This window comes from Ranitomeya variabilis, chromosome 8 (genome assembly GCF_051348905.1).
Source record: "Ranitomeya variabilis isolate aRanVar5 chromosome 8, aRanVar5.hap1, whole genome shotgun sequence".
Taxonomy (NCBI): domain Eukaryota; kingdom Metazoa; phylum Chordata; class Amphibia; order Anura; family Dendrobatidae; genus Ranitomeya; species Ranitomeya variabilis.
Window position 1 is genome coordinate 89,934,585 of NC_135239.1, and position 1,138,813 is coordinate 91,073,397.

The 1,138,813-nt window shown below is 45.7% G+C and overlaps 3 protein-coding genes across 15 annotated transcripts in view; all 3 read right to left on the bottom strand.

Annotated features, from left to right (window-relative positions):
• Window positions 1-60,408: 60,408 nt before the first annotated feature.
• LOC143788318 (complement factor H-related protein 3-like) lies at window positions 60,409-309,993 on the bottom strand. 11 transcript variants are annotated; one of them, XM_077277879.1, is made up of 15 exons: window positions 309,669-309,976; window positions 309,419-309,448; window positions 252,564-252,746; window positions 182,675-182,780; window positions 177,564-177,640; window positions 169,649-169,834; window positions 159,688-159,879; window positions 152,756-152,935; window positions 142,902-143,081; window positions 117,845-117,961; window positions 117,710-117,748; window positions 117,053-117,232; window positions 94,669-94,848; window positions 79,708-79,948; window positions 60,409-60,658 (listed from the first exon to the last, which is right to left on the bottom strand). In XM_077277879.1, exons 1-15 carry the CDS (start codon window positions 309,739-309,741, stop codon window positions 60,652-60,654), a joined length of 1,971 nt encoding a protein of 656 aa, XP_077133994.1. In that variant the 5' UTR covers window positions 309,742-309,976; the 3' UTR covers window positions 60,409-60,651. The 11 variants fall into 11 exon arrangements, with proteins under 11 accessions (XP_077133994.1, XP_077133996.1, XP_077133997.1 ...); XM_077277881.1 differs by having other exon boundaries at window positions 309,419-309,445; window positions 309,669-309,883; XM_077277882.1 differs by lacking the exon at window positions 309,419-309,448 and having other exon boundaries at window positions 309,669-309,993.
• A 90,507-nt stretch (window positions 309,994-400,500) lies between these two features.
• On the bottom strand, window positions 400,501-974,839 carry LOC143787637 (coagulation factor XIII B chain-like). Its single transcript, XM_077276562.1, has 12 exons — window positions 974,694-974,839; window positions 923,024-923,206; window positions 864,500-864,700; window positions 786,027-786,209; window positions 775,315-775,491; window positions 738,464-738,601; window positions 668,531-668,590; window positions 603,469-603,648; window positions 551,146-551,328; window positions 488,675-488,872; window positions 474,033-474,212; window positions 400,501-400,773 (listed from the first exon to the last, which is right to left on the bottom strand). The coding sequence occupies exons 1-12, from the start codon at window positions 974,767-974,769 to the stop codon at window positions 400,766-400,768; spliced, it is 1,767 nt and encodes a 588-aa protein (XP_077132677.1). The 5' UTR covers window positions 974,770-974,839; the 3' UTR covers window positions 400,501-400,765.
• A 131,583-nt stretch (window positions 974,840-1,106,422) lies between these two features.
• The window catches only part of LOC143787636 (complement factor H-related protein 4-like), a 533,302-nt gene continuing 500,911 nt past the window's right edge, over window positions 1,106,423-1,138,813 (bottom strand). For 2 of the 3 annotated variants that reach the window (XM_077276561.1, XM_077276560.1), the window contains 4 exons: window positions 1,135,096-1,135,263; window positions 1,134,818-1,135,012; window positions 1,108,653-1,108,841; window positions 1,106,423-1,106,541 (listed from right to left, as the gene is read on the bottom strand). In XM_077276561.1, coding sequence (XP_077132676.1) covers window positions 1,106,528-1,106,541; window positions 1,108,653-1,108,841; window positions 1,134,818-1,135,012; window positions 1,135,096-1,135,263 — 566 coding nt within the window. In that variant the 3' untranslated portion in view covers window positions 1,106,423-1,106,527. Of the gene's footprint in view, window positions 1,106,545-1,108,652; window positions 1,108,842-1,134,817; window positions 1,135,013-1,135,095; window positions 1,135,264-1,138,813 lie in introns of all 3 variants that reach the window. The other variant, XM_077276559.1, reaches the window with a different exon arrangement.

The following is a 1,138,813-nucleotide window of genomic DNA, read 5'->3' on the forward strand; positions in this document are numbered from 1 at the left end:
GAAGTGCTGGCTGCACAGAGCCAAACACCTCGCCAATGTGTCAGTGGGGTCCAGCACCGCCAGCTGTTCCCCTGCTGTGTAGCCGGCAACGTGTCCTGCAAAAGCCACGCAGACACAACAGACCCAAAGCTGCCGCCAGTGCAGGCTTCGGCCTACACTCCCCTCCCCCTGCTCCTCCTCCTCCTGCTCCTCCTCCTGCTGTCCCTGGGCTCTAACACACCGCCAGTTGGGGCCCAGATGTGCTAGCTGCACAGAGAAAAACACCAGCCAATGTGTCAGTGGGGTCCAGCACCGCCAGCTGTTCCCCTGCTGTGCAGCCGGCAACGTGTCCTGCAAAAGCCACGCAGACACAAGAACTGAAATTGAAGGGAACCTGTCCCCCCTCCCCCAGGCGTTTTTACGTTATCCAGCCACCTTGTACAGCGGTAATGCTGCATGTGTGCAAGGTGGCTCAGAAACGTATTCTCCTCGCACATGTGGAACTGAAAACACGTCTGAAATGTGTCCTCTGTGTGACCATTTAACCGTCCCGGTGGTGTGACTTTCCTTTGTAATGACACGCTGCAACCCCCTTGGTAGCGCTGCCCGTCTTCTGGCATCATTGTTTGGCTGCCTGCGCCTCTGCGGCCGCCCTGACCCACACAACGCCCCTCGGTGTCTTATTTATTGGGACTGCGAGGGTGTGATTCATGGGCAGGATCAGTGCATCAGTTCGCCTGTCCCTCCTCTCCTTCCGCCTTCTTCGGACTGTGCGGCTTCATGGCCGTGGCATGCGATAAGGGATCAGATGACGCCGCACAGTCTGAAGCGGGTGTAAGGACCCGAGTGTGAGAGGCCAACATATGTGCTGCGCCAGGCCCTGAATCCCAGCCCCGCAGTGTTTTAACAATGTTAAGACACTGCGGGGCTGGGATTCATGGGCATCGCGAACCGCACCGGCCGACATTACATGATGCCAGAAGATGGGCAGCGCTAACGGCGCTAGGCCAGGGGATAACACGACAGCGCAGACTCCTGTACAGCAAATAACAACGCTCGGGAGGCTGCACCCAGCACCAAGGTGGGATTCTTGACATCTGTGCTGCGTCTCATTACAAAGGGAACTCGCGCCTCCAACACAGTTTGACTGTATAAAGGGCTAAATGTTATACGTGTTTCATTCAGCGTGTGCAAGGAGAAAAATTAAAAGAGCAACCTTTGACTTGTGCAGCACTACTGCTGCATAAGCTGTGGCTCTTCTACTTTGTAACCCCTGAGGGGGGGTTAAAGGTGACTTTTGAAATCGGTTCAATTAGGCTTCGGCCTACACTCTGCTCCACCTGCAGAGCCCGGGCTCCAACAACGCTAGTTGCTGTCCGGAAGTGCTGGCTGCACAGAGCCAAACACCTCGCCAATGTGTCAGTGGGGTCCAGCACCGCCAGCTGTTCCCCTGCTGTGTAGCCGGCAACGTGTCCTGCAAAAGCCACGCAGACACAACAGACCCAAAGCTGCCGCCAGTGCAGGCTTCGGCCTACACTCCCCTCCCCCTGCTCCTCCTCCTCCTGCTCCTCCTCCTGCTGTCCCTGGGCTCTAACACACCGCCAGTTGGGGCCCAGATGTGCTAGCTGCACAGAGAAAAACACCTCGCCAATGTGTCAGTGGGGTCCAGCACCGCCAGCTGTTCCCCTGCTGTGCAGCCGGCATCGTGTCCTGCAAAAGCCACGCAGACACAAGAACTGAAATTGAAGGGAACCTGTCCCCCCTCCCCCAGGCGTTTTTACGTTATCCAGCCACCTTGTACAGCGGTAATGCTGCATGTGTGCAAGGTGGCTCAGAAACGTATTCTCCTCGCACATGTGGAACTGAAAACACGTCTGAAATGTGTCCTCTGTGTGACCATTTAACCGTCCCGGTGGTGTGACTTTCCTTTGTAATGACACGCTGCAACCCCCTTGGTAGCGCTGCCCGTCTTCTGGCATCATTGTTTGGCTGCCTGCGCCTCTGCGGCCGCCCTGACCCACACAACGCCCCTCGGTGTCTTATTTATTGGGACTGCGAGGGTGTGATTCATGGGCAGGATCAGTGCATCAGTTCGCCTGTCCCTCCTCTCCTTCCGCCTTCTTCGGACTGTGCGGCTTCATGGCCGTGGCATGCGATAAGGGATCAGATGACGCCGCACAGTCTGAAGCGGGGGTAAGGACCCGAGTGTGAGAGGCCAACATATGTGCTGCGCCAGGCCCTGAATCCCAGCCCCGCAGTGTTTTAACAATGTTAAGACACTGCGGGGCTGGGATTCATGGGCATCGCGAACCGCACCGGCCGACATTACATGATGCCAGAAGATGGGCAGCGCTAATGGCGCTAGGCCAGGGGATAACACGACAGCGCAGACTCCTGTACAGCAAATAACAACGCTCGGGAGGCTGCACCCAGCACCAAGGTGGGATTCTTGACATCTGTGCTGCGTCTCATTACAAAGGGAACTCGCGCCTCCAACACAGTTTGACTGTATAAAGGGCTAAATGTTATACGTGTTTCATTCAGCGTGTGCAAGGAGAAAAATTAAAAGAGCAACCTTTGACTTGTGCAGCACTACTGCTGCATAAGCTGTGGCTCTTCTACTTTGTAACCCCTGAGGGGGGGTTAAAGGTGACTTTTGAAATCGGTTCAATTAGGCTTCGGCCTACACTCTGCTCCACCTGCAGAGCCCGGGCTCCAACAACGCTAGTTGCTGTCCGGAAGTGCTGGCTGCACAGAGCCAAACACCTCGCCAATGTGTCAGTGGGGTCCAGCACCGCCAGCTGTTCCCCTGCTGTGTAGCCGGCAACGTGTCCTGCAAAAGCCACGCAGACACAACAGACCCAAAGCTGCCGCCAGTGCAGGCTTCGGCCTACACTCCCCTCCCCCTGCTCCTCCTCCTCCTGCTCCTCCTCCTGCTGTCCCTGGGCTCTAACACACCGCCAGTTGGGGCCCAGATGTGCTAGCTGCACAGAGAAAAACACCTCGCCAATGTGTCAGTGGGGTCCAGCACCGCCAGCTGTTCCCCTGCTGTGCAGCCGGCATCGTGTCCTGCAAAAGCCACGCAGACACAAGAACTGAAATTGAAGGGAACCTGTCCCCCCTCCCCCAGGCGTTTTTACGTTATCCAGCCACCTTGTACAGCGGTAATGCTGCATGTGTGCAAGGTGGCTCAGAAACGTATTCTCCTCGCACATGTGGAACTGAAAACACGTCTGAAATGTGTCCTCTGTGTGACCATTTAACCGTCCCGGTGGTGTGACTTTCCTTTGTAATGACACGCTGCAACCCCCTTGGTAGCGCTGCCCGTCTTCTGGCATCATTGTTTGGCTGCCTGCGCCTCTGCGGCCGCCCTGACCCACACAACGCCCCTCGGTGTCTTATTTATTGGGACTGCGAGGGTGTGATTCATGGGCAGGATCAGTGCATCAGTTCGCCTGTCCCTCCTCTCCTTCCGCCTTCTTCGGACTGTGCGGCTTCATGGCCGTGGCATGCGATAAGGGATCAGATGACGCCGCACAGTCTGAAGCGGGTGTAAGGACCCGAGTGTGAGAGGCCAACATATGTGCTGCGCCAGGCCCTGAATCCCAGCCCCGCAGTGTTTTAACAATGTTAAGACACTGCGGGGCTGGGATTCATGGGCATCGCGAACCGCACCGGCCAACATTACATGATGCCAGAAGATGGGCAGCGCTAACGGCGCTAGGCCAGGGGATAACACGACAGCGCAGACTCCTGTACAGCAAATAACAACGCTCGGGAGGCTGCATCCAGCACCAAGGTGGGATTCTTGACATCTGTGCTGCGTCTCATTACAAAGGGAACTCGCGCCTCCAACACAGTTTGACTGTATAAAGGGCTAAATGTTATACGTGTTTCATTCAGCGTGTGCAAGGAGAAAAATTAAAAGAGCAACCTTTGACTTGTGCAGCACTACTGCTGCATAAGCTGTGGCTCTTCTACTTTCTAACCCCTGAGGGGGGGTTAAAGGTGACCTTTGAAATCGGTTCAAGTAGGCTTCGGCCTACACTCTGCTCCCCCTGCAGAGCCCGGGCTCCAACACCGATCGTTGCTGTCCGGAAGTGCTGGCTGCACAGAGCCAAACACCTCGCCAATGTGTCAGTGGGGTCCAGCACCGCCAGCTGTTCCCCTGCTGTGTAGCCGGCAACGTGTCCTGCAAAAGCCACGCAGACACAACAGACCCAAAGCTGCCGCCAGTGCAGGCTTCGGCCTACACTCCCCTCCCCCTGCTCCTCCTCCTCCTGCTCCTCCTCCTGCTGACCCTGGGCTCTAACAAACCGCCAGTTGGGGCCCAGATGTGCTAGCTGCACAGAGAAAAACACCTCGCCAATGTGTCAGTGGGGTCCAGCACCGCCAGCTGTTCCCCTGCTGTGCAGCCGGCATCGTGTCCTGCAAAAGCCACGCAGACACTTGCTCTTGTACCTTCTGCTCCCCATCCTGGTTCCAGTACCGTCAGCTGGTTCCGGGCAGAGCCTTTGGCTTAGGTGCCTCCCTTTGGTATCCGAGTTCCACCAACGTCAGGTGGTCCTTGGTAGTGCTTCAGGCACGGGTACCTCCTGCTTAGTAACCGGGTTCCAGTAACGTCAGCTGGTCCTCGGTAGTTCCATTGGCTCTTGGACCTTCGGCTACCCATCCGGGTTCCAGCACCGTCAGCTGGTTCTCGGCAGTGTCTTTTGCTCTTGTACCTTCTGCTCCCCATCCTGGTTCCAGTACCGTCAGCTGGTTCCGGGCAGAGCCTTTGGCTTAGGTGCCTCCCTCTGGGTATCCGAGTTCCACCAACGTCAGGTGGTCCTTGGTAGTGCTTTCAGCACAGGTACCTCCTGCTTAGTAACCGGGTTCCAGTAACGTCAGCTGGTCCTCGGTAGTTCCATTGGCTCTTGGACCTTCGGGTAGCCATCCGAGTTCCAGTTCCATCAGCTGGTTCTCGGCATTTTCTCAGCCTTCTTGTACCTTCTGCTACATTTCCAAGTTCAAGAGACTAAACACAATGACCCAGAAGACCACCCCTAAGATGACGACGACACCAGAGACGACAACCACCGTGATGACGACGACCCTGGAGACGATGACCCCGAAGACCACCCCGATGACGACGACCCCGGAGACGACGACCCTGAAGACCACCCCGATGACGACGACCCCGGAGACGACGACCCTGGAGACGACGACGACCTGGAAGACCGAGAAGCAGAAGAACAAGAGGCTGCAGAACAAAGAGCAGAAGGACATTAAGCATAACACAAAATATCAGAGCAAAAAATATTATGTAAATTATAAGCAGAAGAAGACTAAGCAGTGTATGGGGGTGAGTCCGTTCCTCCTCGTGGTGCCCCTGGATAAAGCCTGATGCTGCAGGCCAAACTGAACGCGGACAAATGTAACTGTTTTGTGACAGGCAGAACGGAAGGTGTAATCTTCAAACTTTTATAGATAACAACTACGGGAATGCCTGTCACAAATAAGAATATGATGAAGAAGTTGAATATGATGAAGATAATAGTAAAATAAAAAGAATATGAACAATGTAACCCAAAAAATAATAGGTAGAAGATGAAGAAGAAGATGAATAAGGTGAAGAAGTTGATGTCAAAGAAGCTGATGATGAGGATAATTAAGAAGAAAGCGTGGGAGAAGTAAAAAAGAAGGTGAAGGGCGTGGAAGTAGTGAAACATCAATATCTGACATAAAAAAAAAAAAAAAAACATAGTCAAATTCTTTCTAACGCCGAACTTCATAAAAAAAAATAAAAAATCCTGCTATTCTATTACATTGGGCTAAACCTCTGTCCCTTTAATATCTCCGCCACGTCCCCCAATACATCCTACAATATTCTTAGTTGTTTTCCTTCATGTAGAATGAACCTACAAGTGTATAAAGGGTTTATTTTAATTCCGATATTTTCGTCCCATTGACTTGCATTGGGATCGGGTATCGGTATCGGATTGGATTCCGATACTGTGACGGTATCGGCCGATACTTTCCGATACCGATACTTTCCGATATCGGAAAGTATCGCTCAACACTAATTCTGACGTCAGAATCCTTGTCGTTCAGCTCTAGACACAATTCTATCACACTGCATAGGCTCAGGACTCCGCTCGGAAGACAATGCCATAGTGTGCACAACTCTGTGCTCGCGCAAGCGCCGATCAATCTGAATGGCTAGAGACATAGAATCACTCAGACCAGCAGGCGTGGGGAACCCCACCATAACATCTTTAACGGATTCAGAAAGACCCTTTCTGAAGATTGCCGCCAAGGCATCTGCAGCGCCCCAGAGTCCTGGTCGTTGCAGTAATGTCGCTCTGCCACTAAGGGGAGTGATGTTACGTCTGACTGCACTAAAGGAGTTCACCTGACCAGGTAACACACACACTACACTTCACACTCCGGCCACCAGGGGGAGTGGTTCTATCTAGTAGGCCACTCCTCACACTCTGGTAAAACTGGGGGTTGGACAGGAAGAGAGGGAGAAATAACTGGGAAGAGCTAGAGAGAGGACCTGTCAGGGATGGGATCCTGACAGAGCCCTAAGAAAGGACAAGAAGCGAGGTTTATTGTGCTGAGTGAGAAAACGGGAATACAGCAAAGAGGCGATAGGACCAGAAGGAGTCGTGCTGTAAGATCGAGGCAACATCCTTCTGAGGCGCAACCAGTCGGTGTCCGGAATGCCGAGAAAGTAAGAGACTTTAAGCATACTTCAAACCACGGCAGGACAGCCAATTATAGGTTGGCTGTCTCACTTAAACACCTAAGCAGACAACGGAGGCAGCTGTGGGAGAGGGGCGACTCTAGAGTCCCGGAAGAACTCCAGGCCTACCCCGTCATACGGGTGCGTCCTAACCATATCATCTGGGGGACGGAGAGAACGAACATCAGAGACAGACAGAATCAGTTGTGAGGACTATCCTGGGGTGCTCAGCAAGGAAGGACTACAACACACACAGGCGCTAGAAGGTAGACACTGATTCCCACCTGCAAAGGGAACTCCGGATGTGCCGTTGGACCGGCCGGTCTCAGCCAGCCCTGTTAACAGTGCTCTGGATTGGGTATCTCCAAACCTTCAGTAAAAAGGTAAAGAGACTGCAACCTGGTGTCCTCGTTATTAACTGCGACCGGCACTTCACCGCACTATAACATCATCACCATACCTCCACCTTCATTGTACGCCCCTCGGCAGGGTCACGGACCGGGTCTAGCCACCATAACAACCCCAGAACAGAGACTCAGAGGCCCGGTACCGGGTACCCCTCGGCCCTGCGGCAGTGGGGGCGCTACACATCCTCATTCCATTTAGTCAGTACAGACCATTTTCTAAACTTCTGGCAATATGATTCTGCCGCTTCTTGACCCTGAGACAGGGCCAACAAGGTCTTCTCAGCATGATCCACTGAATTGGGTTCGTCATACAATAACCCAAGCACCTGAAAAAAGGTGTCTACATTAAGCAACGCCGGATTCCCAGGTTCCAGGGCAAATGCCCAATCCTGGGGGTCACCACACAGCAGAGATATAACAATTTTAACCTGCTGGATGGGATCACCAGAGAAACGGGGTTTCAGAGCAAAATACAGTTTACAGTTATTTTTAAAGCTCAGAAATTTGGACCTATCCTCAAAAAACAAATCAGGAGTTGGAATTCTAGGCTCTAAAACCGGAGTCTGAACGATATAATCGGAAATACCCTGTACTCTAGCAGCAAGTTGATCCACACAAGAAGCCAATCCCTGAATATCCATACCAGCGCCGAACTCCTGAGCCACCCAGAGGTAAAGAGGGAAGAAAAAAAAAAAAACACAACAGACTACAGAAAAAAAAATGGCTCAGCACTTTCCTTCCCTTCTTCTGAGATGCGGTTAACTCATTGTGGGCCAGTTGCACTGTTATGATCTGGTGGCCTAAGAGCAGCATGAGACGTACTCTGGAGAAGGTGGTACCCGTACTGACCGCAGACCCTGAACTTAACACCGCAACTAGAAGTAGCCGTGGAATGTACCTAGCACTCCCTGGACATCTCGACACAGCCGGAGGACTAATTACCCCTAGAGATAGAAAAGGGAAAACTATCTTGCCTCAGAGAAAATTCCCAAAGTACAGACAGCCCCCCCACAAATATTGACTGTGAGAGGAAAAAAAACATACACAGACTGAAATCAGAATTTAGCAAAGGAGGCCACTTCTAGCTAAATAGAAAGGATAGGACAGAGTACTATGAGGTCAGTATTAAAACACTAGAAAATATCCACCACAGAAAATACAAAAACTCCACAGCTAACTAAAGATATGGAGGGTATATCTGCATCTCCAGAGATACCAGCTTGGCTAAACAAATCCTTATACAGACCAAGCTGGACAAGACAAAAACATGGAAAAGAACTGAACAATAAGGCCACAGCATGTGGACAGCAAAAATCAAGGCCAGAACTTATCTTTGTTGAAAAGAACTGCAAAGCAGGAGAGACCAGGCAGAGATGTGAATCCTCCAGGAACAATGGACAACTGGCACTGACTAAAGGGTGAAGCAAGACTAAATAGCCCAGTCACAATTGCAAAAAGTGAACACACCTGATAAATGCTGAGATTCAGAGACAGCAGCGCTACCACTTACAACCACCGGAGGGAGCCCAAGAGCAGAATTCACAACAGGATCCACCAGGGTTTCAATCTGAATCAGGCATTTTGGAGCTATAGATGGAAACCTTGATCTAAGTACTCAGGCTAGAGCACAAGATAAATGTGAAACAAGCCTTAACCCCTTCCTGAGTTAAGATGGCTGCTGTTTTCGCATCCCTGCATATCGCCCTGGTGGTTTGTACCGCCCCCCTGTGTTAGTGATCACTGTGATTGGTTGTTCAATTTTGACCAGCCAGTCACAGCAATGTGTCAATGAAGTTGTTTAAAAAAACATATGACATGGTGTGATCGGTGCTGTCTGAGACAACAACAATCACAGCAGTCACTATGGGTGGGGTGATCGTGATGTCACTTCACCTGATTAACCCCTTTTAGCACTGAGTGGCTGAACAATAATTCTTGAACAATCAGCACTAGTGTTGAGCATTCCGATACCGCAAGTATCGGGTATCGGCCGATACTTGCGGTATCGGAATTCCGATACCGAGTTCCGATATTTTTGTGATATCGGAAATCGGAATCGGAAGTTCCCAGTGTATGGTTCCCAGGGTCTGGAGTAGAGGAGACTCTCCTTCAGGCCCTGGGATCCATATTCATTTAAAAAATAAAGAATTAAAATAAAAAATATGGATATACTCACCCGTTCGGCGGCCCCTGGACCTTACCGCTGTTAACCGGCAGCCTCCGTTCCTAAGAATGAGGAGTTTAGGACCTGCGATGACGTCGCGGCTTGTGATTGGTCGCGTGAGCGGTCACATGAGCGGTCACGCGACCAATCACAAGCCGCGACGTCAGCCGCGACGTCATCTAAGGTCCTAAACTCCTCATTCTTAGGAATGGAGGCTGCCGGTTAACAGCGGTAAGGTCCAGGGGCCGCCGGACGGGTGAGTATATCCATATTTTTTATTGTAATTCTTTATTTTTTACATGAATATGGATCCCAGGGCCTGAAGGAGAGTTTCCTCTCCTTCAGACCCTGGGAACCATCCAGGATACCTTCCGATACTTGAGTCCCATTGACTTGTACTGGTAGCGGGTATCGGTATCGGCGATATCCGATATTTTTCGGGTATCGGCCGATACTATCCGATACCGATACTTTCAAGTATCGGAAGGTATCGCTCAACACTAATCAGCACCAAATTTGTTAATCTAAAGAGCGATCTCTTCTCTGCATGCCATCCTTACCTCAGAGTTGACAGTTTGGTTGTGAGAGCCCCCTTTTTACCCTGATAAATAGATTTATTGGTGGCCAGGTCTATCCGCTTGTGATCTGTACCACCTGGTGCTCCGATCTGTGCCTCCTGATGCTGTAATCTGCCTCCTGATCCTGTGCTGCTATATCCTCCTAAGTTGTGGGCTGTGTGCTGGCTGCTGTTTGACTGATCTGAGATTTTTTTTTTTTATTTAGAAAAAAACAGTAGTTGGTACAGTGTAGTTTCACAGATAGTGAGGTAGTGTATTAGAGTGGCGGTCAGTGATGTCCGATTTTCTTTTAGAAAAAAAAATGGATAGTACAGTGTAGCATTATAGGTAGGGAGACAGCGCAAAAAAAAGAAAATGTTTGCACAGAGTAAATTTTTAAGTAGTGCATTAGGGAAGAGTACATTGCATTGTTAGTGACATCCGTTTTTCTTTTGCAAAAAAAATAGAACAGTTAGCGCCGTGTAACTTTATAGGTAGAGCTTTAGTGTAGTGAATGTCACTAATTTCTTTTTTAATACATACTTTTTTTTTACATCTACTGATCTTTCTTGACCCTGGTATTGTCGACGGGGTAGTCTTCTAGGAAAAAGACCCACCCCCACCCACACCTCTTCTCCCACCGTGACCCCCATCTATCATTCCTATAAACAATAAAGACAAGACATCATTAATTCTTTGGAATGATATAGGCCACAGAAGCCTTTTTATTAAACATAAACAATAAATACATAAATACAAAGCAATCAAAACATTTTTAAAGGCTAGAAGGAGTCCTCGGAGCCCCAAGAATCTGGTGATTGACAACCCATACCGTGAACGTACATAACACCAACTTTACTCCCAGCCGTTCAAAACCCTGGCTCGGGAGCACCAAAAACCCACCCAAGGGTTCCCTGTTCACGGTAAAAAATCCCAGGAGATCCGGCCACCCCTGCCGGAACTCCCCAACCACCATTCACCAGATTCAAAAGACACCAACACCAAAACAGAGGAGCCATAAGCCAAAATGGATCCCCAAACCAATTTATTACCAACTCCCAGGACTCCCCCCAGCCGCCACAACGAGAGGCCCTTTGAACACCTCAAAGGCCCGAGACCCCACCACTCCGAAAAAATATAGCCCGTTCAATGCCCTCCTGAATAGCGAGGGCCCAAAAATCCATGCCCACCGAATTCAAATGGACCCCATCGGCCAACCAAAAGGCCCCTTCCCCTTTCTCCAGCTCGAAATGCCGAACCGCCACACCTCCATTCCTGACCACAAAACCCGATACCGCCCGATTAACCTTTATCCGGGCTTTATTCAACTTGTCCAAAGACCTCATGTTCCTCCACCGCTTGCGCGGCACAATATCTGACCAAATAATGGTCAAACCGGGGTACAATACCCACAAACGCAGACAATCCTGCTTGATATCCTTTATCAAGTCCCTAAATGGTCGGGCACCCAAGTCATTACCCCCGACGTGCAATACTAAAACATCCGGAGCCCTGTCCAGCCGAACACTATTGTTAATTTCTTTTAAAACCCTATGCCACGTCAATCCCCTAAAACCCAACCAACGGATTACCGCCACCTCGCGACCGAAACCCAGTTGCCGCCCGTCGTTCCGCACGTCAGCCCGCTGCGCTCCCCAATGGACGTATGAATGGCCGAAAATCCACACCAACAACGGCGAGGAACCTGAAAAACACAAAACGAAAATCAAAACAACACGACCAAAACAACAGCCATCCAGTCACCCACTGTGCAAAAACGCACCTCCATTTACGGGCGCACGTAGCTCCGATATCTATCAGAGCGCCACCTACCAATGCGCTGAATTATCGGAACCCCAAGGCCCCCCAACGCCGCTTCCGTCGCCGCCCCAATCCTGAAAGAGTGAGGAGCGAAACCACCTACCTCCAGGCCCAGCAACCCAATTGCCTTTCTTAAAATTGCCGTAAATTGATACCGGGACAACACGGAACCGTCCATGTGGCATAACAACGACCGATCACGACTAGGCCGCAATTCCCAAAAATTTGCTAAACAGGCAACAGGGCACATAACCGAGCCTGGAACAGCACCTAACACAATCCTGCTACCCCTACCTTCCTGATCGGACTTAGACCGCCGCAGCCACAACTCGACCGACCCTGCCGATAAAAACACATCGCGAGCCAATAAACCTCCCATAACATTCTTACTAGGTGAAACCAACTCGCCAACCCGGAATGCCCCAAAAAAGGCTAAAGAAAAAGCTAGCCGAAATAAACGCAATTCAAAACCCGACACACAAACCGAAGGCAAAACCCCGCCCAACCTTTCCAACAAGCTGAAAGACACGGGACGTCTAGCATCAATACACCGCGGCCACCGCCGAAAACCCTTTACCGCTTGTTTTACCAGAAAAACCTTAGTTAAATCCGATTGACCACATAATTTAAAACCAAATGCCAAACCCGACATAACACGAGACACCTTAGCAGGGGACCAGCCCTCTGCAGCTCCACGACTCAACCAAGACAACAACACCCCAGTCTGCTCCTGCTCGCTTGGCCCACAAACGACAGCCCTCAACAACTCTACCCACTCCAGCCAAATATCCTTATAAGCCTCCCATGTTCTGGGAGCCAACGACGACTTGATCAATGCCTCCGCGTCTCGAACACCACAAGCCAAAGTTCTGCAGGGCATTCCAACCCCACGGCCTCCGCATCTGGAACCAGTGACCGAAAACGTTCGAACTGTGAACGAGAGAGAGAGTCGGCAATGGAATTATGAGCCCCAGGAACATGTGTCGCCGTTACGTGCGCGTTCAATTTCAAACACGATAAAACCAGCTGTCTCAACACACGCACCACAGGGGGCGACGAAGCCGACAAATTATTTATCGCACAAACCACCCCCATGTTGTCACAATAAAAATGAACGCGCCTGTTCCGAAAAACCTGTTGCCACAAATGCACCGCCACCAAAATAGGAAAAATTTCCAAAAGTGCAATATTCCGAACCAAACCAGCAGAAATCCACGAAGCAGGCCACTGTGCTGCGCACCATTGCCCCTGAAAATACGCACCGAAACCTGACCCCCCGGCCGCATCAGTAAACAACTCCAACGACTCATTGTCAACCACTCCCTCCTGAAACAACGACCAGCCATTGTAGCTCTGCAAAAAACTACTCCACACCGTCAGATCATCCTTATGGTCAGCCGACAACCGCACAAAATGATGAGGAGCACGAACTCCTGCCGTAGCCATAGCCAACCGCCTAGAAAATACTCTGCCCATAGGCATAACTCGACAGGCGAAATTCAGCTTTCCAAGGAGCGACTGCAACTCCCTCAATGACAACTTCCGCAAACGACAAGCCCGCAGCACCTCCTCACGCAAAGCCACAACTTTGTCAATGGGCAACCTGAACTCCCACTGAATGGTATCAATGACAATACCAAGAAAAGACAAGCACGTACTCGGGCCCTCTGTTTTACCCGGAGCAGACGGCACTCCAAAACGATGCGCCACGAGTTCTATTGCTCTCAAAATCTTCCTACAACAGTCAGACCCAGCCGGGCCGACGCACAAAAAATCATCCAAATAATGAATGACAGAATCACAACCCGAAACGTCACGAACCACCCACTCCAGAAAGGAACTAAACGCCTCAAACAACGCACAAGAAAGCGAACACCCCATGGGTAAACACCTATCAACAAAAAAGCGGTCCTCCCAAAAACAACCAAGCAGCCGAACGCTATCTGGATGAACCGGCAATAAACGAAAAGCGGATTCAATATCTGTCTTAGCTAGCAGAGCCCCTCTTCCAGCTTTTCGAACCCATTCTACCGCCAAATCGAAAGACGCGTAAACCACCGAGCAAAGCCCGGGGTCAATACCGTCATTAACCGACATACCTCTAGGATACGACAGATGCTGAATCAAACGAAATTTTCCTTCCTCTTTTTTAGGCACAACTCCTAAAGGGGAAACCACCAAATCCCCAAAAGGCGGTAACTCAAACGGGCCCGCCATCCGCCCCAAAGCAACCTCCTTTCGCAACTTCTCCGAAACCACATCAGCATGCAACAAAGCCGACCGCAAATTCTTCCTAACACAAGGGACCTCAAACGAAGGGGCCGGAATTACAAAACCTTCTTGAAAACCTGACAACAGTAACACCGCTTTTTCCCTATCTGGATATCTACTTAGATAAGGGACCATCTTTTCCCACATCACCGGTGTCACCCCCATGGGTATTACCGGCTCCTGACTTTCCTCTACCCTTCTTGAAACATTTCGCCACCCCGTGTGTGGAGCTGCTACAGTGGGAACACAAGTGTTTAAACTTACAGTTGACCCCGAATCTACACTGGCCTTCATTAAACTGCCAGCAAACACCCAACTTTTGAGCCCCTGCCTGGCTAGCGGAACCAGAGGACCCTGAGGCACCGGACTGAAAACCCTGGCCGGACCCACCGGCCCCTCCTTGAAAGGGATGGCCGAACTTGTACTGCGCCATCACCCGCAACCAAAGCCCAATATCTTTTTGGTCCCAGCGAAGTGCCGGCCGAACCGCTTTTCTCTGTCTGAACTGCTCGTCATACCTGAGCCACGCCTGACCACCATACACCCTATAAGCTTCATGGATAGAATCCAAGTAACAGAACAGACCTGAGCGATTCTCGGGTGCCTTCTCTTCAATCACACTAGCCAAAATGGCAAAGGCCTGCAGCCAGTTAGCAAACGTCTGAGGAATCAAGCGCCACCGCCGCTTTTCCTCATCTTCCTTCTTACCCTCATCTTTCTTTTTCTTATCTAAATTAAATTTCTCTAACGGAAGTAACGAAAATATTTCAACATACTCGTCCTTCGCAATCTTTTCCTTAACTTCCTTCTTAAGATGCGCCCCTAGGGGGCCCTCAAAACACACATAAACTTCGCCGTGAGCCCTGTCATCTAAATGCACCCTACACTCTTTTTCCTTCTCCGTCTGCACTGAAACCGATATCGGCGCGGGCGCCACCACTGGAGCCCCAACCGCCCCAAAAGCCCCCACCTGCGGGCTCGACCAAGCCCCTAAATGTCTCTGAGCGGACATACTCTGCTCTAACCTAGATAACAAACCATGCACGCTACCCAAAAGCTCACGAACCCCCGCAGAACCGGCATCGCCTGCCACCCTCTCGACACTACCAACCCCCTGACTACCCGTAAAAGCTGGCGATGCCAAATTAGGAGTACACAGACCCGACACAGACATATACTCACCGGGCTGCAAGGGATCTGTAGTCCCCCCAGCCGAAGTGCTGGCATCCAAACGTCCACGGCTCGCCGCGTCCACGAACGGTCCGCCCGAATCCGACCGCTGATGAGATCCCAGGGGGTGTGCAGGGGTGCCCTGTCCAGGTACAGGCACCACAGATAAAGGTGCCAGACTCTGTCTGCCAGAGTAGAATGGTGCCTGCGTGGATGAACTGGCAGCACACCAGCTCACATCTGCTCCAGCGCCTGCCGCCAACGCCAGCGCACCGTCCTGCCGACCTGATGCAGGAGAGGTCCCCGCCACTGAAGAAGGAGCCAGCCCGGATCCGTCCTGCCATGGGCCGCCCGCCCTGATGTCGCCGACCGAAGCCGCCACACTCCCAGATGAGGCCGAGGCAGGCCGCGCGGCTGGAGCCTCACCGCTGTGGCCTCCCGTTCCGACAGGCCCCGCACGCTGTCCGGCGCGCCGAAGCCCCGCCCCCGCTGCACTGCGGGGTGCAGGCCTGCCAACCGCCGCTGAGCCCCGACCGGCAGATGGATTCCTCCCAGGCCGGGACCGAGCCACCGCTGAACTTACCGGTGCCCGGCCTGGAGGGTCCCGCGAGGGGCTCCTGCGCCTTCTGGGGGCTCGAGGACCGGAGTCTGGGGAAAGGCGCTCGGGGGGCCGCGTCCTCCGAGAACGCCGCTCCAGCGGCGCTGCAGCGCCGGACGGCCCCGCACCGTCCGACATGATGCGGGCCACCTGCGCCTGTAACCAGCCAGGGGGATGCGATGCTGCAGCCGCCCTGAGGGCCTCAAGGATCGAATCCACGCCAGACATCACAGGTATGTCTGCTCTCGATCCAAAAGTGCGGGAAGTGACTAATCCCACCCCCCAAACTCCCATAAACCCTCAGGCCAAAAGACCTTCCCTCCCCTCTCGTTAACCCCTTACCTACCCCACTCCCCCCCATTGTCATGCAGGCCTTCGCCTACGCCGTGGGGGGAGGGGGTACGGCTTGCTCCGGCCTTTCCTTTTCATTTTTTTTCTAAGTGTTTCTTCTAAATTTAATCTTTTTACCTTTTTCTCTACTTTTATAATAAATAGTATAATTTACACCCCCACACACAATAAAAGGGTAAAAGCACCACTCACAGACACACACCTAGTGTTTTGAAGATTAAAATAAAAATGACCCATTTGTCAAGAAGATGCTATTCATCAGAGGAGGCATATGCTTTCCATGACTTTCCATGACTCTGACAATCTATTCAGCCAGTGAGGAAGATCCCACATTCCTTTATTCCTCTTCCACCTCCTCCTCATCTAGTGAGGAGGGACCCACAGCAAGGTGCCTTAGGACGCAGGCAAGCCCTACAGCAATCAATCCAATATGGACTCCATCCCCTGAAAATTATCAGCCTGTAATTATAAATTTCATGGGCAGCTCAGGAATCCAATTTGATGTTACAGGCCTCACTGAAATTTATTTTTTCAACTTCTTTTTCAGAGAGGAAATAATAAATCTTATGGTGGCCCAGACAAATTTATATGCCAATCAGATTTTCACCCAAAATCCCATTCATCATTTGCCAAATGGAACCAGCGGAAATTATGAAATTTTGGGGCATTGTGCTGCATATGGGCATAGTAAAAAAAAGAAAACAGTTTCGTCAACACTGGAGTAAAGATATACTCTACAGTTCACCGGTATCCTGTATGGCCATGACAAGGATACGACTTGAAGTGTGTAACAACTTTGCTGGCATCACGGCATGGCCTCTCATCTTTCACTCTATCTTACCCACTGCTCCAGGCCATGATGTGGTTTCTGTTTTATGCTAGCTCCATAGTCTGTGTCTCTGCTCTCTGCATGCTTCCTGGCTGTGTGCATAGGGGGGCGGCGCCTGAAGTCTCTGGATCTTATAGGAATCAGGTGCATCTGTTTAATCTGTTCCTGACCAATTGCCAGGAGACCTCCAGTATTTAGTGCAGCTCCACCCAGTGGACTGGGCCTGTGCAATGTGTTAGCTCAGTTTGTGTTTTGCTTCTGAGTTTGCCAGGCCTTGCTCTGTGTTACTCCCTCTCTGGAGGCTTTACTCTGTATTCTTGCCTTGATCTTGTTATCCGCCCTCCAGGAGGCAGAATATCCTGGACCCTGTGTCTTTGTCCTTGTGTCTTGTCTTGTTCCATTTCCTTGTCTGAACTTAATCTTATCTCGTTCTCCTTCTGTCTTGGTCTCGGTCTTCGGTCTCGGTCTGTGGCTTCCTTCCCTGCTGTGTCTTTCCTCATGTTCTCAGTCTGCTTACACTCAGCACTGTTGCGGCTCTGCCTGCTCTGTACCTTTGTGGCTTTACCTCTGCTCCACACTCCTGCGATTCTGCTCCTTTCTACTCTGCTTATTTTCTGCTGCAGTTATCTTTTGCTGCAGTTCCTCTCTGCATTCCTTGCGGTTCTGCTCTCCTTTGCTGCTATAGAAACCTCTTGCTGCAGCTCCTCTCCATATTCCTTGTGGCTCCGCTCTGCTTAGCTTCTGCAGCTGCAGTAATCTCTTGCTGCAGCTCCTCTCCATATTCCTTGTGGCTCCGTTCTGCTTAGCTTCTGCAGCTGCAGTAATCTCTTGCTGCAGCTTCTCTCCACATACTTTGTGGCTCCGCTCTGCTTAGCTTCTGCAGAAATCTCTTGCTGCAGCTCCTCTCCGCATTCCTTGCGGTTCGGCTCTGCTTAGCTTTTGTTGCTACGCTAACTCTTGCTGCTCTACCATTCTTATCCGCAGCCTTGCAGTTCTCTTCCTGTGTGAACAGGTTCCTACCTGATCCTTCACACTCCATTCCTTCCTGCTTGTTTCTGTACTTGCATCTTCTGTGTGAACAGGTCCCAACCTGTTCCTTCATTCTCCTTTCCTTCTAGCTTGTTTCCTTTCCTGCACCTCCTGTGTGAACAGGTCCCAGCCTGTTCCTCCATACTACATATCCGTACCTGCACCTCCAGTGTGAACAGGTCCCTACCTGTTCCTTCATACACCACATCAACCAGCCCTGTGTTCTCTACCGTGTCTCTGCCAGCCCTGTGTTCTCTGCCGTGCCTGCCAGCCCTGTGTTCTCTGCCGTGTCTCTGTCAGCCCTGTGTCTCAGCCATGCCAGCCTACTCGTCTGAGTTTCAGCCGTGCTCTTCTGCCAGTCCTGCCTGATGCCCGCACCAATCCTGGTGTTCCTGTCTCCCAAGTGGGATCAGCAGCCACAGCCAGACACCACGCTGGAGTAGCACCTGGCAGCTGCCTGCCGCACAAGCCTGACCTCACCATCAGAGGCTGTCATAGTCACGCCCCTTCCAGGGTAGTCTGGTTTGTGGCCCAGTGGGGCCACAAACCCCCCGAGCTCACGCCCATCTGTCAGGGCATGAGCGTGACAAAGTGATCCAAAAATGTTTGCATTAGGCTGGGTTCACACTTGCAAGTTCAATGCAAGAAACTCACGCGAGTCTCTCGCATCAAGTCCCGGCAATACCGCCGGCACTCAGGATCGGAATTTGCAGCTGCATGTATTTCTATGCAGCCGCATGTGGCCAGTAGTTAATCACTTCAGTTGAAAATTTGCTGAGGCCTACAACCCACAAAGGGGCATCTATATAGATGAATCTCTGGTTCATTTCAAAGGGAGGCTAAAATTCCGACAATACCTGCCCAGTAAGAGGGCCAAGTATGGAACAAAACTGTACAAGCTGTGTGAGAGTACCTCAGGGTACACCCATAGATTAAGGGTTTACGAGGAGAAGGACATCAAGATTGACCTCCCTGAGTCTCCTGTCCTGGGAGTGAGTGGGAAAATTGTGTGGAAATTGCTGCACCCACTGCTGGATAAAGGTTATCACCTCTACATTGATAACTTTTACACCAGCATCCCTCTCTTCAAGACTCTCTTTGTCAGAGGTACAGATGCATGCGGCACTTTGCAGTAAAATCAGAGGGGCCTCACTAAGCCACTAATTGAGCGACTACTGAGAAAGGGTGACAGCAGAGCCCACTGCAGTGACAACATGCTGTTGTTCAAGTATAAGGTCAAGAGAATTGTCCTTATCTTGACCACCATACACTGTGTCAACAGCTTCCTTGTCACTGTCCGAGGTACCACAACACAGGTCCCAATGCCAGATTGTATCTTGGATTACTGTATTTTTCTGACTATAAGACGCACTTTTTCCCCAAAAAAATTGTGTGGAAAGTGGGGGGTGCATCTTTTAGTGCGAATGCAGGCTTACCAGTTGGTTGCGGCAGTGGTGTGGTGTGGCGGCAGCAGAGGTGCAGCGATACTGAGGCACGGTGGGTGGTACGGCGCACACCTGAGCAGGGTGACTTCCTCAGGTGGGGTGACACTGTGGGTGTCCATGGAGAGCAGAGCCGGGTGAATCACGGGTTTCTCGGTGGTGGCTGCCATCTTCCTGAGGCCGCGCATGCGCAGATTAAGTTCTCTGCTTCCCGGGGCTTCAGGAAAATGGCCACGGGAGGCCACACATGCGCAGATTGAGATTGCGGTGGCCATTTTCCTGAAGCCGAGTTCGCAGATTGAGATCTCAGCTTCAGGAAAATGGCTGCCGCGATCTCAATCTGCACACGAGCGGCCTCCCGTGGCCATTTTCCTGAAGCCCCGGGAAACGCGTGATTAACCCGGCACTGCTGCTCGCCTTGGACACCGGGCCGCGGCGTCACCTCACTTGAGGAAGGGACCCTGCTCAGGTGCACACTGTACCGCCCACCGTGCCTCAGCATCACCACACCTCTGCCGCCGCCACACCACTGCCGCAACCCCCTGTGGGCATCAGGCCACGGCGTCGCCCACCTTAGCAGGAAGGGACCCTGCTAAGGTGCACTCCCCACAGCCCACACCGAACATCAACACCACTGACACCGGATCGGATTCATCCTAAGGGACCATGCCTCCTGTGACCCTGCTGTACCACCGCCAGCCCTCAGGTAAGATACCTTAAATTCAGACAATAAGACAGACCCCCATCTTATAAAAATCTTTTTTCTGCTATTTTCACCCCAAAATTTGGGGTGCGTCTTTTGGTCCGGTGCGTCTTATAGTCCAAAAAATATGGTATAATAATGAGATGTGGGTTGTAGATCTCTCAGATCAGCTCCTCAAACCATACAGTGCCATGCGAAAAGCTAAAGATTGTAACAAAATATTGGCCATGCATATTGTAAAAATGGCATTGTACAATGATTTTGTGCTGTTTCGATCTGCAGGCAATATGGGGACCTTCCTTCAGTTACAGGAGGTAGTCATCAAGGCTCTAATGTTTGGCACTCAGGAAGGTAAGCATCCCAATACTTCTGAAACTGATAGTGCCCATATTGTACTAGGTCAACATTTTCCAGCAGAGGTTCCCCAAACAGCGAAAAAGTGAAGAACACAAAAAAGCTAAAAAGAAGAACACAAAAGAACACAATAGAAGAGTATGCTCCAAGAGGGGAATCTGAAAAGACACAATTTACCATTGTGAAACCTGCCCTGACAAACCTGGCCTTTGCATTAAGAATTGCATCAAAGAGTACCAACATGTCCACAAATTCATAAAATTTGTTTTTACCCTGTTGGCAGAACACACTTTTATAATCTGATGTACTCATAACAAGTTACATGATGTACTTATAACAACTTACACATACCACCATGTTATAAATTTATACACCAACATTATTATCATTACTATAATTATGGGATCACTTGTTGGAGATTTCCACTGTTTAGGCACATCAGAAGCATTCCAAGCGTGACATGGCACGCGCAAACTATTCCATCAAAGTCTGCGATCCAAACGGTCACTTATTTCCTTCCGAGACTTGACGTGCACCCAAACAGTAGTTTTCCCCTACATATGGGCATCGGCATACTCAGGAGAAATTGCACAACAAATTTTGGGGTTTATTTTTCCTGTTACCCTTGTGAACATAAAAAGATTGGGGCTAAAACATTTTTATGGAAAAAAAATTGATTTTTTAAATTTCCACAGCTCAACATTCTTAATTTCTGTGAAGCACTTGGAGGTTCAAGGTGCTCAACACATATGTTGATAAATTCTGTGGGGGGAGTCTAGCTTTCAGCTGTTTAGGCATATCAGGGGCTCTTCAAATGCGACATGGTGTACTCAGTCCACTCCATCAAAGTCTACGCTCCAAACCGTCACACACCTTCCCTTCCAAGCCCTGCCATGAGCCTAGACAGTAGATTTCTCCAACATGTGGGATATCTGTTTACTCAGGAGAAGTTGCACAACACATTTTGGGGTCATTTTCTACCTGTTTCCCTTGTTAAAATAAAAAAATTGGGCTAAAACACATTTTTTGTGGAAAAACATTGAATTTGCGCTCACCACACATCTTGATAAATTATATGAGAGGGACCAGTTTCCAAAATAGGATCACTTGTGGGGGGTTTCCATTGTTTAGGCACATCAGGGGCTCTCCAAATGTGGCATGGCGTCTGTTCTTGATTCCAGACAATTTCAAGCTGAAAAAGTCAATTGGTGCTCCCTCCCTTCCGGGCCCTGCCGTGCACCAAAACAGTGGTTTTTACCCACATGTGGGATATTGCCGTACTCAGGAGAAATTGCACAAACAAGTTTAGGGTCCATTTTTTTCTGTTTTACTTGTGAAAATAAAAAAATTGGGTTTATAATATAATTTTTGTGAAAAAATTGATTTTTTTTATTTTCACGTCTTAATATTATACATTTTTTATGAAGCAACTGGGAATTCAACGTGCTCACTACACATCTAGATAAGTTCCTTGAGGCATCTAGTTTCCAAAATGAGGTTAATTTTTGGCTGTTTCCACTGTTTAGTCACATCACAAGCTCTCCAAACGCGACATTGAGTTCACAATCAAATTGCAGTCAATTTTGTGTTCAAAAAGTCAAATGGTGCTTCTTTCCTTCAGAGGCCTACCATTAGCCCAAACAGTGGTTTTCTCCCACATATTGGATATCAGCATACTCAAAAGAAATTGCAAAACTAATATTGAGATCGATTTTCTTCTGTTACCCTTGTGAAAATAAAAAAATGAGTCTAAATTAAAGTTTTTGTTAAAAAAGTTAAATGTTCATTTTTTTCCTTCCACATCACTTCAGTTGCTGTGAAGCACCTTAAGGGTTAATAAACTTTTTGAATGTGGTTTTGTGCACCTTGAGTGGTGCAGTTTTTAGAATGGTGTCACTTTTGGGTATTTTCTGTCACATAGGCCCCATCAAAGTCACTTTAAATGTGATGTGGTCTAAAAAAATCGGTTCTGTAAATTTTGCTGTGAAAATGACAAATATTGTGGTCTAGCTCTCTTAATTAAGGGCATAAAAGTTACGTTTGAAAATTGCTAAATTTGCATAATTTTCTAAATTTTCACCAAATTTCCAATTTTTTCACAAATACAGTGCTGTGCAAATTAATTGGGACAAAGCATTTTTTAAGTAAACTCGTAAGTTGGTTACCAGTCAGTGATTCAAACCAGTTTTAATATATAATAAGTAAATCTTGGTCAACTAGCCAGTGGAAAAAGGTAATTTTCAGAATTAGGATGTAACAGTGCATTATAACATTTTATTTTTTTGCTTTGTCCCAATTAATTTGCACAGCACTTCAAAAATCATAAAGAGGAAATGTTACCATTATCATGAAGTATGATATGTCACGAGAAAACATTCTGAGAATCAGTGGATCCGTGGAAGCGTTCAAGAGTTATTACCTCATTAATTGATGGTGGTCAGTAGGGTTGAGCGAAACGGGTCGGCCATTTTCAGAAGTCGCCGACTTTTGGCAAAGTCGGGTTTCATGAAACCCGACCCGACCCCTGTGTGGGGTCGGCCATGAGGTCGGCGATCTTCTGAATCTGGTATCGGAATTCCGATACCGAGTTCCGATATGTTTGCGATATCAGGAATCGGTATCGGAATCCATATTTAAGTGTAAAATAAAGAATCAAAATAAAAAATATTGATATACTCACCCTCGGACGCGCCCTGGTACTAACTGGCAGCCTTCCTTCCTAAGAATGAGCGCGTGAATGACCTGCGGTGACGTCGCGGCTTGTGATTGGTCGCGTGAGCGGTCACATGGGCTGTCGCGACCAATCACAAGCCACGACGTCATCTAAGGCCCTTCACGCGCTCATTCTTAGGAAGGAAGGCTGCCGGAAAGAAGCAGGGCGCGTCCGAGGGTGAGTATATACCTAATAGGAATATACTCACCCTCGGACGCGCCCTGCTTCTTTCCGGCAGCCTTCCTTCCTAAGAATGAGCGCGTGAAGGGCCTTAGATGACGTCGCGGCTTGTGATTGGTCGTGACCGCCCATGTGACCGCTCACGCGACCAATCACAAGCCGCGACGTCACCGCAGGTCATTCACGCGCTCATTCTTAGGAAGGAAGGCTGCCAGTTAGTACCAGGGCGCGTCCGAGGGTGAGTATATCAATATTTTTTATTTTGATTCTTTATTTTACACTTAAATATGGATCCCAGGGCCTGAAGGAGAGTTTCCTCTCCTTCAGACCCTGGGAACCATAGTATCTCATTGTACTGCATTGGGTTTCGTGTTTCGGCCGACCCCGACCCCGACTTTTTTATAGGATCGGCCGATTTCACCTGACCCGACTTTTGAGAAAGTCGGGTTTCGTGAAACCCGACCCGATCCTATAAAAATAAAAGTCGCTCAACCCTAGTGGTCAGATGTAAAAAAAAATTGGCCTTGTCAGGAAGGTGAGAACAGGCTTCGGGAGGTAGGGGTTAAAAGTAGTGATGAGCAAGTGTGTTCATCACTACTTGTTACTCGCTCGAGAATCAGTATGCCCAGGATACTTATGCGGCGAGTATTTTTTTTAATGTTTGAGTGGGAGCTTTTTAGACAGCCAGTGAACATGCAGGGATTACCTGCCAATCACTGTAATGCTGTAGCCATTTTGAATGTGGAATTACTGTGATTGGCTGGCTGCTTAGTATCATCAGGTCTATGTAGGACCCGTGATGCTATGCTCGTTACACTGTACTCCGGGGACAAGTAGAACATGGAGAGGTGCTGATGAAAGAGAGACATAATTATAGCTGCATAATAGCCAGGGATTCAGCCACAATTATATGTCTTTTAAGTACAACAACAGCCCTTCTTAGAGCTAATTATAAGTAGTATAATTATAGTAATACTGCTGTTAGCAGCTCTTTTGGAGAGATTGTGCTGAAGCGATAGTGTAGGCCAGGATAGAGTGAATTAAACATCCTTTATGCAGCAGTCTACAACTCATAACAAAACCCCTTCTCAGGGCTAATAATATTATTTTCGCTCTTAATCCTGCAAGTTGCTTTGAGCAGGGAAAATTTTTACTGCGGCAGTTGTGCATCAAAAGCATTCAGCAAGACGTGGTTGGATCTCAATAGCATAGCTATATTGCTCTTGCAGTGTAACCAGTCCATCTGAGGTATGCAAATTTTTCTGCAATAGTAAAACTGCAATTTTTCTTAGCAGTGAAATTTTATACAGCATTTATCATGTTATAATTGTGCCTCAAAATGCCCCCAAAAATATTTTGATTACAAAAAGCATTGATATATTGAAACTGCAGTATTATATGTCCATTTAAAGTAGACACATATTGCTGGCATTCTAATACTGTAATTTTTTCAGCAGTCAAATTTTATATGGCATTTATTGTGCTAGAGTTGCGCCTCGAAGCACCAAAAAACATTGTTTTGTTATAAATAGCATTGCTCTATTGATACAGCAGCCTTATTGGTCGATCTGAAGTGTGCAAATTTTGCTGGCATTGTAATAATGCAATGTTTTTCAGCAGTTATATTTTATGCTGCATTTATCATGCTAGAGATATGTCTCAGAACACAAGAAAAATTTAGTTTGGTGACAAATAGAAATGAGCGAACTTGTTCGAAAAACGTTCGCCAATCTCAAATTTGGTATGAATGTTGCACATTCGGCTTCGTGTTCGGATTCCGGAGCATTTTCCTCAAAATTGGCAAAATTTGGCTAAAGTTCAGTAAATAATCAAGGTTCCACTAATGATTTTGTTAGGAATTTGGCAAGGATAGTGGCGCTGTATGATAAGCGGGGGGGGGGGGGGGGGGTTTGATGAGAGGAGGGGATGGGGAGAGATCAGAGGAGTGGTGGACGGTTATTCTTTTTTTTTTTAATTAACTTAGGGTACCGTCACACAGTGCAATTTTGATCGCTACGACGGTACGATTCGTGACGTTCTAGCGATATCGTTACGATATCGCAGTGTCTGACACGCAGCAGCGATCAGGGATCCTGCTGAGAATCGTACGTCGTAGCAGATCGTTTGGAACTTTCTTTCGTCGCTTGATCACCCGCTGACATCGCTGGATCGTTGTGTGTGACAGCGATCCAGCGATGCGTTCGCTGGTAACCAGGGTAAACATCGGGTAACTAAGCGCAGGGCCGCGCTTAGTAACCCGATGTTTACCGTGGTTACCAGCGTAAAAGTAAAAAAAAAAAAACCGTACATGCTCACCATCTGATGTCCGTCCAGTCCCTTGCCGTCCGCTTCCCGCTCTGACTGTCTGCCGGCCGGAAAGTGAGAGCAGATCACAGCGGTGACGTCACCGCTGCACTCTGCTCTCACTGTACGGCCGGATCTGTCAGAGCAGGAAGCGGACGGCAAGGGACCGGACGGACATCAGATGGTGAGCATGTACGGTTTTTTTTTTTTTACTTTTACGCTGGTAACCACGGTAAACATCGGGTTACTAAGTGCGGCCCTGCGCTTAGTTACCCGATGTTTACACTGGTTACCCGGGGACTTCGTCATCGCTCCAGCGCCGTGATTGCAACGTGTGACCGCAGTCTACGACGCTGGAGCGATAATCATACGATCGCTGCGACGTCACGGATCGTGCCGTCGTAGCGATCAAAATTGCACTGTGTGACGGTACCCTTAATGTGTAGAGATTCCGGCATCCTATCAGGGAGCAGAAAACATCAGCAGTCCACATTTCAGCATATAAATCCTTTGTGCTAATTGTGTGGTCCAGACACCAGTCAACATTTCAGAATCTAAATCCTTTGTGCTAATTGCATGTTGCAAACACATGTCCACATTTTAACAACTAAATCCTTTGTGGTATTTGTGTGGTCCACATACCAGTCCACATTTCAGCATCCATATCCTTTGTGCTAATTGTGTGTTCCAGACACCCTTCCACATTTCAGCATCTAAATCCTTTGGGCTAATTGTGTGTTCCAGTCAGCAGTCCACATTTCAGAAACTAAATCCATTGTTCTACTTGTAAAGGCAAGGAAAACAATGCAGGCAACCACATGCACACCCTCTGCTCATGATGTCCTAATGATATAAAATAGAGAGTGAATGGTGCCTGACCATGGAATAATATGGGACACACCAAATGCTAAACAGCAAAATCTACCAAAAAATGATGCAAATAAGTCCACCATATAATAAGAAAAATCTTTATTGAGTATAGAAATTAATAACACTACAAGGAATATAAAAGTGGCAGTGGTTAGAGAGGCCACAAACAGTGTATGTGAACATGGAGACAGAAAATGCACCCCACAACAAAGAGCTAGGTATAATGTCCTGGGAATAAAGGGCACACAGAAAATTCTATGCGCTACATGGTGATAACCATGAAGTATAGTAAAGCAGAGTCCCCAGGTAAAAATAACGAGATGGTAAGTAATATTAGGACCAGTGCATAATACCCAAAGAGCATATCATACCGGCAAGATGATGCAGGGAGCGCGTCTGCTCCAAAGTAACCCCGACGCGCGTTTTGGAGATGTCCTTCCTCAGGGGGAGATTTTTCTTATTATATGGTGGACTTATTTGCATCATTCTTTGGTAGATTTTATTGTTCTACTTGTGTAGTCCACACACCAGTCCACATTTCAACATCTAAATCTTTTGTGCTAAGTAGAGATTAGCAAATATTTCAATGTTTAGTTCAGATTTGCAATATTCGCCGATTAATTCATCAAATATTCACCTAACATAACCGAACGTCATTCATGTCAATTGGAGGCAAAAACAAATGCAAGAACAACACCTTATAACAGCTCCAAATGCTACTAAAACACATAAAATGAGGGACATACACCAGGAAAGTGACCTCAATTCACCCACAGTACAAATTTTAGCATGGCACTGCAGCAATCAGCCATCCATGAGGTATCAGTGTCTGGACAGCATTTACAGCTTTCAATTGAACATTATAGCAACATGAGGTGAGCGAGGGATCGGTGTAGGCCTCCTTTGCTGGGAAGCCTGATACCACATGCAACCCCTCTACCTGCTTTCATGCTGAGCCACACTCAGGTGGCACAAATATCAGTCTTGTAGACTATCATTGTCCGAAAAATTTAAAGATAGTAACATGGGTAGTTGAATCGAAGGAAGTGGAGGCCTGACAGTCTTGGAGGCCTACTACTACAGGAAACACACATGAAGGAGACCCAACCAGGAGTGTTAACATCTCCAAAAATTATTGGCAGACACCACCAAAGTGTCATCAATTTCACTACAGTAGAAATAGTATAATAGGGACCGACAGATCTTTCCATACACCTAATTCAGCAGATGGACACCCTACAAGGAGTGTTCACATTTAAAGAAATGAGGGCCTTACACCACAGAAGTGGCATCAATTTCACCATAGTATGAATAGTATAATAGGGACCGATAGGTCTTCCACTACACCCAATCTAGCAGATCGACACCCACCAGGAATGCTCACATTTAAACAAACGAGGGCCTTACACCACAGAAGTGGCATCAATTTCACCACAGTAGAAATAGTATAATAGGGACCGACATGTCTTTCAGTACGCCCAATCCAGCAGATGGACACCCAATCAGGAGTGTTCACATTTAAACAAATGAGGGCCTTATACCACAGAAGTGGCATCAATTTTACCACAGTATAAATAGTATAATAGGGACCTACAGATCTTTCACTACACTCAATCCAGCAGATGGACACCCAACCTGGAATGTTCACATTTCCAAAAATTATTGGCAGACACCACCAAAGTAGCATCAATTTCACCACAGTAGAAATAGTATAACAGGGACCGATAGGTCTTTCACTACACCCAATCCAGCAGATGGACACCCTACAAGGAGTGTTCACATTTAAAGAAATGAGGGCCTTACACCACAGAAGTGACATCAATTTCACCACAGTAGAAATAGTATAATAGGGACTTGACAGGTCTTCCACTACACCCAATCCAGCAGATGGACAGCCAAGCTGAAGTCTTCACATTTTAAAACACCACTGTTGCTGCTACAGCTGCTAATGTTTTGGCACTGACGAATTTACGTGCCGGAGGTTGGAAGTCTACAGCTGCGATGCGAACTATGTGCTTCACTGCTGTCTTGGGAAAAAGCTTTATCAAGGTTGTGTAAAAGCATGTTTCGATACTCCAGCATTCGCGGGTCCATTTCCAGGGTGGAAAGCATCTGAAAGAAGAAAATGTCCAGCTTCACCGAATCCGTGAAAAAAGTTTTCTTTATTCACAAACTTAAACATGGAGGATACAAACTTCAGCACAAACCATATGGGTAAGAATCTCAACGCGTTTCTGGAGACTAAGCTCCCTTAATCATGACATGTTTAAGTTTATGAATAAAGAAAACTTTTTTTCATGGATTCGGTGAAGCTGGACATTTTCTTCTTTTGGATTCTATACGCCTGGACACAGCGGGTCCGTGCTCCCGAAACTTGTCTTATGCATCACGGGTGAACTGGTTTATATTCCTTCTTTCAATGGAAAGCATCTGGCACAATTTGGTTTTATAGCGTGGATCTAACAGAGTGACAACCCAGTAGTCAGCAGTATTCCTAATCATAACTATTAAGGGATCATGTTGCAGGAAGAAGACATTCATATGTAGAGCTCTATAGGTACCGTCACACTAAACGATATCGCTAGCGATCCGTGACGTTGCAGCATCCTGGCTAGCGATATCGTTGAGTGTGACAGGCAGCAGCGATCAGGATCCTGCTGTGATATCGCTGGTCGTTGGTTAAAGTTCAGAACTTTATTTGGTCGTCAGATCGCCGTGTATCGTTGTGTTTGACAGCAAAAGCAACGATACCAGCGATGTTTTACAATGGTAACCAGGGTAAATATCGGGTTACTAAGCGCAGGGCCGCGCTTAGTAACCCGATGTTTACCCTGGTTACCAGTGTTAAATGTAAAAAAACAAACAGTACATACTCACCTTCACGTCCCCCGCCGTACGCTTCCTGCACTGAGTGAGCGCCGGCCGTAAAGTGAAAGCACAGCAGAGCAGTGACGTCACCGCTCTGCTGTTAGGGCCAGCGCTCAGTCAGTGCAGGAAGCGGACGTCGGGGGACGCGAAGGTGAGTATGTAGTGTTTGTTTTTTTACATTTTACACTGGTAACCAGGGTAAACATCGGGTTACTAAGCGCGGCCCTGCGCTTAGCAAACCGGTGTTTACCCTGGTTACCCAGGGACCTTGGCATCGTTGGTCGCTGGAGAGCGGTCTGTGTGACAGCTCTCCAGCGACCAAACAGCGACGCTGCAGCGATCGGCATCCTTGTCTGTATCGCTGCAGCGTCGCTTAGTGTGACGGTACCTTATCATGAGGTCCAAACCCATGCTGTGTTTCTGGCTGGGTAACAATGAGGCTCATTTCCTCCATCCCCTCCTGCCAACCACAAACAACAGAGAAGGGAGGATTATCCTCTTCATCTGACAGTTGCTCGCCCATCACCTCTTCCACCTCCATTTGTTCCTCGGATCTTGCACCTTCAAAATCAAACAGCGCTCCATACTAATATGATGGGAGATAAGAGAGGAAGAAGAAAAATAGGGGGTTATCATGACTAAGGGTGCTATGTCACCAGAAACGCGTAGATAGTGTTTTTAATTATATTGTGCTGTTGTTTTATCCTCTATTTTTTGATATGAAGTGAATAAAGTAACAAGACTTTGCTTTTTCACCACCTCGTCGAGCTGGATTTTTTTCTATTTCCGGTTATCCTCATGCAGGATTTTTTCTTCCTCTCTTAACTCCAATGATAGGGTGCTCACCCTCCGCGACTACGTTCGCCTGCTCCCTCGTGCTGCCTCACGTAAGCTCCACCAGACATCCAGGCATCTTGAATTTCACCCTGGACTTGTTGCAGAAAACAGGATTCACATAACAAGACATAGAACCCAGTCTTCCCAGACCAGTTCTGATGAAGGTCCGGATGTGGACCAAAAACGTTTAATGTTAATTCTGGATGCAATAATTGGAACTTTTTGTTTTTGCCACAATTCTCTCTGAGTGCCAAGTTTTTTCTATAATTTCTGTGTCAAGCGCCAGTGAGTTTTACTACTTTTCACCTTCAATATCAGTTTGTCTGTTATCACCAGCCCCTGTCTATCGCAGTAATCCACCCTCCCTTGTCACCTGCCTGAGTGATGACAGTCTGGAACTTAGAAACAATTTTATCCCTTCCGCTTACTCCTCTGCTTCCTCTTCATCTTCTGGGACCACCATCTCCTCCCACAGGCTATTCAAAGTCTGCTCTAGCATATAGATAACTGGAATAATGATGCTGATGATGCGTCATCAGCACTAACCATCTTAGTAGCCATTTTGAAACCGTGCGGAAGGGTGCAGAGGTCCTCAATCTGTGCCCAATCTGTAAACGTGACATGTGCTACGTCTGTAGTGCGTTGACCCAGGGTATATGACATGACATACTGCATCGGGGCCACAGTCGCTGCAACATGTGCAGAGTGGAATTCCACCGTGTAGGCACATCGCATATCAACCTGTTACCTGGCATGGACAAAGATCTTTGTATCGATGCAAGTCGATGACCTGAGAGGTGTGAAAGGTGGAAATGAGTACACAACTTACCTGCTTACTGGAGCAGCTCACCCAGGCCAGGATAGTGGCAGAGAAAGCACTATACTACCAGGTTGAGGATGTAAATCATGAAAGGCACATGTGTGAGCTTGCATCGCCACAGGGCCGCCACCAGGTTCTTACCATTATCAAACATGGCCTTCACTGGATACAGGTTCAGCGAAGGCACCGTTAATCAAACTCTGCCTGGAGAGCTGCCCACAACTCTTAAGCTGTATGACTGCCATTGCCAAGGCATATCAATTTTAATACTGCCTGATTGCGGTGAGCCCTGGCTGCGCAGTACAGAGGTGGTGGGGATTCACTCTGCACTGTTGGAACGTGTGTCTCATTAAGGCAAATGTTGATGGCACAGGTGGAGATAGAGGAGGAGGCAGAAGCAGTGGAGGAAGTGTTAAATGTAGAGTTTTGTCCTGCAAGCCTTGGGATTTCAAGACTTGTGGAGCAGCGCCTGCCCCCACAGCCACCAGAGTCACCCAGTGCCCAGTCAGCTAAATGTAACGTCCTTGGCCATGCTTACTCATTCAAGTGTCTGTTGTGAAATGCACCCTGACAGACAGAGATTTAGTCAAGGAATGGGTGATTTTGTCTGTGACATGCTGGTGTAGTGCAGGCACAGCTTTCTTTGAAAAGTAATGGTGACTGGCAATTGGTAATGGCAGACTGTGATGGCCATCAGCTTTTGGAAACCGTCTGTTTCTACCAGGCGGAAAGGCAGCATTTCCGTGGCCAACAGATTGGAAATGGTAGAGTTCAACATCTTAGCTTTGTCATGCGTAGAAGGAAACGATCTTTTACGTGACCACAACTACGGAACCGTGAGCTGGCTGCAGTGCTAAGAGAGGGCGGAGTACGGTGAATCGAAAAAACTGCTGGACCGTGAGAAATATGCAGGCGGAATTGCTATAGTGGATTGAGAAAGTTGTGGTGTGCTCGTCTGGTCTCAGTCAGCTTGACTGGAGAAGGTTAAGAACCCGAGGTTCTGCTGTCGAAGACCTGTGTCTCAATAGGTGGCACGGTAACAGAGGAGGAGGAAGAAGCAGCAGATGCGATTGATGGGGTGGCTGATGGTTGTTGAGGTCTGCTGGTTTTCATTTTTGTGCAGTGGGATTCCCACAGTAACGCATGTTGATTGCGCATGTGAAGGTTCATACATGTAGTAGTCAAATTATTGCACTTTTTACCTCAACTCAGCTTTTTTTGCAAAGTTGGCAGATGACGTGAGTAGGCCCTGCTGTGAGATCGCTGGTCATGTCGGAATGGTCTGGACTTTTTTTTGGTCGTTGAGGTCCCGCTGACATCGCTGAATCGGTGTGTGTGACACGGATTCAGCGATGTCTTCGCTGGTAACCAGGGTAAACATCGGGTTACTAAGCGCAGGGCCACGCTTAGTAACCCGATGTTTACCCTGGTTACCATCGTAAATGTAAAAAAAAACAAACAGTACATACTCACCTTTCGGTGTCCGTCAGGTCCCATGCCGTCTGCTTCCTGCACTGACTGACTGCCGTACAGTGAGAGCAGAGCGCAGCGGTGACGTCACCGCTGTGCTGTGCTTTCAGTTTACAGCCGGCAGTCAGTCAGTGCGGGAAGCAGACGGCAAGGGACCTGACGGACACCGAAAGGTGAGTATGTACTGTTTGCTTTTTTTGGTAACCAGGGTAAACATCGGGTTACTAAGCTCGGCCCTGCGCTTAGTAACCCGATGTTTACCCTGGTTACCCGGGGACCTCGGCATCGTTGGTCGCTGGAGAGCGGTCTGTGTGACAGCTCCCCAGCGACCACACAACGACTTACCAACAATCACGGCCAGGTCGTATCGCTGGTCATGATCGTTGGTAAATCGTTTTGTGAGACGGTACCTTAACACCTCATCATCATCATCCTCTGTGTTATCACATTCCTTGCCCTTGGAGACACTCTCCTCCTCTTCCTGCCCTGACTGCACAGTACAGTCCATGTGAGCCTCAGATATCTGAGTCTTATCAGGATCACCTCCCCCAAGGGGTTAACGTCTGATGACGAGGGGCAGGATGCTGTTCGGACCTAACTTCGTTCTGCCCCAGATCCAAGTTAAAAAAAAATTGGGCATCGGTGCAGATTTCCTCCTCTTGACTCTGTGAAGCTTTTCAGTACATTTCTGATGAATTTAGAATAGAATGCGTGAACAGCTCTTCAGACTCACCCATCTGTGGTTCTGTACATTCAGTTGTACCATGGGAGAGTTGGGATGCGGGGGAAGCAAGGGTAATATGTGTGCCACATTTGTGGACTGTACTGGGTGTGATGCTGAGGTGGAAGAAGAGGATGAGAGGCCACTTGAAGCTGTGCTTGCCATCCACTCAAGTACATGCTCTTTCTGGGCCTCATCAACAAGGTGTACCGCTGTGCGTCTGCCAAAGAAACAAAGTGGTGTAGCCTGTCCAGTAACAGAAGTTGTCAGTTGTCTTTGCATAGGATGTGACGTTGGTTCACTAATGCTTTCACAAATATTACCACCTACCCCACATACACCTTGAACACCAAGCCTAATTCCCCTTCCACCACAGCCTCGCTTTTTCCCAGTCATGTTGCTCAGATAATGTGGTAGGAGCACAGTATTAGCAACAAAAAATTGGATTTTAAACTCTGCACCACCTCTAGATACTGCAAAATATTGTAAAGTCAGTTCCCCTACTGTATGACACTAGAGACAGAAGAGTTTTTTGTGGTCTCTGGCTCAGGCCTCTATAACACACTAGATGTTACTAATTATTTTAATGTCAGGTCCCCTACTGTATGACACTAGGAACAGAATAATTTTTTGTGGCCTCTGGATCAGGCCTCCATAACACACTAGATGCTGCAAACTAATTTAAAGTTAGGTCCCCTACTGTATGATGTTAGGAACTCAAGAATGTTTGGGTATCCTCTGGATCAGGCCTCTACAGCTTAATTTCAACCCAACAAAATGACAAAGTGTGAGACGACGGGCTGTCTAACTTTTTGCAACTGAAAAATTATAATTTTTTTATAATGTTTTATAATGTACCATTAGGTCTGCAGACAGTTTCAGATCACCACAGCGCTAAATGACATAGTGGGATACAGCAGGCTGTTTCACATTTAGCTAGTGAAAAAATATTATTTAGAATGCTATACTGGTGCATGGAGCACAATAGAAGTAGTGCACAACACACTTGTAGGACATGTGCCCTGCTGGCTTTGTCTGTGGACCTCAGTAATGGCAGAAAAAGCAATGCTGGAAGGTAAATTTAACACCCACTCTGGACACTAGCTAGCTACACTATCTGACTGATATACAACCACCTAGCTAACTAGCTAAAATCTTGCTGCTAACAGTGCCAGCGTCAGTAGCAGCCTCTATGCGCTGTTACAGTGTCAAAATGGCGCTTAAACAAGATGTCCACTCTTTATATGGAGAGGGACATGTGATTTCAGCAGCCAATGACACAAACCGTTGTGTCAGGACATTGTGGGTGTTTCCAGCACCCTGATTGGCTAGCCGTAATATGCACACATGAAGTTAGGGGGAAAAAAATCCTGTTTACAAGAACGCCGCTCCTCTGAGCTCTGCAAACCCCCTCCCCTCATCAAACACGTGTCAAATGCTCATGATACACCACCGTTATCGTTGCTAAAGTGCTGAAAATACTTTTGTGGCAACGCAAATATTTTCCTGCACTTTTTACCGAATGTTACAGATTTTTTCCGATTTTATAAAATTTTGCTTGTATTTCAGATCACATATCCGAATGTGCCATATTTGTGCCGAATTAATGTTTGGCAATCATTTTCTGAACAAATTTGCTCATTACTAGTGCTAAGTATGTTGTCCAGACACCAGTTCACATTTCAGAATCTAAATCATTTGTGCTAATTGTTGCAGATACTAGTCCATATTTCAGCAACTAAATCCTTTGTGGTAATTGTGTGCTCCAGCTAGCAGTCCAAATTTCAGCATCTAAATCCTTTCTGCTAATTGTGTGGTCTAGCCAGCAGGCCACATTTCAGGATCTAAATCATTTGTGCCAATTGTGTGTTCCAGCCAGCAGTCCACATTTCAGCATCTAAATCCTTTGTGCTAATTGTGTGGTCCAGACACCAGTCCACTTTTCAACATCTAAGGGTACCGTCTCACAGTGGCACTTTGATCGCTACGACGGCACGATCCGTGACGTTCCAGCGATATACATACGATCTCGCTGTGTCTGACACGCAGCAGCGATCAGGGACTCCGCTGAGAATCGTACGTCGTAGCAGATCGTTTGAAACTTTCTTTCGTCGCTGGATCTCCCGCTGTCATCGCTGGATCAGCGTGTGTGACGCTGATCCAGCGATGTGTTCGCTTGTAACCAGGGTAAACATCGGGTTACTAAGCGCAGGGCCGCGCTTAGTAACCCGATGTTTACCCTGGTTACCATTGTAAATGTAAAAAAACCCAAAACACTACATACTCACCTTCTGATGTCTGTCACGTCCCCGGGCGTCTGCTTCCCGCACTGACTGTGAGCGCCGGCCGTAAAGTAAAAGCAGAGCACAGCGGTGACGTCACCGCTGTGCTGTGCTTTACGGCCGGCACTGACACAGTCAGTGCGGGAAGCCGCCAGCGGGGGACATGACAGACATCAGAATGTGAGTATGTAGTGTTTTTTTTTTTTACATTTACAATGGTAACCATCAGGTTACTAAGCGCGGCCCTGCACTTAGTAACCCGATGTTTACCCTGTGTTACCCGGGGACTTCGGCATCGTTGGTCGCTGGAGAGCTGTCTGTGTGACAGCTCTCCAGCGACCACACAACGACTTACCAACGATCACGGCTAGGTCGTATCGCTGGTCGTGATCGTTGGTAAATCGTTTAGTGCAACGGTACCCTAAATCCTTTGTGCTAATTATGTGGTCCAGACACCAGTACACATTTCAGCATCTAAATCCTTTATGCTAATTGTGTGGTGCAGACACCAGTCCACATTTCAGCATCTAAACTCTTTATGCTAATTGTGCTGTCCAGCCAGCAGTCCACATTTCAGCATCTAAATCCTTTATGCTAATTGGGTTGTTCAGCCAGCAGTCCACATTTCAGCATCTACATCCTTTGTGTTAATTGTGTGTTCCATAAACCAGTCCACATTTTAGCATTTAAATCCTTTTGTGCTAATTGTGTGGCCCAGACACCAGTCCACATTTCAGCATATAAATCTTTTGTGCTAATTATTTGGTCCAGCCACACTATCTCAGCAGATAAATACTGATTGTTAATTTAGTGACAGGGGACTGACAGGTCGGGGCCTAGGGTTGTGAAACAGCTGGATAAAAGAGGGGAAGGGAACATCCAACATAAGTCGGGAAAAAAGTTCATGGTGCAAGGGGGAATATGCTTGGTGTTCAAGGTGTCTGTGGCAAAGGTGGGGTAGGTGGTAATGTTACTGAAAGCTGTACTGAACAAACCTCGTCATATCCAAACACTCGGCTTGTCGTGTGCAAAGACAACTGATAACTTCTCTCTTACTGGATGGGCTACTCGACTCCCTTTCTTTGGCAGCTGCACAGCGGCACACCTTGTAGATGATGGCTAGAAAGAAAATGTGCTCCAATAGATAGCAAGTGCTGCTTCAAGTGGCCTTTTCTCCTTTTCCTCCATCTTAACATAACACCCAGTACAGTCCTCTGAGGTGACACCCCAATTACCCTTGTTTCCCCCCTCATTACAACTCTCCAACCGTCCAACTGACTTTGGGGAACTGCATATGGGTGAGTCTGCAGAGCTGTTCACACATTCTATTCCATGGGAATCAAAGATCTGCTGCAAAAATTCACACTCAAGAGCAGGAAAGCAACTGCACCGATGGCCAAAATTTTTTTTACTTGGGTGCGGGGCTGGATGAAGTAGATTCCGAACACAATCCAGATCCTTTACACCAGACATTAACCTCCAGAGGTGGAGGTGATCCTGATGAGACTCAGATATCTGAGGCACACGAGGACAAGTAATGTGCTGTTAGGGCAGGAAGAAGAGGAGGGTGACTTTCAGGGCGAGGAGTGGGAGAACAGAGAGGATAACAATGAGATTGTAGATCCCACTTGGTGTTAACCCAGAGGTACACAGCTGCATAGCTCAGCAGAGTAGGTGGAGGGGAAGGAAGATGAGGAGGTTATGTTGCAGCTTTCCACACAGACACAGAGTGATGCAACCATGACAAGCACTGCATCCTCAGCCACAACTCTGGATGTGGGTCAGCAGTTCACAGGGGAAGCAAGGGTTGCCTAGCCTGGGCCTTTTTTGAGACCACAAAGAATAACCTAACTCACGTTTCTGTCAACTTTGTAAACAAATGAAGTTGCAGATGCAAAAATTCCAAAATTTGACTACTACATGCATGAAACGGCACATGCGTGACCAACATGCGTAAGTCTTAAATTCTAACTTTACTAAAATGCATGATAGCAGGCCAACCACCGGCCACTACATCAACTGCATTTGCTGCTTCTTCCTCCTCCGTCACCATGGCAAGTATTCTCACACAGATCTCCAGCTGCAGGACTTTGTTTACCCACTACAGTCGAGGTTAGTGAGAGCCAGTCAGTTGTTATGGAAGTGGATATGCTTGCTGTTTTTGACAGATCTCAGACACCGAGCACACCATATCTTTCTCAATCCACCATAACATCTCTGCCTGAACCTCACTCACAGTCCAGCAGTTTGTTTTGCTCACTCTGCTACACCCTCTCTCAACACAGCAGTCAGCCTTCTGTCCTGCAGTTGTGGTCAAGTAAAAGATTGTTTCCTCCTACACATGCCACAGCTAAGAGCATTTGCCCCAGAAATGCTGCCTTTGCACCTGGTGAATACAGATGGTATCAAAAAGCTGATGGCTGTCACATCCCCCAATAACAGTTGCCTAGTCGCCATTACTTCTCTAAGAAAGATATGCCTGCTCTACACCAGTAAGTCACAGACAACATTACCTGTTCCTTGAAAAAATCTATTTCTAACAGTTACATCTTGCTGACTGATCACTGGGTGACTCTTGTGGCTGTGAGGATGGGCGAGCAAGGGGCTGTTCCACAAGTCTTGGAATCCCTAAGGTTTGAAGGAAAAATATCTGTATCTAAAACTTCATCCACTGCTTCTGCCTACTTCACCTCCTCTAGGGCCTCCACCTGCGTCCACAACTGGGGCAACCTCACACATGTGCCTTTCATGGCTCATGTCCTCAACCTTTTGGTACAGCAATTTCCTTGTCACTATCTCAACCTGAATGCACTGCTGCAGAAAGCACGGTCACTGTGTACTTACTTCCGCTGTTTGCACCCCACGGGTCATCAACTTGACCTACAGAGGTCTTTCTGTCTGCCAGTTAACCGGTTGATATGCGGGGTGCCAATGAGTCGCCGTGGGGTACCGGGTCTGGTGTTCACAGTGGGATGTCACAGTGGCTACCCGGTCCGTGGCCCTGGGCGCCCATGTAAAAGGGGAAAATTGAATAAAGTTTATGTTCGTGATGCCACCTGTGGTATTCTGTCAGTAGGGACCGACGCTGCTTTAAGGGGTCCTCTGGGGTGATGTCATGGCAGCTAGATGGTATACCTTCCCACAAATGAAGTATATCCCCAGGGCTCCCAGTGTATAGACGGAAGATGATGGTGAAGGGTGCAGGATAGAACGAGGACACAGGTGTCACGGGGAGACTAGGTGAGCGGGAGCTAATAACCCGGGCCCCTGCAATTTCCCTCAGACTAGGGAAATCCTGACTGACCCTCTACCTGAAGTTTACACTGATGGTGTGCATGTCCAGGCCTCGAACCTCACCCTGTCTCCTGTTTCAACCCTAGGCTGAAACCTCCGCCCACCACCCAGTGAAGAGGTAATACACCAATACCCACAGAAAGCACAGACAAGGATAAAGGAAAATATACACCACGCCGCAGTCACTCAGGAATACACTATAAATGTGCAGGGCAAAATAAACACAAATATAAGAAGGAGTAAATAAGACAAAGGAAAATACACCACCAGCAACGATTCTCCAACAACCAGCTCTCCACTCCAGACCGAGATAACAACGCACAAGACAGAAGCTATAATCGGCGACGCCCAATGATCAGGAGAACTATTTAAAGGCAATGGGCATGGCCCAGCTTCCAATCCGAGGATCAGGTAAATTAACCCCGGAACAGCTAGATAAAATCTAGCCGACGCCAATGAGCAAATAGTGGTCAAAAGCGGAATTACCGCTGTCTGTCGAATGACCTGGTCTGAACAGCGCCCGACATGACAGTACCCCGCCTTCTACGAGGGACCCCAGGGCCCTCACGGCTTATAGGACCCAGCTTGTCTGGATGATGATGATGAAAAAATCTGACCAGCCGATCCACATGAATGTCCGAGGCTTGTACCCAGGACCTCTCCTCAGGCCCATAACCATGCCAGTGTACCAAGTACTGTAAAGTGCGACGCACTACACGAGAGTCAACCACCTTGGAGACTTCAAACTCAAAATTACCATCCACCAAGACTGGAGGTGGCATAGGCGCCGCGTCCACAGAACCCACCACCTTCTTTAGAAGAGACCTGTGGAACACGTTGTGTATCTTATACACCGTAGGGAGCTCCAATCGGTACTCTACTGAGTTAATGACGGCGGTGACCTTAAATGGACCAATAAACCATGGACCCAATTTAAGGGATGGTATTTTGAGTCTTATGTTTTTTTGTGGATAACCACACCCAGTCATCCACACTCAGGTCTGGACCTGGCACACGCCTACTGTCAGCCACACGTTTGTACCTAGCACCCACACTCAACAGGCGCTGTTTAACTCTCCTCCAGACTGATGACAATTGTGCTCCTAACTGGTCCTCCTCCGGAACGCCGGAAGAGCCCCTCTGACTCAAAGTACAAAATTGAGGATGTAGCCCATAAACACAAAAAAACGGAGACTCCCCAGACGACTCCTGGCGGTGATTATTGATGGCAAACTCAGCCAAAGGGAGAAAGGTAGACCACTCCTCCTGGTTGTCAGAGACAAAGCAGCGTAAGTACTGTTCCAAATTTTGGTTCATACGCTCAGTCTGACCATTTGACTGAGGATGAAACGCCGAAGAATGAGACAATTTGATCCCCAGTTGTGAGCAAAATGCTTTCCAAAATTTTGCCACAAACTGAGACCCCCTATCAGACACAATGTCAGACGGAACCCCATGAAGTCTGACCACCTCCTGCACAAATACCTGAGCCAGAGTCTTAGCGTTAGCCAATGAAGGCAAAGACACAAAGTGCGACATTTTAGAAAACCGATCAACAATCACCAAGATGACTGTGTTCCCAGCTGATGAGGGCAAATCAGTGATGAAATCCATGGAGGTTTCCGTCCATGGCTTACTAGGTACCTCAAGAGGAAGTAGTGTGCCAACAGGATGGGAGCGGGGCGTCTTAGCCCTAGCACACGTGGTACAAGCTGACACGTATGAGACCACGTCCTGTCGGATCTTGGGCCACCAAAACCGACGTGACACCAACTCCAAGGTACCTCTAACCCCTGGGTGGCCAGCCAGGACAGCATCATGATGCTCCGCCAAAACCTTTAAGCGAAGATGAAGCAGTAAAAAAGATTTGTTGATGGGAAGCTCAGATGGTACCTCCTCCTGAGCCTCGGCAATCTCAGCCTCAACCTCGGTAGTGAGAGCCGAAACCACAACACCCTTTTGGAGGATGGGTACTGGATCCTCCTGAGGTTCTCCCCCCGGAAAACACCTGGACAGAGCATCCGCCTTAGTGTTTTTAGACCCCAGTCTGTAAGTGACAGCAAAATTGAACCGTGTGAAAAACAATGCCCAGCGAGCCTGCCTGGGGGACAGACGCTTGGCTGACTCCAAATACAGCAGATTCTTATGATCGGTAGTGTTGAGCGATACCGTCCGATACTTGAAAGTATCGGTATCGGAAAGTATCGGCCGATACCGGCAAAGTATCGGATCCAATCCGATACCGATACCCGATACCAATACAAGTCAATGGGACTCAAGTATCGGACAGTATTCCTGATGGTTCCCAGGGTCTGAAGGAGAGGAAACTCTCCTTCAGGCCCTGGGATCCATATTAATGTGTAAAATAAAGAATTAAAATAAAAAATATTGCTATACTCACCTCTCCGACGCAGCCTGGACCTCACCGAGGGAACCGGCAGCGTTGTTTGCTTAAAATGCGCGCATTACCTGCCTCCCGCGACATCACGGCTTCTGATTGGTCGCGTGCCGCCCATGTGGCCGCGACGCGACCAATCACAGCAAGCCGTGACGTAATTTTGAGGTCCTGGAAGCCTAATTCTAGGCATTCAGGATTTTAAAATTACGTTCCGGCTTGTGATTGGTCGCGTCGCGGTCACATGGGCGACGCGACCAATCACAAGCCGTGACGTCACGGGAGGCAGGACACGCGCGCATTTTAAAATTACGTCACGGCTTGTGATTGGTTGCGTGCCGCCCATGTGGCCGCGACGCGACAAATCACAGCAAGCCGTGACGTAATTTCAGGTCCTGAATGCAGAAATAGGCATACAGGACCTGAAATTACGTCACGGCTTGCTGTGATTGGTCGCGTCGCGGCCACATGGGCGGCACGCAACCAATCACAAGCCGTGACGTAATTTTAAAATGCGCGCGTTTCCTGCCTCCTGTGACGTCACGGCTTGTGATTGGTCGCGTCGCCCATGTGACCGCGACGCGACCAATCACAAGCCGGAACGTAATTTTAAAATCCTGAATGCCTAGAATTAAGCTTCCAGGACCTCAAAATTACGTCACGGCTTGCTGTGATTGGTCGCGTCGCGGCCACATGGGCGGCACGCGACCAATCAGAAGCCGTGACGTCGCGGGAGGCAGGAAACGCGCGCATTTTAAGCAAACAACGCTGCCGGTTCCCTCGGTGAGGTCCAGGCTGTGTCGGAGAGGTGAGTATAGCAATATTTTTTATTTTAATTCTTTATTTTACACTTTAATGTTGTATTTTACACATTAATGTTGTTTCGATACCGATACCCGATACCACAAAAGTATCGGATCTCGGTATCGGAATTCCGATACCCGCAAGTATCGGCCGATACCCGATACTTGCGGTATCGGAATGCTCAACACTAGTGATCGGTAATAACAGTTACGTGATGTACCGACCCCTCCAAGAAGTGTCGCCATTCCTCAAAGGCCAACTTAATTGCCAACAACTCCCTGTTGCCGATATCGTAGTTACGTTCGGCGGACGACAGTTTCTTGGAGAAATAGGCGCACGGACGCAAACCACTCAAAGATGAGCCTTGAGATAGTACCGCCCCCACCCCAACCTCAGACGCATCGACTTCCACAACAAAGGGTTTTGATACGTCTGGCTGCACAAGAATGGGGGCTGAAACAAAACTGTTCTTCAGAAATTCAAATGCGCGCACAGCAGCCTCAGGCCAAACGGAGAAATTGGTACCCTTTTTAGTCATGTCAGTTAGCAGTTTAGCAATGATGGAAAAATCCTTGATAAATTTCCTATAGTAGTTAGAAAACCCAAGGAACCGCTGAAGTGCTTTCAGGTTATCAGGACGTTCCCAATGCAGCACCGCTTCCACCTTAACGGCGTCCATTTTAAAACCAGAAGCAGACACAATATAACTCAAGAAAGGCAACTCTTGAACAGAAAATACACATTTCTCAAGTTTAGCATACAGCTTATTCTCTCTGAGAAGCTGTAACACCTGCCTGACATGATCTAAATGAGCATCACGGTCGCAAGAATATATGAGAATGTCATCTAGGTACACGATAACGAATTTCCCCAAAACATGCGAGAACACATCATTGATGAAATGTTGGAACACTGCAGGTGCGTTAGTCAACCCAAATGGCATCACCAAATTTTCAAAATGACCCTCAGGGGTATTAAAAGCCGTCTTCCACTCATCACCTTGATGGACTCTTATGAGGTTGTACGCCCCCCTGAGGTCAAGCTTGGTAAACCACTTAGCACCTGCCACCTGGTTGAACAAATCTGGTATCAGTGGCATAGGGTATGGATCACGAACCGTAATCTGGTTTAACTCCCTGAAATCCAAACATGGGCGTAATCCGCCATCTTTCTTCTTCACGAAGAAGAACCCTGCTGCCACCGGCGAGGATGACGGCCTGATGTGCCCTTTTCTCAAGCTTTCAGCAATGTAAATCTTTTAACGCTTGTCTCTCCGGACCGGAGATGTTAAACATCCTTGCTTTAGGCAATTTGGCCCCTGGTTTAAACCTGATAGAACAGTCATAGGGACGATGTGGTGGCAACTCTGAACAACCCTTCTCAGAGAACACATCCACAAAATCCAGAAGTGACTCCGGAACGCTTGAAGTCACCGCAGCCACACATGTGGCCAGGCAATTCTCCTGGCAGAACTCGCTCCACTGAATTATGTCCTGAGTTTTCCAGTCAATTACCGGATTGTGCATAGACAACCAAGGAAAACCCAAAACCACCTGAGCAGGAAGATTCCTGAGCACCTTACATGTAACCCGCTCGGAATGTAGAACTCCAATGTGGAGTTTCACCTCAGCCACAAATTCAGTAATCTCCCCCTGAGAGAGAGGAGCAGCATTGATGGTGACCACGCAGACAGGATGAGACAGTTTTTCAATCCTAAAACCTGCTGTGCGCACAAACTCCTCATCAATGAGATTTGTGGCTGAACCACTATCCACAAAAACAGTAATTGGCAGCTCACTGCCAGCGATAAAAACCTTAGCAGGGAGCATTCATTGAGAAACCACCATGGAGGATATACATAAGCTCAGATTGGTCTCCTCCACACCCTCTGAGTTTAGAAGTTTTCCGCCATTGCGTTTTTCTTAGACAGCAGAGGACAGATGTTAATAAAATGACCAGTTTTACCACAGTAAAAACAGACTCCCTGCTTCCTGAGCTCAGGGGCTCAACGCTTCACATGTGACCCCCTGCGATTTGCATTGGCTCCATGGGCTCACCTGCAGCAACCTCACGTGAACCTAAACCCTCTCCCATAGGCGGTGTCTCATGCTCCTCCTGACGCAAACGGCGATCAATGCGGACAACCAGACTCATAGCGGAATCTAGAGAAGCAGGAGTCTCGTACATCAGAAGGGCTTTTTAACCCTTCCAGAAATCCCATGTATAAACTGATTCCGCAATGCTGGATCATTCCATTGTGTATCGATCGCCCAGCGACGAAATTCAGAACAGTAATCCTCTGCAACTCGCTCCCCCTGGCGAATAGTGCGTATCTTAGATTCTGCTAGAGCCATTCTGTCAGGTTCATCGTAGATTTTTCCAAGAGAGGAAAAAAAACTCCACAGATTGAAATGCAGCAGAATCAGATGGCAAAGAAAACGCCCATGCTTGGGGATCCCCGTTTAACAATGACAACACCAGGCCCACTGTTGTGAATTCCGTTCTCGGACTCCCTCCTGTGGTCATGAATGGCACTTTGGTGAGTTCTGTCCTTGGACTCCCTCTGGTGGCTTTGAGTGGAACTGCTGGTCCTTGAGGTTGGCTCTCAGCTGCCCTCGTTTATTGCTATGCTGGCTTCCCTATTTAACTCCACTCAGATCGTTACTTCATGCCAGCTGTCAATGTCTCAGTACTGGTTCAGATCTCTCTTGGATTTCTCTGATGACCTGTCTACTCCAGCAGAAGCTAAGTCCCTGCTAGTTCATTTGTTGTTCATTGTTTTCTGAACATATTTCTTAGTACATGCTAAGTTCTAGTCCAGCTTGCTATCATGATATTTCCTTGCTAGCTGGAAGCTCTGGGGGTGCAGAGTTGCACCTCCACACCGTGAGTCGGTGTGGAGGTCTTTTTGCACACTCTGCGTGGTTTTTGTAGTTTTTTGTGCTGACCGCATAGTTTCCTTTCCTATCCTCTGACTATTTAGTGAAGTCTGGCCTCCTTTGCTAAAACCTGTTTCATTCCTGTGTTTGTGACTTTCCTCTTAACTCACAGTCAATATTTGTGGGGGGCTGTCTTTTCCTTTGGGGTATTTCTCTGAGGCAAGGTAAGGCTTCTATTTCTATCTTTAGGGGTAGTTAGCTCTTAGGCTGTGAAGAGGCGTCTAGGGAGAGTTAGGTACGCTCCATGGCTATTTCTAGTGTGTGTGATAGGAGTAGGGTTTGCGGTCAGCAGAGTTCCCACTTCCCCAGAGCTTGTCCCGATTTCTAGTTTAACCATCAGGTCATTCCGAGTGCACCTAACCACCAGGTCCATAACAGTACAGCTGGCCCACAAAGTGTTAATGCATCGCAAAAGAGGGATAAGAGAAGTTCTGAACCCATTTTTTTTTCTTTGCAGTGTGTTTTGTCTCTCTTTTCCCCTTAACCTCTGGGTGGTTCAGGACTCAGGTGTAGATATGGATATTCAAGGTCTGTCCTCTTGTGTGGATCAACTCACTGCAAGGGTACAAAGCATTCAAGATTATGTAGTTCAGAATCCGATGTTAGAGCCTAGAATTCCAATTCCTGATTTGTTTTCTGGGGATAGATCTAAGTTTCTGAATTTCAAAAATAATTGTAGACTGTTTCTTGCTTTGAAACCCCGCTCCTCTGGTGACCCCATTCAGCAAGTAAAAATTATTATTTCTTTATTACGTGGCGACCCTCAAGACTGGGCATTCTCCCTTGCGCCAGGAGATCCTGCATTGCTTAATGTAGATGCGTTTTTTCTAGCGCTTGGATTGCTTTATGATGAACCTAATTCAGTGGATCAGGCAGAGAAAATCTTGCTGGCTTTGTGTCAGGGTCAGGATGAAGCATAGGTATATTGCCAGAAGTTTAGAAAATGGTCTGTGCTTACTCAATGGAATGAGTGTGCTCTGGCAGCAATTTTTAGAAAGGGTCTTTCTGAAGCCCTTAAGGATGTTATGGTGGGGTTCCCCACGCCTGCTGGTCTGAATGAATCAATGTCCTTGGCCATTCAAATTGATCGGCGTTTGCACGAGCGCAAAGTTGTGCACCATTTGGCGGTGTCCTCTGTGCAGAGGCCTGAGCTTATGCAATCTGATAGGACTTTGACCAGAACTGAACGGCAAGAACACAGATGTCAGAATGAGCTGTGTTTTTACTGTGGTGACTTCACTCATGCTATCTCTGATTGTCCTGAGCGCACTACGCGGTTCGCTAGGTCTGTCACCATTGGTACTGTACAGCCTAAATTTATTTTGTCTGTTACTCTGATTTGCTCTTTGTCGTCCTACTCTGTTATGGCATTTGTGGATTCGGGCGCTGCCCTGAATTTGATGGACTTGGAGTTTGCCAGGCGCTGTGGTTTTTCCTTGGAGCCTTTGCAGTATCCTATTCCATTAAGGGGAATTGATGCTACGCCTTTGGCCAAGAATAAACCTCAGTACTGGACTCAGTTGACCATGTGCATGGCTCCTGCACATCAGGAAGATATTCGCTTTTTGGTGTTGCATAATTTGCATGATGTGGTCGTGTTGGGTTTGCCATGGCTACAGGTTCATAATCCAGTATTGGATTGGAAATCAATGTCTGTGTCTAGTTGGGGTTGTCAAGGGGTACATGGCAATGTTCCGTTGATGTCAATTTCTTCTTCCACTCCTTCTGAAGTCCCTGAGTTTTTGTCGGATTACCGGGATGTATTTGATGAACCCAAATCCAGTGTCCTACCTCCTCAAAGGGATTGTGATTGTGCTATTAATTTGATTCCTGGTAGTAAGTTTCCTAAGGGCCGACTTTTCAATTTATCTGTGCCAGAACACGCTGCTATGCGGAGTTATATAAAGGAGTCCTTGGAGAAAGGGCATATTCGCCCGTCTTCGTCACCGTTGGGAGCAGGGTTCTTTTTTGTGGCCAAGAAGGATGGTTCTCTGAGACCTTGTATAGATTACCGCCTTCTCAATAAAATCACGGTCAAATTTCAGTACCCTTTGCCCCTGCTGTCTGATTTGTTTGCTCGGATTAAGGGGGCTAGTTGGTTCACCAAGATAGATCTTCGAGGGGCGTATAATCTTGTGCGTATTAAACAGGGCGATGAATGGAAAACAGCATTTAATATGCCCGAGGGCCATTTTGAGTACCTGGTGATGCCATTCGGGCTTTCTAATGCTCCATCTGTGTTTCAGTCCTTTATGCATGACATCTTCCGAAAGTATCTGGATAGATTCATGATTGTATATTTGGATGATATTTTGGTCTTTTCGGATGATTGGGAGTCTCATGTGAAGCAGGTCAGAATGGTATTCCAGGTCCTTCGTGCTAATTCCTTGTTTGTGAAGGGGTCTAAATGTCTCTTCGGAGTTCAGAAGGTTTCCTTTTTGGGCTTCATTTTTTTCCCCTTCTACTATCGAGATGGATACTGTTAAAGTTCAGGCCATTTATGATTGGACTCAACCTACATCTGTGAAGAGCCTTCAGAAATTCCTGGGCTTTGCTAATTTTTACCGTCACTTCATCGCTAATTTTTCTAGTGTGGTTAAACCTTTGACTGATTTGACAAAGAAAGGTGCTGATGTGGTGAATTGGTCCTCTGCGGCCGTTGAGGCTTTTCAGGAGCTGAAACGTCGTTTTTCTTCGGCCACTGTGCTGCGTCAGCCAGATGTTTCGCTCCCTTTTCAGGTCGAGGTGGATGCTTCTGAGATTGGAGCAGGGGCTGTTTTGTCTCAAAGAGGTTCTGATGGCTCTGTGATGAAGCCATGTGCTTTCTTTTCTAGAAAGTTTTCGCCTGCTGAGCGTAATTATGATGTTGGCAATCGGGAGTTGCTGGCTATGAAGTGGGCATTCGAGGAGTGGCGACATTGGCTTGAGGGAGCCAAGCACCACGTGGTCGTCTTGACGGATCACAAGAATCTGACTTATCTCGAGTCTGCCAAGCGGTTGAATCCTAGACAGGCTCGATGGTCGCTGTTTTTCTCCCGTTTCAATTTTGTGGTCTCATACCTTCCTGGTTCTAAGAATGTGAAGGCTGATGCCCTTTCTAGGAGTTTTGTGCCTGATTCTCCGGGAGTCCCTGAGCCAGCTGGTATTCTCAAAGAGGGGGTAATTCTGTCTGCCATCTCCCCTGATTTGCGGCGGGTGCGGCAGGAGTTTCAGGCTGATAGACCTGACCGCTGTCCAGCGGATAGACTGTTTGTCCCTGATAGATGGACTAGTAGAGTTATTTCTGAGGTTCATTGTTCGGTGTTGGCTGGTCATCCTGGGATTTTTGGTACCAGAGATTTGGTGGCTAGGTCCTTTTGGTGGCCTTCCTTGTCACGGGATGTGCGTTCTTTTGTGCAGTCCTGTGGGACTTGTGCTCGGGCCAAGCCCTACTGTGTTATGACCCCAGTGGACAGGGTCTCAGAGGAATGTGTAAGTCTGCAAGATACAAAAATCCAGCTCATAGGGCTGTGGTAACTGGGTTGACCAAATAGCTACTCCTAACGCCAACACTAGAAGTAGCCGGGGATCATGCCTACGGTGATTGCTAGATGACTCGCGCCAGCCGGAGAATCTAACTACCCCTAGGAGAAGAAAACAAAGACCTCTCTTGCCTCCAGAGAAAGGGACCCCAAAGCAAGATACAAGCCCCCCACAAATAATAACGGTGAGGTAAGAGGAAATGACAAACACAGAAATGAACCAGGTTCAGTAAAGAGAGGCCAGCTTACTAATAGCAGAATAAAGCAAGATAACTTATCTGGTCAACAAAAACCCTATAAAAATCCACGCTGGAGATTCAAGAACCCCCGAACCGTCTAACGGTCCGGGGGGAGAACACCAGCCCCCTAGAGCTTCCAGCAAAGGTCAGGATACAGATAGGAACAAGCTGGACAAAAATACCAAACAAAACAAAAGCAAAAAGCAAAGAAGCAGACTTAGCTTGAAAAACAGGAACCAGGATCAGAGGACAAGAGCACAACAGATTAGCTCTGATATCAACGATGCCAGGCATAGAACTGAAGGTCCAGGGAGCTTATATAGCAACGCCCCTGAACTAACGGCCCAGGTGAGGATATAGGAAAAGACAGACGCTCCAGAGTCAAATCACTAATGACCACTAGAGGGAGCAAAAAGCAAAATCACAACAGTACCCCCCCCTTAGTGAGGGGTCACCGAACCCTCACCACGACCACCAGGGCGATCAGGATGAGCGGCGTGAAAGGCACGAACTAAATCGGCCGCATGAACATCAGAGGCGACCACCCAGGAATTATCTTCCTGACCATAGCCCTTCCACTTGACCAGGTACTGAAGCCTCCGCCTGGAGAGACGAGAATCCAAGATCTTCTCCACCACGTACTCCAACTCGCCCTCAACCAACACCGGAGCAGGAGGCTCAGCAGAAGGAACCACAGGCACAACGTACCGCCGCAACAAGGACCTATGAAACACGTTGTGGATAGCAAACGACACAGGTAGATCCAGGCGAAAGGATACAGGATTAAGAATTTCCAATATCTTGTAAGGACCAATAAAACGAGGTTTAAATTTGGGAGAGGAAACCTTCATAGGAACAAAGCGGGAAGAAAGCCACACCAAATCCCCAACACGTAGTCGGGGACCCACACCGCGGCGGCGGTTGGCAAAGCGCTGAGCCCTCTCCTGTGACAACTTCAAGTTGTCCACCACAAGATTACAGATCCGCTGCAACCTATCCACCACAGAATCCACCCCAGGGCAGTCAGAAGGTTCCACATGACCCGAAGAAAAACGAGGGTGGAAACCAGAGTTGCAGAAAAACGGCGAAACCAAGGTGGCGGAACTAGCCCGATTATTAAGGGCAAACTCAGCTAACGGCAAGAAGGTCACCCAATCGTCCTGATCAGCAGAGACAAAACACCTCAAATAAGCCTCCAAAGTCTGATTAGTTCGCTCCGTCTGTCCATTAGTCTGAGGATGGAAAGCAGACGAAAACGACAAGTCAATGCCCATCCTACTACAAAAGGATCGCCAGAATCTGGAAACGAACTGGGATCCTCTGTCTGACACAATATTCTCAGGGATGCCGTGCAAACGAACCACGTTCTGGAAAAACACAGGAACCAGATCGGAAGAGGAAGGCAGTTTAGGCAAAGGAACCAAATGGACCATCTTGGAGAAGCGATCACATATCACCCAGACAACAGACATGCCCTGAGACACCGGAAGATCAGAAATGAAATCCATGGAGATATGTGTCCAAGGTCTCTTAGGGACAGGCAAGGGCAAGAGCAACCCGCTGGCACGAGAACAGCAAGGCTTAGCTCGAGCACAAGTCCCACAGGACTGTACAAATGACCGCACATCCCTAGACAAGGAAGGCCACCAAAAGGATCTGGCCACCAGATCTCTGGTGCCAAAAATTCCTGGGTGACCTGCCAACACCGAGGAATGAACCTCGGAAATGACTCTGCTGGTCCACTTATCAGGCACAAACAGTCTGTCAGGTGGACAAGAATCAGGCCTATCAGCCTGAAATCTCTGCAACACACGTCGCAGATCAGGAGAAATAGCTGACAAGATAATACCATCCTTAAGAATACCAACAGGTTCAGCGACTCCAGGAGCATCAGGCACAAAGCTCCTGGAAAGAGCATCGGCCTTCACATTCTTTGAACCTGGTAAATACGAGACAACAAAGTCAAATCGGGAGAAAAACAATGACCAGCGGCCCTGTCTAGGATTCAGGCGTTTAGCAGACTCGAGATACATCAGATTTTTGTGATCAGTCAAGACCACCACACGATGCTTAGCACCCTCGAGCCAATGACGCCACTCCTCAAATGCCCATTTCATGGCCAACAACTCCCGATTGCCCACATCATAATTTCGCTCCGCAGGCGAAAACTTCCTAGAGAAAAAGGCGCAAGGTCTCATAACAGAGCAACCAGGGCCTCTCTGCGACAAAACGGCCCCTGCTCCAATCTCTGAAGCATCCACCTCAACTTGAAAGGGAAGCGAGACATCAGGCTGGCACAAAACAGGCGCCGAAGTAAACCGACATTTCAACTCCTGGAAAGCCTCCACGGCAGCAGGAGCCCAATTAACCACATCGGAGCCCTTCTTGGTCATATCCGTCAAAGGTTTCACAATGCTAGAAAAGTTAGCGATAAAACGACGGTAGAAGTTAGCGAAACCCAAGAACTTCTGAAGACTCTTAACTGACGAGGGCTGAGTCCAATCAAGAATAGCTCGGACCTTGACTGGGTCCATCTCCACAGCAGAAGGGGAAAAAATGAACCCCAAAAAGGGAACCTTCTGTACACCAAAAAGACACTTTGAGCCCTTGACAAACAAAGAATTTTCACGCAAAATTTTAAAGACCATCCTGACCTGCTCCACATGCGAGTCCCAATTGTCAGAAAAAACCAGAATATCATCCAGATAAACGATCAGAAATTTATCCAGATAGTTCCGGAAAATGTCATGCATAAAGGACTGAAAAACTGAAGGGGCATTAGAGAGCCCAAAAGGCATCACCAAGTACTCAAAATGACCTTCGGGCATATTGAATGCGGTTTTCCATTCATCCCCTTGCTTAATGCACACAAGGTTGTACGCACCACGAAGGTCTATCTTGGTAAACCACTTGGCACCTTTAATCCGGGCAAACAAGTCTGACAACAGCGGCAAAGGATACTGAAATTTGACAGTGATCTTATTTAAAAGCCGATAGTCAATACAAGGCCTCAAAGATCCGTCCTTTTTAGCCACAAAAAAGAATCCCGCACCAAGAGGGGAAGAAGACGGACGGATGTGTCCTTTCTCCAGAGACTCCTTGATATATGAACGCATAGCGGTATGTTCAGGTATCGACAGATTAAACAGTCTTCCCTTAGGAAATTTACTGCCTGGAATCAAATCTATTACACAGTCACATTCCCTATGAGGAGGCAGAGCACTGGACCTGGACTCGCTAAAGACATCCTGATAATCAGACAAGTACTCCGGAACTTCCGAAGGCGTAGAAGAAGCAATAGACACAGGCAGGGAATCCTCATGAATACCACGACAGCCCCAACTAGACACTGACATAGCCTTCCAGTCCAAGACTGGATTATGGGTCTGTAACCATGGCAGCCCCAAAACAACCAAATCATGCATTTTATGTAGAACGAGAAAACGTATCACCTCGCGGTGTTCAGGAGTCATGCACATGGTAACCTGTGTCCAATACTGCGGCTTATTTTCTGCCAATGGCGTAGCATCAATACCCCTAAGAGGGATAGGATTTTCTAATGGTTCAAGAATAAAACCACAGCGCTTAGCAAATGAGAGATCCATAAGACTCAGGGCAGCACCTGAATCTACAAACGCCATGACAGGATAAGATGACAGTGAGCAAATCAAAGTTACAGACAGAATAAACTTAGGATGCAAATTACCAACGGTGACAGGACTAACAACCTTAGATATACGTTTAGAGCATGCTGAGATAACATGTGTAGAATCACCACAGTAGTAGCACAAGCCATTCCGGCGTCTATGAATTTTCCGCTCATTTCTAGTCAGGATTCTATCACATTGCATTAATTCAGGTGTCCGTTCAGACAACACCATGAGGGAATTTGCGGTTTTTCTATCACATTGCATCACATCAGGTGTCTGTTCAGACAACAACATGAGGGAATTTGCGGTTTTGCGCTCCCGCAACCGCCGGTCAATTTGAATAGCCAGGGACATGGTATCATTCAGACCTGTGGGAATGGGAAAACCCACCATAACATTCTTAATGGCCTCAGAAAGGCCATTTCTAAAATTAGCGGCCAGTGCACACTCGTTCCAATGTGTCAGCACGGACCATTTCCGAAATTTTTGGCAATACACCTCTGCCTCGTCCTGGCCCTGAGACATAGCCAGCAAGGCTTTCTCTGCCTGAATCTCAAGATTGGGTTCCTCATAAAGTAAACCGAGCGCCAGAAAAAACGCATCAATATCAGCCAATGCCGGATCTCCTGGCGCCAACGAAAAAGCCCAATCCTGAGGGTCACCCCGTAAGAATGAAATAACAATTTTTACTTGTTGAGCAGAGTCTCCAGACGAACAAGGTTTCAGGGACAAAAATAATTTACAATTATTCCTGAAATTCCTAAACTTAAATCGGTCTCCTGAAAACAGTTCAGGAATCGGAATCTTGGGTTCAGACCTAGGATTTCTGGTAACATAATCTTGTATACCCTGCACACGAGCGGCAAGCTGGTCCACACTTGTAATCAAGGTCTGGACATTCATGTCTGCAGCAAGCTTAAGCCACTCTGAGGTAAAGGGGAAAAGAAAAAAAAAAATGAGATAGGGAAAAAAAAAAACTCAAAATTTTCTTTCTTATAATCCCACTTCTGCAATGCATTAAACATTTAATACTGGCCTGGCATACTGTTGTGACCCCAGTGGACAGGGTCTCAGAGGAACGTGTAAGTCTGCAAGATACAAAAATCCAGCTCATAGGGCTGTGGTAACTGGGTTGACCAAATAGCTACTCCTAACGCCAACACTAGAAGTAGCCGGGGATCATGCCTACGGTGATCGCTAGATGACTCGCGCCAGCCGGAGAATCTAACTACCCCTAGGAGAAGAAAACAAAGACCTCTCTTGCCTCCAGAGAAAGGGACCCCAAAGCAAGATACAAGCCCCCCACAAATAATAACGGTGAGGTAAGAGGAAATGACAAACACAGAAATGAACCAGGTTCAGCAAAGAGAGGCCAGCTTACTAATAGCAGAATAAAGCAAGATAACTTATCTGGTCAACAAAAACCCTATAAAAATCCACGCTGGAGATTCAAGAACCCCCGAACCGTCTAACGGTCCGGGGGGAGAACACCAGCCCCCTAGAGCTTCCAGCAAAGGTCAGGATACAGATAGGAACAAGCTGGACAAAAATACCAAACAAAACAAAAGCAAAAAGCAAAGAAGCAGACTTAGCTTGAAAAACAGGAACCAGGATCAGAGGACAAGAGCACAACAGATTAGCTCTGATATCAACGATGCCAGGCATAGAACTGAAGGTCCAGGGAGCTTATATAGCAACGCCCCTGAACTAACGGCCCAGGTGAGGATATAGGAAAAGACAGACGCTCCAGAGTCAAATCACTAATGACCACTAGAGGGAGCAAAAAGCAAAATCACAACATACTGTTCTCGTGACAGTGGGTTACTTCTGCCCTTGCCGGTCCCGAAAAGGCCCTGGATGCATGTTTCCATGGATTTTATTTCAGATCTTCCTGTCTCTCAAAGGATGTCTGTCATCTGGTTGGTTTGTGATCGCTTTTCTAAGATTGTCCATTTGGTACCCTTGCCTAAATTACCTTCCTCCTCTGATTTGGTTCCACTATTTTTTCAGCATGTGGTTCGTTTGCATGGCATTCCGGAGAACATTGTGACTGACAGAGGTTCCCAGTTTGTCTCTAGGTTTTGGCGGTCCTTTTGTGCTAAGATGGGCATTGATTTGTCTTTTTCTTTGGCTTTCCATCCTCAGACAAATGGCCAAACCGAATGAACCAATCAGACTTTGGAAACCTATCTGAGATGCTTTGTTTCTGCTGATCAGGATGATTGGGTGACCTTCTTGCCATTGGCTGAGTTCGCCCTTAATAATCGGGCTAGTTCGGCTACTTTGGTTTCTCCTTTTTTTTGCAATTCTGGTTTTCATCCTCGTTTTTCTTCAGGGCAGGTTGAGCCTTCTGACTGTCCTGGTGTGGATTCTGTGGTGGACAGGTTGCAGCAAATTTGGACTCACGTAGTGGACAATTTGACGTTGTCCCAGGAGAAGGCTCAACGATTCGCTAGCCGCCGTCGCTGTGTTGGTCCCCGACTTCGTGTTGGGGATTTGGTTTGGTTGTCTTCTCGTTATGTTCCTATGAAGGTTTCTTCTCCTAAGTTTAAGCCTCGTTTCATTGGTCCTTATAAGATTTCTGAAATTGTCAATCCTGTATCATTTCGTTTGGTCCTTCCTGCTTCTTTTGCCATCCATAATGTGTTCCATAGGTCGTTGTTGCGGAGATATGTGGCGCCTATGGTTCCCTCCGTTGATCCTCCTGCGCTGGTGTTGGTCAAAGGGGAGTTGGAGTATGTGGTAGAGAAGATTTTGGATTCTCGTATTTCAAGACGGAAGCTTCAGTACCTGGTTAAATGTAAGGTTTATGGTCAGGAGGATAATTCCTGGGTTGTTGCCTCCGATGTCCATGCTGATGATTTAGTTCGTGCCTTTCATTTGGCTCGTCCTGATCGGCCTGGGGGCCCTGGTGAGGGTTCGGTGACCCCTCCTCAAGGGGGGGTACTGTTGTGAATTCCGTTCTCGGACTCCCTCCTGTGGTCATGAATGGTACTTTGGTGAGTTCTGTCCTTGGACTACCTCTGGTGGCTTTGAGTGGAACTGCTGGTCCTTGAGGTTGGCTCTCAGCTGCCCTCGTTTATTGCTATGCTGGCTTCCCTATTTAACTCCACTCAGATCGTTACTTCATGCCAGCTGTCAATGTCTCAGTACTGGTTCAGATCTCTCTTGGATTTCTCTGATGACCTGTCTACTCCAGCAGAAGCTAAGTCCCTGCTAGTTCATTTGTTGTTCATTGTTTTCTGAACATATTTCTTAGTACATGCTAAGTTCTAGTCCAGCTTGCTATCATGATATTTCCTTGCTAGCTGGAAGCTCTGGGGGTGCAGAGTTGCACCTCCACACCGTGAGTCGGTGTGGAGGTCTTTTTGCACACTCTGCGTGGTTTTTGTAGTTTTTTGTGCTGACCGCATAGTTTCCTTTCCTATCCTCTGACTATTTAGTGAAGTGTGGCCTCCTTTGCTAAAACCTGTTTCATTCCTGTGTTTGTGACTTTCCTCTTAACTCACAGTCGATATTTGTGGGGGGCTGCCTTTTCCTTTGGGGAATTTCTCTGAGGCAAGGTAAGGCTTCTATTTCTATCTTTAGGGGTAGTTAGCTCTTAGGCTGTGAAGAGGCATCTAGGGAGAGTTAGGTATGCTCCACGGCTATTTCTAGTGTGTGTGATAGGAGTAGGGTTTGCGGTCAGCAGAGTTCCCACTTCCCCAGAGCTTGTCCCGATTTCTAGTTTAACCATCAGGTCATTCCGAGTGCACCTAACCACCAGGTCCATAACAGCCCACACGCTGAGCCTCATTACCCGAGGAGATCGGGCGCATGCTGAAATATAATTTGCAAGCTTCACGAAAAGAAACAAATTTACTGCGTTCCCCAGCAAATTTTTCAGGCAAAGGAAATTTAGGCTCAGCAACTCTTCCTGTCGCTCCAGCTTGCACATTAGATACTGCTAGTCCCTGTTGCTGCACTGCCCCCCTCAACTCAGTGACCTGTAGGAACAGCGCCCTCAACTGGCGGGTTATGGAAGTCATGGGATCCATGACAAAACACACAAAAAAAGAAACCCCTTTTTTTTTTTGCTGGGCCGATTATAATGTCACGGGGAGACTAGGTGAGTGGGAGCTAATAACCCGGGCCCCTGCAATTTCCTTCAGACTAGGGAAATCCTGACTGACCCGCTACCTGAAGTTTACACTGATGGTGTGCATGTCCAGACCTCGAACCTCACCCTGTCTCCTGTTTCAACCCTAGGCTGAAACCTCCGCCCACCACCCAGTGAAGAGGTAATACACCAATAACCACCGAAAGCACAGACAAGGATAAAGGAAAATATACACCACGCCGCAGTCACTCAGAAATACACTATAAATGTGCAGGGCAAAATAAACACAAATATAGGAAGGAGTAAATAAGACAAAGGAAAATACACCACCAGCAACGAATCTTTAACAACCAGCTCTCCACTCCAGACCGAGATAACAACGCACAAGACAGAAGCTATAATCGGCGACGCCCAATGATCAGGAGAACTATTTAAAGGCAATGGGCATGGCCCAGCTTCCAATCCGAGGATCAGGTAAATTAACCCCGGAACAGCTAGATAAAATCTAGCCGACGCCAATGAGCAAATAGTGGTCAAAAGCGGAATTACCGCTGTCTGTCGAACGACCTGGTCTGAACAGCATCCGACATGACAACAGGTTTGCAGTCTCTTTACCTGGTTTACTGAAGACTTCAGGCAGCCACAGTCCAGGGTGCCAGATCACAGGGCAGGCAGGGTCCGGCCAGCTTGGAAGCAAATCCAGAGTCTCCTTTACCAGGTGGAGTTAAAAGCCTTCCTCTAGCGCGGTGGTGTTGTAGTCCCTTAAAGCCTATGGCTTCAGATAAGGTCCTCACAGTTCTTCTCTCTGTCCCCCATATAGGATAGGACAATACCTGCATGATAGGTAACTCGAGCCTTTTTACAGGGACTCTAGCATGTCCCGGGCTCTATGTATTACTGTGTCTCAGGTGTGTGTGGCGGACAGGTAACTTCCAGTTCAGCTGTCCTGCCGGTCTCTGCTGTAAGTCGTAGAGTCCTTTACGACCTCGGTGGTTCGGCTACCGGTAATCTGTGCTTCAGAAGGAGGCAGCCTGCTCGTAGCTGGTCTCCCCTGATGTTACTCTCCTGTGCTTCGCTCTCCTTCACGCTCACTGAACAATGTCTTTTCCTTCTGTATGTCTCTTTCCAGGGGCTGTAGTACTTCAGACTACACAGCCCCTTATATGTTCTTCCTGCCTCAGACTGCTCCAGTCTGCTTCCTAGCACTATCTGTCTAACTTTTCCTCCAAGATCACAATATATATGCATATGCAGGGGAGTCATCTAGAAATAGGAACAAAAGCTCCCCTTTGTGGCCTGGAGTGTGAACATGTTGTGTGCATTGTGATTTCTTGATGAGAGTTATCCTTCATCGCTTGCAAACGTAGCTTCACTCTCCCCGTGAGGAAAGCAATTCTACTGTGATGACCAGGACCCTGGGGTGCCACACAAAAAAAATGGAATTCCACTTTTGACATGTTTCAGCGATTGTGGCAGCAACGATGAGCCCTAGTGCAGTATGTCATTTTGCATAGTCTGGGCCAAAGCAGTACTGATATGGTACAAACCATGCTTGCTGTGTGGGCAAAGATGAAGTACCTCTGAACTCTTCTGCACAGTTTTGAAACGGCTATTAAGATGTTACCGCTAATGATGCCGTCATTAGCATCACTATTTCGGTCATCTATATGCTGGAGCACACTTTAACTGGTCTGCTGGAGGCGGTGGTGGTTCCAGAGGAAGAAGAGGAGAATGCAGAACGGATAAAAATATCTCTATGTTCAGGGCTGTCGTCGCACAAGTGGGTTTCATGTGAGAGTGGAGTACAGCGATGGAGGGGGATCATGGTATGGTGCCAGACAAACTGTTAGTAAAGTTGCAGGAGCCGAGGAACAAATAGAGGAGGACAAGGAGGAAGAAGTGAATGGCACTCAACAGTCAGGAGATAAAGAAAATAATTATCCACTTTCTGTTATCCATGGTTAGCGGGAGGTGACGGAGGAAGGAAGCTTGAGTGTTATCTGCCACCAACACACCATGGACTTTGACTTCATGGAAGCATCCGACACATGAGCGCCTTATTGCTGCCCTATCTGCAGCATTATGCCCGTATTGTTAGGATTAGAAATAATGCTGCCTACTGGGTTGTCACTCTGTTAGATCCATGGTACAAGTGTAAATTTTCCCAGATGCTTCCCTCCTCGAAAGGGATGTGCACATGCTGGAGTATCAAAATATGCTTGTAGACAATCTTAAGATTGGTTTTGCCCAAGACAGCACTGAGGCACACAGTGGCTTTTAAAACGTCATGCTATTAACTGCGCAAGGGCAGTATGTAAGATAGGAGGCAGGTCACTGAAGGTTCAGTGACCTACCAATTTAGCCAAAATGATGATGAGGCCAGAGCACAAAAAAAACAGTCCACAGGCATGCCCCAAAGCACGAGCATCTCATTAACTCAAAACTGAAAACACAGAATGATTTCTTCAATGCAGGTATCATTTTAATCAGTGTAACAGTGGCAACCTGACAATGCCTGTAGTTTGCTTAGCAAAATCTTGATGACAGGTTCGCTTTAAGTAAGAATGCTGTGTTGAAATCTGAAGAAACAGTCCATGTATTTTAGCTATATTTTATAGAAACAATTGCTGAAAAAATTTAGTTGAGCATGAAGAGAAGTATACTCTAGGTTAGTGGTCCCCAAACTTTCTGACCTTCAGAGCCACATTCAGCTCTGTAAGAGGGTCGCGAGCCACATCCAGCTACTGCCTCCTCACAGTAGTGTCAACCAAAGCCCCCATTACAGGTATGATGATAACCCAAGCTTTTCCACACAAGTCACCCCTAAGCAGTATACCAAGATCCAGGTGTTTCAACCACACCCCACCACATTCAGTGTTCTCCCATCACGCCCTCCCAACACAGTCACATCCAGCTTCAAGCACCTCCTCTGACCGCTTCTATCATCCTATCTCTAGGGTACCATGCTTAAATTATCTCTAAACACCCAAGACCAGTAGAAGTGTACCCAAATCTGCTCTTTTCTGTAGGGCTACTCACAAAGTTCACCATTTTGAGATGTGCTCTTCATACCAGTTTACTAAATCCGGAGCTTATGCACTAAGCTGGCAGACTGCCGTGAACCACAATTCATGGGACCACGAGCCACATGTAGCTCCCGAGCTACCGGTTGGGGACCCCTGCTCTGGGTGGTACTTCTGTCCAACTCCACTTTAGTAAGAAATCTATCCCTATATGTAAATACGAAGAGACCTGTTAATCAAGCCTAGTCAGGCAAAAAAACCCGAAAAGCTACTTAGTGATCACCCCTTGGTCTGTCAAATTTAAAGCTAAGGTCTCTCTAAAAAGAGAGGGAAACATAGCTTCTTGAATTAAGGAAACTTGTCTCCATTTCATGCGGTCCATGGTTTGGACAGCATAAAATGACTGACATATTCCCGTTATTTCCTATTGTTTTAGCGATACAACTCTTCATGCAGGTCTATGCATCTCCATGGACTAGAATACAAACAAGCTCTACTGTATGTACTCCAAACCCATCATCATACTCTCTTCTATCTTTCTTAAAATTTGTTTGTTGTCAAATGAACCTTATCGGTGAAAAAAGTACCTCTTCTTAATTCTGTTTAACCTTGTGGATACTCAGCATACTATAGAAGAAAAGAAAATTATGGTACGCCATTTCAGGTAAACTTTGTTGGAAAATTACAGCAGTGTGTTGTATGTATACACTGTATTATAGGTACAGTATATACCCTGATTTAACTACAAGAAGTTAATATGTTCATATACATGATGTTTCATTGATTCACCATCAATTAAACTTACCTAAGTAACTGAAACATTCCACAGGGCACCAAAATCTATATAATTGAGATTGTGCTGTACAAGATAATTTTTTTTTACTATTATTGCGTTTTTTAGTGCTCTACCAAAAAGAAAAACAGTGTCTGTAATTTTCCATTTATTTTCTAAAAAAAAAACAACAACTCACAAATATAAAGAATGCTGTAACTGCTTTTATTGTGTAATAGCTGACAGGCATAAAGCAATGATCCAAAAGTATGTCTTATATATTTGTTTCTTTTTTTATGACAGACTCATTAATTTACTGTATGTTATTTATATTTACGATATTTAGGCTTTTCTGCAGCAAATTTCCTCTTTAAGCATTAGCAGTAACATTATGTAATCTCATAATTCATGAATTTTAGGATACAGATCCTTAAGTGGTCTGGGTTCAGTTTCTGAAAGACAAAATAAGACATTACAAACATTCATTACTAGATTTGCACAAAGATTATATTAAAATCATGTGAAAAATTAAGACACACTATGTCATGGAAATACTTGAAGATCGTGATCAACAAGGTAAAATATCCAGTGGGATGCCTAAGTATCACAGGCCTCTATTAGAAGAATTGACAACCATTCAGAAACTCCTGGACAGTGGCGTAAAACCTTCCAGAACCAGCGATTTGCCAGTTTTGTAATTCTTTTCCTTGAAGCACCTTTTTCAGCATCTTACCAGACATCTTTGCGATGGCTTTGTTTCCTGGATGTTTTTTTTGTTCCTTATATGAAATATAGTGGTGGGATGGCTTATAAAAGCGGGAGCCCCCAGAAGAATGGACTTTCCACTTATTTTAACCACTTTGTCACAAACACTGCCCTTCACTGCACAAATGACTTGGATGTGACTTTAAGGGGACTCTGCTTCTTAACTCACTCCTCCACTTACCTATTGCAATAGACTGACAATGAGCTAAGCGCACCCAGCAGCCAATTCCCCCCTCCACACCACACTTCTTACTGCTAACACTCATTGTATTGATAGGCCAGGGAGACCCCTGCGCTGGGTTATACACTAGTACACACATACAGCCAAGTCTTGCAAGTGCCTGAAAGGCACTTTTTTGCACTCTGATATACACATGGTAACACAACCACGCTATACTCTCCCTCTTCAGGTTTGTGGGTACATTTAGAGAAGCAAAGAACAAGCTTATTAAATTTTAGGTTTAATATATTGTGAGGCAGTGACAGGTGTTATATGCCAAGGTCGCTACGTGTCCCCCAGGATGCGCATAGAAAAATATTGAGGCCGCTGGAGTGAATTGCAGTCACAGATATAGCTGTGATTGCAGTACCAAATAAAAGTAAGTTTAGTCTTGGACAACCTATTTGCGCAAAGGAGATTTAAGAAAACCCTGCAAACTACAGGATGGCAGTTGGGCAGGTCTCTCCTTCCAGGTTGGTTCTTACAAGTGGCCCATGGCCACAGATTCCATTTTAAAACCCGGCAGCAAAGGGTTGGGTGTGTCACTCTTGGGTTTGCAAACTTCAGAGCAGGTGGCTCTGCAAGTCTCAGCCTGTGTGAAGTAACATGGAGTAAAGCGAGGCCAAAAGGCCTGGCACCCCTCAGGGTGACACAGTGGTGCAGTTGCCCATGCAACCGGTCTCAGATACGATCTGTCTTGATTCACGGCTGCGATCCAGAGGTTGCTGCTTGTTTTCCATTTGTGAGTACATTGGACAGTAAATATGCAAATTGTCTCTTCTGAGAAAAAGAGGACTTAACTCTATAGCGCCACCTGTTGGAAGTAGCGATCCAACAAGTCACAAGCAACCCTTTAACGAGTCGTGCAATATGACTTAGGATAAAAGCCAAATCAGTATCTCAATTCGCAGACACGGTGTTTCGGGCTGTTGGCCCTCGGACAGTAAAGAGACTTTGTTTTGAACTTTCCTGTGGTCACAGTCTGTCTGTCACTGCACCAACCCTCTTGCACTATAATGTGAAAAGAAGTACAGTGCTTACGTAGGTAACAAAAAGACAAAATAATACATACACACAAGGTAAAAAGAGTATAAGACAAAAAGGGATAAATAAATTAAGCTCTTACAGATTAGATCCATGGACAATTCTTTGCAGAAGATTCACCACAGAAATTGGGGCAGATCTTCAATACACAATGTCTCTTCAGGAGTTTTTTTGTGGGTTTAGATATTACAAAGAGTTTCTTTCACACCCCTCCTCCCGGACATGTGAGATGACGATGGCTAATTTTATGTATGGAAAGGTGATCCATGATTCTTATTTATTTGAGGAATAATATGACCATCACATTTCGCCATCCTAGACTCACCAAACATGATTAAGATATATCCATAATTCCGGTTGATGTTACATTCTGTGGTTTCCAAGAGCCAAATTATGGTGCTTGAACCCATAGAAATGATTATGCCCCCGTACGCAGATATATCCATGGATTGTTTGGACATCAGATTATTGTTATACATGAAACCACTTATCTCTGTAATTGCAAACAAAAGTTTCTGTACCAAATATTAATTTATGTTTTTCTATTGTATCAAATACTTATTTCATGCAATAAAATGACATTTTATTACGTAAAAATTATACAATGTGATTTTCTGTGTTTTAGTTTTATATTCTGTCTCTCACAGTTGAAGTGTACCTACGATAAAAATGACGTCCCTCTCCATTCTTTGTAGGTGGGAAACCTGCAAAATCAGCAGTGTATCAAATAGTTATTTTCTCCACTGTAGATATGGCAGGAGAAATATGGCATTTTCATGTCTGTCATTAATGTCCCTAGTATGGAGACATCCAGTCTGTCTTAGGAGCAATAATATTCACCTTTGATATAACACCTGTTTGCTAACAAGGAAGTCCACAGTTAGGGTATGTTTCCATGTTCAGGAAACGCTGCGTGTTTGACTCTGCGTAGAGCCGCAGCATCAAACAAGCAGCGTCCAGATGTTACAGCATAGTGGAGGGGATTTTATGAAATCCCGTCTCCACTATATGTGGTAACACGCAACCGGCGGCCCTGCGATTCCGGACATGCGGCGCTTCTTTTTAGATCGCAGCATGTCCGTTTAACCTTGCGGCGCCGCTGCGCCGCCGCAAGGTAAAACACAGGGCCCTATGTGTGGGGTGCAATGATTCCGGATGTGTGCAATGAACACATCTGGCATCATCGCGTCTCCAGAAGGGGGCAGAGCTTTGGGCGGAGCGGGTTTGCCGCTCAGTCCAAACCGCCGGCCATCCTGAACGTGGACACATACCCAAAGGGTATGTGCACATGTCAGGATTTCTTGCAGAAATTTCCTGAAGAAAACCGGAAATTTTCTGCAAGAAATCCGCATTTTTTTTTTTGCGTGTTTTTTCGCGCTTTTTTTAGCATTTTGCAAGCGTAATTAGCTTGCAGAATGCTAAAGTTTTCAAAGCGATCTGTAGCATCACTTGGAAAACTGACTGACAGGTTGGTCACACTTGTCAAACATAGTGTTTGACAAGTGTGACCAACTTTTTACTATAGATGCTGCTTATGCAGCATCAATAGTAAAAAGATATCATGTTAAAAATAATAATAAAAAAAAAAAATGGTTATACTCACCTGCAGACAGCCGATCTCCTCAGCGGCGTCCGTTCCTATAGATGGTGTGTGTGTGTAGGACCTTCCATGACGTCGCGGTCACGTGAGCGGTCACATGAGCGGTCACGCGACCAATCACAAGACCGCGACGTCATCGCAGGTCCTTCACACACACCATCTATAGGAACGGAAGCGGCAGCATGCACCGGAGAGGCGCGAAGACTCCGGGGGCCATCGAAGGTGAGTATATGACTATTTTTTATTTTATTTCTTTTTTTTTAACCAACTATATGGTGCCCAGTCCGTGGAGGAGAGTCTCCTCTCCTCCACCCTGGGTACCAACCGCACATAATCTGCTTACTTCACGCATGGTGTGCACAGCCCCTTGCGGGAAGTAATCAGATCAATGCATTCCTAGGTGTGCGGAATCCCCGCAATTCCGCAAATTTAATGAACATGTTGCTTTTTTTTCCGCGATGCGATTTTTTCGCGGAAAAAAATGCAACATTTGCACAAGAAATGCGGAATACACTGTAAATAACAGGAGGCATATGTAAGCGTTTTTTTCACGTTTTTATCACGTTTTATAGCGAAAAAACGCGAAAAAAACGCGAAAAATACTGAACGTGTGCACATGGCCTAACAGTTTGCTGGTCCAGAAACTTTCAGCTGCTCCATAATTAATTAATTTACACACAGAGGAGAATGCTTCAGTAATTTTGATTATTTTAATCTATAACTCAATCTACAACATGCTTCTGAACATGCGTTTAACCTCTGCATGTGTACCAACTCAAGTTAAGCTGAATTTTTGTGTTTTTTTTCTCTGTATTGTTGCATTCTGTGCAAGCCAGGGTGTGGCCTCCCTGTTTCTGAGCTTGAGATTATATATAAGGCTTCCACAGTCTAGTGTTTCACTGGTTGGGCCCAGTCCTTTTGTCTGCCCTTATTCACACTGAGGTCAACATTGACACATAGTAAGGTTTTAATATTAGACAGTGTAGGACTGTCCCGATCAGAGTTACCTTGATGAGGTGGGATGGCTTTTGTGCTATTTTTTGATCAAAAAACAGTATTACTAAACAACTCTGTGTTATTTAAATGCACTTTTGCTTTTTTACTTCGCTATATCAGGGTTTTTGCTTACTTTTTTTCTCTTGTAGGTTTTAACATGCTTCTGAAGCCTGAATGGTTAAAAGACATCACATAAGACAGAACATATTCACAGCAAGTCCTTTTGACAGTCGTGTGCATATGTTCATTGTTTTTACTGTTTTTTTACTCCTTTACAAGCATGATCCTGGCTGAATCAGCCTAAAAAAGATGTTGTATTCACATACTCTAACAGCATTTGTCTTCTCATATGTGCCAATCCAGGGGTGTAACTGCAATTCCAGCACCTACTATAGTTAAACCCCTCCAAAAACTATGTGGTTCTTGTATATGTGGAAATGTAAATAATAGAATAAAACATTATAAAAACCTAAAAGAGATCTAATTGCAGTTGACTGGTAGATAATGTATGCAAGAGGGATTTGTTGCTTGCACAACTGATATTAAATCTCCCACTTTTTGATAAGATTTAAGCCTTGTTCAAAAGCACATATTTTCAGTTATTGTTTGTGCTACCCATATGCTACTGTAACAATTCAATCTTCATACTGTACAGAAAATAATATTAATTTTATTTATATAGCTCCAACATATTCCTCAGCGCATAACAAATTATAGAGGGGATTTGTACAGACAATAGACATTACAGCATAACAAAAATCACAGTTCAAAATAGATACCAAGAGGAGTGAGGGCCCTGCTCGCAAGCTTACAAACTATGAGGAAGAGGGGAGACACAAAAGGTGGATGGTAACAATTGCTTTCGTTGTTCGGACCAGCCATAGTGTAAGGATCGAGTGTTCATGTAAAGCTGCATGAACCAGTTAACAGCCTAAGTATGTAGCAGTACAGACACAGAGGGCTATTAACTGCATAAATTGTATGAGAACATGATGCAAGGAACCTGATTTTGGTTTAACTTATATGAATGGACCACACAGGGATAATTAGGTTAATGCATTGAGGCGGTAGGCCAGTCTGAACAAATGCATTTTTAGGGCACGCTTGAAACTGTGGGGATTGGGCATTAATCGTATTAACCTGGGTAGTGCATTCCAAAGAGTGGGCGAAGCACGTGAAAAGTCTTGGAGACGGGAGTGGGAATTTCTGATTATTGAGGATGCTAACCTCAGGTCATTAGCAGAACGGAGAGCACGGGTAGGGTGGTAGGCTAGGCTGAGGCCAGGGAGGAGATGTAGGGTGGTGCTGAGACATGGAGCACTTTGTGAATGAGGGTAATAGTTTTGTACTGGATTCTGGAGCGGAAGGGTAGCCAGCGTAATGACTGGCACAGGGTGGAGGCAGCGGTGTAATGGTTGGTGAGGAATATAATCCTGGCAGCAGCATTCAGGACAGATTGGAGCAGGGAGAGTTTGGTAAGAAGGAGGCCGTTTAGGAGAGAGTTACAATAGTCCAGACAAGAATGAATGAGTGAAACAGCAAAAGTTTTTGCAGAGTCGAAAGTAAGAAAAGGGCGAATTCTAGAAATGTTTTTGAGATGCAGATAAGAAGAGCGAGCCAATGATCGGATGTGGGGGGTGAAGGAAAGCTCGGAATCAAGTATGACCCCAAGGCAGCGAGCATGTTGCTTGGGAGTAATGATGGAACCACACACGGAGATGGCAATGTCAGGCAAAGATAGGTTAGTAGAGGGAGAGAACAAGAGGAGTTCAGTTTTTGACAGGTTCAGTTTCAGATAGAGGGAGGACATGATGTTAGAGACAGCGGTAAGACAATCACTGGTGTTTTCTAAATAGGCAGGCGTGAGATCATCATCTACTGATTGTTTGTCCAATAGGGGCAGTATACAAAGAGAAGAGGAGGGGGCCTAGGACTGATCCTTGAGGAACCCCAACATTAAGGGGAAGGTGAGAGGAGGAGGAACCAGCAAAAGATATAGTGAAGGAGCGATCAGAGAGAAAGGAGGATAACCAGGAGAGAGCGGTGTCCTTGAGGCTGATGGAGTGGAGCATAGTGAGGAGGAGCTGATGATCCACAGTATCGAATGCTGCGGAGAGATCCAAGAGAATTAGCATGGAGTAGAGACCAATACATTTAGCTGTTAGTAAATCATTAGAGACTTTAGTTAGGGCAGTTTCAGTAGAGTGTAAAGAGCGGAAACCAGATTGAAGAGGGTCGAGAAGAGAGTTATCTGAGAGATAGCGTATAAGACGGGAGTGGACCAGGCATTCCTGGAATTCAGAGATGAAGGGAAGATTAGAGACAGGTTTATAGTTACGGCACAGTTTTGGTCGACGGATTTTTAAGTAGTGGATGTATGATGGCATGCTTAAATGAGGAGGGAAAGATACTGGAAGAGAGAGAATGGTTGAATATTTTTGTTAAATGAGAGGTGACAGCTGGGGAAAGGGACTGTAGGAGATGTGACGGAATGGAGTCACTGGTGCAAGTGGTTGGGCGAGAAGATGCAAGGAGCCTGATTACTTCTTCTTTTGTAACTGGTTTAAAGTTAGAGAGTGAACTAGATGCAGTGGAGGAGGGAGGACAGTGCATGATATGAAGGGATTGGGAGATAATTTCCTGTCGGATGTGGTCAATTTTTTCTTTGAAGTAATTGGCCAGATCGTCAGCATGGAGATATCTGGTTGGGGCCGGCACTCTTGGGTTGAGTAGGGACTGGAAAGTGTCAAAGAAACGTTTAGGGTTATTGGACAGGGAGGTGATGAGGGTGTTAAAATAGGTTTGTTTGGAGAGGTGAAGGATAGAGTTGTATGTTTTAAGCATGAACTTATAATGGATGAAATCTTCGGGTAGATTAGATTTTCTCCGCAGGTTTTTGGCGCACCTGGAGCACCGCTGCAGGAAACGTGTTTGCAGCATGTGCCGCGGTTGTCGCCGTCTGTGCTGAGTTATTCTACGTTTAGGAGGTGCAATTTCATCCAGGGCACTTTGCAGGGTTTCATTGTAATGCTTCAGTGCAGAATCAGGACATGAGATGGTGGAGATAGGGGCCAATGAGGACTGCAAGATGGAATGAAGTTCTACTGGTGAAAAACTGTTGTGTTTGCCAAAAATGGATTCTAGAACTGTTGTAGAGTTATTTTATCTATGACCTGTCTATCCTCAGCACATTGGAGAATTGTCGAATGTGGGTTAGAGAGAAAGTTGAGTTGCTGACCGTATGTTAGGACTAGCGGAATGCACCAAATAATTAGAAAGATAGAGTAAGGTGCGTTCACAGCCCAGAGTCGACCGTGCAGAGATGGAACCTGCTGCTAAGTAATGACGGACTATATGGCGGTACAATATGGATTCACACATGGGTTAACTTCACCCAGTATGAAGAAAGTGAACCCTGTTGCATCACAGGTACTGCACAAAGAGCGCAAGCAAGGAGTCACAGAACTCTACCCCTAGACTCGGGATTAGAGTACAACTAGAACTCTTGCGCTTGACACCGCAACTGGGGTGTCAGCGTAACCAAAATAATAATTTAGATGCACAGGAGTGCATGCGGTGCCGCTCTGGCAGATGCAACTAACCACCAGGCTTGGGTAAGGAAAGCGCTGAGAAAGCGCACGGCTTCGCACTGGCGGTCACAGCAATTTGACACTGTTTTGTGTGTCACGTGCTGATAGCAAAGTCGGGCGCTAGATAGCAATCATCCACCTTACGCGAGCAATCATACACAAGGGAGAATTAATGAACGATTTTCACACGTCAACACACACACGTTTACAAGTGTACACTAGCGCACGGCCAAGCGGCCATGCGAACCTTTTATAGCCGCAGTGCTACAAGACCTTCCAGATGGACCAATAGGAGCCGCACCAGGACCTGAGCATGTGACCCCCAACCTCCAATGGGAGGTCGTCCCGTGGGCATGCTCAGTAAGGGAAAAGCAGGACTTAGTCCCAGAAAGACCTGCTCGCTGCTGAACATTGCTGGCTACAAGGACAGAGCCTGGAAGTGCAGTAGTAACCAGTCATCCAGTATCAGCCTGAGCTAGATGCTGGGACCGACGTCTCCGCTGAGCAGACTCCACTGTGGCTGGAGAAGAATGGGAAACCGTAGCGGAGATGGTTCGAGATTCCCCTTTTGCACAGGTGGGAACTTGACACCTAACACTGTATTAAGCATTTATGTTTCTACTTTAAATTTTCAAAAAAAGTTTTAATATGAAAAATTGCCTGATCTGCTTGTATGGGCTTTGATATAGCCCTTGCACTAGTTTTAATACATATTTCCCACATTCCTTCACAACTTTTAGTTTTGGCCTAGAAAGTTTAGTATTGCCCTGGTGATATGTCTGTACAGCAAAGAGTTTCTGCTGGCAAACCTTCCAAATAGATCAGCTTTGTCCAACTTCTTTCTAATACTAGACTATAGGCTATTTTCCAATTACATGACTACATTTTTTGGTTATTAGAGACTAGTGATGAGCGAGTGTACTCGTTGCTCGGGTGACCTCCGAGTATTTATGACTGCTCGGAGATTTAGTTTTCATCAAGGCAGCTGAATGATTTACAGCTATTAGCCAGGCTGAGTACATGTGGGGGTTGCCTGGTTGCTAGGGAATCCCCACATGTAATCAAGCAGGCTAGTAGCTGTAAGGCTATGTGCACACAATGCGGATTTTGTGGAGATCCGCACTGTGATTTACAGTACAATGTAAATCAAAGGGGAAAAAAAGCTGTGCAGATGGTGCGGAAAAATCCACGCGGAAACGCTGCGGATTTAAACAAAGTGCATGTCACTTCTTTTGTGCAGATCTGCAGCGTTTCTGCACCCTTCCATTATAGAAATCCGCAGTGGTAAAAGCCGCAGAAAATCTGCTCAAAATCCACATCAATTCTGCATAAAAACCGCAGAAAATCCGCAGAAAATCTGCACCTGTGGTTTCTGCCAGGAGATGCGGATTTTGTGCAGAAAATTCTGCACCCCATTCCGCAACGTGTGGACATAGCTAAATCATTTAGCTGCCGCAATGTACCGTAAACTAAATCTCTGAGCAGTCATAAATACTCAGAGGTGACCCGAGCGTGCCCGGGAAAACCCGAGCAACGAGTATACTCGCTCATCACTATTAGAGACTTGTTTTAAAAGGTCTGTGCAATTATTTTATGATCCTTTACAGACTCATATAATTCTATATCTTTTTTTCTAAAGCACCAGAGAGTTCTTTGAATCTCAGCACAACGATGCAACAACATAAGGAGCAGAGCAATCTAAATGTGTGAGGCTCAAAAACATGGTTCCTCACAGATCCTCTCTGATCATGTTCTAATCATTTGAAAAAATATTAACAAGTAATGTTTTCTAATTTGTGAGCTGTTTAAAAAAATGTATGCTACCCAAGATAGAAATGGTCCCTTTTTACAGACACACAACAAAAACATTTGTGTTAATAGACCTTAACCAAAGAGGTCTGAATACTATTATAAGAGCTTCTATGTACACTATCTGGCCAAAAGTATGTGGACATCTGACCATGAAAACTCTACGAGTATGTTGGAAATCACATTTTGAAGTGTCTCTGGAGCAATTTGTCTTCTTTCATTTAAAACAGCATTTGTGAGGTCCAGCATTGGTGTTGGATGAGAAGATCTAGCATGTAATTAGTAATACAATTGATTGTAAAAATGTTTGATAGGTCAAGTTCCTTCACAACAAACTTGGCATACCATGTCTTTATAGACCTTGATTTGTGCTCAGAGGCACAATTATGTCAAAACAAAAATGACTTTCCCCAGAATGTTATACAAATATACAGTTTGGAACACTCTCCTCGTATCAGACCATTCTTATATGGACATGGATTCTGGCTGTGGTTCTGTGGATCCACAATGCTGCTGCTATTCACCCATTCCCCCTGCAGACTTTGCAGGTGGGTTCTGCTTCTATTTCTCTATACACATTTATACTGCATGTATGATTCCTCCCCTGACCTTACAATGGGTTCTCTATTCTATGTCTACAGTGCAGCTGAAAATTGACTCCCCCCTTCATCCTGCAGACTTTGCCATAAATGCTCCCCACCTCTCAAATATAGCTTGCATCCATGTAAAATCTGCTATTCCCTACACCCTGCTGGTAGCCGAAACACTATGGTACCATAATGTGGGGTGGCATTTGTGTGTGAGAGGAGCATCATCCACGCAGCACCACGCTACATGAAAGTGGGGTTCCTGGCTAGGTGTGTGTGCTAATATTACCTAGGCAATAAAAAATCTGCACACCGCATACTGCCGTTGGACTTGGCAGGAATAGACCAAATGGTATGGAGATAAAGAATAAACCACGTTGAAACCTCTACAATTTTTGGAATTCTTCTTGCGGCAGCGTGGGGATGATCCTTTTTTTTTTCCTACCTAAGTGTGTGTTGACAAGAAGTCAATACATTAGATGGCAAGCAAAACACTTCATAAATGCTTTTTCTGCATTATTAGAAATAAATTAGTTGTCACAAGTCAACATATACTCATACTGATGAAGGGAATTTCTATGCTGTCTGAACTACTTAAAGAAAAATATTTGCCATTGGGGCCCAACTTATTGGTACATATGTGCAAAAATTAGAAGCAACAAATTAGATTGAATTAAAATTAATACATTTTATTTTTACATGATTAAAATAATAACACAAGTGAAAATCAGGAAAAGGTGCTAGGAAATGGGAGGCTGGAAAAAAACTCTCAATAAATATATATATATAAGTAGCAGTGAGGATATCAATTAATAATCAATCACAAAATAACACTTAATAGTCAGAATCAGGCAAATGTATGCCTGATTCTGGTTGCCAATAGTAACAAAGGATCTTTTTGATATAGAAAGTTTGTATAAAATTGTGATATATACTTTAAGCACAGGCACTTCAGACTCTGACTATTAAGTGTTATTTTGTGATTGAATATTGACATCCTCTCTGCTACTTACGGTATATATTTATTGAGTATTTTTTCCAGCCTCCCCTTTTTCCTAGCACCTTTTTCTGATTTTCACTTGTGTTATTATTTTAATCATGTACAAATATGATTTATTAATTTTAATTCAATCTAATTTGTCACTTCTAAGTTTTGCACATATGTACCTTTAAGTTGGGTCCCTGTGGCAAATATTTTTTCTTTTAATAATTCTTCCACATTATGCAGAGACAAGAACTTTACAGTTACATGTGGAGGTACAATACTCCCATTACATATTACAACAATCCGGCAAACCATTATAGGAAGTTCCATCTTTCTCTATGAGGACCGCACAGGTCAAGGTGTAACGCAACGGTCCCTCACAGCTAGTCTGAAATTTCAGTTAATTTGTGATTACCCCATCGGTACGGTTCCTCACTAGTACTCTCAAAGTCCATTTGATGAGGGCCACAAGCTCCTTGCTGTGCCACTGTATTTTCAGTGCTCCATAGGAGAACTGATTTCTCAGTATGTGACACCTTAGCTTTCTCTCCAGAGTAGATAATGATTTGCTTAAATCTCATTTATCTAAGATAAGGAATCCTTATTTCATCTCCCTTCCCTTTAACTGGGCATACTGACTTTATGCTTCCCCATGGCCAAAGTTCTGTACAGTTAAAGTAAGTCTCCTAGGCGGAACTAAGGATCTCATCCTTCTGCACACCTGAGCAATATTCCGTTTAGTAGATTAGGCCATCTGTGCAAGGCTCCCTACCTGAAATCCAGAATGCTACAGCCACTAGAGCCTTTTTTTCCTTCAGAGCATACTATCTGACACATCGTGGTTTTCCCTCTTCTCACACAACAACGTGACTTTGCACATCTGCAATCAGCTAGACCTTAGGTCTGTTACTTCTCAAGTACTGACTATCTGCTAACAAAGAGGAAATTGCAACACTGTGTACCCATGTGACTCCTCCCATCCCAGGCTGGGGCTGATTCCCAACTGTTAACCCTGTCTGCTGCTAACTCACTGTTTTGGCAGAAAACAAACAAACAATGTTTCAAAGCATCAAAATGCATTATATAACCATCAAATCATACAGGGGAAGTTTGGGCAGTTTTTCCACTCCTTTACAATACCATGAGATATGGGGAAAAAAGAGCAGAGAAAGCAGCTGGTAAGCCAAAAGTAGCATATTGTTGGATTTGTGTAAGAAGAGGTTATATGAATATTTTGCAGTCTCTGCAACAGAAAAGTAGAAGGACATTTTTCTTAAATATTGGATGTCGCCTACTCCAGGGAGGAGCCAATTATATTAATGGTGACTGACAACTAACTGCAAATTCCCATGGCAAGAATAGTGTAGGACATTTTTCTTAAATATTACACAGAAAATGCTTGATTTTGCACATTTAAATCAAATAAATAATAAAATCTATATCCATGCAAATGTGGACATAACCTTTAATATTACTTCTGACTGAAAGGACTGAAAAATATGGGTTAAGCACAAAACATTAAAAACCATCTCAATACTATTACTACTATATAAAATTGTAAATTATTCACAATACAATCTCATAGGTAGCATTCTCTGTGCATCAGCAAAACCCAGATTTTTAGGTCAGTTTGCACCATATCATCTTTTGCTGACAACTTTATCTTTCAAAAGGTTGAAAAGAAAACAAGAGAATTTGGAATCTTAAGGTACCGTCACACTAAGCGACGCTGCAGCGATACAGACAACGATGCCGATCGCTGCAGCGTCGCTGTTTGGTCGCTGGAGAGCTGTCACACAGACCGCTCTCCAGCGACCAACGATGCCGAGGTCCCCGGGTAACCAGGGTAAACATCGGGTTGCTAAGCGCAGGGCCGCGCTTAGTAACCCGATGTTTATCCTGGTTACCAGTGTAAAATGTAAAAAAACAAACAGTACATACTCACCTTCACGTCCCTCGCCGTCCGCTTCCTGCACTGACTAAGTGCCGGCCCTAACAGCAGAGCGGTGACGTCACCGCTGTGCTGTACTTTCACTTACGGCCGGTTCTCAGTCAGTGCAGGAAGCGGACACCGGGGGACGTGTGACAGACATCAGAGGGTGAGTATGTACTGTTTGTTTTTTTACATTTTACACTGGTAACCAGGGTAAACATCGGGTTACTAAGCTCGGCCCTGCGCTTAGTAACCCAATATTTACCCTGGTTACCATTGTAAAACATCGCTGGTATCGTTGCTTTTGCTGTCAAACACAACGATACACGGCGATCTGACGACCAAATAAAGTTCTGAACTTTAATCAACGACCAGCGATATCACAGCAGGATCCTGATCGCTGCTGCGTGTCAAACACAACGATATCGCTATCCAGGACGCTGCAACGTCACGGATCGCTAGCGATATCATTTAGTGTGACAGTACCTTTAGACCTAAAGGTACCTTCACACTAAACGACTTTACAACGATAATGATAACGATCCGTGACGTTGCAGCGTCCTGGATATCGATATCGTTGTGTTTGACACGCAGCAGCGATCTGGATCCTGCTGTGATATCGCTGGTCATTGCTGAAAGTCCAGAACTTTATTTGGTCGTCAGATCGGCGTGTATCGTCGTGTTTGACAGCAAAAGCAACGATGCCAGCAATGTTTTACAATGGTAACAAGGGTAAATATCGGGTTACTAAGCGCAGGGCCGCGCTTAGTAACCCGATATTTACCCTGGTTACCATTGTAAAAGTAAAAAAAAAAACACTACATACTCACCCTCTGATGTCTGTCACGTCCCCCGGCGTCCGCGCTGCTGCTCAGAGCTTCCTGCACTGAATGTGTCAGTGCCGGCCGTAAAGCAAAGCACAGCGGTGATGTCACCGCTGTGCTTTCCGGCTGGCGCTTACACAGTGCAGAGAAGCACAGCGCTGGGGAACAGACACCGGAATGTAAGTATGTAGTGTTTGTTTTTTTTTACGTTTACGCTGGTAACCAGGGTAAACATCGGGTTACTAAGCGCGGCCCTGTGCTTAGTAACCCGATGTTTACCCTGGTTACCCAGGGACTTCGGCATCGTTGGTCGCTGGAGAGCTGTCTGTGTGACAGCTCTCCAGCATCCACACAGCGACGCTGCAGCGATCGGCATCGTTGTCAATATCACTGCAGCGTTGCTTAATGTGACGGTACCTTAATTCTTACCAACAGGGAGGGAATGGTTGAGGAAGTAAAGGTGGCTGGGAATTTAGGAGGCAGCAATCATGTTATCCTTGAATTTTGGATTACAAGAGGAGGAAAACCATCGAGGACTTGGACTTTAGAAAGGCATATTTTTAAGGACTAAGAAAGAGGATAGGAAAGGTCCAATGGCTGGATGTTCTAAAGGACAGAAATGTCAAAGAAGGATGGGAGATTTTACTAAATGAAATTCTTGCCGCACAATCGGTAACAATCCTGAAAAGAAGGAAGAAATGGAAGCATTTAAAGAGACCAGGATGGATGAACATAGAACATAATCACTTGTTAAAAAGTAAAAAAGAAATGTATATTAAATGAAAAGAGGAGGCATATGTAAAGAAGAATATAATGCTGTTTGCAAGGAATGCAGGGCAAATGTTAGAAGAGCTAAAACCAGTAATGAAGTAAAGCTTGCAAGGGAGACCAAAGGCAGCAAAAAAGGATTCTGGGGGTATGTCAAAAGCAAAAGAAAACTCAAAGATGCTATAGGATTTTTACAAGATGAATAGGGTGAAGGGGTCAAAAATGATGTTGAGAAGGCTGAACTTTTAAATTTCTAATTTCCATCTGTGTTCTCTAAGAAAGCAAATGAAACATCAATCGAGCTTCATGGTGCCATAGAAGGAATAAAAGAATCCACACTATCTATAAATAGAGAGATGGTAAGTAAACACTTAGGTAATTTAAATGAATTTAAATCTCCTGGTCCAGATGAATTACATCCTAGGGCACTGAAAGAGTTAGCAGAGAAAATTGAAGAACCACTAACCAGAATCCTTGAAAAATCCTGGAAAACAGGGGAAGCCCCAGAAGATTGGAGAAGGACGATGACTCTTGAGGTCCCTTCCAACTCTAACATCCTATGTTTCTATGATTACAAGATTCTATAGTGAAACATGAAACGTCTCTGCAGAGAACACGTCTTCACTGTTCTAGAGTCCTGTGGTGACATGGGTTACATCACTCCAGCTGATAATTGGCATGTGAATCTTTGGCTTTAGGGAAATTGTATGACTCTGCACATAATTTTATGTTTGCAAATAGCCTCTTCAAAGAGGACAATGACTTAAACTCTAGTGCCACCTATTGGAAGTAGCAATCTTAAAAGTTAATATCAAACCTTAAACAATCTTTTCCACATGAGTTAGAATAAGAATCAAAATCAAACACTCCATTTACAGATACGTATTGAGGGGTGTTTGCCCCTCATCAGTTCAAAGCCTGGGAAGTCTGATTTGACTGAATGAGGCCTCTGAAAGGTGATCTAGGAAGAGGACATGAACTCTAGTGATAGTAGTTTCTTCACAAGGAGAAACGTTACCCCCTTTTACCCACTAGTACAAAACAAGTTCCATATGAGTCCCTATAGGACAATGAAGAGATCCTACAAATAACTATTAAGATATTTATTTTTATCAGTAGCTATTTTAGCTATACACTTCTGCTACCCACCTATGCTGCAGTGTTTAGCCCTCTCTATATTTTGTCTGGTGTAATCTATTATGGCTACTCTTGCTTTTTTATTCCTGTTTTTAAATTATTCTTTAATAAAATTGTGGATTTTATTTTGATTTTTATTTGCGGGATCTCTTCATTGTCCTATAGGGACTCATATGGGACTTGTTTTGTACTAGTGGGTAAAAGGGTAACGTTTCTACTTGTGAAGAGCACCATGATGAAGTAAAGAGAATTATAGGCCATGCAATGTTCCTTAGGGGAATTTAAATATGCAAATAACCTCTTCAAAGAGTAAAAGGACAGGAATTCTTGTGATACCTATTGGATGTAGAAATCCTAAAAGCTAATATCAACCCTTTTACCCGCCTTGCCACATGACTTAGGATAAGAAACCAAGTACATAATATTATGGGAGAATTACATAGCATCAGAGGAATCTCTGCAAATATAGCAACATCTAGTGCTGCAACCCGGTATGGTGGGAATCAGAACATGAATATCTCTCTCCCCATGGCCAACCACACTAATCAAGTTGCACAACAGATGAATGTGGTGTGGAATGCTGGACTTGCAGTAGAAAGGGACACATCTCCGGGAACTGTCTGATGCGAGAAAGAAGATCAAGGAACACATCATAGGGCTCTGCACCCATGAAAGGGGGAATTAAGACTCCAAAGGCATCATCTATTAAATACCCACTACCTCGGCCGAGTTCAATATGTAAAGGATCCACTGCTTAATGGACACTGGGTCCCAAGTAACAACTATGTAAATGGATTACTTCTGGGGCCATTTCATAGATGTTGCCTGCTCCGGGTTGAAGCCAAGAATATGACTAATAGCTGCCAACCAACTGTCAATTCTCATGGCAAGAATAGTGTGGATTACCATACGTGTGTGCAGAAAGGATCTAGGAAACAAGAGAATCGTATTAGGAAAAGGCCCAGACAGGGGATGACCCATTGTGACCGTGAAGATGAATGACACATCACATGGACAATAAGATTTGCAAAATGTATGAATAGCAGCAACAAGATAAGGTATATTAGATAAAAAATAAAGTGCCTATATACAAAATTGCAATCATACAGCCTGATAGTATACATAAATAGTTAATATCTGGATGCTGTATAGATAAAGCAATAGAGGATAATAAATATGTGCAGGTGTATAGAGGAAGGTAAGGGCAGAGGGATAAAGTGCCTGTGCTGAAAAGTGGCAGAGGGTGATTAGCTGTCGGTATTAGAACCACTTATAAGAAGGGCATGATTCAAAAATCAAAATACATAAATTCTGAATAGGTGGTGAATAAATCCTCACATAAGTACCTGTTGCATGTGCAGATTGTCCCTTGGATGCGCTCTCCCTGACACGCGTTTTGGCAGCTACCTCCATATACAATATACAAAAAAAAGTTGCACTCTCAGTAAAGCCTACATATATGGGTTGGACAGAACCAAATGTGATTAGATGTAATTAAAAACCACATGTGTTTTTTAATTACATCTAATCACATTTGGTCCCAGCCAACCCATATATGTAGGCATTACTGAGAGAGGTGTCCACATTCACCCACGCATTCAGACATTAGCCTTAGGTAAGTGTTCACATTGGACAGGGAGGTCAGGGACCCATCAGATTCACGAGGCCACCTTGACGATGGTAGATGGACTCACACTATTTGGCCAAATTTTGTGCAAAGCGTTTCATAAATATTTTTCCTAATGTTCAAAAGCCATTTTGCTATTCATATCTCATGTATTTCATATTGTCATGCTTTGGCACGATAGAGTGCAACCTTTTTTTGTATACCTGATGATTGGATCATCCCATAATGGCTACAATTACTGCCTGGTAATGACTGATCACTTCACCAAAATGGTGTTGTAAAAATGAGAAATTGCTGGTCAACTTTTAACCCTTATAACTCCCTAAGGCTAGGTTCACATTGCGTTAGTGGGTGATCGCTAATGGACAGCGTTGCACGGCGAAAATGTCGCAATTAACGCCGTGCAACGGGTCCGTTAGCGCACCCATTGACAGCAATGTAAATTTTGCCTGCAGCGCATCACTAGCGCGTGCCTTTTTCGGCTCGCGCTAGTGATGTGCCGTTCTTCTGTGACGCGCCTCGGACGCTGCTTGCAGCGTCCGCGGCGCGCCCGAGGTCCGTTCCCCGCTCTCGCAGATCGGGGATCTGCGAGAGCGGGGACGTTAACGCGACCCCTGAACGCGGCCCCTAAATAAACATTGCGTTAGCGCAATCCGCTAGCGCTAGCGCTAAACGGATTGCCCTAACGCAATGTGAACCTAGCCTAACAAATAAAAATTTTGCTTCCAAAATTGTGCTGATGTAAAGTAGACATGTGGGAAATGTTACTTATTAAGTATTTTATGTGACATAACTCTGTGATTTAAGGGCATAAAAATTCAAAGTTAGAAAATTGCAAAAATTTCTAAATTATCGCCAAATTTCCAGTTTTTTCACAAATAAACACAGGTAATATCAACGAAGTTTTACACCTGACATGAAGTACAATATGTCACGAGAAAACAGTGTAAAAATCACTTGGATCCGTTGAAGCGTTCCAGAGTTGTAACCTCATAAAGGGACAGTGGTCAGAATTGTAAAAATTGGCGCGGTCATTAACGTGCAAACCACCCTTGGGGGTAAAGAAAGGTGTTAATCTGTGTGTTGCATCCCATTACCTGTTCACATGAGCCCCAAGGCATAACATTTTATTTATAGTGGGTGTGGTTGAAATACCTGAATTTTATAAATAGAATAGATGTCCACATACTGTTCACTAAGGTAACGTTCAGATTAGCGTTCTGCGCCGCAGCGTCGGGGGCGCCGCAGCGTCGCCGCATGTGTCATGCGCCCCTATATTTAACATGGGGGCGCATGGACATGCGTTACACTTGCGTTTTACGACGCATGCGTCACTGCGGCGCACGCGTCATGGCGCAGAGGACGCAGCAAGTTGCATTTTTGGTGCGTCCAAAATCAAGCAAAAAAAGGACGCATGCGTCGCAAAACGCAGCGTTGTGCATGCGTTGTGCATGCGTTGTTCCTGCGTTGTGCGTTGCGTCGCCGACGCTGCGGGGCACAACGCAAATGTGAACGTAGCCTAAATTACACATGTAATGCAGATCTCACAGAGGAGAAGAATTAAAATAGATTTCTTGTAACTGAATTATGTTACATTGTAATAAGATTGAACTTACACTTTAATGCATCTAGGATATGAAAGTGTTCCTTTGTTGCACATGCTGATTAACTCCATCTTGTTATATATCATATAACCAGGGAGACATGCAAACTTAATTATTTGATTGTGTTTAACATAACATTTCTTAGCATAGTTCTCGTTTTCATCACTCCTGATGCAATGATTGCTATTCCCATTTTTCCAGATTAATGTAATATGATTTTCAAGCATATGTGTCTCGCTTGTAGTACATGGCTCTAAAAGACAGAAAGAAAATAACAGTTAGAAAAATAAATATATTAGCATTCTTTGTAACAATATGATAGTCTTTGTAAAATAAGTTATATAATTCTCTGTATCATTTCCTCACGGTTGTTTCATATTTTTCTTTAAATGGATAATAATCTGCTCCTGTCACAGTGATAGCCATGGCTGCTAGGCCATGACAAGACACTCCGATAACTATTCAGCAATTCTAACCAGACGAAAGCACATTCCACATCAAAGTGTGATTTACAGTAACTGCTTGTCCTAACAATTCTGCAATATATATTGCACAACTTGGTCCTTTACTGCACTGTGTATAATAGGCTCCTGAGATTAATCATTTGATACACTAGAAAGTGGCCCAATGGCTCCAAAAGGTGACTCAATCGCAATGAGAAGGAGCTATCTGTTGGGCAATCATTGTCTCACTGCATGTCCCAAAAGGAATATAGCACTTAAGTACTCCTGTATTCATCCTCAGAATTTCTACTGAACTAAATTGTACCCTATTTTTCACGCAAATATACAACAAGACCTGAAATACAGTATGCTACGGAACCCCCCAGCACCCAGAAAATGTTGTGCAGTTATATGTATGTATAATAGGTTCCATGTGAGATGCATGTCCCTAATGCATCAGCCCACAGGCTGCGCCCCTGGGCAGAGGGGACAAGATAACCCCCTTCTGACCTCCCCCACCTTTGTAATTCCCACAGTAAATATCGGCAGGCTCCGGCCACCTGCGGCTATTGTAATGTATGTCTAGCCTGCCGCTTGCTGTCTCTCCCTGGGACCTAGATCTTCACCCAAGTGTACCTGGTCCCATGTTTTAGACTGAGTCCTTTCCCCTAAGACATCAGGCAAGGGAAGTCCGGCTAAATCCTCTGCCTCAGGTGCACAGATGGCCACTACCTCTTCAGGGCGCTCCCGGTAGGGCTTCAGCATATTCACGTGGAACATGCGGATAACCCTGGGGTCGTCACCATCGGCGACATTATAGGTGGTGTTGGCTATTTTTCCCACTACCTGGTAGGGCCCCTGCCATGCAGCTTGGAACTTGTTCTGCCTAGAGGGCTCTAACACCAGGACCTTCTGTCCTATTTCCAAGGTGTGTTCTCTGGCCCTCTGATCGTACCATACGCGCTGGTGCTGCTGGGCCACCTGCATGTTCCCACGTACAGCCTGGGTCAGCTCCTGTAGGCGATCCCGGAATTCCAGCACATAGGGTACAATAGGTACCCCTTCTATGATGCCCTCCCCTTCCCAGTGTTCTAGCACTGAGTCTAGGGGTCCCCTTACCCGCCTCCCGTATACCAGTTCGAACGGGGAGAACCCCGTGGATTCTTGGGTCACCTCCCAATAGGCAAACAGGAGGTGTGGCAAGAATTTCTCCCAGTCCCTGTAGGTCCTGGTAAAAGTCCCAATGAGTTGTTTTAACGTCCCATTAGAGCGTTCACACAACCCACTGGTTTGCGGGTGGTATGGGGCACTTCTAATGGACTTTACGCCGTACAGCTTCCACAGTTTGTTGGTCACCTCTGCTGTAAACTGGGTACCCTGGTCCGAGATAATCTCCCGGGGAAATCCAACCTCGCCAGGTAACCTGGACCCCAGAGTGTGAGGAAGCCTTCCACCAGCTAAAGGACGCACTCACCAATACCCCTGTATTGGCCGCACCTGATCCAACTAAACGTTTCCTTGTTCACACAGACGCTTCTTTGTTTGGATTGGGGGCAGTACTGAGTCAAGTTGGGCCAGACGGCCAAGAACACCCGGTAGCTTACCTGAGTCGGAAACTACTGCCCCGTGAAGTAAGCTGTGCGGCCATCAAGAAGGAGTGCCTGGCAGTAGTATGGGCACTCAAAAAGTTGCAACCATATTTGTATGGATGACAGTTTTCCCTCCTAATGGACCATAATCCCCTAGTCTGGCTTAATCGGGTCTCCGGAGACAACGCCAGATTACTGCGGTGGAGTTTAGCCCTACAACCTCTGGACTTCACCATCCACTACAGACCCGGCAAACAAAACGGTAACGCCGATGGACTAAGTCGACAAACGGAACTTGTACCAACCCCATAAACTTCGGTCATCCCCAAACTGATCCGTTAAGGATCAGACTGTGTATGCCGATCGCGTCGCTGAAAAGGAGAGCCGTGTTACGGAACCCCCCAGCACCCAGAAAATGTTGTGCAGTTATATGTATGTATAATAGGTTCCATGTGAGATGCATGTCCCTAATGCATCAGCCCACAGGCTGCGCCCCTGGGCAGAGGGGACGAGATACCCCCCTTCTGACCTCCCCTCCTTTGTAATTCCCACAGTAAATATCGTCAGGCTCCGGCCACCTGCGGCTATTGTAATGTATGTCTGGCCTGCCGCTTTTCAATTGGCCCCTCCCTCTGTATCTGTGTGATATATTCTGTGTCCTGTGAGTAAAGTGTTGTCACACTATCTATCTATCTATCTATCTATCTATCTATCTATCTATCTATTTATCTATCCCATATCTATCTATCTATCTATCTATCTATCTATCTATCCCATATCTATCTATCTATCTATCTATCTATCTATCTATCTATCTATCTATCTATCTATCCCATATCTATCTATCTATCTATCTATCTATCTATCTATCTATCTATCTATCTATCTATCTATCTATCTATATATCTATCTATCCCATATCTATCTATCATCTATCTATCTGTCTATCTCATATCTATCTATCTATCTATCTATCTATCTATCTATCTATCTATCTATCCCATATCTATCTATCTATCTATCTATCTATCTATCTATCTATCTATCTATCTATCTATCTATCTATCTATCTATCTATCTATCTATCAAAACAGGCTCAGCACCAGAGAAGTATGAGTGCATAGCCTCCCTGGCAGGAACCAAACCATCCAATAAAAAGCAAAAACTCAAGGCAGAACTCCCCAAAAATGATGGCATATATAGCCTATAGTGGAAGTGTGAACTTTTCTCAAGCAGTGATAGAGAACAAATGCCATATATTTAAAAGCGAAGTGATTGAGAGAATATGATAATGTAAAAATGCATGCAAAAGGCAGGTGCAAAATTGACATACAGTTATACAAATATACATCAGAGGATGACTATGAGCATATACAGTATAAGATGTTGTTTATTAATACCAACAATAACATCACACAGTGTTCATAGAATGTGCAACAGTGCTTAATTGTTCAGGTAAAACCCAAGTGTAGTAATAATTTAATATGGAACAAACCCGCTGTGTTCGGCATCCTAAATAGTTTACTGCACATGTCTGAGCATAAGGTCAGGTGTACGATGTATTCTCGTGCATGCGCAGTTACACTGAGATGGTGCGGATGACTTCATGTGTCACCACACATGTGCGAGAATACATCGTGCACCGGACCTTATGCTCTGACATGCGCAGTAAACTAATGAGGATGCCGAATATGGCGGTTTTAAACTATGTTTGCTTCTACTGTATGTGGCATAGGGTGAGTGATCTGTTCTATATTATATTACTGTTACCTATACCTGGGTTTTTTGCTGTGATCATATGCTTTATAATTTGCGATTGCGTAGTCGCACATACAGTATATGCTAAGTATCTCCATTTTTTCTTATCATCTTGAGCAGTATTTCTATTCATATTTCATCTATTTCATATTTACATGCTTTAGCACTATAGAGTACAACTTTATTTGTTTGTTAACATGTAAATTATATTATGATATAATACTCCTATATATACCGTACTTCCTTGTACTGTCATTTCACTGCTTAAAAATGGTCCACTTTATCCTTTGTAATATTGGAGTGTTGCCTGATTTTATACATTTTTAAAAAAGTGGATATTTTGCTTGGGAGGCCTTGCCCCACCACCTACAGTATGTGTTAATTGTTGGGCGTCGAGTTCCCACCTCTGCACAGGAGGAATCTCGAACCATCTCCGCTGCGGTCTCCCTTTCTTCTCCTGCCGCAGTGGAGCTTACTCAGTGGAGACGTCAGTCCCAGCGTCTAGCTCAGGCTGATACTGGATGACTGGTTACTATTGCCCTTCCAGGCTCTGTCTTTGTAGCCAGCAATGATCAGCAGCGAACAGGTCTTTCTGGGACTAAGTCCTGCTTTTCCCATACTGAGCATGCCCACAGGGCGACCTTCCAATGGAGGTCGTGAGTCACATGTTCAGGTCCTGTTGCGGCTCCTATTGGTCCATCTGGAAGGTCTTGTAGCACTGCCGCTATAAAAGGTTTGCATGGCCGCTCAGCCATGTGCTAGTGTATTCTTGAAATCATGTGTGTGTTGATGAGTGAAAGTCATTCATTAATTATCACCTCCCTCGTGTTTCACTGCTCACATAAGGTGGATGTCTGCTATCTAGCGCCCGGCTGAGCTATCAGCAATAAACACACAAAACAGCGTCTAGTTGCCGTGACCGCCAGTGTGGCGCCGTGTGCTATTAGAGTGCTTTCCAATCCCAAGTCTGGGTGGTTAGTGGTGTCCGCCAGAGCGGCAATGCTCGCAGTCTTGTGCATTTAAGTTATTTTGCAGTTACTCTGACACCCCAGTTGCGGTGTCGAGCGCAAGTGGTCTGTACGTACTCTAATTCTGTGTCTTGGGATAGAGTCCTGAGACCCTTTGCTTGCGCTCTTGGTGCGGTACCGCGGCCCTGTGACGCAACAGGGTTTACTTCCTTCACACAGGGTGAAGTTTACCTGTGCGTGTATCCACATTGTGCCGCCATATAGTCCGTCATTATTCAGCAGCAGGTTCCATCTCTGCACGGTGGACCCCAGGCTGCGAACGCACCTCATACCATCTATCTAATTATTTTGTGCGTTCCGCTAGCCCTAACAGTTAATAGCGTGCTGAATTCGCCAGATTGCACAGGGAAATTTAATATGCGGGTAAGTTATTCTCTGCAAATTTAATGTCCCTTAATATTCTATGGGATTTCTTCTGTTACAATATTGTAATAAACTTAATAAATATATAAAAAAATCATTATATTCCCATCATTGCTCACCTCTCCTGTCCTTCCACTGCTCACCACCACCAGTCCAATCCCCAACCGCTTATTATGGAATCTTTGTATCTACTACAATGTGTCAGGACTTCAGGGTGTCATAGCACCCAAGAGGGTTCTGGTCTTGAGTGCGGTAGGTCATTGGCATTCTGACATCACAACATATGCCATGACCTCTTACGAGAGTGTGCAGAACCCTCTCAGGCACCATGACCCCTGGAAGTTCACAATGTGGAAGAAGATTCCATAGTGAGCGGTAGGGGAATCCAAAGATGACTGGAAGACCAGACAGGTGGTGGTCAGTGGCAGAAAGGCCGTAGAGGTCAGAGGTGAGATGAGAATAACAATTTTTAATTTTTTTAAACCTTGGTATGGCTCATTGTGGTTATGAAAAATGGTGGCTGGTGGACATTTTGATGAATTCACTTGGAAGTGAATTACAAAAAATATGCATTTTGATGGATGTGGATTTTTGTAAAGTTCCAGAAGAATTCACTTTCACTCACATTTATTAAATAATGTTAAACCCATAAGTTAGCTGGGTAAACAAAGGAAAACCTCAGAACTAGCACACACCTCCCCTCAAAATCCCCCAAATCCCCCAAATTGAGGCACCTACCTCAAAAATGCTATGATTCAAATATCATATATACAAGAAATGATGCCAATACTGCAGCTTGGTATGCAAAAAATAAAGATCTTTTACAGCTCCATTGATAGAACAGTAAAAAAGCTATGGGGTCTTAAAAAATGGTGACACAAACAAATTTTTTTTTTTTTTTACAAAGTTCTGAATTTCATTTAACCAAAAACATATAACAAAAATATAAAATATAACAAACAATTCAACTTTGGAATCACTGTAATTACTATGACTTGAAGATAATCATAATTCCAAATAATTTTTACCACATAACGAGCATCACAAAAACAAATCCCTATTTAGCAATGCCAAAAGTATGCATTTTGGATTTTTTTTTTCCAACATTTCACATCACTTGAATTTTTTCCCCATTTCAGTACATAGTAAAGTGAATGGTGTCATTCAAAATTACAACTTAACACATAAAACAACATGGTGATTTAAAAATAAAAAAGTGCTATCTCTTGGGGAAAAAGCAAATGGAGGAAATAACAAAAATGCAAAAAATGGCTATATTCTTAAAGAGTTAAATATTTAGAGTTCAGAATAGGCTAACAGTGGGAAAGATATTTTTAACCATAGATAGCAACAGCGTTGCATATGCAGCACCCCAGAGTCCTGGTTGTTGCAGTGCTGTGGCTCCGCCACTACGGGGAGCTATGGTGCGTCTGATTGCACTAGGGAGTTTCTCTGATCAGGTACACTCACACCACACTTCACACTCCGGCCACCAGGGGGGGTGGTCCTATCTAGTAGGCCACTCCTCACAACTCTGGTAAAACTGGGGGTTGGACAGAAAGTGAGGAAGAAGTAGCTGGGAAGAGCTAGTGAGAGGACCTGTCAGGGATGGGATCCTGGCAGACTCCTCAGAGCAGAACTAACCAGTAAACAACGGGAATACAGAAAAGGAGAAATACCAGAAGGGGTCTTGCTGTTAGACCGAGGCAACATCCTTCTGAGGCGCAAACAGTCGGTGGCCGGAACGCCGAGCAAGTAAGAGACTTTAAGTACATTGCAAACCACGGCAGGGCAGCTAACTACAGGTTGGCTGTCTCACTTAACACCTAAGCAGACAACGGAGGCAGCTGTGGGAGAGGGGCGACTCTAGGGTCCCGGAAGAACTCCAGGCCTACCCCGTCATACGGGTGCGTCCTACCATATCAACTGGAGGACGGAGAAGGAACAGTAGAGACAGAAAGAAACAGTTGTGAGGACTATCCCGGGAGCTCAGCAGGGAAGAACTACAACACACAGCGCTAGAAGGTAGATACTGATTCCCACCTGTAAAGAGAGCTCCTGATGTGTCGTTGGACCGGCCGGTCTCTGAAAACCCAGTTAACAGCGCTCTGGACTGAGGTCTCCCACATCTTCAGTAAAGAGGTAAAGAGACTGCAACCTGGTGTCCTCGTTATTTACCGCGACCTGCACCCCACAACTGCACCGCTATACCACCGTTAACAGCACCTATTTGCAACGGACGTCCCCCACTGACAGACAGGGCCACGGACCGGGTCTAGCCACCGTGACAACCCCAGGACTGAGACCCCAGAGGCCCGGCTCCGGGTACCCCTCGGCCCTGCGGCGGTGTGGGGGCGCTCCACAACTTGGCGTCACGAACAGGATCTACTTAAGCCTGAAGAATCAGGTCATGTGTGCCTAGAGACTGTGATTTGTCGTGCTTGAACTGTACTTTATTGAGAGAACTGTGTGCTACTGCTTGCCGCGGAAAGTTACCGCCAAAATTCGCCATTGCCGCGTGCGGAGGGAGGAGCCTTAGCTACGTGGGCGGAATCGGCCAAAAGAAGCGCGGAACGAAAAGCGCGGTGAGACGCCAATCCCGGAAGAGGAACTCCGACCTCCAGCAGGTTAGTGGGAGGAAGGGACGGCCATGTCCGAGTCGGGAGGAGAGGAGGTGGCGGTCGCAGCCGCGGACGCAGGGGCAGCTCCGGTCCCCGCAGCGGGCGAAGCCGCGGCCCTAATACCGCCACTGGCTGCCGCAGAGCCCGCTGCCCCCATCAGCCAGTCGGACACCGCCGCTAACGCAAAAGCCATAATGCCCTTCTCCATGCCCTACCTGCCCGGAGCGACCTGGCTCCCACGATACTCTGGGGAGGCGCATACATTCACTGACTTTAAAGAAGGGCTCTGCAGCCTACTCGAGTTCTATCCCCTAACCGAGCCTCAGAAGGTCCATATGATAACCGGCCAACTCTTTGGGGCGGCTCTGAGAGAAGTGAAATCCTGGCCCGCTGAGGATAAAGGAACTGCACAACAGATTTTTGCCAAGCTTAAAGCCACCTTTGATACTCGCACTGCCACAGAGATTAAACTGACTTTCTATGGATGCAAACAGAGGTCGCAGGATAGCTTACGGGACTATGCCCTTAATCTCCAGGAAGCGATGCGGGCCATTAAGCAGAGTGACCCCGGCAGCATGCAGGATGAGGATAAAATCCTGAAGGAGCGGTTCATCGAGGGGCTCCTGTGCAGTCACCAGCGGGGCCAATTGCACTTCCTGGCCATGCAAAATCCAGACTTGACTTTTGCGCAGTTTAAAGATAAAGCTATCCAGGCATTGCAGGAGCGGCAGCCCAGCCGCGCAGTGCCACCCAGGCGCCCCGCTCTCACCTACCACCAGGAGGTGGCATCGGATACCCCAGTTGCCGCGGAGGCCGACGCCCAGAGCTTCGAGGACGACTCCCCTGCAGGACTCCGTCTCCAGATGCAAGAGCTAACCAAGAGCGTTGCTGCCCTGGCCCGGACGGTGCAGTCCCTACAGGAGGCCCCCAAATAGAAGATCCAGTTGGCTTCCAGCCCGGAGGATGTCCCTTGGATGCGACGGAGGAGGACTCCGCCGACCAGGAGCCGGCCCGACGATCGCTTCCACCAGGATGGACGACCCATCTGCCGCCGCTGTCATCAGGTGGGCCATCTTGCAAGGTACTGTCCTTTAAACGAGCAACCCCTGGGGCAAAGGGCCAACCCCCAGGAGTAGGACGGTCAGGCCCGCAGCATTGGAGAACCAAGTATATTGGAGGACGACCAGTTCTCCCTGTAGTGATTGATGGAATCCCCTTGAATGCTTTGCTGGACACCGGTTCTCAGGTGACGACTATACCTTACGTGCTCTACAAACGGTATTGGGAGGACGCTGATATTACTCGTGGCCCTGACGATGATTTCACCATAATCGCCAGTAATGGTCAGCCGTTGCCACAAGTGGGGTATAAGGAGGTCACCATCAAAGTGGGGCGGGTGGAATTGAAAGCCCAAGGGATTGTGATTGTAGATATTGATCGTCGAGAATGTAATCCCATGATGACTCTTGGTACTAATGTTATAGAAAATTGTCTTGCAGAAGTGATTGTTTTGTTGCAACAGGTGGCAGAAAACGCTGGCCACAGTGAGCAACGTGCCCTGCAGAAGGAAATCAGAGCTCTGATGCAGAGACAGCAGGTAGAGCTGACTGGTGGTGAGATTGGTCGTGTCACTGTAAGTGATTCAAACCCCATCGCGATACCTCCCAAGAGTGAAATGTTAATATGGTGTCGAGCAGCCATAGGCCTCAGGGGTAAGGACTACCAGGCCTTGGTGGAACCTGTATATTCAGACAATAGGCCTACTGTTCTGACAGCCCGGGGGGTGGTTGACGTCCGACAGGGGAGAGTGCCCGTACGTGTCCTCAATTGTGGGGAGGAAGAGGTCCACCTAACCAAGTATACCACGCTCGCCAAATTGTTCACTGTCAATAATAGTGTAATACAGACACCTGAACCCTTGGTCCCGTCAAACGTGGCGGAGAACAAAGGTTCTGCAGAGCACTCGAAAGACTGGTGTCGGGAACTGCATGTGGGCACTGACTCCACCCCGTCTCATCAAATACAGGGGGCTTACAGGGTGGTACACGAGTACGAGCAGGTATTCAGCAAACACCCCTCAGATTTTGGGCAGGTGAAAGGGATCCAACATCACATCCCCACGGGAGATCATCGACCCATAAAAGAGAGATATCGCCCTGTACCCCCAGCTCATTACCAGTGTGCCAAGGACATGTTGCGGGAAATGAAGGAGGCTGGGGTGGTGAGAGACAGCTGTAGCCCCTGGGCAGCTCCGTTAGTCCTCGTTAAAAAGAAAGATGGTACAATGAGGATGTGTGTTGATTACAGGCAGTTGAATCGCATTACACATAAGGACGCATACCCACTGCCCAGGATAGAGGAATCTCTGGCTGCTTTAAAATCTGCTAACTACTTCTCTACCTTAGATCTCACCAGTGGGTACTGGCAGGTTCCTGTAGCGGAGGCAGACAAGGAGAAGACGGCCTTCACGACACCAATGGGTCTCTGCGAGTTCAACTACATGCCCTTCGGACTGTGCAATGCTCCAGGAACGTTCCAGAGGATGATGGAGTGCTGCCTAGGACACATGAACTTTGAAACTGTGCTGCTGTATTTGGATGATGTCATTGTCTTCTCTAAGACCTACGAAGACCATCTGAAGCACCTGGCCGAGGTGTTCGAAGCCCTGTCCAAATTCGGCTTAAAGGTGAAACCGTCCAAGTGTCATCTGCTCAAACCTAAAGTGCAGTACCTGGGCCATGTGGTGAGCGCTGAAGGAGTGGCCCCGGACCCCGACAAGGTCACAGTGATCAAGGACTGGCCAAAGCCTAGTGACCTCCACGAAGTCCGGCAGTTCCTCGGGTTGGTAGGTTACTATCGGAGATTCATTAAGGATTTCACCAAGAAGGCCGCACCCTTGCAAAATCTGCTGGTGGGCCAACCAAAGAAGACCAAGGGGAGGAAAACCACCTTTGATTGGAACGAAGAGCTGGAGGAATCCTTCACCTGTTTGAAGTCGGCACTGACGGGAGAAGAGATACTGGCTTACCCCGAATACGATCAACCGTTTGTGCTGTACACAGATGCCAGTAATGTGGGATTAGGAGCCGTGCTGTCCCAGGTTCAGAACGGCAAAGAAAGGGTGATCGCTTACGCCAGCAGGAAACTCCGTCCCACGGAAAGGAACCCTGACAACTATAGTTCCTTTAAGCTGGAATTCCTGGCCCTCGTCTGGGCAGTGACAGAGAGGTTTAAGCACTACCTGGCCTCCGCGAAATTCACCGTCTTCACGGACAACAATCCGCTAACGCATCTGGGTACTGCCAAACTCGGGGCTTTGGAACAGCGGTGGATGGCCCGGCTGTCCAACTATGATTTCACCATCAAATATCGGGCAGGACACCAGAATGCCAATGCCGATGCTCTGTCCCGAATGCCCAATCTACCAGAAGTGGGAGAAGACCCGGAGGCACTTGAAGAGGTGGAGCTGCCTGCCTTCCATCGCCCCAAAGCCACTCAGAACTCTCACCATGTGAAGAACAGGCACAAGAACCAACCGGATGCCACGCTGAATCCCCTGCCCCACCACGGATAGGCAGAAACCCAGGATAGTGACCCCGCGGTCCGTCAGGTGAAGGAACTCTTGACGCAGGCTGGGTTGCACCCTGGCCCAGATGATCCACAAGAAACTCAACAGCTGTGGAAGGGGAGAAGCAAACTGTTTATCCATGATGGCAAGTTGTGCAGGAGGAGCATCGACCCACGTACTCATGAATTGGTGTGGCAGATAGTGGTGCCGAGGCGAGATGCGCCCATGGTTCTGGGAGCCTACCATGATGGAGCCGGACACTTCGGATGGAGGAAGCTGGAGAAGCTGCTCCGAGGGAGGTTCTATTGGATTGGCATGAAGAGAACCATTGAGAAGTGGTGTCGAGAGTGTGGTCCGTGTAGTCTGCGAAGGAAGGACCGTGACAGTCAATGGGCTCCCCTGCGGCCTATCATCACCAAACGGCCGCTCGAACTGGTCGCGCTGGATCATGTGAAGCTGACGCCTAGCTGGTCGGGCTATATCTACGCCCTTACCATCGTGGACCACTACTCCAGGTTTTTGGTGGTTGTGCCTGTCAAGGATCTAACAGCTAGGACTGCCGCCAGGGCCTTCCAGCAGCACTTTTGTAGACCCCATGGCTACCCAGAGAAAGTACTGACCGATCAGGGGCCTGCATTCGAAGCGGAAGTGTTCCAAGAATTCTGCCAGTTGTACGGGTGTAAGAAGATCAGAACTACACCGTACCACCCCCAAACCAACGGGATGTGCGAGAAGATGAACCAGGTAGTAATCGATTTATTGAAGACCTTGCCTGTGGAGGAACGGAACCTGTGGCCGACAAAGTTGCCTGACCTGGTGGATATGTACAACCACATCCCAGTAAGTTCCACCAACTGTACTCCAGCGTACCTGATGCGAGGAAGGTCTAGTCAGTTACCCGTTGATCTGGACATGGGGGTCCTAGTACCCGAAGATACCTCGCCGGAGGCAGATTGGGATACAGAAAGGCAGCGAAGATACCGCGAAGTACAGGAGTGTGTGGAGAGAAGTCTCGCCCAGGCTAGGCAGAAACAAGAAAGGGACTACAATCAACACGCTCCTGCGATTCCCCTGTCACCTGGTGAGCAAGTGCTTAAACGAAAGAGGAGGTTACACAAGCTTGATGACCAATGGGAAGCGGAACCGTATACCATCTTGCCATCCGACTTCGACAACACTAAGGTCTGTCTCATCAGCAAGGACAGAGGGGAGACCTCGACAGCGGTATCCAGGGATCACCTTAAGGTCTGCCCCGATAAGTTGAAAGAGAGGGGCACGGCCCCAGAAATCTCCCCGCCGGTGGAAAAGGAGAAGATGTTCCATACTGTCCTTGGTGACTTTCCCCAGTCCTGGACTCAGATAAATCAGGCCATCGCGGTACCTGTTCTAACGTTTCCACAGCCGGACCCACCAGAAACAATGGTGGTACCAGATCATCCGGTCCCGCAACCTCAACAAGCCTTGCCTGAAGAAGCCATGCCAACCGTTGAACCGGCAAATCCTCCCTCTGCTATCAGTGAGCCTGCCGTACCCACTGTTGATAGCAGCAGCTCTGAGAGCCCCAACCTGCCAGTGCTACCCAGACTCACTAGAAGTGTAGTTAGAAAACAGCGCACTACACCAGCGGTAGCAAGCATAGCGGGCCCTGTTAGACCAATAGCAACCCCTGCGCTGCGAAGGTCCACACGCAGCACTCAAAATCAAACTCCCCTCCGCTACAAAACTTGGAGGTATTGATAGGGCTGCTATGTAATTGAAAATGTTTGTATGCATATCCTTTTGTTACAGGTTTTTAAATGGACACTAGAGTAATGGACGGTGAATTGCTCAAAAACTTCCACAAGGGGGGCCCCTTTGTTTACCCGGGGTCCCCGCTGTTTCAACCACTGAACTGAGAGTCATAAACTGTGCATGACCAAACTTTCGCAACGTTCAAGAATCCTCACCTCCCGTAAAGGGAAGCTCTGTTATGTTCAATTGTTATGCTATTTCAAAAATTTGTGTGTTTTCTGTTAACATGTATTATTGTTCTTGTTTTCCCAGTCCCGGAGTACTGGATTTAACCGGGGGGGAGTGCAGCACCCCAGAGTCCTGGTTGTTGCAGTGCTGTGGCTCCGCCACTACGGGGAGCTATGGTGCGTCTGATTGCACTAGGGAGTTTCTCTGATCAGGTACACTCACACCACACTTCACACTCCGGCCACCAGGGGGGGTGGTCCTATCTAGTAGGCCACTCCTCACAACTCTGGTAAAACTGGGGGTTGGACAGAAAGTGAGGAAGAAGTAGCTGGGAAGAGCTAGTGAGAGGACCTGTCAGGGATGGGATCCTGGCAGACTCCTCAGAGCAGAACTAACCAGTAAACAACGGGAATACAGAAAAGGAGAAATACCAGAAGGGGTCTTGCTGTTAGACCGAGGCAACATCCTTCTGAGGCGCAAACAGTCGGTGGCCGGAACGCCGAGCAAGTAAGAGACTTTAAGTACATTGCAAACCACGGCAGGGCAGCTAACTACAGGTTGGCTGTCTCACTTAACACCTAAGCAGACAACGGAGGCAGCTGTGGGAGAGGGGCGACTCTAGGGTCCCGGAAGAACTCCAGGCCTACCCCGTCATACGGGTGCGTCCTACCATATCAACTGGAGGACGGAGAAGGAACAGTAGAGACAGAAAGAAACAGTTGTGAGGACTATCCCGGGAGCTCAGCAGGGAAGAACTACAACACACAGCGCTAGAAGGTAGATACTGATTCCCACCTGTAAAGAGAGCTCCTGATGTGTCGTTGGACCGGCCGGTCTCTGAAAACCCAGTTAACAGCGCTCTGGACTGAGGTCTCCCACATCTTCAGTAAAGAGGTAAAGAGACTGCAACCTGGTGTCCTCGTTATTTACCGCGACCTGCACCCCACAACTGCACCGCTATACCACCGTTAACAGCACCTATTTGCAACGGACGTCCCTCACTGACAGACAGGGCCACGGACCGGGTCTAGCCACCGTGACAACCCCAGGACTGAGACCCCAGAGGCCCGGCTCCGGGTACCCCTCGGCCCTGCGGCGGTGTGGGGGCGCTCCACACATATACTGTATATTACCAAGTGTATATGGGAATAATATAACATTGTACCAATATAATTTCACATTTGCCCAAGTGTCAAGATCCTAACAATGCATCGCTAAAGTTATACTTGCATGGTCCCTGCTATTCTAGAGATATATAGGCACATTTCATACATCCTTCCATACAGTATGGCTGCTTGCTTATGTCTCAAGCAGGGGCTGATTGGGATCCTGTAGTAGAAATGAATCTCTGTAATCGCGTACAACCACTGTTTAAGACCGGAACAGGCTTCTATGGAGGAGGAGACAGGCATATGAACACCTCCACCCATCTCTAGAACAGTATAATCTCGGTGGTGGATTGAGTAACATCTTTAGCTTTTTGCTTTTAACTATACATAACAAAACAGAAAGAAGGAATTTCACAATAATATTTGTACTTTTATTTTACAATATAAAATACTGATTACAGTAAATTACTCTATAAAACCACTTACTTACCATGAATACTATCAGTATACAAAACAAATTACTATATGCACATACCAAGACAAACAGGTGGCTCGCCCCAGTTTCCATCTTGACATTTGATCATTTTATGACCATTAACTATAAAATACTTCTGACACTTGTATGTCAATGATGAACCTGTATCATAAGTGTCTTTTATAGTTGCTGTAATTTCTCCATTTAGAATTTGTGGAGGCCTGCCACATGGTTTCTTTGCTGAAAGAAATAGAAAACATGATATTAGCCAGATTTAAGAAAAAGCATCACTAATAGTGATGAGCGAGTGTGCTCGTTGCTCGGGTTTCCCCGAGCACCCTCGGGTGACCTTCGAGTATTTATGACTGCTTGGAGATTTAGTTTTCATCGCCGCAGCTGAATGATTTACAGCTACTAGTGAGTCGCCCCACGGGCTAGGGGTACTCGGTACCCGGTCCTGCGGTTCACAGGGGGATGTCACGGTGGCTGACCCGGTCCGTGGCCCAGGGTGGCGATTTAAAAGGGAAAGGTCTTTAAAGGGATAGAGTTTATGTTCGTGACACCACCTGTGGTATTCAGTCAGGGTGACCAATGCTGCTTTAAGGGGTCCGCTGGGGTGATGTTATGGCAGCTAGATGGTATACCTTCCCACAGGTTAAGTATGTCCCCAGGGCTTCCCAGTGTGTAGATGGTGGTATGGTGAATGGAGCAGTGATGAATGAGGACACAAGGTGGCAGTCTCTTTACCTTTACTGAAGACTTCAGCATCCACAGTCCAGAGCACCAGATCACAGGGCAGGCAGAGTCCGGCCGGGTTGGAGGCAAGTCCAGAGTCCCCTTGTCCAGGTGGAAATCAGTAGCCTTTCCTTGCGCTGCAGTGGTGTAGTCCCTTACTGCCCATGGCTTCACATAAGGGTCTCACAGATGTGGTGTTTTATTCTCTCTGTCCCCCATGTAGGATAGGACAAAACCCGTATGACTGGTGACTTGAGCCTGTTTATAGGGTCTCTCAGATAACCCGGCTCTGTAGGTGTCACCGTGCCTCCTGGGTGTAGGTGCGGATAGGTAACCTGCAATTAGCTGTCCTGCCGGTTTCTGAAATAAGGTGTAGAGGTCCTTACTCCCTCGGTGTTCCGGCTACTGGGATTTTGCACCTCAGAAGGAGGCAGCCTGAGCGGGGCTGGTCCCCTTCTGGTATCCTTTGCTTCGACCTCCTTCACGCTCACTGCAATACAATTCTGCCTTTCAAAGTCTCTTTCTGGGAGCTGCAGCTCTGAGGGCATGCACAGCTCCTTTGTCCCTCTGTCCTCCTCAGACTCTGATCTGGAACTAACAGAACTCCAGTCTGGAGCTCTGTCAGGAACTGACTAACTTTCCCTTCAGACTACCAGTTATATACATATGGGGAGTGACCTAATAAATAGGAGCAGAACCTCCCCCTGGTGGCCTGGAGTGTGAAATGTGTTGCATGTTTGTGATACCTGGATGCAGTTATCCTTTCTTGCCTCCAAATGAAGCATCTCTCCCCGGGAGGAAAGCAATACCACTGCGACGACCAGGACCCTGGGGCACCGCACTAGCCTGCTTGATTACATGTGGGTATTACCTAGCAACCAGGCAACCCCCACATGTACTCAGCCTGGCTAGTAGCTGTAAATCATTCAGATGCCGAGATGAAAACTAAATCTCTGAGCAGTCCTCGGGAAAACCCGAGCAGTCGGGAAAACCCGAGCAACGAGTACACTCGCTCATCATTAATCACTAGTGTTTACATACTTGCAGTGACATGCCGACTGATTTTTCATCCACTTCTCTTACTGTGTTAGCGTTCCACGAATTGAAGCACAAAGAGAAGTTACTTGATATGTGACCACAAGTATGCAAATCTCATGTGAGTAGTCAAAAACTTTCACAACATATGAAACCATATCCACCAACCCCAGATCCTTCAGTCGGAATCTGAAAACCCATCTCTTGAGGAAAGTTTACAGCCTGCAGCCATTCTGCTGCCTCACCATCACCCAAGCTACCGCCTCACCACCACCAGAGCTGCTGCACCCATGACTTTCTGTCTCTTCCCCATTATCCCATAGAATGTAAGTCCGCTAGGACAGGGTCCTCTCCATTCTGTACCAGTCTGTCATCGTAAATTTGTTTGCTGTAAATGATATCTATAACTTTGTATGTAACCCTTTCTCATGTACAGCACCATGGAATTAATGGTGCTATATAAATAAATAATAATAATAATATATATTACATGCTGTTAGGATGTGGCACGATATAGTCACTTTCAAAGTTACTGTCTGATCCTTAAACCACTTTAATTAAATTGTAAAGTTTCCTATTTTCGGAGTGTGGTGCACACAAACTGTCCTGTCTAGCTTGAAAAGAGACTCAACAAATCACTATCAACTTGTCAATCAAGGGTAACAGGGTGCAGAGAAGCCACAGAGGACTTGTCTCTAGGACTAGTCATCCACGTGTCCTGGACCCAAGTCGGCATTTAAAAGTATGATTCCTCTGAAATGATGCAGCATTTCAGAATCAAATATTCAGGGCTGAAATGACGGAGTAAATACATGACTATTACTCTAAGTTTTTAAAGCAGTATGAAATAGCTGACAGGTACACTATAAAAATAAAAAGTGTAATTTATACGTACGTATTTATTTAGTTAACCTCTTCACATAAAACAGTGTATTGGTACTTGGATGATCAGAGCTGAGCTCTCTTCTTTCATGTCTGATGATTGCATCTGTGTCTGACTACTAAGCTTCGATCGTTGCCACTAACCATTCAGATGCTGAAATTAAACTCTGACAATTCACCCCACCATGACCTTTAATGTGTTTAGACATCATGGTTGGGTAGTGGTTCCTGACCTTTGACATATAGGTATGTCATGGGGATTGTACACGGCACAAGAGCTGTGCCTGCACCGCCACCGGTTGTTTAACCACCTAAATGATGCAATATCTATAGCAATATTCACAAGGCTAGGTGAAGGAGGGGGCTATTTCTTCTCCCTTCTGATCGGAAACATCATGATGGTGGCCTGTTAGGCCATGCCAGGAGCATAGTCTAAGAATGTTGGTGTTAGGGGTCGAGTTCCCGACTCTGCACAGGGGGAATCTTGGGCCATCTCCGCTGCAGTCTCCCATTCTTCTCCTGCCGCAGTGGAGCCTGCTCAGCGGAGACGTCGGTCCCAGCGTCCCGCTCAGTCTGACTCTGTACAAAGAGTTACTGCTGCCTTTCCTGCTTCTGCCATTGAAGTCAGTGCTGGGCAGCGGCGAGCAGATGCTTCTGGGACTAAGTCCTGCTTTTCTCGTTCTGAGCATGCCCAGAGTAAGATCTCTCAGTGGAGATCGAGCGTCACATGATCAGATACTGCAGCTAAGGCCATGGTCCTTCAGGAAGGTCCGGTAGGTGCTCACGCTCTGTGGCAGCCTCTCATTGGTCCTTCTAGGAAGGTCCTGTACGTGCTGCAACTATTTAAGGTTCGCATGGCCACACGGCCATGTGCTAGTATTGTTCTTTGTTATGTGCTTTGCGCCAGTGTGGTCACGTGAGAGTGTGTTCAGGGACCCGGCTGAAATAAGCCCCTAGAATGCTGGCACATCCGGCGAGGAGTTTGTGTTTGTATGTATTCAGGGACCTGGCTGAAATAAGCCCCTAGAATGCTGGCACCTCCGGCGAGGAGTTTTGTGTGCATGCGTGACCACTGACTGCTCTCTGTTTGGGCAGTTAGCCTGTGCCTCTGTGAAGTCTAACAGGGCACAGTGCTCTGCTTTCATGGCTACTTGGTGAATTAACTGAGTTGGTCCATACCGCCATATAGTGCCACCGTTTGCTAGCAGCAGGTACTCCTGCATGGTGGACCGCGGGCTGCGAACGCACCAATATCAATAAAAACATCTCTATTTACTCGGTGCGTTCTGCTAGCCCTAACAGAATACTAGTGCCAGGGTCTCGCTAGTAAATGGCAGACATTCAGCAATCCTTGCGGTATATCCAGCAGCTGGAGGGTAGGTTGGCGGCTCTCGAGAGCTCAACCTCAGCTGTGGATGTTACCGCAGTTGTTGTACAGGCTGCTAGCGTGGCTGCAGCAACCTTGTCCACTGCCACTCCTGTTCCGACATTAACTCGCCTCCCGCTGCCAGAAAAATTTTCTGGAGATAGCAAATCTTGTAGGGGATTCGTGAGTCAGTGCTCTATTCACCTCGAGCTCCTGGCTGCACGTTTTCCCACTGAGCGGGCTAAGGTGGGATTTATTCTGTCTCTCTTGTCAGACAGGGCGTTGGAATGGGCTACGCCACTGTGGGAGCGTGGCGATCGTGTGGTGCAGAGTGCTCCGCTGTTCCTGAGCACTCTGAAACAGGTCTTTCTAGGACCTCAAGTCATCCATGACACGGCGCTCCAACTGCTGGCATTAACTCAGGGTGAGTCCTTGGTCAGCCATTTTGCCGTCCGCTTTCGTACTTTAGCTTCTGAGCTGGAGTGGTCGGATAAAGCCCTTATTCCCATATTTTGGAGGGGCCTGGATGATCACGTTAAGGACGCTCTGGCCACTAGGGAGATTCCTGCCACACTGGAGGAGTTAATAACTGTCTCTACTCGAATTGACCTCCGTTTTAACGAGCGGAGGTTAGAGCGAGCCCAGTGTAGGCAGAGGTTTCGGCTGGCTTCCACCTTCGCCAAACCTCTGGAATCTCTGGTCCTGGTTCCTGAGTCACATGAGGCCATGGAAGTGTCAAGAGTGGGATCTAAGTCCCGGACCGCTTGTGCACTCAAGGTCTGTCATGTTTGCCAGCAGTCAGGACATCTTGCCACCAGATGTCCCCAGCGGTCGAGGAAACATCAGCGTCTAGTGGTAGTAGGTGGAGGTACACTAGACACGGCAACGTTTGCCTCCAAATTGTCCTTTAAGGGGACAATTATTATAGGCTCATCCTCCCACTCGGTAGAGCTCTGCATGGATTCTGGGGTGGAGGGCAATTTTATGTCTTCTGCCTTCGCCCAACGTCACGCAATACCGCTGGTTATGCTAGCTCAACCAGTAACGGCACGAGTGGTCAATGGGTTGACACTGCCCTCACAGATAACACACCAGACCATCCCTCTTACTCTGTCCATGTCGCCATCCCATCAGGAGATTATATCTCTGCTCGTCATTCCTGAGGGAATTGAGGTCCTGTTGGGAATACCTTGGCTACGGTACCACTCGCCTCATATCGAGTGGTCCTCAGGCAGAATTCTGGGATGGGGTGAATCTTGTCAGTGTAGGTGTCAGAGGGAGTGCGTTCAGGTTGCGACTACAGAGGTACCGCAGATCTATCCTCTCTCCCCAAGCAATATTGGTCTTATGCAGACATGTTCTCCAAAAAGGCGGCGGAGACCCTTCCGCCCTATCGCCCCTATGACTGTCCTATTGATCTCTTGCCTGGTGCTGAGCCTCCCCGGGGTCGAGTTTATCCGTTATCTCTCCCGGGAATGGAGGCAATGTCTCAGTACATTCAAGAGAATCTGGCAAGAGGGTTCATCAGGACGTCAGTGTCACCTGCTGGGGCTGGGTTCTTCTTCGTGCAGAAGAATGGGGAACTGCGTTCATGTATAGACTACAGGGGTCTTAACGCCATCACCGTTAAGAATAAGTATCCTTTGCCCTTGATATCTGAGCTCTTCGATAGGCTTCGGGGAGCAAGGGTGTTTACTAAACTAGATCTGCGGGGTGCTTATAACCTGATTCGCATCCGTGAGGGGGACGAATGGAAGATGGCTTTTAACACCAGGGATGGGCACTATGAATATCTGGTGATGCCCTTCGGGCTCTGTAATGCCCCAGCCGTTTTCCAAGACTTTGTGAACGACATCTTCCGGGATATGCTCACTACCTCGGTCGTAGTCTATCTGGATGATATTCTCATCTACTCTCCAGATATTGACTCCCACCGGAGAGATGTTTGCAAAGTCTTCGACCTCCTACGGGCAAACTCCCTCTATGCCAAGTTGGAGAAGTGTATGTTCGAGCAGGAGTCCTTACCTTTCCTAGGCTATATCATCTCTGCCCAGGGATTGGCTATGGATCCTGCCAAACTACAGGCTGTGATGGACTGGCAGGAACCCCATTCTCTTAAAGCGGTGCAGCGCTTTATGGGGTTCATTAATTATTATCGCCAGTTCATTCCGCACCTCTCAACTTTGGTAGCCCCCTTGGTTGCCCTCACCAAGAAGGGGGCAAATCCCAAATTGTGGTCTGAGGAGGTCTCCAAGGCCTTTAACTCCATAAAGTCACACTTCGCTAGTGCTCCCGTCCTACATCGCCCCGATGTAGATAAGCCATTTATCATGGAGGTGGATGCCTCATCTGTTGGTGCTGGAGCAGTCCTCTTCCAAAAGGATGCTTAAGGTCGGAAGCATCCTTGCTTCTTCTTTTCTAAGACCTTCTCTGTTATGGTTCTCAATGGCAAGAGAACATAGCCCAGCAAACATAAGAACTAGCTCTTGGAAGGATGGAAACTAAACTGACCATGAACTAAACCTGCCGCACAACTAACAGTAGCCGGGTAGCGTAGCCTGCGTTTTATCCCTAGACGCCCAGCGCCGGCCGGAGGACTAACTAATCCTGGCAGAGGAAAATATAGTCCTGGCTCACCTCTAGAGAAATTTCCCCGAAAGGCAGACAGAGGCCCCCACAAATATTGGCGGTGATTTTAGATGAAATGACAAACGTAGTATGAAAATAGGTTTAGCAAAATTGAGGTCCGCTTACTAGATAGCAGGAAGACAGAAAGGGCACTTTCATGGTCAGCTGAAAACCCTATCAAGACACCATCCTGAAATTACTTTAAGACTCTAGTATTAACTCATAACATCAGAGTGGCAATTTCAGATCACAAGAGCTTTCCAGACACAGAAACGAAACTACAGCTGTGAACTGGAACAAAATGCAAAAACAAACAAGGACTAAAGTCCAACTTAGCTGGGAGTTGTCTAGCAGCAGGAACATGCACAGAAAGGCTTCTGATTACAATGTTGACCGGCATGGAAGTGACAGAGGAGCAAGGCTAAATAGCGACTCCCACATCCTGATGGAAACAGGTGAACAGAGAGGATGATGCACACCAGTTCAATTCCACCAGTGGCCACCGGGGGAGCCCAAAATCCAATTTCACAACAGTACCCCCCCCTCAAGGAGGGGGCACCGAACCCTCACCAGAACCACCAGGGCGATCAGGATGAGCCCTATGAAAGGCACGGACCAAATCGGAGGCATGAACATCAGAGGCAGTCACCCAAGAATTATCCTCCTGACCGTATCCCTTCCATTTGACCAGATACTGGAGTTTCCGTCTGGAAACACGGGAGTCCAAGATTTTTTCCACAACGTACTCCAACTCGCCCTCAACCAACACCGGAGCAGGAGGCTCAACGGAAGGCACAACCGGTACCTCATACCTGCGCAATAATGACCGATGAAAAACATTATGAATAGAAAAAGATGCAGGGAGGTCCAAACGGAAGGACACAGGGTTAAGAATCTCCAATATCCTGTACGGGCCGATGAACCGAGGCTTAAACTTGGGAGAAGAAACCCTCATAGGGACAAAACGAGAAGACAACCACACCAAGTCCCCAACACAAAGCCGAGGACCAACCCGACGCCGGCGGTTGGCAAAAAGCTGAGTCTTCTCCTGGGACAACTTCAAATTGTCCACTACCTGCCCCCAAATCTGATGCAACCTCTCCACCACAGCATCCACTCCAGGACAATCCGAAGATTCCACCTGACCAGAAGAAAATCGAGGATGAAACCCCGAATTACAGAAAAAGGGAGACACCAAGGTGGCAGAGCTGGCCCGATTATTGAGGGCAAACTCCGCTAAAGGCAAAAAAGCAACCCAATCATCCTGATCTGCAGACACAAAACACCTCAAATATGTCTCCAAGGTCTGATTCGTCCGCTCGGTCTGGCCATTAGTCTGAGGATGGAAAGCAGACGAGAAAGACAAATCTATGCCCATCCTAGCACAGAATGCTCGCCAAAATCTAGACACGAATTGGGTACCTCTGTCAGAAACGATATTCTCCGGAATACCATGCAAACGGACCACATTTTGAAAAAACAGAGGAACCAACTCGGAAGAAGAAGGCAACTTAGGCAGGGGAACCAAATGGACCATCTTAGAGAAACGATCACACACCACCCAGATGACAGACATCTTCTGAGAAACAGGAAGATCCGAAATAAAATCCATCGAGATGTGCGTCCAGGGCCTCTTCGGGATAGGCAAGGGCAACAACAATCCACTAGCCCGAGAACAACAAGGCTTGGCCCGAGCACAAACGTCACAAGACTGCACGAAGCCTCGCACATCTCGAGACAGGGAAGGCCACCAGAAGGACCTTGCCACCAAATCCCTGGTACCAAAGATTCCAGGATGACCTGCCAACGCAGAAGAATGAACTTCAGAAATGACTTTACTGGTCCAATCATCAGGAACAAACAGTCTACCAGGTGGGCAACGATCAGGTCTATCCGCCTGAAACTCCTGCAAGGCCCGCCGCAGGTCTGGAGAAACGGCAGACAATACCACTCCATCCTTAAGGATACCTGTAGGTTCAGAATTACCAGGGGAGTCAGGCTCAAAACTCCTAGAAAGGGCATCCGCCTTAACATTCTTAGAACCCGGCAGGTAGGACACCACAAAATTAAACCGAGAGAAAAACAACGACCAGCGCGCCTGTCTAGGATTCAGGCGTCTGGCGGACTCAAGATAAATTAGATTTTTGTGGTCAGTCAATACCACCACCTGATGTCTAGCCCCCTCAAGCCAATGACACCACTCCTCAAAAGCCCACTTCATGGCCAAAAGCTCCCGATTCCCAACATCATAATTCCGCTCGGCGGGCGAAAATTTACGCGAGAAAAAAGCACAAGGTCTCATCACGGAGCAATCGGAACTTCTCTGCGACAAAACCGCCCCAGCTCCGATTTCAGAAGCGTCGACCTCAACCTGAAAAGGAAGAGCAACATCAGGCTGACGCAACACAGGGGCGGAAGAAAAGCGGCGCTTAAGCTCCCGAAAGGCCTCCACAGCAGCAGGGGACCAATCAGCAACATCAGCACCCTTCTTAGTCAAATCAGTCAATGGTTTAACAACATCAGAAAAACCAGCAATAAATCGACGATAAAAGTTAGCAAAGCCCAAAAATTTCTGAAGACTCTTAAGAGAAGAGGGTTGCGTCCAATCACAAATAGCCTGAACCTTGACAGGATCCATCTCGATGGAAGAGGGGGAAAAAATATATCCCAAAAAGGAAATCTTTTGAACCCCAAAAACGCACTTAGAACCCTTCACACACAAGGAATTAGACCGCAAAACCTGAAAAACCCTCCTGACCTGCTGGACATGAGAGTCCCAGTCATCCGAAAAAATCAAAATATCATCCAGATACACAATCATAAATTTATCCAAATAATCACGGAAAATGTCATGCATAAAGGACTGAAAGACTGAAGGGGCATTTGAAAGACCAAAAGGCATCACCAAATACTCAAAGTGGCCCTCGGGCGTATTAAATGCGGTTTTCCACTCATCCCCCTGCTTAATTCGCACCAAATTATACGCCCCACGGAGATCTATCTTAGAGAACCACTTGGCCCCCTTTATGCGAGCAAACAAATCAGTCAGCAGTGGCAACAGATATTGATATTTAACCGTGATTTTATTCAAAAGCCGATAATCAATGCACGGCCTCAAAGAGCCATCTTTCTTAGCCACAAAGAAAAAACCGGCTCCTAAGGGAGATGACAAAGGACGAATATGTCCCTTTTCCAAGGACTCCTTTATATATTCTCGCATAGCAGCATGTTCAGGCACAGACAGATTAAATAAACGACCCTTAGGGTATTTACTACCCGGAATCAAATCTATGGCACAATCGCACTCCCGGTGCGGAGGTAATGAACCAAGCTTAGGTTCTTCAAAAACGTCACGATATTCAGTCAAGAATTCAGGAATCTCAGAGGGAATAGATGATGAAATGGAAACCACAGGTACGTCCCCATGCGTCCCCTTACATCCCCAGCTTAACACAGACATAGCTTTCCAGTTAAGGACTGGGTTATGAGATTGCAGCCATGGCAATCCAAGCACCAACACATCATGTAGGTTATACAGCACAAGAAAGCGAATAATCTCCTGGTGATCCGGATTAATCCGCATCGTTACTTGTGTCCAGTATTGTGGTTTATTGCTAGCCAATGGGGTGGAGTCAATCCCCTTCAGGGGTATAGGAGTTTCAAGAGGCTCCAAATCATACCCACAGCGTTTGGCAAAGGACCAATCCATAAGACTCAAAGCGGCGCCAGAGTCGACATAGGCATCCGCGGTAATAGATGATAAAGAACAAATCAGGGTCACAGATAGAATAAACTTAGACTGTAAAGTGCCAATTGAAACAGACTTATCAAGCTTCTTAGTACGCTTAGAGCATGCTGATATAACATGAGTTGAATCACCGCAATAGAAGCACAACCCATTTTTTCGTCTAAAATTCTGCCGTTCACTTCTGGACAGAATTCTATCACATTGCATATTCTCTGGCGTCTTCTCAGTAGACACCGCCAAATGGTGCACAGGTTTGCGCTCCCGCAGACGCCTATCGATCTGGATAGCCATTGTCATGGACTCATTCAGACCCGCAGGCACAGGGAACCCCACCATAACATCCTTAATGGCATCAGAGAGACCCTCTCTGAAATTCACCGCCAGGGCGCACTCATTCCACTGAGTAAGCACAGCCCATTTACGGAATTTCTGGCAGTATATTTCAGCTTCGTCTTGCCCCTGAGATAGGGACATCAAGGCCTTTTCCGCCTGAAGTTCTAACTGAGGTTCCTCATAAAGCAACCCCAAGGCCAGAAAAAACGCATCCACATTGAACAACGCAGGATCCCCTGGAGCCAATGCAAAAGCCCAATCCTGAGGGTCGCCCCGGAGCAAGGAAATCACAATCCTGACCTGCTGAGCAGGATCTCCAGCAGAGCGAGATTTCAGGGACAAAAACAACTTGCAATTATTTTTGAAATTTTGAAAGCAAGATCTATTCCCCGAGAAACATTCAGGCAAAGGAATTCTAGGTTCAGATATAGGAACATGAACAACAAAATCTTGTAAATTTTGAACTTTCGTGGTGAGATTATTCAAACCTGCAGCTAAACTCTGAATATCCATTTTAAACAGGTGAGCACAGAGCCATTCCAGGATTAGAAGGAGAGAGAGAGAGAAAGGCTGCAATATAGGCAGACTTGCAAGAGATTCAATTACAAGCACACTCAGAACTGAAGGGAGAAAAAAAAAAAAATCTTCAGCAGACTTCTCTTTTCTCTCCTTTCTCTGTCAATTAATTTAACCCTTTGTGGCCGGTCAAACTGTTATGGTTCTCAATGGCAAGAGAACATAGCCCAGCAAACATAAGAACTAGCTCTTGGAAGGATGGAAACTAAACTGACCATGAACTAAACCTGCCGCACAACTAACAGTAGCCGGGTAGCGTAGCCTGCGTTTTATCCCTAGACGCCCAGCGCCGGCCGGAGGACTAACTAATCCTGGCAGAGGAAAATATAGTCCTGGCTCACCTCTAGAGAAATTTCCCCGAAAGGCAGACAGAGGCCCCCACAAATATTGGCGGTGATTTTAGATGAAATGACAAACGTAGTATGAAAATAGGTTTAGCAAAATTGAGGTCCGCTTACTAGATAGCAGGAAGACAGAAAGGGCACTTTCATGGTCAGCTGAAAACCCTATCAAGACACCATCCTGAAATTACTTTAAGACTCTAGTATTAACTCATAACATCAGAGTGGCAATTTCAGATCACAAGAGCTTTCCAGACACAGAAACGAAACTACAGCTGTGAACTGGAACAAAATGCAAAAACAAACAAGGACTAAAGTCCAACTTAGCTGGGAGTTGTCTAGCAGCAGGAACATGCACAGAAAGGCTTCTGATTACAATGTTGACCGGCATGGAAGTGACAGAGGAGCAAGGCTAAATAGCGACTCCCACATCCTGATGGAAACAGGTGAACAGAGAGGATGATGCACACCAGTTCAATTCCACCAGTGGCCACCGGGGGAGCCCAAAATCCAATTTCACAACACTTCTCACCAGCAGAGAGGAATTATTCCATCGGGGACAGGGAGTTGCTAGCCATGAAGTTGGCGTCCTCGGAGTGGAGACATCTCTTGGAAGGAGCTAGTTTTCCCTTCCAAGTCTTCACAGATCATAAAAATTTGGTGTACCTGCAGACAGCCCAGCGGTTAAATTCTCGCCAGGCCAGATGGTCTTTGTTCTTCTCCCGGTTTCATTTCACCCTCCATTTTCTTTCTGGGGAGAAGAACATTTGTGCCGACGCTCTCTCTCGCTCCGTTTTGTCATCTGTGGAGGAGGAAGAGAAGCCTCGGCTTATTGTCCCCACTGAAAGCCTGAAAACTGTGGCCCCGGTTTCGCTAGAGTCTGTGCCTCCGGGCAAGACTTTTGTACCATCCGGTTTGCGACCGGAGGTTCTCTCTTGGGCACACTCGTCCAGGGTTGGTGGACATTTTGGTTCCAAAAGGACATCGGAGTTACTGGCGAGGACATACTGGTGGCCGCATATGGCTCGTGATGTCGCAGACTTTGTTCGGGCGTGTGTCTCTTGCGCCAAGAACAAGTCCCCTCGGCAACGGCCAGCTGGGTTTCTTTACCCTCTGCCGGTGGCGGACAGGCCCTGGGATATGGTCAGGATGGACTTTGTGGTGGGCTTACCCAAGTCTCGTAGTTGCACCATTATCTGGGTGATCACCGACCATTTTTCCAAAATGGTTCATTTGGTGCCTCTTCCACTGCTACCTTCTGCATGGGCTCTGGCAGCCTTGTTCATCAAGCATATCTTTCGCTTACACGGTATGCCGGACAAGATTGTCAGTGACCGGGGTCCCCAGTTTGCGTCTTGATTCTGGAGGGAGCTTTGTCGTCTACTCAGTATTGATTTAAATCTCTCCTCGGCTTATCATCCCAAGACGAATGTGTTGGTTGAGAGAGCCAATCAGATTCTGGTCACTTATTTATGACATTTTGTTTCTGCCATGCAGGATGACTGGGCATCCTTGTTACCATGGGCAGAGTTTGCCCTTAACAACGCTGTAGCCGACTCCACCGGTCAGACTCCTTTCCTCCTTAATTATGGCCAGCATCCGTGGGTTCCTGTGCCTATGCCCGTGTCCTCTGCTGACGCCAGGGTGGCAGACTGGGCAGTGGAGGCACGAGACACTTGGGACCGCACTCAGGATGCCATCCGGGCCTCCAAGGAGAGAATGAGGTCCTCTGCTGATGCACATCGGCGCCCTGCCCCGACCTTTGCTCCTGGCGACTTAGTGTGGCTCTCCGCTCGTAACATCAGGCTGCGTGTTGAGTCCACTAAGTTTGCTCCTCGCTACTTGGGTCCCTTCAAGGTCCTCGAACAGGTTAATCCTGTGGTCTACCGTCTAGCCCTTCCTCTACGCCTAGGTATCAGCGACACCTTTCATATGTCCCTCCTTAAGCCCGTATACATGTCCCGGTTTTCTGAGTCATCTGCCGGGACATCGGGTTCATCTACGGACGATTACGAGGTGAATGCTATTTTGGGGTGCAAAGTGGTTCGTGGCAAAAAATATTATTTGGTGGACTGGAAGGGTTACGGTTCTGAGGATAGGTCCTGGGAGCCTGCTGAGCACATTCGGGCTCCGCAGCTCATTGCTGCCTTCAAGCGTAGCGAGGCCCAAGGAGGGGGGCCCTATGAGGTGGGGTAATGTTAGGGGTCGAGTTCCCACCTCTGCACAGGGGGAATCTCGGGCCATCTCCGCTGCGGTCTCCCATTCTTCTCCTGCCACAGTGGAGCCTGCTCAGTGGTGACGTCGCTCCCAGCGTCTCACTCAGTCTGACTCTGTACAAAGAGTTACTGCTGCCTTTCCTGCTTCTGCCATTGAAGTCAGTGCTGGGCAGCGGCGAGCAGACACTTCTGGGACTAAGTCCTGCTTTTCTCGTTCTGAGCATGCCCAGAGTAAGATCTCTCAGTGGAGATCGAGAGTCACATGATCAGATACTGCAGCTAAGGCCATTGGTCCTTCAGGAAAGTCCTGTAGGTGCTCACACTCTGTGGCAGCCTCTCATTGGTCCTTCTAGGAAGGTCCTGTATGTGCTGCAACTATTTAAGGTTCGCATGGCCACACGGCCATGTGCTAGTATTGTTCTTTGTTATGTACTTTGCGCCAGTGTGGTCACGTGAGAGTGTGTTCAGGGACCCGGCTGAAATAAGCCCCTAGAATGCTGGCACCTCCGGCGAGGAGTTTGTGTTTGTATGTATTCAGGGACCTGGCTGAAATAAGCCCCTAGAATACTGGCACCTCCGGAGAGGAGTTTTGTGTGCATGCGTGACCACTGACTGCTCTCTGTTTGGGCAGTTAGCCTGTGCCTCTGTGAAGTCTAACAGGGCACAGTGCTTTGCTTTCACGGCTACTCAGTGAATTAACTGAGTTAGTCCATACCGCCATATAGTGCCACCGTTTGCTAGCAGCAGGTACTCCTGCATGGTGGAAGAAGAAAATCACGTAATCACTTGTGCATGAGAAGCAAACCAATTATTGACTTGCTGGTGATATGTTCATTCTGCCTCCCACAGAGCTCAGAAAGGCTCAACTCACATTTATCCTGTGCTCTACACTGAGTACTTACATAAGAAGTTTGTGTAAATCTCTGAAATACATGATTCTGACAAAACCCTAGGCGTAAGATTACCTATAATGAGGTTGATGGAGACAATGTGGATGCCCTCTAGCCTATGATGTCTGTCTTTTTAAGTGTGAATGAAACCACCACAGTTTTGTGCACTCCTGAAAAGAAGGACACCACTTAACAGAGATCAGACAGAGTCCAGAATATCTCTGCTGCCTCATTATAGTGAATGAATGATTTAGATGGAAACTCTGAGGTAAGAGCTCAGCATAAAGGACAGGATAACTGTAATCCAAAATGTTATGTAAAATGTTTCCAATAAAAGCATCAATTCAATCAACAAAAAAAGTAAGTCTCCACTCAGGTCAGTGATCTATCAATGGAACTGTAGGGGATTTCCATGTTGCTGGTAGCACAAAAGCCCTGGAAGAGCGCTTTGGCTCCACGACCCCTAAAAGAAATCCAGCTAATTCTGCGCTCCCAAATCCAAATGTACCCCATCCTTCTTAGCCTGATAGTATACCACATTTAGCATCCACGTTTGGCATTTCTGTAGTAATGAGAGCCCATTTAATTTATTGCATCCATGCCTCCTGATGATTGAGCTGGGCACAATGTATGATCACTACAATCAGGGCCGGCTCCAGGTTTCTGAGGGCCCCGGGCGAAAGAGTCTCAGTGGGCCCCCCCCTTTAACACATACCACGATTCATAATGCACAGATACAGGAGAGAAATATAGCACAGCCACGTGACATATAACAGCCAACGTAGTATATAGCACAGCCCACGTGGTATATAGCACAGCCACATAGTGTATAACAGCCCACGTAGTATATAGCACAGCCATGTAGTGTATAACAGCCCACATAGCATATAACACAGCCCACATAGTATATAACACAGCCCACATAGTATATAGCACAGCCACGTAGTATATAGCACAGCCCACGTAGTGTATAACAGTCCACGTAGTATATAGCACAGCCCATGTAGTGTATAACAGCCCACATAGTATATAGCACAGCCCATGTAGTGTATAGCAGCCCACATAGCATACAACACAGCCCACATAGTGTATAGCACAGCCCACGTAGTGTATAGCACAGCCACGTAGTGTATAGCACAGCCCACGGAGTATATAGCACAGCCCACATAGTATATAGCACAGCCCACGTAGTTTATTGCCCAGCCCACGTAGTATATAGCACAGCCCACATAGTATATAGCACAGCCAGTCATGTAGTATATAGTCTATAGGTCCCACCCACACCCAGCATCACTCAGATGCCATACTGTAGGTCTGTGTTGGCCCCGTAAAGTCACACCTTGTCCTCCCAGGCTGCATCCCCCTGCATTGCTTTGATTTGGGACCAGCCTGGAACTTGGAAGGAAGACTCACTGCTTTCACCGTCACTAACGCCGTCGCCCCCATTGTACAGGGACGGCCCGGGTGCACCGTTCACTCACTGCTGGCTGCTCGTGCTCGTCGTCATCTTCCTGCTTGGTGCCGGTCCTGGCTGGACGGTGGACGATCGCTGAGCACCTGAGCTCACCTGGAAGTGACGACACAGACGACCGCCGGCCCGGAAGTGACTCTTCATATCCATGGTGACGGTGTGGTGAGTATTCCAGCACCTGCGCAGCGAAACTCAGTCACAGAGAGAGCTCTGTGCCACGCCTGCTGCCAGGGATGGCTCCGCCTCTGAGTCCTGGCTGGGAGATGGAGATCACGGAGCTGATCTTGTAAATACACACACAGCACAGCCGGATGTATTCCGGCTGCGGGGGCCCCACAGGAGCGCATCAGTGTAGTATCGTCCGTGTCTGTACTGTAGTGTTACTACCTGAAATGGGCCCCCCGGGCTCGCCAGGGCCCCGGCACTTGCCCGGGTATGCCGGGTGCTGACGCCGGCCCTGACTACAATGTACGAGCACTACAATAGCAGTTTGCAATTTTCACTCAGCATCATGCACTGCTGCTTTTTCTGGAACAAACCGATTGAGTCAAAATTGTCACTACACCTGTAGATAAATTTATAAAGGAGTGTAATTTCCAAAATGGGGTCACTTGAGAGGGAATTTTGCTCTTCTGAAACTTGGGGCTCTGTATATGGAATCCATAAACAATTCTATGAAAATTTGATCTCTGAGAGTTGAATAGAGCTTTTTCACTTCTGAGTCGTGTCATGTGGCTAAGGAGTACTGTACAGCAACATATGGGGTCTTGTCAGGTTCAGCAGAAATTGTGGGAAAAATTTTGGTGCCATTTTTACCATTTTCCTATGTGAAAATGTAAAATCAATGGCTGAAACAACATATTTGTGGTAAAATTGTAATTATTTTTTCTTCACTGTCCAACGGTATAAAATTATGTGACACACCCATAGTGTCAATAGGATCACTGCACTCTTAGATTAATTTATTTAGGTGGGGAATTCTGCTGTTCTGGCACCTCAGGGACTCTTCCAGAGGGTCATGGCACCCGTAAACCATAACAGCAAAATCTGCACTCTAATATGGCGCTCCTTTCCTTCTGAGCTTTCCACTAGTGTTGAGCGATACCTTCCGATATGCAAAGGTATCGGTATCGGATTGGATCGGCCGATATCCAAAAAATATCGGATATCGCCGATACCGATACCCGATACCAATGCATATCAATGGGACACAAAATATCGGAATGGTTCCCAGGGTCTGAAGGAGAGGAAACTCTCCTTCAGGCCCTGGGATCCATATTCATGTATAAAATAAAGAATAAAAATAAAAAATATTGATATACTCACCCCTCCGACGGCCCCGGTTCTCACTGGTCCAACCGTCTGCCTCCGTTCCTAAGAACGCAGAGTGAAGGACCTTCGATGACGTCGCGGCTTGTGATTGGTCGTGTGACCGCTCACGTGACCAATCACAAGCCGCGACATCATCGAAGGTCCTTCACTCCCTGCATTCTTAGGAACGGAGGCACCGCTAAGAGCCAGGGGCCGTCCGAGGGTGAGTATATCAATATTTTTTATTTTTATTATTTATTTATTTATTTATTTTTTACATGAATATGGATCCCAGGGCCTGAAGGAGAGTCTCCTCTCCTCCAGACCCTGGGAACCATACGCACCGCACACTTCCGATTCCGATTTCCGATATCGCAAAAATACCGGAACTCGGTATCGGAATTCCGATACAGCAAATATCGGCCGATACCCGATATTTGCAGTATCGGAATGTTCAACACTACTTTCCACTATTCCTAAAAAATAGTTCCTGACTACATGCAGGATATTCGTGCACTCAGGATAAATTGCACAACAATTATGCAGTCTATTTTTTCCTATGAGCCTTTATAAAAATTAAAATCTTGGGCTAAAACAAAATTTTAATGGCAAAAATGTAATTATTCTTTCTTCACTGTCCAAGGGTATAAAATTCTGTGAGGCACATGTGGTGTCAGTATGCTCACTGTACTCCTATATGAATTAATTGTGAGATGTAGCTTGTAAAATGTGGTCACTTATGGAGGGGTTCTGCTGTTCTGGCACCTCAGAGGATCTGTTAATGTGACATGGCGCCCTCAAATAATTCAAGTAAAATCTGCATTACAATATCGTGCTTCTTCCCTTCTGAGCTTTGCATTGTGCCTCAAAAGTAGTTTTTGATGACACATGTGGTATTGGCGTGTTCAGGAGAAATTATGTAACAAATTGTATGGTCCATTTTCTTCTCAACTCACTTTTAAATGTGAAAACTTGGGTCCAAAGCAACATTTTTGTCAAAAATTTTTTATTTTTCCTTTGACTCAGCCCATAGTTATTCTGTGAATCACTGGAGAGTTAAAAATGCTCACTGCACTCCTAGATGAATTCCTCAAGAGATGCAGTTTCCAAAATGTTGTCACTTGAAGGGGTTTCTGTTGTTTTCGTATGTCAGGGAGTCTTCAATTGTGACATGGTATCTGCAATTAATTCTGACCAATATTGTGCTACAGAATTCAATCAGAGGTCCTTTCCTTCCGAGCACTGCCATGTACCCAAACAGTAGTTTTTCACCACATATGGACTATCATGTATTCAGGAGAAATTGCACAAAAACTATATTTTCTATTTTCTCCTATTACACTTGTGAAAAGGAAAAATTTGGGGCAGAAGTAATATTTTTATATATATACTGTATATATATATATATATATATATATATATATATATATATATATACACTCACCGGCCACTTTATTAGGTACACCATGCTAGTAACGGGTTGGACCCCCTTTTGCCTTCAGAACTGCCTCAATTCTTCGTGGCATAGATTCAACAAGGTGCTGGAAGCATTCCTCAGAGATTTTGGTCCATATTGACATGATGGCATCACACAGTTGCCGCAGATTTGTCGGCTGCACATCCCAAAGATGCTCCATACAAGGCAGGATGGATCCATGCTTTCATGTTGTTTACACCAAATTCTGACCCTACCATCCGAATGTCGCAGCAGAAATCGAGACTCATCAGACCAAGCAACGTTTTTCCAATCTTCTACTGTCCAATTTCGATGAGCTTGTACAAATTGTAGCCTCAGTTTCCTGTTCTTAGCTGAAACGAGTGGTACCCGGTGTGGTCTTCTGCTGCTGTAGCCCATCTGCCTCAAAGTTCGACGCACTGTGCGTTCAGAGATGCTCTTAGGCCTACCTTGGTTGTAACGGGTGGCGATTTGAGTCACTGTTGCCTTTCTATCAGCTCGAACCAGTCTGCCCATTCTCCTCTGACCTCTGGCATCAACAAGGCATTTCCGCCCACAGAACTGCCGCTCACTGGATTTTTTTTCTTTTTCGGACCATTCTCTGTAAACCCTAGAGATGGTTGTGCGTGAAAATCCCAGTAGATCAGCAGTTTCTGAAATACTCAGACCAGCCCTTCTGGCACCAACAACCATGCCACGTTCAAAGGCACTCAAATCACCTTTCTTCCCCATACTGATGCTCGGTTTGAACTGCAGGAGATTGTCTTGACCATGTCTACATGCCTAAATGCACTGAGTTGCTGCCATGTGATTGGCTGATTAGAAATTAAGTGTTAACAAGAAGTTGGACAGGTGTACCTAATAAAGTGGCCGGTGAGTGTATATATATATATATATATATATATATATATATATATATATATATATATATATATATATATATATATATATATATAAATATTTTATTATTTTCATGCCTTAGCATTATAAAATGAAGCACCTGTGGGTTTAAGGTGTTCATCACACCTTTCGATAAGTTCCATTAGGGGTGTAGTTTCCAAAATGGGGTCTTGTGGCATTTGCCATTGTTTAAGCCCATTATGGGCTCTGCAAATGCGACATGAAGTCCGCCATCAATCCCAGTCAAATGGTACTCCTTCCCTTCAAATTCTTCCCGTGTGCCCAAACATTAGATTTCCAGTACATATTGGGTATCGGCGTACTCAGGAGAAATTGCACAACAAATATTATGGTCCATTTTCTCCTATTACCCTTGTGAAAATGAAAAATTAGCAGCTGAAGTAATATTTTGGTATTAAAAAAATCTATTTTATCATTTTCATGCCTTAAGTTATATAATTAAACACCTGTGGGTTCTTCACACTTTTTGATAAGTTCCTTTCGGGGTGTAGTTTATGTTATAACTATCTGGTTCAAGGGCATGAAAATTCAAAGTTTAAAAAAATTGCAAAAGATTGTCAAATTTTCAATGTTTTCATAAATAGGCACAGCTCATATCATGCAAAATTTACCTCCAACATGAAGTATAATGTGTCACAAAAAAAACAAAAAACAGAATCACCCTGTTACAGAGTTCTAACCATATAAAGTGACTCTGGTCAAAATAGAAAAACTTGGCCTAGTTTGGAAGGTGAAAACAGGCTGGGGATTGAAGGGGTAAACCATGTCAATGCCATTGCGAGTGCACATCTATTCCCATTTGCGCCCTCGCACACAATCGCAGTGCACAAATGGGTTACCATGGTAGTCAAGGGTCTGCCAGGCATTGCTGCCATCTTGGTACTTCGGTGAGGCTCAGCCACACATGATTTACAGTAAATAGACTTCACAAGTTCAAGTGTTTGTATGGGGCTAAGAAATACATTTTAAAGTAAAAAAAGGATTTTGAATTCTTAAAAAAAATATATAAAAATTTGCCCCTTTTCCTCTATTTTAAAAAAGCATAATAATAATAATAATAATAATAATAATAAAATACATATGGTATTAACACATTCACAAAAGACAGACCTATCAAAATACAAAATTAAGTTACCCTTACTGTAAATGCCATAAAGAGAAAAAAGCTCTGAATGCCAGAATTGTATATTTTTGGTCACCACACCTCTCTAAAAAATATAATCAAATCATCATATGTATCCCAAAATACTATAAATGAAAATGTCAGCTTGCCACCCAATAAACAAGACCTTACATGGTTCCATTCATGGTAAAAATAAAATTGACACAAGTCTTAAAAAATGGCGACACAAAGCTAAAACGTTTTTGCAAAGTTCTAAAAAATGTTTATCACTAAAATAATTAAAAAAGAATGTATGTCAGTTTGTTATCACCCTATGTTTACTGACCTGGAGAATCATGATAAAAAGTCATTTTTACCATACAATTAACATGATAAAAACAAAACCCAAAATGACAATGATGGAATTGTTTTTTTTTTAACCACTTCCCCCCCATTTGGAATTATTTTTCCCCATTTTTCAGAAAATTTTATGGTAAAATGATTGGTCTTATTATTCAAAACTACAAATCATATCACAAAAAAAGAATTCTAATATCGGGTATGTTGATGGAAAAAAAAGAGGAGTTATGACTATTGGAGAAAAAAAGAGGAAAAGAGTGAAAATGCAAAAAAAGAGATCGTCTGCATTTTTAAGAGTTTAAATATTCAGAGTTTAGAATGGACTGGAAGCAGGAAAGATATTTTTAACTATTAGCAATAACATTATGACATATATTGCGTATTAACAAGACTACAGTATATTGAAAAACGGGGTTCATTATTAATACAATCATTTGGCTCTGATATGGTTTTTCAGGTTGTCATGTTTGGTATTAAAGGTTTTTTTCAATATATTTATCATAATGCAATTCATAACAGATGAACAGAACTTTGTATTTCTAATTAACATTGCCTCCTGTGAAGTATTGTCCAATATAATTTCACATTTGTCCAAGGTTCAAGATCCTAGCAATGCATCATTATACTTGCCCTGTTCCCTGCCATTCCAGAGATCTATGGACACATTTCATACAGCCTTATGTCTCAAGCAGTGGTCATTTGGGATCCTGTAGAAGAAATGACCTTCTGTAAGTGTGTATTAAGACCTAAAGGCTTGTATGGTGGTGGAGCCAGGCATATGAACACTTCAATGCATCTCTGGAACAGCAGGAATCAGCATTGTATAACCTCTGTGGTGGGTTGGGTAACATTTTCAGCTTTTAGCTATATTAACTATACATTTGACCTAAATTAACATTTACTGTGCATTGAATATCCCTATTTCTTTGGACAATAAATTAAAATGTAAAAGAAATGAATTGTGCAATGATGTTTACACTTTTTTTACAATATCAAGTACCGATTAGAGTTAGTTACTCTATAATACCATTTACTTCCCATAAACGTTATCAGTCTACACTTGATGCACATACCAAGACAAACAGGTGATTTGTCCCATATTCCATCTTGACATTGGATTTTTTTTCTCTCCTGAATTGTAAAGTACTTCTGACACTTGTATGTCACGAATGAACCTGATTTGTAGCTGTCATTCACAGCTGTTGAGACATCTCCATGCTGTATTTGTGGAGGCCTGCCACATGGTCTCTTTTCTGAAAAAAATGAAAGACAGAAAATAATCAGATTTTAGAAAAAAAATATAAGTAGCCCTCAACCATATGTAAAGCTAATGGCAAAATCATAGTAGGCTCTACTCAAAACAAAAAAATGTTCCTGGAACTGCTGGTACAGAATGTAAAATCAGCAAACCCTATATATTTATATGCAAGTATAGCATGCTGCTTTTCTAAAATTACATGTTCTTTGATAAGTCAGAGACCTCTGGTTTTAGGGGAAATTGGATAAAGCACTTCATTTATTTCCAGAATTTCCACCTGTCCAACCAGCTCTTTCTAGCTGTTAATGAGATTGTTTGATTTCAATTCTAGTGCCTCCCCTTATTATACAGATCTTATTGGAATATCATAAATGCTTTTGGTCAAAATATTCCACCAAGTAGGAAACTAATGGATCAATGTAAAAATTGTTATATTGTTTTCTAACAAGTCTGACGATTGAGTCATACACACCTGTTTTTTGGGGAACTTGCTTCTGCTGGTCCAGGAACTCTAATATAATATTAATAAAAAAAAACATTAAAAAGATAAGGTCTGCATGACTGCATATTTATATGGAGGGACGGGGGATAAGGAAAGACAGCTCACTATTTGCGGTCTCTTCATGAGAATGGATACCACGCACGGAGCCGCCCTGGCTTAGAGGTGCAGATGCCGAAAATGAAGAAAAGTTGATTCTCCGGCGTGGAAAGGTAAAAGCTTCGTCTTTAATAATGAATTCAAAAAATAGGCACAATGAGGATAACATGAAGATCCCAATGGACTACCAATCAACGCGTTTCGACAATGAAGTCTTAATCATGGTTTGTATAAGGTATCCATCTTTGGACTTAAATATCCATTAGAAAGCAGACAGGTGTGAAACAAGTGTTAATTATTGACCAACTCACAAGGCGAAACAATTAAGCCCTGTAGTAGCACTGCAAAAACATACATGAAAAAGACAAAAATAGAAGAAAATCCCATGAAAAAACAGACCTACACTGCAAATAATATCTAAGCAGATAAATACCAAAAAAGCAGGGAACTAACGCAAAAAATAAACAGGTGAATTAAACAGATTAATTATATTGGAGTGTAGCTAGGGTTTTGGTTCGGGGGGCGAAGCTTCTGAGTGGGCCCCTCACCAGGTAACCTTGATTACAACTCAGTGACACACCATAATAGTGGAGGAGAACCTCAGCAGATGACAGTGATGTTACTGAAAATAATCTCTATACAAAGACCAACATGGATATTATCACCATATGGTCAGTGGTAGATACCAGTCCTACAGAACATATAAGTGATTACTGCACAGTTACAGATAGTGACATACTGCTGACGTTCTTTCTGATGGAATCGTTCACTTTTCCCATCTTTTCCATCTGGCCCAGACCAACATGAGAACTTCTCCAGCCAGGACTCGGTTGCACAGAATGCAACAAAGACATATTTCACTTCTCATATTCCAGCCCCATCACCATCTATTCCCAACCTGCAGAAACTCCTCATCTTGCTGATATCCCAATACTGAGCCACAGCTGCCTTATGTTTCCCTATTACTGCACCTGCTGTGTGGTTCTCTGTGCCCTGTAAATTCTAATGCAACCCTCTAGAATATAGTAATGCCGGGTGCAAGAGCCCTAGAAAACAGTGCCCATGTTTTGCCACCTAGAAAATAATAATGCCCTGTGTGCCCCTTTGATAGTCACAGTAACCGGAGTTCCCCTATAACAATAAGTGCTCACTTTACATTTAATAATGTCCCTAGTCTCCCCCTGTAAAGCTCCCCTATACACAGTATAATGACCTCTCACTGTATAGTACCCCCCACACAGTATACTGACCCCTAAGTAGCCCCCAAACTGTTTGATGGCTCCAACACAGTATGATGACCCTCTCACTGTAATTTCCACACTGTATGATGGCCCTCTAGATAGCCTCCATATAGTATAATGCACAGATAGCCCTCAATATAGTATAATGCACTCCCCATAAGCCTCCATATAGTATAATGCACTCCCTATAGGCCTCCACATAGTATAATGCACCAGATAGTCATCAATATACACTGCTCAAAACAATAAAGGGAACACTTAAACAATAGAATATAACTCAAAGTAAATCAAACTTCTGTGAAATCAAACTGTCCACTTAGGAAGCAACACTGTTTGACAATCAATTTCATATGCTGTTGTGTAAATGGAATAGACAACAGATGGAAATTATTGGCAATTATCAAGACACTCTATAAAGAAGTAGTTCTTCAGGTGGGGGCCACAGACCACATCTCAGTACCGATGTTTTCTGGCTGATGTTTTGGTCACTTTTGAATGTTGGTTGTTCTTTCACACTTGTGGTAGTATGACACAGACTCTACAACCCACACAAGTGGCTCAGGTAGTGCAGCCCATCCAGGATGGCACATCAATTCGAGCTGTGGCAAGAAGGCTTCCTGTGTCAGTCAGCGCAGTGTCCAGAGGCTCGAGGTGTACCAGGAGACGGGCCAGTACACCAGAAGATGTGGAGGGGGCCATTGGAGGGCAGCAACCCAGCAGCAGGACCGCTACCTCATCCTTTGTGCAAGGAGGACCAGGAGGAGCACTGCCAGAGCCTTGCAAAATGACCTCCAGCAGGCGACAAATGTGCATGTGTCTGCACAAACAGTTAGAAACCAACTCCATGAGGATGGTATGAGTGCCCGATGTCCAAAGATGGGGGTTGTGCTCACAGCCCAACACCGTGCAGGACGCTTGGCATTTGCCACAGAACACAGGATTGGCAAATTCGCCACTGGCGCCCTGTGCTCTTCAAAGTTGAAAACAGGTTCACACTGAGCACATGTGACAGATATGACAGAGTCTGGAGATGCCATGGAGAGCGATCTGCTGCCTGCAACATCCTTCAGCATGACCGGTTTGGCAGTGGGTCAGTAATGGTGTGGGGTGGTATTTCTTTGGAGGGCCACACAGCCCTCCATGTGCTCGCCAGAGGTAGCCTGACTGCCATTAGGTACCGAGATGAGATTCTCAGACCCCTTGTGAGACCATATGCTGATGTGATTGGCCCTGTGTTCCTCCTAATGCAGGACAATGCCAGACCTCATGTGGCTGGAATATGTCAGCAGTTCCTGCAAGATGAAGCTATGGACTTGCCTGCCCGTTCCCCAGACCTGAATCCGATTGAACACATCTGGGACATCATGTCTCGCACCATCCCCCAAAGTCATGTTTCACAACAGACTATCCAGGAGTTGGCGGATGCTTTCGTCCAGGTCTGGGAGGAGATCCCTCAGGAGACCATCCGCTGCCTCATCAGGAGCATGCCCAGGCATTGTAGGGAGATCATACAGGCACATGGAGGCCACACACACTACTGACTATCATTTCCCTGTCTTGCGGCATTTCCACTGAAGTTGGATCAGCCTGTAACTTCATTTTCCACTTTGATTTTGAGCATAATTTCAACTCCAGACCTCCGTGGGATATTAGTTGTGATTTACGCTGATCATTTTTAGGTTCTATTATTCTCAACACAGTCCACTATGTAATGAATCGAGATTTACAACTGGAATATTTCATTCAGTGATATCTAGGATGTGGGCTTTTAGTGTTCTCTTCATTTTTTTGAGCAGTGTATTATAATGCACTCCCCATAGGCCTTCATATAGTATAATGCACCCCCATAAGCTTACTCTATATTGTCTAATGCACCCCCATAGGCAGACTCTATAGCATAAGGCAACCCCCATAGACAGACTCTATAGCACAAGGCAGCACCCATAGGCAGACTCTGTAGTATAAGGAAGCCCACATAGGCAGACTCTGTAGTATAAGGCAGCTCCCCACAGGCAGACCCTGTAGTATAAGCCAGCATCCCATAGGCAGACTCTTTAGTATCAGGAAGCTCCCCCATAGGCAGACCCTGTAGTATAAGGCAGCCCCAATAGGCAAACTCTGTAGTATGAGGCAGCCCCCATAGGCAGACTCTGTAGTATAAGGAATACCCCCATAGGCAGACTCTGTATTATCAGGCAGCCTCCTCATAGGCAGACTCTGTAGCATAAGGCAGGCCCCATAGGCAGAGTCTGCAATAAGGCAGCCCTCCCTACAGGCAGACCCTGTAATAAGGCAGCCCCCATAGGCAGACTGTAGTATAAGACAGCCCCCCATAGGCAGATTCTGTAATAAGGCAGCCCCCCACAGGCAGACTCTGTAGTATCTGTAGTATAAGGCAGCCCCTTCATAGGCAGACTGTGTAGTATAAGGCAGCCCCCCATAGGCAGACTCTGTAATAAGGTAGCCCCCCAAAGGCAGACTCTGCAATAAGGCAGCCCCCATAGGCAGACTCTGTAACAAGGCAGCCTCCCCCACAGACAGACTCTGTAATAAGGCAGCCCCCCTTAGGCAGACTCTGCTGTATAAGGCAGCCCCCTCATAGGCAGACTCTGTAATAAAGCAGCCCCCTTACAGGCAGACTATTTAGTATAAGGCAACCCCCATAGGCAGACTCTGTAATATAAGGCAGTCCCCCATAGGCAGACTCTGTAATAAGGCAGCCCCCCATAGGCAGACTGTAATAAGGCAGCCCCCCACATGCAGACTGTGTAGTATCTGTAGAATAAGGCAGCCCCCCATAGGTAGACTCTGTTGTATAAGGCAGCCCCCCATAGGCAGACTTTGTAATAAGGTAGCCCTCATAGGCAGACTCTGTAGTATAAGGCAGCCCCCCATAGGCAGACTGTAGCATAAGGCAGCCCCCATAGGCAGACTCTGTAGTATAAGGCAGTCCCCCATAGGCAGACTCTGTAACAAGGCATGCCTCATAGGCAGACTTTGTAATAAGGTGGCCCCCCACAGGCAGACTCTGTAGTATAAGGCAGCCCCTATAAAAAAAATAAATACTCACCTCTTTTCTTCCAGGTTCCTCCGCTGCTCCGAGCGCCTGCTATCAGTGTCAGCGTCGGTTATGTCAGATGCTGACTGTAATGATGGGAGAGGGAGCTCCCTCTCTATCAATGCGGTCTGGTGTATCGTATGTAGCCGATACAGCTGAATTAGTTGTGAAAGGCGGGGGCTCAGGATCCCCCTCCTGCTCAGGGGCCCATAGAGGATGGGCGGCAGTGCAGGGAGATTGATTCTCCCTGCTCTGCCGTAGAATGTAACTATATCGGTGCACTGTGTGCACGCCGATACAGTTACAGTAGCGTAGCTCCGGGTGGGCTCCCTCATAGCACAGGGCCCAGGGCAATGACCCCCTCTGCCCCCCCAGTAGCTATTCTGCTGATTGGAGAATAAGGTCTTGCCACACATTCAGACCCTGCAGAATCCTTGTCTGCAATTTGAAAATCCAATACTACTCTCTATTTAATATTTTTCTTCTCATATCTCCACCTCTGAACGGCTCAAAGACCTTTTCTATTCCTATAACTGTGAGGGAACTGGTATTACCTGTATGTACAGTGGGTACGGAAAGTATTCATACCCCTTTAAATTTTTCACTCTTTGTTCAATTGCAGCCATTTGGTAAATTCAAAAAAGTTCGTTTTTTTCTCATTAATGTACAACTCTGTACCCCATCTTGACTGAAAAAAACAGAAATGTAGTATTTTTGCAAATTTATAAAAAAAAACTGAAATATCACATAGTCATACGTATTCAGACCCTTTGCTCAGTATTGAGTAGAAGCACCCTTTTGAGCTAGTACAGCCATGAGTCTTCTTGGGAATGATGCAACAAGTTTTTCACACTTGGATTTGGGGATCCTCTGCCATTCTTCCTTGCAGATCCTCCCCAGTTCTGTCAGGTTGGATGGTGAACGTTGGTGGACAGCCATTTTCAGGTCTCTCCAGAGATGCTCAATTGGGTTTAGGGTTCAGGGCTCTGGCTGGGCCAGTCAAGAATGGTCACAGAGTTGTTCTGAAGCCACTCCTTTGTTATTTTAGGTGTGTGCTTAGGATCAATGTCTTGTTGGAAGGTGAACCTTCAGCCATGTCTGAGGCCCAGAGCACTCTGGAAGAGGTTTTCATTCAGGATATCTCTGGACTTGGCCGCATTCATGTTTCCTTCAATGACAACCAGTCATCCTGTCCCTGCAGCTGAAAAACACCCCCATAGCATTATGCTGCCACCACCATGTTTCACTGTTGGGATTGTTTTGGGCAGGTGATGAGCAATGCCTGGTTTTCTCCACAAATACCACTTAGAATTATCACCCAAAAGGTTTATCTTCATCTCATCAGACCAGGGAATTTAATTTCTCATAGTGTGGGAGTCCTTCATGTGTTTTTTAGCAAACTGTATGCGGGCTTTCATATGTCTTGCACTGAGGAGTGGCTTCCGTCAGGCCACTCTGCCATAAAGGCCAGACTGGTGGAGGGCTGCAGTGATAGTGGACTTTGTGGAACTTTCCTCCATCTCTGGAGCTCAGCCACAGTGATCTTGGGGTTCTTCTTTACCTCTCTCACCAAGGCTCTTCTCCCACAATTGCTCAGTTTGGCTGGATGGCCAGGTCTAGGAAGACTACTGGTGGTCCCAAACTTCTTCCATTTAAGGATTATGGAGGCCACTGTGCTTTTTGGAACCTTGAGTACTGCAAGAAATTCTGTTGTAACCTTGGCCAGATCTGTACCTTGCCATAATTATGTCTCTGAGCTCCTTGGCCAGTTCCTTTAACCTCGCAATTCTCATTTGGTCTGACATGCACTGTGTGCTGTGAGGTCTTATAGACAGATGTGTGCCTTTCCAAATCAAGTCCCATCAGTTTAATTATATACAGCTGGCCTCCAATGAAGGAGTAGAACCATCTCAAGGAGGATCACAAGGAAATGGACAGCACGTGACTTAAATATGAGTGTCTGAGCAAAGGATCTGAATACTTATGACCATGTGATATTTCAGTTTTTCTATTTTATTAAATTTGCAACAATTTCTGAATTTCTGGGGTTTTTTCAGTCAAGATGGGGTACAGAGTGTACAGTAATGTGAAAAAAGGCTTTTGAATTTACAAAATGGCTACAATGAAGCAAAGAGTGAAAAATTTAAAGAGGTCTGAAAACTTTCCGTACCCACTGTACATACAGTGGGGGAAATAATTATTTGACCCCGTGCTGATTTTGTAAGTTTGCCCACTGACAGAAACATGAACTGTCTAAAATTTTAAGGGTAGGTTAATTTTAACATTGAGAGATAGAATATTAAAAATCAAATCCAGAAAATCACATTGTATAAATTATATAAATTTACTTGCATTTTGCAGTGAGAAATAAGTATTTGATCCCCTATCAACCATTAAGATTTCTGGCTCCTTAGACCCCAGTCCAGAGCCTCTCACCTAGCCAAATCAGTTCTCATGCTTCGCACTGACGAGGGCCAACAGCCCAAAACACCGTGTCTGCGAATTGAGATACTGATTTGGCTTTTATCCTAAGTCATATTGCACGACTCGTTAGAGGGTTGATTGTGACTTGTAGGATTGCTACTTCCAACAGGTGGCGCTATAGAGTTAAGTCCTCTTTTTCTCAGAAGAGGAAATTTGCATATTTAATTTCCCAGAGGAGCATTGTATGGCAAATAAGCCTCCTTACCTTGACAAACCAGAGATGGTATGTCACTCTCCATAAAGAGAAACGATACCCCTTCAACCTGGCTCCTACAGAACAGTTAGATGCTCTCTAATCAACTCGTTACCTGCATTAAAGACAGCTGTCTTACATATTCTCCTTTATAAAAGACTCCTATCCACAGACTCAATCAATCAGTCAGACTCTAACCTCTACAACATGGGCAAGACCAAAGAGTTTTATAAGGATGTCAGGGACAAAATCATAGAACTGCACAAAAATGGACGAAATACAAAATGTCAATCGACATCCATCGTTCTGGGGCACCATGCAAAATCTCACCTTATGGGGTATCCTTGATCATGATGAAGGTAAGAGATCAGCTTAAAACTACACTGGGGGAACTTGTTAATGATCTCAAGGCAGCTGGGACCACAGTAACCAAGAAAACCATTGCTAACACATTAAACCGTAAAGCTTTAAAATCCTGCAGTGCCCGCAAGGTCCCCCTGCTCAAGAAGGCACATGTGCAGGACCATCTGAAGTTTGCCAATGAACACCTGGACAATTCTATGAGTGATTGGGAGAAGATGCTGTGGTCAGATGAGAGAAAAATTGAAGTTTTTGGCATTAACTAAACTCGCCGTGTTTGGAGGAAGAGAAATGCTGCCTATGACCCAAAGAGCAACATCCTCACTGTCAAGCATGGAGGTGGAAACATTATGTTTTGGGGGTGTTTCTCTGTTAAGTGCACAGGACTACTTCACTGCATCAATGGGAGAATGGATGCAGCCATGTACAGTAAAATCCTGAGCGACAACCTCCTTCCTTCCTCCAGGATATTAAAAATGGGTTGCGGCTGGGTCTTCCAGCAAGATAATGACCCAAAACATATAGCCAAGGCAACAAAGGTGTGGCTCAAAAAGAAGCACATTAAGGTCACGAAGTGGACTAGCCAGTCCTCAGACCTTAATCCCATAGAAAACTTATGGAGGGAGTTGAAGCTTCGAGTTGCCAAGCGACAGCCTCAAAATCTTAATGATTTAGAGATGTTCTGCAAAGAGGAGTGGATCAAAATTTCTACTGACCTGTGCGCAAACCTCATCATCAACTACAAAAAACGTCTGACTGCTGTGCTTGCCAACAAGGGTTTTGCCACCATGTCTTGTTTGCCCAAGGGATCAAATACTTATTCTCACTGCAAACTGCAAATAAATTTGCATAATTTATACAATGTGATTTTCTGGATTTTATTTTTGATATTCTATCTCTCAATGTAACAATTAACATACCCTTAAATTTATAGACTGTTCATGTCTTTGTCAGTGGGCAAACTTACAAAATCAGCAAGAGATCAAATACTTATTTCCTCTACTGTATTTACAATGTTTGGAAACAGCAGATATGTTATGTGTAGTGAAACTGCTGGCATCTGAAAGATGTCTCCTGATCCACTTTTTCAGTTGCCGCATAGTGCAACCCACATATCGTAAATTGCACAAGGTGCATTCTATAAGGTAAATTACACCTTCTGTGTTGCAATTAATGTAACTTTTAATAGGATAGATAGGTCCTGAGGATTTGGAAGAAAAGGTTGTAGTCTTATTTATGTAAACACAGGTTTTAAATGGGTGTGAACCACATTTATATGATCCTTTGACATCAGCAGCCCCTGAAAACTGGGGACAGAAGTGATTGGGAACTAGGACTGGACAGGTGAAAGATTATTGGATTGATTTTTGTGTTGATGCTCCTCATTGGTATTGAGCTATTAGGATACACCTTATTACATTGTCTACTCCCAGTATAGTGATTGAAATCCTGGCACGGTATAAGCCAGGTGTTTGACTTTTGGATCCCTATACAAGCATGCTTTAAAAAGGGGTAGATCTACCTTTGCAGATGCTATTGCCTTTATTATATCCATGATTGGAGGGATATAATGCCTGATTACTCCTGATAGGGACTGCATGTTCCATTCCTCTAATGAATCAAGGTGTTGAGGAAACGCATCGGGAGGCACACAGGGTCAGTCCAGGGCTGGCTAGTTGACAGGCCTAGCTGTGGACTGCCTTTGTAAGGGCTGGAGTCTCGGGGCGCCATGATCAGCCTAATAACAGTAACTGACAGGGATAGTACTGGGACCCCCTCTGGAGACTGCACAGGAAGAAGTAGGAATACAATATCCGATGAGACTGTTCCCCATTTTTCTGCAATTTCCATTGTATATGTGGCAAAAAGCCAGTTGCTGTATCTGCATGCTATGTTAGGCAAGTTCTAGTTTAGCCCCTTTTGACTAAAGTCATAAATATTTTCTTCTAAACAGTGATTTGGGCCCTTTGCTTGTATTCAGTACATGATTTTTCATATGGTGTGACAAATGTCATAAATATTTATTTCCAAACAGGGAGTTGAACAATCTGTTATATGTTAATTGTATTGTGTGTTGGTATCACTGTTTGGTGTTTGCACATAATTTTATAGAGGTGTTGAACCTCTTTTTTAGGAAATGACTAGTAAAAGTTAAGTTTTAAAACAGCACTCTTGCTAATTTTTCCCTTTTCTTTGTAGGCCTCATTCCATTTTTGGCAAACAGTAGAATGATGTGCTTTACCAAAAATGCTCTATTTTGGTCTCATCTGTCCACAAAACGCTTTCTTAGAAGGATTTTGGGGACTCGTGTACATTTTGACAGACTAGCTTTTTTGTCTCTGTGTCAGCAATGGGGTTCTCTTGGGTCTCCTACCAGAGCGGTTCATTTAATTCAAATGTTGATGGATAGTTTGAGCTGACACTGAGGCACCCTGAGCCTGCAGAACAGCTTGAATTTCTTTGGATCTTGATTGGGTGTTCTTATACACCATCAAGACTATCCTGCGTTGCAACCTTTCCTCAATTTTTGTCTGCTGTCCATGTTGGGTGAAATTAGCTATAGCGCCATGAGTTGTAAACTTCTTGATTATTGTCACAGTTTCACCTTTCGCTGTGGCCTAGAGATGTTGTGAGTGACAGCTTAGCCACCCTATGGGATATGGAGTGTGCTGGACTTTCACTATTGTGAGTTACATTCCAGTAGTCCAATTTGATGGTGGGTTGTGCTGTGGTGTGCTGTCAGCATTTTGATTGACAGCCCTGTTGCCTAATCTGACCTAGCCTGCGGTCTTTCCTCCCTGTGCCTCCCATTTTTAATTATTTGCTAGTTATTTAGCTGGCTAGCTATGCGCAGACCATTGCCAGCTGTAGCTTTCTTTTGTTTGGTGTGTGCTTTACTGTGTCTAAATCCCTGATCTTGTTGCCGGACCTAGGATTTGACGTGACTATTCTTGTGTATTATCCCTATTGCTCTTGACACTCTGACCTCAAATATGTGACCCCGAACTTGTCCTCTGACCATCCGATCATCTTATCCCTTTATCTTGTACCCTCCTTGACGATTTCTTTGTCTTGCTCATCTGCTGCACTACAAGCCCTTCTGGTATCTGACCACGGAACTCCTGACTATCCCGTCTCACGGCCTGTTCATGAGTAGTGACTCTGCATCACAATTATGTTGCGAACTGTGGACAAATGAACATCAAGATCTCTGGAGATGGACTTGTAACCTTGAGATTGTGGATACTTTTCAACAATTTTGGTTCTCAAGTCCTCAGACAGTTCTCTTCTATTGATGAGTGAGTATACTCGTTGCTCGGGTTCTCCCGAGCACGCTCAGGTGGTCTCCAAGTATTTGTGGCTGCTCGGAGATTTAGTTTTCATTGCTGCAGCTGAATGATTTATGGCTACTAGACAGCTTGATTACATGTGGGGATTCCCTAGCAACCCCCACATGTACTCAGGCTGGCTAGTAGCTGTAAATCATGCAGTGTGTCAACAAAAACTAAATCTCCGAGCAGTCACAAATACTCGGAGACCACCCGAGCATGCTCGGGAAAACCAAAGCAACGAGAATACTCGCTCATCACTATTCCCTTCTCCTCTTTCTGTTCTCCATGCTTAGTGTGGCACACATGGACACAAAATGCAAAGATTGAGCCAACTACTCCCCCTTTTATTTGGTTTCAGGTGTCATTTTTATCTTTTTTTGTCCACACCTGTTACGTGCCATAGGTGAGTTTGAATGACTATCACATGCTTGAAACAAAGTTCATTGCCCACAGCACTTTTTAGGGGTTTTGAAATTATATCCAGTTTGCCCTTTTTCTCTGCTTTTTTTGGTTTCTTCCAATACACACAAAGGAAATAAACGCGTGTATAACAAAACATGTACAATTGCAATAATTTTCTGGGAGAAACCCAGAATGAATGGAAACAAAGCACTGGAGAGTTCCGACCTGGCCAACAATGAGTGTGGATCTAAATCCCATTGAACACCTGTGGAGAGAGCTTAAAATTGCTGTTGGGAGAAGGAACTCTTAAAATAAGAGAGATTTGAAGCAGTTTGCAAAAGAAGAGTGGTCCAAAATATCAGTTGAGAGGTCTAAGATGCTTGTTGATGCTATGAGAAGCGATTGATAGCAGTTATTTATTCCAATGGGTGTGGAAACAAATATTAAATTGATTGTGTCAACAATGTTTGTCTGGTCTGTTTTGGGGGTTTTGTATGAAATTATGTCTAATATGCCTTTTTTTCTATTTTTTTTGTATTTTTTTTGTATTGTTCCAGTACACAAAGAAAATAAACATGTGTATATAACAAAACATGTCTAATTGCAATCATTTTCTTGAATAAGCACTTCATTTTCTGGAACAATTTCAAGTGCGCCAACACTTTCAGCCATGACTGTAACAATGTGACATATACTGTATTTTAACCCCTTAACGACCGCCGATACGCCTTTTAACGGCGGCAGTTAAGGGTACTTAAACCACAGCGCCGTTAATTAATGGCGCAGTGGAAAAAGTGAATAGCGCCCCCCCCAGAGTTGGATTTTCTCTGGGGTCTCGGTTGCCGGGGGTAGCCCAGACCCCAGAGAACATGATTCGGGGCTTATTTACTGACCTCCGGGTTGCGATCACCGGTAATTAACCGTTTACCGGCGGTCGCAAAACCCCCCCAAAAAAAGCCATTTCCCATTTAATTTCTCTGTCCTCCGATGTGATCGCACATCAGAGGACAGAGAAATGGGGTCCCCGATCGCCCCCTGATACTCACCTGTCTCCCCCGGTGCTCCTCGTGGCTCCCGATGGGCGACGCCATCTTGTTCCGGCCAAAAAATGGCAGGTGCATGTACAGTGCGCCCGCCGGCCGGCACCCTGAAGATCTTTGGGGTCTCGGCTGCCGGGGGTAGTGTTGTGTATCCGCTTTTTGGGCTCCCCTGGTGGTTGCTGGTGGTACTGGTGACTTGTTTGCACTTTGCTTCTTCTGTTCACCTGCTTCCATCAGTGTTTGGGAGTTTCCTATTTAGCCTTGCTCTCCAGTCATTTCCTTGCCGGTCATCATTGTAACCAGAGCCTTCGGTTGCATGTTCCTGCTACTAGTCTGCTGATCAGCTAAGTGGACTTTGTCCTTTTGTTTTGTACCTTTTGTCCAGTTTGCAGTTTTTGTAATTCTCTGTAGCTGGAAGCTCTTGCGGGCTGAAATTGCCACTCCTGTGTCATGAGTTGACACAGGAGTCTTAAAGTAATTTCAGGATGGTTTTTGAAAGGGTTTTCAGTTGACCGTGAAGTCCTCTTTTGTATCCTTCTGCTATCTAGTGAGTGGACCTCTCTTTGCTAAATCTACTTTCATACTGTGTATGTCTTTTCCTCTTAATTCACCGTTATTACATGTGAGGGGCTGCTATCATCTTTTGGGGTATTTCCCTAGAGGTAAGCCAGGTCTGTTTCTTCCTCTACCAGGCGTAGTTAGTCCTCCGGCTGGCGCGTGGCATATAGGAAGCCGTAGGTATGCTCCCTGGCTACTGTTAGTTGTGTGGTAGATTTAGCTCACGGTCAACTCGAGTTTCCATCACCCGAGAGCTCGTTCGTTACTTATGTGTTTTTTACGTTTCCTTGCCATTGGGAACCATGACAGTATGACCGGCCCACAAAGTGTTAATTGTTTGGGCTGAAGCAGGAGAAAAAGAAGTGTTGAAGGGAAATTTTTTTTTTTTTTTTCTTTCCCTCAGAGTTTTGCTGCCTAGCCCTTAATTGCTGTCTAGCTGCTTCTTACCTCCTCTTAACCCTTGAATGGCTCTGACCTTAGCTGTTTAACATGGATGTCCAGAGTTTGGCTGCAGGTTTAAATAATCTTGCTACGAAGGTTCAAAATTTGCAAGATTTTGTTATACATGCTCCTATTTCTGAACCTAAAATCCCTACACCAGAGGTGTTTTCCGGAGATAGATCTCGGTTTTTGAATTTCAAATATAATTGTAAATTATTCCTTTCTCTCAGACCTCACTCCTCAGGAGATTCTGTCCAGCAGGTTAAGATTGTAATCTCTTTGCTGCGTGGTGACCCTCAAAATTGGGCATTTTCATTGGCACCAGGGGATCCTGCGTTGCTCAATGTGGATGCGTTTTTCCTGGCTTTAGGGTTGCTTTATGAGGAACCTAATTTGGAGATTCAAGCTGAAAAAGCTTTGATAGCCCTATCTCAAGGGCAAGATGAAGCGGAGATATACTGCCAAAAATTTCGTAGGTGGTCTGTGCTTACTCAGTGGAATGAGTGCGCCTTAGCGGCAAATTTCAGAGAGGGCCTTTCTGATGCCGTTAAAGATGTTATGGTCGGGTTCCCTGCGCCTACAGGTCTGAATGAGTCCATGACAATGGCAATTCAGATTGATCGGCGTTTGCGGGAGCGCAAACCCGTGCACCATTTGGCGGTATCTTCTGAAGAGACGCCAGAGAAAATGCAATGTGACAGAGTTATGTCCAGAAGCGAGCGGCAGAATTATAGGCGTAAAAATGGGTTATGCTTCTATTGTGGTGATTCTGCTCATGTTATATCGGCATGCTCTAAGCGTACTAGGAAGGTTGACAAGTCCATTTCAATTGGCACTTTACAGTCCAAATTTATTTTGTCTGTAACCTTGATTTGTTCATTATCAGTTATTACCGTGGATGCCTATGTGGACTCGGGCGCCGCTCTGAGTCTTATGGACTGGTCCTTTGCCAGGCGCTGTGGGTTTGATTTAGAGCCTCTGGAAGTCCCTATACCTCTGAAGGGTATTGATTCTACACCTTTGGCTTGTAATAAACCACAGTTCTGGACGCAAGTGACTATGCGTATGACTCCAGACCATCAGGAGGTGATTCGCTTCTTTGTGTTGTACAATTTACATGATGTTTTGGTGCTTGGATTACCATGGTTACAGTCTCATAACCCAGTCCTTGACTGGAAGGCTATGTCTGTGTTAAGCTGGGGATGTCGGGGGGCTCATGGGGACACTCCTATGGTGTCCATTTCGTCATCTATTCCATCTGAGATTCCGGCATTTTTGTCTGATTATCGTGATATTTTTGAAGAGCCTAAGATTGGTTCACTCCCTCCTCACAGGGATTGTGATTGCGCCATAGATCTGATTCCTGGCAGTAAATTTCCAAAGGGTCGTTTGTTTAACCTATCTGTACCTGAACATGCTGCTATGCGCGAGTATATTAAGGAGTCCCTGGAAAAGGGACATATTCGTCCTTCTTCATCACCTTTAGGAGCCGGTTTTTTCTTTGTCTCTAAAAAGGATGGCTCTCTGAGGCCTTGTATTGATTATCGTCTCCTGAATAAAATTACAGTCAAATATCAGTATCCGTTGCCTTTGCTGACTGATTTGTTTGCTCGCATACGGGGGGCTAAGTGGTTCTCTAAGATTGATCTTCGTGGGGCGTATAATTTGGTGCGAATTAGGCAGGGGGATGAGTGGAAGACCGCATTTAATACGCCTGAGGGCCATTTTGAGTATTTGGTAATGCCTTTCGGCCTTTCTAATGCACCTTCTGTCTTTCAGTCCTTAATGCATGATATTTTCCGGGAATATTTGGATAAATTTATGATTGTGTACTTGGATGATATTTTGATTTTTTCTGATGACTGGGAGTCTCATGTTCAGCAGGTCAGGAGGGTTTTTCAGGTTTTGCGGGAGAATTCTTTGTGTGTAAAGGGTTCAAAGTGTGTTTTTGGGGTTCAAAAAATTTCATTTTTGGGGTATATTTTTTCCCCTTCTTCTATTGAGATGGACCCTGTCAAGGTTCGGGCTATTTACGACTGGACGCAGCCTACTTCTCTGAAGAGTCTCCAGAAATTCTTGGGCTTTGCTAATTTTTATCGTCGATTTATAGCTGGTTTTTCTGGCGTTGCTAAACCTCTCACGGATTTGACTAAAAAGGGTGCTGATGTTGCCAATTGGTCCCCTGCTGCCGTGGAGGCCTTTCGGGAGCTTAAGCGCCACTTTTTGTCTGCCCCTGTGTTGCGCCAGCCTGATGTTTCTCTTCCCTTTCAGGTTGAGGTTGATGCTTCCGAGATCGGAGCGGGGGCGGTTTTGTCGCAGAAAAGTTCCGACTGCTCAGTGATGAGACCTTGTGCGTTCTTTTCGCGAAAATTTTCGGCCGCCGAGCGAAACTATGATGTTGGTAATTGGGAGCTTTTGGCCATGAAGTGGGCATTTGAGGAGTGGCGTCATTGGCTTGAGGGTGCCAGACATCAGGTGGTAGTTTTGACTGATCACAAGAATTTAATTTATTTGGAGTCTGCCAGGCGCCTGAATCCTAGACAGGCACGTTGGTCGTTGTTCTTTTCCCGGTTTAATTTTGTGTTCTCGTACTTACCGGGTTCTAGGAATGTGAAAGCAGATGCTCTTTCTAGGAGTTTTGAGCCTGACTCTCCTGGGAATTCTGAACCTGCTGGTGTCCTTAAGGATGGAGTGGTTTTGTCTGCTGTCTCTCCAGATTTGCGACGTGCTTTGCAAGAATTTCAGGCGGATAGACCTGATCGTTGTCTGTCTGGTAGACTGTTTGTTCCTGACGAGTGGACCACTAGAGTCATCTCGGAAGTTCATTCTTCTACTCTGGCAGGTCATCCGGGAATTTTTGGCACCAGAGAATTGGTGGCTAGATCCTTCTGGTGGCCTTCCCTGTCTCGAGATGTGCGTGTTTTTGTGCAGTCTTGCGATGTGTGTGCTCGGGCCAAGCCTTGTTGTTCTAGGGCTAGTGGGTTGTTGTTGCCCTTGCCGATTCCGAAGAGGCCTTGGACGCACATCTCTATGGACTTTATCTCGGATCTCCCTGTTTCTCAGAAGATGTCTGTCATCTGGGTGGTGTGTGACCGTTTTTCTAAAATGGTTCATTTGGTGCCATTGCCTAAGTTGCCTTCCTCATCTGAGTTGGTCCCTCTGTTTTTTCAAAATGTGGTTCGCTTGCATGGTATTCCGGAAAACATCGTTTCTGACAGGGGTACCCAGTTCGTGTCTAGATTTTGGCGGGCAGTCTGTGCCAGGTTGGGCATTGATTTGTCCTTTTCGTCTGCATTCCATCCTCAGACCAATGGTCAGACGGAGCGAACTAATCAAACTTTGGAGACTTATTTGAGGTGTTTTGTGTCTGCGGATCAGGATGATTGGGTTGCCTTTCTGCCGTTGGCGGAGTTTGCTCTTAATAATCGGGCTAGTTCTGCCACTTTGGTTTCTCCTTTCTTTTGCAATTCAGGGTTTCATCCGCGTTTTTCATCTGGTCAGGTTGAATCTTCGGATTGTCCTGGAGTGGATGCGGTGGTGGATCGGTTGCATCGGATTTGGGGACAAGTGGTGGATAATTTGGAATTGTCCCAGGAGAGGACTCAGCAGTGTGCTAACCGTCGTCGTCGTGTTGGTCCCCACCTTCGCGTTGGGGACTTGGTGTGGTTGTCTTCCCGTTTTGTCCCTATGAGAGTTTCTTCTCCCAAATTTAAGCCTCGGTTCATCGGTCCTTATAGGATTTTGGAGATTCTTAACCCTGTTTCCTTTCGTTTGGACCTCCCGGCATCTTTCGCTATCCATAATGTGTTCCATCGGTCGTTGTTGCGGAGATATGAGGTACCGGTGGTTCCTTCTACTGAACCTCCTGCTCCTGTGCTGGTGGAGGGTGAATTGGAGTACGTCGTGGAGAAGATCTTGGACTCCCGTATTTCCAGGCGGAGACTTCAATATCTGGTTAAATGGAAAGGCTATGGTCAGGAAGATAATTCTTGGGTAACTGCCTCTGATGTTCATGCCTCGGATTTGGTTAGTGCCTTTCATAGGGCTCATCCAGATCGCCCTGGCGGTTCTTGTGAGGGTTCGGTGCCCCCTCCTTAAGGGGAGGGTACTGTTGTGTATCCGCTTTTTGGGCTCCCCTGGTGGTTGCTGGTGGTACTGGTGACTTGTTTGCACTTTGCTTCTTCTGTTCACCTGCTTCCATCAGTGTTTGGGAGTTTCCTATTTAGCCTTGCTCTCCAGTCATTTCCTTGCCGGTCATCATTGTAACCAGAGCCTTCGGTTGCATGTTCCTGCTACTAGTCTGCTGATCAGCTAAGTGGACTTTGTCCTTTTGTTTTGTACCTTTTGTCCAGTTTGCAGTTTTTGTAATTCTCTGTAGCTGGAAGCTCTTGCGGGCTGAAATTGCCACTCCTGTGTCATGAGTTGACACAGGAGTCTTAAAGTAATTTCAGGATGGTTTTTGAAAGGGTTTTCAGTTGACCGTGAAGTCCTCTTTTGTATCCTTCTGCTATCTAGTGAGTGGACCTCTCTTTGCTAAATCTACTTTCATACTGTGTATGTCTTTTCCTCTTAATTCACCGTTATTACATGTGAGGGGCTGCTATCATCTTTTGGGGTATTTCCCTAGAGGTAAGCCAGGTCTGTTTCTTCCTCTACCAGGCGTAGTTAGTCCTCCGGCTGGCGCGTGGCATATAGGAAGCCGTAGGTATGCTCCCTGGCTACTGTTAGTTGTGTGGTAGATTTAGCTCACGGTCAACTCGAGTTTCCATCACCCGAGAGCTCGTTCGTTACTTATGTGTTTTTTACGTTTCCTTGCCATTGGGAACCATGACAGGGTAGCCCCCAAAGAACATGATTGGGGTCGGTTTTTACCGGCGGCCGCAAAAAAAAAAAAAGCAATGTGTCATTCTCTGTCCTCTGATGTGATCGCACATCAGAGGACAGAGAAATCGGGGGATTCGGGGACCCTATTATACTTACCGGTGTCCCTGAGTTCTCCTGCGTCCCCTCCTGCCCGCCGGCTTCTTCATTTGGAAGGAAAATGGCGGGCGCATGCGCAGTGCACCCGCCATGATCTGCTGGCCAGCAGCTAGAGGAGTTGGGGCTAAATTTAGGGTTAGAGTTAAGATTAGGGTTGGGGCTAAATTTAGGGATAAGGTTGGGGCTAAATTTAGGGTTAGGGCTAGGGTTAGGGCTAGGGTTAGGCTTCTTTCACACTTGCGTCGGTACGGGGCCGTCGCAATGCATCGGCCCGACATACCGACGCACGTTGTGAAAATTATGCACAACAGTTTTTTAATGCATCCACTGCCCAGTCTATGTAATGGGGGGAGGGGGCGGAGTTACAGCCGCGCATGCGTGGTCGGAAATGGCAGACATGATGTACAAAAAAGATACATTGAACGTTTTTTGTGACGACGGTCCGCCAAAACACAATGGATTCAGTGCACGACAGACGCAACGTGTGGCCATCCGTCGCGATCCATCGGCAATACAAGTCTGTGGCCAAAAAACGCGGGCACATTTGCATGATCCGTTTTTTGCCCAAAACGACGGATTGCGACGGATGCCACACAACGCAAGTGTGAAAGTAGCCTTAGGGCTGGGGTTAGGGTTGGGGCTAAAGTTAGGGCTAGGGATAGAGTTGGGCTAGGGTTAGGGCTAGGGTTGGGGCTAAAGTTAGGGCTAGGGTTAGGGTTGGGGCTAAACTTAGGCTTAGGGCTAGGGTTAGGGCTAAAGTTAGGGCTAGGGTTTGGGCTAAAGTTAGGTCTAGGGTTGAAGCTAAAGTTAGGGTTAGAGTTGGGATTAGGGTTAGGGTTTGGATTAGGGTTGGTATTAGGGTTAGGGTTGGCATTAGGTTTACGTTTGGGATTAGGGTTAGGTTTGGGATAAGGGTTAAGGTTAGGGTTGGGATTAAGGTTAGGGGTGTATTGGGATTAGGGTTAGGTTTGAGGTTAGGGTTGAGATTAGGATTAGGGGTGTGTTGGATATAGGGTTTTGATTAGGGTTATGGTTAGGGTTGAGATTAGGGTTGTTTTGGGGTTAGGGTTGTGATTATCATTAGGGTTGTGATTAGGATTATGGATCGGGCTGGGATTAGGGTTAGGGGTGTGTTGGGGTTAGGGTTTGAGTTAGAATTGAGGTATTTCCACTGTTTAGGTACATCAGGGAGTCTCCAAACACGAAAGCCAATTTTGCGCTCAAAAAGTCAAATGGTGCTCCCTCCCTTCTGAGCTCTGCCATGCGCCCAAACAGTGGTTTACCCCCACATATGGGGCATCAGCGTACTCGGGATAAATTGTACAGCAACTTTTGAGGTCCAATTTCTTCTGTTACCCTTTTGAAAATGAAAACTTGGGGGCTAAAAAAATCTTTTTTTGTGGAAAAAATAATATTTTTTATTTTCACAACTCTGCATTATAAACTTCTGTGAAGCACTTGGGCATTCAAAGTTCTCACCATTCAAAGTTCTCACCACACATCTAGATAAGTTCCTTGGGGGGTCTAGTTTCCAAAATAGGGTCACTTGGGGGGTTTCTACTGTTTAGGCACATCAGGGGCTCTGCAAACGCAACATAATGCCTGCAGACAATTCTATCAAAGTCTGCATTCCAAAACGGCGCTTCTTCCCTTCCGAGCTCTGCCATGCACCCAAACAGTGGTCCCCCCACATATGGGGTATCAGCCTACTCAGCATAATTTGCAAAATACATTTGGGGGTCCAATTTCTCCTGTTACACTTGTGAAAGTAAAAATTTGGGGGTGAAAAGATAATTTTTGTGGAAAAAATATGATTTTTGGATTTTCATGGCTCTACATTATAAACTTCTGTGAAGCAGTTGGGGGTACATAGTGCTCACAACACATCTAGATAAGCTCTTTTGGGGTCTAGTTTACAAAATGGGGTCACTTGTGGGGGGTTTCTACTGCTTAGGTACATCAGGAGCTCTGCAAATTCAACATGACGCCCGCAGACCATCCCATCAAAGTCTGCATTCCAAGCGGTGCTCATTTCCTTCCGAGCCCCGATGGGTGCCCAAACAGTGCCCCCCCACACATGGGGTATCAGCATACTCAGTACAAACTGATCAACAGATTTTTTGGGGTCCAATGTCTCCTGCTACCCTTGAGAAATTAACAAATTGCAGGCTAAAAAATCATTTTTGAGGGAAAAAATAGGATTTTTTATTTTCACGGCTCTACTTTATATATTTCTGTGAAGCACTTGGGGGTTTAAAGTGCTCACCACACATCTAGATACATTTCTTAAGGGGTCTAGTTTCCAAAATGGGGTCACTTGTGGGGAGTTTCTACTGTTTAGGCTTATCAGGGGCTCTCCAAACGCGACATGGCGTCTGATCTCAATTTCAGCCAATTCTTCTTCTCTTCCAAGCTCTGCGGTGTGCCCAAACAGAGGTTTACCCCCACATATGGGGTATCAATGTACTCAGGAGAAATTGCACAACAACTTTTTTGGTCTCATTTCTCCTGTTACCCTTGTGAAAATAAAAATTTGGGGGCCAAAACATCATTTTTGTAGAAAAAATGCGATTTTTTTATTTTCACGGCTCTACGTTATAAACTTCCATGAAGTACCTGGGGGTTTAAAGTGCTCACCACACATCAAGATAAGTTCCTTAAGGGGTCTAGTTTCCAAAATGGTGTCACTTGTGGGAGGTTTCCACTGTTTAGGCACATCAGGGGCTCTACAAACGCGACATGGCGTCCGATCTCAATTCCAGCCAATTCTACATTGAAAAATTAAAACGGCACTCCTTCTCTTCCAAGCTCTGCGGTGCGCCCAAACAGTGGGTTAGCCCCACATATGGGGTATCGACGTACTCAGGAGAAATTGCTCAACAACTTTTGTGGTCTAATTTCTCCTGTTACCCTTGTGAAAATAAGAATTTGTGGGCGAAAAGATCATTTTTGTGTAAACAAATGCGATTTTGTATTTTCATGGCTCTACGTTATAAACGTCTGTGAAGCACTTCGGGGTTCAAAGTGCTCACCACACATCTAGATAAGTTCCTTAAGGGGTCTAGTTTCCAAAATGGTGTCACTTGTGGAGCGTTTCCACTGTTTAGGCACATCAGGGGCTCTCTAAACGTGACATGGCATCCGATCTCAATTCCAGACAATTCTGCATTGAAAATGTCAAACGGCGCTCCTTCTCTTCCAAGCTCTACAGTGCGCCCAAACAGTGGTTTACCCCCACATATGGGGTATCGGCGTATTCAGGAGAAATTGCACAGCAATATTTATGGTTAAATTTCTGTTTTTACACTTGTGAAAATTTAAAAAAATGGTTCTGAATAAAATATTTGCAAAAAAAAGTTAAATGTTCATTTTTTCCTTCCACATTGTTTCAGTTCCTGTGAAGCACGTAAAGGGTTAATAAACTTATTGAATGTGGTTTTGAGCACCGTGAGGGGTGCAGTTTTTAGAATGGTGTCACACTTGGTTATTTTCTATCATATAGACCCCTCAAAATGACTTCAAATGTGATGTGGTCCCTTAAAAAAAAATGGTGTTGTAAAAATGAGAAATTGCATGTCAACTTTTAACCCTTATAACTCCCTAACAAAAAAAATGTGTTTCCAAAATTGTGCTGATGTAAAGTAGACATGTCGGAAATGTTACTTATTAACTATTTTTTGTGACATATCTCTCTGATTTAAGGGCATAAAAATAAAGCGTTCCAGAGTTATAACCTCATAAAGTGACAGTGGTCAGAATTGTAAAAATTGGCTCGGTCATTAAGTACCAAATTGGCTCTGTCACTAAGGGGTTAAGGAACTGGTTAAGGGAAGAAGGAAAGCGCAATATGGTGTTATCCAAATTAAGGTAGTGATAAGAGGCAGTTTTGCTCACCTGCTGGGGTTGTGTGAGACACAACAATTAAACGGTATTAAACAGGGTTCAAGCTGCTGTAGCTCCGCTGATTGGCATATCCAACACAGTAATGCAAGTAGTTTGGAGATAGCGGTTGTTCTAATCTAGGAGTGAGAATCAGGCAAAAATATTCGAAGTACAGTATACGCTACGCATTTTAAAATATTCAAATTTTCTTTGTCTCTGTGGTTTTTCTGAAGAAGCAGTTGGAAAACTCTGAAACGCATAGAGAATAAACCACAACCACACTACCAATATTTTTGGCTGATTCTGACTCCTTGATCAGATACACACGAGCAGCGCAGGGTTACAACTAACACATCTGTAGGTTACTCTCATTGCTTCAGTTTCCATCACATAGGCAGACAGGGTTGCATTGTTGTTGCAATACAGCTGAGCTCAGACAACTGCAAACAATGTGTTTGCAAGAAGACAATTTTTATTTCTCCTGTTCTGTGTTAGTTATGTGTCTCATATTGGTAACTTCCACTTTAATTTAAAATAAGCTCTGGAGACAAAGTTATCTTCTATGTAACATCCTCCCCATAGCCTGAAAGAGGTCATCTACATATAAGAGAAAAGTGGATTTCTCTGGAACAAGACATCAGATCACAGATATCAATGCATGATTTTATTCAGCTTCTTATGACCTACAGTATATGCCCATATAGATAGCTTAGGAAGATTGATCCGTCTGACAGATGCCCTTTAACTGACTCTGAAAAGTCAAACATTGTTACAATTCTTAAAGATGGCTGCAGCATTCTTAAAATTCCTAAGATATTGGGGCATAATCATGGAACCACCAAAAGTTTTATTGCAAAGTCAACAGGGTGGCAACAACCATGTTGAGAAAAAAAAACACACATTAACTGCCAAAAAATTGAGAAGAATGAAATGGGAGGAACCAAGGAACCAATACCCTCCAGTGCTGTCATAATAAAAAACTGCAACCTTCCTGGAGGACCCAAAAGTACAACGTGCTCAGTGATAAGAGATATGGTCAATGTAAGGGAGGCTGAATCCCGATAACCGCTGAACTAGACACAGAGATTGAAATGTTAAGCCTGGGCCAAGAAATACAGTATGGGAAAACTGATTTTTCGAAGACTTTACGGACTGATGAGATAAAAATGACTATTGACAGACCAGATGGATGAGTCCAGTTCTGCATCAGTAACAAGCTTAGACCCCCACTTTGAATCAGGCACCGGCAAGGTGGAGGTAAGGTACTGCTGTAGTCTGGTTATTTAAAATAAGCTAGTTGGAGTTTTCTGGGTTGAACTGGAGCTAAAAATCAACTCTCAAAGTAACAGACAGTCTTTATAAGACTCTTTCTTCAAGTAGAAGTAAAAAGTCTGCATCTTTCAAAAAGTTATGATTATTATGCAGAACAATGCTCCATCTCATGAATCATAGTCTCCTGTGCTTGGCTGCCAGGAAAGGTCTTAAAGATGAAAGAATAATTGTGGGCCCTTCTTCAACAGAAAATTTACCGTGAAGGTAAACATTACACCTCTCTACTTTGCCTGCCAGGCTGTGGTTGGTTGCCCAAAAAGTTGATCATCAATTAAGAAACTGACAGACTTCACGGTGAAAGGCTTATGACTGTTATTGAATGGCATCTATATTGGTGACTGATATTTTTTAAAAATGTATTTTTGTACATTTTGAGTTGTTTGGTTATTATTCTGTCTGTAACAGATAAAAATAATTAAAGGGCCACTGTCACCCCCCTCCAGCTGTTATAAACTAAAAGAGCCACCTTGTGCAGCAGTAATGCTGCATTCTAACAAGGTGGCTCTTTTAGTTTTAGGTTCAAGTATACCCAAAATAAAGCGTTTTGATACTTAGCCACAATACCTGTCTCTAGCCAGGGAGGCGGGTCCTCACTCCTCAGCTTGAAACGCTACTCTGCCGTCACTCCAATCTTCAGGGGCTTTCGGCGCCACCCCCTCAGCGCTGTTTACGTTTCAAAACCGGCGCCTGCGCTGTGTACTACTGTGCTGCGCAGGCGCAGTAAGCTCTGGCCGTCTGACGTCCCAACCAGGCTTGCAGACTGCGCAGCACAGTAGTACACAGCGCAGGCGCCGGTTTTGAAGCGTAAACAGCGCTGAGGGGGTGGCGCCAAAAGCCCCTGAAGATTGGAGTGACGGCAGAGTAGCGGTTGAAGCTGGGGAGTGAGGACCCGCCTCCCTGGCTAAAGACAGGTATTGTGGCTAAGTATCAAAACGCTTTATTTTGGGTATACTTGAACCTAAAACTAAAAGAGCCACCTTGTTAGAATGCAGCATTACTGCTGCACAAGGTGGCTCTTTTAGTTTATAACGGCTGGAGGGGGTGACAGTGGCCCTTTAAGATGAAAATGTTTACATTTTCATTTATTTTCAGAATAATTCATAATAATTCTGCAAGCTAATAATTGCCCTATAATTATGCTCGCATAGATATTATCCTAAGAGAGAGAAAACCTCATTTTTGCATTGTTAAATATGTAGGTTTGTTAACCTTTTGGATTCACCGATAGAACTTTACTTGTTCAATAATAAAATTAATCATCAAAAATACAAATTGCCTCATAATTGTGCACAAAGTGTAGATCTGCAGGTGAATAGTTCCATTTAGGATATAATTGGCATATTCTATCCACTTTGTATTTTTATGTAGCATTGCTTGCTAATAAATACGTACAAATATTATTTCCCATATGTCCGAGTGTCAAGATCCTAGCAACACAAAAAGTTATACCAACCTGGTTCGATACATCTCATGAACAATTGGTACCATGGTTGAATAACCTCATTGGTGGGTTGGGTAACATTTTCAGCTTTTTGCTTTAGTTATTTTAACTATGCATAAAATTTTAACTAAATAATTGTTTACGCTGAAAATCCCCATTGCTTAAAAAGTAAATTGAAAGAGAAAAATAATAAATTGTGGAGGTGCACAATGTTATTTATCCTTTTTGATAAAATATCAAATACTAATTAGCATAAATTACTTGTTTTACCACTTACCATGAATGCTATCAGTATAGAAAACAAATCACTGCATGTACATACCAAGACAAGCAGGTGGTTTGCCCCATTTTCCATCTTGACATTGGATCATTTCTTGGCCGTAAACGGCAAAGTACGGTTGACACTTGTATGTCACTGATGAACCAGAATCATAAGTGTTATTCACAGGTTCTGTGATGTGTCCATAGAGTATTTGTGGAGGTCTGCCACATGGTTTCATTGCTGAAATAAATGGAAAGCATAACATTTGCTAGATTTAAGAACAAAATGGAAGTAGATGCCAGTTAAACAGGAGTAGAATCAAGCTGTCATTTAACAATTTTTGCCAGTCTTGGGCCACATTTTCAGGCTGTTGGTGGTCCCCTCCATCCCTCTAACCCCGAATGCTTTTGTAAATTGCTGAAAGCAGCTTGAATTTTTTTGCCACAAAACAGATATATGCAAACAATGCAAATCACTTAATAATTCTCAATGTTCTATTAACTTTCAGATCTTTGATAGGTCTCGTAGTAGACCATGGACTGAGCAGATTACTGTTGACTTATCACAGCACAGTGACATATTTATATACAAGACATAATTACTACTATAATAATCTATAATATACTACATGTAAGAAAAGATATAACATAATTAGAGCATCTCTAATTCATTTTTATCTTCATCCACTTACCTAATAGAGTATATTTTTAAGCCTAATACTATGAAGACTTGCACTCAGCCAGCTTTTATCTTTTGAGCCAGTGTAATGCACTTTTGGTAGAAATGTGTTTCTTTCAATACACTGTAGCTTTATGATAGATATTGTGATAAATTGGTTAATTATCCAGTGTAAAGCTGGATTAATTGGGATGATTTAGTTATTAAGAAATCATCGACATGTTATAAAAGTTCAGATTGGGATGGTTGCTTGAATCATATGACAAAAACAGCATTTATATCAATAACACACAGCGGGCATATAGATAAAGCCCAAAGAAGGGTACACAAGTGCTTCTCACAAAATTAGAATATCATCAAAAAGTTAATTTATTTCAGTTCTTCAATACAAAAAGTGAAACTCATATATTATATAGCGTCAATACAAACAGAGCGATCTATTTCAAGTGTTTATTTCTGTTAATGTTGATGATTATAGCTTGCAGCCAATGAAAACCCAAAAGTCATTATCTCAGTAAATTAGAATGCTTTATAACATCAGCTTGAAAAATGATTTTAAAATCCAAAATGTTGGCCTACTGAAATGTATGTTCAGTAAATGCACTCAATACTTGGTCTGGGCTAGTTTGGTATCAATTACTGCATCAATGCGGCATGGCATAGAGGCGATCAGGCGATCACTGCTGAGGTGTTATGGAAGCCCAGGTTGCTTGATAGCAGCCTTCAGCTCATCTTCATTGTTGGGTCTTGTGTCTCTCATCTTCCTCTTGACAATACCTCGCACCTCCGTCTCCAAAACTTCTCTCGTGCTGCGCCACCTCTCTGGAATGCACTTCCCCAGATAATCAGACTGATACCTAGCCCCAACCTATTCAAGTGCGCCTTGAAAACTGGTATGGGCTGGTATCATCAAAGATGAACTTGTGGGACCTTTTCGGGTTGAGGATGGAGTGAAGCTCCGGTCTGGACCAAGGGAACCCAGTAGATGTAGTGTATATGGACTTTTCAAAAGCTTTTGATACGGTGCCACACAAAAGGTTGATACATAAAATGAGAATAATGGGGATAGGGGAAAATATGTGCAAGTGGGTTGAGAGTTGGCTCAGGGATAGGAAACAAAGGGTGGTTATTAATGGAGCACACTCGGACTGGGTCCGGTTAGTAGTGGGGTACCACAGGGGTCAGTATTGGGCCCTCTTCTTTTTAACATATTTATTAATGACCTTGTAGGGGGCATTCAGAGTAGAATTTCAATATTTGCAGATGACACTAAACTCTGCAGGGTAATCAATACAGGGGAGGACAATTTTATATTACAGACTGATTTATGTAAACTAGAAGCTTGGGCTGATAAATGGCAAATGAGCTTTAATGGGGATAAATGTAAGGTCATGCACTTGGGTAGAAGTAATAAGATGTATAACTATGTGCTTAATTCTAAAACTCTGGGCAAAACCGTCAATGAAAAAGACCTGGGTGTATGGGTGGATGACAAACTCATATTCAGTGGCCAGTGTCAGGCAGCTGCTACAAAGGCAAATAAAATAATGGGATGCATTAAAAGAGGCATAGATGCTCATGAGGAGAACATAATTTTACCTCTATACAAGTCACTAGTGCGACCACACTTAGAATACTGTGCACAGTTCTGGTCTCCGGTGTATAAGAAAGACATAGCTGAACTGGAGCGGGTGCAGAGAAGAGCAACCAAGGTTATTAGAGGACTGGGGGGTCTGCAATACCAAGATAGGTTATTACACTTGGGGCTATTTAGTTTGGAAAAACGAAGACTAAGGGGTGATCTTATGTTAATGTATAAATATATGAGGGGACAGTACAAAGACCTTTCTGCTGATCTTTTTAATCATAGATCGGTGACAGGGACAAGGGGGCATCCTCTACGTCTGGAGGAAAAAAGGTTTAAGCATAATAACAGACGCGGATTCTTTACTGTAAGAGCAGTGAGACTATGGAACTCTCTGCCGTATGATGTTGTAATGAGTGACTCATTGCTTCAATTTAAGAGGGGACTGGATACCTTTCTGGAAAAGTATAATATTACAGGGTATATATATTAGATTCCTTGATAAGGCGTTGATCCAGGGAACTAGTCTGATTGCCGTATGTGGGGTCGGGAAGGAATTTTCTTCCCCATGATGGAGCTTACTCTTACCACAGGGTTTTTTTTTGCCTTCCCCTGGATCAACATGTTAGGGCATGTTAGGCTATGGGTTGAACTAGATGGACTTAAAGTCTTCCTTCAACCTTAATAACTATGTAACTATGTAAGCTCAACTCCGAGACCTACTGCCAGTTTCTGGAAGACAACTTCTTCAAGCAGTGTTACAGGAAGAAATCTGTATCATTCAAGAAAAACATGATTTTCATGCAGAACAATGCTCCATCACATGCCTCCAACTACTCCACAGCGTGGCTGGCCAGTAAAGGTCTCACAGAAGAAAAAATAATGACATGGCCCCCTTGTTCACCTGATCTGAACCCCATAGAGAACCTGTGGTCCCTCATAAAATGTGAGATCTACAGGGAGGGAAAACAGTCCACCTCTCGGAACAGTGTCTGGGAGGCTGTGGTGGCTGCTGCACGCAATGTTGATCGTAAACAGATCAAGCAACTGACAGAATCTATGGATGGAAGGCTGTTAAGTGTCATCATAAAGAAAGGTGGCTATATTGGTCACTAATTTTTTGGGGTTTTGTTTTCACATGTGTGAGGCAGTGACCCCTGTTACAGCTAGGGGGCACTGTATGTGCACTCCAGAATGTGCATGGAGGCGTAGTGAGGCCATGAGGGCATACTACAGACTCAGGTGTGGCTGTAATTAGAATAGTGAAGCAGTGACTGATTAAAAAGCCCTGCAGTAGTGGGGGAGGTGTGTCAGTGTGTTCTTAGAAGCAGACAGGGCAGTTGTCTGCAGAGCTCTCTCTGTGTGGAGCTACACAGAGGCTAAAGGAACCAGAGAGACTGACACCCTGCGTCTTGGGCTGTCTTACATGTACCCGGCTGCACTCTAGAGGATAAAGAGTGGAGTGCGCTTAGTGAGTACAGAGACTTGTTACCGGCGTGCGGTCACCCAGGGAAACTGGACAGAGGGAAGTTTGGCCTGTGTATTGACTGCGTCATATAGCCATGCATTATTAATGGACTGTATGAAGAAGCCGTATACTATATTGACTGTGTGAAGTAACACAATAAAAGAACGTTTTGTTTGAACTTGTTTGGGTCACTGCCATTTCACTATGTATGGTCATACCGCTGCATCACACGTCAGAAATGTTTATTTCTAAATTTTGTTACATTGGTTTACCTGGTGAAAATAAACAAGTGAGATGGGAATATATTTGGTTTTTATTAAGTTGCCTAATAATTCTGCACAGTAATAGTTACCTGCACAACAGATATCCTCCTAAGATAGCTAAATCTAAAAAAAAACAACACTCCAACTTCCAAAAATATTAGGCTTTGATATTTATGAGTCTTTTGGGTTGATTGAGAACATAGTTGTTGATCGATAATAAAAATAATCCTCTAAAATACAACTTGCCTAATAATTCTGCACACAGTGTATGAAAATCCCTATTTATTATAATTGCCAGACCTGAAATAACAAGCACTTTTCACCTATTGTGTCCCCCCCATTTCCTTGTAGATTGTAAACTTGCGAGCAGGGACCTCACTCCTAATGTCACTGTTTAAATTGACTTAACTTGTACTGAATTTATTGTCTGTACATGTCCTCACTTAATTTGAAAGTGCTCCGGAATATGTTGGTGCTATATAAATAAAAATTCTTCTTCTTATTATTATTATTACCCCATAGACAGGGCCGTATATAGAGTTTCTGCTGCCCTAGGCACTTTTAGTGCTGCCTCCCCCATTGGTGAGTATGAGTAAGAGCTCATTTCCACTTGCGAGAAATGCGTCGGTGTGTCGCATGTGGAAACCAAGCTGTGGCGCCGGCACTTTGGAGCGGAGCGTGCAGCTCCATGTGTTCTTATGCGGCCGCACGCTCCGCTCTGGAGTGCCGGCGCCACAGCTTGGTTTCCACATGCGACACACGGACGCGTTTCTCGCAAGTGGAAATGAGCCCTAAGGCTGGAGTTACACTAACGAGGAACACGGGCGAGTGCTATGTGAGAAAAAAAAAAATCGCATCACACTCGGACCAGTATAAATCTATGGGGCAGCTCCAATCATCGTTTTTTTTCTCAGCTGTATTATCAGCGCGAGTGATTTCACTCGTATATCAGCCGAGACTTGCCAATGCAAGTCAATGGGTGCAAAGAAAAAAATCCTACAGCACTCGCACCATGCGAGTGCTGTCCGATTTTTATGCACCAGCGTCCTTTGAAAAGCCGGTAATTCATGTCCGGTGTACAGTAAAATCATACGGCCGCATTCATTCCCTATGGGACTTGTGGACATGTGCGGCAGTTGCAGCAACGGAAAAAAAACACTGCTAGCAGTGTTTTTTTGTCTCACCGCAAGTGCCGCACATGTTGGCAAGTAGCCATCACTACCTCTCCCTAGTGAATCAACCACAGGGCATGCTGGAATTTGCAGTCCCTACAGTATCAACCACAGGGCATGCTGGGATTTGCAGTCCCTACAGTATCAACCACAGGGCATGCTGGGATTTGCAGTCCCTACAGTATCAACCAAAGGGCATGCTGGGATTTGCAGTCCCTACAGTATCAACCACAGGGCATGCTGGGATTTGCAGTCCCTACAGTATCAACCACAGGGCTTGCTGGGATTTGCAGTCTCTACAGTACCAACCACAGGGCATACTGGGATTTGCAGTCCTACATCTCCATAATTAGAATGACAGGACATGTAACCTAAACCTGTAGTTATTCTGCAGCTACAGAATAAAAGTCAGGGCGTGAGGGTACAAGTCCCCCTTACACAAAGACTGGGAATGCTGGAATTTATGGTTGTACAGCAGCTCCAGAATAATAAAAACAAGCCTTGCTGGAAGGTGTACATGGGGCAGAGTGGACACATACTGCAGAGGCCCCCTAACAGTGATCAGGACATGGTTAATGTCCTGCCTCAGTGATGTTCCTCTCAGCACCTCCCCGGCTCCCCCCTCTGTTCACATCCTCATGTCAGCAGCAGGGCACAGGCAGCAGCAGAGGGAATCACAGCGTGAGGCTCAGTGTGATGCTCCTTCCCTCCCCGCAGACCGCAGCATCAACAAGAACAGGTGAGGACAGGGCCCATGTCAGCATAATCTTGTGCAGTCTGTAGCTGAGCGGGCCGGCCTCTGCTGCTAGCACTGAAGCTGCCGGATATGCTGGGACTAGCACTTCCACACCAAGCACCACACAACTGACCTGGACACAACACACCTCACACAATCCTCCCCCGCAGCTGCTCAGGCAGGAACTGAACTTGGCGCCACAGCGAGGAGGGGGCGGGGCCTGCAGTGTGACGTGTTCCTCTTCCTACTCCCGGCCTCCACTGCAGCATATGTGATAGCGCAGCAGAGGATCCGATAGCACCGCAGCAGCCAGAAGAGGGAGGAGAAGAGGGAGATAGGGAGGGCGGTTGGGCGCTACCCCGCACTATTGTTAAAAAAAAAAAAAAACTTTGCTCAGGCGCCACCCCCCAGCATCCTCCCACCCCTAGGCACATGCCCTCAAGTGCCTAGTGGCAAATACGGCCCTGCCCATAGATTCTCTATGGGGTTAAGGTCAGATGAGTTTGCTGGCCAATCAAGCACAGTGATACTGTTGTTTGTAAACCAGGTATTGTACTTTTGGCAGTGTGGACAGGTGCCAAGTCCTGCTGGAGAATGAAATTTCCATCTCCAAAAAGCTGGTTGGCAGAGGGAAGCATGAAGTGTTCTAAAATATCCTGGTAGACGGCTGCACTGACTTTGGTCTTGATAAAACACAGTGGACCTACACCAAAGAAAATGTAGCAATCCAATTCCTTACCAAATACAATAAAAATACCAAATATAACAGGAATATAAAAATTAAAAATAGATAATATACTTTAAAAATACATATATAAAGATATATAAGACTATATATATATATAAATAGCAAAGGTGGGACGGACACAAAAAGGAAAAAAAGTTATCGGAGGAAATCATCAGCAAAAATGATCAATTAATGGAACCATGGCGCGCACAACAGTGCATTCAAGAACATATGTTAGAATATATATGTGTATGGACATGTGCAAAAAGACAAGCAGGAAACAATATATGTGCAAACATGCAAAAAAAGTGCACAAGTGTAAGTAAAGTATGTACTAAATCTAGTATAAGGTGAAAAATAGAAAAAACAATGGTCCAATCGGGAAACACACAAATATAGGGGATATGGTATATGTGCATGTGTCCCCAAAACACCAAAGGTGAGCACCAAAGGTTCAATATAGAACAATAATGTATAATATATACCTTCAAGGGTCCGTTCCTCCAAGTACTGCGCACCACAGCAGATGACATAGCTCCCCAAACCATTACTGACTGTGGAAATTTCACACTAGAGCTCAAGCAGCTTGGATTGTGGCCTCTCCACTCTTCCTCCAGACTCTGGGACCTTCATTTCCAAATGAAATACAACATTTACTTTTGTCTGAAAACAACACCTTGGACCACTGAGCAACAGTCCAGTTCTTTTTCTCCTTGGCCCAGGTAAGACGCTTATGGCATTGTTTAGTGGTCATGAGTTGCTGGCACAAGGAATGCGACACTTGTAGCCCATGTCCTGGATACGTCTGTGTGTGGTGTATCTTTAATCAATGACTCCAGCAGCAGTCCACTCCTTGTGAATCTCCCCCAACATTTTGAATGGCCTTTTCTTAACAATTCTTTCAAGGCTGCGGTTATCCCGGTTGCTTGTGCACCTATATCTCCCACACTTTTTCCTTCCACTCACCTTTCCATTAATTTGCTTGGATACAGCACTCTGTGAACAGCCAGCTCCTTTAGAAATTACGTTTTGTTGCTTAACCTCCTTGTGGAGTGTATCAATGACTGACTTCTGGACATACAGTATGTCAAGTCAGCAGTCTTCCTTATGATTGTGGAGCCTACTGAAAAAGACTAAGTGACCTTTTTAAGCATTTAGGAAGCCTTTGCAGGTGTTTTTTGTTAATTCTAATTTATTGAGATAATGACTTTTGGGTTTCAATTTGCTGTAAGCCATAATCCTCAACATTAACAGAAATAAATACTTGAAATAGATCACTCTGTTTGTAATAACTATATATAATATATAAGTTTCACTTTTTTGTATTGAAGAATTGAAATAAATTAACATTTGATGATATTCTAATTTTGTGAGAAGCACCTGTATATAATCTGCCCATGAAAAAATGTTGTTTAAAATGTCTAAAATATAAAGTACAAACTACATCCACTATCAGTTATTTAAGCGAAGTGCCATCCCATGCAAAAATACCTGGATACACACAGGAGTTAATTCAGCTGATACAGTCCAATAAAGTTTAGGGAAATAGAAGGTAATAACTTACATAATCTATTAGAAACATTTTTTCATGTAGACTACTCAGCTGCCCAACAGATATAAGATAAATAAATCACTAAAGTACTTACATATTATAATGCTGGTGGCCGCACGTCCCTCCACCCCAATGCGTGTTTCACCTTTCTTTCTTAGGGGGCGTGTTGGGGAGGGGGAAAGTCCTAAACTTATAATCCAATAATGTTCGGGGACAGAGGTCATAGTGACCCGGCAGCAGGAAAACACCTGCATGCATTGTACATTGTATCCAACCAAGGTGGAAACGGTGTTCTCATTTGCGGACGATGGAACACACATGTTGTGTCGTCACCACAACAAAGTTATGCAGCTATGCATGCGTAATAACCATATACCATTGCATAACCACAAGGCTGGGGCACCATGTAAAAAAAAATTTAAAAAAGGGAAATACTAACCCACTGAGCTATATAATTTAGTTAATAAAAGTGGACTGGTTACATAGTATCCTAAGTCCATAAGAAAAACTAACTAGATGAGCAAATATTGTATTGTGGAGATGTTAGAGTGGCCACAAAAAATGACATTAACCTACTCAGAGATGATGCTGGGCAAGAGAGGCTAACTTCTGATAATTTGCAATATAATATATGTTCCACTTATTTTTGAAATCTGGAGATGCAAACTGAGTCTGCAGGGCATTATGTGGAAGCGAGTACAGCCGAATAGGAAAGCTGATCTCTCACTGACCACCAGTCTACAAGGTACGATAATCCTATAGGTGTCACAATTGCAGGGCATTGTAAGGAAGTGACCATGGATATACAAAATGGCATTAACCCGCTTAGCAATAGTGCTTGGAAAGTTTTATTTGCATTGTGTGACTCGTTAATTGAATCTCAAAGTGTTCAAATTAAGATAGAAGTGCAAATTTCAGGAAAATCGACTTGAACTTGAGGTTCTACAAATTGATCCCCTCATATCTAATAGACGTAAGCAAATATGACTGTAGTACATGACATCAATGGAAATTGTAAAGATATATATATTTCTGAAAACGCCAAATAGTAGCACACAGTAGTGAACATAGCAGGAAGCGCAACAAAGTCGAAATACTGCCATTTGCATGCAGCACATTAGATTATGCTGTGCCAGAACAAAAGAGCAAACCAAACTCGGCACTGTGGATCAAAGCCCAGTAAGGCATAGAAGGTAAATGTAAGGCGCATTGTGTACAAAATAGCAACTATTGGTGAATTATCCCTAAGAATATCTAAAATATGCTTGATTGTGGGAAACTCTAAAAGTGTATCAAATATGATACAAAGCGACAATGTGCCTGAAAGTGCTGGTAAGAAACCTCATAATAAAAAGTGAGGTGAAATCCATACCATTAATAAAGTAAAGATAGCAATAGTAAAAATAAAAAGAATATGAACGTCCACAAAAAATAGTTTTAAGGCTGCATTTCCGAGCACCTCTACCAGTAGGTAAGCTCAAAGAGAGTATTCTTCAGCTTGATCCTGCTTTCCTGGAAAATGATCAATAGATGTTCTGCATAGAGGACATCCTATTCTTGATCCCACCATCCATCCCATCGATGAAGCTAGCACAAGAATCAGAAATGAAAAAGGATAGAAGAAAATCCCCAATGCTTTGCTTACAACATCAAATACAACTGACAATAAATTACTTGTTGATGCTAATTCCGATAAACAATATCAGTATAAAAAAATCACTGCATGCACATACCAAGACAAACAGGAGGTTCGTCCCATTTTCCATCTTGACATTGGATCACTGTTTGACCCTGAGCTTTAAAGAACTGCTGACACTTGTATGTCACTAATGAACCTGAATCGTATGTGGCATTCACAGATTCTGTGATTTGGCCATTTTGTAAATGTGGAGGTCTGCCACACGTTTTTTTTTCTGAAAGAAATGGAGCACATAAAATTAACCAGATTGCACAACAAAATGTTACTAGATCTCAGGTAAACAGGCATAGAATGAAGCTGTAATTTAATATGTTATACCAGTTCTGGAGTACATTTTGTCTGACTGTGCGTGATCCCTTCCCTCCCTCTAAGATCTTGAATATTTTTGTAAAGTGCTGAAAACAGTTTGAAAATAAAAAATGTTGCAAATCTTTGCAAAAACAGATATATGCAAAACTAGCAGTTTAATTCCTGCCAAAAAACACCTCACCTAATAAATCTCCCTCTACTTTCTATAAACTTGCAGATCTATGACAGGTTTAGTATTAGATGATGGACAGTAGTGTAAAATCTGTGCCAATTCCTGTCTCTTTAACTCCTTTGTTTCCTGCTCCTTTGTTGCTACAGATGCATAACAGCATCGGTCCTGTTTCATTCCTAGGACTTGTGGTGCCACTTGATCAGGGAGTTATGGGATTAATTGTCTGGTTTTTTATTACTCTTTTCTGAGAGCTATGGGCTGTGCTGTCTGCTATCTCTGGTTCTCTGACTACCACCTCCAGTCAATTAGTTTTGCTATGTGTCTTGTGCTCTAGCCCTTGCTTTTGTTATTTTCTTGAGTCCTACTGCATTCTGACCATGAATTTTGACCAACCTCTTACATTATGATTATGTTTATGATGTGACCTCCTAAATCTGACCTGGCTACCTGACTATCCTTCTTGTCAGCTTGTGCCATTGAACAGCTACTGTTTTTGTGGCCATTGCCCAGGGACCCCTGTTTAAGTTCAACCCCTGGGCTTTGGGAAACAGAGTAGTTGCACCAAGCCTGTTCGTCATTGCCTTTTTTGGAGCAACCAGGTGACTACAAAGAGTGCCGCCTGACAGATTGACTGGACAGACAAAATGAGGATCCCCTCCAAACGGTGGTGGATCAAATGCAAGACCTGGCTCATTTAGTCAAGGTGTTGCAGGGCAAATTTGCCATCATTATAGATGGGCAGACCCCTGGATGTTTGGGTCTGGCGGGTTCAGCTGAACTGTTAAAAATACTTTGTGTTCGGATACCGGAAGAGTACCTGGACCCTATTCCATGTGCATGACAGCGTGACAAACACTGCTTCTGATCGGCGGTAAAATCATTAATGATTAAAATCATCAAATGACAGCCTGAGCATGCAGCTGTGACTAGAGGTAAAAAGTTTGCCTCCGGTCACTGGCGTCGCCTAATGGGACTACTGCTCCCAACAGCCTACGCCTGCTGCCACTAATGACAGCGAGAGCAGGCAGCAGCTGATGAGAGAATTCATTACCTACCGCTTGCGCTATGAATAAGTAACTAAAAACAAAACAGTGTGGTATCCCCTGTATTTTTGATAACCAGCCAGGCAAAACTGACAGCTGGGGCTTCAACCCTCAGCTGTCAGCATTAGCAAGGCTGGTTATCAACAATAAAACACACTTTAACTTTTTTATAAATAAGAAACACAGTTTTACTCACCTAACACTCATTCCATTGAAGCCAACGTCTCCTGTAATAAAACAAAAATAAAAAACAACCATATCCCTCATCCATCTGTAGTTCTGTTCCACGCCATTATTAATGTCTGGGGATGAACAGTTTTCAACCTGGACTGTGCCAAGATGCGACTGACAGGCTGAGAACCACTGATGAATGAGCTGCTGCGAGCGCAGCATCAGTCACCAGCGGTGACATCATCAAGGTTACCACAGGGCCTTGAGGCTGCATTCCCAGCAAGGCCAAAAAACTGTGGTGACTTCGGTGAGATCACTACTCGCACAGTGAGGAAAAAATCTCATGGTGCAGCTGCGAGTTCACCGAGGGAAATTTCTTGCGGTGAACTCACATTGCACATTGTGACCTTTTCTCATTGTGCTAGCGGTGATCACCGTAGTTCATGGCCTGCTCACTTCAGCTCCATCTTATTTGCTTCTAAGCATGAACGGTAGCATGATGCCACTGTTCAGGCTGAAGAGCACATGTCAAGCAAATGGATTATGGTGTGGGATGCTATGGATTACAGCCATTGCACCATCCAGCCATTCATCCATCCCTCATCTATCCATCCCTCCAGCCTTCCCCTCATCCATCGATCCCTCCATCCCTCATCCAGCCATCCCTCTATCCATCCATTCCTCATCCATCCAGCCATACCTCCATACATTCCTCCATGCATCCCTCATCCGCCCATCCATCCATCCCCATCTATTCATCCATCTCTCATTCATCCAATCCTCATTCATCCTTTCATCCATCCATCCATCCAGCCAGCCAGCCCTCCATCCCATGCAGCTTCAGTGACCGGTGGTAAACTTGATGACGTCACTGTTGGTCACTTATGCTGCACTCGCAGCAGCTCATTCTCCCAGTGGTTCTCAGCCTGGATATAAATCCCACTTGCCACCACTGCAGGGCAAGTGGTAAGAGCAGGGCAAAGCACCAAAATTGGTGCATCAAATAGTTGTACCATTTCTGGGTGGCTTCGGGCTGCTATTTTTTGGCTGGGGAGCCAGTATCCAAGCCAGCCCAAAACAACCCCAGTCAGAGAATCTCCAGTGCCGAGATGGGTCCCAGGATGCCCACCTGGTTGCACAGTTATTGCCCTTTGATTCTGCAAACTTATTACTTCCGGTTTGCCATATCTTGCAAAATCTGTGGGGGTTAAGGCATTCATTGATTGTCATTCTGAAGCCAATTTTGTTTATGCCTAAATGGCAAAGAATCTTAATTTACCTTTACAAAAATTACACTTTCCTGTGAAAGTCAATGCTATAGATAATACACCTCTCAGAGGTTTTCAATGACAAACAATGACATAGATTCAAAATGTAATGTACTAACAAGCAGGTGACATACTTAAACCCACCCTATGTGAGAGATGTCAATACGAACAGGTTTTGCGCAAGCTATTCCATTTCCCAGAGTCATGGGGTTGCCCTAAAGTTTACCCTTTGGGCTCATTCCCACTTGCAATCAAATCAGACAAATACAATCCGATAAAAAATTGGACTAAATTCGGACCAATTTTAGTCTGTGATTGTGTCTTCATCTGTGGGTTTTTTTGTTTTTTTTTTAGCTCGGAACGGATCACGATCGGACAGGAAAAAAGTCGCAGAATGCTGCGATTGTAATCAGAATTCAGATCACATGCCACAATAGAAGCCTATGGGTGTCTATCTATGTTTTGAAGAATATTTCCTTATTTCCTTTGAAAATGATGTGTAAATAATTTCTCTAGGTAAATGCTAATGTTAAAATTGCATTACAGTCCGATAACAATCACACCGCATTCGGATGTAAATCGGATGACACTCATCCGACTCCCTGCATCAAAATCGGACAGATTTTAAAATTGCTAGTGTGTCTCTAGCCTTTAACCCCTATACAGGGATTATGACTTAAACAGGGATCCCTGAGGGCCACAGAGTCAGCTGCTGTTCAGTGGCCGCTTGACAATTGCAGCCTTTACTATTCCATCATATCAGACATCGGCCCTGATGGAACATTGATGAGATGCAGCTTACAAGTGGCCATTCATTTTCTGCAGCCGGCATGCAATTCAACAAGTCTCATAATTGTCCAGGAATAGTGACGCCAACATTGCTGGAACAGCACAAATGCGGTGAGTACATGCGTATAGATCATTTTTATTTTATGATTCAGCTGGTGTTATCTGACAGTGGAGAACCCCTTTAACACTCTATATAATTTTAAGCAGTGTGTCAGCCCTTAACTCATTGTCTTGACAATGTTTCTGCAGGTAGCTTTTCACAGCAAAAAATAAAAATAAAAAGAACTGGCAGTTATGACAGTTTTGAGAAGCATTATCAGAAATACTGTTTTGTGAATGTAACTTCTTTTTGTGAACCAGCAGCATAAAGCAGGCGGGAATTCAGACTGTCGATCACAGTGGATTAGTGGAACAGAGTGCCCAATGTATCCCACATGTTATGGGAAAGTAAATCAGAGCAGTAACGGAAAGGCAGGTTCCTGTCTATGTATATGAACCCTTCATGGAGAAAAAAGCAAGTGATTGAGCATTAAAAGCCACAAATAGAGCTGAACAGTAGGCTGCAACAGCACTCAAAATATTTGAGAAGGACGCGAAGCACCTGTAACGCCGCTGGGTTTATACCTTGTTTCTTTGGCGTTACTTTTGCATGTCTCTGCTTTAACCCTTGCTCCTCTCCCCCTAACTTGCAGGGATACTGTAGTCTGTTATCTGTATGGATGCGGCTCAGTTCCCTGTGCTGCTGCGTAGCTGTCTGTACATGTGCTGTGATGTCTTTGCTCTGCTACATGACCACCCGCATGTGCGGTCCCTGGCTGTCGCTGTAGAAGCTATCCGAGGCTTGCAAGGTCCTCTGCAGCTGGTGCACGACTTTCCATGTGTGTTCAGGCTAGCAGTCACTGCCAGGTGCCCTAAGCCACAGTTCCTGTGCTGTCTGTGCTGTAATGGTTTCTGTTTGTGCTTACGGTGCGCGCGGCCACACCTACCCTGCTTTTATTAGGGTTTGAGTGTGCACCTGTGTTGCTTCCTCAGCCTATTGCTGAGGGGCAGCTCCTATATAAACTCCTTTTTTCCTGTTGGGCATTGCCAGAGCATTGCATTGCGTTTCTGTGTCTTGCCTTAGGAGTTAGGTATCCAGCTCCCGTTCTGTCTGCAGTATGTTCTGGGAGAGCTGATACCTGTCTTCCGCCTGTTCTGGGGGCAGAGTACACAGATCCGCCTATCCTGGAGGCTGCATATCCAGATCTGTTTGTGTTTTGTTTTTCTGCCTAATCTGGGGACAGAGTACCCAGACCCGCCTATCCTGGAGTCTGCAAATCCAGATCCATTTGTGTTTTGTTTTTCTGCCTAATCTGGGGGCAGAGTACCCAGACCAGCCCATCCTGGAGGCTGCATATCCAGTACCTGACCCTGTCTGAACTGTGTCCTCTGTTATGTTCCTGAAGTCCATTTGTGTCTGACACCCTGTACCGAGTGACTGAACTTCCTGGGTTCATCTTTTAAAGATGGAGTCTGGTGTTTATGCTGAGCCCTTACAGTGCTGTTATCAGCCTGTTATGCATTCTAACCCCATCTGGCCCAGGTCCAGTCCGGCGGTGCTTGCACCATCATGCTTGAGTTCCTTCCTAGGTCCAATGCACGGAGCCTGACGGCTGTAGCTAGGAACCTGATGGCCACCGCTACCTGATCCTGTGCGATCTGAGTCTCAGCTGATGACCTGGGCTGCCTCGACAGTGTCCCAGATGTCTATCTGTATTCCTGATGTCCTGATGCCCTGCCTATGTCCTGATGTCCCGATGTCCTTCCTGTGTCCGATGTCCTGATGCCCTGGGCTGCCTCGCCAGTGTCCCAGGCGATGACCTGGGCTGCCACACCAGTGTCCCAGATGTCTATCCATATTCCTGATGTCCTGATGCCCTGCCTATGTCCTGATGTCCCGATGTCCTTCCTGTGTCCGATGTCCTGATGTCCTGGGCTGCCATGCCAGTGTCCAAGCTGATGACCTGGGCTGCCACGCCAGTGTCCCGGATGTCTATCCTGATGCCCAGTCTGTGTCCTGATGTCCTGCCTGTGACCCGATGTTCCCCAGGGTCCACCCTGTGATGACATCTGTCCTGGGTCGGTGTCTGATGTTCTCCTGCTGAGCCTGTGCTACGCCTGAGGCCTGAGAGAGGATGTCCTAGTAAGCCCGTGCCAGATGACCCTGGACTGCATCAACCCGTGATGACCCCTGCCATCGTCTGACGTCTGTCCGAGGTCAGTTTCTGATGTTCTCCTGCTGAACCTGTGCTGCGCCTGAGAGGCCATCCTAGCATGCCCGTGCCAGATAACCCTGGACTTTATCAACCCGTGATGTCCTCCTGCCTTCGTCTGTTATCCTGAGACGTGTACCCTACTCTGATGTGTGGAATTGGGATCCTGACATTATGTTTTGGTATGTACTGTGTTTTCATTTAAGTAAACTTTGTTTCTTCATACCTGAAGTTGTGCGGTGTAATCTAGTTCTGCATATTGCCATCTTGTTCACATGCTCTGCTGCCACAGACCCTGCTCGCTGCCCTTCCCTAGTCAGGGTAGGTCCAAGTTACTCTATGTGGTCCAGTGGGTCCACATCGTGTTCCCATTTGGGACGATCGCCCACGTCGACATGGTTAGGCGACGTGGGGGCATCGGCTCGGCCGTGTTTACGGTCGCAGCCATAACAGCACCTAAAAAATTAAGCCCATGTTCTTATGTAAGTGTTAATTGAAAAGACAAGTACTCTTTAATACTAACTGCAAATTTGGACCAGAAGCAAATCCTAATTATCTGGACTCTTGTGCACAATATTAAACAAACTAACCTGAAGGACAAAATAGTTGTTTTAATAAGAAAATTCAGTACTAATCAGTACTGATTAGTGATGAGCGAGTGTACTCGTTGCTCGGGTTTTCCCGAGCACACTCGGGAGGTCTCCGAGTATTTGTGACTGCTTGGAGATTTAATTTTTGTTGATGCAGCTGCATGAGGAATCCCCACATGTTATCAAGCTGTCTAGTAACCGCAAATCATGCAGCTGCCGCGACGAAAACTAAATCTCCGAGCACTAACAAATCCTCTGAGACCATCCGAGCGTGCTCGGGAAAACCCAAGCAACGGGAATACTCGCTCATCACTAGTACTGATGCATGATTTATGCATCTCATTCATCTTAGTAGAAATAATTTGTAATTACCTATCTTTTGGCAGGTTGGATATTCCAGAACACCGTTGTTACACTGTATCGTTAGATTTGCTGGATCCAATATATTATATCCATAATTACATTGAAAGTGAACGTCCTCATTGTCTTTAACATGCAGTCCTCGATTATTCTTTAGATGAATATTATTTTTTCCCATTTCAGTCTCCTGTATGATGCATGATTCTGTGGCAAAATATAAAAAAATAACAGCAACATGCAAGTCAGGAAAAGTGTACCAGCAGGCAGAGTCTAATCTGGTTTCACGTGCAGAAATTTTCTTTTGCCATGTTCATGACTTTTTTTTTTTAAAGGGGTTGGAGGTGTGGGATGGGGTTGGGGTGGTTGGGGTGGTTGTGGGTGGTTGTGGGGTGGTTGTGGGGTTGGGGTGTGGGTGTGGGTGTGTGTAAAATTTCTGTGACCACTCTGCATTTAAGATGTAACGTACTATGTACAAAGCAGTTAGACCAGTGGCATTTTTTTCTGCTGTTTTTTTGTTTTCCATAGGCTTCTCTATAGATTCGAAATGACTATACCTTTTTTATCTTTTGCAAATGCAGTTCTTAAAGGAAACCTGCCATGTGAAAAAATGCTACTAAGATGGAGATATGGGGTCAATTTGCATTTTAATAGCATCCTAAAGCTGTGCGGCCACCACACAAAGTCTGGCTATCGGTAAGAAATTAACTTTATTCCTCCCAGCAGCCTCAAGCTTTCAGTCATAGAAGTGTGGTCGGTGCGTCTTCAGTTAACACTTGCCGACGCTGTTTGACAGCTGGCTCAGCAGTGCATCAGTACAGGGCTGGCTGTCAGTCAGTGCCAGGGCATGGTTAATGCTGCCGCTTACTACTGTATGTACTGAGCAGTGACTTGTAATGACCAGAGGTCTGAAGAAGATCCAGTGAGTCACAAACAGAGACGGAAGCAGAAATGACACTGTCTGTACTAAAATAGCAGTTGGAGTGAGATTTCATATTGTAGAAAACAGAATGAAATTACCTTATTAATTACACTCACTCAGCCAGAGCTGAAATCAATATGCCAAACTCAAAGTTCCCGATTTAAGTGTATTACACTGAGGTTTAGAAGAAATGTACCTATCCAAAAGGTCAAACAAGGTACTATATTAAAAACAGGTATACATCTACTAATGAAGTGGTCCTATGGTAACCCCAGTAATGGCAGACTGAGTAAAAACTGATCAAAATCCGCAATAACAATATATAAATATAGCATACAGTACGTTCTTTAATACTTTAATACTTGAAACCAGGTATTTATTGTTATGGTACCGTTAACCTGAGTTGGGTCCCCACTCAGGCATATGATTTGCATCGACTGCAGCCAGTCCCAAAAATCTTCGGTGCCTAAACAACTACAGCAAAACAAGGATCCACATCTCATTGGCCGATGCCGAGCCCACAAACCATGGACTTACAGTTCTGTAGCCTCAGGGTACGGTCCGGGATAGCACTTCAATGGGGCTTGTCAGGATCCCTCTCAATATGGATGGTACAGGATACCGTCTCTCCTCCAGCAGTCACTCACAATTTACCACAGGAACAGACTGTCTGTCACTTCTCAGATACTGGCCACCTGGTCCATTCCAAACAAGGTCACCAGCCAGCACAGCATAGACCCCACAGAGCTCCAGGGTCACATAGCTCTCAAATGTTCCCCACTTGTCTCCAAGCAGAGACACAGGTTCACCAGGTGAAAAGATTAGCAACCCTCACAAAACGCTGGCAGAGAACAGTCCTCTTAAAGTTCAGTCTCCAGACTTCTCTCCAGCATCCCCTTCCTGCATCCTCACACAGCAGTATCTCTCCTGCCCCTCCCTTCACCTTCCTTTAGCTTCTCTACCCCACAGACTTTCCCGGGCAGCTCCTGCTCTCAGCTCAGATGTGCCTAAGTAGCAGGGTTCTAATGCTCCCCAGGTGCTATTACAGTTCACACTTTTACAGACTGAAGCTGCGTTTGCCACACCTCTATGATTCAAAGCCCAAGACTGGCAGGAAGAAAACAGTTCATTTTCTCCCATTAGCCTGGTTTCAGCTGCCCCCTTTTGAGCTAGGCATCTCATCTATGTAGCTTTGCATGGGCAGGTGTTTGAACATTTAGGCTAGGTTCACATTGCGTTAACAGCAGCCCGTTCAACACATGCATTAAACGGGCTGCGTTAACGCAAGTGCCGACATGCCATCGCTCTAGCGCAGATAGACCTAGCAGATGCTTTATCTGCGCTAGCGGTGACGGACCCGGAAATGACGGCACATCGCTAGCACACACCCATTTTGGGTGTGCACTAGCGATGCGCCGAAATAGATTAATGGCAGCGTTAATGGACTGCGTTACACCGCGTTATGCTGTGGTGTAACGTAGTCTGTCTAACGGACTGCCCTAACGTAATGTGAACCCCGCCTTAAGCTTTGGTCCTGCTGTGCCCTCCCCTATATTAAGGCTGACACAAGGTGAGGTTTCAATATTAGAGATAAGTACATTCTGAATAGGTACACCTTGTTGTGGTGGGATGACTTTTATGCTTTTTTGATCAAAATAATAATTATCGTATGTTATTTCCATGAACTATTACTATTTATCTCCTCACTTTAGGGTATATGCTCATTTTGCTTGTATCTTAGGTTTTAGCTTTCATTGTGGTGGCCACACGGCTTCAGAATGCTGATAACCGGCAGATCAACCCCATATCCACAAGATAACAGCTTTTTTTTACTTGACAGGTTCCATTTAAAAGTCTATCCTCTTTTAAAGGGAACATGTCCCTCCCCCTCCCCCAGGGCCTATTAAGGTAATAGAGCCACCTTCAGCAGCACTAAGGCTGCATTCTGTAAAGGTGGCTCTTGCGTTTTTGCTCCCTAATAAGGCTGAAATATTGACTTTTATAAATTGCGCGCCATACCTATATTGAGTCCGGGGGTACGTTTTTTCCCCCTAACTCAACCACCTCCCAGCCGTCAATCATCCCCTCAGTGTACCGGGCCCTGCCTCCTCTGTGTTTCCTCACGTCACCGGCGCCCGTGCTTTCATTTTTCGGCCATGCACTGTGCGCGCTGCCCTGGAACTCACATCAGCTGATGTACTGATATTGCGCCTGCGTGTAGCGGAGGACCCAGATCCCATTCCACAGTGTGTTATGATTTATTCACACTGCAGTGCTGGGAATCTGGCTCTGTGCGCAGGCGCAATCTACTTACATCACTTGATGTGAGTTCCAGGGCAGTGCGCACGGCGCATGTCCGAGAAATAATTGCAGAGCGCAGGCGCCCAAGACAGAGCACAAGACAGAGAGGAGGCGGTGCCCGGTGGGATGATGGACGGCTGCGTGGCGGCTGAGTCAGGTGGAGAAAACGTACCCCCCGGACTCAATACAGGTATGGCGTGCAATTTATAAAAGTGAATATTTCAGCGTTATTAGAGATCAAAAACATAAGAGCCACCTTCACAGAATGCAGCCTTAGTGCTGCAGAAGGTGACCCTTTTACCTTACTAGGCCCTGGGGGGTGACAGGTTCCCTTTAAAGAGTTTGAGCCAATTTTGGAAGTTATCGCCTGCTCAGAGGATATAGAATAATTTCCTGATCCCTGAAGGTTTGATTACTGGTACAAACAGTGATATTGAGAACAGTCACAACATGGAAGTAATACAGAAATTAACTGAAAAGTATAGAAGTAACCACAGTAAGCCGATAGTCCAGCGATAATATACACTGATATTAATGTGGGATCATAATTCATTTAATAAAGTTACGGTAAATAGCACCTGTCACCAGGTCAAAAGTAAGCCTTGATTTGCTCCTAATTTATTCTCACTGCTCCCCTGAGTATTCCATCCACTAGTTCCAGAGCTTTGAGCCTTTTTATTTAGTGCTGTCTTTAGACTACTCTGAATTATTACCCTGTGTACCACACCCACATATAAAGACCCTTAAAAATAGCATAAAATAAAAAAAATCAATATCTTTATAACGGTATAGTGGATTTAAAAACAAGAAAACAACAAAAAAACAGAATACTCAGGGGAGCAATGACATTAAAATAAATACAAAAACTGGCCACTTTTGATTTGTTGATGTGTACTCTTTAAAGTTCATTCTCTATGATGGATAACAAGGATGTTTGCCAACATTTCCAAATTATGCTATGAAAATCTCTGCCTAAGGGCTCATACTCACCTGCGGTGAAACTCGGATGAGTCTCGCATGTTAATAGCCGGCGCTGCTGCCGGCACTCAGGAGTGGAGCGTACATCTGCATGTATTGTTATGAGGCCGAATGCTTCGATCTGCGTGCCGGGCGCAGTGCCGGGTATTAACATGCAAGACTCATCCGAGTTTCTCGCAGGTGAGTATGAGCCCTTAGGCAGAGATTTTCATAGCATAATTTGGAAATGTTGGTGAACATCCTTGTTATCCAACATAGAGAACACATCAGCAAATCAAAAGTAGCCAGTTTTTGTTTTTATTTTAATGCCATCCTAGACTCATCCTAGTTTCTCGCAGGTGAGTATGAGCCCTAAGGCTGAGTTCACACGTTGCAGAATTTCAGCGGAAATTTCCGCGGCAATTCTGCGCCTCCTGCCGCGGGTATATCGCATGCAGAATTAGCATGCATATACCCGCAGAAAACTAGCGTTTTGCAAGCATACAGTAATTAGCTTGCAGAATGCCAGAGTTTTCCAAGCGATCTGTAGCATCGCTTGGAAAACTGACTGACAGGTTGGTCACACTTGTCAAACATAGTGTTTGACAAGTGTGACCAACTTTTTACTATAGATGCTGCCTATGCCGCATCTATAGTAAAAGACAGAATGTTAAAAAATAATAAAAAAAATAAAAAACATGGTTATTGTTATGACCCCAATGGCGAGGGTCTCAGAGGAACGTGGAAGTCTGCAGAATACAAAAATCCAGCTCATAGGGCAGTGGTAACTGGGTTGACCATATATCTACTCCTAACGCCAACACTAGAAGTAGCCGGGGATCATTCCTACGTTGATTCTAGATGACACGCGCCAGCCGGAGAATCTAGCTACCCCTAGTAGAGGAAAACAAAGACCTTTCTTGCCTCCAGAGAAGGGGACCCCAAAGCTGGATAGAAGCCCCCCACAAATAATGACGGTGAGGTAAGAGGAAATGACAAACACAGAAATGAACCAGGTTAAGCACAGAGAGGCCCGCTTACTGATAGCAGAATAAAGAAAGGTAACTTATATGGTCAACAAAAACCCTATCAAAATCCACACTGGAAATTCAAGAACCCCCGAACCGTCTAACGGTCCGGGGGGAGAACACCAGCCCCCCTAGAGCTTCCAGCAAAGGTCAGGATATAGATTAGGAACAAGCTGGACAAAAAATACAAAACCAAAACAAATAGCAAAAAGCAAAAGGCAGACTTAGCTGATATAACTGGAACCAGGATCAGTAGACAAGAGCACAGCAGACTAGCTCTGATAACTACGTTGCCAGGCATTGAACTGAAGGTCCAGGGAGCTTATATAGCAACACCCCTAACTAACGACCCAGGTGCGGATAAAAGGAATGACAGAAAAACCAGAGTCAAAAAACTAGTAACCACTAGAGGGAGCAAAAAGCAAATTCACAACAGTACCCCCCCCTTAGTGAGGGGTCACCGAACCCTCACCACGACCACCAGGGCGATCAGGATGAGCGGCATGAAAGGCACGAACTAAATCGGCCGCATGAACATCAGAGGCGACCACCCAGGAATTATCCTCCTGACCATAGCCCTTCCACTTGACCAGGTACTGAAGCCTCCGCCTGGAGAGGCGAGAATCCAAGATCTTCTCCACCACGTACTCCAACTCGCCCTCAACCAACACCGGAGCAGGAGGCTCAGCAGAAGGAACTACAGGCACAATGTACCGCCGCAACAAGGACCTATGAAATACATTGTGAATAGCAAACGACACAGGAAGATCCAGACGAAAAGATACAGGATTAAGGATTTCCAATATCTTGTAAGGCCCAATAAAACGAGGTTTAAATTTGGGAGAGGAGACCTTCATAGGAACAAAGCGGGAAGAAAGCCATACCAAATCCCCAACGCGTAGTCGGGGACCCACACCGCGGCGGCGGTTGGCAAAGCGCTGAGCCTTCTCCTGTGACAACTTCAAGTTGTCCACCACATGATTCCAGATCTGCTGCAACCTATCCACCACGGAATCTACCCCAGGACAGTCAGAAGGCTCCACATGACCCGAAGAAAAGCGAGGATGGAAACCAGAGTTGCAGAAAAAAGGCGAAACCAAGGTGGCGGAACTAGCCCGATTATTAAGGGCAAACTCAGCCAACGGCAAGAATGTCACCCAATCGTCCTGATCAGCAGAGACAAAACACCTCAAATAAGCCTCCAAAGTCTGATTGGTTCGCTCCGTCTGTCCATTAGTCTGAGGATGGAAAGCAGACGAAAACGACAAATCAATGCCCATCCTACTACAAAAGGATCGCCAGAACCTGGAAACGAACTGGGATCCTCTGTCTGACACAATATTCTCAGGGATGCCGTGCAAACGAACCACGTTCTGGAAAAACACAGGAACCAGATCGGAAGAGGAAGGCAGCTTAGGCAAAGGAACCAAATGGACCATCTTGGAGAAGCGATCACATATCACCCAGATAACGGACATGCCCTGAGATAGCGGAAGATCAGAAATGAAATCCATGGAGATATGTGTCCAAGGTCTCTTCGGGACAGGCAAGGGCAAGAGCAAACCGCTGGCACGAGAACAGCAAGGCTTAGCTCGAGCACAAGTCCCACAGGACTGTACAAATGACCGCACATCCCTAGACAAGGAAGGCCACCAAAAGGATCTGGCCACCAGATCTCTGGTGCCAAAAATGCCCGGGTGACCTGCCAACACCGAGGAATGAACCTCGGAAATGACTCTGCTGGTCCACTTATCCGGGACAAACAGTCTGTCAGGTGGACAAGACTCAGGCCTATCAGCCTGAAATCTCTGCAACACACGTCGCAGATCCGGAGAAATAGCTGACAAGATAACTCCATCTTTAAGAATACCAACAGGATCAGCGACTCCAGGAGCATCATAAAGTAAACCGAGCGCCAGAAAAAACGCATCAAGATCAGCCAATGCCGGATCTCCTGGCGCCAGCGAAAAAGCCCAATCCTGAGGGTCGCCCCGTAAGAACGAAATAACAATTTTTACTTGCTGAGCAGAATCTCCAGATGAACAGGGTCTCAGGGACAAAAACAATTTACAATTATTCACGAAATTCCTAAACTTAAACCTGTCTCCGGAAAACAGTTCAGGAATCGGTATTTTAGGTTCTGACCTAGGATTTCTGATAACATAGTCTTGTATGCCCTGCACACGAGTAGCCAGCTGGTCCACACTTGTAATCAAGGTCTGGACATTCATGTCTGCAGCAAGCATAGCCACTCTGAGGTAAAGGGGAAGAAGAAAAAAAAAAAAAAAACTCAGAATCTTCTTTCTTATAATCCCTCTTCTGCAATGCATTAAACATTTAATACTGGCCTGGCAAACTGTTATGACCCCAATGGCGAGGGTCTCAGAGGAACGTGGAAGTCTGCAGAATACAAAAATCCAGCTCATAGGGCAGTGGTAACTGGGTTGACCATATATCTACTCCTAACGCCAACACTAGAAGTAGCCGGGGATCATTCCTACGTTGATTCTAGATGACACGCGCCAGCCGGAGAATCTAGCTACCCCTAGTAGAGGAAAACAAAGACCTTTCTTGCCTCCAGAGAAGGGGACCCCAAAGCTGGATAGAAGCCCCCCACAAATAATGACGGTGAGGTAAGAGGAAATGACAAACACAGAAATGAACCAGGTTAAGCACAGAGAGGCCCGCTTACTGATAGCAGAATAAAGAAAGGTAACTTATATGGTCAACAAAAACCCTATCAAAATCCACACTGGAAATTCAAGAACCCCCGAACCGTCTAACGGTCCGGGGGGAGAACACCAGCCCCCCTAGAGCTTCCAGCAAAGGTCAGGATATAGATTAGGAACAAGCTGGACAAAAAATACAAAACCAAAACAAATAGCAAAAAGCAAAAGGCAGACTTAGCTGATATAACTGGAACCAGGATCAGTAGACAAGAGCACAGCAGACTAGCTCTGATAACTACGTTGCCAGGCATTGAACTGAAGGTCCAGGGAGCTTATATAGCAACACCCCTAACTAACGACCCAGGTGCGGATAAAAGGAATGACAGAAAAACCAGAGTCAAAAAACTAGTAACCACTAGAGGGAGCAAAAAGCAAATTCACAACAGGTTATACTCACCTGCAGACCTCAGCGGCGTCCGTTCCTATAGCTGGAGTGCAGTGAAGGGCATGCGATGACGTCACTGTCTTGTGATTGGTCACGTGACCGGTCACATGCGGTCTCGCGACCAATCACAAGACCGTGACGTCATCGCAGGTCCTTCACCGCCCAGCAGCTATAGGAACCAAGGCGGCAGCGTGCAGCGGAGAGGCCGTAAGACTGCGGGGGACATCGAGGGTGAGTATATCGCTATTTTTTATTTTAATTCTTTTATTTTTTACCAATTATATGGTGCCCAGTGCGTGGAGGAGAGTCTCCTCTCCTCCACCCTGGGTACCAACCGCACATGATCTGCTTACTTCCCGCATGGTGTGCACAGCCCCGTGCGGGAAGTAAGCAGATCAATGCACTCCTATGGGTGCAGAATCGCCGCGATTCCGCAATTTTAATGAACATGCTGCATTTTTTTCTGGAATGCAATTCCGCTCAGGAAAAAAATGCAGCATGTGCACAAAAAATGTGGATTGCATTCTGTTACATAGGATGCTTAATGGTAGCGGTTTTTTCGCGGTTTTATAGCGTTTTTATAGCGAAAAACCGCGAAAAAAACGCGAAAAATATGCTACGTGTGCACACAGCCTAAGGGTCACACAAGTGTAGATTCTTTCATGCGAGAGAATTGGCTGATTATGTTAATGACTAGTGATGAGCGAATATACTCGCTGCTCGAGATCTCCTGAGCACGCTCGGGGGTCCTCCGAGTATTTTTTAGTGCTCAGAAATTTAGTTTTTCTTGCCGCAGCTGAATGATTTACAGCTGTTAGCCAGTATAAGTACATGTGGGGATTCCCTAGCAACCAGGCAACCCCCACATGTACTTATGCTGGCTAACAGCTGTAAATCATTCAGCTGCAGCAATAAAAACTAAATCTCCGAGCACTAAAAAATACTCGGAGGACCAACGAGCATGCTCGGGAAATCTCGAGTAGTGAGTATATTCGCTCATCACTATTAATGATACTTGGATGAGACTCTGCCAGAGTTTAAGCCGAGTGCCATGTTAGTGTGATCACATCCGAGTCTTGTCCGATGTTTTCCAAGCATAGACTGCTCACAGCATGCTGAATGAGCATGAGAAAAATCGCAGATCTCCACTGCCCCATAATATAACATTGGTCAGAGTGCTATAAGATAAAACATCGGCTAGCATTCGGCCGTGTCATACGCTCGTGTGAGTGAGCCCTCAGGCTTCATACACACGTTTGTGTTAAAACACACGCATGAGAAAATGGTACTGGTGTAATTAGTGTTTTGGATCCGTGTGTCACTACTATTTTTCACAGATGGATAAACAAATTACTGAGCTCCTCCTATACTTTGCGATGTTAAACAAACAGCACATGGATGGCACCTGGACTGTACAGTGACGCCAACCGTGTGCTGTACGTGCTTTCCAGGACCCGTAGACTTGTATTGACCCTTGTCATTCATGCTACTGGCAAAAATCGGACATGAGATTTACATGGACCCGCATGAACAGGTGAACAGCTCCATATATTATAATGGATACATGTTTTATCCATGAAAAAAAAGGATAAAACATGTACATGCAACACGGACGTCTGAATGAGGCCTAAGACATTGTGAAAGATTACATCACCTTTACAGGTTGGAGGATCCACATTCCATGTTCCATGTTCAGTACAATAAATTTGAGCTGGTCCACTGAGAGTATGCTTCGGATTTTTGCATTTCAAGTTTATAACATGGCCCATAGAAAATTCATCATCTGCCACAGAAGTAATGACTCTCACACTGTCATCCATCACTGGTGGACATAGACGAGCTGTAATAAAATTAGAAGTAACACGATCAATTAAGTGTTTGTTCAATTTGGCTTTCGCTTGAGAAAAGGAAAAAAAAACTGCAGTGTGTGGACAAGACCATGATCTTGTTAATTTATAATAATAATAATTTTATTGATATAGCGCCAACATATTCCGCAGCACTTGATATTGATAAAGGTCCTATCGGTGAGATGTCCAGCAACCAGGCATTTACTACCATCCTGTATATAGATGACAAAAGCTATTTATGAGAAAAACTCTCAGGTTAGCTATTTGCATCTTCATGCTGTCTGGAGAAATTAAAGGTTTAACACTAGCTATCTGGCTGCAAAAACTGTGCCCAGCGGACACTTCTGCCACCATCTGGCACTTATTAATCCCTTGTGTATGCAGCTAATTTTTACTTTTGTGCTGGAAAAATGTTTAGAATTGAGAGTCCTCAGTGGTTGAACCCTTTTAATGGCTAACTGAAAAGATGTAAATAGTAAAAGGGAACAGCACACTGGTATAACTTATCTCTGGGTGCAGAGCCTCCAGGCAACTCGTCCACTGGTCGTCCACATTCAATATAGATCAAAAAAAAAGCTCAATAGAGCTGAAACGTCGCACTGACATGTGGATTTGAATAAATCCTGCACCTTTTTGAAAAATGGAGTGCTGCCTCTTTTTTTGATCTAACTGAAAAGATGGTAACAAATTGCAAGCTTTCGAGACTACACAGGTCTCTTCATCAGGCATAGACTAATACAAATTCTGAAGAATCACATTTATGCACACATAGCACAGAAAAAAAACAAAAACATGGATAAGACAGGTGGCATGAAGCAGAATTACAATGAGTGATAAACAGTTATGTCCATAAATGTTGGGCCAGTTCTTACATAAGGAATGTTTTATTGTCCTCTGATTGGGGTCTCTGTTGTGATGACCCCTCATAGTCTGAGGGGCAAGTTCCTTAGTTGATGTAAAATTTTACTTTTTTTGTTTGTTTGTTTTTTTCTGTGCTATGTTGTGCATAAATATGTGATTCTTCAGAATTTGTATTAGGGCTTGTTTCTATTTGCGAGAAATACGTCCGTGTCTCGCATGTGGAAACCAAGCTCTGGTGCCGGCACTTGGGAGCGGAGCGTGCGGCCGCATAGCAACACATGGAGCTGCACGCTCCGCTCTGGAGTGCCGGCGCCAGAGCTTGGTTTCCACATGGGAGACACGGACGTGTTTCTCGCAAATGGAAACAAGCCCTTAGTCTATGCCTGATGAAGAGACCTGGTAGTCTCGAAAGCTTGCAATTTGTTACCATCTTTTCAGTTAGCCATTAAAAGATATCAACCACTGAGGACTCTCAATTCTAAACATTTTTCTATCTACTGGCTAACACGGTAGAAGATATATATCTTTCCTGTTGTTTTGTGCTTTCATTTTTGCTCCTCTTTTTCTGAAAACATAACTTTTTGATTTTCTGATTCATCATGGTGACTGATTACATCAGTATTCTGGAGTAGAAAAAAAACTTTAAACGTTGCAAAATATTTGGGCAAAAGGAAGTTGTGCAAAAATATGTAATCTTTTGGCATTTTTACTCAAGATTTGGGAAACTCTGGAGCTTGGGAGAAGCCAAGGTGGGACAGGGCATGATAACGCTTGTTTCACAAATTAATTCATAGTGGGGTTCCTTACAGTGTTACCCCAGTCCCTGACATTTCTGGAAAGGTTTACGTTGGCAGATGCTACTCCTTAATCAACTCGTTACCTGCATTAAAGACAGCTGTCTTACATAGTCACCTTTATAAAAGACTCCTGTCCACAGACTCAGTTAGACGCTAACCGCTACAACATGGGAACAACACCAGGTAATGTCATTATTGCAACAAATATTTGCACTGGGTTGTGCAAAACATATCCCAAAACAGTGGAACAACCAACTCCATATAGATAATAGAAAAAGGAGTATATCGGATAACAAAAAAAGTATTTATTGATATTAAATATATAGTAAAAAGATAAAAAATAGTAATCAAAAGAAAAAAATATGGTGCACAAAGATGATGTTATAAGACCACCGGTGCAAGAGACCCACTGCACAGTAGCGGAAAGCATAAATTCAATGAGATAAATAGTATAATTACTTATGACGTAATAGTCTGAAAGAGTACTTGTAATTTAAATAGCGCTTACCGGTAAAGACAAAGGGTGGGTGGCACCGGGCTGGATCGAAAAGTAACCCAACGTACGTTTCGCTTCTTTAATGCATAGGTTTATCAAGGGGATGAGATAAATTATACTATTTATCTCATTGAATTTATGCTTTCCGCTACTGTGCAGTGGGTCTCTGGCACCAGTGGTCTTATAACATCATCTTTGTGCACCATATTTTTTTCTTTTGTTTACTATTTTGCATCTTTTTACTATATATTTAATATTAATAAATGCTTTTTTTGTAAACCGATATACTCCTTTGCCTCTACAACATGGGCAAGTCAAAAGAGCTTTATAAGGATGTCAGGGACAAGATCAAAGACCTGGACAAAGCTGGAATGGGCTACAAAACCATAAGTAAGATGCTGGATGAGAATGTGACAACTGTTGGTGCAATAGTAAGAAAATGGAAGAAAAACAAAATGACTGTCAATCGAAATCAATGTTGGGCACCATGCAAAATCTCACCTCACGGAGTATCCTTGATCATGAGGACGATGAGAGATCAGCCTAAAACTGCACAGGGGGAACTTGTTAATGATCTCAAGGCAGCTGGGACCACAGTCACCAAGAGAATATATTGCGCTGTAAAGGTTTAAAATCCTGCAGTGCCTGCAAGACTCAAGAAGGCACATGCGCAGGCCCATCTGAAATTTGCCAATGAACATATGGATGATTCTGTGAGTGATTGGGAAAAGGTGCTTTGGTCAGATGAGACAAAAATTGAGGTCTTTGGCATTAACTCAACTCGCCATTTTGGAGGAAGAGATAAGCTGCCTATGACCCAAAGAATGCCGTCCTCACTGTCAAGGATGGAGGTGGACTCATTATTTTTGGGGCTATTTCTCTGCTAAGGGCACAGGACTAGTTCACCCCATCAATGGGAGAATAGATGGAGCCAGGTGCTGCAAAATCCTGAGTTACAACCTCCTTCACACCACCAGGACTATAAAAATGGGTCGTGGCTAGGTCTTCCAGCAAGACAATGACCCAAAACATAAACCCAAGCAACAAAGGAGTGGTTCAAAAAGATGCACATTAAGGTCATGGAATCGCCTAACCAGTCTTCAGACCTTAATCCCATAGAAAACTTATGGAGCGAGTTGAAGCTCCAAGTTGCCAAGTGACAGCCTCAAAATCTTAATGATTTAGAGATGATCTGCAAAGAGGAGTGGACCACAATTCCTCCTGATGTGTGCGCAAACCTCATCATCAACTACAACAAATGTCTGACTGCTGTGCTTGCCAACAAGGGATTTGCCACCAAGTTTTAAGTCTTGCTTGCCAGAGGGATCAAATATTTATTTCAAACTGCAAAATGCAAATAAATTTATATACCGTATTTTCCGGCGTATAAGACGACTGGGCATATAAGACAACCCCCCAACTTTTCCAGTTAAAATATAAAATCTTAAAAGTCGGGGGTCTTCTTATATGCCATGTGTCGTCTTATAGGGCCGGTGAATAATGTGCCTTTTGGGGGGGAGTGGGTGTCTCACAGGAAAGTGTGAGTGGAGTATCCCCCTATTACCTCATTGTAGCAGTGTGGGGTCTCTGTGCTGGTGAGCGGCAGCGGCTGCTCCTCTGTGCCACGTGGGTGCTGTGCTGTGGAGCGGCTCCTCTTCGTGCAGCATCGGGCCTCTGTGCTGTGGGGCGGCGGCGTATCTTAGTGCAGAGTCGGGGCTCCTCCAGCATCTCCTCAAAGCCCGGAGGCACCGGCAGCTCCATTGCTGCGATGCGGTGGCCTCCGGGAAAATGGCTGCTGGGGAAGGCGCATGCTCAGATTCAGATCTCGTCTCCCGAGATATCGGGACGAGATCTGAATCTGACCATGCGCCGCAATCGCAATGGAGCTGCCGGTGCCTCCGGGCTTTGAGGAGATGCCAGAGGAGCCCCGACTCTGCACTAAGATACGCCACCGCCGCCCCACAGCACAGAGCCCTGACGCTGCACAAAGAGGAGCCGCCGCTGCTCACCAGCACAGAAACCCCACGCTGCCACAATGAGGTAATAGGGGGATACTCCACTCACACTTTCCTGTGAGACACCCCCTCTCTGTCATCGAGACCACTCCCCCCCCACCCACCATATACACACGGTCTGCACCCGGCGTACAAGATGACACCCGGCGTATAAGACGACCCCCGACTTTTAAGAAGATTCTCAGGGGTTAAAAAGTCATCTTATACACCGGAAAATACGGTAATTTATACAATGTGATTTTCGGGATTTTATTTTTGATATTCTATCTCTCAATGTTAAAATTAAACTACTCTTAAAATGTATAGACTGTTCATGTCTTTGTCAGTGGGAAAGCTTATAAAATCAGCAAGGGGTCAAATACTTATTCCCCCCACTGTATACATAGTGCAGAGACATATCTTTTATTAAAACCCGATGCCTGCTTTTTTTGCTGCGTTTTTGAGCATACACATGGTTTCCTATAGGTGAAAAAACGCTACAAAAACTGTGAAAATACGTGGAAAGAAGTGACATGCTGCAATTTGCTAAAACGCAGCAGTTTTCCAAATCAGTGAGAAAAAAAACAAAGTGTGTGCATGGGATTTCTGAAATCTCATAACCTTTGCTAGTACTGTACAATGCAGCCTAAATTTTGCATAAAAACACATTAAAAATGCAACATGTGAACATAGCTTTACACTATATGTTAACATGGTCAAACTGTCCTAGCAAAGTGGATGTAATTTAATGAAAACTCTGCCCACTGTGCATCTAAAGACGCTGTTGAATTGTGCAGGTTTGATGCAATTTTTCTCAATAAACTTTGTAAAATACACATGTAAAATATATTGTTCAATGTTTAAACATAAAATCAAAGCTTTTCTGTACTATTAAAAACACTGCTTAAATACTGCACCATGAACACATTATATAATGGAGGGAAGCGATAAAAACAAAGCAAATCCTCAATAATCAGAGAGTATTATTATGCATCATGTGGTGTGGACACCCGCATAAAACATGCAGATTATTGATGAGCGAATCACTGCATGTTCGGGTCCAGGAGGTTCGAACCAACAGTTAAGCAAAGTTTGGTTTGATTACCAGAACAGCACTTGGTCCCCATTCAGATGAATCGGGTGCCCAAAACATCCATTGTTCACCACGCTGTCATCTGCATGACAGTGTGGCAAAACACTGGCTCTGATCAGCGGTAAGAATATTACTGCCCGTTAGAGATATGCGGTTCCCACGCTGTCACATGACAGCGTGAGCCAACAGCTGTGACCGGAAGTGAAAAATTGTCCTCCGGTCACAGATACCTGCTGATATCATGGGTTCCCCTCTATTTTTGGTAACCAGCATGGCAAAACTGACAGCTGTGGGCTGCAACCCTCAGCTGTGAGCTTTATTATGGTTGGTTATTAGGAATAGAGGGGTCCCCTTGCCATGTTTTAAATGATTCAAGTAATTTAATATTTTTATTTATATAAATAATTTAAAAAATGGCATGGGTCCCTCCCATTTTTGACAACCAGTCAAGCTAAAGCAGACAGCTGAGTCCTGTTATTCTCGGACTGGTAAGGGGCCATGGGTAAAGGATAAGAATAGCACCTGCAGCCACCCCAGAAAGGATGCAACTATTATATGCTCCAATTCTGCCATTTTGCCTGGCTTTTCCCACTTGCCCCGGTGCTGTGGCAAATGGGTAATATTTGTGGGGTTGATGAAGTCACATGTTTTATGGCCCGAGACATCAAACCCAGAGGTTAGTAATCAAGAGACGTCTATAAGACGCCCCCATTATTAAACCCTTAGTTAGATTGTTAAAAAAAAGACACAGCAAGTTTTCCCACCTACAAAGAATGGAGATGTCTGTATTTTTTATCGTAGGTGTACTTCAACTGTGAAAGACAGAATCTAAAAATAGAAAGCAGAAATCACATTCTATGATTTTTACATAATTAAATTGCATTTTATTGCATGAAATAAGTAATTGATCACCTACCAACCAGCAAAAATTCTGGCTTTCACAGACCTGTTAGGTTTTCGTTAAGAAGCCCTCCTATTCTGCACTCATTACCTGTATTAATTGTGCCTGTTGAACTCGTTACTTATATAAAAGACACCTGTCCACACAGTCAACTAATCACATTCCAGCCTCTCCACAATGGCCAAGACCAATAGGCTGTCTAAGGACACCAGAGGCAAAATTGCAGACTTGCACAAAGCTGGGATGGGCTACAGAATAATAGGCAAGCAGCTTGGTGAGTAGGCAACAACTGTAGCTACAATTATTAGAAAATGAAAGAAACAGAAGATGACTGTTAATCTTTTTCGGTCTGGATCTTCATGCATAATCTCGTCTTGTGTGGTAAGAATGATTCTGAGAAAGGTCAGGAATCAGAAGAGAACTACATGGAAGGACCTAGTCAATGTCCTGAAGAGAGCTAGGACCACAGTCTCAAATATTACCATCCGTAATACACTACGTCATCCTGGATTAAAATCCTGCAGGACATGCCAGGTCCCCCTGCTCATGCCAGCATATGTTGAGGCCCATTTTAAGTTCGCCAATGACCATCTGGATGATCTAGAGGAGGCATGGGAGAAGGTCATGTGGTCAGATGAGACCAGAATAGAACTTTTGGTATCAATTCCATTCGCCGTGTTTAGAAGAAGAAGGATGAGTACAATCCCAAGAACACCATCACAATCATGAAACATGGTGGGGGAAACATCATACTTTGGGGATGTTTTTATGCAAGTGAGATAGGACTTCTGCACCTTATTGAAGGGAGGATGAATGTGGTCATGTATTGTGAGATTTTCGCCAATGACCTCCTTTCCTCAGTAAGAGCATTGGAAATGGGTCATAGCTGGGTCTTCCAGCATGACAATGACCCGAAACACAGCCAGAGTAACTAAGGAGTGGCTCTGTAAGAAGCATTTCAAGGTCCTGGAGTGGCCTAGTGAGTCTCCAGACCTAAACCCAATAGAAAATCTTTGGAGGGAGCTGAAACTCAATGTTGCCCAGCAGCAGCCCTGTAACCTGAAATATCTGGAGAAAAAGAGTATGGAGGAGTGGGGCAAAATCCCTGCTGCAGTGTGTGCAAGCTTGGTCAAGAACTACAGGAAACGTCTGACCTCTGTAATTGCAAACACAGGTTTCTATTCCAAATATTAAGTACTGTTTTTATATTCCATCAAATACTTAATTCTTGCAATAAAATGCAAATTAAATATGTAAAAATCATACAATAATATTTTTCTGGATTTTTTTTTAAGATTCCGTTTCTCACAGTTGAAGTGTACCTACGATAATAATTACAGACCCCTCCATTTTTTGTAGGTGTGAAAACTTGCAAAATCGGCAGTGTATCATATACTTATTTTCCCCACTGTATGTCACGGAGGTGCAGGGAGTTAAAACTATTAAAATATTACATACTAAAAGGAAAATAAATAAATGGAAATCTCTAACAGTAGGATCAGAGTAGTTGATAGTTTGTGCATCGAGGGATGTAAATCTTCATAGAAATGTACAGTACATTGATTGTTAGCAGTTACCTTCACAATGAGGAAGAAAATTTGTCCATCCATCTGCGGCACATATACGGGTATTATGTTTGCTCACCATCTGATACCTGGTTAAAAAACATATATTGAATTGAAGTAAACATTGTGTACATGAATATTTTGTTCTGTGTTATGTGTCTACCCCTTAACATAAATTCCACAGAGAACAAATTCATAAAGAACTGATTACACTAATTTTGTTGGTCTAAATTTAAAGGAGTTTTCCGCCTTGTCTTTTATTGATCAATCAGATGTAGTAAAGTTTACCATGGCAAATAAAGCACTATATTAATATTGATAAGTTGTCACCGAAGGTTATCTCAAGAGTATTAAGAGGGCCTAACATTGCATAAACCATCAATTGAAGTCGTTTTGTGTCAAAATACATTTTTTTCTGGCGTTTCAAAGCTGTGTTATCTGCCATAAAGGGTTGCCCACTACTTGGATAATCTCTTCTCAAATACTGTATTACCCCATGGAAAATAAAAACAGCCTGTGCTCACTGTAGTGCTATGGCCAGCGCTCCTGCATGGTGTCCCCTTCCCCCTCCATGCAGGGACACTGGTATACTCATCACCCTGGCCCCACATCGTGGGTCCACGGTGTGTTCTGCTTCTTGCTGTAATGCGCTGTACTGAACCTGAATCCCTGGTCCTTGTGCAACTAGTGACTGAACGATGTCCTATGGTCCTGGTGCGACTATTGCCTGAATGTTATCCCCTGGTCCTGGTGTGGCCAGTCCTGTTCCCGAAGTCCATTGTTCCCGGTGCGGCCAGTGTGTGAACATTATCCCCTGGTCTTGGTGCAGCCAGTCCCATACTAGAAGTCTCCTGGTCTATGTCTGGTCATGCCTGAATGATATCCTCTGGTTCCGGTGTGGCCAGTACCTGAACGATGTCCCCTGGTCCCTGCGTGGCCACTCCTGTTCCAGAAGTCCCTTGGTCCTAGTGCGGCCAGTGCCTGAACGATGTCCCCTGGTATGGCCAGTCCTGAATCTGATGTCCACTGGTCCCGTTTTGGCCATTGTCCTGTTCACAAAGTCCCCTGGTCCCAGTGCGGTCAGTGCCTGAACATCGGCCCCCAGTCCATTTGCGGCCATTGCTTGACCCAGTATCCCAGACCAGTGAGTCTGAACATAGCCTTAGTTCGTGTCAGTGAACCTGACCTCTGGAGTCAGTAACTGCTGTGGCGGGATCTGTCCATGAGTGGTACCTGGCGGCTACCTGCAGCCCAGTCTGTCTCCAGTACCAGGATCTCCAGTGAACAACAAGTATTCACTAAGCTATGCCTCTTCATGATTAAGAGCATCCTGGACGCCGGAAACGGGTCAGTTTTTTTAAAATGTTTGTCTTTTTTATGACTTGCTAAATAAAATTCTTGTTTTATTGAGCTGCTGGAAGCACCACTCTCCCTCTTTTTTCCTTCTAGTAATTAGGAAGGTATTATCTGAGAAGTGGACAACATCTTTAAGGTAAACTTAACTACATCTATATGGCCTAACTGTCTTTCAAAATATTAAAAAGCACACACATACCAATTGATTGCCCACATCTTCTATTTACCTCTGCTTGATTAACTCTGTCAGTCTTTTCTCCTGGTATTGTTGGTGCATGAACACTGCAGCCAATCAGTATCAGCAGCGGTGCAAAATCAGTCGCCTCTACAGCTACTGACTGACGATATGAAAAGTTGACCTGGCCAGCAGCACGGAGAAGGCAAGGGGGGATTGAGGGGTGAGTATATACTGTTCATATTAGCCATATGATAAAAGAAATGTAACAGCAGCCAGGATAACTATAATGTCAAATTTTTACAGGATTTCTGAAGCCCTGCCATGTAATTTGATCAATCTGTCTAGATTAAGGTCACTTCTGTATTTCATTTAGATATGATTGTCTGCTGAGGCAATATTCTTAGAAACGGCAGGATAAGAAGCAAGAATTAAAGTTATAGATCGTAGCATCATGTATCAGAAACCCATAAAATAGTACTGAATAGCAGAATGCAACTTATCCTCTTTAAAGTAATAAGTTACTCTTACACCTAAGTGGGGCCCTCAATTTCATGGTCCCATGGTAGCTGCTATGGCTGTAACAGCTATAGTTAGGCCAAGGGGTAAGAAACATGCCACTCTCGAAACACGTCTGGTTCCACACATCTGTCCCCTGTGTTCCCCCACTTTCCTCATCATAGACATAGTTCCACTACCATTTTTGCAATGTACCATTGTTTTTAACAAAATGGAATAAAGCTACTCTATGTTTTACCTGCAAGCTGGCATCCTTTGAGATGGATTAAAACCTCTCTCTTCCACCCTGCTGATCGCTTGCAGCAGCGCTGATCACTTCGGGACAGACTGACGCCGCAGGCAGGTGAGCCTTTTTTTGTTTTTTTTTCGTTTTTCTGTTCTAGGTGATTAGGTGGTTGAATCGCTTCGAAATGTAATTATCTTTAAGTCTCACATAATATTTTATTTTATCTTTATATTGCTATAGTTTATATATTTTTACATCTATATATTGTATATTTTATATCACTGTTTGTTTTTTTTTAATTATTTTTCAATTATTTGTTGTTGTTTTTTTTTCATTTTAGATTTTGGTTTCAATTGCTGCATTTCTAACAGCTGACCGCTGGTATACAAAGGGTTAATCGACATCATTGAATGCTGCCATCCTATTGGTCACTACCCCTATTTAATGTGTCACTTCCTACACTGTCTGTAAATCCACCTGAGGAACGTAGCGGTCCGCTGCTGTGGTATAATGAAAGGTTTGTTTACCACTAATCCATTGCAGTGTGCTCTATAGCCATAGCGCTCCTTAAATTGACCATATACATATTTTTTTACAAAAAATGTTGATATTCCCCTTGAGGGATTGTGGCTGGAGCTGCTTGGGGCCATAGAGAGCAACACCAGGCAACAGGTCCTGAAATGATGTCACATCCTGTGAAGTGGCATCACGTGACTGGATCTTGTGCCCATGTGACCAGACCAAGAAGCACAGCACAGGAGCAGTCCTGGAGCAATAGAGCAGGAGTGCACGGAGACGTCCGCAACCGGAGTTGTGCAGGGGTGCACAACCCTTCCAGGTGAGAGCCTAATCCCCCACCTTTCATTGAAATATCCCCATTAAACCACCTGGTGCTTCTCATGCTGCGCTCTTCTATGTTTATTGTGTTACTATTGTAAGGGCTTGCTCCATCTAGAACACCGTCGAGTGCTATCTGATGTTTTATTGCATAGACCAATATCATACCATGGGACAGTGCAGATCTGTGATTGGCATGAGAAAACTATCTCAGCATGCCGCGACTGCATTTGATAATTGGATCATGTGCACTCATACAAGTTTATGAGTCCGTGGGAAACATCGGACTGCACTCACATGTTAACCAAGTGCAATTTGAGTACCACAGACACAGACAATGGAGAAAATGGAGAAATTAAGTTCTCCATCTTCTCCACAACTGTGCTGTGATTCTCTCATGTACGAGAATGCAATAAAATAAAAGTCAGGTGTTAATTTTATATTTTTTATCGTATTTAATTTGTACAGTAAACACTGAAAGCAGGAAAAAAAGGAACGTGCATTAGGTGAGTATAACTGTTTGTTATTTTTAAATAAAAAAATAAAGCTGTGTGTCTTTTTATTTGAAATAAAAAACTTTATTCTGGCTGTGTGCTTATTTACAATATGACTATGGAGTTAGTAATGAGGGCGTTTTATAGACGCTTCTCAATTACTAACTTGTGGGCTTGATGTCACCTGACAATGCAAGGGTGACATGAACCTCACAAATATTACCCCAATTGCCACCGAAACAGGTCAAGTGGGAGGAGCCGGGCAAAGTGCTAGAATTGACTCATCTAATAGATGCACCTTTTCTGGGGCAGCTGCGGGCTGCTATTTTTAGGCTGGGGGGCCAATATCCATGGCCCCCTACTAGCCTGAGAATACCAACTCCCAGCTGTCTGTTTTAGCAAGGCTGGTTGTCAAAAATGGGAGGACTCCATGCTGTTTTTTTAAATTATTTATTTAAATAATGTAAAAAAAGGCTTGGTAACTCTCAGTTTTGCCTGGGTGGTTATCAAAAATACAGGAGAACCCAAGTAATTTTTTAAAATTTCTTTATTTATATTGCAAGTCCTGGCTGATGAATACTCCCTTCAGCCAGCCCCTCTTCTTGCTTTTATCAGCGACAGCAGGTGTAGGCTGATTTGCGTAGTACTCCCATCAAACAATGCCTCTGTGACCAGAGGTAAACTTTTTACCTCTGGTCACAGCTCCAGACTCACGCTGTCATCTGACAGCATGGGGGTCGCAGCGCTCTGACTGCCGGTCAGGGCCTTAGGCTAGGTTCACATTGCGTTAGGGCAATCCGTCAAGCGCATAGCGCTAGCGGATTGTGCTAACGCAATGTTTCTTTAGGGTTCGCATTCATCGTTCCCGCTAGCGCAGATCCCCGATCTGCGCTAGCGAGGACCGGACCTCGGACGCTGCTTGCAGCGTCCGAGGTCCGTCACAAAAGAACGGCACATCGCTAGCACATGCCGAAAATGGCATGCGCTAGCGATGCGCTACAGAGACAAATCATATTGCTGTCAATGGGTGCGCTAACAGACCCGTTGCACGGCGTTAATTGCGACAATTTCGCCATGCAACGCAGTCCGTTAGCGTTAACCCATTAACGCAATGTGAACCTAGCCTTAGGTGTTTCTGGTGCTGTAATGCAGATGACAGTGTGGGAAACACCCAATGTTCAGGATGCCAAACTCGAACAGTAACATGAACTTCCTGGAGAAATCCTTGTTTGGGGTCTGTACCCGAGCAGTAGGTGTTTAGGATGGACCCGAACTTCAATGTTTGGGTTCAACCATCTCTAATGTCTACAAAAGAAATTTAAAAAGAAAGGAAACAGAAGAAAATTTTAAGTATCAAAAACAATTAACGGCTGCGGCAGGAAGGGATTAAACTTCTTCAATGGCATTTGTACTTAAAAATATTTTCTCTTCCGAAAGCGGTGAAGCCCTAGCCTTGTGTACTTGGGAAAACCAATCACATTGCTCTCCAAAGCATAGAGGAAGATTGTATACACACCCTTCATCACAAGAGTATTCCACCTCAGCTCCAAATACAAATTCATATCCATTTTTCAGTTCAAATGTGCCAAAGGAGATGTCTCCGGGATGACCGCATGATTTCTCTGTGTAAAGCAGAAAAATGAAGCAATAGGGTTATTTGTGACATAGACAACACTTTTTTTCTGTGCAATGCTTACTTATATTTTGTAGTAAAATGCTTAATCCTTTCTCTGGATTTTTGAGCAGTCTCTAATTTCCTGGTGTTTTCTAATATATTTTTGAAAGGCTGCAGCCAGATAAATGTTGAAAAGCAATACTGAAATATAAAAAGTTCTATAAAAAATATTTTTTGGTGGTATTTTTCTTCTTGTTTTTAGTGTATTTCACTTTAGTTTGTTTCTTTTCAAAACATAGCCTGCTCTAGATAGGGCCTTTTTAAAAGACATTTTCTCATACATTTTTCTACAGGATTTGAAATATGCCTGAACAAAATGCATGTTAAAAATCTATGACAAAACTGCCTGAGAATTAAAAAACACCAGGTTAATAGTTTTTTCTTATAAGCCAAATAAAAAATAATCCTCAAAAAGGTATGTAAGGAGGAGGCCTATGCAGCCTATGGTGAAGCTGAATGTTATCATCCCACTAAGCTTCAAGGGGTAACATTTCTTCTTTTGGAAAGTAACCAGCCTAGCCTGGCACGTCAGAGTAAAGAGACTTATAACTATAAGCCACGCAATTCTCCTCTGGGAAATTAAATATGCAAATTGCATCATCTGAGAGGAAGAGGACTTGAATTCTATTGCCACCAATTCGATGTACTAATAATAAAAGTCAATATTGAGTCTTTAACGTGCCGTGTCATATGACTTAGGATAAAAGCCAGAACAGTGTGTCTGCAAATTGAGATTCTGGTTTGGCTTTTATCTTAAGTCATATGGCAAGGCTCGTTAAAGATTCGATATTGACTTTTAGATCACTTCTTCCAATAGGTGGCAATAGAGTTCTAGTCCTTTACATCCCTTTGAGTGAAACATGTCTTTTGCCTGAATGCACAGAGATAAGCATTAAGGGGACGCTCACTCTGCTGTATATTCTCTCATGCGAGAGAATTGGGACGATTATGCTAATGGCCCTCAGATCAAACTCTGTCAGAGTTTGATCCGAGTGTCATCAGTGTGATCCAATTCTCTTGCATTAAAAAATCGCACCACTGGTGCGGAGAAGAGGGAGAATCTTAATTTTTACATGTCCTCTATTGACTCTATGCGGAGTACATCGGACTGCATTCCGAAAACATATAAGTGCAGTCCAATGGATCACTCGCACCCATAAACTTTAATGGGTGAATGTGATCCGATTATATGATGCTCTCTCAGAATGCTGTATTTATCATGCCGAATTGGCATGTTTTTACAAATATGCCTCGTTCTTGCATTTACAAAGCGAACAGTTTTTGCTACATATTCGGAGGAGTCACTGTTAGGACTGGCGGAATGCACCAAATAATAATATTAGAGAATATGAGGTGCGTTTGCAGTCCAGGGTCCACCGTGCAGAGATGACACCTGCTGCTGAGAAATGGCGGATGGACGCTTGCTCACACGTGGGTTAGACCTCACCCAGTATGAATGGTAGCTAACTCTGTTGCTTCACAGAGTCGCCATAAATACGCTGTGCCCTGTTAGCAGCCACAGGGTGCAGCTGGAAGACACTAGTGGGATCCCTATGAATCACCCCCACTAAACTGGTGACTGGACTCGCTCTAACCCTCGGTGGCTTTTGAGCCCACGACTGAGGACGCCCCAAGTCAGATGCTGAGTCCAAGCGGGAATTCCCACCCTACACTGACCGGCTGTCAGGAAAGCACACTGATTGCGCACGGTGCCGTACAGGGGGCACTGCGAATAGACACAGAAATGTGTCCTAAGTGTGCAGGTAGCACTGTCGGGCGCTAGGTAGCTTCCACCATTCGTGAGCAGTCATCAACACAAGCAATGGGAATGATTAAGGAGCTTTCATCCATCGACAGACATTCATCTACACACACATGTTATCAAGTTTATACTAGCACATGGCCGTGCAGCCATGCGAACCTTTTATAGCTGTAGCTCCAAAGGACCTTCCTTATGGTCCAATAGAAGCTGCTACAGGACCTGAACATGTGACCCCCGACCTCCAATGAGAGGTCGTCCTGTGGGCATGCTCAGTATGGGAAAAGCAGGACTTAGTCCCTGAAACACCTGCTCGCTGCTGATTAGTACTGGCTACAAAGGCAGAGCCTGGAAAGGCAGCAGTAACCAAGTGCACAGTATCAGCCTGAGCCAGATGCTGGGACCGACGTCTCCGCTGGGCAGGTTCCACTGCGGCTGGAGGAGAATGGGAGACCGCAGCAGACATGGTTCGAGATTCCCCCTGTGCAGCGGCGGGAACTCGACTCCTAACAGTCACAGTACCAAAGGCAAAACTTCACTTCCATGATAAGGAAAGCCTCTGACCTGTATTTTGGCTGCAGAATAGCAGATCAGGACAAGAGTCCCATCTTATCCAGTGGTTGCATTGGAAGAGGAAATATCTGAATTTTCCAGGCCCAATGATCTACAAAGAGCAAACTGATCACACTATTGCTATTTTTGCATGATGCCCCCATTAGGAATGGTGTTTCAAGGCAAAAGAAGTGGACTTTACAGTATCCAAACATCCTTTCTGCATTATGCCCAGTACCACATACAAAAGAACTGATGGATTCAAAAGAACCAGAAAACTTTTCAATGGAATCAAGTGAGGAAAAAGAGGGAGCTTAGCGTGCCACAAAGAATCTTCTTTTCAGGATCCAGACTATTTCAGCGATGTTAACTGACCCACACCTTATAACACAAAAGTGAACTGAATGAATCTTGATAATGATTTTGATCTGCCCAAGAGTACAGCTGAGCTCTTAAGTTCCAGGCTACAGTAGTGTAATCTCCATGCTCGGATTTTTTTTTGTTCCACAACTGTGATAAAGATCTTGACCTATACATTTTCATGGAGTGTGACCTTGTGGCATGCAACAACATCCAGTTTAATGGAGGCTCTGAAGATAAGTCATAATCCAGAGAAAAAGAGGCTCTTCATCAATTCGAATAAAACAAGCCTAAAGACTGTCTTGCTTCATAATGGCAATGCACTAACTTCAATTCCAGTTGGTTATGCAGTCCACATGAATGAAACCTATGACAACATAAACAACTGTTGGGGTACCTGAACTATGACCAACATTTGTTCACCCCTGTGGTGACTTAAAGGTGGTTGCCCTCTTACTTGGTCTCCAGGGTAGATAAACAAACTACTGCTGCTTTCTGTATGAATGAGATAGTCATGCCAGAGAATATCACTGCAATAAAAGATATTCACTACAGCCAGGCAGCAAAAATGTCCTACATCCAGCACTTGTTGACCAATATAAGATTTTACTACCACTATTGCATACAAGTTGGGCCTTATCAACAATTTTGTATAGGTGTGAGTGTGGAGAGGAGTCCTGTCTCCCACAAGAAAATGTTGAGGCAAGTAACATAGTTATTAAGGTTGAAGGAAGACTTTAAGTCCATCTAGTTCAACCCATAGCCTAACCTAACATGCCCTAACATGTTGATCCAGAGGAAGGCAAAAAAACTCCATGTGGCAAAGAGTAAGCTCCACACTGGGGAAAAAAATTCCTTCCCGACTCCACATACGGCAATTAGACTAGTTCCCTGGATCAACACCCTAACAAGGAATGTAGTATATATAGCCTGTAGCATTATACTTTTCAAGAAAGGCATTCAGTCCCCTCTTAAATATAAGTAATAAATCACTCATTACAACATCATACGGCAGAGAGTTCCATAGTCTCACTACTCTTACAGTAAAGAATCTGCATCTGTTATTTTGCTTAAACCTCCTTTCCTCCAGACGTAGAGGTTGCCCCCTTGTCTCTGTCTCAGGTCTATGATTAACCCCTTCCCGACCTTTGACGCCACGTAGGCGTCATGAAAACCCGTGCCAATCCGACCCATGACGCCTATGTGGCGTCATGGAAAGATCGCATCCCTGCAGATCGGGTGAAAGGGTTAACTCCATTTTCACCAGATCTGCAGTGACAGGGGGAGTGGTACTTCAGCCCAGGGGGGGGGTGGCTTCACCCCCCCGTGGCTACGATCGCTCTGATTGGCTGTTGAAAGTGAAAAAGCCAATCAGAGCGATTTGTAATATTTCACCTATGAAAATGGTGAAATATTACAATCCAGCCATGGCCGATGCTGCAATAGCATCTGCCATGGCTGGAGACCCCGATCTGCCCCCCCCACCCCACCGATCGCCCCCCCAGTCGTCCTTTCTGCCCCGATCTCCTGTCCGCTCCCCTCCTCCCTCCTGTCCGCTCCCCCGGTCCTCTTGTCCGCTCCCCCGGTCCTCCGATCCCCCCCCGTGTTCCGATCCCACCCCCCCATACTTACCTAGCTTCCATGTCCCTCCCGGTGTCCGGCCGTCTTCTCCATGGGCGCCGCCATCTTGGAAAATGGCGGGCGCATGCGCAGTGCGCCCGCCGAATCTGCCAGCCGGCAGATTCATTACAAGTACATTTTGATCGCTGTAGTAGGTTCTCTCACAGCGATCAAAATAAAAAAATAATAAATAAACCCCCCCCCCCTTTATCACCCCCATAGGTAGGGACAATAATAAAATAAAGAAAATATTTTTTTTTCTTTTTCCACTAGGGTTAGGGTTAGAACTAGGGTTAGAACTAGGGGTAGGGTTAGGGGTAGGGTTAGGGTTATGGATAGGGTTAGGGTTAGGGTTATGGCATGTGCACACAGAGCGGATCGGCCGCGGATCCGCAGCGGATCAGCCACGGATCCGCAGCGGATCGGCAGCGGATCGGCCGCGGATCCGCAGCGGATCGGCAGCGGATCCGCAGCGGATTGGCCGCGGATCCGCAGCGGATTGGCAGCGGATCCGCAGCGGATTGGCCGCGGATCCGCAGCGGATTGGCCGCGGATCCGCAGCGGATGGGCCGCGGATCCGCAGTGGATTGGCCGCGGATCCACAGCGGATTGGCCGCTGCGAATTCGAAGCAGTTTTCCATCAGGTTTACAGTACCATGTACACCTAAGGAAAACCAAATCCACTGTGCCCATGGTGCGGAAAATTCAGTGCAGAAACGCTGCGTTGTATTTTCCGCAGCATGTCAATTCTTTGTGCGGATTCCGCAGCGTTTTACACCTGTTCCTCAATAGGAATCCGCAGGTAAAATCCGCACAAAAAAACACTGGAAATCTGCTGTAAATCCGCAGGTAAAACGCAGTGCCTTTTACCTGCAGATTTTTCAAAAATCGTGCGGAAAAATCTCACACGAATCCGCAACGTGGGCACATAGCCTTAGGGTTAGGGTTGGAATTAGAGTTAGGGTTGGAATTAGGGCTAGGGTTTGAAATAGGGTTAAGATTAGGCTTGTGGTTAGGGTTACGGATAGGGTTAGGGGTGTGTAGGGGTTACAGTTGTGGTTAGGGTTGGGATTAGGGTTACGGTTGGGATTAGGGTTAGGATTAGGGTTAGGGTTGGATGTAGGGTTACGGGTGTGTTGCGGTTAGGGTTGTGGTTAGGGGTGTGTTGGGGTTAGGGTTGTGATTAGGGTTATGGCTACAGTTGGGATTAGGATTAGGGGTGTGTTGGGGTTAGTGTTGAAGTTAGAATTGAGGGGATTCCACTGTTTGGGCACATCAGGGGTCTCCAAACGCAACATGGCGCCACCATTGATTCCAGCCAATCTTGCGTTCAAAAAGTCAAATGGTGCTCCCGCCCTTCCAAGCCCCGACGTGCGCCCAAACAGTGGTTTACCCCCACATTTGGGGTACCAGCGTACTCAGGACAAACTGGGCAACAACTGTTGGGGTCCAATTTCTCCTGTTACCCTTGTAAAAATAAAAAATTACTTGCTAAAACATAATTTTTGAGGAAAGAACAATTATTTTTTATTTTCACGGCTCTGCGTTATAAACTTCTGTGAAGCACTTGGGGGTTGAAAGTGCTCACCACACATCTAGATAAGTTCCTTCGGGGGTCTAGTTTCCAAAATGGGGTCACTTGTGGGGTGTTTCTACTGTTTAGGCACAGCAGGGGCTCTGCAAATGCAATGTGACGCCCGCAGACCATTCCATCAAAGTCTGCATTTCAAATGTCACTACTTCCCTTCCGAGCCCTGATGTGTGCCCAAACAGTGGTTTACCCCCACATATGGGGTACCAGCACACTCACAACAAACTGCGCAACAAATATTGGGGTCCAAATTCTCCTGTTACCCTTGTGAAAATAAAAAATTGCTTGCTAAAACATCTTTTTTGAGGAAAGAAAAATGATTTTTTATTTTCACGGCTCTGCGTTGTAAACTTCTGTGAAGCATTTGGGGGTTGAACGTGCTCACCACACATCTAGATAAGTTCCATGGGGGGTCTAGTTTCCAAAATGGGGTCAATTGTGGGGGGTTTCTACTGTTTAGGCATATCAGGGGCTCTGCAAACGTAACATGATGCCCGCAGACCATTCCATCAAAGTCTGCATTCCAAAACGTCACTACTTCCCTTCCGAGCCCCGGCATGTGCCCAAACAGTGGTTTACCCCCACATATGGGGTATCAGCGTACTCAGGAGAAACTGGACAACAACTTTTGGGGTCCAATTTCTCCTGTTACTCTTGCAAAAATAAAAAATTCTGGGCTAAAAAAATATTTTTGAGGAAAGGAAACGCATTTATTATTTTCACGGCTCTGCGTTATAAACTTCTGTGAAGCACTTGGGGGTTCAAAGTGCTCACCACACATGTAGATAAGTTCCCTTGGGGGTCTAGTTTCCAAAATGGAGTCACTTGTTGGGAGTTCCTACTGTTTAGGCACATCAGGGGCTCTGCAAACGCAACCTTATGCCCGCAGAGCATTCCATCAAAGTCTGCATTTCAAAACGTCACTACTTCCCTTCCGAACCCCGACGTGTGCCAAAACAGTGGTTTACCCCCACATATGGGGTATCAGCGTACTCAGGAGAAACTGGACAACAACTTTTGGGGTCCAATTTCTCCTGTTACCCTTTGAAAATAAGAAATTGTGGGCTAAAAAATCATTTTTGAGAAAAGAAAAATTATTTTTTATTTTCATGGCTCTGCGTTATAAACTTCTGTGAAGCACTTGGGGGTTCAAAGTGCTCACCACACATCTAGATTAGTTCCTTGGGAGGTCTAGTTTCCAAAATGGGGTCACTTGTGCGGGAGCTCCAATGTTTAGGCACACAGGGGCTCTCCAAACGCGACATGGTGTCCGCTAATGATTGGAGCTAATTTTCCATTCAAAAAGCCAAATGGCATGCCTTCCCTTCCGAGCCCTGCCGTGTGCCCAAACAGTGGTTTACCCCCACATATGGGGAATCATCGTACTCAGGAGAAACTGGTCAACAACATTTGGGGTCCAATTTCTCCTATTACCCGTAAGAAAATAAAAAATTCTGGGCTAAAAATCATTTTTGAGGAAAGAAAAATTATTTTTTTATTTTCACGGCTCTGCGTTATAAACTTCTGTGAAGCACCTGGGGGTTATAAGTGCTCACTATGCATCTAGATAAGTTCCTTGGGGGGTCTAGTTTCCAAAATGGGGTCACTTGTAGGGGAGCTCCAATGTTTAGGCACACATGGGCTCTCCAAACGTGACATGGTGTCCGCTAACGATTGGAGCTAATTTTCCATTCAAAAAGTCAAATGGCACGCCTCCCCTTCCGAGCCTTGCCGTGCACCCAAACAGTGGTTTACCCCCACATATGAGGTATCGGCATACTCAGGAGAAATTGCCCAACAAATTTTAGGATCCATTTTATCCTGTTGCCCATGTGAAAATGAAAGAATTGAGGCTAAAAGAAATTTTGTGTGAAAAAAAGTACTTTTTCATTTTTGCGGATCAATTTGTGAAGCACCTGGGGGTTTAAAGTGCTCACTATGCCTCTAGATGAGTTCCTTGGGGGGTCTAGTTTCCAAAATGGGGTCACTTGTGGAGGAGCTCCAATGTTTAGGCACACAGGGGCTTTCCAAACGCGACATGGTGTCCGCTAACGATGGAGATAATTTTTCATTCAAAAAGTCAAATGGCGCTCCTTCCCTTCCGAGCCTTACCATGTGCCCAAACAGTGGTTTACCCCCACATGTGAGGTATTGGTGTACTCAGGAGAAATTGCCCAACAAAATTTAGGATCCATTTTATCCTGTTGCCCATGTGAAAATGAAAAAATTGAGGCTAAAATAATTTTTTTGTGAAAAAAAAGTACTTTTTCATTTTTACGGATCAATTTGTGAAGCACCTGGGGGTTTAAAGTGCTCACTATGCTTCTAGATAAGTTCCTTGGGGGGTCTAGTTTCCAAAATGTGGTCACTTGTGGGGGAGCTCCAATGTTTAGGCACACGGGGGCTCTCCAAACGCGACATGGTGTCCGCTAAAGATTGGAGCCAATTTTTCATTTAAAAAGTCAAATGGCGCTCCTTCCCTTCCGAGCCCTGCCGTGCGCCCAAACAGTGGTTTACCCCCACATATGAGGTATCAGCGTACTCAGGACAAATTGGACAACAACGTCCGTGGTCCAGTTTCTCCTTTTACCGCTGGGAAAATAAAAAAATATTTGCTAAAAGATCATTTTTGTGACTAAAAAGTTAAATGTTCATTTTTTACTTCCATGTTGCTTCTGCTGCTGTGAAACACCTGAAGGGTTAATAAACTTCTTGAATGTGGTTTTGAGCACCTTGAGGGGTGCAGTTTTTAGAATGGTGTCACTTTTGGGTATTTTCCGCCATATAGAACCCTCAAAATGACTTCAAATGTGAGGTGGTCCCTAAAAAAAATGGTTTTGTAAATTTTGTTGTAAAAATGAGAAATCACTGGTCAAATTTTAACCCTTATAACTTCCTAGCAAAAAAAAAAATTGTTTCCAAAATTGTGCTGATGTAAAGTAGACATGTGGGAAACGTTATTTATTAACTATTTTGTGTCACATAACTCTCTGGTTTAACAGAATAAAAATTCAAAATGTGAAAATTGCGAAATTTTCAAAATTTTCGCCAAATTTCCGTTTTTTTCACAAATAAACTCAGAAATTATCGACCTAAATTTACTACTAACATGAAGCCCAATATGTCACGAAAAAAACAATCTCAGAATCGCTAGGATCCGTTGAAGCGTTCCTGAGTTATTACCTCATAAAGGGACACTGGTCAGAATTGCAAAAAACGGCAAGGTCATTAAGGCCAAAATAGGCTGGGTCATGAAGGGGTTAAAAAGATCATCAGAATGGTCTTTGTACTGTCCCCTCATATATTTATACATTAACATAAGATCACCCCTTAGCCTTCGTTTTTCCAAACTAAATAGCCCCAAGTGTAATAACCTGTCTTGGTATTGCAGACCCCCCAGTCCTCTAATAACCTTGGTCGCTCTTCTCTGCACCCGCTCCAGTTCAGCTATGTCTTTCTTATACACCGGAAACCAGAACTGTACACAGTATTCTAAGTGTGGTCAAACTAGTGACTTGTATAGAGGTAAAATTATGTTCTCCTCATGAGCATCTATGCCTCTTTTAATGCATCCCATTATTTTATTTGCCTTTGTAGCAGCTGCCTGACACTGGCCACTAAATGTGAGTTTGTCATCCACCCATACTCCCAGGTCTTTTTCATTGACGGTTTTGCCCAGAGTTTTAGAATTAGGCCGGAGACACACTGGTGCGAGATACGGCCGCTGGTTAAAAGCAAGCTGTGGCACCTGCACTCCGGAGCGGAGCGTGCAGCTGCATAGCAATACATGGAGCTGCACAGCTCCGCTCTGCAGTGCCGGCGCCACAGCTTGCTTTTAACCAGCGAGACTCGGCCGTATCTCGCACCAGTGTGTCTCCGGCCTAAAGCACATAGTTATACATCTTATTACGTCTACCTAAGTGCATGACCTTACATTTATCCCCATTAAAGCTCATTTGCCATTTATCAGCCAAAGCTTCTAGCTTACATAAATTATCCTGTAATATAAAATTGTCCTCCTCTGTATTGATTACCCTGCGGAGTTTAGTGTCATCTGCAAATATTGAAATTCCACTCAGTATGCCCCCTACAAGATCATTAATAAATATGTTAAAAAGAAGAGGGCCCAATACTGACCCATGTGGTACCCCACTGCTAACCACAACCCAGTCCGAGTGTGCTCCATTAATAACCACCCTTTGTTTCCTATCCCTGAGCCAGCTCTTAACCCACTTACAAATATTTTCCCCTATCCCCATTATTCTCATTTTATGTATCAACCTTTTGTGCGGCAATGTATAAAAAGCTTTTGAAAAGTCCATATACACTACGTCCACTGAGTTCCCTTGGTCCAGTCTGGAACTTACCTCTTCATAGAAATTGATCAGATTAGTCTGACAGGAACGGTCTTTAGTAAACCCATGTTGGTATTGGGTCATGAGGTTATTCCTCTTCAGATACTCCACCATAGCATCCCTTAGAATGCCCTCCAGGGTTTTACCCACAGTAGAGGTTAAGCTTACTGGCCTATAATTTCCGAGTTCAGTTTTTGTCCCCTTTTTGAATATTGGCAGCACATTTGCTATACGCCAGTCCTGTGGTACAGACCCTGTTATTATGGACTCTTTAAAGATTAAAAATAATGATCTATCAATGACTGTACTTAATTCCTGCAGTACTCGGGGGTGTATCCCATCCGGGCCCGGGGTGTAGGGGATGTGAAAGTAAAAAAATTACAAAAACCAAAGTTCAAAATTAGTCCTGAACTCAGTTGGTAACTACAGTATGTTCGATTAAGGTCCAGACCACACATAGTCCTGTGGCCCAATTGTCCTTCAACAGGTAAAATAGAGTGCCTCAAAACTTCTTACAGAGTCTCTGTAGGCTCATAGGCTTGGTTGTTGCAATCACATAAATTTCAACTTATTTACATTATTAATACATTGACATTTTAGTCCCATACCGGGATGAGATCTGACCTCTGGTACTACGGGTGAATCTACGTAGTACAGGTATTGATAGTGACCTGACCGAATTCATTGTGCTTGCTACCACTGGTGTAGTGCACTCTCTATTGGCTACACTATGGGGGACTCTTCGTAGCACAGGTATACCTGATTTTCTAGGATTACCCCTACTCACTGTGGGCATGACAGATTAACTGCTGGCAGGGGGTGGATTCTTTTGCTCAGCTGCTAGTGTGGCATCTGCTGCTGGAGCCTGCTGGCCATCAGATGGGTCTTGGGTCACATCTCTTTCTGGCACTACTAGCTGGGGAAAGGTCAAAACGGGCATGACTATGGCCTGGTTCACTCTTGTCCAATTTAGAGGGAACTCGCCGAGTACTGTGCTGATCTTTTCTTCCACTTCTTCCTTTGGCTGAGGAATGTCTTGATCTTCAATCCTCTCTTTTAGTTGGTTTGGGCATGGTTTTAAACGATCCCTCCACACTACCGCTGAGGTTTCTCCTCCATCTTTACTGATGAGGCACAACTTGGTGTTATCAAAGTCTGAAGGTAAAATGGTGAATGGCTGAACCTCCCACTGATCATCTAGTTTGTGCATCCTCCTCTTTCTTTTGAGAACTTGTTCTTCCAGTACTAAAGGAGTAGCCAGAGCTTGTTGGTTGTAGCTCTTTTCCTGTCTGTCTTGCCTGGGACAAACTTTTCTCTACACATTCTTGCACTTTGTAGTATTGCTGCTGCCGCTCTGTATCCAAGCCTGCATCTGGTGATGTCGTTGCAGGTGTTAGGACTCCTATGTTCGAGTCAATGGGTAACTTGCAAGGTCTCACTCTCATCAGGTAGGCAGGTGTACAGTTGGTGGAGTTCATTGGGATATGGTTGTATAGACCTACCAGATCCGGCAACTTCTCTGGCCACAAGTTTCTCTCTTCCAGGGGCAAGATCTTCAACAGGTCAATTACCACAAGCAATAAGGAGAACTCAAGAGTTTTTTTGCGTATAAAAATAAATATATATTTTATTACATATAATGTTAACAAATATTCATTATAATAATAATACTAAAGACAATACACTCACCGGCCACTTTATTAGGTACACCTGTCCAACTTCTTGTTAACACTTAATTTCTAATCAGCCAATCACATGGCGGCAACTCAGTGCATTTAGGCATGTAGACATGGTCAAGACAATCTCCTGCAGTTCAAACCGAGCATCAGTATGGGGAAGAAAGGTGATTTGAGTGCCTTTGAACGTGGCATGGTTGTTGGTGCCAGAAGGGCTGGTCTGAGTATTTCAGAAACTGCTGATCTACTGGGATTTTCACGCACAACCATCTCTAGGGTTTACAGAGAATGGTCCGAAAAAGAAAAAAAATCCAGTGAGCGGCAGTTCTGTGGGCGGAAATGCCTTGTTGATGCCAGAGGTCAGAGGAGAATGGGCAGACTGGTTCGAGCTGATAGAAAGGCAACAGTGACTCAAATCGCCACCCATTACAACCAAGGTAGGCCTAAGAGCATCTCTGAACGCACAGTGCGTCGAACTTTGAGGCAGATGGGCTACAGCAGCAGAAGACCACACCGGGTTTCACTCCTTTCAGCTAAGAACAGGAAACTGAGGCTACAATTTGTACAAGCTCATCGAAATTGGACAGTAGAAGATTGGAAAAACGTTGCTTGGTCTGATGAGTCTCGATTTCTGCTGCGACATTCAGATGGTAGGGTCAGAATTTGGCGTAAACAACATGAAAGCATGGATCCATCCTGCCTTGTATGGAGCATCTTTGGGATGTGCAGCCGACAAATCTGCGGCAACTGTGTGATGCCATCATGTCAATATGGACCAAAATCTCTGAGGAATGCTTCCAGCACCTTGTTGAATCTATGCCACGAAGAATTGAGGCAGTTCTGAAGGCAAAAGGGGGTCCAACCCGTTACTAGCATGGTGTACCTAATAAAGTGGCCGGTGAGTGTATGTCAGTATGAAAACAAATTGATCCAACTTAGGTGATAGCGCAAGCGCGATCACTAACAGAGAACTGACAGAGTGCAAGAACGGGTCCAAATAATTACTAGCTACCAAATAGGTGTGTACTAACTAACACAGAGCATTGCAATCTTGTGTTAGCTTAGGCGTGACACATATTTAAATACAATGGTCCAAGTCGCGCTGACTTAAGGTACCTTCACACGAAACGACTTTGTAACGATATCGCTAGCGATCCGTGACGTTGCAGCGTCCTGGCTAGCGATATCGTTTAGTTTGACACGCAGCAGCGATCAGGATCCTGCTGTGATGTCGCTGGTCGCTGAATAAAGTTCAGAACTTTATTTGGTCGTCCGATCGCCGTGTATCGTTGTGTTTGACAGCAAAAGCAACGATACCAGCGATATTTTACACTGGTAACCAGGGTAAACATCGGGTTACTAAGTGCAGGGCCGCGCTTAGTAACCCGATGTTTACCCTGGTTACCAGTGTAAAATGTAAAAAAACCAAACAGTACATACTTACATTCGCATCCCCCGGCGTCTGCTTCCCACACTGACTGAGCGCCGCAAAGTGAAAGTGAAAGCACAGCACAGCGGTGACGTCACCGCTGTGCCCTGCTACTGCCGGCGCTCAGTCAGTCAGTCAGTGCAGGAAGCGGACGCCGGGGGACGCGTAGGTGAGCATGTACTGTTTGTTTTTTTTACATTTTACGCTGGTAACCAGGGTAAACATCGGGTTACTAAGCGCGGCCCTGCGCTTAGCAACCTGATGTTTACCCTGGTTACCCGGGGACCTCGGCATAGTTGGTCGCTGGAGAGAGGTCTGTGTGACAGCTCTCCAGCGATCAAACAGCGACGCTGCAGCGATCGGCATCGTTGTCGCTATCGCTGCAGCGTCGTTTCGTGTGAAGGTACCTTTAGTAGCAGCGCTAATCTTATGATAATTAGGCGTCACACCTAACATTTGCTAAGGAACCGCACATAACAAGTAAAGCAGTAAAAAGGTTAATTACCCATATTATGAAGATGTCAGCTCTGCGAGTGATCGCTCTCCCCGACGCGCGTTTCGCGTGACAAAATCTCGCTTCCTCAAGGGGGCGCGTCGGGGAGAGCGATCACTCGCAGAGCTGACATCTTCATAATATGGGTAATTAACCTTTTTACTGCTTTACTTGTTATGTGCGGTTCCTTAGCAAATGTTAGGTGTGACGCCTAATTATCATAAGATTAGCGCTGCTACTAAGTCAGCGTGACTTGGACCATTGTATTTAAATATGTGTCACGCCTAAGCTAACACAAGATTGCATTGCTCTGTGTTAGTTAGTACACACCTATTTGGTAGCTAGTAATTATTTGGACCCGTTCTTGCACTCTGTCAGTTCTCTGTTAGTGATCGCGCTTGCGCTATCACCTAAGTTGGATCAATTTGTTTTCATACTGACATATTGTCTTTAGTATTATTATTATAATGAATATTTGTTAACATTATATGTAATAAAATATATATTTATTTTTATACGCAAAAAAACTCTTGAGTTCTCCTTATTGCTTATGATTATTTCTGAGTTTAGTGTATCTATGTGAATTTATATTGCTGGTTCCTTTATAAGGTCAATTACCACGTGGTTCATTTTCTCGCACATGCCATTTGTCTGCGGATGGTACAGCTTCGTCCTGATCTTCTTGCAGCCATACAGGTTACAGAACTCCTGAAACACTTCTACCTCAAAGGCTAGGCCTTGGTTGGTGAGCATTTGTTCAGGGTAACCGCACGGTCGACAAAAATGTTCTTGGAATGCTTTGGCTGCAGTCTTTGCTGTTTGGTCTTTGACAGGCACGACTACCAGGAACTTTGAGTAATGGTCCATAAAGGTCAAAACATAGGTGTAGCAAGTCCTACTCAGAGTCAACTTCACGTGATCCAAAGCTACCAATTCAAGCGGCTGCTTCGTGATGATCGTCTGTAGTGGGGCTCACTGGTTGTTACGGTCTTTCCTGCGCAGGTTGCATTGGCCACATTCTCAGCACCACCTCTCAATGGCTTTCCTCATGCCAATCCAGTAGAAACTCTCACAAAGTAGGACCTCCAGCTTCTTGAACCTGAAGTATCCTGCTCCATTGTTGTACGCCTCTAAGACCATTGGTGCATCCCACTTCAGGACTACCACGTGCCAGACCAGTTTGTATTTGCGTAAGTTGATGTTCCTCCGACACAGTTTACCCTCATAGATGAACAGCTTGCCCTTCTTCTTCCACAACTATTGCTTTTCCTGTGAAACATCTGAGCCAGGGTGTGAGTCAGCTTGTGTCAGCAACTCCTTTACTAAGCAGACTGCCAGGTCACTATCCTGCATCTCTGCCCATCCATGGTGGAGCAACGGGTTAAACATGGCCTCTTGCATGACATAGCGCTTGTTCCTCATGTAATGGGAGCACTGGGCCGCCTCAGGGCGGTGGAAGGCTGGTAACTTGATTTCTTCTAGCTCTTCTGGGTCCTCTTCCTCGTCTGGTAGATTGGGCATCCAGGACAGCGCATCAGCATTAGCGTTCTTATGCCCCGCTCAGTACTTGATGGTAATCTTGTAGTTAGACAGCCGGGCCATCCATTGCAGTTCCAATGCACCTAGCCTTGCAGTTTCCAAATGAGTCAGCGAATTATTGTCCTTGAAGATGGTAAACTTCGCTGAGGCCAGGTAGTGTTTGAATCGCTCGGTCACAGCCTAGACTATGGTGAAAAACACCAATTGAATGAACTATAGTTGTTGGGGTTCCTTTCAGTGGGATGAAGCTTCCTGTTGGCGTAGGCAATAATTTTCTCTCTGAACTTGTGACAGCACTGCTCCCAATCCCACATTGCTGGCATGAGTGTAAAGTATGAATGGTTGGTCATAATCAGGATACTGTAGGCCTGGACTTCATCTCCCATGAAAGCCAACTTCAACCGGGTGAAGGATTCTTCTAGCCTGCTGTTCCACTCAAACAGAGGATTCTTATTCTTGGCCTTCTTGGATTGGCCCACTAGAAGGGTCCTGCAGGGGTGTGGCTATCTTGGTGAAGCCCCTGATGAATCTCCGGTAGTAGCCTACCAACCCGAGGAACTGCCATACTTCATGAAAGGTGTTGGGTTTTGGCCATTCCCTGATAATGGTGACTTTCTCAGGGTCGGATGCCATGCCTTCTGCACTTACTACATGGCATAGGTACTGTACCTTGGGCTTCAACAGGTGGCACTTGGACAGCTTCACTTTCAGGCCAAAGTTGGACAGGGCTTCGAACACCTCAGCCAGGTGCTTCAAGTGTTCTTCATAGGTTTTGGAGAAGACAATGATGCCATCCAGGTACAACAGAACGGTTTCAAAGTTCTTGTGCCCGAGGTAACACTCTATCATCCTCTGGAACGTCCCCGGTGCATTACAAAGCCCAAATGGCATGTAGTTGAACTCGCTTAAGCCCATGGGTGTTGTGAAGGAGGTCTTCTCTTTATCTGCCTTTGCCACAGGATCCTGCCAATACCCACTGGTGAGATCTAAGGTGGAGAAATAGTTAGCGGATTTCAGTGCAGCTAATGATTCCTCAATTCTGGGTAATGGGTAGGCATCCTTATGTGTAACGCGGTTAATCTGCCTGTAGTCAACACACATCCTCATTGTACCATCTTTCTTTCTAACAAGGACCAATGTAGCTGCCCAGGGGCTACAACTGTCTCTGATCACCCCAGCTTCCTTCATCTCCTGTAACATACCCTTGGCACATTGGTAGGGAGCTGGAGGTACAGGCCGGTACCTCTCTTTAATGGGCAGGTGATCTCCAGTGGGGATATGGTGTTGGACCCCTTTTACCTGCCCAAAGTCTAGAGGGTGTCTGCTAAAGACCAGCTCATATTCTTGGACCACTCGATAAGCCCCATGCTTTTGGTGCAAAGGGGTGGAGTCAGTGCCTACTTGTAACTTCTGGCACCAATCCTCCAACTGCCCCTCAGAGCCATTGTATTCTACCTGGTCAGGAGGAAGCAAGGGTTCTACTGCCTGTATTGCATTGTTATTTACAGTGAACAGCTTAGCAAGGGTAGTATATCGTGGGAAAATGGACCTTTCTCCCCACAATTCAGGATACGTATCGGTACCCTCCCCTTGCGGACATCGACTACCCCTCTGGCTGTTAGGACAGTAGGCCTACTATCAGAGTACACGAGTTCTATCAGAGCCTGGAAGTCTTGACCCCTGAGGCCTATTGCTGCTCGACACCAGATTAACATTTCACTCCTAAGGGGTATTGCAATGGGGATTGGATCGATCACTCTGACACTGCCGACTTCTCCACCAGAAAACTCTACTACATATCTCTGCATCAGTACTTTGATCACCTTTTGCAGGACTCGCTGCTGACTGGAACTGGTAGTCTCACTTACCTGTTGCAACAAGACAATAATTTCTCCAAGACAATGCTCTATTACATTGGTGCCTAAATTGATCATAGGATGGTATTCTCATTTGTCAATATCAACTATAATCAAACCTTGTGACTTCAATTCTACTCTGTCAATCTTGATGGTCACCTCTATATACCCCACTTGTAGCAAAAGCAGACTATTGCTGGGGACTATGGTCAGATCACTATCTGGGCCGCGTGTAATATCAGAGTCAGCCCAGTACCATTTCTAAAGAATATAAAGAATATATGGCATAGTCATCATATGGGAGCCGGTGTCCAGTAAAGCGTTCATTGTGATACCATCAATCACAACTGGGAGGACCGGTCGTCCTCCGACGAACTTGTCTCGCCAGCTTTGTGGGCCTGGTCGTCTTACTCCTGGGGGTTGGCCCCAGAGGTTGCTCATTTAAATTGCAGAATATTGCAATGTGTCCCGCCTTGCTGCAGCGGTGACAAATGGGTCGTCCGTCCTGGTGGTAACGATCGTTGTCTCTCCCTCTGGTCGGTGGGATTCTCTTCTGCCGCCACATGGGACGTCATCTGGACTGGAGGCCAGCTGGATCTATTCCTGTGGGGACACATGTATGGACCACATGGTTCTGGATAGTGCAGCCACACTTTTGATCAGCTCCTGGACCTGGAGACGTAGGTATGCAAAGGAGTAGTGATGATCGGTACTCGCCCGAGTATCACTATGCTCGGTGTACTCGGCGAGCACCGAGTATTACTGGGATTATTCGACGGGAGCTCGGGTCTCCGCCCTGAAATTCTGGCGCTCTTTGGAGCCCCGGTGACAGTGCAGGGATTGTCAGCCATGCACTGTAATGCCGCAGCCATCTTTGTTGTGCTATTACAGGGATTGGCTGGCCGCACAGCTTCATCAGGTCTATAAGAGACCTGGCGCCACCCTGCTCACCGCATTCTGCTCTGGACTTAGCGAGTGTAGGGAGAGCTGCTGCTGAGATAGGGTCAGAATCCTCCTTTTAATAGTAAGTGTAGGTCTGCAACTGTTCAGTCCACAACTCCTGAGAAACCAACAGTCATTTTTAGGGCTAATTCGGGTGTCCAGAGATTGCAGCGCTAGGTAGACAGGGGAGTCTAGATGCACATATTCACATCAGTGCAAGGCCTGCAGGCACTGTGAGTACATAGCTCTCACTAAATACATATAAAGGCTCCATTACTGTCTGCTGCTGCTTATGTAATATATACCTAGCTGCAGTTTTCTGTGGGTTTTTTTTCTTCACCTTATACCTGCTCCTTTTAATCTAAAGCAATCCATAGCCCCCTTATTTCAACATTTATCTGCTTGGTTACGCTGCCTACTACAGCCAGGTTATTGTAATTGAAGAATGTGCAAATCTACCTTTTTTTTTTTTTGTCCCAGGCACCAGATGCGAGTGCGCCAAAAAATCTTTTTTTTTTGTGTCATAGCCAACTTGTTGACACAATTTAGTTGTGCCCCCAAAAATCAAGGCCACATTTACATCAGTCTGTTATCTGTGGCTGTGGCCTGGTGTATCTGTGGTAGAAAAGTCGTAGTTTCGCAGGCATACGTATCATAGTTCTGTGTGCTAGCCTTGTTCTTCTGTTTGTTTGTTTTTTTTTTCAAAAATTCACCAAAAAAAAAAATAAAAAAAAAATTCTACAATCTGTTATGTGTGGCTGCGGCCTGGTGTATCTGTGGTGGAAAAATCATAGTTTCGCAGGCATAAGTTTCATAGTTCTGTCTCCTAGCCTTGTTGTACTCATTTTTAATTTTTTTGCAAATTTCACATACAACCGAAAAAAAAATTATACAGTCTGTTATCTGTGGCTGTGGCCTGGTGTATGTGTGGTGGAAAAATCATATCTTTGAAAGCATACTGATCAGAAATCATTTTGCTCCAAATAAATACATTTGTGTTGAGCTTTTGAAATGGTTCAGTAGTCCATTTAAAATGGGCAAGGCAAGGGGCAAGAGACGGGTAAGTGGATGTGATGCTGAAGGTGCATCTAGAGGATGAGGCCATGGCCAAGCTGAAAGTGGGCCACAACAAAGACCCACATCTTCTCGCTCGACCTTCCTGTCCCAGTTTCTAGGGGATCTCAGCACACCACTATTGAAGCCAGAGCAGTGTGAAATGTTTGTTGGTTGGATAGCGGATAATGCTTCCAGTCTCTTAGCCACCACCATGTCTTTCACACGGTCAAGTCTGAGTAGCCATGAGTGTGGACCGGATAATGTTTACCCTGATACTCATTCCTCCCACCATACTGAGTGCCCTGAGACAACTAATCCCACATTTGGACACTCCGAAGAGCTGTTCAGTTTTCCCTTTCAAGATTCTGGACTCTCGGCTGGTCAACTTGAAGTGGGGCCAGATGAGATCGCATGTAGCGATTCCCAAAGCTTTGACCAGCCACGGTCACACGAAGGCGATGGTGGGAAAGTGTCACAAGAGGTGGACGATAATGAGACACAATTGCCAGAAAGTCAGGAGGAGGAGCAGGGTGCGGATGTGGAAGACGAAGTGGTGGATGACATAATGAGTGAGCCAACCTGTCAGGAGGACATGCAGAGCGAGGACAGCATCACACATGGGGAAGGAGGCATATCATCCCAACAGGCAGGAAGAAGCAGTGTGGTGGCCACAGACAGAAGGCATGTATCCGTATCCCGTAACATCAACATGAGGGAAGTTGCCATTCAAACTGTTAGATGTTCCCAAGTCTGGTTATTTTTTACAGACTCTGACGATAACCCCAAACAGGCCTTTTACAGTACCTGCCATGCCTGCATCAGCAGGGGTAGCAAAACTACCAGCCTGACCACCACCAGTATGATCAGGCACATGGCAGCAAAGCCCCCGACTTTGTGGGCCGAGCCCCAGGCTCCAGGAACACTGCCTGCAGGTGACACCACTGCTTCTTCCACTGATTTGCATAGAAGCCAATCCCCAGTCCACCGTGCATGTGAAGATGCCTCTAGCCCTGCACCTGTTGTTGCCCACAGTCAAGCAGCACCATCATCAAGCCCGTCCACGTCCTTGTCCCAGCACAGCCTTCAGTTGTCTATACCTCAGTAATTGGAACGCAAGCAGAAATACCCAGCCAACGCCCCACAGGCCACAGTGCTAAATTGTAACATTTCTTTTCTGCTTGCGCTCAAAATGTTGCCTTTTAGGCTCGTTGAGACAGAAGCTTTCTGCAACCTGATGGTGGCGGCTGTCCCAAGGTACTTGGTCCCAAGTCGCCACTATTTCTCCTTGTGCCATACCGGTATTACACCAGCATGTGTCCCACAACATTACCCATGCCCTCAACAATGCTGTTACTGGGAAAGTCCACCTAACCACGGACACGTGGACAAGTGCTTGTGGGCAGGGACGGTAGTTCTCACTGACAGCTCACTAGGTTAACATAGTGGAAGCCAGACCTAGTCGGACCTTGAGATGGAACACATCCTCCCCACGCCGAGGATTGCGGGCCCTACATCAATCAGGGTTGCCCCACACAGTCTACAACTTCTGCACCACCATCTCCTTCTCCTCCTTCAGTCTCCTTCTCTGAAATCAACACATCAGTCAGAAACTGGAAGCACTGCAGCACTGCCTCAGCTAAGCGGCAACAGGCTGTGATGAAGCTAATCTGCATAGGTGACAAACCGCACAATGCAGAAGAGTTGTGGACAGCGCTGAAAGAGCAGTCAGATATTTGGATGACACCGCTGAACCTACAGCCAGGCATGATCATGTGTGACAATGGCCGGAACCTGGTGGCTGCTCTGAGGCAAGGTCAGCTCACACATGTACCTTGCCTGGCCCATGTGCTTAACCTCGTGTTTCAATATTTTCTGAAAAGCTACACGGAGCTGCCAGATCTGCTAGTGAAAGTATGCCATCCGTCTGCCCATTTTAGAAAGTCAGCTACAGCTTCAGCTGCCCTTGCGAAGCTTCAGCAGCGTTTGCAGCTTCCGGCTCACCGACTGGTGAGTGATGTCCCACTCATTGGTACTCTGCGCTGCATATGTTGGAAACGATTTGTGAGCAGAAGAGGGCAGTTGTTGACTACCAACATCAACAAGACCCTCGATATTCAGTTCAGACTCCAAACATAAGACCTCAGGATTGGACATGGATGTCAGACATATGTACCATACTACAAAACTTTGAGGACTGCACCAAGGTGGTGAGCGGCGATGATGCCAAAATTAGAGTCACCGTCCCGCTTCTCAGCATTCTGAAAACCTCTCTGCTCACATTTAAAGAGGATGCCTTGCAGCCAGAGCACGAGGACATGGAACAAGGAACCATACAGGGGGATTACACTCAGCCCAGCCTCATGTCTTCTCATCTTGGATTGGTTGGCAGTGAGGAGGAGAAAGAACAGGAGCTACTTTCATGCGCTATAGACTGTACTACAAGCACAGCTGTCATACCTTCTGTTCAGCAAGGATGGCCTGAGGACAGGGAGGAGGAGGATGAGAATGATGAGGAGGAGGACAGCATGGTCAGACATCCTGTGGAGGACACAGAAGTCTTGCCTGTTAGCAGTCTGACACGTATGGCTGACTTTATGTTGTGCTGGGTTTCATGTGATTATCGCATTATTACAATTTTTGGTGACACTCATTACTGGTTGGTACCAATTCTAGACCCACGCTACAAAGGGAACTTTCAATCTCTTCTGCCAGAAGCAAATAGGTGTACTAAAATGGTGCAGTACCAGAGGGCCCTTGTAGCGGAATTACTAAAAAAATTCCCATCTGAGAACGCTGGCACCAGACGTCAGAGTTTGTTGTACAACCAAGGAGTCCAAGCGAGAGAGACAGAAGTACAATCCAGCACAGGCAGGGGAACAATGGCAAAGTTTGGGACAGTTTTATTAGACCCTCCCATCGTGCCGGCACAGAGGCAAGTGGTGTTGTCACAAAAAGTGCAATGTTTGGAAAGATGCTGCGGGAGTACCTTGCTGATCATGCAAACTTCCTCCGTGAATCCTCTATGCCTTTTAGTTATTGGGTATCCAAGCTGGACACGTGGCATGAACTGGCTATCTATGCCTTGGAGGTCCTTTCCTGCCCTGCTGCTAGCGTTCTGTCAGAGCGGGTTTTCAGTGCCACTGGTGGAATTATAACTGATAAGCGCCTCCAACTGTCAGCTGAAAATGCTGACAGGCTGATTCTTAAATAAACAAGGGCTGGATTGGGCAAGACTTCTGTACACCACCGAATTAAAACAGTGAAACATAACCTCAAATACATTGTCTTTTTTGTGGAGGTGTATTCTCATGCACCTCTTCACAACCATACATGGGTATACGCTTCCTGATTTTGTCTATTTGGTGTTATCCTCCTCGTTATCCTCATGCTCATCATCCACAACCATTAGAACACCAGATGTGAACGAATTTCGTGATGCAAAAGTCACAACATTTTTGAGCAAGGGTGTTTTTTTTAAGATGCCCATTACTAATTTGAAACCAAAACAAATTTTACTCCCCCAGGGGAAAATGTTTGTCAGCCCATGCACTTAGTGTGTGAGCATTACAAGTCTAGGAGACCCGCTCCTTTAAATTGGTCCTAGTTTTTAATGAGGCCTTCCTCCACGTCTCATCATTCTCCGCCACTAGAACACCAGGGTTAATGTGTTCCGTGCTGCTACAACCAGTCAATTTTTTGGCAAGAGTGTCTATGATTCCAATAAAATATTTTTAAAAAATGTCTTATCCCAAGTAAAAAGCCATCAGATCTCCAGGCTTAATACATTGACTCCAAATGGACTTAATGAGAGTCATGGTTTCGGGTCTTTTCTTTAAGTTATTATGGGTCTTCTTTGGCTTCCTTATGACCATATGGGCCTTTTTGTTATGTTTCGCTTTTTGTCTCCCTCCCTCGTGTTGTATTATGTATGGTTTTTGTTGTTCTATTTAACTTGTGTGATTTTAACAATGTTTATCTTTTCAGATTTACATATACATTTATCTGCTTGGAATTTTCGGTATGACCTGCTTGATGTCTCGACTGTGGACCAGGAGGATTCTTTTGGAAGAAATCTGGAGTTTGGGATTGTCTAAAACCTTAATGAACACTATAATTAATAAGTTGGATTACTTTATTAATTCATGTACTATTCTTTTTTTAGTCACTTTTATCAGTTTGGGATTTTATGGACATTATAAATAATTTTTTGGATATTTATATATTAGGGGTTTTTCTGTAGTATAATCTTTCATTGTTTTCATTTTTATGAACATTTTCACTGGTTATTAAACCATAATTAAGTGCACATATATATGTTTATATTGTACTAGATGGTGGCCCGATTCTAACGCATCGGGTATTCTAGAATATGTATGTAGTTTATTTATGAAGATTTCAGAATAATGCAATGAATACACAGGATTTGGCCGGCCGGGTACGACCAATTAGTGAAGCGTGGATCAAATCCCGCACGAAATCGCGGCCGGACTGTGTCTGTCGCTGATTTTTCGTGGCCGGCCGGGCGCGACCAATTAGTGAAGCGAAGGCCAGCTCCAGGTTTTTGAGGGCCCCGGGTGAAAGAGTCTGACAGCCCGTGAGGCATATAGCACAGCCACGTAGTATATAGCACAGCCACGTAGTATATAGCACAGCCAGGTAGTATATAGCACAGCCACATAGTATATTGTACAGCCACGTAGTATATAGCACAGCCACGTATTATATTGCACAGCCACGTAGTATATTGCACCACCACGTAGTATATAGCACAGCCCACGCAGTATATAACACAGCCCGTGTAGTATATAGCACAGCCCACATAGTATATAGCACAGCCCACGCAGTATATAACAGTCCACGTAGTATATAGCACAGCCCATGCAGTATATAACACAGCCCACATAGTATATAGCACAGCCACGTAGTATATAGCACAGCCACGTAGTATATTGCACAGCCACATAGTACATAGCACAGCCCATGTAGTATATAGCACAGCGACGTAGTAAATAACACAGCCCACACAGTATATAACACAGCCCACACAGTATATAACACAGACCATGCAGTATATAACACAGCCCACGTAGTATATAACACAGCCCATGTAGTATATAGCAATGTGGGCACCATGTCTGTCATGATCTCTGCAGGCAGAGATCATAGCAAGCCTATAGAGGGACAAGCTCTCGGAAGATGGAACTATACTGACCATGAACTAAGCCTGCCGCGCAACTAGAAATAGCCAGGTAGCATTTCCTATTTATCGCTAGATGCCCAGCTCTGGCCTAAGACCTAAATAGCTAGCAGAGGGAAATATAAGACCTGGCTCACCTCTAGAGAAATATTCCAAAGAAGACAGTAGCCCCCCACATATAATGACGGTGAGTTCAGATGAAACAACAAACGCAGCAGGAAAATAGTCTTAGCAAATTTGAGGTCCGCTTACTAGATAGCAGAAGACAGATAGTATACTTTCATGGTCAGCAGAAAAATACTAACAAAACACCATCCAGAGATTACCTTAAACTCTGGCATTAACTCATAATGCCAGAGTAGCAATCCCTGATCAACGAGAGCTTTCCAGACACAGTAACAAAACTTCAGCTGTGAACTGGAACAAATAGGCAAAACAACACATGGACAAAAGTCCAACTTATCTAGTAGTTGTCTAGAAGCAGGAACAAGCACTGAGAGGCATCAGATAACATTGTTGACCGGCAAGAAACCACCAGAGAAATGAGCTTAAATAGCGACACCCACTACTGATGGAATCAGGTGAAACAGGAAAGAGGATGACAAGTCCAATTCCACAAGCGGCCACCGGGGGAGCCCAGAATCCAAATTCACAACACATGTCCCTGTTAAAAAAAGAATTAAAAGCAGTAATGTTGCTCTGCCACTAAGGGGAGTGATGTTACGTCTGATTGCACTAAAGGAGTTCACCTGACCAGGTATCACAGTCACACATTACACTTCACACTTTGGCCACCGGGGGAGCAAAGGGTTCTATTTATTAGGCCACTCCTCACACTCTGGTAAAACTGGGGGTTGGATAGGAAGTTAGAGAGAAGCTGACTGGGTTTTGCCCAGGTAACATCTAGTGAGAGGAGAGCGTTACTTGGGAAGATTCAGGGTGGTCCCTGTCAGGGGTGGGATCCTGATAGAGGCCTAGCAAAAGGACAGATTGTTACGGAGCCGCGCCTGCACTTCATTGCGGCGGCATCCTAAGAAAGGACACGAAGCGAGGTATATTGTGGAAAAGTGAGAAACGAGATCACAGCACAAAGGAGAAAGAACCAGAAGGAGTCGTGCCCCGAGATCGGCAACATCCTTCTGAGGCGCGTAGCCGGTGGCCGGAACGCCGAGGAAGTATTAGGCTCTACGCATTACTTCAAACCAACGGCAGGGCAGTTGACTTTAGGTTGGCTGCCTCACCTTCATCACCTAATGAAGACAACAGAGGCAATTGTGGGAGAGGGGCGTCTCTAGGGTCCCTATAAAATAACTCCAGGCCTACCCCGTCATACGGGTGCGTCCTATCCATATCATCTGGGGGACGGAGAGACAGAACAGAAACATACACGACAGTTGTGAGGACTATCCCGTGGTGCTCAGCAGGGAAGTACTACAACACCCAGGCGCTAGTAGGTAGGCTACTGATTTCCACCTGCAAAGGGAACTCTGGATGTGCCTTCGGACCGGCCGGTCTCAGCCAGCCCAGTTAGCAGTGCTCTGGATTGCGGATGCTGAAGCCTTCAGTAAAGAGGTAAAGAGACTGCAACTCTGTGTCCTCGTCATTTACTGCGACCTACACCTGCACCTACATCTTTAATTGAGTGCCCCTTAGCAGGGCCACGGACCGGGTCAGGCCACCGTGACATCCCCAGAACCGAGAGAGACCAGGTACCGAGTACCCGCTGCCCTGCGTCCGGGGGCCGCTCCATTTGCATTGCTACAAAAGTATTTTCAGCACTTTAGCAATGATAATGGTGGTGTATCATGAGCATTTGACACATGTTTGATGAGGGGAAGGGGTTTGCAGAGCTCAGAGACGTGGAGTTCTTGTAAACAGTTTTTTTTTTCTTTAACTTTATGTGTTATGTGTACACATTGCAAGTAGCCAATCAGGGCACAGGAAACACCAACAATGTCCTGATACTACGGTTTGTATCATTGGCCACTGAAATCACATGTCACTCTCCATATAAAGAGCGGATATTTTGTTTTAGCCCCTATTGAGGAAGCATTATGCAAAACGGCGCTGTCGGGGTGAGAGGATGTGGCAGCTGGAACCCTTGCACTTAGAACTTTAGAGGTATTTTATCACCTTTTGCTTTCATCATTTAAACGATTGTACACCAACATGACCGTGGCAAAACTTTTATCACAAGATATACATGGGCCCTTTGAAGTCATGTGGTTTTTCTATGTATTTGTTTATACCCCTTCCCGCCGCGGCCCTTTTTCGTTTTTCGCTCCCCTCCTTCCCAGAGCCATAACTTTTTTATTTTTCCGTCAATATGGTCATGTGAGGGCTTATTTTTTGCGGGATGAGTTGTACTTTTGAACAACTCCATTGGTTTTACCATGTCTTGTACTAGAAAATGCGCAATTTTCCGATACCCGTAGCGTCTCCATTTTTCGTGATCTGGGGTCGGGTGAGGGCTTATTTTTTGCGTGCCGAGCTGATGCGCGTGCCGGAAGCGCCGGTTAAATGCCGCTGTCAGCGTTTGACAGCGGCACTTAACAGGTTAATAGTGGCTATTGCGCGCACATGTCAGCTGTACAAAACAGCTAACATCTCGCGACTTTGATGTGGGCTCACCGCCGGAGCCCACATCAAAGCAGGGGATCCGACATGCGCCGTACTAGTACGGGGCATGTCGGGAAGGGGTTATTGGTATCCATTTTATACCTTGTTCAATTTAATATGAATATTTAATGTTTGCACTATGCACTTTATGGTTTATTCATTTATGAATTGATATGAGTATTTTTTTGGATACATATATACCACTTTTTATTGAAGGTTGCTATTTCTCTTTTGAGTATCATATCAGTATGCCCTATTCTACATTTAGGTGGTTCCATGCATTCGTCCTTTTTCAATTCCTATTGCTTGATTCATGCATTTAATTTTGCATTTTATGTTTAATATATGTAACAAAGATTTATTTTTAAACTTTATATTTTGCAATTTATCGTCTATCCTCAAATTGGTCATTGAGGATGTATATAGAAAGATCTTGTTTTAGCTCCATTTTGCCCCTGTAACAGCAGAGAGAGGCTGCTAATGAGACTCTTGCACTTTTAACAAGATTTTAGCTAGTTAGTTAGGTGGTTGTATATCAGTCAGATAGTGTAGTTAGCTAGTGTCCAGTGTGGCTATTAAATTTAACTTCCAGCATTTTTTACTTGGGTCCACAGAAAAAAGCCAGCAGGGCACATGTCCTACAAGTGTGTTGTGCACTGCTTCTATTGTGTTCCATGCACGAGTATAGCATTCTGAATCTTATTTTTGCACTAGCTAAATGTGAAAAAGCCTGCTGTATCCCACATTTACATTTTGTGGTGGTGATATGAACCTGTCTGCAGACCTAACACGCATTAAAATATTAATTTTTTCCTGTTGATAAACGTGATGCAGTCCGCTATATCCGTGTTTTTCATTTAGTGGCATTGAAATAGTTCTGTGTGCAGAGCTGTTGCACATTAAAATTAATTTATTATATTTTTTTTCAAACGTGATACAGCAGCCGAGACCTGAGTTTGAAATTGTTTTGAGTCTTTCTTCTAGAATATGTTCATCTTTGGCATCCAATTTCTCACTGTTAGGGCTGGCGGAACACACTGAGTAAATATAGAGATGTTATTTGGTGCGTTCACAGCCCGGGGTCCACGGTGCAGGAAAAGAACCTGCTGCTGGCAAACAGCGGCACTATATGGCGGTAGAAGCAATCTCTGTTGCTTCACAGAGTCGCTATAAAGAAAGGACTGTGACCTGTTAAAGGGACTCTGTCACCTGAATTTGGAGGGAACAATTTTCAGCCATAGGGGCGGGGTTTTCGGGTGTTTGATTCACCCTTTCCTTACCCGCTGGCTGCATGCTGGCTGCAATACTGGAATGAAGTTCATTCTCTGTCCTCCATAGTACACGCCTGCGTAAGGCAAGATTGCCTTGTGCAGGCATGTACTACGGAGGACAGAGAATGAACTTCAATCCAATATTGCAGCCAGCATGCAGCCAGCGGGTAAGGAAAGGGTGAATCAAACACCCGAAAACCCCGCCCCTATGGCTGATAATTGTTCCCTCCAAATTCAGGTGACAGAGTCCCTTTAAACTCCACAGGAATACACAGTGACTGCAGAGCAGATAGCAGCTTGTGGTCACGCAACCAAGGAGGCAAACATACAATCTCCTCACCGGAGGAGCCGGTATACTAGGTGGCTTATTTCAGCCGGGGCTCTGAATCAACACAAGCGTGACCACATTGGTGCAAAACTCATAACATGCATTGATTCTAGCGCATGGCCATGCGGCCATGCGAACCTTATATAGCTGCAGCAAGTACAAGACCTTCCTAGAAGGACCAATGAGAGGCTGCCACAGAGCCTGAGCACCTTCAGGACCTTCCTGGAGAACCAATGGGCTTTGCTGCAGTATCCAAGCATGTGACCCTCGATCTCCAATGAGAGATTTTACCCTCGGCATGCTCAGAAGGAGAAAAGCAGGACTTAGTCCCAAAAGCATCTGCTCGCCGCTTCCCAGCACTGGCTTCAATGGCAGAAGCTGGAAAAGCAGCAATAACCCTTTGCACAGAGTCAGACTGAGCGAGACGCTGGGACCGACATCTCCGCTGAGCAGGCTCCACTGCGGCAGGAGAAGAATGGGAGACCACAGCGGAGATGGCCCGAGATTCCCCCTGTGCAGAGGCGGGAACTCAACCCTTAACATTACCCCCCTCCTTGAGCCTCGCTACGCTCGAAGGCAGCAATGAGTGTCATGAATCCCCAATGGCTAGGGATAGCACAGGACAAGCAAGGTACAAATAAATAACGGACGAGCTCTAGGGTGATGGAACCTGGGCTGACCGCTGCCCTACGCCTGACAAACGCAACTAGAGATAGCCAGGGAGCGTGCCTACGTTGGTTCTAGACGCCACGCACCAGCCTAAGAGCTAACTAGTACTGCAGAGAAAATAAAGACCTCACTTGCCTCCAGAGGGATGAACCCCAAAAGGTATAGTTGCCCCCCACATGTATTGACGGTGAAATGAGAGGAAGGCACACACATAGAGATGATATATATAGGTTTAGCAAATTGAGGCCCGCTGTAAACTAGAAAGCAGAACGATACAAAAGGGGTCTGAGCGGTCAGCAAAAAACCCTAATCAAAAAACCATCCTGAGATTACAAGAACCCATGTGCCAACTCATGGCACATGGGGAGAACCTCAGTCCACTAGAGCTACCAGCTAGCATAGAGACATAATAAGCAAGCTGGACAAAAAACCAAACAACTGAAAATCAGCACTTAGCTTATCCTGAAAGATCTGGGAGCAGGTAGGCAGGAACCAAACAGAGCACATCTGAATACATTGATAGCCGGCAAGGGAATGACAGAAAGGCCAGGTAAAATAGGAAACACCCAGCCTCTGATGGACAGGTGGAAACCAAAGGCCGCAACCCACCAAAGTCACCCAGTACCAGCAGTAACCACCAGAGGGAGCCCACAAACAGAATCCACAACAAATGAGCTGCGGAGCCTGAATGTGCTCAGCAGGCTCCCAGGACCTGTCCTCATGACCATAACCCTTCCAGTCCACCAAATAAAATTTTTTGCCACGTACCACCTTGCACTCCAAAATAGTGTTCACCTCGTAATCATCCGTAGATGAACCCGATGTCCCGGCAGATGACTTGGAAAACCGAGACATGTATACAGGTTTCATGAGGGACACATGAAAGGTGTCGGTGATACCCAGGCGTGGTGGAAGGGCTAAACGGTAGACCACAGGATTAATATGTTCGAGGACCTTGAAAGGGCCCAAGTAGCGAGGTGCAAATTTAGTGGACTCAACGCGCAGCCTGATGTTATGGGCGGAGAGCCACACCAAGTCGCCAGGAGCAAAGGTCGGAGCGGGGCGTCGATGTGCATCGGCGGAGGACCTGATTCTCTCCTTGGAGGCCCGAATGGCATCCTGAGTGCAGTCCCAAATATCCCGTGCCTCCACAGCCCAATCTGCCACCCTGGAGTCAGCGGAAGACACGGGCATAGGCACAGGTACCCGCAGATGCTGACCATAGTTAAGGAGGAATGGGGTTTGTCCAGTGGAGTCGGCTATGGCGTTGTTCAGCGCAAACCCCACCCACGGTAGCAGGGAAACCCAGTCATCCTGCCTGGCTGAGACAAAATGTCGCAGATATGTGACCAAGGTCTGGTTGTCCCTCTCTACCAACCCATTCGTCTCAGGATGATATGCGGAAGAGAGATTCAACTCAATGCTGAGAAGACAACAAAGCTCTCTCCAGAACCGAGATGCAAACTGGGGACCCCAGTCACTGGCAATTTTGTCCGGCATACCGTGTAGGCGGAAGATGTGTTTTATGAACAACGCTGCCAAGGCCCGTGCAGAAGGTAGCCGTGGAAGCGGCACCAAATGCACCATTTTAGAAAAATGATCGGTGATAACCCAAATGATGGTACAGCCACGAGACTTGGGCACACCCACCACAAAGTCCATCCCGACCATCTCCCAGGGCCTGTCTGCCACTGGCAAGGGATAGAGTAACCCAGCTGGCCGTTGTCGAGGAGACTTATTTTTGGCGCAGGAGACACACGCCCAAATATAATCTCCGACGTCACGGACCATATGTGGCCACCAGTACGTCCTCGTCAGCAGCTCAGATGTCCTCTTTGTCCCAAAGTGTCCACCCACCCTGGACGAATGAGCCCAAGAGAGAACCTCCGGTCGCAAATTAATGGGTACAAAAGTCTTGCCCGGAGTTACAGACTCTAGCAAAACCGGAGCTATGGTTCTCAAACTCTCAGAAGGGACAATAAGCCGAGGCTCCCCTTCCTCCTCCTCAGATGAAACAACGGAGTGAGAGAGGGCGTCAGCACGAATGTTCTTCTCCCCAGCGAGATAATGGAGGGTGAGGTGGAACCGGGAGAAGAACAAGGACCATCTGGCCTGAAGAGAATTTAGCCGCTGGGCTGTTTGTAAATAAACCAAATTTTTGTGGTCCGTGAAGACCTGGAAGGGAAAGCAAGCCCCCTCCAAAAGATGTCTCCACTCCGAGAAGGCTAACTTCATTGCTAGCAACTCCCTGTCCCCGATAGAATAATTCCTCTCCGCTGGTGTGAAGGTCTTGGAGAAGAAGAAGCAAGGATGCTTCAGACCTTGAGCATCCTTTTGGAAGAGGACTGCTCATGCACCAACGGATGAGGCATCCACCTCTATTATAAACGGCTTATCAACATAGGAACGATGTAGGATTGGAGCGCTAGCAAAATGAGACTTAATAGAAGAAAAAGCCTTGGAGACCTCTTCAGACCACAATTTGGGATTTGCTCCCTTTTTTGGTGAGGGCTACCAGGGGAGCTACCAAAGTTGAGAAGTGGGGAATGAACTGACGATAGTAATTTATGAACCCCATAAAGCGCTGCACTGCTTTAAGAGAATGGGGTTCTTTCCAGTCCATCACAGCCTGTAGTTTGGCATGATCCATAGCCAATCCTTGTCTGGATGATGATATAGCCAAGGAAAGGTAAAGACTCCTGCTCAAACATACACTTCTCCAACTTTGCATAGAGGGAGTTTGCCCATAAGAGGTCGAAGACTCTGCCAACATCTCTCCGGTGGGAGTCAATATCTGGAGAGAAGATGAGAATATCATCCAGATAGACTACGACCGAGGTGGAGAGCATATCCCGGAAGATATCATTGACAAAGTCTTGGAAAAAGGCTGGGGCATTACAGAGCCCGAAGGGCATCACCAGATACTCATAGTGCCCATCCCTGGTATTAAATGCCGTCTTCCATTCATCCCCCTCACGGATGCGAATCAGGTTATAAGCACCCCGCAGATCTAATTTGGTAAATACCCTTGCTCCCCGTAGCCTATCAAAGAGCTCGGAAATCAGGGGCAACGGGTATTTATTCTTAACGGTGATGGCGTTAAGACCCCTGTAATCTATGCAAGTACGTAATTCTCCGTTCTTCTTCTGCACGAAGAAGAACCCCACCCCTGCAGGTGACACCGACTTCCTAATGAACCCTCTTGCCAAATTCTCCTGGATGTATTGGGACATAGCCTCCGTTTCCGGGAGAGAGAGGGGATAGACCCATCCCGAGGAGGTTCTGCTCCAGGCAAGAGATCAATAGGACAGTCATAGGGACGGTGAGGCGGAAGGGTCTCCGCAGCCTTTTTGGAGAAGACGTCTGCATAGGACCAATAGCACTTGGGAAGGGAAGAGAGATCTGCGTGTATCTCAGTAGAGGAAACCTGAACGCACTCCCTCACACATCTGCCCTTACATGAATCACTCCAACCCAATATCCTCTCAGAGGTCCACTCAATATGTGGGGAGTGGAAACGGAGCCAGGGTATTCCCAGCAGAATCTCATCCATTCCCTCGGGAAGAACAAGAAGGGAAATAATCTCCTGGTGGGAAGGGGACATAGATAACCTGAAAGGGACAGTCTGGTGTGTGATTTGTGAGGGAAGTGTCGACCCATTCACTACTCTAACAGTCACTGGTTTGGCAAGCATCACCAGGGGTATTGTATGGCGCAGAGCAAAAGCAGAGGACATGAAATTCCCCTCTGCTCCAGAGTCCACAAAGAGCTCGACTGTTAGAGAGGATGAGCCTAACATGATTGTCCCTTTGAAGGGCAGCTTGGAGGAAAACGCCGCTGTGTCTAGTGAACCTCCTCCAATGGTTACTAGACGCGATCGTTTACCCGACCGCCGTGGACATTTATTTGCATAATGTCCTTGTTGTTGGCAATTTCTACAAACCATGGGTACTCGAGTGGTCCGAGACTTAGGTCCCGCTCGAGAAACCTCCATGACCTCATGGGAGTCGGACGCAAGAATGGAAGATTCTAGAGGTCTGGCGAAGGTGGGAGCCAGCTGAAACCTCTGCCTACACTGGGTCCGCTCTAACCTCCGCTCGTTAAAACGGAGGTCGATGCGGGTAGATATAGTAATGAGCTCCTCCAGTGTGGCCGGAATCTCCCTAATGGCCAAGGCATCCTTCACATGGTCTGCCAGTCCTTTCCAGAACAACGGAATAATGACTTTATCCAGCCACTCCAGCTCAGAGACCAGAGTCCGGAATTGGACGGCGAACTGGCTGACCATGGACGAACCCTGTGCTATTGCCAACAATTGGAGCACGGTATCGTGGGTGACACGAGGTCCCAAAAAGACCTGTTTCAGAGCGTCCAGGAAGAGAGGAGCACTCTGCACCACACGATCATTAAGCTCCCATAGCGGCGTTGCCCACTCCAACGCCCTGCCCGACAAAAGGGATAAAATAAATCCCACTTTCGCCCGTTCCATAGGAAAATGTGCAGCCAGGAGCTCAAGATGTATGGAGCACTGACTCACGAATCCCCGACATAGCTTACTGTCACCAGCAAACTTGTCTGGAAGTAGGAGTCAGGATAAAGTCAGAGCAGGGGTGGCAGAGGACAAACTGGCTGCAGCTACACTGGCAGCCTGAGCAGCGACTGAGGTAACATCCACAGCTGAGGTTGTGCGCTCAAGAGCCGCCAACCTACCCTCCAGCTGCTGGATGTACCGCTGTAGACGCTGATCGTCCGCCATTTACCAGCCAGACCCTGGCGCTAGTATACTCTTAGGGCTGGTGGAACACACTGAGTAAATATAGAGATGTTATTTGGTGCGTTCACAGCCCGGGGTCCACCGTGCAGGAAAAGAACCTGCTGCTGGCAAACGGTGGCACTATATGGCAGTAGAAGCGATCTCTGTTGCTTCACAGAGTCACTATAAAGAAAGGACTGTAACCTGTTAAACTCCACAGGAATACACAGTAACTGCAGAGCAGATAGCAGCTTGTGGTCACGCAGTCAAGGAGGCAAATATACAATCTCCTCACCGGAGGAGCCGGTATTCTAGGTGGCTTATTTCAGCCGGGGGCCTGAAACCATACACACAATCTCCTCACCGGAGGTGCCGGTATTCTAAGTTGCTTATTTCAGCCGGGTCCCTGAATCCACACAAGCGTGACCACATTGGCGCAAAACTCATAACATGCATTGATACTAGCGCATGGCCATGCGGCCATGCGAACCTTCTATATCTGCAGCAAGTACAAGACCTTCCTAGAAGGATCAATGAGAGGCTGCCACAGAGCCTGAGCACCTTCAGGACCTTCCTGGAGAACCAATGGGCTTTGCTGCAGTATCCAAGCATGTGACCCTCGATCTCCAATGAGAGATCTTACCCTGGGCATGCTGAGAAGGAGAAAAGCAGGACTTAGTCCCAAAAGCGTCTGCTCGCCACTGGCTTCAATGGCAGAAGCTGGAAAAGCAGCAGTAACCCTTTGCACAGAGTCAGACTGAGCGAGACACTGGGACTGACGTCTCCGCTGAGCAGGCTCCACTGTGGCAGGAGAAGAATGGGAGACCGCAGCGGAGATGGCCCGAGATTCCCCCTGTGCAGAGGCGGGAACTCGACCCTTAACACTCACTGCCATCTTTTATGCCTAGCTTGAGACCTGTATTTGTTACACCTATTTTCTGACGAGCATCAAACACTCTCCGGTAATTGATGTTGGGTAAATGAGTAGTCATTGTAAGCTGGATCCTGGATCTCGTACCTCCCATAGCCACCCTGTTTTTGATCCTGTTGTCCAATCGAAATCCCGCCGGCATCATGGCCCTTTTCCTGATCAGTTCATGTAACGACACGTCGGCCAAATTTCTGAGGCAACACTGCACCATACCAATTATTTAAAGCAGGAACACATGAGCCATGCGCACGGTGAACAGACCTGTAGGGACACGTCCACACCACCAAGAAACTTGAAAACACAAAAAGAGCACAGTAAAACAAAAAAATACTCTGATGTAAAAAAAATCACAGTGAACAGCAAGTGCTAGTAAAAAGATGGGAAAAACACATTGTATTTGGTTGACACATTTTTTGCAAAAAATATATATTAAGCAGCTCTACCAAACGTCAAGGTATACCCATATTAAAGCAGTCCTAACTAATGTATGTAATCCCTATCTGATGTATTTAAAAACCTGGTCAGTTGATGTGGTGGACAGTGGTTGGTGAGGCCTGCTAGTCTGAATTTTAGCAGTGACATTTCCAGATGAATGCATGTTGATCCCGCATGTGCCAGTTCATATATGTAGTACTGAAATTATTATTATTTTTTTTTTATCTACTAGGTCTTTTTTAAAAAGTTTACAACTAAATTTTTTTTTTTAGAATTTTGTCGGTCTGAAAAAAGGACCCAAGCTAGGCAACTGCAAAACTGCGAATGCTGTTGTCCACTGCCAGAGTTGGGGCTCAGGATGCATTGGTTGTCTTGGTTGCATAACTCTGTGTCTACATAACCTCCTCTTCTTCTTCCTCCTCCTCCTCATCTGCTGAACTACTCAGCTGCATGCCTCTGGGTTTACACCAAGTGTGATCTACTACCTCATCATCATTCTGTCTGTTCTTTCATTCCTCACCCTGAGAGTCATCCTCCTCCTCTTACAGCCTTGACAGCATGGTACAGTTCACGGGTGCCTCAAGTATCTAAATCTCGTCATGAATGGATCACTTTTACCCAACGGAGTTAACATCTGTTGACGAGGGTTTGACTCTGTGAATCTTTAGAGTACACTTCCTGTGCCCATTGCATACAATGTGTGAAAAATCTGCAGACTCAGGCATTGTCACGGGAGACCTAGGTAGGAAAGAGCTAATAACCCGGGCCCCTGTGATTTCCCTCAGACTAGGGAAACCCTGACTGACCCTCTCCCAGAGTTTACACTGATGGTGCGCATGTCTGGGCCTCCACCCTCGCCCTATCTCCTGTTTCAACCCTAGGCTGAAACCACCACCCACCACCCAGTGAAGAGACCACACTCCAATACCCACAGTTAGCACAGACAAGGATAACGGAAAAATAAGCACTACGCCGCAGTCACTCAGGAATACACTATAAGTGCAAAGGGCAAAACAAATACAAATATGGGAAGGAGAAAATAAGACAAAGGGAAATACACCACCAGCAACGATACTCCATCTAGTAGCTCACCACTCCAGACCAAGATAACCACGCACAAGACAGAAGCTATAATCGGCGACACCCAATGTTCAGGAGAACTATTTAAAGGCAGTGGGCTTGGTCCAGCTTCCAATCCGAGCACCAGGTAAATTAACCCCGGACCAGCTAGATAAAATCTAGCCGATGCCAATGAGCGCATAGTGCAGAATTACCGCTGTCTGTCAAACGACCTGGTCTGAACAGCATCCGACATGACAGTACCCCGCCGTCTACGAGGGACCCCAGGGCCCTCACGGCTTATAGGACCCGGCTTGTCCGGATGGCGGCGGTGAAAAAACCTGACCAGCCGATCCGCATGAACGTCCGAGGCTGGTACCCAGGACCTCTCCTCAGGCCCATAACCACGCCAGTGTACCAAGTACTGTAAAGTGCGGCGCACTACATGAGAGTCAACCACCTTGGAGACTTCAAATTCCAAATTGCCATCCACCAAGACTGGAGAAGGCATTGGTGTCGCATCCACAAGACCCACCACCTTCTTTAACAACGATCTGTGGAACACGTTGTGTATTTTATACACCGTAGGAAGCTCCAACCGGTACGCTACTGGGTTAATGACAGCGGCGACCCTAAATGGACCAATAAACCGTGGACCCAATTTAAGGGATGGTATTTTGAGTCTTATGTTTTTTGTGGATAACCACACCCAGTCATCCACACTTAGGTCCGGACCTGGCACACGCCTACTGTCAGCCACACGTTTGTACCTAGCACCCACACTCAACAGGCGCTGTTTAACTCTCCTCCAGACTGATGATAATTGTGCTCCTAACTGGTCTTCCTCTGGGATGCCGGAAGAGCCCCCCTGACTCAAAGTACAAAATTGAGGATGAAGCCCGTAAACACAAAAAAACGGAGACTCCCCAGACGACTCCTGGCGGTGATTATTGATGGCAAACTCAGCCAAAGGAAGAAACTTCGACCACTCCTCCTGGTTATCCAAAACAAAGCAGCGTAACTACCATTAAGTACCTGACCATTTGACTGAGGATGAAACGCCGAAGAATGAGACAACTTGATCCACAGCCGTGAACAAAATGCTTTCCAAAATTTTGCCACAAACTGAGACCCCCTATCAGAAACAATGTCAGATGGAACCCCATGAAGTCTGACCACCTCCTGCACAAATACCTGAGCCAGAGTCTTAGCGTTAGGCAACGAAGGCAAAGACACAAAGTGCAACATTTTTGAGAACTGATCAACAATCACCAAGATGACCGTGTACCCAGCTGAGGAGGGCAAGTCAGTGATAAAATCCATGGAGATTTCCGTCCATGGCTTACTAGGTACCTCGAGAGGAAGTAGTGTGCCAACAGGATGGGAGCGGGGCGTCTTAGTCCTAGCGCACGTGGTGCAAGCTGACACGTATGAGACCACGTCCTGTTGGATCTTGGGCCACCAAAACCGACGTGACACCAACTCCAAGGTACCCCTAACCCCTGGATGGCCAGCCAGGACAGCATCATGATGCTCCGCCAAAACCTTTAAGCGGAGATGAAGCGGTACAAACGTTTTGTTGATGAGAAGCTCAGATGGTACCTCCTCCTGGGCCTCGGCAATCTCAGCCTCAACCTCGGTAGTGAGAGCCGAAACCACAACACCCTTTTGGAGGATGGGTACTGGATCTTCCCAAGGATCTCCCCCAGGAAAACACCTGGACAAAGCATCCACCTTAGTGTTTTTAGAACCAGGTCTGTAAGTGACAACAAAGTTGAACCGCGTGAAAAACAATGCCCAGCGAGCCTGCCTGGGAGACAGACGCTTGGCAGACTCCAAATAAAGCAAATTCTTATGGTCGGTAATAACAGTAACCTGATGAACCGACCCCTCCAAGAAGTGTCGCCATTCCTCAAAGGCCAATTTGATTGCCAACAACTCTCTGTTGCCGATATCATAGTTACTTTCGGCGGGCGACAGTTTCTTGGAAAAATAGGCGCATGGACGCAAACCGCTCAAGGATGAGCCTTGTGACAGCACCGCCCCCACACCAACCTCAGACGCATCGACTTCTACAACAAAAGGTTTCGATACATCTGGCTGCACAAGAATGGGAGCCGAAACAAACCTGTTCTTAAGAGATTCAAATGCGCACACAGCAGCCTCAGGCCAAATGGAGAAATTGGTACCCTTTTTAGTCATGTCAGTTAGCGGTTTAGCAATGATAGAAAAATCCTTGATGAACTTCCTATAGTAGTTAGAAAACCCAAGGAACCGCTGAAGTGCTTTTAGGTTATCAGGCCGCTCCCAATGCAACACCGCTTGCACCTTAGCGGCGTCCATTTTAAAACAAGAAGCAGACACAATATAGCCCAAGAAAGGTAACTCCTGTACCGAAAATACACATTTCTCCAGTTTTGCATATAGCTTATTCTCTCTGAGAAGCTGTAACACCTGCCTGACATGATCTAAATGAGTATCACGGTCGCAAGAATATATGAGGATGTCATCTAGGTACACAATAACGAATTTCCCCAAAACATGCGAGAACACATAATTTATGAAATGTTGAAACACTGCAGGTGCATTTGTCAACCCAAATGGCATCACCAAATTTTCAAAATGACCCTCAGGGGTATTAAAAGCCGATTTCCACTCATCACCTTGACGGACTCTTATAAGGTTGTACGCCCCCCTGAGGACAAGCTTGGTAAACCACTTAGCACCTGCCACCTGGTTGAACAAATCCGGAATCAATGGCATAGGGTATGGATCACGAACCGTAATCTGGTTTAACTCCCTGAAATCCAGACACGGCCATAGTCCACCATCATTCTTCTTAACGAAGAAGAACCCTGCTGCCACTGGTGAGGATGAAAGCCTGATGTGCCCTTTGCTCAAACTTTCAGCAATGTAATCCTTTAGCACTTGTCTCTCCGGACTGGAGATGTTAAACATCCTTGCTTTAGGCAATTTGGCCCCTGGTTTAAACCTGAAAGTACAGTCATAGGAGCGATGTGGTGGCAACTCTGAACAACCCTTCTCAGAGAACACATCCACAAAATCCAGAAGTGACTCAGGAATGCTTGAAGTCACAGCAGAAACACATGTGGCCAAGCAATTCTCCTGACAGAAATCACTCCACTGAATTATGTCCTGAGTTTTCCAGTCAATAACCGGGTTGTGTGTAGACAACCATGGAAAACCCAGAACCAATTGTGCCGGAAGACTCTTGAGCACCTTACATGTAACCTGCTCGAAATGAAGAACCCCAATATGGAGTTTAACCTCAGCCACAAACTCAGTAATCTCCCTGTTGTGAATTTGCTTTTTGGCTCCCTCTAGTGGTTACTAGTGATTTGACTCTGGGTATGTCAGTCATCCCTTGTATGCTCACCTGGGCCGTTAGTTCAGGGGTGTTGCTATATAAGCTCCCTGGACCTTCAGTTCAATGCCTGGCAACGTTGTAATCAGAGCTAATCTGTTGTGCTCTTGTCTACTGATCCTGGTTCCTGCTAGATTAAGCTAAGTCTGCTTTCTTGCTTTTTGCTATTTGTTTTTGTTTGCATTTTTGTCCAGCTTGTACATTATCTGTATCCTAACCTTGCTGGAAGCTCTAGGGAGGCTGAAGTTCTCCCCCCGGGCCGTTAGACGGTTCGGGGGTTCTTGAATTTCCAGTGTGGATTTTTGATAGGGTTTTTGTTGACCATATAAGTTATCTTACTACATTCTGCTATTAGTAAGTGGGCCTCTCTTTGCTAAACCTAGTTCATCTCTGTGTTTGTCATTTCCTCTTACCTCACCGTTATTATTTGTGGGGGGCTTGTATCCAACTTTTGGGGTCTATTCTCTGGAGGCAAGAGAGGTCTTTGTTTTCCTCTTCTAGGGGTAGTTAGTCCTCCGGCTGGCGCGAGACATCTAGCGACCAACGTAGGCATGTTCCCCGGCTACTTCTAGTGTTGGCGTTAGGAGTAGATATATGGGCAACCCAGTTACCACTGCCCTATGAGCTGGATTTTTGTACTTCGCAGACTTACTTGTTCCTCTGAGACCCTCGCCATTGGGGTCATAACAGTTTGCCAGGCCAGTATTAAATGTTAAATGCATTGCAGAAGCGGGATTATAAGAAAGAAAATTCTGAGTTTTTTTTTCCTTTTTCTCATTTTTTTTTTTTCTTTTCCCCTTTACCTCTGAGTGGCTTGTGTTTGCTGCAGACATGAATGTCCAGACCTTGATTACAGGTGTGGACCAGCTTACTGCTCGTGTGCAGGGCATACAAGATTATGTTTTCAGAAATCCTATGTCAGAACCTAAGATACCGATTCCTGAACTGTTTTCCGGAGACCGATTTAAATTTAGAAATTTCAGGAATAATTGTAAATTGTTTTTGTCCCTGAGACCCTGTTCATCTGGAGACTCCGCTCAGCAAGTGAAAATTGTTATTTCTTTTTTACGGGGCGACCCTCAGGATTGGGCCTTCTCGCTGGCGCCAGGAGATCCGGCATTGGCTGATATTGATGCGTTTTTTCTGGCGCTCGGTTTGCTTTATGAGGAACCCAATCTTGAGATTCAGGCAGAAAAAGCCTTGCTGGCTATGTCTCAGGGCCAGGACGAGGCTGAAGTGTATTGCCAAAAATTTCGGAAATGGTCCGTGCTGACCCAGTGGAACGAGTGTGCATTGGCTGCAAATTTCAGAAATGGCCTTTCTGAAGCCATTAAGAATGTGATGGTGGGTTTTCCCATTCCCACAGGTCTGAATGATTCCATGGCCCTGGCAATTCAAATCGACCGGCGGTTGCGGGAGCGCAAAACCGCAAATTCCCTCATGGTGTTGTCTGAACAGGCACCTGATTTAATGCAATGTGATAGAATTCTGACTAGAAATGAGCGGAAAATTCATAGACGCCAGAATGGCTTGTGTTACTACTGTGGTGATTCTACACATGTTATCTCAGCATGCTCTAAACGTCTTACTAGGGTTGTTAGTCCTGTCGCCATTGGTAATTTGCAACCTAAATTTATTCTATCTGTAACTTTGATTTGCTCACTGTCATCGTATCCTGTCATGGCGTTTGTAGACTCAGGTGCTGCCCTGAGTCTGATGGATCTGTCATTTGCCAAGCGCTGCGGTTTTGTTCTGGAGCCATTAGAAAATCCTATCCCTCTTAGGGGTATTGATGCTACGCCTTTGGCAAAAAATAAACCGCAGTTTTGGACACAGGTTACCATGTGCATGACTCCCGAACATCGGGAGGTGATACGTTTTCTTGTTCTGCATAAGATGCATGATTTGGTTGTTTTGGGTTTGCCATGGTTACAGACCCATAATCCAGTCTTGGACTGGAAGGCAATGTCGGTGTCAAGTTGGGGCTGCCATGGAATTCATGGAGATTCCCTGCCCTTGTCTATTGCTTCTTCTACGCCTTCGGAAGTTCCGGCGTATTTGTCTGATTATCAGGATGTCTTCAGCGAGTCTAAGTCCAGTGCACTGCCTCCTCATAGGGAATGTGACTGTGCAATAGATTTGATTCCTGGCAGTAAGTTTCCTAAGGGGAGACTGTTTAATTTGTCGGTACCTGAACATACCGCGATGCGTTCATATATCAAAGAGTCTCTTGAGAAGGGGCATATCCGTCCTTCTTCTTCCCCTCTTGGTGTGGGATTCTTTTTTGTGGCCAAAAAGGACGGATCTTTGAGGCCTTGTATTGACTATCGGCTTTTAAACAAGATCACTGTCAAATTTCAGTATCCTTTGCCGCTGTTGTCAGACTTGTTTGCCCGGATTAAAGGTGCCAGGTGGTTCACCAAGATAGACCTTCGTGGTGCGTACAACCTTGTGCGCATTAAGCAAGGCGATGAATGGAAAACCGCATTCAATACGCCCGAAGGTCATTTTGAGTACTTGGTGATGCCATTTGGGCTCTCTAATGCACCTTCAGTTTTTCAGTCCTTCATGCATGACATTTTCCGGAATTATCTGGATAAATTTTTGATTGTTTATCTGGATGATATTCTGGTTTTTTCTGATGATTGGGACTCGCATGTGGAGCAGGTCAGGATGGTTTTTAAGATTTTGCGTGAAAATTCTTTGTTTGTTAAAGGCTCAAAGTGTCTCTTTGGTGTACAGAGGGTTCCCTTTTTGTGGTTCATTTTTTCCCCTTCTGCTGTGGAGATGGACCCAGTCAAGGTCCGAGCTATTCATGATTGGACTCAACCCTCGTCAGTTAAGAGTCTTCAGAAGTTCTTGGGTTTTGCTAACTTCTACCGTCGTTTTATCGCAAATTTTTCTAGCGTTGTTAAACCATTGACGGATATGACCAAGAAAGGCTCTGATGTAGCTAACTGGGCTCCTGCTGCCGTGGAGGCTTTCCAGGAGTTGAAACGCCGGTTTATTTCGGCGCCTGTTTTGTGCCAACCTGACATCTCACTTCCCTTTCAGGTGGAGGTGGATGCTTCGGAGATTGGGGCAGGGGCCGTTTTGTCGCAGAGAGGCCCTGGTTGCTCTACTATGAGACCTTGTGCCTTTTTCTCCAGGAAGTTTTCGCCGGCAGAGCGAAATTATGATGTGGGCAATCGGGAGTTGTTGGCCATGAAATGGGCATTTGAGGAGTGGCGTCATTGGCTCGAGGGTACTAAGCATCGTGTGGTGGTCTTGACTGATCACAAAAATCTGATGTATCTCGAGTCTGCTAAACGCCTGAATCCTAGACAGGCCCGCTGGTCATTGTTTTTCTCCCGTTTTGACTTTGTGGTCTCGTATTTACCAGGTTCTAAGAATGTGAAGGCCGATGCTCTGTCTAGGAGCTTTGTGCCTGATGCTCCTGGAGTCGCTGAACCTGTGGGTATTCTTAAGGAAGGAGTTATCTTGTCAGCTATTTCTCCTGATCTGTGGCGTGTGTTGCAGAGATTTCAGGCTGGTAGGCCTGACTCTTGTCCATCTGACAGATTGTTTGTGCCTGCTAAATGGACCAGCAGAGTCATTTCCGAGGTTCATTCCTCAGTGTTGGCAGGGCACCCGGGAATTTTTGGCACCAGAGATCTGGTGGCCAGGTCCTTTTGGTGGCCTTCCTTGTCAAGGGATGTGCGGTCATTTGTGCAGTCCTGTGGAACTTGTGCTCGAGCTAAGCCTTGCTGTTCTCGTGCCAGCGGGTTGCTCTTGCCCTTGCCTGTCCCGAAGAGACCTTGGACACACATCTCTATGGATTTAATTTCTGATCTTCCGGTGTCTCAGGGCATGTCTGTCATCTGGGTGATATGTGATCGTTTCTCCAAGATGGTCCATTTGGTTCCTTTGCCTAAGCTGCCCTCCTCTTCTGATCTGGTTCCTGTGTTCTTCCAGAACGTGGTTCGTTTGCACGGCATTCCTGAGAATATTGTGTCGGACAGAGGATCCCAGTTTGTTTCCAGGTTCTGGCGATCCTTTTGTGGTAGGATGGGCATTGATTTGTCGTTTTCGTCCGCTTTTCATCCCCAGACTAACGGACAAACGGAGCGAACTAATCAGACTCTGGAGGCTTATTTGAGGTGTTTTGTCTCTTCTGATCAGGATGATTGGGTGACCTTCTTGCCGTTGGCTGAATTTGCCCTTAATAATCGGGCTAGTTCCGCCACCTTGGTTTCGCCATTTTTCTGCAACTCTGGTTTCCATCCTCGTTTTTCCTCGGGACATGTGGAGCCTTCTGACTGTCCTGGGGTGGATTCTGTGGTGGATAGGTTGCAGCGGATCTGGAGTCATGTGGTGGACAACTTGAAGTTGTCACAGGAGAAGGCTCAGCATTTTGCCAACCGCCGCCGCGGTGTGGGTCCCCGACTTCGTGTTGGGGATTTGGTATGGCTGTCTTCTCGATTTGTTCCTATGAAGGTCTCCTCTCCCAAATTTAAGCCTCGCTTCATTGGTCCTTACAAGATATTGGAAATCCTTAATCCTGTATCCTTTCGCCTGGATCTTCCGGTGTCGTTTGCCATTCACAACGTATTTCATAGGTCCTTGTTGCGGCGGTACATTGTGCCTGTGGTCCCTTCTGCGGAGCCTCCTGCTCCGGTGTTGGTTGAGGGCGAGTTGGAGTACGTGGTGGAGAAGATCTTAGATTCTCGTCTCTCCAGGCGGAGGCTTCAGTACCTGGTCAAGTGGAAGGGCTATGGTCAGGAGGATAATTCCTGGGTGGTCGCCTCTGATGTGCATGCGGCCGATTTAGTTCGTGCCTTTCACGCCGCTCATCCTGATTGCCCTGGTGGTCTTGGTGAGGGTTCGGTGACCCCTCACTAAGGGGGGGGTACTGTTGTGAATTTGCTTTTTGGCTCCCTCTAGTGGTTACTAGTAGTGTTGAGCATTCCGATGCTGCAAGTATCGGGTATCGGCCGATACTTGCTGTATCGGAATTCCGATACCGGGATTCCGATACTCTTGTGGTATCGGGTATCGGGTATCGGAACAACATTAATGTTAAAATGTGTAAAATAGAGAATTAAAATAAAAAATATCGCTATACTCACCTGTCCGACGCAGCCGGGACCTCAGCGCAGGAACCGGCAGCGTTGTTTGTTTAAAATTCCCGCTTTTACATGGTTACGCGAAGTCCCGGCTTGTGATTGGTCAGGGCGGCCATGTTGCCGGGCCGCGGACCAATCACAGCAAGCCGTGACGAAAATACGTCACGGCTTGCTGTGATTGGTCCGCGTCCCGGCAACATGGCCGCCATTAACCAATCACAAGCCGTGACGTCACGGGAGGCTGGAAACGCGCTCATTTTAAAAAGGGCGCGTGTCCAGCCTCCCGTGACGTCACGGCTTGTGATTGGTTGCGTCGCGGTCAACCAATCACAAGCCGGGAGGCTGGACACGCGCCCATTTCAAAATGAGCGCGTCCAGCCTCCCGGCTTGTGATTGGTTGATCGCGGCGCAACCAATCACAAGCCGTGACGTCACGGGAGGCTGGACACGCGCCCATTTCAAAATGAGCGCGTCCAGCCTCCCGGCTTGTGATTGGTTGATCGCGGCGCAACCAATCACAAGCCGTGACGTCACGGGAGGCTGGACACGCGCCCATTTTAAAATGAGCGCGTGTCCAGCCTCCCGTGACGTCACGGCTTGTGATTGGTCAGGGCGGCCATATTGCCGGGACGCGGACCAATCACAGCAAGCCGTGACGTAATTTCGTCACGGCTTGCTGTGATTGGTCCGCGTCCCGGCAACATGGCCGACCTGACCAATCACAAGCCGGGAATTCACGTAACCAAGTAATAGCGCGAATTTTAAACTAACAACGCTGCCGGTTCCCTCGCTGAAGTCCCGGCTGCGTCGGACAGGTGAGTATAGCGATATTTTTTATTTTAATTCTTTCTTTTACACATTTATATGGTTCCCAGGGCCTGAAGGAGAGTTTCCTCTCCTTCAGACCCTGGGAACCATCAGGAATACCGTCCGATACTTGAGTCCCATTGACTTGTATTGGTATCGGGTATCGGTATCGGATTGGATTCCGATACTGTGACGGTATCGGCCGATACTTTCCGATACCGATACTTTCCGATATCGGAAAGTATCGCTCAACACTAGTTACTAGTGATTTGACTCTGGGTATGTCAGTCATCCCTTGTATGCTCACCTGGGCCGTTAGTTCAGGGGTGTTGCTATATAAGCTCCCTGGACCTTCAGTTCAATGCCTGGCAACGTTGTAATCAGAGCTAATCTGTTGTGCTCTTGTCTACTGATCCTGGTTCCTGCTAGATTAAGCTAAGTCTGCTTTCTTGCTTTTTGCTATTTGTTTTTGTTTGCATTTTTGTCCAGCTTGTACATTATCTGTATCCTAACCTTGCTGGAAGCTCTAGGGAGGCTGCAGTTCTCCCCCCGGGCCGTTAGACGGTTCGGGGGTTCTTGAATTTCCAGTGTGGATTTTTGATAGGGTTTTTGTTGACCATATAAGTTATCTTACTACATTCTGCTATTAGTAAGTGGGCCTCTCTTTGCTAAACCTAGTTCATCTCTGTGTTTGTCATTTCCTCTTACCTCACCGTTATTATTTGTGGGGGGCTTGTATCCAACTTTTGGGGTCTATTCTCTGGAGGCAAGAGAGGTCTTTGTTTTCCTCTTCTAGGGGTAGTTAGTCCTCCGGCTGGCGCGAGACATCTAGCGACCAACGTAGGCATGTTCCCCGGCTACTTCTAGTGTTGGCGTTAGGAGTAGATATATGGTCAACCCAGTTACCACTGCCCTATGAGCTGGATTTTTGTACTTCGCAGACTTACTTGTTCCTCTGAGACCCTCGCCATTGGGGTCATAACATCTCCCCCTGTGGGAGAGGAGCAGAATTGATGGTGACCACGCGGTTAGGATGAGGCAGTTTTTCGATCCTAAAACCAGCAGTGCGCGCAAACTCCTCATCAATGAGATTTGTGGCAGAACCACTATCCACAAAAACAGTGATTGGCAGCTCTCTGCCAGTGACAACAACTTTGGCAGGGAGCATGCACTGAGAAACCATCATGGAGGATATACATAAGCTCAGATTGGACTCCTCCACACCCTCTGAGCTTAGAAGTTTTCCGCCGTTGCGTTTTTCTTTGACAGCAGAGGACAGATATTAATAAAATGACCAGTTTTACCTCAGTAAAAACAGGCTCCCTGCTTCCTGAGTACAGGGGCTCGATGCTTAACATGTGATACCCCTGCGATTTGCATAGGTTCCGTGGGCTCACCTGCAGCAACCTCACGTGAACCTAAACCTTCTCCCACAGGCGGCGTCTCATGATCCCCCTGACGCAAACAGCGATTAATGCGGACAACAAGACTCATAGCGGAATCTAGTGAAGCAGGAGTCTCGTACATCAGGAGGGCTTTTTTAACCCTATCAGAAACTCCATGAATAAAGTGACTCCACAGCGCGGGATCATTCCACTGTGTGTCGACCGCCCAGCGGCGAAATTCAGAACAGTAATCCTCTGCAACACACTCCCCCTGGCGAATAGTGCATATCTTAGATTCTGTTAGAGCCATTCTGTCCGGATCATCGTAAATGTGTCCTAGAGCAGAAAAAAAACTCTCCACGGAGTTAAATGTAGTAGAATCAGACGGCAAAGAAAACGCCCATGCTTGGGGATCCCCGCTTAATAATGACAACACCAGGCCCACACGCTGAGTCTCATTACCTGAGGAGATCGGTCGCATACGGAAATACAGTTTGCAAGCTTCACGAAAAGAAACAAATTTACTGCGTTCCCCAGCAAACTTTTCAGGCAAAGGAAACTTAGGCTCAGCAACTTTACCTGTAACTCCGGCTTGCACATTAGGTACTGCTAGTCCCTGTTGCTGCACTGCCCCCCTCAACTCAGTGACCTGTAGGGACAGCGCCTCCAACTGGCGGGTTATGGAAATCATGGGATCCATGGAAATAATGTTGGCCGATTATAATGTCACGGGAGACCTAGGTAGGAAAGAGCTAATAACCCGGGCCCCTGCGATTTCCCTCAGACTAGGGAAACCCTGACTGACCCTCTCCCAGAATTTACACTGATGGTGTGCATGTCTGGGCCTCCACCCTCGCCCTATCTCCTGTTTCAACCCTAGGCTGAAACCACCACCCACCACCCAGTGAAGAGACCACACTCCAATACCCACAGTTAGCACAGACAAGGATAACGGAAAAATAAGCACCACGCCGCAGTCACTCAGGAATACACTATAAGTGCAAAGGGCAAAACAAATACAAATATGGGAAGGAGAAAATAAGACAAAGGGAAATACACCACCAGCAACGATACTCCAACTACTAGCTCACCACTCCAGACCGAGATAACCACGCACAAGACAGAAGCTATAATCGGCGACGCCCAATGTTCAGGAGAACTATTTAAAGGCAGTGGGCATGGCCCAGCTTCCAATCCGAGCACCAGGTAAATTAACCCCGGACCAGCTAGATAAAATCTAGCCGACGCCAATGAGCGCATAGTGGACAAAAGCGGAATTACCGCTGTCTGTCGAACGACCTGGTTTGAACAGCGTCTGACATGACAGGCATCTGTGGTTCCCAACAGTCAATTGGGAGCTTGGAGAGTTGAGATGTGGGGGAGGGGTAAGGGTAATTGGGGTGACACCACTGAGGACTGTACTGTGTGTGATGTTAAGGTGGAGGAAAAGGAGCAGAGGCAACTTGGTGGAGCGCTTGCTATCTACTGGAGCACATGTTCATTATTTGGCCCTCATCCACAAATCATACCGCTGTACAGCTGCCAAAGAAAGGGAGCGGAGTTTCCCGTCCAGTAACTGAAGTTGTAAAAATCCTGTGCAATTGCTCACTGAAGCAAAACAAGCTGATTTCTCATTGTCCACAGAGAAAAAAAAAAAAAAAAGGGGGTATACCCGCACTGCTGCCTACGCGATCACCTATTTGCGTGCTGTGAAATGCTGTACCAGTGTCTTCACCTCCTACTGAATTGCATGGGCACTAGGGGTGCATAACCAAAAAAGTGCATGACATCCAAAGAAGAAAAAAAGTAGTTAGCACTCACCAAGCCCGTTGCTGTAAAAGTCTTTATTAGGACATGGACAGGGAGAACATGATGTCCAGAGGATGACAGCTGTTTCGCGCTACATGCGGGATCTGTGGAAGCGCATGTAGCGCGAAACAGCTGTCATCCTCTGGACATCATGTTCTCCCTGTCCATGTCCTAATAAAGACTTTTACAGCAACGGGCTTGGTGAGCGCTAACTACTTTTTTTCTTTTTTTTCTTCAAACTGATTTCTCATCCTTCATATCAAACCTGTCTCACAAACCTAAGCAGCTATTCAGTACTTTCAATTCTCTCGTGTCCACCAGTACCCCCTCCCTCTCCTGTCATCTGAACTGGAGACATTGCCTTACCACATGTGAACTTGACACTATAACATCCCACCTCATTACAAACGTTACCACAGTTTTCATCACAAGCCTAAACCACCTCTTCAACCTGTCACTAATAACTGATGTCTTCCATCGTGATTGAAACATACCTCAATCACACCCATCCTCAAAAAGCCCACCCTTGACCCATCCTCTGTGTCTAGTTATTGCCCCATATAATTTCTCCCCTATGCCTCTAAACCACTGGAACAACACATCCATTTTGAACTGTCCTCCCACCTCTCCTCGTGCTCCCTCTTTGACCGCTTACAATCTGGCTTCAGACCTCACCATTCCACTGAAACTGCCCTGACTAAAGTCACCAATGACCTACTAACCGCCAAATGAAAGCGATGTGAGTTTGTCCTCCTTCTCCTGGACCTGGCATCGGCTTTTGACACAGTGGATCATTCCCTCTTACTACAGACTTTCTGATCTGTTGACATTACAGACTTTTCCCTTTGTTGGAGCTCCTCGTACTTTACAGACAGGACAATTAGTGTCTCCCATTCACACACCACCTCCTCATCTTGCCGCCCTATGTGTCAGAGTCCACCAATGTTCAGTTGTAGGACCAGGAACTATGCTTAGAGGGCGCGCGCGCTTCCTCCCTCTTAAACGGACCGCCTGCATCAACCTAAGGTATTCATAGCCTATAGGTGGGTGACACCTTCTACTTAAGGCTTCTCCTCCAATATTCAATTGCCTGAGCTATGTTCTTAGTCTGCCTTGCATGCTTGGAAGTTGTCAGGTTCCCCAGTTCCGTCTGTTTGATTGTCTACCCTGTACCTATCTGCCCTTACCTGTCTGTGCCCGTCTGCTCATACCTGTCTGTGCTCTTCTGTCCATCAGCCAGTCCAGATCGCACCTGCCAGTGCCCATCTGTCTAACACCCGGTCTGGCCCAGACCTGCCAGTGCTTTTCTATTCCACGGCCGGTCCCATCTGCTCCTGTGATTCCAGAGTTCCAACAGTGCCTGCCTGCATTTTTCATCCCTCCTTCAGGCCGTAACAGCTTACCTGCTGTAGGGGGTCAGCTGCCACCTCCTGTAGGCAAGCCATACAGTAGCACCTTGTGCCACCTCTTTGTCCCTTTTTGTCCCTCCGTTTCAGTCTTTGCCTTCTGCCACTTGTCCAAGTAGTGATTTGGTAGGCCACCTAGTTATGCCCCTTCCAGGCTTTCAGATGGATACGAAACAGTGATTCCACCACCTCGCCCATTACAGTCTCCATCTGCTGGGTTAGCTGTAGTGGAATAGGTGTTGGTCCCCGCTATACTAGTTCTACTCTTTTGCAATTGATGATACTTTGTTGGTGTCTGACACTAATTTTTGTAAATGTGTAGGCTCCTGTTTGGGTTTCCTTCATCCTTCATGTATGTTGCCTTTAGCAGTAGGCCTCCAAGACCATCATGCCTCCACTTCCTTGGAAACTGATATTTGTGCCACCTGAGTGTGGCTGAGTATGAAAGCAGGTTGAGCTGTTGCATGTAGCACAGGAGGCCTACACCTATCCCTCACCCACCACATCTTACTGTGACATTCAATTGAAAGCTGTAAATGCTGGCCCGGGCCCCGATACCTCATGCCTGGCTGGTTGCTGCAGTGCCATGCTACAATTAGTACTGTGAGGGTATTGAGATCACTTTCCTGGTGTCTGTCCCTCATTTGATGTGTTTTGGCAGCATTTGGGGCCGTTCTAAGGTATTATGCATGCTTTTGCCTCTCATTGATATGAATGGCATTCGGTTATGTTTGGCGAATATTCAACAAATCATTCACACCTGAATGTCCTTAGCTGGGGATATATTCAGACCCATGAGTCTGATCAAGACATTAGTCTGATGCATGTACAGTATCTTTCAAATTCCATCTTTACAATAACAGATTTCTAATTACTATACTTTACCATACTTTGAATTAGACTTGAATTCTAGAATGCATTTAGCCACTCATCACTGCTACAATATTATCATCATCATCTGTACGATCTAATCGAGCTGTTCTCCTCTTCCCACAGGAATGCACTGACTTTCCCTAACTCTCCCTGGATCCTGAATGTCTCTGTATATTGCATTGATTTTCTATGGTATGCACTGACTTTCCCCAACTCTCCCTGGATACTGAATGTTTTGATATACAGTATTCCATTGATTTTCTATGGTTTCTCTGGCATCTGAGTGTCTATGTGCAGCGCATATAATCTTTTCCTGGTATGCTTTCTTACCTATCATCTTGTTTCCATGACCTGTTTCATGTCTCTCATTATGTTATTCTGGCATATCTTTGAGTGGTCACTCCAACCCCTCCCTCTCTTTATGACCTTTGCTTAACTCTCTACATCTGGTCTGTCCATACCCACCCACCTCCTCATTCACATCTGATTGCCTGTTATGACCCCAGTGGACAGGGTCTCAGAGGAACGTGTAAGTCTGCAAGATACAAAAATCCAGCTCATAGGGCTGTGGTAACTGGGTTGACCAAATAGCTACTCCTAACGCCAACACTAGAAGTAGCCGGGGATCATGCCTACGGTGATCGCTAGATGACTCGCGCCAGCCGGAGAATCTAACTACCCCTAGGAGAAGAAAACAAAGACCTCTCTTGCCTCCAGAGAAAGGGACCCCAAAGCAAGATACAAGCCCCCCACAAATAATAACGGTGAGGTAAGAGGAAATGACAAACACAGAAATGAACCAGGTTCAGCAAAGAGAGGCCAGCTTACTAATAGCAGAATATAGCAAGATAACTTATCTGGTCAACAAAAACCCTATAAAAATCCACGCTGGAGATTCAAGAACCCCCGAACCGTCTAACGGTCCGGGGGGAGAACACCAGCCCCCTAGAGCTTCCAGCAAAGGTCAGGATACAGATAGGAACAAGCTGGACAAAAATACCAAACAAAACAAAAGCAAAAAGCAAAGAAGCAGACTTAGCTTGAAAAACAGGAACCAGGATCAGAGGACAAGAGCACAACAGATTAGCTCTGATTTCAACGATGCCAGGCATTGAACTGAAGGTCCAGGGAGCTTATATAGCAACGCCCCTGAACTAACGGCCCAGGTGAGGATATAGGAAAAGACAGACGCTCCAGAGTCAAATCACTAATGACCACTAGAGGGAGCAAAAAGCAAAATCACAACAGTACCCCCCCCCTTAGTGAGGGGTCACCGAACCCTCACCACGACCACCAGGGCGATCAGGATGAGCGGCGTGGAAGGCACGAACTAAATCGGCTGCATGAACATCAGAGGCGACCACCCAGGAATTATCTTCCTGACCATAGCCCTTCCACTTGACCAGGTACTGAAGCCTCCGCCTGGAGAGACGAGAATCCAATATCTTCTCCACCACGTACTCCAACTCGCCCTCAACCAACACCGGAGCAGGAGGCTCAGCAGAAGGAACCACAGGCACAACGTACCGCCGCAACAAGGACCTATGAAACACGTTGTGGATAGCAAACGACACAGGTAGATCCAGGCGAAAGGATACAGGATTAAGAATTTCCAATATCTTGTAAGGACCAATAAAACGAGGTTTAAATTTGGGAGAGGAAACCTTCATAGGAACAAAGCGGGAAGAAAGCCACACCAAATCCCCAACACGTAGTCGGGGACCCACACCGCGGCGGCGGTTGGCAAAGCGCTGAGCCCTCTCCTGTGACAACTTCAAGTTGTCCACCACAAGATTCCAGATCCGCTGCAACCTATCCACCACAGAATCCACCCCAGGGCAGTCAGAAGGTTCCACATGACCCGAAGAAAAACGAGGGTGGAAACCAGAGTTGCAGAAAAACGGCGAAACCAAGGTGGCGGAACTAGCCCGATTATTAAGGGCAAACTCAGCTAACGGCAAGAAGGTCACCCAATCGTCCTGATCAGCAGAGACAAAACACCTCAAATAAGCCTCCAAAGTCTGATTAGTTCGCTCCGTCTGTCCATTAGTCTGAGGATGGAAAGCAGACGAAAACGACAAGTCAATGCCCATCCTACTACAAAAGGATCGCCAGAATCTGGAAACGAACTGGGATCCTCTGTCTGACACAATATTCTCAGGGATGCCGTACAAACGAACCACGTTCTGGAAAAACACAGGAACCAGATCGGAAGAGGAAGGCAGTTTAGGCAAAGGAACCAAATGGACCATCTTGGAGAAGCGATCACATATCACCCAGATAACAGACATGCCCTGAGACACCGGAAGATCAGAAATGAAATCCATGGAGATATGTGTCCAAGGTCTCTTAGGGACAGGCAAGGGCAAGAGCAACCCGCTGGCACGAGAACAGCAAGGCTTAGCTCGAGCACAAGTCCCACAGGACTGTACAAATGACCGCACATCCCTAGACAAGGAAGGCCACCAAAAGGATCTGGCCACCAGATCTCTGGTGCCAAAAATTCCTGGGTGACCTGCCAACACCGAGGAATGAACCTCGGAAATGACTCTGCTGGTCCACTTATCAGGCACAAACAGTCTGTCAGGTGGACAAGAATCAGGCCTATCAGCCTGAAATCTCTGCAACACACGTCGCAGATCAGGAGAAATAGCTGACAAGATAATACCATCCTTAAGAATACCAACAGGTTCAGCGACTCCAGGAGCATCAGGCACAAAGCTCCTGGAAAGAGCATCGGCCTTCACATTCTTTGAACCTGGTAAATACGAGACAACAAAGTCAAAACGGGAGAAAAACAATGACCAGCGGGCCTGTCTAGGATTCAGGCGTTTAGCAGACTCGAGATACATCAGATTTTTGTGATCAGTCAAGACCACCACACGATGCTTAGCACCCTCGAGCCAATGACGCCACTCCTCAAATGCCCATTTCATGGCCAACAACTCCCGATTGCCCACATCATAATTTCGCTCCGCAGGCGAAAACTTCCTAGAAAAAAAAGGCGCAAGGTCTCATAACAGAGCAACCAGGGCCTCTCTGCGACAAAACGGCCCCTGCTCCAATCTCTGAAGCATCCACCTCAACTTGAAAGGGAAGCGAGACATCAGGCTGGCACAAAACAGGCGCCGAAGTAAACCGACGTTTCAACTCCTGGAAAGCCTCCACGGCAGCAGGAGCCCAATTAACCACATCGGAGCCCTTCTTGGTCATATCCGTCAAAGGTTTCACAATGCTAGAAAAGTTAGCGATAAAACGACGGTAGAAGTTAGCGAAACCCAAGAACTTCTGAAGACTCTTAACTGACGAGGGCTGAGTCCAATCAAGAATAGCTCGGACCTTGACTGGGTCCATCTCCACAGCAGAAGGGGAAAAAATGAACCCCAAAAAGGGAACCTTCTGTACACCAAAAAGACACTTTGAGCCCTTGACAAACAAAGAATTTTCACGCAAAATTTTAAAGACCATCCTGACCTGCTCCACATGCGAGTCCCAATTATCAGAAAAAACCAGAATATCATCCAGATAAACGATCAGAAATTTATCCAGATAGTTCCGGAAAATGTCATGCATAAAGGACTGAAAAACTGAAGGGGCATTAGAGAGCCCAAAAGGCATCACCAAGTACTCAAAATGACCTTCGGGCGTATTGAATGCGGTTTTCCATTCATCCCCTTGCTTAATGCGCACAAGGTTGTACGCACCACGAAGGTCTATCTTGGTAAACCACTTGGCACCTTTAATCCGGGCAAACAAGTCAGACAACAGCGGCAAAGGATACTGAAATTTGACAGTGATCTTATTTAAAAGCCGATAGTCAATACAAGGCCTCAAAGATCCGTCCTTTTTAGCCACAAAAAAGAATCCCGCACCAAGAGGGGAAGAAGACGGACGGATGTGTCCTTTCTCCAGAGACTCCTTGATATATGAACGCATAGCGGTATGTTCAGGTATCGACAGATTAAACAGTCTTCCCTTAGGAAATTTACTGCCTGGAATCAAATCTATTGCACAGTCACATTCCCTATGAGGAGGCAATGCACTGGACCTGGACTCGCTAAAGACATCCTGATAATCAGACAAGTACTCCGGAACTTCCGAAGGCGTAGAAGAAGCAATAGACACAGGCAGGGAATCCTCATGAATACCACGACAGCCCCAACTAGACACTGACATAGCCTTCCAGTCAAGGACTGGATTATGGGTCTGTAACCATGGCAGCCCCTAATCATGCATTTTATGTAGAACGAGAAAACGTATCACCTCGCGGTGTTCAGGAGTCATGCACATGGTAACCTGTGTCCAATACTGCGGCTTATTTTCTGCCAATGGCGTAGCATCAATACCCCTAAGAGGGATAGGATTTTCTAATGGTTCAAGAATAAAACCACAGCGCTTAGCAAATGAGAGATCCATAAGACTCAGGGCAGCACCTGAATCTACAAACGCCATGACAGGATAAGATGACAGTGAGCAAATCAAAGTTACAGACAGAATAAACTTAGGATGCAAATTACCAACGGTGACAGGACTAACAACCTTAGATATACGTTTAGAGCATGCTGAGATAACATGTGTAGAATCACCACAGTAGTAGCACAAGCCATTCCGGCGTCTATGAATTTTCCTCTCATTTCTAGTCAGGATTCTATCACATTGCATCAAATCAGGTGTCCGTTCAGACAACACCATGAGGGAATTTGCGGTTTTTCTATCACATTGCATCACATCAGGTGTCTGTTCAGACAACAACATGAGGGAATTTGCGGTCTTGCGCTCCCGCAACCGCCGGTCAATTTGAATAGCCAGGGACATGGTATCATTCAGACCTGTGGGAATGGGAAAACCCACCATAACATTCTTAATGGCCTCAGAAAGGCCATTTCTAAAATTAGCGGCCAGTGCACACTCGTTCCAATGTGTCAGCACGGACCATTTCCGAAATTTTTGGCAATACACCTCAGCCTCGTCCTGGCCCTGAGACATAGCCAGCAAGGCTTTCTCTGCCTGAATCTCAAGATTGGGTTCCTCATAAAGTAAACCGAGCGCCAGAAAAAACGCATCAATATCAGCCAATGCCGGATCTCCTGGCGCCAACGAAAAAGCCCAATCCTGAGGGTCACCCCGTAAGAATGAAATAACAATTTTTACTTGTTGAGCAGAGTCTCCAGATGAACAAGGTTTCAGGGACAAAAATAATTTACAATTATTCCTGAAATTCCTAAACTTAAATCGGTCTCCTGAAAACAGTTCAGGAATCGGAATCTTGGGTTCAGACCTAGGATTTCTGGTAACATAATCTTGTATACCCTGCACACGAGCGGCAAGCTGGTCCACACTTGTAATCAAGGTCTGGACATTCATGTCTGCAGCAAGCTTAAGCCACTCTGAGGTAAAGGGGAAAAGAAAAATAAAAAATGAGAGAGGGAAAAAAAAAACTCAAAATTTTCTTTCTTATAATCCCACTTCTGCAATGCATTAAACATTTAATACTGGCCTGGCATACTGTTATGACCCCAGTGGACAGGGTCTCAGAGGAACGTGTAAGTCTGCAAGATACAAAAATCCAGCTCATAGGGCTGTGGTAACTGGGTTGACCAAATAGCTACTCCTAACGCCAACACTAGAAGTAGCCGGGGATCATGCCTACGGTGATCGCTAGATGACTCGCGCCAGCCGGAGAATCTAACTACCCCTAGGAGAAGAAAACAAAGACCTCTCTTGCCTCCAGAGAAAGGGACCCCAAAGCAAGATACAAGCCCCCCACAAATAATAACGGTGAGGTAAGAGGAAATGACAAACACAGAAATGAACCAGGTTCAGCAAAGAGAGGCCAGCTTACTAATAGCAGAATATAGCAAGATAACTTATCTGGTCAACAAAAACCCTATAAAAATCCACGCTGGAGATTCAAGAACCCCCGAACCGTCTAACGGTCCGGGGGGAGAACACCAGCCCCCTAGAGCTTCCAGCAAAGGTCAGGATACAGATAGGAACAAGCTGGACAAAAATACCAAACAAAACAAAAGCAAAAAGCAAAGAAGCAGACTTAGCTTGAAAAACAGGAACCAGGATCAGAGGACAAGAGCACAACAGATTAGCTCTGATTTCAACGATGCCAGGCATTGAACTGAAGGTCCAGGGAGCTTATATAGCAACGCCCCTGAACTAACGGCCCAGGTGAGGATATAGGAAAAGACAGACGCTCCAGAGTCAAATCACTAATGACCACTAGAGGGAGCAAAAAGCAAAATCACAACAATTGCCCTTAGCTGGGGATATATTCAGATCCAGGAGTCTGATCCAGACTTTAGTCTGATCCATGTATCTTTAAAATTCCATATTTCAAATTACAGATTTCTAATTACTATGCTTTATTATACTTTGAATTAGACTGGAATTTGACTGTAAGGTAACGGAATATGAAACAACTACCATGTTTCGGTTTCTTTTCTCTTTCACACCTATACTACTCTATTTTTCCTTACCTCCTGTTATCCCCCAGCTAGTAATGAATTAGTAATTTCACCCTCCATCCTCCCCAGCCATCTCACCTCCTCTTCACAGCTTTTCCTCCACATACAATCCTCTTCCTCCAGACACACACGGCCCCATCATGTCCTATCTTGCCCCCACCTTCTAACGCTCTGTCTGCTACTCCTCATCGCTGGTGATGTAACCCCAAATCCTGGCCCTCCTCAACTTATAACCACACTCATTTCTAACCCCCTGCCACGATCCTCTACACATTTTCCCAACCATGATAACCTCATATCCATTCATCCAGCCCCCACTACCCCAGTCCCCCTACCTGGAGTACTATGGAACGCACGCTCCATCACTAACAAACTCTCCTTCCTCAGCATCACTGAAACCTGGCTCACCCCCTCTGACTCAGCCTCTCCAGCTGCACTTTCCTATGGCAGATTACACCTCTCTCACACCCATCACCCCAGAAACAAACGTGGTGGAGAAGTTGGCTTTCTCCTGTCCACCACCTGCTCCTTTACTCCAAACCCACTACCACCCTCTGCTACTCTTCCCTCATTTGATGTGCACTCAGTCTGCATCTATTCCCCCTCCAACCCCCAGCTGGCTGTCATCTACTGCCCCCCAGAACTAGCCATTTCCACCTTTCTCGACCACTTCAACACCTGGCTACTTCATTTCCTCTCTGCTGACATTCCCACTATCATCATGGGTGACTTCAATATCCCCATTGACACTTCCACCTCAGCTGCCTCAAAACTTTTATTGTTTACTGTCTCCTTCAGCCTCACTCAATGGTCTTCTGGGGCCACTCACAAAGATGGTCACACACTAGACCTTATCTTTACCCGATTCTGTTCCCTTACTAATCTCACTAACTCACCACTCCCCCTATCTGACCACAACCTACACAACTTTCCCTCTCCTCTCATAGTGCGCAACCCCCACTCCACAAACTCACTCACCCTCGCAGAAGTCTCAAACACCTCAATGTACAATCACTCTCTGAGTCCCTTCTCCCTCTTACAGACATAGCTTCCCTTCATGATACAGATGCTTCTGTCACTTTTTATATAACACCACAATAACAGCAACACTCGATTCGGCTGCCCACCTCATGCGTAGCAAAACTCGTACAATCAACAGACAGCCCTTGCTGACCAGCCTGACCAAAGAACTGAGACAGGCTTCCAGGGTCGCTGAGAGGACATGGAAAAAATCCCACTCTACAGAGCACTTCATCATACAAGCAGTCCCTCGCCAGCTTCAAGTCCACACTCACTGCCGCAAAACAAACTTATTTCTCATATCTCATATCCTCCCTGTCTCACAACCCTAAACAGATTTTCAACACTTTCAATTCTCTACTCCATCCCCCAGCACCTCCTCCCTCCCCCCTCATTTCTGCGGAAGACTTTGTCTCTTTCTTTAAACAGAAGATCGATATGATCAGATAAAGCTTTGGCCCGCAGCGCCCAATGCCCCTCTTAGCTGCTCAACCCTGTTCCTCCAAAACAAGCTTCTCCACCATGACAGAAGATCAGCTCTCCACTCTCCTGTCTAGATCACATCTCACCACTTGCACGCTTGATCTGCTCCCGTCCCACCTCATCCCTAACCTCACCACAGTCTTCATTCCAACCCTTACACACCTCTTCAACCTCTCACTCACAACTGGTGTCTTCCCCTCATCCTTCAAACATGCCAAGATCACACCCATCCTCAAAAAGCCCTCCCTTGACCCATCCTCTATGTTTAGCTATCGCCCGATATCTATTCTCCCTTATGCCTCAAAACTACTGGAACAGCATGTCCATCTTGAACTGTCCTCCCACCTCTCCTCCTGCTCCCTCTTTGACCGGTTACAATCTGGCATCCGACCCCATCACTCAACTGAAACTGCCCTAACTAAAATCATCAATGACCTACTAACTGCCAAGAGCAAGTGACACTACTCTGTCCTCCTTCTCCTGGACCCGTCTTCTGCTTTTGACACTGTGGCCCATTCCCTCCTGCTACAGATTCTATCATCTCTTAGCATCACAGACCTGGCCCTATCCTGGATCTTGTCATATCTAACAGACCAAACTTTCAGTGTCTCCTTCTCCCACATCACCTCCTCACCTCACCCCTTGTCTGTCGGTGTCCCTCAAGGCTCAGTTCTGGGATCCCTACTCTTTTCTATCTACACCTTTGGTCTGGGACAGCTCATAGAATCCCATGGTTTGCAGTATCATCTCTACGCCGATGACATGCAGAACTACCTATCCAGACCTGACATCACCTCCTTACTCACCAAAATCCCACACTGTCTGTCTGGTATCTCGGCCTTCTTTTCTGCTTGCTTTCTAAAACTGAACATGGAGAAAACAGAATTCATCATCTTTCCCCATCTCACTCTACCCCTCCACCAGACCTATCCATCAATGTCAATGGCTGCTCATTTTCCCCAGTCCCGCATGCTCGGTGCCTCGGGGTGATCCTCGACTCTGCCATCTCTTTCAAGTCACATATCCAAGCCGTTGCCTCCACCTGCCATCCCAAACTCAAAAATATTTCCCAGATCCGCGCATTCCTCGACAACAAAACCACCAAAACAGTAGTGCACGCCCTTATCAACTCCTGCCTTGACTACTGCAACCTCCTACTCTCTGGCCTCCCCTCCAGCACTCTGGCACCACTCCAATCCATCCTACACTCTGCTGGCTGACAAATCTACCTGTCTCCCCGCTATTTCCCAGCATCTCCCCTATGCCAAGCCCTTCACTGGCTTTCTATCATCCAGAGGCTACAATTCAAAACCCTTACAATGACATACAAAGACATCCACAACCAGTCTCCTCCATACATCTACAACATGGTCTCCTGGTACTTACCTACACGCAACCTTCGATCCTCACAAGATCTCCTTCTCTACTCCCCTCTTATCTCTTCTTCACACTTCTCCCATGCTTCCCCCATACTCTGGAACTCTCTACCCAACACATCAGACACTCGCCTACCATAGAAACCTTCAAAAAGAACCTGAAGACTCACCTCTTCTGACAAGCCTACAGCCTGCAGTGATCTCAACCGCACGACCAGCTCTACTCTCTCCTAGTGTATGCTCACACATTCCCTGCAGACTGTGAGCCCTCACGGGCAGGGTCCTCCCTCCTTCTGTACCTGTTAGTGCCTTGTCTTTCGCTCATGCTTATTGTATTTGTCTATATTTGCCCCCTTTTCACATGTAAAGTGCCATGGAATAAATAGCGCTATAAAAATGTATAATAATAATAATAATAATAATAATAATAATAAATAACAATATGAATGACATTCGGTTATGTTTGGTGAATATTTGAAAAAGTAATTGGTGAATATTGCAAATTCGGCAATCGTAATCCAAACCAAACATTGAAATATTTGCTCATCTCTACTCACGATCAGTGCCTAGATATGGTCAAAATGTCACAGCTACAGTCATGTGACGTCAATAATTGGCTGCAGTGGTCATGTGACATATTACTTGCATGAATCCCGAGATCACTGGCTGCAGTGGTTATATGACAGTTGCCCATAAACAAAGACCAAGAGAACTGCTGGAGGACCAGTGCTGTTTTTGGGAGAAAGAATAAGTCATAAGTGTTTTATTTGATTTTTTTTAGAACACCTGCAGGGGTTTGTAAAAAAAAAAATGAAAGTTGGATAACCACTTTAAAAATGGGACCAGTAAAGAAAATAGAGGATGAGTATTAATTAAATGGATTCTGAGTGGGTCACAGTTAACAGTGGGGTATGGCAGAGCTCACAGGAGTACAATTTTAATATATAAATATGATAGTAAGGTCTGTAAAGTAAGTGGCATGGAGGGAGATAATATAATAATACAGAGGGATTTGGAGAAGTTGAAGGCTTTGGCTGAAAAATGACAATTTAAGTTAAAAGTTAGTAAATGTAAGGTTGTGCACTTTGGCAGAGGTAACAAACTGTACAAATAAGTGTTTAATAGTGACTTGGTAAACAACTTAAATTTAGTAACCAGTGCTGAGCTGTGGCTGCCAAGGAAAATAAAATCATGCAATTCAAAAGAGGTACAGAGCATAATGGTTCCTGCTTTCCTGCTGGTAAAGGTTAAACAGCAAACGCCCATGCCTTATTTAGCTCTGTATAGCTATTACAGCTAAATGAGTCTACATTGGAACATGCAAGAACCTCCAGCATGAGTTGCAGCTGGTGCAATTTGTCCCAGTTGAAGATCAGCCCCCTGCATGAGAGTATTGTCACTTGAGAGAGGGTGAATATTAGGAGAAGGAACATCTCAGAGGAGACCAGAAAAGGCTTCTTCCTATCAGTTAGGAGAGTGCATTTGGAGGTGTTTTTAAAGCTTATTGCAGGAGTCACCGATGGGTAATAGTTGTGAATACTATAGTAAAAGTTAGGGCTCATGCATACAATGGATTTTCTTGTCCGAGTGCTATCTGTGGTTTTCAAGGATAGCAGTCATATCTATGATATCCTATGGGGTTGTACACATATCTGATTTTTTTTCTTTGACCGAGCGGTAGGCGATTAAATTGGAGACGTCTGTTTTTAATGCGAGTATTGGATCAAAATTGACAATGCAAGTCTATGGGTGTGGTAAAAAAATTAGACCGCACTCAGATGACATCCGAGTGCGGTTAAATTTTCACGGACTGGTAAAATGGAGAAGGTGTAGAAACTTTGATGTAACACTGATTAAAATCTGATCAAAATAATCAGACCGTTTTTCTCGGATGTGGAGAAATTGATAATGTGAACCTTCCCTTACTGTCAAATTACTTTGTAGTGAACTGTTCAACAACATAAAAGATATGGCATTGGCAACATAAAAATGTAACCAGTGGCGTGATTGAAGTGGTACTGATGCACCTGGAAGAGTGACGTCAGAGGCGGACACAGACAGGCCCCTGTGCAAGAACAGTATATGGGCCGTTTGCAGTCCAATAATGTATCTCTGCCGTTTGCTGCTTTTGGAGGTGAAAGCGGGCCTCCTTACCTCAAGGACCCCTGTGCGAATGCATAGGTTGCACCAAGGGTATGTCCACCTCTGGTGACGTCTCACTTCCAGTGTAAATACAGATCACATAGCATCCTTTGCTGTATCCAGGTAAGTGTCAATAGATGAATGTAAGTTGTTATTTTTTAACCCCTTAGTGACAGAGCCAATTTTGTACTTAATGACAGGGCCAATTTTTACAATTCTGAACACTGGCACTTTGTGAGGTTATAGTTCTGGAACGCTTCAATATATCCCACTGATTCTGAGACTTCTTGTCATATTTTACCTCATGTTAGTGGTAAAATTTCATCAATATGACTTGCGTTTATTTATGGAAAAACGGAAATTTTGCAAATATTGAAAATTTAGCAATTTTCAAACTTTAAATATTTGTGCCCCTAAATCATAAAGTCATATTGCACAAAATAGTTACTAAATAACATTTCCCACATGCCTACTTTACATCAGCACAATTTTGGAAACATATTTTTTTTGTTGGGACGTTATAAGGGTTAAAAGTTAACCAGCGATTTCTCATTTTGAAACAAAATTAACAAAACCATTTATTTTTAGGGACCACCACACATTTGAAGTGAGTTTGGCAGGTCAATATGACAGAAAATACCCAAAAAGTGATACCATTCTAAAACTGCATCCCTTATGGTGCTCAAAACCACATTCAAGAAGTTTATTAACCCTTCAGGTGTTTCACGAGAACTAAAGCAATGTGGAAGGAAAAAAAATGAACATTTTTACTTTTATCACGAAAAATTTACTTTAGACCCAAACTTTAATATTTTCACAAGGGTAAGAAGAGAAAATTGACCACTAAGTTTGTTGTGCAATTTATCCTAAGTATACTGATACCCAGTATGTGGGGGAAAGCCACTGTTTGGGCACATGGCAGGGCTCAGAAAGGAGGGAGCACCGTTTGACTTTTTGAACCCAAAATTGACTGGAATAATTGGTGGGGGCCATGTCATGTTTGGAGACCCCCTGATGTACCTAAACAGTGGAAAACCCCCAGTTCTAAATTCAACCCTAACACAGCCCTACTCCTGACCCTAGTCCCCACCCTAAACCCAATACAACCGTAATCCCAACACAACCCTAACCCCCACAACACAACCGTAGCCCCACACTACAACCGTAACCCCAACACAACACAACCCTAGCCGCAACCATAACCCTAGCCCCAACCTAACCCTAATGGAAAAATTGAAATAAATACATTTTTTAAATTTTATTATTTTTACCTATCTAAGGGGTGACAAAGGGAGGTTTTATTTACTTTTTTATTTTGATCACTGTGATAGGGTCTATCACAGTGATCAAAATGAACCAATGAAAAATCTCCTATTGTTGCCGGGTGCCCACCGGCAGATCTCAGAGGGCGCACTGCTCATGTGCCCACCATTTTCTTCCTGGAAGAAGATGCCGAGGGCCGGGGGACAGAGTTGGAGGGCCCTGGGACACCGGAGGTACCGGGGATGGCACAGGGGACCCCATTTTCTCTCCACTGGAATTCTAGATCATATCAGAGGAGAGAGGAATAAATGGGAAATCAGACTTTTTTCCAGTTGCCATTATTCAGCAAATAACAGCGACCACAAAGCTGGAGACAGTAAAAACTGATCCGAATCATGTTCTGTCGGAGATTTTCCAATGCTGGGGGTGCTATACCCTTATTTCTCACTGCCGTTAAAAAGCAGCACTGAGAAATAGGCACCCGTAACTGCCGCAGTTAAAAGGCGTATCGGCGGTCATTAAGAGGTTAATATACAAAGCATTGGTAAAATTTTCATATTGGCAGGACAACCTCTTAAAGGTTCTACTCTCAAATACTCGTTATACCACATTGTGAACTGTATACCTGCACTTTATTGAACAAGGGACCAATGTATGTGCAAAGTGCAAGAGTGAACAGCAAACAATGTCGAAAGCATGCACACTGCAGTCTATGTATGTGGAAATGGGTAATTTTAATAGTTTTAAAGGTTGAAGGTACAGTAACTATAAGTTCATCAAGTTCAACCTAGTGCATTGCATATTGATCCAGAAGAAGTTAAAAAGCCCATGGGGTGTATTCTAATAACCTGATATTAAAGGAAAAAAATACTTCCAGGCTCCACATATGCCACTTAGAATAGTTCCATGGATCAGTGTCCTAACACTGTTATGTATTAGTCACAGCCACTCCTAGAGGCACTGCGAATTGTATAAAAATGGGTAGTGCCATCTATTGAATAATGTCAGGAAGGTCATGCTGTGGATAGAGAAGGCATCCCTTAAAATGTAACAAAACTTTCATATAATTTTTGATATGTTGTTATTCCTGTAAAGTACTTGTGAAGAAACTGAATTATATTTTAATTACCCAGACGACTATTTTTAGCAAACCAAGAAGAATATGCTGTTATCTATACTTTTGCTTGTGTAAGTCTGTAATAGTGACTTGTAAGCTGATATTTCATATAACTTAATGTGCGCTTATCTTTGATGACTAGAGATGGTTGCTGATATGCTAATTATGCATTGTATTATGGAGCCGCATTGTTGACTTTGAAAGCAGAGAGGGAAAAACTATGCAAATAGATTAAATAATCAAGTAATTCTATTTGACCTCATCACTATTGTTTCCCTTATCTGGGGGCTGGACTGAAGAACACTGGGTAAATCTAAAAACAGGTTACATGCCTCTGAAAGAAGAGACTCTGAGACAGAGAGATGGGGGAGAGAACGCCAGAGATTCTGCCAAGACATATACATCCAAAGGACCAGAGACAGGACAGCAGCCAATATCATGGCACTATCACGAGGGACACGGAGCTATCATTCTACAGGAAACAACCTAGAGGTTTTCGGCTCCAGTTGGTAGAATACAGATCTGCTCCATTCACCATCACTGGACCTTGGATTTGTTTGGAGAAAGCCAGGATTTGGATCTGCTAGTCGCCTGGCTCCATGGAGATATTCAGATAAGCCAGGTTGTGACTCTGTTGTCAACTGGCCTTGTACCTTGTATGGACTCAATGGACTGTCATCTTCTATGCTTGTCCTTTCCTTATCTCTGAGTGTGTACCACAGGTGGGGTTAACCAACCCAGGGAGCTCTGACATAACATCTGCCATTATCCCAGCAGGTCAATGGAAGGGTGAGACTCTGTAATGTGCACCATCTGGAGTACTATGCTGGGAATGTTCTATGTGTTAACTGCCTGTTTTATAGTTCAATAAAGTATTACCACACTGTTTTACCATCACCCTGTGCTGTCTGAGTAGTGTTATGCCCACGTTAAAGGGAGAGTGGGTGTTTGGCGGGGCGATCCCTGGTCCATGCATTTTCAGTTAGCAGATCCTGGGGCACTCGCCGACCCCCCTGTGTCTTCACAGTACTGTTGATCACTGGAGGTCAAGAACTCACAGATGGCCTCAATAGAAAGTCTGTGGGTTTATACTCACGTTTGAGCATAATCAGTGTGCTGCTACCCATTGGTTTAATGAATAGATGGAGGTCTCAGGACGAAAACCCCCCAATCAGTAATATTACACAGGATACAGCGTATAAAAAAATAGTTAAAAGTTTAGTTACACTTAGGTACATTTTTATAACCATCAACGATCTTGGATATGAACTGACCATTAGGTCTGACCACACTGGAAAGGACTCAACAACTGTTTTATAATAAAAAAGACTATGCCCATTTGGGGTGAGAAGAACTATTATGCTCACATACTTCTTAGAAGGAATGAGAAAATTAGCTATTTAAATAAAGTTTTTGTGTGAAATATATTTCTAAATGTTTGGGGCATTGTTTTTTCCACAATCCAACCTATATTAAAAAAGTGAATTATTGCAAATTTCAAGGAAAGGGAGAGAATGTTACCATATGTGGTATAAACAGATACAAATATAATAATGGGGTGCAACACCTAGTATGGATAATAACCATGAACTGGAGAGAAGAAAGACCAACCAAAAAATGGTGTGCACATCCACATAATAGCTAAAAATAGAAATCTGTATTTAGACACCTGAGACACAGCAAACGTTAAAACCACTTAAAAAACATGTATAAGAACATGGCAACTAAATCACACCCCTGAAGATGGAATAGTGTGGAAGATAATAAACAATGAACCAGAAGGACTAAGCAATGAAAAGCACATATGATCTAAATGAGCCGCAAGATATCCATAGTATAACATGCAAAGCAAAACAGATATATTCAGAAAATAGGGCATCTTCGGGAGTGTGGTTTATTGACCATGTTGTTATACATGGTTCTTAAGTGGTTTTAACGTTTGCTGTGTCTCAGGTGTCTAAATTAAGATTTCTATTTTTAGCTATTATTATGTGGATGTGCACATCATTTTTGGTTGGTATTTCTTCTCTCCAGTTCTTGCAAATTTCCCACATGCCACTGGGGCCTTCAGAGCCTGCTACTTCCTGTTTTTTTTAAGTTGGAAATCCACATGCATTTTAGCAGCAATAGTCTAACTCAAGCTTTATTTAGTCCTGAAGCATCCCTTCTGAAGGGAGAAGGATCAGGGTCAGCTGTGATATCATCTATTGTGAATGGTAGATCTGGTGTTCTCTGCTGGGTATAAAGATGTTATCTGTGATTGTAATGCTGCCTCTGATGATAAGGAGCCTGCTGAAAACGGTTCCTAACTGAACAGGAAGTATGAATATAAAATAACCCCAATGGCCAGGGTAAAAATTATTAATTTTTTTTTGTTTAATACAGATTGTGACATGAAAAAAAAACACTGCAAAAAATTAAAAACAAAAAAATACATTTAACACAAAAAACTGAATTAAACAATAGATTGTTTTCTTTAGACACAATCCCTTAAGAGTAATTATGATCGCAAAGTGTGTTCTGTCTCTGTAATAATAAAGCAATAATCAATTCTTGTTTGCATGAATGAACCATGTTTATGTCCCTCTTCTAGCCTCCCATTATATTTCCAGTGAAAGCAGCCATAGAGAGCTTAGATTTGTTCTTCAGGTGAATATTTAGTTCATATAGTAACTCAGTCTCACGACCGTATAAATTGGAAAGAGATCAGAAGATGGTGCACGGACTGGCCAGTGGCTGTTTCAACCTGAGCGTGACATCTTCATGTATTTCTTTGCCGCTGTCACCCTCGGGTCATGAGAGCTGCTGGTCATTCTGTGGACTGCATTCTGATTTTTGTCCAATTTATACAGCCCTCTGACTCTTCCTTTATAGATTCAGATATAAAAGTGAAACCGCTCCATGTATATTTTGAAGCCTGGCTTCAGCCTGCAGAAGAGCAATAGGCAGCATAAATGAATAAAATTCACTGTGCAAATGAAATCAATGAATGCTGTCTCTATCTGCTAAATGCAGTCTTTGCACCTCTGGTGGAGGAACCAAGGAGACTGGCACAGATTAGAAAGATGTGATTAAGGCGCAAACTTGAAAAATCTGTGTTGTAAGGAGGTAGTTGAAGAATGCAGTCACTCATGATGCCTAGTTGCCCAAAAATGGTTAGGGCATATTCTGTGCTGCAGTTTTTTCTTTTTACTTGTTGCCTAAAAAATACCATTTTTGCAAATTTGACCAAATTATATTTTTTATGTTTGAGGGTTTTAGACATTCTGCATGTCTAATGTCCAGGAAATCCATACAGTACTCGAGTGTCATACAATGCCAGTAACATGGTATTTAATTCTGTATTTAAAGCAAGGACTTTATAACAGGCCAGTGCATCATTACTGAAGGATGTTTTACTTCTTGAGCTGCCAACCATCCTCAGAATGAGGCCCCTTTAGTTTTTGTCTGCAGTACCCCTATCCACTCGCAGTACAAGGAACTTCAACCCTCACCTCTGGTGATGTTTTAGGGGGCACAAGGAGGTGTCCTTAAATGTGAATGTTTGCCTTCTTTGTAATGCTATTGTAAATAATTCATGTTGTGCATATTTATGGTACCTGTTGCGTAAAATTCTATGTATGATTACTGTTATAGTTGTAGGGAAAGCGTAGTACCCTAGTTTGTCCACTAGTTCAGGGTGGAGAGTATGTTTAACCTGTATATAGTTAAAGTAGGAGGAGCTAATGGCCGTTAACCTGGGGAACATCAGGGATTTGAATCAGTTGGGCAGGAGCACCCTGATAGGGCTGTTAACTCCATAACGTTAAAGATAAGAGCCCAGTCATACTGTGTTCAGGGTTAGGGCCACATTGGGGAGAAACACCAGGAGAAGTGCTGAGAGTGCATAATAAGTGTGTCTGCAGTTGCCAGAAGAAGACTAAGCAGTACGGGCAGGTCACTCAGAATGTGGCGGCTTACTACGTGGGTGGATGTTCTCGAGACCGGGGAAAAACGGTTTAGAGGTTCCCCTACTGGAGCAGGACTGAGCAGAGATGATGCTAAGAGACCGGAGAGCATGGTCTGTCCCAGAAGTGAGCTTAGTGGCAGAGAAGGAATGATTGGGACAGAGGAGAAATTATCCAAAGTTAACCTGATGCTGATGCTGGAGAGAATACGTATGTGCTGTGTACCAGAAGCAGTAAAGTTAATAGTTCAAGCATTGAAATGGATTGTGACTATGTTTATTCTTCATCGTCTGAAGAGTTTGTGCAGTGCAGTGCAGGAAGTCCTGAGGGTGAGCTGGAGAACGTGACAGGTAATGGAATGGAGACCTGTGATTTGTATGTGACGAAAGGCCAGGGTGTTCTAGAGATTTTTACCTCAGCCACGACTATCGCCTTGGTGTTCCCTCACACTGTCAATACTTAGTTAACTTTGTACAACATTCATGGAAGTGTTGAATGGAGTGTAGTTGCAGAATTGTCCTGTAAATGTACTGCCAAAAATTACTTTACTAATGGGAGTAAACAATAATAAATAATAGTAAACACTAATGGGAGTAATACACAATCCCATATGTTTGGTGAACCGTTAGCTCTGTGTTGTACTTACTTCTACACAGCCCTTTAGATAACGCTTGCCATTTTCCTTCCATACAGACCCTTCTAATTCGTCCCAATAGAGAATATCCAGGGTGGCAACTGTAAGCTGCTGTGCTGCCTGGTGGGAACTTTTCCACATCCCAATCACCCTCTAACAAGGCATTTTCTATTTTTGGTGGTTTTCCACATTGAGCTAGAAAAAAAGAAAAGGAAAAATCTGTGAAATTAGGATCCAGCATTGGATATTTTAGATGATTTTGGTACCATACTTTCTATACCTTCCTAAGGCTACTTTCACATTAGCGTCGTTCGACGCACGTTGCAATGCGTCGTTATGTACAAAAAACGCATCCTGCAAAGTTGCCCGCAGGATGCATTTTTTCTCCATAGATTTTCATTAGCGACGCATTGCGACGGAGTGCCACACGTCGCAACCATCGTGCGACGGTTGCGTCGTGTTTTGGCGGACCGTCGGCACAAAAAAGTTACATGTAACGTTTTTTTGCGCGTCGTGTCCACCATTTTCGACCGCGCATGCGCGGCCGAAACTCCGCCCCCTCCTCCCCGGACATTACTTTTAGAACGCATGTTGGGCCGACGCATAGCGACGGCCCCGTGCCGACGCTAGTGTGAAAGAAGCCTTAGCAATGAGCACCATATTCTTTGACAATTATTTATTCATAACAGAATTTTCAGAGATTAATATTGATGGACTTTTCTTAGGATAAGCCATAAATATCAGAATGATGATTTTTTGGGGGGAGTGGGAGTATGGAAAAAAAAAACATCTGCAATTTTTAAGTTTTTATAATATTGCACATTGCAGAATAAGTGATATTAAATTTATTCTTCAGGTCCTGGCCATGTTTTCACTGAAAGCAATATCTTTTTTACTCATTTATAGATCATTTTGTATGAGAGCTTATTCTTTTGCCAAAATGACCTTTAGTTTACATTGATGTCACTGAAAGTCTGTAATAGAAGAAATAATTTTTGCTCCCTTTTTTATATAATATTTAACATTTTGCTCATCTTTTTTTTCTGAATATTTATTCCTATTAGGAAACTTGACCAGGAAGACTTTGGCTTGCCAGGTTGGAGCATTGGTATTGTTCTTAGGAGAGTTATGGGCAAATAGTTTGAAAGTATGGAGGGCTTAGATCAGATATGCTGTGGAATTGAAATCACAAGAAATGTCACCGCAATTAACCTTAACCTCTGTGTAGCATAGATGTCCTGACCAAGCTTTGTTTTTACTAACCAACACTACAAAAGTATCCGGCCAGAGTGGGAGACATCTTCAAAGGACACTAGTACACCGAAGTCCCTGTTTCACTGATGTTTAGGGTCTTAATGAAATACCTTGGCTTGAATGACCCTCAAAATACAATCCCTTTCTATGAGTTTATACTTGTAGAGTACATTAAAGGGGTTGTCCAGTCAATTGATAAGTCTGCAGTCATACTGTGTGACTGCAGATTTAGGAGTCCCCACAGCGCACGCACTGTGCACTGCGGTGATTTGCCGGTTTCTCAGCTGGGACAAGAGTTTATATATGCATTATGTTCAAACTTAGGCTACTTTCACAATAGCGTCGTTTGCAATATGTCGCAATGCGTCGTTTAGGAGAAAAAACGCATCCTGCAAAGTTGTCTGCAGGATGCGTTTTTTCCCCATAGACTAACATTAGCGACGCATTGCGACATATGGCCACACATCGCAACCATCGTGCAACGGTTACGTCGTGTTTTGGCGGACCGTCGGCACAAAAAAAGTTACATGTAACGCTTTTTTGTGCGTCGAGTCTGCCATTTTCGACCGCGCATGCGCGGCCGAAACTCCGCCCCCTCCTCCCCGGACCTTACAATGGGGCAGCAGAAGGGTCGTAAGACTGCTTCCGCTGCCCACGTCGGGCATTATTTTCACAACGTGTGTTGGCACGTCAGGCCAACGCATAGCGGCGGCCCCGTGCCGACGCTAGTGTTAAAGCAGCCTTATACTTTTTTAACCTGCGATTATTTTTTTTCTTCTCTACTCCTAGTTTAGCAGAATTTGGCTGACAGACAGTCTTCAATTGCTAAGTGGTTTCAAATGCTTTATTACTCATGGATAGTGTTGAGCATTCCGATACCGCAAGTATCGGGTATCGGCCGATATCTGCGGTATCGGAATTCCGATACCGAGATCCGATACTTTTGTGATATCGGGAATCAGTATCGGGATCGATATTAATGTGTAAAATAAAGAATAAAAATAAAAAATATTGATATACTCACCTCTCCGACGCAGCCTGGACCTTACCGATGTAACCGGCAGCTTCTGTTCCTAAGAATGAGCGCTTGAAAGACCTTAGATGACGTCGCGGCTTGTGATTGGTCGCGTGAGCGGTCACGTGACCGACACGCGACCAATCACAAGCCGCGATGTCATCTAAGGTCTTTCAAGCGCTCATTCTTAGGAACGGAAGCTGCCGGTTACATCGGTAAGGTCCAGGCTGCGTCGGAGAGGTGAGTATATCAATATTTTTTATTTTTATTCTTTATTTTACACATTAATATGGATCCCAGGGCCTGAAGGAGAGTTTCCTCTCCTTCAGACCCTGGGAACCATACAGGATACCTTCCGATACTTGGTGTCCCATTGACTTGTATTGGTATCGGGTATCGGTATCGGCGATATCCGATACTTTTCGGGTATCGGCCGATACTATCCGATACCGATACTTTCAAGTATCGGACGGTATCGCTCAACACTACTCATGGAGTGTCAATTTCAAACCTCTCTCCAAAATAGATCATTTGCTTTGTTACAAAATTAGAATATCATCAAAAGTTACAGTAATTTATTTCAGTTCTTTAATACAAAAAGTGAAACTCATATATTATATAGAGTCATTACAAACAGAGTGATCTATTCCAAGTGTATATTGCTGTTAATGTTAATGATTATGGCTTACAGCCAATTAAAACCCCAAAGGCATTATCTCAGTAAATTAGAATACTTTATAACACCAGCTTGAAAAAATATTTTAAAATCCAAAATGTTAAATTATTTTAAAATCCAAAATGTTGGCCTACTGAAATATACAGTGGTTATGGAAAGTATTCATACCCATTTAATTTTTTCACTCTTTGTTTCATTGCAGCCATTTGGCAAATTCCAAAAAGTTATTTTTTTCTCATTAATGTACACTCTGCACCTCATCGTGACTGAAAAAAAACAGTAATGTAGTAATTTTTGCAAATTTATTAAAAAAGAAAAGCTGAAATATCACATGGTCTTAAGTATTCAAACCCTTTGCTCAGTATTGAGTAGAAGCACCCTTTTGAGCTAATACAGCCATGAGTCTTCTTGGGAATGATGCAACAAGTTTTGGGATCGTCTGCCATTCTTCCTTGCAGGTCCTCTCCAGTTCTGTCAGGTTTGATAGTGAATGATGGTGGACAGCCATTTTCAGGTCTCTCCAGAGATGTTCAATTGGGTTTAGGTCAGAGCTCTGGCTCTGGCTGGGACAGTCAAGAATGGTCACAGAGTTGTTCTGAAGACATTCCTGTGTTATTTTAGCTGTGTGCTTGGGGTCATTGTCTTGTTGGAAGGTGATCCTTCGGCCAAGTCTGAGGCCCAGAACACTCTGGAAGAGGTTTTCATCCAGGATATCTCTGGAGTTGGCCACATTCACGCTTCCTTCAATGACAACCAGTCATTCTCTCCCTGCAGCTGAAAAACACCCCCATAGCATGATGCTGCCGCCACCATGTTTCACTTTTGGGATTGTATTGAGCAGATGATGAGCAGTGCCTTGTTTTCTCCACACAAACTGCTTAGAATTATGTCCAAAAAGGTCTATCTTCATCTTACCAGACCAGAGATCTTATTTCTCATTGTCTGGGAGACCTTCATGTATTTTTAGCAAACTCTATGCAGGCTTTCATATGTCTTGCACAGAAGAGAAGCTTCCGTCGGGCCACTCTGCCATAATGGCCTGACTGGTGGAGGGCTGCAGTGATAGTTGACTTTGTGGAACTTTCTCCCATCTCCCTACTGCATCTGTGTAGCTCAGCCACAGTGATCTTGGGGTTCTTCTTCACCTCTCTCATCTCACCAATGCTCTTCTCCCATGATTGCTCAGTTTGGCTGGACGGCCAGGTCTAGGAAGACTTCTGTTGGTCCCAAACTTCTTCTGTTTATGGATTATGTAGGCCTCTGTTCTCTTAGAAACCTTGAGTACTGCAGAAATTTTTTTGTAACCTTGGCCAGATCTGTGCCTTGCCACAATTCTGTCTCTGAGCTCCTTGGCCAGTTCCTTTGACCTCATGATTTCATTTGGTCTGACATGCACTGTGAGCTGTGAGGTCTTATGTAGACAGGTGTGTGCCTTTCCAAATCAAGTCCTATCAGTTTAATTAAACACATCTGGACGCCAATGAAGGAGTAGAACCATTTCAAGGAGTATCACAAGGAAATGGACAGCATGTGACTTAAATATGAGGGTCTGAGCAAAGAGTCCAAATACTTATGACCATGTGATATTTCAGATTTTTTTTTAATTAAATTTGCAAAAAGTACGACATTTCTGTTTTTTTCAGTCAAGATGGGTTGCAGAGTGTACATTAATGAGAAAAAATATGAAGTTTTTAAAAAACTAAATGGCTGCAATGAAACAAAGAGAGAAAAATTTAAAAGGGCATGTTAGGGATCGAGTTCCCGCCTCTGCACAGGGGGAATCTCTGGCCATCTCCGCTGCGGTCTCCCATTCTTCTCCTGCCGCAGGGGAGTCTGCTGAGCGGAGACGTCAGTCCCAGCGTCTCGCTCAGTTTGACTTTGTGCAAAGGGTTACTGCTGCCTTTCCAGCTTCTGCTATTGTAGCCAGTACTGGGCAGCAGCGAGCAGATGTTTTTGGGACTAAATCCTGCTTTTCCCCTTCTGAGCATGCCCAGGGTAAGATCTGTCATTGGAGAACAAGGGTCACATGCTTAGATACTGCAGCTAATCCCATTGATCCTCTAGGAAGTGTTATGATCCTAGTGGCAAGGATCGCAGGTAGGACTAGCTAAGTAACTGAACAGACTACTAGCTCTGGGGAAGTGGTAACTAGATTGACCGCAACCTGATCCTATCCGCAAACAACTATAGGCAGCCGTGGAACGTTACCTAAAAAATCCTAGACGTCTCGTCACGGCCTGAGAAACTGACTATTCCTGGAGAGAAAGTAAGTCCTCACTTGCCTCAGTGGAAGACCCCAAAGATATAGAATAGCCCCCCACAAATATTAACGGTGAGTTAAGGGGAAAGCACAAACGCAGAGATGAAATCAGATTTAGCAAATGAGGCCCGCTAATACTAGATAGCAGAAAATAGGAAGAAAACTGTGCGGTCAATAAAAAACCCTATTCAAAATATCCACGCAGAGATTGCTCGAGCCCCCGCACCAACTAACGGTGCGGGGGAAGCAACTCCGTACCCCAGAGCTTACCAACAAAAAGAAATCACATGTTAGCAAGCTGGACTAGACTCATCATACACAGAAATCATATTGAGCATAAAAAAGAAGAAGGAGTACCAGATCACCAATAAAGATTAAAATATGATATTTATTTTGAATAAATCTAAAAGCATGCAATACAAAATAGTATAAAATATATGTATTTAGACAAGTACATAAAATTGTGAAGGACACAAACAAGAACCAACCACATTACATAGTGTGCACGGAAACCTATGTATCTGGTAGTGCATATAGCAACATATACCACTAATCAGAGGGAAAGATCCAAAAGATCACATGGATCACCACAAATGTGGTCCAATACTAAGTATCCCAAGCCAAGTGTATTATGTGCCAATCATGTAAATAAGTATCTCACCCAGATGGATCCGTATATGTGGTCGGACGTAGCCCCAATGCGCATTTCGCGTAAGCTTCTTCAGGGGACCGTCACCATCTGGGTGAGATACTTATTTACATGATTGGCACATAATACACTTGGCTTGGGATACTTAGTATTGGACCACATTTGTGGTGATCCATGTGATCTTTTGGATCTTTCCCTCTGATTAGTGGTATATGTTGCTATATGCACTACCAGATACATAGGTTTCCGTGCACACTATGTAATGTGGTTGGTTCTTGTTTGTGTCCTTCACAATTTTATGTACTTGTCTAAATACATATATTTTATACTATTTTGTATTGCATGCTTTTAGATTTATTCAAAATAAATATCATATTTTAATCTTTATTATTATTTATTATTATTATATATTATTATTATTCCGTGCACACTATGTAATGTGGTTGGTTCTTGTTTGTGTCCTTCACAATTTTATGTACTTGTCTAAATACATATATTTTATACTATTTTGTATTGCATGCTTTTAGATTTATTCAAAATAAATATCATATTTTAATCTTTATTGGTGATCTGGTACTCCTTCTTCTTTTTTATGCTCAATATCTTTGTTGGAGTATGTTTTATGCCTGTTTTTGACAGTGTTGGTTTTCTATTAAAATTTCTGGGTATTTTTTATCCACAGAAATCATATTGCAGGCAGATGAGCAAAAAATATTCAAACAGAACTTAGCTTATCCTGAAGAGGCAGAAAACGAGATAATCAGGAGCAATCAGAAAGCACTGAATACATTGACAGCCGGCAACAAGTGGAAGTGAAGCAGAGCTAAATAGGAGCCTCCCTGGTGAATAACGAGGCAGCTGATCCAGCAGACCCGCAGGATAATAAACCAAACCACCAGGGGGAGCCAAAAAACCAAAGTCACACAATACCATCTGTGACCACAAGAGGGAGCCTGAAAACGGAGTTCACAACAGTACCCCCCCCTTGAGGAGGGGTCACCGAACCCTCATCAAAACCCCCAGGGCAATCAGGGTGAGCCACATGGAAGGCACAAACCAAATCGGCCGCATGAACATCAGAGGCGACAACCCACGAATTATCCTCCTGACCATAGCCTTTCCACTTAACCAAATACTGAAGCCTCCGTCTAGAAATACGAGAATCCAAGATCTTCTCCACCATGTATTCCAATTCTCCCTCAACCAGCACAGGGGCAGGAGGCTCAACCGAAGGAACCACAGGCACCACATACCTCCGCAACAACGACGATGGAACACATTATGAATAGCAAACGATGCCGGGAGGTCCAAACTAAATGACACAGGGTTAAGGACTTCCAAAATCTTATAAGGACCGATAAACCGAGGCTTAAACTTAGGAGAGGAGACCTTCATAGGAACAAAGCGAGAAGACAACCACACCAAATCCCCAACGCGAAGTCGGGGACCCACACAGCGACGGCGGTTGGCAAAGCGCTGAGCCTTCTCTTGTGACAGCTTCAAATTGTCCACCACATGATTCCAAATCTGATGCAACCTATCCACCACAACATCCACTCCAGGACAGTCAGAAGACTCCACCTGACCCGAGGAAAACCGAGGATGAAACCCTGAATTACAAAAAAAAGGCGAAACCAAAGTAGCAGAACTAGCCCGATTATTAAGGGCAAACTCGGCCAATGGCAAAAAAGTCACCCAGTCATCCTGATCAGCAGAAACAAAACATCTTAAATAGGTTTCCAAAGTCTGATTAGTGCGCTCGGTTTGGCCATTCGTCTGAGGATGGAAGGCCGACAAAGACAAATTAATGCCCATCTTAGCACAAAAGGTCCGCCAAAATCTAGACACAAACTGGGATCCTCTGTCGGAAACAATATTTTCAGGGATCCCGTGCAACGAACCACATTTTGAAAAAACAGAGGAACCAACTCGGAGGAGGAAGGCAACTTAGGCAAGGGTTCCAAATGGACCATTTTAGAAAAACGATCACACACCACCCAAATGACCGACATTCTCTGAGAGACAGGGAGATCTGAAATAAAATCCATGGAAATGTGCGTCCAAGGCCTCTTCGGGACAGGCAAAGGCAACAACAAGCCACTGGCACGAGAACAGCAAGGCTTAGCCCGAGCACAAATTCCACAAGACTGCACAAAGGAACGCACATCCCGCGACAAGGAAGGCCACCAGAAGGACCTAGCCACCAAATCTCTGGTACCAAAAATCCCAGGATGGCCTGCCAACACCGAAGAATGAACCTCGGAAATAACTCTGCTGGTCCATCTATCCAGGATAAACAGTCTCTCCGGTGGACAACGGTCAGGTCTATCCGCCTGAAACTCCTGCAGCACTCGTCGCAAATCTGGGGAGATGGCAGACAAAATCACCCCTTCTCTGAGGATACCAGCTGGCTCTGAATCACCAGGAGAGTCAGGCACAAAACTCCTAGAAAGAGCATCAGCCTTCACATTCTTCGAACCAGGCAGGTATGAGACCACAAAATCAAAACGAGAGAAAAACAATGACCAACGAGCCTGTCTAGGATTCAGCCGCTTGGCCGACTCGAGATAAATCAAATTCTTGTGATCAGTCAAGACCACCACACGATGCTTAACTCCCTCGAGCCAATGTCGCCACTCCTCAAATGCCCACTTCATAGCCAACAACTCCCGATTACCAACATCATAATTCCGCTCGGCAGGCGAAAACTTTCTTGAAAAGAAAGCACATGGCTTCATCACAGAGCCATCAGAGCTTCTCTGTGACAAAATAGCCCCCGCTCCAATCTCAGAAGCATCAACCTCGACCTGGAAAGGAAGGGAGACGTCTGGCTGACATAAGACCGGAGCCGAAGAAAACCGGCGCTTCAGCTCCCGAAAGGCCTCCATAGCCGCAGGAGACCAATTAGTAACATCAGAACCCTTCTTGGTCAAATCCGTCTATGGCTTAACAACACCAGAAAAATTAGCGATGAAGCGACAGTAAAAATTAGCAAAACCCAAGAACTTCTGAAGACTCTTAACAGATGTAGGCTGAGTCCAGTCATGAATAGCCTGAACCTTGACTGGCTCCATCTCAATAGCAGAAGGAGAAAAAATGAAACCCAAAAAAGAGACCTTCTGGACTCCAAAAAGACATTTTGAGCCCTTCACAAATAAAGCATTGGAACGCAGGACCTGAAACACCATCCTGACCTGCTTAACATGGGACTCCCAATCACCCGAAAAAACCAGAATATCATCCAGATACACAATCATAAATTTATCCAGATATTCGCGGAAGATGTCGTGCATAAAGGACTGAAAGACAGAAGGAGCGTTAGAAAGTCCAAAAGGCATCACCAAGTACTCAAAATGGCCTTCGGGCGTATTAAATGCAGTTTTCCATTCATCACCCTGCTTAATACGCACAAGGTTATACGCACCACGAAGATCTATCTTGGTGAACCAACTAGACCCCTTAATGCGAGCAAACAGATCAGATAACAATGGCAAAGGATACTGAAATTTGACTGTGATTTTGTTTAGAAGGCGATAATCAATACAAGGTCTCAAGGAACCATCCTTCTTAGCCACAAAAAAGAACCCCGCACCAAGAGGGGAGGAGGAGGGGCGAATAAGTCCTTTCTCCAAAGACTCATTTATATAACTCCGCATAGCAGCATGCTCCGGCACTGACAAATTGAAAAGTTGTCCCTTAGGAAACTTACTACCAGGAATCAAATTTATAGCACAATCACAATCCCTATGAGGAGGTAGAGAACTGAGTTTGGGCTCATCAAATACATCCTGGTAATCTGACAAAAACGCAGGGACCTCAGAAGGAGTGGATGAAGCAATTGACACCACAGGAGCGTCGCCATGAATTCCCTGACAACCCCAACTTGACACAGACATTGCTTTCCAATCCAGGACTGGATTATGAGTCTGCAACCATGGCAGGCCCAACACGACAACATCATGCAAATTATGCAATGCAAGAAAGCTAATCACCTCCTGATGAACAGGAGTCATGCACATGGTCACTTGTGTCCAGTACTGAGGTTTATTCGTAGCCAATGGTGTAGCATCAATTCCCCTTGGTGGAATAGGGAATTTTAAAGGCTCCAAAACAAAACCACAGCGCCTGGCAAATGACAAATCCATCAGACTCAGGGCAGCACCTGAATCCAGAAAAGCCATTACCGGGTAAGATGACAGGGAACAAATCAGGGTAACAGACAAAATGAACTTAGGCTGTAAAGTACCGATGGTGACAGATTTATCAATCTTTTTTGTGCGCTTAGAGCATGCTGAGATAACATGAGCTGAGTCACCACAGTAAAAGCACAACCCATTTTGCCGTCTATAATTTTGCCGTTCACTTCTGGTCAGAATTCTATCACATTGCATAGACTCAGGTGTCTGTTCAGAAGACACCGCCAAATGGTGCGCAGGTTTGCGCTCCCGCAAACGCCGATCAATCTGAATGGCCAGAGTCATTGACTCATTCAGACCTGCAGGCGTAGGGAACCCCACCATGACATTCTTAATGGCTTCAGAAAGACCTTTTCTGAAATTTGCAGCCAGGGCACACTCATTCCATTGAGTAAGCACCGACCATTTCCGAAATTTCTGGCAGTACACCTCTGCATCATCTTGCCCCTGAGAGAGGGCCAACAATGCTTTTTCAGCCTGGTTCTCAAGATTAGGTTCCTCATAGAGCAATCCAAGGGCCAGAAAAAACGCATCCACACTGAGCAACGCAGGATCCCCTGGAGCCAATGCGAAAGCCCAATCTTGAGGATTGCCACGCAAGAAAGAAATAATAATCTTAACTTGCTGAACAGAATCCCCAGAGGAACGAGGTTTCAAAGAAAGAAACAACTTGCAATTGTTCTTAAAATTCAGGAACCTAGATCTATCTCCAGAAAACAACTCCGGAATAGGTATTCTAGGCTCTGACATAGGACTGTGCACAACAAAATCCTGAATACTTTGTACCCTTGCAGCAAGATGATCTACACTGGAGGCTAAACTCTGGATATCCATATCAGCAGCTGAACTCACAGCCACACCAAGATTAAGAGGAGGAGAGAAGCCAGACACACAGCAGCTAGACACACGGCAGCAAAAAAAAAAAAAAAATATCTCCAAGCTTCTTTTCTCCTGCTTCTGCCATGCAATTAACACTTTATAGGCCGGCTGTACTGTTATGATCCTAGTGGCAAGGATCGCAGGTAGGACTAGCTAAGTAACTGAACAGACTACTAGCTCTGGGGAAGTGGTAACTAGATTGACCGCAACCTGATCCTATCCGCAAACAACTATAGGCAGCCGTGGAACGTTACCTAAAAAATCCTAGACGTCTCGTCACAGCCTGAGAAACTGACTATTCCTGGAGAGAAAGTAAGTCCTCACTTGCCTCAGTGGAAGACCCCAAAGATATAGAATAGCCCCCCACAAATATTAACGGTGAGTTAAGGGGAAAGCACAAACGCAGAGATGAAATCAGATTTAGCAAATGAGGCCCGCTAATACTAGATAGCAGAAAATAGGAAGGAAACTGTGCGGTCAATAAAAAACCCTATTCAAAATATCCACGCAGAGATTGCTTGAGCCCCCGTACCAACTAACGGTGCGGGGGAAGCAACTCCGTACCCCAGAGCTTACCAGCAAAAAGAAATCACATGTTAGCAAGCTGGACTAGACTCATCATACACAGAAATCATATTGCAGGCAGATGAGCAAAAAATATTCAAACAGAACTTAGCTTATCCTGAAGAGGCAGAAAACGAGATAATCAGGAGCAATCAGAAAGCACTGAATACATTGACAGCCGGCAACAAGTGGAAGTGAAGCAGAGCTAAATAGGAGCCTCCCTGGTGAATAACGAGGCAGCTGATCCAGCAGACCCGCAGGATAATAAACCAAACCACCAGGGGGAGCCAAAAAACCAAAGTCACACAATACCATCTGTGACCACAAGAGGGAGCCTGAAAACGGAGTTCACAACAGGGAAGGTCCTGAAGGTGCTCAACATCTGTGGCAGCCTTCCATTGGTCCTTCTGGGAAGGTCCTGTACTTGCTGCAGCTATAAAAGGTTCACATGACCGCTCGGCCATGCGCTAGTATCAATCTAAGTTATGTGCTTTGCGCCAGTGTGGTTATGTGTGATTGTATTCAGGAACCCGGCTGAAATAAGCCCCTAGAATACCGGCACCTCCTTTGAGGAGATTGTGTGATTGTATTCAGGGACCCAGCTGAAATAAGCCCCTAGAATACCGGCACCTCCGGTGAGGAGATTGTGTGATTGTATTCAGGGACCCGACTGAAATAAGCCCCTAGAATACCGGCACCTCTGGTGAGGAGATTGTATGTTTGCATGATCACTGACTGCTATCAGTTCGGCAGTTAGCTTGTGCTCCTGTGAGTCTAACAGGGCGCAGTGCTTTCCTTTCACGGCTACTCTGTGAAGTAACAGAGCTAGCCTATACTGCATATAGTGCCACCATTCACTAGCAGCAGGTTCCTGCTGCACGGTGGACCCCGGGCTGCGAACACACCAATAATAATAAACATCTATATTTACTCGGTGCGTTCCGCTAGCCCTAACGGAACACTAGCGCCAGGGTCTGGCTAGTAAATGGTGGACGATCAGCGTCTACAGCGGTAAATCCAGCAGGTGGAGGGTAGGTTGGCAGCTCTAGAATGCACAACCTCAGCTGTGGATGTTACCGCAGTCGCTGTTCAGGCCGCGAGTGTAGCTGCAGCCAGTTTGTCCTCTGCCACCCTTGCTCTGACTTTTTTCGGTCTCCCGCTTCCAGACAAGTTTGCTGGTGACAGTAAGCTATGTCGGGGATTCATGAGTCAGTGCTCCATACATCTAGAGCTCCTGGCTGCACGTTTTCCTACGGAACGGGCGAAAGTGGGATTTATTTTATCCCTTTTGTCGGGCAGGGCGCTGGAGTGAGCAACGCCTCTGTGGGAGCGTGATGATCGTGTGGTGCAGAGTGCTCCTCTCTTCCTGGACGCTCTGAAACAGGTCTTTTTAGGACCTCGTTTCACCCATGATACCGCGCTCCAATTGTTGGCAATTACACAGGGTTCGTCCATGGTCAGCCAGTTCACCATCCAATACGGGACTCAGGCCTCTGAGCTGGAGTGGCCAGATAAAGTCATTATTCCGGTGTTCTGGAATGGACTGGCAGACCATGTGAAGGACGCCTTGGCCACCAGGGAGATTCCCACCACACTGGAGGAGCTAATTTCAATATCTACCCGCATCGACCTCCGTTTTAACGAGCGGAGGTTAGAGCGGCCTCATTGTAGGCAGAGGTTGCGGCTGGCTCCCACCTTCGCCAGACCTCTAGAACCTTCCGTTCAGGCATCCGACTCCCATGAGGCCATGGAGGTATCTCGAGCGGGACCAAAGTCTCGGACTGCTCGAGTACCCTTGGTTTGGAAAAAATTGCCAACAGCTAGGTCATTATGCCAATTATGCCACTGCGGTCGGGAAAATGATCGCGTCTAGTAACCATTGGAGGAGGTTTACTAGACACAGCGGCATTTTCCTCCAAGCTGTCCTTTAAAGGGACAATCACGTTAGGCTCATCCACTCTAACAGTCGAGATTTGTGTGGACTCTGGAGCAGAGGGGAATTTCATGTCCTCTGCTTTTGCTCTGCGCCATGCAATACCTCTGTTGATGCTCGCCAAACCGGTGACTGTTAGAGTAGTGAATGGGTTGACACTTCCCTCACAAATCACACACCAGACTGTCCCTTTCACGTTATCCATGTCCCCTTCCCACCAGGAGATTATTTCCCTTCTTGTCCTTCCCGAGGGAATGGACAAGATTCTGCTGGGAATACTCTGGCTCCGTTTCCATTCCCCACATTTTGAGTGGACCTCTGGGAGGATAATGGGTTGGAGTGAATCATGTTAGGGCAGATGTGTGAGGGAGTGCGTTCAGGTTTCCACTACCGAGATACCCGCAGATCTTTCTTCCCTTCCCAAGTAATATTGATCCTATGCAGCTGTGTTCTCCAAAAAGGCTGCGGAGACCCTTCCGCCTCACCACCCCTATGACTGTCCTATTGATCTCATGCCTGGAGCAGAACCTCCTCTTGGACGGGTCTATCCCCTCTCTCTCCCGGAAACGGAGGCTATGTCGCAATATATCCAGGAGAATTTGGCAAGAGGGTTCATTAAGAAGTCAGTGTCACCTGCAGGGGCGGGGTTCTTCTTCGTGCAGAAGAAGAAAGGAGAATTAGGTCCATGCATAGATTACAGGGGTCTTAACGCCATCACTGTTAAGAATAAGTACCTGTTGCCCCTGATTTCTGAGCTCTTCGATATGCTACGGGGAGCAATGGTATTTACCAAATTAGATCTGCGGGGTGCTTATAACCTGATTCGCATCCGTGAGGGGGACGAATGGAAGATGGCTTTTAATACCAGGGATGGGCACTATGAGTATCTGGTGATGCCCTTCAGGCTCTGTAATGCCCCAGCCATTTTCCAAGACTTTGTTAACGATATCTTCCGGGATATGCTCTCCACCTTGGTCGCAGTCTATCTGGATGATATTCTCATCTTCTTTCCAGATATTGACTCCCACCGGAGAGATGTTGGCAGAGTCTTCGACCTCTTACGGGCAAATTCCCTCTATGCAAAGTTGGAGAAGTGTATGTTTGAGCAGGAGTCTTCACCTTTCCTGGGCTATATCATCTCCACTCAGGGATTGGCTATGGATCCTGCCAAACTACAGGCTGTGATGGACTGGCAAGAATCCCATTCTCTTAAAGTGGTGCAGCGCTTTATGGGGTTCATTAATTACTATCGCCAGTTCATTCCCCACTTCTCAACGTTGGTTGCTCCCTTGGTAGCCCTCACCAAGAAGGGAGCATATCCCAAATTGTGGTCTGAGGGGGTCTCCAAGGCTTTCTCTTCTATTAAGTCTCATTTTTCTAGCACTCCCATCCTACATCGTCCCGATGTTGATAAGCCGTTTATAATGGAGGTGAATGCCTCATCCATTGGTGCTGGAGCAGTCCTCTTCCAAAAGGATGCTCAAGGTCGGAAGCATCCTTGCTTCTTCTTCTTCAAGACCTTCACACCAGCGGAGAGGAATTATTCCATCAGAGACAGGGAGTTGCTAGCAATGAAGTTGGCTTTTTCGGAGTGGAGACATATTTTGGAGGGGGCTCGCTTTCCCTTCCAAGTCTTCACTCACCACAAAAATTTGGTATATTTACAAACAGACCAGCGGCTAAATTCTCGTCAGGCCAGATGGTCCTTGTTCTTCTCCAGGTTCCACTTCACCCTCCATTATCTCGCTGGGGAGAGGAACATTCGTGCTGATTCCCTCTCTTGCTCCGTTGTGTGTTCTGAGGAGGAGGAAGGGGAGCCTTGGCTTATTGTCCCTTCTGAGAGCCTGAGAACCGTAGCTCCGGTTTCCTAGAGTCAGTGCCTCCGGGCAATACTTTTGTACCTATTAACTTGCGACCGGAGGTTCTCTCTTGGGCTCATTTGTCCAGGGTGGGTGGACATTTTGGGACAAAGAGGACATCTGAGCTGCTGGCGAGGACGTACTGGTGGCCGCATATGGTCCGTGACGTCAGAGATTATATTCGGGCGTGTGTCTCCTGTGCCAAAAATAAGTCTCCTCGACAACGGCCAGCTGGGTTACTTTATCACTTGTCGGTGGCAGACAGGTCCTGGGAGATGGTCGGGATGGACTTTGTGGTGGGCTTGCACAAGTCTCGTGGCTGTACCATCATTTGGGTTATCACCGATCATTTTTCTAAAATGGTGCATTTGGTGCTGCTTCCACGGCTACCTTCGGCACGGGCCTTGGCAGCATTGTTTATAAAACACATCTTTTGCATACACCGTATGCCGGACAAAATTGTCAGTGACCGGGATTCCCAGTTTGCGTCTCGGTTCTGGAGAGAGCTTTGTCGTCTTCTCAGCATTGAGTTGAATCTCTCTTCTGCATATCATCCCGAGACGAATGGTTTGGTAGAGAGGGCCAACCAGACCTTGGTCACATATCTGCGACATTTTGTCTCAGCCAGGAAGGATGACTTGGCTTCCTTGCTATCGTGGGCGGAGTTTGTGCTGAACAACACCATAGCCGACTCCACTGGAAAGACCCCATTCCTCCTTAACTATGGTCAGCATCCACAGATACCTGTGCCTATGCCCGTGTCTTCCACTGACTCCAGGGTGGCAGACTGGGCTGTGGAGGCACGGGGCATTTGGGACTGCACTCAGGATGGCATTCGGGCCTCCAAGGAGAGAATGAGGTCCTCCGCCGATGCACATCGGCGCCCCTCTCCGACCTTTGCTCCTTGCGACTTAGTGTGGCTCTCCGCCCATAACATCAGGCTGCGAGTTGAGTCCACTAAGTTTGCATGTCACTATTTGGGCCCTTTCAAGGTCCTCAAACAGGTTAACCCTGTGGTCTGACATTTAGCCCTTCTGCCAAGCCTGGGTATCACCGGCACCTTTCATGTGTCCCTCTTGAAACCCGTTTACATGACTGTTGTGAATTTGGATTCTGGGCTCCCCCGGTGGCTACTGGTGGAATTGAACTGTGTCTTCATCTTCTCTGTTCACCTGTTCCCATCAAGATGTGGGAGTCGCTATATAACCTTGCTGCTCTGTTAGTTGCTTGCCGGTCAACAATGTTATCAGAAGCCTCTCTGTGCTTGTTCCTGCTCCTAGACAACTACTAGATAAGTTGGACTCTTGTCCATGTTTGTTTTTGCATTTTTGTTCCAGTTCACAGCTGTAGTTTCGTTACTGTGTCTGGAAAGCTCTTGTGAACAGGAATTGCCACTCTGGTGTTATGAGTTAATGCCAGAGTTTTAAAGTAATTTCTGGATGGTGTTTTGATAGGGTTTTCAGCTGACCATGAAAGTGTCCTTTCTGTCTTCTGCTATGTAGTAAGTGGACCTCAAATTTGCTAAACCTATTTTCATACTACGTTTGTTATTTCATCTTAATTCACCGCCAATACATGTGGGGGGCCTCTGTCTCCTTTCGGGGTATTTCTCTAGAGGTGAGCTAGGACTAATATTTTCCTCTGCTAGCATTATTTAGTCCTCCGGCTGGTGCTGGGCATCTAGAATCAACGTAGGCATGCTACCCGGCCACTGCTAGTTGTGTGTTAGGATTAGTTCATGGTCAGCTCAGTTCCCATCTTCCAAGAGCTAGTTCCTATATATGCTGATGCTATGTTCTCTTGCCATTGAGAACATGACAGTTTGACCGGCCCACTAAAGGGTTAAAATCCTTGGCTGAGAAAGGAGAGAAATAGGAAGTCTGCTGAGATTTTTTTTTTTTTTCCTCTCCTTCTAATCTTTGAATGGCTCTGTGTCCACCTGTTTGTAATGGATCTTCAGAGTGTAACTGCAGGTTTGAATAATCTCGCCACGAAGGTACAAAATTTGCAAGACTTTGTTTGTCATGCACCTGTATCTGAGCCGAGAATTCCTTTGCCGGAATTTTTCTCGGGGAATAGATCTGGGTTTCAGAATTTTCGAAATAATTGCAAATTATTTTTGTCCCTGAAATTTCGCTCTGCCGGAGATCCTGCACAGCAGGTCAGGATTGTGATTTCCTTGCTCCGGGGCGACCCTCAAGACTGGGCTTTCTCATTGACACCAGGGGATCCTGCGTTGCTCAATGTGGATGCGTTTTTTCTGGCCTTGGGGTTGCTTTATGACGAACCTCATTTGGAGCTTCAGGCAGAAAAAACTTTGATGTCCCTATCTCAGGGGCAAGATGAAGCGGAAATTTACTGCCAAAGATTCCGTAAATGGTCTGTGCTTACTCAGTGGAATGAGTGCGCCCTGGCGGCGACTTTCAGAGAGGGTCTCTCTGATGCCATTAAGGATGTTATGGTGGGGTTCCCTGTGCCTGCGGGTCTGAATGAGTCCATGACAATGGCTATTCAGATCGATAGGCGTTTGCGGGAGCGCAAACCAGTGCACCATCTGGCGGTGTCCACTGAGAAGTCGCCAGAGAGTATGCAGTGTGATAGAATTCTGTCCCGAAGCGAGCGGCAGAATTTTAGACGGAAAAATGGGTTGTGTTTCTATTGTGGTGATTCTACTCATGTTATATCAGCATGCTCTAAGCGCACTAAAAAGCTTGATAAATCTGTTTCCATTTGCACCTTACCGTCTAAGTTTATTCTATCTGTGACCCTGATTTGCTCTTTGTCATCTATTACCACGGACGCCTATGTCGACTCTGGCGCCGCTTTGAGTCTTATGGATTGGTCCTTTGCCAAACGCTGTGGGTATGATTTAGAGCCTTTGGAGACTCCTATTCCTCTGAAGGGGATTGACTCCACCCCATTGGCTAATAATAAACCACAATACTGGACACAAGTAACTATGCATATTAATCCGGATCACCAGGAGATTATTCGCTTTCTGGTGCTGTATAATCTACATGATGATTTGGTGCTAGGATTGCCTTGGCTGCAATCTCACAACCCAGTCCTCGACTGGAGAGCTATGTCTGTGTTGAGCTGGGGATGTAAGGGGGCTCATGGGGATGTACCTGTGGTTTCCATTTCATCATCTATTCCCTCTGAAATTCCTGAGTTCCTGTCTGACTATCGTGACGTCTTTGAAGAATCCAAGCTTGGTTCGTTACCTCCGCACCGAGAGTGCGATTGTGCCATAGATTTAATCCCGGGTAGTAAATACCCAAAGGGTCGTTTGTTTAATCTGTCTGTGCCTGAACATGCTGCTATGCGAGAATATATAAAGGAGTCCTTGGAAAAGGGACATATTCGTCCATCGTCATCTCCCTTAGGAGCCGGTTTTTTCTTTGTGTCAAAAAAAGACGGCTCTTTGAGACCATGTATCGATTATCGGCTTTTGAACAAAATCACTGTTAAATATCAATACCCATTGCCGTTGCTGACTGATTTGTTTGCTCGCATAAAGGGGGCCAAGTGGTTCTCTAAGATTGACCTTCGTGGGGCGTATAATTTGGTGCGAATCAGGCAGGGGGATGAGTGGAAGACCGCATTTAATACGCCCGAGGGCCACTTTGAGTATTTAGTGATGCCTTTTGGTCTTTCTAATGCTCCGTCAGTTTTCCAGTCCTTTATGCATGATATTTTTCGCGATTATTTGGATAAATTTATGATTGTGTATCTGGATGATATTCTGATTTTTTCGGATGACTGGGACTCTCATGTCCAGCAAGTCAGGAGGGTTTTCCAGGTTTTGCGGTCTAATTCTTTGTGTGTGAAGGGTTCTAAGTGTGTTTTTGGGGTACAGAGGATTTCCTTTTTGGGATATATTTTTTCTCCCTCTTCCATTGAAATGGATCCTGTCAAGGTTCAAGCTATTTGTGATTGGACGCAGCCCTCTTCTCTTAAGAGTCTTCAGAAATTTTTGGGCTTTGCTAACTTTTATCGTCGATTTATTGCTGGTTTTTCGGATATTGCTAAGCCATTGACCGATTTGACTAAGAAGGGTGCTGATGTTGCTGATTGGTCTCCTGACGCTGTGGAGGCCTTTCGGGAGCTTAAGCGCCGTTTTTCCTCTGCCCCTGTGTTGCGTCAGCCTGATGTTGCTCTACCTTTTCAGGTTGAGGTCGACGCTTCTGAGATCGGAGCTGGGGCAGTGTTGTCGCAGAAAAGTTCTGACTGCTCCGTGATGAGGCCTTGTGCCTTCTTTTCCCGTAAATTTTCGCCCGCTGAGCGGAATTATGATGTTGGGAATCGGGAGCTTTTGGCCATGAAGTGGGCTTTTGAGGAGTGGCGCCATTGGCTTGAGGGGGCCAGACATCAGGTAGTGGTATTGACTGACCACAAAAATTTGATTTATCTTGAGACTGCCAGGCGCCTGAATCCTAGACAGGTGCGCTGGTCATTATTTTTCTCTCGGTTTAATTTTGTGGTGTCATACCTACCAGGTTCTAAGAATGTTAAGGCGGATGCCCTTTCTAGGAGTTTTGAGCCTGACTCGCCTGGTAACTCTGAGCCCACAGGTATCCTTAAGGATGGAGTGGTATTGTCAGCCGTTTCTCCAGACCTGCGGCGGGCCTTGCAGGAGTTTCAGGCGGATAGACCGGATCGTTGCCCACCTGATAAACTGTTTGTTCCTGATGATTGGACCAGTAGAGTCATCTCTGAGGTTCATTCTTCTGCGTTGGCAGGTCATCCTGGCATTTTTGGTACCAGGGATTTGGTGGCAAGGTCCTTCTGGTGGCCTTCCCTGTCACGAGATGTGCGAGGCTTTGTGCAGTCTTGTGACGTTTGTGCTCGGGCCAAGCCTTGTTGTTCTCGGGCTAGTGGATTATTGTTGCCCTTGCCTATTCCTAAGAGGCCTTGGACGCACATCTCGATGGATTTTATTTCAGATCTGCCTGTTTCTCAGAAGATGTCTGTCATCTGGGTGGTGTGTGACCGTTTCTCTAAGATGGTCCATTTGGTTCCTCTGCCCAAGTTGCCTTCTTCTTCCGAGTTGGTTCCTCTGTTTTTTCAAAATGTTGTTCGTTTGCATGGTATTCCTGAGAATATCATTTCTGACAGAGGGACCCAATTCGTGTCTAGATTTTGGCGGGCATTCTGTGCTAGGATGGGCATAGATTTATCTTTTTCGTCCGCTTTCCATCCTCAGACGAATGGCCAGACCGAGCGGACTAATCAGACCCTGGAGACATATCTGAGGTGTTTTGTGTCTGCTGACCAGGATGATTGGGTTGCTTTTTTGCCATTGGCAGAGTTCGCTCTCAATAATCGGGCCAGCTCTGCCACTTTGGTGTCCCCGTTTTTCTGTAATTCGGGGTTTCATCCTCGATTTTCCTCTGGTCAGGTGGAATCTTCGGATTGTCCTGGAGTGGATGCTGTGGTGGAGAGATTGCATCAGATCTGGGAGCAGGTGGTGGACAATTTGAGGTTGTCCCAGGAGAAGACTCAGCTTTTTGCCAACCGCCACCGTCGTGTTGGTCCTCGGCTTTGTGTTGGGGACTTGGTGTGGTTGTCTTCTCGTTTTGTCCCTATGAGGGTCTCTTCTCCTAAGTTTAAGCCTCGGTTCATCGGCCCGTATAAGATATTGGAGATTCTTAACCCTGTTTCCTTCCGTTTGGACCTCCCTGCATCCTTTTCTATTCATAACGTTTTTCATCGGTCATTATTGCGCAGGTATGAGGTACCGGTTGTGCCTTCCGTTGAGCCTCCTGCTCCGGTGTTGGTTGAGGGTGAGTTGGAGTACGTTGTGGAGAAAATCTTAGACTCTCGTGTTTCCAGACGGAGACTCCAGTATCTGGTCAAGTGGAAGGGATACGGCCAGGAGGATAATTCTTGGGTGAATGCATCTGATGTTCATGCCTCTGATTTGGTTCGTGCCTTTCATAGGGCCCATCCTGATCGCCCTGGTGGTTCTGGTGAGGGTTCGGTGCCCCCTCCTTGAGGGGGGGGTACTGTTGTGAATTTGGATTCTGGGCTCCCCCGGTGGCTACTGGTGGAATTGAACTGTGTCTTCATCTTCTCTGTTCACCTGTTCCCATCAAGATGTGGGAGTCGCTATATAACCTTGCTGCTCTGTTAGTTGCTTGCCGGTCAACAATGTTATCAGAAGCCTCTCTGTGCTTGTTCCTGCTCCTAGACAACTACTAGATAAGTTGGACTCTTGTCCATGTTTGTTTTTGCATTTTTGTTCCAGTTCACAGCTGTAGTTTCGTTACTGTGTCTGGAAAGCTCTTGTGAACAGGAATTGCCACTCTGGTGTTATGAGTTAATGCCAGAGTTTTAAAGTAATTTCTGGATGGTGTTTTGATAGGGTTTTCAGCTGACCATGAAAGTGTCCTTTCTGTCTTCTGCTATGTAGTAAGTGGACCTCAAATTTGCTAAACCTATTTTCATACTACGTTTGTTATTTCATCTTAATTCACCGCCAATACATGTGGGGGGCCTCTGTCTCCTTTCGGGGTATTTCTCTAGAGGTGAGCTAGGACTAATATTTTCCTCTGCTAGCATTATTTAGTCCTCCGGCTGGTGCTGGGCATCTAGAATCAACGTAGGCATGCTACCCGGCCACTGCTAGTTGTGTGTTAGGATTAGTTCATGGTCAGCTCAGTTCCCATCTTCCAAGAGCTAGTTCCTATATATGCTGATGCTATGTTCTCTTGCCATTGAGAACATGACACATGTCCCAGTTTTCCGAGTCATCTGCCGGGACATCGGGTCGTTTACGGACGATTACGAGGTTACTGCTATTTTGGGGTGCAAGGTGGTACATGTCAAAACATTTTATTTGGTGGACTGGAAGGGTAATGGTCCTGAGGACAGGTTCTGGGAGCCTGCTGAGCATATTCAGGCTCTGCAGCTCATTGCTGCCTTCGAGCGCAGTGAGGTCCAAGGAGACGGGCCCTAGGGGGGGGGTAATGTTAGGGGTCGAGTTCCCGCCTCTGCACAGGGGGAATCTCGGGCCATCTCCACTGCGGTCTCCCATTCTTCTCCTGCTGCAGTGGAGTCTGCTCAGTGGAGACGTCAGTCCCAGCGTCTTGCTCAGTCTGACTTTGTGCAAAGGGTTACTGCTGCCTTTCCAGCTTCTGCCATTGTAGCCAGTACTGGGCAGCGGTGAGCAGACGTTTTTGGGACTAAGTCCTGCTTTTCCCCTTCTGAGCATTCCCAGGGTAAGATCTTTCATTGGAGATCAAGGGTCACATGCTTAGATACTGCAGCTAATCCCATTGATCCTCTAGGAAGGTCCTGAAGGTGTTCAACCTCTGTGGCAGCCTTCCATTGGTCTTTCTGGGAAGGTCCTGTACTTGCTGCAGCTATAAAAGGTTCACATGACCGCACGTCCATGCTCTAATATCAATCCAAGTTATGTGCTTTGCACCAGTGTGGTTATGTGTGATTGTATTCAGGGACCCGGCTGAAACAAGCCCCTAGAATACTGGCACCTCCGGTGAGGAGATTGTGTTATTGTATTCAGGGACCCAGCTGAAATAAGCCCCTAGAATACTGGCACCTCCGGTGAGGAGATTGTGTTATTGTATTCAGGGACCTGGCTGAAATAAGCACCTAGAATACCGGCACCTCCGGGGAGGAGATTGTATGTTTGCATGACCACTGACTGCTATCAGTTCAGCAGTTAGCTTGTGCTCCTGTGAGTCTAACAGTGCGCAGTGCTTTCCTTTCATGGCTACTCTGTGAAGTAACAGAGCTAGCCTACACCGCCATATAGTGCCACCATTCACTAGCAGCAGGTTCCTCCTGCACGGTGGACCCCAGGCTGCGTACGCACCAATAATAATAAACATCTATATTTACTCGGTGCGTTCCGCTAGCCCTAACGGGGCATGAATACTTTCCGTACCCACTGTTTGTTCAGTAAATTCATGCAATAGTTGGTCCGTGCTCCTTTTCCATCAATTACTGCATTAATGCAACGTGGAATGGAGGTGATGAGCCTGTGGCACTGCTGACGTGTTATGGAAGCCCAGGTTGCTTTGATAGCAGCCTTCAGCTCATCTGCATTGTTTGATCTGGTGTCTCTTATTTTCCTCTTGACAATATCCCATAGATTCTCTATGGTATTAAGGTTAGGCGAGTTTGCTGCCAATCAACAACAGTGATACTGTTGTTTTTAAACCAGGTATTGGTACTTTTGGCAGTGTGGACAAGTGCAAGTCCTGCTGGAGAATGAATTTTCCATCTCCAAAAAACTTGTTGGCAGAGGGAAGCATGAAGTGCTCTGAAATTTCCTGGTATATGGCTGTGCAGACTTTGGTGTTGATAAAGAAGAGTTGACCTACACCAGCAGATGACATGGCTCCCCAAACAAACACTGATTGTGGAAACTTCACACTAGACCTTAAGCAGCTTGGATTCTGTGCCTCTCCACTCTTCCTCCAGACTCTGGGACCTTGATTTCCAAGTGAAATGCAAAAATAACGTTCATCTGAAAACAACACTTTGGACCACTGATCAACAGTCCAGTTCTTTTTCTCTTTGGCCCAGGTAAGATGCTTCTGGCTTTGTCTATTGGCTATGAGTGGCTTGACGCAAGGAATGCGACACCTGTAGCCTTTATCCTGGATACGTCTGTGTGTGGTGGCTCTTGAAACAATGACTCCAGCAGCAGTCCACTCCTTGTGAATCTCCCTCAAATTTTTGAATTGCCTTTTCTTAACAATCCTTTCAAGGTTGCGTTTATACTGGTTGCTTGTGAACCTTTTTCTACCACACTTTTTCCTTCCACTCAACTTTCCATTGATATGATTGGATTCAGCATTCTGTGAACAACCAGCTTCATTAGCAATGATCGTTTGTGGCTCACCCTCCTTGTGGTGTGTGTCAGTGACTGCCTTCTTGACCTGTCAAGTCAGCAGTCTTCCCCACGATTGTGGAGCCTACTGAAACAGACTAAGCGACCATTTTAAATGCTTAGGAAGCCTTTGCAGGGTTTTTTGTTAATTATTCTAGCTTAAAGAGATAATGACTTCTGGGTTTTCATTTGCTGTAAGCTATAATCCTTGACATTAACCCTTTTGCCCCAATGCCTGTTTTCACAATCCAGACAAGGCCAATTGTTACAATTTTGACCACTGTCACTTTATGACGACATAACTCTGGAACGCTGCAACGGATCCCAGTGATTCTGAGAATGTTTTGTAGTGACATATTGTTCTTTATGGTTTTCATAACATTTCTTTGATATGACTTATTTACTTGTGAAAAACACAGAAATTTGTCAAAAAATTTGAAAATTCCACAATTTTCAAAATTTTAATTTTTAAGCCCTTAAATCAGAGAGTCATATCGCGCAAAATAGTTAATAAGTAACTTTTACCACGTGTACTTTACATCAGTACAATTTTGGAAACATAATTTTTATGTTAGGAAGTTATAAGGGTTAAAAGTTGACCAGCGTTTTCTCATTTTTATAACAAAATTTGGAAAACCATTTCTTTTAGTAACCACCTGACATTTGAAGAGACTTTGAGGGGCCTACTGTATATGACTGAAAATACGCAAAAGTTACATCATTCTAAAAACTGCACCCCTCAAGGTACTCAAAACCTCTTGCAGTAATTTTATTAACCCTTCAGATGCTTCACATGAATTTTTGGAATGTGGAAGAAAAAATATAGGAAAGATGTATATCTTGGTACTGTGTTAGCCAGTGGATAGAAAAATATTTAGAATTTAGAGTCCTCAGTGGTTGATATTGATGATATTTTAATCATCTGGACGGAGTCTGAGCCACAGCTAAAGACGTTCCATGAACAGTTTAATTAATTTCATCCCACCATCAACTTAACACTCAACTACTCCAGCACTGAAATTAACTTTTTGGAGGTGTTAAGGGGAGCTGCATGGAAATTACAACCTTTACTGCAAAAAGATGCCAGCTTACAATCCATTTTTCCAGACCCTCCACTACTGTGTTTTAGGCAGCCCTTAAATCTAAGAAGTATCATTGTCAGAAGCTCCCTGTCCTCTCCAACAGCAGCAGGAACCTTTCCTTGCAACCAGAAAAATTTTAAAACCTTTCCATTTATAATGACCACGGACAAGACAAAGATCCCCAATTCACATCAGGACTACAAGATCCCAGGTACTTTCAGCTGCATCACATCTAATGTGGTGTACCTAATTATTTGAACTAAATGTCCAACTGGGGGTCTATATGTAGGGGAGCCAGGGCAAAAACTGAGAACAAGTATTAACTCTCATCGCCACACAATAAGAGAAAGAAGAATAGATCTACCTGTGGCAATACATTTTTGTCTCCCTGATCACAGCATCATGGACATGACATTACTTGTATTAAAGTGTAATTTCAAATCTCAGAGAGACAGAAGAATATGGGAATATAAACTGATGACGACCTTAAACACACTCAGTGCAGGAATGAATGTGGCGCATGGATTCATGTCTTTTTACATCAGGAATTTGCTCCTCAGACCGTGTGGGGGCATCATAACACAGAACCAGACCCCAATCAGAGTACAATAAAACATTTACACTCCTTATCTATGAACTGTTCCAATATTTATGGACACAACTGTGTATCACGCTCCCATAATGGTAGTTCTGCTTCATGTCACCTGTCTTATCTATGGCATTATTTCTGGGCTGTGTTGTGCATAAATATGTGATTCTTAAGAATTTCTATTAGTCTATTACTGATGAAGGGACTAGAGACTAGTCTCGAAAGCTTGCAATTTGTTACCATCTTTTCAGTTAGCAACCACTGAGGACTCTCAATTCTGAAGAAAAAAAATAAACAGTTACTTTTCTTTCACAAAAATTTTTCTTTAGATCTAATTTTTTTTACTTTTGCAAGGGTAAAAGTAGAAAATGGACCTTTCATTTTGTTGTGCAATTTATCCTGAGCATGCTGACACCCCATATGTGGAGGAGGAAAACAACAGTTTGGGCACACAGCAGGGCTTGGAAAGAAAGGAGCGCCATTTGACTTTTTGAATGCAAAATTTCATGGAATAATTGACGGACACCATCTTGTATTTGAAGAACCCCTGATGTGCCTAAACAGTGGAAACTCCCCACAAATGACCCCATTTTGGAGACTAGACCCCTCTGGGACCTTATCTAGATGTGAATTGAGCACCCTGAATCCCCAGGTGCTTCAGAGAAGTTTATAACATTTAGCCGTAAAAATAAAAAAAATCACATTTTTCCCTCAAAAATCTTTTTTAGCTACAAATTTTGTATTTTCGCAAGGGCAAAAGGAGAAAATGGACTCCAAAGTTTGTTGTGCAATTCCTCCTGAGTTTACCAAAACCTCATATTTGGTCACAAACTTCTTTTGAGGCACATCGCAAAGCTCAGAAGGGAAGTAGCGCCATATTACTGTGCTGACTTTGCTGCACTTGTTTGAGGGTGCCATGTTACATTGGCAGAACCCCTGAGGTGCCAGAACAGCAGAACCCGCATAAGGGAACCCATTTTGGAAATTATACCCCTTTGGAAATTTATCTACAGATGTAGTGACAATTTTGACTCCATGGGTGTTTTCCAGAAGCAAGCAGCAGTGGATGTTGCAGATTGAAAATTGCAAACTGCCATTGTAGTGACCAGTACGTTTCAGTCATCAGTACATTATGCCAAGCTCATGCTTCTGGAGACACGCACCTGTAAATTAGGCAGGCTCTCATCAGTACAGAAATGCCAAACATTTGGGTGCTAAATGTGGTTTAGGCAAACTGGAGCTCAGAAGGGAGGGGGGGCATTTGGATTTGGGAGTGGAGAATTTGCTGAATTTCTTTTGAGGGTCGAGGAGTAGTGTTGAGCATTCCGATGCTGCAAGTATCGGGTATCGGCCGATACTTGCTGTATCGGAATTCCGATACCGGGATTCCGATACTCTTGTGGTATCGGGTATCGGAACAACATTTTATTTTAATTCTCTCTTTTACACATTTTAACATTGTTAAAATGTGTAAAAGAGAGAATTAAAATAAAAAATATCGCTATACTCACCTGTCCGACGCAGCCGGGACCTCAGCGCAGGAACCGGCAGCGTTGTTTGTTTAAAATTCCCGCTTTTACATGGTTACGCGAACTCCCGGCTTGTGATTGGTCAGGGCGCCCATGTTGCCGGGCCGCGGACCAATCACAGCAAGCCGTGACGAAAATACGTCACGGCTTGCTGTGATTGGTCCGCGTCCCGGCAACATGGCCGCCATTAACCAATCACAAGCCGTGACGTCACGGGAGGCTGGACTTGCGCGCTTTTGAAAAAGCGCGCGTGTCCAGCCTCCAGTGACGTCCCGGCTTATGATTGGTTGCGCCGCGATCAACCAATCACAAGCCGGGAGGCTGGACACGCGCGCAATTTTAAAATGCGCGCTTGTCCTGCCTCCCGTGACGTCACGGCTTGTGATTGGTTAATGGCGGCCATGTTGCCGGGCCGCGGACCAATCACAGCAAGCCGTGACGTATTTTCGTCACGGCTTGCTGTGATTGGTCCGCGTCCCGGCAACATGGCGCCGTGACCAATCATAAGCCGGGACGTCACTGGAGGCTGGACACGCGCGCTTTTTCAAAAGCGCGCAAGTCCAGCCTCCCGTGACGTCACGGCTTGTGATTGGTTAATGGCGGCCATGTTGCCGGGACGCGGACCAATCACAGCAAGCCGTGACGTATTTTCGTCACGGCTTGCTGTGATTGGTCCGCGGCCCGGCAACATGGGCGCCCTGACCAATCACAAGCCGGGAGTTCGCGTAACCATGTAAAAGCGGGAATTTTAAACAAACAACGCTGCCGGTTCCTGCGCTGAGGTCCCGGCTGCGTCGGAGAGGTAAAGTATAGCGATATTTTTTATTTTAATTCTTTCTTTTACACATTTATATGGTTCCCAGGGCCTGAAGGAGAGTTTCCTCTCCTTCAGACCCTGAGAACCATCAGGAATACCTCCGATACTTGAGTCCCATTGACTTGTATTGGTATCGGGTATCGGTATCGGATTGGATCCGATACTTTGCCGGTATCGGCCGATACTTTCCGATACCGATACTTTCAAGTATCGGACGGTATCGCTCAACACTATCGAGGAGCCATTTCGCTTTTCCAGAGCCTTCGTGCTACCAGCAACGTGGAAGCCCCCTATGTTTCCATTAACAGATGACAGATCTGAGTGAGGGCTTGCTTTTTTTGTGGATTGAGTTGAAGCTTTTATTGGGGAAATTTTGCATAATGTTTGGCATCACATTTATCTGGCACTCTACGCTGAGCACTTTGGGGTTTCCATCTAAATATCCGAGTGATGTGACCATTTAAACCCCCGATGGATCCATTCACTATAATGAGGCCGTAGAGTTACTCTGGACTCCGTCTGTCCTTTTCAGAAGTGCACAAAACTGTGGCAAACAGCACTTTTATGCAATCCTGAAAAGACGGACCCCACCGGATCACAGGTCCTATGGCGTCCACAGTGCCTCCATCTGCCTCATTATAGGGAATCGCTTTCTATTCTGATTTTTGCGAGACAGGATGTACAAAAAACAGCAATTCAGGAATTGCTTTTGTTTTTTCTCATACCATTCTGCGAGTGGTAAAATTGGTAAGACCGCTTTATTCTTCAGGTCAATACGATTACAGCAATACCTCAACAATTTTTTTAATGTTTTGGCGCTTTTACACAATAAAAACTATTTAAAAAAAAAAAATTATTATTTTTGCACTGCTTTATTATGAGCATTATAACTTTTTTATTTTTCTGCTGATGGAGCTGTATAGTGGCTTGTTTTTTGCAGAACGTTTTCAGCACTACTCTTTTTATTTACCGTATTTTTTGGCATATAAGACGCACTTTTTCCCCCCCAAAAAAGGGGGGAAAATGGGGGGTGCGTCTTATATGCGCAATGCAGGCTTACCGTGGACCGTGGCGGCAGAGGTGCGGCGGCAGAGGTGCGGTGGCAGAGGTGCGGCGGCAGAGGTGTGGGGGTGGAGATGAGGAGGCGCAGTGAGCGGGGTCCCTTTCCCCGGTGAGTTGATGCTGCAGCCCCGGTAATGCACAGAGCCGGGTGAATCCTGTTGTTATCGGTGCGCGCGGCCATCTTCCTGAGGCCGCGCGTTCGCAGATGGAGCTCTAGTGCCCGGGGCTTTAGGAAAATGGCCGCGAGATGCCGCGCGTGCGCAGATGGGGATCGCGGCGGCCATTTTCCTGAAGCCCCGGGCACTAGAGCTCCATCTGCGAACGCGCGGCCTCAGGAAGATGGCCGCGCCCACCGATATCAACAGGATTCACCCGGCTCTGTGCATTACCGGGGCTGCAGCATCAACTCACCGGGGAAAGGGACCCCGCTCACTGCGCCTCCTCATCTCCACCGCCACGGTCCACGGTAAGCATTACCGGCTGCTGCATCACCTCACCGGGACTTTGGACTCTGTATCCTGTATCCTTTTGCTTCCCAGGATGGGTGCAGCAAGGTTCAGGAAGGATCTCGTGGGCACATGGACTGGAGATGATGGAGGTAGTGGTGTACATTGTGAAGCGAGTATTCCACAGGCGCTCATATGTCTGAGTCCTTGCCGCTTCCCGGCGCTCAGACATCTGAGCTCCTGTGGAATACTCGCTTCACAATGTACACCACTACCTCCATCATCTCCAGTCCATGTGCCCACGAGATCCTTCCATCACCTCACCGGGGAAAGGGACCCCTCTCACGCCATACCTCTCACTGTGCTTCCTCATCCCAGCACCTCTGTCGGTAACCACTGCTGCCACCCTCCCATGGACACCAGGCCGTGGCGTCGCCCACCTAAGCAGGAAGGGACCCTGCTCAGGTGCACGCCGTACCGCATCACCCCACCTCTGCCGCCACCATGCCTCCTGTGACCCTGCTCTGCCACCACCAGCCCTCAGGTAAGATACTGTAAATTCGGACAATAAGACGGACCCCCATCTTATAAAAAATCTTTTTTTCTGCAATTTTCACCCCAAATTTGGGGTGCGTCTTATGGTCCGGTGCGTCTTATATGCCGCGAAATACGGTACATCCTTTTTTATTGCGTATTATTCCACTTTTTGTTCGGCGGTATGATGATAAAGCTTTGTTTTTTGCCATGTTTTTTATTTTTTTATGGTGTTCAGTGAAGGGGTTAACTAAGTGAGACAGTTTAATAGAGTGGGTCGTAACGGACGTGGCAATACCAAATATGTGTACTTTTATTGTTTTGTTTTTTTATTTATATATTGATGACATTGATGATTCACGTGAAATTTTGTACCCTTTTTGGCTGTTTTTTTGCATATTGTTTTCACCATACTAACTCGTTTTACCTTTAATCTTTTAATATTCTATCAATATAAATCTTCCTGTAATTTTATGGCATATAGATTCCCGTCTATTTTTTGATTTTTGTTCAGTTTAAAGGAGTTGTCCTGTCCAAATTGATAAGTCTGCAGTGACTCTGTGTGACAGCAGATTTATGAATTCCCCCAAGTGCACACACTGTTTCTGAGTCAGAATCTGAGGGTATGTAGGAGTTATACCCCCACCCAGAGCCTGTTCAATGGGCGTGGACTCGCTCCATACGCTTGTATTGAGCATGATCGCGCCCCGTCTAGTGACAAGGTAATCCAGTGTGTTTTGTTTGAAAGAAAGCATATAAATGATCTATTTTGGTGAGAGACTTGGCGTTGACCCTCCATGAATAATAAAGCATTTGAAACCACTTAGCAATTGTAGACAGTCTGTCAGCTAAATTCTGCTAAACTATGAGTAGAGACAAAAAAACAACATCCGTTAAAAGGACATAAGTTTGAACAGGGATGTTTATGTAGTCCTGAAATCTGCTGATAGTCGCTCAAGTGATGAAAACTAGATCACCGCAAATGACTTTTACTATAGTATTAACAGTCTGTTTCATTTAAAGCTTTATAGGCATTTTGTTTTTCATTGTAATATACACTACGTTGTATTTATTATACTGTATGGCCCCATATATTGTTTCATAATGCAATGTCTAAGTCATACTTGAGCAAATTAAAACTTTATTGCACAACTTATTGCACAATTTATTATTGCACAACTACACGTTTCCATCATAATCCACAAAAAAGAGTATTCCAGTAGAGCCTCGAAATAGGGAATTTTGATTTTAAACACATGTGCATAGCCCTACTCAGTGACATTTGATACACATTACAGAGCAACTACACCAAAAATCTAAAATAATTGGGGCTGTTATATAAAAACCATCTGGAAAAACTGTCTTTTATTCTACCAGTGTAGAACAACAAATGGCGGTTTGTAGAAGGAGCGCTAGCGGCTGTCCCAGTGAGGAGGAAATAAGTGCGCAGGTCCCTGCGGCTCCAGCCGGATACCCCACAACGGGGGAGAAAAACTTACAACAGAAACAGAATAGCCGGTCTCAGGAGCGCAAAAGGAGTACACAGACACCAGTTAGGGTAAAACCTGTCATGTTCCCAATGGCAGGGAATTAAACACATAACACGGGCAAAAACAGGACGAGCTCTAGGGTGATGGAACCTGAGCTGACCGCGATCCTGAACCTCAACACTCAACTAACAGCAGCCGGGGAACGTTCCTGGGGGGACTCTAGACGTCTCGCGCCAGCCGGAGATCTAGCTACCCCTATCAGAAGAATCACAGACCTATCTTGCCTCCAGAGAAATATTCCCACAGAAATAGCAGCCCCCCACATATAATGACGGTGAAATGAGAGGAAGGCACAAACGTAGTTATGAAAACAGATTCAGCAAAATGAGGCCCGCTTAAGCTAGATAGCAGAGGATACAAAAGGTGAACTGCGCGGTCAGCTTAATACCCTTCAAAATACCATCCTGAAATTACTTGAACTCATGTGCCAACTCATGGTACATGAGTAGTAATTTCAGCCCACTAGAGCAACCAGCAGCAGAGAATTACATATCTGCAAGCTGGACTAAAAACATGAAAGCAAACATGAAACAGGGAAATCCAGACTTAGCTTGTCTTGAAGGCCTAGGAGCAGGTAGCAAAGGTAACAGAGACACACTGATACATTGATAGCCGGCAAGGGAATGACAGGAAAGCCAGGTTAAATAGGAAACACCCAGCCTCTGATGGACAGGTGGAAACCAGAGACCGCAACCCACCAAAGTCACCCAGTACCAATTGTAACCACCAGAGGGAGCCCAAAAACAGAATCCACAACAGTACCCCCCCCTTGAGGAGGGGTCACCGAACCCTCACGAGAACCCCCAGGGCGATCAGGATGAGCTCTATGGAAGGCGCGGACCAAATCAATCGCATGAACATCAGAGGCGACCACCCAGGAATTATCCTCCTGACCATAACCCTTCCACTTAACCAAATACTGGAGTTTACGTCTGGAAACACGAGAATCCAAGATCTTCTCAACAACATACTCCAATTCTCCCTCCACCAGCACCGGAGCAGGAGGCTCAACCGAAGGAACAACGGGCACCTCATACCTCCGCAATAACGACCGATGGAACACATTATGAATAGCAAACGATGCTGGGAGATCCAAACGAAAAGATACAGGGTTAAGAATCTCCAAGATCTTATAAGGACCGATGAACCGAGGCTTGAACTTAGGAGAAGAGACCTTCATAGGGACAAAACGAGAAGACAACCACACCAAGTCCCCAACAAGAAGTCGGGGACCCACGCGGCGACGGCGATTAGCAAACTGCTGAGTCTTCTCCTGAGACAACTTCAAATTATCCACCACCTGATTCCATATCTGATGTAGCCTGTCCACCACCACGTCCACTCCAGGACAATCCGAAGGCTCCACCTGACCAGAGGAAAAATGAGGATGAAACCCCGAATTACAAAAGAAAGGAGAAACAAAAGTAGCAGAACTAGCCCGATTATTAAGGGCAAATTCGGCCAGTGGCAAAAAGGCAACCCAGTCATCTTGATCAGCAGAAACAAAACACCTTAAATAAGTTTCCAAGGTCTGATTAGTTCGCTCCGTCTGGCCATTCGTCTGAGGATGGAATGCAGACGAGAAAGACAAATCAATGCCCATCTTAGCACAAAACGTCCGCCAAAATCTAGACACAAACTGGGATCCCCTGTCAGAAACGATATTCTCCGGAATCCCATGCAAACGAACCACGTTCTGAAAAAATAAAGGGACCAACTCAGAGGAGGAAGGCAACTTAGGCAAGGGTACCAAATGAACCATCTTAGAAAAGCGGTCACACACAACCCAGATAACGGACATTTTCTGTGAGACAGGGAGATCTGAAATAAAATCCATGGAAATGTGCGTCCAAGGCCTCTTCGGGATAGGCAAGGATAACAACAACCCACTGGCCTGAGAACAGCAAGGCTTAGCCCGAGCACACACTTCACAAGACTGCACAAAGGTGCGCACATCCCTTGACAAGGAAGGCCACCAAAAAGACCTGGCCACCAAGTCTCTAGTACCAAATATTCCAGGATGACCAGCCAACACAGAAGAATGGACCTCGGAGATGACTCTACTGGTCCAATCATCCGGAACAAACAGTCTTTCTGGTGGACAACGATCAGGCTTATCCGCCTGAAACTCCTGCAATGCACGTCGCAAGTCTGGGGAGACGGCGGACAATATTACCCCATCCCTAAGGATACCAGTAGGCCCAGAGTCTCCAGGAGAGTCGGGCACAAAACTCCTGGAAAGAGCATCAGCCTTCACATTCTTCGAACCTGGCAGGTATGAAACCACAAAATTGAAACGAGAAAAAAACAACGACCAACGAGCCTGTCTAGGATTCAGACGCCTGGCAGACTCAAGGTAAATCAGATTTTTGTGATCAGTCAAGACCACCACACGATGTCTAGCACCCTCAAGCCAATGACGCCACTCCTCAAATGCCCACTTCATGGCCAAAAGCTCCCGATTACCCACATCATAATTGCGCTCGGCGGGTGAGAATTTTCTAGAAAAGAACGCACATGGCTTAATCACCGAGCCATCGGAACTTCTCTGTGACAAAACCGCCCCCGCTCCAATCTCGGAAGCATCAACCTCAACCTGAAAAGGAAGTGAAACATCCGGTTGACATAACACAGGAGCAGAAGAAAACCGGCGCTTAAGTTCCTGAAAGGCCTCCACAGCCGTAGGAGACCAATTAGCAACATCAGCACCCTTTTTAGTCAAATCAGTCAAAGGTTTAACAACACTGGAAAAATTAGTAATGAACCGACGATAAAAATTAGCAAAACCCAAGAACTTCTGAAGACTCTTAACAGATGTAGGTTGTGTCCAGTCACAAATCGCCTGAACCTTGACGGGATCCATCTCAATAGTAGAAGGAGAAAAAATGTACCCCAAAAAAGAAATCTTCTGGACTCCGAAGAGACATTTTGAGCCCTTCACAAACAGAGAATTGGCCCGCAGGACTTGAAACACCTTCCTGACCTGTAGAACATGAGACTCCCAGTCATCAGAAAACACCAAAATATCATCCAAATACACAATCATAAACTTATCCAGATATTCACGGAAAATATTGTGCATAAAGGACTGAAAGACTGAAGGAGCATTAGAAAGTCCAAAAGGCATTACCAAATACTCAAAATGGCCCTCAGGCGTATTAAATGCGGTTTTCCACTCATCACCCTGCTTTATCCGCACAAGATTATATGCACCGCGAAGATCTATCTTAGTGAACCACCTAGCCCCCTTAATGCGAGCAAACAAATCAGTCAATAATGGCAATGGATACTGATATTTGACTGTAATCTTATTCAGAAGGCGATAATCTATACAAGGCCTCAGGGAACCATCTTTTTTTGCCACGAAAAAAAAACCTGCTCCCAGAGGGGACGAAGATGGACGAATATGTCCCTTTTCCAAGGACTACTTAATATAATTCCGCATAGCAGTATGCTCTGGCACTGACAGATTAAATAAACGACCCTTAGGGAACTTACTGCCAGGAATTAATTCTATAGCACAGTCACAATCCCTATGAGGAGGGAGCGAATTGAGCTTAGGCTCCTCAAAAACATCCCGATAGTCAGACAAAAACGCAGGGACCTCAGAAGGAGTAGATGAAGCGATTGAAATCAGAGGTGCATCATCATGAACCCCCTGACATCCCCAGCTTAACACAGACATTGTTTTCCAATCCAGGACTGGATTATGAGTTTGTAACCATGGCAGACCAAGCACTAGTACATCATGTAAATTATACAGTACAAGGAAGCGAATCACCTCCTGATGAACGGGAGTCATGCGCATGGTCACTTGTGTCCAGTACTGCGGTTTATTCATAGCCAATGGTGTAGAGTCAATTCCCTTCAAAGGAATAGGAACTTCCAGAGGCTCCAGACTAAAACCGCAGCGTTTGGCAAATGACCAATCCATAAGACTCAGGGCAGCGCCCGAATCCACATAGGCATCGACGGAAATGGATGACAGTGAACAAATCAGAGTTACAGACAAAATGAACTTAGACTGCAGAGTACTAATGGCAAAAGATTTATCAACCTTTTTTGTGCGTTTAGAGCATGCTGATATAACATGAGCTGAATCACCACAATAAAAACACAATCCATTTTTCCGCCTATAATTTTGCCGTTCACTTCTGGACTGAATTCTATCACATTGCATAGTCTCAGGTGCCTGTTCAGAAGACACCGCCAACTGGTGCACAGGTTTGCGCTCCCGTAAACGCCGATCAATCTGAATGGCCATAGCCATAGACTCATTCAGACCTGTAGGCGCAGGGAACCCCACCATAATATCCTTAATGGCCTCAGAAAGACCATCTCTGAAGTTTGCAGCCAGGGCGCACTCATTCCACTGAGTAAGCACCGACCATTTCCGAAATTTTTGACAATATACTTCCGCTTCATCATGCCCCTGAGAGAGGGCTAATAAAGCCTTTTCAGCCTGAATCTCCAGGTTAGGTTCCTCATAGACCAATCCCAGTGCCAGAAAAAAACGCATCCACACTGAGCAATGCAGGATCCCCTGGTGCCAATGCAAATGCCCAATTCTGAGGGTCGCCCCGCAGGAAAGATATTACAATCTTGACCTGCTGAGCAGGGTCTCCAGAGGAGCGAGATTTCAAAGAAAGAAACAATTTGCAATTGTTCCTGAAATTCAGGAAGGTAGATCTATCTCCAGAAAAAAACTCTGGAATAGGAATTCTAGGTTCAGACATAGGAGTGTGAACAACAAAATCCTGTATGTTTTGAACTTTTACAGCAAGATTATTCAGGCTGGAAGCCAAACTCTGGACATCCATGTTAAACAGCTAAGGTCAGAGCCATTCAAGGGTTAAGAGGAGGTAAGAAGCAGCTAGACAGCAATTAAGGGCTAGGCAGCAAAACTCTGAGGGAAAAAAAAAAAATTTCCCTTCAACACTTCTTTTTCTCCTGCTTCAGCCCAAACAATTAACACTTTGTGGGCCGGCTATACTGTCATGTTCCCAATGGCAGGGAATTAAACACATAACACGGGCAAAAACAGGACGAGCTCTAGGGTGATGGAACCTGAGCTGACTGCGATCCTGAACCTCAACACTCAACTAACAGCAGCCGGGGAACGTTCCTGGTGGGACTCTAGACGTCTCGTGCCAGCCGGAGATCTAGCTACCCCTATCAGAAGAATCACAGACCTATCTTGCCTCCAGAGAAATATTCCCACAGAAATAGCAGCCCCCCACATATAATGACGGTGAAATGAGAGGAAGGCACAAACGTAGTTATGAAAACAGATTCAGCAAAATGAGGCCCGCTTAAGCTAGATAGCAGAGGATACAAAAGGTGAACTGCGCGGTCAGCTTAAAACCCTTCAAAATACCATCCTGAAATTACTTGAACTCATGTGCCAACTCATGGTACATGAGTAGTAATTTCAGCCCACTAGAGCAACCAGCAGCAGAGAATTACATATCTGCAAGCTGGACTAAAAACATGAAAGCAAACATGAAACAGGGAAATCCAGACTTAGCTTGTCTTGAAGGCCTAGGAGCAGGTAGCAAAGGTAACAGAGACACAATGATACATTGATAGCCGGCAAGGGAATGACAGGAAAGCCAGGTTAAATAGGAAACACCCAGCCTCTGATGGACAGGTGGAAACCAGAGACCGCAACCAACCAAAGTCACCCAGTACCAATTGTAACCACCAGAGGGAGCCCAAAAACAGAATCCACAACAAAAACCACAACGCGTTTCAACGGTGTACGCAGTCTTCTTCAGGTAGATATTTATTAACCCCTCTGTGACCTTAGACGTACTATCCCGTCGAGGTGACCTGAGCCTATCTGACCCTCGACGGGATAGTACGTCATAGCCGATCGGCCGCGCTCACGGGGGGAGCGCGGCCGATCGCGGCCGGGTGTCAGCTGACTATCGCAGCTGACATCCGGCACTATGTGCCAGGAGCAGTCACGGACCGCCCCCGGCACATTAACCCCCGGCACACCGCGATCAAACATGATCGCGGTGTACCGGCGGTATAGGGAAGCATCGCGCAGGGAGGGGGCTCCCTGCGGGCTTCCCTGAGACCCCCGGAGCAACGCGATGTGATCGCGTTGCTCCGAGGGTCTCCTTCCTCCCTCCTCGCCGCAGGTCCCGGATCCAAGATGGCCGCGGCATCCGGGTCCTGCAGGGAGGGAGGTGGCTTACCGAGTGTCTGCTCAGAGCAGGCGCTGGTAAGCCTGCAGCCCTGCACAGCAGATCGTCGATCTGACAGAGTGCTGTGCACACTGTCAGATCAATGATCTGTGATGTCCCCCCCTGGGACAAAGTAAAAAAGTAAAAAAAAAATTCCCCACATGTGTGTAAAAAAATAAATAAAAAAAATATCCTAAATAAATAAAAAAAATATATATATTATTCCCATAAATACATTTCTTTAGCTAAATAAAATAAAAAAAACAATAAAAGTACACATATTTAGTATCGCCGCGTCCGTAACGACCCAACCTATAAAACTGCCCCACTAGTTAACCCCTTCAGTAAACACCGTAAGAAAAAAAAGAAAAAAAAGAAAAAAAAGGGGCAAAAAACAACGCTTTATTATCATACCGCCGAACAAAAAGTGGAATAACACGCGATCAAAAAGACTGATATAAATAACCATGGTACCGCTGAAAACGTCATCTTGTCCCGCAAAAACGAGCTGCCATACAGCATCATCAGCAAAAAAATAAAAAAGTTATAGTCCTGAGAATAAAGCGATACCAAAATAATTATTTTTTCTATAAAATAGTTTTTATCGTATAAAAGCGCCAAAACATAAAAAAAATGATATACATGAGATATCGTTGTAATCGTACTGACCCGACGAATAAAACTGCTTTATCAATTTTACCAAACGCGGAATGGTATAAACGCCTCCCCCAAAAGAAATTCATGAATAGCTGTTTTTTGATCACTCTACCTCACAAAAATCGGAATAAAAAGCGATCAAAAAATGTCACGTGTCCGAAAATGTAATCAATAAAAACGTCAACTTGTCCCGCAAAAAACAAGATCTCACATGACTCTGTGGACTCAAATATGGAAAAATTACAGCTCTCAAAATGTGGTAACGCAAAAAATATTTTTTGCAATGAAAAGCGTCTTTCAGTGTGTGACGGCTGCCAATCATAAAAATCCGCTAAAAAACCCGCTATAAAAGTAAATCAAACCCCCCTTCATCACCCCCTTAGTTAGGGAAAAATAAAAAAATTAAAAAATGTATTTATTTCCATTTTCCCATTAGGGTTAGGGTTAGGGTTAGGGCTAGAGTTAGGACTAGAGTTAGGGCTAGGGTTAGGGTTACGGCTAGGGTTAGGGCTAGGGTTAGGGCTAGGGTTGGGGCTAGGGTTAGGGCTAGGGTTAGGGCTAGGGTTGGGGCTAGGGTTAGGGCTAGGGTTAGGGCTGGGGTTGGCGTTACGGCTAGTGTTAGGGCTAGTGATAGGGCTAGGGTTATTGCTAGGGTTAGGGCTAGGGTTGGGGCTAGGGTTGGGGCTACAGTTAGGGTTGGGGCTAAAGATAGGGTTAGGGTTTGGATTACATTTATGGTTGGGAATAAGGTTGGTGTGTCTGGGTTAGAGGAGTGGTTAGGGTTACTGTTGGGATTAGGGTAAGGGGTGTGTTTGGATTAGGGTTTCAGTTATAATTGGGGGGTTTCCACTGTTTAGGCACATCAGGGGCTCTCCAACGGGACATGGCATCCGATCTGAATTCCAGCCAATTCTGCGTTGAAAAAGGAAAACAGTGCTCCTTCCGTTCAGAGCTCTCCCGTGTGCCCAAACAGGGGTTTACCCCAATATATGGGGTATCAGTGTACTCAGGACAAATTGGACATCATCTTTTGGGGTCCAATTTCTCCTGCTACCCTTGGGAAAATACAAAACTGGGGGCCAAAAAATAAGTTTTGTGGGAAAAAAAAGATTTTTTATTTTCACGGCTCTGCGTTGTAAACTGTAGTGAAACACTTGGGGGTTCAAAGTTCTCACAACACATCTAGATAAGTTCCTTGGGGGGGGTCTAGTTTCCAATATGGGGTCACTTGTGGGGGGTTTGTACTGTTTGGGTACATCAGGGGCTCTGCAAATGCAACGTGACGCCTGCAGACCAATCCATTTAAGTCTGCATTCCAAATGGCGCTCCTTCCCTTCCGAGCTCTGTCATGCGCCCAAACAGTGGTTCCCCCCACATATGGGGTATCAGCGTACTCAGGACAAATTGGACAACAACGTTTGAGGTCCAATTTATCCTGATACCCTTGTGAAAATACAAAACTGGGGGCTAAAAAATCATTTTTGTGAACAAAAAAAGAATTTTTATTTTCGCGGCTCTGCGTTATAAACTGTAGTGAAACACTTGGGGGTTCAAAGCTCTCAAAACACATCTAGATAAGTTCCTTAGGGGGTCTACTTTCCAAAATGGTGTCACTTGTGGGGGTTTTTAATGTTTAGGCACATCAGGGGCTCTCCAAACGCAACATGGCGTCCCATCTTAATTCCAGTCAATTTTGCATTGAAAAGTAAAATAGCGCTCCTTCCGTTCCGAGCTCTGCTATGCGCCCAAACAGTGGTTTACCCCCACATATGGGGTATCGTCGTACTCAGGACAAATTGCACAACAACGCTTGTGGTCTAATTTCTTCTCTTACCCTTGGGGAAATAAAAAAATGGGGGCGAAAAGATCATTTTTGTGAAAAAATATGATTTTTTATTTTTACGGCTCTGCATTATAAACTTCTGTGAAGCACTTGTTGGGTCAAAGTGCTCAACACACATCTAGATAAGTTCCTTAAGGGGTCTACTTTCCAAAATGGTGTCACTTGTGGGGGGTTTCAATGTTTAGGCACATCAGGGGCTCTCCAAATGCAACATGGCGTCCCATCTCAATTCCAGTCAATTTTGCATTGAAAAGTCAAATGGCGCTCCTTCCCTTCCGAGCTCTGCCCTGCGCCCAAACAATGGTTTACACCCACATATGGGGTATCAGCGTACTCAGGACAAATTGCACAACAATTTTTGGTGTCCAATTTCTTCTCTTACCCTTGGAAAAATAAAAAATTGGGGGCGAAAAATCATTTTTGTGAAAAAATATGATTTTTTATTTTTACGGCTCTGCATTATAAACTTCTGTGAAGCACTTGTTGGGTCAAAGTGCTCAACACACATCTAGATAAGTTCCTTAAGGGGTCTACTTTCCAAAATGGTGTCACTTGTGGGGGGTTTCAATGTTTAGGCACATCAGGGGCTCTCCAAATGCAACATGGCGTCCCATCTCAATTCCAGTCAATTTTGCATTGAAAAGTCAAATGGCGCTCCTTCCCTTCCGAGCTCTGCCCTGCGCCCAAACAATGGTTTACACCCAAATATGGGGTATCAGCGTACTCAGGACAAATTGCACAACAATTTTTGGGGTCCAATTTCTTCTCTTACCCTTGGGAAAATAAAAAATTGGGGGCGAAAAATCATTTTTGTGAAAAAATATGATTTTTTATTTTTACGGCTCTGCATTATAAACTTCTGTGAAGCACTTGTTGGGTCAAAGTGCTCACCACACATCTATATAAGATCCTTAGGGGGTCTACTTTCCAAAATGGTATCACTTGTGGGGGGTTTCAATGTTTAGGCACATCAGGGGCTCTCCAAATGCAACATGGCGTCCCATCTCAATTCCGGTCAATTTTGCATTGAAAAGTCAAATGGCACTCCTTTCCTTCCGAGCTCTGCCATGCGCCCAAACAGTGGTTTACCCCCACATATGGGGTATCAGCGTACTCAGGACAAATTGTACAACAAATTTTGGGGTCTATTTTCTCCTGTTACCCTTGGTAAAATAAAACAAATTGGAGCTGAAATAATTTTTTTTTGAAAAAAAGTTAAATGTTCATTTTTATTTAAACATTCCAAAAATTTCTGTGAAACAACTGAAGGGTTAATAAACTTCTTGAAAGTGGTTTTGAGTACCTTGAGGGGTGCAGTTTTTAGAATGGTGTCACACTTGGGTATTTTCTATCATATAGACCCCTCAAAATGACTTCAAATGAGATGTGGTCCCTAAAAAAAAATGGTGTTGTAAAAATGAGAAATTACTTGTCAACTTTTAACCCTTATAACTCCGTCACAAAAAAAAATTTTGGTTCCAAAATTGTGCTGATGTAAAGTAGACATGTGGGAAATGTTACTTATTAAGTATTTTGCGTCACGCAAAATATGTCTGTGATTTAAGGGCATAAAAATTCAAAGTTGGAAAATTGCGAAATTTTCAAAATTTTCGCCAAATATTCGTTTTTTTCACAAATAAACGCAAATTATATCGAATAAATTTTATCACTATCATGAAGTACAATATGTCACGAGAAAACAGTGTCAGAATCGCCAAGATCCGTTGAAGCGTTCAAGAGTTATAACCTCATAAAGGGACAGTGGTCAGAATTGTAAAAGTTGGCCTGGTCATTAACGTGCAAACCACCCTTGGGGGTGAAGGGGTTAATGATATGCAAGGAAGCAGTATTTAATCTTACAAGGACAAATCACAGAACAGTGGTAATTGCATATGCAGATGTAACATACAAAAAGTGGGCATGTATCATTTATTACAACATTTTAGCAGCTAAGCGGCAAATATAACATACAGATAGTGGGCATGTATCATTTGTTACAAGATTTTGGCAGCAACAAATTGCCTAATAAAAAACAATTAAAAGAAAAAATAAGAATACAAAATAAAAATAATCACTAAAGTAATAATAGAAGAAAATCAGCATAAAAAATTATCATAAAAAATAAAGAAAAAAATACAAATAGACAACTAGTTAGTACCTTTCTCAATCATGAGGTTCAGACACTCAGGGGCCAGTGCACCAAGCTTAAAAATCCAGAAGCTTTCCTTTTTTATTAAACTACTCAAACGGTCTGTTACATACTCAGGTATATGGTCAATAATTGTTGGTTGCATCGCTTTCCAATTTTTTTGGTGCATCAATAAAAAATGCTTTGATAGGCTGTGTAACATGAAGCCATTGTTTATTTTCTGTCTATGTTTATTTAGTCTCGCATGCATCGTTTGTATGGTGCGGCCTACATATTGCAGACCACAACCACATTGATTCAGATAGACTACATGAGTAGTTTGACAGTTAACAGATGAGTTGATTAAAAACATATTGCCTGTCGTGTTAGATTTGAATTTACATGCACCTTTCCCAATAGAGATGCAACACAGACATTTGGTACTCCCACATGGCAAACAGCCCGAATTCAGAGACGCACGAGGTCTTGATATGAATGGGACTATTGACATGTTACTGGGTGCAACCTTATTCCCTAAAGTCTGGTTTCTTCGAAATATGGTTATGGGGTGGGGAGGTAAATGTTTCGAAAGCTCTGGATCCCCCTTCAAAATTAACCAATATTTTGATAGAATTGTTTTAACCATTACATGAGACTAATTGAAGTGGTAATGAAGCTCCACTTGCTAAATGTAGTTCTAGAGGGGAGAGGCTCCGTCAATTTCCTCCTAATGCTATCAATACACTCCTTCTGTGTCAAAGAATTGGCTTTTTTGTGGGCGACCCTAACTAGTTTCTTCGGATAACCTCTCTGTTCAAACCTCTGATCCAGGATTTTAGCCTCCGTTAGGAAATCAGAATTATATGTACAGTTTTTTCGTATCCGCCAATATTGGCCGTACGGGACATTCTGGATCCACTTGGGTAGGTGACCACTATCAAAGCTGAGATAACTGTTTACATCCACTTCCTTAAAATGTGTGGTCGTGGATAGATTACCTGTTTCATCAACTTGAATCACAAGATCTAGGAGTTGAACAGAGATGTTAGACATATTAGCTGTAAAATGTAACCCTAATGAATTCTTATTGAGGTTGGAAATGAACTCCAATGCCTCCCCCTTAGTACCAGTCCATGTACAAAACAAATCATCGATAAAGCGTTGATAAAAAGCTAATTTACCTGAAGTAAGGTAGTGTTGCGCGATGCGGACAGATTCGAACACCCCCATAAACAAATTAGCATAATTGGGGGAGAATCTCATCCCCATCGCGCAACCCTTGATCTGGAGATAAAATGTGTGATCAAAGGAAAACACATTATTTAGCAAAACAAACCAAATAGCATTGATTAGAAAGTCTTTTTGCTGAATAGGCAATGAAGGATCTTTTAACAAAAACTGGTGGACAGTCTCGACACCCTTATCATGAGGGATATTGGTGTTGAGAGCCTGTACGTCCATAGTAATAAGAATACAATTAGGGACAGGGAATAGATTCAGAAGTAAATCAATGAGATGAGATGAGTCTTTCAAATGGGAATCCAGTGCTACAACATACTTTTGCAAAAATAAATCCACATAGTGAGAAAGATTACTGATAATTGCACCTATCCTGGCGATAATGGGAAGAACGGGAGGATTAGAATAATTGTTATGGATTTTCGGTAGAAAATAGAAAAAAGGTGTTTTGAAATGTGAAATGTTCAGAAATTTGTACTCTTTTTTGTTGAGAATCTCTAGGGAGTCGGCCGTTTTTATCAATGCACTATATTCAACAAATATATCCATGGAGATATCACGATCCAGTTTAAGATAGTACTCAGAATCATTCAATAATCTGAGGGTTTCTGTAGTATAGAACCCCCTATTTATAATAACTACCCCCCCCCTTATCTGCATTCTTTATGATGATCTTATTATTATCCTTTAGGGATTTAATGGCGGCATTCTCACCGTTACTCAAATTTGTATTAGATTGTTTATTAAGGGGTAATGATCGAATTTCTTGAAAAATAAGCTGTTGGAATGTCTCTAAATGTGATCCCTTATGGTGAATAGCATAAAAATTACTACAACTATTTTTTGGTGCAACGTGCAACAAAAAATACCAGCTGGAATAATATACGCCTAGAATGTTCTGTTCACATGATGTATCTACTAATTTCCAAACGTAATTCCCTTGCTGATGATGCCATAGTTCAACTCAGTTCTATTAAAGAGAAACTCACTACATTTGATCAATGTTCTGATTTTTTGGAATTTAATTTAAAACTACAAGGGAGACTTAATAAGTTTGAAGATACACTAATTAAAAAGAAGGCGCTTAAATTTATGAGGGATAAAAAAGATAGGTTTTCTAAAAATATCAGTGCTTCTATGGAAACCGAATTACCAGCTCAGCATACTGTCAATCTATCTTCTACTGGGGATACAACAGCTCCCCCTTTGGATTGTACCAATAATTCAGTATCCAAACTGCATAATAAACAGCAAAAAATGTTTTACAAACAACATAAAGAAAGTCTAAAAGGTAGCACTCTATTTCAGATGAATAATCCTATTGTGCTTAATGAACGGTTGGAAATTTCTACATCATCCCCTCTTCTTAGGCGCGAATCAACCATATCTCCTCTAGATACAAAAGTACCACCACAAACTGCCAGTTTGTTCACATCTTCTGACATTAACCCCTCTGATAATATGTTGTGTCCTGGGCCCAGTGTACAAGAAAATTTTGACGGTCTCTTTCAACTTTCAGTTTATGATACTGACTGTTCACTAATATCACTCACCCCCAATTCCATTCCCTAATTCTTCACTTATCAATAGTAACACAGGTACTGATTTGCCAGTGATCAATACCATAGAATCCAATACTTTTATTAAGGAAATCACTGTCACTCCTTGTCACCAGAATCCTGGTATTGCATTATGTCCCTCTACTGGTGACTTACAAAATACCAAGATCACACATTTTTTTCGGGTGCTACCGGGTCACGAAGCCATGATAAAAAGAAAAAGAGAACAAGAGGGTCTAGGGGCAAGGGCAAAAACAAAAAAACTGGAAAACCCCCTAGACTAGATATCATAAAAAATACTGATATCCCAAAACAACACTCCAGCATCTTTAACATTTCGGATTATTACATTAAAATTAAATATATTTAATCTTTATTTGGATTTAAATGAATTCATGCAAAAGCTTACAGTACACGTCACTTTTTGTTAGAGGGTGGTAAATCTACCAAGACCCCTATATCAGAAGCACCATCCACCGAGTCAAATCAATTTCTGCACGTTGCACCAAAAAATAGTCGTAGTAATTTTTATCCTATTCACCATAAGGGATCACATTTAGAGACATTCCAACAGCTTATTTTTCAAGAAATTCGATCATTACCCCTTAGTAAACAATCTAATACAAATTTGAGTAACGATGTGAAGGTCGCCATTAAATCCCTAAAGGATAATAAGGAGATCATTATAAAAAATGCGGATAGGGGGGGGGGGGTAGTTATTATAAATAGGTGGTTCTATACTACAGAATCCCTCAGATTATTGAGTGATTCTGAGTGCTATCTTAAACTGGATCATGATATTTCCATGGATATATTTGTTGAATATAGTGCATTGAAGAAAATGGCCCACTCCCTAGAGATTCTCAACAAAAAAGAGTACACATTTCTGAACATTTCACATTTCAAAACACCTTTTTCTATTTTCTACTGAAAATCCATAAAAATTATTCTAATCCTCCCGGCCGTCCCATTATCGCCAGGATAGGTGCAATTATCAGTAATCTTTCTCACTATGTGGATTTATTTTTGCAAAAGTATGTTGTAGCACTGGATTCCCATTTAAAAGACTCATCTCATCTCATTGATTTACTTCTGAATCTATCCCCTGTCCCTAATTGTATTCTTATTACTATGGATATACAAGCTCTCTACACCAATATCCCTCATGATAAGGGTGTCGAGGCTGTCCACCAGTTTTTGTTAAAAGATCCTTCATTGCCTATTCAGCAAAAAGACTTTCTAATCAATGCTATTTGGTTTGTTTTGCTAAATAATGTCTTTTCCTTTGATCACACATTTTATCGCCAGATCAAGGGTTGCGCGATGGGGATGAGATTCTCCCCCAATTATGCTAATTTGTTTATGGGGGTGTTTGAATCTATGCGCATCACGCAACACTACCTTATTTCAGGTAAATTGGCTTTTTATCGATGCTTTATCGATGATTTGTTTTGTATATGGACTGGTACTGAGGGGGAGGCATTGGAGTTCATTTCCAACCTCAATAAGAATTCATTAGGGTTACATTTCACAGCTAATATGTCTAACATCTCTGTTCAACTCCTAGATCTTGTGATTCAAGTTGATGAAACAGGTAATCTATCCACGACCACACATTTTAAGGAAGTGGATGTAAACAGTTATCTCAGCTTTGATAGTGGTCACCTACCCAAGTGGATCCAGAATGTCCCGTACGGCCAATATTGGCGGATACGAAAAAACTGTACATATAATTCTGATTTCCTAAGGGAGGCTAAAATCCTGGATCAGAGGTTTGAACAGAGAAGTTATCCGAAGAACCTAGTTAGGGACGCCCACAAAAAAGCCAATTCTTTGACACAGAAGGAGTGTATTGATAGCATTAGGAGGAAATTGACGGAGCCTCTCCCCTCTAGAATTACATTTAGCAACTGGAGCTTCATTACCACTTTCAATTAGTCTCATGTGATGGTTAAAAAAATTCTATCAAAATATTGGTTCGTTTTGAAGGGGGATCCAGTGCTTTCGAAACATTTACCTCCCCACCCCATAATCATATTTCGAAGAAACCCGACTTTAGGGAATAAGGTTGCACCCAGTAACATGTCAATAGTCCCATTCATATCAAGACCTCGTGCGTCTCTGAATTTGGGCTGTTTGCCATGTGGGAGTACCAAATGTTTGTGTTGCATCTCTATTGGGAAAGGTGCACGTAAATTCAAATCTAACACGACGGGCAATATGTTTTTAATCAACTCATCTGTTAACTGTCAAACTACTCATGTAGTCTATCTGATTGAATGTGGTTGCGGTCTACAATATGTAGGCCGCACCATACAAACGATGCATGCGAGACTAAATAAACATAGACAGAACATAAAAAATGGCTTCATGTTACACAGCCTGTCGAAGCATTTTTTATTGATGCACCAAAAAAATTGGAAAGCGATGCAACCAACAATTATTGACCATATACCTGAGTATGTAACAGACCGTTTGAGTAGTTTAATAAAAAAGGAAAGCTTCTGGATTTTTAAGCTTGGTGCACTGGCCCCTGAGTGTCTGAACCTCATGATTGAGAAAGTTACTAACTAGACGTCTATTTGTATTTTTTTCTTTATTTTTTATGATAATTTTTTATGCTGATTTTTTATTATTATTACTTTTGGTGATTATTTTTATTTTGTATTCTTATTTTTTCTTTTAATTGGTTTTTATTAGGCAATTTGTTGCTGCCAAAATCTTGTAACAAATGATACATGCCCACTATCTGTATGTTATATTTGCCACTTTGCTGCTAAAATGTTGTAATAAATGATACATGCCCACTTTTTGTATGTTACATCTGCATATGTAATTCTGTTCTGTGATTTGTCCTTGTAAGGTTAAATACTGCTTCCTTGTATATCATTAATAAATATCTTCCTGAAGAAGACGGCGCACGCCGTTGAAACGCGTTGTGGTTTTACCCTAACTGGTGTCTGTGTACTCCTTTTGCGCTCCAGATACCGGCTATTCTGTTTCTGTTGTAAGTTTCATTCTACTAGAACTGATTAAAAAATAACAGCTGATCTTAGATTGGCAGCTATGGGCAAGCTGGGCAAGAAAGGCAATAACGATCAATTTTCCTTTAGACATTTTTCCTAAAATAACATGCTCTACAGCATGTAGAAGGTTTTAGCGTCATCTTAGAGAAAAGGTAATTTTTGTTGACTGTAAAAAAAAATCTTGCGGTATTTTACAGAAAAATAAATCTGTCTTTCAGCAGATTGTATGACTTTTTATAAGATTCTGGATACCAGAGCTTTTAGATTGTTAAACTAGAATATATATATATATATATATATATACATATATATATATATATATATATATATATATATATATATATATATACAGTACAGACAAAAAGTTTGGACACACCTTCTCATTTAAAGATTTTTCTGTATTTTCATGACTATGAAAATTGTACATTCACGCTGAAGGCATCAAAACTATGAATTAACACATGTGGAATTATATACTTAACAAAAAAGTGTGAAACAACTGAAATTATGTCTTATATCCTAGGTTCTGCAAAGTAGCCACCTTTTGCTTTGATGACTGCTTTGCACACTCTTGGCATTCTCTTGATGAGCTTCTAGAGGTAGTCACTGGAAATGGTCTTCCAACAATCTTGAAGGAGTTCCCAGAGATGCTTAGCACTTGTAGGCCCTTTTGCCTTCACTCTGCGGTCCAGCTCACCCCAAACCATCTCGATTGGGTTCAGGTCTGGTGACTGTGGAGGCCAGGTCATCTGGCGTAGCACCCCATCACTCTCCTTCTTGGTCAAATAGTCCTTACACAGCCTGGAGGTGTGTTTGTGGTCATTGTCCTGTTGAAAAATAAATGATGGTCCAACTAAACGCAAACCGGATGGAGTAGCATGCCGCTGCAAGATGCTGTGGTAGCCATGCTGGTTCAGTATGCCTTCAATTTTGAATAAATCCCCAACAGTGTCACCAGCAAAGCACCCCCACACCATCACACCTTCTCCTCCATGCTTCATGGTGGGAACCAGGCATGTACAGTCCATCCGTTCACCTTTTCTGCGTCGCACAAAGACACATGGTTGGAACCAAAAATCTCAAATTTGGACTCATCAGTAGTGTTGAGCATTCCGATACCGCAAGTATCGGGTATCGGTCGATATTTGCTGTATCGGAATTCCGATACCGAGTTCCGATATTTTTGTGATATCGGAAATCGGAATCGGAAGTTCCCAATGTATTGTTCCCAGGGTCTGGAGGAGAGGAGACTCTCCTTCAGGCCCTGGGATCCACATTCATGTAAAAAATAAAGAATTAAAATAAAAAATATGGATATACTCACCTCTCCGGCGGCCCCTGGACCTTACCGATGTAACCAGCAGCCTCCGTTCCTAAGAATGAGGAGTTTAGGACCTGCGATGATGTAGCGGCTTGTGATTGGTCATGTGAACAGTCACATGAGCGGTCATTTTTTCATATTTTTCGGATATCGGCCGATACCATCCGATACCGATACCTTTGAGTATCGGAAGGTATCGCTCAACACTACTCATCAGACCAAAGCACAGATTTCCACTGGTCTAATGTCCATTCCTTGTGTTCTTTAGCCCAAACAAATCTCTTCTGCTTGTTGCCTGTCCTTAGCAGTGGTTTCCTAGCAGCTATTTTACCATGAAGGCCTGCTGCACAAAGTCTCCTCTTACCAGTTGTTGTAGAGATGTGTCTGCTGCTAGAACTCTGTGTGGCATTGACCTGGTCTGTAATCTGAGCTGCTGTTAATCTGCGATTTTTGAGGCTGGTGACTCTTGGTCTTCCTTTCCTGGGGCGGTCCTCATGTGAGCCAGTTTCTTTGTAGCGCTTGATGGTTTTTGCCACTGCACTTGGGGACACGTTCAAAGTTTTCCCAATTTTTCAGACTGACTGACCTTCATTTCTTAAAGTAATGATGGCCACAAGTTTTTCTTTACTTAGCTGCTTTTTTCTTGCCATAATACAAATTCTAACAGTCTATTCAATAGGACTATCAGCTGTGTATCCACCAGACTTCTGCACAACACAACTGATGGTCCCAACCCCATTTATAAGGCAAGAAATCCCACTTATTAAACCTGACCGGGCACACCCGTGAAGTGAAGATCATTCCCGGTGACTATACTCTTGAAGCTCATCAAGAGAATGCCAAGAGTGTGCAAAGCAGTCATCAAAGCAAAAGGTGGTTATTTTGAAGAACCTAAAATATAAGACATAATTTCAGTTGTTTCACACTTTTTTGATAAGTATATAATTCCCGCATGTGTTAATTCATAGTTTTGATGCCTTCAGTGTGAATGTACAATTTTCAGTCATGAAAATACAGAAAAATCTTTAACCCCTTAATCCCATATGACGTACTATACCGTCGAGGTGGGGTGGGCCTTAATTCCCGGTGACGGTATAGTACGTCATACGCGATCGGCCGCGCTCACGAGGGGAGCGCGGCCGATCGCGGCCGGGTGTCGGCTGCATATCGCAGCTGACATCCGGCACTATGTGCCAGGAGCGGTCACGGACCGCCCCCGGCACATTAACCCCCGGCACACCGCGATCAAACATGATCGCGGTGTACCGGCGGTACAGGGAAGCATCGCGCAGGGAGGGGGCTCCCTGCGGGCTTCCCTGAGACGATCGGTACAAGGTGATGTACTCACCTCGTACCGAACGTCTTCTCCCTGCAGGCCCCGGATCCAAAATGGCCGAGGGGCTGTATCCGGGTCCTGCAGGGAGCACTTCCGGGTCGGAGCAGGCTGCAGATGAAAGCTGCAGCCTGCTCCGATGAAAGTATGATCGCAGATATGATAGAGTGCTGTGCACACTATCAGATCTGCGATCTGTGATGTCCCCCCCTGGGACAAAGTAAAAAAGTAAAAAAAAAAATTTCCACATGTGTAAAAAAAAATAAAAAAAATTCCTAAATAAATAATAATAAAAAAAAAAATATTATTCCCATAAATACATTTCTTTATCTAAAAAAAACAAACAAAAACAATAAAAGTACACATATTTAGTATCGCCGCGTCCGTAACGACCCAACCTATAAAACTGGCCCACTAGTTAACCCCTTCAGTAAACACCGTAAGAAAAAAAAAAAAAAAACGAGGCAAAAAACAACGCTTTATTACCATACCGCCGAACAAAAAGTGGAATAACACGCGATCAAAAAGACAGATATAAATAACCATGTTACCGCTGAAAACGTCATCTTGTCCCGCAAAAAACGAGCCGCCATACAGCATCATCAGCAAAAAAATAAAAAAGTTATAGTCCTCAGAATAAAGCGATGCCAAAATAATTATTTTTTCTATAAAATAGTTTTTATCGTATAAAAGCGTCAAAACATAAAAAAATGATATAAATGAGGTATCGCTGTAATCGTACTGACCCGACGAATAAAACTGCTTTATCAATTTTACCAAGCGCAGAACGGTATAAACGCCTCTCCCAAAAGAAATTCATGAATAGCTGGTTTTTGGTTATTCTGCCTCACAAAAATCGGAATAAAAAGTGATAAAAAATGGTCACGTGTCCGAAAATGTTACCAATAAAAACGACAACTCGTCCCGCAAAAAACAAGACCTCACATGACTCTGTGGACCAAAATGTGGAAAAATTATAGGTCTCAAAATGTGGAGACGCAAAAACTTTTTTGCTATAAAAAGCGTCTTTTAGTCTGGTTTCACACTTGCGTTTTTATCTGCATGCGTTTTTTAAAAAAACCGCATGTGTGAAAAAATGCATGTAAACGCGGTAAAACGCATGCGTTTTTATAGAAAAACACAAGAAAAAAACAAAAAACCCTAACCCTACCCCTAACCTGAAATACGTGGCACTGAAATACGTGGCACTGAAATATACGTTTATATACGTATATACGTATATAAGTGCCACGATATTTCAGTGGCCACGTATTTAAGTGCCACGTATTTAAGTGCCACGTATTTAAGTGCCACGTATTTAAGTGCCACGTATTTACTTACTGAAATACGTGGCACTGAAATACGTGGCACTGAAATATCGTGGCACTGAAATATCGTGGCACTGAAGTATTTACGTGCCACGTATTTTTCAGTGCCTGAAATACGTGGCACTGAAATACGTGGCACTGAAATACGTGGCACTGAAATATTGTGGCACTGAAATATCGTGGCACTTAAATACGTGGCACTTAAATACGTGGCATTTAAATACGTGGCACTTAAATACGTGGCACTTATATACGTGGCACTTATATACGTGGCACTTATATACGTGGCACTTATATACGTGGCACTTATATACGTGGCACTTATGTACGTGGCACTTATATACGTGGCACTTATGACTGTCAGAAAATGTTCAGTAAACGGTTAGGGGTAGGGTTTCAGGTAGAATTGGGGAGTTTCCACTGTTCAGGCACATCAGGGGCTCTCCAAACGCGACATGGCGTCCAATCTCAATTCCAGCCAATTCTGCGTTGAAAAAGTAAAACAGTGCTCCTTCCCTTCCGAGCTCTCCCGTGCGTCCAAAAAGGGGTTTACCCCAACATATGGGGTATCAGCGTACTAGGGACAAATTGAACAACAACTTCTGGGGTCCAAGTTCTCTTGTTATCCTTGGGAAAATAAAAATTTGGGGGGCTAAAAATCATTTTTGTGGGAAAAAAAATATGTTTTATTTTCACGGCTCTGCGTTGTAAACTGTAGTGAAACACTTGGGGGTTCAAAGTTCTCACAACACATCTAGATAAGTTCCTTGGGAGGTCTAGTTTCCAATATGGGGGGGTTTGTACTATTTGGGTACATCAGGGGCTCTGCAAATGCAACGTGACGCCTGCAGACCAATCCATTTAAGTCTGCATTCCAAATGGCGCTCCTTCCCTTCCGAGCTCTGTCATGCGCCCAAACAGTGGTCCCTCCCTACAAATGGGGTATCAGCGTACTCCAGACAAATTGGACAACAACTTTTGGGGTCCAATTTATCCTGATATCCTTGTGAAAATACAAAACTGGGGGCTAAAAAATCATTTTTGTGAAAAAGAAAAATAATTTTTATTTTCACGGCTCTGCGTTATAAACTGTAGTGAAACACTTGGGGGTTCAAAGTTCTCACAACACATCTAGATAAGTTCCTTGGGGGGTCTAGTTTCCAATATGGGGTCACTTGTGGGGGGTTTGTACTGTTTGGGTACATCAGGGGCTCTGCAAATGCAACGTGACGCCTGCAGACCAATCCATTTAAGTCTGAATTCCAAATGGCGCTCCTTCCCTTCCGAGCTCTGTCATGCGCCCAAACAGTGGTTCCCCCCCACATAGGGGGTATCAGCGTACTCAGGACAAATTGGACAACAACTTTTAGGGTCCAATTTATCCTGATACCCTTGTGAAAATACAAAACTGGGGGCTAAATTTCATTTTTGTGAAAAAAAAAAAAAAAATTATTTTCACGGCTCTGCGTTATAAACTGTAGTGAAACACTTGGGGGTTCAAAGTTCTCACAACACATCTAGATAAGTTCCTTGGGGGGTCTAGTTTCCAATATGGGGTCACTTGTGGGGGGTTTGTACTGTTTGGGTACATCAGGGGCTCTGCAAATGCAACGTGACGCCTGCAGACCAATCCATTTAAGTCTGCATTCCAAATGGCGCTCCTTCCCTTCCGAGCTCTGTCATGCGCCCAAACAGTGGTCCCTCCCCACAAATGGGGTATCAGCGTACTCCAGACAAATTGGACAACAACTTTTGGGGTCCAATTTATCCTGATACCCTTGTGAAAATACAAAACTGGGGGCTAAAAAATCATTTTTGTGAAAAAAAAAAATAATTTTTATTTTCACGGCTCTGCGTTATAAACTGTAGTGAAACACTTGGGGGTTCAAAGCTCTCAAAACACATCTAGATAAGTTCCTTAGGGGGTCTACTTTCCAAAATGGTGTCACTTGTGGGGGGGTTTAATGTTTAGGCACATCAGGGGCTCTCCAAACGCAACATGGCATCCCATCTTAATTCCAGTCAATTTTGCATTGAAAAGTAAAATAGCGCTTCTTCCCTTCTGAGCTCTGCTATGCGCCCAAACAATGGTTTACACCCACATATGGGGTATCGTCGTACTCAGGACAAATTGCACAACAACTTTTGTGGTCTAATTTCTTCTCTTACCCTTGGGGAAATAAAAAAATGGGGGTGAAAAGATCATTTTTGTGAAAAAATATGATTTTTTATTTTTACGGCTCTGCATTATAAACTTCTGTGAAGCACTTGTTGGGTCAAAGTGCTCAACACACATCTAGATAAGTTCCTTAAGGGGTCTACTTTCCAAAATGGTGTCACTCGTGGGGGGTTTCAATGTTTAGGCACATTAGGGGCTCTCCAAACGCAACATGGCGTCCCATCTCAATTCCAGTCAATTTTGCATTGAAAAGTCAAATGGCGCTCCTTCCCTTCGGAGCTCTGCCCTGCGCCCAAACAATGGTTTACACCCACATATGGGGTATCAGTGTACTCAGGACAAATTGCACAACAATTTTTGGGGTCCAATTTCTTCTCTTACCCTTGGGAAAATAAAAAATTGGGGGTGAAAAGATCATTTTTGTGAAAAAATATGATTTTTTATTTTTACGGCTCTGCATTATAAACTTCTGTAAAGCACTTGTTGGGTCAAAGTGCTCACCACACATCTAGATAAGTTCCTTAGGGGGTCTACTTTCCAAAATGGTGTCACTTGTTAGGGGTTTCAATGTTTAGGCACATCAAGGGCTCTCTAAATGCAACATGGCGTCCCATCTCAATTCCAGTCAATTTTGCATTGAAAAGTCAAATGGCGCTCCTTCCCTTCCGAGCTCTGCCCTGCGCCCAAACAATGGTTTACACCCACATATGGGGTATCAGCGTACTCAGGACAAATTGCACAACAATTTTTGGGGTCCAATTTCTTCTCTCACCCTTGGGAAAATAAAAAATTGGGGGTGAAAAGATAATTTTTGTGAAAAAATATGATTTTTTATTTTTACGGCTCTGCATTATAAACTTCTGTAAAGCACTTGTTGGGTCAAAGTGCTCACCACACATCTAGATAAGTTCCTTAGGGGGTCTACTTTCCAAAATGGTGTCACTTGTGGGGGGTTTCAATGTTTAGGCACATCAGGGGCTCTCCAAATGCAACATGGCGTCCCATCTCAATTCCAGTCAATTTTGCATTGAAAAGTCAAATGGCGCTCCTTTGCTTCCAAGCTCTGCCATGCGCCCAAACTGTGGTTTACCCCCACATATGGGGTATCAGCGTACTCAGGACAAATTGTACAACAACTTTTGGGGTCTATTTTCTCCTGTTACCCTTGGTAAAATAAAACAAATTGGAGCTGAAATAAATTTTGTGTGAAAAAAAGTTAAATGTTCATTTTTATTTAAACATTCCAAAAATTCCTGTGAAACACCTGAAGGGTTAATAAACTTCTTGAAAGTGGTTTTGAGTACCTTGAGGGGTGCAGTTTTTAGAATGGTGTCACACTTGGGTATTTTCTATCATATAGACCCGTCAAAATGACTTCAAATGAGATGTGGTCCCTAAAAAAAAATGGTGTTGTAAAAATGAGAAATTGCTGGTCAACTTTTAACCCTTATAACTCCGTCACAAAAAAAAATTTTGGTTCCAAAATTGTGCTGATGTAAAGTAGACATGTGGGAAATGTTATTTATTAAGTATTTTGTGTGACATATGTCTGTGATTTAAGGGCATAAAAATTCAAAGTTGGAAAATTGCGAAATTTTCAAAATTTTCGCCAAATATTCGTTTTTTTCACAAATAAACGCAAGTTATATCGAAGAAATTTTACCACTAACATGAAGTACAATATGTCACGAGAAAACAGTGTCAGAATCGCCAAGATCCGTTGAAGCGTTCCAGAGTTATAACCTCATAAAGGGACAGTGGTCAGAATTGTAAAAATTGGCCCGGTCATTAACGTGCAAACCACCCTCGGGGCTTAAGGGGTTAAATGAGAAAGTGTGTCCAAACTTTTGGTCTGTACTGTACATATATACATATGTATGTATATATATATATATATATATATATGTATATATATATATATATATATATATATATATATATATATATATATCAGAAACAAAGACAAAAGTGAACGGCACTGCCCAAAACTTATTAATTGAATTAAAGCTGGTATTTATGTCATTTTTGTCCAAAAACAGCCACATTATAAGATTCCGGGTGCAACTCCATAGAAGACCAGATTTGTTCCATAGTATGAAGAGAAGAAAAAGCGGAATGCACTCACCAATCTCAAAAGACAGCTTTTGAGATTGGCGAGTGCATTTAGCTTTTTCTTCTCTTCATACTATATATATATATATATATATATATATATATATATATATATATATACCGTATATCTTATCTGTCACTGTGGAATTAGAAATATGCATTCACAGTTATGAAAAGAGTCATGTTCATACTTAACAGTGTTGTGGTTTCCACCCTCTCTGCTGGGAAAAAAAAGAAAGAAAAAAACATTGTCCATAAAGTATAAGGAATGTTCCACATATCCATCAAACTATTCAACATATTTATAGTAACCAGTAAGGAGCGTCATCATCTGCAGCTGAGCCGGTCAGATATCATTATCTGTACATAGAGTAATCTGCTAAGATTATAATAAGATCCTAAAACATTGTAAACTTTTCTAAACCCATATTGTGATCTCACCTGGATCAGATGGCAGTGCAGCATAACAGCATAAAGTTAGCGATAGCATACCAATGACGTCCAGTCTAGGCATCTTGGCTTGGATCCGGTAACTTCTGCCTTGGGATTGCAGATCAAATACGAACTTCCTGGCTATTTCTGCCCTTTAAATTTCTTTTCTCACTTCTCTTTTTGTGGTGATTTTGCAATCTTAGCTATATTACCATTAGCTTTGTTTGACTGTTGGTCTGAAAGCTTTAGGGATTTTCATGTTGTGGGATTTTCATCTAAGCAGGGACAAGTAATTCTTTGTGTGCATGCAGCTGTCTGAAGAGCATGTTTTCCTGTTTTCTTGTTAATACTGAAATCATGGAAAAAAATTTTCAGCTTAACACCCAGCTTGCTGGTTTCCTCTCCCCACACTGAACTCTTCAACTTTGTTAAAAAATTCGGATAAATAAGGGCCTGTAAAAATAAAAGACAAAATGGGATTAATGCTAATTTGGCATTTAAAATCACTGTGATGTACAACAACATGACGGCAGGGACTTAACCCTTACCAGTGATGTCGCTCTCTCTGCCCTACATACAAATAACACACATTATGAATTCTTTACTTAAAATGCATTCACTAAACCACTAAATGTGTCATGTAAATTGTTACCAGATGTAACGTCATATGCCGACCACCAGATCCAGGAGCACAAATCAAACTTCAATTTCATCACTTCATCTATAATGTAACCATCACTCCCCAGCTGCGACTTAATTCTCACCAGATGTCAGTAACAACCTATCCAATCCACAGAGGTAAAAAAATCAAACCGTAAATGTACATAAATTAAGTTATGAGTAATGATGGAAAATGACACAAGAAAAACATATTGAACACATGAAGAAAGACAGAGGCAAAAAGCCATGGCAAGTTATGACACTAGCTGAAATCTATCAGTAATAAGATCTATAAGTAATAAGTGAAAATAATATCAGCAGGTTCAACTGATGACCTATAAAAAATGTGTCTCATTACCAAGGTGACACACAAGAAACATGTCATGATAAATAAAACCAGTGAGCTGTCTCAAGAGTTTTGCAACCTTATTGTTGCAAAACATACTAATGGCATTAGTTACAGAAGAATTTCTAAGCTACTGAAGCTTCCAGTGAGCATGGTTGAGACCATAATCCAGAAGAGTAAATATCTTAATTTCACCGTAAACATTATGACCATGTGCTCCCCGCAAGATTTCAGGCAGAGTAGTTACCCGAATTATAAGAAGAATTGTCCAAGAACCAAGGACCACCTGTGGAGAGCTACAGAATAACCTGAAATCAGCAGGTACAAATGTTTAAAAAAAAACTAAAAGTAATGCAATGAACTTTCATGGCTTGTATGTAAGCTCATCACACAATGCTTCATTGCTGAACAAAAAGCATGTTCAAGAGCATTTAAAGTGTGCTCAACAACATTTAGACAATCCTGTGAAATACTGACATGCCATAACACACACCATGTTTGGAGGCCACAAGGCACTGCATTTTACACCATAGCCTCAAGTCAACACAGGTGGGGATTCTCTAACAAAAAGGCAATTCCCACATGTGTTTAGACTGTCTAACAGCTGCAAATCATACAGTTTCAGAGACTGGAACATTATATACCAGCACTCCCAGATGCTTGGTAACACTCGAGCATGCTCGTATAAGATGTTATATGAGCTTGTTCATTCATCACTAGAGTTGAGCGAATATCTTTGGGTTCCCGCTTATTCAGCAAGCTATAGCACTTACCAAATAAGCTGCAGAGGGAACCTGGTTACATGGAGCATGCCGGCTGATCAGCTGGTTGGCGCTACAGCTGCATATGTTCCGGCTGTATCACTGTCACATCACATGCATGGAGAGCCTGTGTGTAGTGCTCTCCATGCATGTGCTGTGACAGTGACACAGCTGCTACACATGCAGCTGAGGCGCCAATCAGTTGATCATCCAGCATGCTCCATGTATCTGGGTACCCTCTGCAGCTTATTTGGTAAGCGATATAGCTTGCCGAATAGGCGAGGATCTGAAGAAATTCATTCAACTCTATTCATCACTAGTGGGAGCATCATGGTGTAGGGCTATTTGTCTGCATACAACACTGGTAAACATCATATACTTAAAGGAAGAATGAATGGACAAATGTACTGCAACATTCTTGATAAAAATCTGCCATCTACCAGGATGATGAAGATGAAATGAGGGTGGACATTTCAGCATGACAATGATCTCAAACACACAGCCAAGGAACCTCTATGTTGGTTCAGAGAAAGAAAATAAAGCTGCTAGAATGGCTCAGCCAATCATTTAACCTGAATCCAACAGAAAAGTTATGGAAGTAACTAAAGCTTAGAGTTCATAGAAGGAGCCCAAGGAACTGTGACAGGGTCACTGACACAGTATGGGAGGAAAGATATGTATCACGAAGACTGCTTTCTTCCATGATCTATAAACCCATAGGTTTCTTGTCAGCATGCTATGTTCCCAAAGAGTTAATCAGTCATGTTATGGGATGGGTTTGTATTTGAGTAGGTAAGAAATGGGCGGGACACCTACGCACCATATCTCCACCTCAAGGGTGTGGCTGGGATATTAAATGTACAGCCACTGTTTTTTTTCGCTGTGTTGCAGTTTGGAGAGGAGAGACTACAGACGTAGCTCCAGGTGGAGCTGAAGACACATGGTGATCTGAGCAGGCAAACCTCTCAGACATATAGACTTTGCTATATGTTTTCTTTTTGTTTTGCCTTTATGCCAGGAAGGCCATGTTTACTTTGCTGAACCCTGTTATGGTTTATAGTTTCCATAATAAGCCAGCAGGTGATTTACCACAAGAATTGTTCCTGTATCTACTTTTGGAAGCAGCTGAATGAGTCAACCTCTCACACGTGGTGTTTTGAATGCTAGCAGCATTTCAAGAACATGCATAAAGGCTGTGGACAGCTGCATGTCCTGGGTAAAATCCACCATTCAGCACAAGACATCTGGCAGCATGGAGGTGCTTGTGAATCATCTGGTCCAGGTTCAACAGTAGCAACAACTGGCCACTCCACAGCAGCAGCAAATGGCGCAACAGGTATACGAGTAAACTGTTGGTACAGCAGCTCCAACAAACCACCAGGGGACCACAGCAGCGACAGCAACAGGAGGCGCTAATGCGTCAAATGGAATTCCTCGCAGAGGCGGTTTGTGGAAGGCCGGCTGTCTCCTGCTTAACTCTAGGTGATGACTCGTACGTCCGGAAAAGGGAATGAAGAGCCATGCAAAAAATGACCCCGGGGGATGATGTGGAAGATTTCTGACTGTTTTCAAGAGGGTGGCAGAACGGGAGAAACTTCCGCCAGAGCAGTGAGTAGAGATGCTTACGCCATATTTGTCAGCAGAACCTCAAAAGGCATATTATGACTTAGCCCTCCAGGATGCCAAAGAATGTGCTTCATCAGTGCTACCACATTTCTCTACAGTTGATCCCTAATAAGTTTGTGGGTGTCAACAGCATCCACGGAAATGCCAAGGACTACCCTGTAGCCAGAGGGACCATTGAAAAGGACTGTGGTACTAAGTCCCATGAGGTTGGGGTAGTAAAAGACTTAATAGATCCTGTCATACTGGGGCGAGATTTTTCACTATTTTGGAACTTGTGGCAATAGGGGGCTGCACAGAGTGTCCCGGATAAAAGCCAAGTCCATCTGGAAGAGGCTCCATCAAAAGTAAAGATGGCAAAGTTTCCCCTATGTGTTCTCTTTGGAGAGAAGTAAAAATGGTGACAGAGTTAGATGTGCCCTAAGAGAAATTTGGGGCTGCTCAACTTACAGATCTTACATTAAAGGGGGCATTTGATAATGTTACCGTATGTAATGGGGTTGCTCAAGAGCAGGGTGCTGACACCAAGTTCCCTCATTTTGCAGTCAATGGCAGTTTGTTGTATCAGGGGACCAACCTGAGAGAAGGTGAGATAGTGAAGCAGCTGTTAATTATGGGACCCTACCAGTGGAGGATTTTAGACATGGCTCATTCGCTTGTTTTGGGGACACTTATGGGGGTCGAGAAAACTTAGGAGCGTGTAATGCGGATGTTGTATTAACCAGGATGTTACCGTGAGATCATAAATTATTGTAGGTCATGCCCCAACTGTCAGATAACCGCTCCTACTTCTCACTCCCAAAACACTTTAGTCCCATTGCCTGTGATAGAGGTCCTATTTGAGAGGACTGCCATGGACCTAGTACGTCTCCTAGTTAAATCTGCATGGGCCATCAATACATCCTAGTGGTCATGGATTATGTGACCTGGTACCCTGAAGTGGTGCCACTAAGGAACTCTTCGGCTAAAAATATTGCCCGGGAGCTTGTCCATATCTTTGCTAGGACGGGCCTACAAAGGAGATTTTGACTGACCAGTGAACTCAATTTATGAGTAAAGTGATGAAGGAGCTGTGTAGAGTTCTCTGGATTGCACAGCGGGAACCTCAGTTTACCACCCGCAGACTGATGACATGGTGGAGCGCTTCAACAAGACCTTGAAGGCCATGCTCAAGAGAGTCATGGAAAAGGACGGTTGAGACTGGGGCTATCTGCTTCAATTTCTGCTTTTTTGCATCAGAGAAATCCCTCAAGCCTCCACTGTCTTCTTGCCGTTTGAGCTCCCATATGGTCAACATCTACGAGGGCTCCTGGACACTGCCAAGGAAACCAGGGAAGCCAAAGTCATGCCACCCCGGAGCATCATTGAGCATGTCACCCATTTGCAAGAGAGGATGGTGCACGTGATGCCTATTGTGAAGGAACATCTTCTCCAGGCGGCACAGGTGAGGATATACCACCTATCAGCAAGACTGAGGCAGTTCCAGCCAAGGGACTATGTGCTATAGGATTCCTGAAGCAAGCTGGGAGATAATATCAAAGGAGGTTAAAAGAATGCTAGACCTCGGTGTGATAGAGGAATCAAAAAGTGAGTGGTCGAGTCCCATTGTCCTCGTGCTGAAGCCCGATTGCAAGTGGTGGTTTTGTAATTACTACCAAGGGATGAATGAGGTGTCTAGTTTTGATATGTATTCGATGCTCTGCTTAGACAAACTTATTGAACGACTTGGGCCCGCTAGGTACATTACAACCCTCGACCTGACAAAAAGGTACTGGCAGATCCCCATGTCCCAGAGTGACAAGGAGAAGATGGCCTTGTCGACCCCTGATGGTTGGTTCCAGTACACCAGAATGCCTTTTGGACTGCAGGGGTCCGCAGCAATCTTCCAGAGGGTGATGGATTGGATCTTGGTTCCACATAAGAAGTATGCCGCAGACTGTTTGGATGACATTGTCGTCTTCACCCCTGACTAGAGTACCGTATTTTCAGGCGTATAAGACGACTTTTTAACCCCTGAAAATCGTTTCAAAAGTCGGGGGTCGTCTTATACACCAGGAACGGCTTGTGCAGGGAGCGATCCTGGATGGTTCCCAGGGTCTGGAGGAGAGGAGACTCTCCTTCAGGCCCTGGGATCCATCTTCATGTAAATCATCGCAGGTCCTTCGCTCAATGCATCCTTAGGAACGGAGGCCGCCGCTTGCACCGCTGAGAGCCGGGGGCCGTCGGAGGGTAAGTATATCCATATTTTTTATTTTTATTCTTTTTTTTACATGAATATGGATCCCAGGGCCTGAAGGAGAGTTTCCTCTCCCTCAGACCATGGGAACCATCCGCACTGCACACGCCGTATAAGACAATTGGGCGTATAAGATGACCCCCGTCTTATACGGCGAGTATATCCCAAACTCCATATTTTATATGGAAAAGTTGGGGGTCGTCTTATATGCCCATTCGTCTTATACACCAGAAAATATGGTAGTCGTCTACCAAAGGTACAGGCAATCCTGGATGCATTAAGAAAAGCTGGGTTCACCGTAAATCCAAAAAAGTGTGCCATAAGGAAGGAAGAGGCCTAATATTTAGGCTACATCATCCGGAGAGGCGAAATCAAGCCACAGTTCTATAAGATCGAGGCAATTCAGAAGTGGCAGTAACCACTCTCTAGGAAGCAGGTGAGGGCATTTCTTGAAATTGTTGGGTATTACCGGCGGTCTATCTCAAATTTCGCCATAATTGATGCACCATTAACAAATCTCTTCAAGGACAATGCGTGTCTCATTAAGGCAGAGGTGGCAGGTTGAGGCCCTAGAGGAGATAGAGGAGAAGGCAGAAGCAGTGGAGGAAGTGATAAATGTAGAGGTTTTTCCTGCAAGCCTTGGGGTTTCCAAGACTTGTGGAGCAGCGCCTGTCCCCACAGCCATGAGTCACCCTGTGCCCACTCAGCGAGATGTAACGCCCTTGGCCATGCTTACTCTTCCAAGTGTCTGTGGTGAAACAATCTTTTACGTGACCACAACTATGGAACTGTGGGCTGGCTGCAGTGCAGAGGGTGGAATACAATGAACCGGACAAACTGCTGGACCGTGAGAGAGGTGCAGGCGGAGATGTTACGGTGGATTGACAAAGTTGTGGTATGCTTGTTCTCTTAAATCAGTCAAAAACAGCAGTCATGTCCGCTTCCATTACAACTGATGGCTGGCTCTCAGTCAGCATGACTGGAGCATGTTAAGAACCCAAGGTTCTGTGGTCAAAGACCTGCATCTCAATAGTTGGCTCAGTAACAGAGAAGGAGGAAGAAGCAGCAGATGTAATTGATGGGGCGGCTGATGGTTGTTAAGGTCCACATTTTTGCGCAGTGAGATTTCCACAGTAACGCATGTTGATTGCGCATGTGAAGGTTCATGCATGTAGTAGTCAAATTATTGCACTTTGTATCTCAACTCAGTTTTTTGGGGGAAATTTGGCAGATTACATTTGTTGGCTCATCCTTTGCAGTGTCAAAAAAGGCCCAGGCTAGGCTACCCTTGCCATATCTGTGAGCTGCAGACCCATGGATGCTGCTGGTCACAGCTACAGTTGTGGCTGAGGATGCATTGCTCATCATGGCTGCATCACTACATTTCTGCAAAGCACGGTGCAACATAACCTCTTCTTCTTCCTACTCAGATGATCTACTCAGCTATGTGTCTCTATGTTCACGCCAACTGGCATCTAACACCTCATCATCATCATCTTCTGTTATCAAATTCCTCGCTCTTGAAGTCACCCTCCTCCTCTTCCTGCCCTGACACGCACAGTACAGAGTCTCAGCAGGATCACCTCCCCCCAAGGGGTTAACGTCTGGTGATGAGGGTCAGGATGCTGTTCGGAACCTACTTCGCCCTGAGTACTTGAGTTCACTTGTTATGACCATTTCATAGAATGTGTGAACAGCTGTGCATACCCACCCATCTATCGTTCTGTATAGTCAGTTGTATGGTTGGAGAGTTGGGATGCGGGGGGAGGCAAGGGGAATTTGGGTGCCACCTCTGTGGACTGTACTGGGTATGATGTTGGAGGAAGAGGAGGAGAGGCCACCTGAAGCTGCGCTTGCCATCCACTCAAGCACATGCTCTTTTTGGGCCTCATCTACAAGGTGTACCGCTATGAGTCTGCCAGAGAAAGATAGTGGAGTAGCCCGTCCAGTAACAGAAGTTGTCAGATGTCTTTGCATAGGACGTGATGTTGGTTCACTAGTGCTTTCACAAACATTACCACCTACCCACGTACACCTTAAACACCAAGCCTATTCCCCTTCCATCATGGCCTCAATTTTTCCCAGTCATGTTGCTCAGATAGTGTGGTAGGAGCCCAGTATTAACAACCAAAAATTAGATTTTAAATTCTACATCACTTTTGCAAACAGCTGAACTTCAGTGACAGTAAATTCCAAGGTGAACTATGGTGTGCTGTATCATTTTAGTCACAGAAGAAAGAATTGTTTGAGTGTGGATGAGGCCTGTATGACAAAGAAGTTATGCTACAAACAATTTGAAAGTCAGATGTCCCCTACTGTATGTTGTTAGGAGCACAAGACTTTTTTTTGTAGCCTCTGGATCAGGCCTCCATAACACACTAGATGATACAAATTATTTTAAAATCAGGTCCTCTTCTGTATAACGTTAGGAGCACTATACTTTATGGGTGGCCTCTGGATCAGGACTCTACAGCTTAATTTCAACCCAACAAAATGACAAAGTGTGATACAGCGGGTTGTCTAACTTTTTTCAACTGAAAAATTATATATATTTTTTTGTGCTTTAGGTCTGCAGACAGTTTTATATCACCACAGCACTAAATGACAAGGTGGGATACAGAAGGCTGTTTCATATTTAGCTAGTGAAAAAATATTATTTAAATGCTATACTCGTGCATGGAGCACAATAGAAGCAGTGCAGAATGCACTTGTAGGACATGTGCCTTGCTGGCTTTGTCTGTGGACCTCAGTAACGGCAAAAAAGAAAAAATTCTGGGAGGTAAATTTAACAGACAAACTGGATACTAGCTAGCTTCATTATCTGACTGATATACAACCACCTAGCTAACTAGCCTAAATCTTGCTGCTAACAGTGCGAGCATCAGGAGCAGGCTCTCTGCGCTGTTACAGTGTCAAAATCGCAGTTAAACAAGATGTCCACTCTTTATATGGAGAGGGACATGTGATTTTAGCAGCCAATGACACAAGCCGTTGTGTAATGACATTGTGAGTGTTTCCTGCGCCCTGATTGGCTAGCCGCAATGTGCACTCATAAAGTTAGGAAAAAATAAAAAATTACTGTTTACAAGAATGCCGCGACTCTGAGCTCTGCAAACCCCCTTCCCTCATCAAACACATGCCAAACGCACATGATACACCACCATTATCGTTGCTAAAGTGCTAAAAATACTTTTATGTCAACGCAAATATTTTCCCGCACTTTTTACCAAATGTTACAGATTTTTTCTGATTTTATTAAATTTTGCTCATATTTTCGATCATGAATCCGAATGTGCCATGTTCGTGCCGAATTTGTGTTTGGCGATCGTTTTCCATACAAATTTGCTTATCACTAGTAACAATGACAGTAGTGTGTACACTGTTTTACTTAATATTACAGACCAGACAAGTTTTATCATGGCTAACAGATGCAGTTATTGCAAAATCAACAGATTCAGTAATGTATAGGTCCTCTTAAATAATAATTTATTTATTATGGATGCTTCATTGCATAATTGTCTGCCTAATAGTAAGGATATACAGTATAAAGCAGGCTGGGTACACTGAGGTGACGGTTTCCACAATGAAACAGGAAAATAAAGCAGCTGGAGCAAGAAGTAAAGGACTGCAGCTATTAGAGGACTTTCCTGATGCCTCAGCAAAGATTCACTGCCCAAGGCCGGACCCGGAGGCAAAGGTTCCCTTGCTGGTCCCAAGACAAGAATCTGACTCCCAGTCAGTTTCTGAGTTGGTATGGCCACAATCATGAGGCAGGGCAGCGTGGTTGTAAGTGATGATGGCAGCTTTAGCGATGAGTACACTCCAGCCTCCTAGAGAGGTCCCGGCCCAAAAAACAGCTCCCAATCCCTGACCTCAAATGTTTGTGGGGGATTCCCTCGTCTTGGACCCCGCTATGACCAAATTGGTGTGAAAAGTCATCCAAGGAAAAGGGAGGAGGAGAAATGAGTGCAGGCCCAGTTGGAGCTTCCCGGATGTGGTGAGGTCAACAACCAAATGATGCAAGCGTTTGTGAGGCACTTTGACTCTGCAAAGGGATATGGATATCTACAGAAGGCGGTCAACAGCAACATGGTCTATTTCAGTGCCGATTTTCTGCAGTACGGGCTGTACACACTACAGTAAAGTGACCGGCTCAGATTAATCAAAGAGGATGGAATGCAAGGGTGATATGAGGTGGCTGTGATCTTGATCTGGATGAGAGAGGAGGAAGATCCACAGGTGGCCTGGATGGAAAGGTGAACCCCAAGCGACAGCTTAATGGTGATCAGAAGTACCTGCAGCCAGGGCTCCAACACCTAACAGCCCTGCACTCTTCAGCTCCACAGAATGGACCCAAAAGGACAACAGTGAGACGGGGTCCAGCACCGCATCCTCCACCATCAGTGTCAAAGACGTGGCCCTGACTGAAATGGTCAGTGCTCCGGTCACAGCAATAGCAACCCAAGGCACTCATTCAAACAGATATATTAGGCGGTCCAGTGTCCATAACACTTGGGTCTGAACACAGCAGCAAGAGAAAAGTTAAAATGGCACTCAGAGATTAAACAATGTCCATCTACAGTGGTGCTAGTTGCACGCAAAAAGAACTGTTCTGCGTTCCTGAGGGTAGGAGGCTCTAAGTGTACTGGGAATCCCCGGTTTTGGCCAGGACAGACAAAGTTTGTGTTTTCCCCCTCCCAGATTTTTACGCATGCTTGGGTATCCCCCTGCTGGATTAAGAAACTGAACCGCTTAAGGGTCTTAAACACATTCTGTCCCTGTGGACTGCGCCCAATGCCTCATGACCTCCATCTCATCTCTCCATGTACTGTACCTCCTATTTTTTCATGAACTTTGCCCCATGGGACTGTGAGCCTGATCCTAGGGCAGCATTGTGCAACTTAAAGGGATCATTGTTCAGAATGGGGGAGGGGAGGAAACTGATGACCCAATATTCAACCCAGGTCAGGACTGTGCGATTTGTACCTTTGTCTTAAAGTACTGACAAGAGATCCCCAGAGACTGTGTTCCTGGACTCCTGGAGCTCTTGTGTGGACCAAAGGGCCGTTGTTTTACAGGAGACATGGACTTGGATGGACATTGGTACTGTGGTTCTAATAAGAGGACAAACTAAAGTATTGTGCAGGAGAAGGACTGGATATGCACCCAAGGACTGTTAGGTGGTTATGTTTGCTTACAGGCCCAAGAACTTGAGCTCTTTCACTCTAGGGTCAGTGCGCTCTCCAGCAATGGACACGCTATAATCTGGGAAGGAGAGACTGCTAGTTTTGTGTATTTTATGCAGAATTTATTTGCTGCGTGTTGTCTTCCTGGTTCATGAATGGTCGAGGGAGGGAATAATGTAAGGGTGATGGACTGTTCTGCTGCATTCCTACGCCTGAAGACAACAATCACTCTATATGTACAGTGTTTTTGCGGTTTCATATGCAATATGAATAGTGATGTGCATCATTCAAATTGTATGATGGAATGTACAGTGTATAAGAATGTAAAGTGTTTATGTATAATGTGAGTGGTGCATAGTACTGGGTAAGCACAGGGTTAGACCTGAGATAGTATGAGTACTGTTCATATAGTTAAGTGGCACTGGCTTGACAACAGCATAGGACATAAGATAAGGACAATAGGTTTAGTCTATAGGATAGGATTTAGTTAATGGACAGAACTTGCCCAGTGGGTGGGGACTAATGTTAGTGAAGAGTGGGCATTTTTTGATAGTCCGTCGAAAAGGGAAATGCCAAGGTCATGTTTATGTGCAATGAGCTGCTAGGGCAGCATGTATCAGTCATTTGAAGAGGTGGGAAGCATTTTGGAAATCCTGAGCGGATGCCCCTGTCACATCTGGAGCCCAAGGTCCGGTATAGGGGCTGTCTGAAACAACGTGACCTCTGGCATGCAGTAGAAGATGGACAGGGACCTGTGAAGATAGAAGATGGATGACCCCGGGTGCATTGCTAAAATGGACAGGAAATCCCTGAAGCTGATGGAGTCAGTGGGCTTAGCGACAGTCCAGGATGAACGAGTGGTAGGGCTGAAGATGCATTGTAGTAAGAAAGTAAGAAACATGTGCTCTGTAACATGTAACATGTACGAAAAAAGGTATTTCAGCTCACCCTTGCTATTCCATAAAGTCGGGTGCTGGTTACTCTCCTCCACCGACCATGCCGGTCATGTTTCAGCAGCATTTTTAATACGTACTAATAAAGTCTCTACATTTTATTCCTGGAGCTGGAGCTATCTCTTCTTTTCCAACATGTAACATGTAACAAGTGCTCCGCCCTACCTCACAGGTTACAGCTTGATGGACTTGAACTGACCAGTATATGTTTTCTTGTTGCAATGAATTTGGTGTCCCCTGAATTGTATGCGGCGGCTCCTGAAGATGGAGACCTGGAGACAGTGGAGTCCTGTGGCCTGCAAGTGAGGGTGTTGACAGCACACTGGGACTAGGTCACTTTTTTCCTGCATAGTGCCAGAGCGTATCCGGACAGCAGCTTGGTCATGACAACTGTTCTTGGCAACTTTAAAGGTGTAATGCAAGACAAAAATAGAATGGCATCAGGAAATAATCTACTAGGTACACCTAGATTAATAATACAGAGGGGAGCAGTAAGGAGGTTAGCAATCTTAGGATCTTTATTCATTATGTACTAATACAAATATGGTAAAGTAGACCTGCCCACCTGGCTGCCTTTGCCACCATTACTGAGAAAAGGCAAATATTGTCACTACAGGGGAAAGTCGTTAAGTAGGACAACTGTGAAACATTTTTGGTCTCTTAGCTGTAAGTATTGTGTATTAAAGCACTGCTGTTTGTAAACTTATGAATCAACACATTCTTCCTTTAATAGTATTCCATTTCTAATCTGTACAACATGATCTGCACTGTAACTAGCCGGATCATACAGAAACTTTTGTATGGACCAGATATCACTTTCTTAATGCATTTTTATGAAAGTCACATTAATGTGCTCATTGAAATGTTTTGAAAAAGTGACTTTTAGTCCACACACAAGCAGCGAGTCAATTCCGAGTAGGTACAATGTGGGTCACACTGTGAAGATGAGGACAAGTTCAGAGTTGATTATGGTGTAAGAGGTGTAAATATTTGATATAATATCCCCATTTCAGTACTTTGTTGTATAGATACACTGACCCTTGTTGGACAGACTGATTTCCCCATTCAGGGATTGCGAAAGGAATGAATATGGTTACGAGAAGCAGTTCAAGATGATTTTACTCATTGAGTAGAAACAAGTTTTATGGTTACTCAACTTTGTAACAGGAATCTTGGATTAATTCATCAGATTGTCACTTCTCTTTACTTGTGGCCTCTCAAAGAGCACCAACTCTCTGCCTGTGGCCTCTCCCACTCTTTACTGCTCTTAGGCTGCTTTCACACTAGCGTCGGTACGGGCCCGTCACAGTGCGTCGGGCTGACGTACCGACACATGCTGTGAAAAGAAATGCCCGACGTCTTACGACGCTTCCGCTGCCCCATTGCAAGGTCCGGGAAGGAGGGGGCGTTCTTGACACACAAAAAAAGTTATGCAGCGCCCCAGAGTCCTGGTCGTTGCAGTACTGTGGCTCCGCCGCTAAGGGGAGCTATGGCACGTCTGATGGCACTGAAGGAGTTCATCTGACCAGGTATCACAGACACCAATACATTTCACAGCCGGGCCTCCGGGGGGAGCTAAGGGTTCTATTCACTAGGCCACTCCCCACCATAGTGGGTAAACTGGGGGTCAGGCAGGAAGTTAGAGGAGAAGCTGACTGGGTTGGAACCAGGCAACACCTTGTGGCAGAGGGTGTTGTGGGGGAAGATACAGTAGGGTCTCTGTCAGGGGTGGGATCCTGACAGAGGCTTGGCAACTTGAACGAACGTAACGGGACCGTGCCTGCTCAGGATAGCGGCGGTGCCCAAGAAAGGATCAGAAGCGAGATAGATTGTGCTGAGTGAGAAACGAGATCATAGCAATAGGAGAATACCAGTAGTATCATGATTCTCAATGGCTAGAGAACATAGCCCAGCATATATAAGAACTAGCTCTTGGAAGATGGAATCTAAACTGACCATGAACTAAACCTGCCGCACAATTAACAGTGGCCGGGTAGTGTGCCTACGTTTTATCCCTAGACGCCCAGCGCCAGCCGGAGGACTAACTAATCCTAGCAGAGGAAAATACAGTCCTGGCTCACCTCTAGAGAAATTTCCCCAAAAGGCAGACAGAGGCCCCCACATATATTGGCGGTGATTTTAGATGAAATGACAAACGTAGTATGAAAATAGGTTTAGCAAAATCGAGGTCCGCTTACTAGATAGCAGGAAGACAGAAAGGGCACTTTCATGGTCAGCTGAAAACCCTATCAAAACACCATCCAGAAATTACTTTAAGACTCTAGTATTAACTCATAACACCAGAGTGGCAATTTCAGATCACAAGAGCTTTCCAGACACAGTAACGAAACAGCAGCTGTGAACTGGAACAAAATGCAAAAACAAACAAGGACGAAAGTCCAACTTAGCTGGGAGTTGTCTAGTAGCAGGAACATGCAAAGAAAGGCTTCTGATTACATTGTTGACCGGCATGAAACTGACAGAGGAGCAAGGTTATATAGAGACTCCCACATCCTGATGGGAACAGGTGAACAGAGAGGATGATGAACACAAGTTCAATTCCACCAGTGGCCACCGGGGGAGCCCAGAATCCAATTTCACAACAGTACCCCCCCCTCAAGGAGGGGGCACCGAACCCTCACCAGAACCACCAGGGCGATCAGGATGAGCCCTATGAAAGGCACGGACAAGATCGGAGGCATGAACATCAGAGGCAGTCACCCAAGAATTATCCTCCTGACCGTATCCCTTCCATTTGACCAGATACTGGAGTTTCCGTCTGGAAACACGGGAGTCTAAGATCTTTTCCACAACGTACTCCAACTCACCCTCAACCAACACCGGAGCAGGAGGCTCAACGGAAGGCACAACCGGTACCTCATACCTGCGCAACAATGACCGATGAAAAACATTATGAATAGAAAAAGATGCAGGGAGGTCCAAACGGAAGGACACAGGGTTAAGAATCTCCAATATCTTGTACGGGCCGATGAACCGAGGCTTAAACTTAGGAGAAGAAACCCTCATAGGGACAAAACGAGAAGACAACCACACCAAGTCCCCAACACAAAGCCGAGGACCAACACGACGACGGCGGTTGGCAAAAAGCTGAGTCTTCTCCTGGGACAACTTCAAATTGTCCACTACCTGCCCCCAAATCTGATGCAACCTCTCCACCACAGCATCCACTCCAGGACAATCCGAAGATTCCACCTGACCGGAGGAAAATCGAGGATGAAACCCCGAATTACAGAAAAACGGGGATACCAAGGTGGCAGAGCTGGCCCGATTATTGAGGGCGAACTCCGCCAATGGCAAAAAAGCAACCCAATCATCCTGATCCGCAGACACAAAACACCTCAAATATGTCTCCAAGGTCTGATTAGTCCGCTCGGTCTGGCCATTAGTCTGAGGATGGAAAGCAGACGAAAAAGACAAATCTATGCCCATCCTAGCACAGAATGCCCGCCAAAATCTAGACACGAATTGGGTCCCTCTGTCAGAAACGATATTCTCCGGAATACCATGCAAACGAACAACATTTTGAAAAAACAGAGGAACCAACTCGGAAGAAGAAGGCAACTTAGGCAAGGGAACCAAATGGACCATCTTAGAGAAACGGTCACACACCACCCAGATGACAGACATCTTCTGAGAAACAGGCAGATCCGAAATAAAATCCATCGAGATGTGCGTCCAAGGCCTCTTCGGAATAGGCAAGGGCAACAACAATCCACTAGCCCGAGAACAACAAGGCTTGGCCCGAGCACAAACGTCACAAGACTGCACAAAGCCTCGCACATCTCGTGACAGGGAAGGCCACCAGAAGGACCTTGCCACCAAATCCCTGGTACCAAAGATTCCAGGATGACCTGCCAACGCAGAAGAATGAACCTCAGAGATGACTCTACTGGTCCAATCATCAGGAACAAACAGTCTACCAGGTGGGCAACGATCCGGTCTATCCGCCTGAAACTCCTGCAAGGCCCGCCGCAGGTCTGGAGAAACGGCAGACAATATCACTCCATCCTTAAGGATACCTGTGGGCTCAGAATTACCAGGGGAGTCAGGCTCAAAACTCCTAGAAAGGGCATCCGCCTTAACATTCTTAGAACCCGGTAGGTATGACACCACAAAATTAAACCGAGAGAAAAACAACGACCAGCGCGCCTGTCTAGGATTCAGGCGCCTGGCAGACTCAAGGTAAATTAAATTTTTGTGGTCAGTCAATACCACCACCTGATGTCTGGCCCCCTCAAGCCAGTGACGCCACTCCTCAAAAGCCCACTTCATGGCCAAAAGCTCCCGATTCCCAATATCATAATTCCGCTTGGCGGGCGAAAATTTACGGGAAAAAAAAGCACAAGGTCTCATCACGGGGCAGTCGGAACTTCTCTGCGACAACACCGCCCCAGCTCCGATTTCAGAAGCGTCGACCTCAACCTGAAAAGGAAGAGCAACATCAGGCTGACGCAACACAGGGGCGGAAGAAAAGCGGCGCTTAAGCTCCCGAAAGGCCTCCACAGCATCAGGGGACCAATCAGCAACATCAGCACCCTTCTTAGTCAAATCACTCAATGGTTTAACAACATCAGAAAAACCAGCAATAAATCGACGATAAAAGTTAGCAAAGCCCAAAAATTTCTGAAGACTCTTAAGAGAAGAGGGTTGCGTCCAATCACAAATAGCCTGAACCTTGACAGGATCCATCTCGATGGAAGAGGGGGAAAAAATGTATCCCAAGAAGGAAATCTTTTGAACCCCAAAAACGCACTTAGAACCCTTCACACACAAGGAATTAGACCGCAAAACCTGAAAAACCCTCCTGACCTGCTGGACATGAGAGTCCCAGTCATCCGAAAAAATCAGAATATCATCCAGATACACAATCATAAATTTATCCAAATAATCGCGGAAAATGTCATGCATAAAGGACTGGAAGACTGAAGAGGCATTTGAAAGACCAAAAGGCATCACCAAATACTCAAAGTGGCCCTCGGGCGTATTAAATGCGGTTTTCCACTCATCCCCCTGCTTGATTCGCACCAAATTATACGCCCCACGGAGATCAATCTTAGAGAACCACTTGGCCCCCTTTATACGAGCAAACAAATCAGTCAGCAGTGGTAACGGATATTGATATTTAACCGTGATTTTATTCAAAAGCCGATAATCAATACACGGCCTCAAAGAGCCATCTTTCTTAGACACAAAGAAAAACCGGCTCCTAAGGGAGATGACGAAGGACGAATATGTCCCTTTTCCAAGGACTCCTTTATATATTCTCGCATAGCAGCGTGTTCAGGCACAGACAGATTAAATAAACGACCCTTAGGGTATTTACTACCCGGAATCAAATCTATGGCACAATCGCACTCCCGGTGCGGAGGTAGTGAACCAAGCTTGGGTTCTTCAAAAACGTCACGATAGTCAGACAAGAATTCAGGAATCTCAGAGGGAATAGATGATGAAATGGAAACCAAAGGTACGTCCCCATGAGTCCCTTTACATCCCCAGCTTAACACAGACATAGCTTTCCAGTCGAGGACTGGGTTATGAGATTGCAGCCATGGCAATCCTAGCACCAAAACATCATGTAGATTATACAGCACCAGAAAGCGAATAATCTCCTGGTGATCCGGATTAATACGCATAGTTACTTGTGTCCAGTATTGTGGTTTATTACTAGCCAATGGGGTGGAGTCAATCCCCTTCAGAGGTATAGGAGCTTCCAAAGGCTCCAAATCATACCCACAGCGTTTGGCAAAGGACCAATCCATAAGACTCAAAGCGGCGCCAGAGTCGACATAGGCGTCCGCGGTAATAGATGATAAAGAACAAATCAGGGTCACAGATAGAATAAACTTAGACTGTAAAGTGCTAATTGAAACAGACTTGTCAAGCTTCTTAGTACGCTTAGAGCATGCTGATATAACATGAGTTGAATCACCACAATAGAAGCACAACCCATTTTTTCGTCTAAAATTCTGCCGCTCGCTTCTGGACAGAATTCTATCACATTGCATATTTTCTGGCGTCTCCTCAGTAGACACCGCCAAATGGTGCACAGGTTTGCGCTCCCGCAGACGCCTATCGATCTGAATAGCCATTGTCATGGACTCATTCAGACCCGCAGGCACAGGGAACCCCACCATAACATCCTTAATGGCATCAGAGAGACCTTCTCTGAAAATCGCCGCCAGGGCGCACTCATTCCACTGAGTAAGCACAGACCATTTACGGAATTTTTGGCAGTATATTTCAGCTTCATCTTGCCCCTGAGATAGGGACATCAAAGCTTTTTCCGCCTGAAGCTCTAAATGAGGTTCCTCATAAAGCAACCCCAAGGCCAGAAAAAACGCATCCACATTGAGCAACGCAGGATCCCCTGGTGTCAATGCAAAAGCCCAATCTTGAGGGTCGCCCCGGAGCAAGGAAATTACAATCCTGACCTGCTGTGCAGGATCTCCGGCAGAGCGAGACTTCAGGGACAAAAACAATTTGCAATTATTTTTAAAATTTTGAAAGCAAGATCTATTCCCTGAAAAAAATTCAGGCAAAGGAATTCTAGGTTCAGACATAGGTGCATGAACAACAAAATCTTGCAAATTTTGTACCTTCGTGGCGAGATTATTCAAACCTGTAGCTACACTCTGAAGATCCATTTCAAACAGGTGAACACAGAGCCATTCAAGGATTAGAAGGAGAGAAAGAGAGGAAGGCTGCAGTATAGGCAGACTAGCAAGTGATTCAATTATGAGCACACTCAGAACTAGAGGAAAAAAAAAAAAAAAATTTTTCAGCAGACTTCTTTTTTCTCTCCTTTCTCAGCCCATAATTTAACCCTTTTTGGCCGGTCAAACTATCATGATTCTCAATGGCTAGAGAACATAGCCCAGCATATATAAGAACTAGCTCTTGGAAGATGGAATCTAAACTGACCATGAACTAAACCTGCCGCACAATTAACAGTGGCCGGGTAGCGTGCCTACGTTTTATCCCTAGACGCCCAGCGCCAGCCGGAGGACTAACTAATCCTAGCAGAGGAAAATACAGTCCTGGCTCACCTCTAGAGAAATTTCCCCAAAAGGCAGACAGAGGCCCCCACATATATTGGCGGTGATTTTAGATGAAATGACAAACGTAGTATGAAAATAGGTTTAGCAAAATCGAGGTCCGCTTACTAGATAGCAGGAAGACAGAAAGGGCACTTTCATGGTCAGCTGAAAACCCTATCAAAACACCATCCAGAAATTACTTTAAGACTCTAGTATTAACTCATAACACCAGAGTGGCAATTTCAGATCACAAGAGCTTTCCAGACACAGTAACGAAACAGCAGCTGTGAACTGGAACAAAATGCAAAAACAAACAAGGACGAAAGTCCAACTTAGCTGGGAGTTGTCTAGTAGCAGGAACATGCAAAGAAAGGCTTCTGATTACATTGTTGACCGGCATGAAACTGACAGAGGAGCAAGGTTATATAGAGACTCCCACATCCTGATGGGAACAGGTGAACAGAGAGGATGATGAACACAAGTTCAATTCCACCAGTGGCCACCGGGGGAGCCCAGAATCCAATTTCACAACACAGTAGGAGTCGTGCTGTAAGACCAAAGCAACATCCTACTGAGGCGCATAACCGGTGGCCGGAACGCCGAGGGAGTATTATAATATCCAGCTTCAAGCAATACTCTAAAGAGCGGCAGGACAGTCAGTCTAAGGCGGGCTGTCTAACTCAAATCACCTATGCAGTCTTGGGGGGCAACTTGTGGAGAGGGGCGACTCTAGGGTCCCGGAAGAGCTCCGAGCCTACCCGTCAAACGGGTGCCGTCCCAACCAGAACATCAGGGAGGGACGGAGGATTAGCAGAACATCATCTAATCGAGTTGTGAGGGAACTTAAGAAACAGACACAACAGTTGTGGGGTACTTTCCGTAAGCACAGCAGGGAAGGACCACAACACATAGCGCTAGGGGGAAGGCGCAGATTTCCACCTGTGAAGAGAACTCTGGAGGTGCCATTGGACCGGCCGGACTTGCGCAGCCTGGTGAACCGTATTCCGGACTGAGGACCCAGAGATCTTCAGTAAAGAGGTAAAGAGACTGCAACCTGGTGTCCTCGTTATTTACCGCGACCTGCACCCCACAACTGCACCATTACCGTCACCACCATCTACATCTACCTACCTATTCACTGTGCGCCCCACGGCAGGGTCACGGACCGGGGCCTAGCCACCGTGACAACCCCCAGAGCAGAGACTCAGAGGCCCGGTACCGGGTACCCCTCGGCCCTGCGGCGGTGGGGGCGCTGCAACTTGGCGTCACGAACAGGATCTACTTAAGCCTGAAGAATCAGGTCATGTGTGCCTTGGAACTGTGATTTACTGTGCTTGGACTGTACTTTATTGCAAAGACTGTGTGCTGCGCCACTTGCTGCCAAAATCCGCCGCCATTGCAGCGCTGAGGAGAGCGCAGGAAGAGAAGAGGGGCGTGGAGTGGGCGTAGGTAAGCTGGAGAGCGCGAACAACAATGGCCGCCCAGTCTAAATATTTCTGTGTCCTGAGGACGTGTCCGTCAACAGCCGAGGTCCGCCTCCTGATCCTGTTTGGAGGGTGGAGACCATGGAGACGGGGCCGCCCACGAAAAAGACCACGGGAAGAAGACACTGGAGAAGGAGAAAAGATGGCGACACCGAGAACACCGCGTGGGACTGACCCGATCCAGCCTGAGGCTGCACCACCCGACACAGCCCCAGATGCGTCAACGTTGCAGGGACTGACCCTCACGGAGCTACCGATGGGCCGACCCCCCTTGCCACCATCCGAGGAGTGTGTAGCTGCAGCCGAGGCTCGCCAAATAGCACGCCGCTTGGAGGCTGATGCCCGCGTGCTTGCTCGGCTAGGCCAGCCCACGGAGATCCGTCTATCTCCGGTGTCCCCTGCTCTTCCCAACCCGGCCGCGGCGAAAGGTACGCTGCCAACACAGGGTATGAGGATCTTGCCGGAGGCCGAGCACCTGCGGCACCTGATGACGGCGTGGCAGAGCCGGCCCCAGACTGCAGCTCAGATTGATTTGACCAGTGTGGGAGAAACCCTGTCGTCACACTGGGGCGTAGTGGTCTCCTTCAACCCCCGACATGGAAGAGGGGTTATACAGGAGATCGGGGAGCCGCTACAAGTCCACGTGGACCGGGAGGAGGTCGAACCCTGCGGGAGAAGGTTTGCTCGCGACCTGGAGCCCGGTGATGCTGTCACTTATACTAGGTGGAGGAGGGCAACCGGCGAGGCTGGCTGGATGGCGCGGGGCGTCCAGCGGTGCGTCGCGCTCCAGGCCACCGCTGCAACATCTGAAGATGAGCCTCCTGCCGAAAAGGCAATGGAACCTGACCCAGCGGAGCAGCGGAGAACCCGGACCCACCATGTACCCTGGGGGCGTGCAGGATCCTCGGCGAAAAGAGCATCGAGGCGAGGGATCCTGTCGTTGCTTGGACCAGAACCACTTCCTGGATCACCAGCGCGACCCGTTGGTCTGGTGAGGCCCGGGAGGAAACCACCTGCTCTACCGGAAAATGAGTGAGCATGAATGCTTTGTATATGTACATAGTTCTTAACCGTTTGTGTGTTGCTAAACCCGTTCAGGGTTAACTTTTTAAAGGGATCCCTTTGTTGACCCGGGATCCCTATTGTTGTTTTGTTTATTTTTCTGAGTTTTGCACAAAGTTTCTAGAACTGCCGCAATCATGAACAGTGCATGATACGAACTTTTTGTAAATAGTTTGCACCTTATTAAAGGCGCTCCCTACTGGTTTTACTTCAAAAAGGACTCTTTGTGAAGATACCACACTGGAACCTTTGCTGAGTAAGGACTGGTAGCTTGAGAAGATACGCTACCTCATAGAGACTTGATCCCCTCTTAAAGGGGATGTTCATCTGTGTACTTATGAGTAATACTGCCTTAGAACAGTAAAGTGATAATGATGCTTTGAAGGAAAATGATACTGTTTACATGTAGAAGTTATATGTATTGAACTAGTTAATTGTAAAAGAAATGCCAATAATGTTCAGTAGAAGAAAGTGTGAAAGCTGGAAGAAGGGCGCAGTAGACCCGTAGGGGTAGACATCGTGTCCTGCATAGTTGCTAGTAAGAGAGTAATGATGAAAGTTAATGTTATAAGAAAATGTTTGATAATGTTGATAAAAAAACGAGGATAGAAGGTAAACCCTGAGTCCTCCGTAGAAAGCTAGTTTATTGTAAAGAAAGAGTTAATAATGTGTTACAAGGGACAGAAAGTGAACCCGTATGGGTTAGGTAGTGAGTCCTCCTAGGAGCCATATGAAGATGGCCCAGTATTCCTAAACTGAAAGTATGTTATGTTCTATACTGTGTATAGTAGTTGAAAAGACAGAAGGCTCGGGCTGAAAGGAGCGGTCCTGTGAGAGAGGAGAGGCAGTAGGTCTGGTGCCGATAGGACAGGCGGTCCTGCAGATTAAAGAAGGAGAATGTGAAAGTTAAAATTGCCTTATAATGTGATTATAGGAAGGTCTTTAAAGGATTTAGAGTGTACATGCTTAAAGGCAATGTTAAATTATTGTTCAGCAATTTTTGCACTAAGTAGAATACCCAGTTGGGTAACAGGAGTTATTTATGACCTGTAATTTATAATGTTAACCATGTTTGTAACGTTCCAGCGTCCTCACCTCCCATAAAGGGAAGCTCTGTTCAAGTATGCTTATTGTTATTGCACTCAACAAAACTGTATGTCTTTTTGCTAACTTGTATTGTTGTTTTCTTCCCAGTCCCGGAGTACTGTGTTTAACCAGGGGGGAGTGCAGCGCCCCAGAGTCCTGGTCGTTGCAGTACTGTGGCTCTGCCGCTAAGGGGAGCTATGGCACGTCTGATGGCACTGAAGGAGTTCATCTGACCAGGTATCACAGACACCAATACATTTCACAGCCGGGCCTCCGGGGGGAGCTAAGGGTTCTATTCACTAGGCCACTCCCCACCATAATGGGTAAACTGGGGGTCAGGCAGGAAGTTAGAGGAGAAGCTGACTGGGTTGGAACCAGGCAACACCTTGTGGCAGAGGGTGTTGTGGGGGAAGATACAGTAGGGTCTCTGTCAGGGGTGGGATCCTGACAGAGGCTTGGCAACTTGAACGAACGTAACGGGACCGTGCCTGCTCAGGATAGCGGCGGTGCCCAAGAAAGGATCAGAAGCGAGATAGATTGTGCTGAGTGAGAAACGAGATCATAGCAATAGGAGAATACCAGTAGGAGTCGTGCTGTAAGACCAAAGCAACATCCTACTGAGGCGCATAACCGGTGGCCGGAACACCGAGGGAGTATTATAATATCCAGCTTCAAGCAATACTCTAAACAGCGGCAGGACAGTCAGTCTAAGGCGGGCTGTCTAACTCAAATCACCTATGCAGTCTTGGGGGGCAACTTGTGGAGAGGGGCGACTCTAGGGTCCCGGAAGAGCTCCGAGCCTACCCGTCAAACGGGTGCCGTCCCAACCAGAACATCAGGGAGGGACGGAGGATTAGCAGAACATCATCTAATCGAGTTGTGAGGGAACTTAAGAAACAGACACAACAGTTGTGGGGTACTTTCCGTAAGCACAGCAGGGAAGGACCACAACACATAGCGCTAGGGGGAAGGCGCAGATTTCCACCTGTGAAGAGAACTCTGGAGGTGCCATTGGACCGGCCGGACTTGCGCAGCCTGGTGAACCGTATTCCGGACTGAGGACCCAGAGATCTTCAGTAAAGAGGTAAAGAGACTGCAACCTGGTGTCCTCGTTATTTACCGCGACCTGCACCCCACAACTGCACCATTACCGTCACCACCATCTACATCTACCTACCTATTCACTGTGCGCCCCACGGCAGGGTCACGGACCGGGGCCTAGCCACCGTGACAACCCCCAGAGCAGAGACTCAGAGGCCCGGTACCGGGTACCCCTCGGCCCTGCGGCGGTGGGGGCGCTGCAGTTACATGTAACATTTTTTTGTGGCGGCGGTGCCCCAAAACATGACGCAACCATCGCACGACGGTTGCGACGTGTGGCAATACGTCGCAATGCGTCGGTAATGTTATTCTATGGGGAAAAAACGCATCCTGCAGACAACTTTGCAGGATGCGTTTTTCCTCCTGAACGACACATTGCAACGTATTGCAAACGACTCTAGTGTGAAAGTAGCCTTAAAGTTATCTTACACTCTGGCTGTTTTCACTAATAGAGCTGCTGTCTACTTGGCCTCCTTCCTGGCATTGTCCTGGGTTCATAGCATGTCTGGCACTACTCATTCCTTTCATATTTTGGCTTCTCACTGATTATGAGGCCACAAGCACAGCATTTCTTAGCCTTTTACTTTGTTATACTTTGCTCCACCATCATCTCCTTGATGGCACATCCCCACTTGCAGGATCACTCTCCCCTCAGCAGCCAACTTTACTTTTCTTCCCTCATAGATAAAGTTTATTGGCTTCTTCTACAGACTCTCTCTCTTGCCCTTCTCACAAATATCAGCAGCCACAATTGTAGTTAACAGCTTTTCAACTCTCTAACATGGATAGAATGTAGAATACATCCACTGATAATTGTATTAACATCTGCATTTAGTATAATTTAGTAATGCCAAAAAAATAAAACAAAGAGTTTCAGTTTTTGACAAAATAATTTGGGTTAAAAGAAATACATTTGAATCCAACTGATACAGTTAGCATCCAAAATAGGAAGTGCTGCTCGTTAGTACACACTTGTTGCACTGCTGTGCGGGTCTATTAGGCTGTTGGTGTGTACAGTCATTCCCTTCTACAAGCAATACTGAAAATATCTGCATACATAGCAATCTGATAGAATACCATTAATAAAAATGATTTTATATTAAGTGGTGCATTCATCGTGCTCAGGGCTCCGTTTGTAGCCACAATACTTATTGAGTTTCTTATTATGTATTCTAGAAAGCAATGTGAAAATAAAAAATAATCTTTATAAATCAATGGCCATTGCCATTACCCCTGAGCAAGCTGTTATTCATCAAAACATATCAGGGACAACTCTAAAGTTTTATCATATCGTTCTTAGTTTGCATCATATCATACTGGCATTGGAAGCATTGATATTGCTTAGTGAAATAAATATTTTAAATATATGCAGTATACTACTGAGTACCAAATCGTGCTTTTAAGGCTGGAGTCACACACAACATATAAAAATATGGTCCGTTTTTTACAGACCAAATACAAAAAAGCGATTGGTGAAGAATAGGGTTGAGCGAAACAGATCGGCACTTTTCAAAAGTCGCCGACTTTTAGCAAAGTCGGGTTTCGTGAAACCCGACCCGATCCCACTCTGGGATCGGGTCGGCGGTACACGATGTGTAATCCAAAGTCGGGTTTCGGTTTTTATATATATATATATGTCATAGAGACACATATATATATATATATTTATATTTACTTCAGCGCGATAATGTTGAAAAGCCGGTAATTCAATTGCCGGCTTTTCATTTCTCCTGCCTAAACCCGACATGATATGAGACATAGTTTACATACAGTAAACCATGTCATATCCCCCTTTTTTTTGCATATTCCACACTACTAATGTTAGTAGTGTGTATGTGCAAAATTTCGGCGCTGTAGCTATTAAATTTAAGGGTTGGATGTCCTCATATGACCTGGAGCGTGGGAAAAAGTTCCCAGGCTGCAGTTCATGACATCCACCAGGGGGCGCATCACCGCGACTGAAGGTAACTATAGGTCATTGACCTACATTTCCTTCATTCGCCGGGGTTTACAGGCACGAGCACAGCTGCATTATAGCAGAGCTCCTGCCTGTAAACTATTTTAACCCCTTCAGATGGATTTACCTCGTGGGACGTGACAGTTCATCAGAGGGTATGTATATTGTTGGTTTATTATTTTTCCAAGCAAGGGTCTTCAGGTGGATTGAGAGAGCAATAAAATATTAAAACAACCTGTGTGTTTATTTCATTAAAATAATTTTTAATCATGTGTGTGTGCGTTTTTTAACCCTTTCATACAATTGGATTAATAATGGATAGGTGTCAGAATTGACGCCTCTCCATTATTAATCTGGCTTAATGTCACCTTACAATAGCAAGGTGGCATTAACCCTTCATTACCCCATATCCCACCGCTACACGGGAGTGGGAAAAGAGTGGCCAAGTGCCAGAATAGGTGCATCTTCCAGATGTGCCTTTTCTGGGGTGGCTGGGGGCAGATGTTTTTAGCCACGGGGGGGCCAATAACCATGGACCCTCTCCTGGCTATTAATATCTGCCCTCAGTCACTGGCTTTACCACTCTGGCGGAGAAAATTGCGCGGGAGCCCACGCCAATTTTTTCCGCCATTTAACCCTTTATTTGAGCAGCTACAGCGCCGAAATTTTGCACATACACACTACTAACAGTAGTGTGGAATATGCAAAAAAAAGGGGGATATGACATGGTTTACTGTATGTAAACCATGTCTCATATCATGTCGGGTTTAGGCAGGAGAAATGAAAAGCCGGCAATTGAATTACCGGCTTTTCAACATTATCGCGCTGAAGCAAATATTAAAAAAGTATGCTTCCCCATTGAATTGCATTGGGTTTCGTGTTTTGGCTGATCCCCGACCCCGACTTTTCAATAAGATCGGCCGATTTCACTCTACCCGACTCTTGAGAAAGTCGGGTTTCGTGAAACCCGACTCGATCTCAAAAAATGAAAAGTCGCTCAACCCTACCTGCAAGGCCTGCTCTGCTATCAAGTCTTATGCACCACAATAAGCCTTTGAACCAAGGTACTGGCTGGCCACAGGAAAACCTACTTCACATTCTTCAGTTGGTCCTGTCATACTGTTTTCTTATGTATTACCTGCAAGGCCTGCCCTGCTACCAAGTCATATGCACCCCAATAAGCCTTTTAACCCAGGTACTGGATGGCCACAGGAAAATCCACTTCACATTCTTCAGTCGGTCCTGCCATGCTCTTTTCTTATGTATTACGTGCAAGGCCTGCACTGCTATCAAGTCATATGCACCTCAATAAGCCTTTGAACCCAGGTACTGGATGGCCACAGGAAAAGCGACTTCACATTATCAGTTGGTCCTGCCATACTGTGTTCTTATGTATTACCTGCAAGGCCTGCCCTGCTATCAAGTCATATGCACCGCAATAAGCCTTTGAACCCAGATACTGGATGGCCACAGGAAAAGCGACTTCACATTATCAGTTGGTCCTGCCATACTGTTTTCTTATGCATTGAATGCAAGTTCCGCCTTGACCTAAATTTGCACGCACTCCAATCCCCCTTGGAAGAAACATGGAGAAGGGCATCACAAAAAACTGTCCTATTACAAAGGAGCGGGAATCTTAGACTCATAATTCCCATACACTAAGTGTATGGGCTGACAAACATTTCCCCATGGGGGGGTATATTTTTTAAAAAATATTTAATGAGGATCACAGACACCCTTGACAAAAAATTGACTGTCTGTAGAAGCACGGAATGCGTGAACCCTGTTGATCTAGTGGTGGAAAATGATGAGAGGTGGAGGAAGGCTTCATTAAAATCTAGGCCCAATTTAAATGAGCGGGTCTCCAAGACTTGTAATGCTCAAACACTAAGTGTATGAGCTGACAAACATTTCCCCATGGGCGTTACATTTTTGAAAAATTATTTATGGGGATCATAGATGCCCTTGACCAAAAATTGAATGGCTGTAGCAGCACAGAACACGTTCACCACAGGGTTCTAGTGGCAGAGAATGATGATATGTGCAGGAAGGCATTATTAAAAACTAGGTCCAATGTTAAGGAGCGTGTCTCCTAGACTTGTAATGCCCATACACTAAGTGCATAAGCTGACAAACATTTCCCCATGGGGGGTATATTTAAAAAAAAAATATTTTATGGGCATCGCAGACACCCTTGCCAAAAATTGGACTGGCTGTAACAGCACGGAATACGTTAACGCTGGTGATCTACTGGCAGAGAATGATGAGACGTTGATGAAGACCTCATTAAAAAGTAGGCCCAATGTAAAAGGAGCGGGTCTCCTAGACTTGTAATGCCCATACACTAAGTGCATGTGTTGACAAACATTTCCCCATGGGGTGGTCAATTTTTAAAAACAATTGTTTATGAGCATCATACACACCTTGCAAAACTGTAAAGTGGTTTCCTACACAGTTGCTCCTGGAAAGGTGCAGGTTTTTACTAAAAATATGGCGGATGAATCATTGGATGAAGTGATCAGGAAAAGGGGCATGGTGATGACAGGAATGGGAACGTACATGATTAATAACAGCAGTGGCTATGGGACTTATGAGATCCAGGATACAGCCTACAATGATTAGTCGTTTAGCCACCACCAATTACCAGAATATGTTTCATGCCCGTCAGAAGATCGATGTAACAGATGCGTGTGTTAGACTCGGCCTAAAAAATGCCTGTCAAAAATATGTTGCCAAAGACGCACGTGTCTGTCTAAAGGGCAAAGTGCAACATGTTCATGAGATGCTGAATTAGAGAAAGCAGATCAGTGTTGGAGGAAAACCAAACAAACTGATGGATGCTTGTGAAAAAATAAGTTTAAAGAGAAGTGCACCGTCCGTAACTATAAACGCACCCATGGCACAAGCTTCTTCATCTTCACCCATACATATTACCAATAATATCCAAATGTCACAGTTGAAAATTATTTGTTCTAGTGTAACGAACACTGTTAAAGAAATGCCACTAAACGTAGATAACCACGACCCTGGGAAACACCAGATTTCCGCTTTACAAGATATGGACGATGGTGGTATTGATGACGACTTTGAAATTTACCACATCCACACCAAGAAGATAAAGATCACAGCTGCAAAAAATGTGCAAAAAAGGCTGTGAATGTCTGGAAAATCATTTTCTCTTGGGCAAACTTTCCCTCTTACTAAAGTGGTACCGAATGATGCATACACACCTCTCAAGTCTATTTAGCATGAGATGGTTGAATGAATGAGGTATTCTGTTTTGTCCATGTCCACTTTTTGAAAGGGAGCAGAAAAGAAGAATGAAATAGCGAGAAGATGTGTGATTTTGGTCAGTAATGAGGTGATGTCAGGTACAGATAGGTAGATATGCGTGTCATCGGCGAACTGAAACCGTGCCATTACATCAGCTGTCCCAAGCCGAAGGTGTAGATCGAGAAGAGTAGAGGTCCTAGAACTGAGCCTTTGGGAACACCGAAAGACCGGGGTCGAGGTGAGGAGGTGGAGAGGGAGAGGGAGACATCGAGTGTCCCCGTAACAGCTTGGTTGTTTTTTAAAGACTCTGCCGATAACCCCCAAAAGGCCATTTGCACCACCGGCCATACCCGCATCAGCAGGGGTAGCAAAACTCCCATCATAACCACCACAAGCATGATCAGGCACATGGCGGAAAAGCACATGACTTTGTTGGTTGAACACAAGGCTCCATGAACAATGTCTGCGGGTGATACCACTGCTTCTTCCGATGTTGTGCATGCAAGCCAATTCCCTGTCCATGGTGCATGCAAAGATACCTCATGCCCTGCATCTGCAGTTGCACAAAAACTCAACTAGCACCATCAACAAGCACATCGACATCCTTGTCCCAGCGCAGCGTTCAGTTGTCCATACCCCAGTCCTTGGAACACAAGCGGAAATACGCAGTCAACGCCACAGTACTAAATTCACACATATCTCATCTGCTTGCGCTCAAAATGTTGCATGTTAGGCTCGTGGGAGACGTAAGCTTTCTGTAACGTGATGGCGATGACCATCACAAGGTACTCATTACCCATCCACCACAATTTTTCCTGGTCTGCTGTCACGACATTACACAAGCAAGCATGTGTCCCACAACATTACCCGGGCCCTCAACAATGCTGTTACAGGGAAAGTGCACCTAACCACGAACACGTGGACAAGTGCTTGTGGCAGGGACAGTACATATCACAGACGGCACGCTGGGTTAGCGTAGAGGAAGCCATGACACAGTCAGACATTGGGAGACCATGTTGCAGATGTATGGAAAGAGGTCGTGGAAGACTTTGTATGTCATAGTTAGGGTTTTGAACTGTAGCCTCTGGGCAATTGGAAGGCAGTGAAGGGCCTGGCAGAGAGGAGAGGCTGGGGAATAGCAGAGGGACAGTTGGATTACTCGGGTATCAGACTTTAGGATAGATTGGAGTGGTGCAAGAGTGCTAGAGGGGAGGCCAGAGAGTAGAAGGTTGCAATAGTAGAGGCGGGAGATCATGAGGGTGTAATACTATTGTAGGAACTCTTAAGATTCTGGTAGCATGGGGCAATGAACAGACAGAGACGGGTTTCTTTAGTGCAAAATAGTGTATTTGTAACACAGCAAAAACACACAAACAATATACTGATAACTTGCAATGAAACAAGTCCCTTAGCCATATACAGCAAAACAGAAGAGTTCTTAGGCCAAAGTCCTTGGCAAGGTGAGTGAGACGGGTGACGTGCAGATCCAAACACAGCTGGTGCAGAAAGAGTCAAATCCGGGTATGAAGTAAACACAGGGAAGTCCAGAAACAAGTCCTCAGGTTAATCCCAGGTGTGGGACGAACACGGGTAAGTCCAGAAACAAGTTCACAAGTTAATCCCAGGTGTGGGACGAACACGGGTAAGTCCAGAAACAAGTTCACAAGTTAATCCCAGGTGTGGGACGAACACGGGTAAGTCCAGAAACAAGTTCATAAGTTTATCTCAGTTGTGGCATAAACACGGGTAAGTCCAGAAACAAGTTCACATAAAGAATTATACTGGTGTAATTTCCAGTAGCTCCCACCGGGGGGAGTAAATAAGGATTAAGTAGCAAACACAGTCTAAGTCCAGCAGAAAAGCCCCAAACACAGTTCCAAACAGAGTTCTTACCCGGAGGAGAGAACCAAGGGTTAAGTTCCCAAGCCAACAGACTGAGAGCGTAACTTACATAGGCAGAGAATGTCCAGAGCCACGGGTAGAAGTACAGCAGACAAGCAGCTGAGCTGATGGAGAAACCAAGCAGAATACTCCAGCAGTGAGGCTGACACCTGACCCGGGTTTTAAACAAATGAACAGGAAGTAGGGCAGACAAAAACAGCAAACTCCATCTTAACAAAGGGCAAAATCACTCACAAGGTAACTTGGAAAACCCGGAATACTGACATTACTCCCCCCCTAGAAACGGCCTCAGGACGATCCTGGACCAGGTTTGCCTGGGTATCTACGATGAAATTGAGCAACCTTCAGGGGAGCATTGATGTTACTTACTGGTTCCCAAGAATCGTTTTCAGGAGAGTAACCCTGCCATCTAGCCAGATACTGAAGTCGATTCCTATGAAGTCTTGAATCGATAATGTCCTGTACAACAAATTGTTCTTCGCCATCAACCAACACTGGTGGAGGAGGAGGTACGATACGTCCCTGAAATGTGTTGAGAGAGACTGGTTTTAATAAAGAAACATGAAATACTGGGTGTACCTTTAGAGTTCGTGGCAGCTTCAGCCGACAAGCAACAGAGCTCACAATCCCAGTGATCTTGAATGGACCGATGAACTTCTGCCCCAGCTTCTGCGAAGGAACACCCAATTTTAGATTCTTGGTAGACAACCAAACCGAGTCTCCTACCTTATACATGGGTGCCGGTTTCCGGAATCTATCAGCCGACTTCTTGTAACGCTCCTGTGCTGCGGTCAGGGAGTCTTTCAAAACTTCAAGATTACGTTGCAACACTGCCACTCTGTCTTGAACTGCTGGTACCGAATTAGCAACCGTAGACCTAGGCAAAATATTTGGATGATATCCCAAATTGGGGAAAAAATGCGTTACCTTCGTGGAACTGCTCTGTGAGTTGTTATACGAGAATTCCGCTAACGGAAGAAGCTTCAGCCAATCATCCTGCAAATGACTGACGTAACAGCGTAGATATTGCTCCAAGGTTTGATTGGTTCGTTCGGTTTGCCCATTGGTCTGAGGATGGTATGCAGAAGACAAGCAAACATTAATGTGGAGTGCAGAACAAAATCCTTTCCAAAACCTAGAGGTAAATTGTATTCCCCGGTCAGAGATGATCTCATCTGGTACCCCATGCAGCCGGAAAACATTCTGGATAACCAGATCCACTGTCTCTGTGGCTGAGGGAAGACCACTGCAAGGAATAAAATGAGCAGCCTTTGTTAGACGGTCCGCTACCACCAGAATAGTATTCTTACCGCCGGAGGTGGGTAACTCCACAATAAAATCCATCGAAATAGACCCCCAAGGACGAGATGGTACGGGTAGTGGTTTAAGAAGGCCAGTAGGTGAAACACAAGGAACTTTGTACCGGGCACAAACCTCACAAGAGCGGACATAGTCATTCACATCCTTCAAACAGGTAGGCCACCAGAAAAAACGGCTTAAAAATTCCTGCGTCTTCTGTACCCCCCGATGACCAGCCAATACGGAGTCATGGACCAATTTGAGAATTCGAAGTCTCACAGCCTCAGGGACATAAATACAGCGATCTCTAAGCCATACACCATTCTGTAAGACAAGATTCACATTGTCCGGTGGGGCAGCAAGAAATACGTCACCATCATAGGCCAGCTTGATCTCCTCCCACAGGTCCCGGTCCTGGAGCACTCCTATGAAATTGGCATCCGACAAGATGGTCTTAGACGGGGTCCCAGGCACGGAGTCCATCGTGTGGATTCGGGATAGTGCATCGGCTTTCCCATTACGTGAACCTGGGCGGTACGAGATGACAAAATCAAACTGGTTTAGGAACAAACTCCACCTAGCTTGTCGAGGAGAGAGACATCTGGCAGACTTGAGGAATTCCAGATTACGGTGGTCTGTGAGCACCACTACCTGTTGAGTTGCTCCCTGCAAATGGTGTCTCCATTCCTTAAAAGCGGAAATGATTGCCAAAAGTTCCTTATCTGCAATATCATAGTTCAGTTCAGCAGATGATAACCTGCGAGAAAAGAAGGCACACGGGTGCAGCAAACCTTTATCTCCGGTTCGTTGTGAGAGGATTGCTCCCAGTGCACAGTCAGAAGCGTCCACCTCCACGACAAAAGGCAGTGCAGGGTCCGGGTGTGTCAATATCGGAGCCGTGGTAAAACAAACCTTTAGGCGATCAAAGGCTTCCTGGGCTTGCGAAGACCATGCAAACTTCCTCCCCTTCTTAGTGAGGAGAGTGATGGGACGGACAATTTCCGAAAAATTTCGGATGAAACGTCTATAAAAGTTAGCAAAGCCAATGAATCTTTGTACCTCTTTGACGTTTCCTGGTACCGGCCAATCTATGATCGCCTGGATCTTGCTGGACTCCATATTCAATCCCTGGGGAGAAATAACATAGCCTAAAAATTGAATTTTGGAGCAATGAAATTCACACTTTTCGAGTTTGATATACAGATGGTTGTCTCTCAAACGTCTGAGCACGGTCTTGACATGTTCCTGGTGTTCCTGTAGGGAATCAGAGAAAATCAAGATGTCATCCAGGTAAATGACTACATAATGATCCAGTAAATCCCTGAAAATATCGTTGGCCAAGTGTTGGAAAGCAGCAGGAGCATTACAGAGTCCGAATGGCATCACTAAATATTCAAAATGTCCATACCGACATCTGAAAGCTGTTTTCCATTCATCTCCGGAACGTATACGGAGTAAATTATATCCTCCGCGAAGATCTAATTTGGTGAATATTTTAGCTTGGCGAACTCTCTCCAACAATTCAGGAATTAACGGCAACGGGTACCTGTTACGGATGGTTACCTTGTTTAGCTCCCGATAGTCAATACACGGTCTTAGAGTGCCATCTTTTTTCTTTACAAAGAATATGGGAGCGCCCGCTGGTGAAGAAGATGGTCGGATAAACCCCTTGGCTAAATTCTCGTCTATATACTCCCGTAATGTCTTTAATTCTGGAGCTGCCAACGGGTAAACATGGCCGAAAGGAATCGCTGCCCCGGGAAGCAGCTCTATGGGGCAGTCATATGGTCTGTGTGGAGGGAGTTGATCTGCCTTCCTCTTGTCACAAATGTCTGAAAATTCCTGGTAAACCAGAGGGAGAGTTGATACCTGTTTTGTTTCCTCCAAATTCTGGGTAACTGGAGCCATTACCTGTGGACTGATGGTAGAGCTACACTTCGGAAGGAAGGATATCTCCTTAGTTTCCCAATTGATGTTTGGATTCTGTGACCGTAACCAGGGAATTCCTAAAATTACAGGAAAATGAGGAGAAGATATTAGCATAAATGATAGGGTTTCCAGATGGTCTGGTTCCATCTTACACTTCAGAAGCACCGTCTCCCGGTCTACTGGCCGAGAAACTAACGGAGAACCATCCACCGTTTCCATGGTGACTGGTGAGGCTCTTAGCTGTGTCTTAATACCATGTTCCCTGGCAAAAGAAGAATCCATGAAATTTCCACCTGCTCCAGAATCTATCATAGCAGAACTTGTTATCCACTGTCCCTCCCACAGAATCTGAATAGGAAGAGAACAATGTGAGTATTTCTCCCCTTGATCCTTAGGGGAAGTCGACATCACTGTTAGGGGAACCACAGCATCTAGATGTAAACTGGTCTCCGAAACTTCTGACTCAGTGTCCGTATTGTCATAATCCCCTACTGCCGCCAATACCTTGTTAGGTCGCCTGGGACATTTAGGACAATTAATAAGGAAATGATCTGATTGGCCACAGTAAAAGCATAAGCGTTCTCGAAAGCGATATTCACGGCGTTCATTACTTTCACGTTTTTGTAGTGAGTCCACTTGCATCGGCACCTCCTCAGCTTCCCGCGGGTTCTTACTGGTAGTTTCCCTAGACGGAAGAGTAAAATTAGTGATGCGATTTACAGCTGCCCATTTCTCCTGTCTGCGTTCAGTTAGGCGTATATCAATACGCACACAGTGTTGTAAGAATAACTCATACTCCTGTGGAGATTCTGAGCGAGCTAGCTCATCCTTGATTGTACTGGACAACCCTTTCCTGAAAATTGGTAACAAAGCATTTTCATTCCAATTGGTATCCACTACTAACCTCTTAAATTCAGTAATATACTCTATGACTGAACGTTTCCCCTGGCGTAAGGAAAGCAAGGATTTTTCAGCGGAGGCACGGCGGTTGGGATCATCAAACATTTGCGCCATAGCTGCCAGAAAATCATCCAAATTATTTAGACGGACATCGCGACTTTCTACCATAGGATTTGCCCAAGCCAGTGCCCGTGATGTCAATAACATAATAATACATAGTACCTTAGATCTATCAGACTGATAGTAGGAGGCATGTACATCAAAAAATAATATACATTGATTTACAAACCCACGGAATTGACTTCGGTCACCATTAAACCGAAAAGGAGGCAATTTAGGCATACTGGTGGGTGGTGCATGCTGAGCAGGTGGTGTGACCTGAGCCTCTACCTGGGTACGTAAATCTTGAAGAGCCTGACCAAACACCTGCGCATTATGGTTAGCTCGGGAGTCCATGTCTCTGATCTTATTTTGCATAGCCACCACCTCCTGCTGCAAGGAGTTAATCATAGCAAACATCTTGTCTACCCGTGTCTCTGTCATTGCCCCAGCAGAATCCTTTTTAGGGCTGGAGTATCCTGTATTACTATTGTAGGAACTCTTAAGATTCTGGTAGCATGGGGCAATGAACAGACAGAGACGGGTTTCTTTAGTGCAAAATAGTGTATTTGTAACACAGCAAAAACACACAAACAATATACTGATAACTTGCAATGAAACAAGTCCCTTAGCCATATACAGCAAAACAGAAGAGTTCTTAGGCCAAAGTCCTTGGCAAGGTGAGTGAGACGGGTGACGTGCAGATCCAAACACAGCTGGTGCAGAAAGAGTCAAATCCGGGTATGAAGTAAACACAGGGAAGTCCAGAAACAAGTCCTCAGGTTAATCCCAGGTGTGGGACGAACACGGGTAAGTCCAGAAACAAGTTCACAAGTTAATCCCAGGTGTGGGACGAACACGGGTAAGTCCAGAAACAAGTTCATAAGTTTATCTCAGTTGTGGCATAAACACGGGTAAGTCCAGAAACAAGTTCACATAAAGAATTATACTGGTGTAATTTCCAGTAGCTCCCACCGGGGGGAGTAAATAAGGATTAAGTAGCAAACACAGTCTAAGTCCAGCAGAAAAGCCCCAAACACAGTTCCAAACAGAGTTCTTACCCGGAGGAGAGAACCAAGGGTTAAGTTCCCAAGCCAACAGACTGAGAGCGTAACTTACATAGGCAGAGAATGTCCAGAGCCACGGGTAGAAGTACAGCAGACAAGCAGCTGAGCTGATGGAGAAACCAAGCAGAATACTCCAGCAGTGAGGCTGACACCTGACCCGGGTTTTAAACAAATGAACAGGAAGTAGGGCAGACAAAAACAGCAAACTCCATCTTAACAAAGGGCAAAATCACTCACAAGGTAACTTGGAAAACCCGGAATACTGACAGAGGGTGTGCACAAACATTTTTGCAGTTCCTTGGAATGTACAGATCCTCAAAATGTTTTTGAGTTGCACTGGTCAGGAGGATGCAAGGGCTCGGATATCTATCTTGAAAGAAATGGCAGAGTCGAGGATCACCCCGAGGCCCCGAACATACCCGTGCCCTCCACATTGCTGTTATTAGGAAAATCCACCTAACCACAGACACGTGGACAAGTGCTTGTGGTCAGGGATGATACATCTCACTAACGGCACACTAGGTTAATATGGTGGAAGCCGGGACCCAGTCCAACCTTGGGATGGTGCACGTCCTCCCAACCTCAAGTATTGCAGGCCCTATGTCAATCTGGGTTGCCCCCACATTCTACAGCTCCTGCACCTCCTCCTTCTTCGTGTCCTCTTCAGCCTCCATCTCTGAAAGTAACACATCAGTCACAATCTGGAAGCACTGCAGCACTGTCTCAGGCAAGCGGCAACAGGCTGTGCTGAAGCTAATATGATTAGGTGACAAACCGCACAATGATGAAGAGTTGTGGGCAGCTCTGAAAGAGCAGGCAGATCTGTGGCTGACACTGCTGAACCTACAGCCAGGCATGGTCATGTGTGACAATGGCTGGAATCTGGTGGAAGCTCTGTGTCAAGGCGAGCTCACACACGTGCCATGCCTGGCCCATGTGCTTAACCTCATTGTTCAATGTTTTCTGAAAAGCGACATGCAGGTGCCAGATCTGCTAGGAAAAGTACGAGGCTCTGCGTACCCATTTTAGAAAGTCAGCAAGAGCTTCATCCGCCCTTGCCGTGCTTCTGCAGCGCTTGCAGCTTTTGGCTCATCGACTGGTGTATGATGTCCTCCTCATGCATTGGAACTCTACACTGCATATTTTGGAAAGGATTTGTGAGCAGAAGAGGGCAGTTGTTGACGACCAGCATCAACAAGGCCGCCTGTATTCAGTTCTGACTTCACACATAAGATCTCAGGTGTGGACATGGATGTCAGACATATGTACCATCCTCCATAACTTTGAGGAATTCACCAAGATGGTGAGCGGCAATGATTCCATAATTAACATCTCCATCCTGCTTCTCTGTGTTCTAATATTAATTTTTATAGTTATTTATATAGCGTCAACATATTTACAGTTTCAAACACAACAGTCCTAAAAAAACAATGATAACAATAATAAAACAGAAATAAAACTACCCTGCTCGTGACAGCTTACAATCTACACTAAGTAACAACGAAAACAATAATTAAACCCCCCGAAAAGATCCTGCTCGTGACAACTTACAATCTACATTGAGGTGGGGGAGATAAAAACTACAAGGGAATATATTTACAATTATATATTTACAATGATATTACTGAGGTTTGTCGAACGTCATGGAGGCCTGAGGACAAGGAGGAGACCATGGTCAGTTGTCCTCTTGGTGGGGACATGAAACTATCGACTGTTAGCAGTCTTGCACGCATGGCTGAGTTTATGCTACACTGCCTTTCACGTCACCCTCGCGTTCTCAAAATTTTGGGTGCCAGGCAATACTGATTGTTGACACTTCTAGACCCACGCTACAAGGCGAACTTTATATCTCTTATTCCAGAGGCAGACAGGTGCACTACAATGTTGGAGGACCATAGGGCCCTTCTTGCTGAATTATTAAAAAAATTCCCCTCTGAAAACGCTGGCAGAAGAGGTCACAGTTCGTTGGCCAAGCAAGGAGTACAGGTGAGAGAGACACAACTCCAATCCAGCAGAGGCAGTGGAACACTGGCAAAGTACGGGGGAAGTTTTCTCAGACCCTCCCATCGCCATGGCGCTGAGGCGTGGGGGACTCTCACAAGGAGTGCAAAGTTTTGGAAAATGCTGAGGGAGTACCTTGCTGACCGTACCAACTTCCTCTGTCATTCCTCTGTGCCCTTTAATTATTGTTCGGCAAAGCTGAATATGGAGCATTAACTGGCTTTCTCTAGTGCGCACATGCGCTGTATTCATTGTCATGGAGCGCATGGTGCCTTGCTCTCTGACGGTCACTGGGCACATGGCTCCTCGCTTTCTGGCAGTACCGTTTTTATTGGTGGGAGCAAACGGGAACAGTCCTTTGCGGCACCAGTGCTCTAAGGACGGAGCACACTGCTCAGCCTTCTATGCGCTGCTTGTCCACGCCAAAAATCTCTGCTGTCGCGCCCGCTTTCTCTTAAGATGGTCCCCCTGCCTCTAGGTCACTGGGTCTGTCTGTTGCAGTTGGTCGCATCGCCGGCGCTTCAGGTGCATAGTGTACTTCCCCCCCTTGCTGCTCACACGCTGACAGCTGGAGACTCACTCCTGCTTTGCATTTTTTTCCCTCAGCTTAAGGCCAGGTTCATTGTCTAAACATGCCCCCTCTTCCAGAGTAATGGGGCCAGTCCGTTCTCTTATTTCTTCCCCTTGGAAACATGGGACACAGCCTTGACAGTTCCGGACCCGGCGCAGCACAGGTGCCCGTAGCCCGGTCATCCTGAGTCCGTACATATCTGACCAATCAGTTCTGTAATGTAAGCATCATAGAAGGCATGTTCTTCTAATTTTCAAGATAAAATTGTACATTACACCCAGAGCAGTTTAATTTTGAAGGACTTTGTGGCTCATATCAATCCACAAGATGACACTAGTCTCATACTTCAAAATTTCGGTATTAAATAATTTCCCCACAGATAGGTTGTGTATGTTGTGACTTATGCTACATCAATTGGGTGATAATTATTTATACCTATTTGCTTCACAATATATTCATCTTCTTCTTCAAGGCTTCAGAATATAATGCTATAAAAGTGAAAACAAGTTGGTGAAGTGTGTGTTAACGCAAATGTGAAAGTAATTGTCATCTTTACTATTTCTCTATTCCTTGTGTGGCTGACCACCTCATTGATCTTATTGAGTTTCTTTGGCAAGAAAACAACAGCTCCATCAATACCACAGGCTTTTACTTTTAATTCATCTTGCTGGAAAAGTAGAGGTGAGATTAGGGATCTAGGTAACATCTGTGGACTGTAGTCAACATGACACTGTGACAAGACCCACTAGGGTCTAGATACCAATTTGACATAGTTTGTGCACAGCTGAGCAGAGTTGTAAGAGATACAAGATTTTGATTCAATAACATGTTGGATGGATTGTCTAGTGGAAACACCCATATAGTATTAATATGATTTATTTATATAGCTCCATTTATTCCATGGTGCTGTACATGAGACGGGGTTACATACAAAGTAATAGATATTGTTTACAGTAAAAAAAAATTACAATGACTGATTGGTACAGAGGGGAGAGGACCCTCTCCTTGCAGACTTACATTCTGTGGGATAATAGGGAGGAGACAGAAGGTCAGGGGTGCGGCAGCTCAGTTGGTGAGGCGGCAGCTCCGGTGGTGGTATAGAAGTCACATCTACAAACATCAATTAACAGCTCTTGAAATACAGCCGAAATGTCAAAATATCTAGTTTCTGTTATAGAAAATGCAGAGGCTCCTTTTTGACGTCCTGATCCAACCAGTTCAGTATTACTAGGTGATGGATTGTCAGAATACGGACCAGAAACAGAAGGCTTCAGTAGTTGCGAGTCCTTGCCACATGCTGTTCCACGTGCTCTTGCTCTGGCTCTTCCAGTCATGATTTTATCCAGAAGATTTTGCCTTCATCATCCAGAGACAGAGTACAACATCGCTCAAGCGTTCACACCCTGCTCCTCAGACTTTCTATGTGCGCAGTGACTGCCTCTAGGCAGAAGATAATGATGATGGTAGTAGTAGTTGGAGCATTTATGACACTCATGAAGCAGCCATAACAACTTGAAACAGAAGTATTTTTACCGAGATACCACTCTGTTCGATATGTGGCCTGTATTTTTTTATTTTTTAACCCCTTCCCGACCTGTGACGCCACGTAGGCGTCTGTTATGATCCCAGTGGCTTAGGATCACAAATCTAACCAGCTAAGTCAGAGAAAATAGGACAAGCTCTGGGGATGTGGTAACTGGACTGACCGCAAAACCTGATCCTAACCAAACACACTAAAGGTAGCCATGGAACGTTTCCTGAAATCCTAGACGTCTCTTCATGGCCTGAGAAACTGACTACCCCTAGAGATAAAGTAAGACCTCACTTGCCTCAGAGAAATAACCCCAAAGATATAGAACAGCCCCCCACAAATAATAACGGTGAGTTAAGAGGAAAAGACAAACGCAGAGATGAAACAGGTTAAGCAAATGAGGCCCGCTAACACTAGATAGCAGAAAATAGCAAGGGATCTGTGCGGTCAGTAAAAAACCCTATACAAAAATATCCACGCAGAGAATGCGAGAACCCCCACACCAACTAACGATGTGGGGGAGCAACTCAGCACCCCAGAGCTACCATCAAGCAGAGAAATCACATATTAGCAAGCTGGACAAAACTCATAATATTCTAGGAAACATATTGAACATAGATGAGCAAGAATAAGCAAACAGAACTTAGCTTCTCATGGAGAGACTGATTACGGATGTAGACAGGAGCAATCAGAACAGCACTGAATACAACGACAGCAGGCATAGACTGAGAGTCCAAGTGAGCTTACATAGAAAACCAGCCCACAGATAATGAGACAGCTGATGCCAGTCACAAACCTGCAGAAAGACAGCACTCACACAGTACCACTTGTGACCACAAGAGGGAGCCCAGAAATAGAGTTCACAACAGTACCCCCCCTTGAGGAGGGGTCACCGAACCCTCATCAAGACCCCCAGGGCGATCAGGATGAGCCGCATGGAAGGCACGAACCAAATCGGCCGCATGAACATCAGAGGCGACAACCCAGGAATTATCCTCCTGACCATAGCCCTTCCACTTAACTAAATACTGAAGCCTCCGTCTGGAAATACGAGAATCCAAGATCTTCTCCACCACGTATTCCAATTCTCCCTCAACCAGCACAGGGGCAGGAGGCTCAACCGAAGGAACCACAGGCACCACATACCTCCGCAACAAAGACCTATGGAACACATTATGAATGGCAAACGATGCTGGGAGGTCCAAACGAAAAGACACCGGGTTAAGGATTTCCAAAATCTTATAAGGACCGATGAAGCGAGGCTTGAATTTAGGAGAGGAAACCTTCATAGGAACATACCGAGAAGACAGCCATACCAAATCCCCAACACATTATTTCTATACGGCACCAGAAATTACTACGGACCCATGTAGGTATAATAACTCATAAATATATCATTTATCCGGAGGGCAATGAGTAAATACCAAAAACAAATAATTCAAATATAACAATTATTTTTATTTTTAATTTACTGACATAAACTTGTTTAGATCCAAAATAAATACATAGGTCTTAATAAAAATTTGTGTGAAGCGACATATTTTATACGCGAAACGCGCGTTGGGGTTCCTGACACAGTTTGGAGTTGGACATTGGACCTTATCATGGGTAAATACAGCTGTTACTTTTATATGTTGATGAGGGATTAGCCAATCGTAGCATATGTGTTTAAGTTATATGTTAAAAACAGGAGTGGTTGCATTGGCAACCGGTGATTCATCTATCTTTGTTATATACAGCATATGGTGTGAATACTGTGGTATGAGTAGGAGGGAATGCAATCACAATTAGTGATACACTTTTTCCAGTGGACTCATTGGCACCCAATAAAAAGTATTAAGGATCCCTCACTGCTTATTTAATAACCATAGTCTGATATGCTCCATCCTGTGTCACATTTGACACTTTGGTGTGATTCACACAATTTTTTATTAAGACCTATGTATTTATTTTGGATGTAAACAAGTTTATGTCAGTAAATTAAAAATAAAAATAATTGTTATATTTGAATTATTTGTTTTTGGTATTTACTCATTGCCCTCCGGATAAATGACAAATCCCCAACACGAAGTCGAGGACCAACACCGCGACGGCGGTTGGCAAAGCGCTGAGCCTTCTCCTGTGACAACTTCAAATTGTCCACCACATGGTTCCAAATCTGCTGCAACCTATCCACCACAGAATCCACCCCTGGACAGTCAGAAGGCTCAACCTGACCCGAGGAAAAACGAGGATGAAAACCAGAATTGCAGAAAAAAGGCGAAACCAAAGTAGCAGAACTAGCCCGATTATTAAGGGCAAACTCGGCCAATGGCAAAAAAGTCACCCAATCATCCTGATCAGCAGAAACAAAACATCTTAAATAAGTTTCCAAGGTCTGATTAGTTCGCTCGGTTTGGCCATTCGTCTGAGGATGGAAGGCCGACGAAAAAGACAAATCAATGCCCATCTTAGCACAAAAAATCCGCCAAAATCTGGACACAAACTGGGATCCTCTGTCAGACACAATATTTTCAGGGATGCCATGCAAGCAAACCACATTCTGAAAAAATAAAGGAACCAAATCTGAGGAGGAAGGCAACTTAGGCAAGGGCACCAAATGGACCATTTTGGAAAAACGATCACACACCACCCAGATGACAGACATTCTCTGGGACACTGGAAGATCTGAAATAAAATCCATGGAAATGTGCGTCCAAGGCCTCTTCAGGACAGGCAAAGGCAAAAGCAAACCGCTGGCACGAGAACAGCAAGGCTTAGCCCGAGCACAAATCCCACAGGACTGCACAAAGGAACGCACATCCCGCGACAAGGGAGGCCACCAGAAGGACCTAGCCACCAAATCTCTGGTACCAAAAATCCCAGGATGACCTGCCAACACCGAAGAATGAACCTCGGAAATAACTCTGCTGGTCCATCTATCTGGGACAAACAGTCTCTCTGGTGGGCAACGGTCAGGTCTCTCAGCCTGAAATTTCTGCAGCACTCGTCGCAAATCTGGGGAAATGGCAGACAAAATCACTCCCTCTTTGAAGATACCAGCCGGCTCTGAAACTCCCGGAGAGTCAGGCACAAAACTCCTAGAAAGGGCATCAGCCTTCACGTTCTTCGAACCAGGCAGGTACGAGACCACGAAATCGAAACGGGAGAAAAACAATGACCAACGAGCCTGTCTAGGATTCATACGCTTGGCAGACTCGAGATAAATCAGATTTTTGTGATCAGTCAAGACCACCACACGATGCCTAGCTCCCTCGAGCCAATGTCGCCACTCCTCAAATGCCCACTTCATAGCCAACAATTCCCGATTACCAACATCATAATTCCGCTCGGCAGGCGAAAACTTTCTTGAAAAGAAGGCACAAGGCTTCATCACAGAGCCATCAGAGCTTCTCTGCGACAAAACAGCCCCTGCTCCAATCTCAGAAGCATCCACCTCTACCTGGAAAGGAAGAGAGATATCAGGCTGACATAATACTGGAGCTGAAGAAAACCGGCGCTTCAGCTCCCGAAAGGCTTCCACTGCCGCAGGAGACCAATTAGTCACATCAGAACCTTTCTTGGTCAAATCCGTCAAGGGCTTAACCACGCCAGAAAAATTAGCGATGAAGCGACGGTAAAAATTAGCAAAACCCAAGAACTTCTGAAGACTCTTAACAGATGTAGGCTGAGTCCAGTCATGAATAGCCTGGACCTTGACTGAGTCCATCTCAATAGTAGAAGGAGAAAAAATAAAACCCAAAAAGGAAACCTTCTGTACTCCGAAGAGACATTTTGAGCCCTTCACAAATAAGGCATTAGCACGCAGGACCTGAAATACCATCCTGACCTGCTTCACATGGGACTCCCAGTCCTCAGAAAAGACCAAAATGTCATCCAGATACACAATCATAAATTTATCCAGATATTCTCGGAAGATGTCATGCATGAAGGACTGGAACACAGAAGGAGCATTAGAGAGTCCAAAAGGCATCACCAAGTACTCAAAATGGCCCTCGGGCGTATTAAATGCTGTTTTCCATTCATCCCCCTGCTTAATACGCACAAGGTTATACGCACCACGAAGATCTATCTTGGTGAACCAACTGGACCCCTTAATCCGAGCAAACAGATCAGACAATAATGGCAAAGGATACTGAAATTTGACCGTGATTTTATTTAGAAGACGATAATCTATACAAGGTCTCAGAGAACCATCCTACTTGGCTACAAAAAAGAATCCTGCACCAAGAGGGGAGGAGGATGGGCGAATATGTCCCTTCTCTAAAGACTCCTTTAAATAACTCCGCATTGAGGCATGTTCTGGTATAGACAAATTAAAAAGTCGTCCCTTAGGGAACTTACTACCAGGAATCAAATTTATAGCACAATCACAATCCCTGTGAGGAGGCAGGGCACCGGATCTGGGCTCATCAAATACATCCTGGTAGTCCGACAAAAACTCAGGGACCTCAGAAGGAGTGGAAGAAGCAATTGACACCAAAGGAGCATCGCCATGAATCCCCTGGCCACCCCAACTTGAAACAGACATAGCTTTCCAATCCAGAACTGGATTATGGGCCTGCAGCCATGGCAGACCCAAAACGACAACATCATGCAGATTATGCAGCACAAGAAAGCGAATCACCTCCTGATGCACAGGAGTCATGCACATGGTCACTTGAGTCCAATACTGAGGCTTATTCTCAGCCAATGGTGTAGCATCAATACCCCTCAGTGGAATAGGGAATTCCATAGGCTCCAGGACAAAACCACAGCGCCTGGCAAAAGACAAATCCATCAGGTTCAGGGCAGCACCTGAATCCACAAAAGCCATAACCGAGTAGGATGACAAAGAACAAAATAAAATAAGTAACAGACAAAATGAATTTAGGCTGTATAGTACCAACGGTGACAGATTTAGCGATCTTTTTTACGCGCTTAGAGCATGCTGAGATAACATGAGTTGAATCACCACAGTAAAAGCACAACCCATTTTGACGTCTATGATTTTGCCGCTCAATTCTGGTCTGAATTCGGTCACATTGCATAGACTCAGGTCTCTGTTCAGAAAACACTGCCAGATGGTGCGCAGATTTGCGCTCCCGCAAACGCCGATCAATCTGAATGGCCAAAGCCATTGAGTCATTCAGACTTGCAGGCATGGGGAACCCCACCATAACATTCTTAATGGCTTCAGAAAGACCTTCTCTGAAATTTGCAGCCAGGGCACACACATTCCATTGAGTAAGCACCGACCATTTCCGAAATTTTTGACAATACACCTCAGCTTCATCCTGGCCCTGAGAGAGAGCCAGCAAGGCCTTTTCTGCCTGGTTCTCAAGATTAGGTTCCTCATAAAGCAATCCAAGCGCCAGAAAAAACGCATCCACATTAAGCAATGCAGGATCTCCCGGCGCCAGGGAGAAGGCCCAATCTTGAGGGTCGCCACGTAACAGGGAGATAACAATTCTAACTTGCTGAGCGGAATCGCCAGAGGAACGAGGTCTCAAAGAAAGAAATAATTTACAATTATTATTAAAATTCAGAAACCGAGATCTATCTCCAGAAAACAACTCAGGAAGAGGTACTTTTGGCTCAGACATAGGACTGTGAACAACAAAATCCTGAATGCTTTGCACCCTTGCAGCAAGATGATCCACACTAGAAGTCAGACTCTGAATATCCATGTCTGCAGCTGAACTCAAAGCCACCCAGAGATTAAGGGGATGAGAGAAGCTGGACAGACTGCAGCAAAGGGAGAGGAAAAAAAAAATTGTACTCAGGGCTTCTCTTATCCCACTCCTGCGATGCATTAAACACTTTTCGGGCCTGCTGTACTGTTATGATCCCAGTGGCTTAGGATCACAAATCTAACCAGCTAAGTCAGAGAAAATAGGACAAGCTCTGGAGATGTGGTAACTGGACTGACCGCAAAACCTGATCCTAACCAAACACACTAAAGGTAGCCGTGGAACGTTTCCTGAAATCCTAGACGTCTCTTCACGGCCTGAGAAACTGACTACCCCTAGAGATAAAGTAAGACCTCACTTGCCTCAGAGAAATAACCCCAAAGATATAGAACAGCCCCCCACAAATAATAACGGTGAGTTAAGAGGAAAAGACTAGGGTTGAGCGACTTTCATTTTTTTAAGATCGAGTAGGGTTTTGGGAAACCCGATTTTGTCCAGAGTCGAGTCGAGTGCAGTCGGCCGATTATCGCTAAAAGTCGGGGATCGACCGAAACACGAAACCCAATGCAAGTCAATGGGGAAGCATAGTCGGCAGTGAGTGGAGGCCAGGAAAACACCTACAGTGCCCATTTTAATGCCAAAAACATCCATTCTTGTTTCTGAAGCTTGCCAATCTTAATTAACTGTATAATAATAGTTGGGCATAGGGAATTGGGGGAAAGTTGTGGGGGGAGTAGGGCTGGCTCAAGTTTTTCGTGGGCCCAGGAAATGCGGACTACGTCACGGCGGTGTTGCAGGGAAAGGTAAGTATTTAAACGTTGCAAGTGCTGTGATCCTGAGCAAGCAGGGGGGGGCCCACTCGTTCGCATTGCCACTGGCACAGGGCCCCTCAAAGTACGGCGGTGTGTTTGCATGGCGGGGGCGCCTCCCACCAGCAGCGACACTTTTGCGTACTCTGAGGGGCCCTGTGCCAGTGACGTCGCCAACGAGTATGCCCCCCCACCTGATGAAGGAACCTGCACTTTCATCTGCACCTTCCTCTTTGTCCCTGTGTAAGGTGGTATAACATGCGGGAAGGGGAACCTTACTTTCAGCAGGGTCAGATTCTGGCTGTGTAGAGTACAAGGGGAATGTAGTGGTCTAGGTCAATGTACCAGCAGACTCATTTAGCAGTGGCTGGGCAATGGGCAGGATGAGGAGGAAACAGATATAGGGCCAAAGAATAAAGTAGGCTACATGCAGTTCAAAATTGGTAACAGGACTAAACAGGCGGCATTGCTTTGTTCAGTGGAGTAGCAAACCCAAGAGCAGCAGACACTGTTTCAAGGGCCTAACCACACTAGTAGGCCAAATGCAGTTTAATATCTGATAGTATAGGGCGAAAGCCAGAATGTGGAAGCTCAGCTTTGTTCAGTTGAGGACAACACCAGGGAGGGGCAGACACCTTTAGTAGGCCGGAAAAGCCTATTGCATTTTTTAAAATGGTAATTTGGAGCAGAAGGTTGAAGCTCAGCTTTATTTAGTTGAGGGCAACACCAGGCAGGGGCACACAGACAGACACCTTTAGTAGGCCGGAAAAGCCTATTGCATTTTTTAAAATGGTAATTTGGAGCAGAAGGTTGAAGCTCAGCTTTATTTAGTTGAGGGCAACACCAGGCAGGGGCACACAGACAGACACCTTTAGTAGGCCGGAAAAGCCTATTGCATTTTTTAAAATGGTAATTTGGAGCAGAAGGTTGAAGCTCAGCTTTATTTAGTTGAGGGCAACACCAGGCAGGGGCACACAGACAGACACCTTTAGTAGGCCGGAAAAGCCTATTGCATTTTTTAAAATGGTAATTTGGAGCAGAAGGTTGAAGCTCAGCTTTATTTAGTTGAGGACAACACCAGGCAGGGGCACACAGACAGACACCTTTAGTAGGCCGGAAAAGCCTATTGCATTTTTTAAAATGGTAATTTGGAGCAGAAGGTTGAAGCTCAGCTTTATTTAGTTGAGGGCAACACCAGGCAGGGGCACACAGACAGACACCTTTAGTAGGCCGGAAAAGCCTATTGCATTTTTTAAAATGGTAATTTGGAGCAGAAGGTTGAAGCTCAGCTTTATTTAGTTGAGGGCAACACCAGGCAGGGGCACACAGACAGACACCTTTAGTAGGCCGGAAAAGCCTATTGCATTTTTTAAAATGGTAATTTGGAGCAGAAGGTTGAAGCTCAGCTTTATTTAGTTGAGGACAACACCAGGCAGGGGCACACAGACAGACACCTTTAGTAGGCCGGAAAAGCCTATTGCATTTTTTAAAATGGTAATTTGGAGCAGAAGGTTGAAGCTCAGCTTTATTTAGTTGAGGGCAACACCAGGGAGGGGCAGAAGCCGTTAGTAGGCCCTAACCACCATTTTTTTTTTTTAAAACCACTTAATGAGAGCCGGAAGGTTGAAGCTCAGCTTTATTTAGTTGAGGGCAACACCAGGCAGGGGCACACAGACAGACACCTTTAGTAGGCCGGAAAAGCCTATTGCATTTTTTAAAATGGTAATTTGGAGCAGAAGGTTGAAGCTCAGCTTTATTTAGTTGAGGACAACACCAGGCAGGGGCACACAGACAGACACCTTTAGTAGGCCAGAAAAGCCTATTGCATTTTTTAAAATGGTAATTTGGAGCAGAAGGTTGAAGCTCAGCTTTATTTAGTTGAGGACAACACCAGGCAGGGGCACACAGACAGACACCTTTAGTAGGCCGGAAAAGCCTATTGCATTTTTTAAAATGGTAATTTGGAGCAGAAGGTTGAAGCTCAGCTTTATTTAGTTGAGGACAACACCAGGCAGGGGCACACAGACAGACACCTTTAGTAGGCCGGAAAAGCCTATTGCATTTTTTAAAATGGTAATTTGGAGCAGAAGGTTGAAGCTCAGCTTTATTTAGTTGAGGGCAACACCAGGCAGGGGCACACAGACAGACACCTTTAGTAGGCCGGAAAAGCCTATTGCATTTTTTAAAATGGTAATTTGGAGCAGAAGGTTGAAGCTCAGCTTTATTTAGTTGAGGGCAACACCAGGCAGGGGCACACAGACAGACACCTTTAGTAGGCCGGAAAAGCCTATTGCATTTTTTAAAATGGTAATTTGGAGCAGAAGGTTGAAGCTCAGCTTTATTTAATTGAGGGCAACACCAGGGAGGGGCAGAAGCCGTTAGTAGGCCCTAACCACCATTTTTTTTTTTTTAAACCACTTAATGAGAGCCGGAAGGTTGAAGCTCAGCTTTATTTAGTTGAGGGCAACACCAGGCAGGGGCACACAGACAGACACCTTTAGTAGGCCGGAAAAGCCTATTGCATTTTTTAAAATGGTAATTTGGAGCAGAAGGTTGAAGCTCAGCTTTATTTAGTTGAGGACAACACCAGGCAGGGGCACACAGACAGACACCTTTAGTAGGCCGGAAAAGCCTATTGCATTTTTTAAAATGGTAATTTGGAGCAGAAGGTTGAAGCTCAGCTTTATTTAGTTGAGGGCAACACCAGGCAGGGGCAGAAGCCGTTAGTAGGCCCTAACCAAAGTTGAAGGCCAAATGCAGTTTAATTTCTGATACTATAGGCCGAAAGCCAGAAGGTGGAAGCTCCGATTTAGACAGTGGAGGACAATTTGAATTAGGGACTGCAGACAGACTTAGTAGGCTGTCCCCTGTGGACCATGCATCCACCACATTAACCCATTGCGCCGTAATGGACACGTAATCTTCCGTGGCCATGCCTACAGGTCCATGCGTCTGTTGTCAGGTGCACCTTTGTACTCACAGATTGCCAGAGTGCATGGACAATGCGGTCTTCTACATGCTGGTGGAGGGTTGGGATGGCTTTTCTCGCAAAAGAAGTGTCGACTGGTTAGCTTGTAGCGTGGTACAGCGTAGTCCATCATGGCCTTATTAATAGTAAATAAAATATATAACTAGGCTCTATGAACTTTTAAATAGGTTCCAGGGGTACACGGGCAGCATTGGTGTGGTCAGTGGAGGAGTATTGCAAGTAGGGGCTGCAGACAGGCTATCAAAGGCCTAAAATAACAAACAGTAGGCAGTCATGGCAGTTTTACATCGGTTACATGGATACACAGGCAGGCACTCCAGGCAGCATTGTGGTCAGTGGAGGAGTATTGCAAGTAGGGGCCACAGACAGGCTATCAAAGGCCTAAAATAACAAACAGTAGGCAGTCATGGCAGTTTTACATCGGTTACATGGATACACAGGCAGGCACTCCAGGCAGCATTGTGGTCAGTGGAGGAGTATTGCAAGTAGGGGCCGCAGACAGGCTATCAAAGGCCTAAAATAACAAACAGTAGGCAGTCATGGCAGTTTTACATCGGTTACATGGATACACAGGCAGGCACTCCAGGCAGCATTGTGGTCAGTGGAGGAGTATTGCAAGTAGGGGCCGCAGACAGGCTATCAAAGGCCTAAAATAACAAACAGTAGGCAGTCATGGCAGTTTTACATCGGTTACATGGATACACAGGCAGGCACTCCAGGCAGCATTGTGGTCAGTGGAGGAGTATTGCAAGTAGGGGCCGCAGACAGGCTATCAAAGGCCTAAAATAACAAACAGTAGGCAGTCATGGCAGTTTTACATCGGTTACATGGATACACAGGCAGGCACTCCAGGCAGCATTGTGGTCAGTGGAGGAGTATTGCAAGTAGGGGCCGCAGACAGGCTATCAAAGGCCTAAAATAACAAACAATAGGCTCATTGCAGTTTTACAGCGGTTACATGGATAGACGGGCAGGCAGCTTGGTGGTCAGTGGAGGAGTATTTAAAGTAGGGACCGCAGACAGGCTTCAAAGGCCTAACATAAGAAAATGGGCTGGCTGTAGGCACTTTATAATTGGTTCCAGGGGTACACGGGCAGCAGTGGTCTGGCCAGTGGAGGACTAGTGGAAGGAGGGACCGCAGACAGGCTTCAAAGGCCTAACATAAAAAAACGGGCTGGCTGTAGGCACTTTATAATTGGTTCCAGGGGTACACGGGCAGCAGTGGTCTGGTCAGTGGAGGACTAGTGGAAGGAGGGACCGCAGACAGGCTTCAAAGGCCTAACATAAAAAAATGGGCTGGCTGTAGGCACTTTATAATTGGTTCCAGGGGTACACGGGCAGCAGTGGTCTGGCCAGTGGAGGACTAGTGGAAGGAGGGACCGCAGACAGGCTTCAAAGGCCTAACATAAAAAAATGGGCTGGCTGTAGGCACTTTATAATTGGTTCCAGGGGTACACGGGCAGCAGTGGTCTGGCCAGTGGAGGACTAGTGGAAGGAGGGACCGCAGACAGGCTTCAAAGGCCTAACATAAAAAAATGGGCTGGCTGTAGGCACTTTATAATTGGTTCCAGGGGTACACGGGCAGCAGTGGTCTGGCCAGTGGAGGACTAGTGGAAGGAGGGACCGCAGACAGGCTTCAAAGGCCTAACATAAAAAAATGGGCTGGCTGTAGGCACTTTATAATTGGTTCCAGGGGTACACGGGCAGCAGTGGTCTGGCCAGTGGAGGACTAGTGGAAGGAGGGACCGCAGACAGGCTTCAAAGGCCTAACATAAAAAAATGGGCTGGCTGTAGGCACTTTATAATTGGTTCCAGGGGTACACGGGCAGCAGTGGTCTGGTCAGTGGAGGACTAGTGGAAGGAGGGACCGCAGACAGGCTTCAAAGGCCTAACATAAAAAAATGGGCTGGCTGTAGGCACTTTATAATTGGTTCCAGGGGTACACGGGCAGCAGTGGTCTGGCCAGTGGAGGACTAGTGGAAGGAGGGACCGCAGACAGGCTTCAAAGGCCTAACATAAAAAAATGGGCTGGCTGTAGGCACTTTATAATTGGTTCCAGGGGTACACGGGCAGCAGTGGTCTGGTCAGTGGAGGACTAGTGGAAGGAGGGACCGCAGACAGGCTTCAAAGGCCTAACATAAAAAAATGGGCTGGCTGTAGGCACTTTATAATTGGTTCCAGGGGTACACGGGCAGCAGTGGTCTGGCCAGTGGAGGACTAGTGGAAGGAGGGACCGCAGACAGGCTTCAAAGGCCTAACATAAAAAAATGGGCTGGCTGTAGGCACTTTATAATTGGTTCCAGGGGTACACGGGCAGCAGTGGTCTGGCCAGTGGAGGACTAGTGGAAGGAGGGACCGCAGACAGGCTTCAAAGGCCTAACATAAAAAAATGGGCTGGCTGTAGGCACTTTATAATTGGTTCCAGGGGTACACGGGCAGCAGTGGTCTGGTCAGTGGAGGACTAGTGGAAGGAGGGACCGCAGACAGGCTTCAAAGGCCTAACATAAAAAAATGGGCTGGCTGTAGGCACTTTATAATTGGTTCCAGGGGTACACGGGCAGCAGTGGTCTGGCCAGTGGAGGACTAGTGGAAGGAGGGACCGCAGACAGGCTTCAAAGGCCTAACATAAAAAAATGGGCTGGCTGTAGGCACTTTATAATTGGTTCCAGGGGTACACGGGCAGCAGTGGTCTGGCCAGTGGAGGACTAGTGGAAGGAGGGACCGCAGACAGGCTTCAAAGGCCTAACATAAAAAAATGGGCTGGCTGTAGGCACTTTATAATTGGTTCCAGGGGTACACGGGCAGCAGTGGTCTGGCCAGTGGAGGACTAGTGGAAGGAGGGACCGCAGACAGGCTTCAAAGGCCTAACATAAAAAAATGGGCTGGCTGTAGGCACTTTATAATTGGTTCCAGGGGTACACGGGCAGCAGTGGTCTGGTCAGTGGAGGACTAGTGGAAGGAGGGACCGCAGACAGGCTTCAAAGGCCTAACATAAAAAAATGGGCTGGCTGTAGGCACTTTATAATTGGTTCCAGGGGTACACGGGCAGCAGTGGTCTGGTCAGTGGAGGACTAGTGGAAGGAGGGACCGCAGACAGGCTTCAAAGGCCTAAAATAACAAACAATAGGCTCATGGCAGTTTTACAGCGGTTACATGGATACACGGGCAGCTTGGTGGTGAGTGGAGGAGTAGTGTAAGGAGTGTCTGTCCCAGTACTCCCAAAATATAAATAGATGTTAATGTCTCGCAAAACAACCAAAACAAAAAAAAAGGTGGCATACTTAGGTACAGGGGTGGGCTCATCTGCTGAGTTTCTGACATAGTAATTTGGCAGTAACTATTTAATGGTGCCAATATAGGACACAGACACAGACTACTTTAAGTTGCATCATAGATGTCTACAAATTTGTATTGTCAGTGCCAGACATTGAATGATGTCAGCGAATAGACTAAAGATTGGTGGAGCTGTGCGACATAATTTTGCATGTGGTAGAGCACATTTTGAGCTGGGGTAGGGGGGAACTCTCTAGAGGCCGGGGGGAACTCTCTAGAGGCCGGCGGGACCGCCCCAGGGCCCCTCATGTTACAACGGTGTGTCTGACGTTGGGTGCGCACCACCACCGCCAGAGACACTACATTGTACTATGAGGGACCCAGTAGCAATGCCGTCAACCAAAAGCGAGCACACCCACCTCTTCAGACAAACAGCAGTCTCACGGGTGCTTGCGCCAAGTCGCGATACCACGGCCCCGTGTGGGGAGTTTGGCCATTTAGGGAGGTGTAAACATGTCGTATGCTGTACAATCAGCTGCAGCAAATTAGACATTAGAAAAGTAATTCACAGGCAAGAGCCTTTCATAGGAAAGCTAGGTGTCGGCCGGGCAAGGTGGGGCAAAAGATTTCGAAATCCAGTTGTGGTTCATTTTAATGAATGTTAGATCGTCAACATTTTGGGTAGCCAGACGAGTCCTTTTTTCGGTTAATATTGAACCTGCAGCACTGAATACTCTTTCTGATAGGACACTTGCTGCCGGGCAAGCAAGCTCCTGCAATGCATATTCTGCCAATTCTGGCCAGGTGTCTAATTTGGAGGCCCAGTAATCAAATGGGAATGACGGTTGAGGGAGAACATCGATAAGGGATGAAAAATAGTTAGTAACCATACTGGACAAATGTTGTCTCCTGTCACTTTCAATTGATGCAGCAGTACCTGTCCTGTCTGCGGTCATAGCAAAATCACTCCACAACCTGGTCAGAAAACCCCTCTGTCCAACGCCACTTCTGATGTGTGCACCCCTAACACTCCTAGTCTGCTGCCCCCTGGAGCTCGTGTGAGAACGATCACGTGCGCTGTGTGCTGGGAATGCCTGAAGCAAACGGTCAACAAGAGTTGATTGTTTGGTTGCTAATATTAGTTCCAAGTTCTCATGTGGCATAATATTTTGCAATTTGCCTTTATAGCGTGGATCAAGGAGGCAGGCCAACCAGTAATCGTCATCGTTCATCATTTTCGTAATGCGTGTGTCCCTTTTTAGGATACGTAAGGCATAATCCGCCATGTGGGCCAAAGTTCCAGTTGTAAAATCTCCGGTTGTGATTGGTTGAAGGGCAGTTGCAGGCAAATCCACGTCACTTGTGTCCCTCAAAAAACCAGAACCCGGCCGTGACACGCAACCAATTTCCTGTGCCCCCGGGAAAGGTTCGGCGTTAAAAATATACTCATCCCCATCATCCTCCTCGTCCTCCACCTCCTCTTCGCCCGCTACCTCGTCCTGTACACTGCCCTGACCAGACAATGGCTGACTGTCATCAAGGCTTTCCTCTTCCTCTGGTGCAGACGCCTGCTCCTTTATGTGCGTCAAACTTTGCATCAGCAGACGCATTAGGGGGATGCTCATGCTTATTACGGCGTTGTCTGCACTAACCAGCCGTGTGCATTCCTCAAAACACTGAAGGACTTGACACATGTCTTGTATCTTAGACCACTGCACACCTGACAACTCCATGTCTGCCATCCTACTGCCTGCCCGTGTATCCTCCCACAAATAAATAACAGCACGCCTCTGTTCGCACAGTCTCTGAAGCATGTGCAGTGTTGAGTTCCACCTTGTTGCAACGTCTATGATTAGGCGATGCTGGGGAAGGTTCAAAGACCGCTGATAGGTCTGCATACGGCTGGCGTGTACAGGCGAACGTCGGATATGTGAGCAAAGTGCACGCACTTTGAGGAGCAGGTCGGAGAACCCAGGATAAGTTTTCAATAAGCACTGCACCACCAGGTTTAAGGTGTGAGCCAGGCAAGGAATGTGTTTCAGTTGGGAAAGGGAGATGGCAGCCATGAAATTCCTTCCGTTATCACTCACTACCTTGCCTGCCTCAAGATCTACTGTGCCCAGCCACGACTGCATTTCTTGTTGCAAGAACTCGGACAGAACTTCCGCGGTGTGTCTGTTGTCGCCCAAGCACTTCATAGCCAATACAGCCTGCTGACGCTTGGCAGTAGCTGGCCCATAATGGGACAACTGGTGTGCAACAGTGTCATCTGCCGATGGAGTGGTTGGCAGACTGCGTTCTGTGGAAGAGCTGTAGCTTCTGCAGGAGGACGAGGAGGAGGAGGAGGAGGGGGTGCGAACGCCTACAGCCAACTGTTTCCTAGACCGTGGGCTAGGCACAACTGTCCCTAAATTGATGTCGCCTGTGGACCCTGCATCCACCACATTCACCCAGTGTGCCGTGATGGACACATAACGTCCCTGGCCATGCCTACTGGTCCATGCATCTGTAGTCAGGTGCACCTTTGTACTCACAGATTGCCTGAGTGCATGGACGATGCGCTGTTTAACATGCTGGTGCAGGGCTGGGATGGCTTTTCTGGAAAAAAAGTGTCGACTGGGTAGCTCGTATCGTGGTTCAGCGTACTCCATCAGGGCTTTGAAAGCTTCGCTTTCAACTAACCGGTAGGGCATCATCTCTAACGAGATTAGTCTAGCTATGTGGGCGTTAAAACACTGTGTACGCGGATGCGAGGATAAGTACTTCCTTTTTCTAACCAGAGTCTCATGTAGGGTGAGCTGGACTGGAGAGCTGGAGATCGTGGAACTTTCGGGTGTGCCGGTGTACATGGCAGACTGAGAGACGGTTGGAGACGGTATTGTTTCCGCCGGTGCCCTAGATGCAATATTTCCTCCTACAAAACTGGTGATTCCCTGACCCTGACTGCTTTTGGCTGGCAAAGAAACCTGCACAGATACTGCCGGTGGTGCGGAAAATGGTGGCCTTACAGTGACGGAAGGGATGTTGCGTTGCTGACTAGCTTCATTGGCCGAGGGTGCTACAACCTTGAGGGACGTTTGGTAGTTAGTCCAGGCTTGAAAATGCATGGTGGTTAAGTGTCTATGCATGCAACTAGTATTTAGACTTTTCAGATTCTGACCTCTGCTTAAGCTAGTTGAACATTTTTGACAGATGACTTTGCGCTGATCAGTTGGATGTTGTTTAAAAAAATGCCAGACTGCACTCTTCCTAGACTCGGATCCCTTTTCAGGGATTGCAGACTGAGCTTTAACCGGATGGCAACGCTGTGCTCCAACAGGTTTTGGCTTTGACACGCGTTTTGGGCCAGATACGGGCCCGGCAGATGGAACCTGTTGCGATGTTGATGCCTGCTGCGGCCCCTCCTCCACCTCCGCTTCTGAACTACTGCCGCCTGCACCCTGTTCCCCCAATGGCTGCCAATCGGGGTCAATAACTGGGTCATCTATTACCTCCTCTTCGAGCTCGTGTGCAACTTCGTCTGTGTCACTGTGTCGGTCGGTGGTATAGCGTTCGTGGCGGGGCAACATAGTCTCATCAGGGTCTGATTGTGGATCTGTACCCTGAGAGGGCAATGTGGTGGTCTGAGTCAAAGGAGCAGCATAGTACTCTGGCTGTGGCTGTGCATCAGTGCACTCCATGTCAGAATATACTTGTAATGGGCATGGCCTGTTAAATGTTTCACTTTCTAAGCCAGGGACGGTATGTGTAAAGAGCTCCATGGAGTGACCCGTTGTGTCGCCTGCTGCATCCTTCTCTCTTGTTGTAGTTTTTGCTGAGGAGGACAAGGAAGCGACTTGTCCCTGACCGTGAACATCCACAAGCGACGCGCTGCTTTTACATTTACCAGTTTCGGAAGAGGAGGCAAAAGAGCTAGAGGCTGAGTCTGCAATGTAAGCCAAAACTTGCTGTTGCTGCTCCGCCTTTAAAAGCGGTTTTCCTACTCCCAGAAAAGAGAGCGTTCGAGGCCTTGTGTAGCCTGACGACGAAACTGGCTCCACAGCTCCAGACTTAGGTGGAATATTTTTATCCCCACGACCACCTGATGCTCCACTACCACTACCATCATTACCAGCTGACAATGAACGCCCACGACGACCTCTTGCACCAGACTTCCTCATTGTTTTAAAATCTTAACCAAAGTAACTTTATTTGTTGCTGTCAAACAACTTACACGGTGAGCTATAACTTCAGTATGATTTCAATATCCCTTAACAGGTTGGTGAGACCACAAGGAAAATCAGGCACAATGTTACACACTCTGTTTTCTGTGGCACAAAATCACAGAGATGACACACACGCAGGACTGTCACTCAAGCACTAATGTCAATATTAATCTCCCACCTAATTTATTTATTTTTTTTTCTCAGGGAGACTTTAGAAACCAAATAATATTAAAAAAAAAAAAAAAAAAAAAAGGCTTTCTATGGCCCACAATTAGAGAGAGAGAGGTGGCACACCCAGGAGTCAAGACTGGCGCACAAGCTGAAAGGGCAATATTACTCTCCCACTGTTTTTTTAAGTTTTTTTTTTATTTCAGGGAGACTTTAGAAACCAAATAATATTAAAAAAACCAAAAAAAAAATAGCCTTTCTATGGCCCACTGAATGAGAGAGAGGTGGCACACCCAGGAGTCAAGACTGGCACACAAGCTGAAAGGGCAATATTACTCTCCCACTGTTTTTTTATGTATTTTTTGTTTTTTAAGGGAGACTTTAGAAACCCAATAATATTTAAAAAAAAAAATAAATAGGCTTTCTATGGCCCACTGAATGAGAGGGAGAGAGGTGGCACACCCAGGAGTCAAGACTGGCACACAAGCTGAAAGGGCAATATTACTCTCCCACTGTTTTTTTTATGTATTTTTTGTTTTTTAAGGGAGACTTTAGAAACCCAATAATATTTAAAAAAATAAATAAATAGGCTTTCTATGGCCCACTGAATGAAAGGGAGAGAGGTGGCACACCCAGGAGTCAAGACTGGCACACAAGCTGAAAGGGCAATATTACTCTCCCACTGTTTTTTGTATGTTTTTTTTTTTTTTTTCAGGGAGACTTTAGAAACCAAATAATATTAAAAAAACCAAAAAAAAAAATAGCCTTTCTATGGCCCACTGAATGAGAGAGAGAGGTGGCACACCCAGGAGTCAAGACTGGCACACAAGCTGAAAGGGCAATATTACTCTCCCACTGTTTTTTTATGTATTTTTTGTTTTTTAAGGGAGACTTTAGAAACCCAATAATATTTAAAAAAAAAAATAAATAGGCTTTCTATGGCCCACTGAATGAGAGGGAGAGAGGTGGCACACCCAGGAGTCAAGACTGGCACACAAGCTGAAAGGGCAATATTACTCTCCCACTGTTTTTTTATGTATTTTTTGTTTTTTAAGGGAGACTTTAGAAACCCAATAATATTTTAAAAAAAAATAAATAGGCTTTCTATGGCCCACTGAATGAGAGGGAGAGAGGTGGCACACCCAGGAGTCAAGACTGGCACACAAGCTGAAAGGGCAATATTACTCTCCCACTGTTTTTTTATGTATTTTTTGTTTTTTAAGGGAGACTTTAGAAACCCAATAATATTTAAAAAAATAAATAAATAGGCTTTCTATGGCCCACTGAATGAAAGGGAGAGAGGTGGCACACCCAGGAGTCAAGACTGGCACACAAGCTGAAAGGGCAATATTACTCTCCCACTGTTTTTTGTATGTTTTTTTTTTTTTTTTCAGGGAGACTTTAGAAACCCAATAATATTTAAAAAAAAAAATAAATAGCCTTTCTATGGCCCACTGAATGAGAGAGAGAGGTGGCACACCCAGGAGTCAAGACTGGCACACAAGCTGAAAGGGCAATATTACTCTCCCACTGTTTTTTTATGTATTTTTTGTTTTTTAAGGGAGACTTTAGAAACCCAATAATATTTAAAAAAAAAAATAAATAGGCTTTCTATGGCCCACTGAATGAGAGGGAGAGAGGTGGCACACCCAGGAGTCAAGACTGGCACACAAGCTGAAAGGGCAATATTACTCTCCCACTGTTTTTTTATGTATTTTTTGTTTTTTAAGGGAGACTTTAGAAACCCAATAATATTTAAAAAAAAAATAAATAGGCTTTCTATGGCCCACTGAATGAGAGGGAGAGAGGTGGCACACCCAGGAGTCAAGACTGGCACACAAGCTGAAAGGGCAATATTACTCTCCCACTGTTTTTTTATGTATTTTTTGTTTTTTAAGGGAGACTTTAGAAACCCAATAATATTTAAAAAAAAAAATAAATAGGCTTTCTATGGCCCACTGAATGAAAGGGAGAGAGGTGGCACACCCAGGAGTCAAGACTGGCACACAAGCTGAAAGGGCAATATTACTCTCCCACTGTTTTTTGTATGTTTTTTTTTTTTTTTTCAGGGAGACTTTAGAAACCCAATAATATTTAAAAAAAAAAATAAATAGCCTTTCTATGGCCCACTGAATGAGAGAGAGAGGTGGCACACCCAGGAGTCAAGACTGGCACACAAGCTGAAAGGGCAATATTACTCTCCCACTGTTTTTTTATGTATTTTTTGTTTTTTAAGGGAGACTTTAGAAACCCAATAATATTTAAAAAAAAAAATAAATAGGCTTTCTATGGCCCACTGAATGAGAGGGAGAGAGGTGGCACACCCAGGAGTCAAGACTGGCACACAAGCTGAAAGGGCAATATTACTCTCCCACTGTTTTTTTTATGTATTTTTTGTTTTTTAAGGGAGACTTTAGAAACCCAATAATATTTAAAAAAAAAATAAATAGGCTTTCTATGGCCCACTGAATGAGAGGGAGAGAGGTGGCACACCCAGGAGTCAAGACTGGCACACAAGCTGAAAGGGCAATATTACTCTCCCACTGTTTTTTGTATGTTTTTTTTTTTTTTTCAGGGAGACTTTAGAAACCAAATAATATTAAAAAAAACAAAAAAAAAATAGCCTTTCTATGGCCCACTGAATGAGAGAGAGAGGTGGCACACCCAGGAGTCAAGACTGGCACACAAGCTGAAAGGGCAATATTACTCTCCCACTGTTTTTTTTATGTATTTTTTGTTTTTTAAGGGAGACTTTAGAAACCCAATAATATTTAAAAAAAAAAATAAATAGGCTTTCTATGGCCCACTGAATGAGAGGGAGAGAGGTGGCACACCCAGGAGTCAAGACTGGCACACAAGCTGAAAGGGCAATATTACTCTCCCACTGTTTTTTTATGTATTTTTTGTTTTTTAAGGGAGACTTTAGAAACCCAATAATATTTAAAAAAATAAATAAATAGGCTTTCTATGGCCCACTGAATGAGAGGGAGAGAGGTGGCACACCCAGGAGTCAAGACTGGCACACAAGCTGAAAGGGCAATATTACTCTCCCACTGTTTTTTTATGTATTTTTTGTTTTTTAAGGGAGACTTTAGAAACCCAATAATATTTAAAAAAATAAATAAATAGGCTTTCTATGGCCCACTGAATGAGAGGGAGAGAGGTGGCACACCCAGGAGTCAAGACTGGCACACAAGCTGAAAGGGCAATATTACTCTCCCACTGTTTTTTGTATGTTTTTTTTTTTTTTCAGGGAGACTTTAGAAACCAAATAATATTAAAAAAAACAAAAAAAAAATAGCCTTTCTATGGCCCACTGAATGAGAGAGAGAGGTGGCACACCCAGGAGTCAAGACTGGCACACAAGCTGAAAGGGCAATATTACTCTCCCACTGTTTTTTTATGTATTTTTTGTTTTTTAAGGGAGACTTTAGAAACCCAATAATATTTTAAAAAAAAAATAAATAGGCTTTCTATGGCCCACTGAATGAGAGGGAGAGAGGTGGCACACCCAGGAGTCAAGACTGGCACACAAGCTGAAAGGGCAATATTACTCTCCCACTGTTTTTTTAGGTTTTTTTTTTTTTTTTCAGGGAGACTTTAGAAACCAAATAATATAAAAAAAAATAAAAAAAAAAAATAGGCTTTCTATAGCCCACTGAATGAGAGATAGCACACACAGCAGTGGCACACAAGCCCTGACTGAGGCCAATATTTTTCTCCCACTGATTGATGTAGTGTTTTTGTGTTGAGGTAGAATTTAGAACACAAATCACGGAAAAAATAAATAGGCTTTCTATGGCCCACTCAGTGAGAGATGGCACACACAGGGATGGCACTGTAGCAGAAATGCCAATCTTAATCTCCCACAAAAAAAACAAAAAAAAAACAGGGACTGTCCTACAATTACTATCTCCCTGCAGTAATGTAAGCCAGGTATGGCAGGCAGCAATAGGAGTGGACTGATGCACAAATTAAATAAAAAGTGTGGACAAACAAAAAAGATAGCTGTGCAGAAAGGAAGGAACAAGAGGATATGTGCTTTGAAAAAAGCAGTTGGTTTCCACAGTGGCGTACACACAGCAATACAGCTATCACGGAGCCTTCTAGGGCAGCCCAATGAGCTACAGCGCTGAGGGGAAAAAAAAAAAAAAATAGCTTCCACAGTCCCTGCACACCGAAGGTGGTGTTGGACAGTGGAAATCGCTGCAGCACAAGCGGTTTGGTGGTTAGTGGACCCTGCCTAACGCTCTCCCTGCTTCTGACGAAGCGGCAGCAACCTGTCCCTAAGCTCAGATCAGCAGCAGTAAGATGGCGGTCGGCGGGAACGCCCCTTTATAGCCCCTGTGACGCCGCAGACAGCAAGCCAATCACTGCAATGCCCTTCTCTAAGATGGTGGGGACCAGGATCTATGTCATCACGCTGCCCACACTCTGCGTTCACCTTCATTGGCTGAGAAATGGCGCTTTTCGCGTCATTGAAACGCGACTTTGGCGCGAAAGTCGCGTGCCGCATGGCCGACAAGCACAGGGGTCGGATCGGGTTTCATGAGACGCCGACTTAGCCAAAAGTCGGCGACTTTTGAAAATGATCGACCCGTTTCGCTCAACCCTAGAAAAGACAAACGCAGAGATGAAACAGGTTAAGCAAATGAGGCCCGCCAACACTAGATAGCAGAAAATAGCAAGGGATCTGTGCGGTCAGTAAAAAACCCTATACAAAAATATCCACGCAGAGAATGCGAGAACCCCCACACCAACTAACGATGTGGGGGGAGCAACTCAGCACCCCAGAGCTACCAGCAAGCAGAGAAATCACATATTAGCAAGCTGGACAAAACTCATAATATTCTAGGAAACATATTGAACATAGATGAGCAAGAATAAGCAAACAGAACTTAGCTTCTCATGGAGAGACTGATTACGGATGTAGACAGGAGCAATCAGAACAGCACTGAATACAACGACAGCAGGCATAGACTGAGAGTCCAAGTGAGCTTACATAGAAAACCAGCCCACAGATAACGAGACAGCTGATGCCAGTCACAAACCTGCAGAAAGACAGCACTCACACAGTACCACTTGTGACCACAAGAGGGAGCCCAGAAATAGAGTTCACAACAGGCGTCATGAAAGTCGGTGCCAATCCGACCTGTGACGCCTATGTGGCATCATGGAGGGATCGCGTCCCTGCAGATCGGGTGAAAGGGTTAACTCCAAATTCACCCGATCTGCAGGGACAGGGGGAGTGGTACTTTAGCCCAGGGAGGTGGCTTTGCCCCCACGTGGCTGCGATTGCTCTGATTGGCTGCTGAAAGTGAAACAGCCAATCAGAGCGATGTGTAATATTTCACCTATGAAAATGGTGAAATATTACAATCCAGCCATGGCCGATGCTGCAATATCATCGGCCATGGCTGGAAACCCTGATCTACCCCCCCCACCACCGATCGCCTCCCCAGTCCTCCGTCCTGTGCTCCGCTCCCCTCCGTCTGGCTGTCCGCTCCCCGTCCTCCTGTCCGCTCCCCCGTCCTCCTGTCCGCTCCCCCCGTGCTCCGAAACCCCCCATGCTCCAATCCCTCCTCATACTTACCGAGCCTTTCGGTGTCCGTCCGTCTGCTCCATGGGCACCGCCATCTTCCAAAATGGCGGGCACATGCGCAGTGTGCCCGCTGAATCTGCCGGCCGGCAGATTCATTCCAGGTACATTTTGATCACTGTGATAAAACCTATCACAGTGATCACAATAAAAAAAATAGTAAATGAACCCCCCTTTATCACCCCCATAGGTAGGGACAATAATAAAAATAAAGAAAATATATTTACTTTTATTTCTTCCACTAGGGTTAGGGTTAGAACTAGGGTTAGAGTTAGGGTTAGAATTAGGGTTAGGGCTAGGCTTAGGGCTAGGGTTAGGGTTCGGGGTTAGAATTAGGGTTAGAATTAGGCTATGTGCACACGGTGCGGATTTGGCTGCGGATCCACACACAGCGGATTGGCCGCTGCAGATTCATAGCAGTTTTCCTTCAGGTTTACAGTACCATGTAAACCTGTGGAAAACAAAATCCGCTATGCCCATGGTGCGGAAAATACCACGCGGCAACGCTGCATTGTATTTTCCGCAGCATGTCAATTCTTTGTGCGGATTCCCCAGCGTTTTACACCTGTTCCTCAGTAGGAATCTGCAGGTGAAATCCGCACAAAAAAACACTGGAAATCCACAGTAAATCCGCAGGTAAAACGCAGTGCCTTTTACCTGCAGATTTTTCAAAAATGGTGCGGAAAAATCTCACACGAGCACGAGCCTTAGGGTTAGGGTTGGAATTAGAGTTAGGGTTGGAATTAGGGCTAGGGTTGGAAATAGGGTTAAGATTAGGCTTGTGGTTAGGGTTATGGTTAGGGGTGTGTTGGGGTTAGGGTTAGGATTAGGGTTGGTATTAGGGTTAGGGGTGTGTCGGGGTTAGGGTTGTGGTTAGGGGTGTGTTGGGGTTAGGGTTGTGATTAGGGTTATGGCTAGAGATGGGATTAGGGTTAGGGGTGTGTTGGAGTTAATGTTGGAGTTAGAATTGAGGGGTTTCCACTGTTTAGGCACATCAGGGGTCTCCAAACGCAACATGGCGCCACCATTGATTCCAGCCAATCTTGAGTTCAAAAAGTCAAATGGTGCTCCCTCCCTTCCGAGCCCTGACGTGCGCCCAAACAGTGGTTTACCCCCACATATGGGGTACCAGCATACTCAGGACAAACTGGGCAACAACAATTGTGGTCCAATTTCTCCTGTTACCCTTGCGAAAATAAAAAATTGCTTGCTAAAACATAATATATTTTCGCGGTTCTGCGTTATAAACGTCTGTGAAGCACTTGGGGGTTCAAAGTGCTCATCGCACATCTAGATAGTTCCTTGGGGGGTCTAGTTTCCAAAATGGGGTCACTTGTGGGGGGTTTCTACTGTTTAGGCAGATCAAGGGCTCTGCAAACGCAACGTGACGCCCGCAGACCATTCCATCAAAGTCTGCATTTCTAAACATCACTACTTCCCTTCCGAGCCCCGACGTGTGCCCAAGCAGTGGTTTACCCCCACATATGGGGTATCAGCGTACTCAGGACAAAAAGGGCAACAAATATCGGGTCCACTTCTCCTGTTACCCTTGTGAACATAAAAAATTACTTACTAAAACATAATTTTTGAGGGAAGAAAAATGATTTTTTATTTTCATGGCTATGCATTGTAAACTTCTGTGAAGCACTTGGGGGTTCAAAGTGCTCACCATACATCTGGATAAGTTCCTTGGGGGGTCTGGTTTCCAAAATGGGGTCACTTGTGGGGAGTTTCTACTGTTTAGGCAGATCAGGGGCTCTGCAAACGCAACATGACGCCCGCAGACCATTTCATCAAAGTCTGCATTTCTAAACATCACTACTTCCCTACCGAGCCCCGACGTGTGCCCAAGCAGTGGTTTACCCCCACATATGGGGTATCAGCGTACTCAGGACAAACTGGGCAGCAACTATTGGGGTCCAATTTCTCCTGTTACCCTTGTGAAAATAAAAAATTGCTTGCTAAAACATAATTTTTAAGGAAAGAATAATGATTTTTTAATTTCACGGCTCTGCGCTATAAACTTCGGTGAAGCACTTGGGGGTTAAAGGGCTCACTGAACATCTAGATAAGTTCCTTGGGGGGTCTAATTTCCAAAATGCGGTCACTTGTGGGTGGTTTCTACTGTTTAGGCACATCAGGGGCTCTGCAAACGTAACATGATGCCAGCAGACAATTCCATCAAAGTCTGCATTCCAAAACGTCACTACTTCCCTTCTGAGCCCCGACGTGTGCCCAAACAGTGGTTTCCCCCCACATATGGGGTATCAGCGTACTCAGGAGAAACTGGACAACAACTTTTGGGGTCCAATTTCTCCTGTAACTCTTGTGAAAATAAAAAGTTGAGGGCTAAAATATAATTTTTGAGGAAAGAAAAATTATTTTTTATTTTCACGGCTCTGCCTTATAATCTTCTGTGAAGCACTTGGGGGTTTAAAGTGGTCACCGCACATCTAGATTAGTTCCATGGGAGGTCTAGTTTCCAAAATGAGGTCATTTGTGGGGGAGCTCCAAAGTTTAGGCACACAGGGGCTCTCCAAACACGACATGGTGTCCGCTAACGATTGGAGCTAATTTTTCATTCAAAAAGTCAAATTGCGCTCCTTCCCTTCCGAGCCCTGCCGTGTGCCCAAACAGTGGTTTACCCCCACATGTGAGGTATCAGTGTACTCAGGAGAAATTGCCCAATAAATTTTAGGATCCATTTTATCATGTTGCCCCTGTGAAAATGAACAAATTGAGGCTAAAATAAATTTTTTGTGAAAAAAAAGTACTTTTTCATTTTTACGGATCAATTTGTGAAGCACCGGGGGGTTCAAAGTGCTCTCTATGCATCTAGATAAGTTCCTTGAGGGGTCTAGTTTCCAAAATGGGGTCACTTGTGGGGGAGCTCCAATCTTTAGGTACACAGGGGCTCTCCAAACACGACATGGTGTCCGCTAACGATTGGAGCTAATTTTTCATTCAAAAGTCAAATGGTGCTCCTTCCCTTCTGAGCCCTGCCGTGTGCATAAACAGTGGTTTGTGACCACATATGAGGTATCAGTGTACTCAGGAGAATTTGCCCAACACATTTTAGGATCCATTTTATCCTGCTGCCCATGTGAAAATGAAAACATTGAGGCTAAAAGAAATGTTTTGTGAAACAAAAGTACTTTTTCATTTTTACGGATCAATTTGTGAAGCACCCTGGGGTTCAAAGTGCTCACTATGCATCTAGATAAGCTCCTTGGGGGGTCTAGTTTCCAAAATGGGGTCACTTGTGGGGGAGCTCTAATGTTTAGGCACACAGGGGCTCTCGAAACGCGACATGGTGTCCGCTAAAGATTGGAGCCAATTTTTCATTGAAAAAGTCAAATGGCACTCCTTCCATTCCGAGCCCTGCCGTGTGCCCAAACAGTGGTTCCCCCCCCCCCATATAGGGTATCAGCGTACTCAGGACAAATTGTAAAATAACTTTTGGGGTCCAGTTTCTCTTTTTAGCCTTGGGAAAATAAAAAAATTGTTGCTAAAAGATCATTTTTGTGACTAAAAAGTTAAATGTTCATTTTTTCCTTCCATGTTGCTTCTGCTGCTGTGAAGCACCTGAAGGGTTAATAAACTTTTTGAATGTGTTTTTGAGCACCATGAGGGGTGCAGTTTTTAGAATGGTGTCACTTTTGGGTATTTTCAGCCATATAGACCCCTCAAACTGACTTCAAATGTGAGGTGGTCCCTAAAAAAATGGTTTTGTAAATTTCATTGTAAAAATTAGAAATCGCTGGTCAAATTTTAACCCTTATAACTTCCTAGCAAAAAAAAATTTTGTTTCCAAAATTGTGCTGATGTAAAGTAGACATGTGGTAATGTTATTTATTACCTATTTTGTGTCACATAACTCTCTCGTTTAGCAGAATAAAAATTCAAAATTTGAAAATTGCAAAATGTTCAAAATTTTCGCCAAATTTCCATTTTTTTCACAAATAAACGCTAAAATTATCGACCTAAATTTACCACTAACATGAAGCCCAATATGTCACAAAAAAACAATCTCAGAACCACTAGGATCCGTTGAAGCGTTCCTGAGTTATTACCTCATAAAGGGACACTGGTCAGAATTGCAAAAAACGGCCAGGTCATTAAGGTCAAAATAGGCTGGGTCATGAAGGGGTTAAACTAAAATAGTATGCTGAACTAGAGTAACAGACAGCAAATACAGCAGAATGTAGGCCTGAATTTCCACAATTTGTAGGCCACAAACATCTGACGTCTGACAGAAATACCACACTACCAAATATGTGGCCTGTATTTTTTTATTTTTTTCAATGCAAAATAGTGCTGTATATAAGTAGAGTAACAGACAGGAAAAAAACTGGAATACCGGCCTAAAATGCCCAAACTTGGAGCATGCAGGTATATGAGGCCTGTCACGGAAATACCACACTGCCAAATATGTGGCCTGTATCATTCTAAATGCAAAATAGTGCTGTATATAAGTAGAGTAACAGACAGAAAAAAAATGGGAATACCGGCCTAAAATGCCCAAACTTGGAGCACGCAGATAAATGAGGCCTGTCATGCAAATACTACACTGCCAAATGTGTGGCCTGTATTTTTTATTTTTTTCTATGCAAAATAGTGCTGTATATAGGTAGAATAACCACACTGCTTCTTCTGCCTGTTGGGATGATATGCCTCCTTCCCCTATGTGTGCTGCTGTCCTCGCTCTGCATGTCCTCCTGCCAGGTTGGGTCAGTCACTATGTCATCCACCACCTTGTCTTCCACATCTGCACCCTGCTCCTAATTCTGACTTTCTTGCAATTGTTTCTCATAATCGTCCACCTCTTGTGACACTTTCCCACCATCGCCTTCATGTGACCGTGGCTGTTTAAATGTTTGGGCATCGCTACATGCGATCTCATCTTGCCCCACTTCAAGTTGACCGGCCAAGAGTCCAGAATCTTTAAAAGGAAAACTGAGCAGCTCTTCGGAGTGTCCAAGTGTGGGATCTGTTGTCTCAGGGCACTCGGCTTGGTGGGAGGAAGGAGGATCAGATTGAGTAATATCCGGTCCACAATCACGGCTACTCAGACTTGACTGTGTGGAAGACATGGTGGTGGTAATAGTGGCTAAGTGACTGGAAGCATTATCCGCTATCCAACCAACAACAATTTCACACTGCTCTGGCTTCAATAGTGGTGTGCTGCGGTCCCTTAGAAACTGAGACAGGAAGGTCGAGCGCGAACATGTGAATCTTTGCTTTGGACCACTTTCAGCTTGGCCACGGCCTCGTTTTCTGCATGCAGCATCAGCTTCCCATCCACTTCCCCATCGCTTGTCTTGCCCATATTAAATAGACTACTGAACTATTTCAAAAGCTCAACACATATGTATTTTTTGGAGCAAAATTATATCTGTTCAGTATGCTTTCAAAGCTACGATTTTTCCACCACAGATACAACAGGCCTCAGCCTGACATAACAAATTGCATTTTTTTTTTTTTTTTTTTTTAGAGAATGTAAAAAAAAAAGAGAGTGAAACAAGACTAGCAGACAAAACTATGAAACGTATGCCTGCGAAGCTACAAATTTTCTACCACAGATACACAAGGCCTCAGCCTGACATAGCAGACTGTATAATTTTTTGGGGGGTTTTGGAGAATTTTTTAAATAAAAAGAAGAGTGGAAAAAGGCTATCAGACAAACTATGAAACTTATGCCTGCGAAGCTACGATTTTTCCACCACAGATACACAGGGCCTCAGCCTGACATAGCAGCCTGTTTAATTTTTTTGGGGGGGTTGGAGAATTTTTAAAATAAAAAAATAAGAGTGGAACAAGGCTATCAGGCAGAACTATGAAATGTATGCCTGCGAAGCTACGATTTTTCCACCACAGATACGCAGGGCCTCAGCCTGACATAGCAGCCTGTTTAATTTTTTTTGGGGGGTTGGAGAATTTTTAAAATAAAAAAATAAGAGTGGAACAAGGCTATCAGGCAGAACTATGAAATGTATGCCTGCGAAGCTATGGTTTTTCCACCACAGATTCACCAGGCCGCAGCCACAGATAACAGACTGTCTAATTTTTTTCTCTTGTATGTGAAATTTGGCAAAACATTTAAAATGAGTACAATTCTAGCAAACAGAACTATGAAACTTATGCCTGCGAAGCTACGATTTTTAAAACACAGATACACCAGGCCTAAGCCTGACATAACAGACTATATAAAATATATATATTTTGGGTCAATTTTTGAAAAAAAAATAAGGAGAACAAGGCCAGCACACAGAACTATGATACGTATGGCTGCGATGCTACGATTTTTACAGCCAATCACTGTAATACCACAACAAAGATGGCTGCGGCATTACAGTGCATGACTGACAATCCCTGAAATATCATTGGTGCTCTAAAGAGCGCCAGAATTGCAGGGCGGAGACCCGAGCTCCCGCTGAATAATTCCGGAAATACTCGGTGCTCGCTGAGTACACCGAACATTGTGATACTCAGACGAGTACCGAGTAGTGGCGAACACATTCGCTCATCACTAATCACCCATTATTGCATTTTAATGCAATGTTGCGGCAACCAAAAAAAGTAATTCTGGCGTTTTGCCTTTTTTTTCCATTATGCAGTTTAGCGATCAGGTTAATTCTTTTTTATATTGGTTGGGCAATTCTGAAAGCAGTGATACCAAATATGTGCATGTTTGATTTTATTTTATTATTTTAAATAGGGCAAAAAGGGGTAATTTGAACTTTTATATTTTTTACTTTTTAATGTTTTTAAAAATATATATTTTTTACTTTTGGCATGCTTCAATAGCTACCATAACCTGATCGGCTTTGCTACATACAGGCAATGATCAGATCGCCTGTATGTAGAAGAATTGCTGATTGGCTATGAGCACCGACCACCGGGCAGAGCTCATAGCAATCCAGCAGTTACAACAGTAGAGGTCTGCAGGAGACCTCTGGTTGTCGTGCCAACCCATCGGTGGCCCGGGATCATGTGATGGGGTCACTGATGGGCGGGATTTCTGGCGTGATTACCGTAAGCGTGCAATAAATGCTTCTCTCAGATTTTGATAGTGGCATTTATCGGGTTAACAGTGGTGGGTGGATCACAACAGCTGACATGTGCTGGAAAAGATGTGGGCTCAGCGCCGGAGTCAACATCAAAGGGGGAGACATGACATGCACTGTACATGTACAGTGCATTTCGTGAAGGGGTTAAAATGCTGCGTGACAAAATGTGACATTTTACCATAGACATTCCAGCATCCACAAGTCTGGTTTTAAAAAAAATATGTTCAATTTTGTTGCCTAAGTCATACATATTTACTGTATATATTTCTTCTTGTCTCTTCTGACCGCATGTATTAGTTTTGAAAATGCTGGGAAAGCCAAGCAAAAAATACAGTTCGGTCCTTTCATATACTTCCTCATATTACCAGTAAGCATCAATTTTCCCTCTTTTACTTTCCAAACTATTTTTTAATAACAATCTATGTTTGTATTCTCTAAATTAATGGGCAAGCACACAGGATAAGAAAGAGAGAGACAGAGAGAAAGACACAAATGGAGAGACAGAATAAGGCCATGTTCACACGCTGCGGATTTTACCGCGAATCCATGGCGTTTTTGATGCTGCGGATCTGCAGCAGTTTTCCATGCGGTTTACAGTACCATGTAAACCTATGGAAAACCAAATCAGCTGTGCACATGCTGCGGAAAAAAACACGCAGAAACGAAGCGTTGCTTTTACCGCAGCATGTCAATTCTTTGTGCGGATCTGCAGCGTTTCTGCACCCATTGACTTGCATTGAGTCGAGCACATCCGCAGGAAAACCGCAAATGTAAAAAAGATCTGCGGTTTAGCTGCGGGTGAAACACTGCAGATCGGGAGGGGGGAGTGTGTGGGCGGAGTGTGGGTGGAGTATGGGCGGAGAATGTGCATGTCTGTGTGTGTGGGCGGGGTCTGTGCGGGGCTCTCTGGGGTCTGTGTGGGGCTCTCAGGGGTCTGTGCGGGCTGTTGGGGGTCTATGCGGGGCTCTCGGGGGTCTGTGCGGGGCTTCCGGGGGTCTGCCAGGACTGTCGGGGGTCTGTGCGGGGCTGCCGGGGGGCTGTGCCGGGCTTCCGGGGGTCTGCCGGGGGTCTGTGTTGACTGTTGTTGACTGCCAGCATCAATAAGGCCATCGATATTCAGTTCAAATTCGACACATAAGATCTCAGGAGTGGTCTTAGATATCAGACATATGTACCATCCTCCAAAACTTTGAGGACTCCACCAAGATGGTGAGCGGAAATGACGCCATAATTAGTGTCACCATCCTGCTTCTCTGTGTTCTGAAATGCTCTGTTCTCACAATCAAAGAGGATGCATTTCAGGCGGAGCGCTATGAGATTGAGCAAGGAACCATACAGGGTGATTACACACAGCTCAGTCTCATCTCATCCCAACATGGATTGGGTGACAATGAGAAAGAGGAGGAGGAGGAGGCAAAACAGGAACTAGTTTCCTGCACTATAGACGTAACACCTGCACAACTGTCATACCGTCTGTTCAGTGTGGATGGCCTGAGGACAGGGAGGAGGAGAAGGAGGAGGAGGAGAGCATGGTCAGTCGTCCTCTTGGTGAGGACACAGAAGTCTTGCCTGTTAGCAGTCTGGCATGCATAGCTGTTATGATCCGGTGACCTTGGAGCCGCATGAGAGACTTTCTCAGGAGTAGGTGGTACCTGTACTGACCGCAAACCCTAAACTAACACCGCAACTAGAAGTAGCCGTGGGATGTACCTAACACGTCCTAGACACCTCGACACAGCCGGAGGACTAAATACCCCTATAGATGGAAATGGGAATTCTATCTTGCCTCAGAGCAGAACCCCAGAGGATAGGCAGTCCCCCACAAATATTGACTGTGAGTATAAGAGGAAAAACACACGCAGGCAGAAAAACAGGGTTTAGCAAAAGAGGCACTTCTAGCTAAACAGAAAAGGATAGGACAGAATTCTAAGCAGTCAGTATTAAAATACTAAAAATATCCACAGCAGATAATACAAATATACTACATCTAACTAAAGAAATAGAAAGTATATCTGCATCTCCTGAGAATCCAGCATGACTGAAAAATCCAAACAAAGTCTAAGCTGGACAAAAACACAATAAATTGCACTGAATTGCAAAGCACACTGTGTGTGTGCACAGAGAAAAAAAACCAGACACTTTTCTTAGCTGAATTGACAGCAGGGCATGAGGAGCCAGAGAGAGATGCAATCCCTCCAAGTACAATGGACAACTGGCATGGATTAAAGGATCCAACACACCTAAATACCTAATAGAGCTGCAATCAGCAGAAACACCTGCCCAGATTACAAGTCCAAGACAACTGCACTACCACCAGCTACCACCGGAGGGAGCCCAAGAGCAGAATTCACAACACATAGCTGAGTTTATGTTACACTGCCTTTCCCATGACACTCACGTTCTCAAAATTTTGGGGGACAGTCATTACTGGTTGGTGACACTTCTAGACCCAGGCTACAAGGGGAATTTTCTATCTCTTATTCCCGAGGCAGAAAGGTCTACTAAAATAGGGCAGTACCAGAGGGCCCTTGTTGTGGAATTATTAGAAAAATTCCCATCTGAAAACGCTGGTAGCAAAGGACACAGTTCGTTGGACAACTAAGTAGTACAGGCAAGAGAGACACAACTCCAATCCGGCAGGGGAACACTGGCAAAGTTTTAGGGGAGTTTTCTCAGACCCTCCCATTGCACAGTCCCTGAGGCGCAGGGTACTCTCACAAGGAGTGCAAAGTTTGGGAAGATGCTGAGGGAGTACATTGCTGACCATACAATTGTCCTCCATGATTCCTCTGTGCCTTATAATTATTGGGTATCCAAGCTGGATACCTGGCATGTACTGGCTCTCTATGCTTTAAAGGTCTTGACCTACCCTGCCGCTAACGTTTTGTCAGAGCAGGTTTTTAGTGCCGCTGGTGGAATTATAACTGATAAGCGCATCCGCCTGTCAACTGAAAATGCTAACAGGCTGATTCTTATAAAAATGCACAAGGCCTGGACTGGGACAGACTTCTCAACACCTCTGAATGATAGCAGTGTAACATAAACTCAAATACAGTGTCTTTTTTTGGGAGGTCTATTCCCATGCACCTCTTCACACCCACACTTGGGTATACCCTTCCTGATTTTGACAATTCGCTGTTGTCCTCCTCCTTCTCCTCATTCTCCACCACCATATAACCAGGGTGACCATGATCCATGATGCAACACCCACATCATTTTTTTAAAGGGTGTTTATGATGCCCGTCAAAACAATTTGTTAAACAGTGTGTTCATATATTCCCTGTTGTGATGCTAATGGTAGAGGATCGCAGGGTCTTCAGCAAAGTCTGCAAACATAAAAACTAGCTCTTAGGGAGGTGGTAACTGAGCTGACCACATACCTGATCCTAGCCCACAAATAATAGCAGCCGGGGAACGTGCCTACGTTGGTTCTAGACGTCTCGCGCCAGCCGGAGATCTAACTAACCCTTTCAGAGAAAATACAGACCTCACTTGCCTCCAGAGAAAGATACCCCAAAGTAGATACAGGCCCCCAACAAATAATAACGGTGAGGTAAGAGGAAAGGACAAACGTAAGTATGAACTAGATTCAGCAAAGAGAGGCCCACTAAATAATAGCAGAAGTATAGAAAGCAGACTTATGTGGTCAGCGAAAAACCCTACCAAAATATCCACGCTGAATATCCAAGAACCCCCATACCGACTAACGGTATGTGGGGAGAATATCAGCGCCCTAAGAGCTTCCAGCAAAATCAAGAATCACATTATGAACAAGCTGGACAAAAACAGAATAATACAAATAAACAAAAAAAACAAGAAAGCAAGACTTAGCTTATGTTGCAAAAATCAGGACCAGTAGACAAGAGCAACCAGACAAGGACTGATTACATGGATGCCAGGCAATGGACTAAGACTCCAGGAAGTTTAAATAGAAACACCCAGAGTCTTAACGAAGCAGGTGACTACCAACCTGGGGAAAGAGATCCAAGAGCCATACCGCGAGTGACCACAAGAGGGAGCCCCAAAAGTATAGTTCATAACAGTACCCCCCCTTTAAGGAGGGGTCACCGAACCCTCACCACGACCACCAGGGCGATCAGGATGGGCAGCGTGAAAGGCACGAACCAAATCGGCCGCATGAACATCAGAGGCGACCACCCAGGAATTATCCTCCTGACCATAGCCCTTCCATTTGACCAGATACTGAAGCCTCCGTCTAGAGAGACGAGAATCTAAGATCTTCTCCACCACATACTCCAACTCGCCCTCAACCAAGACCGGAGCAGGAGGGTCAACAGCAGGAACCACAGGCACAATGTACCGCCGCAACAAAGACCTATGGAACACATTGTGAATGGCAAACGACGCAGGAAGATCCAAACGAAAAGACACCGGATTAAGGACCTCCAAAATTCTATAAGGACCAATAAAGCGAGGCTTAAACTTAGGAGAGGAAACCTTCAGAGGGACAAACCGAGAAGATAACCAAACCAAATCCCCAACACGAAGTCGGGGACCCACACCGCGGCGGCGGTTGGCAAAACGCTGAGCCTTCTCCTGTGACAACTTCAAGTTGTCCACCACATGATTCCAAGTCCGCTGCAACCTATCAACCACAGAATCCACCCCAGGACAGTCAGAAGGCTCAACATGACCCGAGGAGAAACGAGGATGAAAACCAGAGTTGCAGAAAAATGGCGAAACCAAAGTAGCGGAACTAGCCCGATTATTGAGGGCAAACTCAGCCAATGGCAAGAAGGTCACCCAATCATCCTGATCCGCAGAAACAAAACATCTCAAATAAGCCTCCAGCGTCTGATTAGTTCGCTCCGTTTGGCCATTAGTCTGAGGATGAAAGGCAGACGAGAACGACAGATCAATGCCCATCTTAGCACAAAAAGATCGCCAGAATCTGGACACAAACTGGGATCCTCTGTCAGACACGATATTCTCAGGAATGCCGTGCAAACGAACCACACTCTGAAAAAACAAAGGAACCAGATCGGAAGAGGAAGGCAACTTAGGCAAGGGCACCAAATGGACCATCTTGGAAAAACGATCACACACCACCCAGATGACAGACATTCCCTGAGACACCGGAAGATCTGAAATGAAATCCATGGAAATGTGTGTCCAAGGCCTCTTTGGGACGGGCAAGGGCAAAAGCAACCCGCTGGCACGAGAACAGCAAGGCTTAGCCCGAGCACAAGTCCCACAGGACTGCACAAAAGCACGCACATCCCGTGACAAGGAAGGCCACCAAAAGGACCTAGCCACCAAATCTCTGGTACCAAAAATCCCAGGATGCCCTGCCAACACTGAGGAATGAACCTCGGAAATAACTCTGCTGGTCCATTTATCAGGAACAAACAGTCTATCAGGTGGGCAAGAGTCAGGTCTACCAGCCTGAAATCTCTGCAACACACGTCGCAAATCAGGAGAAATGGCCGACAAAATCACTCCCTCTTTAAGAATACCAGCCGGCGCTGAGACTCCAGGAGAATCAGGCACAAAGCTCCTAGAGAGAGCATCAGCCTTCACATTTTTCGAACCAGGCAGGTATGAGACCACAAAGTCAAAACGGGAGAAAAACAATGACCAACGAGCCTGTCTAGGATTCAGGCGTTTAGCAGACTCGAGATACATCAGGTTTTTGTGATCAGTCAAGACCACCACACGATGCTTAGCTCCCTCGAGCCAATGACGCCACTCCTCAAATGCCCACTTCATGGCCAACAACTCCCGATTACCAACATCATAGTTCCGCTCAGCCGGCGAAAACTTCCTGGAAAAGAAAGCACATGGTTTCATCATAGAGGAACCAGAGCCTCTCTGCGACAAAACAGCTCCTGCACCAATCTCAGAAGCATCCACTTCAACCTGAAAGGGAAGTGAGATATCAGGCTGGCACAAAACAGGCGCCGAAGTAAACCGGCGCTTCAGCTCCCGGAAGGCCTCAATGGCCGCAGGAGCCCAATTAGCGACATCAGAACCTTTCTTGGTCATATCCGTCAGAGGTTTAACAACGCTAGAAAAGTTAGCAATAAAACGACGGTAGAAATTAGCAAAACCCAAAAACTTCTGAAGACTCTTAACAGACGTGGGTTGAGTCCAATCATGAATAGCTCGGACCTTGACTGGGTCCATCTCCACAGCAGAAGGGGAAAAGATAAAACCCAAAAAGGAAACCTTCTGCACTCCAAAGAGACACTTTGAGCCCTTCACAAACAAAGCATTATCACGCAAAACCTGAAACACCATCCTGACCTGCTTTACATGAGAATCCCAATCATCAGAAAAAACTAAAATGTCATCCAGATAAACAATCACAAATTTATCTAGATACTTCCGGAAGATGTCATGCATAAAGGATTGAAACACTGAAGGGGCATTAGAGAGCCCAAAAGGCATCACCAAGTACTCAAAATGACCTTCGGGCGTATTAAATGCAGTTTTCCATTCATCTCCCTGCCTAATGCGCACAAGGTTGTACGCACCACGAAGATCTATCTTGGTGAACCAACAGGCACCCTTAATCCGAGCAAACAAGTCCGACAATAGTGGCAGAGGGTACTGAAATTTAACCGTGATTTTATTCAGAAGCCGATAGTCTATACAAGGTCTCAAAGATCCGTCTTTCTTGGCCACAAAAAAGAATCCCGCACCAAGAGGGGAAGAGGATGGACGAATATGTCCTTTCTCCAAAGACTCCTTTATATAAGAACGCATCGCAGCATGCTCAGGTACGGACAGATTAAATAATCGTCCCTTAGGAAACTTGCTACCAGGAATCAAATCTATAGCGCAGTCACAGTCCCTATGAGGAGGAAGAGCACTGGACCTGGACTCACTGAACACATCCTGATAGTCAAGCAAAAACTCAGGAACTTCTGAAGGAGTGGAGGAAGCAATAGACACCGACGGGGAATCGCAATGAATTCCCTGACAACCCCAACTTGACACAGACATAGCCCTCCAATCCAGAACAGGATTATGAGCCTGTAACCATGGCAGACCCAAAACGACCAAATCATGCATTTTATGCAGAACAAGAAAACGAATCACCTCCCGATGTTCAGGAGTCATGCACATGGTCACTTGTGTCCAATACTGCGGTTTATTCTCTGCCAATGGCGTAGCATCAATTCCTCTAAGAGGAATAGGATTTTCTAAAGGCTCCAGGACAAAACCACAGCGCCTGGCAAACGACAAGTCCATAAGACTCAGGGCAGCGCCTGAATCCACAAACGCCATAACAGGGTAGGAAGACAATGAGCAAATTAAAGTCACAGACAAAATAAATTTAGGCTGCAAGTTACCAACGGCGACAGGACTAACAAACTTTGTTAGGCGTTTAGAGCATGCTGATATAACATGTGTAGAATCACCACAGTAAAAACACAACCCATTCTGACGTCTATGCTTTTGCCGTTCAGTTCTAGTCTGAATTCTATCACATTGCATTAAATCAGGCGTCTGTTCAGACAACACCGCCAAAGGTTTAGCGGATTTGCGCTCCCGCAAACGCCGATCAATCTGAATGGCCAGCGTCATAGAATCATTCAGACTTGTAGGAATGGGAAAGCCCACCATCACATTCTTAATGCTTTCAGAAAGGCCATTTCTGAAATTTGCGGCCAGAGCACACTCATTCCACTGAGTAAGCACGGATCATTTCCGAAATTTTTGGCAATACACTTCGGCTTCATCCTGGCCCTGAGAAATAGCCAGCAAAGCCTTCTCTGCCTGAATTTCAAGATTGGGCTCCTCATAAAGCAATCCGAGCGCCAGAAAAAACGCATCAATATTCGCCAATGCCGGATCTCCTGGCGCCAATGAGAAAGCCCAATCCTGAGGGTCACCCCGCAAGAAGGAGATAACAATTTTAACTTGCTGAGCTGAGTCTCCAGACGAACGAGGTCTCAAAGATAGAAACAATTTACAATTATTCCTAAAATTCCTAAATTTAAATCGATCTCCAGAGAACAGCTCAGGAATAGGAATCTTAGGCTCTGACATAGGACTGCCAATTACAAAATCCTGAATGTCCTGCACACAAGCAGCAAGCTGATCCACACTAGTAATCAGAGTTTGCACATTCATGTCTGCAGCAGAGTTTCAAGCCATTCAGAGGTAAAGGGGAAGGAAGAAAAAAAAAAAAAACTCAGAACTTCTTTCTTTTCTTTTAATCCCACTTCTGCAATGCATTAACTATTACTGGCCTGGCATACTGTTGTGATCCTAATGGCAGAGGATCGCAGGGTCTTCAGCAAAGTCTGCAAACATAAAAACTAGCTCTTAGGGAGGTGGTAACTGAGCTGACCACATACCTGATCCTAGCCCACAAATAATAGCAGCCGGGGAACGTGCCTACGTTGGTTCTAGACGTCTCGCGCCAGCCGGAGATCTAACTAACCCTTTCAGAGAAAATACAGACCTCACTTGCCTCCAGAGAAAGATACCCCAAAGTAGATACAGGCCCCCAACAAATAATAACGGTGAGGTAAGAGGAAAGGACAAACGTAAGTATGAACTAGATTCAGCAAAGAGAGGCCCACTAAATAATAGCAGAAGTATAGAAAGCGGACTTATGTGGTCAGCGAAAAACCCTACCAAAATATCCACGCTGAATATCCAAGAACCCCCGTACCGACTAACGGTATGGGGGGAGAATATCAGCGCCCTAAGAGCTTCCAGCAAAATCAAGAATCACATTATGAACAAGCTGGACAAAAACAGAATAATACAAATAAACAAAAAAAACAAGAAAGCAAGACTTAGCTTATGTTGCAAAAATCAGGACCAGTAGACAAGAGCAACCAGACAAGGACTGATTACATGGATGCCAGGCAATGGACTAAGACTCCAGGAAGTTTAAATAGAAACACCCAGAGTCTTAAGGAAGCAGGTGACTACCAACCTGGGGAAAGAGATCCAAGAGCCATACCGCGAGTGACCACAAGAGGGAGCCCCAAAAGTATAGTTCATAACAATTCCCCCAAGGGGTAAATGTATGTCAGCCCATACACTCAGTGCATGGGCATTACAAGTATAGGAGACCCACTCCTTTCTAATGGAAAGATTTTTTTATGAGGCCCTCCTCCACGTCTCTTCCAAGGGGCATTGGAGTGCCTCCAAAGTTTTGGCAGCCCTTACATTCACTGCATAGGCAAACACTATCCAATAAACTTTATACGAGGCTTTTTGTGCTCCCGTAGGTGTAGGATCCAAAGCTTCTTATTATCCAAAAAAAGTTTTTATTTTTTCTCAAGAAAAAGCACATACAACGAATTTCGATCGTATAAAATGTCTTTCTCAGGTATATTGTGATAAGTGTTCCAAAATTGTGGATAGCTTTATAAGAGGTAGTATTATGCTAAATAGGGCATGGACCACTAAAATTAGTTCCTAACATCCTAACACACCCACTATATAGCTGCTATACAGTACAAGTTAGAAGTTTACAAGAGGACATATTGATAGTAAACGCAAATACATTACATAAATATATAAAAAGCATAATAAAATTATATTATAACAGATCATATATAAAATATGTTAATGGATATCATAAAATTGTAATATAATTATATAGCGAATATAAATGGTTATATGTGATTAAAATATACTAAAATACATTTAAAACACATAGATTATAAAAACAGTGCTAATTAGAGTTATGGAAAACACTTTTATATATATATATATATATATATATATATATATATATATATATATATATATATATATATATACTGTATATATATTTTATATTCCCTCAATGACTTCATTTAATCCGTCCCGATGTAAAGTCCCTATTTTAAAAATCCAATTTATCAGTGCGGCTAGAGCAGTTCTCCGGAATTTGCTCAACTGGTGTAACTTTTATGTTTAATTGTTTGTTGTGCTTCAAACATAAGTGTCGAGACAAACTATGCTTCATGAAGCCATTTTTTGCATTGTGTCTGTGGCCATTCATACGTGTTCTCAGGGACGTCCCACGTATTGAACGCCACAGGCACATGTAATGACATACACCACAAATTGGCTGTCACAGGATAATTTCTGTGTAAAAAAAATTGGGAAAAATTCTCCCGTTCTGTTACAGTGAATCCCAGTCGCATTGTGATCTATGATTTTACAGCAACAGCACTTTTTTGACCTACATAGCAAAACACCAGCTTTTTGTTGTAATTTTTATTCTTTTTTTTGTTAGATTAATTTTCTGTCCCCCTGTAACAATTGTTTTAAGTGGCTGGGGGCAATAATGTCTCTTATCGTTTATGCCCTACGGAAAGTGATATTAGGTTTTTCTGGTAGAATTTTTTTCAGTTAAACATCTTTTTAAATAGACCCCAATATTTATTGAGTATCCTCCTAATATCATTATTTTTCCGATTGTATGAAATTGAATTGCCATCTATTGTTTTTCTTAATTCCATTATTGTTTTGATATATTTCATCCTTTCGTTTAAATAAACATTCATCCTGAGTTTTTTTCAAAATTGTTTCATAGGCACTCAAAATTAATTTTTTTGGATATTTTTTAATCATAAAATTTTTTAGTTAAAATTTTGGACTGTTCAATGTAGTCATCAGTATTTGTATTATTTTTTCTAATTCTATGAAATTGACTGAAGGGAATATTTGTTTTCCACTTTTTATAATGCGCACTATTGTAATGTAGGAAGCCATTACTGTCAGTTTTTGGGTTTTTTTTTTAAGTTTTCCTAACAATTTCCTTATTATTATGAGACAATTCCAGATATAGGAAGTCTATTACTTCATTACTTATCTTAGCGGTGAATGTTATTCCCCACTGATTCACATTCATCTCACTGATGAACTGCTCTGCTTTATCCTGACTTCCCCTCCAAATGATGATGAGATCGTCCAAAGCGATGGTATAGGATTATATGGTTAACGTAATCACATTACACCAGTTCAGCAAATTCCAGAGACCTGCTCTAGCTACACTGATAAAATGAATCGCATAGAATCCTATTGGATTTTTAAAATGGGGACTTTACATCCGGACGGATAAAATGAAGTCATTGAGGGAATATAAAAAATGGTGTTTTCCATAACTCGAAATAGCACTGTTATTATAATCTATGTGTTTTAAATGTATTTTAGTCACATACAAGCATTTATATTCGCTATATAATTAAAATGCAATTTTATGATATTCATTAATATATTTTATATATTATCTGTTATAATCTAATTTTATTATGCTTTTTCTATACCTGTGCATTGGTCTGATGAGTCCAAATTTTAGATCTTTGGTTCCAACCACCGCGTCTTTGTGCGACGAAGAAAAGGTGAACGGATGGACCTTACATGCCTGGTTCCCACCATGAAGCATGGAGGAGGAGGTGTGATGGTGTGGGGGTGCTTTGCTGGTGACACTGTTGGGGATTTATTCAAAATTGAAGGCATACTGAACCAGCATGGATACCACAGCATCTTGCAGCGGCATGCTATTTCATCCAGTTTGCGTTTAGTTGGACCATCATTTATGTTTCAGCAGGACAATGACCCCAAACACACCTCCAGGCTGTGTAAGGGCTATTTGACCAAGAAGGAGAGTGATGGGGTGCTACGCCAGATGACCTGGCCTCCACAGTCACCAGACCTGAACCCATTTGAGATGGTTTCAGGGTGAGCTGGACCGCAGAATGAAGGCAAAAGGGCCAACAAGTGCTAAGTACCTCTGGGAACTCCTTCAAGATTTTTGGAAGACCATTCCCGGTGACTTTCTCATGAAGCTCATCAAGAGAATGCCAAGGGTGTGCAACACAGTCATAAAAGCAAAAGGTGGCTACTTTGATGAACCTAGAATATAAGACATAATTTCAGTTGTTTCACACTTTTTTGTTAAGTATATAATTCCACATGTGTTAATTCATAGTTTTTGTGCCTTCAGTGTGAATGTACAATTTTCATAGTCAATACAGAAAAATCTTTAAATGAGAAGGTGTGTCCAAACTTTTGGTCTGTACTGCATAAAAGGTGAGTGTCACCTATAAGCTAATTATACGTTTACATTTAGAACGGTGCGCTTTCTTCTTTTCCTTCCCTTTTACCAGAAACTAGGCAAACACTATGGGAGACCCACTTCCTCATAATGGGAACATTTTTCATGAGGCCCTTTTGTACCTATTGTCAAAGGGGTTTTGGGGTGCATCCAAATTTTTGGAAGCCCTTGTTTTCACTGCATTGTCAAACACTATGGGGGACCCACTTCCTAATAATGGGAACATTGCTTTCAGGAGGCCCTCCTGTACATCTCTTCAAAGGAGAATTGGGATACGTCTAAATTTTGGGGAGCCCTGCCACTCACTGCTTAAGCAAGCACCATTGGAGACCCAATTCCTAATAATGGGAACATTGTTTTCAGGAGGCCGTCCTGTACGTCACTATAAAGGGGTATTGGGGTGTGTCCAAATTTTGGGCAGCCCTGCCACTCACTACATAGGCAAACACTGTGGGATACCCACTTCCAAATAATGGGAACATTTTTTCATGAGGTCCTCCTGTACATCTCGTCAAAGGGGTATTGAGGTGCATCCCAATTTTTGGCATCACTTGCATTCACTGCATAGGCAAACACTATTTGAGACCCACTTCCTCATAATGGGACATTTTTTTCATGTGGCCCTCCTCTACATCTCTTCAAAGGGCATTGGAGTGCCTCCAAACTTTTGGCAGCCCTTGCATTCATTGCATAGGCAAATACTATGGGAAACCCATTTCCTAATATTGGGAACATTTTTTCATGAGGCCCTCCTGTAGGTCTCGTCAAAGGGGTTTTGGAGTGTGTCCAAATTTTTGGCAGCCCTTGCATTCACTGCATAGGCAAACACTATGGGAGACATGCTTCCTCATAATGGGAACATTTTTTCATGAGGTCCTCCTCTACATCGCTTCAAAGGGGCATTGAAGTGCCTCCAAACTTTTGGCAGCCCTTGCGTTCACTGCATAGGCAAACACTACGGGAGACCCACTTCTTAATAATGGGAAAATGTTTACATGAAGCCCTCCTCCTCGTCTCTTCCAAGGGACATTGTAACATAGTAACATAGTTAGTAAGGCCAAAAAAAGACATTTGTCCATCCAGTTCAGCCTATATTCCATCATAATAAATCCCCAGATCTACGTCCTTCTACAGAACCTAATAATTGTATGATACAATATTGTTCTGCTCCAGGAAGACATCCAGGCCTCTCTTGAACCCCTCGACTGAGTTCGCCATCACCACCTCCTCAGGCAAGCAATTCCAGATTCTCACTGCCCTAACAGTAAAGAATCCTCTTCTATTTTGGTGGAAAAACCTTCTCTCCTCCAGACGCAAAGAATGCCCCCTTGTGCCCGTCACCTTCCTTGGTATAAACAGATCCTCAGCGAGATATTTGTATTGTCCCCTTATATACTTATACATGGTTATTAGATCGCCCCTCAGTCGTCTTTTTTCTAGACTAAATAATCCTAATTTCGCTAATCTATCTGGGTATTGTAGTTCTCCCATCCCCTTTATTAACTTTGTTGCCCTCCGTTGTACTCTCTCTAGTTCCATTATATCCTTCCTGAGCACCGGTGCCCAAAACTGGACACAGTACTCCATGTGCGGTCTAACTAGGGATTTGTACAGAGGCAGTATAATGCTCTCATCATGTGTATCCAGACCTCTTTTAATGCACCCCATGATCCTGTTTGCCTTGGCAGCTGCTGCCTGGCACTGGCTGCTCCAGGTAAGTTTATCATTAACTAGGATCCCCAAGTCCTTCTCCCTGTCAGATTTACCCAGTGGTTTCCCGTTCAGTGTGTAATGGTGATATTGATTCCTTCTTCCCATGTGTTTAACCTTACATTTATCATTGTTAAACCTCATCTGCCACCTTTCAGCCCAAGTTTCCAACTTATCCAGATCCATCTGTAGCAGAATACTATCTTCTCTTGTATTAACTGCTTTACATAGTTTTGTATCATCTGCAAATATCAATATTTTACTGTGCAAACCTTCTACCAGATCATTAATGAATATGTTGAAGAGAACAGGTCCCAATACTGACCCCTGCGGTACCCCACTGGTCACAGCGACCCAGTTAGAGACTATACCATTTATAACCACCCTCTGCTTTCTATCACTAAGCCAGTTACTAACCCATTTACACACATTTTCCCCTAGACCAAGCATTCTCATTTTGTGTACCAACCTCTTGTGCGGCACGGTATCAAACGCTTTGGAAAAATCGAGATATACCACGTCCAATGACTCACCGTGGTCCAGCCTATAGCTTACCTCTTCATAAAAACTGATTAGATTGGTTTGACAGGAGCGATTTCTCATAAACCCATGCTGATATGGAGTTAAACTCAATTCTCATTGAGATAATCCAGAATAACATCCTTCAGAAACCCTTCAAATATTTTACCAACTGTAGAGGTTAGACTTACTGGCCTATAATTTCCAGGTTCACTTTTAGAGCCCTTTTTGAATATTGGCACCACATTTGCTATGCGCCAGTCCTGCGGAACAGACCCCGTCGCTATAGAGTCCCTAAAAATAAGAAATAATGGTTTATCTATTACATTACTTAGTTCTCTTAGTACTCGTGGGTGTATGCCATCCGGACCCGGAGATTTATCTATTTTAATCTTATTTAGCCGTTTTCGCACCTCTTCTTGGGTTAGATTGGTGACCCTTAATATATGGTTTTCATTGTTTCTTGGGATTTCACCTAGCATTTCATTTTCCACCGTGAACACCGTGGAGAAGAAGGTGTTTAATATGTTAGCCTTTTCCTGGTCATCTACAACCATTCTTTCCTCACTATTTTTTAAGGGGCCTACATTTTCAGTTTTTATTCTTTTACTATTGATATAGTTGAAGAACAGTTTGGGATTAGTTTTACTCTCCTTAGCAATGTGAGTTGGAGTGCTTTCAAATTTGTCATATCCTTTGCATTCACTGCACAGGCAAGCACTATGGGAGACCCACTTCCTCATAATGGAAATGTTTTTTCATGAGGCCCTCCTGTACATCTCGTCAAAGGTGTATTTGGGTGCATCCAAATTTTTGGCAGACCTTGCATTCACTGCATAGGCAAACACAATGGGAGACCCACTTCCTCATAATGGTATCTTTGTTTTCAGGAGGTCCTCCTGTACGTCTCTTCAAAGTGGTATTGGGGTGCATCCAAATTTTGGACAGCCCTGCCACTCACTGCATAGGCAAACACCATGGGAGACCCACTTACTAATAATGGGAACATTTTTTCATGAGGTCCTCCTGTACATCTCGTCAAAGGGGTATTGAGGTGCATCCCAATTTTTGGCATCACGTGCATTAACTGCATAGGCAAACACTATTTGAGACCCACTTCCTCATAATGGGAAATTTTTTTCATGAGGCCCTCCTCTACATCTCTTCAAAGGGGCATTGGAGTGCCTCCAAACTTTTGGCAGCCCTTGCATTCATTGCATAGGCAAATACTATGGGAAACCCATTTCCTAATATTGGGAACATTTTTTCATGAGGCCCTCCTGTAGGTCTCGTCAAAGGGGTTTTGGAGTGTGTCCAAATTTTTGGCAGCCCTTGCATTCACTGCATAGGCAAACACTATGGGAGACACGCTTCCTCATAATGGGAACATTTTTTCATGAGGTGCTCCTCTACATCTCTTCAAAGGGGCATTGAAGTGCCTCCAAACTTTTGGCAGCCCTTGCGTTCACTGCATAGGCAAACACTACGGGAGACCCACTTCTTAATAATGGGAAGATTTTTACATGAAGCCCTCTTCCTCGTCTCTTCCAAGGGACATTGGAGTGCTTTCAAATTTGTCATATCCTTTGCATTCACTGCACAGGCAAGCACTATGGGAGACCCACTTCCTCATAATGGAAATGTTTTTTCATGAGGCCCTCCTGTACATCTCGTCAAAGGTGTATTTGGGTGCGTCCAAATTTTTGGCAGACCTTGCATTCACTTCATAGGCAAACACAATGGGAGACCCACTTCCTCATAATGGTATCTTTGTTTTCAGGAGGTCCTCCTGTACGTCTCTTCAAAGTGGTATTGGGGTGCATCCAAATTTTGGGCAGCCCTGCCTCTCACTGCATAGGCAAATGTAGCGCCCCCTCTGCCGCAGGGCCGAGGGGTACCCGGTACCGGGCCTCTGAGTCTCTGCTCTGGGGTTGTCACGGTGGCTAGACCCGGTCCGTGACCCTGCTGAGGGGCGTACAGTAATAGATGTGGATAGTGGTGGTGGTGCGGTGCAGTAAATAACGAGGACACCAGGTTGCAGTCTCTTTACCTCTTTACTGAAGGTCTCTGGGTCCTCAGTCCGGAATACGGTTCACCAGGCTGCGCAAGTCCGGCCGGTCCAATGGCACCTCCAGAGTTCTCCTTGCAGGTGGAAATCTGTGCCTTCCTGCTAGCGCTGTGTGTTGTGGTCCTCCCCTGCTGTGCTTACGGGATAGTCCCCACAACTGTTGTGTCTGTTTCTCGTGTTCCCTCACAACTCGATTAGATGATCTTCTGCTAATCTTCCGTCCCTCCCAGGTGTTATGGTTGGGACGCACCCGTATGACGGGTAGGCTCGGAGCTCTTCCGGGACCCTAGAGTCGCCCCTCTCCAAAGGTTGCCCCCTATGTCTGCGTAGGTGATTTAGGTGAGACAGCCCGCCTGTGACTGACTGTCCTGCCGTTGGTTTGAAGTATGGCTTAGAGCTCTGTACCTCCTCGGCGTTCCGGCCGCCGGTGGTTTACGCCTCAGTAGGATGTTGCCTCGATCTTACAGCACGACTCCTACTGGTATTCTCCTTCTCGCTTTGATCTCGTTTCTCACTCAGCACAATAAATCTCGCTTCTTGTCCTTTCTTAGGGCACCGCCGCTATGAAGTGCAGGCGCGGTCCCGTAGCTTTCTCTCTGTTTGCCAGGCCTCTGTTAGGATCCCACCCCTGACAGGGACCCTACCGAATCTTCCCCTGCAACACCCTCTGCCACAAGGTGTTGCCTGGTTCCAACCCAGTCAGCTTTCTCTCTAACTTCCTGCCTGACCCCCAGTTTTACCAGTATGTGAGGAGTGGCCTAATGAATAGTACCCTTAGCTCCCCCTGGAGGACCGACTGTGAAATGTATTGGTGTATGTGATACCTGGTCAGATGAACTCCTTCAGTGCCATCAGACGCACCATAGCCCCCCTTAGCGGCGGAGCCACAGTACTGCAACGACCAGGACTCTGGGGCACTGCACAAACACCATGGGAGACCCACTTCCTAATAATGGGAACATTTTTTCATGAGGCCCTCATGTACATCTTTTCAAAGGGGTTTTGGTGGTGCCTCCAAATTTTTGGCAGCCCTGCCAGTCACTGCATACGCAATAGCAGTATAGGAGACTCACTGTTTAATAATGGGAGCAACAAAGTATAGCCGGCTGATGGCTCTCTAAGAATAGTGAGGGCTGACTGCTGGCCCTTTAAGAACAGTAAAGGCCACCTGATGGCCTTATAAAAATAGGCTTTGTGACTTTCAGAGTCCCTCTTTCATAATGAAATAGGATTTGTCTGATGATGTGTCACGCACCACATGGCCAGACAAGGTTGCAAAATGTTAAAATGACATTGCCCAGTGAATGCATTTGTCTTGGTTGAAAGAAATGCTAAAGTTCGAAAATACATCAAAAACACTACGTGTGAACATAGCCCAAGGTGTGGAGGAGCATTTTTGTTTTTGGTTATTTATTTTGTCTTATATACAAGTCATTACCCTGGAAGGATGTTCCTTAACATATTTCCCAGGAAAATCCATTTTGGTTTCATTTTTGTATATTTTATCGTGAGTCTGTAAAAGTGGCGTAAGACTCTGACAACATTGTTCACAGGAGTGACCTAGGAGTCAGAAATGCTTCAAGGGGTCTTCCCAATGCTGTTCCCATGTCATTTGAGCTCTGTTCTCTTTGATTTGGGCAATTTCTTGTCCCTCTGCAGACTGCCGGGGGGGAAGGGGTGTGTGTGTGCCGGAACAATGCTTGGTTGAGTATGTGAGTATTCCAATTTGCTCTATCCAAGCAACGAGCACCAAAGCATTTTGGTGCTCGCCCATGACTAGTGCCATCAGTTCAGAACTCGCAGCTACCAGTAGAACAATACTACACAAAATTACAGTTTAGAAAAGCCTGGCAAAAGAACACCTTCATTGCAGAGTTCCGTAACCCCTTTCCCACCTTGGATGTATCCATACGTCACTGTGACCTGGGCCTTATTGACCTGGAATACTCCCAGGCAATCGTGCGCGCACACAGGCTGTGTGTGAGCGATTGCTGCCGGGTGTTACCTGATTCTGACATTAAGTGCCAGAAGTGGTCCCGCATAGCTCCAGGCACTTTAACCTCTTTAATGCTGCAACTGGACTTGATCGCAGCATTCCAGGAGCAGGCAGAGGGAAGACAGCCCCTCTGTCCTTGTATCGGAGACCCCGCGGCATCATCGTGGTCACAATCATTCCCATGGTGACTTAATGTTGTCATGATGACGTCCGGGTCCCCAGTGCTTGTAAAGCGCTCAGAGCATGATCAGCAACTTTATCTGTCAGTGCAGAGCTGAGAATTCGCATAGCACAGGGATTGTTGCATCCCCATGCTATAGAAGCGATCAGCCTGCAAAAAATGATAGTAAAAAAGTTTTAAAAAAGTAAAAAAAGAAGGTTTTAAACAATTGTAAATGCATTTAAAAAAAAAAAATAATAATAATAATTGAAAATTCAAAAAGTATTGTATCCATAAATAAATATTTGTATGAAAAAAATATAAACAATAAAAGTACACATATTTAGTATTGCCACGTCCGTAACGACCCAACCTATAAAACTGTCCCACTAATTAACCCCTTTAGTGAACACATCATGCAGCTAAACAAAAAGTGGAATAAAACGAGATCAAAAAGATGTATGTAAATAAAAATTATACTGCTGAAAATGACATCTTGTCGCACTAAAAATAAGCCTTCATACAGCTCCATCAGCTCTCAGAATAAAGCAATGCAAAATTATTATTTTTCTATAAAATAGTTTTCATTGTGTAAAAGCACCAAAACATAAAAAAGATATAAATGTGGTATAGCTGTAATTGTACTGACCCGAAGAATAAAACTGCCTTATTAATATTACAACACGTGGAATGACACAAAACCTCCCCAAATAATCCCGAACTGCTGTTTTTTGCCTATTCTGCCCCCCAAAAATCAAAATAGAAAGCGATCAAAATATGTCATGTGTCTGAAAATGGTACAAATAAATACATCAACTTGTTCTGCAAAAAACAAGCCCTCACATGACTCTCTGGGCCAAAATATGGAAAGTTATAGCTCTCAAAATGTGGTAATGCAAAAACTATTTTTTGCAATAAAAAGCATCTTTTAGTGTGTTACAGCTGCCAAACATAAAGACCCGATATAAATCTGGTATTGCTTTAATGTATCCTACGCTCTGCACTGAGTGTTTGCATCGGGGTTTCTGAGTAAATCTCTGAAATACGTGATTCAGAAGGAACCTCTGGTGGAAGATTCCCTATAATAAGGCAGATGGAGGCACTGTAGATGCCATTTGACCTGTGATCTGGGGTTGTCCGTATTTTTAGGATTGCATAAAATTGCCATCGACTACAGTTTTATGGACTTCTGAAAAGAAGGAGACCGTTGAACAGAGGCCAGACGGAGTCCAGATTAACTCTTCTGTCTCATTATAGTGAATTAATCCCTCGGGAGCTTCATCTTAATCACGGCACTCAGAGATTTAGATGGAAACCCCAAATTAAGTGCTCAGAGTAGAGTGCCAGATAAATGTGATCCCAAACGCTATGTAAAAAGCTTCAACTCAATCCACATAAAAAGCAAGTCACCACTCAGGTCTGACATCTGTTAGCGGAAATATAGAGGGCTTCCACATTACTGCTAGTACAAAGGCTCTGGAAAAGCAAAATGGCTCCTCACCCTCCAAAAGAAATTCAGAAAAATCTGTGCTCCCGAATCCAAATGCCCCCTCCATTCTGAGCCCCACAAGCTACTTAAACAACATATACTGTAGCATCCACATGTTTGGCATTTCTGAAGCAATGAGAACAGCCTAACTTACAGGTGGATGTCTTCAGAAGCACGGGCTGGGCATAACGCACTGGTGACTGCAACATACTGGTCACTACAGCGTACTGGTCACTACAACAGCAGTTTGCAATTTTCACTTGGTAACATTCATTGCTGTTTTATTATGAAAAATACTCATGGAGTCAAAATCGTCACTACACTTGTAGGTAAAATTCCAAAGGGGTGTTATTTCCAAAATAGGGTCACTTGAGTGGAGATTCTGCTCTTCTAAAAATTAGGGGCTCTCTATATGGAGTCCACAAACTGATCTAGGTAAATCTGCGCTCCAGGAGGCAAATAGCACTCCTTCACTCCTGAGTCTCTCCGCATAGCTAATTAGTACTGTACAGCCACATATGGGGTATTGTCACATTCAGTAGAAATTGTAGAACAAATTTTGGTGTCATTTTTACCCACTTCTTTTGTGAAAATGTAAAATCTGGGGCTAAAACAAAATTTTGGTGGTAAAAATGTAGTTATTTTTTCTTAATTGCCAGATCGTATAAAATTCTGTGACACACCCGTGGTATCAATATGATCACTGCAGCCCTAGATGCATTAATTGATAGGTGTAGTTTGTAAAATGGGGCCACTTATGGGGGGTTCTGCTGTTCTGGCACCTCATGGGCTCTCCCAGTGGGTCATGGCACCCGCAATTCATAACAGTAAAATCTGCACTGTACTATAGTGCTCCTTGCCTTCTGAGCTTTGCAGTGTGCTTGAAAAATGTGATATTGATAAGTATTTAAAAATTTGGCCTGGACTGGAAGGTGAAAACAGGCTGTGGCAGGAAAGGGTTAATTGTAGAGTGAAAAATCAAGACGGCTGCTATTAAACCTGTATGTTTTTTATTAGCAATTGTATTTATTTTCACCTTGTAAATTCCACTATTACCAATTGAAAATTAATACCATTGAACAAGATTTTTATTTTTGTTCCTCATTCACAAACACCATAATAACATGTATAGAGCATACATTATCGTTGAATTATAAGTAAATAACTTTTGCTTTTCTTCAGTTGCAGTCATCTTTTTTCTGTATTTTGCTGTAAGGATATGCACAGGCAATACAATGGGTGATTTCATGGTGGTTATTCAGCTGTCAAGCGAAAAAAGGGAAAAAAAATAGAAAATATTATTTGCCCCAAATTTAATGAAGTAAATGCATAATGCCGTTAACATTCAAGAGAATAGAAGCATTGCTGAAATTGTTTAAATATATAAATATCACATTCTGTAGTAACAATTAGTTCTATCCAAACAAAGCAGAATAAACAATAACTGCATTCGAAAAGGATGAAACATTGTCTCTAATCTAGTCTTACATATATTGATTCTAGGGGTTGTCCGGTCTAAATCGATAAGTCTGCAGTCACTTTGTGTGACTGCAGACTAATGAATCTCTCAGTGCATGCACTCTGCCCTGCAGGGATTCACCGGCTTCCGACCAGAGACCAGAGGTTATGTATGAGTTATACATACTCCTGGCCGGTGGGTGCGGCCTCGCTCCATACACTTGTATTGAGCTGAGGCAGCGCCCCGACTATCAATGCGGTCATCCAGCAGGCGTGACTGACTAGAGGGCAAGAACTTACTCCATCCAAGGGTATGGAGAGCGATGTCACGCCCACTGGCTGGGAGTATATATAAGGCCGGGGTCACACTTGTGAGTGTGATGAGAGAAACTCACACGAGTCTCTTGCATCAATACCTGGCACTGCCGCCGGCACTCAGGACTGGAGTGGGCGGCTGCATAGAAATACATGGTGCATAGAAATACATGTAGCAGCACGCTCCGGTCCTGAGTGTCAGTGGCAGTGCCGGGTATTGATGCGAGTTTCTCGCATCACACTAGCAAGTGTGACCCCGGCCTTAGCTTATACATACCTTCCCGTCCCAGTTTAGAAAACAGCACATACCCTAATAGCTATTTATGATATACTAGCTGCTTCCAGCCAGCTAACGCTCAGCATGCTCAATGCTATCTAATTAACGCTGCTAGTGATTAAACTAAAGTAAATAATGACAACATTCAATAGCGCTTATGCAGGTGGTAAATTAACTTACAATGAAGTTAATAACAATAATAACAACTAAAAATCAGAATAATACTAATACATTTTATTCACAGTGTAAAATCAAAAGCAAACTGGATTTGTGTGGTAATGTGTGGGGACAGAGCCTCATGTGGTAATGTGTGGGGACGCAGCCTCATGTGGTAATGTGTGAGGACGGAGCCTCATGTGGTAATGTGTGGGGACAGAGCCTCATGTGGTAATGTGTGGGGACGCAGCCTCATGTGGTAATGTGTGGGGACGCAGCCTCATGTGGTAATGTGTGAGGACGGAGCCTCATGTGGTAATGTGTGGGAACGGAGCCACGTGTGGTAATATGGAGGGGCGGAGCCTCATATGGTAATGTGTGGGAACGGAGCCTCATGTGGTAATGTGGAGGGACAGAGCCTCATATGGTAATGTGTGGGGATGGAGCCTCGTGTGGTAGTGTGTGAGGACGGAGCCTCGTGTGGTAATGTGTGGTGTTGTGAATTCCGTTCTCGGGCTCCCTCCTGTGGTCATGAGTGGTACTGTGTGAGTTTGTTCTTGGGCTCCCTCTGGTGGCCTTTAGCGATATGGCTGGTCTTGGCTGAGATCAGCTGCTTCATTTCCTGCTATTCTGGGCCTATTTAATTCACCTGGATTTTCACTTGTTGCCTGCTGTCGGTGTATTCAGTCCTGATTCTCAGCTCTCCTGAATATTCCTTGTGACCAGTCTCCTGCTGGAGAAGCTAAGTTTGCTTGTTCATTTTGCTCATTATGTCCTTGAAAACGTTTCTCAGTATATGATGAGTTCAGTCCAGCTTGCTTTTATGTGATCTTTCGCTTGCTGGTTAGTTCTGGGGTGCAGGGTGCGCCCCCCACATCGTTAGTTGGTGTGGGGGTTCTTGCATTCTCTGCGTGGCTTATTTTTGATAGTTTTTTACTGACCGCACAGACTCCTATCTATTTTCTTTCTATCTAGTGCTAGCGGGCCTCATTTGCTAAACCTGTTTTAATTTCTACGTTTGTATTTTCCCCTTAACTCACCGTTATTATTTGTGGGGGGCTTTCTAAAACTTTGGGGTTATTTTTCTGAGGCAAGTGAGGTCTTTGCTTTCTCTCTAGGGGTAGTCAGTTTCTCAGGCTGTGAAGAGGCGTCTAAGTTTTTAGGAACGCTCCACGGCTGCCTTTAGTGTGTGTGGATAGGATCAGGATTGTGGTTAGTATAGCTTCCACATTCCCAGAACTTGTCCTATAGTCTGGTCATATGTGTCTGGTCAGTTCTGAGATCCTACCACCGGATCATAACAGTGTGGGTACGGAGCCTCGTGTGGTAATGTGGGGGGATGGAGCCTCGTGTGGTAATGTGTGGGGTGGGATTATATGTGGTAATGTGGTGGGGGGCTGGATTATGTGTGGTAATGTGGTGGGGGGTCAGATTATGTGTGGTAATGTGGTGGGGGGCCGGATTATGTGTGGTAATGTGGTGGGGGGCGGGATTATGTGTGGTAATGTGGTGGGGGGCAGGATTGTGTGTGGTAATGTGGTGGAGGGGCGGGATTGTGTGTGGCAATGTGGTGGGGGGCAGGATTGTGTGTGGTAATGTGGTGGGGGGCGGGATTGCGTGTGGTAATGTGGTGGGGGAGAGGAATTGCGTGTGGTAATGTGGGGGGGGATTGTGTGTGGTAATGTGGTGGGGGGCAGGATTGTGTGTGGTAATGAGGTGGGGGGATTGTGTGGTAATGTGGTGGGGGGGTGGGATTGTGTGTGGTAATCTGGTGGGGGGCTGGGATTGTGTGTGGTAATGTGGTGGGGGAGCGGGATTGTGTGTCATAATGTGGTGGGGGGCAGGATTGTGTGTGGTAATGTGGAGGGGGGCGGAATTGTGTGATAATGTGGTGGGAGGCGGAATTGTGTGTGGTAATGTGGTGGGGGGCGGGATTGTGTGTGGTAATGTGGTGGGGGGCGGGATTGTGTGTGGTAATGAGGTGGGGGGGCGGGATTGTGTGTGGTATTGTGGTGGGGGGCGGGATTGTGTGTGGTAATGTGGTGGGGGCGGGATTATGTGTGGTAATGTGGTGATGGGTGGGATTGTGTGTGGTAATGTGGTGGGGGGCGGGATTATGTGTGGTAATGTGGTGATGGGCGGGATTGTGTGTGGTAATGTGGTGGGGGCAGGATTGTGTGTGGTAATGGGGTGGGGGGCAGAGCTACTGTGCAGGGGGCGGGATTAGCGAGTAATCACGATGCCTCTTATATATATAGATTACAACATTTTCTGCTGTTAGACTAGCTATTCACCATTTCAAAACCAGGTAATATTCTTTCTTTTTTTGCACATTCGTTTATCTTCCTCCTCTTCTATGAGCCATACCTTTTTTTACTTTTTTATTTTTCTATCAATATGGATATCTGATGGCTTGATTTTTGCTGCACATTTGCTAATTTTGAACAACTTTTTTTGTGCATGATGGGAAGTGCAGAGAATGACAGGTTCCCTTTAAAGCCGAGACCCGGCTAGAAGCATTTTAACCCACTAAATGCAGTGATTGGTATCTTTACAGCTCCATCAGCAGAGAAATAAAAAACATATAACTCTCAGAAAATAGAGATGCAAAAACAATTATTTTTCCTATAAAATACTTTTTATTGTTGTAAGGAGGAAAATCGGGCCGTGGTACCTGTTCTGCGCTGGGATCGGAACCATTGAGGCTGTCTCCCCTGTTGCCGGGGGTAAGGAATGAGAAGGAAGACCAACCTCATGACCCAGGGAGGCGGGGTAAGATAAAAGGAAAAGCGTGCACAGCAGAGGGCAGTTTGGCACCAACCAGCAGCAGCACCTAGTGAGGTATGCAGCATGCTCCTTCCCCTCCGAGTGCCGGCGCCGCGACAGGCAGGAGTTTCTATCTCTACGAAAAAACTGTTATTACTCTGCACTTGTTGTTCTGTCCTATATCCTTTAACCCTCTATCTCTCTGCGAGGAGTAAATCTTTTGTTAAAATTAAACTGTTCAATTTGTTAAACCGTGCTCTGCCTTCTGTTTTTCCTGAATTTCTGGTTTTGTTCATTCTGCCTTTTAAAAGTCAGAATACAAAGCGATCAAAGATGTTATGTGCCCCAAAAGTATACTAATTAAAATGTCAACTCATCCCACAAAAAAAAAAAAAAGCCCTCACATGACTGTCAGCAGATATCTAGGAAAATTATAGCTCTAAAAATATGGCCATGCACACATGTTTTTGCACTAAAAGAATAAAAATCTGATATAAATCTGGTATCTCTGTAATCTCTCAGACCCGAAGAATGATGTCGCCTAAACACTTATACCACATGAGGTTAAAAATAAATAAAACCAATTCTTGACCTGCTGTTGATTTATTCATTCTGCCTTCTAAAGATTATAGTAAGGCTCAGCGCACATTTATACTGCGCTCTACACCGGGTTTCCATGTAAATCTCTGAAATAGGTGATTTACACTGAACACACAATGGAAGATTCCTTGTAATGAGGTTGATGTAGACACCGTGGATTCTGTCTGTCCTATGATTCATCAGTGTCCATCTTTTTAAGGCTGCCGTCACACTAGCAGTATTTGGTCAGTATTTTACATCAGTATTTGTAAGCCAAAACCAGGAGTGGAACAAATAGAGGAAACGTATAACAGAAACACGCCACCACTTCTGCATTTATCACCCACTCCTGGGTTTGGCTTACAAATACTGATGTAAAATACTGACCAAATACTGCTAGTGTGATGGCAGCCTAAGGCCGGCCTCACACTAGCGAGTTTTACGTCCGTAAAATACGCATAACACACGGCCCAATGATTCCCTATGTCCCAGCTCCTATCAGCCGTATTTTACTGATCCGTATTATACGGTCTTGTACGGCCGTACAAAATCGCAGCATGCTGCGTTTGTCACAGTATTGCGCAAAAAAATCGCTAATGAAAGTCTATGGGGGCGAGAAAAATACGGATTACACACGGACCAGCAGTGTGACTTGCGAGAAATAAGCACCGGTGTTAGAGAGAAAAGCCGGTAATTCAATTGCCGGCTTTTCATTTCTCCTTCCCAAACCCGACAGGATATGAGATATGGTTTACATACAGTAAACCATCTCATATCCCTTTTTTTTGCATATTCCACACTACTAATGTTAGTAATCTGTATGTGCAAAATTTGGGCGCTGTAGCTGCTAAAATAGAGGGTTAAATTGCGGAAAAAATTGGCGTGGGCTCCCGCGCAATTTTCTCCGCCAGAGTGGTAAAGCCAGTGACTGAGGGCAGATATTAATAGCCTAGAGAGGGTCCATGGTTATTGGCCCCCCCTGGCTACAAACATCTGCCCCCAGCCACCCCAGAAAAGGCACATCTGGAAGATGCGCCTATTCTGGCACTTGGCCACTCTCTTCCCACTCCCGTGTAGCGGTGGGATATGGGGTAATGAAGGGTTAATGTCACCTTGCTATTGTAAGGTGACATTAAGCCAGATTACTAATGGAGAAGCGTCAATTATGACACCTATCCATTATTAATCCAATAGTACTAAATGGTTAATAAAACACATGCACATTGTTACAAAGTATTTTAATGAAATAAAGACACATGTTGTTGTAATATTTTATTAGACTCTTAATCCACCTGAAGACCATCGTCCTGAAACAAAGTAAAAAAAAAAAACAACAATATTCCATACCTTCTGTCATTATGTCCCACGATGTAAATCCATCTGAAGGGGTTAAATCATTTTACAGCCAGGAGCTGTGCTAATGCACTCGCTCGTGCCTGTAAACCCCGGGTACTGAAAGGAAAGCTGGGTGATCTGTAGTTACCTTGAGTTGCGGTGATGCGCCCTCTGCTGGATGTCCTCATGAACTGGAGCCTTGGAAAAGTTCCCACGCTCGAGTCCATATGAGGACATCCAGCAGAGGGCGCCTCACTGCAACTCAAGGTAACTACAGGTCACCCTGCTTTCCTTTCAGTACCCGGGGGTTTACAGGCACGAGCGAGTGCATTAGCACAGCTCCTGGCTGTAAAATGATTTAACCCCTTCAGGTGGATTTACATCGTGGGACATAACAACGGAAGGTATGGAATATTGTTGTTTGTTTTTTTTAACTTTCTTACAGAAGGAGGGTCTTCAGGTGGATTAAGAGTCTAATAAAATATTACAACACCCTGTTTCTTTATTTCATTAAAATACTTTGCAATAATGTGTGTGTTTTATTAACCATTTAGTACTATTGGATTAATAATGGATAGGTGTCATAATTGACGCCTCTCCATTATTAATCTGGCTTAATGTCACCTTACAATAGCAAGGTGACATTAACCCTTCATTACCCCATATCCCACTGCTACACGGGAATGGGAAGAGAGTGGCCAAGTGCCAGAATAGGCGCATCTTCCAGATGTGCCTTTTCTGGGGTGGCTGGGGGCAGATGTTTGTAGTCAGGGGGGCCAATAACCTTGGACCCTCTCTAGGCTATTAATATCTGCCCTCACTCACTGGCTTTACCACTCTGGCGGAGAAAATTGCGCGGGAGCCATGCCAATTTTTTCCACGATTTAACCCTTTATTTTAGCAGCTACAGCGCACAAATTTTGCACATACACACTACTAACATTAGTAGTGTGGAATATGCAAAAAAAAAGGGATATGAGATGGTTTACTGTATGTAAACCATGTCTCATGTCCTGTCGGGTTTGGGAAGGAGAAATGAAAAGCCAGCAATAGAATTACCGGTAGTGTTGAGCATTCCGATACCGCAAGTATCGGGTATCGGCCGATACTTGACGTATCGGAATTCCGATACCGAGATCCGATACTTTTGTTGTATCGGGAATCGGTATCGGGATTAATATCAATGTGTAAAAGAAAGAATTAAAATAAAAAATAGGGATATACTCACCTCTCCGGCGGCCCCTGGACTTTACCGCCGTAACCGGGAGCCGTTATACCTAAGAATGCGTGCTTGAAGGGCCTTAGATGATGTCACGGTGCTCTGATTGGTCCGTAGCGGTCGCGTGACCGCTACGCGACCAATCACAAAGCCGTGACGTCACCTAAGGTCTTTCAAGCGCTTGAAAGACCTTAGGTGACGTCACGGCTTTGTGATTGGTCGCGTAGCGGTCACGCGACCGCTACGCGACCAATCAGAAGCTGCGGACGTCTTCTAAGGTATTTCAAGCGCTTGAAAGACCTTAGGTGACGTCACGGCTAGGGTTGAGCGACTTTCATTTTTTTAAGATCGAGTCGGGTTTTGTGAAACCCGACTTTGTCCAGAGTCGAGTCGAGTGCAGTCGGCCGATTATCGCTAAAAGTCGGGGATCGACCGAAACACGAAACTCAATGCAAGTCAATGGGGAAGCATATAAGAAAACACCGTGTGCACAGTCAGTCTATGGTGCTTAGACTAGGTTCCCAAACCATAAGTATTAACAAAAGGAAGTCTAGCACTCAACTTAAGTAAACTTGAACACAAATTTATTTGTAGCACTCGAAACGTTTCAGTCCTTTCTGGACTTTCATCAGTCACTACAATATTATAAGGGATAAAGTAAATAGTACAGCCAGTACAAAAAAATAAATAAAGTATATACAGTAAACAAAACACATATAACAGACATAACGGATATAAAGTTCACTTCAAGCTAAGGTCATAATATATTGCAGTGGTAGAAAGTGGCACATGCAGTGGAGGATAGCAGGTAGCCGAACTCAGTGGCAAAAAGAAAAAAGGTGCTAATAGAACGCTAAATCATAACAAATTAGAGCAGCTCAAACATACCGTGCCAGTGTAGGCCAATGGGGCCAGGCAAGGATAGAACAGGATGATACAGGCACAGAGCCAAGATCTGTAGTAGAACGTAAAAGCCGAGAAACATATCATTGTGGTAAGTCGGGCACTTAGGTGATAAGAGAATGGTGCTCTATATGTGGTACTTACACAGTAGAGGAATCCTCTATAGCACTAATGAGGAAGGTGGTAGACACTGTAAAATATGTATAGGGTAGTTGTACACTGAACCCATAGGGGAGATACATAGTAGTTCTATGAGAGTATATGTGGTGGTACCTTAATAATGGTGTGTTAATGGAACATGTTCTTCCAAGTTGTGGAACATAGAACGTAGCACCTATAAGTTATAAAGGTAATGAGGATATTTATAATGTCCGGTATAGAGAGAGGGCAAATATCGCTATAGTGCCGCCAAATCCAGGATTAAAAAGTCTTACCGAAATGGTGCCGATTGGAGGGAGAAGGGTCCTGCCTTCAGACACGGTATCCACCGCTTGTCTGAGGAGGCGTGGGGACCAAGGGCAATATATACTTTTAGAGTAATGAGCCGGGAGTGTGTGGGGCGGGACTGTTAAGACCGGAAGTGATGTCGCGGTTCAGAGCGCAGACCGGAAGAAGATGGCGATGCATGTGTAACAAACGGTGTGCGTTCCACCGTATGTGTATGCCCACTAGGGGGAAGGAAAGGGGGAGGAGAATGCGCACACACGCCGCGCAGTATGGGCCGGGCAGAGTGCCGAGACCTGTACACAATGTAACTGAAACAGGGTAGTAGAAAGAGCCGTATTGAGAGCCCTGTCATATGTGTGGAGAGCTGCAGGAAAAGAGCCATAATGGCAGGTGTGGATATATAGTACCATACTGGTGGAAAGGAGATGCATGCCTTTAAGAGAAATACATAGAGAAACAGTGGTCACAGTCACATCAACACAAGACAGATGATGGTGTCCAAAATAGGATGTGGTGGAATATCCATAAGAGGTGACAGTTCCATAGTGGAGTGGCAGGATATCAGGTGGTAGTTTAAGCGTGCCCCTTCATTGAATCTAGTACAGCCGACTCTAAAGAGAATAAGAACATAAGTTAGAGAATAGAACGTACCCTGATAACAATATAATCAAAAACAGTGTGAACAATTATGCATATTCAAATGAAGGCAGACAGTTCATAATCTCTATTTAAGCCTTTTGGGGACAGTGTATCGAGGGTGTGGATCCAAAAGGCCTCACGTCTTTTGAGGGTGAGGATCCTATTCCCACCACGACGTGGGGGTGGCACTTGTTCCAATACCCTAAATTTAAGTTGAGATATATTATGCCCTTGGGAAAAGAAATGATGAGGTATTGGTAATAAAAGGTTTTTGCAGCGTACCGTGGACTTATGTTTGGATATTCTGTCCCGAATTGGTTGGGATGTCTCTCCCACGTACAGGAGTCCACAGGGACATTTAATAACATAGATCACGAATGTTGAATCGCATGTGAAATACCCATGGATTTTAAATTCCTTTCCAGAGTGAGGATGTGTCATTTTGTCGCCTTTGAGGACATTATTACATTGCGCACAATGTAAGCATGGGAAGGTTCCTTCCCTTGGATTATTAAGGAAGCGTTGACGTGTAATTGTCTTGGGACCCATATCAGCTTTCACCAAGGTGTCTCTCAAACTTGGGGCGCGTTTGAAACACGGCATGAATGGTTGTTTAAATTCAGGGACCTCAGGATATGCAGTGGAGAGGAGTGGCCAATGTTTACGTATCGCCTTATGGATTATGTACGCGGAGGGATGGAATGTGTGAACAAAAGGGATCCGTTTGTTGGTATTTCTCATGGCTCTATCTGATACCGTCCTGGAATCATCCAGAAGAGTACGGGGGTAGCCCCTGGCCTCGAATTTTTTTGTCATGTCATGAAGACGAGATTCTCTTATTTCAGTATCTGACACAATGCGATTAACCCTTTGAAATTGTGCCTTGGGTATAGACTTCTTCGTTGAGGGGGGATGAAAACTCGTAAAGTATAAAAGACTATTACGGTCTGTGTCCTTGGTGTATAAATCCGTACTCAAAAGACCGTTGGAATCTTTGATGACTAAAGTATCAAGAAAGTTCATCCTATCTGGGCTATGGCACATGGTGAAGCTAATGCCGGGCCATGAGGTGTTCAGAGTGTCGAAGAAGACCTGCAGAGTGTCTGTGGGGCCCCGCCATATGCAAAAAACGTCATCTATATAGCGTTTCCACATTATGACGTTGTTCTGGAATAGTGGGTTTTTGTAAATGACACTCTCCTCAAAGTCCATCATATATGCATTTGCATACGGAGGTGCCACGTGTGAGCCCATGGCGGTCCCTCTTATCTGTAAATAGAATGTTTCTTGGAAGAGAAAGAAATTGCATGTTAGGATGATATTTAAGAGATCAACGCATAATGACACCTGATCTGTGTGGAACTCGGTGTCTTCAAGGAGGCGACGTACAGAGAGGAGACCCTCTGTGTGGGGAATGGAGGTATAGAGATCTCTAACATCCATAGTGACCAAAAGGGCATCTGAGGGTATGGTATGAGTTTCCCTGATGAGATTAAGGAATGACCCTGTATCCAAGAGGTAGGACCTAGACTTTTGTATGAGTGGGGTAAGGATCTTTTCCAGAAATTTAGCAATGGGAGATAGAAGGGAGTCGGTGGAGGCTACAATCGGCCTGCCGGGTGGATTTTCCAAATTTTTATGAATTTTGGGCAATGTGTAAAAAACAGGAGTAATAGGATCCGGATTCGTGAGATAGTTACATGTTTTTTGATCAAGGACCCCTAAATATAGATATTTGTCAAGGACTGTTTTGATATCGTGGCGAATGGTGGAAGAGGGATCTCTATCCAACACCCGGTAGATTGAGGTGTTGTTGAGTTGTCTAGTAATCTCCGTTAGATACATAGTTCTATCCATAACAACCAGGGCACCCCCCTTATCAGCCGGTTTGATTATAATGGATTTGTCATCCTGTAGACTAGAAAGGGAGTGTCTCTCCTCGATTGAGAGATTCGGTGGATGAAACAAGGTACCTTTCTCCACACTATTTTTAAAGGATGTAAATGAATCCTGTACAAATTCAACGAAGGTCTCCACAGCATGGTAGTAGTGTGGAGGTCTGAAATGGCTCTTTTGGCGTAGGCCTAAGTTGGAAGAAGATAGCAGTTTTGGGTTACATACAGTGGCAACATTATCCCCCACGAAGGGAGAAACGGCAAAATGTGCTTTAAGTCTTATCTGGCGAAAGAAGCGCTGTAGGTCCATGTCCAGGTCGAAGGTTCTACAGCGGTAAGAAGGGCAGAAGGAGAGCCCCTTTTGTAATAGGGAGTGTTCTGCCACACTCAGAGTCCTAGACGAGATGTTAATTACCAAGTTCTCCGTACCTTCGATCTGGTGGTTTGTCCTGGGTCCTGGTTCCTTCTTTGATTTCTGTCCACGTCTCGTTTTCTTCTTGGATAGCGATGGCCTAAAAAAGAAGAGGAGGGAAGGGATAGTGTAGAGGATCCCTGCTCGTGGTCTGAACCGGAGGTCGACACATCTGATGCCGTTGGTGGATTGCCTCGTGGATTTGTACGCCAGGAGTAGTTTTGCCATTGGTAGACTTTGTTGCTCTTGTAGTCTTCTGCGTCCCTCGCGAACTTGTTCCGTTTTCTGGTTTCAATGTCTCTTTTGTGGCGGTTGATGCGTTCTTGAATTTCGTTTTTTAGAGAACTCAGTTCCTCCGGTGTACCGGTTGTAGATAGTTGTGCTTCAATAGACTTGATCCTTTCTGAACTGTCTGAGATCGCCCGCTGTAAATGCTCAACAGTAAGAGTGATTAAATCCAAAGAACATTTATTGAGAATATGTTCAAACCTAGAACAAAATTCTGGTGACTCTTTGAACAGTGTGGGGCGCAGAGGAACCCGTAAACCTCTGGGTATACGTTGGACCCTCAGATACTCTGTAAGGGTAGCACAGTGTAACTCTAGGTTAACGGAGGATCTGAGTTCACGTTCTAAGTCCCTTCCCCGAGTTTCACGTGGCGGGATAGAAAGGAACTCGCTGGAAAATTTAGTCTGAGCAAGGATATTTGCAGTTTCCTCTGCGTTATACGAAAAAATCGGAAGGGTGGACATGACCATGTGACGTGCAACACGTATAGGAGAGTCAACGTATAAGAAAACACCGTGTGCACAGTCAGTCTATGGTGCTTAGACTAGGTTCCCAAACCATAAGTATTAACAAAAGGAAGTCTAGCACTCAACTTAAGTAAACTTGAACACAAATTTATTTGTAGCACTCGAAACGTTTCAGTCCTTTCTGGACTTTCATCAGTCACTACAATATTATAAGGGATAAAGTAAATAGTACAGCCAGTACAAAAAAATAAATAAAGTATATACAGTAAACAAAACACATATAACAGACATAACGGATATAAAGTTCACTTCAAGCTAAGGTCATAATATATTGCAGTGGTAGAAAGTGGCACATGCAGTGGAGGATAGCAGGTAGCCGAACTCAGTGGCAAAAAGAAAAAAGGTGCTAATAGAACGCTAAATCATAACAAATTAGAGCAGCTCAAACATACCGTGCCAGTGTAGGCCAATGGGGCCAGGCAAGGATAGAACAGGATGATACAGGCACAGAGCCAAGATCTGTAGTAGAACGTAAAAGCCGAGAAACATATCATTGTGGTAAGTCGGGCACTTAGGTGATAAGAGAATGGTGCTCTATATGTGGTACTTACACAGTAGAGGAATCCTCTATAGCACTAATGAGGAAGGTGGTAGACACTGTAAAATATGTATAGGGTAGTTGTACACTGAACCCATAGGGGAGATACATAGTAGTTCTATGAGAGTATATGTGGTGGTACCTTAATAATGGTGTGTTAATGGAACATGTTCTTCCAAGTTGTGGAACATAGAACGTAGCACCTATAAGTTATAAAGGTAATGAGGATATTTATAATGTCCGGTATAGAGAGAGGGCAAATATCGCTATAGTGCCGCCAAATCCAGGATTAAAAAGTCTTACCGAAATGGTGCCGATTGGAGGGAGAAGGGTCCTGCCTTCAGACACGGTATCCACCGCTTGTCTGAGGAGGCGTGGGGACCAAGGGCAATATATACTTTTAGAGTAATGAGCCGGGAGTGTGTGGGGCGGGACTGTTAAGACCGGAAGTGATGTCGCGGTTCAGAGCGCAGACCGGAAGAAGATGGCGATGCATGTGTAACAAACGGTGTGCGTTCCACCGTATGTGTATGCCCACTAGGGGGAAGGAAAGGGGGAGGAGAATGCGCACACACGCCGCGCAGTATGGGCCGGGCAGAGTGCCGAGACCTGTACACAATGTAACTGAAACAGGGTAGTAGAAAGAGCCGTATTGAGAGCCCTGTCATATGTGTGGAGAGCTGCAGGAAAAGAGCCATAATGGCAGGTGTGGATATATAGTACCATACTGGTGGAAAGGAGATGCATGCCTTTAAGAGAAATACATAGAGAAACAGTGGTCACAGTCACATCAACACAAGACAGATGATGGTGTCCAAAATAGGATGTGGTGGAATATCCATAAGAGGTGACAGTTCCATAGTGGAGTGGCAGGATATCAGGTGGTAGTTTAAGCGTGCCCCTTCATTGAATCTAGTACAGCCGACTCTAAAGAGAATAAGAACATAAGTTAGAGAATAGAACGTACCCTGATAACAATATAATCAAAAACAGTGTGAACAATTATGCATATTCAAATGAAGGCAGACAGTTCATAATCTCTATTTAAGCCTTTTGGGGACAGTGTATCGAGGGTGTGGATCCAAAAGGCCTCACGTCTTTTGAGGGTGAGGATCCTATTCCCACCACGACGTGGGGGTGGCACTTGTTCCAATACCCTAAATTTAAGTTGAGATATATTATGCCCTTGGGAAAAGAAATGATGAGGTATTGGTAATAAAAGGTTTTTGCAGCGTACCGTGGACTTATGTTTGGATATTCTGTCCCGAATTGGTTGGGATGTCTCTCCCACGTACAGGAGTCCACAGGGACATTTAATAACATAGATCACGAATGTTGAATCGCATGTGAAATACCCATGGATTTTAAATTCCTTTCCAGAGTGAGGATGTGTCATTTTGTCGCCTTTGAGGACATTATTACATTGCGCACAATGTAAGCATGGGAAGGTTCCTTCCCTTGGATTATTAAGGAAGCGTTGACGTGTAATTGTCTTGGGACCCATATCAGCTTTCACCAAGGTGTCTCTCAAACTTGGGGCGCGTTTGAAACACGGCATGAATGGTTGTTTAAATTCAGGGACCTCAGGATATGCAGTGGAGAGGAGTGGCCAATGTTTACGTATCGCCTTATGGATTATGTACGCGGAGGGATGGAATGTGTGAACAAAAGGGATCCGTTTGTTGGTATTTCTCATGGCTCTATCTGATACCGTCCTGGAATCATCCAGAAGAGTACGGGGGTAGCCCCTGGCCTCGAATTTTTTTGTCATGTCATGAAGACGAGATTCTCTTATTTCAGTATCTGACACAATGCGATTAACCCTTTGAAATTGTGCCTTGGGTATAGACTTCTTCGTTGAGGGGGGATGAAAACTCGTAAAGTATAAAAGACTATTACGGTCTGTGTCCTTGGTGTATAAATCCGTACTCAAAAGACCGTTGGAATCTTTGATGACTAAAGTATCAAGAAAGTTCATCCTATCTGGGCTATGGCACATGGTGAAGCTAATGCCGGGCCATGAGGTGTTCAGAGTGTCGAAGAAGACCTGCAGAGTGTCTGTGGGGCCCCGCCATATGCAAAAAACGTCATCTATATAGCGTTTCCACATTATGACGTTGTTCTGGAATAGTGGGTTTTTGTAAATGACACTCTCCTCAAAGTCCATCATATATGCATTTGCATACGGAGGTGCCACGTGTGAGCCCATGGCGGTCCCTCTTATCTGTAAATAGAATGTTTCTTGGAAGAGAAAGAAATTGCATGTTAGGATGATATTTAAGAGATCAACGCATAATGACACCTGATCTGTGTGGAACTCGGTGTCTTCAAGGAGGCGACGTACAGAGAGGAGACCCTCTGTGTGGGGAATGGAGGTATAGAGATCTCTAACATCCATAGTGACCAAAAGGGCATCTGAGGGTATGGTATGAGTTTCCCTGATGAGATTAAGGAATGACCCTGTATCCAAGAGGTAGGACCTAGACTTTTGTATGAGTGGGGTAAGGATCTTTTCCAGAAATTTAGCAATGGGAGATAGAAGGGAGTCGGTGGAGGCTACAATCGGCCTGCCGGGTGGATTTTCCAAATTTTTATGAATTTTGGGCAATGTGTAAAAAACAGGAGTAATAGGATCCGGATTCGTGAGATAGTTACATGTTTTTTGATCAAGGACCCCTAAATATAGATATTTGTCAAGGACTGTTTTGATATCGTGGCGAATGGTGGAAGAGGGATCTCTATCCAACACCCGGTAGATTGAGGTGTTGTTGAGTTGTCTAGTAATCTCCGTTAGATACATAGTTCTATCCATAACAACCAGGGCACCCCCCTTATCAGCCGGTTTGATTATAATGGATTTGTCATCCTGTAGACTAGAAAGGGAGTGTCTCTCCTCGATTGAGAGATTCGGTGGATGAAACAAGGTACCTTTCTCCACACTATTTTTAAAGGATGTAAATGAATCCTGTACAAATTCAACGAAGGTCTCCACAGCATGGTAGTAGTGTGGAGGTCTGAAATGGCTCTTTTGGCGTAGGCCTAAGTTGGAAGAAGATAGCAGTTTTGGGTTACATACAGTGGCAACATTATCCCCCACGAAGGGAGAAACGGCAAAATGTGCTTTAAGTCTTATCTGGCGAAAGAAGCGCTGTAGGTCCATGTCCAGGTCGAAGGTTCTACAGCGGTAAGAAGGGCAGAAGGAGAGCCCCTTTTGTAATAGGGAGTGTTCTGCCACACTCAGAGTCCTAGACGAGATGTTAATTACCAAGTTCTCCGTACCTTCGATCTGGTGGTTTGTCCTGGGTCCTGGTTCCTTCTTTGATTTCTGTCCACGTCTCGTTTTCTTCTTGGATAGCGATGGCCTAAAAAAGAAGAGGAGGGAAGGGATAGTGTAGAGGATCCCTGCTCGTGGTCTGAACCGGAGGTCGACACATCTGATGCCGTTGGTGGATTGCCTCGTGGATTTGTACGCCAGGAGTAGTTTTGCCATTGGTAGACTTTGTTGCTCTTGTAGTCTTCTGCGTCCCTCGCGAACTTGTTCCGTTTTCTGGTTTCAATGTCTCTTTTGTGGCGGTTGATGCGTTCTTGAATTTCGTTTTTTAGAGAACTCAGTTCCTCCGGTGTACCGGTTGTAGATAGTTGTGCTTCAATAGACTTGATCCTTTCTGAACTGTCTGAGATCGCCCGCTGTAAATGCTCAACAGTAAGAGTGATTAAATCCAAAGAACATTTATTGAGAATATGTTCAAACCTAGAACAAAATTCTGGTGACTCTTTGAACAGTGTGGGGCGCAGAGGAACCCGTAAACCTCTGGGTATACGTTGGACCCTCAGATACTCTGTAAGGGTAGCACAGTGTAACTCTAGGTTAACGGAGGATCTGAGTTCACGTTCTAAGTCCCTTCCCCGAGTTTCACGTGGCGGGATAGAAAGGAACTCGCTGGAAAATTTAGTCTGAGCAAGGATATTTGCAGTTTCCTCTGCGTTATACGAAAAAATCGGAAGGGTGGACATGACCATGTGACGTGCAACACGTATAGGAGAGTCAACGTATAAGAAAACACCGTGTGCACAGTCAGTCTATGGTGCTTAGACTAGGTTCCCAAACCATAAGTATTAACAAAAGGAAGTCTAGCACTCAACTTAAGTAAACTTGAACACAAATTTATTTGTAGCACTCGAAACGTTTCAGTCCTTTCTGGACTTTCATCAGTCACTACAATATTATAAGGGATAAAGTAAATAGTACAGCCAGTACAAAAAAATAAATAAAGTATATACAGTAAACAAAACACATATAACAGACATAACGGATATAAAGTTCACTTCAAGCTAAGGTCATAATATATTGCAGTGGTAGAAAGTGGCACATGCAGTGGAGGATAGCAGGTAGCCGAACTCAGTGGCAAAAAGAAAAAAGGTGCTAATAGAACGCTAAATCATAACAAATTAGAGCAGCTCAAACATACCGTGCCAGTGTAGGCCAATGGGGCCAGGCAAGGATAGAACAGGATGATACAGGCACAGAGCCAAGATCTGTAGTAGAACGTAAAAGCCGAGAAACATATCATTGTGGTAAGTCGGGCACTTAGGTGATAAGAGAATGGTGCTCTATATGTGGTACTTACACAGTAGAGGAATCCTCTATAGCACTAATGAGGAAGGTGGTAGACACTGTAAAATATGTATAGGGTAGTTGTACACTGAACCCATAGGGGAGATACATAGTAGTTCTATGAGAGTATATGTGGTGGTACCTTAATAATGGTGTGTTAATGGAACATGTTCTTCCAAGTTGTGGAACATAGAACGTAGCACCTATAAGTTATAAAGGTAATGAGGATATTTATAATGTCCGGTATAGAGAGAGGGCAAATATCGCTATAGTGCCGCCAAATCCAGGATTAAAAAGTCTTACCGAAATGGTGCCGATTGGAGGGAGAAGGGTCCTGCCTTCAGACACGGTATCCACCGCTTGTCTGAGGAGGCGTGGGGACCAAGGGCAATATATACTTTTAGAGTAATGAGCCGGGAGTGTGTGGGGCGGGACTGTTAAGACCAGAAGTGATGTCGCGGTTCAGAGCGCAGACCGGAAGAAGATGGCGATGCATGTGTAACAAACGGTGTGCGTTCCACCGTATGTGTATGCCCACTAGGGGGAAGGAAAGGGGGAGGAGAATGCGCACACACGCCGCGCAGTATGGGCCGGGCAGAGTGCCGAGACCTGTACACAATGTAACTGAAACAGGGTAGTAGAAAGAGCCGTATTGAGAGCCCTGTCATATGTGTGGAGAGCTGCAGGAAAAGAGCCATAATGGCAGGTGTGGATATATAGTACCATACTGGTGGAAAGGAGATGCATGCCTTTAAGAGAAATACATAGAGAAACAGTGGTCACAGTCACATCAACACAAGACAGATGATGGTGTCCAAAATAGGATGTGGTGGAATATCCATAAGAGGTGACAGTTCCATAGTGGAGTGGCAGGATATCAGGTGGTAGTTTAAGCGTGCCCCTTCATTGAATCTAGTACAGCCGACTCTAAAGAGAATAAGAACATAAGTTAGAGAATAGAACGTACCCTGATAACAATATAATCAAAAACAGTGTGAACAATTATGCATATTCAAATGAAGGCAGACAGTTCATAATCTCTATTTAAGCCTTTTGGGGACAGTGTATCGAGGGTGTGGATCCAAAAGGCCTCACGTCTTTTGAGGGTGAGGATCCTATTCCCACCACGACGTGGGGGTGGCACTTGTTCCAATACCCTAAATTTAAGTTGAGATATATTATGCCCTTGGGAAAAGAAATGATGAGGTATTGGTAATAAAAGGTTTTTGCAGCGTACCGTGGACTTATGTTTGGATATTCTGTCCCGAATTGGTTGGGATGTCTCTCCCACGTACAGGAGTCCACAGGGACATTTAATAACATAGATCACGAATGTTGAATCGCATGTGAAATACCCATGGATTTTAAATTCCTTTCCAGAGTGAGGATGTGTCATTTTGTCGCCTTTGAGGACATTATTACATTGCGCACAATGTAAGCATGGGAAGGTTCCTTCCCTTGGATTATTAAGGAAGCGTTGACGTGTAATTGTCTTGGGACCCATATCAGCTTTCACCAAGGTGTCTCTCAAACTTGGGGCGCGTTTGAAACACGGCATGAATGGTTGTTTAAATTCAGGGACCTCAGGATATGCAGTGGAGAGGAGTGGCCAATGTTTACGTATCGCCTTATGGATTATGTACGCGGAGGGATGGAATGTGTGAACAAAAGGGATCCGTTTGTTGGTATTTCTCATGGCTCTATCTGATACCGTCCTGGAATCATCCAGAAGAGTACGGGGGTAGCCCCTGGCCTCGAATTTTTTTGTCATGTCATGAAGACGAGATTCTCTTATTTCAGTATCTGACACAATGCGATTAACCCTTTGAAATTGTGCCTTGGGTATAGACTTCTTCGTTGAGGGGGGATGAAAACTCGTAAAGTATAAAAGACTATTACGGTCTGTGTCCTTGGTGTATAAATCCGTACTCAAAAGACCGTTGGAATCTTTGATGACTAAAGTATCAAGAAAGTTCATCCTATCTGGGCTATGGCACATGGTGAAGCTAATGCCGGGCCATGAGGTGTTCAGAGTGTCGAAGAAGACCTGCAGAGTGTCTGTGGGGCCCCGCCATATGCAAAAAACGTCATCTATATAGCGTTTCCACATTATGACGTTGTTCTGGAATAGTGGGTTTTTGTAAATGACACTCTCCTCAAAGTCCATCATATATGCATTTGCATACGGAGGTGCCACGTGTGAGCCCATGGCGGTCCCTCTTATCTGTAAATAGAATGTTTCTTGGAAGAGAAAGAAATTGCATGTTAGGATGATATTTAAGAGATCAACGCATAATGACACCTGATCTGTGTGGAACTCGGTGTCTTCAAGGAGGCGACGTACAGAGAGGAGACCCTCTGTGTGGGGAATGGAGGTATAGAGATCTCTAACATCCATAGTGACCAAAAGGGCATCTGAGGGTATGGTATGAGTTTCCCTGATGAGATTAAGGAATGACCCTGTATCCAAGAGGTAGGACCTAGACTTTTGTATGAGTGGGGTAAGGATCTTTTCCAGAAATTTAGCAATGGGAGATAGAAGGGAGTCGGTGGAGGCTACAATCGGCCTGCCGGGTGGATTTTCCAAATTTTTATGAATTTTGGGCAATGTGTAAAAAACAGGAGTAATAGGATCCGGATTCGTGAGATAGTTACATGTTTTTTGATCAAGGACCCCTAAATATAGATATTTGTCAAGGACTGTTTTGATATCGTGGCGAATGGTGGAAGAGGGATCTCTATCCAACACCCGGTAGATTGAGGTGTTGTTGAGTTGTCTAGTAATCTCCGTTAGATACATAGTTCTATCCATAACAACCAGGGCACCCCCCTTATCAGCCGGTTTGATTATAATGGATTTGTCATCCTGTAGACTAGAAAGGGAGTGTCTCTCCTCGATTGAGAGATTCGGTGGATGAAACAAGGTACCTTTCTCCACACTATTTTTAAAGGATGTAAATGAATCCTGTACAAATTCAACGAAGGTCTCCACAGCATGGTAGTAGTGTGGAGGTCTGAAATGGCTCTTTTGGCGTAGGCCTAAGTTGGAAGAAGATAGCAGTTTTGGGTTACATACAGTGGCAACATTATCCCCCACGAAGGGAGAAACGGCAAAATGTGCTTTAAGTCTTATCTGGCGAAAGAAGCGCTGTAGGTCCATGTCCAGGTCGAAGGTTCTACAGCGGTAAGAAGGGCAGAAGGAGAGCCCCTTTTGTAATAGGGAGTGTTCTGCCACACTCAGAGTCCTAGACGAGATGTTAATTACCAAGTTCTCCGTACCTTCGATCTGGTGGTTTGTCCTGGGTCCTGGTTCCTTCTTTGATTTCTGTCCACGTCTCGTTTTCTTCTTGGATAGCGATGGCCTAAAAAAGAAGAGGAGGGAAGGGATAGTGTAGAGGATCCCTGCTCGTGGTCTGAACCGGAGGTCGACACATCTGATGCCGTTGGTGGATTGCCTCGTGGATTTGTACGCCAGGAGTAGTTTTGCCATTGGTAGACTTTGTTGCTCTTGTAGTCTTCTGCGTCCCTCGCGAACTTGTTCCGTTTTCTGGTTTCAATGTCTCTTTTGTGGCGGTTGATGCGTTCTTGAATTTCGTTTTTTAGAGAACTCAGTTCCTCCGGTGTACCGGTTGTAGATAGTTGTGCTTCAATAGACTTGATCCTTTCTGAACTGTCTGAGATCGCCCGCTGTAAATGCTCAACAGTAAGAGTGATTAAATCCAAAGAACATTTATTGAGAATATGTTCAAACCTAGAACAAAATTCTGGTGACTCTTTGAACAGTGTGGGGCGCAGAGGAACCCGTAAACCTCTGGGTATACGTTGGACCCTCAGATACTCTGTAAGGGTAGCACAGTGTAACTCTAGGTTAACGGAGGATCTGAGTTCACGTTCTAAGTCCCTTCCCCGAGTTTCACGTGGCGGGATAGAAAGGAACTCGCTGGAAAATTTAGTCTGAGCAAGGATATTTGCAGTTTCCTCTGCGTTATACGAAAAAATCGGAAGGGTGGACATGACCATGTGACGTGCAACACGTATAGGAGAGTCAACGTATAAGAAAACACCGTGTGCACAGTCAGTCTATGGTGCTTAGACTAGGTTCCCAAACCATAAGTATTAACAAAAGGAAGTCTAGCACTCAACTTAAGTAAACTTGAACACAAATTTATTTGTAGCACTCGAAACGTTTCAGTCCTTTCTGGACTTTCATCAGTCACTACAATATTATAAGGGATAAAGTAAATAGTACAGCCAGTACAAAAAAATAAATCCTTACCCCACTCATACAAAAGTCTAGGTCCTACCTCTTGGATACAGGGTCATTCCTTAATCTCATCAGGGAAACTCATACCATACCCTCAGATGCCCTTTTGGTCACTATGGATGTTAGAGATCTCTATACCTCCATTCCCCACACAGAGGGTCTCCTCTCTGTATGTCGCCTCCTTGAAGACACCGAGTTCCACACAGATCAGGTGTCATTATGCGTTGATCTCTTAAATATCATCCTAACATGCAATTTCTTTCTCTTCCAAGAAACATTCTATTTACAGATAAGAGGGACCGCCATGGGCTCACACGTGGCACCTCCGTATGCAAATGCATATATGATGGACTTTGAGGAGAGTGTCATTTACAAAAACCCACTATTCCAGAACAACGTCATAATGTGGAAACGCTATATAGATGACGTTTTTTGCATATGGCGGGGCCCCACAGACACTCTGCAGGTCTTCTTCGACACTCTGAACACCTCATGGCCCGGCATTAGCTTCACCATGTGCCATAGCCCAGATAGGATGAACTTTCTTGATACTTTAGTCATCAAAGATTCCAACGGTCTTTTGAGTACGGATTTATACACCAAGGACACAGACCGTAATAGTCTTTTATACTTTACGAGTTTTCATCCCCCCTCAACGAAGAAGTCTATACCCAAGGCACAATTTCAAAGGGTTAATCGCATTGTGTCAGATACTGAAATAAGAGAATCTCGTCTTCATGACATGACAAAAAAATTCGAGGCCAGGGGCTACCCCCGTACTCTTCTGGATGATTCCAGGACGGTATCAGATAGAGCCATGAGAAATACCAACAAACGGATCCCTTTTGTTCACACATTCCATCCCTCCGCGTACATAATCCATAAGGCGATACGTAAACATTGGCCACTCCTCTCCACTGCATATCCTGAGGTCCCTGAATTTAAACAACCATTCATGCCGTGTTTCAAACGCGCCCCAAGTTTGAGAGACACCTTGGTGAAAGCTGATATGGGTCCCAAGACAATTACACGTCAACGCTTCCTTAATAATCCAAGGGAAGGAACCTTCCCATGCTTACATTGTGCGCAATGTAATAATGTCCTCAAAGGCGACAAAATGACACATCCTCACTCTGGAAAGGAATTTAAAATCCATGGGTATTTCACATGCGATTCAACATTCGTGATCTATGTTATTAAATGTCCCTGTGGACTCCTGTACGTGGGAGAGACATCCCAACCAATTCGGGACAGAATATCCAAACATAAGTCCACGGTACGCTGCAAAAACCTTTTATTACCAATACCTCATCATTTCTTTTCCCAAGGGCATAATATATCTCAACTTAAATTTAGGGTATTGGAACAAGTGCCACCCCCACGTCGTGGTGGGAATAGGATCCTCACCCTCAAAAGACGTGAGGCCTTTTGGATCCACACCCTCGATACACTGTCCCCAAAAGGCTTAAATAGAGATTATGAACTGTCTGCCTTCATTTGAATATGCATAATTGTTCACACTGTTTTTGATTATATTGTTATCAGGGTACGTTCTATTCTCTAACTTATGTTCTTATTCTCTTTAGAGTCGGCTGTACTAGATTCAATGAAGGGGCACGCTTAAACTACCACCTGATATCCTGCCACTCCACTATGGAACTGTCACCTCTTATGGATATTCCACCACATCCTATTTTGGACACCATCATCTGTCTTGTGTTGATGTGACTGTGACCACTGTTTCTCTATGTATTTCTCTTAAAGGCATGCATCTCCTTTCCACCAGTATGGTACTATATATCCACACCTGCCATTATGGCTCTTTTCCTGCAGCTCTCCACACATATGACAGGGCTCTCAATACGGCTCTTTCTACTACCCTGTTTCAGTTACATTGTGTACAGGTCTCGGCACTCTGCCCGGCCCATACTGCGCGGCGTGTGTGCGCATTCTCCTCCCCCTTTCCTTCCCCCTAGTGGGCATACACATACGGTGGAACGCACACCGTTTGTTACACATGCATCGCCATCTTCTTCCGGTCTGCGCTCTGAACCGCGACATCACTTCCGGTCTTAACAGTCCCGCCCCACACACTCCCGGCTCACTACTCTAAAAGTATATATTGCCCTTGGTCCCCACGCCTCCTCAGACAAGCGGTGGATACCGTGTCTGAAGGCAGGACCCTTCTCCCTCCAATCGGCACCATTTCGGTAAGACTTTTTAATCCTGGATTTGGCGGCACTATAGCGATATTTGCCCTCTCTCTATACCGGACATTATAAATATCCTCATTACCTTTATAACTTATAGGTGCTACGTTCTATGTTCCACAACTTGGAAGAACATGTTCCATTAACACACCATTATTAAGGTACCACCACATATACTCTCATAGAACTACTATGTATCTCCCCTATGGGTTCAGTGTACAACTACCCTATACATATTTTACAGTGTCTACCACCTTCCTCATTAGTGCTATAGAGGATTCCTCTACTGTGTAAGTACCACATATAGAGCACCATTCTCTTATCACCTAAGTGCCCGACTTACCACAATGATATGTTTCTCGGCTTTTACGTTCTACTACAGATCTTGGCTCTGTGCCTGTATCATCCTGTTCTATCCTTGCCTGGCCCCATTGGCCTACACTGGCACGGTATGTTTGAGCTGCTCTAATTTGTTATGATTTAGCGTTCTATTAGCACCTTTTTTCTTTTTGCCACTGAGTTCGGCTACCTGCTATCCTCCACTGCATGTGCCACTTTCTACCACTGCAATATATTATGACCTTAGCTTGAAGTGAACTTTATATCCGTTATGTCTGTTATATGTGTTTTGTTTACTGTATATACTTTATTTATTTTTTTGTACTGGCTGTACTATTTACTTTATCCCTTATAATATTGTAGTGACTGATGAAAGTCCAGAAAGGACTGAAACGTTTCGAGTGCTACAAATAAATTTGTGTTCAAGTTTACTTAAGTTGAGTGCTAGACTTCCTTTTGTTAATGGGGAAGCATAGTCGGCAGTGAGTGGAGGCCAGGAAAACACCTACAGTGCCCATTTTAATGCAAAAAACATCCATTCTTGTTTCTGAAGCTTGTCAATCTTAATTAACTTTATAATAATAGTTGGGCATTGGAACTTGGGGGTCATTTGGCAAAAGTTGTGGGGGGTAGGGCTGGTTCAAGGTTTTAGTGGGCCCAGGAAACGTGGACTACGTCACGGCGGTGGAGCAGGGAGAAGTAAGTATTTCAACGTTGCAAGTGCTGTGATCCTGAGCAAGCAGGGGGGGCCCACTCGTTCGCATTGGCACTGGCACAGGGCCCCTCAAAGTACAGCGGTGTGTTTGCATGGCGGGGGCGCCTCCCACCAGCAGCGACACTTTTGCGTACTCTGAGGGGCCCTGTGCCAGTGACGTCGCCAACGAGTATGCCCCCCCCACCTGATGAAGGAACCTGCACTTTCATCTGCACCTTCCTCTTTGTCCCTGTGTAAGGTGGTATAACATGCGGGAAGGGGAACCTTACTTTCAGCAGGGTCAGATTCTGGCTGTGTAGAGTGCAAGGGGAATGTAGTGGTCTGGGTCAATGTACCAGCAGACTCATCTAGCAGTGGCTGGGCAATGGGCAGGATGAGGAGGAAACAGATATAGGGCCAAAGAATAAAGTAGGCTAAATGCAGTTCAAAATTGGTAGCAGGACTAAACAGGCGGCATTGCTTTGTTCAGTGGAGTAGCAAACCCAGGAGCAGCAGACACTGTTTTAAGGGCCCAAACATACTAGTAGGCCAAATGCAGTTTAATATCTGCTACTGTAGGCCAAAAGCCAGAAGGTTGAAGTTCAGCTTTATTCAGTTGAGGACAAACCCCATGGAGGGGCAGACACCGTTAGTAGGCCCTAACCACCAATTTTAAAAAAAACAGCACTTAATGAGAGCCAGAAGGTTGAAGCTCAGCTTTATTCAGTTGAGGAAAAACACCAGGGAGGGGCAGACACCGTTAGTAGGCCCTAACCACCAATTTTTAAAATAACAGCACTTAATGAGAGCCAGAAGGTTGAAGCTCAGCTTTATTCAGTTGAGGGCAAACACCAGGGAGGGGCAGACACCTTTAGTAGGCCGTAACCAAAGTTGAAGGCCAAATGCAGTTTAATATCTGATACTAAAGGCCGAAAGCCAGAAGGTTGAAGCTCAGCTTTATTCAGTTGAGGGCAAACACCAGGGAGGGGCAGACACCGTTAGTAGGCCGTAACCAAAGTTGAAGGCCAAATGCAGTTTAATATCTGATACTATAGGCCGAAAGCCAGAAGGTTGAAGCTCAGCTTTATTCAGTTGAGGGCAAACACCAGGGTGGGGCAGACACCGTTAGTAGGCCCTAACCACCAATTTTTAAAAACACAGCACTAAATGAGAGCCAGAAGGTTGAAGCTCAGCTTTATTCAGTTGAGGAAAAACACCAGGGAGGGGCAGACACCGTTAGTAGGCCCTAACCACCAATTTTTAAAATAACAGCACTTAATGAGAGCCAGAAGGTTGAAGCTCAGCTTTATTCAGTTGAGGGCAAACACCAGGGAGGGGCAGACACCGTTAGTAGGCCGTAACCAAAGTTGAAGGCCAAATGCAGTTTAATATCTGATACTATAGGCCGAAAGCCAGAAGGTTGAAGCTCAGCTTTATTCAGTTGAGGGCAAACACCAGGGAGGGGCAGACACCGTTAGTAGGCCCTAACCACCAATTTTTAAAAACACAGCACTTAATGAGAGCCAGAAGGTTGAAGCTCAGCTTTATTCAGTTGAGGAAAAACACCAGGGAGGGGCAGACACCGTTAGTAGACTCTAAACACCAATTTTTAAAATAACAGCACTTAATGAGAGCCAGAAGGTTGAAGCTCAGCTTAATTCAGTTGAGGAAAAACACCAGGCAGGGGCAGACACCGTTAGTAGGCCCTAACCACCAATTTTTAAAAAAACAGCACTTAATGAGAGCCAGAAGGTTGAAGCTCAGCTTTATTCAGTTGAGGGCAAACACCAGGGAGGAGCAGACACCGTTAGTAGGCCCTAACCACCAATTTTTAAAAACACAGCACTTAATGAGAGCCAGAAGGTTGAAGCTCAGCTTTATTCAGTTGAGGAAAAACACCAGGGAGGGGCAGACACCGTTAGTAGGCTCTAACCACCAATTTTTAAAATAACAGCACTTAATGAGAGCCAGAAGGTTGAAGCTCAGCTTTATTCAGTTGAGGGCAAACACCAGGGAGGGGCAGACACCGTTAGTAGGCCGTAACCAAAGTTGAAGGCCAAATGCAGTTTAATATCTGATACTATAGGCCGAAAGCCAGAAGGTTGAAGCTCAGCTTTATTCAGTTGAGGGCAAACACCAGGGAGGGGCAGACACCGTTAGTAGGCCGTAACCAAAGTTGAAGGCCAAATGCAGTTTAATATCTGATACTATAGGCCGAAAGCCAGAGGGGCAGACACCGTTAGTAGGCCCTAACCACCAATTTTTAAAAACACAGCACTTAATGAGAGCCAGAAGGTTGAAGCTCAGCTTTATTCAGTTGAGGACAATTTGAATTAGGGACTGAAGACAGACTTTGTAGGCTGTCCCCTGTGGACCATGCATCCACCACATTAACCCATTGCACCGTAATTGACACGTAACCTTCCGTGGCCATGCCTACAGGTCCATGCGTCTGTTGTCAGGTGCACCTTTGTACTCACAGATTGCCAGAGTTCATGGACAATGCGGTCTTTTACATGCTGGTGGAGGGTTGGGATGGCTTTTCTCGCAAAAGAAGTGTCGAGTCGACTGGTTAGCTTGTAGCGTGGTACAGCGTAGTCCATCATGGCTTTATTAATATTAAATAAAATATATAAATAGGCTCTATGAACTTTTAAATAGGTTCCAGGGGTACACGGGCAGCATTGGTGTGGTCAGTGGAGGAGTAATGCAAGGAGGGACCGCAGACAGGCTATCGAAGGCCTAACATAACAAAACATAGGCTCATGACAGTTTTAAATCGGTTACATGGATACACAGGCAGCATTGTGGTCAGTGGAGGAGTATTGCAAGGAGGGACCGCAGCCAGGCTAACGAAGGCCTAACATAACAAAACATAGGCTCATGGCAGTTTTAAATCGGTTACATGGATACACAGGCAGCATTGTGGTCAGTGGAGGAGTATTGCAAGAAGGGACCGCAGACAGGCTAACGAAGGCCTAACATAACAAAACATAGGCTCATGGCAGTTTTAAATCGGTTACATGGATACACAGGCAGCATTGTGGTCAGTGGAGGAGTATTGCAAGGAGGGACCGCAGACAGGCTAACGAAGGCCTAACATAACAAAACATAGGCTCATGGCAGTTTTAAATCGGTTACATGGATACACAGGCAGCATTGTGGTAAGTGGAGGAGTATTGCAAGGAGGGACCGCAGACAGGCTAACGAAGGCCTAACATAACAAAACATAGGCTCCTGGCAGTTTTAAATCGGTTACATGGATACACAGGCAGCATTGTGGTCAGTGGAGGAGTATTGCAAGGAGGGACCGCAGACAGGCTAACGAAGGCCTAACATAACAAAACATAGGCTCATGGCAGTTTTAAATTGGTTACATGGATACACAGGCAGCTTTGTGGTCAGTGGAGGAGTATTGCAAGGAGGGACCGCAGACAGGCTAACGAAGGCCTAACATAACAAAACATAGGCTCATGGCAGTTTTAAATCGGTTACATGGATACACAGGCAGCATTGTGGTCAGTGGAGGAGTATTGCAAGGAGGGACCGCAGACAGGCTAACGAAGGCCTAACATAACAAACAATAGGCTCATGGCAGTTTTAAATCGGTTACATGGATACACAGGCAGCTTTGTGGTCAGTGGAGGAGTATTGCAAGGACGGACCGCAGACAGGCTAACGAAGGCCTAACATAACAAAACATAGGCTCATGGCAGTTTTAAATCGGTTACATGGATACACAGGCAGCATTGCGGTCAGTGGAGGAGTATTTGCAAGGAGGGACCGCAGACAGGCTAACGAAGGCCCGCAGACAGGCTAACGAAGGCCTAACATAACAAAACATAGACTCATGGCAGTTTTAAATCGGTTACATGGATACACAGGCAGCATTGTGGTCAGTGGAGGAGTATTGCAAGGAGGGACCGCAGACAGGCTAACGAAGGCCTAACATAACAAAACATAGGCTCATGGCAGTTTTAAATCGGTTACATGGATACACAGGCAGCTTTGTGGTAAGTGGAAGAGTATTGCAAGGAGGGACCGCAGACAGGCTAACGAAGGCCTAACATAACAAAACATAGGCTCATGGCAGTTTTAAATCGGTTACATGGATACACAGGCAGCATTGTGGTCAGTGGAGGAGTATTGCAAGGAGGGACCGCAGACAGGCTAGCGAAGGCCTAACATAACAAAACATAGGATCATGGCAGTTTTAAATTGGTTACATGGATACACAGGCAGCTTTGTGGTCAGTGGAGGAGTATTGCAAGGAGGGACCGCAGACAGGCTAACGATGGCCTAACATAACAAAACATAGGCTCATGGCAGTTTTAAATTGGTTACATGGATACACAGGCAGCATTGTGGTCAGTGGAGGAGTATTGCAAGGAGGGACCGCAGACAGGCTAACGAAGGCCCGCAGACAGGCTAACGAAGGCCTAACATAACAAAAAATAGGCTCATGGCAGTTTTAAATCGGTTACATGGATACACAGGCAGCATTGTGGTCAGTGGAGGAGTATTGCATGGAGGGACCGCAGACAGGCTAACGAAGGCCTAACATAACAAAACATAGGCTCATGGCAGTTTTAAATCGGTTACATGGATACACAGGCAGCATTGTGGTCAGTGGAGGAGTATTGCAAGGAGGGACCGCAGACAGGCTAACGAAGGCCCGCAGACTGGCTAACGAAGGCCTAACATAACAAAAAATAGGCTCATGGCAGTTTTAAATCGGTTACATGGATACACAGGCAGCATTGTGGTCAGTGGAGGAGTATTGCAAGGAGGGACCGCAGACAGGCTAACGAAGGCCTAACATAACAAAACATAGGCTCATGGCAGTTTTAAATCGGTTACATGGATACACAGGCAGCATTGTGGTCAGTGGAGGAGTATTGCAAGGAGGGACCGCAGACAGGCTAACGAAGGCCCGAAGACAGGCTAACGAAGGCATAACATAAAAAAAAATAGGCTCATGGCAGTTTTAAATCGGTTACATGGATACACAGGCAGCATTGTGGTCAGTGGACGAGTATTGCAAGGAGGGACCGCAGACAGGCTAACGAAGGCCTAACATAGCAAAACATAGGCTCATGGCAGTTTTAAATCAGTTACATGGATACACAGGCAGCTTTGTGGTCAGTGGAGGAGTATTGCAAGGAGGGACCACAGACAGGCTAGCGAAGGCCTAACATAACAAAACATAGGCTCATGGCAGTTTTAAATCGGTTACATGGATACACAGGCAGCTTTGTGGTCTGCGGAGGAGGAGTATTGCAAGAAGGGACCGCAGACAGGCTAACGAAGGCCCGCAGACAGGCTAACGAAGGCCTAACATAACAAAACATAGGCTCATGGCAGTTTTAAATCGGTTACATGGATACACAGGCAGCATTGTGGTCAGTGGAGGAGTATTGCAAGGAGTGTCTGACACAGTTAGTACTCCAAAAAAATAAATAGATGTTAATGTCTCGCAAAACAACAATAAATAAAAAAAGGGTGGCATGCTTAGGTACAGGGGTGGGCTTATCTGCAGAGTTTATGACAAAGTAATTTGGCAGTAAATTAGTATTTACTGGTGTCAATATAGGACACTGACCCAGACTACTTTAACTAGCGTCATAGATGTCAACAAATTGGTATTGTTTGTCAGTGCCAGGCATTGAATGATGTCAGCGCATAGACTAAACATTGGTGGAGCTGTGCGAGATAATTTTGCACGTGGTAGAGCACAGTTTGAGCTGGGGGGGGGGGGACTCTCTTGTGGCCGGCGGTACCGCCCCAGGACCCCTCATGTTACAACGGTGTGTCTGACGTTGGGTGCGCACCACCACCACCAGAGACACTACATTGTACTATGAGGGACCCAGTGGCAGTGCCGTCGACCAAAAGCGGGCACACCCACCTCTTCAGACAAACAGCACTGTAACGGGTGCTTGCGCCAAGTGGCGAGACCACGGCCCCATGGGGGGAGTTTTCCCATTGGGGGAGGTGTAAACATATCGTATGCTGGACAAACAGCTGCTGCAAGTTAAGAGATTGGAACACTCAGTAAGACCAGTCCACAAGCAAGCACTTTTTATAGGAAAGCTAGGTGTCAGCCGGGAAAGGTGGGGCAAAATAATTTGAAATCCAGGAGTGGTTCATTTTAATGAAGGTGAGATCATCCACATTTTGGGTAGCCAGACGAGTCCTTTTTTCGGTTAATATTGAACCAGCAGCACTGAATACTCTTTCTGATAGCACACTAGCTGCTGGGCAAGCAAGCTCCTGCAATGCATATTCTGCCAATTCAGGCCAGGTGTCTAATTTTGATGCCCAGTAATCAAATGGGAATGACGGTTGAGGGAGAACATCGATAAGGGATGAAAAATAGTTAGTAACCATACTGGACAAATGTTGTCTCCTGTCACTTTGAATAGATGCTGCAGTACCTGTCCTGTCTGCGGTCATTGCGAAATCACTCCACAACCTGGTCAGAAAACCTCTCTGTCCAATGCCACTTCTGATCTGTGCACCTCTAACACCTCTGCCATGTAGCCCCCTGCAGCTTGTGTGAGAACCATCACCGGCGCTGTGTGCTGGGAATGCCTGAATCAAACGGTCTACAAGAGTAGCTTGTTTGGTTGCTAATATTTGTTTGAGGTTCTCATGTGGCATAATATTTTGCAATTTGCCTTTATAGCGAGGGTCAAGGATGCAGGCCAACCAGTAATCATCATCGCTCATCATTTTAATAATGCGTGTGTCCCTTTTGAGGATACGTAAGGCATAATCCGCCATGTGGGCCAAAGTTCCAGTTGTCAAATCTGCGGTTGTGCTGGTTGGAGGGGCAGTTACAGGCAAATCTACGTCACTTGTCTGCCTTAAAAAAACAGAACCCGGCCTTGCAACGCCACTAATTTCTGTTGGCCCAGGAGAAGCTTCCTCATTAAAAAAGTACTCATCCCCATCATCCTCCTCGTCCTCCTCCTCCTCCTCTTCGCCCGCTACCGCGTCCTCAACATGGCCCTGACCAGACAATGGCTGATTGTCATCAAGGCTTTCCTCTTCCTCGGCTGCAGACGCCTGCTCCTTTATGTGCGTCAAACTTTGCATCAGCAGACGCATTAGGGGGATGCTCATGCTTATTATGGCGTTGTCTGCACTAACCAGCCGTGTGCATTCCTCAAAACACTGAAGGACTTGACACAGGTCTTGTAGCTTCGACCACTGCACACCTGACAACTCCATGTCTGCCATCCAACTGCCTGCCCGTGTATGTGTATCCTCCCACAAAAACATAACAGCACGCCTCTGTTCGCACAGTCTCTGAAGCATGTGCAGTGTGGAGTTCCACCTTGTTGCAACGTCGATGATTAGGCGATGCTGGGGAAGGTTCAAAGACCGCTGATAGTTCTGCATACGGCTGGAGTGTACGGGCGAACGGTGGATATGCGAGCAAAGTCTGCGCACTTTGAGGAGCAGGTCGGGTAACCCCGGGTAACTTTTCAGGAAGCACTGCACCACCAGGTTTAAGGTGTGAGCCAGGCAAGGAATGTGTTTCAGTTGGGAAAGGGCTATGGCAGCCATGAAATTCCTTCCGTTATCACTCACTACCTTGCCTGCCTCAAGATGTACAGTGCCCAGCCATGACTGAGTTTCATTCTGCAAGAACTCAGACAGAACTTCCGCGGTGTGTCTGTTGTCGCCCAAACACTTAATTGCCAATACAGCCTGCTGACGCTTGCCACTAGCTGTCCCATAATGGCACACCTGGTGTGCAACAGTGGCAGCTGCGGATGGAGTGGATGTGCGACTGCGGTCTGTGGACGAGCTCTCGCTTCTGCAGGAGGACGAGGAAGAGGAGGAGGGGGGGCGAACACCTACAGCCAACTCTTTCCTTGACCGTGGGCTAGGCAGAACTGTCCCAATATTGCTGTCCCCTGTGGACCCTGCATCCACCACATTCACCCAGTGTGCCGTGATGGACACGTAACGTCCCTGGCCATGCCTACTGGTCCATGCATCTGTTGTCAGGTGCACCTTTGTAGTCACAGACTGCCTGAGTGCATGGACGATGCGGTCTTTAACATGCTGTTGGAGGGCTGGGATGGCTTTTCTAGAAAAGAAGTGCCGACTGGGTAGCTCGTAGCATGGTACAGCGTAGTCCATCAGCGCTTTGAAAGCTTCACTTTCAACTAACCGGTAGGGCATCATCTCTAATGAGATTAGTCTAGCAATGTGGGCGTTCAAACCCTGTGTACGCGGATGCGAGGATGAGTACTTCCTTTTCCTAACAAGAGTCTCATGTAGGGTGAGCTGGACTGGAGAGCTGGAGATCGTGGAACTAGCGGTGGTGCCGGTGGACATGGGTGACTGAGAGAGGGTTGGAGATGGTATTCTTGCCGGTGCCCTACATGCAGTGTTTCCTACTACTAACCTGGTGATTCCCTGACTGCTTTGGCCTGGCGACGAAAACTGCACAGATACTGCAGGTGGTGTGGGAAATGGTGGGCTTACAGGGAGGGAAGGGATGTAGCGTTGCTGACTAGCTTCATTTGCCGAGGGTGCTGCAACCTTTAGGGACGTTTGGTAGTTAGTCCAGGCTTGCAAATGCATGGTGGATAAATGTCTATGCATGCAACTTGTATTTAGACTTTTAAGATTCTGACCTCTGCTTAAGGTAGTTGAACATTTTTGACAGATGACTTTGCGCTGATCATTTGGATGTTGTTTAAAAAAATGCCAGACTGCACTCTTTCTACTATCGGATACCTTTTCAGGCATTGCAGACTGAGCTTCTTTAAACGGATGGCCATGCTGTCCTCCAACAGGTTTTTGCTTTGCCACGCGTTTTTGGCCAGATACGGGCCCGGTAGATGGAACCTGTTGTGATGTTGATGCCTGCTGCGGCTCCTCCTCCACTTCAGAACTACTGCCGCCTGCACCCTGTTCCCCCAATGGCTGCCAATCGGGGTCAACAACTGGGTCATCTATAACCTCCTCTTCTATGTCGTGTGCAACTTCGTCTGTGTCACCGTGTAAGCCGGTGGTATAGCGTTCGTGACGGGGCACCATAGTCTCCGCTGGGTTTGATTCTGCCTCAGTACACTGCGAGGGCAATGTTCTGGTCTGAGTGAAAGGAACAGCATAGTAATCTGGTTGTGGCTGTGCATCTGTGCACTCCATGTCCGATTCAACTTCTAATGGGCATGGCCTGTTAACTGTTTCACTGTCTAACCCAGGAACGGTATGTGTAAAGAGCTCCATGCAGTAACCTGTTGTGTCGACTGACGCATCCCTCACTGTTGTTCTGGGTGAACGACACAAGGAAGCGACTTGTTCCTGACCGGGAGCATCCACTGACGATGCACTGCTCTGACATTTGGCACTTTCCGAGGAGGAGGCGAAAGAGCTAGAGGCAGAGTCAGCAATGAAAGCCAATATTTGTTCCTCCTGCTCCGGCTTCAAAAGTGGTTTTCCTACTCCCAGAAAAGAGAGCGTTCAAGGCCTTGTGTAGCCAGACAACGAACCTGGCTCAACAACTCCAGACTTAGGTGCTGTGCTGCTTTTACCACGACCACCTGATGCTCCACCACCACTACCATCATTACCAGCTGACAATGACCGCCCACGGCCAAGACCTCTTCCACTAGACTTCCTCATTGTTTGCAAAATGTAACCAAAGTAACGGTATTTGTTACTGTAAAACAACTTATAAGGTGAACTCAAACTTCTGTAGGATTAATATATACCTTTATAGGTGCCTGACACTGAAAGGAAAATCAGGCCCAATGTTACACACTAGGTTTTCTGTGCCCCAATATTTGAGACAGATGGCACACACAGGACCAGCACTCAAGCAGACTTGCCAATATTTATCTCCCACTAATTTTTGTTTTGTTGAAAAGGGAGAATTTACCCCCCCCCAAAAAAATGGCCAAGTATTACACAGTGGTTTTCGGTGGCACACAATGAGAGACAGATGCCACACACAGCAATGGCACAGAGGCAGACTTGCCAATATTTAGACTCCCACTAATTTTTTTTTTTTGAAAAGGGAGAATTTAACCCCCCCCCCAAAAAAAATGGCCAAGTATTACACAGTGGTTTTCGGTGGCACACAATGAGAGACAGATGCCACACACAGCAATGGCACAGAGGCAGACTTGCCAATATTTAGACTCCCACTAATTTTTTTTTTTGGAAAAGGGAGAATTTACCCACAAAAAAAAAAAATGGCCAAGTATTACACAGTGGTTTTCGGTGGCACACAATGAGAGACAGATGCCACACACAGCAATGGCACAGAGGCAGACTTGCCAATATTTAGACTCCCACTAATTTTTTTTTTTGGAAAAGGGAGAATTTACCCCCCCCCAAAAAAAATGGCCAAGTATTACACAGTGGTTTTCGGTGGCACACAATGAGAGACAGATGCCACACACAGCAATGGCAGAGAGGCAGACTTGCCATTATTTAGACTCCCACTAATTTTTTTTTTTTGGAAAAGGGAGAATTTACCCCCCCCAAAAAAAAAAAAATGGCCAAGTATTATGCAGTGGTTTTCGGTGGCACACAATGAGAGACAGATGCCACACACAGCAATGGCACAGAGGCAGACTTGCCAATATTTAGACTCCCACTAATTTTTTTTTTTGGAAAAGGGAGATTTTGCCCACAAAAAAAAATGGCCAAGTATTACACAGTGGTTTTCGGTGGCACACAATGAGAGACAGATGCCACACACAGCAATGGCACAGAGGCAGACTTGCCAATATTTAGACTCCCACTAATTTTTTTTATTGGAAAAGGGAGAATTTACCCCCCCCAAAAAAATGGCCAAGTATTACACAGTGGTTTTCGGTGGCACACAATGAGAGACAGATGCCACACACAGCAATGGCACGGAGGCAGACTTGCCAATATTTATCTCCCACTAATTTTTTTTTTTGCAAAGGGAGAATTTATAAAAAAAAAAATGGCCAAGTATCACACAGTGGTTTTCGGTGGCACACAATGAGAGACAGATGCCACACACAGCAATGGCAAAGAGGCAGACTTGCCAATATTTAGACTCCCACTAATTTTATTTTTTGGAAAAGGGAGATTTTGCCCACAAAAAAAAAATGGCCAAGTATTACACAGTGGTTTTCGGTGGCACACAATGAGAGACAGATGCCACACACAGCAATGGCACGGAGGCAGACTTGCCAATATTTAGACTCCCACTAATTTTTTTTTTTGCAAAGGGAGAATTTAGCCAAAAAAAAAATGGCCAAGTATCACACAGTGGTTTTCGGTGGCACACAATGAGAGACAGATGCCACACACAGCAATGGCACGGAGGCAGACTTGCCAATATTTATCTCCCACTAATTTTTTTTTTTTTGCAAAGGGAGAATTTAGCCAAAAAAAAAATGGCCAAGTATCACACAGTGGTTTTCGGTGGCACACAATGAGAGACAGATGCCACACACAGCAATGGCACAGAGGCAGACTTGCCAATATTTATCTCCCACTAATTTTTTTTTTCGAAAAGGGAGAATTTATAAAAAAAAAAAATGGCCAAGTATCACACAGTGGTTTTCGGTGGCACACAATGAGAGACAGATGCCACACACAGCAATGGCACGGAGGCAGACTTGCCAATATTTATCTCCCACTAATTTTTTTTTTGCAAAGGGAGAATTTAGCCAAAAAAAAAAAAAAGGCCAAGTATCACACAGTGGTTTTCGGTGGCACACAATGAGAGACAGATGCCACACACAGCAATGGCACGGAGGCAGACTTGCCAATATTTATCTCCCTGCAGTTATCTCAGAAAAGTATGGCAGGCAGCTATAAAAAGGACTGCTGCACACAAAAGTGTGGACAAACACACAATATAGCTGTGCAGAAAGGACGGAAAAACAGGATTTGTGCTTTGAAAAAAGCAGTTGGTTTGCACAGCGGCGTACACACACAGCAACGCAGCTATCAGGGTCAGGGAGCCTTCTAGGGCAGCCCAATGAGCTACAGCGCTGAGGAAAAAAAATGTAGCTTCCACTGTCCCTGCAAACAAAAGGTGGTGTTGGACAGTGGAAATCGCTACAGCACAAGCGGTTTGTAGCTTTATGTACCCTGCCTATCACTATCCCTGCTTCTGAAGAAGCGGCAGCAACCTCTCCCTACACTCAGATCAGCAGCAGTAAGATGGCGGTCGGCGGGAACGCCCCTTTATAGCCCCTGTAACGCCGCAGAAAGCAAGCCAATCACTGCAATGCCCTTCTCTAAGATGGTGGGGACTGAGATCTATGTCATCACGCTGCCCACACTCTGCGTCCACCTTCATTGGCTGAGAAATGGCGCTTTTAGCGTCATTGAAACGCGACTTTGGCGCGAAAGTCGCGTACCGCATGGCCGACCCCACACAGGGATCGGCTCGGTTTCATGAGACGCCGACTTTGCCAAAAGTCGGCGACTTATGAAAATGAACGATCCGTTTCGCTCAACCCTAGTCACGGCTTTGTGATTGGTCGCATAGCGGTCAAGCGACCGCTACGGACCAATCAGAGCGCCGTGACGTCATCTAAGGCCCTTCAAGCGCGCATTCTTAGGTACAACGGCTCCCGGTTACGGCGGTAAAGTCCAGGGCGCGTCAGAGGGTGAGTATATCCCTATTTTTTATTTTAATTCTTTCTTTTACACATTGATATGGATCCCAGGGCCTGAAGGAGAGTTTCCTCTCCTTCAGACCCTGGGAACCATACAGGATACCGTCCGATACTTGGTGTCCCATTGACTTGTATTGGTATCGGGTATCGGTATCGGATTAGATCCGATACTTTGCCGGTATCGGCCGATACTTTCCGATACCGATACTTTCAAGTATCGGACGGTATCGCTCAACACTAATTACCGGCTTTTCACATATATCGCGCTGAATTAAATATAAATACAGAATATATATATATATGTGTCTCAATAACATATATATATATATACTGTGTATATGTTTTAACAAACATTTGAGCACATAAATCCATTAGATGTCGGTTTTGCAAGCCTGAGAGAAAATATTGCAGTACAGATGCCATACGGATTACATACGGAGGATGCCATGCGCAAAATACGCTGACACACCCTGACAACGGATGACATACGGATCACTATTTTGGGGACTTTTCTGCGTATTACGGCCGTAAAAAACGGACTGTATTTACATACGCTGAGTGTGAGGCCGGCCTAACTCTGATGTCTCATTATATTATCAGTCATGGCACCGGGCAAACCATAACAGTAAAATCTACACTGTAATGCCGGGGTCACACTAGAGAGAAATACGGACGAGGGAGAGGAGCAAAAACAATGCATTGCAGAGGGACCAATATTTCTCTATGGGGCAGCTTCCATCAGCCGTATATTTCTCGTCTGTATTTTACGGGCTGAGAAAATTGCAGCATGCTGCGATTGTCAGCGTATTCCTACAAAAATACGCCAATGAAAGTCTATGGGGCGAGAAAAATGCGGATTACACACGGGTCATGTGTGTGACTTGTGAGAAATATGCACCAGTGTTCTATAGAAAAGCCGGCAATTCAGTGTGGTGTACAGTAAAATCACACTGACAGGTTAGGCTGCCGTCACACTAGCAGTATTTGGTCAGTATGTTACATCAGTATGTGTAAGCCAAAACCAGGAGTGGAACAATTAGACGAAAAGTATAATAGAAACACGTCACCACTTCTGTATTATCACCCACTCCTGGTTTTGGCTTACAAATACTGATGTAAAATACTGACCAAATACTGCTAGTGTGACGGCAGCCTTAGAATAGACGAGATAAAATTAATGTCTACACATAGTATAGGTAGATATACAGCATATACAGCATATATATATATATATATATATATATATATATATATATACTAGATGGTGGCCCGATTCTAACGCATCGGGTATTCTAGAATATGTATGTCCACGTAGTACATTGCCCAGCCACGTAGTATATTGCCCAGCTATGTAGTATATAGAAGAGTTATGTAGTATATTGGCCAGCCACGTAGTATATTGGCCAGCTATGTAGTATATAGCAGAGCTATGTAGCATATTGCCCAGCCACGTAGTATATTGCCCAGCTATGTAGTATATAGCAGAGCTATGTAGTATTTTGCCCAGCCACGTAGTATATTGCCCAGCTATGTAGTATATAGCAGAGCTATGTAGTATTTTGCCCAGCCACGTAGTATATTGCCCAGCTATGTAGTATATAGCAGAGCTATGTAGTATATTGCCCAGCCACGTAGTATATTGCCCAGCCACGTAGTATATTGGCCAGTTACATTGTATATTGCCCAATGACGTAGTATACAGCAGAGCCACACAGTATATTGTCCAGTGACGTAGTATACAGCACAGAGCCACGTAGTATATTGCACAGCCCATGTAGTATATTGCCCAGCTATGTAGTATATTGCCCAGCTATGTAGTATATTGCCCAGTTACATTGTATATTGCCCAGTGACGTAGTATACAGCAGAGCCACATAGTATGTTGTCCAGTGACGTAGTATACAGCACAGAGCCATGTAGTATATTGCACAGCCCATGCAGTATATTGCCCAGCTATGTAGTATATTGCCCAGTTACATTGTATATTGCCCAATGACGTAGTATACAGCAGAGCCACACAGTATATTGTCCAGTGACGTAGTATACAGCACAGAGCCACGTAGTATATTGCACAGCCCATGTAGTATATTGCCCAGCTATGTAGTATATTGCCCAGTTACATTGTATATTGCCCAGTGACGTAGTATACAGCAGAGCCACATAGTATATTGTCCAGTGACGTAGTATACAGCACAGAGCCACGTAGTATATTGCACAGCCCATGTAGTATATTGGCCAGCTATGTAGTATATTGCCCAACTATGTAGTATATTGCCCAGTTACATTGTATATTGCCCAGTGACATAGTATACAGCAGAGCCACATAGTATATTGTCCAGTGACGTAGTATACAGCACAGAGCTACATAGTATATTGCACAGCTATGTAGTATATTGCCCAGCTATGTTGTATATTGCCCAGCCACGTATGACACAGATAAAAAAATAAAAAATAAACATATACTCACCTTCCGCCGGCGCGTTGTAGCTCTGTCCACTGGCAGGTCCTTGTAGCGCAGGACCTGTCATGACGTCGCGGTCACATGACCGTGTAGCGGTCACATGACTGTGAAGTCACGGCAGGTCCTTCCGCGCAGGACTTCTGATGACGTCGCGGTCACATGACCGTTACGTCATGGCAGGTCTTTCTGCCAGACCATCCATGGCACCGGAGCGTGGCGGTTACATCGCAAGGAGCGGGAAAGGCAGCGTAGGTGAGTATATAATCATTTTTTATTTTTTATTATTTTTAACATTAGATGTTTTTACTATTGGTGGTGCATAGGCAGTTTCAATAGTAAAAATCTTGGTCACACAGAGTTAATAGCGGCGGTAACGGAGTGCGTTACCCGCGGCATAACGCGGTCCGTTACCGCCGGCATTAACCCTGTGTGAGCGGTGAGCGGAGGGGTGTATGCGGGCGCCGGGCAGTGAGTGCGGGGAGCAAGGAGCGGCCATTTTCTTCCGGACTGTGCACGTCGCTGATTGGTCGCGGCAGCCATGACAGGCAGCTGCCGAGACCAATCAGCGAACGAATAACGGTGACAGAAAGACAGAAGGACAGACAGACGGAAGTGACCCTTAGACAATTATATAGTAGATATGTCATTGACCCACACACATATACTGTATATATATATTTATATTTAATACAGAGCTAGATAGCATAAAAGCCGGTAATTCAATTGTAATGGTAATTCATATGTATGTAAACTATGTCTCATATCCTGTCGGGTTTGATAAGGAGATAGCAATTACATTGTGTCTCAAAAGTAGTTTTCGACCACATATGGGATATTGGCATACTCAAGAGAAATTGCGGAACAAATTTTATAGTTAATTTTCACCTAATATCTCTTTGGAAATTAAAAACTTGGATCTAAAGCAACATTTTAGTGGAAAAATGATAATATTCCATTGGCTCAACCCAATTTTATACAATTCTGTGAATTGCCTGAGGTTTAAAAATGGTCATTACACCAATAGATAAATTCCTCAAAAAGTGTAGTTTCCAAAATTGGGTCACTTGTAGGGAGTATCTGTTGTTTTGGCATGTCAGGTGCTCTTCTGCACAGAATAAGGCACAATGATGAAAGGCGTGTTGGGATCTGACACCACAGTCCAACAGGGGTAAATTATTATTGTTATACTCTGCATCTTTGGTGGTTTTTCATAATTCCTTTGTACTTACTAATTGAGACGACATTTTCCTACACTAAACATTACCAGTTTTATTTACACTTCGGATGACCATTTACCAAGTTTGTATTCATTCCCCATTTGTTATCATATGGTGCCATCTACCGGCTAATTGTAATATTTATGTTTTATTTTTGTACTATTCAAGAAAATTCTAATTTTTAATTGATCATATGCTTCCTTGTCATTGGTTCAAATGCACTTATTGTTTATGTGATCTGTAAATCATTATGGTGCAAAACCATATATACCTGTCCTATAGTTGAGGTTACATAGTCACTATAGTTACAATTTTTCAATTAAATCTACTATTATTATTCTATTTGTACTCAGACTAAATGCAAACATTGGTTTACTAAGATACAATTTCAGGTAGATGGAAGGAAGGAGGAACTAGATGAAAAGCTCCTCCCCTCTTCTCCCTTCTAGCTAGAAAGAATCTTATCAGTAACACCTGCCATCTCTTATCTCAGAATATACAGGTATCAAAAAAATGTTACAGTAAAATGCTTGAAAAAATAGAAGTGTTAACAGTTTTTTCTTTATCAGTTAACAAAATGCAAAGTCAATGAACACCATTTTGCCTTCAAAACAGCATCAATTCTTGTAGGTATCCTTGCACATAGATTTTGAAAGAACTCAACAAGGAGGTTGTTCCAAGCACCTTGAAGAATTCACAACAGATTGCCTGTTGATGTTGATTGTGAAAATCCTTCTGCATGTAATAATTATAGGGGATAACTCAGGAGACTCTTTGAGTGGAACAAGACAACTACAGGACACAGTTTTATAAGTGGTAAAGTCTATATTATCACACGGTGATTCAAACAGGTGCAGAGAGAAGCTCAAGTCCACAACACTTGGTGCAAATAATAAACGCAGCTTAGCAGTCTATAGGAAACTTCAGAGGAAAATGCAATCAAGCAGAAAGTCTATGAAGCACAGTTATACTTGAGGATACTTGACATGAATAAATCCTTCACTTAGTCCAGACACAGATAGATATGCTTATAAGGCAGTTCAAATCATATCTTAGCTCAACCAGGGAGGCCTGGGTAATAGTCCCAGGTTATAACAAAGCAGCAGCAGCTTACATGTCCAGCAAATGCAGATGAAGTAAACACGAGCAGCAGATGAAGGAGGATTACTGGAAACTTGTGTATGCAGCAGGAACTCAGAGCAGAGTAGCAGGATCACCACACAGGTACACAGGAGCAGGTGTATAGCTAGGGAGTAATCAGAGGTCAGGAGCTGGATGCAAGGCAGAATACTCTAGCACAGACTGAAGGCTGGGGTGGAGTTTTATAGCAGGAAGACACAGTGCACATGAGACCAAAGACGCCATCTTGGAAGAGGGCAGTAATGCATAAAACGTAAAAAATGTTCAGAGTCCTGACACTGCATCTTCACGTAATCCAAGACAGGCTCTATGATTAGATCAGGCCTCTGAGGAGTTCATATTATCATTTCCACAACTCCTTGTCATTCTTTATGCTGAAGATGTCAATCAGTGCCACCAGTTCAGAACTGGCAGCTACCAGTGGAACAATACTACACTAAATTACAGTTTAGAAAAGTCTGGTAAAAGAACCTTGTTTGAAGCAACTTCATTGCAGACTTCCTTAACCCCTTTCCAATCTTGGACATATCCATACATCCCTGTGACCTGGGCCTTATTGACCTGGGATGAATGGATATGTCCAGGCAACCATGCACACACACAGGCTGTGTGCGAGCGATTGCCGCCGGGTGTTACCTGATTCTGACATTAAGTGCAAAAAAGTGGTCCGGGACCGCATCAGGAACTTTAACCTCCTTAACGGTGCAACTGGACTTGATCGCCGGATCTCAAGAACAGGGAACAAGGGGGCAGATCTTAAGTGTTGGTCACGGGATGCTGCTGGGGCATTTGATAAATTAAGATTGTTTTATGGCCTCTGAATTTTAAATCCAACCCAATCTTCAGGAACCGTTCATTGTGGATGTGGATGTTTGCAAGATTGTGTAGCGGCTGTACTATCTCAAGTTTCCAAAACTCTGACCAACTTGCAACCATGTAGTTTTTTTCTAGGAAATTTTGGAAGGTTGGACCATGACCTGACTTTGCATTTGTCTTTTTCCTTTTGTTTATGATGTGCTTTCTGGGTGTCTGACCCCATAACATTTGACTATCCTGCCCCACAGCTGGTCCGTGAACGGGGAAAAGTGATACATCACTATATCATTGAGCAAGGCAGCAATCAAGGTTCACCACCCAATATAACTAATTTAAGTTAAGAAGTAGTGATGAGTGAGCACAAAAAACCTTGGGTGCTCGTTGCTTGGGTCAGGCAAATTGGAATACTTGGGTACTCGGACAGAACAACGAGCCCAATGTAAGTCTATGGGAGACCCGAGCATTTTTACTGTGATCCCCCGGGGGTCATTTTAAGGTCTAAAAAAGTCTGAAAATAATGGAAACACTAAAATTACACGGGAACATCATGGGGATTGCCCCTGGAAGCATTTCTGACTCCTAGGTCACAGTTGAAAACAATGTTGTCAGAGTTTCACAACATTTTTACAGGAGAACCAAAAAACATACAAAATCTAAACCAAAATGGATTTTGCTGGGAAATATGTTAAGGTCCATCATTTTCAGGGTAATTACTTGTATATAAGGCAAAATAATTAACCCCAGACCAAAATGTTCCTCCACCACTTGGGCTATGTTCGCATCTTGCACACATCTTGCACACATCTTATTTCATTTCTGAAGGAGGGACTCTTAAAGTCACAACACCTATTTTTAGAGGGACATCAGGCAGCATTAATATTCTTAAAGGGCCATTATTAAACAGTGGGTCTCCTATGCTCTTATTGCCTATGCAGTGAGTGGCTTGACTGCCAAGAATTTCAACGCACCCCAATATCCCTTTCACGAGAGGTACAGAATGGCATCCTGAAAAAATGTTGCATTGAATGCAAGGCCTGCCCTGCTATCAAGTCATATGTACCCCAATAAGCCTTTGAACTCAGGTACTGGATGGCCACAGGAAAACCCACTTCACATTCTTCAGTTGGTCCTGCCATACTGTTTCCTTATGCATTTAATTCAAGGGCCGCCTTGACTCAAATTTGCATGCAAAACAATTCCCCCTTGGAAGAATCATGGAGGAGGTCCTCAAAAAAAAAAATTTCCCATTACAAAGGAGCGGGTCTCCTAGACTCGCAATGCCCATACATTAAGTGCATGGGCTGACAAACATTTCCACATGGGGGGTACATTTTTAAAAAATATTTTATGGTCATCATAGACACCCTTTCCCAAAAATTATTTGGCTGTAGCTGAAAGGAACACGTAAATCCTGGTGATCTAGTGGCGGAGAATGATGAGACATTGAGGAATGCCTCATTAAAAGCTAGTCTCAATTTAAAGGAGCAGGTCTCGTAGACTTGGAATGCCCATACATTAAGTGCATGGGCTGACAAACATTTCCCCATGGTTTACAGGCATCATAAAGACCTTGCAAAACTAGAAAGTGGTTTCCTAATCAGTTGCTGTCACTGTCCTATCTTGACAGTGACATGGACAGTCACTTTCTCTTACCTAGCACCTTGCCACCGCAGGGCCATTTTTGACTTACAGGCAGGATTAGTTTTTTCATACTTACCAAATCTTTATATTAACTCCCCTGATGAATCCCCACCATTGGGGAAGAAATGCGTAGGGAGTATTTAGCCCCATATCATTGGAGGTATCACTATAGGGTCCACTTGGGGCCTGTCCTTGTTAGGACAGGAGCAATACTGGGGCATGACAGGGAGTCTAGGAAATCATTACATACCGCTTATGTCTCTCTCCCCATATATAGTCCCCTTTTTCTTTGCATGTGTGGATCCATTTCTCGGAGAGGTACTTCTGGAAGGAGGCCGGGATCTTTTGTCTGTCAACAGTAGTGAGACCAAACCATTTTTTAATGAGCACTGGTTTACATGAGCACTTTATTTGGTTTGTTTGTGGTATTTGTCATTGTAATAATTGATTAAAGGTTATGTTTTAATATTTGGGGATCCCGCCAAGCTATATTTGTTAGTTAACCCCTGAGGGCACTTTGAATGGTGGTGAGAACCTCACACCATAGCTGATATCATGATTACTATCATCATCAAGGCCATCAGTATTCAGATCTGACTTCACACATGAGATCTCTGTAGTGGACATGGATGTCAGACATATGTACCATCCTCCAAAACGTTGAGGCATCCAGCAAGATCGGAGAGCGGCAATGACACCACAATTAACACCTCCATCCTGCTTCTCTGTGTTCTAATAATAATATTTCTATTTATTTATATAGCTCCAACATATATACATTTTAACAGTTTCAAATACAACAGTTTGAAGCAACAACTTTAACAATAATACAATAATTAAACCAAAATAAAAAGACCCTGCTCGTGACAGCTGACAATCTACAGTAAGTAACAATGATAACAATAATGAAACAAAAAAAAAATCCTGCTCATGACAACTTACAATGTACAATGAGGTGGGGGAGATATAAACTACAGGGGAGTATTTACAATGATGATGTATTTACAATGATAGTTCTGAGGTAAGTCAAAAGTTGTGGAGGACTGAGGACTAGGGTTGAGCGAGCGACTTTTGTTTTTATAGGATCGGGTCGGGTTTCACGAAACCCGACTTTCTCAAAAGTCGGGTCGAGTGAAATCGGCCGATCCTATAAAAAAGTCGGGGTCGGGGTCGGCCGAAACACGAAACCCAATGCAGTGCAATGGGATACTATGGTTCCCAGGGTCTGAAGGAGAGGAAACTCTCCTTCAGGACCTGGGATCCATATTAATGTGTAAAATAAAGAATCAAAATAAAAAATATTGATATACTCACCCTCGGACGCGCCCTGGTACTACCTGGCAGCCTTCCTTCCTAAGAATGAGCGCGTGAATGACCTGCAGTGACGTCGCGGCTTGTGATTGGTCGCGTGAGCGGTCACATGGGCGGTCGCGACCAATCACAAGCCGCGACGTCATCTAAGGCCCTTCACGCGCTCATTTTTAGGAAGGAAGGCTGCCGGAAAGAAGCAGGGCGCGTCCAAGGGTGAGTATATTCCTATTAGGAATGTAGCAAGGAGTACAGGTGAGATAGACAACTCCAATCCAGAAGAGGACGTGGAACACTGGCAAAGTTCTGAGAGTGTTTTGTCAGACCCTCCCATCGCCCTGGCCCTGAGGCGCGGGGGACTCACACAAAGAGTGCAAGGTTTGGTAGATGCTGAGGGAGTACCTTGCTGACCATACCAATGTCTTCTGTCATTCCTCTGTGCCTTATAATTATTGGTTTGCAAAACTGAACACGTGGCCTGAACTGGCTCTCTGTACTGCACATGTGCGCTGTACTCACGGTCATGGAGCGCACGGTGCCTCCCTCTCTGGCGGTCACTGGGCACACAGCACCTCGCTCTCTGGCAGTACCACTTTTATTGGTGGGAGCCAATGGTAATAATCCTTTGCGACGCCAGTGCTCAACGGACGGAGCACACTGCTCAGCCTCCTATGCTCTGCTTGTCCATGCCAAAAATCTCAGCTGTCGTACCTGCTTTCTCTTAAGCTGGCCCATCTGCCTCTAGGTCACTGGGTCTGTCTGCTGCAGTTTTCTCACAGTGCCGCAGTGTAGGACACAAATAGCTCAGTCATCTGACAGCAATACCAGACTGTTCAACACATGGCCTATATATTTTAATTATTGAACCCAAAATTGTGTTTTGAGCTGGGATAACACACAGCAAAAAAAAGTAAATGGAAGCCTCGAAAGCACACTTTGTAGCCCACAGATAGATGAGTCATGTCACAGAAATACCAGACTGTTCAATATATGGCCTTTTTTGTTTTTGAACCAAAACTACTGTACACTACACCTAGGGTAGCAGACATCGAAAAAATTTAATGTAGGCCAGAAAAGCAACTGTTTGTACAGCACAGATAGACCAGGAGTCAGACGGAGATACCACACTCGTAAATATGTGGGCTGTACTTTTTAGAAATGTTATATCAACTAAATACTGTATACACCAAGGGTAGCAGACCCAAAACTGGAATGTATGCCTGAAAAGCCAAGATTTGCAGACCACAGATACACCAGACGTCTGACTGAGATAACAGACTTTCAATATGTGGCCTGTTTTTTTTCCTATTTTATAAAAACAAAAATTCTATAAACAGCAAGGGTAGCAGAAACAAAAATGCAATCTATGCCTGCAAAGCAATAATTTTGACACCACAGATACACCAAGCGTCTGACGGAGATAGACTGTATAGATTTTCTTTAACTTTTTTCTAAAACAATAAATACTGAGTATACCAAGGCTAGCGGACAGAACAATGCAACGTATGCCTGTGAACAGAAGATTTTGACACCACAGATACACCAGGCATGTGACATAGATAACAGACTGTATATTTTTTATTTTAACCCCTTTCTGTTATGGTCCTGGTGGTTAGGAACACATGAACTGACCTGATAGGTAAACCAGAAATAAAGGACAAGCTCTGGGAATGTGGGAACTTTACTGACCGCAACCCTGATCCTATCAACACACACTATAGGCAGCCATGGAGCGTTCCTGACTCAGCCTAGACGCCTCTTCACAGCCTGAGAACTAGCTATCCCTAGAGAGAAACAAAGCCTCACTTGCCTCAGAGAAATTTACCCCAAAGTATAGACAGCCCCCCACAAATAATAACGGTGAGATAAGGGGAAAACACAAACATAGAAATGAAAACAGGTTTTAGCAAATGAGGCCCGCTAGTAACTAAATAGTCAGAAGATAGCAAGGAATCTGTGCGGTCAGTATAAAATACTACAAAAATTATCCACGCAGAGAATACAAAAAACCCCCACACCAACTCACGATTTGAGGGGCGCAACTCTGCACCCCCAGAGCTTCCAGCTAGCAAGAAAATAGCATATAAGCAAGCTGGACTGAAATCATCATATACTGAGAAACATTTTCAAAAAGCAATGAGCAAAAATGAACTAGCATGAACTTAGCTTCTCCAGGAGGAGACAGGTCACAAGGGAAGTCCCAGAGAGATCTGAACCAGTACTGAATACAACGACAGCAGGCAACAAGTAAAGGTCCAGGCGGAGTTAATAGGCAGCCAGCATAGCAGAAAACGAGGCAGCTGGAGCCCAGCTACAGACCAGCCGTATCACGCAAAGCCACCAGAGGGAGCCCAAGAAAAGAACTCACAAAGTACCACTCATGACCACAGGAGGGAGCCCGAGAAAGGAATTCACAACACCTTTCTGCCAGCTGACGGAATAGTACGTCAGCTGGCAGATCCCCTGCTTTAAGGTGGGCTCCGGCGGTGAGCCCACCTTAAAGCCGTGACATGTCAGCTGTTTTGTACAGCTGACATGTGCGCACAATGAGCGCGAGCAGAATCGCGATCCGCCCGCGCCCATTAACTAGTTAAATGCCGCCGTCAAGCGCTGACAGCGGCATTTAACTAGCGCTTTCGGACGCGCGGCCGGAAGTGCTCGCACCGCTGACCCCGTCACATGATCGGGGGTCAGCGGTGCATTGCCATAACAACCAGAGGTCTCCTTGAGACCTCTATGGTTGTTGATGGCCGATTGCTTTGAGCGCCACCCTGCGGTCGGCGCTCAAAGTACACCACCATTTCTACTACATAGAGGTGATCTGTATTTCACCTCTATGTAGCAGAGCCGATCGAGTTGTGCATGCTTCTAGCCTCCTATGGAGGCTATTGAAGCATGCCAAAAATAAAAAAAAAGTGTTTAAAAATATTTAAAAAATAAAAAATATATAAAAGTTCAAATCACCCCCCTTTCGCCCCAATCAAAATAAAACAATTTTAAAAAAATTAAACATACACATATTTGGTATCGCCGCGTTCAGAATCGCCCGATCTATCAATAAAAACAAAGGATTAACCTGACCTCTAAATGGCGTAGCGAGAAAAAAAATCAAAACGCCAAAATTACATTTTTTTGGTGGCCGTGACATTGCATTAAAATGCAATAACGGGCGATCAAAAGAATGTATCTACACGAAAATGGTATAATTAAAAACACCATCTCGGCTCGCAAAAAATAAGCCCTCACCTGACCCCAGATCATGAAAATTGGAGACGCTACGGGTATCGGAAAATCGCGCAATTTTCCTTTTTTTTTTTTTTAGCAAACTTTGGAATTTTTTTCCACCACTTAGATAAAAAATAACCTAGACATGTTAGGTGTCTAGGAACTCATAATGACCTGGAGAATCATAATAGCAGGTTAGCTTTAGCATTTGGTGAAGCTAGCAAAAAAGCCAAACAAAAAACAAGTGTGAGATTGCACTTTTTTTGCAATTTCATCACACTTGGAATTTTTTTCCCGTTTTCTGTTACACGGCATGGTAAAACCAATGATATCTTTCAAAAGTACATCTTGTCCCACACAAAATAAGCCCTCACATGGCCATATTGACGGAAAAATAAAAAAGTTATGGCTCTGGGAAGGAGGGGAGCGAAAAACGAAAATGAAAAAACGGAAAAAGCTCCGGGGTGAAGGGGTTAAACAATAAATACTGAGTACACCAAGGGTAGTAGACAAAAGAATGCAGCGTATGCCTGCAAAGCATGGATTTTGACACCACTGATACAAAAGGTGTCAGCCAGAGATAACAGACTGATCAAAATGTGGCCTTGACTTTTTTGGCTTACCAAAATTGTGTCAAAAATTGGCTATGACACCCCCAAAAAAATTGGAGTACTAAAATGTTAAGATATTTAGCACAATGATATGCGATGCGTGTGGCGTGCAACTCACATTGATAAATATAACAACTGTAGCTAAATTTTGGGGGGCCAGTTAAGATTTTTGGGGCAGCAAAATGGTGTACAAAAATGTTCAAAGACACTACAAAATATTAGATAGTACCCCCAAAAAGGACAGATTTTTAGGCCCACTCACATTTGATGCCTGCCCCCCCCCCTAAAATCAGTTATTATTAAATTATATTTTCCCCCTCTTGTATTGCAATGACCTGGTTGTAGTCTGCAGCGTTACCAAGCAAATGAATGTCAAAAAAGGGGGGCTATGAATTTCTTTATAATAAAATGAGCAGGTATAACCTTAAAAAACAAAAAAATGTTGCCACGGATAACAGCAGCTAGACAGTAATGGAGCCTTTTGATGCATGCAGGGAGATCTATAGACTCACATACAGTGCCTGCAAGCCTTGCAGTGATGTGGATATGTGCACATAGACTCCCCTGCCCAACTAGCAGAATTAAAAACTAGGCCCAATGTTAAGGAGCAGGTCTACTAGACTTGTAACGCCCACACACGAAGTGCGTGGGCTGAGAATCATTTCCCCATGGTGGGTACCTTTTTTTAAAAATCTTTTATGGGCATCATAGACACCCTTCACAAAAATTGGACTGGCTGTAGCAGCACAGAACACGTTAAGCCTGGTGATATAGTGGCAGAGAATGAGGAGACAATGATAAATAAAATCAAACAAATAAAAAAAAAAACGTGAATAAGCCTCTGAAAGAAAATAACAAAAGGAAGGGGCGAACACAGGTTCATAGATTTGAAACCAGAATGTGTCCAATGAGATATGTTTGTCCCTAGCAACAGTTCAGAGACAGGGATATAAATAAAACTATAATATAATAGTATTTCAATATTTTTCTATTGTAGAGGTATACAGTATCTCATTAGAGGATGGTCCAGAGGTATGAAAAATTGAAAATATACAAATAAATGGGAACAATATACATACATCTCATTTTTACAACATTTTCCCCTGGGACAGTAATATTTGTTTTGGTTTCAAATTGGTAACGGGTATCATAAAAACACCCTTGCACAAAAATGGAATGGCTGTAGCAGCATACAACAAGTTCACCATGGTGTTCTTATTACAGAGAATGATGAAATGTGGAGGAAGGCCTCATTAAAAACTGAGCCCAATGTAAAGGAGTGTGTCTCCTAGATTTGTGATGCCCATACACACAGTGCATGGGCTGACAAACATTTCCCCAAGGGGGACACATTTTTTAAAAATATACTATAGGCATCATAGACACTGTTGGCAAAAATTGGACTGCCTGTAGCAGCACTTTTCACATTAACCCTGGTGATCCTAATGGTGGAGAATGAGGAGACATTGCTGAAGTTCTCATTACAAACTAGGCCCAATGTAAAGGAGTGTGTCTCCTAGACTTGTAATGCCCATACACGTAGTGCATGGGCTAACAAACATTTCCCCAAGAGGGATACATTTTTTAAAAATATACTATGGGCATCATAGACACTCTTGCCAAAAATTGGATTGCCTGTAGCAGCACAGAACATGTAAAATATAAGAATAAATGGGAAAAATATACGTACATCTCAGTTTGATGACAGTTCCCCATGGGGGAGTTTATTTTTATTTCTAATTAGTAACGAGCATCATAAAAACACCCTTGCACAAAAATTGAGTGACGAGTGGTTGTGGATGATGAGGATGAGGATAAGGAGAAGGATAAAACCAAACAGACCAAATCAGGAAGCAGATAACCATGTGTGGTTGGGGAGAGGTGCATGGCAATACACCTCCATAAAAAAAGACAATGTATTAGAGGTTATGTTTTGCTGTTTTCACTTGGTGGTGTACAGAAGTCTTGCCCAATCAAGCATTTGTTCATTTTTATAAGAGTCAGCCTGTCTGCATTTTCAGTTGACAGGCGGATGCGCTTATCTGTTATAATTCCATCAGCGACACTAAAAACCCACTCTGATAAAATGCTAGCAGCAAGGCAGGCCAGGACCTCCAAGGCGCAGAGAGCCAGTTCATGCCACGTGTCCAGCTTGGATATCCAATAATTAAAAGGCACAGAGGAATCACTGAGGATGTTTGAACGATCTGCAAGTTACTCCCTCACCATCTTCCCAAACATTGCACTTCTTACGACAGCACCCCTTGCCTCTGTGCTGACACGATGGGAGCGTCTGAGAAAACTGTCCCAGAACTTTGCCATTATTCCCCTGCCTGAGCTGGATTGTACTTTTGAATCTCTTGCTTAGACTCCTTGGTTGTACAACAAACTTTGATGTCTGCTGCCAGTGTTCTCACATGGGAATTTTTTAAGTAATTCCGCTACAAGGGCTCTCTGGTACTGAAATATTTTAGTACACCTCTGCCTCTGGCAGAAGAGATTGAAAGTACTGCTTGTAGCATGGGTCTAGAAGTGTCACAAACTAGTAATGAGTGTCACCGAAAAATTTTATAATATGAGGGTCACGTGAAACGCAGTGCAACATAAAGTCAGCCATGCGTGCAAGACTGACAACAGGCAAGACTTAAGTGTCCTCACCAACAGGATGACTGACCATGCTGTCCTTCTCCTCCTCATCCTCCACCTCCCTGTCCTCAGACCATCCCCACTGAACAGACGGTTTGACAGCTGTGCTTATAATACCATCTATAGCGCATGAAAGTAGCTTCTGTTCTTCCTCCTCCAGATTGCCTACCAATCCACGTTGCGAAGACATGAGGCTGGGCTGAGTGTAGTCCCCCTGTATGGTTTCTTGCTCCATGTCCATGTGCTCTGCCTGCAATGCATCCTCTTTAAGTGTGAGCATAGAGGTTTTCAGAATGCTGAGAAGCAGGATGGGGATGCTAATTATGGCGTCATCTCCGCTCACCATCTTGGTGCAGTCCTCAAAGTTTTGTAGGATGGTACATATGTCTGACATCCATGTCCACTCCTGAGGTCTTATGTGTGGAGTCTGAATTGAATATCGATGGCTTTGTTTATGTTGGTAGTCAACAACTGCCCTCTTCTGCTCACAAATCCTTTCCAGCATATGCAGTGTAGAGCTCCAATGCGAGGGGACCTCATACACCAGTCGGTGAGCCAGAAGCTGCAAACGCTGCTGAAGGTATAGACAACTGAAGGCTGTGCTGGGACAAGGATGTGGACGGGCTTGATGATGGTGCTGCTTGACTCTGGGCAACAACAGGTGCAGGGCTAGAGGCATCTTCACATGCACTGTGGACTGGGGATTCGCTTCTACGCAAAAGAGTGGAAGAATCAGTGGTGTTATCTGCAGACAGTGATCCCAGAGCCTGGGGTTCGGCCCACAAAGTCAGGTGCTTTGCTGGCATGTGCCTGATCATGCTGGTGGTCAGGCTGGTAGTTTTGATACCCCTGCTTATGTGGGCATGGCAGGTGCTGCAAATGGACTGTTTGGGGTTAAAGGCAGAGTCTTTAAAGGGAACCTGTCACGCCCAAAACCGAAGGTGAGCTAAGCCCACCAGCATCAGGGGCTTACCTACAGCATTCTGTAATGCTTAAACAAATAATCATGAAGTACAATCTTATCTTGTGGCCGAGAGCAGAAAAGTCGAGCTCTCCCAGAATAAATTCCCAGACTAACTGGGTCACCAGGACAACTCCAATAACCATAGAATAAAGCGAAGAAACGGAGTATACAAATCCCATAAACCATAGTAGTCATAAAAGAAAAGACTTTATTTTTACAAAAATACATATCAATAAATAACAGGTATTGTAACCCATACAGATAGGAAATACGGAGGAAACCTGAAGGTAGGATGGTTTAGGTGGAAAGAGCTAAGTACATCCAGGGCAAACACACTATCAATAACTATAATGATCCAAGTGCTACCCACATAACGAGGGGTATTTTAATACAATACAAGGGTGCCAAAGGCAGTACCCCGCATAACAATCCTAGTTAGTTAATCATCCATGCATGCTTACCCATGAAGTAATCGGACGGCTCTCCCACTTGCCCCAGCAGCCCCGTGAAGCACGTTTCGTGGTCAAGCTTTCTCAAAAGGGGTATTCTGTAATGCTGTAGATAAGCCCCTGATGTATCCTGAAAGATGAGAAAAAGAGGTTAGATTATACTCACCCAGAGCGGGCCCGGTACGATGGGCTTCGTGGTCCGGGGCCTCCCATCTTCCTACGATGACATCCTCATCTTGTATTCACGCTGCGGCTCCGGCACAGGCGTGCTTTGTCTGTCCTTTGTTGCCCAGTGTGCAGGCATCGGGAAAGGTCAGAGAGGCCAAGCACCTGCACACTGCAGTACTTTGCTCTGCCCTCAACAGGGCAGACAAAGTACGCCTGCACCGGAGCCACAGCATGAATACAAGAAGAGGGCATCATTGTAAGAAGATGGGAGGTCCCGAACCAGACCACGATGCCTATCTGACCGGAACGCAGTGGGGCTGCCCCTGTGGGAGTATAATATAACCAGTTATTCTCATCTTTCAGGATACATTGGGGGCTCATCTGCAACATTACAGAATGCTGTAGATAAGCCCCTGATACTGGTGGGCTTAGGTCACCTTCAATTTTGGGGTGACAGATTCCCTTTAAAAAATAACCAGACTCAGGAAGATCTAACAGTTGGAATGGCAACTTCCCTCATGTTGGTGGTATAGGGAACAGATGCATGCCTTCTGTCTGTGGCCATCACACTGCTTCTTCCTGCCTGTTGGGGTGATATGCCTCCTTCCCCATATGTGCTGCTGTCCTCACTCTGCATGTCCTCCTGCCAGGTTGGGTCAGTCATTATGTCATCCACCACCTCATCTTCCACATCCGCACCCTGCTCCTCCTCCTGACTTTCTGGCAATTGTGCTTCATCATCGTCCACTTCTTGTGACACTTTCCCACCATCGCCTTCATGTGACCGTGGCTGTTCAAAGCTTTGGCAATCTCTACATGCAATCTCATCTGACTCTTCTTCAAGTTGACTGGCTGAGAGTCCGGAATCTTTAAAGGGAAAACTGAACAGCTCTTCGGAGTGTCCAAGTGTGGGAGCAGTTGTCTCAGGGGACTCAGCATGGCGGGAGAAAGGAGGATCAGAGTGAGGAATATCCGGTCCACACTCATGGCTACTCAGACTTGACCATGTGGAAGACATGGTGGTGGTGGTGCTAGCTAAGTGACTGGATGCATTATCCGCTATCCAACCAACAACCGTTTCACACTGCTCTGGCTTCAATCGTGGTGTGCTGCGGTCCCCTAGAAACTGGGACAGGAAGGTCGAGCGACAAGATTTGGGTTTTTGTTGTGGCACACTTTCAGCTTGGCCACGGCCCCACCCTCTGAATGCACCATCAGCATCACATCCAGTTCCTCGTCCCTTGCCCCTTGCCTTGCCAATTTTAAATGGACTCCTGAACTATTTCAAAAGCTCAAGACCAATGTATTTATTTTAAGCAAAATTATATCTGATCGGTATGTCTGCAAAGCTACGATTTTTCCACCACAGATACACCAGGCTGCAGCCACAGATAGCAGACTGTGTAATTTGAGTAGAACAAGGCTAGCACACAGAACTGTGCAACTTATGCCTGGGAAGCTGCGATTTTTTCACCACAAGATACACCAGGCCTCAGCCTGACATAGCAGACTGCAGAAATATTTTTTTTGTTTTTTGTGAATTTAAAAAAAAAAAAAAAAGTAGTACAAGGCTAGCACACAGAACTATGGTACCTATGCCTGCGAAGCTACGATATTTCCACCACAGGTACACCAGGCCTCAGCCTGACAAAACAGACTGTATCTTTTTTTGTTTTTGGTGAATTTTTTTTAAAAAAATAAGTGGAACAAGACAGAATCATGAAACTTATGCCTGCGAATGTACAATTTTTCCACTACAAATACACTAGCCGTCAGCCTGAGATAACAGACTGATCTAAACGTGGCCTTGATTTTTTGGGGCACAACTACACTATGTTCCAAATTATTATGCAAATTACATTTTTCTCAGATTTTCCTAAAAGGTTGGGGCAAATGAAAGTCAGTCTAATAAAAGTCATCACCCATTAGAACATACATTGAATTTTATTGAGAAACCTCCCAATGATAACAGTATAATCTCCAAAATGAATAAAAACTCAAAATGCACTGTTCCAAATTATTAGGCACAGTATAATTTCTAAACATTTGATATGTTTTAAAGAACTGAAAATGCTCATTTGTGGAATTTGTGGCATTAGGAGGTCACATTCACTGAACAAAAAAGCTATTTAATTCCAAAACATCCTAACAGTACAAGTTTAGTGATGAGCGAACGTGTTCACTCGAACCTGGTGTTCGATCGGACATTAGGGCGTTCGAAGGTGTTCGGTATTCGGCCGAACATCTCGCGGTACTCGAGTGAAATCTCGTTTTTGTTTTTCTCATTTTTGGCGGTTTTTCAAGGAGCCAATCATGTTAGGTGAGCCTTCTAAGCTACTAGCATGACGTAGGGACATGTACAAGACGAGAGCAGTGAGTGGCTGGCCAGATCAGGTGACCTGACCAGCCAATAGACTGCTTTCATTATGTTCGGCGCTTTCAGCCATTTGCAGTGTGAAAGAGCATAGGGACAGACGTGCTGGGGGGACTGGGAATTGATAGGGACTAGAGCAGGGACAAAGACCAGAATTAATCAGGCAGGCAGGGTGCAGAAATCAACAGCCCTTGTCAGGGCTAATCTACGTTTACTACTACTAGTCCTCTCTTGTATTTGCTGGCTAGCTGTGTGGCAGCTGGGACCAGGAGTGCAGCGGCCGCCATCTTAGCTGCGCACTCACTGTCTCAGTGCCAAGTCTCAATCTCAGTCTCCAAGTCAATCTTTATAGGCATTAGGCATTAGGCAGGGATCGTGTGTGCATTAGGCTGGGCTTTATAGTGCGGCGTCCGCCATTTTGGGCGAACGCCGCACTATTAGAATATCGGCTGCTGGATGTTCCTCAGACTCCATTTAGCCTCCAGCACACGCTGTCTGTAACCTCATTTGTGCTGCTGTCTGGGACTTGTAGTGGCTCAGACTCCAGCACACGCTGTAACCTCATTTGTGCTGCTGTCTGGGACTTGTAGTGCCTCAGACTCCGTAGAGTGGTACAGCACACGCTGTCACCTCATTTAATAATAATAATATTAATTAATAACAATAATTAATAAATTAAAAAAGGAAATATTTGCGGCCTAAAAATAAAACCGCATAAGATATAAAAATGCATTTTTGAGTGATACAGATATACCACACCTGGCCCAAAAATATTTGTTTAGCGTACACATAAGCGCAGTGTACAGAATACGCAATTCTGCCACATATATAGTATATATATATAGTATAGAATACCCTACATTCTAATCCAAGGTTTTGTGTGTCCAAAAAACCGCATTAGATAAAAATTGCATTTTTATAGCACGCCATATCTAATAGTTAAAGAAATAAAGGGTATTTGATGTGAAGAAATACCACAAATATAAACACAGTTTTATATCTGTTACTGGTACCCAAGTTTTGTGGTTCAAAAATACGCTCTGTATTTAGTGACTAGGCCTGTTGCCAGATTTGTGCACGCCATATCTAATAGTTAAAGAAATAAAGGGTATTTGATGTGAAGAAATACCACAAATATAAACACAGTTTTATATCTGTTACTGGTACCCAAGTTTTGTGGTTCAAAAATACGCTCTGTATTTAGTGACTAGGCCTGTTGCCAGATTTGTGCACGCCATATCTAATAGTTAAAGAAATAAAGGGTATTTGATGTGAAGAAATACCACAAATATAAACACAGTTTTATATCTGTTACTGGTACCCAAGTTTTGTGGTTCAAAAATACGCTCTGTATTTAGTGACTAGGCCTGTTGCCAGATTTGTGCACGCCATATCTAATAGTTAAAGAAATAAAGGGTATTTGATGTGAAGAAATACCACAAATATAAACACAGTTTTATATCTGTTACTGGTACCCAAGTTTTGTGGTTCAAAAATACGCTCTGTATTTAGTGACTAGGCCTGTTGCCAGATTTGTGCACGCCATATCTAATAGTTAAAGAAATAAAGGGTATTTGATGTGAAGAAATACCACAAATATAAACACAGTTTTATATCTGTTACTGGTACCCAAGTTTTGTGGTTCAAAAATACGCTCTGTATTTAGTGACTAGGCCTGTTGCCAGATTTGTGCACGCCATATCTAATAGTTAAAGAAATAAAGGGTATTTGATGTGAAGAAATACCACAAATATAAACACAGTTTTATATCTGTTACTGGTACCCAAGTTTTGTGGTTCAAAAATACGCTCTGTATTTAGTGACTAGGCCTGTTGCCAGATTTGTGCACGCCATATCTAATAGTTAAAGAAATAAAGGGTATTTGATGTGAAGAAATACCACAAATATAAACACAGTTTTATATCTGTTACTGGTACCCAAGTTTTGTGGTTCAAAAATACGCTCTGTATTTAGTGACTAGGCCTGTGGCCAGTTTTGTGCACGCCATATCTAATAGTTACATAAAGAAGGGGTATTTGATCTGAAGAAATACCACAAATATAAAACACAGTTTTATATCTGTTACTGATACACATCAGTTTGCTGTAAACCAAGGTTTGGTTGCATAAAATACGCTCTTTACCGAATAGTCCTTTTTGCAACACGCAATATATCCTCTGTTTGGACAAATAGAGTGTATTTCACCTTCATAACTAGCTTTTCTAGCATAACCTTTACAATGGTGAACCCCAGGGGTAAGGGACGAGGACGAGGACGTGGTCGTGGGCGTCAAAGTGAGGTTGCAGGCAGAGGCCGTAGTCCTGGGCAGGGTGACACAGTACCTGCTTCTGATGGAGCACTGGAACGCCGCAGAGTACCCTTTTCTAGCTTCCTGTCCCAATTTACAGTGTCACGTGGCACACCCCTATTGGATCCCCAGCAGTGCGAACAGGTGATCAACTGGATAGCGGATAATGCATCCAGTAGTTTATCCACCGCCCAGTCTTCCACGCAGTCCACCAACGCTAGCCAAGGGAGTGGACCTCAGGATCTTTCAGCTCAACCTCCTCCCGCCCAGCCTGGCCCCTCCTTGGAAATTAGTGATTCAAATCCTGCATACTCCCAGGAACTGTTTTCCCAACCCTTCCTAGATTCACAAAGCACTGCTGAGCAGCAACCTGACCAGTGGGTCTGTCCCGATGCCCAAAATAGAGAGCTTTCCCAGTCTGTGGGTGATGAAAGTGGGGATTTACAAATAGTCTGTGCAGAGGTGTCTGAGGATGAGACACGGGTGTCAGACAGTGAGGTGCTTGTCAGTGCAGTAATTCCCAGGGGGGAGCAGGCTGATGAATGGGAGGAGGAGGAGCCGGTGGATGATGAGGTGACTGACCCCAGCTGGGTTGTTAGGCCTAGTCAAGAGAGTGCTTCAGAGGGGGAGGCAAGTGTAACATCAGAAAACGTTGCAAGAGGGAGAAAACGTGCGACCAGAGGGAGAGGCAGGGCCAGAGTAATTTCATCAGACAGAGGTTCAACAAGTGAACCAGTTTGGTCGAGGCCTCGGTGTTCTAAAGTCTGGAGCTTCTTTAAAGAAAGTGAGGAGGACCGACGGACTGTGTTGTGCAACCTGTGCCACACCAAGCTCAGTAGGGGAGCCACCACTAGCAACCTAAGCACTACCAGCATGCGCAGGCATATGAGTGCTAAACACCCAACTCATTGGAATCAAGGCCGTTCACCTCCTTCTGGTCGCACCGCTGCTCCTTCCCCTGTGTCACATGCTGGCTCTGCCAGTAACTCCCCAGCCCAGGAGCCCGGCACCAGCGACTCCCGCCATGCAACCACCCCTGCACCTTCACCATCCCCCCCACAATCCACCAATGTGTCCCAGCGCAGTGTTCAGCTGTCTTTGCATGAAACATTTGAGCGCAAGCGCAAATATGCCTCCACCCACCCACATGCACAGGCCTTAAATGTCCACGTCTCCAAACTCCTGAGTTTGGAGATGCTGCCCTACAGGCTGGTGGAGACGGAGGCATTCCGCAACCTGATGGCGGTGGCTGCCCCTCGCTACTCCGTCCCAAGCCGCCACTATTTTTCTCGATGTGCCGTCCCAGCACTACACCAGCACGTGTCTCAGAACATCAACCGTGCCCTGACCAACGCGGTTACAGAAAAGGTCCACTTAACCACGGACACGTGGACCAGTGCTGGGGGGCAGGGACACTATATCTCCCTGACGGCACATTGGATTAATTTGGTTGAGGCTGGGACAGAGTCTGAACCGGGGTCAGCTCATGTGTTGCCCACACCCAGGATTGCGGGGCCTACCTCGGTGACTGTTTCCCAGGATTACTATACTTCTCCCCCCTCCTCCTCCTCCTCCTCCTCCACAAACACCACTTGTAAATTTCCATCCGTGGACACGCCACCTTCAGTCGGCAGCTGCAGTCGCAGCAGGACCGCAGTGGGCAAGCGCCAGCAGGCGGTGCTAAAACTGCTGAGCTTAGGTGACAAGAGGCACACTGCCCAGGAGCTGTTACAGGGCATGACGGCTCAGACGGATCTTTGGCTGGCGCCGCTGAACCTGAAAGCAGGCATGGTCGTGTGTGACAACGGGCGTAATCTGGTGGCGGCTCTGCAACTGGGCAGACTCACACACGTTCCATGCCTTGCCCACGTGTTCAATCTGGTGGTTCAGCGGTTCCTCAAGACCTACCCCAATCTGTCAGATTTGCTCACCAAGGTGAGACGCATCTGTGCCCATTTCCGCAAATCCACCACTGATGCTGCCACCCTGAGGGCAGTGCAACGGCGCTTACAACTGCCAGCTCACCGACTGTTGTGCGACGTGCCAACGAGATGGAATTCCACCCTACACATGTTAAACAGGGTTTACCAGCAGCGCAGAGCCATTGTAGACTGTCAGATGACCATTTCCACCAGAACCGGTAGTCAAGTTAGTCAGCTTCCTCAAATCTACAATGAGGAGTGGACGTGGATGTCTGATATATGTAAGGTGTTAAGCCACTTTGACGAGTCAACACTAGTGTTGAGCGATACCGTCCGATACTTGAAAGTATCGGTATCGGAAAGTATCGGCCGATACCGGCAAAGTATCGGATCCAATCCGATACCGATACCCGATACCAATACAAGTCAATGGGACTCATGTATCGGACGGTATCCCTGATGGTTCCCAGGGTCTGAAGGAGAGGAAACTCTCCTTCAGGCCCTGGGAACCATATTAATGTGTAAAAGAAAGAATTAAAATAAAAAATATCGCTATACTCACCTGTCCGACGCAGCCGGGACCTCAGCGAGGGAACCGGCAGCGTTGTTTGTTTAAAATTCGCGCTTTTACTTGGTTACGTGAGGTCCCGGCTTGTGATTGGTCAGGGCGGCCATGTTGCCGGGACGCGGACCAATCACAGCAAGCCGTGACGAAATTACGTCACGGCTTGCTGTGATTGGTCCGCGTCCCGGCAACATGGCCGCCATTAACCAATCACAAGCCGTGACGTCACGGGAGGCTGGACATGCGCGTATTTTGAAAAGCGCGCGTGTCCAGCCTCCAGTGACGTCCCGGCTTATGATTGGTCACGGCGCCATGTTGCCGGGACGCGGACCAATCACAGCAAGCCGTGACGAAATTACGTCACGGCTTGCTGTGATTGGTCCGCGTCCCGGCAACATGGCCGCCATTAACCAATCACAAGCCGTGACGTCACGGGAGGCTGGACACGCGCGCTTTTCAAAATACGCACATGTCCAGCCTCCCGTGACGTCCCGGCTTGTGATTGGTTAATGGCGGCCATGTTGCCGGGACGTCACTGGAGGCTGGACACGCGCGCTTTTCAAAATACGCGCATGTCCAGCCTCCCGTGACGTCCCGGCTTGTGATTGGTTAATGGCGGCCATGTTGCCGGGACGTCACTGGAGGCTGGACACGCGCGCTTTTCAAAATACGCGCATGTCCAGCCTCCCGTGACGTCCCGGCTTGTGATTGGTTAATGGCGGCCATGTTGCCGGGACGTCACTGGAGGCTGGACACGCGCGCTTTTCAAAATACGCGCATGTCCAGCCTCCCGTGACGTCACGGCTTGTGATTGGTTAATGGCGGCCATGTTGCCGGGACGCGGACCAATCACAGCAAGCCGTGACGTAATTTCGTCACGGCTTGCTGTGATTGGTCCGCGTCCCGGCAACATGGCCGCCCTGACCAATCACAAGCCGGGACTTCACGTAACCAAGTAAAAGCGCGAAATTTAAACAAACAACGCTGCCGGTTCCCTCGCTGAGGTCCCGGCTGCGTCGGACAGGTGAGTATAGCGATATTTTTTATTTTAATTCTCTTTTTTACACATTATTACATTAATGTTGTTGCGATACCCGATACCCGATACCACAAAAGTATCGGATCTCGGTATCGGAAATTCCGATACAGCAAGTATCGGCCGATACCCGATACTTGCAGTATCGGAATGCTCAACACTAGTCAACACTGATGGTCAGCGGGGATGACGCCATAATCAGCGTCACCATCCCGCTGCTTTGTCTGCTGAAAAAAATCATTGCTCAGCATGAAGTCTGAGGCGCATCGATTGTCACAGGAGATGGGGGAAGAAGAGTTGACTGAGAGCCAGAACACCAGCCAGTCTGTTTCTCAGAGTGTAACTGAGGAGGGGGAGGAGGAAGATGAGGATGAAGAGGAGGAGACTGTGGGCGAGACTGAAGACGGTACCCATTCCCTCTTCTCAGTTCAGCGTGTTTGGGCTGAGGAGGAGGAGTTGGAGGAGGAGGAGGAGGAAATGGAGAGTCGGCCTGTTGCGGAGGGGGAATTCTTACGTGTTGGGACTCTGGCGCACATGGCTGACTTCATGTTAGGCTGCCTTTCCCGTGACCCTCGCGTGAGAAAAATATTTTCCACCAGCGATTACTGGGTGTTCACCCTCTTGGACCCCCGGTACAAGCACAACTTTTCCACTCTAATTCCTATAGAGGAAAGGAGTATGAGACTGCATCAATACCAACTGGCCCTGGTGCACAAGCTGAAAATAGCCTTCCCATCTGACACCGCTAGCGGCAGAGGACGTGGTTCTGAGGGCCAACAAGCGAGGGAGAGGAGGGGAGCAGGCAGCTTGTCAAGCGCTGGCAGAGGATCAATCTCCAAGGCCTTTGCCAGTTTTATGTCACCCATGCAAGAGTATGCCACCAATCCACAGTCTAGACAGAGTAGAGGCGAGATTTACAGAAAGATGGTGAAGGACTACCTAGGTGACCATACCAACGTCCTGCATGATCACTCTGCTCCATACAACTACTGGGTTTCAAAGCTGGACACGTGGCCAGAACTGGCACTGTACGCCTTGGAGGTGCTGGCTTGCCCTGCCGCTAGCGTGTTGTCAGAGCGGGTCTTCAGTGCAGCTGGTGGCATCATCACCGATAAGCGTACACGCCTGTCAACTGACAGCGCTGACAGGCTGACGCTTATCAAGATGAATAAAGCATGGATTTCTACAGATTTCCACTCGCCACCGTGTTAAAGCAGCTCAAACTGAAGTCTGTCATGTCACCGTGCCACTCTCCGTGCTGACGCTGCTGACGCCTCCACATGCTGGGTCTTCGCTACCTCCAAACTATGTAATTGTGCCACTCTGTGGCCTCAATGTGTAAGGAATGATGCTGCTGCCGCCTCCTCAAGGGTCCGTCACCGTGCCACTCTCCGTGCTGACGCCTCCACATGCTGGGTCTTCGCTACCTCCAAACTATGTAATTGTGCCACTCTGTGGCCTCAATGTGTAAGGAATGATGCTGCTGCCGCCTCCTCAAGGGTCCGTCACCGTGCCACTCTCCGTGCTGACGCCTCCACATGCTGGGTCTTCGCTACCTCCAAACTATGTAATTGTGCCACTCTGTGGCCTCAATGTGTAAGGATTAAGGAATGATGCTGCTGCCGCCTCCTCAAGGGTCCGTCACCGTGCCACTCTCCGTGCTGACGCCTCCACATGCTGGGTCTTCGCTACCTCCAAACTATGTAATTGTGCCACTCTGTGGCCTCAATGTGTAAGGAATGATGCTGCTGCCGCCTCCTCAAGGGTCCGTCACCGTGCCACTCTCCGTGCTGACGCCTCCACATGCTGGGTCTTCGCTACCTCCAAACTATGTAATTGTGCCACTCTGTGGCCTCAATGTGTAAGGAATGATGCTGCTGCCACCTCCTCAAGGGTCCGTCACCGTGCCACTCTCCGTGCTGACGCCTCCACATGCTGGGTCTTCGCTACCTCCAAACTATGTAATTGTGCCACTCTGTGGCCTCAATGTGTAAGGATTAAGGAATGATGCTGCTGCCGCCTCCTCAAGGGTCCGTCACCGTGCCACTCTCCATGCTGACGCCTCCACATGCTGGGTCTTCGCTACCTCCAAACTATGTAATTGTGCCACTCTGTGGCCTCAATGTGTAAGGAATGATGCTGCTGCCGCCTCCTCAAGGGTCCGTCACCGTGCCACTCTCCGTGCTGACGCCTCCACATGCTGGGTCTTCGCTACCTCCAAACTATGTAATTGTGCCACTCTGTGGCCTCAATGTGTAAGGATTAAGGAATGATGCTGCTGCCGCCTCCTCAAGGGTCCGTCACCGTGCCACTCTCCGTGCTGACGCCTCCACATGCTGGGTCTTCGCTACCTCCAAACTATGTAATTGTGCCACTCTGTGGCCTCAATGTGTAAGGAATGATGCTGCTGCCGCCTCCTCAAGGGTCCGTCACTGTGCCGCTCTCCGGCCTGATGCTGCCTCCGCATGCCGTGCCCATAGCTGCCATGCTGTGTCAGGCTCAATTTCGGTGTGTTTCACCTGCTACCTCATCAAAGTGGGTCACTCTGTCACCACAAAGCTGTTGGCCATAATTTGGCGTAATGGTGCATTTGGGCAGCCTCAGAGGCAACTATGCATGCTGCCCCTGCTGTTTCCTGTCCATTCCAGTGTTGTTTCCATCATTTTCTGAGCTTCCCAGGTTTTTAGGCGACCTTCCCTGTGCAGAGCTTTGGTCCCGCTGAAAAATGTTCGAGTCTCCCATTGACTACAATGGGGTTCGTTATTCGAAACGAACACTCGAACATCGGGAGATGTTCGACTCGAACAACGAGCACCCGAACATTTTAGTGTTCGCTCATCACTATACAAGTTACATGTTAACATAGGACCCCTTCTTTGATATCACCTTCACAATTCTTGCATCCATTGAACTTGTTAGTTTTGGAGAGTTTCTGATTGTATTTCTTTGCATGAAGTCAGAATAGCCTCCCAGAGCTGCTGTTTTGGTGTGAACTGCCTCCCACCCTCGTAGATCTTTTGCTTGATGATACTCCAAAGGTTCTCTATAGGGTTGAGGTCAGGGGAAGACCATGAGTTTATCTCATTTTATGCCCATAGCAGCCAGGTATTCTTTGCGGCATCAGATGGTGCGTTGTCATGCATGAAGAAGATTTTGCTCCTGAAGGCACGTTTCTCCTTTTTATACCATGTAATAAAGTTGTCAGTCAGAAACTTTATGTACTTTGCAGAGGTCATTTTCACACCTTTAGGAACCTTAAAGGGCCCTACCAGCTGTTTCCCCATGATTCCGGCCCAAAACATGACTCCTCCACTCCTTGCTGATGTCGCAGCCTTGTTGGGACATGGTGGCCATCCACTACTCCATCCATCTGGACCATCCACAGTTTCTCGACACTCATCAGTAAACAAGACTGTTGGAAAATTAGTCTTCATGTATGTCTGGGCCCACTGCAACTGTTTCTGCTTGTGAACACTGTTTAGGGGTAACCGAATAGTAGGTTTATGCACCACAGCAAGCCTTTGAAGGATCCTACACCTTGAAGTTCGAGGGACTCCAGAGGCACCAGCAGCTTCAAATATCTGTTTGCTGGTTTGTAATGGCTTTTTAACAGCTACTCTCTTAATCCGAAGAACTTGACTGGCAAAAACCTTCCTCATTCTGCCTTTATCAGCACGAACACGTCTGTGCTCAGATTCAGCCACAAATCTCTTCACAGTATGATGATCACGCTTAAGTTTTTGGGAAATATCTATTGTTTTCATCCCTTGACCAAGGCATTGCACTATTTGATGCTTTTCAGCAACAGAGAGATCCTTTTTATTTCCCATAATGCTTGAAACCTGTGACCTGCTTAATAATGTGGAAAATCATTTTTAAGTAGTTTTCCTTTCATTAGAATCACCTGGAACTAATTATCACATGTGTTTCAGGTTGATTTCAGTGATCCATTGAGACACAATACCATCCACAAGTTTATTTGAAAAACAAAACAATTAAATCTTTACAACACTTAACCCCTTCATGACCCAGCCTATTTTGGCCTTAATGACCTTGCCGTTTTTTGCAATTCTGACCAGTGTTCCTTTATGAGGTAATAACTCAGGAACGCTTCAACGGATCGTAGCGATTCTGATATTGTTTTTTCGTGACATATTGGGCTTCATGTTAGTGGTAAATTTAGGTCGATAATTTCTGAGTTTATTTGTGAAAAAAACGGAAATTTGGCGAAAATTTTGAAAATTTCGCAATTTTCACATTTTGAATTTTTATTCTGTTAAACCAGAGAGTTATGTGACACAAAATAGTTAATAAATAACGTTTCCCACATGTCTACCTTACATCAGCACAATTTTGGAAACAAATTTTTTTTTTGCTAGGAAGTTATAAGGGTTAAAATTTGACCAGTGATTTCTCATTTTTACAACAAAATTTACAAAACCATTTTTTTTAGGGACCACCTCACATTTGAAGTCATTTTGAGGGTTCTATATGGCTGAAAATACCCAAAAGTGACACCATTCTAAAAACTGCACCCCTCAAGGTGCTCAAAACCACATTCAAGAAGTTTATTAACCCTTCAGGTGTTTCACAGCAGCAGAAGCAACATGGAAGTAAAAAATGAACATTTAACTTTTTAGTCACAAAAATGATGTTTTAGCAACAATTTTTTTATTTTCCCAAGGGTAAAAGGAGAAACTGGACCACGGACGTTGTTGTCCAATTTGTCCTGAGTATGCTGATACCTCATATGTGGGGGTAAACCACTGTTTGGGCACATGGTAAGGCTCGGAAGGGAAGGAGCACCATTTGACTTTTTGAATGAAAAATTATCTCCATCGTTAGCGGACACCATGTCGCGTTTGGAAAGCCCCTGTGTGCCTAAACATTGGAGCTCCTCCACAAGTGACCCCATTTTGGAAACTAGACCCCCCAAGGAACTTATCTAGAGGCATAGTGAGCACTTTAAACCCCCAGGTGCTTCACAAATTGATCTGCAAAAATGAAAAAGTACTTTTTTTTCACACAAAATTTCTTTTAGCCTCAATTCTTTCAATTCTTTCATTTTCACATGGGCAACAGGATAAAATGGATCCTAAAATTTGTTGGGCAATTTCTCCTGAGTACGCCGATACCTCATATGTGGGGGTAAACCACTGTTTGGGTGCACGGCAAGGCTCGGAAGGGGAGGCGTGCCATTTGACTTTTTGATTGGAAAATTAGCTCCAATCGTTAGCGGACACCATGTCGCGTTTGGAGAGCCCCTGTGTGCCTAAACATTGGAGATCCCCTACAAGTGACCCCATTTTGGAAACTAGACCCCCCAAGGAACTTATCTAGATGCATAGTGAGCACTTATAACCCCCAGGTGCTTCACAGAAGTTTATAACGCAGAGCTGTGAAATTAAAAAATTATTTTTCTTTCCTCAAAAATGATTTTTAGCCCAGAATTTTTTATTTTCCCAAGGGTAATCGGAGAAATTGGACACCAAATGTTGTTGTCCAGTTTGTCCTGAGTACGATGATACCCCATATGTGGGGGTAAACCACTGTTTGGGCGCACGGCAGGGCTCGGAAGGGAAGGTACGCCATTTGGCTTTTTGAATGGAAAATTAGCTCCAATCATTAGCGGACACCATGTCGCGTTTGGAGAGCCCCTGTGTGCCTAAACATTGGAGCTCCCACACAAGTGACCCCATTTTGGAAACTAGACCTCCCAAGGAACTAATCTAGATGTGTGGTGAGCACTTTGAACCCCCAAGTGCTTCACAGAAGTTTATAACGCAGAGCCATGAAAATAAAAAATAATTTTTCTTTTCTCAAAAATGATTTTTTAGCCCACAATTTTTTATTTTCCCAAGGGTAACAGGAGAAATTGGACCCCAAAAGTTGTTGTCCAGTTTCTCCTGAGTACGCTGATACCCCATATGTGGGGGTAAACCACTGTTTTGGCACACGTCGGGGTTTGGAAGGGAAGTAGTGACGTTTTGAAATGCAGACTTTGATGGAATACTCTGCGGGCGTCAGGTTGCGTTTGCAGAGTCCCTGATGTGCCTAAACAGTAGGAACTCCCCACAAGTGACTCCATTTTGGAAACTAGACCCCCAAGGGAACTTATCTAGATGTGTGGTGAGCACTTTGAACACCCAAGTGCTTCATAGAAGTTTATAACTCAGAGCCGTGAAAATAATAAATGTGTTTCCTTTCCTCAAAAATATTTTTTTAGCCCAGAATTTTTTATTTTTGCAAGCGTAACAGGAGAAATTGGACCCAAAATTTGTTGTCCAGTTTCTCCTGAGTACGCGGATACCCCATATGTGGGGGTAAACCACTGTTTGGGCACATGCCGGGGCTCGGAAGGGAAGTAGTGACGTTTTGGAATGCAGCCTTTGATGCAATGGTCTGCGGGCATCATGTTACGTTTGCAGAGCCCCTGATATGCCTAAACAGTAGAAACCCCCCACAAGTGACCCCATTTTGGAAACTAGACCCCCCAAGGAACTTATCTAGATGTGTGGTGAGCACGTTCAACCCCCAAGTGCTTCACAGAAGTTTACAACGCAGAGCCATGAAAATAAAAAATAATTTTTCTTTCCTCAAAAAAGATGTTTTAGCAAGCAATTTTTTATTTTTACAAAGGTAACAGGAGAAATTGGGCCCCAATATTTGTTGCCCAGTTTGTTGTGAGTGTGCTGGTACCCCATATGTGGGGGTAAACCACTGTTTGGGAGCACGTCAGGGCTCGGAAGGGAAGTAGTGACATTTGAAATGCAGACTTAGATGGAATGGTCTGCGGGCATCACGTTGCATTTGCAGAGCCCCTGATGTGCCTAATCAGTAGAAACACCCCACAAGTGACCCCATTTTGGAAACTAGACCCCCGAAGGAACTTATCTAGATGTGTGGTGAGCACTTTCAACCCCCAAGTGCTTCACAGAAGTTTATAACGCAGAGCCGTGAAAATAAAAAATAATTGTTCTTTCCTCAAAAATTATGTTTTAGCAAGTAATTTTTTATTTTTGCAAGGGTAAGAGGAGAAATTGGACCCCAACAGTTGTTGCCCAGTTTGTCCTGAGTACGCTGGAACCCCAAATGTGGGGGTAAACCACTGTTTGGGCGCACGTCGGGGCTTGGAAGGGAGGGAGCACCATTTGACTTTTTGAACGCAAGATTGGCTGGAATCAATGGTGGCGCCATGTTGCGTTTGGAGACCCCTGATGTGCCTAAACAGTGGAAACCCCTCAATTCTAACTTCAACACTAACCCCAACACACCCCTAATCCTAATCCCAACTGTAGCCATAACCCTAATCACAACCCTAACCCCAACACACCCCTAACCACAACCCTAACCGCAACACACCCGTAACCCTAATTCCAACCCTAATCCTAACCCTAATCCCAACCCTAACCCTAATCCCAACCCTAACCTAACCACAACTGTAACCCCAACACACCCCTAACCCTATCCGTAACCCTAACCACAAGCCTAATCTTAACCCTATTTCCAACCCTAGCCCTAATTCCAACCCTAACTCTAATTCCAACCCTAACCCTAAGGCTATGTGCCCACGTTGCGGATTCGTGTGAGATTTTCCCGCACGATTTTTGAAAAATCTGCAGGTAAAAGGCACTGCGTTTTACCTGCGGATTTACAGCAGATTTCCAGTGTTTTTTTGTGCGGATTTCACCTGCGGATTCCTATTGAGGAACAGGTGTAAAACGCTGTGGAATCCGCACAAAGAATTGACATGCTGCGGAAAATACAACGCAGCGTTTCTGCACAGAATTTTCCGCACCATGGGCACAGCGGATTTGGTTTTCCATAGGTGTACATGGTACTGTAAACCTGATGGAAAACTGCTACGAATTCGCAGCGGCCAATCCGCTGCGGATCCGCGGCCAATCCGCTGCGGATCCGCGGCCAATCCGCTGCGGATCCACGGCCAATCCGCTGTGGATCCGCAGCCAAATCCACACTGTGCGCACATGCCATAACCCTAACCCTACCCCTAACCCTACCCGTAACCCTAACCCTAATTCTAACCCTAACCCTACCCTAGTTCTAACCCTAGTTCTAACCCTAGTGCAAAAAGAAAAAAAAATATTTTCTTTATTTTATTATTGTCCCTACCTATGGGGGTGATAAAGGGGGGGGGTTTATTTATTATTTTTTTTATTTTGATCGCTGTGATAGAACCTAACACAGCGATCAAAATGTACTTTGTAATGAATCTGCCGGCTGGCAGATTTGGCGGTCGCACTGAGCATGCGCCCGCCATTTTGGAAGATGGCGGCGCCCATGGAGAAGACGGACCGGACACCGGGAGCCTCGGTAAGTATAAGGGTGGGGAGATCGGGGCACGGGGGGGCGTCGGAGCACGGGGGGGTGACATAGGAGCGGGGGGGGGAGCGGACAGGAGGACGGGGGAGCGGAGCACAGGACGGAGGGGACTACGGGACAGATCGGTGGCTTGGGGGGGCGATCGGTGGGGTGGGGGGGGTCACTTCAGTATTTCCAGCCATGGCCGATAATATTGCAGCATCGGCCATGGCTGGATTGTAATATTTCACCAGTTTTTTAGGTGAAATATTACAAATCGCTCTGATTGGCAGTTTCACTTTTAACAGCCAATCAGAGCGATCGTAGCCACGGGGGGGTGAAGCCACCCCCCCTGGGCTGAAGTACCACTCCCCCTGTCTCTGCAGATCGGGTAAAATAGGAGTTAACCCTTTCACCCGATCTGCAGGGACGCGATCATTCCATGACGCCACATAGACGTCATGGGTCGGATTGGCACAGGTTTTCATGACGCCTACGTGGCGTCATGGGTCGGGAAGGGGTTAAATCCAATTTGCATAATAATTTGGAACACAGTGTAATTGTATCAACAAGTTGGCTGTGACACAAAAAAAAAAAAAAAGATTTTTTGATGCACTCACATCTGATGCCTGGGACAAAAAAAATTCTCAGATTTCCACGTTCTTCGATTGCAATAACTTGGCTGTAGTCTGCAGTGTGACCAAGCAAATAAATGTTGAAATAAGGGGGCTATGGATTGCTTTAAAATAAAAGGAGCTGGTATAAGGTGAAAAAAAACACAATGCCACAGGAAACTGCAGCTAGGTATATATTAAATAAGCAGCAGCAGACAGAAATGGAGCTTTTGGAGGTATGCAGTGTGAGCTGCAGGCCTTGCACTGATGTGGATATGTGCACATAGACTCCCCTGCCTACCTAACACTGCAATCTCTGAACCCCCGAATTAGCCCTAAAAAGGACTGTTGGTTTCTCTGGATTTGTGGACTAAATACTAACAGACCCACACTAACTATTAAAAGGACGATTCTGACCCTATCTCAGCAGCAGCTCTCCCTACACTCGCTAAGTCCGGAGCAGAATGCGGTGAGCAGGGCACCTCTAAGGGCTCTTATAGACCTGATGACACTGTGCGGCCAGCCAATCACTGTAATACCACAACAAAGATGGCTGCGGCATTACAGTGCATGGCAGCCAAACCCTGCATTGTCATTGGCGCTCTAAAAAGTGCCAGAATTGCAGGGCGGAGACCCGAGCTCCCACCGAATAATCCGAGCATAAGACACAGAGCATAGTGATACTTTGGTGAGTACCGAATAGTGGAGAGCACATTCGCTCATCACTACTATTTATCCTAAGTCAATTTGCAAGACTCGTTACAGGGTTGATTGTGACTTGTAGGATCGCTACTTCCAAAAGGTGGCGCTATGGAGTTCAAATCCTCTTTTTCTCTGAAGAGGCAATTTGCATGTTAAATTTCCCAGAGGAGCATTGCACAGCGAATAAGCCTCCTTACCTTGACAAGCCAGAGCTGGTATGTCATTCTCCACAAGGAGAAACCTTACCCCTTACATAAAGAAAATCATTTTGAAAAACCATGGGGAAACAATCCTTCCAGAATTTCATATCTAACAACATTTCATATCTTAAAATAATGGCTTACTTCATAAATATGTAAACGGACCATATATCCTAACAGGAATTAGGAGTTTACCCGATTAATTTTGTATCCTTCCTTTATGTACTAACTTATTAGCACTCTAAATAAACAGACAATCATACATTTTGCACAACATATTCTCAATAAGTGTTCTATCTGTGGGAGATGCTTGGTGCAACTGTCAGACACATGATCATCCATGATCACTTGATCCGGGCTGCTACATCCCTGATAAAGAAAGTTGCAGCTTTTGAAATGCATCGGATATTGCTTCGTCTAACCAGCCTGACTTTGCTTCGCATCTGCTGGCGGTGCACTACCGCTTGGGTCAAGCGGCAGTAATTCCTCAGGGCACGCCATCAGCTGGGGCTGTGCTGCTCATTCTTGATCATCTCACATTCTCCAGACAGGGAAAACCCACCACCCAAACCAGCTGCATGCTTTGCAGTATCCAACAACAGGATTAGTGCTCCACAGCACTTCTTCTCATCGCTCCCAAGGAATAGAGACAGCGAACCTGTGCATCTCCCATGCAGTGACAAAGCAGCAGGTAAAAGACCTTATCCCACTGCCGATTACGATTACTGTTACTCCGTGATGTATTGAATCTCACTCATTCATTCTCAGTGACGGACCTAGTTTATTTGTTTCACCTTTATTCATTCATTGCTCAGGGATCATTGAACATTATAGCACTCAAACTTCCCTGTAACAAAGAGTTAAGCACCATATCATCACTGACCACGATATTCTCTTGAGCATTGCACTTTACTATTTTTGGATAAGTGATTAAAATTGGAGTGACCTTTGACACACCATAGCCTTGCCCTACATTATAACATATAATTCCTTTTTACTATGCGCGAGTGACCCTTGGTACACTAACTTAGTGAGCAGTTCTTGTTTATGTGATTATCTATTTGGGACCTGATCTGATCACCGATCCCACCACTTTTATATTGTACGTGCACACCTTTCTCTGCCCGTAGCACTGTTTTGACCTTCTAAATTTCACATACACTTTTTCAGCCAGCAAGTGGTAGTTGTTCACCAACCCAGGCAGCTGGGTAGATTTCATTGTGTCTAGCGCCAGTGCCTCATTGATTCCTTCATTTATCCTATTTATGGACAGTTTGATTTTTGTAATAAATAAGTGCATACATAGAAGACTTACTTGCAGCAGTACATTTTGGGTATTGTATTTTTCCCAATGTACATGTAGCTTCCATCCCCTTTTCTGGTATCATTTCTTCATCACATTGAAATGTGATTGTTTGTCCACGTTCCACTACTGTGCTTACATTGTAATGAATATTATTGGCAATCATTTCCGATGGTTGTAAAATACAAAAACCTGGAAAATAAAAAATGTAATTGCTACTTCTGTATTGTTTGTTGTGCACTGCAAAGAACACTCCAGTAAGCATAAAAAAGATAAATGAATCATGTTACTAATAATCTATGAGAAGAGAAGAGACAGAAGAGGACACCTGTATAATATATGCTATACCATAAATCCCAATCATCCTGGCTTCAGCGGGACTGTCCAAATTTGAGGGGTCAGTCCTGCCACATCAGGGCTTTGTCCCAACTTCCATTCAAATCTCTTCGATGTCTTCTTCACTCAATAGCTCCTCCTCAGGGACAGGATCTGCATCTCTAACATATTAAATAAATATGCAACTCTCTTCCTCTCTGGTCTCCAAGGGAATCGAACCAACAACCTCTTACATTGCAGTCATCAGCTAAAGCAAAGAGTCACATGCTGAACTGATTAGTAGTGTTGGATTTGGTATGCTTCAGTTGTTTTGCAGACTCTGAGATCACAGGCAGATAATACTGGTACAAAGAGATACATCTGTACATAGCAGTGTATTTCTATGTCTCTGTTTTCTTGAGGGAAAATAAAAGTCTTTTTCTTCCTATAAAATTAATAATAATTACTAAAAACTCTATTTTCTTTACTTGAAATTTAGTCTGTCTAGGATTTGAGCCCACAATCCCTATCACTGAAAGCAAAAGTTAAAGTTACGAGCCTCATGCATTTGTATGCCTGAAGCTGCATTGCAGGCTCTGAACCCACAAGCAGATGATGCTGGTACATAAAGATAATCTGTACATAACAGTATATTTCTTTGTCCCTGGTGAAGAAAAGTCAATATAGCAAGAACAAAAGAATAGGGTGCACCTCCAAAATCAGTCTAGCACATAATATGTGTGAAGCAGGGCGCCACACTGTGCTTGGGAGAACAACATGGAACCAAGAGGAAAAGAAAAGACCAAGCACATGAATCTGTGTGCACACCTGATTAAATATTCTAACACTAATGGTGTAAAATGTATAACTTTATTTGAACACTGGGACACACAATAGCACAAATGTATAGAAACAATTAAAACCGAGATACAGCATGGCAGTAAACCGACACCCATGACAATGGAAACACGGCAGTCCTACCAGATTACATACAGCACAAGAGTGTGCAAAGCAGTCATCAAAGCAAAAGGTGGCTACTTTGAAAAGCCTAGAATATAAGACATATTTTCAGTTTCACACTTTTTTGTTAAGTATATAATTCTATAATTCCACATGTGTTAATTCATAGTTTTGATGCCTTCAGTGTCAATTTACAATTTTCATAGTCATGAAAATACAGAAAAATCTTTAAATGAGAAGGTGTATCCAAACTTTTGGTCTGTACTGTACATATAAGTTGGACCAGCAGTAAACAATTGGCAATCAAATATATTTGAATAGGTCAGCGGCTAGTATATACAGTCTATCCTGAGAATATATAAATATATAAAGATATGTAAACATATGGAGAGACCAACCTGAAAGAAATATATATACAAACATACCTTTATACAACAATTAGTAGCTAATAGGCAAAATGTGGTAAAACCATGCGGAAACCTATGTGCAAAATGCATATCAACTTGCAAGGTATGGAGGTCACAAAAAAAAGTAGACTCAAAAAATCAATCAAAAAAGTAGATGCATGTGAGTCAGAAGAGAAGACCAGAGACCTTGATGAAAAATAAGCCAATTGAGCTTGAAAAAAGTGTCCAAGGTATATCTGCCTAAGTACATGCGGAGGACACCAACAAACTGCCATGGTGGGCAGTCAGATCCCAGCTGTCTTGCACAGCGATACTCGTGGGTCTTCCCCACACCCTTCTTTCTTGATATGACTGATAAGTTCCCTGAGGGGTCTAGTTCCCAAAATGGTGTTACTTGTGAGTGACTTTCCCTGTTTAGACTTATCAGAGGCTCTCTAAATGCAACATGGCATCTGCTAATTGATCCAAACAAATTTTACATTCAAAAAGTCAAATGGCGCTCATTCCCTTCCAAGCCCTGCTGTCTGCCCAAACGGTGGTTTTCCCCCACATATTGGATATCAGCATGCTCAGGAGAAATTGCAGAGCAAATTTTGTGGTCCGTTTTATCATGTTACCTTTGCAAAAATAAAAGAACTGGTACTAAAATAAAACTTTTCTGATAATAAGTTAAATGTTCATTTTTTCCTCCACATTCCAAAAATTCCTGTGAAGCACCTGAATTGTTAATAAACTTCTTAAATGTGGTTTTGAGCACCTTGAGGGGTGAAGTTTTTAGAATGGTGTCACTTTTGAGTATTTTCTGTCATATAGGCCCCTCAAAGTCATTTCAAATGGTTTTGTAAATTTTCTTGGAAAATGAGAAATCGCTGGTCAACTTTTAACCCTTTCAACTTCCTAAAAAAATATAAATTTCAAAATTTTTTCTGATGTAAAGTTGATATGTGGGAAATTTTATTTATTAACTATTTTGTGCAATATAATTCTCTGATTTAAGGGCATTAAAATTAAAAGCTTGAAAATTACCTTATTTAATTTTTTTTGCCAAATTTCTGTTTTTTTCACAAATAATCATATCAAATAAATTAAACCACCATATGATAGGTGTCAAGTTCCTGCCTCTGCACAGGGGGAATCTCGAACCATCTCCGCTGCGGTCTCCCATTCCCAGAGTCTGACTCAGGCTGATACTGGGCGACTGGTTACTACTGTTCTTCCAGGCTCTGCCTTTGTAGCCAGCGCTGATCAGCAGCGAGCAGATCTTTCTGGGACTAAGTCCTGCTTTTCCCATACTGAGCATGCCCATGGGACGACCTCCCATTGGAGGTCGGGGGTCACATTCGCAGGTCCTGTAGCGGTTCCTGTTGGACCACTAGGAAGGTCCTTGAGTGCTAAAACTATAAAGGGTTCGCATGGCCATGCGCTAGTATCAAATCTATGTTAAGGGTTCAGCGCCAGTGTGGTCATGGTTGTATGTGGTCAGGGTTTGGCTGGGGTTCATTAACTATTATCACCAGTTCATCCCTCATTTCTCAACTTTGGTAGCTCCCTTGGTAGCCCTCACCAAGAAGGGAGAAAATCCCAAATTGAGGTCTCCAAGGCCTTCACTTCTATTCAATCTCATTTTACCAGCGCTCCCAAACTACATCGCCCCGATGTAGATAAGCTATTTATAATGGAGGTGGATGCCTCATCCATTGGTGCTAGAGCAGTCCTCTTCCAAAAGGATGCTCAAGGTCGGAAGCATCTTTGCTTCTTCTTTTCCAAGACCTTCACACCAGCGGAGAGGAATTATTCCATCGGGGACAGAGAGTTGCTAGCAATCAAGTTGGCCTTCTCAGAGTGGAGACATCTTTTGGACGGGGCTCGCTTTCCCTTCCAAGTATTCACAGACCACAAGAATTTGGTCTATTTACAGACAGCCCAGCGATTAAATTCTTGCCAGGCCAGATGGTCCTTGTTCTTCTCCCGGTTCCATTTCACCCTCCATTTTCTTTCCGGGGAGAAGAACATTCGTGCCGAGGCTCTCTCTCACTCCGTTGTATAATCTGAGGAGGAGGAAGAGGAGCCTTGGCTTATTGTCCCTTCTGAGAGCCTGAGAACTGTGGCCCCGGTTTCGCTAGAGTCTATGCCTCCGGGCAAGACTTTTGTACCATCAAGTTTGCGTCCGGAGGTTCTCTCTTGGGCTCACTCGTACAGGGTGGGTGGACATTTTGGGACCATAAGGACATCTGAGCTACTGGCGAGGACATACTGGTAGCCGCATATGGCCCGTGATGTCGCAGACTATGTTTGGGCATGTGTCTCCTGCGCCAAGAACAAGTCTCCTCGTCAACGGCCAGATGGGTTGTTTCACCCCCTGCCGGTGGCGGACAGGCCCGGGGAGATGGTCGATATGGATTTTGTGGTGGGCTTACCCAAGTCTCGCAGTTGCACCATTATTTGGGTGATCACCGACCATTTTTCCAAAATGGTAAACTTGGTGTCTCTTTCACAGCTACCTTCTGCACGGGCTCTGGCGGCATTGATTCTCAAACATATCTTTCACCTACACGGTATGCCGGACAAAATTGTCAGTGACCGGGGTCCCCAGTTTGCGTCCTTGAGTGCTAACACTATAAAAGGTTTGCATGGCCGCACGTCTAGTATCAAATCTATGTTAAGGGCTCAGCTCCAGTGTGGTCATGGTTGTATGTGGTCAGGGTTTGGCTGAAATAAGCCCCTAGAATATCAGCACCTCCGGTGAGAAGTTTTGTGTTTGTGGATTCAAGGCTGGCATATAGCCATTAGAATTCCGGAGAGGAGTTGCTTGTGTGCTATTCTGACTGCATGACCACTGTTGGCTCTATTAGGTAGCTGTGATCTCCTGCGAGGTTAATAGGGCACGGCGTTCTCTTTTCGTAGTGAATCTGTGAAGTAACAGTTTGCTTATACCGCCATATAGTACCGCCTGTTACTAGCAGCAGGTTTCTCTCCTGCACGGTGGACCCTGGGTTGCGAACGCACCTACTGTCTCATATATATATTGTAAGATTGCACTTACTAACGGGTAGGGGATTACTCGCTTGGCATGGGATTAAAGCACACGGGCACGAATTTTCACTTTAACAGTCCGTGTGGTTTATTGTGGAGTCATAAGCCACAGAAATATGAACAGCAAGCACACAGTCTTACATCATAGTATATGGCTTTGAAACACGGTCACTAAACACGCTGAACCACTGTGTCCAGTTATCGTGGGTGACCGCACGCCATACAGTTCATTAATGCCCATGGAGCACAACAGGCACCAACATACGACATTACGGTTGCAGCAACTAAACATTCTGGTCCTCCTTTGACCAGTTGCTGTGGGTTACCACACAGTTCAAAGAAACGATAAGCACAAACAGTCTATAGATGTACCTTATGGGAGCTCCTGCTCCACCTGCTGACTCCTTGTCAGTCCACTCTTCGGGGTAAGCTGCCTCACAGGGATTACCAACTTGCCTGGGTGGTACACATTAGTCAGTCCAGACCCACCGAAGGATGGTAGCTTCCCCAACACAGACTATCCTGGTCCACAGTTTCACTGTGCGCTGCTCAGGGATCTGGTCCTACTCCCAGGACCTCCCAACACACAACAGTCCAAAGCCCCACCACGTGCTGTTCAGGAATCCTACTCCCAGGACTTCCAACACGGGCTACCAGGACCTTGTACTTGGACTCTTCAGATCCAAACACTGGAACCACACAGGAACATGTGACCCACACCCTGGTCACATTATATACCTTTTAACCACTCCCCTGGGTGGGAGCGTGGGTGTGTGTGGCTAGTTTGTCCCGCCCATCTCACATAACTAGCCCTGCCAACCTCCCATGATGCAGCCATTATCTATTTGCTATGTAAGACTTTTTGGTTATGAACCAGTTCAGACTAGATGGCTGTTCAGTCAGTTTTCTTATATTACTATGTACTATTTTTTCTGACTTGAACGCCCCGCCCTTCACCATGCTGTGATTTTAATTACATCCAGACACAGTTGGTTCTGAGCTTCCTATAAAAGCAGGCTTTACCATGTTATTAGCCATAGGTAAGTGTTCACACTAGGCAGTTAGCTCAGGTACCCATTCGTTTTGAGATTACCTTGACGTTTGGTGGATGGGCTCACAACTTTTGGCCAAATCTTGTGCTAAGAATCTCATGTGTTTTTTCATAAATTTCCCAAGCCATTATGCTATTCACATTTCATGTATTGCACATTTCCTTGCTTTAGCACAGTAAAATTGAGTGCAGCCATTATCTACTTGTTATGTAAGACTTTTTGGTTATGCACCAGTTCAGACTAGATGGCTGTTCAGTCAGTTTTCTTATATTTATTATTAACCTCCCATGATAAACATACAACACTATAACTATAGCACTACAGGTCCCAGAACACCATATCGCTTCAGGCTGGCAGCGCAGAGTCTTCTCCTCTGCGACACACGTATCGGCCATTCACAATACTGCCGGACTTTATCACATTACCACAGTCATGCCCGCGATTGTCATGCATTCCTATGGCCTCAATATGCCTCCGTGCATATACTGGGGAGACCATGCAGCGCCCCCTACCTGTTACAGGGGTCACTGCATCACAATATATATATATATATATATATATATATATATATACTAGATGGTGGCCCGATTCTAACGCATCGGGCATTCTAGAATATGTATGTCCTCGTAGTATATTGCCCAGCCACGTAGTATATTGCCCAGCCACGTAGTATATTGCCCAGCCACGTAGTATATTGCCTAGCCACGTAGTATATTGCCCAGCCACGTAGTATATTGCCCAGTGACGTAGTATATTGCCCAGCCCACGTAGTATACAGCACAGAGCCACATAGTATATTGCCCAGCCACATAGTATATTGCCCAGTTACGTAGTATATTGCACAGCCACGTAGTATATTGCCCAGCCATGTAGTATATTGCCCAGCCCACGTAGTATACAGCACAGAGCCACATAGTATATTGCCCAGCCACGTAGTATATTGCCCAGCCATGTAGTATACAGCACAGAGCCACATAGTATATTGCCCAGCCCACGTAGTATACAGCACAGAGCCACATAGTATATTGCCCAGCCACGTAGTATATTGCCCAGTTCCATTGTACATTGCCCAGTGACGTAGTATACAACACAGAGCCACATAGTATATTGCCCAGTGACATAGTATATTGCTCAGTGATGTAGTGTACAGCACAGAGCCACGTAGTATATTGCACAGCCCATGTAGTATATTGCCCAGCTATGTAGTATATTGCCCAGCCATGTATGACACAGGTTAAAAAAATAAACATACTCACCTTCCGTTGGCGCGTTGTAGCTTTGTCGACTGTGTCGGGTGCAGCCAGCAGCTTCCGGTCCCAGGCTGTGATGATGACGCGGTCACGTGTCCGTGTCGCGGTCACATGACCGTGACGTCATGGCAGGTCCTTTCAGCGCAGGCGCGCAGGACTTGTGATGACGTTGCGGTCACATAACCGTGACGTCATGGCAGGTCCTTCTGCCAGACCATCCGTGCACCGGAACGTGCCGGTTGCAACGCGAGGAGCGGGAAAGTCGGCGTAGGTGAGTATATAATAATTTTTTATTTTTTTTATTATTTTTAACATTAGATGTTTTTACTATTGGCACTGCATAGGCTGCGTCAATAGTAAAAAACTTGGTCACACAGGGTTAATAGCGGCGGTAACGGAGTCCGTTTCTCATGGCATAACGTGGTCCGTTACCGCCGGCATTAACCCTGTGTGAGCGGTGAGCGGAGGGGTGTATGCGGGCGCCGGGCAGTGAGTGCGGGGAGTAAGGAGCGGCCATTTTCTTCCGGACTGTGCGCGTCGCTGATTGGTCGCGGCAGCCATGACAGGCAGCTGCCGAGACCAATCAGCGAACGAATAACTGTTACAGACAGACAGACAGAAGGACAGAAAAATGGAAGTACCCTTAGACAATTATATAGTAGATATATATACAGTATATATATATATATATATATATATATATATATATATAAATATATATATATATATATATATATATATATATATATATATATATATATACACTCACCGGCCACTTTATTAGGTACACCATGCTAGTAACGGGTTGGACCCCCTTTTGCCTTCAGAACTGCCTCAATTCTTCGTGGCATAGATTCAACAAGGTGCTGGAAGCATTCCTCAGAGATTTTGGTCCATATTGACATGATGGCATCACACAGTTGCCGCAGATTTGTCGGCTGCACATCCCAAAGATGCTCCATACAAGGCAGGATGGATCCATGCTTTCATGTTGTTTACGCCAAATTCTGACCCTACCATCCGAATGTCGCAGCAGAAATCGAGACTCATCAGACCAAGCAACGTTTTTCCAATCTTCTACTGTCCAATTTCGATGAGCTTGTACAAATTGTAGCCTCAGTTTCCTGTTCTTAGCTGAAAGGAGTGGTACCCGGTGTGGTCTTCTGCTGCTGTAGCCCATCTGCCTCAAAGTTCGACGCACTGTGCGTTCAGAGATGCTCTTAGGCCTACCTTGGTTGTAACGGGTGGCGATTTGAGTCACTGTTGCCTTTCTATCAGCTCGAACCAGTCTGCCCATTCTCCTCTGACCTCTGGCATCAACAAGGCATTTCCGCCCACAGAACTGCCGCTCACTGGATTTTTTTTCTTTTTCGGACCATTCTCTGTAAACCCTAGAGATGGTTGTGCGTGAAAATCCCAGTAGATCAGCAGTTTCTGAAATACTCAGACCAGCCCTTCTGGCACCAACAACCATGCCACGTTCAAAGGCACTCAAATCACCTTTCTTCCCCATACTGATGCTCGGTTTGAACTGCAGGAGATTGTCTTGACCATGTCTACATGCCTAAATGCACTGAGTTGCCGCCATGTGATTGGCTGATTAGAAATTAAGTGTTAACAAGAAGTTGGACAGGTGTACCTAATAAAGTGGCCGGTGAGTGTATGTATATATATATATATATACAGTGCCTACAAGTAGTATTCAACCCCCTGCAGATTTAGCAGGTTTAATAAGATGCAAATAAGTTAGAGCCTTCAAACTTCAAACAAGAGCAGGATTTATTAACAGATGCATAAATCTTACAAACCAAAAATTTTTGTTGCTCAGTTAAATTTTTATACATTTTAAACATAAAAGTGTGGGTCAATTATTATTCAACCCCTAGGTTTAATATTTTGTGGAATAACCTTTGTTTGCAATTACAGCTAATAATCGTCTTTTATAAGACCTGATCAGGCCAGCACAGGTCTCTGGAGTTATCTTGGCCCACTCCTCCATGCAGATCTTCTCCAAGTTATCTAGGTTCTTTGGGTGTCTCATGTGGACTTTAATCTTGAGCTCCTTCCATAAGTTTTCAATTGGGTTAAGGTCAGGAGACTGACTAGGCCACTGCAACACCTTGATTTTTTGCCTCTTGAACCAGGCCTTGGTTTTCTTGGCTGTGTGCTTTGGGTCGTTGTCTTGTTGGAAGATGAAATGACGACCCATCTTAAGATCCTTGATGGAGGAGCAGAGGTTCTTGGCCAAAATCTCCAGGTAGGCCGTGCTATCCATCTTCCCATGGATGTGGACCAGAAGGCCAGGCCCCTTGGCTGAGAAACAGCCCCACAGTATGATGCTGCCACCACCATGCTTGACTGTAGGGATGGTATTCTTGGGGTCGTATGCAGTGCCATCCAGTCTCCAAACGTCACGTGTGTGGTTGGCACCAAAGATCTCGATCTTGGTCTCATCAGGCCAGAGAACCTTGAACCAGTCAGTCTCAGAGTCCTCCAAGTGATCATGAGCAAACTGTAGACGAGCCTTGACATGACGCTTTGAAAGTAAAGGTACCTTACGGGCTCGTCTGGAACGGAGACCATTGCGGTGGAGTACGTTACTTATGGTATTGACTGAACCCAATGTCCCCACTGCCATGAGATCTTCCCGGAGCTCCTTCCTTGTTGTCCTTGGGTTAGCCTTGACTCTTCGGACAAGCCTGGCCTCGGCACGGGAGGAAACTTTCAAAGGCTGTCCAGGCCGTGGAAGGCTAACAGTAGTTCCATAAGCCTTCCACTTCCGGATGATGCTCCCAACAGTGGAGACAGGTAGGCCCAACTCCTTGGAAAGGGTTTTGTACCCCTTGCCAGCCTTGTGACCCTCCACGATCTTGTCTCTGATGGCCTTGGAATGCTCCTTTGTCTTTCCCATGTTGACCATGTATGAGTGCTGTTCACAAGTTTGGGGAGGGTCTTAAATAGTCAGAAAAGGCTGGAAAAAGAGATAATTAATCCAAACATGTGAAGCTCATTGTTCTTTGTGCCTGAACTACTACTTAATACTTTAGGGGAACCAAACAGAAATCTGGTGGGTCGAGGGGTTGAATAATAAATGACCCTCTGAAATAACTTTTCACAATTTAAAAAAAAAATAAACAAAGAAATAACATTCTTTTTTGCTGCAGTGCATTTCACTCTTCCAGGCTGATCTACAGTCCAAATGTCACAATGCCAAGTTAATTCCAAATGTGTAAACCTGCTAAATCTGCAGGGGGTTGAATACTACTTGTAGGCACTGTATATATATATATATTCGGTGCGTTCCGCCAACCCTAACACTATAATGATGTACAATATGTCACGAGTAGTGTTGAGCATTCCGATACTGCAAGTATCGGGTATCGGCCGATACTTGCTGTATCGGAATTCCGATACCGAGATCCGATATTTTTGTGATATCGGGTATCGGTATCGAAACAACATTAATGTAAAAATGTGTAAAAGAGAGAATCAAAATAAAAAATATTGCTATACTCACCTCTCCGACGCAGCCTGCACCTTACCGAGGGAAGCGGCAGCGTTCTTTGTTTAAAATTCGCGCTTTTCTTTCCTTTACGTGAGTCCCGGCTTGTGATTGGTTGCGTGCCGCCCATGTGACCGGGACGCAACCAATCACAGCAAGCCGTGACGTAATTTCAGGTCCTTCAGGATTTTAAAATTACGTTCCGGCGTTGTGATTGGTTGCGTCGCAGTCACATGGGCGACGCAACCAATCACAGCAAGCCGTGACGTAATTTCAGGTCCTTAAGGATTTTAAAATTACGTCCCGGCTTTGTGATTGGTTGCGTCGCAGTCACATGGGAGACGCAACCAATCACAAGCCGGGACGTCACGGGAGGCTGGACACGCGCCCATTTTAAAATTTTAAAATGCGCGCGTGTCCAGCCTCCCGGCTTGTGATTGGTTGACCGCGGCGCAACCAATCACAAGCCGGGACGTCACGGGAGGCTGGACACGCGCCCATTTTAAAAAGCGCGTGTCCAGCCTCCCGTGACGTCACGGCTTGTGATTGGTTAATGGCGGCCATGTTGCCGGGACGCGGACCAATCACAGCAAGCCGTGACGTAATTTCGTCACGGCTTGCTGTGATTGGTCCGCGTCCCGGCAACATGGCCGCCCTGACCAATCACAAGCCGGGACTTCACGTAACCAAGTAAAAGCGCGAATTTTAAACAAACAACGCTGCCGGTTCCCTCGCTGAGGTCCAGGCTGCGTCGGACAGGTGAGTATAGCGATATTTTTTATTTTAATTCTTTCTTTTACACATTTATATGGATCCCAGGGCCTGAAGGAGAGTTTCCTCTCCTTCAGACCCTGGGAACCATCAGGAATACCGTCCGATACTTGAGTCCCATTGACTTGTATTGGTATCGGGTATCGGTATCGGATTGGATCCGATACTTTGCCGGTATCGGCCGATACTTTCCGATACCGATACTTTCAAGTATCGGACGGTATCGCTCAACACTAGTCACGAGAAAACATTCTCAGAATCAGTGGTATCCATTGAAGTATTACAAAGTTATTGCCACATAAATTGACATTAGTCAGAATTGTAAAATTCGTGTCGGCACATCTCTCACCTCTGTGCCAGTCAATATAAACGCATCCTGCTCTCCCACTACTCAACAGCAGAGCAGGTAATACTTCTGCTTATGATTACCTGTGGCACAGCATGATATTGTTGTATTACTCTGTATTTCATTTTACACCACAGTCTCAGTATATTATACCCCTTTTTGCCACAGAATCACTGTGTGGGCAGTATCACTGTCACACGATAATCTGAGGCAACCATATGGGAGGCAATTGTTACTACAATTCATTGGCTCTAAGCGCTTAGTCTTTATATCTCTTCACCTCTTAATTCATTTTTGACAACGGGTGGTAGCTGTCCACCAAACAAGGCAGCGAAGTTACAATCACAGTGTCGAGAGCCAGTAGGTTTTGTTTATTTATTTACTAGAAATAGGCCTGATGCTATCGCATCGGGAGTGCGGTGAAACGTTACCGCGCATGCGAGAGTAGAGTGTGCAGTTTTGGCTGTTACTGCGCATGCATGGGAATAGCGGCCACAAACTTCGCTTGCGCAAGTGACACTGACGCTGTGCCTTATGGGATTCGGGGACAGCGGCCATAAGTCCCAACTGGTGATTATATATGTAGATTGTTTGTTAATTCCATCCACCTCCACTTGGCAGCTGACTCATGAAACATGGGAGACCTGTTGACAGACCTTGAAAAACGTATCCACACGGTCCAGAGATGTTTTCTGACCACCCAATCTCAATACCTACCTGTCACCTCTACCATCAAATCTCAGGTATAGCAAGCTATTCATAATTTAAAAACTGGAATAACTTCTGCTTAAAGAAATGTGTGACCTATGGCAAGTAGCATCCTTAGAACGCTACTTGGCTACTGACCTAATACTTAAAGGATTAGTTATTGAAAAATCCTTATTGGCGATATTGTTAAGAAAGAAACCCTTGAGGAATGGGATTCTCTGCTTAAAATTTTTTTTCAGACAAGCAGTTACATTTATTATAAATAAATGAAAAAATCAATTAGTACTGAGGAGCAATCACATTTTAAAATTGTTTAAAGAAATTAAACCCTATAAACATCACCCAGAGATTAGCCATCTCTCCAAAAGCATAGATTGTCAGATAAAAAACAAGAAAAAGAGAATATAGCAAAGAAACATCCAAAGTTTGGAAGAGATAACATAACTCTTGATACTGGTATGACATGCAGGGAAAGGAGAGAAGAAGTGGGATTTGGGAATGTGCAATAGGGTAGGGTAATATTATACTTATGTTCAGAATGTTTGATGCTCAACATTATATACCCTCTTAGTTTGTGCGCCCTTACGAAGTATGTGCATATTTTCCATCTTCTCCTTCCCCCGTCTTCATGTATCCTTATTTATTTTGAATAAAGCTTTTTGAAAATGGTTTTGATCAATGGTGGTTTTGATCATGTTTTTTTCCGTAAACATAATCAGAGCACCACATGAAGCCCCCCCCACAGGCCCACCCCGCAAAGAACGAGAATCTCATTAACTCAAAACTGAAAATAAAGATTAAACAACAACCACAACATGGATTTCGTGAACCAAGATATCATTTTAAATAGTGTAATGGCGCCGACCTAACACTGTTGGTAGTTTACTGTGCACAATCCTGCTAACAAGTTTCTTTTAAACTGTCTGGATGACTAATTGAATCCAGAAAAGAAAATTGAACTTTTTCTTATTTTTAAATACCACCGTAGTGTAACCCAAAGCACTTCATACTCTATGAATGAATAATTGAATCCAGAAAAAATTTTGAACGCTGTTTTGGAGTGTTATATGTATATCACCAAAATTCAAGAAAAAACAAAAACAGGCAGAGATGCTTACCTGTCTAACTAGGCCTCAATACAAATGCACTAACAGGGTGCAGGGGACCAAAGTAAAATGGCAACTGCACAGGTGCAATAATACCATATTAAACAGTCAGCCTACAATCAGAGATTGGCCGTGTTGCACACTAGTGCAAAAAAATATATAATCTGATATAATCCCTGATTGAAGGCTGGCTGTTTCGCTGTATTATTGTACCTGTGCAGTTGCCATTTTACTGGGGTTCGCTGCACCCTGTTAGTGCATTTGTGTTAAGGCCTAGTTAGACAGGTAAGGATCTCTGCCTTTTTAGGGTTTTTCATGAATTTTGGAGGATTTTTTCCTCTTTTTGTGGTTTTTAGTGTTATATATCACCAAAATTTAACAGAAAGCACGTAATGCTCAATGGATGATAATTTGAATCAATTTTTTTTTAAAGGCTTTTTTAGAGTGTTATACATCACCAAAATGTACCACAGAGCATGTAATACTCTATGAATGTCTAATTGAATCCAGAATTTTTTTTAACCCTTTTCTTAAGTGTGATATACCACCAAAATTTAATAGAAAACATGTCATTCTTTATGGATGACTAATTGAATCCATAAAAAAGTTTGAACGCTTTTTTGGAGTGTTATGTAGCACCAATATGTAACAGTAAGCATATAATACTCTATGGATGGCTAATTGAATCTAAAAAACATGTTCAACTCTGGCCTGGACCAGCACTATCTGCCTCAAATAAGTACTGTCCCTGAGCTGTGCAGTGGAGTCAGTATGCCAAGCGTGGTGGTGCCTGTCCCTTTATAACTTCTTATGAGGCCATCCGGCTAGCCAATCACAGTAATGCCACAGCCAAGATGGCTGTGGCATTACAGTGACAGACAGGCAGTCGCTGCATGTTTTTTGGCTGTGTAAACATGCAGGGTGGGGATTCGAGCTTCAAATCCGTTTAATGTTCGCCGAGTCTATAGCACATCCGAGCACCCAGATACTCTAGTGATATCTGAGTATGACCATGACTGAGCACGTTCTCTCATCCCTAATTGTAAGTAACCAGCTCCCGCCTGGAGCTCCTAAAAAAGTAACCATCTTCCTGTCCCTCATGCCATAGATCTCTCACATAAATTATTTGTTTCTGTCATCACTCTAGAAATTATTTAATTGAATTAATGTTCGAACTTGTACATTACTATGTTACATAAATTACCTTTTCTTAGGCAGTTTGGATATTCCAACTTTCCATGTTCGCAAGTAATTCTCATCTGAGTTTCAGGAAGAGCTTCATATCCAAAAATGCAATTGAATTCTATTTGGTCTCCATGTGCAAGGTACTTTTTCTTTTCGCCTAAAAACTTAAGCTGAATATTATTTTCATCCATGCTGTTTTCCTTTGCAGTACATGGTTCTGAAACATAAAATAGATATTTTTTCCAAGTTAATTTTTTTATATAAGCATAATTCTTTAACTGTATAAATTATAAAAATAGAAAAAGTTACACATTTAGTACAATGGTCTCTGAATTAAGAGATGATCTTTTACTGGATTTTTAAATTTAAAATGTATTCTTGTACTGATGTTGGTGGTGATATTATATTTCTGTAATGTTAGGACTCTGGTGATATATTTCTGTACTTTTGGTGGTTCAAATGATGCGTTTCTGTATGCCACCAGGGGGTGCATTACCGCAAGTCTACAAAGCTATGTTCCCCTGCATTCCATTCATTCCCCAGTTTTTACAGCCAGGGGCGGCTGCATTAGCAGGCTTCTGGTTGTAAAATTATTTAACCCCTTCAGATGGATTTACATCATAGGACATGACTGTACGGCGGACAGGTATGGGATATTGGTGTTTTTTTATTTTCCCTTTTTTTCAGAAGACAAGGGTCGTCATTCGGATTGAGCGTGCAATAAAGATATTAAAACCCATGTGTATTTATTTCATTAAAATACTTTATTCATAATGTGTGCGTGTGTTTTTTAACCCTTTTTTACTATTGGATTAATAATGGATAGGTGTCTTATTGACATCTCTCCATTTTTAACCAGGCCTAATGTCACCTTACATTAGCAAGGTGACATTAACCCTTTATTACCCCATATCCCACTGCTACAGGGGAGTGGGAAGAGAGAGGCTAAGTGCCAGAATAGGCACATCTTACAGATGCGCTTTTTCTGGGGTGGCTGGGGGCAGATGTTTTTAGCCAGGGGTGCAATAACCATGGTCCCTCTCTAGGCTATTAATATCTGCCCTCAGTCACTGGTTTTCCCACTCTGGTGGAGAAAATTACGCAGGAGCCCACGACAGTTTTTTCCGTGATGTAACCCTTTATTTTAACACCTAGAGCTCCCACATTTTGCACACAGACACATATTAGGCTACGTTCACAACGCAAACAAAAACGCAGCAAAACACATGCACAACGCTGCGTTTTGCGCCGCATGCGTCCTTTTTTTGGTTGATTTTGGATGCAGCAAAAATGAAACTTGCTGCGTCCTCTGCGCCCGGACGCGTGCGCCGCAGTGACGCATGCGTCGCAAAACGCAAGTGCAACGCATGTCCATGCGCCCCCATGTTAAATATAGGGGTGCATGACGCATGCGGCGACGCTGCGGCGCCTGACGCTGCGGCGCAGACCGCAAATGTGAACGTAGACTAAAATATGTAAAAAAAATAAGGGATATGAAATGGTTAACTGTATGTAAACCAAGTCTCATATCCTGTCGGGTTTGATAAGGAGATAGCAAAAGCCCGCAATTGAATTACCGGCTTTCAAGCTATCTAGCTCTGTATTCAAGATAAATATATATCTTTCAAGCTATCTAGCTCTGTATTCAAGATAAATATAAATATATATATATATATACTGTATATATATATATATGTGTGTGTGTGTGTGTGTGTGTGTCAATGACACACAAATATATATATATATATATTATGTGTAGACATTTATTTTCTCTATTCTATTCTATTCTGTCAGTGTGATTTTGCTGTACACCGCACTGAATTACCGGCTTCTCTATAGAACACCGATGGTCCGTTTGTAATCGGTAATTTTCTCGCTCCCATAGACTTTCATTGGCAGATTTTTTGCGCAATACGCTGATAAAAGCAGCATGCTGCAATTTTCTCAGCCCGTAAAATACGGCTGAGAAATATATGGCAGATAGGACCTGCACCATAGAGAAACATTGGTCTGTGTGCAATGCGTTGTTTTTGCGCCTCTCATATGTCCGTATTCCTCTCTAGTGTGACTCCGGCCTTACTCAATGAGTAATGGGCGGTCCTCAAGTTAAAACTCAACCCCCCACCCCATATTTAGCATGCAAGGATTGCTCTATGTAAAACTCAAATCCCCACCACCATTTTTGGCACCTGTTACATAGCAAATAAGAATGCGGGGATTGCCTGGGTGTCACTGTAATGATGTAGCCATCTTAGTTTTGACATTACTGTGATTGGCTGGCCGTGTGACATCATCAGGGGTTATAAAAGATCAGACGCCACTAGGCTCGGCACACTGACACCATTGTACAGCTCTGTGACACTTCGTAATGGAGGGAGACAGTGCTTGTCTAGGCCAGTGTGTGCACAAACCATGGATCACAAGGACCCGAAAAAACGACCTCTAAGTCCATATAAAAAAATACATCAATAATCTTTATTAATCATTAAAAGTTATTTTTAAACAATACAAAACAGGTAAGACAGGGTACCACATGGTGTACACAGACACCGCACCAATGCGCACGGACCCGGGGGAAATTTACACACTGCACTCTATGAAGAGGTAACATATATTCTGAATTCTACTTTTGGAACGTTTGACTTAGTTTTGTCGCCATGTTGTATGCAGGGATATGGTTGATTATTATATCTAGCACTGAGCACCTAAATGCTCCTGCTATTGATGGCATCGCTATCTGTATAGATTGTCTGTAATTTGGATATCTGTTTTGGGTAAGTTTTAGTCCCTCTATAAGTAGCTGATATATCAGGTGTGTTTTCTTTCCCTGGTTCCGTGCGCCTTTGGTATATTACGCATTGGTGCGGTGTCTGTGTACACCATGTGGTACCCTGTTTTACCTGTTTTGTATTGTTTAAAAATAACTTTTAATGATTAATAAAGATTATTGATGTATTTTTTTATATGGACTTAGAGGTCGTTTTTTCGGGTCCTTGTGATCCATGGTTTGTTTAGGTTCATTAGCGACTAGTTCATTTACTTAGTCCTCTTTTTGTGTTCAGCATATGTTATATATATGTAATATCAGGTATATTTGAATGGACATCTCTGTATCATGCTGATTCTCGTTGTGTTTTGGTTAACCAGTGTGTGCACAGTATAACAAATCAGATGCCTGTAGTGTTGATACTGGTGCTGAAGTAAAACCCTCATACTAACAGCCTATCTAAGGGCTAATTGTTTGATTTGCTGTTTGTATCACATACAATCAGCATTTAGCCTAGGGAGTGAGAGAGAGTCACAGGAGCAGGGATAGTGACAGAATCCAGTCTGTAGACAAGGATTAAGGTTGTGCAGTCTGTTGGCAAATATATAGCTGCAGCTGTTTTGGAGGGGTGAAAAAATTATATATTTTGATCCATCGAGTATTACGTGATTAGTGTCACTTTCTTTTGTGTGTGTTATATAACTCCCAAAAAATTGTTAACAAATTTCCCTGGGTTACATTTCTTACCCATTTAGCTAGAGAAATTTTAATATAAAGTAGAGGAAAGCAGTGTGTGAACATATAGCCCTCTAAAAACAGTAGTATTTTATTTATATTCATTAAAACAGCACCATTACATGTGTAGTGTGGACCAAAAATGCAAATGGTAACAAGGCAAGAAAGATCACCATATTCTTATTAATGTTAGTGTCACCAGGAGTCCTTCATCTTCAACAATTAAACTACCGTATATACTCGAGTATAAGCCGACCCGAGTATAAGCCGACCCCCCTAATTTTGCCATAAAAAACTGGGAAAACTTATTGACTCGAGTATAAGCATAGGGTAGGAAATGCAGCAGCTACCGGTGAATTTCAAAAATAAAAATAGATGCTCCATACCATTCATTATTGCCCCATAAGATGCTCCATATAAAGCTGTGCCACATATAATGCTCCATACATTTCATTATGGCCCCATAGATGCTCTATATAAAGCTGTGCCACATATAATGCTCCATACATTTCATTATGGCCCCATAGATGCTCCATATAAAACGTGCCACATATAATGCTCCATACATTTCATTATTGCCCCATAGATGCTCCACATAAAACTGTGCCACAAATAATGCTCCATGCTGTTCATTATTGCCCCATAAGATGCTCCATATAAAGCTGTGCCATATATAATGCTCTGCACCGTTCATTATTGCCCCATAGATGCTCCGTATAAAGCTGTGCCATATATAATGCTCTGCACCGTTCATTATGGCCCCATAGATGCTCCATATATAGCTGTGCCATATAGAATGTTCTGCACCGTTCATTATGGCCCCATAGATGCTCCATATAAAACTGTGCCATATAGAATGCTCTGCACCATTCATTATGGCCCCATAGATGCTCCTTATAAAGCTGTGCCATATATAATGCTCTGCACCGTTCATTATGGCCCCATAGATGCTCCACATAAAGCTGTGCCATATATAATGCTCTGCACCGTTCATTATGGCCCCATAGATGCTCCATATAAAACTGTGCCATATAGAATGCTCTGCACCATTCATTATAGCCCCATAGATGTGCCATATAAAGCTGTGCCATATAAAATGCTCTGCACCGTTCATTGTTGCCCCATAGATGTGCCATAGAAAGCTGTGCCCCATATACAATGCTCTGCACAGTTCATTGTTGCCCCATAGATGTGCAATAGAAAGCTGTGCCCCATATACAATGCTCTGCACCGTTCATTGTGTGACAGAAATATACACTCACTGGCCACTTTATTAGGTACACCTGTCCAACTTCTTGTTAACACTTAATTTCTAATCAGCCAATCACATGGCGGCAACTCAGTGCATTTAGGCATGTAGACATGGTCAAGACAATCTCCTGCAGTTCAAACCGAGCATCAGTATGGGGAAGAAAGGTGATTTGAGTGCCTTTGAACGTGGCATGGTTGTTGGTGCCAGAAGGGCTGGTCTGAGTATTTCAGAAACTGCTGATCTACTGGGATTTTCACGCACAACCATCTCTAGGGTTTACAGAGAATGGTCCGAAAAAGAAAAAAAATCCAGTGAGCGGCAGTTCTGTGGGCGGAAATGCCTTGTTGATGCCAGAGGTCAGAGGAGAATGGGCAGACTGGTTCGAGCTGATAGAAAGGCAACAGTGACTCAAATCGCCACCCGTTACAACCAAGGTAGGCCTAAGAGCATCTCTGAACGCACAGTGCGTCGAACTTTGAGGCAGATGGGCTACAGCAGCAGAAGACCACACCGGGTACCACTCCTTTCAGCTAAGAACAGGAAACTGAGGCTACAATTTGTACAAGCTCATCGAAATTGGACAGTTGAAGATTGGAAAAACGTTGCTTGGTCTGATGAGTCTTGATTTCTGCTGCGACATTCGGATGGTAGGGTCAGAATTTGGCGTAAACAACATGAAAGCATGGATCCATCCTGCCTTGTATGGAGCATCTTTGGGATGTGCAGCCGACAAATCTGCGGCAACTGTGTGATGCCATCATGTCAATATGGACCAAAATCTCTGAGGAATGCTTCCAGCACCTTGTTGAATCTATGCCACGAAGAATTGAGGCAGTTCTGAAGGCAAAAGGGGGTCCAACCCGTTACTAGCATGGTGTACCTAATAAAGTGGCCGGTGAGTGTATATATCATGTAGATCTCACTTGCATGTATACTCCTCTATAATCATATATACTCATATACTCACAGCTATTATATACATTATAATCAATGGTTTAAAATGGCTGACATGAACTGATATAAGCCAGACAGATTGTATGGGGTTTTCCATCCCAAAAGCAGAACAACCCCAGATGTATTAAGTGCTGATCAGATGTCTCAACTTTGTCCTAGAATCAGAGCTACATTTTATTTGCTTAATCAGCAGTCATATGTGCATTAATCACAATATTCCATATATGTTTAGATAACCAATGACAGAAGAGTTAGACAATATGGTAATTAACTAACCACCCCTAACAACTCCTAACCACTCCTTTCTATATGCTATCATAAAAACTATGCATGTACACTAAAGTATCAGTATTGATGGAATGTTATTGACACAATAATGTTGTGCAGTCTCATTCTTGATGAGGGCTCAAAATACTCAGTCTAATTGGGAGCGGCCACAGCACACACAGGGATAAATTTATCCAACCTAAATTTCCATAACAAATGGCCCCCAACAGCGAGGCAAGGGACGAAACGCACGGGATCCTGCTGACCAGAGAGACTGAGGTGTTGGCCATGGCCTTGGTTCACAGGACGGAGACTGCGCAGCTCCATAAGTAAGGTAAGAAAATGTTATCATCTTACCTGAAAGTCCCTTGTGCCCAGTCTATGCCTCTTGCCGGTCAGGTGTGGTCACCACCGCATTTCCCAGATAGTGTAAAAAGTCCGGAGCCTGAACCCAAAACCCTGGGATTTTAGTCAAGGTGTCTGCTGTGTGCCGTGTATGTGTTCTGTGTTTGTGTAAGATCCGGGAGAAGGAAGGAAAAGTGACTTTTGTTTGTGGTGGCTGGGTAACAGACTGCAGGAGGTCAAATCGCTCGATAAGTTATTGCAGGATTCCCGTGCATAGGAGGAACAGCTAGAGTTCCGGGGCAGGTAGTCCCATGTTCCAGGCACGGGTAGTGATAACTTAGAGGGCTACTGCAGATTCCCGTAGTGCCGGCGATCCAGTTAGGATGACCGGACCGGGGTGGTAGATTTCCTGCTTGTTGTGCTTCTCACTCAGGTGGCCCAGGCACAGGTGTGCCCAGTGCGATTGTCAGTAGTCTGTTCCCAGCGCAACCTGCACGTGTCACAGAATTTAAAGGGGCATCTCCCGGATTGTCTATCTGTATCTGTTTCTCTTTGGTTCGATTCATGTATTGCTGCTTTAAGTGCATACAATTGTAAAGAAAGTTTTTTTTCTTTTCTCTCTCTCTTATGAACTTCCTCTTTTCCAGCTGCTGTAGCAGAGATGCATTGTAAATCACACTGTCACATCTGTTTTTTTTGTCTGGTTGTTTCGGCAAAGCTAGCTATGTGTAGCTATTTGTGAAGAAGTGAAACAAATTGTATCTATCATTTTTGGTGCGACATATGTGTTTTCAGATATGTGACTTTAGTGACATTGGATACAATAGCATAAGAAAAGGGGAAGTGTGTATCTCTAACTGGGTTGAGCGCAGAGAGAGGGGAGAAGAAAAATATATATATAGGTTTTTTACTCTTTTGAAAGTCTTTATTGTTTTTTTATATATATATATATATATATATTTTTTTAAGTTTTTTTAAGTTTTTATTTTTTTTTTTTAAGTTTTCCAAAGTTTTTTCTTTTGTATTAAAAGTTTGAGTTTTTGATCATTTGGTTTTTTTTTTGCAGTTTTATATACTCATTTTTAGAATTTTTTTAGTGTTGTTTTCTTTTTTCCTTTTTGTGTGTTTTTCATTTTTTGCTTTTACCATGGGGAATAAGGTGGCCAAGCAACAGGAAAGTCTTTTTATTTCCTGATGAGAAAACAGCCCCCCAGATAGTGGCAGAATACGAAGGTGTTAAGTATATGAAGAATTGTGGAAGGTATAAAGTACGTGAAATTCATAAGAATGGCAGACTTCAAGCTGCGGAATGGCATGACGTAGAAAGAAAATGAGGGAAGTTAGCTGATGTTAGATTGCTGAATGCTAATACATGGTATGAAGTGGCAGCAGAGCTTACATCGTTTAGGTGGTACAGAAAGTTATGTGAGCAAACCAGGACGTGATTTTTGTGTGTATAAGATGGGAAATATTGGATCTGCGCAGTCTGCTTTTAGCAGAATCCATGGTATAGGGAGTTATTTTTGCACAGTATGTGGTGCACCCCATCCCTCCCTACAGGGAGAAGGCATCATTGCTCCACTCTATTCTCGTTCTTCTCTATCCTCCTTTTTCTCTGTCACTCTTTCTCTCCTCATTCTTCTCTCTCATTCTCCTTTCCTCTCCTCTCTCTCCACACTTTTCTCTTCTCTCTCCCTCTCTCTATCTCTCTTCTCCACACCTTCCATCTTCTCCTCCCTCTTCTCCACACCCTCTTTCTCTATCTCCTCCTTCTCTTCCTTCTCCACACCCATCTCTCCTCCCTCTTTTCCTCACTCTCTCTCTCCCTCTCCACCTCCTTCGCACACACTGATTCTCCCCGTTTCTCTTCACCACACCTTTCTGTCTCCCTCTATCTCCTCATTCTCCTTCTTCACACCTCTTTCCTCCTTCTTCACTCATCTCCACATTTCTCTCTCCCCTCCTTCTATTCCTTTTTCCTCTCTCATCAACCCCTCCTCCTTTTTCTTCCTCTTTCTTCCTCTTCGTTGCCAGCTGGGCCAACGCCCAATTCAAACAATGTGGTGCTTACAGCACAAGGTTTCCATTCCATGCCCCTGGCACAGTCCAGCCATTGCCAGTTGTGATATCGAGGAAAGAAGGTGAAAATCCCACTACACACAATGCAGTAGGCAACCCCCAGACATATCAGGCAGCAGACAGCTCAGCCCTGGGTGCAGAGGGGGGAGTACTGATCATCTACAATCTGCTGATAATGTACAACTTCAGCACTGGTCAGAGCTGCCTACATTCACACCAACATGAAACTATAAGCCTAATCCATCACAGCTTCAGCAAGGGGGGAGACATCCACACACAAAGAAAAAGAAAAGGCAACTTCTAAGTCCAATATCAGCCAGTGTAAGACCCCAGTACATGCTATCACAACTATTCCTCTGATGAAGATGAAGAGGGAACATCATACATGCTGTCCAGTACTAGAAAAAGAAACCCACAGGCACCAAGAATGCAGGGGCAGATAGAGGCACCACCATTACACTATGTGCACTGCACTTCAAGTCAGGTGACAATCTTCCAGACCCAGGGATGCATCCCATGCCATTTTACCAAAGAATGTAGCAGAACGAGTGAACATATGCAGCCACCTGGAATGATCTCTGGGCCATAAATGGAAAAAGAAGCAGGCGATGCACTCTGGCCAATCATGAAGGAACAATTCAAACTTCCAGCAGAATTAGATGTACACGCTTGGGAGTCAGTGCCACCGCTAATTGAACAGCTCAGAGAGTGGGCCGAAGGCAGATTGGCATGATAAGCCCTCAGCTTACGGGACATGAGCCAAGAAAAGACAGAATCTGTAAAGAAGTTTCATGGCAGAGTAATGCAAGTATTCCAAGACTTGGGCTTCACCATTCATGACCAGATACACAGGCAAATGTTGGTACAGGCCTTTGTGCATGGACTGAGACAGCCAATCAGGAAACCACTGATAGTGGCTAGGCCTGAGAACAGGTCAATAGCAGTGGACTGACCCAGCAAAATGTTTTATGTGCGCCTAGGAGACTGTTTATTGCCGATTGTCACCAAAACTGCCACCATTATAGCACCACAAAGAGCGCGAAGAAGGAAACGGGTGCCGTGCTGCTGAGAACGCCGGAAGGGAAGCCAGAGGTGAAGATGCTGCAAAGTGCCAATCAACACACCGGAAGAACAGCTGCAGACTCCAGAGAGGAGACACCAACCTCAGTAAGGTTAGCAAAGGGGAGAAGCTATGTCAGACCAGGGGTAAGAAGTGATGGCAGATGCAGCCGTAGCCCCTGTAATGCCCCAAGACCTTGGATTGGATGCAGCCGCCGATCTCATGGCACCCCCGGGCCTCGCCACGAATGTACCTGCAGGCCCCATCTTGCCACCGCAGCTTCAATCAGCAGGCCGGACCCCGCTGCCACTACAGTACCCATCATGCCGTTGTCTACAGTAGCCAAATGGACCGAGTCCCAACCAGGAGTGCAGAGGACGGCCCCTCTCATGGTGACTACTAACCTGGAAGCGCAACCACCCTACAAAGACAGAAGAAGTGTCAAGTGTTACATCTGTGGCAAGTTTGGCCATTTCCAGAACCAGGGCAAAGCACCCACGCCCCCAAAGAGACTGGACCCATGCAACCCAAGAGTTGGTCCAGAGAAACAGGTCAAGGAAGAAGTGCAGAAAGCAGTGAAGTACCCCATCCATAGGACAGGGGCAAGCAAGCCAGGTCCGCAAGACACTACGCTCCTGATATGTAAACCTTCATCTGCAAGACCAATACCTCAAATTACCCTTAAAGTGGATGGCGTTGTCAGATCTTTTCTTCTGCACACCAGTGCAACTGTGATGAGACCTGTGGAACTCGCTGATCCCACCTGCCTATCAGAATCCTCTGTGCCTCGCATGGGCATTGATGGTCAAGTCAGACATTCTCAGCTTGCAAAGCCACTGAGCGTGTGCACTCAGCCAGGACACTCTATCCTGTCCCAGTTTGTGGTGTCAAGGACCTTCCACTCAACCTGCCGGGAGTGAACCTACTGCAGAAGCTGAAGGCAACCACAGTGTTCCAGGAAGATGGGACAGTGACACTTTCTTCATCCCTGACCCAAGAAGAGTCATGCTTGCGGCCCTACAAGAACATTAAACAACCGATGAGGCCTACCCAAGGAGGTACTGGATGTAGTACCAGAAAGTCTATGGTCTAAGGGACCTCAGCACGTAAGAAAACCTCAAGTTGCCCCAGTACGGGTGTCACTCAAGCCATGTACCCCATATCCTCGTAAGGCCCATGCCAGGCCTAGAGTCAAGCTGCCTCTGACCAACTGAAGGTCTACCTGGAAATAGGAATCATTGTTCCTTGCACATCGCCTTGCAATACCCCGCTTTTCCCGGTCAAGATAAAGACTGTAAAATGAGAGCCAGCCAAGTTCAGAATGGTACATAACCTGAGAGCTGTGAATGACGTCACGGTGTTTGAAACTCCAAGTGTGCCGAATCCGCACACTCTGCTCTCAAATCTGCCTGCCACAGCAAAAGTGTTCACAGTGACCGACCTGGCTAATGTTTTCTTCAGTGTTCCCCTTCTCCCAGATGACCAGTTCCTGTTTGCCTTAACGCACCAGGGGGGACAACACACATGGACAGTGATGCCACAGTGGGCCCAGAACAGCCCTTCACAGTTCACCAAAGCAATGTCCACAGTCCTCACCAACTGGGTCACAGAACATGCAGAAGTAACCCTGCTACAATACATGGACGATTTACTCCTTTGTGCAATTGACTTTGACACGTGTAAAGCCCATTTCTTGTATCTCCTACTCTACCTGGTGGAGAAGCACTGCAAGATCTCAAAGAACAAAGTCCAGTGGTGTCTGAAGCAAGTTACGTTCCAGAGACACTGTATTGCTCACCACTGGCGAAATGCCTGACAGATGACCGGAAGACCACAGTGGAGAAGATGGTTCCTCCAACAACTCCAAAGGTGCTACAGGCCTTCCTTGGTCTAGTTTCATATTGCAGAGCCTGGATCCCTGATGCCTCAGTCCTAATGCAACCTCTGTATGACTGCGTTAATGCAAGCCCGTTCCTGCTAACAGATGTGGCCTTCAGTTCGTTCAAGAAGCTAAAAGACTCTGTAGTCTCAGCGCCAGCACTAGGCCTACCTGACTACAAGAAGCCATTCCGTCTCTACTGGATGAGAAAAGAAGGCCTTGCTACTGGAGTCCTGATGCAGCTTCAGGGGGGAAAGCAGAGACTTTTGGACTACTTTTCAGCTCGCCTGGATCCAGTTGCAAGGGGAGCCTCTTCCTCCCGCTTGAGAGCAGCAGTTGCAGCACACGCCCTCCTGGACAGGACTACTGGCATCAGTGGAAAAACCATTGGAAACCCTGGCTCTGCATGACATCTCAGCAATCCTCAACCAAACCCAGCCAAAACATTTCTCCACCGCCAGGCATCTTTGCCTCCAGTTCTCTCTACTCCTGCCTGACAATGTCACCATCTCCAGATGCACAGTCCTCAACCCGTCCACTCTACTCCCACTCCCAAGGGGGGATACAGATATGGACCCTCAGATAAAAAGTCTGATCAAAATCTGCATGATACCTTCTGCAGGGATCTGAATTTGCTCCGGACGGATGACCATGATTACTTCAGCATCATGCAACTGGAAACAGAAGGACTACCCAAGGCGGCAGAAGAGCCACTGACCAACCCAGAGTTGATCCTCTATGTGGATGGCTCCAGATTTGCAGATGATGAAGGAAGATTCCACATGGGATGTGCAGTGACCAGCAATCAAGAGATCCTGTGGTCCAGAAGTCTGCCGCCCAGTCTGTCAGCCCAGGAAGCAGAACTGATAGCGCTGATGAAGGCCTACAAGATGGCAGAAGACAAGACTGAGAAAATGTATACCGATTCAGGGTACTTGCATGGAATAGCACACGACTTCGGACCCATCTGGGCTGCAAGGGACTTCATCACAGCAAGCGGAACAACCGTGAAGCATCATGGAGCCATTAAGGACCTGCTGAACGCACTTCAACTTCCAAAAGTGGTGGCAGTACTAAAAGTCAAAGCGCATGGAAAACTAAGCACAGTAGAGGCACGAGGCAACAACATGGCGGACATGGCAGCCAAAGAAGCAGTCAAGGGAACACAATATGGAAAAGTGGAAGAGGTCGTAGAGCAGGACGGCTACTACAGGACGGCTGAAGACAGGAAACCTGACAAGATGACATCCTGGGATCTGCTCAAAAAAGCTGCAAGAGCAAGCCCCAAAGGACAAGAAGGAATGCTGGATGCAGAAGTGAGCAACACATGAAGAAGGAAGGGTATACTCAATGGACTACAAACCCTGTTTACCCCGAAGCATGTACCCTATGGTGGTCCAGTGGGCACATGGGCCCACACACAGATTAAAGACACAGATGAATGATCTGATTGGTGCTTACTGGTTCGCTCCAGAAATCTCCACCCTAACAGCCAAGTTCATAAACAGCTGTCTGACCTGTGGCAAATGCAACCCTGGAAGAATGGAGAAAGTTCCCACACATCATCTTGCCAGACCACTGTACCCCTTCCAGAGGATCCAGATAGACCACATCCAAATTCCGCCAAGTGGAGGTTTCAAATATGCCCTTGTGGCCGTGGACATGTTCTCAGGATGGCCAGAAGCTTTCCCAGTGAGGAACCAGTCAGCAAAGACTACTGCAAATAAGCTACTCTCAGAGATGAGATATGCAGCTATGGGGTCCCAGAAGTGATAGAGTGTGACCAGGGACCCGCAATCACAGCAAATCTCACACGAGAGATCTAGCCAGCAGTAGGGTCAGACTTAGGCCTACACACTCCCAATCACACTACTCAGTGTTAGGCACACTCCCAGAGGCCCAGAAAAGCTGTCACCATATGAAATTTTGTTTGGGTCTAGTCCCAGGTTAGGGGTATCATTTCCCTCAGTAGCTGATTATGCAATATGATACTTTGTCTGCTTATGTAAATTGAACTCACGAAGAAACTTGCTAAATCCATTCTCGAGTTTTTTTCTTCATTGCCAGATCCAGATTCAGTGTCTGGTATGCACTCCTAGAAGCCAGGAGACTGGGTGTTGGTGAAAAAGTTTGTAAGGAGAACACCACTCGATCCCAGATTTGATGGTCCTGTTCAAGTGCTTCTGCTGACACCAAACTCTGTGAAACTGGAGGGAAGACCCACTTGGATCCACTCATCGCATTGCAAGAAAGCTCCCCTACCAGAAGATGACACCCAAACCAGAATGATGTTGTGGCCTGACCAAATAGATGACCTACCTGATAAAGACTACACATCGCTCACTACACATGCTATTGACTAAGAGACTGATTGCAGCGAACCCCCGTTAGGGACAGATCTCCTGACCGCCCATTTGCGAAAAGTCTGTATGGAGTGGGGCGCAGGCGTTAGGCTTGTGTCAGTTCACCGACAGCACACAAGAGTTGCAGCGCTTTGGGACAGGAGGCTAGGATTAGGGCAAGTGATATCTAAGGGGGGCTTGTGATAGAAATATATATATCATGTAGATCTCACTTGCATGTATACTCCTCTATAATCATATATACTCATATACTCACAGCTAATATATACATTATAATCAATGGTTTAAAATGGCTGACATGAACTGATATAAGCCAGACAGATTGTATGGGGTTTTCCATCCCAAAAGCGGAACAACGCCAGATGTATTAAGTGCTGATCAATTGTCTCAACTTTGTCCTAGAAGCAGAGCTACATTTTAGTTGCTTAATCAGCAGTCATATGTGCATTAATCACAATATTCCATATATGTTTAGATAACCAATGACAGAGGAGCTAGACAATATGGTAATTAACTAACCACCCCTAACAACCCCTAACCACTCCTTTCTATATGCTATCATAAAAACTATGTATGTACAATAAAGTATCAGTATTGATAGAATGTTATTGACACAATAATGTTGTGCAGTCTCATTCTTGATGAGCGCTCAAAATACTCAGTCTAATTGGGAGCGGCCACAGCACACAGAGGGATAAATTTATCCAACCCAAATTTCCATAACAATTGTTGCCCCATAGATGTGCCATAGAAAGCTGTGCCCCATATAGAATGCTCTGCACCGTTCATTGTTGCCCCATAGATGCTCCATAGAAAGCTGTGCCCCATCTATAATGCTGCTGCTGCAATAAAAAAAACCCCGACATACTCACCTCTCTTGCTTGCAGCTCCTCAACGTCCCGTCTCGGCGTCTCTCCGCACTGACTGTTCAGGCAGAGGGCGGCGCGCACACTAGTATGTCATCGCGCCCTCTGCCTGAACAGTCAGAGCAAGAGAACGCGAAGATGGAGCGGCGCCCGGCGTGTGGAATGCGGACAGGTAACTATGACATACCTGCTCCCGGCGTCCCTGGCTCCTTATCCCGGACAGCTGGTCTCCGGGTGCCGCAGCCTCTTCCTCTGTCAGCGGTCACCGCTTGTTACCGCTGATTAGAGGAATGAATATGCGGCTCCACCCCTATGGGAGTGGAGTCCATATTGATGACTTTAATGAGCGGTCCCACGTGACCGATGAACAGGGGAAGAGCTGCGGCACCGAAGACTATGGGACAGGCAGGGGGAGCACCAGGAGCGCCGGGACTAGGTGAGTATATGACAGACCTCTCTCCCCCTCACCCGCCGACCGTGACTCGAGTATAAGCCGAGAGGGGCACTTTCAGCCCAAACATTTGGGCTGAAAATCTCGGCTTATACTCGAGTATATACGGTAAACATTATTATTCTTAAAATTCTCTATTCTATGCCTGAACTAATACTGCCTATCTCGGACGTTGGCACCCTAGCGCCTGCTCATATGCTGCTGACCCTAACTTTCTTATTTGTGCCTTGACAACGTGAGATACAGGAGGGGGAGAAAAGTATTTAGCCAGCCACCAAATGTACAAGTTCTCCCACTTAAAAAGATGAGAGAGGCCTGTAATTGAAATCATAGGTAGACCACAGCTATGAGAGTCAAAATGAGAAAACAAATCCAGAAAATCACCTTGTCTGATTTGGCAAGATTTATTTTTCAAATTATGGTGGAAGATAAGTATTTGGTCACCTTAAAACATGCAAGATTTCTGGCTCTCACAGACCTGTAACTTCTTCTTTAAGAGGTTCCTCTGTCTTCCCCTCATTACCAGTAGTAATGGCACCTATTTGAACTTGTTATTAGTAGAAAATACACCTGTCCACAACCTCAAACAGTTACACTCCAAACTCCACTATGGTGAAGACCAAAGAGCTGTACATTCACACTGAAGGCATCAAAACTATGAATTAATACATGTGGAATTATATACTTAACAAAAAAGTGTGAAACAACTGAAATTATGTCTTATATTCTAGGTTCTTCAAAGTAGCCACCTTTTGCTTTGATGACTGCTTTGCACACTCTTGGCATTCTCTTGATGAGCTTCAAGAGGTAGTCACCGGGAACGGTTTTCACTTCACAGGTGTGCCCTGTCAGGTTTAATAAGTGGGATTTCTTGCCTTATAAATGGGGTTGGGACCATCAGTTGCGTTGTGCACAAGTCTGGTGGATACACAGCTGATAGTTCTACTGAATAGCTGTTAGAGTTTGTATTATGGCAAGAAAATAATAGCTAAGTAAAGAAAAACGAGTGACCATCATTACTTTAAGAAATGAAGGTCAGTCAGTCCAAAAAATTGGGAAAACTTTGAAAGTGTCCCCAAGTGCAGTGACAAAAACCGTCAAGGGCTACAAAGAAACTGGCTCACATGAGGACCGCCCCAGGAAACGAAGACCAACAGTCACCTCTGCTTGTGAGGATAAGTTTATCCGAGTCATCAGCCTCAGAAATTGCAGGTTAAAAGCAGCTCAGATTAGAGAGCAAGTCAATGCCACACAGAGTTCTATAGACCAGCGTCTATATGTGCCAGCCATGATTGATCCCGTGCTTTAAGATCCATAGCCCACTATACAGTGCTGAAAAACACAAAAATCGTCAATAGACCAACAAACGGGGCAAACAATGTATACGCTCTGCCATCAAGTACATATAGAGACCCAAAGAAAAAACGGATACTAGAGCTATTAAAATCATAGAAACTTTATTAGAACATTTCTAAAGGATTGTTGTGTTAAATAACAACCATAAATATATGAACAAGTGAAGAAGACCCAATAAGAAGTGAAGACAGACAAAAAAACCTAGTGCCACGTTCAAGGAAAAGATGTTGCAGGTATAATCAAAATAACTACTATATACTATGGATTTGCTACTTAAATAAATAAATACATTATTATCAAATCACTCTCCTATAAGATTTTGTAGCAAATCACAAAGAACTATTTTTTCATGAATGGATTGAAGGTTCAAAGTACCATATCAATTCCTAATTATAAACCAAATAACGAGAAAATACATAATACCAGAAACATAATAGATGTAACTCCTAAATAAAGCCACAGTAGCTACTGCAGTAGGTAAATATCTAGCTGGAAGTAAAAAATGCAGTTGCTGTGAGAACAAATCAGACCATAAGAAAGTGCAGAGTGCAAAGAGTAGTCTACAGTATTTTAACACAACAATCTTTTAGAAATTTTCTAATAAACTTTCTATGATTTTAATAGCTCTAGTATCCATTTTTTCGTTTCGGTCTCTATATGTACTTTATGGCAGAGCGTATACATTGTTTGCCCTGTTTGTTGGTCTATTGACTATTTTTGTGTTTTTCAGCACTTTATAGTGGGCTATAGATCTTAAAGCATGGGATCAATCCTGGCTGGCACATATAGGCACAATTTTTAAGTGTGAGGCGACACCTAGTGGTGAAATTGAAAATGGGACAACTTTGGAAATGAAAAACTCTTTAAAATTTCTTTTAAAAAGGCGAATGCGAATCTGGTGGAATAAGGCTTCTTTAGAAAGCTATTTATATAAAAATATGTTTCCAAGGGGTCTGCGAGTAAAGATTCTGCCATCATTCCCTGTTGAAGACTCCTTCTTCTGTACAAGATGGGAGGAGGCGTGCAATTCATGTGCTCACATGCACTTATAGAGCTTTTAATTGGTATGAATAAAAAAAGCCTGAAAACAATGGAAGGTGAAATTGAATCTTTACAGTAAAAGCTCACGGACTCACTAAATCCAGCAGGTATGGATGCTTTTAAAAAAGATCTTGACAAACAAATTATAACTTGGGAAAAAGAAATCCAGGAAGTCAAAACAAAGAAGTTTTTACGAGATGTACAAGACTTTAAAACTAACTCTGTATATAAGTGGTATAAACCACGGTCATCAATACGGTCATCTTCCATCTCCTCTATGTCTTCAGTTGAAGGTAATACCGAGACTCTGGATATACAGCGTTTCTCCTCCAATGGTAGGAGTAAACATAAGGGCATTAATTACTGTACAGTCGGAAGAATAATTCTTCTAAACGTACCTACACTGGCACTGCTGGGACAGCAAAATTACAGGTAGTTAATCTTTCTTTAATTGCCCTAACCAATGCACAGATGGAGGTACTAAGTCTTGGGCTATCTTTTTCTCCAACCTCACCATTTGATTTCTTCACAGCAGTGAAAGATCTTCATTTGTTTGCAAGGAAGCTGGTACTTCATAAACTACATAAAAAAAATAAATAAATCTGATGATACACAATGGACTGCTGAAGAACAGGAGGCCATGGCAATTTTGAGTGAACTCTGTGAGGAAGCCCAGCCGATGACATCCGTGGGTAAGTTTATACTACCAAAACCGAAACGCTTCCCTTCTTTGAATCTGTTTCCTGAAATTGAGCTATTTGTTAAAGTGGTAACGGAAGATTTAAAGAAAATTCCAAAAGGCATTAAACATCATAATTTGACAAGGGAACAGAGAGCTGCACTAACTGAATTAAGATCTATGAAAGAAGTGTTGATAAAGCCAGCGGACAAAGGAGGCAATGTCGTTATATGACCCTCTGAAATGTATGAGAGGGAGGTATATTGAGTCGACAGATGAGAGATGAAGACAAATATAAAAGACTAAGCTTTAACCCTACATCTATTTTTCAGGCTGAACTTTCTGATATCCTTGAAGAAGCCTTCTTGGATGGATTGATAGCAAAAGATCTAAGGGAAAGCCTGATTCCTACTGCGCCACGAACACCGTGCCTGTATCTGTTGCCCAAAATCCACAAGAACCTGTCATGTCCACCAGGACGACCTATTGTTTCTGGAAATAGGGGACTCACGGAAAACATAGGTAAGATGTTGGATTTTTACCTCAAAACACTGGTTGAAACCCTACCCTCTTTTTTGAGAGATATGGGTGACATTCAATCTAAAATCATGAATATCTGCTTGGAGCCTGACATGTGGTGAGTAACATTAGACGTGGAGTCCCTTTAGACATCTATAAGGCACATTGATGGCTTGGAAGCAGTTAATTTTTTCTTGGGCATGACAGATATAGATGATAATTTTGTTCGGTTATTGCTGTCCTTATTGGAATTCGCCTTGTCACATAATTTCTTCATCTTTAACCCCTTTCTGACATTAGACGTACTATCCCGTCGAGGTGGGGTGGGCCCGTATGACCACCGACGGGATAGTACGTCATATGCGATCGGCCGCGCTCACGGGGAGAGCGCGGCCGATCACAGCCGGGTGTCAGCTGACTATCGCAGCTGACATCCAGCACTATGTGCCAGGAGCGGTCACGGACCGCCCCCGGCACATTAACCCCCGGCACACTGCGATCAAACATGATCGCAGTGTTCCGGCAGTATAGGGAAGCATCGCGCAGGGAGGGGGCTCCCTGCGTGCTTCCCTGAGATCCCCGGAGCAACGCGATGTGATCTCGTTGCTCCGAGGTTCTCTTACCTCCTCCTCCCTGCAGCAAGCCCGGATCCAAGATGGCCGCGGCATCCGGGTCCTGCAGGGAGGTGGCTTCACAGCGCCTACTCAGAGCAGGCGCCGGGAAACCTGGAGCTGTGCACATCAGATCGCTGATCTGACACAGTGCACAGCAAAGTGTCAGATCAGCGACCTTACACTATAACATGATGCCCCCCCCAGGGCAATGTTATAGTGTAAAAAAACAAATATTCACGTGTGTAAAAAAAAAAAAAAAAATTCCAAAAAAAAAAATATATTGTTCCTATAAATACATTTCTTTATCTAAAAAAAATAAAATAAATAAAAGTACACATATTTAGTATTTCCGCATCCGTAACGACCCGACCTATAAAACTGTCCCACTAGTTAACCCCTTCAGTGAACTGCATAAAAAAAAAAAACAGGCAAAAAACAACACTTTATTATCATACCGCCAAACAAAAAGTGGAATAACACGCGATCAAAAAGACGGATATAAATAAACATTGTACCGCCAAAAACGCCATCTTGTCCCGCAAAAAATGAGCCGCCATACGTCATCAAAGAAAAAATAAAAAAGTTATAGTCCTCAGAATAAAGCGATGCAAAAATTATTTTTTCTATAAAATAGTTTTTATCGCATAAAAGCGCCAAAACATAAAAAAATTATATAAATGAGGTATCGCTGTAATCATACTGACCCGACGAATAAAACTGCTTTATCTATTTTACCAAACGCAGAACGGTATAAACGCCTCCCCAAAAGAAATTCATGAATAGCTGGTTTTTGGTCATTCTGCCTCACAAAAATAGAAATAAAAAGCGATAAAAAAAGTCACATGCCCGAAAATGTTACCAATAAAAACGTCAACTCGTCCCGCAAAAAACAAGACATCACATGACTCTGTGGACCAAAATATGGAAAAATTATAGCTCTCAAAATGTGGTAACGCAAAAAATATTTTTTGCAATAAAAAGCGTCTTTCAGTGTGTGACGGCTGCCAATCATAAAAATCCGCTAAAAAACCCGCAATAAAAGTAAATTAAACCCCCCTTCATCACCCCCTTAGGTAGGGAAAATTAAAAAATTAAAAAAATGTATTTCGATTTTCCCATTAGGGTTAGGGCTAGGGTTAGGGTTAGGGCTAGGGTTTGGGTTAGGGCTAGGGTTAGGGCTAGGGTTAGGGCTAGGGCTAGGGTTAGGGCTAGGGTTAGGACTAGGATTAGGGTTAGGGCTAGGGTTAGGGTTGGGGCTAGGGTTAAGGCTACAGTAAGGGTTGGGGCTAAAGTTAGGGTTAGGGTTGGGGCTAAAGTTAGGGTAAGGGTTTGGATTACATTTACGGTTGGGAATAGGGTTGGGATTAGGGTTAGGGGTGTGTCAGGGTTAGGGGTGTGGTTAGGGTTACCATTGAGATTAGGGTTAGGGATGTGTTTGGATTAGGGTTTCAGATATAATTGGGGGGTTTCCACTGTTTAGGCACATCAGGGGCTCTTCAAATTCAATTTGATGCCTGCAGACCAATCCATTTAAGTCTGCATTCCAAATGACGATCCTTCCCTTCCGAGCTCTGCCATGCGCTCAAATGGTGGTTCCCCCCCACATATGGGGTATCAGCGTACTCAGGACAAATTGGACAACAACTATTGGGGTCAAATTTCAACTGTTACCCTTGGAAAAATACAAAACTGGGGGCTAAAAAATAATTTTTGTGGAAAAAAAAAGAATTTTAATTTTCACGGCTCTGCGTTATAAACTGTAGTGAAACACTTGGGGGTTCAAAGCTCTCACAACACATCTAGATGAGTTCCTTAGGGGGTCTACTTTCCAAAATGGTGTCACTTGTGGGGGGTTTCAATGTTTAGGCACATCAGTGGCTCTCCAAACGCAACATGGCATCCCATCTCAATTCCTGTCCATTTTGCATTGTACAACAACTTTTGGGGTCCAATTTCTTCCCTTACCCTTGGAAAAATAAAACATTGGGGGCGAAAAAATCATTTTTGTGAAAAAATAAGATTTTTTATTTTTACGGCTCTGCATTATAAACTTCTGTGAATCACTTAATTTGTCAGAGTCGTCACCATACATCTAAATAAGATCCTTAGGGGTTCTACTTTCCAAAATGGTGTTACTTGTGGGGGGTTTCAATGTTTAGGCACATCAGGGGCTCTCCAAACGCAACATGGCGTCCCATCTCAATTCCAGTCAATTTTGCATTGAAAAGTCAAATGGCGCTCCTTCGCTTCCGAGCTCTGCCATGCGCCCAAACAGTGGTTTACCCCCACATATGGGGTATCGGCGTACTCAGGACAAATTGTACAACAACTTTTGTGGTCCATGTTCTCCTGTTACCCTTGGTAAAATAAAACAAATTGGAGCTGAACTAAATTTTTTGTGAAAAAAAGTTAAATGTTCATTTTTATTTGAACATTCCAAAAATTCCAGTGAAACACCTGAAGGGTAAATAAACTTTTTGAATGTGGTTTTGAGCACCTTGAGGGGTGCAGTTTTTAGAATGGTGTCACACTTGGTTATTTTCTATCATATAGACCCCTCAAACTGACTTCAAGTGAGATGTTGTCCCTAAAAAAAATGGTGTTGTAAAAATGAGAAATTGCTGGTCAACTTTTAACCCTTATAACTCCCTAACAAAAAAAAAATTTGGTTCCAAAATTGTGCTAATGTAAAGTAGACATGTGGGAAATGTTACTTATTAAGTATTTTGTGTGACATATCTCTGTGGTTTAATTGCATAAAAATTCAAAGTTGGAAAATTGCGAATCTTTCAAAATTTTTGCCAAATTTCTGCTTTTTTCATAAATAAACGCAGGTAATATCAACGAAATTTTACCACTATCATGAAGTACAATATGTCATCATGAGAAAACAGTGTCAGAATCACCGGGATCCGTTGAAGCGTTCCAGAGTTATAACCTCATAAATGGACAGTGGTCAGAATTGTAAAAATTGGCCTGGTCATTAACGTGCAAACCACCCTTGGGGGTAAAGGGTTTAAGGAGGCACTCTACCTGCAGCTCCAGGGTACAGCCATGGGGGAGGCCTTTGCGTCGTCCTATGCATGTTTGTTCCTGGGGCTGTGGGAGAGGAGAATTTTTATCTCGGACGCCACCCCACTGTCTTCTAACATACTAATGTGGACACGTTACATTGATGAATTGTTCGCAATTTGGCAGGGTACCGAAAGTGACCTCTTAAAGTTTGTGGAACAACTTAACAATAATGAGCTTATGTTGGTTCTCGTCGCATACCATTTCCTTGTATTATTACCTCTTTCTCAGATTTCAATTACTACCTGCATGTAAATGCTCTATATGGGATCTTCTCCTTAATGTTTTGGTCATATGCTATGTGGCACTAGTTTAGTCTATGGTACTTACTGTTTGCACTAGCCACTAAGGCTATATATTAATTACTGTAGACTAATCTTTGCACTCTGCACCTTATTATGGTCTGATTTGTTCTCACAGCAACTGCATTTTTTACTTCCAGCTAGATATTTACCTACTGCAGTAGCTACTGTGGCTTTATTTAGGAGTAGTGTTGAGCATTCCGATACCGCAAGTATCGGGTATCGGCCGATACTTGCGGTATCGGAATTCCGATACCGAGATCCGATACTTTTGTTGTATCGGGAATCGGAATCGGAAGTTCCCAGTGTATGGTTCCCAGGGTCTGAAGGAGAGGAAACTCTCCTTCAGGCCCTGGGATCCATATCCATGTAAAAAATAAAGAATTAAAATAAAAAATAGGGATATACTCACCCTCTGACGCGCCCTGGTAGTAACCGGCAGCCTGCTTTGCTTAAAATTAGCGCATTCAGCACCTTCCATGACGTCACGGCTTCTGATTGGTCGCGTGCCGCTCATGTGACCGCCACGCGACCAATCACAAGCCGTGACGTCATTCTCAGGTCCTAAATTCCTAATTCTAGGAATTTAGGACCTGAGAATGACGTCACGGCTTGTGATTGGTCGCCTGGCGGTCACATGAGCGGCACGCGACCAATCAGAAGCCGTGACGTCATGGAAGGCCCTAAACGCGCTCATTTTAAGCAAAGAAGGCTGCCGGTTAACAGCGGTGAGGTGCAGGGGCCTCCGGAGAGGTGAGTATATCAATATTTTTTATTTTAATTCTTTATTTTACACATTAATATGGATCCCAGGGCCTGAAGGAGAGTTTCCTCTCCTTCAGACCCTGGGAACCATCAGGATACCTTCCGATACTTGGTGTCCCATTGACTTGTATTGGTATCGGGTATCGGTATCGGCGATATCCAATACTTTTCGGGTATCGGCCGATACTATCCGATACCGATACTTTCATGTATGGACTCTACATGCCTGGTTCCCACCGTGAAGCATGGAGGAGGAGGTGTGATGGTGTGGGGGTGTTTTGCTGGTGACACTGCTGGGGATTTATTCAAAATTGAAGGCATACTGAACCAGCAAGGCTACCACAGCATCCGGTTTGAATTTAGTTGGACCATTATTTATTTTTCAACAGGACAATGACCCCAAACACACCTCCAGGCTGTGTAAGGGCTATTTGACCGAGAAGGAGAGTGATGGGGTGCTACGCCATATGACCTGGCCTCCACAGTCACCAGACCTGAACCCAATCGAGATGGTTTGGGGTAAGTGAAATCAAAAGGGCCAACAAGTGCTAAGAATCTCTGGGAACTCCTTCAAGATTGTTGGAAGACCATTCCCAGTGACTACCTCTTGAAGCTCATCAAGAGAATGCCAAGAGTGTGCAAAGCAGTCATCAAAGCAAAAGGTGGCTACTTTGAAGAACCTAGAATATAAGACATAATTTCAGTTGTTTCACACTTTTTTGTTAAGTATATAATTCCACATGTGTTAATTCATAGTTTTGATGCCTTCAGTGTGAATGTACAATTTTCATAGTCATGAAAATACAGAAAAATCTTTAAATGAGAAGATGTGTCCAAACTTTTGGTCTCTACTGTATATATAGAGCATGTTTCAATACTCATTATTAGGGTTGAGCGAAACGGGTCGGCAATTTTCAGAAGTCGCCGACTTTTGGCAAAGTCGGGTTTCATGAAACCCGACCCGACCCCTGTGTGGGGTCGGCCATGAGGTCGGCGATCTTCTGAATCTGGAATCGGAATTCCGATACCGATTCCCGATATGTTTAAGATATCGGGAATTGGTATCGGAATTCAGATTTAAGTGTAAAATAAAGAATTAAAATAAAAAATATCGCTATACTTACACTCTGACGGGCCCTGGTACTAACCGGGAACCTTCCTTCCTTAGAATCAGCCTTCCAAGACCTGCGGTGACGTCACGGTGACGTCGCGGCATGTGATTGGTCGCGCGGCCCCCATGTGACCGCTCGCGCGACCAATCACAAGCCGCGACGTCACCGTGACGTCACCGAAGGCCCTGGAAGGGCTGATTCTTAGGAAGGAAGGCTGTCGGAAAGAAGCAGGGCGTGTCCGAGGGTGAGTATATACCTAATAGGAATATACTCACCCTCGGCTTCATTCCGGCAGCCTTCCTTCCTAAGAATCAGCCCTTCCAGGGCCTTCGGTGACGTCACGGTGACGTCGCGGCTTGTGATTGGTCGCGCGAGTGGTCACATGGGGGCCGCGCGACCAATCACAAGCCGCGACGTCACCGTGACGTCACCGCAGGTCTTGGAAGGCTGATTCTAAGGAAGGAAGGTTCCCGGTTAGTACCAGGGCCCGTCAGAGTGTAAGTATAGCGATATTTTTTATTTTAATTCTTTATTTTACACTTAAATATGGATCCCAGGGCCTGAAGGAGAGTTTCCGCTCCTTCAGACCCTGGGAACCATTGGAAACCCAATGCACTGCATTGGGTTTCGAGTTTCGGCCGACCCCGACCCCGACTTTTTTATAGGATCGGCCGATTTCACTCGACCCGACTTTTGAAAAAGTCGGGTTTCGTGAAACCCGACCCGATCCTATAAAAGCAAAGGTCGCTCAACCCTACTCATTATTATTATTCTGTGTAAGGCTGAAACCTGAAGAATTGTGGTGAACATATTAATGCATAGATGTTCCAAAATGTCCACGTGCAGACCAAAAAATACACATCAGGCTACAAGATACATTCTTAAAGAGACCTAGAGAAGGGCAACACAATACACTTTGCAGTTATTACAAGAGGTACAGATAGGGAGTACAGTTTCACCATTGCACAATCTGCACAGTTTTCAAAAAGTTACCCAAGAGGTCTCTATCAGACAAGTTGAAAGATGCCATGTTGGAAACATCACAATACACTTTGCAGTTATTACAAGAAGTAGAGATAGGGAGTACAAGTTTCACCATTGCACAATGGCCCTCTGGCATGCATGCGCTGAAAATGGTAAGTCTGACTTTGACATGAGAGAAGCAAATATCTCCTTGTACTGTGGGTCAAGAAAGGTGAACAGATAGTATTATACTGTATGCAAGACAAAATGTGTTTCACATGAGGGTCTTGGGAAAGGCATCCTTACATAAACTCTGCCATGTGTGGCAGACTACAAAGACTCAAACCTTCAGTGTCCTCACCAGGAAGAACACTAACCATCCTCTCCTCCTCACTACGCATAGCCTCCTCCTCCTCCTCTTCAGGCCATCCATGCTGGACAGACATGAAGCTGGGATTGGCAGTCCCCTCTGTAGTGCAGACAAAAATCTCCTGTTCCTCATCATCAACCACTCTGGCCTGAGAATATTGTGTGAGGCTGGGCTGTGTGGTATCAGCCACAGTAAAATCTTGCTCCATAGCCACCTGTTCCGCATTCAAAGCTTCCTTCTTTGAGATTCTGCAGCAAATGTTTTAATAAATAAAGAAGTGGGATGGTTACACTGATAATAGCATCATCACCCCTCACCAAATTGGTGTAGTACTCAAAGTTTTGTAGAAACTCACATATGTCAGCAATCCACACCCACTCCGAAGTTGTTATGTGTGTTATTCTCATGGGCATTAGGAAGCTGGAATTGAGACCCTGCTCTCTGCTGCTCACTAAGCCTTGCCAACATATGAAAGGCCAAATTCCAGCATGTGGGCAGGTCACAAATCAGTCAGTGACAAGGCAAATTAAAGCGCTGCTGCAGCAAAGCTAGACTGGCAAAAGTCTGAGATGACTTTCGGAAATGTGCGCTGACACGGTGTACATTGGCAAGTAGGTCCAGCAGTCAGGGTATGGTTTTAATAACCTCTGTACAACCAAGTTCAGCAGGTGTGACATGCATGGAATGTGTACCAGCTTGCTGAGCTTTAAAGCCACCACAAAATTACGCCCATAATTGCACTCAACCAGAACTGGTTGGTGATTCAGGGGGGAGAGCCAATGATCGATCTGGTCTTTCATCCCTTTCAACAGCTTGGCTGCATTGTGAGCTTTATCATCTAAACATATGAACTTCTGCAGAGTGTGCTGCCGCTTTGCCAAGGCAGTGCTGAAGATGTCACAGCTAGGAGTGATGGGGAGACTAGTTCCACTGAGATTGAGGAGGAGGAGGAGAGACAAGAAATGGAATACGAGGAGACTGAAACCCTGATCAAAGTTGGGCCTTCTATTCTTCATGTGGGTAAGATGTGTGATGTCCCAGTGTCTGACTTTGTCCCAGACTCCACCAGGTTAACCCAGAGTGTCGTCAGGGACATGTAGCATCCCTGTCCACAAGACCTTGTCAACGTGTCTGTGGTTAGGTGGATCTTCCAGGTGACTGTGTTGTCCAGAGCATGGGTGATATTGTGTAGAATGTGGTTATGTACTGTGGTGACGGCACACCAGTAAAAATAGTGGCTGCTGAGAATCAAGTACGGTGGGGCTGCCACCTTCAAGAGGTCACAGAAAGACTCAGTTCCCACAATTTGAAATGGCAACATTTCCAGGGCTAGCAATGTGGGTGGTTATTGTTTGGGCCAGTGGGTGGGTGGGTGGTTGGATATTTCTGCTTTCTGTTAAATGTCTGGGGCTGGGACAACTGAACGCTGAGCTGGGACAATTAACTGGATGTGGTTGCTGACTGCTGTGCCCGTGCAACTGTAGGTTGTGAGCAGGAGGCATCAGCGCCTGCTTCATGGACAGCAGATTGAGAAGACAATAACAAAGGTGAATGGGCAGTGGTTTCACCATCAGACACAGATTTTGTATCCACCCGCCCACCTACTGGCGTGCTTGGCTGCCATGTGCTTTTGCATGCTGGTGGTGCTCTGGTTAGCAGTGTTCTTTTACTAGCTTGGTTTGGCAGATGCTGCAAATTACAGATTTTTTTGTCAGAAGGAATTTCAGAAAAAAATTGCCATACAGAGAACAATGCACCCTTGGCCTGTTATCTAGCTGAGTGGGCAGGGGCTCTGTGGAACAGTTGACCGAGTTCTCCCTCTTGTCAAACCACTACCTCTTCCTGCCTATTTTTTTACTAGAGATCCATCCCTCTTTGCACTGCTGTGCTAGCTGGCGTGCCACTGTGCCAGGTTGAATCAGTGGCCTCATCATCATCCACACAGTCTTCCAATTCATCAATCTGATCCCCCTTCTGTGTTGCGATTTTAGGCTGACCTGATGGCAACTGTACATTATCATTATCGTTCAACTTTTCAGACATGAATTGACCTTCTCCAACGTTGCTTTCTCCTGGCTGTGGGAGCTCAAATGTTTAGGCATCACTGCACTCCACCTTCTCATGACCCTCTTTAATGGTGCATGTTGAGAAGCCTGACAAATTACAAGGGAACATAAATAGTTCCTGTGAGTGGCCAGCATTGGGGTCATATGTCTCCTGGGACTCTTGATGGTGGTTTGAAGGGGGACCAGGTTGAAGATTCAATGGCCCAGCCTCTTGGCTACTGAGACTGGACCATGTGGAAGACTTTGTGGTGCTGCTTGTCAACACACTGGAGCCTTTGTCTGCCATCCAACTGACAACATCCTCGCCCTTGTCTGTTTTCATCAGTGGGGTAGCGTGCTGACCAAATTTTGACAGGAAGGTAGAAAGAGATCCAGTCACATTCTGATCTGTTATACGACGTTTGCGGACACCACCACATCCACATCCCTTAGCATCATCCTTTCTCATATTGAATGCGTTATGCTTAAAAAAAAAAATCTTTACTTTATTTTTCCCAAGTACCCCTTACAGAGGTGTTATGTACAAATTCCCTGTATCTAGCAGTGTGTGTCAGTTTTTTAATAATATCAGCTTTATTACACACGATAGCAGCAGACTCACGAAAATTAGAGGTAAATAGTCACGTTTGCGTATCTCAGCAGGCTTTGCCCCAGTCACACATCTGATAGATAAAGATATGCTATTTAACAAACCAGTAGAAAATTATTTTTATTTTTAGACTGCCTTGTTGACACCGTGCAACAGCAGACTAATGAAAATTTTTGTCACTGCTAAATTGTGACGCTTATTAATAACTGCCCAGATTGCACCAGTTGCCCAACTGCTAGATAAAGATACACTATTTATTAAACCAATAGAAAGTTATTTTTATTTTTAGATCACCTTGCTGACACACTGCAACAGCCGACTAATGAAAATTATTGCCACTGCTAAATTGTGACGTTTGCTGATCTCTAAACGGATTGTACCATTTGCACAACTGCTAGATAAAAATACACTATTTATTTTATTAATAGAATGTTTTTTTAATTTTTTAGATTTCCTTTATGAGACACACCAACAGCAGACTCAGGGAAATTATTGGTAAATAGTGACGTTTCCATAGCTCAAATGGCTTTGCGCCGTGCGCACAACTACTAGATAATTATTAGCTATTTAAGCAATAGGCAATGAATGTTATTTAGCATTTAGATTTTAAAATGGATGTTAATATATGCAGGCACTGAGGAATATTATTTAGCTGTAAAAAATATTTTTTATATGCCGCTACACAGGAATATTATTTAGCTCCTAAAAATTGGTTTTGTATATGCTGGTATTGCCTAATATTTGCCTCTAAAAAGAGCTGATTTGTATATTATGGTAGTAGATGAAAACCTCCCTATTTCACCCTAATCACACATGAGACAAGATGGAGGATTTCTGGATATAGTCCGCTCTGACGATAATGATGTAAAGTCAAGGTATTCAAATAAATTAAAGTAATTTATTTCAACACGTTTCAAGGTTCAAATGACCTCTTCCTCACTACATAACCACAAGTGTTCCCTTGTGGAAAATAAATTGCAATTGTTCATTTAGTGACAACTGACTGTCAGGTGAAGGCCTATGATTGTGAAACAGCAATTTACAAGAGGGGAAGTAAAGTTATAACATGAGTGGAAAAAAGCAAGGTGGTGGTGGAAGGGAGAATACGCATGGTGTTCGATGTGTACGTGGGTTAGGTGTTAATGTTAACAAAAGCTCAACTGAACAAACACTGTCTTGTCCCATTCAAATACCACTGTCAACACCTGTTACTGGACAGGCTACTCCACTCCCTTTCTTTGGCAGACACACAGTGTTATGCATTGTAGATAATGGCCAGAAAGAGCATGTGCTCAACTGAATGGCAAGCGCTGCATCAAGTAGCCTCACATCCTCTTCCTCCACCTTAACATCACACACAGTACAATCTTCAGAGTTGGCACCAAAATCACTTTGTTTCCCCCTGCGTAACAAATTTCCAAATGCCCAACTGACTGTTGGGATCCACAGATGGGCCATTCCGCAGAGCTATTCACTAGTGTTGAGCATTCTGATACCGCAAGTATCGGCCGATATTTGCGGTATCGGAATTCTGATACCGGGATTCCGATACTTGCCGCGTATCGGATACCGGAATCGGAAGTTCCCAGATTCAAACTGCACGAATTCAGCCAATGAGAATGATTCCAAGTGTGGGCACATCCTGTTCAGCATGGAGGTCATGAAACTACTGGCAAGGCTGTGATTGGCTGCTGAAATGATGTCATGCTGCAGTTTAAAAGTCGCTGGCGCCATTTTGCGCTCACTCTGCTGTGAATTCAGTTAGTGACAGGACGCTGTTTGCTGACTGAGGGCCAGTTTAGAGTTAGCGATTTGCTTCATTGTTCTTTTCCAAGGCTAATTTAGCAACCGCTGTGTTCACCTACTAATCACCTTGCTTTTGCCTTGCAGCGCTGTTTTCACAGCGATCTGCAAGGTCTCTGTGTGTGTGTGTGTGTGTGTGTGTGTGCAGCCCACTCTCTAGTCTGTGTGCAGCCATAGGCCATAGCTGGTTGTATTCAGTTCAGGGAGGGTGGTTCACTGCCTCATACTGTTCAATTTTTTTTTTTTTCAAGTAGTGCAGGCTGCTGCACATATTTTCAAAAAATTCCTATTAGTGTCTTTCCACCCGTATCCAGCTAACTTGTGGAAAAACACTACATAGGAAAACGTAGAGGAGTGTTTTTGGGCCTTGCAGCGCCGTTTACGACTGTCTGCACGGTCTCCGTGTGACTGCAGCTCGCCCTGTAGTCTGTGTGCAGCCATAGCCGGTTGTATCCAGCTCAGGGTTCTTCACTGCGTCATACCGTAAAATAAATTTTCCTTTTGTTTTAAGTAGTGCAGGCTGCTGCACATTTTTTCAAAACATTCCTATTAGTGTCTTTCCACCCGTATCCAGCTAACTTGTGGAAAAACACTACATAGGACAACGTAGAGGAGTGTTTTGGGGCCTTGCAGCGCCGTTTACGGCTGTCTGCACGGTCTCTGTGTGACTGCAGCTCACCCTGTAGTCTGTGTGAAGCCATAGCCGGTTGTATCCAGCTCAGGGTTCTTCACTGCGTCATACCGTAAAATCAATTTTCCTTTTGTTTTAAGTAGTGCAGGCTGCTGCATATTTTTTCAAAAAATTCCTATTAGTGTCTTTCCACCCGTATCCAGCTAACTTGTGGAAAAACACTACATAGGACAACGTAGAGGAGTGTTTTTGGGCCTTGCAGCGCCGTTTACGGCTGTCTGCACGGTCTCCGTGTGACTGCAGCTCTCCCTGTTGTCAGTTCAGCCCCCAAAAAATAAATAAATAATAAAGTTCACCAAACACACCAATTTACATTTGTGTAGGCCACATTAGCTCATATTAAAGTCTAGTCCACACTTTAGAAAATTAGTGTTTCTTATACCTGTTAGGACTCGGAGCTGTTCAGGAATAAGCACACAAAGCCGTTAGTACTTTTCTGCTTATCTTTATCAGTCAACCAAGATGAAGAAGGCAGGAAGTAAGGCACGTGGGCGTGGGCGCGGAGCAGGGAGAGGACGTGGGGATTCTGTGCCTGCTGCGGGCACCGGTGACTCATTAGCACCCACTTTCAGCAGGGAACAGTCGTTCATGCGCAGCTTTGTTGGAGAGCGCCGTACACCGCTGCTGCGTGAAGACCAAATTGAAGCCGTTGTTGGATGGATGGCAGCTAATGCATCAACTTCAATTAGTGCCACATCCTCTCAGACACAGCACTGGAGAGCACCTGTCTCTTCACCACCTGCCAAATTGCCCAGGCAGACAGAGAGCCCGGGACAGGAGCCGTCTCTACTTCTGTTCTCTGAATCTCTTGGCTTGGAAACAGGGGGCCAGCCAAGCAGCATTGGAGAAATGGAAGAAGAGGCAGGGTGCAGTGATGCCCAACAGCTTTTTCTCTCTGAGTCTGAAGAGGCGGGTGGGCCAGTGCCTCCGGTCACATCGCAGGACACATCCGCTGATGACACTCAGGTGCCACTTTCTGGTGCGTGCTCTGCTGCTGAGACTACCCAGGAGGAGCAGTTGGTGGCAGAGGGTAGTGTAGATGATGAGGTCCTTGACCCATCTTGGCGTGAGGGACAGGAAGGTGGTGGGAGCAGCTCTGAGGAAGAGATTCCCCGAACGTGCCAAAGAGGGAAAGGGAGGGGGAAGACTGCGGATCCAGCAGCCTCCACTTTGGCACCCGTTAGGAGTGTGTCTCTTTTAAAAGCCAAAAAGGGCGCTCCCAAGACTTGCAGTGCCTGGTCCTTTTTTGACACAGTTGCAGATGACATTTGCTATGTCAAATGCAAGGTGTGTCATCACAAAGTCAAAAGAGGTCGAAATGTCAGCAACCTCAATACCTCCAACATGTGGAAACATGTGCGGACCAGGCACGTGGCGGAGTTAGAAAAACACACTGAAGAGCTAGGCCAACCAACAGCGGCAGCTACCACCTCTTCAGCTCGTGTTGCCTCTTCCTCCAGCTCTCACGCAGCTGGTTCGGCTTCCTCCCAGGATCGCCGTGGAAGAACCTCTGGCCCTGTTGTCCAGAGACCCACTGTAATTCCACCCGCAGCACCACGTTCCCAGGCATCCTCACACTCCCAGCCCAGTCTACAGCCATCGGTAGTACAGGCATGGGAGAAAAGGCGGCCTTTCTCGTCAAACCACCCACGAGCACATGCTCTGACTGCAGGCATTGCCAAACTTCTGTCACTGGAAATGCTGTCATTCAGGCTGGTGGAGACTGACAGCTTCCGTGACTTGATGTCATTGGCAGTCCCACAGTACAATGTGCCCAGCCGCTTTTACTTCAGCAGGCAAGCTGTCCCTGCCCTGCACAAGCATGTGGAGGGACACATAAAACACGCGCTACTGAACGCCGTCAGTAGCAAGGTCCACCTCACCACCGATGCGTGGACCAGTCAACATGGACAGGGGCGATACCTTTCCCTCACAGCCCATTGTGTTAATGTTCTTGAGCCGGGTACAGATCGTGCGAGTGGCGCAGGACGTGTCCTGCCCACTCCAAGGATTGCAGGAATCCAGTCTGTACGCATTGACTCCTCCTCTTACACCAGTGTCATGATCTCTGCAGGCAGAGATCATAGCAAGCCTATAGAGGGACAAGCTCTCGGAAGATGGAACTATACTGACCATGAACTAAGCCTGCCGCGCAACTAGAAATAGCCAGGTAGCATTTCCTATTTATCGCTAGATGCCCAGCTCTGGCCTAAGACCTAAATAGCTAGCAGAGGGAAATATAAGACCTGGCTCACCTCTAGAGAAATATTCCAAAGAAGACAGTAGCCCCCCACATATAATGACGGTGAGTTCAGATGAAACAACAAACGCAGCAGGAAAATAGTCTTAGCAAATTTGAGGTCCGCTTACTAGATAGCAGAAGACAGATAGTATACTTTCATGGTCAGCAGAAAAACACTAACAAAACACCATCCAGAGATTACCTTAAACTCTGGCATTAACTCATAACGCCAGAGTAGCAATCCCTGATCAACGAGAGCTTTCCAGACACAGTAACAAAACTTCAGCTGTGAACTGGAACAAATAGGCAAAACAAAACAAGGACAAAAGTCCAACTTATCTAGTAGTAGTCTAGAAGCAGGAACAAGCACTGAGAGGCATCAGATAACATTGTTGACCGGCAAGAAACCACCAGAGAAATGAGCTTAAATAGCGACACCCACTACTGATGGAACCAGGTGAAACAGGAAAGAGGATGACAAGTCCAATTCCACAAGCGGCCACCGGGGGAGCCCAGAATCCAAATTCACAACAGTACCCCCCCCTCAAGGAGGGGGCACCGAACCCTCACCAGATCCACCAGGGCGACCAGGATGAGCCCTATGGAAGGCACGAACAAGATCAGAAGCATGAACATCAGATGCATTGACCCAAGAATTATCCTCCTGGCCGTAACCCTTCCAGTTAACCAGATACTGGAGTTTCCGTCTGGAAACACGAGAGTCCAAAATTTTCTCCACAACGTACTCCAACTCACCCTCAACCAACACCGGAGCAGGAGGCTCAACTGAAGGTACAACAGGTACCTCATACCTGCGCAATAACGACCGATGAAAAACGTTATGAATGGAAAAGGACGCAGGGAGGTCCAAACGGAAAGAAACAGGATTAAGAATCTCCAATATTCTATAAGGGCCGATGAACCGAGGTTTAAACTTAGGAGAAGAGACCCTCATAGGGACAAAACGAGAAGACAACCACACTAGATCTCCAACACAAAGCCGAGAACCAACACGACGATGACGGTTGGCAAAACGCTGAGTCTTCTCCTGGGACAACTTCAAATTGTCCATAACCTGCCCCCAGATGTGATGCAATCTCTCCACCACCGCATCCACTCCAGGACAATCCGAGGATTCCACCTGACCGGAGGAAAATCGAGGGTGAAACCCCGAATTACAGAAAAACGGGGACACCAAGGTGGAAGAACTGGCCCGATTATTGAGGGCGAACTCTGCCAATGGCAAAAAAGCAACCCAATCATCCTGGTCAGCAGAGACAAAACACCTCAGATATGTCTCAAGGGTCTGATTAGTCCGCTCGGTCTGGCCATTAGTCTGAGGGTGAAAAGCAGATGAAAAAGACAAATCTATGCCCATCCTAGCACAGAATGCCCGCCAAAATCTAGACACAAATTGGGTACCTCTGTCAGAAACAATATTCTCAGGAATACCGTGCAATCGGACAACATTCTGAAAAAACAGAGGAACCAACTCAGAAGAAGAAGGCAACTTGGGCAGAGGAACCAAATGGACCATTTTAGAGAAACGGTCACAGACCACCCAGATGACAGACATCTTCTGGGAAACAGGCAGATCTGAAATAAAATCCATCGAGATGTGTGTCCAAGGCCTCTTAGGAATAGGCAAGGGCAACAGCAGTCCGCTAGCCCGAGAACTACAAGACTTGGCCCGAGCACAAACGTCACATGACTGCACAAAGACTCGCACATCTCGTGACAGGGAAGGCCACCAGAAGGATCTTGCCACCAAATCCCTGGTACCAAAAATTCCGGGATGACCTGCCAATGCAGAAGAATGTACCTCAGAGATGACTCTGCTGGTCCAATCATCCGGAACAAACAGTCTATCAGGCGGACAACGATCCGGTCTATCCGCCTGAAACTCTTGCAAGGACCGCCGCAGATCAGGAGAAACGGCCGACAAAATTACTCCCTCCCTAAGGATACCTGTGGGTTCAGAATTACCAGGAGAGTCCGGGTCAAAACTCCTAGAAAGGGCATCTGCCTTAACATTCTTAGAACCCGGTAGGTATGACACCACAAAATTAAAGCGAGAAAAAAATAAAGACCAGCGCGCCTGTCTAGGATTCAGGCGTCTGGCAGTCTCAAGATAAATCAAATTTTTGTGGTCAGTCAATACCACCACCTGATGCCTAGCCCCCTCGAGCCAATGGCGCCACTCCTCAAACGCCCACTTCATGGCCAAAAGCTCCCGATTCCCAACATCATAATTCCGCTCTGCGGGCGAAAATTTGCGAGAAAAGAAGGCACAAGGCCTAATGACGGAGCAGTCGGAACCTTTCTGCGACAACACTGCCCCAGCTCCGATCTCCGAAGCGTCAACCTCAACCTGAAAAGGCAGATTCACATCAGGCTGACGCAACACAGGGGCAGAGGCAAAACGGCGCTTAAGCTCCTGAAAGGCCTCTACAGCATGAGGGGACCAATTAGCAACATCAGCGCCATGTCTGGTCAAATCAGTCAGTGGTTTAACGACATCCGAAAAACCAGCAATAAATCGGCGGTAAAAGTTGGCAAAGCCCAAAAATCTCTGAAGACCCTTAAGAGAGGAGGGCTGAGTCCAGTCACAAATAGCTTGCACCTTGACGGGATCCATCTCAATGGAAGAGGGAGAAAAAATATACCCCAAAAAGGAAATTTTCTGGACCCCAAAAACGTACTTAGACCCCTTCACACATAAAGAATTAGACCGCAGAACCTGAAAAACTCTCCTGACCTGCTGGACATGAGAGCCCCAGTCATCAGAAAAAATCAGAATATCATCCAGATATATTATCATAAATTTATCCAGAAAATCGCGGAAAATATCATGCATAAAAGACTGGAAAACTGAAGGGGCATTAGAAAGACCAAAAGGCATGACCAAATACTCAAAGTGGCCCTCGGGCGTATTAAATGCGGTCTTCCACTCATCCCCCTGCCTGATCCGCACCAAATTATACGCCCCACGAAGATCAATTTTAGAGAACCACTTAGCACCCTCTATACGAGCAAACAAATCAGTAAGCAATGGCAATGGGTATTGATACTTAACAGTGATCTTATTCAGAAGCCGATAATCAATACATGGTCTCAAAGAGCCGTCTTTTTTTGAGACAAAGAAAAACCCAGCTCCCAAGGGAGAAGAAGATGGACGAATATGTCCCTTTTCCAAAGACTCCTTTATATATTCCCGCATAGCAGCATGTTCCGGCACAGACAAATTAAACAAACGACCCTTTGGATATTTACAACCCGGTATCAAATCTATGGCACAATCGCACTCACGGTGCGGAGGTAACGACCCAAGCTTGGGTTCGTCAAAGACGTCTTGATAATCAGAGAGGAACTCAGGGACTTCAGAGGGAATGGACGACGAAATAGAAACCAAAGGTACGTCCCCATGAATACCCTTACATCCCCAGCTCAACACAGACATTGCTCTCCAGTCCAAGACTGGGTTGTGAGACTGCAACCATGGCAATCCCAGTACCAAATCGTCATGTAAATTATACAGCACCAAGAAACGAATAATCTCCTGGTGATCCGGATTGATACGCATGGTTACTTGTGTCCAGTATTGTGGTTTATTATTAGCCAATGGGGTGGAGTCAATCCCCTTCAGAGGAATAAGAGTCTCCAAAGGCTCTAAATCAAAACCACAACGATTGGCAAAGGACCAATCCATAAGACTCAGAGCGGCGCCAGAGTCAACATAGGCGTCCGTGGCAATGGATGACAAAGAGCAAATCAGGGTTACAGACAAAATAAACTTAGACTGAATGGTGCCAATGGAAACAGACTTATCAAGCTTCTTTGTACGCCTAGAGCATGCCGATATAACATGAGTAGAATCCCCACAATAGAAACACAATCCATTCTTCCGTCTAAAATTCTGTCGCTCGCTCCTGGACAGAATTCTATCACACTGCATACTTTCTGGCGTCTTTTCCATAGACACCGCCAGATGGTGCACCGGTTTGCGCTCCCGCAGACGCCTATCAATCTGAATAGCCATTGTCATGGACTCATTCAGACCTGCAGGCAAAGGGAACCCCACCATAACATCCTTAATGGCATCAGAGAGACCTTCTCTGAAAGTTGCCGCCAAGGCGCACTCATTCCACTGAGTAAGCACAGACCATTTACGGAATTTTTGGCAGAAAACTTCAGCTTCGTCTTGCCCCTGAGATAGTGCCATCAAAGTTTTTTCTGCCTGAAGTTCCAAATGAGGTTCCTCATAAAGCAAGCCCAAGGCCAGAAAAAACGCATCCACATCGCGTAACGCAGGATCCCCTGCTGGCAATGAGAAGGCCCAATCTTGAGGGTCACCCCTGAGCAAGGAAATCACAATCCTAACCTGCTGAGCAGGGTCTCCAGCTGAACGAGACTTCAGGGACAAATAAAGCTTACAATTATTTCGGAAATTCTGGAAGCTAGCTCTATTCCCTGTGAAGAACTCCGGCAAAGGAATTCTCGGCTCAGATACCGGAGCATGTACCACAAAATCTTGTAAATTTTGTACTTTCGTGATGAGATTATTCAAACCCGCAGTTACACTCTGGAGATCCATTATTGTCAGGTGCACACAGAGCATACAGAGATTAGGAGGAGAGAGAGAAAAAAGACTGCAGCAAGGCAGACTGGAGGAAAAAAAAAAAAAAATTCCAGCAGACTTCTTATAACTCTCCTTTCTAAACCTGGGTCTTTAACACTTTATTGGCCGGTCAAACTGTCATGATCTCTGCAGGCAGAGATCATAGCAAGCCTATAGAGGGACAAGCTCTCGGAAGATGGAACTATACTGACCATGAACTAAGCCTGCCGCGCAACTAGAAATAGCCAGGTAGCATTTCCTATTTATCGCTAGATGCCCAGCTCTGGCCTAAGACCTAAATAGCTAGCAGAGGGAAATATAAGACCTGGCTCACCTCTAGAGAAATATTCCAAAGAAGACAGTAGCCCCCCACATATAATGACGGTGAGTTCAGATGAAACAACAAACGCAGCAGGAAAATAGTCTTAGCAAATTTGAGGTCCGCTTACTAGATAGCAGAAGACAGATAGTATACTTTCATGGTCAGCAGAAAAACACTAACAAAACACCATCCAGAGATTACCTTAAACTCTGGCATTAACTCATAACGCCAGAGTAGCAATCCCTGATCAACGAGAGCTTTCCAGACACAGTAACAAAACTTCAGCTGTGAACTGGAACAAATAGGCAAAACAAAACAAGGACAAAAGTCCAACTTATCTAGTAGTAGTCTAGAAGCAGGAACAAGCACTGAGAGGCATCAGATAACATTGTTGACCGGCAAGAAACCACCAGAGAAATGAGCTTAAATAGCGACACCCACTACTGATGGAACCAGGTGAAACAGGAAAGAGGATGACAAGTCCAATTCCACAAGCGGCCACCGGGGGAGCCCAGAATCCAAATTCACAACACACCAGTTCCTCAGAATCATCCCTGCAGGAGCCATCACAGTCCACCTCCACATGGACCCGTGAACGTTTACCTGTTACGACCTACATGAGCACAGCCGTGGCCAAACGTCAACAGGCCGTCTTGAAATTAATTTCTTTGGGGAATTCAAGCCACACAGCGCAGGAGCTCTGGAATGCCATCAAGCAGGAGAGCGATGTTTGGTTTGTGGCAGCGAATCTCCAGCCAGGCATGGTAGTGTGTGATAATGGCCGAAATCTGGTGGCAGCTCTGGGCCTCGGCAACCTCACTCACATCCCATGTCTGGCACATGTGCTCAATTTGGTCGTGCAGAGTTTTTTGAGGGAATATCCGGATCTTGATGCACTGCTGCACAAGGTCCGCCAAGAGTGTGCTCACTGGCGGCGTTCCAGCACGGCAAAATCGCGCATTGCGGCTCTGCAGCGCCGATTCCGCCTTCCGGAACATCGTATCATATGTGACCTACCTACCAGGTGGAATTCCACGTTACATATGTTGGAGCGGTTGTGTGAGCAGCAGCAAGCAGTAATGGAGTACCAGCTGCATCAGGCGCAAAGAAGTCGCACTCCGCGCCGTTCAGACTTCACAACCACAGAGTGGGCCACTATGAAGGACGTCTGCCAGGTTTTGCGTCCCTTCGATTATTCCACGCGGATGGCGAGTGCAGGTGATGCACTAGTCAGCATGACTGTCCCCCTTATCTGCCTGCTTGAAAAATCACTGCAAGCGCTAAGGGATAATGTTGTGGAAGAGTTGGAGGATGAGGATTCACCATTTCCATCATCTTCTGGACAGTCAGCGCCACGTGGTTCCTCACAAACGCGTAGGCAGGGGACACTTTGTGAGGAGGATGAGGAGGAGTCAATGGAGGAGGAAGACATCCGTCCAGAGGAGGGAGTTACACAATTGTCCAGTAGTCAGTGTGTACAGCGAGGGTGGGGTGATGACGAGCGGGCAGAGATCACGCCTCAAGCAGGGGACAGCGTTTCTTGGCCAGTTGGCAGTCTGCAGCACATGGTGGATTACATGCTGCAGTGCCTGAGAAACGACCGCCGCATTGCCCACATTCTCAGCATGTCTGATTATTGGGTGTTCACCCTCCTCGATCCTCGCTACCGGGACAACGTAGAAAGCCTCATCACACCGTTGAACCGGGAGCGAAAAATGCGGGAGTACCAAGAGACACTGGTGAATTCCATCATCTTCTCCATTCCAACTGAGAGAAGTGCTGCTAGTGCATTACAAAGCAGCTCAGTGCGTCCAGACAGTGGAGGAGGCTCTGCACAAAGAGGGAGCAGAAGCAGTGCCTCTGCCCAAGGCAAGACCAGTATGGCCCAACTGTGGCACAGTTTTGTGTGCCCGCCACAAAAGTCTACACCATCACAGATGACTCCAGTCAGCAGGAGGCAACGGTTCTGTCAGATGGTGACAGACTACATGTCTTGCCCTCTTGCTGTACTCCCAGACGGCTCTTCCCCTTTCAAGTTTTGGGTCTCAAAGCTGGATACATGGCCAGAGCTAAGCCAGTATGCATTGGAGGTGCTGGCTTGCCCTGCGGCTAGTGTACTATTGGAACGCGTCTTTAGTGCTGCAGGTGGTGTACTAACTGACCGTCGCATGCGACTATCCTCCGATAACGTTGACCGGCTTACTTTCCTGAAAATGAACCAGGCCTGGATCTCGCAGGAATTTGCCACTCCTCTTCCTGATTAAATAATTAGGTGACTGTCTACAGTATCCAGGTCTCCAGTTGTGTTCATCTTTCTACCACCTGAACTTTAATTCCTGGGCTCCAACACCGCCAGTTGAGGCTCAGAAGTGCCGTCTGCACAGTCAAAACATATGACCCAGTGTTATTGGGTGTCAGTAACGTCAGCTGATCCCCAGCTGTGTAGCCGGCAATGTGTCCTGCGACCGCCACGCTGACACAACAACTGAAATGTAAGGGAACCTGTCCCCCCCCCAAGGCGTTTGTTACTGAAAGAGCCACCTTGTGCAGCAGTAATGCTGCACAAGGAAAAGGTAGCTATTTTTGTTTAGCTCCTTGCACACGCAGAACTTAACACTTATAAAATGTGTTCACTAATACCGTAAAACCGTCCCGGAGGTGGGACTCTCCTTCGTAATGTGACGCAGCACAGCCGTCATTCTTACCCCACCGGCGCCGTGCGCCAGCTCCTCAGCGTTGTTTGATTCTGTCTCGAAGCCTGCGCTGTTATGTTATCCCTTGGCCAGGCACACTTAGCGCTGCCCCTCTTCTGACATCATTTGGTGTCATGCTAACTGCGCCTGTGCGGCCGCGCTGGCCGAGATCCCGCCTCGCAGTGTCTTCTGATTTAATCACACTGCGGGCCTGGGATCCATGGGCATGCGCAGTGCATATCTTCACCTCCGCCTCTCACTCATCTCCCTTCGCCTTCTTCAGACTGTGCGCCATCAGCTGATCCCTAATAGCATGCCACGGCCGTGACACCGCACAGTCTGAAGAAGCCGGAGGGAGGGGAGTGAGAGGCGAGGATATGCACTGCTCATGGCCACGGATCCCAGGCCCGCGGTGGGATTACATTAGACGACACTGCAAGGCGGTATCTCGGCCAGCGCGGACGCACAGGCGCAGCCAGACTGACACCAAATGATGTCAGAAGATGGGCAGCGCTAAGTGTGCCTGGCCAAGGGATAACATAACAGCGCAGGCTCCGGGACGGAATTAAACAATGCTGAGGAGCCGGGGCACGGCGCCAAGGGGGTAGGAATGACGGCTGTGCTACGTCATATTACGAAGGAAAGTCCCACCTCCGGGACGGTCTCACGGTATCAGGGGACACATTTTATAAGTGTTTAGTTCTGTGTTTGCAAGGAGCATAATGAAAAGAGCCACCTTTTCCTTATATTGACTGCGAGGGTGTGATTGATGGGCATGAGCAGTGCATATCTTCGCCAGTCCCTCAGCTCCTTCCGCCTTCTTCAGACTGTGCGTCCTCATGGCCGTGGCATGCGATAAGGGATCAGCTGACGCCGCACAGTCTGAAGCAGGTGTAAGGACACGAGTGTGAGAGGCGAACATATTGACTGCGCCAGGCCATGAATCCCAGCCCCGCAGTGTGAATAAATGAGAAGACACTGCGGGGCTGGTATTCATGGGCATCGCGAACCGCAACGGCCGACATTAAATGAAGTCAGAAGATGGGCATCGTTAACAGCGCAAGGCCAAGGGATAACACGACAGCACAGACTCCTGTGCAGCAAATACCGACGCTCAGGAGGCCGCGCCCAGCACCAAGGTGGGATTCTTGACAACTGTGCTGCGCCGCATTACGAAAGAAACTCCCGCCTCCAAGACAGTTTTGACTGTATAAGGGGCTAAATGTCATACGGGTTTCATTCAGCGTGTGCAAGGAACAAAATTTAAAAGAGCAACCTTTGACTTGTGCAGCACTACTGCTGCATAAGGCGTGGCTCTTCTAGTTTGTAACACCTGAGGGGGGGTTAAAGGTTACCTTTAAAATTGGTTCAATTAGGCTTCGGCCTACACTCTGCTCCCCCTGCAGAGCCTGGGCTCTAACACCGCCAGTTGGTGCCCTGAAGTGCTGGCTGCACAGAGAAAGACACCCGCCAATGTGTCAGTGGGGTTCAGCACCGCCAGCTGTTCCCCTGCTGTGTAGCCGGCAACGTGTCCTGCAACAGCCACGCAGACACAAAGCTGCCGCCAGTGCAGGCTTCGGCCTACACTCTGCTCCCTCTCCTCCTGCTGACCCTGGGCTCTAACACCGCCAGTTGAGGCCCGGTACTGCTAGCTGCACAGAGAAAAACACCAGCCAATGTGTCAGTGGGGTTCAGCACCGCCAGCTGTTCCCCTGCTGTGTAGCCGGCATCGTGTCCTGCAAAAGCCACGCAGACACAAGAACTGAAATTGAAGGGAACCTGTCGCCCCTCCCCCAGGTGTTTGTATGTTTTACAGCCACCTTGTACAGCAGTAATGCTGCATGTGTGCAAGGTGGCTCAAACTTATTCTCCTTGCACACGTGGAACGGAACACGTCTACAATGTGTCCCCTGAGACCATTAAAACGTCCCTGAGGTGTGACTTTCCTTTGTAATGACACGCAACAACCCCCTTGGTAGCACAGCCCTTCTTCTGACATCATTGTTTGGCTGGCTGCGCCTCTGCGGCCGCCCTGCCCGACACAACGCCCCTCGGTGTCTTATTTATTTTGACTGCGAGGGTGTGATTGACGGGCATGAGCAGTGCATATCTTCGCCAGGCTGTCACTCAGCTCCTTCCGCCTTCTTCAGACTGTGCGGCTTCATGGCCGTGGCATGCGATAAGGGATCAGCTGACGCCGCACAGTCTGTAGCAGGTGTAAGGACCCGAGCGAGAGGCGAACATATGTACTGCGCCAGGCCATGAATCCCAGCCCCGCAGTGTGAAACACTGTAAAGACACTGCGGGGCTGGGATTCATGGGCATCGCGAACTGCACCAGCCGACATGAAATGATGTCAGAAGACGCGCAGCGCATGGCCAAGGGATAACGCAACAACGCAGACTCCTGTATATCAAAATGCGGTGCTCAGGAGGCCGCGCCATGCACCAAGGTGGTATTTTTGCCAGCTGTGCTGCGTCTCATTACGAAGGGAACTCCCGCCTCCAAGACAGATTGACTGTATAAGGGCCAAAATGTTGTACGTGTTTCATTCAGCTTGTGCAAGGAACAAAATTAAAAGAGCAACCTTTGACTTGTGCAGCACTACTGCTGCATAAGGTGTGGCTCTTCTAGTTTGTAACACCTAAGGGGGGGGTTAAAGGTTACCTTTAAAATTGGTTCAATTAGGCTTCGGCCTACACTCTGCTCCCCCTGCAGAGCCTGTGCTCTAACACCGCCAGTTGGTGCCCCGAAGTGCTGGCTGCACAGAGAAAAACACCCGCCAATGTGTCAGTGGGGTTCAGCACCGCCAGCTGTTCCCCTGCTGTGTAGCCGGCAACGTGTCCTGCAACAGCCACGCAGACACAAAGCAGCCGCCAGTGCAGGCTTCGGCCTACACTCTGCTCCCTCTCCTCCTGCTGACCCTGGGCTCTAACACCGCCAGTTGGTGCCCGGTACTGCTAGCTGCACAGAGAAAAACACCAGCCAATGTGTCAGTGGGGTTCAGCACCGCCAGCTGTTCCCCTGCTGTGTAGCCGGCATCGTGTCCTGCAAAAGCCACGCAGACACAAGAACTGAAATTGAAGGGAACCTGTCGCCCCTCCCCCAGGTGTTTGTATGTTTTACAGCCACCTTGTACAGCAGTAATGCTGCATGTGTGCAAGGTGGCTCATAAACTTATTCTCCTTGCACACGTGGAACGGAACACGTCTACAATGTGTCCCCTGAGACCATTAAAACGTCCCTGAGGTGTGACTTTCCTTTGTAATGACACGCAACAACCCCCTTGGTAGCACAGCCCCTCTTCTGACATCATTGATTGGCTGGCTGCGCCTCTGCGGCCGCCCTGCCCGACACAACGCCCCTTGGTGTCTTATTTATTTTGACTGTGAGGGTGTGATTGATGGGCATAAGCAGTGCATATCTTCGCCAGGCTGTCACTCAGCTCCTTCTGCCTTCTTCAGACTGTGCGGCTTCATGGCCGTGGCATGCGATAAGGGATCAGCTGATGCCGCACAGTCTGTAGCAGGTGTAAGGACCCGAGCGAGAGGCGAACATATGTACTGCGCCAGGCCATGAATCCCAGCCCCGCAGTGTGAAACACTGTAAAGACACTGCGGGGCTGGGATTCATGGGCATCGCGAACCGCACCAGCCGACATGAAATGATGTCAGAAGACAGGCAGCGCATGGCCAAGGGATAGCGCAACAACGCAGACTCCTGTACATCAAAATGCGATGCTCAGGTGGCCGCGCCAAGCACCAAGGTAGTATTTTTGCCAGCTGTGCTGCGTCTCATTACGAAGGGAACTCCCGCCTCCAAGACAGATTGACTGTATAAGGGCCAAAATGTTGTACGTGTTTCATTCAGCTTGTGCAAGGAACAAAATTAAAAGAGCAACCTTTGACTTGTGCAGCACTACTGCTGCATAAGGCGTGGCTCTTCCAGTTTGTAACACCTGAGGGGGGGTTAAAGGTTACCTTTAAAATTGGTTCAATTAGGCTTCGGCCTACACTCTGCTCCCCCTGCAGAGCCTGGGCTCTAACACCGCCAGTTGGTGCCCCGAAGTGCTGGCTGCACAGAGAAAAACACCCGCCAATGTGTCAGTGGGGTTCAGCACCGCCAGCTGTTCCCCTGCTGTGTAGCCGGCAACGTGTCCTGCAATAGCCACGCAGACACAAAGCTGCCGCCAGTGCAGGCTTCGGCCTGCACTCTGCTCCCTCTCCTCCTGCTGACCCTGGGCTCTAACACCGCCTGTTGGTGCCCGGTACTGCTAGCTGCACAGAGCCAAACACCTCGCCAATGTGTCAGTGGGGTTCAGCACCGCCAGCTGTTCCCCTGCTGTGTAGCCGGCATCGTGTCCTGCAAACGCCACGCAGACACAACAGACCTACAAATGCCTCCAGTGCAGGCTTCGGCCTACACTCTGCTCCCCCTGCTGACCCTTTGCTCCAACACCGCTAGTTGGGGCTCTAGGAAGACAAGCTTGAATAGGTCCCCATCCTGGTTCCAGCACCGTCAGCTGGTTCCGGGCAGAGCCTTTGGCTTAGGTGCCTCCTTCTGGGTATCCGAGTTCCACCAACGTCAGGTGGTCCTTGGTAGTGCTTTCAGGCACGGGTACCTCCTGCTTAGTAACCGGGTTCCAGTAACGTCAGCTGGTCCTCGGTAGTTCCATTGGCTCTTGGACCTTCGGCTACCCATCCGGGTTCCAGTACCGTCAGCTGGTTCTCGGCAGTGTCTTTTGCTCTTGTACCTTCTGCTCCCCATCCTGGTTCCAGTACCATCAGCTGGTTACGGGCAGAGCCTTTGGCTTAGGTGCCTCCCTCTGGGTATCCGAGTTCCACCAACGTCAGGTGGTCCTTGGTAGTGCTTTCAGGCACGGGTACCTCCTGCTTAGAAACCGGGTTCCAGTAACGTCAGCTGGTCCTCGGTAGTTCCATTGGCTCTTGGACCTTCGGGTAGCCATCCGAGTTCCAGTTCCATCAGCTGTTTCTCGACATTTTCTCAGCCTTCTTGTACCTTCTGCTACATTTCCAAGTTCAAGACCCTAAAGACGACGACCCGGAAGACCACCCCTAAGATGACGACGACACCAGAGACGACAACCGCTGAGATGACGACGACCCTGGAGACGATGACCCTGAAGACCACCCCGATGATGATGACCCCGGAGACGACGACCCTGGAGACGACGACCCTGGAGACGACGACGACATGGGAGACCGAGAAGCAGAAGAACAAGAAGCTGCAGAACAAAGAGCAGAAGAACATTAAGCATAACACTAAATATCAGAGCAAAAGATATTATCTAAATTATAAGCAGAAGAAGACTAAGCAGTGTATGGGGGTGAGTCCGTTCCTCCTCGTGGTGCCCCTGGATAAAGCCTGATGCTGCAGGCCAAACTGAACGCGGACAAATGTAACTCTTTTGTGACAGGCAGAACGGAAGGTGTAATCTTCAAACTTTTATAGATAACAACTACGGGAATGCCTGTCACAAATAAGAATATGATGAAGAAGTTGAATATGAAGAAGAACAATAGTTAAATAAAAAGAATATGAACAATGTAAAAAAAAAATTATAGGTAGAAGATGAAGAAGATGAATAAGGTGAAGAAGAAGTTGATGTCAAAGATGCTGATGATGATGAAGAAGAAAGTGTGGGAGAAGTAAAAAAGAGGGTGAAGGGCGTGGAAGTAGTGAAACACCAATATCTGACAAAATAAAAAAAATCTTAACATAGTCAATATCTTTGTAACTCCGAACGTCTTTAAAAAAAACTAAAATTCATGCTATTCTATTTGATTGGGCTAAACCTCTATGCCTTTAATGTCTCCGCCACCTCCCCCAATACATCCTACATTATTCTTAGTTGTTTTCCTTCATGTAGAATGAACCTACAAGGAAAGAAAGGGTTTATTTTAATTCCGATATTTTCGTCCCATTGACTTGCATTGGGATCGGGTATCGGAATCGGCGAGATCCGATACTTTGACGGTATCTGCCGATACTTTCCGATACCGATACTTTCCGATATCGGAAGGTATCGCTCAACACTATACTATTCACATGTTCTATTACATGGACATCAGAAGTATGCTACAAAGATTTACAGAATCCAGAAGAGGAAAGCATCTGCACCGATACCCAAAAAGTTTTCATGTTGAATCCAGTGCTGGACAAAGTAGGGTCCGAGCAGAATCTAGACCCTTGTCACCACATGTTAACCACCACAGTTGGAGTTGATCCTGATGAAACTCAGATACCAGAGGCACACATGGAATGTACTGTGATGTCAGGGCAGGAAAAGGAGGAGGGTGACTCTCAGGGTGAGGGTGTGAGAAAAGAGAAGATGATGATGTTATAGATCCCACTTGGTGTGAACACAGAGGTACGTGGTACACCCACAGGGCCTAGGGGTACTCGGTACCGGGTTTGGTGGTCATTAAAGGGTAGGTCACAGTGGCAGTGACCTGGTCCATGGCCCTGGGAGTCCAAATTAAAGGGGAGGTCTTTAAAGCGCTTTTTAGGAATAAGAATGTTCGTGACGCCACCTGTGATATTCAGTCAGAGATGACCGATACTGCTTAAAGGGGTCCACTGGGGTTATGTTATGGCAGCTGAGATAGTATGGCTTTCCGCAGGTGAAGCTGGGTCCCCAGGGCTCCCGGTTTATTTGGCAAAGATAGTGTGGTGCCAGAAATAATCAGAGGACACAAGGTTGCAGTCTCTTTACCTGTTTTACTGGTGGTTTGCAACCACAGTCCAGGGTACCAGCAACAGGTGATGGTGGAGTCCAGGCAGCCTTGAAACGACTTGAATTCCCTGTGCCAGGTCAGATTAGGAGCCTTCCACTATGCGCTGTATAATAGTCCCTTGCTGCCTATGTCTTCTTTCAAGGTCCTCTCTCACTCTCTGTCCTGAGACCGTTCCTGCATTGTAGGCAACGTCAGCCGTTTTATAGGGGTCTCTATTCACGGTGACTCTGGGCTCTGTATGTTGCTGTACCTCAGGGTGTAGATGTGGGCAAGTTACTTTCAATCTCCTGCCCTCTGTTTCTGCTGTGGGGCATACAGTCCCACACAGCTTTGGACTCCCGGTGTCTGATTCCTGCGCTTCAGTGTGGAGGGAGCCCAGTCACAGCTCTTCTCCAGCTCCTTATTCTCTTGTGCTCCTTCCTCCTTCTCTGTCTCACACAAACTCCAGACTGACTATATATAGTCAGACCAGACCAGAATATATATTATCTAGGGAAGCTCGACTGAAACCGGGTTCAGAGCTCCCCCTTCTGGCCTGGAGTCAGAACATGTTGTATGTGAATACCTGCTAAAGGGATCCTTCCTCACTTCCAAGCATGGCATCACTCTCTCCGTGAGGAAAGCAATGCCACTGTATCAACTGGTTAACTGAGTAGCTCAGAAGAGGAGGAAGAAAATGAAGAGTCACAGACACAAAGTGATGGTATCTCGGAAAACACTGCATCCTCTGCCACACCTCTAGCTGTGGTTAGCATCAGTCGTAAGTGTGCATTTTACAGGGTCGGCAAGGGTTGCCTAGCCTGGGCCTTTTTTGAGACCGCAAATGATGACCCAATTAACAGTATCTGCCAAATGTGCCAAAATCTCAGTAGAGGGAAAAATTGCAATAATTTGACAACTACATGCAAGAATAGCCACTTTGAGATCAACATGCCTTAGTCTGGGAATCTCCCTGCCCTAAAAATGCCGACTTGCAGGCTTCGCCAACCAATGGATGTCCCATCAACCATATCTGCCACTTCTTTCTCCTCCATCACCATGCCAAGTCTTCTGACACAGGTCTCTGGCTGCAGAAAATTCATTTGTTTACCCCCTACAGTTGGGGTGAGTGAGAGCCCATCAGCTATTATGGAAGTGGACATATCTGCTCTTTTTGTGTTGCCTAGCACAGCACATCTTTCTCAATCCACTATAACATCTCCACCTGCACCTCACTCACAGTCCAGCAGTTGGTAGTGTTCACTCTACCCCACCCTCTCTCAGCACAGCAGCCAGCCCTATGTCCCACAGTTGTGGTCATGTCAAACAATGTTTCCTCTTATACATGCCAAAGCTAATAGCTTGAGCTCCACATTCTGCAATCTTTTTGCCACAGCAAATGCTGCCTTCCTGCCTGGTGAATACATACAGCTTGCAAAAGTTAATGGCAGTCGCAGTTTCCCAGTACCAGTTGCCCAGTCACCATTACTTCTCTAAGAATCTGTGCCTGCACTACACCAGTGCTGCACTAGCAAGCCACAGACAATATCACCTGTTTCCTGAAAAAATCTGTTTCTGCTAGGGTGTATTTCACTACTGACACCTGGATGAGCAAACCTGGGCAGGGGCATTATATCTAGCTGACTGGGCACTGAGTGACTCTGATGGCTGTGGGGGCAGGTGGTCAAGGGGCTGCTCCACAAGTCTAGGAATTCCCAAGGCTTGGAGACAAACCTCTGTATCTAACAGTTCCTCCACTGCTTCTGGCTACTCCTCCTCCTCTAGGGCCTACACCTGTGCCCTCAACCTCTCCCTTAATCCGACTTGCGTTACAACCATGCAGAGAGAATCCCCCCACCTTTGTACTGCACAGCCAGTCAGGCAGCATTAAAATTAATATGACTTGGAGATCACAGTCACACAGCTCAAGAGTTGTGAACAGCTATCCATGCCGCGTTAAAACAATTGCTGTTTCCACTGAACCTGGAGCCAGGGAAAGCCGTGTGCAATAACGGTACAAACATGGTGGCGGTCCTACACTGGGGCATACTCACACATGTGCCTTGAATTGCTCACAAGCTGGTGGTACAGAAATTCTTCCTCTACTATCCCAGCCTGGATGCTCTGCTTAAGGAACCATGGTTGCTGTGTTATCACATCTGACGATTGCAAGTTGCAGGTCATCAACTTACATCACTACAGAAGTCTTTCAACCTACCGGTTAACAGTTTGATTTGCAATGTTCCAACAAAGTGGAATTCCACTCTGCATATGTTGCAGCAATTGTGGCAGCAGCAATGAACCCTGATTCAGTATGTCCTTTAGCATAGCCTGGACCAATGTAGTACAGATGTGGGGGCAGGCTAGGCACAGACGAAGGACCTCTGAACCCTTCTGCACAGTTTTGAAATGGCCAATAAGATAGTTATTGCTAATGATACCATCATCAACATCACTATTCCCATCATCTACATGCTGGAGCACACTTTGAATAATTTCCACAAAGTGGGGTGAAATAAATTTGTTGGGAGTTCCTAAAGAACGATAGAAAACCATCATGAATTGAACTACCTAGATAGAAAAGTATAAATAGTGGTTGTGTGCAAAAAATGCAGTAGAGAAGGTAGGTGTAATAGAAACTTGACGTCCTGCAAATAGATATATTCAAGTGAAGTGATAAGAAAGTATAACTCCTTATTCTTACCTTGAGCCTTTTGCAGGTTGTTTTTTACCATGCTTATGATATACAGTATATGGCACAGCATTAGCATGTATTAGATTTTGCCTGATCACTCTTTCATGAGCAGGAGGGTCTTGATTACTTATTCACTTGCTCTGTGTCCTCATAGAAATTATTGTGACTAATTTGCCACACTAGGTTATTTATTCATAAATGGTTTAGCTCTGAAGTTATAATTCATACAGTACATGTACTTATCTATATACCACTATAAATCAATTATCACTTTACTTGAATATATCTACTTGCATGTTGCAAGATTCTATTATACCTACCCCCTCTACTGCATTTTTTTGCACACAACCACTAGATGGAACCATAATACCTGTATTAAACTTAATCATGTTTAAACATAGAATGTTGTAGTACTGTTTTATATAAATACTGTCAAAACTATGCATATTTAATTAATTTATTTGTTTGTAAATGGATTGTATACCACTTTTTGTCTTTGCAGGGTTTTTCCCTTTCCCTATTTTTCCATTTAATGTTTTAATAATTTGCATAATAAAGATTTAATTATTTTAATATTTATACTTTTGTATCTGAGTAATTCAATGCACACTTAGAATAGTCTGTGTGAGGAGGTAGTGGCCCCAGAGGTGGAAGCAGAAAAGGATGCAGAAGGGATAAAAATATCTCAAAGTTCCGAACTGTCATCGCACAAGTGGGTGCCATGGGAGGTTGGATTAAAAGGGTTCATAGTAGCAGACAAATTGTTGGTGAAGGAGCAGAGGATCAAATGGAAGAAGACAAAGAGGAAGAGGATAATCATCTCCTCCCTGTTGTCCGTAGTTGGCAGAAGGGGATGGAGGAAGCAACCTTGAGAATTACATATGTGAAAAAAGTTAGTAGTTCTAGCTCCTTTTAAAATTTCCAATTCTTTATTTTTCCATTAAAAATGCAAAGTCCTTGTGCAAAGTGGATGTAGTTACAGTGGATACAGAAAAACAAGCAAATGTAGGTGTGTTGGAGGAGGACATCATGAATAGGAAAAAACGCAAATTTGAAAGAGACCTAAAAGACTACTCCACGAATAAAGTCTATGAATGGGGGCAGTGGGAAAATGCACACAAAACTCCCAGATCTATATTGAAACAGAGCCAGTCTCACAAAAGAAACACTCGCAAATCACAGGTGGGATTTATATCGTCAGACCCAGATACCTCCTCGGATGTCAATCTTAGTGCATCGGATACATCTCTGAATAATTCAAATAATACTCAGAAGAGAAACTTCAGACTTTCAAAAAACGCCAAAGGCGAGGGGGAAGAAAACACAAGAAGTCACACGGGGACACAGAGACGTATGAAAAAATAACGAGGAGTTCTATTAAATCTTTTGATAATGACATTGATGTAATCATTCAAGAAGGTCTAAACTTGGGGGTTATAAGTAGAAAACAAGCTGATTACCTAAAAACACCATACCCAAAATTGCCCATTATGTATGGGCTTCCGAAAGTGCATAAAGGTAGCGACATCCCCCCATGAGACCGATAGTTTCCGGTATGGGATCCATGAACGAGCACTTATGTGAGTGGGTGGATACATTGCTACAGCCATTGGTACGGAGACTTCCAGGATATATCAAAGATTCGAGGGAAATTTTAAAAACTTTTTCCCAAAAAATATGGCAAGGTCATTATACATGGCTTTGCTGTGATGTCATCTCCTTATATACTTGTATTCCACACGAACTGGCCATGAAGGCATTGGAATTTCACGTGGAAAAATATAGTAATTATTCGGAAGATTTAAAAAAAAATTTGTATCAAGTGGTTTTCTTTTTGTTGACCCATAATGTCTTCTTTTTTGATGGTGACATATTCTTGCAAAAAACCGGCATCCCTATGGGAGCGAAATACTCCCCATCATTAGCCAATCTCACCATGGCTTTTTGGGAAAGCAAATTTATATACTCTAAAAATAATCCTCATTCGGGTGATATTGTTTGGTATGGCAGATGTCATGATCTCCATGGCCAGAGAACTAGCATAAGCCTCTATAGGAACAAGCTCTTGGAAGATGTAACTGTACTGACCATGAACTAAACCTACCGCATCATCTAGAAGTAGCCAGGTAGCATGTCCTACTTTTTATCCCTATATGCCCAGCGCCGGCCGGAGAACTAAATAATGCTAGCAGAGGGAAATATAAGACCTGACTCACCTCTAGAGAAATGCCCAAAAAGGAGACAGAGGCCCCCCACATATATTGGCGGTGATATGAGATGAAACAACAAACGCAGCAGGAAAATAGTTTTAGCAAATTTGAGGTCCGCTTTCTAGATAGCAGAAGACAGAAAGCATACTTTCATGGTCAGTAGAAAACCCTAACAAAACACATCCAGAAATTACTTTAGGACTCTGGCATTAACTCATAATACCAGAGTGGCAATTCCTGATCAACAAGAGCTTTCCAGACACAGTAACGAAACTGCAGCTGTGAACTGGAACCAAAATACAAAAACAAAACATGGACGAATGTCCAACTTATCTAGTAGATGTCTGGGAGCAGGAACAAGCACAGAGAGGCTTCTGATAACATTGTTGACCGGCAAGCATCTAACAGAGAAGCCAGGTTATATAGCGACACCCAGATCTAATCAGAACAGGTGAACAGGGAAGATGATGTCACAAGTTCAATTCCACCAGTAGCCACCGGGGGAGCCCAGAATCCAAATTCACAACAGTACCCCCCCCTCAAGGAGGGGGCACCGAACCCTCACCAGAACCACCAGGGCGATCAGGATGGGCCCTATGAAAGGCACGAACCAGATCAGAGGCATGAACATCAGATGCAGTGACCCAAGAATTATCCTCCTGGCCGTATCCCTTCCACTTGACCAGATACTGGAGTCTCCGTCTGGAAACACGGGAGTCTAGGATTTTTTCCACAACGTACTCCAACTCACCCTCAACCAACACCGGAGCAGGAGGCTCAACGGAAGGCACAACCGGTGCCTCATACCTGCGCAATAACGACCGATGAAAAACGTTATGAATAGAAAAGGATGCAGGGAGGTCCAAACGGAAGGAAACAGGGTTAAGAATCTCCAATATTTTATACGGACCGATGAACCGAGGCTTAAACTTAGGAGATGAGACCCTCATAGGGACAAAACGAGAAGACAACCACACCAAATCTCCAACACAAAGCCGAGGACCAACACGACGGTGACGGTTGGCAAAAAGCTGAGTCTTCTCCTGGGACAACTTTAAATTGTCCATCACCTGCCCCCAGATATGATGCAATCTCTCCACCACCGCATCCACTCCAGGACAATCCGAGGATTCCATCTGACCGGAGGAAAATCGAGGATGGAACCCCGAATTACAGAAAAACGGGGAAACCAAGGTGGCAGAGCTGGCCCGATTATTGAGGGCGAACTCCGCCAATGGCAAAAAAGCAACCCAATCATCCTGGTCAGCAGACACAAAACACCTCAGATATGTCTCCAGGGTCTGATTAGTCCGCTCGGTCTGGCCATTAGTCTGAGGGTGAAAAGCAGACGAAAAAGACAAATCTATGCCCATCCTAGCACAAAATGCCCGCCAAAATCTAGACACAAATTGGGTTCCTCTGTCAGAAACGATATTCTCAGGAATACCATGCAAACGAACAACATTTTGAAAAAACAGGGGCACCAACTCGGAAGAAGAAGGCAATTTGGGCAGGGGAACCAAATGAACCATCTTAGAAAAACGGTCACACACCACCCAGATGACAGACATCTTCTGAGAAACAGGCAGATCTGAAATAAAATCCATCGAGATGTGTGTCCAAGGCCTCTTAGGAATAGGCAAGGGCAACAATAATCCACTAGCCCGAGAACAACAAGGCTTGGCCCGAGCACAAACGTCACAAGACTGCACAAAGCCTCGCACATCTCGTGACAGGGAAGGCCACCAGAAGGATCTTGCCACCAAATCCCTGGTACCAAAAATTCCAGGATGACCTGCCAACGCAGAAGAATGCACCTCAGAGATGACTTTACTGGTCCAATCATCAGGAACAAACAGCCTATCAGGCGGACAACGATCCGGTCTATCCGCCTGAAACTCCTGCAAGGCCCGCCGCAGGTCTGGAGAAACAGCTGACAAGATAACTCCCTCCTTAAGAATACCTGTGGGGTCAGAGTTGCCAGGTGAATCAGGCTCAAAACTCCTAGAAAGGGCATCCGCCTTAACATTCTTAGAACCTGGTAGGTACGATACCACAAAATTAAACCGAGAAAAAAATAATGACCAGCGCGCCTGTCTAGGATTCAGGCGCCTGGCGGTCTCAAGATAAATCAAATTTTTGTGGTCAGTCAATACCACCACCTGATGTCTGGCCCCCTCGAGCCAATGGCGCCACTCCTCAAACGCCCACTTCATGGCCAAAAGCTCCCGATTCCCAACATCATAATTCCGCTCAGCGGGCGAAAATTTACGGGAAAAGAAGGCACAAGGCCTCATCACGGCGCAGTCAGAACTTTTCTGCGACAACACTGCCCCAGCTCCGATCTCAGAAGCGTCGACCTCAACCTGAAAAGGAAGAGTCACATCAGGCTGACGCAACACAGGGGCAGAAGAAAAACGGCGCTTAAGCTCCTGAAAGGCCTCCACAGCATCAGGGGACCAATTAGCAACATCAGCACCCTGTCTAGTCAAATCGGTCAATGGCTTAACGACATCCGAAAAACCAGAAATAAATCGACGATAAAAGTTGGCAAAGCCCAAAAATTTCTGAAGACTTTTAAGAGAAGAGGGCTGCGTCCAATCACAAATAGCTTGAACCTTGACAGGATCCATCTCAATGGAAGAGGGAGAAAAAATATATCCCAAAAAGGAAATTCTCTGAACCCCAAAAACGCACTTAGAACCCTTGACACACAGAGAATTAGACCGCAAAACCTGAAAAACCCTCTTAACTTGCCGGACATGAGAGTCCCAGTCATCCGAAAAAATCAGAATATCATCCAGATACACTATCATAAATTTATCCAAAAAATCGCGGAAAATATCATGCATAAAGGACTGGAAGACTGAAGGGGCATTAGAAAGACCAAAAGGCATCACCAAATACTCAAAGTGGCCCTCGGGCGTATTAAATGCGGTTTTCCACTCATCCCCCTGCCTGATCCGCACCAAATTATACGCCCCACGGAGATCAATCTTAGAGAACCACTTGGCCCCCTTTATGCGAGCAAACAAATCAGTCAGCAACGGCAATGGGTATTGATATTTAACCGTGATTTTATTCAAAAGCCGATAATCAATACATGGTCTCAAAGAGCCGTCTTTTTTTGACACAAAGAAAAAACCGGCTCCTAAGGGAGATGACGATGGACGAATATGTCCCTTTTCCAAGGACTCCTTTATATATTCTCGCATAGCAGTATGTTCAGGCACAGACAGATTAAATAAACGACCCTTTGGGTATTTACTACCCGGAATTAAATCTATAGCACAATCGCACTCACGGTGCGGAGGTAGTGAACCCAGCTTGGGTTCTTCAAAGACGTCACGATAATCAGACAGGAACTCAGGGATTTCAGAGGGAATAGATGATGAAATGGACACCAAAGGTACGTCCCCATGAGTCCCCTTACATCCCCAGCTCAACACAGACATAGCTCTCCAGTCAAGGACTGGGTTGTGAGACTGCAGCCATGGCAATCCCAGCACCAAATCCTCATGTAGATTATACAGCACTAGAAAACGAATAGTCTCCTGGTGATCCGGATTAATACACATAGTCACTTGTGTCCAGTATTGTGGTTTATTATTAGCCAATGGGGTGGAGTCAATCCCCTTCAGAGGAATAAGAGTTTCCAAAGGCTCTAAATCATACCCACAACGATTGGCAAAGGACCAATCCATAAGACTCAAAGCGGCGCCAGAGTCGATATAGGCGTCAGTAGTAATAGATGACAAAGAGCAAATCAGGGTCACAGACAAAATAAATTTAGACTGTAAAGTGCCAATGGAAACGGATTTATCAAGCTTTTTAGTACGCTTAGAGCACGCTGATATAACATGAGTAGAATCCCCACAATAGAAACACAACCCATTTTTCCGTCTAAAATTCTGCCGCTCGCTTCTGGACAGAATTCTATCACACTGCATGCTTTCTGGCGTCTTCTCAGTGGACACCGCCAGATGGTGCACAGGTTTGCGCTCCCGCAGACGCCTATCGATCTGAATGGCCATTGTCATGGACTCATTCAGACCCGCAGGCACAGGGAACCCCACCATAACATCCTTAATGGCATCAGAGAGACCCTCTCTGAAAGTAGCCGCCAAGGCACACTCATTCCACTGAGTAAGCACAGACCATTTACGGAATCTTTGGCAGTAAATTTCAGCTTCATCTTGCCCCTGCGATAGGGACATCAAAGTTTTTTCTGCCTGAAGTTCCAAATGAGGTTCCTCATACAGCAAGCCCAAGGCCAAAAAAAACGCATCCACATTGCGCAACGCAGGATCCCCTGGTGCCAATGCAAAAGCCCAGTCTTGAGGGTCGCCGCGGAGCAAGGAAATCACAATCCCAACCTGCTGTGCAGAGTCTCCAGCAGAACGAGATTTCAGGGACAAAAATAGCTTACAATTATTTCTAAAATTCTGAAAGCTAGATCTATTCCCTGAGAAGAATTCCGGCAAAGGAATTCTCGGCTCAGATACCGGAGCATGAATAATAAAATCTTGCAAATTTTGTACTTTCGTGGTGAGATTATTCAAACCTGCAGTTACACTCTGAAGATCCATTATTAACAGGTGAACACAAAGCCATTCAAAGATTATAAGGAGAGAGAAAAAAAAGAAAGACTGCAGCATAGACAGACTGGCAAGTGATCCAATTAAGAGCACAGAGGAAAAAAAAAAAAAAAAAAACTCTCAGCAGACTTCTTATTTCTCTCCTTTCTCAGCCAAGGATTTTAACCCTTTAGTGGGCCGGTCAAACTATCATGATCTCCATGGCCAGAGAACTAGCATAAGCCTCTATAGGAACAAGCTCTTGGAAGATGTAACTGTACTGACCATGAACTAAACCTACCGCATCATCTAGAAGTAGCCAGGTAGCATGTCCTACTTTTTATCCCTATATGCCCAGCGCCGGCCGGAGAACTAAATAATGCTAGCAGAGGGAAATATAAGACCTGACTCACCTCTAGAGAAATGCCCAAAAAGGAGACAGAGGCCCCCCACATATATTGGCGGTGATATGAGATGAAACAACAAACGCAGCAGGAAAATAGTTTTAGCAAATTTGAGGTCCGCTTTCTAGATAGCAGAAGACAGAAAGCATACTTTCATGGTCAGTAGAAAACCCTAACAAAACACATCCAGAAATTACTTTAGGACTCTGGCATTAACTCATAATACCAGAGTGGCAATTCCTGATCAACAAGAGCTTTCCAGACACAGTAACGAAACTGCAGCTGTGAACTGGAACCAAAATACAAAAACAAAACATGGACGAATGTCCAACTTATCTAGTAGATGTCTGGGAGCAGGAACAAGCACAGAGAGGCTTCTGATAACATTGTTGACCGGCAAGCATCTAACAGAGAAGCCAGGTTATATAGCGACACCCAGATCTAATCAGAACAGGTGAACAGGGAAGATGATGTCACAAGTTCAATTCCACCAGTAGCCACCGGGGGAGCCCAGAATCCAAATTCACAACAGGCAGATACATCGATGACCTGCTCATTATATGGGGGGGAGATGTATCTGCCATACCGAACTTTGTTGGGTACATGAATGATAATGGATTTAACCTGCAATTCACACATAGGTGCGATAGTGAACAGATTTCCTTTTTGGATTTGGAATTGGTGGGGAAGCAGGGACAAGCCATTGTTAGTAAAACGCACAAGAAACCTATCAGTGGGAACACGGTCCTACATGCTACCAGCAGCCACCCTAAACATACAATTAAATCAATACCTGTAGGGGAATAAACGAGATTAAAAAGAAACTGCAGTAGAACAGAGGACAGAAACAGAGAATTAGAAAATAAATTAATAGCAAGAAAATACCCTAAATGGACTCTGAAAAGGGCAGAAAAAATAGTCAGTGAAAAATAAAGAGAAGCAATGTTAGCACCAAAAAAACATAATTTAAGAGATAGACATAATAAGAAACCATTTATTTGCCTACAGTATAGCCCGCAGTTTAATGAAATAAAACAAATAATTAATAAACGTTTACCGATCTTATATGAAGACACCACGTTGTTGAATATATTAGAGGAAGGTATAAATGTTGTTTCAAGGAGGCTCCTACTGTGGGAAATGTATTCTTCCCAGGTTTGTTTTGTTCTGACACTAAGGGTATGTGCGCACGTCAGGATTTCTTGCAGAAATTTCCTGAAGAAAACCGGAAATTTTCTGCAAGAAATCCGCATTTTTTTTTTGCGTTTTTTCCCCGTTTTTTTCGCATTTTTTTTTAGCATTTTGCAAGCGTAATTAGCTTGCAGAATGCTAAAGTTTTCCAAGCGATCTGTAGCATCGCTTGGAAAACTGATTGACAGGTTGGTCACACTTGTCAAACATAGTGTTTGACAAGTGTGACCAACTTTTTACTATAGATGCAGCCTATGCAGCATCAATAGTAAAAGATAGAATGTTTAAAAATAATAAAAAAAATAAAAAAAATGGTTATACTCACCTGCAGACAGCCGATCTCCTCAGCGGCTTCCGTTCCTATAGATGGTGTGTGTGAAGGACCTGCGATGACGTCGCGGTCATGTGACCGCGACGTCATCGAAGGTCCTGCACACACACACACCATCTATAGGAACGGAAGCAGCATGCACCGCTGAGAGGCGGGAAGACTCCGGGGGCCATCGAAGGTGAGTATATCACTATTTTTTATTTTAATTCTTTTTTTTACCAATTATATGGTGCCCAGTCCGTGGAGGAGAGTCTCCTCTCCTCCACCCTGGGTACCAACCGCACATGCGGAAAGTAAGCAGTTCAATGCATTCCTAGGTGTGTGGAATCCCCGCAATTCCGCAAATTTAATGAACATGTTGCTTTTTTTTCCGCAATGCGATTTTTTAGCGGAAAAAAAATGCAACATTTGCACAAGAAATGCAGAATACACTGAAAATAATGGGAGGCATATGTAAGCGTTTTTTTTGCGTTTTTTTTGCGTTTTTATCATGTTTTTATCGCAAAAAAATGCGAAACATACTGAACGTGTGCACATGGCCTTAATCTACTACATGGCTGGAAACAAAGGGTTTCTATAGGTGTGGCACAACATCATGCAGAACTTGTGAACATGCACATATAGGTAAAACCTTTTCTGATAACTCAAATGACACAGTTTATGATATAAGACAATTTATAAATTGCCACACTACTAATGTTGTACATAAAATAGATTGTGATTTGTGCAATTTGAGTTACATAGGCTGCACCACTAGAAAATTGAAAACACGCATATCTGAACATATAAGAGACACCTTTGAAAGGTAGTAATAGTAATAGAAATATTTCAATGGTAGCCAAACATTTTATTACATTTCATGCAGGAAGTTTGTCCGCAATGAAGGTTCAAGGAATAGAACAGGTAAAAAAAACATTGCGCGGAGGAGACACAAAAAGACGTCTTCTGACTAAAGAAGCCTACTGGATTTACAATTTGCATGCGAGACATCCAAAAGGCATGAATAGGAAAAATGAGCTGTTGTATCACTATTTGTAAATTTTTATTGCTATGTTTTTGTACTGTGTTGTTTATATATATATTTTTTAATATTGTGCAGTATAAATGTTTGACAAATGCCCAATGAAATCAAATGGGGGCGTTTTTTGTTTTTTTGTGTGTTCATCACCAGGTGGACTAATTAACTATGTAAGAACAGAAGTAATGCCATATATAAAGACTCACAGATGAGGGTGAGTTCAAGCTGTGAAAAAGATCATATTAGATTGAAACGCGTTGCTTGTTTTTCTGTATCCACTGTAACTACATCCACTTTGCACAAGGACTTTGCATTTTTAATGGAAAAATAAAGAATTGGAAATTTTAAAAGGAGCTGAAACTACTAACTTTTTTCACATATTGGATTGAAGACACGTTGGGTCAGGACGGGTTCCGTGCATCTGTGAAGCAAATCGGTGAGCTGGCTGAGGCTTCGCCTCATATCTATTTATTTACTTTAACCTTGAGAACTACCCCAGCATCAACACACTTTGGACTTGGACCTCATGGAAGCTCCCAACACATGATCGTTTTCTTGCTGTGCTATCTTCATCATGACTCCCGTATTCTTAGTGTTAGAAATAGTGCTGACTATTGTGATGCTACTCTGTTAGATCCACAGTACAAGAGTAACTTTAGCCAGATGATTCCTCCCCACTGAAAATGGAAGCACGCATGCTGAAGTATCGAAACACGCTTGTAGACAATCTTGATTTTCCCCAAGACAGCAGTGAGGCACACAGTGTGCTTCCCAGTTTTAGACGTCCATCGCCGAGAACGTCAAGGCATCATCGCAAAAACATTAGCAACAGTAGCAATGTCAGCGCATAAACAATTTCTGTGAGTCGTTTCACATATTTTTTAGACCAGACCATGCATCAGCAAAACAGAGTACACATCTAACACGTTGTGAACGACTGGAGAAGATGGTGCAGGAGTATCTGGCGTTCAATATCAAGGCCATCAAGTAGGTGATTGGACCCTTTTGCATTTTGGTCTTCAAAAATAGAAAAGTGGCCTGAGCTCACCTGTCATGCCTTGGATGTTTTTCATGCCAGGCAGCCAGCGCTCTTTCACAATGAGTCTGGTGGTATTTTGACAGATAAGCACATCTGGCTGTCCACTGAATGTGTAGACCACCAAACCTTTCCCAAAATGAACAAGTCATGGATCTCCAATGACTTTTATACCCCAGTCGCAGACTGAGCATACAAGGCGATGGTGCCTGTTTCTACTCCTGCTGTTATAAACAATTTTTTTAAATGTGGAGACTCCAAGTTAGGTCTCCATTTGGTGGGTTGCCTGTAGGGGAAGGTGTGTCAGAGGCCTATGATACTATTTGTACTTGGTGGAAATTGATGCCACTTTAGTGGTGTGTGACAATAATTTTTGGAAATGTGGAGAATTCAATTTGGGTCTTCTTCATGAGTGTTGCCTGACAAGCAGGCTTGCACTTACTTTCACTCAACTTCCTGTTCTACTTTCCATACATTTTTTTTACCAATAGTACTGTATGAAACTAATGTTTGTGCCACCTGAGGTTGGCTGGAAGAAAAAATTAGAGGTGTTGCATGAGGTATCAGTGCTTTTTCAAGCTGTCAAGAAAAATGCATGTCAAGGGGCCAGCAGGGAGACGTGTCGGCACTACCAACGATTATGGGTAAGCAGGATTGAAATTGTGGGGCATGCTAATCTGGTTCTATTTATGTACAAATACATGTTATTGATTATTGTCGGTGCCCACTCATTATATATTTTGTGGTATACTACTTATATCTGATGTTAGCTCTGATCCTGTTCACCCTTGGGTACTTGTGTTTCACCCTCTCCTTGCTGTACTAGAATGTTTCCTCGATTATCATCTTTACTGTATTATTATGCTCATTGCATCTTATTGTTTTATACACTAATGATTTAATAAAACTTTCTATTTTACTTGTGTTGGTGGTTTCTCTGTACTCCGTTCTTATGTGTTTTCATATTTTGGGGAGTATTCCACTTGTTACCATGTGTGGTGAATTTATTTAGGGAGTGAGGTTTTCCTCTCTTGGCCACAGTGTTAGGAGTTGCTTATCTTGACTATTTTTTTACTATCTTGACCTATCAGAAAGGCAATAGGTAGCCCCTTAGATGGATGCCTATACTGTCTACAACTCATCCCGACCCCGAGTTGACCCTGTTTGATAACTTAGGTTTGGTATGTGATGTATAATTTTATTTGGAGTACAGAATGTACTCGAACTGTTGCATCCATATTTAAAATGTTCTGCTCATCACTAATATATGCACTTGTTTCTATAACAAATTAGAAGGAAACAGACACATGTACAGGATAGGGGACCTTTGTTGTCAGTGTCTACCCATCAGTTCAAAAGAATAATATAGAATGTACTTATAACCTTAATAGTGATATAATTTTATTACTTTTACATTTTTTTCTGTACATTTTGTGATAAATGATATTGAACATACCTAGACAAACTGGCGCTTCTCCCCAGACACCGTTCAAACACCTTACAATCTTTTCCCCTTTAAAAACATAATAAATCGGGCACTGATATTCCACAAATTCATCAGGTTTATAGCTAATTTTTCTATTTTCAATGGTGTCTCCAAATTGTATGGTTGGTGGTGGACCACATTGATCCCCGATTGCTGAAAAAGAATTAAAATTAAACAAATTATTTAGATTTGGCATTGTTATATTCAATCAGATAAAACATTTATTGCTTATTTTCTAATCAGTGACACATAATTTAACTCTCAAGTTGCATATATCCTAACACACACTTGCTGTCACTTTTGTTTCTGTGCTGCATCTTAATCCCCATATAACATAAGATATAGGATTAACTGGCATTTTAATTTATAATGTCTATAGTGTGTGTACGAAGGGCCACTTCTGCCTTGAGGAGAGTTGAGTACAGGGTCATCTCCAGGTTTTCGTGGGCCCCGGGCAAAAGAGTCCCTTTGTTGAAAAAGACAAATAATAAACAACTGTATCCCTCATGTGTCCAAAGTGAAGATGTCTCACGCCGTAGTTCATCTCTGCAATATGTGGTTTACAACCGCCAAATTTGTTAAGGAGGGCATCACAATAAATCTAGAGGGATACTCCCAGGGTCAGTGCAAAACATTGAACACTACATGCAAAGAGAAAAGCTGCAGACCAAAAATTGGGGATCACCAAACATGAATACAAAAAATGATACTTTTATTGAGTACAAAACCAACACACTTATTTTAAAAACAATTAAAAGTCAGAAAACATTGACATGAATACACCTGAACAGCTTATAATAAAGCCTAAGGCTACCCCTCCCAAGCCCAATGAAAAATCACAATGACAAATATAGTGCTATATATAATTAAGACAGTTGCTGATGGTGGTCCAAATAGTACATGTATGTATCAGTAGTAATGTAGATTCCTATAACACATTAATATGCTGTACATGGATACTCACCTACAACATGGCAATGTGAGGGTGATCTCTTAAAGTGAGATCAATATGATTGCTTGTACCTGACCAAATATAAGCTGAGTGCTAGCTTAGAGGCCCAGAATGTATCAGATTCACAAAGACGATACACACAGCCTCTCTCAGTGATGGCTCACTCACAACTGCTTTATTCTGAACAAAGGATAATACTGAACACAGGAAATGGGGGAGGTCGCACAACTTCAGAATAGTTAGTGTCACTCTGATTGGTTTATTCCAAGCTTCATTTCCAAATACGGTGTATTCCAGTGCCTTCACTCCCACATTCCAAAGATTCCTTCCAGGTCAGTTTCAAGGATCTTCAAGACAGTTTCAAAGACACAATCGCCATCTTGCTCACCATATCTGAACTGACTTATATAAGGTTTTAATAATTGATTTCATTAGACATTTTCTCCTTCACAGCAATAAGTCAAACTTGTACCATAGCTGCTGGTGGCACAAATACTGCCTGGTGGTTAGCAATATAGACACTATATACACTGGCTGCAAAATGCTGGTGTCACTGCTAGTACATCTCCACGGGCTCCCCTGCTCCTAGGCTTATTTGTACATACCATGTGCTGTTTTGGGTTTGGATTAGCTATTCTGCCATGCTGCACAGCTTGATCATTTGGTTTGTGCGAGCACTTTTTTTTGTATTCATGTTTGGTGATCCCCAATTTTTGGTCTGCAGCTTTTCTCTTTGCATGTAATGTGGTTTACAACCTTGACGGAGCCATGATGCGAACATCCAGGCTGAAAATCACAGACGAATGGGATGCTACGAGTGCATCTTCAGTGACTAGCGGTGATGTCATAAAGTTCACCGCTGGTCATTGAAGATACTTTCCCAAAACGCACTGTAAGCCGGGACGATGAACTGCGGTGCCCTCAATGAAATTATTACTTTTGGTATGTTACAGGGGACATGAGTATAACTTTATTTTTTAATTTTTTTTGTGTGTGAATAACTGTGTATAAAAGGATGAGGAGTTTTATTTCAAATAAAGGACTTTATTCTTGCTTTGTCTTTTTTACAATATGACTGGGTTTGACATCAGCTTACATCACAAAGCTGACATCAATCCCTACCCTATTACCCCACTTGCCACTGCACCAGGGGAAGTGGGAAGAGCGAGATTAAGAGGCAGAGTTGGCTCATATTATCGATGCACCATTTCTGGGGCAGCTAAGGGCTGATGTTGGTAGTCTGGGAGAGGGGGCAATATCCTTGTTTCCTTCCCAGGCTATTAATATCAACCCACAGCTGTCTATTTAGAGTTTGTTGGTTAGAATTTAGAGGGGGACCCCATATTTTTTCTGGAGTCCCCCATAAATTAACCAACAAAGGCTAAGCAAACAACTGTGAGCAGTTATTAATACCCTGGAAACTTTTGGGAAATTATCCTATTTCTCCCTAGTGTCAGGATTTTAACTGACCTATTGAAGGAAAATGAGAAACTGATAAGTTTGGGTCCATTTACAGACCTTAAACCTAAAAGTAGGAAGATGCTACCTCAGATGGGTCTTGATAGTATTGGGATTTTTTTTTTGAAACTCGTGACTGATGAGTTGGGAAGGATTGGCACTATGGGTGGAAAGCATCACTTGAGCCTGACGAGGGGAAAAAGGGAAGCACTGGATGGTCTTACTGCTAGGAAACAATGTATTTTAAGCCCTCTGATAAAGGGGAAAATCTGGTGGTATTAGACCATAGACAATACTCGGTCATGTGTGAGAACATCTTGAAGGATATACTGACTTATAAACAATTGAGAAGGGATCCCACTGAGAGTTTTATGGGTGATCTCAAGGCTTTATTGACAAAAGCAAGTGAATTCGGGTTGATATCGAATAGTGATTTAGATTTTATGTTCCCCAAGTCTCCAATTATGGCCCTTTTCTACTCACTACCAAAGGTCCACAAGTGTCTGAGTCCATTGAAGGGTCGCCTGATTGTGGCTGGGATTGATTCCATCACCCAGAACTCTAGTGTTTACACAGACAGGATACTCAGACCCTCTTACATCAGAAATTCCTCTGACCTTCTCAGACTGGAGGATATTGTCTGACTCTTGAGTGATAATGTGCGTTTAGCGTCCATTGACGTGGAGGCGCTATACAGCAACAAGGGCAGTTGACTATTTCCTCAGGTCAAGGGGAAAACACTTTTCTTGACACAACCAATTTGTCATTGAGTTACTTGAATATGTACTAATGCATAATTTCTCTCCATTTTGCGGCAGGTTCTTTCTCCAGCTCAGGGGCACGGTGATGGGGAGCCCTTGTGCCCCCACATATGGCAATCTGTTCCTGGACTGGTGGGATGACCAAGCTGTTTTTGGGGAAGATGAGAAATTTTGGTGAAAGCCCAAGATGTTATTCTGGGAAGGTACATAGAGGATGTGCAGATATTGTGGTCCTGTGATGACGTCTCCTTCTCTAATTTGTCCTTGAATTAAACAACAACAAGATTGGTCTGAAGCTTACTTTTGAGATCCATTATGATTCTATCAATTTTCTTGACTTAAAAATCTCTAGAGATAATATGGGCCGAATTGTAATTGAAACCTTTTATAAGCCCACTGCCACCAACAATTTGCTATGGTGGCAAAGTCATCACCCATCCAGTCTGATACTTCATATTACAAGGAATTGCTCCTCCGACACAGGTTTTTACCTACAGGCTTGGGATTTAAAGAATAAGATCATAGATAGAGGATACCCCCTTAAGGTTCTGAATGAAGCCTATATGTCATCAATTGGAAAGGAGAGAACAATACTTTTAGAAACTAAGAATGGAGAGGAAAGGAGGAATGAGATGAGAATTGTGGGTACGTATGATAATCAATCATACGAGGTAAGAAATGTCATCAAGAAATACTGAGACATACTTAAAATGGAACTTAATCTAAATGATATCATCCCTGATTCCCCACAAATTGCATATAGGAGGGGGAGATCCATCCATGACCAATTGCTCCACAGTGCGTATTCCCCTGTTAAGAAAACCCCCACATGGTTGGATAAGAGAGAGAATGGCACCTTTAGGTGTGGGAGGTGTAAATTTTGTAAGTACATCTCAAAGGGTAACATATTTTCGAGTTCCCACACGGTAGGGTTGAGCGAAACGGGTCGATCATTTTCAAAAGTCGCCGACTTTTGGCTAAGTCGGCGTCTCATGAAACCCGATCCGACCCCTGTGCTTGTCGGCCATGCGGTACGCGACTTTCGCGCCAAAGTCGCGTTTCAATGACGCGAAAAGCGCCATTTCTCAGCCAATGAAGGTGAACGCAGAGTGTGGGCAGCGTGATGACATAGATCCTGGTCCCCACCATCTTAGAGAAGGGCATTGCAGTGATTGGCTTGCTGTCTGCGGCGTCACAGGGGCTATAAAGGGGCGTTCCCGCCGACCGCCATCTTACTGCTGCTGATCTGAGCTTAGGGACAGGTTGCTGCCGCTTCGTCAGAAGCAGGGAGAGCGTTAGGCAGGGTCCACTAACCACCAAACCGCTTGTGCTGCAGCGATTTCCACTGTCCAACACCACCTTCGGTGTGCAGGGACTGTGGAAGCTATTTTTTTTTTTTTTTCCCCTCAGCGCTGTAGCTCATTGGGCTGCCCTAGAAGGCTCCGTGATAGCTGTATTGCTGTGTGTACGCCACTGTGGAAACCAACTGCTTTTTTCAAAGCACATATCCTCTTGTTCCTTCCTTTCTGCACAGCTATCTTTTTTGTTTGTCCACACTTTTTATTTAATTTGTGCATCAGTCCACTCCTATTGCTGCCTGCCATACCTGGCTTACATTACTGCAGGGAGATAGTAATTGTAGGACAGTCCCTGTTTTTTTTTTGTTTTTTTTGTGGGAGATTAAGATTGGCATTTCTGCTACAGTGCCATCCCTGTGTGTGCCATCTCTCACTGAGTGGGCCATAGAAAGCCTATTTATTTTTTCCGTGATTTGTGTTCTAAATTCTACCTCAACACAAAAACACTACATCAATCAGTGGGAGAAAAATATTGGCCTCAGTCAGGGCTTGTGTGCCACTGCTGTGTGTGCTATCTCTCATTCAGTGGGCTATAGCAAGCCTATTTTTTTTTTTTTTTTTTTTTTTTTTAATATTATTTGGTTTCTAAAGTCTCCCTGAAAAAAAAAAAAAAACCTAAAAAAACAGTGGGAGAGTAATATTGCCCTTTCAGCTTGTGTGCCAGTCTTGACTCCTGGGTGTGCCACCTCTCTCCCTCTCATTCAGTGGGCCATAGAAAGCCTATTTATTTTTTTTTTTAAATATTATTGGGTTTCTAAAGTCTCCCTTAAAAAACAAAAAATACATAAAAAAACAGTGGGAGAGTAATATTGCCCTTTCAGCTTGTGTGCCAGTCTTGACTCCTGGGTGTGCCACCTCTCTCCCTCTCATTCAGTGGGCCATAGAAAGCCTATTTATTTTTTTAAAAAAATATTATTGGGTTTCTAAAGTCTCCCTTAAAAAAAAAAAAAAACATAAAAAAACAGTGGGAGAGTAATATTGCCCTTTCAGCTTGTGTGCCAGTCTTGACTCCTGGGTGTGCCACCTCTCTCTCATTCAGTGGGCCATAGAAAGCATTTTTTTTTTTTTCCTTGATTTGTGTTCTAAAATCTACCTCAACACAAAAACACTACATCAATCAGTGGGAGAAAAATATTGGCCTCAGTCAGGGCTTGTGTGCCACTGCTGTGTGTGCTATCTCTCATTCAGTGGGCTATAGAAAGTCTATTTTTTTTTTTTTTTTTTTAATATTATTTGGTTTCTAAAGTCTCCCTGAGAAAAAAAAATAAATAAATTAGGTGGGAGATTAATATTGACATTAGTGCTTGAGTGACAGTCCTGCGTGTGTGTCATCTCTGTGATTTTGTGCCACAGAAAACAGAGTGTGTAACATTGTGCCTGATTTTCCTTGTGGTCTCACCAACCTGTTAAGGGATATTGAAATCATACTGAAGTTATAGCTCACCGTGTAAGTTGTTTGACAGCAACAAATAAAGTTACTTTGGTTAAGATTTTAAAACAATGAGGAAGTCTGGTGCAAGAGGTCGTCGTGGGCGTTCATTGTCAGCTGGTAATGATGGTAGTGGTAGTGGAGCATCAGGTGGTCGTGGGGATAAAAATATTCCACCTAAGTCTGGAGCTGTGGAGCCAGTTTCGTCGTCAGGCTACACAAGGCCTCGAACGCTCTCTTTTCTGGGAGTAGGAAAACCGCTTTTAAAGGCGGAGCAGCAACAGCAAGTTTTGGCTTACATTGCAGACTCAGCCTCTAGCTCTTTTGCCTCCTCTTCCGAAACTGGTAAATGTAAAAGCAGCGCGTCGCTTGTGGATGTTCACGGTCAGGGACAAGTCGCTTCCTTGTCCTCCTCAGCAAAAACTACAACAAGAGAGAAGGATGCAGCAGGCGACACAACGGGTCACTCCATGGAGCTCTTTACACATACCGTCCCTGGCTTAGAAAGTGAAACATTTAACAGGCCATGCCCATTACAAGTATATTCTGACATGGAGTGCACTGATGCACAGCCACAGCCAGAGTACTATGCTGCTCCTTTGACTCAGACCACCACATTGCCCTCTCAAGGTACAGATCCACAATCAGACCCTGATGAGACTATGTTGCCCCGCCACGAACGCTATACCACCGACCGACACAGTGACACAGACGAAGTTGCACACGAGCTCGAAGAGGAGGTAATAGATGACCCAGTTATTGACCCCGATTGGCAGCCATTGGGGGAACAGGGTGCAGGCGGCAGTAGTTCAGAAGCGGAGGTGGAGGAGGGGCCGCAGCAGGCATCAACATCGCAACAGGTTCCATCTGCCGGGCCCGTATCTGGCCCAAAACGCGTGTCAAAGCCAAAACCTGTTGGAGCACAGCGTTGCCATCCGGTTAAAGCTCAGTCTGCAATCCCTGAAAAGGGATCCGAGTCTAGGAAGAGTGCAGTCTGGCATTTTTTTAAACAACATCCAACTGATCAGCGCAAAGTCATCTGTCAAAAATGTTCAACTAGCTTAAGCAGAGGTCAGAATCTGAAAAGTCTAAATACTAGTTGCATGCATAGACACTTAACCACCATGCATTTTCAAGCCTGGACTAACTACCAAACGTCCCTCAAGGTTGTAGCACCCTCGGCCAATGAAGCTAGTCAGCAACGCAACATCCCTTCCGTCACTGTAAGGCCACCATTTTCCGCACCACCGGCAGTATCTGTGCAGGTTTCTTTGCCAGCCAAAACCAGTCAGGGTCAGGGAATCACCAGTTTTGTAGGAGGAAATATTGCATCTAGGGCACCGGCGGAAACAATACCGTCTCCAACCGTCTCTCAGTCTGCCATGTCCACCGGCACACCCGAAAGTTCCACGATCTCCAGCTCTCCAGTCCAGCTCACCCTACATGAGACTCTGGTTAGAAAAAGGAAGTACTTATCCTCGCATCCGCGTACACAGTGTTTTAACGCCCACATAGCTAGACTAATCTCGTTAGAGATGATGCCCTACCGGTTAGTTGAAAGCGAAGCTTTCAAAGCCCTGATGGAGTACGCTGAACCACGATACGAGCTACCCAGTCGACACTTTTTTTCCAGAAAAGCCATCCCAGCCCTGCACCAGCATGTTAAACAGCGCATCGTCCATGCACTCAGGCAATCTGTGAGTACAAAGGTGCACCTGACTACAGATGCATGGACCAGTAGGCATGGCCAGGGACGTTATGTGTCCATCACGGCACACTGGGTGAATGTGGTGGATGCAGGGTCCACAGGCGACATCAATTTAGGGACAGTTGTGCCTAGCCCACGGTCTAGGAAACAGTTGGCTGTAGGCGTTCGCACCCCCTCCTCCTCCTCCTCCTCGTCCTCCTGCAGAAGCTACAGCTCTTCCACAGAACGCAGTCTGCCAACCACTCCATCGGCAGATGACACTGTTGCACACCAGTTGTCCCATTATGGGCCAGCTACTGCCAAGCGTCAGCAGGCTGTATTGGCTATGAAGTGCTTGGGCGACAACAGACACACCGCGGAAGTTCTGTCCGAGTTCTTGCAACAAGAAACACAGTCGTGGCTGGGCACAGTAGATCTTGAGGCAGGCAAGGTAGTGAGTGATAACGGAAGGAATTTCATGGCTGCCATCTCCCTTTCCCAACTGAAACACATTCCTTGCCTGGCTCACACCTTAAACCTGGTGGTGCAGTGCTTATTGAAAACTTATCCTGGGTTCTCCGACCTGCTCCTCAAAGTGCGTGCACTTTGCTCACATATCCGACGTTCGCCTGTACACGCCAGCCGTATGCAGACCTATCAGCGGTCTTTGAACCTTCCCCAGCATCGCCTAATCATAGACGTTGCAACAAGGTGGAACTCAACACTGCACATGCTTCAGAGACTGTGCGAACAGAGGCGTGCTGTTATTTATTTGTGGGAGGATACACGGGCAGGCAGTAGGATGGCAGACATGGAGTTGTCAGGTGTGCAGTGGTCTAAGATACAAGACATGTGTCAAGTCCTTCAGTGTTTTGAGGAATGCACACGGCTGGTTAGTGCAGACAACGCCGTAATAAGCATGAGCATCCCCCTAAAGCGTCTGCTGATACAAAGTTTGACGCACATAAAGGAGCAGGCGTCTGCACCAGAGGAAGAGGAAAGCCTTGATGACAGTCAGCCATTGTCTGGTCAGGGCAGTGTACAGGACGAGGTAGCGGGCGAAGAGGAGGTGGAGGACGAGGAGGATGATGGGGATGAGTATATTTTTAATGCCGAACCTTTCCCGGGGGCACAGGAAATTGGTTGCGTGTCACGGCCGGGTTCTGGTTTTTTGAGGGACACAAGTGACGTAGATTTGCCTGCAACTGCCCCTCAACCAATCACAACCGGAGATTTTACAACTGGAACTTTGGCCCACATGGCGGATTATGCCTTACGTATCCTAAAAAGGGACACACGCATTACGAAAATGATGAACGATGACGATTACTGGTTGGCCTGCCTCCTTGATCCACGCTATAAAGGCAAATTGCAAAATATTAAGCCACATGAGAACTTGGAACTAATATTAGCAACCAAACAATCAACTCTTGTTGACCGTTTGCTTCAGGCATTCCCAGCACACAGCGCACGTGATCGTTCTCACACGAGCTCCAGGGGGCAGCAGACTAGGAGTGTTAGGGGTGCACACATCAGAAGTGGCGTTGGACAGAGGGGTTTTCTGACCAGGTTGTGGAGTGATTTTGCTATGACCGCAGACAGGACAGGTACTGCTGCATCAATTGAAAGTGACAGGAGACAACATTTGTCCAGTATGGTTACTAACTATTTTTCATCCCTTATCGATGTTCTCCCTCAACCGTCATTCCCATTTGATTACTGGGCCTCCAAATTAGACACCTGGCCAGAATTGGCAGAATATGCATTGCAGGAGCTTGCTTGCCCGGCAGCAAGTGTCCTATCAGAAAGAGTATTCAGTGCTGCAGGTTCAATATTAACCGAAAAAAGGACTCGTCTGGCTACCCAAAATGTTGACGATCTAACATTCATTAAAATGAACCACAACTGGATTTCGAAATCTTTTGCCCCACCTTGCCCGGCCGACACCTAGCTTTCCTATGAAAGGCTCTTGCCTGTGAATTACTTTTCTAATGTCTAATTTGCTGCAGCTGATTGTACAGCATACGACATGTTTACACCTCCCTAAATGGCCAAACTCCCCACACGGGGCCGTGGTATCGCGACTTGGCGCAAGCACCCGTGAGACTGCTGTTTGTCTGAAGAGGTGGGTGTGCTCGCTTTTGGTTGACGGCATTGCTACTGGGTCCCTCATAGTACAATGTAGTGTCTCTGGCGGTGGTGGTGCACACCCAACGTCAGACACACCGTTGTAACATGAGGGGCCCTGGGGCGGTCCCGCCGGCCTCTAGAGAGTTCCCCCCTACCCCAGCTCAAAATGTGCTCTACCACATGCAAAATTATGTCGCACAGCTCCACCAATCTTTAGTCTATTCGCTGACATCATTCAATGTCTGGCACTGACAATACAAATTTGTAGACATCTACGATGCAACTTAAAGTAGTCTGTGTCTGTGTCCTATATTGGCACCATTAAATAGTTACTGCCAAATTACTATGTCAGAAACTCAGCAGATGAGCCCACCCCTGTACCTAAGTATGCCACCTTTTTTTTTGTTTTGGTTGTTTTGCGAGACATTAACATCTATTTATATTTTGGGAGTACTGGGACAGACACTCCTTGCACTACTCCTCCACTCACCACCAAGCTGCCCGTGTATCCATGTAACCGCTGTAAAACTGCCATGAGCCTATTGTTTGTTATTTTAGGCCTTTGAAGCCTGTCTGCGGTCCCTCCTTCCACTAGTCCTCCACTGACCAGACCACTGCTGCCCGTGTACCCCTGGAACCAATTATAAAGTGCCTACAGCCAGCCCATTTTTTTATGTTAGGCCTTTGAAGCCTGTCTGCGGTCCCTCCTTCCACTAGTCCTCCACTGGCCAGACCACTGCTGCCCGTGTACCCCTGGAACCAATTATAAAGTGCCTACAGCCAGCCCATTTTTTAATGTTAGGCCTTTGAAGCCTGTCTGCGGTCCCTCCTTCCACTAGTCCTCCACTGGCCAGACCACTGCTGCCCGTGTACCCCTGGAACCAATTATAAAGTGCCTACAGCCAGCCCATTTTCTTATGTTAGGCCTTTGAAGCCTGTCTGCGGTCCCTACTTTAAATACTCCTCCACTGATCACCAAGCTGCCTGCCCGTGTATCCATGTAACCGCTGTAAAACTGCCATGAGCCTATTGTTTGTTATGTTAGGCCTTTGAAGCCTGTCTGCGGTCCCTACTTTAAATACTCCTCCACTGACCACCAAGCTGCCTGCCCGTGTATCCATGTAACCGCTGTAAAACTGCCATGAGCCTATTGTTTGTTATTTTAGGCCTTTGAAGCCTGTCTGCGGTCCCTCCTTCCACTAGTCCTCCACTGACCAGACCACTGCTGCCCGTGTACCCCTGGAACCAATTATAAAGTGCCTACAGCCAGCCCATTTTCTTATGTTAGGCCTTTGAAGCCTGTCTGCGGTCCCTACTTTAAATACTCCTCCACTGACCACCAAGCTGCCTGCCCGTGTATCCATGTAACCGCTGTAAAACTGCCATGAGCCTATTGTTTGTTATTTTAGGCCTTTGAAGCCTGTCTGCGGTCCCTCCTTCCACTAGTCCTCCACTGACCAGACCACTGCTGCCCGTGTACCCCTGGAACCAATTATAAAGTGCCTACAGCCAGCCCATTTTTTTATGTTAGGCCTTTGAAGCCTGTCTGCGGTCCCTCCTTCCACTAGTCCTCCACTGGCCAGACCACTGCTGCCCGTGTACCCCTGGAACCAATTATAAAGTGCCTACAGCCAGCCCATTTTCTTATGTTAGGCCTTTGAAGCCTGTCTGCGGTCCCTACTTTAAATACTCCTCCACTGACCACCAAGCTGCCTGCCCGTGTATCCATGTAACCGCTGTAAAACTGCCATGAGCCTATTGTTTGTTATGTTAGGCCTTTGAAGCCTGTCTGCGGTCCCTACTTTAAATACTCCTCCACTGACCACCAAGCTGCCTGCCCGTGTATCCATGTAACCGCTGTAAAACTGCCATGAGCCTATTGTTTGTTATTTTAGGCCTTTGAAGCCTGTCTGCGGTCCCTCCTTCCACTAGTCCTCCACTGACCAGACCACTGCTGCCCGTGTACCCCTGGAACCAATTATAAAGTGCCTACAGCCAGCCCATTTTCTTATGTTAGGCCTTTGAAGCCTGTCTGCGGTCCCTACTTTAAATACTCCTCCACTGACCACCAAGCTGCCTGCCCGTGTATCCATGTAACCGCTGTAAAACTGCCATGAGCCTATTGTTTGTTATTTTAGGCCTTTGAAGCCTGTCTGCGGTCCCTCCTTCCACTAGTCCTCCACTGACCAGACCACTGCTGCCCGTGTACCCCTGGAACCAATTATAAAGTGCCTACAGCCAGCCCATTTTTTTATGTTAGGCCTTTGAAGCCTGTCTGCGGTCCCTCCTTCCACTAGTCCTCCACTGACCAGACCACTGCTGCCCGTGTACCCCTGGAACCAATTATAAAGTGCCTACAGCCAGCCCATTTTCTTATGTTAGGCCTTTGAAGCCTGTCTGCGGTCCCTACTTTAAATACTCCTCCACTGACCACCAAGCTGCCTGCCCGTGTATCCATGTAACCGCTGTAAAACTGCCATGAGCCTATTGTTTGTTATTTTAGGCCTTTGAAGCCTGTCTGCGGTCCCTCCTTCCACTAGTCCTCCACTGACCAGACCACTGCTGCCCGTGTACCCCTGGAACCAATTATAAAGTGCCTACAGCCAGCCCATTTTTTTATGTTAGGCCTTTGAAGCCTGTCTGCGGTCCCTCCTTCCACTAGTCCTCCACTGACCAGACCACTGCTGCCCGTGTACCCCTGGAACCAATTATAAAGTGCCTACAGCCAGCCCATTTTCTTATGTTAGGCCTTTGAAGCCTGTCTGCGGTCCCTACTTTAAATACTCCTCCACTGACCACCAAGCTGCCTGCCCGTGTATCCATGTAACCGCTGTAAAACTGCCATGAGCCTATTGTTTGTTATTTTAGGCCTTTGAAGCCTGTCTGCGGTCCCTCCTTCCACTAGTCCTCCACTGACCAGACCACTGCTGCCCGTGTACCCCTGGAACCAATTATAAAGTGCCTACAGCCAGCCCATTTTCTTATGTTAGGCCTTTGAAGCCTGTCTGCGGTCCCTACTTTAAATACTCCTCCACTGACCACCAAGCTGCCTGCCCGTGTATCCATGTAACCGCTGTAAAACTGCCATGAGCCTATTGTTTGTTATTTTAGGCCTTTGAAGCCTGTCTGCGGTCCCTCCTTCCACTAGTCCTCCACTGGCCAGACCACTGCTGCCCGTGTACCCCTGGAACCAATTACAAAGTGCCTACAGCCAGCCCATTTTTTTATGTTAGGCCTTTGAAGCCTGTCTGCGGTCCCTCCTTCCACTAGTCCTCCACTGACCAGACCACTGCTGCCCGTGTACCCCTGGAACCAATTATAAAGTGCCTACAGCCAGCCCATTTTCTTATGTTAGGCCTTTGAAGCCTGTCTGCGGTCCCTCCTTCCACTAGTCCTCCACTGGCCAGACCACTGCTGCCCGTGTACCCCTGGAACCAATTATAAAGTGCCTACAGCCAGCCCATTTTCTTATGTTAGGCCTTTGAAGCCTGTCTGCGGTCCCTACTTTAAATACTCCTCCACTGACCACCAAGCTGCCTGCCCGTGTATCCATGTAACCGCTGTAAAACTGCCATGAGCCTATTGTTTGTTATGTTAGGCCTTTGATAGCCTGTCTGCGGTCCCTACTTTAAATACTCCTCCACTCACCACCAAGCTGCCTGCCCGTCTATCCATGTAACCGCTGTAAAACTGCAATGAGCCTATTGTTTGTTATTTTAGGCCTTTGATAGCCTGTCTGCGGCCCCTACTTGCAATACTCCTCCACTGACCACAATGCTGCCTGGAGTGCCTGCCTGTGTATCCATGTAACCGATGTAAAACTGCCATGACTGCCTACTGTTTGTTATTTTAGGCCTTTGATAGCCTGTCTGCAGCCCCTACTTGCAATACTCCTCCACTGACCACACCAATGCTGCCCGTGTACCCCTGGAACCTATTTAAAAGTTCATAGAGCCTAGTTATATATTTTATTTACTATTAATAAGGCCATGATGGACTACGCTGTACCACGCTACAAGCTAACCAGTCGACACTTCTTTTGCGAGAAAAGCCGTCCCAACCCTCCACCAGCATGTAGAAGACCGCATTGTCCATGCACTCTGGCAATCTGTGAGTACAAAGGTGCACCTGACAACAGACGCATGGACCTGTAGGCATGGCCACGGAAGATTACGTGTCCATTACGGCGCAATGGGTTAATGTGGTGGATGCATGGTCCACAGGAGACAGCCTACTAAGTCTGTCTGCAGTCCCTAATTCAAATTGTCCTCCACTGTCTAAATCGGAGCTTCCACCTTCTGGCTTTCGGCCTATAGTATCAGAAATTAAACTGCATTTGGCTTTCAACTTTGGTTAGGGCCTACTAACGGCTTCTGCCCCTCCCTGGTGTTGCCCTCAACTAAATAAAGCTGAGCTTCAACCTTCCGGCTCTCATTAAGTGGTTTTAAAAAAAAAAAATGGTGGTTAGGGCCTACTAACGGCTTCTGCCCCTCCCTGGTGTTGCCCTCAACTAAATAAAGCTGAGCTTCAACCTTCTGCTCCAAATTACCATTTTAAAAAATGCAATAGGCTTTTCCGGCCTACTAAAGGTGTCTGTCTGTGTGCCCCTGCCTGGTGTTGCCCTCAACTAAATAAAGCTGAGCTTCAACCTTCTGCTCCAAATTACCATTTTAAAAAATGCAATAGGCTTTTCCGGCCTACTAAAGGTGTCTGTCTGTGTGCCCCTGCCTGGTGTTGTCCTCAACTAAATAAAGCTGAGCTTCAACCTTCCGGCTCTCATTAAGTGGTTTTTAAAAAAAAAAAGGGTGGTTAGGGCCTACTAACGGCTTCTGCCCCTCCCTGGTGTTGCCCTAAACTAAATAAAGCTGAGCTTCAACCTTCTGCTCCAAATTACCATTTTAAAAAATGCAATAGGCTTTTCCGGCCTACTAAAGGTGTCTGTCTGTGTGCCCCTGCCTGGTGTTGTCCTCAACTAAATAAAGCTGAGCTTCAACCTTCCGGCTCTCATTAAGTGGTTTTAAAAAAAAAAAATGGTGGTTAGGGCCTACTAACGGCTTCTGCCCCTCCCTGGTGTTGCCCTCAACTAAATAAAGCTGAGCTTCAACCTTCTGCTCCAAATTACCATTTTAAAAAATGCAATAGGCTTTTCCGGCCTACTAAAGGTGTCTGTCTGTGTGCCCCTGCCTGGTGTTGTCCTCAACTAAATAAAGCTGAGCTTCAACCTTCTGCTCCAAATTACCATTTTAAAACATGCAATAGGCTTTTCCGGCCTACTAAAGGTGTCTGTCTGTGTGCCCCTGCCTGGTGTTGTCCTCAACTAAATAAAGCTGAGCTTCAACCTTCTGCTCCAAATTACCATTTTAAAAAATGCAATAGGCTTTTCCGGCCTACTAAAGGTGTCTGTCTGTGTGCCCCTGCCTGGTGTTGTCCTCAACTAAATAAAGCTGAGCTTCAACCTTCCGGCTCTCATTAAGTGGTTTTAAAAAAAAAAAATGGTGGTTAGGGCCTACTAACGGCTTCTGCCCCTCCCTGGTGTTGCCCTCAACTAAATAAAGCTGAGCTTCAACCTTCTGCTCCAAATTACCATTTTAAAAAATGCAATAGGCTTTTCCGGCCTACTAAAGGTGTCTGTCTGTGTGCCCCTGCCTGGTGTTGCCCTCAACTAAATAAAGCTGAGCTTCAACCTTCTGCTCCAAATTACCATTTTAAAAAATGCAATAGGCTTTTCCGGCCTACTAAAGGTGTCTGTCTGTGTGCCCCTGCCTGGTGTTGTCCTCAACTAAATAAAGCTGAGCTTCAACCTTCCGGCTCTCATTAAGTGGTTTTTAAAAAAAAAAAGGGTGGTTAGGGCCTACTAACGGCTTCTGCCCCTCCCTGGTGTTGCCCTAAACTAAATAAAGCTGAGCTTCAACCTTCTGCTCCAAATTACCATTTTAAAAAATGCAATAGGCTTTTCCGGCCTACTAAAGGTGTCTGTCTGTGTGCCCCTGCCTGGTGTTGTCCTCAACTAAATAAAGCTGAGCTTCAACCTTCCGGCTCTCATTAAGTGGTTTTAAAAAAAAAAAATGGTGGTTAGGGCCTACTAACGGCTTCTGCCCCTCCCTGGTGTTGCCCTCAACTAAATAAAGCTGAGCTTCAACCTTCTGCTCCAAATTACCATTTTAAAAAATGCAATAGGCTTTTCCGGCCTACTAAAGGTGTCTGTCTGTGTGCCCCTGCCTGGTGTTGTCCTCAACTAAATAAAGCTGAGCTTCAACCTTCTGCTCCAAATTACCATTTTAAAAAATGCAATAGGCTTTTCCGGCCTACTAAAGGTGTCTGTCTGTGTGCCCCTGCCTGGTGTTGTCCTCAACTAAATAAAGCTGAGCTTCATTCCTTCTGCTCCAAATTACCATTTTAAAAAATGCAATAGGCTTTTCCGGCCTACTAAAGGTGTCTGTCTGTGTGCCCCTGCCTGGTGTTGTCCTCAACTAAATAAAGCTGAGCTTCAACCTTCCGGCTCTCATTAAGTGGTTTTAAAAAAAAAAAAATGGTGGTTAGGGCCTACTAACGGCTTCTGCCCCTCCCTGGTGTTGCCCTCAACTAAATAAAGCTGAGCTTCAACCTTCTGCTCCAAATTACCATTTTAAAAAATGCAATAGGCTTTTCCGGCCTACTAAAGGTGTCTGTCTGTGTGCCCCTGCCTGGTGTTGCCCTCAACTAAATAAAGCTGAGCTTCAACCTTCTGCTCCAAATTACCATTTTAAAAAATGCAATAGGCTTTTCCGGCCTACTAAAGGTGTCTGTCTGTGTGCCCCTGCCTGGTGTTGTCCTCAACTAAATAAAGCTGAGCTTCAACCTTCCGGCTCTCATTAAGTGGTTTTAAAAAAAAAAAAGGGTGGTTAGGGCCTACTAACGGCTTCTGCCCCTCCCTGGTGTTGCCCTAAACTAAATAAAGCTGAGCTTCAACCTTCTGCTCCAAATTACCATTTTAAAAAATGCAATAGGCTTTTCCGGCCTACTAAAGGTGTCTGTCTGTGTGCCCCTGCCTGGTGTTGTCCTCAACTAAATAAAGCTGAGCTTCAACCTTCCGGCTCTCATTAAGTGGTTTTAAAAAAAAAAAATGGTGGTTAGGGCCTACTAACGGCTTCTGCCCCTCCCTGGTGTTGCCCTCAACTAAATAAAGCTGAGCTTCAACCTTCTGCTCCAAATTACCATTTTAAAAAATGCAATAGGCTTTTCCGGCCTACTAAAGGTGTCTGTCTGTGTGCCCCTGCCTGGTGTTGTCCTCAACTAAATAAAGCTGAGCTTCAACCTTCTGCTCCAAATTACCATTTTAAAAAATGCAATAGGCTTTTCCGGCCTACTAAAGGTGTCTGTCTGTGTGCCCCTGCCTGGTGTTGTCCTCAACTAAATAAAGCTGAGCTTCAACCTTCTGCTCCAAATTACCATTTTAAAAAATGCAATAGGCTTTTCCGGCCTACTAAAGGTGTCTGTCTGTGTGCCCCTGCCTGGTGTTGTCCTCAACTAAATAAAGCTGAGCTTCAACCTTCCGGCTCTCATTAAGTGGTTTTAAAAAAAAAAAATGGTGGTTAGGGCCTACTAACGGCTTCTGCCCCTCCCTGGTGTTGCCCTCAACTAAATAAAGCTGAGCTTCAACCTTCTGCTCCAAATTACCATTTTAAAAAATGCAATAGGCTTTTCCGGCCTACTAAAGGTGTCTGTCTGTGTGCCCCTGCCTGGTGTTGCCCTCAACTAAATAAAGCTGAGCTTCAACCTTCTGCTCCAAATTACCATTTTAAAAAATGCAATAGGCTTTTCCGGCCTACTAAAGGTGTCTGTCTGTGTGCCCCTGCCTGGTGTTGTCCTCAACTAAATAAAGCTGAGCTTCAACCTTCCGGCTCTCATTAAGTGGTTTTAAAAAAAAAAAGGGTGGTTAGGGCCTACTAACGGCTTCTGCCCCTCCCTGGTGTTGCCCTAAACTAAATAAAGCTGAGCTTCAACCTTCTGCTCCAAATTACCATTTTAAAAAATGCAATAGGCTTTTCCGGCCTACTAAAGGTGTCTGTCTGTGTGCCCCTGCCTGGTGTTGTCCTCAACTAAATAAAGCTGAGCTTCAACCTTCCGGCTCTCATTAAGTGGTTTAAAAAAAAAAAAATGGTGGTTAGGGCCTACTAACGGCTTCTGCCCCTCCCTGGTGTTGCCCTCAACTAAATAAAGCTGAGCTTCAACCTTCTGCTCCAAATTACCATTTTAAAAAATGCAATAGGCTTTTCCGGCCTACTAAAGGTGTCTGTCTGTGTGCCCCTGCCTGGTGTTGTCCTCAACTAAATAAAGCTGAGCTTCAACCTTCTGCTCCAAATTACCATTTTAAAAAATGCAATAGGCTTTTCCGGCCTACTAAAGGTGTCTGTCTGTGTGCCCCTGCCTGGTGTTGTCCTCAACTAAATAAAGCTGAGCTTCAACCTTCTGCTCCAAATTACCATTTTAAAAAATGCAATAGGCTTTTCCGGCCTACTAAAGGTGTCTGTCTGTGTGCCCCTGCCTGGTGTTGTCCTCAACTAAATAAAGCTGAGCTTCAACCTTCCGGCTCTCATTAAGTGGTTTTAAAAAAAAAAAATGGTGGTTAGGGCCTACTAACGGCTTCTGCCCCTCCCTGGTGTTGCCCTCAACTAAATAAAGCTGAGCTTCAACCTTCTGCTCCAAATTACCATTTTAAAAAATGCAATAGGCTTTTCCGGCCTACTAAAGGTGTCTGTCTGTGTGCCCCTGCCTGGTGTTGTCCTCAACTAAATAAAGCTGAGCTTCAACCTTCCGGCTCTCATTAAGTGGTTTTAAAAAAAAAAAATGGTGGTTAGGGCCTACTAATGGCTTCTGCCCCTCCCTGGTGTTGCCCTCAACTAAATAAAGCTGAGCTTCAACCTTCTGCTCCAAATTACCATTTTAAAAAATGCAATAGGCTTTTCCGGCCTACTAAAGGTGTCTGTCTGTGTGCCCCTGCCTGGTGTTGTCCTCAACTAAATAAAGCTGAGCTTCAACCTTCCGGCTCTCAGTAAGTGGTTTTAAAAAAAAAAAAGGGTGGTTAGGGCCTACTAACGGCTTCTGCCCCTCCCTGGTGTTGCCCTAAACTAAATAAAGCTGAGCTTCAACCTTCTGCTCCAAATTACCATTTTAAAAAATGCAATAGGCTTTTCCGGCCTACTAAAGGTGTCTGTCTGTGTGCCCCTGCCTGGTGTTGTCCTCAACTAAATAAAGCTGAGCTTCAACCTTCCGGCTCTCATTAAGTGGTTTTAAAAAAAAAAAATGGTGGTTAGGGCCTACTAACGGCTTCTGCCCCTCCCTGGTGTTGCCCTCAACTAAATAAAGCTGAGCTTCAACCTTCTGCTCCAAATTACCATTTTAAAAAATGCAATAGGCTTTTCCGGCCTACTAAAGGTGTCTGTCTGTGTGCCCCTGCCTGGTGTTGTCCTCAACTAAATAAAGCTGAGCTTCAACCTTCTGCTCCAAATTACCATTTTAAAAAATGCAATAGGCTTTTCCGGCCTACTAAAGGTGTCTGTCTGTGTGCCCCTGCCTGGTGTTGTCCTCAACTAAATAAAGCTGAGCTTCAACCTTCTGCTCCAAATTACCATTTTAAAAAATGCAATAGGCTTTTCCGGCCTACTAAAGGTGTCTGTCTGTGTGCCCCTGCCTGGTGTTGTCCTCAACTAAATAAAGCTGAGCTTCAACCTTCCGGCTCTCATTAAGTGGTTTTAAAAAAAAAAAATGGTGGTTAGGGCCTACTAATGGCTTCTGCCCCTCCCTGGTGTTGCCCTCAACTAAATAAAGCTGAGCTTCAACCTTCTGCTCCAAATTACCATTTTAAAAAATGCAATAGGCTTTTCCGGCCTACTAAAGGTGTCTGCCCCTCCCTGGTGTTGTCCTCAACTGAACAAAGCTGAGCTTCCACATTCTGGCTTTCGCCCTATACTATCAGATATTAAACTGCATTTGGCCTACTAGTGTGGTTAGGCCCTTGAAACAGTGTCTGCTGCTCTTGGGTTTGCTACTCCACTGAACAAAGCAATGCCGCCTGTTTAGTCCTGTTACCAATTTTGAACTGCATGTAGCCTACTTTATTCTTTGGCCCTATATCTGTTTCCTCCTCATCCTGCCCATTGCCCAGCCACTGCTAAATGAGTCTGCTGGTACATTGACCTAGACCACTAAATTCCCCTTATACTCTACACAGCCAGAATCTGACCCTGCTGAAAGTAAGGTTCCCTTTCCCGCATGTTATACCACCTTACACAGGGACAAAGAGGAAGGTGCAGATGAAAGTGCAGGTTCCTTCATCAGGTGGGGGGGCATACTCGTTGGCGACGTCACTGGCACAGGGCCCCTCAGAGTACGCAAAAGTGTCGCTGCTGGTGGGAGGCGCCCCCGCCATGCAAACACACCGCCGTACTTTGAGGGGCCCTGTGCCAGTGGCAATGCGAACGAGTGGGCCCCCCCCTGCTTGCTCAGGATCACAGCACTTGCAACTTTTAAATACTTACCTTTCCCTGCAACACCGCCGTGACGTAGTCCGCATTTCCTGGGCCCACGAAAAACTTGAGCCAGCCCTACTCCCCCCACAACTTTCCCCCAATTCCCTATGCCCAACTATTATTATATAGTTAATTAAGATTGGCAAGCTTCAGAAACAAGAATGGATGTTTTTGGCATTAAAATGGGCACTGTAGGTGTTTTCCTGGCCTCCACTCACTGCCGACTATGCTTCCCCATTGACTTGCATTGGGTTTCGTGTTTCGGTCGATCCCCGACTTTTAGCGATAATCGGCCGACTGCACTCGACTCGACTCTGGACAAAATCGGGTTTCCCAAAACCCTACTCGATCTTAAAAAAATGAAAGTCGCTCAACCCTACCACACGGGTAAAATGTACTGCAGCGGACATTTTGCTATTTGCAGGACTGAAGGGGTGGAATATCTGTTCCAGTGTAGTTGCCCTAAAAACGTGGGAAAAACAAAACAAGAACTATGTAGGAGGGTGGGGGAACACATAGAAGATATTTTGAATACCCGCGACACCCCTATATCCAATCATGTGAGAAGTGTACATGGAGGAGACATGGATAGTTTTAGTTTTTCAGTGATCGAAGTAGTTACACTACCGGATAGAGGAGGTGATTGGGACTGTGTGATTTTGCAGAATCAAAAAGTCAATGGCCCTCCTTCCCTTCCAAGCACTGCTGTGTGCCCAAGCACTAGATTTCTGCCACATATGGGGTATCAGCGTACTCAGGACAAATTGCACAACAAATTGTGTGGTGCAATATTTCCTTTGACCCTTGTGAAATGAACAAAGTTGGGGCTAAAAATACTTTTTGTAGGGAAAAAGTTAATAAAGTCAATGTTATAAACTTCTGTGAAGCATCTGGGGGGTTCAAGGTGCTCAACAAATATCTAGATAAGTTCCCTGAGTTTCCAAAATAGTGTCACTTGTGGCCGAAGGCTGAAGCTTTAAACACCTTTTCATACAGCAGCTGATTTCAAGGTATACCAAGCATTCTATAGTTCTATGTCTTTTGATGATCTTTGCCAATAAGCTTTTTTCCTTGCATTGGCTAATAAAGATATAGGAATTCAAACATTGATACTATAATGTCCAGTTATTTGCAGCCTTTCACAGGGAATCTTTCCTTGCTTCATTTAAATCTTGGGATTTTTTCTTCTATGTATTTCATTTACTTTATAATAACACATACTGACATTACAGGACTTCTTTTTAGAGAAATACAGGGAAATCCTCTGATATAAATTAAAAATAATTTAAGACCTCTTTTGAAATTTTTTTTATGCATTAGCACTTTTTTATCTTTTTTTGTAAATTATTTGATCATGTGTTTTAAATACATAAACTTGTGTAAGGAAAACTATTATGGGATACCGCACTGCTACCTATAATTGTTATTAGTTTTCTTGCCTTCTTAATCCAGTATCCATTCCTGAATTTTAAAAGGTTTTTTTATTTATAGCCAAATAAACATTACGTTTTAATTGACTCTGCAGTCACTTCTGTTTTTGTTCTTGCCATTTATCTTTTACATCAAGAACAAATCCTGTTTTTCATAAAGTGATAATGGTCAGAATTGTAAAATTTGGCCCAGTCATGAAGGTAAAAACAGGCTTGGGGGTTTAATCTAGTAGAGCCTTTCTAGATGTTCTAGATTGATAGTGTTTTCTAAATCTCATATATAGGAGTCTGATTGTCTTTCCTATGTAGTACATGATATGAACTCTGTTACGTGTTGTATAGTGTTGAGCGATACCTTCCGATATCCATAATTATCGGTATCAGATTGGATCGGCCGATATCAAAAAAATATCGGATATCGCCGATACCGATACCCGATACCAATGCAAGTCAATGGGACACAAATATCGGAATGTAAATAAGCCCTTTCTGTGCTTCTACAACCTGTTCCGGATGGGGGAAGAGTGTGGGCGGTGCGTGGGCAGACGCTGTGCGTGTCTGTGTGGGCCTGCCGGGGATCTGTACGGGGGTCTGTGTGGGCTGCTAGGGGTCTGTAGGTGCCTGCCGGGGCTCTGTGCGTACCTGCCGGGGCTCTGTGCGGCCTTTCAGGGCTCTGTGCGGGCTGCTGGGGCTCTGTGCAGGCTGCCGGGGCTCTGTGCGGTCTGTGCGGGGCTCTGTGCGGCGTGCCGGGGCTCTCTGCGGCGTGCCAGGGCTCTGTGCGGGCCTCTGTGTGGCATGCCGGGGCTCTGTTCGGCATGCCGGGGCTCTGTGTGGCGTGCCAGGGCTCTGTGCGGCATGCCGGGGCTCTGTTCGGCGTGCCAGGGCTCTGTGCACGGTTCTGTGTGGCGTGCCGGGGCTCTGTGTGGCGTGCTGGGGCTCTGTGCGGGGCTCTGTGCGGCATGCCGGGGTTCTGTGAGGTGTGCTGGGGCTCTGTGCGGGCTGCCGGGGCTCTGTGCGGCGTGCTGGGACTCTGTGCGGGCTCTGTGCGGTGTGCCGGGGCTCTGTGTGGCATGCCGGGGCTCTGTGCGGGGCTCTGTGTGGCGTGCCGGGGCTCTGTGTGGCGTTCTGGGGCTCTGTGTGGCGTTCTGGGGCTCTGTGCGGGGCTCTGTGCGGCGTTCCGGGGATCTGTGCGGCATGCCGGGGCTCTGTGTGGGGCTCAGTGTGGCATGCTGGGGCTCTGTGTGGGCTGCCGGGGGTCTGTGCGTGTGTGCAGGCATCGTCCGATGGGACTACAAGTCCCATCGGACGATGCCTGCAACAGTGACAGTGATTGACACATTAGCCAATGATGGGACAGTAGTAGTCCCATCATCCAGCTAATGTGTTGAATGTAAAAAAAAACAAAAAACATACATACAACATACATACTACATACATACTACATACATACTACATGCATACTACATGCAATACATTCATACATTACATACAATACATACATACAGATATACAGTACATTAAACATAGATTACATACTCAGCATTACTTGTCACTTTGTTCTCCGAAGCCAGTGTCATCTGTAAAAAAGATTAAAATAACAAACAACCAATATACTCCATGTCCGCAGAAATCCACGAGTGTCCCACGACGATCTCCCGTGGAGAACGGCAGCATCAGCTGATGCGACCGCTCTCTAGGGGCTTCAAGAACACGGTGATGGGAGGAAGGTATCCTTCTGCACTGTATTCCTCCGCCGCTGAAAAAAAATAGTCTCTAGTCACGCTTTATGCATTGCTGTGTGAGAAATTTTCCCACGCAGCAATTGCCATAAAGTGAGACTTTGTCCTAAGGCACTGCAGGAGCCATTGCCTCCTGTCAGTGTGTCACTGAGGGTCCTATAGAGCAGTGACATCACCCAATGTCACTGTTCTATAGGGGAGATCGTCATGGTACACTCGTTATTAATTGGACTACGGTGAACAGGTAGTATACGGTTTATTATTTTACGTTTTTTTTGCAGGCGCTGAAGTATGGTAAGTATGGTGAAATTAAGAATATTAAAATACTTTTTTCCTAATGTGTGTGTGTTTTATTAACCCTTTATTACTATTGGATTAATAATGGATAGGCGTCTTATTGACGCCTCTCCGTTATTAACCTGGCTTAATGCACCTTACAATAGCAAGGTGACATTAACCCCTTATTACCCCATATCCCACCGCTACATGGGAGTGGGAAGAGAGGGGCTAAGTGCCAGAATTGGCGCATCTTACAGATGCGCCATTTCCGGGGTGGCTTCAGACTGGTATTTGCAGCCGGGGGGGGAGGCAATATCCATGGCCCCACTCTAGGCTATGAATATCAGCCCGCAGCTGTCTGCGTAGCCTTTCTGGCTATAAAATATAGGGGGACCCCATGTCATTTTTTGGGGGGGTCCCCCTATTTTAATACCCAGTAAAGGCTACGCAGACAGCTGTGGGCTGATATTCATAGCAGGCTACAAATATTGGCCCCCGGCCGTCGGCTTTTCCCTCTGGCGCAGAAAATTGTGCGGGAGCACACACCATTTTTTTCCGGTTTTTTTTAATTAAATTCAACGCTCATTAAGGAATCTTTCACACTTGCGTCGGTACGCGTCTGTCGCTATGCGTCAGGCAGACGTACCGACGTATGTTGTGAAATTTGTGCACGACATGGGCAACGGATGCAGTTTTTCAACGCATCCGCTGCCCATTCTGAAGTCCGGGGAGGAGGGGGTGGAGTTTCGGCCGCGCATGCGTGGTAGAAAATGGCAGACGCGACAGACAAAAAAACATTCACTTGAACATTTTTTCGTGCCAACAGTCCGCCAAAACACAACTAATACAAGTCTATGGGTAAAAAACGTATCCTGAGAGCACATTTGCAGGATCCGTTTTTTTCCCAAAACGACGGATTGCGACGGATTGCTACAAGCGCAAGTGTGAAAGTAGCCTTAGAAACATCGGCCTTTCTATTATATATCTATGGATATATCTATCTATAGATATATGTATAGATAGATATATCTATAGATACATAGATGTATCTATCCATATATCTGGCTGCTTTCACACATCTGGTGTCAGTCACAATCCGGCGAGTTTTGAAAAACACGGATCCGGCTTAAAAAACGGATCTGGCGTAAAAAAACGGATCTGGTGGAAAAAACGGATCCGGCGGAAAAAAACAGATCCGGCGGAAAAAAACAGATTCGGCGGAAAAAAAACGGATCCAGCGGAAAAAAACACATCCGGTGGGAAAAACGGATCCGGAGGGAAAAACAGATCCAAGGGGAAAAAATCAGATCCTGTGGAAAAAACGGATACGGCGGAAAAGAACTGATCCTGTGGAAAAAAAGGATCCGGGGGAAAAAAACGGATCCTGCGGAGAAAAAAGGATCTGGCGGAAAAAAGCGGATCCAGCGAAAAAAAACCGGATCAGGCAGGAAAAAAACAGATCAGGCGGAAAAAACGGATCCTGCGGAAAAACGGATCCGGTGGAAAAAAGCGGATCCAGCGGAAAAAACGGGTTCCGGCGGAAAAAAGGATCCGGTGGAAAAAAGCGGATCCAGGGGAAAAAAAACTGATCAGGCGGAAAAAACCGGATCCGGCGGAAAAACTGATCCGGCGGAAAAAAACGGATCCGGCGGAAAAACAGATCCGGCGGAAAAAACAGATCCTGTGGAAAAAATGGATCCGGCGGAAAAAACAGATCCTGCGGGGAAAAAAAGGATCCGGTGGGAAAAAACCCGGATCCTGCAGAAAAAAAGGATCCGGCGGAAAAAAGCGGATCCAGCGGAAAAAAAGCGGATTAGGTGGAAAAAAACAGATCCGGCGGGAAAAACATCCTGCGGAAAAAAAAGGATCCGGTGGAAAAAAGCAGATCCAGCGGAAAAAAACGGATCCGGCGGAAAAAAAAGGATCCGGCGGAAAAAAGCGGATCCAGCGGGAAAAACTGATCCGGCGGAAAAAAACGGATCCGGTGGAAAAAAAAAACAGATCCGGCAGGAAAAAAACGGATCCTGCGGAAAAAACGGATCCGGCGGAAAAAAACATCCTGCTGAAAAAAAAAGATCAGGTGGAAAAAAAGCGGATCCAGCAGAAAAAAAATGGATAAGGCAGAAAAAAAACGGATCCGGCAGAAAAAAAACAGATCCGGCGGAAAAAAAACGGATCCTGTGGAAAAAAAACGGATCCTGCAAATGTGCTCGCAGGATGTGTTTTTTACCCATAGACTTGTATTAGCGATGGATCGCGACGGATGGCCACATGTCGCATCTGTTGTGCAACGGATCCGTCGTGTTTTGGCGGACCGTCGTCACGAAAAAACATTCAATTAAACGTTTTTTGTCTGTTGCGTCCGCCATTTTCTACCGCAGCGGATGCGTTGAAAAACTGCATCCGCTGCCCACGTCATGCACAAATTTCACAACGTGCGTCGGTACGTCGGCCCGACGCATAGCGACGGACCCGTACCGACGCAAGTGTGAAAGATTCCTTAATGAGCATTGAATTTAATTTAAAAAAACCGGAAAAAAACGGCGTGGGCTCCCGCGCAATTTTCTGCGCCAGAGGGGGAAAGCCGATGGCCGGGGGCCAATATTTGTAGCCTGCTATGAATATCAGCCCGCAGCTGTCTGCATAGCCTTTACTGGCTATATTAAAATAGGGGGACCCCCCAAAAAAATGACATGGGGTCCCCCTATATTTTATAGCCAGAAAGGCTACGCAGACAGCTGCGGGCTGATATTCATAGCCTAGAGAGGGGGCATGGATATTGCCGCCCCCTCGGCTACAAGTACCAGTCCGCAGCCACCCCAGAAATGGCGCATCTGTAAGATGCGCCAATTCCGGCACTTAGCCCCTCTCTTCCCACTCACGTGTAGCAGTGGGATATGGGGTAATAAGGGGTTAATGTCACCTTGCTATTGTAAGGTGACATTAAGCCGGGTTAATAACGGAGAGGCGTCAATAAGACGACGCCTATCCATTATTAATCCAATAGTAGGAAAGGGTTAATAACACACACACACATTAGAAAAAAGTATTTTAATATTCTTCATTTAACCATACTTACCATACTTCAGCGCCTGCAAAAAACATAAAATAATAAACCGTATACTACCTATCCGCCATAGTCCAATTAATAACGAGTGTCCCAAAACGATCTCTCCTATAGAACAGTGACATCGGGTGATGTCACTGCTCTATAGGACCTTCAGTGACACACTGACAGGAGACAATGGCTCCTGCAGTGCATCACTGAGAGGTTACCTTAGGACAAAGTCTTACTTTATGGCAATTGCTGCGTGGGAAAATTTCTCATGCAGCAATGCCAAAAGTGAGACTAGGGACTATTTTTTTTCAGCGGCGGAGGAATACAGTGGGGAAGGATACCTTCCTCCCATCATTGTGTGCCTGGAGGCCCTAGAGAGCGGTCGCACCAGCTGATGCTGCCGTTCTTCACGGGAGATCGTCGTGGGACACTCGTGGATTTCTGCGGACAGGGAGTATATTGGTTGTTTGTTATTTTAATCTTTTTTACAGATGACACTGGCTTCGGGGAACAAAGTGACAAGTAATGGTGAGTATGAAATCTATGTTTAATGTACTGTATGTCTGTATGTATGTATTGTATGTAATGTATGAATGTACTGTATGCAGTATGTATGTAGTATGTATGTAGTATGCATGTTGTATGTATGTAGTATGTATGTAGTATGTAGTATGTATGTAGTATGTATGTAGTATGTAGTATGTATGTAGTATGTATGTATGTGGTATGTATGTAGTATATGTAGTATGTATGTAGTATGTATGTAGTACGTATGTAGTATGTATGTATGTATGTATGTAGTATGTATGTAGTATGTATGTAGTATTTTTTTTGTTTTGCTTTTACATTCAACACATTAGCCGGATGATGGGACTACTACTGTCCCATCATTGGCTAATGTGTCAATCACTGTCACTGTTACAGGCATCGTCCGATGGGACTTGTAGTCCCATCGGACGATGCCTGCACACATGCACAGACCCCCGGTGGCCCGTACAAAGCCACGGCACGCCACACAGAGCCCCGGCATGCCACACAGAGCCCCGGCACGCCGCACAGAGCCCCGGCACACCGCACAGAGCCACGGCACGCTGCACAGAGCCCCGGCAGCCCGCACAGAGCCCCGGCAGGCATGCACAGACCCCGTCCGCACACACACATGCAGTCTCCGCCCACGCACCGCCCACACTCCATTATAGTGCATAATAATTATATCTGATTCTGGTATCCGATATCCCAAAATATCGGAACTCAGTATCGGAATTCCGATACAGCAAATATCGGCCGATACCCGATATTTGCAGTATCGGAATGCTCAACACTAGTGGTGGGTTATAGCCCCTAGTTTTATGGGATTAATTCTGAGATGAAAATTACAGAAATTGCAACAGCCGCATTTATAATTTCCGGAATTATTAAAGATTTTTATCCAGTTAATTTGGGGGATTTTGGACGGTTTCCAACTACGTCTTTTTCATTAGAAAAACGTCTATATGTCACAAATGGCTTTCTATCTCCATGTTGCTAAGATCTTTATCAGATGCCAGCACATGACAATTTTTTGCTGCGGCGGAGCAGATAGCTCCATTCATAGAACCAAATTTAAAGTTAAAACTGAAGCTTTTTTAGTGATTATATAGTTTTGGCTTATTTTGTTGTTGTAATAGGGTCTCAAGTTTGAAACTTTTGGCTCTGTTTCAAGCCTCATGAAGGATAGAGTCTTTGTAGCCTCTTGAAATAAAACTTTCCTTTAGCTCTGCAGCCTCTTTATCAAAGTGGGTCTCTAAATTCTTAATTTTTCTTAGGCGTAGGAATTGATTGTATGGCACAGCAGTTTTTGTGTGCATGGAAAGTGCACTTTTAAAATGGAAAATTGAGTTGGTTGAAGTTGGCTTCCTAAAATCCTCAGTGACTAAGACTCCATTTTTAACCAAAATCTTAACATCCAAAAAATTAAGTTCTTGATCCCCAAATACAGATGTGTAATGCATGTTCCTATTGTTTGATTTTTTCAAAAAGGATAAAAAAAGAACATTGTAGGAGAGCATAGAGGATGATGGTGAGGTTGTAGATCCATCTTTGTGTGAACTCAGTGGAACGAAGCAGAGTAGCTCATCAGAGGAGGTGGAGGAGGAAGAAGACGAGTAGGTAACGAGGCTTTTTGCACAGACACTGAAAGACGCAACCACAACAAGCACTGGATCCTGAGCCACAACTATGGCTGTGACAAACAGTGGTCATGGGTATGAAGTTCGCAGGGGGTCAAAAGTTGGCTAGCTTGGCCCTTTATTGAGACCGCAAAGGATGACACAACTCATGTTATCCGCCAACTTTGTAAAAAATGACTGAATAGAGGCTAGAAATCCAATAATTTGACAATTACATGCATGAACTGGCATATGCTCAATCAACATGTGTTAGTCTGGGAATCTTAGTGCGCTTAAATGCAGACTATTAGGCCTCGCCAACCATCGGCCGACCCACCAACCACATCTGCTGCTTCTTTCGCCTCTTTAACCATGGCACGTTTTCTTGGATATGTCTCCATTTGCAAAATGTCCACTTGTTTACCCCCTACAGTTGGGGTGAGTGAAAGTTTGTCAGCTGTTACAGAAGTGGGCATGCTTACTGTTTTTGTGTCACCTAACACAACACATTTTTCTAAATCCACCATAACATCTCCACCTGCACCTCACTTACAATCCAGCAGTTTGTTTTGTTCACCCCACTCTACCCTCTCTCAGCACAGAAGCCAGTCCCACAATTGTGGTCATGTAAAAGAATGTTTCTTCCTACACATGCCAAAGTTAGGTGCTTTAACACCATCATCTCCAATCTGTTAGCCACGGAAGTTCTGCCTTTCTGCCTGTTGGATACAGACAGTTTAAGAAAGTTGATGGCGGTCGCAGTCCTCCATACCAGTTGCTTAGTCGTCATTACTTCTTTAAGAAAACTGTGCCTACGCTACATCAGCATGTTGCAGACAACATCATCTGTTCCCTGAAATAATCTAGATCTGCCAGGGTGCATTTCACCACTGACAACTGGACAAGCAAACGTGCACATTGAAATTACATCTCGCTAACTGGGCACTAAGTTACTCTGGTGGCTGTGGGGGCAGGCAGAGAAGGGGCTGCTCCACCAGTCTTGGAATTCCCAAGGCTTGCGGGACTAAACTCTTTATCTAATACTTCCTTCAGTGCTTCTGGGTCCCCCACCTCCTCTAGGGCCTCCACCTGTGCCCTCAACCTCTCTCCTTACCAGATACGGATTCAAACAGTGCCTATAGAATCCCCTCATCACCGCACTGTGAAGCCATGGATCAGGCAGTGTTAAAATTAATACATCTTGGAGATGACAGTCACACAGCTCAAAAGTTGTGGATAGATATCCAGGCTAAGTTAGAGTTTGCACTGGGCAGCCCGCCACAGCGTGATTATTAATAGGCTGTGATCCAGATGCTTGCATTCTCTGTGTGAACACTGCCACGTGCAGATTATCTGTTTGCACTGGTGTGCCAAACGGCCAATCCCTGATTGTAGGCTGGCTGTCTCATTTTGTATTACCGCACCTGTGTAGTCGCCATCTTTACTTGGGCCCGCTGCACCACGATAGTGCATTTTATTTGAGGCATAGACAGGTAAGCATCTTTGCCTGTTTTTTTGGTGTTTTCTCTAGAACAGTGGAGGTTTTTTCCTCTTTTTTCCTCCTTTTGTGGTTTTTGAGTTAGGTCAAAGTAGTAATTGAGTAAAACTAGCACCAAACAACATCTAGCATACCTTTTCAAACTTACTCAGTGTACCAGCAGTATGTGGCTTTCATGATCCCAGGTGCAACACCTAAAACGAACAGCATTTTGCAAAATCCATACTTGTTCTGGTTGAAGCGTCTGATCGACGCTGCACATGTTCCCATGCATCCATGTGTTGATTGTCCTGAATAAAGAAGATTTGTTTTACTGAATCACTGAGTGCCACCTATTTTTTTCCTCTGGGGCCTGAGTTAGAGCAACGACTGTCACCACTGAACGTAGAGTCAGGGAAGGCCTTGTGCAACAACGGTGCAAACCTGGTGGTGGCGTTACCCCGGGCAAACCTCACAAGCATGCCTTGCATGGCTCACGTCCTCAAACTGGTGGTAAATTTCTTTTTTTTTTGCAATTTCTTAACCACTATCCTTGCCTGGATGCTTTGCTGCAGAAATCATGATCGCTGTGTGCTCACTTCCAACAATAACACACCGCAGGTCATCGACTTGCATTGCTAGAAAGTTCTTTCAGCCTATCGTTTAACCAATGGATTTGCGATGTTCCGATATGCAATGTGCTGACATGGTGGAATTCCACTCTGGACATATTGCAGTGACTGTGGCAGCAGCGACAAGCCCTGGTGCACTATTTCCTTTTGCATAGCCTGGGCCAACGCAGTCCAGACATGGTGCAAATCATGCTTGCAGAGTGGGCGCAGGTGAATGATATCTGCACCCTTCTGCACAATTTTTAAATTAGCATTAGCATCAGTATTTATGTCATCTACATTTTGGAGCCCACTTTGACAAGTCTGAGTTAGGAGGTGGTGGTTCTAGAGGAAGAGGTGGAAACAGAAGAGGGTGTGGAAGGGATAACAATATCTCAAATTCCCGGACTGTCATCGCATAGGTGGGTGCCATGTGAGGGTGGCTTACAGCGATCGATGATGGCCCATGGTACCAGACAAACTTTTAGTGAAGGAGAAGGAGTCGAGGAACAAATAGAGTAGTGTAAGGATGAAGAGGTGATGGACATGCAACAGTCAGTATATGAAGAGGATCCCCTTTCTGTTATCTGAGGTTGACGGGAGGGGACGGATGAAGCAACCTTGAGTGTTATCCTTCCACCAACACACCATGGACTTAATGAGAAAAGCCCAACACATGACACTGGTATTGTCGAGGCTCTGGTGGGAACCCTCCCTTAAATAAACCTTCTAAGTTGAATACCCAAAAACCTCACCCTGATCTGGGCCCAAAAATAAAACAAAGACATCGTAAATGGGATCATTTTGGCCAAAGCAGCCTTTATTTATACAACATACAAATATTTAACAATAATATAAATAAAACACAGGGAGGGTTCTTGAAACTGCCAAAATCTGGTGCTTAACCAAAGAACTGTGCACATAAGAAGAGACCATAAATTACTCCCAGCCGTTACCCCACTGGCTCGGGAGCACCAATACCTCAACGGGTTCCTTTATTCACAAACCCTGAGAATCTGACAAACCTTTGGCACAGATCCCCCCAAAATTACCAGACCAAAACCATAATATATTGCCAATTGGGGAATCCTTAAACCCAAGGACGCCCCAGACCAATTTAGCACCAACTTCAAAGATCCCCCCAACCACCACAGTGAAAGCCTTTGACCACCTCAAATGCCTGAGACTCCCCACAACGCAATACAATGGCCCTTTCAATCCCATCCTGTAAGCCAAGTGCCCAAAGATCACTACAGTGTTCAAATGTACCCTGTCCACAAACCAAAATTCCTTGTCACCTTTGTCCAACTCAAAATGACGAACCGCAACACCCCCATTCCTACACATGAAACTGGACACTGCCTTGTTGACTTTTATTCTGGCCTTATTAATCCTTCCTACTGATTTTGTGTTACGCCAACATTTTAGTGGAATAATTTCTGATTACATAACAGTCATCCCTCTAAAAGACACCCATAAGTGAAGCAAATCATGCTTAATGTCTTTTAATAGTTCCTGAAAAAGGCAAACTCCCAGGTCATTACCCCCAACATGTACTACCAAAATATCAGGTGGCCTATCAAGCCTGGTGCAGCTATGCACCTCCTGCAGAGCCTTGATCCTACCCATCTTCCTGAAACCAAGCCACCCAATCACTTCCTGGTTACAAGGAAAAAACTAGCTGCCTCCCTTCATGCTACACATCCACACGCCGCACTCCCCAGTGGACATACGAATGGCCCAAGATCCAAATTAATAAGGAGTCGGAACCTACAACAAAACACAAACAACTTACCATCGACACACTTCTGCAGCCACCAGATCCCTGAGAAAGGGACCCTGCTCCACCATTGCTGCAAACCCTGCCCCCAGTAAGCCTGCATTCGGACTATAAGACACCACCCCATTTCCTTCCAAATTTGGGAGGAAAAAGTGCATCTTATTGTCCAAAAAATATGGTAGGCTTTTGACAATAATGTCAGCTGTTTTATGGCTGCTCACAATCCCAGGGGTTAGTAATGGAGAGGCGTCTATAAGACACCACCATAACTAACCCCATAGTCAAATTGTAATAAAGGCACAGTCATAATTGCCATGTCCAATGACGATCCAGATGGTTTGGAGAGCAGTTACACCAGTGATGTGACTTCTCTACACTCCAGCAGGCTCACACTGAGCAGAGCATGAGAAGTGCTACCTGGGTTTGACTGGCAGTGACGTCATTAAGGTTTCAGTTGGTCACAAGCAGATCTTCTCAATCTCTGCTAAGAGTGTTAAGGCTGCTGTGAAGAGCAGTCGCATCACTGATATGGCTGCTCTCCAAACCATCCGGATTGTAATGGGACATCGCCATTAGGGTTGAGCGAAACGGATCGTTCATTTTCATAAGTCGCCGACTTTTGGCAAAGTCGGCGTCTCATGAAACCCGACCCGATCCCTGTGTGGGGTCGGCCATGCGGTACGCGACTTTCGCGCCAAAGTCGCGTTTCAATGACGCTAAAAGCGCCATTTCTCAGCCAATGAAGGTGGACGCAGAGTGTGGGCAGCGTGATGACATAGATCTCAGTCCCCACCATCTTAGAGAAGGGCATTGCAGTAATTGGCTTGCTTTCTGCCGCGTCACAGGGGCTATAAAGGGGCGTTCCCGCCGACCGCCATCTTACTGCTGCTGATCTGAGCGTAGGGAGAGGTGCCGCTTCGTCAGAAGCAGGGATAAACAGTGTTAGGCAGGGTACATTTGCAGCGCCCCAGAGTCCTGGTCGTTGCAGTACTGTGGCTCCGCCGCTAAGGGGAGCTATGGCACGTCTGATGGCACTGAAGGAGTTCATCTGATCAGGTATCACAGACACCAATACATTTCACAGTCGGGCCTCCGGGGGGAGCTAAGGGTTCTATTCACTAGGCCACTCCCCACCATAGTGGGTAAACTGGGGGTCAGGCAGGAAGTTAGATCAGAAGCTGACTGGGTTGGAACCAGGCAACACCTTGTGGCAGAGGGTGTTGTAGGGGAAGATACAGTAGGGTCTCTGTCAGGGGTGGGATCCTGACAGAGGCTTGGCAACTTGAGTGAACGTAACGGGACCGTGCCTGCTCAGCATAGCGGCGGTGCCCAAGGAAGGATCAGAAGCGAGATAGATTGTGCTGAGTGAGAAACGAGATCAAAGCAATAGGAGAACACCAGTAGGAGTCGTGCTGTAAGACCGAGGCAACATCCTACTGAGGCGCACAACCGGTGGCCGGAACACCGAGAGAGTATCATAATATCCAGCTTCAAGCAATACTCTAAACAGCGGCAGGACAGTCAGTCTAAGGCGGGCTGTCTAACTTAAATCACCTATGCAGTCTTGGGGGGCAACTTGTGGAGAGGGGCGACTCTAGGGTCCCGGAAGAGCTCCGAGCCTACCCGTCAAACGGGTGCCGTCCCAACCAGAACATCAGGGAGGGACGGAGGATTAGCAGAACATCATCTAATCGAGTTGTGAGGGAACTTAAGAAACAGACACAACAGTTGTGGGGACTTTCTGTAAGCACAGCAGGGAAGGACCACAACACATAGCGCAAGCAGGAAGGCACAGATTTCCACCTGTGAAGAGAACTCTGGAAGTGCCATTGGACCGGCCGGACTTGCGCAGCCTGGTGAACCGTATTCCGGACTGAGGACCCAGAGATCTTCAGTAAAGAGGTAAAGAGACTGCAACCTGGTGTCCTCGTTATTTACTGCACCGTCCCACAACTGCACCACTACGGCACGACCACCACCATCATCCATCCACACATCGCATCTACCTATCACTGCGTGCCCCTCGGCAGGGCCACGGACCGGGGCCTAGCCACCGTGACAACAACCCCAGAGCAGAGACTCAGAGGCCCGGTACCGGGTGCCCCTCGGCCCTGCGGCGGTGGGGGCGCTACAAACTTGGCGTCACGAACAGGATCTACTTAAGCCTGAAGAATCAGGTCATGTGTGCCTAGGAACTGTGATTTATTGTGCTTGGACTGTACTTTATTGCAAAGACTGTGCTGCGCCATTCCCCGCCAAAATTGCCGCCATTACAGTACTATGTGGCGCGCAGGAAGGATGGGGCGTGTCATCGTGGGCGTAGCTTGGAAGAGTGGCGCGAAGATGGAACCCGCCCCTCACCGATATTACTATGTCCAGAGGATATGCTCATCAAGGAGAAGGGTCCACCTCCTAGTGTGGGATGGTGGAGGAGAGAGGGGCCACCCTCCGGAAGGGGAAGAGCGAAAACCTCTGAACGCCACGAGGCAGAATCCGATTGGCAGCATGGAGCGCGGAAGTCACCCCGGAGAGGGAGAGAAGACCTGTATCAGGCCCCGCCAATGGGAGCCGACGGAGCTCTTACCAGGCTGCGCGAATCAGGAGATCCTCGGGGCGGAGGTAGAGGAGCTGTGCCGGCAGTTCCGGAGTCTGTGTCAGCGAGCGACCACCTCTGGCGAGGAGCCGCACCAGCACCCGGCGCCGATCCCGCCGCCGACAACAGAGGAGGCCGGCACCGGAGATGCTTCAGAAGCAGGTAGCGGCGCCGACCCTGGTGCGGCGACGGAAGAGCCCCTGCTGGTAGATGTAGACTCACCTCCACCACGACCTCCCGGCCGGGTGTGTAGCCGCATTGAATGCGAGAGGCCCTGGGAAACTCTGCAGACAGCCGATAGCCCCCTACGACCCATCAAGCAGTCTACGCAGCTCCAGGGAGAATGGGTAACCTTTAAGTGGACCCGCGCGGCCACTACCAATCTGATGGGGTTCCCAGGGGATGGCCAGGAAGAAGGGGAGAGTATCGAGGTCATCCGCCAGAGGGAATACCGCCAACAGCTGCGCCAGCAGGAAGAGGAGTGGGCCCGCAAGAAGGAGCTCCGGCGTCAGGCTGAGCGACAGAAGGACCTTCAAACTAAAGCCCAGATCAGGCAGGCTGCCGAGGAGAACTGGGGCCCGCAGCGCTACGGCGTGGTCAGCACCTTCCGCCTGCAGGGAGGTTGGGGCTTCATTAAAGAGTCTGGTCTTGCCTTGGAGGTGTTTGTAAACCGGCGGGATGTAGAGGCGCACCTCATTGAGGGACACCCAGGCCAGGACCTCTATCCAGGGGACCGAGTTCGGTATACCCGCCACTGGGGGGACAAAGGGTGGTATGCCCTGCATGTGCGAAAATACAAGCCGGAAGTGACACCACCAGCCTCTGATGATTCCTCAAGATCAACGGTCATCGCCCCAATCTCCCTGTGTGCCAAGTGCCTGCGGACCATCACTCCGAGGAGAACCGTGAGTACCCAGACCCCTATCCAGGGTGCAGACGCCCTTTATGTGGTGGCGGGAGGAGGGCAGTACTCACGGAGACCACCCCCAGACTTGGAAGAATAAACCTCGATACCATGAGTATGTATATAGTTACTGTTTCCTGTTTTGCTGCTAAACCCGTTCAGGGTTAACTTTTTAAAGGGATCCCTTTGTTGACCCGGGATCCCTATTGTTTTGTTTATTTTTCTGAGTTCCTGCACAAGTTTTCCGAACTGCCGCAATCATGAACAGTGCATGATACAAACTTTTTGTACATAGTTTGCACCTTATTAAATGCGCCCCCTACTGGTTTTACTTCAAAAAGGACTCTTTGTGAAGATACCACACTGGAACCTTTGCTGAGTACGGACTGGTAGCTTGAGAAGATATGCTACCTCATAGAGACTTGGTCCCCTCTTAAAGGGGATGTTCATGTGTTGCACTTAAGAGAGTAATATTGCTTTAAGACTGAGAGATAGCAATAATGTTTTGATAAAGAGAAAGCGATGATAATGTTTGCGAGAAAAAGTTATATGTATCCAACTAGTTAATTGTAAAGAAATGCTGATGATGTTCCCTGAGAGAAAGAGAAAGCTAGAAAGAAGGACGCAGTGGGCCCGTAGGGGTAGACGAAGTGTCCAGCGTGCATGTTAGTGAGAAAGATAATGAGAAGGTTTAATGTTTTATAGAAAATGTTTGATAATGTTGATAGATAATGAGGATAGAAGGTAAACCCTGTGTCCTCATAGGAGCCATATAGAGATGGCTCAGTGCTCTTAAATTGAAAGTAATGTTATGTTCTATACTGTGTAAAGTAGTTGAAAAGACAGAAGGCTCGGGCTGAAAGGAGCGGTCCTGTAAGAAAGGAGAGGCAGTAGGTCTGGTGCCGTTAGGACAGGCGGCCCTGCAGATTTAAAGAAGGAGAATGTAAAAGTTAAATTGCCTTATAATGTGATTATAAGAAGGTCTTTAGCGGATTTAGAGTGTACATCCGTAAGGACAATGTTAACTTATTATGCAAACGTTTGCACTAAGTAGAATACCCGGTTGGGTAACAGGAGTTATTTGTAGCCTGAAATTTATAATGTTAACCATGTTTGTAACGTTCAAGCGTCCTCACCTCCCATAAAGGGAAGCTCTGTTCAAGCTTACTTATTGTTATTGCACTCAACAAAACTGTATGTCTTTTTGCTAACTTGTATTGTTGTTTTCTTCCCAGTCCCGGAGTACTGTGTTTAACCAGGGGGGAGTGCAGCGCCCCAGAGTCCTGGTCGTTGCAGTACTGTGGCTCCGCCGCTAAGGGGAGCTATGGCACGTCTGATGGCACTGAAGGAGTTCATCTGATCAGGTATCACAGACACCAATACATTTCACAGTCGGGCCTCCGGGGGGAGCTAAGGGTTCTATTCACTAGGCCACTCCCCACCATAGTGGGTAAACTGGGGGTCAGGCAGGAAGTTAGATCAGAAGCTGACTGGGTTGGAACCAGGCAACACCTTGTGGCAGAGGGTGTTGTAGGGGAAGATACAGTAGGGTCTCTGTCAGGGGTGGGATCCTGACAGAGGCTTGGCAACTTGAGTGAACGTAACGGGACCGTGCCTGCTCAGCATAGCGGCGGTGCCCAAGGAAGGATCAGAAGCGAGATAGATTGTGCTGAGTGAGAAACGAGATCAAAGCAATAGGAGAACACCAGTAGGAGTCGTGCTGTAAGACCGAGGCAACATCCTACTGAGGCGCACAACCGGTGGCCGGAACGCCGAGAGAGTATCATAATATCCAGCTTCAAGCAATACTCTAAACAGCGGCAGGACAGTCAGTCTAAGGCGGGCTGTCTAACTTAAATCACCTATGCAGTCTTGGGGGGCAACTTGTGGAGAGGGGCGACTCTAGGGTCCAGGAAGAGCTCCGAGCCTACCCGTCAAACGGGTGCCGTCCCAACCAGAACATCAGGGAGGGACGGAGGATTAGCAGAACATCATCTAATCGAGTTGTGAGGGAACTTAAGAAACAGACACAACAGTTGTGGGGACTTTCTGTAAGCACAGCAGGGAAGGACCACAACACATAGCGCAAGCAGGAAGGCACAGATTTCCACCTGTGAAGAGAACTCTGGAAGTGCCATTGGACCGGCCGGACTTGCGCAGCCTGGTGAACCGTATTCCGGACTGAGGACCCAGAGATCTTCAGTAAAGAGGTAAAGAGACTGCAACCTGGTGTCCTCGTTATTTACTGCACCGTCCCACAACTGCACCACTACGGCACGACCACCACCATCATCCATCCACACATCGCATCTACCTATCACTGCGTGCCCCTAGGCAGGGCCACAGACCGGGGCCTAGCCACCGTGACAACAACCCCAGAGCAGAGACTCAGAGGCCCGGTACCAGGTGCCCCTCGGCCCTGCGGCGGTGGGGGCGCTACACATTCACCCCCAAACCGCTTGTGCTGTAGCGATTTCCACTGTCCAACACCACCTTTTGTTTGCAGGACAGTGGAAGCTACATTTTTTTTTCCTCAGCGCTGTAGCTCACTGGGCTGCCCTAGAAGGCTCCCTGAGAGCTGCGTTGCTGTGTGTGTACGCCGCTGTGCAAACCAACTGCTTTTTTCAAAGCACAAATCCTGTTGTTCCTTCCTTTCTGCACAGCTATCTTGTTTGTTTGTCCACACTTTTGTGTGCAGCAGTCCTTTTTATAGCTGCCTGCCATACTTTTCTGAGATTACTGCAGGGAGATAAAGATTGGCAAGTCTGCCTCTGTGCCAGTGCTGTGTGTGGCATCTGTCTCTCATTGTGTGCCACAGAAAACCTAGTGTGTAATATTGTTTTGTTTTTTTTTAATTCTCCCTGAAAAAAATAAAAATAAATAGTGGGAGATAAAGATTGGCAAGTCTGCCTCTGTGCCAGTGCTGTGTGTGGCATCTGTCTCATTGTGTGCCACCGATAACCACTGTGTAATACTGGGCCATTTTTTTTTTTTCTAAATTCTCCCTGTAAAAAAAAAAATAATTAGTGGGAGATAAAGATTGGCAAGTCTGCCTCTGTGCCATTGCTGTGTGTGGCATCTGTCTCATTGTGTGCCACCGAAAACCACTGTGTAATACTGGGCCATTTTTTTTTCTTCTAAATTCTCCCTGTAAAAAAAAAATAATTAGTGGGAGATAAAGATTGGCAAGTCTGCCTCTGTGCCATTGCTGTGTGTGGCATCTGTCTCATTGTGTGCCACCGAAAACCACTGTGTAATACTGGGCCATTTTTTTTTTTCTAAATTCTCCCTGTAAAAAAAAAATAATTAGTGGGAGATAAAGATTGGCAAGTCTGCCTCTGTGCCATTGCTGTGTGTGGCATCTGTCTCATTGTGTGCCACCGAAAACCACTGTGTAATACTGGGCCATTATTTTTTTTTCTAAATTCTCCCTGTAAAAAAAAAAATAATTAGTGGGAGATAAAGATTGGCAAGTCTCCCTCTGTGCCATTGCTGTGTGTGGCATCTGTCTCATTGTGTGCCACCAAAAACCACTGTGTAATACTGGGCCATTTTTTTTGGGGGGGGTAAATTCTCCCTGTAAAAAAAATAATAATTAGTGGGAGATAAAGATTGGCAAGTCTGCCTCTGTGTCATTGCTGTGTGTGGCATCTGTCTCATTGTGTGCCACCGAAAACCACTGTGTAATACTGGGCCATTTTTTTGGGGGGGGTAAATTCTCCCTGTAAAAAAAAAATAATTAGTGGGAGATAAAGATTGGCAAGTCTGCCTCTGTGCCATTGCTGTGTGTGGCATCTGTCTCATTGTGTGCCACCGAAAACCACTGTGTAATACTGGGCCATTTTTTTTTTTTCTAAATTCTCCCTGAAAAAAAAAATAAATAAATAGTGGGAGATAAAGATTGGCAAGTCTGCCTCTGTGCCAGTGCTGTGTGTGGCATCTGTCTCTCATTGTGTGCCACCGAAAAACAATGTGTAATACTGGGCCATTTTTTTTTTCTAAATTCTCCCTGTAAAAAAAAAAAAATAATTAGTGGGAGATAAAGATTGGCAAGTATGCCTCTGTGCCATTGCTGTGTGTGGCATCTGTCTCATTGTGTGCCACCGAAAACCACTGTGTAATACTGGGCCATTTTTTTTTGGGGGGGGGGTAAATTCTCCCTGTAAAAAAAAAAATAGTGGGAGATTAAGATTGGCATTTCTGCTTGAGTGCCGGTCCTGTGTGTGCCATCTGTCTCAAATTATTGGGGGCACAGAAAACCTAGTGTGTAACATTGGGCCTGATTTTCCTTTCAGTGTCAGGCACCTATAAAGGTATATATAAATCCTACAGAAGTTTGAGTTCACCTTATAAGTTGTTTTACAGTAACAAATACCTTTACTTTGGTTACGTTTTGCAAACAATGAGGAAGTCTAGTGGAAGAGGTCGTGGCCGTGGGCGGTCATTGTCAGCTGGTAATGATGGTAGTGGTGGTGGAGCATCAGGTGGTCGTGGTAAAAGCAGTACAGCACCTAAGTCTCGAGTTGTTGAGCCAGGTTCGTCGTCTGGCTACACAAGGCCTCGAACGCTCTCTTTTCTGGGAGTAGGAAAACCACTTTTGAAGCCGGAGCAGGAGGAACAAGTATGGGCTTTCATTGCTGACTCTGCCTCTAGCTCTTTCGCCTCCTCCTCGGAAAGTGCCAAATGTCAGAGCAGTGCATCGTCAGTGGATGCTCCCGGTCAGGAACAAGTCGCTTCCCTGTGTCCTTCACCCAGAACAACAGTGAAGGATGCGTCAGTCGACACAACAGGTTACTCCATGGAGCTCTTTACACATACCGTTCCTGGGTTAGACAGTGAAACAGTTAACAGGCCATGCCCATTAGAAGTTGAATCGGACATGGAGTGCACAGATGCACAGCCACAGCCAGATTACTATGCTGTTCCTTTGACTCAGACCAGAACATTGCCCTCGCAGTGTACTGAGGCAGAATCAAAACCAGCAGAGACTATGGTGCCCCATCACGAACGCTCTACCACCGGCTTACACGGTGACACAGACGAAGTTGCACACGACATAGAAGAGGAGGTCATAGATGACCCAGTTGTTGACCCCAATTGGCAGCCATTGGGGGAACAGGGTGCAGGCGGCAGTAGTTCTGAAGCGGAGGAGGAGGAGCCACAGCAGGCATCAACATCACAACAGGTTCCATCTGCCGGGCCCGTATCTGGCCAAAAACGCTTGGCAAAACCAAAACCAGTTGGAGGACAGTGTGGCCATTCGGTTAAAGAAGCTCAGTCTGCAATGCCTGAAAAGGTATCCGATAGTAGAAAGAGTGCAGTCTGGCATTTTTTTAAACAACATCCAAATGATCAGCGCAAAGTCATCTGTCAAAAATGTTCAACTACCTTAAGCAGAGGTCAGAATCTTAAAAGTCTAAATACAAGTTGCATGCATAGACATTTATCCACCATGCATTTGCAAGCCTGGACTAACTACCAAACATCCCTAAAGGTTGCAGCACCCTCGGTCAATGAAGCTAGTCAGCAACGCTACATCCCTTCCCTCACTGTAAACCCACCATTTCCCGCACCACCTGCAGTATCAGTGCAGCTTTCGTCGCCAGGCCAAAGCAGTCAGAGTATCACCAGGTTTGCAGTAGGAAACACTGCATGTAGGGCACCGGCAAGAATACCATCTCCAACCCTCTCTCACTCACCCATGTCCACCGGCACCACCGCTAGTTCCACGATCTCCAGCTCTCCAGTCCAGCTCACCCTACATGAGACTCTTGTTAGGAAAAGGAAGTACTCATCCTCGCATCCGCGTACACAGGGTTTGAACGCCCACATTGCGAGACTAATCTCATTAGAGATGATGCCCTACCGGTTAGTTGAAAGCAAAGCTTTCAAAGCGCTGATGAACTACGCTGTACCACGCTACGAGCTACCCAGTCGACACTTCTTTTCTAGAAAAGCCATCCCAGCCCTCCAACTGCATGTTAAAGACCGCATCGTCCATGCACTCAGGCAGTCTGTGACTACAAAGTTGGACCTGACAACAGATGCATGGACCAGTAGGCATGGCCAGGGACGTTACGTGTCCATCACGGCACACTGGGTGAATGTGGTGGATGCAGGGTCCACAGGGGACAGCAATATTGGGACAGTTCTGCCTAGCCCACGGTCAAGGAAAGAGTTGGCTGTAGGTGTTCGCCCCCCCTCCTCCTCTTCCTCGTCCTCCTGCAGAAGTGAGAGCTCGTCCACAGACCGCAGTCGCACATCCACTCCATCCGCAGCTGCCACTGTTGCACACCAGGTGTGCCATTATGGGACAGCTAGTGGCAAGCGTCAGCAGGCTGTATTGGCAATGAAGTGTTTGGGCGACAACAGACACACCGCGGAAGTTCTGTCCGAGTTCTTGCAGAAAGAAACTCAGTCATGGCTGGGCACTGTACATCTTGAGGCAGGCAAGGTAGTGAGTGATAACGGAAGGAATTTCATGGCTGCCATAGCCCTTTCCCAACTGAAACACATTCCTTGCCTGGCTCACACCTTAAACCTGGTGGTGCAGTGCTTCCTGAAAAGTTATCCGGGGTTACCCGACCTGCTTCTCAAAGTTCGTAGACTTTGCTCGCATATCCGCCGTTCGCCCGTACACTCCAGCCGTATGCAGAACTATCAGCGGTCTTTGAACCTTCCTCAGCATCGCCTAATCATCGACGTTGCAACAAGGTGGAACTCCACACTGCACATGCTTCAGAGACTGTGCGAACAGAGGCGTGCTGTTATGTTTCTGTGGGAGCATACACATACACGGGCAGGCAGTTGGATGGCAGACATGGAGTTGTCTGGTGTGCAGTGGTCGAAGCTACAAGACCTGTGTCAAGTCCTTCAGTGTTTTGAGGAATGCACACGGCTGGTTAGTGCAGACAACGCCATAATAAGCATGAGCATCCCCCTAATGCGTCTGCTGATGCAAAGTTTGACGCACATAAAGGAGCAGGCGTCTGCAGCCGAGGAAGAGGAAAGCCTTGATGACAGTCAGCCATTGTCTGGTCAGGGCCGTGTAGAGGACGCGGTAGCGGGCGAAGAGGAGGAGGAGGACGAGGAGGATGATGGGGATGAGTACTTTTTTAATGAGGAAGCTTCTCCTGGGCCAACAGAAATTAGTGGCGTTGCAAGGCCGGGTTCTGTTTTTTTTAAGGGAGACAAGTGACGTAGATTTGCCTGTAACTGCCCCTCAAACCAGCACAACCGCAGATTTGACAACTGGAACTTTGGCCCACATGGCGGATTATGCCTTACGTATCCTCAAAAGGGACCCACGCATTATTAAAATGATGAGCGATGACGATTACTGGTTGGCCTGCATCCTTGACCCTCGCTATAAAGGCAAATTGCAAAATATTATGCCACATGAGAACCTCGAACAAATATTAGCAACCAAACAAGCAACTCTTGTAGACCGTTTGATTCAGGCATTCCCAGCACACAGCGCCGGTGATGGTTCTCACACGAGCTGCAGGGGGCTACAGGGCAGAGGTGTTAGAGGTGCACAGATCAGAAGTGGCGTTGGACAGAGGGGTTTTCTGACCAGGTTGTGGAGTGATTTTGCAATGACCGCAGACAGGACAGGTACTGCAGCATCTATTCAAAGTGACAGGAGACAACATTTGTCCAGTATGGTTACTAACTATTTTTCATCCCTTATCGATGTTCTCCCTCAACCGTCATTCCCATTTGATTACTGGGCATCCAAATTAGACACCTGGCCTGAATTGGCAGAATATGCCCAGCAGCTAGTGTGCTATCAGAAAGAGTATTCAGTGCTGCTGGTTCAATATTAACCGAAAAAAGGACTCGTCTGGCTACCCAAAATGTGGATGATCTCACCTTCATTAAAATGAACCACTCCTGGATTTCAAATTATTTTGCCCCACCTTTCCCGGCTGACACCTAGCTTTCCTATAAAAAGGTCTTGCTTGTGGACTGGTCTTACTGAGTGTTCCAATCTCTTAATTTGCAGCAGCTGTTTGTCCAGCATACGACATGTTTACACCTCCCTCAATGGGAAAACTGCCCCCACGGGGCCGTGGTCTCGCCACTTGGCGCAAGCACCCGTTAGAGTGCCGTTTGTCTGAAGAGGTGGGTGTGCCCGCTTTTGGTCGACGGCACTGCCACTGGGTCCCTCATAGTACAATAAAGTGTCTCTGGCGGTGGTGGCGCGCACCCAACGTCAGACACACCGTTGTAACATGAGGGGCCCTGGGACGGTACCGCCGGCCACAAGAGAGTTCCCCCCCCAGCTCAAACTGTGCTCTACCCCATGCAAAATTATCGCGCACAGCTCCACCAATGTTTAGACTATGCGCTGACATCATTCAATGCCTGGCACTGACAATACCAATTTGTTGACATCTATGATGCTAGTTAAAGTAGTCTGGGTCAGTGTCCTATATTGACACCAGTAAATACTTACTGCCAAATTACTTTGTCAGAATCTCAGCAGATGAGCCCACCCCTGTACCTAAGTATGCCACACTTTTTTTGTTGTTGTTGTTTTGCGAGACATTAACATCTATTTATTTTTTGTGACAGTACTAAATGTGTCAGACACTCCTTGCAATCCTCCTCCTCCGCTGACCACAATGCTGCCTGTGTATCCATGTAACCGATTTAAAACTGCCTTGAGCCTATTTTTTGTTATTTTAGGCCTTCGTTAGCCTGTCTGCGGTCCCTCCTTGCAATCCTCATCCACTGACCACAATGCTGCCTGTGTATCCATGTAACCGATTTAAAACTGCCTTGAGCCTATTTTTTGTTATTTTAGGCCTTCGTTAGCCTGTCTGCGGTCCCTCCTTGCAATCCTGATCCACTGACCACAATGCTGCCTGTGTATCCATGTAACCGATTTAAAACTGCCTTGAGCCTATTTTTTTTTATTTTAGGCCTTCGTTAGCCTGTCTGCCGTCCCTCCTTGCAATCCTCATCCACTGACCACAATGCTGCCTGTGTATCCATGTAACCTATTTAAAACTGCATTGAGCCTATTTTTTGTTATTTTAGGCCTTCGTTAGCCTGTCTGCGGTCCCTCCTTGCAATCCTCATCCACTGACCACAATGCTCCCTGTGTATCCATGTAACCGATTTAAAACTGCCTTGAGCCTATTTTTTGTTATTTTAGGCCTTCGTTAGCCTGTCTGCGGTCCCTCCTTGCAATCCTCATCCACTGACCACAATGCTGCCTGTGTATCCATATAACCGATTTAAAACTGCCTTGAGCCTATTTTAAGTTATTTTAGGCCTAGTACGCCTGTCTGCGGTCCCTCCTTGCAATCCTCCTCCTCCGCTGACCACAATGCTGCCTGTGTATCCATGTAACCGATTTAAAACTGCCTTGAGCCTATTTTTTGTTATTTTAGGCCTTCATTAGCCTGTCTGCGGTCCCTCCTTGCAATCCTCATCCACTGACCACAATGCTGCCTGTGTATCCATGTAATCTATTTAAAACTGCATTGAGCCTATTTATATATTTTATTTAATATTAATAAAGCCATGATGGACTACGCTGTACCACGCTACAAGCTAACCAGTCGACACTTCTTTTGCGAGAAAAGCCATCCCAACCCTCCACCAGCATGTAAAAGACCACATTGTCCATGCACTCTGGCAATCTGTGAGTACAAAGGTGCACCTGACAACAGACGCATGGACCTGTAGGCATGGCCACGGAAGGTTACGTGTCCATTACGGCGCAATGGGTTAATGTGGTGGATGCATGGTCCACAGGGGACAGCCTACTAAGTCTGTCTGCAGTCCCAAATTCAAATTGTCCTCCACTGTCTAAATCTGAGCTTCAACCTTCTGGCTTTCATTAAGTGCTGTTTTTTTAAAAAAAACTTGCTGGTTACGGCCTACTAACGGTGTCTGCCGCTCCCTGGTGTTGTCCTTAACTGAATAAATCTGAGCTTCAACCTTCTGGCTCTCATTAAGTGCTGTTTTTTAAAAAACTTGGTGGTTACGGCCTAATAACGGTGTCTGCCGCTCCCTGGTGTTGTCCTTAACTGAATAAATCTGAGCTTCAACCTTCTGGCTCTCATTAAGTGCTGTTTCTTAAAAAACTTGGTGGTTATGGCCTACTAACGGTGTCTGCCGCTCCCTGGTGTTGTCCTCAACTGAATAAAGCTGAGCTTCAGTCTTTAGGCTTTCGGCCTATAGTATCAGATATTAAACTGCATTTGGCCTTCAACTTTGGTTACGGCCTACTAACGGTGTCTGCCGCTCCCTGGTGTTGTCCTCAACTGTATAAATCTGAGCTTCAACCTTCTGGCTCTCATTAAGTGTTTTTTAAAAACAAAATGGTGGTTAGGGACTACTAACGGTGTCTGCCGCTCCCTGGTGTCGTCCTCAAGTGAATAAATCTGAGCTTCAACCTTCTGGCTCTCATTAAGTGCTTTTTTAAACAAAAATTGGTGGTTACGGCCTACTAACGGTGTCTGCCGCTCCCTGGTGTTGTCCTCCACTTTTTAAAGCTGAGCTTCAGTCTTTAGGCTTTTGGCCTATAGTAGCAGATATTAAACTGCATTTGGCCTAATAGTGTGGTTGGGCCCTTAAAACAGTGTCTGCTGCTCCTGGGTTTGCTACTCCACTGAACAAAGCAATGCCGCCTGTTTAGTCCTGTTACCAATTTTGAACTGCATTTAGCCTACTTTATTCTTTGGCCCTATATCTGTGTTTCCTCCTCATCCTGCCCATTGCCCAGCCACTGCTAGATAAGTCTGCTGGTACATTGACCTAGACCACTACATTCCCCTTGCACTCTACACAGCCAGAATCTGACCCTGCTGAAAGTAAGGTTCCCCTTCCCGCATGTTATACCACCTTACACAGGGACAAAGAGGAAGGTGCAGATGAAAGTGCAGGCTCCTTCATCAGGTGGGGGGGCATACTCGTTGGCAACGTCACTGGCACAGGGCCCCTCAGAGTATGCAAAAGTGTCGCTGCTGGTGGGAGGCGCCCCCGCCGTGCAAACACACCGCTGTACTTTGAGGGGCCCTGTGCCAGTGCCAACGAGTGGGCCCCCCCTGCTTGCTTAGGATCACAGCACTTGCAAACTTGACATACTTACCTCTCACTGCTCCACCGCCGTGACGTAGTCCACGTTTCCTGGGCCCACTAAAACCTTGAACCAGCCCTACCCCCCACAACTTTTGCCAAATGACCCCCAATTTCCAATGCCCAACTATTATTATAAAGTTAATTAAGATTGACAAGCTTCAGAAACAAGAATGGATGTTTTTGGCATTAAAATGGGCACTGTAGGTGTTTTCCTGGCCTCCACTCACTGTCGACTATGCTTCCCCATTGACTTGTATTGGGTTTCGTGTTTCGGTCGATCCCCGACTTTTAGCGATAATCGGCCGACTGCACTCGACTCGACTCTGGACAAAGTCGGGTTTCGCAAAACCCGACTCGATCTTAAAAAAATGAAAGTCGCTCAACCCTAATCGCCATTAATGGAGTATCTGCGCACAGGTGAGGAATATAGTGTTTTATTATTTTTTATTTTACAGTAAAAAATGGATGAAAGAGGGTGGATGATTTTTCTTTTAAACATATGAGTCTGTGTGTTTATTTCAATTAAAGTACTTTATTCTGGCTATGTCTTTATTACGTTATGACTATGTGGCTGAAATTACCTTACATTACAAAGCTGACATAAACCCCACTACTATTACCCCACTTGCCACGGCATAAGGGCAAGTGGGAAGAGTGTTTTTTAGTCTGGGAGGGGGTCAATCTCCATAGCCCTATGAGCAGGTTGCGGGATACAGTAACGGACAGAAGGCAGAGCAAGGGACAGCGTTAAACTTTACTTGAACAGGGAATACTCCAAGCAGGGAGTGGGAAGGAGAGTCAGGGGTATGGCAAGTGGTAAAGGCACAAAAGGTATAGTGAGGGAGGTAACGGGGCCAATAGTATAACAATTGTTAATTAAGATCATCTTATCAGTATGGGTATGTGCACGCGTTGCGGATTTCCTGCAGATTCGCAGCATTTTTTGCGGTGCAAAAATGCTGCAGATCCGCAAGTGATTTACAGTACAATGTAAATCAATGGTAAAAAAAAATGCTGTGCTAATGGTGCGGAAAATTCTGTGTGGAATCGCTGCGGATTAAAAGAAGTAGCATGTCACTTATGTTTTGCGGATCTGCAGCGTTTTTGTACCCATTCCATTATAGAAATCCGCAGGGGTAAAAAACGCAGAAAATCCGCAAAAAATCCGCAGCAAATCCGCACCAAAAACGCACAAAATCTGCACAAAAACGCGACAAATCTGCACCTGCGTTTTCTGCCAAGAGATGCACAATCCGCAACAGAAATTCCTAAGGCTAATCCACAGCGTATGCACATAGCCTCAGACGGCTTCCTGACTGCAGAGTCTTAGGTTCGCACATGGGTGCCAACACAGTTATCAAGTGTTGAATCTGGTGTTGTCCTGCAGGGATTGATGATCTGGTTCCTGGCGGTGACGTAGAGTCCTCGTTGTCTTGTGCGGTGTCCTGAGTCAGGGATTCGGGTTGAAGAGTGAAGAGCAGGCTACAATATTGCCGGTGCTTAACGAAGCTCGGCCGACGTCTTCAGCAGCAGGAGCCCACGGATAAAAGACAGTTCTCCAGGCACAGTATCTATAAGTGGCAGCAGGGATGCTATAGTGCAAGCCTGTGCTGTCACGGAGCCCCAAATTTCCCCTGCTGCACTCTGCGTGCTCCTGCCTAGTCTGTCTGCTTTTTTGTGCTCTCTTCCCTTTTTAGCCTAGCTACGCCCCCTGCTGTCTGGTGCAATGGTCGGTCTGGATTTCTAAACTTTGTCCCAGACAACAAAGATGACAGTCCCGACAGTTCCAGACCTGGCGCAAGAAAGGTACCCCCGGTCCGGTCCCTCTTCTTACAGCCCTTTCCTAGGCTATTCATTTCAGTCGGTCTGTTTAGCCTTTGCTAGTTGTTGGCAAATAAAATAATGGAATGCATTAAAAGAGGCATAGATGCTCATGACAAGAACACAGATTTGTCACTATACAAGACACTAATGCGGCCACACTTGGATTACTGTGTACAATTATGGGCTTCAGTGTATAAGAAAAACATAGCTGAACCAGAGTGAAAACAGAGAAGAGTGAACAAGGTTATTAACTTAATGGAAATGGTGAACTGCATTTTCAAGGCAGGCTATCAAACTTGGGTAATTCAGTTTGTGAATACAAAGGTTTATGAGAGATTTTATTACAATATACAAATATTTGAAGGGACGGTACAGAAATATTTTAATGATATTTTTACACCTAGGCCTATATTGGCACTAGGGTTTATCCTATATTTCTAGAGGGAAAAAGGTTTAATCCTAATCTCAGATAACAATTGTTTACTGTAAAAGCAGTTAGGGTACTGTCACACAGTGCAATTTTGATCGCTACGACGGCACGATCCGTGACGTCGCAGCGTCATATGATTATCGCTCCAGCGTCGTAGACTGCGGTCACACTTTGCAATCACGGTGCTGGAGCGATGCCGAAGTCCCCGGGTAACCAGGGTAAACATCGGGTTACTAAGCGCAGGGCCGCGCTTAGTAACCCGATGTTTACCCTGGTTACCAGCGTAAACGTAAAAAAAAAAAAAAACAGTACATACTCACATTCCGGTGTCTGTCCCCCGGCGTTCTGCTTCTCTCCACTGTGTAAGCACCATAGCCGGAAAGCAGAGCGGTGACGTCACCGCGTCACCGCTGTGCTCGCTTTCCGGCCGGCAGGCGCTCACAGTGCAGAGAAGCTGAGACGCCGGAGGACAGACACCAGAATGTAAGTATGTACTGTTTGGTTTTTTTACGTTTACGCTGGTAACCAGGGTAAACATCAGGTTACTAAGCGCGGCCCTGCGCTTAGTTACCCGATGTTTACCCTGGTTACAAGCGAACACATCGCTGGATCGGTGTCACACACAACGATCCAGCGATGTCAGCGGGTGATCAAGCGACGAAAGAAAGTTCCAAACGATCTGCTACGACGTACGATTCTCAGCAGGGTCCCTGATCGCTGCTGCGTGTCAGACACTGCGATATCGTAACGATATCGCTAGAACGTCACGAATCGTACCGTCGTAGCGATCAAAATTGCACTGTGTGACAGTACCCTTAGATTATGGTACTCTGTGCCTCATGATGCTATAATGGTTGAGAAGGATTTTTTTCATTAATATTGGGAACCTAGAATCTGCCTCATGGAGTTTTTGTCTTCATCCAGATCAACCTCTTGGTCGTAGGTCAAACTAAATTAAATTATGTCTACCTACAACCTTAAAAACTAACTTACTATGAACCTGTAAAATGCATGTTTAAGGTAAAGAGAAAATAATCAAGATGCCACAATAGCATTTGATTGGCACTTCACCAAAGCAAAATTATGCAATAAAAGGTTATCAAAATGTCATTTGTGCTCCAAATTTGAATCAATAAAAATGTCAACTGACCAGACAAAAACAAGCCCTCATGCAGCTCCATGGATATGTTACAGGTCTCAAAAAATGGCATCATAATCAATTTTTATGTAATCTATAACAGTTTAATTGCACAAACATGGAAAATCATGTTCACATGTCATTCGTATTACACAATTAATTCTGCAAAACCAAAACCCCAAAAAGATGATGACATTTAGTTTATTCTCAGCAGATTTATATTGCACTGCTGGAAGTGACCTGATGCTAAATTTATTCTGAGGCAGCAGGAATGCTAGGATTGGCTATGCGGCTAAATATTGAATAATAAATAATAAATCCAATAATTCAAGGTTGTTTATCCAATGAATAAATTCTTTATTCATATGCACAGTATTTTTGAGGAAAATGTTAAACTAATAAATAGTGTATTTTTTTTTAGCTCCGAACTACTTAATTTTAAGGGTTTTATTTTTTGAAGAGTTTCTTTTGCAGTGTTCAACATGCAGTATAAATTACATGTAACTTCTAGTTTTTTATACCATTACAGCAATACAAAATTCTGCTTCTGATTTTTTTTATGTTTTGCTACTCTTGTACGAAAAACTCTCTTTTGTAAAGTCCTTTTTGTTTTGGCCCAGCCAATCACCTGACCTGAATCTAAAACGTATGGTACAAATTAAAGCTCAGAGTTCACAGATGGAGCCAAAGGTACCTTCAGGATATGAAGAGTGTTTGTGTGAAAGAATGGGACAAAATCACACCTGAGCAATGCAAGCAGCTAGTTTCTCCATGTAGGAAGCGTCTCTTGAAGCTGTAATGAGTCTGACCAACAAAGGCTTTTGTGCGAAACATTATTAAAATTTCAGTAAGCGTGTTCAATACTTTTTCCCTTTGTCATTTCTTATTATTACACATAACTAAATTTATGGATATCTTTGGTTTGATTTCCTCGCCTGTGTGGATTGGATGGGCTGTTAACAGCATCTGATGAGAATTTTATGTCAATAACACTTTTAGAAACATGCTCGGACTGTCCCTTAGTGGAACAGGGGAATCCCCCGGCGGGCCACTGTGCTGACACAGACCTGCAATCCCACAAACGGGCAGTACTTGGCATATTTCATTTTATGCAATCTGTAAATAAAGAAGCAGCATCTCATCCTTCATTTACCAAAGTACCCAGTTTATTATTACATAGAGGTGTAGGTACATATGTGAACAAGGGTAGTGTGATATTTGCATGGAGATGAAAAGTGGGCCCCCCAAAGTCAATGTTACTGATGGGTCCTTGGCACCCCAGTCTGATGCTGTTTAGAAATAGATTTACTTAAAAAATTGGTGACATGTTCAATACTTATTTCACCTACCGGATATATATTTGGTGATTTTGGTAATACATTTCATGGGTTCCCTATAAATATACATAGTGAAATTAAACATCAGAACATTTTGGGTATAATATATAATAAAATTAATACAGTACATGGAAAAAGTACATCTGAAAGCAAACAATCTCACCATAGCACTCTGGAGGTTGTTCCCATTTTCCGTCAATACAACGGATTGTTGCGGAGCCGTACATCCCATATCCTCTGATGCACTTCATGGTAACTTCATCATTGCTATAATAAGCTTCCTTTAGATCTATGATTTCACTATTTCTTGGATTATGTGCAATAGGACATTTCTTTCTTTCTTCTAAAGGTAAATAAAAAGGTTTTATTACTAAGTACTCAATTTAATAATCTAATACTGCATTTTTCATCATGTTGAAACATTGCTTCTTATCATGTAAAAAAAAACATACATTTTTTTCAACAATAGATTTTCAACCACTTAGTGAAGAAGCTAATTTTGGCCTGAATGACCAAGTCCTATATTTAAATTGTCACTTTATGAGGCAAAAACTCTGGAATATTTAAAATTTATATTTTTGGAAAATTTAGGATGAATTGAATTCTGTTGTCATGAAAATTTCTGTCAAAAGTGTGGAAAGTTCTGCCCTTTTCAAACTATGAATGCTTTTACCATTAACCAGTTAATGCTATACAATATTACCATCATGAGCACAGGTAAATTAGTGCTCCATGTTAGATATGTATGTCATGCTGATTGCAGGTTACAACCTCTATACCGGTGCGATCAGCTGGGCTCCTGCTGAAACTGTTAGAACCAGTATTTTTTCCCATCCTTGCAGTTTAACCCCTCTTATGCTGCTGTCAAGAGTGACACAGCAACACACAAGGAGTTAGAACTGTTAGAGGGAAAGGGACCCTCTGACAGCTAATCGACATCGGGCTCATGGGTTACTATGGCATCTGTGGTGTAACAAAGGCCTCCGGGTCTGCCATATAGCACAGCCAATCAGATCCTGTCAGGGTCTGGGCCTCAGCGAATGTCAGTCAAGCACTGAGAGTGTACAGTAATACAGAACTGTGTATTAATAAATCAATAATGAGATTTCATGTTAAAATTCCATTTGGGGACTAGTAAAGAAATGTAAAAATAAAGTAAAAAAAAATATTCTCAAGTGTTAAAAGACTGCAAAAACACCCTCCCAAAATGCCAATTTCCTCCTTACAGAATGCTTCGATCTGGAAAATAATAAATGTACTGTATGAGTAGCTAAAAATATCGCAGTTATTATATTGCCACATTTGCAAAGACTTGTACACTATTTTTGTTACTATTTATCCTAACCGATGAATGCCGCAAAAAAAATTGAAAAAACAATGCCAAGATTGTCATTTTATGATATTCACGCCTGTCCCGTCTACTCCAGCTTTTCTATTGGCCAATGCAGAGTAACTATTTAGCATTTGACATTCCTGGAACTTCAGGGTGTGGCCAGTCCAGTTGCTTGATAGATCCTGTCAGGTTGGGTTTCATCCTGCTGTCAGCACTGAGTGGAGCTGCTCTCTATTTAAACTTCTGAAAATCAATTTTCACCCACCAGAATGAACCTGTAACAACCCACCACTAGAGATGAGCGAACCTTTCAAGGTTTGGTTCCGTTCAGTTCGGCTTTCCGAACGATTCGTTGAACGTACCTGAACCTCATTAAATTCAATGGTAGACAAAACCAAATGTATACACAACACCTTAAGGGGACAAAAAGCTTCCAAAACAGCTCAAATTACAGGCAGACACAAGGAAAAGTGGCATCAATTGACCCAGAGTACACATAGTATAATTGAGCAGCATGGATGCATGGGACAGGGCCTGGGACAGCTCTTTGACCAGCATTTCTAGCTTAAACATTGATTAGTAACAGGTGGATGAGTGACTGGTATAGGCCTGGTGCTCCGAGAGCCCTGCTAAATTCAGGCAACACACTTGAAGGAAACCCAACTTGGAGTCCAAACATTTATACAAATTAGGTGCAAATACCAGGAAAAGTGGCATCAATTGACCCACAGTAAAAATGTGATAATGCCAGAGCAGCAGTCAGCCATAGGCTATGTATGAGGTATCAGGGTTGTGGCCAGCATTTACAGCTTTGAATTGAAGTTTCAATTAAGACTAGGTCAGTGATGAACCAGTGTAAGTCTGCTTTGCTGGGAGCCCTGATACCAACACCAAAAAACTGGTAGAGCACTAATGTTAGAAAAATGTAAGGATAGTAACAGGTAGTTGACTGATCAATTGATGCACAGTAGAAAATTCAGTAAAAAATCGGGGCAAGCATCATCAGTATCACCTCCACTCCTGGGGCTTAACGTCTGGTGACCAGGATCTGGATTCTGCTCAGAAGGTGGAGGAAAATGAGAAGAGGTCACTTGATGCAGCGCTTGACATCCACTGGAGCACATGCTCTTTCTGACACTCATTACCAGGCGTACCACTGTGCGGCTGCCAGAGAAAGGGAGCCAAGAAGCCCGTCCACTAAAAGTTGGTGTCAGTTGTCTTTGGATAGGATGAGACAGTGTTTGTTTAGTGGAGCGTTCAGTAACATTAACACCTCACTGATGTACATGTGACGCCCCAGGGTCCTGGTCGTCACAGTGGCATTGCTTTCCTCATGGGGAGAGTGATGTCATGCTTGGAAGCGATGAAGGATATCTTTCACCAGGTAATCACATACACACAACACGTTCATACTCCAGGCCCGAAGGGGGAGCTCTAAACCTGGTTTAGGGTGAACTCCCCTATAAAAACATTCTGGTCTGGAGGGAAAGGCAGATTTGAGGCAGACTGTCAGAGGACAGAGAAGAGAGCATACAGACATAGAATGTCAGAAGGTCTGAAGGGGCCATGTAGTCTGAGGTACTACAGCTCCTAGAGGAAGAGAACAGAAAGGGAAAGAACAAGCTTGTGGAAAGTGTGCAGGAGAGAAAAGGCACAGGAGAGTGATACCAATGGAGCAGAATAGTGAATCAGCTACCTCCCTGGCTGGCGCAGATTCCGGTAGCCGGAAGACCTGGGCCGTGCTGAACTCTAAGTGGCATAGCTGAAACCGGCAGGACAGCTGAACTTCAAGTTACCTGTCCGCCTTTACACCCAGGAGACACAGTGATACTTATAGGGCCCGAGTTTTGATAGAGATCCTATAAAAAGGCCTGCTTCACCTGTCATACTGGGTAATGTCCTAACCTATATGGGGGACAGAGAAGAACTGTGAGGACCTTATCAGTAGCCATAGGCAGTAAGGGACTACAACACCACCAGGCTCTATGTGAATGCTAATGATGGCTGAGTATTCCATCATCAAGACCCCTACTTGACCCTCTTATTCACTGATGATTTCCTTTTCTTGGAATGAAACGCGTAGGGAAGTGGTCCTAAATAGTAAAGGTCTATGGAGTTGTATATTGATCTGTTGGATCTCCTGATTGATTGAATGGTGGAGTGCATCCTCTATATGGCATCTTCATGAACGGGCGAGATTGTTCCATATTATATCATGCACTCTTTGTTTTGACTTTTGCAAGTACAGTGATCATCAGTGGTACTGATGAGTGTCACATATTTTGAGCAAAAGTATACTGGTACAAGCAGCATCACTATATATATTTCCTCAGCCATTTTGCTGAGTTTGGATAGACACATGCTAGCTGAATAAGCAGTTGTGAATTGGAGATTGTCATTCTGCTTTGAGTACTATTATCCTGGTACTATTATCCTGATTTCTTTTATTATTATATAATTGTTTGACCAACTGTTGGTAATACACATGTTTGTCTATGTATGTTGTGTCATGTCATTTTAATAGGTATATTAAATGTAATGTTTCAACACAGTGATAGCCCAAACGATTTTGAGTAGGAAATGTGGACTCTGGCTTGCACAACACTTTTAGTCGTAATGATTTTGATTAGTAAATGGGGCCTCTTGGCTGAACCCCAATATTAGGACTAACAATTTTGATTAGCAATTGTGGCCTCCTGATTCCTGACTGCAACAGAGTTTTGGCCCCCAAAAAATTGGATTAACAAATAGGGCCTCCAGACTGAACCCCAAAATTAAGCCTAACAATTTTGATTAGCAAATGGCAAATGAGGCCTCTGTCCTGATTCCTGACTGCAGCACTGTTTTCACCCTAACAATTTGGATTAGCAAATTGGGCCTCCTGGCTGAACCCCAATATTAAGCTTATCGACTTTGATTATCAATTGAGTTCTGATTCCTGGCTATAGCACAGTTTTAGCCCCAACTGTTTGGAATTCCAAACGGGGCCTCATGGCTGAACCCCAATATTAGTCATAATCATTTTGATGAGCAAATAGGGCCTCCTGATTCCTGACTGCAATATAGTTTTAGCCCAAACAATTTGGATTAGCAAATGGGGCCTCCTGACTGCAACACAGTTTTAGCCCAAATGATTTGGATTAGCACAAGGGGCCTCCTGGCTGAACCCCAATATTAGGCCTAACGATTTTGATTATGAAATGGGGCCTCCTGATTCCTGACTGCAACACAGTTTTAGCTCAAACTATTTGTTGATAAAAATGGAGCCTCCTGGCTAAACCCAATATTAGGCCTAACGATTTTGATTAGGAAATGCGGCCTCCTAATACCTGACTGCAACACAGTTTTAGCCAAAATTATTTGGATCAGCAAATGGGTTCTCCTGATTCCTGACTGCAGCACAGTTTTCACCCAAACAATTTGGATTAGCAAATGGGGCCTCCTGGCTGAACCCCAATATTAAGCTTATCGATTTTGATTATCAATTGAGTTCTCCTGATTCCGGACTACAGCACAGTTTTAGCCCCAACGATTTGGATTTTCAAATGGGGCCTCCTGGCTTAACCCAAATACTAGTCCTAACGATTTTGATGAGCAAATGGAGCCTCCTAATTCTTGACTGCAACATAGCTTTAGCCCAAACAATTTGGATTAGTAAATGGGGCCTTCTAGATGAACCTGAATATTAGGCCTAATGATTATGATTAGCAAATGGGTTCTCCTGATTCCTTACTGCAACACAGTTTTAGCCCAAACAATTTAGATTAGCAAATTGGGCTTCCTGACTGCAATACAATTTTAGCCCAAAGAATTTGGATTAGCAAATGGGGCCTCCTGGCTGAACCCCAATATTAAGTTTAATGATTTTGATTATCAAATGGGTTCTCCAGATTCCTGACTGCAATACAGTTTTACCTCAAACAATTAGGATTAGCAAATGAGGCCTCCTGGCTGAACCCCAATATTAGGCCTAATGATTTTAACTAGGAAATGGGGCCTACTGATTCCTGACTGCAACATAGTTTTAGCCCAAACAATATGGATTAGCAAATGGGACCTCCTAGCTGAACCCCAATATTAAGTTTATCGATTTTGATTATCAGTTGAGTTCTCCTGATTCCTGACTGCAATACAATTTTAGACCAAACAATTTGGATTAGCAAATAGGGCCACCTGGCTGAACTCCAATTTTAAGCTTAATGATTTTGATTATCAAATGACTTCTCCTGATTCCTGACTACAGCACAGTTTTATGGCCGCACTCATCTGTGCTAAAAATAAGGAAATGTGAAATATGTGAAATGTGAATAGCATAATGGCTTATGAACTTTATGAAAAAACACATGAGATTTTTAGCACAAGATTTGCAAACGTTGTGAGCCCATTCACCAAAACGTCAAGGTAATCTCAGATCGAATGGGTAACTACACTGACTGCCTGGTGTGAACACTTACCTATGGTATCTGAGCTGAATGCCTAATGTGAACACTTACCTATGGCTAATAACAGGATAAAGCCTACTTATATAGGAGGCTCAGAACCAACTGTGTTGAGATGTAATTAAAATCACAACCTGGAGAAGGGCGGGACGTTTTACTATATACTATAAAAATAGTATATAGTAAAATAGATCAACTGACCGAACAATATATATATATATATATATATATAATTTATACTAGTGCATAGCCAAAAAAAGTCAAATACAAAATAGATCAATGGCCGCACTCATCTGTGCAGGCAGTCAGTGTAGTTACCCATTCGATCTGAGATTACCTTGACGTTTTGGTGAATGGGCTCACAACGTTTGCAAATCTTGTGCTAAAAATCTCATGTGTTTTTTCATAAAGTTCATAAGCCATTATGCTATTCACATTTCACATATTTCACATTTCCTTATTCTTAGCACAGATGAGTGCGGCCATTGATCTATTTTGTATTTGACTTTTTTTGGCTATGCACTAGTATAAATTATATATATATATATATTGTTCGGTCAGTTGATCAATTTTACTATATACTATTTTCTGACTTGAACGTCCCGCCCTTCTCCAGGTTGTGATTTTAATTACATCTCAACACAGTTGGTTCTGAGCCTCCTATATAAGTAGGCTTTATCCTGTTATTAGCCATAGGTAAGTGTTCACATTAGGCATTCAGCTCAGATACCATAGGTAAGTGTTCACACCAGGCAGTCAGTGTAGTTACCCATTCGATCTGAGATTACCTTGACGTTTTGGTGAATGGGCTCACAACGTTTGCAAATCTTGTGCTAAAAATCTCATGTGTTTTTTCATAAAGTTCATAAGCCATTATGCTATTCACATTTCACATATTTCACATTTCCTTATTCTTAGCACAGATGAGTGCGGCCATTGATCTATTTTGTATTTGACTTTTTTTGGCTATGCACTAGTATAAATTATATATATATATATATTGTTCGGTCAGTTGATCAATTTTACTATATACTATTTTCTGACTTGAACGTCCCGCCCTTCTCCAGGTTGTGATTTTAATTACATCTCAACACAGTTGGTTCTGAGCCTCCTATATAAGTAGGCTTTATCCTGTTATTAGCCATAGGTAAGTGTTCACATTAGGCATTCAGCTCAGATACCATAGGTAAGTGTTCACACCAGGCAGTCAGTGTAGTTACCCATTCGATCTGAGATTACCTTGACGTTTTGGTGAATGGGCTCACAACGTTTGCAAATCTTGTGCTAAAAATCTCATGTGTTTTTTCATAAAGTTCATAAGCCATTATGCTATTCACATTTCACATATTTCACATTTCCTTATTCTTAGCACAGATGAGTGCGGCCATTGATCTATTTTGTATTTGACTTTTTTTGGCTATGCACTAGTATAAATTATATATATATATATATTGTTCGGTCAGTTGATCTATTTTACAGCACAGTTTTAGCCCCAACTATTTGGAATTCCAAACGGGGCCTCATGGCTAAACCCCAATATTAGTCCTAATGATTTTGATGAGCAAATGGGGCCTCCTGATTCCTGACTGCAAAATAGTTTTAGCCCAAACAATTTAGATTAGCAAATTGGGCCTCCTGACAGCAATACAATTTTAGCCCAAACAATTTGGATTAGCAAATGGGGCCTCCTGGCTGAACGCCAATATTAAGTTTAATGATTTTGATAATCAAATGGGTTCTCCTGATTCCTGACTGCAACACTGTTTTAGCTCAAACAATTTGGATTAGCAAATGAGGCCTCCTGGCTAAACCACAATATTAGGTCTAATGATTTTGATTAGGAAATGGGGCCTCCTGATTCCTGACTGCAACATAGTTTTAGCTCAAACAATTTGGATTAGCACATGGGGCCTCCTGGCTGAATCCCAATATTAGGCCTAACTATTTTGATTAGGAAATGTTGGCTCCTGATTCCTGACTGCAACAAAATTTTAGCTCACAATGTTTTGATTAACAAATGGAGCTATCTGGCTGAACCTCAATATTAGGCCTAACGATTTTCATTAGCAAATGGGGCCTCCTGATTCCTGACTGCAACACAGTCTTATCCCAAACTATTTGAGTTAGCAAATGGGGCCTCCTGGCTGAATCCCAATATTAGGCCTAACTATTTTGATTAGGAAATGTGGCCTCCTGATTCCTGACTGCAACAAAATTTTAGCTCACAATGTTTTGATTAGCAAATGGAGCTATCTGGCTGAACCTCAATATTAGGCCTAACGATTTTGATTAGGAAATCGGGCCTCCTGATTCCTGAATGCAACACAGTCTTATCCCAAACTATTTGAGTTAGCAAATGGGGCCTCCTGGTTGAATCCCAATATTAAGCTTAATGATGTTGATTATCAGATGGGTTCTCCTGATTCCTGACTGCAAAACAGTTTTAGCCAAAACTGTTTGGATTAGCAAATGGGGCCTCCTGGCTGAAATCAATATTATGCCTAACAATTTTGATTAGCGAATAAAGACTCCTGATTGCAACACAGTTTTAGCCCAAACAATTTAGATTAGCAAATGGGACCTCCAGACTGCAACAGTTTTAGCCCAATCAATTTGGATTATTAAATGGGGCCTCCTTGCTGAACCTCAATATTATGCCTAACAATTTTGTTTAGTGAATAGGGACTCCTGATTCCTGACTGCAACACAGTTTTAACCCAAACAATATGGATTAGCAAATGGGGCTCCTGACTGAACGCCAATATTAGGCCTAATGATTATTGTTAGCAAATGGGTTCTCCTGATTCCTGACTGTAACAGTTTTAACCCAAATGATTTAGATTACCAAATTGGGTCTCCTGGCTGAACCCCAATTTTTGGACTGCCGATTTTGATTATTAAATGGGGCCTCCTGATTCGTGACTGAAACACGGTTTTAGTCCAAACTACTGCCTGCATAACACTATTAGCACAAACTAGTTAGATGATGGAAGATCAATTTCACATAGGAAATCTAAGTAATTGATAAGTTCACTTGCAGCAGCAGCAGGAGCAGCCTCTTTGTGCTGTTACACTGGGAAAATGGAGCCAGCAAAACAAGATATCCCCTTTTTATATTTAAAGGGATATGTGACTTCAGCAGCCAATCACCGAAGCCCTTGTTTCACAACATTGTGGATGGCTTCTGCATCCTGATTGGCTGCTAGAATGTACAGACATTTAGTTATTTAAAAAAAAAAAGACACTTCTCTCCTCTGACCTAGACACACCCCCTCCACTCATAAAACACGTCCCACCACTCATGAAGCAGCGCCACTATCCTGTACAAAGTCAAAACAAAAGAATTAGTGGAAATGCGATTATTTACCGATCTTTGACAAAATTTTGCTGATCTGGCAGGGAGAATAAAGTGAATTTTCTCCCCACTGCATTTGACTGCATGCAGGCACTGGACAGCATCATAACGTTGTTAATCTGCAGATTAACTGCATAACTGCAGGTTAACAGTATTATTTCTGGTGACAGTTAAGCTTTAAGGTCAAGCCTTCAATGTAATAAATAGGGCTTTTTCAAATAATGCTGCAAAAATCAGTCACAAGCAAGCCAATATGTGTACATGTACAGTTACAAAGTGCTATTCAGTGCATGGAAGAGAGAACAGGGAATAGTATTTTAGATTAGGGAGGTGAGGTGTGAGGCGAGTCTAAAGAAAAGTGTTTTTAGGGGTTGCTTAAAACTTTGGATGCTGTAAATTCACAGCATTGTATGGAATAGTGCTTTGCAGAAAACTAGTGCAGCATGAAATAAGTCCTGGAGATGTGTCTGGGAGGTTCGGATTATAGTGGAATTTAGTCTTCGGTGAACAGAAAGGACAGAAAGGGTGGTAGTCAGAGATGAGAGAGGAGATGTAGGGAGGTGAAGAACTGTGTGGAGCTTTTTGGGTAAAGGCTGGGTCACACATAACGATATTGTTAACGATATCATTGCAACGTCACGCTTTTGATGACGTAAGCAACGATCCCGCTAATGATCTCGTTATGTGTGACAGCGACCAACGATCAGGCCCCTGCTGGGAGATCGTTGGTCGATGGGAATGATCAGGACCTTTTTTTGGTCGCTGATCACCCGCTGTCATCGCTGGATCGGCGTGTGTGACGCCGATCCAGCGATGTGTTCACTTGTAACCAGGGTAAATATCGGGTTACTAAGGGCAGGGCCGCGCTTAGTAACCCAATATTTACCCCGGTTACCATTGTAAAAGTTTTAAAAAAAACACTACATACTCACATTCTGATGTCTGTCACATCCCCCGGCGTCCACAGGGTTGACTGTGTCAGCGCCGGGCCATAAAGCAGAGCACCGCTGTTACTGCCGGCGCTGACACATTCAGTGCACGCCGGTGGACGCCGGCGGGGGACGTGACAGACATCAGAATGTGAGTATGTAGTGTTTTTTTTTAACTTTTACAATGGTAACCAGGGTAAATATCGGGTTACTAAGCTTGGCCCTGCACTTATTAACCCGATGTTTACCCTGGTTACCCGGGTGCTGCAGGGGGACTTCGGCATCATTGAAGACAGTTTCAACGATGCCGAAGTCGTTCCCCTGATCGTTGGTCATTGGAGAGAGCTGTCTGTGTGACAGCTCCCCAGCGACCACACAACATAGTTACATAGTTACATAGTTATTAAGGTTGAAGGAAGACTTTAAGTCCACCTAGTTCAACCCATAGCCTAACATGCCCTAACATGTTGATCCAGGGGAAGGCAAAAAAAACCCATGTGGTAAGAGTAAGCTCCACCATGGGGAAAAAAATTCCTTCCCGACCCCACATACGGCAATCAGACTAGTTCCCTGGATCAACGCCTTATCAAGGAATCTAATATATATACCCTGTAACATTATACTTTTCCAGAAAGGTATCCAGTCCCCTCTTAAATTTAAGTAATGAATCACACATTACAACTAGTGTTGAGCGATACCGTCCGATACTTGAAAGTATCGGTATCGGAAAGTATCGGCCGATACCGGCAAAGTATCGGATCTAATCCGATACCGATACCCGATACCAATACAAGTCAATGGGACACCAAGTATCGGACGGTATCCTGTATGGTTCCCAGGGTCTGAAGGAGAGGAAACTCTCCTTCAGGCCCTGGGATCCATATCAATGTGTAAAAGAAAGAATTAAAATAAAAAATAGGGATATACTCACCCTCTGACGCGCCCTGGACTTTACCGCCGTAACCGGGAGCCGTTGTACCTAAGAATGGGCGCTTGAAGGGCCTTAGATGACGTCACGGTGCTCTGATTGGTCCGTAGCGGTCGCGTGACCGCTACGCGACCAATCACAAAGCCGTCACGTCACCTAAGGTCTTTCAAGCGCTTGAAATACCTTAGAAGACGTCCGCAGCTTCTGATTGGTCGCGTAGCGGTCGCGTGACCGCTACGCGACCAATCACAAAGCAGTGACGTCACCTAAGGTCTTTCAAGCGCTTGAAAGACCTTAGGTGATGTCACTGCTTTGTGATTGGTCACGTAGCGGTCACGCGACCACTACGGACCAATCAGAGCGCCGTGACGTCATCTAAGGCCCTTCAAGCGCGCATTTTTAGGTACAACGTCTCCCGGTTACGGCGGTAAAGTCCAGGCTGCATCGGAGAGGTGAGTATATCCCTATTTTTTATTTTAATTCTTTCTTTTACACATTGATATTAATCCCGATACCGATTCCCGATACCACAAAAGTATCGGATCTCGGTATCGGAATTCCGATACCCGCAAGTATCGGCCGATACCCGATACTTGCGGTATCGGAATGCTCAACACTAATTACAACATCATACGGCAGAGAGTTCCATAGTCTCACTGCTCTTACAGTAAAGAATCTGCGTCTGTTATTATGCTTAAACCTTTTTTCCTCCAGACTTAGAGGATGCCCCCTTGTCCCTGTCACCGGTCTATGATTAAAAAGATCATCAGAAAGGTCTTTGTACTGTCCCCTCATATATTTATACATTAACATAAGATCACCCCTTAGCCTTCGTTTTTCCAAACTAAATAGCCCCAAGTGTAATAACCTATCTTGGTATTGCAGACCCTCCAGTCCTCTAATAACCTTGGTCGCTCTTCTCTGCACCCGCTCTAGTTCAGCTAGGTCTTTCTTATACACCGGAGACCAGAACTGTGACCAATATTCTAAGTGTGGTCGCACTAGTGACTTGTATAGAGGTAAAATTATGTTCTCCTCATGATGCTCCTCTGGGAATTTAAATATGCAAATTGCCTCTTCTGAGAAAAAGAGGACATAAACTCTACAGCGCCACCTATTGGAAGTAGCGATCCTACAAGTCACAATCAACCCTTTAACGAGTCGTGCAATATGACTTAGGATAAAAGCCAAATCAGTATCTCAATTCGCAGACACGGTGTTTCGGGCTGTTGGCCCTCGTCAGTGCGAGGCATGAGAACTGATTTGGCTAGGTGAGAGGCTCTGGACATGGGGTCTAAGGGGTATCGTTTCTCCTTATGGAGAGTGACATACCATCTCTGGCTTGTCAAGGTAAGGAGGCTTATTTGCCGTACAATGCTCCTCTGGGAATTTAAATATGCAAATTGCCTCTTCTGAGAAAAGAAGACCTAGCCAAATCAGTTCTCATGCTTCGCACTGACGAGGCACCGTGGCACCGTATCAAAAGCTTTTGAAAAGTCCATATACACTACATCTACTGGGTTCCCTTGGTCCAGTCCAGAACTTACCTCTTCATAGAAGCTGATCAAATTAGTCTGACATGAACGGTCCCTAGTAAACCCGTGCTGATACTGGGTCATGAGGTTATTCCTCTTCAGATACTCCAGTATAGCATCCCTTAGAATGCCCTCCAGGATTTTACCCACAGTAGAGGTTAAGCTTACTGGCCTATAATTTCCGAGTTAAGTTGTTGTCCCCTTTTTGAATATTGGCACCACATTTGCTATACGCCAGTCCTGTGGTACAGACCCTGTTATAATGGACTCTTTAAAGATTAAAAATAATGGTCTATCAATGACTGTACTTAATTCCTGCAGTACTCGGGGGTGTATCCCATCCGGGCCCGGAGTTTTGTCAATTTTTGTGATTTTTAGGCGCCGCCGTACTTCCTGCTGGGTCAAGCAGGTAACATTTAATTGGGAATTTTTATCACTAGTCATATTGGCTGCCATGGGATTTTCTTTTGTAAATACTGATGAAAAAAAGTCATTTAGCATATTGGCTTTTTCCTCATCCTCATCCACCAATTCACCCAGACTATTTTTAAGGGGGCCAACACTACCATTTTTTAGTTTCTTACTATTTATGTAGTTAAAGAATATTTTGGGGTTATTTTTGCTCTCTCTGGCAATGAGTCTCTCTGTCTCAATCTTTGCTGCCTTGATTTGCTTTTTACAGAATTTATTTAATTTTTTGTATTTATTTAATGCCTCCTCACTACCTCCTTCCTTTAATTCTCTAAATGCTTTCTTTTTGTTCCTTATTGCGCCCCTTACAGCTCTATTTAGCCATATTGGTTACCTCCTATTTCTAGTATGTTTATTCCCATACGGTATTGTTGTGAAATTGGATTTTGGGCTCCCCCGGTGGCCACTTGTGGAATTGAACTTGTGTGCATCATCCCCTCTGTTCACCTGCTCCTATCAGGATGTGGGAGTCGCTATATAACCTTGCTCCTCTGTCAGTTTCTTGCCGGTCAACAATGTAATCAGAAGCCTTCTGTGCTTGTTCCTGCTACTAGACAACTCCCAGCTAAGTTGGACTTTTGTCCTTGTGTGTTTTTGCATTTTGTTCCTGTTCACAGCTGCTGTTTCGTTACTGTGTCTGGAAAGCTCTTGTGATCGGAAATTGCCACTCTGGTGTTATGAGTTAATGCTAGAGTCTTAAAGGAATTTCTGGATGGTGTTTTGATAGGGTTTTCTGCTGACCATGAAAGTGTCCTTTCTGTCTTCCTGCTATCTAGAAAGCGGACCTCGATTTTGCTAAACCTATTTTCATACTACGTTTGTCATTTCATCTTAAATCACCGCCAATATATGTGGGGGCCTCTGTCTGCCTTTTGGGAAAATTTCTCTAGAGGTGAGCCAGGACTGTCTTTTCCTCTGCTAGGATTAGGTAGTTCTCCGGCTGGCGCTGGGCATCTAGGGTTAAAAAACGTAGGCATGCTACCCGGCCACTTCTAGTTGTGCGGCAGGTTTAGTTCATGGTCAGTATAGTTTCCATCTTCCAAGAGCTAGTTCTCATATATGCTGGGCTATGTTCTCTCGCCATTGAGAATCATGACAGTTTGACCGGCCCAAAAAAGGGTTAAATTTCTGGCTGAGAAAGGAGAGAAAAAAGAAGTCTGCTACAATTTTTTTTTTTTTTTTCCTCTAGTTCTGAGTGTGCTCTTAATTGAATCACTTGCTAGTCTGCCTATACTGCAGCCTTCCTTTCTCTCCTTCTAATCCTTGAATGGCTCTGTGTTCACCTGTTTCAAATGGATCTTCAGAGTGTAGCTACAGGTTTGAATAATCTCGCCACAAAGGTACAAAATTTGCAAGATTTTGTTGTTCATGCACCTATGTCTGAGCCTAGAATTCCTTTGCCTGAATTCTTCTTGGGGAATAGATCTCACTTTCAAAATTTTAAAAATAATTGCAAATTGTTTTTGTCCCTGAAGTCTCGCTCTGCCGGAGACCCTGCACAGCAGGTCAGGATTGTAATTTCCTTGCTCCGGGGCGACCCTCAAGACTGGGCTTTTGCATTGGCACCAGGGGATCCTGCGTTGCTCAATGTGGATGCGTTTTTTCTGGCCTTGGGGTTGCTTTATGAGGAACCTCATTTAGAGCTTCAGGCGGAAAAGGCCTTGATGTCCTTGTCTCAGGGGCAAGATGAAGCTGAAATATACTGCCAAAAATTCCGCAAATGGTCTGTGCTTACTCAGTGGAATGAGTGCGCCCTGGCGGCGATTTTCAGAGAAGGTCTCTCTGATGCCATTAAGGATGTTATGGTGGGGTTCCCTGTGCCTGCGAGTCTGAATGAGTCCATGACGATGGCTATTCAGATCGATAGGCGTCTGCGGGAGCGCAAACCTGTGCACCATTTGGCGGTGTCTACTGAGAAAACGCCGGAAAATATGCAATGTGATAGAATTCTGTCCAGAAGCGAGCGGCAGAATTTTAGACGAAAAAATGGGTTGTGCTTCTATTGTGGTGATTCAACTCATGTTATATCAGCATGCTTTAAGCGTACTAAGAAGCCTGACAAGTCTGTTTCAATTAGCACTTTACAGTCTAAGTTTATTCTATCTGTGACCCTGATTTGTTCTTTGTCATCTATTACCGCGGACGCCTATGTCGACTCTGGCGCTGCTTTGAGTCTTATGGATTGGTCCTTTGCCAAACGCTGTGGGTATGATTTGGAGCCACTGGAGGCTCCGATACCTCTGAAAGGGATTGACTCCACCCCATTGGCTAGTAATAAACCACAATACTGGACACAAGTGACTATGCGTGTTAATCCGGATCACCAGGAGGTTATTCGCTTTCTGGTGCTGTATAATCTACATGATGTTTTGGTGCTGGGATTGCCATGGCTGCAATCTCATAACCCAGTCCTCGACTGGAGAGCTATGTCTGTGTTAAGCTGGGGATGTAAAGGTACTCATGGGGACATACCTTTGGTTTCCATTTCATCATCTATTCCCTCTGAGATTCCTGAATTCTTGTCTGACTTTCGTGACGTTTTTGAAGAACCCAAGGTTGGTTCACTACCTCCGCACCGGGAGTGCGATTGTGCCATAGACTTGATTCCGGGTAGTAAATACCCTAAGGGTCGTTTATTTAATCTGTCTGTGCCTGAACACGCTGCTATGCGAGAATATATAAAGGAGTCCTTGGAAAAGGGACATATTCGTCCTTCGTCATCTCCCTTAGGAGCCGGTTTTTTCTTTGTGTCTAAGAAAGAGGGCTCTTTGAGGCCGTGTATTGATTATCGACTTTTGAATAAAATCACGGTTAAATATCAATATCCGTTACCACTGCTTACTGATTTGTTTGCTCGTATAAAGGGGGCCAAGTGGTTCTCTAAGATTGATCTCCGTGGGGCGTATAATTTGGTGCGAATCAAGCAGGGGGATGAGTGGAAAACCGCATTTAATACGCCCGAGGGCCATTTTGAGTATTTGGTGATGCCTTTTGGTCTTTCAAATGCCCCTTCAGTCTTCCAGTCCTTTATGCATGACATTTTCCGCGATTATTTGGATAAATTTATGATTGTGTATCTGGACGATATTCTGATTTTTTCGGATGACTGGGACTCTCATGTCCAGCAGGTCAGGAGGGTTTTTCAGGTTTTGCGGTCTAATTCCTTGTGTGTGAAGGGTTCTAAGTGTGTTTTTGGGGTTCAAAAGATTTCTTTCTTGGGATACATTTTTTCCCCCTCTTCCATCGAGATGGATCCTGTCAAGGTTCAGGCTATTGGTGATTGGACGCAACCCTCTTCTCTTAAGAGTCTTCAGAAATTTTTGGGCTTTGCTAACTTTTATCGTCGATTTATTGCTGGTTTTTCTGATGTTGTAAAACCATTGACTGATTTGACTAAGAAGGGTGCTGATGTTGCTGATTGGTCCCCTGATGCTGTGGAGGCCTTTCGGGAGCTCAAGCGCCGCTTTTCTTCCGCCCCAGTGTTGCGTCAGCCTGATGTTGCTCTTCCTTTTCAGGTTGAGGTCGACGCTTCTGAAATCGGAGCTGGGGCGGTGTTGTCGCAGAGAAGTTCCGACTGCTCCGTGATGAGACCTTGTGCTTTTTTTTCCCGTAAATTTTCGCCCGCCGAGCGGAATTATGATATTGGGAATCGGGAGCTTTTGGCCATGAAGTGGGCTTTTGAGGAGTGGCGTCACTGGCTTGAGGGGGCCAGACATCAGGTGGTGGTATTGACTGACCACAAAAATTTAATTTACCTTGAGTCTGCCAGGCGCCTGAATCCTAGACAGGCGCGCTGGTCGTTGTTTTTCTCTCGGTTTAATTTTGTGGTGTCGTACCTACCGGGTTCTAAGAATGTTAAGGCGGATGCCCTTTCTAGGAGTTTTGAGCCTGACTCCCCTGGTAATTCTGAGCCCACAGGTATCCTTTAAGATGGAGTGATATTGTCTGCCGTTTCTCCAGACCTGCGGCGGGCCTTGCAGGAGTTTCAGGCGGATAGACCTGATCGTTGCCCACCTGGTAGACTGTTTGTTCCTGATGATTGGACCAGTAGAGTCATCTCTGAGGTTCATTCTTCTGCGTTGGCAGGTCATCCTGGAATCTTTGGTACCAGGGATTTGGTGGCAAGGTCCTTCTGGTGGCCTTCCCTGTCACGAGATGTGCGAGGCTTTGTGCAGTCTTGTGACGTTTGTGCTCGGGCCAAGCCTTGTTGTTCTCGGGCTAGTGGATTGTTGTTGCCCTTGCCTATCCCGAAGAGGCCTTGGACGCACATTTCGATGGATTTTATTTCTGATCTGCCTGTTTCTCAGAAGATGTCTGTCATCTGGGTGGTGTGTGACCGTTTCTCTAAGATGGTCCATCTGGTTCCCTTGCCTAAGTTGCCTTCTTCTTCCGAGTTGGTTCCTCTGTTTTTTCAAAATGTTGTTCGTTTGCATGGTATTCCTGAGAATATCGTTTCTGACAGAGGGACCCAATTCGTGTCTAGATTTTGGCGGGCATTCTGTGCTAGGATGGGCATAGATTTGTCTTTTTCGTCTGCTTTCCATCCTCAGACTAATGGCCAGACCGAGCGGACTAATCAGACCTTGGAGACATATTTGAGGTGTTTTGTGTCTGCGGATCAGGATGATTGGGTTGCTTTTTTGCCTTTGGCGGAGTTCGCCCTCAATAATCGGGCCAGCTCTGCCACCTTGGTGTCCCCGTTTTTCTGTAATTTGGGGTTTCATCCTCGATTTTCCTCCGGTCAAGTGGAATCTTCGGATTGTCCTGGAGTGGATGCTGTGGTGGAGAGGTTGCATCAGATTTGGGGGCAGGTGGTGGACAATTTGAAGTTGTCCCAGGAGAAGACTCAGCTTTTTGCCAACCGCCGTCGTCGTGTTGGTCCTCGGCTTTGTGTTGGGGACTTGGTGTGGTTGTCTTCTCGTTTTGTCCCTATGAGGGTTTCTTCTCCTAAGTTTAAGCCTCGGTTCATCGGCCCGTACAAGATATTGGAGATTCTTAACCCTGTGTCCTTCCGTTTGGACCTCCCTGCATCCTTTTCGATTCATAATGTTTTTCATCGGTCATTGTTGCGCAGGTATGAGGTACCGGTTGTGCCTTCCGTTGAGCCTCCTGCTCCGGTGTTGGTTGAGGGTGAGTTGGAGTACGTTGTGGAAAAGATCTTAGACTCTCGTGTTTCCAGACGGAGACTCCAGTATCTGGTCAAATGGAAGGGATACGGTCAGGAGGATAATTCTTGGGTCACTGCCTCTGATGTTCATGCCTCCGATCTTGTCCGTGCCTTTCATAGGGCTCATCCTGATCGCCCTGGTGGTTCTGGTGAGGGTTCGGTGCCCCCTCCTTGAGGGGGGGGTACTGTTGTGAAATTGGATTCTGGGCTCCCCCGGTGGCCACTTGTGGAATTGAACTTGTGTGCATCATCCCCTCTGTTCACCTGCTCCTATCAGGATGTGGGAGTCGCTATATAACCTTGCTCCTCTGTCAGTTTCTTGCCGGTCAACAATGTAATCAGAAGCCTTCTGTGCTTGTTCCTGCTACTAGACAACTCCCAGCTAAGTTGGACTTTTGTCCTTGTGTGTTTTTGCATTTTGTTCCTGTTCACAGCTGCTGTTTCGTTACTGTGTCTGGAAAGCTCTTGTGATCGGAAATTGCCACTCTGGTGTTATGAGTTAATGCTAGAGTCTTAAAGGAATTTCTGGATGGTGTTTTGATAGGGTTTTCTGCTGACCATGAAAGTGTCCTTTCTGTCTTCCTGCTATCTAGAAAGCGGACCTCGATTTTGCTAAACCTATTTTCATACTACGTTTGTCATTTCATCTTAAATCACCGCCAATATATGTGGGGGCCTCTGTCTGCCTTTTGGGAAAATTTCTCTAGAGGTGAGCCAGGACTGTCTTTTCCTCTGCTAGGATTAGGTAGTTCTCCGGCTGGCGCTGGGCATCTAGGGTTAAAAAACGTAGGCATGCTACCCGGCCACTTCTAGTTGTGCGGCAGGTTTAGTTCATGGTCAGTATAGTTTCCATCTTCCAAGAGCTAGTTCTCATATATGCTGGGCTATGTTCTCTCGCCATTGAGAATCATGACACGGTATATACTGTGCACAGGTCCTATCCAGGATGCTAATAAACGTCTCCCATTTTCTTTGTGTATTTTATGTCTCAGGATATCATCCCAGTTAATTGCACCAAGATCCTCTCTCATCCGTTGGAAATTTGCCCTCCTGAAGTTTAGTGTCCTTGTCACACAACGACTTACCAACGATCACAGCCAGGTCGTATCGCTGGTCGTGATCGTTGGTAAGTCGTTTAGTGTAACAGTACCTTAAGAGTGATACATTTACTGTATATTGTACTTTGCAACAGATGGATAACCAGTGTAAACACTGGCACATAGCGGTGGGATCTCTGTAGAGGTTAGACAGAAATATGATCTGGGCTGCTGCATTAAGAATAGATTAGAAATGTGAGAGTTTATTAAGATGAAGACTAGTGATGCGCGAGCATGCTCGGAAGTGCTCAGTGCTCGCCTGAGCATCTAACTGCTCGGAGAGCGCAGAGCATTTTCGGGATTGCTCGGAGGGAGCTCGGGTCACAGTTCTTTCGACAACCCAGGAGTACAGGTGAGAGAGACAACTCCAATCTAGCAGAGGCAGGGGAACACTCTCAAAATTCTGGGATAGTTTTCTCAGACCCATCCATCGCACAGGCTCTGAGGTGCGGGGCACTCTCACAAGGAGTGCAAAGTTTGTGAAGATGCTGAGGGAGTACCCTCTGACTTCACCAATGTCCTCCGTGATTCCTCTGTGCCTTATAATTATTGGGTATCCAAGCTGGACGCGTGGCATGAACTGGCTCTTTACGCTTTGGAGGTCCAGGCCTGCCCTGCCACTAGCGTTTTGTCATAGCGGGTTTTTAGTGCCGTTAGTGGAATTATAAATGATAAGCACATCCACCTGTCAACTGAAAATGCTGACATGTAATAAAACAAGGGCTGGATTGGGCCAAACTTCACAAAACCACCGAATGATAGCAGCATAACAAACTCAAATCCAGTGTCTGTTTTTGGGAGGTCTCTTCCCATGCTCACATAATTTAATTTTTTTAAAGGGTGTTTATGATGCCCATAAAAAAAATGGTTATACAGTATGTTCATGTATACCCCCAAAGGGTAAATGTTTGTCAGCCCATACGCTTAGTGCATGGGCATTACAAGTATAGGAGACCGGTCCTTTTTAATGGGAACATTTTTTTATGAGGCCCTCTTCCACGTCTCTTCCAAGGGGCCTTGGAGTGTCTCCAAATTTGTGGCAGCCCTTGCATTCTCTACATAGGCAAACACTATGGGAGACCCACTTCCTAATAATGAGAACATTTTTTCATGAGGCCCTCCTCTACATCTTCAAAGGGGCATTACAGTGTCTCCACATTTTTGGAAGCCCTTGCATTCACTGCATTGGCAAACAATTTGGAAGACAATTCCTAATAATGGGAACATTTTTTCATGATCCCCTCCTCTATGTCTCATCAAAGGGGTATTGGATTACCTCCAAATTTTTGGCAGCCCTTGCATTCACTGCATAGGCAAACACTATGGGAGACACACTTTCTAATAATGGGAACATTTTTTCATAAGGCCCTCCTCTATGTCTCTTCAAAGGGGTATTGGATTACCTCCAAGTTTTTGGCAGCCCTTGCATTCACAGCATAGGCAAACACTATAGGAGACACACTTCCTAAACATGGGAACATTGTTTTCATGAAGACCTCCTCTACATATCTTCAAAGGGGCATTGGAGTGAGTGCCTCCAAATTTTTGACAGCCCTTGTATTCACTGCATAGGCAAACAATGTGGGAGACACACTTCCTAATAATGGGAACATTGTTTTCAGGAGGCCCCTGATCTCTATGTCTCTTCCAAGGGGCATTGGAGTTCCTCTAAATTTTTGGCAGCTGTTGCTTCACTGCATAGGCAATCACTATGGGAGAGTCTTACATGAATTTGATATACTGAAGGGTACGACCCAACAGCTTACTCAAAAACCCTTTCTAAAATGTAACTTTTATTAAGTTTTAAATAAAACAACAATCTGAATACCCACTAACTGAAGATGAAAAAGGTGTATACAAAAAAAAAGAAGAACATTTCTTAAAATTATTTTAAGGGGATGAATACCGCCTTGTGGAGTAATAAAAAGTGATTTACTCCCTTGGGCTACCAATTTTGCCAGTATACTGTTTTTCTGGCTGATAAACAAATCTCTGCTTGAAAAGTAACATGCAGAGCATAGCCCCCACAACATCTAGCCTCAAAAGTTTGGCCCTATAACCCTTGGGTACCTAATAGAGAACTCCTTCTCAAAATAATCAATACATCATGATGGTGACATAAGATTGTGTGCTGAACACCACGGTCTCACTCAGCCGATATGCAGAAATGAGTGATCCAACCCTACGTATGCAACTATCTGAACACCTACCAAGGTGCGGAGGTTGGCACGCTAAGATTTCGAGAGTTGGTGCCCCGCTCATACATCGGCTATCCCTCCGCTCCTATTTGACCCTATAAGATGTGCAGTCCGAAATAGAGGGCCAGATGGCCTGTGTCTGATATATATATATATACAGTACGTGTATATAGATAAAATGAAATACTGAAAAATATACTAGATAAAAATTAATGTAAGGAAAGAAGATAGTTCAGACAGCTGCAAACCAAATGAATACCACCATATTGACATGGATAGAGTACCCACCATGGGTATTAGCTAGGCACACAAGGTAGTCTGCCGATGTCTCAGTACTACTACGGCACCACACAGATATATTATAAAATACAATACAGTTTTTGCAATGGACATAAATATATCACATAACGTTTACACATGGTGCTAAACCAAGATAATTATCTCTCACATAAATAAATTACAGATATTCCCTAATGGAAATGATAATGACCGTGCAGGGGTACCACAATATTAATTCAAAGAATATATGAAACCTGACCAGATCCCAGTGTAGGATCGGCCATGCTGTTGGCGATCTTCGCGCCAAAGTCGCATTTCGTATGACGCTTTCAGCGCCATTTCTCAGCCAATGAAGGAGGACGCAGAGTGTGGGCAGCGTGATGACATAGGTCTCGGTCCCCACCATCTTAGAGAAGGGCATGACAGTGATTGGCTTGCTTTCTGCGGCGTCACAGGTGCTATAAAGGGGCGTGCATGCTGACGGCCATCTTACTTCTGCCTATCTGAGTATAGGGAGAGGTTGCTGCAGCTTCGTCAGAAGCAGGGATATTGTTAGGGAGGAAAGATTAACCCCCAAACCGCTTGTGCTGTAGCGATTTCCACTGTCCAACACCACCTTTTCTTTGCAGGGACAGTGGAGGCTAGATTTTTGTGCATCAGCTCTGTAGCTTATAAGGCTCCCTGATAGCTGCATTGCTGTTTGTACGCCGCTGTGCAAACCAACTGCTTTTTTAAAAGCAAAAATCCTGTTGCTCCTTTCTGCACAGTTCTATTGTTTATTTGTCCACACTTTTGTGTGTAGCAGTCCTTATTATTGCTGCCATACTTGTCCTGAGATCATTGTAGAGAGATTGTTATTGTAGTACGGTCCCTTTTTTTTTTTATATCTTGCTGCCACGTTCTGCCACTTACATTGTGTAGTGTAATACAGCGGGCCTGGTTTTTTGCAGCAGTCTCCCACATAATAAAGGGAGATTTAAATTGCCCCTAAGTGGATCAGCATCAGTTCTGTTTGTCGTATATCTGCCTGCCACGTTCTGCCACTTACATTATGTAGTGTTATACAGCGGGCCTGGTTTTTTGCAGCAGTCTCCAACATAATAAAGGGAGATTTAAATTGCCCCTAAGTGGATCAGCGTCAGTTCTGTTTGTCGTATATCTGCCTGCCACGTTCTGCCACTTACATTGTGTAGTGTAATACAGCGGGCCTGGTTTTTTGCAGCAGTCTCCCACATAATAAAGGGAGATTTAAATTGCCCTTAAGTGGATCAGCGTCAGTTCTGTTTGTCTTATATCTGCCTGCCACATTCTGCCACTTACATTGTGTAGTATAATACAGCGGGCTTGGTTTTTTGCAGCAGTCTCCCACATAATAAAGGGAGATTTAAATTCTCAACGAGTTTATATACACCTTCTACCTTGTTTTATAGTACCATATAACGGTTGTTAGTTTGGTTACATTTTATATATCAGCAAACAAAATTTGGAACGCTTTGCCCCAAACTAATCTGGCTACCAAGTAATCAAAATGGAACAGCATAGCCCGGTCACTAAATCATAACATATAACCTTTAATATGTATACCTAAAAACACATTTTTTTAAAAACATTTACTAGAAAAAGTGCTCATGGTTAACAGTGCACTAGAAGAAATGGCACAATCTCACCCAATTGTCGCCTCACGATCCAGTGATGATCAATCTAACCTCAGGATCCAAGAGGTTCCTCGGTATGAGGGGCGAGTAATGCAGAGGGGGAGGGAGAAAAAAGTACATTGGGATCTATTCTCCTTGTCGTGCCCAGTGTAGAAGACTCCCGCCCTGACAAGGGCAGTACACAAGTGTGAGCCTGTTTTTCTATGGTGCCCTTGGTAAGTATAGCCACCCTGGAAAGTGTGTCTCCCTTCTTCTTCCCAACGCGTTTCCTCCCCTGTTCAGGGGACTCATCAGGGGAAGTTATCCAGGTTAATGGAGGTAATCTGCAGTTGCAGTCATAACCTCTCAGAAAAAAATCAAAAATTCCTCTGTGTAAGGATAGAGCGGTCTCCGAGACTCAGCCTCTAGCTCTTTCGCCTCCTCTTCCGAAAGTTCAAAATATAAAAGCAACGTGTTGTCAGTGGATGCTCCCGGTCAGGAACAAGTTGCTTCCTTGTGTCCTTCACCCACAGCAAAACTGAAGGATGCGGCAGGCGACACTACAGTTTACTCCATGGAGCTCTTTACACATACCGTGCCAGGGTTAGAAAGGGAAATAGTTAACAGCCCATTACCAGATGGATCGGACATGGAGTGCACAGATGCACAGCCACAGCTAGATTATGCTGTTCCATTGACTCAGATCACTACATTGCCCTCACAGTGTACTGAGCCAGAATCTGACCCTGAAGAGACTATGGTGCCCCGTCCCGAACGCTATAGCACCTTACACGGTGACACAGAGGACGGTGCACAGGACATTGAAGAGGAGTTGTTGACCCAGATTGGCAGCCATTGAGGGAACAGGGTGCTGCTGGCAGTAGCTCTGAAGCGGAGGAGGATGATCCGCAGCAGGCATCAATATTGCAACAGCTTTCATCTGGCAGGCCCATATCAGGCCCAAAACGTGTGTCTAAAACAAAAACAGTTTTAGGACAGCGTGGCCATCCGGTGAAAGTAGCACAGCGTGCAATGCCTGAAAAGGTATTCGATAGTAGGAAAAGTGCAGTGTGTCAATTTTTTAACCAAGATCTGAATGATCAGTGCAAAGTTATCTGTAAGAAATGCTCAAAGACCTTTAGCAGAGGGAAGAATCCCCTAAATTTAAATACAACGTGCATGCGTAGACATTTAACCAGCATGCACTTGCAAGCCTGGACTAACTACCAAACGTCCCGTAACGTTGGTGCACCTGCTCAGAATGAAGGTAGTCAGCAACGCTACATTGCTTCCCTCAATGTAAGCCCACCATTTAGGACACCACCTGCAGAAAATGCGGAGGTATCGTCGCAAGGCCAAAGCAGTCAGGGAATCACCAGGTTCTTGGTAGGAAACACTGTATGTAGGCTAACATCCAGAATACCATCACCAACCCTCTCTCAATCTGCCATGTCCACCACCACCCCCGCTAGTTCCACCATATGCAGCTCTCCAGTCCAGCTCAGGAAGTACTCATCCTCTCATCCGCGTACACAGGGTTTGAACGCCCACATTGCTAGACTAATCTCATTAGAGATGATGCCCTACCGGTTGGTTGAAAGCGAAGCTTTCAAAGCCCTGATGGACTACGCAGTACCACGCTATGACCTACCCAGTCGACACTTCTTTGCGAGAAAAGCCATCCCAGCCCTCCACCAGCATGTCAAAGACTGCATTGTCCATGTACTCAGGCAATTAGTCAGTAGAAAGGTGCACCTCACAACAGATGCATGGACCAGTAGGCATGGCCAGGGACGTTACGTGTCCATCACGGCACACTGGGTTAATGTGGTGGATGCAGGGTCCACAGGGGACAGCCATAGTGGGACATTTCTCCCTAGCCCACGGTCAAGGAAACAGTTGGCTGTAGGCATTCGCCACCCCTCCTCCTCCTCCTCCTCCTCCTCCAGCAGTAGTGAAAGCTCGTCCACAGAGCGCGGTCGCACGACCACTCCATCCGCAGCTGCCAGTGTTGCACACGAGGTGTCCCATTATGGAACAGCTAGTGGTAAGCGTCAGCAGGCTGTGTTGGAAATGAAGTGTTTGGGCGACAACAGACACACCGCGGAAGTTCTGGCCGAGTTCTTGCAGCAAGAAACTCAGTCATAGCTGGGCAGTGTACATCTTGAGGCAGGCAAGGTAGTCAGTGATAACGGAAGGAATTTTATGGCTGCCATAGCACTTTCAGAACTGAAACACATACCTTGCCTGGCTCACACCTTGAACTTGGTGGTGCAGTGCTTCCTGAAAAGTTATCCAGGGTTACCAGCCCTGCTCCTGAAGGTACGAAGACTTTGCTCGCACATCCGCCGGTCGCCCGTACACTCCAGCCGTATGCAGAACCATCAGCGATCGTTGAAGCTTCCCCAGCACCGCCTAATAATCGACGTTGCAACAAGGTGGAACTCCACACTGCACATGCTTCAGAGGCTATGAGAACAGAGGCGTGCTGTAATGTATTTGTGGGAGGATACACATACACGGGCAGGCAGTTGGATGGCAGACATGGAGTTGTCAGGTGTGCAGTGGTCGAAGCTACTAGACCTCTGACAAGTCCTTCAGTGTTTTGAGGAATGCACACGGCTGGTAAGTGCAGTCAACGCCATCATAAGCATGAGCATCCCACTAATGCGTCTGCTGATGCAAAGTTTGATGCACATTAAGGAGCAGGCGTCTGCAGCTGAGGATGAGGGAAGCCTTGATGACAGTCAGCCATTGTCTGCTCAGGGAACTCTCCTGGACGAGGTGGCGGATGAAGAGGAGGAGGAGGATGATGGGGATGAATATTTATGGGAGGAGGAAGCTTCTCAGGGGGGCAATAGAAACTGGTGGCGTTGCAAGGTCAGGTACAGGGTTTTTGTGGGAGACGAGTGATGCTGATTTGCCAGAAAGTGCTCCTCAACCCAGCACAAGCAGTGAATTGACACATGGAACATTGGCCCACATGGCTGATTATGCCTTGCGTATCCTAAAAAGGGACCACCGCTTTATCAAAATGATGACCGATGACGATTACTGGTTGGCCTGCCTCCTGGATCCACGCTATAAAGGGAAATTGCAAAATATCATGCCACATGAGAACCTTGAGCAAATATTGGCTACCAAACAAGCAACTCTTATAGACTGTTTGGTTCAGGCATTCCCAGCACACAGCGGCGGTGGTGGTTGTCACACGACCTGCAGGGGCCAACATGGCAGAGGTGTTAGAGGTGCACAAATCAGAAGTGGCGTTGGTCAGAGGGGTTTTATGACCAGGTTATGGAGTGATTTCGCAATGACCTCAGACACAACAGGTACTGCTGCATCAATTCAAAGTGACAGGAGACAACATTTGTCCAGTATGGTTACGAACTATTTTTCCTCCCTTATCGATGTTCTCCCTCACACGTCATTCCCCTTTGATTACTGGGCATCGAAAATAGACACCTGGCCTGAATTGGCAGAATATGCATTACAGGAGCTTGCTTGCCCAGCTGCTAGTGTGCTATCAGAAAGTCTTCAGTGCTGCTGGTTCAATACTGACCAAAAAAAGGACTCGTTTGGCTACCCAAAATGTTGATGATCTAACCTTCATTAAAATGAACCAATCATGGATTTCTTATTATTTTGCCCCACCTTCCCCTGCTGACATGTAGCTTGCCTGAAAAATGTCTTGCTTTTGGCCTCCTCTTACTGACTGCTCCAATTCCTCCATTTGTAGCTGCTGAATGTCCACCATAGGCCATTTTTTTACCTCCATAAATGGGCTGACTCCCCCCACAGGGCCTTGGTCACCACCTACCGCAAGCACCCGTGCGAGTGCCGTTTGCCTGGACAGGTGGGTGTGCCACTCTTGGGCGACGGCACTGGCACAGGGTCCCTCATAGTACAATGAAGTGTCTCTGACGGTGGTGGTGCACAACCAACGTCAGACACACTGTCATAATATGAGGGACCCTGGGCCAGTACCGCCACCCACGAGAGAGTGTCCCCCCCAAGCTCGAACAGCGCTCTACCACTTGCAAAACTTACCTCTCCCGGATCCACCACTGTGTAGTCTGTGCTGTTAAATCCTTCAATGGCACTGCCAATAAAAATGTGTTGAAACGATAGATGATAGTAAAAATATACAGGGGCCCTGGCCTCCATTTAGACCAGTTAATACTTTGCGCCAAATACCACTGTCTGCTACTCAGCAGAGGAGCCCACCCCTGTACATAGCTATGCCACCTGTTTATTTATGAAAATTTGTTTGGCAGACATTTACCTCACTTTATAATTTTGGCATACTAACTGTGTCATCCACTCCTTACAGTTGTCCTACACTGAACAAACCTATGCTGCCAGTTTACTCCTGTTACCAGTTTTGAACTGCATTGAGCCTACTTTTTTATTTTAGGCCTACTACATGTGTCTGTCTGCACCACTCAATACAGCTGTCCTCCAATGAACAAAGCTGAGCTTCAATTTTCAGGCTTTCGCCTATAGGAAATTTTAAACTGCATTGTGCCTACTTGTTTGGTTGGGCCTACTAACGGTGTCTGCCGCTCCTTGCATTTCTCCTCCACTGAACAGAGCTGAGCTTCAATTTTCAGGCTTTGAGCCTATAGGAAATTTTAAACTGCATTTGGCCTAAATGTTTGGTTGGGCCTACTAACGGTGTCTGCCGCTCCTTGTTGTTCTCCTCCACTGAACAAAGCTGAGCTTCAATTTTCAGGCTTTCAGCCTATATGAAATATGAAACTGCATTTGGCCTCCTTGTTTGGTTGGGACTACTAACGGTGTCTGTCGCTCCTTGTTGTTCTCCTCCACTGAACAAAGCTGAGCTTCAATTTTCAGGCTTTCAGCCTATATGAAATATGAAACTGCATTTGGCCTACTTGTTTGGTTGGGCCTACTAACGGTGTCTGCTGCTCCTTGCTTTTCTCCTTCACTGAACAAAGCTGAGCTTCAATTTTCAGGCTTTCAGCCTATAGGGAATTTTAAACTGCATTTGGCCTACTTGTTTGGTTGGGCCTACTAACGGTGTCTGCTGCTCCTTGCTTTTCTCCTTCACTGAACAAAGCTGAGCTTCAATTTTCAGGCTTTCAGCCTATAGGGAATTTTAAACTGCATTTGGCCTACTTGATTGATTGGGCCTATGTCATGTCGGACACTATTCACACTTAGGGAGTCCAACAGACAGCGGTAATTCCACATTCGTCCACTATACGCTCAGTGGCGCCGGCTAGACTTTATCTAGATTGTCCGGGGTTAATCTAGCTGGTAATCGGGTTGGAAGCTGGGTCGCGCCCGTGGCCTTTAAATAGTCATTTTGGACTTTGGGCGTCGCTGATTATAGCTTGTGTCTTGTGCCTGGTGATCTCGGTCTGGAGTGGTGGTCTAGGAGAAGAAATATCGTATTTGGTGGTGTATTATCCTTTGTCATTTTTCTCCTTCCTATATTTGTATTTGTTTTACCCTGTGCACATTATAGTGTTTTCCTGTGTGTCTGCGGCATGGTGCGTTTTTTAGTTTTCCCTGTCTGTGCTTTCTGTAGGGGTTGGTGTGTGGTCTTATCACTGGGAGGCGGGTAGAGGTTTCAGCATAGGACTGAAACAGGAGTCAGGGTCAGGCCTGGCGGCCCAGACAAGCACACCATCAGTGTAAATTCTGGGAGAGGGACAGACAGGGTTTTCCCTAGTCTGAGGGATATCGCAGGGGCCCGAGTAATCAGCTGTAGTCTACCCAGCTTCCGAATGACAATATAATCGGCCTATATAAATTTTGGATGCCATGGATCCCATGACTTCCATAACCCGCCAGTTGGAGGCGCTGTCCTTACAGGTCACTGAGTTGAAGGGGGCAGTTCAGCAACAGGGTCTTGTAGTATCTAATGTACAAGCTGAAAATGCAGTTAGAGTTGCAGAGCCAAAGATTCCTTTACCTGAGAGGTTTGCTGGGGAACGCAGTAAATTTGTTGTTTTTCGTGAAGCTTGCAAATTATATTTTCGTATGCGCCTGGTTTCCTCAGGTAATGAAGCACAGCGTGTGGGCCTGGTATTGTCATTACTGAAAGGAGACCCCCAAGCATGGGCATTTTCATTACCATCTGATTCAGCTGCATTTAACTCAGTGGAGATTTTTTTTTCTGCTCTTGGACTCATATATGATGATCCTGACAGATTGGCTCTAGCAGAATCTAAAATACGCACTCTCCGCCAGGGTGAGTGAATGGCGGAGGATTACTGTTCTGAATTTCACCGCTGGGCGGTGGACACACAATGGAATGACCCGGCGCTGCGGAGTCAGTTTGTACATGGGGTTTCAGGAAGGGTTAAACAAGCCCTCCTGATGTATGAGACTCCTGCTTCTCTAGAGTCTGCCATAAGTCTTGTTGTGTGCATTGATCGCCGTTTGCGTCAGGGGGTGCAAGAGACGCCGCTTATGGGGGAGGGCGTAGGTGCATGAGAGGTTGCTGCAGGTGAGCCCATGGAGCCTATGCAAATCGCAGGGGTATCACATCATCGAGCCCCCTCATTCAGGAAGCAGGGAGCCTGTTTTTGCTGTGGTAAAAAAGGGCATTATGTTAATGCTTGTCCTCTGTTTTCTAAGAAAAGCGCAAAACTACTAAGCTCAGAGGGTGTGGAGGAGGCCAATCTAAGCTTATGCATATCCTCCATGGTGGTCTCTCAATGTATTCTTCCTGCCAGAGTTATCGTCGCTGGCAGAGAGCTGCCAATCACTGTTTTTGTGGATAGTGGGTCGGCCACTAATCTCATTGATGAGGAGTTTGCGCGCACGGCCGGGTTCACGGTCGAAAAACTGCCTCATCCTATCCGGGTGGTCACCATCAGTGCTACTCCACTCCCACAGGGGAAGATTACTCAGTTTGTGGCTGAGGTTAAACTCCACATTGGGGTCCTACATTCTGAGCAAGTTACATGTAGAGTGCTCAGTAATCTTCCTGCACAAATGGTTCTGGGTTTTCCATGGTTGTCTGTGCACAACCCGGTAATTGACTGGAAAACTCAGGACCTAATTCAGTGGAGCGAATTCTGCCAGGAGAATTGCCTGGCCACATGTGTGTCCGCTGTGACTCCTAGCATTCCTGAGTCACTGCTGGATTTCGCAGATGTGTTCTCTGAGAAGGGTTGCTCAGAATTGCCACCACATCGACCCTATGACTGTATTATCAGGTTTAAACCAGGGGCCAAATTGCCAAAAGCTAGGATGTTTAACATCTCTGGTCCTGAGAGGCAAGCTTTAAAAGATTACATTGCTAAGAGTTTGAGCAAAGGGCACATCAGGCCTTCATCCTCGCCAGTGGCAGCGGGGTTCTTCTTCCTTAAGAAGAAAGATGGCGGACTACGCCCGTGTCTGGATTTCAGGGAGTTAAACCAGATTACGGTTAGTGATCCATACCCTATGCCACTGATACCTGATTTGTTCAACCAGGTGGCTGGTGCTAAGTGGTTTTCCAAGCTTGACCTCAGGGGGACGTACAACCTCATAAGAGTCCGTCAAGGTGATGAGTGGAAGACGGCTTTTAATACTCCTGAGGGTCATTTTGAAAATTTGGTGATGCCATTTGGGTTGACAAACGCGCCTGCTGTATTCCAACATTTCATAAATCATGTGTTCTCGCATGTACTGGGGAAATTCGTTATTGTGTACCTAGATGACATTCTCATTTATTCATGCGACCGTGATACTCATTTAGAGCATGTGAGGCAGGTGTTACAGCTACTCAGAGAAAATAAGCTCTATGCAAAACTGGAGAAATGTGTTTTTTCGGTTCAGGAGTTGCCTTTCTTGGGTTATATTGTGTCTGCTTCAGGGTTTAAAATGGACGCCGCTAAGGTGCAAGTGGTGCTGCATTGGGAACGGCCTGATAACCTAAAATCACTCCAGCGGTTCCTTGGATTTTCTAATTATTATAGAAAGTTTATCAAAGATTTTTCTACCATTGCTAAACCGCTTACTGACATGACGAAAAAGGGTACCAATTTCTCCGCCTGGCCTGAGGCTGCGGTGCGCGCATTAGAATTTCTGAAGAACAGCTTTGCTTCGGCCCCCATTCTGGTGCAACCAGATGTATCAAAAACGTTTACCATGGAAGTTGATGCGTCTGAGGTTGGAGTGGGGGCGGTGCTGTCACAAGGCTCATCCTTGGGCGAGTTGCGTCCATGCGCCTACTTTTCCAAAAAGCTGTCGCCCGCCGAACGTAACTACGATATCGGCAACAGGGAGTTGTTGGCTATCAAGTTGGCTTTTGAGGAATGGCGATACTTCTTGGAGGGGTCGGGCCACCAGGTTACAGTTATCACCGACCATAAAAATCTGCTATATTTAGAGTCAGTCAAGCGTCTGTCCCCCAGGCAGGCTCGCTGGGCATTGTTTTTCACATGTTTCAACTTTTTTGTTACGTACCGACCGGGGTCTAAGAACACTAAGGCAGATGCTTTATCCAGGTGTTTTCCGGGGGGAGAACCTCGGGGAGATCCGGTACCTATCCTCCAAAAGGGTGTAGTGGTCTCGGCTCTCACGACAGAGGTTGAGGCTGAGATTGCCGAGGCTCAGGAGGAAGTACCACCAGAGCTTCCCATTAACAAATCATTTGTACCGCTCCATCTTCGCCTAAAGGTGTTAGGTGAGCATCATGATACTGCTCTGGCTGGCCATCCAGGGGTTAAGGGTACCTTGAAGTTGGTGTTGCGTCGGTTTTGGTGGCCCAAAATCCGACAGGACGTGGTCTTGTACGTATCAGCATGTACCACGTGTGCTAGGGCTAAGATGCCTTGTTCCCGTCCTGCTGGCTCATTACATCCTCTAGGGGTTCCCAGTAGGCCATGGACAAAGATCTCCATGGATTTTATTACAGACCTGCTCTCCTCAGCTGGGAACACGGTCATCTTGGTGGTTGTTGATCGGTTCTCAAAGATGTTGCACTTTGTGTCCTTGCATTCGTTGCCTAACGCGAAGACTCTGGCTCAGGTTTTTGTGCAGGAGGTGGTCAGACTTCACGGGGTCCCGTCTGACGTAGTGTCGGATAGGGGTACTCAGTTTGTGGCAAAGTTTTGGAAAGCATTTTGCTCACGGCTGGGGATCAAGTTGTCGCATTCTTCGGCGTTTCATCCTCAGTCAAATGGTCAGACCGAGCGTATGAACCAGAATTTGGGGCAGTACTTACGCTGTTTTGTTTCTGACAACCAGGAGGAGTGGTCGAAGTTCCTTCCTTTGGCTGAGTTTGCCATTAATAATCACCGCCAGGAATCGTCTGGGGTGTCCCCATTCTTTTGTGTTTACGGGTACCATCCTCAATTTTGTACTCTGCGTCAGGGTGGCTCTGCTGGCGTTTCGGAGGAGGACCAACTAGGAGCACAACTGTCAGCCGTTTGGAGGAGAGTGAAACAGCGCTTGCTGAGCATGGGTGCAAGGTACAAACGAGTGGCTGGCAGTAGATGTGTGCCAGGTCCGGACCTGAGTATGGGTGATTGGGTGTGGTTGTCCACAAAAAACAAACTCAAAGTACCATCCCTGAAATTGGGTCCAAGGTTTATTGGTCCATTTAGGGTCGCCGCCATCATTAACCCGGTAGCCTACCAATTGGAGCTTCCTACAGTTTATAAAATACACGTCTTTCACAGATCTCTTTTAAAGAAGGTGGTGGGCTCCGTGGATGCGGCGCCGATGCCACCTCCAGTCTCGGTGGATGGCAATTTGGTGTTTGAAGTCTCCAAGGTGGTTGACTCTCGTATAGTGCGCCGCACATTACAGTACCTGGTGCACTGGCGTGGTTATGGGCCGGAGGAGAGGTCTTGGGTACCAGCTTCGGACATACATGCGGACCGGCTGGTCAGTATGTTTCACCGCTGGCATCCGGACAAGCCGGGTCCTATAAGTCGTGAGGGCCCTGGGGTCCCTCGTAGAAGGTGGGGTACTGTCATGTCGGACGCTATTCACACTAGGGCGTCTGACAGACAGCGGTAATTCCACATTTGTCCACTATACGCTCAGTGGCGCTGGCTAGACTTTACCAGATTGTCCGGGGTTAATCTAGCTGGTAATCGGGTTGGAGGCTGGGTCACACCCGTGGCCTTTAAATAGTCATTCTGGACTTTGGGCGTCGCCGATTATAGCTTGTGTCTTGTGCCTGGTGATCTCGGTCTGGAGTGGTGGTCTAGGAGAAGAAATATCGTATTTGGTGGTGTATTAAACTTTGTCATTTTTCTCCGTCCTATATTTGTATTTGTTTTGCCCTGTGCACATTATAGTGTTTTCCTGTGTGTCTGCGGCGTGGTGCGTTTTTAGTTTTCCCTGTCTGTGCTTTCTGTAGGGGTTGGTGTTTGGTCTTATCACTGGGAGGCGGGTGGAGGTTTCAGCATAGGACTGAAACAGGAGTCAGGGTCAGGCCTGGTGGCCCAGACAAGCACACCATCAGTGTAAATTCTGGGAGAGGGACAGACAGGGTTTTTCCTAGTCTGAGGGATATCGCAGGGGCCCGAGTAATCAGCTGTAGTCTACCCAGCTCCCGCATGACAGCCTACTAACGGTGTCTGCTGCTCCTTGCTTTTCTCCTCCACTGAACAAAGCTGAGCTTCAATTTTCAGGCTTTCAGCCTATATGAAATATCAAACTGCATTTGGCCTACTTGTTTGGTTGGGCCTACTAATGGTGTCTGCTGCTCCTTGCTTTTCTCTTCCACTGAACAAAGCTGAGCTTCAATTTTCAGGCTTTCAGCCTATAGGAAATTTTAAACTGCATTTGGCCTACTTGTTTGGTTGGGCCTACTAACGGAGTCTGCTGCTTCTTGCTTTTCTCCTCCACTGAACAAAGCTGAGCTTCAATTTTCAGGCTTTCAGCCTATATGAAATTTTAAACTGCATTTGGCCTACTTGTTTGGTTGGGCCTACTAACGGTGTCCGACGCTCATTACAGTTTTCCTCCACTGAACAAAGCAATGCCTCCTTTTTAGTCCTGTTACCAATTTTGAACTGCATTTAGCCTACTTTATTCTTTGGGCCTATATCTGTGTTTCCTCCTCATCCTACCCATTGCCCAGCCACTGCTAGATGAGTCTGCTGGTACATTGACCCAGACCACTACATTCCCCTTGCACTCTACACAGCCAGTATCTGACCCTGCTGAAAGTCTGGTTCCCCTTCCCGCATACTATACCACCTTACACGGGCACAATATTTTCCGTGAATATCTGGATAAGTTTATGATTGTGTATTTGGATGATATTTTGGTGTTTTCAGATGACTGGGAGTCTCATGTTCTACAGGTCAGGAAGGTGTTTCAGGTTCTGCGGGCCAATTCTCTGTTTGTGAAGGGCTCAAAGTGTCTCTTCGGAGTCCAGAAGATTTCTTTTTTGGGGTACATTTTTTCTCCTTCTACTATTGAGATGGATCCCGTCAAGGTTCAGGCAATTTGTGACTGGACACAACCTACATCTGTTAAGAGCCTACAGAAGTTCTTGGGGTTTGCTAATTTTTATCGTCGGTTCATTGCTAATTTTTCCAGTATTGTTAAACCTTTGACTGATTTGACTAAAAAGGGTGCTGATGTTGCTGATTGGTCTCCTGCGGCCGTGGGGGCCTTTCAGGAACTTAAGCGCTGGTTTTCTTCTGCTCCTGTGTTGTGTCAACCAGATGTTTCACTTCCTTTCCAGGTTGAGGTTGATGCTTCCGAGATTGGAGCGGGGGCGGTTTTGTCACAGAGAAGTTCTAATGGCTCGGTGATGAAGCCATGTGCATTCTTCTCTAGAAAATTCTCACCCGCCGAGCGCAATTATGATGTGGGTAATCGGGAGCTTTTGGCCATGAAGTGGGCATTTGAGGAGTGGCGTCATTGGCTTGAGGGTGCTAAACATCGTGTGGTGGTCTTGACTGATCACAAGAATCTCATTTACCTTGAGTCTGCCAGGCGTTTGAATCCTAGACAGGCTCGTTGGTCGTTGTTTTTTTCTCGTTTCAATTTCGTGGTTTCATACCTGCCAGGTTCAAAGAATGTGAAGGCAGATGCTCTTTCCAGGAGTTTTGTGCCTGACTCTCCTGGAGACTCTGGGCCTACTGGTATCCTTAGGGATGGGGTAATATTGTCCGCCGTATCCCCAGACTTGCGACGTGCATTGCAGGAGTTTCAGGTGGATAAACCGGATCGTTGTCCACCAGAAAGACTGTTTGTTCCGGATGATTGGACCAGTAGAGTCATCTCCGAGGTCCATTCTTCTGTGTTGGCTGGTCATCCTGGAATATTTGGTACTAGAGACTTGGTGGCCAGGTCTTTTTGGTGGCCTTCCTTGTCTAGGGATGTGCGTACCTTTGTGCAGTCTTGTGAAGTATGTGCTCGAGCTAAGCCTTGCTGTTCTCGGGCCAGTGGGTTGTTGTTATCCTTGCCCATCCCGAAGAGGCCTTGGACGCACATTTCCATGGATTTTATTTCTGATCTCCCGGTTTCACAGAAAATGTCCGTTATCTGGGTTGTGTGTGACCGCTTTTCTAAGATGGTTCATTTGGTGCCCTTGCCTAAGTTGCCTTCCTCCTCTGAGTTGGTCCCTTTATTTTTTCAGAACGTGGTTCGTTTGCATGGGATTCCGGAGAATATCGTTTCTGACAGGGGATCCCAGTTTGTGTCTAGATTTTGGCGGACGTTTTGTGCCAAGATGGGCATTGATTTGTCTTTCTCGTCTGCATTCCATCCTCAGACGAATGGCCAGACGGAGCGAACTAATCAGACTTTGGAAACTTATTTGAGGTGTTTTGTTTCTGCTGATCAAGATGACTGGGTTGCTTTTTTGCCACTGGCCGAATTTGCTCTTAATAATCGGGCTAGTTCTGCCACGTTGGTCTCTCCTTTTTTTTGTAATTCGGGGTTTCATCCTCGTTTTTCCTCTGGTCAGGTGGAGTCTTCGGATTGTCCTGGAGTGGACGTGGTGGTGGACAGGCTACATCAGATTTGGAATCAGGTGGTGGACAATTTGAAATTATCTCAGGAGAAGACTCAGCAGTTTGCTAATCGCCGTCGCCGCGTGGGTCCCCGACTTCTTGTTGGGGATTTGGTGTGGTTGTCTTCTCGTTTTGTCCCTATGAAGGTCTCTTCTCCTAAGTTCAAGCCTCGGTTCATCGGTCCTTATAGGATCTCGGAGATTCTTAACCATGTATCTTTTCGTTTGGATCTCCCAGCATCGTTTGCTATTCATAATGTGTTCCATCGGTCGTTGTTGCGGAGGTTTGAGGTGCCCGTTGTTCCTTCGGTTGAGCCTCCTGCTCCGGTGCTGGTGGAGGGAGAATTGGAGTATGTTGTTGAGAAGATCTTGGATTCTCGTGTTTCCAGACGCAAACTCCAGTATTTGGTTAAGTGGAAGGGTTATGGTCAGGAGGATAATTCCTGGGTGGTCGCCTCCGATGTTCATGCGACTGATTTGGTCCGCGCCTTCCATAGAGCTCACCCTGATCGCCCTGGGGGTTCTCGTGAGGGTTCGGTGACCCCTCCTCAAGGGGGGGGTACTGTTGTGGATTCTGTTTGTGGGCTCCCTCTGGTGGTTACTGCTGGTACTGGGTGACTTTGGTGGGTTGCGGCCTTTGGTTTCCACCTGTCCATCAGAGGCTGGGTGTTTCCTATTTTACCTGGCCTTTCTGTCATTCCCTTGCCGGCTATCAATGTATTCAGATGTGCTCTGTTTGGTTCCTGCCTACCTGCTCCCAGATCTTTCAGGATAAGCTAAGTGCTGATTTTCAGTTGTTTGGTTTTTTGTCCAGCTTGCTTATTATGTCTCTATGCTAGCTGGTAGCTCTAGTGGACTGAGGTTCTCCCCATGTGCCATGAGTTGGCACATGGGTTCTTGTAATCTCAGGATGGTTTTTTGATTAGGGTTTTTTGCTGACCGCTCAGACCCCTTTTGTATCGTTCTGCTTTCTAGTTTACAGCGGGCCTCAATTTGCTAAACCTATATATATCATCTCTATGTGTGTGCCTTCCTCTCATTTCACCATCAATACATGTGGGGGGCAACTATACCTTTTGGGGTTCATCCCTCTGGAGGCAAGTGAGGTCTTTATTTTCTCTGCAGTACTAGTTAGCTCTTAGGCTGGTGCGTGGCGTCTAGAACCAACGTAGGCACGCTCCCTGGCTATCTCTAGTTGCGTTTGTCAGGCGTAGGGCAGCGGTCAGCCCAGGTTCCATCACCCTAGAGCTCGTCCGTTATTTATTTGTACCTTGCTTGTCCTGTGCTATCCCTAGCCATTGGGGATTCATGACACCCACGATGCTTTTGCACTGTGCTTCCTCTTTTGATGTGCATTGACTCCAAGTGGGGTCTAGGTCCTAATCATGCCCATTGTACCATCGCATCATTCCATTCTGTCCTTAACTCTGCTGACCTTCTAACCCTCTGTCCTTGCTACTCCTCTGCTTCTCCCCTCTGCAAATCCCTTCATTGGCTCCCAATTCCACAATGTATCTACAGCTAGCTAATAATGACCAACAGTGCCATCCATAATCTGTCTCCCCCCCATATATCTCTGATCTTAACTCCTAATATCTTCCACCACGTAATCTCCAGACCACCCAAGACCTTCTTCTATCCTCCACAATTGTAAGTTCCTCATCCAATTGCCTGCAAGACTTCCCCCAGGGTATCCCTTATTGTCTAGAATTCTGTAGCCCAACACATCCGATTATCCCCTACATTGGGAACTTTTAAGCAAAACTTGATAACTCAACTCGATCAACTTCCAGACTGCAATGACTCCACTGCCACCTCACCAACACTGAAGTTGCTGCAACCCCAAACCTATTTTCTGTTTCCCCATTATACTGTAGAATATGAGGTTTAAAGGGTAAGGTTCTCTCCCCTCTGTATCGTTCTGCGTTATTAGTTTGTCCATTGTAATTTCTAATAAATGGTGCTCTAAAAATAAATAATAATAATAATCCTCAGTATGATGTTACATCTAGTCCTCACTCGTGCCCTCCTTATTGGTCTGCACACAGCAGAAGGCACCTGTGTTTGGTCATCATCATCATTTGATATGTGCTACGGTGATCCACTGACAGTTTGCACTACTCCTCCCATGTTCTCATCCTCAAACAGAACAAGTGGTTGGGCATCAGTGAACTCATTCTCTTTTACTTGTGGGGCAGGTCCAAGTGGATGGCCCACTGAACCAGAGCTAGCAGTGTCATCAAAAACGAAAAGTGACTGTTGCATGACTTGGGGCTCAGACTGCTTGTGTAAGGAGGTGACCAGGTTTGTCACATGCCTTCCCTCCCTTGGACACTGCATATATATCGCGTGCGGCATCTTGAAGTTTATTCATGTTCATTACTGTAATGTGGATGTCTTTAACCACTTCATGACCAGAGCTTTTTTCGGTTTTGCGTTTTGGTTTTTCGCTCCCCTCATTCCCAGAGCCATAACTTTTTTATTTTTCTGTCAATATGGCCATGTGAGGGCTTATTTTTTGCGTGACGAGTTGTACTTTTGAAAGACACCATTGCTTTTACATGTCATGTACTAGAAAACGGGAAAAAAATTCCAAGTGCAGTGAAGTTGCAAAATAAGTGCAATCCCACACTTGATTTTTGTTTGGCTCTTTTCTAGGTTCACTAAATGCTAAAACTGACCTGCAATTATGATTCTCCAGGTCATTATGAGTTCATAGACACCAAATATGTCTAGGTTCTTTTTTATCTAAGTGGTGAAAATAAATTCCAAACTTTGCTTAAAAAAAAACAAAAAAAGTGTCATTTTCCAATACCCTTAGCGTCTCCAATTTTCGTGATCTCGGGTTGGGTGAGGGCTTATTTTTTGCATGTCAAGCCGACGTTTTAAATTATATCATTTTGGTGCAGATACTTTCTTTTGATCGCCCAATATTGCATTTTAATGCAATGTCACAGTGACCAAAAAAAAGGAACTCTGGCGTTTTGGCTTTTTTATCGCTACACCATTTGGAGATCAGGTTAATACTTTTCTTTTATTGATAGATCGGGCGATTTTGAATGTGGTGATACCAGATATGTGCAGGTTTGATTTTTTTCTATAGTTTTATCTTGAATGGAGCAAAAGGGGGGGTGATTTGAACTTTTATGTTTTTTTTTTATATTTTTAAAAACATTTTTCTTTAACTTTTGGCATGCTTCAATAGTCTCCATAGGAGACTATAAGCTGCCATAGACTGATCGTCTCAGCTACATAGAGGTGATGATGATCAGTTCGCCTCTAGGTAGCTGAATCGCTACCTAGAGGTATCGCTCTTACGCACTCATCTGTACCCACAATAACAAGATAAAGTTCCCATCACACAAAGTGTAAACACATAGAGTCCCACCAATTATCATAAGGCATTTCTATCACCATGGCGATAACCACCCCAATAGGCGTGTCCTTAAGACTCCAGGTCCAATCCGGATACTGATGTCGTCCTCCAGCATGTAATCCTGCGCATGTCCGCTATCAAGATCCGGTCAGTACATCCCCCACTTCATCGGGCGGCTTCAGAGCGGCTGTATGTCACATGATCGCCAGCATGCAGAGCTCAATCCTAATCCCGGAACTCCACGACGCGATCATCCTGCGCATGTCCCAGATTCCTTCATAGTGTACCGCAGCTAAGTCCTTAAAGGGCACTATTGCGCTTGTCACAAATACATTGATCTAAAAGGCACTGATTCTGCGCATGTCTTAGTTCATCTCATAGGAACAGCGCAGCCCAGACCTAAGGCTCCAGCCCCATAGAAAATAATAAAAGGAGGATATATAAACCAGATCATAAGCACACACTATTCAATATGTGTAAACAAACTCAGATATAAATATATAAACCAGTATATTAAAGGGGCATATTAGTGCGGACAATACATGTATAGATATTCTCTATATAAGGGATCCACATATAAATACATCCTACATCAATAACTAATGCATCTTCACCACAGGCACAGTAAGAGCATAATCAACTCAAAAATATATTGTAAATAATAACAACTAGCAAAGAGCTTAATCCCTTAGCGACAGAGCCAATTTGGTACTTAATGACCGAGCCAATTTTTACAATTCTGACCACTGTCACTTTATGAGGTTATAACTCTGGAACGCTTTAACAGATCCTGCTGATTCTGAGATTGTTTTTTCGTGACATTGAACTTCATGTTAGTGGTAACATTTCTTCGATATTACTTGCGATTATTTTGAAAAAAAATGGAAATATGGCGAAAAATTTTAAAATTTTGCAATTTTCAAACTGTATTTTTATGCCCTTAAATCAGAGAGATATGTCACGCAAAATAGTTAATAAATAACATTTCCCACATGTCTACTTTACATCAGCACAATTTTGGAAACATTTTTTTTTGTTAGGGAGTTATAAGGGTTAAAAGTTGACCAGCAATTTCTCATTTTTACAACACCATTTTTTTTAGGGACCACATCACCTTTGAAGTCATTTTGAGGGGTCTATATGATAGAAAATAACCAAGTGTGACACCATTCTAAAAACTGCACCCCTCAACGTGCTCAAAACCACATTCAAGAAGTTTATTAACCCTTTACGTGCTTCACAGGAACTGAAACAATGTGGAAGGAAAAAATGAACTTTTAACTTTTTTTTGCAAACATTTTAATTCAGAACCGTTTTTTTTATTTTCACAAGTGTAAAAACAGAAATTTAACCATAAATTTTGTTGTGCAATTTCTCCTGAATACGCAGATACCCCATATGTGGGGGTAAACTACTGTCTGGGCGCACCGCAGAGCTTGGAAGAGAAGGAGTGCCGTTTGACTTTTTCAATGCAGAATTGGCTGGATTTGAGATCGAATGCCATGTCATGTTTAGAGAGACCCTGATGTGCCTAAACATTGGAAACGCTCCACAAGTGACACCATTTTGGAAACTAGACCCCTTAAGGAACTTATCTAGATGTGTGGTGAGCACTTTGAGCCCCAAATTGCTTCACAGAAGTTTATAAAGTAGAGCCGTGAAAATAAAAAATCGCATTTGTTTACACAAATATGATATTTTCGCCCACAAATTCTTATTTTTACAAGGGTAACAGGAGAAATTAGACCACAAAAGTTGTTGTGCAATTTCTCCTGAGTATGTAGATACCCCATATGTGGGAGTAAACCACTGTTTGGGCGCACCGCAGAGCTTGGAAGAGAAGGATTGCCATTTTACTTTTTCAATGTAGAATTGGCTGGAATTGAGATCGGACGCCATGTCGCGTTTGGAGAGCCCCTGATGTACCTAAACAGTGGAAACCCTCCACAAGTGACACCATTTTGGAAACTAGACCCCTTAACCCCTTAAGCCCCGAGGGTGGTTTGCACGTTAATGACCGGGCCAATTTTTACAATTCTGACCACTGTCCCTTTATGAGGTTATAACTCTGGAACGCTTCAACTGAACTTGGCGATTCTGACAATGTTTTCTTGTGAGATATTGTACTCCATGATAGTGGTAAAATTTATTCGATATAACTTGCGTTTATTTGTGAAAAAAATTGAAATTTGACGAAAATTTTGAAAATTTTGCAATTTTCCAAATTTGAATTTTTATGCCCTTAAATCACAGAGATATGTCACTCAAAATACTTAATATGTAACATTTCCCACATGTCTACTTTACATCACCACAATTTTGGAACCAAAATTTTTTTTTGTTAGGGAGTTATAAGGGTTAAAAGTTGACCAGAAATTTCTCATTTTTACAACACCATTTTTTTTTAGGGACCACATCTCATTTGAAGTCATTTTGAGGGGTCTATATGATAGAAAATACCCAAATGTGACACCATTCTAAAAACTGCACCCAAAACCACATTCAAGAAGTTTATTAACCCTTCAGGTGTTTCACATGAATTTTTGGAATGTTTAAATAAAAATGAACATTTTACTTTTTTTCACACAAAATTTATTTCAGCTCCAATTTGTTTTATTTTACCAAGGGTAACAGGAGAAAATTGACCCCAAAAGTTGTTGTACAATTTGTCCTGAGTACACTGATACCCCATATGTGGGGGTAAACCACTGTTTGGGCGCATGGCAGAGCTCGGAAGGAAAGGAGCGCCATTTGACTCTTCAATTCAAAATTGACTGGAATTGAAATGGGACGCCATGTTGTGTTTGGAGAGCCCCTGATGTGCCTAAACATTAAAACCCCCCACAAGTGACACCATTTTGGAAAGTAGACCCCCTAAGGAACTTATCTAGATGTGTTTTGAGAGCTTTGAACCCCCAAGTGTTTCACTACAGTTTATAACGCTGAGCCTTGAAAATAAAAATTCTTTTTTTTTCACAAAAATTTTTTTTTAGCCCCCAGTTTTGTATTTTCACAAGGGTAACAGGATAAATTGGACCGCAAAAGATGTTGACCAATTTGTCGTGAGTACGCTGAAACCCAATATGTGGGGGGGAACCACTGTTTGGGCGCATGGCAGAGCTCGGAAGGGAAGGAGCGCCATTTGGAATGCAGACTTAGATGGATTGGTCTGCAGGCGTCACGTTGCATTTGCAGAGCCCCTGATGTACCAAAACAGTAGAAACCCCCACAAGTGACCCCATATTGGAAACTAGACCTCCCAAGGAACTTATCTAGATGTGTTGTGAGAACTTTGAACCCCCAAGTGTTTCACTACAGTTTACAACGCAGAGCCGTGAAAATAAAAAATCTTTTTTTTCCCACAAAAATGATTTTTAGCCCCCCAAATTTTTATTTTACCAAGGATAACAAGAGAACTTGGACCTCAAAAGTTGCTGTACTATTTGTCCCGAGTACGCTGATACCCCATTTGTTGGGGTAAACCCCTGTTTGGGCGCACGGGAGAGCTCGAAAGGGAAGGAGCACTGTTTTACTTTTTCTTGTACCGATCGTCTCAGGGAAGCACGCAGGGAGCCCCCTCCCTGCGCGATGCTTCCCTGTACCGCCGGTACACTGCGATCATGTTTGATCGCAGTGTTCCGGGGGTTAATGTCCCGGGGGCGGTCCGTAACTGCTCCTGGCACATAGTGTCGGATGTCAGCTGCGATAGTCAGCTGACACCCGGCCGCGATCGGCCACGCTCCCCCCGTGAGCGCGGCCGATCGCATATGACGTACTATCCCGTCACTGGGAATTAAGTCCCAGGTCACCTTGACGGGATAGTACTTCATATGGGATTAAGGGGTAAAGGAACTTAACTAGATGTGTGGTGAGCACTTTAAACCCCCAGGTGCTTCACAGAAGTTTATAACATAGAGCCGTGAAAATAAAAAATCACATTTTTTCTACAAAAATGATCTTTTTGCCCCCAGATTTTTATTTTGACAAGGGTAACAGGAGAAATTAGACCACAAAAGTTGTTGTGCAATTTCTCCTGAGTACGTCGATACCCCATATGTGGGGTAAACCACTGTTTGGGCGCACCGCAGAGCTTGGAAGAGAAGGAGTGTCGTTTTACTTTTTCAATGTAGAATTGGCTGGAATTGAGATCGGCCACCATGTCGCGTTTGGAGAGCCCCTGATGTGCCTAAACAGTAGAAACCCCCACAAGTGACCCCATTTTGGAAACTAGACCCCTTAAGGAACTTAACTTATCTAGATGTGTGGTGAGCACTTTGAGCCCCCAAGTGCTTCACAGAAATTTATAACGTAGAGCCGTGAAAATAAAAAATCCTTTTTTTTTTTCCTCAAAAATGATTTTTTAGCCTGCAATTTTTTATTTTCTCAAGGCTAACAGGAGACATTGGACCCCAAAATCTGTTGACCAGTTTGTCCTGAGTACCCTGACACCCCATAAGTCGGGGGGGGGCACTGTTTGGGCACCCATCAGGGCTCGGAAGGGAAGGAGCGCCACTTAGAATGCAGACTTTGATGGGATGGTCTGCGGGCATCATGTTGCATTTGCAGAGCTCCTGATGTACCTAAACAGTAGAAACCCCCCACAAGTGACCCCATTTTGGAAACTAGACCCCCAAGGAACATATCTAGATGTGTGGTGAGTACTTTGAATGCCCAAGTGCTTCACAGAAGTTTATAAAGCAGATTTGTGAAAATAAAAAATATTTTGTTTCCACAAAAAAGATTTTTTAGCCCCCAAGTTTTTATTTTCACAAGGGTATCAGGAGAAATTGGACCCCAAAAGTCGTTGTCCAATTTATCCCGAGTACGCTGATGTCCCATATGTGGGGGTAAACCACTGTTTGGGCGCACGGCAGAGCTCAGAAGGAGGGAGCACCATTTGACTTTTTGAGCGCAAAATTGGCTGTGGCGTTTAGAGACCCCCTGATGTACCTAAACAGTGGAATCCCTCCAATTCTAACTCCAACCCTAACCCCAACACACCCCTAACCCTAATCCCAACCTGATCCATAAGCCTAATCACAACCCTAACCCCCAAAACACCCCTAACCATAATCCCAAAGCTAACCATAACCCTAATTAAAACCCTAAATCCAACACACCCCTAATCCTAATCTCAACCCTAACCTCAAAACCTAACCCTAATCCCAATACACCCCTAACCCTAATCCCAAACCTAACCCTAATCCCAAATGTAACCCTAATGCCAACCCTAATCCCAACTCTAACCCTAACTTTAGCCCAAACCCTAACTTTAGCCCTAAACCTAGCCCCAACCCTAACCCTAACTTTAGCCCCAACCCTAACCGTAGCCCTAGCTCTAACCCTAATCCAAGCTCTAACCCTAACCCAAGCCCTAACCCTAGCCCTAACCCTAAGGCTATGTGCACACCTTGCGGATTTTGCTTCGGATCCACAGCGTTTCCGCAGCTACGGGTCCGCAGCAGTTTCCCATGAGTTTACAGTACAATGTAAACCTATAGGAAACATAAAACGCTGTGCCCATGCTGTGTAAAAATCCACTCGGAAACGCAGCGGTTTACATTTCGCAGCATGTCACTTCTTTCTGCGGATTCTGCAGCGGTTTCACACCTGCTCCATAATAGAAAACCGCAGGTGTAAAACCGCAGGGGAATCCGCACAAAAACCGCAGTACATCCACGATAAATCCGCAAGAAAAACGCAGCGTTTTGGCCCTGCGGATTTATCAAATCCGCTGCGGAAAAATCCGCAGAGAACCATTCTACGTGTGCACATATCCTAACCCTTCCCCTAATCCTAACCCTACCCCTAACCCTAACCCTACCCCTAACCCTAATTGGAAAATAGAAATACATACATTTTTTTATTTTATTATTTTTTCCGTACTAAGGGGGTGATAAAGGGGGGGGGGTTATTTTCTATTTTTTTTTATTTTGATCACTGTGATAGGATCTCACAGTGACCAAAATAAAACAGGAGGAAGAATTTTCCTCTGCCGGCCGGCAGATCATGGCGGGCGCACTGCACATGCGCCAGCCATTTTCTTACCAGAGCAAGAAGCTGGCGGCCAGCAGAAGAAGCAAGAGGACCCAAGGACACCGGTAAGTATAACAGGGTCCCCGATCCCCCTATTTCTCTGTCCTCTGATGTGCGATCACATCAGAGAACAGAGAATGACATAGCTTTTTTTTTTTTTTTGCGGTCGCCGGTAAACAGTTAATTACCGGCGATCGCAAAACAGGGGTCGGTAAAAACCGACCCCGATCATGTTCTTTGGGGTCTCGGCTACCCCCGGCAGCCGAGACCCCAAAGATCTTCTGGGTGCCGGGCGGTGGGCACACTGCGCATGCGCCCGCCATTTTTTTCCCAGAAAAAGATGGCGGCGCCCATCGGGAGCCACGAGGAGCACGGGGGGAGATAGGTAAGTATCGGGGGGCAATCTGGGACCCCATTTCTCTGTTCTCCAATGTGCGATCACATTGGAGGACAGAGAAATTAAATGGCAAATCGCGTTTTTTTTTTTTTGTTGCGACCGCCGGTAAACGGTTAATTACCGGCGATCGCAACTCGGGGGTCGGTAAAATCCCCCCGAATCATGTTCTCTGTGGTCTCGGCTACCCCCGGCAACCGAGACCCCAGAGAAACTCCGACTCTGGGGGGTGCTATTCACTTTTTCCACAGCGCCGTTAATTAAGTACCCTTAACTGCCGCCGCTAAAAGGCGTATCGGCGGTCGTTAAGGGGTTAAATACATTCTCAAAGGCATAAGTCACACCAATGAGAGTAAATTAAATAATGTCCAGTTGAATTAAATTAAATTGCATAACCCAAATCCCAAAAACACAAAAACAGCCTAAACAGCAAAGGGTATACATATAAGGCTATATCCATATATAATATCAATGTATTAACCAATAATATACTGGTGCACATAATCATTCAATGAAAAAATATCTTTTTATATATAGTCTGCCTATCGGCCGGCACATGCCATGGTGATAGAAATGCCTTATGATGATTGGTGGGACGCTATGTGTTTACACTTTGTGTGATGGGAACTTTATCTTGTTATTGTGGGTACAGATGAGCACGTAAGAGCGATCGGAGGTGGTATCTCTGGGGTAATTTAGGGGCTAAAATGGGGGTGGCTCATTGGGAATTGTTTTTATTATTATTTATGTATGTTATAGATATTGTGTTTTTTTTTCTATGCTTGTTAACACCCCATTGGTGCTATTGTAATTGGGGGGTGGGGTTATTTGTATATAATGGTGGTTAGTAGGGTTGAGCGAAACGGATCGTTCATTTTCAAAAGTCGCCGACTTTTGGCAAAGTCGGGTTTCGTGAAACCCGACCCGACTCCAGCGTGGGATCGGCCACGTGGTCGGCGATCTTGGCGCCAAAGTCGCGTTTTGTATGACGCCTTCCCCGCCATTTTTTCAGCCAATTAAGGAGTGTGGGCAGCGTGATGACATAGGTTCCGGCCTGGTTTCTGCGGCGTCATAGAGCCATATTACCGTTTGGGCTGCAGTGATTTCCGAAGTCAAACACAACACATGCTTTGCACGGAGGGGAGAGAGAGAGAGAGAGAGAGAGAGAGGCTAAATAATCCACATTGACTTGCATTGGGTCTCGTGTTCCGGTCCGGAACCCGACTTTACAGCAGAATCGGCCGATTTCACGCGATCCGACTTTCGAGAAGGTCGGGTTTCACAAAACCCAACTCGACCCTAAAAAAGCTAAAGTCGCTCAACCCTAGTGGTTAGAACTCTGTAGACTGTGCTTGATAAAGGTCTATTGACTGAAACGTCGCCGCAGGAGGCAGAATAAAATGTGAGCTGTACTTTTTCGCTATCCATTGTGGCGCTGTCCTTCTTTTGCTTGGATGTGGTACGCTATCTGGGATGGACTCCCCGGTTTTGGGACGTGCGCTCTAAAGTCCTTGGAAACTGGATGCCTTAAGGGTGCGGTTTGAATTTTCTACTTTTTTGACATTTATGGTTTGTGAGTCCTGTCCTACCTGCACCCTTGCACTTTAAATATGGATGCATCAGCTGGTTTATGTGGAGGTGAACCAGTGTCTGCCTGTTTTTATTACACTGATGAAGATTCCGCTAGAATCATATCAGATGCTGGAGTGGACAATGCATATTTGAGCCAACCATCTGTAGAAATGTTAAAAGTAAGATGGGAGAGTGAGAGAAGAAAACTCATTTCCTTGGAGTTGCATGCTGGGACATTGGTAGAATATTTTAAGGCCAAAAGGTTCCCAAGAGGGTTGAGGCCTAATTTAAGACCTACCTTAATGCCTAACAACACCCAGTTTTGTGCCAAGTTTGAGGCCATTGGTAATAAGTATGCATTTGACATTATGCTCCTTAATATAGAGTTTTCAAAGAAAGAAATTGAAACTCTGAGAACCAAGCAGGATGAGACTAGAACTTTACTCATGTCGGTTGCCTCGGATGAGGAACTTGGTAAAATTAACTCTAAGATTGAGGAAAATTTCTGTAAATTTAGAACTGACTTGGAGGATACAAAACGGTCCAAGTGGTTCAGAGATTTGGATGACTATACCAATGGTAAAATATATGGCTGTCAATTCAAGAATTTTTTGCCAAATAAAACATCATCGGGTTCAGGTCGGTCTAAGGGGAATCCGAGGAGACCAAGGAAACCCCAAAAGCATACGATACCACAAACCTCGTTTGGTTTCCCGGTGGAGAATCAGACTCCACGGATGATGGTGGCACAACTAGTGCTGGTGCCTCTGGTTTTTTAGCCAAGGAACCAGGTATTGTACCACAAGAAGACGGAAGGGCCACAGGGGTGGCAGGACACATAGCAAGAGGTATCCAGGGATTGACAACGAGATCCAAAATGAAGAAGTGATGGAGACGTCGTCCTTGGTGGTAAATATTTCTTCTTTATCCCTTACAGATATACAAATTTGAGTGCTCTCGAAGGGGCTCTCATTCTGCCCGTCCAGTGGTACCAATTGGTTTAACCTTGATAATGAGCTGTTTTCCTTCTTTAGACGCCTATGTTTGTCATTGTTTTTTTCAGGTAAAGAGCGTATTGTGGCTCCGGTTCATCATAATGGTCTCTCACTTAGTGAGTTGGGCCTTTATGATAAAAGTGATTTTATACCTCCTGAGCATGACCCGGTTATAGAAACTTTTTCAAAATTTGTGAAGGCTGATGTGACCAAATTGAGATGAAGTAGAAGGGGTTTGGGTCAATCTAATTTGAGCTATGCCGAACGTGGGGAGATTAGAGTGTTGAAATCAAACAAATCCATCACCATCAAGCCAGCCGATAAGGGCGGAGCTTTGGTGGTGATGGATACTACCCAATATATTGATGAGATAAAGTTACAACTTGCGGATGTTGATGTTTATGAGAAACTGCTTTTAAACCCTACTCAGAGATTCAAACTGGAATTGGAGGGAATGATAGATGAAGCCCTATATAGTGGCTTGATTGATTCAAAATTGGCTAAGTATTTAAAAGTTGAGCATCCGGTGGTGCCTATACTGTATACCCTTCCTAAGATCCATAAGAATCTCCAGAGACCCCTTGGCCACCCGATTGTGTCGGGCAGGGGGTCTCTGTGTAGTAGGGTGTCCATTTTTTTGGATCGATTGTTGAGGAAATTCGCAACTTCTGCTCCCTCCTATATTAGGGATACAAGTGATTTCATCAAATCCCTTGAGGGGATGCGAGTAACTGATTCCACATGGTTAGTTTCATTTGATGTAACGGCCCTGTAAACGTCCATCACCCATGCCAGGGGACTGTCAGCTGTCAGGGTGACTCTTGCCGGCTCCGACATGGCCCCGGGTTGTGCACGGTTCACCCTGTCGCTGCTGGAGTTCGTCCTGGAGAGGAATTTTTTTCTTTTTGGTGATGATTATTTCCTGCAGCACCGTGGGACAGCCAAGGGGTCCAATGTGGCCCCAACTTATGCTAATATCTATATGGCTGTCCTGGAGGGTGAACACATGTATGGTTCTAGATTTTGGAGTCATGTCAGGGGCTGGCGGCATTACATTGATGACGTCTTCCTGGTATGGGATGGGGACAGGGAGGAACTTGAGAGATTTTTTCAGTACCTGAATGGTATCTATCCAGAACTTGGGTTCACTATGGATTGTTCTCAAACAAGAATGCAATTCCTTGATACATGTGTTTACAAGAGTGGGGGAATACTACATACGGATTTATATGTTAAGTGTACAGACAGAAATAATATATTGAACTTTTCTAGTGAGCATCCGAGGAGGATGGTGGAATCCCTACCATGGAGTCAACTGCTAAGGGTGAGAAGAATTGTCTCATGTGAAACGTTGATTGATGAGAGACTTGAAGAGATGTGCCATAAATTCCTACATAGGGGGTATCCTAAGGCTGGCCTTGAGAAATTAAAAAAATTAGCCTTGGATAAGGGACGTGATGAATTATTGGTCCCGAAGGCGGTTATTGACTCCCGAAGAAGGATTCCGTTTGTCACTACATATATTTACATGAGTAAAAAAATTTCTGATATTATACGAAGACATTGGCCAGTATTAGGTAGGGGTCATACAAATGTAGAAGAATTCCAACTACCTCCATTATTCTCTTATATGAGGAGTAGGAGTTTGAGAGATGAATTAGTAAAGTCCGATATAGGTCGTTCGAAAAGGGATTTACAGACCACTTTTGGCCGTCCTAGTTTTGGTAATTTCCCATGCTTGGGTTGTGCATGCTGAAGTAATATGTTTAAAGGGGCGTTTTTTTGTCATCCACGCACGGGTAAAAAATATGAGATACGAAGGAGGTACACCTGTACGAGCAGTTGTGTAATTTATGTCCTAAGTTGCCCATGTGGTCTCTTCTATGTGGGAGAGACCACCATGGAGGTTAAGACAATAATCAGTAAGCATAAGAGCACTATCAGGACAGGACTAACTGAACTTCCCATACCAAGACATTTTCATGAGATGGGCCATGGGGTTAATCAGTTGAGATTTAGAGTGATAGATGATGTGCCGGTTTTGAGACGGGGAGGGGATCGCACTTATTATTTCTGAAGAAAAAGGAACTAAGATGGATCCATGAATTAGATACCTTATATCCGAAGGGAATAAATATTGAGTACCAGCAGAGTTGTCTTCTCTAAAAATCTGTGGTTTTAATGCAGTACTTTATTGGTGTATTGTTTTTAACCGTATTATATATTTACCTGATTCCTTATGAGACCCATATTGTTTTTTTGTGGTTTTATGCCCTTTACCCTATGGTTATCCCCAATGAGATATTTCTACCTCTGTTTATTGTAACATTAAAAGTAGTTCCCATGATAATTCGAATATATTACCAAATCGATAGAGACATTTAAAACATTTTAGTTTGTCCCCTGGTTTTTGAAAAAGGCCAGATGTTCTTGGGGTTCCGCTCAGGTTGTGCCGGCCGATAGGCAGACTATATATAAAAAGATCTTTTTTCATTGAATGATTATGTGTGCCAGTATATTATTGGTTAATACAAGAGGGCATTATGTACTAATTCTGTGACTGCTATGTGATATATATATGGTGATATATGGATATAGCCTTATATGTATACCCTTTGCTGTTTAGGCTGTTTTTGGAATTTGGGTTATTCAATTTAGGTATACCAGAGTCCCAGCAAGAGTGTATTTGTGACATTATTTTATTTACTCTCATTGGTGTGACTTATGCCTTTGAGAATGTATTTAAGCTCTTTGCTAGTTGTTCTTATTACTTACAATATATTTTTGAGTTGATTATGCTCTTACTGTGCCTGTGGTGAAGATGCATTAGTTATTGATGTAGGATGTATTTATATGTGGATCCCTTATATAGAGAATATCTATACATGTATTGTCCGCACTAATATGCCCCTTTAATATACTGGTTTATATATATATATGAGTTTGTTTACACATATTGAATAGGGTGTGCTAATGATCTGGTTTATATATCCTCCTTTTATTATTTTCTATGGGGCTGGAGCCTTAGGTCTGGGCTGCGCTGTTCCTATGAGATGAACTAAGACATGCGCAGAATCAGTGCCTTTTAGATCAATGTATTTGTGACAAGCGCAACAGTGCCCATTAAGGACTTAGCTGCGGTACACTATGAAGGAATCTGGGACATGCGCAGGATGATCGCGTCATGGAGTTCCGGGATTAAGATCGAGCTCTGCGTGCTGGCGATCATGTGACATACAGCCGCTCTGAAGCCGCCCGATGAAGTGGGGGATGTACTGACCGGATCTTGATAGCGGACATGCGCATGATTACATGCTGGAGGAAGACATCAGTATCCGGATTGGACCTGGAGACTTAAGGACACGCCTATGGGGGTGGTTATCGCCATGGTGATAGAAATGCCTTATGATGATTGGTGGGACACTATGTGTTTACACTTTGTGTGATGGGAAATTTATCTTGTTATTGTGGGTACAGATAAGCGCGTAAGAGCGATCGAAGGTGGTATCTCTGGGGTAATTTAGGGGCTAATATGGGGGTGGCTCATTGGGAATTGTTTTTATTATTATATATGTATGTTATAGATATTGTGTGCTTTTTTCTATGTTTGTTAACACCCCATTGGTGCTATTGTAATTGGGGGTGGGGTTATTTGTATATAATGGTGGTTAGAATGCTGTAGACTGTGCTTGATAAAGGTCTATTGACCGAAACGTCGCCGCAGGAGGCAGAATAAAATGTGAGCTGTACTTTTTCACTATCCATTGTGGCGCTGTCCTTCTTTTACTTGCACATATTACCACCAGTGACTGAATAATATCACATACAAGGAACAAATACTACCGTACCATGACCAGACCACATATTACCACCAGTGACCAAATAATATCACATACAAGGAACAAATACCACAACACCATGACCAGACCACATATTACCACCAGTGACAGAATAATATCACATACAAGGAACAAATACCACCGCACCATGACCAGATCACATATTACCACCACAAAGTGACCAAATAGCACATACAAGGGACAAATACCGCAACACCATGTCCAGACCACATATTACCACCACATAGTGACTGAATACTACAGTACTTATCAGTAATAAAAAAACCACAATACTATTACCATAAGTGCCATTATACACAGGACATCTGTACTTAGTATGCAGTGTCTGTGTGCAGGTAATACAGTGATCACTGGTGATATTATACACAGGAGCTCTGTATATAATGTATATGTAATACAGTGATCACTGGTGACATTATACACAGGACCTCTGTATATAGTATACAGTGTATAGTGTCAGTGTATAGGTAGCTGTCATGATCTCTGCAGGCAGAGATCATAGCAAGCCTATAGAGGGACAAGCTCTCGGAAGATGGAACTATACTGACCATGAACTAAGCCTGCCGCGCAACTAGAAATAGCCAGGTAGCATTTCCTATTTATCGCTAGATGCCCAGCTCTGGCCTAAGACCTAAATAGCTAGCAGAGGGAAATATAAGACCTGGCTCACCTCTAGAGAAATATTCCAAAGAAGACAGTAGCCCCCCACATATAATGACGGTGAGTTCAGATGAAACAACAAACGCAGCAGGAAAATAGTCTTAGCAAATTTGAGGTCCGCTTACTAGATAGCAGAAGACAGATAGTATACTTTCATGGTCAGCAGAAAAACACTAACAAAACACCATCCAGAGATTACCTTAAACTCTGACATTAACTCATAACGCCAGAGTAGCAATCCCTGATCAACGAGAGCTTTCCAGACACAGTAACAAAACTTCAGCTGTGAACTGGAACAAATAGGCAAAACAAAACATGGACAAAAGTCCAACTTATCTAGTAGTTGTCTAGAAGCAGGAACAAGCACTGAGAGGCATCAGATAACATTGTTGACCGGCAAGAAACCACCAGAGAAATGAGCTTAAATAGCGACACCCACTACTGATGGAACCAGGTGAAACAGGAAAGAGGATGACAAGTCCAATTCCACAAGCGGCCACCGGGGGAGCCCAGAATCCAAATTCACAACAGTACCCCCCCCTCAAGGAGGGGGCACCGAACCCTCACCAGATCCACCAGGGCGACCAGGATGAGCCCTATGGAAGGCACGAACAAGATCAGAAGCATGAACATCAGATGCATTGACCCAAGAATTATCCTCCTGGCCGTAACCCTTCCAGTTGACCAGATACTGGAGTCTCCGTCTGGAAACACGAGAGTCCAAAATTTTCTCCACAACGTACTCCAACTCACCCTCAACCAACACCGGAGCAGGAGGCTCAACTGAAGGTACAACAGGTACCTCATACCTGCGCAATAACGACCGATGAAAAACGTTATGAATGGAAAAGGACGCAGGGAGGTCCAAACGGAAAGAAACAGGATTAAGAATCTCCAATATTCTATAAGGGCCGATGAACCGAGGTTTAAACTTAGGAGAAGAGACCCTCATAGGGACAAAACGAGAAGACAACCACACTAAATCTCCAACACAAAGCCGAGAACCAACACGACGATGACGGTTGGCAAAACGCTGAGTCTTCTCCTGGGACAACTTCAAATTGTCCATAACCTGCCCCCAGATGTGATGCAATCTCTCCACCACCGCATCCACTCCAGGACAATCCGAGGATTCCACCTGACCGGAGGAAAATCGAGGGTGAAACCCCGAATTACAGAAAAACGGGGACACCAAGGTGGAAGAACTGGCCCGATTATTGAGGGCGAACTCTGCCAATGGCAAAAAAGCAACCCAATCATCCTGGTCAGCAGAGACAAAACACCTCAGATATGTCTCAAGGGTCTGATTAGTCCGCTCGGTCTGGCCATTAGTCTGAGGGTGAAAAGCAGATGAAAAAGACAAATCTATGCCCATCCTAGCACAGAATGCCCGCCAAAATCTAGACACAAATTGGGTACCTCTGTCAGAAACAATATTCTCAGGAATACCGTGCAATCGGACAACATTCTGAAAAAACAGAGGAACCAACTCAGAAGAAGAAGGCAACTTGGGCAGAGGAACCAAATGGACCATTTTAGAGAAACGGTCACAGACCACCCAGATGACAGACATCTTCTGGGAAACAGGCAGATCTGAAATAAAATCCATCGAGATGTGTGTCCAAGGCCTCTTAGGAATAGGCAAGGGCAACAGCAGTCCGCTAGCCCGAGAACTACAAGACTTGGCCCGAGCACAAACGTCACATGACTGCACAAAGACTCGCACATCTCGTGACAGGGAAGGCCACCAGAAGGATCTTGCCACCAAATCCCTGGTACCAAAAATTCCGGGATGACCTGCCAATGCAGAAGAATGTACCTCAGAGATGACTCTGCTGGTCCAATCATCAGGAACAAAACTTCAGCTGTGAACTGGAACAAATAGGCAAAACAAAACATGGACAAAAGTCCAACTTATCTAGTAGTTGTCTAGAAGCAGGAACAAGCACTGAGAGGCATCAGATAACATTGTTGACCGGCAAGAAACCACCAGAGAAATGAGCTTAAATAGCGACACCCACTACTGATGGAACCAGGTGAAACAGGAAAGAGGATGACAAGTCCAATTCCACAAGCGGCCACCGGGGGAGCCCAGAATCCAAATTCACAACAGGTAGCACACTGACTCACAGGTGACGTCTCTAGGTGAAGTCCTTCATCTTTCATCCAGCGCAGATCGCCATCACTTCTTCCAGTCAGGGCTCGTCTCTCCAGGAAATAACAGTTATCTTGAGCTCCGCTTGCAGAACACATTACTTAATTTTTCCCAACTTCTACATTACACCACATGAAGAAAAAGAGGCGACATAGTATCACTCTACACAGTAACAGGATCGCCCCCCTATTTAAAACAGTATACTCAAAAAATAAAATAAATACATCACTGCAGTAATAATGTCTCTTAATTAGACCCTATAGTAATAATATTCCCGATCCAAGCCCTGTGGTATCTCATTCCTGGCTTCAGCCATATGTTCTCCCATACTGCCCTCATGAGTATCAATTCTGCCCCATATGATTTCCCCATCCTGCCCCATATGATCTCCCCATCCTGCCCCACCTGTCTCCATCGTATCCATCCTGCCCCATGATCCTGCATGATCTGTCTCCAATCCTGCCATTGTGTTTCCAATCATGCCCCGTGTCTCCAATCATGCCCGTTTCTCCATTCTGCCCCATCTCCATTCTGCCCCTATGTCTGCAATCCTGCCCCATCTGTCTCCAATCCTGCCCCATCTGTCTCCAATCCTGCCCCATGTCTCCAATCCTGCCCCATCTGTCTCCAGCATTTCTGCCCCCAGTGTGTCCAGCATTCTGCCCCCAGTGTGTCCAGCATTTCTGCTCCCAGTGTGTCCAGCATTTCTGCCCCCAGTGTGTCCAGCATTCTGCCCCCCAGTGTGTCCAGCATCTCCACTGTCTCCAGCATTCTGCCCCAGGCCCCCCGGATTGCTGCTTTCAATAAAAAAAAACAAAAACGAGTTGCTCTTACCTGGCCGCGCTCCTGCAGCGAAGCTCCCTCCACGCAGCTGAAGCGCGCACTCACTGGCGACTGACAATGACATTAGATGCCGGCATCTGACATCAGATGCGGATGATGTCAGCTGCCAGCCTCCGATTGGCTGGTGGCTGTTAACTATTGACGTGCGGGTACAGGCCCGCACCTACACGTCAATAGCGTTAAACTGCCGCAGCGCCAGCAGGGGCCGGGTGAGCAGATGAGACAGGGCCGATGCGAGCCCCCTCTGTCCACCGGGCCCCATATGCCAGTCATGGCAGTAATGCCCTGATGGCGGCCGAGGTCAATCTGAGCGGTATCCCAGGGTCCCCCCACACCACTGGGCCCTGGGCTACCGCCCAGATTGACCTCATTTTAATCCGCCACTGTATAGAACACAGCATAAAAATCAAAATATAGGGGAGGGGAGGAAATTGAACAAAACACTGATCAAAATATGCTTGAAGGCCAGTCATATGTTTGATGAGAAAAGTATTTCTCTAGCAACTGCTCAAAGGAAGGAGGAAATAGAGGAAGAGGAAAAAAGGGAATGGATGCATATCAAATAGGGGATACATTTTCCCATCCAAGATCCGGGAAATTGTTTCCAGTTCATGGTTTTTTCACATGCAATTCTTCTTATGTTGTATATCTGCTCAAGTGTTCATGCGGTCTCGGGTATGTTGGGGAGAACACCCAGCATATCCGAGACCACATATCTCAGCATAAGTCAACTATAAGGTGCAAAAGACTTATGTTACCCATTACAGCACATTTTGCCAAGGCTGGCCATAATGTCTCTGAACTGAAATATCAGGTCATTGAATGTGCCCCTTTGTCAAGAAGGGGCAGTGACAGGATCAAGAGACTTAAATTGAGAGAAGCCTACTGGATTTTCACATTACAATCCCTTGAGCCTAGAGGTCTAAATAGGCAAAGAGCCGAAACGTGTGTTGGGGAGGACGCCATTCAGGAGCCAGGGATCTGCAGTCTCACTGTGAGTGATTTCTTACACTGTTCATACTTTTTGAGTACTTTTTTTCACACAGTGATTCTCTATCTTTCTTTCACATCTACACTGTATTTACGGTATTAATACTTTGCATTTCACTTGTTATTTAACATATGTCCATGTTTAGGATATTTTCACTTTGGCACTACGGTTATTTTTGTTAGTTTTGATCTGAACAACAAGATTTTTTTGCACTAAGGTGTTTTTGCTGTTTTTTGCGTACCTTCTTCTCAATGGTTAATAACAAATTAAATATGGAGTTTTCATTGTGACTTCTGTCCTCATAACCTGGTATATACACATTTACAATCCCTTAGAGCTCTGATTTTTTTCTCACACGTGTGTGTCCTACATTCTATTACTGTGCGTCCTTGTTCTGTTTTTATACGTCCATTTGTAGAAAAGCAGGACGGGAGAACGTGGATTCGTATTTCTCTGAATGTGAAACCCACGATGATATTTTTTCTTTAAGCACAAAGACATTAGAATTTAAGTTGTTTAACACTGCCGAACGAGAAGTTAATTTATTTTGGACCAACAACTCTCTTAAATCTTACATGGACTGTGGTAGAGTCCCCCGTGGGCTCCGGGTTTGGAAAGAAATGTCGCAATTTCAAGATAACATTCAATTCTCTAAAGAATGGGAAAAAATTTTTACTGAAATGTTCTCAGGATCTTATGGCACTGGTGCTCCGACAAAATGTGATCAATTATGAAAACACCAAAATAAAACTCGCCAAAACAAAAGAAGAACTTAAAACCAGACTATCAGAAACTCAGTGGTCAACCTTGGAAAAAAGACTTGACAATAAGTTGGTTAATTTACAAACAGAAATTAAACAGAAAAAACGAGACAAATTCATCAGAGACAAAGGTGATTTTGAGTCAGGTAAAATTTTCTTGTGGAAAAAGTTTAACCAACTACAAGTTAATCGCAGGAATATGAAAAGACACCAAAGAAATAAAAATTTCCAGCGAAAAAATAAAGGAGATTACCTTACTACCGACTCAGACTCCAGTGCCGATGATGAAAGTTTCGGAGCAACAGGTGCTTCTACTTCTAGAGTTCATCTGCTATTGGCCCTTTAGACGTAAGACGCGCCGCGGCGGCAGAAGGACCAGAAGTGGAAAATCAACAGAAAAGGAAACAAGTCTCCTGGAGACCAAGGACATAATTGTCATGTCGGACGCTGTTCAGACCAGGTCGTCCGACAGACAGCGGTAATTCCGCTTTTGACCACTATTTGCTCATTGGCGTCTGCTAGATTTTATCTAGCTGTTCCGGGGTTAATTTTCCTAATCCTCGGATTGGAAGCTGGGCCATTCCCATGGCCTTTAAATAGTTCTCCTGTTCATTGGGCGTCGCCGATTATAGCTTCTGTCTTGTGCGTTGTTATCTCGGTCTGGAGTGGAGGGCTGGTTGTTGGAGATTCGTTGCTGGTGGTGTATTTTCCTCTGTCTTATTTACTCCTTCCTATATTTGTATTTATTTTGCCCTGCACATTTATAGTGTATTCCTGAGTGACTGCGGCGTGATGTATATTTTCCTTTATCCTTGTCTGTGCTAACTGTGGGTATTGGAATATTACCTCTTCACTGGGTGGAGGGCGGAGGTATCAGCCTAGGGTTAAAACGCGCTATATAAATAAAATTATTATTATTATTTATTATTATTATTAAAACAGGAGTCAGGGTGAGGTTCGAGGCCTGGACATGCACACCATCAGTGTAAACTCCAGGTAAAGGGTCAGTCAGGATTTCCCTAGTCTGAGGGAAACTGCAGGGCCCGGGTTATTAGCTCTCGCTCACCTAGTCTTCCCGTGACAATAATTGAGACATGTTCCAGTTCAGTCATCAATTTGACCAATCACATCCTTAATGAAGCACATAACTCGGTTTTGTCCAGAGACCTTAATTTTTGCTTGCCGGAAAATTTTGATATGGTAGATTTTAAAATCGATCTTTTCAAAGCCGTAAGAAAAATACACTTATTCAAAAATTTCACAATTAATAGAAAAACGGCGCCAGTCCAACGAGCAGCAGAAGCTCCTTGCGAAGTGAGCTCTATGGGGTTTTTTGTTGCGGGAGACTCTACACCGGACATGAGGGAAGATACTCGGTTATTATTAAGTCTCACTGAACCAGAAGAAAGTTTTCCTAAACCATGTATGGCATCTAACGCACCTTTCTTGGGGGGAATAAAGTCTACATTTATGCAACCGGTCTCCCCGGGTCGCCACATAGATATTTTTGAGGCCCAAATTAATAAAGTCATGGAGGCCTTGATTTATAGCAAATTTCTGCCCAATCTTAAATCTAGAGAGCTGTCAGCCCTGGAAGAAATGCAGAGTTGGTCTGATGCGGTTATACGGGCTGCAGAAAAAGGGGGCAACACTGTGATTCTCAGTAAAGACTATTATGTAGCCGAGGCGCTTAGACAATTGTCAGATAGTAATACATATACCATCTTAAAAACGGATCCTACGACCAAATATAAGAATCTCTTACGGTCCTTTATGAGGAAGTACATAGAATTGGGAATAATTTCAGAAAGGCAAGCAGAAATTTTTTTTCCAGAGTTTCCGTTAAAACCTCATTGGTATCATATACCAAAGCTTCATAAGTCTCTCAGCTGTCCCCCTGGCCGTCCAATAGTGTCGGGCATAGGCTCTGTTACAGAGCCTTTGTCCCGATATTTGGACTGGCTATTATGCCCATTATTACATGATGTTCCATCATACATTAAGGACACTAAAGCATTTTTACAGGTCATTAAGAAGTTAGATTGGCAAGAGAGTTTCTATCTGACTTCTATAGATGTAGAAAGTCTATATACTAGAATTCCACATGACATGGGGGTGGAGGCTATTAGAGAAATTCTTAGCAATACTCCAACAGACTGGCACACCACAAATTTTATCTGTGAGGGTCTTACCTTTATTTTGAAACACAAATGCGTTTAAGTTTGATAAAACCTGGTACCCCTGGGACCGCTATGGGTACGTCCGTAGTATGTACCCTAGCTAATCTTTTTTTAGCGGTCTTTGAGAATAAATTCATCTATTCTATGAGTAATCAATTCCTCAAAAAAATTAAACTATATTTGCGGTACGTGGACGATATATTCGTGGTGTGGGATAGTACCCAGGAGGACTTCACACAGTTTGTCGCCTTCCTGGATCATTCCAACACCATGAATTTAAAGTTCACGTCGAATTTTGGAGGAGATGTTCTGGAATTCCTCGATGTAAAATTGACAGTGCAAGAAGGCAGAATTCATACAGAAGTCTTTCGCAAATTGTCAGCGTCCAACTCGCTATTGCACTTTCATAGTGCTCATCCACATTATACTAAAAAGGCTTTACCGTACAGCCAATTTTTGAGAGTCAAAAGAACTAAGAGCACATTTAGCGGGTTTATAAAACAATCACAGGAATTATATAAGAGGTTTGAGCAACGAGGCTACCCGCCCACTATTAGACACAGCTTTAGGCCGGTTTCACACATCAGTGGCTCCGGTACGTGAGGTGACAGTTTCCTCACGTACCGGAGACACTGACACACGTAGACCCATAAAAATCAATGCATCTGTTCAGATGTCATTGATTTTTTGCGGACCGTGTCTCCGTGTGCCAAACACGGAGACATGTCAGTGTTCGTGGGAGCGCACGGATTACACGGACCCAATAGAGTCAATGGGTCCGTGTAAAACACGGACCTCACACGGACGTTCTCCGTCTGGGGTCCGTGTGCGTGCAGGAGACAGCGCTACAGTAAGCGCTGTCCCCCCCCACATGGTGCTGAAGCCGCGATTCATATGTTCCCTGCAGCAGCGTTTGCTGCAGAGAAAATATGAATAATAGTGTTTAAAATAAAGATCTATGTGTCCGCCGCCCCCCCACCCCCTGTGCGCCCCCCCCCGCTGTCCTGAAAATACTCACCCGCTCCCACGTTGGCTGTCACTCCTTCCTCTCTGCCCCGCGCCTCCTACTGTATGCGGTCACGTGGGGCCGATCATTTACAATCATGAATAGTCGGCTCCGCCCCTATGGGAGGTGGGGCCACATATTCATGACTGTAAATGATCGGCCCCACGTGACCGCATACACTAGAAGCCGCGGCCAGACCAGGAAGGAGTGACAGCCAACGAGGGAGAGGGTGAGTATTTTCTGAACAGCGGGGGGGCGCACAGGGGGTGGGGGGGCGGCGGACACATAGATCTTTATTTTAAACACTATTATTCATATTTTCTCTGCAGCAAACGCTGCTGCAGGGAACATATGAATCGCGGCTTCAGCACGATGCAGAGTGGGTACCACACGCTCCGTGTGGTACCCACTCGCCATACGGGCGGCACACGTGTGCCGCACGTATGGCCTACGTGAGTTCCCAGGCACACGGCCACGGATAACTCCGGTACCGATTTATTCCGGTACCGGAATTATCTGGACGTGTGGGACAGCCCTTACAAATGGCTTCTGTCAATGCAGTCAATAATTTTCCTAGTGATACTAAAAAAGGCAAAGAAGATGAGAAAAAGTTTGTTTTTTCGTTTAAATTTGGCCCCATGGACAACTATATTAGATCCACTATTTGGAAAAATTGGTATATTCTGGAAAAAGATGCAGATTTGGTAGAAATGACTAAAAATGGTCCTTTATTTGCATGTCGATGTGGCAGGAATTTAAAGGATTTATTAGCCCGAAATTGTTTTGTGAACGATGAAGTTAGCTGGTTAGAGGCTGGGGTCCCAAAGGGGAACTATAGATGCGGACACTGCAATTTCTGTTCCTTCCACACAACGGGCAATAGATTGCAAATTGGAGCCATTTCCCATCATGTGCGACAATTTATCTCATGCAGGTCCACACATATAGTTTACGTTATTACCTGCTCGTGCGGTTTTTTCTATATTGGGAAAACTATCCGCCCGCTTTTTGTCAGAGTGAGGGAACATTTTAACTCCATCCGAACGGGAAGGGGAGCCCCTAGGCTAATTAGCCATGTTAGACAAGTTCATGCAGGAAATACAAATATACTGCGTTTTGCGGGGATAGAACAGGTGACTTTACCGCAACGAGGGGGGAATCTCCACAGATTGCTCTTAAGAGCAGAGGGTAAATGGATCCTATGCACAAATGCAATGGGCCCTCTAGGCCTAAATGAGAAGATAGAAATGGCAGTGTTTTTATAATTAATATTTTTTGGGGGTATTTCATATTATATGTTTATAATTTGATTTTTTTTGTTATTCTATTTGTCTTGTTTTGTTAATGGTTATTCACAGTTTGGTGAGTGGGTTTTTTATTTTCATGGTGATGTCACGGGGGGGGGGGGAGTTCCCTGTTGATTGTGGCAGTTAAAGGGTGTCTTCCCATTTCCTGTCGGCATCAGGACCCGTAGAAGTGCGGAAACACGAAACGGCCGTTGTCCTTTCATTCCACGTTCTCCCTTAAAGTTACCTGCACATGTTCTAAATAAAGGATCGTAACACAGAGGACCGGTGAGTGCACTCTTATTTTTCCTACAAATGGACTTTTATACCTGACTGGATTTGGTGCACCCGTATGTCCTTCTAAGGCGTATAACAGGCATAGCAGCGGCACATAGCAGCGTGCATATTGAGACACAAGTAGCAGCGGTGCCGTGTTATTTTTTCTTTGTTTTAGTGACTGTTTTTATATGTATTTCTCCTATACCATTTGATTTTGGCATTGTGGCCTATATTGTTATCTTGTACTTGTATGAATTTCCCTGTTTTATATATTTTTCTACTGGAATCATATATTAATAAAAAATAATTATTTTGGACTATATGGTCGGTTTGTGGTGCTCTCTTTGTTTATTATTTAATAGTGGCTAATATTTATTTTTTCTCGTTTCAGGTTACATAATGGACCAGGCAAACGTTTCCTTATGCTGTTTTTTCTCTTTTTCCTCTCTCCCATTCCCCCTTTTTTCATTCTTTTTTCCTATCTTTTCCCTTTGCTCTTTCTTTCCTTTTTAATTTCCCTATTCCTCCCCCCTTTTTTTCCTAGTTGTTTTACTTAGTTTTCATATAAGTCCAGTTCTTTCCCATTTCTTAATAGCACATCCTGTTTTGGTTCCCATTCTTTTCCTTATTTTCTCCCTGTCCAGAGTCCTTATATATGCATTATGCACTTCTGTCCTCTGGTACACTTCAGTAGCGTCCTTCATTCTTCACTTGATTGCGGACTTCGCGCATGCGCACTCTTCAGGTATTGGTTAAGAGGCCATGGTAGTTTACCCCGCCTGGGCACTGGTGTTCCTCTTCTAATCGGCTTTCTCCAGCAGCACTCGGCTATTCCAATCACATGACATGGCTGAGCAAGTCACACACCCAGAAATGAGGTCTCGGCAGTGTTTAAAAAGGTCCTTCTGCAGCATAGCGCACACATCTCATTAGACCTGATGGGTTTTTACTTCATCTTTTTTTCTTTGGAAGTTGTTTCTAGTGTGGTTACACCGTTTTAACACTCTGCTTTGATAATCTTCATGACCTTTCTCTTTCCTTTGGCGTATGGATCCTTCTATCGATTTGATATGCATCCATTCCCTTTTTTCCTCTTCCTCTATTTCCTCCTTTCTCTGAGCTGTTGCTAGAGATATACTTTTCTCATCGGATATATAACTGGCCTTGAAGTATAGTTTTGACCATTGTTTTGTTTAATTCCCTCCCCTCCCCTTTATTTTGATTGTTATGCTTTGTTCTATATATGAATTCACACCCACTAGTCTTATATGTATATCGTATTGATCTGTTCTTGATTTGTGTTTGAGTTGATAGAACTATGTAGTGAATAATCAAGTCTTTATGATTTATGTATTCATAAGTAATCATACTGTAATGACATTATGTATTTTTTTGTCTGTGTAGAAAAATACCCTTGAAAAATGCCATAAAGGCCAAAACGTTGGGATAATTCTTTTCTGTTTTCCTTTGTCAGCTGTGTATTCCCTGAATAAAATAAGATATTTACTTCATCAAATTTGGACTTCAATTTTTTTTGAGTGCTTGAGGTTATCTATTCTCTATAGTGGATTAATTTTTCCTCTGAAGCACCAACTCTGACCAAGATACTAAGTGTTCCGGGTCAAGTTATGATGCCCAAACCAAATTTTGAACTACAGTTCAGCCAAACCCAACAAACTCAAACATCCACGGGTCCGCTTATTCCAATTTACTGGGTTTGATGATTTTTTTACTTGAAAGTTGGTGCTTATGGGGCACTTTTATTGGGGTACATGCTAACCTCTAATGTCAACTGCATTAAGGATACATACCATAAGGGTTACAATAAGATGACTTAGGGATGGTGCCATAAGGGAACCTGTCACCATGAAAATGCAGTCCAATATGAAGGCAGCATGTTATAGAGCAGGGGGAGCAGAGTAAATTGATACATAGTTTTTTGAAGAAAGATTCAATATATCTTGTGCTTTAACCATTTAACCCTCTGTTCTTTCTGGGATTTTTGGTCCAAGGGGAGGTCCTATTGGTGGCTTGCAGCTATTTCTCTATGTACACTTATGCAAAGAAAGCTGTCAGTCACGGATAAGACCACATACTGGACCCAAAATCCCAGAAAGAGCAAATTATGAAATTATTGAAACACAGCTTATACTGAATCTTTTCTCAAAACTTTAGATATCACTCTACTCCACTCCCCCTATTCTATAACATGCTGTCTGTGGATTGGACTGCATTCTCATGGTGATAGGATGTCTTTAAATAACTGCAAATTCATTAACCTTTCATTCTATTGGTTACCAATAGACCAGACTCTATTGTTAGCTCTAATGATTAACTTTTTGTCAGAAAATTGGAACACTTGTCAGCCAAACTATTATTATGCCATGTGTCGTTCTCCTAGTTGTTATGAAGCAGTGTCAGATAAATTGTATCATTGCAGTTTCCTATATGGGTATGATTTGGTCAATTTTGCTGTATGCATTAATATTGGATTGAAAATTGAAATAAATAACATACTTTCCTTTTCTGTGTCTTCCAGTGGCGGATTAGTGGCATCTGGCTCATCAGGTTTCTTCTCTAAAATACATAAGCATAAATAATAATATTTTGGATAGTATTATCATGTCACTTACATTTCTTTGCAAAAATGTATGCTGTGAAAGGTTTAAGAAATTCACATTTGTAATGAATGATATTTCTTCTATAATTCCTCATTCTTATCTATAAAAACAGGATTTCATTGTTTTGAAAATGATCTGTAAAATCAAATCAATAGTATAATCTAATGTAATAAAAAGAGTGAAAAAGTGGTAAAACCAGTGATGCCCACCATCCTGGATAAAATGTTAAAGTCTTGGTTTTGGTATTCTGAATTGCTGTAGCGGGTGGTCTGATGATTGTTGTGCACTACCACACCCAGAAGCGTAATGGCAGCGGTTGCCACCGCGTTTGGACCTGGCGGGTTTGGGGTCCACCGATGCCAGCTGACACTTCAACTGGATGTGCGTCCTTGCAATGTATTGTGGTGCACAGACACATTGGGTCCGTGCACCATGATACACGCCGCTGGCTCATCTGAGGCCAGCAGCTGATGTCAGCATGCACGTGATGGGGCTGGGGTGCAAGGCAGTGACGTCACACATTCCCGTCGCACACCAGAGTCAGCTGCCGGCTTTACAAGAGGATGCGCAAGGCGGGGGAGCAAAGGAAAGGTAAGTATTTATTTTTAAATCATACCATACTGTACATGTGAAAGGGGATTACATAAAAAAAAATTAAAAAGTACAATAATCATGAACAATACAAGTCACTGACTGGTCCGAGAGAAGAGAGCCAGCGAGTAGAGATGAGCAGAATCTTTGAAGGATAGGTTCGGCGAACGTCCCTATTTTTGCCGAACATGTTCCCTGAATGGTTCATTGATCGCACCCAAACCCCATTGAATTCAATGGATGCAAAACCTAACATAGACAACACCTTAAGGGTTGACAAAAAGCTTCCCAAACAGCCCAATATAAGGGGCTGACACCAGGAAAAGTTGTATCAATGGACCCATAGTACAAACAGCATAATTGCGCAGCATGGGTGCATGGGACAGAGGTTCGACCAGCATTTCTAACTGAAGCATTGATCAGTAACAGATGGATTAGTGACAGGTGTAGGTCTGATGCTCTGAGCAGTCTGCCAAATTAAGGCAACACATGAAGGAGACCCAACTTGGAGTCCAAACATTTCCAAAAATTAGGGGCAGACGTCAAGAAAAGTGGCAACCATTGACCCATAGTGGAACATTGTATAATAGCACAGAAGCCATCAGCCATGGGGCATGCATGAGCTATCAGCGACTGGGCCAGCATTTAGAGCTTTGAATTTAAGTTTCAATTAAAATGGGGCAGGTGAGGGAGCGGTGATAACCTTCTTTGCTAGGAGCATTGATATCTCATGCAACAGCTCAAACTGTGTTGGTTTTTTTTTTCCCCAGAAACACTCAGGTGGCACAAACATCAGTTTTGTAGTCTACTATTGGTAGAAAAACGCAAGGATAGTAACACAGGTAGTTGACTGAAAGTAAATGCAAGCCTATCGGTTTGGGAGCACTACTGGTACAGGCAATACACATGAAGGAGACCCAACGTGGATTGCAAACATTTACAAAAATTATTGTCATAATGTGTCATCAATTCCCCAGAGTAAAAACAGTATAATGGGCCTCTATTTTTGAAGTGAGTGGAGGGCACCGCAAATCAATTTAAAGCAAAAAGGCTCACCATAGGCTTGGGAATAAGCATAACAACAAAAAACAAGAAAAGATCATGCCCACATAAGCGGGAGTACCTCAATGTGTAAAATTGCAATGCTTTATTGGTAGAAAAAACGCACATGAAAGACAAAACACAGAGACGTTATTATTAAAAACACTAAAATTGCAAACGTGCAACACAAACCTATACAAATATCATGTCCTGACATGGGGGCGATGATAACCCACATCAATGTTCCCCAAAGCAATAAGTGTAAAATGGTTTCTAAGATGTAATCAATTATATTAGGTATCTGAAACACAATACAGAAATCAATATGCATACAATAGCTACATCAATATCACAGTACCATATGGGGCCAGAAAAATGGTATCCTGGTGCAAAATGTTCAAAGCGCCAGAAAAAAGGAAGGTTTCAAATCAATTAAACATATGAAATGAAGAAGGAGAATAGTAAAAAGAAACGAGGCTTGATAAGTAAGCCCAAAGCTCAAACCAATATACCCTCATACCCAGAAATCCAGGGGTACAGAATGGAGTCATATAAGCAATGGGGGGAGAGATGTGGGATATGTTGCATGCCGCATGCAAAAACTGTGCAGCAGTCACTGCCAGCCCCATTAGCTACTCCAAATTGTGTAAAAATGTGCTTCAGTGGTAAATCGGAAGGCCAGATTTCCATTTAAAAATCATTAGACCTACTAAAGTGGTGCAGCCATGACGCCCAATTAGCTACTCCAATCGTTTGTGCTAAAACAATGTTTCAGTGGCAAAATCAGAAAGCTGTATTTCCACTTAAAAATCTTTAGGCATAACAGTGTTGTTCAGGAACACTATCTAAGAAAATAAATAGTGTTTTTCATTTTGTGACAGGTGACTGACAAATGTGGGTCAAAGGTTGTGAAACATCAGATTACAAAACGGGAAGGCTATTTACAACATGAGTGTGAAAAAGCGAGGTCGTGGTGGGAGGGGGGAATAGGCTTGGTGTTCGACGTGTACGTGGGTTAGGTGTTAATGTGAATGAAAGCTTAACTGAACATCTCGTCCTATCCAAAGACCACTGAAAATATGTGTTACAGGCCGGCCTACCCGACTTTCTTTCTTTGGCAGCAGCACATCGGTACACCTTGTAGATGACGCTCAGAAAGAGCATGTGCTCCTGTGGATGGCAAGCGCTGCATCAATTGGCCTCTCCTACTCTTCCTCCACCTTAAGATCACACACAGTACAATCAGAGGAAGCACCCCAATCACCCTTGAATCCCCCATGACAAATATTTCCATACACCCAAATGACTGTGGGGAACCTCATATGGGCCATTATGAAGAGCTGTTCATACATTATATTCCTTGAGCACCAGAGGTCTGCTCCGAAGAATCACAATCTAAAGGAGGAAAGCATCTGCACCGATGCCCAAAATGTTTTCATGTTCGATCCGGGTCTGGATGAAGTAGGGTCCGAGCAGAATCCTTGTCACCAGATGTTAACCCCCAAGGGTGGAGGTGATCCTTATGAGACTCAGATACAAGAGGGGCACACGGACTGTACTGTAGTGTCAGGGCAGGAAGTGGAGGAGGGTGAATGAGGGTGAGGAGTGTGAGAACAAAGAGGAAGATGATGAGGTTGTAAATCCCACCTGGTGTGAACCCAGAGGTATGTAGCTGAGAGGGTCAGCAGAGGAGGTGGAGGAGGAGGAAGATGAGGTTACCTTGCGGCTTCCAACACAGATACGAAGTATACACAACCACTACCAGCACTGCATCCTCAGCATCAATTTTACCTGAGGCCAGCACTGGTCGCGAGTGTACAGTTCACAAGGGTTGCCTAGCCTGGTGTTTTTTGAGACCGCAAAGGATGACCGAACACAAGTTACTTGTCAAATTTGCAAAAAAAAAAACTCAGAGAGGCAAAAATTGCAATTATTTGACAACTATAGGCATGCACATGCGCAATCAACATGTCTTAGTGTGGGAATCTCACTGCTCTAAAATGCAGACTAGTGGGTCTCGCCAACCACCGTCCGTCCCATAAACCACATCTGCTGCTTCTTCCTGATCCGTCATCATTCCAAGTGTTCACACACAGGTGTCCGGCCACTGAGAACCGGTCAGCTCTTATGGAAGTAGACATGACTGCTGCTTTTGTGTTACCTAGCACAACACATCTTTCTCAATCCACCATAACATCTACGCCTGCACCTCACTCACAGTCAAGAAGCTTGCCTGTTCTCTGCAATCTGCGTACAGCAACCAACTCTCGCTCCCGCAGACTTAGTCACATAAATTTATTTTTCCTCCTACTCATGGCAAAGATAAGAGCTTGAACTCCATCATCTCTAATCTGTTGGCCACAGATATGCAGCCTTTCTGCCTGATGGATACAGATGTTTTCTGAAAGTTGATGGCTGTCACATTCCCCCATTACCAGTGGCCCAGTCACCATTATTTCTCAAAGAAAGCTGTGCTTGCGCTACACCAGCATGTCGCCGACAACATCACCCATTCCCTGAAAAAATATGTCTGCCAGGGTGCATTTCACCACTGACACCTGGATGAGCAAACATGGGCAGGGGCGTTACAGCTCACTGACTGGACACTGGGTGACTTTGGTGACTGTGGGGGAAGGCAGTCAAGGGGCTGCTCCACAAGTCTTTGAATCCCCAAGGCTTGTGGGAGAAACCTCTGTATCTAACAGATCCTCCACTGCTTCTGCCTCCTGTAGGGCCTCCACCTGTGCCCTCAACCTCTCCATTAATCAGGCACACATACCAACAGGGCAGATAGAATCTCCTCCACCTCCGTACTGCGCAGTCATGGCTCACGCAGTCAGGCAGTGCTAAAATTAATATGCCTTGGAGATCGCAGTCACACAGCACAAGAGTTGTGGACAGGTATCCAGGCAGAGTTAAAGCAGTAGGTGTCTCCACTATACCTGGAGCCAGGAAAGGCCGTGTGCTATAATGGTACAAACCTGGTGACGGCCCTACACTATTGCAACCTGACACAAGTGCATTGCATGGCTCACATCCTCAATCTGGTTGTAAACAAATTTCTACACCACTATCCCGTTCTGGATTCAGGGCAGCAGAAAGCAAGGTCGCTGTGTCCTCACCTCTGGTGACCGCAGCCCGCAGAAGCCTGCAAATGCTTAACCCCTTCCCAACATGTGACGGAATAGTACGTCACATGTCGGGACCCCCGCTTTGATGTACGCTCCGGCGGTGAGCGCACATCAAAGTCGCGACATGTCAGCTGTTTTTTACAGCTGACATGTGCGCGCAATAGCGGCGGGTGAAATCGCGATCACCCGCCGCTATTAACTAGTTAAATGCCGCTGTCAAACTCAGACAGCGGCATTTAACTACCGCATCCGGCCGTGCGGCCGGATATGAGCGCATCGCCGACCCCCGTCACATGATCGGAGGTCGGCGATGCTTGTACATTGTAACCATAGAGGTCCTGGAGACCTCTATGGTTACTGATCGCCGGTGGCTGTGAGCGCCCCCCTGTGGTCGGCGCTCACAGCACACCTGCATTTTAGCTACATAACAGCGATCTGATGATCGCTGTTATGTAGCAGAGCCGATCGGGCTGTGCCTGCTTCTAGCCTCCCATGGAGGCTATAAAAGCATGGTAAAAGTTAAAAAAAAAAGTAAAAAAAAATGTGAAAAAAATAAAAAAAATATAAAAGTTTAAATCACCCCCCTTTCGCCCCAATCAAAATAAATCAATTAAAAAAAACCCCAACCTACACATATTTGGTATCGCCGCGTTCAGAATCGCCCGATCTATCAATAAAAAAAAAGCATTAACCTGATCGCTAAACGGCGTAATGAAAAAAAAATTCGAAACGCCAGATTTACGTTTTTTTGGTCACCACGACATTGCATTAAAATGCAATAACGGGCGATCAAAAGAACGTATCTGCACCAAAATGCTATCATTAAAAATGCCAGCTCGGCACGCAAAAAATAAGCCCTCACCCGACCCCAGATCACGAAAAATGGAGACGCTACGGGTATCGGAAAATGGCGCAATTTTATTTATTTATTTTTTTGCAAAGTTTGGAATTTTTTTTCACCACTTAGGTAAAAAAGAACCTAGTCATGTTAGGTGTCTATGAACTCGTACTGACCTGGAGAATCATAATGGCAGGTCAGTTTTAGCATTTAGTGAACCTAGCAAAATAGGCAAGCAAAAAACAAGTGTGGGATTGCACTTTTTTTGCAATTTCACTGCACTTGGAATTTTTTTCCCGTTTTCTAGTACATGACATGGTAAAACCAATGATGTCGTTCAAAAGTACAACTCGTCCCGCAAAAAATAAGCCCTCACATGGCCAAATTGACAGAAAAATAAAAAAGTTATGGCTCTGGGAAGGAGGGGAGCGAAAAACGAAAACGGAAAAACGGAAAAAGCTCCGGGGGTGAAGGGGTTAATTAGCGAAGTCCCAACATAGTGGAATTCCAATCTGCACATGTTGCAATGGCTGTGGCAGTAGCGGCGATCCCTGGTGCAGTATGTCCTTTTGCATAGCCAGGGCCAATGCAGTACGGACGTGATGCAAATCACGCTTGCAAAGTGGGCACAGGTGAAGGATCTCTCCCTTCTCCAGTTTTGCAATGGCTACTAAGATGGTTAGCGCTGATGATGCTATCATCAGCATCACTATTCCGGTCATCTACATGCTGGAGCATACTTTGATTAGTTTGCGTGAGGAGGTGATGGTCCCAAAGGAAGAGTTCGAAGCAGAGGAGGATGGGGAAGGGATACAAATATCTCAAATTTACGGACTGTCTTCACACAGGCGAGTGACATGGGAGGGTGGTTTACAGTGAACAAAGGGGGCTCACGGTACCAGACAAACTGTTAGTGAAGATGCAGGACACGAGGAACAAATTGAGGAGGACAAGGTGATGGATGCGTAACAGTTTGGAGATGAAGTGGATAATGATGTCCTTTCTGTTACCCGTGTTTGGCGATAGGGGGCAGAGGAAGCAACCTTGAGGGTTACCCCGCCACCAACAACAGCATGATTTGAACCTCATGGTAGGGCCCGACACATGAGCGCCTCCTTGTTGCACTGTCTTCAACACGATTCCCGTATTACTAGATGATGGTGTCGTTTTTAATGTCAAGTATTGATCTCGCGTTAATGTAGTTTGTGCCATCTTTGTGGTGTCTTCTGTGCCTGCTATTTCAACTGCTGCTGATGTTACAAACATTTTTTTGAAATGTGGAGACTCCAAGTTGGGTATCATTCTGGTGGTCTGACTGTGGTGGAAGGTGTTTCAGAAGCGTATTATACTGTTTCCACTCTATGAAAATTGATGGGACTTTAGTGCTGTGTGACAATTATTTTTTGAAATGTGGAGACTCCAAGTTGGGTCTCCATCTGTTGTTGCCCATGTAAGGTGTCCCAGAAAGGCAGGCCTGCACTTACTTTCAGTCAATTACCTGTGTTACTTTACTTACATTTTTCTACCAATAGAAGTCTATAAAACTGATGTTTGTGCCATCTGAGTGTGACTGGAATAAAAAAAAAATTATGGTGTTGCATGAGGTGTGAGGTCTCCCAGGTAAGAAGGCTTACACGGCTTCCTTAACCACAAGGTCCTCATTAAATCTTCAATTCCAAGCTGTAAATGCTGGACCAGACCTTGTTACCTCATGCTTGGCCCTTGGCTGAATGCTTGTGTGCCATCATAACAGGTTCTACAGTGGGTCAAGTGATCAGTCAAATACCTGTGTTACTATTCTTACATTTTTCTATGTATGAAGCTAAAGCTTTATAGACCACTATTCATAGAAAATGCATGAGTTACCAGGGTCTGGCCCAGCATTTACTGTTTGGAATTTAAGTTTTAATGGGGACCTGATGGTTAAGGAAGCGATATAAGCCTTCTTAGCTTTGAAATGCTGGGTCAATTGATGCCACTTTTTCTTGTGTCTGCCTTTAATTTTAGCTGTTTGGGAAGCTTTTTTTACCCCTTAAGGTATTGCCTATGCATTTGCTTTTGTCTCCCATTGAATCTAATGAGATTCTGGTACGTTTGTCGAACCGGTCGCCGAACTGTTCGGTGAACAGAGGTCCAAACCGAACCTAATCTTGAAAGCTAATCCTCAGTTCCTTCACCTTCACTACCAGTTTGTCTGCTACCATGAGACCCCCTTGATCGCTGTAATCCATCTTCCCATGACACCCGTATGAGCGATGACAGTCCGGAACTTTGAGATATTGTTATCCTTTCCGCATCCTCCTCTGCTTCCATCTTTTCCTCAGGGACCACCACCTCCTCTCTCAGACTGTTTAAAGTTTGCTCCAGCATGTAGATGACCAGAATAGTGATACTGATGTTGGCATCATCAGCGCTAGCCATCTAAGTAGCCATTTTAAAACTGTACAGAGGACCTTCATTTGTGCCTCTCCGCCTCTGTAATTTGCACCACGTCTGTGCTGCGTTGGCCCAGGCTATGCAAAAGATCATACTGCACCAGGGCTCATTGCTTCTACTGCAGTTGCTGCAATATGTGCAGAGTGGAATTCCACCATGCGGGCACATGAGAAATCAAAGGTTAACTGGTAGGCCATAGGACGTCTGTAGTGATTCAAGTGGATGACCTGCGGGGTGCTATCAGTGGAAGTGAGCCATGCAAGGGATGTGTGTGAGGTTGTCCTGTCATAGTGCTGCCACCAGGTTTGCACAGTTATTGCACAGGGCCTTCCCTGGCTCCAGGTTCAGAGGAGACAACCAATGCTCTAACTCGGCTTGAATAGCTATCCACAATTCTTGAACTAAGTGACTGTGATCTCCAAAGCATATTAATTTAAACATTGTCTGATTGTGGTGAGCTCTGGCTGCACAGTATAGAGGTGGGGGATTCGTTCTGCACTGTTGGAAGGCATGTTTCATTAAGAGAGAGAGGTTGAGGGTGCAGGTGGAGGCCCTAGAGGAAGTGGAGGAGCCAGAAGCAGTGGAATGCTGCGGGGGACACCGGAAGGTAAGAATATCACGATTTTTTATTTTTTTAATTATTTTTAACCGGGGTTGTGTTGTGTATGCGTTTAAAAAAACTTGGAAATTGATGCTACTTTTTTGTGGTATCTGCCCAAAATTTGTGGAAATATTTGCTATCCAAGATGGGTCTGCTTCATTTGTGTTGCCTGAATTTGGCACAGCTTTCAGAGCACCAGGCCTACACCTGTCACTCATCCGCCAGTTACTGATCAAACTTTAAGCAAAAAATACTGCTCCAAGCCCTGTCCAATGCTTAAATGTGGCATTTTAAGGACCACGTTACTAGCACAAAGAATTTAGATTGTGAAATGTGGACTCCTTGCAGGAGCAAAATACCAGCATAATACCACATTAGTGCAACACAGGGGCTCAGTGGTTAGCACTGCAGCACTAGGGTCCTGGGTTCAATCCCACCTAGGACAACATCTGCAGGGAGTTTGTATGTTCTCCCTGTGTTCACATGTGTTTATTCCTGGTACTCCAGTTTCCTTCCACACTCCAAAGACATACTGATAGGGAATTTAGATTGTGAGCCCCATTGGGGACAGTGATGATAATGTATGTAAAGTGCTGCGGAATAAGATAGCGCTATATAAGAAGAGCAAAATAAATTAGTTAATTACAGCCCCAAATAATTAAAAGATAAAATGTGGCCTGCTTTATGCAGCACGGTAGTAACATAAAAAATTAGATTTGTTACTGTGGATGATCCTTGGATAAAGCAGAATCTGAACAAAAACTCAGATGTGGCCAAACTTTTGGAGTACAGTAATAACAGAACAAATGTATAGTTTATCATGTGTACCTCTGTATGGAGAACAATATCTACACCAAAGAATGAAAAGAGGAAATGTAGCCTGGTTTTGGTAGCACGATAGTAAGAAAAACAGTTTTGATTTTATTATGTGTCCCCCTGTATGGAGAACAATAGCAGCACCCAAAAATATCAAACTGACATCTAGCCTGCTGTATAATGTTGCTTACTGAGGAAAGTATTCTTTTAACTGTGGATGAGACCTGTATACAATAGAATATATGTTCAAAACAATTTCAAACTCAGATTTGACCTGCTGTTTCACTTCTTTTTAACAAAAAAAGTTGTTGTCTTTTTATAATCTGCATGAGTTCTGCAGACAGCTTAATTTCACCGCCACAAAATTACAAAGTGGGAGATGGCGTGCTGAATCACATTAGCAACAGCCAAAAAAACAATAAACACATAACACACAATAAACACATAAAACTCGCCACGCGCAAAACTCGCCATGCGCAAAACTTGCTGCACACAACTTGCTACACTAACCTGTCACATGCAACTCAACACACAAAAAGTTGCTACATGCATGTCGCCACACGCAACTCAACACACACAACTTGACACATGAAACTCGCCCTAAAACACACACAAGTCTGGTATTATCCTTCAAAAATAAAAATCTGATTAACAAGCAGACAAACTACAAGAGCAACAAATGTACCATATAGGAAATATGGCAGCTGTCAGTCACATGACCTGTCTATTATGTGTATGTGTGAGCTAATATATACTGCCAGGGGGGAGGGCTTCCTGTTGGCTGGGGATTTATCAGGCTACCAATTTAGCTTACAAATACTGAGGTAAAAATACTGAGCAAATAACGTGTGAACTCGGTCTAATACAGGAGGAGATGACACACAGATATATACTATATACAGGAGGAGATGACACACAGGTATATACTATATACAGTGGAGATGACACACACATATATACTATATACAGGGGATATGACACACAGGTATATACTATATACAGGAGGAGATGACACACAGGTATATACAGGAGGAGATGACACACTGGTATATACTATATACAGGGGAGATGACATACAGGTACATACTATATACAGGGGATATGACACACAGGTATATACTATATACAGGGGAGATGACACACAGGTATATGCTATATACAGGAGGAGATGACATACAGGTACATACTATATACAGGAGGAGATGACATACAGGTACATACTATATACAGGGCAGATGACACACAGATATATACTATATACAGGAGGAGATGACACACAGGTATATACTATATACAGGGGAGATGACACACACATATATACTATATACAGGGGATATGACACACAGGTATATACTATATACAGGAGGAGATGACACACAGGTATATACTATATACAGGGGAGATGACACACACATATATACTATATACAGGGGATATGACACACAGGTATATACTATATACAGGAGGAGATGACACACAGGTATATACTATATACAGGGGAGATGACACACACATATATACTATATACAGGGGATATGACACACAGGTATATACTATATACAGGAGGAGATGACACACAGGTATATACAGGAGGAGATGACACACTGGTATATACTATATACAGGGGAGATGACATACAGGTACATACTATATACAGGGGATATGACACACAGGTATATACTATATACAGGGGAGATGACACACAGGTATATGCTATATACAGGAGGAGATGACACCCAGGTATATACTATATACAGGGGAGATGACATACAGGTACATACTATATACAGGAGGAGATGACATACAGGTACATACTATATACAGGGCAGATGACACACAGATATATACTATATACAGGAGGAGATGACACACAGGTATATACTATATACAGGAGGAGATGACACACAGGTATATACTATATACAGGGGAGATGACACACAGGTATATACTATATACAGGAGGAGATGACACACAGATATATACTATATACAGGAGTACATGACACACAGGTATATACTATATACAGGAGGAGATGACACACAGGTATATACTATATACAGGAGGAGATGACACACAGGTATATACTATATACAGGGGAGATGACATACAGTTACATACTATATACAGGAGGAGATGACTTACAGGTATATACTATATACAGGAGGAGATGACTTACAGGTATATACTATATACAGGAAGAGATGACACATGTTAGGGGTCGAGTTCCCGCCTCTGCACAGGGGGAATCTCAGGCCATCTCTGCTGCGGTCTCCAATTCTTCTCCTGCCGCAGTGGAGCCTGCTCAGCACAGACATCAGTCCCAGCGTCTCGCTCAGTCTGACTCTGTACAAAGGGTTACTGCTGCTTTCCAGCTTCTGCCATTAAAGCCAGTGCTAGGCAGCGGCGAGCAGATGCTTCTGGGACCAAGTCCTGCTTTTCTCATTCTGAGCATGCCCAGAGTAAGATCTCTCAGTGGAGATCGAGGGTCACATGTTCAGATACTGCAGCTAAATCCATTGGTCCTCCAGGAAGGTCCTGAAGGTGCTCAGGCTCTGTAGCAGCCTCTCATTGGTCCTTCTAGGAAGGTCCTGTACTTGCTGCAGCTATTTAAGGCTCTCATGACCGCACGGCCATGCGCTAGTATTGAATCAGTTATGTGCATGCGCCAGTGTGGTCACATTTGTGTGTTTTCAGGGACTCGGCTGAAATAAGCCCCTAGAATGCCGACACCTCCGGCGAGGAGATTGTGTGCGTGGATTTAGGGCCCCGGCTGAAATAAGCCCCTAGAATACCAGCTCCTCCGGTGAAGAGATTGTATGTTTGTGTTGCCACACACTGCCATCAGCTCGGCAGTTGCTGGATACTCCTGTGAAGTCAACAGGTTTCCGTGTTCCTTAGTTGCCAAGGTCTCAGCTGCTGACTCGGGGCGTCCTCAGGCACGGGCACAAACTTTAAGCAAAAAATACTGCTCCAAGCCCTGTCCAATGCTTAAATGTGGCATTTTAAGGACCACGTTACTAGCACAAAGAATTTAAATTGTGAAATTTGGACTCCTTGCAGGAGCAAAATACCAGCATAATACCACATTAGCGCAACACAGGGGCTCAGTGGTTAGCACTGCAGCACTAGGGTCCTGGGTTCAATCCCACCTACGACAACATCTGCAGGGAGTTTGTATGTTCTCCCTGTGTTCACGTGTGTTTATTCCTGGTACTCCAGTTTCCTTCCACACTCCAAAGACATACTGATAGGGAATTTAGATTGTGAGCCCCATTGGGGACAGTGATGATAATGTATGTAAAGTGCTGCGGAATAAGATAGCGCTATATAAGAAGAGCAAAATAAATTAGTTCATTACAGCCCAAAATAATTAAAAGATAAAATGTGGCCTGCTTTATGCAGCACGGTAGTAACATAAAAAATTAGATTTGTTACTGTGGATGATCCTTGGATAAAGCAGAATCTGAACAAAAACTCAGATGTGGCCAAACTTTTGGAGTACAGTAATAACAGAACAAATGTATAGTTTATCATGTGTACCCCTGTATTGAGAACAATATCTACACCAAAGAATGAAAAGAGGAAATGTAGCCTGGTTTTGGTAGCACGATAGTAAGAAAAACAGTTTTGATTTTATTATGTGTCCCCCTGTATGGAGAACAATAGCAGCACCCAAAAATATCAAACTGACATCTAGCCTGCTGTATAATGTTGCTTACTGAGGAAAGTATTCTTTTAACTGTGGATGAGACCTGTATACAATAGAATATATGTTCAAAACAATTTCAAACTCAGATTTGACCTGCTGTTTCACTTCTTTTTAACAAAAAAAGTTGTTGTCTTTTTATAATCTGCATGAGTTCTGCAGACAGCTTAATTTCACCGCCACAAAATTACAAAGTGGGAGATGGCATGCTGAATCACATTAGCAACAGCCAAAAAAACAATAAACACATAACACACAATAAACACATAAAACTCGCCACGCGCAAAACTCGCCATGCGCAAAACTTGCTGCACACAACTTGCTACACTAACCTGTCACATGCAACTCGACACACAAAAAGTTGCTACATGCATGTCGCCATACGCAACTCAACACACACAACTTGACACATGAAACTCGCCCTAAAACACACACAAGTCTGGTATTATCCTTCAAAAATAAAAATCTGAATAGTAAGCAGACAAACTACAAGAGCAACAAATGTACCATATAGGAAATATGGCAGCTGTCAGTCACATGACCTGTCTATTATGTGTATGTGTGAGCTAATATATACTGCCAGGGGGGAGGGCTTCCTGTTGGCTGGGGATTTATCAGGCTACCAATTTAGCTTACAAATACTGAGGTAAAAATACTGAGCAAATAACGTGTGAACGCGGTCTAATACAGGAGGAGATGACACACAGATATATACTATATACAGGAGGAGATGACACACAGGTATATACTATATACAGGGGAGATGACACACAGGTATATACTATATACAGGGGAGATGACACACAGGTATATACTATATACAGGAGGAGATGACAAACAGGTATATACAGGAGGAGGTGACACACTGGTATATACTATATACAGGGGAGATGACATACAGGTACATACTATATACAGGGGATATGACACACAGATATATACTATATACAGGGGAGATGACACAGGTATATACTATATACAGGAGGAGATGACACCCAGGTATATACTATATACAGGGGAGATGACATACAGGTACATACTATATACAGGGCAGATGACACACAGATATATACTATATACAGGAGGAGATGACACACAGGTATATACTATATACAGGAGGAGATGACACACAGGTATATACTATATACAGGGGAGATGACACACAGGTATATACTATATACAGGAGGAGATGACACCCAGATATATGCTATATACAGGAGTAGATGACACACAAGTATATACTATATACAGGAGGAGATGACACAGGTATATACTATATACAGGGGAGATGACATACAGTTACATACTATATACAGGAGGAGATGACTTACAGGTATATACTATATACAGGAGGAGATGACTTACAGGTATATACTATATACAGGAAGAGATGACACATGTTAGGGGTCGAGTTCCCGCTTCTGCACAGGGGGAATCTCAGGCCATCTCTGCTGCGGTCTCCAATTCTTCTCCTGCTGCAGTGGAGCCTGCTCAGCAGAGACGTCAGTCCCAGCGTCTCGCTCAGTCTGACTCTGTACAAAGGGTTACTGCTGCTTTCCAGCTTCTGCCATTAAAGCCAGTGCTAGGCAGTGGCGAGCAGATGCTTCTGGGACTAAGTCCTGCTTTTCTCGTTCTGAGCATGCCCAGAGTAAGATCTCTCAGTGGAGATCGAGGGAGATCGGTAGTGATGCTTCTCACTGCCACTTTGTGTGACAGTGGTTTTATATCCAATATGGATGTTTACATAGTACACTGTTAATATATCAGGTGTACCTCTGCGTAAGGTCTTTTGACTATTTCTATTCCTATTGCATTCCTGCCAGCAGTTCAGTGCTTACTACATAGTGATTAGGTTATATATTGTTATCTTTAGTTTGTTTTGCTTATTTTTTAGGTTTCTTTTGCTCTGTTTATTCTGTTTTTTGGATTATACCTTTAATTAAAATGTATATTAGGTATTGAGGACTGGTATCCCTGTGTACGCGCCTCTGGCGTTTATTGCGGCGTATTTCGCTGTGGCGCCATTATCTGTATCACCTCCATGCATTGGTTTTTAGTAATTTTCAATAAAGTTTATATTTTTATATGATACTGTGTGTGACCTTGTATCATCTGTTTTTTCATTGATAATATACTATATACAGGAGGAGATGACATGCAGGTATATACTATATAACAGAGGAAATGACACATAGGTATATAGAGGAGGAGATGACATACAGCAGGTATATACTACATACAAGGGAGATGACATACAGGTATATACTATATACAGGAGATGACATACAGGTATATACTATATATAGGAGGAGATGACATACAGGTATATAATATATACAGAAGAGATGACATACAGGTGTATACTATATACAGGAGGAGAAGACACATAGGTATATACAATATACAGGAGGAGATGACATACAGCAGGTATATACTATTTACAGGGGAGATGACATACAGGTATATACTATATACAGGAGATGACATACAGGTGTATACTATATATAAGGGAGATAACAAACATGTATATACTGAGGGGAAAATGAGAGGTGTGATGTGAAAATGAGGGGTGTAAGGTGAAAATGAAAAGGTGTGAGTGCAAAATGAGAGTAGCGATGGAAAATAGTGGAGTGATCGGAAAATGACAGATGTGAGGTCGAAATGACAAGTGTTAGGGGGGAATGAGAGGAGTGAGGGGAGAATGAGAGGAGTGAGGGGGAAAATAAGAGGAGTGAGGGGGAAAATGAGAGGTGTAAGGGAGAAAATGAGAGATGTGAGGGGGAAAATGAGAGGCTTGATGGGAAAATAAGAGAAGTGAGGTGCTATAACTAACCACAGATATTTACTAGTACCAGGCAACGCCGGGCTCTTCAGATATATATATATATATATATATATATATATATATATATATATATATATATATATAGATATATATATATATATATATATATATATATATAGATAGATATATATATATATATATATATACACAGGGTGGTCCAAAAGTAGGTGGACAGTATGTGTAATAGGGTTATGAAAGGGGAGATTTATCAAACATGGTGTAAAGTGAAACTGACTCAGATGCCCGTAGCAACCAATCAGATTCCACCTTTCATTTTCCAAAGAGTCTGTGAAGAATGAAAAGTGGAATCTGGTTGCTAAGGGCAACTGAGTCAGTTTCATTTTACACCATGTTTGATAAATCTCCCCCTTCATAACCCTATTACACATACTGTCCACTGACTTTTGGACCACCCTGTATATATATTTTTAATTTGCATGAGCTCTGCAGACAGCTTAGTTTCACTGCCACAAAATTACAAAGTGGGATAAGGTGAACTGTATCATATTTAGCAACAGAAAAATTATTTTTTCAATGTGCATGAGCCCTGCAGAAAGCTTCATTTCGCTGACAGAAATTACGTGGGATATGACAAGCTGCATCACGTTTAGCAACATAATTTTTTCTTTTTTTAATCTGCATGAGCAATGCTGACAGTTCAATGTCACTGCCACTAAGACATGCTGATATATGGCATGCTGAATCACGTTAGCAACTGACAATTTTTTTTTACCGTACAATAGCTCTACACACAGAACAATTTCACTATCGCAAAATTACAATGCGGGATATGGCATGCTGTATCATGTTTAGCAAAATATATAAAGGTGCTTCTCACAAAATTAGAATATCAAAAAGTTAATTTATTTCAGTTCTTCAATACAAAAAGTGAAACTCATTATATAGAGTCATTACAAGCAGAGTGATCTATTTCAAGTGTTTATTTCTGTTAATGTTAATGATTATAGCTTACAGCCATTAAAAACTAAAAGTCATTATCTCAATAAATTAGAATAATTAACAAAAACACTTACAAAGGCTTCCTAAGCATTTAAAAAGGTCCCTTAGTCTGTTTCAGTAAGCTAGACAATCATGGGGAAGACTGCTGACTTGACAGATGTCCAGAAGGCAGTCATTGACACACTCCACAAGGAGTGTAAGCTACAAAAGCTAATTGCTAAAGAAGCTGGCTATTCACAGAGTGCTGTATCCAAGCATATTAATGGAAGGTTGAGTGGAAGAAAAAAGTGAGGTAGAAAAAAGTGCAAAAGAAAAGTCCAGCTCACCATAGTCGTTATCCCAGGAAGCTCGGAGCACGGAAACGCTGTGTCAGGGCGTGAGGAGGCCAGAAATGAAGAAAGAATTCCAGCTCAATGAGGCGGTGATAAGTAAACACTAGGTACTTTATTCACTTCATGTCAGAAGCAGAGGATAAGACATCAGCACAATACAATTAAAAACACTATCTATGCGTTTCAGGTGACAGAGCACCCTTAATCATGATATCAGAAAAAAGTGCACAAGCAACTAGGATAACTGCAAACTTGAAAGAATTGTTAAGACAAGGCAATTCAAAAATTTTGTGGAGATTCACAAGGAGTGGACTGCTGCTGGATTCACTGCTTCAAGAGCCACCACACACAGACATATCCAGGACATGGGGCACAAGTGTCACACTCCTTATGTCAAGCCACTCATGACAAATAGACAACGCCAGACATGTTTTACTTAGGCCAAGGAGAAAAAGAACTGGACTGTTGCTCAGTGGTCCTAGGTGTTGTTTTCAGATGAAAATAACTTTTGCATTTCATTTGGAAATCAAGGTCTCAAAGTCTGGAGGAAGAGTGGAGATGCACACAATCCAAGCTGCTTGAGATCTGGTGTGAAGTTTCCACAATCACTTGATGGTTTGAGGAGCCATGTCATTTGCTGGTGTAGGTCCACTGTGTTTTATTAAGACCAAAGTCAACGCAGCCATCTACCAGAAAATTTTAGAGCACTTCATGCTTCTCTTTGTTGACAAGCTTTTTGGAGATGGAACTTTCATTATCCAGCAGGATTTGGCACCTCTCCACATTGCCAAAAGTACCAATACCTGGTTTAAAAATAACAGTATCACTGTGCTTGATCGGCTAGCAAACTTGCCTGACCTTAACTCTATAGGGTGTTGTCAAGAGACACCAGACCTAACAAGGCAGAAGAGCTGACGGCTGCTATCAAAGCAACCTGGGCTTCCATAACACCTCATCAGTGCCAAAGGCTGATCGCATCCATGCCATGCCGCTTTGATGCAGTAAATAATGTAAAAGGTTCCCCCACCAAGTATTGAGTGCATTTACTGAACATACATTTCAAAAGGCCAACAGCTTGGATTTTAAAATCATTTTTTCAAACTAATGTTATAAAGTATTCTAATTTACTGAGATAATGACTTTTAGGTTTTCATTGGCTGTAAGCCATAATCATAAACATTAACAGAAATAAGCACTTGAAATAGTTCCCTTTCTAATGAGTCTTTATGATATGAGCTTCCCTTTTTGGATTGAAGAATTGAAATAAAATAACTTTTTGATGATATTCACATTTTGTGAGAAGCACCTGTATATATATTTTTTTACTTTGCATGAGCTCAGTAGAAAGCTTAATTTCAGTGCCACAAAATTACAATGTGAAATATGGAGGGCTGTATCACATTTAGCAACAGAATTTTTTTTTAATGTGCATGGACTCTACAGACAGCTTAATTTCACTGCCACAAAATTACAATGTTGGATATGGTGGGCTGTATCACGTTAAGCAACAGAATTATTTTTTTAATGTGCAGGAGCTCTGCAGATAGGTTCATTTCACCGCCACCAAATTACAATGTGGGATATGGCAGGCTATATCATGTTTACAAACAAATTTTTTTTAATCTGCTTTGAGCTATGCGGATAGTTCAATTTCACTGCCACTAATGTTATGACCCCAATGGCGAGGGTCTCAGAGAAACAAGTAAGTCTGCGACGTACAAAAATCCAGCTCATAGGGCAGTGGTAACTGGGTTGACCATATATCTACTCCTAACGCCAACACTAGAAGTAGCCGGGGAACATGCCTACGTTGGTCGCTAGATGTCTCGCGCCAGCCGGAGGACTAACTACCCCTAGAAGAGAAAAACAAAGACCTCTCTTGCCTCCAGAGAATAGACCCCAAAAGTAGGATAGTAGCCCCCCACAAATAATAACGGTGAGGTAAGAGGAAATGACAAACACAGAGATGAACTAGATTTTAGCAAAGAGAGGCCCACTTACTAATAGCAGAATGTAGTAAGATAACTTATATGGTCAACAAAAACCCTATCAAAATCCACGCTGGAGATTCAAGAACCCCCGAACCGTCTAACGGCCCGGGGGGAGAACACCAGCCACCCTAGAGCTTCCAGCAAGGTCAGGAAACAGATTATATACAAGCTGGACAAAAATGCAAACCAAAACAAATAGCAAAAAGCAAGAAAGCAGACTTAGCTTAATCAAGCAGGAACCAGGATCAGTAGACAAGAGCACTACAGATTAGCTCTGATATCAACGTTGCCAGGCATTGAACTGAAGGTCCAGGGAGCTTATATAGCAACACCCCTGACCTAACGACCCAGGTGAGCATACAAGGGATGAATGACATACCCAGAGTCAAATCACTAGTAGCCACTAGAGGGAGCCAAAAGGTAAATTCACAACAGTACCCCCCCCTTAGTGAGGGGTCACCGAACCCTCACCAAGACCACCAGGGCGATCAGGATGAGCGGCGTGAAAGGCACGAACTAAATCGGCCGCATGCACATCAGAGGCGACCACCCAGGAATTATCCTCCTGACCATAGCCCTTCCACTTGACCAGATACTGAAGCCTCCGCCTGGAGAGACGAGAATCTAAGATCTTCTCCACCACGTACTCCAACTCGCCCTCAACCAACACCGGAGCAGGAGGCTCAGCAGAAGGAACCACAGGCACAACGTACCGCCGCAACAAGGACCTATGAAATACGTTGTGGATGGCAAACGACACCGGAAGATCCAGGCGAAAGGATACAGGATTAATGATTTCCAATATCTTGTAAGGACCAATGAAGCGAGGCTTAAATTTGGGAGAGGAGACCTTCATAGGAACAAATCGAGAAGACAGCCAACGCGAAGTCGGGGACCCACACCGCGGCGGCGGTTGGCAAAACGCTGAGCCTTCTCCTGTGACAACTTCAAGTTGTCCACCACATGCCCCCAGATCCGCTGCAACCTATCCACCACGGAATCCACCCCAGGACAGTCAGAAGGCTCCACATGTCCCGAGGAAAAACGAGGATGCAAACCAGAGTTGCAGAAAAATGGCGAAACCAAGGTGGCGGAACTAGCCCGATTATTAAGGGCAAAATTCAGCCAACGGCAAGAAGGTCTCCCAATCATCCTGATCAGAAGAGACAAAACACCTCAAATAAGCCTCCAGAGTCTGATTAGTTCGCTCCGTTTGTCCGTTAGTCTGGGGATGGAAAGCGGATGAAAACGACAACTCAATGTCCATCCTACCACAAAAGGATCGCCAGAACCTGGAAACAAACTGGGATCCTCTGTCCGACACAATATTCTCAGGAATGCCGTGCAAACGAACCACGTTCTGGAAGAACACAGGAACCAGATCAGAAGAGGAGGGCAGCTTAGGCAAAGGAACCAAATGGACCATCTTGGAGAAACGATCACATATCACCCAGATGACAGACATGCCCTGAGACACCGGAAGATCAGAAATGAAATCCATAGAGATGTGTGTCCAAGGTCTCTTCGGGACAGGCAAGGGCAAGAGCAACCCGCAGGCACGAGAGCAGCAAGGCTTAGCTCGAGCACAAGTACCACAGGACTGTACAAATGACCGCACATCCCTTGACAAGGAAGGCCACCAAAAGGACCTGGCCACCAGATCTCTGGTGCCAAAAATTCCCGGGTGCCCTGCCAACACCGAGGAATGAACCTCGGAAATGACTCTGCTGGTCCATCTAGCAGGCACAAACAATCTGTCAGGTGGACAAGAGTCAGGCCTACCAGCCTGAAATCTCTGCAACACACGTCGCAGATCTGGAGAAATAGCAGACACGATAACTCCTTCCTTAAGAATACCCACAGGTTCAGCGACTCCAGGAGCATCAGGCACAAAGCTCCTAGACAGAGCATCGGCCTTCACATTCTTAGAACCTGGTAAATACGAGACCACAAAGTCAAAACGGGAGAAAAACAATGACCAGCGGGCCTGTCTAGGATTCAGGCGTTTAGCAGACTCGAGATACATCAGATTTTTGTGATCAGTCAAGACCACCACACGATGCTTAGCACCCACGAGCCAATGACGACACTCCTCAAATGCCCACTTCATGGCCAACAACTCCCGATTGCCCACATCATAATTTCGCTCTGCCGGCGAAAACTTCCTAGAGAAAAAGGCACAAGGTCTCATAGTAGAGCAACCAGGGCCTCTCTGCGACAAAACGGCCCCTGCCCCAATCTCCGAAGCATCCACCTCAACCTGAAAGGGAAGTGAGATGTCAGGCTGGCACAAAACAGGCGCCGAAGTAAACCGGCGTTTTAACTCCTGGAAAGCCTCCACGGCAGCAGGAGCCCAGTTAGCTACATCAGAGCCTTTCTTGGTCATATCCGTCAGCGGTTTAACAACGCTAGAGAAATTTGCGATAAAACGACGGTAGAAGTTAGCAAAACCCAAGAACTTCTGAAGACTCTTAACTGACGAGGGTTGAGTCCAATCATGAATAGCTCGGACCTTGACTGGATCCATCTCCACAGCAGAAGGGGAAAAAATGAACCCCAAAAAGGGAACCTTCTGTACACCAAAGAGACACTTTGAGCCTTTTACAAACAAAGAATTTTCACGCAGAATCTCAAAAACCATCCTGACCTGCTCCACATGCGAGTCCCAATCATCAGAAAAAAACAGAATATCATCCAGATAAACAATCAAAAATTTATCCAGATACTTCCGGAAAATGTCATGCATGAAGGACTGAAAAACTGAAGGTGCATTAGAGAGCCCAAATGGCATCACCAAGTACTCAAAATGACCTTCGGGCGTATTGAATGCGGTTTTCCATTCATCGCCCTGCCTAATGCGCACAAGGTTGTACGCACCACGAAGGTCTATCTTGGTGAACCACTTGGCATCTTTAATCCGGGCAAACAAATCTGACAACAGCGGCAAAGGATACTGAAATTTGACAGTGATCTTATTTAAAAGCCGATAGTCAATACAAGGCCTCAAAGATCCGTCCTTTTTGGCCACAAAAAAGAATCCCGCACCAAGAGGGGAAGAAGAAGGATGGATATGCCCCTTCTCAAGAGACTCCTTGATATATGAACGCATCGCGGTATGTTCAGGTACCGACAGATTAAACAGTCTCCCCTTAGGAAACTTACTGCCAGGAATCAAATCTATTGCACAGTCACATTCCCTATGAGGAGGCAGTGCACTGGACTTAGACTCGCTGAAGACATCCTGATAATCAGACAAATACGCCGGAACTTCCGAAGGCGTAGAAGAAGCAATAGACAAGGGCAGGGAATCTCCATTAATTCCATGGCAGCCCCAACTTGACACTGACATAGCCTTCCAGTCCAAGACTGGATTATGGGTCTGTAACCATGGCAAACCCAAAACAACCAAATCATGCATTTTATGCAGAACAAGAAAACGTATTACCTCCCGATGTTCGGGAGTCATGCACATGGTAACCTGTGTCCAAAACTGCGGTTTATTTTTTGCCAATGGCGTAGAATCAATACCCCTAAGAGGGATAGGATTTTCCAATGGCTCAAGAACAAATCCGCAGCGCTTGGCAAATGACAGATCCATAAGGCTCAGGGCAGCACCCGAGTCCACAAACGCCATGACAGGATACGATGACAGTGAGCAAATCAAAGTTACCGATAGAATAAATTTAGGTTGCAAATTACCAATGGCGACCGGACTAACAACCTTAGTAAGACGTTTAGAGCATGCTGAGATAACATGTGTAGAATCACCACAGTAGTAACACAAGCCATTCTGGCGTCTATGAATTTTCCGCTCATTTCTAGTCAGGATTCTATCACATTGCATTAAATCAGGTGTCTGTTCAGACAACACCATGAGGGAATTAGCGGTTTTGCGCTCCCGCAACCGCCGGTCGATTTGAATAGCCAGGGCCATAGAATCATTCAGACCTGTGGGAATGGGAAAACCCACCATCACATTCTTAATGGCTTCAGAAAGGCCATTTCTAAAATTAGCAGCCAATGCACACTCGTTCCACTGGGTCAGCACGGACCATTTCCGAAATTTTTGGCAATACACTTCAGCCTTGTCCTGGCCCTGAGACATAGCCAGCAAGGCCTTTTCTGCCTGAATCTCAAGATTGGGTTCCTCATAAAGCAAACCGAGCACCAGAAAAAACGCATCAATGTCAGCCAATGCCGGATCTCCTGGCACCAGCGAGAAGGCCCAATCCTGAGGGTCGCCCCGTAAAAAATAAATAACAATTTTTACTTGCTGAGCGGAGTCTCCAGATGAACAGGGTTTCAGGGACAAAAACAATTTACAATTATTCCTGAAATTTCTAAATTTAAATCGGTCTCCGGAAAACGGTTCAGGAATCGGTATCTTAGGTTCTGACATAGGACTTCTGATAAAATAATCTTGTATGCCCTGCACACGAGCAGCAAGCTGGTCCACACTTGTAATCAAGGTCTGGACATTCATGTCTGCAGCAAACACAAGCCACTCAGAGGTAAAGGGGAAAAGAAAAAAAAATGAGAGAGAGAAAAAAAAACTCAGAACTTTCTTTCTTATAATCCCGCTTCTGCAATGCATTTAACATTTAATACTGGCCTGGCAAACTGTTATGACCCCAATGGCGAGGGTCTCAGAGAAACAAGTAAGTCTGCGACGTACAAAAATCCAGCTCATAGGGCAGTGGTAACTGGGTTGACCATATATCTACTCCTAACGCCAACACTAGAAGTAGCCGGGGAACATGCCTACGTTGGTCGCTAGATGTCTCGCGCCAGCCGGAGGACTAACTACCCCTAGAAGAGAAAAACAAAGACCTCTCTTGCCTCCAGAGAATAGACCCCAAAAGTAGGATAGTAGCCCCCCACAAATAATAACGGTGAGGTAAGAGGAAATGACAAACACAGAGATGAACTAGATTTTAGCAAAGAGAGGCCCACTTACTAATAGCAGAATGTAGTAAGATAACTTATATGGTCAACAAAAACCCTATCAAAATCCACGCTGGAGATTCAAGAACCCCCGAACCGTCTAACGGCCCGGGGGGAGAACACCAGCCACCCTAGAGCTTCCAGCAAGGTCAGGAAACAGATTATATACAAGCTGGACAAAAATGCAAACCAAAACAAATAGCAAAAAGCAAGAAAGCAGACTTAGCTTAATCAAGCAGGAACCAGGATCAGTAGACAAGAGCACTACAGATTAGCTCTGATATCAACGTTGCCAGGCATTGAACTGAAGGTCCAGGGAGCTTATATAGCAACACCCCTGACCTAACGACCCAGGTGAGCATACAAGGGATGAATGACATACCCAGAGTCAAATCACTAGTAGCCACTAGAGGGAGCCAAAAGGTAAATTCACAACAGTACCCCCCCCTTAGTGAGGGGTCACCGAACCCTCACCAAGACCACCAGGGCGATCAGGATGAGCGGCGTGAAAGGCACGAACTAAATCGGCCGCATGCACATCAGAGGCGACCACCCAGGAATTATCCTCCTGACCATAGCCCTTCCACTTGACCAGATACTGAAGCCTCCGCCTGGAGAGACGAGAATCTAAGATCTTCTCCACCACGTACTCCAACTCGCCCTCAACCAACACCGGAGCAGGAGGCTCAGCAGAAGGAACCACAGGCACAACGTACCGCCGCAACAAGGACCTATGAAATACGTTGTGGATGGCAAACGACACCGGAAGATCCAGGCGAAAGGATACAGGATTAATGATTTCCAATATCTTGTAAGGACCAATGAAGCGAGGCTTAAATTTGGGAGAGGAGACCTTCATAGGAACAAATCGAGAAGACAGCCAACGCGAAGTCGGGGACCCACACCGCGGCGGCGGTTGGCAAAACGCTGAGCCTTCTCCTGTGACAACTTCAAGTTGTCCACCACATGCCCCCAGATCCGCTGCAACCTATCCACCACGGAATCCACCCCAGGACAGTCAGAAGGCTCCACATGTCCCGAGGAAAAACGAGGATGGAAACCAGAGTTGCAGAAAAATGGCGAAACCAAGGTGGCGGAACTAGCCCGATTATTAAGGGCAAAATTCAGCCAACGGCAAGAAGGTCTCCCAATCATCCTGATCAGAAGAGACAAAACACCTCAAATAAGCCTCCAGAGTCTGATTAGTTCGCTCCGTTTGTCCGTTAGTCTGGGGATGGAAAGCGGATGAAAACGACAACTCAATGTCCATCCTACCACAAAAGGATCGCCAGAACCTGGAAACAAACTGGGATCCTCTGTCCGACACAATATTCTCAGGAATGCCGTGCAAACGAACCACGTTCTGGAAGAACACAGGAACCAGATCAGAAGAGGAGGGCAGCTTAGGCAAAGGAACCAAATGGACCATCTTGGAGAAACGATCACATATCACCCAGATGACAGACATGCCCTGAGACACCGGAAGATCAGAAATGAAATCCATAGAGATGTGTGTCCAAGGTCTCTTTGGGACAGGCAAGGGCAAGAGCAACCCGCAGGCACGAGAGCAGCAAGGCTTAGCTCGAGCACAAGTACCACAGGACTGTACAAATGACCGCACATCCCTTGACAAGGAAGGCCACCAAAAGGACCTGGCCACCAGATCTCTGGTGCCAAAAATTCCCGGGTGCCCTGCCAACACCGAGGAATGAACCTCGGAAATGACTCTGCTGGTCCATCTAGCAGGCACAAACAATCTGTCAGGTGGACAAGAGTCAGGCCTACCAGCCTGAAATCTCTGCAACACACGTCGCAGATCTGGAGAAATAGCAGACACGATAACTCCTTCCTTAAGAATACCCACAGGTTCAGCGACTCCAGGAGCATCAGGCACAAAGCTCCTAGACAGAGCATCGGCCTTCACATTCTTAGAACCTGGTAAATACGAGACCACAAAGTCAAAACGGGAGAAAAACAATGACCAGCGGGCCTGTCTAGGATTCAGGCGTTTAGCAGACTCGAGATACATCAGATTTTTGTGATCAGTCAAGACCACCACACGATGCTTAGCACCCACGAGCCAATGACGACACTCCTCAAATGCCCACTTCATGGCCAACAACTCCCGATTGCCCACATCATAATTTCGCTCTGCCGGCGAAAACTTCCTAGAGAAAAAGGCACAAGGTCTCATAGTAGAGCAACCAGGGCCTCTCTGCGACAAAACGGCCCCTGCCCCAATCTCCGAAGCATCCACCTCAACCTGAAAGGGAAGTGAGATGTCAGGCTGGCACAAAACAGGCGCCGAAGTAAACCGGCGTTTTAACTCCTGGAAAGCCTCCACGGCAGCAGGAGCCCAGTTAGCTACATCAGAGCCTTTCTTGGTCATATCCGTCAGCGGTTTAACAACGCTAGAGAAATTTGCGATAAAACGACGGTAGAAGTTAGCAAAACCCAAGAACTTCTGAAGACTCTTAACTGACGAGGGTTGAGTCCAATCATGAATAGCTCGGACCTTGACTGGATCCATCTCCACAGCAGAAGGGGAAAAAATGAACCCCAAAAAGGGAACCTTCTGTACACCAAAGAGACACTTTGAGCCTTTTACAAACAAAGAATTTTCACGCAGAATCTCAAAAACCATCCTGACCTGCTCCACATGCGAGTCCCAATCATCAGAAAAAAACAGAATATCATCCAGATAAACAATCAAAAATTTATCCAGATACTTCCGGAAAATGTCATGCATGAAGGACTGAAAAACTGAAGGTGCATTAGAGAGCCCAAATGGCATCACCAAGTACTCAAAATGACCTTCGGGCGTATTGAATGCGGTTTTCCATTCATCGCCCTGCCTAATGCGCACAAGGTTGTACGCACCACGAAGGTCTATCTTGGTGAACCACTTGGCATCTTTAATCCGGGCAAACAAATCTGACAACAGCGGCAAAGGATACTGAAATTTGACAGTGATCTTATTTAAAAGCCGATAGTCAATACAAGGCCTCAAAGATCCGTCCTTTTTGGCCACAAAAAAGAATCCCGCACCAAGAGGGGAAGAAGAAGGATGGATATGCCCCTTCTCAAGAGACTCCTTGATATATGAACGCATCGCGGTATGTTCAGGTACCGACAGATTAAACAGTCTCCCCTTAGGAAACTTACTGCCAGGAATCAAATCTATTGCACAGTCACATTCCCTATGAGGAGGCAGTGCACTGGACTTAGACTCGCTGAAGACATCCTGATAATCAGACAAATACGCCGGAACTTCCGAAGGCGTAGAAGAAGCAATAGACAAGGGCAGGGAATCTCCATTAATTCCATGGCAGCCCCAACTTGACACTGACATAGCCTTCCAGTCCAAGACTGGATTATGGGTCTGTAACCATGGCAAACCCAAAACAACCAAATCATGCATTTTATGCAGAACAAGAAAACGTATTACCTCCCGATGTTCGGGAGTCATGCACATGGTAACCTGTGTCCAAAACTGCGGTTTATTTTTTGCCAATGGCGTAGAATCAATACCCCTAAGAGGGATAGGATTTTCCAATGGCTCAAGAACAAATCCGCAGCGCTTGGCAAATGACAGATCCATAAGGCTCAGGGCAGCACCCGAGTCCACAAACGCCATGACAGGATACGATGACAGTGAGCAAATCAAAGTTACCGATAGAATAAATTTAGGTTGCAAATTACCAATGGCGACCGGACTAACAACCTTAGTAAGACGTTTAGAGCATGCTGAGATAACATGTGTAGAATCACCACAGTAGTAACACAAGCCATTCTGGCGTCTATGAATTTTCCGCTCATTTCTAGTCAGGATTCTATCACATTGCATTAAATCAGGTGTCTGTTCAGACAACACCATGAGGGAATTAGCGGTTTTGCGCTCCCGCAACCGCCGGTCGATTTGAATAGCCAGGGCCATAGAATCATTCAGACCTGTGGGAATGGGAAAACCCACCATCACATTCTTAATGGCTTCAGAAAGGCCATTTCTAAAATTAGCAGCCAATGCACACTCGTTCCACTGGGTCAGCACGGACCATTTCCGAAATTTTTGGCAATACACTTCAGCCTTGTCCTGGCCCTGAGACATAGCCAGCAAGGCCTTTTCTGCCTGAATCTCAAGATTGGGTTCCTCATAAAGCAAACCGAGCACCAGAAAAAACGCATCAATGTCAGCCAATGCCGGATCTCCTGGCACCAGCGAGAAGGCCCAATCCTGAGGGTCGCCCCGTAAAAAATAAATAACAATTTTTACTTGCTGAGCGGAGTCTCCAGATGAACAGGGTTTCAGGGACAAAAACAATTTACAATTATTCCTGAAATTTCTAAATTTAAATCGGTCTCCGGAAAACGGTTCAGGAATCGGTATCTTAGGTTCTGACATAGGACTTCTGATAAAATAATCTTGTATGCCCTGCACACGAGCAGCAAGCTGGTCCACACTTGTAATCAAGGTCTGGACATTCATGTCTGCAGCAAACACAAGCCACTCAGAGGTAAAGGGGAAAAGAAAAAAAAATGAGAGAGAGAAAAAAAAACTCAGAACTTTCTTTCTTATAATCCCGCTTCTGCAATGCATTTAACATTTAATACTGGCCTGGCAAACTGTTATGACCCCAATGGCGAGGGTCTCAGAGAAACAAGTAAGTCTGCGACGTACAAAAATCCAGCTCATAGGGCAGTGGTAACTGGGTTGACCATATATCTACTCCTAACGCCAACACTAGAAGTAGCCGGGGAACATGCCTACGTTGGTCGCTAGATGTCTCGCGCCAGCCGGAGGACTAACTACCCCTAGAAGAGAAAAACAAAGACCTCTCTTGCCTCCAGAGAATAGACCCCAAAAGTAGGATAGTAGCCCCCCACAAATAATAACGGTGAGGTAAGAGGAAATGACAAACACAGAGATGAACTAGATTTTAGCAAAGAGAGGCCCACTTACTAATAGCAGAATGTAGTAAGATAACTTATATGGTCAACAAAAACCCTATCAAAATCCACGCTGGAGATTCAAGAACCCCCGAACCGTCTAACGGCCCGGGGGGAGAACACCAGCCACCCTAGAGCTTCCAGCAAGGTCAGGAAACAGATTATATACAAGCTGGACAAAAATGCAAACCAAAACAAATAGCAAAAAGCAAGAAAGCAGACTTAGCTTAATCAAGCAGGAACCAGGATCAGTAGACAAGAGCACTACAGATTAGCTCTGATATCAACGTTGCCAGGCATTGAACTGAAGGTCCAGGGAGCTTATATAGCAACACCCCTGACCTAACGACCCAGGTGAGCATACAAGGGATGAATGACATACCCAGAGTCAAATCACTAGTAGCCACTAGAGGGAGCCAAAAGGTAAATTCACAACAGTACCCCCCCCTTAGTGAGGGGTCACCGAACCCTCACCAAGACCACCAGGGCGATCAGGATGAGCGGCGTGAAAGGCACGAACTAAATCGGCCGCATGCACATCAGAGGCGACCACCCAGGAATTATCCTCCTGACCATAGCCCTTCCACTTGACCAGATACTGAAGCCTCCGCCTGGAGAGACGAGAATCTAAGATCTTCTCCACCACGTACTCCAACTCGCCCTCAACCAACACCGGAGCAGGAGGCTCAGCAGAAGGAACCACAGGCACAACGTACCGCCGCAACAAGGACCTATGAAATACGTTGTGGATGGCAAACGACACCGGAAGATCCAGGCGAAAGGATACAGGATTAATGATTTCCAATATCTTGTAAGGACCAATGAAGCGAGGCTTAAATTTGGGAGAGGAGACCTTCATAGGAACAAATCGAGAAGACAGCCAACGCGAAGTCGGGGACCCACACCGCGGCGGCGGTTGGCAAAACGCTGAGCCTTCTCCTGTGACAACTTCAAGTTGTCCACCACATGCCCCCAGATCCGCTGCAACCTATCCACCACGGAATCCACCCCAGGACAGTCAGAAGGCTCCACATGTCCCGAGGAAAAACGAGGATGGAAACCAGAGTTGCAGAAAAATGGCGAAACCAAGGTGGCGGAACTAGCCCGATTATTAAGGGCAAAATTCAGCCAACGGCAAGAAGGTCTCCCAATCATCCTGATCAGAAGAGACAAAACACCTCAAATAAGCCTCCAGAGTCTGATTAGTTCGCTCCGTTTGTCCGTTAGTCTGGGGATGGAAAGCGGATGAAAACGACAACTCAATGTCCATCCTACCACAAAAGGATCGCCAGAACCTGGAAACAAACTGGGATCCTCTGTCCGACACAATATTCTCAGGAATGCCGTGCAAACGAACCACGTTCTGGAAGAACACAGGAACCAGATCAGAAGAGGAGGGCAGCTTAGGCAAAGGAACCAAATGGACCATCTTGGAGAAACGATCACATATCACCCAGATGACAGACATGCCCTGAGACACCGGAAGATCAGAAATGAAATCCATAGAGATGTGTGTCCAAGGTCTCTTTGGGACAGGCAAGGGCAAGAGCAACCCGCAGGCACGAGAGCAGCAAGGCTTAGCTCGAGCACAAGTACCACAGGACTGTACAAATGACCGCACATCCCTTGACAAGGAAGGCCACCAAAAGGACCTGGCCACCAGATCTCTGGTGCCAAAAATTCCCGGGTGCCCTGCCAACACCGAGGAATGAACCTCGGAAATGACTCTGCTGGTCCATCTAGCAGGCACAAACAATCTGTCAGGTGGACAAGAGTCAGGCCTACCAGCCTGAAATCTCTGCAACACACGTCGCAGATCTGGAGAAATAGCAGACACGATAACTCCTTCCTTAAGAATACCCACAGGTTCAGCGACTCCAGGAGCATCAGGCACAAAGCTCCTAGACAGAGCATCGGCCTTCACATTCTTAGAACCTGGTAAATACGAGACCACAAAGTCAAAACGGGAGAAAAACAATGACCAGCGGGCCTGTCTAGGATTCAGGCGTTTAGCAGACTCGAGATACATCAGATTTTTGTGATCAGTCAAGACCACCACACGATGCTTAGCACCCACGAGCCAATGACGACACTCCTCAAATGCCCACTTCATGGCCAACAACTCCCGATTGCCCACATCATAATTTCGCTCTGCCGGCGAAAACTTCCTAGAGAAAAAGGCACAAGGTCTCATAGTAGAGCAACCAGGGCCTCTCTGCGACAAAACGGCCCCTGCCCCAATCTCCGAAGCATCCACCTCAACCTGAAAGGGAAGTGAGATGTCAGGCTGGCACAAAACAGGCGCCGAAGTAAACCGGCGTTTTAACTCCTGGAAAGCCTCCACGGCAGCAGGAGCCCAGTTAGCTACATCAGAGCCTTTCTTGGTCATATCCGTCAGCGGTTTAACAACGCTAGAGAAATTTGCGATAAAACGACGGTAGAAGTTAGCAAAACCCAAGAACTTCTGAAGACTCTTAACTGACGAGGGTTGAGTCCAATCATGAATAGCTCGGACCTTGACTGGATCCATCTCCACAGCAGAAGGGGAAAAAATGAACCCCAAAAAGGGAACCTTCTGTACACCAAAGAGACACTTTGAGCCTTTTACAAACAAAGAATTTTCACGCAGAATCTCAAAAACCATCCTGACCTGCTCCACATGCGAGTCCCAATCATCAGAAAAAAACAGAATATCATCCAGATAAACAATCAAAAATTTATCCAGATACTTCCGGAAAATGTCATGCATGAAGGACTGAAAAACTGAAGGTGCATTAGAGAGCCCAAATGGCATCACCAAGTACTCAAAATGACCTTCGGGCGTATTGAATGCGGTTTTCCATTCATCGCCCTGCCTAATGCGCACAAGGTTGTACGCACCACGAAGGTCTATCTTGGTGAACCACTTGGCATCTTTAATCCGGGCAAACAAATCTGACAACAGCGGCAAAGGATACTGAAATTTGACAGTGATCTTATTTAAAAGCCGATAGTCAATACAAGGCCTCAAAGATCCGTCCTTTTTGGCCACAAAAAAGAATCCCGCACCAAGAGGGGAAGAAGAAGGATGGATATGCCCCTTCTCAAGAGACTCCTTGATATATGAACGCATCGCGGTATGTTCAGGTACCGACAGATTAAACAGTCTCCCCTTAGGAAACTTACTGCCAGGAATCAAATCTATTGCACAGTCACATTCCCTATGAGGAGGCAGTGCACTGGACTTAGACTCGCTGAAGACATCCTGATAATCAGACAAATACGCCGGAACTTCCGAAGGCGTAGAAGAAGCAATAGACAAGGGCAGGGAATCTCCATTAATTCCATGGCAGCCCCAACTTGACACTGACATAGCCTTCCAGTCCAAGACTGGATTATGGGTCTGTAACCATGGCAAACCCAAAACAACCAAATCATGCATTTTATGCAGAACAAGAAAACGTATTACCTCCCGATGTTCGGGAGTCATGCACATGGTAACCTGTGTCCAAAACTGCGGTTTATTTTTTGCCAATGGCGTAGAATCAATACCCCTAAGAGGGATAGGATTTTCCAATGGCTCAAGAACAAATCCGCAGCGCTTGGCAAATGACAGATCCATAAGGCTCAGGGCAGCACCCGAGTCCACAAACGCCATGACAGGATACGATGACAGTGAGCAAATCAAAGTTACCGATAGAATAAATTTAGGTTGCAAATTACCAATGGCGACCGGACTAACAACCTTAGTAAGACGTTTAGAGCATGCTGAGATAACATGTGTAGAATCACCACAGTAGTAACACAAGCCATTCTGGCGTCTATGAATTTTCCGCTCATTTCTAGTCAGGATTCTATCACATTGCATTAAATCAGGTGTCTGTTCAGACAACACCATGAGGGAATTAGCGGTTTTGCGCTCCCGCAACCGCCGGTCGATTTGAATAGCCAGGGCCATAGAATCATTCAGACCTGTGGGAATGGGAAAACCCACCATCACATTCTTAATGGCTTCAGAAAGGCCATTTCTAAAATTAGCAGCCAATGCACACTCGTTCCACTGGGTCAGCACGGACCATTTCCGAAATTTTTGGCAATACACTTCAGCCTTGTCCTGGCCCTGAGACATAGCCAGCAAGGCCTTTTCTGCCTGAATCTCAAGATTGGGTTCCTCATAAAGCAAACCGAGCACCAGAAAAAACGCATCAATGTCAGCCAATGCCGGATCTCCTGGCACCAGCGAGAAGGCCCAATCCTGAGGGTCGCCCCGTAAAAAATAAATAACAATTTTTACTTGCTGAGCGGAGTCTCCAGATGAACAGGGTTTCAGGGACAAAAACAATTTACAATTATTCCTGAAATTTCTAAATTTAAATCGGTCTCCGGAAAACGGTTCAGGAATCGGTATCTTAGGTTCTGACATAGGACTTCTGATAAAATAATCTTGTATGCCCTGCACACGAGCAGCAAGCTGGTCCACACTTGTAATCAAGGTCTGGACATTCATGTCTGCAGCAAACACAAGCCACTCAGAGGTAAAGGGGAAAAGAAAAAAAAATGAGAGAGAGAAAAAAAAACTCAGAACTTTCTTTCTTATAATCCCGCTTCTGCAATGCATTTAACATTTAATACTGGCCTGGCAAACTGTTATGACCCCAATGGCGAGGGTCTCAGAGAAACAAGTAAGTCTGCGACGTACAAAAATCCAGCTCATAGGGCAGTGGTAACTGGGTTGACCATATATCTACTCCTAACGCCAACACTAGAAGTAGCCGGGGAACATGCCTACGTTGGTCGCTAGATGTCTCGCGCCAGCCGGAGGACTAACTACCCCTAGAAGAGAAAAACAAAGACCTCTCTTGCCTCCAGAGAATAGACCCCAAAAGTAGGATAGTAGCCCCCCACAAATAATAACGGTGAGGTAAGAGGAAATGACAAACACAGAGATGAACTAGATTTTAGCAAAGAGAGGCCCACTTACTAATAGCAGAATGTAGTAAGATAACTTATATGGTCAACAAAAACCCTATCAAAATCCACGCTGGAGATTCAAGAACCCCCGAACCGTCTAACGGCCCGGGGGGAGAACACCAGCCACCCTAGAGCTTCCAGCAAGGTCAGGAAACAGATTATATACAAGCTGGACAAAAATGCAAACCAAAACAAATAGCAAAAAGCAAGAAAGCAGACTTAGCTTAATCAAGCAGGAACCAGGATCAGTAGACAAGAGCACTACAGATTAGCTCTGATATCAACGTTGCCAGGCATTGAACTGAAGGTCCAGGGAGCTTATATAGCAACACCCCTGACCTAACGACCCAGGTGAGCATACAAGGGATGAATGACATACCCAGAGTCAAATCACTAGTAGCCACTAGAGGGAGCCAAAAGGTAAATTCACAACAGTACCCCCCCCTTAGTGAGGGGTCACCGAACCCTCACCAAGACCACCAGGGCGATCAGGATGAGCGGCGTGAAAGGCACGAACTAAATCGGCCGCATGCACATCAGAGGCGACCACCCAGGAATTATCCTCCTGACCATAGCCCTTCCACTTGACCAGATACTGAAGCCTCCGCCTGGAGAGACGAGAATCTAAGATCTTCTCCACCACGTACTCCAACTCGCCCTCAACCAACACCGGAGCAGGAGGCTCAGCAGAAGGAACCACAGGCACAACGTACCGCCGCAACAAGGACCTATGAAATACGTTGTGGATGGCAAACGACACCGGAAGATCCAGGCGAAAGGATACAGGATTAATGATTTCCAATATCTTGTAAGGACCAATGAAGCGAGGCTTAAATTTGGGAGAGGAGACCTTCATAGGAACAAATCGAGAAGACAGCCAACGCGAAGTCGGGGACCCACACCGCGGCGGCGGTTGGCAAAACGCTGAGCCTTCTCCTGTGACAACTTCAAGTTGTCCACCACATGCCCCCAGATCCGCTGCAACCTATCCACCACGGAATCCACCCCAGGACAGTCAGAAGGCTCCACATGTCCCGAGGAAAAACGAGGATGGAAACCAGAGTTGCAGAAAAATGGCGAAACCAAGGTGGCGGAACTAGCCCGATTATTAAGGGCAAATTCAGCCAACGGCAAGAAGGTCACCCAATCATCCTGATCAGAAGAGACAAAACACCTCAAATAAGCCTCCAGAGTCTGATTAGTTCGCTCCGTTTGTCCGTTAGTCTGGGGATGGAAAGCGGATGAAAACGACAACTCAATGCCCATCCTACCACAAAAGGATCGCCAGAACCTGGAAACAAACTGGGATCCTCTGTCCGACACAATATTCTCAGGAATGCCGTGCAAACGAACCACGTTCTGGAAGAACACAGGAACCAGATCAGAAGAGGAGGGCAGCTTAGGCAAAGGAACCAAATGGACCATCTTGGAGAAACGATCACATATCACCCAGATGACAGACATGCCCTGAGACACCGGAAGATCAGAAATGAAATCCATAGAGATGTGTGTCCAAGGTCTCTTCGGGACAGGCAAGGGCAAGAGCAACCCGCTGGCACGAGAGCAGCAAGGCTTAGCTCGAGCACAAGTACCACAGGACTGTACAAATGACCGCACATCCCTTGACAAGGAAGGCCACCAAAAGGACCTGGCCACCAGATCTCTGGTGCCAAAAATTCCCGGGTGCCCTGCCAACACCGAGGAATGAACCTCGGAAATGACTCTGCTGGTCCATCTAGCAGGCACAAACAATCTGTCAGGTGGACAAGAGTCAGGCCTACCAGCCTGAAATCTCTGCAACACACGTCGCAGATCTGGAGAAATAGCAGACACGATAACTCCTTCCTTAAGAATACCCACAGGTTCAGCGACTCCAGGAGCATCAGGCACAAAGCTCCTAGACAGAGCATCGGCCTTCACATTCTTAGAACCTGGTAAATACGAGACCACAAAGTCAAAACGGGAGAAAAACAATGACCAGCGGGCCTGTCTAGGATTCAGGCGTTTAGCAGACTCGAGATACATCAGATTTTTGTGATCAGTAGTGTTGAGCGATACTTTCCGATATCGGAAAGTATCGGTATCGGAAAGTATCGGCCGATACCGTCAAAATATCGGATCCAATCCGATACCGATACCCGATCCCAATGCAAGTCAATGGGACGAAAATATCGGAATTAAAATAAACCCTTTATAAACTTGTAGGTTCATTCTACATGAAGGAAAACAACTAAGAATAATGTAGGATGTATTGGAGGACGTGGCGGAGATATTAAAGGGACAGAGGTTTAGCCCAATGTAATAGAATAGCAGGATTTTTAATTTTTTTTTATGAAGTTCGGCGTTAGAAAGAATTTGACTATGTTATTTTTTTTTTTTTTTATGTCAGATATTGATGTTTCACTACTTCCACGCCCTTCACCTTCTTTTTTACTTCTCCCACGCTTTCTTCTTAATTATCCTCATCATCAGCTTCTTTGACATCAACTTCTTCACCTTATTCATCTTCTTCTTCATCTTCTACCTATTATTTTTTGGGTTACATTGTTCATATTCTTTTTATTTTACTATTATCTTCATCATATTCAACTTCTTCATCATATTCTTATTTGTGACAGGCATTCCCGTAGTTGTTATCTATAAAAGTTTGAAGATTACACCTTCCGTTCTGCCTGTCACAAACCAGTTACATTTGTCCGCGTTCAGTTTGGCCTGCAGCATCAGGCTTTATCCAGGGGCACCACGAGGAGGAACGGACTCACCCCCATACACTGCTTAGTCTTCTTCTGCTTATAATTTACATAATATTTTTTTGCTCTGATATTTTGTGTTATGCTTAATGTCCTTCTGCTCTTTGTTCTGCAGCCTCTTGTTCTTCTGCTTCTCGGTCTTCCAGGTCGTCGTCGTCTCCAGGGTCGTCGTCTCCGGGGTCGTCGTCATCGGGGTGGTCTCCGGGGTCGTCGTCATCGGGGTGGTCTTCAGGGTCATCGTCTCCAGGGTCGTCGTCATCACGGTGGTTGTCGTCTCTGGTGTCGTCGTCATCTTAGGGGTGTTCTTCCGGGTCATCGTGTTTAGTCTCTTGAACTTGGAAATGTAGCAGAAGGTACAAGAAGGCTGAGAAAATGCCGAGAACCAGCTGATGGAACTGGAACTCGGATGGCTACCCGAAGGTCCAAGAGCCAATGGAACTACCGAGGACCAGCTGACGTTACTGGAACCCGGTTACTAAGCAGGAGGTACCCGTGCCTGAAAGCACTACCAAGGACCACCTGACGTTGGTGGAACTCGGATACCCAGAGGGAGGCACCTAAGCCAAAGGCTCTGCCCGGAACCAGCTGACGGTACTGGAACCAGGATGGGGAGCAGAAGGTACAAGAGCAAAAGACACTGCCGAGAACCAGCTGACGGTGCTGGAACCCGGATGGGTAGCCGAAGGTCCAAGAGCCAATGGAACTACCGAGGACCAGCTGACGTTACTGGAACCCGGTTACTAAGCAGGAGGTACCCGTGCCTGAAAGCACTACCAAGGACCACCTGACGTTGGTGGAACTCGGATACCCAGAGGGAGGCACCTAAGCCAAAGGCTCTGCCCGGAACCAGCTGACGGTACTGGAACCAGGATGTGGAGCAGAAGGTACAAGAGCAAGTGTCTGCGTGGCTTTTGCAGGACACGTTGCCGGCTGCACAGCAGGGGAACAGCTGGCGGTGCTGGACCCCACTGACACATTGGCGAGGTGTTTGGCTCTGTGCAGCCAGCACTTCCGGACAGCAACGAGCGGTGTTGTAGCCCGGGCTCTGCAGGGGGAGCAGAGTGTAGGCCGAAGCCTACTTGAACCAATTTCAAAGGTAACCTTTAACCCCCCCTCAGGGGTTAGAAAGTAGAAGAGCCACAGCTTATGCAGCAGTAGTGCTGCACAAGTCAAAGGTTGCTCTTTTAATTTCGCTCCTTGCACACGCTGAATGAAACACGTATAACATTTAGCCCTTTATACAGTCAAACTGTGTTGGAGGCGCGAGTTCCCTTTGTAATGAGACGCAGCACAGATGTCAAGAATCCCACCTTGGTGCTGGGTGCAGCCTCCAGAGCGTTGTTATTTGCTGTACAGGAGTCTGCGCTGTCGTGTTATCCCCTGGCCTAGCGCCGTTAGCGCTGCCCATCTTCTGACCTCATTTAATGTTGGCCGGTGCGGTTCGCGATGCCCATGAATCACAGCCCCGCAGTGTATTGACATAGTTTAAACACTGCGGGGCTGGGATTCATGGCCTGGCGCAGTACATATGTTCGCCTCTCGCTTGGGTTCTTACACCCGCTTCAGACTATGTGGCGTCATCTGATCCCTTATCGCATGCCACGGCCATGAAGCCGCACAGTCCGAAGAAGGCGGAAGGAGAGGAGGGACAGGCGAACTGATGCACTGATCCTGCCCATCAATCACACCCTCGCAGTCCCAATAAATAAGACACCGAGGGGCGTTGTGTGGGTCAGGGCGGCCGCAGAGGCGCAGGCAGCCAAACAATGATGCCAGAAGACGGGCAGCGCTACCAAGGGGGTTGCAGCGTGTCATTACAAAGGAAAGTCACACCACCGGGACGGTTAAATGGTCACACAGAGGACACATTGCAGACGTGTTTTCAGTTCCACATGTGCGAGGAGAATACGTTTCTGAGCCACCTTGCACACATGCAGCATTACCGCTGTACAAGGTGGCTGGATAACGTAAAAACGCCTGGGGGAGGGGGGACAGGTTCCCTTCAATTTCAGTTCTTGTGTCTGCGTGGCTTTTGCAGGACACGTTGCCGGCTGCACAGCAGGGGAACAGCTGGCGGTGCTGGACCCCACTGACACATTGGCTGGTGTTTTTCTCTGTGCAGCTAGCACATCTGGGCAAAAACTGGCGGTGTGTTAGAGCCCAGGGACAGCAGGAGGAGGAGCAGGAGGAGGAGGAGCAGGGGGAGGGGAGTGTAGGCCGAAGCCTGCACAGGCGGCAGCTTTGGGTGTGTTGTGTCTGCGTGGCTTTTGCAGGACACGTTGCCGGCTACACAGCAGGGGAACAGCTGGCGGTGCTGGACCCCACTGACACATTGGCGAGGTGTTTGGCTCTGTGCAGCCAGCACTTCCGGACAGCAACTAGCGTTGTTGGAGCCCGGGCTCTGCAGGTGGAGCAGAGTGTAGGCCGAAGCCTAATTGAACCGATTTCAAAAGTCACCTTTAACCCCCCCTCAGGGGTTACAAAGTAGAAGAGCCACAGCTTATGCAGCAGCAGTGCTGCGCAAGTCAAAGGTTGCTCTTGTAATTTTTCTCCTTGCACACGCTGAATGGAACACGTATAACATTTAGCCCTTTATACAGTCAAACTGTGTAATGGAGGCGAGAGTTCCCTTTGTAATGAGACGCAGCACAGGTGTCAAGAATCCCACCTTGGTGCTGGGTGCAGCCTCCCGAGCGTTGTTATTTGCTGTACAGGAGTCTGCGCTGTCGTGTTATCCCCTGGCCTAGCGCCGTTAGCGCTGCCCATCTTCTGGCATCATGTAATGTCGGCCGGTGCGGTTCGCGATGACCATGAATCCCAGCCCCGCAGTGTCTTAACATTGTTAAAACACTGCGGGGCTGGGATTCAGGGCCTGGCGCAGCACATATGTTGGCCTCTCACACTCGGGTCCTTACACCCGCTTCAGACTGTGCGGCGTCATCTGATCCCTTATCGCATGCCACGGCCATGAAGCCGCACAGTCCGAAGAAGGCGGAAGGAGAGGAGGGACAGGCGAACTGATGCACTGATCCTGCCCATCAATCACACCCTCGCAGTCCCAATAAATAAGACACCGAGGGGCGTTGTGTGGGTCAGGGCGGCCGCAGAGGCGCAGGCAGCCAAACAATGATGCCAGAAGACGGGCAGCGCTACCAAGGGGGTTGCAGCGTGTCATTACAAAGGAAAGTCACACCACCGGGACGGTTAAATGGTCACACAGAGGACACATTGCAGACGTGTTTTCAGTTCCACATGTGCGAGGAGAATACGTTTCTGAGCCACCTTGCACACATGCAGCATTACCGCTGTACAAGGTGGCTGGATAACGTAAAAACGCCTGGGGGAGGGGGGACAGGTTCCCTTCAATTTCAGTTCTTGTGTCTGCGTGGCTTTTGCAGGACACGTTGCCGGCTGCACAGCAGGGGAACAGCTGGCGGTGCTGGACCCCACTGACACATTGGCTGGTGTTTTTCTCTGTGCAGCTAGCACATCTGGGCAAAAACTGGCGGTGTGTTAGAGCCCAGGGACAGCAGGAGGAGGAGCAGGAGGAGGAGGAGCAGGGGGAGGGGAGTGTAGGCCGAAGCCTGCACAGGCGGCAGCTTTGGGTGTGTTGTGTCTGCGTGGCTTTTGCAGGACACGTTGCCGGCTACACAGCAGGGGAACAGCTGGCGGTGCTGGACCCCACTGACACATTGGCGAGGTGTTTGGCTCTGTGCAGCCAGCACTTCCGGACAGCAACTAGCGTTGTTGGAGCCCGGGCTCTGCAGGTGGAGCAGAGTGTAGGCCGAAGCCTAATTGAACCGATTTCAAAAGTCACCTTTAACCCCCCCTCAGGGGTTACAAAGTAGAAGAGCCACAGCTTATGCAGCAGCAGTGCTGCGCAAGTCAAAGGTTGCTCTTGTAATTTTTCTCCTTGCACACGCTGAATGGAACACGTATAACATTTAGCCCTTTATACAGTCAAACTGTGTAATGGAGGCGAGAGTTCCCTTTGTAATGAGACGCAGCACAGATGTCAAGAATCCCACCTTGGTGCTGGGTGCAGCCTCCAGAGCGTTGTTATTTGCTGTACAGGAGTCTGCGCTGTCGTGTTATCCCCTGGCCTAGCGCCGTTAGCGCTGCCCATCTTCTGACCTCATTTAATGTTGGCCGGTGCGGTTCGCGATGCCCATGAATCACAGCCCCGCAGTGTATTGACATAGTTTAAACACTGCGGGGCTGGGATTCATGGCCTGGCGCAGTACATATGTTCGCCTCTCGCTTGGGTTCTTACACCCGCTTCAGACTATGTGGCGTCATCTGATCCCTTATCGCATGCCACGGCCATGAAGCCGCACAGTCCGAAGAAGGCGGAAGGAGAGGAGGGACAGGCGAACTGATGCACTGATCCTGCCCATCAATCACACCCTCGCAGTCCCAATAAATAAGACACCGAGGGGCGTTGTGTGGGTCAGGGCGGCCGCAGAGGCGCAGGCAGCCAAACAATGATGCCAGAAGACGGGCAGCGCTACCAAGGGGGTTGCAGCGTGTCATTACAAAGGAAAGTCACACCACCGGGACGGTTAAATGGTCACACAGAGGACACATTGCAGACGTGTTTTCAGTTCCACATGTGCGAGGAGAATACGTTTCTGAGCCACCTTGCACACATGCAGCATTACCGCTGTACAAGGTGGCTGGATAACGTAAAAACGCCTGGGGGAGGGGGGACAGGTTCCCTTCAATTTCAGTTCTTGTGTCTGCGTGGCTTTTGCAGGACACGTTGCCGGCTGCACAGCAGGGGAACAGCTGGCGGTGCTGGACCCCACTGACACATTGGCTGGTGTTTTTCTCTGTGCAGCTAGCACATCTGGGCAAAAACTGGCGGTGTGTTAGAGCCCAGGGACAGCAGGAGGAGGAGCAGGAGGAGGAGGAGCAGGGGGAGGGGAGTGTAGGCCGAAGCCTGCACAGGCGGCAGCTTTGGGTGTGTTGTGTCTGCGTGGCTTTTGCAGGACACGTTGCCGGCTACACAGCAGGGGAACAGCTGGCGGTGCTGGACCCCACTGACACATTGGCGAGGTGTTTGGCTCTGTGCAGCCAGCACTTCCGGACAGCAACTAGCGTTGTTGGAGCCCGGGCTCTGCAGGTGGAGCAGAGTGTAGGCCGAAGCCTAATTGAACCGATTTCAAAAGTCACCTTTAACCCCCCCTCAGGGGTTACAAAGTAGAAGAGCCACAGCTTATGCAGCAGCAGTGCTGCGCAAGTCAAAGGTTGCTCTTGTAATTTTTCTCCTTGCACACGCTGAATGGAACACGTATAACATTTAGCCCTTTATACAGTCAAACTGTGTAATGGAGGCGAGAGTTCCCTTTGTAATGAGACGCAGCACAGGTGTCAAGAATCCCACCTTGGTGCTGGGTGCAGCCTCCCGAGCGTTGTTATTTGCTGTACAGGAGTCTGCGCTGTCGTGTTATCCCCTGGCCTAGCGCCGTTAGCGCTGCCCATCTTCTGGCATCATGTAATGTCGGCCGGTGCGGTTCGCGATGACCATGAATCCCAGCCCCGCAGTGTCTTAACATTGTTAAAACACTGCGGGGCTGGGATTCAGGGCCTGGCGCAGCACATATGTTGGCCTCTCACACTCGGGTCCTTACACCCGCTTCAGACTGTGCGGCGTCATCTGATCCCTTATCGCATGCCACGGCCATGAAGCCGCACAGTCCGAAGAAGGCGGAAGGAGAGGAGGGACAGGCGAACTGATGCACTGATCCTGCCCATCAATCACACCCTCGCAGTCCCAATAAATAAGACACCGAGGGGCGTTGTGTGGGTCAGGGCGGCCGCAGAGGCGCAGGCAGCCAAACAATGATGCCAGAAGACGGGCAGCGCTACCAAGGGGGTTGCAGCGTGTCATTACAAAGGAAAGTCACACCACCGGGACGGTTAAATGGTCACACAGAGGACACATTGCAGACGTGTTTTCAGTTCCACATGTGCGAGGAGAATACGTTTCTGAGCCACCTTGCACACATGCAGCATTACCGCTGTACAAGGTGGCTGGATAACGTAAAAACGCCTGGGGGAGGGGGGACAGGTTCCCTTCAATTTCAGTTCTTGTGTCTGCGTGGCTTTTGCAGGACACGTTGCCGGCTGCACAGCAGGGGAACAGCTGGCGGTGCTGGACCCCACTGACACATTGGCTGGTGTTTTTCTCTGTGCAGCTAGCACATCTGGGCAAAAACTGGCGGTGTGTTAGAGCCCAGGGACAGCAGGAGGAGGAGCAGGAGGAGGAGGAGCAGGGGGAGGGGAGTGTAGGCCGAAGCCTGCACAGGCGGCAGCTTTGGGTGTGTTGTGTCTGCGTGGCTTTTGCAGGACACGTTGCCGGCTACACAGCAGGGGAACAGCTGGCGGTGCTGGACCCCACTGACACATTGGCGAGGTGTTTGGCTCTGTGCAGCCAGCACTTCCGGACAGCAACTAGCGTTGTTGGAGCCCGGGCTCTGCAGGTGGAGCAGAGTGTAGGCCGAAGCCTAATTGAACCGATTTCAAAAGTCACCTTTAACCCCCCCTCAGGGGTTACAAAGTAGAAGAGCCACAGCTTATGCAGCAGCAGTGCTGCGCAAGTCAAAGGTTGCTCTTGTAATTTTTCTCCTTGCACACGCTGAATGGAACACGTATAACATTTAGCCCTTTATACAGTCAAACTGTGTAATGGAGGCGAGAGTTCCCTTTGTAATGAGACGCAGCACAGATGTCAAGAATCCCACCTTGGTGCTGGGTGCAGCCTCCAGAGCGTTGTTATTTGCTGTACAGGAGTCTGCGCTGTCGTGTTATCCCCTGGCCTAGCGCCGTTAGCGCTGCCCATCTTCTGACCTCATTTAATGTTGGCCGGTGCGGTTCGCGATGCCCATGAATCACAGCCCCGCAGTGTATTGACATAGTTTAAACACTGCGGGGCTGGGATTCATGGCCTGGCGCAGTACATATGTTCGCCTCTCGCTTGGGTTCTTACACCCGCTTCAGACTATGTGGCGTCATCTGATCCCTTATCGCATGCCACGGCCATGAAGCCGCACAGTCCGAAGAAGGCGGAAGGAGAGGAGGGACAGGCGAACTGATGCACTGATCCTGCCCATCAATCACACCCTCGCAGTCCCAATAAATAAGACACCGAGGGGCGTTGTGTGGGTCAGGGCGGCCGCAGAGGCGCAGGCAGCCAAACAATGATGCCAGAAGACGGGCAGCGCTACCAAGGGGGTTGCAGCGTGTCATTACAAAGGAAAGTCACACCACCGGGACGGTTAAATGGTCACACAGAGGACACATTGCAGACGTGTTTTCAGTTCCACATGTGCGAGGAGAATACGTTTCTGAGCCACCTTGCACACATGCAGCATTACCGCTGTACAAGGTGGCTGGATAACGTAAAAACGCCTGGGGGAGGGGGGACAGGTTCCCTTCAATTTCAGTTCTTGTGTCTGCGTGGCTTTTGCAGGACACGTTGCCGGCTGCACAGCAGGGGAACAGCTGGCGGTGCTGGACCCCACTGACACATTGGCTGGTGTTTTTCTCTGTGCAGCTAGCACATCTGGGCAAAAACTGGCGGTGTGTTAGAGCCCAGGGACAGCAGGAGGAGGAGCAGGAGGAGGAGGAGCAGGGGGAGGGGAGTGTAGGCCGAAGCCTGCACAGGCGGCAGCTTTGGGTGTGTTGTGTCTGCGTGGCTTTTGCAGGACACGTTGCCGGCTACACAGCAGGGGAACAGCTGGCGGTGCTGGACCCCACTGACACATTGGCGAGGTGTTTGGCTCTGTGCAGCCAGCACTTCCGGACAGCAACTAGCGTTGTTGGAGCCCGGGCTCTGCAGGTGGAGCAGAGTGTAGGCCGAAGCCTAATTGAACCGATTTCAAAAGTCACCTTTAACCCCCCCTCAGGGGTTACAAAGTAGAAGAGCCACAGCTTATGCAGCAGCAGTGCTGCGCAAGTCAAAGGTTGCTCTTGTAATTTTTCTCCTTGCACACGCTGAATGGAACACGTATAACATTTAGCCCTTTATACAGTCAAACTGTGTAATGGAGGCGAGAGTTCCCTTTGTAATGAGACGCAGCACAGGTGTCAAGAATCCCACCTTGGTGCTGGGTGCAGCCTCCCGAGCGTTGTTATTTGCTGTACAGGAGTCTGCGCTGTCGTGTTATCCCCTGGCCTAGCGCCGTTAGCGCTGCCCATCTTCTGGCATCATGTAATGTCGGCCGGTGCGGTTCGCGATGACCATGAATCCCAGCCCCGCAGTGTCTTAACATTGTTAAAACACTGCGGGGCTGGGATTCAGGGCCTGGCGCAGCACATATGTTGGCCTCTCACACTCGGGTCCTTACACCCGCTTCAGACTGTGCGGCGTCATCTGATCCCTTATCGCATGCCACGGCCATGAAGCCGCACAGTCCGAAGAAGGCGGAAGGAGAGGAGGGACAGGCGAACTGATGCACTGATCCTGCCCATCAATCACACCCTCGCAGTCCCATTAAATAAGACAACGAGGGCTGTTGTGTGGGTCAGGGCGGCCGCAGAAGCGCAGCCAGCCAAACAATGATGCCAGAAGACGGGCAGCGTTACCAAGGAGCTTGTTGCGTGTGTCAATACAAAGTCAAATCACACCTGAGGGACGTTTTAATGGTCACAGAGGACACATTTTAGACGTGTTCACTTCAACATGGGCAAGGAGAATAAGTTTCTGAGCCACCTTGAACACATGCAGCATTACTGCTGTTCAAGGTAGCTGTAAAACATAGAAACACCTGGGGGAGGGGGGAAAGGTTCCCTTCAATTTCAGTTCTTGTGTCTGCGTGGCTTTTGCAGGACACGTTGCCGGCTGCACAGCAGGGGAACAGCTGGCGGTGCTGGACCCCACTGACACATTGGCTGGTGTTTTTCTCTGTGCAGCTAGCACATCTGGGCAAAAACTGGCGGTGTGTTAGAGCCCAGGGACAGCAGGAGGAGGAGCAGGAGGAGGAGGAGCAGGGGGAGGGGAGTGTAGGCCGAAGCCTGCACAGGCGGCAGCTTTGGGTGTGTTGTGTCTGCGTGGCTTTTGCAGGACACGTTGCCGGCTACACAGCAGGGGAACAGCTGGCGGTGCTGGACCCCACTGACACATTGGCTGGTGTTTCTCTCTGTGCAGCTAGCACATCTGGGCAAAAACTGGCGGTGTTAGAGCCCAGGGTCAGCAGGAGGAGCAGGGGGAGCGGAGTGTAGGCCGAAGCCTGCACTCGAGCAAGTTGAAAGGAAACCTTTAACCCCCCCCCCCCCCCAGGCGTTTGTAGCTGAAAGAGCCATTGTGTACAGCACTAATGCTGGAAAAGGTAAACTTAGCTCTTTTAATTATGGTCCTTGTACATGCGGAACCTAACATTTATGAAATGTGTCCCCACACAGCGTTAAACCGTCCGGTAGGTGGAACTTTCCTTTGTCGTGTGACGCAGCACAGCCATCATTTTTACCCCCTTGTCGCCGTTCGCCCCTTCCTCAGCGTTGTTTGAATCTGTCCCGGAGCCTGCGCTGTTAGGTTAGCCCATGGCCATGCACACATGTTGCGCTGCCCGTCTTCTGACCTCATTTGGTGTCAGGCTGGCTGCGCCTGTGCGGGTGCGCTGGCCGAGATCCCGCCTCGCAGTGTCGTCTCATGTAATCCCACCGCGGGCCTGTGATCCGTGCCCGTGCGCAGTGCATATCCTCTCCTCTCACTCCCCTCCCTACGGCTTTTTCAGACTGTGCGGTGTCACGGCCGTGGCATGCTATTAGGGACCAGCTGACATCGCACAGTCTGAAGAAGCCATAGGGAGGGGAGTGAGAGGAGAGGATATGCACTGCGCACGGGCACGGATCACAGGCCCGCGGTGGGATTACATTAGACGACACTGCGAGGCGGGATCTCGGCCAGCGCACCCGCACAGGCGCAGCCAGCCTGACACCAAATGAGGTCAGAAGACGGGCAGCGCAACATGTGTGCATGGCCAAGGGCTAACCTAACAGCGCAGGCTCCGGGACAGATTCAAACAACGCTGAGGAGGGGGCGCACGGCGCCAAGGGGGTAAAAATGATGGCTGTGCTGCGTCACACGACAAAGGAAAGTTCCACCTACCGGACGGTGTAACGCTGTGTGGGGACACATTTCATAAGTGTTTGGTTCAGCATGTGCAAGGAGCATCACGAAAAGAGGCACTTTTTCCCTTTGCATCATTACTGCTGCACAAGGTGGCTCCTTCAGTAACAAACGCCTGGGGGGGGGGGGACAGGTTCCCTTAAAGTAAACTTGTTGTGACTGCGTGGCGGTCGCAGTACACGTTGCCGTATACACAGCAGGGGAACAGCTGGCGGTGCTGAACCCCACTAACACATTGGCGAGGTGTTTGGCTCTGTGCGTACAGCACTTCTGGACGGCAACTGGCGGTGTTGGAGCCCAGGGACAGGTGGAGGAGGAGGAGGTTGGAGGAGGTAGGAGGGATTGCCACACACACAGCAGGGGAACAGCTGACGTTACTGAACCCCAATAACAGAGGAGGGACTGTTGACTGTGCGTACAGCACTTCTGGACGGCAACTGGCGGTGTTGGAGCCCAGGGACAGGTGGAGGAGGAGGAGGTAGGAGGAGGTAGGAGGAGGTAGGAGGGATTGCCACACACACAGCAGGGGAACAGCTGACGTTACTGAACCCCAATAACAGAGGAGGGACTGTTGACTGTGCGTACAGCACTTCTGGACGGCAACTGGCGGTGTTGGAGCCCAGGGGCAGGTGGAGGAGGAGGAGGTAGGAGGAGGTAGGAGGGATTGCCACACACACAGCAGGGGAACAGCTGACGTTACTGAACCCCAATAACAGAGGAGGGACTGTTGACTGTGCGTACAGCACTTCTGGACGGCAACTGGCGGTGTTGGAGCCCAGGGACAGGTGGAGGAGGAGGAGGTTGGAGGAGGTAGGAGGAGGTAGGAGGGATTGCCACACACACAGCAGGGGAACAGCTGACGTTACTGAACCCCAATAACAGAGGAGGGACTGTTGACTGTGCGTACAGCACTTCTGGACGGCAACTGGCGGTGTTGGAGCCCAGGGGCAGGTGGAGGAGGAGGAGGTAGGAGGAGGTAGGAGGGATTGCCACACACACAGCAGGGGAACAGCTGACGTTACTGAACCCCAATAACAGAGGAGGGACTGTTGACTGTGCGTACAGCACTTCTGGACGGCAACTGGCGGTGTTGGAGCCCAGGGACAGGTGGAGGAGGAGGAGGTTGGAGGAGGTAGGAGGAGGTAGGAGGGATTGCCACACACACAGCAGGGGAACAGCTGACGTTACTGAACCCCAATAACAGAGGAGGGACTGTTGACTGTGCGTACAGCACTTCTGGACGGCAACTGGCGGTGTTGGAGCCCAGGGGCAGGTGGAGGAGGAGGAGGTAGGAGGAGGTAGGAGGGATTGCCACACACACAGCAGGGGAACAGCTGACGTTACTGAACCCCAATAACAGAGGAGGGACTGTTGACTGTGCGTACAGCACTTCTGGACGGCAACTGGCGGTGTTGGAGCCCAGGGACAGGTGGAGGAGGAGGAGGTTGGAGGAGGTAGGAGGAGGTAGGAGGGATTGCCACACACACAGCAGGGGAACAGCTGACGTTACTGAACCCCAATAACAGAGGAGGGACTGTTGACTGTGCGTACAGCACTTCTGGACGGCAACTGGCGGTGTTGGAGCCCAGGGGCAGGTGGAGGAGGAGGAGGTAGGAGGAGGTAGGAGGGATTGCCACACACACAGCAGGGGAACAGCTGACGTTACTGAACCCCAATAACAGAGGAGGGACTGTTGACTGTGCGTACAGCACTTCTGGACGGCAACTGGCGGTGTTGGAGCCCAGGGACAGGTGGAGGAGGAGGAGGTTGGAGGAGGTAGGAGGAGGTAGGAGGGATTGCCACACACACAGCAGGGGAACAGCTGACGTTACTGAACCCCAATAACAGAGGAGGGACTGTTGACTGTGCGTACAGCACTTCTGGACGGCAACTGGCGGTGTTGGAGCCCAGGGACAGGTGGAGGAGGAGGAGGTTGGAGGAGGTAGGAGGAGGTAGGAGGGATTGCCACACACACAGCAGGGGAACAGCTGACGTTACTGAACCCCAATAACAGAGGAGGGACTGTTGACTGTGCGTACAGCACTTCTGGACGGCAACTGGCGGTGTTGGAGCCCAGGGGCAGGTGGAGGAGGAGGAGGTAGGAGGAGGTAGGAGGGATTGCCACACACACAGCAGGGGAACAGCTGACGTTACTGAACCCCAATAACAGAGGAGGGACTGTTGACTGTGCGTACAGCACTTCTGGACGGCAACTGGCGGTGTTGGAGCCCAGGGACAGGTGGAGGAGGAGGAGGTTGGAGGAGGTAGGAGGAGGTAGGAGGGATTGCCACACACACAGCAGGGGAACAGCTGACGTTACTGAACCCCAATAACAGAGGAGGGACTGTTGACTGTGCGTACAGCACTTCTGGACGGCAACTGGCGGTGTTGGAGCCCAGGGACAGGTGGAGGAGGAGGAGGTTGGAGGAGGTAGGAGGAGGTAGGAGGGATTGCCACACACACAGCAGGGGAACAGCTGACGTTACTGAACCCCAATAACAGAGGAGGGACTGTTGACTGTGCGTACAGCACTTCTGGACGGCAACTGGCGGTGTTGGAGCCCAGGGGCAGGTGGAGGAGGAGGAGGTAGGAGGAGGTAGGAGGGATTGCCACACACACAGCAGGGGAACAGCTGACGTTACTGAACCCCAATAACAGAGGAGGGACTGTTGACTGTGCGTACAGCACTTCTGGACGGCAACTGGCGGTGTTGGAGCCCAGGGACAGGTGGAAAAGCAGAGGAACACAATGTAGGCCGAAGCCTGAGAAAGTCGAAAGGGAACCTTTAACCCCCCCCCAAGGCGTTTGTAGCTGAAAGAGCCAGCTTGTGCAGCACAAAAGATGCAAAAGGAAAAGGTGGCTCTTTTCATCATGCTCCTTGCAAACACAGAACTAAACACTTATAAAATGTGTCCCCTGCAACCGTAAAACCGTCCCGGAGGTGGGACTTTCCTTCGTAATGTGACGCAGCCCAGCCGTCATTCCTACCCCCCCGGCGCCGCGCACCGGCTCCTCAGCGTTGTTTTATTCCGTCCAGGAGCCTGCGCTGTTATGTTATCCCGTGGCCAGGCACACTTAGCGCTGCCCGTCTTCTGGCATCATTTGGTGTCTGGATGGCTGCGCCTGTGCGGCCGCGCTGGCAGAGAGCCCGCCTCGCAGTGTCTTCTGATTTAATCCCACTGGGGGCCTGGGATCCATGGACATGCGCAGTGCATATCTGAACCTCCACCTCTCACTCATCTCCCTATGGCTTCTTCAGACTGTGCGGTGTCACGGCCGTGGCATGCTGTTAGGGACCAGCTGACACCGAACAGTCTGAAGAAGCCATAGGGAAATGAGTGAGAGGTGGAGGTTCAGATATGCACTGCGCATGTCCATGGATCCCAGGCCCCCAGTGGGATTAAATCAGAAGACACTGCGAGGCGGGCTCTCTGCCAGCGCGGCCGCACAGGCGCAGCCATCCAGACACCAAATGATGCCAGAAGACGGGCAGCGCTAAGTGTGCCTGGCCACGGGATAACATAACAGCGCAGGCTCCTGGACGGAATAAAACAACGCTGAGGAGCCGGTGCGCGGCGCCGGGGGGGTAGGAATGACGGCTGGGCTGCGTCACATTACGAAGGAAAGTCCCACCTCCGGGACGGTTTTACGGTATCAGTGGACACATTTTATAAGTGTTAAGTTCTGCGTGTGCAAGGAGCTAAACAAAAATAGCTACCTTTTCCTTGGGCAGCATTACTGCTGCACAAGGTGGCTCTTTCAGTAACAAACGCCTTGGGGGGGGGGGGACAGATTCCCTTACATTTCAGTTGTTGTGTCAGCGTGGCGGTCGCATGACACATTGCCGGCTACACAGCTGGGGATCAGCTGACGTTACTGAAACCCAATAACACTGGGTCGTATGTTTTGACTGTGCAGACGGCACGTCTGAGCCTCAACTGGCGGTGTTGGAGCCCAGGAATTTAAGTTCAGGTGGTAGAAAGATGAACACAACAGGAGACCTGGATAACGTATACAGTGACCTAATTATTCAATCAGGAGGAGGAGTGGCAAATTCCGGCGATATCCAGGCCTTGTTCATTTTCAGGAAAGTAAGCCGGTCAACGTTATCGGAGGATAGTCGCATGCGACGGTCAGTTAGTACACCACCTGCAGCACTAAAGACACGTTCCGATAATACACTGGCCGCAGGGCAAGACAGCACCTCCAATGCATACTGGCTTAGCTCTGGCCATGTATCCAGCTTTGAGACCCAAAACTTGAAAGGGGAAGAGCCGTCTGGGAGTACAGCAAGAGGGCAAGACATGTAGTCTGTCACCATCTGACGGAACCGTTGCCTCCTGCTGACTGGAGCCGTCTGTGATGGTGTAGACTTTTGTGGCGGGCACAGAAAACTGTGCCACAGTTCGGCCATACTGGTCTTGCCTTGGGCAGAGGCACTGCTTCTGCTCCCTCTTTGTGCAGAGCCTCCACCACGGCCTGGACGCACTGAGCTGCTTTGGAATGCACTAGCAGCACTTCTCTCAGTTGGAATGGAGAAGATGATGGAATTGACCAGTGTGTCTTGGTACTCCCGCATTTTTCGCTCCCGGTTCAACGGTGTGATGAGGCTTTCTACGTTGTCCCGGTAGCGAGGATCGAGGAGGGTGAACACCCAATAATCAGACATGTTGAGAATGTGGGCGATGCGGCGGTCGTTTCTCAGGCACTGCAGCATGTAATCCACCATGTGCTGCAGACTGCCAACTGCCCAAGAAACGCTGTCCCCTGCTGGAGGCGTGATCTCTGCCCGCTCGTCATCACCCCACCCTCGCTGTACACACTGAGTACTGGACAATTGTGTAACTCCCTCCTCTGGACGGATGTCTTCCTCCTCCATTGACTCCTCCTCATCCTCCTCACAAACGGTCCCCTGCCTACGCGTTTGTGAGGAACCACGTGGCGCTGACTGTCCAGAAGATGATGGAAATGGTGAATCCTCATCCTCCACCTCTTCCACAACATCATCCCTTAGCGCTTGCAGTGATTTTTCAAGCAGGCAGATAAGGGGGACAGTCATGCTGACTAGTGCATCATCTGCACTCGCCATCCGCGTGGAATAATCAAAGGGACGCAAAACCTGGCAGACGTCATTCATAGTGGCCCACTCTGTGGTTGTGAAGTCTGTACGGCGCTGACTGCGACTTTTTTGCGCCTGAAGCAGCTGGTACTCCATTACAGCTTGCTGCTGCTCACACAACCGCTCCAACATATGTAACGTGGAATTCCACCTGGTAGGTAGGTCACATATGATGCGATGTTCCGGCAGGCGGTGTCGGCGCTGCAGAGCCGCAATGCGCGCTTTTGCCGTGCTGGAACGCCGCAAGTGAGCACACTCTAGGCGGACCTTGTGCAGCAGTGCATCAAGATCCGGATAGTCCCTCAAAAAGCTCTGCACGACCAAATTGAGCACATGTGCCAGACATGGGATGTGAGTGAGGTTGCCGAGGCCCAGAGCTGCCACCAGATTTCGGCCATTATCACACACTACCATGCCTGGCTGGAGATTCGCTGGCACAAACCACACATCGCTCTCCTGCTTGATGGCATTCCAGAGCTCCTGCGCTGTGTGGCTACGATTCCCCAAGAAAATTAATTTCAAGACGGCCTGTTGACGTTTGGCCACGGCTGTGCTCATGTCGGTCGTAACAGGTACACGTTCATCACGGGTCCATGTGGAGGTGGACTGTGACGGCTCCTGCAGCGATGATTCTGAGGAACTGGTGTAAGAGGAGGAGTCAATGCGTACAGAATGGATTCCTGCAATCCTTGGAGTGGGCAGGACACGTCCTGCGCCACTCGCACGGTCTGTACCCGGCTCAACGACATTAACCCAATGGGCAGTGAGGGAAAGGTATCGCCCCTGTCCATGTTGACTGGTCCACGCATCGGTGGTGAGGTGGACCTTGCTACTGACGGCGTTCAGTAGCGCGTGTTTTATGTGTCCCTCCACATGCTTCTGCAGGGCAGGGACGGCTTGCCTGCTGAAGTAAAAGCGGCTGGGCACATTGTACTGTGGGACTGCCAATGACATCAAGTCACGGAAGCTGTCAGTCTCCACCAGCCTGAATGACAGCATTTCCAGTGACAGAAGTTTGGCAATGCCTGCAGTCAGAGCCTGTGCTCGTGGGTGGTTTGACGAGAAAGGCCGCCTTTTCTCCCATGCCTGTACTACCGATGGCTGTAGACTGGGCTGGGAGTGTGTGGATGACTGGGAAAGTGGCGCTGCGGGTGGAATTACAGCGGGTCTCTGGACAACAGGGGCAGAGGTTCTTCCACGGCGATCCTGGGAGGACGCCGAACCAGCTGCGTGTGAGGTAGAGGAAGAGGCAACACGAGCTGAAGAGGTGGTAGCTGCCGCTGTTGGTTGGCCTACCTCTTCAGTGTGTTTTTCTAACTCCGCCGGGTGCCTGTTGCGCACATGTTTCCACATGTTGGAGGTATTGAGGTTGCTGACATTTTTCCCTCTTTTGACTTTTTGATGACACACGTTGCATCTGACATAGCAAATGTCATCTGCAACTGTGTCAAAAAAGGACCAGGCACTGCAAGTCTTGGGAGCGCCCTTTTTGGCTTTTGGAAGAGACATGCTCCTAACGGGTGCCAAAGCGGAGGCTGCAGGATCCGCAGTCTTCCCCCTCCCTCTCCCTCTTTGGGCCGTACGGGGAATCTCTTCCTCAGAGCTGCTCCCACCACCTTCCTGTCCCTCACGCCAAGATGGGTCGAGGACCTCATCATCTACACTACCCTCTGCCCCCAACTGCTCCTCCTGGGTAGTCTCAGCAGCAGAGCACGCACCAGTAAGTGGCACCTGAGTGTCATCATCAGCTGATGCGGCCTGCGATGTGGTGACCGGAGCCACTGGCCCACCCGCCTCTTCAGAGGAAGACAGAAAAAGCTGTTGGGCATCACTGCACCCTGCCTCTTCTTCCATTTCTCCAATGCTGCTTGGCTGGCCCCCTGTTTCCAAGCCAAGAGATTCAGAGAACAGAAGTAGAGACGGCTCCTGTCCTGGGCTCTCTGTCTGCCTGGGCAATTTGGCAGGTGGTGAAGAGACAGATGGCTGCTCTCCAGTGCTCTGTGTCTGAGAGGATGTGGCACTAATGGAAGTTGATGCATTAGCTGCCATCCATCCGACAACAGCTTCAATTTGTTCTTCACGCAGCAGCGGTGTACGGCGCTCGGACACAAAGCTTCGCATGAACGACTGTTGCCTGGTGAAAGTGGGTGCTGATGAGTCACCGGTGCCCGCAGCAGGCACAGAATCCCCACGTCCCCTCCCTGCTCCGCGACGGCTCCCACGCCCCCGTGCCTTACTCACTGCCTTCTTCATCTTGGTTGACTGATAAAGATAAGCAGAAAAGTACTAACGGATTTGTGTGCTTATTCCTGAGCAACTCCTCCTAACAGGTATAAGAAGCACTAATTATCTAAAGTGTGGACTAGACTTTAATATGAGCTAATGTGGCCTACAGAAATGTAAAGTGGTGTAACTGGTGTGTTTGGTGAACTTTATTATTTATTTATTTTTTGGGGGCTGAACTGACAACAGATAGAGCTGCAGTCACACGGAGACCGTGCAGACAGACGTAAACGGCGCTACAAGGCCCAAAAACCCTCCTCTACTTTATCCTATGTAGTGTTTTTCCACAAATTAGCTGGAGACGGGTGGAAAGACACTAATAGGATTTTTTTGAATAAATTAGCAGCAGACTACACTATTTGGAAAAAAAAGAAAATTGATTTGGCGGTATGACGCAGTGAAAAACCCTGAGCTGGAGACAACCAGGCTATAGCTGCTCACAGATTACAGGGCGAGCTGCAGTCACACGGAGACCGTGCAGACAGCCGTAAACGGCGCTGCAAGGCCCAAAAACCCTCCTCTACTTTATCCTATGTAGTGTTTTTCCACAAATTAGCTGGAGACGGGTGGAAAGACACTAATAGGATTTTTTTAAATTAATTAGCAGCAGACTACACTACTTTGAAAAAAAAGAAAATTGATTTGGCAGTATGACGCAGTGAAAAACCCTGAGCTGGAGACAACCAGGCTATAGCTGCTCACAGATTACAGGGCGAGCTGCAGTCACACGGAGACCGTGCAGACAGCCGTAAACGGCGCTGCAAGGCCCAAAAACCCTCCTCTACTTTATCCTATGTAGTGTTTTTCCACAAATTAGCTGGAGACGGGTGGAAAGACACTAATAGGATTTTTTTAAATTAATTAGCAGCAGACTACACTACTTTGAAAAAAAAGAAAATTGATTTGGCGGTATGACGCAGTGAAAAACCCTGAGCTGGAGACAACCAGGCTACAGCTGCTCACAGATTACAGGGCGAGCTGCAGTCACACGGAGACCGTGCAGACAGCCGTAAACGGCGCTGCAAGGCCCAAAAACCCTCCTCTACTTTATCCTATGTAGTGTTTTTCCACAAATTAGCTGGAGACGGGTGGAAAGACACTAATAGGATTTTTTAAAATTAATTAGCAGCAGACTACACTACTTTGAAAAAAAAGAAAATTGATTTGGCGGTATGACGCAGTGAAAAACCCTGAGCTGGAGACAACCAGGCTACAGCTGCTCACAGATTACAGGGCGAGCTGCAGTCACACGGAGACCGTGCAGACAGCCGTAAACGGCGCTGCAAGGCCCAAAAACCCTCCTCTACTTTATCCTATGTAGTGTTTTTCCACAAATTAGCTGGAGACGGGTGGAAAGACACTAATAGGATTTTTTTGAATAAATTAGCAGCAGACTACACTACTTGGGAAAAAAAAAAAAAAAAGGAACAGTATGAGGCAATGAACCACCCTCCCTGAACTGAATACAACCAACTATGGATGGCCTATGTGGCTGCACTCAGACTGGAGACTGGGCTGCACTCACACACACACACACACACACAGACCTTGCAGATCGCTGTGAAAACAGCGCTACAAGGCAAAAGCAAGGTGAATAGTAGGTGAACACAGCGGTTGCTAAATTAGCCTTTGGAAAGCACAAAGAAGCAAATCGCTATCTCTAAACTGTCCCTCAGTCAGCAAACAGCGTCCTGTCACTAACTGAATTCACAGCAGAGTGATCGCAAAATGGCGCCAGCGACTTTTAAACTGCATCATGACATCATTACACCAGCCAATCACAGCCTTGCCAGTAGTTTCATGCCCTCCATGCTAAACAGGATGTGCCCACACTTGGAATCAATCTCATTGGCTGAATTTCTGCTTTTTGAATCTTAGAACTTCCGATTCCGGTATCCGATACGCGGCAAGTATCGGAATCCCGGTATCGGAATTCCGATACCGCAAGTATCGGCCGATACCCGATACTTGCGGTATCGGAATGCTCAACACTAGTGATCAGTCAAGACCACCACACGATGCTTAGCACCCTCGAGCCAATGACGCCACTCCTCAAATGCCCACTTCATGGCCAACAACTCCCGATTGCCCACATCATAATTTCGCTCTGCCGGCGAAAACTTCCTAGAGAAAAAGGCACAAGGTCTCATAGTAGAGCAACCAGGGCCTCTCTGCGACAAAACGGCCCCTGCCCCAATCTCCGAAGCATCCACCTCAACCTGAAAGGGAAGTGAGATGTCAGGCTGGCACAAAACAGGCGCCGAAGTAAACCGGCGTTTTAACTCCTGGAAAGCCTCCACGGCAGCAGGAGCCCAGTTAGCTACATCAGAGCCTTTCTTGGTCATATCCGTCAGCGGTTTAACAACGCTAGAGAAATTTGCGATAAAACGACGGTAGAAGTTAGCAAAACCCAAGAACTTCTGAAGACTCTTAACTGACGAGGGTTGAGTCCAATCATGAATAGCTCGGACCTTGACTGGATCCATCTCCACAGCAGAAGGGGAAAAAATGAACCCCAAAAAGGGAACCTTCTGTACACCAAAGAGACACTTTGAGCCTTTTACAAACAAAGAATTTTCACGCAGAATCTCAAAAACCATCCTGACCTGCTCCACATGCGAGTCCCAATCATCAGAAAAAAACAGAATATCATCCAGATAAACAATCAAAAATTTATCCAGATACTTCCGGAAAATGTCATGCATGAAGGACTGAAAAACTGAAGGTGCATTAGAGAGCCCAAATGGCATCACCAAGTACTCAAAATGACCTTCGGGCGTATTGAATGCGGTTTTCCATTCATCGCCCTGCCTAATGCGCACAAGGTTGTACGCACCACGAAGGTCTATCTTGGTGAACCACTTGGCACCTTTAATCCGGGCAAACAAATCTGACAACAGCGGCAAAGGATACTGAAATTTGACAGTGATCTTATTTAAAAGCCGATAGTCAATACAAGGCCTCAAAGATCCGTCCTTTTTGGCCACAAAAAAGAATCCCGCACCAAGAGGGGAAGAAGAAGGACGGATATGCCCCTTCTCAAGAGACTCCTTGATATATGAACGCATCGCGGTATGTTCAGGTACCGACAGATTAAACAGTCTCCCCTTAGGAAACTTACTGCCAGGAATCAAATCTATTGCACAGTCACATTCCCTATGAGGAGGCAGTGCACTGGACTTAGACTCGCTGAAGACATCCTGATAATCAGACAAATACGCCGGAACTTCCGAAAGCGTAGAAGAAGCAATAGACAAGGGCAGGGAATCTCCATGAATTCCATGGCAGCCCCAACTTGACACTGACATAGCCCTCCAGTCCAAGACTGGATTATGGGTCTGTAACCATGGCAAACCCAAAACAACCAAATCATGCATTTTATGCAGAACAAGAAAACGTATTACCTCCCGATGTTCGGGAGTCATGCACATGGTAACCTGTGTCCAAAACTGCGGTTTATTTTTTGCCAATGGCGTAGAATCAATACCCCTAAGAGGGATAGGATTTTCCAATGGCTCAAGAACAAATCCGCAGCGCTTGGCAAATGACAGATCCATAAGGCTCAGGGCAGCACCCGAGTCCACAAACGCCATGACAGGATACGATGACAGTGAGCAAATCAAAGTTACCGATAGAATAAATTTAGGTTGCAAATTACCAATGGCGACCGGACTAACAACCTTAGTAAGACGTTTAGAGCATGCTGAGATAACGTGTAGAATCACCACAGTAGTAACACAAGCCATTCTGGCGTCTATGAATTTTCCGCTCATTTCTAGTCAGGATTCTATCACATTGCATTAAATCAGGTGTCTGTTCAGACAACACCATGAGGGAATTAGCGGTTTTGCGCTCCCGCAACCGCCGGTCGATTTGAATAGCCAGGGCCATAGAATCATTCAGACCTGTGGGAATGGGAAAACCCACCATCACATTCTTAATGGCTTCAGAAAGGCCATTTCTAAAATTAGCAGCCAATGCACACTCGTTCCACTGGGTCAGCACGGACCATTTCCGAAATTTTTGGCAATACACTTCAGCCTTGTCCTGGCCCTGAGACATAGCCAGCAAGGCCTTTTCTGCCTGAATCTCAAGATTGGGTTCCTCATAAAGCAAACCGAGCGCCAGAAAAAACGCATCAATGTCAGCCAATGCCGGATCTCCTGGCGCCAGCGAGAAGGCCCAATCCTGAGGGTCGCCCCGTAAAAAATAAATAACAATTTTTACTTGCTGAGTGGAGTCTCCAGATGAACAGGGTTTCAGGGACAAAAACAATTTACAATTATTCCTGAAATTTCTAAATTTAAATCGGTCTCCGGAAAACGGTTCAGGAATCGGTATCTTAGGTTCTGACATAGGACTTCTGATAAAATAATCTTGTATGCCCTGCACACGAGCAGCAAGCTGGTCCACACTTGTAATCAAGGTCTGGACATTCATGTCTGCAGCAAACACAAGCCACTCAGAGGTAAAGGGGAAAAGAAAAAAAAATGAGAGAGAGAAAAAAAAACTCAGAACTTTCTTTCTTATAATCCCGCTTCTGCAATGCATTTAACATTTAATACTGGCTTGGCAAACTGTTATGACCCCAATGGCGAGGGTCTCAGAGAAACAAGTAAGTCTGCGACGTACAAAAATCCAGCTCATAGGGCAGTGGTAACTGGGTTGACCATATATCTACTCCTAACGCCAACACTAGAAGTAGCCGGGGAACATGCCTACGTTGGTCGCTAGATGTCTCGCACCAGCCGGAGGACTAACTACCCCTAGAAGAGAAAAACAAAGACCTCTCTTGCCTCCAGAGAATAGACCCCAAAAGTAGGATAGTAGCCCCCCACAAATAATAACGGTGAGGTAAGAGGAAATGACACACACAGAGATGAACTAGATTTTAGCAAAGAGAGGCCCACTTACTAATAGCAGAATGTAGTAAGATAACTTATATGGTCAACAAAAACCCTATCAAAATCCACGCTGGAGATTCAAGAACCCCCAAACCGTCTAACGGCCCGGGGGGAGAACACCAGCCACCCTAGAGCTTCCAGCAAGGTCAGGAAACAGATTATATACAAGCTGGACAAAAATGCAAACCAAAACAAATAGCAAAAAGCAAGAAAGCAGACTTAGCTTAATCAAGCAGGAACCAGGATCAGTAGACAAGAGCACTACAGATTAGCTCTGATATCAACGTTGCCAGGCATAGAACTGAAGGTCCAGGGAGCTTATATAGCAACACCCCTGACCTAACGACCCAGGTGAGCATACAAGGGATGAATGACATACCCAGAGTCAAATCACTAGTAGCCACTAGAGGGAGCCAAAAGGTAAATTCACAACACACTAAATGACAAGGTGATATATAGCGTGCTGATCATGTTAGCAACTGCCCAAAATTTTTTTTTAGTGTACAACAACTACACACACAAGACAACAGCTCTACACACAGAACTATTTCACAACAACAAAATTACAAATTGGGAGATGGTGGGCTGTATCATGTTTGTAACAGAAAAAAAATTGTTTTTTTAATCTGCATAAGCTATGCAGACAGTTGAATTTCACAGCCATTAAATAAGGTGAGATATGGCATGCTGAATAATGGTAGCAACTGCCAAAAAAAATACAAACGCTGGAAGGTTGATTTCACAGGCACACAGTGCACTAGCTAGCTAAACTATCTGACTAAAAGCAACTTCCTAGCTGACTAACTAAAATCTATCAGCAGACAGTTCCAGTGTCAGGAGCATCTTCTCTGCGCTGTTACATTGTCAAAATGAAGCTAAAACAAGATGTCTGCTCTTTATATGGAAAGGGACATGTGATTTCAGCAGCCAGTGATATAATCCGCTGTGTTAGGACATTGTGGATGTTTTCTACACCCTGATTGGCTAGTTGCAATGTGCACACATAAAGTTTGAAGAAAAAAAATAAAATAAAGTTTACAAGCACACTGCTCCTCTGAGCTCTGCCAACCCCCTACCCTCATCAAACACATGCCCTATGCTCATCATACACCACCATTATTGTAGCCAAACTGCTCAAAATACTTTAGTAGCAAAGCAAATTATTTCCCACATTTTTTCCCAAGCTTGGAGTATCTCCCCTTTACTTTGTAAAATGTCTTCTTAGAAATTCCTCCTTACTATATGTGTTATATTATCAAGTATTTTATATTTTATTATCCTCAAGATTTCTCTCCCTCCCCTTTTTATACAAGTTTTCATGCAGCATCATACATTTCTTGTATTTTATGGTTCACACTTTGGATCTTATGTGCATTTGCACAACATTGCATGTAATCACATAACTACAGTCCCTTTAATGCTGTTTACACTTGCAAACTCTTCACGTTTCACATTATACATATGCATGTATATTTTCTATAGTTCTCTATTTATTAGGTTACACCTCATGTTTTCATAGTCCCACCATTAACATAAGGATGAAATTTTGTTGCCAAATATAAATCTAAAAATGTTGACATGCATTTGTATTCAGTCCCCCCATTAGTCTGATACCCCTAAATAAAATCTTGAGTGATTAATTGCCTACAGAAGTCATATCATTAATAAATTAAGTTCACCTGTGTGTAATTAACTCTACGTATAACTACAGCTGTTTGTTGAAAGTATCACAGGTTTGTTTTAGAACATTATGGATCAAACAACAAAATGAAAACCAAGGAACATGCCAGACAGGTCATGGAAAAAGTTGTGGAGAAGAGTAAAGCATTGTAAGGTTATACAAAAAAAATAACCCAAGCTCTGAACATCTCACAAAGCACTGCTCAATCCATCATTCAAAATTGGAAGGAGTCTGGCACAATTGACAACTTACCTAGACATGTCCATCCACCTAAACTTACATCCCAAGGAAGGAGAACACTAATTAGAGAAGCAGCCAAGAGGCGCATGATAACTCCAGAAGGGCTACAGTGATCTAAAACTCAGGTGAAAAAATCATTGTATGCTCCAAAAATCTGGCCTTTATAGAAAAGTAGAAAAAAGAAAGCAATTTTAAAAGCAAGCCATAAGAAGTCCCAATTGCAGTATGCAAAAAACCATGGAGAAGATACAGCCAGCATGTGAAAGTAGGTGCTCTGGTCATATCAAACAAAAGTAGAACTACTGTATTTGCTCTAAATGCAAAATGATACATGTGGCAGAAAACTAACACTGTACACCTGTCTGTGCTGTTGGGTGGACAACAAGTTCCAGACACTGCTGGAACTGCTGAGCGGAGAGAGGGCTGTCATTAAGTCCGAGGCTGCAGGTAAGTCCATAGTTAAACATAATATCATAGTTGTGATAACTGTGTAACTGTGGAATTTATTGGGGAATTATCTTTGTTTGTTGTCTATCTGGGGGCGGGTTAATGCTTGTTTAAAGAAAAAAAAAGTGAAGGCTGAGATTGGTGCATGTGATTGGATGTCTGTAAGGTAAGTGTTTGTTCCAGAACCTTCTAGCAGAAACACCTGTCTGTGCTGTTTGGTGGACTACAAATTCCAGATACTCTAAGCGAGGGCTGATAAGCGGAGAGAGTGCTATCACTAAGTCCATAAGCTGCAGATAAATCCATAGTTAAATGCAATATCATAGTTGCGATAACTGTGTAACTGTGGTATTTGTTGGGGAATTATCTGAGTTTGTTGTCATGGTACACATTGGTACCAATTACAGAGTTAGAAGGAGGTGAAAAGTCCTTAAGAATGATGACAGGGAACTATGAGAGAAGCTGTAGGCCAGGATCTCCAAGGTGGTATTTTCAGAAATACTGCCAGTGCCACGAGCGTCACTAGACAGGCAGTGGGAGCTTAGGGAGATAAATAAGTGGCTTGGAAATTGGTGCAGGAAGGAAGGGTTTGGATTCCTGGAGAACTGTGCCAACTTCTCTGTCGGCTACAGGATCTACGATAGGGACAGGCTGCACCTCAATGGGGAGAGGGCAGTTGTGCTTGGGGAAAAAACAGTAAGATGGATGGAGAAGCTTTTAAACTTGGATCTGTGGGAAGGGAGGGCAGTTGTGCTAATAAGGGGATAGATAGCAAAGACAGAGAGAGGGAGGCAGTAGGGGTAAATGAGCATTTAGGGGGAGCATTTAAGCATGCAATGACTATAACATGGTAAGTTTCAATGTAATTTTCAATCAAACATTCAAAAGGGGAAATGCCAAAATATGGCACTTCAAGAAAGCTGATTTCAACAAATTAAAAGAAGACTTTAATCATTCAAACTGGGACCATGTCATGGTAATTGGGGATACCAAACATAAATAGGGCATTTTTAAGGAAATACTACTAGAATCCTGCAGAAAATCCATCTGGTAATAAAATGTCAATGAATAAAAATAACCATTATGGATAAATAAGACAGTACAGTTTAATAACACAAAAAGAAAGGGCATTCGTAATCTTGAAAGCCGAGAATACTGAAATATCATTTTAGGAGTATAAAGATCTAAATAAGAAATGTAAAAAATAAATCAAGCTAGCAAAATTGTCTATAGAGAAACAAATCGCTGACGACATTAAAATAAATCCCAACATTTTTTTATAAATACATCAATGCCAAAAAGAAAAAAACAGATGGTATCAGGCCCCTTAAAAGATGACAATAACAAGATAATTACAGAGAACAAAGAAAAGGCTAAGATATTAAACAGGCACTTTTCATCCTGTTCACCAATGAACAGTCTGTTACAGGGATCATTCAACAAGGCAAAAATGAAAAAAATAGTTACCGTATATACTCGAGTATAAGCCGACCCGAGTATAAGCCGACCCCCCTAATTTTGCCACAAAAAACTGGGAAAACTTATTGACTCGAGTATAAGCCTAGGGTGGAAAATGCAGCAGCTACCGGTGAATTTCAAAATTAAAAATAGATGCTCCATACCGTTCATTATGGCCCCATAGATGCTCCACATAAAGCTGTGCCACATATAATGCTCTGCACCGTTCATTATGGCCCCATAGATGCTCCACATAAAACTGTGCCACATATAATGCTCTGCACCGTTCATTATGGCCCCATAGATGCTCCACATAAAGCTGTGCCATATATACAATGCTCTGCACCGTTGCCCCATAGATAGCTGTGCCATATATATAATGCTCTGCACCGTTGCCCCATAGCTGTGCCATATATATAATGCTCTGCACCGTTGCCCCATAGCTGTGCCATATATATAATGCTCTGCACCATTGCCCCATAGCTGTGCCATATAATGCTCTGCACCGTTGCCCCATAGCTGTGCCATATAGTGCTCTGCACCGTTGCCCCATAGCTGTGCCATATAGTGCTCTGCACCGTTGCCCCATAGCTGTGCCATATAGTGCTCTTCACTGTTGCCCCATAGCTGTGCCATATAGTGCTCTGCACTGTTGCCCCATAGCTGTGCCATATAGTGCTCTGCACCGTTGCCCCATAGCTGTGCCATATAGTGCTCTGCACTGTTGCCCCATAGCTGTGCCATATAGTGCTCTGCACCGTTGCCCCATAGCTGTGCCATATATATAGTGCTCTGCACCGTTGCCCCATAGCTGTGCCATATAGTGCTCTGCACCGTTGCCCCATAGCTGTGCCATATATATAATGCTCTGCACCGTTGCCCCATAGCTGTGCCATATAGTGCTCTGCACCGTTGCCCCATAGCTGTGCCATATAGTGCTCTGCACCGTTGCCCCATAGCTGTGCCATATATATAATGCTCTGCATCATTGCCCCATAGCTGTGCCATATAGTGCTCTGCACCGTTGCCCCATAGCTCTGCCATATAGTGCTCTGCACCGTTGCCCCATAGCTGTGCCATATAATGCTCTGCACCGTTGCCCCATAGCTGTGCCATATAGTGCTCTGCACTGTTGCCCCATAGCTGTGCCATATAGTGCTCTGTACTGTTGCCCCATAGCTGTGCCATATAGTGCTCTGCACCGTTGCCTCATAGCTGTGCCATATAGTGCTCTGCACTGTTGCCCCATAGCTGTGCCATATAGTGCTCTGCACCGTTGCCACATAGCTGTGCCATATATATAGTGCTCTGCACCGTTGCCCCATAGCTGTGCCATATAGTGCTCTGCACCGTTGCCCCATAGCTGTGCCATATAGTGCTCTGCACCGTTGCCCCATAGCTGTGCCATATAGTGCTCTGCACCGTTGCCCCATAGATAGCTGTGCCATATAGTGCTCTGCACCGTTGCCCCATAGATACTCCACATAAAGCTGTGCCATTGCTGCTGCTGCAATAAAAAAAAAAAAAACACATACTCACCTCTCTTGCCGCAGCTCCTCACGTCCCGTCCCGGCGTCTCTCTGCACTGACTGATCAGGCAGAGGGCGGCGCGCACACTATATGCATCATCGCGCCCTCTGACCTGAACAGTCAGTGCAGAGAGAGAGACGCCGGGAAGACAGAGCGGTGCCCGGCGTGTGGAACGAGGGAAGGTAAATATGCGATACTTACCTGCTCCCGGCGTCCCGCTCCTTCCCCCAGACAGCTGGTCTTCGTTGCCGCAGCCTCTTCCTCTATCAGCGGTCACCGGCACCGCTTCATTAGAGAAATGAATAGGCGGCTCCGCCCCTATGGGAGGTGGAGCAGCCTATTCATTTCTCTAATGAGCGGTCCCACGTGACCGCTCAGGGGAAGAGCTGCAGCACCCGGAGACCATGGGATGGGCAGGGGGAGCGACAGGAACGCTGGAACTAGGTGAGTATATGACAGTCCTCACCCGCCGACCCCACCACCGATCATGACTCGAGTATAAGCCGAGAGGGGCACTTTCAGCCCAAAAATTTGGGCTGAAAATCTCGGCTTATACTCGAGTATATACGGTATATCAGGTTGTGAATGATCACAAAAAGAAGTACATCTATGTCTGAGCAATTTAAACATTGACATTCCCCCTTTCCAGATGGCATTCATCCACGGATACTGAGGGGATTTTGCTCAATAATTGACCGACCACTGCATCTCATATTCTTAGACTCTCTTGTAACAGGGGTAGTGCCACATGTGAAAAAAATGAACTTTTTTGAATTTACCAAATGGCTGCAATGATACAAAGAGTGAAACATTTAAAGGGGTATGAATACTTTTGGTGGCATACACTTGGTGGAGAAAGGTTGAACTTGATGGACCTAGGTCATTTTTTCAACCTATGCAACTATGTAACTATTTAACATCATCCTGTGAACACCATTTCAACTGTCAAAAATGGTGGTGGCAGCATCATACTGTGGGGAAGCCTTTTATTCCACATGGATATGTGTTTGAATGGCCCAATCAAAGTCCAGAACTAGATTCCATTAGAATCTGTGGAAAGACTTGAAAATTGCTGTTCACAGACACTTTCCATCCAATCTCTCTGAGCTAGAGCTAATTTGCACAGAGAAATGGGCACAAATGTCAGCCTCTTGATGTGCAAAGCAGATAGATACATACCCCAAAAAGGGCAAAAGGCTTTCCTACAAAGTATTGACTCAGGTGGGCTGAAAACAAGTCACAGTTTTCAAGTTTATAGTTTAAAAATGTTTAAAAACGATGTATTATTTCCTTTACACTTCAGAAATAGTGTATATACTACACACAGAGCTCCTATGAATAATGTCATAGGTGGAAATGCTAGTGTTATTAGTGTTGTGAGTTTTGTTACTGAACAGTTTGAAAGTATTCGGTCCCTATGCAGTGGTAATACAGTAAAGGTACCTTCACACTAAGCGACGCTGCAGCGATATCGACAACGATGCTGATCACTGCAGCGCCGCTGTGTGGTCGCTGGAGAGCTGTCACACAGACAGCTCTCCAGCGACCAACGATGCCGAGGTCCCTGGGTAACCAGGGTAAACATCGGGTTACTAAGCGCAGGGCCGCGCTTAGTAACCCGATGTTTACCCTGGTTACCATTGTAAAAGTAAAAAAAACCAAACAGTACATACTCACCTCCTGCTGTCTGTCACACGTCCATTGCCGTCTGCTTCCTGCACTGACTGTGATTGCCGGCCGTAAAGTACAGCACAGCGGTGACGTCACCGCTGTGCTCTGCTTTCACTTTACGGACGGCAATCACAGTCAGTGCGGGAAGCAGACGGCAAGGGACGTGTGACAGACAGCAGAAGGTGAGTATGTACTGTTTGTTTTTTTTACTTTTACAATGGTAACCAGGGTAAACATCGGGTTACTAAGTGCAGCCCTGCGCTTAGTAACCTGATATTTACCCTGGTTACCACTGTAAAACATCGCTGGCATCGTTGCTTTGGCTGTCAAACATGACAATACACGCTGATCTGATGACCAAATAAAGTTGTGAACTTTCAGCAACGACCAGCGATATCACAACAGGATCCTGATCGCTGCTGCGTGTCAAACACAACGATATCGCTAGCCAGGACGCTGCAACGTCACGGATCGCTAGCGATATCGTTTAGTGTGAAGGTACCTTAAGTAGTCTAGTCATGGTGTGGTGACTCCTGGGACCCTAATTAGCACAATGGGGAAGAATGTATTACAATGGAAATGCATGTCCTACTTTACCACCACTCCTTTCATTCCTATGTGGCTGCTGAGCACTACCCTCAGCTTTTTCTGGCAGCCCCAAAGAGTATGAAAGGAACGGCAGTCACACACATGACCTTCTGCTCTTTTTTGAAACATGGATAAGTGTGCCCTATTGGGGATAAAAGTTCCCCATTCATCTGATCAATGAAGCGCCCGATGGTTGGACTCACTGCTTGGACAGATTGAAAAACAGTGGGCTAGTTGGCCCATTATGTTAGCAGCCTACTGGGAATCAGTCCAGTAGAGTAGGTTGTGTCAGTCTGGGCTTCTCAAAATCAATGGGATATGTATAAACATTTCAGAATTATTATCACATAAATTAACACATCTAAAATTTGAAAAATTGTCTGTTTGTCATTAAAGGGGTTATTCACTTTCATGAATGTGGGCTATAAACTGCAAAATACCTAAAACAGTAAACTCATCAGATACTCATCCTCCCTGAGTCAAGTGTCAGTTCCGCGCACCTGCTCCATTCTCAATGTCTTGGCTGCAGTCATTACGTCATGTCAACATTACCCTCAACTATTCTAGCCAGTCACTGAGCTCAACGACTAGTGCTGGGCCCAAGTAGGGTGAGCACCTGTTCAGTTATTATTATTTTTGAGATTGTACAGTTTGTGCCTCACTTTCCTGAAAGTGTACCACCACTTTAAAGACAAGATTGCCTCCGTCACTATGGGTTTCAATGATCGTTCAGCTCGTAGCATACTTTAACCATTTTACCCTTTCTATTTTTTGCTCCCCTTCTTACCAAAGCCATAGCTTTTTTATTTTTCTGTCAATTTGGCCATGTGAAAAAATGCTAAAACTGACCTGCCATTATGATTCTCATGGCCATTACGAGTTTGCAGATACCAAACATGTATAGGTTCATTTTTATGAAAGTGGTGAAAAAAAAGTTCAAATTATGTTAAAAAAATTGCCTCATTTTCTGATGCTTGTAGCATCTCCATTTTCCATGATCTGGACTAGATGAGGGCTTATTTTTTGTGCGCCGAGATGATACTATTGTGGTGTAGATACAATGTTTTGATCCCCTGTTATTGCATTTTAATGCAATGCTGCCGCAACCAAAAAAATGTAATTCTGGCATTTTGATAATTTTTCTCGTTGTTTACCGATCTGATTAATTCTTTTTATTTATTGATAGATGGGCAATTCTGAAAGAGGCAATATCAATTATGTGTATTTTTTATTGATTTATTTTGAATGGGGCTAATGGTGGGTGATTTAAACTTTTGGATTTTTTTGTATTTTTAACTTTTGACTAGCTTCAATAGTCTTTATGGGAGACTAGAAGCTGTGATCATCCAATCACCTGTGATTCAGCCATGCTCTGTGTAGCAGAAATGCTCACTTGCTATGAGCGCCGACCGCTGGGTGGCAGTCATAGCTATCTGGCTATGACAACCACAGGGCTCATGTGACACGGGCGCCGATGGGTGAGATTAGTGACATGCTTCTGGACTAATTCTGTCAGAGATTGACAGCGGCATTTAACATGTTAACATCAGCGGGTGGATCGCGATTCCACCCACAGCTGTTAGGGGCACATGTCAGCTGTTGAAATCAGCTGACATGTTCCATAAAAGTTCTGGGCTCAGCGCCACAGCCCACATCAAAGGGGGGACCTGACATGCACCGTACATGTACGGCAAATTTTGTGAAGGAATTAATATGCATAGAGGACCTTATTTTACTCTCCCCATTCTGAATACATGCATGCTTGACTTGCGTGCGGGAGTAAATCACAAAAAACAGGTGTCAGCCAAATGTATGCTTGGCCAAAAGCTATCAATTGTAAATGGCCAGTCTAACTCATTTAAAATTGCAGCCTGCTACTGTGGATAACCAGTTTACATTTTATAGGTAACTACCATCACATATAAAATTTATTCTGATTCCACAAATAATAAATTATGTATTTAGTACTTTGTAATAATTTGATTTAGTTACAGAAATATGAATAATTTTACAGGTACCGAGCATGCTGGGTAATCTTCTTTAAATCAAGTAGAGAGACTTTTATTTAAAAATTATAATGATATTTATAAATTTGTCTTGGATTTTTTGCTTATACATAGCAACTGGGGCATATCGATCACGGTCACAGGTTGTATTTTGTAGTATACAGGAAGAATTTTATTTTTCCACCACCGGGAGTAAACCAGTAGCAATGCAGTGACATGACAAGAATCTGCATAACTAACATATGCTAAATAGTTGCAAGTCAAATTTTTGTATGAGATATTCAAGATGATTGCCTATAAAATAATGGTAGTTTCACTTTTAAATCAGTGGTGGATGGTGAGATACGGAGTTTGAAAGTCAAAAGTTCAAAACATCATTACCCTTTTGTTCACCAGTATATACATACCAGGATGGGCCCAAAATGGACAACATATATGTACCAGGATTCAGGACATATATACCAGGATGGTCCCAGGATGAGGAACATGTATACCAGCATGGGCTCAGGATGGAGGACATTAGTACAGGTTGGGGGACATTACTAAATAATGAGGGAGGGGAGGAAACTTCTGACCAACATGCAGGGGAGAAGGGGATGGGGGTTGAAATGGGGACCCATATCCAAAGGGGGTACTGTAAGGTGGAAAGCCCAAGTCGAAGTTGTGTGTTTGAGCAGCACCAAAGAATAATAAGTAATGATGTGGAACCTGTACAGACAGTATAGAACAGTTCATAGAAAATGTAGGCAAAATGGAATCAGTCAGCATAATGTTACTCTACAATAGTACAATGTGAAATAAGCAGACAAGCAGTCAGAACTCTTCAAAACTAAGAGGGGAATATATTTTTATCCTCACTAATGTGCTTCTTTTTCAGCCACTAAAACTTACCTTGACAAATGGGTGGTGGACCCCAGCCATAATTAAAACACTGCAAAAGATCTGATTTCGGCATTCGCCCACGAGAACATGTATAGGTAGTAACATCCTTATCTTTGTATGAAGAATAGCCAAGCCTACATGTTATAGCTGTAAAAAATAGACACATAATTGCTAATTACTTCATGTAGTAATTGACATTAGGTACAAAAAGTGTACTAAAAAATGAAAAATTGTTCAAATGATGATTTTTGTGTGTTAACAGCATTTATCATTCAGTTCTGTGGATTGTAGGGATTTGCTCGGGTGAGCAGTGGTAGAGTCGCAGTAATGAGGCAACACACAGGCTTCCAGTCCAAACTTCAGTGGTTTATTGACACTTTAAACAGTCCGTGACAGAAAGTAAGAGAAAAACCAAGCATACTCCAGTTGGAGAACCACTGGTCTCAGAATCACCCTTACACGGGACGGGCTTAACTGAGCGGCTGCCAAGTCAGCGGCTTCCGCCAGGTGCCATTCCCAGGGTTGCTTACAGTCATGTCACCAACCTTTGTGGCATATGTGGCAGAGAAAAACAGTTCAGGCTCATTCCAGCCTAGATCCACACCCAGAATAACATGTGACAAACAAAAGAAACTCCATTACATAGTCAATAGCCACACCCACAGGTGAGGTACCATCACATGGGCTGATCATGTGATCGTGACATCACTGCAGGTCCTCAACCTTAGGAAAATAACAGGCCAAAACTTATCCTGCTGGGAGAAATATATCTTCCGTCCAGCACTACACCTTTTACTGCACCACATGATGCACATAAAATAAAATGTCATCTAGTTGACGACCCAAAATTGCAGAAATGATCATATGGATGGGGTAATCCAGTGAAAAGAAAACATCATTATATACAAAATTAAACAGTATTTTAAAATCACAGTAATTCTAGTGCACATAAGGTGATTAAGGAGGTGGTGTTCAAGAGGTTTCACTGTATAGGAAGTGCTAGCTTGATTCTCGGGTTAATATTAGTACTGATTTACAGCGAACTGACTTCCAGTCAATTTTCCTAAAATTAACAAGTCTGAATTAATTAATTTGGACTTCGATTTGTATGGGTCGCCCCTCCGTTCAGTTAAAGGGAACCTGTCAACCCCAAAATCGAAGGTGAGCTAATCCCACCAGCATCAGGGGCTTAGCTACAGCATTCTGTAATGCTGTAGATAAGCCCCCGATGTATGCTGGAAGATGAGAAAAAGAGGTTAGATTATACTCACCTAGGGACGGTCTTGGTGCGATGTGTGTTGCTGTCCCGTCCGGGGTCTCCCATCTTCATAGGATGATGTCCTCTTCTTGTATTCACGCTGTGGCTCTGGCGCAGGCATACTTTGTCTGCCCTGTTGAGGGCAGAGCAAAGTACTGCAATACGCAGGCATCGGGCCTCTCTGACCTTTCCCGGCACCTGCGCACTGCACTACTTTGCTCTGCCCTCAACAGGGCAGACAAAGTATGCCTGTGCCAGAGCCGCAACCTGAAGACAAGAAGAGGACATCATCGTAAGAAGATGGGAGGCCCCGGACTGGACCGCAAAACCCATCGGACCTGAACAGAACCGGGACCGCACCTGGGTGAGTGTCACGATATGGTATGAAATATCATATCAGTTTAGTTTCTCCTGTCAGCCCATGCTGTGGGCTAAACCCCCCCTTCTCTAGCTGGACCCACCTTGTTTCTCTGTGTGCTTCGGAATGTATGTTAGAAGGGGGTTTTATGGCCCTGGGGTCATAAATTCCAGGCTCGACGAAAGTTACTCGCCCCTCCCAACTCTACTAGCTGGAACTGGGAAAAATGGCTCCAAAATCTATGGAAGTCCTTTGTTCCATTATTGTGAGATATTGGCCCAATAACTGGGGCTAAGAGAATCTTAAATAGAGATTGCAAAAGTCCATCGGAGCATCTATCCATCACACTAAACATGTGCTTCTAACTCCATCAGGTAAAGAGTTTGGATTTCTCTGCAATTAGGCATCACACATAGGACATATTTGATCTCGTTAGAATGCCAACGTTAATACGAGATGAATGCTGGGTGTGTTATGACTATGACATGTTCTGGAGCAGAGATACAAGCATTAGAAAACTTGTGGTAAAGCTAGTAAGACTGGAGAGGTAGGACGGACTGGGTAAACCAACCCCTTTCTGTGATGTCACAGGCTGCAGGTTTTAAGTTTCTGGCAGGCTTCCAGCAGTGAGAGTTGAGTTTTTCACCTGAAGAGCCCTGAGCAAGTCCTAATGCACTGGGACGTATGGGAACTCCACTAGCCTGGTTGCCTGCAATGCTCTGAACACATGTAAGTGTTATTTCTCAGTTATTCCCTGTTTTGTTATAATTACCTTTGTACATATTTGCAATTGTCTCATATTGTAACATCCTTGTAATATTTTGATGTAAACACTGCCCTTTCTTTTTTCGGAGTAAAATATATAAATTACTAGTTCGTTCTTCCTGTTCTAAAATGTCCCCTGTCCCCTGAAGGGAGTTTACGCTACTGTGTTGGGTTACCTTCGGACCCGTTTAATCGAAGCTGGTGGCAGCAATACCGTGTACTGTGCAGGCCTTTGGGTGTCATTGTAGCGACTGCGGCGTTGATAATTATTGTTCCTGCCTGAGTGGGAGTAGTTTATCGCGTCGCTGCAGCGTGCCAAATAGCCAGTACATAGCAGGCAGCCTTTCTGGTGACTAATTATCCTAGGTGCAGTACCTAATCTGACCTGAGGGTAAGGGGTGCGCCAGAGAGCTGCAGGTTGCAAGGGTAACTGTAAGCGGGATATTCATAGATCCCTGCAGTTCGTGGTATATTGAAGAGCAGTGGGATAACTAAAATAAGCCCCTGCTGTAAACTAAGAGGTCAATAGCCTTGTGTGTGTTTTTTTATCACATTGTAGCAGTGGAGGGATAACTAAGATAAGCCCCCTGCACATGTGATAGCCGTCTGTTGGCCTAAAGTCACCCCAATCCGTGACGTTGGGGTAACGGTCACGGTGTGAATCGTGAAAAATTGGTGGCAGCGGTCAGGAATCCTGACAAATTGGTGGCAAGGCAGTGGGATATTAGAGCATTAGTGATTTGGTTTGAGCAGTCATTCCTCTCACTAAAAACTTGCAGAAAGTTCTTGCGAGGATTCTGCGCAAATAAGTTTGGAGAACGAACTCAGTGTTTATTAGTCGTGAGACAATTGTGTACTGGTAATTATCCCCTCCCTTCCTCTTCGTTTTTCTATCCTATCTTTTATTTGGCAACCATGGCTGCGAAAGGAGAAGCCTGGACGCCCAGCAGAAGAGGGACGCTCTTGCTGGGATATGCACATACCATGGCCTGAACTCCCAGGGCAAGACCAAGGTTAAAATGGTCGCTGAACTGGTGAAATTTGAAGCAGACCAAGCCAGGCCACAGAGCCCAGAGGCCGCAGAAGCCAGCACAAGCGAACATGGTGCTGCAGCAGAGGTCCAACCACTGAATGCCGGCCCGATTAGCAACCAGGGCGGATTGGACTCCCACCTGCTGGCGGTCTTGGAGCTACTCCCCGCCGATGACCGTGATGGATGTCGGCAGCTGATCCAGCAATACCAGGAGAGAGCCGAGCGAGAAGCCCGAGCCGAGTGAGAGGCCCAGGGCCAGCGAGCCGAGCGAGAGGCCCAGCGAGAGGCAGAGAGAGCCGAGCGCCAAGCCCAGCGAGAACATGAACTGGAGATGCTCTGGCAGGGGGGGATACCTTCCACCGCTCAGAGCCGTGAGCCCAGCAGCACTCAGATACCGAAGCCCCGGCCTGACCACTTTCCTGTTATGAAAAAGGATGGGGACTTGGACACTTTTCTGCGGGCCTTTGAGAAAGCCTGCAGACAGTACCAGCTGCCTGCACAAGAATGGGCCCGATACCTGACACCAGGGCTGAGAGGCAAAGCTCTGGAGGCGTTTGCTGCACTCCCTCAAGAACAAGATGGTGACTATGAGGCTATCAAGCAGGCCCTCATAGCCAAGTACCAGCTTACACCCGAGGTGTACCATAAAAAGTTCCGGACCCTCCAACGTGGCCCACACGACAGTTACAGTGATGTGGTGCATGGACTGGGGACCCACTTTGACCAGTGGACCCAAGGACTGTCAGTGACCACCTTTGCACAGCTGCGAGACCTGATTATCAAAGACCAGTTCTTACATCTTTGCCCAGCTGAGGTGCGACAGTTCGTGATGGACAGAGAACCCAAAGACGTGACGAAAGCAGCGCAGATTGCCGATGCCTATGAGGCCAACCGTAGATCAGAAGTGCGGAAGCCAGTCACCACCAGCTGGAGAGTGGGTAAACCTGCAACCAACGCCAGTACCCCTGCCAGTCAACACACCAGAGGTCCTGTTCCCGTGGTCAACAACCCTAGACCTACCACCGAACCCCGCAAGTGTTACTTCTGCAATCGGCCTGGTCATATCAGTCCCAACTGTCCAAACAAGCAGAAGAACCCCTCATCCAAGGCCCCAGGGCCTAATGCAGCAGTTCTTTTGGCGGGTGGTGTGGCTGGGAGGGTGTGTGACAACGTACAGCACGTCACCGTGGGAGGCTATGTTGCTACAGGCCTCAAGGACACCGGGGCTGAACGAACCCTCATCCGACCCGAACTGGCGGCCCCTGAAGAAATCATTCCGGGGAAAACCCTAACTGTCACTGGGATTGGGGGCATCAGCTGTCCCTTGCCAATGGCCCGGGTTTATATTGATTGGGGTGCCGGGAGCGGGGTGAAGGAAGTGGGGCTGTCTGATAATTTGCCCACTGATGTTTTGTTGGGGACTGATTTGGGGAGGTTGGTTGCATACTACGTCCCTGACACCCCTCCCCAATCTACTAATGAGGGTAACATTAACCCTGATGATGATGATGATGGGAAATTGCCTGTGTTACCTGACCATGCTTTACCTTGTAATGATGCATCTGATAACCATTTTTTTCCTAGGATCGATGGTGAAAATGTTGTACCTGTGCCAACTGAATCTGATAATGATGTTTCTGTGAAAGTTGATGTGTCTATAGGTACAGGAGGGCTCAGCCATGTCGCTCTGCAGAGTGAGGCGGCTGAGGAACCCCTAGCAGGGGCAAGTGTCGGTGCTACAGTAAATGGGGAGATACATGGGAACCGTGAGGAAGGTGATGCCATGCAACTGACCAGTGCCACCGAGGAAGGTAACTGGCCCATAAGTAGCAATGCTCCTGAGGTAATGGGGGTGGATGGGGAGGTAGAGCCTATAGCAGCGTTGGCTGATGGGTCTGTAGAAATCCCCGGGGAGACAGCCTACGTAGCTGCTGTCACCCGCAGTCAGAGTGCCCGGAATGCAGATAACTGTTTGCCTTCCCGACCCTCCTCAGTCATTATTGTGACTGAACCAGAGGTGGACCCAGAGCAGGTCCCAGAGGGCTCCCGTGGGGAAGGGACCTTGACGTCGCTTCTGGCTTCCCCTAGCCAGGAGTTTCAGGCCGCTCTGCACACAGATGCGAGCCTAGAGAGTTTGAGACAACTCGCCAGGACGCGCTTCTGATACTGATAAGGAGAGGGTGTTCTGGGAACGAGGAAGGTTGTACCGGGAGACAGTACCCGGGGAATCACAAAAGGAGTGGTTGAGGGAAAGACAGCTTGTCGTCCCGCAGCAATTCCAGGGTGAGTTCTTACGGATTGCCCATGAGATCCCGCTAGCTGGACACTTGGGGATCAGCAAAACAAAGGCCCGGCTGTCTCAACACTTCTATTGGCCTAAGATGGGGACATGTTGTGAAATTGGATTTTGGGCTCCCCCGGTGGCCACTGGTGGAATTGAACTTGTGTGCATCATCCCCTCTGTTCACCTGTTCCCATCAGGATGTGGGAGTCGCTATTTAACCTTGCTCCTCTGTCACTTCCATGCCGGTCATCATTGTAATCAGAAGCCTTTCTGTGCATGTTCCTGCTACCAGACAACTTCCAGCTAAGTCGGACTTTTGTCCTTGTTTGTTTTTTGCATTTTGTTCCAGTTCACAGCTGCAGTTTTGTTTCTGTGTCTGGAAAGCTCTTGTGATCTGAAATTGCCACTCTGATGTTATGAGTTAATACTAGAGTCTTAAAGTAATTTCAGGATGGTGTATTGATAGGGTTTTCAGCTGACCATGAAAGTACCCTTTCTGTCTTCCTGCTATCTAGTAAGCGGACCTCGATTTTGCTAAACCTATTTTCATACTACGTTTGTCATTTTCATCTTAAATCACCGCCAATATTGTGGGGGCCTCTGTCTGCCTTTCGGGGAAATTTCTCTAGAGGTGAGCCAGGACTATATTTTCCTCTGCCAGGATTAGTTAGTCCTCCGGCCGGCGCTGGGCGTCTAGGGATAAAACGCAGGCTACGCTACTCGGCTACTGTTAGTTGTGCGGCAGGTTTAGTTCATGGTCAGTTTAAGTTTCCATCCTTCCAAGAGCTAGTTCCTATGTATGCTGGGCTATGTTCTCTTGCCATTGAGAACCATAACAGTTTGACCGGCCCACAAAGGGTTAAATTAATTGGCAGAGAAAGGAGAGAAAAAAGAAGTCTGCTGAAAAATTTTTTTTTTTTTTTTTTCTCCTTCAGTTCTGAGTGTGCTTTCAATTGAATCACTTGCAAGTCTGCCTATATTGCAGCCTTCCTCTCTCTCTCTCTCCTTCTAATCCTGGAATGGCTCTGTGTTCACCTGTTTAAAATGGATATTCAGAGTTTAGCTGCAGGTTTGAATAATCTCACCACGAAAGTTCAAAATTTACAAGATTTTGTTGTTCATGTTCCTATATCTGAACCTAGAATTCCTTTGCCTGAATTTTTCTCGGGGAATAGATCTTGCTTTCAAAATTTCAAAAATAATTGCAAGTTGTTTTTGTCCCTGAAATCTCGCTCTGCTGGAGATCCTGCTCAGCAGGTCAGGATTGTGATTTCCTTGCTCCGGGGCGACCCTCAAGATTGGGCTTTTGCATTGGCTCCAGGGGATCCTGCGTTGCTCAATGTGGATGCGTTTTTTCTGGCCTTGGGGTTGCTTTATGAGGAACCTCATTTAGAGCTTCAGGCAGAAAAAGCCTTGATGTCCCTATCTCAGGGGCAAGATGAAGTTGAAATATACTGCCAAAAATTCCGTAAATGGTCTGTGCTTACTCAGTGGAATGAGTGCGCCCTGGCGGCGAATTTCAGAGAGGGTCTCTCTGATGCCGTTAAGGATGTTATGGTGGGGTTCCCTGTGCCTGCGGGTCTGAATGAGTCCATGACAATGGCTATCCAGATCGATAGACGTCTGCGGGAGCGCAAACCTGTGCACCATTTGGCGGTGTCTACTGAGAAGACGCCAGAGAATATGCAATGTGATAGAATTCTGTCCAGAAGCGAACGGCAGAATTTTAGACGAAAAAATGGGTTGTGCTTTTATTGTGGTGATTCAACTCATGTTATATCAGCATGCTCTAAGCGTACTAAGAAGCTTGATAAGTCAGTTTCAATTGGCACTTTTCAGTCTAAGTTTATTCTATCTGTGACCCTGATTTGTTCTTTATCATCTATTACCGCGGATGCCTATGTCGACTCTGGCGCCGCTTTGAGTCTTATGGATTGGTCCTTTGCCAAATGCTGTGGGTATGATTTAGAGCCTCTTGAAACTCCTATACCTCTGAAGGGGATTGACTCCACCCCATTGGCTAGTAATAAACCACAATACTGGACACAAGTAACTATGCGAATTAATCCGGATCATCAGGAGATTATTCGCTTTCTTGTGCTGTATAATCTACATGATGTGTTGGTGCTTGGATTGCCATGGCTGCAATCTCATAACCCAGTCCTCGACTGGAACGCTATGTCTGTGTTAAGCTGGGGATGTAAGGGGATGCATGGGGACGTACCTTTGGTTTCCATTTCGTCATCTATTCCCTCTGAGATTCCTGAATTCTTGTCTGACTATCGTGACGTTTTTGAAGAACCTAAGCTTGGTTCATTACCTCCGCACCGGGAGTGCGATTGTGCCATAGATTTGATTCCGGGTAGTAAATACCCTAAGGGTCGTTTATTTAATCTGTCTGTGCCTGAACATGCTGCTATGCGAGAATATATAAAGGAGTCCTTGGAAAAGGGACATATTCGTCCTTCGTCATCTCCCTTAGGAGCCGGTTTTTTCTTTGTGTCTAAGAAAGATGGCTCTTTGAGGCCGTGTATTGATTATCGGCTTTTGAATAAAATCACGGTTAAATATCAATATCCGTTGCCACCGCTGACTGATTTGTTTGCTCGCATAAAGGGGGCCAAGTGGTTCTCTAAGATAGATCTCCGTGGGGCGTATAATTTGGTGCGAATTAAGCAGGGGGATGAGTGGAAAACCGCATTTAATACGCCCGAGGGCCACTTTGAGTATTTGGTGATGCCTTTTGGCCTTTCAAATGCCCCTTCAGTCTTTCAGTCCTTTATGCATGACATTTTCCGTGATTATTTGGATAAATTTATGATCGTGTATCTGGATGATATTCTGATTTTTTCGGATGACTGGGACTCTCATGTCCAGCAGGTCAGGAGGGTTTTTCAGGTTTTGCGGTCTAATTCCTTGTGTGTGAAGGGTTCTAAGTGCGTTTTTGGGGTTCAAAAGATTTCCTTCTTGGGATACATTTTTTCCCCCTCTTCCATCGAGATGGATCCTGTCAAGGTTCGGGCTATTTGTGATTGGACGCAACCCTCTTCTCTTAAGAGTCTTCAGAAATTTTTGGGCTTTGCTAACTTTTATCGTCGATTTATTGCTGGTTTTTCTGATGTTGTTAAACCATTGACTGATTTGACTAAGAAGGGTGCTGATGTTGCTGATTGGTCCCCTGCTGCTGTGGAGGCCTTTCGGGAGCTTAAGCGCCGCTTTTCTTCCGCCCCTGTGTTGCGTCAGCCTGATGTTGCTCTTCCTTTTCAGGTTGAGGTCGACGCTTGTGAAATCGGAGCTGGGGCGGTTTTGTCGCAAAGAAGTTCCGACTGCTCCGTGATGAAACCTTGTGCTTTTTTTTCTCGTAAATTTTCGCCCGCCGAGCGGAATTATGATATTGGGAATCGGGAGCTTTTGGCCATGAAGTGGGCTTTTGAGGAGTGGCGTCATTGGCTTGAGGGGGCTAGACATCAGGTGGTGGTATTGACCGACCACAAAAATTTAATTTATCTTGAGTCCGCCAGACGCCTGAATCCTAGACAGGCGCGCTGGTCGTTGTTTTTCTCTCGGTTTAATTTTGTGGTGTCATACCTACCGGGTTCTAAGAATGTTAAGGCGGATGCCCTTTCTAGGAGTTTTGAGCCTGACTCCCCTGGTAATTCTGAACCTACAGGTATCCTTAAGGATGGAGTGATATTGTCTGCCGTTTCTCCAGACCTGCGGCGGGCCTTGCAGGATTTTCAGGCGGATAGACCTGATCGTTGCCCACCTGGTAGACTGTTTGTTCCTGATGATTGGACCAGTAAAGTCATTTCTGAGGTTCATTCTTCTGCGTTGGCAGGTCATCCTGGAATCTTTGGTACCAGGGATTTGGTGGCAAGGTCCTTCTGGTGGCCTTCCCTGTCACGAGATGTACGAGGCTTTGTGCAGTCTTGTGACGTTTGTGCTCGGGCCAAGCCTTGTTGTTCTCGGGCTAGTGGATTGTTGTTGCCCTTGCCTATCCCGAAGAGGCCTTGGACGCACATCTCGATGGATTTTATTTCGGATCTTCCTGTTTCTCAGAAGATGTCTGTCATCTGGGTGGTGTGTGACCGTTTCTCTAAGATGGTCCATTTGGTTCCCCTGCCTAAGTTGCCTTCTTCTTCCGAGTTGGTTCCTCTGTTTTTTCAAAATGTGGTTCGTTTGCATGGTATTCCGGAGAATATAGTTTCTGACAGAGGAACCCAATTCGTGTCTAGATTTTGGCGGGCATTCTGTGCTAGGATGGGCATAGATTTGTCTTTCTCGTCTGCTTTCCATCCTCAGACTAATGGCCAGACCGAGCGGACGAATCAGACTTTGGAGACATATTTGAGGTGTTTTGTGTCTGCAGATCAGGATGATTGGGTTGCTTTTTTGCCTTTAGCGGAGTTTGCCCTCAATAATCGGGCCAGCTCTGCCACCTTGGTGTCTCCTTTTTTCTGTAATTCGGGGTTTCATCCTCGATTTTCCTCCGGTCAGGTGGAATCTTCGGATTGTCCTGGAGTGGATGCTGTGGTGGAGAGGTTGCATCAGATTTGGGGGCAGGTGGTGGACAATTTGAAGTTGTCCCAGGAGAAGACTCAGCTTTTTGCCAACCGCCGGCGTCGGGTTGGTCCTCGGCTTTGTGTCGGGGACTTGGTGTGGTTGTCTTCTCGTTTTGTCCCTATGAGGGTTTCTTCTCCTAAGTTTAAGCCTCGGTTCATCGGCCCGTACAAGATATTGGAGATTCTTAACCCTGTGTCCTTCCGTTTGGACCTCCCTGCATCTTTTTCTATTCATAATGTTTTTCATCGGTCATTGTTGCGCAGGTATGAGGTACCGGTTGTGCCTTCCGTTGAGCCTCCTGCTCCGGTGTTGGTTGAGGGCGAGTTGGAGTACGTTGTGGAAAAAATCTTGGACTCCCGTGTTTCCAGACGGAAACTCCAGTATCTGGTCAAATGGAAGGGATACGGTCAGGAGGATAATTCTTGGGTGACTGCCTCTGATGTTCATGCCTCCGATCTGGTCCGTGCCTTTCATAGGGCTCATCCTGATCGCCCTGGTGGTTCTGGTGAGGGTTCGGTGCCCCCTCCTTGAGGGGGGGGTACTGTTGTGAAATTGGATTTTGGGCTCCCCCGGTGGCCACTGGTGGAATTGAACTTGTGTGCATCATCCCCTCTGTTCACCTGTTCCCATCAGGATGTGGGAGTCGCTATTTAACCTTGCTCCTCTGTCACTTCCATGCCGGTCATCATTGTAATCAGAAGCCTTTCTGTGCATGTTCCTGCTACCAGACAACTTCCAGCTAAGTCGGACTTTTGTCCTTGTTTGTTTTTTGCATTTTGTTCCAGTTCACAGCTGCAGTTTTGTTTCTGTGTCTGGAAAGCTCTTGTGATCTGAAATTGCCACTCTGATGTTATGAGTTAATACTAGAGTCTTAAAGTAATTTCAGGATGGTGTATTGATAGGGTTTTCAGCTGACCATGAAAGTACCCTTTCTGTCTTCCTGCTATCTAGTAAGCGGACCTCGATTTTGCTAAACCTATTTTCATACTACGTTTGTCATTTTCATCTTAAATCACCGCCAATATTGTGGGGGCCTCTGTCTGCCTTTCGGGGAAATTTCTCTAGAGGTGAGCCAGGACTATATTTTCCTCTGCCAGGATTAGTTAGTCCTCCGGCCGGCGCTGGGCGTCTAGGGATAAAACGCAGGCTACGCTACCCGGCTACTGTTAGTTGTGCGGCAGGTTTAGTTCATGGTCAGTTTAAGTTTCCATCCTTCCAAGAGCTAGTTCCTATGTATGCTGGGCTATGTTCTCTTGCCATTGAGAACCATAACAGGGACAGATGTGTCAAACTACTGCCGCTCCTGTATCACCTGTCAAAGAGTGGGGAAGGCGGGGCCTGCTCTTAAGGCTCCCCTGATCCCTTTGCCAGTGATAGAGGAGACTTTCCAGAGGATCGCGGTGGACATTGTGGGCCCACTGGCCGTCCCCAGCAGCTCTGGAAAGCGATATATCCTTACTGTGGTAGACTACGCTACCCGGTACCCAGAGGCAGTAGCTCTGTCATCAACTAGGGCAGATAAGGTGGCGGATGCCCTGTTGGCTATCTTTGCACATGTAGGATTTCCCAGGGAGATGCTCACTGATCAAGGGACCCAATTCATGTCTCACCTAATGGAGGCTCTCTGTAAAAGAATGAAGGTGAAGCACCTGGTATCGAGTGCATATCACCCACAGACCAATGGCTTATGTGAACGCTTCAATGGTACCCTCAAACAGATGCTACACATGCTGGTTGAGACTCAAGGGCGCGACTGAGAGCGGTACCTCCCACACCTGCTGTTCGCTTACCGAGAGGTTCCGCAGGCCTCGACGGGGTTCTCCCCCTTCGAGCTCCTGTACGGCAGGCGAGTCCGGGGACCCCTAGGGTTGGTAAGAGAATCCTGGGAAGAGGAGCCGAACCCTTCTGAAGTGTCCATAGTGGAGTATGTCATGCACTTCCGTGACAAGATACAGACCTTGACGCAGTTGGTGCATGACAACATGACGCAGGCTCAGGCTGATCAAAAGCACTGGTACAACCAGAACGCCCGGGAGCGGACCTACCACATGGGTCAAAAGGTGTGGGTGCTGGTCCCCGTACCAACGGATAACCTTCAGGCAGCCTGGGAGGGCCCGTACGTCGTCCACCAACAGCTCAACCCGGTCACCTACGTGGTCACGCTGGACCACGCTCGGGGTAGGTGAAAGGCCTTTCACGTCAACATGATGAAGGCTCATCACGAATGTGAACCTTTCGTTCTACCGGTCTGCAGCTTGCCCGAAGACGGGGAGGAAGACACCCTCCTGGACATGCTGGCCCAAGCCAAGGCCGGTGGGTCCATTGAGGAAGTGGAGGTAAGCGCCTCGCTAGATGAACCACAGCGGTTGCAGTTGCAAACCACACTGGAACCCTTCCAGGTCGTGTTCTCCAACCGACCTGGAAGGACTGAGTTAGCCGTCCACAAGGTGGACACCGGGAATCACGCCCCACTACGGCGAACACCCTATCGAATCTCTGACCAGGTGCAGCAGATTATGCGCCAGGAGATCGATGAGATGTTACAGCTGGGGTTGATTCGACGGTCAAAGAGCGCGTGGGCCTCACCTGTAGTTCTCGTGCCAAAGAAGGACCGGACCACCCGGTTCTGCGTGGACTACAGGGGGCTCAACACCATTACAGCCTCTGACGTGCACCCAATGCCGCGCATCGAGGAGCTGCTTGAGAAGTTAGCTGGCGCAAAATACCTGACAATAATGGATCTGAGTCGAGGATACTGGCAGATTCCCCTGAGCCCCGAGGCGCAGGAGAAGTCCGCCTTTATCACACCCTTTGGACTGTACGAGTCCACGGTCATGCCCTTCAGCATGAAAAATGCCCCTGCCACTTTCCAGTGGATGGTCAACCTCCTGCTTCAGGGACTGGAGAAGTACGCAGTGGCGTACTTGGATGACATTGCCATCTTCAGTCCCTCCTGGGAGGAACACCTGCAGCATCTCGAGGAGGTGCTCAAGCGCATTCACCGAGCAGGACTGACTATCAAGCCGGGAAAGTGCCGGATGGGCATGAGGGAGGTCCACTACCTGGGGCACCGGGTAGGCGGAGGCACCCTAAAGCCAGAGCCTGAGGAAGTGGGCGCGATCGTGAACTGGCCCACTCCCAGGACCAAGAATCAGGTGATGTCCTTCCTGGGCACTGCAGGGTACGATAGGCGCTTCTTACAGCACTATAGTAGCCTGGCAAAACCTTTGACGGACCTCACCAGGAAGAAGCTACCCCACATCGTCAACTGGACAGACGGCTGTGAGGGGGCCTTCCAGGCGTTGAAAACCGCACTGTGCAACGCCCCTGTGTTGAAAGCAGTCGACAGCAGTCGACCGTTCTTGGTACAGACTGACGCCAGCGAGTTTGGCCTCGGTGCTGTGCTTAGCCAGGTTGACTTGGAGGACCAGAAGCACCCCGTGTTGTACCTGAGCCGGAAACTTTTGCCGAGGGAAGTGGCCTACTCCACCATCGAGAAGGAATGCCTGGTCATAGTCTGGGCCCTGCAGCGCTTGCAGGCCTACTTGTACGGCAGTGCCTTCACTGTGGTGACTGACCACAACCCTCTGCTCTGGCTAAATGCCATGTGTGGAACCAACGGCAGGTTGCTGCGCTGGAGCCTTGCACTTCAGCAGTTTGACTTCACCATTGAACACAAAACTGGAAGGGAGCATGGGAATGCAGATGGACTGTCCCGCCAGGGTGAACCTACTGAGGTGCGCATGGAGGCATACCGTGGGGTTCTACCTCCCTAGCGCACACCAAAAGGGGGAGGTGTCACGATATGGTATGAAATATCATATAAGTTTAGTTTCTCCTGTCAGCCCATGCTGTGGGCTAAACCCCCCTTCTCTAGCTGGTTCCCCTTGTTTCTCTGTGTGCTTCGGAATGTATGTTAGAAGGGGGTTTTATGGCCCTGGGGTCATAAATTCCAGGCTCGACGAAAGTTACTCGCCCCTCCCAACTCTACTAGCTGGAACTGGGAAAAATGGCTCCAAAATCTATGGAAGTCCTTTGTTCCATTATTGTGAGATATTGGCCCAATAACTGGGGCTAAGAGAATCTTAAATAGAGATTGCAAAAGTCCATCGGAGCATCTATCCATCACACTAAACATGAGCTTCTAACTCCATCAGGTAAAGAGTTTGGATTTCTCTGCAATTAGGCATCACACATACGACATATTTGATCTCGTTAGAATGCCAACGTTAATACGAGATGAATGCTGGGTGTGTTATGACTATGACATGTTCTGGAGCAGAGATACAAGCATTAGAAAACTTGTGATAAAGCTAGTAAGACTGGAGAGGTAGGACGGACTGGGTAAACCAGCCCCTTTCTGTGATGTCACAGGCTGCAGGTTTTAAGTTTCTAGCAGGCTTCCAGCAGTGAGAGTTGAGTTTTTCACCTGAAGAGCCCTAAGCAAGTCCTAATGCACTGGGACGTATGGGAACTCCACTAGCCTGGTTGCCTGCAATGCTCTGAACACATGTAAGTGTTATTTCTCAGTTATTCCCTGTTTTGTTACAATTACCTTTGTACATATTTGCAATTGTCTCATATTGTAACATCCTTGTAATATTTTGATGTAAACACTGCCCTTTCTTTTTTCGGAGTAAAATATATAAATTACTAGTTCGTTCTTCCTGTTCTAAAACATACCCTGTCCCCTGAAGGGAGTTTACGCTACTGTGTTGGGTTAGCTTCGGACCCGTTTAATCGAAGCTGGTGGCAGCAATACCGTGTACTGTGCAGGCCTTTGGGTGTCATTGTAGCGACTGCGGCGTTGATAATTATTGTTCCTGCCTGAGTGGGAGTAGTTTATCGCATCGCTGCAGCGTGCCAAATAGCCAGTACATAGCAGGCAGCCTTTCTGGCGACTAATTATCCTAGGTGCAGTACCTAATCTGACCTGAGGGTAAGGGGGGGGCGCCAGAGAGCTGCAGGTTGCAAGGGGAACTGTAAGCGGGATATTTATAGATCCATGCAGTTCGTGGTATATTGAAGAGCAGTGGGATAACTAAAATAAGCCCCTGCTGTAAACTAAGAGGTCAATAGCCTTGTGTGTGTTTTTTTATCACATTGTAGCAGTGGAGGGATAACTAAGATAAGCCCCCTGCACATGTGATAGCCGTCTGTTGGCCTAAAGTCACCCCAATCCGTGACGTAGGGGTGACGGTCACGGTGTGAATCGTGACAAATTGGTGGCAGCGGTCAGGGGTTCCTGACAGTGAGTATAGTCATGACATCAGGTGCAGCAGCACGAACTTCTGCATAATACCTTGGAGCTATCCCATCACATGGTATAGCACAGCTAATCAGGGGTAGCTATCACAGGCACTACATAAATTGAAGGCAAGGAATGCAGCTGTAATTTTAAGGTTTTACAGCTTAGGGATAGGGTTTTACAGCATAGGGATATTTCATCACTCAATATTGAAATAGAAAGGTCAAAATCAGAGTGTGTTGTACTATTGCAGCTTTGAAGAACATAACAATGGAAGTGCTAGACTTAATCTGTGAATAATAATATTAATAATACACAGATTCAACTAATAGAGGAATGCTGTACTTGCAAAGTCTGTGTGACTGTGAATTGATTTATCCATGAAATACTTCAGTACAGCACCTTAATAACAACACTTATTTTATTATTATCCCCAAAAGCTGTCAGGAAAGTTAATGCAAATACAAAATCAAGGAATATAAGAAGAAAAAATGAAATCACCAAGCTGTAAAAACACAAAATCACCATTAAACTGGAAATAAAGTCAACATTTTTACTTACAGCAGCGAAACAAACAAAACCTATAAACACTGATTGACTCACCGATTGATAAACTGATTGATACTGCGATTTGATAAACAAAACAAATCAGAGATTATGTTACTCATACTGTTGCCAACATGAAATAAAAAAACTGTCTTCACTAGTGATGAGCGAGTATGTTCGTTACTCGAGTTTCTCCGAGCATGCTCGGGTGGTCTCCAAGTATTTCAGCATGCTTGGAGATTTAGTTTATGTCGATGCAGCTGCATGATTTGTGGCTGCTAGACAGCTTTAATACATGTGTGGATTCCCTAACAAACAGGTAACCTCCACATATATTCAAGCTGTCTAGCAGCCGCAAATCATACAGCAGGGTCGGCATAAACTAAATCTCCGAGCGCGCTGAAATACTGTACTCGGAGACCACCCAAGCATGCTCGAAGAAACTGGACTAACGAGCATACTCGCTCATCACTAGTCTTCACTTATTGCTAACTACAATGAAAAAATTTCTCTGGATATTACCAACTCAATAGGAAAAAAGGTCTTCGCTTCCAAACATCTATTGCACTACAATTCTCCACTATCTACACTTGAAAAATAAAAAGGAGAGCTAATTATCAATTTTATCTGTCATTTTCGTTTTTAGCAGCATCAAATCTTTATACATTGACTACTTTTTATTAATCTACAATTTTGTTGTTGAACAGTGAACTCAGTCCTCAAGAAAAGCAAGTCCCAACTCAGGTACTTCATCAATGGAAATAAAGGGGCTTCCACGTTTCTGGTTGCACAAAGGCTCTGGAAAAGCGCTATTGCTCCTAACCCCCCAAAAGAAATGCATCAAATTTTGCTCTCCCAAATCTAAATGCCCGCTACATCTTGCCCTTGTCCTACATCTGCACCCCTGAAACTTGCCCTACACAACCCTGAGCTCCCTGAAGCCCCTAGACAGGTTCTTTAACCCTGTGCCTACATCACATTCCTAATCCCTGTCTTGCCCTAAGCACAGCCCTGGCTGGTGCGTGGGGCAGCAGGCACACGATTCCTGCTCTATAGTAAGACATAAATGGAGGTAGACATGGCTAAATAAAATAACCATCACTCTCAGCTCTCCCAATCAGGAAGATGAATAGATGCATAACACCAAACAAACTTGCAAACAGGTCAAGAGACAACTCCAAAGTGGCTTCTCAATCCAATGCTCACAACTAGTGATAAGCGAACGTACTCGCCACTGCTCGTTACTCAGCCGAGTATCACTATGCTCGGTGTACTCGGCGAGCACCGAGCATTTCCGAGATTATTCGGTGGTAACTGGTGTCTCCACCCAGCATTTTTGGCAGACTTTAGAGAACCAATCACGATGCAGGGATCGTCTACCAGTCCATGAAACGCCGCAGCCATCTTTGTTGTGGTCGAGAAGTGATTGGCTTAGCCGCACAGCATCATCCCGAGTGAAAGAGGCCTGGCACCGCTCTGCTTGCCGCATTCTGCTCCGGATTTAGCGAGAGTAGTGAGAGCTGCTGCCAAGATAGGTTCAGAATCGTGGTTTTTAGAGGTAGTGTAGGTCTGCAACTCTTAAATCCACAACTTCTGGGAAACCAACAGTCCTTTTTAGGGCTAATTCGTGGGTCCCAATATTGCAGCGTTAGGTAGGCAGGGCACAGAATATCCACATCAGTGCAAGGCCTGCAGGGACTGTATGTGCGTCCATTGCTTCCATTGCTCCATATGTGTCTGCTGCTGCTGCAGCTTCTTTACGATATACCTAGTTGCATTTTTTTATCCCCAAAATCACCCCCCCCCAAAAAAAAAATACAGTGTGTTCTGTCAGACTGAAGCCTGTTTAAAAATCATAGTTTGTCAGGGATACGTAGCATAGGTGTGTGTGTTAGCCTTCTGCCACTTTTTTTTTGGATGTTTTAAGTTCACCAAAAAGGACTCATATATCTGCGTGCTCCAAGTTTTTGCATTTTAGGCCATTTTGCCACTGTTTTTACTGTCTTACTCTAATAATATATATAGCACTATTTGGCATTTAAAAAAAAAAAACAGGCCACATATTTGCCAGTGTGGTATTTCCACGACAGCCCTCATATATCTGCGTGCTCCAAGTTTGGTCATTGTAGGTCGGAGGACCTTTTTTTTTTGCTGTCTGTTACTGAAATTATATACAGCACTATTTAGCATATAAAAAATATAAAAAGGCAACATATTTTCCAGTGTGGTGTTTCCGTGACAGCCCTCATATATCTGCGTACTCCAAGTTTGTTCATTGTAGGCCGGCGGACGACTTTTTTTGCTGTTTGTTACTGAAATTATATGCAGCACTATTTGGCATCAAAAAATATAAAAAGGGTACATATTTGCCAGTGGGGTATTTCCGTGAGAGCCCTCATATATCTGCGTGCTCCAAGCTTGGACATTGTAGGGTGGGGTAGCAGTTTTTTTGCTGTCTGTTACTCTAATTATATACAGCACTATTTAGCGTTTCTAAAAAAAACAGGCCACATATTTGCCAGTGTGGTATTTCCGTGACAGCCCTCATATATCTGCGTGCTCCAAGTTTGGTCATTGTAGGTTGGTGTACTACTTTTTGTGCTGTCTGATACTGTAATTATATACAGCACTATTTAGCGTTTCTAAAAAAAACAGGCCACATATTTGCCAGTGTGGCATTTCCGTGAGAGCCCTCATATATCTGCGTGCTCCAAGTTTGGGCATTGTAGGCCGGTGGACCAATTTTTTTGCTGTCTGTTACTCTACTTATATTCAGCACTATTTTGCATAAATTAACTTCACAAACACCCCCCACAAAAAAAAAAATTGAATACAGTCTGTTATGTCAGACTAAGGCCTGCCTGGTGTTTGGGTTTGAAAAATTGTAGATTTGCAGGCATACCGATCAGATATTATTTCACTACTAATAAATACATTTGTGTTGAGCATTTGAAAGAGTGCAGTAGTCCATTTAAAATGGGCAAGGCAAGGGGCAAGGGACGGGGAAGTGAACGTGATGATGATGGTGCATGTAGAGGATGAGGCCGTGGCCAAGGTGAAAGTGGGCAACAACAAAGACCCAAATCTTCTCGCTTGACCTTCCTGTCCCAGTTTCTAGGGGACCGCAACACACCACTATTGAAGCCAGAGCAGTGTGAAACGGTTGTTGGTTGGATAGCAGATAATGCTTCCAGCCACTTAGCTACCACCACCATCACCACCACCATGTCTACCACACGATCAAGTCTGAGTAGCCGTGAGTGTGGCCCGGATATTCCTCAATCTGATCCTCCTTCCTCCCACCATGCCGAGTGCCCTGAGACAACTGATCCCACACTTGGACACTCAGAAGAGCTGTTCAATTTTCCATTTCAAGATTCAGAACTCTCAGCTGGTCAACTTGAAGTGGGGACAGATGAGATCGACTGTAGAGATGCCCAAAGCTTTGACCAGCCCCGGTCACACGAAGGCGATGGTGGGAAAATGTTAGAAGAGGTGGACGATGATGAGACACAATTGCCAGAAAGTCAGGAGGAGGAGCAGGGTGCGGATGTGGAAGACGAGGTGATGGATGACTATGTGACTGACCTAACCTGGCAGGAGGACATGCAGAGCAAGAGCAGCAGCACACATGAGGAAGGAGTCATATCACCCAACAGGCAGGAAGAAGCAGTGTGGTGGCCACAGACAGAAGGTGTGCATCCGTTCCCTGTAACACCAACATGAGGGAAGTTGCCATTTCAACTGTTAGATCTTCCCGAGTCTGGTTATTTTTTAAAGACTCTGCCAATAACCCAAAACAGGGCATTTGCAGCACCTGCCATGCCCGCATCAGCAGGGGTAGCAAAACAACCAGCTTGACCACCACCAGCATGATCAGGCACATGGCAGCAAAGGACCAGACTATGTGGGCTGCACCCCAGGCTCCAGGACCACTACCTGTAGGTCACACCACTGCTTCTTCCACTGTTTTGCGTAGAAGCCAATCCCCAGTACACCGCATATGTGAAGATGCGTCTAGCCTGCACCTGTTGTGACCCACAGTCAAGCATCACCTTCATCAAGCCCGTCCAGGTCCTTGTCCCAGCACAGCCTTCAGTTGTCTATAACCCAGTCTTTGGAATGCAAGCAGAAATACCCAGCCAACACCCCACAGGCCACAGTCCTAAATTCTAATATTTCTTTTCTGCTTGCGCTAAAAATGCTGCCTTTTAGGCTCGTTGACAGGGAAGCTTACCGCAACCTGATGGCGGCGGCCGATCCAAGGTACTCGGTCAACAGTTGCCACTATTTCTCCCTATGTGCTGTGCCAGCATTACACCAACATGTGTCCCACAACATTGCCCTCAACAATGCTGTGACAGGGAAAGTCACCTAACCACAGGCACACGGACAAGTGCTTGTGGGCAGGGACGGTACATCTCACTGACGGCACACTGGGTTAACATAGTAGAAGCCGGGACCCAGTTGGACCTTGGGATAGAACACATCCACCCCACGCTGAGGATTGCTGGCCCTACATAAGCCAGGGTTGCCCCCACAGTCTACAGCTCCTGCACCTCCTCCTCCTCTTCATCCTCCATCTCTGAAATCAACACATCAGTCAGAAGCTGGAAGCACTGCAGCACTGCCTCAGCCAAGCGGCAACAGCTGTGCTGAAGCTAATCTGCATAGGTGACAAACCACACAATGCAGAAAAGTTGTGAACAGCTCTGAAAGAGCAGTCAGATGTTTGGATGACACCGCTGAACCTACAGCCAGGCATGGTCATGTGTGACAATGGCCGTAACCTGGTTGCGACTCTGAGGCAAAGTGAGCTCACACAATTACCTTGCTTGGCCCATGTGCTTAACCTCATGGTTCAACATTTTCTGAAAAGCTACCCAGAGCTGCCGGATCTGCTGGTGAAAGTACGCCATCTGTTTGCCCTTTTTAGAAAGTCAGCTACAGCTTCAGCCGCCCTTGCCGTGCTTCAGCAGCATTTGCAGCTTCCGGCTCACCGGCTGGTGTGTGATGTCCCCATGCTCTGGAACTCTACGCTGCATATGTTGGAAAGGATTTGTGAGCAGAAGAGTGCAGTTGTTGACTACCAACATCAACAAGGCCATCAATATTCAGTTCAGACTCCACACATAAGACCTCAGGAGTGGACATGGATGTCCGACATATGTACCATCAACCAAAACTTTGAGGACTGTACCAAGATGGTGAGCGGCGATGACGCCATAATTAGCGTCACCATCCCGCTTCTCAGCATTCTGAAAACCTCTCTGCTCACAATTAAAGAGGATGCATTGCAAGCAGAGCACGAGGACATGGAGCAAGGAACAATACAGGGGGATTACACTCAGCCCAGCCTCATGTCTTCTCTTCGTGGATTGGTAGTTAATGAGGAGGAGGAGGAAGAACAGGAGCTACTTTCATGCGCTATATACGGTACTACAAACACAGCTGTCATACCGACAGTTCAGAGGGGATGGCTTGAGGACAGGGAGGAGGAGGATGAGGATGAGGAGGACAGCATGGTCAGTCGTCCTGTTGGTGATGACACGGAAGTCTTTCCTGTTAGTAGTCTGGCACGCATGGCTGACTTTATGCTGTGCTGCCTTTCACGTTACCCTCGCATTATAAAATTTTTTGCTGACACTCATTACTGGTTGGTGACACTTCTAGACCCACGCTACAAGGAGAACTTTCAATCTCTTCTGCCAGAGGCAGAGAGGTGTGCTAAAATGTTACAGTACCAGAGGGCCCTTGAAGCGGAATTACTTAGAAAATTCCCATGTGAGAACACTATCAGCAGACATCAAAGTTTGTTGTACAACCAAGGAGTCCAAGCGAGAGAGACAGAAGTACAATCCAGCTCAGGCAGGGGAACAATGGCAAAGTTCTGCGACAGTTTTCTCAGACCCTTCCATAGTGCTAGCACAGAAGCAAGGGGTGCTGTCACAAGAAGTGCAATGTTTGGGAGGGTGGTGAGGGAGTACCTTGCAGATCGTATAAATGTCCTCCGTGATTCCTCTGTGCCTTTTAATTATTGGGTATCCAAGCTGGACACGCGACATGAACTGGCTCTTTACGCCTTGGAGGTCCTGGTCTGCCCTGCTGCTAGCATTCTGTCTGAGCGGGTTTTTAGTGCCATTGGTGGAATTATAACAGATAAGCGCATCCGCCTGTCAACTGAAAATGCTGACAGGCTGACTCTTATAAAAATTTACAAGGGCTGGTTTGGGAAAGACTTCTGTACACCACCAAGTGAAAACAGCGAAATATAACCTCAAATACATTCTCTCTTTTGGGGAGGCGTATTCTCATGCCCCTCTTCACAACCACACATGGGTATACACTTCCAGATTTGGTCTGCTTGCCTTATCCTCCTCCTTATCCTCATCCTCATCATCCAGAACCACTAGATGACCAGGGTGAACGTGCTCTGTACTTTTATATGCAGGTGCATTTTGGGCAAGAGGGCTGTTATGGCACAATTTTTATTTGTAAAAAAAGGACCCCACATTGGGGAATTGGGCATGACATTATGTTGGGACTACTTCCTCATTCTGTCTCCTGCAATGTGTCCTTTAACTGCCACTAGATCACCAGGGTGAATGTGCTCTGTACGGTGCATTTTGGGCAAGGGGGCTGTGATGGCACTATTTTTATTTGTAACAAAAGGACTCCACATTGGGGAATTAGGCATGACATTACATTGGGCCTACTTCTTCATTCTGTCTCCTGCAATGTGTCCTTTAACTGCCACTAGATCACCAGAGTGAACGTGCTCTGTAAAGTGCATTTTCGGCAAGGGGGCTGTGATGGCACTATTTTATTTTGTAAAAAAAGGAACCCCACATTGGGGAATTGGGCATGAATTGGGAATTGCACACACACCTCATGACCAGCTAGGGTTGTTATATTTTACAATGACATTTCCCAGTGAACGTATTTGTAGTGGTTGAAAGCAATGTTAAAGTTGAAAAACGCTTCAAAAACGCTGAGTCTGAACTAAGCCTAAGTGGGGAGGAAATTTTCATTCTGGGGTTAATAATTTGGCCTTACAGGTAAGTCATTAACCTGCAAAGGATGCACCTTAACATATTTCTCAGCAAAATCCATTTTGGTTTCCTTTTAATGTATTTTTTGTGGCACAGGGAAAAATGGCATGAATCTCGGAAAAAATGGTTTAAATCTGTGAACTAGGAATCAAGAATGCTTCCAGGGGCAATACTCATGATGTACCTGTGTCATTTGAGCAGTGTTTCCATCATTTTCAGACTTTTTAGACCTTAAAAGGAACCCCGGGGGGATGGCGGTAAAAATGCTTGGGTCTCCCATGGACTTACATTGGGCTCGCTGTTCGGGCCGAATACCCGAGTATTCCAATTTGCTCGACCCGAGGAACAAGCACCCGAGCATTTTATTGCTTTCTCATTACTACTCACAACTAGTGTTGAGCATTCCGATACTGCAAATATCGGGTATCGGCCGATATTCTCGTTATCGGAATTCCAATACTGAGTTTCGATACTTTCTCAATATCGGATACCGGAATCGGAAGTTCCCATAATTCAATGAGCCAGTGTGACTTAATTCAGCCAATGAGGAATCCTAAGAAGTGTGGGCACATCCTGTTATGCATGTTAGGCATGTAGGTAAGGGCATGGCTGTGATTGGCTGCTGAAATGATGTCATGATGCACTATAAAAGCCGCTGCCACCATTTTGGGTTCACTCTGCTGTGAATTCAGTTAGGGACAGGACGCTGCTGTTCTGACTGAGGGATAGTTTGAGATAGCGATTTGCTTCATTGTGCTTTACCCAGGCTAATTTAGCAACCGCTGTGTGAGAACCTTGTTTTTGCCTTGCAGCGCTGTTCACGGCTGTCTGCAAGGTCTGTGTGTGAGTGCAGCTCACTCTGTAGTCTGTTCAGCAGCCACCACTGGTTGTAGTCAGCTCAGAGTGCGTCTCTGCCTCATACCATTCCATTGTCCTTTTTTCAATTAGTGCAGCCTGCTGCACTATTTTTCAGATTTATCCTATTAGTGGGTTTCCATCCGTATCCTGCTAGATTGTGAAAAAACACTATATAGGATTACATAGAGGAGCTTTTTTGGCCTTGCAGCGCTGTTCACGGGTGTCTGCAAGGTCTGTGTGTGAGTGTAGCTCACGCTGTAGCCTGGTCTGCGAAAAAAACAAAAAGTTAATAAAGTTCACCAAACACTCCACTTTACAGTTTTGTAGGCCACATTAGTTCATATTAAAGTGTAGTCCACACTTTATAAAATTAGGGTTTATTATACCTGTTAGCAGCTGTTCAGGAATAAGCACACTAAGCCCTTAGTACTTTTCTGCCTATCTTTATCAGTCTACCAAGATGAAGAAGGCAGGGAGTAAGGCACGTGGTCGTGGGTGTGGAGTTTCTTCCGGGGTTGGATGTGGGGATTCTGTTTCTGCTGCAGGCACCGGTGACTCATCATCATCACCCAGTTTTAGCAGGGAACAGTCCTTCATGTTCAGCTTTGTAGGAGCTCGCCTTACCCCACTGCTGCTGGACGAACAAATTGAAGCAGTTGTCAGATGGATAGCAGCTAACGCATCGACTTCATTTAGTGCCACATTCTCTCAGGCACAGAGCACTGAAGAGCACCCATCTGTCTCTTCACCACCTGTCAAATTGTTCAGGCAGTCAGAGAGCCCTGGACAGGAGCCATCTCTACTTCTATTCTCTCAATCTCTTGGCTTGGAAAGAGGGGGCCAGCCAAACAGCATTTGATAAATGGAAGACGAAGCAGTATGCAGTGATGGCCAACGGCTTTGTCTCTCTGAATCTGAAGAGGCAGGTGGGCCAGTGCCTCCGGTCAGCACACCTCAGTACGCATCTGATGATGAGACTCAGGTGCCACTTTCTGGTGCGTACTGTGCTGCCGAGACAACCCAGGAGAAGCAGTTGTTGGAAGAGGGTAGTGTAGATGATGAGGTCCTTGACCCATCATGGCGTGAGTTACTGGAAGGTGGTGGGAGCAGCTCTGAGGAAGAGATTCCCTGAACAGCCCAAAAAGGAGGGAGAGGGAGGGGGAAGACTGCGTTGCCTGTAGCCTCCACTTCGGCATCCATTAGGACCATGCCTCTTCCAAAAGCCAAAACGGGCGCTCCCAAGACTTGCAGTGCCTGGTCCTTTTTTGACACAGTTGCAGATGACATTTGCTTTGTCAAATGCAAGCTGTGCAATCAGAAAGTCAAAACAGGGAAAAGTGCCAGCAACTTCAATACCACAAATATGTGGAAACATGTGCAGAACAAGCATGTGGTAGAGTTACAAAAACACACTGAAGACCTAGGCCAACCTATAGCGGCACCTACCACCTCTTCAGCTCGTGTTGTAGCCTCTTCCTCCAGCTCACACACAGCTGGTTCGGCTTCCTCACAGGATCGCCATGGAAGAACCTCTGGCACTGTTGTACAGAGACCCAGTGTAATTCCAACCACAGCACCTTGTTCCCTGTCATCCTCACATTCCCAGCCCAGTCAACAGCCATCGGTAGAACAGGCATGGGAGAAAAGGTGGCCATTCTCGGCAAACCATCCCCAAGCACAGGCTCTGAATGCAGGCATTGCAAAACTACTGTCCCTTGAAATGCTGTCATTCAGGCTGGTGGAGACTAACACCTTCCGTAACTTGATAGCATTGGCAGTCCCACAATACAACGTACCCAGCCGCTTTTATTTCAGCAGGCAAGCCATCCCTGCCCTGCAAAAGCATGTGGAGGAAAACATTAAACATACGCTACTACACGCTGTCAGTAGCAAGGTCCACCTCACCACAGATGCGTGGACCAGTCACCATGGACAGCGACGATAGCTTTCCCTCACTGCCCATTGGGTAAATGTTGTGGAGCTGGGTACAGATCTTGGGAGTGGCACTGTACGTGTTCTGCCAACTCCAAGGATTGCAGGAATCCAGTCTGTACACATTGACTCCTCCTCATACTCCAGTTCCTCTGAATCAGCGCTGCAGGAGCCGTCACAGTCCACCTCCACATGGACCCGTGAACGCTTACCAGTTATGACCGATATGAGCTCAGCCGTGGCCAAACGTCAACAGGCCATATTGAAATTAATTTCTTTGGGGAATCGAAGCCACACAGCACAGGAGCTCTGGAATGCCATCAAGCAGGAGAGCGACATGTGGTTTGTGCCAGCAAATCTCCAGCCATGCATGGTAGTGTGTGACAATGGCCGAAATCTGGTGGCAGCTCTGGGCCTAGGCAACCTCACTCACATCCCATGTCTGGCACATGTGCTCAACTTGGTCATGCAGAGTTTTTTGAGGGACTATCCGGATCTTGATGCACTGCTGCACAAGTTCCACCTAGAGTGTGCTCACTTGCGGTGTTACAACATGGCAAGATCGCGCATTGCAGCTCTGCAGCACCAATTCCGCCTTCTGGAACATCGCATCATATGTGACCTACCCACCAGGTGGAATTCAACGTTACATATTTTGGAGCGGCTGTGTGAGCAGCAGGCAGCAGTAATGGAGTACTAGCTGCATCAGGCGCAAAGAAGTCGCACTGCGTGCCGTTCAGACTTCACAACCACTGAGTGGGCACTATGAAGGACATCTGCAAGGTTTTTCATGCCTTCGATGATTCCACGTGGATGGCGAGTGCAGATGATGCACTAGTCAGCATGACTATCCCCCTTATCTGCCTGCTTCAAAAAACACTGCAAGTGCTAAGGTATGAGGTTGTGGAAGAGGTGGAGGATGAGGAGTCACAAATGCCATCTTCTTCTGGGCAGTCTGCGCAACATGGTTCCTCACAAAGGCCTAGGCAGGGGACACTTTGTGAGGAGGATGAGGAGGAGTCAATGGAGGAGGAAGACATCTGTCAAGAGGAGGGAGTTACACAATGCTCCAGCAGTCAGTATGTAGAGCGAGGTGGGGTGATGCAGAGCAGGCAGAGATCACGCCTCAAGCAGGGGACAGCGTTTCTTGGCCAGTTGGCAGTCTGCAGCACATGGTTGATTTCATGCTGCAGTGCCTGAGAAACGACCGCCGCATCGCCCACATTCTAAACACTGCTGATTATTGGGTGTACACCCTCCTAGATCCACCGTTGAACCGGGAGTGTAAAATGTGGGAGTACCAAGACACACTGGTGCATTCCATCATCCTCTCCAGTCCAACCGAGAGCAGTGCTGCTATTGCTTTACAAAGCAGCTCAGTGCGTCGAGGCAGTGGAGGAAGCTCTGCACAAAGAGGGAGCAGAAGCAGTGCCTCAGCACAAGGCAAGACCAGCGTGGCCCAACTGTGGCAAAGTTTTCTGTGCCCGCCACAAATGTCTACACCATCACAGACGGCTCCAATCAGCAGGAGGCAATGTTTCCGTCAGATGGTGACAGACTACATGTCTTGCCCTCTCAGTGTTTTCCCACACAGCTCTTCCCCCTTTAAGTTTTGGGTCAGAGCTTAGCCAGTATGCATTGGAGGTGCTGGCTTGCCCTACTGCTAGTGCATTATCGGAATGCGTCTTTAGTGCCACAGGTGGTGTACTAACAGACCGTCGCATGCGACTATCCTATGATAACGTTGACCGGCTTACTTTTCTGAAAATGAACAAGGCCTGGATCTCGCAGGAATTTGCCACTCCTCTTCCAGATTAAATAATTGGTTGGCAACAGTATCTAGGTCTCCTGTTGTGTTCATGTTTCTACCACCTGAACTGTAATCCCTGGGTTCCAACACCGCCAGTTGCTGCTCAGAAGTGCCGTCTGCACAGTCAACACATGACCCAGTGTTATAGGGTTTCAGCAACGTCAGCTGATCCCCAGCTGTGTATCCGGCAATTTCTCCTGCTCTGTCCTCACTCACACTACAACTGATATTAAAGTAGCTCAAATTAGCCCTCTGCCTACACTCTGCTTCTCCTGGATTCCCTGGGCTACAAAACCGCCAGTTGCTGCTCAGAAGTGCCATCTGCACAAAGAAAAACACTAGCTCCTGTGTTAGTGGGGTTCAGTAACGTCAGCTGCTCCCCTGCTGTGTATCCAGCAATTGCTCCTGCTACCTCCACACTCACACTACTTCAGATATTAAATTTGCTCCAATTAGGCCTCGGCCTACACCCTGATTGACCCCGGGCTCCAACATCACCAGTTGCTGCTCAGAAGTGCCACCTGCACAGTCAAATCTTGCTGCCGTGTTTTTGGGTTTCAGTAACGTCAACTGATCCCCAGCTGTGTATCCGTCAATTTGTTCTGCTCCGTTCATGCTCACACTACAACAGATATTAAACTGCCTTCGAGTGTAGGCCTCAGCCTACACTCTGTTTCTCCTGGATTCCCTGGGCTCCCACACCGCCAGTTGCTGCTAAGAAGTGCCGTCTGCACAGAGAAAAGCACTAGCTCCTGTGTTAGTGGGGTTCAGTAACGTCAGCTGCTCCCCTACTGTGTGTCCGGCAATTGCTCCTGCTCCCTCCACATTCACATTACATCAGATATTAAACTTGCTCCAATTAGGCCTCGGCCTACACCCTGATTGACCCTTGGCTCCAACACCACCAGTTGTTGCTCAGAAGTGCCGTCTGCACAGAGAAAAGCACTAGCTCCTGTGTTAGTGGGGTTCAGTAACGTCAGCTGCTCCCCTGCTGTGTGTACGGCAATTTCTCCTGCTCCGTCCACACTCACACTACAACTGATATTAAAGTAGCTCAAATTAGGCCTCTGCCTACACTCTGCTTCTCCTGAATTCCCTGGGCTACAACACCACCAGTTGCTGCTCAGAAGTGCCATCTGCACAGAGAAAAACACTAGCTCCTGTTTTAGTGGGGTTCAGTAACGTCAGCTGCTCCCCTGCTGTGTATCCGGCAATAGCTCCTGCTACCTCCACACTCACACTACTTCAGATATTAAATTTGCTCCAATTAGGCCTCGGCCTACACCCTGATTGACCCTGGGTTCCAACACCGCTAGTTGCTGCTTGCAAGTGCCGTCTGCCAAGAAAAACACAAGCTCCTGTATTAGTGGGGTTCAGTAAAGTCAGCTGCTCCCCTGCTGTGTGTCCGGCAATGTCTCCACATGTTTCTAGCATTGACCCTGGGCTCCAACACCGCCAGTTGCTTTCCAGAAGTGCTGTCTGCGCAGTCAACACCTGCTCCAGTGTTTTTGGGGTTCAGTAACGCCAACTGCTCCCCTGCTGTGCGTGCAGCAATTTCTCCACTCACTTTCTAGCTTTGACCCTGGGCTCCAACACCACCAGTTGCTGCCCAAAAGTGCTGTCTGCACAGTCAACACCTGCTCCAGTGTTATTGGGGTTCAGTAACGCCAGCTGCTCCACTGCTGTGTGTGCGGCAATTTCTCCACTCAGTTTCTAGCATTGTCCCTGGGCTCCAACACCGCCAGTTGCTGCTCGGAAGTGCTGTCTACACAGTCAACACCTGCTCCAGTGTTATTGAGGATCTGTAACGCCAGCTGCTCCACTGCTGTGTGTGCGGCAATTTCTCCACTCAGTTTCTAGCATTGACCCTGGGCTCCAACACCGCCAGTTGCTGCCCGGAAGTGCTGTCTGCACAGTCAGCACCTGCTCCAGTGTTATTGAGGATCTGTAACACCAGCTGCTCCACTGCTGTGTGTGTGGCAATTTCTCCATTCAGTTTCTAGCATTGACCCTGGGCTCCAACACCGCCAGTTGCTGCCCGGAAGTGCTGTCTGCACAGTCAGCACCTGCTCCAGTGTTATTGAGGATCTGTAACGCCAGCTGCTCCACTGCTGTGTGTGCGGCAATTTCTCCACTCAGTTTCTAGCATTGACCCTGGGCTCCAATACCGCCAGTTGCTGCCTGGAAGTGCTGTCTGCACAGTCAGCACCTGCTCCAGTGTTATTGAGGATCTGTAACGCCAGCTGCTCCACTGCTGTGTGTGCGGCAATTTCTCCACTCAGTTTCTAGCATTGACCCTGGGCTGCAACACCGCCAGTTGCTGCCCGGAAGTGCTGTCTGCACAGTCAGCACCTGCTCCAGTGTTATTGAGGATCTGAAACGCCAGCTGCTCCACTGCTGTGTGTGTGGCAATTTCTCCATTCAGTTTCTAGCATTGACCCTGGGCTCCAACACCGCCAGTTGCTGCCCGGAAGTGCTGTCTGCACAGTCAGCACCTGCTCCAGTGTTATTGAGGATCTGAAACGCCAGCTGCTCCACTGCTGTGTGTGCGGCAATTTCTCCACTCAGTTTCTAGCATTGACCCTGGGCTCCAACATCGCCAGTTGCTGCTCAGAAGTCAACACTTGCTGCCGTGTTATTGGGTTTCAGTAACGTCAACTGATCCCCAGCTGTCTATCCAGCAATTTGTCCTGCTCCGTCCACGCTCACACTACAACAGATATTATACTGCCTCGAGTGTAGGCCTCAGCCTACACTCTGTTTCTCCTGTAATACCTGGGCTCCAACACTGCCAGTTGCTGCTCGGAAGTGCTGTCTGCACAGTCAACACTAGCTGCCGTGTTATTGGGGTTCAGTAACGTCAGCTGATCCCCAGCTGTGTAACCGGCAATTGCTCCTGCTACCTCCACACTCACACTACTATAGATTTGAAACTTGCTCCAATTAGGCCTCAGCCAACACTCTGTTTCTACTGTAATCCCTGGGCTCCAACACCGCCAGCTGCTGCTCAGACGTGCTGTCTGCACAGTCAACACTTGCTGCCGTGTTATTGGGGTTCAGTAACGTCAGCTGATCCCCAGCTGTGTATCCGGCAATTGCTCCTGCTACCTCCACACTCACACTACTATAGATTTGAAACTTGCTCCAATTAGGCCTCAGCCAACAATCTGTTTCTCCTGTAATCCCTGGGCTCCAACACCGCCAGTTGCTGCTCGGAAGTGCTGTCTGCACAGTCAACACTTGCTGCCGTGTTATTGAGGTTCAGTAATGCCAGCTTATCCCCTGCTCTGTATCCGGCAATTTCTCCTGCTCCCTCCATACTCACACTACTACAGAAATTAAAGGGAACTTGTCCCCCCAGGCATTTGTAACTTAAAAAGCCAACTTGTGCAGCACTAATTCTGCACAAGGAAAAGGTGGCTCTTTTAGTTATGCTCCTTGCACACGCTGAACTAAACACTTATAAAATGTGTATCCTCATACCGGAGGCCGGACTTTCCTTCCTAATCAGATGCGGCACAGCTGTCATTCATAGCCCTTTGGCGCCATGCGCCGCTTCCTGAGCATTGTTTGAATCTGTCCCAGAGCCTGCGCTGTTATGTTATCCCTTGGCCATGCGCAGTTAGCGCTGCCCGTCTGCTGACATCATTTGATGTCAGGCTGACTGCACCTGTGTGGCCGCACTGCCCGAGATCCCACCCCGCAGTGTCTTCTGATTTCTTCACACTGCGGGGCTTGGATTCATGGGCATGCGCAGTGCATATCTTCGCCTCTCACTCATCTCCCTCCACCTTCCTCAGACTGTGCAGCGTCAGCTGATCCCTAATCACCGTGGCATGCGCTTAGGGATCAGCTGACGCCGCACAGTCTGAAGAAGGCGGAAGGAGATGAGTGAGAGGCGAAGATATACACAGCATGTGCCCATTAATCCCAGACCCGCAGTGTGAATAAATCAGAAGACACTGCGGTGTGGGATCTCAGGCAGCGGAGCCGCACAGGCGTAGTCAGCCTGACATCAAATGATGTCAGAAGATGGGCAGCGCTAACTGCGCATGCCCAAGGGATAACATAACAGAGCATGCTCCGGGACAGATTCAAACAGCGCTCAGGAGGCGGCGCACGGCGCCAAGGGGGTACGAATGACAGCTGTGCTGCGTCTGATTAGGAAGGAAAGTCCCACCTCTGGGACAGTTTCACGGTATGAGGGGGCACATTTTAAAACTGTTAACTTCCGGGTGTGCAGGAGCATAAGTAAAAGACCCACCTTTTCCTTGTGCAGCATTAGTGCTGCACAAGGTGGCTCTTTTAGTTACAAATGCCTGTGGGGGTTATAGGTTCCCTTTCAACTTGCTCAAATTAGGCTTCAACCTACACTCTGCTTCTCCTGTAATCCCTGGGCTCAAACACCGCCAGTTGCTGCTCGGAAGTGCCGTCTGTACAGTCAACACATGCTCCAGTGTCTTGGGGTTCAGTAACGTCAGCTGATCCCCAGCTGTGTGTGTGGCAATTTCTCGTGCTCCCTCCACATTGACACCACTACAGATTTTAAACTTGCTACAATTAGGCCTCAGCCTACACTCTGTTTCTCATGTAATCCCTGGGCTCCAACACCACCAGTTGCTGCTTAGAAGTGTCTTTGGCATGGGTACTCCCTCCTGCCCAGCCTGGTTCCAGCACACCAGCTGTTCCTGGGTAGTGTCAAAGTCACTTTACCTCCAATACGTTGTCCTGTCGGATTGTGGTCTGGTTAGCCAACTCTATGGTGCCTGCAGTTTAGGTGCTTCCTATGTGGGCTGTGGGAACTGGCAATCAAGGCTGTCTCCGTAGTGCCAATAGGACAAGCTCCCCCTGTAGGACTGTGGGTTTTCGGTAACTACAGCCGGCTCGCGGCCTAGCAATTTTTTTTTCATGTGGACCTTCTGCTATCTATCTGAGTTCCAGCACCATTAGCTGGTTCTTTGGAAGACAATTTTGATTAGGTCCCTCTGGTTCCAGTACCATCAGCTGGTTCCAGGCAGAGCCTTTGGCTTAGGCACCTCCTTCTGGGTATCCGAGTTCCACCAACGTCTTTTGGTCCTTGGTAGTGCTTTCTGGCATGGGTACCTCCTGCTTAGTAACCGGGTTCCAGTACTGTCAGCTGGTCCTCGGTAGTTCCATTGGCTCTTGTACCTTCTGCTACCCATCCGGGTTCCATTACCATCAGCTGGTTCTCGGCAGTGTCTTTTGTTCTTGTACCTTCTTCTCCCCATCCTGGTTCCAGTACCGTCAGCTGGTTCCAGGCAGAACCTTTGGCTTAGGTACCTCCTTCTGGGTATCCGAGTTCCATCAACATCTGGTGGTCCTTGGTAGTGCTTTCTGGCATGGGTACCTCCTGCTTAGTAACTGGGTTCCAGTACCGTCAGCTGGTTCTCGGTAGTTCCATTGGCTCTTGCACCTTTGGCTACCCATCCGGGTTCCAGTACCATCAGCTGGTTCTCGGCAGTGTCTTTGGCTCTTGTACCTTCTGCTCCCCATCCTGGTTCCAGTACCGTCAGCTGGCTCCAGGCAGAGCCTTTGGCTTAGGTACCTCCTTCTGGGTATCCGAATTCCACCAACATCTGGTGGTCATTGGTAGTGCTTTCTGGCATGGGTACCTCCTGCTTAGTAACTGGGTTCCAGTACCGTCAGCTGGTTCTCGGTAGTTCCATTGGCTCTTGTACCTTTGGCTACCCATCCGTGTTCCAGTACCGTCAGCTGGTTCTCGGTAATGTCATTGGCTCTTGTACCTTCTGCTCCCCATCCTGGTTCCAGTACCATCAGCTGGTTCTGGGTACAGCCTTTGGCTTAGGTACCTCCTTCTGGGTATCCGAGTTCCACAATCGTATGGTGGTCCTTGGTAGTGCTTTCTAGCACGGGTATTTCCTGCTTAGTAACCGGGTTCCAGTACTTTCAGCTGGTCCTCGGTAGTTCCATTGGCTCTTGTACCTTCTGCTCCCCATCATGGTTCCAGTACCGTCAGCTGGTTCCAGGCAGAGCCTTTGGCTTAGGTACCTCCTTCTAGGTATCTGAGTTCCACCAATGTCTGGTGGTCCTTGGTAGTGCTTTCTGGCACAGGTTCCTCCTGGTTAGTAACCGGGTTCCAGTACCATCAGCTGGTCCTTGGTAGTTCCATTGGCTCTTGTACCTTCAGCTACCCATCCTGGTTCCAGTACCGTCAGCTGGTTCTAGGCAGAGCCTTTGGCTTAGGTGCCTCCTTCTGGGTATCTTAGTTCCACCAACGTCTGGTGGTCTTTGGTAGTGCTTTGTGGCACGGGTATCTCCTGCTTAGAAACTGGGTTCCAGTACCGTCAGCTGGTCCTCGGTTGTTCCATTGGCTCTTGTACCTTCGGGTAGCCATCCGGGTTCCAGTACCGTCAGCTGGTTCTCGGCAGTTCCTCAGCCTTTCTGTACCTTCTGCTACATTTCCAAGTTCAAACTTTGGGAAATGGTTTTTGGTAATCACTTTGGATCTCCCTGACGATGACCCTGAAGACCAAGAAGCAGAAGAACAAGAAGCTGCAGAACAAAAAGCAGAAGAACATTAAGCATAAGACTAAAAATCAGAGCAAAAGATATTATCTAAATTATAAGCAGAAAAAGACTAAGCAGTGTATGGGGGTGAGTCCGTTCCTCCTTGTGGTGCCCCTGGAAAAAACCTGCTGCTGCAAGCCAGACTGAACGCGGACAAATCCTGTTGTAAATCTTTTGTGACAGGCAGAACGGAAGGTGTAATCTTCTTAACTTTTATAGATAACAACTACAGGAATGCCTGTCACAAATTAGAATATGATGAAGAAGAATATGAAGAAGATGAAGAAGTAGAATATGAAGAAGAATAATAGTTGAATAAAAAGAATATGAAGAATGTAAAAAAAAAGAATAATAGGAAGAAGGTGAAGAAGATGAATAAGGTGCAGGAGAAGTTGATGAAAAAGATGCTGCTGCTGAGGATGATGAAGAAGAAAGTGTGGGAGAAGTAAAAAAGGAGGTGAATAGCATGGAAGTAGTGAAACATAAATATCTGACAAAATATAAAAAATCTTAACATAGTCAATAACTTTGTAACTCCGAATGTGTTAAAAAAAAATTAATTCCTGCTATTCCATTTGATTGGTCTAAACCTCTATGCCTTTAATGTCTCCTCCACGTCCACAAAACATCCTACATTATTCTTAGTTGTTTTCCTTCATGTAGAATTAACCTACAAGGAAGGAAAGGGTTTATTTTAATTCTGATTTTTTGTCCTATTGACTTGCATTGGTATCGGGTATCGGTATTGGCGATATCTGATATTTTTTGGATATTGGCCGATCCAATCCGATACCGATATTTCCGAATATCGGAAGGTATCACTCAACACAACTCCTGAGTAGTGTTGAGCGATACCGTCCGATACTTGAAAGTATCGGTATCGGAAAGTATCGGCCGATACCGGCAAAGTATCGGATCTAATCCGATACCGATACCCGATACCAATACAAGTCAATGGGACTCATGTATCGGACGGTATTCCTGATGGTTCCCAGAGTCTGAAGTAGAGGAAACTCTCCTTCAGGCCCTGGGAACCATATTAATGTGTAAAATAAAGAATTAAAATAAAAAATATTGCTATACTCACCTCACCGAGGGAACCGGCAGTGTTGTTTGCTTAAAATGCGCGCTTTTCCTTCCTTCCGTGACGTCACGGCTTCTGATTGGTCGCGTGCCGCCCATGTGGCCGCGACGCGACCAATCACAGCAAGCCGTGACGTAATTTTCAGGTCCTTCTAGGCATTCAGTATTTTAAAATTACGTTCCGGCTTTGTGATTGGTCGCGTCGCGGTCACATGGGCGACGCGACCAATCACAAGCCGTGACGTCACGGGAGGCAGGAGACGCGCGCATTTTAAAATGCGCGCGTGTCCAGCCTCCCGTGACGTCACGGCTTGTGATTGGTCGCGTCGCCCATGTGACCGCGACGCGACCAATCACAAGCCAGAACGTAATTTTAAAATCCTGAAGGACCTGAAATTACGTCACGGCTTGCTGTGATTGGTTGCGTCGCGGCCACATGGGCGACGCGACCAATCACAAGCCGTGACGTCACGGGAGGCTGGACACGCGCGCATTTTAAAATGCGCGCGTCTCCTGCCTCCCGTGACGTCACGGCTTGTGATTGGTCGCGTCGCCCATGTGACCGCGACGCGACCAATCACAAAGCCGGAACGTAATTTTAAAATACTGAATGCCTAGAAGGACCTGAAAATTACGTCACGGCTTGCTGTGATTGATCGCGTCGCGGCCACATGGGCGGCACGCGACCAATCAGAAGCCGTGACGTCACGGAAGGAAGGAAAAGCGCGCATTTTAAGCAAAGAAGGCTCCCCGTTCCCTCGGTGAGGTCCAGGCTGCGTCAGAGAGGTGAGTATAGCAATATTTTTTATTTTAATTCTTTCTTTTACACATTAATGTTGTTTCGATACCGATACCCGATACCACAAAAGTATCGGATCTCGGTATCGGAATTCCGATACAGCAAATATCGGCCGATACCCGATACTTGCGGTATCGGAATGCTCAACACTACTCCTGAGACAACTCTTTCCTTCGCTTCCTCACCAAACAGGACAGTGAGTATCTATAGCCCTACATACAGGCCCACACCCTGATTCCAAGATTGTAGACACCTGTGATGCTAGTTAGTCGACACACCTTGATTTAACATGTCCCTTTTGTCACATTATTTTCAGGGGTACCTTCATTTCTGTCCATGCCTATTTCATGAGTTTTATTTTTTTTAATTCTGTGGAAGCATGGTTGAAAAGCAATGTCTGACTTTCATTTGTTCTTTTTAAAAAATCTTTTAATTATTATTACTTTTGTCAGACTCAGTTTTTTTCTGTCACCATTGTGGGTTTTTCTGTCATTAAATTAGGGGTACCAACAATTTTGACCACGTGTGTATACGAAAACACAGTTGTTCTTTTAGACACATTTCCATCCAAAGGAATATATAGCCATCAGTCCTAACCAGACATACAGACATCCATCCTATAATTTTCATACCCTTAACTATATTTTGTATGTTTTATAATCATGTGGTCACTGGTCAATCATTGTTTTTCATTTTTCGCATCATAGACAAGACTTACTTACCTATACATTTCGTAATGTCAGACCACTCTCCATCAAGACACTGGGCTGTGGCAAAAAGTCTGCGTTTTTCTGTCATATAACCTTTATCACATTCGTACTGCAAATATGCGCCATTAGAAAGTTCAGCTTTATTTGGGGTGTATTTTCCATTTAGAAGTTGGGGGACTGTGCATGGTTCTAGCAAAAAATAAAAAAGAAAATAATCAAATGTCATTGCAAAAATAAATGGCAATTTAAAAAACTAAGAAAAGAGAGTATCTTCTGTCTGTATAGGTTTGATATAGAAGTAATACCATCTATATATATATATAATTGTTTAAGGTCCATGTCAGTCTGTTTGTCTGTAACGGAAATTTCGTGTCGCTGATTGGTCGCGCCCGGCCGGCTGCGACCAATCAGCGATATTGGGGCGGGATTTAAAAACCGCTTCTCTTTCTTCTATTGATGCTGCCTATGCAGCATCAATAGTAAAAAGATATAATGTTAAAAATAATAATAAAAAAAAATGATATTCTCACCTTCCAGTGTCCCTGGCAGCTTTTCCCGCTCCTTGCGATGCTCCGGTCCCAGCAATGCTTTGCGGTAATGATCAGATGACATAGCGGTTTCACGAGACCGCTACATCATCACGAGTTATTGCTGCAAAGCATCACTGGGAACGGACAGGCGGGAGCATCGCTAAGGGCCTGGGTTGGATCCGGGGCCACCGGAAGGTGAGTATATAACTATTTTTTATTTTAATCTTTTTTTAACAGGGATATAGTACCCACACTGCTATATACTATGTGGGCTGTATTATATACTGCGTGGGCTGTGCTATATACTATGTGGGCTGTGTTATATACTACATGGGCTGTGCTATATACACTTCGTGGCTGCCCAATATACTACGTGTCTGTGCAATATACTATGTGGCTGTGCTATATACTAAGTGGGCTGTGTTATATACTACATGGGCTGTGCTTTATACTATGTGGCTGTGCTATATACTACATGGGCTGTGCTATATACTATGTGGGCTGTGTTATATACTATGTGGGCTGTGTTATATACTATGTGAGCTGTGCTATATACTATGTGGCTGTGCATTATACTATGTGGCTGTGCAATATACTACATGGCTGTGTTATATACTACATGGCTGTGCTATATACTACGTGGGCTGTGTTATATACTAAGTGGGCTGTGTTATGTAGTAAATGGGCTGTGTTATATACTGCATGGTCTGTGTTATTTACTGTGTGGGCTGTGCTATATACTATGTGGGCTGTGTTATATACTACGTAGGCTGTATTATACATGATGTGGGCTGTGGTATATACTACGTGGCTGTGCAACATACTATGTGGCTGTACAATATACTATGTGGCTGAGATATATACTACGTGGCTATGTTATATACTACGCGGCTGTGTTATATACTATGTGGCTGTGCTATATACTACGTTGTTGTGCTATATACTACGTGGCTGTGCTATATGCTATGTGGGCTGTGCTATATGCTACGTGGGCTGTTATATACTATGTAGCTGTCCTATATACTACGTGGCTGTGCTATATACTACATGGCTGTGCTATATACTATGTGGGCTGTGTTATATGCTATGTGGGCTGTGTTATATACTACGTGGCTTTGTTATATACTATGTGGCTGTGTTACATACTACGTGGGCTGTGTTATACAGGTATGCTATGTGGGCTGTGCAATATACCATGTGGCTGTGTTATATGCTACATGGCTGAGCTATTTGCTATGTGGGCTGTGTTATATACTACGTGGGCTGTGTTATACGCTATGTGGCTGTGCTATATGCTATGTGGGTTGTGTTATATACTATGTGGGCTATGTTATATGTTACGTGACTGTGCTATATTTTTCTGCTGTATCTGTGCATCATGAATAATGGTATGTGTTAAGGGGGGTGCCCAGACTCTTTCGCCTGGAGCCCTCAAAAACCTGGAGCCAGCCCTGGCTTCACTGATTGGTGGCGCCCAGCCAGGCGCAACTAATCAGCGACAGTCCAAATCCTGGGTGTTCATTGCATTATTCTTAAATCTTCACAAATAAACTGCATACATATTCTAGAATACCCGATGCGTTAGAATCGGGCCACCATCTAGTAGTATATAACACTCCCAAACATCTATCTATCTATACATATATAAAGTTGAGTGTATGTATATGTGTGTGTGTGTATGTATCAAGCCACGCCCACTCCACATAGCAGGCATAGACCACATCTAGCTCCGTCTTGTCTAGAATGGAGTTGCTCCTGTGAGGCATGACATCAAGGGAAAGGGAAGAGCCTCATGGATAGAGATGTGAAGGTGAAAATGAGAGATGTCAGAGGAAAATGAGAGAAGTGAGGTGCTGCTGCAGTATGAAGCTCTGTATAGAGAAGAGTGAGGTGCTGTAGGTGGAGGCTTTGTATAAGGCCACTTTCACACGCTCAGTATTTGGTCAGTATATTACCTCAGTATTTTTAAGCCAAAACCATGAGTGGGATAAAAATGCAGAAGTGGTGAGGTGTTTCTACTGAGGTAAAAATACTGATCATATAATGTGTGAACGAGGTCTAAAGGAGAAACGTGTCATGCTGCAGAAGAAGTAGGCTGTGTATACGATATGCATTATTGCAATATCTCTCGGGATCGAGTGTTTCCAATTGTATATGGAAGAGGAGTGAGGTGCTGCCGAAGGAGGTGACTATAAAGGAGAAAAGCTGTGCCACAGGAAAATGCAAAATGCTGTGTATAAAGGAGGAGCGTGAGGTGCCAGGAGGAGGCTGTGCATAAGGGACATGTCATAGTTTGGACAGGGTTAATGCCCTGCCCTCTCAGGGTTAATTGTTGTGGCTTCCTTTTGGACCTGGGAGGTATATTTATACCCACGCTGGACTAGGATCCTCTGTCAGTTATACTTTCCTTCATTTTGTCTGTGTGCCTGACCCCCTGGTGTGCATGTGCATATTTTATTGTTTGTTTACTCTCCGTGCTTTATCTGGTCTCCTTGATCCGCTCGGCTTCTCTGCTTTGTGTTTCTATTCATTCCCTTACTCAGCTTTCTGACCTCCTGCTTCTATCCTTCTGTCTCACCCTCCAGTACCTCGCTTGTCCCCTAGTTATTGACCTCAGCACATTTGACTACTCTCTGGCGTCATTCACATCCTTTGCACCCCGGTGCCTGGCTCCGCCCCTGGCCACTCCCCCTCTGTCACATGGTTCAGGTCATGCCTTCTACCTGGTGAGTTCTCTGCCATTCTGCTCTGGGCTCCCTTACTGCGGTGAGTAGCTTCCCGGAAGTAGTTACACCCGGGAGCCTTGACAAGAGGAGTGTGAGGTGCAGGAGGAATATGGCCCCTTAACTGCTACCATTAAAAGTCGTATCTGCAGTCATTAAGGTGTTAATATTGTGTTAAAAAAACTTTTGATTCAACAAAATGGCGCCGGCTGTGTTCCGTGTACCAGTGTGGGAGCATTGCTATGTTCAACAGCAACAATTTATTTTTATTTTTCTTCATTATAATTTGTTATAACTAACCACAGTGTCACGCCGCTATAATGCAGGTAAATGCAAACTCCACTAGATGGCAATACAGTGGAGGGAGGACTGCACACAGCAAGGCCAGACCTGCAATGCAGCGGCGAGGCCACCACCAGGTGGCAGCATAAAAGTAAAACAAGCCAGGTTGATATAAGACTGTAGCGCAGTACAAAAGGAATAAGCAAACGCAGAGTAAAAAACAAGCCAAATGGGTCAGTGCTGGTCAGGAGCAGATATGCCAAAGACAAGAGACAAAACAAAAAGTCAGGTTCCAAGCCATGTCAAAACCAGGAAGTCAATACATGAAACTATAACTGACATGGTCTGCAGGACGCAATGGAAATAAATAGCAAACCTGAGACCAGAAAGTTAACCCTTGACATGACCAGACCAGAAAAAGGGGAAAATAGGACTCAAAACCCGGTCTGGATCATGACACACAAATAGTTAGTTACTATGCCAGGGCAACGCTGGGCTCTTCAGCTAGTACAATATAAAATCAAGATATAATAACTAAAAATATGGAGGCAGCAAAATTTGTAAAAATGACAGTCCTTTTACAGAGTAGAACCATGGGAATGATGTAGAAATATAGTTTATATGTATTAGTGGGGACAGTTTTTTTTTTAAATTGAATAAAAGGAAAAGTGTTTTTGGTGCCCATAGCAACCAATCACAGTCCGCGGTGTTTATTTAGGGTTACCAAAACATTACAAATCATTAAACCACATAATAATTTTTATTCAACCATTAAATAAATCATCAATCTAAATATTTTATCAATCCATTAAAAAATCCTGTCCAATCAGCATCAGCTGGGGACTCCCTCAAATTAACACAACAACAAATATAATCTTAACATCAAGGGTGGGTGGACGGGGAGATGCCTCAGTGTTGATCTCTTCAATCTGACAGGACTGGAACCAGTGAGTCACAGTTTATAAAGAAAAGAGTCTTCCTGCCAAATCTGACATCTGCCAATCAGAGACTTGTTGCGCAAAACTGCCTGCACATGTGAACTGACAGCATATTCTTTTAGAAGGTCATTACCAAAACCATTTACCTGAACAAAATAAAAGGGGGAAGGAGAAAACATACCATTTCAAATAAACCACAATAAGCTGATTAATGAATGAAAAAGAGAGGGAGGGGGTCAACATGATCCCAATCGCCCCTTTTACTGATATATTTTCAGGGGCTTGCATTAAGTATGTTTACATATGTGCCTACAATAACCTTTAGGGTATGTTCCCACGTTCAGGATTTGTTGGGGGTTTGGTGCTACATATGTCTACAGCGTCAAAAACACAGTATCCAGATGTTACAGCATAGTGGGTTGGATTTCTAGAAATCACTACTGGTTGGGTGTCCATGTGATGGGTTGGCTGTAGCGGCAGAGATGTTGATCCCTATTATACTATTTCTACTGTAATATTGATGCTACTTTGGTGGTGTCTGCCACAAATTTTTGGAAATGTGGAGAGTCCTGGTTGGGACTCTCATTCTGCTGGGTTGGCTGTAGTAATAATTGAGACTGTAGGAGAAAAAAGCGCCAATAGGGTCTTATCTGATGGAGATATCAGACTACACTCACTTGATGTATCTTTAACAAGAGCATGCAAACTCATCAAAATCAACAGCTGCTGCAGATCCACAGGTCAAACTAGTGACCTAATCGTAGTCTAAAACAGGGAAAATCATGGATACCCTCCGCGCTGCTGTGCATTTAGAAGTCCAGGCAAGTTGAAGATAAAAATTTGTCGTTTATTCACAATCACAATCTGGCTGTAGTGAAAGAGATATTGTTCTCCATTATACTATTTCTACTTCAGTGGTGTAAGGCCCTAATTTTTAAAAATGTGAACACTCCCGGTAGGGTATCCATGTGATGGGTTGGCTGTAGTGGAAGATATGTCGCTCCCTATTATACTATTACTACTGTGGTGAAATTGATGCCACTTTTGTCGTGTCAGCCACTAATTTTTGGAACTGTGTACACTCTTGGTTGGATGTCCATCTGCTGAGTTAGATGCAGTGTATGAGGTGTTGGTCCCTATTATGCTATTTCTACTGTGGTGGAATTGATGCCACTTTGTTGGCGTCTGCCACTAATTGTTTGAAATGTGAATACTCCTGACTGGGTCTCGCCCTCTGCTGGGTTGGCTGTAGTGTAAGAGGTTTCGTTCCCTATTATACTATTTCTGCTTTGGTGAAATTGATGCTACTTTGTTGGTGTCTGCCACTCATTTTGGTAAATGTGTAGAATCCTTTTTGGCTCTCCTTCATGTGTTTTGCCTGTAGCAGTAGGCCTCCGAGACCAGCAGGCCTCCACTTCCTTTGAATCAACTACCCATGTTACTATCCTTACATTTTTCTGCCAATAGTATTCTAAGAAATTGCCTGTTGTATCAGGGCTCCCAGTACAGCAGGCCTAGATTGATCCCTCACCCACCTCGTCTTAATTTGACGTTCAATTCAAAGCTGTAAATGCTGGCCCAGACCCCGATACCTTATGCATGGCTGATTGCTGCCATGCTATTCTTAAATTTGTACTGTGGGTGAATTGAGGCCACTTTCCTGATGTCTGCCCCTAATTTGATGTGTTTTGGCAGCTTTTGTGCCTGTTTGAAGGTGTTGTGTATACGATTGTTTTGCCTCCCATTGACTAGAATGGATTTCTGCTATGTTCGACAAATAAATCTGCAGTTATTAGTGCCGCTGGGGGACATGTCAACTGAAAATACTGACATGCTGACTCTTTTCAAAATGAGCAAATGCTAAAACAGCCAACACTTGACAACACCACCAGTTGACAGCAGTGGAACATAAACCCAAATCCATTTTTCAGGTCTATTCCCATGCACCCCCTTCCCACCCAAACATGGGTATATGCTTCAGGATTTTGTCTTTTTTGTGTCATCATCCTCCTCCTTCTCCTCCTCCTCCACCACCATATCAACATGGGCATTACCAGTCTATTATACCCATTCCTTATTAATGGGAATAAATTGTTTTCTTAGGCCTTTCACTACATCTCTTCAAAGGGCTATTGGAGTGCCTCCTAATTTTTGGCATCCCTTGCACTTAGTATATATACTTTACCGGTGTAGGAGACCCATTCCTTAGAAATGGGAAAAATGCATTTCTGAGACTCCACCTTCTAGTTCAGGGAACATTTTTGGAAACCAAAAGAGCCTGTGGGTTCTAATAGTATATGATCCAGTGCCTTGTTGTGGGCTGTCAGGTGGTTGCCACATAGGGAGTTTTCACATTACATATAGGATTTCACAGCTGGGACAGGAGACTTTGTTCAGTAAATATAGAAGATAGTGGTCACCATCATATAATAATACCGCCCTTATGTGCAATTGGTGTAGGGTGAGCTGTCGCAGTAGGGATAGCGAACTAAAGGCATTTAGTCAGGGATTATTGACTTATAGTCCTTGCAGCTGTAATCAAACAAAAAAAATCAAGGTAACATCTATTCTGTTCCCTGTTAATACCATTGTTAGCTGTATTTAGTGTAGGGATAGATGCTAGGTATCATCTGCTGAACATTAGTGCTCATTCTTGTCACACACATCTCTTTCACAATCCATAACTTGATTGCTTTTTTCCATACACTCATTGACAGATTCATGCTTTTTACAGTGATTTCTACTCAGAAATTTATCAAAACAGGCAAAATTAACTGATTTAATGTTTCCATTCACAATTTCTCTGTAGTATCTGTGTGTAAGAAGTAGTAGTGGGAGATTTTATGCTACTGGAGCTGGAATTATCACTTCAGAAGTCTCCAGTGCTTTGCTGTTACCCATTTCTGAGTGCTTCATGAAGTTTGTTTAGGGTCATTGTCCTGCTGGAACACCCATGACCTAGGATGCAAACCCAGCTTTCTGAGGTTGAGGGCAGAGCAAAGTACTGCAGTGCGCAGGTGCCAGGAAAGGTCAGAGAGGCCCTCAACAGGGCAGACAAAGTATGCCTGCGCCAGAGCTGCAGCAAGAAGACAAGAAGAGGATGTCATCTGATGAAGATAGGAGGCGCTGGACCAGACCACAATGCCCATCGGACCCAGACCGCAGCGGGACCGCCCCTGGGTGAGTATAATATAACCTTTATTTCTCATCTTTCAGGTTACATCGGCGGCTTATCTACAGCATTACAGAATGCTGTAGATAAGCCCCTGATGCCGGTGGCCGCAGCTCATATACTATTTTGGGGGTGACAGACTCCCTTTAAGGAGGAAAGGTAAAGCAGCAACATTTTTCAATCTCCTTACACCTTGATACCAGAAAGATCTATCTTGGTCTCAATTGTCCACAAGACATCTGCTGGCCCTCTAAAAACAGTGGCTGCCACCTGCTGGCTCTCCAAGTTTCAAACTTTGCAGTGTTAATAGAGAAAAATAAATTTGCCCACCTCAGATGTATAAATTATATTGCAAAAGCAATGTACGGCTATGTAAAGCATAGCAGGCCGCTGACTCTCCAAAATTACTTAGTGAGGGCCGGTTGATGGGCCTCTAAAATTATAGTGATGGCCGCCTGATGGCCTTCTGACAATAGTCAGGGCCGACTTATGGACCTCTAACAATAGTGAGGGCCAACTGTTGGCCCTTTCACAATAGTAAGGACTGCCCAATGGCCCTCTACAAATAGTGAGAGCCACCTGAGAAAAAGAAACTTTCTGACTTTCAGAGTCCCGCCTTCATAAATTAAACAGGATGTGTCTGCTCATGTCTCACACACCACATGGCCAGATTAGGTAGTAAAATGTTAAAATAACATTTTCTGGTGAATGTTTTTTTCACTATTGAAAGCAATACAAACTTGCAAAAATGCAGCAAAAACACTACCACAAAACATAGACCTAAGTTTGGGGAAGCATTTTTTTCTCTTATTTATTTTACCTTATATACAAGTCATTATCCTGGAAAGAATGTTTCTTAACAGTTTTTCCAGTAAAATCCATTTTATCTTCAGTTTTGTATGTTTTATTGTCAGTCCGTAAACGTGGCATAATACTCTGAAAACACTGTTCCCTGCAACCTGGGATTCAGAGATGCTTCCTGGAGGTACAACTGTGGATCATTATTAAAGGAGGCACAATAGGGCATAATTATAATAATAATTATTATAAGTAAGCACAGCATGGCTTTATAATTACAATGAGTCATGGGGGACCATTATTATTATTATTATTATTATTATTACAAAAAGGCACAGTGAGACTTTTTACTTAGTATTATTGTGATGCACAGGGTGACCCTTATTATTATAATAATTATTAATAATATTATTATATGGAGGCATATGTGCTTTCAAATGTCAGGGCTGAATTTCTGACAAAGTTGAAATGCAAATGATGAAAAAATGGAAATAAAGTTTTCAAAAATCTTGATTATTGAGTCTGAGCAATCACATTCATAAATACATGCTTTTACATGCAGTTCATTCTATCAATGAGGTTACTAATGGTCTCTAAGAAATACTATGCCATAGTGAATGCATTATCATCAAGAAATGCTGCTGGAGGCTTCTTTTACATTTGCTGACACATTATCTCCCCGACATGCATGGTGTAAGACAAGTCCAGAGACAATGCAAGCCATGGTATCATATTTAAATAAAGTCAAAATATGTCTGGCACTCTGGGTGTGCTTGTGATGCTGCGAAGTAAGGTTCAAATCAGGATATCTATAGCAAACCGTGACACTGAATGCTTTTTCTGGAGGTACAAATTTGTGAAGATCAGAGCTTAGATTTCCATATTTATGTATAGAAATAGACATTGATTCTGTTAATCTCGGATCTTGGTCATGGGCATAGTTTAATGGTAGTATGTTTGGGCCATGCAGGCTTTTCACTTGAACAACATGCAGCTTGGTTGTGACACTGAGTTACTACTCACTGACAAGCCGTGACACAAGGGTAGTCAGAGGTTCCGAGGTCAGATACTAAGAGGGATCATATTACAGAGGAGCAATACAAATACCAGAAGCGTGCGTCAAGTTAAAGGGAAAAGAGAAAGGTATAATCAGAAGCCAAGTCCGGGGTTTGGTACCTAAGGTTAGAGAGCGTCAAGAGCAAAGGGGATTACACACATTAATAGTCACGGCAAATCCATGGTCCAAGATCAGGAAATCAGAAACAGAGCAAAGCACACACAACACAGAGCAAAGCTGCAGCTGACAAAGGCCTGCTTATAGCTGTCTAACTAAATACTTAGCCAATAATCAAGAACGTGAGACACCTGGAAGAAGGCCCGAAGTCTAGACAAATTCAGCAGCAGAACTGTCAATCAAAATGTGGACAGCTCAACATGCCCCAGCCTCAAATTGGAAGACTGGGCTGTCATTCAGAATACTAACAGTACAGCACATTCCATATTCTATAGGATGGCTGAGCTGTCACTGACAGCGTCTCTATTTCACAGTGAGTGATGAAACCATGACACTGGTGTTGTTATGTTGAAAAACAGCTTTTGGAACATTTTGGAGAAATTGCTATACCACTTTTTCCATGACCAAAGTATTCTGATGCTGAGCTGTTAGTGTGCCTGGAATGAAGACTATCATCACACACCATAATCCCTAGCTGGATGTCTTACTCAAAACCCAATGATGTGCAAATACATTCAAATGATTTGCATAGACACTGTGTTGCATAGACACACTTAAGCTTGTATGTGCTGTCTATTTTTTATGTGTAGTATAGAATGAATCACTGTGTGGCAATTATTGAATCTGATTATCTGTCTATACAGAGTTTCGCATTTGTGCATCTCTTGCCAACATTCCAGTTCATCATTGTTCTACCAACCACTGTGATACGTAAGGTTGAACAGTGATGACATCTTGTCCTATGCATATAGCAATCAGCAGGAGTGATAAACCAGGGGCTCTCATTTCGCAGATTATGTCCCTCTCAGTTAACGACAAGTAATAGTAATTGGCAGATTGATGAACAGGAGACATCACAAGAATTAATCCGATTTTTTATGTGGCTAAACATAAATCCCTTTCAACCAGGCATTTATATCCCTCTCACAAGCCACAGTTTGGAGTCAGGTGCTTAAATATTTATTCATTTGCAGATCTTAGAGATACCTGCTAATAACTTGATTTGCATAACTTAAAAGTATCCTGCAAATAATTAATTATACTTACTAGAACATTTCACTGTAGTAAATTCTCCATTAGGGAGACACGTTTTAATTCCACTGGTCTTTCCATCTCGTGTCTGAAAAGGAGATTTACACCTAAAATTCACTTCTTCTCCTTCCAGATAGACTGATTTTAAATTTAAAAGTTCAGCATTTTCAAAATGTGCCTTAAGGAATAAGCATCGTCCTATAAGACAAAGACATTTTGCATGAGTTCCTGTTTCATTTTAGCATTGTTACATTATGGTAATTGCACTGTATGTTCCATAAAGCATCTTTGCATATTCAGGTGTGGAATATTTCTTGCAGACATTTTTGCAGCTGTCACATTCATCTGAATATTAATTGCAGAAATCCATGCGCATTCTGCCTTATTAACTCCAGTGAGATACATACAAGTATAAGGGATATTTTAGTTAGGGAAATTCTAACAATTTATTGGTTCACTGGTATCTTAAGTTATCATGCAAAAAATGGGATGGAGTCAAGTAAGAAAAAGTAACCATAAGGCACAGGCGTATATTCTCCCATGCAATAAGATCAGGCTCATTATGTTAATGACACTCAGATCAAACTCTGTGAGAATTTGATCCAAGTGTCATTTTAGTGTGATCCGATTCTTTTGCAAGAGAGAATCGCAGAACAGGTGTGGAGAGTACGGAGAACTTAATTTCTCCAACTTCTCCATTCTCTGGGTCAGCAGTAAACGTACTGCTCTTGGACGGCATCCATCACATGCACCCATAGACTTGTATGTGTATAAAAAAGGAATGGGGAATGGGGGAAGTCAGCTCATCATTTGCTGTCTCTTTCCAAGAATGAGTGCCACGCATGGAGCCGCCTGGGCTTGGGTGTACAAGTTCTAAACAATGTGTTTCGCATGCCGATCTTAATCATGGTATCAACCATGATTAAGACCAGAGTGTCGAAACGCGTCGGTTGGTAGCTCTCTGGGATCTATATACAGTATTGTCCACATTGTGCCTGTTTTTATGCATTTTTTCCATTAAAGACAAAGTTTTATATTTTTCTATACCGGCGTACCTTTTTGTCCTCATTCCATAAACTTGTATGGGTGTGCGAGATCTGAATTCCAGAGCCACTCACACCAAGTAGTGATCAACACTGGCATTTAAATGGTTAACAGATTTGGCCAGAGCTCTAGAGACAGATGTCGGCTATTTAATATAACCGTTGTCTGCTGTGTGTAGAAGGAGCTTAAATCCTGAGCCCTTTACATATGTGAGAACCCTGCCAGGGGCCAATCAAATGGCTTTCTTTCTCTGCAGTGTTTACTCAGGAAAAACCTATGACAGATGACATGTTTAGTGATGCTATAAGACAAATAACTACCATGCTACAGACCTGAAGTGCTGGACATACGATGTGCATAAATGCGAGCGAGTTACTGGTAAAGTGTAATTGTGGAATGCAGCACTTAGTTCCTGAAGAGCATGGTGTGCATCCTGGTAGCGCGGTGCTTGTGTAGTCTCCATAGAGTAAGTGGCAAGCCTTTGAAGCATCCTTCCGTTTTTATGCCTCCCCTGGTGCTAGCGGAGATAATATGAGCTGGCGGTGAGCTCCGGCCGGAAGTGCCGAAGTGCAGTATTGGGGTGAGCGGGGGGCGTGGTAGAGTTGACGTCACCAGTCCTCAATGACGGGCTTGTGAATGGACAAAAGACTGATGTGTTTCAAAGGACACAGTCCTTTTTCATCAGGGTATGGTCCATTCATCTGACCCATCTATATATGCCCACGCATACCTTCTCTGCCAAGCCCCATTGGTTCGCTGAAACCACATGAGCAGGAATGGTTGTACGTAGTCTCTGGCCATAGGAGGTTCACCAATATTATCTGTAAACATTGGCCTATTCTCCATAGACACATAAATACAGGGTAATTAATACCAGCCCACCCTAGTTTTGCTTATAGAAAAGCCCAAACAATAGACAACCTCACAGCCCCTACAATTAGAACAACAACGTCAACAACTAAAAAAGTATCACCCATGAAACTTTCTTTATCACCTAGTATGGGCTTTACACCATGTGGCAGGTGTTCTTGCTGTATATGTACAACAAACAAAAAATCGCTCCAAACAACCTTCACTGATTAAAACAAGACTAAGAAGTTTACCATTAAAGATAATATTTTATGCCATTCCACAGGGGTCATCTACATTATCAGGTGCCCTTGTGAGAAAATATACATAGGCCAAACTAAGAGACTGTTAACCTTCGTCCGGCTGAGTAGGTACAATTGTAACTATTCCGTTTTAAAATTGCAATAACTTTTTTTCGAAAAGCCGTAGAGGGCTGAAATTTCGTGACATCTCTGCAGTTTTGGTCCAGAATATATTGGCCAAATATCAATAAAATATCTCCACCCCCTTCCGAGATAAGGGGTTGAGATATTTTTGCATCCATAACAAGCTGCATAGGTACAAATGTACCCTCATATATTTTGAATGAAGATAATGCAAGGAAAAAAGAATAATATTTTTTTTAATGATAATGCTATTTTATTATTAAACTGTATACTGTTCATTTACATTATAAAAGAAAATGTAAGAAACTTTTTTTTATTGATTTTCTTCGCAAGTAATGCATGTTGTCTTTGCTACCGAGTGTTCATCGCAAATGGGTTTCACACAAACCACACAAGACTTTCTAGTCTGTTTTTTCGACCAATAGGAAAATTGTAACAGAGCCACCATCTTTATTTTGTGCTGAATATAAGTAAAACATCGTAAAACAATATGTAGATACTAATTATTATCCATTTTTCATATAAAAATCATACCTATAGTGATAAGTTTCATACAAAATATATGTAAGCCAAGTCCAGGCTCAAAGACAATTTCTGACTGTTCTGTCCCCACATAAGGCGAATGAAGGTATAACTGGCTGTTAGATGCTGTGAGACTTTCCTACCTTTCCAATAAATTGAAGACTTCACAAGCCTAGAAATGTGTGTGCTCACAGCAATGAGATGAACAGCAAAATGGCTACTGAGAGGAGGGAGGCAGGAAGAGAAGTAGAAGCCACTTCCAGTTTGAATCAACTTAATTGACAGCAACATAAGTGAGCAGTAACAACACTGGCCAATAGATATCAGCATAACATTTGTAGCTGAATGAACTTTAGTTTCTGAAACCAAGTAAAGGAGAAAGTCTTCCCACAGTGGAGGTATATATGAAGGTACAATTGTACCTCTGCAGCCTGTTAACATTGTAAAATTATGCAGCCTGACGAAGGTTAATAGGCACAATAAAGGAACATTCGGATGACATTAATAAGGGCTTCATTGGGCACCCACTATTATGCCATTTTATGGACAAACATAACCGAACCTGTACGGGGGCCCATTTTTTGTGGTATCTGAATTGTCTGGATATATCCAAGAGGAAGAGACTTTCTAAAACAAATGTCTAGGATTGAATCCAGATGGATTTTCACACTAGACAGCTTGGTCCCTAAGGGGCTTAACCACGAAATAGAACTATATGCTTTCTAAGGTGGCAGATGCACATGCACTTTTAGTTTTTTTTTTAGAAAATAAATACATTTTTTTAACAAAATAATAATAAAAATAAAAAAAATAATTATTTTTATATGGCTGCAAGACGCACATATGAAAGTACTCTAAAATATTTCAAAAATAGGAAATTAATAAATCGAAGGGGGTAATGGGTGCTACTTGGCAAAAGGATACGCTTATGTATTTTTAATATGCAAATTGCCTCTTCTGAGAAAAAGAGGACTTAACTCTATAGCGCCACCTGTTGGAAGTATGTATTTTTAAGACACTTTTAGTAATAAAGTTTATTTTATAGAAAAACTAGGTATCTACTATATAATTGTCTAAGGGTCACTTCCGTCTGTCCTTCTGTCTGTCTGTCACGGATATTCATTGGTCGTGGCCTATGTCCGTCATGGAAATCAAAGTAACTGATTGGTAGTGGCAAAACGCCCATGACCATTGCCACGACGAATCAGCGACGCCCATAGTCTGGCAGTGAAATGGCCGCTGCTTTACTGCCCTGCAGTCAGCGCTGAGCGCTCACACAGGGTTTAAGCCAACGTTAACGGACCCCGGTGTTACGCACTCCGTTAACACAGCTATTAACCCTGTGTGACCAACTTTTTACTATTGATGCTGCGTATGCAGCATCAATAGTAAAAAGATCTAATGTTACAAATAATAATAATAAAAAAAAAAGGTTATTCTCACCTTCACCGACATCGCGCGCCGTCCTCGGCAGTGCAAGCGGCAGGTTTCGGTGCCAAGGATGCTATGCGAGAAGGACCTGCCATGATGTCACGGTCATGTGACCGTGACGTCATCACAGGTCCTGCGCTCATACCAACCCTGGGACCGGAAGCTGCCATGTGCACCGCACACAGGTGCCAGGACTTCAAGGGGCCTTCGGAAGGTGAGTATATGTTTATTTTTTATTTTAACGTAAGAGAAAAGCGTGTGCACAAACTGCTAGGATGGTGCTAAGGTAGGCTCCCACACCTTAATATAATAGTGAAAAAAGACCTACCACTCAACTTGATGCTTTAGTGAAGTATTTATTGTAGTACCCAACAAACGTTTCGGTCCGTCATATGGACCTTCATCAGTAACTACATGTGAACAAACAATCAAAATGAACCAAACAAAACTAAATGGAATAACAACACAAACAAAGTATATACATTGCTCAAGATAAGGAGAATAACAGCATCTATATCATGACGGGTTCAATAAAAGAACTGAAAAAATGCTGTGAGAGACCGTATAGAATAAGGTGGCACCGTCTAACCCACTAGGTGGAGTGCTAGGTACATAGTGGGTACATAGTGGGTACATAGTTTCACTATGTACCTAGCACTCCACCTAGTGGGTTAGACGGTGCCACCTTATTCTATACGGTCTCTCACAGCATTTTTTCAGTTCTCTTATTGAACCCGTCATGATATAGATGCTGTTATTCTCCTTATCTTGAGCAATGTATATACTTTGTTTGTGTTGTTATTCCATTTAGTTTTGTTTGGTTCATTTTGATTGTTTGTTCACATGTAGTTACTGATGAAGGTCCATATGACGGACCGAAACGTTTGTTGGGTACTACAATAAATACTTCACTAAAGCATCAAGTTGAGTGCTAGGTCTTTTTTCACTATTTTTTATTTTAAGTCTTTTTTAACCACGCATATAGTGCCCACATTGCTATATACTGCGTGGGCTGTGTTACATGCTGCATGGGCTCTGTTATATACTACATCTCTGTGCTATATACTATGTAGCTGGGCAATATACAGCGTGACTGTGCAATATACAACGTGACTGTCCAATATACTATGTGCTCTGTGTTATATACTACGTAGCTGTGCAATATACTATGTGGCTGTGTCGGTTCTGTTATATACTACGTCGACTGTGCAATATACTACGTGGCTCTGTTATATACTATGTGGCTGTGCAATATACTACGTGCCTCTACAATATACTACGTGGCTATTTTATATACTATGTGGCTCTGCTATATACTACATCGCTGACCAATATACTACATAGCTGTGCAATACACTACGTAGCTGTGCAATACACTATGTGACTGTGTTATATACTACGTGGCTATGCAATATACTATGTGCCTGTGCAATATACTATGTGGCTATGCTATATACTACGTGGCTCTGCTATATACTACGTGGCTGACCAATATACTATGTGCCTGTGCAATACACTACGTAGCTGTGCAATACACTACGTGGCTATGTTATATACTATGTGGCTGTGTTACATACTATGTAGCTCTGTTATATACTACGTCGGTTGTGTTATATACCACGTCACTGTGCAATATAGTACATAGCCTGTGCTATATACTACCTACATATTCTAGAATACCCGATATGTTAGAATCGGGCCACCATCTAGTTTTATATAAAATAGCTAATAAAAAAATTAATAGTCTTTAGCAAATATACTTTTTTGGGGGTCCTCTGTTGTACATGTACATGCATATACATTAAATATACCAGTGGGTTCAGGAAGCACAGTATATGATGGCTCTTTGCTGAGATTTACTACTGACCCAACATCAAAAGCATCAAAGGATACATTGTATCCATAGAGCATTAATGTTTCAGATTACAAGACTAGGATCACAACGCGCAATAATAGACATAAAAATACAGTTTTAATCTCTATTTCCACTACATAGGCAGTTACCACAATTATGCCTTTATATCCAGATACCATGTACAACCATTCCTGCTCATGTGGTTTTTGGCAAACCAATGGGGCTTAGCAGAGGAGGTATGCATGGACATATATAGATGGTTCAGATGAATGGACCAAACCCTGACGAAGGACTGTATCCTTTGAAACACATCAGTTTTTGGCCCTTTCATGAACCCATCATTGAGGATTGTTAACGTCATTTCTACCAGGCCCCCCGCTCACCTTGCTACTGCATGGCGGTGCTTCCGGCTGGAGATCACCACCAGCTCGTAGTATCTCCGCTGGCACCAGGGGAGGCATAGTAATGGGAGAATGCTCCAAGGCTTGCCACCAACTCTACAGAGACTATCCCAGCACTGGGATACCAGGATGTACACCATGCTCTTTGGGAACTAAGTGCTGCATTCCCCAATTACACTTTACCAGTAACCGGCTCGCATTTATGCACACAATGTGTTCAGCACTTCAGGTCTGTAGCGCGGTAGTTATTTGTTTTATTGTGTCTAGCACATATGCAACTGAGTCAGGACTACACACAAAGCCTGTCGAACCACCAGCAGCTTTAGCATACATCAAGCCTGGGAGAGCCAGTGTGTCTTTTATAGTGATGAGCGAACGTGCTCGCCACTACTCGGTACTTGCCTGAGTATCACTATGCTCGGTGTACTCAGCTAGCACCGAGTATTTCCGTGATTATAGGGCGGTAGCTCGGGTCTCTGACCTGCAATTCTGGTGCTCTTTAGAGTGCCAAAGACAGGGCAGGGATTGTCAGCCATGCACTGTAATGCCGCAGCCATCTTTGTTGTGGTATTACAGTGATTGGCTGGCCGCACAGCGTCATCAGGTCTATAAGAGACCTGGTGCTGCCCTGCTCGCTGCATTCTGCTCTGGACTTAGCGAGTGAAGAAAGAGCTGCTGCTGAGATAGGGTCAAAATCGTGCTTTTAATAGTTAGCGCAGGCCTGCAACTCTAGAGTGCACAACTATTGACAAACCAACAGTCCTTTTTAGAGCTAATTTGGGGGTCCCGAGACTGCAGCGCTACGTAAAAAAAAAATATATTTTATACAGTCTGTTAAGTCAGGCTGAGGCCTTGTGTATCTGTGGTGGAAAAATCGTAGCTTCGCAGGCATAAGTTTCATAGTTCTGTCTGCTAGCCTTTTTCCACTCTTTTTTTTATGTTAAAAATTATCCAAACCCCCCCCCCCAAAAAAAAAAAAAAATTATACAGTCTGTTATGTCAGGCTGAGGTCTGGTGTATCTGTGTCTGAAAAATCGCAGCTTCCCAGGCATAAGTTTCATAGTTCTGTCTGCTAGCCTTGTTCCACTCTTTTTTTTTATTTTAAAAATTCTACAACCCCCCAAAAAAATTATATAGTCTATTATGCCAGGCTGAGGCCTTGTGTATCTGGGGTGGAAAAATCGTAGCTTCGCAGGCATAAGTTTCATAATTCTGTCTGGTAGCCTTGTTGTACTCATTTTTAATTTTTTGCCAAATTTCACACACAAGAGAAAAAAAAATAGACAGTCTGTTATCTGTGGCTGCAGCCTGGTGTATCGGTGGTGGAAAAAAAAATCATAGTTTTGCAGGCATAAATATCATAGTTCTGTGTGCTAGCCTTGTTCCCCTTTTTTTTTAAAAAAAATTCACCCCCAAAAATATTTTATACAGTCTGTTATGTCAGGCTGAGACCTGGTGTATGAAAAATGTGTTTGAAAAATCATAGCTTTGCAGGCATACGTTTCATAGTTCTGTCTGCTAGCCTTGTTCCACTTTTTTTTTTTAAATCGTAGCTTTACTGATGATCACATATAATTTTGCTACAAATAAATACATTTGTGTTGAGATTTTGAAATAGTTCAGTAGTCCATTTAAAATGGGTAAGTCAAAGGGCAAGGGACGGGGAAGTGGACATAAAGCTGATGATGCATGCAGAGGATGAGGCCGTGGCCTACTTGAAAGAGGGCCACAACAAAGACCCACATCTCGCTCGACCTTCCTGTCCCAGTTTCTATGGGATCGCAGCACACCACTATTGAAGCCAGAGCAGTGTCAAAAGTTGTTGGTTGGATTGTGGATAATGCTTCCAGTCACTAAGCCACCACCACCACCTTGTCTTCCACACGGTGAAGTCTGAGTAGCAATGAGTGTAGACTGGATATTCCTCACCCTGATCCACCTTCCTCCCACCATGCTGAGTGCCCTGAGACAACTGATCCCACACTTGGACACTCCGAAGAGCTGTTCAGTTTTCCATTTCAAGATTCCGTACTCTCTGCCGGTCAACTTGAAGTGAGGCAAGATGAGATCGCATGGAGCGATGCCCAAAGCTTTGAGTAGCCTCGGTCACACGAAGTCGATGGTTGGAAAGTGTCACAAGAGGTGGCCGATAATGAGACACAATTGCCAGAAACCAAGAAAGCAGTAAAGAACCAGCACTCCTTCCAGCGGTAATATTCAAAAATGAAAACTTTATTGAGCCATGTAACAGCAACGTTTCGACCCGGAGGTCTTTGTCAAGCATAACACATCCTGTCAGGGGATGGCTTTAAATAGTGTCGATGTTACAACCTACACCAACCACAATTGAGCCAACCCCCTTTACAAAATATCAAATGATAAAACATATATACATACATCAAAACAGACATCAACAATGTACATATTAAAAGTCCATCACCGTAGGTACAATCATCACTTCATAGGGCCAAAAACATCAATATATACGGAGTTGCGTGGATTGTTTATTTTTTCATTAGCCAATCAGCAAATGCATCTGTCATCACCATAGGAACATAAGCCCAATCAGAAAGTAACCCATATATTATCTCATAAAGAAGTGCGGGCCAATCCACATCCTCCCAGCAGCGGTGCCTAAAATACACCCTGCCTATCAACAATAACTTATAAAAAAAAGACGCTCACCATCCAGCCACTCACGTGTCCCCATACATGTAAAGAATACCACGTCATGCCCCTGCACCGGCTGCTCGCTTACCACCCATAGCCATGATGACCCTGCCCAAGAGTGCGCACGCGCACATCAAGCCGGGAGAGCGCACCATATGACGCGGTGAACCCAGCCGGCAAGAGCACCCGCCCACACAACATGTGACAGCGACACATGACCAGGACTGTAACCTAGGAGATGTAAATAAAAACACACTCCAAGCGGCTTCATCCGAAGCAGCCTCATAGAGCTCATCGCCCGGGTCAAATAACGCTGTAGAGGTGCGCACGCGTATCATCAGCACTCAAAGTACGCCATCAAACGGCCGTAAACTTAAATGGCTGGAGCGCCCGCCCACACGTCAGTAGCGGCGCCCTAAACCCAGGAACACAGAGAATGATAATATTGCCCTAGGTGACTAGTGAACTAGATAATTTGATAACCGCATGATCAGATGTTGCATTATGAGGATATAGGGCCACCAATCACACAACCAAACATGTATATCAATATAATGACACAATGGGGCAAAAAAGATAGACAGGAGATGGATCCCCAGTCACACATCTTCTTCCATAGAGGATATTACATTATGGGGATATAGGGCCACCAGTCACACAACCATAAGTGTATATCAGTATGTAATAACACAATGGGGCAAAAGAGGTAGACAGGAGGTAGACAGGAGGCGGATCCCCAGTCACACATCTTCCTCCATAGATCCAGTCCCCATTCATCTGTATATATATAGAGCAACCTATAAAATAAGTAAAGGTACATTATATACAACTAAAAACACGGAATGGACCATAAAAACAATACTGATGCGAATAGCTCAGATCCTAACACCAAATGAAATTATCTTGCACAGGTCTGTAGATTAAAATCCTCGGTTGTAGGGATCCCAACGTGTAAATCCACTTTAGTTCCTTCTTTTTCAACAATTGTAGCCTATCCCCACCCCTCCTGAGGATCGGGACACTCTCAATGACCCTGAATCTAAGCTGATTGACAGAGTGCTTGTGTTCAAAAAAATGCTTTGGTACAGGTAGCTCTGTAAGCCCTGTTCTCACTGTGCTCTTGTGCTTACTTATGCGTGCCCTAACCTCCATGGTAGTCTCACCCACATAGGTGAGACCACAAGGGCACACAATCATATACACAACCCAACTCGAGCTACATGTATACCTCTCCCTGAGGAAAATCTTTTTGCCGGTATGAGGATGGCAAAAAAATTCCCCCTTCAGCATGTTGTTACAGCACGCACAGCCCAAGCATGGAAAATTCCCATACCTGACCGTGCTCAGAGTCTTCTGTATAGAAATCTTAGATGTTCCAACATCCGAGCGTACTAACCTATCCCTCAGGTTTCGTCCTCTTCTGAAGGACATCAATGGATATGTCCCAAAACTAGGGACCGACGGGAGACCTTGTTGCAAAAGAGACCAATATTTCCTAATCACTCTACCAATTTGGTTACTAGCTGGATTGTATGTCGTCACAAAGGGAATACGGTCACAGGTCCGTTTGGCACGGGTCTTATTGCGAATACTATCACGGGAGCAGTTCAACGTCTTCTCCTTATAGACCAGAGTATCAAGGAACTGTATTTGTGTTGTTGAGTACGTTAAAGTAAACTGTAACTCGGCATGTATCTGATTCAAATACCCCTGAAATTCATGTAACTCCTCCAAACTCCCTTCCCAGATAACAAAAATGTCATCAATATAGCGCCACCAAGTTCTGACGTGGCGCCAGAGGATGGAATTGTACACATACCTGTCCTCGAGTACCGCCATGTAGATGTTAGCGGTCCATTCCGTGTTTTTAGTTGTATATAATGTACCTTTACTTATTTTATAGGTTGCTCTATATATATACAGATGAATGGGGACTGGATCTATGGAGGAAGATGTGTGACTGGGGATCCGCCTCCTGTCTACCTCCTGTCTACCTCTTTTGCCCCATTGTGTTATTACATACTGATATACACTTATGGTTGTGTGACTGGTGGCCCTATATCCCCATAGTGTAATATCCTCTATGGAAGAAGATGTGTGACTGGGGATCCGTCTCCTGTCTATCTTTTTTGCCCCATTGTGTCATTATATTGATATACATTTTTGGTTGTGTGATTGGTGGCCCTATATCCTCATAATGCAACATCTGATCGTGCAGTTATCAAATTATCTAGTTCACTAGTCACCTAGGGCAATATTATCATTCTCTGTGTTCCTGGGTTTAGGGCGCCGCTACTGACGTGTGGGCGGGCGCTCCAGCTATTTAAGTTTACGGCCGTTTGATGGCGTACTTTGAGTGCTGATGATACGCGTGCGCACCTCTACAGCGTTATTTAACCCGGGCGATGAGCTTTATGAGGCTGCTTCTGATGAAGCGGCTTGGAGTGTGTTTTTATTTACATCTCCTAGGTTACAGTCCTGGTCATGTGTCGCTGTCACATCTTGTGTGGGCGGGCGCTCTTGCCGGCTGGGTTCACCGCGTCATATGGTGCGCTCTCCTGGCTTGATGTGCGCGTGCGCACTCTTGGGCAGCATCATCATGGCTATGGGTAGTAAGCGAGCAGCCGATGCAGGGGCATGACGTGGGATTCTTTACATGTATGGGGACACGTGAGTGGCTGGATGGTGAGCCTCTTGTTTATAAGTGATTGTTGATAGGCAGGGTGTATTTTAGGCGCCGCTGCTGGGAGGATGTGGATTGGCCCGCACTTCTTTATGAGATAATATATGGGTTACTTTCTGATTGGGCTTATGTTCCTATGGTGATGATAGATGCATTTGCTGATTGGCTAATGAAAAAATAAACAATCCACGCATCTCCGTATATATTGATGTTTTTGGCCCTATGAAGTGATGATTGTACCTACGGTGATGGACTTTTAATATGTACATTGTTGATGTCTGTTTTGATGTATGTATATATGTTTTATCATTTGATATTTTGTAAAGGGGTTGGCTCAATTGTGGTTGGTGTAGGTTTTAACATCGACACTGTTTAAAGCCATCCCCTGACAGGATGTGTTATGCTTGACAAAGACCTCCGGGTCGAAACGTTGCTGTTACATGGCTCAATAAAGTTTTCATTTTTGAATATTACACCTGGAAGGAGAGCTGGTTCTTTACTGCTTTCTTGGACTTTGGATTATCCAGCAAGGTTCTCTGGATCAGGACCGGGCGCCCTAATTTGTGAGTGCTGTCAGTCTCTCTTTTTCCCTTGACAATTGCCAGAAAGTCAGGAGGAGGAGCAGGGTGCGGATGTGGATGACAGGGTCCGGTGGTGGATGACATAGTGACTGACTCAACCTGGCAGGAGGACATGCAGAGCGAGGACACACATGGGGAAGGAGGCATATCACCCCAACAGGCAGGAAGAAGCAGTGTGGTGGCCACAGACAAAAGGCATGCATCCGTTCCCGTAACACCAACATGAGGTAAGTTGCCATTCCAACTGTTAGATCTTCCCGAGTCTGGTTATTTTTTAAAGACTCTGCAACAACCCCAAACAGGCCATTTGCAGCACCTGCCATGCCCGCATCAGCAGGGGTAGCAAAACTACCAGCCTGACCACCACCAGCATGATCAGGCACATGGCAGCAAAGCACCCGACTTTGTGGGCCGAACCCCAGGCTCCAGGAACACTGTCTGCAGGTGACACCACTGCTTCTTCCACTGTTTTGTGTAGAAGCCAATCCCCAGTCCACCATGCATGTGAAGATGCCTCTAGCCCTGCACCTGTTGTTGCCCACAGTCAAGCAGCACCATCATCAAGCCCGTCCACGTCCTTGTCCCAGCACAGCCTTCAGTTGTCTATACCCCAGTCATTGGAACGCAAGCGGAAATACCCAGCCAACCCACCACAGGCCACAGTACTAAATTCTAACATTTCTCTTTTGCTTGTACTTGAAATGTTGACTTTTAGGCTCGTTGAGAAAGAAGCTTTCAGCAACCTGATGGCAGCAGCTGTCCCAAGGTACTCGGTCCCCAGTCGCCACGATTTCTCCCGATGTGCTGTACCGGCATTACACCAGCATGTGTCCCACAACATTACCTGTGTCCTCAACAATGCTGTTGCTGGGAAAATCACCTAATAACGGACAAGTGGACAAGTGCTTGTGGGCAGGGATGGTACATCTCACTGATGGCACACTGGGTTAAAATAGTGGAAGCTGGGACCCAGTCGGACCTTGGGATGGAACACATCCTCCCCACACCAAGGATTGCGGGCCCTGTGTCAATCAGGGTTGCCCCCACAGTCTACAGCTCCTGCACCTCCTCCTCTTCAGCCTCCTTCTCTGAAATCAACACATCAGTCAGAAGCTGGAAGCACTGCAGTAGTGCATTAGCCAAGCGGCAACAGGCTGTGCTGAAGCTAATCTGCATAGGTGACAAACCGCACAATGCAGAAGAGTTGTGAACAGTGCTGAAAGAGCAGCCAGATATTTGGATGACACAGCTAAACCTACAGCCAGACATAGTCGTGTGTCACAATTGCCGAATCCTGGTAGCAGCTCAGAGGCAAGGTGAGCTTACACATGTACCTTGTCTGCCCATGTGCTTAACCTCGTGGTTCAACATTTTCTGAAAAGCTACCGGGAGCTGCTGGATCTGCTAGTGAATGTACTCCATCTGTCTGCCCATTTTAGAAAGTCAGCTACAGCTTCAGCCACCCTTGCCTTTCTTCAGCAGCGTTCCAGCTCATTGACTGGTGTGTGATGTCCCCACTCCCCACGCGTTGGAACTCTATGCTGCATATGTTGGAATGGATTTGTGAGCAAAAGAGGGCAGTTGTTGACTACCAATATCAACAAGGCCGTCGATATTCAGTTCAGATTCGACACATAAGATCTCAGAAGTGGACATGGATGTCAGACATATGTACCATCTTCCAAAGCTTTGAGGACTGTACCAAGATGGTAAGCGGCGATGATGCCATAATTAGCATCACCATCCCACTTCTCAGCATTCTGAAAACCTCTCTGCACACAATTAAAGAGGATGCATTACAGGCAGAGCATGAGGCCATGGACCAAGGAACCATACAGGGGGATTACACTCAGCCCAGCCTCATGTCTTCCCACTGTGGATTGGTAGGCAATGTGGAGGAGGAGGAAGGACAAGAGCTACTACAAGCACTACAAGCACAGCTGTCATACCGTCTGTTCAGCGGGGATGGTCTGAAGTCAGGGAGGAAGAGGATGATAAAGAGGAGGAGGACAGCATGGTCAGTCGTCCTGTTGGTGAGGATACAGAAGTATTGCATGTTAGCAGTCTGGCACACATGGATGACTTTATGTTGCGCTGGGTTTCACATGACCCTCGCATTATAAACATTTTTGGTGACACTCATTACTGGTTGGTGATGCTTCTAGACCCACGCTACAAGGAGAACTTTCACTCTTCTACCAGAAGCAGAGGGGTGTACTAAAATGTTGCAGTACCAGAGGGCCCTTTTAGTGGAATTACTTAGAAAATTCCCATGTGAGAACGCTGGCAGCAGACATCAGAGTTCGTTGTACAATCAAGGAGTCTGTTATGGTTACCCCAATGACCATGGGAAACAAAAATACAAAACGGACTAGCTCTCGGGTGATGGAAACTAAGGTCGACCGTGACCTGAACCTGACCCAACACTTACAGTAGCCGGGGGATGTACCTACGATGCCCTAGACACCACGCGCCAGCCGGAGATCTAACTACCCCTATAAGAGGAATATACAGGCCTGCCTTACCTCCAGTGAGGAACCCCAAAAGATGATAGTAGGCCCCCACAGATATTGACGGTGAGTTCAGAGGAAATGACATACGTAGGATGAACAGCAGATTTAGCACAGTGAGGTCCGCTTACTAGATAGCAGAAGGACAGGAAAGAGTTACTTCACGGTCGACCTAAAAATCACTATTCAAAAACACCATCCAGAAATTACTTTAAACTCCAGTGACAACTCATGCCACTGGAGTAGTAATTTTCTGTCCACAAGAGCTTCCAGCACTGAAGAGTCACATTGCAGATAGCTGGACAAAAATAGCAAAACAAGAAACTAAATTCAACTTAGCTGAACTGGAACTTGAGGCAGGTGAATGCAACAGAATGCTACTAGCACATTGTTGGCCGGCATGTGACTAACAGCCAAGCAGCCTTAAATAGGAAACTCCCCTAGAGGGTGGCGACAGGTAATCAGAGATGGAGGAAGGCACATAAGAGACACTACCATAACAGACCACCGGGGGAGCCCACAAACCGAATTCACAACAGTACCCCCCCCTTAAGGAGGGGGCACCGAACCCTCACCAGAACCACCAGGGCGACCTGGATGAGCACTATGAAATGCACGAACCAAATCGGGAGCATGAACATCGGATGCTGTCACCCAAGAATTATCCTCCTGGCCATAACCTTTCCACTTAACCAGATACTGAAGTTTCCGTCTGGAAACACGGGAGTCCAAGATCTTTTCCACCACATACTCCAATTCACCCTATCCTTCAGGATGCCGGTAGGTTCGGAATCACCAGGCGAGTCAGGCTCAAAACTCCTAGAGAGGGCATCCTCCTTCACATTCTTGGACCCAGGCAGATATGACACCACAAAGTTAAATCGGGAGAAAAACAACGACCAGCGCGCCTGTCTAGGATTCAGACGCCTGGCCGACTCAAGATAAATTAGATTCTTGTGGTCAGTGAGGACCACCACCTGGTGTCTAGCACCCTCAAGCCAATGACGCCACTCCTCAAACGCCCACTTCATGGCCAGAAGTTCCCGATTTCCCACATCATAATTTCGCTCAGCGGGCGAAAACTTTCGGGAGAAAAACGCACATGGTCTCATTACTGAGCAGTCAGGATCTTTCTGCGACAAAACTGCACCTGCTCCGATCTCCGAAGCATCCACCTCAACCTGGAACGGAAGTAACACATCAGGTTGGCGCAACACAGGAGCGGAAGAAAAGCGGCGCTTAAGCTCTTGAAAGGCCTCCACAGCCGCAGAGGACCAATTAGCAACATCAGCACCCTTTTTGGTCAAATCAGTCAAAGGTTTAGCAATGGCAGAAAAACCCGCTATAAATCGGCGATAGAAATTAGCAAAACCCAAGAACTTTTGCAGACTCTTCAAAGAAGTAGGTTGCATCCAATCACAAATAGCCTGGACCTTGACAGGGTCCATCTCCATAGATGAAGGGGAAAAAATATATCCCAAAAAGGAAATTCTCTGAACTCCAAAACTACACTTTGAGCCCTTTACAAAAAGAGAATTAGCTCGCAAAACCTGAAAAACTCTCCTGACCTGTTGAACGTGAGATTCCCAGTCCTCCGAAAAAACAAGAATATCATCCAAATACACAATCATAAACTTATCCAGATATTCACGGAAAATATCGTGCATAAAGGATTGAAAAACGGAAGGGGCATTAGCAAGACCGAAAGGCATTACCAAATACTCAAAATGGCCTTCAGGCGTATTAAATGCGGTCTTCCACTCATCCCCCTGCTTAATCCGCACCAAATTATACGCACCACGTAGATCGATCTTAGTGAACCACTTAGCCCCCTTTATACGAGCAAACAGATCAGTCAGTAAAGGTAACGGGTACTGGTATTTAACTGTAATCTTATTCAAAAGTCGATAGTCGATACAAGGTCTCAATGAACCATCCTTTTTACCTACAAAGAAAAATCCTGCCCCTAGTGGAGACAACGAGGGGCGAATATGACCCTTTTCCAAGGATTCTCTGATATACTCCCGCATAGCAGTATGTTCAGGTACAGACAAATTAAACAAGCGACCCTTAGGAAACTTACTACCGGGGATCAATTCAATAGCGCAGTCACACTCTCTGTGGGGAGGGAGAGAATCAACTTTAGGCTCTTGAAAGACATCATAAAAATCTGACAGAAATGCTGGGATCTCAGAGGGAGTAGATGAAGAAATAGGAACCAAAGGTGCATCCCCATGAATACCCCGACATCCCCAGCTCAACACAGACATAGATTTCCAGTCCAAGACGGGATTATGAATCTGTAACCATGGTAATCCAAGCACTAAGACATCATGTAGGTTATATAATACAAGGAAACGAATAATCTCCTGATGGTCTGGGGTAAGACGCATAGTCACTTGTGTCCAATATTGTGGTTTATTGCTAGCCAAAGGTGTAGAATCAATACCCTTCAGGGGAATAGAAACTTCCAACGGCTCCAAATCAAACCCACAACGCTTGGCAAAGGACCAATCCATGAGACTCAGAGCGGCGCCAGAATCCACATAAGCATTCACAGTCACAGATGATAAGGTACAAATCAATGTCACGGACAAAAGAAATTTTGACTGCAAGGTACCTGTAGAAAAAGATTTATCAACCTTTTTATCAACCTTATTTATACGTTTAGAGCATGCTGATATAACATGAGCTGGATCTCCACAGTAGAAGCACAATCCATTTTTGCGCCTGTAATTTTGACGTTCGCCTCTAGACAAAACACGATCGCATTGCATATGCTCTAATGCCTTTTCAGAGGTCACCGCCAAATGGTGCACAGGTCTTTGCTCAGAAGACACCGCCATATGGTGCACAGGTTTTTGCTCAGAAGACACCGCCATATGGTGCACAGGTTTTTCCTCAGAAGACCCCGCCATATGGTGCACAGATTTGCGCTCCCGTAAACGTCGATCAATCTGGATAGCCAATTTCATGGCATCATTCAGACCTGTAGGCACAGGAAACCCCACCATGACATCCTTCACGGCATCAGAGAGACCTTCTCTGAAATTAGCTGCTAAAGCGCACTCATTCCATTTAGTAAGCACCGACCATTTACGGAATTTCTGGCAGTATATCTCAGCTTCATCTTGCCCTTGGGAAAGAGCTATCAAGGCTTTCTCAGCCAAAATCTCCAAATTAGGCTCTTCATAAAGCAACCCCAAAGCCTGAAAAAACGCATCTACATTTAACAACGCAGGATCCCCTGGCGATAATGCAAATGCCCAACTTTGTGGGTCGCCGCGCAGTAGAGAGATAACAATTTTAACTTGTTGAGTCTGATCACCAGCAGAGTGAGATCTCAGAGACAAAAACAATTTGCAATTTTCTCTGAAACTCAAAAACCGGGATCTGTCTCCGGTAAAGTATTCAGGCAGAGGAATCTTAGGTTCAGACATTGGAGCACGTATAACAAAATCTTGTAGGTTCTGTACTTTTGTCGCAAGGTTATTCAAACCTGCAACTAAACTCTGTGGATCCATGTTTCAAATGGGTGTAACCCAAGCATTCAGATGTTAAGAGGAGAGGAGAAAAAAAAAGGCTGAAGACTGCAGTTTAAGCAAGAAATACAAATGATCAAACTAAGGTGCACTTTCAAACACAGAAAAAAAAAACCTTTTCTTCTCCTTCCTACTTTAGTGCATATTTTAACACATAGATTTTTTACTGGCCGGCCAAACTGTTATGGTTACCCCAATGACCATGGGAAACAAAAATACAAAACGGACTAGCTCTCGGGTGATGGAAACTAAGGTCGACCGTGACCTGAACCTGACCCAACACTTACAGTAGCCGGGGGATGTACCTACGATGCCCTAGACACCACGCGCCAGCCGGAGATCTAACTACCCCTATAAGAGGAATATACAGGCCTGCCTTACCTCCAGTGAGGAACCCCAAAAGATGATAGTAGGCCCCCACAGATATTGACGGTGAGTTCAGAGGAAATGACATACGTAGGATGAACAGCAGATTTAGCACAGTGAGGTCCGCTTACTAGATAGCAGAAGGACAGGAAAGAGTTACTTCACGGTCGACCTAAAAATCACTATTCAAAAACACCATCCAGAAATTACTTTAAACTCCAGTGACAACTCATGCCACTGGAGTAGTAATTTTCTGTCCACAAGAGCTTCCAGCACTGAAGAGTCACATTGCAGATAGCTGGACAAAAATAGCAAAACAAGAAACTAAATTCAACTTAGCTGAACTGGAACTTGAGGCAGGTGAATGCAACAGAATGCTACTAGCACATTGTTGGCCGGCATGTGACTAACAGCCAAGCAGCCTTAAATAGGAAACTCCCCTAGAGGGTGGCGACAGGTAATCAGAGATGGAGGAAGGCACATAAGAGACACTACCATAACAGACCACCGGGGGAGCCCACAAACCGAATTCACAACAGGAGTCCAAGCGAGAGAGACAGAAGTACAATCCAGCTCAGGCAGGGCAACATTGGCAAAGTTCTCGGACAGTTTTCTCAGTATCTCCCATTGCGCTGGCACAGAGGCAAGGGGTGCTGTGCCAGCTGTGCAATGTTTGGGAAGATGCTGAAGGAGTACCTTGCATATCGTACAAACATCCTCCGTGTTTCCTCTGTGCCTTTTAATTATTGGGTATCCAAGCTGGACACGTGGCATGAACTGGTTCTCTATGCCTTGGAGGTCCTGGCCTGCCCTGCTGCTAGCGTTCTGTCAGGGCGGGTTTTTAGTGCCGCTGGTGGAATTATAACAGATAAGCGCATCCGCCTGTCAACTGAAAATGCTGACAGGCTGACTCTTATCAAAATGAACAAGGGCTGGATTGGGCAAGATTTCTGTACCCCGCCAAGGGAAAACAACGAAACATAACCTCTAATACATTCTCTTTTTTGGGGAGGTGTCTTGTCATGCATGGCTCCCCAACCACAAATGGCTATCCGCTTATTTATTTCGTCTGTTTGGTGTTATCCTCCTCCTTGTTCTCATCCTCATCATCCACAACAAGTACAACACCAGGGTGAACATATTTCGTGATGCAAAAGTCACTCAATTTTTGTGCAAGGGTGTTTTTATGATGCCCGTTACTAATTGGAAACCAAAATAAACTCCCTCTGGGGGAACTGTCATCAAAATGAGATGTACGTATGTTTTTCCCATTTATTCTTATATATTTCAGTTTTAATATCTTTGCACCATCCTTTTATGACCCAGTGTATACATCTACAATATGAAAATATGGAAATAATATTATATTTTTTTTATATCCCTTTCTCTGAGCTGTTGCTAGGGACAAACATATCTCATTGGACACAATCTGGCATCATATATATGAACCTGTGTTTGCCCGTCCCTTTTGTTATTTACTTTTATCGGTGGATTCTAGTGATGAGCGAGCACTAAAATGCTTGCGTGCTCATTGCTCAGGCCATGCAAATTTCGATACTCGACCCGTGCAACGAGCCCAATGCAAGTCTATGGGAAGCCCAAGCATTTTTACCGCTATGCCCCCCAGAGGTCCCTATAACGTCTAAAAACATCTGAAAATGATGGAAACACTGCAGAAATGACACAGGAACATCGTGGGGATCGCCCCTCGAAGCATTTCTGACTCCTAGGTCACAGCTGTAAGCAATGTTTTCAGAGTTTCACGCCATTTTTACAGGTGCACCAAAAAACATACAAACACGAAACCAAAATGGATTTTGCTGGGAAATATGTTAAGGTACATCCTTTCCAGGGTAATGACTTGTATATAAGGCAAAATAATTAACCCCAGACCAAAAGGTTCCTCCACCACTTGGCTATGTTCACACGCAGCATTTTTGATGCGTTTTTCAACTTTTACAATACAAATGCATTCACTGGGAAATGTCATTGTAACATTTCACAACCCTAGCTGGCCATGTGGTGTGTGACACATAATGAGACAAATCTTGTTTCATTTACGAAAGAGGTACTCAGTCTTAGGCTGCCGTCACACTAGCAGTATTTGGTCAGTATTTTACATCAGTATTTGTAAGCCAAAACCAGGAGTGGAACAATTAGAGGAAAAGTATAATAGAAACATATGCACCACTTCTGCATTTATCACCCACTCCTGGTTTTGGCTTACAAATACTGATGTAAAATACTGACCAAATACTGCTTGTGTGACAGCAGCCTTAAAGTCTCAAAGCCTATTTTTAGAGGGGCATCAGGTGGCATTAATATTCTTAAAGGGCCATTATTAAACAGTGGGTCTCCTATGCTGTAATTGCCTATGAAGTGAGTGACTGCGCTGCCAACAATTGCAGCGCACCCCAATACCCCTTTCACGAGAGGTACATCAGGTCTACCTGAAAAAATGTTGCATTGAATGCAAGGCCTGCCCTGCTATCAAGTCATATGCTCTGTTGTGAACTCTGTTCTCGAGCTCCCTCCTGTGGTCAGGAATGGTATTTCTGTGAGTTCTGTCCGTGGGTTCCCTCTGGTGGCTGAAAGTGGAGCTGCTGGTCTGGAGGTGGCTTCCTCAGCTGCATCGTTTAAGACTGGGCTGGTTCCTCTATTTAACTCTGCTCAGATCGTTACCTGATGCCAGTTGTCAATGTATCTGTACTGGTTCAGATCTCACTTGGATCTCCTGATGACCTGTCTACTTCAGCAGAAGCTAAGTCCCTGTTAAGCTCATTTGTTGTTCATTTGTGTGCTGAATATATTTCTGAGTACCTGCTAAGTTTTGTCCAGCTGGCTATCATGATATTGTCTCACTAGCTGGAAGCTCTGGGTTGCAGAGTGGCACCTACCGCGCCGTGAGTCGGCGCAGGGGGTTTCTTGCTCACTCTGCGTGGCTTTTTGTAGTTTTTTGTGCTGACCGCAAAGTTCCCTTTATCTATCTTCTGTCTATTTAGTAAGTCGGGCCTCCTTTGCTGAAACCTGTATCATTCTTGTGTTTGTGCCTTCCTCTTAACTCACAGTCAATATATGTGGGGGGCTGCTCTTTTCCTTTGGGGAATTTCTCTGAGGCAAGGTGAGGCTATATTTCTCTTTTGGTGTAGTTACCTCTCAGCCCGTGAAGAGTCGTCTAGGCTGAGTCAGGTACGATCCACGGCTAATTCTAGTGTGTGTGATAATAGATTAGGGCTGCGGTCAGCAGAGCTCCCGCTTCCCAGAGCTCGCTCTATTTTGCAGTTTTGACTATCAGGTCATTTCCGGTGCTCCTAACCACCAGGTCCAGCCATAACAGTACAACTGGCCAAAAAGTGTTAACGCATCTCAATAGAGGGATAAGAGAAGTTCTGAGACCATTTTTTTTCCTCTGCAGTGTGTTTAGTCTTTTTTTTCCCCTAAACCTCTGGGTGGTTCAGGACTCAGGTGTAGATATGGACATTCAAGGTCTGTCCTCTTTTGTGGATAATCTCACTGCAAGGGTACAAGGCATTCAGGATTATATAGTTCAGAATCCTATGTTAGAGCCTAGAATCCCAATTCCTGATTTGTTTTCTGGGGATAGATCAAAGTTTCTGAATTTCAAGAATAATTGTAAACTGTTTCTTGCCCTGAAACCTCGCTCCTCTGGTGACCCTAGTCAGCAAGTAAAAATCATTATTTCCTTGTTGCGTGGTGACCCTCAAGACTGGGCATTCTCCCTTGCGCCAGGAGATCCTGCATTGCTTAACGTAGATGCGTTTTTTCTGGCGCTTGGATTGCTCTATGACGAACCAAATTCTGTGGATCAGGCAGAGAAAATCTTGCTGGCTCTATGTCAGGGTCAGGATGATGCTGAAATGTATTGTCAGAAGTTTAGAAAGTGGTCTGTGCTTACTCAATGGAATGAGTGTGCTCTGGCAGCGATTTTCAGAAAGGGTCTTTCTGAGGGCCTTAAGGATGTTATGGTGGGGTTCCCCACGCCTGCTGGTCTGAGTGAATCAATGTCCTTGGCTATTCAGATCGATCGGCGTTTGCGGGAGCGGAAAGTTGTGCACCATATGGCGGTGTCCTCTGAGCAGAGGCCTGAGCCTATGCAATGTGATAGGACTTTGACCAGAACTGAAAGGCAAGAGCACAGACATCTGAATGGGCTGTTTTTACTGTGGTGACTCCACTCATGCTATCTCTGATTGTCCTAAGCGCACTAAGCGGTCCGCTAGGTCTGTCACCATTGGTACTATACAACCTAAATTTCTTTTGTCCGTTACTTTGATTTGCTCTTTGTCATCCTACTCTGTTATGGCGTTTGTGGATTCAGGCGCAGCCCTGAATTTGATGGACTTAGAGTATGCCAGGCGCTGTGGTTTTTTCTTGGAGCCCTTGCAGCATCCTATTCCATTAAGGGGAATTGATGCTACGCCTTTGGCCAAGAATAAGCCTCAGTACTGGACCCAGTTGACCATGTGCATGGCTCCTGCACATCGGGAAGATATTCGCTTTTTGGTGTTGCATAATTTGCATGATGTGGTCGTGTTGGGTTTGCCATGGCTACAGGTCCATAATCCAGTATTGGACTGGAAATCTATGTCTGTGTCCAGTTGGGGTTGTCAAGGGGCCCATGTGTCATGATCTCTGCAGGCAGAGATCATAGCAAGCCTATAGAGGGACAAGCTCTCGGAAGATGGAACTATACTGACCATGAACTAAGCCTGCCGCGCAACTAGAAATAGCCAGGTAGCATTTCCTATTTATCGCTAGATGCCCAGCTCTGGCCTAAGACCTAAATAGCTAGCAGAGGGAAATATAAGACCTGGCTCACCTCTAGAGAAATATTCCCAAGAAGACAGTAGCCCCCCACATATAATGACGGTGAGTTCAGATGAAACTACAAACGCAGCAGGAAAATAGTCTTAGCAAATTTGAGGTCCGCTTACTAGATAGCAGAAGACAGATAGTATACTTTCATGGTCAGCAGAAAAACACTAACAAAACACCATCCAGAGATTACCTTAAACTCTGGCATTAACTCATAACGCCAGAGTAGCAATCCCTGATCAACGAGAGCTTTCCAGACACAGTAACAAAACTTCAGCTGTGAACTGGAACAAATAGGCAAAACAAAACATGGACAAAAGTCCAACTTAACTAGTAGTTGTCTAGAAGCAGGAACAAGCACTGAGAGGCATCAGATAACATTGTTGACCGGCAAGAAACCACCAGAGAAATGAGCTTAAATAGCGACACCCACTACTGATGGAACCAGGTGAAACAGGAAAGAGGATGACAAGTCCAATTCCACAAGCGGCCACCGGGGGAGCCCAGAATCCAAATTCACAACAGTACCCCCCCCTCAAGGAGGGGGCACCGAACCCTCACCAGATCCACCAGGGCGACCAGGATGAGCCCTATGGAAGGCACGAACAAGATCAGAAGCATGAACATCAGATGCATTGACCCAAGAATTATCCTCCTGGCCGTAACCCTTCCAGTTGACCAGATACTGGAGTTTCCGTCTGGAAACACGAGAGTCCAAAATTTTCTCAACAACGTACTCCAACTCACCCTCAACCAACACCGGAGCAGGAGGCTCAACTGAAGGTACAACAGGTACCTCATACCTGCGCAATAACGACCGATGAAAAACGTTATGAATGGAAAAGGACGCAGGGAGGTCCAAACGGAAAGAAACAGGATTAAGAATCTCCAATATTCTATAAGGGCCGATGAACCGAGGTTTAAACTTAGGAGAAGAGACCCTCATAGGGACAAAACGAGAAGACAACCACACTAAATCTCCAACACAAAGCCGAGAACCAACACGACGATGACGGTTGGCAAAACGCTGAGTCTTCTCCTGGGACAACTTCAAATTGTCCATAACCTGCCCCCAGATGTGATGCAATCTCTCCACCACCGCATCCACTCCAGGACAATCCGAGGATTCCACCTGACCGGAGGAAAATCGAGGGTGAAACCCCGAATTACAGAAAAACGGGGACACCAAGGTGGAAGAACTGGCCCGATTATTGAGGGCGAACTCTGCCAATGGCAAAAAAGCAACCCAATCATCCTGGTCAGCAGAGACAAAACACCTCAGATATGTCTCAAGGGTCTGATTAGTCCGCTCGGTCTGGCCATTAGTCTGAGGGTGAAAAGCAGATGAAAAAGACAAATCTATGCCCATCCTAGCACAGAATGCCCGCCAAAATCTAGACACAAATTGGGTACCTCTGTCAGAAACAATATTCTCAGGAATACCGTGCAATCGGACAACATTCTGAAAAAACAGAGGAACCAACTCAGAAGAAGAAGGCAACTTGGGCAGAGGAACCAAATGGACCATTTTAGAGAAACGGTCACAGACCACCCAGATGACAGACATCTTCTGGGAAACAGGCAGATCTGAAATAAAATCCATCGAGATGTGTGTCCAAGGCCTCTTAGGAATAGGCAAGGGCAACAGCAGTCCGCTAGCCCGAGAACTACAAGACTTGGCCCGAGCACAAACGTCACATGACTGCACAAAGACTCGCACATCTCGTGACAGAGAAGGCCACCAGAAGGATCTTGCCACCAAATCCCTGGTACCAAAAATTCCGGGATGACCTGCCAATGCAGAAGAATGTACCTCAGAGATGACTCTGCTGGTCCAATCATCCGGAACAAACAGTCTATCAGGCGGACAACGATCCGGTCTATCCGCCTGAAACTCTTGCAAGGACCGCCGCAGATCAGGAGAAACAGCCGACAAAATTACTCCCTCCCTAAGGATACCTGTGGGTTCAGAATTACCAGGAGAGTCCGGGTCAAAACTCCTAGAAAGGGCATCTGCCTTAACATTCTTAGAACCCGGTAGGTATGACACCACAAAATTAAAGCGAGAAAAAAATAAAGACCAGCGCGCCTGTCTAGGATTCAGGCGTCTGGCAGTCTCAAGATAAATCAAATTTTTGTGGTCAGTCAATACCACCACCTGATGCCTAGCCCCCTCGAGCCAATGGCGCCACTCCTCAAACGCCCACTTCATGGCCAAAAGCTCCCGATTCCCAACATCATAATTCCGCTCTGCGGGCGAAAATTTGCGAGAAAAGAAGGCACAAGGCCTAATGACGGAGCAGTCGGAACCTTTCTGCGACAACACTGCCCCAGCTCCGATCTCCGAAGCGTCAACCTCAACCTGAAAAGGCAGATTCACATCAGGCTGACGCAACACAGGGGCAGAGGCAAAACGGCGCTTAAGCTCCTGAAAGGCCTCTACAGCATGAGGGGACCAATTAGCAACATCAGCGCCTTGTCTGGTCAAATCAGTCAGTGGTTTAACGACATCCGAAAAACCAGCAATAAATCGGCGGTAAAAGTTGGCAAAGCCCAAAAATCTCTGAAGACCCTTAAGAGAGGAGGGCTGAGTCCAGTCACAAATAGCTTGCACCTTGACGGGATCCATCTCAATGGAAGAGGGAGAAAAAATATACCCCAAAAAGGAAATTTTCTGGACCCCAAAAACGCACTTAGACCCCTTCACACATAAAGAATTAGACCGCAGAACCTGAAAAACTCTCCTGACCTGCTGGACATGAGAGTCCCAGTCATCAGAAAAAATCAGAATATCATCCAGATATATTATCATAAATTTATCCAGAAAATCGCGGAAAATATCATGCATAAAAGACTGAAAAACTGAAGGGGCATTAGAAAGACCAAAAGGCATGACCAAATACTCAAAGTGGCCCTCGGGCGTATTAAATGCGGTCTTCCACTCATCCCCCTGCCTGATCCGCACCAAATTATACGCCCCACGAAGATCAATTTTAGAGAACCACTTAGCACCCTCTATACGAGCAAACAAATCCGTAAGCAATGGCAATGGGTATTGATACTTAACAGTGATCTTATTCAGAAGCCGATAATCAATACATGGTCTCAAAGAGCCGTCTTTTTTTGAGACAAAGAAAAACCCAGCTCCCAAGGGAGAAGAAGATGGACGAATATGTCCCTTTTCCAAAGACTCCTTTATATATTCCCGCATAGCAGCATGTTCCGGCACAGACAAATTAAACAAACGACCCTTTGGATATTTACAACCCGGTATCAAATCTATGGCACAATCGCACTCACGGTGCGGAGGTAACGACCCAAGCTTGGGTTCGTCAAAGACGTCTTGATAATCAGAGAGGAACTCAGGGACTTCAGAGGGAATGGACGACGAAATAGAAACCAAAGGTACGTCCCCATGAATACCCTTACATCCCCAGCTCAACACAGACATTGCTCTCCAGTCCAAGACTGGGTTGTGAGACTGCAACCATGGCAATCCCAGTACCAAATCGTCATGTAAATTATACAGCACCAGGAAACGAATAATCTCCTGGTGATCCGGATTGATAAGCATGGTTACTTGTGTCCAGTATTGTGGTTTATTATTAGCCAATGGGGTGGAGTCAATCCCCTTCAGAGGAATAAGAGTCTCCAAAGGCTCTAAATTAAAACCACAACGATTGGCAAAGGACCAATCCATAAGACTCAGAGCGGCGCCAGAGTCAACATAGGCGTCCGTGGCAATGGATGACAAAGAGCAAATCAGGGTTACAGACAAAATAAACTTAGACTGAATGGTGCCAATGGAAACAGACTTATCAAGCTTCTTTGTACGCCTAGAGCATGCTGATATAACATGAGTAGAATCCCCACAATAGAAACACAATCCATTCTTCCGTCTAAAATTCTGTCGCTCGCTCCTGGACAGAATTCTATCACACTGCATACTTTCTGGCGTCTTTTCCATAGACACCGCCAGATGGTGCACCGGTTTGCGCTCCCGCAGACGCCTATCAATCTGAATAGCCATTGTCATGGACTCATTCAGACCTGCAGGCAAAGGGAACCCCACCATAACATCCTTAACGGCATCAGAGAGACCTTCTCTGAAAGTTGCCGCCAAAGCGCACTCATTCCACTGAGTAAGCACAGACCATTTACGGAATTTTTGGCAGAAAACTTCAGCTTCGTCTTGCCCCTGAGATAGTGCCATCAAAGTTTTTTCTGCCTGAAGTTCCGAATGAGGTTCCTCATAAAGCAAGCCCAAGGCCAGAAAAAACGCATCCACATCGCGTAACGCAGGATCCCCTGCTGGCAATGAGAAGGCCCAATCTTGAGGGTCACCCCTGAGCAAGGAAATCACAATCCTAACCTGCTGAGCAGGGTCTCCAGCTGAACGAGACTTCAGGGACAAATAAAGCTTACAATTATTTCGGAAATTCTGGAAGCTAGCTCTATTCCCTGTGAAGAACTCCGGCAAAGGAATTCTCGGCTCAGATACCGGAGCATGTACCACAAAATCTTGTAAATTTTGTACTTTCGTGATGAGATTATTCAAACCCGCAGTTACACTCTGGAGATCCATTATTGTCAGGTGCACACAGAGCATACAGAGATTAGGAGGAGAGAGAGAAAAAAGACTGCAGCAAGGCAGACTGGAGGAAAAAAAAAAAAAAAAAAAAATTCCAGCAGACTTCTTATAACTCTCCTTTCTCAACCTGGGTCTTTAACACTTTATGGGCCGGTCAAACTGTCATGATCTCTGCAGGCAGAGATCATAGCAAGCCTATAGAGGGACAAGCTCTCGGAAGATGGAACTATACTGACCATGAACTAAGCCTGCCGCGCAACTAGAAATAGCCAGGTAGCATTTCCTATTTATCGCTAGATGCCCAGCTCTGGCCTAAGACCTAAATAGCTAGCAGAGGGAAATATAAGACCTGGCTCACCTCTAGAGAAATATTCCCAAGAAGACAGTAGCCCCCCACATATAATGACGGTGAGTTCAGATGAAACTACAAACGCAGCAGGAAAATAGTCTTAGCAAATTTGAGGTCCGCTTACTAGATAGCAGAAGACAGATAGTATACTTTCATGGTCAGCAGAAAAACACTAACAAAACACCATCCAGAGATTACCTTAAACTCTGGCATTAACTCATAACGCCAGAGTAGCAATCCCTGATCAACGAGAGCTTTCCAGACACAGTAACAAAACTTCAGCTGTGAACTGGAACAAATAGGCAAAACAAAACATGGACAAAAGTCCAACTTAACTAGTAGTTGTCTAGAAGCAGGAACAAGCACTGAGAGGCATCAGATAACATTGTTGACCGGCAAGAAACCACCAGAGAAATGAGCTTAAATAGCGACACCCACTACTGATGGAACCAGGTGAAACAGGAAAGAGGATGACAAGTCCAATTCCACAAGCGGCCACCGGGGGAGCCCAGAATCCAAATTCACAACACCCATGGTGATGTTCCAGCATTGTCAATTTCTTCTTCCACTCCTTCTGAAGTACCCGAGTTTTTGTCGGATTACCAGGATGTATTTGATGAGCCCAAGCCCAGTGCCCTGCCTCCTCATAGGGATTGTGATTGTGCTATTAATTTGATTCCTGGTAGTAAGTTTCCTAAAGGCCGACTTTTCAATTTATCTGTGCCAGAACACGCCGCTATGCGGAGCTATATAAAGGAGTCCTTGGAGAAAGGGCATATTCGCCCGTCGTCGTCACCGTTGGGAGCAGGGTTCTTTTTTGTGGCCAAGAAGGATGGTTCTCTGAGACCTTGTATAGATTACCGCCTTCTTAATAAAATCACTGTCAAATTTCAGTACCCTTTGCCTCTATTGTCTGATTTGTTTGCTCGGATTAAGGGGGCTAGTTGGTTTACCAAGATAGATCTTCGAGGAGCGTATAATCTTGTGCGTATTAAGCGGGGCGATGAATGGAAAACCGCATTTAATACGCCCGAGGGCCATTTTGAGTATCTGGTGATGCCATTCGGGCTTTCTAATGCGCCATCTGTATTCCAGTCCTTTATGCATGACATCTTCCGAAAGTATCTGGATAGATTCATGATAGTATATTTGGATGATATTTTGTTCTTTTTGGATGATGGGTGAGGGTAGATTAGGGCCTTTGGAGACCTATCTGAGATGCTTTGTTTCTGCTGATCAGGATGATTGGGTGACCTTCTTGCCATTGGCTGAGTTCGCCCTTAATAATCGGGCCAGTTCGGCTACTTTGGTTTCACCTTTTTATTGTAATTCTGGTTTCCATCCTCGTTTCTCTTCAGGGCAGGTTGAGCCTTCGGACTGTCCTGGTGTGGATTCTGTGGTGGACAGGTTGCAGCAAATTTGGACTCATGTAGTGGACAATTTGACATTGTCACAGGAGAAGGCTCAACGTTTCGCTAACCACCATCACCGTGTTGGTCCTCGACTTCGTGTTGGGGATCTGGTTTGGCTGTCATCTCGCTATGTTAGTATGAAGGTTTCTTCTCCTAAGTTTAAGCCTCGTTTTATTGGGCCTTATAAGATTTCTGAAATCCTCAATCCTGTGTCATTTCGTTTGGACCTTCCAGCTTCTTTTGCCATCCATAATGTGTTCCATAGGTCGTTGTTGCAGAGATATGTGGCGCCTATGGTTCCTTCCGTTGACCCTCCTGCTCCGGTGTTGGTCGAGGGAGAATTGGAGTATGTGGTGGAGAAGATTTTAGATTCTCGTATCTCGAGACGGAAACTTCAGTATCTGGTCAAATGGAAGGGCTATGGTCAGGAAGATAATTCCTGGGTTCTTGCCTCCGATGTCCATGCTGCCGATTTGGTTCGTGCCTTTCATTTGGCTCGTCCTAATCGGCCGGGGGGTTCTGGTGAGGGTTCGGTGACCCCTCCTCAAGGGGGGGGGGTACTGTTGTGAACTCTGTTCTCGAGCTCCCTCCTGTGGTCAGGAATTGTATTTCTGTGAGTTCTGTCCGTGGGTTCCCTCTGGTGGCTGAAAGTGGAGCTGCTGGTCTGGAGGTGGCTTCCTCAGCTGCATCGTTTAAGACTGGGCTGGTTCCTCTATTTAACTCTGCTCAGATCGTTACCTGATGCCAGTTGTCAATGTATCTGTACTGGTTCAGATCTCACTTGGATCTCCTTTTGACCTGTCTACTTCAGCAGAAGCTAAGTCCCTGTTAAGCTCATTTGTTGTTCATTTGTGTGCTGAATATATTTCTGAGTACCTGCTAAGTTTTGTCCAGCTGGCTATCATGATATTGTCTCACTAGCTGGAAGCTCTGGGTTGCAGAGTGGCACCTACCGCGCCGTGAGTCGGCGCGGGGGGTTTCTTGCTCACTCTGCGTGGCTTTTTGTAGTTTTTTGTGCTGACCGCAAAGTTCCCTTTATCTATCTTCTGTCTATTTAGTAAGTCGGGCCTCCTTTGCTGAAACCTGTCTCCTTCCTGTGTTTGTGCCTTCCTCTTAACTCACAGTCAATATATGTGGGGGGCTGCTCTTTTCCTTTGGGGAATTTCTCTGAGGCAAGGTGAGGCTATATTTCTCTTTAGGTGTAGTTACCTCTCAGGCTGTGAAGAGTCGTCTAGGCAGAGTCAGGTACGATCCACGGCTAATTCTAGTGTGTGTGATAATAGACTAGGGCTGCGGTCAGCAGAGCTCCCACTTCCCAGAGCTCGCTCTATTTTGCAGTTTTGACTATCAGGTCATTCCCGGTGCTCCTAACCACCAGGTCCAGCCATAACAATGCTCCCCTGTCATGATCTCCATGGCCAGAGAACTAGCATAAGCCTCAATAGGAACAAGCTCTTGGAAGATGTAACTGTACTGACCATGAACTAAACCTACCGCATCATCTAGAAGTAGCCAGGTAGCATGTCCTACTTTTTATCCCTATATGCCCAGCGCCGGCCGGAGAACTAAATAATGCTAGCAGAGGGAAATATAAGACCTGACTCACCTCTAGAGAAATGCCCAAAAAGGAGACAAAAGCCCCCCACATATATTGGCGGTGATATGAGATGAAACAACAAACGCAGCAGGAAAATAGTTTTAGCAAATTTGAGGTCCGCTTTCTAGATAGCAGAAGACAGAAAGCATACTTTCATGGTCAGTAGAAAACCCTAACAAAACACATCCAGAAATTACTTTAGGACTCTGGCATTAACTCATAATACCAGAGTGGCAATTCCTGATCAACAAGAGCTTTCCAGACACAGTAACGAAACTGCAGCTGTGAACTGGAACCAAAATACAAAAACAAAACATGGACGAATGTCCAACTTATCTAGTAGATGTCTGGGAGCAGGAACAAGCACAGAGAGGCTTCTGATAACATTGTTGACCGGCAAGCATCTAACAGAGAAGCCAGGTTATATAGCGACACCCAGATCTAATCAGAACAGGTGAACAGGGAAGATGATGTCACAAGTTCAATTCCACCAGTAGCCACCGGGGGAGCCCAGAATCCAAATTCACAACAGTACCCCCCCCTCAAGGAGGGGGCACCGAACCCTCACCAGAACCACCAGGGCGATCAGGATGGGCCCTATGAAAGGCACGAACCAGATCAGAGGCATGAACATCAGATGCAGTGACCCAAGAATTATCCTCCTGGCCGTATCCCTTCCACTTGACCAGATACTGGAGTCTCCGTCTGGAAACACGGGAGTCTAGGATTTTTTCCACAACGTACTCCAACTCACCCTCAACCAACACCGGAGCAGGAGGCTCAACGGAAGGCACAACCGGTGCCTCATACCTGCGCAATAACGACCGATGAAAAACGTTATGAATAGAAAAGGATGCAGGGAGGTCCAAACGGAAGGAAACAGGGTTAAGAATCTCCAATATTTTATACGGACCGATGAACCGAGGCTTAAACTTAGGAGATGAGACCCTCATAGGGACAAAACGAGAAGACAACCACACCAAATCTCCAACACAAAGCCGAGGACCAACACGACGGTGACGGTTGGCAAAAAGCTGAGTCTTCTCCTGGGACAACTTTAAATTGTCCATCACCTGCCCCCAGATATGATGCAATCTCTCCACCACCGCATCCACTCCAGGACAATCCGAGGATTCCATCTGACCGGAGGAAAATCGAGGGTGGAACCCCGAATTACAGAAAAACGGGGACACCAAAGTGGCAGAGCTGGCCCGATTATTGAGGGCGAACTCCGCCAATGGCAAAAAAGCAACCCAATCATCCTGGTCAGCAGACACAAAACACCTCAGATATGTCTCCAGGGTCTGATTAGTCCGCTCGGTCTGGCCATTAGTCTGAGGGTGAAAAGCAGACGAAAAAGACAAATCTATGCCCATCCTAGCACAGAATGCCCGCCAAAATCTAGACACAAATTGGGTTCCTCTGTCAGAAACGATATTCTCAGGAATACCATGCAAACGAACAACATTTTGAAAAAACAGGGGCACCAACTCGGAAGAAGAAGGCAATTTGGGCAGGGGAACCAAATGGACCATCTTAGAAAAACGGTCACACACCACCCAGATGACAGACATCTTCTGAGAAACAGGCAGATCTGAAATAAAATCCATCGAGATGTGTGTCCAAGGCCTCTTAGGAATAGGCAAGGGCAACAATAATCCACTAGCCCGAGAACAACAAGGCTTGGCCCGAGCACAAACGTCACAAGACTGCACAAAGCCTCGCACATCTCGTGACAGGGAAGGCCACCAGAAGGATCTTGCCACCAAATCCCTGGTACCAAAAATTCCAGGATGACCTGCCAATGCAGAAGAATGTACCTCAGAGATGACTCTACTGGTCCAATCATCAGGAACAAACAACCTATCAGGCGGACAACGATCCGGTCTATCCGCCTGAAACTCCTGCAAGGCCCGCCGCAGGTCTGGAGAAACGGCTGACAAGATAACTCCCTCCTTAAGAATACCTGTGGGGTCAGAGTTGCCGGGTGAATCAGGCTCAAAACTCCTAGAAAGGGCATCCGCCTTAACATTCTTAGAACCCGGTAGGTACGATACCACAAAATTAAACCGAGAGAAAAATAATGACCAGCGCGCCTGTCTAGGATTCAGGCGCCTGGCGGTCTCAAGATAGATCAAATTTTTGTGGTCAGTCAATACCACCACCTGATGTCTGGCCCCCTCGAGCCAATGGCGCCACTCCTCAAACGCCCACTTCATGGCCAAAAGCTCCCGATTCCCAACATCATAATTCCGCTCAGCGGGCGAAAATTTACGGGAAAAGAAGGAACAAGGCCTCATCACGGCGCAGTCAGAACTTTTCTGCGACAACACTGCCCCAGCCCCGATCTCAGAAGCGTCGACCTCAACCTGAAAAGGAAGAGTCACATCAGGCTGACGCAACACAGGGGCAGAAGAAAAACGGCGCTTAAGCTCCTGAAAGGCCTCCACAGCATCAGGGGACCAATTAGCAACATCAGCACCCTGTCTAGTCAAATCGGTCAATGGCTTAACGACATCCGAAAAACCAGAAATAAATCGACGATAAAAGTTGGCAAAGCCCAAAAATTTCTGAAGACTTTTAAGAGAAGAGGGCTGCGTCCAATCACAAATAGCTTGAACCTTGACAGGATCCATCTCAATGGAAGAGGGAGAAAAAATATATCCCAAAAAGGAAATTCTCTGAACCCCAAAAACGCACTTAGAACCCTTGACACACAGAGAATTAGACCGCAAAACCTGAAAAACCCTCTTAACTTGCCGGACATGAGAGTCCCAATCATCCGAAAAAATCAGAATATCATCCAGATACACTATCATAAATTTATCCAAAAAATCGCGGAAAATATCATGCATAAAGGACTGGAAGACTGAAGGGGCATTAGAAAGACCAAAAGGCATCACCAAATACTCAAAGTGGCCCTCGGGCGTATTAAATGCGGTTTTCCACTCATCCCCCTGCCTGATCCGCACCAAATTATACGCCCCACGGAGATCAATCTTAGAGAACCACTTGGCCCCCTTTATGCGAGCAAACAAATCAGTCAGCAACGGCAATGGGTATTGATATTTAACCGTGATTTTATTCAAAAGCCGATAATCAATACATGGTCTCAAAGAGCCGTCTTTTTTTGACACAAAGAAAAAACCGGCTCCTAAGGGAGATGACGATGGACGAATATGTCCCTTTTCCAAGGACTCCTTTATATATTCTCGCATAGCAGTATGTTCAGGCACAGACAGATTAAATAAACGACCCTTTGGGTATTTACTACCCGGAATTAAATCTATAGCACAATCGCACTCACGGTGCGGAGGTAGCGAACCCAGCTTGGGTTCTTCAAAGACGTCACGATAATCAGACAGGAACTCAGGGATTTCAGAGGGAATAGATGATGAAATGGACACCAAAGGTACGTCCCCATGAGTCCCCTTACATCCCCAGCTCAACACAGACATAGCTCTCCAGTCAAGGACTGGGTTGTGAGACTGCAGCCATGGCAATCCTAGCACCAAATCATCATGTAGATTATACAGCACCAGAAAGCGAATAATCTCCTGGTGATCCGGATTAATACGCATAGTTACTTGTGTCCAGTATTGTGGTTTATTATTAGCCAATGGGGTGGAGTCAATCCCCTTCAGAGGAATAAGAGTCTCCAAAGGCTCTAAATCATACCCACAACGATTGGCAAAGGACCAATCCATAAGACTCAAAGCGGCGCCAGAGTCGATATAGGCGTCCGTAGTAATAGATGACAAAGAGCAAATCAGGGTCACAGACAAAATAAATTTAGACTGTAAAGTGCCAATGGGAACGGATTTATCAAGCTTTTTAGTACGCTTAGAGCATGCTGATATAACATGAGTAGAATCCCCACAATAGAAACACAACCCATTTTTCCGTCTAAAATTCTGCCGCTCGCTTCTGGACAGAATTCTATCACACTGCATGTTTTCTGGCGTCTTCTCAGTGGACACCGCCAGATGGTGCACTGGTTTGCGCTCCCGCAGACGCCTATCGATCTGAATGGCCATTGTCATGGACTCATTCAGACTTGCAGGCACAGGGAACCCCACCATAACATCCTTAATGGCATCAGAAAGACCCTCTCTGAAAGTAGCCGCCAAGGCACACTCATTCCACTGAGTAAGCACAGACCATTTACGGAATCTTTGGCAGTAAATTTCAGCTTCATCTTGCCCCTGCGACAGGGACATCAAAGTTTTTTCTGCCTGAAGTTCCAAATGAGGTTCCTCATAAAGCAAGCCCAAGGCCAGAAAAAACGCATCCACATTGCGCAACGCAGGATCCCCTGGTGCCAATGCAAAAGCCCAATCTTGAGGGTCGCCGCGGAGCAAGGAAATCACAATCCCAACCTGCTGTGCAGGGTCTCCAGCAGAACGAGATTTCAGGGACAAAAATAACTTACAATTATTTCTAAAATTCTGAAAGCTAGATCTATTCCCTGAGAAGAATTCCGGCAAAGGAATTCTCGGCTCTGATACCGGAGCATGAACAACAAAATCTTGCAAACTTTGTACTTTCGTGGCGAGATTATTCAAACCTGCAGTTACACTCTGTAGATCCATTATAGACAGGTGAACATAGAGCCATTCAAAGATTAGAAGGAGAGAGAAAAAAAAGAAAGACTGCAGCATAGACAGACTGGCAAGTGATCCAATTAAGAGCACACTAACTACTAGAGAAAAAAAAAAAAAAAAAAAAAAATTTTCAGCAGACTTCTTATTTCTCTCCTTTCTCAGCCAAGGATTTTAACCCTTTAGTGGGCCGGTCAAACTGTCATGATCTCCATGGCCAGAGAACTAGCATAAGCCTCAATAGGAACAAGCTCTTGGAAGATGTAACTGTACTGACCATGAACTAAACCTACCGCATCATCTAGAAGTAGCCAGGTAGCATGTCCTACTTTTTATCCCTATATGCCCAGCGCCGGCCGGAGAACTAAATAATGCTAGCAGAGGGAAATATAAGACCTGACTCACCTCTAGAGAAATGCCCAAAAAGGAGACAAAAGCCCCCCACATATATTGGCGGTGATATGAGATGAAACAACAAACGCAGCAGGAAAATAGTTTTAGCAAATTTGAGGTCCGCTTTCTAGATAGCAGAAGACAGAAAGCATACTTTCATGGTCAGTAGAAAACCCTAACAAAACACATCCAGAAATTACTTTAGGACTCTGGCATTAACTCATAATACCAGAGTGGCAATTCCTGATCAACAAGAGCTTTCCAGACACAGTAACGAAACTGCAGCTGTGAACTGGAACCAAAATACAAAAACAAAACATGGACGAATGTCCAACTTATCTAGTAGATGTCTGGGAGCAGGAACAAGCACAGAGAGGCTTCTGATAACATTGTTGACCGGCAAGCATCTAACAGAGAAGCCAGGTTATATAGCGACACCCAGATCTAATCAGAACAAGTGAACAGGGAAGATGATGTCACAAGTTCAATTCCACCAGTAGCCACCGGGGGAGCCCAGAATCCAAATTCACAACACTCCCCCCAATAAGCCCTTGAACCCAGGTACTGGATGGCCACAGGAAAACCCACTTCACATTCTTCAGTTGGTCCTGCCGTACTAGGGTTGAGCGAAAGGGGTCGGCCATTTTCAGAAGTTGCCGACTTTTGGCAAAGTCGGGTTTCATGAAACCCGACCCGACTCCTGTGTGGGGTCGGCCATGAGGTCGGCGATCTTCTGAATCTGGTATCGGAATTCCGATACCAAGTTCCGATATGTTTGCGATATCGGGAATCGGTATCGGAATCCATATTTAAGTGTTAAATAAAGAATCAAAATAAAAAATATTGATATACTCACCCTCGGACGCGCCCTGGTACTAACCGGCAGGCTTCCTTCCTAAGAATGAGCGCGTGATTGACCTGCGGTGACGTCGCGGCTTGTGATTGGTCGCGAGCAGTCACATGGACAAGCCACGACATCATCTAAGGTCCTTCACGCGCTCATTCTTAGGAAGGAAGGCTGCCGGAAAGAAGCAGGGCGCGTCCGAGGGTGAGTATATACCTAATAGGAATATACTCACCCTCGGACGTGCCCTGCTTCTTTCCGGCAGCCTTCCTTCCTAAGAATGAGCGCGTGAAGGACCTTAGATGACGTCGCGGCTTGTCCATGTGACCGCTCGCGACCAATCACAAGCCGCGACGTCACCGCAGGTCATTCACGCGCTCATTCTTAGGAAGGAAGCCTGCCGGTTAGTACCAGGGCGCGTCCGAGGGTGAGTATATCAATATTTTTTATTTTGATTCTTTATTTTACACATTAATATTGATCCCAGGGCCTGAAGGAGAGTTTCCTCTCCTTCAGACCCTGGGAACCATAGTATCCCATTGCACTGCATTGGGTTTCGTGTTTCGGCCGACCCCGACCCCAAATTTCTTATAGGATCGGCCGATTTCACTCGACCCGACTTTTGAGAAAGTCGGGTTTCGTGAAACCCGACCCGATCCTATAAAAATAAAAGTCGCTCAACCCTATACCATACTATTTCCTTATGCATTGAATGCAAGGGCTGCCTTGACCCAAATTTGCACAGACCCCAATTCCCCTTGGAATAAACATGGAGGAGGGCCTCATAAAAAAACTGTCCCATTTCCAAGGAGCTGATCTCCTTGACTCGTAATGCCCATACACTAAGTGCATGGGCTGACAAAATTTTGCCCATGGGGGTTACATTTTTAAAAACTTATTTATGGAGATCATAGGTGCCCTTGCCAAAAAACTGACTGTCTGTAGCAGCATTGAACAAGTGAACCCTGGTGATCTAGTGGTGTAAAATGATGAGAGGTGGAGGAAGGCCTCATTACAAACTAGGCCCAATTAAAAGGAGCAGGTCTCCTAGACTTGTAATGCTCATACACTAAGTGCATGGACTGACAAAAATGTCCCCATGGGGGTTACATTTTAAAAAAATTGTTTATAGGGATCATAGATGCCCTTGGCCAAAAATTGAATGGCTGTAGCAGCACAGAACACATTCACCATGGTGTTCTAGTGGCAGAGAATGATGATATGTGGAGGAAGGCATTATTAAACACTAGGCCTAATGTTAAGGAGCATGTCTTCTAGACTTGTAATGCCCATACACTAAGTGCATGAGCTGACAAAAATTTCTCCAAGGAGGGGTCAAATTTTTTAAAAAATTGTTTACGGGCATGATAAACACCTTGCAAAACTGTAAAGTCGTTTCCTGCAAAGTTGCTGCTGGGAAGGTCCAGGTTTTTAGTAAAAATATGGTGGACGAATCGTTGGATGAAATGATCAGGAAAAGAGGCATGGTGATGACAGGAATGGGAACGTACATGATTAATAACAGCGGTGGCTATGGGAGATATGAGATCCAGGATACAGCCTACAATGAATAGTCATTTAGCCACCACCAATTACCAGAATGTGTTTCATGCCCGTCAGAAGATCGGTGTAACAGATGCGCATGTTAGACTCGGCCTAAAAAATGCCTGTCAAAAATATGTTGCCAAAGACGCATGTGTCTGTCTAAAGGGCAAAGTGCAAATGTTTGTGAGATGCTGATTTAGAGAAAACAGATCAGTGTTGGAGGAAAACCAAACAAACTGTTGGATTCTTGTGAAAAACTAAGTTTAAAGAGGAGTGCACCATCCGTAACTATAAACACACCCGTGGCACAAGCTTCTTCATCTTCACCCATACATATTACCAATAATATCCAAATGTCACAGTCGAAAATTATTTGTTCTAGTGTAACGAACACTGTTACAGGAATGCCACTAAACGTAGATAACCATGACCCTGGAAAACACCAGATTTCCTCTTTACAAGATATGGACGATGATGGTATTGATGTGGACTTTGAAATTTACCACATAAACTCAAAGAAGATGAAGATCTCAGCTGCAAAAAATGTGCAAAAAAGGCCGTGAATGTCTGGAAAATAATTTTCTCTTAGGAAAACTTTCCTCTTACTAAAGTGGTACCGAATGATGCATACACAGCTCTCATGTCTATTTAGCGTGAGATGGTTGAAAGATGATGTATTCTGTTTTGTCCATGTCCACTTTTTGAAAGGAAGCAGTCGAGGGGAGCTCACTTACGTGCCATGCCTGGTCCATGTGCTTAACCTCATTGTTTTCTGAAAAGCGACATAGAGGTGCCAGATTTGCTAAGAAAAGTAGGAGGCTCTGCATACCCATTTTAGAAAGTCAGCTAGAGCTTCATCTGCCCTTGAGGGGCTTTTGCAGTGCTTGCAGCTTCTGGCTCACCGACAAGTGTGTGATGTCCTCCCCATGCATTGGAACTCTACACTGCATATTTTGGAAAGTATTTGTGAGCAGAAGAGGGAAGTTGTTGACTACCAGCATCAACAAGGCCGTGGGTTTTCAGTTCTGAATTCACACATAAGATCTCAGAAGTGGACATGGATGTCAGACATACAGTATGAACCATCCTCCAAACCTTTGAGGAATTCACCAAGATGATGAGCGGCAATGACGCCATAATTAACATCTCCATCCTGCTTCTCTGTGTTCTAATATTAATATTTACAGTTATTTATATAGCGTCAACATATTTCCAGTTTCAAACACAACAGTCCTAAGTAACAACGATAACAATAATACAATAATTAAACAGAAATAAAACTACCCTGCTCTTGACAACTTACAATCTACAATGAGATGGGGGAGATAAAAACTACAGGGGAATATATTTACAATGATGTATTTACAATGATATTACAGAGGTTTGTCAAAAGTCGTGGAGGCCTGAGGACAAGGAGGAGGAGGAGACCATGGTCAGTTGTCCTCTTGGTGAGGACACAGAAGTATCTGTTGGCAGTCTTACATGCATGACTGAGTTTATGCTATGCTGCCTTTCCCATCACCCTCAACATTTTGGGTGACAGGCAATACTGATTGGTGACACTTCTAGACCCACGCTACAAGGAGAACTTTATATCTCTTATTCCAGAGGCAGACAGGTGTACTACAATGTTGCTGGACCATAGAGCCCTTCTTGCTGAATTATCATAAAAAATTCCCATCTGAAAACGCTGGCAGAAGAGGTCACAGTTCGTTGGCCAAGCAAGGAGTACAGGTGAGAGAGACACAACTCCAATCCAGTAGAAGCAGTGGAACACTGGCAAAGTTTGGGGAGAGTTTTCTCAGACCCTCCCATCGCCCTGGCCCTTGAAGTCGGGGGTGCGGCAGCTCGGGTGGTGGTGAGGCGGCAGCTTCGGTGGTGGTGTAGAAGTCACATCTACAACCACCAATTGAGAGCTCTTAAAATACAGCCGAAATGTCTAAATATCTAGCTTCTGTTACAGAAAATGCAGGGGCTCCTTTTGACATCCTCATCCAACCAGTTCAGTATTAGTAGGTGATCAATTGTCAGAACACAGACAAGGAACAGCAGGCTTCAGTAGTTGCGAGTCCTGGTCACGTCCTGTTCCACGTGCTCTTGCTCTTCCAGTCATGATTTAATCTAGAAGATTTTGCCTTTGTAATCCAGAGACAGAGTACAACACCACCCAAGCTTTCACACTCTGCTCCTCAGACTATCTATGTGCATTGTTGGAGCATTTAAGACAATCATGAAGCAGCCACAACAACTTGAAGCAGAAGTATTTTTACCAGGATACCACACTGTTCGATATGTGGCCTGTGTTTTTTCATTTTTTAAACTAAAATAGTATACCAAACTAGGGTAACAGACAGCAAATACAGCAGAATGTAGCCCTGAATTTCCACAATTTGTAGGCCGCAAATATATCAGACGTCTGACAGTAATACCACACTGCCAAGTATGTGGCCTGTATTTTTTATTTTTTTCAATGCAAAATAATGCTGTATATAAGTAAAGTAACAGACAGCAAAAAAAACTGGAATACCGGCCTAAAATGCCTAAACTTGGAGCACACAGATATATGAGGCCTGTCACGGAAATATCACACTGCCAAATATGTGGCCTGTATTTTTGGGGGGGGTCTGCAAAATAGTTCTGTATATAACTAGAGTTACAGACAGCAAAAACAGTGAAAAAACGGCCTAAAATGCCCAAACTTGAGCACGCAGATATATGAGGCCTGTCATGGAAATACCACACTGCCTAATATGTGGCCTGTATTTATTTTTTAAATGCAAAATAGTGCTATATATAAGTAGAGTAACAGACAGGAAAAAACTGGAATATCGGCCTAAAATGTCCAAACTTGGAGTACACAGATATATGAGGCCTGTCACAGAAATACCACACTGCCAAATATGTGGCCTTTTTATTAAAATTCAAAATAGTACTATATATAAGTAAAGTAACAGACAGGAAAAAACTGGAATACCGTCCTAAAATGCCCAAACTTGGAGCTCACAGATATATGAGGCCTGCCACGGAAATACCACACTGCCAAATATGTGGCCTTTATTTATTTATTTTTTCAATGCAAAATAGTGCTGTATATAGGTAGAATAACCACGCTGCTTCTTCCTGCCTGTTATGTGATATGCTTCTTTCCCCATGTGTGCTGCTGTCCTCGCTCTGCATGTCCTCCTGCCAGGTTGGGTCAGTCACTATGTCATCCACCACCTCGTCTTCAACATCCGCACCCTGCTCCTCCTCCTGACTTTCTGACAATTACATCTCATCATCGTCCACCTCTTGTAACACTTTCCCACCATCACCTTCGTGTGACCGTGGCTGTTCAGATGTTTGAGCATCGCTACATGTGATCTCATCTGGCTCCACTTCAAGTTGACCGGCTGAGAATTCAGAATCTTTAAAGGGAAAATTGAACAGCTCTTCAGAGTGTCCAAGTGTGGGATCAGTTGTCTCAGAGCACTCGGCATGGTGGGAGGAAGGAGGATCAGGGTGAGTAATATCTGGTCAACAATCAGGGCTACTCAGACTTGACCGTGGGGAAGACATGGTGGTGGTGGTAGTGGCTAAGTGACTGGAAGCATTATCCACTATCCAACCAACAACCGTTTCACACTGCTCTGGCTTCAATAGTGGTGTGCTGCGGTCCCCTAGAAACTGGGACAGGAAGGTCAAGTGCGAACATGTGGGTCTTTGCTGTGGATCACTTTCAGCTTAGCCACGGCCTTGTCCTCTGCATGCACCAACAGCTTCACATCCACTACCCCGTCCCTTGCCTTGCCCATTTTAAATGAACTACTGAACTATTTCAAAATCTCAACAAAAATGTATTTATTTGGATTAAAATTATATCTGATCAGTATGCATTCAAAGCTAAGATTTTTCCACTACAGATACAACAGGCCTCAGCCTGACATAACAGACTGCATATATATTTTTTTGTTTTTTAGAGAATTTTTTTTTTTTTTAAAGAGTGGAACAAGGCTAGCAGACAGAACTATGAAACTTATGCCTGCGCAGCTACGATTTTCGAAACACAGATACAACAGGCCTCAGCCTGACATAACAGACTGCGTAAATTTTTTGGGGGTTTGGAGAATTTTTTTTAAATAAAAAAAGAGTGGAACAAGGCTAGCAGACAGAACTATGCAACTCATGCCTGCGAAGCTAAGATTTTTCCACAACAGATGCAACAGGCCTCAGCCTGACATAACAGACTGTATTATTTTTTGGGGGGGTTAGGAGAAATTAAAAAATAAAGATAAAAGAGTGGAACAAGGCTAGCAGACAGAACTATGAAACTTATGCCTGAGAAGCTACAATTTTTCAAACACAGATACACAAAGCCTCAGCCTGTCATAACAGACTGTATAATTTTTTTGGGGGGTTGGAGAATTTTTTAAATAAAAAAAAAGAATAGAACAAGGCTAGCAGACAGAACTATGAAACTTATGCCTGCGAAGCTACGATTTTTCCACCACAGATACACAAGGCCTCAGCCTGACATAACAGACTATATAAACATGCCAGAACCGATAACATGCAAAGACCATATTCATAGGAAATACTCTTTAAAGAGCAATATAGTAATCATGAGAAGAAAAAAGAGCCTACAATTCCCAAATGTAACTATTTATGACAGACTGTATATTTTTTTTTTGGGGGGTGCATTTTTGAAAAAAAAGGAGAACAAGGCAAACACACAGAACTATGATACGTATGCCTGCAAAACTACGATTTTTCCACCACCGATACACCAGGCCGCAGCCACAGATAACAGACTGTCTAATTGTTTTTTCTCTTGTATGTGAAATTTGGCAAAAAACTAAAAAAATGAGTACAACAAGGCTAGCAGACAGAACTATGAAACTTATGCCTGCGAAGCTACAATTTTTCCACCACAGATACACAAGGCCTCAGCCTGACATAACAGACTGTATTACTTTTTTGGGGGGGCTTTGGAGAATTCTTAAAATAAAAAGAAAGAGTGGAAAAAGGCTAGCAGACAGAACTATGAAACTTATGCCTGCAAAGCTACAATTTTTCAAACACAGATACACAAAGCCTCAGCCTGTCATAACAGACTGTATAGTTTTTTTGGGGGGTTGGAGAATTTTTAAAATAAAAAAAAGAATAGAACAAGGCTAGCAGACAGAACTATGAAACTTATGCCTGCGATGCTACGATCTTTCCACCACAGGTACACAAGGCCTCAGCCTGACATAACAGACTATATAAACATGCCAGAACCGATAACATGCAAAGACCATATTCATAGGAAATACTCTTTAAAGAGCAATATAGTAATCATGAGAAGAAAAAAGAGCCTACAATTCCCAAATGTAACTATTTATGACCGGTAAATAACATTTGCCATAAAAATAATTTAGAAATATACTGTATAAATACAACTTTATTAATATTTAAGTACAAAAACAAGCAAATAAGTGCAAACAATAAAATCCAGAATTACTGGACAGTTCAATTGAATGATGATGCAAACAGGCAGTGACAGGCTATCCATAACAAGAGGATACTCAGCAAATATCAAAATATACACTTGTTAGGAATATCAAGTGGACAACGTACATATGAGTATCCTCAAAAAATGATATATACATATGGGCAAAATACATATAATAACATCCCCCCGAAGAAGCAGCAGCGAAACGCGCATTGGGGTATCTGTGCAGTGACTGGCGATATCCCATGGGAAAGATATATTCTTATTTACATGCTTGTGACTTTGGTTTCCCCCTTATGGTTATGCTTACCTATTTATTACTTGTTAATGGTGTGATGATTTTACCACATTTTATACCTATTGAGGAGGATGCCGTTTTTTATTATATGTATTTTGCCCATATGTATATATCATTTTTTGAGGATACTCATATGTACGTTGTCCACATGATATTCCTAATAAGTGTATATTTTGATATTTGCTGAGTATCCTCTTGTTATGGATAGCCTGTCACTGCCTGTTTGCATCATCATTCAATTGACCTGTCCAGTATTTCTGTTTTTTATTGTTTGCACTTATTTGCCTGTTTTTGTACTTAAATATTAATAAAGTTGTATTTATATATATCAAACTTATTTCTATGGCAAATGTTATTTACTGGTCATAAATAGTTACATTTGGGAATTGTAGGCTCTTTTTCTTCTCATGATTACTATATGACATAACAGACTATATAAAATACAAGCTGAAGAGCCTGGTGTTGCCTGGGCATAGTAAATATCTGTGGTTAGTTATAGCACCTCACTTCTCTTATTTTCCCATCATGCCTCTCATTTTCCCCCTCACATTTCTCATTTTCTCCCTCACACCTCTCATTTTCCCCCTCACTCCTCTTATTTTCCCCCTCACTCCTCTCATTCCCCCCTCACTCCTCTCATTCCCCCCTAACACTTGTCATTTCGACCTCACATCTGTCATTTTCCTATGACTCCACTATTTTCCCTCACTCCTCTCATTTTGCACTCACTCCTTTTCATTTTCACCTCACACCTCTCATTTTCACCTCACACCTCTCATTTTCCCCTCAGTATATACATGTTTGTCATCTTCCTTATATATAGTATACACCTGTATGTCATCTCCTATGTATAGTATGTACCTGTGTGTCATCTCCCCTGTATATAGTACGTACCTGTATGTCATCTCCCCTGTAAATAGTATATACTTGCTGTATGTCATCTCCTCTTGAATATTGTATATACCTGTGTCATCTCCTCCTGTATATAGTATATACATGTATGTCATCTCTTCTGTATATAGTATATACCTGTATGTCATCTCCTCCTATATATATTATATACCTGTATGTCATCTCCTGTATATAGTATATACTTGTATGTCATCTCCGCTGTATATAGGATATACCTGCTGTATGTCATCTCCTCCTCTATATACCTATGTGTCATCTTCTCTTTTATACATATATACCTGCTTGTCATCTCCTCCTGTATATAGTATATACGTGTGTCATCTGCTCCTGTATACAGTATATACCTGTGTGTCATCTCCCCTGTATATAGTATGTAACTGTATGTCATCTCCTCCTGTATATAGTATATACCTGTAAGTCATCTCCTCCTGTATATATTATATACCTGTGTGTCATCTGCTCCTGTATATAGTATATACCTGTAAGTCATCTCCTCCTGTATATAGTATATACCTGTAAGTCATCTCCTCATGTATATAGTATATGCCTGTGTGTCATCTCCTCCTATATATAGTATATACCTGTATGTCATCTCCTCCTGTATATAGTATATACCTGTAAGTCATCTCCTCCTGTATATAGTATATACCTGTGTGTCATCTGCTCCTGTATAGTATATACCTGTGTGTCATCTCCCCTGTATATAGTATGTACCTGTATGTCATCTCCTCCTGTATTAGACATTGTTCACACATTATTTGGTCAGTATTTTTACCTCAGTATTTGTAAGCTAAATTGGCAGCCTGATAAATCCCCAGCCAACGGGAAGCCCTCCCCCTGGCAGTATATATTAGATCACACATACACATAATAGACAGGTCAGGTGACTGACAGCTGCCGTATTTCCTATATGGTACATTTGCTGCTCTTGTAGTTTGTCTGCTTATTAATCAGATTTTTATTTTTGAAGGATAATTCCAGACTTGTGTGTGTTTTAGGGCGAGTTTCATGTGTCAAGTTGTGTGTGTTGAGTTGCGTGTGGCGACATGCATGTAGTGACTTTTGTGAGATTAATTTTTTTGTGGCGACATGCCTGTAGCAACTTTTTGTGTGTCGAGTTGCATGTGACAGGTTATTGTAGCAAGTTGTGTGCAGCAAGCTTTGCGCATGGCGTGTTTTGCGCATTGCGAGTTTTATGTGTGGTGCGTTTTGAGTATGTGCAAGTTTTGTGTGAGGCAACTTTTGCATGTGTTGCAACTTTTGTGCATGTGTCAATTTTTCCACGTGTGCAAGTTTTGCCTGTGGCGAGTTTTCCATGAGGTGAATTTTGCAAGTGTGGCTAGTTTTGCGTGAGCCTAGTTTTGCTTGTGGCGAGTTTTGCGCATGGCGAGTTTTGAGCGGTGACTTTTGTGTTTCGACTTTTATGTGGTGAGGTTGGTGTATGTGTAGTGAAATGTGTGCTGAAGGTGGTATATGTGTTCAAGCACGTGTTAGTGTGTGGCACATTTTGTGTGTGTGTTCATATCCCCGTGTGTGGTGAGTATCCCATGTCGGGGCCCCACCTTAGCAACTGTACGGTATATACTCTTTGGCGCCATCGCTCTCATTCTTTAAGTCCCCCTTGTTCACATCTGGCAGCTGTCAATTTGCCTCCAACACTCTTCCTTTCACTTTTTCCCAATTATGTAGATAGGGGCAAAATTGTTTGGTGAATTTGAAAGTGCGGGGTTAAAATCTCACCTTACAACATAGCCTATGACGCTCTCGGGGTCCAGACGTGTGACTGTGCAAAATTTTGTGGCTGCAGCTACGACGGTGCAGGTGCCAATCCCGGACATACACACATACATACACACACACATTCAGCTTTATATATTAGATTTTTTTGGGGGGTGAATTTTTGAAAAAAAGAACAAGGTGCACAGAACTATGATACATATGCCTCCAAAGCTATGATTTTTCCACCACAGATACATCAGCCGGTAGCCTCAGATAACAGACTGATCTAAATGTGGCCTTGATTTTTTTGGGCACAACTAAATTGTGTCAAGTTGGCTATGACACACACAAAAAAAAAAAGATTTTTTTGCGCACTCACATCTTGTGTCTGGGACAAAAGAAGGTAGATTTGCACGTTCTTAGATTTCAATAACCTGGTTGTAGTAGGCATCTTCAACAAGCAAATAAATGTTAAAATAAGGGGCCTATGGATTGCTTTAGAATACAGCAGGTATCAGGTGAAGAAAAATAAAAGTCACAGAAAGCTGCAGCTAGATATATATTAAATAAGCATCAGCAGTAAACAGTAATTGAGCTTTTTGAGGTATGCAGCGAGAGCTATGTACTCACATACAGTGCCTGCAGGCCTTGCACTGATGTGGATATGAGCACATAGACACCCCTTCCTACCTAGTGCTGCAATCTCAGGACCCCCGAATTAGCCCAATCTCGGGACCCCCGAATTAGCCCTAAAAAGGACTGTTGGTTTCTCTGGAGTTGTGGACTGAACAGTTGCAGACCTACACTAACTACTAAAAGCACGATTCTGACCCTATCTCAGCAGCAGCTCTCCCTATACTCGCTACGTTCGGAGCAGAATGCGGTGAGAAGGGCGGCGCCTGGTCTCTTATAGATCTGATGATGCTGTGCGGCCAGCCAATCACCGAAATACCACAACAAAGATGGCTGCGGCATTACAGTACATGGCTGACAATCCCTGCGCTGTCATTGGCGCTCTAAAGAGCGCCAGAATTTCAGGGCGGAGACCCAAGCTCCCGCCGAATAATCCCGGAAATACTCGGTGTTCGCAGAGTACACCGAGCGTAGTGATACTCGGGCGAGTAACGCGTAGTGGTGAGCATGTTCGCTCATCACTAGTGAATTCACATCTTTTTTTAATTATTTCAGTATGATTTATCTTTATGTCTCATTCTCCACCACTAGATCACCAGGCTTAATGTCTTCTGTGCCGCTACAGGCAGTCCAATTTTTGGAAAGCGTGTCTATGATGCCTATAGCATATTTTTTTTAAAAGTATCCCCCTTAGGAAAATGTCTGTCAGCTCATGCAATGCGTGTATGGGCATTACAAGTCTAGGAGACACACTCCTTTACATTAAGCCTATTTTTTCATGAGGCCTTCAGCGATGTCTCCTCATTCTCCACCACTAGATCACCAGGCTTAACGTCTTCTGTGCCACTACAGGCAGTCCAACTTTTGGCAAGGGTGTCTATGATGCCTATAGTATATTTTAAAAAAATGTATCCCCTTTGGGGAAATGTTTGTCAGCCCATGCACTGCGTGTATGGGCATTACAAGTCTAGGAAACACACTCCTTTACATTGTGCCTATTTTTTCAAGAGGCCTTCAGCAATGTCTCCTCATTCTCCACCACTAGATCACCACACTTAAAGTGTTCAGTGATGCTAGAGGCAGTCCAATTTTTGCCAAGCCTCTCTATGATATTCATAAAAGATTTTTTAAAAAAGGTACCCCCATGGTGGAATGTTTCTCAGCCCATGCACTTCGTGTATGGTCGTTACAAGCCTAGTAGACCCGCTCCTTATCATTGGACCTAGTTTTTAATGAAGCCTTCCTCCACCTCTCATCATTTTCCACCACTAGATCACCAGGGTTCATTTGTTCCGTGCTGCTACAGACAGTCAATTTTTTGCAAGGGTGTCTGTGATCCCAATGAAATATTTTTTTTAGAAATGTATCCCCCTTGGGGAAGTGTTTGTCAGCCCATACACTTAGTGTATGGGCATTACAAGTCTAGGAAACCCGCTCATTTAAATTGGGCCTAGTTTTTAATGAGGCCTTCCTCCACCTCTCATCATTTTCCACCACTAGATCACCAGGGTTCACGTGTTCCGTTCTGCTATAGACAGTCAATTTTTTGGGAAGGGTGTTTGTGATCTCCATTAATTATTTTTTAAAAATTTACCCCCCCATGGGGAAATGTTTGTCAGCCCATACACTTAGTGTATGGGCATTCCGAGTATGGGAGACCGGCTGTTTTGTCTTGGGACTGTTTTTTAATGAGGCCCTCCTCCATGTTTCTTCCAAGGGGGATTGGGGTGCGTGCAAATTTGGGTCAAGGCTGCCCTTGCATTCAATGCATAAGGAAACAGTATGGCAGCTCCAACTGAAGAATGTGAAGTGGGTTTTCCTGTGGACATCCAGTACCTGGGTTCAAAGGCTTATTGGGGTGTATATGACTTGGCAGCAGGGCAGGCCTTGCAGGTAATACATAAGAAAACAGTATGGCAGGACCAACTGAAGAATGTTAAGTGGGTTTCCCTGTGGACATCCAGTACCTGGGTTCAAAGGCTTATTGGGGTGTATATGACTTGGCAGCAGGGCAGGCCTTGCAGGTAATACATAAGAAAACAGTATGGCAGGACCAACTGAAGAATGTTAAGTGGGTTTCCCTGTGGACATCCAGTACCTGGGTTCAAAGGCATATTGGGGTGCATATAACTTGATAGCAGGGCAGGCCTTGCATTCAATGCAACATTTTTTTCAGGAAGCCCACATGTACCTCTCGTGAAAGGGGTATTGGGGTGTGTTGTAATTGTTGGCAGCCCAGCCACTCACTTCATAGGCAATAACAGCATAGGAGACCCACTCTTTAATAATGGCCCCTTAAGAATATTAATGCCGCCTGACGCCCCTCTAAAAATAGGCTTTGAGACTTTAAGACTGAGTCCCTCTTTCATAAATGAAACAAGATATGTCTCCTTATGTGTCACACACCACATAGCCAGCTAGGGATATTAAATGTTACAATGGCATTTCCCACTGAATACATTTGTATTGGTTGAAAGCAATGTAAAAGTTGAAAAACGCATCAAAAACGCTGCATTTGAACATAGCCCAAGTGGTGGAGGAACATTTTGGTCTGGGGTTAATTATTTTGCCTTATATACAAGTCATTACCCTGGAAAGGATGTACCTTAACATGTTTCCCAGCAAAATCCTTTTTGGTTTAGTTTTTGTATGTTTTTTGGTGCACCTGTAAAAATGGCGTGAAACTCTGACAACATTGCTTACAGCTGTGTCCTTGGAGTCAGAAATGCTTCCAGGAGCGATCCCCATGAGGTTCTCATGTCATTTGAGCAGTGTTCCCATCATTTTCTGATGTTTTTAGACCTTAAAAGGACCCCGGAGGGAATCGCTGTAAAAATACTCTGGTTTCCCATAGACTTACATTGAGCTCATTGCTCGGGTCGAGTACCCGAGTATTCCAATTTGCTCGACCCAAGCAACAAGCACCCGAGTATTTTAGTGCTTGCTCATCACTAAGCTTTATGTTTAGTGATACTATAAGCAGGTTATGGGATGCAGTACAGCAGGGCCGGCTCCAGGTTTTTGAGGGCCCCGGGCGAAAGAGTCTCAGTGCCCCCCCCCTTTAACACATACCACGATTCATGATGCCCAGATACAGCAGAGAAATATAGCTATAGTACAATGCCAGATTTCACCTCTTACATGATTGATAGCTATTGTAAATTCTGCAGTGTATATATACAGGACAGGAGGAGCGGTACTGTGCAGTGTATATATACAGGAGGAGTGGTACTGTGCAGTGTATATATACAGGGGAGAGGTACTGTGCGGAGTATATATAGAGGGGAGTGGTACTGTGCAGTGTATATATACAGGGGAGAGGTACTGTGCGGTGTATATATACAGGGGAGAGGTACTGTGCGGTGTATATATACAGGGGAGAGGTACTGTGCAGTGCATATATACAGGGGAGAGGTACTGTGCGGTGTATATATACAGGGGAGAGGTACTGTGCAGTGTATATATACAGGGGAGAGGTAATGTGCGGTGTATATATACAGGGGAGAGGTGCTGTGCGGTGTATATATACAGGGGAGAGGTACTGTGCAGTGTATATATACAGGGGAGAGGTACTGTGCGGTGTATATATACAGGACAGGAGGAGTGGTACTGTGCGGTGTATATATACAGGGGAGAGGTACTGTGCAGTGTATATATACAGGGGAGAGGTACTGTGCGGTGTATATATACAGGGGAGAGGTACTGTGCGGTGTATATACTTCAACAGCCGCCCAGCCCAGGCCCTCAGCACCTGTCCTGTATATATATTATATACACTGTATCTATACAGGCTGTGCTGGGGGCCTGGGCTGGGCGGCTGCTGTAGTATATATATATATGTCAGCTGCAGCCGCCCAGCCCATGGCCGCCCCAGGTCACCCAGACTGTCAGAACATACAACGATAGCATGGCACTCACTCAGGTGCTGGTAGGAGCTCCTCCAGTCCGGAATCTGCCTGTGCCTGATTAGTTCAGCACTGCAGGCAGCCAGGAGAGCAGAGCAGGAGAACTCTCCGCCCACAATGTCACGCTGGCTGTGTCCTTAACCCCTATGTGCCTGGCCCTGCACTGACTGAGAAGATGCTTGTGCCAGGCAGCGCAAATTGAAAGGGTAGAAAGGGTTAAAGCGGCCAGATGGATCTATGACTGCGTGAGTGGGCCCCCCTGTCTTGTCAGGGCCCCGGCACTTGCCCGGGTGCGCCGGGTGCTGACGCCGGCCCTGCAGTACAGACAAAGAGGAAGATCAAGGGTCAACAAGGGGATTTATTTAGCAAACAGTAACTCATTGCAGGGATATATATATATATATATATATATATATATATATATATATATATATATATATATATATATATATATATATATATATATATTTATATTTAAATTTAAACAAGGGTATGAAGTAATTTCCTTCTCAGAATATACTATAAAGGAAAAAAAATGTAAACTATGAACTTAACACTTTGGGCTCCTGTCATGGATGTGCTCCTGTCCGCGACTGGGACCGTTAGATTATGCCCAAAGAGGATAATGCGAGAAAACTTCCCTGACGTTGACGGTGTGCTCTGATGGTCCTGACAATGCCGTTGTCCTGTTGTGGTCCGGCGATGGCGGCGTCATCCCCCAATCCTGTCAATGGCGGTGATAGTCTGTGGCTCCAGCACGGGTACTGGCCTCAGCAGAAGAAGGAAATAATCTATTTTTTCAGCGGTGAGAGCCCTTACACTGGCAGGGCCTATGACACTGTCCCAACACTGTTTATAATGGCCAGCATGGTCCGCTGTGCTGTACTGTTCAGCGCCTGTATCCCGTACACAGACCTTGCATCTCACGGTCACCGTCCAGGATGGATTTGTTAATGCCAGATGCATTAACAAAGGCAGCCGCATCAGCAGTCTCGTAAATGTCCGTGATGTAACAGTGACAGCGATGTAAGCGTTGACAGCGGTATCTCCGGTGTGTCAGTGGGACCCCATCTGTTGGCTCCTGTCAGCGAGTCCTCTCATCCATGGCTCCAGTCAATGCCACCCCGCTGCCTCACAGCTGATCTTTTCTGGCAGGACTCCGGTGCGCGCGCCATTCCCACCTGAACTGTTTGAATTTCTTCATGCGCATTAACTGTTTGCTTAGCCATGCCCCCTTCTCTTGAGCACAGGGAACACTCTGATACCCCAAGCTCTCTCCCCTGTATCGTAGGTGACAGACCCGATGTTCCGGACCCATTATGGATGAGGCAAACCTACCTGGTTAGTTTCTCCCCCTTACATTCCGCCTTTCTTTGTGCTCGCCATTCCACGAGCGAGAGTTCCTGCAAGAGGCGTTGACATTTTTTATGTTTTGAACAACTTGTTGCCAAACAAAATTTTTCTGGTGAAATCGGTTAAGGGGTTTTCCTGCTGTCAAACGTTTAGAATGTCACAAACTCGGAATTTCAGCTGGTTCTGCTTGAGTACTTGAATCCAGCTGTATAGACAAAGGTGTGGGTTCACTCTACCCTGGAGAAAAAGCCCTTGTAGGAATTTCCAAAGTGTCTGGATGTTCCAATTCTCGAAAACGGGTCTGCACCAGATGATGCAGAGTCTGTAGTTGATGACGATGCTCTCGGACTCAGCTTGACACCCCTCTCCTTGGGTAGTCCTCCTCAGGGTCCAGCTCCAACTCTGTGATCTCTTTTACTGGCCGGCCGAAAAGCAGAGTTTAGGGCGTGTATCCGGTGGTGCGATGTACCCGATTGTTATAAACCCACACTAGTTCTGCTACATAGTCCGGCCAAAGGGCATTATGATCCTCTTCTAGGGTTCTCAACATTTGTATGAGAGTTCGATTGAACCATTCACATGCTCCATTGCCCTGAGGATGATAAGGGGTGGTCTGATATTTCTCAATTCCATACAATTGATGTAGTCCTTCCATAACTCATCCTAAGAAGCAAGCATCTTGATCTGAGTGAATTCTCTTCGGGCAGCCATACACTTGAATTAAGTTTTTACAGATGGCGTAAGCTGCGGTCTCAGCAGTTTGGTCCCGAGTCGGGGTCCCTGCCGCTAACTTAGTTAAGTGGTCGACCATTACTAAACAATGGTCATACCTAGGGTTGAGCGAAACGGGTCGTTCATTTTCAAAAGTCGCCGACTTTTGGCAAAGTCGGCGTCTCATGAAACCGAGCCGATCCCAGCGTTGCATCGGCCATGCGGTACGCGACTTTCGCGCCAAAGTCGCGTTTCAATGACGCGAAAAGCGCCATTTCTCAGCCAATGATGGTGAACGCAGAGTGTGGGCAGCGTGATGACATAGGTCCTGGTCCCCACCATCTTAGAGAAGGGCATTGCAGTGATTGGCTTGCTGTCTGCGGCGTCACAGGGGCTATAAAGGGGCGTTCCCGCCGACCGCCATCTCACTGCTGCTGATCTGAGCTTAGGGAGAGGTTGCTGCCGCTTCATTAGAAGCAGGGAGAGCGTTAGGCAGGGTCCATTAACCACCAAACCGCTTGTGCTGTAGTGATTTCCACTGTCCAACACCACCGAAGCAGGGACAGTGGAAGCTACATTTTTTTTTTCTCTCAGCGCTGTAGCTCATTGGGCTGCCCTAGAAAGCTCCCTGATAGCTGTATTGCTGTGTGTACGCCACTGTGCAAACCAACTGCTTTTTTCAAAGCACATATCCTCTTGTTCCTTCCTTTCTGCACAGCTATCTTTTTTGTTTGTCCACACTTTTTATTTAATTTGTGCATCAGTCCACTCCTTATTGCTGCCTGCCATACCTGGCTGAGATTACTGCAGGGAGATAGTAATTGTAGGACAGTCCCTGTTTTTTTTTTTTTTTTTTTTTTGTGGGAGATTAAGATTGGCATTTCTGCTAGAGTGCCATCCCTGTGTGTGCCATCTCTCACTCAGTGGGCCATAGAAAGCCTATTTATTTTTTTGCTTGATTTGGGTTCTAAAATCTACCTGGAAAAAAAATCACTACATCAATCAGTGGGAGATTAATATTGCCCTTTCTGCTTGTGTGCCACTCCTGACTCCTGTGTGTGCCATCTCTCACTCAGTGGGCCATAGAAAGCCTATTTATTTTTTATTATTTTGTTTCTAAAGTCTCCCTGAAAAATAAAAAAAAAATAAAACAGTGGGAGATTAATATTGCCCTTTCTGCTTGTGTGCCACTCCTGACTCCTGTGTGTGCCGTCTCTCACTCAGTGGGCCATAGAAAGCCTATTTATTTTTTATTATTTGGTTTCTAAAGTCTCCCTGAAAAAGAAAAAAAAAATAAAACAGTGGGAGATTAATATTGCCCTTTCTGCTTGTGTGCCACTCCTGACTCCTGTGTGTGCCATCTCTCACTCAGTGGGCCATAGAAAGCCTATTTATTTTTTTGCTTGATTTGGGTTCTAAAATCTACCTGAAAAAAAAACACTACATCAATCAGTGGGAGAAAAATATTGGCCTCAGTCAGGGCTTGTGTGCCACTCCTGACTCCTGTGTGTGCCATCTCTCACTCAGTGGGCCATAGAAAGCCTATTAATTTTTTTGCTTGATTTGGGTTCTAAAATCTACCTGAAAAAAAAAACACTACATCAATCAGTGGGAGAAAAATATTGGCCTCAGTCAGGGCTTGTGTGCCACTCCTGACTCCTGTGTGTGCCATCTCTCACTCAGTGGGCCATAGAAAGCCTATTAATTTTTTTGCTTGATTTGGGTTCTAAAATCTACCTGAAAAAAAAACACTACATCAATCAGTGGGAGAAAAATATTGGCCTCAGTCAGAGCTTGTGTGCCACTCCTGACTCCTGTGTGTGCCATCTCTCACTCAGTGGGCCATAGAAAGCCTATTAATTTTTTTGCTTGATTTGGGTTCTAAAATCTACCTGAAAAAAAAACACTACATCAATCAGTGGGAGATTAATATTGCCCTTTCAGCTTGTGTGCCACTCCTGACTCCTGTGTGTGCCATCTCTCACTCAGTGGGCCATAGAAAGCCTATTTATTTTTTATTATTTGGTTTCTAAAGTCTCCCTGAAAAAGAAAAAAAAAATAAAATAGTGGGAGATTAATATTGCCCTTTCTGCTTGTGTGCCACTCCTGACTCCTGTGTGTGCCATCTCTCACTCAGTGGGCCATAGAAAGCCTATTTATTTTTTATTATTTGGTTTCTAAAGTCTCCCTGAAAAAAAATAAATAAATAAAACAGTGGGAGATTAATATTGACAGTTGTGCTTGAGTGACAGTCCTGCGTGTGTGGCATCTCTGTGATTTGGTGCCACAGAAAACAGAGTGTGTAACATTGGGCCTGATTTTCCTTGTGGTCTCACCAACCTGTAAAGGGATATTGAAATCATACTGAAGTTATAGCTCACCGTGTAAGTTGTTTGACAGCAACAAATAAAGTTACTTTGGTTAAGTTTTTAAAACAATGAGGAAGTCTGGTGCAAGAGGTCGTGGCCGTGGGCGTTCATTGTCAGCTGGTAATGATGGTAGTGGTAGTGGAGCATCAGGTGGTCGTGGGGATAAAAATATTACACCTAAGTCTGGAGCTGTGGAGACAGGTTCGTCGTCTGGCTACACAAGGCCTCGAACGCTCTCTTTTCTGGGAGTAGGAAAACCGCTTTTAAAGCCGGAGCAGCAACAGCAAGTTTTGGCTTACCTTGCAGACTCAGCCTCTAGCTCTTTTGCCTCCTCTTCTGAAACTGGTAAATGTAAAAACAGGGCGTCGCTTGTGGATGTTCACGGTCAGGGACAAGTCGCTTCCTTGTCCTCTTCAGCAAAAACAACAACAAGAGAGAAGGATGCAGCAGGCGACACAACGGGTTACTCGATGGAGCTCTTTACACATACCGTCCCTGGCTTAGAAAGTGAAACACTTAACAGGCCATGCCCATTACAAGTAGATTCTGACATGGAGTGCACTGATGCACAGCCACAGCCAGAGTACTATGCTGCTCCTTTGACTCAGACCACAACATTGCCCTCTCAGGGTACTGATCCACAATCAGACCCTGATGAGACTATGTTGCCCCGCCACGAACGCTATACCACCGACCGACACGGTGACACAGACGAAGTTGCACACGAGCTCGAAGAGGAGGTAATAGATGACCCAGTTGTTGACCCCGATTGGCAGCCATTGGGGGAACAGGGTGCAGGCGGCAGTAGTTCAGAAGCAGAGGTGGAGGAGGGGCCGCAGCAGGCATCAACATCGCAACAGGTTCCATCTGCCGGTCCCGTATCTGGGCCAAAACGCGTGTCAAAGCCAAAACCTGTTGGAGGACAGCGTGGCCATCCGGTGAAAGCTCAGTCTGCAATCCCTGAAAAGGGATCCGATGCTAGGAAGAGTGCAGTCTGGCATTTTTTTAAACAACATCCAATTGATCAGCGCAAAGTCATCTGTCAAAAATGTTCAACTAGCTTAAGCAGAGGTCAGAATCTGAAAAGTCTCAATACTAGTTGCATGCATAGACACTTAACCACCATGCATTTTCAAGCCTGGACTAACTACCAAACGTCCCTTAAGGTTGTAGCACCCTCGGCCAATGAAGCTAGTCAGCAACGCAACATCCCTTCCGTCACTGTAAGGCCACCATTTTCCACACCACCGGCAGTATCTGTGCAGGTTTCTTTGCCAGCCAAAAGCAGTCAGGGTCAGGGAATCACCAGTTTTGTAGGAGGAAATATTGCATCTAGGGCACCGGCGGAAACAATACCGTCTCCAACCGTCTCTCAGTCTGCCATGTCCACCGGCACACCCGAAAGTTCCACGATCTCCAGCTCTCCAGTCCAGCTCACACTACATGAGACTCTGGTTAGAAAAAGGAAGTACTTATCCTCGCATCCGCGTACACAGGGTTTTAACGCCCACATAGCTAGACTAATCTCGTTAGAGATGATGCCCTACCGGTTAGTTGAAAGCGAAGCTTTCAAAGCCCTGATGGAGTACGCTGAACCCCGATACGAGCTACCCAGTCGACAATTTTTTGCCAGAAAAGCCATCCCAGCCCTGCACCAGCATGTTAAACAGCGCATCGTCCATGCACTCAGGCAATCTGTGAATACAAAGGTGCACCTGACTACAGATGCATGGACCAGTAGGCATGGCCAGGGACATTATGTGTCCATCACGGCACACTGGGTGAATGTGGTGGATGCAGGGTCCACAGGGGACATCAATTTCGGGACAGTTGTGCCTAGTCCACGGTCTAGGAAACAGTTGGCTGTAGGCGTTCGCACCCCCTCCTCCTCCTCCTCGTCCTCCTGCAGAAGCGACAGCTCTTCCACAGACCGCAGTCGGCCAACCACTCCATCGGCAGATGACACTGTTGCACACCAGTGGTCCCATTATGGGCCAGCTACTGGCAAGCGTCAGCAGGCTGTATTGGCTATGAAGTGTTTGGGCGACAACAGACACACCGCGGAAGTTCTGTCCGAGTTCTTGCAACAAGAAACGCAGTCATGGCTGGGCACAGTAGATCTTGAGGCAGGCAAGGTAGTGAGTGATAACGGAAGGAATTTCATGGCTGCCATCTCCCTTTCCCAACTGAAACACATTCCTTGCCTGGCTCACACCTTAAACCTGGTGGTGCAGTGCTTATTGAAAACTTATCCTGGGTTCTCCGACCTGCTCCTCAAAGTGCGTGGACTTTGCTCACATATCCGGCATTCGCCTGTACACTCCAGCCGTATGCAGACCTATCAGCGGTCTTTGAACCTTCCCCAGCATCGCCTAATCATAGACGTTGCAACAAGGTGGAACTCAACACTGCACATGCTTCAGAGACTGTGCCAACAGAGGCGGGCTGTTATGTTTTTGTGGGAGGATACACATACACGGGCAGGCAGTAGGATGGCAGACATGGAGTTGTCTGGTGTGCAGTGGTCGAAGATACAAGACATGTGTCAAGTCCTTCAGTGTTTTGAGGAATGCACACGGCTGGTTAGTGCAGACAATGCCATAATAAGCATGAGCATCCCCCTAATGCGTCTGCTGATGCAAAGTTTGACGCACATAAAGGATCAGGCGTCTGCACCAGAGGAAGAGGAAAGCCTTGATGACAGTCAGCCATTGTCTGGTCAGGGCAGTGTACAGGACGAGGTAGCGGGCGAAGAGGAGGTGGAGGACGAGGAGGATGATGGGGATGAGTATATTTTTAATGAGGAAGCTTTCCCGGGGGCACTGGAAATTGGTTGCGTGGCAAGGCCGGGTTCTGGTTTTTTGAGGGAAACAAGGGACGTAGATTTGCCTGAAACTGCCCCTCAACCAATCACAACCGGAGATTTGACAACTGGAACTTTGGCCCACATGGCGGATTATGCCTTACGTATCCTAAAAAGGGACACACGCATTACAAAAATGATGAACGATGACGATTACTGGTTGGCCTGCCTCCTTGATCCACGCTATAAAGGCAAATTGCAAAATATTATGCCACATGAGAACTTGGAACTAATATTATCAACCAAACAATCAACTCTTGTTGACCGTTTGCTTCAGGCATTCCCAGCACACAGCGCACGTGATCGTTCTCACACGAGCTCCAGGGGCCAGCAGACTAGGAATGTTAGGGGTGCACACATCAGAAGTGGCGTTGGACAGAGGGGTTTTCTGACCAGGTTGTGGAGTGATTTTGCTATGACCGCAGACAGGACAGGTACTGCTGCATCAATTGAAAGTGACAGGAGACAACATTTGTCCAGTATGGTTACTAACTATTTTTCATCCCTTATCGATGTTCTCCCTCAACCGTCATTCCCATTTGATTACTGGGCATCAAAATTAGACACCTGGCCAGAATTGGCAGAATATGCATTGCAGGAGCTTGCTTGCCCGGCAGCTAGTGTCCTATCAGAAAGAGTATTCAGTGCTGCAGGTTCAATATTAACCGAAAAAAGGACTCGTCTGGCTACCCAAAATGTTGATGATCTAACATTCATTAAAATGAACCACAACTGGATTTCGAAATCTTTTGCCCCACCTTGCCCGGCCGACACCTAGCTTTCCTATGAAAAGCTCTTGCCTGTGGACTACTGTGAATTACTTTTCTAATGTCTAATTTGCTGCAGCTGATTGTCCAGCATACGACATGTTTACACCTCCCTAAATGGCCAAACTCCCCACACGGGGCCGTGGTATCGCGACTTGGCGCAAGCACCCGTGAGACTGCTGTTTGTCTGAAGAGGTGGGTGTGCTCGCTTTTGGTCGACGGCATTGCTACTGGGTCCCTCATAGTACAATAAAGTGTCTCTGGCGGTGGTGGTGCGCACCCAACGTCAGACACACTGTTGTAACATGAGGGGCCCTGGGCCTGTACCGCCGGCCACAAGAGAGTTCACCCACCCCCAGGTCAAACATTGCTCTACCACTTCCACAGTTATCTCTCACACTTCCACCAATGTTTAGTCTATGCGCTGACATCCTTCCATACCTGCCACTGACAATACCATTGTGTTGACATGTATGATGGTACTTAACATAGTCAGGGGCAGTGTCCTTTATTTACCACAGTAAATACTTTGCGCAAAATTAGTAGGTCTGAAACAACGCAGAGGATCCCACCCCTGAACCTAATGATTGCACCCTTTAGTGTTTTTGTTTTGTTTTAATGCGAGACATTCACATTTATTTGTTGTTTTGGACTACTAACTGGCAGACACTCATTACAATCGGCCTCCGTTGACCAGACCACTGCTGCCCGTGTACCCCTGGAACCAATTATAAAGTGCCTACAGCCTGCCCATTTTATTATGTTAGGCCTTCGAAGCCTGTCTGCGGTCCCTCCTTCCACTAGGCCTCCACTGACCAGACCACTGCTGCCCGTGTACCCCTGGAACCTATTTTACAGTGCATAGAGCCTGCCCATTTTATTATGTTAGGCCTTCGAAGCCTGTCTGCGGTCCCTCCTTCCACTAGGCCTCCACTGACCAGACCACTACTGCCCGTGTACCCCTGGAACCTATTATAAAGTGCCTACAGCCTGGCCATTTTATTATGTTAGGCCTTCGAAGCCTGTCTGCGGTCCCTCCTTCCACTAGGCCTCCACTGACCAGACCACTGCTGCCCGTGTACCCCTGGAACCAATTATAAAGTGCCTACAGCCAGCCCATTTTATTATGTTAGGCCTTCGAAGCCTGTCTGCGGTCCCTCCTTCCACTAGGCCTCCACTGACCAGACCACTGCTGCCCGTGTACCCCTGGAACCTATTATAAAGTGCCTACAGCCTGCCCATTTTATTATGTTAGGCCTTCGAAGCCTGTCTGCGGTCCCTCCTTCCACTAGGCCTCCACTGACCAGACCACTGCTGCCCGTGTACCCCTGGAACCTATTATAAAGTGCCTACAGCCAGCCCATTTTATTATGTTAGGCCTTCGAAGCCTGTCTGCGGTCCCTCCTTCCACTAGGCCTCCACTGACCAGACCACTGCTGCCCGTGTACCCCTGGAACCAATTATAAAGTGCCTACAGCCAGCCCATTTTATTATGTTAGGCCTTTGAAGCCTGTCTGCGGTCCCTCCTTCCACGAGGCCTCCACTGACCAGACCACTGCTGCCCGTGTACCCCTGGAACCTATTATAAAGTGCCTACAGCCAGCCCATTTTATTATGTTAGGCCTTCGAAGCCTGTCTGCGGTCCCTCCTTCCACTAGGCCTCCACTGGCCAGACCACTGCTGCCCGTGTACCCCTGGAACCAATTATAAAGTGCCTACAGCCAGCCCATTTTATTATGTTAGGCCTTCGAAGCCTGTCTGCGGTCCCTCCTTCCACTAGGCCTCCACTGACCAGACCACTGCTGCCCGTGTACCCCTGGAACCAATTATAAAGTGCCTACAGCCAGCCCATTTTATTATGTTAGGCCTTCGAAGCCTGTCTGCGGTCCCTCCTTCCACTAGGCCTCCACTGACCAGACCACTGCTGCCCGTGTACCCCTGGAACCTATTATAAAGTGCCTACAGCCTGGCCATTTTATTATGTTAGGCCTTCGAAGCCTGTCTGCGGTCCCTCCTTCCACTAGGCCTCCACTGACCAGACCACTGCGGCCCGTGTACCCCTGGAACCTATTTTACAGTGCATACAGCCTGCCCATTTTATTATGTTAGGCCTTCGAAGCCTGTCTGCGGTCCCTCCTTCCACTAGGCCTCCACTGACCAGACCACTGCTGCCCGTGTACCCCTGGAACCTATTATAAAGTGCCTACAGCCAGCCCATTTTATTATGTTAGGCCTTCGAAGCCTGTCTGCGGTCCCTCCTTCCACTAGGCCTCCACTGACCAGACCACTGCTGCCCGTGTACCCCTGGAACCAATTATAAAGTGCCTACAGCCAGCCCATTTTATTATGTTAGTCCTTCGAAGCCTGTCTGCGGTCCCTCCTTCCACTAGGCCTCCACTGACCAGACCACTGCTGCCCGTGTACCCCTGGAACCTATTATAAAGTGCCTACAGCCAGCCCATTTTATTATGTTAGGCCTTTGAAGCCTGTCTGCGGTCCCTCCTTCCACTAGGCCTCCACTGGCCAGACCACTGCTGCCCGTGTACCCCTGGAACCTATTTTACAGTGCATAGAGCCTATTTTTTTATTTTATTTAATATTAATAAAGCCATGATGGACTACGCTGTACCACGCTATGAGCTACCCAGTTGACAATTCTTTTGTGAGAAAAGCCATCCCACCCCACCACCAGCATGTTAAAGACCACATTGTCCTTGCATTCTGTCAATCTGTGAGTCCAAAGGTACACCTGACAACAGACACATGGACCTGTAGGCATGGCCACGGAAGGTTACGTGTCCTTTGTGTCACAATGGGTTAATGTATTGGATGCATGGTCCACACAGGGGACAGCCTGGTAAGTCTGTCTGCAGTCACTAATTCAAGTTGTCCTCAAATGAATAAATCTGAGCTTCCACCTTCTGGCTCTCATTAAGTGCTGTTTTTTAAAAGATTGTTGGTTCCGGCCTACTAACGGTGTCTGCCCCTCCCTGGTGTTTGCTCTCAACTGAATAAAGCTGAGCTTCATCCTTCTGGCTCTCATTAAGTGCTGTGTTTTCAAAAATTGGTAGTTAGGGCCTACTAACGGTGTCTGCCCCTCCCTGGTGTTTGCTCTCAACTGAATAAAGTTGAGCTTCATCCTTCTGGCTCTCATTAAGTGCTGTGCTTTCAAAAATTGTTGGTTAGGGCCTACTAACGGTGTCTGCCCCTCCCTGGTGTTGTCCTCAACTGAATAAAGCTGAGCTTCTACCTTCTGGCTCTGATTAAGCTTTTTTTTTTTTTTTTAATTGCTGGATGGGGCCTAATACCTCTGTTTGCTGCTCCCTGGTGTTTGTCCTCAACTGAATAAAGCTGAGCTTCAACCTTCTGGCTCTCATTAAGTGCTGTTATTTTAAAAATTGGTGGTTAGGGCCTACTAACGGTGTCTGCCCCTGCCTGGTGTTGTCCTCAACTGAATAAAGCTGAGCTTCTACCTTCTGGCTCTGATTAAGCTTTTTTTTTTTTTTTAATTGCTGGATGGGGCCTAATACCTATGTTTGCTGCTCCCTGGTGTTTGCTCTCAACTGAATAAAGCTGAGCTTCATCCTTCTGGCTCTCATTAAGTGCTGTGTTTTCAAACATTGGTGGTTAGGGCCTACTAACGGTGTCTGCCCCTCCCTGGTGTTTGCTCTCAACTGAATAAAGCTGAGCTTCAACCTTCTGGCTTTGGGCCTATAGTATCAGATATTAAACTGCATTTGGCCTTCAACTTTGGTTACGGCCTACTAACGGTGTCTGCCCCTCCCTGGTGTTTGCCCTCAACTGAATAAAGCTGAGCTTCAACCTTCTGGCTCTCATTAAGTGCTGTTATTTTAAAAATTGGTGGTTAGAGCCTACTAACGGTGTCTGCCCCTCGCTGGTGTTTTTCCTCAACTGAATAAAGCTGAGCTTCAACCTTCTGGCTCTCATTAAGTGCTGTGTTTTTAAAAATTGGTGGTTAGGGCCTACTAATGGTGTCTGCCCCTCCCTGGTGTTTGCCCTCAACTGAATAAAGCTGAGCTTCAACCTTCTGGCTCTCATTAAGTGCTGTTTTTTTTAAAATTGGTGGTTAGGGCCTACTAATGGTGTCTGCCCCTGCCTGGTGTTTTTCCTCAACTGAATAAAGCTGAGCTTCAACCTTCTGGCTCTCATTAAGTGCTGTTATTTTAAAAATTGGTGGTTAGAGCCTACTAACGGTGTCTGCCCCTCCCTGGTGTTTTTCCTCAACTGAATAAAGCTGAGCTTCCACCTTCTGGCTCTTATTAAGTGTTGTGTTTTTAAAAATTGGTGGTTAGGGCCTACTAACGGTGTCTGCCCCTCCCTGGTGTTTGCCCTCAACTGAATAAAGCTGAGCTTCAACCTTCTGGCTTTCGGCCTATAGTATCAGATATTAAACTGCATTTGGCCTTCAACTTTGGTTACGGCCTACTAACGGTGTCTGCCCCTGCCTGGTGTTTGCCCTCAACTGAATAAAGCTGAGCTTCAACCTTCTGGCTCTCATTAAGTGCTGTTATTTTAAAAATTGGTGGTTAGGGCCTACTAACGGTGTCTGCCCCTCCCTGGTGTTTGCTCTCAACTGAATAAAGCTGAGCTTCATCCTTCTGGCTCTCATTAAGTGCTGTTTTTTAAAAAATTGGTGGTTAGGGCCTACTAACGGTGTCTGCCCCTCCCTGGTGTTTGCTCTCAACTGAATAAAGCTGAGCTTCATCTTTCTGGCTCTCATTAAGTGCTGTGTTTTCAAAAATTGGTGGTTAGGGCCTACTAACGGTGTCTGCCCCTCCCTGGTGTTTGCTCTCAACTGAATAAAGCTGAGCTTCATCCTTCTGGCTCTCATTAAGTGCTGTGTTTTCAAAAATTGGTGGTTAGGGCCTACTAACGGTGTCTGCCCCTCCCTGGTGTTTGCTCTCAACTGAATAAAGCTGAGCTTCAACCTTCTGGCTTTGGGCCTATAGTATCAGATATTAAACTGCATTTGGCCTTCAACTTTGGTTACGGCCTACTAACGGTGTCTGCTCCTGCCTGGTGTTTGCCCTCAACTGAATAAAGCTGAGCTTCAACCTTCTGGCTCTCATTAAGTGCAGTTTTTTTTAAAATTGGTGGTTAGGGCCTACTAACGGTGTCTGCCCCTCCCTGGTGTTTGCTCTCAACTGAATAAAGCTGAGCTTCATCCTTCTGGCTCTCATTAAGTGCTGTGTTTTCAAAAATTGGTGGTTAGGGCCTACTAACGGTGTCTGCCCCTCCCTGGTGTTTGCTCTCAACTGAATAAAGCTGAGCTTCAACCTTCTGGCTTTGGGCCTATAGTATCAGATATTAAACTGCATTTGGCCTTCAACATTGGTTACGGCCTACTAACGGTGTCTGCCCCTGCCTGGTGTTTGTCCTCAACTGAATAAAGCTGAGCTTCAACCTTCTGGCTCTCATTAAGTGCTGTTTTTTTAAAAAATGGTGGTTAGGGCCTACTAACGGTGTCTGCCCCTCCCTGGTGTTTGCCCTCAAATGAATAAAGCTGAGCTTCAACCCTCTGGCTCTCATTAAGTGCTGTTATTTTAAAAATTGGTGGTTAGGGCCTACTAACGGTGTCTGCCCCTCCCTGGTGTTTGCTCTCAACTGAATAAAGCTGAGCTTCATCCTTCTGGCTCTCATTAAGTGCTGTGTTTTCAAAAATTGTTGGTTAGGGCATACTAACGGTGTCTGCCCCTCCCTGGTGTTGTCCTCAACTGAATAAAGCTGAGATTCTACCTTCTGGCTCTGATTAAGCTTTTTTTTTTTTTTTTTTTTTAAATTGCTGGATGGGGCCTAATACCTCTGTTTGCTGCTCCCTGGTGTTTGTCCTCAACTGAATAAAGCTGAGCTTCAACCTTCTGGCTCTCATTAAGTGCTGTTATTTTAAAAATTGGTGGTTAGGGCCTACTAACGGTGTCTGCCCCTGCCTGGTGTTGTCCTCAACTGAATAAAGCTGAGCTTCTACCTTCTGGCTCTGATTAAGCTTTTTTTTTTTTTAATTGCTGGATGGGGCCTAATACCTATGTTTGCTGCTCCCTGGTGTTTGTCCTCAACTGAATAAAGCTGAGCTTCATCCTTCTGGCTCTCATTAAGTGCTGTGTGTCATGGTTCCCAATGGCAAGGGAAAGTAAGAAACATATAAATAACGAACGAGCTCTCGGGTGATGGAAACTCGAGTTGACCGTGAGCTAAATCTACCACACAACTAATAGTAGCCAGGGAGCATACCTACGGCTTCCTATATGCCACGCGCCAGCCGGAGGACTAACTACGCCTGGTAGAGGAAGAAACAGACCTGGCTTACCTCTAGGGAAATACCCCAAAAGATGATAGCAGCCCCCCACATGTAATAACGGTGAATTAAGAGGAAAAGACATACACAGTATGAAAGTAGATTTAGCAAAGAGAGGTCCACTTACTAGATAGCAGAAGGATACAAAAGAGGACTTCACGGTCAACTGAAAACCCTTTCAAAAACCATCCTGAAATTACTTTAAGACTCCTGTGTCAACTCATGACACAGGAGTGGCAATTTCAGCCCGCAAGAGCTTCCAGCTACAGAGAATTACAAAAACTGCAAACTGGACAAAAGGTACAAAAACAAAAGGACAAAGTCCACTTAGCTGATCAGCAGACTAGTAGCAGGAACATGCAAACGAAGGCTTTGGTTACAATGATGACCGGCAAGGAAATGACTGGAGAGCAAGGCTAAATAGGAAACTCCCAAACGCTGATGGAAGCAGGTGAACAGAAGCAGCAAAGTGCAAACAAGTCACCATTACCACCAGCAACCACCAGGGGAGCCCAAAAAGCGGATACACAACAGTACCCTCCCCTTAAGGAGGGGGCACCGAACCCTCACAAGAACCACCAGGGCGATCTGGATGAGCCCTATGAAAGGCACGAACCAAATCCGAGGCATGAACATCAGAGGCAGTTACCCAAGAATTATCTTCCTGACCATAGCCCTTCCATTTAACCAGATATTGAAGTCTCCGTCTGGAAATACGGGAGTCCAAGATCTTTTCTACCACGTACTCCAATTCACCCTCCACCAGCACAGGAGCAGGAGGTTCAGTAGAAGGAACCACCGGTACCTCATATCTCCGCAACAACGACCGATGGAACACATTATGGATAGCGAAAGATGCCGGGAGGTCCAAACGAAAGGAAACAGGGTTAAGAATCTCCAAAATCCTATAAGGACCGATGAACCGAGGCTTAAAGTTAGGAGAAGAAACCCTCATAGGGACAAAACGGGAAGACAACCACACCAAGTCCCCAACACGAAGGTGGGGGCCAACACGACGACGGCGGTTAGCAAACTGCTGAGTCCTCTCCTGGGACAATTCCAAATTATCCACCACTTGTCCCCAAATCTGATGCAACCGATCCACTACCGCATCCACTCCAGGACAATCCGAAGATTCAACCTGACCAGATGAAAAACGCGGATGAAACCCTGAATTGCAAAAGAAAGGAGAAACCAAAGTGGCAGAACTAGCCCGATTATTAAGAGCAAACTCCGCCAACGGCAGAAAGGCAACCCAATCATCCTGATCCGCAGACACAAAACACCTCAAATAAGTCTCCAAAGTTTGATTAGTTCGTTCCGTCTGGCCATTGGTCTGAGGATGGAATGCAGACGAAAAAGACAAATCAATGCCCAACCTGGCACAGACTGCCCGCCAAAATCTAGACACGAACTGGGTACCCCTGTCAGAAACGATGTTTTCCGGAATGCCATGCAAGCGAACCACATTTTGAAAAAACAGAGGGACCAACTCAGATGAGGAAGGCAACTTAGGCAATGGCACCAAATGAACCATTTTAGAAAAACGGTCACACACCACCCAGATGACAGACATCTTCTGAGAAACAGGGAGGTCCGAGATAAAGTCCATAGAGATGTGCGTCCAAGGCCTCTTCGGAATAGGTAAGGGCAACAATAACCCACTAGCCCTAGAACAACAAGGCTTGGCCCGAGCACACACATCGCAAGACTGCACAAAAACACGCACATCTCGAGACAAGGAAGGCCACCAGAAGGATCTAGCCACCAAATCTCTGGTGCCAAAAATTCCCGGATGACCTGCCAGAGTAGAAGAATGAACTTCCGAGATGACTCTAGTGGTCCACTCGTCAGGAACAAATAGTCTACCAGACGGACAACGATCAGGTCTATCCGCCTGAAATTCTTGCAAAGCACGTCGCAAATCTGGAGAGACAGCAGACAAAACCACTCCATCCTTAAGGACACCAGCAGGTTCAGAATTCCCAGGAGAGTCAGGCTCAAAACTCCTAGAAAGAGCATCTGCCTTCACATTCCTAGAACCCGGTAAGTACGAGACCACAAAATTAAACTGGGAAAAGAACAACGACCAACGTGCCTGTCTAGGATTCAGGCGCCTGGCAGACTCCAAATAAATTAAATTCTTGTGATCACTCAAAACTACCACCTGATGTCAGGCACCCTCAAGCCAATGACGCCACTCCTCAAATGCCCACTTCATGGCCAAAAGCTCCCGATTACCAACATCATAGTTTCGCTCGGCGGCCGAAAATTTTCGCGAAAAGAACGCACAAGGTCTCATCACCGAGCAGTCGGAACTTTTCTGCGACAAAACCGCCCCCGCTCCAATCTCGGAAGCATCGACGTCAACCTGAAAGGGAAGAGAAACATCAGGCTGGCGCAACACAGGGGCAGACAAAAAGCGGTGCTTAAGCTCCCGAAAGGCCTCCACGGCAGCAGGGGACCAATTGGCAACATCAGCACCCTTTTTAGTCAAATCCGTCAGAGGTTTAACAACGCCAGAAAAACCAGCTATAAATCGACGATAAAAATTAGCAAAGCCCAAGAATTTCTGGAGACTCTTCAGAGAAGTAGGCTGCGTCCAGTCGTAAATAGCCCGAACCTTGACAGGGTCCATCTCAATAGAAGAAGGGGAAAAAATGTACCCCAAAAAGGAAATTTTTTGAACCCCAAAAACACACTTTGAACCCTTTACACACAAAGAATTCTCCCGCAAAACCTGAAAAACCCTTCTGACCTGCTGAACATGAGACTCCCAGTCATCAGAAAAAATCAAAATATCATCCAAGTAAACAATCAAAAATTTATCCAAATATTCACGGAAAATATCATGCATTAAGGACTGAAAGACCGAAGGAGCATTAGAAAGGCCGAAAGGCATTACCAAATACTCAAAATGGCCCTCAGGCGTATTAAATGCGGTATTCCACTCATCCCCCTGCTTAATTCGCACCAAATTATACGCCCCACGAAGATCAATCTTAGAGAACCACTTAGCCCCCCTTATGCGAGCAAACAAATCAGTCAGCAAAGGCAATGGATATTGATATTTGACTGTAATTTTATTCAGGAGTCGATAATCAATACAAGGCCTCAGAGAGCCATCCTTTTTAGAGACAAAGAAAAACCCGTCTCCTAAAGGTGATGAAGAAGGACGAATATGTCCCTTTTCCAGGGACTCCTTAATATACTCGCGCATAGCAGCATGTTCAGGTACAGATAGGTTAAACAAACGACCCTTTGGAAATTTACTGCCAGGAATCAGATCTATGGCGCAATCACAATCCCTGTGAGGAGGGAGTGAACCAATCTTAGGCTCTTCAAAAATATCACGATAATCAGACAAAAATGCCGGAATCTCAGATGGAATAGATGACGAAATGGACACCATAGGAGTGTCCCCATGAGCCCCCCGACATCCCCAGCTTAACACAGACATAGCTTTCCAGTCAAGGACTGGGTTATGAGACTGTAACCATGGTAATCCAAGCACCAAAACATCATGTAAATTGTACAACACAAGGAAGCGAATCACCTCCTGATGGTCTGGAGTCATACGCATAGTCACTTGCGTCCAGAACTGTGGTTTATTACAAGCCAAAGGTGTAGAATCAATACCCTTCAGAGGTATAGGGACTTCCAGAGGCTCTAAATCAAACCCACAGCGCCTGGCAAAGGACCAGTCCATAAGACTCAGAGCGGCGCCAGAGTCCACATAGGCATCCACGGTAATAACTGATAATGAACAAATCAAGGTTACAGACAAAATAAATTTGGACTGTAAAGTGCCAATTGAAATAGACTTGTCAACCTTCCTAGTACGTTTAGAGCATGCCGATATAACATGAGCAGAATCACCACAATAGAAGCATAACCCATTTTTACGCCTATAATTCTGCCGCTCGCTTCTGGACATAACTCTGTCACATTGCATTTTCTCTGGCGTCTCTTCAGAAGATACCGCCAAATGGTGCACGGGTTTGCGCTCCCGCAAACGCCGATCAATCTGAATTGCCATTGTCATGGACTCATTCAGACCTGTAGGCACAGGGAACCCGACCATAACATCTTTAACGGCATCAGAAAGACCCTCTCTGAAATTTGCCGCTAAGGCGCACTCATTCCACTGAGTAAGCACAGACCATTTACGAAACTTCTGGCAGTATATCTCCGCTTCATCTTGCCCTTGAGATAGGGCTATCAAAGCTTTTTCAGCTTGAATCTCCAAATTAGGTTCCTCATAAAGCAACCCTAAAGCCAGGAAAAACGCATCCACATTGAGCAACGCAGGATCCCCTGGTGCCAATGAAAATGCCCAATTTTGAGGGTCACCTCGCAGCAAAGAGATTACAATCTTAACCTGCTGGACAGGATCTCCTGAGGAGTGAGGTCTGAGAGAAAGGAATAATTTACAATTATATTTGAAATTCAAAAACCGAGATCTATCTCCGGAAAACACCTCTGGTGTAGGGATTTTAGGTTCAGAAATAGGAGCATGTATAACAAAATCTTGTAAATTTTGAACCTTCGTAGCAAGATTATTTAAACCTGCAGCCAAACTCTGAGGATCCATCTTTAAACAGGTGAGCTCAGAGCCATTCAAGGATTATAAGGAGAGAAAGGCAAAGGCTGTAATTAGAGCTGAAATACAACTGATCCAACTATGGAGCAAGCATAGGGGAAAAAGAGAAAAAAAAAAAAAATTTACAGACTTCTTTTTTCTCTCCTTTCTTCTGCCAATAAGATTAACACTGGCCGGTCATACTGTCATGGTTCCCAATGGCAAGGGAACATAAGAAACATATAAATAACGAACGAGCTCTCGGGTGATGGAAACTCGAGTTGACCGTGAGCTAAATCTACCACACAACTAATAGTAGCCAGGGAGCATACCTACGGCTTCCTATATGCCACGCGCCAGCCGGAGGACTAACTACGCCTGGTAGAGGAAGAAACAGACCTGGCTTACCTCTAGGGAAATACCCCAAAAGATGATAGCAGCCCCCCACATGTAATAACGGTGAATTAAGAGGAAAAGACATACACAGTATGAAAGTAGATTTAGCAAAGAGAGGTCCACTTACTAGATAGCAGAAGGATACAAAAGAGGACTTCACGGTCAACTGAAAACCCTTTCAAAAACCATCCTGAAATTACTTTAAGACTCCTGTGTCAACTCATGACACAGGAGTGGCAATTTCAGCCCGCAAGAGCTTCCAGCTACAGAGAATTACAAAAACTGCAAACTGGACAAAAGGTACAAAAACAAAAGGACAAAGTCCACTTAGCTGATCAGCAGACTAGTAGCAGGAACATGCAACCGAAGGCTCTGGTTACAATGATGACCGGCAAGGAAATGACTGGAGAGCAAGGCTAAATAGGAAACTCCCAAACGCTGATGGAAGCAGGTGAACAGAAGCAGCAAAGTGCAAACAAGTCACCATTACCACCAGCAACCACCAGGGGAGCCCAAAAAGCGGATACACAACAGCTGTGTTTTCAAAAATTGGTGGTTAGGGCCTACTAACGGTGTCTGCCCCTCCCTGGTGTTTGCTCTCAACTGAATAAAGCTGAGCTTCATCCTTCTGGCTCTCATTAAGTGCTGTGTTTTCAAAAATTGGTGGTTAGGGCCTACTAACGGTGTCTGCCCCTCCCTGGTGTTTGCTCTCAACTGAATAAAGCTGAGCTTCAACCTTCTGGCTTTGGGCCTATAGTATCAGATATTAAACTGCATTTGGCCTTCAAGTTTGGTTACGGCCTACTAACGGTGTCTGCCCCTGCCTGGTGTTTGCCCTCAACTGAATAAAGCTGAGCTTCAACCTTCTGGCTCTCATTAAGTGCTGTTATTTTAAAAATTGGTGGTTAGGGCCTACTAACGGTGTCTGCCCCTCCCTGGTGTTTGCTCTCAACTGAATAAAGCTGAGCTTCAACCTTCTGGCTTTGGGCCTATAGTATCAGATATTAAACTGCATTTGGCCTTCAACATTGGTTACGGCCTACTAACGGTGTCTGCCCCTGCCTGGTGTTTGTCCTCAACTGAATAAAGCTGAGCTTCAACCTTCTGGCTCTCATTAAGTGCTGTTTTTTTAAAAATTGGTGGTTAGGGTCTACTAACGGTGTCTGCCCCTCCCTGGTGTTTGCCCTCAAATGAATAAAGCTGAGCTTCAACCTTCTGGCTCTCATTAAGTGCTGTTATTTTAAAAATTGGTGGTTAGGGCCTACTAACGGTGTCTGCCCCTCCCTGGTGTTTGCTCTCAACTGAATAAAGCTGAGCTTCATCCTTCTGGCTCTCATTAAGTGCTGTGTTTTCAAAAATTGTTGATTAGGGCCTACTAACGGTGTCTGCCCCTCCCTGGTGTTGTCCTCAACTGGATAAAGCTGAGCTTCTACCTTCTGGCTCTGATTAAGCTTTTTTTTTTTTCTTAAATTGCTGGATGGGGCCTAATACCTCTGTTTGCTGCTCCCTGGTGTTTGTCCTCAACTGAATAAAGCTGAGCTTCAACCTTCTGGCTCTCATTAAGTGCTGTTATTTTAAAAATTGGTGGTTAGGGCCTACTAACGGTGTCTGCCCCTGCCTGGTGTTGTCCTCAACTGAATAAAGCTGAGCTTCTACCTTCTGGCTCTGATTAAGCTTTTTTTTTTTTTTTTTTTTTTAATTGCTGGATGGGGCCTAATACCTATGTTTGCTGCTCCCTGGTGTTTGTCCTCAACTGAATAAAGCTGAGCTTCATCCTTCTGGCTCTCATTAAGTGCTGTGTTTTCAAAAACTGGTGGTTAGGGCCTACTAACTGTGTCTGCCCCTCCCTGGTGTTTGCTCTCAACTGAATAAAGCTGAGCTTCATCCTTCTGGCTCTCATTAAGTGCTGTGTTTTCAAAAATTGGTGGTTAGGGCCTACTAACGGTGTCTGCCCCTCCCTGGTGTTTGCTCTCAACTGAATAAAGCTGAGCTTCAACCTTCTGGCTTTGGGCCTATAGTATCAGATATTAAACTGCATTTGGCCTTCAAGTTTGGTTACGGCCTACTAACGGTGTCTGCCCCTGCCTGGTGTTTGCCCTCAACTGAATAAAGCTGAGCTTCAACCTTCTGGCTCTCATTAAGTGCTGTTATTTTAAAAATTGGTGGTTAGGGCCTACTAACGGTGTCTGCCCCTCCCTGGTGTTTGCTCTCAACTGAATAAAGCTGAGCTTCAACCTTCTGGCTTTGGGCCTATAGTATCAGATATTAAACTGCATTTGGCCTACTAGTGTGGTTGGGCCCTTAAAACAGTGTCTGCTGCTCCTGGGTTTGCTACTCCACTGAACAAAGCAATGCCGCCTGTTTAGTCCTGTCCTGTTACCAATTTTGAACTGCATTTAGCCTACTTTATTCTTTGGCCCTATATCTGTTTCCTCCTCATCCTGCCCATTGCCCAGCCACTGCTGGAAGAGTCTGCTGGTACATTGACCTAGACCACTACATTCCCCTTGCACTCTACACAGCCAGAATCTGATCCTGCTGAAAGTAAGGTTCCCCTTCCCGCATGTTATACCACCTTACACAGGGACAAAGAGGAAGGTGCAGATGAAAGTGCAGGTTCCTTCATCAGGTGGGGGGGGCATACTCGTTGGCGATGTCACTGGCACAGGGCCCCTCAGAGTACGCAAAAGTGTCGCTGCTGGTGGGAGGCGCCCCCGCCGTGCAAACACACCGCTGTACTTTGAGGGGCCCTGTGCCAGTGCCAATGCGAACAAGTGTGCCCCCCTGCTTGCTCAGGATCACAGCACTTGCAACGTTGAAATACTTTCCTCTCCCTGCTCCACCGCCGTGACGTAGTCCACGATTCCTGGGCCCACTAAAACCTTGAACCAGCCCTACCCCCCACAAATTTGCCAAATGACCCCCAAGTTCGATTGACCAACTATTATTATAAAGTTAATTAAGATTGACAAGCTTCAGAAACAAGAATGGATGTTTTTGGCATTAAAATGGGCACTGTAGGTGTTTTCCTGGCCTCCACTCACTGCCGACTATGCTTCCCCATTGACTTGCATTGGGCTTCGTGTTTCGGTCGATCCCCGACTTTTAGCGATAATCGGCCGACTGCGCTCGACTCGACTCTGGACAAAGTCGGGTTTCACAAAACCAGACTCGATCTTAAAAAAATGAAAGTCGCTCAACCCTAGTCTTAAGCAATCGGCGAGAGCATGGAACACTAAAATTAACAAAGTCTTGTTAGAAGAAGGATTTAAAAGAGGTCAGGCGGATCCATGCCTGTACACGAGATATACAGATGGAAAATGGATGTGTATTCTCTTATATGTGGATGATGTAATTGTAGTTCATCAAGAAGAAGCTAAAATTGGGAAAATTACTAAAATTTTGAACCAGCATTTTGAAACGAAAGACCTAGGAAATGTGACATATTATCTAGGAATCCACATCCAGAGAGAGGAAGATGGAAGTTTTCTTTTAAATCAAAGTGCAAAGATTAGTTCAATTTTGGATCAGTTCGGAATGACGGAGGCCAAAGGTGTATCAACGCCAATGGAATCATCCTACCTGAAACTGGAAGAAGATGACCTGTTGTCTAACAATGAGAAATATCAACAGGCAGTGGGGGCACTTCTATATATATCAACTGAGACTCGACCTGATATTACAACAGCAGTTGGAATATTGTGCAGATATGTGGAGAAACCGCGCCAAAAGGACTGGAATGCCATTAAAAGAGTTCTCCAATATTTAAAAGGGACACAAGGTGTAAGATTAAAAATATCTGCAGCAGGAAATCTAAAACTCACCGGCTATGTTGACTCAGATTGGGCTGGTGATTCGCAAGATCGTAAATCCACAAGCGGATACGTATTTAAACTTGGAGAAAGTTCAATCTCCTGGTCTATTAGAAAACAAGTATCTGTTGCTTTGTCATCTACAGAAGCTGAGTATGTATCCGCAGCCTATGCAAGTCAGGAGATCATTTGGCTAAGACAACTGATGGATGATCTTGGTAAACCGTTAACTCAGCCAACGGTGATATATGAGGACAACCAAGGATGCATTAAACTTGCATGCAGTGAAAAGATCAGTGCTAGAACTAAGCACATCGACGTCAGATGTCATCATCTACGTGATTTAATAGATCGTGGCGTCATTCAGTTTGTTTATTGTGAAACTGATAAAATGTTAGCTGATATTTTGACCAAGCCATTGCCACGACCTAGGTTCCAAGAATTGAGAACCACTATGGGACTGACAGAATAAGTAGTTGTTGAGTGGGGGTGTTGGCCTAATGCATATTGATCTGTATGTATTGCAACAACTATTGTTTGTTTAATATGATGTGATTTATATATCTGCATGCATATTGTTCACATGTTAACAAAGTAAAAAAAAAAAAAAAAAAAAGTCCTCATTTACAGACAGGATGTTCCTCCTCCCCCTTCCCTGTGAGCACATTCTTGTGTGTGCAACTGAAACTGAAAGTCACAGCAGATTTCTCTCTCTCAAAAACCAGATTGATCCTGTTCTCATGTTGTATGCTGAATGTTCTTAATTCTTAATAAATGAACATTCTCTGTTGCTCGTTGTGGACATCACGCTGATTAACCCGCTGCTAACACACATGTTATACATTACAGATGAACGTTTACAAAGCTAGTAAATGACCTAGGGGTATGACTGACTAAGCTGGGTTAACATTAGAGCAGAAATGAACTATAGAAAGCATAAATACATACCAACAATGCAATCGCAAGAGGACTATAGTGGAGATGTCTCTTCTTGAATGCAGGGTGAAGGGAATGGAGGCTGAGATGCAACAATGCATTGCAAAAGGGGAGGAGAATCGGACACAAGATATAGAAAATAGAGAATAAGACCGTAAACATGACTTTGGCCACTAGAGGGAGCCAAAACACTATAGACCAAATAAAGATTATTAACCTTCTGAAGACACAAGTTTTCTATATTTGTACTAATGAATAACATGTAGCATTATGCAAAACAAATAATTGACTCGATTCGACCATGCAGCCTATTTTTCTTCAAGTGCCTCCTTAGTGTGCATCTTGAAAGAGCCACAATGCTAGTTTTCAGAAAGTCCTGTATTTCAGCTGATTTTATTTCTGGGTTTTTCTTTGCATCCCAAACAATTTTCCTGGTATTTGTCACATGTCACAGGTGAGGATGTTACCTTTAGTAGCCATTGAAACCCATTTGTGTCAGCTTCTGAGCATGTTATCAGGCCAAAATCACCAGGGTATGTACATTTTTGATCAGGGTCATTTGGATGTTTTGGGTTGTCATTATGAGTTAGAAAGAGAAAATACAGTAGTTTGACAATAAATGGCTTCACCCAACCACTAACCGTGAGTGGAGAAAATGTTTTGGTGTTTTCATTCATATTCTCTGAATAAAGGCCAAGAAAGCAAAAATGCTGGGTATGTAAACTTTTGAGCACAACTGTATATCCTTGGTAGTATTAGGCTGCCGTCACACTAGCAGTATTCAGTCAGTATTTTACATCAGTATTTGTAAGCCAAAACCAGGAGTGGGTGATAAATGCAGAAGTGGTGCCATGTTTCTATTATACTTTTCCTCTATTTGTTCCACTCCTGGCTTTGGCTTACAAATACTGATGTAAAATACTGACCAAATACTGCTAGTGTGACGGCAGCCTTAGAGAATAGAATCTATCTGAAATGTCACTGAAATAATTATTTCTTATAGGTGTCAGCAACAAACTGTGGAATGCAATCAAACCTGCCAAAATGTCTCTAATAAGATAATCTCTGCTAATTTTTTTCAGAGGTCAGCGGTAGTATTTAAGAATAGAATCGATTTGAGTTAGCCCTGAAAAGAGCTGTTAGTTTAACTTAGCAACTCCAAGGACGGTTATGCAGTCAAGCCTGCTCTAAGTGCCCCTAATACACTCTACCAACTAAAATGCAGCTAACCGCAATATTATAGAATGGAATCTATTTGCATTACCCCTAAAAAGGGCTGTTGTTTAAAGATTGCACAATCAGGTAGAAAAACACTGTCCAGCACACTGTCACGTCTCCTGCAGCTCTCTCTATGCTACAGTATGTCCGCTTACAATGCAAGGAAAATGGCAGCACCGCGTGTAATATAGACTCGATGACACTATGCGGCTTTCCAATCACAATAATGCCAGTAGCCAATATGGCTATAGCATTACTGTGATTGGCAGGCAATTCCTGCATGTTTAGTGGCTCTAAATCAGGGAGTTGAACATGGTGAGCAAGTACCAGAATACTCAAACGAGTGTTGATCTCATTGAGCAGCCAGATGTTCGGACGAGCTTCGAGTAGTGTCGAGCGCGTCCACTCATCACTGGTCGTCTGATCTGAATGATGATTCCTAAAATTATCATGGATAGGCAACATCATTTATGTGCATTATGTAAAACCATAATAAACCATTATCATTTTAAGTGATTTATGTCCATTATACATAAATCTGTGAAAAGAGTCACAGAGAAAAAAGCAGAGATGACCACCTGCTCCGGCCTCCAAAAAAAATGCACTGGCAGGGTGCAGCGGACCCGATTAATGATGGCAAAAACACAGGTGCAGCAATACCGATGAAACAACCACTTTCAATCCAGTGTTGGCTACTTGGTATTTTAGTGCACAAAAAGATAAAACATATGCTGGTGCATTTGCTTTGGAGGCCTGAGCAGGTGGTCATCTCTGCTTTTTTTCTCTGTGACTTTTTTCAAAATTTTTTGGAGGATTTAAGAGTTCTCTTTTTGTGTCGGTGAGCTTTATACATAAATCTGATGAGACTACATTAGCTGCTATCAGTGTAAACTATAAAATTATAATACACAGAAATAATAATCAATACAAGCTTATCCAGTGTAAAAATAATCAAGGACACATTACATTTTCTTTTATTGAAAATAGTACTCTCTTTTTGCAGACTTTCCAGAAAATTATGAATGGTCGGCAACCCTGGCATTGACTATGATCTGATGGACCAATCTCCTTTTTTTTATCTCCAAGTCCAATATGCGCGTTTCATTAGCAACAGTTTACAGAGCACAAACAATACAAGAACTACACCTGCAGCAACTAACAATTGTGGCAGCAGAAATAAATAGGATCGCTTAGTCCACAGATCTGTGTTTGACACTTACCTCTTCTAAAGCATTTTGGATATTCCAGCTTTCCATTTTCACAAGTAACTCTCATACTTGTGTTAGGCCGAACGTCATATCCAGGTTTACAAACAAATTCTACACTATCGCCATGTGTAGAGTATAGCTTTTTTGTGGAGTCAAGCCACTTTATCTGTATATTATTTTCTTGCATGCTCTTTTCATGTACTGTACATGGTTCTGCAACATAAAAGACATTTTATTCTATCTTTTTAAATTATTTTCTAACTATAATTTTATTGAAATTTTACAAGAGTAATGCAAACTCATTAACAAAATTCAAGTTAATGTCCGGTGTTCTAAACTCTCAAAAATATGTACAATTCAATGTTTAATAAAGGAAAAAGAAAAGATCAAAAGTGTGAGAAGGGTGGAGGGTACGTATTACAAGACAAAGGGTAGAAGGTGAGAGCGAGGTTAGGACAAAAGGAAAGCGGTATTATGACCATGACTCCAACAGACTTCTAGGAAGTTGGTTTTAGCGTCATACACATTCCAAGGGTCCAAGATCTGCACATATTTGTCCAGGGTGTTGGTGAGATGGCCATTAAGTGCTTCAGTGATCAATGGGGCAAATGTCCGATGTGCTGCAGCACTGAGCTGCAGAGTGGGACAACCGGCCCTTTAAGTGGACACAGTATGCGTACCCACTGATGATACCACCGCGGTGCACACAGGGATTTTACCATGTATGACACTGGATAGTACCAATGTCCAACAAAGAAAAAAGCACCACTGCTATTATGCACAACACAAAAATTATATAACATATATAGCAATGTATAGACAAAAGAGGTTTTTATTATAAACACACCACACATAAGGTTAAAACATACTTTAAAAAAGAAAAACAGAGACCCAGTCCACTTAAGACAATATACATATTCAAAAGTCCGATGTACATAATGGTACCTGAACAAGCTTATTCATACCTACTGGCTCATGGGGCTAGTATGCAGCCTTTCCCCTGATGAAACCCTATCAGCTAGGGCGATATGCATGGGGCCACGTTCTTCAGTCCACTTAGCCCTGGTGCATGGGGGCTTGCTCCCCTTCAGAGGCTGAACACTGGGTAATTTAACCCCTCAAAACCTTTTTTGGTTCTTATGGGCTATTCTGCCTTGTTGTATAATTGGTCACAGCCTCTTCATGAAACCTTGCCCTGGATTCATTCATTATTCCTGGATTTGTGTACTGTTATATCTCCATCTGAAGGGCTGCATGCTAGCCCCATGAGCCAGTAGATATGAATAAAAACCTCTTTTGTCTATACAGTGCTATACATGTTATATAATTTTTGTGGTGTGCATAATTGCAGTGGTGCTTTTTTCTTTGTTGGACATATGACTTTTACCACTGATCTTGCACCTCTATTCTCTTAGAATTAAATTGATTGTGGTGCGCTTGGTCCTCTCTATCTTTTAGACTGGATAGTACCAACATTAGGAAGTTTTTCTGTGGGCTGAGTTCGCGCTCTGCTCTGTTCTTTGTGTCAACATGAAATCTTCTCCGTGCTTCCGCCTTTCATCTTCCCCTAATCAGAATCTGGGTGTCCCCAACATGGAGAATGTATTACTGTATGGAGCATTGAAAGCCTCAGCCTCCTGTCATGTATATACCCCGGTTTCGGCATCCTGTTCTGTATATACCCTGCTCTCAGACTCCTGTCATGTATATACTCAGGTCTCAGCTTCTTTTCATGTATATAACCCAGTTTCAGCCTCCTGTCCTGTGTATACTCTGGTCTCATCCTCAAGTCATGTATATACCCAGGGTCCAGCCTCCTGTCATGTATATATCCCAGTCATAGCCTCTTGTCCTGTGCATACCCTAGTCTCAGTCTCCTATCCTGTATATACTGTGGTCTCAGATTCTTGTCATGTATATACCCCAGTTTTAGCCTCCTTTCATGTACATATCCCGGTCTCGGCCTCCTTTACTTTGTATACCCTGGTCTCAATTTCCTGTTATGTATATAACCCAGTCTCAGCCTCCTGTCATGTATATGCAACACCCACTAGTGCCGTGGTGTACTCAGAACCAGGTTGGATGGTTCTTAAAGAGGTGGTCACGGCAGCAGTGACCCGGTCCGTGGCCCTGGATGCACAAATAAAAGGGATGAGGATATATTTGTATGGGATTGTTCATGACTAGTGTTGAGCATTCCGATACTGCAAGTATCGGGTATCGGCCGATACTTGCTGTATCGGAATTCCGATACCGAGATCCGATACTTTTGTGGTATCGGGTATCGGGTATCGAAACAACATTAATGTAATAATGTGTAAAAGAGAGAATTAAAATAAAAAATATTGCTATACTCACCTCTCCGACGCAGCCCGGACCTCAGCGAGGGAACCGGCAGCGTTGTTTGTTTAAAATTCGCGCGTTTACTTGGTTACGTGAAGTCCCGGCTTGTGATTGGTCGCGGCGGCCATGTTGCCGGGACGCGGACCAATCACAGCAAGCCGTGACGTAATTTCAGGTCCTTGCAGGATTTTAAAATTACGTTCCGGCGTTGTGATTGGGCGCGTCGTGGTCACATGGGCGACGTAACCAATCACAAGCCGGGACGTCACGGGAGGCTGGACACGCGCACATTTTAAAATGCGCGCGTGTCCAGCCTCCCATGACGTCACGGCTTGTGATTGGTTAATGTCGGCCATGTTGCCGGGACGCGGACCAATCACAGCAAGCCGTGACGTAATTTCGTCACGGCTTGCTGTGATTGGTCCGCGTCCCGGCAACATGGCCGCCCTGACCAATCACAAGCCGGGACTTCACGTAACCAAGTAAAAGCGCGAATTTTAAACAAACAACGCTGCCGGTTCCCTCGCTGAGGTCCAGGCTGCGTCGGACAGGTGAGTATAGCAATATTTTTTATTTTAATTCTTTATTTTACACATTTATATGGATCCCAGGGTCTGAAGGAGAGTTTCCTCTCCTTCAGACCCTGGGAACCATCAGGAATACCGTCCGATACTTGAGTCCCATTGACTTGTATTGGTATCGGGTATCGGTATCGGATTGGATCCGATACTTTGCCGGTATCGGCCGATACTTTCCGATACCGATACTTTCAAGTATCGGACGGTATCGCTCAACACTATTCATGACACCACCTGTGGTATTCGGCTACAGATGGCCAACGCTGCTTAAAGGGACCGCTGGGACCGATGGTGATGCAGCTAGAATGGTCCTGCTCCCCACAGGTGGATAGGGGCCCCAGGGTTACCAGCACAGTCTAAGATGGGTTGTGGACGTTGGGGTGCAGGGTTGATCGAAGGACACACGGACCGTAGTTTCTTTACCTTTAATTGTAGGTGCAGTCCAGAGCACAGATACAGGTTGTATTGGAGATCCGAGCAGCCTGAACGAATCCCCCTAGCCAGGTGTGGTTGAAGCGTTCCTACTGTGGTGTTCTTTAGGTTCTTGATGCCTTAAGCTCTCTTCAAGTCCCTCTCTCAGTCTCTCATTTTAGTGGAACACTACCCGCATGGCAGGCAGCTTGAGCCTGTTCCAGGTGTCACTTCCTCATGGTGACTCCAGGCTCCAGTTTGCTGCTGTGCCTTTGGGTGTCAACTGTGACCAGGAGACCCGCAATCTCCTGTTCTCCGGATTCAGTTGCTGGGCATGCAGTTCTGACACAACCAAGGACTTTGGTGTCCGGTCTGTTGCTCTCAGTCCTGGGGTGAGCTCAGTTGCAGCTCCTATCCCCAGCTTCTCCTCACTTGCTTCCTCTTCCTTCACTGTCTCCGGCAGACTGACTAACCCCGACTCCAGGCCAGAATTTATAGGGAAGTTCGCCTAAAACAGGTGTTAGAACTCCTCCTTCTGGTCGGGAGTCAGGAAAGGTGTTGCATGCCAGTGTAACCGGCTAAGGGGATCCCTTCTTGTCTCCAGACATGAAATCACCCCCTGTGAGGGAGGCATTGCCACTTTGGCATCCGGACTCCTGCGGTGCCATATTCCCCCCTAGTGAAATTCAGTACTCCCGGACTGAGGAAACATAAAACAAACATTGTTTTTTTCCATTCCAGGAAGGACAGTGTGGCTTCAATTATGCATTGAAGTTTAGTACTATAGTGTTTGGTTTGCTGTGTTACAGCACCATCTAGTGGTGGTTAAATTTATAATCTGTGCCTTAATAACAATTAGCGTGTTGCATTGTGGGATTGTACCAAGGTATGCTGGGAGAGGTAAACTCCATTATTTTCTCTGTACTTCCTGGGACACACGTGCTCATGTGCTGTGCTGGAACGATCTCACATAGTCGCCATCCTGGTTAAGGTTATCCAGTAAGATTGTCACCTCTGTTCTTGTAATATAGTGTTGTACAGAATGTGATTTACTGTATAGCAGCCAGTACATAGGAAATGCATTATCAGAGACTTACTCTATGTAGTTATATACACAAGTTGCATCATACTGTATACCTTCTCTGTTAGTTGTAAAGTATCAGCTGTGTTATTATTTGGCCCAATACTTATCTATGTCATTTATATTCTTATAGTTTTACCAAGTTTACAATACCAATTTACCAATAAACAAGTTAGACTACAGAGAACAGTCTGCTTATTTGGAAGACAGAAGTGGTTTATGCTGTATGTTGGATAACACACCACAGAGGTGTATCTAGCCTTTCCAGCACCCGGGGCAAAGTCAGTTTGGTGCCCCCCCCAAACCCTCCCCCATTTGAACCTTAAAGGGAACCTGTCACCCCATTTTTTCAGTATGAGAAAAATACCATTAAATAGGGCCTGAGCTGTGCTTTACAATAGTGTATTTTGTGTACTCTGATTCCCCACCTATGCTGCTGAAATACCTTACCAAAGTCGCCGTTTTCGCCTGTCAATCAATGTGGTCTGGTCAAATGGGCATGGTGGAATCACTGGTTTCTCCCCCAGATCTTGCTTATCTTTCCGTTGGTGGCGTAGTGGTTTGCGCATGCCCAACAGCGGAATGCACTGAGCAGCTGAAGAAAAAGAGCACGATCTGCGCTATTAAACAGTTTAGCGCTGGCGGCGGCCATCTTCCTGAGGCCACGCGTGCGCAGATGGTATTGCTCGGCTTCCCGGGGCTTCAGGAAAATGGCCGCGGGATGCCGCGCGTGCGCAGATGGAGATCGCGGCGGCCATTTTCCTGAAGCCGAGATGCGAACTATTGTAAAGCACAGCTCAGGCCCTATTTAATGGTATTTTTATCTCATACTGAAAAAACGGGGTGACAGGTTCCCTTTAACCCCTTTACCCCCAAGGGTGGTTTGCACGTTAATGACCGGGCCAATTTTTACAATTCTGACCACTGTCCTTTTATGAGTTTATAACTCTGGAACGCTTCAACGGATCTTGGCGATTCTGACAGTGTTTTCTCGAGACATATTGTACTTCATGATAGTGGTAAAATTTCTTTGATAGAACTTGCGTTTATTTGTGAAAAAAACGAAAATTTGGCGAAAATTTTGAAAATTTCGCAATTTTCCAACTTTGAATTTTTATGCCCTTAAATCACAGAGATATGTCACACAAAATACTTAATAGGTAACATTTCCCACATGTCTACTTTACATCAGCACAATTTAGGAAGCAACATTATTTTTTTTTTAGGGAGTTATAAGGGTTAAAAGTTGACCAGCAATTTCTAATTTTTACAACACCATTTTTTTTTAGGGACCACATCTCATTTGAAGTCATTTTGAGGGGTCTATATGATAGAAAATACCCAAGTGTGACACCATTCTAAAAACTGCGCCCCTCAAGGTGCTCAACACCACATTCAAGAAGTTTATTAACCCTTCAGATGTTTCACAGGAATTTTTGGAATGTTTAAATAAAAAATAACATTTAATTTTTTTTTACACAAAATTTATTTCAGCTCCAATTTGTTTTATTTTACCAAGGGTAACAGGAGAAAATGGACCCCAAAAGTTGTTGTACAATTTGTCCTGAGTACGCCGATACCCCATATGTGGGGGTAAACCACTGTTTGGGCGCACCGCAGAGCTCGGAAGGGAAGGAGCGCCATTTGACTTTTCAATGCAAAATTGACTGGAATTGAGATGGAACGCCATGTTGCGTTTGGAGAGCCCCTGATGTGCCTAAACATTGAAACCCCCACAAGTGACACCATTTTGGAAAGTAGACCCCATAAGGAACTTATCTAGATGTGTTTTGAGAGCTTTGATCCCTCAAGTGTTTCACTATAGGTTATAACGCAGAGCCGTGAGAATAATTTTTTTTTTCACAAAAATGATTTTTTTGCCCCCAGTTTTGTATTCTCACAAGGGTAACAGGATAAACTGGACACCAAGAGTTGTTGTCCAATTTGTCTTGAGTACACTGATACCCCATATGTGAGGGGGAACCACTGTTTGGGCACATGGCAGAGCTCGGAATGGAAGGAGCGCCATTTGGAATGCAGACTTAGATGGATTGGTCTGCAGGCATCACGTTGCATTTGCAGAGCCCCTGATGTACTCAAACAGTAGAAACCCCCCACAAGTGACCCCATATTGGAAACTAGACCTCCCAAGGAACTTATCTAGATGTGTTGTGAAAACTTTGAACCCCCAAGTGTTTTACTACAGTTTATATCGCAGAGCCGTGAAAATAAAAAATATTTTTTTTCCCACAAAAATTATTTTTTAGCCCCCAGTTTTGTATTTTCCCAAGGGTAACAGGAGAAATTGGACCCCAAAGTTGTTGTCCAATTTGTCCTGAGTATGCTGATACCCCATATGTTGGGGTAAACCCCTGTTTGGGCGCACGGTAAAGCTCGGAAGGGAAGGAGCACTGTTTTACTTTTTCAATGCAGAATTGGCTGGAATTGAGATCGGATGCCATGTCGCGTTTGGAGAGCCCCTGATGTGCCTAAACAGTGGAAACTCCCCAATTCTAACTGAAACCCTAATCCAAACACACCCCTAATGTTTTGTCAGCAAGGTAGGACTGTAATTAGATACAATAAAAAGTAACTTTTAATAAATACCACTAAAAGAGCCCATTTGACTCATAAAACGACATGAGACACAACGTACATATACTGGCTGATATTATCAGTGAGCTCTATACAAGCTCCAAAACAGCACGGTGATTAATATAAACACCTGAAAAAATGCAAGAGGTGTCTTTTCTTATATGCCCTCTATGCAATAAACAGAACACATCCAATCCCGGGGAATAATCATTGATTGCTACTGATAATAAGAACAATCTCACCCAAGATGGAAGTAGCTTCACAGGATATCGTGGTCTGGAAACCCATGTAAATACGAGGTGGCACTCTATGTACCCATTTCAAACCTCACTCATGCGGATTTCGTCCCACCAGATATCTATTCCTCCTTCATTCAAAATTTCTCCCAACGCGTTTCTTGTGGCAGTATCATCAGGGGAGAAGCCACTTCAAAAGGATAGTAAAGTGTGCGTCATTCGTCCCGCACACATAGGAGGGTCGGTTTCACCGCACACATCTCATTCATTTATACACCGCGCCACTTACATTAAGCGTGTGACGCATGCAGAGCTGTGTACGGGTTCCGGTTTGATAGCGGTCACATGATCACAGGTCAGGAACGCCCCAAAGCAGGGATCATGTCTGCGTGAAGCGCACAGTGACGCGCAAGCGTCACTTCCGGAAGAGCGGGGAGGAGAAAAACTCCACCCCCCGGAGAGGTAGCGTTGTTGTCATGCATATAGAGACACAAAGAAAAAGATGGGGGGAAAATTTTTAACCCCTAAGGTACCTGATTCACAGGATTACAGACCTTACTCCCGTGGGGGTCGAAAATTACAGCAAAATAAATAAATAAATAAGGATGTCCTACAACCTCCATATCACGGAGGGAGAACATTACAGCGGGCATTGGTGGTAACTAGAGCTAGGATACCAAGCAAAACAACCTAAGAGCATATATATGAGAGGAACTATGAAAGAGAAAAAAGAGAGAAAAGAGGAGATAATGGCAGAACCATTTCATTTGTACAAACACACCCCTAACCCTAATCCCAACGGTAACCCTAACCACACCCCTAACCCTGACACACCCCTAACTCCAATCCCAACCTTAATCCCAACCGTAAATGTAATCCAAACCCTAAACCTAACTTTAGCCCCAACCCTAACCCTAACTTTAGCCCCAACCCTAACCCTAACTTTAGCTCCAACCCTAGCCCCAACCCTAACCCCAGCCCTAGCCCTAACCCTAGCCCTAACCCTAGCCGAAACCCTAACCCTAAACCTAACCCTAGCCTTAACCCTAGCCCTAACCCTAGCCCTAACCCTAACCCTAACCCTAGCCCTAACCCTAACCCTAACCCTAGCCCTAACCCTATCCCTAGCCCTAACCCTAGCCCTAACCCTAACCCTAATGGGAAAATGGAAATAAATACATTTTTTTAATTTTATTATTTTTCCCTAAGTAAGGGGGTGATGAAGGGGGGTTTGATTTACTTTTATAGCATTTTTTATAGCGGATTTTTATGATTGGCAGCCGTCACACACTAAAAGACGCTTTTTATACCAAAAAAGTTTTTGCGTCTCCATATTTTGAGACCTATAATTTTTCCATATTTTGGTCCACAGAGTCATGTGAGGTCTTGTTTTTTGCGGGACGAGTTAACGTTTTTATTGGTAACATTTTCGGACACGTAACAGTTTTTGATCGCTTTTTATTCTGATTTTTGTGAGGCAGAATGACTAAAAACCAGCTATTCATTAATTTCTTTTGGGGGAGGCGTTTATACCGTTCCACGTTTGGTAAAATTGATAAAGCAGTTTTATTCTTCGGGTCAGTATGATTACAGCGATATCTCATTTATATCATTTTTTTATGTTTTGGCGCTTTTATACGATAAAAACTATTTTATAGAATAAATAATTATTTTGGCATCGCTTTATTCTGAGGACTATAACTTTTTTATTTTTTCATTGATGATGCTGTTTGGTGGCTCGTTTTTTGCGGGACAAGACAATGTTTTCAGCGGTACCATGGTTATTTATATCCGTCTTTTTGATCGCGTGTTATTTCATTTTTTGTTCGGCGGTATGATGATAAAGAGTTGTTTTTTGCCCTTTTTTTTTTTTTCCTACGGTTTTCACTGAAGGGGTTAACTAATGATATTGTTTTATAGGTGGGGTCGTTACGGACGCGGCGATACTAAATATGTGCACTTTTATTGTTTTATTTTTTTGAAATTTTTTTTTTTTACTTTTTTACTTTGTCCCAGGGGGGACATCACAGATCAGTGATCTGACAGTTTGCACAGCACTCTGTCAGATCACCGATCTGACTTACAGCACTGCAGGCTTACCAAGCGCCTGCTCTGAGCAGGCACTTGGTAAGCCACCTCCCTCCCTGCAAGACCCGGATGCCGCAGCCATCTTGGATCCGGGCACCTGCAGCGAGGAGGAGGTAAGAGACCCTCGCAGCAAAGCGATCACATCGCGTTGCTCCGGGGGTCTCAGGGAAGCTTTCAGGGAGCCCCCTCCCTGCGCGATGCTTCCCTGTACCGCCGGCACAACGCGATCATGTTTGATCACAGTGTGCCGGGGGTTAATGTGCCGGGGGCGGTCCGTGACCGCTCCTGGCACATAGTGCCGGATGTCAGCTGTGATAATCAGCTGACACCCGGCCGCGATCGGCCGAGCACCCCCCGTGAGCGCCGCCAATTGCGCTGGATGTACTATCCCGTCGGTGGTCATACTGGCCCATCCCACCTCGACGGGATAGTACGTCCAATGTCAGAAAGGGGTTAACTCTATTGAAACAGTATGACCAAGCCAAGGTACATTCCTGAATCTCCATAATGTTAAAATACACTCACTGGCCACTTTATTAGGTACACCTGTCCAACTTCTTGTTAACACTTAATTTCTAATCAGCCAATCACATGGCGGCAACTCAGTGCATTTAGGCATGTAGACATGGTCAAGACAATCTCCTGCAGTTCAAACCGAGCATCAGTATGGGGAAGAAAGGTGATTTGAGTGCCTTTGAACGTGGCATGGTTGTTGGTGCCAGAAGGGCTGGTCTGAGTATTTCAGAAACTGCTGATCTACTGGGATTTTCACGCACAACCATCTCTAGGGTTTACAGAGAATGGTCCGAAAAAGAAACAAAATCCAGTGAGCGGCAGTTCTGTGGGCGGAAATGCCTTGTTGATGCCAGAGGTCAGAGGAGAATGGGCAGACTGGTTCGAGCTGATAGAAAGGCAACAGTGACTCAAATCACCACCCGTTACAACCAAGGTAGGCCTAAGAGCATCTCTGAACGCACAGTGCGTCGAACTTTGAGGCAGATGGGCTACAGCAGCAGAAGACCACACTGGGTACCACTCCTTTCAGCTAAGAACAGGAAACTGAGGCTACAATTTGCACAAGCTCATCGAAATTGGACAGTAGAAGATTGGAAAAACGTTGCTTGGTCATGAGTCTCGATTTCTGCTGCGACATTCGGATGGTAGGGTCAGAATTTGGCGTAAACAACATGAAATCTTTGGGATGTGGTGGAACGGGAGATTCGCATCAGGGATGTGCAGCCGACAAATCTGCGGCAACTGTGTGATGCCATCATGTCAATATGGACCAAAATCTCTGAGGAATGCTTCCAGCACCTTGTTGAATCTATGCCACGAAGAATTGAGGCAGTTCTGAAGGCAAAAGGGGGTCCAACCCGTTACTGGCATGGTGTACCTAATAAAGTGGCCAGTGAGTGTAGATACCAATAAAAGTAAAATTAATTGTTGAGACATCAGTAGGTTAAGTGTTTTTGAATATCCATATTGAATCAGGAGCCCCATATAATCCTGCATAAAGGTTAATAATGGCCCCATAAGATGCTCTATAGACACATTTGCCCCATATAGTGCTGCACAAACGTTATGGCCCCATAAGATGCTCCATACAGACACTTGCCCCGTTCTAGCGCTGCACAAAGGTTATGGCCCCCATATAGTGCTGCACAAACATTATAGCCCCATATAGTGCTGCACAAATGTTATGGCCCCATAAGATGCCCCATACAGATATTTGCCCCATTTGCTGTTACTGCGATAAAAAAAAAAATCACGTAGTCACCTCTCCGTCGCTCAGGCCCCCGCATTTTCAATATTCACCGCTCCTCGTTCCATTCGCCGCTCCATCTCCTGCCTCCTCTGCACTGACGTTTAGGCAGAGGGCATGCACTAACTACGTCATCGCGCCCTCTGACCTCAGCGTCACTGCACAAGACGGACCGGCGACTGGAACAAGGAGAGGTGAATATCGTGCAGCGCAGCGCTCCCCTCCCCATATACTCACCTGCTCCTGGCGCTGTGCAGTCCCTGCTTCCCCGGCGCTGCTGCTTCTTCCTGTACTGAGCGGTCAACGTTACCGCTCATTACAGTAATGAATATGCGGCTCCACCCCTATGGGAGGTGGAGCTGCATATTCATTACTGTAATGAGCGGTACCATGTGACCGCTCAGTACAGGAAGAAGCCGGGGCACCGGGCAGCCAGGGACCTGCAGGGACCGCGCCAGGAGTAGGTGAGTATAATTAGACAGCCCCTGCTCCCTGGCCCTGCCAACCCCCTCCTTGGACCGTCGCATCATCAGGCGGCCCGCTGGCGCCCCCTGTTGGCTGCGCCCAGGGCACATGCCCCGGCTGCCCCCCCCGGATACGCCACTGACACACCATATCATCGAGTATGAAGACAGAACAAACATATTAACAAATGCACAGTTATGGTTACTACAAGATTTCAAAAATGTACCCTTGTCACAGACTCTTGTCATGTGTATACCCAGGTCTCAGCTTCCTTTCATTTATATACTCTGGTCTCAGCCCATTGTCCTGTGTATACTCCGGTCTCAGCTTCAAGTCATGTATATACTATGGTCTCAGTCTCCTGTCATGTATATACTCCAGTCTTAGCCTCCTGTCCTGTGCATACCCTAGCCTCAGTGTCCTATCCTGTATATACTTCGGTCTCAGCTTCTTGTCATGTGTATACCCCAGTCTCAGTCTCCTTTCCTTTGTATACCCTAGTCTCAGTCTCCTTTCCTTTGCCACCGTGGTAAGCCACAAAACATCATTGCTAAAGAAGCTGGCTGTTAACAGAGTGCTGTATCCAAGCATATTAAAGGAACGTTGAGTGGAAGGAAAAAGTGTCATAGAAAAAGGTGCACAAGCAAGTGTGAAGTTTCCACAATCAGTGATGGTTTGAGGAGTCATGTCATCTGCCGGTGTAGGTCCACTGTGTTTTGTCAAGACTAAAGTCAGCGCAGCCTTCTACCAGGAAATTTTAGAGCACTTCATGTTTCCCTGTGCCGACAAGATTTTTGGAGATGGAAATTTCATTCTCCAGCAGGACTTGGCACCTGTCCACACTGCCAAAAGTACCAATATCTGGTTTACAAAGAACAGTATCACTGTGTTTGATTGGCAGCAAACTCACCTGACCTTAACCCCATAGAGAATCTTTGATATATTGTCAAGAGGAAGATGAGAGACACGAAACCCATCAATGCAGACCAGCTGAAGGTTGCTATCAAAGCAACCTGGGCTTCCATAACACCTCAGCAATGCCACAGGCTGATCGCCTTCATGGCATGCCACATTTCTGCAGTAATTGATGCAAAAGGAGCCTCGACCAAGTATTGAGTGTATTTACTGAATATACATTTCAGTATGACATTTCGGATTTTCAAATTATTTTTCAAGCTGGTGTTAATAAAGTATTCTAATTTACTAGGATAATGACTTCTGGGCTTCCACTGGCTGCAAGCCACAATCATCAACACCAACACAAACACACGTGAAATAGAGCACCCTGTAATGACTCTGCACAATATATGAGCCTCCCTCTCTGCATTGAAGAACCGAAGCAAAAACCCTCTGCACTCTAACGTTGTGAGTAGCACCCATAGCCCATCAGAAGACCTATATAACATTTCCAATTGGAGGCACTAGACAACACTGTACCTACCACAGATTGGACTTATATCCTGTTTTCAGCCTCCTGTCCTGTATATACCCCAGTCTCAGCCTCCTGTCCTGCATATATTACAGTCTCGACCTCCTTGCATATATATATACTACAGTCTCAGCCCCCTGTTATATTTATCCCAGTTTCAGTCTCATGTCCCCCCAGGGATCTGGGTGAGTCCCGACATGGAGAATTTATTACTGTATGGAATGGTCATAGCCTCAGCCTCCTCTCATATATATACCCCAGTCTCAGCTTCCTGTCCTGTATATGTAAATATATGTAACAAGGTGACCAGGGGTGGTAGTCTTGAGCGAGTTCACTAAGTCACCATCAGTGAGCACTGTTGGCATATGCAACAGATTTGGACTTATTATAAGTGAAAGGAGGACTTTATACTAACCAGACAGCAGATGGCGATAGTGTGTAAAGTTATATACTTGCTGTAATGTGGGGAGGGAAGCTCTCTATTGTTGGTTGTTTTTCTTACTTCCTGATTATTCTTTCTTCTTCTTGAATTTGTTATGTGTCAGTGCACGGACTGTGACACTGAATTGTATCTCATGTTTATCCAGTATGAAGTAAATACTGTTTACTCAAGATATCTTGCTGATTGAAGCTCTCCTAACTACAGTGGTGACTGCATGAAGATGCACTCTGCAACAGGGTATGGGCCCAGACAATACAGGTCTGCACTACAAGCCCAGAGAGCAGGATTCTGGTTTATATCCCCAGATAACGGAGCACACAGATAAGATCTGTAAACAGAAGAAAATAAATCCAGATACAGAGTGACAGAGGAATTCATGATCCCAGGAGCTGAACATACAGGAGAATATCTTCAGTACAACTCTCTAAACAAGTATGATTATATAAAGTGTTATGAACTGGTGGTTTAGGAGCAACATGGGACGAGCTCTGGAGGAGGTGGTACCGGTACTAACCGCAATTCCTGAGCTTAACACAACACTAGAAGTAGCCGTGGGATGTTCCTGTCACTCCCTAGACACCTCGTCACAGCCGGAGGACTAACTACCCGTAAAGATGGAAACAGGAAAGCTATCTTGCCTCAGAGAAAATTTCCAAAGGATAGGCAGCCCCCCACAAATATTGACTGTGAGTGGAGAGGGAAATGACATACGCAGAATGAAACCAGGATGTAGCAAAGGAGGCCACTCTAGCGAGATAGATAGAACAGGACAGAATACTGTGCGGTCAGTATAAAAAACTAGAAAAATCCACCACAGAGTTTACAAAAATCTCCACACCTGACTAAAGGTGTGGAGGGTAAATCTGCTTCCCAGAGCTTTCAGCTTAACTGAATAAATCCATAGTGACAAGCTGGACAAGAAAAAACATAGAATGTGCTGAACGATTAAGTCCACAATATGTGGACAGCAAAAGTACAAGCAAGGACTTATCTTTGCTGAACTGGTCAGAATATCAGGGAAATCCAAGCAGAGATGTGAATCCAACCAGGAAACATAGACAACTGGCACTGGCTGAAGGATAGAGCCAGGCTATATAGCCAAGCCAGAATAGACGATCAGTGGAAGCAGCTGCTGACTGCTAAATCCAAGGAGCAGCCGTACCACTTAAAACCACCGGAGGGAGCCCAAGAGCAGAACTCACAAAAGTGCCACTTACAACCACCGGAGGGAGCCCAAGAGCGGAATTCACAACAATAAAGATGATGAGTAACACAGAACTGAAATGTACAGTAGATAAACTGAATAGTGAAAATTATCAGTTATGGAAATTCAAAGTAGAGATGTTGTTATCTAAGGATGATCTATGGGAAGTAATTGTTACAGCAAGACCAGATCAAGATAATCAGACATGGGATAAAAAGAATATGCAAGCTAAAGCCACCATTACCTTATTAGTGGATGATGCTCAATTAATACATATAAGAAATGAAGAAACAGCTAAGGGAATGTGGGAAGCATTAAGAAAACTGTATGAAAGACCTAGCTTGAATCACAAGTTATTTTTATTAAGAAAGCTTTATAGTATGAGATTGAGTGCAAATGACGATATGCAGAAGCACATATTCTCAATTATGGAAGTGATATCACAGCTAAGATCTATTGGTGAAGATGTTAAAGGAAGTCATGTAGCAGCTATATTGTTGTGCAGTTTACCAGATTCGTATACAGCCTTGATAAATGCCCTTGAGACGAGACCAGAAACTGACATTACTTTAGATTTTGTGAAAACAAGACTAATAGATGAATATCAGAGAAGAAAAGAACAAAGAAATGATTCTTCTACTGACAGTGAAAATGCTCTTAAAGCTACAGAATTCAAAAAACCCTATAATAAAGAGACAAGAGAATGCTTCAGATGTAAGAAAATAGGTAATTTAAAGAAAGACTGTACCATATGGAAAGCAGAACAACAAAAATTACAACATAAAAAGCATACACAGAAAGTAAAAAACACAATTTCCGATTCATGTGAGAATAATTGGAATGGCACATTTAAAGTAACAGACAAGAAATCATCACTTGGTTGGTTTATTGATTCAGGAGCAACGAGTCATATGACAATTGACAAAAATGTCTTTACTGATCTTGATTTGGATAAGAAAGAAGCCATTTATCTTGCAGATGGAAGCAAAATAACCGCAGAAGGTATCGGACAAGGTATGCTAAATTGTTCAAACAAGTTCGGGCAAGATTCAAAGATACTTGTACAAGATGTGTTGTATGTTCCAAAATTGGAAGGCGGATTATTATCTGTGAAACGTTTAATAGCAAAAGGACTTACAGTGAAATTCAAAGACAATGAGTGTGCAATTATTGCAGGAAACAAGGTGATAACCAAAGTCAAGGCAGATGAACAATTATATCATTTTGACACACCAAAGGAACAGATGAAGGCATGTACACATGATCACAAAAACTGTATTCACATGTGACATAGACGTCTAGGACATAAACACCCTGACAGTATAAGGGAACTACAGAGAAAAGAATTGACAAAAGATTTAAAGATATCAAATTGCTCAATTACCATAAGATGTGAATGTTGCATAAAATCCAAAGCCACAAGGATATCTATTCCAAAAGAAAGTGAGATGAAAAGCGAAAGACCACTTGATTTGGTGCATACTGACATATGTGGACCCATGAAAGTGATCACATCAGGAGGCAATAGATACATGTTGACTTTTATAGACGATTACTCAAGATACACAGTCACATACTTACCGTATATACTCGAGTATAAGCCGAGATTTTCAGCCCAAATTTTTGGGCCGAAAGTGCCCCTCTCGGCTTATACTCGAGTCACGGTCAGCGGCAGGGTCGGCGGGTGAGGGGGAGAGGGCGCTGAGGCATACTTACCTGCTTCCAGGGCTCCTGGCGCTGTCCCTGCAGTCCCACGGTCTCCGGGTGCCGCAGCTCTTCCCCTGTTCAGCGGTCACGTGGGACCGCTCATTAGGGAAATGAATATGGACACTCCACTCCCATAGGGGTGGAGCCACATATTAATTTCTCTAATGAGCGGTAACAGTGACCGCTGATAGAGGAAGAGGCTGCGGCACCGAAAACCAGCTGTCCGGGGGAAGGAGCGGGACTCCGGGAGCAGGAAAGTATTACATATTCACCTGTCCGCGTTCCACACGCCGGGCGCCGCTCCATCTTCCCGGCGTCTCTCCGCACTGACTGTGCAGGTCAGAGGGCACGATGACGCATATAGTGTGCGCACCGCCCTCTGCCTGATCAGTCAGTGCAGAGAGATGCCGGGACGGGACGCTGAGAAGCTGCAAGCAAGAGAGGTGAGTATGTGTTTTTTTTTATTGCAGCAGCAGCAATGGCACAGCTTTCTATGGTACATCTATGGGGCAATAGTGAACGGTGCAGAGCACTATATGGCACAGCTATGGGGCAATAATGAACGGTGCAGAGCACTGTATGGCACAGCTATGGGGCAATAATGAACGGTGCAGAGCACTATATGGCACAGCTTTCTATGGTACAGCTATGGGGTAATAATGAACGGTGCAGAGCACTATATGGCACAGCTATGGGGCAATAATGAACGGTGCAGAGCACTATATGGCACAGCTATGGGGCAATAATGAACGGTGCACAGCACTATATGGCACAGCTTTCTATGGTACAGCTATGGGGCAATAATGAACGGTGCAGAGCACTATATGGCACAGCTTTCTATGGTACAGCTATGGGGCAATAATGAACGGTGCAGAGCACTATATGGCACAGCTATGGGGCCATAATGAACGGTATGGAGCATCTATTTTTATTTTTGAAATTCACCGGTAGCTGCTGCATTTTCCACCCTAGGCTTATACTTGAGTCAATAAGTTTTCCCAGTTTTTTGTGGCAAAATTAGGGGGGCCGGCTTATACTCGGGTCGGCTTATACTCGAGTATATACAGTAATTAAAAATAAAAGTGAAGTTTTTGATAAACTTGTAGACTATGTAACAAGATCAAGTAACAAATTTCAAAGGAAGCCAATTGTCATCAGAAGTGATAATGGAGGTGAATTTACAGGTCACAGAATAGAAGACTACTTAAGATAAAATGGAATAGAACACCAGAAAACGGTTCCATACACACCTGAACAAAATGGAGTAGCAGAAAGAAAAAACAGAACTCTAACAGAGATGATAAGATGTATGCTGACGGATTCCAAACTACCAGAGAAATATTGGGGTGAGGCAGCAATGACAGCTACATATCTACAGAACCGACTTTTTTCCAGAAAACTGACGAAAACTCCATATGAACTGTGGCAAGGTATGAAACCAAGTGTCAATCATTTAAAAGTTTTTGGATGTAAAGTTTTTATATTCATTCCAACAGAAAAACGTTCCAAACTTCAAAACAGATCCATGGAAGGAATATTTGTTGGATATAGTGAAAATTGCAAAGGATACAGAATTCTAGATCCCAAAACAGACAGAGTTACGCTGAGTAACAGTGTGACATTCATTGAAGATTTAAATGAAGACATTATGATTTCAGTTGAAACAAAAAATTAGAAAACCAAGAGTGACACAACTGAAGAAATATCTGATGAGAAAGAAGCAGAAATGAATAAAGAACAAAATACTGAAAGTGAAGAATCACATCTACAAACAGACACAGAACCAAGACTTTCAATGACAGAGAACAAAGGAAAACCACCAAAACGTCTCTCATACAAGACAAGCACAAGAAAAATCTATGAGCCTACCTCTTGGGAAGACATATCAAATCTTCCTGTAGAAGAAGCTAATAAATGGATAGAAGCAACAGAAACAGAAATTAAATCCATGCAAGATTCAAATACATGGACACTAACAGATTTACCAGAAGGAAGAAAAATCATAGGATGTAAATGGATTTTTAAAGTTAAATACCAAACAGGTGGCACAGCTGAAAGATACCGAGCAAGACTCGTAGCTAAAGGGTATTCTCAAAAATATGGAGAAGACTATGATGAGACATTTGCTCCAGTTGTCAAGCACACTACAATAAGAACTTTACTTACAGTTGCAGCAATGAAACAGATGCAACTGAGACATCTGGATGTAAAGACAGCTTTTCTGAATGGAGATTTAACAGAAGACATTTATATGGAACAACCTCAAGGATTCAAAGATGAAAGAAATCCAAACAAAGTTTGTAAACTACAGAAAAGCATATATGGTTTAAAGCAAGCAGCTAAAGTGTGGAATGACAAAATCACGGAAGTTCTTACAAATGAAAAATTTCAAAGAAACAAAGCTGATCCATGCTTATACACAAAAAGGCTGAGTAATAGATGGATTTATATACTCATATATGTAGACGACATTTTGAATTGTTTTGAACAAGAAAGGGATAACGAAAACATTCTAAAAATCCTGAAGCAACATTTCGAAATCAAAGACTTGGGAAATGTAAAACAATATCTAGGAATACAGGTAGAAAGAGAAGACGGAAGTTTCCTACTGAATCAAAATCACTTGATTCAAGACATAACAGAAAAATTTGGATTAAAGGATGCAAAAACAGTAAAGTCTCCAATGGAAACTAATTATCTCAAAGAGATGAACAGTGAGAAAAATATGCTACCAAATAATGAAGAATACAGAACAGCAATAGGAAAACTACTGTATCTAGCGACCATTGCAAGACCAGACATCGCAGCAGCAGTAGGAATCCTGAGTAGAAAGGTATCAAAAGCAAATAAAGCTGATTGGAATGCCGTGAAGAGAGTAATGCGTTATTTGAAAGGAACTAGCAATGTTAAGCTGAAATAAACCACAAGTGATGGTTGCATTTTAACAGGATATGTTGATGCAGATTGGGCTGGAGATCCAACTGACAGAAGATCTACCAGTGGACATATTTTTTTCCTCTCAGGTGGACCAATAAGTTGGACAAGTAAGAAACAGTCAATTGTGACACTATCTTCAACAGAAGCAGAATATGTTGCCGCAGCACATGCGAGTCAAGAAGTACTGTGGTTAAGACAATTGTTGACAGAATTAGGACAACCACAGTTGGCACCAACAAAACTGAAAGAGGACTTCAAGGATGTCTTGTTCTTGCTCAGATGGAAAGAGTCAATCCAAGAACCAAGCATATTGATGTGAAATACCATTTCTTGAGAGATCATCAGGAACAAGGAGTCTTGAAATTAGAGTACTGTCCTACTGAACAAATGACAGCAGTTATCTTTACGAAGGCGTTGACTGCTGATAAACATCAGAGACTAATAAAAAAGTTGGGTTTGATTGAATAAGTCCTTACTGTTGAGAAAGGGTGTTGGCATATGCAACAGATTAGGACTTATTATAAGTGAAAGGAGGACTTTATACTAACCAGACAGCAAATGGCGATAGTGTGTAAAGTTATATACTTGCTGTAATGTGGGGAGAGAAGCTCTCTATTGTTGGTTGTTTTTCTTACTTCCTGATTATTCTTACTTCTTCTTGAATTTGTTATGTGTCAGTGCACGGACTGTGTGACACTGAATTGTATCTCATGTTTATCCAGTATGAAGTAAATACTGTTTACTCAAGATATCTTGCTGATTGAAGCTCTCCTAACTACAGCGGTGACTGCAAGAAGACGCACTCTGCAACAAGCACCCCGGCACCTTGCACATGAAGCAATGAGTACTCACTGAGTTTGCTGGAATTCTTGTCCGAGGAAGCACCACAGAGTCACAGACTTTGCTCCAATGGTTAAACTTTATTAAATGGCAAGATGTTCATCACATACAGGAGTAGAGTTCACGCAGGTCAACATTTTCTATGCTTTCCCTGCTGTCTCTACGAGCCATTCGGGTCCCATCTGTTCATCAGCTCCCATCCTGGTTTCAGGCTCTGTATTCTGCCTGAGGATGATCTCGCTAAGCCGATGCCTGTTCCCTCTGCTCTCCAGCTAGGAGCAGCTGTATTCCCCACGACCGGGAAACTCTCTGTGCTCAATGATGCACACATCCTAATCTGGGCAAGACGGCCCGAACTTCTGATGCTACCCAGGAAATGCTTCCTCTATACCTCTGTGACTCTGCACTTTCAAATCCTAACTCCTCCCATCTACATAACCCCTATGTTGCCATACCTTACTAACACTCCTTTCTATTCCTAAGCTTATACAAGACACATAACAATACATGTACATTACAATACACACAGTACTACAACATTGAATAAACATCAGGGCACTGTACATGGCACATGTGCAAAGAGTTCAGAAGAGGGAAGAAAACTGAGGGTCTCCGCCACCTCCTTATACTCCTCCCTCCTAAAACATGGTGGCACCTGCAAAATTTTAACCCCTTCATGACCTTGGGATTTTTCATTTTTCCGTGTTCGTTTTCACTCCCCTCCTTCCCATAGCCATAACTTTTTTATTTTTCTGTCAATTTGGCCATGTGAGGGCTTATTTTTTGCGGGATGAGTTGTACTTTTGAATGACATCATTGGTTTTACCATGTCGTGTACTAGAAAACGGGAAAAAAATTCCAAGTGCGGTGAAATTGCAAAAAAAGTGCCATCCCAAACTTGTTTTTTGCTTGGCTTTTTTGCTAGGTTCACTAAATGCTAAAACTGACCTGCCATTATGATTCTTCAGGTCACTATTAGTTCATAGACACCTAACATGACTATGTTGTTTTTTACCTAAGTGGTGAAAAAAAATTCCAAACTTTGCTAAAAAAAACCCAACAAATTGCGCCATTTTCCGATACTCGTAGCGTCTCCATTTTTCATGATCTGGAGTCGGTTGAGGGCTTATTTTTTGCGTGCCGAGCTGGCGTTTTTAATGATTCCAATTCGGTGCAGATACGTTCTTTTGATCGCCCGTTATGCAATGTCGTGGCGACCAAAAAAACATAATTCTGGCGTTTAGATTTTTTTTCTCGTTACGCCGTTTAGCGACCAGGTTAATGCTTTTTTTATTGATAGATCGGGCGATTCTGAACGTGGTGATACCAAATATGTGTAGATTTGATTTTTTTTTTATTGATTTATTTTGATTGGGGCGAAAGGGGAGTGATTTAAAGGGAACCTGTCACCACGTTTTTGGAAGATGGGATAAAAATAGCGTTAAATAGGGGCAGAGGTGGGCGTTACATTAGTGTGTTTGTTATGCGTTTATTACCCACCTAAGTTGCCGAAATAACTTTGCAAAGTCTCCGTTTTCGCCTGTCAATCAGGCTGGTCAGGTCACATGGGCGTGGTGTCTTCACCCAGATTTGGCGTAGTTTTCCGTTGGTGGCGTAGTGGTGTGCGCATGCCCAAAGTCCGGAATCCTCTTCCAGGGGATTTAAAATAGCGCGGTGTTCGTTATTGCATTGGTGATCGGTGGGCGCGGCCATCTTCCTTTGGCCGCGCGTGCGCAGAAGCGGCGCTCTGCTGGCCGCGGCTTCAGGAAAATGGCCGCGGGATGCCGCGCGTGCGCAGATGGATATCGCGGCGGCCATTTTCCTGAAGCCGCGGCCAGCAGAGCGCCGCTTCTGCGCACGCGCGGCCAAAGGAAGATGGCCGCGCCCACCGATCACCAATGCAATAACGAACACCGCGCTATTTTAAATCCCCTGGAAGAGGATTCCGGACTTTGGGCATGCGCACACCACTACGCCACCAACGGAAAACTACGCCAAATCTGGGGGAAGACAACGCCCATGTGACCTGACCAGCCTGATTGACAGGCGAAAACGGAGACTTTGCAAAGTTATTTCGGCAACTTAGGTGGGTAATAAACGCATAACACACACACTAATGTAACGCCCACCTCTGCCCCTATTTAACGCTATTTTTATACCATCTTCCAAAAACGTGGTGACAGGTTCCCTTTAAACTTTTATATTTTTTTTATTTTTTTTCACATTTTTTTAAACTTTTTTTTTAACTTTTGCCATGCTTCAATAGCCTCCATGGGAGGCTAGAAGCAGGCACAGCACGATCGCCTCTGCTACATAGCAGCAATCTGCTGTTCGCTGCTATGTAGCAGAAAATCAGGTGTGCTGTGAGCGCCGACCACAGGGTGGCGCTCACAGCTACCGGCGATCAGTAACCATAGAGGTCTCAAGGACCTCTATGGTTACAATGGAGAAGCATCGCCGACCTCCGATCATGTGACGGGGTCAGCGATGCGATCATATCCGGCGGCCCGGCCGGATGCGGTAGCTAAATGCCGCTGTCTGCGTTTGACAGCGGCATTTAACTAGTTAATAGCGGCGGGTGAATCGCGATTTCACCCGCTGCTATTGCGGGCACATGTCAGCTGTTCAAAACAGCTGACATGTCCCGGCTTTGATGCGGGCATCAAAGCAGGGGAGCTGACCTCGGACGTACTATCCCGTCCGAGGTCAGTAAGGGGTTAAAACAGCACATATACAAAAAAAAATTGGTAATACAAAGATAATACAGTCTCATTTCGAAGTCTGTGTTGGGTGAACTGTGACCCTGGATCCACTTGGTTGGAGCCCCGGAACAAAAAGTTCAAGTTCTTTTGATGTGGGTCCATCTGACCCTGGTCCTTTGGCTCCTGGGACCCATAAGAACATTAGTTCAGGTTTGTGGGCCGGTCTTTTCCCACTCCAGTTATCCGAACATACGACCAACGAGACAACATTTAGTTCATTCAGTCCTGACTCACTCCCTCCTTTTAGTGGATCACAGGCCCATTCAATCACTTGTGGGCTGCTTTTATCAGGGGACAGTTCAGGGTTAAAATGGTTCTTAAAGGAGCCACACACATAGTCCATTGTGATTAACAGGTTCAGGGTTTCAGCCCCACAATCCAGCAGAGGATGCACAAACGTGCGCAAATGAAACTTGCATGAGGAATGGGGAAAACTAAAATGCCAGTCATGTATATACAGTGCCTACAAGTAGTATTCAACCCCCTGCAGATTTAGCAGGTTTACTAGTGTTGAGCGATACCGTCCGATACTTGAAAGTATTGGTATCGGAAAGTATCGGCCGATACCGGCAAAATATCGGATCCAATCCGATACCGATACCCGATACCAATACAAGTCAATGGGACTCATGTATCGGACGGTATTCCTGATGGTTCCCAGGGTCTGAAGGAGAGGAAACTCTCCTTCAGGCCCTGGGAACCATATAAATGTGTAAAAGAAAGAATTAAAATAAAAAATATCGCTATACTCACCTCTCCGACGCAGCCGGGACTTCAGCGAGGGAACCGGCAGCGTTGTTTGTTTAAAATTTGCGCTATTACTTGGTTACGTGAATTCCCGGCTTGTGATTGGTCAGGTCGGCCATGTTGCCGGGACGCGGACCAATCACAGCAAGCCGTGACGAAATTACGTCACGGCTTGCTGTGATTGGTCCGCGTCCCGGCAATATGGCCGCCCTGACCAATCACAAGCCGTGACGTCACGGGAGGCTGGACACGCGCTCATTTTAAAATGGGCGCGTGTCCAGCCTCCCGTGACGTCACGGCTTGTGATTGGTTGCGCCGCGGTCAACCAATCACAAGCCGGGAGGCTGGACGCGCTCATTTTAAAATGGGCGCGTGTCCAGCCTCCCGTGACGTCACGGCTTGTGATTGGTTGCGCCGCGGTCAACCAATCACAAGCCGGGAGGCTGGACGCGCTCATTTTAAAATGGGCGCGTGTCCAGCCTCCCGTGACGTCACGGCTTGTGATTGGTCAGGGCGGCCATATTGCCGGGACGCGGACCAATCACAGCAAGCCGTGACGTAATTTCGTCACGGCTTGCTGTGATTGGTCCGCGTCCCGGCAACGTGGCCGACCTGACCAATCACAAGCCGGGAATTCACGTAACCAAGTAATAGCGCGAATTTTAAACAAACAACGCTGCCGGTTCCCTCGCTGAAGTCCCGGCTGCGTCGGACAGGTGAGTATAGCGATATTTTTTATTTTAATTCTCTCTTTTACACATTTTAACATTAATGTTGTTGCGATACCCGATACCCGATACCACAAGAGTATCGGAATCCCGGTATCGGAATTCCGATACAGCAAGTATCGGCCGATACCCGATACTTGCAGCATCGGAATGCTCAACACTAAGGTTTACACATTTGGAATTAACTTGGCATTGTGACATTTGGACTGTAGATCAGCCTGGAAGTGTGAAATGCACTGCAGCAAAAAAGAATGTTATCTCTTTGTTTATTTTTTTTTTAAATTGTGAAAAGTATTTTCAGAGGGTCATTTATTATTCAACCCCTCAACCCACCAGAATTCTGTTTGGTTCCCCTAAAGTATTAAGAAGTAGTTCAGGCACAAAGAACAATGAGCTTCACATGTTTGGATTAATTATCTCTTTTTCCAGCCTTTTCTGACTATTTAAGACCCTCCCCAAACTTGTGAACAGCACTCATACATGGTCAACATGGGAAAGACAAGGCCATCAGAGACAAGATCGTGGAGGGTCACAAGGCTGGCAAGGGGTACAAAACCCTTTCCAAGGAGTTGGGCCTACCTGTCTCCACTGTTGGGAGCATCATCCGGAAGTGGAAGGCTTATGGAACTACTGTTAGCCTTCCACGGCCTGGACAGCCTTTGAAAGTTTCCTCCCGTGCCGAGGCCAGGCTTGTCCAAAGAGTCAAGGCTAACCCAAGGACAACAAGGAAGGAGCTCCGGGAAGATCTCATGGCAGTGGGGACATTGGTTTCAGTCAATACCATAAGTAACGTGCTCCACCGCAATGGTCTCCGTTCCAGACGAGCCCGTAAGGTACCTTTACTTTCAAAGCGTCATGTCAAGGCTCGTCTACAGTTTGCTCATGATCACTTGGAGGACTCTGAGACTGACTGGTTCAAGGTTCTCTGGTCTGATGAGACCAAGATCGAGATCTTTGGTGCCAACCACACACGTGACGTTTGGAGACTGGATGGCACTGCATACGACCCCAAGAATACCATCCCTACAGTCAAGCATGGTGGTGGCAGCATCATGCTGTGGGGCTGTTTCTCAGCCAAGGGGCCTGGCCATCTGGTCCGCATCCATGGGAAGATGGATAGCACGGCCTACCTGGCGATTTTGGCCAAGAACCTCCGCTCCTCCATCAAGGATCTTAAGATGGGTCGTCATTTCATCTTCCAACAAGACAACGACCCAAAGCACACAGCCAAGAAAACCAAGGCCTGGTTCAAGAGGCAAAAAATCAAGGTGTTGCAGTGGCCTAGTCAGTCTCCTGACCTTAACCCAATTGAAAACTTGTGGAAGGAGCTCAAGATTAAAGTCCACATGAGACACCCAAAGAACCTAGATAACTTGGAGAAGATCTGCATGGAGGAGTGGGCCAAGATAACTCCAGAGACCTGTGCCGGCCTGATCAGGTCTTATAAAAGACGATTATTAGCTGTAATTGCAAACAAAGGTTATTCCACAAAATATTAAACCTAGGGGTTGAATAATAATTGACCCACACTTTTATGTTTAAAATTTATAAAAATTTAACTGAGCAACAAAAGTTTTTGGTTTGTAAGATTTATGCATCTGTTAATAAATCCTGCTCTTGTTTGAAGTTTGAAGGCTCTAACTTATTTGCATCTTATTAAACCTGCTAAATCTGCAGGGGGTTGAATACTACTTTTAGGCACTGTACTCCGGTTTCATCCTTCCATCCCCCAAGAATCTGAGTGAGTCCCAACGTGGAGATTTTATTATTCCATGTTGGGAGTGATAATAGCCTCAGCCTCCTCTCATGTATATACCCTGGTCTCAACCTCCTGTCCTGTATATACCCTGGTCTCAGCCTCTTGTCATTTTTATACCCGGTCTCACCCTTCTGTCATGTATATACCCTGGTTTCAAGATCTTGTCATGTATATACCCCAGTCTCAACCTCCTGGTTTTTTTATGCCTCAGTCTCAGCCTCCTGTCATGTATATACCCCAATTTCAGTCTCCTGTCATGTGTATGTGATGGTCTCAGCCTCCTCTCATGTATATACCCAGATTTCAGCATCCTTTCATGTATATACCCCGGTCGCAGCCTACTTGTCACAGGGTTACCGAGTGTCATGTCGGACGCTGTTCAGACCAGGTCGTTCGACAGACAACTGTAATTCCGCTTTTGACCACTATGTGCTCATTGGCGTCGGCTAGATTTTATCTAGCTGGTCCGGGGTTAAAGGGAACCTGTCACCCCGTTTTTTTCCGTATGAGATAAAAATACTGTTAAATAGGGCCTGAGCTGTGCTTTACAATAGTGTAGTTTGTGGACCCCGATTCCCCACCTATGCTGCCGAAATACGTTACCAAAGTAGCCGTTTTCGCCTGTCAATCAGGCTGGTCTGGTCAGATGGGCGTGGTGTCTTCCCCCAGATCTTGCTTATTTTTCCGTTGGTGGCGCAGTGGTTTGCGCATGCCCAAGTCCAGAATCCACTGCACAGGGGAGGGAAAAGAGCGCGATCTGCGCTATTCCCCTGGTGATCGGTGGAGGCGGCCATCTTCCTGTGGCCGCGCATGCGCAGATGGAGCGCTCTGCTGCCCGGGGCTTCAGTAAAATGGCTGCGGGATGCCGCGCGTGCACAGATGGAGATCACGGCGGCCATTTTCCTGAAGCCGAGATGCGAACTCTGCTTCAGGAAAATGGCCGCCGCGATCTCCATCTGCGCATGCGCGGCATCCCGCGGCCATTTTCCTGAAGCCCCAGGCAGCAGAGCGCTCCATCTGCGCACGCGTGGCCACAGGAAGATGGCCGCCCCCACCGATCACCAGGGGAATAGCACAGATCGCGCTCTTTTCCCTCCCCTGTGCAGTGGATTCTGGACTTGGGCATGCGCAAACCACTACGCCACCAACGGAAAAATAAGCACGATCTGGGGGAAGACATCACGCCCATCTGACCAGACCAGCCTGATTGACAGGCGAAAATGGCTACTTTGGTAACGTATTTCGGCAGCATAGGTGGGGAATCGGTGTCCACAAAATACACTATTGTAATGCACAGCTCAGGCCCTATTTAACAGTATTTTTATCTCATACGGAAAAAACGGGGTGACAGGTTCCCTTTAATTTACCTGATGCTCGGATTGGAAGCTGGGCCATGCCCATTGCCTTTAAATAGTTCTCCTGAACATTGGGCGTCGCCGATTATAGCTTCTGTCTTGTGCGTTGTTATCTCGGTCTGGAGTGGTGAGCTAGTAGTTGGAGTATCGTTGCTGGTGGTGTATTTCCCTTTGTCTTATTTACTCCTTCCTATATTTGTATTTATTTTGCCCTGCGCATTTATAGTATATTCCTGCGTGACTGCGGCGTGGTGTATATTTTCCGTTATCCTTGTCTGTTCTAACTGTGGGTATCGGTGTATGATCTTTTCACTGGGTGGTGAGCGGTGGTTTCAGCCTAGGGTTGAAACAGGAGACAGGGTGAGGGTCGAGGCCTAGACATGCACACCATCAGTGTAAACTCTAGGTAGAGGGTCAGTCAGGATTTCCCTAGTCTGAGGGAAATTGCAGGGGCCCGGGTTATTAGCTCTTGCCCACCTTGTCTCCCCGTGACATTATAATCGGCCTTTAAAACATAAAAAAAACAAATAAAAAAAAAGGGGTTTCCTTTTTTTTGTTTTGTTATAAATCCCATGACTTCCATAACCCAACAGTTGGAGGTGCTGTCCCTACAGGTCACTGAGTTGAGGGGGGCAGTGCAGCAACAGGGACTAGCAGTATCTAATGTGCAAGCTGGAGCAACAGGTAGAGTTGCTGAGCCTAAGTTTCCTTTGCCTCAAAAATTTGCTGGGGAACGCAGTTATTAACATCTGTCCTCTACTGTCTAAGAAAAACGCAACGGTGGAAAACTTCTAAGCTCAGAGGGTGTGGAGGAGACCAATCTGAGCTTATATATATCCTCCATGGTGGTTTCTCAATGCATGCTCCCTGCTAAGGTTATAATCACTGGCAGTGAGCTGCCAATTACTGTGTTTGTGGATAGTGGTTCAGCCACAAATCTCATTGATGAGGAGTTTGCGCGCACAGCAGGTGTTAGGATTGAAAAACTGCCTCATCCTATCCGCGTGGTCACCATCAATGCTGCTCCTCTCTCACAGGGGGAGATTACTGAATTTGTGGCTGAGGTGAAACTCCACATTGGGGTTCTACATTCTGAGCAGGTTACATGTAAGGTGCTCAGGAATCTTCCTGCTCAGGTGGTTTTGGGTTTTCCATGGTTGTCTATGCACAACCCAGTAATTGACTGGAAAACTCAGGACATAATTCAGTGGAGTGAATTCTGCCAGGAGAATTGCCTAGCCACTAGTGTTGAGCATTCCGATACCGCAAGTATCGGGTATCGGCCGATACTTGCGGGTATCGGAATTCCGATACCGAGATCCGATACTTTTGTGGTATCGGGTATCGGTATCGAAACAACATTAATGTGTAAAATACAACATTAATGTGTAAAATAAAGAATTAAAATTAAAAATATTGCTATACTCACCTCTCCGACGCAGCCTGGACCTCACCGAGGGAACCAGCAGCGTTGTTTGCTTAAAATGCGCGCGTTTCCTTCCTTCCGTGACGTCACGGCTTCTGATTGGTCGCGTGCCGCCCATGTGGCCGCGACGCGACCAATCACAGCAAGCCGTGACGTAATTTTGAGGTCCTGGATGCCTAATTCTAGGCATTCAGGATTTTAAAATTACTTTCCGGCTTGTGATTGGTCGCGTCGCGGTCACATGGGCGACGCGACCAATCACAAGCCGTGACGTCACGGGAGGCAGGAGATGCGCGCATTTTTAAAATTACGCCACGGCTTGTGATTGGTTGCGTGCCGCCCATGTGGCCGCGACGCAACCAATCACAGCAAGCCGTGACGTAATTTCAGGTCCTGAATGCAGAAATAGGCATTCAGAACCTGAAATTACGTCACGGCTTGCTGTGATTGGTCGCGTCGCGGCCACATGGGCGGCACGCAACCAATCACAAGCCGTGACGTAATTTTAAAAATGCGCGTGTCTCCTGCCTCCCGTGACATCACGGCTTGTGATTGGTCGCGTCGCCCATGTGACCGCGACGCGACCAATCACAAGCCGGAACGTAATTTTAAAATCCTGTATGCCTAGAATTAGGCATCCAGGACCTCAAAATTACGTCACGGCTTGCTGTGATTGGTCGCGTCGTGGCCACATGGGCGGCACGCGACCAATCAGAAGCCGTGACGTCATGGAAGGAAGGAAATGCGCGCATTTTAAGCAAACAACGCTGCCGGTTCCCTCGGTGAGGTCCAGGCTGCGTCGGAGAGGTGAGTATAGCAATATTTTTTATTTTAATTCTTTATTTTACACATTAATATGGTTCCCAGGGCCTGAAGGAGAGTTTCCTCTCCTTCAGACCCTGGGAACCATCAGGAATACCGTCCGATACATGAGTCCCATTGACTTGTATTGGTATCGGGTATCGGTATCGGATTAGATCCGATACTTTGCCGGTATCGTCCGATACTTTCCGATACCGATACTTTCAAGTATCGGACAGTATCGCTCAACACTACTAGCCACATGTGTGTCTGCTGTGACTTCAGGCGTTCCGGAGTCACTTCTGGATTTTGTGGATGTGTTCTCTGAGAAGGGTTGTTCAGAGTTGCCGCCACATCGCCCCTATGACTGTACTATCAGATTTAAACCAGGGGCCAAATTGCGTAAAGCAAGGATGTTTAACATCTTCGGTCCGGAGAGACAAGCATTAAAGGATTACATTGCTGAAAGTTTGAGCAAAGGGCACATCAGGCCTTCATCCTCGCCAGTGGCAGCAGGGTTCTTCTTCGTGAAAAAGAAAGATGGCGGATTACACCCGTGTTTGGATTTCAGGGAATTGAACCAGATTACGGTTCGTGATCCACACCCTATGCCACTAATACCAGATTTGTTCAACCAGGTGGCAGGTGCTAAGTGGTTTCCAAGCCTTCCATGACGTCACGGCTTCTGATTGGTCGCGTGCCGCTCATGTGAACGCCACGCGACCAATCACAAGCCGTGACGTCATTCTCAGGTCCTAAATTCCTAGAATTCGGAATTTAGGATCTGAGAATAACGTCACGGCTTGTGATTGGTCGCGTGGCGGTCACATGAGCGGCACGCAACCAATCAGAAGCCGTGACGTCATGGAAGGCCCTAAACGCGCTCATTTTAAGCAACGGAAGCTGCCGGTTAACAGCGGTAAGGTGCAGGGGCCTCCGGACAGGTGAGTATATCAATATTTTTTATTTTAATTCTTTATTTTACACATTCATATGGATCCCAGGGCCTGAAGGAGAGTTTCCTCTCCTTCAGACCCTGGGAACCATAAGGGATACCTTCCGATACTTGAGTCCCATTTACTTGTATTGGTATCGGGTATCGGTATCGGCGAGATCCGATACTTTTCGGGTATCGGCCGATACTATCCGATACCGATACTTTCAAGTATCGGACGGTATCGCTCAACACTACTGATAACCTGAAAGCACTTCAGCGGTTCCTTGAGTTTTCTAACTACTATAGGAAATTTATCAAGGATTTTTCCATCATTGCTAAACCGCTAACTGACATGACTAAAAAGGGTACCAATTTCTCCGTTTGGCCTGAGGCTGCTGTGCGCGCATTTGAACTTCTTAAGAACAGTTTTGTTTTAGCCCCCATTCTTGTGCAGCTAGATGTATCAAAACCTTTTGTTGTGGAAGTCGATGCGTCTGAGATTGGTGAGGGGGCGGTACTATCACAAGGCTCATCTTTGAGTGATTTGCGTCCATGTGCCTATTTCTCCAAGAAACTGTCATCCGCCGAACGTAACTACGATATCGGCAACAGGGAGTTGTTGGCAATCAAGTTGGCCTTTGAGGAATGGCGACACTTCTTGGAGGGGTCGGTACATCAGGTTACTGTTATTACCGATCATAAGAATCTGCTGTATTTGGAGTCAGCCAAGCGTCTGTCCCCCAGGCAGGCTCGCTGGGCATTGTTTTTCATGCGGTTCAATTTTGTTGTCACTTACAGACCGGGGTCTAAAAACACTAAGGCGGATGCTCTATCCAGGTGTTTTCCAGGGGGAGAACCTCGGGAGGATACAGTACCCATCCTCCAAAAGGGTGTTGTGGTTTCAGCTCTCACTACCGAGGTTGAGGCTGAGATTGCCAAGGCTCAGGAGGAGGTACCATCTGAGCTTCCCATCAACAAATCTTTTGTACCGCTTCATCTCCACTTAAAGGTTTTGGCGGAGCATCATGATGCTGTCCTGTCTGGCCACCCAGGGGTTAGAGGTACCTTGGAGTTAGTGTTACGTTGGTTTTTGTGGCTCAAGATCCGACAGGACGTGGTCTCATACGTCTCAGCTTGTACCACGTGCGCTAGGGCTAAGACGCCCCGCTCCCGTCCTGTTGGCACACTACTTCCTCTTGAGGTACCTAGTAAGCCATGGACGGAAATCTCCATGGATTTCATCACTGATTTTCCCTCCTCAGCTGGGAACACGGTCATCTTGGTGATTGTTGATCGGTTTTCAAAAATGTCGCACTTTGTGTCTTTGCCTTCATTGCCTAACGCTAAGACTCTGGCTCAGGTATTTGTGCAGGAGGTGGTCAGACTTCATGAGGTTCCGTCTGACATTGTGTCTGATAGGGGTACTCAGTTTGTGGCAAAATTTTGGAAAGCATTTTGCTTACGGCTGGGGATCAAGTTGTCTCATTCTTCGGCGTTTCATCCTCAGTCACATGGTCAGACTTAGCGTATGAACCAAAATTTGGAACAGTACTTACGCTGCTTTGTCTCTGATAACCAGGAGGAGTGGTCTACCTTTCTTCCTTTGGCTGAGTTTGCCATCAATAATCACCGCCAGGAGTCGTCTGGGGAGTCTCCGTTTTTTTGTGTTTACGGGCTACATCCTCAATTTTGTACTTTGAGTCAGAGGGGCTCTTCCGGCGTTCCGGAGGAGGACCAGTTAGGAACACAATTGTCATCAGTCTGGAAGAGAGTTAAACAGCGCCTGTTGAGTGTGGGTGCTAGGTACAAACGTGTGGCTGACAGTAGGCGTGTGCCAGGTCCGGACCTGAGTGTGGATGACTGGGTGTGGTTATCCACAAAAAACATAAGACTCAAAATACCATCCCTTAAATTGGGTCCACGGTTTATTGGTCCATTTAGGGTCACCGCCGTCATTAACCCAGTAGCGTACCGATTGGAGCTTCCTATAGTGTATAAGATACACAACGTGTTCCACAGGTCTCTTTTAAAGAAAGTGGTGGGTTCTGTGGACGCGACACCTATGCCTTCTCCAGTCTTGGTGGATAGTAATTTGGAATTTGAAGTCTCCAAGGTGGTTGACTCTCGTGTAGTGCGCCGCACTTTACAGTACTTGGTACACTGGCGTGGTTATGGGCCTGAGGAGAGGTCCTGGATACCAGCCTCGGACATTCATGCGGATCGGCTGGTCAGGTTTTTTCACCGTCGCCATCCGGACAAGCCGGGTCCTATAAGCCGTGAGGGCCCTGGGGTCCCTCGTAGAAGGCGGGGTACTGTCATGTCGGACGCTGTTCAGACCAGGTCGTTCGACAGACAGCGGTAATTCCGCTTTTGACCACTATGTGCTCATTGGCGTCGGCTAGATTTTATCTAGCTGGTCCGCGGTTAATTTACCTGATGCTCGGATTGGAAGCTGGGCCATGCCCATTGCCTTTAAATAGTTCTCCTGAACATTGGGCGTCGCTGATTTTAGCTTCTGTCTTGTGCGTTGTTATCTCGGTCTGGAGTGGTGAGCTAGTAGTTGGAGTATCGTTGCTGGTGGTGTATTTCCCTCTGTCTTATTTACTCCTTCCTATATTTGTATTTATTTTGCCCTGTGCATTTATAGTGTATTCCTGAGTGACTGCGGCGTGGTGTATATTTTCCGGTATCCTTGTCTGTTCTAACTGTGGGTATTGTGTTATGATCCTAGTGGCAAGGATCGCAGGTCGGACTAGCTAAGTAACTGAACAGACTACTCGCTCTGGGGAAGTGGTAACTAGATTGACCGCAACCTGATCCTATCCGCAAACAACTATAGGCAGCCGTGGAACGTTACCTAAAAAATCCTAGACGTCTCGTCACGGCCTGAGAAACTGACAATTCCTGGAGGGAAAGTAAGTCCTCACTTGCCTCAGTGGAAGACCCCAAAGATATAGAATAGCCCCCCACAAATATTAACGGTGAGTTAAGGGGAAAGCACAAACGCAGAGATGAAATCAGATTTAGCAAATAAGGCCCGCTAATACTAGATAGCAGAAAATAGGAAGGAAACTGTGCGGCCAATAAAAAACCCTATTCAAAATATCCACGCAGAGATTGCTCGAGCCCCCGCACCAACTAACGGTGCGGGGGAAGCAACTCCGTACCCCAGAGCTTACCAGCAAAAAGAAATCACATGTTAGCAAGCTGGACTAGACTCATCATGCACAGAAATCATATTGCAGGCAGATGAGCAAAAAATATTCAAACAGAACTTAGCTTATCCTGAAGAGGCAGAAAACGAGATAATCAGGAGTAATCAGAATAGCACTGAATACATTGACAGCCGGCAACAAGTGGAAGTGAAGCAGAGCTAAATAGGAGCCTCCCTGGAGAATAACGAGGCAGCTGATCCAGCAGACCCGCAGGATAATAAACCAAACCACCAGGGGGAGCCAAAAAACCAAAGTCACACAATACCATCTGTGACCACAAGAGGGAGCCTGAAAACGGAGTTCACAACAGTATTGGTGTATGATCTTTTCACTGGGTGGTGAGCGGTGGTTTCAGCCCGGGTTATTAGCTCTTTCCCACCTAGTCTCCCCGTGACACCGAGACAGAGAGGAGCCAGAATACAACAGCGTCTAATTTCTCCTACTCCAGCACTGATTATAAGCAATACTGTAAATTTCTTTTGGCAGTGCAAGAATGAATCTGCTTTGTTGATTGCTCCTGGAACTTTGCACTGTTAGCCACTCGCATTTTCTATATAAACTAGGCCCTGGCTAGCACACATTGACAGAGAAGCTTATGCTGCATGGCTGGAGGTTGTTGTTGGTTATTATTGGTGTAGGCTTTTGGAGGGTTTCTATGTAACTGCTGCTAAGTTTTGAGTGTGTGATAATTCCTTTTCTTCCTCCACCCCCCGTGAGTTCCTCTTTTATCTGTGTAAGTATATATCTGTATGTTTGGAATTTTTTGTTACCCCTGTTCGTATTACCTTTTTAGTCTTCTTGGTGTATTAAGGTATACTACTACTCCCCGCTTCCCTTTGGTGGGGGAAGGGTCCAGACTGAAGGCGGATTAAAAAGCTATGGCAAGGTACATGGCTGCGGCATCTTTACCCGCCAGAAGTAATTTGGGGACATGGCAAGCTAGGGCGCCCCTAGCGTTAGGGACGGGGAAGGAGCCCCTCGTCCCAGGACATCCAGCAACAGAGTCATGACACCCCAGGAAATTAGGACTGACCACAACTTACAGAGTTTTATGCATTCCCTAAAAACACTTCTGTTTATGGCAGCCTTTCTCATTCCCTAATCAAAGTTCTTTTATCTATAGTCCATTTTCTACTTCTCTGGTCATCATAACACTTCATCAAACTCCATCGTACCCAAAAGCACTACAAATAACGGATGGTGAGCAGCTCATCCAGCCTTTATCTACCCACACTTTCTCAAAATGGCTGGACCATCATTGTAATTAAGCACCTGTACTTTGTCATCCCCACCTCATTGCTAATTGTAAGCTCTTGTGGGCAGGGTTGTCATTACCTTGGAATTAATTATTGCAGTATCATTAACTTTGTTATGACTATTGTGCATGAACTGTTTAATTGTAAAGCGTTGTGAAATATGTTGACGCTATATAAATACAAATTATTATTTATTATTAGATACTAGTGTTGAGCATTCTGATACCGCAAGTATCGGGTATCGGCCGATACTTGCGGTATCGGAATTCCGATACCGGGATTCCGATACTTAAAACTCCTTATGTGTGAGTGGGCACCATCCAAATCTTACAAAAAGGGGATCACCATATGCATACCAATAAACAATTGAATAAACCAAAGACAAGCGTATGCATAATTAATGGGATCACCACAGCATAGTTTTACAATAAACCAAATCTTTATTTAGAAAACAATCATAGACAAAAACATTAAAAACATCTAAAAACAAAAGGACATGAAGGGTCCATCAATATAATAAATACAATAAATACTGCAAATAAACAAGCACCCTACACAGCTTAATATGTTATACCATCATTTAATATGTCTGTACACCTGTTACTGACAGCATGTCCCAGACCCATGTACACATTCCAAAATAATTTGAGGCTAAATGCCACAGTTGGAGACTGGTACTAAATAGGAACCGTAGCACAAATAAGGGTATAAAAAGAGAGTCTGAACACTCAAATCGTAACCCCACTATGTCCACCTCAAGGGAATAATATGATGGTTCTTACCTAGCCCTAGTGTACAGGTAACTAACTCAATGGTGTTAACCAGCAAGCATGTCAGAACAGGATAGCTGTGTGGGTGCCCTGACCCACGCGTATCGACGCTCAAGGCGTCTTCCTCAAGGTCAATATACTGTTGTTCATGTTTGTTCTCTGGTATTTATAATAAGAAGATAAATCAAAGAAAGAGGGAGCACCTGTCAGCTGTGCAGCGGCATGTCGGCGTCAGAGATTCCACACGGTGTCCTAGTTAGTGAGCTGCGCAGGCGCCAAGTGAACAAAGTCAGAAGGGCTGCACGCAATCCTCCTGTCAGCTGTGTCGCGGAATGGTGGCGTCGGAATTACCACCCGACGTCATAATTAATGAACTGCGCAAGCGCCAGGTGAGCCAAGTCCCAGAGGGCTATGCGCCATACTCCTGGCATGCGCAGAGACCTTGAGGTCTGAATATGGTTACCATAGTAACCACCGGCACTCGGCTGGCTATACTTTGGCCCCATTATAACAGATCACAAAAACTACTCAGTGTCAGTGCAATTCCCAGGTGTAAACATACAGCGGTCACCCAGATGGGGGAGAATAGAGCAAAATTCTAGGTTGTAGTGGGTCGCACTAGCGCCAACAAAGAAAGCAATCTCCCATCATGCCCAGCGCCTGGCACCTTGGCAACATGTAAATAACTAGTAAATGCGCCTATCTCAGACTCCACTCAGGTTTCTCAAATTCAATAAGGGTCCCGAAAGGGACTGTTTGGGACTGTCACGTCACAGGTCATGCACTTCGGTGTCAGGGCAGTTAGGCCCATTACACCTTTGTATATTACTAGTCCATCACTTACAACCAATCTGGACCATGTGCAACATACAAGTTAAACTACTTCAAACAGATACAAACCCTGGCCAGGGTACAAACACACCACAAACACACACAATCCATCCAAATATGGCTGTTGAAAGTAGAGAACTTAATCAAGTTAGACTTAAAGCATGACCTACCAGGACGTGTCAGATAGCACTAGAGCCCAACACCCAAGAAAAAGGTAAGTGGCTATTTATCTAAACAAAGTACTTAACAAGAATTCAAAAGGTAAAGGGGCCAAGAGCCAAATAACAGTTCAAATGGGAAGAAACACTACTCGAATCTATCACTCATGTCCTGAGGTTATGGGCTTTGGTTACTCCAAGATTGATCTCTGGTTTTCTGTTTCTTTTTCATTTTACTTTTTCATTTTCTTTCCAAACGGTACCAGCAGGAGTCAGAATTGAAGATCCACCATGTCTTAATCAAAATTCCAACTAAGGATGAGACCAACCTAGAACACCTATAAGAAGAAATCAAAGGTGAGGATTACAGGTAATGGTACCCACAACCAAACCACCCCAATTGACCACAGCACATGGGAATTACAAAAAGACCATAGATGGAAACAACTATAGCTTTTTGTAGAACCCCCTGTACAATAGCTCCTCATTTAGACCAACCGGAGCCAGGCTCTTAAGTTCAAATATCCAACGGGATTCTTTCCTAAGTAGCTCATCCGTGAGTATCCCCCCCCTAATGTTAGGGGTGACCCCCTCGAGGCCCATGACACGGAGGCTCTTGTGGCTGCCCCTATGATGTTCTAAAAAATGGGTCGCCACAGAGGTGATCTGTTTCCCTTTTTCCTTGTCACTCCTAGCCATGGTAATATTCGAGATGTGCTGTTGCACCCTCCGGCGCAACTCTTGGGTGGTCTGCCCAACATAAACTCTCTGTCAGCCACAAATTAAGGCATAAACCAGGTTCCTGGTACGACAATTAAAATATGACTTTGATTTAACCCGAAAGGGCAGGGATGGAATACAGGTTCCCACTTCAGCCAACATCAGGGGGCAAATCGAACAACTGCCACAGGGATAAGATCCAATAATGGTTTTACCTGTGTTTAATCTGGTCGTAGGTCGCCTGAAGTGGCTCCTAGTCAGGCAGTCTTTTAAATTTTGCGCCCTCCTTGCTACCATTCTTGGCCTCTTCGGAATAATGGTCCTCAGCCTCGTATCGCTGAGTAGGATACCCCAATTCGACTCCATTATGTGGTATACGTCCTTCCACTGGTTATTAAACCTTGTAATCAAACTCAGCTGGTTCCCGTTGTTTTTCTGTTGCGTCCTGAGGACCTCTTCCCTTGATCTCTGCCGAGAAAACTCGTATGCCCTTGAGACCACCCTACGTGGATATCCCCGGTCCTTGAAACGTTGAGTAAGTAGTTTCGATTGTTCCTGGAAGCAAGTCATAGTACTGCAATTTCTCCTAGCACGTAGGAATTGGCCCTTGGGGATACTATTTCGTAGATGGTATGGGTGAAAACTGGAATAATGTAAAATGTTATTTGTGGCTGTCTTCTTACAAAAGAGAGTTGTGGTAATCTGATGGTTATCGATCATAATCCTCAGGTCTAGGAAATCCACCGTTTTCCCGGGGTGGCTTGATGTCAACCTGATGCCACATTGGTTGGTATTCAGCTCCCTGACGAAGTCTCCCAGGTTTTCAGTTGTACCTGTCCACAAGATCACAATGTCGTCAATGAAGCGGTACCATTTCAGGACATGTTCCCGATAATAACTGTTCTTATACACCTGGGTCTCTTCCCACCACCCCATAAAAAGATTTGCATAAGGGGGCGCACACCTCGCCCCCATCGCTGTACCGGACACCTGTTTGTAGTGGACCCTATCAAAGATAAAATAGTTTTTTTCCAGAATGGTCCTGAGAAGGTCCAAAACAAACGAGTCATGGCCCCTGTTCCCCGCAGTATATTTATCCAGATAATAGCCTACAGCCATAATACCTAGGTCATGGTTGATGCTAGTGTACAGCGCCTCTACATCAAGTGTGGCCAAGATGGCATCATCGGGTAACATCAGGGGGTCCAGCTGTTGAATAAGGAATGACGAGTCTCGTATATAGGAATCCAACTTTAACACTGCAGGCTGTAAAAAAAAGTCCAAGTAAATGCACGATTTTTCAAACAACCCCCCAATTCCCGACACGATGGGTCTACCCGGTGGCTCCGACAAGGACTTATGCACTTTCGGTAACATATAAATGGTCGGAACCACCGGGTGTTTCACCTTCAGGAAATCCAATTCCTTTTTGCTGATAATGCCATGGTCAAAGGCACGATTTAATAGTCTGTCCAAATTAGACTTGAAGACTGGGGTTGGATCAGAGGGTAGGGCCACATAGTGCTGTGTATTATCAAGTTGTCTCCTTGCCTCCCTGCAATACATCTCTTTCGGCCACAACACTATGTTGCCCCCCTTGTCTGCCTCCTTAATCTCAAAGGCCTCATTGGATCTCAATCCCATAAGTGCCTGTTTTTCCTCCCTTGATAGATTATTCTGGCCCAGTCTATCCAGCCTCAAATCCTGAATATCCCTACTAGCCTTTTCAAAGAAAATTTGAATGGCAGGAAACAGGGAAAAAGATGGGGTCGCCTGGGAGGGTAGCCTACCATCAAATTTCCGCCTACCTTGTTGGCTCTCATTCTCCTCTAGTAGATCCGTAAGATCTCGTAATAATTGTCGGTCCACATCCGTTAGTGCATCTAAAGATCCAGGGTTTTGATAAAGCATTTTGAAGGTCAACTGTCGGCAAAACAAATACAAGTCTTTAGTAAGCTCAAACTTATCTAAAATACTCATTGGGGAAAAAGACAACCCCTGGAAAGCAACTTTTTTTCAATGGTGGTTAGGGTGTATGAGGATAAATTTATGATGTTCAACTCACCCACCTCACTCTCTGGGACAACCACACTCCCTACCGCCTGCGATTGTTGTATCGAGTGACCCTCTTGAAATTCGGTGACCAGTCTCTGTTCCTGCCACTCCGTTTTTTCCGGCCTACAATGCTTCCTTCTCCCACGTCTGTGCCGCTTTCGCGGTCGCTGGTGTCGGTGGACAAAAAATCACTCGAGGTTGCTTCCTGGGTTGAACTGTTAACTATCATATCTTGGGCAATGTGTCTCCTAGTGGCCATTCTCTTATTCCCCTGGTGTTTCCACCTGAAGGCCTTGCCCTCTGCATAATCAGTTCTATCTCTTTGGAATTTGTCTTTCTTGCCTCTAATAATATCCTTCTCAAACTTTTCTATAATCACCTTAAGATTCTCTTTAAAGGGGATGACCTTATCTTTTTTATCATATCCCTCCAACTTCGCCTCCTTAATCCTAATCTCATCCTTCAATTTAGTTAGTAGTTGGAGGTCATGTGCGATAAGTAAGTCTAGAAGGATATGTGAACAGCTCTGAAGGCCTTTTTCCCATGCACTTTTAAAATCCATATCCACTTCCCAAGCGGGAAAAATTTTCACCCTTAGTCCCCTAGGCGTGATGTTTTGTTTTTTATAACTCTCTAGCGTTTTAACATTCCACCACGTTTTCGTTAAACTCTTGTGCAAATGCATAATCTCTGTCGTTAAACCCTCAAAGCCCTCATCTCTAGGAACACCTGCTTCAATCCCTGTTGCCCCCTGGCCAAAAATATCAACCTCCTGACTGCGCCACGCCGCTTCCCTGGCGCTCAAATCCATAATATAGCTAATACTTAAATAAACACAAATATGTATAAGTAGCACGACGTGCCTCCACTCGAGAAAACCAGCTAAAGAAACCAGTATACTGAGCATAAAACTCCTTATGTGTGAGTGGGCACCATCCAAATCTTACAAAAAGGGGATCACCATATGCATACCAATAAACAATTGAATAAACCAAGGACAAGCGTATGCATAATTAATGGGATCACCACAGCATAGTTTTACAATAAACCAAATCTTTATTTAGAAAACAATCATAGACAAAAACATTAAAAACATCTAAAAACAAAAGGACATGAAGGGTCCATCAATATAATAAATACAATAAATACTGCAAATAAACAAGCACCCTACACAGCTTAATATGTTATACCATCATTTAATATGTCTGTACACCTGTTACTGACAGCATGTCCCAGACCCATGTACACATTCCAAAATAATTTGAGGCTAAATGCCACAGTTGGAGACTGGTACTAAATAGGAACCGTAGCACAAATAAGGGTATAAAAAGAGAGTCTGAACACTCAAATCGTAACCCCACTATGTCCACCTCAAGGGAATAATATGATGGTTCTTACCTAGCCCTAGTACGGGTAACTAACTCAATGGTGTTAACCAGCAAGCATGTCAGAACAGGATAGCTGTGTGGGTGCCCTGACCCACGCGTATCGACGCTCAAGGCGTCTTCCTCAAGGTCAATATACTGTTGTTCATGTTTGTTCTCTGGTATTTATAATAAGAAGATAAATCAAAGAAAGAGGGAGCACCTGTCAGCTGTGCAGCGGCATGTCGGCGTCAGAGATTCCACACGGCGTCCTAGTTAGTGAGCTGCGCAGGCGCCAAGTGAACAAAGTCAGAAGGGCTGCACGCAATCCTCCTGTCAGCTGTGTCGCGGAATGGCGGCGTCGGAATTACCACCCGACGTCATAATTAATGAACTGCGCAAGCGCCAGGTGAGCCAAGTCCCAGAGGGCTTTTCTTGGGTGTTGGGCTCTAGTGCTATCTGACACGTCCTGGTAGGTCATGCTTTAAGTCTAACTTGATTAAGTTCTCTACTTTCAACAGCCATATTTGGATGGATTGTGTGTGTTTGTGGTGTGTTTGTACCCTGGCCAGGGTTTGTATCTGTTTGAAGTAGTTTAACTTGTATGTTGCACATGGTCCAGATTGGTTGTAAGTGATGGACTAGTAATATACAAAGGTGTAATGGGCCTAACTGCCCTGACACCGAAGTGCATGACCTGTGACGTGACAGTCCCAAACAGTCCCTTTCGGGACCCTTATTGAATTTGAGAAACCTGAGTGGAGTCTGAGATAGGCGCATTTACTAGTTATTTACATGTTGCCAAGGTGCCAGGCGCTGGGCATGATGGGAGATTGCTTTCTTTGTTGGCGCTAGTGCGACCCACTACAACCTAGAATTTTGCTCTATTCTCCCCCATCTGGGTGACCGCTGTATGTTTACACCTGGGAATTGCACTGACACTGAGTAGTTTTTGTGATCTGTTATAATGGGGCCAAAGTATAGCCAGCCGAGTGCCGGTGGTTACTATGGTAACCATATTCAGACCTCAAGGTCTCTGCGCATGCCAGGAGTATGGCGCATAGCCCTCTGGGACTTGGCTCACCTGGCGCTTGCGCAGTTCCTTAATTATGACGTCGGGTGGTAATTCCGACGCCGCCATTCCGCGACACAGCTGACAGGAGGATTGCGTGCAGCCCTTCTGACTTTGTTCACTTGGCGCCTGCGCAGCTCACTAACTAGGACGCCGTGTGGAATCTCTGACGCCGACATGCCGCTGCACAGCTGACAGGTGCTCCCTCTTTCTTTGATTTATCTTCTTATTATAAATACCAGAGAACAAACATGAACAACAGTATATTGACCTTGAGGAAGACGCCTTGAGCGGCGATACGCGTGGGTCAGGGCACCCACACAGCTATCCTGTTCTGACATGCTTGCTGGTTAACACCATTGAGTTAGTTACCCGTACTAGGGCTAGGTAAGAACCATCATATTATTCCCTTGAGGTGGACATAGTGGGGTTACGATTTGAGTGTTCAGACTCTCTTTTTATACCCTTATTTGTGCTACGGTTCCTATTTAGTACCAGTCTCCAACTGTGGCATTTAGCCTCAAATTATTTTGGAATGTATACATGGGTCTGGGACATGCTGTCAGTAACAGGTGTACAGACATATTAAATGATGGTATAACATATTAAGCTGTGTAGGGTGCTTGTTTATTTGCAGTATTTATTGTATTTATTATATTGATGGACCCTTCATGTCCTTTTGTTTTTAGATGTTTTTAATGTTTTTGTCTATGATTGTTTTCTAAATAAAGATTTGGTTTATTGTAAAACTATGCTGTGGTGATCCCATTAATTATGCATACGCTTGTCCTGGGATTCCGATACTTGCCGCATATCGGATACCGGAATCGGAAGTTCCCAGATTCAAACTGCACGAAATCAGCCAATGAGACTGATTCCAAGTGTGGGCACATCCTGTTCAGCATGGAGGGCATGAAACTACTGGCAAGGCTGTGATTGGCTGCTGAAATGATGTCATGCTGCAGTTTAAAAGTCGCTGGCGCCATTTTGCGATCACTCTGCTGTGAATTCAGTTAGTGACAGGACGCTGTTTGCTGACTGAGGACCAGTTTAGAGATAGCGATTTGCTTCTTTGTGCTTTTCCAAGGCTAATTTAGCAACCGCTGTGTTCACCTACTATTCACCTTGCTTTTGCCTTGCAGCGCTGTTTTCACAGCGATCTGCAAGGTCTGTGTGTGTGTGTGTGTGTGTGAGTGCAGCCCACTCTCTAGTCTGAGTGCAGCCACATAGGCCATCCATAGCTGGTTGTATTCAGTTCAGGGAGGGTGGTTCATTGCCTCATACTGTTCTTTTTTTTTTTTTTTTTTCAAGTAGTGTAGTCTGCTGCTAATTTTTTTTAAAAAATCCTATTAGTGTCTTTCCACCCGTCTCCAGCTAATTTGTGGAAAAACACTACATAGGATAACGTAGAGGAGGGTTTTTGGGCCTTGCAGCGCCGTTTACGGCTGTCTGCACGGTCTCCGTGTGACTGCAGCTCGCCCTGTAGTCTGTGAGCAGCCATAGCCTGGTTGTCTCCAGCCCAGGGTTCTTCACTGCGTCATACTGTAAAATCAATTTTCCTTTTCTTTTAAGTAGTGTAGTCTGCTGCTAATTTTAAAAAAAAAATCCTATTAGTGTCTTTCCACCCGTCTCCAGCTAATTTGTGGAAAAACACTACATAGGATAACGTAGAGGAGGGTTTTTGGGCCTTGCAGCGCCGTTTACGGCTGTCTGCACGGTCTCCGTGTGACTGCAGCTCGCCCTGTAGTCTGTGAGCAGCCATAGCCTGGTTGTCTCCAGCCCAGGGTTCTTCACTGCGTCATACCGTAAAATCAATTTTCCTTTTCTTTTAAGTAGTGTAGTCTGCTGCTAATTTTTTTAAAAAAATCCTATTAGTGTCTTTCCACCCGTCTCCAGCTAATTTGTGGAAAAACACTACATAGGATAACGTAGAGGAGGGTTTTTGGGCCTTGCAGCGCCGTTTACGGCTGTCTGCACGGTCTCCGTGTGACTGCAGCTCGCCCTGTAGTCTGTGAGCAGCCATAGCCTGGTTGTCTCCAGCCCAGGGTTCTTCACTGCGTCATACCGTAAAATCAATTTTCCTTTTCTTTTAAGTAGTGTAGTCTGCTGCTAATTTAAAAAAAAAAATCCTATTAGTGTCTTTCCACCCGTCTCCAGCTAATTTGTGGAAAAACACTACATAGGATAACGTAGAGGAGGGTTTTTGGGCCTTGCAGCGCCGTTTACGGCTGTCTGCACGGTCTCCGTGTGACTGCAGCTCTCTCTGTTGTCAGTTCAGCCCCCCAAAAATAAATAAATAATAAAGTTCACCAAACACACCAGTGACACCACTTTACATTTGTGTAGGCCACATTAGCTCATATTAAAGTCTAGTCCACACTTTATAAAATTAGTGTTTCTTATACCTGTTAGGAGTTGTTCAGGAATAAGCACACAAAGCCGTTAGTACTTTTCTGCTTATCTTTATCAGTCAACCAAGATGAAGAAGGCAGTGAGTAAGGCACGTGGGCGTGGGCGTGGGTGCGGAGCAGGGAGGGGACGTGGGGATTCTGTGCCTGCTGCGGGCACCGGTGACTCATCAGCACCCACTTTCACCAGGGAACAGTCATTCATGCGTAGCTTTGTCGCAGAGCGCCGTACACCGCTGCTGCGTGAAGACCAAATTGAAGCCGTTGTTGGATGGATGGCAGCTAATGCATCAACTTCAATTAGTGCCACATCCTCTCAGACACAGAGCACTGGAGAGCAGGCATCTGTCTCTTCACCACCTTCCAAATTGCCCAGGCAGACAGAGAGCCCAGGACAGGAGCCGTCTCTACTTCTGTTCTCTGAATCTCTTGGCTTGGAAACAGGGGGCCAGCCAAGCAGCATTGGAGAAATGGAAGAAGAGGCAGGGTGCAGTGATGCCCAACAGCTTTTTCTCTCTTCCTCTGAAGAGGCGGGTGGGCCATTGCCTCCGGTCACCACATCGCAGGCCGCATCCGCTGATGATGACACTCAGGTGCCACTTACTGGTGCGTGCTCTGCTGCTGAGACTACCCAGGAGGAGCAGTTGGGGGCAGAGGGTAGTGTAGATGATGAGGTCCTTGACCCATCTTGGCGTGAGGGACAGGAAGGTGGTGGGAGCAGCTCTGAGGAAGAGATTCCCCGTACGGCCCAAACAGGGAGAGGGAGGGGGAAGACTGCGGATCCTGCAGCTTCCGCTTTGGCACCCGTTAGGAGCATGTCTCTTCCAAAAGCCAAAAAGGGCGCTCCCAAGACTTGCAGTGCCTGGTCCTTTTTTGACACAGTTGCAGATGACATTTGCTATGTCAAATGCAAGGTGTGTCATCACAAAGTAAAAAGAGGTCGAAATGACAGCAACCTCAATACCTCCAACATGTGGAAACATGTGCGCAACAGGCACGCGGCGGAGTTACAAAAACACACTGAAGAGCTAGGCCAAACAACAGCGGCAGCTACCACCTCTTCAGCTCGTGTTGCCTCTTCCTCCAGCTCACACGCAGCTGGTTCGGCTTCCTCCCAGGATCGCCGTGGAAGAACCTCTGGCCCTGTTGTCCAGAGACCCGCTGTAATTCCACCCGCAGCACCACGTTCCCAGTCATCCACACACTCCCAGCCCAGTGTACAGCCATCGGTAGTACAGGCATGGGAGAAAAGGCGGCCTTTCTCGGCAAACCACCCGCGAGCACAGGCTCTGACTGCAGGCATTGCCAAACTTCTGTCACTGGAAATGCTGTCATTCAGGCTGGTGGAGACTGACAGCTTCCGTGACTTGATGTCATTGGCAGTCCCACAGTACAATGTGCCCAGCCGCTTTTATTTCAGCAGGCAAGCCGTCCCTGCCCTGCACAAGCATGTGGAGGGACACATAAAACACGCGCTACTGAACGCCGTCAGTAGCAAGGTCCACCTCACCACCGATGCGTGGACCAGTCAACATGGACAGGGGCGATACCTTTCCCTCACTGCCCATTGGGTTAATGTCGTTGAGCCGGGTACAGACCGTGCGAGTGGCGCAGGACGTGTCCTGCCCACTCCAAGGATTGCAGGAATCCATTCTGTACGCATTGACTCCTCCTCTTACACCAGTTCCTCAGAATCATCGCTGCAGGAGCCGTCACAGTCCACCTCCACATGGACCCGTGATGAACGTTTACCTGTTACGACCGACATGAGCACAGCCATGGCCAAACGTCAACAGGCCGTCTTGAAATTAATTTCTTTGGGGAATCGAAGCCACACAGCGCAGGAGCTCTGGAATGCCATCAAGCAGGAGAGCGATGTGTGGTTTGTGCCAGCGAATCTCCAGCCAGGCATGGTAGTGTGTGATAATGGCCGAAATCTGGTGGCAGCTCTGGGCCTCGGCAACCTCACTCACATCCCTTGTCTGGCACATGTGCTCAATTTGGTCGTGCAGAGTTTTTTGAGGGACTATCCGGATCTTGATGCACTGCTGCACAAGGTCCGCCTAGAGTGTGCTCACTTGCGGCGTTCCAGCACGGCAAAAGCGCGCATTGCGGCTCTGCAGCGCCGACACCGCCTGCCGGAACATCGCATCATATGTGACCTACCTACCAGGTGGAATTCCACGTTACATATGTTGGAGCGGTTGTGTGAGCAGCAGCAAGCTGTAATGGAGTACCAGCTGCATCAGGCGCAAAGAAGTCGCACTCAGCGCCGTTCAGACTTCACAACCACAGAGTGGGCCACTATGAATGACGTCTGCAAGGTTTTGCGTCCCTTCGATTATTCCACGCGGATGGCGAGTGCAGATGATGCACTAGTCAGCATGACTGTCCCCCTTATCTGCCTGCTTGAAAAATCACTGCAAGCGCTAAGGGATGATGTTGTGGAAGAGGTGGAGGATGAGGATTCACCATTTCCATCATCTTCTGGACAGTCAGCGCCACGTGGTTCCTCACAAACGCGTAGGCAGGGGACAGTTTGTGAGGAGGATGAGGAGGAGTCAATGGAGGAGGAAGACATCCGTCCAGAGGAGGGAGTTACACAATTGTCCAGTACTCAGTGTGTACAGCGAGGGTGGGGTGATGACGAGCGGGCAGAGATCACGCCTCCAGCAGGGGACAGCGTTTCTTGGGCAGTTGGCAGTCTGCAGCACATGGTGGATTACATGCTGCAGTGCCTGAGAAACGACCGCCGCATCGCCCACATTCTCAACATGTCTGAATATTGGGTGTTCACCCTCCTCGATCCTCGCTACCGGGACAACGTAGAAAGCCTCATCACACCGTTGAACCGGGAGCGAAAAATGCGGGAGTACCAAGACACACTGGTGAATTCCATCATCTTCTCCATTCCAACTGAGAGAAGTGCTGCTAGTGCATTACAAAGCAGCTCAGTGCGTCCAGGCAGTGGTGGAGTCTCTGCACAAAGAGGGAGCAGAAGCAGTGCCTCTGCCCAAGGCAAGAGCAGTATGGCCCAACTGTGGCACAGTTTTCTGTGCCCGCCACAAAAGTCAACACCATCACAGACGGCTCCAGTCAGCAGGAGGCAACGGTTCCGTCAGATGGTGACAGACTACATGTCTTGCCCTCTTGCTGTACTCCCAGACGGCTCTTCCCCTTTCAAGTTTTGGGTCTCAAAGCTGGATACATGGCCAGAGCTAAGCCAGTATGCATTGGAGGTGCTGGCTTGCCCTGCGGCTAGTGTATTATCGGAACACGTCTTTAGTGCTGCAGGTGGTGTACTAACTGACCGTCGCATGCGACTATCCTCCGATAACGTTGACCGGCTTACTTTCCTGAAAATGAACAAGGCCTGGATCTCGCAGGAATTTGCCACTCCTCTTCCTGATTAAATAATTAGGTGACTGTCTACGTTATCCAGGTCTCCTGTTGTGTTCATCTTTCTACCACCTGAACTTAAATTCCTGGGCTCCAACACCGCCAGTTGAGGCTCAGAAGTGCCGTCTGCACAGTCAAAACATACGACCCAGTGTTATTGGGTTTCAGTAACGTCAGCTGATCCCCAGCTGTGTAGCCGGCAATGTGTCCTGCGACCGCCACGATGACACAACAACTGAAATGTAAGGGAACCTGTCCCCCCCCCCCCAAGGCGTTTGTTACTGAAGGAGCCACCTTGTGCAGCAGTAATGCTGCACAAGGAAAAGGTAGCTATTTTTGTTTAGCTCCTTGCACACGCAGAACTTAACACACTTATAAAATGTGTCCACTGATACCGTAAAACCGTCCCGGAGGTGGGACTTTCATTCGTAATATGACGCAGCACAGCTGTCATTCCTACCCCCTTGGCGCCGTGCCCCGGCTCCTCAGCGTTGTTTAAATCTGTCCCGGAGCCTGCGCTGTTATGTTATCCCTTGGCCAGGCACACTTAGCGCTGCCCATCTTCTGACATCATTTGGTGTCAGGCTGGCTGCGCCTGTGTGGCTGCGCTGGCCGAGAGCCCGCCTCGCATTGTCTTCTGATTTCATCCCACTGGGGGCCTGAGATCCATGGACATGCGCAGTGCATATCTGAACCTCCGCCTCTCACTCATCTCCCTACGCCTTCTTCAGACTGTGCGCCGTCAGCTGATCCCTAATAGCATGCCACAGCCGTGAGGCCGCACAGTCTGAAGAAGCCGTAGGGAGGGGAGTGAGAGACGAGGATATGCACTGCGCATGGCCACGGATCCCAGGCCCGCGGTGGGATTACATTAGACGACACTGCGAGGCGGGCTCTCGGCCAGCGCGGCCGCACAGGCGCAGCCAGCCTGACACCAAATGATGTCAGAAGATGGGCAGCGCTAAGTGTGCCTGGCCAAGGGATAACATAACAGCGCAGGCTCCGGGACAGATTTAAACAACGCTGAGGAGCCGGGGCACGGCGCCAAGGGGGTAGGAATGACAGCTGTGCTGCATCATATTACGAAGGAAAGTCCCACCTCCGGGACGGTTTTACGGTATCAGTGGACACATTTTATAAGTGTGTTAAGTTCTGTGTTTGCAAGGAGCATAATGAAAAGAGCCACCTTTTCCTTTTGCATCTTTTGTGCTGCACAAGCTGGCTCTTTCAGCTACAAACGCCTTGGGGGGGGGGGGGGTTAAAGGTTCCCTTTCTCCAATCAGGCTTCGGCCTACATTGTGTTCCTCTGCTTCTCCTGCTGTCCCTGGGCTCCAACACCGCTAGTTGTTGCCTGGTAGTGCTGTACGCACAGTCAACAGTCGCTCCTCTGTTATTGGGGTACAGTAACGTCAGCTGTTCCCCTGCTGTGTGTGTGGCAATCCCTCCTATCTCCTCCACCTCCCCCTTCTGTCCCTGGGCTCCAACACCGCTAGTTGTTGCCTGTTAGTGCTGTACGCACAGTCCCTCCTCTGTTATTGGGGTTCAGTAACGTCAGCTGTTCCCCTGCTGTGTGTGTGGCAATCCCTCCTATCTCCTCCACCTCCCCCTCCTGTCCCTGGGCTCCAACACCGCTAGTTGTTGCCTGGTAGTGCTGTACGCACAGTCCCGACAGTCCCTCCTCTGTTATTGGGGTTCAGTAACGTCAGCTGTTCCCCTGCTGTGTGTGTGGCAATCCCTCCTATCTCCTCCACCTCCCCCTCCTGTCCCTGGGCTCCAACACCGCTAGTTGTTGCCTGTTAGTGCTGTACGCACAGTCCCTCCTCTGTTATTGGGGTTCAGTAACGTCAGCTGTTCCCCTGCTGTGTGTGTGGCAATCCCTCCTATCTCCTCCACCTCCCCCTCCTGTCCCTGGGCTCCAACACCGCTAGTTGTTGCCTGGTAGTGCTGTACGCACAGTCCCGACAGTCCCTCCTCTGTTATTGGGGTTCAGTAACGTCAGCTGTTCCCCTGCTGTGTGTGTGGCAATCCCTCCTATCTCCTCCACCTCCCCCTCCTGTCCCTGGGCTCCAACACCGCTAGTTGTTGCCTGTTAGTGCTGTACGCACAGTCCCGACAGTCCCTCCTCTTTTATTGGGGTACAGTAACGTCAGCTGTTCCCCTGCTGTGTGTGTGGCAATCCCTCCTATCTCCTCCACCTCCCCCTTCTGTCCCTGGGCTCCAACACCGCTAGTTGTTGCCTGTTAGTGCTGTACGCACAGTCCCGACAGTCCCTCCTCTGTTATTGGGGTACAGTAATGTCAGCTGTTCCCCTGCTGTGTGTGTGGCAATCCCTCCTATCTCCTCCACCTCCCCCTTCTGTCCCTGGGCTCCAACACCGCTAGTTGTTGCCTGTTAGTGCTGTACGCACAGTCCCTCCTCTGTTATTGGGGTTCAGTAACATCAGCTGTTCCCCTGCTGTGTGTGTGGCAATCCCTCCTATCTCCTCCACCTCCCCCTCCTGTCCCTGGGCTCCAACACCGCTAGTTGTTGCCTGGTAGTGCTGTACGCACAGTCCCAACAGTCCCTCCTCTGTTATTGGGGTTCAGTAACGTCAGCTGTTCCCCTGCTGTGTGTGTGGCAATCCCTCCTATCTCCTCCACCTCCTCCTCCTCCTCCTCCTGTCCCTGGGCTCCAACACCGCTAGTTGCTGTCCAGAAGTGCTGTACGCACAGAGCCAAACACCTCGCCAATGTGTTAGTGGGGTTCAGCACCGCCAGCTGTTCCCCTGCTGTGTAGCCGGCAACGTGTCCTGCGACCGCCACGCAGGCACAACAAGTTAAATTTAAGGGAACCTGTCCCCCCCCCCAGGCATTTGTTACTGAAGGAGCCACCTTGTGCAGCAGTAATGATGCAAAGGGAAAAATTGCCTCTTTTCGTGGTGCTCCTTGCACATGCTGAACCTAACACTTATGAAAAGTGTCCCCTCCTACCGTGATACCGTCCGGTAGGTGGAACTTTCCTTTGTGATGTGACGCAGCACAGCCGTCATTCTTACCCCCTTGTCGCCGTGCGCCGCCTCCTCAGCGTTGTTTGAATCAGTCCCGGAGCCTGCGCTGTTAGGTTAGCCCTTGGCCATGCACACATTTTGCGCTGCCCGTCTTCTGACATCATTTGGTGTCAGGCTGGCTGAGCCTGTGCGGCAGTGCTGGACGAGATCCCGCCTCGTAGTGTCTTCTGATTTAATCCCACTGGGGGCTTAAGATCCATGGACATGCGCAGTGCATATCTGAACCTCCACCTCTCACTCATCTCCCTACGGCTTCTTCAGACTGTGCGGTGTCAGCTGATCCCTAATAGCATGCCACGGCCGTGACACCGCACAGTCTGAAGAAGCCATAGGGAGGGGAGTGAGAGGTGAGGATATGCACTGCGCATGGCCACGGATCCCAGGCCCGCGGTGGGATTACATTAGACGACACTGCGAGGCGGGATCTCGGCCAGCGCAGCCGCACAGGCGCAGCCAGTCTGACACCAAATGATGTCAGAAGACGGGCAGCGCAAAATGTGTGCATGGCCAAGGGCTAACCTAACAGCGCAGGCTCCGAGACTGATTCAAACAACGCTGAGGAGGCGGCGCACGGCGACAAGGGGGTAAGAATGACGGCTGTGCTGCGTCACATCACAAAGGAAAGTTCCACCTACCGGACGGTATCACGGTAGGAGGGGACACTTTTCATAAGTGTTAGGTTCAGCATGTGCAAGGACCATAATTAAAAGAGCTAAGTTTACCTTTTCCAGCATTACTGCTGTACACGATGGCTCTTTCAGCTACAAACGCCTGGGGGGGGGGTTAAAGGTTCCCTTTCAACTTGCTCCAGTGCAGGCTTCGGCCTACACTCTGCTCCCTCTCCTCCTCCTGCTGACCCTGGGCTCTAACACCGCCAGTTGGGGCCCAGATGTGCTAGCTGCACAGAGAAAAACACCAGCCAATGTGTCAGTGGGGTTCAGCACCGCCAGCTGTTCCCCTGCTGTGCAGCCAGCAACGTGTCCTGCAACAGCCACGCAGACACAAGAACTGAAATTGAAGGGAACCTGTCCCCCCTCCCCCAGGTGTTTCTACGTTTTACAGCCACCTTGTACGACAGTAATGCTGCATGTGTGCAAGGTGGCTCAGAAACTTATTCTCCTTGCCCATGTTGAACTGAACACGTCTAAAATGAGTCCTCTGCGACCATTAAAACGTCCCTCAGGTGTGATTTTCCTTTGTATTGACACGCAACAAGCTCCTTGGTAGCGCTGCCCGTCTTCTGGCATCATTGTTTGGCTGCCTGCGCCTCTGTGGCCGCCTTGCCCCACACAACGCCCCTCGGTGTCTTATTTATTTGGACTGCGAGGGTGTGATTGATGGGCATGAGCGGTGCATTTTTTCGCCTGTCCCTCATCTCCTTCCGCCTTCTTCGGACTGTGCGGCTTCATGGCCGTGGCATGCGATAAGGGATCAGCTGACGCCGCATAGTCTGAAGCGGGTGTAAGAACCCAAGCGAGAGGCGAACATATGTACTGCGCCAGGCCATGAATCCCAGCCCCGCAGTGTTTTAACAATGTTAAGACACTGCGGGGCTGGGATTCATGGTCATCGCGAACCGCACCGGCCGACATCAAATGTTGTCAGAGGACGGGCAGCGCTAACAGCGCAAGGCCAAGGGATAACACGACAGCGCAGACTCCTGTGCAACAAATAACGAAGCTCAGGAGGCCACGCAAAGCACCAAGGTGGCATTTTTGTCAGCTGTGCTGCGTCTCATTACGAAGGGAACTCACGCCTCCAACACGGTTTGACTGTATAAAGGGCTAAATGTTATACGTGTTTCATTCAGCGTGTGCAAGGAGAAAAATGAAAAGAGCAACCTTTGACTTGTGCAGCACTACTGCTGCATAAGCTGTGGCTCTTCTAGTTTGTAACCCCTGAGGGGGGGTTAAATGTTACTTTTAAAATCGGTTCAATTAGGCTTCGGCCTACACTCTGCTCCACCTGCAGAGCCCGGGCTCCAACACCGCTAGTTGCTGTCCGGAAGAGCTGGCTGCACTGAGCCAAACACCTCGCCAATGTGTCAGTGGGGTTCAGCACCGCCAGCTGTTCCCCTGCTGTGTAGCCGGCAACGTGTCCTGCGACCGCCACATAGACACAACAGAACCAAAGCTGCCGCCAGTGCAGGCTTCGGCCTACACTCCCCTCCCCCTGCTCCTCCTCCTGCTCCTCCTCCTCCTGCTGACCCTGGGCTCTAACACCGCCAGTTGGGGCCCAGATGTGCTAGCTGCACAGAGAAAAACACCAGCCAATGTGTCAGTGGGGTCCAGCACCGCCAGCTGTTCCCCTGCTGTGTAGCCGGCAACGTGTCCTGCGACAGCCACGCAGACACAAGAACTGAAATTGAAGGGAACCTGTCCCCCCTCCCCCAGGTGTTTCTACGTTTTACAGCCACCTTGTACAGCAGTAATGCTGCATGTGTGCAAGGTGGCTCGGAAACTTATTCTCCTTGCCCATGGGGAACTGAACACGTCTAAAATGAGTCCTCTGAGACCATTAAAACGTCCCTCAGGTGTGATTTTCCTTTGTATTGACACGCAACAAGCTCCTTGGTAGCGCTGCCCGTCTTCTGGCATCATTGTTTGGCTGGCTGCGCCTCTGCCGCCGCCTTGCCCCACACAACGCCCCTCGGTGTCTTATTTATTTTGACTGCGAGGGTGTGATTGACGGGCATGAACGGTGCATTTCTTCGCCTATCCCTCATCTCCTTCCGCCTTCTTCGGACTGTGCGGCTTCATGGCCGTGGCATGCGATAAGGGATCAGCTGACGCCGCATAGTCTGAAGCAGGTGTAAGAACCCAAGCGAGAGGCGAACATATGTACTGCGCCAGGCCATGAATCCCAGCCCCGCAGTGTTTTAACAATGTTAAGACACTGCGGGGCTGGGATTCATGGTCATCGCGAACCGCACCGGCCGACATCAAATGTTGTCAGAGGACGGGCAGCGCTAACAGCGCAAGGCCAAGGGATAACACGACAGCGCAGACTCCTGTGCAACAAATAACGAAGCTCAGGAGGCCACGCAAAGCACCAAGGTGGCATTTTTGTCAGCTGTGCTGCGTCTCATTACGAAGGGAACTCACGCCTCCAACACGGTTTGACTGTATAAAGGGCTAAATGTTATACGTGTTTCATTCAGCGTGTGCAAGGAGAAAAATGAAAAGAGCAACCTTTGACTTGTGCAGCACTACTGCTGCATAAGCTGTGGCTCTTCTAGTTTGTAACCCCTGAGGGGGGGTTAAAGGTTACTTTTAAAATTGGTTCAATTAGGCTTCGGCCTACACTCTGCTCCACCTGCAGAGCCCGGGCTCCAACACCGCTAGTTGCTGTCCGGAAGAGCTGGCTGCACAGAGCCAAACACCTCGCCAATGTGTCAGTGGGGTTCAGCACCGCCAGCTGTTCCTCTGCTGTGTAGCCGGCAACGTGTCCTGCGACCGCCACGCAGACACAACAGAACCAAAGCTGCCGCCAGTGCAGGCTTCGGCCTACACTCCCCTCCCCCTGCTCCTCCTTCTGCTGACCCTGGGCTCTAACACCGCCAGTTGGGGCTCTAGGAAGACAAGCTTGAATTGGTCCCCATCCTGGTTCCAGTACCGTCAGCTGGTTCCGGGCAGAGCCTTTGGCTTAGGTGCCTCCCTCTGGGTATCCGAGTTCCACCAACGTCAGGTGGTCCTTGGTAGTGCTTTCAGGCACGGGTACCTCCTGCTTAGTAACCGGGTTCCAGTAACGTCAGCTGGTCCTCGGTAGTTCCATTGGCTCTTGGACCTTCGGCTACCCATCCGGGTTCCAGTACCGTCAGCTGGTTCTCGGCAGTGTCTTTTGCTCTTGTACCTTCTGCTCCCCATCCTGGTTCCAGGACCGTCAGCTGGTTCCGGGCAGAGCCTTTGGCTTAGGTGCCTCCCTCTGGGTAACCTGAGTTCCACCAACGTCAGGTGGTCCTTGGTAGTGCTTTCAGGCACGGGTACCTCCTGCTTAGTAACCGGGTTCCAGTAACGTCAGCTGGTCCTCGGTAGTTCCATTGGCTCTTGGACCTTCGGCTACCCATCCGGGTTCCAGTACTGTCAGCTGATTCTCGGCAGTGTCTTTTGCTCTTGTACCTTCTGCTCCCCATCCTGGTTCCAGGACCGTCAGCTGGTTCCGGGCAGAGCCTTTGGCTTAGGTGCCTCCCTCTGGGTATCCGAGTTCCACCAACGTCAGGTGGTCCTTGGTAGTGCTTTCAGGCACGGGTACCTCCTGCTTAGTAACCGGGTTCCAGTAACGTCAGCTGGTCCACGGTAGTTCCATTGGCTCTTGGACCTTCGGGTAGCCATCCGAGTTCCAGTTCCATCAGCTGTTTCTCGGCAGTTTCTCAGCCTTCTTGTACCTTCTGCTACATTTCCAAGTTCAAGACCCTAAAGACGACGACCCGGAAGACCACGCCTAAGATGACGACGACACCAGAGATGACGACCACTGAGATGACGACGACCCTGGAGACGATGACCCTGAAGACCACCCCGATGACGACGACCCCGGAGACGACGACCCTGGAGACGACGACCCTGGAGACGACGACGACATGGGAGACCGAGAAGCAGAAGAACAAGAGGCTGCAGAACAAAGAGCAGAAGAACATTAAGCATAACACTAAATATCGGAGCAAAAGATATTATCTAAATTATAAGCAGAAGAAGACTAAGCAGTGTATGGGGGTGAGTCCGTTCCTCCTCGTGGTGCCCCTGGATAAAGCCTGATGCTGCAGGCCAAACTGAACGCGGACAAATGTAACTCTTTTGTGACATGCAGAACGGAAGGTGTAATCTTCAAACTTTTATAGATGACAACTATGGGAATGCCTGTCACAAATAAGAATATGATGAAGAAGTTGAATATGAAGAAGATAATAGTTAAATAAAAAGAATATGAACAATGTAAAAAAAAAAATTATAGGTAGAAGAAGAAGAAGATGAATAAGGTGAAGATAGTTGATGTCAAAGAAGCTGATGATGAGGATAATGAAGAAGAAAGTGTGGGAGAAGTAAAAAAGAAGGTGAAGGGCGTGGAAGTAGTGAAACATCAATATCTGACAAAATAAAAAAAAAAAATAACATAGTCAAAATCTTTCTAACGCCGAACGTCATAAAAAAAAAACAAAAAAAACTGCTATTCTATTTGTTTGGGCTAAACCTCTGTGCCTTTAATGTCTCCGCCACCTCCCCCAATACATCCTACATTATTCTTAGTTGTTTTCCTTCATGTAGAATTAACCTACAAGGAAAGAAAGGGTTTATTTTAATTCCGATATTTTCGTCCCATTGACTTGCATTGGGATCGGGTATCGGTATCGGATTAGATCCGATACTTTGACGGTTATCGGCCGATACTTTCCGATACCGATACTTTCCGATATCGGAAGGTATCGCTCAACACTATTAGATACAAAGGTTTGTCCCGCAAGCCCTGGGAATTTCAAGACTTGGTGTCTAGTGACACTTTGGTATCTAGTACTTTAGTTCTCCATCCTCTGGTGTGTAGTAGTTTAGTTTTCCAATCCCTGTTGTCTAGTAGTTTAGTTATCCATCCCCAATCGCCCTGCAAGCTTTGGGGATTCCAAGACTTGTGGAACAGCCCCTTCCTCAACTGCCCCCACAGCCACCAGAATCACCCAGTGCCCAGTCAATGAGCTGTAACACCCCTGTCCATGCCAGATCATCCTAGTGTCAGTGTTGAAATGCACCCTATCACACATAGATTTTTTTCAAGGAAAGAGTGATGTTGTCTGCAACATGCTGGTGTAGTGCAGGCACATCTTTCTTAGAGAAGTAATGGCATCTGGGCAACTAGTACTGGGGAACCTCGACGGCCATCAGCTTTCAGAACCCATCCACCAGGCATAAAGGCTGCATTTCCATAGCCAACAGATTGTACTGGCCATCCAACAATCACAGAGATCACAGGCCGATTGGACTTCATTCTTCTTTTGAATTTCACACTTCAGGGTTCCCCATCACCTCTTCCTCCGAGTAGCGGTCATATACATATATGTGCTCTGGGGTACATTTTTGTAATATATAGCATTGCAAAAAAAAGTTCAAAAAGCATTTCCTGGTTTCACTGACTTATCTATAGAGTATTACGTGCTCTGGGGTACATTTCTGTGGTATATTACACTCAAAAAAAGGGTTGAAAATGTTTTCTGTATTCAATTACTCATCCATAGAGCATTACGTGCTCTGGGGTACATTTCTGTGATATATTTCTGTGGTATATAACACTTCAAAAACAGCATTTAAAATTTTATCTAGATTCAATAACTCATCTATAGAGTATTATATCCTTTCTGTTAAATTTCAGTCATAAAACAATACAAAAATGTTCAAATTTTTTTCTGGATTGAATCAGTGATTCATAGTAAGTCATTTTTCAAGGAATGGGTGGTGATGTGTGTGACAAGCTGGTGTAGTGCAGGCACATTAGAGAAGTAATGGCAACTGAGTAACTGGTACTGGGGGGACCTTGACGGCCATCAGCTTTCGGAAACCATCCACCAGGCATAAAGGCTGCACTGAGGATGCAATGCTCAGCATGGCTGCATCACTACGTGTCTATGCCGTACGGCGCAACCTAACTTCCTAGTCTTCAACCTCCTCTTCCTCTAGGGCCTCCACCTGCACCCTCAACCTCTGCCTTAATGAGACACATGTTCCAAAAGTACACTTTTGATAAGGGTCATTCGGATGTTTTGGGTTGTCATTAGGATTTAAAAAGAGAAAAGACAGTAGTTTGACAACAAATGGCTTCACCCAACCACTGACCATGAGTGGAGAAAAAGTTATGGTGTTATCATTCATATTCTCTGAAAAAAAGGCCAAGAAAGCCAAAATTCTGCCGGGGTATGTAAACTTTTGAGCACAACAGTATAACTGATCTATGCCAGACAACTTGCAAAACCAAGCATGGAGAATAACAGAGGGCTGCAGAGCCAGGGTAAGGAAGCATGGACCAGCATACTCGGACCAGGTATTAAACAGTTCACCCACCCTTAGGGCACCTCCCAGATGATCAGTGACAGCAGACAGAGAATGGTTTGCATGACATTTTTTGAGAAGGACAGAGCAGGCAGAGCATAAAATATTACTGTGATAGCGCCGACAATGTCATTTCGGTCATTTCCAGCGGAAGAGTGCGTTAGAGGAGAAATATTTTTCATAATACGGTGGTTACCTCCACCTTTTCTACATTTTAAAAATTAACCAATAAACTTCCCCTTTATTTGCACTTTTTTGATTTGCCTAGAATATGCTTGTAAATTTGTGAGTTATCAAGGCGCAAAAACGAAATTATAAAAAAAATGTATCTCTGCGATTTCTGTATCTATATCTGTGCTTTTATGCTTTAGATTGAAAAACAGAATAAAAAGTCATTTATTTTTAAGACATCAGAAATGTAGGAAAAAAGCAGTAAATGCTAGAAATCAGCACAATGAAACAATATTGAATGATATTTACATTGTTCACGTACCAACAATCTTATAACCCTACTAAGTGATATAATTTCATTACCTTTATGTTTTTTCTGCGCACTTTGTGATAAATGAACATGAACATACCTAGACAAACAGGTGCTTCTCCCCAAAAACCGTTCAAACATCTCACAATTTTGTCTCCTTTAAGAAGGTAATAATTTTGGCACTTATATTCCACAAATTCATTAGATTTATATCTCATTTTTCTAATATTGATGATGTCTCCAAATTGAACAGTTGGTGGTGAACCACACTGATCCTCGTTTTCTGGAAAAGAATGAAAATTGATCAAACAAACTAATTGAATATACTGTTGACATTCCCAATAGTTTTTGCATTTTTTGTCACTTAGTGCAGCAGAATTTGACTTGTCAGCATTGCTTTACAAGTTGCATTATTCTTCTACAAAGCCAACTCTCCAGGGAGGTCTGGATAACTCCCAGAAAAAGGCAAAGCTCTCAAGATATACAACAAACCTCCCATATGCCACCAAAAGAACACAAAACATTAAATAATACAAAAGATTTCTTTATCTAGATAGTAGGTGAACAGGGTGGGAAGAGACAGAAAATGTAGAGAGGGTAGGGGATAAGCGTTAACTCAAAAATAAGCGAAAAAGGGTTCACATGGACTGACCTGTGGCACAAAACTACCACCATTTGGTAAACTTTCACTGAATGTCAGTCATTTAGTTGTATCTTTACACATATGGACCAAAGTTCAGATACTTACTGAGCAATCTATAATGGATCGCTCAGTGCACGTAGACTGCCAGGGTTCTCGACAGTGCAAGCCCTGTGTGCAAAAGGTAATTTCTAGTAGTGAACATAAATTCCCTTCAAGAAACAAATTTTATTTATCGATGTTTAAAAATAACACCACCCCAGTGCTCTCCCGGCAGAAAAAAAGATCTGCCAAAAATAGCTAAAAGTGACAAGGTCTAGCGCATACCCTGCAATATCCTAATCTGTCACCTGCCTTGCTGTGGAGGTTGGCACCCTTGATAATGATTTTTTGGTGCTCCCACTCAACGTGGACTAGCCCTCACTGCCCTTTCTCACCCTATTATAAAGGTGAGAAAACAATGATATAAGAACAGAGATGAAAAAAAGCAAAAAAATTGTCACAAAAAAAACCAAACAAATATAATCAAAATTAGCAAAAAGACCGAAGCAGGACAACTAGTGCAGTCATTTATGGTTCCAGTCCTTACACTACCATAATTGCCAATTGCTGCTCAATAACAATGGGTATGCTGCCAGATTTGCCATATATGAATGCCAATACGGCATCAAGCAATATCAATAAATAAAAGAAGAAAATGCCCACAACACCTCATACTATACTATTCAGCATCTAGCTGACTTGCATATTCTCCGTCAGTCTAGACTGTGCCCATAAATGGGGCCCGCAACATCAGTCATCAATACAAGATGTGCCCTTAATAAAAATAATAGTAATGATGGAAGACACTTATCAAGATATTCTGCGCCTCAACGCATTTCCCCGTGGTGCGGTTCATCAGGAGGCCCTTCATATGTGCCAGATACCAGATGCCATAGATGAAAAGCTTTTTTCAACGGGCTAGTTGTCCTGCTTCGGTCTTTTTGCTAATTTTGATGATATTTGTTTTTTTTTATATTTTTTGTGACCATTTTTTTTGCTTTTTTCATCTCTGTTCTTATATCATTGTTTTCTCACCTTTATAATAGGGTGAGAAAGGGCAGTGAGGGCTAGTCCACGTTGAGTGGGGGAGCCAAAAAATCGTTATCAAGGGTGCCAACCTCCACAGCAAGGCAGGTGACAGATTAGGATATTGCAGGGTATGCGCTAGACCTTGGTCACTTTTAGCTATTTTTGGCAGATCTTTTTTTCTGCCGGGAGAGCACTGGGGTGGTGTTATTTTTAAACATTGATAAATAAAATTTGTTTCTTTAAAGGGAACCTGTCACCCCGGTTTTTCACTCTGAGATAAAAATACCGCTACATAGGGCATGAGCTGTGCTTTACAAAAGTTTTTTTTTTCTACCCTGATTCCCCACCTAAGCTGCCGAAATTACTTACCAAAGTCGCCGTTTTCGCTGGTCAATCATGCTGGTCTGGTCTGATGGGCGTGGTGACAAAGCTGTTTCTTCCCCCAGATCTTGCTTAGGTTTCCGTTGGTGGTGTAGTGGTTTGCGACTGCGCAGGTGACGAAAAAGAGCACGATCTGTGCTATATCCCTGGTGATCGGTGGGGGCGGCCATCTTCCTGTGGCCGCGCGTGCGCAGTTGGAGCGCTCTGCTGCCCGGGGCTTCAGGAAAATGGCCACGGGCTGCCGCGCGTGCGCAGATGGAGATCGCGGTGGCCATTTTTCTGAAGCCGAGATGCGAACTCTGCTTCAGGAAAATGGCCGCTGCGATCTCCATCTGCGCGCACGCGGCAGCCCGTGGCCATTTTCCTGAAGCCCCGGGCAGCAGAGCGCTCCAACTGCGCACGCGCGGCCACAGGAAGATGGCCGCCCCCACCGATCACCAGGGATATAGCACAGATCGTGCTCTTTTTCGTCACCTGCGCAGTCGCAAACCACTACGCCACCAACGGAAACCTAAGCAAGATCTGGGGGAAGAAACAGCTTTGTCACCACGCCCCCATCAGACCAGACCAGCATGATTGACAAGCGAAAACGGCGACTTTGGTAAGTAATTTCGGCAGCTTAGGTGGGGAATCAGGGTAGAAAAAAAAAACTTTTGTAAAGCACAGCTCATGCCCTATGTAGCGGTATTTTTATCTCAGAGTGAAAAACCGGGGTGACAGGTTCCCTTTAAGGGAATTTATGTTCACTACTAGTCTTTATAGTTCCCATTATGATTCATTTGCAGTATAAAAAGATAATTTCTCCCAATAGGTAGTCCATTTATATGGAAAGATTATCATGAAATAAGTGTCCTTGAAAATGCTTGTGCATGATAAACTTTCAGTGTAAATACGCTCTAAAACAAAAATATTTTGAAATATTTGCTTGTGGCAAATCAGTCAACCACTGGATGATGTGCTGAATCATTTGTCAGGAATAAACCATGGGGCCAGTAGCGTAGCCACTGGGAGCCGGCACTGCCACTTCCGTGATGAGGCACAATAGAGCACAGGAGGAGAACAGCGAAGCTATGTGCACACGTTGCGGATTCTCTGCAGAACCACAGCATTTTTTGCGGTGCAGAAACACTGCAGATCCGCAATTGATATACAGTACAATGTAAGTCAATGAGAAAAAAAAAAGCTGTGCCCACGTTGCGGAAAATCCGCTGTGGAAACGTTGCGGCTTAAAAGAAGTAGCATGTCACTTCTTTTTGTGGATCTGCAGCGTTTTTGTACCCAATCCATCATAGAAATCCGCAGGGGTAAAAAAACGCAGAAAATCCGCAAAAAAAAGCAGCAAAAACGCAGAAAAAACGCTGCGGATCCGCACAAAAACTCGACAAATCTGCAGCTGCATTTTCTGCCAGGAGAGGCAGAATCTGCACCAGAAATTCCTAAGGCTAATCCGCAATGTGTGCACATAGCCTAAAATGCCTGCTCTCCTGCCTGTAGGAGATTCTGCACGCTGGTCGGACAGTGGCCAGAGGCAAATCTCTCTACTGCACTGTATTGTGCTGACTAGTGTTGAGCATTCCGATACTGCAAATATCGGGTATCGGCCGATATTCGCTGTATCGGAATTCCGATACCGAGTTCTGATATTTTTGTGATATCGGAAATCGGAATCGGAAGTTCCCAGTGTGTGGTTCCCAGGGTCTGGAGGAGAGGAGACTCTCCTTCAGGCCCTGGGATCCATATTCATGTAAAAAATAAAGAACAAAAATAAAAAATATGGATATACTCACCCCTCCGGCGGACCCTGGACCTTAGCGGTGTAACCGGCAGCCTCCGTTCCTAAGAATGCAGTGAGTGTAGGACCTGCGATGACGTCGCGGCTTGTGATTGGTCGCGTGAGCGGTCACATGAGCGGTCACGCGACCAATCACAAGCCGCGACGTCATTGAAGGTCCTTCACTCTGCATTCTTAGGAACGGAGGCAGACGCTTGCAGCGGTGACAGCCAGGGGCCGTCCAAGGGTGAGTATATCCATATTTTTTATTTTTATTCTTTATTTTTTACATGAATATGGATCCCAGGGCCTGAAGGAGAGTTTCCTCTCCTTCAGACCCTGGGAACCATCCAGGATCACTTCCGATATTTGTGTCCCATTGACTTGTATTGGTATCGGGTATCAGTATAGGCGAGATCCGATATTTTGCCGGTATCGGCCGATCCAATCCGATACCGATACTTTCGAATATCGGAAGGTATCGCTCAACACTAGTGCTGACCTCAGGAGGAGCTTCTCCTAGGCTGCAGGTTTCTTCCCTCCGTGTGCACACTGGGACTGGCTCAGGGCAGGCACGCTGGGTCCTAATGCCCACCTGCATTTCACTCGCTCAGATACTTCCTGGTCGTGCTGCAAACTTTATTGGTAAGTGGTGATAACTTGCATTAGATTGATAGGCATGTCATAGTCACTGGGGGGTAAATGTGAGAGGATGGGGGTGTTGTGGGGGCTTAGGTGGGGGAGCGGGACAGGGCACTGGGGGGTGAATGTGAGAAGATAAGGGTATTGTGAGGACTGAGGTGGGTGAGGGGCGACCGCACTGGGGGGCTGATTATTATATGATTTTGTTACGGGATTATATGCACTCCATCACATATAATAGTTGTTCTCTGGGATGGGGAGGTGGGGGGCTTATTATACTTACCAGCTGGAGAAGCCATGAGCTGCATCACATTTAAAGCATCACTCCAGCATTTTTTGTTATTTCATTGCTGGAGTGGATGTGCACATGTAGCAGATTTGGCTGCGGATCCGTAGCGGATTTGACGCTGCGAATTTGCAGCAATTTTCCATGTGTTGTACAGTACCATGTAAACCTATGGAAAACAAAATCCGCAGTGCACATGCTGTGGAAAATACCGCCCAGAAATGCTGCATTGTGTTTTCCGCAGCATGTCAATTCTTTGTGCGGATTCCGCAGCGTTTTACACCTGCTCCATAATAGGAATCCGCAGATGTAAAACCGCAGGCGAAATCCGCACAAAAACCACTGGAAATCTGGTAAAACGCAGTGTGTTTTACATGCGGATTTTTCAAAATTTGCATGGAAAAATCCGCACACGAATCGACAACGTGTGCACACAGCCTCAATCCAAGACCAACTGTCTGATACTCACCTTCCGGTGTTTTCATCTGTTTTCAACACCGCACCGCTTGGGTCCATCTCCTGCAGTTTGTGACCTGTCCGCTGCTCCAGTGTTTCATAGAGCGGTACGGAGGTCACTAATCAATGTCAGTCTATAAGAGCCTTGTTCTGGCGTCATTCTTGCCTCTTCCTGGACCTCAGACTGACATTGAGCGCTTGTGATGCAGCTTCTAACTTCTGGCCAATCAGAAGCTGTGCTCGCAAGATGGAGCCGCGGGACTGGAGCGGAGCCAAAAAGCGGTGAATACGGCAGAGAATGAGTATATGACCGGGGCAGGGGACTTGTGCTTAAAGCACCAATCCAGCAGTGAAAAAAAAACCCTGCTAGAGTGGTGCTTTAATAATTTAATAATAGTCAGACTGCCAAATCATGACACGGAGCGCCTGCTGCATGAGCCTCCAATATCACAAGCGTTATCAGACGGTCATGGACCCCATGTTTACTATGTGCTCATGTCGACTAGAAAGGTTTGGTTTCTTTCAATAGAAGAGAATTGAGAGAAGCCGAAAGAGTCGTCACTTGACCGCCTGCTGACATCAGCGATGCTGGGGCCATTGTTACTTCACATGGGGGGGACTCAAGGGATATTATTAACCCTTTACCGACATCGGACGTACTATACCGTCCGATGTCGGCTCCCCTGCTTTGATGCAGGGCTCCGCGGTGAGCCCGCATCAAAGCCGGGACATGTCAGCTGTTTTGAACAGCTGACATGTGCCCACAATAGGCGCGGGCAGAATCGCGATCTGCCCGTGCCTATTAACTAGTTAAATGCCGCTGTCAAACGAAGACAGCGGCATTTAACTACCGCATCCGGCCGGGCGGCTGGAAATGACGTCATCGCCGACCCCTGTCACATGATCGGGGGTCGGCGATGTGTCAGGACAGTAACCATAGAGGTCCTTGAGACCTCTATGGTTACTGATCGCCAGTAGCTGTGAGCGCCACCCTGTGGTCGGCGCTCACAGCACACCTGCATTTCAGCTATATAGCAGCGATCTTATGATTGCTGCTATACAGGTCCTTCTCAAAAAATTAGCATATAGTGTTAAATTTCATTATTTACCATAATGTAATGATTACAATTAAACTTTCATATATTATAGATTCATTATCCACCAACTGAAATTTGTCAGGTCTTTTATTGTTTTAATACTGATGATTTTGGCATACAACTCCTGATAACCCAAAAAACCTGTCTCAATAAATTAGCATATCAAGAAAAGGTTCTCTAAACGACCTATTACCCTAATCTTCTGAATCAACTAATTAACTCTAAACACATGCAAAAGATACCTGAGGCTTTTAAAAACTCCCTGCCTGGTTCATTACTCAAAACCCCCATCATGGGTAAGACTAGCGACCTGACAGATGTCAAGAAGGCCATCATTGACACCCTCAAGCAAGAGGGTAAGACCCAGAAAGAAATTTCTCAACAAATAGGCTGTTCCCAGAGTGCTGTATCAAGGCACCTCAATGGTAAGTCTGTTGGAAGGAAACAATGTGACAGAAAACGCTGTACAACGAGAAGAGGTGACCGGACCCTGAGGAAGATTGTGGAGAAGGACCGATTCCAGACCTTGGGGAACCTGAGGAAGCAGTGGACTGAGTCTGGTGTGGAAACATCCAGAGCCACCGTGCACAGGCGTGTGCAGGAAATGGGCTACAGGTGCCGCATTCCCCAGGTAAAGCCACTTTTTTTCTACAGAGAAGCAGCACTGGACTGTTGCTAAGTGGTCCCAAGTACTTTTTTCTGATGAAAGCAAATTTTGCATGTCATTCGGAAATCAAGGTGCCAGAGTATGGAGGAAGACTGGGGAGAAGGAAATGCCAAAATGCCTGAAGTCCAGTGTCAAGTACCCACAGTCAGTGATGGTGTGGGGTGCCATGTCAGCTGCTTGTGTTGGTCCACTGTGTTTCATCAAGGGCAGGGTCAATGCAGCTAGCTATCAGGAGATTTTGGAGCACTTCATGCTTCCATCGGCTGAAATGCTTTATGGAGATGAAGATTTCATTTTTCAGCACGACCTGGCACCTGCTCACAGTGCCAAAACCACTGGTAAATGGTTTACTGACCATGGTATTACTGTGCTCAATTGGCCTGCCAACTCTCCTGACCTGAACCCCATAGAGAATCTGTGGGATATTGTGAAGAGAAAGTTGAGAGACGCAAGACCCAACACTCTGGATGAGCTTAAGGCCGCTATTGAAGCATCCTGGGCCTCCATAACATCTCAGCAGTGTCACAGGCTGATTGTCTCCATGCCACGCCGCATTGAAGCAGTCATTTCTGCCAAAGGATTCCCGACCAAGTATTGAGTGCATAACTGAACATTATTATTTGATGGTTTTTTTGTTTGTTATTAAAAAACACTTTTATTTGATTGGCCGGGTGAAATATGCTAATTTATTGAGACAGGTTTTTTGGGTTATCAGGAGTTGTATGCCAAAATCATCAGTATTAAAACAATAAAAGACCTGACAAATTTCAGTTGGTGGATAGTGTTGAGCATTCCGATACCGCAAGTATCGGGTATCGGCCGATACTTGCGGTATCGGAATTCCGATACCGGGATTCCGATACTTGCCGCGTATCGGATACCGGAATCGGAAGTTCCAAGATTCAAAATGCAGAAATTCAGCCAATGAGAATGATTCCAAGTGTGGGCACATCCTGTTTAGCATGGAGGGCATGAAACTACTGGCAAGGCTGTGATTGGCTGCTGAAATGATGTCATGCTGCAGTTTAAAAGTCGCTGGCGCCATTTTGCGATCACTCTGCTGTGAATTCAGTTAGTGACAGGACGCTGTTTGCTGACTGAGGGACAGTTTAGAGATAGCGATTTGCTTCTTTGTGCTTTCCAACGGCTAATTTAGCAACCGCTGTGTTCACCTACTATTCACCTTGCTTTTGCCTTGTAGCGCTGTTTTCACAGCGATCTGCAAGGTCTGTGTGTGTGTGTGTGTGTGTGAGTGCAGCCCACTCTCTAGTCTGAGTGCAGCCACATAGGCCATCCATAGCTGGTTGTATTCAGTTCAAGTAGGGTGGTTCATTGCCTCATACTGTTCTTTTTTTTTTTTTTTTTTCAAGTAGTGTAGTCTGCTGCTAATTTTTTTAAAAAAATCCTATTAGTGTCTTTCCACCCGTCTCCAGCTAATTTGTGGAAAAACACTACATAGGATAACGTAGAGGAGGGTTTTTGGGCCTTGCAGCGCCGTTTACGGCTGTCTGCACCGTCTCCGTGTGACTGCAGCTCGCCCTGTAGTCTGTGAGCAGCCATAGCCTGGTTGTCTCCAGCCCAGGGTTCTTCACTGCGTCATACTGTAAAATCAATTTTCCTTTTCTTTTAAGTAGTGTAGTCTGCTGCTAATTTATTTAAAAAAATCCTATTAGTGTCTTTCCACCCGTCTCCAGCTAATTTGTGGAAAAACACTACATAGGATAAAGTAGAGGAGGGTTTTTGGGCCTTGCAGCGCCGTTTACGGCTGTCTGCACGGTCTCCGTGTGATTGCAGCTCGCCCTGTAGTCTGTGAGCAGCCATAGCCTGGTTGTCTCCAGCTCAGGGTTGTTCACTGCGTCATACCGCCAAATCAATTTTCTTTTTTTTTCAAGTAGTGTAGTCTGCTGCTAATTTATTTAAAAAAATCCTATTAGTGTCTTTCCACCCGTCTCCAGCTAATTTGTGGAAAAACACTACATAGGATAAAGTAGAGGAGGGTTTTTGGGCCTTGCAGCGCCGTTTACGGCTGTCTGCACGGTCTCCGTGTGATTGCAGCTCGCCCTGTAGTCTGTGAGCAGCCATAGCCTGGTTGTCTCCAGCTCAGGGTTGTTCACTGCGTCATACCGCCAAATCAATTTTCTTTTTTTTTCAAGTAGTGTAGGTTGCTGCTAATTTATTTTAAAAAATCCTATTAGTGTCTTTCCACCCGTCTCCAGCTAACTTGTGGAAAAACACTACATAGGATAACGTAGAGGAGGGTTTTTGGGCCTTGCAGCGCCGTTTACGTCTGTCTGCACGGTCTCCGTGTGACTGCAGCTCTATCTGTTGTCAGTTCAGCCCCCAAAAAAGAAATAAATAATAAAGTTCACCAAACACACCAGTTACACCACTTTACATTTCTGTAGGCCACATTAGCTCATATTAAAGTCTAGTCCACACTTTAGAAAATTAGTGTTTCTTATACCTGTTAGGAGGAGTTGCTCAGGAATAAGCACACAAATCCGTTAGTACTTTTCTGCTTATCTTTATCAGTCAACCAAGATGAAGAAGGCAGTGAGTAAGGCACGTGGGCGTGGGAGCCGTCACGGAGCAGGGAGGGGACGTGGGGATTCTGTGCCTGCTGCGGGCACCGGTGACTCATCAGCACCCACTTTCACCAGGCAACAGTCATTCATGCGCAGCTTTGTGTCAGAGCGCCGTACACCGCTGCTGCGTGAAGAACAAATTGAAGCTGTTGTCGGATGGATGGCAGCTAATGCATCAACTTCCATTAGTGCCACATCCTCTCAGACACAGAGCACTGGAGAGCAGCCATCTGTCTCTTCACCACCTGCCAAATTGCCCAGGCAGACAGAGAGCCCAGGACAGGAGCCGTCTCTACTTCTGTTCTCTGAATCTCTTGGCTTGGAAACAGGGGGCCAGCCAAGCAGCATTGGAGAAATGGAAGAAGAGGCAGGGTGCAGTGATGCCCAACAGCTTTTTCTGTCTTCCTCTGAAGAGGCGGGTGGGCCAGTGGCTCCGGTCACCACATCGCAGGCCGCATCAGCTGATGATGACACTCAGGTGCCACTTACTGGTGCGTGCTCTGCTGCTGAGACTACCCAGGAGGAGCAGTTGGGGGCAGAGGGTAGTGTAGATGATGAGGTCCTCGACCCATCTTGGCGTGAGGGACAGGAAGGTGGTGGGAGCAGCTCTGAGGAAGAGATTCCCCGTACGGCCCAAAGAGGGAGAGGGAGGGGGAAGACTGCGGATCCTGCAGCCTCCGCTTTGGCACCCGTTAGGAGCATGTCTCTTCCAAAAGCCAAAAAGGGCGCTCCCAAGACTTGCAGTGCCTGGTCCTTTTTTGACACAGTTGCAGATGACATTTGCTATGTCAGATGCAAGGTGTGTCATCAAAAAGTCAAAAGAGGTCGAAATGTCAGCAACCTCAATACCTCCAACATGTGGAAACATGTGCGCAACAGGCACCCGGCGGAGTTAGAAAAACACACTGAAGAGGTAGGCCAACCAACAGCGGCAGCTACCACCTCTTCAGCTCGTGTTGCCTCTTCCTCTAGCTCACACGCAGCTGGTTCGGCTTCCTCCCAGGATCGCCGTGGAAGAACCTCTGGCCCTGTTGTCCAGAGACCCGCTGTAATTCCACCCGCAGCACCACTTTCCCAGTCATCCACACACTGCCAGCCCAGTCTACAGCCATCGGTAGTACAGGCATGGGAGAAAAGGCGGCCTTTCTCGTCAAACCACCCACGAGCACAGGCTCTGACTGCAGGCATTGCCAAACTTCTGTCACTGGAAATGCTGTCATTCAGGCTGGTGGAGACTGACAGCTTCCGTGACTTGATGTCATTGGCAGTCCCACAGTACAATGTGCCCAGCCGCTTTTACTTCAGCAGGCAAGCCGTCCCTGCCCTGCACAAGCATGTGGAGGGACACATAAAACACGCGCTACTGAACGCCGTCAGTAGCAAGGTCCACCTCACCACCGATGCGTGGACCAGTCAACATGGACAGGGGCGATACCTTTCCCTCACTGCCCATTGGGTTAATGTCGTTGAGCCGGGTACAGACCGTGCGAGTGGCGCAGGACGTGTCCTGCCCACTCCAAGGATTGCAGGAATCCATTCTGTACGCATTGACTCCTCCTCTTACACCAGTTCCTCAGAATCATCGCTGCAGGAGCCGTCACAGTCCACCTCCACATGGACCCGTGATGAACGTGTACCTGTTACGACCGACATGAGCACAGCCGTGGCCAAACGTCAACAGGCCGTCTTGAAATTAATTTTTTTGGGGAATCGTAGCCACACAGCGCAGGAGCTCTGGAATGCCATCAAGCAGGAGAGCGATGTGTGGTTTGTGCCAGCAAATCTCCAGCCAGGCATGGTAGTGTGTGATAATGGCCGAAATCTGGTGGCAGCTCTGGGCCTCGGCAACCTCACTCACATCCCATGTCTGGCACATGTGCTCAATTTGGTCGTGCAGAGCTTTTTGAGGGACTATCCGGATCTTGATGCACTGCTGCACAAGGTCCGCCTAGAGTGTCCTCACTTGCGGCGTTCCAGCACGGCAAAAGCGCGCATTGCGGCTCTGCAGCGCCGACACCGCCTGCCGGAACATCGCATCATATGTGACCTACCTACCAGGTGGAATTCCACGTTACATATGTTGGAGCGGTTGTGTGAGCAGCAGCAAGCTGTAATGGAGTACCAGCTGCTTCAGGCGCAAAGAAGTCGCAGTCAGCGCCGTACAGACTTCACAACCACAGAGTGGGCCACTATGAATGACGTCTGCCAGGTTTTGCGTCCCTTTGATTATTCCACGCGGATGGCGAGTGCAGATGATGCACTAGTCAGCATGACTGTCCCCCTTATCTGCCTGCTTGAAAAATCACTGCAAGCGCTAAGGGATGATGTTGTGGAAGAGGTGGAGGATGAGGATTCACCATTTCCATCATCTTCTGGACAGTCAGCGCCACGTGGTTCCTCACAAACGCGTAGGCAGGGGACAGTTTGTGAGGAGGATGAGGAGGAGTCAATGGAGGAGGAAGACGTCCGTCCAGAGGAGGGAGTTACCGAATTGTCCAGTACTCAGTGTGTACAGCGAGGGTGGGGTGATGACGAGCAGGCAGAGATCACGCCTCCAGCAGGGGACAGCGTTTCTTGGGCAGTTGGCAGTCTGCAGCACATGGTGGATTACATGCTGCAGTGCCTGAGAAACGACCGCCGCATCGCCCACATTCTCAACATGTCTGATTATTGGGTGTTCACCCTCCTCGATCCTCGCTACCGGGACAACGTAGAAAGCCTCATCACACCGTTGAACCGGGAGCGAAAAATGCGGGAGTACCAAGACACACTGGTGAATTCCATCATCTTCTCCATTCCAACTGAGAGAAGTGCTGCTAGTGCATTACAAAGCAGCTCAGTGCGTCCAGGCAGTGGTGGAGGCTCTGCACAAAGAGGGAGCAGAAGCAGTGCCTCTGCCCAAGGCAAGACCAGTATGGCCCAACTGTGGCACAGTTTTCTGTGCCCCCCACAAAAGTCTACACCATCACAGACGGCTCCAGTCAGCAGGAGGCAACGGTTCCGTCAGATGGTGACAGACTACATGTCTTGCCCTCTTGCTGTACTCCCAGACGGCTCTTCCCCTTTCAAGTTTTGGGTCTCAAAGCTGGATACATGGCCAGAGCTAAGCCAGTATGCATTGGAGGTGCTGTCTTGCCCTGCGGCCAGTGTATTATCGGAACGTGTCTTTAGTGCTGCAGGTGGTGTACTAACTGACCGTCGCATGCGACTATCCTCCGATAACGTTGACCGGCTTACTTTCCTGAAAATGAACAAGGCCTGGATCTCGCAGGAATTTGCCACTCCTCCTCCTGATTAAATAATTAGGTCACTGTATACGTTATCCAGGTCTCCTGTTGTGTTCATCTTTCTACCACCTGAACTTAAATTCCTGGGCTCCAACACCGCCAGTTGAGGCTCAGAAGTGCCGTCTGCACAGTCAAAACATACGACCCAGTGTTATTGGGTTTCAGTAACGTCAGCTGATCCCCAGCTGTGTAGCCGGCAATGTGTCCTGCGACCGCCACGCTGACACAACAACTGAAATGTAAGGGAATCTGTCCCCCCCCCCCCCAAGGCGTTTGTTGCTGAAAGAGCCACCTTGTGCAGCAGTAATGCTGCACAAGGAAAAGGTAGCTATTTTTGTTTAGCTCCTTGCACACGCAGAACTTAACACTTATAAAATGTGTCCCCTGCAATCGTAAAACCGTCCCGGAGGTGGGACTTTCCTTCGTAATGTGACGCAGCACAGCCGTCATTCCTACCCCCCCGGCGCCGCGCACCGGCTCCTCAGCGTTGTTTGATTCCGTCCCGGAGCCTGCGCTGTTATGTTATCCCGTGGCCAGGCATACTTAGCGCTGCCCGTCTTCTGGCATCATTTGGTGTCAGGATGGCTGCGCCTGTGCGGCCGCGCTGGCAGAGAGCCCGCCTCGCAGTGTCTTCTGATTTAATCCCACTGGGGGCCTGGGATCCATGGACATGCGCAGTGCATATCTGAACCTCCACCTCTCACTCATCTCCCTATGGCTTCTTCAGACTGTTCGGTGTCAGCTGGTCCCTAATAGCATGCCACGGCCGTGACACCGCACAGTCTTAAGAAGCCGTAGGGAGGGGAGTGAGAGACGAGGATATGCACTGCGCATGTCCATGGATCCCAGGCCCCCAGTGGGATTAAATCAGAAGACACTGCGAGGCGGGCTCTCTGCCAGCGCAGCTGCACAGGCGCAGCCATCCTGACATCAAATGATGCCAGAAGACGGGCAGCGCTAAGTGTGCCTGGCCACGGGATAACATAACAGCGCAGGCTCCGGGACGGAATCAAACAACGCTGAGGAGCCGGTGCGCGGCGCCGGGGGGGTAGGAATGACGGCTGTGCTGCGTCACATTACGAAGGAAAGTCCCACCTCCGGGACGGTTTTACGGTTGCAGGGGACACATTTTATAAGTGTTTAGTTCTGTGTCATGATCTCTGCAGGCAGAGATCATAGCAAGCCTATAGAGGGACAAGCTCTCGGAAGATGGAACTATACTGACCATGAACTAAGCCTGCCGCGCAACTAGAAATAGCCAGGTAGCATTTCCTATTTATCGCTAGATGCCCAGCTCTGGCCTAAGACCTAAATAGCTAGCAGAGGGAAATATAAGACCTGGCTCACCTCTAGAGAAATATTCCAAAGAAGACAGTAGCCCCCCACATATAATGACGGTGAGTTCAGATGAAACAACAAACGCAGCAGGAAAATAGTCTTAGCAAATTTGAGGTCCGCTTACTAGATAGCAGAAGACAGATAGTATACTTTCATGGTCAGCAGAAAAACACTAACAAAACACCATCCAGAGATTACCTTAAACTCTGGCATTAACTCATAACGCCAGAGTAGCAATCCCTGATCAACGAGAGCTTTCCAGACACAGTAACAAAACTTCAGCTGTGAACTGGAACAAATAGGCAAAACAAAACATGGACAAAAGTCCAACTTATCTAGTAGTAGTCTAGAAGCAGGAACAAGCACTGAGAGGCATCAGATAACATTGTTGACCGGCAAGAAACCACCAGAGAAATGAGCTTAAATAGCGACACCCACTACTGATGGAATCAGGTGAAACAGGAAAGAGGATGACAAGTCCAATTCCACAAGCGGCCACCGGGGGAGCCCAGAATCCAAATTCACAACAGTACCCCCCCCTCAAGGAGGGGGCACCGAACCCTCACCAGATCCACCAGGGCGACCAGGATGAGCCCTATGGAAGGCACGAACAAGATCAGAAGCATGAACATCAGATGCATTGACCCAAGAATTATCCTCCTGGCCGTAACCCTTCCAGTTGACCAGATACTGGAGTTTCCGTCTGGAAACACGAGAGTCCAAAATTTTCTCCACAACGTACTCCAACTCACCCTCAACCAACACCGGAGCAGGAGGCTCAACTGAAGGTACAACAGGTACCTCATACCTGCGCAATAACGACCGATGAAAAACGTTATGAATGGAAAAGGACGCAGGGAGGTCCAAACGGAAAGAAACAGGATTAAGAATCTCCAATATTCTATAAGGGCCGATGAACCGAGGTTTAAACTTAGGAGAAGAGACCCTCATAGGGACAAAACGAGAAGACAACCACACTAAATCTCCAACACAAAGCCGAGAACCAACACGACGATGACGGTTGGCAAAACGCTGAGTCTTCTCCTGGGACAACTTCAAATTGTCCATAACCTGCCCCCAAATGTGATGCAATCTCTCTACCACCGCATCCACTCCAGGACAATCCGAGGATTCCACCTGACCGGAGGAAAATCGAGGGTGAAACCCCGAATTACAGAAAAACGGGGACACCAAGGTGGAAGAACTGGCCCGATTATTGAGGGCGAACTCTGCCAATGGCAAAAAAGCAACCCAATCATCCTGGTCAGCAGAGACAAAACACCTCAGATATGTCTCAAGGGTCTGATTAGTCCGCTCGGTCTGGCCATTAGTCTGAGGGTGAAAAGCAGACGAAAAAGACAAATCTATGCCCATCCTAGCACAGAATGCCCGCCAAAATCTAGACACAAATTGGGTACCTCTGTCAGAAACAATATTCTCAGGAATACCGTGCAATCGGACAACATTCTGAAAAAACAGAGGAACCAACTCAGAAGAAGAAGGCAACTTGGGCAGAGGAACCAAATGGACCATTTTAGAGAAACGGTCACAGACCACCCAGATGACAGACATCTTCTGGGAAACAGGCAGATCTGAAATAAAATCCATCGAGATGTGTGTCCAAGGCCTCTTAGGAATAGGCAAGGGCAACAGCAGTCCGCTAGCCCGAGAACTACAAGACTTGGCCCGAGCACAAACGTCACATGACTGCACAAAGACTCGCACATCTCGTGACAGAGAAGGCCACCAGAAGGATCTTGCCACCAAATCCCTGGTACCAAAAATTCCGGGATGACCTGCCAATGCAGAAGAATGTACCTCAGAGATGACTCTGCTGGTCCAATCATCCGGAACAAACAGTCTATCAGGCGGACAACGATCCGGTCTATCCGCCTGAAACTCTTGCAAGGACCGCCGCAGATCAGGAGAAACGGCCGACAAAATTACTCCCTCCCTAAGGATACCTGTGGGTTCAGAATTACCAGGAGAGTCCGGGTCAAAACTCCTAGAAAGGGCATCTGCCTTAACATTCTTAGAACCCGGTAGGTATGACACCACAAAATTAAAGCGAGAAAAAAATAAAGACCAGCGCGCCTGTCTAGGATTCAGGCGTCTGGCAGTCTCAAGATAAATCAAATTTTTGTGGTCAGTCAATACCACCACCTGATGTCTAGCCCCCTCGAGCCAATGGCGCCACTCCTCAAACACCCACTTCATGGCCAAAAGCTCCCGATTCCCAACATCATAATTCCGCTCTGCGGGCGAAAATTTGCGAGAAAAGAAGGCACAAGGCCTAATGACGGAGCAGTCGGAACCTTTCTGCGACAACACTGCCCCAGCTCCGATCTCCGAAGCGTCAACCTCAACCTGAAAAGGCAGATTCACATCAGGCTGACGCAACACAGGGGCAGAGGCAAAACGGCGCTTAAGCTCCTGAAAGGCCTCTACAGCATGAGGGGACCAATTAGCAACATCAGCGCCTTGTCTGGTCAAATCAGTCAGTGGTTTAACGACATCCGAAAAACCAGCAATAAATCGGCGGTAAAAGTTGGCAAAGCCCAAAAATCTCTGAAGACCCTTAAGAGAGGAGGGCTGAGTCCAGTCACAAATAGCTTGCACCTTGACGGGATCCATCTCAATGGAAGAGGGAGAAAAAATATACCCCAAAAAGGAAATTTTCTGGACCCCAAAAACGCACTTAGACCCCTTCACACATAAAGAATTAGACCGCAGAACCTGAAAAACCCTCCTGACCTGCTGGACATGAGAGTCCCAGTCATCAGAAAAAATCAGAATATCATCCAGATATATTATCATAAATTTATCCAGAAAATCGCGGAAAATATCATGCATAAAAGACTGGAAAACTGAAGGGGCATTAGAAAGACCAAAAGGCATGACCAAATACTCAAAGTGGCCCTCGGGCGTATTAAATGCGGTCTTCCACTCATCCCCCTGCCTGATCCGCACCAAATTATACGCCCCACGAAGATCAATTTTAGAGAACCACTTAGCACCCTCTATACGAGCAAACAAATCAGTAAGCAATGGCAATGGGTATTGATACTTAACAGTGATCTTATTCAGAAGCCGATAATCAATACATGGTCTCAAAGAGCCGTCTTTTTTTGAGACAAAGAAAAACCCAGCTCCCAAGGGAGAAGAAGATGGACGAATATGTCCCTTTTCCAAAGACTCCTTTATATATTCCCGCATAGCAGCATGTTCCGGCACAGACAAATTAAACAAACGACCCTTTGGATATTTACAACCCGGTATCAAATCTATGGCACAATCGCACTCACGGTGCGGAGGTAACGACCCAAGCTTGGGTTCGTCAAAGACGTCTTGATAATCAGAGAGGAACTCAGGGACTTCAGAGGGAATGGACGACGAAATAGAAACCAAAGGTACGTCCCCATGAATACCCTTACATCCCCAGCTCAACACAGACATTGCTCTCCAGTCCAAGACTGGGTTGTGAGACTGCAACCATGGCAATCCCAGTACCAAATCGTCATGTAAATTATACAGCACCAGGAAACGAATAATCTCCTGGTGATCCGGATTGATACGCATGGTTACTTGTGTCCAGTATTGTGGTTTATTATTAGCCAATGGGGTGGAGTCAATCCCCTTCAGAGGAATAAGAGTCTCCAAAGTCTCTAAATCAAAACCACAACGATTGGCAAAGGACCAATCCATAAGACTCAGAGCGGCGCCAGAGTCAACATAGGCGTCCGTGGCAATGGATGACAAAGAGCAAATCAGGGTTACAGACAAAATAAACTTAGACTGAATGGTGCTAATGGAAACAGACTTATCAAGCTTCTTTGTACGCCTAGAGCATGCCGATATAACATGAGTAGAATCCCCACAATAGAAACACAATCCATTCTTCCGTCTAAAATTCTGTCGCTCGCTCCTGGACAGAATTCTATCACACTGCATACTTTCTGGCGTCTTTTCCATAGACACCGCCAGATGGTGCACCGGTTTGCGCTCCCGCAGACGCCTATCAATCTGAATAGCCATTGTCATGGACTCATTCAGACCTGCAGGCAAAGGGAACCCCACCATAACATCCTTAACGGCATCAGAGAGACCTTCTCTGAAAGTTGCCGCCAAGGCGCACTCATTCCACTGAGTAAGCACAGACCATTTACGGAATTTTTGGCAGAAAACTTCAGCTTCGTCTTGCCCCTGAGATAGTGCCATCAAAGTTTTTTCTGCCTGAAGTTCCAAATGAGGTTCCTCATAAAGCAAGCCCAAGGCCAGAAAAAACGCATCCACATCGCGTAACGCAGGATCCCCTGCTGGCAATGAGAAGGCCCAATCTTGAGGGTCACCCCTGAGCAAGGAAATCACAATCCTAACCTGCTGAGCAGGGTCTCCAGCTGAACGAGACTTCAGGGACAAATAAAGCTTACAATTATTTCGGAAATTCTGGAAGCTAGCTCTATTCCCTGTGAAGAACTCCGGCAAAGGAATTCTCGGCTCAGATACCGGAGCATGTACCACAAAATCTTGTAAATTTTGTACTTTCGTGATGAGATTATTCAAACCCGCAGTTACACTCTGGAGATCCATTATTGTCAGGTGCACACAGAGCATACAGAGATTAGGAGGAGAGAGAGAGAAAAGACTGCAGCAAGGCAGACTGGAGGAAAAAAAAAAAAAAATTTCAGCAGACTTCTTATAACTCTCCTTTCTCAACCTGGGTCTTTAACACTTTAAAGGCCGGTCAAACTGTCATGATCTCTGCAGGCAGAGATCATAGCAAGCCTATAGAGGGACAAGCTCTCGGAAGATGGAACTATACTGACCATGAACTAAGCCTGCCGCGCAACTAGAAATAGCCAGGTAGCATTTCCTATTTATCGCTAGATGCCCAGCTCTGGCCTAAGACCTAAATAGCTAGCAGAGGGAAATATAAGACCTGGCTCACCTCTAGAGAAATATTCCAAAGAAGACAGTAGCCCCCCACATATAATGACGGTGAGTTCAGATGAAACAACAAACGCAGCAGGAAAATAGTCTTAGCAAATTTGAGGTCCGCTTACTAGATAGCAGAAGACAGATAGTATACTTTCATGGTCAGCAGAAAAACACTAACAAAACACCATCCAGAGATTACCTTAAACTCTGGCATTAACTCATAACGCCAGAGTAGCAATCCCTGATCAACGAGAGCTTTCCAGACACAGTAACAAAACTTCAGCTGTGAACTGGAACAAATAGGCAAAACAAAACATGGACAAAAGTCCAACTTATCTAGTAGTAGTCTAGAAGCAGGAACAAGCACTGAGAGGCATCAGATAACATTGTTGACCGGCAAGAAACCACCAGAGAAATGAGCTTAAATAGCGACACCCACTACTGATGGAATCAGGTGAAACAGGAAAGAGGATGACAAGTCCAATTCCACAAGCGGCCACCGGGGGAGCCCAGAATCCAAATTCACAACAGTTCTGTGTTTGCAAGGAGCATGATGAAAAGAGCCACCTTTTCCTTTTGCATCTTTTGTGCTGCACAAGCTGGCTCTTTCAGCTACAAACGCCTTGGGGGGGGGTTAAAGGTTCCCTTTCGACTTTCTCAGGCTTCGGCCTACATTGTGTTCCTCTGCTTTTCCACCTGTCCCTGGGCTCCAACACCGCCAGTTGCCGTCCAGAAGTGCTGTACGCACAGTCAACAGTCGCTCCTCTGTTATTGGGGTTCAGTAACGTCAGCTGTTCCCCTGCTGTGTGTGTGGCAATCCCTCCTACCTCCTCCAACCTCCTCCTCCTCCACCTGTCCCTGGGCTCCAACACCGCCAGTTGCCGTCCAGAAGTGCTGTACGCACAGTCAACAGTCGCTCCTCTGTTATTGGGGTTCAGTAACGTCAGCTGTTCCCCTGCTGTGTGTGTGGCAATCCCTCCTACCTCCTCCTACCTCCTCCAACCTCCTCCTCCTCCACCTGTCCCTGGGCTCCAACACCGCCAGTTGCCGTCCAGAAGTGCTGTACGCACAGTCAACAGTCCCTCCTCTGTTATTGGGGTTCAGTAACGTCAGCTGTTCCCCTGCTGTGTGTGTGGCAATCCCTCCTACCTCCTCCAACCTCCTCCAACCTCCTCCTCCTCCACCTGTCCCTGTGCTCCAACACCGCCAGTTGCCGTCCAGAAGTGCTGTACGCACAGTCAACAGTCGCTCCTCTGTTATTGGGGTTCAGTAATGTCAGCTGTTCCCCTGCTGTGTGTGTGGCAATCCCTCCTACCTCCTCCTACCTCCTCCAACCTCCTCCTCCTCCACCTGTCCCTGGGCTCCAACACCGCCAGTTGCCGTCCAGAAGTGCTGTACGCAGTCAACAGTCGCTCCTCTGTTATTGGGGTTCAGTAACGTCAGCTGTTCCCCTGCTGTGTGTGTGGCAATCCCTCCTACCTCCTCCTACCTCCTCCAACCTCCTCCTCCTCCACCTGTCCCTGGGCTCCAACACCGCCAGTTGCCGTCCAGAAGTGCTGTACGCACAGTCAACAGTCGCTCCTCTGTTATTGGGGTTCAGTAACGTCAGCTGTTCCCCTGCTGTGTGTGTGGCAATCCCTCCTACCTCCTCCTACCTCCTCCAACCTCCTCCTCCTCCACCTGTCCCTGGGCTCCAACACCGCCAGTTGCCGTCCAGAAGTGCTGTACGCACAGTCAACAGTCCCTCCTCTGTTATTGGGGTTCAGTAACGTCAGCTGTTCCCCTGCTGTGTGTGTGGCAATCCCTCCTACCTCCTCCAACCTCCTCCAACCTCCTCCTCCTCCACCTGTCCCTGGGCTCCAACACCGCCAGTGTCCGTCCAGAAGTGCTGTACGCACAGTCAACAGTCCCTCCTCTGTTATTGGGGTTCAGTAACGTCAGCTGTTCCCCTGCTGTGTGTGTGGCAATCCCTCCTACCTCCTCCAACCTCCTCCTCCTCCACCTGTCCCTGGGCTCCAACACCGCCAGTTGCCGTCCAGAAGTGCTGTACGCACAGTCAACAGTCGCTCCTCTGTTATTGGGGTTCAGTAACGTCAGCTGTTCCCCTGCTGTGTGTGTGGCAATCCCTCCTACCTCCTCCTACCTCCTCCAACCTCCTCCTCCTCCACCTGTCCCTGGGCTCCAACACCGCCAGTTGCCGTCCAGAAGTGCTGTACGCACAGTCAACAGTCGCTCCTCTGTTATTGGGGTTCAGTAACGTCAGCTGTTCCCCTGCTGTGTGTGTGGCAATCCCTCCTACCTCCTCCTACCTCCTCCAACCTCCTCCTCCTCCACCTGTCCCTGGGCTCCAACACCGCCAGTTGCCGTCCAGAAGTGCTGTACGCACAGTCAACAGTCCCTCCTCTGTTATTGGGGTTCAGTAACGTCAGCTGTTCCCCTGCTGTGTGTGTGGCAATCCCTCCTACCTCCTCCAACCTCCTCCTCCTCCACCTGTCCCTGGGCTCCAACACCGCCAGTTGCCGTCCAGAAGTGCTGTACGCACAGTCAACAGTCCCTCCTCTGTTATTGGGGTTCAGTAATGTCAGCTGTTCCCCTGCTGTGTGTGTGGCAATCCCTCCTACCTCCTCCAACCTCCTCCTCCTCCACCTGTCCCTGGGCTCCAACACCGCCAGTTGCCGTCCAGAAGTGCTGTACGCACAGAGCCAAACACCTCGCCAATGTGTTAGTGGGGTTCAGCACCGCCAGCTGTTCCCCTGCTGTGTATACGGCAACGTGTACTGCGACCGCCACGCAGGCACAACAAGTTAAATTTAAGGGAACCTGTACCCCCCCCCAGGCGTTTGTTACTGAAGGAGCCACCTTGTGCAGCAGTAATGATGCAAAGGGAAAAAGTGCCTCTTTTCGTGGTGCTCCTTGCAGATGCTGAACCTAACACTTATGAAATGTGTCCCCTCACAGCGTTCAACCGTCCGGTAGGTGGAACTTTCCTTTGTCATGTGACACAGCACAGCCGTCATTTTTACCCCCTTGGCGCCGTGCGCCGCCTCCTCAGCGTTGTTTGAATCTGTCCCGGAGCCTGCGCTGTTAGGTTACCCCTTGGCCATGCACACATTTCGCGCTGCCCGTCTTCTGACATCATTTGCTGTCAGGCTGGCTGCGCCTGTGTGGGTGCGCTGTCCGAGATTCAGCCTCGCGGTGTCGTGTAATGTAATCCCACCGCGGGCCTGGGATCCGTGGCCATGCGCAGTGCATATCCTCGCCTCTCACTCCCCTCCCTACGGCTTCTAAAGACTGTTCGGTGTCAGCTGATCCCTAATAGCATGCCACGGCCGTGACACCGCACAGTCTGAAGAAGCCGTAGGGAGGGGAGTGAGAGGCGAGGATATGCACTGTGCATGGCCACGGATCCCAGGCCCGCGGTGGGATTACATTACACGACACCGCGAGGCTGAATCTCGGACAGCGCACCCACACAGGCGCAGCCAGCCTGACAGCAAATGATGTCAGAAGACGGGCAGCGCGAAATGTGTGCATGGCCAAGGGGTAACCTAACAGCGCAGGCTCCGGGACAGATTCAAACAACGCTGAGGAGGCGGCGCACGGCGCCAAGGGGGTAAAAATGACGGCTGTGCTGCGTCACATGACAAAGGAAAGTTCCACCTACCGGACGGTTGAACGCTGTGAGGGGACACATTTCATAAGTGTTAGGTTCAGCATCTGCAAGGACCATAATTAAAAGAGCTAAGTTTACCTTTTCCAGCATTAGTGCTGTACACGATGGCTCTTCCAGCTACAAACGCCTGGGGGGGGGGGTTAAAGGTTTCCTTTCAACTTGCTCCAGTGCAGGCTTCGGCCTACACTCCGCTCCCCCTGCTCCTCCTGCTGACCCTGGGCTCTAACACCGCCAGTTGGGGCCCAGATGTGCTAGCTGCACAGAGAAAAACAACTCGCCAATGTGTCAGTGGGGTTCAGCACCGCCAGCTGTTCCCCTGCTGTGCAGCCGGCAACGTGTCCTGCGACCGCCACGCAGACACAAGAACTGAAATTGAAGGGAACCTGTCCCCCCTCCCCCAGGTGTTTCTATGTTTTACAGCCACCTTGTACAGCAGTAATGCTGCATGTGTGCAAGGTGGCTCAGAAACTTATTCTCCTTGCACTCGTGGAACTGAACACGTCTAAAATGTGTCCTCTGTGACCATTAAAACGTCCCTCAGGTGTGATTTTACTTTGTATTGACACGCAACAAGCTCCTTGGTAACGCTGCCCGTCTTCTGGCATCATTGTTTGGCTGGGTGCGCCTCTGCGGCCGCCTTGCCCCACACAACGCCCCTCGGTGTCTTATTTATTTTGACTGCGAGGGTGTGATTAACGGGCATGATCAGTGCATCAGTTCGCCTGTCCCTCATCTCCTTCCGCCTTCTTCGGACTGTGCGGCTTCATGGCCGTGGCATGCGATAAGGGATCAGCTGACGCCACATAGTCTGAAGCAGGTGTAAGCACCCAAGCGAGAGGCGAACATATGTACTGCGCCAGGCCATGAATCCCAGCCCCGCAGTGTTTTAACTATGTCAAGACACTGCGGGGCTGTGATTCATGGGCATCGCGAACCGCACCTGCCGACATCAAATGATGTCAGAGGACGGGCAGCACTAACAGCGCAAGGCCAAGGGATAACACGACAGCGCAGACTCCTGTGCAACACATAACGATGCTCAGGAGGCCGCGCAAAGCACCAAGGTGGCATTTTTGCCAGCTGTACTGCGTCTCTTTACGAAGGGAACTCACGCCTCAAAATCAGTTTGACTGTGTAAGGGCCTAAATGTTATACGTGTTTCATTCAGCGTGTGCAAGGAGCGAAATTAAAAGAGCAACCTTTGACTTGTGCAGCACTACTGCTGCATAAGCTGTGGCTCTTCTACTTTGTAACCCCTGAGGGGGGGTTAAAGGTTACCTTTGAAATTGGTTCAATTAGGCTTCGGCCTACACTCTGCTCCCCCTGCAGAGCCCTGGGCTCCAACACCGCCAGTTGGGGCCCGGTACTGCTAGCTGCACAGAGAAAAACACCAGCCAATGTGTCAGTGGGGTTCAGCACCGCCAGCTGTTCCCCTGCTGTGCAGCCGGCAACGTGTCCTGCAACTGCCATGCAGGCACAACAGACCCAAAAGCTGCCGCCAGTGCAGGCTTCGGCCTACACTCTGCTCCATCTCCTCCTCCTGCTGAACCCGGGCTCCAACACCGCCAGTTGGGGCCCGGTACTGCTAGCTGCACAGAGAAAAACACCAGCCAATGTGTCAGTGGGGTTCAGCACCGCCAGCTGTTCCCCTGCTGTGCAGCCGGCAACGTGTCCTGCAACTGCCACGCAGGCACAACAGACCCAAAAGCTGCCGCCAGTGCAGGCTTCGGCCTACACTCTGCTCCATCTCCTCCTCCTGCTGAACCCGGGCTCCAACACCGCCAGTTGGGGCCCGGTACTGCTAGCTGCACAGAGAAAAACACCAGCCAATGTGTCAGTGGGGTTCAGCACCGCCAGCTGTTCCCCTGCTGTGCAGCCGGCATCGTGTCCTGCAAAAGCCACGCAGACACTTGCTCTTGTACCTTCTGCTCCCCATCCTGGTTCCAGTACCGTCAGCTGGTTCCGGGCAGAGCCTTTGGCTTAGGTGCCTCCCTCTGGGTATCCGAGTTCCACCAACGTCAGGTGGTCCTTGGTAGTGCTTTCAGGCACGGGTACCTCCTGCTTAGTAACCGGGTTCCAGTAACGTCAGCTGGTCCTCGGTAGTTCCATTGGCTCTTGGACCTTCGGCTACCCATCCGGGTTCCAGCACCGTCAGCTGGTTCTCGGCACTGTCTTTTGCTCTTGTACCTTCTGCTCCCCATCCTGGTTCCAGTACCATCAGCTGGTTCCGGGCAGAGCCTTTGGCTTAGGTGCCTCCCTCTGGGTATCCGAGTTCCACCAACGTCAGGTGGTCCTTGGTAGTGCTTTCAGGCACGGGTACCTCCTGCTTAGTAACCGGGTTCCAGTAACGTCAGCTGGTCCTCGGTAGTTCCATTGGCTCTTGGACCTTCGGGTAGCCATCCGAGTTCCAGTTCCATCAGCTGGTTCTCGGCATTTTCTCAGCCTTCTTGTACCTTCTGCTACATTTCCAAGTTCAAGAGACTAAGCACGATGACCCGGAAGAACACCCCTAAGATGACGACGACACCAGAGACGACAACCACCGTGATGACGATGACCCTGGAGACGATGACCCTGAAGACCACCGTGATGACGACGACCCCGGAGACGACGACCCTGAAGACCACCCCGATGACGACGACCCTGGAGACGACGACGACCTGGAAGACCGAGAAGCAGAAGAACAAGAGGCTGCAGAACAAAGAGCAGAAGAACATTAAGCATAACACTAAATATCAGAGCAAAAAATATTATCTAAATTATAAGCAGAAGAAGACTAAGCAGTGTATGGAGGTGAGTCCGTTCCTCCTCGTGGTGCCCCTGGATAAAGCCTGATGCTGCAGGCCAAACTGAACGCGGACAAATGTAACTGTTTTGTGACAGGCAGAACGGAAGGTGTAATCTTCAAACTTTTATAGATAACAACTACGGGAATGCCTGTCACAAATAAGAATATGATGAAGAAGTAGAATATGATGAAGATAATAGTAAAATAAAAAGAATATGAACAATGTAACCCAAAAAATAATAGGTAGAAGATGAAGAAGAAGATGAATAAGGTGAAGAAGTTGATGTCAAAGAAGCTGATGATGAGGATAATGAAGAAGAAAGCGTGGGAGAAGTAAAAAAGAAGGTGAAGGGCGTTGAAGTAGTGAAACATCAATATCTGACATAAAAAAAAAAAAATAACATAGTCAAATTCTTTCTAACGCCGAACGTCATAAAAAAAAAAAAAAAATCCTGCTATTCTATTACATTGGGCTAAACCTCTGTGCCTTTAATGTCTCCGCCACGTCCCCCAATACATCCTACATTATTCTTAGTTGTTTTCCTTCATGTAGAATGAACCTACAACTTTATAAAGGGTTTATTTTAATTCCGATATTTTCGTCCCATTGACTTGCATTGGGATCGGGTATCGGTATCGGATTGGATCCGATATTTTGACGGTATCGGCCGATACTTTCCGATACCGATACTTTCCGATATCGGAAAGTATCGCTCACCACTATTGGTGGATAATGAATCTATAATATATGAAAGTTTAATTGTAATCATTACATTATGGTAAATAATGAAATTTAACACTATATGCTAATTTTTTGAGAAGGACCTGTATAGCAGAGGCGATCGTGCTGTGCCTGCTTCTAGCCTCCCATGGAGGCTATTGAAGCATGGCAAAAGTAAAAAAAAAGTTAAAAAAAATGTGAAAAAAATAAAAAAAAACATAAAAGTTTAAATCACCCCCCTTTCGCCCCAATCAAAATAAATCAATAAAAAAAATCAAACCTACACATATTTGGTATCGCCGCGTTCATAATCGCCCGCTCTATCAATAAAACAAAAGCATTAACCTGATCGCTAAACAGCGTAACGAGAAAAAAATTCGAAACGCCAGAATTACGTTTTTTTGGTCGCCGCGATATTGCATTAAAGTGCAATAACGGGCGATCAAAAGAACGTATCTGCACCAAAATGCTATCATTAAAAATGCCAGCTCGGCACGCAAAAAATAAGCCCTCACCTGATCACGAAAAATGGAGACGCTACGAGTATCGGAAAATGGCGCAATTTTTTTTTTTGCAAAGTTTGGAATATTTTTTCACCACTTAGGTGAAAAATAACCTAGTCATGTTAGGTGTCTATGAACTCGTACTGACCTGGAGAATCATAATGGCAGGTCAGTTTTAGCATTTAGTGAACGTAGCAAAAAAGCCAAGCAAAAAACAAGTGTGGGACTGCACTTTTTTTGCAATTTCACTGCACTTGGAATTTTTTTCCCGTTTTCTAGTACACGACATGGTAAAACCAATGATGTCGTTCAAAAATACAACTCGTCCCGCAAAAAATAAGCCCTCACATGGCCAAATTGACGGATAAATAAAAAGTTATGGCTCTGGGAAGGAGGGGAGCGAAAAACGAACACGGAAAAATGGAAAATCCCACGGTCATGAAGGAGTTAAATGTCAAGTGGGCACTTAAGAAGCATTATTATTTATAGGGGCATCAGTGTGCATCTACTGGGTGGTAGAGGCTGCTGAGCCGGCTGTCAGTCGCAGTAAGGCTATGTGCACATGTTGCAAATTTGGCTGCGGATCTGCAGCAGTTTTCCATGCGTTATACTGTAGCATGTTAGCCTATGGAAAACAAAATCCGCAGTGCACAATTCTGCGTGGAAACGCAGCGGTTTATTTTCCGCAGCATGTCAATTCTTTGTGCGGATTCCACAGCATTTTACACCTGTTCCTTAATAGGAATCTACAGGTGTAAAAACGGAGGTGAAATCCGCACAAAAACTGCACAAAATCGGCGCAGGACGTTTTACCTGCAGATTTTGCAGAATCCGCGCTGAAAAATCCGCAATGGAATTCGCAATGTGTGCACATACCCTAAGATGCACAGTTACAGCTGCTGCTCTCTATACACAGAGCAGTGACTGAAACCGTGCCGGCGCTGCCCCCGAGGTTGCAGTGAGGAATAAAGTTAATTTCCTCCTGGCAGTGTGACTTTCAGTGCAGGCGACGCATGGAGTCAGAACGCTACTAACTATTAGGCTGCCGTCACACTATCAGTATTTGGTCAGTATTTTACCTCAGTATTTGTAAGCCAAAACCAGGAGTAAAACAAATAGAGGAAAAGTATAATAGAAACATATGCACCACTTCTGCATTTATCACCCACTCCTGGTTTTGGCTTACAAATACTGATGTAAAATACTGACCAAATACTGATAGTGTGACGGCAGCCTTATACTGTGTTTTGGGGGACCAATGGGACATCATTCTATGTATAGGGGAACTCTAATGGACATCATACTGTATGTACGGGAGCTGTGGTCCCATCATATTGTGTATAGGGGAGTTGTGAGCATACCATACTGTGTATAGGGGAGCAGTGGTGACATCATACTGTGTATAGGCGAACAGTGGTGACATCATACTGTGTATAAGGGAGCGGTTAGCCCATTATACTGTGTACAGGGGAATTGTGGGGGACATCATACTGGGATACGGGATCTGTGGGCCCATCACACTATGTATAGGGGAGCTATTAAGGCATTATACCGTGCATAGGTGAGCTGTTGGCCCATTATACTGTATATAGGGGAGCTCTGGGGGGCATTATATTTTATATAGTGGAGCTCTGTTGGCATAAAACTGTGTATAGGGGAGCTGTGGGCTCATCAAACTCTGTATAGGGGAGCAGTGGTAACATCATACTGTGTATAGGGGAGCAGTGGGGACATCATACTATGTATAGGGGAGCTGTGGGCTCATCACACTGTGTATAGGGGAGCTGTGGGGACATCATACTTTGTATAGGGGAGCAGTGGTGACATACTGTGTATAGGGGAGCAGTGGGGACATCATACTATGTACAGGGGAGCTGTGGGCTCATCATACTGTGTATAGGGGAGCAGTGGGGACATCATACTGTGTAGAGGGGAGCAGTGGGGACATCATACTATGTATAGGCGAGCTGTGGGATCATCATATTGTGTATAGGGGAGCTCTGGGGGCATTATACTGTGTATAGGAAAGCTGTGGGCCCACCATACTGTGTATAGTCAAGCTGTACATGGAGGCTACTTAGGGGACGTTATTAAATGTTAAGTGGGCATTTAAACATTATTGTTATAGGGGCACTCAGAGTACTGAGACCATCAAAATTTCATATGTGGTATTATTACTTTTTAGGGACAAAATGTGGAGGGCACTAGTACAGGGCATTAATGTTTTCTAGGGGTGAATTTTATTATCTAGAGAGCACAAAGGAGTCATTATTACTATGTAAGGGGCACAGTGGTGGCATTAATATGTGGGGCGGCACCATTATTGTATCACACAGCAGGTGCTGTAGGACACATACGGCAGCAGCGACTCAGTATTGGGGTATCAGCAGGATGAGGAGTTTGTGCAGGTTGGGGATAGATTGGGACGGGGCAGGAAATGTGAGAAGTCTGATGTGTCGTCATCATTTCTGCAGATGAGTCCTGGGTGGAGAAGTTGTCATGTCGGTCTGGGCCAGATGGAAAAGACGAGAAAAGTGAACGATTCCATCAGAAAGAACGTCAGTGGTAAGACATTATCTGTAACTGTGCTGTGATCTCTTATATGGTCTGCAGGACTGGTATCTACCAATATACTGGCCCCATATAGGAATATCAGTGTTCGTTTTTGTATATAGATGTATTTTCAGTCACAGTGCGGTCATCTGCTGATGTTCCCCTATACTCACAATTAGGGTGCACCACATAGCTGTAGTCAGGGGTACCTGGTTAGGGGCCCACTCAGATTTTTCATCCCCCCTAAGCTAATAAGTGGCTCAAGAATTGGTGTAGGAAGGAGGGGTTTGGGTTCCTGCAGAACTGGGCCGACTTCTCAGTTGGCTACAGGCTCTACGCTAGGGACGGGCTGCACCTCAATGGGGAAGGTGCAGCTGTGCTGGGGGAGAAAATGGTTAGAAGGTTGGAGGAGTGTTTAAACTAGGGATTGGGGGGGAGGGTATTCATTTTATAGGAGGGGAAGATAGTGCAGATAGAGACCTGGGCACAAATAAGGAAGTTGGGGGTGGCGGTGGCATGGGGGGTGGGGTTAGAACAGTCAGTAATTTAAGAAAGAATAGAGGTACAGAGAGTAACATAAAGTGCATGTATACTAATGCCAGAAGCCTCGCCAACAAAATGGACGAATTAGAACTAATGTTGTTGGAGCATAATTATGACATGGTGGGGATATCTGAGACGTGGCTGGATGAGAGCCATGACTGGGCTGTTAACTTGCAGGGCTATAGCCTGTTCAGAAATGACCGTACAGATAAGCGAGGGGGAGGGGTGTGTCTATATGTAAAATCTTCCTTAAAACCCATCCTGCGTGATAATATAGGTGAATTTAATGAAAATGTAGAGTCCCTGTGGGTGGAGATAAGGGGAGGGGGAAAAAATAATAAATTACTGATAGGGGTTTGTTATAAATCTCCAAAACTAATGGAAGCAATGGAGAATATCCTCGTAAAGCAAATAGATGAAGCTGCGACTCAAGGAGAAGTCATTATTATGGGGGACTTCAACTACCCTGAAATAGATTGGGGAACAGAAACCTGCAGTTCCAGCAAAGGTAATCGGTTTTTGACAACTATGAGAGACAATTACCTTTCACAACTGGTTCAGGACCCAACAAGGAGGGGGGCACTGCTAGACCTAATATTAACCAACAGGCCAGACCGCATATCAAATATAAGGGTTGGGGGTCACTTGGGGAATAGTGATCACAAAATAATAAGTTTTCATGTAACCTTTAATAAGATGGGTAGTAGGGGGGGTGACAAGGACACTAAACTTCAGGAGGGCAAATTTCCAACGGATGAGAGAGGATCTTGGTGCAATTAACTGGGACGATATCCTGAGACACAAAAATACACAAAGAAAATGGGAGACATTTATTAGCATCCTGGATAGAACCTGTGCACAGTATATACCGTATGGGAATAAACATACTAGAAATAGGAGGAAACCAATATGGCTAAATAGAGCTGTAAGGGGCGCAATAAGGGACAAAAAGAAAGCATTTAGAGAATTAAAGGAAGTAGGTAGTGAGGAGGCATTAAATAAATATAGAAAATTAAATAAATTCTGTAAAAAGCAAATCAAGGCAGCAAAGATTGAGACAGAGAGACTCATTGCCAGAGAGAGTAAAAATAATCCCAAAATATTCTTTAACTATATAAATAGTAAGAAACTAAAAAATGACAGTGTTGGCCCCACTCCCCCAAATAATCTGGGTGAAGTGGTGGATGAGGATGAGGAAAAAGCCAATATGCTAAATGACTTTTTTTCATCAGTATTTACAAAATAAAATCCCATGGCAGACAAAATGACTAGTGATAAAAATTCCCCATTAAATGTCACCTGCTTAACCCAGCAGGAAGTACAGCGGCGTCTAAAAATAACTAAAATTGACAAATCTCCGGGCCCGGATGGGATACACCCCCGAGTACTGCAGGAACTAAGTACAGTCATTGATAGACCATTATTTTTAATCTTTAAAGACTCCATAATAACAGGGTCTGTACCACAGGACTGGCGTATAGCAAATGTGGTGCCAATATTCAAAAAAGGGGCAAAAACTGAACTCGGTAATTATAGTCCAGTAAGTTTAACCTCTACTCTGGGTAAAATCCTGGAGGGCATTCTAAGGGATGCTATACTGGAGTATCTGAAGAGGAATAACCTCATGACCCAGTATCAGCACGGGTTTACTAGGGACCGCTCATGTCAGACTAATTTGATCAGCTTCTATGAAGAGGTAAGTTCCGGACTGGACCAAGGGAACCCAGTGGATGTAGTATATATGGACTTTTCCAAAGCTTTTGATACGGTGCCACACAAAAGGTTGTTACATAAAATGAGAGTAATGGGGATAGGGGAAAATATGTGTAAGTGGGTTGAGAGCTGGCTCAGTGATAGGAAACAAAGGGTGGTTATTAATGGAGCACACTCGGACTGGGTCACGGTTAGCAGTGGGGTACCACAGGGGTCAGTATTGGGCCCTCTTCTTTTTAACATATTTATTAATGACCTTGTAGGGGGCATTCAGAGTAGAATTTCAATATTTGCAGATGACACTAAACTCTGCAGGGTAATCAATACAGGGGAGGACAATTTTATATTACAGGATGATTTATGTAAACTAGAAGCTTGGGCTGATAAATGGCAAATGAGCTTTAATGGGGATAAATGTAAGGTCATGCACTTGGGTAGAAGTAATAAGATGTATAACTATGTGCTTAATTCTAAAACTCTGGGCAAAACCGTCAATGAAAAAGACCTGGGTGTATGGGTGGATGACAAACTCATATTCAGTGGCCAGTGTCAGGCAGCTGCTACAAAGGCAAATAAAATAATGGGATGTATTAAAAGAGGCATAGATGCTCATGAGGAGAACATAATTTTACCTCTATACAAGTCACTAGTTCGACCACACTTAGAATACTGTGCACAGTTCTGGTCTCCGGTGTATAAGAAAGACATAGCTGAACTGGAGCGGGTGCAGAGAAGAGCGACCAAGGTTATTAGAGGACTGAGGGGTCTGCAATACCAAGATAGGTTATTACACTTGGGGCTATTTAGTTTGGAAAAACGAAGACTAAGGGGTGATCTTATTTTAATGTATAAATATATGAGGGGACAGTACAAAGACCTTTCTGATGATCTTTTTAATCATAGACCTGAGACAAAGACAAGGGGGCATCCTCTACGTCTGGAGGAAAGAAGGTTTAAGCATAATAACAGACGCGGATTCTTTACTGTAAGAGCAGTGAGACTATGGAACTCTCTGCCGTATGATGTTGTAATGAGTGATTCATTAATAAATTTAAGAGGGGACTGGATACCTTTCTGGAAAAGTATAATGTTACAGGGTATATACACTAGATTCCTTGATAAGGCGTTGATCCAGGGAACTAGTCTGATTGCCGTATGTGGAGTCGGGAAGGAATTTTTTTCCCCATGGTGGAGTTACTCTTTGCCACATGGGTTTTTTTTGCCTTCCCCCGGATCAACATGTTAGGGCATGTTAGGTTAGGCTATGGGTTGAACTAGATGGACTTACAGTCTTCCTTCAACCTTAATAACTATGTAACTATGTAACTATGATACCCTTAGCTATGCCTCTGCATGGGGCATTAGTAGTGAAATAAGTTTTCAGAAAAAAAGAAATGTTTAATAATCCAATTACTATTTCCCCAAATGCTTACATGTAATCTGGAGGTAGTGGAACTGTTAATACATTGTGGATACCCAGAGACAATGAAGAGGTAAAACCCTACTTAAGCACCTTACATTAGGACTGGAGTGCCATCTCACATCATGCTCATGGCAGAGCCTCTATGTGTTTTTGTACAAGTTCTGTCAGGGGCTGCATATAAGGAGCTATTCTTCCCTAGAACAATCCTGAATTCATTCTGAGGTTGGTGATAATTGTGTTCTACCTCCATGATAATTCCTGATGTTTGTATGTATGAAATGTACTGTTTTTACTGTTGTCTTCTTTTTAAGGTACTGTCACACTCAGCAACTTTGCAAAGAGAACGACAACAATCCGTGACGTTGCAGCGTCCTGGATAGCGATCTCGTTGAGTTTGACATGCAGCAGCGATCTGGATCCCGCTGTGCCATCGCTGGTCGGAGCTAGAAGTCCAGAACTTTATTTCGTCGCCAGGTCGGCGTCTATCGTCATGTTTGACATCAAAAGCAACGACGCCAGCAACGAGCATAGGGGGCGTCGCAGCGTCTCCTTCTAGCCAGTCGGTACACTCCGGCTGTTTGACATGGAGCTAACAACCAGCTAGAACGAGAAGTGAGTCGCCGTTACGTCACTGGATCGCTCCTGCATCGTTCTGGAGTTGCTGTGTTTGACGTCTCCACAGCGACCTAAACGGCGACGCTCCAGCGATCTAGTTTAGGTCGGCTCGTTGTCTCTATCGCCGCAGCGTCGCTGAGTGTGACGGTACCTTTAGGCTACAGACACAGCCTTTACACAGTACACAGCAGGGGCACATTTATAAGATTATCTCAGCACAGGAAGATTTTTTAATCATATTCAATTGTGGAACATATTATTATTCCAAGATCTACTGATTAAAATTAACTTTTTCATGGGACAAACCCCCTATAGAGGATCTTAATTCAAATGTTTAACCCTGCTGTTCTGTTAGGTCAAAAATGACCGTTTTTGAAATTCTATAATGTTATAAAAATTCAGCGTGTGATTCTGAGACTTGAGGCTCCCTGACTTTTCGTCATTAGGGGGGTACTCTCTGTGGGAATTTTTTTTTTTTTTAATTTTTGTTTACTTTATTTGGTACAATTTTTTTTACACTTGTACTGTTCGGTCAAAAATGACCGATAGGCCTTTATTCAGCTCTCCAGACAATTTTTGACAAAAATAAAGGTGCTATCACCTCATTTTGAACTATATATTGCATCTACTACTATTTATCAATGTATCTGACTACTTTTGGTCAGAACAGATTTACACATACCAACATTTTCAAGTTGCGATAAAGCCGACGGATTCGCTTCCAGTATAGCTATGCGCAATTTATTTCACTGGTTTTTATTTACCCTGCTGTTCACATAGATCTAGTTCCATTCAGTTGTCAACATTTCATATTGTAAATCATGATTTTCTGATTTTCCATGTGTTTGCTGGTTGTACAGTATTACACTGTGCAATGCTGTCCTAAGCAGAATTCACCTAAAGTGTTGTACTGTGAGCTTTTTCCTGCTGCAGGGTGGTGTCTGCTCTGATCTTATCTGTAGACAGATAACATAGCAGTGTAGAGTTTCAGTTCAGCTGGAGAAAACACAGAGTGAGCAGAGGTTCAGACGTCAGAGCTCTGAAGTCCCATTTTTACAGGTATGTTACAGATAAATTATTCTTTTATTCTAAAATTATTCAATATTCTCACTGCTGTGATAAAATGGATGATAGGGGGTTAGCATTAGGGTTGTGTAGACTCAATGTCTGCTTATGAGTACATATTCTCACTGCTGTGATAGAATGGATGATAGGGGGTTAGCATTAGGGTTGTGTAGACTCAATGTCTGCTTATGAGTACATATTCTGACTGCTGTGATAGAATGAGTGCATGCCTCATTTTTGTTTGCGACGCTCCAGCACCATAATCACAGGGCATATCTCAATGTGTGACGGGACGTTATTGTGTGTATTGTTGCGAAATTGTTTTGATTTTTTTTTTCATTCATTGTTTATGGATATATTTTATTTTTTCATTCAACAGTGATGCCTTACAGCATGAGAAGAAGACACTTCACCCAAGCTGAATTGGAGGAGTTTATAAACGACTCCGATACAGACGAGGATGTCCCACCTGAAAATGTCTCCGAAGAGGAGGACAACATTAGTGAGGATGAAGATATTGCCGAGAACTCGGATTCTGAGGGTGAATCTGATGTGGAAACCCCGACAACCGGTCTGACGCAAGAAATCAATTCAAAAAACAAAGATATCGTTTGGAAATTGCAGCCTCCTGCTCCGACTGGTAGAAGGTCTTCATCAAATGTCATCACAGATACTCCAGGTCCCACTAGATATGCAATTGCTAGAATTGATGACATTCAATCGGCATTCCTATTATTCATAAATATAGCCATGCAAAATATACTTATCCAAATGACAAACATTGAGGGAAAAAAGGTTTATGGCGATAAATGGAAGAACTTCGATGTGACGGCTATGAATGCTTACATCGGGTTACTTCTATTAGCTGGAGTATACAAATCATATGGAGAGTCCACTAAAAGTTTGTGGAATTCGGAAACGGGGCGCCATATATTTAGGGCCACCATGTCTTTAGAAAGATTCCACGAAATTTCCAGAGTTCTACGGTTTGATGACAAAACGGATAGATCTGAAAGAAGAAGCACAGATAAACTTGCCCCAATTAGGGATTTGTGGAGTAAATGGGTCGAGATACTCCCAAAATGTTATAATACCGTAGAAAATGTCACTGTTGATGAGCAGCTGGTGTCATTTAGAGGCAGGTGCCCATTCAGGCAATACATTCCAAGTAAACCAGCAAAATACGGTATAAAAATCTGGACTCTGTGTGACAGTAAAACATCATATGCTGCAAATGTTCAAGTATATATTGGAAAAAACCCTCTAGAAAGACCTGAAAAAAACCAAGGCATGAGGGTAGTTTTGGACTTGACCCATGGACTCAAAGGGAGAAACGTTACCTGTGACAATTTCTTCACAACCTACCAATTGGGGCAGATGTTACAAAAAAACAATATAACTATGCTGGGTACTGTACGAAAAAATAAACCTGAACTTCCACAGGGTATCCTCAATAAGAGAGACGTACACAGTTCAATGTTTTATTTTACAAAGGACACTACGGTAGTGTCGTACGTTCCCAAAAAAAATAAACAAGTTATCCTCATGAGCACCATGCACCATGATGCAAAAATAAGTGAGAGAGATGACAGAAAGCCAGACATGATTCTTCACTATAACGCCACTAAAGGTGCTGTTGACACATTAGACCAGCTTGTAGGCACGTATACATGTAAAAGAAAAACAAATAGGTGGCCTATGATTCTCTTTTACAACCTGATCAATGTATCTGCCTATAATGCCTTTGTATTGTGGCGGGAAATAAACCCCAAATGGCAAGAAAAAAAATTACACAAACGACGGCTTTTTATTGAGGAATTGGGGAAGTCTCTCACTAATCCATATGTAAAAACACGGCCACGAAATCCAAGAAATGAGAGTGCAGAAAAAGTGGCCCGACAAATTCGAGAGCATGGTGGAGACGGCGAGCCAACAGCTTCGACCACCACTGATACTGAAACGGCTTCCACCATCGCAACCAGCTGCAAGCGAAAAAGATGCTCATTCTGTCCAACGTCCAGTAACCATAAATCTAATATTATGTGTTGCAAATGTGCAAAATACTTGTGCAAGCGTCATGTAAATTATACATGTGATCAATGCAAGTAATACATTGATCGCATTTATCATTTGTTTTTGACAAAAAACCTTTTTTTTTTTGAAAAGTTTGTATATAGTTTAGAATAAAGAAAAGTTTTTATGTGCAATATGAAGCAAATATTGCAAAAAATGTTAATTTATTTGATTCAAAAAATAAATGTTTTTGATTTAATTTTTCATCTGATTATTGAAAACCATGTTCACATACAGTAAAACAATGCAACAGGTAATCAAATAACACTTGAATTAGGTACAAATCACAACTTTGTTAGGTCCGGTCAAAAATGACCGGGAACAGTATAAGTGTATAAAAAACAACGTTTTTTGCCATTTTATAGAGAAAAAAGCTTTTTTTTTTTTTTTGCCTTTGAAAAAAGTATATCTACATAATGTTTGATATTATTACTTATAGTTAACATTTAGATCAAGATTTTTTTTTTATCTGCAAAAATAATCAATTTTTACAAAAATCGAAAAAATACCATGTTCCCTTTTGGATATAAAAAAATATAAAACAAGCTTTGTATTTATTTTTTTTTCTGGTATTTGAACAACCATCTTCACAAGCAATATAATAGTGCAAAAACTGTTTAAAAAAACCACTTAGATTAGCGAAAAATGATTATTTTATAAGGACGGTCAAAAATGACCGGGAACAGTACAAGTGTATGTGAAATCTAAACAGAACAGCAGGGTTAATGTTGAACTGTTGAACTGGACACACAATGTAATATGGATGCAGAATGAAATAACCTTTTTAAAATGTATCCTTTCTGCTGCAAAGATATTAGCAAAGTATTTGGCACCTTATGCGTTAATTTTCATTCATTAAATCCAAGTGGGTGTTATCAGATAGTTTTCATTGGGGACAAGTACTTTTTTTCTGACCAATCATAAGCACACAGCAACACTCAGTGTAAAAACAAACACTCACCTAAATAGCTTAAAGGGAATGTGTCACCCCTAAAATCGAAGGTGAGCTAAGCCCACCGGCATCAGGGGCTTAACTACAGCATTCTGTAATGCTGTAGATAAGCCCCTGACGTATCCTGAAAGATGAGAAAAAGAGGTAATATTATACTCACCTAAGGGCGGTCCTGGTTCTGTTCCGGTCCGATGGGCGTCGCGGTCCGGTCCTGGGCCTCCCATCTTCTTACGATGACATCCTCTTCTTGTCTTCAGGCTGCAGCTCCAGCGTAGGCGTACTTTGTCTGCCCTGTTGAGGGCAGAGCAAGGTACTTGGGTGCGCAGGTGCCGGAAAAGGTCAGAGAGGCCTGGCACCTGCGCACTGCAGGACTTTGGTCTGACCTCAACAGGGCAGACAAAGTACGCCTGCGCTGGAGCCGCAGCCTGAAGACAAGAAGAGGACGTCATCGTAAGAAGATGGGAGGCCCCGGACCGGACCGCGACGCCTATCGGACCAGAACAGAACCTGGGACCGCCCCTGGGTGAGTATAATATAACTTCTTTTTCTCATCTTTCAGGATACATCGGGGGCTTATCTACAGCATTACAGAATGCATTACAGAATGCTGTAGATAAGCCCCTGATGCCGGTGGGCTTAGATCACCTTCGATTTTGGGGGTGACAGGTTCCCTTTAAAGAAGGTTTCAAAGTGCTGTGAGTACAGCATCTTCAGAGAAGATACTGCCAGTCAGTGTGGAGGATTATTCAGCACAGCTGTAAAAAACTGTGTCACATTGCAAACAATTTTATAAGTTCTCCTCCTATGGCACTGTCACCTCTCCTGGACAGCCCCTCACCCTACACTGCCTGATGGGAGCTGAGAGCTCAAAAGTGTCATAATCACACTAATGTCTGTTGTTCTCACTAGAACTTGTATTCGCTCTGCAATGAAATTAGAGCAGGGTGTCATTATATCTCAGACAGGAGAAGCCCAGGACAGGCAAGCAAGACATTTGTGAGACATAAAATGACACCCTGCTCTGATCTTACTTCAGAGCCAGTACATGTTGCAGTGAGAACAGACATAAATTTCATTACTGACACCTTTGAGCTCTCAGCACTGCACAGCAATATGGGATGGTCAGTACAGCAGAGGTGACAGTGCTTTGAGAGGAGACAAAATATTATGCCTAATTATAGTTGCCTTGCCCCTGGTGCTGATATTTCAATAAATGACATTATATGGGTCCAAATACTTAGAACATGAGACACGAACAAGTTAAATAGTGAAATGTCTCAAAGCCTGACATCAGATCAAAATGACAATCTGCATAACCCGTTCAAAGTGAATAATTTTTTTTTAACATTACAACACTTTTCATATATCATTATAGTGTTTGTAACATTTTTCTCCTATACACAGCCAAGCAAAAAAGTGTGAGAGACAAAAATCTCAAATATAGTAAATATTTATATAGAAAGGGGAAAACTCCAGCTGTAATTTGGATAAAAAATTAAAAAAGCTTTATTCCAAATGAGAAAAAAAGAATACAATCCCATTGCTACAAAAATAAGTGAGTAATTCCTACGTGTTTCAGACTAAATCCTAGTCCTTACTCATGGATCCTATTAGTCTGCAATTCATAGGTAAGGACAAGACTTTGATCTGAAACAAGTAGCAATTATTCACCTATTTTTGTAGTACCGGTCTGGTCTTGATTTATGTTATTTGGAATCAAGCTTTTTTTTTCATTTTTATATCAAATAATGGCTGAATTTCTCTCTTTTCTATGTTGTCTTACACCACATCAAGCAGGAGTGGCTTGATATTTGTACCAAGGATTGTTGGCAACTACAATTAGAGTGAGCTGGATCGTACTTTTTGCTATTGCAAATATTCAGCCTTCATCTAGCATTAAATGGAGAAATCATGTTTTGTGAGTGATTTGAATTATTTGTAAGTGCACAAACACATTAAAATAAGTTGGTACACCAAACAAATTTTTGTATGATTGGCTAACTTACTTAATGTGAATATAATTCTAATCCTTCTCCACATCATTGTTCTGACAGGAGATGCTGATGCCAAGTCCTGCCTCTCAGTGGCCTATTCCTCTTTACCTTCAGCTTAAAGTTAAAATCCAACAAATCGGATTGTTTTTTCCACATAGATGTGCAGTAGAGGAAGAATCAGCTGTCACACATATTCAGATCCATAAGCCATCTGATTGTCTGACTTGGAAGCTTCATTTATGCCAATAAGGCTGTTGAGTTCAGTTGCCAATCTAAGGCTAAGTTCACATTTGCGTTCGGCAGCCCTGCGTAAGGCTGCATACTTTTTCCCTTCATATCCGCACAGCTGTGCATATGTCCTGTGTATCTGTCTTTAACATTGGGTAAGCAGGGACATGTGTTGGTCTGCTGATGCGTCGTATTGACATGCCGCCGAACGCAACATGTTGCGTTCCCATGCGGTCGGGCACGTCAAAATGACGCATCCGCAGACAAACACATGTCCCTGCGTATCCAATGTTAAAGATAGGTAGGCAGGATGCTTGTGCAGCTGTGCGGATATGATTGGAAAAAGTACGCAGCCCAATGCAGGGCTGCCGAACGTAAATGTGAACTTAGCCTAAGACTGCAATAGACAGATGTGTGTTTTCTTCTGCTCCCTCTAAAATTGGCAATCTGTTGACTGTTAAGGTGCTCATTTCCCTTTTTACTGATCCTGAATTCCAGACAACTTAAGCTAGGCCTACATCTCTAATAGGTATGTGTGCATACAATGTTCCCAATAATCAGTAACGAAATGGGAAAGTGTCTATTAGAGATGAGTGAACCTTTCAAGGTGTGATTCTCTTCGATTTGCCAGACTCTTAGACATTCACCGAACATGGTTGCTGAACATACCCGAACCCCATTAGATTCAATGGGAGGCAAAACCAATCATATGCACAACGCCAAGAAGGCTGACGAAAAGCTTCCCAAACAGCTATAATTAAAGGTAGACACCATGAACACAGGCATCAATTGACTCACAGTAGAAATGTACAAATGCCAAAGCAGCAGTCAGCCAAAGCATGAGGTATCAGGGCATTTACAACTTGGAATTGAAGTTTTAATGAGGAACTGGCCTTTAAGGGAGCAGTGTAAGCTTTCTTAGCTGGCAGACCTGATACCTCGCAGCACTTCCATTTTTTTTTTTTATTACAGCCGCTCTCAGATCACACAGACATCAGTTTCATGCTGCACTATTGGTAGAAAAATGTAAGAAAAGTAACACAGGTAGTTGACTGAAAGTGAGTGCAGACCTTCGTGTCTGGGAGCCATACTTATACAGGCAACCCACCAGATGGACATCAAACTTGTAGTCTCCACATTGCAAAAAATAAATGTCACAGACTTTTGCACCATGGATCTAACATTGGCAAGGGACACCAGTATAGGCTTGATATGATGGGTGCCCTGTTACCTCATGCAATAGCTCAATTTGTTTTTCCCAGCTAGACTAAGGTGTCACAAATATCAGCTTGGTAGAGCACCAATGTTAGAAAAATGTAAGGATAGTAAAACTGGTAGTTGACTAAAAGTAATTGCAGACCTGACGGTCTGGGAGCCAAACTGCAATAGGTACCACAGATGAAGGAGACCCAACTTGGAGTACAAATATTTTCCAAAATTAGGGGGAGGTAACAGGAAATGTGGCATCAATTCACCTACAGTATAAATTTGATAATAGCACAGCAGAACTCAGCCATGTACCATGAATGAGGTATCAGGGTCTGGGCCAGCATTTATAGCTTTGAATTGAAGTTTCATTTAAGACATGATGGCTAAGGGAGTGGTGTAAGACTTCTTACCTGGGAGCCCTGATACATCATTCAACACCAAAAATTGTGTGAAGCGACTCAAAGAAATTGCTTATGCCACTTATGCTGCTGATGCTGCTAATGTTTTGGCAATGACGCTGTAACATTGCCAGGGTGGGGCATCTACAACTGGGATGCCTTGGTGAAAACCACTCTTAATATTGTCTACAAGAGTGTTTCGATACTCCAGCATGCACCCATCCTAGGGGGAAGCAGGTGGCTAAATTTACTCTTGTACTTTGGATCTAACAGATTGTCAACCCATTAGTCAGCACTATTTCTTATCCTAAGGATACGGGCATCGTGCTAAAGACGGTGCAGCAAGTATGCGCTCATGTGTCTGGCGCTTCCATGATGTCAAAGTCCATGCTGTGTTGGTATCAGGGTAACAATCAAGGCTGATTCCTCCATACCAACTAGGGACAACAGTGAGCATATCATTGTCCTCTTCAGTTCCTGACAGTTGCTTGTCCATCACTTCATCCTCATCAATTTTTTCTTCGGCTCCTGCATCTTCACTAACAGTTTGTCTGGTATCATGATCCCCTCCTTGATCACGGTAATCCACCCTCCCATGGTACCTGCCTGTGCTACAGCAGTACTGAAATTTGAGATATTGTTATCCCTTCGTATCCTCCTCTGCTTCTAACTCTTCCTCTGGGACCATCACCTCCTCACACAGACTATTCATAGTGTGCTCCAGCATGTAGATGACCGAAATAGTGATGGTGATCGTGGCATTGTCAGCGCTAACCATGTTTGTAGTAATTTCAAAACGGTGCAGAGGTCCTTCAACTGTGCCCGCTCCACAAGTGCGATTTTCACCATGTCCAGGCACAGGCTATGCAAAAGGACACACTGCACCAGGGCTCGTCGCTGCTGCCACAGCTGCTGCAACATGTGCAGAGTGGAATTCCACCATGTCAGCACATCGCTAATCAAAGGGTTAACTGGTAGGCCAAAGGACCTCTGTAGCAATGCAAGTGGATGACCTGTGGGGTATGATCATAGGAAGTGAGCACACAGTGACTGTGCTTTCAGTAGCAGCGCATCCAGTCTGGGACAGTGGCTGAGAAATTGCTGTACCATCAGGTTGAGGATGTGAGCCATGCAAGGCACGTGTGTGACATTTCCACAGGATAGACTGCCACCAGGTGTGCACCATTATCGCACAAGGCCTTCCCTGTTCCTTATCCTCCTCATAATCACCCAATCCGTGTTGAGAAAACGAGATGAGGTTGGGCTGTGTAGCATCATCCAGTAAAGTTTCTTGCTCCATCTCAACTTGCTCTATTGGCAGAGCCTCCTCTTTAATTGTGAGTAGCGAGCGTTTCAGTAGAAGCAAGATGGTGATGTTAATGATGTCATCATCGACGCTCTCCATCTTCAACTAGTCCTTAACATTTTGGAGAAAGGCACAACTGTCAGACACCCATGCCCACTCCTCAACTCATATGTGCGAAGGCTGACAGGAATGTTGACGGCATTGTGTAGCTAGTATTCAACCATGGCCCTCTGCAGCTCACGAAGATTAAACATAAAATCATTTCACAGTTAAGACAGACTGGTTTTTCAAAAAAACAATGAAGTGAGACATTTATTCATGGTCATACTGGCCCACAGGAGAATCGAGGGATTCTCTGGTGGGCCCAGGCACTGACACCTGATGGCATACTGGCCAGCAGCTGTCTAAGGCCCTCACTGCTCTAAGGGCGCCCAGCCAGTTGCTATGGGGCCCCTGAGTCAAGGGGGCCCACCCTGTGCCAGTGGATCAGTAGCGGATGACAGGAAGCCACGCCTGTCCCCGCTGCTAAAGAGAAATGAATATTCACTTTTCTCCACGCCCCCATGGGCATAGAGAGGAGTAAATGCCATTTCACTTTAATAGCGGCATAAGCCTCAGGCTGCAGCTAACACTGCCCGTATGTAAAGCCCCACCACCACCGTACCACTCTCTCACACTCACACACAAACCACCGCATCGCTTCAAATACACACAAGCACGGAGACAGACACAGCACCACCCACATCTCGCAGCACATCCCAGCGTCCTGCTTCCTGCCCAGCGCTTCCTGTCTGAGACAGCGCAGCTGGATGATGTCATCATTCAGCATGTGGCTGTTTCAGACAGAAAGCTGCCGGTGAGGAAGAGGCTGCCGGGATGTGCTGCGAGAGGTGAGTGGTGCTGTGTGTCTGTCTGCATGCATGTGTGTATGTGGTGTAATGCGGTGCTTTGTGTGAGTGTGAGAGAGTGGTGCCATGGTGTGTGCATATGTGGTGTGGTGCTTTGTGTGTGTTTTTGTGTGTGAGTGAGAAAGTGGTGCAGTGCTGTGTGTGTGTGTATTGGAGATGTGTGTCAGGGCTCTAAACATTTTTTATTACCTCTTGTGCATTACTGCCCTTTTCCAAGATGGCGTCTTTGGTCTCATGTGCACTGTGTCTTCCTGCTATAAAACTCCAACCCAGCCTTCAGTCTGTGCTAGAGTATTCTTCGTTGCATCCAGCTCCTGACCCTGGTGACTCCCTGGCTATATACCTGCTCCTGTGAACCTGTGTGGTGATCCTGCTACTCTGCTCTGAGTTCCTGCTGCATACACCAGTTTCCAGTAATCCTCCTTCATCTGCTGCTCGTGTTTACTTCCATCTGCATTTGCTGGACATGTAAGCTGTTGCTGCTCTGTAAAAACCTGAGACTATTACCCAGGCCTCCCTGGTTGAGCTAAGATATTATTTGAACTGCCTTATAAGTATATCTAGCTGTGTTTGGACTAAAACAAGGACTTATTTGTGTCAAGTATCCCCAAGAATAATTGTGCTTCATAGACTTTCTGCGTGATTGCATTTTCCTCTGAAGTTTGCTATAGACTGCTAAGCTGTGTTTAATATTTACACCAAGTGTTGTGGACTTGAGTTTCTCTCTGCACCTGTTTGAATCACCGTGTGATAATATAGACTACCACTTATAAAACTGTGTCCTGTAGTTGTCTTGTTCCACACAAAGAGTCTCCTGAGTAATCCCCTATAATTATTACAGGATACTCTAGCCCCAAAAGAGGAGACTGCTGGAACAATGACTGCAGAGAGCAGATTAGAGCAGGTGTTTTCCATAATTAGTTCACTGCAGAAAGATGTGGAAGGTCTGCATTGAAGTTTGGAAGCTTTGAACACAATCAACAAGTGTTTGGACAGACTTTGCAGGACTTAAGCACCCGCATGGCAGCCCAGGAAAACAAACTTGCTGGCATAGAGTCCCAGTATGGACGGGCTTTTCAGGACATAAGCACGCAAATAGCTGCACAAGCGACTTTTCCCTCTGGACAACTGCCACCAGCTAGCCCACCTAAGTTGCCCCCATTCAGATTTAATGGTGATCGTGACAAATTTGGTGGCTTTGTGAATCAATGTATGCTATATTTTGATGTGCATGCTGACCGTTTTCCTAATGATAGATCCAGAGTATTGTGTGTAATAATGCTGCTGACCGCACGAGCGCTTGCCTGGGCGAATCCAATGATTGAGTCTCGTGACCCATGGTTAAATAACTTGGATGATTTCTTGGCCGCTATGGCATTAATGTTTGATGACCCTAATCGCCGTGCATCCGCTGAATCTGTTTTATTGTCTTTACGCCAGGCTAAACTTTCCGTTATTGAGTATGCTACTGAATTCAGGAGATTAGCGGTAGATACCAATTTGGACAGTTATGCACAATTGCCTATTTTTAAAAGGAGTCTGTCTAGTATTGTAAAAGATGAACTAGCTCGCTCTGAGTCACCACAAGAGCTAGAGACATTTATACAGCATTGTGTGCGCATAGAAATTCGCCTTACTGAGCTTAGGCAGGAGAAGTTTGCAGCATATAACCGTATTTCTAACTTTTCCCTTCCTTCCAAAGAGCTTGCAGGTAAAACATATCGGAAGGAGGAGGCGGTGCCCATGCAAATTGATTCCGTTCAAAGGCATGAGATCAATGAGCGCTGGGAGCATCGCCTTCGTGAAAGTCTATGTTTCTACTGCGGCCAGTCTGACCACTTCTTGATAAATTGTCCTAAGTGTCCTAGACGGCCTAACAAGGTGCTAGCATCACAACTGTGATGATGAATCTGACATCTCTGAATGTAGCCAGCCTTTAAACGCTGTATTCCATTCACTTTCTATGACTTCACCCCCCAAGGAGCTTAAGGAAAATAACTCTCACTGTTCTCTCCCTATTAAGATCCTGTGTTCAGGACAGTGGATTTCCAGTGCAGCTATGATTCTCTCTGGTGCAGGTGGCAATTTCATGGATATTGCATTTGCCAAGGAACATGGTATTGAAATTCAGCAAAGAGCCTCTCCAATTACCATGGAAACAGTGGATGGGTCACCTTTAATCTCTGGGCCTGTGGATCAGGAGACCGTACGCCTTGAAATTTTGTTGGAGCCTAATCATCAGGAGCAACTTTCTTTCTTGCTAATTTCTTCTCTTCATTTTCCTGTGATTTTAGGCATTCCCTGGTTGTGTTCTCAGAACCCAATTATCAACTGGGAGACCAAGGAGATTACCTTTCCAACAAGGAGCAACTCAGCGTTAACAGAAGCTGTCCCTGAGTCCACTGCTACGGAACCACATATACAGGTATTTTCTTTACCTCCAGCATATAAAGAGTTCTCTGACATCTGTGACAAGAAGATTGCAGATCAGCTTCCTACACACAGGCATTATGACTGTCCCATTGAGCTGCTTCCTGGGGCAGCTATTCCTTTTGGTAACGTATACTCTTTGGCGGCACCTGAGCTTCAAGCCTTAAAGGAGTATATTGATGAAAATCTGGCCAAAGGCTTCATACTTCCTTCTTCCTCACCAGCAGGGGCACCTATATTTTTTGTAAAAAAGAAGGATGGGACCCTGAGACCCTGTGTTGACTATCGGGAACTCAATAAGGTAACCGTACGAAACCGTTACCCTTTGCCTCTGATTCCCGAATTACTGGAAAGAGTCCGCCATGCTAAGGTGTTCTCTAAACTGGATCTTCGTGGGGTTTATAATTTGGTGCGTATTCATCCAGGAGATGAGTGGAAGACCGCATTCAGATGCCTGTATGGACACTTTGAATATCTTGTGATGCCCTTCGGGCTTTGTAACGCCCCTGCAATGTTTCAACATCTTGCTAATGACATTTTCAGAGATTTGTTGGACCAGTTTGTGGTGATCTATTTGGACGATATACTAATCTTTTCTGACTCTTTACAGGAACATGAAGAACATGTCAAAACTGTTTTAAGACGTCTGAAAGAGAACCATCTGTATATTAAGCCGGAGAAATGTGAGTTCCATCGTTCTGAAATACAGTTCTTAGGTTATATCATCTCTCCCCAGGGGCTGAACATGGAATCTGGTAAGATTCAGGCTATCCTTGACTGGCCGGTACCCAAGAACGTTAAGGAGGTCCAACGTTTTATTGGTTTTGCAAATTTCTACAGACGCTTCATTCGAAATTTTTCTGATATTGTCTGTCCCATTTCTTCCTTGACAAAGAAGGAAAAGCCCTTTAAGTGGTCATCCCAGGCTCAAGAAGCTTTTGATCGGCTTAAGATCTGTTTCACATCTGCACCGCTGTTGATACACCCAGATCCAACACTTTCTTTCATTGTGGAGGTGGACGCTTCTGATAATGCTTTGGGGGCTATTCTCTCCCAAAGAACTGGAGAGAAGGGTCTGCTACATCCTTGTGCTTTCTTTTCCCGTAGACTAACCTCAGCAGAGAAGAATTATGACGTGGGAGACAAGGAATTGCTGGCTATTATTGCGGCTTTCAAAGAATGGAGGCATCTTCTGCAAGGAGCTGCACAACAGATCATAGTGCTAACTGACCACCGCAATTTAGAGTTCCTTAGATCCGCTAGATGTCTTTCTCCTTGTCAGGCTCGTTGGAACTTATTTTTAAATCAATTTAACTTTGTTATCTTGTACCGTCCAGGTTCTCGTAATGGGAAGGCTGATGCTTTATCCCAAATCCATGCTGCGGATAATGTACCTGGAGCCCCGTCCAAGACCATTCTATCTGATGCCAATTTCATCAGATTTATCCACGATCAGGACTTGTGGAAGGAGTGCAGGGAGGCCTATGATGGTGATGTATTTCTGGCCAACCCACCTGTGGATATTAATCTTGTCTTTAAGGGTGGCATGTGGTTCAGAGGTTGACGTATCTACGTCCCTGAGGTCGTTTGTCTGCAGATCCTCAAGTTGGTACATGATTCCAAGTTGGCAGGTCACAGGGGTATTCAGAAGACACAAGAGTTCCTGAGCCGATTCTTCTGGCAGCCAACTTGCCTGAAGGATACCAAGGACTATGTTCTCTCTTGCGAGGTATGTGCTCGTTACAAGACTCCTCCTGTGGCACCTACGGGTCTTCTACAACCATTACCTGTTCCGTCCCGCCCTTGGGGGTCTATATCAATGGACTTTATTGTGGAGCTGCCTACATCGGGGGGCATGAATACAATCATGGTGGTAGTTGATCGCCTGACTAAAGCTGCTAATTTTGTTCCGTGCACCGGCCTCCCCTCAGCTAAAGATACAGTGAGCTTGGTTATACAGAATGTCTTTCGGTTGCAGGGGTTCCGGATGAGATCATCTCTGACCGTGGAGTACAGTTCACTTCAAAATTCTGGAAGGGGTTTTGCTCTGCACTCAATATTAATGTCTGTCTCTCTTCAGCTTACCATACCCAGACAAATGGTCAGACTGAGCATACCAACCAGACGCTGGAACAATATCTAAGATGCTATGTCAGCCATCTCCAGGATGATTGGTTGGAGTAGCTGCCGTTAGCCGAATTTTCATATAACAATTCTCACAGCGCCTTCACTAAATTTACACCTTTCTTTGCCAATCTGGGTTATCATCCGTGTATCTTACCTAGGTCTCCAATTAATTCTCTGGTTCTGGCAGTGGAGGAAAGGCTGACTGCAATGAGGCAAAATCTGGAGGTTCTGAAGGAATCCCTGACCACAGCTCAAGATCGGCTGATAGATTCCGTAAACCTGCACCCATGTTCAAGGTAGGAGATTCTGTATGGTTAGCAACTAAGAATCTGAGTGTTAAACGTTCCTTCACAAAAACTTGGACAGAAATTCATTGGCCCTTTCAAGATCAACGGTATTGTGAGCTCTGTGGCCTGCCGGCTGAAGCTGCCTAGGACTATGAAGGTACATCCAGTTTTTCATGAATCTTTACTAAAGCCTGTATCTCCTAATACCTTCCAGGGACGTGTTGTGCCACCTCCGCAGCCTGTGGTGATTGATGGGCAAGAACAATTTGTGGTGGAGGAAATTGTTGATTCCAGGATTCGCAGGAATCGGCTCCAGTATCTGATAAGATGGCAGGGATATCCCCCTGAGGAAGACTCTTGGAAACCTGTGGAAAACATCAATGCCCAACAGAAGATTTCTTGTTTTCATCAGAGATTCCTTGAGAAACCAGGTCCAGGATCATCCTGAGGCCGCTTCTAAGGAGGGAGTAATGTCAGGACTCTGAACATTTTTTATTACTTTTTGTGCATTACTGCCCTTTTCCAAGATGGCGTCTTTGGTCTCATGTGCACTGTGTCTTCCTGCTATAAAACTCCACCCCAGCCTTCAGTCTGTGCTAGAGTATTCTGCCTTGCATCCAGCTCCTGACCCTGTTGACTCCCTGGCTATATACCTGCTCCTGTGAACCTGTGTGGTGATCCTGCTACTCTGCTCTGAGTTCCTGCTGCATACACCAGTTTCCAGCAATCCTCCTTCATCTGCTGCTCGTGTTTACTTCCATCTGCATTTGCTGGACATGTAAGCTGTTGCTGCTCTGCAAAAACCTGAGACAATTACCCAGGCCTCCCTGGTTGAGCTAAGATATTATTTGAACTGCCTTATAAGCATATCTATCTGTGTTTGGACTAAAACAAGGACTTATTCGTGTCGAGTATCCTCAAGAATAATTGTGCTTCATAGACTTTCTGTGTGATTGCATTTTCCTCTGAAGTTTCCTATAGACTGCTAAACTGCGTTTAATATTTACACCAAGTGTTGTGGACTTGAGTTTCTCTCTGCACCTGTTGGAATCACCGTGTGATAATATAGACTTTACCACTTAAAAAACTGTGTCCTGTAGTTGTCTTGTTCCACGCAAAGAGTCTCCTGAGTTATCCCCTATAATTATTACAATTTGTGTATTGTAGATTTGCAATGATGGGGTGGTGGGGATGGATGATGGGGGTGGTGGGGAAGGAGGCAATGATGGAGGTGGTGAAATGGGCAATGATGGGGTGGTGGGGAAGAAGGAAATGATGATTGTGGTGGAAAGGACAATGCTGGTGGTGGGGAGGCAATGATGGAGATGTTGAAATGGGCAATGATGGGGGCATTGGTGGGGAGAAAGTAATGATGGTTGTAGTGTAAAGGATAATGATGCTAGGGTGGTAAAGACAATGGTGGTGATGGAATGGGCAGTGATGGAGGTTGTGGGGAGAAGGCAATGATGGAGGTGGTGGAAAGGGCAATGATAGGGGTAGTGGGGGAGAAGGTAATGATGGAGGTGGAAGGGGAGAACAATGATGGAGGTGGAGACGGGCTGTATTATACCCTATGAGGGGGCTGCACTATACTTTATGAGGGGGCTACATTTTATTCTGTGGGGGACTGCTTTATTTTCTCAGGGGACTACATTATATTCTGGGGCTACATCATACTATATGAGGGGGCTACAGTATACTCTATGGGGGGCTACATTATATTCTGTGGTGGGACTGCATTATGAATTCTGGGGACTACATTATATTCTAGGGGGCTACATCATACTATACTAGGGGGCAGCATTACGCCCTATGAGGAGGCTGCAGCATACTCTATGAGGGGTGGCATTATACTATATGAGGGGGGCTGCATTATACCCTATGAGGGTACTACATTATATTCTATGTTGGGGACTGTATTATACCTTATGAGGGGGTTAAATTATATTTTGTCTGGTGCTGCATTATATTCTATGAGGTGGGCTGCATTATATTATATGAGGGGCTGCATTATATTCTAAGAGAGGGGGCTGCATTATATTCTTTGAGGGGGGCTACATTATTTTATGAGGGGGCTGCATTATATTCTATGAGGGAGGCTATATTATATTCTATGAGGGAGGCTACATTATATTCTATGAGGGGGGCTACATTATATTCTATGAGGGGGCTGCATTATATTCTAAGAGAGGGGGCTGTATTATATTCTTTGAGGGGGCTACATTATTTTATGAGGGGGCTGCATTATATTCTATGAGGGAGGCTACATTATATTCTATGAGGGAGGCTGCATTATACAGTATTCTTTGAGGGAGGCTACATTATATTCTATGAGGGAGGCTACATTATATTCTATGAGGGGGCTACATTATATTCTATGAGGAGGGCTGCATTATATTCTAAGAGAGGGGGCTGTATTATATTCTTTGAGGGGCTACATTATTTTATGAAGGGGCTGCATGATATTCTATGAGGGAGGCTACATTATATTCTATGAGGGGGGAAACATTATATTCTATAAGAGAGGCTACATTATATTCTATGACGGGGCTACATTATATTTTATGAGGGGGGTTGCATTATATTCTATGAGAGGGGGCTGCATTATATTCTTTGAGGGGGGCTACATTATTTTATGAGGGGAGCTGCATTATATTCTATGAGGGAGGCTACATTATATTCTATGAGGGAGGCTACAATATTTTCTATGAGGGAGGCTACAATATATTCTATGAGGGGGGCTACATTATATTCCATGAGGGGCTACATTATATTCTATGAGGGAGGCTACATTATATTCTATGAGGGAAGCTACATTATATTCCATGAGGGGGGCTGCATTATATTCCGTGATGGGGCTGCATTATATTCTATGAGGGGGCTACATTATATTCTATGAGGGGGGCTGCATTATATTCTATGAGAGGGGTTCTGCATTATATTCTATGAGGGGGCTACATTATACATTTCTCAAAAAATGCTGCATATGAAAGAAAGTACCTTCATATTTCTTTGTATTCTATCTTTCTAAATATATAATCAACAGAAACGTGTGAAGGAGGACTTGTACAAAAACTCAGAAAAAATTAAATGATGTCTTACCATTCTTCGACTTTGGAGCTGCAAGACAGGTAACAACTGCAGTTAGAAACAGAATAAAGAATCCTAGTAAAGACATCCTGTGATACTCAGAGAAGAGCTGGTATGTCCTCAGCGACCTGCTTTTCTCGCAGGACTAAACACACTAAAATTGAGAATTTATCGCTAAATAAATTGTCCTTGATTCTTACTGGAACTACTGGATCCCATCCAGTAACTGATGTTTAAAGAGGAGAAAAGTAAATAAGGTACTCAGCATTTCTGTTGAAATCATTTGGGTAATGTTTAAGCAAAGGTCATATTTCATATGCACTATATGAGGTTGAATATTTACACAAAGTTGAAAAGGAGTAGAAATTTTGCCAATCAGAGGTATGACAGACCCACCCATCCACCCATACTAGATAGAAGGATGGATGGGGTTCAGTCATACCACTTATCAGTTCTCAGTGTTTGAGGGAAGGGTTCTCTCTTCCTTGGACCATGTTGTTACTGAGAAAAGCTTTACAGCCTATTGGGGAAACATCATGGTGATATTTCCATAAGATGCTGGAAGTAGTGATGAGTAGTGTTGAGCGATACCTTCCGATACTTGAAAGTATCGGTATCGGATAGTATCGTCCGATACCCGAAAAATATCGGATATCGCCGATACCGATACCCCATACCAATACAAGTCAATGGGACACCAAGTATCGGAAGGTATCCTGGATGGTTCCCAGGGTCTGAAGGAGAGGAAACTCTCCTTCAGGCCCTGGGATCCATATTAATGTGTAAAATAAAGAGTAAAAATAAAAAATATTGATATACTCACCCCTCCGACGGAGCCTGGACCTTACCGATGTAACCGGGAGCCTCCGTTCCTAAGAATGAGCACGTGAAGGGCCTTCGATGACGTCACGGCTTCTGATTGGTCGCGTGACCACTCATGTGACCGCTCACGTGACCAATCACAAGCCGCGACGTCATCGCAGGTCATTCACGCGCTCATTCTTAGGATCGGAGGCTGCCGGTTACAGCGGTAAGGTCCAGGGGCCGCCGGAGAGGTGAGTATATCCATAGTTTTTATTTTAATTCTTTATTTTTTACATGAATATAGATCCGATTCCGATTTCCGATATCACAAAAGTATCGGAACTCGGTATCGGAATTCCAATACCGCAAGTATCGGCCGATACCCGATACTTGCGGTATCGGAATGCTCAACACTAGTGGTGAGCGAATTTGTTCTCAAAACGATCGCCAAACAAAAATTCGCCATGAATATGGCATATTCAGATTCGTGATCGGAAACCCGAGCAAAATGTTATAAAATCGGTAACATTCGGTAAAAATGCGGGAAAATATTTTTGTTGCCACAAAAATATCATGAGCATTTGGCATGTGTTTGATGAGGGGAAGGAGGCTGCAGAGCTCAGAGGCGCGGCGTTCTTGTGAGAACAGCACAGCAGTCATTATTTTTTTCCTAACTTTATGTGTGCACATTACGGCTAGCCAAGCAGGGCACAGGAAACACCCACAATGTCCTGACACTACTGCTTGTGTCATTGGCTGCTGAAATCACATGTCCCACTCCATATAAATAGTGGACATCTTGTTTTAGGCACATTTTGACACTGTTACAGCGCAGAGAGGCTGCTCCTGATGCTGCCATTATTGACAGCAAAATTTTAGCTAGTTAGATAGGTGGTTATATATCAGTCAGATAGTGTAGCTAGATAATGTCCAGTGTGGCTGTAAGGCTATATGCACACATCAGGATTTCTGGCAGAAATTTTCCTGACAAAAAACGGACATTTCTGCCAGAAATCCGCATGTGTTTTTACCACGTTTTTACCGGTTTTTTGACGCGTTTTTTGTGCTTTTTTTGTGCGTTTTTTTCCCATGCATAGAATAGCAGGAAAAACGCGAAAAAAACGCAAAATTAATGAACATGCTGCTTTTTTTACCGCAATGCTTTTTTTCGCAGAAAAAAACGCACCATGTGCACAAAACATGAAGAATGCATTCTAAATGGTAGGATGCATAATGTATGCGTTTTTTATGAGTTTTTAAAGCGTTTTTATCGTGAAAAAAACGCGAAAAAAATGCGAAAAAACCTGAACGTGTGCACATACCCTAAAATTTACATTCTGGAATTTTTTTTTTGGGGGGGGCATTACTGAGGTCCACAGACAAAGCCAGCAGGCACATGTCCTATAAGTGTGTTGTGCATTGCTTTATTGTGCTCCATGCACAAGTGTAGCATTTAGTGATGAGCAAGCATACTTGGAAATGCTCGATACTCGTCCGAGCATCGCGGTACTCGGTGAGCACCGAGCATTTCTGGGTTTGCTCGGCGGTAGCTCGGGTCTCCGCCCTGCATGATTGGCACTCTTTACAGAGCCAACCAACATGCAAAGATTGTCTGCCACACACTGTAATGCCGTTGCCATCTTGGTTGTGTCATTACAGTGGTTGGCTGGCCGCACAGCGTCATCAGGTCTATAAGAGACCTGGCGCCACCCTGCTCAGTGCATTCAGCTCCTGATTCAGACAGTGTAGGGACAGATACTGATGAGATAGGGTCAGATTTTGGGGCTATATCAGTTAGTGTGGATATACCATAAGATTTGACACAAATCCAGCTAAACCAACAGTCCTTCAAAGGACTAATTACAGAGTATATAGAGTGCAGTGCTAGGTAGGCAGGGGAGTGTACATGGCTATATACATATAAGTGCAATTCATGCAGGCACTGTATGTGGGTATATAGATATCATTGCATACATCAAGAGGGCCCATTCCATTACTGTCTGCTGCTGCCTATTACAGGTATCAGTGGCTAGGAAGATTTTTTTTGGCATCTTAATCCTGATTATTTTATTCCAAAGCAATCCTGAGCCCCCATTTTTTTTGCTTGGTCACATATTGAACATCGTGGTATCTTTGTCAGATGCCTGATCTATCTGTGGGCTAAAAAATGTGGGCATTTCAGGCTTACATTCCACTGTATTGGCTGTCTGTTACCCTCCTTCTATACAGTACTTTGAGGTAAAAAATACAGGCCACATATTGAACAGTGTGGTACCTCTGTCAGATGCCTGAGGAATCTGTGGGCTACAAATTTGGGCATTTCAGGGATCCATTCTACTGTATTTGCTGTCTGCTACCCTAGTTCTAAACAGTATTTTGGGGTAAAAAAATACAAAAATACAGGCCAGATATTGAGCATTGTGGTATCTATGTCAGACGCCAGATCTATCTGTGGGCTACAAATTTGGGCATTTCAGGCCTCCATTCCACTGTATTTGCTGTCTGTTACCCTCGTTCCATACAGTATTTTGGGGTATAAAATACAAAAATACAGGCCACATATTGAGCATTATGGTATCTATGTCAGATACCAGATCTATCTGTGGGCTACAAATTTGGAGATTTCAGGCCTCCATTTCACTGTATTTGCTGTCTGTTACCCTACAGTAGTTCTAAACAGTGTTTTGGGGTAAAAAATACAAAAATACAGGCCACATATTCAACATAGTGGTTTCTCTGTCAGACACCTGATCTATCAGTGGACTCCAAATTTGTGCATTTCAGGCCTCCATTCCACTGTATTTGCTGTCTGTAACCCTCATTCTATACAGTATCTTGGAGGAAAAAATACAAAAATGCAGGCCACATATTGAACAGTGTGAACAGTGTGATACTTGTGATGAGCGAGCACTAAAATGTTAGGGTGCTCGTTGCTCGGGTCGAGCAGATTGGAATACTCGGGTGCTCGACCAGAACAACGAGCCCAATGTAAATCTAGCAGACAGGAGTATTTTTACTGCTATCCCCCCGGGGGTCCTTTTAAGGTCTAAAAATATGTGAAAATGATGAAAACACTGCTCAAAAGACACAGGGACATCATGGGGATGGCCCCTGGAAGCATTCCTGACTCCTAGTTCACAGCTGTAAACATTTTTTTCCGAGATTCATGCCATTTTTTCTGGTGCAACAAAAACACACTAAAACGAAATCAAAACGGATTTTGCTGGGAAAAATATCAAGGTACAACCTTTGCAAGTTAATGACTTGCCTGTAAGGCCAAATATTTCACCCCAGACCGAAAATTTCCTCTCCCACTTAGGCTTAGTTCAGATGCTGCGTTTTGGAAGCGTTTTTCAACTTTAACATTGCTTTCAACAACTACAAATGCATTCGCTGGGAAATGTCATTGTAACATTTAACAACCCTAGCTGGCCATGTGGTGTGTGACACATAAGCAGACCCATCTTGTTTCATTTATGAAGGAGGGACTCTTAAATTCACAGAGCCTATTTTTACTGGTGCATCAGGTGGCATTAATCTTCTTAAAGGGCCATTATTAAACAGTGCGTCTCCTAAGCTGTTGTAGCCTATGCTGTGAGTGGATGGGCTGCCAAGAATTACGACACACCACAATACCCCTTTCATAAGATGTCCAGGGGGGACTCCTGAAAAAGTGTTGCATTGAATTCAAGGCCTGCCCTGCTACCAATTCATATGCACCCCAATAAGCCTTTGAACCCATATAGTGGATGGGCCCAGGAAAATCCACTTCACAATATGCATTTTGTGGTCCATACTCCTTTGTTTTATACATTGGCAGTAAGGCGAGCCCTGCTGCATAGTCAGTCATATGCACCCCATTAGGCCTTGGAACCCACATCCTGGATGGGCCCATGAAAACCCACTTCACAATATGCATTTTGTACTCACTCCTTTGTTTTACACATTGGCAGCAAAGCCAGCCCTGCTGCATAGTCATATGCACCGGATTACGCCTTGGAATCCACATACTGGATGGGCCAATGAAAATCCACTTCGCAATATCAATATTGTACTCCCATACTCCTTTGTTTTACATATTGGCAGCAAGGCCAGCCCTCCTGCATAGTCATATGCACCCCATTACGCCTTTGAACCCACATACTGGATGGGCCCATGAAAATCCACTCGTATTTTTTAATGGTATTATGGTTCCCTCTTTGCAGAATTATTTACAGGAGAATTTGTCAATTTTATTTGGCATGTTTTTAACACTAAGGTTCAGATACGGCTTTAAATAAGGCTAATACTTGCAATACAGCGCAATTTTATTTCAAACTACAAAATTCAAGGAATAGTATGACTGAATAGTGTGAGTGCGTACACTTTTGTATATGTTAATATATCAAAGGTTAATAAGTACATATAAGGATTAAATACATGTAGTGATTACGTATAAATGAAGATTAACTACATACAGTATATTTACATCATCCACAAGAGGCTTTTAAACATCATCCGTCTGGAATATCAGAGAAGCAAGACCAAGACAGAGAACCCCTGGGAGATTACCTACACTGCATGGGCGTTCACAAATATGCAGGTATCAGCACACTGTACATGTACAGGTAACCCAGTTTTACCACCTGTCTTGGTCATATTTCTCTGGTCTTATATAGTGATTTACACAATGTAGTAACTCCAGTTTCACCCAGACCTTCAAGTGGCCAGCTTTCAAGATTGTGTGGTGCAGTGACCCCTGTTACAGGTAGGGGGCACTGTATGGTCTCCCCAGAATATGCATGGAGGCATATTGAGGCCATAGGAATGCATGGCAGTCACAGGCATAACTGTGGTGATAAGACAAAGTTTGGTGTTATTGTGAATGGCCGGTATGTGTGTCACAGAGGATGACACTCTGCACTGTCAGCCTGAAGTAAGGATGTTCTGGGACCTGTTGTCCTACAAGTAAATTGTGTTGCTTAACAAGGAAGACTGACAGGGCTAGTTCTGAGAGATGGGTGGGTCAAACTAGCCACACACACAACTCCCACCTATAGGAGTGGTTACAAGTATGTAATGTGACCAGGGTGTGGGTCACATGATCTCTGAGTGTGGAACTGAATGGTTCTGTGCTGGAAGGTCCTGGAAGCCTAAGTGTTGGGAGTGCTGTCTCCCTGAAGACTCTGGTACTGGTGACCTGGGTGTTGGACAGTCCCAGCCGGGGATGCACGTCCTGAATAGCACCCGCACATGTCACCTGTGTTGTGGACCTTGGACTGATGAGAAGTCAGCCTGTGGAGCAGGAGCTCCAGGAAGGTAACCCTGGACAAGGGGATTATAATATACCTGGTTGATCATGAACTTTACGTTATGTGGTTTATGATGGTTAATAAACCTAAGAGACAGATTTATATGAGGAAACTGTGTCTGAGTCCTTGAATCCCATGCCAAGCGAGTGTCCCCCAAGACACGTAGTAGGCGAAATGCTACAATTGGTGCTAGACGGCGGGCAACGGTCCAAAAAGCACATATTGCAGTGCTGGCTGGTCTGAGACAGAAGAGTCGACGGTCTGACAACCGCGTGTTATGCTGACTGGGGTCAGTGAGAACTGTTTGAGGGATACCTTTGAGGAGAAGAGGGATCCGTGAACCTGTTTGGCCAAAACCAACAGGTAACGGACAGGAGTCCGTGTTATTCTGACTAGGGTCAGTGTGTAACTGTGTTGGTGGTGTAAAGCCGAGTGTGTCATATGTCATGGATCCCAATGGCTGGGGATCGCACTGGACAAGCAAAATAACATAAATAACGGACGAGCTCTAGGGTGATGGAACCTGGGCTGACCGCTGCCCTACTCCTGACAAACACAACTAGAAATAGCCAGGGAGCGTGCCTACGTTGATTCTAGATGCCACGCGCCAGCCTTAGAGCTAACTAGCACTGCAGAGAAAATAAAGACCTAGCTTGCCTCCAGAGGAATGAACCCCAAAAGGTATAGTTGCCCCCCACATGTATTGACGGTGAAATGAGAGGAAGGCACGCACATAGAGATGAAAATAGATTTAGCAAAATGAGGCCCGCTATAACTAGAAAGCAGAATGATACAAAAGGGGTCTGAGCGGTCAGCAAACAACCCTAATCAAAAACCATCCTGAGATTACAAGAACCCATGTGCCAACTCATGGCACATGGGGAGAACCTCAGCCCACTAGAGCTACCAGCTAGCATAGAGTCATAATTAGCAAGCTGGACAAAAAAACCAAACAACTGAAAAACAGAACTTAGCTTATCCTGAGAGATCTGGGAGCAGGTAGTCAGGAACCAAACTGAGCACATCTGAGTACATTGATAGCCGGCAAGGGAATGACAGGAAAGCCAGGTTAAATAGGAAACACCCAACCTCTGATGGACAGGTGGAAACCAGAGACCGCAACCCACCAAAGTCACCCAGTACCAGCCGTAACCACCAGAGGGAGCCCAAAAACAGAATCCACAACAGTCATAGACAGGAGTCTGTGTTATTCTGACCAGGGTCAGTGAGAAACTGTGTTTAGGTTGTAAAGCCAGGTGTGTAACAGACTGGAGTCTGTGTTATACTGACTGAGGTCAGTGAGAGACATCTGTGGGATACCTCTGAGGATAAGAGGTATCCGGGAACCTGTGTAGTCGGGACCAACAGGTAATGGAAAAGGGATTGGTATAATGCTGACCAGTGTCAAAGAGAGAGAGAAAGTGGGAGACAGTGTTTTTTTGTCCCTCAAATCAACTTGCTGTGGATCGGGGGTCTACGAAGATGACAAGCGTCTTGCTGTGGATTGGCGGGTCCACAAAGTCTGCAGTGGAGCCGTACAGAGCATTGTGGAGTGTAGCTGCAGGTGCAGCAAGTGGTTCTGCAGCAGCCGGAGCTGCAGTGGCAGCAGCAGCGGCTGGTGATCAGCAGCCAGAGGTGCCAGTGGTTTGTGACTACAGCGGGAGCCGTGGCAGTAGCAGCAGGAACTGGTGAGGCATTGCAAAGACATTGTGCTCCAGGTTGTGCAGACTCTTAAAGGGCCAGTGCAAGCCCAGAGACATATACCTATTTTTTTTGTTTGTTTGTGTACTGTGCAAACTGGGGCCTGAAAATACCGTAAGGGAGTCCACAGGGTGTACCCCAGGGAAGGGGTGGTGTCCCTAAAAGTGAGCGGTTACTGAAACAGGGATGGTTGCCAAAAAAGGGGTGGAGTCCCAAAAGGGGGCAGTATCCCAAAAGGGAGTAGTTGCCCAAAAAGGGGTGGCAACCCTAAAGGAGGCGGTATCCCAAAAGGGAGTATTTGCCCAAAAAGGGGTGGTGACCCTAAAGGGGGTGGAGTCCCAAAAGGGGGCAGTATCCCAAAAGAGCGTAGTTGCCCCAAAAGGGGTGGTAACTCTAAAGGGGCGGAGTCCAAAAAAAGGAGGCGGTGAATACACCATTGGACTTTAGCCAGGAGCAGCGAAGTTCCTACTATGCAGGACCATGCTATACAGTGGATAACTCTTTCAGTGAACTGACATAACAGTGCCCCTTCTGGCTGGATGGAGAGCATGTGTGGGGGTTGATAGACCTGAGGAGGGAAGCATCTCTGCTGACCCTTCCTGAAAGTTCTGTGTCACCTGGGACAAAGGCGGAAGTAAGTGGCATAGGTGGGCACACTAAAGGTCTTCAGGTAGCCACTCTTTACATTGTTGCAGCTGACGTTTCCATGTACCATGAGGTGGCCGTAGTCCCGGACTTGCCGTGTCCTATGATAATAGGACAAGATTTGGAAGCATTGTGGGACTGGGGAAAAAGGGTGAAGTGTTTGTGGAAACAATGCGTATGAGATGTAGTAATGTTGAGACTGCGCCCCCTAGAGTTGACAGTTCTAAGGTAGGCATGACCAAGGGAAATGGTGGACTGACCCAACTTAGTGACAAAACGGTGGCAGTAACACCTCCCAAAACTGACGGGTCAGATATACGGGTGACCAGAGGAAAAGGTTCGTCTGCCCAACTTACTGACCTCTGACCTTACGTTACCTGAAGGGTACCACAATGTGACTGAAAATGATGCGGTAGAAAAGAACAGAGCTGACACCCAGATAGTGTGACTTGGGGGTTCACCATACTGTGGAGTGTGACACAGACTCCGGGGGTGACTGTGACTCTGAGGAAGTAAGGGAGTACCACAGTAAAGAAGAGCCCCACAAGAAGGGAAAGTCCTCCCATCACTGGAGACGTAAAGGGTGCAAAGAAGTTGAACCAGTTGCACTCTGTGAAGGCTCCATAGTACCTGATGCGGAAGAGCAGGGGTACCCAGATACCCAAGAGAGGGCTGAAGATGCCGTTGCTGAAGCCCAGGTGAAGACCAAGGGTACAAAAGTGGAGGAGGCCACCAAAGAAGTGGGGCCTGAAGTAGATACCTCCACGCATGATGAAAGCTCAGCCAATCCAGAGGAAGGAGGAAGCGAGCTAAGGAGGGTCCAAGAGACTGTAGAAACCCGGTTGAAGCAAGATGAGCTTTGGAGACAGGCTGCTGAGTGCCATGTGGGTGCCTTAGAGAAAGAGGTTGCGGAGCTCAGAGGTCACCTGGCAGAAAGTCAGTCGATGAATACGGCAGCCTTGAGGAAGATGGAGCGACAGGTGTCTATCCTGGCCAAACATCTGGAAACAGGTGACATTCAGAGGAAGATATAAAAAAAAGTGTGTGCACAGCTCTAAAGAATGGTGCTTAGGTAGGTTCCAAAACCTTAGTGATATATATAACAAAACCTGGCACTCAACTTTGTGATATATGCAAGCGATTTGCTGTTACTGCATTTGGAATAAAAACCGCTTGCATATATCACAAAGTTGAGTGCCAGGTTTTGTTATATATATTCAGAGGAAGATGGCCCTGAAAGCTGAACAAGATGGGTGTCTAATAACAATAGGAGAGAAAGAGACTTCTCTATTTAAATGCTTGATTGATGTTCCTGAAGACCTGAGAGAGGCATGTGCCAGGGAGTCTATGCATGGAGAGTTCAAGAAAGCTGTGAGGGCATGTAAGGTGAACTGGACCACAGAAACTAGTCAGTTAGTGATACTATCCACAGCTGATGTCACGGCAAAGAGAGTAGCTACCCTGAGTGACATGCACTTGAGATATGTGCGTACACAGTGGATGGTCCAATTGAGGAATGAAGATGCTGCTAGGCGGCTGAAGCATGTGAGAAAAGAGCGGAATCTTCAGGAAGATGTAATACAGGTACCCGTCTCTATGGTGAAGAAAGTAATTGGAAGGAATGGCCGAGCCATGCAAGAGATGGTGGATGAATCTGGAGTGGTGAGGTTGAGAATACCTGGTGTCCACGAAGTCCAGTTACTCCGGGTAAAGGGTATAGTTCCCTTCTTCATTGTGGGAACAGAGGAGAGTCTTAGTGAAGTACGGACTCTGCTGGAGTATCGTGTGGCATATTTAAGAGAGATGAAGCAGTTAAGGCTTGAAAGACGGTGCCTTACAGAACTGTCGCACCCAATTGATGGAATTGTTGACAGCTAAAGACGATCAACAAGACTAGGAGGCCGAGAATCTGCAAGTGGCAGGCTTTTTCCCAGTACGAGACTTAGACCTGGACAGTAGCCCATGTCAAGTGTTAGATGGGCCAGACTCAGACCCAGACCAGACAGCAGGCTAGGTAAGTGGGTCTCATGACCACACCAACTGTGGGCGGCAGCCATGGAGAGAAAGGTTGGGTAAAGGGCCGTACTGGAAAAATGTGCTGACTAAGGGTCTGGTGATGCAGAAGGACTGTGACTTGAGGACCAAAACTCAAGACTTACATACTGAATGCTGGGGGCAGGGGAGGCCTAACAAGGGTATGGTGATGAAGGATGCCAAAACCCAACTGAGAGGGCCCTCTCGACTGGTAGGGCAAGGAGACTTGGGTACCCGGTCTCGAGATCATGGGTGTGTGATAAGTGTTCAACCCCACAGGATTGAACAGAAGGGGGAATATGTGGTGCGGTGACCCCTGTTACAGGTAGGGGGCGCTGTAAGGTGTCACCAGAATATGCATGGAGGTGTATTGATGCCACAGGAATGCATGGCAGTCACAGGCATAACTGTGGTGATAAGACAAAGTCTGGAGTTATTGTGAATGGCCATTATGTGAGTCACAGAGGAAGACACTCTGCACTGTCAGCCTGAAGTAAGGATGTTCTGGGACCTGTTGTCCTACAAGTAAATTGTGTTGCTTAACAAGGGAGACTGACAGGGTTAGTTCTGAGAGAAGGGTGGGTCAAACTAGCCACACACACAACTCCCACCTATGGGAGTAGTTACAAGTGTGTAATGTGACCAGGGTGGGGTGTGGGTCAAATGGTTTCTGAGTGTGGACCTGAATGGTTCTGTGCTGGAAGCTCCTGGAAGCCTAGGTGTTGGGAGTGCTGACTCTCTGAAGAGCACGTGGTGGGACTCTGGTATTGGTGGCCTGGGTGTTGAACGATCCCAGCCGGGAACGCATGTCCTGAAAAGCACCTGGACAGGTCACCTGTGTTGTGGACCTTGGACTGACGAGGAGTCAGCCTGTGAAGCAGGAGCTCCTGAAAGGTAACCCTGGACAAGGGGATTGTATTATACCTGGTTGATCATGAACTTTACGTTATGTGGTTTCTGATGGTTAATAAACCTAAGAGACAGATTTATATGAGGAAACCGTGCCTGAGTGCTTGAATCCCATGCCACGCGAGTGTCCCCTAAGACACGTAGAAGGCGAAACGCTACAGTTGTATGAAAGTGAGATATCATGGAGTCATCAGAGGAGGGGCCATAGACCCCTAGAAAATAAAAGCCACAAGGATTTAGATCAAACCACCACAGGCAGAGTTTCAGTAAACCTTAATGTTTTACAATGACAAACAGCAAACATATAGAGGTTTACAAATGTTTGTGAAGTGAATAAATAAATATTTCTCAAGATTGTGTCACTATGAGCATTGTCTGTCACATCTGTAAATGTTTTACAAGAAATGCAGCTATGTGATTGTCTGAATGCATTCGGTATACAGTATTTTAATCTGGATTCCAAATCGCCATTTGTATATTCACCATTTGTACATTTTAGGCAGCCAAAGTTATCGCTTTCAAGGAGAGGAACTATTATAGTCGACAAAGAAATATTTGTAATGAACTACTGAGCCAAACTAACAGCATTGCTTTATCAAATTTATATGAAGTCTATTGTGTCCAATGTGAGCAACCAGGCAACCCAAAAATGAGCTTTTCAAGTGAGCTCTTTAAAGGTACACAAATGTTATGAAGTCTTTGCCAACAAGAATATGGTTTCACCAAAGGGGGTACCGTTTTTAAAGATATACTATTACCATCACAGCCCCCCTTGCTTAAAATTCTGTGGCCTATAAAAGTACAGAACGCGTTCACCCAGGTCATGTCATCGGAGAGAAGGAAGAGACATTGCAGGAAACAGAGTTAAGAAGTAGGCCCAACGTAGGGGTGTGGGTCTCTGAGTCTTGTAATGGAGGGCATGAGCTGACAAACAATTCCCCAATTTAGGGTCCTTTTTTAATAAAATAGTGCCATCACAGCCCCTTGCCCAAAATTCACCATACAGAGCACGTTCACACACGTGATCTAGTGTCAGTTAAAGGACATATTGCAGGAGACAGAGTTAAGAAGTAGGCTCAATGTAATGTAATGCCCAATTCCCCAATGTGGGGTCCTTTTTTTACTAAATAAAATAGTGCCACAGCCCCCTTCCCCAAAATACACCAGCCTATAACAGTAGAGAGCACGTTCACCCTGGTCATCTTGTGGTTCTGGATGATGAGGATGAGGATAAGGAGGAGGATAACAACAAACAGACCAAATCTGGAAGCGTATACCCATGTGTGGTCGTGAAGACGTGCATGAGAATACACCTCCCCAAAAGAGAGAATGTATTTGAGGTTATGTTTTGCTGTTTTCACTTGGTGATGTACAGAAGTCTTTCCCAATCCAGCCCTTGTTCATTTTTATAAGAGTCAGCCTGTCAGTATTTTCAGTTGACTAAAACCCGCTCTGACAGAACGCTAGCAGCAGGGCAGGCCAGGACCTCCAAGTCGTGGAGAGCCAGTTCATGCCATGTTTCCAGCTTGGATAACCAATAATTAAAAAGGCACAGAGGAATCACGAAGGATGTTTGTACAATCTGCAAGGTACTCCCTCACCATCTTCCCAAACATTGCACTTCTTGTGACAGCACCCCTTGCCTCTGTGCCGTCACGATGGGAGGGTCTCAGAAAACTGTCCCAGAACTTTGCCATTGTACTTCTGTCTCTCTCGCTTGGACTCCTTGGTTGTACATCAAACTCTGACATCTGCTGCCAGCATTCTCACATGGGAATTTTGTAAGTAATTCAGCTACAAGGGCACTCTGGTACTTCAACATTTTAGTACACCTCTCTGCCTCTGGTAGAAGAGATTGAAAGTTCTCCTTGTAGCGTGGGTCTAGAAGTGTCACCAACCAGTAATGAGTGTCACCCAAAATTTTTATAATGCAAGGGTCACATGAAGCGCATCGCAACATAAAGTCAGCCTCGCGTGCCAGACTGCTAACAGGCAAGACTTCCGTGTCCTCCCTAACAGGACGACTGACCATGCTGTCCTCCTCCTCCTCATCCTCCTCCTCCCTGTCCTCAGTCCATCCCCGCTGAACAGACTGTATGACAGCTGTGTTTTTAGTACCGTCTATAGCGCATGAAAGTAGCTCCTGTTCCTCCTCCTCATCCTCCTCCTCCCTGTCCTCAGTCCATCCCCGCTGAACAGACTGTATGACAGCTGTGTTTGTAGTACCGTCTATATCGCATGAAAGTAGCTCCTGTTGTTCCTCCTCCCCTTCATTGACTACCAATCCACGTTGAGAAGACATGAGGCTGCGCTGAGTGTAATCCCCCTGTATGGTTCCTTGCTCCATGTCCTCATGCTCTGCCTGCATTGCATCCTCTTTAATTGTGAGCAGAGAGGTTTTCAGAATGCTGAGAAGCGGGATGGTGATGCTAATTATGGCGTCATCGCCACTCACTATCTTGATGCAGTCCTCAAAGTTTTGGAGGATAGTGCATATGTCAGACATCCATGTCCACTCCTGAGGTCTTATGAGTGGAGTCTGAACTGAATATCAACGGCCTTGTTGATGTTGGTAGTCAACAACTGCCCTCTTCTGCTTAAAAATCCTTTCCAACATATGCAGCATAGAGTTCCAGGGCGTGGGGATATCACACACCAGCCGGTGAGCTGGAAACTGCAAACGCTGCTGAAGCACAGCAAGGGTGGCTGAAGCTATAGCTGACTTTCTAAAATGGTCAGACAGATGGTGTACTTTCATTAGCAGATCCAGCAGCTCCGGGTAGCATTTCAGAAAATGTTGAACCATGAGGTTAAGCACATGGGCCAAGCAAGGTACGTGTGTGAGCTCACCTTACCTCAGAGCTGCCACCAGGTTACGGCCATTGTCACACACAACCATGCCTGGCTGTAGGTTCAGCGGTGTCATCCAAACATCTGACTGCTCTTTCAGCGCTGTCCACAACTCTTCTGCATTGTGCGCTTTGTCATCTATGCAGATTAGCTTCAGCACAGCTTGTTGCCGCTTGGCTGAGGCACTGCTGCAGTAATTCCAGCTTCCGACTGATGTGTTGATTTCAGAGATGGAGGATGAGGAGGAGGTGCAGGAGCTGTAGACTGTGGGGGCAACCCTGATTGATGTAGGGCCAGCAATCCTCGGCATGGGGAGGATGTGTTCCATCCCAAGGTCTGACTGGGTCCCGGCTTCCACTATGTTAACCCAGTGTGCCATCAGTGAGATGTACCGTCCCTGCCCACAAACACTTGTCCATGTGTCCATGGTTTGGTGGACTTTCCCTGTAACAGCATTGTTGAGGGCATGGGTAATGTTGTGGGACACATGCTGGTTTAATGCCAGTACGGCATACCGGGAGAAATAGTGGCGACTGGGGACCTTCGGATGGCCACCGCCATCAGGTTGTGGAAGGCTTCCATCTAAATGAGCCTAAAAGGCAGCATTTATTTCCTTCAATGTTCTTTTTATTAAGAGAAATAACATATTACATATATTTCCATGAAAGAACCGTAAGAAAATGCAGTCAATTAAAAGCAATACAGGTAAAGTAAATATGTAGTATCTATCATATATAAACTAAGTTACAATTCATGATTTACGGTTACCCTCAGATTGTTATAAAATACCTTAAACATCAGAGTAGGAGAAAGAGGTAAAAAAGATGGAGGTAAAAGTGAATGAGATAGAGAAAACAGGGAACTAAAGAAAGGGGAGAGGAGGGGAATGGATAGGTGGGGGGTATTGTGGAAGCACTTTGGGATGGATAATAATTATGCTGAATTTGCCACCAAAAATGTTGTTGGGTGGTGGGTATTGTAGTTGAATTCCAGTTGGACAGGATCAATGATTTCCCAGCTGCCAGAACGAACTGAGCTAGCTTAGTGGCACGTCCATCATTATGCCAAATTGGACGATTTAGGAAAATATTCTCCAGTTTCAGAGTGACACGCTTACCCAACAACTTATTTATAATTGAGGACACCTCCTTCCAATACAAACATAGCATCGGGCAAGACCATCAGATGTGTATATAGCTACCCTCGCTAGCTCAGCATCTCTAACAGTCAGTAGTTGAAGCCTGGTGCCATCTGTGAATCCACTTAGGCATGATCAGGGCCATATTTGCCACTAGGCACTTGAGGGCACGTGCCTAGGGTGGGAAGATGCGGGGGGCGCCTGAGCAAGGTTTTTTTTTTTCCAATTAGTCCAGTGCGTCCCTTGGTTCCTGAAGACAGGGGGCGGCAGAGCAGCAGTCAGAATATGTGGTGCTGATGCCGACTCTCCCTACTCCATGCTGAGTGAGACACAGTGACCCCCTGCTCACAGCCTAAGGCTACTTTCACATCAGCGTCGTGCACTGCACGTCACAATGTGACGTTGCGGCGCACCGACGCATACTGTGGAAGCGCCGCACAACGGGGGCAGCGGATGCTGTTTTTCAATGCATCCGCTGCCCCATTGTGAGGTGCGGGGAGAAGAGGGCGGAGTTCCGGCCAAGCATGCGCGGTCGGAAATGCTGGACACGATGCACCAAAAAACGTTACGTGCAATGTTTTTTGGTTGCGATGGTCCGTCGCAACACGACGCAACGGTCGCACGACGGTTGCGACGTGTGGCAATGCGTCGCACTGTGTCGCTAATGCAGGTCAATGGAGAAAAAATGCATCCTGCAAGCACTTTTGCAGGATGCTTTTTTTCTACAAAACGACGCATAGCGACGTGCAGTGGACGACGCTAGTGTGAAAGTAGCCTAACTCCTGCATGCCCGGAAGTCCACTTACTGGGGCTGAGGTGGAGCGGCGGCACCCTGTCTCCCGACCCTGGGGCACACACATTGCTGGCCAGGACTCGCAGTAGAGCAGTACACAGTAAGTACTGTAATGATCTCCCGCCCGCGCACTGCCTGCTGCTGCACGGCTCTATCGTGACTCACCTCACACCTTCCCTCAGATTCCTCAGCATGTCTGCCTGCAGACAGTGCCTGAGGCTGGAGCTGTGCACTGGAATGTTTGATGTTTGTTTGTTTGCTCCCAGGAGTCGGACCCAGATAGTGAGTGGGGTGGGTCCTGGGAGCAAACATGTGCGGGGCTGTGTGTATGTGTGTGTGATAGGAGCTGTGTGTGTGCGGAGCTGTGTGTGTGTGTGTGTGTGCGGAGCTCTGTGTGTGTGTGTTCGGAGCTGCGTGTGTGTGTTCGGAGTTGTGTGTGTGCGGAGCTGTGTGTCTGCAGAGCTGTGTGTGTGTGTGTTTGTGGAGCTGTGTGTGTGTTCAAAGCGGTGTGTGTGTGCGGGGCTGTGTGTGAGTAGCTGTATATGTGTGTGTGCGTGCGGAGCTGTGTGTGTGTGTGTGTGTCTGGAGCTGTATGTGTGTGTGTGGGGGGGCTGTGTGTGTGCGGAGCTGTGTGTGTAGCTGTGTATGTGTATGTGTGTGGGCGGAGCTGTGTGTGTGCAGCTTTGCTTGGTCTGATGAGTCTCGATTTCTGCTGCGACATTCGGATGGTAGGGTCAGAATTTGGCGTAAACAACATGAAAGCATGGATCCATCCTGCCTTGTATGGAGCATCTTTGGGATGTGCAGCCGACAAATCTGCGGCAACTGTGTGATGCCATCATGTCAATATGGACCAAAATCTCTGAGGAATGCTTCCAGCACCTTGTTGAATCTATGCCACGAAGAATTGAGGCAGTTCTGAAGGCAAAAGGGGGTCCAACCCGTTACTAGCATGGTGTACCTAATAAAGTGGCCGGTGAGTGTATGTGTGTGTGTGGAGCTGTATGTGTGTTTGTGTGCCGAGCTGCATGTGTGCAGCTGTATATGTGTGTGTGTATGTGCGGAGCTGTATGTGTGTGGAGAGCTGTGTGTGTGCGTGAGGAGCTGTATGTGTGTGCGTGGAGCTGTATGTATGTGTGTGCGGAGCTGTATGTGTGTGCGGAGCTGTATGTGTGTGTGTGCGCGGAGCTGTATGTGTGAGTGTGTGCGGGGCTGTATGTGTGTGTGCGGGGCTGTATGTGTGTGTGCGGAGCTGTATGTGTGGGGCTGTATGTGATGTGTGGGGCTGTATGTGTGTGTGCGGATCTGTATGTGTGTGTGCGGAGCTGTATGTATGTGTGCCGCGAATGGCAAAAATCGCTGATGTGAAAGTAGCCTAAGTCACTGCTGACAGGGTCTGCATTGGGGCTCTTACTTGCATGCGAGAAACTCGGATGAGTGTCGCACATCAATACCCAGCACTCAGGAGCGGAGCCTGTACTGCTATGCGGCCACAGGCTCCAATCTCAGTGCCGGGTTTTGACGTGTGACACTCATCCGAGTTTCTTGCATGTGAGTATGAGCCCTTAGTCATACCAATGGGGGAGGCAGCACTAAAAGTGCCTAGAGCAGCACAAAGTCTAAATACGGCACTGGGCGTGATGTACCACCTTGTAAAAATTTTGTAAGAGTTTTCCTGGATACGAACACAGTTCAAAAGGCCATGAGAGTTTTTATAAATATGCTTGATCTGTAGTTCAGAAAAGGGGGTACCTATGTCCCTTTCCCAATGGGTTAAGTATGCCCGTTTCAGAGGTATATCCATTTTGAGTATGGATTGGTAAATTGTTGAGAGGATTTTGGTAGGGGACTTCAACCCGGCACACAAAACCTCATAAGGGGGTTAAAGGTCTATTTAAATCAACCGGATGGTTCCGTTGGCAAAGAAGGCGGGAGAGTTTTCCATGTTGAAGGAAGGTGAGACCCAATAGCCCAGGGATTTTGTGTAGTTCTTGTAGTGAGAGAAGCGTCCCATCCTCAAATAATTGCTCAATCGGAATATGTGTGGTTTGAGAGGGAGTGAATCTATTAGGTCATTGACTTTGGTTAATGGGGAGAAAGGAGGAGCTAAGGCACTGCCCAATTTCTTCCAGATTTTCATTGTGGCTAATGTATGTATATTTTTGCATTTGTTTGAATCCTGTACTTTATTGTGTCCTAGTACTATAGAACACAGGGGTAGTGGGGACATTGTTCTTTCTATGTTTAGCCATTGTTTATTCTCTGTGTTCCTGATCCAATAGATTGTTCTATTTAAATGAGCTGCCTGGTAGTGTTTAACAATGTCTGGGGCACCCATTCCGACCATATCTTTTGGTAGGGTAAGGGATTTAGAGTTAATACGTGGTTTACACTTTTGCCAAATGTAATTGAAGAAAAGGGAATGAACTTTAGTTAGAAAGGAGATGGATATTTGAATTGGAAGCATGTTAAAAACGTAGAAAAATTTTAGAAGTATTAGACTCTTTAGGATGTTCTTCCTTCCTATCCAGGATAGAAAAGTATCCTTCCAAGATCAAAGGCTAGCAGATGTAGTTTGAAATAGCTAATTCAAATTGAGTGCAAAAAAATCTTTGGGAGAAGCACTTATCTGAATACCTAGGTATGTTAAACTTTTAGATTGCCAGGGAAAGGGAAATGTGGATTTGAGCTCTCCCACTAAGGCTGGTTTCACATTTGTGTTTAAAAACGCAGCATTTTAAACGCAAACGCAGGTGGTGAAAAAACGCATGTAAACGCGTGCAAACACTGCGTTTTTTAGACGCATGCATTTTTGCATGCTGTAAAAAAAACGCGGCGTTTTGCCGCGTTTACATGCGTTTTTTCCTGCGTTTGCGTTTTTGAAACACATGCTGAAAAGTGTGTGACAGCTGCCAATCATCAAAATCAACAAGAAAACCCACTATCAATAGAAATATCTAGGGTTAGGGTTAGGGTTAGGATCCCTAGGGTTAGGGGTAGGGTTAGGGTTAGGGCCTAACCCTAACCCTACCCCTAACCCTAGGGATCCTAACCCTAACCCTACCCCTAACCCTACCCCTAACCCTAGGGATCCTAACCCTAACCCGGATCCTAACCCTAACCCTACCCCTAGGGATCCTAACCCTAACCCTACCCCTAACCCTAAGGATCCTAACCCTTACCCGGATCCTAACCCTACCCCTAACCCTACCCCTAACCCTAGGAATTCTAACCCTAACCCTAACCCTACCCCTACCCCTAACCATACCCATAACCCTAGGGATCCTAACCCTAACCCGGATCCTAACCCTACCCCTAACCCTACTCCTAACCCTACCCCTAACCCTAGGGATCCTAACCCTAACCCAGATCCTAACCCTACCCCTAACCCTACCCCTAACCCTACCCCTAACCCTAGGGACTCTAACCCTACCCCTAACCCTACCCCTAACCCTACCCCTAACTCTAGGGATCCTAACCCTAACCCGGATTCTAACCCTAACCCTACCCCTAACCCTAGGGATTTGAACCCTAACCCTACCCCAAACCCTAGGGATACTAACCCTAACCCAGATCCTACCCCTAACCCTACCCCTAACCCTACCCCTAACCCTACCCCTAACCCTAGGGATCCTAACCCTAACCCAGATCCTAACCCTACCCCTAACCCTACCCCTAACCCTAGGGATCCTAACGCTAACCCTACCCCTAACCCTATCCCTAACCCTACCCCTAACCCTAGGGATCCTAACCCTAACCCGGATCCTAACCCTACCCCTAACCCTACCCCTAACCCTAGGGATTCTAACCCTACCCCTATCCCTAACCCTAGGGATCCTAACCCTAACTCGGATCCTAACCCTACCCCTAACCCTAGGGATTCTAACCCTACCCCTAACTCTAACCCTACCCCTAACCCTAGGGATCCTAACCCTAACCCGGATCCTAACCCTAACCTTAACCCTACCCCTAACCCTAGGGATTCTAACCCTACCCCTAACCCTACCCCTAACCCTAGGGATTCGAACCCTAACCCTACCCCTAACCCTACCCCTAACTCTACCCCTAACCCTAGGGATCCTAACCCTAACCCGGATCCTAACCCTACCCCTAACCCTACACCTAACCCTACCCCTAACCCTAGGGATCCTAACCCTAACCCAGATTCTAACCCTAATCCTACCCCAAACCCTAGGGATTCTAACCCTACCCCTAACCCTACCCCTAACCCTACCCCTAACCCTAGGGATCCTAACCCTAACCCGGATCCTGACCCTAACCCTAACCCTACCCCTAACCCTACCCCTAACCCAAGGGATTTGAACCCTAACCCTACCCCTAACCCTACCCCTAACCCTACACCTAACTCTACCCCTAACCCTAGGGATCCTAACCCTAACCCGGATCCTAACCCTAACCCTACCCCTATCCCTACCCCTAACCCTAGGGATCCTAACCCTACCCCTAACCCTACCCCTAACCCTAGGGATCCTAACCCGGATCCTAACCCTACCCCTAACCCTACCCCTAACCCTAGGGATTCTAACCCTAACCCTACCCCTAACCCTAGGGATTCTAACCCTACCCCTAAACCCTAACCCTAACGCTAGGGATCCTAACCCGGATCCTAACCCTAACCCTACCCCTAACCCTACCCCTAACCCTATGGATTCTAACCTTAACCCTAACCCTACCCCTACCCCTAACCCTAGGGATCCTAACCCTACCCCTAACCCTACCCCTAACCCTAGGGATCCTAACCCTAACCCGGATCCTAACCCTACCCCTAACCCTACACCTAACCCTACCCCTAACCCTAGGGATCCTAACCCTAACCCAGATTCTAACCCTAATCCTACCCCAAACCCTAGGGATTCTAACCCTACCCATAACCCTACCCCTAACCCTACCCCTAACCCTAGGGATCCTAACCCTAACCCGGATCCTGACCCTTACCCTAACCCTACCCCTAACCCTACCCCTAACCCAAGGGATTCGAACCCTAACCCTACCCCTAACCCTACCCCTAACCCTACACCTAACTCTACCCCTAACCCTAGGGATCCTAACCCTAACCCGGATCCTAACCCTAACCCTACCCTAGGGATTCTAAACCTAACCCTACCCCTAACCCTAGGGATCCTAACCCTAACCCTACCCCTATCCCTACCCCTAACCCTAGGGATCCTAACCCTACCCCTAACCCTACCCCTAACCCTAGGGATCCTAACCCGGATCCTAACCCTACCCCTAACCCTAGGGATTCTAACCCTAACCCTACCCCTAACCCTAGGGATTCTAACCCTACCCCTAACCCTACCCCTAACCCTACCCCTAACCCTAGGGATCCTAACCCGGATCCTAACCCTACCCCTAACCCTAGGGATTCTAACCCTAACCCTACCCCTAACCCTAGGGATTCTAACCCTACCCCTAACCCTAACCCTAGGGATCCTAACCCGGATCCTAACCCTAACCCTACCCCTAACCCTACCCCTAACCCTATGGATTCTAACCTTAAGTAGTAGAAAACAAAAAGTTGATTCCAACGGGAAACGAGCTACGCGTTTCGATCTATTACAGATCTTTGTCTTTTGAGCTCTGACAAAGATCTGTAATAGATCGAAACGCGTAGCTCGTTTCCCGTTTTTCATTATGGAGAGCATTGCAGCCTGTGTTTTTTAAATATTTATCAATAAAGGATCTAATTTTATTCAAACACTTTGGAGCTGGAATCAACTTTTTGTTTTCTACTACTACAAGTTACCACGTGGATCGGCATGGAGGTTCCGTGCACCTGCCAAAGGCTGCTTGGTGAGCTGGCTTTTTTGTTTTTCTTTTGATTCTAACCTTAACCCTAACCCTAACCCTACCCCTACCCCTAACCCTAGGGATCCTAACCCTACCCCTAACCCTACCCCTAACCCTAGGGATCCTAACCCTAACCCGGATCCTAACCCTATCCCTAACCCTAGGGATTCTAAACCTAACCCTACCCCTAACCCTAGGAATTCTAACCCTACCCCTAACCCTACCCCTAACCCTAGGGATCCTAACCCTAACCCGGATCCTAACCCTAACCCTACCCCTAACCCTATAGATTCTAACCCTAACCCTACCCCTAATCCTACCCTAACCCTAGCTATTTCTATTTATAGTGGGTTAGGGTTAGGATCCTTAGGGTTAGGGGTAGGGTTAGGGGTAGGGTTAGGATACCTAGGGCTAGGGGTGGGGTTAGGGGTAGGGTTAGGGGTAGGGTTAGGGTTAGGATCCCTTTATCACCTTGATGGTGGGGGGTGGCTTAGCAGTGTGTATTCTTGTTTTTTTCTATAAAAACGCATGCGTTTTTAACGCAAACAAACGCATGTGCTTAAAAACGCATGCGTTTACATAGACAGCAATACGTTTTTTTGCCGCAAAAAAACGCATGCGTTGTTTTGCGGCACAAAAAAGCCTCTAGAAATTACTACATGTTGCATTTCTGCAACCAAACGCAAGCAAAGAAAAAATGCATGCGTCGACAAACGCGGCAAAACGCATGCACAAAAAAACGCATGCGTTTTTAATGTTAAATATAGGAAAAAAAATGCATGCATTTTTTTGCTCTAAAACGCAGCGGCAAAAAACGCAAATGTGAAACCAGCCTTAGTCACAGTATATGCCGTATGGGAATAAACTAGAAATAGGAGGAAACCAATATGGCTAAATAGAGCTGCAAGGGGCGCTGTTCTGTCTTCATACACGTTGATACGGTGTGTGATCCAACATACAGCATAAACCACTTCTGTCTTCCAAAATAAGCAGACTGTTCTCTGTAGTCTAACTTGTTTATTGGTAACAGGTATTGAAATGCGGTAAAACTATAAGAATATAAATGGTACGTATAAGTATTGAGCCAAATAACAATGCAGCTGATACTTTACAACTGGTAGAAAAGTATACAGGATGATGCAACTTCTACATATAACTACGTACAGCAAGTGACTGGTAATAAATTTCCTAAGAACTAACTGCTATGCAATAAATCACATTCAGTAGAACACTGTATTGCAAGAACAGAGATAACAATCTTACCGGATAAACTAACCAGGGTGGCAAGTAAGAGAAGTAATTCCAACACATCAGATAACACGAGTGTACAGGAAAATACACAGAGAGAAAAATGGGGGATTCCCCTATCCCATAATGCTTTGGTGCAATCCCATAATGCAACACTCTAATAACTACTAAGAAAAACACAGGTAATAAATTTATCCACCACTGGGTGGTGCTATAACACAGCAAAACCAAAACTATAATTCTAAACCTTGTGTCCTTCTTTTAGAAAGGACAGAACACTCCCCGCTTGGCATCAACTGATGCCACCTACAGGTTCTTTTGGCAAAAACAGTAAGACAAGTTCTGCAACTGGTCTGAGGAATAGTTTACTCTCCCCGGACTTGCCTACTTTGACCTCAACCTTGCGCACCCTCCCATCTTTGCTTGGGAATATTTTAGTGATGAGGCCTAGTGGCCACTCATTGCGGTGAGACTGGCTGTCTTTCATGAGAACGACATCACCGGTTTTGATGTTTGGTCTGTCGGTCTGCCACTTCTTCTTTGGTTGTAAGGTGGAGAGGTACTGCTTCCTCCATCTGTCCCAAAAGGTATTGGAGAGACTTTGCACTTGTCTCCATTGTCGTCTGTAGAGGTCCTTGTTGCTAAATTCTCCAGGTGGAGCACTGAGAACGCTGGCTTTCTGAGTAAGTAACATGGCAGGAGTGAGAATGGTCGGATCCTCAGAGTCACTAGAAAGTGAAGTCAAGGGTCTGGCATTAATGATGGCCGAAACTTCTGCCAGGAATGTGGTCAAACTTTCATGTGTGAGCCTTGCGTTACCTGCTTGCAAAAAAATGGAATCAAGGATTCTGCGTGCCATTCCTATCATCCTCTCCCAAGCACCTCCCATGTGAGAAGAGTGTGGCAGATTGAAGGTCCAGTCACACACCTGCTCACTCAAGTATATTTCCACACTGGTGGTGTGGGTGTCTAGGTTGGAAGGAATTTGAAGTTCTTTCACTGCTCCTACAAAGTTGGTGCCTCTATCGGAGCGTATGTGCTTCACGGGCCCTCTGATGGCGATGAAAAGTCAGAGTGCATTTATAAACCCTGAAGTGTCCATGGACTCAATTACTTCGATGTGGACTGCTCTGATGGACATACAGGTGAACATAACCGCCCAGCGTTTGGCGTTGGCCTGGACTCTTCTAGTGTTCCGTGCAACCACAGACCATGGCCCGAATATGTCCAGTCCGACGTTGGTAAAGGGAGGTTCTGTACTAAGTCTGTCTGATAGGAGATTGGCCATCTTTGGCTTTTGATTCCCACCACGGAGTTTGCGACAAATCACACAATTGTAAATGAGTTTACTCACGCATCACTTTGCTTCGACTATCCATAGTCCAGCAGTCCATAGATTTCCTTCGGTAAACAGTCGGCCCTGATGTTTCACCAAGACGTGGTGGTGTTGCACAAGCAGGGTCGTGACATGATGATGTCCAGGAATTATTATAGGGTGTTTCTCCTCAAATTCCACTTCAGCTTCTTGAAGACGACCTCCAATTCTTATCAGCCCATCCTGGTCAATGATTGGATCAAACTTTTTCAAGACACTATCTCTAGAAACAGGTTGGCCTTTATTGAGGTTATCTAATTCTTTGGCATAACACTCACGTTGTATGGTGCGAATTATAACGTTCTTGCATTTTCCATGTTTGGAACGGTGAAGGCAAGCTTGCAGTGATGCCAACCTTTGCAAGGTTTCTGGATGGTGGGTGACGTTGACTTATAGGACCGAGCCACATGAATCACACAAACGAAGGCACGAACAAGCGAGTTCCAAGTTGAGAACCTGTTGAAACGGTGGGATTTGAGGCGATTGTCTTTAGTCACCGTACGTAGAACGGATACCTAAGGGCGGATTTCCTCATCTGCCTCTGGATCTACCAGTTCAAAGATGTTTGACTCGTCCACGTATGGCGTCGAACGGTATAAGAATGTAGGGCCAGTAAACCAGGTTGTGTCCTTAAGGTGTCTTGCTTCAACAGATCTGGTTGCGTGGTCCGCAGGATTGTGGTTTGTGGACACATAGTGCCACTGTTTAAGTTCAGTGGATCTCCTGATCCTTAGCACCCGATTGCTGACATAGACATAAAAGCGACGAGTTTCATTGCCAATGTACCCCAACACTACCTTGCTGTCTGTGTAGATCTCGACTTCCTTGACCTCCAGGTCCATCTCTGTCGAGATAAGCTCAGCTAACTCTTCTGCTAGCACAGCTGCACAGAGTTCCAGTCTGGTACTGTGTGTGTGTTCACGGAGTGGGGCCAGTTTTGTCCGGCTCATAACGAGCCTTACGTGGCACTGTTCGTTGATGTCAGTAGTTTTCAAATACGCCACTGCCGCAATCGCTTTGGTTGAGGCATCGCAGAAGATACAACGCCTTTGCATCTTGATTTCTGTTGATGGCACAAAAGCATATGGTCGTGCCACGTAGAGACTTGACAAGGCTTCTAAAGAGTTCTTCCATCTTACCCACAAGTCTCTTTTCTCACTGGGAAGCGGATCATCCCAATCGGACGTCTCTCAACATCATTTTACCTTGGATAGTTACAGGGGTACAAATCCCAGGGGATCGTACAAGCTGTTCACAACGGACAGGACGCCTCTACGCGTGAAGTGTTCCTCTTCTTCGCTGATCTGGAAGGTGAATGCATCCTTTTTCAAATCCCAGAGTAAACCCAGGCTCCGCTGCATAGGAAGGGAGTCCGTGCTTAAATCCAAATCTTTTAAATCGGTTGAGTAATCTTGAGAGGGAAAGGCTGCCATTAGTTTTTGGCTGTTGGAAGCAATTTTGTGCAACCTCAAATTGGATGAAGCGAGCATTTCTTGTGCCCTTTTCAGGAGACTGACTGCCGACTCATCTGTGGGTGTGGATTTCAGGCAGTCATCTACGTAGAAATCCTTTTCCACAAACGATCTTACATCCGATCCATACTTTGCTTCACCCTCTCTGGCTGAATGTCTAAGGCCATAGATAGCGACAGCAGGGGAAGGGCTGTTCCCGAAGATGTGTACCTTCATACGATATTCCACGATGTCCTTGTAGGGGTCATTATCACGGTACCAGAAGAACCTCAAGTAGTTTCTGTGTTCTTCTTTAACAAGGAAGCAGTGAAACATCTGTTGTATGTCGGCCATAAATGATACTGCATCTTTGCGGAAATGAAGAAGTACTCCCAGAAGTCTGTTGTTGAGGTCTGGACAAGACAGGAAGACGTCGTTTAGAGAAACACCTTCGTATCTGGCACTTGAGTCAAATACCACTCTTATCTGACCTGGTTTCTTCGGATGATACACGCCAAAAATAGGTAAGTACCAACATTCCTCGGAATCTTGAAGTACAGGTGCAATTTTCGCGTGGCCACTCTAGAATATTCTCTCCATGAAGGTAAAGAAGTGTTGTTTTGTTTCTGGTGCCTTCTGCAGTTTGCGTGTAAGGGAGACAAATCGACTGTAGACAAGTTCTCTGTTGTTGGGTAAGCGTTGCCTCTGTGGTTTGAATGGTAAAGGTGCGACCCAACTCTTTGATTCATCTCTTACTATCTCTCGCTCCATGATGTCCAAGAACAGTCTGTCCTCTATGGACGTTGCTACCTTGTTGTCTTCTCTTGTCCTGTGGAAAACTGTGCACCCTATATGATCTTGCTCACCGTCGCATGCATGGTCTTCACAGGAAGGATCAGCTAACGGACAAGGTGGAGGGGTGTGGTGTGGCAATTCTTTAATCAGGAAACTGCTCTCGCATGGCTGGAAGAGAGACGGACGTCCATTCTCGAGGGTATTGGTGAGCATGCTGTTGACTGATGTCGGCCTGTGTGCTCCACCCAGACGTCTCCCACAATGACCCATCCTAGGTCAAGTCTCTGAGCATATGGGGCGTTTTGTGGGCCATTGATCTGTCCTCTAGACTTGTGGACTCTTAGTATGTCTCTTCCGAGGAGTAAGACGATAGGAGCTCCTTGGTCAAGCTCTGGTATCAGGTGAGCTATACATCTCAAGTGGGTGTGATGAGCTGCTACCTCTGGTGTAGGTATCTCAGACCTGTTGTCGGGAATCTGGTTGCACTCTAGTATTGATGGCAAGGATAAGCAGGTTTGTCCATCCATAGACTCTGCTTTGAATCCAGTCACTTTCCTCCCCGCCGTCTCGACAGTACCTGCACATGTCTTCAAGGAGTTCGGAGAGCCGGGACCAGCAATGTTGAAGGTGTCGAAGAGAAAGGACTTAGCTAGAGACCTGTTGCTCTGATCGTCCAAGATTGCATATACCTTGATTGCCTTATCCCGTTGGCTCGCTGGGAATACTCTGACAAGACAGATCTTCGAGCAGGATCTTCCTGCTATGAGTTCCTTGCAGATCTCTGTACAATGAGAAGTGACCACTGGGGTGTCCATGTCAGTGTCCATCTGTCTTTTGGCAGACTCTTCTACTCGCGACGGTACCCCTGAGGGTGGACCAGGATGTAAGGCCGTGTTGTGCTCCACACTACTACATTCTGTGCATTTCACACTGGTTTCACAGTTCTTGGCGAAGTGTGAGGTCGTCGCGCAGCATCTGAAGCATATCTTGTTTTCCTTTAGGAAACTCTTACGGTCTTCTAGAGACTGAAGGCTCTACATTTTAGCAGAGGATGAGGTTTCTTGTGTAGGGGGCAGTGTTTGCTGAGATCCTGCGGTTTGTCCTCTTCTGGAGAGGACTTACTTGCCCTGTAAGGAAAACCTGTGGAGGTAACATGTTTTGTGTACTGCCACTGGTGTTTTACTGGGTTTTACACCAGAGGCAGTGGTACATGACATAGTAAAATCGAAACTGGGGTCATTTCTAACTTTGGCTTGCTGAGTGACAAAGTCTACAAACACCCTTAAAGGAGGAAATGGTACCTTATGAGCCTGTTTGTAACGGGACCCGTGACTGACTCACTTTTCTTGTAAGTTGCAAGGGAGCTTTTGGACAATCAGGTTGACACCTCTGGCAGTGTCCAGGAATGCCAACCCTGGTAGGTCACCTTCTGCCTGAGCAGCATGTACCTCCATTAACAAGTCGCTCAGTTCCCTGAGCTTTTGATAACCCTTATTTGCTATCTTGGGGAAATCATCAATTCTTTTATACAAAGCATTTTCTATAGCTTCTATTGACCCATAACATTCTTCGAGTCTCTCCCACACCATGCGAAGTCCTGTGTGTGGGTACTTTATGTTAATGTTCCTGATTCTTTTGGCGTGTTCAGCTGACTCACTCCCAAGCCACTTGACCAATAGATCTAACTCTTCACTACTGGAAAGATGCAAGTCTCTGATGGCATTCTGGAAAGAGGCTCACCATGCTCTGTAGCTTTCAGCTCGATCAGTGAACTTTACAAGTCCCTTGGTCACCAGCTCCCGGCGGGTAAAGAACCTTGCAAAGTTCATAGCGGCTGAGTCAGTGCCAACGTGAGTTGGTGTGCTGTTGTCATGCGGTGTGTGTGGTGCATCCTCATACCTGGTAGGAGCTTCTGGCTTAGGAAAGTCTGTATAAAACCGTTCAGTGGCGAAGGGTGTCCCTGTCAGTTTGGGAGGAGGCTGTACCTTCTGTTCTGTAAGACGGTAGTGGTGGTCGACGTCGTTCCGCGGTGTACCTTCCTGCTTCCAGTACAGTGTTTGGAGGAAGGATCTCTGGTAATCTGTATAGGCTGGTTGGTGTAACGGGTCAGAGTTGTCTTCAATTTTAGGATGTTGGTGGACATATTCTGAGACGTGTTGGGCTGGGTCCTGACGATCAAGGTCTGGTCCACGTACACCGCTGCCTCCCTCGGATTTAGGAAACTCCACGGCTTGTAAGAACTCAGCTTTGGCTATTGCGGCTGCTGCTTCTTTTTCAGCGGAAAGCCTTTCTAAGGTCGCTCGCAGGTGTGCTGTATCTGCGTCTCTATCGGCTTGCAGGCGAGCTCTTTCTGCTTCTTGCTCTGCTTGCAGGCGGGTTCTTTCTGCTTCTTGGCGGGCTCTTTCTGCTTCTTGCTCTGCTTGCAGGCGGGCTCTTTCTGCTTCTCTATCTGCTTGCAGGCGAGCTCTTTCTGCTTCTTGCTCTGCTTGTCTTAACTTTAACTGCATTTCTTGTGCAGCGAAGGAGGATCTTACTTTCGCCGCCTCAGCTTCTGCTCGGGCGAGGGTGACAGACCTTTTCGAGGAAGACTTGCTAGAGTGGCTTGTTTGGGACCTCGTCCTGAGTGAAGATGCTCGACTTGCAGACATTTTATGTCCATTTACAGGCTGTAGGACGTCTCAGAGTGGGTAGGGATGACTTCAGCGTGGACTGAGACGTGTGATGCTTGGTGGGCTGCACTCTCGGTACTTGTGACTGTATGGCGGCCGCTGCGGTATCTGCAGGCAGTGCAGTGTGGTACAAGTGGCTGCGTAAGTGGTATTTGCTATCGCTGGCGTCTAGCCTCCTTTTTACTGGCCTCCGCTGTATTTAGCATCCGTTTTACTGTTCTGTCTTCATACACGTTGATACGGTGTGTGATCCAACATACAGCATAAACCACTTCTGTCTTCCAAAATGAGCAGACTGTTCTCTGTAGTCTAACTTGTTTATTGGTAACAGGTATTGAAATGCGGTAAAACTATAAGAATATAAATGATACGTGTAAGTATTGAGCCAAATAACAATACAGCTGATACTTTACAACTAATAGAAAAGTATAGAGGATGATGCAACTTCTACATATAACTACGTACAGCAAGTGACTGGTAATAGATTTCCTAAGTACTAACTGCTATGCAATAAATCACATTCAGTAGAACACTGTATTGCAAGAACAGAGATAACAATCTTACCGGATAAACTAACCAGGGTGGCAAGTAAGAGAAGTAGTTCCAACACATCAGATAACACGAGTGTACAGGAAAATACACAGAGAAAAATGGGGGATTCCCCTATCCCATGATGCTTTGGTGCAATCCCATAATGCAACACTCTTATAACTACTAAGAAAAACACAGGTAATAAATTTATCCACCACTGGGTGGGGCTATAACACAGCAAAACCAAAACTATAATTCTAAACCTTGTGTCCTTCTTTTAGAAAGGACAGAACAGGCGCAATAAGTGACAAAAAGAAAGCATTTAGAGAATTAAAGAAAGTAGGTAGTGAGGAGGCATTAAATAAATACAAAAAATTAAATAAATTCTGTAAAAAGCAAATCAAGGCAGCAAAGATTGAGACAGAGAGACTCATTGCTAGAGAGAGTAAAAATAATCCCAAAATATTCTTTAACTACATAAATAGTAAGAAACTGAAAAATGATAGTGTTGGTCCCCTTAAAAATAGTCTGGGTGAAATGGTGGATGAGGATGAGGAAAAAGCCAATATGCTAAATGACTTTTTTTCATCAGTATTTACAAAAGAAAATCCCATGGCAGACAAAATGACTAGTGATAAAAATTCCCAATTAAATGTAACCTGCTTAACCCAGCAGGAAGTACGGCGGCGTCTAAAAATCACTAAAATTGACAAATCTCCGGGCCCGGATGGGATTCACCCTCGAGTACTGCAGGAATTAAGTACAGTCATTGATAGACCATTATTTTTAATCTTTAAAGACTCCATAATAACAGGGTCTGTACCACAGGACTGGCGTATAGCAAATGTGGTGCCAATATTCAAAAAGGGGACAAAAACTGAACTCGGTAATTATAGGCCAGTAAGCTTAACCTCTACTGTGGGTAAAATCCTGGAGGGCATTCTAAGGGATGCTATACTGGAGTATCTGAAGAGGAATAACCTCATGACCCAGTATCAGCATGGGTTTACTAGGCTTCTATGAAGAGGTAAGTTCCGGACTGGACCAAGGGAACCCAGTGGACGTAGTGTATATGGACTTTTCAAAAGCTTTTGATACGGTGCCACACAAAAGGTTGATACATAAAATGAGAATAATGGGGATAGGGGAAAATATGTGTAAATGGATTGAGAGCTGGCTCAGGGATAGGAAACAAAGGGTGGTTATTAATGGAGCACACTCAGACTGGGTCGCGGTTAGCAGTGGGGTACCACAGGTGTCAGTATTGGGCCCTCTTCTTTTTAACATATTTATTAATGACCTTGTAGGGGGCATTCAGAGTAGAATTTCAATATTTGCAGATGACACTAAACTCTGCAGGGTAATCAATACAGGGTAGGACAATTTTATATTACAGGATGATTTAGGTAAACTAGAAGCTTGGGCTGATAAATGGCAAATGAGCTTTAATGGGGATAAATGTAAGGTCAGGCACTTGGGTAGAAGTAATAAGATGTATATGCAGCACCCCAGAGTCCTGGTTGTTGCAGTACTGTGGCTCCGCCACTATGGGGAGCTATGGTACGTCTGATTGCACTAAGGAGTTTCTCTGACCAGGTACATTCTCACCACACTTCACACTCCGGCCACCAGGGGGGGTGGTCCTATCTAGTAGGCCACTCCTCACAACTCTGGTAAAACTGGGGGTTGGACAGGAAGACAGGGAGAAGTAGCTGGGAAGAGCTAGAGAGAGGACCTGTCAGGGATGGGGATCCTGGCAGACTCCTCAGAGCAGAACTAACCAGCAAACAACGGGAATACAGAAAAGGAGAATACCAGCAGGGGTTTTGTTGAAAGAGGCAGCACCTTGCTGAGGCGCAAACAATCGGTGGCCGGAACGCCGAGCAAGTAAGAGACTTTAAGTACATTGCAAACCACGGCAGGACAGCTAATTACAGGTTGGCTGTCTCACTTAACACCTAAGCAGACAACGGAGGCAGCTGTGGGAGAGGGGCGACTCTAGAGTCCCGGAAGAACTCCAGGCCTACCCCGTCATACGGGTGCGTCCTACCATATCACCTGGAGGACGGAGAACGAACAGTAGAGACAGAAAGAAACAGTTGTGAGGACTATCCCGGGAGCTCAGCAGGGAAGAACTACAACACACAGCGCTAGAAGGTAGATACTGATTCCCACCTGTGAGGAGAACTCCTGATGTGTCGTTGGACCGGCCGGTCTCTGAAAACCCAGTTAACAGCGCTCTGGACTGAGGTCTCCAACATCTTCAATAAAGAGGTAAAGAGACTGCAAACTGGTGTCCTCGTTATTTACCGCGACCTGCACCGTTACCACACCACTTATTGCACCGGACGTCCCCCATTGACAGACAGGGCCACGGACCGGGTCTAGCCACCGTGACAACCCCAGGACTGAAACCTAGAGGCCCGGCTCCGGGTACCCCTCGGCCCTGCGGCGGTGTGGGGGCGCTCCAACTTGGCGTCACGAACAGGATTTACTTAAGCCTGAAGAATCAGGTCATGTGTGCCTTGGAACTGTGAGTTATTGTGCTTGGACTGTACTTTATTGAAAAGACTGTGCTGTGCCATTTGCCACCAAAATTCGCCATTGCCGCGCGCGGAGGGAGGAGCCTTAGCTACGTGGGCGGGATCAGCCAACAGAAGCGCGGAACGGAAAGCGCGGTGAGGCGCCAATCCCGGAAGAGGAACTCCAACCTCCAGCAGGTTAGTGGGAGGAAGGGACGGCCATGTCCGAGTCGGGAGGAGAGGAGGTGGCGGTCGCAGCCGCGGACGCAGGGGCAGCTCCGGTCCCCGCAGCGGGCGAAGCCGCGGCCCTAATACCACCACTGACTGCCGCAGAACCCGCTGCCCCCATCAGCCAGTCGGACACTGCCGCTAATGCAAAAGCCATAATGCCCTTCTCCATGCCCTACCTGCCCGGAGCGGCCTGGCTCCCACGATACTCTGGGGAGGCGCATACGTTCACTGACTTTAAAGAAGGGCTCTGCAGCCTGCTCGAGTTCTATCCCCTAACCGAGCCCCAGAAGGTCCATATGATAACCGGCCAACTATTTGGGGCGGCTCTGAGGGAATTGAAATCCTGGCCCGCTGAGGATAAAGGAACTGCACAACAGATTTTTGCCAAGCTTAAAGCCACCTTTGACACTCGCACTGCTACAGAGATTAAACTGACTTTTTATGGATGCAAACAAAAGTCACAGGATAGCTTGCGGGACTATGCCCTTAATCTCCAGGAAGCGATGCGGGCCATTAAGCAGAGTGACCCCGGCAGCATGCAGGATGAAGATAAAATCCTGAAGGAGCGGTTCATTGAGGGGCTCCTGTGCAGTCACCAGCGGGGCCAATTGCACTTTCTGGCCATGCAAAATCCAGACTTGACTTTTGCGCAGTTTAAAGATAAAGCTATCCAGGCATTGCAGGAGCGACAGCCCAGCCGCGCAGTACCACCCAGGCGCCCCGCTCTCACATACCACCAGGAGGTGGCATCGGATACCCCAGTTGCCGCGGAGGCCGACGCCCAGAGCTTCGAGGACGACTCCCCTGCAGGACTTCGTCTCCAGATGCAAGAGCTAACCAAGAGCGTTGCTGCCCTGGCCCGGACGGTGCAGTCCCTACAGGAGGCCCCCAAAGAGAAGATCCAGTTGGCTTCCAGCCCGGAGGATGTCCCTTGGATGCGACAGAGGAGGACTCCGCCGACCAGGAGCCGGCCCGACGATCGCTTCCACCAGGATGGACGACCCATCTGCCGCCGCTGTCACCAGGTGGGCCATCTTGCAAGGTACTGTCCTTTAAACGAGCAACCCCTGGGGCAAAGGGCCAACCCCCAGGAGTAGGACGGTCAGGCCCGCAGCATTGGAGAACCAAGTATATTGGAGGACGACCAGTTCTCCCTGTAGTGATTGATGGAATCCCCTTGAATGCTTTGCTGGACACCGGTTCTCAGGTGACGACTATACCTTACGTGCTCTACAAACGGTATTGGGAGGACGCTGATATTGCTCGTGGCCCTGATGATGATTTCACCATAATCGCCAGTAATGGTCAGCCATTGCCACAAGTGGGGTATAAGGAGGTCACCATCAAAGTGGGGCGGGTGGAATTGAAAGCCCAAGGGATTGTGATTGTAGATATTGATCGTCGAGAATGTAATCCCATGATGACTCTTGGTACTAATGTTATAGAAAATTGTCTTGCAGAAGTGATTGTTTTGTTGCAACAGGTGGCAGAAAACGCTGGCCACAGTGAGCAACGTGCCCTGCAGAAGGAAATCAGAGCTCTGATGCAGAGACAGCAGGTAGATCTGACTGGTGGTGAGATTGGTCGTGTCACTGTAAGTGATTCAAACCCCATCGCGATACCTCCCAAGAGTGAAATGTTAATATGGTGTCGAGCAGCCATAGGCCTCAGGGGTAAGGACTACCAGGCCTTGGTAGAACCTGTATATTCAGACAATAGGCCTACTGTTCTGACAGCCCGGGGGGTGGTAGACGTCCGACAGGGGAGAGTGCCTGTACGTGTCCTCAATTGTGGGGAGGAAGAGGTCCACCTAACCAAGTATACTACGCTCGCCAAACTGTTCACTGTCAATAATAGTGTAATACAGACACCTGAACCCTTGGGCCCGTCAAACGTGGCGGAGAACAAAGGTTCTGCAGAGCACTCGAAAGATTGGTGTCGGGAATTGCATGTGGGCACTGACTCTACCCCATCTCATCAAATACAGGGGGCTTACAGGGTGGTACACGAGTACGAACAGGTATTCAGCAAACACCCCTCAGATTTTGGGCAGGTGAAAGGGATCCAACATCACATCCCCACGGGAGATCATCGACCCATAAAAGAGAGATATCGCCCTGTACCCCCAGCTCATTACCAGTGTGCCAAGGACATGTTGCGGGAAATGAAGGAGGCTGGGGTGGTGAGAGACAGCTGTAGCCCCTGGGCGGCTCCGTTAGTCCTTGTTAAAAAGAAAGATGGTACAATGAGGATGTGTGTTGATTACAGACAGTTGAATCGCATTACACATAAGGACGCATACCCACTGCCCAGGATAGAGGAGTCTCTGGCTGCTTTAAAATCTGCTAACTATTTCTCTACCTTAGATCTCACCAGTGGGTACTGGCAGGTTCCTGTGGCGGAGGCGGACAAGGAAAAGACGGCCTTCACGACGCCAATGGGCCTCTGTGAGTTCAACTACATGCCCTTCGGATTGTGCAATGCTCCCGGAACGTTCCAGAGGATGATGGAGAGCTGCCTGGGACACCTGAACTTTGAAACCGTGCTGCTATATCTGGATGACATCATAGTCTTCTCTAAAACCTACGAAGACCATCTGAAGCACCTGGCCGAGGTGTTTGAAGCCTTGTCCAAATTCGGCCTAAAAGTGAAACCGTCCAAGTGTCATCTGCTGAAACCTAAAGTGCAGTACCTGGGCCATGTGGTGAGCGCTGAAGGAGTGGCCCCAGACCCCGACAAGGTCACAGTGATCCAGGACTGGCCAAAGCCTAGTGACCTCCACGAAGTCCGGCAGTTCCTCGGGTTGGTAGGTTACTACCGGAGATTCATTAAGGATTTCACCAAGAAGGCCGCACCCTTGCAAAATCTGCTGGTGGGCCAACCAAAGAAGACCAAGGGGAGGAAAACCCCCTTTGATTGGAACGAAGAGCTGGAGGAATCCTTCACCTGCTTGAAGTCGGCGCTGACGGGGGAAGAGGTACTGGCTTACCCCGAATACGACCAACCGTTTGTGCTGTACACAGATGCCAGTAATGTGGGACTAGGAGCCGTGCTGTCTCAGGTCCAGAACGGCAAGGAAAGAGTGATCGCTTACGCCAGCAGGAAACTCCGTCCCACGGAAAGGAACCCTGACAACTACAGTTCCTTCAAACTGGAATTCCTTGCCCTTGTCTGGGCAGTGACGGAGAGGTTTAAGCACTACCTGGCTTCCGCGAAATTCACCGTCTTCACGGACAACAATCCGCTAACGCATCTGGATACCGCCAAACTCGGGGCCTTGGAACAGCGGTGGATGGCCCGGCTGTCCAACTATGATTTCACCATCAAATATCGGGCAGGGCACCAGAATGCCAATGCCGATGCTTTGTCCCGAATGCCCAATTTACCAGAAGTGGGAGAAGACCCGGAGGCACTTGAAGAGGTGGAGCTGCCTGCCTTCCATCGCCCCAAAGCCACTCAGAGCTCTCACCATGTGAAGAACAGGCACAAGAACCAACCGGATGCCACGCTGAATCCCCTGCCCCACCACGGATGGGCAGAAACCCAGGATAGTGACCCCGCGGTCCGTCAGGTGAAGGAGCTCTTGACGCAGGCTGGGTTGCACCCTGGCCCAGATGATCCACAAGAAACCCAACAGCTGTGGAAGGGAAGAAGCAAGCTGTTTATCCATGATGGCAAGCTGTGCAGGAGGAGCATCGACCCACGTACTCATGAATTGGTGTGGCAGATAGTGGTGCCAAGGCGAGATGCGCCCATGGTTCTGGGAGCCTACCATGATGGAGCCGGACACTTCGGATGGAAGAAGCTGGAGAAGCTACTCCGAGGGAGGTTCTATTGGATTGGCATGAAGAGAACCTGTTATGACCCCAATGGCGAGGGTCTCAGAGGAACGTGGAAGTCTGCAGAATACAAAAATCCAGCTCATAGGGCAGTGGTAACTGGGTTGACCATATATCTACTCCTAACGCCAACACTAGAAGTAGCCGGGGATCATTCCTACGTTGATTCTAGATGACACGCGCCAGCCGGAGAATCTAGCTACCCCTAGTAGAGGAAAACAAAGACCTTTCTTGCCTCCAGAGAAGGGGACCCCAAAGCTGGATAGAAGCCCCCCACAAATAATGACGGTGAGGTAAGAGGAAATGACAAACACAGAAATGAACCAGGTTTAGCACAGAGAGGCCCGCTTACTGATAGCAGAATAAAGAAAGGTAACTTATATGGTCAACAAAAACCCTATCAAAATCCACACTGGAAATTCAAGAACCCCCGAACCGTCTAACGGTCCGGGGGAGAACACCAGCCCCCTAGAGCTTCCAGTAAAGGTCAGGATATAGATTTGGAACAAGCTGGACAAAAATACAAAACCAAAACAAATAGCAAAAAGCAAAAGGCAGACTTAGCTGATATAACTGGAACCAGGATCAGTAGACAAGAGCACAGCAGACTAGCTCTGATAACTACGATGCCAGGCATTGAACTGAAGGTCCAGGGAGCTTAAATAGCAACACCCCTAACTAACGACCCAGGTGCGGATAAAAGGAATGACAGAAAAACCAGAGTCAAAAAACTAGTAACCACTAGAGGGAGCAAAAAGCAAATTCACAACAGTACCCCCCCCTTAGTGAGGGGTCACCGAACCCTCACCACGACCACCAGGGCGATCAGGATGAGCGGCATGAAAGGCACGAACTAAATCGGCCGCATGAACATCAGAGGCGACCACCCAGGAATTATCCTCCTGACCATAGCCCTTCCACTTGACCAGGTACTGAAGCCTCCGCCTGGAGAGGCGAGAATCCAAGATTTTCTCCACCACGTACTCCAACTCGCCCTCAACCAACACCGGAGCAGGAGGCTCAGCAGAAGGAACTACAGGCACAATGTACCGCCGCAACAAGGACCTATGAAATACATTGTGAATAGCAAACGACACAGGAAGATCCAGACGAAAAGATACAGGATTAAGGATTTCCAATATCTTGTAAGGCCCAATAAAACGAGGTTTAAATTTGGGAGAGGAGACCTTCATAGGAACAAAGCGGGAAGAAAGCCACACCAAATCCCCAACGCGTAGTCGGGGACCCACACCGCGGCGGCGGTTGGCAAAGCGCTGAGCCTTCTCCTGTGACAACTTCAAGTTGTCCACCACATGATTCCAGATCTGCTGCAACCTATCCACCACAGAATCCACCCCAGGACAGTCAGAAGGCTCCACATGACCCGAAGAAAAGCGAGGATGGAAACCAGAGTTGCAGAAAAAAGGCGAAACCAAGGTGGCGGAACTAGCCCGATTATTAAGGGCAAACTCAGCCAACGGCAAGAATGTCACCCAATTGTCCTGATCAGCAGAGACAAAACACCTCAAATAAGCCTCCAAAGTCTGATTGGTTCGCTCCGTCTGTCCATTAGTCTGAGGATGGAAAGCAGACGAAAACGACAAATCAATGCCCATCCTACTACAAAAGGATCGCCAGAACCTGGAAACGAACTGGGATCCTCTGTCTGACACAATATTCTCAGGGATGCCGTGCAAACGAACCACGTTCTGGAAAAACACAGGAACCAGATCGGAAGAGGAAGGCAGCTTAGGCAAAGGAACCAAATGGACCATCTTGGAGAAGCGATCACATATCACCCAGATAACGGACATGCCCTGAGATAGCGGAAGATCAGAAATGAAATCCATGGAGATATGTGTCCAAGGTCTCTTCGGGACAGGCAAGGGCAAGAGCAAACCGCTGGCACGAGAACAGCAAGGCTTAGCTCGAGCACAAGTCCCACAGGACTGCACAAATGACCGCACATCCCTTGACAAGGAAGGCCACCAAAAGGACCTGGCCACCAGATCTCTGGTGCCAAAAATTCCCGGGTGACCTGCCAACACCGAGGAATGAACCTCGGAAATGACTCTGCTGGTCCACTTGTCCGGGACAAACAGTCTGTCAGGTGGACAAGACTCAGGCCTATCAGCCTGAAATCTCTGCAACACACGTCGCAGATCCGGAGAAATAGCTGACAAGATAACTCCATCTTTAAGAATACCAACAGGATCAGCGACTCCAGGAGCATCAGGCACAAAGCTCCTAGAAAGAGCATCGGCCTTCACATTCTTTGAACCTGGTAAATACGAGACAACAAAATCAAAGCGGGAGAAAAACAATGACCAGCGGGCCTGTCTCGGATTAAGGCGTTTAGCAGACTCGAGATACATCAGATTTTTGTGATCAGTCAAGACCACCACACGATGCTTAGCACCCTCGAGCCAATGACGCCACTCCTCAAATGCCCATTTCATGGCCAACAACTCCCGATTGCCCACATCATAATTTCGCTCGGCAGGCGAAAACTTCCTAGAGAAAAAGGCACAAGGTTTCATAACAGAGCAACCAGGGCCTCTCTGCGACAAAACGGCCCCTGCCCCAATCTCCGAAGCATCCACCTCAACCTGAAAGGGAAGTGAGACGTCAGGCTGGCACAAAACAGGCGCCGAAGTAAACCGGCGTTTCAACTCCTGGAAAGCCTCCACGGCAGCAGGAGCCCAGTTAGCTACATCGGAGCCCTTCTTGGTCATATCCGTCAAAGGTTTCACAATGCTAGAAAAATTAGCGATAAAACGACGGTAGAAGTTAGCGAAGCCCAAGAACTTCTGAAGACTCTTAACTGACGAGGGCTGAGTCCAATCAAGAATAGCTCGGACCTTGACTGGGTCCATCTCCACAGCAGAAGGGGAAAAAATGAACCCCAAAAAGGGAACCTTCTGTACACCAAAGAGACACTTTGAGCCCTTGACAAACAAAGAATTTTCACGCAAAATTTTAAAGACCAACCTGACCTGCTCCACATGCGAATCCCAATTATCAGAAAAAACCAAAATATCATCCAGATAAACAATCAAAAATTTATCCAGATACTTCCGGAAAATGTCATGCATAAAGGACTGAAAAACTGAAGGCGCATTGGAGAGCCCAAAAGGCATCACCAAGTACTCAAAATGACCTTCGGGCGTATTGAATGCGGTTTTCCATTCATCACCTTGCTTAATGCGCACAAGGTTGTACGCACCACGAAGGTCTATCTTGGTGAACCACTTGGCACCCTTAATCCGGGCAAACAAGTCAGACAACAGCGGTAAAGGATACTGAAATTTGACAGTGATCTTATTTAAAAGCCGATAATCAATACAAGGTCTCAAAGATCCGTCCTTTTTTGCCACAAAAAAGAATCCCGCACCAAGAGGGGAAGAAGACGGACGAATATGTCCTTTTTCCAGAGACTCCTTGATATATGAACGCATAGCGGTATGTTCAGGTACCGACAGATTAAACAGTCTTCCCTTAGGAAATTTACTGCCTGGGATCAAATCTATAGCACAGTCACAGTCCCTATGAGGAGGCAGTGCACTGGACTCAGACTCACTGAAGACATCCTGATAATCAGACAAATACTCCGGAACTTCCGAAGGCGTAGAAGAAGCAATAGACACAGGCAGGGAATCCCCATGAATACCACGACAGCCCCAACTTGAGACTGACATAGCCTTCCAGTCCAGGACTGGATTATGGGTCTGTAACCATGGCAGCCCTAAAACAACCAAATCATGCATTTTATGTAAAACCAGGAAACGTATCACCTCGCGGTGTTCAGGAGTCATGCACATGGTAACCTGTGTCCAATACTGCGGTTTATTTTCTGCTAATGGCGTAGCATCAATACCCCTAAGAGGAATAGGATTTTCTAATGGTTCAAGAGTAAATCCACAGCGCTTAGCAAATGAGAGATCCATGAGACTCAGGGCAGCACCTGAATCTACAAACGCCATGACAGGATAAGATGACAGTGAGCAAATCAAAGTTACAGACAGAATAAATTTAGGTTGCAAATTACCAACGGTGACAGGACTAACAACCTTAGCTATACGTTTAGAGCATGCTGAGATAACATGTGTAGAATCACCACAGTAGTAGCACAAGCCATTCCGGCGTCTATGAATTTTCCGCTCATTTCTAGTCAGGATTCTATCACATTGCATTAAATCAGGTGTCTGTTCAGACAACACCATGAGGGAATTTGCGGTTTTTCTATCACATTGCACCGAATTAGGTGTCTGTTCAGACAACACCATGAGGGAATTTGCGGTTTTGCGCTCTCGCAACCGCCGGTCAATTTGAATAGCCAGTGCCATAGTATCATTCAGACCTGTGGGAATGGGAAAACCCACCATAACATTCTTAATGGCTTCAGAAAGGCCATTTCTAAAATTAGCGGCCAGTGCACACTCGTTCCAATGTGTCAGCACGGACCATTTCCGAAATTTTTGGCAATACACTTCAGCCTCGTCCTGCCCCTGAGACATAGACAGCAAGGCCTTTTCTGCCTGAATCTCAAGATTGGGTTCCTCATAAAGTAAACCGAGCGCCAGAAAAAACGCATCAAGATCAGCCAATGCCGGATCTCCTGGCGCCAGCGAAAAAGCCCAATCCTGAGGGTCGCCCCGTAAGAACGAAATAACAATTTTTACTTGCTGAGCAGAATCTCCTGATGAACAGGGTCTCAGGGACAAAAACAATTTACAATTATTCACGAAATTCCTAAACTTAAACCTGTCTCCGGAAAACAGTTCAGGAATCGGTATTTTAGGTTCTGACCTAGGATTTCTGATAACATAGTCTTGTATGCCCTGCACACGAGTAGCCAGCTGGTCCACACTTGTAATCAAGGTCTGGACATTCATGTCTGCAGCAAGCATAGCCACTCTGAGGTAAAGGGGAAGGAGAAAAAAAAAAAAACTCAGAATCTTCTTTCTTATAATCCCTCTTCTGCAATGCATTAAACATTTAATACTGGCCTGGCAAACTGTTATGACCCCAATGGCGAGGGTCTCAGAGGAACGTGGAAGTCTGCAGAATACAAAAATCCAGCTCATAGGGCAGTGGTAACTGGGTTGACCATATATCTACTCCTAACGCCAACACTAGAAGTAGCTGGGGATCATTCCTACGTTGATTCTAGATGACACGCGCCAGCCGGAGAATCTAGCTACCCCTAGTAGAGGAAAACAAAGACCTTTCTTGCCTCCAGAGAAGGGGACCCCAAAGCTGGATAGAAGCCCCCCACAAATAATGACGGTGAGGTAAGAGGAAATGACAAACACAGAAATGAACCAGGTTTAGCACAGAGAGGCCCGCTTACTGATAGCAGAATAAAGAAAGGTAACTTATATGGTCAACAAAAACCCTATCAAAATCCACACTGGAAATTCAAGAACCCCCGAACCATCTAACGGTCCGGGGGGAGAACACCAGCCCCCTAGAGCTTCCAGTAAAGGTCAGGATATAGATTTGGAACAAGCTGGACAAAAATACAAAACCAAAACAAATAGCAAAAAGCAAAAGGCAGACTTAGCTGATATAACTGGAACCAGGATCAGTAGACAAGAGCACAGCAGACTAGCTCTGATAACTACGATGCCAGGCATTGAACTGAAGGTCCAGGGAGCTTAAATAGCAACACCCCTAACTAACGACCCAGGTGCGGATAAAAGGAATGACAGAAAAACCAGAGTCAAAAAACTAGTAACCACTAGAGGGAGCAAAAAGCAAATTCACAACAAGAACCATTGAGAAGTGGTGTCGGTAGTGTGGTCCATGTAGTCTGCGCAGAAAGGACCGTGACAGCCAACGGGCCCCCCTGCGGCCTATCATCACCAAATGGCCGCTTGAACTGGTCGCGCTGGATCATGTGAAGCTGACACCTAGCCGGTCGGGCTATATCTACGCCCTTACCATCGTGGACCACTACTCCAGGTTTCTGGTGGTTGTGCCTGTTAAAGATCTAACGGCCAGGACTGCCGCCAGGGCCTTCCAGCAGCACTTTTGTAGGCCCCATGGCTACCCAGAGAAGGTACTGACCGACCAGGGACCTGCCTTTGAAGCAGAAGTATTCCAAGAATTCTGCCAGTTGTACGGGTGTAAGAAGATCAGAACTACACCGTACCACCCTCAAACCAACGGGATGTGCGAGAAGATGAACCAGGTAGTAATCGATTTATTGAAGACCTTGCCTGTGGAGGAACGGAATCTGTGGCCGACAAAGTTGCCTGACTTGGTGGATATGTACAACCACATCCCAGTAAGTTCCACCAACTGTACTCCAGCGTACCTGATGCGAGGAAGGTCTAGTCGGTTACCCGTTGATCTGGACATGGGGGTCCTAGTACCCGAAGATACCTCGCCGGATGCGGATTGGGATGCAGAAAGGCAGCGAAGGTACCGCGAAGTGCAAGAGTGTGTGGAGAGAAGTCTCGCCCAGGCTAGGCAGAGGCAAGAAAGGGACTACAACCAACACGCTCCTGCGATTCCCCTGTCACCTGGTGAGCAAGTGCTTAAACGAAAGAGGAGGTTACACAAGCTCGATGACCAATGGGAAGCGGAACCGTATACCATCTTGCCATCCGACTTCGACAACACTAAGGTCTGTCTCATCAGCAAGGACAAAGGGGAGACCTCGACAGCGGTATCCAGGGATCACCTTAAGGTCTGCCCCGATAAATTGAAAGAGAGGGGCACGGCCCCAGAAATCTCCCCGCCGGTGGAAAAGGAGAAAATGTTCCATACTGTCCTTGGTGACTTTCCCCAGTCCTGGACTCTGATAAACCAAGCCGTTGCGGTACCTGTTGTAATGTTTGAACAGCCGGACCCGCCAGAAACAATGGTGGAACCAGATCATCCGGCCCCGCAACCTCAACAAGCCTTGCCTGAAGAAGCCATGCCAACCGTTGAACCGGCAAATCCTCCCTATGCTATCAGTGAGCCTGCAGTACCCACTGTTGATAGCAGCAGCTCTGAGAGCCCCAACCTGCCAGTGCTACCCAGACTCACTAGAAGTGTAGTTAGAAGACAGCGCACTACACCAGCGGTAGCAAGCATAGCGGGCCCTGTTAGGCCAATAGCAACCCCTGCGCTGCGAAGGTCCACACGCAGCACACAGAACCAAACTCCCCTCCGCTACAAAATGTGGAGGTATTGATAAGGGCTGCTATTTCATTAAAAATGTTTGTATGCATATCTTTTTGTTACAGGTTGTTAAAATGGACAATAGAGTAATGGACAGTGAATTGCTCAAAAACTTTCATAAGGGGGACCCCTTTGTTTACCCGGGGTCCCCGCTGTTTCAACCACTGAACTGAGAGTCATAAACTGTGCATGACCTAACTTTTGCAACGTTCAAGAATCCTCACCTCCCGTAAAGGGAAGCATTGTTATGTTCAATTGTTATGCTATTTCAAAAGTTTGTGTGTTTCCTGTTAACATGTATTATTGTTCTTGTTTTCCCAGTCCCGGAGTACTGGATTTAACCGGGGGGGAGTGCAGCACCCCAGAGTCCTGGTTGTTGCAGTACTGTGGCTCCGCCACTATGGGGAGCTATGGTACGTCTGATTGCACTAAGGAGTTTCTCTGACCAGGTACATTCTCACCACACTTCACACTCCGGCCACCAGGGGGGGTGGTCCTATCTAGTAGGCCACTCCTCACAACTCTGGTAAAACTGGGGGTTGGACAGGAAGACAGGGAGAAGTAGCTGGGAAGAGCTAGAGAGAGGACCTGTCAGGGATGGGGATCCTGGCAGACTCCTCAGAGCAGAACTAACCAGCAAACAACGGGAATACAGAAAAGGAGAATACCAGCAGGGGTTTTGTTGAAAGAGGCAGCACCTTGCTGAGGCGCAAACAATCGGTGGCCGGAACGCCGAGCAAGTAAGAGACTTTAAGTACATTGCAAACCACGGCAGGACAGCTAATTACAGGTTGGCTGTCTCACTTAACACCTAAGCAGACAACGGAGGCAGCTGTGGGAGAGGGGCGACTCTAGAGTCCCGGAAGAACTCCAGGCCTACCCCGTCATACGGGTGCGTCCTACCATATCACCTGGAGGACGGAGAACGAACAGTAGAGACAGAAAGAAACAGTTGTGAGGACTATCCCGGGAGCTCAGCAGGGAAGAACTACAACACACAGCGCTAGAAGGTAGATACTGATTCCCACCTGTGAGGAGAACTCCTGATGTGTCGTTGGACCGGCCGGTCTCTGAAAACCCAGTTAACAGCGCTCTGGACTGAGGTCTCCAACATCTTCAGTAAAGAGGTAAAGAGACTGCAAACTGGTGTCCTCGTTATTTACCGCGACCTGCACCGTTACCACACCACTTATTGCACCGGACGTCCCCCATTGACAGACAGGGCCACGGACCGGGTCTAGCCACCGTGACAACCCCAGGACTGAAACCTAGAGGCCCGGCTCCGGGTACCCCTCGGCCCTGCGGCGGTGTGGGGGCGCTCCATATAACTATGTGCTTAATTCTAAAACTCTGGGCAAAACCATCAATGAAAAAGACCTGGGTGTATGGGTGGATGATAAACTCATATTGAGTGGCCAGTGTCAGGCAGCTACTACAAAGGCAAATAAAATAATTGGATGCATTAAAAGAGGCATAGATGCTCATGAGGAGAACATAATTTTACCTCTATACAAGTCACTAGTGCGACCACACTTAGAATACTGTGCACAGTGCTGGTCTCCGGTGTATAAGAAAGACATAGCTGAACTGGAGCGGGTGCAGAGAAGAGCAACCAAGGTTATTAGTTATTAGGACTGGGGGGTCTGCAATACAAGATAGGTTATTACACTTGGGGCTATTTAGTTTGGAAAAACGAAGGCTAAGGGGTGATCTTATGTTAATGTATAAATATATGAGGGGACAGTACAAAGACCTTTCTGATGATCTTTTTAACTATAAACCGGTGACAGGGACAAGGGGGTATCCTCTGGAGGAAAGAAGGTTTAAGAATATTAACAGACGTGGATTCTTTACTGTAAGAGCAGTGAGACTATGGAACTCTCTGCCGTATGATGTTGTAATGAGTGATTCATTACTTAAATTTAAGAGGGGACTGGATACCTTTCTGGAAAAGTATAATGTTACAGGGTATATACACTAGATTCCTTGATAGGGCGTTGATCCAGGGAACTAGTCTGATTGCCGTACGTGGAGTCGAGAAGGAATTTTTTTCCCCAATGTGGAGCTTACTCTTTGCCACATGGTTTTTTTTGCCTTCCTCTGGATCAACATGTTAGGGCATGTTAGGTTAGGCTATGGGTTGAACTAGATGGACTTAAAGTCTTCCTTCAACCTTAATAATAACTATGTAACTAGGCAAGCCCAAATTCAGCATCTCTGATTTGGTTTCATTGATTTTAAAGTTGGCTAATTTACTGTAATTCTCCAGGATTTTCATCATGGCCGGAATTCTACTCAGGGGTTTAGTTATTACTGACAAAAGGTTATCTGCAAATGCCGCTGTTTTGTAATGGGTGTACTGGATTTGTAGGCCTTCTATTTCAGCACAATGTTGAACAGCCTGTAAAAGGGGTTCAAGTGACATGACAAAAAGTAGCGGAGACAAAGTGCAGCCCTGTCTCTCGTTCCGTTAAACATTTGGAACTAGTCTGTAAGGGAGCCATTTAGCCTGATTCTTGCCGTGGGAACTGTGTACCTGCCCATGATTGCATATACTGATGATGAGGGAAAGCCGAATTTCAATAAAGTTTCTTGCAGGAAGTGCCAGTCCACCCTGTTGAATGCTTTCTCAGCGTCCATACTCATTAGTTCTATTTTTGCATATTGTATGAGATGCAAAATCTTATATGTGTTATCTTTCCCCTCTCTCCCTTTCACAAATCCAGTTTGATTTGAAGAGATTAATTGAGGTAGCACGTCTGCAACTCTGTTGGCCAACATTCTCGCGTATAATTTTAGATCCGTATTCAGCAAAGAAATAGGCCTGTAACTGCCACGTTGTTCTGGATCTTTCCCTTCTTTGTAAATTAGCAAGATTCTGGCCTCTAGAAATTGGCGTGGTGCGCTTTCACCTTTTTGAAGAGCTTTACACATATTGAGGAGATGGGAAGTAGAATTCCAGAATTGGATTTTTAGTAGTATGTTGACAAACCATCTGGTCCTGGGGCTTTCCCTTTTGGGTAATTTGACAGGGCGGACTGGAGCTCCAAAAGAGTGAATGGTTTGGCAAGCTGTTGTTGTTGGGCAATAGTTAGGTTTGGAAGATTTTAATTTTTCAAAAAGGATTTGATGTCCTGCCTTCTTTGAGAAATTTCCTCTTCCCCCTCTTTTGGACGCAATTGGTATAGAGATTTGTAGTAATGTAAAAATTACTTTTCTATCTGGGAGTAATTTTGAGTCCTAGAGCCATCTTTAGTTTTAATAGAATGTATAAAGGTGTGTGCCTCTCTTTTCTTTATTAATCACATGGTTAGTTTGGAAGCTTTGTCTCCATGAACAAATAAACGATTTCTCCAATAGGCAAAAAATGTATCTGATTGTTCTCTAAGAATGTCTTTAAATTTTTTCCTCTTGGCAGTAAGCTGTAGAAGAGTTGTGAGAGTAGTTTTTTTATGTTGATTTTCTAAACTAATTATTGCTCCATGGAGAGAGTCAAGTTCTTTGTTTTTTTATTTTATTTAAGAAGGACGCAATGGAAATGAGTTCTCCTCATATCACTGTTTTATGGGCTTCCCAGAGTATTAAAGGTGATGTCTCAGCATTATTATTAAGTTAAAAGTATGTTTGAATGGCCTTATTGATGCGAGCTTTGATGGAAGGGTTATCTAGTAGCGAGTCATTTAATTGCCACAATCTACATGGGGCAAATTGTTTAGATAGAATTAAGTCAACTGTTACATAAGAGTGGTCTGAGAACATAGAGAGAACTATATCTGCTTGTTGTACATTAGATAACAGATCTAGGGGCGAAAAGGTAGTCGATTCGGTGGTATGAACCATGCGGCTATTAAAAGAACGTGAAGTCCCGTTTAGTCAGGTGAAAGTAGCACCAGAGGTCTATCAGACTTAGAGAATGCAAGGCAGTCTTTAAAGGGAGGGTGCCGTGATTTTAGTTTTTGTATTAATAATTATTGATTATACAATCAATTATTTTTAATACAAAAGTAAATGTACCTCTTTCATACTTTTTTATTTATTCACTTTTACTTTCACCACTGGAGGCCGCCATTTTCATTAGTGTGGGTGTAAGTGTCTGGGCACGACACTTGCACACCTCACTTAGGGCAGCCATGGACATAGGAGCCAACGGTCGGACTCCGACCGCATCTCCTCCTGCCTCTCAGCTGTGACTTGGTCACGCCCACTGAGCTGCTAGGTCACAGCTGTGAGAGGAGATCGCGGCCATTTTGTTTATTTCCCTCTGCCATCGCACACACAGCTCAGTGCGTGCGATGGCAGGAGCTGCCAGGGAGAAGCTGCTGCCGAGAGTCCAGGGTAAGTATCTGCAGTGAGGAGCTGTGATTGCAGCCTGTACTTAGTATTAAGGCCCCGTCTCACATAGCGAGATCGCTAGCGAGATCGCTGCTGAGTCACAAGTTTTGTGACGCAACAGCGACCTCAGTAGCGATCTCGCTATGTGTGACACGTACCAGCGATCAGGCCCCTGCTGTGAGATCGCTGGTCGTGTCAGAATGGCCTGGACCTTTTTTTGGTCGTTGAGGTCCCGCTGACATCGCTGAATCGGTGTGTGTGACACCGATCCAGCGATGTCTTCACTGGTAACCAGGGTAAACATCGGGTTACTAAGCGCAAGGCCGCGCTTAGTAACCCGATGTTTACCCTGGTTACCAGCGTAAATGTAAAAAAAAACAAACAGTACATACTCACCATCTGATGTCCGTCAGGTCCCTTGGCGTCTGCTTCCTGCTCTGACTGAGCGCCGCAAAGTGAGAGCACAGCAGTGACGTCACCGCTGCGCTCTGCTCTCACTGTACGGGTGCACTGTCAGAGCAGGAAGCGGACGGCAAGGGACCTGACCGACATCAGAGGGTGAGTATGTACTGTTTGTTTTTTTTACATTTACGCTGGTAACCACGGTAAACATCGGGTTACTAAGCGCGGCCCTGCGCTTAGTAACCCGATGTTTACCCTGGTTACCCGGGTGCTGCAGGGGGACTTCGGCATCGTTGAAGACAGTTTCAACGATGCCGAAGTCGTTCCCCTGATCGTTGGTCGCTGGAGAGAGCTGTCTGTGTGACAGCTCCCCAGCGACCACACAGCGACAAAACAGCGACGCTGCAGCGATCAGCATCGTTGTCTGTATCGCTGCAGCGTCGCTGTGTGAGACGGGGCCTTTACAGTACAGGCTGCAATCACTGCCGACCTGTTCAGAGCAGAGCAGGGAGATCGTCGCACTGCTCTGCCCTGAACATGACTCAGCACTTCCTGGGAGAGGACGGAAGGTAAGTACAGCGTTTTTATTTTCTTATGCATCTACCACTGCTACCAGCCCCTATATACCACCTAGCACTGCCTGCCTGCCTCTGTATACCCCTGCCTGCCTTTGTATACCCCTGCCTGCCTCTGTATATCACTGTCTGCCTCTGTATACCACTGCCTGCCTGCCTCTGTATACCACTGCCTGCCTACCTGCCTCTGTATACCCCTGCCTGCCTCTGTATACCCCTGCCTGCCTCTGTATACCACTGTCTGCCTCTGTATACCACTGCCTGCCTGCCTCTGTATACCCCTGCCTGCCTCTGTATACCCCTGCCTGCCTCTGTATACCACTGCCTGCCTGCCTGCCTCTGTATACCCCTGCCTGCCTCTGTATACCCCTGCCTGCCTCTATATACCACTGTCTGCCTCTGTATACCACTGCCTGCCTGCCTCTGTATACCCCTGCCTGCCTCTGTATACCCCTGCCTGCCTCTGTATACCACTGCCTGCCTGCCTGCCTCTGTATACCCCTGCCTGTCTCTGTATACCCCTGCCTGCCTCTGTATACCACTGTCTGCCTCTGTATACCACTGCCTGCCTGCCTCTGTATACCCCTGCCTGCCTCTGTATACCCCTGCCTGCCTCTGTATACCACTGCCTGCCTGCCTGCCTCTGTATACCCCTGCTTGCCTCTGTATACCCCTGCCTGCCTCTGTATACCACTGCCTGCCTGCCTGCCTCTGTATACCCCTGCCTGCCTCTGTATACCACTGCCTGCCTGCCTGCCTCTGTATACCCCTGCCTGCCTCTGTATACCCCTGCCTGCCTCTGTATACCCCTGCCTGCCTCTGTATACCACTGTCTGCCTCTGTATACCACTGCCTGCCTCTGTATACCCCTGCCTGCCTCTGTATACCCCTGCCTGCCTCTGTATACCACTGCCTGCCTGCCTGCCTCTGTATACCCCTGCCTGCCTCTGTATACCCCTGCCTGCCTCTGTATACCCCTGCCTGCCTCTGTATACCACTGCCTGCCTGCCTCTATACCCCTGCCTGCCTCTGTATACCCCTGCCTGCCTCTGTATACCACTGTCTGCCTCTGTATACCACTGCCTGCCTGCCTCTGTATACCACTGTCTGCCTGCCTCTGTATACCACTGCTTGCCTGCCTCTGTATACCACTGTCTGCCTGCCTCTGTATAACACTGCCTGCCTGCCTCTGTATACCACTGTCTGCCTGCCTCTGTATACCACTGCTTGCCTGCCTCTGTATACCACTGCCTGTCTGCCTCTGTATACCACTGCCTGTCTGCCTCTGTATACCACTGCCTGTCTGCCTCTGTATACCACTGCCTGCCTGCCTCTGTATACCACTGTCTGCCTGCCTCTGTATACCACTGCTTGCCTGCCTCTGTATACCACTGTCTGCCTGCCTCTGTATACCACTGCCTGCCTGCCTCTGTATACCACTGTCTGCCTGCCTCTGTATACCACTGTCTGCCTGCCTCTGTATACCACTGTCTGCCTGCCTCTGTATACCACTGTCTGCCTCTGTATACCACTGTCTGCCTGCCTCTGTATACCACTGTCTGCCTGCCTCTGTATACCACTGCCTGCCTGCCTCTGTATACCACTGCCTGCCTGCCTCTGTATACCACTGCTGCCTGCCTCTGTATACCACTTTCTGCCTCTATATACCACTGCTACCTGCCTCTATATACACCCACCACTGCTACCTCTGTCCTGTGTAGCTAATCTAGTCCTGGGTAGCTAATCCTGTCCCGTGTACTGTGTCCTCAGCAGTCAGTATCACACAGGACAGGATTAGATACACGGCTCAGCAGTCGGTATCACACAGGACAGGATTAGATACACGGCTCAGCAGTCAGTATCTAATCCTCTCCTATGCACTCCTCTCCCCCCTGCGTGTCTTTCCCCATTGTGGTTTATTATTTTTGCTGTGGGAGATGAGGGAGTCGAGGATTATGCATTCGGTATGGTTTAAAAAAGATTAATAAAGGACTTTATTCTGGCCGAGTCTTTATCTAATATATAATTGCCTAGAATACTACTTCCTGCAATTTGTGCCAACTTCCGTGGCTTTGTCAGGAGCTAATGTCCGGAGCTAATGTCCGGAGCAAATGTCCAGAGCTAATGTCCGGAGATAAGTGACGTCACCAGTGTCCTACACCCAGGCAGAGCACAGGGGCCCCAGGATGCATATGGGGCCCCAGGCAGAGCACAGTGGCCCCAGGCAGAGCACAGGGGCCCCAGGCAGCATATGGGGCCCCAGGCAGATTACAGTGGTCCCAGGCAGAGCACAGGGGCCCCAGGCAGCCTATGGGGCCCCAGGCAGAGCACAGTGGCCCCAGGCAGAGCACAGGGGCCCCAGGCAGCATATGGGGCCCCAGGCAGAGCACAGGGGCCCCAGGCAGCATATGGGGCCCCAGGCAGAGCACAGTGGCCCCAGGCAGAGCACAGGGGCCCCAGGCAGAGCACAGGGGCCCTAGGCAGCATATGGGGCCCCAGGCAGAGCACAGGGGCCCCAGGCAGCATATGGGGCCCAAGGCAGAGCACAGTGGCCCCAGGCAGAGCACAGGGGCCCCAGGCAGAACATGGGGCCCCAGGCAGAGCACAGGGGCCCCAGGCAGAATATGGGGCCCCAGGCAGAGCACAGGGGCCCCAGGCAGAGCACAGGGGCCCCAGGCAGCATATGGGGCCCCAGGCAGAGCACAGGGGCCCCAGGCAGCATATGGGGCCCCAGGCAGAGCACAGTGGCCCCAGGCAGCATATGGGGCCCCAGGCAGAGCACAGTGGCCCCAGGCAGAGCACAGGGCCCCAGGCAGCATATGGGGCCCCAGGCAGAGCACAGTGGTCCCAGGCAGAGCACAGGGGCCCCAGGCAGAACATGGGGCCCCAGGCAGAGCACAGGGGCCCCAGGCAGAGCACAGGGGCCCCAGGCAGCATATGGGGCCCCAGGCAGAGCACAGGGGCCCCAGGCAGCATATGGGGCCCCAGGCAGAGCACAGTGGCCCCAGGCAGCATATGGGGCCCCAGGCAGAGCACAGTGGCCCCAGGCAGAGCACAGGGCCCCAGGCATAGCACAGTGGCCCCAGGCAGAGCACAGTGGCCCCAAGCAGAGCACAGGGCCACAGGCAGCTTATGGGGCCCCAGGCAGAGCACAGTGGCCCCAGGCAGAACATGGGGCCCCAGGCAGAGCACAGTGGCCCCAGGCAGAGCACAGGGACCCAGGCAGCTTATGGGGCCCCAGGCAGAGCACAGGGGCCCCAGGCAGAGCACAGGGGCCCCAGGCAGCATATGGGGCCCCAGGCAGAGCACAGGGGCCCCAGGCAGCATATGGGGCCCCAGGCAGAGCACAGTGGCCCCAGGCAGAGCACACACCAAATCAGAGGCCGAGGGGCCCTGCCAACCAAATCGGAGGCCGAGGGGCCCCGCCAACCAAATCGGAGGCCGAGGAGCCCCGCCCACCAAATCGAAGGCCGAGCGGCCCCGCCCACCAAAGCGGAGGCCGAGGGGCCCGGCCCCGCCCACCAAAGCGGAGGCCGAGGGGCCCCGACCACCACATCGGAGGCCGAGGGGCCCCGCCCACCAAATCGGAGGCCGAGGGTCCCCGCCCACCAAATCGGAGGCCGAGGGTCCCCGCCCACCAAATCGGAGGCCGAGGGTCCCTGCTCACCAAATTGGAGGCCGAGGGTCCCCGCCCACGAAATTGGAGGCCGGGGGTCCCCGCCCTCCAAATCGGAGGCCGAGGGGCCCCGCCCACCAAATCGGAGGCCGAGGGTCCCCGCCCACCAAATCGGAGGCCGAGGGTCCCCGCCCACCAAATCGGAGGCCGAGGGTCCACACCATCCAAATCGGAGGCCGATGGTCCCCGCCCACCAAATCGGAGGCAACCGGGCCCCACCCACCAAAGCGGAGGCCGAGGGTCCCCGCCCACCAAATTGGAGGCCGAGGGGCCCCGCCCACCAAATCGGAGGCCGGGGGTCCCCGCCCTCCAAATCGGAGGCCGAGGGGCCCCGCCCACCACATCGGAGGCCGAGGGTCCCCGCCCACCAAATCGGAGGCCGAGGGTCCCCGCCCACCAAATCGGAGGCCGAGGGTCCCCGCCCACCAAATCGGAGGCCGAGGGTCCCCACCCACCAAATCGGAGGCCGAGGGTCCACACCATCCAAATCGGAGGCCGAGGGTCCCCGCCCACCAAATCGGAGGCAACCGGGCCCCACCCACCAAAGCGGAGGCCGAGGGTCCCCGCCCACCAAATTGGAGGCCGAGGGGCCCCGCCCACCAAATCGGAGGCCGGGGGTCCCCGCCCTCCAAATCGGAGGCCGAGGGGCCCCGCCCACCACATCGGAGGCCGAGGGTCCCCGCCCACCAAATCGGAGGCCGAGGGTCCCCGCCCACCAAATCGGATGGGCCGAGGGTCCACACCATCCAAATCGGAGGCCGAGGGGCCCCGCCCACCAAATCGGAGGCCGACGGGCCCCACCCACCAAAGCGGAGACCGAGGGTCCCCGCCCACCAAATCGGAGGCCGAGGGTCCCCGCCCACCAAATCGGAGGCCGAGGTCCCCGCCCACCAAATTGGAGGCCGAGGGGCCCCACCAACCAAATCGGAGGCCGAGGAGCCCCGCCCACCAAATCGAAGGTCAAGGGGCCCCGCCCACGAAAGCGGAGGCCAAGGGTCCCCGCACACCAAATCGGAGGCAGAGGGACCCCGCCCACCAAATCGGAGGCCGAGGGGCCCCGCCCACCAAAGCGGAGGCCGAGGGTCCCCGACCACCAAATCGGAGGCCGAGGGTCCTCGCCCACCAAATCGGAGGCCGAGGGTCCCAGCCCACCAAATCGGAGGCCGAGGGTCCCAGCCCACCAAATCGGAGGCCGAGAGTCCCTGCCCACCAAATCGGAGGCCGAGGGTCCCCGCCCACCAAATCGGAGGCCGAGGGTCCCGCCCACCAAATCGGAGGCCGAGGGTCCCCGCCCACCAAATCGGAGCCCGAGGGTCCACACCAACCAAATCGGAGGCCGAGGGTCCCCGCCCACCAAATCGGATGGGCCGAGGGTCCACACCATCCAAATCGGAGGCCGAGGGGCCCCGCCCACCAAATCGGAGGCCGACGGGCCCCACCCACCAAAGCGGAGACCGAGGGTCCCCGCCCACCAAATCGGAGGCCGAGGGTCCCTGCCCACCAAATCGGAGGCCGAGGTCCCCGCCCACCAAATTGGAGGCCGAGGGGCCCCACCAACCAAATCGGAGGCCGAGGAGCCCCGCCCACCAAATCGAAGGTCAAGGGGCCCCGCCCACGAAAGCGGAGGCCGAGGGTCCCCGCACACGAAATCGGAGGCAGAGGGACCCCGCCCACCAAATCGGAGGCCGAGGGGCCCCGCCCACCAAAGCGGAGGCGGAGGGTCCCCGACCACCAAATCGGAGGCCGAGGGTGCTCGCCCACCAAATCGGAGGCCGAGGGTCCCAGCCCACCAAATCGGAGGCCGAGGGTCCCAGCCCACCAAATCGGGGGCCGAGAGTCCCCGCCCACCAAATCGGAGGCCGAGGGGCCCCGCCAACCAAATCGGAGGCCGAGGGGCTTCGCCAACCAAATCGGAGGCCGAGGAGCCCCGCCCATCAAATCGAAGGCCGAGCGCCCCCCCCCCCCAAAGCGGAGGCCGAGAGGCCTGGCCCCACCCACCAAAGCGGAGGCCGAGGGGCCCCGCCCACCACATCGGAGGCCGAGGGGCCCCGCCCACCAAATTGGAGGCCGAGGGTCTCCGCCCACCAAATCGGAGGCCGAGGGTCCTCGCCACCAAATCGGAGGCCGAGGGTCCCAGCCCACCAAATCGGAGGCCGAGGGTCCCAGCCCACCAAATCGGAGGCCGAGAGTCCCCGCCCACCAAATCGGAGGCCGAGGGGCCCCGCCAACCAAATCGGAGGCCGAGGGGCTTCGCCAACCAAATCGGAGGCCGAGGAGCCCCGCCCATCAAATCGAAGGCCGAGCGCCCCCCCACCAAAGCGGAGGCCGAGGGGCCTGGCCCCACCCACCAAAGCGGAGGCCGAGGGGCCCCGCCCACCACATCGGAGGCCGAGGGGCCCCGCCCACCAAATCGGAGGCCGAGGGTCTCCGCCCACCAAATCGGAGGCCGAGGGTCCCCGCCCACCAAATCGGAGGCCGAGGGTCCCGCCCACCAAATTGGAGGCCGAGGGTCCCCGCCCACCAAATCGGAGGCCGAGGGTCCCCGCCCACCAAATCGGAGGCCGAGGGGCCCCACCAACCAAATCGGAGGCCGAGGTGCCCCGCCCACCAAATCGGAGGCCGAGGGTCCCCGCCCACCAAATCGGAGGCCGAGAGTCCCCGCCCACCAAATCGGAGGATAAGGGGCCCCGCCAACCAAATCGGAGGCCGAGGGGCCCCGCCAACCAAATTGGAGGCCGAGGAGCCCCGCCCAACAAATCGAAGGCCGAGCGGCCCCGCCCACCAAAGCGGAGGCCGAGGGGCCCGGCCCCGCCCACCAAAGCGGAGGCCGAGGGGCCCCGACCACCAAATCGGAGGCCGAGGGTCCCAGCCCACCAAATCGGAGGCCGAGAGTCCCCGCCCACCAAATCGGAGGCCGAGGGGCCCCGCCAACCAAATCGGAGGCCGAGGGGCTTCGCCAACCAAATCGGAGGCCGAGGAGCCCCGCCCATCAAATCGAAGGCCGAGCGCCCCCCCCCACCAAAGCGGAGGCCGAGGGGCCTGGCCCCACCCACCAAAGCGGAGGCCGAGGGGCCCCGCCCACCACATCGGAGGCCGAGGGGCCCCACCCACCAAATCGGAGGCCGAGAGGCCCCGCCCACCAAATCGGAGGCCGAGGGTCCCCGCCCACCAAATCTGAGGCCGAGGGTCCCCGCCCACCAAATTGGAGGCCGAGGGTCCCCGCCCACCAAATCGGAGGCCGAGGGGCCCCACCTACCAAATCGGAGGCCGAGGGTACCCGCTAACCAAATCGGAGGCCGAGGGTCCCCGCCCACCAAATCGGAGGCCGAGGGTCCCCGCCCACCAAATCGGAGGTCGGGGGTCCCCGCCCACCAAATCGGAGGCCGAGGGTCCCCGCCCACCAAATCGGAGGCCGAGGGTCCCCGCCCACCAAATCGGAGGCCGAGGGTCCACACCAACCAAATCGGAGGCCGAGGGGCCCCGCTCACCAAATCGAAGGCCGAGGGGCCCCGCCCACCAAAGCGGAGGCCGAGGGTCCCCGCACACCAAATCGGAGGCAGAGGGACCCCGCCCACCAAATCGGAGGCCGAGGGGCCCCGCCCACCAAAGCGGAGGCCGAGGGTCCCCAACCACCAAATCGGAGGCCGAGGAGCCCCGCCCACCAAAAGTAAGTGCGGCCCCAAAAGTAAGTGCGCCCCCGGGTGCAAAAGTAAGTGCGCCCCCGGGTGCAAAAGTAAGTGCGCCCCCGGGTGCAAAAGTAAGTGCGCCCCCGGGTGCAAAAGTAAGTGCGCCCCCGGGTGCAAAAGTAAGTGCGCCTCCGGGTGCAAAAGTAAGTGCGCCCCCGGGTGCAAAAGTAAGCGCGCCCCCGGCCCCGGGTGCAAAAGTAAGCGCGCCCCCCAGTCCCGTGTGTGAAAAGTGCTGCTGTAAAGCTGGTAGCGCTGTTCAAGCACCATGTATTTCCTTCAGGAAATGCCCATCTAATATATAATTGCCTAGAATACTACTTCCTGCAATTTGTGCCAAGAAAGAACATACCAATATACATAGTTATTGATACATATTATTTATTATTTACATTATTGTTCTTAAGCAAAGAACCGTTGTTGTGGCATTTGCCACAACACGCAAAGTTGTCGTCTGATGTCTTTCATCCCTCTCCTCATAAGCATGTTCATGGATCCTGTGTAACTGTACCTTAAATAACAAGAATTGTCAAGAGCTGGTGAGTGCAGCCATTTTTTGTTCTTTCTTACTATTATTTATTAATTGTATTATTCTTACATTTGAATAAATAAAGTATATATGGATTCTAGACTCCCGATTCTTTAGAATCGGGCTGCCATCTAGTATATATATAATATCACACATTATGCCGCCAAGTATTGTGTGATCTATGTGACGGTATTATATGTGATCTATATGGCAATATTATGTTTGATCAGTGTTGTGGAATGATGTAAAAACTAAATGACGGTGGTATATGAGAACTATATTGTGGGATTATGTGTGATCTATGTGGCAGTACTTGGTGAGAATTATATGGCGGTATTATGTGTGATCTATATGGTGGTGTTATGTGAGAACTGTATGACAGTATTGTGTGATCTATTCGATAGTATTGTGTGTGATGTATATGGCGGTATTATGTGTGATCTATATGGCGGTATTATGTGAGATCTACACTCACTGGCCACTTTATTAGGTACACATGTCCAACTTCTTGTTAACACTTAATTTCTAATCAGCCAATCACATGGCGGCAACTCAGTGCATTTAGGCATGTAGACATGGTCAAGACAATCTCCTGCAGTTCAAACCGAGCATCAGTATGGGGAAGAAAGGTGATTTGAGTGCCTTTGAACGTGGCATGGTTGTTGGTGCCAGAAGGGCTGGTCTGAGTATTTCAGAAACTGCTGATCTACTGGGATTTTCACGCACAACCATCTCTAGGGTTTACAGAGAATGGTCCGAAAAAGAAAAAAAATCCAGTGAGCGGCAGTTCTGTGGGCGGAAATGCCTTGTTGATGCCAGAGGTCAGAGGAGAATGGGCAGACTGGTTCGAGCTGATAGAAAGGCAACAGTGACTCAAATCGCCACCCGTTACAACCAAGGTAGGCCTAAGAGCATCTCTGAATGCACAGTGCGTCGAACTTTGAGGCAGATGGGCTACAGCAGCAGAAGACCACACCGGGTACCACTCCTTTCAGCTAAGAACAGGAAACTGAGGCTACAATTTGTACAAGCTCATCGAAATTGGACAGTAGAAGATTGGAAAAACGTTGCTTGGTCTGATGAGTCTCGATTTCTGCTGCGACATTCGGATGGTAGGGTCAGAATTTGGCGTAAACAACATGAAAGCATGGATCCATCCTGCCTTGTATGGAGCATCTTTGGGATGTGCAGCCGACAAATCTGCGGCAACTGTGTGATGCCATCATGTCAATATGGACCAAAATCTCTGAGGAATGCTTCCAGCACCTTGTTGAATCTATGCCACGAAGAATTGAGGCAGTTCTGAAGGCAAAAGGGGGTCCAACCCGTTACTAGCATGGTGTACCTAATAAAGTGGCCGGTGAGTGTATATGGCGGTATTATGTGAGAACACTATGACCGTATTATCTTCAGAAAGCGGGCCCATTCTATGGTGGTTCTGGCTGAGCACCTGCACGCGGGTCTGGGGTAATAGAGGGGGCAGCATGACCTCCAGTTAGGTGCAGTCAGGGCTGGTGAGGCAGCTGAAGAGAGGGGTCTCATTTTTATCGTTACTATATGGCTACATTTCCTTCCCAGCGTCACCCCAGACTGCGCCTGTCGCCTCACTTTCACACATCGCCAGGACAGGATGGAGAAGACAGGATCTGAGGAGGGGAATGGGGTCTTTGCATGTAGAGTCTGGATCAGAACAGGCCATCAATCCGCAGAAATGTTTCCTGGATTTCTGTGGAGCAGACGGTCCATCCATGTGTATAAAAGACAGCGCTCTATGTACAATCCCTGGCTGAACATGGTGCCCCCCTATAGGCCAGCACACTGCTCTCCTGAAATACTCTGTGCTGCTGTCACCCTGCTCCCTCCACCACATATCTCCCAGAATCCTTGCTGTCTGCCTTCCTCGGTGACTGTCTACTTGTCAGTATAAGGCTGTGGTCACACATTCAGTATTTGGTCAGTATTTTACCTCAGTATTGTAAGCCAAAACCAGGAGTGGGTGATAAATGCAGAAGTGGTGCATATGTTTCTATTATACTTTTCATTCTAATTGTTGCACTCCTGGTTTTGGCTACAAATACTGAGGTAAAATACTGACCAAAATACTGCTAGTGTGACGGCAGCCTTATGGAAAAAGAAAAAAAAGAGAGCATGAACCGCACATCCCAAAATCATACGTTGATCTAAAGCCGCTAGGCAAAAATTTAAATACTGAACATGAGGTTTTCAGTTTAACATTCTGATCAGACTGTATGAAGCCCACTGCCCCTTCACGGCAAACCTCGTAGTGGGTCCTAACGCCCTAACGGAGCGGAGCCGTGCGGCGACCACCGCCGCAGCGGCCATGCACCAGCAGGGCGGACGGCCTGTTGCCCCACAGCACCCATGCTGCGAGACTGAGCCCCCATGACTCCAGACCGCACCGCCCCACCAGCACAAAGCCACAGCAACAATGGCCGCCACACAGCACCAGCACCAAAATGAAGGGAGCATTTAAACTCACCTTCCTCCAGCTCTTCAGTGAGAGCCAAAATGGGCTAGACCCCTTATTTTGCAGTCTCCTGCTAATTAAAATCACCTGTGCCAAATGGGAGGAGTGCTGGTCCAAAAAAAGAGACAAGTACATGCTTTGTGGAAAAAGAAAAAAAAGAGCATGAACCGCACATCCCAAAATCATACGTTGATCTAAAGCCGCTAGGCAAAAATTTAAATACTGAACATGAGGTTTTCAGTTTAACATTCTGATCAGACTGTATGAAGCCCACTGCCCCTTCACGGCAAACCTCGTAGTGGGTCCTAACGCCCTAACGGAGCGGAGCCGTGCGGCGACCACCGCCGCAGCGGCCATGCACCAGCAGGGCGGACGGCCTGTTGCCCCACAGCACCCATGCTGCGAGACTGAGAACCCAAGACTCCAGACCGCGCCGCCCCACCAGCACAAAGCCACAGCAACAATGGCCGCCACACAGCACCAGCACCAAAATGAAGGGAGCATTTAAACTCACCTTCCTCCAGCTCTTCAGTGAGAGCCAAAATGGGCTAGACCCCTTACTTTGCAGTCTCCTGCTAATTAAAATCACCTGTGCCAAATGGGAGGAGTGCTGGTCCAAAAAAAGAGACAAGTACATGCTTTGTGGAAAAAGAAAAAAAAGAGCATGAACCGCACATCCCAAAATCCTCATGTTCAGTATTTAAATTTTTGCCTAGCGGCTTTAGATCAACGTATGATTTTGGGATGTGCGGTTCATGCTCTTTTTTTTCTTTTTCCACAAAGCATGTACTTGTCTCTTTTTTTGGACCAGCACTCCTCCCATTTGGCACAGGTGATTTTAATTAGCAGGAGACTGCAAAGTAAGGGGTCTAGCCCATTTTGGCTCTCACTGAAGAGCTGGAGGAAGGTGAGTTTAAATGCTCCCTTCATTTTGGTGCTGGTGCTGTGTGGTGGCCATTGTTGCTGTGGCTTTGTGCTGGTGGGGCGGCGCGGTCTGGAGTCTTGGGGGCTCAGTCTCGCAGCATGGGTGCTGTGGGGCAACAGGCCGTCCGCCCTGCTGGTGCATGGCCGCTGCGGCGGCGGTCGCCGCATGGCTCTGCACCGTTAGGGCGTTAGGACCCACTACGAGGTTTGCCGTGAAGGGGCAGTGGGCTTCATACAGTCTGATCAGAATGTTAAACTGAAAACCTCATGTTCAGTATTTAAATTTTTGCCTAGCGGCTTTAGATCAACGTATGATTTTGGGATGTGCGGTTCATGCTCTTTTTTTTTCTTTTTCCACAAAGCATGTACTTGTCTCTTTTTTTGGACCAGCACTCCTCCCATTTGGCACAGGTGATTTTAATTAGCAGGAGACTGCAAAGTAAGGGGTCTAGCCCATTTTGGCTCTCACTGAAGAGCTGGAGGAAGGTGAGTTTAAATGCTCCCTTCATTTTGGTGCTGGTGCTGTGTGGCGGCCATTGTTGCTGTGGCTTTGTGCTGGTGGGGCGGCGCGGTCTGGAGTCTTGGGGGCTCAGTCTCGCAGCATGGGTGCTGTGGGGCAACAGGCCGTCCGCCCTGCTGGTGCATGGCCGCTGCGGCGGCGGTCGCCGCATGGCTCCGCACCGTTAGGGCGTTAGGACCCACTACGAGGTTTGCCGTGAAGGGGCAGTGGGCTTCATACAGTCTGATCAGAATGTTAAACTGAAAACCTCATGTTCAGTATTTAAATTTTTGCCTAGCGGCTTTAGATCAACGTATGATTTTGGGATGTGCGGTTCATGCTCTTTTTTTTTCTTTTTCCACAAAGCATGTACTTGTCTCTTTTTTTGGACCAGCACTCCTCCCATTTGGCACAGGTGATTTTAATTAGCAGGAGACTGCAAAGTAAGGGGTCTAGCCCATTTTGGCTCTCACTGAAGAGCTGGAGGAAGGTGAGTTTAAATGCTCCCTTCATTTTGGTGCTGGTGCTGTGTGGCGGCCATTGTTGCTGTGGCTTTGTGCTGGTGGGGCGGCGCGGTCTGGAGTCTTGGGGGCTCAGTCTCGCAGCATGGGTGCTGTGGGGCAACAGGCCGTCCGCCCTGCTGGTGCATGGCCGCTGCGGCGGCGGTCGCCGCATGGCTCCGCACCGTTAGGGCGTTAGGACCCACTACGAGGTTTGCCGTGAAGGGGCAGTGGGCTTCATACAGTCTGATCAGAATGTTAAACTGAAAACCTCATGTTCAGTATTTAAATTTTTGCCTAGCGGCTTTAGATCAACGTATGATTTTGGGATGTGCGGTTCATGCTCTTTTTTTTCTTTTTCCACAAAGCATGACGGCAGCCTTACTCTGCAGTCACCAACAAAATGGCTGCTCACTGGGTTCCTGAATATCATCCTCTCTTATCCCTTAGCAAACACCCTTAAGGAGAGGAGACATCCCACACGTCAGCAGACCCCGCCCATAATTACTGCAGTGCAGTAATGTGAGCTAGTTGTACACTAGGTTTTTCTGAAATTTCAGCAGCTGCTCCCCCTAGTGTTTAAAAGTGGAAATTCCAAAACTTTTCAAATTATTTTTCATATTTTACTAAATTCTAAACAAATGAAAATATTTTTTAAGAAAATTTAAACATTAATTCTTTACATTTTTACAATTGCTGTAAAAAAAATGTTTTTGATGGCACCTTCCCTTTAATCTTGTCAAATCTCTCAAAGAGATTGCACTTTTTTTTAGTTGTATCAATGGAAGTGTTCAAGGGTCAGATTAAAGTCCCCCCCCAAAAGGAGGATACCTTCTCTGAAATCCCTTATTTTCCTAAAAATAGCCAGAAGCCATTTTAATTGTTTCTTATTTGGTACATAAATGTTGCAAATGGTTACAGCCTCACAATGAAAAACACAAGAAAGGAGCCACTATAACATTTGCACACCACCAAAAATAGAGTGAAAAAAAACAAGCTTTATTGGTAACATGAATAAAAACAATTAAAACTATGCAAAAAAAACTCCCTCCTGAACCTACCAAATGTCACACAAATAACTCACATATAATAATGGAGCATGCACATAAAGTATAACAATTGACCTGTAATATATACACAATACTGGTAGTTATAAGCAAATAAGCCACATGGTGCTCAGAGAAGTACCCATGGATGGTAGAGCTGTACCTGAAGTGTATCAGCTAGTTCACTCAATAATAAATGTGATGAGGGCCCAGCAAATGCTGTAAACCACCCATGTCTTAAGGCCCACTATGACGGTGAAGAAACTAGGGCCAAACAAATGCCCCCGAAAAATTCAAATCATAACCGGGCATCACCTGTTATGTGGTGATAACGGACCATGCTGCAATAGCAAAAAGATGCTCAGGGCATAAAGGCTAAAGTACTCCTGAAAGGTGGTGTTAGGCTGAGCAACCAAGGAGTAGGTTACAACGGAGGGAGAGCCCAACGCGTGTCGCTGATCCTAAGACAGCTTCGTCAGCCTCACCAGCCAAGTTTCCTTTTATCAGAATAAAGCGACCGTTCGCATCTACCAACTGGTCATGTAGGAGGAATGGAATATCTTTAGCTTTGGCTATTGACACTCCTTTCAATTTCGCTTGGGGTGATGTGGCATGGAACCATCTGTCATAGTATGCTTTCCCAAATGAGGGAATTTTGTCCTTAGTAAAGTGAGTCTCCTGTAGAAGTAGCAGGTCTATACCTTTTTTTCTTAAAATGTGAAAGGGTTTGGCCTCTGGGTATTGAAGAATTTAATCCATTAGTGTTAAGAGTGAGTAGTTTAAATACCTTCTGTGTACCAGCCATCTAGATGTGTAATTCGTTGACGGTGGACATCCCAAGGTGCCTGAGGGAGGAGAGAGGAAAAAGGAAAGAGCAAGGAAGAGGGTGGAGAGAAAAGGTGTAGACAAATTGCAGAGATGAATTAACATCTATTGAGGAAGCACAAAATGACTTTTAACTAAGTGCAACCTGTTGAGAATCAAAGAGCTGGGAGAAGCTAAATACTGCCAGCTAGGAGAAATGCAAATTATCCTTCATTAAAGGGAACCTGTCACCCCCCCCCAGGCATTTTTAACTAAAAGAGCCACCTTGTGCAGCACTAATGCTGTATTCTGTCAAGGTGGCTCTTTTAGTTGTGGTCCCTTTCATCGCTAAAATAATCTTTTTTAGAATTTGTCCCTGATATCTTGAATTGGTCCTGGGGGCATGTCTTTTCTCCTGGACACAATCGCCTCCCAGCCGTCACTCAATACTCTGCGCGCCGGGCTCCGCCTCCCCTGCCTTCATTAATGTCCCACTGGGGCCTCTGGATTTGCCACCTTGTCAGTGACCACCGCGGTGCGTCCCTCGCTTCCCAGTTCCCAGATGACCTTCTGTGGTCGGAGCAGCAGCTGCAACAGCGACCACTTTGAGGAAGTCTACACACAGCAGTCACCCGTGTGTTCTGCTATGGCCCCGGCACCTGCGCTGTAAGTTTGAAGGGCAGCGCAAACTCCGGACCCCGCTTCCAGTCTGCAAGCGGTCCCCAGTCCCCGCCGGAGCACCTCTCACATGCGCAGCGGGCAGATAACAGCAATGGCTGCGCGCAGCAGCAGTGTAGCATCACTGTGATTTCTTCACCAGCGTCTATGGAAGCGGCGGGGAGCCGGTGCAAGCGAGCAGTAAGTTAGGGTGGGGGAGTAAGGTCGGGTATAGAGCAGGCGATACCTCTGTTAGGTTTTCCTTGCTTGGAGCATGCCGCTGTTAACCGACTTTAAGATGGCGCTTCTTCCCACCGCTGCTTTCTCCTCCAGGCTGAAGAGCACGTCTCAGGCCGATGAGGAAGGGCTCCTTGCTTCAGGGACTTCTCCCAGGGTTAGCTATTGTTGGTAGAGCTTTCCAGGGGGTTATATTGTCACTGGTGGGGCGATATTCCTTTGAAAATCCCTGTTATGTGCAGGAGCTCTTTGCAAGTATGTCTGGTCTCTTGTGCGGTCAGGCCACGCCCACAAAACGCAACATTTCTAGTGCAAGCAGAAGAAAAATATTAGAATTTAGGACTGTGGCCTGTCGGGCATTGGCTGGGTATTTCCGCTTGCATTCCAAAGACTGGGTTATAGACAACTGAACGCTGTGCTGAGACAAGGACGTGGATGGGCTTGATGATGGTGCTGCTGACTGTGGGCCACAAAAGGATCAAGGCTAGAGGCTTCTACGCAAAACATTGGAAGAAGCAGTGTTGTGGCCTGCAGGCAGTGGTCCTGGAGCCTGGGTTTCAGCCCACAAAGTCGGGTGCTTTGCTGCCATGTGCCTGATCATGCTGGTGGTGGTCAGGCTGGTTGTTTGTTTGCTACCCCTGCTGATGTCGGCATGGAAGGTGCTGCAAATGGGCTGTTTGGGGTTATTGGCAGAGTCTTTAAAAAATAACCAGACTCGGGAAGATCGAACAATTGGAATGGAAACTTCCCTCATGTTTATAAAATGGGGAATGGATGCACGCCTTCTGTCTGTGGTGACCACACTGCTTCTTCCTGCCTGTTGGGGTGATATGCCTCCTTCCCTATGTGTGCTGCTGCCCTCGCTCTGTGTGTCCTCCTGCCAGGTTGAGTCAGTCACATAGTCATCCACCGCCTCGTCTTCCACATCCGCCCGCTGCTCCTCCTCCTGACTTTCTGGCAATTGTGTGTCATTATCGTCCACCTCTTCTGACACTTTCCCACCATCGCCTTTGCATAACCGGGGCTGGTCAAAGCTTTGGGCATCTCTACATGCGATCTCATATGTCCCCACTTCAAGTTGACCGGCCAAGAGTTCTGAATCTTGAAATGTAAAACTGAACAGCTCTTCAGAGTGTCCAAGTGTGGGATCAGTTGTCTCAGGGCACTCAGCATGGTGGGAGGAAGGAGGATCAGGGTGAATAATTTTCGTGCCACACTCACGGCTACTCAGACTTGACCGTGTGGAAGACATGATGGTGGTGGCCTAGTAACTGGAAGCATTATCCGCTATTCAATCAACAAGCGTTTCACACTGCTCTGGCTTCAATAGTGGTGTGCTGCGGTCCCCTAGAAACTGGGACAGGAAGGTCAAGCGAGAAGATGTGGGTCTTTGTTGTTGCCCACTTTCACCTTGCCCACTGTTATGACCCCAATGGCGAGGGTCTCAGAGGAACGTGGAAGTCTGCAGAATACAAAAATCCAGCTCATAGGGCAGTGGTAACTGGGTTGACCATATATCTACTCCTAACGCCAACACTAGAAGTAGCCGGGGATCATTCCTACGTTGATTCTAGATGACACGCGCCAGCCGGAGAATCTAGCTACCCCTAGTAGAGGAAAACAAAGACCTTTCTTGCCTCCAGAGAAGGGAACCCCAAAGCTGGATAGAAGCCCCCCACAAATAATGACGGTGAGGTAAGAGGAAATGACAAACACAGAAATGAACCAGGTTTAGCACAGAGAGGCCCGCTTACTGATAGCAGAATAAAGAAAGGTAACTTATATGGTCAACAAAAACCCTATCAAAATCCACACTGGAAATTCAAGAACCCCCGAACCGTCTAACGGTCCGGGGGGAGAACACCAGCCCCCTAGAGCTTCCAGCAAAGGTCAGGATATAGATTAGGAACAAGCTGGACAAAAATACAAAACCAAAACAAATAGCAAAAAGCAAAAGGCAGACTTAGCTGATATAACTGGAACCAGGATCAGTAGACAAGAGCACAGCAGACTAGCTCTGATAACTACGTTGCCAGGCATTGAACTGAAGGTCCAGGGAGCTTATATAGCAACACCCCTAACTAACGACCCAGGTGCGGATAAAAGGAATGACAGAAAAACCAGAGTCAAAAAACTAGTAACCACTAGAGGGAGCAAAAAGCAAATTCACAACAGTACCCCCCCCTTAGTGAGGGGTCACCGAACCCTCACCACGACCACCAGGGCGATCAGGATGAGCGGCATGAAAGGCACGAACTAAATCGGCCGCATGAACATCAGAGGCGACCACCCAGGAATTATCCTCCTGACCATAGCCCTTCCACTTGACCAGGTACTGAAGCCTCCGCCTGGAGAGGCGAGAATCCAAGATCTTCTCCACCACGTACTCCAACTCGCCCTCAACCAACACTGGAGCAGGAGGCTCAGCAGAAGGAACTACAGGCACAATGTACCGCCGCAACAAGGACCTATGAAATACATTGTGAATAGCAAACGACACAGGAAGATCCAGACGAAAAGATACAGGATTAAGGATTTCCAATATCTTGTAAGGCCCAATAAAACGAGGTTTAAATTTGGGAGAGGAGACCTTCATAGGAACAAAGCGGGAAGAAAGCCATACCAAATCCCCAACGCGTAGTCGGGGACCCACACCGCGGCGGCGGTTGGCAAAGCGCTGAGCCTTCTCCTGTGACAACTTCAAGTTGTCCACCACATGATTCCAGATCTGCTGCAACCTATCCACCACAGAATCCACCCCAGGACAGTCAGAAGGCTCCACATGACCCGAAGAAAAGCGAGGATGGAAACCAGAGTTGCAGAAAAAAGGCGAAACCAAGGTGGCGGAACTAGCCCGATTATTAAGGGCAAACTCAGCCAACGGCAAGAATGTCACCCAATCGTCCTGATCAGCAGAGACAAAACACCTCAAATAAGCCTCCAAAGTCTGATTGGTTCGCTCCGTCTGTCCATTAGTCTGAGGATGGAAAGCAGACGAAAACGACAAATCAATGCCCATCCTACTACAAAAGGATCGCCAGAACCTGGAAACGAACTGGGATCCTCTGTCTGACACAATATTCTCAGGGATGCCGTGCAAACGAACCACGTTCTGGAAAAACACAGGAACCAGATCGGAAGAGGAAGGCAGCTTAGGCAAAGGAACCAAATGGACCATCTTGGAGAAGCGATCACATATCACCCAGATAACGGACATGCCCTGAGATAGCGGAAGATCAGAAATGAAATCCATGGAGATATGTGTCCAAGGTCTCCTCGGGACAGGCAAGGGCAAGAGCAAACCGCTGGCACGAGAACAGCAAGGCTTAGCTCGAGCACAAGTCCCACAGGACTGCACAAATGACCGCACATCCCTTGACAAGGAAGGCCACCAAAAGGACCTGGCCACCAGATCTCTGGTGCCAAAAATTCCCGGGTGACCTGCCAACACCGAGGAATGAACCTCGGAAATGACTCTGCTGGTCCACTTATCCGGGACAAACAGTCTGTCAGGTGGACAAGACTCAGGCCTATCAGCCTGAAATCTCTGCAACACACGTCGCAGATCCGGAGAAATAGCTGACAAGATAACTCCATCTTTAAGAATACCAACAGGATCCGCGACTCCAGGAGCATCAGGCACAAAGCTCCTAGAAAGAGCATCGGCCTTCACATTCTTTGAACCTGGTAAATACGAGACAACAAAATCAAAGCGGGAGAAAAACAATGACCAGCGGGCCTGTCTCGGATTAAGGCGTTTAGCAGACTCGAGATACATCAGATTTTTGTGATCAGTCAAGACCACCACACGATGCTTAGCACCCTCGAGCCAATGACGCCACTCCTCAAATGCCCATTTCATGGCCAACAACTCCCGATTGCCCACATCATAATTTCGCTCGGCAGGCGAAAACTTCCTAGAGAAAAAGGCACAAGGTTTCATAACAGAGCAATCAGGGCCTCTCTGCGACAAAACGGCCCCTGCCCCAATCTCCGAAGCATCCACCTCAACCTGAAAGGGAAGTGAGACGTCAGGCTGGCACAAAACAGGCGCCGAAGTAAACCGGCGTTTCAACTCCTGGAAAGCCTCCACGGCAGCAGGAGCCCAGTTAGCTACATCGGAGCCCTTCTTGGTCATATCCGTCAAAGGTTTCACAATGCTAGAAAAATTAGCGATAAAACGACGGTAGAAGTTAGCGAAGCCCAAGAACTTCTGAAGACTCTTAACTGACGAGGGCTGAGTCCAATCAAGAATAGCTCGGACCTTGACTGGGTCCATCTCCACAGCAGAAGGGGAAAAAATGAACCCCAAAAAGGGAACCTTCTGTACACCAAAGAGACACTTTGAGCCCTTGACAAACAAAGAATTTTCACGCAAAATTTTAAAGACCAACCTGACCTGCTCCACATGCGAATCCCAATTATCAGAAAAAACCAAAATATCATCCAGATAAACAATCAAAAATTTATCCAGATACTTCCGGAAAATGTCATGCATAAAGGACTGAAAAACTGAAGGCGCATTGGAGAGCCCAAAAGGCATCACCAAGTACTCAAAATGACCTTCGGGCGTATTGAATGCGGTTTTCCATTCATCACCTTGCTTAATGCGCACAAGGTTGTACGCACCACGAAGGTCTATCTTGGTGAACCACTTGGCACCCTTAATCCGGGCAAACAAGTCAGACAACAGCGGTAAAGGATACTGAAATTTGACAGTGATCTTATTTAAAAGCCGATAATCAATACAAGGTCTCAAAGATCCGTCCTTTTTTGCCACAAAAAAGAATCCCGCACCAAGAGGGGAAGAAGACGGACGAATATGTCCTTTCTCCAGAGACTCCTTGATATATGAACGCATAGCGGTATGTTCAGGTACCGACAGATTAAACAGTCTTCCCTTAGGAAATTTACTGCCTGGGATCAAATCTATAGCACAGTCACAGTCCCTATGAGGAGGCAGTGCACTGGACTCAGACTCACTGAAGACATCCTGATAATCAGACAAATACTCCGGAACTTCCGAAGGCGTAGAAGAAGCAATAGACACAGGCAGGGAATCCCCATGAATACCACGACAGCCCCAACTTGAGACTGACATAGCCTTCCAGTCCAGGACTGGATTATGGGTCTGTAACCATGGCAGCCCTAAAACAACCAAATCATGCATTTTATGTAAAACCAGGAAACGTATCACCTCGCGGTGTTCAGGAGTCATGCACATGGTAACCTGTGTCCAATACTGCGGTTTATTTGCTGCCAATGGTGTAGCATCAATACCCCTAAGAGGAATAGGATTTTCTAATGGTTCAAGAGTAAAACCACAGCGCTTAGCAAATGAGAGATCCATGAGACTCAGGGCAGCACCTGAATCTACAAACGCCATGACAGGATAAGATGACAGTGAGCAAATCAAAGTTACAGACAGAATAAATTTAGGTTGCAAATTACCAACGGTGACAGGACTAACAACCTTAGCTATACGTTTAGAGCATGCTGAGATAACATGTGTAGAATCACCACAGTAGTAGCACAAGCCATTCTGGCGTCTATGACTTTTCCGCTCATTTCTAGTCAGGATTCTATCACATTGCATTAAATCAGGTGTCTGTTCAGACAACACCATGAGGGAATTTGCGGTTTTTCTATCATATTGCACCGAATTAGGTGTCTGTTCAGACAACACCATGAGGGAATTTGCGGTTTTGCGCTCCCGCAACCGCCGGTCAATTTGAATAGCCAGTGCCATAGTATCATTCAGACCTGTGGGAATGGGAAAACCCACCATAACATTCTTAATGGCTTCAGAAAGGCCATTTCTAAAATTAGCGGCCAGTGCACACTCGTTCCAATGTGTCAGCACGGACCATTTCCGAAATTTTTGGCAATACACTTCAGCCTCGTCCTGCCCTTGAGACATAGCCAGCAAGGCCTTTTCTGCCTGAATCTCAAGATTGGGTTCCTCATAAAGTAAACCGAGCGCCAGAAAAAACGCATCAAGATCAGCCAATGCCGGATCTCCTGGCGCCAGCGAAAAAGCCCAATCCTGAGGGTCGCCCCGTAAGAACGAAATAACAATTTTTACTTGCTGAGCAGAATCTCCAGATGAACAGGGTCTCAGGGACAAAAACAATTTACAATTATTCACAAAATTCCTAAACTTAAACCTGTCTCCGGAAAACAGTTCAGGAATCGGTATTTTAGGTTCTGACCTAGGATTTCTGATAACATAGTCTTGTATGCCCTGCACACGAGTAGCCAGCTGGTCCACACTTGTAATCAAGGTCTGGACATTCATGTCTGCAGCAAGCATAGCCACTCTGAGGTAAAGGGGAAGAAGAAAAAAAAAAAAAACTCAGAATCTTCTTTCTTATAATCCCTCTTCTGCAATGCATTAAACATTTAATACTGGCCTGGCAAACTGTTATGACCCCAATGGCGAGGGTCTCAGAGGAACGTGGAAGTCTGCAGAATACAAAAATCCAGCTCATAGGGCAGTGGTAACTGGGTTGACCATATATCTACTCCTAACGCCAACACTAGAAGTAGCCGGGGATCATTCCTACGTTGATTCTAGATGACACGCGCCAGCCGGAGAATCTAGCTACCCCTAGTAGAGGAAAACAAAGACCTTTCTTGCCTCCAGAGAAGGGAACCCCAAAGCTGGATAGAAGCCCCCCACAAATAATGACGGTGAGGTAAGAGGAAATGACAAACACAGAAATGAACCAGGTTTAGCACAGAGAGGCCCGCTTACTGATAGCAGAATAAAGAAAGGTAACTTATATGGTCAACAAAAACCCTATCAAAATCCACACTGGAAATTCAAGAACCCCCGAACCGTCTAACGGTCCGGGGGGAGAACACCAGCCCCCTAGAGCTTCCAGCAAAGGTCAGGATATAGATTAGGAACAAGCTGGACAAAAATACAAAACCAAAACAAATAGCAAAAAGCAAAAGGCAGACTTAGCTGATATAACTGGAACCAGGATCAGTAGACAAGAGCACAGCAGACTAGCTCTGATAACTACGTTGCCAGGCATTGAACTGAAGGTCCAGGGAGCTTATATAGCAACACCCCTAACTAACGACCCAGGTGCGGATAAAAGGAATGACAGAAAAACCAGAGTCAAAAAACTAGTAACCACTAGAGGGACCAAAAATCAAATTCACAACAGCCCACGGCCTTGTCCTCTGTATGCACCATCATCATCACGTCCATTTCCCCATCTCTTGCCCCTTGCCTTGCCCATTTTAAATGGACTACTGCCCTATTTCAAATGCTCAACACAAATATATCTATTAGTAGCGAAATAATATCTGATCAGTATGTGTTATGAGCTGGTGGTTTAGGAGCAACATGGGACGTGCTCTGGAGGAGGTGGTACCTGTACTGACCGCAGTTCCTGACCTTAACACAACACTAGAAGTAGCCGTGGGATGTTCTTGTCACTCCCTAGACACCTCGTCACAGCCGGAGGACTAACTACCCCTAATGATAGAAACAGGAAAGCTATCTTGCCTCAGAGAAAATTCCCAAAGGATAGGACAGCCCCCCACAAATATTGACTGTGAGTGGAGAGGGAAATGACATACGCAGAATGAAACCAGGATGTAGCAAAGGAGGCCAGTTTAACTAGATAAATAGAACAGGAAAGAATACTGTGCGGTCAGTATTAAAAACTAGAAAAATCCACCACAGAGTTTACAAAAATCTCCACACCTGACTAAAGGTGTGGAGGGTAAATCTGCTTCCCAGAGCTTCCAGCTTAACTGAATAAATCCATACTGACAAGCTGGACTAGAAAAAACATAGAAAGTGCAGAAAGATTAAGTCCAGAACAAGTGGACTGCAAAAGAACAAAGCAAGGACTTATCTTTGCTGAACTGGTCAGAATATCAGGGAAATCCCAGCAGAGATGTGAATCCAACCAGGAACCATTGGCAACTGGCACAGGCTGAAGGATAAAACCAGGCTAAATAGTCGAGCCAGAAAGACAATCAGTGGAAGCAGCTGCTGACTACTAAATCCAAGGAGCAGCAGTACCACTTAAAACCACCGGAGGGAGCACAAGAGCAGAACTCGCAAAAATGCCACTTACAACCACCGGAGGGAGCCCAAGAGCGGAATTCACAACAGTACCCCCCCTTGAGGAGGGGTCACCGAACCCTCACCAGAGCCCCCAGGCCGATCAGGATGAGCCAAGTGAAAAGCACGAACCAAATCGGCGGCATGGACATCGGAGGCAACAACCCAAGAATTATCCTCCTGGCCATAGCCCTTCCACTTGACAAGATACTGAAGCCTCCGCTTCGAAAAACGAGAATCCAAAATTTTCTCCACCACATATTCCAACTCCCCATCAACCAACACCGGGGCAGGAGGATCAACAGAGGGAACAACGGGCACCACATATCTCCGCAACAAAGATCTATGAAAAACATTATGAATGGCAAAAGAGGCTGGAAGGGCCAAACGAAAAGATACCGGATTGATAATCTCAGAAATCTTATAAGTAGTGTTGAGCAATACCGTCCGATACTTGAAAGTATCGGTATCGGATAGTATCGGCCGATACCGGCAAAGTATCGGATCTCGCCGATTCCGATACCCGATACCCATGCAAGTCAATGGGACACCAAGTATCGGACGGTATCCTGATGGTTCCCAGGGTCTGAAGGAGAGTTTCCTCTCCTTCAGGCCCTGGGATCCATATGAATGTGTAAAATAAAGAATTAAAATAAAAAATATTGATATACTCACCTGTCCGGAGGCCCCTGCACCTTACCGCTGTTAACCGGCAGCCTTCTTTGTTTAAAATGAGCGCGTTCAGCACCTTCCATGACGTCACGGCTTCTGATTGGTCGCATGGCGGTCACATGAGCGGCACGCGACCAATCAGAAGCCGTGACATCATGGAAGGTGCTGAACGCGCTCATTTTAAACAAAGAAGGCTGCCGGTTAACAGCGGTAAGGTGCAGGGGCCTCCGGACAGGTGAGTATATCAATATTTTTTATTTTAATTCTTTATTTTACACATTCATATGGATCCCAGGGCCTGAAGGAGAGTTTCCTCTCCTTCAGACCCTGGGAACCATACACTGGAAACTTCCGATTCCGATTCCCGACACCACAAAAGTATCGGATCTCGGTATCGGAATTCCGATAACGCAAGTATCGGCCGATACCCGATACTTGCGGTATCGGAATGCTCAACACTACTTATAAGGACCAATAAACTGAGGCTTGAACTTAGGGGAAGAAACCTTCATAGGAACATGACAAGAAGATAAGCAGACTAAATCCCCCACCCAAAGCCGGGGACCAACACACCGACGGTGGTTAGCAAAACGTTGAGTCTTTTCCTGAGACAACGTCAAATTGTCTACCACATGAGTCCAAATCTGCTGTAACCTGTCCATTACAGAATCCACACCAGGACAATCAGACGGCTCAACTTGCCCCGAAGAAAAACGAGGATGAAAACCAAAATTACAAAAGAAAGGCGAAACCAAAGTAGCCGAACTAGCCCGATTATTAAGGGCAAACTCGGCCAACGGCAAGAAAGCCACCCAATCATCCTGATCAGCAGACACAAAGCATCTCAAATAGGTTTCCAAGGTCTGATTAGTTCGCTCAGTTTGGCCATTTGTCTGAGGATGAAATGCCGAAGAAAAAGACAAATCAATGCCCATCCTAGCATAAAAGGCCCGCCAAAACCTAGAAACAAACTGGGAACCTCTGTCAGACACAATATTCTCCGGAATGTCATGCAAACGAACCACATGCTGAAAAAACAATGGAACCAAATCAGAGGAGGAAGGCAATTTAGGCAAAAGTACCAAATGGACCATTTTAGAGAACCGGTCACAAACCACCCAGATAACAGACATCTTCTGGGAAACAGGAAGATCCGAAATAAAATCCATGGAAATATGCGTCCAGGGCCTCTCAGGGACCGGCAAAGGCAAAAGCAACCCACTAGCGCGGGAACAGCAAGGCTTGGCCCGGGCACAAGTCCCACAGGACTGCACAAAAGAACGCACATCCCGCGACAAGGAAGGCCACCAAAAGGACCTAGCAACCAAATCTCTGGTACCAAAAATCCCAGGATGACCAGCCAACACCGAACAATGAACCTCAGAAATTACCTTACTTGTCCATCTATCAGGAACAAACAGCTTCCCCACAGGACAGCGATCAGGTTTATCAGCCTGAAATTCCTGAATCACCGGCCGTAAATCAGGGGAGATGGCAGAAAGAATCACCCCTTCCTTAAGAATGCCAACCGGCTCAAGGACTCCAGGAGAATCAGGCAAAAAACTCCTAGAGAGGGCATCAGCCTTAACATTCTTAGATTCCGGAAGATACGAGACCACAAAATCAAAACGGGAGAAAAACAGGGACCATCGAGCCTGTCTAGGGTTCAGCCGCTTGGCCGACTCGAGGTAAATCAGATTCTTATGATCGGTCAAGACCACAATGCGGTGCTTGGCTCCGTCAAGCCAATGTCACCACTCCTCAAATGCCCACTTCATGGCCAACAACTCTGGATTGCCGACATCCTAATTGCGCTCCGCAGGTGAAAACTTTCTGGAAAAAAAGGCACACGGTTTCATCAAAGAACCATCAGAACTCCTCTGAGACAAAACGGCCCCTGCCCCAATCTCAGAAGCGTCAACCTCAACCTGAAAAGGAAGAGAAACATCCGGCTGACGCAACACAGGGGCAGAAGTAAATCGGCATTTAAGCTCCTGAAAGGCCTCAGCAGCCGCAGAGGACCAATTCGTCACATCAGCGCCTTTCTTCGTCAAATCGGTCAGAGGCTTAACCACACTGGAAAAGTTGGCAATGAAACGGCGATAAAAATTAGCAAAGCCCAAAAATTTCTGAAGACTCTTCACAGATGTGGGTTGAATCCAGTCATGAATGGCTTGGACCTTAACAGGATCCATTTCTATAGACGAGGGAGAAAAAATAAAACCCAAAAAAGAGACCTTCTGAACTCCAAATAGGCACTTAGACCCCTTCACAAATAAAGCATTATCACGAAGGATATGGAATACCATCCTGACCTGCTTCACATGAGACTCCCAATCATCGGAAAAAATCAAAATATCATCCAAATACACAATCATGAATTTATCAAGATAATTGCGGAAAATATCATGCATGAAGGACTGAAATACAGAAGGAGCATTAGAGAGCCCGAAAGGCATCACAAGGTATTCAAAATGGCCTTCGGGCGTATTAAATGCAGTTTTCCATTCGTCACCCTGTTTAATACAAACAAGATTATATGCCCCTCGAAGGTCAATCTTAGTAAACCAACTAGCCCCCTTGATCCGAGCAAACAAATCAGAAAGCAAAGGTAAAGGGTATTGGAATTTGACCGTGATCTTATTAAGAAGGCGATAATAAATACAAGGTCTCAAGGAGCCATCCTTCTTGGCAACAAAAAAGAATCCCGCTCCCAATGGTGATGAAGACGGTCGAATATGCCCCTTCTCTAAAGACTCCTTAACATAGCTCCGCATAGCGGCATGCTCTGGCACAGACAGATTGAAAAGTCGGCCCTTAAGGAACTTACAGCCAGGAATCAAGTTAATAGCACAATCACAGTCCCTATGTGGAGGAAGGGAACTGGACTTGGGCTCATCAAATACATCCTGGAAATCCGACAAAAACTCAGGAACTTCAGAAGAGGGGGAAGAGGAAATTGACATTAAAGGAACGTCACTATGTACCCCTTGACAACCCCAACTAGTCATAGACATAGATTTCCAATCCAGCACAGGATTATGTCCCTGTAACCATGGAAAACCCAGTACAACAACATCATGCAAATTATGCAACACCAGAAAACGGCAATCTTCCTGATGTGCTGGAGCCATGCACATGGTCAGCTGAGTCCAATACTGAGGTTTATCCTTGGCCAAAGGCGTAGCATCAATGCCCCTCAAAGGAATAGTGCTCTGCAAAGGCTGCCAGGAAAAACCACAGCGCCTGGCGAATTCCAAGTCCATCAAGTTCAGGGCAGCGCCTGAATCCACAAATGCCATGACAGAAAAGGACGATAATGAGCAAATCAAGTTCACAGATAAGAGAAATTTAGGCTGTACAGTACTGATGGTAACATACCTAGCGACCCTCTTAGTACGCTTAGGGCAATCATAAATAACATGAGCAGAATCACAACAGTAAAAACACAGCCTATTCTGGCGTCTGAATCCCTGCCGTTCTGCTCTAGTCAAAATCCTATCACATTGCATAGGCTCAGGACTCTGCTCAGAGGACACTGCCATATGGTACACAACTTTGCGCTCGCGCAGGCGCCGATCAATCTGAATGGCTAGAGACATAGATTCGCTCAAACCAGCAGGCGTGGGGAACCCCACCATAACATCTTTAACCCCTTTCTGACATTAGATGTACTATCCCGTCGAGGTGGGGTGGGCCCGTATGACCACCGACGGGATAGTACGTCATACGCGATCGGCCGCGCTCACGGGGGGAGCGCGGCCGATCGTGGCCGGGTGTCAGCTGCATATTGCAGCTGACATCCGGCACTATGTGCCAGGAGCGGTCATGGACCGCACCCGGCACATTAACCCCCGGCACACCGCAATCAAACATCGCGATGTGCCGGCGGTATAGGGAAGCATCAGGCAGGGAGGGGGCTCCCTGCGTGCTTCCCTGAGACCCCCGGAGCAACGCGATGTGATCGCATTGCTCTGAGGGTCTCCTAGCTCCTTCCTCGCTGCAGGTCCCGGATCCAAGATGGCCGCGGCATCCGGGTCCTGCAGGGAGGGAGGTGGCTTACCGAGTGCCTGCTCAGAGCAGACGCTTGTAAGCCTGCAGCCCTGCACAGCAGATCGCAGATGTGCACACTGTCAGATCATCGATCTGTAATGTCCCCCCCTGGGACAAAGTAAAAAAGTAAAAAAAAATTCTCCACATGTGTGTAAAAAATAAATAAATTCCTAAATAAAGAAAAAAAAAATATTTATTATTCCCATAAATACATTTCTTTAGCTAAATAAAAAAAAAAACAATAAAAGTACACATATTTAGTATCGCCGCGTCCGTAACGACCCAACCTATAAAACAATCCACCATACAGCATCATAAGCAAAAAAATAAAAAAGTTATAGTCCTCAGAATAAAGCGATGCCAAAATAATTATTTTTTCTATAAAATAGTTTTTATCGTATAAAAGCGCCAAAACATAAAAAAAATATAAATGAGGTATTGCTTTAATCGTACTGACCCGACGAATAAAACTGCTTTATCAATTTTACCAAACGCGGAACGGTATAAACGCCTCCCCCAAAAGAAATTCATGAATAGCTGGTTTTTGATCACTCTGCCTCACAAAAATCGGAATAAAAAGCGATCAAAAAATGTCACGTGTCCAAAAATGTTACCAATAAAAACGTCAACTCGTCCCGCAAAAAACAAGATCTCACATGACTCTGTGGACTCAAATATGGAAAAATTATAGCTCTCAAAATGTGGTAACGCAAAAAATATTTTTTGCAATAAAAAGCGTCTTTCAGTGTGTGACGGCTGCCAATCATAAAAATCCGCTAAAAAACCCGCTATAAAAGTAAATCAAACCCCCCTTCATCACCCCCTTAGTTAGGGAAAAATAAAAAAATAAAAAAAATGTATTTATTTCCATTTTCCCATTAGGGTTAGGGCTAGGGTTAGGGTTAGGGCTAGGGTTAGGGCTAGGGTTAGGGTTAGGGCTAGGGTTGGGGCTAGGGTTAGGGCTAGGGTTAGGGTTTGGGCTAGTGTTAGGGCTAGGGTTAGGGCTAGTGTTACAGCTAGTGTTAGGGCTAGTGATAGGGCTAGGGTTATTGCTAAGGTTAGGGCTAGGGTTAGGGCTAGGGTTAGGGCTAGGGTTAGGGCTAGTGTTACGGCTAGTGTTAGGGCTAGTGTTAGGGCTAGGGTTATTGCTAGGGTTAGGGCTATGGTTGGGGCTAGGGTTGGGGCTACAGTTAGGGTTGGGGCTAAAGATAGGGTTAGGGTTTGGATTACATTTACGGTTATGAATAGGGTTGGGTGTGTCTGGGTTAGAGGTGTGGTTAGGGTTACTGTTGGGATTAGGGTAAGGGGTGTGTTTGGATTAGGCTTTCAGTTATAATTGGGGGGTTTCCACTGTTTAGGCACATCAGGGGCTCTCCAAATGGGACATGGCATCCGATCTCAATTCCAGCCAATTCTGCGTTGAAAAAGGAAGACAGTGCTCCTTCCCTTCAGAGCTCTCCCGTGTGCCCAAACAGGGGTTTACCCCAATATATGGGGTATCAGCGTACTCAGCACAAATTGGACATCATCTTTTGGGGTCCAATTTCTCCTGCTACCCTTGGGAAAATACAAAACTGGGAGCCAAAAAATAAGTTTTGTGGAAAAAAAAGATTTTTTATTTTCACGGCTCTGCGTTGTAAACTGTAGTGAAACACTTGGGGGTTCAAAGTTCTCACAACACATCTAGATAAGTTCCTTAGGGGGTCTAGTTTCCAATATGGGGTCACTTGTGGGGGGTTTGTACTGTTTGGGTACATCAGGGGCTCTGCAAATGCAACGTGATGCCTGCAGACCAATCCATTTAAGTCTGCATTCCAAATGGCGCTCCTTCCCTTCCGAGCTCTGTCATGCGCCCAAGCAGTGGTTCCCCCCCACATATGGGGTATCAGCGTACTCAGGACAAATTGGACAACAACTTTTGGGGTCCAATTTATCCTGATACCCTTGTGAAAATACAAAACTGGGGGCTAAATATCATTTTTGTGAAAAAAATAATTTTTATTTTCACGGCTCTGCGTTATAAACTGTAGTGAAACACTTGGGGGTTCAAAGTTCTCACAACACATCTAGATAAGTTCCTTGGGGGGTCTAGTTTCCAATATGGGGTCACTTGTGAGGGGTTTGTACTGTTTGGGTACATCAGGGGCTCTGCAAATGCAACGTGACGCCTGCAGACCAATCCATTTAAGTCTGCATTCCAAATGGCGCTCCTTCCCTTCCGAGCTCTGTTATGCGCCCAAACAGTGGTTCCCCCCCCACATATGGGGTATCAGCGTACTCAGGACAAATTGGACAACAACTTTTGGGGTCCAATTTATCCTGATACCCTTGTGAAAATACAAAACTGGGGGCTAAAATATCATTTTTGTGAAAAAAAAAAGAATTTTTATTTTCACGGCTCTGCGTTATAAACTGTAGTGAAACACTTGGGGGTTCAAAGCTCTCAAAACACATCTAGATAAGTTCCTTAGGGGGTCTACTTTCCAAAATGGTGTCACTTGTGGGGGTTTTTAATGTTTAGGCACATCAGGGGCTCTCCAAACGCAACATGGCATCCCATCTTAATTCCAGTCAATTTTGCATTGAAAAGTAAAATAGCGCTCCTTCCCTTCCGAGCTCTGCTATGCGCCCAAACAGTGGTTTACCCCCACATATGGGGTACCGTTGTACTCAGGACAAATTTCACAACAACTTTTGTGGTCTAATTTCTTCTCTTACCCTTAGGGAAATAAAAAAATGGGGGCAAAAAAATCATTTTTGTGAAAAAATATGATTTTTTATTTTTACGGCTCTGCCTTATAAACTTCTGTGAAGCACTTGTTGGGTCAAAGTGCTCAACACACATCTAGATAAGTTCCTTAAGGGGTCTACTTTCCAAAATGGTGTCACTTGTGGGGGGTTTCAATGTTTAGGTACATCAGGGGCTCTCCAAACGCAACATGGCGTCCCATCTCAATTCCAGTCAATTTTGCATTGAAAAGTCAAATGGCGCTCCTTCCCTTCCGAGCTCTGCCCTGCGCCCAAACAATGGTTTACACCCACATATGGGGTATCAGCGTACTCAGGAAAAATTGCACAACAATTTTTGGGGTCCAATTTCTTCTCTTAACCTTGGTAAAATAAAAAATTGGGGGCGAAAAGATCATTTTTGTGAAAAAATATGATTTTTTATTTTTACGGCTCTGCATTATAAACTTCTGTGAAGCACTTGTTGGGTCAAATTGCTCAACACACATCTAGATAAGTTCCTTAAGGGGTCTACTTTCCAAAATGGTGTCACTTGTGGGGGGTTTCAATGTTTAGGCACAACAGGGGCTCTCCAAATGCAACATAGCGTCCCATCTAAATTCCAGTCAATTTTGCATTGAAAAGTCAAATGGCGCTCCTTTCCTTCCGAGCTCTGCCATGCGCCCAAACAGTGGTTTACCCCCACATATGGGGTATCAGCGTACTCAGGACAAATTGTACAACAACTTTTGGGGTCTATTTTCTCCTGTTACTCTTGGTAAAATAAAACAAATTGGAGCTGAAATAAATTTTGTGTGAAAAAAAGTTAAATGTTCATTTTTATTTAAACATTCCAAAAATTCCTGTGAAACACCTGAAGGGTTAATATACCTCTTGAAAGTGGTTTTGAGTACCTTGAGGGGTGCAGTTTTTAGAATGGTGTCACACTTGGGTATTTTCTATCATATAGACCCCTCAAAATGACTTCAAATGAGATGTGGCCCCTAAAAAAAAATGGTGTTGTAAAAATGAGAAATTGCTGGTCAAATTTTAACCCTTATAACTCCGTCACAAAAAAAAATGTTGGTTCCAAAATTGTGCTGATGTAAAGTAGACATGTGGGAAATGTTACTTATTAAGTATTTTGCGTGACATATCTCTGTGATTTAAGGGCATAAAAATTCAAAGTTGGAAAATTGCAAAATGTTCAAAATTTTCGCCAAATATTCATTTTTTTCACAAATAAACGCAAGTTATATCGAAGAAATTTTACCACTATCATGAAGTACAATATGTCACGAGAAAACAGTGTCAGAATCGCCAAGATCCGTTGAAGCGTTCCAGAGTTATAACCTCATAAAGGGACAGTGGTCAGAATTGTAAAAATTGGCCCGGTCATTAACGTGCAAACCACCCTTGGGGGTGAAGGGGTTAAGGGCTTCAGAAAGACCTTTTCTGAAAATTGCTGCCAGAGCCTCCTCATTCCATTTAGTGAGCACAGACCATTTTCTAAATTTCTGGCAGTATACTTCTGCCGCTTCCTGACCCTGACACAGGGCCAACAAGGTCTTTTCTGCATGATACACAGAATTAGGTTCGTCATACAATAATCCGAGCGCTTGAAAAAATGCGTCTACATTAAGCAATGCCGGATCCCCTGATTCAAGGGAGAATGCCCAGTCCTGAGGGTCACCACGCAGCAGAGAGATGACAATTTTAACCTGCTGAATGGAATCACCAGAGGAACGGGGTTTCAAGGCAAAAAACAATTTGCAGTTATTTTTAAAGTTCAAAAACTTGGATCTGTCCCCAAAAATCAAATCAGGGGTTGGAATTCTAAGCTCTAAAGCCGGAGTCTGGACAACATAATCTTGGATACTCTGTACTCTTGCAGCAAGTTGATCCACACGAGAAAACAAACCCTGAACATCCATGCCAGCGCCAAAATCCTGAACCACCAAGAGATTAAGAGGTAAAAAAAGACAAAACAGACTGCAGAAAAAAAATGGCTCAGAACTTTCCTTTTCCTTCTTTTGAGATGCATTTAATTCATTTTTGGCCAGTTGTACTGTTATGAGCTGGTGGTTTAGGAGCAACATGGGACGTGCTCTGGAGGAGGTGGTACCTGTACTGACCACAGTTCCTGAGCTTAACACAACACTAGAAGTAGCCGTGGGATGTTCCTGTCACTCCCTAGACACCTCGTCACAGCCGGAGGACTAACTACCCCTAAAGATAGAAACAGGAAAGCTATCTTGCCTCAGAGAAAATTCCCAAAGGATAGGACAGCCCCCCACAAATATTGACTGTGAGTGGAGAGGGAAATGACATACGCAGAATGAAACCAGGATGTAGTAAAGGAGGCCAGTCTAACTAGATAAATAGAACAGGAAAGAATACTGTGTGGTCAGTATTAAAAACTAGAAAAATCCACCACAGAGTTTACAAAAATCTCCACACCTGACTAAAGGTGTGGAGGGTAAATCTGCTTCCCAGAGCTTCCAGCTTAACTGAATAAATCCATACTGACAAGCTGGACTAGAAAAAACATAGAAAGTGCAGAAAGATTAAGTCCACAGCAAGTGGACTGCAAAAGAACAAATCTAGGACTTATCTTTGCTGAACTGGTCAGAATATCAGGGAAATCCAAGCAGAGATGTGAATCCAACCAGGAACCATTGGCAACTGGCACAGGCTGAAGGATAGAACCAGGCTAAATAGTCGAGCCAGAAAGACAATCAGTGGAAGCAGCTGCTGACTACTAAATCCAAGGAGCAGCAGTACCACTTAAAACCACCGGAGGGAGCCCAAGAGCAGAACTCGCAAAAATGCCACTTACAACCACAGGAGGGAGCCCAAGAGCGGAATTCACAACAGTATGCCTGCAAATCTACGCTTTTTCAAACCCAAACATCAGGCAGACCTCAGCCTGATATAACAGAATGTATTCAATTTGGGGGGGCTTTTTTGTGAAGTTAATTTATGCAAAATAGTGCTGTATATAAGTAGAGTAGCAGATGGCAAAAAAAAGGGAGTACACCGTCCTACAATGCCCAAACTTGGAGCACGCAGATATATGAGGGCTGTCACAGAAATACCACACTGGCAAATATGTGGCCTTCTTATATTTTTTATGCTAAATAGTGCTGTATATAATTAGAATAGCAGACAGCAAAAACAGTGGCAAAACGGTCTGAAATGCCGAAACTTGGGGCAAACACATATGAGGCCTTCTTTGGTGAATTTAAAACACCAAAAAAAAAAAAAGCGTCACAAGGCTAGCACACACAACTATGCTATGCATGTGCAGCGCCCCAGAGTCCTGGTCGTTGCAGTACTGACGCTCCGCCGCTAAGGGGAGTGATGGTACGTCTGATGGCACTTAAGGAGTTCACCTGACCAGGTATCACAGTCACACTTTACACTTCACAGTCTGGCCACCAGGGTTCTATGTTTTAGGCCACTCCTCACAATCTGGTAAAACTGGGGGCTGGATAGGAAGTTAGTCAGTAGCTGACTGGGTTGGAACCAGGCAACATCCTGTGGCAGAGGGTGTTGCGGGGGAAGATTCAGGGGGTCTCTGTCAGAGGTGGGATCCTGAAGGTGGCCTAGCGAACAGAACAGAACGTTACGGAGCCGCGCCTGCACTCGAATGCGGTGGCATCCTAAGAAAGGAAAAGAAGCGAGGTTTATCGTGGAGAAGGGAGAAACGAGATCGTAGCAAAAAGGAGATAAAGCCAGTAGGAATCGTGCCGTAAGATAGAGGCAACATCCTACTGAGGCGCGTAGCCGGTGGCCGGAACACCGAGGAAGTATTGGGCTCCAAGCAATACTTCAAACAGCGGCAGGACAGTTAACTATAGGTTGGCTGTCTCACCTAAATCACCTAAGCAGACATAGGGGGCAATTGTGGGAGAGGGGCGACACTAGGGTCCAGGCCTACCCGTCATACGAGTGCGTCCTATCCATATCATCTGGGGGACGGAGAAGAACATCAGAATAGATACGAGTTGTGAGAGAGAAGAACATCAGAAACAGACACAACAGTTGTGAGGACTATCCCGTGGTGCTCAGCAGGGAGGTACTACAACACACAGGTGCTAGAAGGTAGGCACTGATTTCCACCTGCAAAGGGAGCTCTGGATGTGCCTTCGGACCGGCCGGTCTCAGCCAGCCCTGTTAGCATTACTCTGGATTGAGGATCCTGAAGCCTTCAGTAAAGAGGTAAAGAGACTGCAACCCTGTGTCCTCGTTATTCATCGCGACCTGCACCACGCACCATCATCACACCTTTCATTGGACGCCCCTTAGCAGGGTCACAGACCGGGTCTAGCCACCGTGACGACCCCAGAACTGAGACCGAGAGGCCCGGTAACGAATACCCCGCGGCCCTGCGTCTGGGGGCGCTCCACATGCCTGACAAACTATGATTTTTAAACAGGCCTCAGTCTGACAGAACACACTGCATTTTTTTTGGGAGGGGGTGAATTAAAAAAAAAAAAAGAAAGAAACTAGGAATATAGTAAAGAAGCTGCAGCAGCAGTTATCGAGCTTTGGGAGAAATGCAATGGTAGAAATGTACGCACATACCGTGCCTGCAGGCCTTGCACTGATGTGGATATGCTGTGCCCTGCCTACCTAGCACTGCAATATCGGGACCCACGAATTAGCCCTAAAAAGAACTGTTGTTTTCTCAGGAGTTGTGGATTTAAGAGTTGCAGACCTACACTAACTATAAAAAACACGATTCTGACCCTATCTCGGCAGCAGCTCTCACTACTCTCACTGAATCTGGAGCAGAATGTGGGAGCAGGGCAGCGCCAGGTCTCTTATACTCGGGATGATGCTGTACGGCCAAGCCAATCACTACACGGCCACAACAAAATGGCTGCAGCGTTTCATGGCCTGGCAGACAATCCCTGCAGCGTGATTGGGTCTATAAAGTCCGCCAAAAATCCTGGGTGGAGACACCAGTTACCGCCAAATACACCGAGCATAGTGATACTCGGGCGAGTAATGAGCAGTGGCGAGCACGTTCGCTCATCACTATGTGGTACCTCTGGCAGACGCCTGATCGATCTGTGGGCTACAAATTTGGGCATTTCAGGCCTACATTCCACTGTATGAGCTGTCTGTTACCCTTGTTCTGTATCCCAACTTCCAGACTCATAGTGTGACTCGTACATAATACTAGGTCACTATCTATGCCTCCATAGCAAGCACTACAAAAACACTGGAGAAGGCTAGGAGTTTTGATAAAAGATAGAAAAGCTTTATTTAATCACAAAACAAAAAATGTTTAAAAAGACACAGACAGTATAAATAGATGTGTTGTAGAAAAAACACCAGAGAGATTAAAGCACTCAGCACACCATTTACTTTGTATCATGACCATTATATAGGTAATGAGTCCACCTAACCATGGACATGTGGACAAGTTCTGGTGGGCAGGGATGGTACATCTCACTGACGGCACACTGGGTTAACATATTGGAAGCTGAGACCCTGTCGGACCTTTGGATTGAACATGTCCTCCAGTCGCAGAGGATTGCGGGTCCTATGTCAATCATGGTTGCCCCCATGGTCTACAGCTCCTGCACCTCCCCCTCCTCCACATGTTGCAACTGCAGCTCCTGCTGCTGCAAGGTTCTGCAATGCTCTGCACGGCTCCACACGGCAGACTTCGTGGACCTGCTGATCCACAGCAAGCTATCTTGAAAAATAAATCTTTGTGACCCCGCCGAGCCACGGCAATCAACTCCACACATGCTTCGTGGACCATTGCCCTCAGTCTAGCACCATATGTGATGCCGCAATCACTAGCAGGTTGGGGAATACTCGCTTGGCAGCAAGATTTAAGGCACACACAGGAAGACTTTTCACTTTAAACAGTCTATGTGGTTTATTATACAGTCATAAACCGTACCACGAACAGTCCATTACACACTGTATTGGAACATGACATGAAGTTGCGGTCACTAGACATGCTGGACCTTACTCCATCCAGTTATCATGGGAGACCGCACAGTTCATTAACCCCTTAAGGACCTCCGATATGCCTTTTAACAGCAGTCATTAAGGGTACTTAAACCACAGCGCTGTTAAATAACGGCGCTGTGGAAAAAGTGTATAGCACCCCCCAGAGTCTGATTTTCTCTGGGGTCTTGGCTGCCGGGGGTAGCTGAGACCCCAGAGAACATGATTCAGGTTGGTTTTTACCAATCCTCACTTTTGCGATCGCCTGTAATTAACCGTTTACCGGCGACCGCAAAAAAACAAAAAAAAAAAAACGGTTTTGCATTTAATTTCTCTCTCCTCTGATGTGACTGCACATCAGAGGGGAGAGTCATTAAGGGTACTTAAACCACAGCGATGTTAATTAACGGCACTGTAGAAAAAGTGTATAGCGCCCCCCAGAGTCTGATTTTCTCCGGGGTCTTGGCTGCCGGGGGTAGCCGAGACCCCAGAGAACATGATTCGGGTCGGTTTTCACCGACCATGCTTTTGCGATCACCTGTAATTAACCGTTTACTGACGACTGAAAAAAAACAAACAAAAAAAAAGTTTTTGCATTTAATTTCTCTCTCCTCTGATGTGACTGCACATCAGAGGGGAGAGAAATAGGGTCCCCCGAGCCCCGTACGGTACCTTTGTCCCTGTAGAGGCTGTCCCTCGGTCCACAGCCCCCTTTCTTCTCCTCAGCAGTGCGCGCACCAAGATCTGCTGGCCGACACCTGGCAACAATTGAGAATTTTCTCATTGGTTGCTGGGTTTTGATTGCTGTAATAGGTCCTATCACAGTGATCAAAACCCCTTATATTTGATAAACATGGCAGCACTTGGGCTGTACCTCTCTCTTCTCTCCTTGTAGTTTTTCTGGGAAAGAAGAGAGAGAGACTACAGTTGAAGTGCTGCCCTGTCAGTGGCAAAAAAAACTTTTTTTTTATAAGTTTTTTTCTAATTTTTTTAAATAATTTTTTAGGGTTAGAGTTGCAGATATTAGGGTTAGGGTTACACATATTAGGGTTAGGGTTACACATATTGGGGTTAGGGTTACACATATTAGGGTTAGGGTTACATATATTAGGGTTAGCAAAGGAAATAAATAAAATAGGCCGCAGAACTTTCAGCGTGGAACAAGCTTACAGCCTGATTTGCTCCGGCAGCTCCGGCAGTGAAACAGAATCTGCCTCTGAATCTGAGCAGCTTTCAGACAGTGATGACGGCTCTTCCTCAACGGGATGCCCCAGCCCGATGGTAGCAGAGTTGGTCGTCACTGCTGCAGCTTCAGAGGCAGGACCAAGTACCGCAGTCCCCCCACAGATGTGGTATAATTACACCTCATTTTCCCCTCAAATTCCCCCTTTTTCTGCAGTTCCTGGAATAAGAGTAGATGTCGCCAATTTTACCCCCATTGATTTTTTCCAAATTTTCATTAGTCCCGAAGTCTTGCAATTAATCGTCAACATAACAAACCTATATGCCTGACAATATATTTCCCAAAAACCCACTGCCTTTCATTCTCATTCCTGGATCCCCACAAATGTCCCCGAAATAAAAAAATTCTTAGAACTCACCCTGAATATGGGCTAGTTAAAAAAACACACTCCGTTCTTACTGGGCAACAAAAGCTGTCCACAGCACCCCTGTATTTGCAGTCGTCATGTCCTGAGTCCGTTACGAAGCCCTGATGAGATTCCTCCACTTCAGTGACAATTCACAGCCCCTCAAGAACTGACCCCAACTACGATCGGCTAAATATATTGAGACCCCTAATTTCCCTCCTAAAAACTTCATTTCTAAATTCCTATACCCCAGAGAAATGTAGCAGTCAATGAGTCCTTGATGAGCTATAAGGGCCATCTATCATTCCCCCAATTTATTCCCTCCAAGCGTGCCAAATACGGCATAAAATTATACAAAACTTGCGAGAGCTCATCAGGGTACACTTCCACCTTCCTAATTTATGAAGGTAGGGACGGCCAAATAAACCCCCCAAGGCAAAATTGTCTAGGAGCTATTGACGCCCTTTCTCCATCAAGGGTACCACGTGTATACTGACAACTACTACATGAGCATTCCCCCATATATATATCCCTCCATGCTGCAAATACAGGGGCCTGTGGGACAGTCAGAAAAAACAAAGTGGGGTTTCCGTCACAGTTGGTGTCCAGACATTTGGAGAGGGGGACGTCATTCTCACTTGTAAGTGACCAACTCCTTGCAGTGAAGGGGAAAGTCAGGAAGGACGTTTACATGCTTACCACACTCCATGCAGACACCACTGTGACGGTCAGAGAGAGGAGTGCCACCAGGGACAAGGAAAAACCAGTCTGCATCACAGACTATAACAAATATATGTACGGTGTAGACTTGTCAGACCAGGTTCTGCAACCATACCTGGTCAAGAGGAAGACCAGGGCCTGGTACAAAAAGGTGGCAATCTGCCTTATTCAAACTGCCACATATAACAGCTTTGTCCTGTATAAAAAGTCTCAAAGACCACGTACGTTCCTGCACTTTCAGGAAAAAATTGTAGAGAGCCTCATATTTGAGTCAATGGCACAGGGGGAAGCCTTTGACTGAGGATTCCCGGAGACTTACAGAAAGCCATTTTCCTAACCTTGTCCCTGTCACTCCCACCCAAAGGTATCCTCAAAAAAGATGCCAGGTTTGCAGAAAGCATGACAGATGGAGTGATTACCGATTTTATTGCCCAACATGCCCATCCCAACCAGGCCTTTGTATCTCCCCCCTGTTTTGAGACCTACCACACCACCTACAATTATTAGTTTTTTTTGTTTTTTTTTTCAAAAAAATTTATTTTCTGCTTAGTGGCCCCAGTAGAACAATTTGAAGCATTTGATAAAGAATATTTTAATTAGTAGATCTCATTTTACCCCATTTCACAATTCATTCCAGAACTTGATCAATCCCATACCAAACTACTATCCCAACAAATTATCGTCCACGTACCCACGTCTGTACGCTCTAGAGTGTGGACCCCACTAATGATCTTGAAAAGTCAGATCATCTGAAAATGAATTCTAGGACATGATTACTCACAAACACTTTTGACCATTTATCTAACTTTGACTGTTTTTACGATTGTCTTGCTACACAAAACTTTGGCTTCCATTTATATTACTTATATTTATGCTAATGATATGGGCATGATCATTTTATTGAAAGATTTCAAAAAATCAGGAAATTTCGTACTTATACACTATGGGCTTTACTTTATGGTTCTTGCTGAACCTCTGGTACCAGACAATACATTCTATAGAGAACTTGTTGTTTTGTACATATAGCGGTTCTGACCTTGGCGGTTGTGAACTTGCTATGGTGTACCACATCTATTGGCACATTCGTCTCTCATATAGGGATTGATGGAGCTAAATGGAAGTTGTACGACCAGTCTCTGAAAGTGTCTGCCATTCTAGCCCTGATGGTGTTCTTTCATCTTTGGAACAAACTCAGCTTCGACACAGAGTTGGCTGCATTTTCCTCCACATTTTGCCCTTCAATCCAGTACAGTTCATTCTTCCTGTTACAATATACACAAATGCGGGACAACTGTTTTGTTACCAAGACCAATTTTATAATCAGCCAATGTGTTTTTAGGAGCATGCCTCGCTCTGTGAGTAATAATTCCTGGAAGGATTTTCTTGTTTGCTCGATGTCTCTAGAAGCTTTGAATGGGTCCTGGATCATCAATTTCACCCTAAAGACCAAATGGTGTGCCATCTATTATAGACACAGCCGTGTCTCCAGTGCCATATTGGATGCCATATGCCTTATTGGTGCCATATTGGATATATTTCTGAACACTTAAAAACTAGAGAAATAAAATTTGAAGTTTGTTCCTCAGAACGTACAATAAAGAATCATAAAAGACAGTGAAAAAAATGCAAATAGTAAATTTTCAAGCTTGTGTTGCATCAACTGCATAAAAAATGGTGGCATCAAACTACTCATTACCCCCGTACATAAATAGATTAGAGGGTACAATTTATAAAAAGAGACATTTATGGGGGATTTCTGTTGCTCTTGAACCATACAGGCTCTGCCAGTATAACAATCTATTTCAAATAGAACCAAATTTGTCACATTGTGCCCCTTCTGTCCGAGCCCTGCCATTTGTCCAGACAGAACTTTTTGACTATATATGGGATATCACTGTGCTCATAATAAAGTGGGTAACGAATTGTTGGGTCGGTCCGCTTTTTGGTGTTATTTCTGAAAAAGTGAGAAATTCAGGTCTAAAACAAGATTTTTGTGAAAAAAATGAATTTTTTCAATATGATGACATAATATTATCAAATTCTGTGTCGTACATGTGGGTTCAAATTGCTCAATATACCCCTGATTAAAATCTTTGAGGGGTGTAGTTTAAAAAATGGGGTCAGTTGTGGGAGGTTTCAGCTGTTAGGCACATCTACAAACCTGAAATGGCGTCCACTCTCACAATTAAGAGATTAAAAAGTCAAACGGCGCTCCTTGCCTTCTGAGCTCCGCAGTGCACCCAAACAGAGGTTTACCCCCACATATGGAGTATCGACATACTCAGAACAAATTGCAAAACAAAGTTTGTGGTCCAATTTCTCTTGCTACCCTTGGGAAAATAAAAAATTGGGGTCGAAAAGATCATTTTTGTGAAAATAAAATATGATTTTTAATTTTTACGGCTCTACGTTATAAACTTGTGTGACGCACTTGGGGGTTCAAAGTGTTCACCACACACCTAGATAAGTTCCTTAGGAAGTCTAGTTTCCAAAATGGTGTCACTTGTGGGGGTTTCCACTGTTTAGGCACATCAGGGGCTCTCCAAACGCGACATGGCATCCGATCTCAATTCCAGCCAATTCTGCGTTGAAAAAGTCAAATGGCGCTCCTTCCCTTCTGAGCTCTACTGTGCACCCAAACAGTGGTCAACCCCCACATGCGGGGTATCAACATACTCAGAAGAAATTGCACAACAACTTTTGGGGTCCAATTTCTCTTGCTACCCTTGGGAAAATAAAAAATTGGGGGCGAAAAAATCATTTTTGTGAAAAAAAATATGATTTTTAATTTTTCTGGCTCTATTTTATAAACTTGTGTGAAGCACTTGGGGGTTCAAAGTGTTCACCACCTACCTACTGTAGATAAGTTCCTTAGGGGGTCTAGTTTTCAAAATGGTTTCACTTGTAGGGGCGTTTCCACTGTTTAGGCACATCAGCGGCTCTCCAAATGCGACATGGTGTCCGATCTCAATTCCAGGGAATTCTGTGTTGAAAAAGTCAAATGAGGCTCCTAACCTTCTGAGCTCTGCTGTGCACCCAAACAGTGGTTCACCCCCACATATGGGGTATCGGCATACTCTGGACAAATTACACAACAAATATTGTGGTTCACTTTCTCTTTTTACACTTGTGAAAATAAGAAAAATTGATTTTGAAATAAAATGTTTGTGAAAAAAAGTATGATGTTCATTTTTCCTTCCACATTGCTTCAGTTCCTGTGAAGCAACTGAAGGGTTAATAAAGTTCTTGAACGTGGTTTTGCGCACCTTGAGGGGTGCAGTTTTTAGAATGGTGTAACTTTTTGGCATTTTCTGCCATATTGACACCTAAAAATTACTTTAAATGTGAGATGGTCCCTAAAAATAATGGTTTTGTAAATGTTGTAAAAATAAGAAATCGCTGGTCAACTTTTAACCCTTATAACTCCCTAATAGAAAAAAAATTGTGCTGATGTAAAGTAGACATGTGGAAAATGTTATTTATTGACCATTTTGTGTGACATATCTCTCTGATGTAAGGGCATAAAAATTCAAAGTTTGAAAATTGCAAAATTTTCAAAATTTTCGCCATATAGAAATTTTTTAAATAAATAGACGCAAGTAATATCGAAGAAATGTTACCACTAACATAAAGTACAATATGTCTTGAAAAAACATTCTCAGAATCAGTGGGATTCATTGAAGAGTTCCAGAGTTATAACCTCATAAAATGACAGTGGTCAGAATTGTAAAAATTGGCTTGTTCATTAAGTACCAAATTGGCTCTGTCACTAAGAGGTTAACTGACCCTCCTCAATACACATTGTTCCCCAACTCTGGGTTACCTTCCTGGAGCTCTGTCAGTCCTCTCTCTTGGGGAAGCTGTCTTACTGAGATCACCGTCCTTGTGACCAGTGCACTCACGACAGTCCAGACCCACAGAAGAAACAGTAGCTTCCCCAACGCAGTGCCATCACAGACGCTGCATGCACGGCCTCTCTATGTGCTGTTCAGGATGTCCGTCCCCACTTGGAACCGTCCAACACACAGGCCACCAGATCCAAGGCCCCACCATGTTCTCTTCAGGACATTTGTCCCCACCTGGGACCGTCCAACACACAGACCTTCCAGGACCTTACACACGGACCAATCAGGTCCATACATTCTCTTATGTGACCAGTCCTCAGTCACATTATATATCTGTAACCACTCCCACAGGTGGGAGGTGTGTGGTTAGTCAGACCCGCCAAGCTCTTCGACTAACCCTGTAAGCCTCCCTTTAAAACTACATAAATACTTGTGGGACTACAGGTCCCAGAACAACATTGTCGGCTTACATACTCCCTCTGTGACACATGCAGGCCATGTATAATCATGTCGGACACCGTTTCACAAACCCGGTTACACTTCCATGCATATCCTGAGGAGCCCATGCTGTGCCCCCTAGCTGCAGCATGGGTCACAGCATCACACCTCCAATACACACATGGGTATACCCGTAAATAATAATAAAAAAGGGTACCTCACAGGGGGATATGTTTGTCAGGCCATACACTTAGTATATGGGCATTCCAAGTATAGGAGACTCGCTCCTTTAAATTGGGAATAGATTCATAGGAGACATTTTCCAAGTCTCTTCAGACACTACCACTAGATCACCAGGTTGAACGTATTCCGTGATGCAACAGTCACTCTATTTTTTGTCAAGGGTGTTTATGATGCCTGTAAAAAAAAAATTAACCCCTTCATGACCTTGGGATTTTCCGTTTTTCCGTTTTCGTTTTTCGCTCCTCTCCTTCCCAGAGCCATAACTTTTTTATTTCTCCATCAATATGGCCATGTGAGGGCTTATTTTTTGAAAAACAAGTTGTACTTTTGAAAGACATCATTGTTTTTTGCATGTCGTGTACTAGAAAACAGGAAAAAAATTCCAAGTGCGGTGAAATTGCAAAAAAAGTGCAGTCCCACACATGTTTTTTGTTTGGCTTTTTTGCTAGGTTCACTAAATGCTAAAACTGACCTGCCATTATGATTCTACAGTTAATTACGAGTTCATAGACACCTAACATGACTAGGTTATTTTTTATCTAAGTGGTGGAAAAAAATTCCAAACTTTGCTAAAAAAAAAAAAAAATTGCAATTCAATTCAATAATTAACATAAGAATTTTTTCTTTATATTCTTAGCCTTCAGATGAAAAACAGACAGATTTGATATGCAATTAGATACTGGATTGATTTATCCCTCTCTCTATATATTTCATTGAAAATTGTTTGCACTATGCACTTTACCTAATCTTCACACCATATTCTTGAACGGCCATATTATTTCTATGACTAGTATTGATGGTATTATACTCACCTTTACTCCATTTATATTATCAAATTTTTCTATATCTCTTTAAAATGTCTGTCGGATTATTACTTGATGTTCGCTATTCTGCATAATTTGTATTGTTGCACTTTTTGTACCATATCATTATCATGTACAGTGTTTGCGCTTTTTCTCATCATTTTTGTGGTTGAGTTGCATTTCCAATTTTTAATGTTTTTTAATTCAAATTATGTACTTTAATAAAATTATTTTCTATGAGAATCCACTCTGGAGGATTTTGTTTGTCCCTACATTTTCTTTGGTTACCTTATGGTCCTCCTATTTTGGTATTTTTTGAGCAGGTCATTTTGTACATGTGAACATAGCCTAAGTGGTGGAGGTACTGTCACGTCGTCGCTGCTGCCGCTCCCCGAGTCCTGTGGTACTTATCTTTCCTCGGCGTCCGCAGCTCTCGATCCTCACCAGGCATCTGCTTCTCTGCGCTCGCACCCGGCTTCTTCCTCCCGTCGGGTGCGCACGCACGCTGGGTTCAGCGCTGCGCACGCACACTTCTGAGTTCTTCCTGGCATCTCTCTCTCTTGTCTTCTCTATCATCCAGGAGGACTCCAACCGGAAGTTTCACGCTGTGCTGGCCTTATTTCCCTGCCTCTTCCGCTTTGCCTTGCCTGATCCTCATTTGTATTTTCAAGTGATTCTGGCTCCACGCCTTGCCCCTGTTCATAATATTTTTCTCTCCTTGTTTCTCTCCTAGATCCTGTTCGTGTTCTCGTCCAGTCTATTCCCCTGTGTCCTGCCTGCCTGCCTTTGTCCTTCGCCCTGTCTGGGTTTTCCTGTCTCCAGCCAGCCAGTCCTTTCCTCCCTCCAGTCCGTGTTCCCGTGTGTCGCCTTCCAGTCCGTTATCTCTGTCCAGATCATCTGCCCAGGTTCCTGTCTCCAGCCTGTCAGCCCTTATCCTCTGTCCGGTCCGTGTTCTCCCTTTCTGACCATTTCTCTGAATCTTGTCCTTCCCTGCTCACCAACTGTCATGACGATAGTCTCCCTCGGGTCTGCCCCTAAAGCTCCCTGTATAGGGGGTGGTCCATCTGGCCAGCTCGCCCGTGGGAGGATCGTTGTCACGGTCAAGTGGGTCTACCCTCTAGTCTCCATATATAGTCCTCATAGGTACATTTTTTGGGTGAGGTCTTTATTTTGCCTTACATACAAATTAATATTATCCCGGAAAGGATGTTCCTTATCATATTTCCCAGGAACATCCATTTTGGTTTCATTTTTGTATGTTTTAATATGCGCCTGTAAAAGTGGCATCGCACTCTGACAACATTGGTCACAGCTGTGACCTAAGAGTCAGAAATGTTTCCAGGTTTCTTCCCCATGATGTTCCCATGTATTTGAGCACTGTTCCCATTTTTTTCAGACGTTTTTAGACCCTAAAAAGGACCCCTGAGGTGGATCGCGGCAAAAATGCTTGGGTTTTCCATAGACTTACATTGGGCTTGTTGCTCGGATCGAGAACCCGGGTGTTCCAATTTGCTCAACCTGAGCAACTTGCACCTGAGCATTTTAGTGCTTGCATATCACTAGTAGTGCAGCGCCCCCACCGCCGCAGGGCCGAGGGGAACCCGGTACCAGGCCTCTGAGTCTCTGCTCTGGGATTGTCATGGTGGCTAGGCCCCGGTCCGTGACCCTGCCGTGGGGCGCGCGGGGAATGATACGATGTGGATGATGGTAGTGCTGTTGTAGTGGTGCGGTGCAGTAAATAACGAGGACACCAAGTTGCTGTCTCTTTACCTCTTTACTGAAGATCTCTGGGTCCTCAGTCTGGAATCCGGATCACCAGGCTGCGCAAGTCCGGCCGGTCCAATGGCACCTCTGGAGTTCTCCTTGCAGGTGGAAATCTGTGCCTTCCTGCTAGCGCTATGTGTTGTGGTCCTTCCCTGCTGTGCTTACGGAAAGTCCCCACAACTGTTGTGTCTGTTTCTTAAGTTCCCTCACAACTCGATTAGATGATGTTCTGCTAATCCTCCGTCCCTCCCTGATGTTACGGTTGGGACAGCACCCGTTTGACGGGTAGGCTCGGAGCTCTTCCGGGACCCTAGAGTTGCCCCACTCCACAAGTTGCCCCCCAAGACTGCATAGGTGATTTAAGTGAGACAGCCCGCCTTAGACTGACTGTCCTGCCGCTGTTTAGAGTATTGCTTGAAGCTGAATATTGTAATACTCCCTCGGCGTTCCGGCCGCTGGTCGTGCGCCTCAGTAGGATGTTGCCTCGGTCTTACAGCACGACTCCTACTGGTATTCTCCTCTTGCGTTGATCTCGTTTCTCACTCAGCACAATCTATCTCGCTTCTGATCCTTCCTTGGGCACCGCCGCTATCCTGAGCAGGCACGGTCCCGTTACGTTCGCTCAAGTTGCCAAGCCTCTGTCAGGATCCCACCCCTGACAGAGACCCTACTGAATCTTCCCCCTACAACACCCTCTGCCACAAGGTGTTGCCTGGTTCTAACCCAGTCAGCTTTCTGATCTAACTTCCTGCCTGACCCCCAGTTTACCCACAATGGTGGGGAGTGGCCTAGTGAATAGAACCCTTAGCTCCCCCTGAAGGCCCGACTGTGAAATGTATTGGTGTCTGTGATACCTGATCAGATGAACTCCTTCAGTGCCATCAGACGTACCATAGCTCCCTTTAGTGGCGGAGCCACAGTACTGCAACGACCAGGACTCTGGGGCGCTGCACTCCCCCCTGGTTAAATCCAGTACTCCGGGACTGGGAAGAAAACAACAATACAAGTTAGCAAAAAGACATACAATTTTGTTGAGTGCAATAACAATAAGTATATTTGAACAGAGCTTCCCTTTAGGGGAGGTGAGGACACTTGAACGTTACAAACATGGTTAAATATCATAGCAACATGCTATAAATAACTTTTCTTACCCAACCGGGTATTCTACTTTGTACAACTTCTTGAACAAGAACTTAACATCGCCTTTAAGGATGTACACTCTGAATCCGCTAAAGACCTTCTTATAATCACATTATAAGGCAATTTAACTTTTACATTCTCCTTCTTTAAATCTGCAGGACCGCCTGTCCTAACGGCACCAGACCTACTGCCTCTCCTTTCTTACAGGACCGCTCCTTTCAGCCCGAGCCTTCTGTCTTTTCAACTACTATACATAGTATAGAACATAACATCACTTTCAGTTTAAGAGTACTGAGCCATCTCTCTATGGCTCCTAGGATGACTCAGGGTTTACCTTCTGTCCTCGTTGCCTATCAACATTATCAAACATTTTCTATCAAACATTAAACTTTCTCACTATTTCTTTACTAACATATATGCTGGACGCTACGTCTACCCCTACGGGCCCACTGCATCCTTCTTCTAGCTTTCACTCTCTTTCAGGGAACATTATCAGCATTTCTTTACAATTAACTATTTAGATACATATAACTTTCTCATGCAAACATTATCATCACTTTCTCTTTATCAAAACATTATTGCTATCTATCAGTTTTAAAGCAATACCATTCTTTAAATGCAACAAGTGAACATCCCCTTTAAGAGGGGACCAAGTCTCTATGAGGTAGCATATCTTCTCAAGCTACCAGTTCGTACTCAGCAAAGGCTCCGGTGCGGTAACTTCACAAAGAGTCCTTCTTTAAGTAAAACCAGTAGGGAGCACCTTTAAAAAGGTGCAAACTATTTACAAGCAGTTTGTATCATGCACTGTTCATGATTCCAGCAGTTCTTTCAATGACGAATAAACAGGAAACAAAAGCAAAAAGCAAAAGAAGGGATCCCGGGTAAACAAAGGGATCCCTTTAAGAGTTTAACCCTAGTCGGGTTTAAAGCAGCAAAAACCAGGGAAGCAAACAGTTAACTATTTACAATCTTCGGTTCTCCGAGGTTTAGTTGGACGGCTTCCAGGGCTGCACCTGGCACTTAACCCCTCTTGGTCTGGGAAAAGTGAGGTCCAGGGTTACACCCAGGGCTGGACAAACGCCGTTAAGCCGTCTTGCATGTACGGTTAAATCATGCACAGCGATGGAGGTCTGCGCAACTTGAGTATGGGCACTTGCTGCAGCAGAGGTAGCGACTGCTGCAAGATCAGTCACTGGAACGGAGTCAGCAGCTGTGGCACTAGCAGTCACTGGAGTGGTGTCGGTCGTCAGGGCAGGGTCGTCCTTCATACCTGCTTCAGATGCGGTCCCCCCGGTGCCGGTCTGCTCCATCTCCACTGGGGTCTGGAATGCTGGCTGCGGAGCCTTGTGCTGCGACGTTGTCATCTCTGTTTGCAGCACCTCGCTTTCCGGCAGGGCCTTGCTTTCTGGCTTCGGAGCGCTGGAACTTCTTTCTTGCTCCGGACCAGATGGGGTTGCCGACAGACTTCTAGCGAGGCTCCCGATGATGGTCTTCTTCCACCCGGCCTCAGTGCTCAGCTGCGTCCGCCGGGGTTGGTGGATCAGCTCATCCGCTCCGGTCTGCAGGAGGTCAGCGTCAACTGTGGAGGTCTGGCTGCGGTGCCTCTCCGGGTAGCTGGGGGAGTCCTCGGCTCCGACCCCACGCTCCGGCTCCGGGCGGCTCGCCATGGCGTCCTCCATCTCGCTGACTTCTTCTTCCTGGTCCTTTTCCCGCTCTCTCCTTCGTGGGCGGTTTCGTTTTCTCTGTCTCTGCCCACCATTGAGGATCAGGAGGCGGATCTCGGCTGCTGACGGACACGTCCTCAAGGGGCCGAGATATTTAGACTGGGCGGCCATTGTCTTTCGCGCTCTTCAGCTTGTTCACGCCCACTTCCACGCCCTTCTTCTTCTCCTGCGCTCTCCTTAGTGCTGTAATGGCGGCGGTTTTGGCGCGAACTTTTGGCGGCAAGTGACAATCCACAGTCTTTGCAATAAAGTACAGTCCAAGCACAGTAAATCACAGTTCCAAGGCACACATGACTTGATTCTTCAGGCTTAAGTAGATCCTGTTCGTGACGCCAGAATTCTGCAGCGCCCCCACCGCCGCAGGGCCAAGGGGAACCCGGTACCGGGCCTCTGAGTCTCTGCTCTGGGATTGTCACGGTGGCTAGGCCCCGGTCCGTGACCCTGCCGTGGGGCGCGCGGGGAATGATACGATGTGGATGATGGTAGTGCTGTTGTAGTGGTGCGGTGCAGTAAATAACGAGGACACCAAGTTGCTGTCTCTTTACCTCTTTACTGAAGATCTCTGGGTCCTCAGTCCGGAATCTGGATCACCAGGCTGCGCAAGTCCGGCCGGTCCAATGGCACCTCTGGATATCTCCTTGCAGGTGGAAATCTGTGCCTTCCTGCTAGCGCTATGTGTTGTGGTCCTTCCCTGCTGTGCTTACGGAAAGTCCCCACAACTGTTGTGTCTGTTTCTTAAGTTCCCTCACAACTCGATTAGATGATGTTCTGCTAATCCTCCGTCCCTCCCTGATGTTACGGTTGGGACGGCACCCGTTTGACGGGTAGGCTCGGAGCTCTTCCGGGACCCTAGAGTCGCCCCTCTCCACAAGTTGCCCCCCAAGACTGCATAGGTGATTTGAGTGAGACAGCCCGCCTTAGACTGACTGTCCTGCCGCTGTTTAGAGTATTGCTTGAAGCTGAATATTGTAATACTCCCTCGGCGTTCCGGCCGCTGGTTGTGCGCCTCAGTAGGATGTTGCCTCGGTCTTACAGCACAACTCCTACTGGTATTCTCCTCTTGCGTTGATCTCGTTTCTCACTCAGCACAATCTATCTCGCTTCTGATCCTTCCTTGGGCACCGCCGCTATCCTGAGCAGGCACGGTCCCGTTACGTTCGCTCAAGTTGCCAAGCCTCTGTCAGGATCCCACCCCTGACAGAGACCCTACTGAATCTTCCCCCTACAACACCCTCTGCCACAAGGTGTTGCCTGGTTCTAACCCAGTCAGCTTTCTGATCTAACTTCCTGCCTGACCCCCAGTTTACCCACAATGGTGGGGAGTGGCCTAGTGAATAGAACCCTTAGCTCCCCCTGAAGGCCCGACTGTGAAATGTATTGGTGTCTGTGATACCTGATCAGATGAACTCCTTCAGTGCCATCAGACGTACCATAGCTCCCTTTAGTGGCGGAGCCACAGTACTGCAACGACCAGGACTCTGGGGCGCTGCAGTAGCATTCTCAATAATATTTTTTCACTAGCTAAATGTCAGACAGCCTGCTGTACCCCACCTTGTCATTTAGTGCTGTGATGATATGAAACTGTCTGCAGACCTGAGGCACATTAAAAAGATTTATACATTTTTCGGTTGATAAATGTTAAACAGCCTTGCCATATCCCGCATTGTCATGTTGTGGCGGTGATATGAACTATTCTGCAGACCTAATGTGTTTTTTTTCTTTTAAATATCTATTTTTTTTCTGTTGCTGAATGTGATACAGCCTGCACGCATCATGGGCCTGGTCAGACATGGAGGAAGAAGGAAGTGCAGGACAGGGGCTGCGGTGGTACTAAAGCTGGCATCTCTGCCAGAAGAGTGAGGCACAAGGCAGAAGCGCCGGTGCCACAGAGACTCAATCAAGAGACACCATTTCCAAAATTTTGGGGCAGATACTACCAAAGTGACATCAATTTCACCAGAGTAGAAATTGTATAATGGGGACTGACATCTCTACAGCCAGCACAGCAGGTGGAGACCTAATTGGGAGTCTTCAAATTTCCAAAAAATAGCGCCTCACACCACCAAAGTGGCATCAAATTCACTATGGTATAACTAGCATAATGGGGACCTACACCTCTTCCACTACAGCCAACACAACAGATGGAGACCCAATCAAGAGTCTTCAATTTAAAAAAAAAAATAGGAGCAGACACCAGGAAAGTGGCATAATTTGACCCAGAGTACAAGCAGTATAATTATTATTATTATTTATTATTCTAGTGCCACTAATTTCATGGTGCTTTACATGGGGAAAAGTGTCACTGACTGGTACAAGAGGAGAGATAAACTAGCAATGAGGGCACACAAGCAATCTGAAAGGGATGGGTGAGGATTAGAGATGAGCAAATATTTCAATGTTCAGTTCGGAATATGATCACAGATTTTGCAATATTTTCCAATTTATTCATCGAATATTCGCCAAAGGTAGCAGAACACCATAGACGTCAATGGGAGGCAAAAACAAACGCATACACAACACCTTCAAATGGGCCCAAAAGCTGCGAAAACACATCAAATTAGTGACAGACACCAGGAAAGTGGTCTCAATTCACCACAGTATAAATTTTACAAAGGCATGACAGCAATCAGCCATGCATGAGGTATCAGAGTCTGGGCCAGCATTTACAGCTTTGAATTGAACTTCAAATTTGGGCGAGCTGGGTGAGGTATCAATGTAGGCCTACTGTGCTTAGAGCCCTGATACCGCATGCAACAGCTCAAACTGCTTTTATGCTCACCCACACTTAGCTGGCACAAATATCAGTCATCCTTTGTGTTATCACATTCATCGCCCTGAGAGTCACCCTACTGCTCTTACTGCCCTGATAGCACACTTCAGTCCACATGAGACTCAGATATTTGAGTTTCATCAGGATCACCTCCCCCCCAGACAGAGGTCAGGATGCTGCTCGGACCTTACTTTGTCCTGCCCAAGCTAAAAAAATGTTGGGCATCAGTGAAGATGATTTCCTCCTCTTGACTCTTTGAACCTTTGCAGTACAATTTTGATGCCCATGGCATAGTATGTGTGAACAGTAGTGATGGGTGAGCACTAAAATGCTTGGATGCTCATTGCTCAGGTGGAGTAAATTGGAATACTCGGGTACTCGACCTGAGCAACTAGCACAATGCAAGTCTATGGGAAACCCAAGTATTTTTACCGCGATCCCCCTGGGGTCCTTTTAAAGTCTAAAAATGTCTGAAAATGATGGAAGCACTGCTCATTTGACACAGGATCATCATGGGGATCAACCCTGGAAGCATTTCTGACTCCTAGGTCACAGCTGTAAGCAATGTTGTCATAGTTTCATGACATTTTTAGGCTACGTTCAGATTTGCGTTGTGCGCCGCAGCGTCGGCGACACAACGCACAACCCAACAAAAATGCAGCAAAACGCACTCTAAAACGCTGCGTTTTGCGACGCATGCGTCCTTTTTGGCCGAAAGTTGGACGCAAAAAAAATGCAACTTGTTGCGTTCTCTGCACCCAACGCTTGCGGCCATGCGTCGCAAAACGCAGTACAACGCATGTCCATGCGCCCCCATGTTAAATATAGGGGTGCATGACGCATGCGGCGACGCAGCGGCGCCCGACGCTGCGTCGCACAACGCTAATGTGAACTTAGCCTTACAGGTGCACCAAAAAACTTACAAAAATAAAAACAAAATGGACATCATAGACACCCTTGCCAAAAATTCGACTGGCTGTAGCAGCACAGAGCACATTAACCTTGGTGAACTAGTGGCAGAGAATAATGACACAATGAGGAAAACCCCATTAACAACTAGGCCTTATGTAAAGGAGCGGGTCTCGTAAACTTGTAATGCCCATACACAAAGCGCATGTGCTGACAAACATTTCACCATGGGGGGTACATTTTCAAAAAATTATTTATGGGCATCATAGACACCCTTGCACAAAAAATGAGTGACTTTTGCATCATGGAATATGTTCACCCTGGTGTTCGTATGTTTGTGGATGATGAGAAAGAGGATAAGGAGGAGGATAACACCAAACAGACCAAATCAGGAAGCGTATACCCATGTGTGGTTGTGAAGAGGTGCATGAAAATACACCTCCACAAAAAAGAAAATGTATTTGAGGTTATGTTTTGTTGTTTTAACTTGGTGGTGTACAGAAGTCCTCCCCAATCCAGCCCTTGTTCATTTTTATGAGTCAGCCTGTCGGCATTTTCAGTTGACAGGCAGATGCGCTTATCTGTTATAATTCCACCTGCGGCACTAAAAACCTGCTCTGACAGAACACTAGTAGCAGGGTAGGCCAGGACCTCCAAGGCGTAAAGAGCCAGCTCATGCCACTTGTCCACTTTGGATACCCAATAATTAAAAGGCACAGAGGAATCCCGGAGGACATTTGTACGATCTGCAAGGTACTCCCTCAGCATGTTCCCAAACATTGCATATGGGGCAGCTCGACGTATCTTTTGAGAAAACATTAAATGATGAGGTTAAGCCCATACGCCAGGCAAGGTATGTGTGTGAGCTCACTTTGCCTCAGCGCCACCACCAGGTTCCGGCCATTGTCAAACACGACCATGCCTGGTTGTAGGTTCAGCAGTGTCATTTAAATATCTGACTGCTCTTTCAGCGCTGTCCACAACTCTTCAGCATTGTGTTGTTTGTCACCTAAGCAGATTAGCTTCAGCACAGCCTTTTGCCACTTGGCTGAGGCAGTGATTCCAGATTCTGACTGATGTGTTCATTTCAGAGATGAAGGCTGAAGAGGAGGAGGTGCAGGAGCTATAGACTGTGGGGGCAACCTTGAGTGACGTAGGGCCAACAATCCACAGCATGCGGAGGATGTGTTTCATCCCAAGGTCCGACTGGGTCCCGGCTTCCACTATGTTAACCTAGTGTGCCGTCAGTGAGATGTACCATCCCTGCCCACAAATATTGTCCACGTATCCATGGTTATTGGGACTTTCCCAGTATCAGCATTGTTGAGGGCAGGGTAATGTTGTGTGACACGTGCTGGTGTAATGACGGTACTGCACACCGGTAGAAATAGTGGCGACTGGAGACCGAGTACCTTGGGACTGCTGCCGCAATCAGGTTGTGGAAAGATTCCATCTCCATGAGCCTAAAAGGCAACATTTCGAGAGCAAGCAGACAAGAAATGTTAGAATTTAATACCGTGGCCTGTGGGGTGTTGGCTGGGTATTTATGCTTGCTTTCCAATGACTGGGGTATAGAAAACTTAAGGTTGCGCTGGGACAAGGACATGGATGAGCTTCATGATGGGGCTGGTTGATTGTGGGCAACAACAGGTGCATGGCACAAGGCATCTTCACATGCACAGAGAACTGGGGATTGACTTCTACGCAAAACAGTGGAAGAAACAGTGCTGTCACTTGCAGACAGTGTTCTTGGAGCCTGGGGTTCGACCCACAAAGTCAGGTGCTTTGCTGCCATGTGCCTAATCATGCTGGTGGTGGTCAGGTTGGTTGTTTTGCTACCCCTGCTGATGCGGGCATGGCAGCTGCTGCAAATAACCTGTTTGGGGTTATCATATAAAGTCAAGGGGTGCTCACTACAAAAAGAGTTTGGTGCTCAGAAGAAAATTAAAAAATCAAGAAAAAGAAAGATCTTCGGCACTCAATAAATGACAGTTTATGCAATTTATTCCAAGTGAAGACAAAAGAAGGCAGATTGTCCACCATAAGTACAGAACATAAGATGCTGGTATGTACAGATATCTACAACCTCATCGTTATCCCCACATTCATCTCTCACATTTCTTACCCCAAGAATCATCCTCCTTCTCTTCCTGCCCTACCTGCACAGTACAGTCTGCGTGCACCTCAAGTATCTGTGTCTCATCAGGATCACCTTAACCTCTGGACATTAACGTCTGATCACAAGGGTCTAGATTCTTTCTCGGATCCTAATCTGCCCTGCCCTGTATCCAACTGAAAAAAGTTTGGTGACCAGTGCAGATGCTTTCCTACTCCAGATTCTGTGAATATTTTGAACAGTCATCTGATCCTCATGTAATATAATGTGTATATAGCAATGCAGACTCAACCATCTGTGGTTCCCCACAGTCAATTAGGTGATTGGAGAGTCATGACGCTGGGGAAAACCAGGGTAATTGGGGTGCTACCTCTGAGATTTTTACTGTGTGATGTTAAGGTGGAGGAACAGGAGAAGAGGCAACTTGATGCAGCCCTTGTCATCCACTGGAGCATATGCCCTTTATGGCTGTCATCTACAAAGTGTACCTCCATGCAGCTGCAAAAGAATGGGAGTCGAGAAGCCCTTCCAGTAACAGTTGTTGCCAGTCTTTGGATAGGACGACACAGTGTTTGTTCAGTAGAGCTTTCATTAACATTGCCACCTAACCAATGTACACGTCAAGCACCAAGCCTATTACCCCTTCACCACTACCTCACCTTTTCCCACTCATGTTGGATGCACCATTTTTCTCTTGTAACCAGCTGTTTCACTCCCCTGGCCCATACCTTTCAGTCACCTGTCACTAAATTAACAATTAGTATTTATTTTCTGAGATAGTGTGTCTGGACCATAATATTATCAGAAAAGATTTAGCTTCTGAAATGTGTCCTCCGGCTCCTGACCACACCACAATATTAGCACAAACAATATTGATTAGGAAATGTGGCCTCTTGACTGCACCACAATGTTAGCACAAATAATTTTGATTAGGAAATGTGGCCTCTTGATTGCACCACAAAATTAGCACAAATGATCTTGATTAGGAAATGTGGTCTCCTGATTGCACCACAATATTAGTACAAACAATTTTTATTAGGAAATATGGCCTCCTGACTGCTCCACAATAGTAGCACAAGCGATATTTATTAGGAAATGTTGTCACCTGACTGCACCAGAATATTATTACAAACAATTTTGATTAGGAAATTTGGACTCCTGCCTGCAGACCACTATTAGCACAAATGAGTTAGATGCTGGAAAGTCGTTTTCGCAGAGGATCCTATCTAGCTGAACTAACTTACAATAAACCGCCTGCCTTACTGACTTCTTGCAGCAAGAGCAGCCTCTCTGCACTGTTACCCTGACAAAATGTTGCCACCAAAACAACATGTCTGCATTTTATATGGAGAGGGACATGTGACTTTTGCAGCCAATGACAGAAGCCCTTGTATTTGGACGTTATGGATGGTTTATTCACCTTGATTTGCTGCCGGAATCTGCACATTATTAAAAAAAAAAAACCAGTCAACTGCTCGTCTGTCCTCTCCCCTCATCACACACATCCCTTCGCGCATCATACAGCTAGATTTTTTTGGTGGAAGAAGCTTGGGAATCCAAACAAAAATCCGAATGAGCTTCGTTCATGCCGAATTTAAGATTGTCAAACGTCTTCCTAACTAGTTTGCTCACCTCCACTCGTATTCACACATTTTCTAATCTCTATCCAGTGACAGAAGAAACGATGGTACATTGTCCTTGTAGAGGGGATCCAGCAGAGTGGTCACTCATTAATCAGCAGTGGTAACAATTTGGGCCTTTCGATGGTTGTTGCTCAGGCACAGTAGCATGTATTGGCTCATTTGTGCCAGGCTGCCCAGTGGCAACGACAAGCTGTCCTTGGTGGGAGGTGTATCGTCTGGGTATTCTGTATTCCCGCAGCCATACTCCAGTGCTGCCCATGAGCTGCTTCGAGTTCCAACCTGCTGTGAAGACAACTCATGGTCAAAATGTGTCAGTCGCTAGCCATCCTGGGCTTCCAGGAAACATCAAGCCCAGAGATTATTAATGTTAGCAATGGAGAGGCCACCATCAGAAGTCCTCATTACTAAACCCATAGTCATAATGTATAAAAACACACACACACACAGAATATAGTAATTTAATTGAAAAAAATACACAGACTTCTTTAATAAATCTTAATTAAACCATACTTAGAGCATCGCCCATTCCAGTGATGCCATTGTCCCCTGCAAAAGAATTAAAATAAGAAACAACAATATTCCTCACCAGTCTGATGAGAATATTAGGTGAAGTGAGTTCAGAGCCATTGAACTCACTTCACCTAATTGAAGTAATTGTGAGCGCTGCTAGAAATTTTCCTACAGCGCTTGCACTGACATCAGTTGGGTGAAGTTAGTTCATTGTCTGTGAACTCACAGCCTATAGGAGTAATGTGTCAAAAAGACTATGTGTGTATTCTGCAACCCAATTCTATCCTGCCACAGAGACCGTGTTCGTGGGAAAGGTCGTAATGTTACTGAAAGCTCTACTGAACAAACACCATATTGTCCTATCCAAAAACAACTAACAACATCTGTTACTGGATGGGCAATTTGATTCCCTTACCTTGGCAGCCACACAGCGGTATGCCTTTAAGAAGAGGGTAAGAAGCAGCATATTCTCCACTGGATGGCAAGCGCTGCATCAAGTGGCCTCTCCTTCTCTTCCTCCACCTTAACATCACACAGTGTACAATCCTCAGAGGCGACACCCCAATTGCCCTTGTTTCCCCGTCACAACATTCCAACCACCCAACTGACTGTGGGGATCCACAGATGGGTCAGTCTGCAGAGCTGTTTACACATTCCATTCCATGGGCATCAGAGGTCTGCTCCAAAGATTCATAGATTCCAGAGTAGGAAAGCATCTGCATTGATGCCCCAAATTTATTCCTGTTGGATCTGTGGCTTGATGAAGTGTAGTCTGAGCAGAATCCAGAACCTCATCATCAGATGAGTGAAGGTGATAATGATGAGACTCAGATACCTGAGGCGAACGACAACTGTACTGTGCTGTCAGGTAAGGAAGAGGAGGAGGGTTACTCTCAGTTTGAGTAGTGTGAGAACAGAGAGGATGACAATGAGGTTCTGTATCAACTTAGAGGCATGAAGTTCAGCAGCTGAAGGTGGAGGTGGAAGATGAGGAGTTTACATTGTGGCATGCCACACAGACACGGAATGATGCAACCACAACAAGCTTTGCATCCTCAGCCAAAATTGTGGCTGTTGCCAGCAATGGTCGTGAGTCTGTTGTTCACAGGGCTAGCAACAGTAGCCTAGCCTGGTCCTTTTTTGAGACTGAAAAGTATGACTCAATTCACGTTCTTTGGGAAAAATGACTCAGAAAAGGAAAAAATTTCAATAATTTGACTACTGCATGCATAAGCTGCCACTTGCATGATCATCAACATTCTTTAATCTGGGAATCACACTGCGCTAAAATTTGGACCAGCAGGCCTCATCAACCACCGGCTGTCCCTTCAACTGCATTTGCTGATTATTCCTCCTCCATTACCGTGGCAAGTGTTCTCATGCAGTTCTCCGGCTGAAGAACCTTCACTTGTTTACCCCTCACTTGAGTGAGAGCCCATCTGTCATTATGGAAGTGTAGATGCCTGCTGTTTTTGTTTCAGTAAGCAAACCACATCTTTCTCAATCCACCATAAAAACTCCACATGCGTGATCAACATGTGTTAGTCTGGGAATCTCACCTCCCCAAAATGCCAGCGTGCCTCGCCAACCCCTGGCCACCCCATCAACCACATCTGCTTCATTCTTTTCCTCAACGTGGCAAGTATTCTCACATAGGTCTCTGTCCACAGAACCTCTACTTGTTTACCTACTTCATTGTGGTGAGAGACAGTCCGTCAGCTGTTACGTAAGTGGACATGCCTGCTGTTTTTGACCGATTTCAATCACCGAGCACATAACGTCTTTCTTAATCCTCCATAACTTCCCTGCCTGCACCTCACTCACAGTTAGAGATGAGTAAATATTTCACTGTTCGGGTTCGGATTATGATTGCTGAGTTTGCAATATACACCTATTTATTAGTCAGATATTCGCCCAACATAGCCGAATGCCATTCAAGTCAATGGGAGGCAAAAACAAAAGCATGCACAGCACCCTCCAACAGCCCCAAAAGCTGCCAAAACATCAAATGAGGGACAGATGCCAGGAAAGTGGCCTCAATTTATCCACAGTGCAAATTGTAGCATGGCACTGCAGTAATCAGTCATGCATGAGGTATCGTGGTTTGGGCCAGCATTTACAGCTTTCAATTGAATGTCAAAGTAAGAAGAGGTGGGTGAGGGATCGGTGTAGGCCTCTTGTGCGGGGAGCCCTGATACCACATTCAACAGCTCAATCCTCTTTCATGCTGAGCCACACTTAAGTGGCACAAATATCAGTTTTGTAGACTACTATTGTCAGAAAAATCTAAGGATAGTAGTAACATGGGTAGTTGACTCCAACTAAGTGGAGGCCTACTGCTACAGGCAACACACATGAAGGAGATCCAACCAGGAGTCTACGTATTTTCAAAAATTAGTGGCAGACACCAACACAGCGCCATCAATTTCATCACAGTAGAAATAGTATGCAAATTGCCTCTTCAGAGAAAAAGAGGACTTAAACTTTATAGCGCCACCTGTTGGAAGTAGCGATCTTACAAGTCACAATCAACCCTTTAACGAGTCGTGCAGTATGACTTAGGATAAAAGCCAAATCAGTATCTCAATTCGCTTACATGGTGTTTCGGGCTCTTGGCCCTCGTCAGTGTGAAGCATGAGAACTAATTTGGCTAGATGAGAGGCTCTGGACTGGGGTCTAAGGGGCAACGTTTCTCCTTATGGAGAGTGACATACCAGCTCTAGCTTGTCAAGGTAAGGAGGCTTATTCGCTGTGCAATGCTCCTCTCGGAAATATAATATGCAAATTGCCTCTTCAGAGTAAAAGAGGACTTGAACTCTATAGTGCCACCTGTTGGAAGTAGCGATCCTACAGGTCACAATCTACAAGTAGAAATAGTATAATAGGAACCTACAGGTCTTTCACTATACCCAATCCAGCAGATAGACACCCAACCAAGAGTATTCACATTTACAAAAATTATTGGCAGACACTACAAAAGTGGCATCAATTTCACCACAGTAGAAAGAGTATAATAGGGACCAACAGGTCTTCCACTACACCCAACCCAGCAGAAGGACATCCAACCAGGAGTGTTCACATTTCTAAAAATTATTGGCAGACACCACCAAAGTGGCATCGATTTCACCACAGTAGGAACAGTATGATAGGGACTGACAGGACTTCCACTATGCCCAATCCAGCAAATGAACACCCAAGCAAGAGTTTTCACATTTAAAAAAGTAAGGGCCTGACACCACAGAAGTGGCATCAATTTCATGAGAGTAGAAATTGTATACAATGGACTGACATCTCTTCCACTATACCCAAACCAGCAGATGGACACCCAACCAGGAAAGTTCACATTTCCAAAAATTAATGTGCTTCTTTCTGAGCCATTCCTTTGTTGCCTTGGCGGTATGTTTTGGTCATTGTCCTGCTGGTAAATCCGCCTGAGGAAGTAGCAGTCTGCTGCCGAAACACGTAGTGGTTCAATAAAAGTTTTTTTTCACCACTAATCTATTGCAGTGTGTTCTATATCTATAGCGCTCCTTAACTTGACCACATTTTTTTTACAAAAAAAGCTTACATTCCCGTTAAGGCATTGTGGCTGGAGCAACTTGGGGCCATAGAGTTCATCTCCAGGCAACAGGACCTGAAGTGACATCACATCCTGTGAAGTGGCATCATGTGACTGGATCCCGGGCCCACGTGACCAGACCAGGAAGCACAGGAGTGCTCTCAGAACAACAGAACATGAGTGCAAGGAGACGTCTGCTACCGGAGTTGTGCAGGTAACCCTTCCAGATGAGAGGCAAATCACCCCACCTTCTATTGAAACATCCCAATCAAACCACCTGGTGCTTCTCATGCTGCGCTCTTCCATGTTTATTGTCTTACATTGTCTTGTTGGAAGACCCAGCCATGACCTATTTTTAATGTCCTGGTGGAGGGAAGGAGGTTGTCACTCAGGATTTTATGGTACATTGCTCCATCCATTCTCCCATTTATATGGTGAAGTAGTCCTGTGCACTTTGCAGAGAAACATCTCCAAAACGAAATGTTTCCACCTCCATGCTTGACAGTGGGGAAACTGTTCTTTGGGTCATAGGAAGCATTTCTCTTCCTCCAAACACGGCGAGTTGAGTTAATGCCAAAGAACTCAATTTTTGTCTCATCTGACCACAGCACCTTCTTCCAATCACTCACCGAATCATCCAGGTGTCCATTGGCACACTTTAGATGGGACTGCACATGTGCATTCTTGAGTAGGGGGACCTTACGGGCAGTGCTGGATTTTAAACCTTTATTGGGTAATGTGTTCCCAAAGGTTTTCTTGGTAACTGTGGTCCCAGCTGCCTTGAGATCATTAACAAGTGCCCCCCAATAGTTTTAGGCTGATCTCTCACCTTCCTCATGATCAAGGATACCCAATGAGGTGAGATTTTGCATGGTGCCTCAGATCGATGTCGATTGAGAGTCATTTTGTATTTCTTCCATTTTATTACTATTGCACCAACAGTTGTCTCCTTCTCACCCAGCATCTTACTTAGGAGTTTGTAGCCCATTCCAGCTTTGTGCAGATCTATGATCTTGTCCCTGACATCCGTATAAAGCTCTTTGATATTGCAAATATTGTAGAGGTTAGAATCTCATTGATTATTTGAGTCTGTGGACAGGAGTCTTTTATAAAGGTGACTATGTAAGTCAGCTGTCTTTAATGCAGGTAACGAGTTGATTAGGAGTGTCTAACTGGTCTGAAGGAACTAGAAATCTTAATGGTTGGTAGGGGATCAAATACTTACTTCTCACTGCAAAATGCAAATAATTTATATAGTTTATGCAATGTGATTTTCTAGATTTTATTTTTGAAATTCTATCTCTCAATGTTAAAATAAACCTACCCATAAAATTATAGACTGTTCATGTCTTGGTCAATGGACAAACTTACAAAATCAGCAAGGGATCAAATAATTATTTCATTCACTGTATATTGCTAAAGTGAAAAAAGTGAGGTGAGCACACGTGCGAACGAGTGAAAAACTGAAATATTAAAAATGGGCATATAGATAGGTGCCATGGACAAGATGAATTTTGGTGTAGATGGTATGAATAAACTTGGTTTGAAGACAGGATGACATAGGTGAGGTTAAAAAACAAAAAAGAAGATGGAAAAATAATAGAAGAACAGAAACAAAAAGTTAAAATTATATATATTATATTTGTATAAATGTATTATAAATACGCATCAAGGAGACCCAACCAGGAGTCTACGCTTTTACAAAAATTAGTGGCAGACACCAACACAGCGGCATCAATTGCAATAGAATATAACTGGTAAAATGGGGACCGACACTTCTTCCACTACAGTCAACCCAGCAGATGGAGATTGTAATGGGCAAGGTGGTGGAACCAATGTGACATATCTCTCTGAAAGCCTGGAGGGATATAACTAGGTGGCCTACCAAATCCAGGCTCAGATAAGTGGCAGCAGGCAAAAATTGTTACCCAAGAAGGGACAAGCAGGTGCCACCAGGTGCTACTCCATGGCTAGCCTAAAGAAGGTGTCAGCTGACTCCCTACAATGGTTAAGCTGCTGCGGCCCGAAGGAGGTATAAAGAATGCAGGGACTCTGGAACCACAGGTACAGATGGGACTGGCTGAGGAACAGAAAAACAATGGCAGGTGCCAGTTGGACCGGGTTTAAGAAAGATGGACACTGGCAGGTGCAATCTGAACCGGCTTATGGACAGAAGAGCACAGACAGGTACAAGTAGACAAGCACAGACAGGTAACAGAAGATAGTTTCAGGGTAGACACGGAGAAGGGTGGACCTGGGGAACCTGACAACTTACAAGCATGCAAGGCAAATTAACAACGTAGTTCACGCACCTCCTTATTGGAGGAGAAGCCTTAATTAGAAGGTGTTGCCTAGCTATAGGCTGGGAATACCTTAGGTTGATGCGGGCTGTCCCTTTAAGAGGGAGGGTGTGCACGAGTCCTAAGCATAGTGCCTGGTCCTACAACTGAACCTTGGTGGACACCGACACATAGGGCACAAGACGAGTAGGTGGTGTGTGAGTGGGAGACACTGAATGTGCTGTCTGTTAGGTACGAGGATATCCAACAAAGTACCAAATCTGTAATGTCAACAGATCAGAAAGTCTGTAGTAAGAAGGAATGGTACACTGTGTCAAACGAAGATGTCAGGTCCTGGAAAAGGAGGAGGACAAAATCGCATAGCTTTCATTTGGTGGCTTGTGAGTCTTTAATGATCTTAGTCAGGGCAGTCTCAGTGGAATGGTGCAGTCTGAAGCCAGACTGCAAGCAGTCATTGAGGGATCAAGAGGAGAGGTGGGAGGACAGTTCAAAATGGATGTGTTGTTCCTGTTGTTTGGAGGCATAGAGGATAAAAGACATGGGGCTATAACTAGACAAAGAGGATGAGTCAAGGGTGGGCTGTTTGAGGATGAGTGTGAGCAAGGTATGTTTAAATCAGGAGGGAAGACACCAGTTGTTAGTGGGATGTTAAAGAGGTGGGTTAGGCTTGTGATGAAGACTGTGGCAAAGTTTGGAATTAGGTGGTACGTTATTGTGTCAAATTCACAGGTGGTGAGGCAAAGTCTTCAGCTGAGAAGAGAGCAGAGGGAGGGGAACCTGGTGGATGCAAGAGAGAATTGAAAGTTCTGAATAGCTGTATAGGTTTGTGAGACAGGTATGATATGAGGGATGAGAAGTTGGTTTTTTTTTGCTGCAGTGAGCAATTGTGAAGCATTTTAACAACTTCTGTTACTGGATGGGCTACTCCACTCCCTTTCTTTGGCAGCAGTACTGCGGTACGTATTGTAGATGAGGACCAGAAAGAACATGTGCTCCAGAAAATGGCAAGCGCTGCATCAAGAGGCCTCTGCTCCTCTTCCTCCACCTTAACATCACACACAGTACAGTCCTCAGTTGTGGCACCCCAATTACCCTTATTATCTCCTACATCACAACTCTCCAACCGTTCAGCTGACTGTTGGGAACCACAGATGGCTGAGTCTGCAGTTCTCTTCACACATTGTATGCCATAGGCATCAGAAGTGTACTCTAAAGATTCACAGAGTCAAGTGGAGGAAATCATCTGCAGCGATGGCCAAATATTTTCTCTGTTTGATCCATGGCCAGACGAAGTTGGGTCTGAGCATAGTCCAAACCCTTGTCAACAGACATTAACCCTGTTGAGTGAAGGTAATCCATTCCTGATGAGACTCAGATACTTGAGGCGCTCGCAGACTGTACTGTGCTGTAAAAGCAGGAAGAGGAGGAGGGTGACTCTTATGCAAGGAGTGAGAGAACAGAGAGGATGACAATTGTTATGGTTACCCCAATGACCATGGGAAACAAAAATACAAAACGGACTAGCTCTCGGGTGATGGAAACTAAGGTCGACCGTGACCTGAACCTGACCCAACACTTACAGTAGCCGGGGGATGTACCTACGATGCCCTAGACACCACGCGCCAGCCGGAGATCTAACTACCCCTATAAGAGGAATATACAGGCCTGCCTTACCTCCAGTGAGGAACCCCAAAAGATGATAGTAGGCCCCCACAGATATTGACGGTGAGTTCAGAGGAAATGACATACGTAGGATGAACAGCAGATTTAGCACAGTGAGGTCCGCTTACTAGATAGCAGAAGGACAGGAAAGAGTTACTTCACGGTCGACCTAAAAATCACTATTCAAAAACACCATCCAGAAATTACTTTAAACTCCAGTGACAACTCATGCCACTGGAGTAGTAATTTTCTGTCCACAAGAGCTTCCAGCACTGAAGAGTCACATTGCAGATAGCTGGACAAAAATAGCAAAAACAAGAAACAAAATTCAACTTAGCTGAACTGGAACTTGAGGCAGGTAAATGCAACAGAATGCTACTAGCACATTGTTGGCCGGCATGTGACTAACAGCCAAGCAGCCTTAAATAGGAAACTCCCCTAGAGGGTGGCGACAGGTAATCAGAGATGGAGGAAGGCACATAAGAGACACTACCATAACAGACCACCGGGGGAGCCCACAAACCGAATTCACAACAGTACCCCCCCCTTAAGGAGGGGGCACCGAACCCTCACCAGAACCACCAGGGCGACCTGGATGAGCACTATGAAATGCACGAACCAAATCGGGAGCATGAACATCGGATGCTGTCACCCAAGAATTATCCTCCTGGCCATAACCTTTCCACTTAACCAGATACTGAAGTTTCCGTCTGGAAACACGGGAGTCCAAGATCTTTTCCACCACATACTCCAATTCACCCTCAACCAACACAGGAGCAGGTGGATCAGCAGAAGGAACAACCGGTACCTCATACCTCCGCAATAATGACCGATGGAAAACATTATGGATATTAAAAGATGCTGGGAGGTCCAAACGAAAGGACACAGGATTAAGAACCTCCAGAATCCTATAAGGGCCGATAAACCGAGGCTTAAACTTAGGAGACGAGACCTTCATAGGAACAAATCGAGAAGACAGCCACACCAGGTCCCCAACACAAAGACGAGGACCAATACGCCGATGACGATTAGTGAACTGTTGAGTCTTCTCCTGGGACAACTTCAGATTGTCCACAACCTGTCCCCAAATCTGATGCATCCTATCAACCACAGCATCCACTCCAGGACAATCCGAAGACTCCAATTGACCGGACGAAAACCGAGGGTGAAACCCTGAATTACAAAAAAAAGGAGAAACCAAAGTGGCAGAACTAGCCCGATTGTTAAGGGCAAACTCTGCCAATGGCAAAAAGTCAAGCCAATCATCCTGATCAGCGGACACAAAACACCTCAAGTAAGTCTCCAAGGTCTGATTAGTACGCTCAGTCTGGCCATTAGTCTGAGGATGGAATGCAGACGAAAAAGACAAATCGATACCCATCCTGGCACAGAACGTCCGCCAAAATCTAGACACAAACTGAGTACCCCTGTCAGACACTATATTCTCAGGAATACCATGCAAACGCACCACATTCTGAAAAAATAGAGGAACCAACTCAGAGGAGGAGGGCAATTTGGGTAAAGGTACCAAATGAACCATCTTGGAAAAACGGTCACAAATCACCCAGATGACAGACATCCTACGAGAAACCGGAAGGTCAGAAATAAAGTCCATAGAGATGTGCGTCCAAGGCCTCTTAGGAATAGGCAAGGGCAACAACAACCCACTGGCCCTAGAACAGCAGGGCTTGGCCCGAGCACAAACATCACAAGACTGCACAAACATGCGCACATCTCGAGACAAAGAAGGCCACCAGAAGGACCTAGACACCAAATCCCTGGTGCCAAAAATTCCAGGATGACCTGTCAACGCGGAAGAATGAACCTCCGAGATAACTCTACTGGTCCAATCATCAGGGACAAACAGTCTACCAGGCGGACAGCGATCAGGCCTATCCACCTGAAACTCCTGCAAAGAACGCCGCAGGTCTGGGGAGACAGCTGACAATATCACCCCATCCTTCAGGATGCCGGTAGGTTCGGAATCACCAGGCGAGTCAGGCTCAAAACTCCTAGAGAGGGCATCCGCCTTCACATTCTTGGACCCAGGCAGATATGACACCACAAAGTTAAATCGGGAGAAAAACAACGACCAGCGCGCCTGTCTAGGATTCAGACGCCTGGCCGACTCAAGATAAATTAGATTCTTGTGGTCAGTGAGGACCACCACCTGGTGTCTAGCACCCTCAAGCCAATGACGCCACTCCTCAAACGCCCACTTCATGGCCAGAAGTTCCCGATTTCCCACATCATAATTTCGCTCAGCGGGCGAAAACTTTCGGGAGAAAAACGCACATGGTCTCATTACTGAGCAGTCAGGATCTTTCTGCGACAAAACTGCACCTGCTCCGATCTCCGAAGCATCCACCTCAACCTGGAACGGAAGTAACACATCAGGTTGGCGCAACACAGGAGCGGAAGAAAAGCGGCGCTTAAGCTCTCGAAAGGCCTCCACAGCCGCAGAGGACCAATTAGCAACATCAGCACCTTTTTTGGTCAAATCAGTCAAAGGTTTAGCAATGGCAGAAAAACCCGCTATAAATCGGCGATAGAAATTAGCAAAACCCAAGAACTTTTGCAGACTCTTCAAAGAAGTAGGTTGCATCCAATCACAAATAGCCTGGACCTTGACAGGGTCCATCTCCATAGATGAAGGGGAAAAAATATATCCCAAAAAGGAAATTCTCTGAACTCCAAAACTACACTTTGAGCCCTTTACAAAAAGAGAATTAGCTCGCAAAACCTGAAAAACTCTCCTGACCTGTTGAACGTGAGATTCCCAGTCCTCCGAAAAAACAAGAATATCATCCAAATACACAATCATAAACTTATCCAGATATTCACGGAAAATATCGTGCATAAAGGACTGAAAAACGGAAGGGGCATTTGCGAGACCGAAAGGCATTACCAAATACTCAAAATGGCCTTCAGGCGTATTAAATGCGGTCTTCCACTCATCCCCCTGCTTAATCCGCACCAAATTATACGCACCACGTAGATCGATCTTAGTGAACCACTTAGCCCCCTTTATACGAGCAAACAGATCAGTCAGTAAAGGTAACGGGTACTGGTATTTAACTGTAATCTTATTCAAAAGTCGATAGTCGATACAAGGTCTCAATGAACCATCCTTTTTACCTACAAAGAAAAATCCTGCCCCTAGTGGAGACAACGAGGGGCGAATATGACCCTTTTCCAAGGATTCTCTGATATACTCCCGCATAGCAGTATGTTCAGGTACAGACAAATTAAACAAGCGACCCTTAGGAAACTTACTACCGGGGATCAATTCAATAGCGCAGTCACACTCTCTGTGGGGAGGGAGAGAATCAACTTTAGGCTCTTGAAAGACATCATAAAAATCTGACAGAAATGCTGGGATCTCAGAGGGAGTAGATGAAGAAATAGGAACCAAAGGTGCATCCCCATGAATACCCCGACATCCCCAGCTCAACACAGACATAGATTTCCAGTCCAAGACGGGATTATGAATCTGTAACCATGGTAATCCAAGCACTAAGACATCATGTAGGTTATATAATACAAGGAAACGAATAATCTCCTGATGGTCTGGGGTAAGACGCATAGTCACTTGTGTCCAATATTGTGGTTTATTGCTAGCCAAAGGTGTAGAATCAATACCCTTCAGGGGAATAGAAACTTCCAACGGCTCCAAATCAAACCCACAATGCTTGGCAAAGGACCAATCCATGAGACTCAGAGCGGCGCCAGAATCCACATAAGCATTCACAGTCACAGATGATAAGGTACAAATCAATGTCACGGACAAAAGAAATTTTGACTGCAAGGTACCTGTAGAAAAAGATTTATCAACCCTTTTATCAACCTTATTTATACGTTTAGAGCATGCTGATATAACATGAGCTGGATCTCCACAGTAGAAGCACAATCCATTTTTGCGCCTGTAATTTTGACGTTCGCCTCTAGACAAAACACGATCGCATTGCATATGCTCCAATGCCTTTTCAGAGGTCACCGCCAAATGGTGCACAGGTCTTTGCTCAGAAGACACCGCCATATGGTGCACAGGTTTTTGCTCAGAAGATACCGCCATATGGTGCACAGATTTTTCCTCAGAAGACCCCGCCATATGGTGCACAGATTTGCGCTCCCGCAAACGCCGATCAATCTGGATAGCCAATTTCATGGCATCATTCAGACCTGCAGGCACAGGGAACCCCACCATGACATCCTTCACGGCATCAGAGAGACCTTCTCTGAAATTAGCTGCTAAAGCGCACTCATTCCATTTAGTAAGCACCGACCATTTACGGAATTTCTGGCAGTATATCTCAGCTTCATCTTGCCCTTGGGAAAGAGCTATCAAGGCTTTCTCAGCCAAAATTTCCAAATTAGGTTCTTCATAAAGCAACCCCAAAGCCTGAAAAAACGCATCTACATTTAACAACGCAGGATCCCCTGGCGATAATGCAAATGCCCAACTTTGTGGGTCGCCGCGCAGTAGAGAGATAACAATTTTAACTTGTTGAGTCTGATCACCAGCAGAGTGAGATCTCAGAGACAAAAACAATTTGCAATTTTCTCTGAAACTCAAAAACCGGGATCTGTCTCCGGTAAAGTATTCAGGCAGAGGAATCTTAGGTTCAGACATTGGAGCACGTATAACAAAATCTTGTAGGTTCTGTACTTTTGTCGCAAGGTTATTCAAACCCGCAACTAAACTCTGTGGATCCATGTTTCAAATGGGTGTAACCCAAGCATTCAGATGTTAAGAGGAGAGGAGAAAAAAAAAAAGGCTGAAGACTGCAGTTTAAGCAAGAAATACAAATGATCAAACTAAGGTGCACTTTCAAACACAGAAAAAAAAAAACCTTTTCTTCTCCTTCCTACTTTAGTGCATATTTTAACACATAGATTTTTTACTGGCCGGCCAAACTGTTATGGTTACCCCAATGACCATGGGAAACAAAAATACAAAACGGACTAGCTCTCGGGTGATGGAAACTAAGGTCGACCGTGACCTGAACCTGACCCAACACTTACAGTAGCCGGGGGATGTACCTACGATGCCCTAGACACCACGCGCCAGCCGGAGATCTAACTACCCCTATAAGAGGAATATACAGGCCTGCCTTACCTCCAGTGAGGAACCCCAAAAGATGATAGTAGGCCCCCACAGATATTGACGGTGAGTTCAGAGGAAATGACATACGTAGGATGAACAGCAGATTTAGCACAGCGAGGTCCGCTTACTAGATAGCAGAAGGACAGGAAAGAGTTACTTCACGGTCGACCTAAAAATCACTATTCAAAAACACCATCCAGAAATTACTTTAAACTCCAGTGACAACTCATGCCACTGGAGTAGTAATTTTCTGTCCACAAGAGCTTCCAGCACTGAAGAGTCACATTGCAGATAGCTGGACAAAAATAGCAAAAACAAGAAACAAAATTCAACTTAGCTGAACTGGAACTTGAGGCAGGTAAATGCAACAGAATGCTACTAGCACATTGTTGGCCGGCATGTGACTAACAGCCAAGCAGCCTTAAATAGGAAACTCCCCTAGAGGGTGGCGACAGGTAATCAGAGATGGAGGAAGGCACATAAGAGACACTACCATAACAGACCACCGGGGGAGCCCACAAACCGAATTCACAACAGACAATAAGTTTGTAGATCACACGGTGTAAACCTTGAGTAATGCAGCTGAGTCGCTTAGCAGAGGAGGAGGAGGAAGATGAAGAAGTTACGTAGACACAGAGTTATGCAACCATGACAACCAATGCATCCTGAGCCCCAACTCTGGCAGTGGACATCAGCATTCACAGTTCTGCAGTTGCCTATCTTGGGTCCTTTTTTCAGACTGGCAAAAATCTAAAAAATCACGTTATTTTTCAACTTTTTAAAAAAAGACCTAGTAGAGTAAAAAAATGAAATAATTTCAGTACTACATGCATGAACTGATGTGGGAATGCCACTGTGCTAAAATGCAGACTAGCAAGCCTCGCCAACCACCGTCCACCCCATCAACTGCATCTTCTAATTCTTTCTTCTCTCTCACCATTACAAGTGTTGTCACAAAGGTCTCCGGCTGAAGAAACTCTATTTGTTTACCCCCTACAGTTGCAGTTACTGAGAGCCTATCAGCTGGAGCACACTCTAAATAGTCTAGGTGAGGAGGTGGTGGTGGTCCCGGGGGAAGAGGAGGAAGCAGAGGAGGTTTCCTTTATGGTTAACAACATCTCTAAGTTCAGGACTGCTGTCTCACAGGTGGTTGCCATGGGAGGAACAAATGGAGAAGGACCATGTAAAGTACAAGAAGGAAGATGTGCTAATGACCTAAGGTTAACATCCTCAATATCAGAACCTGCCACTCCCGTCTCCAAGACTTTTCACGTGCTGCGCCAATTCCCCACAGTTTTAAGCGTGCCCTAAAAATGCATTTGTTCAGACTGGCATACCACCTCAACGCATTAACCTAACTATCCCTTTGTGGCCCATTCAAAATTTGTACCATAACCAGGTTCCTCGGATAATGTTATCACATGCTTTAGGCATCTAGTAGCCCTCTGTGTTTGTATTGTTACATATTTAGGCTGTTAACTGGTTTATGCAGCATTACATGAACACCCGATTCGTACACTATGGCTGGTCTGAACAACGAAAGCAATTGCTTCCATCCGCCTTTCGTGTCTCCCCTTTTTCCTTACAGATTGTAAGCTTGCGAGCAGGGCCCTCATTTCTCTTGGTATTTGTTTTGATCTGTGTTTATTGTTATGCTGTAAAGTCTATTGTCTGTACAATTCCCCTCTATAATGTAAAGTGCTGCGGAATATGTTGGCGCTATAGAGATAAAATTATTATTAGGTGATGGAAGGTTAGTAGATAAAGGCAATAATCATTCCCTCTATGTTGTCCATGGTGGTCATTAGGGGATGAAGGAAGAAAGCTTTAGTGTTATCCCACCACCAGCACACTGTGGAGTTGTATGCAGCACCCCAGGTGACCAGTTGCTGCAGTGATGTTCCTTTCCTTTAGGGGAGAGTAATATCATGCTCCGAGGCAATGGAGTTCTCTTCACCAGGTAAGGCACCCACACACAACATATTCCAAATCCAGACAAGGAGAGGGAACTCAGGACCAGGATTCAGGGGAGCTTCCCTAAGGCTACTTTCACACTAGCAAAGAAGGTGCACATATGTAAAAAGGTATAAATTTATTGAATCAACATATATCATAACATATACAAAACAAATGTAGAATAGATCAATAAATACATATATAATAGCATGTCAATACCCTATAAAATAGGGGAGGAACAAGGAAAGCTGTTTATAAGCAAAAAACCGATAGGGTACACCACTCAGAAAGGAAAAATATCCTAAAAGAAGTAATAAGCTGTCACAATTAGTATGTCACAGATTTGTTCTTATCATAGTGGGTCCTCCTGACGAAACTGCGGGGGCAGTGAAACGCGCGTCGAGGTGCGCTACGGGACCACCACTCAGGGACATATAATGACTGCAGGTAATATGTGAGCTCACTGTGGTATATTGTATTTGGTGCACAGCAGTTATATATATTTGAGACACCACGTAGCTCCGATATATAATATGTACCTAGCCGTTATTTAGGTTTGATACCCCTATGGGATCTTGTCACCATCTGTGCTATTATATGGGCCATTCTTTACATCTAGTGGTATTTGACCCACTATGATAAGAACAAATCTGTGACATACTAATTGTGACAGCTTATTACTTCTTTTAGGATATTTTTCCTTTCTGAGTGGTGTACCCAATCGGTTTTTTGCTTATAAACAGCTTTCCTTGTTCCTCCCCTATTTTATAGGGTATTGACATGCTATTATATATGTATTTATTGATCTATTCTACATTTGTTTTGTATATGTTATGATATATGTTGATTCAATAAATGTATACCTTTTTACATATGTGCACCTTCTTTGCTCTCTTATTGGTCACATATATATATGGAAGGGATCACTTTGTGATCGTATGTTAGGCAGTTCGCTTTAGTTGTTGTTACTTTCACACTAGCGTCGGGCTCGGCCCGTCGCGGTGCGTCGGGCCGAGGTCCCTGACGCTAGCGCTGTCTCCGCCGCACAACGGGGGCAGCGGATGCATTTTTCCAGCGCATCTGCTGCCCCATTGTGAGGTGCGGGGAAGTGCGTGGAGGTGGGGGCGGAGTTCCGGCCACGCATGCGCGGTCCGAAAAAGCGGACCGTCGGGAGCAAAAAACGTTACATGTAACGTTTTTTGGTCCCGACGGTCCGCCACTGCACGACGCACCCGTCGCACGACGGGTGCGACGTGTGTAAATCCGTCGCAATGCGTCGTCTAATATTAGGCTATGGGGAAAAAACGCATCCTGCAAACACTTTTGCAGGATGCGTTTTTTCGGCAAAACGACGCATTGCGACGGATTTCAAAAAATGCTAGTGTGAAAGTACCCTAAGCTATATGTATCCTGACCTGGAGGAGGAGCTAGACAGTTGATCAAGGGACACTGAAGTAGAAGGAAGTTTGAGAGAGCAGACAGAGAGGCCTGGCAGCCACAAGGGAGCTGCAGCCACTGGAAAGGACAGAGAACCCAAGAGGTTGCATGTGGAGGAGCTGGAGAGGAAAGGAGCAAAGGAGAGGAACAGGGCTCACAGGGGAACTGTGACCAGGCACCCTCAGAGCTGAAGCGCAGTACCAGGTACCGGGAGCCCGAGGCCTTAGTGGAACTGTACGACACTTGGTAGAACCGGAGGGCTCAGAACTGTATGTAATTGGCCCACACCACGCCTGAGACACAGCAGTTCCTAAGGAGCCCGGGGCATGATAGAATCCCTGTAAAACGTCTCAAGCTGCCCGTCATGCTGTCTCAGGACAGGGGGAATAGAGGACTCTGCAGAAAGCCTCAGGCAGTAGGGACTTCATATCCAGCAAGCGCTATTTGGAAAGGCTCACGGACCTCGACTGGAGAAGAGGAATCCTCCATTGCCTCCAAGCCGGCCGGGCCATACCATCACCTGCGCCTGGTACCCTGGACTGTGGTCTGCTAACTACAGTAAACCAGGTAAAGACTTACAACTTGTGTCCTTTACTCATTTTACCGGCCTACACCATCATCGCCATACACTTCAGGACCTCTGAGGACCCCGCTTCACCTGTGGGAAGTGTACCATCAGTGCTGCAATAACATCCCCAGAGGACCCCATTAACGCAGCGTCGGTCTCACGATTGACCGAACACCACAGGTGGTGTCACAACAGACTTATAAACATTTTTCCCTTAAAAGACCATCCCCTTAATTGGGCGTCCAGGGCCACGGACCGGGTCGCAGACACCGTGACTTCCTCTTTAAGATCGGACCCGGTACAGAGTACCCCGCTGCCCTGTTTGGGACGCTCCATGTACCTCATGGTCAGGTCTGGGTTAAAATAGCCTGTCTCTCTTTGGTTCTGGGGGGCTATTTAATGCTGGTAGTTCCTTTGTTTTGAGTCAGTTATGCTTCCGTCTACTCGGTTTTAGATAGCTGACCCAGGTTATTCATCTAAAATCATTGTGCCTCTGTGCATGTGTGCCTTGCTGTGTATGACCTGGTTTGTTTCCTGACTACTGCCTGTTTTCTGCTTGGTACTGCTCTGTCTGTCCTGGCTTTCTGACCCCTTGGCTTGTCTCTGACTAATCTGCTGTTTTCCCCTTGGTACCTCGTTCCAGTCTGGCTACCAATCCACGGCTTGTCCTTTGACTTCATCTCTGTCTTAGTACTTTTTGGTAGACCCTCCATTCTCGCATGGTAGCTCCGCCCCATCATCCCTGCAGTGATCGCGTGACCTGCCTAGTTCGGGTTCTGTGTGCACTGCATGCCTCATTCCTTCCTCTCCCTGTGCTCCCGCTAGCACCCCCTTAGGCTGCCTCTCTATGACACCAGGCAGCATCATTACACCAGTGTCTTCTATTCATAATAAAAAAAATATAAAAAAACAAATTTTGCCTGTTGCTTAATACCCTGGAAAGAGATGCGGCAATGCTGCAGTATCAAAACATGCATGAAGACAATCTTGATAGTGTTTCTTCCCAAGACAGTAGTGAGGCACAGTTTGCATCTCAGTGATAGCCTTCAAACCACAGAAACATTCAGTTGTCAACGCAAAAGCATTAGAAGTAGTGTTGAGCATTCCGATACCGCAAGTATCGGGTATCGGCCGATATTTGCTGTATCGGAATTCCGATACCGAGATCCGATACTTTTGTGATATCAGGAATCGGTATCGGGATCGATATTAATGTGTAAAATAAAGAATAAAAATAAAAAATATTGATATACTCACCTCTCCGACGCAGCCTGGACCTTACCGATGTAACCGGCAGCTTCCATTCCTAAGAATGAGCGCTTGAAAGACCTTAGATGACGTCGCGGCCTGTGATTGGTCACGTGAGCGGTCACGTGACCGCCACGCGACCAATCACAAGCCGCGATTTCATCTAAGGTCTTTCAAGCGCTCATTCTTAGGAACGGAAGCTGCCGGTTACAGCGGTAAGGTCCAGGCTGCGTCGGAGAGGTGAGTATATCAATATTTTTTTTTATTATTCTTTATTTTACACATTAATATGGATCCCAGGGCCTGAAGGAGAGTTTCCTCTCCTTCAGACCCTGGGAACCATACAGGATACCTTCCGATACTTGGTGTCCCATTGACTTGTATTGGTATCGGGTATCGGTATCGGCGATATCCGATACTTTTCGGGTATCGGCCGATACTATCCGATACCGATACTTTCAAGTATCGGACGGTATCGCTCAACACTAATTAGAAGCCATACAGAGCTGTAGTCCTGTGTTCCAACCCCACCAAGGACAGAATCTGCAAAGAGTTTGAATGTTCTACCCGTGTTTGCATGGGTTTACTCCTAGTAATTATTCTTCTGCCCATGCTACAAAGACATAGAGATAGCAAGTTTAGAGTGTGAGTCCCAATGGTGACAGTGCCAGTAATGCCTGTAAATATCTGTAAAGCAATGTGGAATTATCTGCACTATATAAGGGATAAAACCAAAAAATAAATGAAATTGATGCTCATCCACACTCAGGTGACACAGATATCAGTTTCGTAGATTACTATTGTCAGAAAAATGTAAGGATAGTAACACGAGTAGTTGACTCAAAGAGCGTGAAGGACTGCATCGGAGGCCTACTGCTTCATGCAACACACATGAAGGAGACCAAACCAGGAATTTACACATTTACAAACATTTATTGGCAGACACCAACAAAGTGACATCAATTTCAACACTGTAGAAACAGTCTAAGGCCGGCCTCACACTCAGCGTATAAAAATACGGTCCGTTTTTTACGGCCGTAATACGCAGAAATGTCCCCAAAATAGTGGTCCGTATGTCATCCGTAGGCAGGGTGTGTCAGCGTATTTTGCGTATGGCATCCTCCGTATGTAATCCGTATGGCATCCGTACTGCGATATTTTCTCGCAGGCTTGCAAAACCGACATCTAATGGATTTATGTGCTCAAATGTTCGGTAAAACATATATACAGTATATATATACACTCACCGGCCACTTTATTAGGTACACCATGCTAGTAACGGGTTGGACCCCCTTTTGCCTTCAGAACTGCCTCAATTCTTCGTGGCATAGATTCAACAAGGTGCTGGAAGCATTCCTCAGAGATTTTGGTCCATATTGACATGATGGCATCACACAGTTGCCGCAGATTTGTCGGCTGCACATCCCAAAGATGCTCCATACAAGGCAGGATGGATCCATGCTTTCATGTTGTTTACGCCAAATTCTGACCCTACCATCCGAATGTCGCAGCAGAAATCGAGACTCATCAGACCAAGCAACGTTTTTCCAATCTTCTACTGTCCAATTTCGATGAGCTTGTACAAATTGTAGCCTCAGTTTCCTGTTCTTAGCTGAAAGGAGTGGTACCCGGTGTGGTCTTCTGCTGCTGTAGCCCATCTGCCTCAAAGTTCGACGCACTGTGCGTTCAGAGATGCTCTTATGCCTACCTTGGTTGTAACGGGTGGCGATTTGAGTCACTCTTGCCTCTCTATCAGCTCGAACCAGTCTGCCCATTCTCCTCTGACCTCTGGCATCAACAAGGCATTTCCGCCCACAGAACTGCCGCTCACTGGATTTTTTTTCTTTTTCGGACCATTCTCTGTAAACCCTAGAGATGGTTGTGCGTGAAAATCCCAGTAGATCAGCAGTTTCTGAAATACTCAGACCAGCCCTTCTGGCACCAACAACCATGCCACGTTCAAAGGCACTCAAATCACCTTTCTTCCCCATACTGATGCTCGGTTTGAACTGCAGGAGATTGTCTTGACCATGTCTACATGCCTAAATGCACTGAGTTGCCGCCATGTGATTGGCTGATTAGAAATTAAGTGTTAACAAGAAGTTGGACAGGTGTACCTAATAAAGTGGCCAGGTGGCCAGTGAGTGTATATATATATATATATATATATATATATATATATATATATGTCATTGAGACACATATATATATTCTGTACTTATATTTCATTCAGCGCGATATATGTGAAAAGCCGGTAATTCAATTGCCGGCTTTTCATTTCTCCTGCCTAAACCCAACATGATATGAGACATGGTTTTCATACAGTAAACCATCTCATATCCCCTTTTTTTAGCATATTCCACACTACTAATGTTAGTAGTGTGTATGTGCAAAATTTGGGCGCTGTAGCTGCTAAAATAAAGGGTTAAATGGCGGAAAAAATTGGCGTGGGCTCCCGCGCAATTTTCTCCACCAGAGTGGTAAAGCCAGTGACTGAGGGCAGATATTAATAGCCAGGAGAGGGTCCATGGTTATTGGCCCTCCGTGGCTAAAAACATCTGCCCCCAGCCACCCCAGAAAAGGCACATCTGGAAGATGCGCCTATTCTGGCACTTGGCCACTCTCTTCCCACTCCCGTGTAGCGGTGGGATATGGGGTAATGAAGGGTTAATGCCACCTTGCTATTGTAAGGTGACATTAAGCCAGATTACTAATGGAGAGGCGTCAATTATGTCACCTATCCATTATTAATCCAATTGTCTGAAAGGGTTAAAAAACACACACATTATTAAAAATTATTTTAATGAAATAAACACACAGGTTGTTTTATTATTTTATTGTTCTCTCAATCCAGCTGCAGACCCTCGCTTGGTAAAATAATAAACCCACAAGATACATACCTTCAGATAAACTGTCACGTCCCACGAAGTAATCCATCTGAAGGGGTTAATTATTTTACAGCCAGGAGCTGCGCTAAAGCACTCGCTCGTGTCTGTAATCCCCGGGTAATGAAAGGAAATCTGAGTGATCTGTACTTACATTGAGTTGCGGTGAGGCGCCCTCTGGTGGATGAACTCATATGAACTCGAGCGTGGGAACTTTTCCAAGGCTCCAGTTCATGAGAACATCCACCAGAGGGCGCCTCACCGCAACTCAATGTAAGTACAGATCACTCAGATTTCCTTTCATTACCCGGGGGATTACAGACACGTGCGAGTGCTTTAGCGCAGCTCCTGGCTGTAGAATAATTAACCCCTTCAGATGGATTACTTCGTGGGACGTGACAGTTCATCTGAAGGTATGTATCTTGTGGGTTTATTATTTTGCCAAGCGAGGGTCTGCAGCTGGATTGAGAGAACAATAAAATAATAAAACAACCTGTGTGTTTATTTCATTAAAATAATTTTTAATAATGTGTGTGTGTGTTTTTTAACCCTTTCAGACAATTGGATTAATAATGGATAGGTGACATAATTGACGCCTCTCCATTATTAATCTGGCTTAATTTCACCTTACAATAGCAAGGTGGCATTAACCCTTCATTACCCCATATCCCACCGCTACACAGGAGTGGGAAGAGAGTGGCCAAGTGCCAGAATAGGCGCATCTTCCAGATGTGCCTTTTCTGGGGTGGCTGGGGGCAGATGTTTTTAGCCACGGGGGGCCAATAACCATGGACCCTCTCCTGGCTATTAATATCTGCCCTCAGTCACTGGCTTTACCGCTCTGGCGGAGAAAATTGCGCGAGAGCCCACGCCAATTATTTCCGCCATTTAACCCTTTATTTTAGCAGCTACAGCACCCAAATTTTGCACATACACACTACTAACATTAGTAGTGTGGAATATGCAAAAAAAAGGGGGATATGAGATGGTTTACTGTATGTAAACCATGTCTCATATCATGTCGGGTTTGGGAAGGAGAAATGAAAAGCCGGCAATTGAATTACCGGCTTTTCACTAACACCGCTGCGTATTTCTCGCAAGTCACACTGCTGGTCCGTGTGTAAGCCGTATTTTTCTCGCCCCCATAGACTTTCATTGGCGATTTTTTTGCGCAATACGGTGACAAACGCAGCATGCTGCGATTTTCTACGGCCGTACAAGACCGTATATTACGGATGCGTAATATACGGCAGATAGGAGCTGGGACATAGGGAATCATTGGGCCGTGTGTAATGCGAATTTTACGGACGTAGTTTATGCGCTCATACGTCCGTAAAACTCACTAGTGTGAGGCCGGCCTAATAGCGACTGACAGGTCTTCCAATACAACAACCCAGCAGATGGAAACCCAAGTAGAACTGTTCACATTTCTACAAATTAGTGTTAATATCTCCAGCAGCAGCAACAGCAGGCACTAAATCCCCACTAAAGATATCAGAGACTGTAATTACGATAGAATAATGCAGCACACTAAAAACTACAACAGAACTTGTCAGTTGTGTTTGGATAGGATGTCACTTTGTTGGTTCACTAATGCTTTCAGAAACATTAACACGTACCCCTTATATACCTCAAACACCAAGGCTAATTCCCCTTCCCCCATGACCTCACCTTTTCCCAGTCATGTTGCTCAGAAAGTGTGCTAGGAGCACACTATTAGCAACAAAAATTTTTATTTTTTACTCTGCCTCAACTATTTACACAGCTGAATTTCAGCGGCACAAAATTGGAAGGTGAAATATGGAGTGATGAATAATCACGTTACTCACACAAGAAAGAATTGTTTCAGCATGTATGATGCCTGTATGACAAATTAGATCTGCTCCAAAAAAAATTTAATTGAGATGTCCCCTGCTGTATGACGTTATTAACAGATTTTTTTTAAAAAAAAATTTGTGTGTGGATGAGGTCTGTATAACATTGACTACATTCTCCAAACAATTTCAAAGTGAGATGTCCCCTACTGTGTTACATTAGTAACAGAAACATTTTGGGGGCCTGTAGATGAGGCCTGTATAACAGAATAGATGCGCAAAACAATTTCAAACTGAGATCTCCCCTTCTGTATCACGTTAGTAGCATGAAAAAATATATTTTTAGTGTAGATGAGGCATGTATAATCTAGAAGATGTCCTTGGCATTGGAACGCCCTCTTTCCTACAATTTCTGCTGGTAAGGTGCAGTTTTACCGAAATTGTGCTAAAAATTTGCAACATTAAAAACTTACCAAAAGCTCGTTGTAGGAACATAGCCTAAAGTGAACTCACTAAGTTCTACACATATTACAGGCTTTTTAATTATGCAATCGCATGAATTTATTTGCTGCAGATCTAATTCTTAATGGAATTTAATCAAAACATAAAGAATTCAAATTTCAAAAGTTCTGATCATCTCTAATTGGGAGAAGCTTTGTGTTGCTCCTAGTTCCGGATATTGCAGAAGTAGCAGATGTGTGTTACAGATGAGCTCACTTTGCTGGTTGTGTGGCTGCAATAGCAGAACTATGAAAATGCTGACAGTCACCAACATAATGTACAATTTCATATTGGGAGGGGATTGACATAAGTGTTTACTGTGTATTAATCTGATCAACAAACTGCAGATAAGTGAATTACCATTAAATATATCTAATATATAAAGCTGAATGTGTGTGTGTATGTATGTGTGTGTGTATGTCCGGGATTGGCATCTGCACCATCGCAGCTACAGCCACAAAATTTTGCACAGTCACACGCCTGGACCCTGAGAGCGTCATAGGCTATGTTGTGAGGCGAAATTTTAACCCCGCACGTTCCAATTCACCAAACAATTTTGCCCCTATCTACATAATGGGGAAAAAGTGAAAGGAAAAGTGTTGGAGGCAAATTGACAGCTGCCAGATGTGAACAAGGGGGACTTAAAGAGTGAGAGCGATGGCGCCAAAGAGTATATACCATACAGTTGCTAAGGTGGTATGGGTGGTGGTAAGGGATATGAACACACACACAAAATGCGCCACACACTACCACGTGCTTGAACACATATACCACCTTCAGCACACATTTCACCACACATACACCAATCTCGCCACATAAAAGTCGAAACACAAAAGTTGCCGCTCAAAACTCGCCAAGCGCAAAACTCGCCACATGCAAAACTAGGCTCATGCAAAACTCACCACACGTGCAAAACTCACCTCATGGAAAAGTTGCAACACATGCAAAAGTTGCCTCACACAAAACTTGACACATGAAACTCGCCCTAAAACACACAAGTGTGGTATTATCCTTCAAAAATAAAAATCTGATTAATAAGCAGACAAACTACAATAGCAACAATTGTACCATATAGGAAATAAGGCAGCTGTCAGTCACATGACCTGTCTATTATGTGTATGTGTGAGCTAATATATACTGCCAGGAGGGAGGGCTTCCTGTTGGCTGGGGATTTATCAGGCTGCCAATTTAGCTTACAAATACTGAGGTAAAAATACTGAGCAAATAACGTGTGAACGAGGTCTAATACAGGAGGAGATGACACACAGATATATACTATATACAGGTGAGATGACACACAGGTATATACTATATACAGGGGAGATGACACACACATATATACTATATAAAAGGGAGATGACACACAGGTATATACTATGTACAGAAGGAGATGACATAGAGGCATATACTATATGCAGGAGGAGATGACACACACATATATACTATATACAGGGGAGATGACACACAGGTATATACTACATACAGGGGAGATGACATACAGGTACATACTATATACAGGGGAGATGACACACAGGTATATACTATATACAGGGGAGATGACACACGGGTATATACTATATACAGGAGGAGATGACACACAGGTATATACAGGAGGAGATGACATACAGGTACATACTATATACAGGAGGAGATGACATACAGGTACATACTATATACAGGGGAGATGACACACAGATATATACTATATGCAGGAGGAGATGACACACAGATATATACTATATACAGGAACAGATGACACACAGGTATATACTATATACAGGAGGAGATGACACACAGGTATATACTATATACAGGAGCAGATGACACACAGGTATATACTATATACAGGAGGAGATGACTTACAGGTATATGCTATATACAGGAGGAGATGACACACATATATATATATACTATATACAGGGGAGATGACACACAGGTATATACTATATACAGGAGCAGATGGCACACAGGTATATACTATATACAGGAGGAGATGACTTTCAGGTATATACTATATACAGGAGGAGATGACACACGTATATACTATATACAGGAGGAGATGACATACAGGTATATACTATATAAAAGAGATGACACATAGGTATATAGAGGAGGAGATGACATACAGCAGGTATATACTATATACAGGGGAGATGACATACAGGTATATACTATATACAGGAGATGACATACAGGTATTATATACTATATATAGGAGGAGATGACATACAGGTATATAGTATATACAGAAGAGATGACATACAGGTATATACTATATACAGGAGGAGATGACACATAGGTATAAACAATATACAGGAGAAGATGACATACAGCAGGTATATGCTTTTTACAGGGGAGATGACATACAGGTATATACTATATACAGAAGATGACATACAGGTGTATACTATATATAAGGGAGATGACAAACATGTATATACTGAGGGGAAAATGAGAGGTGTAAGGTGAAAATGAGAGGTGAGAGGAGAAAATGAAAAGGTGTGAGTGCAAAATGATAGGAGTGAGGGAAAATAGTGGAGTGATCGGAAAATGACAGATGACAAGTGTTAGGGGGGAATGAGAGGAGTGAGGGGAAAATAAGAGGAGTGAGGGGGAAAATGAGAGGTGTGAGGGGGAAAATGAGAAGCGTGATGGGAAAATAAGAGAAGTGAGGTGCTATAACTAACCACAGATATTTACTATGCCCAGGCAACGCCAGGCTCTTCAGCTAGTATATACATATAAGCCAGTTTTATTTATTTATACTTTTATTTCTTAAACAGAAGTCACTAAAACAATACACCATGAGTGACCACTATTTTATTCAAGTCAATACAATTAGAAAAAAGGCTGCTTGTCTATAGTTGTCTCTTTCCAGACGATGTAACATCTTGCGTGTTGTCACTGTAATCACAGTGAAGATTCTGCTGAACAATGAGAAATAGAACAGAATTACTGACCTGTTTGTGATGTCATATAAATTTTTGAGGAACATACACTATATATAAATACTATAGACGTATAAAATAAGCCCCCTTATACTGAAAAAATGTATCTAGCTCATTCAGGAATAGAGTCTATAAGACCACTGGAGCTACAGTATATTATGATATCTGCTAGCTAGACTTTCCTTTTGAAGGGGTTGTCAGGTGAAAAAAAGTTTTCACGTATCCTATGGATTGGTGATAACTTATTGCTTGGAAGGGGTCAGAGCACTGGGACGCACACTACTTGGCAGAACAGGGAGCTTTAATTCCAATTATAGAATGGCACATGCTTGACCACAGCTCCATTCACCTGCTATGGGGCTGCTGGTCACTGCACTTAGCTCCTTCAGGCATCCCTAAGGAGAATGAATGGAATGGCACTAAGATATCTGACATGCCACTCTAGCTTTTAAAGGGAACCTGTCACCCCCTCAAGCGTTTGTAACTAAAAGAGCCACCTTGTGCAGCACTAATGCTGCATTCTGACAAGGTGGCTCTTTTAGTTATGCTCCCTGCACATGCTGAAATAAACGCTTATAAAATGTGCCCCCTCATACCATTAAATTGTCCCAGGGGCGGGTCTTTCCCCCATAATCAGACGCAGCACAGCCGTCACTCCGGGCCTGTGCACGCCGGGCGCCGCCTCCTCTTGCTTCATTAGCATTCCCTGCACCTGCGCTGTAAGTATTTTCTTTCCGGGCGTGCGCAGTTGCAGGAGCCGGGAACGCTAATGAAGCAAGAGGAGGAGGCGGCGCCCGGAGCGCACAGGCCCGGAGTGACGGCTGTGCTGCATCTGATTAGGGGGGGAAAGACCCGCCCCCAGAACGATTTCACCATATGAGGGGCACATTGTATAAGCGTTTATTTCAGCGTGTGCAGGGAGCATAACTAAAAGAGCCACCTTGTCAGAATGCAGCATTAGTGCTGCACAAGGTGGCTCATTTAGTTACAAACGCCTGAGGGGGGTGACAGGTTCCCTTTAATGGGGATCAAAGGGGTTAGACCCCCAAAGAGCAAAGTGTTATCACCCACCCCTCGGATAGGTGATAACTTTCTATAACTGAACAAACTTTTATCAGTTGTGAAATGGGAACTTCATTAATTCAGAAAATGTAACAGGTGCATAACAGGATTGAGATCTGTGAACTTGTAGTCCAAGTTAATATGACAGGTCACATTGTTCTGTTAAATATTGATCACAGCATCTAAGGGGTTATGTGAGGTGGATCGGTGTTTTCTCTAGTTCTTGCTGTTACCCTGGGAGTTTTTGACAAGTTTTGAATAGGACAAAAGTTACCAATTTTATCACAAAAGTGGCATACACAAAAGTATAGATAATTTTTTTTTCTGAAAACTGTTTCAGAGCCATTTATAATTTACTCAAGAAAAGTCAGTACATGCAGTCTAATTTCAGACCTCTTTAAGGAAATCTGTCACCAGGGTTTTGCTACCTAATCTGAGAGCAGCATAATGTAGAGAACCCTGATTCCAGCAATGTGTGACATACTGGTATGCTTTCTGTAGTTTTGATAAAATCACTCTTTTATCAGCAGGAGTTTATCACTAGAGGACTAGTAAACCTGCTGCCATGTAGTCCTCCAAATTCATGAGCTCCGTATAACCCACCACTGCTTGGCTGCTTTCTGCTTTTCTACAATGTACACAGAAAGCTGCCTATCAGTGGCATGGGCGGAGTTATACAGAGCTCAGCATTCAGAGAACTGCTAGATCTGCATCATATAAAACAGTTTTAATCAAAACTGCAACAACCAGTAAATGATACATCATTGGAATCAGGGTTTTTGCCTCTATATCATGCTGCATTCTGATGGAAAAGAGAAAATTTAGAAATAGATTCCCTTTAATGTTATTATGATTTCTTACAACTAGGCAGCCTTTAGCGCTACAATTCAGCCTCAACTGCTTCAGATTCCCCATGTAAACTACTGCAGAGGGATTATCAATAAAATTAAGCCTTCAGAAGTCATGTAGTCCCACTGATTTTTTTTTTCAATTGGTAGGTGAAATATTTTTTTTCTTTACTTTACCTATACATTTTGGATAGATCAGTTCTCTTTCAGCACATGTTCCAGTTGGTTGACGATCACGATGACTAAATCCATTCTTACATTTAAACTTAATTGTTTCCCCGATTTCATAGAAAATATCAGTATTATGAACTTCGTCCAATTCTAAGTTGTTTCCATCAAGATCATCTTGATCTATGCGGCAAGGCTCTATGAAATCAAATGGTAAATATGAGATCCACATAATAATCATTGTAATGTACATCAACTTTACTGTAAACCTCGATAACTGTCCTATAAGTTCTTTAGTTTTTATTACATAATGGCAGTCTATACTTTAGCTTCCTCTGCATAGCGCACTGTTCTGAGTACTTATTTTGAACCTGAGTCGGCCCTTTCTATTTCATGAACTGATCTATCTAATGACCCACATATCTTCTCCCCTCTTTTGCAAGTCAAATTTATGTATGAGAGAGCCAGGATGATTATCTATAAAATGAAGGTAGTCTCACATTTGAACCAGTCGTGGATGTTGACACATGGAGTCTGAAAGCCAAAAGATCAAAACATTCTTACTAGGGTTGAGCGAAACGGGTCGGCCATTTTCAGAAGTCGCCGACTTTTGGCAAAGTCGGGTTTCATGAAACCCGACCCGACCCCTGTGTGGGGTCGGCCATGAGGTCGGCAATCTTCTGAATCTGGATTCGGAATTCCGATACCGAGTTCCGATATGTTTGCGATATCGGAAATCGGTATCGGAATCCATATTTAAGTGTAAAATAAAGGATTAAAATAAAAAATATTGATATACTCACCTCTCCGACGCAGCCTGGACATCGCCGCTGGTAACCGGCATCTTCCGTTCCTAAGAATGGCGCTTGAAAGACCTTTCGAATGCTTCACGGCTTGTGATTGGTCGCGGCGGCCCACGTGACCGCTCAGCGACCAATCACAAGCCGTGACGTAATTCTCAGGTCCTAAATTCCTCATTCTAGGAATTTAGGACATGAGAATTATGTCACGGCTTGTGATTGGTCGCTGAGCGGTCACGTGGGCCGCCGCGACCAATCACAAGCCGTGACGTCATCGAAAGGTCCTTCACGCGCTCATTCTTAAGAAGGAAGGCTGTCGGAAAGAAGCAGGGCGCGTCCGAGGGTGAGTATATACCTAATAGGAATATACTCACCCTCGGCTTCTTTCCGGCAACCTTCCTTCTTAAGAATGAGCGCGTGAAGGACCTTTCGATGACGTCACGGCTTGTGATTGGTCGTGGCCGCCCAAGTGACCGCTCAGCGACCAATCACAAGCCGTGACGTAATTCTCATGTCCTAAATTCCTAGAATGAGGAATTTAGGACCTGAGAATTACGTCACGGCTTGTGATTGGTCGCTGAGCGGTCACGTGGGCCGCCGCGACCAATCACAAGCCGTGAAGCATTCGAAAGGTCTTTCAAGCGCCATTCTTAGGAACGGAAGATGCCGGTTACCAGCGGCGATGTCCAGGCTGCGTCGGAGAGGTGAGTATATCAATATTTTTTATTTTAATTCTTTATTTTACACTTAAATATGGATCCCAGGGCCTGAAGGAGAGTTTCCTCTCCTTCAGACCCTGGGAACCATAGTATCTCATTGCACTGCATTGGGTTTCGTGTTTCGGCCGACCCCGACCCCGACTTTTTTATAGGATCGGACGATTTCACTCGACCCGACTTTTGAGAAAGTCGGGTTTCGTGAAACCCGACCCGATCCTATAAAAATAAAAGTCGCTCAACCCTAATTCTTACTCTTTTGCTTGTTACTGTATTTATTAATTACTTGTAGGGGGCATACAGAGAAGAATTTCAATATTTGCAGTTTATACCTATGTTTGCAAGGGAATCCACATAAAACAGGATAACTTTATTGACAAGTAGTGATGAGCAAGCATGCTCGCCACTACTCGGTGCTCACCCAAGCATCTCACTGCTCGAGATGCTCAGAGCTTGCCAAGTATTTCCAGGGTTGTTCGACAGGAGCTCGGGTCCCCCCCTGCATATTTGACGCTCTTTAGAGAGCCAATGAACATGCAGGGATTGTCTGCCACACACTGTAATGCCACAGCCATGTTGGTTGTGGCATTACAGTTATTGCCTGGCCGTATAAAGTCATCAGGTCTATATCAGACCTGATGCCGCCATACTCGTCACAGTCTACTCCGGAATCGGGCAGTGCAGGGAGAATTGCTGCTAAGCTAGGGAGATATTTTTTTTCTTCGTACTTAGTGTGGGTATATCAAATATAATACACATATCCATCTCAACTCACAGTCCTTCTGAGGACTAATAAAGCTGCATATATATCAGTGCTAGGCAGGCAGGCAGTGTATATAGCAGACTTCAGTGCATATAGCAAGAGGGTCCATTTCAGTTCTGTCTGCTGCTGCCTATTAGAGATATTTTTAGACATAGCACCAGGAATTAGGGGCCAGGAATAATTTTTTGGATCTTAATTCTGATTATTTGCTTTAAAAGCAATCCAGAGAATACTAATTTTCTGCTCCATTTACTTGTTGGCACTGCAGAATACAGTCAGATTCATTCCATATTACAGCACTAAAAATCCAGCTATTTTAAACTGGGGTTTGTCACACGAATCACATATCAGTGCACTCAAAATTGTGCCATTTCATTCCTCCATTTACATTTTTTGCAGTGTCTCACCCAAGTTATTGACACCAGTTTGGTAAAAAAAAATTATTTCCTACAGGCCAGATATTTTAAACTGGGGTTTTTCCATCGCACGAATCACATATCAGTGCACTCAAAATTGTGCCATTTCAGGCCTCCATTTAAATTTTTGCAGTGTCGTACCCAAGTTATTGACACCAGTTTACTGAAAAAAAAAATAGTTACCTGCAGGCCAGATATCTTAAACTAGAGTTTGTCCGTCACACGGTAACATATTCGCATGCTCAAAATTGTGCCATTTCAGGCTTCCACTTATTTTTTATTTTTGGCAGTGTCTTAGCCAAGTTATTGACACCAGTTTGCTGAAAAAAAAGTTGCTTACAGGGCAGATATTTTAAACTGTGGTGTCCGTCACACAAATAACATATAAGTTTGCTCCAAATTCAGCCATTTGTAGTGAACGTGGAAAATATTGTCCTCTATTTAAAATGGGCAAGGCGCATGTTAAGGGATGGGGAACTGAATATGATGGTGATGGTGCATGCAGAGGCCGAGGATGTGGGCAAGCTGAAATTGTGCCACAACAAACAACCACATCTTCTCGCCCAACCTACTTGTCCCAATTACTAGGGGACCGCAACAGTACACCACTACTGAACCCAGGGCAGTGTCAAAAGGTTATTGATTAGATAGCGGATAATGCTTCCAGTCACTTTGCCACCACCAAAACCATCCTTTGTTCCATATGGTCAAGTCTCAGTAGCCGTGAGTCTGGACTGCATATTCTTCATCCTGATCCTCCTTCCTCCCACCATGCCGAGTGCCCGGAGACAACTGATCCCACTGTTGGACACTCTGAAGAGCTATTCACTTTTCCATTTATAGATTCGGGCCTCTCACCCGTTCTACTTGAAGCGGGGTAAGAGGAGATTGAATGTAGTGTTGCGCAAATATTTGAGCAGCCATGGTCACATGAAGGTGAAGGTGGGAAAGTGTCACAAAAGATGGACGATGATGAGACACAAATGCAAGTAAGTAACGAGGAGGACCAGGGTGCCGCCCCTGGCACATTAACCCCCGACACACTGCGATCAAGCATGATATATAGTGATGTCCCCCCCTGGGACAATGTGATAATGTAAAAAAAAAATATTTAGATGTGTAAAAAAAACTAAAAATAATAATAATTCCTAAATAAAGAAAAAAAAATTGGTCTTATAAATACATTTCTTTATCTAAATAAAAAAACAATAAAAGTACACATATTTAGTATTGCCACGTCCGTAACGACCAGACCTATGAAACTGTCCCACTAGTTAACCCCTTCGGTGATCACCGGAAAAAAAAACAAACAACACTTTATTATCATACCGCCAAACAAAAATTGAAATAACACGCAAACAAAAAGACGAATATAAATAACCATGGTACAGCTGAAAATGTCATATTGTCCCGCAAAAAACGAGCCACGATACAGCATCATCAGCGAAAAAATAAAAATATTATGTTATGTTATGTTATAGTCCTCAGAATAAAGCGATGCAAAAATAATAATTTTTTCTATAAAATAGTTTTTATCGTATAAAAGCGCCAAAACATAAAAAAATGATATAAATGAGGTAACGCTGTAATCGTACTGACCCGAAGAATAAAACTACTTTATAAATTTTACCAAACATGGAAGGGTATAAATGCCCCCCCAAAAAGAAATTCATGAATAGCTGGTTTTTGGTCATTCTGCCTCACAAAAATCAGAATAAAATGCGATCAAAAAATGACACGTGCCTGAAAATCTTACCCAAAAAAACGTCAACTCATCCCACAAAAAACAAGACCTCACATGACTCTGTGGACCAAAATATGGAAAAATTATAGCTCTCATAATGTGGAGACGCAAAAAATATTTTATTGCAATAAAAAGCCTCTTTTAGTGTGTGACAGCTGCCAATCATAAAAATCCCCTAAAAAACCCGCTATAAAAGTAAATCAAACCCCCCTTCATCACCCCCTTAGTTAGGGAAAAATAATAAATTTAAAAAAAATATATATATTTTTTCCATTATCCCATTAGGGTTAGGGCTAGGGTTAGGGTTAGTGCTAGGGTTAGGGCTAGGATTAGGGCTAGGATTAGGGCTAGGATTAGGGCTAGGGTTAGGGCTAGTGTTAGGGCTAGGGTTGGGGTTAGGGCTAGGGTTGGGGCTAGGGTTAGGACCACAGTTAGGTTTGGGGCTAAAGTTAGGGTTAGGGCTGGGGCTAAAGTTAGGGTTAGGGATGGAGATGTGTTGTAGTTAGGGGTGTAGTTAGGGTTGGGATTATGGTGTGTTGGGGTTAGGGGTGTGGTTCGGTTTAGGGGAGTGGTTGGGATTAGGGTTAGGGGTGTGTTTGGGTTAGGGTTTCAGTTACAATTGAGGGTTTCCACTGTTTAGGCACATCAGGGCTCTCCAAACTCGACATGGCGTCTGATCTCAATTCCAGCCAATTCTGCGTTGAAAAAGTAAAACAGTGCTCCTTCCCTTTCGAGCTCTCCCGTGCACCCAAACAGGGTTTTACACCAACATATGGGGTATCAGCGTACTTAGGACAAATTGGACAGCAACACTTGGGGTCCAATTTCTCTTGTTACCCTTAGAAAAATAAAAATTTGGTGGGGCTAAAAAAATCATTTTTGTGGGAAATAAAAGATTTTTGATTTTCACGGCTATGCGTTATAAACTGTAGTGAAACACTTGGGGGTTCAAAGTTCTCACAACACATCTAGATAAGTTCCTTGGGGGACTAGTTTCCAATATGGGGTTACTTGTGGGGGGTTTCTACTGTTTAGGTACAACTTGGTCTCTGAAAATGCAACGTGATGCCTGCAGACCAATACATCTAAGTCTGCATTCCAAATGGCGCTCCTTCCCTATCGAGCTCTGTCATGCACCCAAACGGTGCCTCCCCCCCACATATTGGGTATCAGCGTACTCAGGACAAATTGTACAACAACTTTTAGGGTCCAATTTTTACTGTTACCCTTGGAAAAATACAAAACTGGGGGCTAAAAATAATTTTTGCATTATAAACTGTAGTGAAACACTTGGGGGTTCAAAGCTCTCACAACACATCTAGATAAGTTCCTTTGGGGGTCTACGTTCCAAAATGGTGTCACTTGTGGGGGGTTTCAATGTTTAGGCACATCAGGGGCTCTCCAAACGCAACATGGTGTTCCATCTCAATTCCAGTCAATTTTGCATTGAAAAGTCAAAGGGCACTCCTTCCTTTCCGAGCATTGCCATGAGCACAAACAGTGGTTTACCCCCACATGTGGGGTATTAGCGTACTCAGGACAAATTGCACAAAAAATTTTGGTGTATCATTTCTACTGGTACCCTTGGGAAAATAAAAAATTTGGGGTGAAAATTTCATTTTTGTGAAAAAATGTTATTTTTTTTATTTTACTGCTCTACATTATAAACTTCTGTGAAGCACTTGGTGGGTCAAAGTGCTCACCACACATCTAGATAAGTTCCTTATGGGGTCTACTTTCCAAAATGGTGTTACTTTTGGGTGGTTTCAGTGTTTAGGCACATCAGTGGTTCTCCAAACGCAACATGACATCCCATCTCAATTCCTGTCAATTTTGCATTGAAAAGTCAAACGGCGCTGCTTCCCTTCCAAGCTCTGCCATGCGCCCAAACAGTGGTTTATCCCCACATATGGGTTATCAACATACTCAGGACAAATTGCACAACAACTTTTGGGCTCCAATTTCTTCTCTTACATTTGGGAAAATTAAAAATTGGGGGTGAAAATATAATTTTTGTGAAAAAATATGATTTTTATTTCTACGGCTCTGCATTATAAACTTCTGTGAAGCACTTGGTTGGTCAAAGTGCTCACCACACATCTAGGTAAGTTCCTTAGGGGGTCCAATTTCCAAAATAGTGTCATTTGTGGGGAGTTTCAATGTTTAGGCACATCAGGGGCTCTCCAAACGCAACATGGCGTCCCATCTCAATTCCAGTCAATTTGCATTGAAAAGTCAAATGGCGCTACTTCCCTTTCGAGCAGTGCCATGCGCCAAAACAGTGGTTTACCCCCACATATGGGGTATCTGCGTACTCATGACAAATTGTGCAACAACTTTTGGGGCCATTTTCTCCTGTTACCCTTGGTAAAATAAAACAAATTGGAGCTGAAATAAATATTTGTGTGAAAAAAAGTTAAATGTTCTTTTTTTTTAACATTCCAAAAATTCCTGTGAAACACCTGAAGGGTTAATAAACTTCTTGAATGTGGTTTTGAGCACCTTCAGGGGTACAGATTTTAGAATGGTGTCATACTTGGTTATTTTCTATCATATAGACCCCTAAAAATGACTTCAAATGTGATGTGGTCCCTAAAAAAAAAGGTGTTGAAAAAATGAGAAATTGCTTGTCAAATTTTAACCCTTATAACTCCCTAACAAAATAAAATTTTGGTTCCAAAATTGTGCTGATGTAAAGTAGACATGTAGGAATTGTTACTTATTAAGTATTTTGTGTGACATGTCTCTGTGATTTAAGGGCATAAAAATTCAAAGTTGGAAAACTGCAAAATTTTCAAAATTTTCGCCAAATTTCCGTTTTTTTCTCAAATAAACGCAGGTAATATCAAATAAATTTTACCACTACCATGAAGCCCAATAAGTCATGAGAAAACAGTGTCAGAATCACCAGGATATGTTGAAGCATTCCAGAGTTATAACCTCATAAAAGGACAGTGGTCAGAATTGTAAAAATTGGCCCGGTCATTAACGAGCAAACCACCCTTGGGGCTTAAGGGGTTAAAGACTCTGCCGATAACCCCAAAAAGCCCATTTGCACTACCTGCCAAGCCAGCATCAGAAGGGCTAGCAAAACTGCCAGCCTGACCACAACCAGCACCAACCACTGACTTTGTGGGATGAACCCCAGTGTCGAGGTACAGTGTCTGTGGGTGACACCACTTCTTCTTCTTCTGTTGTGCTTGTGCAGTGCGCCAGGGTCCTGGTCGTTGCAGTAATGTTATTTCCCTCTAGGGGAGAGTGATGTTACGTTTGGAGGCAAAGAAGGACAACTGCATCCAGGTATCACAAACATGTAACACATTTCACACTCCAGGCCACCAGGGGGAGCTCTTGCTCCTATTTATTAGGTCACTCCCCACACTTAGGTAAAACTGGTTGACTGTAGGGAAAGTTAGTTAGTTGCTGGCTGAGCTACGCTCAGGTAGTTGGTCCCTGGCAGGGGTGTAATCTTGTCAGAGATCGAGGAGGAAGGATACAGAGCTGTGCATGCCCTCAGAGCTGCAGCTCCCAGAAAGAGACATCGAAGGCAGAACTGTATTGCAGCGAGCGTGCAAAGAAGTGGTAGCAAAGGAGTGGATATCAGATGGGGACCAACCCTACACAGGCTGCCTCCTTCTGAGGTGCAGAAGCCCAGTAGCCGGAACACCGAGGGAGTAACAACCTTTATGCCTTGCTCCAGAGACCAGCAGGACAGCTAATTTCACGTTACCTGTCCGCCTTACACCCAGGAGGCATGGTGGCACCCCCTTAGAGGCTGGGGCATGATAGAGTCCCTATAAACCGCCTCAAGCCACCAGTCATACAGGTTTGTCCTATTATATCTGGGGGACAGAGAGAGAGACATAATATCTACAACAGTTGAGAGGACCTTATAAGAAGCTTACCAGTAAGGGACTACAACACTGCAGTGCTAGAGGAAGGCTACTGATTTCGACCTGAACAAGGGGACTCTGGACTTGCCTGCAAACCGGCCGGACTCTGCTTGCCCTGTGATCTGGTGCTCTGGACTGTGGATACTGAAGTCTTCAGTAAAGGTAAAGACTGCAACCCTGTGTCCTCATTCTTCACTGCGCCATTCATCATTCACCATCTACACACTGGGAATCCCTGGGGATATACTTCACCTGTGGGAAGGTATACCATCTAGCTGCCATAACATCACCCCAGCGTACCCCTTAAAGCAGCGTCGGTCACCCTGACCAAATACCACAGGTGGCGTCACGAACATTCCCCTTAAAGACCTTTCCCTTTAATACAGATGGCCCAGGGCCATGGACCGGGTCAGCAACTGTGACATCCCCCTGTGAACCGCAGGACCTGATACTGAGTACCCCACGGCCCCATGGGGGCGCTCCACTTGCAAGCTAATCCCCTGTCCATAGTGCATGCAAAGATGCCTCCTGCCTTGCAACTGTCTTTGCACACACTCAACTAGCACCGTTATCAAGCACGTTCATGTCCTTGTCCCAGCACAGCATTCAGTTGTCCATACCTAAGTCTTTGGAACGCAAGCGCAAATACACAGCCAACACAGGCCACAATACTAAATTTACAATTATCGCGACTGCTTGCGCTCGAAATGTTGCCTTTTAGGCTCGAGGGGATGGAAGCTTTCCACAACCTGATGGCGACAGCTGTCCCTTCATACTTGGTCCCCATCCAGCAATATTTCTCCCTGTGTGCTGTCACGGCAATACAAAAGCACGTGTCCCACAACATTAGTTGTGCCCTCAACAATGCAGTTACTGGTAAAGTCCACCTAACCACGGACACGAGGACAAGTGCTGTGGGCAGGGACGATACATCTCGCTGACGGCACACTGGGTTAATATAGTGAAAGACTGGACCCAGTCGGACCTTGGGAGGGAACACATCCTCCCTTCGCTGATGATTGCGCACCCAACGACAATCAGGTTTACCCCTACAGTCTACAGCTCCTGCACCTCATCCCTCTCAGCCTCCTCTTCAGCCTCCATCTCCAAAATGACCACATCAGTCACAAGTAGTGTTGAGCATTCTGATACCGCAAGTATCGGGTATCGGCGGATATTTGCGGTATCGGAATTCCGATACCGAGTTCCGATACTTTTGTGGTGTCGGGAATCGGTATTGGAACCATATTCATGTGTAAAATAAAGAATTAAAATAAAAAATATGGATATACTCACCTCTCCGGTGGCACCTGGATCTTACCGCTGTAACCGGGAGCCTCTGTTCCTAAGAATGAGCGCGTGAAGGGCCTTCGATGACATCGCGGCTTCTGATTGGTCGCGTGACCGCTCATGTGACCGCTCACGCGACCAATCAGAAGCCGCGACGTCAGCCGCGACGTCATCGAAGGCCCTTCACGCGCTCATTCTTAGGAACAGAGGCTCCCGGTTACAGCGGTAAGATCCAGGGGCCACCGGAGAGGTGAGTATATCCATATATATCCATATACTCACCTCTCCGGCGGCCCCTGGACTTTACCGCTGTAACTGGGAGCCTCCGTTCCTAAGAATGAGCCCGTGAAGGACCTTCGATGACGTCGCGGCTGACGTCGCGGCTTCTGATTGATCACGTGAGCGGTCACATGACCGCTCGCGCGACCAATCACAAGCCGCGACGTCACCGTGACGTCACCGAAGGCCCTGGAAGGGCTGATTCTTAGGAAGGAAGGCTGCCGGAACGAAGCCGAGGGTGAGTATATTCCTATTAGGTATATACTCACCCTCGGACACGCCCTGCTTCTTTCCGACAGCCTTCCTTCCTAAGAATCAGCCCTTCCAGGGCCTTCGGTGACGTCACGGTGACGTCGCGGCTTGTGATTGGTCGCGCGAGCGGTCACATGGGGGCCGCGCGACCAATCACAAGCCGCGACGTCACCGCGACGTCACCGCAAGGTCTTGGAAGGCTGATTCTAAGGAAGGAAGGTTCCCGGTTAGTACCAGGGCCCGTCAGAGGGTAAGTATAGCGATATTTTTTATTTTAATTCTTTATTTTACACTTAAATCTGAATTCCGATACCAATTCCCGATATCTTAAACATATCAGGAATCGGTATCGGAATTCCGATTCCAGATTCAGAAGATCGCCGACCTCATGGCCGACCCCACACAGGGGTCGGGTCGGGTTTCATGAAACCCGACTTTGCCAAAAGTCGGCGACTTCTGAAAATTGCCGACCCGTTTCGCTCAACCCTACTCAACACTAGTCACAAGCTGAAAGCACTGCAGCACTGCCTCAGCCATGCAGTAACAGGCTGTGCTGAAGCGAATATGCTTAGGTGACAAAACACACAATGCCGAATAGTTGTGGACAGCTCTGAAAGAGCCGACAGATCTGTGGCTGACACCGCTGAACCTACAGCCAGGAATGGTTGTGTGTGACAATGACCAGAAACTGGTGGCGGCACTGAGGCGAGCTCACACATGTACCATGCCTGGCCCATGTGTGGTTCAGTTTCTAACGCTTGAATTAGGAATTTCTAGGGGCCTACCTTTGGAGTCACGGGGGTCAGCAGATGTCCTAGTACGCTAGCTGAAGCCGCATGGACCAGGGATATCTCACCGAATGCCTGCTCCACTTTGACCATAGGCATAATGCTACTCAGACAACACAGAGTGAGGGCAAAATGGCACGCCAATACTTTATTGAAACACAAAGCAGGTAGATAACACATAGAACAGTCCTAGCAAAATACCTAAGATGGTTAAAATTACAGTCTCGCCTTTCCACTGACTTGCATGGCAAAGAACAGCTGAGACTTCAGAGCTTACAGGGCATGTGGCGCGCAGAGAGAGAGGTGGTAAAGACAAACTTTGGAAGACGACAGTCCATTGAGATACAAAGTCAGCTTACCGGATGGTCACAACCTAGCTTCTCCGACCATCTCCATAGAGCCAGGTGACTGGCGAGTCCCATTTTTTGCCCCTACAAATGTACAGTATCTATGGGGCTCAGGTGATCAGTGGGTACAAATCCTGACTACCCCAAAGGTATCCATGGATTTGCGATGGTTAATGGAGCTGATCTGCATTCTTCCAGCTGGGGCCGTGGTCCTCTAAGCTGGCATCCTGTAGAATGACATATCTGTGTAACTCGTGATGGAGCCATGATGTCTTGACTGAGGTCCTATAGAGAGTCTCTGGTTCTTTGCATCTCTGGATGTCTGGCAGAATCTCTGTCTGATGTTACAAATGCTTATAACCTGTTTTTACAGTTAATTGCTGTCCTTCATCCAGTATTCACAGGGAAAGGGGAAGAATGGTAAACTATTGCATAGTTTTTTGTCCTGTTTTGAAAGTCAACAAACTGCCTGTCTTGGACAATGTATAATCAACATATCAGAAAACAGAATTGTTCTATGACCCTGTATCAGTACTCATTCAGGATAAGAGCAATATACAGTATGTTACAAAAAATTGTCAACTTACAAGTCAATATTACAGGCTTACATGAACAAAAGTTTGTATTCTTTACCAACCAGAAAGAAACACATAAATTCAAAAGTCAACATATACATAACGGTCTATACTTTCTGGCTTGCTGAAAATAGATGATTGGTTGACTAAGATAAAACGTTGTGTCCTCACATTACATCAGACATTCTTTGATAAATATGTATACCTCCAGAGGTAAATGTTTTTCCGCACATGCACTTAGTGCATGCACTTTACCAATCTAGGATACCCACTCCTTAATATTGGGAAAAAAATGTTTTTTTTTGGCCCTCCACTATGTCTTTTCAAATGGGTATTGGAGTGCCTCCTTCTAATTTTTGTCATCCCTTGCACTTAGTGGAAACTCTTTAACAGTCTAGGAGACCCACTCCTTAGTAATCAGGAAAAATACTTTTCTGAGGCTCCACCTTCTAGTTGAGGTTACATTTTAGGAAACCAATAGAGCCAATGCGCTGTATTAGCATATGATCCAGTGCCTTGTTGAGGGCTGTCAGATGGTCATAACATAAGCAGTTCTCACGCTGCAGACAGGATTTCACAGCCAGGACAGAAGACTTTGTACAGTAAGTAGAGAAGATCCAGGTCTCCTCCATATCAGATTGAGTAGATGTGAAGCACTCCACTATATTCACCAGCAGCGTTGATTACATAACAGTCCATGATGCTGCTACATTAAACGGATAGCCTTTTTCAAAGCTAGTTCAAATAAATTCTATTCACTAATAATACTGCTCTAATCTGCAAGTCATGTAGAGTGAGCTGTCGCAGTAGGGATAACATATTACAGGCTTCAAGTCAGGGCTTATTGCATTATAGTCTTGCTGCTGCAACCTAACAAAAGAAAAATATCAAGGTAACATCTGTTCTATTCCCTATTAATAACAATGTTAGCTGCCTTTCATGTAGGGATAGGTGCTAGGTATCATCTGCTGGAAATTAGTGTTCATTCTGGCCACATATGTACATCTCTTCCACAGTGCATAGCTTGATTTTTCCCCAAACACTCATTGACAGATTTGTGTTTTCTACAGAGATCTGTATGTAGGGGATGTAAGTATGTTGTGTTCCCTTCTTCCCAACCCATTCAAGAATGTTTAATGTGTATTATTAATGTGTTCATACCCGGTAGCACTGCTATACATAATGTGTATTGTCACCATGTACAAGAGCATTGCTATACCTCATGTACAGTATATTGCTCTGTATACTGTGAGGCATCGGTAGCAGTGAAGAGGCAGTGATCCAAAAAGTTCAAACATAAAAGTCTCTTTATTGCGTTACCGCCACACAGAAAAGGTTCCAAGCATATAACTTAAATGCCCATAATTTCAGTGTTCAGTTCACAGCAGTTCATTACAGTATCCTTAATATTGCAGTCACTACACATGCTAGTCCTCCTCTGACTAGTTGCAAGGGTGTCCTGCACCGCTGTATCACAGTCTCTAGTCACAGCTGTACACAGACCTTGACATTCTCCTGTCTGCAGCTGTGACACACACTGGTCCTTCCTTTGGGCACAGGGCAGTCTACCTCCGGTTCACCTCCAGGCACAAGACCTGTCCACATCTGTGACCAGTCATCATGGACAGCAGCACCATTGTGTATGCTGTGGGTTGTCAGGCTTCACTCTGGCCCTGACACACCCGAGACTCCTCGGACTCAAATCTAAAATCTCTCTATACTACAGGGCTTTTAACAATTGTAATCACAGCCACACCTACGACTGTAACGCCCCATCATGGCCTCACTTTGCCTCTGTGCGCATCCTGGGGAGAACAAAAAGTGCCCCCTAGCTGTAACAGGGGTCACTGTCTCACATATCCACCTCCCCTGTTCAAACCTGTGGGGTTGAACACTTGTCACCTCACATGGGCACAAGACTGGGCATCTGCATGTCCCTACGACATCCCTGCCCGACACTACACTAAGAGACCAAAGTAGGGACCAGAACCATCGATCGGCGCATGCATCCCTCCCCTTTGCATTTCTCCTCCATACTTCCTTACGGGAATACCCACCACCCTGGTGTCCGTTACTGATGACATGCTCACTTTCATGTTTTACCACCTTTGGGTGGTCTCGACCATGTTTATTTTGGGTTCACTAACCCTGCAGCACATCCTGTTACCTAAATTCCGGCCTTCAGGCCCTTAGTACCATTTACTCCGTACCCTTATCCGTGCCCTGGTGACTATGTCATGCTGAAACACCACAGACCGCACCGGCAAATCCAAGTATATGTCTGTATTACGTCGCACCCGAAACGGAGCCTCCCAACACTGCTGTCTAGCGAGCGCCCTACCTAATTTAGACTGAGCCCCAGCCACATTGTTTACCGATGCCAGAGGGTTCCATGTGCACATGTCCCCAGTTGCCTCCGCAACCATACACTCCTGGTTCTTCTCATACCTGTGTTTTTTATACCTGCGTCTCCGTGTGGGACCCTGGATCTGAGCTGTCCCGACCTTACCAGGGAACACCTCTAGCTCGGGGTTCAATGGGGTCCCACGCCCTCTGCTGCAACAATCTCTAGGGGGAGCCTATCGGGATTACACTCTGTCCCTAGGCTGGCGACCCCTATGACAGGTATCTCCGCATCTTTAGGTTCTGCACCCTGCAGCACATTTACCGTGAGAGGGTCGACCCGGGTCTCCCACAGAGACCAGAATATGGGCAAGTCTCTTCCCAGCAAAGCCCCATATGGAAGGGTCTTTACCATTCCCACCACATGCTTAATGTCCCCACATGATGTGGAAAAGTTAACCTCCGCTGTCAGGTATTCCCGGATTTCCCCATGGATACACATCACCTCAACTTTCGGTCCTTTAGGGCTGTCACTGGCAACAACGGACCCATGAACCAAGGTCACTATGCTTCCCGAGTCCAGGAGAGCCTCTTTTTAGTATCCATTCACAAGTACCTGGCACAGCTGAGGTTCACTGTCAGCGATGCGTGTAGTGGTGGTACCGACTGGCTGAGCATACATAGAAATACGGGGACCATACCTGCAATTCACGGTTTCAGACCCCAGAGGGCAGTTGGCAGCCACAGGGCCTGGCCTTTGGCACCGCCAACATCTGATTGGTGTGGCACAACTGTACCCATGAACCGTTTGAGTTTTCACAGGGTCCTTGGCTGGGGAAGCCTTATGTGACAGCTGAAATGGAGCAGTGTCCCGTATAAATTCCTGAGTAGCTGTATACCGCCCTACCAGTCCCATCACCTCATCCAGAGTACCTAGGTCCCTTTGTCCCACCCAAAGGTGTATGGCTGCTGGCAGGGCCCTCACCAGGTGGTCTACCACCACCCTCTATACCATTTGGAACGGGTTAATGTCTCAGGCTGAAGACATTTTTTTTACCAGTTGCAGCAAGTCATATGCCTGAGATCGGGCAGGGCGAGTCTTGGAAAAAGACCACTGGAATACCCGTTGGGCCCGCACATGCATATTAACCCTCAGTCTGGCAAGGATCTCAACTTTCAGCTTCCCATAGTCCAGGGCATCATCCTGACTGAGGTCTATGAGGTCTATGATGGCTTTCTGGGCATCTCCCGTCAGGAAGTTGGACACCACCTCAGCCCACTGAGTCACCGGCAAGCTCTCCCGCTCTGCGGTGCATTCAAAGATGGTGAGAAAAGCCTCCATGTTGTCCTTAGGTTCCATCTTCCTCAGCGCTGACTGGACTTTGTACCGGGCTTCCGACCGGTATATGGTTGCTGAGGGATCTACCTCTCGCATAGCCGCGAACTGCTGAATCAACAATTCATTTGACTGCTGCTGTTGTTACATCTGTTGCCGCTGCAACTGCAGCGCCTCCTGCTCTTGTGTGTGAGACACGGCCAACTGTCTTAATATTTCCTCCATCTTGTCCACGAGCTTGAACTGTAGCGTTGCTGGCTTAATTATTGACATACAGCACAGTTTGTGTATGCCTTAGTTCACATTGCCCACATTCTCCACCATACGTGAGGCACCGGTAACAGTGAAGAGGCAGTGACCCACAAAGTTCAAACATAAAAGTCTCTTTAATGCATTATCTTCACACATAAAAGGTTCCAGGTATATAACTTACATGCACATAACTTTTGTGTTAAGTTCACACCAGTTCATTACAGCATCCTGTATATTGCAGTCATCCCTTATATTGCAGTCACTACACATGCTAGTCCTACTCTGACTAGTTCCATGGGTGTCCTGTACTGCTGTATCACAGTCTCTACTCACAGCTAGTGGCAGAAAGCCAGCACAGAGGTAACGCAGCGGAGAAATGTGAACTTTTATGGGGAACAGGCCAGAGAGCCATACATGGATTATTGTCAGCCATGACTATCACTCTAGCACCCCCTGGCCCTTCCTTCACTTGGTATAGTTGGCAGGATCTCACTGCCCCATATGGCGCTGAAGCCAGCACGGTGATGAAGAAAGAAGAAAGTGTTTTTCATGTGACTAGCGCTGCAACTTCAGGAGGAATGGATGCCCTGGAGATGGCGGTAAATTTGATGTGACTGGAAATTTAGTAAGGACTGATGCAAACAAGATGGTGACACAGGTGGCGGCGAGTGGTACCAAAAAGAAGGACTATTGCTTTGCTTGTACCCTCCATGGGGGTGTTAGCTGAAACATCACGAAAATCCTTTGAGTGACACCTCCAAAGGATGAGCCAAAGAAACCTACCCCTTAAGTGACTTGAAAAGAAATGGGTGGAGTGACTGGAAGCAACTCAACCTTGGAACATGTGGGGCCCAGAAGAGGATGTTGTATACAGTTGTGGCAGCCTAGGCCTCATGGGAAGGAGATGTCAGCAGGATGACGTAAGAACCCGGCCCGCCAGACAGTGGGCAGAAATTGCAGAGCACCCCACTTACCAGTGCCCGGAGAGTTCTTCAGCGCAGAGTCAGCAGCCGGCAAAGTCCACATCATCCTGCAGACAAGAGACATCATGAGTGGAGCAGTCCTCTTCATGTTCACCGGAGCTGGAACATCTTGCAGAGCAGCGTTGCAGTGCCAGGAGGAGGAACCTCGTCCTCCGGAACCTAAGTTGTTAACTCAGCGGGGACCGAAACTACCGGTAGCAACAACTCCAAAGGAGCCTGAACCAGAAGCAAGGCCGGAGCCAGAACAACATCCAGAAAGACCGCTCCGCACCACCTCCGCGGAAGAAGACAGCAGTGACACCATCGACGAAGCCGGACAGCGACAACTCGAGGCGGTGAGTGAGCCTCGACCAACGTCACAAGAAAGTGAGCCTTCTCCCACATCACCTGTTCCCGGGGTCCAGTCACTGTCCATCCATAGAGAGTCGGAGGTCCAGAGCCGCACCACAGCTTGCCGGGTGCTACAGTGGAGGTGCACCATGTGTCACCAGGCACCCCAGGGAGCCACAGGTGTTGTGTATCCACTTTTTGGGCTCCCCTGGTGGTTGCTGGTGGTACTGGTGACTTGTTTGCACTTTGCTTCTTCTGTTCACCTGCTTCCATCAGTGTTTGGGAGTTTCCTATTTAGCCTTGCTCTCCAGTCATTTCCTTGCCGGTCATCATTGTAACCAGAGCCTTCGGTTGCATGTTCCTGCTACTAGTCTGCTGATCAGCTAAGTGGACTTTGTCCTTTTGTTTTGTACCTTTTGTCCAGTTTGCAGTTTTTGTAATTCTCTGTAGCTGGAAGCTCTTGCGGGCTGAAATTGCCACTCCTGTGTCATGAGTTGACACAGGAGTCTTAAAGTAATTTCAGGATGGTTTTTGAAAGGGTTTTCAGTTGACCGTGAAGTCCTCTTTTGTATCCTTCTGCTATCTAGTAAGTGGACCTCTCTTTGCTAAATCTACTTTCATACTGTGTATGTATTTTCCTCTTAATTCACCGTTATTACATGTGGGGGGCTGCTATCATCTTTTGGGGTATTTCCCTAGAGGTAAGCCAGGTCTGTTTCTTCCTCTACCAGGCGTAGTTAGTCCTCCGGCTGGCGCGTGGCATATAGGAAGCCGTAGGTATGCTCCCTGGCTACTGTTAGTTGTGTGGTAGATTTAGCTCACGGTCAACTCGAGTTTCCATCACCCGAGAGCTCGTTCGTTACTTATATGTTTCTTACGTTCCCTTGCCATTGGGAACCATGACACACAGGTCCTGCTCGCTTCGGAGGGGGTCCCTTCCCTTCCCCCGACCAACAGGCCTGGATCACTGGGGTCTTGGAGCAGAAACAGGAAAGAGAGAAGGAAGTGTTTGCAGAATTGCACCAGCCAGGAGGTGGCACTATGGCTGGTCGCTGCACTTATGGCAAGCTCACTTATGTGTAAACAGGACGAAACTACAGCTTCATACGTGAGGTTGGGAGCCATCACAAGGTCTATGTAAATGCGGCCTCGGTGAAATTTGGAAGGCTGCTGAAGAAGGGGACTGGGTCTCCTTTTTCAAAGAGCATTATCCTCAGGGCTATTTTGCAGTGGCGGTGGCCCTATGCACCTCAAAAAAGATAGCACAGCATGCGGACTTGAGCTCAACACGGTCAAGTGCCCATGATGTTCTTGCCACTTCTGTCTCTCTGAGGCAACCTGTGACTGCTGCTGCCGCAGAGTCACCCCTGAACCAGAACCGGGAAAGGGAACATTATGTTATTGAAGTGGCGCAAGGCATCTGCCGTTGAAGAGACTGAACTGTTACGTTTGTGGTACTGTTGCACGGTATAATAAAGGTACTGTTCCGCATCCTGTTGGAGCAGAAGAGAAGCCCCCTGTTGTTTTCCCAGAGAAAAGGGAGTTAGGTGACCAAAGGAGGTCACAAGGACTTGTGGTTGTTGTTGTTTGCCTATGGACCCTTTATCTTTTTTGTTTCACCCGTTGTGCTGATTGTGCTGGAGAAGCAGGACTCTCCAGTGAAATTATGCTCCCTGTGCTTTAGTGCCATGTTTAAAGAAAGGGGATCATGTCCCCTTTGAAGAAAATAAAGGACATGACTCATATAGAGTCTTATTCTAATGTTTTATAATGCTTTACATTACAGGTTGCCATGGTTGAGGGCAACCATCATTAAAGAAAGGGGGAAATGTAGGGAATGTAAATATGTTGCGTTCCCTTCTTTTTCCCCACCCCTTTAAGAATGTTTAATGTGTATTATTAATGTGTTCATACACGGTGGCACTGCTACACATAAAATGTATTGTCATATTGTCACTGTGTACAAGAGCATTGCTATACCTCACGTATATTGCTATATATATATATATATATATATATATATATATATATATATATATATATATATATACGGTATAATGATAGGGGCATAGTGTCCATAGTTGGCCATTAGAGGGGGGCACTGTAGCATATAGTTAGAGCAGGAGGGGAACAGTGCTTAAGTATAGTGTAGCTTCCTGGTACGAGTCAGTCAGGGCCTTGGCGCCCGTGCAGCTCACTGGGCTGCCTAGCCAGAAGTCGCTGTGCTCCATAACGATAAAGGGGGGCCCAGCATAGAACAGCTACAAGGAAGGATTCCTCTAAGAGGAAAAGAGAACAGAAGTGCTGCAGATGCAGCTGAAGCAAGTCTGTCCATATAGAGCAAGAAGAAAGGTAAGCACGGTCACTGCACACGATATGTGGCAGATCTTTGCCTGGGCGGCAGTACTTAGAACTGGGGAGAAACGGCATAGGACTCCCCCATGTCAGGCAAGAATTCCGGATGGAATAAATTCTGCGGGACAAAAAGAAACAGTCCAACCCGGGGCTGAATATAGAAAAGGAAAGGACAGAACAGGGACAGAGAAGAATGTGTAGTATGCGTTACTCGAAGCAGGGGTGGATTAAGGGTAGCCAGGGCCCCGGGCTGTTCAGACACTGTGGGCCCCCCGGTCATGTGACGGGGTCATGTGACGGGGTCATGCGGCGGGGTCATGCGACGGGGTCATCATACACCTGAACCAGATTATTCCAGAAAAATAGCTGCTGTGTGAAACTATAACCTGTCAAACATCCATTGATCTAGTCAATTTAGCCTTCAGTTAGGAAGAAAAAAACAACACAATACTATCACCATAAGTGCCAGTATTCACAGGAGATCTGTACTTAGTATGCAGTGTCTGTGTAGAGGTAATACAGTGATCACCGGTGACATTATACACAGGACCTCTGTATATAGTATACAGTGTATAGTGCCAGTGTATAGGTAACACTGACTCACCAGTGACGTCTCTAGGTGAAGTCCTTCATCTTTCATCCAGCACAGACCGCCATCACTTCTTCCAGCCAGGGCTCGTTTCTGCAGGAAATAACAGTTATCTCGAGTTCCGCTTGCAGAACACATTATTTAATTTTTCACAACTTCTACATTACACCACATGAAGACAAAAAGGCGACATAATGTCACTCTGCACAGTAACAGGACTGCCCCCCCATTTAAAACAGTATACTCAAAAAACAAAATAAATACATCACTGGCACTGCAGTAATAATATCCCTTAATTAGCCCCTATGGTAATAATATTCCCCATCCTGTCCCCGTGTATCTCATTCCTGGCTCCAGCCATATGTTCCTGCCCTCATGAGTATACATTCTGCCCCATATGATCTCCCCATCCTGCCCCATCTGTCTCCATCGTATCCATCCCTGCCCCATGATCCTGCATGATCTGTCTCCAATCCTGCCCCATGTCTTTCATTCTGCCCCGTGTCTCCAATCATGCCCAGTATCCACATTCTGCCCATGCCTCCAGTCCTGCCCCCAGTGTTTCTAGCATATTGACCCCAGTGTGTCCAGCATATTGCCCCCAGTGTGTCCAGCATATTGCCCCCAGTTTGTCCAGCATTCTGCCCCAGTGACTCCAGCATATTGCCCCCAGTGTGTCCAGCATTCTGCCCCCAGTTTGTCCAGCATATTGCACCCAGTGTGTCCAGCATATTGCCCCCAGTGTATCCAGCATATTGCCCCCAGTGTGTCCAGCATCCTGCCCCCAGTGTGTCCAGCATATTGCCCCCAGTGTCTCCAGCATATTGCCCCCAGTGTCTCCAGCATATTGCCCCAAGTGTGTCCAATATATTGCCCCCAGTGTGTCCAGCATATTGCCCCCAGTGTGTCCAGCATTATGCCCCAGTGTGTCCAGCATATTGCCCCCAGTGTGTCCAGCATTCTGCCGCAGTGTGTCCAGCATTCAGCCCCCAGTGTGTCCAGCATATTGCCCCAGTGTGTCCAGCATATTTCCCCCTGTGTGTCCAGCATTCTGCCCCAGTGTCTCCAGCATATTGCCCCAGTGTATCCAGCATATTGCCCCCAGTGTCTCCAGCATATTGCCCCCATTGTGTCCAGCACATTGCCCCCAGTGTGTCCAGCAATCTGCCCCAGTGTCTCTAGCATATTGCCCCAGTGTGTCCAGCATATTGACCCCAGTGTGTCCAGCATATTGCCCCTAGTGTGTCCAGCATTCTGCCCCAGTGACTCCAGCATATTGCCCCCAGTGTGTCCAGCATTCTGCCCCCAGTTTGTCCAGCATATTGCACCCAGTGTGTCCAGCATATTGCCCCCAGTGTATCCAGCATATTGCCCCCAGTGTGTCCAGCATCCTGCCCCCAGTGTGTCCAGCATATTGCCCCCAGTGTCTCCAGCATATTGCCCCCAGTGTCTCCAGCATATTGCCCCAAGTGTGTCCAATATATTGCCCCCAGTGTGTCCAGCATATTGCCCCCAGTGTGTCCAGCATTATGCCCCAGTGTGTCCAGCATATTGCCCCCAGTGTGTCCAGCATTCTGCCGCAGTGTGTCCAGCATTCAGCCCCCAGTGTGTCCAGCATATTGCCCCAGTGTGTCCAGCATATTTCCCCCTGTGTGTCCAGCATTCTGCCCCAGTGTCTCCAGCATATTGCCCCAGTGTATCCAGCATATTGCCCCCAGTGTCTCCAGCATATTGCCCCCATTGTGTCCAGCACATTGCCCCCAGTGTGTCCAGCAATCTGCCCCAGTGTCTCTAGCATATTGCCCCAGTGTGTCCAGCATATTGACCCCAGTGTGTCCAGCATATTGCCCCTAGTGTGTCCAGCAATCTGCCCCAGAGTCTCCAGCATATTGCCCCCAGTGTGTCCAGCATCCTGCCCCCGTGTGTCCAGCATACTGACCCCAGTGTCTCCAGCATATTGTCCCCAGTGTCTCCAGCATATTGCCCCCAGTGTGTCCAGCATATTGCCCCCAGTGTCCAGCATCCTGCCCCCAGTGTGCCCAGCATATTACCCCCAGTGTGTCCAGCATTATGCCCCCAGTGTGTCCAGCATTCTGCCCCAGTGTGTCCAGCATTCAGCCCCCAGTGTGTCCAGCATTCAGCCCCCAGTGTGTCCAGCATTCTGCCCCAGTGTGTCCAGCATTCAGCCCCCAGTGTGTCCAGCATTCAGCCCCCAGTGTGTCCAGCACATTGCCCCAGTGTGTCCAGCATATTGCCCTCTGTGTGTCCAGCATTCTGCCCCAGTGTCTCCAGCATATTGCCCCCAGTGTGTCCAGCATATTGCCCCAGTGTGTCCAGCATCCTGCCCCCAGTGTGTCCAGCATTATGCCCCAGTGTCTCCAGCATATTGCCTCCAGTGTGTCCAGCATTCTGCCACAGTGTGTCCAGCATTCAGCCCCCAGTGTGTCCAGCATATTGCCCCAGTGTGTCCAGCATATTGCCCCCAGAGTGTCCAGCATTCTGCCCCAGTGTCTCCAGCATACTGCCCCCAGTGTGTCCAGAAATCTGCCCCAGTGTCTCCAGCATATTGCCCTCAGTGTGTCCAGCATCCTGCCCCCATTGTGTCCAGCAATCTGCCCCAGTGTCTCCAGCATATTGCCCCCAGTGTGTCCAGCATCCTGCCCCCAATGTGTCCAGCATATTGCCCCCAGTGTATCCAGCATACTGGCCCGGGCCCCCCGGATTGCCACCCGTTCGCAATAAAAAAAAAGTTCTCCTCACCTGTCCGCGCTCCTTCGGCGAAGCTCTGTCCTCGCAGCTGAAGCGTGCACTCGCCGGCAACTGACAATGACATCAGACGCCGGCGACGTGCACGCTGCAGCTGATGTCAGCTGCCAGCCTCCGATTGGCTGGCGGCTGTTAACTATTGATGTCCGGGCGCACGCCCGCGCATCAATAGCGTTTAACTGCCGCAGCGCTGGTAGGGGCCCGGTGAGCAGATGAAACGGGGCCCGATGCAGGCCCCCTCTGCCCACCGGGCCCATACTACGTGAGTCAGAGCAGTAATGCCCTGATGGTGGCGGGCAATCTGAGCGGTAGCCCAGGTCCCCCCGACACCACTGGGCCCTGGGCTACCGCCCAGATTGACCCTATTATAATCTGCTCCTGACTCGAAGTGCCTGTAATTGATCAAGCTGTGCTGAGTAAAGAAGTTGTCGTTGAAGTTAACCTGGAGTGTGCCTCATTTATTCCAGAGCCGCCTGTGAGGAAACCACTCCCATACCGGGCAAGTCTAGATTGTGCAGAAAGCTAGCACAGAGGTAACGCAGAGGAGAAATGTGAACTTTTATGGGGAAGGGGCCAGGGAGCCATACAAGGATTACTGTCGGCCATAACTATCACTCTTGCACCCCCTGGCCCTTCCTTCCTGTACTCAGAAGTTCATCATAGCAAACAAAATTAACTGATTTAATGTGTCCATTTGTAGTTTTTCCTTAGTATCTGTATGTAAGAGGTAGTGGTAGGAGACTTTACGTTACTGGACCTGGAATTACCACTTCTGAACTCTACAGTGCTTTGCTTCCAACCATTTCTAGATATTTCTTGAAGTATGTTTGGGGTCATTGTCCTGCTGCAAGGCCCATAACCTAGGATGCAAACCAGCTTTTTGTCACTGGGCACTACATTGGGACCCAAAATCCTTTGGGAATCTTCACATTTCATGATGCCTTGCACACAGTCAAAGCACCCAGGACCACAGGCAGCAAAACAACCCCAAAATATCTGATCTACCATATTTGACTCTAACTGCTGTGTTCTTTTATTTGTAGCCTCTTTTCGTTTACAGTAAACAGTGGGATGATGTACTTTACCAAAAAGCTCTATCTTAGTCTCATCAGTGCATAAGACGCCTGCTGGCCATTTAACAGTAGTAAAGGTTCCGTCACACTCAGTGACGCTGCAGCGATATAGACAACGAGCCGATCGCTGCAGCGTCGCTGTTTAGGTCGCTGTAGAGATGTCAAACACAGCAGCTCCAGAACGATGCAGGAGCGATCCAGTGACGTAACGGTGACTCATTTATCGTTCTCACAGGTCGTTAGCTCCATGTAAAACATTGCTGGCATCGTTACTTTTGCTGTCAAACACGACGATACACGCCAACCTGACGACCAAATAAAGTTCTGGACTTCTAGCTCCGACCAGAAATATCACATCGGGATCCAGATCGCTGCTGTGTTTCAAACACAACGAGATTGCTAACTAGGACGCTGCAACGTCACGGATCGTTGTCGTTCTCGTTGTAAAGTTGCTGAGTGTGAAGGTACCTTTAGGGCAAACTGCTGGCTCTCTAACAATAGTAAGGGCCTCCTGATGGCCCTCTATAAATAGTGAGGGTCACCTGATGGCCTTGAGGAAAAAAGTTTTGTCACTTTCAGAGTCCCGCCTTCATAAACAGGATGTGTTTGATCATGTATCACACACTACATGCCCAGGTAATGTAGTAAAATGTAAAAATTACATTTCTTTGTGAATGTTTTTTCACCATTGAACATAATGCAAAACACTATGTGTGAACATAGCCCATGAATGTGGACGAGCATTTTTTTCTTTTATGTATTTTGCCGTATATAAAAGTAATTATCCTGTAAAGAATTTTCTTAACATTTTTCCAGTAAAATCCATTTTATATTCAGTTTTGTATATTTTATTGTCAGTTTGTAAAAGTCGCACAATACTCTGACAACATTGTTCCCAGCAGCGACCTAGGATTCAGAGATACTTGTTGGGTCTTCTCCATGCTGTTCTTATGCCATTTCAGCACTGTTTTCATTGAGTAATTTTGACACACCTCCAAACCTCTTTGGAGGGGTTGCAAAAATGCTCATGTTTCCCATTAACATCCATTATACTCGTCGCTTGGATCGAGCATTATGATTTGCTTGATTCTAGTAACGAGCACCCAAGCATTTTAGCTCTCGCTCATCACTAAAAAAGATTTTAAAAATGCCATTTTTTAACTTTGCACAAAATTCATGAACCACATGCAACATTTTAATAATCTTATTGCAAACAACCACAAGTGAATAACACAAGTCAAAAAGGAAGAGTTTGTCTAAAAAAAAATTCTCAAATGATGAATGTGTTCAGGATGTTAAAAAAAATAAAAAAGAGCATCAGCCTCTGTGCGACTTATACAGTACAACCCTGACACACTGCATCTTCAAATTTTTCCCTTCACCTTGTAGTCAGAGGTCTTTTAACTTTTCACATGACTACTTTGCCTAATCATGTTCATCAGTTATCAGCTTTCCACATTGCAGCTGTGTGAGTCTAAATCAAAGTTTCAATTTTAACCAATATCAGAACCAAGGAGCATGTTAAAAACAAATTAATGAAGCTAAGAAGAAGATGGTTAGCAATTTATTTAAACTAGATATGTCCAGTGCAGATTTTGCCCAGTTGTACATTTCTGATTCTAGTTTGCAACTTCATAGTTGTGGTTACAAGTTTGAGACCCCATGCATGTGCCAAAATAGAAAGCAGCTCTCCATTAATTTACCTCTATGGTCCCTAATCACCAAGACTATCACTAGTCATTTTCTCGTTTTGATGAGCCATGATGGAGTCAGACGTTTCTGGTTTATGAAGAAGTGCACACCTCTTCATGAATCTGGAGCACCTGACCAGTAGCGTACGCTTCCATGCTCCACTCCAGAAATCTTACTCCGGTTGGTGACTGTAGTAAGATTTCTGGTGTGGGGAACAACACAGCTTGATATGAATTAGATTAGCTGTGGAGTCACACCCTCGCTGCGCCCCTGTCTAACCCAAGCTCCACCCACTTCAGTTGAGCTGGGAGAAACTGGAGTGAAAACTCCAAACTTTTGTGACTTTTCTAAGCTTTTACACCACTATTTGTGCATAAAAGCTTTGATGAGTTGAAGTATTTTGTAGTTGATACCTTCTGCAGTGATAACGAACATATCAGTTGTAGTGAGAAAAGTCAGACTGATAATAGCTTCATGGAGAATATTATTTTTTGTCACAAAGAAGAAAAAGTGTAGCAATAATATGAAATATGTAAAAATGTCATATGTGATATCTGAATTTTTATTAACAAGAAACGAAAATTATTCTTACTTCCAGAGAAGCATCGTGAATACTTAAATTTCCCATCATTACATTCAATGAAGAAGCTTGGTTGATTTGGTCGTTTGTATCCTTGCTTGCAGGAAACCTGTAATTCTTCTCCGTGTTTATAACTTTTACCAATATCAGTTGAAACTGGCTGAATGTTGCTGCCAGAAAGGTCCTCTGAGGAGACTTCACATGGACCTGAGTTCAGAAGGAGACAGGTTTTTTTTAGTTTTTATTTTTTTACAACACACTTGATATTTCAACATGTCCATTGTACTTACTGTAACAGACTGGATGATGAGTCCATTTACCATTTTCACACTTAGGACTTAAAAGGTTATTCTTTACATGGTCCTTATTGCACTCAAATTCTGCACACTGGCCAGAGTCATAACTGTCTTCAGGGGTTTTAAGGAATCCATTTTTGATTTCTGGAGCCTTGCAGCTTTCTAAAAAGTAATAAGTAATGACAATTATTATTAGCCAGAGCTAGAAACATGTGCATTACACTTTTGAGGCATATGTAATGTCAGTCTTAGATTGCAGGGCTAATTTCTGTACAATTCAGTCCTTACTCTAAAGATACACAACAGCCTATTGTTCATCTTCTGGTCACCCCATTTTAAAGGAAGCTATCACAAGGTTTTTCCCATATAAAGAAGGGGCCAGCACCTTCATATACAGCATTCCTCAACTCTGTGCAAAATAAAAGCAAATTATTATACTCACCTACAACGTGGTACGGTCCCATGGGTGTCACTGGTCTTGATCCAGCACCTCTTCTCTTTTTACGATTGCCGTCCTCTTCCCTTCTTTGTGTGGATGATGCATCCTACATCATCCAAATAATGTCCTCCATCGCGCTCCTGTGCAGGCGTACTTCTCTCTGCCCTGCAAAGGGCTGAGAAAAGTACTGAAATGTGTACGTGCAGGAAAGGACAAAGAGCACTGCACATGCGCACGACAATAGCATGGCAAAGAGAAAGAGGCCTGTGCAGGAGTGTGATGGAGGACTGTTGTGAACTATACTTCTTGGCTCCCTCTTGTGGTCACTAGTGATTTGGCACTTGGATTGTCTTTTACCAGGTTTGTACTCACCTGCTTCGTTAGGCCTGGGGTGTTGCTATTTAAACTTCCTGGATTCTCAGTCCAGTGCCTGGCATCGTTGTATTCAGTTCATTTCTGTTTGCTCCTGACTTCAGGTCCTGGTTCCTTGCAAGATAAAGTCCTGCTTTCTTATTTTTTGTTATTTTGCTTTGTTCATATTTTTGTCCAGCTTGTATAAAATGTGATTCCTGATATTGCTGGAAGCTCTAGGGGGCTGATATTCTCCCCCCTCACCATTAGTTGGTTTGGGGGTTCTTGGATATTCAGCGTGGATATTTTGCAGGGTTTTTTGCTGACCATATAAGTCACCTTACTATTTTCTGCTATTAGTCAGTGGGCCTCTCTTTGCTAAAATCTAGTTCATTCTTACGTTTGTCTTTTCTTCTTACCTCACCGTTATTATTTGTTGGGGGCTTGTATTACTTTGGGGTCTTTTCTCTGGAGGCAATCGAGGTCTTATTTTCCCTGATAGGGTTAGTTAGTTCTCCGGCTGACGCGAGACGTCTAGGATCAACGTAGGCACGTTCCCCGGCTACTGTTAGTGTTTGTGCTAGGATCAGGTATATGGTCAGCCTAGTTACCACGTCCCTATGAGCTGGTATTTATGTTTGCAGACTTTGCTGTAATCTCTGAGATCCTTTGCCATTGGGATCATAACAGTATGCCAGGCCAATGGATAGTTAATGCATTGCAGAAGTGGGATTAAAAGAAAAGGAGTTCTGAGGTTTTTTTTTTTTTTTTTTTTCCTCTCCTCTTTCTTCCTTCCCCTTTATCTCAGAATGGCTGTAAGCTTTGCTGCAGACATGAATGTTCAGACCTTGATTACTAGTGTGGATCAGCTTGCTGCACGAGTGCAGAGCATTCAGGATTTTGTTGTTAGCAGTCCTATGTCTGAGCCTAAGATACCTATTCCTGAGCTGTTCTCTGGAGATCGATTTAAATTTAGGAATTTTAGGAATAATTGTAAATTGTTTCTATCTTTGAAACCTCGTTCGTCTGGAGATTCAGCTCAGCAAGTTAAAATTGTTATCTCCTTTTTGCGTGGCGACCCGCAGGATTGGGCCTTCTCGTTAGTGCCAGGAGATCCGGCATTGGCTGATGTTGATGCGTTTTTTCTGGCGCTCGGATTGCTTTATGAGGAGCCTAATCTTGAAATTCAGGCAGAAAAAGCTCTACTGGCTATCTCTCAGGGCCAGGATGAAGCCGAAGTGTATTGCCAAAAATTTCGGAAATGGTCCGTGCTTACTCAATGGAATGAATGTGCTCTGGCCGCAAATTTCAGAAATGGCCTTTCTGATGCCATTAAGAATGTGATGGTGGGTTTCACAATTCCTACAAGTCTGAATGATTCTATGGCGCTGGCTATTCAGATTGATCGGCGTTTGCGCGAGCGCAAATCCGCTAATCCTCTGGCGGTGTTGTCTGAACAGACACCTGTTTCAATGCAATGTGATAGAAACCCCGATCCAGCAATGCAATGTGATAGAATCCTGACTAGAACCGAACGACAAAATCATAGACGACAGAATGGGCTGTGTTTTTACTGTGGTGATTCTACACATGTTATATCAGCATGCTCTAAACGCCTAACCAAGGTTGTCAGTCCTGTCACCATTGGTAATTTGCAGCCTAAATTTATTTTGTCTGTGACTTTAATTTGTTTGTTGTCTTCCTACCCTGTTATGGCGTTTGTGGATTCAGGTGCTGCCCTGAGTCTTATGGACTTGTCGTTTGCCAAGCGCTGTGGTTTTGTCCTGGAGTCTTTAAAAGTTCCTATTCCTCTCAGAGGAATTGATGCTACGCCACTAGCGGAAAATAAACCGCAGTATTGGACACAAGTGACCATGTGCATGACTCCTGAACATCGGGAGGTGATTCGTTTTCTTGTTCTGCATAAAATGAATGATTTGGTCGTGTTAGGTCTGCCATGGTTACAGACCCATAATCCTGTTTTGGATTGGAAGGCTATGTCTGTGTCGAGTTGGGGTTGTCAGGGAATTCATTGCGATTCTCCGCCGGTGTCTATTGCTACTTCTACTCCTTCAGAGGTTCCTGAGTATTTGTGTGACTATCAGGATGTATTCAGTGAGTCCAGGTCCAGTGCTCTTCCTCCTCATAGGAACTGTGACTGCGCTATAGATTTGATTCCTGGCAGTAAATTTCCTAAGGGACGATTATTTAATTTGTCTGTACCCGAGTATGCCGCGATGCGTTCTTATGTCAAGGAGTCTTTGGAGAAGGGGCATATTCGTCCATCCTCTTCCCCTCTTGGTGCGGGATTCTTTTTTGTGGCCAAGAAGGACGGGTCTTTGAGACCTTGTATAGACTATCGGCTTCTGAATAAAATCACTGTTAAGTTTCAGTATCCTTTGCCACTATTGTCAGACTTGTTTGCTCGGATTAAGGGTGCCAAGTGGTTCACCAAGATAGATCTTCGTGGTGCATACAACCTTGTGCGCATTAGGCAGGGAGATGAATGGAAAACTGCATTCAATACGCCCGAAGGTCATTTTGAATACTTGGTGATGCCCTTTGGGCTCTCTAATGCTCCTTCAGTGTTTCAGTCCTTTATGCATGATATCTTCCGGAAGTATCTGGATAAATTTATGATTGTTTATCTGGATGATATTCTGGTTTTCTCGGATGATTGGGATTCTCATGTAAAGCAGGTCAGGATGGTGTTTCAGGTTTTGCGTGATAATGCTTTGTTTGTGAAGGGCTCAAAGTGTCTCTTTGGAGTGCAGAAGGTTTCCTTTTTGGGTTTTATTTTCTCCCCTTCTGCTGTGGAGATGGACCCAGTCAAGGTCCGAGCTATTCATGATTGGACTCAGCCCACGTCTGTTAAGAGTCTTCAGAAGTTCTTGGGGTTTGCTAATTTCTACCGTCGCTTTA

Coding starts and splice junctions, on each gene's coding strand:
- LOC143788318 (XM_077277879.1), bottom strand. CDS start 309,741: ATGCCTAGACTGGACGTCATTGGTATGCTATCGCTAACTTTATGCTGT. Junction 309,449..309,668: donor TGCACTGCCATCTGATCCAG/GTGAGATCACAA, acceptor TTTTTTTCCCAG/CAGAGAGGGTGGAAACCACA. Junction 177,641..182,674: donor GAATACTCTTGTGATGAAGG/GTGTGTATACAA, acceptor TTTTTTAACCAG/GTATCAGATGGTGAGCAAAC.
- LOC143787637 (XM_077276562.1), bottom strand. CDS start 974,769: ATGTCTTTACTAGGATTCTTTATTCTGTTTCTAACTGCAGTTGTTACC. Junction 923,207..974,693: donor AGCTCCAAAGTCGAAGAATG/GTAAGACATCAT, acceptor ATTCTTTTCCAG/AAAACGAGGATCAGTGTGGT. Junction 668,591..738,463: donor TCCACCACCCATTTGTCAAG/GTAAGTTTTAGT, acceptor TATGTATTTTAG/AGAAGAAACCTGATGAGCCA.